General features: G+C 41.5%; 3 protein-coding genes and 1 pseudogene across 7 annotated transcripts; 2 read left to right on the top strand and 2 right to left on the bottom strand.

Annotated features, from left to right (window-relative positions):
- Nucleotides 1-101,017: 101,017 nt before the first annotated feature.
- On the top strand, nt 101,018-604,677 carry PDE1C (phosphodiesterase 1C; the record flags this gene model as incomplete). 3 transcript variants are annotated; one of them, XM_080701934.1, is made up of 19 exons in its annotated part: nt 101,018-101,102; nt 182,567-182,617; nt 215,193-215,364; nt 491,039-491,152; nt 493,447-493,629; nt 494,835-494,901; nt 500,319-500,435; nt 502,525-502,665; nt 516,620-516,720; nt 519,117-519,245; nt 523,856-523,957; nt 524,468-524,588; nt 537,105-537,186; nt 540,258-540,378; nt 542,282-542,454; nt 551,552-551,779; nt 556,673-556,750; nt 587,725-587,793; nt 604,508-604,677. In XM_080701934.1, the coding sequence occupies 19 exons, from the start codon at nt 101,018-101,020 to the stop codon at nt 604,675-604,677; spliced, it is 2,304 nt and encodes a 767-aa protein (XP_080558060.1). The 3 variants fall into 3 exon arrangements, with proteins under 3 accessions (XP_080558060.1, XP_080558061.1, XP_080558062.1); XM_080701935.1 differs by having other exon boundaries at nt 502,525-502,659; XM_080701936.1 differs by lacking the exons at nt 101,018-101,102; nt 182,567-182,617; nt 215,193-215,364 and adding exons at nt 300,877-300,977; nt 319,868-319,894.
- Nucleotides 604,678-645,663: 40,986 nt separating this feature from the next.
- Nucleotides 645,664-658,215, bottom strand: PPP1R17 (protein phosphatase 1 regulatory subunit 17; the record flags this gene model as incomplete). 2 transcript variants are annotated; one of them, XM_080701757.1, is made up of 4 exons in its annotated part: nt 645,664-645,743; nt 652,114-652,266; nt 653,131-653,283; nt 658,134-658,215. In XM_080701757.1, 4 exons carry the CDS (start codon nt 658,213-658,215, stop codon nt 645,664-645,666), a joined length of 468 nt encoding a protein of 155 aa, XP_080557883.1. The 2 variants fall into 2 exon arrangements, with proteins under 2 accessions (XP_080557883.1, XP_080557884.1); XM_080701758.1 differs by lacking the exon at nt 653,131-653,283.
- Nucleotides 658,216-695,174: 36,959 nt separating this feature from the next.
- Nucleotides 695,175-785,201, bottom strand: ITPRID1 (ITPR interacting domain containing 1; the record flags this gene model as incomplete). Its single annotated transcript, XM_080701828.1, has 13 exons — nt 695,175-695,483; nt 695,921-696,032; nt 697,419-697,546; nt 706,033-707,244; nt 707,731-707,813; nt 754,334-754,385; nt 758,594-759,174; nt 763,517-763,719; nt 765,786-765,872; nt 768,440-768,491; nt 783,022-783,065; nt 783,744-783,792; nt 785,039-785,201. 13 exons carry the CDS (start codon nt 785,199-785,201, stop codon nt 695,175-695,177), a joined length of 3,075 nt encoding a protein of 1,024 aa, XP_080557954.1.
- Nucleotides 785,202-901,566: 116,365 nt separating this feature from the next.
- Nucleotides 901,567-914,106, top strand: LOC308267255 (large ribosomal subunit protein uL22-like; annotated as a pseudogene). The gene is made up of 4 exons: nt 901,567-901,833; nt 903,085-903,362; nt 908,702-908,920; nt 913,921-914,106. The product of its transcript is annotated as a large ribosomal subunit protein uL22-like (transcript).
- Nucleotides 914,107-957,500: the final 43,394 nt, after the last annotated feature.

The raw sequence follows: 957,500 nt of genomic DNA on the forward strand, positions 1-957,500 counted from the left end.
GGTTCTCGAAAGCTTAGAATGTAGAGGGGTTAGATTTTATAGTGCCTGAAGTTTTTGAAGCTGAAACAGAATGAGTTGGAGATGGGTGGTTTGAGACAAACATGTTGGGTCACAAGTGGTTGAGATGAAAAGAACAGCTACTGGGCCATTTCCAGAGCCCAGGTAGGAGAAGGGGAGAGATGGACGTGGCCCAACACGAGGCTTAGCACGCGGAGCGATGCCTGCTGCCTCACAGGCACGGACTGACGGAGCAAGGCAACGATGTGCTAGGTACCAGTGCTAGGAGAGAGGGATTACAGAAGCATTTCTGTTTTTTTTTTTTCTTTTTCTTTTTTTGATACTGAGGATTGAATACAGGGACATTTTACTTCTCAGATGCACCCTCTGCCCTTTTTAATTTTTATATTGAAATGGGGTCTCACTAAACTGCAGAGGCTGGTCTCCAACCTGCAGCCTTCCTGCCTCAGCCTCGCCACCACACCTGGCTGCAGAGAAGCACCCCTAAAGGAGAAAGTTTCAATTTGGCATACTTGCTCTCTCTCAAACCCTATCACTTAAATGTTTCTGATTATTTTTTGTGTATATTTTCACTGACTTACTAATACCTTTATTTTTTGGTAACACCAAATGACAAATATGTTCAATGTATAGTCTTTTTTTTTGTGGTACTGGGGTTCCTGGAAACCTGTCTACCTCTGGGCTACACTCCCAGACCTATTTTTATACTTTTTTATTTGGAAACAGGGTCTCTTAAGCCAGCGTGGCTGGCTCCGAACCAGCACGATCCTCCTGTCTCCGCCTCCCAAGCGCGGGGATTACAAGCGTGCACCACCATGCCCGGCCTCAATGTATATTCTATAATTATCCCTTTTTAAAAATTTTGCTGGTATTGGGGATTAAACCCAGGGACACTGCTACTGAACCAAGTCTTCAGCCTTATCTGTATTTTTTAAAATTTTGGATCAGGGTCTCATTAAGTTGTCCAGGCTGGCCCTGACCTTGTGATCCTTCTGCCTCTGCCTTCTGAGTAGCTGGGAATACAATTCTCTTTAATTCTCTACTCAACTTTGTTATAGGCTGTTTCTGTTGACTCGAGAGTCTTTTTTGTGTGTGTGGCACTGGGGTTCCTGGAAGCCCTTCTAACTCCGAGCTACACTCCCAGACCTATTTTGTATTTTTTTTTATTTGGAAACAGGGTCTCTTAAGCCAGCGAGGCTGGCTCCGAACCAGCACGATCCTCCTGTCTCCGCCTCCCAAGCGCGGGGATTATAAGCGTGCGCCACCACGCCCGGCAACTCCGAGTCTTTAGACCACAGGGTCTCACAATTGTTCTCCTTGTAAAGTATCATGTTCGTCAGAGAAGTAGGTCAAGTTGCTGCTTTTTGGCAGTTACAGTAGGGCTCCTAATGAACCACTGGCTCATCTCCCACTTGAACTCGGTGACCTTTGTGGCTAACAGGACATTAACAGGCACGAGATGAGCAGAGGCTGGGCGCACAGTGGCGCAGTGGGGCTGGCCTTCTGAACACACCTTCTTGGGGTTCATGCTGTGATGAAGTCTAGGGTCTCCTGTTGGAGAGAGACCACATGGAAGAGAACTTGGATTTGGACACACCATGGGGAAAAAAAGAGCATGAAGATGAGAACAGGAATCCTGAAAGCTGCACAGGAGTCCATGCATGGGAGCCCCTCATGGGACACAGAACATTTTGGTCAACCTGCAGACTTAGGAGAAGTGATAAATTATTATTATTATTATTATTATTATTTTTGGGTGGTACTTGGGGTGGAACCCAGAGGCTTTCTACCTCGGGGCTATGCTCCCAGACCTTTTTTTTTTAATATTTTATTTGGAAACAGGGTCTCACTAAGTTGCTGAGAGCCTCACTAAGTAGCTGAGGCTGGCTTCGAACCTGTGAGATCCTCCTGTCTCAGCCTCCCAAGCGTGAGGATTACAAGCGTGCGCCACCACACCCAGCAATCATTGTGGTTTTAAGCCACAAAGGTGTGTGTGTGTGTGTGTGTGTGTGTGTGTGTGTGTGTGTGTGTGTTATGGTAATAGAAATCTGAAACACAGGGTGAAAAGAGTTTGCCTAGAGGCTAACCAGAAAGGGTACATCTGAGCCAAGTTCACTTGCAAATATTCTCAGTCAATGGCCCCAGTGATTCTGTTCAGCACACTTCTTATCTCCATGAGGTGGCAGGTACCCCTTTATTTTGAGCTGTCTCTGCCTCAGCTCTCAGCTGACTAAGGTTAATGAATCTTCTGAGTGATTCCTTTATCTTATCTTCTGCCCGTGCTGTCTGGATCTCCCCAGAGGGACACAAAGCCTGGCAAGCCCTCAGATATAATAGATTTTAGAGGGACCCCAGTACTTGTCCACATCAGACGAAAGCCTGTAAAATTGGTTTTACCATGGCACTATCTCAAGAAGTATTGGTCCATTTGGCTAGTTAATCTTTACATTTAATATATGCATACATATACCATATAAAATTTTAAAAATACTTTTATTGGTGCACTGTAATTTCACATCCTTACGTAGCTCAGATTGATAGGGGCACACTTGCACATAGTACTTGGTGGGTTTCTCTCAGCTCCCCCCCTGCTTCCTCCCTTTGCCCATGCATGATTTTGAGATTAGCATTAGTAATTTCATATATGTACATAACTTCATATATGTACATAACTTCAGTACATATATGTACATAAATAACTTTCATATATGTACATAACTTCAGTGGTAGTGTTTCCCTTTTGATTCTCCCTATCCCTCCCCAAGACTTTGTGTTAGATACTCCTCTTTCTTCCTCTCCTCCCTCCTCCTCTTCTTCCTCCTCCTTCTTCTCCTTTTTGTACTTGGGATTGAATCCAGCAGCATTCTTTTTCTGAGCTACATTCCCAGTCCATTTTATTTATTACTTATTATTTATTTATTTATTTATTTAATTTTTTTTTTGCAGGTCTGGGGATAGAACCCAACGGCATTTGACCTCTGAGCTACAACCTCCTGACATCTTTTTATTCTTATTTTGAAACCGGGTCTCACTGAGTTGCAGAGGGCCTCACTAAGTAGCTGAGGCTGTCTGCGAACCACGATCCTCTGGTCTTCCAAATGCTGGGATTACAAGCGTGCGCCACCACACCCGACCCATTTTATTTATTTTGGAAGAGCCTCTTGTCAAGTTGCTTAGGATATTGCTTAAATTGACCCAAACCTGTGATACTACTCTCTCAGCCTCCCAAGTACTGAGATTTTGGGTATGCATACTGCATCAGGCTAGCTACTCTTGGTTGACCTAAAAAATGGATATTGGCCCAAAGGTATATAGCAATCGACACTCCCTGTCCCTTGTTTCCTATCAGAAGTCATCACTTTCATCTCCACCTCCCATCTTTTCTCTCTTATTCAGCCCACTGATCAATCTCTATGCTATTGGATAATAATTTTTGTTGCTTTGCTTGATAAATATTTGGTTGCAAATGATAGTATGCCTTTGCTCAGCTGGGTGGGTAAAGAGAGCCAAAGGACAATTTTTGTTGAGGTTGTATAAGGGAATGAAGGGAAGTGCTGAGCTACCAAAGAGGAAGACAGGAAATGTTGTTAGGTGGACTCACTGTGATGAGGGAGTATGTGTTGAGACTTTCCACTTCTATAAAATCTCTAGTGAAACATCCATAACTAATGAAACTGATGTGGAATTGATCTGCATTGAGACACGTTCATATGCCAAGTTCTTAGTTTCTTGGTTGTGGGACGATAGCAGAGACACCCCATGGAGATCCATACCAACTGGGTTTCTTAGGTAATGTTTGTGGTAAGAGCTTTAGTGGTATAATTAGTGGAAACTGGGAGTCACATAAAGTTCCTGCCATCTGATTAAGAAGAGATCTACTCTCCTCTGTGAACAGGCCGATTGGATTTGGTTGATCAAGGACTAAATTCATGGGGAGAAAGGGTAGGGGTGAGAGAAGAAACCATTGTTGTCTCCTAACTTTATTAAAAGAAGCCCAAATTTGTTTGGAAGGCAACACCCAGCCCCAAGAGAAATTGTGGATTGGCTTAAACTAATCACAGGCTCCCGCTCCCCTTTGCAGTGACTGCTTTAGTGAACTGGGCATACAGCTTGGTCTGGCCAGTGAGACGTGAGGAGGGATGCTTACTGGATGAGGTCCAGATGACAGTTTTACTTATCCCTGATATACGAGACATCTGTACTAAGAGAAAGCCCTTCTCCACCAGTCCTCTACCTCCCCGCTTGGATCGCTGTTTTGTGAGGATGCAATGCTCAGGGCTTTCACAACCATCCTGTAACCCTGAGAAAAAGGCAACACAATCTCGAAGAGGCTGAACAACCTAGAAACTATCTACTCCAGATATTTTATTAGGTGAAATGAATGCATACACTTAGTCACCGCAAGTCAGACTTTCTGCTCTGTGCTGCTGGTATAGAACCCACATATTTTTCTCTTGTTCGGTCACAGGCCGAACATGAAATTGGATGCTTTGGTGTCCTCACCTTGAATGAGGAGCTAGAGTTTCCAAGTTGTAGCCTGAGGCAGCTGGAAAATTGATGCAGCCCTCTGCATTGGTGAAGGGTTTGCTTTGGTTGCTAGGCAGCATAATGGGATCTGGTCTCCACAGAGCTTGTGCTCTCTTTTCTACTTTCATCCTTACTCACTCTCTCGGACTTGGATGTGTCCCACTCTGGCTGGGATCGTTTCAACCTGGACATGACTCCAAGGGCCCCTACAGTTCTTGGGCTTCGATGTAGGGCACCCCCTTCAGCCACCTCAGATCTCCTCTGATGGATGCTCTGCTGGCCCCTTCCTTCCCACCAATGCCACCTTCTTCTACATTATGCCCCACATGTTAAGCTCGGCACAAATCCTGGCTACAGCATTTAATTAAAGGGTATACCATTCAGTCCTTATATCTTCCAGTTTTCACAAAGATAGATAATTAATTGTTATTCTGGAGAGCAGCCTAGGTGAAAAGGCCCAGGCCTCCTGCTCCTGGACGACTGCCTTTACCTCCTGCTCAGGTCAACTTGCTACTGCCCTGTGATGGGTTAGATTTAGAGCATCCCCTAGTCCTCATGGAAACCAGGCATCCATGCTGGAGGCGGAGCCTGGTTTCCAAGGAGGGGGTCCGTGGTGTGTGGCTTTGGGGGTTATATATGGTTCCTTCTCTCTTTCTCTCTCTCTTGTTTCTGGCCTTCATGATGTGAGAGTCAAGCTCTTGTCCTCTTCCTCTCTCTGCTCTCCATTGCTGTGCTCTGAGCACCACAGACCCAGCACTTTATACAGAGAAACGACACTTTATATAGAGAGTTTGATGGCAAGCCTTTTTGTATCTTCACATGGAACCTCTGACGTCTCCACAAGTATAGGCATATGAATCATCCTTCCTCTAAGTTTTGTGTGGTCTAGCTTATTAGGTCACAGCAGTGAGAATGTTGACCAGGACCTACCCCTTGCCTGTTGCTGGCCCCCAACCCCTCCTTATAGCACCGGAATTGGTGACTCTACTCATTTTCAGGCTATGGCTTGATAGTCTCTTATGACCCCAGTTCCATTTTTGTTTAGTGGCATTGTAGCCAAATGGGTGAAAAAGTTCTTTAAAAGTTAAGAAATAGGCAAAATGGAAGAATAAATTATTTGGATCTAAAATAATTCTGACATTTTCAAAATTCTGCAAACTTGATAAATGGTGGGAGGGGAGTATAGCACCGTGGGTGAGAACATGAGTCAGAAAGACCTGGGATTAAACCTGTGACAGGTGGCAGAACCTCCTTCAATCAGTTTTCTTTTCTGTTAAGTAGGGCTAAATGCCATACTGGCCCTACTGTGCTATGCTCATGATGTGTTCTGTTTGGCCAGTTCCATAGCTGGAGTCACCCCAAAAATGGTGGCAAAGGAGCTTCTTCAAGGCACCACTCTAAACCACCCTGAGATGGGCCTGTTTGGTTTCCAACAAAGAAGCACTGAACAGTAGAATTATGAGCCCCAAACATTTATTATGGAAACTCACACCCAAGGTGCAGCTTTCCCCAATGGGCGGGGAGACGAGAGATGTTCCAGGAGGGTAGATGTTCTGCCCTCACCGTCTACAACCAGGGGGTCTAGTTATGGAGTTTAAGTAAGAGTTTAAGGGATTTGCTCCAGGCTGGGTCTAATTTCTTCCTTCAGTGTCTTAGGCAACAACCTAAACACTTTAATTAGTTACTGGGGGAATGTTTAAGACTATGACTTCAGTTCAGGGTTACAGAGGAAAATCTGCAATCGGTTGGTTCATGGCGGGGGGAGTTATAACATGAGAGGATATGCATATTAACCTTTGTTAATATTTACTGTGAAACGACACTTTATATAGAGAGTTTGATGGCAAGCCTTTTTGTACCTTCACCCATTTTACACGGAAACAGCCTAAGAATAGAAAGGTGGGATATTCTCCCAGCGTCATTCAGATAGTAAATTGTGGATCTGAGATTTGAATCCAGGGTATTTGTTATCCTGATAGAAAAATAATCTCAGTGCTGCACCAAACATTCTTCTAGGCACTTTGGAAGTGCTCAGGAGACTACCTACGATTGTTTTTGTTTATAAATGCACACTAAATAGAAGGTACCATTAGGTGAACTTGCTTAAAATTTCTTGAAATGTTTCAAAGATGGCAAGCCAAGAGTTATCTCAGTAGCAGATACTTAGATGCTTTAAAATATCAAAAGTTACCAAAAGCTTTAAAGTATCAAAAGTGTTAGTTCATAATAAAAATTGTTTTGGGCACAATGAGAAGAACCCCTACTTCTTGTGGTCAGATGTGGTCAGTCTGCCTGGATGTCCTTGAGTATATGACCTTCCCAGAGCCTCCTGGTCACCAATTTTGCTTTTTTTTTTTTTTTTTTTTTTTTTTAAGTTGGTGCATTAGCCAGGCGTGGTGGTGCACGCTTGTAATCCCCGTGCTTGGGAGGTGGAGACAGGAGAATCGCGCTGGTTCGAAGCCAGCCACGCTGGTTTAAGAGACCCTGTTTCAAAATTAAAAAAAATATAAAAATAGGTCTGGGAGTGTAACCCAGAGGTAGAAGGATTTCCAGGAACACCAGTACCACAAAAATAAATAAATAAATAAATAAATTGGTGCATTGTTGTTTTACATCTTAATGGGGTCCAAGATGGTAGAGACATACATACACACAACACTCATTTAGCCCTTCCCCAATTCCCACCCCATTCCCTCTCCCTTCCCTCCTGCTCATGTTTGGCTTAGTGATTGACTTTGATATGTTTATGAATGTATAGCATACACATTATGGAATTTCCCTCTCCTCCCTCCCAGCACCCTTAGTTGGGTCACCTTATTTGCTCACCTATGATTTCTTCTACCTTGTCTAGAGTTCCTTCTATGACCCCCTTTACCCCCCTAGCTTCTGCATATTAGGGAAAGCATCTGATTTTTTACTTTCTGCAACTAACTAATCTAATTTAGCATAATGTTCTCCAGTTCCATCCTTTTCTCCACAAATGACATCATTTTGTTCTTCTTTATGGCCGAGTAAAATTCCATTGTGTACATATCTCATAGTTTTGTAATTCATTCGTCTGTTGATCGACATCTTGGCTGGTTCCATAGTTTGACAATTGTGAATTGTGTGGCTATGAACATGGATGCACATGCACTAGTTTAACTTTTTGAGTGTATAGGAGTCTATTTTTTTCAGCCAGATGTGGTGATGCATGCCATTTAAGATTCACTTTCTATAGTTGCATCTTGAGCATGTTCCAAGCACTCTCATTTGCTCTGAAACCTATAGTAATGTCGTCAGTTTGTAGACCAACTTTTTGCTCTCCTTCAAAGATTGGGACCCTGACCTGGTGTCTCTGTGCGGGCGCCAAATACCACTGGTGCCTCTCCCCCTGCAAGCCTGGGTCTCGGAGCTCTCAAAAAGGGTCCCTCTCAGTCTACGCAGGCAGCTGGTATCACTGGAGCTGGATCTGGTGTAAGCGTGGGTCTTCACGCTTTCCACAGACCCTGAGCTTGTGTCTCTCCCTGCCTATGTAGGCAGTGACCCCACTGGGAACAGACCCAGTGTATATGTAGGAGTCTGAGTTTTCTACAGCTGGAACACAGCTAGGGCTGGGTTGGTCTGACTTCTCTTCTGACGCCACAATTGGGCAGCCTGTGGCGATCTCCAGAGGCCCTGCTAGGGCTCTGTACTCTGAGGACTGTAGGCCTCTTAGCCCATTGGCCCTGAGGGCTGTCTGCTAATCTGAGCCTCTGCCATGTCGATAGCAGCCTTCACTCCCACCTTCACCAGGGTGAACTGAAAGTCTCAGACCCTGCGATGGGGACAGCGAGTTCACTTATGGTGTTGTTTAACGGTGCTCTAGGACTCCAGAAGACGCACTGAGCTAAGTCCCCACTGCCTCAGGTCTAGCTTAAGTCCAGGCAGTAGTGTCTCTGTAGAGAGTGGGACAAGGAGCCTATCGCTTACAATTCTGCTGAACTGCAGCCACTTACTTTGCTTCAAGGCACTGGCTTTTTTGCTGGGGCTCTCTGAAAGCTTGCAATGCCAGCAGTCTTAAGTGTGATGAGGAAAGATGGTGCCACCACAGCTCCTGAGGCCACAGCCATTGGAAACAGGTGGGGTATTTTTCTGCCCTCTGTTCTGTCTTCTAGCTTTCTTTCTGCTGCCTTTCAATTCTCGATGCTTTGTTCAGTTTTATGCTTTTTCTTTCTTTCTTTCTTTTCTTTTATTTTATTGGCGGTACTGGGGATGTCACCCAGGGGCATTTTACCTCTTAGCTACATCCCCAGCCCTATTTTTTCATCCTTTTAAATTTTTTTTTTTGTGTGTGTGTGGTACTGGAGGTGGAACCCAAGGGCTTGTCTACTTCCAGACTATACTCCCAGACCTATTTTATACTTTATTTGGAAACAGGGTCTCACTAAGTTACTGAGAGCCTCACTAAGTAGCTGAGGCTGGATTTACCCTGTGCGATCCTCCTGTCTCAGCCTCCCAAGCGCGGGGATTACAAGGGTGCGTCACCACACCTGGCTTAGTCCTTTTAATTTTGAAACAGGGTCTCACTGATTGTGAAGGGCCTAAGTAGCTGAGGGTGTCTAAGAACCATAATCCTTCGGTCTCAGCCTCCTGAATGCTGGGGTTACACGTGTGTGCCACTACACCTGGCTATGCTGTTTACTATCTCTTGAAAAGACACTGTTTTTATGGCAATTGAGATTGAGTGTCAGCAGGACTGAGAGGTGCTGCTTCCTTGGGTCGTCACCTTCCTGGAAGTCCCACCAGTTTTGCTTTCTTACTGGGCCCCCCTTATACTTTTGACTGAACCTCCCAGGAGGTCCTGGGTAATAGGCCTGCCTCTACCTTGATAAACTCTCTCCACAGCTGGTGCCTGCACCTGCCCTCCACTTCCATGAGTAACAGCCCTGCACGTTTTGTTTGTTCCTCTCTCTGAATTTCTGTTCTAATGCACCCATCTTAGTTTTAGATTTTGATATCCAGCTCTGAATAAGTGAGTTGGCTAGGTGTAATTGCTAGCTACTTCCCAAGAGCCAACCCATTTTGGTCTTACAATTATAGATAGTATTGTTAATTCTAATCTTTAAGTTCTAGCATCTGATGAAGTTCCTGACATGTATAAATGTTTATGGAATTGAAGGGAATTTTAGTCTCTTCCATTTGGAAACTAATAAGATAGATAATGGTCAATCTAAAAATATAACTCTGACCTAATGTCTACAAACCAATTCAGGAAGATAAATAAAAGAATCACCGTAGAAACTGGCCTCAATGCTGGGCGTGGTGGCGCACGCTTGTAATCCCTGTGCTTGGGAGGCGGAGACCGGAGGATCGTGCAGGTTCGAAGCCAGCCGCGCTGGCTTAAGAGAGCATGTTTCCAAAAAAATAAAAATAAAATAAAAATAAAATCAAAGCACACCTAACGCCTTCCCTTTTCCAATTCTATATCCTTCCTGCTCATCTGCCCACTGGTGAGTCCCTGTGATGGGACTCCTTTGCTTCAGTGATCTCTGAATAAATAGTCACTGCTTGTCCTTGTTGGGGTGGTCTTCACTTATCTTCACACATTTGGAGAAGCTGCTTCATTTAATAAATTGAAGTAGGGGATTTAAACTATTTTAATTGACAAAGAGATAGAGATCGGCACATACTTGTATATATGAAACATCGCTCTACACCCCATAAACATGGACAATCATTACATGTTAATAAAATCTATTTTAATTATATGCAACAAACTTCTGTGCATATGCAGTGTAAACCAGGTACTAGGCTATTTCCTTTGAATTTCTGCTATGATTTTATCTGTCTTTATTTATAGTATAAGGTATATGGTATAAGGTATATGTCTATCTTAGTGCTGGAAAATTCACAAACAGACTTCATATAATATTATATAGAGTTAAAGTAATATTTCACACATATATGTTTTATACATTGATATAACTAAAAATAACATCATTAATATTTTTTGCTATCGATTTATTTCCTTTAGGATTATGTTTTCTGTTTCTGGTTTGGACTCTAGCTCAAAATCGGGTGGGTGAAGACAAAGTAGGATGATGAGTCTTGCACAGTGGATGGCTCTTTGAAGTCTGAGGGAATTATAGACATTAGGTTTCCTTTTGTAGCTTTATTTCCTACTACAAGCTAGTGACAATTAAGGGCAATTGAAACACTCCTACTAATGGCCTTTCTATTCCAATCACAAGTCTTTGGCAGAAATCCAGCCACAGTATAAACCAGGAGATCTTGCTGGCAAACTGGTGGCACGCTTGCCTCTCTCTATAAACTGCTGTCTTTGGTGCACATCTTAATCCATTGCCGCACTCTTTCATGCTCTGCCCAGAGGCGGTTCCAGAAACCTGTCAAAAATAGTGCTGTAAGCAGGTGTAGTGGCGCACGCTTGTAATCCCGGCATTTGGGAGGCTGAGACAGGATGGCTACAGTTTGTGCTCAGCCTCAGCTACTTAGTGAGGTCTTCGGCAACTCGGCGAGACCCTGTTTCCAAATAAAGAAAAAAAACAGGGCTAGGGTGTAGCTTGGAGGTAGAATGCCCCTGGGTTCTATCCTCAGTAACACACCACACCACACACACACACACACACACACACACACACACACACACACACACACACAGTGCTGCAGGCAGCCACTATCAATTTAATGTAGAGACATGCTGAATGAAATGAATTTGCAGTGCTCTTTCCCTTCCCTTCCCCTCCTCTCTTCTCTTCTCTTTTTTCCTCTTCTCTTCTCTTTTCTCTTTTCTTTTCTTCAACAAAGCCTCCTGGCATTTTTCTAAATTCATATCATATCCTAGTTTCAACACCAAAACCACAGCCAGAACAATACTAACTCAGAGACCAGAATTAACTACAAATTGAGGATAAATTTTATCACAATATCAAGAATAGCTTTAAAAATGGTATGGAAAATTGAAAACACATGAAAGCAGAGACAAAGGAATAACTGACCTCCATGGACCCATTGCTATGCTTCAATACTTATCAGCTCATGGCCCATACATTTTCTTTCTATTTCTTCCCTCTCTTCCTCTCTTGTGTTATTTGGAAGCAAATCCCAGTTACATTATATTGTCTGTGAATCCTTGAAAGATAGTATATATATATATATATATATATATATATATTTTTTTTTTTTTTTTGGTGGTACTGGGGGTGGAACCCAGAGGCTTTCTACCTCCGGGCTATACTCCCAGACCTATTTTTATATCTTATTTGGAAACAGGGTCTCACTAAGTTGCTGAGAGCCTCACTAAGTAGCTGAGGCTGGCTTCAAAACTGTGCGATCCTCCTGTCTCAGCCTCCCAAGTGCGGGGATTACAAGCGTGCGCCACCATGCCCGGCTAAGATAAGTATATTTTTAAAAAATCTAACCTGAAGCCGGGCGTGGTGGCCCTAAGTATCTGAGGCTATCCTTGAACCGCAATCCTCCTGTCTCAGCCTCCCAAATGCTGGGATCACACTAAATGCAAAAGGCCTCAATTCCCCAATAGGAAGACATAAAGTGGCAAAATGGATTAAAAACCAGAATCCATCCATCTGCTGCTTACAAGAAACACACTTTACAAGTAAAGACAGTAACAAACTCAAGGTAAAGGGCTGGAGCAAGGTAATCCATGTTAAGTAGCCATCCTAACAAATGTGAAGTAGTATTTCACTAGAGTTTTTATTTGTATTTCCTTAATGACTAGTTATATTATGATAATGATGAGTGATACTCATGTGTTTATTGGGCATATAAAAATCTTTGGAGATTAATTTTCTATTTTAGTCTTTTAACTATTTCTAAATGGTATTGTTTGCTTTTATTGTTGCTAATTTTTAGGATTTCTATTTGGAATATTAATATACCTTCAGATATAGCATTTGGAAATATTTTAACCCATTCTATCAGTAACTTTTAAGTCTGCTTACATTGTCTTTGGATGTACAATATTTTTCTATTTTTATGAAGTTTGTTTATTCTCTTGTTGCCTGTGCCTTTGGAATCATATCCAAGAAATCACTGCCAATTTCAGTGTTGTGAAGTTTTATGACCCTGGTTTTCTTCTAAAAGTTTATAGTCTTAAGATTTACATTTAGATCTTTTATCTATTTTAAGTTAATATTTGTATATGGTGTTAGATAAGGGCCCAATTTTATTCTTTTTCATGTAGTTATTATTTTTCAACAATATTTAGTGAAAAGAAAGAAACAACAACAACAAACATATCAAAGTTAATCAGGAAACCAGGCATGGGAAGAAGGGAGGGGGAGGGAAGGGGTTAGGGAATGGGTAAGGGTTGGTTGGGTGATGTATGCATGTGTACCTCCGCAAGTTTTTTTTTATCCCATTAAGATGTATGACTACAATGTACCAATAAAAATTTATTTAAAAAACAGTTGTTTTAGAGTAGTCAGAAGACCTGTGAATTAGACCTGCATTATCCCTACCTAACACTTAGGTTTAGGCAGTCAATTTTAGCTTACAAGTCTTTTCTTTGTTTGGACATAGAAAGAGAATAAAACATTTAATCTTTCTAAGTTACAAGGATAGTGCAAAGACAAATAAAACAGTGGGCATCTAGTGGAAAAACCTGCTGTGTGTCATTTTTTAAAGAGAATCACTTGTGTTCATTTTTGTATACACTCAGAGGAAATACCAGAGTTCTGCCACCTGACCTTTCTCCAGCTCTCAGATTTCCCTGGGGCAGGCCCCACTCTGATCTTTTGGGGTTCTATTACATACACTTTCTCTTTTATTTGTTAATGCCTATGGTACATCTCAGGCTCCCAGCATTATCTTTATTTCCATAGTCCCCACAGGTCAGGAGCCAAGTCTGGTTCTGCACTGAGTTGAGCATGAGAATCTGTTGGTGTCAACCGTGGAAAGGCACCAATGTGTTAGGTCCATGCCGATGGCATTGCTCGCTCATGACCACAGGCTCAGGAAAAAGTCAGCATGGTCATTTATTCGAGCTTCAGGATCTAAAAGAATGACTCCCAGCTGATGACTTTCTGTTTCTGGTGGTGGATGGCAGATTATTCAGAAAGTCTTTTCAGTGCTCCTTGGTGCAGATTCACTGGGCACTTGTGAAAATTGGTGGGCCTCTTTTGCCCTGGTGGACAAGGTTATAGACCTGGGAGAAGAGAGGAGAAAGAGATTACCCAACAGCTTTTCTCCTTGAGCTCCAGCTGAGCATGTGTCACCTTGTTTTTTTTAAAAAATATATATATTTTTAAAAAATATTTTTGGCTAGCCGGGTGTGGTGGCGCATGCTTGTAATCCCCGTGCTTGGGGGGCAGAAACAGGAGGATCGCACAGGTTCGAAGCCAGTCACACTGGTTTAAGAGACCCTGTTTGCAAATAAAAATATAAAAATAGGTCTGGGAGTGTAGCCCGGAGGTAGAAGGGCTTCCAGGAACCCCAGTACCACTAAAAAATAAATATTTTTAGTGATATTATGGATTAAACCCACGAGTACTCTACCACTGAATTTTGAGACAGTCTCACTAAGATGCCAGGTTGGCCTTGAACTTGCGATCCTCCTGCCTCAGCTTTCCAAGTAGCTGGGGTTGCATGTGTTATTCCACTGTGCCTGGCTATAGCCCTGTGTTTAAAATAGAACTGAAAAAAGATAGGGAGGATTTTTCAGGTTTTTCTCATCCCACAGGCAGAGAACTGGAAGAATCTGATGACCAGCCATAGTATCCACAGCCAAGCTCAGAGTTGAGCTAAACCTCTGTCCCTGAGAAGGTGTGTGTGTGTGTGTGTGTGTGTGTGTGTGTGTGTGTGTGTGTACACATGTATAAACACAAGTCGCCGGGAGTGCAGGCTTTTTACCACACACAGCTATAGGATTTGAGAGACACTCTCCCCAGCGTGATAAAGTCTTTCCAGAGCATCCTTCCTCATGGAAGAACTGGGTTCTGGGGTGCACTTGCTCAGGCAGGGAGAGAAAGGGAAACAGAGATAGCACTTTGGAGCCAAGGGGAGCTCAGTTTGAATCCTAACCCTGCAACTTATTATCAGAGTGACTTTGGGCAGGTGTTTAACTTTTATTTTTGTACTAAAGTTTGAACCCAGCAGCATTCTACCTCTGAGCTACACTCCCAGCCCTACTTTATTTTTTACTTTGAAATAGGGTCTTGCTGAATTGCTGAGAGTCCCTGCTAAGTTGCTGAGGCTAGCCTCAAACCTGTGAAGCTCCTGTCTCAGCTTCTCAAGTACTAGAATTTATGGTAATAAATTCTATGGTAATAAATTTATGATAATAAATTTACTTCCCCATCTGGAAAAGTGGGAAAAATATACTGACATGTCTTTAGGAAGAGTAAATGTAATACATTTTGTACTTTGCAAAGTACAAGGCACATAGTAGATGCTTAATAGACATAAGAAGTCTGGGCACTTTATACAGAAAAGAGGTTTAATTAGGTCACAGCTTTGGAGAACCCAGAACACATGCGTAGGTGGACCCTGTGGCAGTCTTTCTGTCCTGAGAAGGTGGGTTTCCAGAAGTGAGAAGACATTGCCTGAGCCCTTTCTGAGTGTAGGGGATCATGGTGTGTGTGCCCCTAAATAACAGAAGGGCCTTTGCATAATATTGTCTCAGAGCCTAGGATTTCAGCTTCTACTCTATCACAGAAATTAAGGCCAAAGAAGTAAGGGCTGTGTTCTCTTATAGCTGTCCCACCCTGGCTAATTCCCTGACTTGTCTTTTCTCTAAATACCAGCTGAGGACTATAAAACCCTTTCTTCTTTCCTCCCCCATTTTTGGGTTTGTTAATCTGATTGATTCTGGAAGTCATGTCTGTGATAACTACTTTATACTTACTTGTGTGTATGCCATTTTTCAGATGACAGTATCAGGAGTTATATCATGCTGCCTTTAACAGAGTTCGGACTCTGGGTGGAGAGGCAGGGAAGCTCCCAGGACAGCTGAGGGATTCTCTGCGAAGTCACCCTCCCCTCACACAGTCCTGCTCAGACAGGCTGAGGGCGGCACAACTGTCTCCCTTCGAAGACCTTTGGAAGGGGAGCAGTGTGAATAGGAGACCCGACGGACGCAGAAAGAAGAATCCTGTGCACAAGACCCAGCTCCATTTCTAATTGGCTGTGTGACCTTGGGCAAGACCTAAACCCTCTCTGGGCTACAACTTTTAGGTAAAACACAATCCCTGGATTTCTTCCCCCACATTAGGCACCACCACCTTCTCATTGCAGGCAGAGAACAGATGGGGCCAATAGCGTCCCCAGGCAGCAAAGCAGGCCTATTAATAGGGCCCCAGACGGCTCTAGCTTCCGTACTGGAAGCCCCGAGGGCAACGTGGCGCCTCTCTGCTGGCCAGAGGGACTCCTCCTGCACTCCCCCTCCCTCTCAGGCCTCTAGCCCCAGCTAGAAGGGTGGGCAGTCTTGGTTGCCATAAAGGGGAGACGCAGGCTTGGGGAGCTGGAAAAGACATGCTGGAGAGGGGGATTGTCAAGCCAGTCTGGGGGGCAGCCGTGAGTGAGGGTCCCTCGGGAAAGCCCAGCTTAGAAGAGCAGCGGCAGTAGCTTTAAGAAGAATGACAGAGAAGAAAACAATCTTGGCTTCTCTTCCCTTCTCGCCAAACCTACCATCCATCCTCAGGGACCTGGGCCCAGAAGGGCCAGGAAGAGAGGAACCACCGCGCCCGGCCTTGGGTCCCAGGTGTTCCAAGTGCAGAAAGTAGAGGAAAAAAGTAGACCCATGCTTAAAGCCACGTCCCCCTCCCAGCCCCCGGGAGCCGCGGGCGCCGCAGTACATCCTCGCCAACCCCTCCCGCGTTCCCACCCACTCTGGGCTGTCAGGCGAGGTCGGTGGCCAGCGGGACCGCTCCCAGTCCTCCGGGGTGGGCGCGCAGACCGACCCGCAGCATTCTCGTCGGGGGAGGGCTGCTGCTGCGGAGTCTGAGCACGAGCACCGGGCTGGGGGCGCCCGGGATCCGGGAGGGAGCCAGTCTCCCTGGGGCGAGGGCTGCGGACCCCGCGGGAGCCGCGCTCACCTGGGCCAGCCCGCGGGATGGGCTCGGTGTCCTCGGCGCTGGCGCGGTCCCGCAGCGCCCCGGTGCAGTTGGGCTCGCCGGCGCCGCAGCCAGAGGCTCCGGGGGCTCGCAGACACGCCCGGGGGCTCCGGGAAGCCCGCAGGCCGGGGCTCGGGCGCCCAGAGACGCCCAGGACCCCCGCAGCCCCCGCGCGAGCCCCGCTGGGGAGCCCGGAGCTGTCCGCGGTGCTGAAGCCGAAGCGCGCAGAGACCATGTCCCAGCCCCACTCGCCCGGAGGCGGCCACCCTGCCGGTGAGTTTTCTTATCTTCCTTAAAGATAGCGGGGAGCTCCTACCTGGGGACCTCAGGGATGGGCAGCTCCTCACCTTCAGTGGGAGAAGACAGAGTTCTATCCTCCAGCAGAATTTCACTTTTCTGGTCAAGTCGCTCATAACTTCTTCTACAAGTGGAGACTAATTTCTGGTTCAGTAGGGGTTATTTCAGGACAATATTTCATAGGGTTTTAAAAATGGCCTACAAGACAGCTTACACCCTAAGGTTCCCTTAGCCTCAGTTTGTATCAGGGACAACACCCCGGGGAGAAGTCTTTTTTTTTTTTTTTTTTTTTTTGTAGTATCAGAAGGATAAAAGCTGAAGAAAGATTCCTGCCTGTCTCCTCCTGGGGGGTGGGGGTGGGGGGGTTGAAAAAAGGACAGGAAATTCCTGCTGGTCCCAGACTTAGTTCCCTCTGCGAATAAGGAAACCGGAGTTTGAATAAGTCTCTTGGGAAAGGACTCCCAAGTCCTGGATGTGATGGTAAAAGCCTGCAATCCCAATATTTGGGAAGCTGAGACAGAAGGATAGCAAATTTGAGGCCAACACCAAGAACTTTAGCGAGGCCCTATTTAAAAGAACATATAAAAAGGGCTGGGGTGTAGCTCAGTGCTCGAGCCTGTTTGGGTTCAATCTCCAGTACCAATAACAGAAACAAGCAAAAAAAAACCAAAGTCCTGCTGAAGGGACTTGGGGTGTGAGGTTGGGGAAGCCCTGTTGCGGGTAGGGTAGCCAACATGGGAGAAGTGAAAAGCAGACCCAAGATTTGGGTCGGGGTGAATCAGAGGCTTCTCCAGTCACTTTCATTGTTACCTAGGGCCAGAGAATCACCCTGTGCTTCAATTTTTTCATCTGTGACACAGGGATGATCATAATTTTTCTGTTTTCTCACTGGAAAACGTGGCTAGACACAATGCATGTAGAAATACTCTATACACTATAAAATTCTATGCAAATATCCAGTATTATGTCTAAGTCAGATCCTTTCACCTCACTGGCTAAGGGAATCTTGAAATTTGACTTAAATTTTTTGTTTGATATATTCAAAATTTCCATTACTTCAGGGCAAGTGAGAAAGTTCTTAGTTGGTAGTAATTTTTTTAAAATCATGCACACTGAGAATACATCTGCTGGCCTTTGGGCTTTATGGGTGGACCTCTACTTTATCCTGAGCAAGGCTGAAGGGCTCATTGGGGTTGTCTGCTGTTTTTAGGAGGGACTCAGTAGATTAATTGGGCAGTGTTGCTTCCCTTAAGAACAGAAAGATGAGGTTAGTAGGGTCTGCTTATGCTTTGACTCACTGAGAGGTAAGGGTACATGTGTGCTTATTCCCTTGAGAATTTTCTTTTAAAAATATTGTCAGTTTCTTCATTAGCTTTTATTTGCTCAAGTTTCATTCAAATAGTCTTTATTTTTCAATTAAAAGAAGACACATATGCACAGTCCTAAGAGGGAAAGTTTATCATTGTAAAAGAAAATTACGGGTTTTCCCATTCAGATGACACAGTTTGTAGTACACAGAGCCAGGACACCTGGGCTCTGCCGAGCTCAGTATCCTTGGACAGGACACTTATATTTTCTAAGGTTGTACAGGCTTCTCTTTCAAAATGAGCACAGCCGGGTGTGGTGGCACACGCTTGTAATCCCCGCATTAGGGAGGCTGAGACAGGAGGATCGCACAGGTTCAAGCCAGCCTCAGCTACTTAGTGAGGCTCTCAGCTACTTAGTGAGACCCTGTTTCCAAATATAAAATAGGTCTGGGAGTATAGCCTAGAGGTAGAAAGCCCTTGGGTTCCACCCCCAGTACCACACACAAAAAAAATAGTACAAATACAGTTGACTATCTCCTATCCTATGAAGCTGAAAGGAAATTATAAATGTAACTGTGGTTGAAGGATTATAAATATTATAGGAGTCAGGCATTTTTAAAGTGTATAAAGGCTTAATATCTTCCTTCCTTCCTTCTTTCCTTCCTTCCTTCCTTTCTTTCCTTCCTTGTACTGGGGACTGAACCCAGGGGCACTCTACCACTGGACTACATGGTATACCATAGTTATATAAGATGAAAATTGGGCTTTCTTTAGGGAACTCTTCAATATTAATTTTGTTGGTGTGTTATATCAGTGAAATTAAAAACATATAAATCCATAAATAGATATTACCATTTTTATGCTTTTGCTGGTATGGTCAGAAGATTTGATATTGCCATTAATTCACACATCTATAATGTCCAAAACAATTTTCTAAGAATTTGCATTGAATTAAAGTTTTCCCAATTCAATGAATACACCTTAAAATTTTAACTTTTTATTTATTTATTCTTATTGGTGCACTGTAGTCATACATCTTAGTGGAGTACAAGATGGTAGAGGTATACATGTGCACGTCACTAATTTAGCTCTGCCCAGTTCCCACCCCCTTCCCTCACCCCTCCCTCCTTCTCCTGTTTGGCGTAGTGATTTACTTTGATATGTTTGTGAATATCACCATATACATCAGGAATTTCCCTCCTCCCATCACCCTCAGTTAGGTCTCCTTATTTGCTCACCTATGTTTTTTCCTTCTTCATCTAGACTTCCTCCTATGACACTTTTTTTCTCCCTAGCTTCCACATATTAGGGAGAGCATCTGATTTTTACTTTCTGTGCCTGACTAATCTCAGTTATCATAATGTTCTCCATTTACCTGCAATGAGGTCAGTTTGTTCTTCTTTACGGCTGAGTAAAATTTCATATGTTCATGTCCCATAGTTTTGTAATCCATTCATCTGTTGATGGACATCTTAGCTGGTGCCATAGTTTGGCAATTGTGAATTGTGTGTCTGTGAACATAGATACACATGCATTAGTTTTTGTTTCTGAAATTCAACATTTCAAATGTTAACTTTTTGACTGTATAGGAATATATTTTCAGCCAGGTATGGTGGTACATGCCTGTAATCTCAGTACTTGGGGGGCTGAGACTGGAAAATCATAGGCCAAAGGCCAGCCTCAGCAATTTAGCAAGGATATAAACAACTTAATGAAACCCTGTTTTAAAATAAAAAATCAAAAGGGCTGGGGTGCAGCTCAGAGGGAGAATGTCTTTGGGTTCAATCTCCAATCCACAAAAAGTTTTTTTATGTTCATTCTATTTTTATTTCTTAGGAATATTTTTAATTAAAATTATATTCTGAGTTTTTTTATCACCTAGGATACTCATGCAAAGTTATTAGATTTCTTATTTTGCCCTTTATAAAAAGCAATGCTTGAGCTTTCGTCTTTGAAGTGTGGTGGGCTTAGGTAGCTGGAATTGCAGATGAGGTTTATTTTTATCATCTGTCAAAATGAGGTGAGTTATCTCTAACTGAAAAAGTAGGTGGCCTTTTACTGGACTAGATTAAATTTCTCTAGAAATTCATGATATTGTATAAACTAACATAAAACTAGCAAACCCTGGGAGCAAATTAGCTAGGTTTATTCAAACTTGATTTTTATAAACCTAACTGAATACACAAATGCGTGCAAACAACACACATACACTATTAAGTACCTGATGCTATTTTATGAGATTGTGGGGTTGATAGTCTTATTACCATTTCACATATGAAGACATTAGGCCACAGAGAGGTTAATTATCCACACAACTAGCAAATCATAGGACAAGAAATTAAACCCAAGCAATCTGGCTCGAGAAATGTATGTTCTTACTCATTTCTCTAAGCTGCTTGCCTTAGATTTTGTGTTTTTATTTTCCTCTCATTACCCCTTTAGTTTACTATTTGTAGTACTATCCTTGGAAAGGCTTATATTCTCTCAGCTATGGTGAAGGGAACCATTGAAAAGTGCTTAAGAATGGATGGAAAGTTGGGAGGAAGATGTCAAAGAGGTATGGGAAAAAGTCACCTTGGGGATGAGTGCCATGGTAATCAAAGCTGGGAGCTAAGGGGAAGTCAGACTCAGGGTCCAGAGTCAGCTGTCTCTCCTCAAGGAAATTTATGCGCTTGGAGTCTCTGAGACTTGTCTTGTTAGGGATGGTGATAGCATCCCACTCCTTTCATCTCCGTGTGAAGATTCAATGAGGTAAAATGTCAAAATCTAAGTGGAGATCTGGTATATACATATATATGTACACCTTAATTTTGATTAATACACAATGAAGCCTCCTAGAAGCGGGCTGAAACACACAATCCTGGGCCCCCCGAGGTTCTGATCATAAAGTCAGACATGTGACCTAAGAATCGGTGTTTCCTAGATGCTGCTAAAGCTGCTCGTCAAATGGTCACATTTTGAAAGCTAGTGGTCTGTAATAGAAATCAGCCGGGAGGGCAGCTAGTCGTCAGGTCTGACGTCAAGCATGCTGAGGTCTTGTTATGGGATCTGGGCAGATGCTGGGGAGGAGAAACACTTTGCATCCACACAGGTTTCATCTACCCAGCCTTTCTTTTTCACCTCCCTAGCCCTTAGCAACCATTTTTTTCTTGCCAATTTCTAAAATGTCACGATAATTATGATCTTTTACCAGTGAAGCTTTTGACTTGGGATTAACTTTTAGCTGAATTAAAAGGACTGACTAATGTGAAAATAAAACAAAATTCTCATCATTTTAAAGGTCGGTGGGTGGGTGGGTGAGGTGGCAACATCACTAGTTTAGTGTTAGGCATGCAGAGCCCTCCTGACCTGTGTCCCTGTTCTGAGTTAAACAGACGTGATCAACCTTCTACAGCTGGGCAGTTCTGATAAGAACAGACTCGTGTCTGCCACGTGCTGGGCCCCTGGGTGTGGAATTACCTCCTGATGTACTTCCTTCCCCCCAGGCACTCAAGTAGGGCCCCAGAGTCCTGTCAAGCCTGAGAAGCCTTTAAATCTACAGTGCAGTTACTGGAGTCATTGCTTTCAAAATAAGTTTCAACTTAGGGTGGAGGGGAGGGACCTCCTTGGCCCTGAGCCACTGTGGTGTGTGCACCGCTGCTGGCTGGAGGACTTCGGAAAGGAGTGTTTCTGGTCTGTACAGCTCTTTACAGCTTCAAAATCCCCGGTGCAGCTTCTGTCATCTGATCTTTCGAACAGTTTTCTGAGGATCAGACAGATGGCCTTATTGTTCTCCATGATTAAAGAAAAGAGATTTAATCAACCTTTTTTAATTACCGATGACATGTTTTATCCCAGATCACTGGCAGCTAGCTAGATTTTAGGTGTCCCATTGTTGATTCTTTCAGGCAGTGTGGTGCCAGGGGAGGAGGCTCCAGACTCACGATCTGGAATCTTGGAGGCTCTGATGTTTCATGGCTCCATAAACTGACTGCACGGTGCCCACTTTATTATCTGGAAAATGGAAATGATACTGACCTCATCTAAATAAGGTAGCCTATCTAGATTCTGAGCACATGACTTAGACATAGTAGGCACTTAGTAAATATTGGTGACCTGTACAGATAAGTAAAGAGGACAGCTGTATAGGCAAGCACAACCTGGAGCTGGTGTTTCACAGCCAATAGTCTGGCTGAACTGGGAACAGATCTGTTTTTCTTGCCCTCTTCTCTTTCCACAATGCCATGATGATTCTTCAGTGGAAGTTAAACAAGCAAAGCTAGGAAGGTAGGAAAAGAAGGTAAGTGGGGCTAGAGGGTGAGACTGAAGTTAGGGGGGAAAGAAAGAAAAAGCCACTGTCTACATGGTATTAGAGGATCCCAGGCTTCTGCTTCTGAGGTGAGGGCTCAGTTCCCACATGCATGTCCTTGATGTTATATTTTCTGTGATTTACTCAGACTGTTCAGCCTATATGGTGATATGTGTGGTGCTAATTTCAGCCTGTCTTCTAGGGGATGAGTAGTTAACACCCCACTCAGACATACTCAATAAGAAATGTATTTCTATACTCTCCAACTATTTTTTTTCCCAACTATGCTATATTTAATTGTATTAGCAGGCTTTAAAATCAAGCATAAGGGAAATCAGACACAGTTTCTCATTCTTTACAATGAGTGGTGTTTAAGATATGTTAGTTGGTTAGGAATCTTGTCGGGCCCTTCTGCCTATGGTGTGAGCAGGGTACACAAGTCTGACAGATGCAGCGTCCTGTGCTTGCCCAGTGACACCCTACTCCTAGGCCTCTGATTTGGTCCTGTTAGCACATGATCTGGAGGCTTGATCCTGCTTACACTGCTGACTGGTTCTCTTGCTCTATGCCCCCCCACCCCCAGGTGCAAGGGGCTGGAAATGTAGTCTTCAGTGAGACCAGAAACAAAAACGGAACATTAATATTGTGAGAATTAGTGACATTAGTACATTTTAGAGTTGATTTTCCTCAGCGTATAGCCAAGAAAAGAGGCTCACAAAGGTGAAGTGATTTTGCCCAAGATCACAGAGCTAGTACATAGAAAAACTGGAATTCAGACTTGAAAATGAAGTAGAGAAATGTAAGTCAAAGTTAAATGAAGGTGAATGGTGCAAAGCAGACTCTAGTTCATTGAACTGCGTGGTTTGCACTGTTGTGGCGTTTCTTATAGTCCGCTCAGAAACCCCCTGCCTCAGAATCACTTGGGGTTATTGTTAAATCCATTCTCTGGGGCCTTCTCTAGACCTAATGAATCAGAATCTCTCATAGTGAGGCCTAGAAACATGCGATTTTATGCCCTCAAGTGAGTCTTAGTCACCCTGACTTTGAAAACTGCCCCTCTGTGGTGTTTGAGCATCTTTCTGAGACTAAATGACTTGCTCATGAATAGAATGAATCAGAACTGGGGCCAAGTGAGCTCATGGGTGTTCAAGGGCTTTGAAACAGTGCGCACACAGAGACATCAATTTCATTTTCATGGAACGGCTGAGGTCAGGAAAACAGACCTGCATATCGGGCCCCAGCTGGCAGCAACTGGAATCAATGAGCAAATATTCCAGGAAACTGGTGTGAGCTCATTTAAACTGGCCCTTCTCTGATGTCACCTCCACTTTGAACTCCCTGTGCCTACGCTTGTCATCCCAGCATTCAGGAGGCCGAGACAGGAGGATTGCGGTTTGTGGACAGCCTCAGATACTTAGTGAGGCCCTTTGCAACTCAGTGAGATTCTGTTTCAAAATAAAGAATAAAAAATAGGGCTGAGGGTGTAGCTCAGAGGTAGAATGCCCCTGGGTTCCATCTCCAGTACTGTAAAATAATGATGATGATGATGATGATAATAATAATAATAATTTAGTTTTCACATTATTTGAGGAATCACAGTCTCACTTGAATATCACCACAAACCTCTGAGATGGCACTCTTATGATCCCATTCTACAAATGAGTCTGAGATTCAGAGTAGTGACTGAACTTGCTAAGGTCACACAGCTGATAAGCACGAGTCAGAATTAGAATTTGGACCTCTGATCTCTAAGTGCCATTTACATTTCTACACTGGGCCATGTTTAAACTGTCTCAGTAGAACACAAGCTGCCAGAAGGCAAGAAGCATGCTTGTTGGCATCTGTGAAAGCTGCAAAGGTGTGGACTTTTCCTTCTCAGCAAAGGAAAAATGTGGCTAAGTTACTGGGTGTTGCCATTTCCTGGAAGGAAGGGGCTGAAGCCCAGAGCTGTGCAGCCACTGCCAGGAGGGTTGGGAACATTCTTTGGGTTCAGCTGCACTGGCGAGGGTCTAGAAGAGGTTGGTGCCTTCCATGCCCTTCACACCACTGGAGGGTACAGACTTGTAGGTTTCTACTTAGATGCTGGGATCTGTATGGAGCTTCTAATGGGCTGCCCTGACATGTTCCAAGATCTCATTGTCCTGAGGGAGCTGAAATCAATCTCCCCAAAAAACCTTCTTGCATCTGGAGGGGCTACTCCTTTTGCTCTCTCTAATGCTTTCCCTCTCTCTGTATATTCTCTCTCTCTCTCTCTCTTCTTTCTCTCTGTATGTATGTATGCATATACACAATATATATATATTTATATATGCAAATATCTATACATTTTGGGGTGTTTTCCTTAGTATATCTTATATCTTATTAAATATTTTGGAAAAGACTATTCTCCTTAGCAAGGTATATCTTATATCTTATTAAATATTTTGGAAAAAACTAGAAAATGTTAATTCAAACAATGGATGAATTTGTAGGGGTGAAGGAAAACCCCGCCACCCTCTGAAGGCCTGCTGGAATGAACTGACAACCAACAGATTAACAAGAGGAAAAAACTGTACAAATTTGGTTAACACAAAGAGGGGGCTTCTATACACTCTTTACAGGAAATGAAAATGGGGGTTGTGATGATTTTGAGGGGAGAGTAAAGGATTTTAAATCAGTGAATAATGGGCTGAATGCTCAGACAGTAGTCAATGATTCTTTGAGAACTGAATGGACAACTTAGGAGACAGACTATAGCTTGTGTCTGGATCTATTTCTATGTGGTGATCTTTAGTTTATAAAATCTTAGGGAAGGAATCAAAATTAATTGTTTTTTTCTTGGGTGTGTTCGACTTGTAGGCAGATAAGGGGAAATCAAATGACTTTTTCTACCATCTGCTGCCCTTCAAGGGCCTTTAATTTTAAATACTCAGCAAACCAAGGGTGCATACTTTGGGAGTGCTGTTTTATGATCCCCAACAAGTTGATTTGAAGTAAAACTTCAGTAGTAGTCTCTTCCCTCCAAGTTATTCTCTCCAACACTTTCTTCTCTTAGCTTACAGATTTCAGAACCATTCCATCATGTTGCCACTTTTTCCAGCCCGTCAAGGGGCTGGACCACTTTCCTGATGTCAGATCTTCCTAACAGACCTCCATAAGACCGAAGACCCAGTGGTACCCAGAGCCACTGAAACAGCCCATGTACTGTCTATTGTGTATCCTTCTTGGTATTACAGTGGTTTGGCTTGGAGCCCAAATTCTCCGAGTGTTGGGTGGCCCTCATTTCCATATTGTGAAGATTACATGGCAGGGATTTTTGAAAAATAATAATAAAAAAAACTTTCTGAAGCCTTGTCTGGCTATTTTTTGTGACTTTATTATTGTTCCCTAGATGTTGACACCTTCATAACTCAGCATCATTTTTCAGTCCAGAAGAAAAAAAAATTTACTAGTACAAGGGCTTCCCCACCAAAATAAAGCCTCTGTTCTGATGATCTTAGTCTTAAAATGTACGTACTACAGTCAGGTGTGATGGCATATGCCTCTAATCCCAGTACTTGGCAGGCCGATACAGGAGAATTGCAGGTTCAAGGCCAGCCTCAACAATGTAGCTAGACTCTCAGAAACCTAGTGAGACCTTTTTTCGATATAAAAATTAAAAAGGGCAGGGCTTAGTTCGTATGTAGAATGCCCCCGGATTCAATCTCCAGTCAAAAAGAAAAAAAGTGCCGTCCTATTTCACACATCTAAATATTGTTACATGATGATGTTATTTGGAAAGCTATCACTGATTTTTAAAAAATAATAAGAAATATTCAGGAAAAAATCAAATCATTCCATTGCATAGGAACCACAGATGTTAGTGAACATTTCCTGAGCCCTTGCCCCGTGCCCGGCCCTGTTCTAGCCTTCTTCCTGGTCTCTATGTACTGGACGGACACGCCCAGGAAGCACCAGAGCTGTCTCCTTTCTGCAGAGGAGGATGCTGAGGTTTGGGGAACTGGGTGAGGTTACGCAGTGACTGAGGTCCAGTGTGAGATCTGAACCCAGAAATACTGCGTGGAGCTATCAGAGACATCAGAGCTTGAGGCAGATGAAAACATGTGGCTAATTTAGATTCTGCCATGGAAAAAATAGTATCTGAGGCAGACTACAGTGCTATTGAAGTTTCCAGAAGTACATTTTATAATTATCTTTCATTATTTTAACATATAAATAAATGGAGACATTGACAACAGATAGTATTCAAATTACTGTGCTGAGGCAGATTATTTCTGTTTGATTTAGGTTGGAGTAGGAGTAAAATAATATAATCATAATCATAATATCAAGAAAAACATTTGAAGCTCATTAGAGGTCAAGCTTTGGTCCTTGGGAGCCTGCACTCAGGGAAGCAGAAGCGTGTGTGTGCGTGTGTGTGTGTGTGTGTGTGTGTGTGTGTGTGTGTGTTACTAGGGATTGAACTCAGGGACATTCTACACTCCCAGCCCTTTTTACATTTTTTACTTTGAAATAGGGTCTCACTAGTTTGCGAGTGTCTCTTTACATTTCGAAGGCTGGCCTTGAATTTTTGATCCTCCAGTTTCAGCCTCTTGAGTAATGGGATTACAGGTGTGAACCACCACACCTGGCTTGCAGAAGGGTTTTAAAACATTCTCATCCTGAGCCTGGGCAGCCTGTTGTGTTGGAGGACTAGGCACGGGGTAGGTGTTTGAGGCCACCCATATGCTGCAGCTGTTTTCTGGCTCTCTGAAGACTCACACTGGCCGAGAACTTCCCCTGAAATTTCCCCAGGGTTACCCCTCCACAGCTCTTCCTTGAAGGCTCTTTCTCCCTCTTCCTTAATTCCCCCACCAGGTCTGTTCTTATTTAAAAAGGTGTGTTCTGAGTATATAATATTGTAACATCACTCCTTCAAGTCCTTCACTTCTCGAAGATTTTATGCAAACTCGCACCCCAAGCCTGAGCTCCCCCTCTCTCCCCTGTTGGCAGCACAGAACTTCAGTATACCTTTCACACCCATGGCCACCCCTACCCCCCAGAACTCTGAAGAGTTGACAGAGAAGGCTGGCAGATTAAATTGGATGTATTAATTTAATAACAAGTTAAGAATGATAAAACAGTTGGCCACACACATCAAACTACCATGTCAGAACAGCTATCACGTGTCCCACGGTTTTTAATGCAGAGTGTGGTGTGGTCTTTTCCTCAGTGGGAAATAACCTAGGTGGGATGACTCCAAAGTGACATTTTGAGTTTCCTGGAGGAAGAGGGGACATCTCTCTCCCATCCAGATCACACACCCAGGGCAGTGTCCCTAGGCCCTACCCCTACTTCTGAATATAAGTGTCCAGGTCGTCTTTCTAAGGACTTTGTGGCCTCTGATCCCAGAGGGAATCAGAAGGAAGGGGGGATCTGGAAGAACCTTTATCTTTTAAACAGATGCTATGTGTCCCCCCTGTGAGGACCAGGCCCCGGTTTACATGTCAGTGCTCCTGACCAACTCCCAGGCTTTGATGAAGGCTGTGTCTCATGACATAGGAAGGCTGCCTGGGGAGGCAGGCACCGCTCCCTCCCTGAACACCAGCACCAGACCTGCTGGGGCAGAGCGCTGCTATTGCTGGGATTTCCACCACCTTGGCCCTGGAGACCTCAAGGACTTGTCAGCCAGCAGGGCGCTTTCTTTTTCCATCCTGTCAATTTTTCCACAGCCATGCTGTCTTCAGGGGGAAGGAAAGAAGCGGTGCTCTGCTCCCCAGACCGCTCCTGTGCCAGCTCTGCACTGTACCATCTGTGCTAGGTCTGGAAAGGGCGGGTGGTGGCGTGTGGGTGGGGGTATCGGGTAATTGGGGGCCAGGGCCCTACCTGCACTCCATGGGCCCCTAACATCCGGCCTCAGGGGGAATGGCCCAACATAAAACGAGGCTCCTGTTGAGAAGATTCCTAAAAAATGTGTATTAAAATGGCCCACTTGAAAATACAAACTTTGAAGGAAGTAGAAAGGATGCAGTTGTTCTTAATACTAACTTGATGGCTTTGGTGACACCTTTTTGAAGATCTCCTGCTGTTTGGATTTGTATCTGCTGTTTAATTCAGTTTTAGTTCTCTTTTACTTAGTTACTCTTCTAATGGGACTCAGCCCTTCTCTAGCCCTAAAGTTTATCTTTAGTTTCCTCTGTGTTCCCTCCCTCCCTCCCTCCCTCCTTTTTCTCCTTGGATCAATAAGTATGAATAATCAATAGATTTCCTAACACTGAGCGTCTCTGCCTTCCTAGAATGAACTTTACTTGCATATGACATGGTATTGTTTTAATGTGTTGTTGCATTCGTTTGGTTAATATATATATTTTTTGTGGTACTAGGGTTCCTGGAAGCCCTTCTACCTTCGGGCTACACTCCCAGACCTATTTTGTATTTTTATTTGGAAACAGGGTCTCCTAAGCCAGCGCGCGCGGCTGGCTTCGAACCTGCGCGATCCTCCTGTCTCCGCCTCCCGAGCGCGGGGATGACAAGCGTGCGCCACCACACCTGGCTCGTTTGGTTAATATTTTATGTAGGATTTTTATGTGAAATATTAAGTTTTGTTATCAATGCAATACTCCTCTAATAAGAACAACTTAGAAGTCTTCCTTTGTTTCATACTCTAGAAAAGTATAAATGCCATTGAAATGACCTTCCCTTTGGAAGTTTGTGCAATTCTGCTGTCAAAGCTTGGGGCTTGGTGCTTTTGGGGAGGCAGTGTTTTGATGGTTTCCTCTTTAGAAAGTAAACCACTTGAATTTTTTGGTTTCTTGTAAGGAATCTTTTTCTTTTATTTATTTATTTTTTTTTGGTGTCACTGGCCTGGAAATCCTTCTACCTCTGGGCTACACTCCCAGACCTATTTTTATATATTTTTAAAATTTGGAAACAGGGTCTCCTAAGCCAGCGAGGTTGGCTTTGAACCAGCGCGATCCTCCTGTCTCTACCTCCCCAAGCGCGGGTATTACAAGCGTGTGCCACCATGCCCGGCTCTTGTAAGGAATCTTTAGGCACATTTTCTTTCCCTAGAAAAGTATCCATTTCATTCAGATTTTAAAATTTATTAATGTAGAGTTGAGTAGTCTTTTATGCCTAGTTGTATGTATGTATGTATGTATGTATGTATGTCTATATGTATGTATGTAGAATGTATGTAGTATGATAACTAGGAGTGGAACCCAGGGACATTGTACATGCAAGCTATCCCCTCAGCCCTATTTTATTTTTTAAATTTTATTTATTTTTTATTTTTTTTTGGTGGCACTGGGGTTCCTGGAAGCCCTTCTACCTCCGGACTACACTCCAAGACCTATTTTTATATTTTTATTTGGAAACAGGGTCTATTAAACCAGAGCAAGCGGCTGGCTTTGAACCTGCACGGTCCTCCTGTCTCCGCCTCCCAAGTGCGGGGATTGCAAGTGTGTGCCACCACTCCCGGCTATTTTTAAAATTTTGAAACAGGGTCCCCCTAAGTTTCAGAAGTCCTCACTAAGTTGCCGAGGCTGGCCATTAACCTGTGGTTCTTCTGTCTCAGCCTTCCAAGTACTGAGATTACAAGGGGCACCACTACGCCTGGCTTCTTTTGATTTTATTTAATGTTCCAGCAGGACAGTTCGAGCTTGCTGACGGTTTTCTAGTTTTCCTAGTCTTTCTAGTTGATATTTCAGAACTTATCTTGTCACAACTAAATACAGTAAAACCCAGCAATCAGGGTGTCCTATGATGGAAAACTCAGATTTAACTTAATTGCCTTTTTCTGCCTAGGATGGGTGGGGACAGAGGTGAGATAGGGGGCTTTTTACCATCATCTGGAGCTTTCCTAGTTCAACATAAAACATTCCTGACTTTTATTAGGACACTGTTTTCTGCGGGGAGGAGGTAGGGCGCACAGGCCTTTCTACCAGCCGGCCAGGCACAGAGTTGAGCCTTGTTCATTCCTGGTCCTTTTCTTCCTCTTCCTTCCCAGGGTCTACCCATCCCATGCAGGGTTTTGACCAGAGAGTGTATCTTTCTGCTCCTCTGTCTCGGCTAAAGTGTGTGCGTGGGGGGTGGGGGGGGAGAGATAAAAAACATCTCCAAGGAGCACCTCCACAGTTTCATATGTGTACACATTATACAGTAACTGGAAACCTTCCTGAAAAATTCACAATACTGCAACTTCAGCATTTTATGCCATTGGATTTTCCGGACTCCATTCTGTGCATTACGGAAGGGTTCTATCGTAAGCATCAATACGTTTTGCTGAGCAAGACGTCTGAAGCCAGCTTTGAATAGCACATTCCCCCTTCCCTCATATACTAGACACAGAGGTCGCCGGTGGCATCTGGGGAAAAAAAATCACATCTTCCTCCTCTTATCCCTCTGAGGTGTGTTACCAGGGTGTACTGCATTGCAAGATTTTACTTAATCTCTCCACCAATGTAGAGCCCCCAGGAGGAATTTTATTGTCTTACTTTTTAGATCCCAGTATCTGAATCTGAGTCTGGCTCATTGTCGAAGCTCAAGAAATGTGGCGGAGGAACTGATGGAAGGAGCCTGATGGTGCAGGGAAACAATAGAGGAAACCCAAATGTGAGTTTGGGTTTGCTTTTGGTTGCCTCCAGTTTGCGTTTTGGCCTCTGTGGAGGGAGGTACTTAGCTTGTCCGGAAATCCGGTCCTTTCTATAAACTGAAGATAATAATACCCAGTGTGTCTACTCTGTGGGGTTATTGAGTTCACCAAAGACTATAATGGACCTGAAAGGCACTTTGGAAAGTACTCTGAGCTCCACAGCGTGATGACTTACTGACCTAATGCACAAGAGCTGGGTGCACATCTAATGGATACACAGCTATACTCATAACTTCTGACTTCCCTCAGGTCTTTATGGTGGAGTAAAAAAAATGTCTTCTTATAAATTTCTAAAACAATTGTTAAAGCATAGCCAGTATGTTTCTAAATGGAGGGCCGAGAAGGCAGGAAATTAAGGGGACCTCTTGGGGACCAAGGAAGCGAGAGAGGGCTGCTGATCTCAGTCACCAGGTTTTTACTGCCTTGGAGGACAAGAGACAAAGGTTCAGCCCTGAATTAATTGGAGAGTCAGAACTGAAATCCCCTGTGTGGTGCTAACTAAGACTCTAAAGAAGGAACATACTAAAAGAAATTTTGGTTACCAGCTATAGGGAAAAAAATAACAGTAAGTTAACTCTCCGTGTAGCCTGGTGTTAGGTGGAGGAAATATAAGTCTCTTTTAAGATTTCCTCTCTGCAGATGTGCTGTGCTTGGGTTTTAGGTTCCGGTGCACACTGCCTGAGTGGTCTGAGGCCCGTATAATATAAAGGGGACTTGGCTTGGTTGTCTATGGTCTCCGGGCAAAGAAAACAGAACACTTGGAGAGATGGATCCTGAACCCAGGCCCACAGCATCGTACAGTGAGAGGATTCATGAAACAATGCTCTATCTACCGTGGCAAACCTCTAAGGAAATAAGCCGCCCCTAGCTGAGGTATTTTAAGTGAAAAATATAGAAATGTATAAAGTATGATCTCATTCGAAAGAAAACACTCTCAGACTCTCACACATACCTGAGTTGTCCCTTAGTATCCATGAGGCTTGGATCCAGGACCCCCACTCAGACACAAAAATCTGTGGAGGCTCATGTCCCTTATATAAAAAGCCAGAGTATACGCATATAACCTATACGCATCCCTTTGCACATTTCAAATCATCTCTAGATTACTTATAATACTGAATGTAATGCAAACGCCATGCAAATACCTGCTATATTGTATTGTTTCAGGAATAATAACAAAATGTTTGTGTATGTTCAGTACAGATCCATTTTTCCCTCTCCAGGATTCTCTACTGGTTGACTTTACTGACGTAGAACCCATGGCTGTGGAGGGTTGGCTGTACTCACATGACCTCTCGCTGCTGAATAAGTTTGCAGGTGATGAGATGACCGTAAACAAAGTACCTATGCGACTCATCTGAAGGGGGTGTTTCAAAAAGAAAAGAGCAAGCAAGAATGGAAAGGAAGGCTTTGCAATGCTGGTGCTTCCTGTTTCCTTCCCACCTAAGTTATACCTCCTGCACTGTGTGTTAACAGAAGGGCGCTTCTCTCTATTTCCCTTCCTTAGTCTAGGAGAATGAATCGGCTCCAAGGAGAACCAGCACACCCCAATTGCATATGGGGTACAAAGGCCCAAAGAATATGAAGGGCGATCAGTGTCACTGAACAGTTAAATGACAGCTGTTGAAAAATTAATTAAACACTAGTGTGCATGCCACAATTAACAGCTTCTGCTTACTTATCGCTTGCTGCGTGGCAGACACTTTATAAATGCTCACAAGTCCTTTAGACCTCACTTCAAGGGCGGGGGCTACCAGTGGAACCCCAATTTTATCCTCGAAGGAGGCACTTAAGCTTAGAGAACTTGAACAAGGTCTAAGGTTCACCTCTGTGACTGGAGGAGCCAGGGCTCACACCCAGAAGTCCACTTCTCAGCCGGGATGCTTAGTCACTGGGCCACTATGTAGGCACGGGGACGATTTGACACAATCGTGAAGATTCTTTCTGGGCAACTTTTGAATTATTATTATTATTATCAGATTTCATGCTGCCTTAACTTTGCTACCCTTGAAATAGAATAGAAGAAGGGCATTCTCCATCTGTTGTCACTCCTTGCTCACAACCTCCACCCCTCTGTACTTAACACTGTGACTGGCACTAAATAAGAGCAGTTACTGTTTGCATTGTTGACAACATAAAAATAAAGCCAAGGTGATTTAGGAAGACTTAGGAAGCCTCTTGCTCAAGTGTAGAGGTAGAAGAAGTGCTTATTGAATGGAATCACAATGAATCACGGCCTAGTTTCAGGGTGATGGAAGAAGGGCAAACTGAGCCAATATTCTACAAAGTATTGTAGTGAAGAAGAGTGTCATTGCCACACCCTTTTATTTCTGCATTTCAGGTCACCTTAAATGGTTAAAGTGATGAGTGATTTTGGTGCTAGTTTACATTTATGACCTGGCTTCTTCCATATATGTGTCTTTAACATCTACTTTTTTGTGTGTGGCACTGGGGATAGAACCCAGGGGCATTCTACCTCCGATCTACACCCCCAGCCCTATTTTTTACTCTTTATTTATTTATTTATTTATTTGGTGGTACTGGGGTTCCTGGAAGCCCTTCTTCCTCCGGGATACACTCCCAGACCTATTTTATATTTGGAAACAGGGTCTCTTACGCCAGCGCGGCTGGCTTCGAACCTGCGCGATCCTCCTGTCTCCGCCTCCCAAGCGCGGGGATTACAAGCGTGCGCCACCACGCCCGGCTTTTACTCTTTATTTTTGAAACAGGGTTTCACTGAGTTGCATAGGGCCTCACTAAGTAGCTGAGGCTGTCCGCGAACCACGATCCTCCTGTCTCAGCCTCCCGAATGCTGGTATTACAAGCGTGCACCACCATGCTCGGCTATTTAAGATTTAAAGTGCACCTCAACCTGCTCTCACTGCCCAGTAGCCAGTGCCAAGCATTTCATCAGAGAGAAAGGGGGTAGGACAGGGGCTCAAGTGCTGGAGTCTTAGAACACAGTAAGGAGCAAAGGGATATTGGAAATCTGTAGAAGTGAAAGTCAGTGGTGGAGAGAGGTGAGACTAAATAATGCCTTGGCATTGCATAGCTGGTCAGGAAGAATGGGATATATATCTCTTGGCTTGTGATATTTATCCTACACCTTGAATATTTTTGTTATGGTTGGTGTTGCTGGGGATTGAACCAAAGCCTTATGCATGCTAGGGAAGTACTCTACCTCTTTAGCCGGGCGAGGTGACGCACTCTTGTAATCCCAGCATTCGGGAGGCTGAGACAGGAGGGTCGCGGTTCGCGGACAGCCTCAGCTACTTAGTGAGGCCCTATGCAACTCAGTGAGACCCGGTTTCAAAATAAAGAATAAAAAAAATTAGGGCAGGGGGTGTAGCTCGGAGGTCAAATGCCCCTGGTTTCCATCCCCAGACCCGCAAAAAAAAAAAAAAAAAAAAAAAAAAAGTACTTTACCTCTGAGCTATACTCCCCACATATACCTAAAATGTATATAAATTTAGTTGCCAGGTTAAAGGGCACTAAAGGTCAGTGAATTCTGTTCTCCATGGAGAATTGCAAAGGTTTTAGAAATCTGAGTTATGATCATGGAGTTAGAGTGTAAGTAGCTGATGATTTTAAAACCAGGAGTCATCATGTTGGAATGGTATGGTCCCTGGCTCCTGCCTTTTTCTTTTCTTTTCTTTTTTTGCAAGCTTTAGCAATTTTATTATTACAAAGGTAGAAAGAAGGGACAGAATGATAAAGCACTGCATTAGAAAGATAAACGCATTGGAGTGCCTTGAAGGTAAGACACCAAAGTTTTTGAACATAGAACAGTTTTTACAAGGATTCACCATCTTTCATCCTGCTTAACCAGTAGCCTTTTTACCTCCCTCTGACCTAATGCAGGTGTAGGCCCACCCATCATCTCTGGTGCAAGCCTTTGTTATGATTCTAAGGATTCACTATCTCCCATCCTGCTTGACCAAATCTTTTTATCTGCTCCCGATGTAGGTGTGGGCCCAGTTATTTCTGGTACAAGCAAGGCCTGTACCATATTCCCACATCCTTGGGGAGTTTTAACCTTTTAAAAAATCTCTCTCTGCTAGAAGTTGTTTACTATGTAAACCTGTCTTTAAATATGAAGGCCCTGGGTTACATCCCTTTTGTGTGCTTGGTAATCACTTTTGGTGAGGGGACTCTGCATGGTAACAGCTGCCTTCCATCCCTGCCTGAGTGCCTGTGCAGCACCCAGGCCTGGACTACTTTTTACATTTTGAAATCAATACCAAAGCAATTTTCCAATACCGGCACATTCCCCATTAACCCCCACCCCCTTTCTTTTAATTTCCTGACACCCGTCAGGCCAAAGGGAATGGGGATGAAGAAAGTCAATCGAGCTATTCCCATGCTGGGAGGGGTCGAAATAGGGCCCTGGCCTTGAGGGTTCGAGGAAGTTAGTTGGGAGGGTTAGATCAGCCAATGTTTGAGGTGTCCATGGCTGTCCAAAGGGCATTGGCAGATGTTTACCTGGGATATTATCTGGAGTATCATCTGGAGCTTGATGGCATTAACTCTGTTAAAGACAAACTTAACCGTGCAGTTTAGTAGCCATGGGCCAAATATAAGTATGAATAGAATGGCTTCCTGAGGGCTCAAAAGAGGTAGATTTAATAGAAACTTACTGTAAGTCTTTTAACTAAGCTTTACATAAAGCCATCTTTAAACTTTATTCCTTTACAAACAGACCCCAGACTCAATACCTCAGTGATAGAATAGGGCCTAGGAACACATTCTTGCCCTTGTCAGGGATCCTTGGGACTGCCTTATCTTAGCATCTTCTTTTATCAGGTAGGGACCAGCATGATTGGCTTTCTTTATGCTCTTTTCTGATGACTCATTTGTAATATCTTTTGGGTAAGTTTAATAATAACGGTTATTATTTATTAAACCCAGGTGTGGGCTAACATTATATATGTACTGTTTCTATCTATTGAAGAACTAAAACAGCAGAGGCTCACAGAGGCTAAGTGTGGTGATTTATTTTATGTCCAACTTGACTAGGTTAAGGGATGCCCAGATAGCTGACAAAATATTATTGCTGGGTGTGATTGTGAGGGTATTTCTGGAAGAGATTAGCCTTTGAGTTGGTAGACTGAGTAAAGAAAATGGCCCTGGCAACGTGAGTGGGTATTATCTACTCCATCAAGAAATACATAGAACAGAAGGGTGGAAGAAGAGTGAATCTGCTCTTCTGCTTGAGTCGGGACGTCCGTCTACTCTTGTCCTTAGGCACTGGAGCTCTTGGTTCTCAGGCCTTCAGATCAGACTGGGACTTGCACCATTGGCTCTCCTCATTCTTAGCTCTTTGGATGCAGACTGGAGCGCTACTGCTGGCTTTTCTAGCCCTCCAGCTTGCAGACAGCAGACTGTGGGGCTTCTTAAAATCCTGTTGGCCTATTCCTCATAATGAGCCCCTTTGTACGTATCTGGATATATCCTCTGACTCAGTTTCTTTGGAGAACCCTGACTAGTACAGGGAGGCTGTAGAATGTTGTGGTTAGGAGTCAGGAATTTAAAGATAACAGACATGAGCATCCTTTTAGTTTAACAAAGTTTAATTTTAGTGCCTTGGTTTCTTTATTTATTAAATGGAGATAATTATATATATGTGTTTCAATGGTAGACATAAGGATAAATAGCTAATAAGCATAAAACTATTTAGCAAGATTTCTGTTACTTAGTACGTCACTGATAAATAAGAGATATATTCACACTGCAGATTCCCAGACAAAAGCTCCCTTTCAAGTGGACAGGGAGCTTTTCTGTTCAGCTTGGGAACTTGCCATTTTATGTGAGAGTTAGCTAATGTAAGGAGCACAGAAGTCCCTAAAGGGAGAGGCAGGTACCCCAGGGGGACACAAGGCAACCCACTGCGGGGCCATAAGAAAACATTAGAACTTTATTTGTTCTGACTTCCTATTCTGGTTTACATATCTATTTTCATAAGCTCTCTAAAGGTCATAGTATATTAGGATAGTAAAACATGTCTATCATTTATAAACAAGCAAATAAGTGAGTGTTTTAGAAGCATATATCAAAACATTTGTACTAGTTCAGTTGTACAATCAAAATACATTGGCTATCATTGGTTTAGGAACTTGGGAGGCTGAGACAGGAGGATGACAGGCTCTGGGACAGCCTCAGCACACAGTGAGACTCATCACCCTAGTGAGACCCTGTGGAACACACCTGGGAAAAATGGATGGAGAAGTGGGAAGCATGTGTAGGAGACGGGAGCACGGAAGGGGAGTGACGTCGGTCACTGTTCCTCCAGCTCACTCTCTGCAGGGTCACCAGTGGCTGGCTGCCTCTCAGCCTAAGTCACAGCTCCTATCAAGTGAGCCTGGGAGTCTATTCCGTATCAGTTACTCAAGTTTTTCTTCATTTAAAAATATTAGCCTGGTGTAGTGGTGCATGTCTGTACTCTCAGTACTTGGAAGGAAGCTGAGACAGGAGGATTGCAGATTTGAGGCCAGTCTCAGAAACTTAGTGAGACCCTCAACAACTTAGTGAGACCCTATTTCAAAATAAAGAGTAAGCCGGGCGTGGTGGCTCACGCTTGTAATCCCCGTGCTTGGGAGGCGGAGACAGGAGGATTGTGCAGGTTCGAAGCCAGCCGCGCTGGCTTAAGAGACCCTGTTTCCAAAAATTAAAAAAAAAAAAAAGTATAAAATAGGTCTGGGAGTGTAGCCCGGAAGTAGAAGGGCTTCCAGGAACCCCAGTACCACCAAAAATAAAGTAAAATAGGACTGTATGTCTAGCTTGGAGGTAGGACAAGCCTGGGTTTAATCCCCAGTACCTAACTAACTAACTGACAACTAACTAACCAACTAACTAACAAACAGCCTTAAAGGTTCTAAGGTAGTTTATTCAACCACTCTCTCACCTGTGGGCATTTAGATAGTTTCTAATATATTGCAATTACAAACAGAGCTGCAACAAATAGCCTTGTGTCTATATATTGTCAAGGTGTGTCTTTAGGACAAATAGCCTTGTGTCTATGTATTGTCACAGTGTTTGGACAAAGGTGTGTCTTTAGGACACACGCCTAGAAATGTGATCGCTAGGCCCAAATGGCAAGTGCGCATGGAACTTTGTTAAATATTGTCAAATTTTTCTTTATAAAGCTTGTACCAGTTTGCATTCCCATCAGCAATGAATAAAAAGACCTGTTTGAGGTTGGGGATGTAGCTCAGTGGTAGAGCACATTCCTAGCAGGTGTGAGGCCCCGGGTCCAATTCCCGGCAACAAAAAAGTATATATATCATGTTATTACCTATGTGTAATTTTATCATTTGTATAATATACTGCAAAATATTGGGGGGGCATTGTTTATGGTACTTTTTGTCATGCAAAGGTATGTTTCTATATGGTCAAATTGATCTATGCTGCCGGGCGTGGTGGTGCAAGCTTGTAATCCCCGCGCTTGGGGCTTGGGAGGCGGAGACAGGAGGATCGCACAGGTTCAAAGCTAGCCTCGCTGGCCTAAGAGACCCTGTTTCCAAAAATAAAAAAGTATAAAATAGGTGTGGGAGTGTAGCCCAGAGGTAGAAGTGTTTTCAGGAACCCCAGTACCACCCCCCCCAAAAAAAATAAAAAAAATTGATCTATGCTTTCCTTTGCTGTTCTGGGTTTTGAGTCCTCGTTAGGAAGCTTTCCCGAGTGGAAACACTAACGTTTTCATCGAACACTGGTTTGTTTACCTTTTATTTATTATTTTTTTTAGTTCTTCCTTATTTATGGCAAGAGGTATAGATTTTTAGTCTTTTCCCAGAGGGTTGTAAGGTTGTTGCTAAACCATTATTTAAAATCTTCATCTCTGTTCTGAGTGATTTGAGATACCGTCTATATCAAATATTAAATTTCCATATTGACTTTGGACTATTTGCTTGTATTTTATGACACTTTTCTGTGGCTTATTTATATGTTGTTATCATTTTTTTTTCCAGTATCAGGGATGGAACACAGGGGCATTCTACCTCCAAGCTACACCCCCAGCCCTATTTTTTATTCTTTATTTTGAAACAGGGTCTCACTGAGTTGCAAAGGACCTCACCAAGTAGCTGAGGCTGCCCGTGAACTGTGAGCCTCCTGTCAGCCTCCCGAATGCTGGGATGACAAGTGTGCGCCGCCACGCCTGGCTATCTTATTGGTTTTAATCAGATTTTTTCACTATTGCACTATAACAAATGTATAGAAAAATTGTAAGATTTTAAAGGAAATATCCACATGTCCATGTAGATTCTAACGCACATTTCACTACATTTGTTTTATCACACATCTGGCCATCAGTCTCTCTTGTTTTAACTGCATTTTAAGTGAGTTGCAGACACTGCAGCGCCTCCCTGGGGACTTCTGTCTGAGCTCTTCAGTTTTAGTTTTAGAGGCTTGGTGGTATGTTTTCTTATCTGGTAAGGCTAGGCGTCCTCACAACTATTTTTCCTGGGTTTTCATAGCTATTGTAGGCCTCTTTCCCCTTACAAAGTATAATTTCAACTTATCTGGCTATATTAGTTTTAAAAATCTTTTCCATGTTTTTGTTGTGATTTCATGAGCTTTTTAAATTGGGGAGAATTAAAAATGATTTTATGTTATTCTTCCCAAAGAAAAGCTGTTTTTCTTTTAAATTAAGTTTGAAAGAAAAAGAAAGAATAAGATTTTTTTTTAATCCAGTTGTTCAACTCAGGATTACTTTAAAATTTTTCTCCTCAAGATTTTTCTGGAAATTCTTTTATTATATCTCTACTGGATTTTGATATATCTCTGACAAATATTTCTGCCTGCTACTTACTGGTGATGGTCGATATTCTGCAAAACAACATCCTGGCTTTTTGCTGACTCAGTATCTTTTTCTCTGTGATATATAACTTTGGTCCAGGTTTACCTTAGCTCGGTGCAGTAGCCTTAAGAACTATAGCTTTCCCTTCCCAGCTTGCCAAGAGGATGTAACTCGGGAGTGCCCCTCCCCCACTTCTCTGTACCTGTCCACCTCCTCTCCCACTACTTCCCACCCACACCACACACTCTAGCAATATGGAGCCACACGCCCCCCTCCCATTAATTTTTCCCCACACCGTTGTGTCCTGGCTTATGACTCTGGCCTTGCCCTTTCTTGTAAAGTTGTCTCTGTAAATTCAGCTGAAGAGTCGCCTCTTACAGGAAGCCTTCCCTGAACTTCCAAAGCACATTCCTCCCTGCCCTGTTTTGAATGGTGTGCTGATGATTGCATCGTCCTGTATCCTACACCATCTCTCCCCCTAAATGCCTGTGTCCCTCATCTTCGATTGCCAGCGCTTAGTTGAGTTCCCGGCACACAGTCTATACTTATATATTTATTGAATAAATGAATGGCCACAGCCCAGATCTATTACCTTTTCTTATACATTTCTTTGGCTAGTCGAAGATGCCTGTCAAGCCTTTCCTATGACTTTCTTGTTAAACTCTCTAACGTGTCCCTCATAATGTAATTTCCAGATTCCCTGTCATCTGAAGAAGAATTTAACCAGACATTTCCTGGTTTCCCATGATCGGTGCTTCACTAGCACACCAGCACCTTAGTTACCAAGCCCCAGGGAACCCCCATGGAGGACCAGGTAGCACTTAAGCCTTACGGGTACTTATTTCTCAACAATGATTTTCCCCCCACAAACAGCCTTGTACAACGTCAGCTCTATGTGACATCATTTCTCAGTCACTAGTAACCCATATATTCTTTTATCCTTCTTAAGCACAGCATAAAAGGTATATATTTCCCATAAGTGCTGATCTGTTTGTGGCATTGGGGAAATATCTCCTAGAATGTGGTTAAGAGAAGACATGAAGTGGGGTGAGTGTTAATAATCTCTTTCCTGGCACTAGAACAAAATATGATTTGAGTGTTGGAACACATTCGAGTGGAAGATTTGGCAGGAAATTCGTAGAAGTTTCCAAATTTTTGTGGCACAGGTTGTATTTTTAAATTACATATAAAAGCCAGGTCTATGCTCTCTGAAAATGCTGGATATTCTGGCTCCTAGATTCTGAAGGAACAATTCAGGAAATAATTCTTGCATACGATGCCTGATCAATCCTGAGAAAATAACAATAATTGACAATTGAATTAAGGGCCAATATTATTTGTTTAAGTCATAGCCTTCTAGATTAAATTTAAAAAAGAAAATAATTAAATAATAGAGCACAATTTCCTTAGGTCTTTGGAGGCTTAAACATACAGACAGCCAGGTTAGAAGAAATCTGCAAACCAGTAGATTTGTTTATCAGTTCCAGTAGTTTCTGGGTGGATTCCTGAGGAATTTTTACAGGCAGGATTTTGCTGTCTGTGAACAAAGGGAGTTTTAATTTTTCATTTCTGATCTGGGAGTCTTTTATTTTTGTGGCCTAATTGCATGGTCCAGAATCTCCCGGACAATGATGAATGGGAGTTGTGCGCATGGGCATCCTTGCCTCCTTCCTGATGCCGGGGGCAAAACATTCTATTTTTCACCATTAAGAATGAATTTAGAGCCGGGTGTGGTGGTGCACGCTTGTAATCCCCACACTTGGGAGGCTGAGACAGGAGGATCGCACGGGTTCAAAGCCAGCCTCAGCTACTTAGTGAGGCCCTGTTTCCAAATAAAATATACAAAATATACAAAGTATAGCCCGGAGATAGAAAGCCTCTGGTTCCACCCCCAGAACTACACACACACACACACACACACACACACACACACACACACACACACACACAAAAGAATGAATTTAGGAGCTGGGCATGGTGATGCCTGCCTGTAATCCCAGCAACTTGGGAGGCTAAGGCAGGTGGATCACAAGTTCAAGGTCAGCCTGGGAAAGTTAGTGGAACTCTGTCAAAAGAAGGAAAGAAGGAAGGAAGGGAGAGAGGGAAGGAAGGAAATAAAGGAAACAACAATCCAGGAAAAAGGACTGGGTATGTAGCTCAGTGGTAGAGGAATGCTTGCTCAGCATTCCCATGGCTCTGGATTCCAGCTTTTTAGCCAGTAGAGGGAAATTTTTTCTGTTCCTAGTTTGAGTGTTGATTCCATCAGAATAGATGTTATATTTGGCCAAATGCCTTTTCTGCACCTATTAAAATTATTGTGTTGTTTTTACCCTTTGTTCTACTAATATAGTATATTATATTAATTGGCTTTCAGGTGTCAAACTAATCTTGCATTCTGAGTTGATGATGGTGTATAATTTTTCTGCACATCATTAGATTCAGGATTTTTTGTGTCTACCTTCAGGTGAGATACTAGTATACATATATGCACACACACACACACACACACACACACACACACACACACACACACTCGATGGCTTTGGCTTTGGCGCTTTGGCGTCAGGATATTACTGACCTCATAAAATGTGTTGGAAATTCCCTCCTTTTCTTTTCTATTTTAATATCTCCATGGTGAGGGTTGGAGGTGAAGGGAGAGAAAAAAGGAGCAAAGGTGGGCTTCTAGGGAGGGCTTTTACTTCCTGTATTAACTTAGCCTTTCTGGACTCCCCTGTGCTTAACTTACATTTGACAGGTTTGTCCTGTTTATCCACCTACTTGCTTCCCCCTGGGGGAAAAAGAACACAGAGTGGTGGGAAGGAGTACTATTTGTTTACTGCCTGCTAACTATCAGGCACTGTGCCAGTGTTTTACACATTTCTAATTTAATCCGTACAGAGCTCTGTGAAGAAAGCGTGATTATCTTCATTTTACGTGTTAGGAAATTGATGTTCCGGTAGAAGTGACTCACGGAAGGTTTCGTGGCCTGGTCCAGGGATGGAAAATGCATGGTTGAGCCAGGACACAAATGAGGGCTGTGGGACTTAGCAGCTCGTGTGCTCCTCTCATTTCTGGTCCCTGCCTTCCTTTCTATATCCGACATTCTAACCTCATCTCTTCTTTTCCGCTGTCCTTTAGGCATCATAACTTTACTCATACTCGTTATCTGCACATGCTCTGATTTTTAAAAAGAGAATTGCTTGATGCATCTTCTCATCTTCTCCTTGATCCAGCATAAGGCTGGAGGATCATAATCTGATCTGCCAGTGATTGACCTTTCCTTGAGATGATACACACAGTTACCACTGTCTTTTATTCTCTCTCTTAAGAAAACACGTGCCTTTTTTGTATCATTGCACAAAAAACTGAACTTTGATGTGTTTTATAATTTGCATAGCTGATTTCATGTTACTATGATGTTTTCAGTTCTGTCCACTTTTTCTCTGAGGACGCTGAGTTTAACGTTGTGTGATTTACAGGTAGCTTTAGAGGGAGACATGATGCTGTTATTATTCTTCTAAGAGAATGCATCTGGTAAGAGCCAAATACAACCTAAAAGGATATATGGACATTTAAGTGGAATCTTTCAGATGTGGAAAGGATTCCAGAACTCATTCCATTCAACTACATTTTTTAATGTAAAAAATAAAAAAATAAAAAAAAGCATGTGTGGAGGCGTATGCTCGTAATCCTAGTACCTGGGATGCCGAGGGAGGAAGAGCACAGGTTCAAGGCCAACTTTAGCAATTTAGTGAGACTCAGAAATGTAGCAAGACCCTGCTTCAAAATGAAAAATAAGTTGTACCTGGTGGCACATTCCTGTAATCCGGGTACTTGGGAGGCTGAGACAGGAGGAGCATAGGTCTGAGGACAGCCTCAGCAAGTAGTGAGACTTTCATCAACCTAGCGAGACCCTGTTTCAAAATACAATTAAAATAAGGCTGGCGGAACAGATTAGAAATAGACTGCCTCTGGGTCTAATCTTCAGTAACAAAACAGCAACGATGACAATGAAACATAAACAAAAAACAAAATAAAATAGGGCTGGGGTGTAGGTCAGAGGTAGAATGTACCTGGGTTCAATCATCAGTGCCCTTCCCCTAAAAAAAAAATTAAAGTAGAAAATACCTACCTACCTGATATTTCGCTGGAAAGAGAAATAAAAGACCTTAGCAATCATTTCTCTCTCTCTCTCTCTCTCTCTCTCTCTCTCTCTCTCTCTCTCTCTCTCCCCCCCCTCCCTCTCCCCTCCCCCCCACTCTGTTATTAGGGATTGAACCCAGGGGAATTCTATCTTCAAGTTACACTCTTAGCCCTATTTTATTTTTCATTTGGAAACAGGGTATTTCTGAGGCTAGTCTCAAATCTGCAATCTTTCTCAGCCTTCCAAGTACTAGGATTACAGGTGTACACCACCATGCCTGGCTTTCACAACTATTTGTTTTTTTAATGAGGGTCTGGGGAAAAGACATGATTTATACAAAGTACTAAAAGACAGTGGTGCCAGGACAGTGCATCTTTATTTTCAATAGAATGCAACTCCACTGTGATCTGCAGTAAAGTGTGGAGGGATTAACCTGAAATTGCCATGCAATTCTGTAATTTTCAACTTTCACCACTGCATGAGAAATAAGCTATCAGTCTAATAGTTGTTTCACAGAGCTGGGTGCAGTGGTACATGCCTGTAATCCGAGTATTTGGGAGGCCAAGATAAGATAATAGAAGGTTTGAGGACAGCCTCAGCAAGTAGTGAGACTCTCATAACCTAGTGAGACCCTGTTTCCAAATAAGAAATAAAATCAGGCTGAGGGTTTAGGTCAAAGGTAGAATACCTTTGGGTTAAATTCCCAGTAACACACACACACACACACACACACACACACACACACACACACACAGGGGTTGTTTTACTATAGAACGTGTCTTTTCATTCTAGCTGTTTTTTTTTTTTTGGTGGTACTGGGGTTCCTGGAAACCCTTCTACCTCCAGGCTACATTCCAGACCTATTATATATATAATTTATATATATGTAATTTATATATACATACATAATTTATATATATATTAATTTTTATTTGGAAACAGGGTCTCTTAAGCCAGTGACGCTGGCTTCGAATCAGTGCGATCCTCCTGTCTCCGCCTCCCAAGCGTGGGGATTACAAGTGTGCACCACCATGCCCGGCTCTAGCTTTTTTTTAACAATTTTCTCTTCATATTTGTTTTTTAGTTTGAACACAACATATTTTGATATGATTTTACCTTGTTTTTTTTCTGTTTGGGATTTATTGGCCAGACCACTTTAAACCAAATTTTTAGGTTTTTTTTTTTTTCCTCTATGGCTAGTATAAATCCTGGCTCCAAATCTATGTGACCTTAGGCTTTACTTGTTTTTTGTTCTGGTCCCTCCAGGGTAAAAGCTAAAACACTCAAGTTCCCGGCCATTTGCCTTTACTGTAGGAGTTCCTCCCCTCCCCTCCCCTCCAATCCACTGTTGCTGTTGTGTTTTTGGAGGTCATGGTTTTAGTGAGCTCTCTAATCCAGCCTCCCACTCTATTCTGGTTCCAGGCTTTATTTCCTGTTCTTTCTTGCTCATGTGGCTCATTAAAACCAGTCCCCAAGTCACCAGGGACAGACAGATGGCTCCAGGGAGAGTACCAGTTTCAGCACTTGCTTGTCTCTCTGTCCTCCTGACCTTGGAGCATTTCTTTACTCATCAGCTCAGCCATGTCAATGAAAAGAGATTCATAAAATGTCTTACTAGCTCTCGTAGGTGTTCTGTACCGGGGGTCTTGCTCGGACAACCAAGTCTGTCATACTGCTGACAGTAAGAGTCTGCCTGTTTAATCAGCAGCATGGTCTGGCTATTATACTTGGGTGTTATCTGATACTGTTCCAGGGAGCTGGCCAGGGGGAACTCGCAGCCTGTGGAAGGAGACAGATGCTATACACAATCATCTACATGGGGGATAGGATGGTCTTCTTATAGGGTAGAAAGAGAGAAGTGCAGGGGCCAGGAAGTCTTTGGAAGAGCTGACTTAACCTGGGTTTGAAAGGAAAGAGTGGAGGGAGCTGAGCCAGTAAAGGCACGAGGTGTGGAGCAGTGCCCTTCCAGTCCCACCGCCAGAGCCACTGGGCCACCTCAGTCTCCAGCACAGGTCTGGTCTTGGTTCTGAGGAGTCCCAGGCAATGGCGTGGTGTATCAGCAGGCAGCACATCTGCTAACCTTGTGCCCCTGTTTTCATTAGTCTGATACACAGGGCCAATTCCCATCTGCATTTCTTGTTTCCTGTATCTGTTTCTGCCTGGGGTTTATCTGACTTTCTGAGGTTCAACCCTTTATTCACCCTCTCATCTTGATAATTATTTTTTAGTATATCAGGCATTTTCCATTCAAAAGGTGACAGAACAGTCCTTCCTGGTCTTCCCATTACCAGCAAGCTCTCAAAAGAGACTTTCCTTTGGTCCTGCTGTTTGGTATCAGAAGCTTCTTTGCTTCTTTACAGAATGACAAATGTAGAAGGGATCTCATCAGCGGATAATTAGTACCTTTGTCTCTTTTTATCAAGGCTTGGAGAAACAAAGTGACTTGCCCAAGAAACTACAGAAAATTTATGGCTCCAATCACAGCCTTAGAGAAGTCAGTTCAGTTCAGTTAACCCTGGGCTTTGTGACCTAGTATGCAGTAGATGTTCTGTTAATGCCGTTGGTGGTCTTGTGACCCTGCTCGCTGCTGGGGGCTCTTGGAGTCTATGTAATGACTCATGTCTCAGTCACAGGCAAGTTCCTTGTGATTTTTAGTAAGCAGAGAGAAGTTCATGTCTTGAACTGTGATTATCTGTTCAAATTCCCACAATTAGTGTCAAAGATAATAACTTGATTGTTATTATTAAAATGTAAATGTGAATAGTCCTGAAATGCCCCATTATAGCTGTCTTTTAATTTTGAATAGAGATATCCACTGACAGAGGCCTTGCCTGATGATTGTGGTGTGTGTGTGTGTGTGTGTGTGTGTGTGTGTGTGTGTGTGTGAGTGTAACACTCTGGGTAATGCATTTAAGAATTTTCTGTCTCTTGTTGACTTTAAGATGCATGAGGAGGTGGCCAGCCTCAGAACCTTAGTGAGGCCTTCCACAACCCAGTGACACCCTGCTTCAAAATAAAAACTAAAATAGGGCTGGAGTGATCCAGGTATGCTGGCCCACGCTTGCAACACCAGTACTTGGGAGGCTGGGACAGGTTCTTGGCCAGCCTCAGCTACTTTTTTTTTTTTTTTTTTTTTTTTTTTAGATGCCATAAGCCTTTATTCGTCCACAAGGTCAGCCGTTTGCTATCTCAGGCAGCTCCTTCACCCCGCCCCGCGTCTGTCTCTCTGTGTGTCTCTCTCGGGCTGCTTCTCGGGACAGGGAGGAGCCTTCCTTTTAGGAGGAGTTGGTCACCCCACCCGTGGGAAACACAGAATTCTTTTTTTTTTTTTTTTGTTTTTTTTGTTTTTTTTGTTTTCCCTATATCTTTTTTTTTTGTTTTTTTTGTTTTTTTTGTTTTTTTTAATTTTATTTTATTGGTGCACTGTATTCATACATCATAGTGGGATACAAACTTTTGTAGACATACATGCACACATCGCCCAGTCAGCCCCCACCCAATCCCCACCCCATTCTCTCCCCATCCCTCCCTCCCATGCTTGGCTTAGTGGTTGACATCTAGTATTATAGAAATTTATCCAAAATTAAAAATGATAATCTCACATAACAGTTTCATTTGTCTGATACCAAGCTTTTGATGACTTAAAGATAACATTTCAATATTTCTTTTTGCTTTCTTTCTTACCACAGAATATTTTTTTCTTTTTTTTAGGTGAAACTATCATATATTTATTTTTCAGAAAAAAATCTATCCTGATATGGAATATGGACTCTAGATACCCAAAACAATCTCGAAGCAAAAACAAAGCTAGAAGATGTATATTTTCTGATTTCAAACCATATAAAGCTACAATAATTGAAACAGTGTAGTACTGTTCTAAAGGCAGATATATAGACCATTGGAGTTAAATACAAGCCTAGAGCTAACTTCTTCCCTATATTGTCAAGAAATTTTTGACAAGGTTTCCACGAAGATTTGGTGGTGGAAATAATAATCTTTTAACTAAATATTGTTGAAAAATAATAATTACATGGAAAAGAATAAAATTGGACCCTTACCTAATCCCACATACAAGTATTAACTCAAACTAGATAAAAGACCTAAATATAAATCTTAAGACTATAAACTTTTAGGAGAAAATCTGGGTCATAAAACCTCACAACATTGAAATTGGCAGTGATTTCTTGGATATGATTTCAATGGCACAGGCAACAGAAGAATATACAAACTCCCTAAAAAATAAAAGAAAATATTGTATATCCAAAGACAATGTAAACAGAGTTAAAAGTTACTAATAGAATTGGATAAAATATTTCCAAATGCTATATCTGAAGGTATATTAATATTCCAACTAGAAATCCTAAAAATTAACAACAATAAAGGCAAACAATACAATTTAGAGATAGGTAAAAGACTAACATAAATAATGAATCTCCACAGATAACCAATCTTAGTTGTCTGTTGGATGGAAACTCTTGTTTCTCTGGTTCTGGTGAGTGTTACCTATTTCTTCTTTGTAGTTAATCTCTTTGAGTATTTTCTCTAGCGCTGGTTTTGAAGACATAAATTCCTTCAGTTTCTGTTTGTCATGGAAGCTTCTTATTTCTCCATCTAATTTGATAGAAAGTTTTGCTGGATAGGAAATTTTTGGCTGGAAGTTGTTTTCTTTCAGAGTTTGGAATATGTTACTCCAAGCCCTTCTGGCTCTCATGACTTGGTTTGGGAAGTCTGGAGTGATTCTAATTGGTTTGCCTCTGAATGTCACTTGGCCCTTTGTTTTTGTTGCCTTTAAGATTCTCTGCTTGGCTTCCACATTGGTCATTTTGACAATTATATGGCGTGGGGATCCTCTTCTCGGATCCTGTCTAAAGGGAGTTCTATAAGTTTCCTGGATCTGTGTATCAACCTCTTGCTCTATATTTGGAAAATTTTCTGCTATTACTTCCTTGAAGAGATTGTTGATCCCTTTGGTATCACTTTCTTTTCCCTCCTCTATTCCAATTATTCTTAGGTTAGCTCTCTTAAGATGGGCCCATATTTCTTCAATGTCAGATTCCTGCTGTTGGATATCTTTTTCTAGATTAGAAACTATGCATTCATTTTTGGATTGCTCATCTTCTAAGAGCGAGATTCTGTTCTCCATGTGGTCTAATCGGTTGTTTGTGCTTTGAATTGAGGCCTTTACTTCATTAATTGCATCCTTTATCTCTTTTTGGCTCTCTCTGAGTTCTTTTCGAAGCACCTCTATTATTTCTACAGTTATTTTCCTGATTTGATCTTCTAGAAATCTCTGATTTTCTGTTTTATCAGGTTCTGATGTTGTGGGGTTGTGCACATTCATTACTTCAGTGTTATTCCTCTTTCCCATGATTTCGGAGGTTTGTGCCTTCTCTGGGTTCTTCCCTTGGGTCACTATGGCTTCACTTAATGTGCTCTGGATCTCGAGTCTGTATTATCTCAGACCCTACTACTCCTTTACTGGGTTGTATCACAGAGTCTCCGACCCAGAGAGTCGATAGAGGCTGCTTTAAACTATGGGGGGTGCCAGGTTGCACGCTCTCCTATGGTGTGATATCTCTGCCACCACCACTCCCTCACTGGGTCAAGTCCCAGGAGGCACAATACTGGGATTTCTCCTCTGTGGCCCGCAATTTGACTCACTGTTCTTGAGTACGTAGATGTAGCTGTACTGGACTCGGTGAATTCACTGCTGCTGCCGCCGCCGGTGGCAATATGGCGCCTCTGCCACGCCCTCGGCCATGAGGCTGGCGTATTTTTTCTTCTCTGGTTTTGATTTCCACTCTGAATCCCTGCAGCGTGTGCTGAGCTCAGCCACTGGGAGCTTTAAATGCTGTCTGCGCCGAAAGATCCCGCCTGGCTGTTCCGCATCGGCTCACCTCGGCTTGCTGTAGCCGGCCGCTGAGTTCGCCGCTGCCGCCGGCAGTATGGCGCTGCTGCCGCGTCCTCGGGCGCGTGTGTCTCCTCTGTGGCCCTGAGCTCTGTTCTCAGTCCGCTTTCTCTCTGGAGCCTGGTGGTTTTTTTGTTTTTCTGGTGATGGTGTTTTCTGGCTATGAAAGGCGCTCTTTTTGTGGTAATGGAGATTGGTTGTTAGCGAGACTCTTAAGCCCCGCTCTTCTCGGTCGCCATCTTCCCGGAAGTCCCAGCCTCAGCTACTTAGTGAGGCCCTCTTCAACTTAGTGAGATCTTGTTTTAAAATAAAGAATAAAAAATAGGACTGGGGTGTGTATCTTGGAGGCAGAATGCTCTTGGGTTCAATCCTCACTACTGCAAAAGAAAAAAAGAATAGGGCTGGGATTGTAGCTCAGAGGTGGAAAGCCCCTGGGCTCCATCCTTGGTATCCACACTTTCCCATACAGGAGGAGGAAGCAGACATGGCCACGGGAAGACGGAGGCAGCCTGGAACAGGGAGAGCACACAGGGGCTGGAGTCGGACAGCTCACTTTGCCATTATGACCTTGGACAAGTTTCTAAGTGTGACTTTATGAAGTGGGTTTGATAATACCTATCTCCCAGTTCCATAAGCGAAGGCGTGAAAGTGCTGCACACGATGTCGGCACAGGAGTGAGAATTGAACTGTAGACCATATAGGGCGAGGATAGCGCAGCCTCTCTCCATGGGCTAGTTGTGCAGGTAGCCCTAGGGCCACCAGCTGTGTTCCAAAGGGTGAGCAGATGAAGCGTGGCAGGGCCCTCCAGACATCCAGTGGCCAGATTCCAAAGTCTCTCAGCTGGTGGCAGAACCAGGAGCCTCTTGTCTCTGGAGAGGGCTCTGGATGGACCTGGTTCTGTGCACCAGGGTATAGGCAGGTAGGCTCAGAGAGACTTAGGACTCTTCTTGCCAAAGAGTAAAACATGAAGGAAGCTCCCAGAACTGGGGTCCAGGTAGCGATTCTCTCTTAGGGCAGCACAGAAACCCCGGAACCAGAGCTGGGTCAAGGGCCTGGGTGCTGAAGTCCAGAAAGCCAGGCAGAATGGTGTCTCCTGCACTCCTCCAGACTAGAAGGACTCCTAAGGAAGGCACCCTGCAGTGGTTAAAAGAGGAGTGCTGGGACCACCCAGCCTGGGTTTGAACTTGGTTCCATTGCTTATGTGAGCTTGGGCAAAATACGAAACCTCTCTGCTTCAGTGTCTCTGAAATGGGCCTGAAAATCACATCACTTGCCTCATGGTCTCTCTGATGACTGCAGGATTCGTTTATAGGAGGCATTCACAGCAGTACTTGGCATATGGCAGTGCTCATTAACTATGTGGAGGTTTCTACGTCCCAGGCGCTCGTCTGGGCTCTGGGAATGTAGCAAGACACTAAGTGTATGGCTCCTTTTCTCCCATATCTGGCTAAGTTGCTGAAGGCTTCCCCAAATTGCAGAGAGCCGTGCTAAGTTGCTGAGGCTGGCCTCAAAGCTGTGATCCTTCTCTCTCAGCCTCTGGAGTACTCAGACTACAGGCCTGCATCCCCCGCCTCCAGCCAGCTGCCAGTTTTGCTGTGAAGATGGTTGGGGCAGGGGAGATGAAGACGGCTGGGGCAAGAGAAGATACTGAGGCGTCATGTCAGCCTTCTGTTGTGGACACGTCACCCTTCAGATGCCTGTGAGACTTCCGATTGCCAGGAAGCTGTTCCAGGGAGACTGGACGTGGAGGTGTAACTCCGGGTACCACTAGTGTGGACATGGTGTGTAGTCAGGCTGCACATGGGCAGGGTCACCTGGAGGACAGCCCTGGAGCACTCTAATGTTAGAAGTCAGGGAGAGGAGGACAGGACTCAGGGGAGCCTGGGAGAAAAAGCTGTGGTCATGGAGATGGGAGGAAAACCAGGAGCACAACGTCCAGACTGTGGGAAAGAGGGGCTGGGTGAGATATGACCTTTGGCTTGGGGCACAGGGCCACTGACCTTGATAAAGGTGGTGGCAGAGGAGCAAGGGGTGAAAGTGGGGATGGTTCAAGAGAGGGTGGGAGGAAGGGAGGGGAGAGGGTAATGCTGCATGCGTATCTTGAGTTTTTCCTTTTATTTATTTTTTATTGGTGCACTGTAATCATATATCGTGATACAGTTCTGGGTGACGGAGGCATACATGCACACAGAACTCGCTGAGCCTCCCCCACTTCCCACCCCACTCCCACTCCCTTCCCACCTTCCCGTGCTCAGCACGGTCATTGGTCATGTCCACTGAGGTGTCTCCCTCTTCATCTTCCTCCCCCATCCTGTCCCCTCAGTTGGGGCGCCTTCTTCAGTCCACTAAGATTTCTTCTTTGTCTAGAGTCTCTTCTGTGCCCCAATTTCTCCCTAGCTTCTGCATATAAGTGAGAACATCTGTCCTTTCACTTTTTGTGATCTCACTTAGAATAATGTTCTCCACTTCCATCCATTTCCCTGCAAATGATATGATTTTGTTCTTCTTTATGGCTGAATAGAATTTCCTTGTGAACGTATCCCATAGTTTTGTAATCCATTCATCTGTTGATGGACATCTTGGTGGATCCTATACTGTGGCAATTGAAAATTATGAGTTTTACTTTGGAGGGGAGCAGAGAGACGGAGCAGTATCTAGGAGGGAAAGGGGGATCAAGTGAGGGCGGGTTTTCCTTTTGACGGAATGGATGAATTTGTGTGCTGTTGGGAATGGTCCAACAGAGAGGGTGGAACTCAGCTGCAGAGGGGTCATGGCAGGGGCTGAGCATGGGCAGCAGGGGATGGCGCTGCGGGCCTGGGGACGGGGCAGCCTTGGGCAGCAGCTCACACCCTGCACAAGGGCCCTGGGTGCTCACCAGGTATTTCCTGGGGACTGGGGGCAGCCCTGGCAGGGTGAGTCCTGCAGAGAATTTTGAAAGACTCACTATAGGAATGAAAGCTAAGTACTTTTGATAGCTTCAGATTTCTGGGCTTAGCATTAAAGCAAATTTGATGAACTGATGATCAGAATCCAGACAGGGCAGTCACTAATAGCAGCTGGAGGAAATTCTTGGCTCCCAAATTATGCAGTTGTCCATCAACTGCTCAATTAAAGCATGTAGGCTGCAGCAGTCTGTCAGCTGTGTTTACATTGAAACGACTCAGAGAAACCCTCAGGAAAATCAAAGAAACGCGTGTTTTCCAGTGGACTTTAAAAAAATGTCCTCCTCAGCAACTCTGTGAGGGTGGAGTCCTGGGCTGCATTTATCCTGTGTTGCTGGGAACTGACATTCTAAGAATATGGTCCTTCAAATAGTAGGCAACTTCCTGCAGGTGCTAGGTGAGGGTCTTCCCCCCCCCCCAAGGCACCATTTCTCTTATAAGGAATCTCCTGTGGTGGGAAGGAGGTCTTTGTTTTCCAGCCCTAACTGTAGATATAACCTGGCTGAGAGAGCTTGTTGCCCTCACACAGGAGCTTTGGGGATGTTGCTGTTGCCAGAGCATTTCTTTCTCTGCTTCTGGCACTCTTTTTATTTTAATCTTTTTAGTTTTATTTATTTATTTATTTATTTATTTATTTATTTATTTATTTATTTATTTATTTTGTGAGTCTGGGGATGGAACTCAGGGGCATCCAGCCTCTGAGCTACACTCCCTGCTCTATTTTTTATTCTTTAATTTGAAACAGGGTCTCACTAAGTTGTAGAGGGCCTCACTAAGTAGCTGAGGCTGGCCGTGAACCCCAATCCTCTGGTTTCAACCTCCTGAATGCTGGGATTACAAGCGTGCACCACCATGCCCAGCATGGTTTATTTTATTTTATTTTTTTGCTCATGCCTGACATTTCCTTTTGTACCCCCACCCCTTTAGTGGCACTAAGAATTAAATCCAGGGGCATTCTACTTCTGAACTACACCCTTCAGCCTTATTTTATTTGTATTTTGATAGGTCTCACTAGGTTGATGAGAGTCTCATTACTTGCTGGGACTGTCCTCAAACCTTTCATCCTCCTATCCCAGTCTCCCAAGTACTGGGATTATAGGCATGCACCACCATGCCTGGCTCTTTTTGCCCCTTTGGCGTGCAGTCCCAGTGCTTGCCTGGGTTGGTATCTCTGTCCTGACCCTTGGTCTTTGGCTTAAGGAGTCTCCTCCCCTGTCTCAAGTTTCATCCTGTTGTCTGGCTCTGCCCTCCCTGCACACTTTGTCTGGCATGGCTGTTGAGTTCCTGGCTGCCAACCCTATGCTCGGGTTGGCAGATTGGCACAGGGTTGGTACCTCTGAGGAACTCCTCCTCACTGTCTGGATCAGCCTCAGGTCTGTACAGAGACCCTTTCCTGGGTCTTGGAGATTAATTTACAAGCCCTCAAGGATATCATAGAACAGTGAATGGGGAGATGAGGAGTCAGAAAGCACCTTCTTGGGGAACTGCGAGTCCGTCAGTGGGGCTGGCACTGAAGAGGGCTGGAGCCAGGGCTGGAAAGGCGGGCAGGCCAGAGGGCATGTGCTAAGTCACAGTAAGGAGTGTGGACTTCATATTAAGGATAATGGGGAGCCACTGAAGACTTATGAAGGTGAGTGACAAGGTCAGATGAGCATCTGAGAGCCCCTTCTGGCTGCTGTTGTGGGGAGTGTGAGTTGGAGGGAATAGGACAACTGGCTTTGTTTATATCTGCACCTGCCTGAGTGGATGGGAAGCAGATATCAGACAGAGTAAGAGCGCTCATGTACAGATGGGCAGCAGGGCCAATTTTATTGCTATTCCCACACCCCCATTTCAGTCAACATTCACAATGCTGCGACCCCAAATCCTTGATGATCACAACTTAGAGGAAGATTTATTTGCTTATGGGATTGGGGATTTCAGTCTCTCTATATGTGTGTCTATATCTATATGTTCCATTTTATACTGGCTGCCAAGCAGGATCTGGGGCTACAGGTCCTTAGGGCATGTTGAGAGAGAGAGAGAGAGAGAGAGAGAGAGAGAGAGAGAGAGAGAGAGAGAGAGAGAGAAGGCCTAGTTGTCTGCTGGATGGAAAATCTTGCTTCTCTGGTTCTGGTGTGTGTTACCTATTTCTTCTTTGTAGTTAATCTCTTTGAGTATTTTCTCTAGCACTGGTTTTTGAAGACATAAATTTCTTCAGTTTCTGTTTATCATGGAAGCTTCTTATTTCCCCATCTAATTTGATGGATAGTTTTGCTGGGTAGGAAATTTTTGGCTGGAAGTTGTTTTCTTTCAGAGTTTGGAATATGTTACTCCAAGCCTTTCTGGCTTTCATGACTTGGTTTGGGAAGTCTGGAGTGATTCTAATTCATTTGCCTCTGAATGTCACTTGGCCTTTTGTTTTTGTTGCCTTTAAGATTCTCTGCTTGGCTTCTACATTGGTCATTTTGACAATTATGTGGTGTGGGGAACCTTTTCTCTGATCCTGTCTAAAGGGAGTTCTATAAGTTTCCTGGACCCATGTATCGACCTCTTGCTCTATCTTTGGAAAATTCTCTGCCACTATTTCTTTGAAGAGATTATTGATCCCTTTGATTTCACCTTCTTTTCCCTCCTCTATTCCAATTATTCTTAGGTTAGCTCTCTTAAAATTGGCCCATATTTCTTCAATTTCAGATTCCTGCTGTCTGATTTTTTTTCTAACTTATAAATTATGCTTTAGTTTTTAGAGTGATTATCTTCTAGGAGCAATATTTTATTCTCCATGTGATCTAATTGATTGTTTATAGTTTGAATTGATGCCTTTACTTCAATGATTGCATCCTTTATTTCTTTTAGAGTCTCTCCAAATTTTTTTTGAAAGTCCTCTATTATTTCTACAGTTATATTCCTGATTTGATCTTCTGGAGATCTCTAAATTTCTGTGTTATCAGGTTCTGATATTATGGGGTTGTGGGTGTTCATTGCTCCATTGTTGTTCCTCTTTTCCATGATTTCAGAAGTTTGTGCCTTCTCTGGGATCTTTTCCAGGTCACCACAACTTCACTTAGGGTGCTCTGGATCTTGAGTTTGTGGTAATCTCAGCTGCCACTACTCCTTTCTGGGTTATATCATAAAGACTCAGACCCAGGGATTTAATCGAGGCTGCACGAGACCGTGGGGGTGCCAAGCTGGGCATTTTCCCATGGGCAGCTGCAACTAGGGTGTGGTATATTTGCCACCAGTACTCCTTTACTGGGTTGGAATGCAAAATCTCATACCCAGGGAGATTATCAAAGCTGCACAAGTCCCTGGGGATGCAGTGCTGGGATTTCTCCTGTAGGGGCCACAATTTCACTCACAGTTATTGTGTGTGCTAATCTGGAGCTGTCATGGTCGTGGTGAACTCACCGCAGCTGCTGGCAATATGGTGCCGCTGCCACGCCCTCGGCTGTGAGGTTGGTGTATTTCTTTTCTGGTTTTGATGTCCTTTCTGAGTCCCTGGAAGACGTGATAAGCTTGGCCCCTGGGAGTTTTAGACTTCTTTGTGCTGAAAGAACTGCTGAATTACACCCGAATGACCTGCAGCTGCTTACTTTAGCTCCTTGTTTACCTTTCCTCTCTGGAGCCAGGTGCTGTGAGGCATGATGGCACCCGTGTGGCTCTGCAATGTGGGCTGGTTTCTTTTCTGGTCTCTGTTCTTTTAGTCTTCTTTTTCTCTGTCCCTTGTGTTTACATTTTTTATTTTTCTGCTGATAGTGTTTTCTGGCTATGAAAAGTGCTGATTTTGTGGCAATAGAGATCGAGTGTTAGAAGGACTTGTAAACACTGCTTTTCTCAGTCGCCATATTTCCGGAAGCCTGTATTCTTAATTTTGAAACAGGGTCTCATTAAGTTGCAGAGGACCTCACTAAATAGCTGAGGTGTCCACTAACAATGACCCTCCTGTCTCAACATCCCAAATGCTTCGATTACAAGTGTGCACCACCACACCCGGCTTAGCACAGCATTTTAACTAGGATTTTTCACAAAGTGGCATGTATTGGAGGACAATCAGAAAGGTGACAGGTTCCTTTAATATCTGCTAGGGACATCAAGAATCACTTGTTGGCTTTGAGTCGACATCACTACAAAACACCACCCACCACTGAATAGGGCTTGGGGTGAGGCTCTATGGTAGAATAACTCTGGGTTCAATACCTAGTAACACACACTATGATACTATGTATCAGTAGTTTCTAGCATATTCAAAAGTTGTTTGACCATCACCACCACAATAATTTAAGAACATTTTATTACCTTAGAAGGAAATCCCATATCTATTAGCAATAATTCCCATTTCTTCCCAATCTTCTCCCTGCCCATGCCCTGGGCAACCACTAAGCTACTTTCTGTCTTTTTAGATTTGCCTGTTGGGATATTTTTTTTGTCAGTGGAATTATACAATATGTGGTCCTATGACTTCTTTCTCACTGTAGTGATTTTAAGATTTGTCCATGCTATAGGTTGTATCAATGCTCCATTTTCTTTTGCAGAATGGTGGATTGAACCCAGGGGCATTCTACCTCCAAACTACACCCCACAGCCCTATTTTCTTCATTTTTTTATTTTGAAATAGGGTCTTACTAAGTAGTTGAGGCTGGCTGAGAACCTGTGATCCTTCTGTCTCAGCCTCCCAAGTACTGGGGTTGCAGGCATGTGCCACTATCACCATGCTTGGCTATCAATATTTGATTATTTTATGGCTAAATAAGATTTTAGAATATACCATATTTTTAATCCATTCATCAATTTACAGATGTTTGGGTTTGGGATGTTTTTACTTTGGGATCTTATGAACAATGCTTCTGAAAACATGTGTGTGTACAAGAATGATTTAATTTGTCTTGGGTATATATCTAGAAGTAGAATTACTGGATTATATTGTAAAACTATGTTTAATTTTTGAGGAACTACCAGAGTGTTTTCCAAAATGGTTGTACCATTTTGTATTAGGTCAACAATCTTCCGTTACAGTTCCTTTCCTTAAACACATTTTGAGATTCAGCCCGACTTCCTCAGTTCAGATTAATATAGGTTCCTTTCACAGTCTTGGATCTTTCATATTGTAGGACACGTTCTGAGTTTTGCTATAAGGCAGGATCTGTAGAAGGCCACAGAGGGTCAGGGTAGAGATGTACTGGATTGGAACCCCAGCTCTGCCAGTTACTTGCTCTGTGACCTTGGGCAAGTTATTTTAGCTTCCTTCAGATTGCTTCTTTATCTGGAAAGTGGGATTAATGACTTAGCTTCTGTGGCTAAATGACTCACCTTTAGCTTAAATACAGTGGTATGAGCGTACGCTTTTATGTAGTGGGATGATCTTAGGTTTTGTTTGTTTTCAGGAGTTCCTGATTGTGCCTGTGATCAGTGTTGTGAGTACTGATGTCCCTTTCACTTTCAAAGGTGTTTCTGGCTTACTTACAATAATTTACAATAAATTACCGTCTGGACACCAAACTCACAGGAACATGGAGGGTGGTAAGCATACAGCAAGCGCTGTATACACATGAGCTGTGGTGATTATGACTTTGTCCATGGGTGCGTTTGTTTTAAGATTGGCTTCCTCCTTTCCCCATCCGTAAGAACCTTCTCTTCCCTAAATGGATGGAACAATCCAGCATAAAGGCCACGCACACTTGCCTTGCCCTGCCGGCCAGGTACCACCGGCCTCACCTCAAGTTCCTTTGCATGGAGCTCATCTTCCACCTTCGAGCCTTTGCACATTTGCACAGAGGGGTTCTGAGGATGCTACATCACCAGATCAGGAGGTACCAGGGATTATTCTAGCTTAGGATGGCTGCTTGCCTTAACATCCTCTCCTTGTCTGCTTTGGGAAGGGCTGGAGAGGAGGTGCGAGATGGCTGCCTCGCCTTTAGGACTGGGATTCTTCTCATTACATCACCTGTGCATACTTGTGTGGCTTTGGCTCCTCTTTCAGGCTGAACTAAGCCTATTACTAACAGTGTGGACTATAATATCCAGCGGAATGGGATGTGGAGAGACCAAACTAAGAAAGAAAATAGTGGGGATATTTTCCTTTTCAAGACTGAAGTTCTGAGTTAAGTGACCAAAACTCCTGAGAGAGACAGGTTGAGATATGACTCCCAACCCCAGAAGGTGCCTAAGGCATCCAGACTGACATTTCTCACAGGGTGGGAGGCAGAATACTATCCCTTAGAACACCCTGCCCCAACAGCCTGGCCTCTTTCTAGAGCTCAGCATTTCCTGCCCTGATCCTTACCACAGACCTGTGGAGGAGTGTTCTGTATCTCAGCTCCTCTTGCTAATAAAGACCCTGAAACTTGATAGGCCTGTGAGCCCTCCAATTATACTGTGCACCTCCCCGGCATACTTAGAATTGTCCTTTCCAAGCCAGCCTGTTGGGATTGCAGGAGAGATGCTGCTATGTTTGGCAAGTTTGCTCTGGAGGCCAGAGAAGACCCTAGATCTGATTTGGAGATGTTTGCTAGACTTTGTATGGACCTGTAATGGATGAACTTTGACAATAGACCAACTGCATGGAAGAGGAAGGGAGAAAGAAAACAAGCATAATCCAAGATAACAAGATAAAACGGGAGCTGTGCCGTGTGGTTCTCCTAGGGCGACAGTACTATTCTCGGGTCAAAAGCACAGTCAGGGACTTCTGCTAGGAAGTAAACATACAGAAACTTTGTGCAAACTGAAAAATTTCAGAATTTATGTAAACACGACATACAGTACAAACTCATCAGTATTGAGCCCCAGGCGGAACTGAACACTTTCCACATCTTAGGCCTAACCATGCATGTATTAGTCTATTTTTTATTACTATAACAAAATACCTGTGGCAGGCTAATTTTGGTTTATTTTGGAGCATGGTTCTGATGTGCAAGGTTGAGGGGCCACATCTTACTGATAGAGTCCCAAAGTGCTGCAGGGCGTCACAGGGCAAGAGACAAGGAGCATGTGTGCCCCTCTGGTCTCCCTCTTTCTACTTCTGAAGCCACTAGGATTTAATCATGGTAGCTCCACCCTAATGACCTGATGGAATTCTCATCCCTTCCCAAAGGCCCCACCTCTGAACACCATACTCAGATTCAGTCTCCCTTCCCAATGCCTTGCAACGGGGATTAAGTTTCAACACACTAGTTCTTGAGGGGCACTCAGCCGAATCCATACCGTTACAATGCACATCCTCAGTGCTGGGCAGGATCAAAAGCCCAGGAAAAAGCTGACCTCACGACAATCCTCCATGGCATGGAGAGGCCCCACGAAACACGCAGGCTCCAGTGATCTACATTTTATGCCAGTGCAGGCATACAATCGCCAGATGGCACTAGAGATCAAGAAATGGTGGAGTCAGACACAGAGTGCCATCCAGGGAGGCAGAGACAGCAGGCTGCCTAAAGGGAGTTTCGTGATTTGTTGATGTCAGTGCTTCCCCTAAGCTGGGACCCAGCAGAGCCCACCTGATTCTATAGGAATGCCCCTTGCTAAGCCTTTCCCCCAAATCTACTAGGTTGAGTTTCCTCTTAAAATGTTTCTATTCTGGAGCCAGATCCCGGACCAAACAACTGAAAGAAGATAAAGCATATTTTAAGAAGCTGGGTCAAAAACAATAGCAGTAGCAATAACAAAACAAAGAAGCTGGGTCACATTTAAATTTCTCTGAATTATACACTGTTGAGACATAGCAAGTTACCTAGTTTTTAATACACAAAAGATATGCCCTGACGTGAAGACAAGCATTTTCCAGATTGGGAAAGTTGTGGTTTATATAGATCTTGGCAAAAGATCTTGAGTGAGTGGTTTCCCTCAAGCGCACCCCTCCTCAAACTCTACATCCCAGGAGCATCTGCTGAATTCTCCTTCTAAGCCAGAGATGAACTGTGCCCTCTCCTGGGCATGGAAATGAGCCTGGCATACATTTAACCATAGTTTAGTTGTAAATTAAATAAGCTGTATATTTGAAAAGTAGATGCGATTGATTTAATGTAAATCTGAAAAGTCAAGGGTAGAGAGTATTAGGAAACCATAGCACATTAAATAAACCATGAAACTACCAGTTAAAATGGTAAGGTGAGGAGAAGCTTGTTTTCTTTCAAAGGGATTGTCTATAAACTGCACATGGCAGTTCTGTTGTGGCAAAAGGAGGTGGGAGATGTTTTTAGCATTTTTATGATGATCTGTGAATTTAATCTTAGAATATGCCCATCTGAATGAGATTCTAGATCATTTTAAACAGTTGGGTTAAGCAAATGTCTTCAGGTCACTCAGGGCCAATGTCTCGAGCTTTGTGTCTACTTTTAACAGCTCCTTACTCAGCAAGAGTTGATTTGGCCCAGCAGGCATGTCTCTCTTGATGTCATAAAGACAAGGCCAAGTAGTTAACAAGGGAAGGACATCCTTTTTCTTTGCTCTCCAAGTGCATGGGAAACACTATTTTCCAAGAAGACATCATGGTATGCTTGGTAGTTTACTAACGTCTTGGATAAAACACTTGTGGTTTCCTGAAGTTCCAAAGGGGGAGGTGGCGGGGGCTTGGGCCATCACCTGGGCCAACATTCTACCCCTGCCCCCTACAGTGTCCCTGGCAGACCATCCATCCACTCTCCAACTGAACAGAGCATTATTCTTCATCCCAAAGTGCTTCTGGATTTCCCATTACCCACTCTGTACAAATGATTAGGCTTCCCCAATCATTTTTAAAGATTATTAGGATTTCCTCTCAGTGAGGAACATGTCCCAATGAAATTAAAAATGGTGGCTAAGTGGATTTTCCTTTAACCTTCCAGAGTGTCATGGGGGAACTTTGGAAATAAATGGCCTCTTTGCCTAGATGGGAGCTTTAAAAACATTCATTACTAGTGTGCATCAAAACTGCAGCTCTCTCAGGGAGTCTACTATTTCATAAACGTAGTGTTAAGAATGGATGTAATTAAATTTCAATTTTAGTCACATGTTACTTGTTGGATATCTTATTTTTGCAGACCCTGGGGGCTGCAAAGATAAAAAAGAAGCCATGGTCCCTGCCCCTGGGAAGCTCCTGGTCTACCTGAAAGGCAGATGAACAAACAAACAAGTAAACTTTAGCAAATTGAAAGCTATCTTAGAAATAGAAACAAACTGCTGAGGAAACTCAGATGCAGGGAAGCTGACAGGGTAGGGATAGCTTATGTTAGGATACATGGGGACTGGATGACTGGATTTGAGGGAGAAGCAGGAATGGGGGAATTTCGGGGTGTTGGAGGAAATGTGTCCTAGAAAGGAAGACCAAGCCAGGCATGGTGGTATAATCCCAGTACTTGAGAGGCTGAGACAGGAGGATTGCAGTTTTTAGCTCAGCCTCAGGAACTTAGATCCTCAGCAACTTAGTGAGACCCTATTTCAGATTAATAAAATAAAATAAAATAGGGCTGGGGGAGTAGCTTGGAGGCAAATGCCCCTGGGTTCAATCCCTAGTGTTACCCCGCCCCACACAAACATACAAAGGAGGAAGAAGAGGAGGAAGAGAAGGTAGAGAAGGAGGAGGAGGAGGAGGAGGAGGAGGAGGAGGAGGAGGAGGAGGTGGAAGAGGAAGAGGAGGAGGAGGAAGACAAAGGAGATTATGTGACATTGGAGGAGTGAGTGCTGGGGTACTCTTTCTTTCTCTCTTTCTTTCTCTCCCCTTCCTTCCTTCCTTCCTTCCTTCCTTCCTTCCTTCCTTCCTTCCTTCCTTCCTTCCTTTCTTTTGTCAAAATTTTCTCGGCTTGGGAGTGCTGCTTGGAGCATGAACTGCCCTTCCTGAGCAGGTCTTGTTTTTCGTTTACTTTATTTCTGTGGCTAGTGCAAAGAGATACTCAGCTGGGTTTAGGACCCAGATGATCCCTGTAGTCTTTAGACTTGGTATTATCAAGCAAGGCTCAGAAGTTTCCTTACCAACTGCAAATGCACTTTCCAGGTTCTTGGGAGCCTGACTTTCACACTTGGGGCTCTCTTTGCTTGACAACACCACCTCTGGCTTTCTGAGTTGCTTTGTGGGTGAAGGAGCTGCGGTGAGTTACATGGGACCCTCCTAGGGCTGTAAGAGCCTCAGGGTATTGGGAGGAGCCCAAAAGTCAGGAGCCGGAGCCCACCAGGATAAGAGCTTCTGCTTCTTTGGTAAGTAATCAGGTTCCAAAGCTTTGAAACTAGAGGAAGACCTTGTACGAGGGAAACTCCAATGGCCACTGAAATCAGAGTCAACTTTGCAAAGAAGGTGTAGAGTTAAAAAACGGGCATGGTGGTGCACATTTGTAATCCCAGCATTTGGGAGTCTGAGACAGGAGGATTGAGCAGATTCAAAGACAGCCTTAGCTACCTAGTAAGGCTTTCAGCAACTTAGTGAGATGCTGTTTCCAAATAAAATATAAAATAGGTCGGGGGTGTATCCCAGAGAAAGAAGTTCCCTGGGTTTCATCCCCAGTACTGCAAAACAAACAAACAAACAAACAAACAAAACATTGGAAAGAGTTGTAAGGACCATTATCTCTTATAGAGATCTTATATACTAGCAAATTTACCACCTGTAGTGTACAGTTCAATGAGTGTGTGTGTGTGTGTGTGTGTGTGTGTGTGTGTGTGTTTATTGTAGTGGAGATTGAACCCAGGAGCAGTCTACCTCTGAGTACATTCCCAACACTTTTTATTTTTAATTTTTATTTATTTATTTATTTATTTTTTTGGTGGTACTGGGGTTCCTGGAAGCCCTTCTATCTCCGGGCTACACTCCCAGACCTATTTTTACATTTTTATTTGGAAACAGGGTCTCCTAAGCCAGCGCGCGCGGCTAGCTTCGAACCTGCGCGATCCTCCTGTCTCTGCCTCCCAAGCGCGGGGATTACAAGCTTGCGCCACCACGCCCGGCTATTTTTAATTTTTGAAACAGGGACTCACTAAGTAGTTGAGACTGTTCTTGAACAGGCAATACTCCTGTCTCAGCCTTCCAAGTACTAGGATTATAGACATGTACCATCATTCCAGGCTGAGTATATTTACCTCTGAGCTATATCTCTAGCCGTGTTTTCTTTTCTTTTCTTTTCTTTTCTTTTCTTTTCTTTTCTTTTCTTTTCTTTCTTTTTGAAACACATTCTACATAAGTTGCTGAGGCTTTTCCTAAATTGCCAAGGCTAACCTCGAACCTGCAATCCTCCCATCTCAGCCTCCCAAGTACTGGGATTACAGGTATATGGCACCATGTATAGCAGAGTTTAGTATATGTAGATCGTAAACCACCACCATAATCTAGTTTTAGAATACTTCCACTATCCTAAGAGTTCCCTTGGGCTTGTTTGCATCCAATCCTTGTTCCCACCTCTAGCCCCAAGTAACCGCTGAGCTGCTTTCTGACTCTTATAGTTTTGCCTTTCCTAGATATTTTATATAAGTAGAATCATGCTGCACATAGTCCTTAATATCTAGTTTCTTTTCCCTAGTATAATCTTCGTGAGGTTCATCTATGTTGTCACATGTTTCACTAATTTTTCTTTATTATTGCCTATTGTTCTGTTCAGGACTAGCTACATAATTTGCAGGCCTAATGAAGGATGAAAAGGCCAAACCTTGTTCAAACATCAGGAAAAAAATATCATTCCAAGTCCTCCAGTGTAATAATGCCTTTTCCTTTCTTCTGCAGTCTCTTTCTCAGCCTGTCATGGCGGTTTATTTACTTTTTTTTGTGGTATCAGGGATTGAACCCAGGGTCATTCTACCTCTGAGCTATAACGCAGATCTTTTTATCTTTTATTTTGAAACAGGGTCTTTCTAAGTTACAACTTGCTGGCCTTGAACCTGTGATCATCCTGTTTCAGCTTCCCAAGTACTGGGATGACAGCGTGAGCCACCATGCCTGGCTTTATGGTGTTTATATTTCCTATTTAAGTGTCTTTCATGGGGATATGTAAAGGCAAATATACACCTCTCATCCAGCTGGGGTCCCGTGACTCCCCATACTTTCATGGCCCACTGCTGAGTCACCTTTCCACCTTTCGGCCACAGACCAATGAGCTTGGCTTGGCTAGGGCTAGGGAGGTTGATGTCTCCCTTTTGTGTGGGCCTACTGCCTTAACCCATGGAGAATGTGAGACCCCCCCCCCCCACCAAGACTAACACACCCTCCATGCTGGGGAGAGCTAAGGACCTAGACCTCGTGTATGCTCCACTAAATTTATGAAACACAAATTCAAAGATAAATTAAGAGTTTTGAGATGATGGCCATAGGGCATGATGCCCTCAGTGTGGGACTCTGAGTGTGGGCTGTGTGCAGTTGTGCTGGCACAAGCTTGTGACCAGGCTGGCCCTGGTTCTATGGATTTGCCATTTTGTTTATCTTTTTTATTGGATGATGGGCAATTACTTTTGGTTTGGGCCATTATAAACATTTATTTATAAGAATCTTTATGTCGACATAAGTTTTTATTCTTTCTTGGGATACTTAGGAATGAAATTGCTCCATGGTAATATATATGTAACTTGTTAAGAACATGCCAGACTGTTTTCAAAGTGGGTTTACCATTTTATATTTTCCCTAGAAATTTATGAGGGTTTCTTTACATCCTTACTAACACTTGTTATTATCTGTCTTTTTGGTTATACCCATTCTGTTGGAGGTGCGGTGGTATCTTCTTGTGGGTTTGACTTGCATTTTCTTAATGATAATATTGAATATCTATTCATGTGTTTATTTGTCATCTATATATTTTCTTTGGCAAAGTGTTCATTTAAATCTTTTGCCTGTTGTTTTGAAAGTGGGTTGTTGTTTTATCTCTGTGTTGTAAGGCTCCCCTCTTCCCATGTCCTGGAAGCAAGGTATTTCAGTTATATGATTTGCAAATATTTTATTCTTGAATGTGACTTGACTTTTCATTTTCATCATGATGTTTTTGAAGAGCAAATGCTTTTAGTTTTAATAAAGACTTATTTGTCCATTTTTCTTGTATGGTTCATACATTGGTGTCATTGGATTCTTTTTATTACTCTACTCAGGAAAGATATTTGGGAACATGGTTACAGACAGTCCACCATACCCTTGCTGTGGGACACTGGAGGTCAGGTTTTATTTTTTTTTATTTTTTATTTTTTTTTAATTAATTTATTTTTTGAATTGGTGCATTGTAGTCATATATCAATCACATTGGACTACAAGACTTGAGAGGATATACAAGCACACATCATCCAATTAGCCCTCCTCCAGCCCCCATCCCATTCCCTCCCCCTCCCTCCATCCCACACTTCTTTGGTGATTTACTTTGATACATTTGTTTATGTACCTCCTGCGTTTTAAAGAGGCTCCGTCCTCCAGTAATACATACCCTCTGATTGGTCACATTAGTTGCTTCACTATAGGGCCCTTTCTATAGCTCAACCTCTTCCTGTTGCCCTTTTCCTCCTAGTTATTGCTGATTAAGAGAAGCGTCTGATTTATATTTTCTGCGATATTTCTCTGTGCATGCTGCGTTGCAAGTACCAATCCCACTCTTGATGGTCCCAGTAGTGGTCTGGCTACTCAGTGGACTGATCCAGACCTCGCTGGCTCAAGCAGCGGCCTTGCCTCATGGGAGGCCCCAGTTCTGGTCTCGCTGGCCCCTGAACCGGTCTAACCCCTAAGCTGGCTTTGGTCCCGGCCTTGGAGGCCGCAGGAGTGAACTTGCCTCACGCCAGGCTCCGATGCTGGCCATTGGCCCCTGCACCGGTCTAACCCCTTGGCAGGATTCCAGTCCCGGCCTTGGAGGCCCCAGCACCGGCCTAGCCTCATGGCAGGCTCCAATGCCGGCCTCGTTGGCCCCAGCACCAGCCTAACCCCTCGGCAGGCTCCGATCCCGGCCTCGGAGGCCCCAGTACCGGCCTTGCCTCACGGCAGGCTCCTATGCTGGCCTCACTGGCCCCAGCAGCGGCCTAACCCCTCGGCAGGCTCCGATCCCGGCCTCGGAGGCCCAGGCACTGGTCATGCCTCACGGCAGGCTCCGATGCCGTCCTCGCTGGCCCCAGCACCGGCCTAACCCCTCGGCAGGCTCTTATCCTGGCCTCAGAGGCCCCAGTACCGGCCTTGCCTCAAGGCAGGTTCCGATGCCGGCCTCACTGGCCCCAGCACCGGCCTAACCCCTTGGCAGGCTCTGATCCCGGATTTGGAGGCCCCAGCACTGGTCATGTATCAAGGCAGGCTCCGATGCCGGCCTTGCTGGCCCCAGCACCGGCCTAACCCCTCGGCAGGCTCTTATCTTGGCCTCAGAGGCCCCAGTACCGGCCTTGCCTCACGGCAGGCTCCGATGCCAGCCTCGCTGGCCCCAGCACCGGCCTAACCCCTCGGCAGGCTCTTATCCTGGCCTCGGAGGCCCCAGTACCGGCCTTGCCTCAAGGCAGGCTCCGATGCCAGCCTCGCTGGCCCCAGCACCGGCCTAACCCCTCGGCAGGCTCTTATCCTGGCCTCGAGGCCCCAGTACCGGCCTTGCCTCAAGGCAGGCTCCGATGCCAGCCTCACTGGCCCCAGCACCGGCCTAACCCCTCGGCAGGCTCCGATCCCGGCCTCAGAGGCCCCAGCACCGGCCTAACCCCTCGGCAGGCTCTTATCCTGGCCTCGGAGGCCCCAGTACCAGCCTAGCCTCACGGCAGGCTCCGATGCCGGCCTCGCTGGCTCCAGCACCGGCCTAGCCCCTCGGCAGGCTCTTATCCTGGCCTCGAGGCCCCAGTACCGGCTTTGCCTCTCGGCAGGCTCCTATGCCGGCCTCACTGGCCCCAGCAGCGGCCTAACCCCTCGGCAGGCTCCGATCCCGGCCTCGGAGGCCCCAGCACTGGTCATGCCTCACAGCAGGCTCCGATGCCATCCTCGCTGGCCCCAGCACCGGCCTAACCCCTCGGTAGGCTCTTATCCTGGCCTCAGAGGCCCCAGTACCAGCCTTGCCTCAAGGCAGGCTCCGATGCCGGCCTCACTGGCCCCAGCACCGGACTAACCCCTTGGCAGGCTCCGATCCCAGATTTGGAGGCCCCAGCACTGGTCATGCATCAAGGCAGGCTCCGATGCCGGCCTCGCTGGCCCCAGCACTGGCCTAACCCCTCGGCAGGCTCTTATCCTGGCCTCGGAGGCCCCAGTACCGGCCTTGCCTCACGGCAGGCTCTGATGCCAGCCTCGCTGGCCCCAGCACCGGCCTAACCCCTCGGCAGGCTCTTATCCTGGCCTCGGAGGCCCCAGTACCGGCCTTGCCTCAAGGCAGGCTCCGATGCCAGCCTCGCTGGCCCCAGCACCGGCCTAACCCCTCGGCAGGCTCTTATCCTGGCCTCGAGGCCCCAGTACCGGCCTTGCCTCAAGGCAGGCTCCGATGCCAGCCTCACTGGCCCCAGCACCGGCCTAACCCCTCGGCAGGCTCCGATCCCGGCCTCAGAGGCCCCAGCACCGGCCTAACCCCTCGGCAGGCTCTTATCCTGGCCTCGGAGGCCCCAGTACCAGCCTAGCCTCACGGCAGGCTCCGATGCCGGCCTCGCTGGCTCCAGCACCGGCCTAGCCCCTCGGCAGGCTCTTATCCTGGCCTCGAGGCCCCAGTACCGGCTTTGCCTCTCGGCAGGCTCCTATGCCGGCCTCACTGGCCCCAGCAGCGGCCTAACCCCTCGGCAGGCTCCGATCCCGGCCTCGGAGGCCCCAGCACTGGTCATGCCTCACAGCAGGCTCCGATGCCATCCTCGCTGGCCCCAGCACCGGCCTAACCCCTCGGTAGGCTCTTATCCTGGCCTCAGAGGCCCCAGTACCAGCCTTGCCTCAAGGCAGGCTCCGATGCCGGCCTCACTGGCCCCAGCACCGGACTAACCCCTTGGCAGGCTCCGATCCCAGATTTGGAGGCCCCAGCACTGGTCATGCATCAAGGCAGGCTCCGATGCCGGCCTCGCTGGCCCCAGCACTGGCCTAACCCCTCGGCAGGCTCTTATCCTGGCCTCGGAGGCCCCAGTACCGGCCTTGCCTCACGGCAGGCTCTGATGCCAGCCTCGCTGGCCCCAGCACCGGCCTAACCCCTCGGCAGGCTCTTATCCTGGCCTCGGAGGCCCCAGTACCGGCCTTGCCTCACGGCAGGCTCCGATGCCAGCCTCGCTGGCCCCAGCACCGGCCTAACCCCTCGGCAGGCTCTTATCCTGGCCTCGGAGGCCCCAGTACCGGCCTTGCCTCATGGCAGGCTCCGATGCCGGCCTCACTGGCCCCAGCACCAGCCTAACCACTCTGCAGGCTCCGATCCCGGCCTCGGAGACCCCAGCACCGGTCATGCCTCACGGCACGCTCCGATGCCGGCCTTGCTGGCCCCAGCACCGGCCTAACCCCTCGGCAGGCTCTTATCCTGGCCTCGGAGGCCCCAGTACCGGCCTTGCCTCAAGGCAGGCTCCGATGCCGGCCTCGCTGGCCCCAGCACCGGCCTAACCCCTCGGCAGGCTCTTATCCTGGCCTCGAGGCCCCAGTACCGGCCTTGCCTCATGGCAGGCTCCGATGCCGGCCTCACTGGCCCCAGCACCGGCCTAACCACTCTGCAGGCTCCGATCCCGGCCTCGGAGACCCCAGCACCGGTCATGCCTCACGGCAGGCTCCGATGCCGGCCTTGCTGGCTCCAGCACTGGCCTAACCCCTCGGCAGGCTCTTATCCTGGCCTCGGAGGCCCCAGTACCGGCCTTGCCTCAAGGCAGGCTCTGATGCCGGCCTCGCTGGCCCTGGAGGTCAGGTTTTAAGTAATTTAGTGAGGCCCTCCACAACTTAGTGAGACTCTGTTTCAAAAATAAAAATAAAATGGCACTGGGGATGTAGAAAAAAAGTAGAATACCTCTGGGTTCAATTCCCACTCCCACAAAAGAAAAAAAGAAAGAAAGGAAAGAGAGAAAGAAAGAAAGGAGGGAAGGAAGAACCCTTCAGTGATATGGCTAGGGACTTTTTTTGTTACTTGTTTAATATTATCTATTGAAATGTTGTAAATGCACAAGCCTGTGTTAGGCAGTTCTGAAGATTCTATACTTTTTCTTGTGGGAAGTTCTTGAAGTCAAGGGCCCAAATGTCAAAGGTATGGAGATTGTATGAGATATTTGGAAGTGGCATGGGAAACTCATTTCTCTGAGAGCCCAAACATGTTTTAAGCCCTAAACAAAATCTCTTTAGGGCTGAATCTTTGATTATCTAGTTTTGGATCTTGGTCTATGTTGTTTTGCTGCCTCCTTCCACAAATATATGCATATCAGCTTAAGTTCAGTGCACTCTCTGTTGATAGAATCCCTGATATGAGCCCACATCATAATTCCCATTTTCTTGTCAATTGTAGTAAGGTTATGAGACGTACTGTCTCTAATAACTAATTCCAGCCTGTCACTTACCCATTTTCTACATATTTGTTTGACATAATAAGGGCAAAATTCAGTAAAATATTCAAATAAGTGCATAAACAATCTCTAATGAGTATAAAAGGGGATGGTGCTAGAGTTGAACTTTGAGCTGGCAGCTGGCACGGTAGCTTGTTGGATAATATACAGAAGATCCCCCATCTGAGGAAAAATTTATGAGGCAGTGTCCTGCTGTGAAGGGGTTTGAAGGAAATGGGCTGCTACCTATCTTGTGAAGTGCTCAGGTAATCATGTACGATATCACTTAGAATGTAACATTAGACTCTTGTTTTTATCTTATCTATTTCTTCTACTCATTTTTTGGACACATATGTTCAAGTCCTAACCTCAGGTTCCTCTAGATGTGACTGTATTTGGAATTGGGCCTTTACAGAGGCAATTGGGGTAAACTGAGATCATGTAGGTTGGGCTCTAATCCAATAGGGCTGGTGTTCTTAGAAGAAAGAGGTTAGCACACAGAGGGAGAACCTTGGAAAGACACAGGCAGAAGATGACCATCTCCAAGCCCAGGAGAGAGGCCTCAGAAGAAACCAAGCTTATTGACACTGTGGTTTCTAGAACTATGAGAAAATAAATTATGTCATTAAAGTCTCCAAGATTGTTGGGACTTTGCTACTGCAACCCTAGCAGACCAACACAGAGCTCTTGGCTGATGCTACCAGCCTTGCTGGGACCTTTAGCAAGCTCCGAAGCCCCTCTTGGACCTTGCTGATAGGAGAGCCAGCCCCTGCAGGGCCCAGGAGACCAGCAGGAGGACTGGTTCCAGATCACATGTTCAGGGAGAGGCCAGGATGTAGGCTCCAGTTCACTGCTTAGGGCATAGTTCCCTTGAGAGAGCTGGACATGATGACAACCTTTTAGTCTGTTTGAGAAAGTGTTTAGGACCTAAAATCTGGTATGTGTTCATGCAATTAATTGCAAGAAGATGCTAATTATTTCTTGGGTTACATGATACTCATTAATGTTTCACGCTAACAGAATGGAGGAAGTTATGAAGGAGAATTCAGTGATAGGGGAGGAAAGATTCTACAAATCTACATTTAGATTTCCATGAAGACATAGAGAACATAGAAAAGTTAAACAATTACAAATCATTAAAATTTTTCTTATCTCATTATAAGAGCAATAGATGCTCATGGTATAAGTTTTGAAAGATAAAAGTTTAAAGAAAGAAACATATTATCTCCCCCAATCCTACCAGTCAATATAACTATTAAGATTATTTTAAATGGTTATCCTTCCAAGATTTTATTTTACAAAGAGGTAACTATACATATATATTATAAAATTAAAATTGCACTGTATCTGTGATATTTCATAGACTGTGTGCTATTTAAAAATATTTCATGGAGAAGGCAGTTGTGTGGTGTGTACCTATAATCCTAGTACTTGGGAGGCTGAGATAGGAGGATCACAGGTTTGAGATTAACTCCAGTAGTTTAGTGAGATATTCAGCAACTTACCAAGACACCGTTTCAAAGGTTTGCGTTAGAGATTGGAACTAGAATGCCCCTGGGCTCAATATCTAGTACCAAGAAAAATTACAGACATTTTTTCAAATCATCAAATATTCTTTGAAAATACTAATGTTACGGTTATATTCTAAAGTCACTTATATAGACACGCCATACTTTATTCATTTAATATCCTGATAACTTGGGCAAAATAAGTACTTTTACTAATAAAAATGTGGACAAAATGTATTATTAGTAATTATAATTATACATAATTATTAGTAATTATATATTCTCACAGGAGCTAGTTTAGTTTAATTGAAAGAAATTGATTAAAATGTAAAATTTGATAAAATGAATTCTTATTACTTGTTTGTGAAGGGTCCTTTTCATTCAATCATTAACTAGTGGTTAATTATGCATCCAAAATATGAGGTTACTATACCCTTCCCATTTATATTTACTTGTCTTTCTGAAATGACAGGATCTGGGCTATTTTTCAACATTTTTGAAAAATTCTTAGTCTGTGAAACAAGTTCAAAAGGCCTGACCTTTTGTCCTTGTTTAAGTAAGTATAGAGGAAACAGAAAATGTTAATATGATTAGTTTAAGATGGTAAAACTACACAGCCCAAAGTATAGTGCATGACTATCACTAACTAGCATTTGTTAAGGGCTTGGGACATGTCAGACACTTTCTCATAAACCATTTTTCTTCATTCTCACTCCATCCCACATTTTGATAGTATTTTTTCATGTCACATGGGCAGAAGCTGAGCTGAAGCTGTGGAATCAATTTCAGGAGCACACAGGCAATAAGAGGCAGCCTCCAGACCATGTAGCCTTTCCATTACACACTCACAGTCTTCTGATGTCCAGGCCAGCTACTGAAATTGTTTTGAAGCTCCTTTAATGGGCACTCAGGGGCAGAGCACATGCACAGGGGCCCCGGGTGTGATGATAAAGGAGTAGAGACATTTTGTGGGTGGCATGGGAATTATTCTTATTGTCTTGTAGTCACACACTTAGGTCAGGGACAGTAGCCATCCTTGGGTACATGGGTGAGTACATATACTCATGTAAAAAAGATTTCCCTGAAAGTGTTAAGACAGTGTCTCTGCAAAAACCCTCCCAATGTAGCCACAGCCTACAGCCAAAGCAAAAGATGGGAGCCCAAAGCTGTGAAAACAATTTATTCATGCAGAGAACTTGAGAGATACTCAGAAGATTAATGTTTGAAAATGCAAAGCTTTGGCTTCTATTCTGTTCTCATTCTTACTCTTCACTTGATTCTTGGTACTGATTCTCTGGCTATGACCTTTGACTATTATACGTCTATATGTATGTATCTTTCAGATGGTTGCTGGGGGCAGTGTGATAGTCCGGGGTCCTGAAAGATGTGGTACAGATGGGGAAACAATAGACAGGGAGCTGGAGAGCCAGAGTCAAGCCTCATTTCTTTCTCCTTTTAGTTTCAAAGTGGGAAAGACAGTTTAGGTGGCAGTGCCTTGAGTTCGTCTTGTGGCCCTATGCAACACCAAGGGGTAGGACCGGCCCCATCTCCTGGCCTGCTAATCTGGGTTCTGAAGCCCCATAATCTTGCAATATATGTGATGCTATGAGCCTAAAATTTCAAATGAACATGTCCAATCCCAGATTTGAAAGGTATCTTCCTTTCCTTGCCTCCCCGGCCTTCATGTCTCCATGACCACAGAATTCTGTTGACTCTGTGTCCAAAATAAGCAACCGATGAAATCACATCGCCCCACGTCCACCACCTGTGCTGCAGATCAGGCCTCATCTTCTCCCCCAGGCCAGTGAGGTGGCTCCTAACTGGCCTCATGTCTCACATCTCAGCCCTCACTGAAGCCCCAGAGAACTGATTAGAACATAGATGCAGCCGGGCGTGGTGGCGCACGCTTGTAATCCCCGTGCTTGGGAGGCGGAGACAGGAGGATTGCGCTGGTTCGAAGCCAGCCTTGCTGGCTTAAGAGACCCTGTTTCCAAATAAAAATGTAAAATAGGTCTGGGAGTGTAGCCCGGAGGTAGAAGTGTTTCCAGGAATCCCAGTACCACCAAAACAAAACAAAACAAACAAACAAAAAAACCCCAAAACGTAAATGGAAACCCTACTCCCAGTCCTCTGTTCTCCCTGTTACAACTCCTAGCACCTGTAATCTTTCTTTCATAGCACCTATCACAATGTTTGCTTCTGCCTGGGCTTCATGTTTGTCTTCTTCAAGGGCCTGTAAGCTTCAGGAAGGCAGGGCTGGGTCTTGCTCAGGCAGTGCTGCTCAGCACGTAGCTGTTGGGATGGAGCACCAGTGATTCTCAGTGCCTTGTCAGTTCTGAATCTCTCTCCAGTGAACCTTCAAATACCATCCAGCCTCTTCTGGATACTTTGAGGGATGGAGCCCTCAGACCTCTGAGTCCATCCTTCCTGCATGCTTGACAGGGAAGCTGCTCAGTGAACTTCAGTGTTAGAAGAGAGGTTGTTACTTGTCTTTCAAATGCGGGATATGGCTGCAGGTGAGAGAGTTCAGGGTCCCTTTGGACTCTGAGGGGCAGTTGGCTCTGAGCAGATGGCGATGATCCCACCTCTCTTTCAGGGTATGCAGGCCACTGTGGATGGAGTGTGTTCCAGCTGCTGGGTTTACTGAAGGGGGTAGAGCAGAAGGGAGGAGGCCAATGTGGCTGAAGGAAGGCTGGGGTCTGGTCTTGGCAAGTCTAAAAACAGGAAAATATTCCCAGGGCACCAAAGTCCTTGCTTGTTTTAGTTGGAAAACTCCCCTCATTAGCACATGCAATTCCAAGCTCTTTGGCCGTAACTTCCCTCCTTTCCCTCATGTTTCTAGGGAACCAGGCGCACTTCTGTTCTAGGACAAAACAAGCATGGGGGTTGATTCCGTTCCCAGGGCCTCTCTGACCTCGGTCCTGGAACTGGAGTTCAGAGTGGCGCAGAGCATTGGGCTGGGGCTGCAGAACCGCCCTGCCCATCTCCCAGTGTTCCAGCTCCTCACCCAAGCATGGACCATGTAATGCGAACTCATCAAACGTGGTGCTTGTGAGTTAGGTATCAACTATATCCAGGAAAGAAACAAGACTGGGGCTTAAAATTCTGGCTGAATCGAGGCCATGTCTCCAGGGTTTAGCTCATCTATTAAGAAGTAATCTAACTTGGTGATGATGTCAATTAATTGAATGTTTTCCCCAGTCCCTTTTACATAGACTGTATTCAGCCCTGTGGGTTCACAAGCAATTTTAAATCCAGGGCAGGAAAGGTCCTCCTCTCTCCTTCCTTTGTTCTAGCAGTTAGAGTCAAGGCAAAAACCTATGGGTGTAGTTGAGCAGGGTCTTGGAGCCCAAGAGACTCGGGTACAAGCTTAAACCAGCCACTCACCTGTGAGACCTTGGGCAGTTCACTCATCTTAGAGGCTCAGCATCCCCGCTGCAAACTGGAGACATACCTACCTCGAGGGTCATTGGGAGAGCTAGGAAATTTATGACCGGTGCTCAGCACTGTGCCTAGCTCAGAGTAGTGGCCCCGGTTGCGATTGTTTTGCTTTTCCAAACAGAATCTCCCATCTTCAGGGAAGGGTAGGCACACACCACTTCTGAATCTGGTTGTTTTGGAAGGCACGATGTTCATTCCTGATTTCAGGGCAGTGTGTGCTAAATTGCTGTGTTACTGCAGGTACCTTGGAATCCCCGATTGGGGGACAAAAGCAAGGTGCAAAGAGTAATCCAGCAAATAACCTGGGAACAGGCTTTTAATAATCTATCCCAAATCTATACGCCAAAAAGGACAAGGTGAGAGCGGATGCTTCAAAGCCTCCAAATGCCCGACTTTATCCAGTCGCTTCATTCAAGCATTCCACTGAGCCTTTAACCATCACTGATAGTAAAGAGAAAAAAAAAAAAAAAGAACAAAGACTTGAGATAAGCTTATTTTTCCTGCATAGTGAAAGTATGGATAATTATTATCTTTCTGTCACTAATTTTCCAATTTTTCTAAGCGATAATTTGTTGGCATTATTGTTGGGAAAGAAAAGTCTCCCAAACATCCTGAAATAATAAACAGAACAACTAATCTCAATGCTGCTGTATCCCCGAAGGAAGGGTGAATTGACATAGAGTGGTCCAGAGAAGGAAGGAGGAATTTCAAGGTGCCCAGAGCCGACCCTCCTGCACAGAAAGCTCCTGGCAACCGAGAGGGAGCATGAAGTGGTCTCTGTTATAGCCCACAGGGCTCACCCCATCCAGCAGGTGCTTATTAAATGAGGGCTATGTTGTGTGTAAATGATGCTTCTCCTCTGAGCAGCTCACAGCATTTCACTTTGCTGACTTTGCTTCTTGTGAAAAGGCTGCTTAGCTTTAATAACGAGTACCCAGCAGGAGGTACTGGTTTAAATCACTCAGCTGATAAAGATATCTTGTGCTTGTATCATGTCCCAGCTTTTAGGCATATGGTAGTGATGAAGAGGATCAGTCCTTCTCCTCATGGATCTCATGATCTAGTGGCAAAGATGGGTTGTGAACAGCTAAATAGAGAAAAACGGTAAATGCTGATTGTGTAGATGCTACAGAGGAAACAGACTCTTGCTAGGGAGGCCAGGTAAGGGTTCTCCCCTGAGGAGGTGATCTGTAAGTTGAGACCTGAAGGAGTAATAGCAGTTGGGTAGGCAGGGGGCGAGGTTGGAAGGGCTTGGGGGGATGGGCTGTGTTTCCACAGAGTCCACAACATCTGGAAGCTTGCCTTGTTCAGGGCAGAGAGGAGGCTGGTGTGGCTGCAGAACTTCAGGTGAAGGAAGGGGGCGAGGATTGTAAGACAAGGGTGCACAGAGAGGGAGGAGAGGCAAGAGCTGGCTGATTTGGGTTTATTCTGAGTGCAGCTGGGAGCCACCAGGATATTGTAAGGAAGTGAATGGTGTGCTCAGATTTGTGTTTTAAGAAGTTTCTCTGGTTTTCATTTGGTGAGTGGGCTGGAGGGAAGCAAACGAGGAAGCAGGAGACTGAAAGGCTGCGGACCACCTCAGTGACGTTAGCAGGATGAGCCGCCAGAGCAGTGAGCACCAGCGGAGCGCGTCACTGGAGGGCAAGGATGGTGTGACAGAACCCTTCTCGGCTGCCACAAGAGCAGAAAGTGGTATGATCACCTTGGAAAGCTGGCAGTATTTACTAAACTAAATGTTCACATCACCTGTGCACCAGCAGTTCCCCTCCTGAGTGCGTGCCTAAGAGAAGAGTCTACACACACGCTTTAATAGACGCAAAAGAAAATGCTCCTAGTAACCTATCCATAACATTTCCAACCTGGAAACAATATAAATATTAACAGTACAGCAGATTAATAAATTAGGTATATTGAGCTAAGCGCGGCAAAGAAAACGAACTATTTCAACTGTTTCAACACGCATATGTCTCACAAGCACAATTTTGAGTAACAGCCAGATACAAAATAAACCTAGCTAGCCAGGCCTGATGGCACACCCTTATAATCCCAGCGTTTGGGAGGCTGAGACTGGAGGATCACAGTTTGCAGACAGCCTCAGCTACTTAGTGAGGCCCTCTGCAACTGAGTGAGACCCTGTTTCAAAATAAAGAATAATATAGTAGAGCAGGAAGTATAGCTCAGAGGTCTAATGCTCCTGGGTTCCATCCCTAGATCCACAAAAACAAAACCAAACCAAAACAAACAAACAAACAAAAAACCTTAGCTGCATGATTCCATTTATATAGTTTCAAAACAGAAAAAAGTAATTGCACAGTGATGGAAATGCAGTCATTGTTACCTTTTGGGGTGATGGTGACTGGCTGAGGGAGTGGAGAGATTATGGGATGCCAGTGACATCCCCTTTCTTGATCTAGATAGTGGGCATACTTGATGTGAGTGTGTTTAGTCTATGATGAAGCTAGATCAAGCTATATAGTTATGATTTGAGGACTTTTCTGTTTATATATTATACTTCAATAAAAAGTTTCCTTAAAAAAGAGTGAGAGACTACTGCAGTGGTTCATAGACAAATAAATTTATTTTGGGCAAAGATAATAGTAGTAAAGGTGGTCAGAAGTTGTCATCTTTGGGCAGGGTAGCTGGCTGTTTGTATCCATGGGTTCTGCATCCACTAATTCAAACCACTGTGGATGGAGACTATTTGAAAACAGTTGCGTCTGTACTGAACATGTCAAGGCATTGCATTTTGTCATTATTCTCTGAACAACACAGTATAACAACGATTTACGTAACATTTACACTACATTATGTATTATGAGTAACCTATAGATGATTGAAAGCATATGAGCAGATGTGTGTAGGCTATATGCAAATACTAGAGCATTTTATTTAATGGGCTTGAGCATCTGTGGATTTTGGCGTGCTTGTGGTGTCCTGTAAGCAGTCTCCTGCACATAAGGATGGCTGTACAGCCGGCGGAGATTGCTGAGACGTTAGGTTGCATGTGTGCATATGTGTCTTGAGAGACAGAGGCTAGGTAAGGAGGAATGAGGATGACTTTCACGTATTTTGCCCAAGTGATTATGTTGCCGTTTTTGGGTCATCTATTTTTGTACTAGGTCTCATCCTTGTTGTTTAATTGAGAACATCACTCCACTAATTGTCCCTTTCCCTTTTCTGAACCATTTATCCCCTCTTAACCCTGATTGTATGATTCACATCAGCATGAAACTCAGTGTTACTGCTGCCATTGTAGCAAATGTTCTCCCGGTGCTTTCTGTCCATAGCTACTATCCCGTTGTACTGAACCGCACGCATATGCAATAAAGTACCTCCAAATACTTCTCTATTCTCCGTCTCCAACCCTCCTGTCTTCTCTTAAACCCACTCTAAACTAAGCATGTTTTGCCTTTTATCTTCCACTGAAACTACACTTGCTAAAGTAACTAATGACCGGAACATTGCTAAATTCAATAGGCACTCGTCAGTCCTCCCCCACCTGACCTGTGGTGGCCATTTGTCTGAGCGGAGCGCTCCTTCCTGAGTGGCGCTCCTGAGTGGCGCTCTCCTGGGTTCCACGATGTCTTGGGCTCAGGGTTCCTCGCTGCTCCCTACAGTCTTCTGAGGTTGTTCCTCTTCTCCGAATCTCTCAGTGTTGATGTGCCCTAGACCTTCGTTCTTGGTCTGTGATTCTCTCCCGCATGGTTACCTTGGTTTTCTCATTTAGTACCACAGCTTTAAGAGCCACTTATATCTATGCACTAATGACTCTCATATTTATACCTCAGCCCAGACCTCTCTGCTGAACCGCAGACTTGCATCTCCAATGGGCTCTGGAACATTCGGTGATATCTATGTGTAGATGTCTAAATGACAGCTTGCACTCACATGCACTGAGCAGAACTTTGGCTCTTCCTCCCCCAAGTTTCTTTATTTTGCTTTCTGGCCATTCCATCCTTCTACTTTCTCAGAGTCATCCTGGGTCTCTCTCTCTTCCTCAGAATCATACCCAACTCATCAGCACGTCCTGCCACCTCTCTCTTTAAATCGTAACTAGAACTTCTGTTAAACGAGGAGAGACCAGTGAAATAGTGGAAGGGAGACTGGAAGGGGACAAAGAGGCTTGAAGACGTGTACAGGTCAAATAATGTTATGTCCATATGTGAAGACACCATTACCAATCTCACAGACACTGGAAGGGAGGACAGGCTGGGAGGATGGGGAAGGACGTGCACCAAGCGACGTGTGCATGTGTGAATGTGTCTCTCTGAATCTCGCTCTGTTGTATAATTATAAGGCACCAATAAGAGGCATGAAAACATTGTCATTAGAATCTTACTGCTTCCCACCACCTCCACTCCTCCATCCTGATCATTTCTTGTCTTGAATTAGTACAATCGCTTCCTGAACTGTCTACGCGGCAGCTTGCTCAGTCACATTTTCTTTCTCTTGGACTCCAAACCCTCCGGTGTTTCCCCATTTCACTCAGAGTAAAAGCACAAGTCCTCGTAATTGTATCACCTGGCCCCTCCTTTATGACCTCTTAGACCTTGACTTAAGGCTAGTGGGTGAACACTGGGGTGGTAGGCAGCGGCCACTGTCATATATTCATTCAGCTGTTTCTTCAATACATACTTACTAAGAGCCGACTGTGAGTCTTCTAGGTGCTTAGGGGTACATCACTGACAAATTAGACCCAGAGACCTTGCCTCATGGATCTTACCTAACAAATATGTAAATTATACAATTTGTTAGATGGAAATAAATGTTGGGGAGAAAGTAGAACAGAGCAATTTGGAGTTCCAGGGAGGTCTAGTGGGGTTTTAAATAGGGTGGCCTCACCGAGAAGGTGACCTCTGAGCGCAGACTTGGAGGAGGGAGGAAGCTGGCACTCTAGGAAGTAATGGAAGCGGGTCATGCCCTGGCCATGCTAGGAGTCAAGAGTGCTGCTCCATATAGGGCCAAGGGGCTGCAGCTGCCATGTGGCCCTGGTGAATTCAGACAGCGTAGACCACAGCAACACACTGCCAGGAGCCTTGATGAGCACATGTCTGTTAGAGCTTTACTCTACTTAGGCTCAGACTCCCACAGTGCATTCTGAGGGGCAGGTCTCAAAAAGAAAGGCCAAGGTGAGGCCGGGTATGGTGGCGTGGTGGCACACGCTTGTAATCCCTGCGCTTGGGAGGCTGAGACAGGAGGATAGCGCTGGTTCGAAGCCAGCCGTGCTGGCTTAAGAGACCCTGTTTCCAAATAAAAATATAAAATAGGTCTGGGAGTGTAGCCTGGAGTTAGAAGGGCTTCCAGGAACCCCAGTACCACACACACACACACACACACACACACACACACACACACACAAAGAAAGACCAAGGTCAAATGAGTTTGGGAAATGTTCTTCATCTTAGGGTTTTACAGCAAACATTCCCATCTTAAAGGCTCTGAGGAGTTCTGTGGAAAGAAGTTCAACATTTATTAAGCTATTTTTAGTTGTGTAATCCTTTTTTGTTGTTCTTCGTTTTTAGAATGTCTAGTCAAATCCATAGAAGTACAACCCATAAATGCTTATGTAGACAGAAAGCAGGTGGCAGGGCGGGTTTGGTCCACAGCCTGATGGTTGCTGGCTACGGCCCTGTGCTCCATGCCTGAAGGAGCACGTGGCCCAGTAGGAGACACGTGGCTGGGTAACTGTGATGTTGGATGATGTCCCAGGATGCTTCAGGAGTCCAGAGGAGGAGCTCCCAGTCATGCTGGGGATGGGATTTGGCTGTGTGGGGAGGGAGAGCAAACATGAAGGCTCTTGGGCCTGACTTTCTGCTTCATCCTTAGGTCTTGTGCCTGATTGGATGCAGGCATTTCCTCTTCTGACCAGTGTCCCTGTCCCTTAGGTCTTTGTAATGACCTTACTGTTTATGTTGATTTCTTTCCTGGCTCTGTTTTCTTTCCGACTCCTGGACTTGGTTCTGTGCTTTATGTTCTTATTTGCCCAGTGTTTGACTTGGGGGTTTTATCTTTGGGGTGCCATCCTGGCTGTTGCAGCCTTCCGGGGTTTGAGCGAACATCCCCTGCCTCCTGAGTGCTCCCTGCCTCTCTACCTCAAGGCTGGGCATTTGCCTGCCCACTTGCTTCTGTTGAGGTGATGGTGTGAGTCCTCAGCTCAGGAACTCAGGATCAGCACCCTTGACTAATGTGACAGAAAAGAATGTCCACATGCGCTAGTCAGAGACATGGACTGAGGTTTATTTGAGGAAAGGGAAGAAATACATGTTCAGGAGAGAATGAGGGCCAACTCAAGATAAGGAAGGCATTTTGGCGAGTGCAGGGTTCTTTTCTTATAGAGAACTTTCATGAGGGCTGGGCTAGAGGAGGTATGTGAGGATGACCTCAATCCAGTAGTCCCTGAGGAAGTTTATGATCATCTAGGAGTCTGGTCAGCTTTAGGGAGGATGATCTCAGTCCGGTAGTCCCAAGGTGCTGCCTAGTGGTCTGGTTTTCTAGTCAACCATAGGGTCCTCAGGCTGATTGGGGTCTTCATTATTTGATTGACAGATAAGCTGGAGAGTGTCCTAAATTATAAGTTTCTCAAAATACCACATCTGTCTTGTTCACAATGCACAGGGCAATTATAATTTCTTTCAATTAACTCTAGGATGTACAGATTCCCCAGAAATTTGGGAGAGACAGGCCTGGGAAAGAGAACGGATTTGGAGAGTCAAGGCTGAAACACTTTAGCTCTAGGTTTTTATATTAAAGTTATATTTTACTTTCCCCTTCTGTCTCCTTTTTACCTACTTATTTATTCTACCCTGCATCAGTTATTGATTCCCTCAGCTTCTAACACTGGCTGCAGGCACTTTGTGCAGAGGTGTGTGGGAGCCAGCTCATAATAGTTTGTGTGGCCCAAATGTGTACATCTCTTCTAAGCTCTGAGTTCAGTGATATATTGGCTGGTGGCTCGAAATCTGCCATGGTGAGAATGTTTACTCAATGAAAAGGGACAGAGTAAATCTGCAGACACAATTGTTTGCTTGTTTGCTTATTTGTTTGTTTTTTCCTGTCTTAGATTTCTGGTTTACCAGTGCAGTTATCTTTGCCAACCCAGGTAAAGTCATCTTTTAGGTTGTGACTCAGCTCTACAAGCTGATCTATAGACGGGAAGAGCTAGGAAGAGTCGGGTATATATGGAACTCCAGTTTGCTAAACTGCAAAACAAAAAACAGAAACAAAAGTAAAACAAAACAACAAAATACAGGACTATTTCCCCACCTCTGTACTATCCTGACAAATTCCATGCTGGCCCTCCTCCTTGCCTCAAGACTAGCACTCATGACACCATTACATTTTTCTCTGACTAATGTCTACCTTTATTCAGCTATGAGCTCTCTGAAGTTGGGCTAGGAAAGGCAGCTATAGAATTTGAAGTGGTGAATTTCCAGGACTCCGGAGCCAGGCTCTTTGGTTCAAATTCTGGTTTTATCACTTAGTATCTTACTAACCCTGAGCAATGTGACTCTGTCTACATAGGTAAAGCTAATATGCATACATTCCTCATAAAGGGCAAGGACTAAATATGTCAACACAGTAAGGCCAACACCTGCCCTTAGCAGGCATTCAGCTAGTATGACTAATCATTCTATCTTTATTTCCCATCATATTTTCTGGGGGCATGTAGCATAGTACACATTCAATATGAATAAGATACTATGAATAGTGTAAGAAGAGTGTAAGTGGAGGTAGGGAGGAGCAATCCTTGTGGATTGGAGAAAAGGGATTTGAACAGTTCACAGTTTCAAGAGGGCCTCTCAGGGCTGGCAGAAAGTGGAGAGATTGGGAGGTTAACTCAACAGGCATTCATAGAAAGAACCTTGCTCTCCAAACATTAGGCTATCTGGTAAATTTAGAAACTGGATTGAAAAATAATTACCATTAAGCTGATTTCACCTCAAGTTAGTAGCAGGTCTGCTCTCAGATGTTTATTTCTCTTCTTCCCGGTAGCTGCTGAAGTGTTACTAAGTGTTTGGCTTTAGGAACAGAATAGATTTTAATTATTGAACGATGCACTTGAAGAGAAAGCAGGAAGTCAAGAATGTTCTCTAACTCTGGGGCATCTATTTTATGCTTGCTGAAGAAATTAACATAATGCAGGTAATATTTCCACAGCCACGAAAAGTAATTGTCTGATGTCTTAGAGACTGTGACCCTTGGCCCTGCTCTTCCCCCACCCATTGTCACTTTGCCTTTAAAGCGAGTCATTCTTTTAGCCGGGCGTGGTGGCACATGCTTGTAATCCCCGCTTGGGAGGCTGAGACAGGTGGATCGTATGGGTTCAAAGCCAGCCTCAGCTACTTAGTGAGGCTCTCAGCAACTTAGTGAGACCCTGTTTCCAAATAAAATATAAAAAATGTCTGGGAGTATAGCCCGGAGGTAGAAAGCCTCTGGGTTCCACCCCTAGTACCACCAAATAAATAAAGTGAGTCATTCTTCCTCTTGGAACTCACCTGAGCTGTATTTTGGCAAATCAAAGCCAGGCTAAAAATACTAAAAATGCGGAACTCTGCCCTGTGATTGTGTTGGAAGTGAGGCTGCTTTGAAAGGAAGGGAGGGGTATTCATTTGTCTTATTTTAGGATCTGCTTGGTGATTGAAGTTGACATAACTCTCTTTGAGATTTTATTATTTTGTCATTGAGCAATTGTTCTTTGTTTGATAAGAACAGATGAGAGCAGGAGATGGGAGGTTGCTGTGTAAGAAAAATCAGGAATGGATTGTCAAATTTATTATTAGTCTTTAGCTCGCATCCAAATCTGTGTGGCCTCTGGTGTGTGTGTGTGTGTGTGTGTGTGTGTGTGTGTGTGTGTGTGTGTGTGTGTTATTGGGAATTGAAACCAGGGAGCTATACCCACAGCCTGATTTTATTTTGAAACAGGCAGAGAGGCCCTGAATTTGGTCCTAAGCACCATACACACAAAGAAAGAAAGGAAGAAAGAAAGAAGAAAAAGTGAGTGGAAAAGAGGGGGGGAGGGAGTGAGAGAGGGAAAGAAAGAAAAGAAAGGAAGAAAGGAAGATAGAAAGAAAGAAAAGAGGCTTCTTCCTGCAGAAGAAGCTCACTGTATGGCTGAGCCCCAGAGGCCTAGGAAGTGCTTGTTCTTCCTATTTAGAGAGGCCATTCCTTGGCTTTAAATCAGAACCCCCCAACCCTGACCCTTCCCAATTTGACCTGGTAGTGAGAAGAGAAGCTTTGCTCTGCACCTAAGGCTGTGACATTTTGAGAGGTCATTTCTTTGTACTGCTCAATTTTGGACTTGAGGATAATATAATGTATAACTGTTTTCTAATTGCCTTTAGGTGGTATAAAACTATACGAAGCTGAGAGAAAATACTTTTAGTCAACATGAAATAGGTGTAATACAGCTATTTTAGATCCAATCTAAAGAAAAAAGCATCTTAAAACAACCATGTGTTGGAGTGTTTTTGCTTTAGGATCCATTTCTTAACATACCAGCCTTCATACCAAGAGGGCCTTGCGGGGGAGGAAGAGTGTCTGGGCCTGTTGAGGACCATGTTCCATCCCTGCTGAACATGAGCTGCATGACCAGGGGCTTGTTACTTATCCTCTCCAAGTTTGAAACACAGAGTCATGTGCTCATAGAGTTGTACCAGGTGACATTTTAGAGCAGAGTTTGGCCTCCCCTGAACCAGTGCCCCAGGGTGTCGAGACCTGTGTCACGTGGAGATCATTCCAGGGGTCCACAGAAGGCTCCTTTGACTTTCCCCGCTGGTCTCTCTTCCCAGGATGGTTTTCCCCTTGCCCAGGTGTCTCCAGACCTTACCTGTGTTGGCTGGAGGAGTAGGAGTCAACAGTACCCAAGGGGACAGATGCTGGCTTTGGGAACCCTGGGCATAAGGGGCAGGAGGAAGGTGGAGGCCAGCAGGGGGTACAGGGAGCAGAGGCAGAGGAACTCCAGGCAGAGCGACTAGCCAACAGAATTGGACTCTGGAGAAAGGTCACCAAGATGGGCACTTTGGCCACCTTCCTCGCTCATGGGCTGTGTCTCTTCTTTGCCTATAGAGGCAGGTGCCAGGAAGACAGTGGCTGTGGAGGAGTGGGGCGCCCCCAGGGAACCTGCAGAGGAAGCCGAAGGTGCAGGAGAGCAAGGTAAGCCATGAGACTCCCGCCAGCCAGGACTCTGAGCCACCCAAGGCTCTTCCCAACTGCGCTCTGGCTGAAGGGAGCCGGGAGCTGACAGGCATGCTCAGTCCTAAGGAAATGGTGGGATTCAGCGTTCTGATGCTCCCAGGCCGCACGGAGCCAGGGTTTGGGCCTGGTGCTCCCGAGCCTGTCCCAGCCCTCGGTGCTGGACGAGCAGTGTCTTAGGCATTTCCAGTTTCCAAGCACCAGTCAAGAGTGTGCAGTGTCTCCTCCCTGCAGGAACCTGGGCCACTCGGAGGCCTTGCCTAAGGGGTCTGTGGTGTCTCTTTTTGGGGGAAGCAGGCACAGTGGTCCATCTCAAAGCCCTCAAGGCCCTGTCAATCCCTATTCCTTGTCTGCATGCTGGCTCATGGCCGACTCTCTTTTAACTGATCCTCCTGCAGATAAGGGGTCCTCTTGCCCACCACCTTTCACTTGTTCTCAGTTCCTGGCATCCCCTCCCTTCGTGTTCCTGCCGCCTTTCTTTCTGTGAAGTGACAGTGCTGAGTTGTGTCTTGCCCCACCCTGGTGCTAGCTGTAAGCACAGCTGTGTGCACGGCCCCATGAGCTCCCCAGTAGGTGCTGTTGGGGCAGGAAGACTTGTGTTTCCAGAATGAACTTCCTGGTGCTGTGGGCTGTGGTGCTTAGGGGATGTTTGGAGGGAGGGACCTGGTGAGACCATTTGGAGAGGTTTTATTGTGCTCAGAAGCAGATTCCATCTGGATGCTAAGTACAGCAGCCGCACGTTAACCCTGGGTGTGGGGCTCTGGGATCTGCTTAGTGTTGCTAGGAACAAGTCTCCCAGCTCCATCTTTCTCCTTGTTTAGTCTTAAGGAGCATGAAGCCATTAAGCCCCACCCCTTGCTCTTTTAAGTTTTTTTTTTTTTTTTTTTTTGTGGTACTAGGGTTCCTGGAAACCCTTCTACCTCCAGGCTACACTCCCAGACCTATTTTATATTTTTATTTTTATTTGGAAACAGGGTCTCGAGTCAGCGAGGCTGGCTTCGAACTTGCGCGATCCTCCTGTCTCTGCCTCCCAAGTGTGGGGATTACAAGCGTGCGCCACCATGTCCACTTGCTCTTTTAAAGTTTTCTTTCTTCTTTCTTTCTTTTTTTTTTCCCCGAGTATGGGGTTGGAACCCAGGGGCATTTGACCTTTGAGCTACAACCCCTTATCTATTTTTTTTTTTTTTGGTGGTACTGGGGTTCCTGGAAGCCCTTCTACCTCTGAGCTACACTCCCAGACCTATTTTTTTTTATATTTTTATTTGGAAACAGGGTCTCTTAAGCCAGCACAGCTGGCTTCGAACCTGCGCGATCCTCCTGTCTCTGCTTCCCAAGCGTGGGGATTACAAGTGTGCGCCACCACGCCCGGCTTCCTTCTCTATTTTTTATTCTTTATTTTGAAACAGGGTCTCACTGAGTTGCAGAGGGCCTCACTAAGTAGCAAAGGCTGTCCACGAACCGCGATTCTCTGGTCTCAGCCTCCCAAATGCTGGGATTAAAGTTTTCAATGGGTTTTCTTCCCTAGAAACAAAAGTAGTATGCTCTTTTAGATTTAACCTTTCAAAGCTATGGAAAATGTTTCCTCAGAGCCCAAGGGAGAGGGGCAGGGATGAAGAAAGGCTTGGAGAGGCCGCTACGGGAGGTTGGGAAGGGACATTCCTGTCTTTTCAGTAGATTACATATTTGATCTGGTGATGTGGTGGGGGGACCTGTTATGGAGATGGAAAATAGCCGGTGAGAAGCACCAAAGCACTAACTCAGAAAGAAAGCCACCCATCCATCCAGTTCATCAAGAAAGCCCCACCCATCCAGTTCATCGCAGAAATGAGGGCTGAAGCCGGAGAGCCCGGCATAAAACAGGGGCATGTCACGAGGGTGGGGTAGCTGTTAACATTTTAAAATTTATTTATTTTTGTTAAAGGAATGGTCTTCTGAGACTTTAGGACAACTTCATAAAGTGTGACACACTGGAAATTATGTAGGCAGGCAGCAGGTCTCTGCCAGACCACACTAACGAGCTGTGTTCCTTACAGTTATCTGTTCCCCTCTCTGACCGTGTCCCTTTACAGTAAGACTTCTCACTCCCCTGTCCAATTTGACAATGCATCGATGCGAAAAGGTGGTAGCAATGACAACAGCAGCCACTGGTTTGTACCGACACTGCCCCAGGCACCATCCGTGTTTTATGCTGTTCAGTTCTCACAGGTAGATGGGATAAGGTCGCGATCTGTAAGGAAACCGAGACGGAGCCAGAGGCCATGCAGAGGACCATGGCTGCAGAGCTCCTGATGTTCCTCAAATGAATTTTGTGTCTGTGCACTGTAACTATAGATCATAGCGAGGTTCATCGTGACACATTCATAGGCATGCATAATAGTGTTTGATCATCTGTTTCCTTCCTATACTTTCTCTTTCCCTCCTTCCTGTAGGTTAACAGAAGCAGGGATAAGATGAAGAAGGACATGAAGTGGTTGAGGGGGAAATGACACTGACCAAGCCAGAAAGAGAGGGGGGGGGAGGGTAGGGTAGGGTAGAGGAGAGAGAGAGAGAGAGAGAGAGAGAGAGAGAGAGAGAGAGAGAGAGAGAGAGAAGGAAGAAGAAGAAGAAGAAGAAGAAGAAGAAGAAGAAGAAGAAGAAGAAGAAGAAGAAGAAGAAGGAAGAGAGGAGAGAGAGAAGCTATCGTATTATCTCTCATGCCCTTGATCCCTCTTATCTCAAAAGCAGGCCAGTGTAAATGTTATTTGGTTCAGGAAATTGTGGGCTGGACTAACAGCCTCCACGCTGGACTCATGACCCCCACGCTGGACTCCCCATACCCTGTATTTAGCAGCACATTAGATTAATGTCTGTCCACTTGTGGGGCTGCCCATCTGGACTTGCAGCTACCTGAAGGCAGGGACACAGTGTCCCCTTTGGCTTTGACTCTGTCTGGCCCCAGCACGTTTACTTCAGAACTGTGATTCTGAGCCTCTGGATACCTTTGGCAATTTTTTCCTTCCTTAAATCCTTTCAGTTTTTCCATTCAGCTGGAGCCCCTCCCATCTGTCCAGGAGTGTCTCTGTTGAGAGGCCGCAGGGGTCTGTCTACCTGGGTACCACACAGCAGGCCTTGGTCCTCTGAGGGGCTGGCCCCAGGATGGGGCATCACCAAGGTGGTTGGGGTTTTCTCAGTTCCATCTGTGCAGCAGGAAGCTGATAGTGATTAGTGCTAGGGCCTGTGCAGTGCTGAGGATGGGGATACCCAGGTGCCTGGGAGAGTGTGGGGCAGAGGGTATGAGGTGGCTTGGGACTCCCTCCCCCAGGGACAGAAACTGCAAGGGCAGCAGACCTCGGGGGCACTGTTCCATCTCCCAGATGGAAGAAATAGGAAAGGAAGGGGGCTACCCTGTCTCAAGCCAGGATCTGTCTCTTCTCTGCTTATTTATCTTTTGGATTTTGTTTGAAAAGAAGATGGTTGAAAAAAGTAAGAGGGGGCAGAAGAACTATCAGATGAAGGTGTCTGCAACTTTGTACCCTTTCAAAAGAGAGAGAGCTGGGCATGGTGATTTGCACTTGTAATCCCAGTACTTGGGTTGCAGGTTGGAAGCCAGTCTCAAATTTAGTGACACTCCCAGGAACTTAGTGAGACCCTGTTTCAAAGTAAAAAAAAAAAAGATGAAATAGGGCTGGGGGTGTGACTTGGAGATAAAATGTCCCTGGGTTCAATCTCCAGATCCATAAACAAAACAAAAACAAAAAAGAAAAGAAGAAGACAGAGGAGGAGGAGGAGGAGGAAGAGGAGGAAGGGGAAGAAGAAGGAGAAGGAGGAGGAAGAGGAGAAGAAGGCAATGACAGGGAGAGGTAACCATGCATAGGTGGAGCTCAGGGGAGGATCAAACTGGTCTTTATTTAGAAGTCACACCTACCTTACTGGAGTTGGGCCTCAGATTCTTTTTTTTTTTTTTTTTTTTTTTGGTCTAGAGATGGAACCCAGAGGCATTTGACCTCTGAGCTATACCCCCTACCCTATTTTTTATTCTTTAATTTGAAACAGGGTCTCACTAATTTGTGGAGGGCCTCACTAAGTAGCTGAGGCTGTCCGCGAACCATGATCCTCTGGTCTTAGCCTCCCGAATGCTCGGATTATAAGCGTGTGCCACCATGCCCGGCTCCTCAGATTCTTTATATGTGAAATGGGAGTAAGGGTCAAGTGTGATACAGGCCCAGTGGCTGATGTATGGAATTTCAAACTTTCCCCCTGAAGGTTCAATATTTCAGTCTGCTAGAATAAAATGACATCAGACAGCAACAGCAGAAAACCATAATGAATGTATTTGATCTTAGTTTTACATGACACAGGAGCCTTCAGGGAGAGCTGCCCATTTTGTACACATACATTGGATGAAGCATGAATGAAACATGTAGAAATATGTTTGGACCCCAAAGTATGATCTAACACTATTAGGTGGAGAGAGAAAACCCAGTAAGTTCTGTCTATTCAGATCCTTCTTGGTCTTTCTGTACAGAATTTCTTTATTTCCTTCTAAAGTGAGGGTCTTATGACCTATTATCAAACAAATTGGGTCAGAGGATTTCTCTATGGCCAACTCTTATGCAGAAAGGCCAGGGAAGGGTAAATTTATATCTCCAGGTTTTATGGTTGGTTTGGGGACAAAGTAACTCTGGGTTTTATGACCCATTTTTGAGAAGAAGATTTCTAGGTTCTATAACTTGTCTCGGGGATAGATGAGGAGTTAGAGATAGGAAGGCAGGAGACGGTGAGAGAGAAAGTTGGCTTCTCATGTCTTCACATGGGAACACTGCTTTCTGCGCCTCGCTATCAGACCATGCTGTGAACCTACACTACACCAAGTTGGCAATGAAGACAACCGAGAAAGGGGCCACTGCCTCTTCTGTTACTTCTTTCAACCGAATTGCTGAATACCGCACTTTTACTCTCTTCCACTCCTCAGTCTTTCCAGCGTGTGGCCTTGCATTTCTAGCGCTCTGCAAAGCTGTTTCCTTGTGGCCTGCTTCAGCTGTCACACCGTGGGGTCACTTCCACCTCATGCTCAGTGCTGACTACATGTAAGTGATGGTGCCTTGTGCTTGGAAGGATGACTTCAAGATCAGAGACAGCACCAGGGACTCCCAGAGGCAACTCACTTCCCCTTCTCGCGTATGCATATGCTCCTTGCTGGCTCCACAGGCACTGTGCTGAAATTTGGTTTCCAGATGTATGCTTAAGAATCTATCATAATGAAAACAGTACATTTTGGTAACTTAACTACCTGACAGAGTATCTCAGCATCACATCATGAACACTCCCACCTGCTCCGACTGCTTCCCTTTGTCATGATGATATTTACTGTCTTTTCTCCAGGAACATTTTTTGGGGGCAGTAATGTAATCAACATCTGGGAACATTTGCTTTGACTCTGAGGCTTCAGTCGTTTTGTCATGCAGGGACTTTGTAATTCACGATCACAACTTAGAACTCCAACCACACATGTCTGCAGTCTGTTGCTTTTGGCATCAGCTTGCCTGTGTGGTGAAGATTCCTCATATTTCACAAAGTACCAGAGGAGCAAGTTCCTCCCGAAAGGAGGAGCCAGAAGTCTTTGACAACAGATGAGAATTATTCATTATTCAACCAATGACAACCACAGACCACGTTTTCCTGATGCACAGAGGAGGGTTAGAGCACAGCCCCGGTCTAGCAAGTTGCCAAGTTAATTTCTATGTCTTTTCAGAATACTTTTGCAGTGCTGAGGATTGAGCCCAGGGCTTTGCCTATGGCAGGACAGTGTACTACCACTCAGCTAGATCTCTAACCCTTATGTGTCTAGGAGCGATTGCCAGAAACAGCAGAATGTTGATTTTCATCTAACAAGTATGTATTAACCGCCCCGTCGGGCATTGTCCTAGGTACCTGGAGTACCTCAGGGAACGAAGCAGACGTCCTCAGGAAATCTGGAGTCTAGTGAGAAAATGAGATTGAAGGGGTTGTTGGTGTCGCTTAGATAATTTTAAGATATTTATTTTAAAATATAAAATAGCTTAAGGAAAAAACACTATAAATATATGTCCAGGTTTGTATTTATAATCAACTTTCAAAATGTTTCTTTTTTGTCTAATTATGGGTGTGATAGGAAATCCGGAGGACATATAAAAGAAGAAATCAAATTATAGCAAATATCCTGGTTGGGGAGCCGCCAGGGCATGGTCAGTCTATGCTCATAGGACAAGCTCAGACTTGCTAGCTCTGGGAAATCAAAGTATAATCCCAACATTGGAATATAGTCACTAATACCATTTGATTTCCCTTTGTCTTTCCTGCTCTCCTTATCTCCCTCTTTCATTTCTCTCTCTCTCTCTTTTATTATTAATTTGTAATCACTCACAGGGAGGCTTGCTCACTCACAGGGAGGCTTGCTCACTCACAGGGACGCTTGCTCACTCACAGGGAGGCTTTCTCACTTACCTTTCTTAAACGCGTTTTTAAAAAACACAGTTGAGACTATTGTATCCTACGCCATAGTTTGTTCTTTTTTCTTAACATTTTGTTCTGTGGCATTTTCTCCAAAATACCAGCGTTCTTATCATCGTCAGAAGCCAAATCCAGGATAGAAAGGTGGGATGTGCGTGTGTGTGTGGGGGGTACTTGTTTGCTGGTAATAAGGAACATGTTTGTTATCCTATTTGAGGTGAATCACTGAGCAGGAAGAAAGTTCTAAGTGAGCTAACCTATCAGTGAACACCCGATGGAGGAGAACCTCCCTGTCATAAGTCACCGGGGCAAATAGCAGAATCTACTGTGTCTGTCAGAAGCCCCCTCTGGACCACCCATTTATTCTCTTTAGGGGAAGCATCCTTGGTGCTCTTGATGATTCTGTTGCCAAGGTTGCCACGGAGCAGAGTTACCTCTCCAGGGAGTTCAGCGCTGCAATAATAAAACCTAACTCCGTAATTACCTTCTTTGTTACTGGGGGCTTGAAATGAGACGCACATGTCTCTAACACAGCATCTGGCACATGGCGGTCTGATCAAGGCTAAATCAAGTCCCCTTCACCCAGGACAGAGAGCAAGTGTGTGCTGCCTCTGCGGCTGCCCGTGATCCACCTGGGACCTAGCGCTGTGCGAGCTGTAACCTTGGATGCCCGGTGTTTATTTGAGTCCCCTGTTCTCCAGGTTCTCATCTTTGATGTGGCAAATTTTGTTATCCTACTAAAGATTATTTACTGTTTTTTCCCTGCTATTCTTTTTGCTCCTTGACATACTGACATTTTTATATTTCTATATATTTATTTTTTCTAGCTGTAGAAAGAAAAATTTTACATCACAAAGTGACACAATGCTTACAAGATGAATTATATTTTTGGCTTTCTTTGTTGGGAGTTCTACCTCTGAGTCACACCCCTACTTCTATTTATTTATTTTTTAAATTTAAATTTAAATTTTAATTAATTTATTTTTGGTGGTCCCTGGGGTGGAACCCAGGGGCTTTCTACCTCCGGGCTATACTCCCAGACCCATTTTATATTTTATTTGGAAACAGGGTCTCACTAAGTTGCTGAGAGCCTCACTAAGTAGCTGAGGCTGGCTTTGAACCTGTGCGATCGTCCCGTCTCAGACTCCCAAGCGCGGGGATTACAAGTGTGCGCTTTTTAATTTTTAAACAGGGCCTCACTAAGTTGCTGAGGTTGGCTGTGAACCTGTGATCCTCCTGTCTCAGCCTCCCAAGTACTGGGATTACAGGCGTGTGCCACCACGCCCAGCTTTTGTTGGGGGGGGGCATGTTCTCTAAAAGCAAGAGCTAGAACATAGTATTGAAATTGTCTATGTTCTTAACAACAATAGGCTATAAGAAAAAGAGGTGCTCTTTTCAGGGAATAATGGCCTTAATTTCTGCAATGGTGGTGGGATCAAGTGCTGTGGTTCTGTGAACTTAGACTTGAGATCGGAAGAGTAGACTCTGGTTTGAGGGCAGAATATTATCTCAGCCCTTTGGTTAAAATCAAAACCAGCATCTCCACTTGGCACCTGCAGGTCAAAATGAACCATCACAATGGAGGATATAGGACTTCAAAGGATCAGTGTTTACCAAACCTACCTTTCTTTCCCTAACTTCATTTCCCAGGCTCCTTTTGCAGTCTCCTGGGCCCACATGACTGATCTCTGGCTCAGGGGTGTAAGGAGATGGCTGTATATTTCTTCTAGCCCTAGTCCCTAAAATCCCTCTTCATGGTCCTCTACCTTTTTTTTTCTTCCTTCATCTGCCAGCGAGCTGTGGAGGATCTGAGGAGGAGTCCAAGGTCCTCGGGGCTGGTGGACCTCCTATGTGGAAGGGGCTGCAGTTTCTGAAAGAACTACACAGGACAAAGCCCAGCACCCCTTTCCTCCCTTCAACCTTTTGGGTTTTGTAATGAGTAGGAAAGAAACCTTTACCATGGTGCTAGGCACTGAGACTTTGGGTGTCTGTCACAGTGGTTAGCCACGAAAAGGAACACGGCGTTTGCAGGGTATGTGTTAAGTAAATATCGGCACCTCTTCTCTCGGTCCTAGGCAGCCTAGAACATCTGGATCCTCCTCAGAACGTTCATGAGAAGAGCTGGTGGGGATTGTTTAAGTGAAGCCAGTGAGTCGGGAATCAAGCTAGGAACCCAATGCCTTACCCTGCTCCTCCTGAGGAGAAGGCCGGCGCCCACGGTGCTGCCTTTGCCCTTAGTGGCCGCTCCCGCTTCTTTAACTTCCTAACTTACTTCCTGATACTTCCCATCTCCTGCTTCTAAGCACTTTAAGCCTCCTTACCCCTCCCCCACCACCTGGGAGAAAGTCCAGACTTGTTCGTCTGTGTCCCCAGTTCCCTCCAAGGTTCTGCAGGGCCTTATGAGTCAATGGAAGGCACTTTTACTTTATTCTGGAAGTTTTGCAGGAGTGATGAGGAGTCACAGAAGGGTTTTAGACAGAGGAAAGACATGACTAAATTTTTATTTTCAAAGGTCCCTTTGACTATGGGGCAGGCGATGGGTTGAAATAGGAAAGCAAGCTTACTGAGGATACAGGAGCTGCTGAGGTATTCACGCGAGACAGGGGTGGCCTGAACCGAGGGGAGGGGTGCGTGAGAGGCATGGACAGTGCCAGGCACACTGAGGCAGCGGTTCTGCCAGGACTTAGCGGCCCGTCGGATGAGAAAGACAGAGGGAAGAGTAATGACTTGCAGGCTCTGACTGACAGTGGAGCACCTTGGGACCCCTGACAGGCACGGTGGTGCTGAGCAGAGCGTGGCTTTGACCTTGCCCAGCAGTGTTATGGCAGGAGCCCAGACACACCTGACCAGGGAAGCCAGAGGGAGCAAGCTGCCATGCCCCCTGAGCTCCACGTCACACTCTCACAGGCCTGCCTCCTGGGGAGAAGGGCCCTTTTTCTAATTTTTAGAAAGGCACCATAAAGGCCCAGAAGAGACTCTTACCTGGTGAATTTGGCCCATGAATGCCTTAGAACTTTAACTGGTAAGATGAGAATTTCTCCTATGGGACAGCTGGGAAGAGGGTGGTAAGGGAGGGGCTGGCAGGAAAGAGGGTGTCGAGGCCTTATCTGCTCCCCACAACACCCCAAGGAACCCTGGAGGTGGAGTGGGAAGACGAAAAGATCTGACTTGGGTGAGCAGAGGTCCAGGTGCTTGTAAGGCCTTCTGAGGAGAAAGGAGATGCCTGGTTGCTCAGGGATGTGAGTTGAGCTGGACATGGATGTGTTAGACTCACCAAAGGAGCCATCAAGAGGGAAGAGCATTGCTCAGAGGGAGGAGGATGGAGGGATGCACACAAAAAAGGAATTGGATGGAGAGCTAGAAGGAGAGCCAGGAGCAAGCTGTGCTCTGAATGCCCAGGGGACCAAGACATCCTACTGCTGCAGCTGTGGTCCATGAGTCAGCTGCTGCCAAGAGGCTTGGAGGATGAGGACCGCAGCATCCATGGGCTGAAGCCAAGCACGGGTGACGGAAGTGACAGGGAATGGGGTGGGGGACGGAGGCTGGGTTGCCGGTGGAGGAGCATTTCCTGAGTGAGTTATTAGAACAGGCCCCGTCTAACTCTAGACTCGAATTCTCAGAAATCCCATGAGTTTCTCCAGCTCAGATGAGTGACAGGAACTTAGAACCCTTGGCTCTATCATGGGGTGATACTCTGGAGCCTTTATCCCAGATGTGAGTCAGCTTTGGGTCTGTTCTTTTTTTGGTGGTACTGGGGTTCTTGGAAACCCTTCTACCTCTGGGCTGTGTTCCCAGACCTATTTTTTATACTTTTTTTTTTTTTTTTAATTTGGAAACAGGGTTTCTTAAGGCAGAAAGGCTGGCTTTGAACCTGCACGATCTGCCTGTCTCCTCCTCCCAAGCGCGGGGATTACAAGCATGTGCCACCATGCCCAGATGGGTCTGTTCTTTTTGCTTCTCATTATTGGATTGTATTAGAAAATAGAAGCACCAGCGAGGCATGGTCTCTCCTGAAATCCCAGTACATGGGAGGCTGAGGTAGAAGAATCACAGGTTCGAGGCCAGCACGTGGTAACTTAGTAAGACCCAGCTTCAAAATAAAAGATAAAATAGAGCTGAGGATGAAGTCTAGAAGTAGAACATCCCTGGGTTCAATCTCCAGTTACAAAAAAAGAAAACAAGGGAAAAAAAAAAAAGGGAAAGAAAGTTAAAGCACGAAAGGGACCTCATGTACTGGTGACTATGGAATAAAAATTAATATTTATTGAGAGTTTACTTTGGTATACCCCTGGAGAAAGTCTTAAACGTATTTCATTAAAACATATATATTTCCTATGAGATAGGTATTATATCTCCATTTTTCAGAAGAACAAACCAAGGCTCTGCTTTTTGAGTCCAAGCCACCTGCCCTAGGTCACACAGCCAGCAAGTTGGGTAGCTTCCTGTCATATGTTGTTAGCTTTATATTTGATTCCCCTCTTCATCACTGAGCTGCGTTTAGAGCTGCCTCGGAAGCTCCTCACAGGGGAGGACGGAGGAGGGTGAGGAGAGAGGATGACTGGCAGGGCTGACTCCTGCCCGGCCCCATCGCCCCCTGCTGGGCAGTACTGCTTGGTACCTTTGTTCACTTTTGACTCTGGGCTGGGCTCTGTGCCGGGCCAGCCTGGGTTGGCAATCTTGGACCAGTGGCTTCTGGGAGAATCCCAGCTAGTCGGCAGCTTCCTCCCTGAGAATGGCTGGAAGGCATTGATGAGGAGCGGAGGCACTGCTTTCTCTCTGGCAAGAAAAATAGATAGCTGTTTTCTTAGCTTACATTTTGATATCATGAATACCATGTAATGTCACACTTCTCCCTAGAATTTTGAAAAAACGAGTGACAAGCACTCGCAGGTAATACCTGTTCCCCTATATAGATACAGTTAGCGGAATCCACCATCAGACCCGCATGAGAAATTCAAAGACATGTTATTAGCATCTGAGTTAGAGTTCCAAAATCTTAATTTTATTTTTGTGTATCCTCCCAGATTTTTACCTCTTATATTTTGTCATGTGTAGTTGTTATATTTTGAAGGGTGTCATTTGATTCATGAATCTCAGAATCTACTCTACTTTCTCATCGCTCGGTGTAATTTTTGTATATTAAGCCACAGTCACATTGTTTCTTGGGAGGAGTTAATCTTAACATAGTTTATCTGGGTGAATGATGGATCCAACGGTTAATATGTAGCTAGGTGCAGCGGCCCATGTCTGTAATCCCAGTACATGGGAGGCTGAGACAGATGATCACAGGTTGGAGGCCAGCCTCAGCAATTTAGTTTGACTCACAGAAAGTCAGAAAGATGCTATTTCAAGCCGGGAGTGGTGGCGCACGCTTGTAATCCCAGCATTCGGGAGGCTGAGCCCAGAGGATCGCGGTTCGCGGACAGCCTCAGCTTCTTAGTGAGGCCCTCCGCAACTTAGTGAGATTCTGTTTCAAAATAAAGAATAAAAAATAGGGCAGGGGGTGTAGCTCGGAGGTCAAATGCCCCTGGGTTCCATCCCCAGACCTGCAAAAAAAAAAAAAAAAAAAAAGGTCCTATTCAAAATAAAAAATAAATTTGGGCTTTAGGTTTAGCTCACTGGTTGAATGTTCCTGGGTTCAATTCCCAGTACCATTACCCAAATTAATATCTTCCTTCCTTCCTTCCTTCCTTCCTTCCTTCCTTCCTTCCTTCCTTCCTTCATCAAACATATGTTGCTTGTGCCTTCTTGTTAGAATCCAATCCAGTAGTTAAGACCCATGCCTTTACAGACTTACATTTTAAAGTAAGTATAGAGCTGGGCGTGGTGGTGCACGCTTGTAATCCCCGCGCTTGGGAGGCTGAGACAGGAGAATTGTACAGGTTCGAAGCCAACCTCAGCTACTTAGTGAGGCTCTCAGCAACTTAGTGAGACCCTGTTTCCAAATAAAAAGATAAAATAAGTCTGGGAGTATAGCCCGGAGGTAGAAAGCCCCTGGGTTCCACCCCCAGTACCACCAAAAAAAAAAATTAAAATAAATAAATAAATTAAAGTAATTATAATAAAACCAAAGTTTCCCAAATCCCTGGCAGGTAGAGTCAGTAAGTGTTTTATGTGAGAGTCAGGTAGCAGATATTCCTGGCTTTTAGGCCACCTGACTTCAGGTCCAACTACTCACTCTGTCTTTGTAGTGTGAGGGCAGCTAGAGATAAGTGTGAACACGCGAGTGTGCCTGTATTCCAATAAGACTGTTTTCAGATGCCAACATTTGAGTTCCATATAGTTTTCACGTGCCACGTTAATCTTCTTGTGATTTTTTTCAGCACTTAAAATGCAACAGCCATTCTTAGCCTGCAGACCCTACGAATGGTCTGGTGCTGGGCTGGATTCAGCCTGCGGTGTTAATTTGGAGACATCGTTGGAGACATCGGCTCCAGCTATAAGGACAGGTGACTGACACAACTGTGCGGATTTCCCGGCTCAGTTTTCTGGGTTCGCAGGCTCTCTTAAGGGAGCATTTCTGGAAGAGCACGCACGAGCCAGGCTTCTTTTGATCTCAGTCCCAAACCCATTTCTCCTTGGCTTATATAACGTCGGCACTGCGCTTCCTTGGTTGGTGTAAGAGCCCTGCTCTGGGAAGGCTGTTTTACGACTTGAAGCAGTGCATTTAGTGGTTCTGTAGGTGTGCAATCTCTAAAACCAGGGAAAGAGATAATGGTTCTGGGGAGAAGCAGTTTAAAAACAGTTCTAATTGTTCAGGCAAGTTATTTTTACCAGACGTAGGGGACAGATAAATGATCACACTATTATTATTTTACGGATTATATTTCAAGCAGCCTTTCTGGTAAGAGTCATTACATTCCAAGTTTTAATTTCACTCACTCAAAGTAAAAAATGCCATCACGTTGGGTTCTTTCTTCTTGACGATTTACTATAAGAGACTGTAACTCAGGCTCTTTCCTCCAGGGCTTTGGTTGGTACAAAAGAAACCATGTGCTTCTGTTAAAAGCTTTGTATTGTAGGAGAAATACAAGGAAAGGGGAACTTCAGGAACTTCAAAGAAATTTTGGTGGTGTCTTATATTAAAAATACGCAATATTATATGATATATATATATATCCTATAAAGTTTCTCTTTACCTATAAAACCAAGTCGAGTGTATTATCATGGGGAATTTTCCACAATGTGTCTGTGAGATGAAACTTGAGAATCAGCTGGTGAGTGCAGGAAGTAGATGCCCACCGTATGCCTAGATTTGACACATGTCGTCTCCCTTCATCCTCAAGATAAGATGAGGACGGCGGGACTTGAGAGGATAAGCACCTTGCTCAAGGTTCTATAGCTGGGAAATGGTGGGGCCAGATCCCAGACCTGGGTCTGTCTCTGTAGTGACCTTTCACAGCTCTGCTCTATGACCAGTTCCAGACCCGAGTGTCACCATCCATGGACTACATCAAGGTTTGGAAGCATCCTTAAATCCCCTGTCAATGGGCCATTCTGTGTGACAGGAGGTCTGTGGCATCCACTACCTGCATGAGTAAGTAATCTTACTACCAGCTTAGTTGAACTATCAATGTGTGGTTCTAGGTCTTCCTTGAGTGAGTTTGAAACTGAAATTCCAACTCCTCTCTGATGTAAATCCAGACCTTTAGATCATATATATATATTGAGGAAGATAAGATTACTGATACGTGCATTAGCCTGGGTTCTAGTGGGCTTGAAAATTTTATAGATCTCCTGAAACTGCATTAGAACACTGCACTTGTGGGTTTCTGTGCCTTTTTTGTTTGCTTGCTTAATTTTTTTATTTTTAGAGAGGCTTTCTAATTTTTATTAGGTTCTGAAGACCCCTGGATCCATGGCCCTCTTAAACTCAACCAGAACTGACGAGGGGTATATACCTCTTACACTCTTATGGTTGGCAGGTGTTTCTTAATTGTGCCAAATTCCATCAGATGAGGTCACATTGACTGCATTTCCATTGACGTCTGGGCGTCACTCTGTCATTCACATGTTACACCGAGTAGACGCCTCCCTGGGGCTCAGCTCTGGTCTTTTTTTTTTTTTTTTTTTTTTTTTTACACAGGAATCCCAGTCCCTGATAGAGCTATAGCAGTGAACCCTCAGTAACTGCTTGCTGGTCCCAGAACAAGCATTGCCTAATTCAGTCATTTCAGGCACTTGGAAAGACCAAGGATAAAATTGGGGTTAAAGTGTGAAACTTCTAGCCGGGCGTGGTGGCGCACGCTTGTAATCCTCGCGCTTGGGAGACGGAGTCAGAAGGATCACCCAGGTTCGAAGCCAGCCTCTCTGGCTTAAGAGACCCTGTTTCCAAATAAAAATATAAAATATAGGTCTGGGAGTGTAGCCCGGAGGTAGAAGGGCTTCCAGGAACCCCCGTACCACCACCACCACCAAAAAAAAAAAAAAAAAAAAGTGAAACTTCTGCATCCAATGATGCACTTCCTAGCTGAAGCATCTCTCAGACTCAGTTTCCTCTCTCTTCTGCCACAAAAGCGTCAGCCACGGGATTGGTTAAGGTCTCTCCCACAATAGCAAAATCCAGAAATTTGAAAGAATCGGGGCAAACAACTGGAAACCGATTGTTGGAACTCGGTTGCAAATCGCACCTCTTGGAGTGAGAGCGCAGGTCCACAAACGCGGCTTCTTTGGTAACTCTCGGCGGGGACCGCTGAGCACTGCTCTGGGCCGGGGACTGGTCCTGGTCCTGGTCCAGGTCCTGGGGACCGCGCTGGAGGAAGTGGGCGTGGCCAGCCTCCACTTCCTTGTTGGGAGTAAACTTCGGCAGCATCCCAGGGCTAAGGTGTTTGCCTTTCCCATCTGTTGATGCGCTTGGGGCGCTCTCCGGTCCGCCTGAGAAAACACATTTGAAGCGCGACGCCAAATCGCCGCCGTTCCCTGGGGTCGGCCACCCCACCGGCCCCCAGAGATGCGAAGGCGAGGCTGAGACGGCAATCAGCCGCTGCTGCAGCGCTGGCTCCGGGGAGCGGGGGGAGCGGCGGGACCGCGCCCGCCCCCAGCCTCGCGGGGAGCTCCCCCGGGCCGCCCCGGGAACCTGCCGGGAGATGGGGCAGCCGCGATGGCTGGCTGACGGCGCCGGGCTGCAGTAGCTGACCGGTCCCGACCGCAGCCGGCTCGGCGGTGACAGCGCCGGGAGGCGGCGGCAGAGCCATGACCGACGCCAGCAACAGGAAGGAGGGCTTCAAAAAATGCCGGAGCGCCACTTTCAGCATCGATGGCTACAGCTTCACCATCGGTGAGAACTTTCCGCCCCTGTCCGACTGCTGGTCCAGGCGAACACCCCTTCCCGGGGAGGGAGCGCAGGGGCCGCCTGGGCCAGGTGTTCGCCCGATGGGGTTCGGGGTTCGGGGCTGTCCGCCAGGCACCCCCAGCTGGCTCTAGCCTGCTCTAACCTGCACCCCCCTAGAGCCCGTGTTCAGGATCACACTTTTCTGAACTGTTGGATTTTAGTAACAAAATCCAGCCGAGGAGGGATGGGCAAGGACGATGACAGAGGGATGGAGCGATGGAGATAGAAATTGGGGGGGGGGGGTCAGCGCCAGAAAGACCTGGACATGACAGACACCCAGAGACACACAGAGAGACAGACAGAGTGACCCTAATAGATACACCCAGACACCAGACACCCAGGTCAGAAATAGAGACAGAGGCTGCAAGGCAGACAGCAGGGAGACAGAATGGCAGAGACAGAGCAGAGATAAAAGGAAAGGAAGGTTAGCGAAAGGAGACCATTTAGAGGGTCTCACAGAGAGGCAGGACGCAGGCAGGCAGGCAGGCAGGGAGGGATGATATACATGTTCCTGAAATAGCTGAAATAAAGCCAGGTGCCCCCGAACTGTGTGTTGGGGCTTCCCTCAGCTGCCCACTGGACTCCCAGTGGGTCCCGCTTTCTTTCTGCTCCAACCCGTTCATATCCTCAGAAGCTGTACTCCAAGGGTCCCTTTGGAGGCCGAGCCTCTGAAGAGAGCTGTTTTTGATGCCCTTTCTGTTGGCCGCAGGCCTCTACTGTTCTGAGCCAACTTGCCGGGGGCCTTGCCTCTTCGTAGTCCTGGGAGGTGGGCAGTCCAGGGAGGCCCAGGTAGCGCCAGCCGGCTTCCTCACTGGAGTGTGGGCACTGGAGAACTGCAGGGCAGAGGCAGGCGCCTGGGAGCCGCCCTTGTGTTTCTGTTTCCCGGAGCACCCAGCTTACTGTGGCCTCAAATCTGGCCTGTACCCCAAAGCCTTTGAAAATGAGGGAGTATATCTGCGTGTTCCGGCTGTACTGCACCTGCTTGGAGGTGTGGCAGGAAAGTGCTAGGGGCAAGAAGAGACAGAGGATGAGGAGCCTGACCACTTCCACTCCTGGGGGAGTGGCCCAAGGTTTCTGGAGCATCAGCTGCACAGGTGCCTCCCCAAACACACCATATCTCATCCCTCACAGGCCTTGCCTGAGGTGTTCCTGCAGCCAAGGTGCCATGTCCCCCAACTCGGCATTGAGAAATATTGGCTGTCCTTTAGGTGCCTCTCCCTTGCTGCTCCCCCATTGCCTAAAATCCTGGGGAGTCCTCCATTAGAGCGCACACCCTTCCTGGAGTCAGTTCTGCAGGCACTAGTTGGTCGGTGGTCTTCCTGGCACTACAGCTTCCTTCAGGCTGACCCTGTGCTATCTGTCTTTCAGCCTTCAACAGTGAAAGGGTGGGGGGTGCTCCTGGAGTGTTTGCAGAAATGTATTACAAGTTGCCAAGGTCAAGAGCATTTCATTAAAAGGTCATTGTCATGTTAATATTGGTTTCCTTGACTCTGATGGGAAAACTCTCAAAAGTGATTTTTAAGTTTTATGTGGTAGCTCCTGCCAGATTTTGTCCTGCAAAAAAAATGTGGCTTCCTGCAGTCTGAGATCACTTTTCCTAATCCCTTCCCTCCACATTAGAAGTGACGCTCTAGCAGATTGGTGTGGTCTGGTACTCAGAAGGGATCCCACAGCGAGCTGGCTCCTTCAGGTGAGGTAGCTGCCACCTACCTGCCACGTTCAGACTGCTGGGCATTTGTTCATTCTCTTGTTTTCATCTATCCCCCTCTTTCTCTTCAACAAATGCTTACTGAATTTTTGATGTACATTCACAAACATATCAAAGTCAATCACTAAGCCAAACATGAGAAGCAGGGAGGGGGGAGGGAATGGGGCGGGAACTGGGGAAGGGCTAAATGAGGGATGTGTGCGTGTGTGCCTCTACCACCTCGTGCCCCATTAAGATGTAGGACTACAGTGCACCAATAATAAAAAAAAGATACAACTTAGCTAAATGTGTGCAAACATTCAATAAATGATAGCTGTGATTATTCCGGGCACTAAAGTAACATAATGGGGAGTTCATGGAGATGGACCAGACCTAAGATCTGTATTCAGGGAAGTTGTACTCTTGATTGACGTGATATATTCATATACAACCATTTTATAAAATAGAAAGTATTGAATGCATTAAGAGACATTTTAGGCCATTATAGACATTCTAGAAAATACAGGTAAAATAAAACACCCGTAATTTTACTACCCAAATGTTAAGATTTCTTATATTTACCTTCTCGTACTTTTTTGCATAGACAATTTTTTAAACAAAATGTAATTATAATATTTGGAAATTTAACAATATCTTCTTAGTTTTGTTTCCTGGTATATGTAAAGTAGTTATTTAATTAATCTCCTATTGTTGGCTAATATTTAGGCTTTTAATTATTTTTTTGGTACTGGAGATTGAACCCAGGGACATTCAACCTCTCAGCTATATCACTTGCCCTATTATATATTTTATTTTGAAACAAGGTCTTACTAAGTTGCTGAGACTGGCCATGAAGCTGCAATCTTCCTGTGTCAACCTTCCAAGTACTTGGAGTACAGGTGTGTACTACCATCCCCACCCATCCACGAGTATTTTTCAAGGATAAACTTGAAAAAGTAGAATTGTTTGGTTTAAGAGTACATATCTTAAGCCGAGCGTGGTGGGCACGCTTGCAATTCCAGCATTCGGGAGGCTGAGACAGGAGGATCGCGGTTCGCAGACAGCCTCAGCTACTTAGCGAGGCCCTCTGCAACTCAGTGAGACCCGGTTTCAAAATAAAGAATAAAAAATAGGGCAGGGGGTGTAGCTCGGAGGTAGAATGCCCCTGGGTTCCATCCCCAGACCCGCAAAAAAAAAAAAAAAAAAAAAGAGTACATATCTTTAGGAACTTTAAAACATAATGTTTAGCCACCCTCTGGAAATATTTACCAGTTTACACTCCCATCAGCAGTGTATCGTGCTCTCATGAAGCCTAGACATTATAACTATAAAAACGTTCCTAGTTTGAGAGGTGGCAGCTTATCCATAAGTTATTTACTTCTTTTGCAGAATTGCCTTTTTATTTCCTTTGACTATGATTTTCCTACAGGGAATTTTCATCATGAATTAATTTTCAAGTATATAATATACTTTTAAAGTACATATAAGTATTCTTACATATTTAAATATATAAAATATATAACATTTAAATGTAAAACCATATAAATATTTTTCAAGTATATTAAATACTTTTTTTGTGGTACTGGGGATGGAACCCAGGGGCATTTTACCTTCAAGTGACACTCCCAGCCCTATTTTTTATTCTTTATTTTGGAACAAGGCCTCACTAAGTAGCTGAGGCTGGCTGCGATCCACAATCCTCCTGTCTCAGCCTCCCAAATGCTGGGATTATAAGCGTGCACCACCATGCCCGATTTAAATATAATTTTGATGTATATAACATAAATTATGTATATAATCAATTATAAATTATATGTATCATTTAATTATGATGACTATATGTTAATTATTTTAATATGTTAATCATATAATAGTTTTACAATTGATATAGACCAATATGCATCATATATACATCATATGTATGTAATATATACATGCATACATGTGCATGCCTGTATGTTTGTATATACACATGTGTGTACATGTTGTATACATATAAAATACTTGCAAGTGCTGTGGATATTACACTTATTTCCTCCAAGCAGAGCACTAGTATCCTTGCAACATCTCTGAGTTCTCACTTTGAAAATGGACAGACTCTTTGTGACCCATACCCATGCTTGCAGGTAGTCTCCCTTCTGCCACTTGACAGAATACCCGAATGGTTCCTGGTGGCCCCCAGAACTCTCCTTTCTTCAGATGTCTGATCTTCTATAATTAGGAATCAACTCCTCTTCTAGTCTGTTAGTTTGCAAAACTTGTGGGGCAGAGGACTTTTCTAAAGGAGTCCACATGCTACTGGAGACTCGGGAAATTCTCACAGGGAAGGCCTCTGAGGACCACAGTGTAGAGAGAGGCTGGGCTCTGAGGGTGGGAGGTGTGAGCATCCCTCTGCCAAATCCCTGTTTTTGGGGTGCTCCTGGCTGGCTTTCTCTGCCTGAAAGCCCTTTTCTGGGATGACAGAAGATTCCCTTTGGGTCCTTTTTTTGTGGTACTGGGGTTCCTGGAAACCCTTCTACCTCCGGGCTACACTCCCAGACCTATTTTATATTTTTATTTGGAAACAGGGTCTCTTAAGCCAGAGAGGCTGGCTTCGAACCTGCACAATCCTCCTGTCTCTGCCTCTCAAGCGCGGGGATTACAAGTGTGCGCCACCACGCCCGGCCATGAGGATGCTTTTTGTAGTAGTCATGTTGGAGGATCTAGGGACAGACTCCACAGAATTTTGAGAGCAGGGCTGCAGCGGGGGCAGCCCAGCACAGCAAGGGATGGCCTCAGACACCATCTACGTCGTCCTCAGGGAGCAATCTTGCGAGGGTCCCTCTGAGAAAGGAAGCCTGCAGCCCCTGCAGCCCTTTATACCCCAGCTGCAGGAGATCTGGGGAACTGATGCCAAGGCTTCCTGAGAACAGGTGCCTCTCGTGGAGAGCATAGCTGTGGGGCGGGGTCCAGATCTCGCAGGTGATTTAGCCAGTTTACCCACTGCCTTTCACAGCAGCCCTGAAGGGTGGCTGCCGTTGACCCTCATTTGGGGAGAAGAAACTCCTAAGACTCTGAGGGGAAATAATTTGCCAGAAGTCGCGTAGGAAGTGGACAGCTGGGGCCAGTCCACCTCTCCCTGACCCCCCACTCAGCCGCTGCCTCCCTCCCACGCTGCCTCTCACTTAAGTTTTCTGCATGAGCCTTGGGACCAACCTGTCATTCTATGAAGAGAGACCAGGAAGTTTCTCGGGGCTGCTGAACCAGCCCAGACTGGAGCGAACCCAGAAGGAGACTGGAGCTGTGCCTGAGGTGGGCAGGTCCCTGTTCCCTGGAGGAAGCAGGTAAAAGGAAGGGGCTGTTACTCAGCCTCTTGCAGGGCTCCGGGGCCAGCACTCCCATGGTCCCAGGGCAGGTGGCTTTGTGTTCTCTTTAAGTGGCAGTCTCAGGTCATGAAGTGGGTTTGTGGTCCAGGGGTCTTGGAGACAAATGGTGTTCTGTGTGCGGGAGCACCATTAAGAGAGTCTTCCGCGCACCGGGAAGTTGAGGTTGTCACTGCTGCACCTGCACAGGATCAACACCAGCCGAGTCCGTGGTGTAAAAGTTATGTGTGGTTTGTGCAGTAGGGATGTGTGAATGAACATCTGAATGGCGAGAAGCGGGAGTCGGTGGGGCACTATCTTGTTTTTCTCACAATCTTTCCTTGTCTCTTGGTTTGGATATTTGGGATTGTTTTTTCTTTCTTTCTTTCTTTCTTTCTTTCTTTCTTTCTTTCTTTCTTTCTTTCGTGGTACTGGGGTTCCTGGAAGCCCTTCTACCTCCAGGCTACACTCCCAGACCTATTTTATACTTTTTTATTTTTATTTTTTGTTTTTGTTTTTTGTTGTTGTTGTTTTGTTTTTGTTTTTTTGGTGGTACTGGGGTTCTTGGAAGCCCTTCTACCTCCGGGCTATACTCCCAGACCTATTTTATACTTTTTTTTATTTTTGGAAACAGGGTCTCTTAAGCCAGCGGGGCTGACTTCCAACCTGCGTGATCCTCCTGTTTCTGCCTCCCAAGCGCGGGGATTACAAGCGTGTGCTACCACGCCCGGCTTATTCTTTATTTTAAAACAGGGTCTCACTGAGTTGCAGAGGGTCTCACTAAGTAGCTGAGGCTGTCTGCGAACTGCGATCTTCCGGTCTCAGCCTCCCAAATGCTGGGACTATAAGTGTACGCCACCATGCTTGGCTCTGGGATTGGTATTAAGTGGATTTACAGGTTCTCATTTTCTCCCCAAGGCTGCCTGAGGTATAATAAACAGAAAAGAAAAGAAAAGAAAGCTCCCCTCCCCTTGCAAAGGAAGTTTTGTCTGTAACAAAACAAAAGCACCTTTTTTTCTTGTCAAACCTCCTAGGTGGGTCTCATTCCCTCTCCTTTTCTTTCTTTCCATACTCCTCATTTTATACAGGAGAAAATGGGGCCCAGGAAGGGCTTTTTTCTTTCTTCCCGATAGTGGTGCCAAGCCTGACTACAGGCTGAGGGACGTGAAGGTGGTGGGTGTGTGGCAGAGAGGCTGCTTTCTTCAAAGATGGTGGTGGAGCCAGGCCTGCTGGTGCACACCTATAATCCCTGTACTTGGAAGGCTGAGACAGGAGGATAGCAGATTTGAGGCCAGCCTTAGTAATATAGCGAGACTCAGCAATATAGCACGACTCAGGAATTCAGCGAGACCTTGTTTTAAAATTAGAAAATAAATAAAATAAAATAGGGCTGGGTATAGCTCAGAGGTGGAATGCCCCTGGGTTCAATCCTAGTAACACACACACACACACACACACACACGGAGGGGGGAGAGAGAGAGTGAGTGAGTGTAGTGTTGTGGAAAATCCTGTTTTGAAGAGGTGTTGTTAACAGAGGGATGTGTTTCCTATGGCAACCTCCACTGGCTCTCTTGCCCTGGGTTCTCCTTGGCTTGTCTCAGAGGAGGAAAAACAAGGGCCCCTAGACAGCAATCGGAGGCCCGAAGGGCTGGGAGGGAGGGTTTCTTGACCCGCCTTGGGCTGCCGGGAAGGGGACCTTAGCCAAGGAGGAGGCCTGGGTGCAGAGAGGTGGCTTGGTGGCCCTCACTGGCGGTGTGTCCCATGCTGTCGCCCAGGAGAAGTGGCTTCCTGTGGTGCCTATGGCTGGGGACTTCTCGGCCCTCGCTGACCTCTGCCCCCTTGGATAAGTGTCTTATCCGTCTTCTCTCTGCCTGCTTCTCTGGCCAAGTGGGGGAAAGACATTTGGGCCTTGTGTGCTTGGATGGGGTGATGATGAGGGTGGAGGGGAGAACCTACTAATAAAGACCCAAAGTAAAATATAGCAATTCCCCTTGTCCACAGGGGCTCCACTCCAAAGCCCCAGTGGATGCCTGAAACTGTGGAAAGTAATGGACCCAGATATACCTAGATACCCAAGCTGGTTTTTCCTATACGTACATACATACCTATAATAAAGTTTATATTATAAATTAGGCACAGTAAGAGATCAACTATAACTACTAATAAAATATAACAATTATGACAGTATACCACAGTAAAGCTATATAAAGGTGGTCTCTCTCCTGCAAAATATCTTCCTACACCGTGTATACTAAGGAATAGGTAGTATAGACAAAGGAGAGACGGACATCCGGGCTGGATGGCAAGATTTTTATCATGCTACTCAGAGCAGAGCAAGTTAAAACTTACGCCTTGTTCCTGAAAATTTCCACTGGATATTTTTGGGCCGTGGTTGGCTGTGGGCAGCTGAAGCCTTCAGAGTGGGAAGCTGCAGATGAGCTTCTGCGCTGTAAGGCTACCGCCCCGTCCTCATTGGCCTATTTCCCTCCCCTCGCTCACGCTCCGGGCAGACTGGAGCCAGAGTCAGGCGGGCGGCGTTGGGTCTAGGGAGGAGCCACGCAACCTGGGGCTTGCTCTCCGTTCTGCCTGTCTTCCCCCATGCTGCACCCTGGTCAAGGCCCTCTGCCCCTTGGCCTGAGTCTCCTCATATGTTGAGTGGGGAGCGGGACCCTTAGCTTCGGAGCCGTGGTGAGGATCATGGAAACAAAATTGCTCTGTTGACCTGGAGATGCCCTTCACATTCTTCTTGTTGGTAGAGAAAAGTTAGTACTGGTGACCGTGTCCCTCTCTTTATGGCTTTGCACTGCAGCCAAGAGAAACCACGTCTGGAGGAAGCAGGCTCCGACCACGGGACAGTAATTGCCAACAGCAGTCGGAGTGTGTGGCTTTGGGGTGTGTTATCTGAAGTGTCACATTTGTCAAGAGAAACCCTGGGCTCTGGAGTCATGTGAAGAGTTATCATGCCAGCCACGCAAGTTCTCAGGCCAGCCCGAGCCTTGTTTTACCTCTAGGAATAAACGGGACCAGAAACCCTGTGTCTGTGCCGTGTCTCTTCCCTTCACTTGGAATCTGGGTGCTAGCAGGGCTGGAGCTGGCTGCAGGGGTGGAGGGTCACTGTGTGAGCCTGACAGGCTGTGGTGCTGTCTCTGGGGCAGGGGACCAGGTGCTGGCCCATGACACTAGATTGGAGAAAGGGCAGAGTGTGCACTGGGCACGCTCCTGTCCTCCACAGGCCGATGGGCTTCCTGAGGCCACACACCATGCTGACAAGCCTAGGCGGGCTCAAAGGACCTGGGCAGAGTCCACCTGGCGCCGCGAGGAGGATGGGCATGGTAAGGAGGGCAGCACTGCAGGATTGACAGTCCTGAGGCTGGCTTGGGGATCTGGCTGGGGCACAGCAGGAAAAGGGGCCAGTGTGTTAAATGGGAATTTGTAGAGTTGGGAATGTAATGACCTGTGGAGTTAGGGACTTGGGGTTCGAGTCCTGAGCACCCTCTTCCTTTTCTTATGATTTTAGAGAGACGGCCAACCTGTTTCCTAAGCTATAGAATGGACATAGTAAGCAGTATCTCCCTTGCTGGGCTGGGGACTCAAGTGAGATGCTTCGGGTGAAGCTCCTGGCAAGGTCGGGACATTCACTGGGCCCAGTAGGCACAATGCTCAGGACACAGTATTTTTAGAAGCCTGCGAAAATACTTTAGTTTCTTTTAAAATCAGAAAAATAGACCTATAAGTTAAATAAAATCGGTACTGGGGATTGAAGTGAGGGACATTCTACCTCTGAGCTACACCCCCAGCTCTATTTTTTTTTTTTTTTTTTTGGTGGTACTGGGGGTGGAAGCCAGAGGCTTTCTATCTCCAGGCTATATTCCCAGACCTATTTTATATTTTACTTGGAAACAGGGTCTCACTAAGTTGCTGAGAGCCTCACTAAGTAGCTGAGGCTGGCTTTGAACCTGTGAGATCCTCCTGTCTCAGCCTCCCAAGCGCGGGGATTACAAGTATATGCTACCATACCTGGCTACTCCTAGTCCTTTTTAAAAGCTTTTGTTTTGAAACAGGCTCTCACTAGGTTGCTGAAGCTGTCCTTGAACCTGTGATCCTCCTGTACTCAGCTTCCCAAGTACTGGGATTACAGACGTGTGTAAAATAAATAAGCGATTGCTAGAGATCTGCTGTGCAACATCACACCTATAGTGCAGGTAAAGTTTTTTTTTTTTTTAAGAAGGGAGATCTACTGTTAAGTGTTTTTTTTAATACCAGAAATAATAAAAAGGCAAGCCATTTATAATATTAATATATTTTTCTTCATATAGATGCAATCCTAAGAAACACTTAAAATATTTAGACATTATTTTTATGGAAGAAGGAACCCATAAAGGCAAACATGCCTAGGGCTCATGAAAATCATAATGTGGCCTTGGCCTCTATAACTCTATAGCACATTCTAGACAATTGCTGGCTAGTATCATTGGTACATTAATAAACTTTCGCTGCATATAGCACTGAACTAGGTACTGAGGAAGGACATGGGAATCGTAAGGGGAAAACATAGCTTAGCTGTGTGTGGGAGACTCACGCTGGGCTCAGAACCCAAAGAGGGAGTCGCTCCTTGCCGACTTGCCCTTCAGTCCTGAGCAAGTCAGTTAACATGGGCCTCAGTTTCTCTGTCTGTAAATAAATTGGTTCAGTAAGGATATCTCTGTGGTTGTTGACACTCCCCAAAGCAGAGAGATTTTGATTTGAGTGCCAACTGCCACCCCTAGACCTGGGAGCCAATGAAAAGTCTTTGCAGAGTTTGCAGCAAAGGGGAAGCAGATTGCTAGTAGGACTCATGAAGAGCTCAGAGTCAGAATTATGCTTGAGGTAGGTATCCTAGGCTCTGTCTGTACAGCCTTGTGCAGCTTTTATACTCACAGTTTCATTTGGTCTTCACTGAGCTAGACCTAAGCAGACCAAGGGCAAGTCACAGTGTAGCTGAATGGCCTTCCAGCTATATCCAATCCCAGAGGGAAATGAGGGGGCCAGGGGGAGATTTTTCAAGGGTTCTTGCTTGGGTGCAGGCTTAGCTTCATTCTGTGTGATGTGCAATTTTTGTGACTTCAATTCATGTTAGTAGATTTGGTTATTAGGAATAACCATGATAATGGATAAGAGATATGGCAGTACTGTGCTTGGGTTTTGCTCAATGAATTTGTACTGGGTTTGAGAGGCGGTATGTGTAGAAGTTGGAAGCATCGAATCTGGAGCTTGACCACCTTGCTTTGAATGTTGGCTTCACAGTGTATTCTCAGCTTGTGATCTTGAACGAGTTACTCAGCCTCTCCATATTTTAATGTGTTCCTCTGTTAATGGAGATAATTATATTATCTACCTCCTAGGGTATTGGAGGAGTAAATGAGGTGATATAGCCAAGCACTCAAGACTGCACCTGGGATACAATAAGCTCTATATTGCTTGTAACAATATTTTTATTATCACTTATTTGTGATTATTTCCTCAATGTCATTAACATCAAAATAATAGCCAGCTCTGAGTCCTCCTCCGAATGTGCTTGAACCTGCTTTGAACCTGCTTGATCAGATACCCATCTGTACTGTTCTTTGAAAAGTTGTAAGGATGACTTTGGTCTTCTGCTCTTTGTTGCTCAGTATTGACATTTTCTACCCAAAGAAATTAATTTTTGTGTCCTTGGTGTTGACCTCCTGACCTTGTATGTGCTAGATTTTTGGTGGGCCTCCAAGTACCTATATCTCCTCATCCAGTTAATCATCTTTCAGGAGGTGTCAAATGTGAGGGTTTGGCGAGGCGGGCCCCTTGCCACCAGGCTCTTGTGGGATGGTGAGCTCTCCCAGGCTGGATGCCAGGCAGGGAGGAAAGTGAGACAGGAAACCCGGGCTCTAGACCTCGCTCTGGCGCTTCCTGTTCATGGCCATGTCGAAAGGTGATCCACCTCTTTGAGCCCAGGCCCTCATTAGTAATGGTGATAGCAACTTCTTCTTTTTTGTTGTTGGGAGGATTTAATAGGGCCAGGAACATGGGAGCCCAGCACGCTGTAGGCATCTGATAATTGGTAGCTGCTGGCTGTGAAGATGGAGAGATTCTGAAGTCCGAGAGCAGGCAACACTCCAAGAGCCACAGCTGCTTCCCTGGATGATGCTCACCAGCCTGCCCCCACTGCCCTGGACGGTCACTTATGTCAAGCGGGTGTGGCTGCAAGGCACTCTTTATTTCAGGGTAGAATTTCCAACCAGTCCAGAGACCTGGAGTGCCTGTCACCCTGCAGCCAAGTGCTCCCAGCTGGGGCTGGGTAATTGGTGCCAGCTGCCTTGGGCAGAGCCAGTTATCACTTCCTGTGCTGCTGGCGGGGGGTTCTGGAGTGTGCTGGGAGCTTGGCCTGAGGACCAGGTCTTCCCTGAGGAGCCCAGGGTGGGCTTGGCGACAGAGCTGTTGGGAGTTAGTTGGTTTGCACTTAGTAGAGGGAAATAGCTGCTGGTTGGAGGTTCAAACCCCTCACGGTTCTGTCTGTGAGCTCAGGCCATGTGTGCTGCTGCTGAGGTTGTTTTCTTTTGAGAGAAAATCATGTTCATTGATTTGCCGACTTCTGCCCTTTCTCTCTCCTCCAAATGGCTGTGCTTCCTCTTTTGATAACTTAGGTTGGAGTCCGTGGACTTGGAGGAGGAAATAGGAGAAAGACTTGGACTTGCATATCACCAGAGACTACCAGCGAGCAGAAGAGGGCTTTTTAGAGACAGTATAATTCAGCTTTTACAAGTTGAAGTTAGACAGATGCAGAAATGACTTGCCCAAAGTCAAGCTAACGAGGGAGGTTTCAGTGCAGTTCAGCTCCGAAGTTCTCTCTAGTTTTTTTATTTTGAATGCTATGTTAGACCTGTTGAATTATATATATACGTATTTCTCCCCAGCTGCCTTGGTTCTTGAAGACCATTTAAATCAATTATTGTGGTATAAATGGTGGAAAAATATTCCTTCCTTATTTTTGGACAAGCCAGAAGTTGAATTGCTAAGCTCTGATGTTTACCATTGATAAGATCCTTGACCACTATTTTTTTTATACCTTTCAGAATCTCATTTCCTCATTCTTGTAAAGTAGGAATAGTCATGACTACACATGAGTGACAGATGTCTCAGGAAGGAGACCACTGAAGGTGCTGTGCAGAGTTGAGTGTTCCCCTTCCTTTCCTTACTCCCTGGTTCATGCCAAATGTGAAGGTATTTCAGCGGGCTTAGTCGTTTATCCTATCATCTCCAGCCCTTCAGAACTTTCTGCTCTCTGAGAGGCCCCAGGTAAAAGCCAGTGTTGTTCCCTTTGAACCCAGGGAGCCACATTAACACAGTAAGACTTAAGCAATGAGTGGCAAAGTGGACGGCTTTCTATTTTAAAGTCATTAGTTTACAGTTTCCCAGAGAGGCCCACTGTGTCTAATGACTCATTTTTCTTTGCAAGTTATTTAGATTTTCAAATTTTGTCAAGTCAGTAAATATCCAAGGGGATTCCAGCATCTGAGAGAGGGAACCAGCTGGATTCTTCACTGAACTCGATCCTACCCATCTGCCGGGCCCCCGGGAAACCCAATTTTCCAACAAGGTGCACTTTCTTCCTTTCTTATCTGGGTCGTTCATGAGGCCAACTGTGAGACAGTGAGTAAAGTTCAAAGATGCAGAATTCAGTCCAGCTGTGTTAGACTTGGTGGCTGTTCCAAAGGTGGGGGTTTATGCAGTCATTAGGTAAGGGCTTTCCCCCACGTTGATGCCAATGATCACAACTGGGACCCGCTTTCCCAATCATCATCTCAGCTGCTTCTACCAAACACCCTGTCGGATCTCTCTGATTAGCTCTATTTTACTGCTGTAAAGGAACTGGTTGGATAAGGAAATCTCAGTAGTTGCTACCACTTCCTGAAGGAGGTGAGCTGTGTGCCTGGAAGGTCTTTCTGGCCTTCTCAGATCGGGGAGGGTTCAGGGAATGGCTAAGTGGAACTGAGGTTCCAAGAAGTCAAAGTGACTTGTTTCAGAACAATGACTCGAATGTAGTTCCTACAGTTCAGGCATCTGAACTAGAAATCTGGGAACCATGTTCGCCTCCTTTCCCTGAGGCCCCTCCTCCACTTCATTTCACTGCTATTCACGTTGTATAGATTTTCCGATCCCGTTACCCTCTAAAACCCTCTAGTTTGTAGGATCAGGCCCATGCTCCCAGTAGGGTGCACAGATTTCTCCTGACCTGGTCTTTGCTTTGGTCTGGGCTCCCGCCCTGCCTGCCCAGGGGCTTGGGTCACTCATTTGGCATCTCTGTGGATGTGTCACCATGTGGCAGCTCAGTGTTAGGCACCAGGGATGCCATGCAGACAAGTACAGAGCAGCCGTGATCTCAGGGTATCCACAGCTCAGCACAGTCTGTGACCATTAGTGGGCTAGTCTCTGAGGGCAAGCTTGGTGCTGGGGGTATCCGGCACTGTGATGGAGCCTGTCTGGGTTTGCGGTGGGCTCCCTTGATGAAGGGCATGGGAAGAGGAGTGGAGAGTGTCCAGGTGGGGCAGATGGACTATGCAGTGGACCTGTGGCTGGAAGGTGGTTTGCGGAAGTGTGGATGAGGCGGAGGCTTGAGGGGTGAACAGAAGTCTGACTATGTGAAGGTCTGTGAGGCCAAGGTTTTGGTCTTCGAGGAGAGTGGAAGACAAGGAACCACTTCAAGCAGAGGAGACATGATGTGCTTTGTGTTTGTAAAATACTCTGTTCTGTGGCGAACCAGTAGATATTTGTTGAATGTTCTTGATGTCATGTAATAAGTAGCTAATACTTTGTGTTTGATATTCCTGCTCTGTATCTGGGTCTCCCTGCATCCTTCCGAGCAATCATTTTCTCTTTGGAAGAAACCAGACATATTACAGGCCGCCAGAGCGGTCGGTGGTCCTTGGGGGATGGAAGCCTTCTTCCTTTTTCTAATAGCTTAATTGATTTTTTAAAATGAAAATGAAGATAGCATTAGTCATTTTATTTGCCTGTAAAAGTGATCCATATTCATTTAAGAAACTTACAAAAGAAAACCTCATTACCCAGAAAAGCTGCTGTTAGCATTCCTATCCCCGTTTAAATGAGAATCTATAGTATTGCTATTTAAATGGGCTCATACGCGTTGCTCTGTGATCTGGTTTTTAAGATTTCATCATCCGTGTGCATTTGACGTTACGTAGCTACTTTCTAACTCAATGCTGAGGCCCTCTCTTATGCTCTGATCAGCTTCTCTGATCCTGAGTGCCCACAAGCCAGGTGAAATTTTTCTGAGTGTTTTATAGTATGTTTGGAGCAATGGTGTCTTGCCAATGAAACACTCACACTCATTTTACACACACACACACACACACACACACACACATTGCATATACTTATTCTCTCTCTGGCATTGAACCTAAGTAGCTCATTTAATTCCCATTTTTCTGATTAGGAAATGAAGGGGTTTCCAGGGAAGTAGAGGTATATATGAGACGGGGCAGGAAGCTCTAGCTGTCTTAGAGGAGTTAGGAAAAGCTTGGACTCAGTTTTTCCACTGTTGTTTCCCCTCCGTTCCCCTTCCTCCTCTTCCCCTCCTCCTCATCTTCTTTCCCATTTCTCTTCTCTTTCAAATTTATTGAGATAGGATTTACATATAAAATTCCCCCATTTTAAGGGTTGCGATCAACAATTTTGAGTAACTTTTCAGAGTTGTGTAATTATCACCTTGTATATGCACTTCATTCAGTTTTATTTTGAATAGTATCCCAATATATAAATATATACATTTATTTATCCATTCACCAACTGATGGATACAAATTGTTTACGGTTTGGGACTATTATGAATAATGTTGGTATAAACATTTATGTACAAGACTTTATGTAGACATATGTGTTTGACCTTTTGGGTAGATTCTTAGGAGTGAAATTGGGGGATCATATGGTCAATGAATGTAACTTTTATGGAACCACCAAATTTTATTTAAAGTGGCAGCACAATTTTACAATCCTACCAGCCATGTAAGAGAGTTCTGACTTGAGTTTTAATGAAGTAGGAACCAGCTAGATCTCAGATACTGCCAGGGCAGGGCTGGCTGTGTAGGAACCTAACGGGATCTTGTGAAGGGTTTCTGGGCCCCGTGGGAGAGTCTGATTCTACATCTGTGGGATAGGGCCCAGGTGTGCGCATTTTGAGAAAGTTCTCTGAGCTACTTATGCAGACTTGTGTAGAAATTGCTGAGCTAGAAAGGTTGGGGATGGGATGGATGGGGAAAGAATGGGAAACAGGAGGAGACATACTATGTGTAAGAACAGCATATGTTCACATGATAGAGATCAGTGAGGAGACCACTTAGTTCACTAACCTATCGAGTTTTCCATGATTTTTTTTTTCTGTACTGGGGATGGAACCCAGGGGTATTCTACCTCTGAGCTACACTCCCAGCCCCATTTTTATTCTTTATTCTTTTTTATTTTTTGTGGGTCTGGGGATGGAACCCAGGGGCTTTTGACCTCTGAGCTACACCCCCTGCCATATTTTGTATTCTTTATTTTGAAACAGGGTCTCATTAATTTGCAGAGGGCCTCACTAAGTAGCTGAGGCTTGGCCGTGAACTGCGATCCTCCGGTCTCAGCCTCTCAAATTTTGGGATTAAAAGTGTGTGCCACGATGCCTGGATCTATTCTTTATTTTGAAACAGGGTCTCGCTGAGTTATAAAGGGCCGCACTAAGTAGCTGAAGCTGTCCACGAACCACAATCCTCCTGTCTCAACCTCCCTGATGCTGGGATTACAAGTGTGTGTCACCATACCTGGATTCTATGAATTTTTTTTAGGGGAACTTTTTTGAGTACAAGGCACTATGCTAAGAGCTTCGTGTTTAATTTTCAACAAGACTTTTGCCTCGTTATTATGCATAGTTTACAGGCAAAGACATAGACTTAGGAGATTAGATTGTGGGGTTGGAACTTAAAACCAGTCCTGTCTGGCTCCTTCCAGGATGACATCTGCCCCTGCTCTATGCAGAGCCCTGTGTTCAAGTGGCACTACCTGAAGAGGGTCTTGGGATTTCATATTCATTGAAGGAGAATTCATTATGCATTCTATTACTGCAGTGGATTCTCTGCCTGGCTCTGCAATCACTGCTATTTGCCCTTTCCTCTGGTAGGTTAGAGGCATATAACATTTTCTCTAATCGAAATGAAAATATCTAAAGGTACTAAGGAGATGCAGAATAAGATGCCTGAAACACCTTGAGGCTTTAGTTTACTTGGGCTTCAAAAAGTCCTCTGCTTCTCCCCCCTCACTCCCATCCCCGTCGATCGGGCTGTTGCTTCTACTGACTGTGTGGAAACTTTGACCCTGCATGCCTGGGGCCTGTCAGTCTGAGCTCTACAGAAATGGAAGATTAAGGGCTCTCTGTGAATCAGACGTTGGAGTTTGGTGGTAGGCTGTTTTCAGAGTCGGGCGCGTGATGAAGGAAAACTTATAGTAATTACTGAGCAGATGCCCTTAATGAGCTCTCTGCTGGATTCCCAGCTGGCACCAAGAGCTCTACATTGGGACAGGAGTGTCAAAGTCACTGGATCATTATGTGACATCACATCCTCTCCTTGTTGTCATAGCAGCTGCAATCATCCCCAAGAAAGCGTCCCTCAGGGTGATGGCAAGCCACGTCTTTTTCCATTAATGAGAACCACAGTGCTTCCATCCATGCCAAGGAGAAAAAGAAACAGCATGCCAATGCTCTTTGAAAGAAGAAAACGCTTGATAATGTCAGCACCACTACTACTATTGTTATTATTTTGACAATTATTATGCTAGTTGTATATATTGAGTGTGGAAAATTTTATAAAATAAAGATGGGCATTCTCCTCACACAAAATCCTACCTGTAATATCAACATGTAGAGAGAACCACTGTTTGTGTGTGTGTGTGTGTGTGTGTGTGTGTGTGTGTGTGTGTGTGGTGCCGATTGAACCCAGGGGTATTCTATCTCTGAGCTACACTCCAGTCCTTTTTAAATTTTTTTAAATTTTTATTTATTTATTTATTTATTTATTTATTTATTTATTTATTTTTGGTGTGTGTGATCCTGGGGGTGGAAGCCAGGGGCTTTCTACCTCCGGGCTATACTCCCAGACCTATTTTATATTTTATTTGGAAACAAGGTCTCACTAAGTTGCTGAGAGCCTCACTAAGTAGCTGAGGCTGGCTTTGAACCTCTACAAACCGCAATCCTCTGATCTCAGCTTCCCAAATGCTGGGATTACAAGTGTGCACCACCATGCCAAGCTATGTTTTCTTAACTATCCGTAAAGTTGAAAGCTTTCCCCCCATGTGTTAACTGATCATCTATATTCCTTTTTTAAAACAACACATTCCTGCCTTTCCTTATTTTTTCTATTGTGTTTTTTTTCTAATTTACACAAAGTTTTTATATATTACACTTTTAAATCTTCTTGACATTTGCTGCAAATAACTTTCACAGTTTGTAAGTATGTCTTTTAACCTTATTTGGGTTCAAATATTCAATTTTTAAATAAAAAGATCCACTTTCTGATCACTTATGGCTCATGTTTAAAAAAATCTTCATTGGAGAGATTATATAATTATGCATCAATATTTTCTTATAGTACTTTATTTTTATTTTTATATTTATGTCTTTAATTTGACAAAATGTATCTTGTGATGAGGTAAAGATTTAGTCTTGTCTCCTCCCTAAATGTATGCATTTATTCTTCACTGATTTAAATATTAATTTAATAATAATATTATTATTAATATTCTATTCTTTCAGTCTTTTCCTTCTGTGGTGCTATTTAGTTATTGAAACTTTCTGATATATTTTAACAATCAATATGACAAGACTGACTATACTCATTCATTTTTCAGTGGTTTATTTTTTAAAACTACTTTTATATCTCACTGCCAGTCACTGTCGTGACTTTTGTGGAATGCTTATTTTGTTTTAATCTTTGGGTTGTTGGGTGACAAATTCAAGAAATGTCTGAAATTGACTCTGTATCTTAAGAACTCATGGGTCTGAAAACCCTTTTCTAACGTGGCAGATAAGCTGATGACATAAAGTTGCTGTAACATAACTTCTTTTTCATCAAAATGACATAGGCATTGAATCAGTATCATGTTGGATTTAGTCTGTTATTAGATAAACTTGAATATTGTTTTTTTTTAGTTTTTTAAGGCAACCTGACTGGGTGTTTATAGGTTTTAAAAATTAATTTTATTTAAAATGCACCCTGTGGTGAAATAGTTTTGCAAGCCTGTAAGTAGACTTGAGTCTCTTTTAATGGACATTTATAGAAAAAAATCAAAGACCCAATAAATTTGCTTATGCAGTTCAAGTGAGAGACAATTTCTTCCATTATATCTTTGATTATTCTCTTTTATTTTCTCTGAGTTCTCTTTTGATAATATCAGTTATCCTCAGGTTGACACTTCATTCTCTTTCTTTTATAACTAGTCATTTTAATTTCCATATTTATTCCTGCTGCAGTCTAGCAGAGCTTAGGAAATCTGTTTTCCATACCACTAAATGAATTTTCTTTAGCATCAATTCAGCTTTAAAACTATTTCTAATGTGTAAAATTCTTTCTTTCTTTCTTTTTTAATTTTTACTTTTTATAAGTGGAAGATATTGCGAGTGGTGTACTTTACATTGTGCTTCATGCCCTCCCCCCTCCCTTTCCCTACCCCCCAATAGAGAGTGTCCAGGTTAGTCATGTTGTATTTATGCTATGACCCATATTCATATGTAGCTCTTCCATTGAACAATCTCAGCTTTCTTCCTCTCCTATCCTTTCGTTCAAGCTTTGCTGAGATTTCCCCTCCATCATCTGGAGTCCCTCTGGTATTACCAATACTCCCTAGCTTGGACATATTAGAGAAAACTTATGTCCCTTCTCTTTCTGTGTTTGACTGATCTCACTTAACATAATGTTCTCTAGTTCCTTCCATCTTCTTTCAAATGCTATTATTTTATTCTTTATAGCTGAATAGAATTCCATTGTGTGTATTTCCCATAATTTTGCAATCCATTCATCTGTTGATGGAGATCTAGGTTGGTTCCGTATTTTGGCTATTACAAACTGTGCTGCTATGAACATGGGTATGCATATGTTAACGTAGTTCTCTGATTTCAACCCCTTTGGAAAGATACCCAGGAGTGGTATAGCTGGATCATATGGTGTGAATCTCTTCTCAAATTTCTAAGGAATCTCCATACTGATCTCCATAGTGGCTGAACTACTTTGCACTCCCACCAACAGTGTAAAAGAATTCCTCTTTCCCCACATCCTCACCAGCATTTGTTGTTGTTTGATTTCTTTGTTTGCCACGCTGATTGGGGTTAGATGGAATCTCAGCGTAGTTTTGATTTGCATCTCCCTGATGGCCAGTGATGTTGGACATCTTTTCATGCATCTATTGGCCAATTGTATCTCTTCTTTTGTGAAGTGTCTAATGTGTAAAATTCTTCTGTAATTGCACTTTTAGTTTTTTGGATTCCTTCCTCTTCTCCTCTGTTTTTTTTTTATGCAACTTCTTGTCATTTAACTTCCATTTTGTGTGTTTCTACGTTTTTATAGTCATATAGTCTGATGCGGTTTTTACACTGGGGACCGTTGGTGGGCAGTGCTTCTTGTGTGGCTTCCCACTGTCATCAGGCATCACCTGGGCCTCATGTCCCACCACAGCAGCCCCTTCTGCCTCTTCCCAGTGCCTGCGTCTCTGGCACTCTCAACATGGAGCCATGATTCCCAGTAATGTTGCTGTTAGGGTTCATCTGAGACAAATGTACTGTGTGGCCGTAAAGTCTCTGCTCACCCATGTTAGTATTGTATTTTCTAGAATTTGTGGGTTTTGTTTAGATTTGGAAGAGACATGGTGAAGGGGGTAGAGGATTAATCTAGGGGAACAGACCTGAGGCTGAGTGATGAAAGGAGAGGTTTAATCTGAATATCTCTCCCTTTCTCTCTCTCCCTCCCTCCCTCCCTCCCTTTTTCTCTCTCTCCCTCCCCTTCTCTCTCTCCCCCTCTCTCCTCCTCTCTTTCTCTCTCCCTCTCTTTCTCTCCCTTTCTCTCCCCCTCTCTCCTCCTCTTTCTCTCTCCCTCTCTCTCCCTTTCTCTTCCCTCTTTCCCCTCTCTTTCTCTCCCCTTCTCTCTCCCTCCCTCCCCTTCTCTCTTTCCCCTCCCTCTCCCCCTCTCTCTCCCTTTGTCTCTCTCTCCCTCCCTCCTTTTCTCTCTCTCTCCCCCTACCTTCTCCCCCCCCACCTTGCTCTCTCTCTCTCCTTTAGCCTGTGGTCTGTTTTACTCAGCAAAGCCAGACTGTGTCAAGAGCAGACGCCTCAGCTATTGTTTTAATCCAGTGCTGTCAGTTGCTCCCAGGTTCTAGTATTAGTCTATGGTCAGCTTTAACTTTTTTACCACCTGTTTTCATTTTCTGTGTCTGCATTGCCATTTATGGGACGTTATAAGACGTTAGGGATATGTGGCTTTATACCATTTTGGGCCAGAGGCATCGTATTTGATTTTATAAGATCTATATAAAACTTTTTAAATGCCCATTGGCAATCTGTGAAGGCTGTACAACCGAGGTTTACAGAGGATTAAAATAGCTAGTCATATTTGAGGAATGTCGTGTTTGGCTTTTTGTGGGAAGACTTGGCAAGCATGCGGTTGTTTGATGCCGTGGGACGAAGGGATTCTTTTCCTCTGTGAATGAGTCCAGGAGCAGAATAGTGAGCAACTGGCTTATAAACGCCAGGATGCTGCTCCTTCCGTTCCAGCCAAAGCCTCAGCCCCAGCTCCTTCTTTCCCCAGATGATGGTGGTGGCATACGAGTACCTGATGCTTACTGAGTGGTTCTTATGGACAGGCACTGAGTCAAACTTTCACGAAGCTCATTTAATCCTCACAGCAGCCCTGTACGATACTTCTTATCAGTATTATTTTTTTTCCCTATGGAAAACATTAAGCCACTCTGTAAGATCACAGATCTTGCTTCCCAGTGGCAGAGTGGAAATCTAAGCTCTCTGGTTCCAGAGCCCTAACTCCTAACCACCGGACAGGATAGTTTCTCAAAGCAGCTGCCTTTCTTGGAACTACCAACCCTCTTCCTAGATGCCAAGACTCCTTTCAATCCCTGAACTATAGGATTTAGTGTCTGTTTGCTTTTGGGTCAAAATGGCTGCTATCTGTGTTAGTTCAGTAACTGAAGACGATACGACATTTGGGTGATACAGTATGGCTTTTTCTCATTTTGAGTCATGATTAGCTACCAATTAATATCTAGGTAGAAAAAAGCCCTATAGTCATTTGTATTAATCAGATCTTCATCACTAGAACAAATACCTGAGATAATCGTCCTATAAAGATAAAAGTTCTGGTGTGGCATGGAGGTGCATGCCTGTAATTCCAGTTCTTGGGAGGCTTAGATGAGAGGATCACGGGTTTGAGGCCAGTGTTTGGTAATTTAGTGAAACCCTATTTCAAAAAAAAAAAAAAAAAGAGGATAAAAAAAAAAGGGCTGAAGGTATAGCTCAGAGGCCAAATCCCCCTGGGTTTTGGCCAATCTCTCTCTCTCTCTCTCTCTCTCTCTCTCTCTCTCTCTCACACACACACACACACACACACACACACACGCACGAGTAAAACTAATACTAATAAGATAATGATACACTAATAAGAAGTCTTTTACTCTGGCTCCCTGTTTAGAAGCTGCTGTTGCACCAGAGCTGTGACAAGGTGACAGTCATTAGTGGAGGTATATGGATGGTGGAAAGAAACTGCTTCCCTCATGGCTGGGAGCAACGAGGAAGAGGAAGGGTCTGGGGGCTCGCTGTCCCCTCAAGGCTCCTCAGTGGCCTAAAGGCCCCATTGGGCCCTCCCTCCCACCTCTCACTAGCACCACTTTGGGGAGCTCCCCTCTGTCACATGGGCCTTTGGGGACACTTAGATCAAGTTATATCATCTCTCAAGTCTTGTTTATTCTTAGTTTTGTCAGTCATAACCTTGTCTTTGTCTTAGTTTACTTTGCTATAAAAGGGTCTGACAAACTTATTTTGTACATTTATAGCAAAAGTTAGAGCACCAATATATAATATTTATAACGTGCTTGGTATAAAGTAAATGATCCATTAATCTAGTGATTTTGATTTTACTAGTGTTAGTCATAATTCCATTTTCTACTTTGATTATGGCCATTTATACCACAAGTAAATGAAAATATGTTTTCATTTTCACAAATTAGATATTAAGTTTCAGTTGTCACAAAGTTCAAAAGTTTGTCAATTTGATGAACTAGTATTATCTACAGTTTCAGGGTCCTACTGAATGAGCATGGCTATGCACCACATCATAATGTTGATGAATTTCCCGGATGTTTTTACCTGTTGCTAATGATATCTTGTCTTAGACATTCAGTTAGACACACGAACAGGTGATTTATCCAGTCTCCCTGGTCATAGCATTGGGAGTGTACATACAATGAACCACAAGAGAAACCACACATCTACTTCACCTCAGTGTCTTGCCACCACAACCTGCGTACAGGGGGCAACCACAAAGACTTAGGGCTTTGTCTTTTCTTTATTTCTTTGTTTGATGCTAAACTCTTCCCTAAAACATATTTTTGATTTCACTGGTGTGATGTTATGATATATATATGTGTGTGTGTGTGTGTGTGTGTGTGTGTGTGTGTGTGTGTGTGTGTTCTGTTCTTTGTGCATGGTTTCTGGGTTCTAACTCCCTTCCCAAGGCAGGCCATAGACACTAGGATTTCTCTTCCCCAAGGTGAGTCATAGAAACTCCAACTTCCTCAGCCTTTCTGTCTTGGAGCTGGCCATAAGAAATTCTCTAAACCACTTTTTCTGGTAGCAGGTTGTAATGCTCTCATTTGAGAAGAGAGGGAGGCCCAGAAGAATATGAACAGAAAGCCTTGCTAGGTTTCTCCACGCAGCCTCCTAGCATTAGATATCAATTAAATCTCCAGGATCTGAAAGGACAAGGGTCACAGAGCTTCCAGACAGCCAGGCATGATGGATGCCCATGATGCCCAGAGAGGGTGCTGAGCTCCAGGCCCTTCCCCCAGGCAGTATCCATCATTCCTCCTTTGTAATACCCACCACAATAAACTCACAAGGTAAGTAAGTGTTTCCCTGAGCCCTGTGAGCTGCTTGAGCAAGGTGATTGAACTCGAGGAGGGGTTGTGGACACCCTGACTTATAGCCAGTTGGTCGGAAGTGCAGTAAAACTACCCCAGGTTTGCAATTGCCACAGGAAGTTGGCAGAGGATGGCATGGTCCTGGGTACTGAGCCCTCAACCTGGGCACTGAGCCCCCAACCTGTGGGACCTGACTTCATCTCCAGGTAGACAGTGTCAGAACAGCATTGGATTAGAGGACACCAGCTGGTGTCTGCTGCTGCAGAGTTACTTGCTTGCAGGTAAGGAGAACTCCCTGTATCTCTTGAGGTCACCAAAAGCATCCATTTTCATCCGCAGAGGAAAATGGAGTTTTCCCAACACAAGTGGCTCCTCACTTGTTCTGTGAGGTTTACTGAGGCAGTCCAAGCTGTGGGCTGTGGAGAGAGAGGCCACTAGCACGAGTGACTGGGCAGCCGACGAGCCTGCAGGAACTCGCACTTGCTTGTTCACAAGGCCCGTGGATGTCAAGGGGTGGCAGCGCTGGGCACATGCATACTGTGAGGAGTATTTTTTCTTTTTTATGTACCTTTATTGGTGCATTAGAGTTTCACATCATAAGTCACAGCGATAGTGACATAAATGCATACAGCGCTTGGTGGGCTTTCCCAACTACCAACTGGTTATAAATCGGGGTGTCCACAACCCCTTCTCAGGTTCAATTACCTTGCTTGTGCAGCTCCCAGGACTCAGGGAAATACTTACCTTGGTGGGTTTGTTGTAGAAGGTTTTACAAAGGAGGAATGCTGGATACTGCCTGGAGGAAGGCCTGGAGCTCGGCGCCCTCCCTGGGCTGTTCTACGCCATTGTCCCCTCCCCCACACAGGGTACTGAGACTGACATTGATATTCTCACATATAACGTAATGTCGATGGAAGTGATCCCTCATTGATTCTTTCTCCATCTCCCCTGTCCTAGACCACCTCCTGGGCTCCACTGAAGTTCATCTAATTATCTAAGGCCCCTTTGTATCCTGATTACTCCCCGGCTTCTGGCATATGAGAGAAAGCACACAACCCTTCACTCTCTGTGACTGGCTAATCTCACTTTTTTGGCAAATTTAAAAAAATGCATCGGTGCACTGTAACCATACATCTTCATGAGCTACAGAATGGTGGAGGCACACATGCACCCATCACTCACTCAGCCCTTCCCCAGTTCCCACCCCGTTCCCTCCCCCTCCCTCCTTGTCATGTTTGGCTCAGTGACTGACTTTGATATGTTTGTGAATGTACATCATGCACATTAGGGAATTGTCCTCTTCCCCCGCCCATCTCCCCAAGGCCACCTTATTTACTCATCTAAGTTTTCTCCTTCTTTGTCTATATGACCCATTTTCTCCCTTCGCATATTGGGGAGGACATTGACTTTTCATTTTTTGTGACTGGCTAATATCACTTAGCATAATGTTCTCCAGTTCCATCAATTTCCCTGAAAATGACATAAGTTTGTTCTTCTTTATGGCCGAGTAAAATTCTGTTGTGTACATATCCCATAGTTTTGTAATCCATTCGTCTGTAGATGGACATTTTGACTGGTTCTATAATTTGGCAATGGTGAATTGTACAGCTATAAACGTAGATACGCATGCATTAGTTCGGTAGTTTGGTTTTATTCTTGTGGGTAGATACCCAGAAGTGGTATTGCTGGTTCATCCTCCATACAGTTTTTCTAAGTGGTTACACTAATTTGCAATCCCATCAACAATGTACTAGAGTTCACACTTCTTCATACCTTCCCCGGCATTTATTGCTGTTTGGATTTTGAATGATTGCCATTCTCATTGGGGTTAGGTGAACTCTCAGGGTAGTTTTGATTTGTATCTCTCTGATTTCTAATGATACTGAACATTTTTTCATATATCTATTGGCCATTTGAATTTCTTCTTTCTGTGAGCTTTATTCAAAATTATTTTTTTCTTTTCTTCATTTTAAACTAAAAAATACAAGGTGTTCAGGTCTCATCTGATAAAATGTGTGAACTTATACTCACTGCTAGCATAAGAAAGGGTTCCCATATGGAGGGAACTATTGGCTTTTAGCACTGCAGAAGGATTAGTGGGAGCCCATCTGACTTCAGGTCATAAGTTCTGGATTCTAGTCCTAAATATGTTTCTCTAACTATGCGACTTTGAGCAATAATCTCCTCAATATGGACCTAAATTTTTTTTTTTTGTGGGTCTGGGGATGGAAACCCAGTGGCATTCGACCTTTGAGCTACCCCCTACCCAATTTTGTATTCTTTATTTTGAAACAGGGTCTCACTAAGTTGCAGAGGGCTTTACTAAGTAGCTGAGGCTGTCCATGAACCGTGACAGGTCTCAGCCTCCCGAATGCTGGGATTACAAGCTTGAGCCATCATGCTCGGCTTGGACCTACATTTTTCATCTATAAAAGGAAGGAATTTAATTCTGTGAGTCGTTTTTAAAGGGTTCTGCAGAATTCAAGGGCCTTGTAGAGGCACTTGAGGAATTGGGTAAACAATACACTTTTAACTTTTAAACACTATTATATGTGTACACTTGTTTTATGGAACATACGGGTTTTCTTTTACATACTGACAATTGTACAAACATACTGATTTATGTTGCAAAATGGGTCATTTTTCTAGTAATTATTGGAATGAAGCTTTCAGTTTACTTGAAGAGTATACTGAGATTGCAGGGTGAATAGCACAGCTCATCCCTACTTACAACTTCCTCCCTGCTTGGAAGTAGCCATCAGGATTTTTTCAATCCTATTAACCAATGCATGACAGAGAAATACAGTGACTGCTGAAGTGGGCCTAGTACACAGCCATCATCTTTCCCTCTGACTTGAAATTTTCTATGTTCAGCAAAAGAGCACCAAATTGATCTCCCTTTATAATAAATATAAAAGGGTTCTGTGTACTATTTCATTTGAGTAAAACATTCTGCTAAAAATGTTTGAAACATGGTACTAGATGTTTTGAAAACGCCTTCTAGCTCTAGAAGTCTGCTGAGATTTAACTGGCCTTCCTGGTGTGCGTTGGTGGACATTCTTTGGCACACATTCCTCCATCTCTTTTGCAATGAAAATGGTGCTCACATCCTGCTCTGAAAGCACTGGAAATGAGACAGCAGCTGGAGTTCTGTGGGAACCAGTGTTTTTAGAATTGAGACACTTTTACATTTGATTTCTCTGAACTAGGCTGGCACCAGAATTCTGGTGTTGACACAGCTGGTTTCATTGGTGAATTAACTGTCTTCATGCTGACCACAGACCAAGTGACAGTAGCCTCCCCTTTCCATGGGGCTTCATTCTAAAGTGTCCAGTGGATGCCTGAAACTTTGGACATACTCTCTTTTTTCTGTACATACATACCTATGATAAAGTTTAATTTATAAGTTAGGTACAGTTAAGAGATTAATAATACAATAGAACAGTCATAATAGTATACTGTAGTAAAATTGCCAGCATCACTACTCTTGCCCTTTGGAATCATTAAAAGTAAAATAAGGGGTGTACTCATTCGAGTCCCCCCCTCCATGCCAGTCTAGTATAGAGCTGTACCTATCCTCTGTATTTCTATCTTTTAATAAACTTCTTTAAATCTTCAAAAAAAAATAAGTAAAATAAGGGCGTCATGAACCCAAGCACTGCAGTCCCACAGTGGATCTGATAACTGAGATGGCTGCTGAGTTCTGATCAGTAGCAATGCAGGTAGTGTGGCTATTCTGGACAAAGGGGTGACTCACAGCCTGGGCAGGTGAGGAGGGACAGTGAGACATTTCATCACGCTATTCAGAATGGCATGCAGCTTAAACCTACTAATTGTTTAGTTCTGGAATTCCCCGTTTAGGATTTTCTGCCCATGGTTGACGATGGTAACTAAAACTGCACAGGTACAATTGCAAAGAAGGGAGGAATTAATGCATGACTGCAGTCTCCCCACAAATTGGCGTACAATTCAGAATTCATGCTCTGCTTCTCCTGAGTCTCCTTCTCTGGCAATCCCGTGCTCTGCTGCCCTGCCAGCTGAGCCCTCAGGTGACTACTGACTTACTGATAAACAAATGCAAGGAGCCAGTGCAAAGGAAGTCCAGGAGGTTCTGCAGCCTGGTTCCAGTCCTTCTCACTGCTAACCTGGGTCCACTGGGGCTAAGAAAACAGCTGTGGGATGAACTTTGGTGTAGCCCTGCCATACTTGTTTTTCAGAGGCACTGCAATGACAGGAAGTTCTTGGTTTATGTTTATACATTTGCTCAAAGCCCAGGACCAAGAGTTTATCAATTAATTTTTATAAACAGTTTTGCTTTACTCTGATATGCTTTGCAAAACTCTGGCTGCTCTTCCTGGGTTCATGGAACTGATTATGAGAGGCTGCACGCTATCTGCTCCTGACTGCGGCACCCTTTGGCCTGTGCCTGACATTGCTGTCACTGCAACTACTGTTCTTTTCTGCAGCTAATATGACTTGAGATCTGTGCTGGAAGAGTCACTTCCTGGGCCTGGGTCAGGCCAAGCAGAAATAGATTTTTCTGTTGCCCTGTGCTAAAGCAGTTCTTTAGTGACTTGGAACATCTCCACCTCCATTTCTATCTCAAAGTCAGTTAGTGACTGCTGCAGAGGTTACTGATGAGTTATTCCATACCCATTGTCACAGGGGTAAGAAAGCATGCCGTGAATGCTTAATAAACATTTGTTAAGCGATTCTGTTTTCTTTTACCTAATGTATTCTTTTTTTCAAAAGGGGGAGAGCTACTGGGAATTGAATGCAGGGGCATTCTACTTCTAAGCTATACCTACATCCCTATCTTATTTTTTTATTTAGAAATAGAGTCTCAGCAAGTTGCCGAGGGTCTCACTAAGTCATTGAGGTTGGCCTTAAACCTGCAATCCTCCTCTCTCAGCCCCCCAAGTACTAGAATTACAGGTGTGTGCCACCAAGCCTGGCCCAATGTATTCTTTTGCACTGCCACATTTAACAAGTATTCCCAAGTCAGCCTCTCATAAAAGTAGCGCTGGAATCCTCACATTTTGTTCTCAGCTTATCACTTAGTGTTGGTAAAATGGCTGACTCAGTAGTCATTCCCTTCAATCTCATTGGCTAGGACAGGTCACATGCACACTCCTAGACCAGTTACTGGCTTTGTAGAAAGGGATTGTCATTGTTGACTTAGAAGAACCTTAAATCGTTCCACTGGGATGGCTCCATTGCACCTAGACATAATCAAATTTGCTTGCTAGTCTTTGAAGAGATAATGGCTGTTGGTTAGACAACCAAGAGTGATGTACACACTAATTGGATGTTTTGCTGGTTGGGAATCAAAGTCTTATTTATTGGCCTTTTGTATCTGTTCATTTGTGAAGTGTCTATTCAATTCAGTTGCCTTTTTCTTGATTAGGTTATCAATCTCACTGGGGAATGAACTATGGTTTTGATAATCTACTAGCTGGTGCAATAGTGTTCAGAGTTTTTAGAATTTACTTACATGGAAGAATTACATCTATATTGTGCCAATGTGGAGTGACTAGTGAAATTCCCTTATAGAACAGGTGTCTGTGTGTGTGCATGTTCTGGTGGGATGGTTGGCACGTTTGCCTTGGATGTGTGAGGACTTAGTACTATTTTTTAGTCTCCCACATCTCCCAACACAGGTTGGTCAAACAGGGTTATCAGGGCACCCACCAATTCTGGGCCCCGGCCTGGGGCTGTGTCCATCATTGTCCACTGCTGGCCCCATGGCTGCTTCCCCTTGCTCCGGTCCATTGATTGATCATAAAGGAAAGTGAGGGCTGTCTTAAGTTTCAGTGTACTACGACAGCTGTACTTTCCAATCTGCTTTCCCGTGTTAGTGACTTCTTTACTTCTCAGACAAGGTCCCTCCTAGGCTGAGATGTTGCAGGTATGCACAGGTGAGACACAGTGGAGAAGGTTTATTGGCACTTGTTGGAACTAGTCCATTGGAAGAAACAATGGATTGTAGCCCGCTTAAAGTTCTCCAGCAAAAACGCCTATTTATCCCCCTTCCCCCTGTTCTGGGTCATCCTGTGTTTGCAGCAGAGCCCTGCCAGCTGTCTCCATGGAGGTCCTCCAAGGTGGAGTTCGAGGTCCCACCAGAGGCTGCACCTCTGCCTGCTGTGCCGTTGTTTTGCAAGCATTTTCTTCACACACCACCATCCCAAAGTGGAGGCCCTGCTTGCAGGGTCGGGAGGAACAGTGCAAAACCTGTAAGAGGTATGCTGGCTTCTTCCCGTTTTGTGTATTTGGCAAGAAGTTTTTGTGTGACAAAAATACAGTTTCCTGTATTTTCACAACTACTTCATTTAATTTCAGCTAAGGAATCTGGTCCTGTATCTCCTTCCCAGCCAATAGGTTTCCTTCTGATGAAAACGACCCACTTCACTCATCAGTAACACATCATTTCCTATCTCAGAAATGATTGTTTTCTGGAAAAGAAAAATATTCTTTTCTTTCTGGTGCTGGGGTTTAATTCAGCAGCTTTCTATCATGGAAATATATCTCCAGTCCTTTTAAAATTTTATCTTGAAACAGGTTCTAACTAAATTACCGCATGCTGGCCTTGAACCTGAGATCCTTCTCCCGGTGTCCCTCAAGTATTAGGATTACAGATGTGTACCACTACACCCAGCAAATAATTCTTATTTTTAGACTTTTCCTCTCATGTATTTTCCTTTAAATTGGTACCTCTTATTTTTTATCAGTTCTAGAATAGCATAGCATTATATTCCCACACAAATGAATTCAAGCCAAACATATGTGGATCCAGTTTAGCACAGAATATGTACTGAGTATCTCAGGTCTCCTGGCCAGACGGGTGTTCATCGTTGCAACTAACCCTTACCCTATGGACTTCCCACTGGTCACGCATAAAGGTACATCGCACAGCAAGCAACTGGAAACCAGTGTTCTCCTTTAATGCCCTGTGGGTACCTCGATGGATGGAGTAGCCACATATGAAATGAACTTGACTTCCTGTGTAATCTTTTATCTATATCCTTTCTTGACTGTATAATCCAGAGAAAAATGTTTTTCTTGGTTTCATAATTTTTTTGCAGGGTTTTCATTTTATATCAAACAAATGCTACTTGTTTATTATAAAAATAAATTAGAAAATACAGTTGGACTGAAAAGAACAATATTAAAATCACTCTAAATAGCACGACCTACAGATGAATACTATCAGATTTTGGAGTTTTTTTTTTCAAGTGCAAACTATTTGCATATAAAAAAGAATGATAACATACACATTATTTTGGACTCTGCCTTTTAATCTCTTTTAAATTGGATTATGTAAACCTGAAAGGTCCAGTTCTGCTGGTGATGGATGTAACTCAAGAGAATAAAAGGAGAAAAATCGTTTTTTTTTTTTTTTTGTTTGTTTGTTTGTTTTTTTTTTTTTTGGTACTCGGAATTGAACCTAAGGGCATCCTACCTCCGAGCTACACCCAGCCTTTTAAATTTTTATTTAGAAACAGGGTCTCCTTACATTGCTGAGGGTCTGGCTAAGTTGCTAATGCTAGCCTCCAACCTGTGTTCCTCCTGTATTAGTCTCCCAGGTACTGGGATTACAGGTTTGCACCTCACACCTGGCTGGGAAGAAACACTTTTATTGGCATCAAGCTGGTAAGGTGGAAGATGGGTACTCTTCTCCCCCCTCAAAAAAAAAAAAAAAGCCATGTTGATCGTGATCCCAAGTACATAGGGCCTTGGGGGAAGCATCATTTTTGTGTCAGACTGGGGTTAGAGGGGCAAAGGTTGGTTGCAAATTCTGAGTGTTCTGCTTTTCTGAGGCATATGCTACTGTTATCTGGAGATCACTCTCTTCCAGCTTCTGTAACTATAAGGAAAAGTTATTGATTGATTCCCTTTCCCCAGTACTTGGCAGGCTGAGACAGAAGGATCGCAGGTTTGCGGGCAAACTCAGCTACATAGTGAGGCTCTCCATTTAGTGAGACCCTGTTTGAAAATAAAGAATAAAAAATAGGACTGACGGTGTAGCTCAAAGGTAGAATGCCCCTGAGTTCAATCCCCAGTAGAGGAAAAAAAAAGTCCCCCCCTCCCCAGGTATATCTAAAGAAAGTTCTTTTCCAGTATATCTAACCTTGCACTTTTAGCTACATAACAGGGAAAAAGCAACTTTTGCTAGGGTAAACTTTTAACCGGGTAGATAGCTTCACTCAGGGGTGTCACCTACAGCAAAGGTAAGGGGCAACTAATAACCTATTGTTCAGCTGTTTGACCTCCAAAATTAGAGATTTTTAAAATGAACCCAAAGCAAGAAGAGCCAGAGGATTTATTTAGGTTTTCCCTTGTTAATACCACGTTTACCACTTATTCTAAGTTCTTTTCCATAGAAGTAGATCCACACTGTCATTTTGAAGAGGTGTGAATTATTCTCGGATCCAATTATTGCAGCTTCTAATGAAGGTTTTGCTATTCACAGGATATTTTGTGGGTGCTGTCCTCACCTAGAAGCACACACCAGCAACCCTGGTACCTGAGAGGCTGAGACAGGAAGATCACAGGTTCTAGGTCAGCTTTGGCATCTTAGCAAGACCTTGTTTCAAAAAATGAAAATAATAAAAAGGGCTTGGGGTTGCAGCTCAGTAGCAGAGCACCCCTAGGTTCAGTCCTCAAGAGTGCACACATAAAAAAGAAAGGAAAGAAAAGAAAGAAAAAAAAGTGGAGACTCTGGCCCCTGGCTGGAGCTCCATGCTCAGGTGGTCCAGCCACACGGACGTGTGAGACGCTTTGCTTTAAGCAGTCTGCATTGCTGAACATGTACATGGCTGCTAGTGCTCTAACCATCAACAATGCTGACTGCAGTGAGCATATCACAGACATAGACATCCCTAAGGAGGTCGCTGTGCACCGCCGCCCGCTGGTGCGGCTGTTGTGTGAACAGGAACTCAGCAAGCTCCAGTGTCTCCCAACCCCTTTCAGGTCTCATGGGAAAGAACTCAGGAGAGTTTCTCTGCAAGTCACAGCAATGAAGACGTTGTCACTGGGTATGCCAGCTTAGTCTCTCTTGCCTCCTCTCCAGCCAGCACTTAGGAATCCTTTACAGTCGCACATTGGAGGAGGGAGGAAAGAGAAGGAATATAGGAACGACCCCGACGTTGTGAGTGAGTTACGGAAAAGCTGTGTGTTTTTTGGAACGCCATTCATTTTTCCAACTGCGTTTACAAACTAAGCTCATCTTCCTCCTCCCAGGAAAAGCTCGAACTCAAATTATTGATTTCTTTTTGTACTGGGGATTGAACCCAGAGGCATTTTACCTCTCAGCTATGCCCCTCCTCCCCTTTTAAAATTTTTTGTTGTGATGCAGGGTCTTGCTGTGTTGCCAAGGCTGTCCCCCTACCTGCAGTCCTTGTATCTCAGCCTCCCAAGTACTGGGATTAAAGGCATGTGCCACCAATCATGCCAGTTTCAAATCCCTGATTTTAAAAACAACCTGATGAATCTTTCTGTAGGTAATTTTTTTTTCATTTTCTCTTTGAGACTCTCAGCACAATGTGATCAAACTCATTCTCTGTTTTATAGTGTCTAGTCAACAAGTATTTATGTGCACAGTTACTTTGAGTTTCTTTTGGAACAAAACAAGGCAGAAATAAGTAAGTACAGAGCTCCAACTTTCCTTATAGTCAAACTTCTTGTGTCCTCTATGGGCTGTGTTTTATATGTAGTCTTAAATTCTCCCATCATTCTACAAAGAGGTCTCATAAGTGTCAATTTCTAATAGAGGAACGAAGGCTAGAAAGGTGGGTGATTGTCCATGGCAAAGGGTTTGGTAAGTTCATGTATGGCCAGTGTTTAAAGCCATCTGCCTCCAAACCTCCCCCCAAGTTCTCACCCTGCAGACGCCAGACCCAGGTTGTCAAGGCACCGTCCGAAACCTGTTGGAAAATGGGTGATGGATTACTCAAAAACTCAGAAACTTCAAGATTGAACTGAACTTAAATTCTTGACATCAGGATTTACACTGTGTACCTCGGGGCTGATTCTTGGAATGGATATGGGCTGCTGTGACCCTTGAGGCTGAGTAGAAAGCCCCCAACACACACACACACACACACACACACACACACACACACACACACACACACACTAGCTTCCTTCAAACCTCATCAACTAGAAAAGACTGGGTGTGTACTGCTCAGAGTTGCTCATTAAATGCTAGTGTAACTGAACACAAAGCGTTCACATCTTGGTGAGTGCAAAGCCAATGAACATCAGAAGATAAGAGATAAGGCTTAAGAGCCGGGCTTGGTGGCGCATGCTTGTGATCCCCGCAGTTGGGAGGCTGAGGCAGGAGGATCGTGGTTCACGGACAGCCTTAGCTTAGGGAGGCCCTTTACACCTCAGTGAGACCCTGTTTCAAAATAAAGAACAAAAAAATAGGGCTGGGGGTGCAGCTCAGAGGTAGAATGTCCCTGGATTCCATCCCCAGTACTGAAAAAAAAAAAAGAAAGAAAGAAAAAGATAAGGCTTATTACCTGTAGTGAGTAAGAAGAGCACGGGATTTATCTGCAAAACTACAAAGAAAGCACTGAGGTTTTATTCTGGGAGCCTATACTATACTATTTGGGGGGGCAGGGAGTGATTCCTGAGTATATTCAGTTGTACATTTCTGAGCACGTTTAGTTCAGGGTCGCAGTTCAAGAAGAAAAGATGGTAGATAAATTCCTGGGCTTGCTCAGTTCAGGTTCTAGAGCAATAGTAGAGAGTTAAAATGACAGGCACAGATGCTTAAAGGTCAGACAAGAACGCTTCTGGGCATGCTCAGTTCAATATTATAAGGAGCCAAGTTTTCTCTAGGAATTAAAGACAAAACGAGAAACTTAAGAGGTGCTTGACCTTGGACATCATGGCCGATTCTTTGTGTCTTCAAAAGCTTTTCATTGAAACAAAAGAAAGGTGCCTGGATGTTTCAAGATGCCTGGGTGTAGGAATTTGCGCCTAAAGATGTCTGTCTCACCTAGCAGTTAACAGTGGCATTGAAGTTAACTGGGCTAAGGGGTGGTGAGCCGGCACGAGGTGTCGGCGAAGCGAATTCCCTTCTCATGTACTTCTTTCCTGCCAGTCTTGCCCTTCCTGGAATGGCCCACCCTTTGTGTTTTGTTAACGGCTTAAACTCCTCACTCTGATGTTGTATATCTGAGTGAGTTCTATCATGAACTGGACTGTTGCCCTTGCTTCTTGGCAGAGCCAACCCAGATTCCAAAGAGAAATGTAATTTAGTTTAAAGAACAATAGGGGACATTGTGGTGTGAAACTGGGGGAACAAAAAAACATCTGTTGAGCATTTTGGAAGGGGAAAGAGACTTGCAAAAGGCTTCTCAACAGAACCTTTGCTAGTGCCATATGCTTGGCTTTCTCTGGCTCCAAGATAGGCTGAGGAAATGTGGGGGCAGGGAAAAGGGCCCACTGGTCAATTGTCCAGTGGATCCCTTTGGACAATTGCTGGGGACCGTCTTCAGCCAGTCCTTGAGTGTTGCTGATGATGTGCTCAACCCAAGCTCTGGGGTGTTCTGCATGCCGTCTCCCCTCCTACTGGACACTCAGTACATCCAGCAACTTGGATCCATCTTGGAGGGAGCCAGAAGATGGGCATGCAAGTAGAGTGTAAAAAGACACGGGGCGAGGAGTCGGGTGGAACTCGGGTCAAATCTCAGTATAGTTCCTTAGTCACTGTGTGATCTGAGATACGTTAATGAGTCCCTCTGAGCCTCAGTGCATGAATCTGTAAAGGGCGATAAAAATACCCACTGCGTAAGTGGTCATGAAAGGTCATTGGGTAATGTATGAAGTAGGTGCTTGATAAGTGCTGAGTTTTCCTTTTTTTTGATGAGCACTAATAACTTTACCTTGTATAATACCTATCACATCACATTCCTCCACACCTGTCAGTGTTCTAGGGGTTCTCTAAGTAGAGGTTCTTAATTTCTTTTGGATTGTAGAGGTGTCCTAGTGATCTGTAAAGTTTTATAATCATTTTGCAACCATCATGGTAAACATTGGATCAAACAATTACCATCAGTGGATACTAAATCTAGGGGATGGGTGGGATTATGATGAAGAACAGGATATTTGCAGGACCCCAAAGTGTCTTGCAAGTGAGAAAATAAAACAATGTGAATATGGTAGATTAGATTAGATAAAAGTACTGTATCAGTGTAAATTATATGAAATTAATAGCTTTACTATGGTTATCTCTTAGGAAACACACTCTTAAGAATTTATGCTCAAGTGTGTGTGTGTGTGTGTGTGTGTGTGTGTGTGTGTGTGTGTATAAAATACCCCATATATATGTGGGTGTGTGTATATATATATAAATATAATATAAATGCTTGTATGCATATGCAGGTGGGGAAGAAAGAAGGGGAGGGAGGAGAGTAGATTAAACAAAAAAGAAAAAGAGAAGCAAATTGGGTAAAATGTTAGGTAAATTTGGGTAAAGTATATATGAATTTTTATACTATTTTTATTTTTTGCAACTTTTTGTAAGTTTAATTTTCTCCTTAAAGTTAAGACAAAACATCATGCTTCTAGAGTCCTGGGTTTCAAGAGGTGTTGGGATAGTGGTGATGAGCAAGTGTGTGTTGAGGACTGTTCAGGGGATTCTGCTGTCTCCAACCGTGCCTCATTGAAAGGAGGACACTGGGCTCTGGCAGGCAACCGAATTTGACAGCTAAATAATAATAATAATAATAATAATAATAATAATAATAATAATAATTATTATTATTATTATTATAACTGGGGATTGAGCCCAGAGATGTTCTACTTCTGACATACACCTCAGCCCTCTTATTTTTTTTTTTCAAAACTGGGGGTTGAACCCTGGGGCATTCTACCTCTGAGCTACACTCCAACCCTATTTTTTATTCTCATTTTTTTTTGTTTGTTTTTGGTGGTACTTGGGGTGGAACCCAGAGGCTTTCTACCTCCGGGCTATACTCCCAGACCTATTTTTTATATTTTAGTTGGAAACAGGGTCTCACTAAGTTGCTGAGATCCTCACTAAGTAGCTGAGGCTGGCTTCAAACCTCTGTGATCTTCGTGTCTCTGCCTCCCAAGCACAGGGATTACAAGCATGCGCCACCATGCCTGGCAATTTATTCTTAATTTTGAAACAGGGTCTCACTAAGTTGCGGAGGGCCTCACTAAGTAGCTGAGGATGGCCACAAACCTGTGATCCTCCTGTCTCAGCCTCCCAAATGCTGGGATTACAAGCGTGCGCCACCACACCCATCTCTGAATCTTAAATTAGGATTTAGTGGTGCTCAAGCCAAGAATAAGAATTCTATAGAGTCTTGAAAGACTCTTTATGAGTTTGTTTTATTCAGAAAGAAATGAGGACATATTATGCCACACATATAGTTGTGTAAGAAATACCATTTTTTTTTAGTTTTCTAAAAATTAACTTAAACTTTATTTCTAGGTTCATTTTTATTTATTTATTTTTTGTGCTACTGGGATTCCTGGAAGCCCTTCTACCTCTGGGCTACACTCCCAGACCTCTTTTTATATTTTTATTTGGAAACAGGGACTCTTAAGCCAGCACTGCTGGCTTCGAACCTGCGAGATCCACCTGTCTGCCTCCCAAGCGCGGGGATTACGAGTGTGCGCCACCACGCCCGGCTTCCAGGTTCATTTTGATGTATTGGCAGGAAGGTCAAAGGATCATTGCCAGAGGTCAGTCCTCGTCTCCAGCTCCCAGAGAAGCCCAGTGTATGGAGAGAGGCAAGACCACAGTCGCTACTCACTGTGTGTCCATATTAGGCACCACCAACTTGCCTGGTCCCAACCTATTCTCTGCAGGTCTGGTTGATAGTTTGTTACCCTTTTCCAATATTTGAGTATACAAGAAGTTTTGGGCCAGCTGGGACCCTGTGGGTCAGGGGTACTCTCATGATGGGGCCTCTTATAGCTGCCCCTGTGAGCTAAGGCTATCACTCTGGTGCACAGAGGGGATTGGGCCATTACTGTTCAAGGGATCCCAGACCCAGTTTGGAACCCTTACTCTTTGGGATTGTATCTCTCTTTTCTCCTTCAGAACCTTTAAGGGCACCGGGCACCCTCTGAGCCAACCTCCAGGATCCTCTGTTTACTCAGCAGCATAACTTTTCAGTTTGGGATTGAAGAGGAGTAGGGACAAAGATTTATTAAATTGGATACTTGCTTGGAATTGGGGTGGGGTGAGGTACAGATGGGAATCAAAGAGAACAAAATACAAATTATGTCAAAAACTATCCCCCAAAACTATACCGACACATAGCTCATCACCTCCTGTGAATAATTCAAATTAGAATTTGAAAAGGAAATAAAAAATATTTCCATCCAGCGTGGGAGAATTAGGTAACATTCTGTCTCCTTACCTGGACCTTGCAGATGTTTTCTTGATAGCCAGTGGTTGTCATATCTCAGAACAGACACAGGTTTTCATCTTTTATCTTGAGGTCGGTACAAAATGTTTGCAAACATCTTGGTTTCTAGAATGAAGGACTCCGGATAATTCCAGTCTAAAGGTGTTATTATTATTATTATTATTATTATTATTATTATTATTTCTGCTTAAAGACAATACTTTAAAATTGGTGTTATGGTTACAGAAAAATCTATAAAGTCATGATATTGAACAGATGTTGAAGGGATAAATCATCTCAAAATGACTCAAACCCATCAAAATGTCCAGATTTTTGTTTTGATTTCCATTGTTCTATCTTAAACATTTATAGATACCTAAGGGAAGGACCAATTTAAAAATCAAAGTTGTTTTAATCTTTGGCCTCTGATCTAAGAGGCCAAAGGTGAATTTGTAAATCTGTGATGGGGGCTTTTTGGCTTCTCTCCACCCCTGAGGGGTGGGACAACTGGAATCTCTCCACACAGAAGACCCCTGGAAGGCTGCTATCCATGGACCGACCACTGTGCTCACAAAACAAGGAATTAGGTTTAATCTTAGTGTAGGAAGAGAAAAGCAACTTGGATTTTTTTGGGGGGGGGTCTTCTCTGTGTCATCCATACGTGCTATTCCGTGATGTTCATAGTGGTCCTGGAAAAGTACTCATAATTACACATAGTTGTTTTGCAGATGGGGAACAGTTCTACAAAGGCTAACCCACCTTCCCAAGGTCACAGAGCTAGGTGTGGTGAAGCGGAGCTCCAGATCCCTTCCCTGGTGACTAATGTCATCCTTTGCCGCTGGACTGTGCTCAGCTGCTCTTCCTTTCAGGGCCTCCCTCCACAAGTTGGACACTTGTCTTTCAGGAACTTCCTGCTTTGGGTCAGGACTTGACACCCTGTCCTAAACACTGAAGTCTCCTCTGGGGAGATGACCCTTGCCTGTGAGCATGGGAACAGGAAAAGCCGCCTAGAAGCTCTCTGGAGACTGGTTTGGCCCAGTCCTGAGTCTGACAACACCTGTCGGGAGTGGCCCAGTGTTTAGAAAGGACAGTGAATTCTTGGGCGCCATCCACAGTGGGGTGAAAGAGAGGGTGCTTCTTGGGTTTGGTTGTGTGTTGGTCTAGCGACACCGACCAATTCGTGTCACTGGAGTTGTTGAGAAGTGAGTGTGCAGGACCAATGACCCGTGATTGAATGGAGGCAGAGGAGCTGGGGTGGTGACAGGTGGGCTCTGTGGACAGTGTCATTTCTCTGGATTAACTGGGCCCACCTTGGCTGCTGTGTTGACATCACAGGGTACAGATGTGGTGATGTTTGCCCAAGGGATTTCCCTGGGGGTGGATGAGGAGAAGAAGTAAAACCCATCCTTAAAGAAGCGATTTTTTATTTTGTTTTGTTTAGCTCTTTAAAGTTTCAGGCCAGCGTAATGAGAAAACAGTGAGATCTCAAGTCATATCTGGATCTGAGTCTGGAAGAGGCCTCAAGGTCCCAGAGGCACCACAGAATACCTAAGAGGTTTGGGAACTTGCCCAGGGCCCCCAGCTGGGAGGGAGCAGGGCCCAAGTTTGAGGCCGTTGCTCTGACTCCAAGTCAGTGTCCATCTTTCCTATAGCAGACTGTCATCTGGGCCCTGAGCACAGACGGCCGTGTGTCCTGGGTTTCTAGCACATAGGGGAAATTTAATGACATGCTGAAGAAATAGAGAAGAAGGAAGAAGAAGAAGGCTCATATCTCATAGGTCTGAGGAGTTGAGAAACACACCCCTGTGAAAGGCTTAAAAATCAGGACAGCAAGATTGCCTCTTCCCATTTGATTCATCTTTACTAACTTTCCATAATGCACAGTGACCCACTGATGTCTAAGCCCTCAAGTGAGGTGGGGGTACTAAAGACCCCTCCCTGGCCTCAGTCCTCTTGGCTCCTCCCAGAGGCGGGTACGGTTGTTTCCACTTCAGAGAGGAGAAGACTAAATCTTGAGCAGGTGAGTGACGTGGGTCCAGCAGGCCTGGAAGGAGCTGAGGCTTTTTAAGGATTCCTTGATGGTATGATACTTTAAAATAATCATAGAAGGCTGCAAGTTTGTCCAAAACAAAGTTTCAGGATGTTGGCTGCTCTTGCATGCTGGGTTTCCTGGAGTGTCCATATGTGTGCCAGTCCCTCAACTGAGACGCTTTCATTGCTCTGGCTATTTTTTTTTTTTAACATGATGATTCCTTAGGGCCTCCCAGGTCTTGAATTCCCTGGGCCAGCACAGACTTTGCTGGGCACGCATACAGCTTGTTAATTGAGAATTCGCTGGGGCCATGCCCTTTCCCTTGTCCCTCCGCACACCAGCCTCCCAGGCTATGCCATGGGCTAGGGCCCAGCTCTCTGGGGAAGTGTGTTTGTGACTGAGTCATTCCCAGGCTTTCCTGATTTGAAGATGCAGGTTAATAGTCAAGGCCAATATTGTTATCAGACCCAATCCAGACTCAGTTCTATCTCAGAGCTTGGATGCCTACAATGTGACTACCTTGTGCTAGGATATGACTTAATTAATGAGAAATAGATCTTATCAGTTCCATTATATATGAGAGGACACATAGACTAAGAGGTAGGGAACTCCCGCAGCTGGGGGGAGGCAGAGCTCTAATTCAAATCCAGTTGCCCCAAGTCTAAGCAGTGACCTCCCTAGAGCAGAGACTTGCTTGGGCCCTAAGCCTTTGGGGCCCTGCTTCCTCTATCTGCTGCCCCTGGGGACTCCACAGAGGGGCCTGGCATTTCTGAATGTGTGTCTCTGGCTGGTTGGATACTGTCCAGCTTGCCTGAGCAGGTAGAGGGACAGATGGTGGGTGGCCTGCTGTATCCATGTCCTTTGCTGCAGGGCAGGCCTCTCGAGGACTGGTCTCTGCCTCTCTCTTTTGGGTGTTGTCGGGTTGTAATGAGGGTATTTGGTTCTGCTCCTGAGATATAATGTGGCCATGCAAAGTCAAAGAGAACCAGGCAGAGCCCTTGCTGGGGTCTGGTGGGCTGGCAGCAGCATCTTCTGCCAAGTCTCTGGCCTTACTGGGAGCTAAGCTAGGTCGGAGCAACTGAGGTGAAGGTGAACTTGAGTGGCGTTGCTTTTTTGCTGCCTAAGAGATGGCCACTGCTTCTTCCAGTTCAGGATTGCTTAATATTAATAAACCCAGTAGAATATTAATAAATCCAGTAGTAAAAATCATCATCATCATAAAAATAATGACAGTAAATGTTCACGGAACGATTATGAGATGCTAGGTACATACTTTGCCATGGTCACACAGTAAGTGAGGGGGCTGGTATTTGAATATATGGAGCCTGTTTCTGGAACAACATTACAACGTAAGGCAGTCTCACTGAGCCCTCATTCTCTTCCCTACCTCTCCCAGGGTTCAGCCTTGAAATAGAGGGGGTCAGACGTAGGCAGCCAAGGTGGTTTTGAAGCAGCACCCCCAAAATTGCTGTTCCTCTATCTCATTTTTCCTCACTCGTTTTCTGTCTTCTCTAACTTGTGTGGAATCTCATATTTACTTTTCCATCCTCAGTCTGCTCACTCCTTACATGGGTGTAGAGTAGCCAATCACCAACCTTGGGTTGGGAGCTGTATCTATGTTTCATCACTAAATGATAGTCAGGTCAGAGGCTGGCACGGCAGCCCCCTGTAGCTACAATCTTTTTTATTTTTTATTTGTTGCAGTACTGGGGATGGAACCCAGGGGCATTCTACCTCTGATCTACACCCTAATACCTATTATTAATTTTTTTTATTTTGAAACGAGGTCTCACTGAGTTGCAAAGGGCCTAATTAAGTAGCCGAGGTGGGCCATGAACTCCGATCCTCATGTCTCAGTCTCCCAAATGTTGGAATTACAAGCGTGTGCCATCATGCCGGGCTTAGTTATAGTCTTATTAGGGAACTCAGAGGTCTGATAATATTTTAATAAATGAAGGTGTGTGTGTGTCTCTTTATTTCTGATAGTTGAGCTTCTGGTTTCTATCTGTATCACTCCTGAGAACTCCTGGCTGTCTTAATACTTTTTTTTTTCCAGTAAAAAGTACTGATTCCATTGATCAAATGTCTTTTTGGTGTCAGTTTCTGAATAACAGGTCCTCTCATGCAGTACCCAGAAGGCTCTAGGTGACAGGCACATTATGATATTATTATAGGAGGCAGAGGCCCACGGAGGTTAAGTACGTTGGCAGAGGTCACAGGGTAGTGTGTGGTATAACCCAGGGTTGCTCATAAAGTGGTCTGTGGCTGGCTGCCTCAACCTCACCTGGAAGTCTGGGCAAAATGCAAAGTCTTGGGCTCACAGCAGTCTTAAAGAATCAGACACTCTGGGTATGAGACCCAGGAGTCTGCACTGTAACAAGCTCTCCAGACGAGTCTGCTGCATGCTCAAATTGAAGTTCGAATGTGGTCTAGCCGTATTCAGAAGGCTACACAAACACTGAGCCCACGCAGAGACCCCTTCCCTGCATCTGCTGCTCTCTGGTGTGGACAGGGAAGGAGATGGGGCAGGACGCCTCTGGCTTAGAAATACATGTAGGGGTTTATCTTGGTGTCTCCCATCCAAGTGGCTTGGACTCCTGTGAACTCATTAATGCTCTTAACAGCTTTGCACAGTGACGCCAGCCATCCTACTCATGCCTTGGGCTTGTGCCAACCTCTGGGACCTCTTGTTATCAATGTGAGTGATTTTCAAAACAGGGACTTGAGTGTCAGAGGTCTTTGGGGAGCACCTGGCAACGGGAAAATTTTCCATGTTTCAGCTACTTTAGACTGGGTGCCTTCAGGAGAGTTCTAAGAAGAAAGAAAAGATGTTTTTCTGATTTTTTTTGCCCAAGTCAGACTTAAGGGTGTGTGGTTGACTTTCTGGGACAGCCATTTCCTGCCAAGAGATGGCCAAGCGCCTTGCTGGAAACCTGCAGCTGTCCACAGGGTCCCAAATCCCCGTCCAGAGCAGCTCCTCTTGGAAGGGTCTCTGAGATCTCTTCCACCTTTTTATCTATCATCTGTACATATGTGTACACACACACACACACACACACACACACACACACACACACACACACTTGCTGTAGATAAATCTCCCTAAGTTGAACCTGTCTTTAATACATGGTCAAGAAAGCACCAGGTGTAATCCCAGTATTCAAGAGGCTGAGACTGGAGGATCTGTTTGTGGACAGCCTTAGCTACTTAGCGAGGCTCTTTGCCACTCAGTGAGACCCTGTTTCAAAAAGTAAAGAATAAAAGATAGGGCAGGGGATGTATAACTCAGAGGTAGAATGCCCCTGGTTCCATCCCCAGTACTGCAAAAAAAAAAAAAAAAAAAAAAAAAAAAAGAAAGAAAAAGAAAGAAAAAGAAAGAAAAAGAAAGCACCAGGATCTCCCTTTCTTCATCATCTTCCTAGAAAATATCACTTAATTCTTTCTTGAGACACCAGTGAGGAAAGAAACTGGGCTTTCTGGCTACATTTTAGAGTTTGGGTAAGAACAGTTGTGCTTTCTTCCCGAGCACCCAAAGTTTTGTTCCTTTTCATGAATGTACAGGGGTCCTGAGTTTCCTGGACCTGTCAGCCTAAATGAGTTCACAGAGTCAAGTCAAATGTCATTGGATTTTGTCCCTGTGTGTATAACTTAAGGTTACAGGAGGAGGTTTCCCAGTAAGGGAGGGAGCACAACTCCCGAACTGTGGGGTCCTTGGCTTACACGGTAGAAAAGAATTTCAGCCTGAGCCAGCCAAAGGCACAGAGACTTAATTAGAAAGTAAGAAATTCACATTAGAGGGAGAATGTGGGTTACCTCCAGAGAGAGACACATTTGGGGGTTCACAGCTTTTCTCTTAGGAAACTTTTGTGAGGAGCGAGTAGGAGGAGGCAGGTGAAGATGGCACCCATCATGTAGCTACAAGATGAGTTGGGGTGTTGGGTCATCTTGGTCATGGTCTTGTAGGTAGCCCTTTTGTTTAGACCAGTCAGGGACAGTAAGAGTGCCCACGAAGGTTACTCTTTTGTGTGACCTCTGCCTCTGACCAACAGATCTTTCTTCTGCTTAACTATTCTGAGGTTAGATAATTAACAGCTTAAGGTATTCTGTAAGCAAGTGAGTTTTCAGTATGATATCCTGGAAGCCACTTTTCTGGATCTTTTGTGTGATCAAAAGATACTTCTTCTCAGACATGTAGGGCTAGCAGGCCTGACTGGCATGGTGGCAGTGGTGGGCCTGGCTTGAGCAGTCAGGGGATTGGGGAATATTGCCACAGGCTTCCATATTAAATTTACATTTTTCCTTGTTCTTCCCTTATGGCTCCTTTCTCCGCCTTTCTCGCCTTGATTCTCTCCTATATCAGTAGGACTTTCAGCTTTCCCCGAGTCTCATCCTACTGTTTCTGGAGGTTATCTGTGAAAGTGTGTCACATGGACAAGACCACTTTTTTCTTCTTTTTCAACTACAACAGTAACACCAACAGCCCACACTCGTGTGGCCTTGGAGTCTAGTCCAGCCCACACCCTCAGGCATGCGTTTCATTCTTTCCCTGGGGCGCAGGCCCTTTGGGTCTCCCCGTCCCTAATCCCTATCCTGCTTTGCTCCTTTCCCCTCACTCCATGCATTTTCCTGGCCATGTGACTCCTGTTGAATCCGATGCACTACACTACTCCCTCTCCCTAAAGTACGGTTCTTAGGTTGGTCTGCTTAGAACATTGTTTTCCGTGTTTTAAGAATGGATCAGCGGCCACCTGGTCCAGGAGACTTTCTCTGATCTGTGTCCTCCATCCTCAGCGTGGACACTCCCCTCTGGGCTCTCCAAGTGTGCATCCGTGTGTTGTATGCAGCATGGCTCTTTACTCATGGTCTCCCCTCACCTGTGACCTCAGCTTCCAGCTCAATATCTGGGACTTCATTGGTGCCACAGGAATTTTGCTGGCATTAAGTTGAAGCTATCTTTCCATCAGCGGCAGGAGCGAGTCAGAGCAGAAATGACTGGCTCCACCTTGTCCATGAGGAGACTGGGGTCAGCGAGGCCGCGTGGGAGGCACGGGGTCTGAGGCAGGCCACAGGCTCTCACCTCTAACGGCGAAGGCCTCTGCTCTGGCTCCTGAGCCGAGCTGCCCCTCGGCCTTCCCTCATCCCTTCTTTTGCCCCAATGGATAAACTCAATTGTCGCTTCAAAGTCATCAGGACATCTTTGAAATCCATCGGTTTAAGAGAGATTAGGAAGTAGTGAAAAGACCTGCCCATGATAAGCAGACTCTCTTTCCTCTGGGGTTTCATTCTCTGTGAGGCATGTGCATGAGGAATGGCTGCTGTGTTCTCTGGAAGGCCTGCAAGGCTGACGGGTCATCATGGGGTTTCAGTAAAGGCCGGTTCTGCTATGGATGACATTCGGAAGCTATTTACAGAAGCAGCAGAAAGGATCTTGTTATAAGGTCGTCAGTAAGGTGGCCCCGAGGACTGTGTTTCCATCATGCTTCTGAGAGTCTGGGCTGACTAGGGTTTTAGCCATGTGAATTCTACTCCTGGAGGTGACCTTAACTTATCACTTAATAGTGGATACCGATGCCTACTTCCCAGGCTGTTGTGAGTATTAACACATCCTTTTTGCTGTGTATAGCGTCTCAGCCCCAGCTGCACCTCCCTCCCCAAGCCCATTTGCATATGGTAGCCAGAATGAACTTTAAAACACACAACCCGGAATTTGCCACGTGCCTGCTGAAAGCCCTTTAATAGCTTCGAGTCCACTGTGCTACTTAGAGTGCGTCCCCGGCGCGGAAGGGACACAAATGGAGGTCCCGCGCTCAGAATCTAATAGCCACCATCAGAATAACTGTAGCTCGTGTAATTGTATATCATCATAATTGTATGTCTGTTAAAATTTATGATCAACAAATTGGGACTTGTACTTTGTCTTTTAATTTCAGTGTTCTAGTAATTAATTTGTATTGCATTTAATAAAAACACGCACCACGAACCATTGGACATCAAGAGTCAGAATGGCGCGGAGCTGTAAGGCCTGGCGCTCTGGCCCTGCCTGCCTCCCTGAATTTACTTTTGGGTCTTCCTCTATCCTCACCTGTGCCGCAACCACACTGGCCTCAAACATCTGTCCTCCTTCCACGTGGAGCCGTGCACGTGCAGGTCCTCTGCCTGGGTGCAAGAGACACACCGGATGATGTGATGAACAACCTGTCAGGCAGTCATAGGCTGTTTGAACTTTTTTCTTAACCAGTCAGAGGCAGCCACAAGAGCTTAAGGGTGAACAGAGAACAGAGAATAGAGAAAGGGCCAGGGGTTATGCACATATAAGTTCCAGCTTTATTATCCGTGGGCCAGTGCTCAGCGTGTTTGTTACTCTCTGAGTCAGGCACTGTGCAGGTGGCAGCTGACCAGAATGGAAGACTCCTGAGGCAGGGCAAGAGTTAGGAGACTCCTGCAGCATCCAGACAGGAGGTGTGTGGCTGGGATATGAGCTAAGATTGACCTGGCAGGCATGGCTGGAAAGACAGACAGGCTAGACACAGAACGGACAGGATTTGGCCGTAGATTAGATGCGAAAGGAAAGAGAAACGGGTGAGGGGGAGGGATGCCCAGGTGCCTGGTAGGGGTGGAAGTCTCAGTAGATGATGGCTCCCCTCCCACTGCTGAAGCTTCCGGCTGCTCGTGCTCTGTTCAGAGTGGGCCAACCGAGCTGTGTTAGTCAGCTTTCCGTTACTGTAACAAACACTCAAGGCAATCGCCTTATAAAGAAACAAGTTTTATTTTGGCTCACAATCCTAGAGGTTTGGGTCCGTACTTGGTTGGCCATTGACTTGGACACGTGGCGGTGCATCATGGTGGCAAGCATGGTGGAGCAAATGGCTCATCTCAGTGTCTGGGAAGCAGAAAGAGAGAAAAAGGAAGAGGTTAGAGTCTCACCACCCACTTCAAGGCCTTGTCTTCAGAGACCCAGAGATACCCCTGCCCCCTAGTGACCCCACTAGGTCTCACCTCTCAAAGGTTCTGCCACCTCTTTCTATGTCCCAGAAGACCCGCCCTTTACTATTCAGACCTTCAGAGGGCACATAAGATCCACACTATAGCACCAGTGTCAGTGGGAAGACAGAAGTTCACTAGAAAAGGCATGAAGGGCTTGATCCTGGGCTGCCTGATTTAGGCCTAGGTCTAGCTGGACTGTAGGCAGCCAGCTGCAGGTGATCAAATCCAAGAGGAGAGGCCAAGAAGAGGCACAGGCTAATGGGAAGTCCACTGGCACAGTTTAAAGAGTTTCGTATTAGAGGACTGTGTGTGTGTGTGTGTGTGTGTGTGTGTGTGTGTGTGTGTTGATAATCCGTCATCGTCTTTATCTGCATCATGCTTCACTAAAGCTCTTGACTTAATCCAGCTTGACTCGTACAAATGTCGCCATCTGGCACTAGATCATGTGCCTTTTCAATCAAAGGAAGGAGAATGATTCTATTCAGAAATGCAAGCCTACGGCTGGATGCCTTAGTGGCGTGTTGCAGCCAAATCCGAGCTTGTAATCAGCCGTTGAGGTATTTTTTAAGTAAAAAGCTTATTTGGATTAACTATGAAAAGGAATTCCTGCAAGAAAAAAAGCCTCGCAGTTTCAAGGGCTTTACTCTCTCCCAAATCGTGAAAACAAGCCCAGGCTGCGGGGCGTGCTCCCGGAGGGTCCTGGGCGTCTGCTTCTGAGATGAGTGCTAAGAGGATGTGGCCGAGGCATTATCAGTGATCGCCATCGACGTTTTATTTATAGCCCCTGTGGCACCGGGCAGACGGCACTGGCATGTGGTTTGGTAGAGAGTGTATTAGTCAGGGACTTAGAGCCAGCAGCAGGGTTTCTCAGAGTGTGATCTGTGTACCACCGGCAACCAAATCCACCGGGAAGGGAGTCAGGATTCTGATCCACTTGGTCTGAGATGGACCCAGAAAAGCCTGTTTTTAACAGGCTCCCCACAGAGTGAATCTGATACATACTCAACTGAAGAATTGTTCCTCAAAGGCCACGATTCAGAGACAGACAGGTGTCTGGCTCTGACTCTGCACTCAATGGCCCCGTGTGTGACTTACGGTCTGTCTCCGACGTGTCATCTTTGAAACGGGGAGAGTAGCAGTGTGTACCTCATAGTCAGGTAGGTATAACATATGAAGTGCTGAGTGCAGTGCTCGGGCAGGAGTCAGTGCCTGTCAAATGAGAGCTACTGTGTGGCCATTCAGCTTCTGTATTAGGAGAAGGGCAACTCCCTTCTCCTAATAAAGAGCTACGGAGCTTATCACGCTGTGCCCAGACTGGAGCAATAGCATATGTACATTTGATTTATAAAAACTTAACAGTATGCTCATCTTCTCTTGTACATAATTTAAAATCCCACAGGTTTATATTTTGCATTTACTTATTGAATACTCGACTGAGTGCATTCATCTGGCATACTGTTTAGGATTGTATACATAAACCCCAAAGACTACACATTACACTTGAATTGAAGGATTTTTCAAAGGCAACTCTGGAGCACATGTGATGTTTGCCTTTACAGCTAGCTTCAGAACCTCACCCTCAGAGAAGGTGTGACTCCAATACACTTAAGACATGATGAGTGACTTAGTTTTGTGCTTTGATATTTTTTATCTAAAAAATTAAAATAATGACATCTCTTGGGCTGTTGGGTGGATACGTGAGATTGCAGTTGTGAAAGGCACTTAGTTCTTAAAAAGACAAAATTGTTCTATTAATCTGAACTGGAATGGCAAAAATAGTCCTCTGCATGGTAGGACGGCCCTTCAAGATCAACTCCCAGAAAGTGGCCTGGGCTGTCTTTTGTCCTCTTGCTACAGGAACAACATTCTAACTGAGCGTCCTTTCTGCCACGTTTGGGTGGTGTTTGAGGAGGCTTCTCCCTTTTCCCTCAGCGTTGCCTGTAGCTGTGATCTGTGTACTACTGGTATTTGGTTGCCTGTAGCTGTTGAGGCAACGATGCCATTTCCCCCGATTTGAGGAAGGCATGGACTTCACTGTTGAGCTTGACTAAGGTGCAGTTAAATGCCTGTTTCTGTGGGCTTGCATTTATCAAGGGAAGGAGGACCACAAGGAAAAGGAACATGCCAGCGAGTTCACTCAGCCATACTTCTGTAGCATTTAGAAGCAGCACTGGGAGTGACCTAGATTGATTGGCTAAGAATTTCAGAACCTTAGAATCTTAGTACAGACTCTTTGCATCTGTTCCATAGCGTCCCAGATACAAGGTTGTCTAGGCCCTGCTTGAACACTGACAGCCTTGAAGGGAGTCTTCATCTCCCAAGACAGTCCATTTTCTTCTGGACATCTTGGTTCTTGGGGATCTTTACAATATTCTGGATTCTGATTCCCAAGAGTATCCCATCACAGGCACTTTAGAGAATGTGTCAGACCCCTTCTGTAGACTACGGTCACTTCTCTTCTTACTGTTGACTACTCCGCAGAGACTCCTAGCCATCATGGCTCATGTCTGCTCTTCATGGGTGCAGCAGCACTGTGTGAAAAGCACAAAAATAAAAGGAGCTTTCCACAAATTCTTTTCCCTGCAAATGTTTTGTCTTTTAAGAGTTGGTGATACTTCTGCCCATCGGTGTGATTAGGAGTCATTTATGATGTGACAACTGGTCAGAGAGTATTTCTAGCGGGTCCTGGTGTGAACGTTTGATGATATGTAGTGACAGTTATTTGTAGGGATTGTGTTTTCCATCTTGCAAATCACACCTGTCCTTCTCATTCTCTGCAGCGCCGCCTCGTCTACTGTGCGCTGTGACTCCTCCCCACTCCCAGCTTTGCTTCTAGGCAGTTCATTCATAGTCTTTCTGTGTAATTCACTGGGCCATCTTTCTTCCAGGTTCTGGGGAATCTCTTCTGGGGCTGATTCGAGCTGTTGTTTCAGTTTACATGCAGCTCTCCTTCTCCATTTCAAGTGTGTCTTGACCCCCTGCCCACACCCCACAGTAGGTTATAAACCCATTTAAGGCCAGCACTCTGGCTTGAATATCTAAATATTTTCAATCGAGTGATTTCTCATATTCCTGGTGCTCAGTGATCATGATCATGACTTGAGGAGGGGGACATGGTCTTCTCTTCCATTCTCTTCCATTCTAAATCCGTTCCCTTGATGACTTCAATTGTTGCAATGATTTCTGTGTGGGATTCTCTATTGTTGTGATCAAACCCTAGACCTGTGTATGTCATGGCTGGATGGATTTCCCTACTTAGGTCCCCATGGAGATTTCACACTCAACATGGATGGTATTAACCAATTATCATTTGAATCCTTACCTAGGTACCCAAGCCTTTTCTAAATGGCAGCATGTCTTACCTGCACTAATAACTGGCACTTGCCTCTGATCACAGCATATATCATACTTACTGAGTTGAGTCAACTTTGGAAATGTCTAAGATACTGATACATTTGGAAGAGAAAACAGTGGCATATGTTGCTCAGCAAGTTCCCATTGGTTGGGTATTAGGTCACACCCAAAGAGCAGATGACAGGACAGTGAGGCAGAGGAAGGTTGGAACAAGGGGAAGTGGACCGAGGGCTGGGTTAGAGGAGTGGCTTTAAAAAGTAAAACTTATGGAGGTCAGTTCTTCTTGGTGACTTGTCTTAGAACTAGGTTTGGAAATCAAGGAGATCACTGCTTTGTGCCATTGTTTTATAAAAGTAAGATATTGCAGAATTAGAAGGACTCGTAGGGGCTTTGCTGTTTCAGCTAAACTAAAATGCTGAGATTTGAAAGGATGGCAGTACCCAGGTGAGGTTACCATGGCTACTACCAGTTTATTTATTGACAATGAAATATTTCACTTCCAAGGAACTAGAAGACTCATGTTGCAGTGGGTACATTTTCTCCTGGGGAGCATCTTTGGCACCAGAGAGAGCACGACCTTGGTCTCTATCAGATATTTTAGGTTTGGCGAGCTTGCCAACCTTGCCCTATTCTGAAGTCTACAGAATTTAGCCTGTCACTCTTGGATTACAAATGCCGTTAATTGTTTTGTATTTATTTGTTTACCTGTGGAATGCCAGAATGCAGAGCCCCTCATTGTTTAGGAACCACTGCTTTTCTTAAGTGTAGGGTCTGCTTAGTGGTGACTGGCCACGCTCTGCTGGCCGATGAATCTCTCCAAGCCCCATCTTTGAGGATGAGTCCTGGGCAGAGATTGCCAGAACACTCCTTCCAGCACGTCTTTTCATGCTTAGATGAGAAAAGGGAATTTCCTAGTCACATATGTTTAAAGACACGGTGCCCATCAGGTTTCTGTGTGGTAAAGCAGCACACATTTTTTGTTATGCCCTTGCATGCTGAGAATCTGGTGGGAGAGTGTTGGGAGGGGTTTTCAACAGTATCTGTCAAGGCTTTCAGAGTGGATGCCATGATGCTGGTGCCCCACAAAGTGCTCAGTGGGAAACAGTGCTCCAGCTTCAGGGGGCCACTGCCTGGGGGAGGGAAATAAATACCCACCAAGGAAAAAGAAACCAAGCGAATTCTGCTTTCCACATTAAATATCAGGGCTCACCCTGTTTCAGTGCAGGGCCAGCCAGATCAGAGCAACTGGTTCTGCCCTACTGAGTTTGTGTGGGAGGCCAGTCTCATTCGTGTGTGATGCTGTTGCGTGGTCTTGGGGTATGTTGAAAGTTTTAAGTTTTATGACCCAGAATTGGCTTCTGCCTGCCTGCCTTCTTTCCTTCCTTCTTTCCTTTCCTTTTCCTTCCTTCCTTCCTTCCTTCCTTCCTTCCTTCCTTCCTTCCTCTTTCTCTTTCTTCTTTCTTTCTTTCTTTCTTTCTCTTTCTTTTCCTTCCTTCCATTCCTTCCCTTTCTTCTCTCTCTTTCTCTCTCTCTCTATTTTCTATTTTCTTTTTCTTTTCTTTTTTTCTTTCTTTTTTTTTTTTGCAGTACTGGGGATGTAACCCAGAGGCATTCTACCTCTGAGCTACACCCCCAGCCACATTTTTTATTCTTTATTTTGAAACAGGGTCTCACTGAGTTGCAAAGGGCCTCACTAGGTAGTAGCCGAGGCTGTCCTTGAACCGAGATCCTCCTGTCTCAGCCTCCCGAATGCTGGGATTACAAGTGTGCGCCACCACGCCGGGCTGCCTTTTTTCTTGTTATCTACCATCTGCTACTTGTCACAGGCACATGTCTCCCAGTGCCTCTCTGCTCCGTCCTTGGGCCCCAGGAGGCTGCTATTATGTCCTCCCATCTCTGCATGAGGGAGAAGCATTTGCTCATTGGCATTCATTCATTCATTTATTCATTCATTCGTTTGTTCATTCCACAAATGGAGTGTGGGGTGCTGCCCTCGTATCCGGCTTTTAGGCCCTTTCCTCCTACATTTCTACCATCTGTCAGAATGTAGAGGGGGCTTGCTGAGAGCGGGAGCATGATGTCTCTTTTTGTGGGGGGAGTATGCTTCATAGTGGCTTTTGTAAAACCTGTCTCCTTGGAAACCCACTGACACATGAGTCATCATCTGGAAATGCTCTCGAGATGTGCTTTATTCTTCCTTCAGCCAGTTGGGAAACCCTTGTGTCTAAGTGCCCTTCCTGACTAGGAATACTAATATGCTCTGGTCTCTTACTCAGGTCTGTATGATCCAGATTCCAGTTTTTCTCTGCAGGAAAGAAAATGTGTTAGTCACTTTTCCATTACTATAATAAATGCCCGAGGTAGTCAAGTTAAAAAGAGGAAAGGTTAAGGCTCACAGTTTTGAAGTTTCCTGTCCATAGTCAGGCAGACGCATTGCTTTCAGCCTTGCATTTGTTGTGGTGCTGGATGGCAATGGTGGGGACTCTGTGGTGGGAAAAAACATTCACCTCATTCCAGGAAGTGAAAGGGAGGAAGAGGAAGGGACCTTGGTCCCACCGTCCCTTTCAAAGGCATGCCTCCAGTGACCCGAGGACCTTCCACTAGGCCTCACCATGTCCTAACAGCACCACCCTGGGAACCAAACCTTTACCACGTGGCTCTTTGGGGAATATTCTAGATCCAAACTATAGCAGAAAGTGATGAAGAAAGGAACTCAGCGGACTTGGCTCTTCATATAACACTACCAAATGCAAATATTAGCTGGTCCTGGTGGCTTATACCTATAATTCCAGTGTCTGGGAGGCTGAGGCAGGAGGCTTGTAGGTTTGAGGACAGCCTCAGCAACTTAGTGAGACTTTCAGAAATAAAAACTGAAAATGGCTGAGGGGTGTAGCTCAAAGGTAGAAGGGCTCTGGGTCTATTCCTCAGTTAAAAAAAAAAAAAGAAACAGCAAAGCAATAACAACAACAAAAAAGAAGAGTCTTACCATGATGTATAATTACAATGGGCTGATAAGAGTACAAAAATATAGATGTTATCAGACCTCCTGTTTACATGCAGAGAAGCCAAGCTGGGAGAAATGGCTTCTCCTGGAAAGAGGTAGAATTTAAACCTTGGAGCCTGACTTAGCTCCAGCTGTTCATTAGACTCTTCCCGGCCCCATGGTCACCACCTCTTGCCCCAACCATCAGGTGTGTGGAAACCTGACTTTCCTTTGCAGCTGTGTGATAGATGTGATAGAGAGGGAACTTGACTGTGTCATTTCTGGTGTGTAGTCCACCCAGAACCAGTCCCCATGGGAGGTAGGATGAGGAGAGCATAGATTGTTGAAAACCACAGAGAATTTCCTCATTTCATTTTTTAACCAGTGTCAGCAGCTCCCCCCTGGTCAAAGACATCACCCCAAACTTCTGGACTCAGAGAGCTCACAGGACCAAATCTGTCTCCTTCCTTGCCAGCAGTATGTGTGGGCCATCCCAGGAGAACAGGGGCTCCCTGTGTGTGCAGCCATGTCTTAGATGCTCATCTGTAGAAAGCTCTTTATCTCAAAATAGCGTGTGCGTGTGTGTGCGTGTGTGTGTGTGTGTGTGTGTGTGTGTGTGTGTGTGTGTGGTATGTGGTACTGGGGACTGAACCCAGGGCCATTCTGCCTTCAAGCTACAGCCCCAGTCCTGTTTTATTCTAATTTTGAAACAGGGTTTTGCTAGGCTGATGAGAGCCTCACTGCTTGCAGAGGCTGTCCTTGAACCTGCAATCCTCCTGTCTCAGGCTCCCAAAAACTGATATTACAGGAATGTGTCACCACACTCCACTCAAAATTTTTTTTTTCTAAAAAACAAACCATGCATGCCTTCATTGTGCAAGGCTGTAGTGCCTGGAAGATCCAGGCAAGCCCCACTCTCCTGCCTCCTGTCTCCCTTCCTGCCCAAATCTGCCCATGAGAACATCCCTCCCTGGGAGTGTCCCAGGCAGAGTTCCTCTGTGTTGGGCACCCCAGCCCATGCAAGGGCATCAATCGCCCTCGTCTGGATGCTCAGCCTGCATGGCTCCTGTATCCTTACATCTGCCACAATCTCTCTTCTCCCGACTCCCCTAAACCTTCCTATGGAGTTCCCACTGTCTTAAAAGCCAAGTACCTGGCATTCTCAACCTCTTTTCTGAATGGTGCTTTACCTTCTTGCTCCAGCAATTGCTGGGCTATTTCCTTGCTTCTACAGCAATTCCTAAGGATTCTTCTCATGGCGCCAGATCTCTGGCCCATGTCCTCTGCTGGCTCTGTGTGGTCTAGAGGGCCCACATGGTCTTGTTCCCAGCTCTCTTCTTGAGCTCTAGATACCAGGGTTTCTTTGAAAAGTTTTGTAAGGTTTTGACCCTCTCCGTCTCTTCTTCTGCCAAATTCTTGTATCGTCATCCCTTTGTGTCTGTGGGGGGAATTAGTTCCAGGATCTCCTAGAGAAACCAAAATCCAGGGATGCTTCAAGTCCCTTGTATAAAACGGTGCAGTATTAGAAATATCCTATCCGTATCTTTCTGTATACTTTAAAACATCTTTAGTTTTCTTATGATACCTAATACAATTTTAATAATATATAAATAGTCATTGTACATTGTTTAGGGAATAATGTTGAGGAAAATGTTTGTAGACATTTAGTACAAACATGATTTTTTCCCTAATATTTTTAATCTGTGGTTGGTTGGATCTGAGGATATGAAAGCCATGGTCTTGGAAGGCAGAGTGTATTCGGTTCTCTGTTCAGGTATTTCCCTATCAGAAACTTTTCTAATCACACTATTTAAAACGATGCTCTCTCTCTTACTGTTAGGTAGTTGTAGGCAGGGTGGATTAAGAAATGGCATAGGGAGGAGCCCTCTCGAGAAGAGAGAAGAGATTGCATTGCCCACCGAGTTGTGATCAGAGACTCGGAGTCATTACATTGTAGCTTTAGATACCAGCTGAAAATCCAGCATGGCGGGTTTAGCACAGTTGCACTAAGTAGTGACTGCCCTAAATTACTATGCGTGAGGAGGAGAGCGATTTCTACACACTACAAGAATTTCACAGCACAGCAGAGTTGGCCCCTTTCCTCCTTCCGTCTTCTCTCTGGACCAGCCAGCTCCATGACTCTCCTGGTGAACCCACCCAATAACACCCAATAAGCTCACCCTATCTGTGCTCTCAAAATGAAACATTTCTTCCAGGGAGACAAGAACCGAGGGAAACTCATGGCTCTGTGACAGTCTGACTATTAAACATGCGTTTGTTTTCTGTCTTCCTTCTCATGAGCCCCACAAAAGCTGGAACTTGTCTTTTGTTTATTGTTGAATCCTTAGTACTCAGAACAGTGCCTGGCACATGCTAGGCCCTCCATTAATATCTTTAGGATGAAAGTATATATATCCTATACTTAACCAGATAACAATTCATTACCCTAAGCCAGTCTTTTACAATTATGAAATAAGTCGGGCGTGGTGGTGGCTCATGCTTGTAATTCCAGCATTCAGGAGGCTGAGACAGGAGCAATCACAGTTTGAGGACAGCCTTAGCTAATTAGTGAGATCCTCCGCAACTTAGTGAGACCCTGTTTCAAAATAAAGAATAAAAAAAAAAGGGCTGGAGGTATAGCTCGGAGGTTGAATGCCCCTGGATTCCATCCCCAGACCCACGAAAAAAAAGTAAAATTATGAAATATTTTAGGCCCGTAAGCCACAGTGAATAATAAATGAATATCCACGTGCTCACCAGCCAGTAAAAGGAATAAGACGCAGCTCTGTCCATAGGGGCCGTGGATGCCGCCATAACAAGAGTTCTCAAATTCAAGTGGCTTCAAATAACAAACAAATAAACAAATTGACAGATTGGATCCCTACCCACAGGGGCGGGACCTTAGAAAAGGAGGAGCTTGGAGGTCTCCGGGAGCGGTCCAGCTCCTATCCCTGAGAGAAGACCACATTAAAATTCTTTTCGGTGTACCAGTCTCTCTGGCCTTTTTATTGCACCTAAAAACCTAACACCAATGTCTTACTCTCCCTGGTACTACATGCCCATGCCTGGGGCAGCAGTGTCCTGATTCAGGATCCAGGCTGAGGACAGAGTGACAGGGAAGGGAGATGACGAATTGCATACTGGACTTTAAAGTGTCCACCTACAAATAACGCCGGTACTGCTTTCTATGACATGAGCAAATCACACTTGCTTAGCTTAAAGAAGTGGAAGAGCACAATCCTATAATGCACATGGAAAGAGGAGAATAAAAATATCTGTGCATGGTCTAATGACTGTCACAGTTATAAATACAGCTAAAGCTCTCGGTGGCCCCCTTCCTGGTCCCATTTCTTTCCCTGTCTTCCAGAGGACATTTTAATATTTAATTTGTTGTTATTTCATTATGGTTTTCATTTTTCTGCTTATTAATAAATCTGAGCAGCCTTTATGCTTATTAAGCACTTTATTTTTCTCCTTTGTGAGAAAAGTTGCCAGTTTACCAAATTTTTTGAATTTTTTGAATTTTTTGAATTATTACTTTATCTGTTTCTTTGTATTGATTTAAAAGAGTTCTTTTAAATGTATTTTGGATACTGGTATTATGTTGCTTATAGGAGTTTATAAAGATATTTTTCTGCTCTCTGGTTCACATTAAATTTTTGAAACAGAAGTTTTAAAATATTTTGTTGTTTAGTTGTTAATTTTTTGTTTATGGTCTGCGGTTTTTGCATCTCACTTAAGAAATTTCGTCTGCTGGCGGGGCACATATATATATATATATATATATATATATATATATATATATATATATATATATATATATATGTCTAGGAGTGTATCCCGGAGGTAGAAGGGCTTCCAGGAACCCCAGTACCACCAAAAAAAAAAAAAAAAAAATTTTTTTTTTTTCGTCTGCTGTGACGTGTGCTTTCCTCTCTAGTCCACAAAAGGTTTATTCTTATTCTTTGGCAAGCTAGAACTAGAAGGTTCTTTGATTTTCCACATAGATACATATTTTTGGTGGTTGGTGTTTTGTTTTCTTTAATGAAGTCTCAACTACTTGAAATGCAAACACTTTCACAGAAAACACATGAGAAAAGTGACATATATTTTGTTGATTTACGTTCATCTTTGTGGTTTATTAGCTTATTTACTCACCTATTAAATTAGCAGGTTAACAAAACCATACTTATTTTTTTAATTGTGAGATAAAACTCTGCCAAATTCTCAAAACTCTTCATGTGTTAAAAGACTTTCTTCTAGCCGGGCATGGTGGCGCACGCTTGTAATCCCAGCATCCGGGAGGCTGAGACCAGGAGAGGGCGGTTCGCGGACAGCCTCAGCTACTTAGTGAGGCCCTCGGCAACTCAGTGAGACCCTGTTTCAAAATAAAGAATAAAAAATTTGGAAGGGGGTGTAGCTCGGAGGTCAAATGCCCCTGGGTTCCATCCCCAGACCCGCAAAAAAAAAAAAAAAAAAAAAAAAAAGACTTTCATTTGCAAAACTGACCTAGTAGACAAGCTGAATTTGAAATAGAGTGTGAAGTAGGCTGTAAATGCAAATTTTAAAAAATATTTTAGCATGAGTTACTGACTTAGAAAATATATTGAATACCACAATACAGAAAAACGCACCTAAAACCTGATTACATTTGTCCAGGGTCAGCAAGTTGTGGTGGTGTTGATCTGTGGTAATCAGAGGAACTTATCTGCTTAGACTATAAACAAATTCCAAAGTATTTAATTCAAAGAAAGGAAGGAATGAAGGGAAAAGTCTTCTCCTACTCTGAGGAAATCATGCTTTCTTTTCAAAGTTTTGCTTTCTCTGGTTAGGCCTTTATTCCACCTAGAATTGAAAATAATGAAGTGGGACTTATTTTTTTCAAGTGGGAATGATGAATGGTTCCAGCATCCTCTGGCTTCTAATAACATGTTTTTTTTTTTTGTTATATATCACATTTCAATAGAGCAAACATTTCAGGACTCTTTTATTTTATTTTTTTTTGTTACTGGGAATTGAGCTCAGTAATGCCAGGATCATTCTACCTCTGAGCTGGACACCCAGCCCTTTTTATTTTTTTTTGAAACAACTTTTGCTAAATTGATAAGGCTGGCCTCTAGCCTATAATCCTCCTGTCTGAGCCTCCCAAGTACTGGGATTATAAGTGTGTACCATCATGCCAGGCAGGGCTGTTTATTCTGTTCCATTAGTCTGTGTGTATATTTCTGGGCTGACAAGCGCATTGTCTTAATGGTTTCACAATTAAGCCCTAGTATCAGATAGATGAAGCATTGTCTTTCCTCCCACCTCTGTTCTTCAAGATTGCTTTGGCTATTTTTGGACCATTGTTCTGCCTTACAAATTTTAGAACATGCTTGTCAAGTTCTATGAAAAACCTTGTTGGAATTTTGATTTATTTATTCAACAACAGCTATATATCACCTGTTTTATGTCAGATACTGTTCTTAATGCTTTACACATCCTTTTTCAGTTAAAAATAATACACTTTTATTTGGAAGGCATTGACATTTTTTTGCTGTTATCTTCCCGGTCACAAACATGGTAAAAATCTGGCTTTCTTTAAAGTATTTTAAATGTAATTCTATAATTCCTCCATAATGGTCTTGATATTATAATGAGGTGGATTCCTTGGCACCTTGTATATTTTTTTTTAGTCACTGTAGAAGATATCATTTGAGATGTTACACTTTCTAATTGTGCCTTGCTAATAAGGTAAAGGAATGAATGCCATGCGGACCTGTGTTGTTAACCTTAGATCCAGCAACGCTGCTTACCTCTCTTAACCTCTCTTACTAATGCAAAGGATTTGTCTGCGGAGCCTCTTGATTCCCTAGGTGAGAAAGAATCCCTGTCCTGGTCAGGACTCCTGGCGTAGTGGCAGAGGGGATGATGACTATCCTTATTTCACTCCTGACTTTAAAGGGACTCCTCCTCCCCTTTTACCAGTAAGAGAAAAGCTTGCTCTAGGTGTCAGGCACATTTTCTTTTCAGATTAAGGAGGTTTTTTTCTTCTATGTTTAGTTTGCCATTTCTTTTTTTTTTTGCTCATTTTGAATGATAGTGACTTCTAAATTATGATCAAAATGTTGTATATCCATCTTATTTGCTTGAAAAATGGGGCTAAAATCTGTTAATAAACCACGAAAAGACTTCCACTGGAAAAAAAAAATCACATCATGAAAAGGCCCTTTCTCGGTGTTTACCCCTACATATTGGCTTTAAGACTCCTTAGCTCCTACGAAGTTTTTAGCTGGTCTTCCTACTTTATAAGAACTGGACTCCAAATGCAATAGAGGAGCGCTAGACTAGAAGACAGTGCACAGGGACATGTTAGTAATGAACTAGACCTTCCTTCCAGGGCTTGCGTGGAAGCTTCTCCCAGCCTCAGTTTGCAGGGAACTAACTCAGTAGCAACTGCTCCTGTCTGTGTGGGTGGAGTCATGGGAGTCTGGCAGCCTGGGTTTCCTCCCCAGCTAATTTAGGTTCCTAACTAGCTTTGTGCAGGGTCCTTGTCAGTGACTCAGGTAGGAAAATATTGGGACTGCAGCCATGCAAGGCTGGAGTGACCATTTTCCGTGAGGGCTACAGTGTCATCTCATGAATGCAGTTGAGATGGGAAGGACCAGCTGAGTCATCTGGGGCAGTCAGTCTGCGACCCTGAGGGTTTCTGTGGTTCTAGAGGGTCTGAAGGGCTCTGACTTGGTCATGCTTGGGTGCCAGCATGCAGAGTGGAGCTGGGCCGCTGGGGGCTGCGGGGCTGCGGACAAGGCCGCACTGCAGACGTTGAAGCATTCTAATTGGCATCTTGCGTGGAACAGCACATTAAGCGCTCGGATTTCCTCCCTGCGTTCTTTCTCCCTTGGCTCCTGTCACCCCAGCTGGAGCCCAGACAGAACCGAGTTGTCACTTGGGGGCTGTCACCATGGTTTCCGGGGCTCCCAGGGAGGCCCGTGCAGAGTCTGAGTCCTCCCTTCAAGGTGGACATGGATTGCTTGAGCGCCACCTGGGAGGGCGAGAAGCTTCCACTTAGCAACGAGTTCCCTCCCAGGACCCCGCGGGCCTTTGGAGGAATGCTCTGCTCTCCTCTTCTGCAGAAGCTTCTCAGCCCTGGCACCTTTGGCTTCCCCCTTCCTTTCAACTCCCTATGAGTTGAAAGCCCTACTACACCCAGGTTTACCAGGAGATTTGGATGGGAATGGGGCTGACGAGCGCCATCATTTATAAAATCAGAAGTGCTGGTAAAAGAATTAAAGTATCGAAAGGTCCCGCGCCTGCTCATGGTCATCATTAGCCAGCTGACTTGAGTACACACTGGAGGAAACTTCAGTCTGCCAGTACATTGAAAGACGCTGTGTTTGATGGGAGCACCGAGCATCGCTATGCCTTCGTATAAGTACCATTTACTGTGTGGCACAAATAAATGTTTCTGTGAGAAGCACCACTAAAAAGAAAAAAAGAAAATGTGAAGGCTGTGGGGTCAGAAAGACACAGGGTCAAGTCACCACTGGTCAGCAGGGGACTCGTGGGTAGTCACTGCTTACTGGTGAGACCCGTGGGGAGTCATTGGTTACCGGTGAGACCCGTGGGGAGTCATTGGTTATTGGTGAGACTCATGGGGAGTCATTGGTTACTGGTGAGACTCATAGGGAGTCGTTGGTTATTGGTGAGACTCATGGGGAATCATTGGTTACTGGTGAGACTCGTGGGGAGCCATTGGTTACTGGTGAGACTCGTGGGGAGTCATTGGTTATTGGTGAGACTCATGGGGAGTTATTGGTTACTGGTGGGACCTGTGGGGAGTCATTGGTTACTGGTGAGACTCGTGGGGAGTCTTTGGTTACTGGTGAGACTCGTGGGGAGTCATTGGTTACTGGTGGGACTCGTGGGGAGTCATTGGTTACTGGTGGGACTCGTGGGGAATCATTGGTTATTGGTGAGACTCGTCGGGAGTCATTGGTTATTGGTGGGACTCGTGGGGAGTCATTGGTTACTGGTGAGACTCGTGGGGAGTCGTTGGTTATTGGTGAGACTCGTGGGGAGTCATTGGTTACTGGTGGGACTCGTGGGGAGTCTTGGTTATTGGTGAGACTCGTGGGGAGTCATTGGTTACTGGTGGGACTTGTGGGGAGTCATTGGTTACTGGTGAGACTCGTGGGGAGCCATTGGTTACTAGTGGCACTCGTGGGGAGTCATTGGATATTGGTGAGACTCGTGGGGAGTCATTGGTTACTGGTGGGACCTGTGGGGAGTCATTGGTTACTGGTGAGACTCGTGGGGAGTCTTTGGTTACTGGTGAGACTCGTGGGGAGTCATTGGTTACTGGTGGGACTCGTGGGGAGTCATTGGTTACTGGTGGGACTCGTGGGGAATCATTGGTTATTGGTGAGACTCGTCGGGAGTCATTGGTTATTGGTGGGACTCGTGGGGAGTCATTGGTTACTGGTGAGACTCGTGGGGAGTCGTTGGTTATTGGTGAGACTCGTGGGGAGTCATTGGTTACTGGTGGGACTCGTGGGGAGTCTTGGTTATTGGTGAGACTTGTGGGGAGTCATTGGTTACTGGTGGGACTTGTGGGGAGTCATTGGTTACTGGTGAGACTCGTGGGGAGCCATTGGTTACTAGTGGGACTCGTGGGGAGTCATTGGATATTGGTGAGACTCATGGGGAGTCATTGGTTACTGGTGGGACCTGTGGGGAGTCATTGGTTACTGGTGAGACTTGTGGGGAGTCTTTGGTTACTGGTGAGACTCGTGGGGAGTCATTGGTTACTGGTGGGACTCGTGGGGAGCCATTGGTTATTGGTGGGACTCGTGGGGAGTCATTGGTTACTGGTGAGACTCGTGGGGAGTCATTGGTTATTGGTGAGACCCGTGGGGAGTCATTGGTTACTGGTGAGACTCGTGGGGAGTCATTGGTTATTGGTGAGACCCGTGGGGAGTCATTGGTTACTGGTGAGACTCGTGGGGAGTCATTGGTTATTGGTGAGACCCGTGGGGAGTCATTGGTTACTGGTGAGACTCGTGGGGAGTCATTGGTTACCGGTGGGACCCGTGGGGAGTCACTATTTGCTGGTGGGACTCGTGGGGACTGAGTCACTGCTTACTGGTGTCTTTGTGCAAATCAGAAAGCAGTGCCCTTCTGCAGTCTCTTCCTCCTAGAAGATTGTCATGCCAGCTCTATAACCTGGTGGTGAGCGTGTGTGACTTCCGCTGCATACAGTTGTGCAATGCACAACTCTCGGTGGTCCCCCCTGACAAGTTGCTTCACCTCTTTAGACTCTGAAAATAGAAGCTAGAGATGTGTGGGGAAAGCCCAGGTCATACAGTAGTTGCTCTGCAAATGTGAACCCCCACTCCCAGACTTTAGTGAGGTGGTCTTCAGGGGCCGAAGTACCGCCCCCTTCCTAGAGAGCAGCAAGTGTTTGCCTGATGTTTCTGTGAGGGCTTGGGGTGTGGACACAGGTCCTGCAGCCTGCACTGGCTCTGGGGCTGTCTCAGGAGCTGCCCCAGGCTGCCTTGGAGTGCAGCCTCTGCTTGCCCTGCAGGACGGTAGGCAGAGCACTGGGACAGCGCCGGTCACCTGGGGCATAGTGCAGCATCCCGGTTGTGAGGCAGTGGGGTGCCTCCAGAGATCTGAGACCAGAGAAGAAGAGCAGCTCAGGCTGGGGGAGGTCTTGCCTGGCAAAGAGGTGACCCTGGAGAGCCCTGGGTAGGGGGTTCCTGCCTAACCCTGTTGTACTCAGAGGCAGGACAAATACTGGGTCACCTCCTAGGGCTGGCTGTGAGGAGCCCAGGGGAGGTCTTTGTGGCCCCATGAATCTCTCCTGACACGTGGCTCTGGTGCCACTTCATTGGTGGTACTGGGGATGGAACCCTTCTGCCTCCAGGTTACACTCCCAGACCTACTTTTTAAATATAGTTTTTATTTGGAAACAGGGTCTCTTAAGCCAGTGAGGCTGGCTTTGAACCTGCGCGATCCTCCTGTCTCCGCCTCCCAAGCGCCACCACACATGGCTCATCCTGCTTTTGAAACCCTTCTACCTCTGGGTTACACTCCCAGACCTATTTTTTATATTTTTTATTTGGAAACAGGGTCTCTTAAGCCAGGGAGGCTGGCTTCAAACCAGCGCGCTCCTCCTGTCTCCGCCTCCCAAGCGCGGGGATTACAAGCGTGCACCACCACACCCGGCTTCTCACCCTGCATTTTTAAAGTATGTTTTTGAGGTGCTAGGGATTGGACCCAGAGGCATTCTACCTCTGAGTTACACTCCAACACCCCAGCCCTTTTAATTTTTAATTTTATTTTTTTAATCTTTTTTGATACTGGGGATTGATTGAACCCAGGGGCATTCTACCCCTGAGTTATACTCCCAGTCCTATTTTTTATTCTTAATTTTGATACATGGTCTCACTAAGTTGCGGAGGGCCTCACTAAGCAGCTGAGGTTGGCTGTGAACCTGTGATCCTCCTGTCTCAACCTCCCAAGCGCTGAGATTACAAGCTTACACCACTACGCCTGGCTTTAATTTTTCATTTTGAGACAGGGCCTTGCTCAATTGTTGAGCTGGCCTCAAACCTGTGGTCAGCCTCCTGTCTCAGGCTCCCAAGTCCTGGGATTAAAGACATAGGCCACCACACCCAGCTTTGTTCTGCATTTGAATTTCAGGACTGCCCTTTACTAGCTGGGGATTGGACAAATTCCTTAATATTTCTAAGTCTTGGTGGCCTCATTATGAAGTAGAAATTATTATTTTTTAATTTCTAAATGTCCAGACCTTTTAGAATATTAAAAGGTTAGGCTCTCTCTCCAACACTACTCACAATACCCTGCAGTTGGGCCAGAAGCGATGCTGTGGGCCCACTGGAGCCCTCTTTCTTCACAGCCCCGCTCTGTGCAGAGTTCTGCCTTTTCCTAAAGCCTAGAGGTAAAGATTTACTGTGTCCCACAGTCCCTCGTGTGTGTGGGGGGGGGGCAGGAACTTTCGTGAAAGCAGCTTAGCAGGTGGTTTTTCCCTCAGGTCTCTCTGAGATCCTCGAAGGTGCCCCATGGTCTGCAGTCACCCGGAGGCTGGGTGAGGGCTGGCAGGCCTGCTTCGCAGCCTGCTCCTCCCATGACTGGCTCGTTGGTGCTGGCATAGGCAGGAGGACTCCGCTCTGCCTGGTGTGTGCCTTTCCATGGGGAAACTGGCATCCTCGCAACAAGCTGCCTGGTGCTGGGAGAGCCAGGTGGGAGTGGCAAAGCTCTTGGACGAGCCTTGGGCTTTTTCAAGCCTTGGAAGTCATTCACCAGCCATCATCTGGTGTCTCACTGGTCACAGGGGTCCCTCTGATCCTGTGGGGAGCCAGCAGGCAGGGTGAGTACTCGGAGGGGCCATCTTGGAGGCTGGTGCCACATTCCCTGCTAGCAGGAAGCATCTGGCGTCAGCCATTCATATTTTGATGGCGTCTCACTGGGACCCTGCCAGCAGCGATGTGGCAGGTGCTGTGAATACAGAACAGGAAGGTCAGGGCCTCAGGAGCCCAGCACCCACCAGAGCTGCTCACAGCAAGCTGCTCACAGCTCACCATCCAGCCAGTTTGCTGAGTGCTTGAGGGAGGGAGAGGAGAGAGAGGCAAGGCAGCGGCCATGAGGACACAGGCTGGACCTCGTGAGGTCTGGCTGGGCAGGGAGGACCCCAGGATCTGCTCCTCCATGCTCCCAGAGCACTCTCCACTGACGACCACCCTGGGATGTCTCCACTGGGCTAGCTCACTTTTACCCCCCCATTTCGTACCCATATCCCCTCCCTAAATAGGGAGCCCCTCTGCAGCGGAGAGAAGACAGTTGACCCTTGGCTTTCTGAGACTGGCTGATCTCGTTATAGCTCCATTCATTTTCCTGCAAAGGACATAATTTCGTTCTTCTTTGTGGTTGAGTAAAGCCCCATTGTGTGTCTCTACCACGTTTCCATTATCTATCTGTTGAGGACACCTGGATCAGTTCCATGGTTTGGCGATTGCACATTGTGCTGTTATAAGCCTAACAGCTGTGTGATGTGGGAGGGGCGGGTTTCTGTTAAAGGACATTTTATAGGTGAAGCAAGCAGCTCAGGCCCAAAGGGGCTGAGTGAAGGAACCGGAGCCAGACATGGGAGGCCGGGACTCGAAGCCAGGCCCCGGGAGTCTATCGAGAGCTTCTTGCTATAAGTGGTGAGCAAGATGGTCATCAGAGGCTGCAACCACACAGCTCAAAGCCACTCTCAAAACACAGCGCAGTCAACCCCCAGTTGCCCAAAGCGAGTAGAAAAGTCCATTTCCGTGGGCTGCACATCGTTGGCTTGCTGACCTGCCTGCCTTTGGTGGGGCTCTGTGCGCAGGCGAGCTGAGGGGACGTAGCCCCAGGAGACTCTGCGCTTCATTGCCACCTTTAGTTCACTTTCCCCAGAGCCCTATCCCTAGCTGTCTAACGTAGGCACCCCTTCATCCTCACTTTCTGAGGGTGCCCTGCCTCCGCCATCGTAGCACTTGTTAGAAGAATCCACCATCAGACTCTAAGCTCATCAGCAGAAGAGCCTTGTGGGAAAGAAAAGGAAACTGCTGCAGTCCTCTGGGTAGATGGTGTGTGTGTGTGTGTGTGTGTGTGTGTGTGTGTGTGTGCTGACTGCTGCTTGGAAGAAAAAGCCTGTACAGAAATGTTTACCAAAGGAGAGTTAAAGAGAAGCCAGCAGCACGTCCCAGGAAGTGTGGCCTGCAGGGCAGAAGCCGGAGCCCGCTTCCCCCAACATGGTTCTCATGGCATCTGTCCTCTCGCTTGGACACCGTGCGCACTCTTAACCAATCCAGCCAGGCGGCCAATGTGCGATGAGGCACGTTTGAAAATGGGTGCCATTCAGTTTCCCTTTAAAACCCCATTTCTTTCAAAATGCATGATAAAGCCGGGCGTGGTGGCGCACGCTTATAGTTCCCGCGCTTGGGAGGCGAGACAGGGGGATCGCCCAGGTTCGATGCCAGCCTCTCTGGCTTTAAGAGACCCTGTTTCCAAATAAAAATATAAAATAGGTCTGGGAGTGCAGCCTGGAGAAGGGTTTCCAGGAACCTCAGTACCACCAAAACACACACACACACACACACACACACACACACACAACCCCCCAAAACCCCAAAAAAACAAAATGCATGATAAATACATGGACATATATTTTGATAGTTTTTTTAAAATAATGAAGATGATGCCCGCAAATTCAGTTCGAGGCCCGGGATCCTGGGAGGCTCCGAAGGTCCCGCCTGTCCTCACTGCTGGTCCCAGAGGTCTCAGATCCTCCTGCACCTTGTTTATTCCAAGGTAATTTTTCTAACATAAAGTCAAAGGTGCTCACCATGCACCTTTTCCCCCCATTTCCCAGTTTTCTTCCTTTTTACTAGTAAAATAAAAGGACATGAGCAGGGTTTGCACCTCCTGGGGTTCTGGGGCCAGAATCTAAGGATGTATTTTATCCATTTCTATAGTAGAAATGGATTTTTCTGCTTTTTCTGTTTGCTTCCCCCCTCTCTCTTCCTCCTCCTCCTCCTCCCCTCCTCCTCCTCCTCCTCCTCCTCCTCCTCCTCTCCTCCTCCTCCTCTTTCTCCTTTTCCTTCCTTTTTTCCCCTCCTCCTCCTCCATCTCCTCCTCCTCCTCCTTCTCTTTCTCCTTTTCCTTCCTTTTTTCCCCTCCTTCTCCTCCATCTCCTCCTCCTCCTTCTCCTTCCCCTTCTTCTTTTCCTTTTTGGCCTGAGACTGAATTGGGACATTCTACCTCTGGTCAACACCCTCAGTCCTTTTAATTTGGAAACAGGGTCTTTAGAGGTTGCTGCCAGCCTCATTATGTTGATGGGGCTGTCCTCGAGCCTGTCTCGGCCTCCGGAGTCCTGGCTTTACAAGTGTGCGTCGCTGCACCTCGCTGTGTAGAAGTTTCTTGAGATTTATGTGTCAAGTCTGTGCTTGGTGCTGAAGATACAAAGGATGTTGAGAAAGTGTCCCTACTGTCATAAAGCATATGTATCGTTGAAAGAAAACAGATGTTAAACAATCCCACCACTGCCAGCACCTCCCTCTTGTGGGAGAAAGCCCTGCTGAGATGTGCTTGGGCTTTCACATGTTTTATGTTTCCCCCTGACCACCCTGAGAGGTGAGTTATTATGACCTAATTTTATAAAAGAGTCAGAGACTGCGAGAGGGTTGTTACTAGAGCAGAGGAGCCAGGATTCTAAGTCAGGGCTGTCTGAGCCTGAAGCCCGCAGACTGTTCGCCCAGTGGACAGATGATAGAACAGCGGTGCCCAGGGGCAGGAGCGACATCGCAGAGGGTCTCTTTCTTCCTGGGCAGTTGCCTCTGGCCCCTGCTGCAGGAGCGGGCATGTGCTGGTTGGAAAAGTAGAGGGGGCACGATGGTCAAAGAGGGGCATGAACCAAGGCGCGGGCTGGGCATGCAAGTGACCGGCGTGGGGTGTGCAGGAAGGATAGCTCAGGGTGGCTCTGCACATGTGTGTCCAGAGGGGACAGGGCAGGAGTCAAGGCTGGCGGGCCATGTTTTGCAGGGAGTTGGGATCTAGGCACAGACTCTCTCTTGTAAAACAGGCTATGGGAGCCTGCATATATTACAGGACCAGAGAGAGAACTGAGGAATCTAATGCCTTCAGGGGCCAGGCAGCCACATATGCCAGACAATCAACAGGGTGATGTCTGTCAAGAGGGGTTTAGAGGAAGACACCAGTCTGAATGCTGGAGACACTGTGAATGGGGGCAGCCTTTGGGGAGCTCCCACCCTCTGGGCCAGGTGTTTGCAGTGGGGGACTGTGTGAGCAGGTAAGTTAGCGTTTCTGACAGAGGGGGATCAGAGATGTCATTTGTGTTTAGTGGAGTCCTAAAAGGTGAGAAGGAGGGCAAACTGTAGGAGCAGCAGGACTGTGATACCAAACAAGGTCCTGGGATCAAACTGCCCAGAATGAGTCTGACTCTGCCATTTACCAGATGTGTGGCTTTGGGCATCAGCAAACTGGGGATAGCAGCAGCCCTGCCTGGGTGGGCCGCGGGGAAGACTGCCGGAGAGGGCACTTGTGAAGAGCTTAGACCGTACCTCGGGACAGGCTGGGAAGGGAGAAGCGTCAAAGTAGAGTAGCATTTGTCTACAGGGGAGACAGGGAGGTGGCGAGTGCAGCTGGAGCGCAGGAGAAGAGGCGAGTTGTGGCCAGGAAGGGGTTTGGAGGCCATGGCTGCAGTCTGGAGATGGGGACGCCAGGAGGTCACACTATATGAACCTCGGGGGCCCCCAGCAACCACAGGCTTGGTCCAAAGTTTCAGGAGAGGAGTTGGAAGGTGTGGGAGGAGCAAGGGCCTGTTTTAGAGGTGGAGCCTCCAGTATTGACCAAGGAGAGGGCTATGGGGCATGAAAGCATGGAAGCCAGGGCTGCTCACAGTTCTGTGTGAGGGACTTTGGTGGGGAGGGCGAAGAGGAGGACCCAGGCAGAGAGGCCTTCTGCGGTGGCAGGTCCAAGCCACCCTGGGGAACAGTTCCCACGAGAATTCAGGCCATTTATTGCTTGCCAAGCTGACCTCCAGATGACCCCCAAAGCTCCATCTGGGCTTGAAGATAAAATGCCAAGCCGAGAGCCCATCTTTATCCCTTAGTAAGGCTCTTTGGCTTGTGGACCGAGAAGGAAAGCCCTGGCAGCAATGGCCTCTGAGACATGAGGACCGGGCCCAGCTTCCAGCTTCCCTCTGTGGATTTTTAATTTAGCAGCTCATGTGCATTAGGCCCTGCTAGTCTGGAGGGAAGGAGAGTAAAAAGTCGAGGCTCTGCCGAGGGGAGCTGGGTTGCATGGGTGCTGAGTCCTCCAGGGGCATGATGATCTGTGCAAGTTTTATTTATGTGATGCAGTTTGATCTGTTCAGCTTGCAGGCAGTTGGTAATGATGCGCTGATTTATGCTTCTGGACGCACCAGTGCTGGCGGCGCCTGCCTGGGTCACTGTTCTGGAGGAGCACGCGCATGCGTGGTAGTGCTCCTGGGTGCCGGGTACCGCAAGGGGCCAAGATCTCCGTGCAGCAGCTCAAGGTGGGTCCTGGCGGTGAGGCCAGGTCTGGCTGATGGATCTGAGGGTCTCCTGGTGCGCTTGCAGCTGTGTGTCCCGCCGGCAGCTGCCCCATCTGGTTCTGGAGCTCAGTTCTGTTCTACCTAATGGTTGGAGGCGGTAAATTTCTCTCTTTGCTTCTCTTCCTTTGCCCTGGATAACCCTGCCTGTCCAAACACACCATGGATGTATATCCTTTGGTAGCTTTCCAAGTTGTGCCGGTAACAGTGCTTTCACTCATGCAATTGATGAAATAAACGAAGGGGATTGTGTGCTGAAGTCCACAAGCATGCACTTCCGAAACCACCCAGGGGCTGATGTTTGGCGCACACTTGTAATCCCAGTACTTGGGAGGCCCTCCGCAATTTAGTGAGACCTTGTTTCAAAAGAATAAAAAATAGAGCTAAGGATGGAGCTCGAAGTAGAAGGGCCCTGGGTTCAGTCCCCAGTAACCCCCTCCCCCAACGCACGCACACACACACACACACACACACACACACACACACACACCACACCCCAGAGATTTCCAGTGAGCTCTTAGAAGGAACTCAGCTTTTCCTTTTCAAAGTGGGCATATGAACTTTGTGACTTTGTGACTCCAAGCATGGGTCCAGAGCCAGAACCAAGACCGTCACCTGGGTCCTGGTTAGAAATGCTGACTCTCAGGCCCAGCCCCAGCCTGACTGTAGAAGAATCCCACTTTCACAGCTGGCAGGTGGCCCCTGGGTCCCCATCAAGTCTGAAATACTGATTGAGATGGCAGCCGACTGGAAGATGTATGGTCTCTTTGGAGGATACCTGTGTGTTCAGTGCAGAAGATGGTTCCCAAGTGCCCTCCACTTCTGAGGCCTACAGATCACAGTGGGAATGAGCAGTGTTCAGCAGTCGAAAAGAGGCTTATTTAAAATAAAACAGCTGGGCATGATAGTGCACACCTGTGATCTCAATATTTAGGAGGCTGAGAAAGGAGGATTGCAGGTTTGAGGTTAGCCTCAGCAACTTAGTGAGATCCTATTTCAACACAAAAAATAAAAATAGGGCTGAGGTATAACCTAGATGTAGACCATCCCTGGGTTCAATCTCTAGTAACACACACACACACACATACACACACACGCACACACAGACTATATTCTCTTCTCCTGTCAATGACTTAGGTGACTTTACTTTTATGGACAAAAGAGTGAGATATTTTTGTCATAGGAGGAGGGAACTGGGCTTGTCACTTGTCAGTTGGGAGAAGTCTCCAGGGTCTGAGTTCACGATGATTGTCATCAAGTATTAGAAGGACCCTCAAGAAGAAGGGGAGTCAATCAGACCTTTTCTGTGAAGGGCAGAATGAAACCCTCTGTTTTTTTTTTAATGTTTTATTGGTGCATTATATTGAGGTAAAAAAAACTTGTGTGTACAAACATGTACACATCGCTGATTTAACCCCTACCCAATTCCCACCCCATTCCCTCCCCCTCCCTCCTTCCCCTGCTTGGCCTAGTGATTGACTTTGATATGTTTAAGTACATTGTGTGTTTTAGATATTTTCCTCTTCCCCCCTCCTTTCTCCTCCTTTAGGTTGTCTTGTTTGCTCCTCTATAGGATTTCCTTTTTCATCTAGAGTTCCTCCTATGACCCATTTTTCCCTAGCTCTCACATATTAGGGAAAGCATCTGATTTCTTATTTTTTGTGACTGACTAATCTCACTTAGCATAATGTCCTCCAGTTCCATCCATTTCCCTGAAAATGATGTAATTGAGTTTTTTTTGATGGCTGAGTAAAATTCCATTGTGTACATATCCCACAGTTTTGTAATCCATTCATCTGTTGATGGACATCTTGGCTGGTTCCATAGTTTGACTATGGTGAATTTTGCAGCTATGAACATAGATACACAAGCATTAGTTTGGTAGTTTGGTTTTCTTTCTTTAGGGTAGATACCCAGAAGTGGTATTGCTGGATCAAATGGTAGATTTGTTCCCATTCTTCTGAGGATTCTCCATACTGTTTTCCAAAGTGGTTGCACTAATTTGCAATCCCACCAACAATGTCTTAGAGTTCCCACTTCTCCACATCCTCGCCAGCATCTGTTGTTCTTTGTGTTTTGAATGATGGCCATTCTAGTTGGAGTCAGGTGAAATCTCAGGGTTGTTTTGATTTGCATCTCTCTGATTGCCAGTGATGTTGAGCATTTTTTCATGCATTTATTGGCCATTTGAATTTCTTCTTTTGTGAAGTGTCTGTTTAGTTCACTTGCCCATTTTGTTATTGGATGCTTTGTTTTTTTAGTGTCAAGTTTCTTGAGTTCTCTGTATATTCTAGATATTAGTCCTCTATTGGAGGGGGTGGCAAAAATCTTCTCCCATTTTGATGTTGAATTAACTTTTTTCGTTCTATTGGCTAGGCTTTTTAAATATATACTACAAATTATACAAAGACGATGAGGCCACTCCATAACAAAGGAAGGAAAGGTATATGGAGATTATTTTTTATTCATGTTCATTCAAGTATATTTTTCTCAGAAATATGGGTTTACTTAGTATGAACCTAGTGTAAAGGTAAAAAAAATTAATCAGGTAAATTTAATGTTTAAGTAGCTTAATATTCAACCAGATTTACTTGAAATTGTATTGTTAATTATTTTTAAGATACTATAGTTTTACTTTCTAAATTTTTAAAGAAAACTTTATTTAGAACAATTTTAGAGTTAGGTTACTACATTTCTTTTAATTAGGAATCTTCATATAGTGTGACTAATTTTGGAAACCAATTATTTGATTCATAGAGTTACCATATCTTTTAAAAATTTGGGAGCAAATGTACATTTTGTATTTATTAAGAAACACACTTGTAAAATATATTTTCACGGATTTTTTTCTTTTTTTGAAAAAAAATTTTTTGGTGCATTGTAGTCAATAGATGGACACATCACCCAATTAGCCCTTACCCAATTCCTGCCCCGTTCCTCCCTCTCCCTCCTTCTCATGCTTGGCTTAGTGATTGACTTTGATATGTTTGTTAAAGTACATCATGTGCATTAGAGAATTCTTTAATCTGATTACAATACCTGTTCCATTTTCACACATGATATCTTGAAAATAATTGCACTTAAAACACTCATACACTATCCTGTTAATAATCCTGAGAAGTCTTATAAAATAAATTTTTGAATAAAATTAATTCCTGGAGATATAAAGCAAACTCTTGGGATTCAGTCAACTGAAAAAAAAAAGGAAGCCAACTACTTGGGATTATAAATAATACTTCATCTTCTCTTCACTTCGTATTTTTATGTTTGTCTGGTTAAAGCTTTACATAACTAACCAACCACACAGATTAGCAAAATGTGCATGACTGGCCCCAGTATGGCAGTCATGAATAAAGCAAAGTATCGGTGAATGAATTTCCTGAGATATTGTGAGGTTTAGATCAAATAATGAATGTGGAAGCGCTTAGAAACTAAAGCAGTCCATAAATGTAAGGTGTTATCATCATTATATTCTTCTAACTGCGTACCAGAAAAACAGCAAAAAAATCTATCGTAAGTCAACATTCATAGAAGACAATGAGCATAAAACCCTAAAGCTGATTCACAGGTGGCTTTTGTAATTGAAACACTGCAAAATAAGCAACCCAGAAAAAAATTTAAAAAGGTAATTCTGATAAAACTCATTGTAAAAGAATATGTGTCTTTATTTTATCTCAATATAATGGAAAATCTTTTTGTTAGTCAAAATTAAAAAAATTAAATGTCTTTTTTTTAAATGTTTTTATAAAGTTTAAAAATAATCCAAGGAATTAGAAATCTAGACTTTGGTCCCAGCTTTACTTCTTGTTTACTGTGTGACTGTGAGGACACTTCACCTCCCCAACCTCTGTTTTGCATTATAAATGTGTGTAAAGTGTCCACAAGGTTTGACAAAATAAAACATTTGAGTGTAAAAAAAAAAAAAAAAAGGAATGAAACCCTCTGGAAAGTTTTCATCCTTGGGAGGAAGAGGTTGCTGAGGTTCGGAGATCTGCTTAAGGGGAGGGAGCTACCTCCAGAGAGCAGGGCCCAATCCCCAGGGGCAGGGCAGGCTCCAGCTGGTCACCTGCTCCTTGAGGGATCCAAGCTTGAGACATGCGGTCAAAGCAGACAAGTATTGATGTGTTTTTCAGCGGGGTCAACTAGAGGGAAAAAGAGTAGGACTCACAGAATTGGGTTTCAACGCCAGATTTTCCATTTACTGGTCTCTATTTGGACAAATTATTTAACTTTTCTTAGCCTCAGTTTCCTCATTTGAAAATAGGAATGGGAATTATTGGTGTAAAGTTGCAGCCAGTGCCTGGCATGCAGGAGGGCCTTAGCGAATTCCAGTGTCCCTCCTCCTGTGATCAGGGACCCTTCGTGTAGCATTCAGCTGAGTCTGATCATCTCATGGATTAGTATTATATTTCCCCAGTGAGGCCTCAGGATCCCTGAGGTCAGGGTCTGGAAGCTGTGGTTCCTACAGAAATACCAAATACCTTAATAAATCCGTATGGCAATGTGGATAATACCCATGAGGAAGTCCAGTGCCAGGTCTCCAGGTCTGAGCTGGATTTGAAGCTACGTCCACCCTTGCATTCAGCATTATTACGGGCCAGAGGGGCTCACGGGGACTCAGCGGAGGGTAACTGATTGTTGGGCCTGCGTAGCAGAACCATGACAGCCAACAGGAAGCCTAGCCACTTGGAAAGAGGGACCAGGGAAGGGAGCAAAAAAATTGATGAAAATAGGCAAATTTCCCTGGTTAATATCTCACTTTGTTCCACAGAGTGCATAGAGCAGAATGTAGATAAAATATAATTTGCGGGGTAAGATGGAGTATAAGTAAACAAAGATATAAAATTGGGACAAGGAGAAAAGAAATAGATTGCATGAGCCTTTCCATATGACCCCGATCCCCCCAAATAAGAAAAACAAAAAAACAAAACAAAACAGGAAAGGAAACGTGTTTTTCAATAGTGTGTACTGAGGTTGGCAAAGGCTTCTTTAACTTTCCCTCTGTTCATGCTTCACAGCCCCCTGGGCTGAGCCTCCTGGGAGCCTCGCTGCCCTCTGATGGGTGAGACTTGCCCTCCCTAAGGATTGGTCCAGTGCTCCAGGAGAGAAGGGCCTGCAAAGTGCACCATCCCGGCCTCTCTCAAATTATCAGCCCCAATGACTCATCACTACAAACTGGTTTATTTTCTTATACAAGAGCCTGATTCAGAGTTGGTTTGACAGCCAAATTGTGCCAGAAGGTTTAGCGAGGCAACGTGAGCTTTTCTGAATAAAGAAGGGGGAGAGGATCAGGAGGCGATGCTATCTAGGACTCTGGGCACAAACTTCAGCCGGATTTCTGAGCTCTGCTCCTGTAAGGGGCAGGGGAACACTGTGGCCCTCTGTCATTCCACCAACTTGGGACTAAGGGGAGAGGACATGGGGGCTCTCCTGCTAGGCATGATTGCATAGCCCTCAAATAGCAGTATTTCCTCGGTGTTAAATATAGGGTGCACATAAGGAATTTATCTTTATGGATGTGGAAGAGGTGATATTGGGTCCAGTTTCCAGACCTGTCAATACTAGATGTTCCCTCTTATGCAATTAAGTTCTCCAAGACTCACTTTCCACATCTGGGAAATGAGGAAATATTAGCAGTAACCTCGGTGTCTTTGTGAAGATAAATTAAATAACAAATGAATAGTGCTTAGCCCGGTCCCTGGTTATTGTAATATATAGTACCTCTCATTTTAAGAAACATTGATAATATGTTTTTATGTTAGTATTTAATTAACTCAGTTATCTTGGAGCATTGTCCATTTTATGGCCACTTTTCTTCTTCTTAATGTTCCGTCTGACCTGGCAGGGATTTTCCTGTGCACCCGTCTTTGTCCCTCCCACCCCAACCATGGCAGGCCCTGGCCGTGTGTCACAGCTCAGTCTCAGCATCCCAAGCCTTCTGAGCACACCACTTGACTTAGCCACCATGGACCACAGTTAGACATTTTTACGCTTAAGACAGATGCCAGGCTTGACAAGCATCAATAGTTATCAACCCACATGGAGCCAAACCTTTCACTTTAACCTGGACAGATAGCGACATTGGAGTTAAGGAGGTGGGGTGCTTCTCCTTCTTTGAGAACATGAGGCTTGTTGCTGGAAGAAAGGGGTGTCATTTGTGACTCTACAGCTTTGCCTTGCTCTGACCTCAGACCAGCCACTTAATCTCATGAGATGTTGCTTTTGTCATCTGTTAAGAGGCTAGGACTTGCCCCAGGGCTCTTCATGCTAAGATGGGGTTCTCTCGATTCTGTCCTCTTGTGGCTTTTCTCTCACTGTGGGAGCCTTGCTAGGGCCAGGCAGATGCTTGCCAGTGGGAGCTCGCTCATGAACACAGCCACAAGTCTCTCTCTCTTTGGGATTCTATTGCTGTCTCCTTTCCCAATCCTGACAGTCTGCCAGGCACATGCCGGGTGCCAGGCCAGGCAGGTGGCCCCGTTCTCTGTGGTCTGGCGCTGCCTCTCACTGGGGAGAGGGCAAGGCTGCTGTCTGGGTCTTTCCCAGGTGAAGGCTTCTCAGGAGCACAGTTCCTACCTGTCTTTCTTTCTTTAAGGCAGAGGCTAAGAGGCTAGACACATATTTGGGTCTGCCACACAACTGTGTGGTCTTGGAGGAATTACCCAACCTTTCTTAATTCCTATATGTTAAATGAGAACAACCGACCTGTTTAACATGAAGGCAGGGAACAGGACCAGGGCTTTACACATTTATCTGGTGTTTTCAATGTATTCAGTGTCTAATATTGTTAAAGAGATGAATGGATCCTCAGAGCACACAGGTGCTCAAGGAATGTCTTTGCACTTTCCTGAAACTTCCTGTTCTTTGACCTGAATTTATGCCACTACAAAGATACCTGCCTACCCATATTTATAGCAGTGCAGTTCACCAGAGTCAAATCCAGATGAATGATTAATGAGACCGTGGTATATACACACAACGAGGTTCTACTCAGCCTCAAAGAACAAAATAATGACATTTGCAGGACAGAGGACGGAATTAGAGAATATTGTGCTAAGTGGGATCAGCCAGTCTCGGGAAGTCAAAGGTCGCATGTTTCCTGTTCTTTCTCCAACGTACTTGACTGCAGTCACAATCGGCATGGTGTTTTGCTGGAAGGCGGTGACTGGTTCATTCAGTAAATATTATGAAATATTATGAAACAGGCATTTTGGTCCTGGGGATAAAGCCTAGTTTTCACTGGTAGAAAATCTGTGCTTATGTGGGGGCTTACACTGAAAAGAAAGGAGAAAGACAATAAACCCCACACGAAATATAAGTAATGAGTTCTATAAGGAGGAGTCAAGCCAGGAAGGGGGCTTGGGAGCAGAGGAAGGGGGCGTTGGGAGCTCGGAGCTTAATAGGTGGTGGGGGAAGGCAAGATGAACTCTAAGCAAAGCCAGCTAGTGGTGATTTTGAGCCGAGTCTTTGCCCCCAGCCTTTCACTCTTGCTGTTGCTCAAGTCTTTGCAAGTTGATGGCAAGATGAGGTGGGGTCCAACATCTGTGAGCTTTGCCTTCTGCAGCAACTCAGGAAGATGCCTGAACCTCATCCAAGTTTCTCTTTTTCTGGGAACTCACTGGGACCTACATTCAAGCGCCAGGCTCCCAAAGGAGCTCATCTGGAGAGGGTCCCTGGGCTAGACCACAGCTTATGGAAAATCTGGGCAGATTTCACCCTGGGAAGCCCGGCTTCATGCTGGGCTGCCGCTCACTGAGCTGGCCCTGGTGCCCAGAATCCCAGCTGCGTTTGTGCTCACCCAGGTGCCACGGCTTTCAAAACAAGGTGGCGATGTTTTTGGTGCTAGTTTTGGTTACAAAGCAGTGTGCACCTGCCCAGGCCACCGCCCAGCCTTTCCCGACACTCCCCACGTTCTGATAGTCTGGGCTGTTTGTGGCTTAACTGGGCCACGAGACGCCCCTTCATTGTTGTCTGGTGTTGGGAAGCTCAGTGCTCCCAGCTGACGTGCTGGATTACCCCCTTCCCTCCCACTGGGCTCCACGTCAAGTTCTTTCTTTGAGATTTGTGTCAGGGCAGTTTGGAGGAGGAAAACCACACAGCAAACACAAGAGGGAAGGTGCCATTTAGAATATTGCTGCTTAGACACTGGCTGCTTCTTACCTAGCTGGCTGCTGAGGCACTGGCTGAAAGCCGGGAGCCCTATCCCTACTTGCAGGGATTCTGCCTCCCTGCATCTGGGATAGGACCAAGGAATCTGCATCGCTGTGGTTGCCATCAGCTTCCTAGGTGATCACGTTGGCATAACAGATGGAGAGGCAGCGGCTTCCCTCGCTCGCCTGTGTGTTGAGACTGGGTGAAGCCCATGATCACACTCCTACCAGAGTGCAGTTCAGTCCCAAATGGTGCTCAGTACACATGCGCTGTGGCGAGCCGCCATTAGAAGATGGCGCCGGCTTCCTGCCTCTGAACTAGAAGATGGCGCCGGCTTCCTGCCTCTGAGCTTGATTGACACATGGCTGTGCAGGAAGCAACTCCATATTTGGAGGCTAAAGTTATGTAATGCATTACGTGGTGGTGGCCTGACGAGCATGAGCCAATGAGTGAGTGAGACGTGGCAGGAAGTGATTGGGAGAGTTAATGTTTATAATGCCCTGCGCAAGGCAGATTTCCGCTATTCCGCCATTCCGCCATTTTCTTTGACTTGTATCCTGAATAAACGGCTTGCAAGAAGAGCTTCGTGTTGCGTCTTAATCGCTGGTCGAGGGACGCGACAATGCGCAAAAGATTGGAAGCAAGATGAGACAGTCCATTATAAGGAAGTCTTCAGAATGTGAAGAGTTACCTACTAATCCATCTCCATCATTCGTCTGCCATCTCAGAAGTTTAGTTTTTCTGAAAGCAGAGGCATGCCTTGGCTCAGGATATTAATGACCAAACCATTGCATCCTGAAGGGAACTGAATAGGGGTAATTGTTGCTGAAATAACTTGAGCTATGCCTCCCTCCTCGAATGTTGCTTTAATAAAGACGTATGATGTTACACCATTTATTGCTGCTTTTGAACCTTGGCTGAATGGTACAATCACTGGGGAACTTGGGCTACACTGGTGAGGGAGTGCCCTTCCAAACGCCCTGTTTGGTTGGTCTCGGATGTGGTGTGCGCATCGAGTTTTCCTGAAGCTCCCTAGGTGATTCTAATGTGCTGCCCGTGTACAAATCACTGGCCTAGTTGTGTGCAGCCCCCTGGAGGGCGGAGGGAGACACGCCTTTCTTCAGGCATACAGGGAGCCTTCTTTGACTAGAGGTAGCAGGTGCTGGGACATCACAGGAGACCTTCGAGCAGGGGGTGTGACATTGGAGTCACAAGGAGGAAAATGACTCTGATAGAGGGGTTCAAATTCCTTCTGCACCGAGGCAACCCTCCTGGAACCTCCCTGGCCCAGATTGTGATTTCCACTTCTCCTGGCATGACTTGGATCTGGGTCAGCAATTCCCATCTTTGGATAGGGTGCTGGGTAGGGAGGTCCCAGGCTGAGTGTGAAGAGCGATGCTGGGAGGTTGTGCACGATAAACAGCGAAGAATTCAGTGCTGGCTCCAGTTTCCAGCCATTGCAGTGGTCTTACTTCTGCTTTACAAGCAGTCCATCAGAGCCAGGTGGTGCAGCCCTGTAATCCAGTACTTGGGAGGTGGGTTACAGACTGAAGGCCAATTTGCAGCTACTTAATGAGACCATGTTTCAAAATAAAAAAGAATTTTGGAAGTGGGCTGAGGGTATAACTCAGTGGTAGAACACCCTTGGGTTTAAGCCCAGTCTGCCTGTCACACACGCACGCATACACACACACACACACACACACACACACACACACACACACCACTCTATCAGTTTCTACAGCAAATGTTTTGGGAATAAAACAAAACCCTCTTCTTTCTTCAGAAATCCAGAAACCTACGGTGTCTAAAAAGGACGCAGTTAAACTTAAGGGCCAGGGAAACTCACATGTATAACTAAGCAGGACTTGTTCTGACTCCCTTCTCTCTCCCCTACCCTTTTCTTCTTTTTATTTTGTTTTATTTAATTTTTTGTTATAGCTTTGGCTCTAAAAACCTCTCGTTACCCAAGTTTTCCAAGTGCTCAGAAAAGCTAATGTCTCTCAGACCCATGTATGATAATATCCACAAGAGTATATTATCTAATATCTATTATTATAGATTATTATGGAAATAGTTCACCGTTGTTCTCAAGTTGCTTTAGAAGTAGCTCTGTGTGGAGGCAGAAATACAAATGCAGATCATTTGTGACCAGCTGGTGGTTCTACAAAAGGTTTTAGAAGACGACTAGAAAATGCCCCTGGGCGTGGTGGCACACACTTGTAATCCCAATATTTGGGAGGCTGAGACAGGAAAGTCACAGGTTTGAGACCAGCCTCAACAACTCGTGAGGCCCTCGGCAACTTAGTGAGACCCTGTTTCAAAATAAATAATAAAAAAAATTGGGCTGTTGGGGGTGGAGCTCACAGGTAGAATGCTCCAGGGTTCAATCCCCACTGTAAAAAACAAACAAACAAACAAACAAACAAACAAACAAACACCTCTTGCTCATGGAACTCCTGGACTCTTGTGAGTTGAGAATTCTTTCTTTTTAAAACATATTGGGGCCGGCCGTGGTGGTGCACACTTGTAATCCCCGCGCTTGGGAGGCGGAGACAGGAGGATCGCGCAGGTTCGAAGCCAGCCGCGCGCGCTGGCTTAGGAGACCCTGTTTCCAAATAAAAATGTAAAAATAGGTCTGGGAGTGTAGCCCGGAGGTAGAAGGGCTTCCAGGAACCCCAGTACCACCAAAAACAAAAACAAAAACAAAAACAAAAAAACCCACCAACAACAAAAAACAAACCATATTGGGGGCAGAGACTAGTAACTAAATCTCATTCCTTTTCTGTTTTGAAATGCTGTGATGCGGGAGACCTTGAGCCGGGTGCGGCCTCACCTCCCCCTGCTGGCTGGTCTGTCTCATGTCTTGTCTGTAATATACAGAGAAAGCAGACGCGCTGAAACCAGCAAAAGCACAATGAGCCTGGGGTTAAATTCATGGATTAAAAACAAATCGCCCAAGTGTAGTGAATTTTAAAATGCTTGCTTTGTGAGAGCAGCAGAGGAAGTTTTGGGCTCCTTTTGTTGTTTGTAAAGGGATAAGCTGGGCGGTTGGTTTTGTCTTACTACCGCAACCTTTTTGACGGTAACGATGACACTAGCAATGTCCTTTCTCCTGTCTTTGCGCTGAGTTTTTTTTCTTTTTTTCTGAACTAAAATGAACAGGTTTTTCCTGTTTTTTGTTTTGGGTGTTCATTTGAGTAGATCACAAATATTTATGTCTGCCTTCTCTGTGTACACAATGAAACCAAAGTATCATCTTTATAGGAATGGAAAGTGACATTTAAAGCGAGCGAAACTTGTGTTGCCGCTTAATAACTGATTTCTTTTTTACTCACGAAGATGGCCTCGTAGATTATAGGGGCTTTTAATTGTGACTCCATATGCAGGGTGACACATCGTGGAAAGAATTATCTGAGGTGGCAAACTGCCCTTCAGAGAAGCTTTATGCCTAAAGTTTACAGGCCAGTTCTCTGAACAGCTTTGTGGCCCCCCCTTTATGAACTCTTTTGCTTGTTAACATCTAAATTTCATCTTTCTAATCAAACACAACTTTGCCCCCATGGGGCTGAGAGCACTGGACTCATTTCGGGACCTCAGTTGGCATTTGTGGCACGGGGCAGAGGCCGGCTGTGAAATCTGGTGATTTGGCCTCTTATGAAACAGATACAAGCCACAGCCTCTCTAGGTATGCTAAACTATATGTTATTTAGGACCTCTCCAGCTTTATTCAATTGTCTTAATCAAAATGACGGAGGCATTGATCTCATTTAGGTATTGTTAGCAGCACTGAAAACTTTAAAAGGGCAAAATTCCTGTCTCCAGTTTTTAAAAATCTGGTACAGGGACTGAACCCAGAGGCTTTCTACCTCTGAACTACATCATCAGTTCTATTTTATTTAATATTTTGAAATGGGGTCTTCCTAAGTTGCCGAGGGTCTTGCTAAGTTGCTGAGGGTGGCCTTGAAGCCGTGATCCTCCTGTCTCAGTCTCCCAAGTACTGGAATGACAGGCGTGTGCCACCACACCCGACTTACTCAGTACTCTCTCCACGTTAATGCTCAAATGCATCTCAGTGTTGGAGAATCCAGAGGACTAGCGGTGGCTTGGAGACGTTCTACGGACACATTTGCCTTGTTCTTAATTGCATCCTATTTTTTTTTTCCAGTTGCAAATGAAACTGGAGACAAGAATGCTAGACCACTCGCCCGCTTCTCCCGTGAGTAAATCTTGTTTCATTCTTTCCTGGGCTCCTTCAGGGACTTTTCTCCGCAGTCTTCTCCTCCTGTGCTTCACCCCTATGGCCTTGTTAGGTGTGAGGAAAGCAGTAATGCAGCAAACGTCTTCAGCTTCCATTTGAGATTATCATGGTGAGCTACTCTGAGCTATGGGCTCTCAGTCCTCAGGACTCTGGTTTCCAAGCTATGTTCTAGAACTTTGCTATTCAAAGAATGTTTCTCAGAGCAGCAGACTCAACCTCACCTCTGCTTTTGAGAAATACAACCTTAGTCCTCCCAACCTCAGACCTGCTGACCCAGATGCTGCACTTTAACCAACCTCTAGGTGGCTCCTACTCGCATTAGAGTTTGGGAGGTACAGTACCAGGAATACCCTAGGGGCACACTGCAGCCAAGCCAAGCGGGTTTAATGCAGATCTAGTGAGGAAGGCTCTGTGACAAGCATGTATCTCTCCAGGTTTAGGTACATCTAAAAGTGTCACCAACCAGCGTAGACTTAATGGACCTGCGCCACCAGCTTTGGTGACATCTTGCAGCTCTAGCCGATCAAGTGGGTTTCCTGAGGCACGGGGATACTCCTAAGGCTGCCATCAGACTGTGGAGTTCTCCTCAACTCCTTTCTCCAGGTTTTAATCACAGTGAGAGAGCAGGTGTCGAGAGCCTCCCCAAGGCTTCAGTGCCAGTGTGACGAGAAATACCACAGCAAGTTGACATATTAAGTAGAACAAGAACTTGGATTCCAGGAAAGGTGGTGGGAGAATTAGAGATGGAGCAGGGATGGGTGTGGGTGTCCCGCAACTCTGCTGTGCCTCAAGAAGAAGGTTGAGTTGTAAACCAAAATAGGTGGGATCCCCCCAGCCTGGCACTTGTTACCTTGCTTGGTTTTACTAAAAGTAGTTTTACTTACACTTTCTGGGCCTCAGTTTTCCCATCTGCAGTAGGAAAGTCATGACTTGTATAAAAGTGTTACCATTTTTTGAAGTCATGGCTGAAGGAGAATGCCACCATTTCCCAGTCACTGTGCTGTCATGTGGGGTTGATGGGGTCTCAGTGTGGCATCGCCAAGGCCGATCTTCACACAGAGTAGAAAGTAGAATTTCACTATGGATAGGGCGTCTTTGTGGAGAGCTTCAAACTTTGGGGTTGATTTTCTGAAAATTATTTTTATAGAACTGTGCTAATGTGTGATAATGAGAGAGTGCTAAGTGCTCACATTTTAGAAATGAGATAAAACCCTCACTTCTCATGGGTCCTATTTTCCCTGCCCTCCTACCTGCAATCATTATTTCCAAAATAAGTAGTTCATCCCACAGCTCAATGAAGATGATGAATATGCTTTTATTCTCTTTATATTTTTTTAATCTCTGGAGCAAAAATTTGGTAAATTAACAAGCAGGAATCATCCTGGCCATGCCATGTGCACTGTGCTGGACGTACCCTATGGGACTCCTGACACTGTCACAGGCTGTGGGAAGGGGTTGGAGTTCTTGACTGTGAAGCCAGACTGGGTCCCTTCCCAGAGAGGTGAAGGTGATTTCTCTTGCAAATGGCTTCTAAGCAGAGTGACTGAGATGGGAGGACGACGCATCTCTCGAAAGCTTATTAGCTGAGATAAGCGAGGATACAAGGAAAAAGTAGGTGATTAGCCAGTACACCAATCAAGTTGGGCTGCTTCTGAAAGAAAAAAAAGGAAAAAGGTCTCCCAACTTAGTGCAATGTCTTCGAAAAACGTCAGAGGGCCCATTAGCTACTACACCCTTCTGTAGCAAATACGAGGAAGGAAAAAATCAGTTGGTTTTAATGATGAAAACCAATTTCTCAGTGTAGCACTACCCATCCGATTGGCCTTCACTCTCTCACAGAGAGTGTGGTGTGGATAGAGCACTGGGTCTGGGAAGACGGGAGCATCTGGATAACAGTCTTCTTTATAAGATGGGTGATGAAATACTACAGCATTCTCTAACTTTTTCATCCTCCAAGACAGATGCACAGCCCAGCAGAGACAGGATGGGAGCACTGAGCAAGAGGACCTGCTGGGCCACTGGGCCTCTGGGGAGTCAAAGCAGCACTGGGGTGGGCAGGGCATGCTGGCTGTGCTGATGAGCACTGTGGAGGGAGTCCTGCGAGACCCTGCATTCTACCTGAGGTTCCTTCACCAACTTTGTCCATCATTTCTGGCTCTGACTCCATCTCTTGATCAACTTGACCTCAACTGGAGCATCTATCTTGTAACCATGGCACCCAGAGTCAGGCTGAAGTCATTCTCCTAGGGGTAGGAAGATGAGGGGGAGAAGAGGGGCTAAGAGGAAAAGGAAGTGGAAAATTTCTCTGCCCTGAAAAGCTGCAGGAGAACGGCAGTCTAGGAGACAGGACTCAAGAGTCACTTTGACTCTAAGGTGCGCGTGAGTGCCAGGTACCTTGGCTTTGACTCAAAAGTGGTTCAAGGATGGGACCTGTCGTAAGGCTATCTGTCCTGAGGCTGCAGGCCCTGTGTAGAGGGACTTTCCATCTTGGCAGTGGGTGGTGAGCAGCTTTCCTGGTCTAAGGAGCTTGGTTTTGCCTTTGCTATATCTCAGGGACTTGAGAGTCTACCAGACTGACAGCAGAGGTGCTCAGGTCTTAGCAGTAATAGGCTTTATGAATTTGCAGGGTAGTGACATCCATCGCAATAGAGTCCATGTGGGATAGAAAGACCTCCCTCAGGATCACGCAGGTTCGAAGTCAGCCTCAGCTACTTAGTGAGGCTCTCAACAACTTAGTGAGACCCTGTTTCCAATTAAAATATAAAATAGGTCTGGGAGTATAGCCTGGAGGTAGAGGGCCCCTGGGTTTTGCCCCTAGTACCATAAAAAAAAAGAAAGACCTCCCTCAAATACCATCTTCCCCAAGCTCACTGAATTCCTTATAATAAGGGGAAAATCTGAAGACTTAAAATGCAAATTCCATTGGGAGAGGGCACATCATTTTTATTATAGCAAAAATGATTGATAGCAGACCTTTTAATGTTTTTGTTCCCTAGACCCCTGTGCTATCAGAGTGGTTGCTGCCCTCCCCAGTCCAGTTCTGGGTCCTAGTGAGGAGCTCCTGCAGCCCTTGAGGCTGGGCTGCTGCCACTGGAGACTTTTAGGATAGAGTCAGCTGGCTGTGAGGCTGTGGGTCTCTTGCTGTGGGTCTCTGGATGTCTGGAATGCTGGCAAGGATCCCCTCCAGGGCCAAGTGGAGGAGCCCTCCTATCTGGAGACTTCTGCCTGTCAGTCTCTCCCTTTGACACCCAACTCCTGGACCAGGGCCCTGTGTGCTGGCTGTGTCTGGTTCAGGGACAGATGCTGCTGAATGATGGCTGTCAGCTGCACCTGCCTCAGCCGTCCCTCTGCTCCTCCTCACCCAGGATCACACTCAGCTGTGAGCTGTCCCACCACCAAGTCCTCTGAGCAGCTTCCACACGCTAGTGTGCGAGCCCTCAGGAGCCATTAGTGGCAGAGCCTGGCTGGATCAGGCCTGGGTTTGGGTTCTACAGGCAAGAATTTGGAGTTTTTTGTGACCTTGGGCATGTAACTTAACCTCTTGAAGCCTTACTTTCCTTACCTGGATTCTAAGATAATATTAGGACTCACTTTCAGAGTTGTGAATCATTACATGCAGGGATGGGTGTGGGAACACATAAAAACACTTGACACAGCCATAGACCATGCAGAGCAGCTGCGAGTTGTGGATGGCTCAGGCCCAGGAAGCCTTGATGGGGCAGGCTGCACTGACCCTCCAGTTGTGCGGTGGTGCTGGGGCAGCTGGGGGTTATTGGCCCTTATAACCTGGGAAGCCCAGGGCCTGTACACCATGAGTGCTCAGTAAGTGTGTGTGGTTGTTATTGTATATATTATTACCCTCAGTCATCATCAGTCCTTCCTTCCTTCCTTTCTTCCTCCCTTCTTTCCTTCCTTCCTTCTTCTTTCCTTCTCTAATGTTAAAATTGAGTTGGGGGTCACAACGGAGGCAAAAGCCAGCCAAGTTATTGCGTGATTCCAAGCCTCTTTAATCACCCAGCATCTTTGGGCAGGATGTGCCAAGTGTGGGGGAAGGGACCAGTGACTGGTCAGCAGAGTCACGGTCGGCAGAGTCACACTTCAGAGAGGAAGTGAGGGTGTTTATGTAGCTGGAGTCTTGGGGTGGGACTAGCAGCATGGGGATGCTGGTCCTCCTGCAATATCTGGAGTCTCATGGTATCTGGAGTCTTGTGACTGCTGGAGTCTGCCCCGTGACTTCTGGAGTCTTGGAGTATCTGGAGTCTGCCCCACCTCTGCTCTGGCTTCTGGGGTTTTACCTCCTGTCCCCACTGCAGAGTCCTGTGATGGGAGGGGGAAGTGACCCAACCTTTTATCCCGGCCTTTTGGTGATATTGGGCGATGACTGAGTCAATAAGTACTTCCTGCTGTCGGGAAGAGGTTAGGCCATGGAAGTGGGCAGATGGGAGTGTGGCTGCAGCAGGAGTTAATTGGAGGTTACCCTGGACGGCTCAGTAATGCACATTTGAATGAACTTTAGCAGATAAGGGGCTATTGAAAAGAAAAGGCAAATTGTGAGAATGGGTCCCAGGAAAGGAAGGAGCCCAGCAGATACTGGCCCTGGGAACCCTTCCAGATATGAGGTAGATTGTTGATATTGTGTGTTTTGATTCTTGCCTAAACTGGTCAGATTTTAGACATTTTCCTTTATTAGACCATATTCATTAATGTAATAACAGCATTTTTCTTTGAGAAAGAGACACATACTACCCTTTTCAGCAGATAGTAAATATGGGTCAGTCTGGTCAAATGGAAAACATGCTATTGGGTCAGAAGCATCAGTAACAGATTTAGAGTTTAATACTTATGGCTGTCTGGCATCCGGAGAGGGAGAGCACTTTGCTGATCCCACCTTGTGGTCAGTCCAGCGTTTTGTGGAAGGGGGCAAATAGGTCTCCTGCATGGTGAATTTCCAGACATAAACAGGTGGGCCTTTCCTGAGGACTGCAGTCAATATGGGATGTGGAACTCACAAGAAATGCCAAGGACCTGTGACACCTGTTGAGTAACCTTAGAAATAAAAGCTGGTACATTATCAGACTGTAAGGAATTGGGGAGTCCAAACCAAGGGGATGATGTCCGAGCATAGAGCATTGACCACCGTGCTGGCCATCTTGTCCTTTGAGGGGAAAGCCTCTACCCAACCTGTTAGGGTATTGACCATGGTCAAAAAATATTTTAGTTTCTTGTGAGAGGGCATATGGGTGAAATCAATTTGCCAGTCCTGTCCTGGCAAATGTCCTCTCATTTGATGGGTAGAAAAAGGGGTGTAGGCTTCTTTGGGGAGAAACAGTGGCACAAGTAGAACAGGAGGCACTGACTTTACTAATCAGCTGTTGCAGGAAGGGACAATAAAGGGGTTTAGGAAATGTTTAAGTGTCATAGACCCAACGTTTTGGGAATTATGTATTAGGTTAATGACCACTTTGGCCTGAGCCTTGGGCAAGGCAATTTTGTCCTGTAAAAGTGAGCCTGTAATGTGTAGTCAGGAGGGCTTACTGTCAATCCCTCGTACCGAGATTGAAGAAGGAAAACTGGAACCCGAAAAGGATGGAAGGACTGAAGGGTAACCAAAAAGGAGATTGGCTTTCCTGCTACCTTGAGAGTTAACCTGGGCTTGGCAAGGGTTATCAAAGTCTTTGGCCAGGAGTAGTGGGGCCAGCAGTGGGACCTGGTCTGGAAGGGTGGTCCCTCTGTGTTGAGGCACCTGGGGCTCACTGCTTTTCCAAGGGTACTGTTCCAGTGGCCCTCCTGGCCACACGCCGGGCATGGTCTGGTTGGTGGGCATGGCCTTGCCACACTTGGAGCAGGCTCCTGGAGTTAGTTGTTGTTGCTATCTTCCACCCCTAGGTGGCGTTTGTTGTCCAGAAGGCTGAGCCGCCACCACCAGCCACAGGTGTGAACTTGCGATTCTGCCTTATGGCGAAGTCAGATTATATGTGCCATTTCAGCCTGTTCCTCTCGGGAATTAAAAACTTTAACAGCCTTAAGGGAGGACAGCAGGGGGGCGTGAAGGAGCTGGTTAGGGTGAGAAGCCATTGGAGGGGGCTCTGATGGTGGATTGAGATCAGAGAGAAGAGTAGATATAGGGAACCAGGGTGAAATCAGAAAACGGCTCCTGTAACCCAGCAAGGTCACAAGATGGTGACTGTGTACCATCACAAGGTCGCGGCTGTGTAACGTCACAAGATGGCGACTGACCTAGCAGAGCTAGAAAATGGCGGCTGATGGGGGAGAGGGGTCAGAGGTATGGGAGTACAGGAAAAAGAAAGCCTGGACATAAAGGACTTTTGACCATTTACCAGACCACTTACAAAAGTTGCTGAGATCGGTCAAAATATTAAAATCCAAAGTTCCATTTTCAGGCCACTGTGACCCATTATTTTGAGATTTTGACTTCCCATTGTCTGGTCTGTGGGCGAGAACAAAGAGCAGGATACAGGCATCCCTATTGTCCTGGTCAATGTCTGGGAACAGAGGCCAAGAGTGCCAGAGGGATGTCTCAACGCCCTTCTCAGAGCTGGAGGAACCAAGAGGGCGGGAGGGATTTCTCGCTCCCTTCTCAAGGCGGGATGACGACTAGCTCTTCCCCTAGGCAACTCTGATGTGGTTGCACATTTGGATACACAGAGAAGCCGAGGCAAGTTGGTGGACCCGCTGATAGGGGAAGGAAAGGGAACTTACCCTGTCCAAAAGCGGAACTGGTCAGTTAATTAAGAGTCGGAGAGTCCAGGTTCCTGGGAGTAAAGAGGAGGGCTCCCAAGGGGAATCACAGGGGCTCAGGGAGGGGTTGAAAAAAAGAAAGAAAAGTAATCCTCTCAGGTTCGGTGGGTTTCGGCACCAGATGTAACATTGAAATTGAGTCGGGGGATGTGAATGGGGCAAAAACCAGCCAAGTTATCGTGTAAGACCAAGTGTCTTTAATTGGCACCTTTGGGAGAAGTCTACTGACTGTGAGGGAAGGGACCGATGAACATTAGCAGAGTCATGGTCAGCAGAGTCACGCTGCGGAGAGGAAGTGGGAGTATATATGTAGCCGGGGTGTTGGGCGGGGCTAGTGGTTTGGGAGTGCCAGTCCTCTTGTGACATCTGGAGTCTCACAATATCTGGAGTCCTGTGACCTCTGGAGTCTGCCCCGCGACTTCTGGAGTCTCATGGTATCTGGAATCTGACCCATCTCTGCTCTGCCTTCCGAGATTCTGCCTCCTGCTCCCACTGCAGTCTCGTAATGGGAGGGGGAAGGGACCTGACCTTTGACCTCCCTCCCTTCCTTCCTCCCTTTCTCTTTTCCTCCTCTCCTTCTCTCTTTCCTTCTTCCCTCCCTTCACATATATTTACTGAAAACTTTTCTGTACTAGGCCCTGGAGATACACAGATGCGTGAGTGTGTCCACAGAGCTCACAGTCTGCGGAGGGAGGCAGCGGTGAAAGGGCCAGCCCAGAGTGTGGAGGGATGCTGGAGCTGGGTAGGTGTAGGCTGCAGAGAGGGGCCTCCCCTAATCTGGCCTGCTGGCTTCCAGAGCCCTGCTGGAGAAGACAAGCCATAGCGGAAGGATGAGTAGGTTTGACAGGTAGAGAAGGTAGCTTCTAATTAGAAAAGAAAAACCGTGCATAAGGGAACAAAAACGGCCCTGTGTAGTGCTCAGACAGGCCACAGTGGGGCAGGACGAGCTCAGACTGCTGTGCATCTCTACTACAGGAAACAGAAGACAGCCACATTCAATAAGAAACCAGCTCTAGTTCAGGGGTCCAGGGTCCTGGGACTGGCTGTGCAGAGGGAGCCAGCGACCCCAAAGCTTGTGCTCCAGGCACCTCCATCCTGGAGTTCTGACTGCTTTCCCTAATAATGGAGGAAAATATCTCTCCAAAGATAAAAAGCAAACAGTGGCCCCCAAAGAGTAGGACAAATGGAGCCTTCAAACGTGGCATCTCATGCTGTGGGAGGTAAACATCTGGGTATTGGTGGAGAGAGCTGGAGTCATTGGGGTGATGAGTGTCCTGGGGAGGGTGCTTAGTGTTTTGGGGTTAGGTGAAAGGTCCCCACCCCTGGCAGAGGTGGGCAGGTGAGCACTGGGCCTGGGAGAGAGTCAGCACCAATTACCTGGTGATGCCCATGTGTGGAGCATCAAAACTCAAAATTTATATCACAGAGAAAACTCAAAGAATCAAAATCCATGTCCTGGAGAGTGCTAGGTTCTGGAGCTTTCAAACTAGGTCGACTGTCACAGCAGGGAGGGTCTGAGGCAAACACTAGGCACTTGAGTTGAGGGTGGAAAGACTATAGAACAGGGTATAGTGGGAAAAAGAAGAAGAGGATCAGGAGAAAGGAGAGAGAAGTACAGGAGTGGGCTGTGGCTGGTGAGCAGCCTCGAGGCACAGAGCCACGTGAAGGCCCAGACAGACAGACAGGACCTGGTGTATTCAGGCTGCTATGGTGAGCCAAGACCGATGAGCGCAGGGCAACAGAGAGAGGATGGTGATTATTAGGCACAGGGGAAGAAAGTGGGGGAGCGCTGTTCAGGGGGTATAGAGCTTCACTTAGGCCGGAGGAATAAGTTTTAGACATCTGCTGTACAATCTTATACCTAGAATTAACAATGTGATATTTTGCATTTTAAAATATGTTAAGAGGATAGAGAGGATAGCTGGTGTGTGTGTGTGTGTGTGTGTGTGTGTGTGTGTGTGTGTGTGTGTGTTTACCACAAAACCATACCAACCAAATAAACAGAAAACAGAAGAACACCAGGATAGTTTTTGGAGGTGATGGCTATGCCAAGTACTTCAGTTGCAGTTGATAATCATCAAAATGTACTTGAAATATGTGAACATTTTCATATATTCATTGTACCTCAATAAACCTTAAAAGAGGAAAGATAGGATAGAACAGGAGCTACAGTTAGATACTTCTTGATTTCTCTTCAACTACTTTTAAGTTTTCTAAGAACTTTAGCTCCTGCATAGGGCTCTAGGCCCCATCTCAACAATATTCAGAAACTAAATGACTCTGTTTCCCACTTAATACAGAAAAAAGTTACCTTGCCAGTGGCAGCTCTAAAATTTCTCTATTGGAGGGGCTTAGAGGCAGCACACTAGCTCAGTGGTTCTCAAAGTGTAGCCTCCCAGTAACTTGATAGGAATGCAAGTTCTCAGGCCCCGTCCTGGATCTGCTGGGACACTCTTGGAGCTGGTCCTCGCCTCCTGTGTTTGAGCACTTTTTATCAGTGGTTCTGATTCTGAGGTTCGCTGTGGCTGGAGGGCTGCTGCTCTCGCCGAAGGGACTTTGTGGTGGTGGAGCTAGAGGTAGAGGCTGGGTGCAGAGCAGTATGATGTTTTCATGCTAGAGAATAATACAATTAGCAGTTTCTATAGCACGTGCAAAATCACCCATGTGTAAGATGGAGCAAATGCCAATTGTCCTTATCAAAGAAGAGTATGTTATTATTGTAGGGTTTTTTGAGGGTTTTAGGGATTGATGGGTTGCGGGGGAATGGTGTAAAGGTCTCCACATGCCACCTCTTAGAGCTGGCAGTGCTCTGTATCATCTCTTGAACCAAATGTTTTTTATCTTTATGAGGTCACCTTCCATTTAGCCCTGGCCCTTTCCTTCACAAGATTATTATAAGAGCTGCTTAGCTGGCCCATTAGCAGTTCCTACTCCTCTTTCTTTTCCTCCTTCTCCCAGGAGCATTCTATCTCTAAGCTACATCCACAGCCCTTTTTATTTGTTTTAAACTTTGAAACAGGGTCTTCATAAGTTTCCAAGGGTCTCACTAATTTGCTGAGGCTGGCCTTCAACCTCCTATACCTGTGGTCATCCTTCTTCAGTGCTGGTTTTCATCTTGACATGTTTGTGTTTCAGAAGCACAGTTACTTCCAACTTGTGTTCACTTTTCAAGATTTATGTGTCAGCCCACAGAGGTAACACATAAACATCTTACCTCCTTCCTCTACTTATTTATCATACCTTCCTCCCTACTTGTTTCACCAAACACAGTCATGATCAGTCACGACAACCATCTTGGCTAAGTCAACAGATACAGCAACCCCCTTACCTTAGATTTCAATGATTTCAAGTTAGAGTAATGCTTAAAAATGACCCAGTCCAATGCTAAGCACCCATCTAAAGTGCAAGTCCCCTCGTTGGCCTGTGAGGAGGGCCATGACCACTGGAGGTGGAGGTCTCTCTTTGTCTTGGCAAGAGGTGAGGGTCCTGTTTAGAGTGAGGGACTGAAGTGTGTATGAGTGTGTTGGGTGGGAGGACCAAGACTCCTCAGTGTTTCTCTCCCTGAATGTGTTTGGTTGAGTCTTTGAGAGGTATCACCAGGAAACTGGTTCAAGGACCTTCTGTGGGTACTAAAATTTGAGGATGCTCGAGCCTTTTATATAAAATGGCATAGCATTTCCATGACATATATACATACTCTATACTTTAAATAATCTCTAGATCATTTTTAATACACAATACGATAGAAATGCTATATAAATAGTTGTATGTTGTTTAAGGAATAATGACAAGAAAACATAGTTTGTAAAGACACTTTTTGCTTTTGAATATTTTTGATCCATGGTTGGTTGAATCCATGGAAACAGAATCCAGGGATCTGGAGAGCCTACTATATGTCCCTTGGTCCCAAAAATGTTAGACCTTACCCCACCAGAGGATTGGCTGATGATACAGTAAGTAGCTTCAAGGATCTGGTGGAGGATATGAAGCCCAATGGCTTCTAGTCCACTGAGTTATAGGTAAATAATATGTTCAAATCACTATCATGTTCTCAGATATTCTGTGAATCTGACGCTCTCTGGCCCTGGTTTCTTACTTCTTTTGATTGTTTTTATCTGTATGCTCCTGACTCTCTTTGTATCTGCTCTGACATAGACTCAGATGTGGGACAGACTCCCTTCTTCTCTTCCTGCAGAGTAACCAAAGGCTGCTGGTCAAAGCAGAGCTTCACTGAAGATTTGAGGATCAACAAGAGATGAGCAGGGTGATTGCACGCAGATGGCTTATGTTCACGATCATGTTTTCAGCAGTCCTTCCAGCCATCCCACCACAAGTAGCTGACTTCAAGGCCCACTTTGCCGGTTCACCTCCTGGCCTACTGCCTCTTCATTCTTCCCTCCCCTCATTTTTTTCCACCTCCCTTTAGGAACTCCTCCTGGAGTTTTCTCATGCAGAGAAGCCGTTGACTCTCCCTTTCTGGCTTGGTGTCTGATTGCCTCCTTACCCTTAGTGTATCATATTCTGCTCCTTCTACTTTTTCTTTGGTCTCAATGCAGACCAGTTTCTTCCCTCTCTGGGGATTGTGGTGCAGCCTGTGGAGATCACTGCAAATATTTTCTCCTTGCTACATCATGTGTATCATCTTATGTCATTTAAAAATCCAGTTGGAGTGGGGTGTGTGTGTGTGTGTGTGACTTCAGGAAGGGCAGAGACATAGGTTAGCTGTTGTGTCCCAAGTACCTTCTCTCTTCTCTACCCTTTCAGTGTGTACTCTTGGAATAAGATAAGCATAAAATTTTGGGTCCCAGCAAGAGCCTGACTAGGATAACCTGGAAACTCTTTCTTTAATAAAAACCATATAGAGATCCTGAGTAAAATATTTAAAATTATTTTCAGATGCACAGTTCATATTGTAGTATGCAAAGAGAACTGCAGAGACGCAGGAAGAACTTAACACCAGGGCAGTGACCTAGAAACACACCCACTGGTTCTGCATCCACACACCGTGGGGCTGTGGTTCTGTGAAGTTCACGGCCTCTAGTCTCTGTGGAGAAAAGATAAGACATTGGGCTGTGCAAGATTAAGATTGGATCTGAGACTTTTGCCTAAACTTGGACGCTTAAAACATAGGGCACACTTTGTTTTCCGACAATATTTGTATCTGTAGTTTTCATCCCACATGTTCTTCTTGCAGTGGGATGCCGACAAGTGTCCCACTGAAATCTGCGGTCTGTATCCTCTCCCTGTGTATCTGGTGGCCAGTAAATGTAGCAGAAATTATGTGGCGTGACTTGGCAAGTCAGATTCTGAAAGGTGGCACCGCTTCTCCCCGCTGCCTGTTGGGATGCTTGTTCTGAGAGCACTGTGGGAGGAGTCGGGGGACCGTAGGGGGAGCCCGTCTCTGAGCCCTTCCCACGGTGCAGTTTGATGAATAAACTAAATAGCTATTGTTTGAAACCACTGAGTTTGGCATGGTTTGTTCTGTAGTGGTGGATGTCTAGAACACAGGGCGACATCTTCAATGAAAGAGGGGCCAGGAAAACAAAATATACTCATTAGGATAGAGAGGTAATAAGGGAACTTGTTTTTCGTTTCTGGCTTTTGAGGAAAAGATTCTCTGAGCAGTTGAAACGACTTGCCTTGTCTTAAAACCCTTTCAGACTAAGAAATTATTTAACGTTGGGTCTGAACTAGTAATAAGAGATTCAAATGCAAGTATCTTTTGAAGTGCAACCGAAGTCATAAAATAGTCACACAGAGTAAACAAGACTAACTTAAAATGAGCTCACAATAAAATTAAAAACCTATAGGGGGCAGTGATCCACCATGATGAAGAAGAGTATGTGGGAGCCCTAAGGACTTGAGATGGTGACAAACCGAAAGAAAAGGTAACTTAGGTACGAGACTGAAACCAAGAAGGAGACACGATATTTTGAGAAAAAAAAGGGGGGGAGAGAATTCTGGAAAAACCTATAGAACTTCCAGGAAAGTAAAAAGTTGCATTAAAAAGGCCAATAAAACAAAACCCTCAATACAGTTTATCCAACTGTGTTGGGTAGGACTAACAAGAGAATTAAAGAACCAGAAGAAAGATATGTCGGAGAAGGTTTTCCAGAACGTGGCACTGAGAGAGGGTGAACTAACAAAGGTGAAGGGTAGAGTGGCCACGCCGTGCAGAGCACAGGTTGGGAAGGCCCAGCATGCACGTCGAAGCCAACACACGATCTTGCGAGCGCACAGGAAAACCAGCTACTGAAGACGGAGGGGCGGAGACGTCCCAGAGGCGATTGCTGACCTACGAATCTTCAGATTAAAGAATCACACTTAGTTTCAAGCAGGAGAATAAAAATTACCCTCTTGCTAGACAGATAATGCAACTGTTGAACATCAGAGATAATGAAAATATCCTGAAGACAGTTGAGAAGAACAAAACAAAGCAGGTCACCCAGCATGTTTAGGACTACAGATTAACTCTTCCATATTGGAGAAACGTCAAGCTTTATGTGAGCCTATGTCCCACACCCCCAAATGGAATGCATTTCCCAGGTTTTCCTGCAGGGCCGTGTAACGGAGTTCTTCTCCACAGAATGTAAAAAGAGCTACCAGGAGAGGGTTTCTGAAACTTTCTCGAGGTTTTTGCACCTTTATCTTTTTTCCTTTTCCCTCTTGTTGCCTGGAACACAAGGCACAAGGATAATGCCCACTCCCCAGGGTCGGCAGAGCGGGCATCTGAAGATTTTGTGGAGCAGAGCTGCTGCATCTGTTTGCATTTGGACATAATGGAGAGGCAGATGAAAACATCTGTCTTGTTTAATATGCTGCAGTTTTGAATCTCTATTCTTCAGGCATATCTAGTCCCAACTGATACATCTACTAAGGATTAATTGTTAGACTGACTACAGACTTCCAACAATGTATTTGGAACCCGGGAGAAAAACCAAGTATTTCTTTATTGATGAAGAAGTGGTACTATCAACCTGAAATTCTATGTTGAGAAAAATATTATTGAAGAGTGAGAGAAAAGCTGGGCATGGTAGCAGGTGCCTGTGATCCCAGTACTCGGAAGTCTGAGACAGGAGGATTGCAGGCTTAAGGCAAGCCTCAGCAACATAGGGAGACCCTCTACAACTTAGTGATATTCTGTTTCAAAATAAAAATAATAAAAGGGGCAAGGATATGGTTTGGTGGCAGAATGCTCCCGGGTTCTATCCCCAGTACCCCCTCCACCCAAAAAAATGTGAGAGAAAAGTCAAGATAGTTTTCAGGGAAACTCAGTCCGAGATAATTTTCCATATACGTATCCTTCCTGAAAGAACTACTAAATCTTATATTCAGAAAGAAGACAGTTGAACCCAGAAAGAAGAATGAAAGCAGGAAAAAAATGATCACTCCCTATTTAAGTGGTTCACAATAGACAGCTAAATAAAATATAGTATGATTGCTGCTATCTAGTTTTTTTCTTAAAAAAACAACTTTATTGAGATATAATTCACATTCCATGAAGTTTACCTATTTATTTATTTATTTATTTATTTATTTATTTATTTATTTATTTGTGGTACTGGGGGTGGAACCCAGAGGCTTTCTACCTCCGGGATATACTCCCAGACCCATTTTTTATATTTTATTTGGAAACAGGGTCTCACTAAGTTGCTGAGAGCCTCACTAAGTAGCTGAGGCTGGCTTCGAACCTGTGCGATCCTCCTGTCTCAGTCTCCCAAGTGCGAGGATTACAAGTGTGCGCCACTTACCTATTTAAAGTGTACAACTCAATATTTTTACTATATTCATGGAGTTATACAATCATCACCATAATCTAATACTAGAAATTTTTTTCATTCCAAAAAGAAATATGTGCCCGATAGTAGTCACTCTCAGTTCTGAGACCTGCACTCCTTGCCCTCAGTAAACATTCATCTACTTTCTGTCTTTATAGAGTTGTTTATTCTGGAAAATTTTATACAAATGAACTTATATAATATGTGATCTATGAGGACTGGATTTTTTTTTTACTTAGCATAGTAGTGCTTTTCAGACTCAGCCATGTTATTATATGTTTAAGAATATCTTTTCTTTCATTGCAGAATAATGTTCCATAGTATGCTTATAACACATTTTATTTTTTTCTTCAATTCATGTGGCTTGTTTCCACTTCTTGCCTATTGTGAATAATGTGACCTAAGCATTTTTTGTACAAGTGTTTTGGGGGATATGTGCTTTTTATTTTTGATATATATACCTTGGAGTAAAATTGCCAGACCATGTCCACTTCTATAACAGGTTCCACTGAGATTTTTGCTTCCTCTGTCAAATCTATTCTCCTCCCTGCCAAATAATCTTTCAGAAGATAAATCTGAGCATGTCATCCCCCTTCTTAAAAGCCTTTAGAATCTGCTTCTAGGAAGATGGAAGGGAAACACTTTTCCCTCTCCCTCCCATGAAGTACAACTGAAAACCTTAGACATTGTATATAAAACAAACCTATGAAGACTCTCGAAAGTGGGGACAGAAAGCACACTGTAGAGGCTTTGGATTACCCCAAGGGGCAACATGGCTTTGAGTTCTCTGGGTTTATTTGTGCTGCATATATCCAAGATTTGGAGTTGAAAAAGCCAGAAACCCAGAAATGCCAACAAGATCCCTCCCCAAATGCTGCTCTCTCTACCCGAGGTCCAGGAGAGGGACAGTTTATCAAGATAAAAAAAATTTAAGACAGTAATCACTCTACTGTTGCCAAGTACCACAGAATAAACTGTGGTCTCATCCTCACCCTATCAAACAGGGCTGAACAAAAACTCATATCTACCCTTGCAAGACTGCAGCAAAGTACCGTGATCCCCTTGCAGGGTGGTCTCAGAAATGGTCAAGTAGGATGCTGGGATTTTTTGGCTCACACCAGCCTCCTCTCGATCATGGAGTTTGTAGTGAGCCTAGATATCGACTTCCAAAGGATGGGAGCAAAGAATCCCTCTTCCTTCCTGCTGGGCTGTGTCAAAGGAGACCTAGCGAAGATAGTGGCTACATCACTGCCCAGTGGTAATGAGGTCATCCCTGCCACAGAGTTCATAGAGTCTGTGCAGAGAGCCAGAACTCTCACCCATTATCTGTGGTGACCAAGTCACTTCCTTCTTTGGATATCAGTGACTTGGAGGCACAGCAGCTGTTTTGGACTTGACTGCCTCCACCTGGCAGTAATGAGGCAGCTCCCTCTTCTGTGCCAGGGGAAGTCAGTTAAGATAGGATGAGGTTCTATGCCAAGGTACATCAGAGTTCTAACCCCCAGCCCCACCAAATCTTGAAAGCAGCCACACAAGAGACTTATAGGGGTGAAACAATTTGAATTATGGCAAATTCATCAAAGGAAGCCATGGAAGCACAATATTTTTAAAGTTCTAAAAGGAAAAAATTATCAACCCAGAAATCCTATAGCCAGAAAAACTGTTGAAAATAGAATGATGAAAAAAGATAGTCCATAAAAATATTTATCAAGGAAAACCTGTACTGGAGTCAGATAAAGTAGACTTTAGAGAAGAGAAAACTCAAAGAGGCAATATACCACAGAATGTTTAACCCATAAGAAGACATCGCAATCCAGTATATTGATCCTCCACGACAAAGATGCAAAATATGTGAAATAGAATAAGAAAGACAACTCCACAGTTGTGCATTTCTGCCCAAAGTATTCAAAGAGTACTTACCAAAATAGGCCACATCCTGGGTCACAAAATGACCTCAAGAAATTGAAGACTTGAAATTATTAATAAGGTGGTCTCCAACTACAGTGAAGTTAAAATGGAAGTTAATAAGGGAAATATAAGAGGAAACCCTCAAAATACTTAAATTAAACAACCACTGCTAAATAACCCATGGATCAAAGAGAAAGACTTAAGGGAGATAAAAATTATGTTACTTGAGTGAATGCAGGAATGCAATATATCAAAATTATGATACTTAGCTCTCACAGATTTGAGAGAGAAATGTATAGCACTGAATGTATACATTAGAAAAAGCCAATAATCTAAGTTCTCAGTTCAAGAATCTAGAAAAAGAGAAAAAACAAACTCAAATCAAGCAGCAAGAAAAGGAATAAAAAAAATAAGAGCAGTAATTAGTGAAAATAAAAACATTTCTAAGCCGGGCATGGTGGCTCATGCTTGTAATCCTAGCATTTGGGAGGCAGAGACGGGAGGATCCGGGTTCACCAGCCTCAGCTTCTTAATGAGACCCTTTGAAACTCAGTGAGAACCTGTTTCAAAATAAAGAATTAAAAAATAGGGCTGGGGGTGTATCTTGGAGGTCGAATGTCCCTGCGTTCCATCCCCACTACCAAAAAAAAATTGTGCTTGACAATGTTTTAGTCAACGGTGAACCATATATAAAATGATGGTCTCATAGGGTTCTATTACTTAGTTGCATTGTGGCCATTTTAGTTTTGTAAGGGCACTGGCATGAGACAATTTAGGTTAACTATGCATTTTACTGGCAAACCATAGTTGAATGTAATAAAAAAAATCAAGAAAAGAACCATCTGGTTCTTTGAAAGATCAGTAAGATTGACAAAATTCTAGCAAGGTTGACAGAGGAAAAAAGAGAGAACAAATTGTACATACTCAGGAATAAAACTGGGGCTATCACTATGAACCACGCAGATATCAAAAAGGATAATAAGAGAAACTGTGAACAGATCTACACAGATAAATTTGATAGCCTGGATGAAAATGACTTTCCTTTTGAAAGGAAGAAATGATCACAACATATCCAAACATGAAGTATATAATTTTAATAGCCCTATGACTATTAAGGAAATTGAATACATAGCTAGGAAATTCCTAGATATCAAGCCTAGATAATCTGCCTGGAAATTTCTACCAGTTTTTAAAAGAAAAATGAAAACCAATTCTATACAGTCTCTTTGAGAAAATAGAAGAAGGACTGCTTCCCAGTTTATGAAGCAAGCATTGTCTAGATACCCAAGCCAGACAAAAGCAGAACCAAAAGAGGTTATAAATCAACAGTTCTTATGAATATAGATGCAAAAATCCTTAACAGAGTATCAGTAGATAGACTTCAATTATATATGTAATAATTGATACGTAACATCACGGCCAAGTGAGATTAATTCCAGGGCTATGAGGGCCATTTAGTATTCTAAAAATCAATCAATGCAATTGGGCATAATTGACAGGCTTAAAAAGAAAAATCACACGACTATATCAACCGATGAAGTAAAAGCAGTGGACAGCTCTCAACATTTGTTCATGATATCTCTAAACGATGTAAGAATTTAGAGGACTTTTCTCATCTTGATCATTTACAAAAACTTAAGCTAACATTTTACATAAAGTCAAAAGGATGGATGTTTTTCTCCTAAAATTGGGACCAAGGCAAGAATGTTCACTTATGCCACTCTTACTCAACAATAGTGTTGGAAGTTCAGCTGATGTAAGGCATTAATCAGAAGTTATAAAGCTATGGATGGCAGAAAGAAAAAGATAAAATAGTTCTGTTTGCAAATGACATGATTATCTGTGTAGAAAACCCTAAGGAATCTATTAATAAAATTCCTAGAACTGATAAGTGAGTTCAGCAAGGTCCAAGGATACAAGATAAACGTACAAAAGAAGTTGTGTTCTCAAATTCTGGGCACTAAAATAAAAAAAACATGATAATACGTTCAATTGCTCCAAACAAAATGAAATATAAAGATGTAGATTTAACAAAACCTGTACAAGCCTTGTGTGCCGAAGACCAGGCAGCGCTCAGGAAGGCGTCAAAGTGCATGTACATATGTAGAGAGGTAGACAGTAATGTGTCATTTATGGAGATTATCTTGCTCTAATAATGCTCTCTTGAGTGATTTTGGCATTGTGTGAACATACACATAAATATATGTGCATGGGCCAAGACAGTGATGATGTCATATGATATAGGATCACTGCCGTCTATGTGGGTTTGTTATTGACCAAAATGTCATGTGGCGCATGATGTCAGTTCTCCATCTATTGAGATACAGATTGAACACCATTTCTATCAAGATGCCTGAACTATTTTTATATATACAGTATTTTTTGGGGGTACTGAGGATTGAGCCCAGAGGCATCATGTCTGTGCTCACCCCATCTTCCCTTTCTAGTTTTTATTTTGAAATGGGCTCTTACTAAGTTACTGAGGGTCTCACTGCTGACTTCCTGAAACTGGCATAGATCACCAAATCTTCAAGTAATTACTTTCAAATATTTTTATTTTTTTTATCACAGTACACATCTCATTTGAACATATCTAGGATTAACATGGCACATTTTCCCAAGCGCTCAGAACATTTTCATAGGTACTTTATCACTGAATTCATTCCCACCAAATTTTTATAAAAATCATCCCTGGAAATTCCTGAAGGAATACTGGGCAGATTTACAAATGAATCATCCGGCAGATGGTAAGAGGTAGATATTTTCATGCTTTGCAGACATTAGCAAACTTTAAGTAGTTATGCATTGAAAGAATTTTCTCTTAATTATGGGGGAAACAGTATCTGAATTAGTAAAAAGTATAAATTGTAGGAAGCTTTTAAAAAATCCTATCTCTTAGCTATCAAGTGTGCAACTTATGCTGACCATCAAAAAAGTGTCAGGTAGATTTTACTCTCAATAGATAAGCTTCTGTTTTAATTAGTATACTAAATGAATGCTGGTAAAGTTCTTTTGAAACACTCTCCCTTTAATCCTGTCTACATCATTACTCCACTGAACAGGCTCATTCTTTTTATTGTATGACAAAGAATAATTGATACCTTTTCTGTTGAAATCGATGGTCTTACTATATAGGGATCTACAGCACTAAATGAATTTCTAAATAGACTTTGAAAATTATGCAGGAGCTGTACACATCAGTCAGGCAAGGACTGCTGGAAGGCTTCGCTTTGAAGCGTTTTGGCCATCATAGCTTCTGCTCACTCTTTAGGGTTGGGTTATGCACTACTTATTGTGATACGGTTTAAATGCCAGCATCGTTTCTTTTTTCTGATTTCTTTTTTAAATATACTTTTATTGGTGCATTGTAATCATGCATCTCAATGAAGTTCAGGGTGATAGGAAATGTGAGTCTTATTATTGGTTCTTCCACAGATTTTATCTGACAGCCCACGTAGACGGTGAGTGAAACCTAGAGTAATCTACCTACCTTGCCTTAGAGAAAACATCCATCCCTGGAGGAATGCTTTTGGATTCCATAGTGATTAAATAAGGGATAAATCCAACATGAGACTCTAAACAAAATATGAAGAGGTGGGAAAATGAAATGCCATCTTAAAGACTTAGGGATAGGTAGACTTCTGAATATTAATTTAGTAGAGAAACCCAAAGGAAAAAAATGTAAATACTACTTTGCATTTTCATGAGAAGCAATAAAGATATATACCCAATGATACAGGAGCAGAAGTATAGAAGAGACGCAGGTAAACTTGAGTTAGAGGTGCGAAGAAAGCACCTATGCAGCGTAGGAGTGAAAATCTACACTGAAACAAAGAAATGACACTGGAAAAAGTTGGTCAAAGATCGGATGACAACCTTCAGGACACCGTCTTCAGGACACTGTACCAAATGCAAATGACCAAGACTTTAAAATGATGGGAAAAGATAATAGGAGGTCAGAGAAGAAAGAACTAATTCAAATAAATGAATCAATGACATTCTGGGACTAAAGGCAAACAACTGGAACAGAAGCAACAGTAGAAGATGAAGTTGAGCGCAGCTTGCCTGAATAGAAAAAATAAGGCCTGGGTCTGTAGACTTCAAAGGATCATTGTGCTAAGAAAAGATAATTTTAAAAATGACTTACGATTGCCTGCATATTAGTGAAATATTTGAAATACAAAGAAAATGGTTTGCTTATGAAAGAAAAACCATCAGACTGAGTTCCTGATTGTTTTCTATAGTATAGAAATAGCATACAACATGGGAGAAATATGTTCAGAGTTTAATGATAAATCTATACTTAAATAGTTGTTTATGTGTATCTCATCAACCAACATGTCATTCTTGGAATTATTCAAGGATGCACTTCAGTGAATTAAAACATGAATCAAAATAAATTCTGGAGGCTGTGGTATTCTGTATAATGTGGCTATATCAAGTATTTGGAATGTAGCTAATCCTAATTGAGATGTGCAAAACATCTCAATGTTTAAAAATGTAAAACATTAATATTTTATATTGATTACATACTAGTACGACATTATTTTGGATTTATTGAGTTAAAGAAATTGTATTATAAAATTAATTTCATTTGTTTTTACTTTAATAAGTGTAACTGTTAAAATGTGAAACTATATATATATAGCTTGTTGTATTGGACAGTGGTGCTCTGTAGTATAAATTATTGTTAAACCACTGTTGAACACCAAAACCATGTAAAGTGAGCCTTAAGTTTAAATATTTATTGGACATAAAATTAGGAGAAACAAGTGTAATGTGAAGCAAAATTCTTAACAGTGAGCCATCTTAATATTAAAATAACAAGTTATCAATAAAATATAAAATTCACATAATTTTAATGAAAGTGGATAGAGAGAAAAAGAGATGAGAAAAATAATTTCATTTTGTCATATAGGTAGGAAGGAGCTAGTGGGTACTATTAAGTTATTAGTCTGATGAAAAGATAAGAGAAACAATATATAAATTATAACTTAAAATTTAAAGATAACTATTATAACTTCCAAATTTGAATAAAAATACATCATAGCTGTATATTGTTTCAAAAACAGAAAATTATAAGCAAATATGTTTTAGTCAGTTATACAAAAGAAAAGAGATAACTCTGGCAGTATTAACTTCATGAAAAACAAAATTCAAGAAATCATTTTATATCCTCCCTCCCTTTCTCTTTTCCTCCTTTTCTCCTCTCCTCTCCTCTCCTCTCCTCTCCTCTGCTCTCCTCTCCTCTCCTCTCCTCTCCTCTCCTATTCTCCTCCTCCTCCTCCTCCTCCTCCTCCTCCTCCTCCTCCTCCTCCTCCTCCTCCTCCTCCTCCTCTTCTTCTTCTTCTTCTTCTTCTTCTTCTTCTTCTCTCTCTCTCTCTCTCTCTCTCTCTCTCTCTCTCTTTCTCTCTCTCTCTCTCTCTTCCATGTGTGGTGCTGGGAATTGAACTCAGGGACACTCTGTTTCCAAGTTATTTCTAAGTTGCTGAGGCTGACTTCCAACCTATAATCCTCCTGTTTTAGTCTTCCAAGTATGGAATTACAAGAATTCATCACCATGCCTGGCAAAGTAATTTTCTATTAATAACACAATGAAGAAGCAAACTTCTGCATCTTGTATCTATACATAAAGATGGTATTTTTCTTTAAATCAAGTCTCCATGAAGTAGTTTAAAAAAATACCAGGATTTGGATGACAGAAAACTAGATTAGATTAGATTAAAGTTGTATTAAATATTATGGTTTCATAAGTTGCATATTATGTGACTATTCATATAAAGACCACATTGTTATTTAAAATGAAAAGAAAGAAAGGCAGGAAAAGAGAAAAGAAAGAAAGGAAGAAAGGAAGAAAGAAAGAAAGAAGAAAAGTTTAAGTGACATCAACCAAAAATAGCCTCTTGAAGCTGGATATGGTGGTGCATGCCTATAACCCTCATGCTTGGGATGCTGAGACAGGAGGATGGAAGGTTTAAAAATTAAAAAATTATATAGGACTGGGAGTGTAGCTTAGATGTAGAGCAATTCTGGGTTTATGCCCCTGCGCCACACAAAATAAATAAATTAAATAACTGCTTCAAATCAAAAAAGGGAATTATTTGACTTCAAGTCTGAGTCAAAAAAGGGAATTAAAATTGCCATTATAGTCTTTTTATATAGTAGATTCAGTTTAAAATTGACATGTTAAAATTGGTGGCAGGAAGCCAAACCATTAACCCGTTACCTGATGAAAAAAACAAACAAAAACAAATCAAGGGAAAAAGAGAAATATCTAGTCTATTGAAAGTAGAAGAGTGAAAAGAATAAATCTAAAAGCAAAAACAAATTAGAGATGAGAAAAACACTGGAGTTTATAAATTCAAGTGCTGTCTCCATAAAAGGACAAAGAAACCCACGGATTTCTAGAACAGCACCTGTCCATTAAAACTTGCTGTGACGATAGACTGTTGTATATTGACGCTTTCCAATTCAGGTGCTATAGTCTTGTGAGTCTATTGAGCACTGAATCACGAATGTGATGAAGGTGGTAAAATTTTAATTTTATTCAGTTTTAATTGATATAAAATTAAAAGTCATATATGACTAGATTACCATATTGAACAGAAAAGTTTTGGAAAGTAGCCAAAGAAGAAAATAAAGAAGTAAATAAATCCTCGAAACTATTAATACAGAGAGGAGAATTAAAAAAGATAATGTATAGAATAGAAACTTATGCTAACAAATTTGAATGTCTACAAAATGTCAATTTCTGAAGGAAAACACTGACTCCAAAAGAAACAAACGAATGCAGCAATGAGAAAAGAATTTGAAAAATTCGTAAAATAATTACTTTGCTAAAACGATTTTGTGTCTCAGAAACTTTATAGGTAATTTTATTCAAATATCAGGAAAGCAATTATTCCCATAATAAGGACCACATAAAATAAGAAACTGAAGGCTAATCTCTTTTATGATTATAATTACAAAACTCTAAAATGTAATTCTAGCAATGCAAATCTATAAGCATATTGTAATAACAGTGTGACATGACCAAAGAAACCTTATTTGAGTGACTTTGTTATTAAGATTTTTTTAAGTATATCATCCACGTGTCATATTGACTTTCACTTTTGATCCACATGAGATTATCTTAAACCATACCTGTGGTTTCAAATCTATGGCTTCTGTGAATGTTTCAGAGGTTTCTTCTTATTTATGACTACCACTTTCTGAATCTGTTGAGACTTTTTCGTGTCTTACATGTGTTGCTTTACTTTTTTCCAGACAATACATAAAAGATTATAATACTGGACAGCTGGTAATATTCTGATTTCTTACAACCTTTAACTTAAACTTAAATACTGTGCTTGAATGGCTTTTGAAAATTTTTCATGTATTTCTGTAGTGTCTTAGTCTATTTGTGTAGCTGCAACAAAATAGCCAAGACTTGGTAATTTATAAAAACCAGAGGTTTATTCTAATAGTTCTAGAGGCTACAAATCTGAGATCCAGATACTTGGTGAAAGTTCTGTCTCCTCTTGTAAGATAGTCTTCTTAGTGCCTCCTCTGGAGAGGAAGAGCATCGTGCCTTTACGTGGTGGATTGAAGGGGTGGAAGTGGGTTGATATCCTTCAGTCATGTCCTTTTACAGGGCACTTAATGAATCAGTCGCCTCCTAAGGACTACGCCTCTTCATACTGTTGCACTGGGGATTAAGTTTCAGTGTGAATTTTTGGAGGGATCAAACCATCCTCACCGTAGCACAAAGTGTAACTCCAGTTTTCATCTGATTTTTCTCTTTTCCTGCTTTCCCCTTCTCCTTTTCTGTTGCCTACTTCTAAACTTTTTTCACTTCTTATGCAGAGAAGATTCTGACACATTCTGTGTTGCCTCTATGCCGCCTATGCTATCAAGGTTCTTCCTACCTCAAGCCATTCCATATTTAATCAAATCATTTTCATAACAAAGTTCCTTATTTAAAGTTTCTTTATTGGGAAAAAGTTTTTTTCATATTTGCTAACAAAACAACATGATAGAAGGGAGAGAAAGACAGACAGAGAGATAGAGAGAGAGAGAGAGACAGACAGACAGACAGAGGGTAAAACTGTATGCTACTCTCCATGGATGCTAATACCATTATCTTGAGGTTTTAAAATTTCTTAGAACAGAAAATCATGCAGATTAGATTATAATTGGGGAATTTATAATGATGCTGCAACAGAAAATTTTATAGATATTTTATAAATAGAAAATAAATGAAGGCAGCAAATGATAAAGCTGCTTGCTATTGGCAATACAGTAATCCCAGTGTTTTGGAGGCTGAGACAGGAGGATCGAAATTCACAGACAGCCTCAGCTACTTAGTGAGGCCCTCTGCAACTTAGTGAGACCTTATTTCAAAATAAAGATTAAAAAATAGGGCTGGAGGTATAGCTCAGCGGTAGAATGCCCCTGTGTTCCATCACTAGTACTGTAGGGGTGGGGAAAGAAGAGTCAAAATGAAAATGGAAGGCCAGGCATGGTGGTGCACACTTGTAATCCCCACACTTGGGAGGCGGAGACAGAAGGATCGTGCAGGTTCGAAGCCAGTCTCACTGGTTTAAGAGACCCTGTTTCCAAATAAAAATAAAATAGGTCTGGGAGTGTAGCTCAGAGGTAGAAGGGTTTCCAGGAACCCCAGTACCACCAAAAACAAAACAAAAGAAAAAAGAAAAGAAAATGGATTGGGTCTTGAACTATTAGATATTAATATATATTAAAAAGATATAATAAGTATAATAATGTGCTTCAGTCACTAAAAAAAAGAGATAGGTTAAGTAGGATAACTCAGAAAAAAACTCCAATGTACTTGGGAATTTAGAATGTCATCCAATCACAAATCAAGTTGGATTCCTCCATTTTGATGAGCGAGCTCTTCTTCCCACCCCCAGTCTGTATAGTATGAAGCTTAATTTTCAAATCACTTTGAAATTACTGAAGACAGAATTCCCAAAGGTTTTTAAAACCAAGAATTTGCATATTGAAAATAATAAAATGCTATTTGATTTAAGAAGTTTAAAATATTACTGATATTTCCTTTTTGTACTATCATTGCTGTTTTGTTTTTGAGAGACCAAGGTCTTCTTCTGGGCTTTATTATGTCGATTCTGATGGGTATGTACTCCAGTCGCATGGAGAGTTTTAAACTCCTTATCATCTTAGATGGGCTACAAATTCATGCCACAGATATTGTGGGGACCACTGAGGGTTTCTAGGAATGTTGTTGCTTCTTTCTGGAAGATGAAGTCCCTGTGATTTACAGGACTCTAAATTCTCAGCTCTCTGCCAGCATAATCGTCCTGCGTTTTTAAGAGGTGATAAGTCACTTGTCAGGTTTAAATGGAATCACCCACTACCTCGGGGTCCCACCAGCAGTTCATTAGCTGTCTCCATCAGCCACACTACAGAATGAATCTGTGGTGAGATCTGATTTAGATTCTTTTCATCTCAGTTTCTTGCCTTCTTGTCTTTTCTCAACCCATCAAACCTCCCTTGCGTAATTCACCCCTCCCCTGCAAGCCCAGCTTTCTTCTTTAAAGCTGAAAACTGCTTCATACGAGAGACTTAGAAAAGTTAAGAATCCTTAGTTGCAGAGAAGGTGAATCTCATTTCTTATGGAAAAAGTTGCATGTTTTGTATTCAGAAACGTGGAACGTTCTTCTTGTGTTTATTTAATCAGACATAATGTACAAACCATGTGATGTATCACACTGAGCCCTGAGAATTTTGGGTCAGAGCATTCTGTTGTTTTCTAACTGTCATCTAGATGATTTGGTCTCTGGGAGCCTTAATGTCCTCATGCCTAAAATGTTTCAGGATACCTACACTGAAAGCTTGATTCGATGGTTAAATAAGCTAACCCGGGTCCTGGCATCGTGAGGATGCCCAGTACATAGCAAATACTCAACAATGCTTGTTACTTCCAAATCCCAGCATTTGTTTTCTCGCTGAGCTCTGTTGTACAGTCTATGAGTTTAGAGGATTTATAATAAGTCCAGAGGGTTATGGAGTGCATGAAAAATTGTCTTTGTGAAGGTAAAAGAGAGTATTTATGGCGGAGATAGAGGGGAGAGAAGAGGAGAATGTCATAGGCACTGAATTAGGAAGGAGGCAGAGGGGAACGGGGTGGAAGGGAGAGAGGGAGAAGCAGATGAGGTGGAGTGGGCAGAATGAAGATGCTCCTCTCCTGCACCTGAGCCACATTATTTTTGGTACCCGGAAGGCTTAGTTTACCTATGATTTCCCTCCTGGGGTTTTTGGTATCATTGAAAAAGACCCGTGTGACTCGTTCTGTTTCCGTATTTTCGCCTCTATTTAGTCAGAAACAGTTCCTGCTTTGGAAATCAGCTTAAAATAAATCATAGCAGGGGAGTTTTTATTTTTTATTTTGTCAGAGTAGACCTTTCCTGTACCCCTGGAGCGTATCCTGCCCACGTGTGTGGAGGATCCGAGGAGAAGTTCTTTTCCACTCTCCCAGAGCTGGGCAAAATATTCCCAGATAATGAAAAGTGGAGATAACCTGGACGGGTGAGCTTGATGGGATATGCATGAAGCGGTGTTGTCTATTTCAAAGTCTTTGACCTTTTTTCTTAATGTTTGCAGAGGGGATGGGGATGGGCCCTAGGGAAAAACCAGTTTGCTTTTTCCAAAGACTGGCTGTAGTCTGAACCAGTCAGTAACTGCCTTGTATTTTTTGCTTCTCCAAAGCTTCTGGAGTGTGGGGACCGTGCGGTAAAGGCTCCGGTGTATACAGAAGTGGCGGCTCAGAGCTCTGACATGCGCAGAGCTTACCGTGCCGACCATTGGGGAAACACCCAAGTCTCCTCGTCTGCTCGTGGCTGGCAGGAATCAATGCAGTCATCCTCCAGGAATAGCAGCATTTTTAGGCCTTCCCATTTTGCGTCATGTTATTTACCTGAAACAGGCAGTTGCCAATCATTTCCTTGCTTTAAAAGATGAGAACAAAGAACATTTTTCTTAATGATGCCCATATCTGGACAGCGTCTCGGGTCTCACTAGGGTCTGTGCCTTAGGCCAGGTTACAGGTGAGGCTGCATTAACGAGCTCTCTAATGAAAGCCTTATGTATGTTCCACTTACCGCTTGTATCAAGTGAGATCGTGACCAGAGCACTCCAGGACAGGGATGGGGTGTTGCTACTTCTCGTCTTCACAGTTATGTTAGCTTTCTAATTTTTGTTTGAGTTCAATAAGAAAGGTGAGCCGGGCGTGGTGGCGCACGCTTGTAATCCCCGCGCTTGGGAGGCTGAGACAGGAGGATCGCGCAGGTTCGAAGCCAGCCTCAGCTACTTAGTGAGGCTCTCAGCAACTTAGTGAGACCCTGTTTCTAAATAAAAATATAAAAATGGGTCTGGGAGTATAGCCCAGAAGTAGAAAGCCTTTGGGTTCCACCCCCGGTACCACCAAAATAAATAAATAAATAAATAAATAAATAAAAAGAAAGGTGATATTTAACTTAATCATGCTGTGAAAATTCTTATCTCAGCCATGATCAAAATGTTTACTGAAATACAGCATTCTCATTTTTCTCGTGTCCTAATCCCTGCATGTTTTCTGTCCACACACATGGAGAGGATCTTTGCTGTGCCTTCTATCTTGAAATACAAGTTTCTTGAACACAGTTCACCTTTGGTCCACACTCTTCTGGCCCCATCATTTTTTGATGATGTCACAGTCTATCTGGCTGTCCAAACAGAAGCCTCAATCTCTCTTGCCATTTCTCTCTTTTTTATTTTATTCACTCAGTCACCCAAGTCCTATTGATTTTACCTATTTTCCCCTCAAAACCACCTTTTCCTATCTGTTTTCAAGGTCCCCGGCTTTTTCTAGACCTCACAGCTCAGTTTCCTTCTTGATAATCACCCGAGTTCTAGGCCCATGATGTGGGATATTCGAGCATTTTCTTGAAAGAGGACACTCCTTAAAAACAAAACAAAGCACTAGGCCATTTTCATTTTTCAGATTTCCCATAAGATTAAAAAAACAAAGACATGTCAAAGTAGGTTATAAAAATTGTGGTGTGGCCAGGCATGGCGGTACACACTTGTGATCCCCGTACTTGGGAGGCGGAGACAGGAGGATCACTGCCTCAGAAAGTAGTACGTCTCTCATCAATCTAATGAGAACCTGTTTCAAAAGAAAAAATAAAATAGGGCTGGGGGTGTGGGTAAGAGGTAGAGTGCCTCTGATTTCAGTTCCAGTACCAAAAAAAGTGGTGTGTGTTTCCGCTGTTCACATTTGGAGAATTATTAATATCTACAAGAGAAAAGTATGTAAAATAAATATACCCTTCATAAGTGAAGGATTTATTCATATATAAATTTCTAGTGCCTCAGGTGGAGAGATGGCACAATTTAGACAGAGGGGGATTTTTATGTTCTGTGATGAGTATATGTATATACTCGTGTGTGTGTGTGTCTGTGTGTGTAGTAATGCAGTTGGCTGCAAACAACCATAGACCTCAGATTATAATAAGTAGGTATTTTTCTTGCATCAAGAAGTCTTGATGTGGGAAAGACCAAGGCATCTGTTCAACTGTGATGTCAAGAGCAGAGCTTCTTCCCACCTCTCCACTCAGACAACTGCAGGATGTAGGCTTTTGCTATGATGTTAGCACCTCCTGGTCCCAAGATGGTTGCTGCAGCTCCAGCACCATGTCACTTTTCAGCAGGAAGAAGAAAGAAGGAAAAAATGGGGAATGACGAGGCTAGAAGGGACAAAAATGTTAAACACCCAACTGGGTATTTTTACTTCTCTAATTTGGAAGAGCCTCTGCACATGTTCTTTGCTGCTCTTCCTTACCTACTGAAGAGCTGCTCCTGCTCTCAGGCTACCACATGTGTCCTGCCCTCAGTGCTCTGAGGCTGGGCAGGTGAGCCCTGCTCTGGCTTCTGAAGCACCTTGTTTACCCCTTACTTGCGGCGTTTTGCCTACTTACTATGATTGCTTGTGGGTCCAAGCTACAAAGAAACACCAATGAGTTGGAAAGAAGACCGTGAGCGAAGTTATAAATAGGTTTCGCTCAACATTTACTACCAGTTCTTCCTTTCACATTCTCAACTTCTCATTCATCTAATTTAGGGCATAGAATGGAACCTGGCACGCTGTGAGAATTCAATATGTGTTTTTAGAACTAAAAAAAAAAAAGCAATAAAAGCAATGTGCAGGAAGCATATTGTAAGGCCTTCACTTATATCAACTTTAAGAAAATCAGCTGCTTCCCTCTTTTCTGGAATAAGACCTTCGTTAACTTATAAGAGATCCTCATTAACACAGAACCAGGCCTTCCTTAATGAGACCAGATCACATTGCGATCTATATGTCTAAAGCTTTTAAAGAAGCTGTTTTGCATCTTAGGACTTTGAGGGGGTCTGCTTCCCCCACTAATGTGCTCTTGACTGACACAAAAACAGTATGGGTGGACAATCCCAAAGTCAGCCAGTGATGGCCACGGTTAATTAGAGTCGTTTATTGATCCTGGGTGTCTTTGTTGAAGGCTCGGGGAACCCTGTGAGGTGCTTCACTTTGTGAGTGAAGCCCTTGATCCCAGTGGTAGAGCCATCCTTCTGGCACAGCACGCCAGGGTGTTATCTTCTGCAGTGGGTCACAGTGGCTAGCGAGGGTCTGGGGAAGGTTGCCCATGTGCACCGTATCTGTTTTCTCCACACCACTCCCATTAGCTGACACTGCTTCAAATTCTCTTCTATGTGTCACTCATGCCCCACAAAGAACCTTTGCGTGAATTAGAAAGAGATACCGTTTTTGCATAGGTGGGGTAGAGAAGGCCAGTCCCCTGCAGATGCACACAGATCTATGGTGCAGGGTTCACCAAATGACAATGTCTTTGTGCAGAGGTAAAAGCTTTCTTTCCTCTGGCTCGTGCATAACTAGCACGAGCCAGTGGTAACTACGTAATGGTCATGCTCTGACTCTACTTGAAAATCAAAGACAAAAATAAAACCTTTAGAACTTAAAAGTATTTAAAATATAGAATTTACAAAAAAGGTTATTAATTAGATTTTTATAACTTTTAAAAATAGTTTTATATTTATAGAAAAACTATAAAAGTATAAAATAATACAGAGATCTGGTATACTCTATACCCAGTTTTCTCTGTTACTAACCTCTTACATTAGTACAAATAAATTCTTATCATTAATAAACCAATATTGATACATTACTAGTAGCTGAATTCCATATATTATTCATCATCTAACACCCTTTTTAAGTTCCTGAACCTCATTCAGGATAGCAAAGTACATTTGGACATCATTACTTCTCTTCCTCCTCCTCCTCCTCTTCCTCCTCCTTCTCTTCCTCTTCCTTCTTGAAATAAACCCAGGAGCATTCTACCCCTAAGCTGTGCCTCCAGCCCTATTTTATTTTGAAACAGGGTCTCTCTAAGTTGTTGCATGTGGGTCTTGATCCTGTAATCCTCCTGTCTCAGCTCCCCAGTTTGGGGATTATAGGTGTGTACCGCAGTGCCTGGTTATGGCACATCATCTTGGTTCTTCTTGGCTATGCCAGTTTCTCAGACTTGCTTTGTATTTGATAACTTTGACAGTTTTGGAGAGTCTTGGTCAGGTATTTTGTAGAATATTCCCCAAATGGGATTTGTTGATGCTTTCCCTATAATTAGACTGGGTACTTAGTAGGCTTTATTATTATTTAGGTATGCTAAGGGCAATAGATCAGGAGACTACTTTAATTATTAAGATAGTTGAATGCTCACTGATCCCATTAAAGAAGTTTCACATCCTGTTGCATGAAGGCATCGAGGGAAGCACCAGGGTCAGTTAAGAGGCAGAAGGAGAGGAGATACTGTGGGCAAAAGCCTCTATTTTTTTTTGTTGATTTTGCTTGTAGGAAGGAATGGGCATGGATGGGGAGCAGGTGAGGGTTGGCTAGTTTGAGTGAGCTCTGGAGCGTAGGGACTATCTAGTATGTAGTTATCTGTAACTTGGGCTCGTGATGATGGGAACCTTGGGTTATTAGGGCAGGTGGATAGGGGTCAGGAGCATGAAAACCCTGTACGGGAGGAGGTTGAAGTGGACTCTGTGTTGGTCTGTATTTGAAAAGTGAGCCAATGGGAGAGGAATCCTCCTGAGGAGCTCGGGGTGGGTGGCGAGGGAGGCAGGAGACCAAAGCGCAGTGGTGGAGGGAGCCGGGCCTGGCATGTACGTGTAGAACAGGTGCAGATGCTAAAGCATGAAGCAGAGCTGGGAACATGTTTAACACACAGGGATGTTTGGATGGGTGATCACAGGAGCAAACATATGTGATAGGATGCCCTCATATCACAGCAAGGTTTACGTTGTCAACGGGTCTGGACGCCGGATGTCTGGGATGTTGACCTCCATCTCTGGTGGCCAGGATTTACCTTTGTGATACCATTTCTCTTTGATGTTGGACTCTCAAGTTTATCTTGTGTGTTTGAAGTGTTGGTAGAACAGGATATCAATAAGCATGCAGTGTAATTTTGTGTGTGTCTTGATATTAGAGAAAAATCAACCTGTGGATAATGAGTTCTAGTCCTTTGGGGTGTGGCCCTCTTTGCAGTGGGCAGTTCCATAGAAGAGAGTCTTGGAATTTGGGCCCCAGGCCAGCTGAGATCATGAGGGAGGCTTGTGTCTAAATATCCCCATTGCTCTTAAAAGTGGTTGTGCTTTACGTACTTACAGTTTTAGAATGAACTTACACAACTGTAGATACCTATAGATACAGCCATATTTGAACTGCTGTATCATTTTGACTATACCTATGGCCCTATCAGCACTTGGGGCTGATCAACTCTCCATTGAGACAGGAGGTATTCATAATGTGCAGGTATAAGTGAAGACATTTGGCGCCGACCTATTTTCTGCATGTAAATGTGATCATTTATAGTTACTTCATAAGTTGTTTAACGGTATCTTCTGGAGTCCTGTGATGTTGGTGGAGACCATGAAAAGGTGTAACCCTCCCTGCTGTGCTCAGAACATCCCACATGGGAAGGCAGGACGCAGAGGAGGTTGGTGATTCACCTGTGCATTTCCCCCCTTATCTTTAGGGTCTAAATCCCAGAACTGTCTGTGGAACTCCCTCATCGATGGGCTTACAGGGAATGTCAAGGAGAAGCCACGGCCAACGATTGTCCATGATCCCCGGCCCCCGGAGGAAATCCTAGCAGATGAATTGCCACAGCTGGATAGCCCCGAAGCCTTGGTGAAGACATCCTTCAGGTTTGCTGGATGAAAATTCAGTTTGCTCATTTTTATCTGCGTGGGAAGTTGTTTCAGTACAGTTGGAGGCAGAGTCAGCAGGGCCAGGAAGTGACGTCATTTCTTTGCTCTGAGTAAACTGGAATTGATGAAGGGGTGTTGGAATCAATGCTAGTTGGACTTCTGGCTGCACTTCCTAATGAAGTGATGATCCTAGCAGTAGTCAAGTTGCTGTTGGTATTTAATTGATATTGGCATTTAAATGCAGAGGCAAAGGACTTACCGATGTTGGCAATTTGAATTGGATTAATGAGTCTTTGGCTTCAAAAGATGATGACACATTCATAGAAATGTATAGAGAGAAAGTGCCTGGTGGAACTCATTCAACCCTGTGCTTTGGAGTCAGACGCTGGGGAAGGTTTCTGGCTGTGAGAGAGATAAGAGCTGCTGCAAAATTCTCATGGTGCAAGTGAGAATCTTCTTGCGTTGGTTCCCAGGTGGCTGGCTGTTCACTCTATTTTGGTTCAGCCTGCAAAGGTCTCTTTTATTTTCTTTTGATATTGTACTCTATTTCCATTATAACTCGATCCCATGCTTTTTTAACCCACATTAAACACAACTCTGGGCATAATGTACTATAAAAAAATGGGATTTTTTTTTCTTCTTTATTTCTGAATGGGTCTTGAAACATACAGTATACTGGTATCAGAATGATGATCTAATAAAATTTTTTAGCTTACCTTTCTCCCCTTTTTTCTTCTGTCACCTCATTTTTCCTTTCTCTCGCTTTTCTTGCTAATATAGACTTCATACTCTCCAACTGGCTGGAAGGTAATACAAACCTCACTTCAGACAACTTTTGGAGTCTGTGAAATATATTTAAAAATGTACTTTCTCTTATATCCAGGTGATGTGTATAATTGCCCAGTAAAAATTCATCTCATTGCATGAAAGTTTTTAGTGAAGACTGAATTACAGATTATCCTTAAAAGCATTGATGAATAGGGGCTTGAATTGCTTTATAAAACAAAGTAGTGGTGATTACTTTGGTGAGACGAGAATTGCAAGAAAATACTTTTATTCCTGGAAAAGGTTTGGTTATCACATCATGAGGTTTTAAATACAATAAATCCCACTCACTGTCATATCCCATGAACCCTCAATTCTTTGCAAGTAACTGGAGAAAGAAAAGATATTGGATGGCCCACTTGGTATCTGTGTTCTCAACGTGAAGGCAATCTCTTTAAATGCAGTGTTCTCATAGCTATTCCCAACTCAAATCAGGTCAATTGTCTTCTAAGAACAGCTAACCAGTCATTTTCTGACAAAGGGCGTCTTATTTATGTGCCCGTCTCCATTACCATCAGCTGTTTTTTTTGCATTTCCTTCCTGCTTTTTTTTTTATTGGTGCATTGTAATGGTACATGATAGATTCATGGTATACATTCATATATGCACAGAACATTATTTGGCCTGTTTTCCCTTTGTGCTTTTTAATAGAGATTGATTGGCCCTCTATTTGGTCTGCTGTTTGTACAGTGTGTCAATGTCTTGGTTCCTGGAAGAGATTCAATTATAAATTTTTAAAAATGTCAGTGCTTATTTCACTTGGCATAGTTGGAAAACACAACAGTCACAATTATGCCAGTGCTTTAGCAATTGAGGCTAGAAATCCATTAGAATTGGCTGTACATTTATTTGTGTCCATAAAACAACCGTGTGCTAGTCTGGCATCATCCTTCCTGTCAAATACTTAAATGGAAATATGAAATGGTAAATATTCTCTCATGCAGTTGTCCTTAACTGTGGTAGTCATGATCAGTTATGAGATCTGTTGCACATAAATTATTATAAGGAAACTTCTCAAGTATGGGAACAGTTTACTTACTAATCAATAAATTAGAACAGTGTCAAAGTTACCTTTGCAATAATGCCCCTGTTTTATATATGTGTTTAGAATGTCAAAGAAAGGAATAAACTCATGTTAGTTGTAATTGCATTTCTGTGACAAAAATACCTGGCATGAGAAACTTAGAAGAGGTAAAATTTATTTGGCTGGTGCTTGCTGAGCCCCAGTCCATGGTCAGCTGGTTCCAAGGGAGAAATATCATGGCGGTAGGGTGTTGTAGAAAATAGCTGCTCAGCTCATGGCAGCCAGGATACGGGGCAGGGGAGTCCAGGACAGACATAGCCTTGAGGCCGTGCATCCAGTGGCCTGCTTTCTCTAGCTGTGTCCCACCTCTGAACCTTTCTGCATTGGGGACTTGCTTTCATAACAGAACTATAGCTGGATTTCAAATAATGGGAGTATACCACTTATACATTCTTCTGCCCTCTTCTATCTGCCTCCAGGAGAAAAGAAAAACCTGAGAATTGCTGACTTCTAATGCTAGTGACCTAGGAGAAAAGATCCATTATGTCTCTATATTTTTTTAGTGATCAGTGCTCTCTGTCTCCGGTCTCCGTAACTAAGACATCTTCTTACCACCAAGGGACAAACTTCCTTCTGCTGAGATTGAAGGGTTGGATTCTTCTCTTTGACTCTGAAATCCAGAACTTTTCAGCCACTCAGCTCTATGTGTGCCTGCATATGTGTGCGCGCGCGCGCACACACACACACACACACACACACACACAGAGCTGGGAGATCTGCACAAGTGATTGTTAATGTCCTGCCCCTCTCAGTCCTAAAGAGGAGCACATGGCTCCCGTGTATTGGCACCGTCGGCTACCAGTGTAGGGCCGTTACCATCGAGTGATGCAGGGTGAGTGGTGTTTTGATGACTCCCTGCTCTTTCTCCACATTCACGTTTGGGTGGCATTTAGATTCTGGGGCCATAAAATGTCATCAGCCTGCATTCTGAACAAGATCCAAATTGCAACAGTAATAAGTGTAGTGTGCCAGGTTATTAGGAAGTCCAGTCTTTTCTTGGTGTCTTCTCCCTAACTATTCCCAGGGACTCTCAAGACTGACAATGGTTTAGGTTTTAGCCCCTATCCTGCTTTGGCTTTCACCAGGGAAAAGGAGGTTTCTGTTGAAGCTGGACTTTTGACCTCTGTCGGTTATGAGTCCACAACACCAACTCAGACTGTCTCTTTCCCTGAATGTCTCCTCTCAGTGGCTTTTACTGTTCTTTCCTGGCACCTATCTCACATGGTTATACCACAGTTTTTCTCAGAAATGTTCTAATAATATGGATTCTCAGAAGGAAAGGGCTACAAGCTTAACTCCAATTTTCCCACAAGTATTTTCTATCAGCAAGTAGATGAAGACAAATATATACAAGCCACTCCAAGAACAAAGAGAGTTCCCTTGTTAAATATTTGTGTAATATTCTCATTTAAGTAGCTCTTTCTAGATCAAATGGATGGCCTTCTCTAATGTTGAATTCTACTTTCCATTCCCAAAGATAGGAAGGGTTTATAAATTCTTAACTAGTAGGTATAAGGATGCTGTTTACTGTAGAGATGAAAAGGCCAGTCTAGAAAGGCAGAGCCTATGGTTCTGACTGAATGTGAACCCACACCAGTCTGCCAGTTGCTTAGAAATTGGGGGTCACCAATTGTAGCAGCAAAGGACAGCTTGGATAGGCTTTAGGAATTCCTCTCCAAATAAACAGATCATCTATAGACACTCATAAAAAAGTATGCTTATGATTCAAATGCTGCTTCAAGACAAGTCCCCGGGCCTCCTCTTCCAACCAGGCTGCCGTCCCATACCTGTCCTGTGAACACTCTGGGACTACCTTTAGTAGCCAACACTACTTTATGTCAGTTATCAATGGGGCCAGAAGTGTTGCTGGAAGTGAGAATCCAACACACAGAATTAGAGACCAAGATTTGGGAAAACTAGAAACCCTTCTTTTCCCAGGGCTGTATGTTGATATTTGCTGTGGGTGCAAATGCCATCTTAGCTCTGAACAGCTTCCCGACACTGTCCTGTCTCCGCCCTCTGCTGGGCAGTGGTGATGGGGCAGGGGCTCTGGCCTAGGGTGACAGTTGGGCAGAGTCTTGGGAGGGAGGTCCTGGGGCTTGTCTGGAAGTTCTCATTTCTGTCCAAGTTCAGGTTCTAGCTGATGTCTCTGAAGAGGAACACAGTTTAGTGCTGAGCTGTGTGAAGGACTTGAGCTTTCACTTTCCCTGAAAGGGACGTTCTACACTACTCAGGATAATTCAACTGATTATAGTTGGCTATATTGTGTTTTAGTTCTGATTCTGTTACCATAGGGACATTTCTTCATCTTCCAGACCTGTTTTTCTTTTCTTTTCCTTGTTTTCTCCTACTTTATGAAGATATAACTGAAAAATAAAAATTGTGTATATATATATATATGATGTATAATGTAATATGTTATGTTACATTAAAATGATTAAATAAAGCTAATTAGCATACCCTAGCTTTACATACGTGTGTGTGTGTGTGTGTGTGTGTGTGTGTGTGTGTGTGTGTGTGTTTGAATCTATTTTCTTAACTGTCACAAATAAGGTTGGGTCAGAATGTTGGCTCAGACAGTTTGAACTCAATTTGACATTGTAATCAAACTGGGGGTCCTATAAAAGGGATTGTGGACTCACTCCAGGTCTGGGTATGGTTTAAGAATATGTTTTTCTAACAAGAATTAGGTGCTGCTGGTGCCACTGGTGGAATGGTCATTCTTGGAGAACTATTGGATTAGATGATATTTAATATCCCTTTGAACTTGAAAATATTTTGCTATGTTAATTTGAGCAGAACACTTACCTATTTTGGCATAATTTGAAATCTTTGAAATGGTAATTAAAAGAGCCCTTCTCAGGGTTGCTAGGAGGACGTAACAGAGATATACATGAAAGAGACTAGTAGTATGCAGCATCTAGACTGTGCTCAGGAAGTATTAGTTTTGTACTCTGCTCAGCACTCTCTGGAATCTTTGCCTGCCCTTGAGACTACCCTTCTAGGACAGTGGATCAAGGTTGGGTTTTGTGGCTCCAGGGGCAGATACTGTGGGGCCTGGAAGCGGACTAAGCCATTAGCAGGAAATGTCTGCTTTCCAAACCTAGACTCTTGCAGGGAAGAAAGCGGAATTGAAATTAAACAAAGTGAGTTCAGGGTCAGGAAATGTGGCCCTTGAGAACTTGCCTCTTTGCCTTGTTCCTCATGTGCTGTCTTTGAACCTGTTGCTCTGCTCAGGTTGTTATTAAAGGTGATTTAGAAACTAAATTGCACCCGGGACTAAGGAAGACAGGCAAGTCAAGTCAGACCAACTAGTGCCAGGAATCAGATCCTGCCACTAGAGGATCCAGAACAGGAAAGACCTGTCAGCCTTTGCTCCCCTCCCCACCTCTTCCCTGGGGTGCACACCTACAGAGGTGAAACCTGGCCCAGATCATATTGAAAGTCGAGGAAAATAATGTCCATTGGGCATCTGCAGTGTGCCATGAATTTGGCAGTCACTTGCTCACTTAATCTTTCCAGACCCTAGCAAGGTGTGGATTGCCATCCCAGTTGTACATGTTAAGAAATTGAGACTCAGAGAGACCAACAAGTTTTCCTGAAGTTACCTGGAAGGTGGCAAAGCTAGAGAATTAAACTCAATGGCCCTGGTTCTAAGTCATGAGCTCTCTAACCGTGTTCTACTATCACCGTCTTACCTTGGCTTTCAAGTTTCTGGAACTTTTGGTGAAATAAGACAGTTCGATTGGTTGCACTTGTTTGGGAGCACACTTTGAATGCATAATTTTGATATATATCCTGTATTTCTACAAGACTAACCCTGCTTTGTTCCACAAAATCTTGTGCTAGTCCACATTGATATTTTAAAACCATCCCCTAAGCCCATTAAGGTAGTGCTTCTCAGATTTTATATCTAGATAACTTCCTTGGGAAATCCTGTTAAACACAGGTTCTGGTTCAGTGGGTCTGGGGCACAGCCTATGAACCTGCATTTTCTAACAAGCTCAGGCGATACGATGGTCTGAGTGGCAAGGCATGGGCTTAGGAATTCCTCACGTGTGAATGTGCAAACTCTTGTCTAAACTATATGGCTGAAGTCATGGTTTTGAGTCTCAGTTTCCTCATTTTTCAAAAGGAAACAAGAAAACAATAACAGGTGTTGGGGCTTTTATTGCAAACAAAGGTGACAACATCCTAATTCCTTCTTCCTCCCTCCCTCCCTCCCTTCTTTCCTGGGACTGGAGATTGAACCCAGGGGCATTCTACCTCTGAGCTATACTCTCAGCTCTATTTTATTTTTTATTTGGAAAGAGGCTCTTACTAAGTTTCAGAGGCTGGCCGTGAACCTATGATCTTTCTGTCTCAGCTTCTTAAGTCCTGGGTCTATAAGCGTGTGCCACCACCCCCAGCAATTTATTCTCTCTTGGTTTTTAAACACTGCTTAGGAGTGGATTGCTCCTTTATACCCCAACCCTTTCTTTTGAGATTGAGTCATGCAATGCCAAGCCTGGGGATAGGAGCCCTGTGAATGCTACGTGAGTGAAGTTGGCCATGGGCCTGAGCTCTGTGGGCAGTAACAGGAACACTGGAGCCACCCAGTGCTCCAGCAGTCTCAGTTATTGACCTTGAATTGCGTGACTCCTGTGTGGGTTGAGTTGCCGGGATTTGATAACTTTGCCTCTGGAAGAATAGCATGTTACCTCCTAGGGAGTCACTGGGGACTTACTGAGCTCTTCCCACTTAGAACAGACTTATTTGGGCTTTGGCAAAGGCTGGGAGATTCTATACATGTCTTACTAAGACTTTTGTTCCCAGGAGCAGAACTGCATTGAGCTAACACCTCCGCCACGGATGAGATGAAGGTTGTGTCAGATCCCATTTAATGGATTGTGTTTTCCACGCAGAATTAAATTGTTGAACTCATTCTCGTTGGGCTTTTGGCAGTCATTTTCCCACCAGGGGTTGCTGCCAAGAAGTCATATTCTGACTTGATTGCTCTCAGGAAATGTGCAGTCTGGCTGATGACATGGCGTGGCGTGCGGTGGAGTCCCCTGTGGCTTCAGACCCCACCCCGGGATGAGTCATGGGTTAAAATTCCCAATTAGCTCATGGGAAGTCTGTTCACAAGGATTTCTCTGTTACCATGTGTTAGTGACCCACTGGGAGCTCCTGGGGAGCCGTGACCCTAGTTGTTGTGAAGGAAAAATTGTGTCCATGGTAGACAAAAGCCGTGCATCCCAGGTGTACTAGCTTGGTGAGGATCCTCAGGCTGCCTGTTCCTGAAAGACCCTGGCCTCCTCTGATGGCGACTTTGGATCAATGGTGGCATTGCTGAGCTTTCTCTAGAGCTGCACTGCAATTTGAGATGCATCTACCCAACACTTTTCTCTCTTTCTCCTTCACTGGGAGCCACAATGCCTCCTGGTCTTTCTCAGTCTCTCCTAGCTCCTGACTTGGAGATTTTCCCCTTGCTAAATTTCTTGTACGTCTAATCCTGTATGGCATCTGACATCTACTTTTCAAAGGTCCAAGGATCATACAGTGATCTGTCTGTCACTCTGTGGCTTTCTGCTGGGCCATACTTGCAGCTTGGTTCTGTGGGCACAGTCTAGAAATCCGGGACCAGTATCTCAATATTAATTGTATATTTTATATCTGATACTGTGTTTTCTCCATGGGCTGTAGTGTTAGTGCGAGCATCAGGCTACAGCTTTTTTTTTTTAGTATCTTGTTCTTAAATTGCCTACAGGAAATTTTGCTGAAGCATTGAATTAAGAAACTACAAAAGGTGATAACTTTAAATTATACTAAAAATATGGTGTTTTAATTGTTCAAGAGAAATGCTGGAAAATATTGAACTCTACACAGAAGGTTGGATTATGGACACAATCTGGTTCTCAGACTTTGGACCTATCCCCAAGGCTCATTTCCCCACAAGAGTGTGCCTTTCTTCAAACCAGAACACTTTCTCACTGGCTTGTGGGGAAATCCAGGCTTCTAGTTCCAGGGATGGAGCTTATCCAAGTGTACTCAACTCCTCAGTATAAGTCTAAATCATAACAACTCTTAACAGCACATTCTGCAAAGTATAAACTATTCACTCTAGAACAGCCCCCCATGAAGGGGTCAAGAGCTTCAGTATTGTCAGGTGGGGAGGAGGGCTGGGACATTTCTTCTATGGCCTGCCTCTCCATGACCCCATCAGTGACAAGTGTCAGTCAACTTACCCATGTTTTCTAATAAGTAACGGGAGCTTCTGCCCAAGGCCACAGAGAGGTCTGAAGTATGCAGGGAGTTACTGACGTTCTCTCTAAATAAAGGAAGAAGTCATGAAGGCTTGGAATCACCTTGGACCAAACAACACCCAGGGTTCAGTGTGGGAGCTTGGTGCACGTGTTTCTCCTCTCCAGGTGTATAAGCAATAACTTTACTGTATATAATCTGGAGTCTCACAAGGGTGAGATTTTCAGGAGATTGTCACATGTGTGTGAAGGCAGGACTTTAGAAGCTTTGGAGTGGGAGCAGCAGGGTGTAAAGGTTTGTGGGGAAACCAGGGGCAGAGCCCAAGACCAAAGGCACCGTGTGCTCTTGCTTGGTTTCTTACACAGGTGGGCTGTTGGACCTCCTACCCACATGCTCACTGGACCTTCCAATTCCCCTACGATGGCATGCATCACATTACTCTTATTTATATTTCACATTAGATACTCATTTTTCTGCGGGAACAGAGACCCACTTCCTGGTTTCGCTGGTATGAGATGCTGATGGTGCATTTGTTGATTGAATGAAGAGACTTCCCATTCTACTGCAAGAAAGGTAGTGTAAATCTAGGACCTGGAAGGGTACATTCAACACGTCCCAGGCATTAGAGAAATTCCTAGTGAGGGGAGAGGACAACAGAAATGCTGTGGGAAATGTCCCAAAGACTTCAGAAGCTTACAATACAGGTAGCATTCTGTGAAAGTCTGATTCCTTTCTTTGCTAAAAATTTTTGCTAAAAATTTTTGTAGTAGGATTTATTATTGGCACTCAGTAGACACTGAAGAGTTACCTGGAGAAATTGACATCGCAATGCAAGAAACACCTGTGTGGCAGGGTCACAACTTTGTCGGTATCCCCAGATGTGCAAGAAAATGTAGTTTCAATTGAGCTAATCTTTCTCTAGAGCCCCTGCTTTACTGGGTAACAGAGGGAGAAACACCACATTTCAAGTCTGTAAGGAACTTTGTTTGGGTAGTGCTTTTTTTAATTTTTTTTTTAGTTTTTAGTTTTTTAAAGTAAATGTTCCCTTTTCCAGAAATGTTCCCCCCCCCCCGCGCACCTCACCAAGTGGTGTCTCAGTGGCAGCCGAGGAAATGTGTGTCCTCCAACTCTTCTGGTGGTGGGTGGGATGTGGACTCCCTTGCTTTACCCTCCCCATGGCACCACAGCAGTGCTTTGGGTCCCCTGAAGGTCTGATTGTGATGCAGGGTAGATGGTGCAGCCTTCTACCTGGACTATGTTGTCCCAATGTCAACCTCACCGGCTGACTCTCCAGGTAAAGTCTAGCGTTTGGCATAGGTCTGTGGAAACCTTTGAGGACCAAGGGGCAATCTGGGGAAGCTGCCCCCGCTCTCCTTTACCCAGTGACCGGCCACTGCATTGCCTCTGACGGGAAACCTCTGTGGGTGGGTGTCCCACTAGAGGGGAGGAGGAGAGCGCACAGAGCTCAGCTCATCTCTTGTGCCTCTTTCCTTTCTTTTCATGATCCCTCCCAGCCAGACAAACTGGATCCCTGGATTTGCACTTGGCCCACATCATCTTCTATTCATTTCTAGTACCAGGCCTGGAACTAAGTGGATAAGTTAGAGAGACAGACTGACATGGGACCCTGCACTGGGAAACATCTCAAAAACACTGTGTGTCAGCCCTTACATACCTACAGTGATGAACAATTTTGCCGCATTTGTTTTTGCAGCAAAATAAAGGTACCTTATATAAAAATAAAGTTAACCCCTTAAAATCTGTGTCCTGCACTAATGTAAATCTGAGTCTCGCTGATTGGTGGTTGATCTCTGTTCTCTGAAGCAGAGGCTCCACTGCTTCAGGTTATTAACCTTACAGTAACAGGTAGGGTCACGTTGTTAACCTCACAATAACATGTCCCCACGTTTTACCCTAGAACTATTTGTTCATTTTTACAGCACTAGGGCAGAGTTGTTGACCTTGTTAATGGAGAAGGAGCAGTTTCTTTCTTAGAATCTTTCTGGTAGCAAATGTTCTCTTCCCATTCAAGTGTTCGGAGCCTCCTCTGCAGCGGTACCCTGTGTGGGGTCAGTGCCACACACAGTGAATTGGACCAACATGTGCCTTGACCATCAGCCCCACAGAGATCAATCAGTGTGCTGAATGGCTCTTGATAGATTGGACCAACACATGCCTTGACCATCAGCCCCGCAGAGATCAATCAGTGTGCTGAATGGCTCTTGATAGATTGGACCAACACATGCCTTGACCATCAGCCCCGCAGAGATCAATCAGCGTGTTGAATGGCTCTTGATAGAACCATGAAACAGGCCACTCCGTTGACATGAAAGAGAACATGTGAATGAGGATGAAGGCAAGAAAACATGGCGAAGGTTGAGGAAACTGATTTGCATCTAAGGCATGGAAAGGGGAGACACATAGAATTTGGAACTGGGTAAAAAAAAACTGAACTGGGATTATATATGTTGGGACCTTGCATGCCACAGAGTTTCAGTTTTATTCCATACATAGAAATATCTGAACCTCTTGTTAATCATTAGGGAAGCAGAAAGGAGACTATATTTTTTCATAAAGTTACAGAATTAGAAATATTATTTCTCCTATAATGTAGCATCAAAACAAAGATTTCTTGTGGGACAGAGGACTGAGGATTCTGTAGTGTCTGAAGGAGGTCGCTTGTGAAAACATCTTTTCCCGCATGGATTGGAAAGGAGTCCATTTTGTAAAGTATTTCCGAATGTAGTACTAGCTAATGGCCACTGACTATACAGTTCACAGCTGTAGCCCGCTGAAGCTCCCCATTTATTGATTACTGCTAAGTACAGCTAGTAGTGAGTTTGCTAGGATAGATTACTTCTAGACCCTGGGAGCCAGCTCTGTTGGGGCAGCATTGCTATTTACACAGAAACGCTGCAGACACACTTGTCCTCATTTAGAAGAGGTGATAACTGGCTCAGGAGATGAGGCACAAGCATTTACAGGCAAACATATTGCAGACTTCCCCAGAGAGTGACTCATGCGTGCTGCAGTCACAAACAGGAAGGTGTGACTCAAAAAGTTGGTCCAAGATCCAAAATTAAAACCTTGATCTGTTCATCATTCTCATTCTTTAAAAATGGCCTAGAGATTGGATAAGAAAGGTGTGTGTGTGTGTGTGTGTGTGTGTGTGTGTGTGTGTGTGTGTATTTTGTGGGAATGGGTGTGGGGCTGAATTATAGTTGTTTATGTGTTTATGCAATGTTTTGCAAATTAATTTACTTGTGAACAGATCTTCCCCAAATCAGGGTTGAGTTTCCTCAGCTGTTCAGTTGTTAAATTGCTAAGGGTAGCACTCAATCTGGCTATCATGTGTAACCATAAATCAATATATATGTTCCTATATTTAAGAAATACTTTGTATTTTTATCATATGAATTATCTTATCTTCCCACATTTATATATTATTTCATTTTAGTAGACTTTTATTGGTGTATTTAGTCTCACATCATAATGTGTTCAGAGTGATAGGGACACACGTGGCCACGGCTCTTGGCGAGTTTCCCCCAGCTCTCCACTCTCTTTTATTCTCTTCCCTTCCCCATACATGATATTGAGATGGGAGTTGATAATTTCATCTGTGTTCATAACTTCAGTAAAAGTGTCTCTTTCATTAATTTTCCTCCACTTCTCCCCACCCCCGAGACCCTCTCCATCACCCCCACTGGCGTTTCTCTTCCATTTTTAAAGTCTTATATGTATCTAAGTTCCTCCCAGGCTTCTACATGTGAGAGAAAACACATGAACCTTCACCTTATATGACTGACTAATCTGCTTCTGCTTCACATAATGCTCTCCAGATCTGTCCATTTTCCTGAATATGCCATAATTTTGTTTTTCTTTTATTGCTGGGTAGAATTTTGTGTGTATATTCTATAATTTTGAAATCCATTCATCTGTTGACGGACACTAGGTTGGTTCCACAATTTGGCTATTGTGAACTGTGTGCTACAAACATGGATATGCATGTATCATTATAATTTTCTGATTTCAATCCCCTTGGAAAGATACCAAGAGCGGTATAGCTAGATTGTATACTGGATCCATTCCCAGTTTTCTGAGTAATTTCCACAGTAGCTTCACTAATTTGCAATCTCACAACAGTGTATAAAAGTTCCCATTTTCCCACATACTTGTTACGATTTACTGTTGTTTGATTTCTTGATGATTGGCATTCTGATTAGAGTTAGATGGAATCTCAGTGCAGTTTTGATTTGCATCTCCCTGATGGCTAATGATGTTCAATATTTCTGCATAATTTAATTGTCCATTTGTATCTTTTTTGTGACGTGTCTATGTAGTTCAGTTGCCCATTTCACGATTCTTTTAAGTTCTTTGTATATTCTTGATATTAGTCCTCTATCAGAGGAGTATCTGGCAAAAAAACTTCTCCCATTTTGTAGGCTTTCTCTTTAGATGCTTTTTTAAAAAGTACTTTTATTGGTGCATTATAATCTCACCTCATAATGTAATTCATGGTGATGGTGACATACATGTACACAACACTTTTAGTTGATATTTTTTGGGGGGTCTTCTAAGTATAAGATCATACCATCTGCAAACAGAGATCATTTCAATTCTTCTTTTCCTATTTGTGGTTATTTACTTCTCATGCCTTATCATGCTGGCTAGAGTTTCTAGTACAATAATGAAAAGGAATGAGAATCGTGGGCATCTTTGTCCTGTTTCTGATTTTAAAGGGAATTCTTGCAGTGTGTACCCATTCAACTTGATGAGGCCTATGGATTTAATGTATCTTGCCTCTATGATGTTGAGGTAAGTTCCTTCTATTTTGACTTTATGCAGTGTGTATTTGTCAAATGCTTTTTCAGCATGTATCAAGATGATCACATAATTTTCGTACCTAGTTCTACTTAACTGGTATTTACACATGACTTGTGTATGTTGAATCAACCTTGCATTCCTGGAATAAAACCAACTTGGTCATGGTATAGAATTTTCTTGAAATGGGTTTGAATGTATCTTTGTTCATCAGAGATATTGGTCTATAATTTTTTTTGTTCGGATTATCTTTATTCAGTTTTATGTATTAAGATGATATTGGCTTCATAGAAGATGTTTGGAAGGAACCCATCTCTTTCTATCTCACATAGTAAATTGTAAAAATTGGTGTTAGTTCTATAAAGGATTTATAGAAATCAGCTGGGAATCCATCTGGATCTGGGAATTTGTTTATTTATTTTGCAGAACTGGGGGTTGAACCCAGGGGCATTCTACCTCCAAGCTAGAACTCCAGTCCTATTATTTATTTATTTATTGCAGTACTGCAGATTGAACTCAGGGGCATTCTACCTCTGAGCCCTATTTTTATTCTTAATTTTGAAACAGGGTCTCACTAAGTAGCTAAGGCTAGCCATGAACCTGTAATCCTCCTGTCTCAGCCTCTCAAGTACTGAGGTTACAAGTGTCTGCCACCATGCCCAGCTCCCATTTTTTATTCTTAATTTTGAAACAGGGCCTCAGTAAGTAGCTAAGGCTGGCCTCGAACCTGAGATCCTTATGTCTCAGCCTCCCAAGTATTGGGATTTTAAGTGTGCACCACTACACCTAGATCAGTTTGGGTTTTCTGTATCCTCTTCATTCAGATCACTTAAGTTTTAAGTGTCTAGAAATCTGTTGATTTCTTCTATGACTTCCAGTTTATTGGAGTATAAATTTTCAAAATAGTTTCTGATGATCCTCTGCATTTTCCCACTGTTTCCCTTTTCAATTATCATTTTAGTCATTTGAGTCAATTCTCTTTCTTTTGGTTAGGTTGGCTAAAGGTTTATCAATCTTGATTACCTTTTTTTAATCCTTTTGGTTTTTTGATGGTTTGTATTTTTTTGTTGTTCCCTATTGTATTTATTTCTGCTCTGATTTCAATTATATTTTGCCTTCCACAAGCTTTGGAATTATCCTGTTTCAGTTTTTAAAGTGCCTTGAAGTATATCATTAGGTGTTCACTTAATGACGGTTTTTCTCAATGGTATGAATTTTCCTCCTAAAACCACCTTCAAAGTGACCCATAGATTTTGTTATGTTGTGTTTCTAATTTTGTTTAATTCTGGGATTTTTAAATTTCTACCCTTATTATTTCTATGATTCAATCATTATTCAAAAGTGTATTATTCAATCTGTATGTATTTATGTAATTCCTTTGGGTTTTTCTGTTGTTGATTTCTCCTTTCATTCTATTATGGTTTGAAAGGATGCAAAGAATTATATTACATTTAAAAAAATTTGCTGGCACTTGCTCTGTGGCCAAGAATATGGTCTATTTTAGAAAATATTCCATGAAAAACTGAGAAGAACGTATTTTGTTGTTGTTGAATGCTTTTATTTTCTTTTTTTGCTGCTGGAAATTGAATTCAGGGTCATTATATCTGTGGGTCACACCCTTTTTTATTTTTTATTTTTGAAACAGGCTCTCCCTAAGTTGCTGAGACTGATCAAATGTGCTATCTTCACATGTGACACCATGCCTAATTGGAATATTTTGTATATATATATATATATATATATATATATATATATATATATATATATTAGGTCCACTTGGTTTATAGCATTCTTTAGGTACACTCACATTAAGATATAAATGTTTACTATTGTTATATCTTATTGATTTTTTTCATTTATCAGTAAGAAATAATCTGCTGTGGCTCTTCTGATAAGTTTTGCCTTGAAGTATGCACAGTCAGATATGAGAGTTGCTATCCCTACTTATTTTCATTCTTTTGCATGGAATATATTTCTCCATCCTTTTACCTTTGCCTATGAATATTTTTTGCCTGTAAGGGGTGTTTCATGCAAGCAACGTACAGTTATATTATGATCTTTAGTACAGCACGTATTATGCCAGTCCATGTTTTTTAAGTGAAAGTATAGATTGCTAACATTCAATATTATGATTAAGAAATAATTTATATTTCCTGTTATATTGATCATATTTTCTGATTGTTCTCTTTTTCTTGGTTGCTCATTTGATGTACTTTGTCCCTACTCTAGCTCTGGTGTTTATTTTCTTTGTATGTGTGTGTTTTAAGTATTTTTTGTAATGCAGACTTAGTAGTTATAAATTCTTTTAGTTTCAGCTTGTCTTGAAATGTTTTTCTTTCTCCATCAAATTTCATAGATATCTTTGCTGGATATGGTAATCTTAGTTGGAAATTGTTTTTTTCCAGGGTTTACAGTATATCATACCTGGCCCTCCTGGCATTAATGAGTTAGGTTGAGAAGTGTTTTGTGACTCTTTTTGTTTAACCCTAAGTTTCACCTGTTCTTTTGCTCTCAATGCATTTAAGATTCTCTCCTTGGCTTCTATGTTAGCCATTTGATTATTATGTGGAGTGAAGATGTTCGTTGATTTTTGTCTGTTTGAGATTCTGAATGTCTCTTGTGTCCCAGTATTGGGAAAGGGCTTCAAATGTATTAATGTGCCAGTATTGGAAAAGGGCTTCAAAATGTATTGATGTGCCGATATTGGGAAAGGGCTGCAGAGTTCCAGGCACCACGGGTGATGAGCGAGAAAATAGAGGAAGCCTATGGTCTTTTTGATAAACAAACTTCCTCAAGGATGTGGGGGGATGCCATAAGCCTTCAAGAGATCTCAGACTCTGATAATCAATTAACACATTTTGAAGTGAAACAAAAGGCTTTGGGGTCTTTAGACAGGGCATGTCTACAGGAAGAAATCCCCACATCAGAAGACCTGCCCTGGAGAAGGGACAGATCTAGTCAGGTCAGAAGACTTGCTATAAAAGGTTCTGTATCCAGAAGACTTTAGTCACTTATTTCCAAGTCACTCTACTGAATTTATTCCTTTAATGCAGTGCAGTATTTAATCTGCTTCTATCTTTCCATCTTTGTAATAATAAAAAATTGCTTAAGCGTATGGGAGTTTGGTCTATTGTTTCCTACACATAGCTTGGAAGAAGAACTTGCGGCTGCCTCTCACTGTTACAGTTTCGGAGCCCAACAGGGCCCCATAACAGTTCCTCACTGTATCATCCTATATATGGATGTTTATTTCATTTTCCATATTTGGGTAATTTTCTGATATTTCTATGAAATGTTCATGTTTGGGAAATTCTCTGATATTATTTCTCTGAAAAAGTTTTTAATGTCCTTGATTTGTGCTCCTAGACCTTCTGAAATGTGTATTATCTGCAAGAAATACAGATTTCTTGAATATTTTGTTTGTGTTGTTATTTTTTTTCTATATTTTGTGACTCAGATTAGTTTTGGATTAAGATGTCTTCTAACAGATTCTATTTTTAGTGTCTCTAGTTTATGAGTGATGGTTGCTAGTGAGGACTGTATTTCATTTATTTTCTCCTTCATTTTGCTCAAGGCCTCTTTTTGATTCTTACTTACAGCTTCAATTTTATTATTGATATGCTCATGCATACTCTATAAACATTCTCTTATTTCATTTCTAGTGTATTTGATCATTCTGAAAATCAAATTTCTGAATTATCCTTGTGACATTTTCTGCAACCGTGTATTGATGATATGATTGTTGTGAGGTAGTGGGAGTTTATTGTTTCCTTGTTATTCTTCATTCTAATATTTTCAGGATTCTTAGGTTTTTATCTCTGTTATGTTTGCATTCTCTTTCTCTTTCTGTAGGAGTCCAATGTCAGTTCATTGTCTTTTTAAAATAGGTCCTGTGCTGGGGAATATAGGTATATATTTGCCTCAACAAGTCTGTCTCCTATGATAAGAATTTTGAGTTAATTTCCCAAACCACTTTAATTAGATATAGCACTAATGCAGACAGTCAGCCATCTGGCTGTAGGCCTTCGTGCTCTTCGGGACCAAATGCAGCAGGGCCAGAGACTAGTGTTTTGAACCTGAAGTCTGGCTGGTTGAGCTTTAATGCCCCAGAGCCACCACCACTGCTCTGCTTGTTGTGATCTCATGAAACACTGTCAACTACTGGGTTTTGTGATCACCAGGCACAGACTTCACTGGGCAAGAAGTTGTAGCATTACCAGCTGATGGCGTGGCTTTCTGAATTTAATTACTACAGGGATACTGCCACTACTCTGTCAGTCTCAATCACATGAAACCCTGCCAGCTCCTGGCCTCCCTGCTCTTGGGGCCAAAACTCTGCCTGAGGATATATTGTACCATTCTGAGCCTGAGGCATGGGTGGCAAAGTTATTTAGCTCCAGGGACACTACTGCTGCACTGGTGTCTGCAATCACTTGAGACCTTGCCAGGCTCAGGCCTCGGTGCTTGTGGTGCATATGTTCCATCAGGTAAGAAATTGCGCCTGCAATAAAATTGGCTGAGTTATTTGGCCCCAAAGACACCACCACTAACGATCTGGTTGTGACTGTTGGTGACCCCGCAGGAGTGGGACGGACTATTCTCTCTATATCTTGCCTGAGTATCACTAGGGACTGTCTTTTAATTCATATTTTTCTGAGTCTGACTGTAGCTCTGCACCCACGTCTTCAGGGATGGTTTGCAAACTCACAGACCCCACAAGTTTTCTTGTTGCCATGTGAGTCACTTCATCTGTGAAGGCGCCCACTGTGGTGTTTAGTAAACTAATGGTCTTGGTAAGGCTGGTTGTAGGCACACAGATCCCTGCAGGGATTTGCTGGGCAGCTTGGCTGGGCAGTCTTGGAATTTGCAGTCTTGAGGTAAGAGGGGAGAGAGGGATATGAGTGCTTCTTTGTGTTCATTGTCAGCAATCACTGGCTTGACAGGATTTAGCTTCTTTACTGGAGTTCATCTCCTTACATTTGATTTTTTTAAACAATTTTGAGATGATTTAAACCTCTAGAAGTACTATAAGGATAATAAAATACAGAAATGTCAAATGTCTTTCACTTAGAATGAAATCTTTGAGGAAGCATCTTTTATCATTTTCTACATTCGCTTTAGAAATACCACCTATAACCAGAGATTTTTATTTTAATCTGAATCTTTGAGCCTAATTTGTAGAAATCATGACATTTCAGCTTTAGCCATTTTCTTACAGTAAAATACTATAACCAGAAAACTCAATATTGATGTAATATTTTTATATAGAATACAATCCATATTCAGATTTCACCAAATGTCCCAGCAATATCTTATCTATAGTAATCTTTTTTTCTGACCCAGGCCTTACTCCAGAAGTACCCATTACCTTTAGTTTTCATGTCTCTTTAGGCTTCTTTAATTTGAAACACTATTTCAGCTTTTCTTGGTCTTCTGTGACATTGACATTTTGTAGCGACAGGCCATGTGCTTTATTGTGTGGAGTTTTCCTTTGCTTGGGTTTGTCTGATAATTGCCTTAGGAATTTCAGGGTATCCATTTTCACAGGATTTCTACATAAGTGATACTGTGTCTTTAGTGCACGAACGAGGAAGAAGATGTTGGTTTGTCCTGTTACTACTGATGTTGATTTTGATAACTTGCTTGAAATTGTTTCTCTCAATTTGTTCACTGTAAAGGTCCCTTTCACATTTTGAGAGTTAAGTTACCTTTACCTTTGGGGAGGTGCTGTGGGACTCTATAAATCAATAACTTCTTTTCTCAATAAACTTACACAATGGTTCCAGCATCTCTTGAAGATTCTTGTCTGAATTGATGGCAATTCCTAACACTATCATTCCTTCTCTATTCACTACATGATATCTGAATAAATAAGAGATTTCTTGCTCCCTCCCTCCTTTTCTACATTTCCGTTTCAGTATGGACTCTGGATTCTTCTTTCATCCATATCATATTTTGTAAGCTCTTACCTGTAGTACAGACAGTTGTTAATGAAAGAAAGTCCATAAAGATCCGGCAGGGGGAGAAAAGGATGCTCTGTCAGTTGCAATGCACCAACCCTCAGGAGTTGCCTCAGAATACATTATTAGCAGATCCAAGGGCTAATTCCCTGCCCTTCTGTTGATGTTAGTGGCCATCAGGGCCTCTTTCGTGTCCTTTAATCTGTTTTGAAATCTTCTTTACCTGTATATACTGGCACCACTGCCTCTTTATGCTCATTTTGTGTTCCTCCCTGCTTCTTCTGACTAGTTAGTATCTACCTGCATCTTACTAGCAGGGTTCTAAGTGGGAGCACCTGAGCTCTGGTTGCAACCCCAGCTCCACACCTTGCCTCCTGTGTGACAAGCGTGCATTTGAAACTAAGCCGCAGTTTATTCTTCTGTTCTGTGGAACTAGGCATTCTTTTTCTCATGGAATGCCTGCTAGGAGTCAGGGAGGTCATCCTACTGTGCGATCAGCATGATATTTGGCATTGGCGGGTGCTTTAGAACGAGTGAGTGATTAAACTCAGCCTCAGCATCCTTCTTGATGCTCTTGGAAGGTATTCAGGGAGATCTAGGTTCTGTGTTACATGAAGGAATGAATCTAATCACCGTTTGGAAAGCTGTGTTCACATGTTCCTCAGCACCTAGTAGCTGCTGTATCCCTACAACCTGTAAGGTGTGTTCCTTTTCTCTTTCCATTCTAGCATTCCCGTCCCAGCTCTTATCCATTCACATTGCATAGAACGGTAGTAACAGCTAGGATGACTGAAGGTCACGTGTCAGGCATTTTTGTATTTGCTTTATATGTTAATCTATGTATCCCTCAAATCAACCATCTGAGATGCAATTTATTTCTTTAATTTTATAAATGAAGAAACGGAGGCATGGAGACATTTATTTGTCCGAAGTCATGCTACCAATCAGTAGGCTTGCCCTAGAACCCACATTTAACCTCTAGGTCATTGAGGCAACTGTCTCTGGTTCTGTGGCTAGCATGGGCCAACTCTTCAGTTATGGCGCCTACTTCCTGCCTGCCTCCCCATCGCCACAGCCAATGCTCTTCTAGCTCTGAACCTGTGTGTACCACTCGCAGGTGGTACACATGCAGGCCAGTTATCAGCATCACCCTGAAGATTCTCTAGGGCTCTAACAATGCTAGTGACGGTGCTGGTGGCCATAGTGTGGGGTCTGTAGAGGAAGGTGATTTAGCATCAGTGCTTAGAATCAGACAAAGCCGAGTCTCTATTCCAACACCTCGGAGCAGTTACTCAGCTGCTCTTAGTTTCCGTTTTCTACAAAACAGAAATAATAACGATAGGCGGATGGAATGAGAAATGATATGTAAAAACTTACCATTAAAACTCCATGCCGGGCGTGGTGGCGCACGCTTGTAATCCCCGCGCTTGGGAGGCAGAGACAGGAGGATCGCGCAGGTTGGAAGCCAGCCGTGCTGGCTTAGGAGACCCTGTTTCCAAAAATAAAATAGGTCTGGGAGTGTAGTCCGGAGATAGACGGGCTTCCAGGAACCCCAGTACCACCAAAAAAAAAAAAAAAAAAAAAAAAAAAAAAAAAAAAAAAACTCCTGCAACCAGCCGGGCGTGGCGGCACACACTTGTAATCCCCATGCTTGGGAGGCGGAGACAGGAGGATCGCACAGGTTCTAAGCCAGCCGTGCTGAATTAAGAGACCCTGTTTCCAAATAAAAATATAAAAATAGGTCTGAGAGTGTAACCCGGAGATAGGTTTCCGGGAACGCCAGTAACACCAAAAACAAAACAAAACAAAACAAAAACATAAACAAAAACTCCTGCAACATGATTAAAGTTGTGATTTAGCTGACTGTATTATGTCCATGCCAGTATTCTTGTTTTAATTAAGTACTACAGTTGTGGAAGAATTATCATTGTGGGAGTGTTGGTGGGTACGTGAGGCCTTTTTATTTTTATAACTCGTGTTGTTTTAACAAAAGGTTTAAAAACAACATTTTTCATACTGCCTAGTCTCCATTAATTGTAGTTTTTTTTTTAAATTATAAAGTATCACCAGGAATCCTGTTCTTTCTTAAACTCAGTGTTTTGAGGTGTGTGTATGTGTGTGCATGCGTGTGTGTGTGTGTATGAGAGAAAGTGAGAGAAAGAGAAAAAGAGAGAGATCCAATCTAAGAGAAAGTAGATCAAACATATTCTAAAACTTCTTTTCTTTCCTAATACACTGAGCCACATTAATAGCACCACCAGTGAAGCATCTTCTTGCTGTATTTTTCTCTTCTCCCAGTTGAAAATCATGCCTTTTACTATCATTTGTGGTCTCTTTCCACTTTATTTAAATTTATTATCTACCTTCTATTTCGGTGATTACAAACCCAGACTACACAATATACTCATGAATAAATGAGCCAGCATCCCTGGGTGCTGTGTTGCATGGTGTGATGTCCAGGCTTTGCTCAAGCTGTCGTGCAGTGGGGTGAGGACCTCTGCTCAGCCTGCATCCCTCTCGCCCTTAGCCATCTCTCCTTTCCTCCATCTTCCTGCATTTGCATCACCCTGGTGCCTGCTGCGGTTATTGGGCGCCATTTCTCTAATGACCATGGTAGCCTTTCTTGACCATACGCCCTAGATACAGACTTTCTCCTCCCAGGGCACAGAATTTATCTGGGGTTGTGTCTGAAGTTTTGGAATGACCACAGAATGAGCCCTCCCACCTCTTGAGATGCCATATGTCCATGCCATTTTAGAAAACTGGAGCGTCACCAAATGTCCCTTATGTTGTCTTTCTCCAATAGCCAATGCAACAGAACGCAGGCAGATCACATATTTTCTTTTGGGAATGCACTGCATGGAAGCGTTCAAAAGCCCTCTAGGCACTGGCAGTTTTTATTTGCCATTTCATGGCTGCTGTGTCTCATCATGCCCTGAATAGGTTGACTTTGGGACATTGCCTAAGCTTGGCTACCATTTCTCTTTTTGTTTTTTCCAAAATGATGCTTTGTTATAAAAAATAATATACCTGCCTTATAGAACATTTGGTAAATAGTAAGAGAAAAAAATTCTTGGATAGGATTCCTGCTATCCTCTTGGCGTCCTTCCTGAAGTCCTAATGTTGACGCCTCATTCATTTAGTTGTAATTGTAGCGCGGATACTATTTTATATCCTAATTTTTTTTATCTAAGGTTTTAGGTTAAGCATTTTCTATGTTGTCACATGATGTATATGTGTGTGTCAATATATGAGAGTTTATTTACCCACATTACACTTGTTGACTATTTACCTTGTTTCCAGTTTTTTCTTTTATATAGAATGCCCTGATCATAATGCTCATGAATGTAATATTAAATCACATCCCAAGAGTAGAACACTAGAAGTGGAATAATTGAGTTAAAGGGCATCTTGACTCTTAATAAACCAGGTTACTTTCAGTGGGACCTCAAAAAATTCCCAACCACTTTTAGTTTTTGTTTTGAAACAGAATCTCACTCAGTTACTGATCCTGGCCTCGAACCTATGATCTTCTTGTCTTAGCCTCCCAAGTACTGGTATTGTAGCATTCAGCACCCTGCCTTGCTGGCTATTATTATACTTTCAAGGTGGCTTGCCCCTTCTGTAAAGTCAGATAGTGCCTGTGTGTGTGTGTGTGTGTGTGTGTGTGTGTGTGTGTGTGTGTTTAGCTTAGGTACTGCTTGGGGGTAGGGGGCAATATGGTTACTTTTTGTTCTACTCCAGGTGAAAATCAATATCATCCCTCTTACATTCTAGCAAAGTAAGGTTCAGAAAAGTTAAGCAACTTCAGTAAGGACACTTAGAGACAGGGAGCTAGGGCAAAACCTGAATCATTTCGTGCCCAAAGCCTTTGATCTTTTTCCTTTGCTCCTCTCCATTTCCTGTTTGGAAACAGAGACAAGGGGAATACAGGAATGGTGACTTGGGGAGAGAAGTAAACATTTGTCCAGCAAGGACTTCATGGAGATTCTTGCCCTCAAAGAATTTAGAGTTAGTGAACAAAACAGAGAGCGAAACCAATGATAACTGTATGTTGAAGTGTCAGTTGTTTATATATGTTAAATACTAATTATTTTATATAGTTAAATAAATAAACGTTATAGGAATGAAGAGAATAAAATTTTATAATTGACATTATAAAGATATAATTAAGTGAGATTAGTCAGTCACAAAAAATAAAAAATCGGATGCTTTCCCTAATATGTGAGAGCTAGGGAGAAATGGGTAACAGGAGGAACTCTAGATGAAGAGAAGATCCTATAGAGGAGCAAATAAGGCATCTAACTGAGGGTATGGGAGGGGGGCAGAGGGAAACTCTCTAAAGCACATGACGTACTTAAACAAACGTATCAAAAGTCAGTCACTAAGCCAAGCATGGGTAGGAGGGAGGGGGAGGGAATGGGGTGGGGATCGGGTAAGGGCTAATTGGGTGATGCGTTCATGTGTGTCTCCACAAGTCTTTTATCCCATTGAGATGTATGGCTACAATGCACCAATAAAAAATTAAATTAAAGTTAAAAAGATGTAATTAATAATGAGAAAATTCTACGTGTACAAATATTCAGATCGGTTAACATTTGCACACACTTGTGAACTCATCATTGCAAGATAATAAAGCATCAACCTCAAAAGTTTCCTGCGCTCTCTGCTCACTCTTCCTCCTGCCCCTCCATGCTATCCACGGCCCATTCCAGGCAGCCGCTGTTACAAATTATATTGATTAGTTCACATGCTTTATATTTGTATGCAAGTTAAATTAAATGGCATACATTTGTCTAGTCTGGTATCTTTTGCTTAGTATCATTTTTAATGTCATTCTTGCTGTTGCAGGCCTTAATATATTATTTCTTTTTATTGTTGAGTAATATTCTATTATTTGAATAAAAACTGATTTGTTTATCCAGTCCAGCTGTTGCTGGACATCAACCTCTGCCTGTTTCTGTAGTGTAAATGTTCCCACTGTGGCCAATTTCAAGTCAACAAGATTGAGTCACAGAATACAGTTCAGAAAAGATGCATACAAATAGCTCCTATAAACTCACTCTTTTTTTTTTTTTTTTTTTTGGTGGTACTGGGGGTGGAACCCAGAGGCTTTCTACCTCCGGGCTATACTCCCAGATCCATTTTATATTTTATTTGGAAACAGGGTCTCATTAAGTAGCTGAAAACCTCACTAGGTAGCTGAGGCTGGTTTCGAACCTGCATGATCCTCCTGTCTCAGCCTCCCAAGTGCAGGGATTACAAGCGTGCGCCACCACGCCCTATAAGAGAGAATTTATTTTTAAAAATGCTAGGAAATTGGTCCAGGGCAGTAAATAGCTAGGGACAGGAAGGAAGTGGAGTGTCTCAGGGGAATAATCAGTAAGTGGAATGCTGTTGCTCTCATTATCTATTTGTGGGGATGGGCCTGGTCTCCACTAAACATTAGTTGGTTTGGAGACTTAGGCCCACATGATGGCCAAGAAATGATACTGCGTTTATAAAAACTAATTTTAAAAAAGATTTACTGCTTAGGAAATAAATCATGATTATAGGCAGAGATAAATACTGCTTTTAGGGTTTCATACTTTCATGATTATTTTAAAGAACCAAAGTAAACACATGAATTTTTTTTGATGGAGAGGTTACTTTAAAACTATATTCTCTAGACATTGTTGAAATTGCTTCCTTTTAGATATTGTGTGGAATGGAAAAGAGCTAATTTTCAAAGTTAATAGAAAAAGATGTAGAAAGGAAAAACGTGATGCTTTGCTTTAGCCTTCAATATTTTGTACATCCTCCTCTCTGTGAATTTATTGTGTTTATAGGAAACAATTTACATTTAGAGTAGTGCTTTTCATTCCACACGATCCCAAAATGTTCCTGTCTGATCTCTCTATTCATCACTAAATAGCAGCTATCATTTGTCAGAAACACCACCGAATCACGGCTGTGACACAAAAGAAGCCTGAACAGGGAATATGGTTGACAGGAATTTGGCCAGGCATAGATCTGGGGACTCTTTAGGATCCCTTCATTTATAAGAACCATTTGTTGAACTCCTATTTGTAACATCACTGTAGTAAGTACCAGGCGTACCATGGAAACAAAATCAACATGGTCCCTGTCCGTGTAGGACTTGTAGCTCCAGTAGATAGCAAGGAGCTAAGGACTTTCCCACACCTGGTCTCAAAGCAACCCATCAGAGTGACCACATTATTTTAATCAAACATAGAAGTCACTGGATCGAATTCCATCTTTGTCCTGGAAAATTTAGGGCCTGTGCTCATTGGTGTTTGTGCCATTGGATATTTCTGAGCATTTCAGTTACCAGTCCATCCTTTGAAGGCTCAGTTGAATCCCCACTGCCCTGTCCTACATCAGCTAAAGCACAACATTGTGGCAAGTGAAACAGTTATAGTAGGAAGATGGAGTGACAATGGATGACTTGGAATCCACTGGATAAACCTGAAACATTGCTCTGTTGTTTTGATTCAGTAAGTACTTGGATCCAGTGCAATGCCTCTGCAATTCATTTCTCTATTTCTCTTCCCTCTAGCTATCTCTCCGCCTTCTCACCTGTCTAGCGTCTCAACTGACCTCTCTGCCTTGCTGTCCTCTTCCAATCCATCCTATATTTTACAATCACAGATATATTTTTAAAACAGACTCAACCATTTAAAAACCCCTCAGTGACTCCCCATTGCCTCCAACATCTGTGCTCAACAGAGGCACTGGAGACAGTGTTGAATCAGGGTAATTTGTTACTACTAATAATTAGAGAGCAGAAGTCTGTGAATAATTTATTCTCTTTGTTTTACTCTTTAAAAACCAATTAGGGTAAGGTTCACTGCATCATTGCTGTCTAGCGTGGGAGGGTAAGGGGAGGATTTGAGCTTATGCATGGAAAAATGGAAAATAACCCTGGACTTGCCCATAGATAGTGTCATCATTTACTTTGTGGTGAAAGTAGTTGGGAACCAGTAGCCAGAAGAATAAAATCCACACTTCTTTTGTCCTGAAAGGGATTCAGTTGAAAGAACATTTATTTCCTACCTAGAATATGTCCTTCCTTCATTGATAACAGCAGCTTGGCTTTCCTTGAGGAAAGCTCTGTTTCCCTGCTTTCAGCCCAGAGGGTTTGGGTGAGATTGACATCACCTCTACCTGTCCAAACGGGCTCTGTATTACATGATTGGCCGGCAGAGATATAGAATTTCTCTAGCCACCATGATTGGCTGGAAATAGGCAGGGGCTTTTAGTTGGGCCAATCAGAATAAACCTGTGGTTTTGCTGGAATTGTTGGGAAACAAGTATTGTCTTTTCATTAAGACTACCTAGAAGGTAGGGTGCGAATGTGGTGAAGTCAGGGGTCCTCTGACAGGCTGGGGAAGAGCCTTTCCGAGGGGGGAGCTGACACAGAAGAAGATTGATGAGAGATAGACCCACACGGTCTCATTATTTGAATTCTTGGATTCACTTAAAACTAGGTACGGCTTGGTTTTAAGAGCCAATATAGTATCTCCTCTCTCTCTCACCCCCTCTCTCTTCTTAAGTCAGTGCGAGTTTCTTTTCTGTCACTTTCAATCAAGAGCTCTAACTATTATATTGGGCTCCTCACTGTCCCATAATCATGGCACATCCTTTATACTTGTGTGTTTTTGCTTATGGCTTGTAATGTCCATCTCCACCTCTCAACCCAGAAGTGTTATATTCACCTGCATAGGTGCAGGTCATATAGCCTGCATCTTCTCTGGATAACACGTATTAATTGTACTTTGTCTCCCAGTTAGCAACATGAAAAATTAAAAAATTTCCAACTCATCATGGAATACCTAATTTCAGAAACTTTCGGATTTAGGTGTATATCTCTAACACTTCTTTTTAAGATCACATATAGTAACTTCTGTGATAGCCAATAAATATTTGTTAAGCCAAATTTAGCAGAAAAAAAGAATTAATAAAGAAAAACAAGCAAAAAGGAAAAGAAACAAAGAAAAAAGTGTATTTGCTCTTTCAAATGTAAGTCTTAGGTTTGGGCTTGGGTGAAGGAAGATGGGAATAACTTGTTGAATAACAAATTAAACCTATTTAATCTCTTTTTCTGGGAACTGTTAGTACTGGACAGCTGCAAAATCTACGGTAGTCTCTAGATGGGAGGAATTTAGCCCATTACATGGGAATGGCAAAAAGATAGCCTTAAACCAGGATTCTTCTGAGATACATGAAGTCAGGGTTAGGGGCACTGTATCCTGCAGAGCAGATGGGGTGTCAATCCCAGAACATCACTCAGGACTCTACCGGTCTCACCATTTCCTCTGCCAGGCTGTCCTTGCTGCAGTGATTACCCCACAGGACTCCCTTCTGGGTCCTGAATGTTGGTTAGAATGATCCTATAGTCAGCCAGGTGTGATGGCACACACTTGTAATTCTAATACTTGGGAGGCTGAGGCAGGAGGATTACAGGTTTGTAGCCAGGTCAGGATTTAGCGAAATTATGTTTTAAAATGTCAAAAAATAGGTGTAGCTCAGAGATATAATTTTCCTGGTTTCAATCCTCAGTACCACATAGACATAAAAAAGAATGATTCTGTAGCCAGCTCTGATTGCTCACCCCCTCTGATTGCTTACAAACCTTAAGAACGTAAGGTGTCATTTTGGACTCTCACTTAAGATTCACTGTGGTATGGCTGGGATTGCTTTCCCAGACTCATTTTCAGTACTCCCATTCATTCTTCTTTGGCATGTTTCAAGTGCCTATCCTTATTGCTGATCATTTTCTGCCATTGACTATCTGCTTTCTGGATTGTTCTCCTAGGAAATCTTTCCACTAGAAAATTCAGTTTCTAACTTTGCAATCCCATAAGCTGTCATCTGTAAGGCCAAAGACCAACGCTACTTCTTTCCTGAATCTGTCAGTTGAACTAACTTCTTCATTCCCTGAACTGTTCCAGAATGGATCATAAAGGTGTGTGTGTGTGTGTGTGTGTGTGTGTGTGTGTGTGTGTTATAAATGTATGCATGCATTTATTGTCTATCATCTATCATCATGATACCTAAAAACCTACCTACCAAACTACCTACCTACCTACCTACCTAACCTACCTACCTGGGTTCTGCATTAGGTTAGGTTAGCTGTTATAACAAATAGCTCTCAAATTTCATTGACTTAACACAATAAACTTTCATTTTTCACTTGCCTACCATCATATGCAGCTTGAGCATTTTTCTCTGTTGCCATCTTTAAGAAGAGACTCAGGAATCTGAACCTCATTTTCAAAGTGGCTTTGCCATCTCAGAAGCCTGCGCATATTGCAAGCAGGAGAAAAAGAGAGGGTGATGGATGGTGTGGGATGTCTTAGAGACTAGACCGGAAAGTGGCACAGGTTTTATCTCTCTACAGGCCACTGGCAGGAATTGAGTCATATGATGGCAGTCAAGGAGCAAGGATGGGTGGGAAATGCAGTTTTCTGGTGGGTCCTGGACAAGGAAATGGGATGGTGGATATCTGCACAGTCATCTGTACTACCTACTGGAGAAGTTTGTCCCATTATTTCTGTATCCTCCAGTTTTGAGCAAATTACCCTAAACTCATCAGGCAGACATAAAATTAGAACCCTTGAGTGTTGGGGAGGGAAGCACTGCACTGGCCATCTTTTGCTACATTAATATTGCTCCTTGCTTAAGGGCAGGAACAAAACCTCTTGCTCTGTACCTTCCTCTGTTCTCTTCTTACTTTTCTTCTCCTTCTCCACTCTTATTCCCCCTCATCTTGCTCCTATTGTTTTTCCTTTTTACTTTCATTCTCTACCTCCTCCTCCTTCTCTCCAAATGTTTCATCTAAAGATTTTCTATTCCTTTTGTCTTATCTTGACCTACTCTTTGTTTTTACTCAGAAACCAACTGAAGAAGTCCTAAGTGCACACACAGGCAGAAATGGACCTGTGTGTGCTCTTGAATAGGAGGGAAAGAGGGCATCATTTTTACTCTTTCCTCTTCTTTTGTGTGTGCATAGGGATGGAGTGTTAACAAAACTTTTAATTTGGGAATGATTTCATATTTATAGAAAAGTTGCAAAGACAGTATAAGACGTGTCCATATACTCCTTGCCCAGTTTCTACTAATGTTAATATCTTACATTTCTATAGTATCATTGTCTAAACTAAGAAATCAACTCATCACAACAGCAGTTCCATGACCCACATGACATCACTACTGATGTTAGACTGGACGTAAGGTATGATTTGCCAACTTTCTCCACCGTAAAGTTATTATTTTGTTCATTGGCAAATATCACTACAGCACCCACGTGGATGAAAGTTAGCTCCACCTCCTGGAAGGGGGAATATTTACCTAACATTATTTAGAGAGTCTTATTCTTTTTAACTTCTCCACTTAAATACTTTTAGAGTTCTTAAATAGTCTGAAGCCTTAAAGTTGGCCATAAATTTGGCCTCCAAAATATCTTCATGACAACCAATTGAAGAACTTTGCAAATTTCCACTGCCCAGATGAGCGAGTTCATCCTAAGAATAAGAACAAAGCAAGAAAATAAGAAAATTAACCTACTGGCATATAATCATTCCTTTTTTTTTTTTTTTTTTGGTGTACAACCACTCTATGAGGTAGCATACCTTCAAAACAGTGCTGGATTCGATTCACTCCTGCGCCCACGATTCATGAGCGCACATCTTCATGCTGGGTTGGAAGTGCCTCAGATTTGCAGACTTCCTCCCAGCGTTTGTGGCAGGCTAAGCTGCTGTGGTGATCTGTTGGCTGGGCAGGGAGCAGGAGGGTCTATTTTGCATGTAAGGGTCCAAATCATCTCCTACTTAGCCAGGTTGGGGTACCAGGCAAGTCAGACGAACCCGCAGTGTCTGATGGGAGGCAGAGTTTCTGGCTTCCAAACCTGCTTTCTCAGCTGTTGGAAGTGTGAAGGAAATGCTTTTGAAATAAGAACCGATATGACTCAGTTTTAATTGTCTTCCATTTATAATCTTCCTTGAGTGAGATCATCTAGGCAGATCACTTTATTCCACAGATGATGGGAGGCATGGTGCAGATGACTGAGAGTAACAGACTGCTTTAAGCCTTGCCTGCCAGCCCACGTGCCCTCTGGGATGTGCAGAAGCAGGTGCTAGAGGACAGGTATCTGGGTTCTAGCATCAGGCACAACGGGGTTTCAGTACTGACCCTGTTGTTTATTAGTCAATTGACCTTTTTAATTTTTAAATGGGAATTATTTCTTCATCGACTTACAAATATTTACCACATATCATTTTTTAATCATTGTTATTTTTTGTGGAACTAGAGATTGAACCCAGGGGCACTCTACCTCTGAGATACTCACCCAACCCTTTTTTAAGTTTTTAATTTTTTTGTGGTATTGGGGATAGAATCCAGGGGCATTCTACCTAGCTACACTCCCAGTTATTTTTTTATTCTTAATTTTGAAACAGGATCTCACTATGTTGCAGAGGGCTTAAGTAGCGGAGGATGGCCACAAACCTGCTATCCTCCTGTCTGAGTCTCCCAAGTACTAGGATTACAAGAGTGTGCCACCATGCCTGGCTTACATACTATTTTAAAGATAGTATTTTTATGATATTCCTCCACCTCTCATGATGATTACTTTTTCTTCCTGATAATACCTTCACTTTCTGTACATTAAGCAAGGTTTTTTTTCTTTCTTACTAAGTCAAAAGAAAACATTACAGCAACCTTTTAAATTTTTTTCATTCATGTATTCAACAGATATTTGGTAAGCACACATTATGTGCTGGGTGCAGTGCTAGGCATTGGGTAGGGTCTTATTTCAGCACTCCACCTGCCCCTGCCTGCCATGCAGAGGTGGACAGATGTGGCTGTGCCCTGCCAAGGGACTTTGTCAACTTTATCTCTCTTAAGCCTCAGATTTCTCAGCTGTAAGTGGAGTTGATGAAAGTGGCTTCGGATGGCTGCTGCCAGGACTAAACGGTTTCATGCCTGTGAAGTGTCTGCCTATCACTTAGTTGGTAGCAGCCACATCAGAATGCTTTTGGCACAAAAGAAAAAATCCAACCCAAAGTGGTCAAAGGAATGAAGAGTATTTGTGTTATTTCATTTAAGTAGAATGAGTAGGGTAATTCCAGGGTCCAGGGTTCCCAAGGCTCAGCCTTGTTATCAAAAGCCCAGGTTCTTTTCACCCCTTTTCTCTGTCACTTCCAACAGGATGGGTGGGCATTCAGACAACTCCACTCAGTCACAGCAGAGCTGCTGGAGTTCTGAGCATCACAGACACAGGCAGCAAGCTCCAGAGGAAGACAGCATCTCTCTTGGTGGTTTTCTTAAGAGTGAGAAAATAATTTTCTTTTCTAATACACTTTTATTGGTGCGCTGTGATCATACATTGTAGAAAGATTCGAAGTGATTCAAACACACGTGCACACATCCCACCTGCTTCCTCTTCCTCCCACTGTTTGTGAGGTTGGTGCTGATACCTTCACATATGGACGGAGCATCATGGGAATTATTTCCTTCCTCAATCCTCCAGTTTGAGAAAACAGTGTTCAAAGGCAACACCGACCCCGTTTTCCCCTCACTCCAGCTGACTAGTCTCTATGTTTCAATATAACATTATATATTATATCACATGTTGGTGTCTTAATCATTGGCCAGTCACCGTTGGTGTAGGCCAATCAGGATCTACTTTCGAGGCACAGGTTGGTCCAGCCTACTTTGATGGAATAGCCATCTATGCTCTTGATTAAAAAATAATCTGACTTCCACTAAGAAGGAGGGGCATCTTACACATGTCAAAACTTGTACAGGTTCAGCCAGGCGTGGTGGCACACGCTTGTAATTTCCGCGCTTGGGAGGCTGAGACAGGAGGATCACACGGGTTCGAAGTCAGCCTCAGCTACTTAGTGAGGCTTTCAGCAACCTAGTGAGACCCTGTTTCCAAATAAAATATAAAAAAAGGTCTGGGAGTATAGCCTGGAGGTAGAAAGCCTCTGGGTTCCACCCCCAGTACCACCAAAACAAACAAACAAACAAACAAACAAAAACAAACAAACAAACAAAAAAAAACTTGTACAGGTCCAAGGGACTTGTTACTGAGGTCAGTCATGAGGCTGGCCATTGGCCTGATTGATCACCTCAATTGTATATATTTCATTTTTCCCTTTAAGTTAGTTGTCCTGTTAACTCTTTAACATTGTAGACCCTCAGAGTTTGAAGGAGTCTTTCTAAATTGTGGCGCACGCTTGTAATCCCCGCGCTTGGGAGGTGGAGACAGGAGGATCACACTGCTTCAAAGCCAGCCGCGCTGGTTTAAGAGACCCTGTTTCCAAATAAAATATAAACTAGGTCTCGGAGTATAGCCTGGAGGTAGAAGGGTTTCCAGGAACCCCAGTACCACCAAAAAAAAAAAGAGAAAAGACTGCTCCTTATTGTTGAATTCCCACCAGGATACATAGGTTTCTCCCTGATGCATGGCTGCATGGCTCCTGCTGAAACAATCCTGGCTGGTTATTTACACTAAAAATAACTCAAATGATATAAAATTATAATTCAGTTCAGTGAGCTAGCTCTCCTGTGCTGTGCTGCACACACACGGCTCTTCTAAACACTCTAAGTTCTACTGCATGGCACTACCTTGATCATCCTTCAGACCGTAACAGCTTTACAACTCCTGCGGAAGTGAGAGCTTCAGGACCACTGTCTACGTGTAGATTTAATTATTTTTATGGTGAATTGATTGAAACAAATAAGACAAGAGGATTACAGGTTGGAGGCCAGTCTTAAAAACTTAGCAAACCTGTTTCAAAATTAAAAAATAAAATAGGGCTCAGGCGTAGCTCAGAGACAGAATGCCTCTGGGTTCAGTCTTCAGTATTACAAACAAAGAAACAAACAAAACAAATAAAATGATTTCTGAATGGAGTATGGTGATGCATGCCTACAATCCCAGTACTTGGGGAATTTAGACAAGAAGGTTGCAGGTTCAAGGTCAGGCTCGTCAACTTAGCAAGACCTGTTTCAAAAAAAAAAAAAAATAGGACTGAGCTTTAGCTTAGAGGTAAAATGCCCCAGTCCTATACTATATATATGTATATATGTATATGTATACGTTTATTTATATGTATATGTACATATATTTCTTTGTCAGCATTTAGAAATTCTTACCATAAGTTACTTGTCAGTTGATGTACATAAACTGGAAATAATGAATTGCAGTGTGCTTACATTTGCAATCTGAGTTTTAATTAGTTCATTAATTTTGTACCTGCTTATTTATGTCCTAAATCCTCCGATGTTAGGTATTCAGGGAATAACAGTTTCTGGCCCTTCTGTTTTCTGTCTTGGGCTGGCCAATACTCTCTGTCTTATAGCCATTACCTTCAGCAGAAAGAAGATGGGGAAAGAAGAATGTACTAAACTCAAAGGGTGAAAAACTACAGCTTATAAGTGTCCTGGGTAAAGACTGGGTAAATGAATATGGGTTCAAATGGGTTTGGATGATCTTTGGACTTAATTATCTACTGGTATTATTAATAATAGTACAGTAAATTGGAATATTCCTTTTATATTTGTGAATCCTTTTAGTCTTCCCAACAAATACCTAAATTATTTGAATTATCCCCATTTTTCAAATAAGAGATTAAATTATCACTATGTGATACATTAATTTGAGGTACAATTTTTTAATAAAATAAGAATTCAGAGGCTTCCGGGAAGATGGCGACGGAGGAAAGCGGCACTTACAAGTCCCGCTAACAATTCAACTCTACTACCTCAAAACCAGCGCCTTTCAGAGCCAGAAAACACCACAGCAAAGAAATAAAAACGGTAAATACAAGGGACAGAGAAAAAGGGCTGGAAAAACAAGACACCGGAAAAAAACCAGCCCGAAGTGCCGCGCCCGCGCGGCTTGGAGCGGCCGGAGCAGCCGGAGCGGCCAGAGCCGCAGCGTGGATTGGGGGGAGCCGCGGAGCGGAGCGGCCGGAGCAGCCGGAGCAGCCAGAGCTGTGGCGCGGAACGGCCCGAGCGGCCAGAGTGGCCAGACCCGCGGTACAGAGCAGCTGGAGTCGCGGTTCCGAGCAGCTGAGCAGAGCGGCCAGAGCAGCCGGAGCAGTCAGAGCTGCAGCGCGGATTGGCTGGAGCGGCGGCGCGGAGTGGCCGGAGCCGCGGCGTGGAGCGGCCGGAGCAGCCGGAGCAGAGTGGCCAGAACAGCTGAGCGGAGCGGCCAGAGCAGCCGGAGCGGAGCGGCCAGAACAGCTGGAGCAGCCAGAGCCGCGTCGCGGAACGGCCGGAGCGGCCGGAGCGGCCAGAGCAGCCAGAGCGGAGCGGCCAGAACAGCCGGAGCAGCCAGAGCCACGTCGCGGAACGGCCGGAGCGGTCGGAGTGGCCAGACCCACGGTGCAGAGCAGCCAGAGCCGCGGTGCAGAGCGGCTGGAGCAGCCGGAGCGGCCAGAACCGTGGTGCGGAGCAGCCAGAGCCGCGGCGCAGAGCGGCCGGAGCAGCACGGCCTACATCTCCCCTAGCAACACCAGGCTCCAGAGAGGAGGGAGACTCAAAACAGAGCTCAAATCCAGAGAGGAGGTACTCTGGCCTCGCGGCCTAGGATGCAGAAGCAGCGTCTTACTGCTGGCGGCAGCGGCGAGTTCACCAGACGGCCCTAGACCAACTCACTCAACCAGCCACCAGGCGCCTGAGAGGAGGGGTGGACAGCGAGCCGAGGTGAGCAGGTGCTGAACAGCCGGGCGGCAGTCAGCAGTTTTGTTGGTGCAGGGAACATCTAAAGCTCCCAAGGGCTGGGCGCAGCACAACTGGCAAGGACTCAGAGCAGAGTTCAAAACCAGAGAAGAAATACGCCGCATCACGGCCGAGGGCGTGGCAGTGGTGCCATATTGCCAGTGGCGGCAGCAGCGAATCCACCGAGTTCACTACAGCTCCATCAGCGCACTCAACAACCGTGAGTCAAATTGCGGCCCCTAGGGGAGAAATCCCAGTACTGCACTCCCAGGGACTTGCGCAGATAGTCTCCCTGGGTCAGAGATTTTAGCAGTGCAGCCCAGTGGGGGAGTGGCAGTGGCAGAGATATCATACCATAGTCACAACTACCCACTGGAGAACGCCCAACTTGGCACCCCCCACGGTCTAAGCAGCCTTGATTGACTCCCTGGGTCTGAGACTTTGTGATACAACACAGTAAAGGAGTAGTGGTGACTGAGATACCATAGACTAGAGATCCAGAGCATCTTAAGTGAACTCGTAGTGACTCAAGGAAGAACCCAGAGAAGGCACAAACTTCCAAAATCATGGGAAAGAGAAATAACAATGGAGCAGTGAATGCCAACAACACCACAACATCAGAATCTGATAACACAGAAACCCAAAGATCTCTAGAAGATCAAATTAGGAAAATAACTTTAGAAATAATAGAGGACTTTCGAAAAGAATTTAGAGAGAGTCAAAAAGAGATAAAGGATGCAATTAATGAAGTAAAGGCCTCAATTCAAAGTATAAACAACAGATTAGACCACATGGAGAATAGAATCTCGCTTCTTGAAGATGATCATTCTAAAAATGAACGCATAGTTTCTAATTTAGAAAAAAAAACCCGACAGCAGGAATCTGACATTGAAGAAATATGGGCCCATTTCAAGAGAGCTAACCTAAGAATAATTGGAATAGAGGAGGGAAAAGAAGGTGAAACCAAAGGGATCAACAATCTCTTCAAGGAAGTAATAGCAGAAAATTTTCCAAACATAGAGCAAGAGGTCGATACACAGGTCCAGGAAACTTATAGAACTCCCTTTAGACAGGATCAGAGAAGAGGATCCCCACGCCACATAATTGTCAAAATGACCAATCTGGAAGCCAAGCAGAGAATCTTAAAGGCAACAAAAACAAAAGGCCATGTGACATACAGAGGCAAACCAATTAGAATCACTCCAGACTTCCCAAACCAAGTTATGAGAGCCAGAAGGGCTTGGAGTAACATATTCCAAACTCTGAAAGAAAACAACTTCCAGCCAAAAATCTCCTACCCAGCAAAACTATCCATCAAATTAGATGGGGAAATAAGAAGCTTCCATGACAAACAGCAACTAAAGGAATTTATGTCTTCAAAACCAGCGCTAGAGAAAATACTCAAGGAGATTAACTGCAAAGAGGAAATGGGTAATTCACGCCAGAACCAAAGAAACAAGAATTCCCATCCAGCAGACAACTAAGCAAAGAAGAATAAACAGTATCTCAAACAGAAATAAGATCTTAACATGTTGGGAATTAAAAATTATCTCTCTATAATCACACTGAATGTAAATGGCCTCAACTCCCCAATAAAAAGACATAAAGTGGCAAAATGGATTAAAAGCCAGAATCCATCCATCTGCTGCTTACAAGAAACACACCTCACAAGTAAAGATAGGAACAAACTCAAGGTAAAGGGCTGGAGCAAGGTAATCCATGCTAATGGTACTCGAAGACAAGCAGGAGTAGCAACTATGATATCAGACAAGTTAGACTTCAAACCCAAACTTATTAGAAGAGACAAAGAAGGTCACATTTTACTGGTAAAAGGAATAGTCCAGAAAGAGGAAATAACAATAATCAACATCTATGCCCCAAACATAGGGGCAGCTACTTTCATAAATCAAACTCTTTGTGACATGAAGCCACACATAAATCCCAACACAATAATACTGGGAGACTTCAACACACCTCTCACAATACTAGACCGATCTTCCAGACAAAGGGTCAGTAAAGATGTCTCAGAACTAAAGAACACCATTAACCAAATGGACCTTTTGGACACGTATAGAATATTTCACCCAACTACAGCAGAGTTTACATTTTTCTCAGCTGCTCATGGAACCTTCTCCAAAATAGATCATATCCTGGGACACAAAATGAGCACTAGCAAATTTAAAAAATGTTACATACTTCCCTGTGTCATTTCAGACCATAATGGAATGAAACTAGAAATCAACTATAAGAAGACCCAGAGAAACAACATAAACATGTGGAGACTGAACACCACACTTCTGAATGAAGAATGGGTCATAGAAGATGTAAGAGGTGAAATCAAGAAATTTCTAGAAACAAATGAAAATAAAGAAACAACATATCAAAACCTCTGGGACACTTTGAAGGCAGTATTAAGAGGAAAATTTATAGCACTGAGTGCTCACATAAGAAAAACAGAAAATCTTCAAATAAATAGCCTTATGACACACCTCAAAGCCCTTGAAAAGCAGGAACAATTGAACCCCAAAGCCAGCAGAAGACGGGAAATTATTAAAATTAGAGCAGAAATTAACGAAATAGAGAATAAAAAAACAATACAGAAAATCAACAAAACCAAAAGCTGGTTTCTTGAAAAAATTAACAAGATTGATAAACCACTAGCCAACCTAACTAAAAAAAAGAGAGAATCAACCCAAATTATGAAGATAAGGGATGAAAAAGGAGACATTACTACTGACAGCGTAGAAATCCAGAGGATTATCAGAAACTACTTTGAAAAACTATACTCCAACAAAATGGAAAATCTGGAGGAAATCGACAACTTCCTAGATAAATACAACCTTCCTAAACTGAGTCAAGAAGATATAGAACACTTAAACCAACCAATAACAATCAAAGAGATTGAAATAGCAATAAAGAGCTTACCATCAAAGAAAAGCCCAGGACCAGATGGTTTCCCAAGTGAATTCTATAAAACCTTTATAGGAGAACTAATCCCAATACTACTCAAACTATTTCGGGAAATAGAAAAAACCGGGACTCTCCCAAATACATTCTATGAAGCCAACATCACACTAATACCCAAACCGAATAAAGACAGTTCAAGGAAGGAAAACTACAGGCCTATATCTCTGATGAACTTGGATGCAAAACTATTAAACAAAATACTAGCAACACGCATTCAAAACCACATCAAGAAAATCATTCACCATGACCAGGTAGGGTTTATCCCAGGGATGCAAGGCTGGTTCAATATACGAAAAACAATCCATGTAATTCATCATATAAACAGAATCAAAGACAAAAACCACATGATCATCTCAATAGATGCTGAAAAAGCATTTGATAAAATTCAACATCCATTTATGATAAAAACACTGCAGAGAATTGGAATAGAAGGAACATATCTCAACATTATTAAGGCAATCTACAATAAGCCCACTGCCAACATCATATTAAATGGGGAAAAACTTCAAGAATTTCCCCTAAAAACTGGAACGAGACAAGGATGTCCACTATCACCACTTCTCTTCAATATAGTACTAGAGACTCTAGCCAGAGCAATAAGGCAAGAAAAGGAAATCAAAGGAGTACAAATAGGAAAAGAAGAACTTAAGCTTTCACTATTTGCAGATGACATGATACTATATTTAGAAAACCCAACAAACTCAACCAAAAGGCTTATAGAACTGATCAACAAATTCAGCAAGGTATCTGGATACAAAATCAATCTTAAAAAATCAGAAGCTTTCCTGTACACCAACCATAAATCCACTGAAAAAGAAATTCAGAAAACACTTCCACTCAGGATCTCCCACAAAAAAATAAAATACCTAGGAATAAACTTGACCAAGGAAGTAAAAGATCTCTACAAAGAAAATTATAAAACACTGAAAAAAGAAATCGAAGAAGATCTTAGAAGATGGAAAGACCTTCCATGTTCATGGATTGGCAGAATTAATATCATTAAAATGGCCATCCTCCCAAAAGTGATCTACAGATTTAATGCAATGCCCATTAAACTACCAAGATCATTCCTCACAGACATAGAAAAATCAGTCCTTAAATTTATCTGGAATAACAAAAAGCCCAGAATAGCCAAGGTAGTTCTCAGCAACAAAAACCACGCAGGAGGAATCACAATACCTGACTTTAAACTATACTACAAAGCCATTGTAATAAAAACAGCATGGTACTGGCAAAAGAACAGATATATAGACCAATGGAGCAGAATAGAAGACCCAGAAACAAGTCCACACACTTTCAGCCAATTGATTTTTGACAAAGGGGCCAAAAACATACACTGGAAAAAAGATAGCCTCTTCAACAAATGGTGTTGGCAAAACTGGTTAACCATATGCAGAAAATTGGATGTTAATCCCACTTTTTCACCCTGTACAAAAGTCAACTCACGATGGATCAAAGACTTGGGAATTAAACCAGAGACCTTGAAGCTCCTTGAAGAGGGCATAGGTCCAACACTACAACACATAGGCACAGACAAACATTTCCTCAACAAGACCCCAAAGGCACAACAAATTAAAAGGAGAATCAATACATGGGATTGCATGAAACTGAAGAGCTTCTGTTCAGCAAAGGAAACTATCAAGAACCTCAATCGAGAGCCAACAGAATGGGAGAAGATTTTTGCCACCTACACCACTGATAGAGGACTAATATCTAGAATATACAGAGAACTCAAGAAACTCAACACTAAGAAAACAAAGCATCCAATAACAAAATGGGCAAATGAACTAAATAGACACTTCACAAAAGAAGAAATTCAAATGGCCAATAAATGCATGAAAAAATGCTCAACATCACTGGCAATCAGAGAGATGCAAATCAAAACTACCCTGAGATTTCACCTAACTCCAACTAGAATGGCCATCATTCAAAATACAAACAACAGATGCTGGCGAGGATGTGGAGAAGTGGGAACTCTAAGACATTGTTGGTGGGATTGCAAATTAGTGCAACCACTTTGGAAAACAGTATGGAGAATCCTCAGAAGAATGGGAACAAATCTTCCATTTGATCCAGCAATACCACTGTTGGGTATCTACCCAAAAGAAAAGAAACCAAACTACCAAACTAATGCATGTGTATCTATGTTCATAGCTGCACAATTCACCATAGCCAAACTATGGAATCAGCCAAGATGTCCATCAACAGATGAATGGATTACAAAACTGTGGGATATGTACACAATGGAATTTTACTCAGCCATCAAAAAAAACTCAATTACATCATTTTCAGGGAAATGGATGGAACTGGAGGACATTATGCTAAGTGAGATTAGTCAGGCACAAAAAATAAGAAATCAGATGCTTTCCCTAATATGTGAGAGTTAGGGAGAAATGGGTCATAGGAGGAACTCTTGGAAGAGGATCAGTAACTTTTAACTCTGTTTACATTGTCTTTGGATATACAATATTTTTTTTTATTTTTTAGGGAGTTTATTTACTCTTTTGTTGCCTGTGCCATTGAAATCATATCCAAGAAATCACTTCCAATTTCAATGTTGTGAGGTTTTATGACCCAGATTTTCTTCTAAAAGCTTATAGTATTAAGATTTATATTTAGGTCTTTTATCTATTTTGAGTTAATATTTGTATATGTGTTAGGTAAGGGTCCAATTTTATTCTTTTTCATTTATTATTATTTTTCAACAATATTTAGTTAAAAGACTAGTATTTCCTCCACCAAAAGTTCATGGAAACCTTGTCAAAAATAACTTGACAATGTATGGAAGAATTTATCTCTAGGCTTTTATTTAGCTTCAGTGGTTTATATATCTGCCTTTAGAACAGTACTACACTGTTTCAATTATTGTAGCTTTATATGGTTTGAAATCAGAAAATATACATCTTCTAGCTTTGTTCTTCTTTGAGACTGTTTTGGGTATCTAGAGTCCTTATTCCATATCAGGATAGATTTTTTCTGAAAAATAAATAAATAAATGTATGATAGTTTCACCTAAAAAAAAAAAAAGAAAAAAATATTCTCTGGTAAGAAAGAAAGCAAAAAGAAATATTGAAATGTTATCTTTAAGTCATCAAAAGTTTGGTACCAGACAAATGAAACTGTTATGTGAGATTATCAATGTTAATATTGTATAAATTGCTATAATACTAGATGTCAACCAGTAAGCCAAGCGTGGGAAGGAGGGATGGGTAGGGAATGGGGTGGGGATCGTGGTAGGGGCTAACTGGGCGAGATGTGCATGTATGTCTACAAAAGTATTTTCTTTATACCACTATGATGTATGAATACATTGCACCAATAAAAAATAAATTAAAAAAAAAAAAGAAAAAAAAAGAATTCAGCTCAATATAATTCTCACTGAACATATGCAGCATATGCCTCCAAAGGTTACATAACTATCATTTGCACCTAAAACTCCTGATTTGAAATCCAGTCCTATCCTATTATTCCTGGATGCCTTTGTTTTCTGTGATAATTTTGCTCTCTTTCTCTTTGCTAGAGATAACTGAAAATGGCAATGCTAAGCTCTCGTAGGAAATTTAAAATGTCAAAAAAATGGGCTCTATTTCTAAGTAATCACGGAAGACCTTGGGGATCTTGACATAAAAGATACGCTAAATTATGTCACAGTTCCCTCAGTCAATCAGAGACGTAAACACTTAAGGACAGCTGAAGAGGTCCCGTGTACTATAAGTATTCATTTTCTTGTCAAAGAAAGCTGGAGGGTGGGAGGAGGGCTGGTGAATGGAATGGGCAGAGCCCTCTCTTTTGTTCCCCTTATAATCCAGACAGGAAACATTCTGTCAGCTGATGTAGACAAAACTTGCGTAAGAGGTCAAGGGAATTAGATAACAAATATGGAACTGGACAGTGGTGATTGGCTCTTTTATTATTTCATCTGATGGCGAGCAGCCTTGCTCAACTTCCCTTCTGCTGCTTCTCCAGGGGATGAAGGCGATACACCCAGTGGCAACCAGGCCGTCTCTCACTGAGCTGATGATTCCTTTAGAGCCCTCAGTTAACTGTGGCTGCTAGTCAGTGTTGTTGTTCTTGGAGGCGGTCACTGTGACACCTAAGCTCAGCATGTGACAGAGATTAATGTTGTTACGTTGCCCAGAACATGAAGCATGGGCTCAGAGGGTGCTGCAGTTCAGCCCCCGGAATCCAGAGACCCTGGCGCTGCTCCCAAGGAAGAGTCAAGGAGGAAAGTGCCAGGGTTGGGGGCGTGGCGTGGTCTATTTTTAGATCGCTGGAATTGCTGGCTATGCATCTTTCCTTGAAGCATGAAAACTGGTTTCAGAAATTCTCTTCCCAATACACATTGTGTTTAGTATTTTGTAGGATCTTGAGTGTACCTGACCCTTCACTTTCTAAAAACACTATATGATTTTCTCATATCCCATCTTGGATTATTACACACAAAAGAATAAAATAAATGATGAATACATGTGAGAGTAAGTGGCGAATATATAAAGAAGATAGAGTGCTGTTTTAGATGCTGGTTCAAAAAGAAATGCTCCTGGGTATAACTGCTTTCTTCTTTTTTTACTGAGCACTGTTTTAACAGTGCACCAAAGGACTTCTAATTAATCAAATGAACTCTGTCTTTTCACATGAAAGCAACCTTTTGGAAAGGAGGATGCGCTGAATGTTCTTTTAGGCCTGGACACTTCCTCTGTTTAATTTCAACACAGTGGAGATATATCTTGGAAGTAAAGAATGTAACAGAATTTACCTCCGCATAGATCGCCATTTTAGCATCTCTGGCCTTGTTGATATTGGTACACACTTGTTTTGACCCCTTCTTTCTTTACAACTAAATATGTCCTTCAATAAAGCAAAAAATCTGAGAAAGAAATAAATATTAAGCCATTTTGCACCAATTTCTTCTTTCAGAAAGTACTTACTTCAGCCGGACGTGGTAGCGTAGGCTTTTAATTTCAGCATCTGGGAGGCTGAGACAGGAGGATTACTATTCGCAGACAGACTCCAGCTACTTAATGAGGCCTTTTGCAACTCAGTGAGACCCTGTTTCAAAATAAAGAATGAAAAATAGGATTGGGGGTATAGTTCGGAGGTAGAAAGCCCCTGAGTTCCATCTCCAATACTGTAAAAAAAGGAAGAAAGTATTTATTTGGCCTTTTGCTATGTACCAGATGCCTTTGGGCACAGGAAAGAAAGAGCAAATGAATGAATTAGGTTGTGGGGTATATTGTAGAGGTCAATTTGCGCCTCCTTCAGCATGTCCTCCTTTTGTTTTTAATGCAATTTTTTGTTTTAAAATACCTTATTGACAAATGTTGTCTATCTCCAAAGTATACACATGATGGTTTGATATATGTATACACTGTATAATGATTGCCACAATAGAATTGATTTACACAGTTATGCCCGCCCATGCTGTACATTAGATCCCCCAAATGTTTTCATCTTATAATGAAGATTTTGTCTTTTGAGCAACATCTCTCCATTTTACCCCCACACTAATTCCTGGTAACCATTGTTCTACTCTGCTTCCGTGAATTTGTCTTTTTTCAATTTCTCATACAGGTGGGAGCCTCCAGTATTTGTCTTTCTGTGTCTGGTTGATTTTACTTAGCATAATGTCCTCCAGGTTCATCCATATTTTGTGGCAAATGATAGTATTTTGTTCTTTTCTATAGCTGAATAATATTCTATTCTCTATGTGTATATTTGTTACTTTTTCTTTATCCATTGCTGTTGCTGAGTGAATAAAGCAATGAATGTGAAGCCATTTGGCAGGCAGTGTCTGTGGTCTAGAGATGAGGAGAAGAGAACATGAACCAGGACAGGAGGTATCAGGTGAGAAGGTAGACCCAGTGGGATCATCATGAGTCAAGTTATTAATCCGGTATAAATGAATTATCCTAAGGCAGAGAGTGAACGAGCGACCTCAGCAGCCCTCACTGGGTCTCAGAAGGTGGCTTCATCAGGGTTGATATGAGTCTGATATTTCCATTCCAGTAGAGGCAGACATTCAAAAATATCTACCTACTTCAACTAGAATGGCAATCATTAAAAACACAAACAACAACAAATGCTGGCAGGGATGTGGACAAGTGGGAACTCTAAGACATTGTTGGTGGGATTGCAAATTAGTGCAACCACTCTGGAAAACAATATGGGAGACCCTCAGAAGAATGGGAACGAACTTACCATATGATCCAGCGATACCACTTCTGGGTATCTGCCAAAAATAATGGAAACTAAACTACAAAACTAATGCATGCATATCTATGTTCATAGCCTCACAATTCACCATTGGCATACTGTGGAACCAGCCAAGATGTCCATCAACAGATCACTGGATTACAAAACTATGGGGTAGGCACACAGAGGAATTTTACTCAGCCATAAAGAAGAACAAAATTACCTCATTTGCAGGGAAATGGATGGAATGGGAGAAAATGATGCTTAGTGAGATTAGCCAGTCACAAAAAATAAGAAATTGGATGCTCTCTCTAATATGTGGAAGTTAGGTAGTAAAAGGGTCATAGGAGGAAATCAAAGAAGGGAAAACCATAGATGAGCAAATGAGGTGACCTAACCTAACTTAGGGTATTGGGAGGGGGAAGAGGGAAATTTCCTAATGTACATGATGTACATTCACAAACATATCAAAGTCAATCACTAAGCCAAACATGAGGAGGAGGGAGGGGAGAGGGAATGGGGTAAGAATTGGGGAAGGGCTAAATGAGTGATGTGTGCATGTATGTTTTTACCATCTTGTAATCCATGGAGATATATGACTACAATGTACCAATAAAAAATTTTAATTAATGCCTTCTAGAGATCTAGATAACAAAAATGTTTATCTCACAAAAATGTCTAGCTAGCCTTCAGTGCCATCTAGCATAATAAATGTTGTCTTGGTGGGATATGCTAGGGGCTCTCACCTTGGGAGTAAGTATAAAAGTTTCAGGGAGATTTTGAAAGGAGATTCTTGAGCTGTGCCATTTGAAGGACAAGTACATCTCCACAGATACTAAGGAAAAGGGTGGTATACAGAACCAGTAGAGAAACCATAAGAAGTTCATAACCTGTGGGAAAATCCCAACACTCCCAGGGAAAATGTGGCCATCTCGATTTGCATATATTTATTCTGACCTTCTCAAACTGAAGAAAATAAGAAACAAGGCTTAAAACACAAAATGCCCAACACAGTGAACAGTGCACAGCTACTGTCATTATCATTATAATGAGACCAGGAAGAGGAGCTCAGAGGTGACCTTTGTGCTTATTGTCTGCACCTGCCCTGTGGGGAGGGATTAGGGGCAGAGAAGCCAGCACTTTTCAGGGTCGTTGCTTTTCTCCTTCTCCTCCAGATAATGGGCCTGGGTTGATGCTACTTAAGTACTTCATTATCTCCAGCCCCAAAGATAGTTAGAGAAAGAAGAGCTGTTCAAGGCAGTCGGTTTTCCTGCTGGCTAGATTGTTGGGGAGTACTGAGGGACAGGAAGAGTGTGTAATGGGGGCCCTGGGAAGTTACGGAACTAAAGGACTGGGGGGATTGTTTTGAAGTTGAGGAACAAGAGGTCTAAAGATAGAATTTTATTATGCTGAAATGTCACTTAAAAATAATGGCTGCATTAGGCACCTGAGCCTCTCTTAGCCAGGTACCACCGGAAAGAGAGGTAGTAAGGAAGAAAAGAAGGCAGAAGAGGAGAAAAAGGAAGGAGAGGATGAGATTAACAGCCACGTCTTGACCTAAGTTGTAATATATTTTCCTGGCCTTAATTACCCCCCCAATATTTTGTAATGGAGAAATGTTAGTTTTCCTTTTTTCAAGCAAAATGTCTATGGTATTTTTAACTCTAAGAGAAAGTGATTCCAAATGTCAAAGATGCCCTCTCGTTGCTTGTGCCATTCCGGGCTGCTCACTTAGGCATTATTCTTTGAAAACAATAATTAGTAGCAATAAAAAAGAGATCTATATTATAAAAATTTGAAGAATACAGTGAGCTTGGCGTGTCTCTCATTATTAGTTCAGGTACGTTGTTTCCAGTTAACAGTGAAGAAAAAGTTTGGAAGCCCAGATTCACAATTTTCTAATTCCCTAACTTTATAAAGTACAAAATCAAAAAAATTCATGCCTCTTTACATTATAACAGTGGATGCTCTATTTTAATACTAAACTGAGATAACAGAGTAATTGGAAAGATTATTTCTATCTTAAGAGAAGAAAAATACATAAACCAGTTAAAGCAATCTAGAGTCTTTGGATAAAAGAAATAAAACGTTACACTATTACAAGACTATTTTCTGTTTTTTCAACGTAATATAGAATGACTTGAAGATAGCAAATACAAAAAAAATCGAAACTGAGAACTAGTGTTAACTGCAAGGCAATTGAAAGAGTTAAGAGTGAGTTTATTACCATGAACTTTTGATAAACCAATATTCTTTTAATAAACCAATACTAATGTCAACTTTGTGATGAGACACTTGAGAGCTGTTATCTATTATAGCATAACAAACTAAACGTAAAATTTTAACTCTAAAGATACTGTTAGCTGCCATTAGTATACTGAATTTGATAAGCAAATGAGCACATGTTAATGTATGAAATTACTATAAATAAGCAAAAAATAGAAAAATTAAAAGTGTAATTTTAATAACCAGAGCTACCATTGCAGTATCTTTTTACTGTTTACACATGTACTTCATTACAGCAAAACAAAAATGGGATCGGTGCATCATGGGAAAACTTGACAGTTCTGTAGAGTTCTTGGCTTGGCAGAGAAGAATTTCAGCACCCTTCTGTCCGAGAAAAGACAGAGGTTTTATCTGGGAAATTGATGGGCTCGAGGGGGAAGTAAGGCCATCTTAAGAGGTGGAGAGCCTCTGAGAAGTGTGGGGAGTCTTTGTGGCTTTTTCAGTTCCTTTATAGAACCCTTCTGGAGGGATCCCGCAGTGGAGGTCTGGACTTACCCTTAATCTTCAGGTTGGGCCATGAGGAGAGGTGATGGGTGGCCTGTGTCTGACCTTTGTCCTCCTCAGGGACCCTTTGTTTACCAATTATCTCAGGAATTTCAGTTGGGGAAGGGGGCCTTTATGATTAAGGGTGTGGATTTTTTGAGCCTTTTTCCTAAGACAGAACATATCCTATAGGATGGAGTTAGAGATTATAAACTTTCCAAATTTTTAAAAACTTTTTATTGGTGCAGTGTAGTCATTCATACATCTTAACAGAGTACAAGATGATGGAGGCATACGTGCACAGATCACCCAGTTAGCCCTTAAAGACAATATTTTTCTTTCCTTCCCAATTCATCTCCTTTCTACCTAATATTTTATTTCTTCTACCCTACCTCAATTGTGCATTATAATTTGCTCTTGGCATGAATGCATTACCAGGAATGTCTTTTCATGTTGCTAAATGCACATCTTCAACGAAGTCTTTGTTTTTTTAATGCCAGTACAAGTGAGGATTTATACATGGTCTGTGTTACGGTTTGTCCCCAGGGATCTTTGTTAGACCCCTGGGAATAATTTCCCGAAAACTCCCCAAAGAAACAAAAAAACAGAAAAACAGAAAAACCGCAGGTTCTTGTCCTGAGCTAAGGGTAAATACACATTAGCCCGGACTCTTGCTGAAGATTTAAAGAAGTTTATTAAAAAGATAGAAATACAGAAGACAGTTACAGCCCCATGCTATTCAGAAATGGCACGGAGGCGGCGAGAGCGAATTCACCAAAGATACAACACGTGGACCAGACTTTTTTATACACGACACCCTCCATCTTGTGTAATTCTGACGTAGTAAAAACCCTGTAAGGTTCCTCCCCCACCAAGGTGTCTCCTTTCATGAATGTTGAACCTCTCCTCCCATCCTAGCTAGATTATCCAATTATCATGTAAACCTGTCTTTAGAATGAGGCTGGGGAAGTCCTAGTTCCCCTCTCCTATAGACTTGCTAATTACCTTTAGCTAGGTTAATTTACATTGGAATAATTGCCTACTTCTAGGCAGAAACCAAGTCCTTTCACTGATTTGCCCTTCACCCAATTTTTTATATTATGATTATTAATATATTAATAATCATAGCTTTCTCAAATCTTCCTAGGCCATTCCCAATACTGGTACAGTCTGGATAATGATATTCTTTGTTGATTTCTTAAATAAAGGGTAAGGGAATTGGGTAAAGGAGAGAGGGGTAGTCCTTTCATATAAATAAAAGGAGAGAGGGGTAGCCCTTTCATATAAATAAAAAAAAAATTCATGGGACAAACACTAATCTTTAATATACTGTATAAATGATGCTGTTTTTGAAACAAAGCAGCAATTATTGGCCATTAGATTGTATTACTCTTAACCACAAAGCTTTTCCTTCACTTGTATAGATTTTAGCCTCTGCTAAACTGTCTCCCAGAGCTGTCACACCTGTCCACACTGTTGTAATTTATGACATTGTCCATGCTTCACCATTTAGGCAGAGACCATTAAAAAGAAAATAACAATGCTAATTTGATGTAAGAGAAATGCTATCATTTTAATTTACATTTTAAATTTGAATAATGAAATTTAAAAGTTTATAGTTTTTTTTTTTGGTACTTGGGATGGAACTCTTCTTATACCTCTGGGCTACATCCCAGACCTATTTTATATTTTCATTTGGAAACAAGGTCTCTTAAGCCAGCAAAGGTGGCTTCAAACCTGCACGATCCTCCTGTCTCTGTCTCCCAAATGTGGGGATTACAAGCGTGTGCCACCATGCCTGGCAACTGTTTATAGTTTTATAAACCATTTGCATTTCTTTTTTATGTGTGTGTGTCTTTTTTTTTTTTTTTTTTCCGGGGCTGGGGATGGAACCCAGAGGCATTCTACTTGCGAGTTACACTCCCAGCCCTAGTTTTTAGTCTTTTTTAAATTTTTGAAACAGGGTCTCACTGAGTTGCTAAGTATCTGAGGCTGTCTGCAAACTGTGATCCTCTGATCTCGCAGCCTCCTGAATGCTGGGATTACAAGCAGTAGCCACCACACCGGCTTTGTATCTCCTCCTGAGTTATAAGAACGATGATAGCGTCTGTTGCATGCTGCACACGTTACAGTTTCCCTCACACAGTATTTACTCTGGATTTTATGTTGTGTGTTGACATAGATTCTTACAAAGTCAAATTTCTTAATCATTTTCTTTATGTTTTATCCATGCTTAGAAAGTATTATCTTGATGGGTGTGGTGGCACACACTTGTAATTCCAGTATTGGTGAGGCTGAGACAGGAGGATCACAGGTTCACAGTCAGCTTGAGCAATATAGTGGCCCTCCACCACGTAGTGAGACCCTGTTTCAAAATAAAGAATAAAATTGGGTTGAAGGTATAGCTTAGAGGTAGATGCCCCTGGGTTCTATCCCCAGTTCTACCAAATAAAAAGAGAGAGAGAGAGGGAGAGAGAGAATTTTCTACCACCATATAATAAGTTTCTTAAGCTACCTTCATGTGGCTCCAGTTTTTCATTTCCTTCTTTAGTGTATTTGTTTATTTTGATGTTTTGCATAAGACATTTTTTTACTGAATTACTCTTTACCTAATGTAATACCAACTCTTAAAATTCTGCCTCTCCTAATGTTAAATGTAGCCTTTCTATACACATTCTATACATTCTGAATTTTTCTTCCGTTCTTTCTTTATTTGCAGTTTTCATTCATTAATCACAAGTTTCCTACATTAGTATTACTTCCTAGTGATACTAGGAAGTTTTACTCAGTATAATAATAGTATTTATTTGCTCTAGAGTTATAATATACATAATAAACTTGGTTAATAAGTTTCCTTTCATTACTATTCTTTCCTTTTTCTCAGAAACATCTTGATCAATGTATACATTTATCTTCTGGGTAAAATTAGAGTATCTTTGACACACTTCCAAAAACTCCCATTGAAATCATATTAACCTTGTAGATTATTTTGAGAATAATTTATATATTTATGATATTGGGCATTACTTTCCAGGAATTGTTATGCACTGCTTATTCTAGTTTTTCTCAGTTTTTAATACGGCTTTTTAAGTCTCAGATATTTTATATCTATTGTTGCTATTGAAAGACTCCGCTTCCATCCTATTATCTTGACTACTGTTGGTATATGGAAAAGTTTTTATTTATTTTGCAGTACTGGGGATGGAACTCAGGGGCATTATACCTTCAAGCTACACCCCAAGCCCTATTTTTTATTCTTTATTTAGAAACAGGGTCTCATTAAGTTGCAGAGGGTATCACTCAGTATCTGAGGCTGGCCGCGAACCCGGATCCTCCTGTCTCAGCCTCCCAAATGCTGGGATTATAAGCATGCACCACCATGCCTGGCTGAATTTATTTTTTAAAAATATATCTTTCTACTTTTTGCTATCATCTAGATTTTTACTATCCCTCAACAACCCGTGTTTTAAAGACTTTGTCCCCAAGGTGGCACTGTTGGGAGGTGTGGAATCTTTAAGAAGTAGGGCCTGGTGGGAAGCTTTTAGTCTTTGAGAATGTGTCCTTGAAGAGTGCTGTGGGATCCTGGGTCCTTACTGTTTTTCTCCTTTAACTTCCTGGCTCATAATGTAGTTGTGTTTGCTCCACCACAGAGTCTCTACCATTGCCATCTGCTACTCCCATCAGAAGCTTAAAATTAATCATTCAGTCATGAACTGGAACCTTTAAAACTATGACTTAAACCTTTTCTCTTAATGAGCTGACTATCTCAGGTATTTTGTTATAGAGACAGAAAATGAACACACTTTCCTTTCTGAGTTCTTATCGATTCTTTTGTGTAACATTTTCCTGGTAGAAAACTACGGCGTTTACAGATTAATTTAGAAAAGTTTTCTTTCATTAGTTTTTTGCGTATTCCTCTAGTTTCATTATTTTTTTTGCGTATAGGATCTACTTCTTCTGCATCGGGAGCTCCTATTATATTAAACTACGTGTATTAAACTATATTAATTACTTCTTGCTCAGTGTCTTTCTCTGTATTCTGAAAGGTTCTTAGTCTTCTACATTACTGCAAGTATTATTCAGGGTTTTTAAGAAATATATGTATGTGTGTGTGTGTCTGTGTGTGTACATATCCATACATATACATATATTATTGCAAGGGACTGGCCCATGTAATTGTGGAAGCTGATGAAATCCGAATTCCAAGATCTGTCTTTGGCAAGCTGACAGCCCTAGAGAGCCAATGCTGTACTTCCAGTCTGAATGCTGGAAGGCTCATGACCCAGAGGAAGTTGATGTGTCATTTTAAATCCAAAGGTCTGAAAGAACCAATGTCCCAGCTCAAGACAAGCAGGTAGGAGGACCAGCCCTCTGGTTCTGCTCAGGCCTTCAACAGATCGGATGAGGCCTTCTTTATTTGAAAAGAGCCAACCCACATCACTGAATCTGCCAATTCAAATGTTGATCTTGACCAGAAACACTCTCACAGACAAACCAGAATAGGGCTTGGCCAAATACCTGGGCAACCCACCTGAAATAAGTGCTATGATTGCCATTTTATAGGTGAAAAAACAATATATATTCTTACCCTAGAAAGAGTGGCAGAGCCAGAATTTCAACCCAGGGAGTCTGGCTCCAGATTCCAGGCTTTTAACCACTATATGACACTATGGCTATCCCTTGTAAAAAAGAGAGACAGTAGGAAGAAAGGTGACCAAGGAGTTCTGGCTGCTGACGAACAGGTGTCTGCATAAGGCTAACGAGGATACGAACAACACAGGATATCTGTAAAACTCATGCATTACGGGGGTTGGTAAGCTAAATTTGGATAATACTGAGGTGAAATATATTTATGAAAATAATCTAATGCAAGCAGAACACAATTTTAGATAATTATTTGTCATTCCCAGTATAGTTTAAAAAGGTGGAGTCTCTCTGTAAAGAGAGAATGAATAGGGCTAAACTAAGACACAGTTTTTAAATTGTTCTTAAAAAAAGAGGTGTCAGATGAAATAAAGGAGACCTGGAACAAAATAAAAAGTATAATGACTAAATTAAATTCACACTAGAAGCAGTAAAGGACCTATGTAAACTTGCAGAAAACAAGGGAGCCATTTTGGTTCATTTTGTGTCAGCTCGACCACCTGCAGCTTTCAGTGTTGGGGGGTACCAGCCTCCTTGTTTCCTTTCAGATTTAGTCTGTTGTGGAAGTTGGGGCATTTCCACTTAACCTGTAGTTTTTCTGAGAGCTCTCTGGCTGCTACCAGCAGAAGCCTGAAGCACAGGAAGCCTGGACTTGTACTGGGACCTTGATTAACCTGGGGCTTTTCAGTGTCATTCTGGTGTCTCCAGCTGGCAGTTTGGCTCAGGAGTTAGAGTGTTTGCAGACTCCCTTCCTTGCTTCCAATCTTCTGAGAATCCCCTTGTGTTTTTTGTAGACTTGGAATTTATATAAACAGAGGCTGTCCAAGGATATCTGTGATCAGTGTGAAAAGCAGGACTTCAGTGGAAAAAGGAGAGAGGAGAAAATAAAACTCACTTCCAGATGGCCGCTGAGTTGGGTACTTTTAACTCCCAGTCCCCGTGGCCTGGATTCCTTCTCACACATTATTTGGTTTGACATTTAGCATCATCCATCTTGAAGAAGTCCTTCTGAAAGGAGCACCGGGTAGAAGCACAAGTTGCCCATACTAGGACAGTATTAAAAGGCATAGACTACTGAAAAATGAGAGGTGCAAGTAATGTTAATTTTATTTACTTTTTAAAATGAAATCTGGATCTAAGCCTACTAAGATTGAAAAGAGGTATAAGACTCATTTTTTATTGGGACTTTCTCTCTTCTCTACTGAGTTAACTGAGACCTCAGCACTCCCGTGTCTCTTGGGTGGTGGGGGAAGAACCTGGCTTCACGCTCATGGTGGCGCTGTCACCAGTCTCCTTTCATCCTCTCACAGATGTTCTGCTTGAGACCTGGTCCTCTGTGTCTGCCGGGCTTTGCTTCTACATTTGCCAGTGGTGATGCTCACAGGATCCCTCGCCACCGACTGCAGGCTCGACCATGGTGAATCCATGAAACCCCCACTTTCTCCTCTTTCCGTCTTTTTCCTAAACACTCGCATGAGTTCCCAGACTCTGGGATCCAGCTGGTGTGGAACAGTCTTATTGCATCTGTGCACATTCTTTACTCTTCTTGCAGTTTCTCCTAAGACATAGTCCTGCTAATTCTTCTCAGAAACTGGACCTCAAGGATAAAGAGCCAAGCTCTCCACTTCTTGAGAGGGGAAGTGAAGAATAGCCTGAATGATTTGGGTTGATGACTTGACAGTATCCCTTTTCTCAACTCCGAGGCTAAAATCAGTCACTTAGTCACACCAAAGATTCAGTGTCTTTAGTCATACAGTAAGACAGAGGTGAGCAGTGTGTGTGTGTGTGTGTGTGTGTGTGTGTGTGTGTGTGTGTGTTTTACTAGGGATTGAACCTAGATTGAACCCTAGCCTCAACAACTTTGTGAGGCCCTTGACAACTTAATGAGACCCCATTTCAAAATAAAAAAAAAAATAAAAAGGGCCTGGGGTGTAGCTTAGAGGTAGAATGCCCCTGGGCTCAACCCCTAGTACCATATGTATATGTACATATACATTATTAGTATATATATATAAATATATATATATATATAGTTTATTATTATGTGTATACCAACATATTATATATATAAATCCAATGAGTTGGATGGAAAGATAATTAGCTATATCCAGATGGCATAAATGTTAAGGATGTTTTAAAACCCAAAGGGTTTCTAGATACATACCAAGCAAAGGCTTTGATTTCTGCCTCTTATATCTCCTTTCAGGAGCCAAGAAACTGAGGGTTTTTTTTTTTCATTTGCATAGTTGAACAATAACTTGCAAATAAATGTGTTTTTCCCCATACGGTCCAGGAAGTCACAATGAGATGAGGAAGGTTTAACACTCTGTTTGGATGCTTAGTTTATTGCCAGAAAATGTTCTATTGGGTGCTGTTGATGAACTTGTCCAGAAGTGTGACGGATGCTCTGGGAGGAGATGATTAAGTGGTTGAAAGGGACACACACTTTATAATTTTACCAACTTTGTGGTTTTAAGTGGTAGCTAAAGAGGACAAAAATCTCCTCAAAGGGAACACGGACTTAAAGGCTTTCAGACCCACCTCCCTTGGACAGCCTGTCGCCCAGGCTCCCTGTCCCTAGCTTCCAGCTTCCAAGGTTAGTGCACCTTCCAGCAGCTCCTCTTCTCTCTCGCCCCAGGTGGGAAAGTCAGCAGAGGGAAGCACAGGTGGCAGGAAAATCCGAGTACCTTCTCCTTTGCTGTTTTGCATATGTATGTGTCTATAGAGTAGCCCCCTGCCAGCAGGGAAGGTCATTAAGGTGTTTATGGGGAATACATCTGACAACCCCCTGCCTGCTTCTTGGTTATTATGATGCGTCAGCTGTAACAGGAGGCAGCAAGGACATGCTCCTCCTAATCTCCTGAGAATAGCAGCAGAATTGTCTTATGGGGTTTTCTGAGCACATTTAGGAACATCCTTTAGCAATGAGACAAATACAGCTCTTCCCTAGGAGGAAGAAAAATACAGCAAATCTTTACCAGTTGAATAGTGTATCAGCACCCTGTAGAAAGTGTACATTCGCTGACAGAGATGATACTGCTCGAAACATCAACAGGTGTTTCAACGCACTCAGTGGTTCCATCCCAGGTGAAGGTCATATTCAAGGACAAAATTTCTAATCTTGACTCAAGCTTCTCTGATGCTTCAGGGCTCATAGGAGCTTGGTATAAGGAAAATCTTTAAAACTCCCCATTTTCTCTCTTCTCAGAACTCTGATCTGCAGACCTGTCTCATCCACATGGGGTTGTCCTCACCATCTTTATACCTTGGTCACATGCAGCTTTGCAGGGTGGGCTTCTGACAGGTAGCATCTTTCCACCTGGCCAAGTTCTCTGAGTGGTCTGGATTTTGCCTCTGATTTTTGTTCTTTTCAGGATCTGCACTTACTCTCTCAAAAATCAAAACTGAGGACAAAAATACGTCACTTTGTATCAGGTTCAAGTTTGGGAAATGAAGAAACAATAAACAAAAGCTCACACTCAGAACTGTCCAGTCGAGGAATGACGGGGTCATGTTGTCCAGGACCAGCCATGGCTCCTCTTCCTGTAGGAGACGCCATGCAGGAGGAGGGACTGGTACATGCTCTTTGTGTAGGGCCAGCGGGTGGATATTTTAGGCTTTCTGGGCTCTACTGCCTTGCTGGTAACCAGTCAATTCTGCCCATGGAGTGTGAGAGCCGCCATAGACTATACCTGTGGATGAATTCCAAACAATGTTATTTACAAAAATAGGAAGCAGATTGCCTTCGACTCACAGCCTAGCTTGCCCAGCCCTGGGCTAAAGGCTCGTTAGAGGTCCTTTCCACCTCTAATGCCTATTCCCTGAATTAAAAAAAAATCATCTGTATTTCTAATATATCTAAGCGTGGACATTCAAGTACAAGTGTGGCAACCATGCATTTCATTTGGGGTTTGTTACCAAAATCTCTGGCCAAGGTGAGTTGTTTATTTAGACTCGACTATACGGTATTTTGAAAATAGTAACTCTGCAAGAAATATTTGTTTCTGCCTTGAAAATCTGAAGAGACATCTCAGAGGCCCTCCTTCCTACAAAGAGAACAACATGAATCACGGTTATCCTACCAGGTAAAGACAGCTGTGGCTACGACATTGCTGAAGAGACATGAGCAGACTGTACTGCATGCCCTTCCAGACTTCTCTTCGATCAGTGCTTCTCAGCTGGAACAATGTTGCCTCCCAGGGATTTCTGACTACATCCAGAGACATCTGGGGATGTCACAACCATGGGGTTGCTCCTGGCACCTAGGAGGCAGAGGACACACAGGGCATCTCCCATAACTCAGAATTACCCAGTCCAGCATGCTGATAGTGCTGAGGTTCTAAACCCTGATTTAAAACCGTTACCTAGGTCATTCGTGCTACTGCAAACATAAAAAAATGAAATCACAAGTAGGTGCTATTTTGCAATCTTCCTCCTGCTCATCTGTCCATGCGTACAAATCTGTCTCTCTGATACTGTTAGAGCCTGGGTATCACCCTTCCTGCATGTGGATATGCCAACATTTATATAATTAGTTTATTTTCAGATATTTAGAGTTTTCCCCGGCTTCCATAAACAATACTGTAAGGAGATGTCTTCGACATGAATGCATTTTGGTGATTTTGTACCCCAGGCAACTCACAGTATTCTGAGTAAGGTCAGCCCTGGGTAAATGTACCTCAAGGTTGCGCTTCTTTTTTTCCTATTCCTCTGCTCTGACAGATTTTGTGGCCAGTTCCCTGCATAATCGTTTGGCTTTGAGGCCTTGAGTCCTTACCCTGAGTCCCAGAGCGAAGGCCGGATGAATCAGAACACGTGTGCCAGGTGTAAGGCTGAGCTGAAGGGGAGGCACAGAACACTGGCATAGAAGTCTGTTGCAGCGCAGTGCACAGAGCGACTCAGACGTCATTTAAAGTCCTCTCGCCCTGGCACCATTTTTAGGCTTGGTCTGCAGCATACACCAGGCCAGAGGGGACTTGTGTGGATACCTGACATGTAGGACACAGGAGGAAACCATGACCAGCTTTTCCAAATCATGCACATTTGTGCTCTGCATCTTGAATGCTTGTTAGTAGGAGGAGGAAGCAACTTTTTATAGGTTTCAGCCACGTGCTGGTCTTAATCATGTAACTTGGTACATAATAAGTGCCCAATACGTGCTCAGGGAAGGGCTGAGGTTCCGTATCTTGTTTCTCTAGAATTTTCTCCTGGAATTATAAGCTGGGAAACCCCTTTGAATTTTCACTTTTTCCTGGACTGATCCTCTTAATTTTCTAAAGGTTTTCTATTTTTTTTGTGTATGTTTTGATTTTTGCTTTGTGCTAGTAAATATTTCTATGACCCATAAGAGAAGCTTTGATTGAAGTTTTAATTGCTTTGATCATATCCTCAAATTTTTGTTTACTTTTATAATTTTATTGGTACATTGTAATTATACATCATCCTGAGTTACAGACTGACAGGAATGAATATACATGCACATAACGCCAGGTGTGTTACCCTCCAGGCTCCATCCCACCCTCTCCCTTCCCATCACTGAGATGCGTATTGACAAACTGTGTATGTACATAGCATTATTAAACTGTTACCTTCATTATGTCCGTATTCCTTCTCTTCCCCACATCCCTGCAGCTGCCAGCTATACCGTTCCTCGGCCTTTTGCAAAAAGAATTGAAGTCAGAATAATATAGCACTACCTGCATATCTATGTTTATAGTAGCATAACTTACTATCGTCAAATTATGGAACCAGGCTAGGTGTTCATCCAAAACGTGAATAGGTTACAAAACTGTATATATGCACAATGGGATTTTACCCAGCTCTAAAGAAAGAAAAAAAATTATGTCATTTGCAGGAGAAAAAAATGGAACTAGAGAATATCATGTTAAGTGAGATTAGCCGTTCTCAGAAAGCGAATAGTTATGTTTTCTCTTATACGTGGAAGCTAGAGAGAAATTTTGTAACAAACAAAACCTTATAAGCATCAATCTTAAGACTTCTTTTTTATTCCCTTATTTCAGTGAAGGTGAATATAATAGTTTTTTTTCCTGTATGCACATGTAGTTGGGTCTTACTATTTTATTCTCTGACCATTTTAATTGGCATATTTAAACCGCTGACATTTAAAGTGATTTCCCGGGGCTGGTGATGTAGCTCAGTGGGAGAGTGCTTGCCTAGCATGTGCAAGGGCCCTGGGTTCAGTCCCCAGCGCTGAAAGCCAAACACAGAAACAAAACTGAAATGATTTACTGACAGAGTTGAATTAGTGTTTTTCTTTGTATTTCTGTTTTCTATTCACTGTCTTTATTCTTTGTTTCCTGTATTTCTCTATCATTTGTTTTGTCTCCTCTAGATAGATAGATTTATTTATTTATTTATTTATTTATTTAATTTTTGCAGTACTCGGATGGAACCCAGGGGCATTCTACCTCCGAGCTACACCCCCAGCCCTATTTTTTATTCTTGGTTTTGAAACAGGGTCTCACTAAGTTGCAGGGGGCCGCACTAAGTAGCTGAGGCTGGCTGCAAACCTGCAATACTCCTGTCTCAGCCTCCCAAGTACTGGGATTACAACCATGCTCCATCTCTCCTGGCTTGTCTCCTCTGGATTTAATTGAACATTTTATATTGAACATTTAATTGAACATTTAATGTTCAATTTATATTTAATTGAACATTTTTCTTCTCCTGTCTTAAAATATTAATTATACATATTTAATCTTTTCCTCTCTCAAATGACACTACTGTTTCATGTGTAGCACTGGTACCTTGTCATACTTCTATCCTTCCATCCCTCAAAATATTTCCATCATTAATTTCACTTATCCATCATCTGTAATTACTAAATCCATGATCACTATTATTATTTTGAATAAACCATTAAATCAGATCAGTTATTAATAAGAAAAATATTCTATTTGACCTTTATTTAATTAGATCTAAGTTTCTAAGTTGATCTGAATTTCTGACCTATGTCATTTTCGGTCCTGAAGAACTTCTTCTAACATTTTTTGGAAGGCAATTCTATGGTAATGTTCGATTTCTGTTTAGGTCTATTTCTCCTTCATTTTTTTTTTTTGGAGAATAATTTTCCTGGCTATATAAATATTTTAATCTTCTTTTTCTTGCATGGTTTGTGTAGACAAAGAAATCTAATCTAATTCTTATCCTTGTTCTTATGTAAGTACCAGGCTTATCATCCTGTTTTTATTCCTTTCAATATTTTCTCATCATAGATTCCTGCAATTGACTATGTTATGCTTAGGTGTAGATTTTTGCTATGATTCTTCTTGATGTTCTCTGAGTTTCCCAGTAATTTTTTTCTGCCTATCACTAACTTTGGAACATTCTCAGCCCATTATTACTTCAAATATTTCCTTTCTTTTTTTCCTTCCTTCCTTCCTTTCTTTCTAATTTCTATTATAGAATTTTGCATTTGTCCTACAGTTCTTGGAATTCTATCCCATCTTTTAAATCATTTTTTTCTCTTTGCACTTCAGTTTTGGAATATTGACAGACATGTATTCAATTCCCTGATTTTTTTTTTTTTGTTGTTTGTTTTTTTTGCGAGCCTTGGTCTCACAAAGTGGTCTATTAATGAGTCCATCAGAGGCTTTTTTCATTTTGGTTAGTGTTTTTGATTTTTAGCATTTCCTTTTGGTTCTTAGATTTTTCCATCTGTCTGCTTACATTATATATTTCTTCTTGTGTATAGCACAATTTTTCTGTTGGAGCCCTTGGTATATTAGTTATAGTTATTTTTAACCCCTTGAGTGATATTTAAAAAAAACCCGCAGCCATATCTGAGTCCAGTTCAAAGTATATATTGTCACTTCACACTATACTTTTTTGCCTTTCAGTATGGTTGTATTTTACTTTTTATTTGAGCACAACATATGATGTATCAGGTAAAAGGAACTGGGGTAGATTCTAATTCTAAGACAAATTCTTTAGGAGTTAGATGTGTTTACTGTAGCTGTGGTGTCAAAGGCTAAAACATCCTCTGATATTTCTCTCTCCTATTACCTTTGGGATTCCTTGGGCACTCCTTAAGTGGGTCTGAGCCCTACACTTCTTTTATCCATAATCCCCTGCTATTATAGAGAAGAGAAATTAATGTGTGAGTAATTTGTGGGGATAATAGTTATTTTTAAGTTTCCATCTCCTTGTAAACCTCTCTTTCCTATCAGCCTTCTTTCCCTCATCTTCCTTCTCTCCCATCTGGTATACCTGGACTGGCTACTTAAATTTAAAAGAAGAGTGCTAAAATGCCAGTTGTAAGCTCTGCACATTGAGAGAAGGGAGAAGAGGGGATGGTATTTGTTGATGTGGGTTTCAACATCAACTGTAGGTTGAGTGAGCATCTCTAATCTGAAAAATCTGAAATCTGAAATGCTACAAAATTTAAAACATTTGAGTACCCACATGATGTCAGAGTGGGAAATTCCACATCTGACCTCACCTGATAGGTCATAGTCAAAATCTAGTTGCACTAAAATATTGTATGAAATTGCCTTCAGTATATGTATATAAGGTGTACATGAAACATAAATAAATTTTGTATTGAGACTTATGTATCTGCAAATATTCCAAAATCTGAAAACAAATTCCAATCCCAAACAAATCTGTTCCCAAACATTCAGAATAAGCAATACAAGATATGTAGTTCATTTATTTAGGGACATAATCTCTAATATCAGTATATTTGAGGTTTCCTCTTAGACTTGTCTAGATTGATCAGAGAAGAATCTTTCAATTTCTTGACTAAATGCTAAAAGCTCATCTATCAACACTGGGAGCTAAAAGGGAAGAGATGGTTGTCTTTTCTTTCTCCAGAGAAGTTTGGTTTTACCCTCCTCAAAGACTAAATTTTACATTTTGTTGGGATTAGGGTCTGTTGATATAAAGCAGGGAAGGAAATATTGAGTTACAATTCTTAATCAGATTTTCAGCCAATCCTCATTTTCAACCTTTCCTCTTTCAGAGGAACATCCTGCTACCCACTGTGCCATTCGGGGATTCTTTCACAGGCCTCCTGAGTCCGTTACTGCTTATCTCCTTTCTCTCTAGGTTCCAAAGTAGTGTTACTATTGCTTCTATCCTCATTTTCTTTGTCTTTGTAGGCTTATGTTCTTAAAAAGGAAAATCTCATTATGTTCCTTTTGGTAGGAATTTGGAAGAAAGAGGTTGTGTGGGTTTAGATAAAAATTTCTTTCTTTATTTCCTATCATCGTGCTGGTTAAAGCAACAATGGGAACTTTCAATCAGTGTCTAGATCTTATTTTATATGAGTTGTGGTTATATGAGTTGTGGTTAAGGCCCTTTTATTTTAACTTAATATTTTTAATAAAAATATACATGGATACAGAATTAGTCTTGCTTTTCCTAAGGCTAGGTATATCAACTTCGTCTTCTGACAAAGATTTAAGTTTATTAGACCGTATTACATATATTTGTTATTATCTCATTGCAAGTTAATGTTTATATTAACTCAACATAAGATCCAAGAAACAGGAAGTTCAGCTGAGAAGAGAAGTCAAGTTGAACGCCAGGGGTCAGCATATTCTTTATAGCTAACGGAGATAGAAAGTACATTTGTTTGGAGGTCTTCATGTCTAAATATGTCTTTATTTACCATAATATTTCTTTAAAATTTTACCTAGGCATAGATATTTGGGTTAAAGATTTTTTTTCTCATAAAATTAAAGCATTGCTGTATTATCTTTAAGTTTTCTGTATGCTTAGAGAGGATCCTCCAATCTCTTTCTTTAAAGATAATTTTAAGTACTGGGGATAGAACCTCAGGTGCCTTTTTATTTTGAGATAAGATCTTATTTAGTTGCCCAAGCTGGCCTCAAACTTATAATCTTCCTGTCTTACCCTCCAGAGTAGCTGGGATTACAGGAATGTGTCATTGTGACCAGTTCTAGTTAATTTTTATGTGAATTGTGAACTACCTTCTCTCCTTTCTGGAAACTTTTTAGTATATTCTCTTCTGCACTGGCATTCTGAAAATTTATGATGATCAACTTTGATATGTGTCCTTTCTTGCTCTCTGGATATGTTTTTTCCCCCTTATTTCTTTTAAAAACATTCTTGGCAAAATTATTAACAAAAGGAGGTCAACTTGCTTTTCAAACATGGATGTGATATCAACCAGCAAAACTGTTCTTACAATTGATTCCCCACACACGTGATAAAAATTTGATTTGGGTATCATTAGATACTCAAGATACATTTATTGACCAAGAACCCATTTATGCTGGGTATGATGAGGACCCTTTCATCTGGAAACTCATAGCAAGTTCTGAGAAAGGTTATTGGACTATTTCTCTGATAATTTCTTTCTTTCAGTATTCTCTTTTCTCTGTTTGGGACAATTCTCAGTTAGATATTGACTATTCTGGACTGTTTTCTCATATTTAAAGATCCTTTGCACTATTTTCCATGTCTTTATTCTTTTATTTTAGTTTATGTTAGATTTGTAAAAACTTTATATTACTCTTGTATTGATTCTTCTCATTTTGTCTAATATATATTTAATTTGAATATTTCTTTTCCTTTTCCTTAACGGCATTTTATTCTTATTTCTTATCCATAATATTTCTCTTATCTCCAGAAATTAGTTATTGCATGTCTCTAAAAGTTTCTTTTCTCTTCCCTGCATTGTATTAATTATTTTCTTCCTAGGTTCCTTTTTATCTTCTGCTTTTGACTTTGATCAGGTTGATTTTTTTTAAAATCCATGACGATCATTGTCTGCTCATGTGTGAGGGTGCTAAGTCTAACAGCCAGCCCTCTCTCTGTGGTGGGTGTAGAAAAGTCGGAAGCACCTTAGCCGGCCTCTTTTTGGAGAGTCACATGCTAGTATCTAGTGGTATTTTCTCTGAAGCACTTCAGTTTCTCAGGAGAGAAGTCATTTCATCTCCTGTCTGCTGTGGGTGGGTGGGAAGCGCACCTTCCTGGGCATCAGTATCGTGAAAGAGGGAAGCAGTCTAAGACCTCTACCCTCACCCCCCTTCCCCTGAACTCACGTCCTCCAATCTGGGGTCTTTGGGGGTCTGCAGGATGAATTATCTCAGTCTTAGTGGAGAATAGCATTCTCTTCTTTGGTGGGATAGCCAATATTTACTTTCTCTTCTTCTGTTTATTTTCTTCTAAAAATCTATTGGAATTTCTCACCCTCTGGTGGCTCCTCTGCGTTCTTTTTTTACTTTTATATTTTGGTAGGGTACTGGGTGAGAGAGATGAGGTGATAAAGTATTGAACTTACTGGGTTATGTTTAACCAGCTTCCCTGGGACCTGGCTCTTAGCCACCTTGCTTGTAAATGGCATCTAGGTTTCACTTGGCCAAGGCAGGACCCGCTCTTCTTATTGAATGGTTTCACGTGGTTTGTCGTGTGCTCCCCAGCTGTGTGGGGAAAGCCCTGGATCTTGGCCTCTCTGCCTACATGAAGTAGCCCTGCTAAGGTCAAGAGGGGGTGCTCAGGGGACTTTGCATGTTCATGCCCAGACTGCAACCTGGCCATTGCCGACCAGCTCCACCATGACCCACCCTTGGCAGCATCTAAGTGGCCAGGGCCTCTGCCAGCCGTCTCCAGAGACAGCAGCAGAAACACAAAGTCTAAATGGCAGTCTCCTCACAAGCTGCCCCTGGCCCTCCTGTCTCCATTTGGCAGCATGCCTTGCTATGGAAGCAGCTGTGACTCAAGACCTCCAGGAATGAACCTTCTCTTTCTTGAACAGTTCCTTCCCCCTAGGTCATAACATAAGCAGGCAAGGGAATTCACATTCGCCAGCGCTGTCTGTAGGGTTTCTACCTTCATTCTTGTAAGAGCACTTTGAGGTATAGATGAGGAAGCTGTTTCAGGGAAGTCCACTACCTTGCCTATGGCAAGACTCCTCAGTGGCAGAATGGGGATTTGAACCTGATCATGCCGAGCTTAAACCTAGCAGATCTTCCATCAACCACTCTGAATAATGAGGAAGATGGGGCCTCTGTTCTCAGGAACCCCTCAGGAGCCATGCTCTGTGTCAAGTACGTCCCCAGGCAGTGCTCGTGAAGCGTGCTCTGAGTAAACAAATGGGATGGAAGGATTCTCTTTCCAAACTACTGTGTGTGTGTGTATGTATGTGTATGTGTGTGTGTGTGTGTGCGCACGTGCACGTGTGTGTGCATGTGTGTATATGTGCGTGTGCGCATGTGTGTAGGTGTGTGTGCGTGTGTGTATGTGTGTGCGTGTGTGTGCACATTCACAAGCGCTCATCTCATACATTGCTTCAGATACTGTTTGGTGTTTGGGATCACCTTTCTTATTTTGGCAAGTAGGTGAGTTAGAGACAAGTCAGTCTACACAAAGAGGGAAAAGGTCAGTATCTGACTACAAGACATTAGACACTGCCTTAGCCAGGCCTGGAGTAGTCACATGACCTTAGCCAGGCCTGGAGTAGTCACATGGCTTTCTAAGAAGTTCCAGCAAAACATCATCTTCTTTTTTTCTTAATTTAGCAGGGATTGGCAGTTCAAAGCCCAAACATGAATTATGCCACCAGGCAGCATTTTAATTTATACTACTGGGTGACTAATGAAAAGAACCAGAACTATGGGTTTATTTTCCTATCAAACATAACAGAATTTGTACCACTTATTTCTTCAAATGAGGAATCCTTTAGACACAGTAAAACAGAATGAGATTTGATGGGAGAGAAGGAAATGCTACCCTTCCTTCCTTTCCTTTTTTCCTCCCCGCATCCTCTCTTCTTTCTGTCTTCCCTCTTTCCTCTCTCCTATAAACAGAGATCACTGTGCACCGGCTGCATGCAAGGTACCTGGGATGGAATGGACTTTCAGGGGCTGCTTCCTGCCAGAGTCACTTGCTGGTGAGATAGCATATTACAAGATATGATTGCATAGTGACAGTATAACTGATACTGACATGTAGAAATGAGGATATAGAAGGCAGAGCCGTTGCCTCTGTGCTGAGGGTGATGATGGTGAAAGGCATGGGAAGGTGAAGTCAGAGGAGACCTCCCTGCGGAGGTGGTAGTAGTTGAGCTGGGTTCCAGACAGAGTCAGAGTAAAGCGTGGGATGTGCAACCACATCAGAAGGGCCAGGAGGGGAGGGGAGGCCGGTAGGGCCCACTAGCCAGCTAAAGAGCACATGCAAAGGCCCTATAGCTGGAGCACCTGAAAAAAGGAGGATGACTGCAGCTCAAATCAGCAAGAGTAACAGCAGGCACGGAAGCTGCAGTGGTAGGCTTATGGGGCCTTCTTTGCCAGGAACAAGGGAAAGACACAGGGCATCCAGTGGAAGTTGGTTTTTGTAATCAATCAACTTTGTATTTATTTAGTCATAATGTAAAAGGACTTATGCTAAACACACAGAAGATTCCAAAACAAAATAAAATGTAAGAGTTGAAAAGGATCTAAAGCATCACTTAATCCAACATTTTTATTCCTTTGTGACATTTAAGAGCTGAATAAATCACACACACAGACACACAAACACACACACACACATGCACACACACACAGATGAACTGCATTGCAGAATAGCACATAGTTATGTGGAATAAAATTTTAGAATCAACATCATATTTCTTGATTCAGTTCATGCCTTTTTATAATGTAACAGATAATATTTCTTCCCTTAGGTACTTTCTTCAATTGAAACCAAATAATCGTGGCTAATTTTCTTTTATAGAAACACAAACTTTTTATTTTTTGGTTTGTTTATTAAGCCTATTTTAGTTCATTTTTCATGGTTTTGTTATAATATTTGTAAGTCTTGTCTTGTTTTGCCCTATCTGTCTGTTATCAAGAATAATTGTTTTTGCTATTGCAATATTGCTGCTTTTCTTCCCCAACATTTAAATTTTATTTTATTTTTATCATGTTATTGATATAAAACCTACCATTTTAATCTTTGATGAGTGTGAAACTCAGGGGCTTTAGGTACATTCACATTGTTGTGAAACCATCATGGCCATCCATCTTTGAAATTTGCTTTATTTTATTTTATTTATTTTATTTTTGTGTGTATGTGTGTGCGTGCTGAGGATTGAACTTAGGAACGTTCTACTTCCAAATTACATCCTTCACTCATTTTATTTCTTATTTTGAAACAAGGATCTTGCTAACTTGCTGAGAAATTTAAGTTGCTGAGGCTGGCCTTAAACCTGAGAACCTCCTGGCTCAGACTCTTAAGCACTGGAATTAGAGGCATAAGCACCATGTGTGGCTTTGGAACTTTCTATCATCCAAATCGAAACTCTTTTTCTCTCCCTGGCTTCTGGCAGCCACCACGTTCCCTCCCCCCATGAACGTCCAAAATTATAAATGAAAAAATGTCAAATGCATGGTTAAGGGATAGAATTGTACAGAGATCATCACGTATCCACCACCTTCACTCTGCAACTAGCAGTTTGCCCTCCTTGGTTTTCTACACACTTGTTCATTTATCTAACCCTCTGTTATTCATCCCTCTGGGTTATTCCCCCATCTTATTTTTTGGTGCATTTCAGTGTAAGTTGCAGACCTCAGCATCTTTCTCCTTAAATGCTCCAGTGTGCGTATCTTATCTAGAATTTAACATCTATTTATTCCATAACTGACTCGATCACATAATTTAGTGTTAAGAAAAAGATCTCTGGTTCCTATCACTAGGAGAGATAGGATGGAAGTGATCCTGGAGGGAATTCCTCAGAGGTCTTTCGTGGGCCTGAGATATATAGATCTAGACTCACCTAAGAAGTCCTCAAGGATTCAGAAACACACACACAACAACAACAACAACAACAACAAACAAACAAAAAAGCCAGCAGAGAAAAAATCCTAGTTCAACTAAATCTTTCCCGTTTAATAAAGTAAGAAGAGTAAGAGCTTTAGAATCAGGTAAGTCGGTGTTCTCATCCCACAGTTCAATGAATCTATCTTTCTATTCATCCTTCTTTATTTTGATTCGTAAATTACCTGATGTTGCTTACAAGAACACACACAAAAAATTAAATAAAATGTCTGAGCATGGATTGTGTTCTAACATTTGAGTTTCTGACATTTTTAATTAGAAGGCAAATAAAATCTTGTATATGATTTTCTGTCCATGAGGAGAAAGGCCCACCAAGGGCAAATTACTTTGGGAAAATCGCTTAACCTCTGTGAGCTTCAGTGCTCCTGTCTGTAGAATGGGGAAAAGAACTCCTGTCCCCTGGGTCTTGGTGAGCGGTACAAGGATCCTATCTTTGAAGGACTTGGTGCATTGCCTGGCACACAGTGTTCAGCGATTTCTCCTTCTCTCTCCTTTAATGTTACATTGCCTTTGTGACTTGTGTTCTTGCTGAAAGTGAAGAGTGCAGAGTCCTCCCGGAATGAAGGTCTTAGCAAGTCGGAGTCTCATTAACTGATGCACTGGTGCTGTGGCAACTGTGATTCCTGCTTATCCTGTTTCCCAGTGGGGCTCTCAGTGGTGTAATTAATTGTTCATTTTGATTGGTGCTGGGAAGGGTTTGAAGGGTTTTCTGGGTGCTTCATTATTTTTTCTTTTAAAATGTACCCACTGAGTAGTCTATATGATTAAAAACGAGCAAAATAAAACAGCATTCTTCTCATTTCATTTGATGGATCAGAACATTCTCCTTTCCTTTATAGTTCTTCAATGTTGCCAATGAGGTTGGAGCCATGGTCTGCTAATCTTTGGGGGTCGTTCTAGTGGACAGCAGATAAGATTGTTGAATATTCTTTCTAGCTAGATCATCAATGGTTCCTCCGGGATCTCAGCACTGATTAGGTGGTCATCTGGTATTCCAACTTGTTTCTTGGTACTTCAGTTTCTGACAGCCCCAAGTCCAGTGGATGCTCCAAACCTCTTTTCCTGTATGATCCTATGATGAAGTTTAACTTAGAAATTAGGCAATAAAGAGAATGATAACAATATTTTAGCATTAACAATATTAATAACAATATTTTATTATTAACAATCAATAATACAATAGAACAATTATAACAGTATATATAAGTTGTATGAATGTCATGCCTCTCAAGCTCTCTTGTACTGTATATGCTAACAGGTGGGCAGCATGTACAGCATAGATATCTGGACAAAGGGTTGACGCACATCTGGGGAGGGATGGAATGTGATGGCAAATGATTTCATATTCAAAATGGCGTGCATTTCAAAACTTAGGAATCATTTGCTTCTGGAATTTCCATTTAATATTTTCAGACCACGGTTGACCACAGGTAACCATGTGGAAAGTGAAACCACAGATAAGGAAAACTACTGTAAGGCCAATAAATTAGTAGAAAGATAAGTGGATCTTAGCTGGGGCTAGCGACTGGACACAAAGGGTGAGTGTCTCAAATAGTGGTGACCAGAGGCCAGAGCGGTGACAATTCAAGGAAACAAAACTCCACCCTGGGTACAGGAGGAAGGCACCGAGGGACGTAAATCCCCAGGCTTGCTCTGCAAGGGAACCCTTGTGACCCTTCTATGGGAGAGGTGCGGGAGAGACACGTAAATGAGTGAATAAATAACCAACAGGGCTTGAGACTCTGGTCAGTTCACTTGGCAGTGAGTGAGTCTTTAACCGCCTGAGGCTGTTTTCTTATCTAGTCAATAATAAAGGTTTATCCTCTTTCACAGAAGTGGTTTTTATTTTTTAAAGTTGCTTTAATATACGGCATATGAACTTGTTTAGTAATAGAAGAAAAAATTGACTCTTGTAGAAAAAAAAGTTTACACATCCTCCACCTCAGTCAAACAAAATATTGTGTTTTCTTCCAGTTCTTACAGCAAACTTACCCTCCTTTCTCATCCAGGGATTCCAGGAGTGTGACTTAAAGCCATAACGGGTGATGTAGAACTCTGCATAGTGGTGTTAGGTGTACAGGAGGACGGCAGCACCTCCATCTCTCAGCTCAGGGATGTCAAGTCAGCGTCTGGGCCTGCCTGTTGGGGTAGTGTCTACACCACTGGATTCAGCAAATGCCACAAATCAGGGATTCTCTCCATCCCCAAACCCAGAGCTTTCCCACGTGCCCAGCTTGTAGAGACCTGTACTGAGGTGCCACCCTGCTCCGGCACAGCAGGGCTGGATGCTTAGAGCCCACACACCTGGTACAACACTATAGTTGTTCTGGTTCATTTTCGCTTCCAATTTCTTCTATCAAATAACTGGATGTGGAGGAGGATGCATCCTATATCTGTCATAGTCTCAGTCACCAGGACACCACGCCAGTGAGAATCCTTGAAGACAGGGAGCACTCTCAGTTGACCCGAGGTATGTGAACACAAAGGCCGGGCACAAGCTGACATAAATGTTTGTGCAATGAATGAGTGAAGAATCCTAGCAAATGGCGCGATTAACGTTGTCCGTCTGAGCAGCTTAATCCTGTCCCAAGCCGCTGAATTCACTGCCGTCCCCTCTGCAAGATGCTGGGCCGGACTCCTGGGGTCAATTAGTCAGGGTCATAAATTATAATGGCCAGAGCAAGAGATGCCATTAACACTTCGTCGCACCCAGATGCGAAAGGGAGCTGGCGTTTGGGAACACCCACAACGGGAGAGCTTGGTAGACAGCATCAGCTGGAGGAAGAGACTCTGATGGGGGATGTAGGATGTAGGCGGTTAATGCTGTGCAGCAATTTTTGGTCAAATATTCCATTCTTGGGATGGCAGAAGACTGGCTGTTAAATGTGTGGGAAAGGAACCTACACTTTTGGAAGGTGAACCCTCTGGGTAATTATTTTACACAGTCTCCTAGATAGTCTTAAAGTGACTTCATTTTCTATATGCATTCCTCAGTTTAAAGAGACAGTAATACAAGTAACTATCCTGTCTCTGTTTGACTAAGACTTTCCTGTATTAAAACTGAAAAATCCCAGGAACTGTCTCAGACTCTGGCAGATCTGATCTTCTGAGAGGCAGCTGAGACGAAGGCTGTACTTGGAAGTCAGACATCTGCACGGAGTACTGGATCATGTTGGGCAAATTGCATTGGCTCTCTAAACTTTCCTTCTTGGAAAGATGGAGAAAATAATTCTGATTTCCCAGAATACTATATAGATTCAGCAACGTGATGTTTTACAGACACTCAACACAGTGGCTTGCACACAGTAGGTGTGCATTGCAATTTATTTTTATTTGTTGCAGTACTGGGAATGGAACCCAGGGGCATTCTACTTGTGTGCAACATCCCCAGCCCTATTTTTTATTCATTATTTTGGAACAGGGTCTCACTGAGTTGCAAAGGGCCTCACTAAGTAGTAGCTGAGGCTGTCTGCAAAATGCCATCCTCCTGTCTCAGCCTCCCAAATGCTGGGATTACAAGCGTGCGCCACCACGCCCGGCACAATTTTCTTTATAAGACTATAGCTTGTCTATCATCTTGACTTTTGTTGTTTTTGTTTGTTTTAAAATTTTTAAAGGAAGTAAGTGGGAGACTACCATCTGCAAAAAGCATCAGCACTCTCTGCTTTTACCCCCACACACTGCCTTCCTGGAAGGCCGGGCAGTGGGATGTGCACGGCAGCTCCAGATTCACACTTGACTGTGTCTAGAGCCCCTGGCTGGACATGTGCCTGCAGGCTGGGCTAGCCAGAAATGCCTGTTGTCCATAGTGGGATTAGCCTCACTCGAGGAGTCAGTTTCAGGTCACTTGGAAGTCAGCATCTGGCCAGAGCCCAGCTGTGGAGGCTGGTTGAAAGCCTCCATGTTTACTGGCCGGGAAGGTGCGTCCAGGTGACCTAGCACCCAGGGGAGAAGGGGAGAAGATCCTGAAGTCTTAGGCATTACAGTCGGGGGCCTGATAAAGGAGTTACTTTCCAAAACTGAAATCCAGCTAAACCCCCCTCCAAAAGAAAGAAAAACGTGCTCCTTAAGGACCTCCTTGCTTCTTTTCTCACCCGTGCATGGAGTAAGAGCCAAGCAGAACCTCTCATGAGAACAGGAAGACATCTTTGGAGACTGTGGCCTATTACATTACTGATCTCCAGTTGGATTTGAGGCCTTGTGAATCAGCCAACAGAATTCAAGTCTTGCCTCCTTAGAGTGTGGGGATGACCCTAAACAGATGTTGGTTTTGTTCCTGGGGTCAAAAGCATTGGTGTCTTTTCTTCTTTCTTTTTTCACTTGTCACTCCATGTCCACAGCTGCCCTCTGGTCCTGCCCCTCTCCCCTGCCCCTCTCCCTCCTCCCCAGCCCCTTTCCCTCCTTCCCTGCCCCTCTCCCTCCTCCCCTGCCCCTCTCCCTCCTCCCCAGCTCCTTGCCCTCCTCCCCTGCCCCTCTCCTTCCCCCCAGCTCCTCTCCCTTCTCCCCAATCCCTCTCCTTCCTCCCCAGCTCCTCTTTCTCCTCCCCAGCCCCTTTCCCTCCTCACCAGCCCCTCTTTCTCCTCACCAGCTCCTCTCCCTCCTCCCCAGCTCCTTGCCCTCCTCCCCTGCCCCTCTCCCTCCCCCCAGCTCCTCTCCCTTCTCCCCAGTCCCTCTTCTTCCTCCCCAGCTCCTCTTTCTCCTCCCCAGCCCCTTTCCCTCCTCACCAGCCCCTCTTTCTCCTCACCAGCTCCTCTCCCTCCTCCCCTGCCCCTCTCCTTCCTCCCCAGCTCCTCTCCCTCCTCCCCAGCTCCTCTCCTTCCTCCCCTGCCCCGCTCAATCCTCCCTTGCCCCTCTGTGCTGTATTCTCAGTGCAGCAGCGTGTTCTCTGTCAAACACAAGTCAGGTGGCATCCCTGCTCACCTCCAGATCTTGCCTGCATCCCTGTTTTCCTCCGAGTAAAAGTCAAAGCCTTCACAGGCTGACGGGGGATCCCCCCACCCTGCCTCCCCTGCACCCAACCTGGTTCTCCAGTCTCACTTCCTGTGCCCACACCCTGGCCCTCCCAACTCCAACCACAAAAGCCACCTGGACCCCAGCGCCAGGAGGCATGCTCAGCTCTCCCTGCAGCAGCAAACTCTCCTCTCACTCCATTGCTTCTTAATGTGCTGCATGCCAGCTTCACAGTGAGGTGGGCTCTGACCACGCCAGTAGACTGTAAAGACTCTTCTCTCCCTTCATGTGCTCCTAGGCCCCTACTCTCCCCACCCCACAGCTCGGCTGCCAACATAGCATACTTTTAGTTATTTATCACGCTCATGTCTTTAATTTTGTCTCAGAGAAGACCTGACTGTGTATAGAGGTGCAGGGGGACAGATCAGGAAGACGCTAGTTCAGATCCCACCTCTGCCATTTACGCCCTGTCTGATCCATGTAACTTACAAAGTCTCCCAAAGTCTTGGTTTCTGCACCTGGAAAGTAGATACAGTTAATTTGCTCAGCAAATATTCGGGAAGCACCAATGCCGTGGGGGTCGTGGGGACGGGGCAAGCATAGAGGGACAGTCCTTATTAATATAATAGTGAAGGGGGTTAAATGCCAGAATGTCTATCATATGCCTGGTGGAGAGCTTGGCTTGTACTTGGCGCTCACTAGATGCCATTCCCTTTTTGAAGAATTGTGAAGAACTGAGTATGCCAGCTATAAGTTGTCTTACCCTTTTAGTTCATGCTATTTTCTTTTAGTGCAAGAACAACAAACTAGATGTGCATGCACACACGCATGTGCGCACACAACACACTGAGAGATCCCACAGGTATGCACTTTGAGTCATGCATGATTGAATGAACTCCAGGAGGGCTCAAGAGACCTCCTAAAAACATATGCAAGTCATAGTAGACACACTTATAACTTTTATCAGATTGCAAAGGGTGTCATTGATCTGATCTATAAATGTTTAAAAACCTTTCCAGAGCCCTGTGATTGGTGTGCTATTCTGGGCTTTTCCAACACAAAGATTTGAAATGGAAACTCTGAAGACAATTAATTCCAGGATGGAAGATGGCTTTTGTGTGCTATCTGTGCAGAGCCCCTCGGCCACCTGGGTGGTGAGAGGAAGGCCTGTGCAGGTCAAAGTCACTGCCATCTGAGTCCCAGGAATCTAGAGGTTGGCTCCCACGCAAGTGAAACCACCGAAGATGGCTGGGGCTGGGGAGACAGCGGGAGAATTACAAGCACAGGTGTCTGGAATGATTCTTTAATCTAGGGTAAGCCCAGACCCCAGTGGGCAGAGCCCTCAGCGCTTGCGCGTCTGTGCTCTGACTTGAGAAGCCCGTGGAAAGGGCATCCCCAGAGGGGATGAATGCAGGAGTGCTGTTATTTTGCCAGCATTATTATTATTTACATAACCAACAATTAGGCTGCAGGCTCGCTTAGCTCCAAGCTTTATTTTTAGCTCTGTAGCATTAATCCAGCCCTCTCCCATTCTGTCTTCATATTCATGTATCATTCCAGGAGAACACTTTCTTTTGATTTCTTGCAAGAGGTTAAAACTAGATGAAGCAATGGGAGGAGTTTAAGAGGAAAGAAAATGGTACCAGGAAACTATTGTTCCCTGTCTTAATGGAGCAAGCGAGGAAAATTTTTACCATGGTCTCGCCTCTCTTTTTGGAGAGAACGAAAAATGCTCTTAAGGCGAAAGTAGGGACCTGGACTGAGGCCAAAGAGGTGTTCCCTGGGTGTGATACCAGGGCTTTTCCCTCTGGGCCTTTTAACTCTTCTTCCAAGGTTTCCGGCATTGCCGGCATACTTGAGTATTCTCTTTTTGCCGTTGGAAACCCCCTGGCAGAGAGTGGCATCTCCCTGTGAAAGCTGTGCAGGGCACCAGCCCCCAGGTCTTTTGCAGCACACTGGCCAAGCCATGGCATTCTGACCCAAGAGTCTGTTTTTGCCACCCTCCAATGAGTGTGAAAGATGGTTACCATAACAAGAACCACAGGCTCTTTGTTACTTCAGCATTATGTAGGTCTGCAATGGTAGCCTGGGGCTATGTTTTCCTCTATTCTTGTTTGTAAAACTGCTAAAAAATAGTGTGAAGTGGTTGGTAATTGCAAAGTGGCAGTGCCAAGGTCAGAGGGCTTGGCTTATCAGGCACACAGACTTAAGTCTCTCAACTTACACCAAAATACCTGCTTCTGAGAGGCATCAGCTGTGTGTCTGTGACTGGCATCAGTTCAAATCCAGTTCTGCCACTTACTGGAGGACCCCAAAGGGTAAAGTTTCATTGTGAGGTTTCCATGGGCTAGCCATGCTTGCAAATGGGTAGTATGTAAAGCATAATGCAACAATATCATTAGTATATATTTGGTAATTAGTAGCTATTGTGTCATGACTATACTACTCTACTATCAGTACCACTCCTTGGCAGCCGTGTTCATGCAGGAGGACAGGACAGATCCTAGGATGTGCCTTCTAGATACCATCCGGGGTTAAACCTGTCCTTTCGGCTCTGTCCACACATGGCTTTCAGAGCTGTCTTTTGACAACTGCTCAATTACCGGATAGCCGAAAAATATGTCGGCCCTGGGTTCCCTTGCATTATTGATGTTGGCGTTTTCTTCCACCTGCATTGTGTGGTCTTTGTCTCCTGGGAACAGAAAAGGTATTTTCTCCCTTTTGTGTCCCTTGGAGGCAAGCCAGCCTGCAGTCCCTCCAGGTTCAAAATGGTGCGTCTCTCCAACGGCGAAAAGCATTAGTCACAGCTGGTCTTTCCCCAGATTCCTTCTTCACAGCCTCTGCTCCACGCCGCTTTGCCCTGCACCATTTCACGGGTGATTAAAGATAGGCAAGCATGCTGTGCGGAGCCAGAGCGAGGTCAGAGTCGGTGATAGAGGGATTTTCCTCCGCTGCGCAAACACTGTGCTACGTCACAGAGCCTGGGAGCGGAGCGCTATCAATCGCGATTGCTGCCAGGAAAGCACCATCTGATGGGATATTGATTTAGTGCCACGGTTGGTAGCAGTTGGGACACATGGAGCCTCCTCGATGCAGTGGCTGGCTCTGAATGTTTGCAAAAAATGCCAGGCAAGGACTCAGCTAGCAGATCTGTGATTCAGGCAGCACGAAGTGACGCGGCCCGAGGCTGCTGCCAGGATGCCCAGAATTAGGCATTCATATGTACTTGAAGAGCAAACTCAGATAAGCTCTCACGTGTAAGCACCTGCTTAATTGGTGGGGGAGGAAGTCAAAGTCCAATTGCTATATTTTCTCAAAAGTCTTTATGCCTTGAAATACGCTGCAGCTCTTTTTTATTTTTTTTTAGTAATGGTTTTACGATCCTGCTTTTTTTCCTTTATGTTTTAAATGGTTTATGATGATATATTTACTAGTAGTAGTTTCCAGGGCTGGGCAGTAACGGTGGGGGATAGGCTAACATTAAAATGCTAATCAAATTTATAAATAAATTAAACCATCTAAGTCTCCCTGCCAATATTTTGACATAAACACATTTTCAGTTTGATGGGAGTGTTGTTTCTAAAAAGCCACAGCTATCAAATAAAGCTCTCTAGGTCACCAGTAGCAAATGAGCAGTGTTTGTCAACAAATCCTTAACCAAGTTTGATTTTGCTATGTAAGATGCCAGGATTGGGAAAATACCTAAAATTTCCTCTCTGACCAGCTAGTTCCCACACATTGACTGAGACAAATGAATCCTGAAGTGAATAAATAAGAAAAGTGGCCAGAAGTCTCAGGTAATAGCATCAGCCTTAGAAATTTCTTAGAATTGATCTGGCAGAATGGCCTCTCTTTCCCTCCAGGTCTTCCTCCTTCCTTTCCTTTCTCTTTTTGGTATTGGGGATGGAACCCAGGAACATTATTCTACCTCTGAGCTACACCCCAATTTTTAATTTTTTTTGTGGTATGGGTAATTGAACCCGGGGAGGGGGGGATTCTACCTCCGAGCTATACCCCCAAGCCCAATTTTTTTCTCATAAAACAGGATCTCCTAAGTTTTGGAGGGCCTAACAAAGTAGCTGAGGCTGGCTATGAATCTGCAATCCTCCTGTCTCAGCCTTCCAAGTGTGCGCCACTATGCCCGACTCAACTTTCAAATTTTGAAACAAGGTCTAAGTTGCTGGGGCTGGCCTCAAACCTGCTCTCAACCCGATTCTCCTGTCTCAGCAATACTGGGATTACAGGTGTGCACCTCCGAGCCCAGCTAGAGTGGCTGGTTTCTGATGAAGTGAATCAGATGATGACTAGGAATGAGTACATGGGAATACCTCATTGCGGGTACCATCTCGAGTTCTGCGGATGATCCCCCAGGGGCGCAGGGTCCCTTGGGCTGGTATTTGAATGGGAAGGACAGAAATGCTTTTGGAGGGAGAGTAGTACATGGGATCTTTTTGATTCTGCAGACTCTGCTCGCTTTGCCCAGAATGAGAGCACAGTGGTTCCTGGCAGGATTTTAGTTGAAGGGGGCTTGGGCCATTTTCAGGGCTCAGCACTCCTTCCCTTCCATGCTGTGGTTAAAATTCTCAAGTGCTTCCTAACTCATGGAGAATGCTCTTCCTTTCTCCTAGCCAAGGCAGTGGGAAAGCCACAAGGCTCTAGATTCAAGAGGCCGCCGGGTCCCATGGTGGTACTTAACACAATAGTAGTTTGAGAATCTTTTGCCAAGATTTGCTGTGCATGCTAATTGCTTTTCAATTGTGTCCATAAGTTTTCATTCCTCTCCATAAATCTCATCCCAGCCAGGCACGGTGGCACATGTCTGTAATCCCCGTTCTTGGAAGGCTAAGATGGGAGGATCATAGGTTCAAGGCCAGCCTCAGAAACTTAGTGAGACTCTGAGCAACTTAGTGAGACTCTGTTTCAAAGTAAAAAATAAAATAAAGGGCTGACGTGGGGTGTAGCTTGGAGGTAAAACACCTCTAGGTTCAATCCCCAGCACTGCAGGCATGCATAAACACACACACACACACACACACACACACACACACACACACACACCCTACTCCATACTTAAGAGTAGGCTGTTCATGTCTCAGTTGTAGAAATACACACACACACACATGTATTTGTTCTGATACATCTGTTAGCCTGGATGTGTGAGGGGTTATGGATTGACTTAAGATGCCTTTGGGCCTTTTGTATTAGCGTGATTCTGTAAAAGCGTGTGTATGAAAGGGGTTCATAGAGTCATTTTACTTTTATTCTCCTGGGTTTTAAAATCCCTTTTGCTTCCGAGGGTCATGGGGACCATTTAGATGCCCCCAGGGACAACTTTGAAAATATTCTCAGGAGCAGGTAATGTCCTTCATGCCTCTTGTGTGCTGAGTCACACAAAAACTAACATTCCATTTATCTGGAGGGTGAGGGGAACCTTTCTCTGCCAGATCACTGGTAGCTCTGGCAGTGCCTATTTCCTTTCCCCAGAGAGCCCCACCTTAGCCTCGAGTCTAATGGAAGATTAATTTGTTTTCACCCTCTCTCATGTGCCAAGAATCACTAACTTTGACAATGTACAGTGGCACATGCCTGTAATCCCAGGACTTGGGTGTTGGGAGGCTGAGACAGGAGGACTACAGATTTGTGGCCAGCCTCAGGTACTAGTGAGATCCTGTTTCAAAAAAAAAAAAGAAAAAGAAAAAGAAAAGAAAAGAACTGAAGGGGTAGTTCTGAGTTAGAATGCCCCTGTACCAATCCCCAGTACCATAAAAAATAAGAATCACTAGCCTTGAACCTCACATATAATAAATTTCACAGTCCTTCTCTGAGAGGCCTCATGGGCATTGGTCAGTTGTGCTGTTCTGCTGGGGAAGCAGTGGCGGTCAGGGCATCCCTGAGAACCATGAAGTCATCAAGCTCCTTCTTGCCTGAAGGTCTTGGTAACTGTTGTTCCAATGGGGAACATTTTTTGTGGGGAATATTTTCTTCCTACTTGTTACGTCGTCAGCTCCTCTTCAAAGTCTTGGTTCAGATGTCACCTGCCCCTGGAAGCCGTCTTTGACCACCAGGATAGAAGACTGTAAAATCCATGGCTCTCCTCTCCTCTGCTTCCTCCATGGAGAGGTGGGGTGTGTTTCTCCTCCCATTGAATCAGAGTGAGCCCTGTGATTGCAGCAGAAGGAATGCCCAGCCTGCCCCCAGCCTGGACCTAGAGAGCACTGGCAGCCCGTCTCCTCCCCTTGGAACACCAACTCTTGCAGTTGAGCTGCCATGCGAAGAGGACCAAGCTTGCTGCGGGATGAGACCATGTGGAGAAGGCTATGGAGGGAGGCCCGCCTTGAGCTGTCCCAGCCAGGGCACCAGGCATGGGAGTGAAACTACGGGGCATGAGAAGTCCAGTGGCTGGCTGACCATAGCTGCCTGTGAGATCCCGAAGATCAGCAGGAACTCCTTGGCCAACTCACAGGAGAGAGGGAGAGAGAGAGAGAGAGAGGGAGAGAGAGAGAGAGAGAGAGAGAGAGAGAGAGAGAGGGAGAGGGAGAGGGAGAGGGAGAGGGAGAGGGAGAGGGAGAGGGAGAGGGAGAGGGAGAGGGAGGAGAGAGATATAGAAAGAGAGGTGGGAGAGAGGAGGGAGAAAGAAGGAGGGAGAGAAAGGGAGAGATTGAGAGAAGAGGGAGAGAGGGAAGAGGAAGAGAAGGAGAGAGAGATAGGGAGGGAGAGATGGAGAGAAGAAAGAGAGAAGAGGGAGAGAGAGGGAGGGGAGAGAGAGTGTGTGTGTGTGTGTGTGTGTGTGAGAGAGAGAGAGAGAGAGAGAGAGAGAGAGAGAGAGAGAGAGAGAGAGAGAGAGAGAGAGAGTGTTAGAGTTGTTTAAGTCACTAATTTTGGGAGCAGTTTGTTACACACCCGTAGCTGAATTGCCACCCTATTTATATATAGGTCTCATTCCCATCATTCTTCATACTTATTCTATTTATTTTCTTCTCAGCACTTTCTACCTTTATGATGATGTGTTTGTTGATCTATCATCTGTATACTATTAGTTCTCCACTGCGATGGAAGCTGCGTGGCAGAGACTGCCGCATTTTTACTGGCTAATGCAAACCTAATAACACAGAATAGATGGCACGGGGAGGCTCCTGGCAAATGTTTGTTGAATAAGTGAATGAATTTAAGCCTTTCCAGCACCTATGTGTGGACTCCTTTCCCCTCAGATAAAGGACCTACAAATCTTCACCTCTAGTAGACTTTTGAAAACAATGTTTGAAACCCCTTTCTATCCTTCTTTGCAAACCCAAATCCCAGTTAACATGTTCTGTGCAGCTTCTCAGGAAACTAATTCTTCTTTGGCAAGAACATGAAATGTCCTAAGCTTTAATATGGCAGCCCTGGCCTCCCTCCTCTGTCTGCTGGTACAGCCTCTGCCCATTGTCCCTTGAACTCCTGTGCCCATCGCAGTGGGTTCTTACTTGTCACCTGGAAGATGCCCAGGAACCACTTCTATTCTCAAGAGCTTCTGCTCTGCCCACTCTTTGTCCAAGAGACCCCTTCCTGTAGGAAGCCATTGCCAATGGCCCATGCTTTCTGTGGACTTTCCTTCTTAACTGTGAGCCAGCTGTTGAGTCCAAATCTTAGGTGGAGGCAGAGCCTTCCTTGACACTGGAGCACTGGGCTGGGAGTCTGGCCTCAGCTTGGCCACTCGCCACGCAGTTACCAACCCTGCTTGGGCTGGTCATTCCTTATCGGGAGCACTAGGAGCTGAGGTCTAAGGATGGCTCAGATCCTTTCCAGCTATGAGTTTTTCCATATTCAGATTTTCCTTATAGCAATAGGAAGACTGACTCACTCATTTCTGTACATTTGGGTCAGAATTCGGCTGACTGTAGCATCAGCGGTTTTACATGAATAGAAATTTCAGTTTCATTAGTATAGGCAAGTTCATTCTGCTGGGTTGGCAGTGTGTTCCTAGAGGCAGCATGGCCACGGGGGCCAGGAGTCAGGGCTCCTGTGCGGTCACGCTGCCTTGCTACAAGCTGGAGGATCGCAGTAGCACAGGGAAAATGGGCGGGGGAGGGACCTCTGAGACGTCAGGCACTTCATTTCTAAACTGCTGCTAATGAAAATAATAACAGTGATAGTAATAAATGTTTAATTCACTTCAGTTTTTTTTTGAGGGGCTTATGTATATAATATGGCAATTTTTTGATATGTCTTATCAAGAAACAAAATCATTATCTATTAATCAAAATAATACAGTTTCCTCTGATTTATCCTGGGGTACTCTGCCCGCCAAGGCTCTTGTCTCTTTCTCCGGTATTCCTGTTGGAAAGATGGGATGGGGAGGACTTTTTTTTTTTTTTTTTGTCTCCAGTAGGTATTGGTCACACATTATTTTCACTCCTTACCACCATCCTTTATAGGATGATTGTATGAGACAGGATCCTTTACTTGACCAGTGACAAAAATAAAACTCAAACCAGCTTAATTGTAAGAAAAAAACGGGGAGGTAGCATTTATTTGTTTCATGCAACTTCAAAGTCTATGGATAGCTCTGACTCCAGCATCAAGTTCATCTTTTCTCATTCTATTTTTTGTCTTTCTAGTGAATTTCTATGTGTTGATGTCATCATTTTGGTATATTGTCTTCCCATGGTGGAAAAGATAATGCCAAAACCAAGATAACCTCAAGCCTATGGTTTATTTCAAAGAAAGAAGAAGGGAATCCTTTTTTTTTTTTCTTGAAATGATCATATCACAACCTCCCATGAAAAGTAGCGCTGGGTCTCTTGTAGTCATATGTTTTCCTGGACTGATCACTGTTTAGAGGTGTGGGGAACATGACTCTGATGAGCTCACTTAGGTTACGTGTCCTCTCATCTTACCTGGTCTGGGGGGATAGGACCCAGGTTTGCCTATGGCTCATGAAAAGTTCAGCTAGCCCGTCAGGCTGTTCACATCAGGGCAGACGAGGGTTAGAAAGGGATCTGGAGTTGACCAGGATCAACCCAGGCAGGGCCAGGGAAGAGAAGGCTCTTGTCGTAGGTGACAGGGCGAGTTGGTGGCCCTCCAAGTCCCCTGCTTTGCCTGTGGCACCTCATGGGAAGGAAGGAGCACCTGAGCTGCTGTCTGAGTAACTGGAGGATCTTACCAGAGAGCAGAAACACGTGGGCTACCCCCTGGTTCTCTCAGGCTGCCCCTGAGTTGGGGCACCACCCATCTCTTCTCCCACGTCCTTTTCCCAAATTCTCTGGGCCATGACCTGGGCATGTGTGTGTGATGCTCTTCACTCAGAGTTCCATTTCAGTTGGGGTTAGAATTGGGGGACCTCTAGTTTTAGCCAGTCCACTGTCTGTTCACCTCTTTTTATTAACAAAGGTGGTTCTTGGGATAGGCTCTCCCTAAATCATAACATCAAGTAGAGAAGACTCCAGAGGGAGAAGCTGTGTGGCAGGGTCACTGTAGAGGTCTCCTGCGTGAAGGGGAAGCCTCTGCAGACAGGCAGCACATTACGGGTGGCTCACATCTGGTGCGGGTGCAGAGGAGGGCTGCTGTGCCTGGTGCTGCTTCCAATGCCCTAAATGTATCTCCAGAATTCTCCCCTCAAAAGACTCTTGCTGATGTCACTGCCAAGTTGTGAAAAATGGATCAAGGGCATAGGCTGGCTTCTGGAGGTCAAAGCCAGCAGCCAGAATCACGGAGCGGGGGAGGCCTGCCGTGGGAGACTACTTTGCTTTTTCTGTTTTTTTCCTCTGACTTTTCCCCCTTCCTTAGTTCAGGAGCCAGTTTGCATTTGGTAGCCGGAGTCCTTCTTGGGGAGCCCATTATCACTTGCTGTCCTGCGTCTTGTAGAAAGTTCTGGAGCGCAGGGATCTCACACGTGAGACATGAAGCATGTTCAGATACGGGTTCCCTGCAAGGTGACCATGCCGCCTCATGCTCACAACCACTCCTGGCTTCCCAACACCCGCAGGGGAGAAGCCAGACTTCTTCCTGACCACAGGGGCTGTCTCACCCATCCAACACACGTTCGCAGTCAGGCCACACACGTTTCTGTGGCCCTGCTCATGTCCCTACGCCTCTCTTCATGCCGCGTGCTCTTTCTGGAGTTACCTGGCTCTACCCACTCTCCATAAAAGCACTTTTTACTCATTCACCTTCCAGATCCAGTGTCCACTGTGCAGCCAGTGGTTTCCCCACGGTGACAGCAGCCCTCCCTACTCTAGTATGTACCTTCCTTCTAGTCTCTTTATACGCGTGGTGGAGGGAGGTGGTAGAGAGGGCGAAAGGAACGTGACCTTTGCCTTCTGGCCTGGGCTTGAAACCTGCTCTGCCACGCATGACCTGTATGTCTTTGCAGAAGTTGTCCTGCCTTTGACAGTCTCTGCACAAATGGGTATAATGAAGCTCCCTGCTTACTTTCCATGCACGTGGGCGTAATGGAGCTATACTGAAGTATGTTGTTGAGAGTTCTGGAGATTCTTCTCCGGGACTTGGGAGGGAGAGACCTGAAAATGAAGGCACGCGAACAACTGCCTGATGAGCAGCTGCCCTGAAATGAAAACACGGACAATTGCCTGATGGGCAACTGACAACTTTAGAACTAAGTTTTTATATCTTTTTTCTCCTATACCAAAACCACAACTTTAAAAGAAAGAAAACCATCAAAGTACAATCTTAAACACCATACAGAATGATTGCTATAGAACATACGTCATATGCTAGCAGAATACAATCATGGAGGGAAAATTAAAAAAACAAGAAGAAACAAAGAGGCCTGGTTAAAGATTATTAAGAACACGATTGCAGCCAGTTCCCGCTCTCACCGGTGGGTTGGGGGTGAGAAATTCCGGAAAGACCAGAGAACCGGACTGTGACGGGCTCAGTGCGGGTCAGGGGCATGGTAGCTCTCAGTAGCCAGTAGGAGTGGCGGTTGTGGATATGGGGATTATGAAGTCTTGGAGATGAAAAGATGTCATTCTCTTGCCTACAAAGCCCTATTCCTTCCTCCTCAGATGGTGATCCAACTTCTTGAATTTTGTTTGGGCGGGGAGCTCACTTTCTTGTCTTTGATGATACTAAATACTGATAGGACAAAAGTTACTCGTACTTAGTCTAAGTTACGATTTGTACATTGGGGATGCGTTTAAATGGTTGGTCATATGCGTGTTTAAATCGTTGGCAATACGCATGTGTGTGTTCTTGTGTATATGTATTTGTGTATGTACACATGTCTGGATATATTCAGTGATGTTTGACCGTGTGAGATTTTCAAGAGTCTCACTTACAAAGCTGAGTGAGACGGTCACAGTGGAGGTTAATCTCCAGCGCCAAGTTGTGAGCGACTCTGTACTTCCCTAGACTCTTTGTTTCTGGATCCGCCCAGTTTTTGCTTCCTTCTGAGGACACCAGCAGGACTGTGGCTTGTCTTGCTGCAGTGAGTAGGCCCATTCTGTCTGTGATGGATAAAGAGAGACTAAAACCTGAGTGACATAAAAACATGCAACACCCGAAAGGAGTACTACTTTAGCCCGTAATTCTAGTCCCTGGGAGGCTGAGACAGAAGGATCATATTTTTTTTTTTTTTTTTTTTTTTGTGGTACTGGGGGTGGAACCCAGGGGCTTTCTACCTCTGGGCTATACTCCCAGCCCTATTTTATATTTTATTTTGAAACAGGGTCTCACTAAGTTGCTGAGAGCCTCACTAAGTAGCTGAGGCTGGCTTCGAACCTGCGCCATCCTCCTGTCTCAGCCTCCCAAGTGTGGGGATTACAAGCGTGCGCCACTGCGCCCGGCTTAGGATCATGGTTTTGAGACCAGCATTTCTACTAGTTTTAAAAATATTTTTCTAATATGCCCAAACTAGGGAATGTAGAGGATACCAGTGGGACTCCAGATAGTGGAGGGGAAATACCAGCAAAGCTTGAATGGAAAGATAGGGGAGGAGGAAGACTGAACTTGATTAATGAGGGTCTACATCTGAATATGTGTAAAATTATGAATATGGCATGGTTACTCTGGACAATCATTGGTGGGAGGGGAGGAAGGGAAAACAGGGGCGGGGGGGGAGAGGGCACCAAGTATAATTTAAATGTATACCACTTATGTTTAATAAAGAAAAAAATTAAATATAAAAAATATTTTTCTTAAAACAGTATCTTGTTTTAGAAACTTTAAGGATTTTATCTTTTCTCTCATATTTTCTTATTTGCAGTAAAAAGCTATTCCTTTTCCTTCCAAAATTAGCCTTTCTCTGATTTAACCCAAATCCTGCTGTCGGTAGTGACAAGTCAGAGGAACTGTGGGGACAGGAAGGCCCAGGAAACCCTTTGTCGTTCCTTCCTTTCCCGCAGCCCAGCACGGTCCTTGGAGAAGCCTTGACATAGAGAAAGAATACGTTCAATGATGGTCTTATATCTTCTCACCCGGTTCCTTTTCCCAAGCCCTCTCTGTGACCTCAAAGAATCACAAAGGTAGAATGGCCAGAAGAAATCATTTTGTCTAAGTTCCTCCCTTGCAGATGTGGAACATCTGTATGGCTTGAGATAACGAGCCACGATTCCCGCTCACTTCCTTTTCTATGAGGTAGCCTGGGGCTGCTTTAGGATTTCTGTTGTAAAATGGGGATGGTAGCATCTGCCCATGGTCCTGTATTACGTGAGGGTAGACCCTTAGAGCACAGCTTGGCCCAGGTATTTTCCTGTTCTTGTCACTACTGTACGCCGTGTTCTGACAGCAGGCGCACACACTGCCCACGTGGGGCCACGCTTCCACAAAACAAACGCGTCCCGTTTCCCCAGGTCACTGTTCCCAGGCTGGGTGACTTTAACTGGAGAACTGGTTTTATTTTTTATTTTATTTTATTATTATTTTATTAGTGCACTGCAACTCCACGTCATCGTGAGACTGTCACTCAACGTGATAAAAACACACATAGCACATAGCTCTTGGTGTATTCCCCTCCATGTCCCGCCCTGGCCCCTCCTTCTTCCCCCGTGTGTTAGTGAATTGGTGGCAACACCTTCACGTATTGCCATGGTATTATTTGGGTATTTGGTTTTATTCAGAGGCACGGACTCCACACAAGTACATTGGCGGTGTGGTGTTTTCCTTGTCTGGTAACAATGCATTAATTCAGTGAAGATCCTGTGCTTCCAGACTGACTTCAGTGGAGTGACTGGGGTCTGCGGGGAGGGCGGCAGGGCCTCTGGTTACACAGCGTGTCCTGAAGCGCTGGTGCCTTCTCTTTAGGGAGCACAGCTAGGCCGCTGGCACTCTGGCTTCCTGCGCCTGGAGAGTGAACTGCCAGAGGGTGAGCTGGTAGGACTCGGCCAGGGTCGCTATTCCTCTGTCAGAATCACAGGAACTTTAACTCGACCAGTGAAAGAAGGCTAGTCCTTCAGTTTGTCACACTTCTGAGAAGTAAGTAATTATCTGGCGGATAGAGACAGAATGCCGGGAGTGTGGCTGTAGGGAACATTACCTGCCAAGCGGTGGGGAGAATCCCTCATGCGCAGCACCCTGAATCTCAGGACGCCGGTGGTGGGTTTGAGGTGATGGCTTCACCTCACAGGTCGAGCAGGGCCTTAACCTTTCCTTGCTTTCAATCTGTCTACCCTCCCTGGCCCCAGCTCCATATCTGGCCCCGTTCTTCCAGAGTTACTTTATTGACATTGTGAATGACCTAGCAGACAATTTGCCAAACTGCCAACATCAACAAGGGCCCTGGCAGCCCCCAGGAGGGCAGCAGGGACTGCCTGGGGCGAGTGGCAGTCATTGAAGAAATCTCTCTCTCTCTCTCTCTCTCTCTCTCTCTCTCTCTCTCTCTCTCTCTCTCTCTCTCTCTCTCTCGATATTGACTGATTGATTTTCCCATTTGCACTAAGACATCAGGACTTTGTGAAGCGACCTCCAGGCAGAGCCCGGGCCCTGGGGAGCGCAGGCGGCCTCCCTCCCGAGCGGGTCCTGGGGCCAGCGGTCCAGCGGTGGGGGATCCCGCGGACCCCGGCCGCGCCCCTCCCTCCCTCCAGCCCGTCCAGCCCCGCGGGCGGAGGACCACTTTCCCCACTTGCCAGTCTGCAGAGCGGCTGGTAAGTGAGAGGGGGCCAGGGGCGCGGGTGCGGGCGGGGGCTGACCACCCGGCCCCCCACGGGGCCGCTCCTCGCTCTCCCTCCTCCCGCCCAGCTCTCCCTCCTCCTCCAAACCCTTCTGCCGTCATGCCGATCGCTTTGTGTGGGGGGCAGAGCGGATCCGAATAGACCCGAGGTGCCGGGCGCGACTCCCGACCTGTTTCTGGGCGCGGGTCGGGCCATGGCGGGTTTCCGCAGCCGCCCCCCGGGCGCACCTGGGGCCCGAGGAGCCCCCGGCGGTCCCAGGCGGCTCTGAGCCCGGCCCGGGGCGCACAGGGGGGGGGTGCACCCCGAGAGGGACAGGCTCCGCCGGGACGCAGGTGGACCCCGAGCAGGCTGGGAGGGGGCAGCGCGAACCCTCTCCGCTCACCCCCAGTGAGAACCTGCAGTTATGGAGTCCCCAACCAAGGAGATTGAAGAATTCGAAAGCAACTCCCTGAAATACCTGCAGCCCGAGCAGATTGAGAAAATCTGGCTTCGCCTCCGAGGGCTGTAAGTACACCTGATCGCCTTCCTCCCCCATGGCCCCTCTCCCACCCGTTGTACTACTGCGGTGCACCCCGCCCCGCGGGGCCCTTTAGTCCAGCCCTAGAAGTTCTCAGCTGTTTCTCCTTAGTTACAGTCGCTGCTGCCTCGCTCCGGCCCAGGGAAGGCTGCCTTTCTTAGGACGCCTTGGTATTTCCAAGTCTCACCTTCTTTGGGGGAAGGAGAGATGTCCTTAGATTCATCATAGAAGACCATAATATCCCAGGAGGCGTTTCTGGCTTTTTGGGCCCAAGTAGAAAAGTTTTGGGACCTTGGTCAGGGACTTTTATTCAAGTAAAGAGTTTTTGTCTGCAAACTGCTTGCAAGCACTTTGGCGGGTGGGGGGAGAGCTCACCAGCCATTCAAGTTCAACATGCAGTCTGACTGCTGGGTCCTTTTCTCCCTCTTCCTAGTTCAATTCAACTTCTGGTATTCTTGTAGGCATCTTTCTAGCAGAAAGATACTTACGAGAAGGGAGGGCTGTTTTGGAGAAAGTGGTTGTCAGAAGCAGTGTTGGAGTTTCCTAGTGACCTTTGAAGAGCAAAAAGGAACATTTGTCTTTAATATATTGACACAATTCTAATTGGCCTGATGGAAAAGAGATCTCTGGATTTCAATCATTTATTGGTTTTGGAGACAGAGGAGAGGTGGCCTCCATGGGAGTGTGTGTGTGTGTGTGTGTGTGTGTGTGTGTGTGTGTGTGTACCTAGTCATAAACGATGAACTGCTGGTCATCTCAGTCCAAGAGCTGTTAGTGATAGTTGTACAGTCACAACTTGCTCTCAGTTGACCAAGCAGCTCCCAAAGATACCTTCTGAGGTTACTAGATACTCATTTTTATCAGCTATTTGGCATCAGAGATCGAGAGTGGTTAAAAAAATATAGTTTTCCTCCAAACACAGACACTGTGTTCCTGCCAAGGGCAGCGATGGGAAGACCAGCTCCTTGCCAGTTGTTGTTTGCCTGTTTGGCATTCATTGCTTTTAAAAGCATACACATGCACACAAAAAGCAAGACAGAACAAATCAAATAGGTACTGATCTACCTAGCTTCACCATAGGGGAGACCGCATCTGATAGCATGGTCAAAGTTTCTCCCGGGAAGGAGTGAAGAAGTGTGTTTCTTCACGGCATCTTCTTGTGAGGGGCAGTTTGTAAAAAGCATTTCACTAGTGAATCAAGTATGCTTCATGCCACTGTCTCATGGGAAACCATGCCAAATATTTGATTTTTTACTATCTAGCTGGCACAAATAGAGGCTGTGCACCTATTTGGAAGTCTCATCTCTCTGGCTGACAAACTGTGCTGACAGTTTAGGGGCCTGACATGCAGCGCCTTTTCCCAAGTGGTGACCGGGTTTTACTGTGCCGCACACAGAACGTTTGTCATGTTTACAAAGTCGGTGACAGCGTGACAGACAGCTTGCCTTCCTGACTTAGAGGGACTTAGCACTGGTGTCACTTCTCCTAGGCTGCATAATGATTCAAACCCATTCCACGAAGCTGCTCAGGCAAGAGAAAGTGCTCAGCCGGATCAGCAGAGCTGAGATGGGAACTTGTGGGGAAAAGCGTTTAGCACTTGCACACGCTGTCTTCGGGCTTTCTCAGCTTCCTGCCAGGCTTCCCTCTCCAAGGTGTTGCAGTGCAGTAGACACGCATTTACATTTGCTTGTCTCTCCCACCCACCCAGAGCCTGGCGCCTTTGAGCATGCAAGGTGCAGGTTGATTCTTCCCGGATGTGTTTTTGAATCCCTCTTCCTGCCCTTCCTACTGACACATCACTGCTCAGCATCAGTCCTTTGAGATCTTTCCTTCTCACTCCAATTTCGAAAGGACATGTCAGCTGTTAGAATACATCCTTACCACCCTGATGACTCTACTATCATTTGTACTACAACTTCTTTTTTTCTTTTTTCTCTTTTTAACAAAGCAGCAGTGCTAGAATAAGCTGCTAAGAACTCTGGAGCCAAAGCCCAGACTCATTTATACAACTTGGGGATGGTACTTTAGCATGCGGAAATGGAAGGGTGCGTGTCTATCTGTCCACACACAGATTGTCAGCAAGAGAAAGGAAGTTGCTCTTTCAGTATTTTCGAAAGAGCCAGTAGCTACAATTGGATTTTCATATCAATTTATTACCATGACACTCCTGTAGGAAGGACTTTGTAAGTGAGCGCAGATGGCGAGGAATTCAGCTCATCTGGTCCAAGAGCACGTGAGTTCGGGATCTGGTCAGCTCGTGCCCAGACTACTCAGTGGTATCACTTCTTGTCACTGTCTCCTCTATTTTTAACTTTTTGGTACTAGGGATTGAACCCAGGGACATTCTGCCTTTGAGTTAAACCCACCCAATTCTTCTGTAATTTTTATATATTTTTTTGAGTTGAGGCTGGACTCAAACCTGTGATTCTCTTACCTCAGTCTCTCAAGTACCGGGACTAGAGGTGTATAGCGTCACGCCCAGCTTTTGCTATTTAATCTGATGAAGTTTTTACATCCTCCATTAGGATGTAAGTTGGGCGAGGAGATATGCTTCATGTGGCTTGCCCTCACTGTGCCTCCAGTGCCCGTTAACAGCTTCAGCACAGGAGCTTAATCAATAGATGATGAAGAAAGTACATATTTGCAAAGCAAAGATAAATACATATTTGAATCAGCATATGGGCCGTGAGCCCGACCAACCTAATGTGCCCTGAGCAGGTTTTAGTAGCATTATCTAAACTGGATTGGGAGCGAGCGAGATGTGGAAAAGCGTGACGCAGGCTGAGTCCCCTTCTAGAGTTCACTGAGATTCCCTCTGTCTTCCCTCCCCTTGTCTCTATCTTTTCTGCACTGGGCAGGAGTGGTCTTGACCAGCGAGAGGGCTTCTGTGGTTATCATCTGAAAAAGTCTACGCTAAAGGGATTACAGTGGACAGTACCCTGTCATTCCAATCCCACCAATCCCTGCTATACCCTTCTAGTACTTCTCCTCCTCTGAATACTGTGGCGTTTATACATTGTTATTATCTGCCTCCCTCAACTCCAACTTGCGCTCCTTGAGGGAGATTTCTTTTGTCTCCTTGGCTCACTGGTTTATCCCTGGTGCCTATAACACTTCTTGGTATATGATAAATTACCAATGCTTATATTTTTATGTTTCTTAAGGAAAGAAGTAAAACTCTTAACCTGGCATTGTAGCATTACCAACACACGAATAGTTAATGAGCCTTAAACACTGTCTGCCCCAGCTGAGACTATAACAACCTACAAGCAAGGGTAGGTGTTACTGCTGATGTTTCCTCCCTGTCCCTTGAAGGAAATGCTCACTAATGCAGAAAGGCCAACTGTGACTCAAGTTCCTCAGCCTCCCTCTGCAGCCCTGCCCCCTCTAAAACACATGTTCACATTTCTCTGAGCCAGAAGAAAACAAATATAGCACACCAAAACTTTGAGGGGTCCATCTGTCAGGGGTTGCTGGCCTCTTACTCTTCTGAGGAGCCTCACTTTTGCTTTTTGATAAACTTTGTGCCCATGATTTATTCTCACATTTCTTTCCCCCATAGGAGTGGACAAGAATGTTTCAGAGCTTCTCCTAGTCTCCTAGTTGACAACAGGCATTCTCTGCCCTGATGAGGTGGGGTGGGGAAGCTCATGGCTGCTTGGCTTTGAGCAAGTGGGTCCTGACTTGGGTCTTAGGTCCTGATGCAATGACAAAAAGGCATCCCTGTGCTGTATTCTTTATAATTGGGAGCAAGAGGACAGGTTTCACTTATGCCTTGGCATTTGCTGGCATAAGTGTAATTATCTAAGGTTTTATGTATTCATTTTGCCCAACTATGAGGTAGTCCGTGTAATATATTTTATCCTTATCAAGTGCTTTTGGAAGGGGATGAGTTTTTGCATTGTCTAAAGTAATAGTATGAGTACAAAGGCAGGTTTATAACTATTAGGTTAGTAAACTGGAACAATTATTGATTTTGTCTATCTAGCAAGCCCTCTCCCTTATTATGGTAATAAACCCTGCTTTGCACTCTATCCCAAGCCCTGGCATAGGACTGGGTCATGGGCCAGGAATGGGCAATCCCAGAATTTTGCCTTCCTGGCAATAGTGGTGGGTGTCAGGTAGGACCCCAGTCCCCCAGAGGAGCAGGAGTCCTTCACTGACAGTTCTGTATTGGCCTTGGGAGACGCTTCCCCCTTCATCTGGGCTTTCACAGTGATTACCATCTGGTCCATGTCCCTTGGTGATCCATCCCTCAGAGTGAAGCAGAGGTGAGAAGATGGAGTGGAAGCCTTCTGGGTCAGCTCTCAGGGGCCCAGCTTTTGCAGATGTTGCTCGGATTCTGCTGGCAGAACCAGATGCACGAGCCTTTCAGGGTCTGTTTTAGCTTAGGCAGTTTCAAGTTTGGTTTCTCTGAAAGAGTGTTAACTAATAACATCCTATTGTGCAGAGAATTTAAGTGGCTCTTGCAAACTATATAGCAACGAGACAGGGTGGAGGGATAGGCAGAGATGTCTGTATTTTGGGGTCTGTAATTTTTTTCTTTTTCTTTTTTTCTGGTACATCTGGGCTACACTCCCAGACCCATTTTATACTTTATTTGGAAACAGGCTTCACTAAGTTGCTGAGAGCCTCACTAATTAGCTGAGGCTGGCTTTGAACCTGTGCGATCCTCCTGTCTCGGCCTCCCAAGTGCGGGAATTACAAGCGTGCGCCACCACGCCCGGCTTGTATTTTTTATTTGAGTCAATTTATTTTGTATCCTTTTTCTTTTTGTCTGATTTTTGAAATAATTAATGTTCATTTAACATGACGTTTCCTATCTCTGCCTGGAAGGCCAGAGACATAAAAAAAAATTACTTTCAGTGATGTCATCCTGTTTACAAAGATGCAAAGAAGCCTTTTGCAAAGATGTGGAGGAAATCCATCCATTCAACCCAGAATACACTAGCTCGCAATTCTGAGCTGTTTCTCTGGGCTACTCGAAAATCATGGCTGGGGTCCTTGGGAGCCTCTGTTTGCTCATATCTCATTGGTGATTCCCAAAGGACAGGATGTGGTTGGGTCTCTTTATTGTCATTCAACGTGGAGCTACTAGACAGAAGTCATCCACATCACCATAGCAATAGTTGGTCCCCAAACTGGCCAAGGTATAGAGTTACCTTGTACAAATCATTCCTCAAAAAGCCCTGTTATTTGACCTAAAAGGTTCTGTGTGGCATCCTGTCCTGTTCATGCAATAGTGAGGGGTAGCTACAAGTTCACGAATGGAGAGAGCAGTATGTGAAAAGACGTAAAATCAGGAGACATGTCGAGGGAGAGAGGTGAAGCTGAAAAGGAAGGTGTGAGCCAGGGACTGACGCGTGGGATTTTTACAATTTACCTCATGTTTTACTCAAATTAAACATGCTCATAGTTTAAGGAGGTGGTTATCTGAGTATATTTTACTACACAATAAAAAAGAGTTATAGTTTAGACATTTTCCTTGAATATCTTTTGCAAAAATATTTTATTTTTTAAGAAAGTTTCCATTTTGTCCTCTCAGTTATAAAGAACTTTTTGAAAGATTTTTATGCTGAAGAATAAGAAGAAGAGATTTGAAATTTAGGATCATAATTCTGCATGAAGCATAGGAGACAGATTAGACATGAGAGGAGGCTTAGCGACCAGTTGGAAAGGATGATGCCTGAATCAAGGAACTGAACTTAGATCTGGGCAGAGAAAGAGAAGGATGTCTTCCAGTTTGTTTTGGCCTGAGCATGGTAGAGAATCTCATGTAATTTGCCTTGCTAGAGACCTGGGAGAGAAGGGCAGGTGTCAATACAGCAGAATCATAATCTTGGGTGTAGACAAGTTGACTTGGTGACCTCGGGGGTGTCCCATTACCTGTGAGTGACAGCAGTCTTGAACTGTGGGGACACTTGTCTTGGAGCTGTGGCACTGAGAGTCTCGGTTCTGAGGTAAAGCCTTGCAAGGAGGTGACAGAGCAAAGAAGACACTGACCTGAAGCTCGGCCAAGTGCCCATTCTAGAAGAACAGTTTTAATAATTGTTGTTTATTTTCCCCGGATCACATCATTAGCACATTAGTAAGTCCTCTTACCTTCTCATTTAATTAGAAATGTCAGATGGCTCGACACATTTTCTTTGCAGTATTGGAGATGGAACCAAGGGGCATTTTACCTCTGAGTTACACCCCATCCCTATTTTTTAATTCTTTATTTTTATTTTTTGTGGTACTGGGGATGGAACCCAGGGTCATTCTACCTCCAAGCTACACCCCCAGCCATATTTTTATTTTTTATATTGAAACAGTGTCTCACTAAGTTGCAGATGGCTTCACTAAGTAGCTGAGGCTGGCTGCGAACCTGGATCCTCCTGTCTCAGCCTCCCAAGTACTGGGATTACAAGCATGTGCCACCACGCTTGGCTTGGCGCAATACATTTTTTGGGGGGCTTCTCTCATGTACTAGCTATTAGGAGCTTCAGAAAGGACATGAAAATGTCAAGAGAAAAGTGTTGTCCTTAGGAATCATAAAGGCTAGTTAAGGAGGCAAGATCATACACATGTGAAAAGTTTAAAAAAGAAAACAATAAAAAAGGGCAATAACTAACTGTTAAGTGACCGAGATTGATAGCTCCTGCAGCTGGACATGGTAGCACACCTGTAATCCCAGTACTTGGGAGGCTGAAACAGGAGGATCACAGGTTTTTGGCTATCCTCAGCAACTTAGTGAGGCCCTCCACAACTTAGTGAGATGCTGTTTCAAAAATAAAAGATAAAAAGCCAGGCATGGTGGAAAATCCCAGCCTTTGGGAGGCTGAGACAGGAGGATCACTGGTTCGCGGACAGCCTTAGCTACCTAGTGAGGCCCTTTGCAACTCTGTGAGACCCTGTTTCAAAATAACGAATAAAAAATAGGGCTGGGCATGCAGCTCAGAGGAATAATGCCCCTGGGTTCCATCCCCAGTACCACACACACACACACACACACAAAAGATAAAATTAGGCTGGGGGGTGTAACTCAGAGGTAGAATGCCCCTCAGTTCAATCTCTAGAACCCCAGAAAATAAAATAGCACCTGCTAGGTTCAGAGATGGAAGATATCACTTCCTAATAACATCAAGTTAAATCACTCTGAGATGCATTTTTAGTGTACATTATAAAATAGAAAGTGGTGAATATATGAATGACTTCTAGATGGTCCCATTTAAAGATAAATGTTCTTTACTTAAATACAAATGCAGCTGAATGGTGCATCATCACTTCTTATCATAATTGGGTTGTGTTAACTTATTAGCTAATTATAACTCAGTATTTGGCAGCTCCATGCTTATTATTTTGGCCAATCTTTACACGTGACTATTAGTCTGGAAGTAGCCCAAAGCAGAGAGGTCTCTGCATTTCCATTTTCAGTTTTCTCTGTATTTAATCTTCTTTGGCTCATAGAAAACTATTTTCTCTCTTTTTTTGTGTGTGTGATACTGGGCATTCTACCACTGAGCTCCACCCCAGCCCTATTTTTTTAATTTATTTTGAAACAGGGTCTCACTGAGTTTAAAAGGGGCTCAGTAAGTAGCTGAGGCTGTCCTTGAACCATGATCCTCCTATCTCAGTCTCCCAAATGCTGGGATTACAAGCTGCGTCACCATGCCCGGCTTGAAAACTCTTTTCAGTTCCAGTTTCTCAATATGGAGGGAAAATGCATCTATGACCTACCTCATTGCTTTTTGAGAAATGACTAAGGAAGATAATTGTTAGCTATGAGGCACATGAAATAGTTTGGTGGCAGCTTTCCGAATGACCATCACAACTTCCCATCAGTAAGAAACACTGAATTCTGCAACACGTGGAGCACTCAAAGTTTGGAGAGAGTGTGCTGAATCTACGTAAGGAGCTGGTGTCATTCAGGGTTTATTGGAGTGTACTCAGTATTTTAAGTCCTCTTGAGAGCTGTTATCAAAGAAATTTAAATTTTATGAGTGCAATGTGGAATGATACAATGGTGTGAAATTAGAAAAGGGCTTAGGAGAATAATTTGAGAAGACATAAAATGATATGGATAATGACTATTATTTGTATATTTGCATGAATAGGCACACATCCATATACAAGCAACCGGTCATCATTTGTCCACTTAACCCTTTATCTAGCATTCATCAAGTCCCTAACACTGTGCAAGGCACCGGGGGTATATTGAGAAATTTGGCCAAGACTTCCTCCCTCGGGAAGGGTTCAGTCTACAGGTAGAGGCAAATATTAAAAAGTATTTCCGCAAATAACTAATGTGATGAGTGTCGCAAAGATGTACAGGATTCTGTCAATACTTTTGATAGAGTGTCCAATCCTGGTCCTAGATTTAGAGAAGACTTCTCTGAAGAAGTGACATTTTAGCTGAGATATGAAGAATGAATAAATATTAGTTAAGTGCTGAGTCAGGGGACAGTGTTCTAGGGTATTCAAGGCCCAGATCTTTGTTTGTGCAACAGAGACAGCAAGGAACATGGCACCTCAAGGAAAAGAAATGAGGCAAGTGGTAGAGAGTGTGAGAAGGCTGCAGTCTGGGGACACCGCTGGAGGAAGGCCGGTGCTGCCTCATCCACCAGGAACCTGAGCACAGGAAGCCGTTGTTTGCAAGGATGAATTTGAGAATCTTCGAGGAGGTAGACCCCATAGGACTTGAATGTGAGAATGAGGAGGAAAGCAGAATCTAGGATAAGGCCCAGGATTTTAGCTTGAATTACTTAGGTCTGATCACTGAACAAGGCACAGGTTTGCAGGTTTGGCTTTGGGTGAGAGCAGACTAAATGGGGAATAGGGAAGATGACTTTATGGAGATATAATGTACAACCTGACAAAGTAAGATGTGTGTATGAATGATGCTAAATTAATAATCACGACTTGTCTTACAAGTTGGAAGGATACAGTGTAGTGTGACAGGCTAAACAGTCAGACGGTGTCAAGAGATCAGAAGTTTATATGTTTTCTCCTGGGCTTTTCCTTCTTCAAAATAACGGGAAAGCCAGCCCAGATATTAATCTCTGTACATAGCTTTGCTTGAGACTCTTAGATTGTGGAATCGGTGTAATGCCCCCAACAGAACAGGTTTGGCAGAGATGGAAGCCTGGGGTCCGGAGGCCCGTCTCAGAATTCCAAGGGCATAAAGAGGCCATGGACCAGGAGGGCAAATAGTATGGGATGCTCAGCAGGGAGCTGCAGGAGGAGTCAGGCAGTGAGAGCAAGGCCCAGAGTCCAGCACACCACAGAGGGGCCCGGTGAAGCTTGCTTCACTGATTGGAAGCCCTCTGAATAGTCTGGTTGATGCAGATTCCAAACACCTAAATCCTTAAATTATCAGAATATTTCCCACATTCTGGAGACACACCTAGAAAACAGTAGTAAAAAATTAATATTTGAAAGCTACAAGTGTGTTTTAGAAGTGGTTTAAATTCAGACTGCAATTCCATCACACTTTCTTGACCTCTCTGACTCTTTTTTTTTTTTTTTTTTTTTGGTGTTACTGGGGTTCCTGGAAACTCTTCTACCTCCGGAATACACTCCCAGACCTATTTTTATATTTTTATTTGGAAACAGGGTCTCTTAAGCCAGCGAGGCTGGCTTCGAACCAGCGCGATCTTCCTGTTTCCGCCTTCCAAGCACAGGGATTACAAGCGCGCACCACCACGCCCGGCTCACTTCTCTGACTCTTGCCTAAGATGACTCTGAGGTGATTTTACAATACCATCAAATTAAGATCTATTTCCTTTCGTGTGTGTGTGTGTGTGTGTGTGTGTGTGTGTGTGTGTGTGTGGTACTGGGAATTGAACCAAAGGGCATTCTAACTCTGAGCTACATCCTCAGCCCTATTTGTGTGTGTGTGTGTGTGGGGGGGGGTGTCTGGGGATGGAACCCAGGGGCATTCTACCTCCAAGCTACACCCCCTGCCATATTTTTTTTTATTATTCTTTATTTTGAAACCAGGTTTCACTGAGTTGCAGAGGGCCTCACTAAGTAGCTGAGGCTGTCCGTGAACCGCGATCCTACGGTCTCAGCCTCCCAAATGCTGGGACTACAAGCATGCGCCACCACGCCTGGCTCCTCAGCCCTATTTTTGAAACAGGGTCTCACAAGGTTATGAGTCTCACTACTTGCTGAGACTGTCCGCGAATCTGTGATCCTCATCTTCCCATGTACTGGGATTATAAATTAATATTTATGATATTTAATTTTTAAATTTTATATTTTTGTACTGGGGGTAGAACCCAGGGGCTTTTCTACCTCCGGGCTATACTCCCAGATCTATTTTATACTTTATTTGGAAACAGGGTCTCACTAAGTTGCTGAGAGCCTCACTAAGTAGCTGATGCTGGCTTTGAACCTGTGTGATCCTCCTATCTCAGCCTCCCAAGTGCTGGGAATACAAGCGTGCACCACCAAGCTTGGAAAATTTTTATAATTTTTTAAATTTAATACTGTTACTCTTCCTAATAGTCATCTATCAGAAATACGACTAGTAGAATACATGTCTACTAACCATGAGGAACTATACATACTTTCATAAGTAGGGTCCTCTGTACATTCATTGTTAGATATCAGGATTAGTGATCAAAAATTGAGTACTGGAAATGTTTAGATGTTTAAATTGAGCATCATAAACATTTAGAACAGCCATTCTATCTATAAAACCACTTACTGAAATTAGCCACTGTTAGAGAAAAACTAACAAGAATTGTTCAAAGCAGCCATTTCTGGAAGCTTTGGCATAGTTTTAGTGAAAGTAGCTATTGTAGCGCAGGAGAAATTTAGTCCCCGTGTTCAGCTGATTTGTTGGCAGAAGAGCTCAAAACGAGCCTGAGGGATACACCTGCTAGTTGTTGTTTGCTTTTCCTCTGTATTTTGGACATTGACATCATCTTGTCCTTTTAAAATTGCTGAATTTTACAGTCTGTGTCCAGTGAGGCTCCTGCAGATAATTCTACTATGAGATAGAGAGGGAATAGTAAGGTTCTCCATTCCCAAGGAGCTGTGAAATTGACTGGAATTCACCTGGAAGCGTAAATGCCCAACAGCTGCTTCCTTCCAAGCCAGACTTTGATGTGTGGGAGGGAGAGCCCACGAGTGGAGAGAGGGAAGGGACTTGCTGGAGGGGACCAGGAAGGCTTAGAAAAATTAGACTGTCATTGAAGGGAAACTTGTCAGAACATACAGTTTTTGTTCTGGCTAAGTCTACATTAAAAAAAAAAAAAAAGTAGAGAATTTAAACAACTCTCTGAATAACTCAAAACAAAGAAGCAAGCAAAACCGACTTCTCCTCTAATTACAAGGAGAGGAGGGAAGGGTGAGGTTTCTGTCTTAATCCTCTGGATTTATCCCCACTTTGGCAGTACTGTCGCAGATATTAAGAGAGATTTTTGTTTTCAGCCTTTCTCATTGATGTTTATTTAAATAAGAGCCGGGCACCCAGGAAGGAGCTCACCAGAATCTTTTCCATTCCCACCCACACAGACTTGCTGCACTCATTATGCAGCAAGTAGTTGTAAATACGTGAATAGAGGAATAACTCATTTATGCAGAAAGCATACTACTTGGACTTCTACACGTGTGACATTTATTTTCTATTTTCTTTCTCTAAAAACCTTTCCATTCCCCCACCCCCTTTATTCCCACTGATTAGTTCATGGCCCAGATTTAAGCAGTGGATTTTTTTAGCCGGAGGGAAAGGAAACAGAGTTTGAGCTGCTCAAAAAACCTTGCTTTCCAAAGGAAGATTTCAGCTTTCTATGGGGGACGGATCCTATTTGGGGGCCTCTTCGACAGTAACCCAAGTGCTGGAATTTTTAACCCAGGATCACAAGAGAAACAGGCATGAACAAGAGGCTTGGGTTTCTGTGTCTGGCCAGCTGTCTGCAGGCCGGTGAGGGGCTGGGGAGAACAAGGGAGAGGGTTTGCAGGAGTATGGGAGCCCAGACATAGCGTAGATTTGCTGAATCCACTGGTGTTGGTGGGTCCCAGGAGGAATCTCCTGCAGGATTGTTTAGTTTGGATTAGGTTACCTTCTCCCCAGAACTTCTCCCCTTGCTGCTGCCCAGCCAGTAGTAGATAGAAAGACACCCTTTGCCAGGACTGAGCAGAAAATAATTACAGAAAATGATTGTCTTATTTACAGTTCTGTTTCAGATGCACATTCTCCTACCCTCCCTAGCCACTGTCCCCAGCCTCCAGCCATGCTAACGAAGGCTTCCTTCACCTGGGTTTCACCTCATCACTTCTGGCTAAACCTGCTGGAGCACTGGGTCTTTGGGAGATGTCTGTCCCAGAACAAGAGCATCCTTTTCTAAGAAGACCTGTAGGGCAGGAGTCCATAGAAAAGTTTTTTCCCAATGTAGAAGTACTAGCAGAAAAAATCTTGTAGAAAATTTAAACAAAAACCAACCCTGTACGAATGGTTGGGCTGTTCTAGGTCAAGTTAATGTCATTTTATTATTTGTTGTGTCTTGCCTTGAATCTTGGGTTGAATAGGAACACACAATCATTGTGCATGATCTTTGTAGAGCATCAGTTAAGAAATACTAGTAGGAAACGAGGTTCTCTTTTTTTTTATTACCTTCCTCCCTATGCGTACATACGCTGGTGGAAGGTGTCAAGAAATCAAAAGCTTATGCATATTTTTTTTCATTGCCATTTACTTGTTTAAAATATGGAAAAGGCCAACAAACAATTGATACATATAGCTGTGCACATCTAGGGTTTAGCATACCTATCACAGAACTAAAATCATTGTGTGTGGCGGGGAGGAGTGAACAAATGTACAAAGACCTTCCACCCCCAGCAATCTGCAGTTTAGTTCATACAAATGCTGGAGAACAGACTCAGTAGAAGTTTTTTAGACATATCCAATTTGGTTTGGTCTGTACTGCACATGCCAATGAAAACCAAAACCAGAGGGTCAGACGAACATTCCGATCTTGGCTCATTTCATGGTTATTAGGGGGCATTTTATATCAGTCTATTTTCCCATAAATGAGAAAGAATGGGACTTGCCTCATGAAAACACAGAACATGTTGCTGTGTTCTTAGATGTTCTCTGAGTCTGTCCTTCAATATCTTCTTTCTTGAGAGGGCTGAGTGCTGAGAACTAAGCTCTCCTTGGCTGTCTGACTGTGTGTCAATGGCCGTGGTCCCTGTGGGCAAGGATGGGGCTGGGATCATCTCCAGTGTGAATCACTGTTACCAGAAAGCCTGGGCTCTGCACAAGGCAGAGCTGGAAATGTCATTGTGTGTGAGTGGCCGATCCAGATCCATTTCCCAAACCCCAGATTCTTCTGGTGCCCAACTGGGAGGTGCCTTGCCGGCCACCCGAAACAGAGCAGGAGTTTTGGCTTTTCAAATCCAGCTTGTTAGAATATTAGGCCTATTTATAAACCTCATGATCGCAGCACCCATATGGCTCCTGCTCAGAGATACTCACTTAAAAAATAGTGAAAGACTGCCAGTCGTGTCATAATTTAGCATCAGTGTTTAATTGACTCTCACTTACTCGGGCTATTAGAAACATTTCCCAAATCATCTGTTTGACTTTGGAGCACTTGGTACTTACATCTGACTGCAGGTGCACCCAGTGCCGTGGGAACTCTAACTATCAGAAAGCAAAGGAAGCCCCTTAAAAGCATCCTGGTCCTCAAACACCGCGTTCTTGTTTCTTGCTCTCTCTTTTTTTGTCTTCTTTTTGCTCCCAGGCAGGTCACTCCTTGGGCTTTCAGTGTTTCATCCGTTCTCTGCTGGACGGGGGACAGGAGAAGTGAAATGAAGTTCTAGATCCTCTGCTAGATGCTACTTCTAGATTCTAGACCCATGAAGAGCTCTGGGGATCTTTCAGAATATTAGGGGTCAGTTTTCCTTGCTCTTTGATGATGCTCCTAACTCAGGACCTGTTTGTCAGAAGGTGACTAGCAGGATGTAAATAGACTGAAGCCTTCCTTTATAGGGAGGTTTTTGAGCTCATCTCCCTTTTTTTAAAACACAGTCGAACGCACACACACATACACACACACACACACACACACACACACACACACACCATTTAATACTGCTTGGGCAAGCCATAGTTCTATCGAAACATTCTGGCCTAAAGCGGACATTGATTTTTTAGTGAAGACGAGCAGTCTTTTAATTTGCGTAAGAGGTAAATGAGTGGATCAATCAGTAATTCTCGTGGTAGCACATGAGGTCAGCTCATTGAGTTTCAGCTTCCTTAGACTGCTCAGGGATGCTGTGTAAGCAAGATGCAGGGCTCGGTGCTTAGGGAGCTACTGATACAAAGAATTTTTGTTAAAAGTAATTTTAGATGTTTCCAAAGATTGTTATGATATCCACATCATAATTGTCGACTTTTGTTTTCTTATTTTCTGCCTTCTGAGCAGTGGCCCACCCTTGACATTAGAGGGGAGTGTGTGGCTCTGCTAGGTTAGCTGAGACTTTTTCCAGAAAGGGGACCAGGTGTGCAGGCTACAGGGTCCCTTGGTAAGGGGGGAAAGCTGGGCAGGGTTTTATCTCATCAACTTCTTACTGGGATGGAGATTAGCACCTGCTTTCTTTATGGTTCAAGTGTTCCAAGATGAGCATTGGGAATATTCATATTTTCCATGCTCGAAAAGCATTCTTCAACTTTTAATTCACTTTTAAAATCACCGAGAGGCAGGTTTTCCTAAACAGAATTTATAAACCCAGTGAGCTATATGCTGTTACTGTTTATGCTGCACCATTGTCATTAACACACAAGTGGGCGGACCCTTTCTTTTACACTTATTGGGTACTCAGCTCCATGCTAAATGTTTTATGAACACCATCATACTGAATGTTCACATTACCCTGTGAAGTGGGTATTGTTGTTATTCAAATTTTATAGAGGAGGAAACTGGTGATCAGAGAGGTGATGTAGGTTGCTAAAGGTTCTCACAGCTTATTGGGCACATTAAGTTGGAGAAGGGATTTGAGCTCAGGCAAATACTCTTAAGCATTATGTTCTAGTGCTTCTCCTTAGAACACAAAATCAGTGAACAAATGAAACCCCACGTGTGTGTGTGTGTGTGTGTGTGTGCGCGCAGGCAGCTGTGTGTGCATGAGAGAGAGAGGCAGACAGACCGACTGACTGACTGACTGACTGACAGAAACTACCTTATCTGGTGGGCACTTTCCAGTTTGCAGAGCGCTGCCCAGCCTGGCCTCGTGGGGATGGGCCGCCTCCTGCCCGCACAGCGCTGGGCTTTCTGCAGCTGCCCAGGTGAGCACAGCAGTTCCTGCTCATTCTCTGCTTTCCACACTAGCTCAGTGTAGCTACACAGATGTCCAGGTTAATGCTACCCTGATTCAAGTTCCAGAAAACTGTCGATTTAAAGCAAGTTGAAAACCCAAACAGAAGCATTCCCTTTAAGTCTCTCAGGCAGCAAGTCAGAGATACAATCTGTTGAGGTTCTTAAAACACAAAAGGCCAAGAATAAACAGGGTTTCTTTAATGGCTCATTTCCTGTCTTTGGTTGGGAAGAACCCAGGTGTTGTATTGTTGCTTTTATTTTTTCGGTCTAAGTATCTAAGTTTCCTCCTGGAATCTTTTGTTCTCTTTGCATCATTTCCTCAGCTTTCTTTGAGGGATTCAGAATTTGTTCTCTGTCTCAGACACTTTCGGGTGCTGTATGCTTTGACAAGTTACCTAATCTCTCTGAGCCTCACTCCCATCAGGTCTAAAGAGGGTTAAGCCCAGGGGTGCAGGCAGTAAAAGATCAAAGTGAGTAAAGGTCTGTACGAGGAATGGAGCAGAAAAGGCTCAGCAAAGCCGAGCTCCAGGACTCTGGGCGCTTTTCTCCTGTGAGTAGGAAGCCACCACTGTAGTAGAAGTCCTCTTTTCTCTTAGTCACAGAAGGAAAATGGGTAGAATTAAATTCTACAGAGCTATGAGTATTAACGATGTACAAGTGCTTATTGTTGGTAGGTGCAGAAAATAAAGCACCGATCAACAAAATTCTTATTTTTATTCTTACTTTTATTCCTCTTCGGTCCTCAGCACTCCCAGTGCGGCCTTTGTATGGTTCTTGGAAAATGCTGGGAAAAGTCCTGTAGCCAGGGCTGTTCTCACCGGATCTCTGAAGACACTGTCTGCTGAGGGAGGTAGCTGGAGTTCCAAGTAGAAGCCAAGGACTCCACCTGGCCCCACAGTCCTGTTGCCTTTGGTCCTCGAACACTCCCGGTGGCTTATTTCTCAGCCTCGCCAGAGGCTCCTTAGATGAGTTGATGAGCCCGCAGTGCTGATGAGGTGCGGGTTGATGTCATGGAGGCAGGGTGCAGGCGAGAGCGTGTGCGTAATCCGCATCCACCCAGCTTCTGGAGGGAGGACAGGCACTGTTCGAGGAACCGGATGTGGTGGGGAACTACACAAAGCGCCTGCCCCTGGGGAGCAGACCTCCGGGGAATTACCTCACTCATTTCTTATGACCAGATATCAAGAGAGTGCCATGGTTTTTCCCACTTTACAGATGAAGAAACTGAGGCTTAGAGGGGTTCCATAACTGGTCCAGCATTATAGCTTTAGGTGTCAAAGACAAGAATGGAACACGGGTAGTTTGCTTTATGGCCCCAATCCCTAAGCACGGTATAATGGGCCTTCCTTCCTATCTTGGTGACACAATTCAAACATATAAACATCTATAACTATCCCTACATATGTACATATCTATCTATGTGGTAATGTATATGTACACATAGATTTACTTATTTATTTATTTATTGCAGTATTGGGTATGTGGGTGTGGAACCCAGGGGCATTCTACCTCCAAGCTTCACCCCAGCCCTATTACTTTTTATTCTTTATTTTGAAACAGGGTCTCACTAAGTTGCAGAGGTTCTCACTAAGTGGCTGAGGCCGTCCGTGAACCCGCAATCCTCCCGTCTCAGCCTCCCGGATGCTGGGATTACAAACATGTGCTACCACACTCAGCTCTGTGTACACACAGTTATAGAAATTTCTAAAATTATAATCATAACACTCATTCTTTAAAGAAACTTTAGAAGATGCTTAAAAGTAAAAAATAAAAGGAGAGAGCCCCTCAGCCATTATCCTGGGGCCATGGTTATCATCCTGGTGTGATTCCTCTGGGATGAAAAGGTATCGGCACATACCTGGTGAAGGGCCACTCTGGGGTCTGTGCTGCCTTCTGCTTTCTTCACCTGATACTAACCTAAAGCCTGTTGTGTTTTCATCTTAACAGAGGTGTGACAGGTCATGGTGACTTGGGACCTGAACCCCTTGTGCTCCTTTTTGTTTCTGTTTTAGCCATGTGGCATGTAACTCTAATTAGAAAATCAGAGCTGGGGCTCGCTGGGAGCAGTGACTGTACTGGGAAAGCAGGTGTGGAACTAAAAACTGGGAAGCATTATACTTCCCAGGGGAGATATGTCTTCTCCCAGCTTTTCCTCTCCCCTAATCCTCTCCACCGAAGAGCCTCTGAAACTCTTTTGAGGGTCTTCTGAGTTAACAAAAATAAATGTAAGCATGAAGAAAATTGGGATATTGGGTCAATGTGCTTTGGTAACCACTTCGTCTTGAATGCCACAATGACCTAGGTAAAGATAGCCAGGGCAGATGTTACTGTCTCCCCCTTTTATTTTGTACTAGGGATTGAACCTAGAGGTCTTCTACCTTTGAGCTAGACCCCTAAGTAGTGTGTAGCTGCTATTATTATTATTAATTATTATTATTATTATTATTATTTTATTTTGACAGAGTCTTACTAAGTTGCTAAGGACCTCACCAAATTGCTGCAATCCTCTTGTCTTAGCCTCCTAAGTACTGGGATTACAGGTGTGCACCATTATACCTGGCTGTTATCTCCACTTGATGGATCAGAAAGCCCAGTGCACAAGAAATCTGCTCAAGACTAATTGATGGCTATAAACAGCAGTGTTGTGCTACGCCTGGGCCTCTTTTCTTCCAGGGAAGTCCTTAGCTGAGCTTTTAGCAACTTCCTAATGCTGTTCCCATCATTTGTTTCTAGAATTTCCCATTATCCTCTTCTCCAGATTTTTTTTTAGAATTTTATTGGTGCAATTTAATTACATTTTGTAGGGAGATTTAAAGCTATATGTTCATATATGTGCACAACATCTCTTGGAGTGGTTCCCTCCTAACCCCGTTACCTTCCCAGTCCCCTATATATTTCCAAAAGAATTAAAGTTAGAAGACTACAGTGATACATGCACACTCCTAACCCACTTTTTCAAAGAGCTTATGTCTGATCTCATGGTTTACCTGCATGATTATACATTTATACTTAAAGAGGAGCATCTCAGATGTTGCCCAGTGGGAAGGTGTATGGGTAGCATGCTCAAGTCCCTGGATTCCATACCCAGAATTCCTCCTCCCTCTCAAAAAAAGTATATCTTTAAATGGAGCTCAGTGCTAGATGATGTGGGTAATAGCAACAGTAGTGACAACACAAATAACTAATAATTATTGATGATTTAATAGGAGCCAGACAAAGGAAATATTTTACAAGTCTCTGCTTATTTACACCCATAAGTCTTATAGATGGAAGGGCTGAGACAACAACTTGCCATCATCCTCAAAAGGGGAGGGAAGAGTATCGGAGCAGAGCCATGGAGCTCTTGAGATGCTATTTTTCACTGTGAAGGCTAAAGTTTTGTACATCAAACCACAAGAGAACACAACAATCCCCAACTTTTCACTGGGCTTCAAGACCCATAGGTTTCACAGAGGCAACCCCTAGAAGTGTTGTGCTCCGTGCCCACCCCCCACTAACGCCATCCCTGTCTCCCACCGCTTGACACAGCTCTTTTCTGATATGTGTTTATGCTTCTTTTTCTACAGGAGAAAATACAAGAAAACATCCCAGAGGTAAGAATTTGTCTTTCTGAAAAAGGGGCCCTTTTGGGGCCATGGTGAGCCAAGTCCTTGGCAGCACAAGTCTCGGCAAGTTTGGCTCGTGGTCGATGGGGATTGTAATGAACAGTCTCTTGGTTCCTTCTCAGCGAGTGGCCTGCTTTTTCTCTGAATCGCTATTGCTGCTGTAATTAAAAATTGATTGTTGGCATCTAGTGGAGCCCAGTGGGGTGGACACCTTCACACCAGAGTGGATCCCGTGGATTCAGGAGCTTGTTACTGCTGTGTTCTTTACTAAAACTTCCACCAGAGAGGGACTGGGCTGGCAGGGGTTGATGGGTTATGGGTGGAAAATATAAAGAGGTCTTTAAATATAGTTTTATGTCTGAATTACTCATTTCAAATTCTTCTTCACTGACAAGATGCTGTTGGGTTCAAAGCAAAGGTACAAAATTTTTCAAGGATCATGACAGTCTTTGATTTGACTATGGAGACAATAACTTGTAATAATAGAATACCTGTCATCCCTGCCACGTACCCGCTTGTGTGGAGAGGTGCAAGTGTGAAGACGAGGCCCTGGGCTCTGCTGTGTGGGCCCTTTGGTGGGAGAAGCCTTAAAGGGATCAGTGGACACAGGCCTGCATAGCTCTTATACTTGAGACTTGCGTTCTTTGTATGTATAGTTCTAAAATGACTTTCCAGGTCTTTGAGGACGTGAAGTCTAAACAATGAGGAGCCTGTTTTCAGTGTGCATGTAATTTCAGTTACCAATTAAAGTGCCCTTCAGCAGACGTTGATTGGTGCTCTGAAGGAGCAGCATGTGTGTGCACGTGCACCAGTAATAAACCTGGGAAGGGTGGGTGGAGTTGCTTTATATTAGAATAATGAAATGAGCTTAGGAAACGTCCTGTGCGCCATGGTGGAAATTTTCCTTCCTCCCTTCCTTTCCTTTCCTTTATAAAGCTGCACCTCTGGCCCTGTTTTTATTTTATTTTATTTTGATATGAGGCCTCACTACATTCTTACACACCGGCCTTGAACCTGCGTTCCTTTCATCTCTGCATCCTAAGTACTGGAATTACAGGCCAGCGCCACGGTGCCTGGCTCGGTTGTCTTTCTCAAGTAAGTGTATTTAAGTGTATAGCATGGCGTTTTGATATGCATAGTAAAATTATCTTTACACCCAAACAGTTAGTATTCCTCTCCTTACATGTTTTAATCTTTGTTTCATCTTGTTTATTTTTCTTAATTATAGTGATTTGTTTCCAAAAATTTAACTGGACAAAATAGCACACAAGTCCTCCCATTTTAGTCCACCTGCTATTTCTCTAGTATCATCTCCTGCCCCTTCCAACATCGCTCTGTGTTCTCTAAGCTTGAGCTGTGGCTTTCCAGCAAAGCTCTGATTCCAAAGGTCCAGATGGTCACAAATACTCTCTTAGGAGGAGCTTTGGTAAACTCTTAGCTAATATATTAATCTGAGGTTTAGCCAACGTTGTAGAACTTGTGTGTGCCGGGGAGGGGGTTTCTGAGTGAGGTGGAACACAGTGTATTAATTTCAACATTCCTCAGGATACCAGTCATACCAGGATGGTTAAGTTTTGCCTGTCAATAATGCATTGGGTTTTCTCGACATACTGAGCTGGCCCTTTCCTCTGTGATTTTGCATCTACGGGTCCTTCTTCTGCACGTGAACCCTGACCTGTCTTATACTTGATTTCTGATATCTGTCTTTTATTTTCCCTCATCTTCTGCTTTCTCCTTGCCTAATGGTGGGCATCTTGTGGTGAGCACTTCCTCTGCTCCAGTGCCTGGAATAAAATAGCCCATCAGTAAATGTTGAGTGAATGACTTCAATCTCCTCCTTTTAGTGACTGAACTTTTAAATCGATTGTTTTTAAGACTATTGGTGACAGCTGTAGCAAGAAATGCCATCACATACAACTTAGTACTGAGTTGACTCAGGTATAAACTGAAGTTGTTTTTTCGTAATTTACAGGCTACCTACTTAGCATACCAGATAATATCTTGTGAATCTTCCCAGGGCATTTTCAGGAAGTCTGAATGAATTCTGAAAGGCTCAGGATTGGAATGGCATGATTCAATGAAAATCTGTACAAAAGTACTATTTTTATGATTAATATGCTTAATAAAAATAACACCAACCACTCTAATTTTAGTGGTCTTTCATTAAGAATAAACTTTGGGAATATGACTAATGCAAGAGCCAAAATATTTATTTTATGTTTATTGAAAAGACTTTGGAAAGAAACAGGATTGCTAAAGTTTTTTGTTCACCAAGGATTTTTAAGCCCCCATTTCACATTTAAAAAAATAATAATGCAATTAAAATTTGTCAGTAGGTTTCACTTTTTCTGCTGAACCTCACTGCCTGGTAAAGATTCTTATGTCCTATGGTTTCCAAATGAAGTCAGTAGTTCTAAGAAGTTACATGTATTATAATAGCATATGTAAAGTAATGTGCATGAGTCATTTTGAGGAAAACAAGCTAACGCTTTAAGGCTTTCTGGAGGTTGCTATATTCTTCTAACTCTACTTGACTCATACAGGCCACTAAGTGCTTCTGTCGTGTTCAGCTTCCTTGGACTCATGGTAGTAATTGCATGTAAACCACTGAGCAGGATGTAAAATTAGAAGTAGTTTATCATTTTTACATGTCGTTAACTTGGAGTATGAGACTCTTTAGAGTTGCCTCAAGTTTCTTTTAAGGAGAGATAGACAGGTGAGAAAGTTTTACAAGAGAGCTGCTCAAACTTGTCAAGGTTCAAATTTCTCTATTGGTGTTTTCTGAAAGCATAGTTTTGCATATCTGGCATAAATGCTATTGCAATTTTTATTAGATCATAAAATGAAAAACAGCACCTTGTAGCAGGTTCATTGAAGCCATTTCAAGTGCAAATTAGTAGGGGATCAGTTTGAGCTTTTCTATTTTTAATATTCTTTCATATGAAATGGATCCATGTCCTACTAATGTATCATTGAACAACAGGCCCTTCACAACTTAGTGGCTTAAAACGACCATTTTATTTCGCTTACGATTTTATGGGTCAGGAATTCAGGAAGAACTTGGCTGGGTGGTTTGAATATGGCAGAACTGGTGTCAGGTGGGGCTGCTGGGGATGGAGAGTCCTCTTCAAAGATAGCATCTTCATTCACGGGTTAGGCCCCTCCATGCTACTTGTCTCTCTCCACACCTTTCTTCTCCCTCTCCCTTTCTCTCTTTTTATGTCTCCCCACATACAGTTTATCTTCCAGGATGTCTCCTTGCAGCTTGGCGTGACAGTTTCAGTGTAGGTGCACTTGTCTGGCCTTGTAGGCCAGCTGTCCTAAGAGACAGGACGGGGAAGCTGCTAGTCTCTTAATTGTGACCTGGGCCCAGACATGCAGCGCCACTTATGCTGAACCTTAACATTCAAGCCATCGCCAGATGCACCCAGATTCAAGATGAGGGGACACAGATTGTGTCCCTTGATGGGAAACATGTTTTACCTTTGTGGACTTTGCGAACCCGTCCTGCAAACCGTCAGCCTTTTTCCGAATGATCTTGTTTGAGATCTTTCTTAAAGGTCTGATGAATGGTAGGCAATTTTAAGTGTATTTTGACACCCCCAGTTAGGTGCTGGTCTGTTTGGATATGAGTTTTCCTCTTTGAGGATTCCTTTGGAGTGGGGGGAGTGGTGGTTCCTTTTTCATGTGAGCTACAAGAATATCAATATGGTTTCAGCTGCTTAGCAGAAATGTAAAAGCACTTGTTTGGCGTTACTTACTCATTAGCCAAATAAAGCTGGTGGCTTCTTGCAGGAAAACTAAATGACATTAATGTTATATTTAAAAAAGCTTCAGATCACATAGTTTGATAAGAAGGGGAAGATAGCCCAGTACCCATAAATAATCTACCTTTGTTTACAGTTTCCTTTATGTTTCACTTCATTTCGCTTATGTATTTTTACCTTTTAAATCTATGTTACCGAGCGTGTGTGCATGTGTGTCATTCAAGAGTGTGTGCATGTCATCGTCAACATGATTTGCATTGTGAGGTGAGACTATAATGTACAAATAAAAGCAGAAAAATTAAAAACAAATAAAATGTAAAAATTAAATCTATGTTAAAGAAAAAGATCCACCTGCTTTCAAAATAATTATATAACTCAACAGAGGTCATTATCTTTCCTTAATTCATAAAGCACAAGACAGATCTTAGCTCAAAGGAATGCTTTCATGATTTTGATGCTTCTGTCTCACCTTTAGCATAAATAAAATGTACCCATCTTTCCAAGACCAGAATCTCAGTGGAAGGAGAGGTGTTAGGAGTGCTCCTTCCCGTATTAGAAAGGGCACCAGTAAGGAGGAGGTCTCTCCTTGCGTTGAAAGCCTTATGGAATTGGACTTTAAGTCGATATGATTAAGCAGAACCAGGCTTTTGCCTCGTGAGTGAGTCTTGTCTATGAGGGCCAGTTGTTCCAAGAGACTTGCTGGAGTGATAAAATGGTAATGTGTCAGTTGCTCAGTAAACCTGAAAAGTTTGTATCAGCTCTTTAAATACAACTTCAGCTTCAAGTTATCAGGTCCGGCTCAGAGAAGTTTGTATCTTTGAGAAAGCATGCCAGGCCATGTACGTAATACTCACAAAAACGTAGAAGTAAGCAATGACATCTGGGCTGCTCTTGAAGAAAGGAGAGATGATGTGAGCTGAATCTAGGTTTTCAGCACATACACATGCATGCGCGCGCGCACACACACACACACACACACACACACACACACCTATGCCAGTATGTCAGGGGATGCTGTGATTGGTCAACATAGCACAAATAAGATAAATCCACAAACTTGGTTTGTATCTTATTGCCACAACATGGAGACACATGTCCCATCTCTGTGTGTCTGCACTGCAGCAATTCGGTAGATTGGTCTGGAAGATTGAGAGTTGGAGAGTTAGCAAAACATGGTGGAACATGCCTGTAATCCCAGTATTTGGGAGGCTGAGACAGGAGGTTTGCAGGCTTGTGTCCAGCCTCAGCAATTTAGTGAGGTCCTCCTTAACTTAGTAAGACCATAATTCAAAAATAAACAATAAAATATAAAATAGGACTGGTGGTGTAGCTCAGAGGTAGAATGCCTCTGGGTTCAATCCTCAGTAACACACACACACACACACACACACACACACACACACACACACACACACACAGAGTTGGGTTTTTTAGCCACACCAGATAATGGAACTCTCATTAGAATATGTTTTTTTGTTTGTTTGTTTGTTATTACTTGTAGCTCTATTTAGATGGTTTAGGCAGAAGCTCTGATTCTGATTATATCTGACTTACTCATGTTATGAATCTAGACATTATCATGAACATTAACTTATTACTGGAGACTCAACCCAAGGATATTATACCTCTAAACTATATCCCCACCCCCTTTTTAAATTTTGAAATAGGGTCTCACTAGGTTGCTGAGGACTGTCTTGAATCTGCGACCCTCCTTTTTTAGCCTCCCTAGTACTGGGATTACAGGCATGGGACAACATGCCTAACATCTTTCATCTCTTTGCTAATAATATTACATTGATAATCATATGAATAGTACTTTTCAAAAATCTTTGTTATTTTACTTGTTCCAAAAATTTTATTTATTAATATCTCCATACAGTTTAGTAAATACTGGAAACAAAAAGACCAGTAAAAGTGCCTCTGTGACTAGGTACACAGCCTTGAGGTAAGACACAGATGGACAGCATGACTGTGATACAGCATGGTGAGTTCTCTAAGAATACGCGTGCTGATGGTCATTGGGAGCCATGCAGTCTTTAGGGGAGATGCTTGAGTTACATACTCATCTCGAGATCACCAACACAGCCTAAGTATCAATTACTATTTGTTCATGGGGCCTGAAAGTCTGAGTATATTAAAGCCCAAGAGAATCTTTATTTTCTTTCTGTTTTCAGTTAGTTTTAAAATGCATGTTTTTCTGATTATTTGGTCCTTTTCTCAAAGAGACACATGGTTCAAAATATTTTGGATACATATCCCACACTTTTGTAATCCATTCATCTGTTGATGAACATCTTGGCTGTTTCCGCAGTTTGGCTATGATGAATTGTGCAGCTATGAACATGGATACACATGCATTAGTTGTACACAATGGAATTTTACTCAGCCATTTAAAAAAAAATCTCAATTATGCCGGGTGTGGTGGTGCAGGCTTGTAATCCCCGTGCTTGGGAGGCAGAGACAGGAGGATCCTGCAGGTTTGAAGCCAGCCGCGCTGGCTTAAGAGACCCTGTTTCCAAACAAAAATATAAAAAATAGGTCTGGGAGTGTAGCCTGGAGGTAGAAGGGTTTCCAGGAACCCCAGTAACACACACACACACACAAAAAAACTCACAAAAAAACTCAGTTACATCATTTTCAGGGAAATGGATGGAACTGGAGGACATTATGCTAAGTGAGATTAGTCAGTCACAAAAAATAAGAAATCAGATGCTTTCCCTAATATGTGAGAGCTAGGGAGAAATGGGTCATAGGAGGAACTCTAGATGAAAAAAGGAAATCCTATAGAGGAGCAAACAAGACAACCTAAATGAGGAGATGGGAGGGGGAAGAAGGAAATTCTCTAAAACACATAAGGTACTTAAACATATCAAAGTCAACCACTAAGCCAAGCAAGGGAAGGAGGGACGGGGAGGAAATGGGGTGGGAATTGGGTAGGGGTTAAATTGGTGATGTGTACATGTATATACACACAAGTTTTTTACCCCAATATGATGTATGAATATAATGCACCAATAAAAAATTAAAAGAAATATTTTGGATATTAAAAGGAAGACCACCCAGTATGCAAATATATGTGTAGCTGTTGGTAAGGTAGATATCATGCTGTAGTGAGTAGAGTGACTTCTAACTGTTGCAAGACAATGGAAGAAGTTATTTCTCCCTGATATGTCTAATGCCTTCTTTCACTTGGTTCTTGATGTGACCCAGTAATGACATTTGATGAGCCCAGTAATTGATTAAATATAGAAAATGATTTCCTTAGTGAGGTCTGCTGATGTTCAGCCTTCATGAATCAGCTTACTTAATGAGTCACCATCAGGACAGACATCTTTGCTGTTAATAATAGATTGTCAAGTGCTCGGGGTGGGAAGGTGAGTACCTATCACCCTTTGGGAAGACTACCTGCTAAGCAGTTGTATCCTGGTGTTAGCAGGTGCATCCTCTAACTGAATTCCATGTCCTTCCCAGGAGGCATTAACCCATTAGGTCCTGAGTTTTCAATCCTACGAATATTTCAACAAAATTGACAAATGTGTATTAAAATAAATTGGAAATCACAAGCTAGAGCTTATATATTATGTTAATACCAATTATATTAATGATTGCATATTTAAAATATTTGGTTTTTCCACATCTCGGATGATGGTATAAAATGGATTAGGCCCATAAGTAGATTCTGAAGCTTTTTCCAGATCTTTGAAATAGCATTGATGGGTGGTTGTTTACTGCCTTTGCAATAAAAATTGGAAGCCAAATACTTGCTGGGAAAGTTAACAGAGGTGACATAAAATCAGTCCAAATATGTGTCCGTTCACATTTTTACATAACCAATCTTGCATCACATTACTTAGTAGCACTGATATTTAGAGAGAGAAAATTAGTCTTCTAGTCTTCATCTTCTAGGAGATGAAGCCTGTAGCATATTTTCCTATATTTGTAATGAACAAGTGCCTCAGTCGTGGGAATATGTCCAGTTGGAATTCCAAGCTTGCCATCTGAATCAGGGTGATTCATAGTAAGTGGTGTTGGGTCATGAATCCCAGTGGCGACGTGTGGGGAAGGGGAGGGAGTATAGTCAGATGTGGAGGGAAACACACCAGATGTCATACCCATGAATATTCCTATCACACGACACCTCGTTGTGATGTATAATTACAGTGCACCAATGAAAGCATAGTAAAAACATTTTCCTGAGTGGAGCATGGTGGTGCATACCTGTAATCCCACAACTTGGGAGACTGAGACAGGAAGATCGCAAGTTTGAGGATAACCTCAACAGCTTACTAAGACCCTAAGGTTGAGAGTGTAGTTCAGAGGAAGGCCCTGGGGTTCAATCTCCAGTACCAAAAATGTTTTTCCCATATTTGTGATGACTAATAAATTCTAAAAGTATTAATAACAAGTGCCTCAGCCCTGAGAATTTGTCTAGTCTGTATTCCCAGTTTGCCAGTTGAATCAGGGTGACGTCAGAGTAAGTAGGGTCAGGTCAGCATAGACCAGAGGGGGCAGCAGTGGCAGTCTGGTTGCAGCTTCCATGCAGATGGACACTGATATCTCCCCCACAAAAGAGAATGCACAAGGCAGTTAACAGAGTAATGGCCTATAAGTACTGAAATTTCACGTAATACATAGCCAAGAGGTAAGGAAAGTGATTCATGGCCCCTCTAGACAGTTTTGGTTGGAGTTCAGAGTGTCAGGCAGCTGTCACTCACTTGTCCCTCAACCAGGCATCCTCCTACACGTCAGCAGGAGTCTAGGGCATGCAGGTGTAGGGATCGGGACTCAGAAGGGCTGGTGAGTATGGGAGGTCCTGTGCTATGGTGAATGGGTCAGACATGGAGCCTGGATGATACACTCAGGTACTTGTGGCAGGACTGACCTTGGCGTCCAGCTACCATTTTCTGAGTCAGTCTTCTTTCCTCTTTCATCTTCCCTGTCTGATAATTATTGTGGTTCTTTGTCTCACCCAGGATCAGAACTTCTGAATCACTTTGTGTTAGTCACCTTTTCATCTCTGTGACCAAATACCTGAGGAAAACAACTTAGAGGAGAAAGAATTTACTTTGGCTTATGGTTTTGGAGGTTTCAGTCCAAGGTCAGGTGGCTCTGTTGATTTGGGCCTCAGGTCAGAAGGGTGTGGCTAAGGAATCTGCTTTCCTTCAGGCCGCTGGGAAGCAGAGACAGGGAGGAGGTGGTCAGGGACAAGATAAACCCTTCCAGGCCATCCTCCCAGGGACCTACTTCCTCCCCCTAGCCCACCTCCAACGGTTCCTTGCACCTTCACATAATCCATTGGGTCATGATGGATGAAACTTTGATAAGGTCAAAGTCCTCTCCAGCCAGTTGTTTCCTAAAATCCCACCTTTGTACGTCACAGCCCTGGGTGTCAAGCCTTCAGGTACATGAGCTTTTTGAAATCAGATCCACAGTACAGCACATTTTATATGCTCCTTTGTTGTATGTTTCTTCCACTTTAACTTTTGTTCTTCTTCTTCACCCATGACAGCCTCATAGATGGTGGGTGTTACCCGTCTATTATTTTTATTCCCGTGATCTTGTTCCAGTCTCGTTATCCAGTATGTAGTACTACATGAAGTAACCTTTTAATTTCTCTCTTGACTCTAGTTTCTTCTTTTTCTCCATCCTGCTGGACCCATGTCTGAGGACTTTCCCTCTGGCTCCATTGACTGTGTTCTGTATGTTTAAAAACAACAATAATAAACCTCCTTTGGTTCCCTGTTGGATAGCAACTGTTTTAAGTCTCTTAGCTATTTTAAGTCTCTCTCCATCTGCCTCTATCTCAACTTTCCTCATTTTTCTGTTACTCCCTTCCGTTCACCCTAAATTCCAGTTAAACCATACACTTCACTATCTGTCTTATGTTTTCCTTTTGTACTGGGGGTTCTGTTGTACTTAGGAACATTCTACCTTCACCCGTAGCCCTTTTGAAAAAAATTTAATTTTGAAATAGGGCCTCAGGAAGTTTCTAAGGCTGGCCTGGAACCTTCAATTCTCATGACTCAGCGTCTCAAGTGCTGGGATTACAAGTATGTGCCACCATACCCAGCTTGCCTTATGTTTTCTATGATCCATTTATTTATTTATTTATTTATTTATTTATTTATTTATTTATTACAGTCCTGGGGATGGAACCCAGGGGCATTTTACCTCTGAGATACACCTCCAGCCCTATTTTTTTTTTAATTTTTTTGGTGGTACTGGGGTTCCTGGAAACCCTTCTACCTCCGGGCTATACTACCAGACCCATTTTTATATTTTTATTTGGAAACAGGGTCTCTTAAGCCAGTGAGGCTGGCTTCGAACCAGCACAATCCTCCTGTCTCTGCCTCCCAAGCGTGGGATTACAAACGTACGGCACCACGCCCGGCTTCCAGCCCTAGTTTTTAGTCTTTATTTTGAAGCAGGGTCTCACTGAGTTGCAAAAGGCCTCACTAAGTAGCTGAGCTTCTCTGTGAACTGTGGTCCTCCTGTCTCAGCCTCCCAAATGCTGGGATTACAAGCATGAGCCGCCACGCCAGCTCTATGATCCTTCCTTTACTCATACTCTTTCTATACCTTGAATGTTCTTATCTGTTGAAATCACAGATTTTCTTCAAGACCTAATTCAAATGTCATCTCCTCCCATGGAGTCTTCTTAGAGCAAACCACCTAAAGGAGACATTGCTTGCCCAGTTCTTGAAGTTGTAAATCTATGAACAGTTTAGTTTGGTTCATGTTATTCTTCTTGGAACCACTGTGATTCTGTTTTTCTTTGTTTTGTTTTATTTTACTTATTTATTTTTTTGAGTAGGAGTATGCTCTTCTAAGCACGGTGCCTTGGGCGTTGCAGGTATTTGGTAAATGTGGATTCATGAATGAATGAGATTGAGCTGCAACATATATTCCTACCACGGGTCAGAACTAAAGTCAGAGTTCCCAAGTGGCGCTTTGGCTGAATGAGCTCAGGTTGATAAATGACTCATGCTTGCAAATGGTTTGCAGTTTGCCACGCTCTCCCTCATCCAGACTCCCATTTGGCGTCATGCCATCCAGTGTGAAGGCCTGTGAGGTCAGCGGGACAGATGGCACGCATGGCAAGAACCAGAAAGGGCGCGCTAGGACGTGATTGCTTGGATCATCGACTCTGCTTTTCTATTTCAGTTCCTCCAACACAGAACCGTCAGTTTGGGTGGAAGCTCTGAGGATACCTTTGCTCAGCCTCTGCACTTCAATCTCTTTTCCCTCCTTTGGCCCATCAGGGCTGGAGATGTTCAGGGCAGTGCCAAATGTGTTTGTTTGAAGTGATCATTCTGAATATTGATAACTGAGTGGCTATTTATCATTAAGCTGTTCTGTGGTGTTTTTCCTAAATGATTTTGAGAATCATCTTTTAGATTGCTTAATAAGATTTTAGATTGCTTAATAAGTGTGTCTTTAATAAGTGTGTCTTTAAGACTATCAATAGCATGAACACAAGGCCCAAGTCTCTAGATCCCCCCTGATCCTGGTGGTCCTCAATACTCAAGAGGCAGAACTGACTGGGCTGATCCAGTAATTATTGAGGTTCTCCAGCTTGGGGCCAAATCCAGCTCCCACCAGCAGCAGCTTAAGAAGCATCTTCTAGAATCCCTAGAGACACTGGGCCTGTCAGTGGAGAGCAGTCGTGTTCTACCCTTGATGCCGTTGACATTGTTACTGAGGGGCCATCTTTGTGGCTGAGGGTGTTTGGCAACATCTCTAGCCCTTATCCACTAGATGGCAGTTGTTATCCCCACAGTCTGTAGTTTTGACGACCAAACATGTGCCCCCGGGGGTCAAATTCACCTCTCGCTGGGAACTACTGGTATTGATGAAAAACTGATAAATAGCTTTGGGTTCTGTCACTAAGTCAGCTGCGCCAAATCGCTCCTCTTCTGTCTCATTGTCCTCACTTGTAAAGAGGTAAGGTTGAACAGGAGGATGTACTTGGTTCCTTTTGACTCAGAAACAATCCTCTGCTTCTAATTACTTGGGTCTTTCCATGAGGAAGCCCCAGGCCTCTGAGCAACATTTGCAGGGATGGCAGGCACTCCCTGCCCTGCAGTGAGTCACCAAGAGGAAATTACCAGCCGCACAGAGGTCACAGGGCAGGCAGCATCCTTTGAGCCCCATGGTGATGGCCCTTTGACCACTAGCCAGATGCTACTGGATTAGAATGCTTATAATTTCACCTAATTAATGAGAACTAATGAGGAGAAGGACCTTAAAAAGATGATTTGCCAAACCTTGGCAGAAGTGTATTGTATCTGTTGAATTTATTGTGTGTCTACTGTATGCCAGGTGCCTCCCATATTTCATATTATCTCATCTTCGCTGTGGTCCTGTTCTGCAGGCGAGGAGCTCAGGGGAAAGAAGAAACTTGACTGAGGTCTGAGCAGAGCAGTGCCATTGTCAAGGTTTAAAGGCACATCTTTCAGATGTTGAACATGTCTTGAGTTCTTTCCATCCTGGTGGTTTTAAACTTAAAAAAATATATAGCTACAAGGACTCTCTAATTTATTTCTTCCTCAAAATAAGTAGCTTAAAAGTCAAAAGGTCAGAAAGTCAAAAGGTCAGAAAGATGTACCTTTGGTAGTTCATTACCCATTGCTGCCGATTGTTCTTTTCTTGTAAGGACATTTTATGTTTGAAAGTTTTTATATTTGGCCTTAACCTAAAAATTGAAGCTTTCAGAAAAGTTTAATGAAGATTTTTTAAAAAGCTATATTTGAGAAATGTGATTGAAGGAGGAAAAAATCCTCACCTCTACCACCAGGTTCTTTGTTTTCAACGTCATCTATTTTCGTACTTAACAGCTTAACGTGCTTTGAAGCAGTGCGATCAGTCATACATGAATACATAACTATGCATAAAAAGTAAATAGCAAAAATAGAATCGAAGAGAAGAAAACCTGTTCTGGTGTGTGTGTGTGTGTGTGTGTGTGTGTGTGTGTCTGATTTAATGTGATACTGTTTTTCCACAGTTCATAAAATCACTGCTTGACCTTTTTGTTTTGCCTCAAGTGGAATGTGGATTTGTTTATTCCTATAACTTTGGGCTGTCAGGGAGAGGGGGCCAAGAAAGAAGAATTTCTAAGTAAATCGGAGGGAGCAGAGGAAGTAGAAAACATACTTTGGTAGAAACATGTGTTCGACCATAAAATTATGAAAGTTTGGGGCAAAGAGCCGGGGTCTACTGGGCATGGTGGTGCACACCTGCAACCCCAGTACTTGGGAGGCTGAGACAGAAAGATTGAAGGTTGGAGGCCAGCCTCAGCAACATAGTGAGGTCCTTGGCGACTTAATAAGGCCCTATTTAAAATAAAAATAATAAAAGGCCTGGGAGTGTAGCTCAGTGGTAAAATTCTCCTGAGTTCAATCCCTAGTACTCCTCCACACATACATGAAAGGGAATGATGGCTTTGGCAATACCTATAAGTACTGATTTGACGGGCAAACAGAAGGCTCATTCCTTCTGAATATATGGCTCCTGTTTGGGAATAAAGGTATTCAGCAATGGCAATGCAATGAGTCACCCTGATAGTGCTGATGGTGGCCAGTGAGCACAGCTAGCCAGTAAGTCTGCAGCTCATGTTCATTCGAGCATGCTAACTTCATACTTTCACCTGTTTGCTTTACATCTGCTTTCCCCCTGCTAATTTCACTGTACGGAGAAGTGTTCCAGGAGTCTGATTCTGGGATTTGACAGATGAGGTCCTGATGAAGCCATTGTAAGGCTCTAATTGCTTTCCCATTTAGCATCATTATTGTGAATAGAAAGAAATTTTCCTTAAATTAGTCTTTTGTGCATAAAATGAATCATGTTTAAAGGACACGTTTGGACTGTCGATTGAGGGGCAAGTAATCTCCCTTCCTTGCTATCAGTGACTTTATTTTGCCATTGGTTTGTGTGGGACAGGGTAGCAGCATAATTATAGCAGACGTCTGTCAACAAAGCAATTCAGAGCATGGATTTTTGGGGTCTGAAAGACCTAAGCTTAAAACCAATTTTCTCTCTTCTTTAAATTTGTGATTTTTCAGTCAGTTAAGGACACAGTATTCTTAGGGCGGTGGGCTAGTAATAGTATACAATTCATAGGGTTATCATAAGGATTAAACGAGGTAATGTGTGCATAGAATGTGGCCTAGTTATAGGTATATAGTAAGTGTTAAATAAATATTAGCTGTTAATATAATGTTCTCCCTCCCAATAAATTTAATGGTCATAGATGTCATCCTTCATTATAACTTAGAGTGAGGGCAGGGGGTGTATCTTGGAGGCTGAATGTCCCTGGGTTCTACCCTCAGACCCACAAAAATAAAAAAGCGTGCGACCTTGCAAATTCTCTGCAAAACTTGGTTTTCCTCGGGGACTTAATCACTTGTCCAGGAGATTAATCCTCAGTATCTCATTTATCAGGGGATTAGTTAGAATGGTGCCACCAAATTATGGGTGGGGTGGAAGAAGCTGCCCCTAGGCCTCTATGAAAGGCTGTGAACACCAAATACAAGTTTCCTGAAATATTCTAAACATAAGGATTTAACTCTTTTAGCCAAAAATTCTTTTTTTTTTTTTTTTGGTGGTACTGGGGTTCCTGGAAGCCCTTCTACCTCCGGGCTACACTCCCAGACCTCTTTTTACATTTTATATTTGGAAACAGGGTCTCCTAAGCCAGCGCGCGCGGCTGGCCTCGAACCTGCGCGATCCTCCTGTCTCTGCCTCCCAAGCGCGGGGATTACAAGCGTGCGCCACCACGCCCGGCTAGCCAAAAATTCTTGATGAATCTCTTCATGCAACTCTCTTGGTCCTGGTTTTCATCCTCTAATAGGGTCTGGGATGTGTTGGTCTCTAGATGAGGGATCTACCACGTCCAGCCTAGATTTAAAAGGGTAAGTCAGATTTGCAAAATGAAAGTCGTTCAGCATGATTTGCACTAACAGTACTGCTGAGAGCCTAGACAAAGAGCGAACTGAAAGTGCAAAATGAGTTGTACTAACAGTATTGAGTTGAGTGTATTTTATTTGTGAATGTAAATTTTAACTTGCCTGACTCCACTTCCACACTGTAATTTTGCTACCTACAATAACACAAGTACAACCATGGAATGGCCTAGCACTATGAAACATGAAAGAAAGAAGCAACCCAAAGAACAAGACACGGCCGGGTGGCGGCGCATGTAGTCCCAGCATTCCAGAGGCAGATACTGGAGGATCGCGGTTCGCGGACAGCCTCAGCTACTTAGCGAAGCCCTTTGCAACTCAGTGAGACCCTGTTTCAAAAAATAAAAAGACTAAGAAAATAGGACCTGGGGTGTAGCTTGAAGGTAGATTGCCCCTGGGTTTCATCCCCAGTACCGCAAAATAAAAAAAAGAAAGAAAAGAAAGAAAGAAAGAAAGAAAGAAAGAAAGAAAGAAAGAAAGAAAGAAAGAGACGTAGTCTGTACCCTCAAGGAGCAAATAGCACAATAGTAGAGCTACAGGGACCCAGGCAAGTAATTTCAATGAGTTTTTGACAGAGGTGCTAAGGCATACCTCTGCTTAGTGTGGGAGTTCAGAAAAGGCTTTCTGGAAATGTTACTTAAGGCTTAAGGATAAATAAGCAAAAGCAGCTAGATGTGAAAAGGCATTTGAACATGTTATTTAAAATGAATAACACAAGTAGTTGATGTTTTGTAGGCTCACTCTTTTTATATAGTTTTGTTGGTGCATAATAATGATATATAATAGATTCAAAGTAATGCAGCCACACATGCATACATCACTTGGTTTATCTCCCTCCACATCCTACCTCACTGTCGTTAGTTTCTAAAAGCCCTCTTGTTATCTGCTCTGGATCGAGAGAGGTTTGCTCTGCAAGTGCACGGAAGGATTGCTTTCTATGGGGTATCTTGTGGGTGATCTGTGAGCTCACTGCCTCGGTTACCTTACTGAGGAGTAGATTATTGCTTCCTTAAGGGCTGCAAGCAAAGGATAGTTCACAACTGATGGAGCCCTTTCTCTACCTGAGGGCATGCAGTGTGGCCTCCTGGGCTGTCTGGACTACTTGTATGTCAGAATGGCCCATCTGAAAGAAACCAGGAATCTCTTAATGGTTATGGGGTAGTTTGGAATTTCTACTTCTTCTTGAGTTCATTCTTCATAAGTTGTGTTTTTCAAGGAATTTGTTCTTTGTTCACTTCATCTAAGTTGTGAAACTCATTGCTATAATGTTACTTACTATAATTAATTAATTTATTGGTGTGTTATAGTCTCACATCATGATGTAGAGCATGTTTAATGGCATACATTCACATAGTACTTGGTGCCCCCCATCCTCTCCATTTCTCCCCCTCCCAATACCAACTGTTCAGGTTAACAATGTTATATTCACGTGTATACACATAGTCGAAGGCAGCATTTCCTTTAATGATCCTCAGCCTTTTTCCTCTCCTACCCTTCCTCCTGGCTCCACTGACGATCTCCTCCATTATCTGGTATCCCTAAGGTATCCTCAATACTCCCTAGCTCAAGAATATTAGAGAAAACACATGTCCCTTCTCTTTCTTTACTTGGCTAATCTCACTTAACATAATGTTCTCCAGAACTTTTTCATCTTCTTATAAAAGACATAATTTTGTTCTTCTTTGTTGCTGAGAAGAATTCCACTGTGTGTATTTCTCATAATTTTGTAATCTGTTCATCTGTTTACGGGGACCTAGGTTGGTTCCATAGTTTGGCTATTGTGAATTGTGCTGCTTTGAACATAGGCATGCATATCTTACTGTAGTTGTCTGGCTTCAACCCCTGTGAAGTAGTAGATTAGCTGGATCATATGGTGGATCCATGTCCAATCTTCTAAGCAATCTCTACACTGATTTCCATCATGGCTGAAGTAGTTTGTGCTCCCACCAACAGTGTAGAAGAGTTCCTGGTTCCCCTCATCTTTGCCAACATTTATTGTTATTTGAGTTCTTACTTAATATCCTTTTAATGTTTGTAAGACCTTTGGTTGTCTCTCTTCTTTCATTCCAGAGAGTGCATGTCCTAAGCCTTTTATCCTTTCTCATATAAGCATCTAAGTTGTGTGATTTCCTCTGTCCTTCCCTGGTGCTTCATCCCTTCTTACACTGGACTCTCTTGTTTGCTTGTCCCTCTGACCATCTCAATAAGCTCTGTCATATAAGAGAGTGGAAGAATTCCCACAGAAGAGAATGATAGAGTTTGGTTCAACTGAGGCCAATCTGACTCCTTATTTTCTTCTCCAATCTTATAGTCCTAGTACACCATGAAATGTGTATGCTGGGTCAGATGCATGAGTGAATGCGGCTCACCTGGTGACTTAGATGGCTCTTAGATGGCCTTTGTTTCTTGCATATGTAGCTCTCAGCATAAGGGTTTTTTTTTTTTTTAATTGTGGTAGTGGTAACTGAACCCAGGGTCTACCTCTCAGAATACTCTCACCTATTTTATTTTATTTTATTTTTATTTCAAAACAGGGTTTCACTAAGTTGCTAAAGGTCTCAATATTGCCTAGGCTGGCCTCAAACCTGTGATCGTCCTGTCTCCACCTCTCAAGTACTGGGATTACAGACGTATGCCACCATGCCCCTAACATCGTTTATAGGTGGAAGAATCAGTTCTGAAGGAAACGCTTTGGGAATAGAGGAATATTTTTTGGAAGGAGATTGTAGTGGGGAGCTGTGAGGCTGGCTTAGTACTGCAGGACCATTGTCCCACTCCTGAGTGGTTGGGTTTCCTCTGAGCTGGCCCCTCTCTGGGTTTCCTTTGGAGGCTAGGCTGCCCTCATGCTTATTTTACCATGGGTCTAAGATGAAATGTCTCCCCCTTCCAGCTGGATTTCACAACTGACCAGGTGCTTTATGGCTGAATGTGAGATAGCTTTTCCCGTGGCCTCAGCAGCAGCTGGTATCCATTGCTGTCAGAGGCAAGAGCTTCTCTCTGCAAATGTACTCCACATGCTGGGACAGACACAGGATTCTTATTGTTAGAATTTGAGTTTTTGCACCTTCTGAGACAAAAACTCTCAAATGCACAAATTATGATACTTGTTCCCTCATCGGAAAAGGGAGACTCTGGGAAATTTAGTTTCGAGGCCCCTCGTTATCATCAGGAATCTCTTAATAGTTATAGGGCTATTTGGATAGTATAATAATTTGCATAATTTCTTTCTTATCCTCTTTTTAAATCTATACCAGTGACAGAGTCTACAAAGCAAATAAGTAAACAAATGATCATAATGACTATGACGATCCTACTAATTGTAGCCATAGCAATACTAGATGTGTGCTCATCAGTATAATCCTGCTGCTGGGATCAATGCTTTATATACTTTTCTCATTTAATTTTTACAACCACCATTGAGTTAGGTGTAAGTGTTTCCTACCCCATTTTATGGGTAGGAAAACTGAGTGTTAGAAAACTTTGAGTAATTTTCCCAGGTCAGAAAATGGTGCTCTTTGAATCGGTTGAGTCCAGTTTGACTTTTGACTCCAGTCTTTTAATCTCTGTGCTATCTTTCTAACATTAGAGATAATAAGAGATGGTGACAAAAATAGAGTTATGATTTGGTGTTTGCACTAAAATTCACTCCCAGTGCTGATCACCCATTTTGATGTGAGTGATTTGAACATCTCCCTAAATCCTATTCCTTGTCCATTTGAAGCTGAGAATAACTGGGGATTGCCAATGTACATACCTGGGGGAGATAAGGGAAATGATTTTTTTGTGTGGTATTGGGGATTGACACCTGGAGCTCTCTACCACCTATCATAGAGCTACATTCCCAATTCTTTTTATTTCTTTTATTTTGAGACAAGATCTTACAATGTTGCACTGGCCGGTCTTGAACTTGTGGTCCTCCTGTCTCGGCCTCTTGAGTAGCTGTGATTATGGGTGTATGCCTCTGTGCTGGCAGAAAAAGGACCTTTGTAGAAAGTGGGAACCTTAGTGAAATGGTTCCAAATAAAGGATCTCAGAATTGTTCAGTCTCTGTGTACAGTGCTAAAGGGAGTGCACCTGCTAGTGTGTCACTTCCACCAGAGGCAAAAATTTCTGCTGGCGCAGATCAGCACTTCATCCTTTATGTGAAGTTTAGGAAGAGCTGTGTCTTCTGCTTGAGCCATAAGTGGGGGTTGTGAGTAGGAGAGGGGAGTCTTCAGAAACTCCAGTCCTCATGTTGGGCCACAAAAGAACTTGATTTCTTCTCCTGCTTTGAGAAGCTCATGGAGAAAACTGATTTTTCAGCTCTTTCCCAAGATGCCTCCCCTCTCTTTTTAGGGAGGGTTTGACTTCCAGGTATTATAAGGCTGCAAGTGGCTTTCATGCCTTACTGTGACTCATAGTAAGAAATCCATTTTATACTGTGTGTGTACTTATGTGTGTGTGTGGTTGGCCCAGAAATAAAGTTTGTGAAGCAGTGCTTATCTTACTACCAGTGAGCAAATCAAATAACTTTTATTATATTAATATAAAATATGTTGGCTATAAACTAGTAAGCTAATTTTATTATCCGTCTATGGCAGGCAACCAATGATTTACAAATTACTAATAATGATGTATAGGAACTAAGCATAAGCTATGTCCTTTTGTGGATGAATGTAACTGTCCACCTCCAGCCTGGACATATATTGATGCACATAAATGCATTAATGAAGCCAGGTTAATAGTTTTTTCTAGGGCTAAGTCAATACCTTTCCAGAAGTCTTTGTGATTTCCTTTAACCTGAGTTAGAAGCATATGGCCTCTCTCGAATCCATGGGTCAAGTCAGAAGAAGTAGCCTAAAGAGGAGAGAAGCTGTCGGGGTTTCCAGGTGCGGGCCCGGGGCCCTCTCTGCCTCTGCCTGCTTCAGTGGTACAGACTGAAAGCACAGAGACAGAAAGCTGACCGTTCTTGGGTTCAGACCACTTCTTGCTCTATTAAGTTCCTAAGAACCTGCATTCTCTGGAGCATCATAGTGGATAACAGAATAACAAAAAAATAGGTTTTCTGTGTTTTCTTTCACGAAAGTACTGGAGAGAGGAAAGACATTTATCTTTTTAATAACAAAGGGAATTGGACCTCTTTGATGCACAGAGTGGCATGCATTGTATTTCATATGAGTTCTTTACCCTGCCTTCCAGACTGTGAGTTCATTAAAACTATTGAATGAATTCCAGGGCGAGGAAGATGAACTGTAATTTACTATATTTCATGGCTCACTTCTCCCTTTTCTGTAAGCCCATTCATCTGTGGGTGAGTCACAAAGAGACAACAAATTCACTGCAGAGCATCACGCCTCCCAGAGCATCACTGTGTTGGGAGTTGACATTTAATTCTGCTAGGATGCCATCAAGAGAGCCTGGCCTCTCTCCTTATTTCTCCCCGCCTGTGGACTCGGTACACTGCTCATCCCGGGGAGGTCTTAGCACTGTCAGCAATCTCAGTTGAAGATGAGTTTTAAGTCACCTTTTAAATGACTGTATCGGTAATAGAGCTCATGTTTTCCACTTCATGAACTGTTTTTTCTCTTGTCTCCTGCTCTTTGCTTGCTCTGGAGGTCCTTTTTGTGCTTTTCTGCCATGTTACTCCTGGAAACTGCAAGCAGCTCTTTCCAAATGTGAATGTGACACTTGAGGATGGAGTTAAGATCTGGATTCTGAACCCTGGCTCTGGGGTGGGGTTTGAAACTTTGTATTCTACTGGGTGATGCTGATGCCTTTGGTCTCAGGCCATGGTTTGAGTAGGAAGGCTCTTAAGTTGGTGTGTCGGAGTCGAGCGTGCTATGGCATAATACTCAATATGCCACCATGGATAGTAGAGTTGATCTATAATAAGAAATTGGGAACCCTGGTTTCTTCTAGGGAGAATTGATTTTTTTCTCTAGGATGATCGCTTTTCTTTATGCATTCATCTTGTATTTGTATGTCCTTTTTGGGAATAAATGTTCCTGTTTCCTTGAGTGGCTTTCTCATACCCTCAGCAATAAACAGATTTATCGTGAATTTGATACTTGCCTGGGAGTTGCGAGGAGCAGGGTATGCCCAGGTGGCAGAGAGGTGGGAAAGCTCTGAGGGCTGGAGGAATTCGTGATAGTGACACATCCTCTAACCGGAAATAAGAGCCTGTGCTTGCTGTGAAGTCCCTGCTGATCTGGAACACAGCTGAGAGTCTATCAGGTGACATTGAATGGCTTTGTTTTCCTTTCAGGTTGTGAGGTCTCTATGTACTCCAAAACAAACAAAAAAGAAAGCAAACAAACAAAAAAAACAAAACCAAAATTACACAGATAGCCTTTCATGATGGTCCATCGGGACCACATGTAGGATTTTGTAACTTAGAGCAGCATCTTGGTGTCTGTAGTACACACAGTTAGAACACACCACACCACCATAAACGACTTGCGGGGAAGTAGGCATACTCTTGTGAATTTGCTGTAGCTTTTGATCTTAGAAAGAAACTCAGATATCATTTTGTTGGTGAAGCAATGGGATCAAATGATACAGGTTTTTTTTTTTTTTTTTTTTTTGTCCAGGTCAGAATGCCTACCAGCTAGTCTCCTGATGTCCAGGGAAGTAAAGGTCTTATTTCAAAACCTCCTGATCATCCTTTGCTGAGCAGTACCTCCCCTGTGGCCTTGTCCCTCCAGTGTCTCTGACAGCACTGGACCTGGGGCACAAGTTCTCTGTCTCCTCCCACTCACAAGTCCTTTTTGTCTACATGCCTTTGAACCCTTGTGAGAGAGGGACTGCCTTCTGTTTCAGACTTCAAGTTCAAGTGTGCCTGATTACCACCCTGCCACTATGTTGATTCTAGTTTTCCATCAAGGCTCTAGTTCAATTCAGTTTTCTCCGTGAACCCAGAACCACATGGCCAGGTACAGAGTCCCGGGTTTTCAGCTTCACCCATATAAAATTTTTTAGCATGGGCAAGAGCTAAATAGCTTTCTGTCTACATTTCTTCATATGACAAAAAAGAAACTGACCCTTGACACACCTGTGATTTCTCAACACCCTACTTCCACATGCACCTCTTCTTTCTCAGAATAGTTGCCCTTGAGCAGTGTGGAGAAGGTGCAGCTGGACCCGAATTTAGATTCCATCTCTGCTATTACTCAGCAGTGTGTGCCTCCATTTTCTCTTTAGCAAAAGGTGAGGTTGTTAGAGGAATTAAATGCATAGTAAAACTAACGTGTATCAAACACTATTGGGGTAATTTTTAGAAGAATTTGAAATATCGCTCTCATTCACATATACTATAAACATATGTTAAAGGTTTTATTTAGCTCCGGTAATACGTTATGCCTAGTCGAAGCAATCCAAAGAATAGCCGAATTTATAGATTGAGAATTGTGCAAATGGAGAACATTTCCACAATAGCGGAACGAAGTCGATTGAGTCTTCACCAGACAGAATTTAGTTGCATGTCTACAGACAAGAATTATTTTGCCATTTTTTAAAAAATTAGTATCTCCAACTTAGAATTGTAAAATACTTCACAAGCTAGATGGGATGTGCTTCTTATGGCAGAAGACCCAGACAAGAGAAAGTCTTGGTTTCACTTGGTCATCTTAAAGATTTTTCTTGGTTGTTGTCTACATCACAATTCATATTCCTTTTGTCAAAGCAGATCTCATGTCCAAATCCAACATCAGTTGGTTGGAAGAGCGTAGTCCTCCCATGGAGGGAGAGGGATTAGGGCATGGAAACATCACCCACCATAGTTTACATTTGCTTTATGTATGTATTTTAAATCAGAATTATTGTAAGTTCCTAATTAGCTTTATTATGAAGTTGGCCAAAGGATGATGAGGAGCTGCTATGAATCACAGTTACAGCCTTGCATCAAATTTAGCATTCAGTTTAATTTTACATCATAGTATTATCAAAATCCTGGTCCATACATAGTATAGGGGAAGAAAAATCTGTCTTCACTTCTACTCTTATAAGGTATTGGTTGGAGATCCTGTATGGAGACAGATTAACAAGAGAAAATCATGTAGATTTTTTTAGTCTAATTTTCTGTGACACATGTGCCTTCATGAGAAAGTAAAGACCCAAAGAAGTGGTTAAGTTAAAGTGTTTTTATGCTACATTTGATAAAGCCTGAAGAGTCATGGAGAATGTGACAGGACAACAGAGGTGTGAGATAAACGTAATGAACTGGGGGAGATTTAGCCACGCCTGAGTTTTCAGATTCCTTTCTCTGTTCCTACACCCTCTGAGAGAAGAATGCTCCATTTTTCCAGCTGTAGAGAGGACAGTTCTCACATAAGGGTCTGTAGGGCCTCCCTTAGGTTTTATGACTTGTTTCTTGCCTTAGAGAAAGGTCAGAAGGTCCTATTTGTATACGTTCTTTCTCAAATTGCTTCCATTTAAAATATTTATTATGCACAGGTAACCATCTTTCAAGGCATCGTGTCCTGCATCCCATCAATAGATAAATAGAAGCATACTGATGCTTCCAGTTTTGTCTGAGAAGATTTGCCGAGATCTGAATTTTCAAAAACGTGCAATTCAAAGGAATGCCTTCTTTGTATTCAGGGATTCATCTGCAGATTCAAATACAGATGGTCCTTGACTTAGGATAGTTTAACTGCAAGATGGTGCAAAAGAAATATGCATTCGGTAGAAACTCTGCCTTGCATTTTGAATTTTGCTCTTTTCCCAGGCTCACAATATGTGGTACACAGCTCTCAGAACGCTGGGCAGGAGCGGTGAGCCAGAGCTTTTGGGCAGCCGTGCAGTTACAGTGGGAGACAACTGATACTCCACAGTGTATTATCTGGCTAAGCTAGAATTGTCTGTGGGTTAGGTGTATTAAATGCATTTTTGACGTATATTTTCAAGTTAACAATGGTTTATGGTAATGTTACTCTTTCCTGAGTCCAGGAGCATCTGTGTATCCATGGACATGTGGAAGGAGCTTCATCCTTAGGTGAGCCTAAAGATGAGTGTGGTAGCGCTGGGCGTGGTGGCGCACGCTTGTAATCCCAGAGCTTGGGAGGTGGAGATCACCTCCCAAGTATCGCACAGGTTTGTAGCCAGATGTGCTGGCTTAGGAGACCCTGTTTCCAAATAAAAATATAAAAAAATAGGTCTGAGAGTGTAGCCCGGAGGTAGAAGGGTTTCCAGGAACCCCAGTACCACCAACAAAACAAAACAAAACAAAACACACAAAAACAACAACAACAACAACAAAAAAGATGAGTGTGGTGAATACATTTGATTTCGAGTCAATACACTTTAGAGTGTGAATTATTGTTTTAGAATCATTTTTCTACATAAGTAAGATGTGAATATACTTTCTCAATAAAATAATGAAATATTATTGAGAAGGCTAAAGTGTCCAGTGTCCTTTGACTCCCTGTCAATATCCTTAACCATCTTCATCTCATGTTCTTTCTGTGAGATTAACAACTATCTTCAATTTGGTGTGTGTGTGTGTGTGTGTGTGTGTGTGTGTGTGTGTGTGTTATTTTACATAGTACATATTGGACAGCAACTTGAGTTCTCACTCAGCCATATCGTGGAGATTATTCTGTTAGCTCATAAAATCTTACTTTTTCTTAAGGTTTATAGGATGACTAAATTATTAGTTAGGCTGTTTTCCTAGTGCTAGGGATCAGGTTGCTTCCACTTATTTGCTGTGGCAAGTAATGATACCATGAAATAAGAAAGCTCACTGTGATGTTTACTAAGGGATAGTCGTTAAGTACACAAACAAATTGGCTAAACTCTTTTGTTTTTATCTCTTTTAGATGTATTGGTGGATGTAATCAATGTTCATTTCTCTGAAAATCTCTTCTATGATATTTACACGGTTTTTACACCCAGGTTGCATTTACCTATTTGGGTAAAAGTCACTAAATGTAAGAGTCCTCCGGGCATGGTGGCATATACCTATAATCCTAGAGACAGGAGGATTGCAGGTTTGAGACCAGCCTCAGTAACTTAGTAAGACTCACAGCACCGCAGTGAGGCCTTGTTTCAAAACAAAAAAATAAAAAGGGCCTGGGGTGTACCATGTAGCTCAGAGTTAGAATGTCCCTGGGATTCAACCCCCCAGTACCCTCCCCCCCAAAAAAGCAATAATCCTCCTCTTAAACTTCTGGTTCTTTGGATTTATTTTCATCAAATGCTGTGGTACCTTCTTCCCCATGGCCCTCTATCCTCCATCCCAGCTGGTCTCCCTTCCCCCTCTTCTATACTCACCTCTATTTGTGTTGCAGTTCCCAGAAAGATTTGTGTATATCATTTTTAAATATACCTACTTGTTTAGAATCTGTAAATTGTTGAAAGAAAAGCATGGAGGACATCACTTTGAAATACAGAGATAAAGTTCAGATGAAGAATTTGTTGCTTTTTTTAAAACACTATGGGGAGTTCAGTTCCACACTCCAGCTCTTGGGAACGGTGCTGCAGTGCACCTGGGCATGCACACATCTCTTCAATAAACTGATTTCAGATCTTTAGTAGAAACAGTCAGAAATGGGATTTCTGGATCATATGGAAACACTATTTTTATTTTTCTGAAAAACCTCCATGCAAGCTTTCATAATGGCCGTACTAATTTACATTTCCGCCAACATTGCACAAGTGTTCCCGTTTCTCTATATTCTCACTAATACTAGTTATATTTTGTATTTTTGATGTTTATTCTGATAGATGGGAAGTGATCTGTCACTGTGGTTTTAATTTGCAATTTCCTAATGATTAGCGATGATTAACATGCCATCTGTATGTCTTCTTTTGATATAGGTGTATGCAGGTTTCTTGCCCATTTTTTTTTAGCTGAGTTTTTGGCTTTTGTCTTTGAGTTATTTGGTTTCTGTATATATTTTGCATATTATCTTCTTATTGGATGTTTCTTGCAAATATCTTCTTCCATCTGATAGGTCCTCTACACTTGTTGGATTATTTCATGTTGTCTCCCCATGTTGATTATGTTGAATCTAAAACAATGAAACTACTAGAAGTGGACTGGAAGAGTGGTTACAGAGGTGGCTAAGGGTACAAACACCTTAGTAAGAAAGAAGAAATATATATAAGAGATGTGTTTATATATTTTTGAATTCTATACCTTTATATATTTTTGTTTTCATATTTTTGAATTCATAGTGAATATAGTAAATGATAGATGATTCAAATTTTTATTGCAAATTACATTAAAAATCACTGAAAATGCATTTCAGATGTTCTCACCTCAAAAATTCATTATCTGAGGTGATGAATATAACAAGCTTGATTTAATTATTCTCCAGTTTATTAAACATTATAATATATCTTATACCACATACATAGATAAAATTACAAATTGTCAATATAGACTCAGAAATACAAATTAAAAAGTAATGTGGGAATGAAACACTAGAAGCAAAATAGTAATAGCAATCATAAGTGGAGTCGAGCTGTTTCCTGCATCGACATAGATCTTAGTTCTATTTTCATGGTGTGTATGTGTTTAAGGAGTGACCCAGGTTCTGGTGTTGCCGACCCTGGTCCACATCTATTGCTAAGAACAGTGAAGTGTAGAAAGAGGTTTGGTACGTGTGTTTGGATGAATAAGTAAATATTTGAGAGGGAAAAGCTTGGGAACTTTTAGATTTACACTGCTTGTCTTTTTTTAAAAATATAGGTTTATTGGTACATCATAGTCTCACACTGTAATACAGTTCAGAGTTAAAGGCGCATGCGTACACACGGCACTTGGCGAGCTTTCCCCTAGCCCCCTCCCGCTCCCGCTCCCCACAGGTGATACTGAGATTGGCACTGCTAAATTCACACATGTACATAACATCAGTGGAAGTGTTTCCTTCCTTGACTCTCCCTGCCCCATCCCCTAGACCTCCTCTACCACTCCACTGGGTCTCTCCTCCTTTATCTCAAGTCTCTCTTGTATCCTGATTACTCCCTAGCTTCTGCAATGAGAGGAAACATTTCACTTTTTGTGACTGGCTAATCTCACTTAACATACTGTTCCAGGTCCATTCATTGTTCTGAAAATATATTTTTTCTTCTTTATTGCTGAGTAGAAATCTATTTTATGTATATCTCATAATTTTCAATCCATTCTTCTGTTGATGGGCACCTAGGCTGGTTCCATGATGTGGCTATTATAAATTGTGCTGCTATAGACACGGATGTTCATTATTACTATAATTTGTGATTTCAATCCCTTGAGAAAGATACTCAGGAATGGTATAACTAGATCATATGGTGGATCCATTCCTAGTTTTCTGAGGAATCCCCACCCTATTCTCTATAGTGATTACACAGAATTAGACCCCCCCAATGTATAAGAGTTCCTTTTAACCCACATTTTCACCAGCATCTATTGTTTTGACTTCTTACTGCTTGCAATGCTAATTGGGATTAGATGGAATCTCACTGTAGTTTTGATTTGCACCACTTTGACTGCTAATGATGTTGTACACTTTTTATATATTAATACCACTTATCTTGACCTCTTTTCCAATATGGCAACCACTGGCAATATGTGGTTATTGAGACCTTGCCATGTGGCTATTACTGCCACAAAAACCTTTAGATATAGTATGTTAAGAAAAATATACTATGAGTCTTAATTTTGCCTATTCTTTAAAATGTGGCTACTAAAATATTTAAAGTTATGGCTGTGAATCAGCACATCTATTAGCACCGCTTGAGCAGTTAATGAGGAGGCTGGCTCTGAGCCAGGATTGCCTTTGCATTATGCTCTTTGTTAAGGATATACTTAAGTTCTGAGCCTACCTTTAGTACCTAAAGGTGATTAAGTCTCAATCCTAAGAAGATGTGCTTATGCTTTTTTGCTGATTGGTTTTTGAAGATTTAATGTGGTTTCAGTGTAAGACATTACATCAGATTGTATTGCTGCTCTGAAAACATTAAATAGAGAATTTGAGGCAATGGTAATCATCATTAACCTAATACAGAGAAAAATTTTTTAGAGTTTTTCTGCAGTAGTTTATAATGTAGCTCATAATAGTAAGGCTTATTTTGAGAAAGGACCAGAGTGGTGATTGTATTGATAAAAATTATTTTCTTTAGCTTTTTTACCCTTTTTATGTTTCTTTGGCTTTGCAAAGAAACTGAAGCCCTTATATATTATGTATGGCCTAATTTTATCTGATGTTGTCCTATGTTGATGAATTTAGCATTTCTTTTATTCTTTTTTTTTTCAGTACTGGGGATGGAACCCAGGGGCATTCTACCTCCAAGCTACACTCCCAGCCCTATTGTTTATTCTTTATTTTGAAACAGGGTCTGAGTTGCAAAACCCATACTAAGTAGCTGAGGCTGTCCTTGACCCATCATCATCCTGTCTGCCTCCCAAAGGCTGGGATTATAAGGGTGCACCACTACGCCTGGCTCTGGCATTTCTTTAGAATACTATAAGTTGATATCTATTTAAGCATAATTTAAACTCACACAATGCACAATTGTTTTTGTGTGTCAAGATATTTTGTTTTGGCTTTTGTCAGCCTCTGGAGATTTTTTTTTAAATCAATATGATTTATTTTTTGGAACAGTTTTAGGTTCACAGAAAATGTGTACAGAGGTTTTTCATATATTTCCTGCCTCAAATATGCAGGGCCTCCCTTACCATTCCCAGCCTACACTGGAATAGGACATTAGTCACAGTTGACAAACCAAAACTGACAAATAATTACCTAAAGTCTATCATTTATGTTAGGCTTTATTCTTTGTCTTGTACATTCTCTGGTTCTACACAAATTTAAAATGACATGTACCCGTTTATTCTGTGCATTAGCATACCAGAGCAGCTTTGTCACCACCCAGGAGCCCAAGGAGACCTCCAGCAGAGGAGACCTCTACCAGGACTTGCCAGGTTTTGACCATGTCACAGAAAAGAACTCAAGGACATGTCAGGGATAAGTAACAGAGCAAGGGACTTATTATAAAGGAGAAAATACACTCTCAACTCTGGCAGTGTGGGCCGTCTCAGAGAAAGGGAGTGAATATCCTCATCTTGGTCTGGGATTTGAATGCTTATAGAGGGGCAGTGGCTAGGAAGCTAAACTACAGGTGGAATCAGGGCAGGCTTGCACAGTCTAATTCTGTGCCAGTTTTCCTTGCGTGTGTGGATGTTTTTTTCTTTCTTTCTTTCTTTCTTTCTTTCTTTCTTTCTTTCTTTCTTTCTTTCTTTCTTTCTTTTTTTTTTGCAGTACTGGAGATAGAACCCAGGGGCATTTGACTTCCAAGCTACACCCCCAGCCCTATTTTTTTTAATTTTTTTATTTTGAAACAGGGTCTCACTGAGTTGCAGAGGGCCTCCCTAAGTAGCTGAGGCTGACTGCGAATCCAGATCCTCCCATCTCAGCCTCCCAGGTGCTGGGATTACGAGCGTGTGCCACCATGCCCAGTTCCCTTGCGTATTCTAATCATGCTGTTTTCTACATTATGTGTCTCCTTAGCATTTTAAGCACTATGCTTAAATATAAGCACTATGGTTTGGATCTGGACTGTCCCCCAGAAGAGCTCCTGTGCTGGCAGTGCAGCAGTTTCAGAGGTAGGGCCTGGCTAGAGGACACGGGTCACAGGGGCCGTGGGGTTCAGGTCTATTTTTGCCCCTGGCTGCTTCCTGTCTGGCTCTGCTTCTGGCCGCCTTGAGTTGAGGAGCTTGTCTCCACCACACAGCTGCCGCTGTGACGTCTCTTCTTAGAGCCTATTGGCGATGGCCTGGATCTCTGAAACCATGGTCCCCAATAAGCCTCTCCTCCTCTAAGTTGCTCTTGTCAGGTGTTTTGGTCACAGTCACACAAAAGCTGGTGAAAGCATAAGGCTAGGGTTATTTCTGGCTCAAAGTATTTCACGCACAAACTCCCTAAAGGAGTGATTTCTCCACGCATCTTGAGGGTATCTTGCTGTTTTCTTCTTTCCGTCACCATCCCAGGCCCAGCTGTGGCGAGGCCCGGAGCACAAGGACACCCGCTGGGCTGCTCATGAGCTGCTTTGCATCCTGGTAGTTTTCAGATGTTTTTCTTCTGAGGCTTTGTGTTCTCTCCATATTCTTAAATTCCTATTTTATTTACACTGATTTAAAAATCTGTCTTCTATGTCTGCATTCTTCCCTTCCCAGTCCCTGTATCCACTGAGCTTCCTACAGGGCCCATAGTTTTAGGTTTTTCCGGAATGTGATGCTGTTGGAATCTTAAAGTCCATCGCCTTTTCATGTTGGCTTCTTTAACTCAGTAATATGTAGTTGCTTTTCCTCTGTGTATTTGCGTGGCTTGATAGGATAGCTCATTTCTTTTTAATGCCAAATAATATCCCATTTTCTGGACATGCCACCATTTATTTAACCATTCACCTACTGAATGACATCTTGGTGGCTCCCGTGTAATGGAAATTATGAATTAAACAGCTATAAACATCTGTGTTCAGGTTTTTACGTGGACATGTGTTTTCAATTTATGCAGGTAAATACAATTGAGTGTAATTGCTGTATCTTATGGTCAGAGTGTATTTAGTTTAAAACCTGCCAAAGTGTCTTCCACAGCGGCTATTGCATTGCACATCCCCATCAGCAGTGAGCTAGCACTCCTGTTGTTGCACGCCCTCAGCAGCCTTGGACATTGTCTGTGTTTTGGATTCGAATGTTCAAAGAGATGTGCAGTGGTGACAATTGTTTTAATAGAACCAGATCAGTGCTTAGCTGGAATTCTCTTATACCACCACAGTGCTGCTCTTAGAGGACTAGGGCATGTTCTTGATGTTCTGAGATGGACCAGAGTACTTTTTGTGGCCACAATTGAGAAACCAGAGAAAAGAGCAGACCAGAGGTTGAGATGCCAGCATTTCATTAAAACTGCAAGCTCTGGTCAGCTCTGCCCTATGTAAGAACACGGCACGTGCCGTGGGTCTGGCGAAGAAGAAAGTGGCAATGCAGAGATTAAGCTGGAAAATGTTCAGTCTGGGGAGAGGGCCTTTGTTTCATTTGGGGCTTGGTTCATTGAGACTACGGCTTCTGAATTTTATTGAGTTTGTGCATGTGTGGGGGGAGAAGGGTGCATATTGGTTACATCAACACACAGCATTTGTTTTCTGATAGCAGCTTGTGTAACCAGCTGTCAGATGAAGGGGTCTCATTAGCAGAGCAGATTTCTGGGAAGGTATTACAAGGAAACAGAAGCTGCCAGAACTTGGTTGGCTAGAAGAGGCACAGTAGGTAGGTGTCCTCATCCTTTCCTTATGATCAAAAACCGAATGTGGAAGAACAGGGAGATGGAGCGGACACCAGCATTATGACAGCATGGCCTTTGCCTATAAATGTGAGTTGGGAACGCCATTAATAACAAGGACACTGTAATTAGGAGCAAGCCAATTTGAATCCAATACGTGACCATATGTTCCCCAGCAGTAGCCTGAGGCTGCTTTAGTAAGGTCTTTGAGTTCTTAATTAGGGTCTTCTTGCCCCTTGTCTTCTGATAACTCCACCCATCTCTTATTCCCACCCTCTCCCCAGGGCCATAGTGATAGACCCTGGCTTTGGTTTCGAACTGTTTTTAAGTCTGACTTCTCTCTCGTGCTTTATGCTGTTTGACATACAGCTTAGTGTAAACACGTAGGCACATTTAGAGATGGGAAAGTGTTTTCTGAAAAGAGAGTGACCATACACGTGGATGACTGAGTTTGCTGCTCAGATTCTGCTCCGTCTGCCTTGACCCTAGGGCCCCATGGACTGATTGCATTCTGGGATATTTGTGTCTTCTGTTAGCTAGTTCTGGGACTTTTGCCTGCTTTGCTGGTCTTTGGCCTGCTTGATTGTTCCATTTTAAGCCTCTGGATGGATTCCCTCATTGGGCTAATACCTGAAGAAATTGCTTTTCCAGTGTCCTGCTTGTCATCCGTCCAGGTCATTATAACTTACTAAAAGGGGGAGGATTTGGGGGATTGTGTTCACTGAGGGAAGCAGAACTGAAATTTCATTGGAAAGGAGAAAGAGAGTTTGGATGGCATATGTTCAAAGCATAGTCACTGCTAGCATACCACACATTGATTGCAGCCTTGCGTCTCTGAACTAGGTGTGCAGTTCCATGCTTCTGAAAGCTCACAGCTGAGCCCCCACCGTTCAGTGAATGAGGTTAGGTCCACCTGGAGAGGCATCTATATGAGGAAACCTCTGACTTCATGTTTAGTTTTTACTATCTCAGATGGTTGTTGAAGACAGGAAATAATTCCATGAAAAAGTAAGGCTGTACAGTAAGAGAGGAAGGAAGGAAGGAAGGAAGGATGAAATAATAAGTGATGGGGATTTTTCTTGTCTTTTTATTTTCTTTTTTGCTTATTGAAAAAGAATATTTCTTGAATTTCAGGCTTATAACACACATACATGTATGTGTATAAAATATGAGTATGTATATATACATTTGTTTAATTTTCCCAAAGTTGGTTTTAGTGTCTCGATAATATAAAAGCATCTTAAATTTAAAGCTTAGAACAACTTTAATATGTTCCTCAAATCAGACTTTTATCAATTTTACATTTACTAGGATGGCTACACATCCTTGTTCATTTTCTCTTTTTCACTTCTTTCCTTTGGGGAGTGTTTATTTTGGTCCTGATTCTGCCCTCAGTTCTAGACTGGGTAGTCTTGAACTCAGCAGAGATAGAGCTCATGACAGTTTCTGTCTGAATTGCCTATATTTTAAACCTTTTACTTTTAACTAGATAGAGTCATAGAGGCCTGCAAAGGTTATGCCAAGGTGTAGGGAAGGGTGTGCATCTGTCCTCCAGTTTTTCAGAGCTATCCTCTTACGTGGCTGTAGTACAATTTCAAACATTCGACTCTGTCACATGTCTTATATGACCACTCCGCAATTAAGTGACTATACTATACCATCGCCATAAGATTTTCTAATGTTATTCCTTTATAGCTAAACCTGTCTCCCGTACTCCATCCTTAACCCATGGGACTACTAATCTACTATTTATCTCTATCATTTTATCTCATGAATGTTACATACATGGAATCATATTGTTAAAGTATTTTTTCTCACAGCTTGCCCAGTTGTCCTGCATAGTAATATTTTGTTACTTTTTATTGTTGAGTAGTAGTCTGTGACATGGATATACCACAGTTTGCTTAACCATTTATTCATTGAACGTCATGTGAGTTGTTTCTAATTTTGGACTGTTACATATAAAACTGCTGTGAATATCTGTGTACAAATTCTTGTCTAAGAAAGATATTAGGCTCTTCTAAAATATGTCTTGAAATTAACTTATGTTTATGTATGAAAAAATCATACCATAGAGGAAGTTTGAAAGATATAAAGAGAATATGCAGTTAGAACTTAATGTCAGTGGCTGAAGTTGTTTTCTAGCAAATATAATCTTTAACAAACATCATGTGTCACAAGAGATTTTAACCAGCCCACAAGCTGTATGTTAACGCTTTCACTAATCCCACTGGCTTTTATACCAATTTCTTTTATCCATCTTCTTCTAGAGTTAATATTTCTGCCAGTACCAGTTGTATGGTAATATGTCCTATTTCTTAGTCCTTTAACAGAATTTTCCTAGCTATAAATGCCAGCAGAAGGGACTCAGCAAATGGGTTGACCGGTCTTTGATGTATATGTTATGTTGATAATAGGAAAAAAAAACAAACTATTTGGTATTGATTTCTCATATTCTTGGGATTAAAATAAAGTGATATGCAAATTTTGATATTGATCTTTTGTATTCAAGCGGATCTAAGTTGATGGATGATGGCTTTTCTACAGGGTTCTTTACAAAGAAGAATATTTTGCAATAGACATTAATGGATGGATTATAGAAACCACATTCATATCCTTCCTTTATCTTTAAAGAACCAGGCCTATCATAACTCATTTTATATTCATTCATTCATTTACTCATTCAAATGATCTCCTAAATAATTACTGTTAGATCTACTTATAAACCTGGACACTAATGAAACCGCATCCCATATTCTATTCTTCTCTTAAACTGCATTATTCTCCATCACCCTGTGACTTTCTCCATTCTCCTTACAATTACACTTATTCATTATGATCACATGTCTAAAATCTACCTGTTACTCAAAGCCCACCTCAGGTATTTGCCTCCACTATTGACTTGCTCCTGATGTCTTCCATCTGGGAATTAAATAACTTGCTTTTGAAAACACTGAGGGTGCACTGAGGAACTCTTTCTGAAATTCATGTACATGGCCTCCTCAGGTGCTAGTTTGTGCAGCTTCTCTCCTGGGTATCTTCATTTCTATTGCAAATCTTTGGTTAAAAGAGAAACATGGCTTTCTGCTTGTGTTACAGGTTTGCAAGAGTTTTGCCAAGCCAAAGATCTAGAAGTTATGTCTATAAGCTAAACATAATTTGGAATTTTATGTTCCTAGAAATCACGATGAAAACAAGTACTATGTGATCTGTATGTTGTCAGGAAGATTTTGTTTTGCTCCCCAGAGTAAAATATAGATTTGTGTGAATTTATCTGACATAGACTGAACCCTGGGGCCTTCTTTCAATAGTTTATTCTTGTACAAACTATTGGGATTTGAGACTGTGGTGTGATTTTCAGAAAACTATAATTGCCATTTTTATTCCATAAAACAAGTATTGATAGTTTTTCCTGTCTTTATTTTAAAGTATATCCAAGTTTATATGCTTCAGGTCTAAGGAATTTTGTTTAAGTACCCATTTTGAGCAAAGGACCTATTAAAGCTTTGGTATTTTGAAAATATTTATATGACCTTATGTGTTTACCACTTCAGAAGAATAAATTCAGAATTTATAAATTTATATCATCTACCTTTATTTATTGTCCTAAAATTAAATATTGGTAGCAAAAAGTATGGAGAATTTCTCTATGTCTGTTTTTTATTATTTTTCATGTATAAATAAGAAACTCAGAAATTGTAATGGATGGATATGCTTCCTGAAAGCCACTGGTCACCCACTGGCAGGGACAACGGCTCCTGTCATCAGTATTTGCTTCTAGCACACTAGCACATTACAAAATGATTATAAAACATGCTTACTGTACTTCTTAGAGGCACTATGGTGAGTGGGACCTTGGATCTGGTTCATAGATTAGAATCTTTTCCGCTTGTTTTCTCTAAATGCAAATCTTATCAAAGCACCAACTCCACATTCTTCAGTGACAACCAGCTCTTCTGAGATGAAAAAAAAATTGTTCATTTGTATTCTGAGCTAGAGCCATTTTTGAAACACAGTCTCTAAACATTTCAAGCCATTTTTCTCATTTTGTGCTTTTGATTTTTCCTCATCCCCTAATGCTTTGCTGCCAGAGGAGCTCTCTACAGAGCCTGCCCATGCCTCCCGCGTGGACACCTGCTCTCTCCTCTCGGGCCCAGTGTCCAGAGGGGACCTCGCTTCAGCCACCTGCTGCACGCTCCTGATGTCACCCACATTCTTTTTGTCCCTCTTCCCAGTCCTTGTTGAGGGCAGGGGGTGGTTGACTTCTTTTTAGCCCATTGCCCAGGATGGCTCTTGGCATACAGCCTTTCCTAAGTATTCTTGGGAAGTTAATTGGGGGTGCACAAACGGGCCAGGATGTCTGGAGCCTAAGGAGGAAGATGAGCTTCTTTAGTGCTGACACTCGCCCAGCCCCACTGACCTCTGAGGACAGAGGGGAGCTCACGAGAAGCCCGAGGTTGTGACATTCATAGCCAAAGGTTCTAGTGTCTCCGGGACTTTTCCATTTCTCCTGCGGCTACTCTTAGGGCTTCATCTGGTCCTTCCAGCTCTTGGTTCTTATACCTCTATCTGTTGGCCAGCTCTCTTTTCTCACCTTCAGTCTATGTATCCAACCCTATGTCTTCACTTATAAGTCTCAGTGTAATCAGTCCAAATGCAGACTGGGTAAAATCTTTCCTCCAAGCTCGCTGCTTTCTCACAGTTCCTGTTTTTAGTGAAGGACACCATCATCCATCTATTCACCAAAGCCTCAGGTCTGGGGTCATCTGCCTCCCTCAGGCACGATTACAATTTTGCATCTATTCTTTTGGCAAGCTATTCCCTGAAAATAGCTGCCTTTCTTCAACCATACCATCAGTGGCACAGCTCAGGCTATCGTTTCTTACGGTCTCCAAATTTATTTATTTATTTATTTTTCCCTTTGGTGGTAATGGGGGTGGAACCAAGAGGCTTTCTACCTCTGGGATATACTCCCAGACCTATATTTATATCTTATTTGGAAACAGGGTCTCACTAAGTTGCTGAGAGCCTCACTAAGTAGCTAAGTCTGGCTTCGAACCTGTGTGATCCTCCTGTCTCAGCCTCCCAAGCGCGGGGATTACAAGCGTGCGCCACCACGCCCGGCTTGTGGTCTCCAAATTTAGATATGTGTGTTTCTTCCTATTCTTTTCAGGCCATGTGTAGGTATACTACAGACAGAATAATCTTATAAGCACCAGTGTAATATTTCTTTTTAACACAGTAATGTCCAAACTCTAATCAGCCATCCCTGACCTCTTCTGAGCAACCCCTCTTGCCTCTCCCCACAGCGCACACTGCACACACCTTTCAGGGATATCAGTTCTTCAAACAACATGCCTGTCTCCAGTCTCTTGCACGTGCTCTTTCTGCCCACAAGCATCGATTTCTTCCCTCTCCAGCATGTCATCTTGCTCACTCTAATTCCTCCCAACTTCTCAACTTACACGCCCACCGCTTCCACCACCGGTCCTTGTGCCATCCTTCCGCACGCGCCAAGTGCATACCTTGCCCATCTTGCCTCCCTTCCTCTTATTTACAGTGTGGTGTGGCTCATGGTGTCCCTCTACTTGTTTATAAACTCGATTAGGTCTTGCTCACCTTTTCTGTCCCATTATCACAGGCACTGCATAAGGAATTAGTTATTAGGTTATGGGGGAAGGGACATAAATAGGAGAGCAGTGTCTGAGTCTCACGGTACAGTAGGAGATCTTTTTAAGCTATGTTCTTTTGCTTTCACTATGAGCTACTGGCTCTTCAAAAGGTGTTCCTAAAAAGTTGCACTCAGAGTTGCCAGGGCAATAGAAAAAAAGTCAAAGATGTCTTTATGGAGATATAATTAAATCCCATACAATCCACCCACTCAATGTGTACAATTCAATGACTTCATATATTCAGAATTGTACAACTGCTACTAAAATGTAAATTTAGAACATTTTAACCACCCAGAAGGGAAACCTCAGGCCCATTTTTACTCATTCTGGTCTTCCTTTTTACCCAGCCCCACCTCCAGCTCTAGATGGCAGCTACTGTCTCACTATAAATTTGCCTACTCTGAAAATTCTACATAAAGGGAACCCTCCATTTGAGACTGTTTGTATTTGGCTTCTTTCAATTAGCAGGATCCATCCATGTTGTAGCGTGGATAAGAAATTTGTTCCTTTTTATTGTCAAATAAGATTATATTCTATGGCTATACCAGACTTTGTCAGTTTATAGGGATTTTGTTTTTTTTTTTACTTTTTAGCTATAATGCTGATATAAAAATTCTTATCTAAATTTTTGTGTGGACATATATTTCATGTTTTCTTTCTCTCAAATATATCCCTAGAGGTGGAGGTACTGGGCCACATGGTGACTCATATATATATATGCGTTTATACACACACATATACATATACAGAGAGATAGTATATATGTATATACTTGTGGTACTAGGTATTGAGCCCTAGTTTCCAGCCCTAGTCTTTACTTTTTATTTTGAAGCACAGTCTTAATAAGTTGCAGAGGGCCTCGCTAATTTGCTAAGGCTAATGGCAAACCTTCAATACTCCTGTCTCTCAAGTACTAGGATTACAGTGACATTGTTATGGGAAAATAGCACAATTTTGTTCTTTATTGCTGAGTAGAATTCCATTGTGTATGTATATCCCATAATTTTGTAATTCCCTCATCTGTTAATGGAGTCCTAGACTGGTTTCATAGTTTGGTAATTATGAATTGTGCTATAATAAACAGGTATGCATGCATTACTGTGGTAGCCTGTTCTTTTGGGTAGATGCCCAGGAGTGGTATAGCTGGACCATATGGTAGGTTCATTCCTATTCTCCTGAGGACCCTCCACACTGATTTCCAAAGTGATTGCACTGATTTGCAATCCCGCCAACAATATATCAGAGTTTCTACTTCTCAGTATCCTCGCCAGCATTTACTGTTTGATTTTATTGATTGCCATTCTAACTGGGTTAGGGTTAAATCTCAGTGAGCCAGGTGTGGTGGTGCACACTTATAATCTTGATACTTGGGAGGCTGAGACAGGAGGATGGCAGTTTTATAGCCAGCCTCAGCAACTTGGGCTTTTGGTAACTTATTGAGACCTTGTTTCAAAATTAAACAGAATAACATAGGGTTGAGGGTGTAGCTTGAAGATAGAATGCCCCTTGGTTCTATTCCCAGTATCTCTCCCCCACCCTCTCTGAGTAGTTTTGATTTGCATCTCTCTGCTAATAATGTTGAACATTTTTTTCAGGTATTTCTTGGCCATTTGTATTTCTTTTGTGAAGTGTCTATTGAGTTCTCTTGCCCATTTTTTTGTGTTGGGTTATTTATTTTTATTTTAATTTTTTTGGCAGTGAGTTTCTTGAGTTCTTTGTATATTCTAGATATCAGCCGTCTATTGGAAGAATAACTGAATATCCCATTCTGTCTGCTCTTTCTTAAGGCTCTTGAAAGTTTTCTTTGCTGCACAGAAGCTCTTCATTTTAAAGCAATCCCATGTGTTAATTCTTGTTTTAGTTTCTTTTGTCTTTAGGTCTTTATTGAGAAAGTTTTTAACTTGTACCTACATGTTGGAGAATTGGTCCTATGCCCTCTTTATGTAACTGCAAAGTCTCTGGTCTAATTTCCAGGTCTCTATTACTTTTAAGTTAACTCTTATGCAAGATGAGAATGTAGAATTTATTTCCATTTTCTACATATGGATAATCAGTCTTGCCAGCATCATTTGTCAAAAAGGCCCTTTTTTCCAGGATAATGCTTTTGGCCCCTTTGTCAAAAATCAATTGGTTGTAAGTGTGCAGACTTGTTTTTGAATCTTCTATTCTGCTTCATTGGTCTATGTGTCTATTTTTTGTGCCAATACTATGCTATTTTTATTACTATGGCTCTGGAGTACAGTTTGCAGTAAGGTATTGTGATGCCTCCTGCATATTTCTTATTGCTGAAAACTATTTTGGATATTCTGGGTTTATTATTGTTCCAAATGAATTTAAAGACTGACTTTTTAAGAATGACCATGATAATTTAATATAGATTCCATTGAATCCTTGGATCTCTTTTGGTAAGATGGCCATCTTATGAAATTTTTTCTGCCTATCATTTCAATAGATGCTAAAAAAGCATTTGACAAATCCCAACAATCATTTTTGTCAAAAGCACTGTAGAAAATCAGAATATAAGTGGCTCATCTCAATATGATAAATATAATATATAATAAGCCCACAGCCAATAGCATATTGATGGGGGAAAAACTGTGAGAAATCCCTTTAAAATCAGGACCAAGAATGCCCATGATCACCACTCCTTTTCAATATAGTATTTGAGACTCTAGCCAGAACAATTAGGTGATAGAAGGAAATAAAAAAATAAGAATTAGGAAAATAAGAATTGAAATTAACTTTATTTGCAGATGAGATGACCCTATACTTAGAAGACACAAAAACAACACTAAAAACTTCTAGAACTGATTAACAAATTTAGCAAAGTGTCTGGAAACAAAATCAATATAAAATTAGAAACTTTTCTATATGCCACCTATAAATCCACTACAAAAAAAAGCAGAAAGCAATTTCATTCATAATAATCTCAAAAATAATAAAATACCTAGAACTAAATCTAACTGAGGAGGTAAAAAAAAACCTCTACAGTGAAAACCATAAAACATTAAAAAAATAAAAAAGATCTTAGCAGACACAAAGATCTGTTACATTTTGAAGAAACGCCAGTCCCTTTTCCAAAGCAGATGCACCCTATTGCATTCCCATCGCAATGTTTGAGGGTCCCAATTCCTCTGCGTTGTCGCTCTCACTTGTACTGCCTGTTATATTAATAGGAGTTCTCAGGACACACGTATAATAAGAGAGTGCGCATTCTAGTCTGAGGCTGATGGCCTGGCTGGAGGGTCACTGGTGCACGTCCTTAAAGGCTGAAGAATAAGGAGTGTGAATCCTTAGGATACAGCAGCAGCAAACAACACACCCTACCTCAAGCAGAATATAGTGCGCACACCCTTCCTTCTGTTCCACCGAGGCCCACAACCTATTTGAATGGCACCAAGCACTTTCCAGGCAGGTCTCTTCCCCACTGGGTTCATTGACCCACACACCAGTTGTCTGTGGAAACACCCTCACAGACCCCCATAGAAGTGTCTTTACCAATGACTAGATGCCTGTCAGTCCAGTCAAGTGAACAGCCAAGGCTAATGATCATATCTGGCTAGTAAATTATTGCCATTCTAGTGCTTATGAAGAGGTATCTCATTGTGAATTACGTTTGCCTTTCCTGAATCAGTAATGATGTCACACATCTTTTCATCTGCTTATTGACTGTCACTGCTATATTTTCTTTGCAGAAATGTCTATTCAGATTCTTTTTCCATTTTTTAAAGATTGAGTTGTCTTTTAAATATTAAGTTTTAAGGGTTTTTATATATTCTAGATACTAGTCCTTATCAAAGATGTGATTTGCAAATATTTTATCTTATTCTGTATATTTTCATTTCCTCGATGGTATCTTTTTATGCACAAGGCTTTTAAAGTTTGCTGTAGATCTATTTATCAAAGTTTCGTTTTGTCACTTACGGTTCTAATGTCATTCCTAAGAAACTGTTGCCTAACCCAGATCACAGATATTTAGTCCTGTTTTCTCCAATGTTTTATGGTTTTAACTCTCAACAATTAAGTTTTAAGTTAAGTTTTGTGTAAAAAAATAGGCTAGCTTTATTATTTTATTTATAGATATCCAGTTGTCTCAGCACTTCTTATTAAAAAGGCTATTATAATTTTCTCTCTGTATCTAAGAGGAATTGTTTCCAGGCTCCCCCACAGATCCCAAAGTCACTGGATACTCATGTGTCTTATATAAAATGGGTGGTGACTCAGGCAGGAGGGTGTGCTGGAGGAGTTGAGTGCTTAGGGATGTGGTCTTGGGGACTCTTTTTATGTCCTTGAGCCTCCCTGCCTGCTCTCTTGCTCTGGACTTGCTGCCCCCAAACCCCTCTGGTTGCCTTCATACCCTAAGCTTCACAGACCCTGCCAGACATAGACTAAACATATAAAATCCCCAAAAACTGTGAGCAAAGAAATGTTCCTTTATGTGGTCAGTTGTTTTGGGTTATATTACTAAGAATTCTGTCTGAAACAGGGTCACACAACTGGTAAGTGTTGGGGAACAGGCTGGAACTTCAGCAAACTGACCTTAGATCCTGATTCTTCACCATCATACTATCATGCTATGCCTATGTCTTGTTTATAGAAGATATAATCATTTAAAAGTCAAAATTTTGTTATCCAGAGAACTACTATTAACATTTTCATGTATTGCCTTTCAAATTGTTCTATGCAAGCAATTCATTTGTTGGTCTTAACAATGGGATTAGATTAAATATACATTCCTGCAATGGTTTTATTTGCTTTATTGACAATTATTAACTTTTCTTGCTCATAAGTCTACATTTAATACATTATCCCAACTGGTTACATAATATCTACCTGTTGCCTGTGCCATCACTGATTTAACCAGTCCCCTATTTTTGGACATTTAGATTGTTTTCAATTTATAAGCAATGATATATGTATCAATGAACACATTTTCTTTTCTTTATACTTTTCCTTTAGGATAAGAAAAATTTCCTTTAGTATGAGTGTAAAGAGTATGGAAAAATTTTATCACTCTTCATAAATATTAAAAAATTGTTTTCCAGGAAGTTTCTCCCTGCTTACTATTAATGTTTTATATCTAATAGGAAACTCATATTGTTTTAGTGTATATCTCTGATTAGCAAGATTACCACTGAGAATGAACATGTATCAGTGATGATTATACTATTTATTTTATAAATTAGATATTTATCTAGGAGTTCCTTATATACTAAATATCCCTTATTACTTTTCATTATTTGTTCCTCTTTTTATGATGTATAGAAGATTTAAATTTCTAAGTAGCAAAATTGACCAGCAAAATGTGTCAGTCTTTTTCTTTATGGGATCTTTTGCTTAAAAAAGAAAAAATTGAAATAGTGTTTCTAGCCCTTGACTCCCATGAACTGTGGGCAGGGAAGATGAAAAGAAATGTGAGAAATACAGTATTTTTTCAAGCTCCCCTGCCTGATTTATTTTAAATATTATTTATCTGCAGTCCCTCAACTTGCAAAGAAATAAAGGATCAGGTTAATCATTTGTCATTAAAAGAACTGCTGGGAGGTGGCCTGGATAGACAACAAGCATGTCCTCTAAGATATATGGTTTCCAGCGGTATTTTCTTCCCCATGGTTTTTATTCAATGAAGTTTTCTCCTACCATTTAGACATGGTGTCTTAAAACCCAAGACACTTAATGTGTATAAGATTATATAGTTGTTTATGGAAACATTGGTTAAAAAAATTGCACACTAGCCAATTATGAGCTTTATTCAAGGGTCATCTCAGTTAGCCTACCATGGGATTTTGTGTTTTCTGTGTTAGTAACTGGATGTTACTTAAAAATCAGAACCATTTTCTGGCTTCCTAATTGCATTTGTGGTTAAGATGATGATGGCCACGGATAGACATATAAATTGATTTAGAAAATGAATTTTCCCCGTTTCAATCTGGGTTTCCCATATGTATAAATGTATTTTCAGTTTGAACTCGGGCTCCTTTTCAGATTTGTCCTCTTTCAAAGTGTTTAGACAGAAGACTAGAAACCGGTTTTACCTTAGTTAAAAACAAATACTCGAGCCGGGCGTGGTGGCACACACTTGTAATCCCAGCATTTGGGAGGCTGAGACAAGAGGATCCAGGTTCACAGACGGCCTCAGCTACTTAGTGAGGCCCTTTGCAACTCAATGAGACCCTGTTTCAAAAGAAAGAATAAAACATAGGACTGGGGGTGTAGCTTGGAGGTAGAATGTCCCTGGGTTCCATCCCCAGTATGAGAAAACAACAACAACAACAAATACTAAGTACTTTCTTTTGCAAAACGATTACACGTCTATTTTGCACAAAAGAAAAATGAAGCTTATTGATGTTAAATTGACCAAGGTGAAAAAACCAGTAAATATTTTTGTAATTACATTTACAGATTCAAACCCAAATGTGGCTGTAAAGTTGCACTATAATACCACATTTCTCAGGAAGGAAAAGGAGTTATATAACTTTGCTGAACTTTAGTATAGTGAAACCTTTTACTTACAGAGATAAACTTTACAGCCTTTACATACGGAGAGACCCATTATTATTATTATAAATATTATCACATTTGTAATTCCTACATACCAGAGGGCCATAATTAATATGACACACTAAGAATTTGTGTTTTTTTGTCAATTGTCTAGTGATGCCTGTTTTACTTCTTAAAGTTTTAAATGTGCACACCCAGAAAAATAGGGTTTAAAATGACATATCTACACTATAAATGGGATTCCTGGGCAGAACTGTAGGGCTTGTCTCTTTCAGTAAGCTTGGAAAATATGTGATAGAAATAAATGCATACTTTATAATCTCAGAATGAAAAAGAACTTTAATATACCTTTTGAAGACACAGAACAATAAATGAAAATTCTTGAAGGTATTTGTTCTTAAACAAACCAAATTTGTGGGCATTAAAACGGTACCACTTTTTCAGAAACCACTACTGTGATGAGTGACATTCTGATGCAAATTATACCAGAAGTATTTTGTTTGGTTAACTGTATGCCTTTTAAATGTTTTCAAACTCTCTTCCTTACTGACTTGACATTTAATGCTTTTGCGTGTGAATTTATCTTGTTTCACTTTCCAAAATTTTAGCAAAAATAGAGTCTGTCTTTTTCCCTTTTGCTCAATACTGCAGTGCTTTGGGGGTTTCCCAGGGTTGGTTTTCCCCACACAGTTTGAGGGTGCCTGCAGGCCAGTCTCTATGCAAGCCCACAGGTCCCCACACGGCTGAAGGGAGGAGGATTCCTGAATGCTTCCTTTGTTTTCTTACTTGGAAGTCTAAACTAAGCCTCACATAAGAACAATGGCCATCAAGCTGAAGATGTGCAGGTGTCTGAGCATACTTCTTAAAACTGGAAGTGTGGTTTGTGTCAGCTACAGATGAGGAAGGCTCAGACAAGTGTGCAAGAAGGGCCCTTTTGCTTAGGCTGTGTAAACATGTGTGTCATTTGGGTTTGTAGCAGGAGAGGCCACTAACTTTCATTTGAAATGTTTTATACTATAGATTAACAGTAAAACTTGGTTTTGACTTTCTGTTAATGAATTTTTTTTTTTTTTTTTTTTTTTTTTGCTGGAGATTGAACTCAGGGACATTCTATCTCTGAGCTACACCACCAGCCCCATTTTTTATTCTCTTACGTGAAACAGGGTCTCACTAAGTTGCAGATGGCCTCGCTAAGTAGCTGAGGCTGGCCATGAACTTGTGATCCTCCTGTCTCAGCCTTCCAAGTACTGGGATTACAAGTGTGTGCCACTATGCCAGGCTTGCTAATGCATGTTTTTTTTGGGGGGGAGGGGAGGGAATGGTCCTGGGGGTTCCTGGAAACCCTTCTACCTCCGGACTACACTCCCAGACCTATTTTATATCTTTTATTTGGAAAAAGGGTCTCTCTTAAAGCTAGCACAGCTGACTTTGAACCTGCGTGATCCTCCTTTCTCTGCCTCCCAAGCGCGGGGATTACAGGCATGCGCCACCATGCCCAGCCTTTTTATTTTGGAAACAGGGTCTCTTAAGCTAGCGCGGATGGTTTCGAACTTGCGCGATCCTCCTGACTCCACCTCCCAAGCATGCACCACTACGCCTGGCTGCTAATGCATTTTTGATATAGCAAAACTCATTTACATTAGCACCATTTGAAACTCTGAATGAGAAAGTGGAGGAGAGTCAGCTTTCTAGATTTGAAAAGTATGTTTTTTACATTTTATATTTTAAATTTAATAATTAGAAAGTAAGTACGAGTAGCTTTATTGTTCTTTTTATTAATAATAACTACAATTTACTGACTACGTCTCTGTTCCAGGTGCTAAATTAGTTATCATTTGAAATTTACAATAGCCCTATGAAGTAAATGTTATGAATTTCCATTTTACAGCTTTCCTAAAATAATAAAGCTAGAAAGAGTTGAGGCCCAGACTTGAAACTGTAGGCCATCTGAATACAAAGTGCATATTTCAAAATCAGTTTTACTAAGCTTATGTAAATATATTACACATAAAGTTTGCAATATAAGTTTTAACATACACATACACAAAAATCATTGCTGCATTCAAGATAAAAAATCGGTGTTGGTCATCTCTTTGTTACTAACAATATACCTGAGATTTAAAAGAGAGATTTATTTTAACCCATGGTGGTAGAGGTTTCAGCCCAGCGTCGCTTGGCCCTGTGGTTCTGAGCATGTGGTGTAGTAGAACATCATGGCAGGAGTGTGCTGTAGAGCAGGGCTGCACCTTTCAGAGGCCAGGAAGGAGAGACAGAGGGAAGAAGGCTGGGGGAAGGATATGCCCTTGAAAGACCCAGCTCCAGTGACCCCCTTCCTCCTAAGTTTGTGCCTCCTCCCAGTAGCGCCACCAGCGGGAGCCAGACCTTCAGCCTGTGAGCTTTGGGGGATGCTCTAAATCCAAACGATAACACCATCACCTCCCAAAGCTTTCCACGTGACCTATTTTAACGCGCCCCTTTCCTCACATGCCCATCCAGGCAACCAATGATCTGCTCTCTAGTGCTATATATTATTTTACATTTTCTAGAGTTTTATATATCTGGATTTATGTGGTATGGACTCCCATTTAGCTGGCTTTTTTCAGCTAGTACAACTGTTTCAAGAGTCATCCATGTTGCGGCATGTATCCGTTGTTCACGCCTTGTTCTGTAGAATATTATTCCATTACATGGGCTATATACTGTGGTATTTAAATTCATTCACTATTGGTGGGCATTTGGGTTGTTTTCAGTTTGGTGCTATCATAAATAAAGTAGCTGAGAAAATTCATACGCAAGTCTTCATATGGACACAGGCTCCCAGTTCTCTAAAGACCTGAAAGTGGAAATGCTAGCTTATATAGACGCTTCATGTTTACTGTTTTAAGAAACTGCTAAACTTTTCCTCCAACTTGTGCCATTTTGAATTTTTGCAAGCAAGATATGAAAGTTCTGGTTGCTCCATAACCTTATCAGTATTTGGCATGGTCTTTTAGCCATTCTACTAGGTGAGCAGCAGTATCTCATTGTGACTTTAATTATATTTTTATAACATCTAATGATGCTCAGGATTTTTTATGTATTTGTCACCTGTATATCTTCTTTGTGTGTGTGTGTGTGTGTGTGTGTGTGTGTGTGTGTGTGATACTGGAATTGAACCCTAGGGCAGTTTACCTCTGAGATAGACCCTAGTCTTATTTTTTATTTTTATTTTGAAAACAGAGAGTCTTAGTAGGTTGATGAGAGTCACGCTACTTGTTGAGGTTGTACTCAAACCTGCAATCCTGTATATCTTCTTTGGTAAAAAGATCTGTTCAATTCTCTTACTCATTTAAAATATTAATTTGTTATTGAATTTGAGTCTTTGTATATTTGAAATACAAGTCCTATATGATTTTAAATTATTTTCTTACAGATGTTGGGTCCTACTCCTTATGTTTTAGAAAGTAACTATTTGGAGATAGGATCTTTATAGAAGTCATGAAATTAAAATGCGGTTACTAGGTTGGGCCCTAATCCAATATGACTGGTATCTTTATAAAGAGAAGAAACGTGGATATAGACACTCACACAGGCTGATGCATACACTAGGAGAAAACATCTATCTGCAAGCCAAGGTGAGGGCCTGGAGTAAATTCTTTCTTTACAGTCTTACGAGGGAACCAACCCTGCCAACATCTAGATTTTTCAACTTTCTCTATCCAGAATGGAGAGACAGTAAATTTTTGCTGTTTAAGTCAGTAGGATTTTGATGCTTGCTATGGTAGACATAGCAAACTAAAACAGTTTCACAAAAGTTTTCTCCTATATATTTTTTTGGAAGCTCTATAGTTTTAGGATTTATGCTTAGGTTGATGATCCGTTTTGAGTTTATTTTTGTACGTGGTAGGAGGTATGAGTAGAAGCTCAGCTTTTGCATTTGAATATCCAGTAGCCCCCAACCCGTTTGTAGAAAAGGCTATCATTTCTATACTGCCTTGATATTTCACTTTTGTTAAAGATCAATTTTCTATATGTGTTGATATGTTTTAAGACTCTATTCTGTTCCATGTATTTATTTATCTATCTCGATGGTGATATCAAATTGTTTTCACTACTGTAGCTTTATAGTAAGACTTGAAATCAGGTCGTATTAGTCTCCCATCTTTGTCCTTTTTCAAGATTGCCTTGGGTATTTCAGTCCCTTTGCATTTCCATAGGGACTTCAGACTCAGCTGGTCAGTTCTACAATTGTATTGTCTTGAACCTATCATTAAGCCATAGGAAGCATCATTATAACAATACCATGGATTTGGGTCCAGGGATACCATTATTTTAACTTTTCTTATTTCTCTCAGCAACATTTTGTAGTTCTCAGTATACAAATCTTGATAATTTCTTGCCAAATTTATTGCTCAGTGTTATGGTTTGGATTTAAAAATGTTCTCCTAAATCTCACGTGTTGGCAGTTCAGCTGGGTTGAGTGGCGGGGCTTTTCCAGAGGGGATGGATTCCTCGGGAAATGGCTGGGGACTGTACCTGGTCACTTCCTCTCTTTTTGCTTCCTGCTATCATGAGTTTATCATGGCTTTTCCCCTAAGTGCCATGTAGAGTCTTGCTGCTGCAAGCTGGTTGATCATGGACTGACCTCTGAAACCTCCAAAACCTCCAAAACTGTGACCCAAATAAACCTTTCTTTCTCTAAGTTGTACTTAGATATTTTGGTCACACTGGTGAAAAAGCCAACTAGAAAACTAAGTATTTGCCAGGCATGGTGGCGCACGCTTGTAATCCCTGCGCTTGGGAGGCAGAGACAGGAGGATCACGCAGGTTCAAAGCTAGCCGCGCGCGCTGGCTTAGGAGACCCTGTTTCCAAATAAAAATGTAAAAATAGGTCTGGGAGTGTAGCCCAGAGGTAGAAGGGCTTCCAGGAACCCCAGTACCACCAAAAAAAAAAAAAAAAACGAAGTATTTTATATGTTTTATATTAATGAACAGTATTTTTAAATGTCAACTTTAATTGTTCAATTATAGCGTAAAGAAATAAATTGATTTTTGTATAATAACCCCATATACTGAAAGCTTTCTAAATTAATTGATTAGTTCTAGCAGCTTTCTGATAGATTCTATCAGGGTTTCTATATAAAAAATCAGGTTGCCTGTAAATAAAGACATGCTACTTCTTTCTCTTCCTATCTGTATGCATTATATTTCTTTTTATTACCTTGGTGTATTGGATGTAACTTTCAGAACATTAGGTAGAAGGAATAAGAGTGAACATCCTTGTCTTGTTCCTGATCTTGTGAGGAAAGCATTAGTATATTGGTGATAAGTTTTATGTTAGGAATTTATACTTTTTTCTGTTGAGAGAAAAGTAATCAGCTTTTGCCTTGAGGACCACGTAGTCTACTGTAACAACCCAGTTAAGCTTCTGTGGCCTGTAAGCAGCCATGATCCTGCTCACTCATGCACCTGCAGCAATCACTACTGAACTGTCTGCTCGCCTAGGGTTCTTTGTGTATTGCTGGTGGGGTTTTTTCTGTGTAGTTTTCTTTTCACAAGCATTCTGTTCTGCAAATTCTGGCTGCCCTAGTCTCCCTGAAATTGCCATTCCATTTCTTGATGCAGCAGTGCATTGGGCTACTTGGGAAACTTGGCAGTCACAGGGCTGTTTGATAACACTCTTTATGTCTGTTTTTTGTGGCCTGATATCCAGTGTCACGAATGCCATTGTTTTATTTATTTGGAATGTTTTATTTTACTTTATTTGTGGTGTGTGTGTGTGTGTCTGTGTGTGTCTATCTTACTGGGAATTGAACCCAGGGGGCATTCTACCTCTGAGCTACTCCCACTGCCCTATTTTTTATTTTGAAACAGGGTCTCCCTAAGTTGCAGAGGACCTCCCTAGATTGCTGAGGCTGGCTTCGAACCTATAATCCTCCTGTTTCAGCCTCCCAAGTACTAGTGTTGCAAGTGTGCGCCACCACGCCCAGCATTTAGAACGTTTCCTATGGTTCCCTATAGGAGTGTGTACCTATCCATTGATAAACTACTAGTCTCTGATCTTAGTCCAAAGTGAGATCTACCATACTTTTTCCCATAACTTCATACTGAACAGCATCTTGGCTAAGAGTCTGTTCACCATCACCTAACTTGGAGAAATCTATAGCCATGACTCTTAATTTTCTTTTTTTAAAAAAATATTACAGATTAAACTTTTTTTGGACCTTCTCATTTGGGCCTTTAATATCTATTGATTTATACATAATGTAAAAAGCTTTATCTTCATTAATATTTTTCAATAAGCTTGTATTTGATATAACATGGCAGTGTCTGTATGACACTATTAAATAGTCATGTAATTTAAGTTCATATTCGTGGTGGACGTATAAAATCATGAGTCCCGTCATGGAGATAGCTCAGCTAGCCAAGATGTCCTTGGAACCCAGGCTGGGAGTCAGTGGTCTGTACTGTTAATGGATGATGCATTGATTTGAGGTATTCTTCAGTTCGTGAACCCATATTTTGTGTCTTTTAAATTTAGCAACCCAGCTAAATAGTTTTGGTAGGGACCAAGGAGGACCTTGCAGGGGCACTTTTTCCCAAGTATAGTTCCTTAGAGACAGGACTTTGAATTGCATTGTCCATCCAAGGGAGACACATGCAAAAATGATCCTTAATGGGATATATCAGACCTAGAAACCTTGATGAACAGTGAAGGCCCAGCCCAGAGGAGGAGGCACGTCAACCACTTCAGAGGGTCCAAGCTCTGGTGAAAACTGGAGACAGTCAAAAGGTGGAAGTTAGGGGGACCTAGAATAAAATGGCAGTGGGCCAGGAGCTCAACTAGTCAAGCAGAGGCATGGGCCATGACTCAAAGTGCACTGACATAGCTGCAACTTTTGTGTCTGACATGTGGGAACGTGGGTAGATCTGGCCTGAGTAGCCACAACACGACTTTGGCAGACAGCTAGAAAGCAAGTACTTCTTGGAGTAGTAGTGGAAAATAAGACCCCAAACCATGCTTGAATTGATATGCAAATATTGTAAATGATACATTTCTACCATATATTGTGGAAGTTACTCTGTAAAACCTTTTGTTTTATAGCTCCAGATTTTACTGGCTTTTACTTTTTGTGACATTCTCTTGAGAGGAAATCTCAGAAATATAACCTACCATTCAGTCCAGAAATATTTTAAGTGCACTTCTTTTCCTTTTATTTATTTCACCCCCTGAATATTATAGAGTGTGTGAGGTTTTTGTGTTTTAGAATGAATAGGATCATTTTTTCAAGTTGGTCAGCCAATGTAGAGAATATTAATTCTGAAGAACATTATTGCTATAAAGTAAAACTGCTCCAATAAATTAACATGCCAGGAAAACAGGAGAGGAATTAAGTGCCTGAAAGAAAGTAGAAGTAAAAAATCAAGTACCTGAAAAAATGTAAAAATCAATTTTTAGGTGGTTTTATTTTTATTTTAAACAGATGAAACTCCTTTGCTTTTCCTTACCTGACTGGTTTCAGTCAGAACCATTGAAACCAAGAAAAACATAACAAACCTATTATTAATCTGCAAAGATAAAATGCCACCTTGTGCGTCAATTTTCTAAGAAAGTAAATGCCACCAAGGAAAGGCAGTAATAATATTGAAGAAATGACTTTTGAAAAATATTTTTATGGATAATTTAAGCTGCCTCCTATTGAACTAAAAAAAATAACTTAAGTCTGGATTTAGTATTTCAGTGTCTATAGGTATATATTTATAGGTAGGGGAAAGGCACCGAATACAGGTACTGAATTTGTGCAGTCTTTTTTTAAGAATGACCACATTTTAAAAATGCTAAATCAGCAATTGCCTGGACTCTGGTTTTATGCTTAATAGTAAAATGTCTGTTCTGACTTATACTTTTTAAATATAACAACCACCACATAGGCTTCTTCTAATATGATTGGAGAAACTCTGTCTTTTATTCTTACATGAAGAAATAGATAGCGGTGGAGTGGGAAGAACATGGTTCTGGATCTGACGCTCCCTAATTGTGGGATTGGCTTGGTTTCTCAGAATAGCACCTCTATTCGGTTGTGAAGATGAACGATGACAATGGGAGGAGGAGCTTGTGGCCATCCTATAAAAGTGGGCCAGCACGGAGCAATGGCGGCAGTTCACGAATGAAGGATTTTGATGAATCTGGTTTAGTTTTATGGGCCTAAAGCTTAATGTTTTAAAAGTGCTGTATAACCCGTAAAACAGCATGGATCAGTAAAACATCTGTAATAGTGATAAATTCTAGGGCATATACTTTAAGGCCGAGAAGAAATCCTTTACACATTTTTATCCTCCAGTAGAGTTGGCACCAATATGAAAACAAGACATATGTCAAATAAATGTTGACTAATGGAAACCAGAGAGATCTCGTTTTTCTCTCACCAACAGTCTAGAATTCTCTATATATTTCTCTTTGCATTTATTGAGGAATATGTTCTGCTCTCAATAATTTAGTATTAAGGAGAACTCACCTGTTATGTATATTTAGACTCTTTCTGTGGCATGTGGTAGAGTACCTGTCTTAAATTGGTATAAGAAATGAAAAGATAATTTTTAAATCAGTAAATGTGGGAATCAGAAAGTCTGTTAGATTTAGACATGGCTTGTGCTCAGACAAGGACATCTAGACCGAGTGTCTTACTCCATTTTCCCACAGTCCCGCTCTGCATAAAATATGTTCTCTGCTTTCCCATTGCAGCTCGGTCTCATGTGATCCCAGGTTCTTGTTCAGCGGGGAGGGAAGGGTTTTCTCTAGAAATTCTTGCACAAATCATAGCCCCAGGACGATGCCTTGCCAGCATGTGTGGAAGGGGATGATATTTAAAGGGCACACTGACCAGGTCTGGGTAGAGTTTTGGGGCTGGGAGTAAGGTTCTCTCAAAGCAGATAATCTGAGAATGACAAAAGAAATAATTGTCCTAAAGACAAAAAAAAAAAAAAAAAAAGGAAATTTCCAATTCCACTCCATCTACAGACCATTTAGCTGTTTCCTCAAGGCCTTTGGAGTTCTTTTTCTCAGATAAGGCATTGATAAGGGTTATTACCTTTACAATGACAATTTGAAATAGCCTATTTTGTTATGCCATTCCTGTTTGTTTGCAGGTTTCTTGAGGGTCATTTTGTGTTCACAGGCAGTAGAACAAGGGAGGTTTACCCCAAATATATAAACTCTACTCAAGAGTTTGGCCTGATCTTTCTAAGGATCTTGAGATCTGTGATTTTGAGTGCATAGAGTTGAGTTTAAGTGCTCTTGGTCTGCCCTAGCTGTGACTTTTTGGCATACCAATCAGTAGAATTCATCCACAAAGCTCCTTGTACATAGGAACAAAGGATCCATATTGAACCCTAGGCAAAGGGCCTTGCATGGATGCCTTTTTCTCACTATCCATGTTATGCTTTATCAGAAAGGTCATTCAGATTCCTCTCAATAGCATATCACAATCTGAAATGAGATTGTATTTGCTTTCATTAACCTCTTAGGAATACTAAACCCCATAACGGCATTTTTTTCTGTTTTGTTTTCTTTGGTAGCCACATAGTAGGAAGTCAATAAACAGTTACCAGACATGAATGCGTGGCTTGTAGAACTGCTCTCCTCCTGCCACCAGAGGTGCAGTCTGTGCTCTGTAAATGAGGTCGGACTCAGTAACTGCGGTAGCTGAATGTGGCCAGAGCTGTGTTATAATGGATGGGCCATGCAATGTAATGGAGTTATTAACTCTCAGAGTTGGTGCTTAATCCAAAAGACATATTACTGGCTTTAGGCAAGGACCAGACCTGGCCTCCATGATGAATGGGACTTACATTTAAAGACAATAAGCATTGTACTCCAGAGCGTTTTATCGCAAACCATAGAGTTGCATCTGAGGACAAATGTGATTGCACTATATAGAAGTGGAATAAGATTTGTTATTAATGCACTCTTGGAACTCACGGTCTACTTGGTAGGGATATCAAAGTAGCTCTTTTTTTCATAGAATTTTACCACGGTGCCTGGGTGTGGGTCCGAGTTTCCGCTGTAGGCTCCTCCATGCATGCCTGCCTCCCCCACCAATCTTTGAGAAAGAGAACTGAGTCCAGTGACTTCACTTGTTAAAGGGGGTTTGTATTTGCATCTCCCGGTTACAAGGAGAACCTGCTGCTCTGATATAAGTACGTCTGTGGGAGGCTGGACATCTTGATGAATTGAACTCATGTGGTGAAATGTGCAGGCTTAACACTGCAGAAATGAAGTTGAATGAACTTCAAGAGAAGCTACAGGGCTGATGGGTTAGCACATTAGTGGACCTCCAAGCACAGCTAGCTTTATTTATAGATACTGCTTTTATGGTGAGCTATCTAAAAAGACATACACAAAATGAAAAGAAACTGAATTTCAATTTTTAGAATATTGCTTGCAGTTATTATCCTGTGACTCTAAATGGGTTAAGATTTTTCATTCCAGTTTGACATTTTTAACACACATGTATGAGCATTTTCTAAGTACGAAGCATTCAGGATATAAAATTGGATAAGACAACCCCTGTTTTGATTTTGGGAAGTACTTAGTTAGAAGAATTATTTGTGTGTATGTCTACACACAAATAATTTTAGTATCTACACATGTAGTATTCCAGGGGTCTATGCTATTATTAAGAAGTACCAAATAATTCTTCTTAGGACGGGTGTGTGTGTGTGTGTGTGTGTGTGTGTGTGTGTGTGTGTAATAATAATGGAAATGACAAACACAACTGATATTATTACGGTGTTTTTTATGTTTCTCTCTCTTCTATTATTTTACAACTCTAATCTCATTTAATCCTTGAAGTAGACCCTGTGGGGTATGTAGCAGGATCATTCCACTTTTACAAATAAGGAAACCAAGGCCACAGGGATACATAACTTGGCCAAGGCCACATGGCAGAACCTGTATCCAACCTGTTGAGTGTCAACTGCTTCCTGTGGTAGCTGGATAGCAGGACTTTCCTGGACAAGCCACCTATGGACCTGAAGGAGTTTTTCTTTCCCTACGAGTTACTCTTTTCCTGTTTAGACCCATGCACACATATGTGTGCCTCCAGGATGACTTCATTAGTATCAGAGGAGAAACTTCTATTTGTGTACAATGAAACGGTATTCACCAGCCTGTTATAGAAGGCTCGCTCCTTAGCCGTCCCCACTACAGTCCTCATAGAATTCTCAGCTTAGACTCTGGCATTGGGTTGAATCAGTTTCACTTTAATGTGGTTGCTGCTTTAGATGGAAAGTTCAGGCTGGGATTATTAGGAAATTGGATTTTGTTTAAAATCTTCTTACAATTTTTTGATATTTAGCCACTTGTATGACTGTACTGGCCCCTAGTTTTCTTATCTGCAAAACAGAGGTAAGGATCATTTGCTTGCTCACTGAAGGAGGCATTGTGCAGGGTATTTATTCCTGAGGATGTTGTTTTGGTCAGTCAGCTATGATGATGTCTCTGTGGGAAGTACTGTGTATGCTCAGTATGCAAAAGGCAGCCCAGACAGAAGCCGTGCTCATGGACCTCACCGGGAACACTGGATGCCCAGAAACACCCTTGCAGTACAGTAATAATACAAATTATAATAGTGACAATAAGCAGCTTCCATTTACAAACAATTTGCTATGTACCTAGAATCTATACTTCTGTTTAGGCATTAGAATCACTATCTGATAGCCGGGTGTGGTGGCGCACGCTTGTAATCCCAGCATTCGGGAGGCTGAGACAGGAGGATCGCAGTTCGCGGACAGCCTCATATACTTAGTGAGGCCCTCCACAACTTAATGAGACCCTGTTTCAAAATACAAGAATAAAAAATTGGGCAGAGGGTTTAGGTCGGAGGTCAAATGCCTCTGGGTTCCATCCCCAGACCCGCAAAAAAAAAAAAAAAAATCACCATCTAACATGAGCTTTCTTGTTATTTTTTTCAACTCACTTTAAAAAAAAGTAATACACATTCATGGCATGAAAATAAGAAATGCAAAAGTTTATTAAATGATAATTTAGTCTCTTTTCACTGTAGATTTATGAGTCCTGATATCTGGGGGAAAAAGGAACCTTTTTTGTTATCCTTCAAGAATTATTATTTACAAAATGGCAATATATCCATATACATTCCTTTATGTACACATGTGTAATCATATTATGTACAGTTTTATGTTTCTTTTTCACTGAGTGAGCTTTCTCTCTCTTTTTCTCTCTCTCTTTCTCTATACATGTATGTACACAGAAGTATCAATGTTTACATCATTAGTTGTCATAGCAGTATGCTTTCTTTGGGAATCAGCTAAGTAAAAAATCCATGTCATGTTAAAGTGTCATGTTAAAGCCAGGCAGGGTGGTACATACCTGTAATCCCTGTACTTGGGAGGCCAAGACAGAAGGATCATAAGTTTGAGGCCAGCCTCAGCAATTTAGCAAGGCCCTCAGCAACTTAGTGATACCCTGTTTCAAAACAAAAAAAATAAAATAGGGCTGGGAGTGTAGCTAATAAGTAGAATGGCCCTGTAATACACAGAAAAATAATTAAGTAAACATAATACATCAGCTGGGTGGGTGCAGTCTTGTACACCTGTAATCCCCATATTTGGGATACTGAGACAGGAGAATCACAGGTTTGAGGCCAGCCTCAGCAAAGTAGTGAGACCTTGTTTCAAAATTTAAAAAAAGAAGCTGGGTGTGGTGGCACATGCTTGTAATCCCAGCATTTGGGAGGCTGAGACAGGAGGATCGTGCTTCAAGGACAGCCTCAGCTACTTAGTGAGGCCCTTCGCAGCTTAGTGAGACCCTGTTTCAAAATGAAGAATTAGAGGTTCCGGGAAGATGGCGACGGAGGAAAGCGGCACTTACAAGTCCCGCTAACAATCCAACTCTACTACCACAAAACCAGCGCCTTTCAGAGCCAGAAAACACCACCAGCAAAGAAATAAAAACGGTAACTACAAGGGACAGAGAAAAAGGGCTGGAAAAACAAGACACCAGAAAAAAACCAGCCCGAAGTGCCGCGCCCGCGCGGCGCTGAGCGGCCAGAGCCGCAGCGCGGATTGGGGGGAGCCGCAGAGTGGAGCGGCCTGCCGCGTCGCGGAACCGCCAGAGCGGCCGGAGTGGCCAGACCCGCGGTGCAGAGCAGCCGAAGCCGCGGTTCAGAGCAGCCGAGTAGAGCGGCCAGAACAGCCAAGCGGAGCGGCCAGAACAGCCGGAGCAGCCAGAGCCGCAGCGCGGATTGCCTGGAGCGGCCGTGCGGAGTGGCCAGAGCCGCGGAGTGGAGCGGCTGGAGCAGCCGGAGCGGAGCGGCCAGAACAGCTGAGCGGAGCGGCCAGAGCAGCCGAGCAGAGCGGCCAGAACAGCCGGAGCGGAGCGGCCAGAACAGCCGGAGCAGCCAGATCCGCGTTGCGGAACGGCCGGAGCGGCCGGAGTGGCCAGACCCGCGGTGCAGAGCAGCCAGAGCCGGGCGCAGAGCGGCCGGAGCGGAGCGGCCTACATCTCCCCTAGCAGCACCAGGCTCCAGAGAGGAGGGAGACTCAAAACAGAGCTCAAATCCAGCGAGGAGGTACTTTGGCCTCGCGGCCTAGGACGCAGAAGCAGCGTCTTACTGCTGGCGGCAGTGGTGAGTTCACCGGACGGCCCTAGACCAATCCATTCAACCAGCCACCAGGAGCCTGAGAGGAGCGGTGGACAGCGAGCTGAGGTGAGCAGGTGCTGAACAGCCGGGCGGCAGTCAGCAGTTTTGTTGGTGCAGGGAACATCTAAAGCTCCCAAGGGCCGAGCACAGCACAACTGGCAGGGACTCAGAGCGGAGTTCAAAACCAGAGAAGAAATACGCCGCATCACGGCCAAGGGCGTGGCAGTGGTGCCATATTGCCAGTGGCGGCAGCAGCGAATCCACCAAGTTCACTACAGCTCCATCAGCGCACTCAATAACCGTGAGTCAAATTGTGACCCCTAGGGAAGAAATCCCAGTACTGCGCTCCCAGGGACTTGCGCAGATAGTCTCCCTGGGTCGGAGATTTTAGCAGTGCAGCCCAGGGGGGGAGTGGCAGTGGCAGAGATATCATACCATAGTCACAACTCCCCACTGGAGAACGCCCAACTTGGCACTCCCCACGGTCTAAGCAGCCTTGATTGACTCCCTGGGTCTGAGACTTTGTGATACAAACCAGTTAAGGAGTAGTGGTGACTGAGATACCACAGACACGAGATCCAGAGCATCTTAAGTGAACTTGTAGTGACTCAGGGAAGAACCCAGAGAAGGCACAAACTTCCAAAATCATGGGAAAGAGAAATAACAATGGAGCAGTGAATGCCAACAACCCCACAACATCAGAATCTGATAACACAGAAATCCAAAGATCTCTAGAAGATCAAATTAGGAAAATAACTTTAGAAATAATAGAGGACTTTCGAAAAGAATTTAGAGAGAGTCAAAAAGAGATAAAGGATGCAATTAATGAAGTAAAGGCCTCAATCCAAAGTATAAACAACAGATTAGACCACATGGAGAATAGAATCTCGCTCCTTGAAGATGATCATTCTAAAAATGAACGCATAGTTTCTAATTTAGAAAAAAAAACCCGACAGCAGGAATCTGACATTGAAGAAATATGGGCCCATTTCAAGAGAGCTAACCTAAGAATAATTGGAATAGAGGAGGGAAAAGAAGGTGAAACCAAAGGGATCAACAATCTCTTCAAGGAAGTAATAGCAGAAAATTTTCCAAACATAGAGCAAGAGGTCGATACACAGATCCAGGAAACTTATAGAACTCCCTTTAGACAGGATCAGAGAAGAGGATCCCCACGCCACATAATTGTCAAAATGACTAATGTGGAAGCCAAGGAGAGAATCTTAAAGGCAACAAAAACAAAAGGCCACGTGACATACAGAGGCAAACCAATTAGAATCACTCCAGACTTCCCAAACCAAGTTATGAAAGCCAGAAGGGCTTGGAGTAACATATTCCAAACTCTGAAAGAAAACAACTTCCAGCCAAAAATTTCCTACCCAGCAAAACTATCCATCAAATTGGATGGGGAAATAAGAAGCTTCCATGACAAACAGCAACTGAAGGAATTTATGTCTTCAAAACCAGCGCTAGAGAAAATACTCAAGGAGATTAACTGCAAAGAGGAAATGGGTAATACACGCCAGAACCAAAGAAACAAGAATTCCCATCCAGCAGACAACTAAGCAAAGAAGAATAAACAGTATCTTAAACAGAAATAAGATCTTAACATGTTGGGAATTAAAAATTATCTCTCTATAATCACACTTAATGTAAACGGCCTCAACTCCCCAATAAAAAGACATAAAGTGGCAAAATGGATTAAAAGCCAGAATCCATCCATCTGCTGCTTACAAGAAACACACCTTACAAGTAAAGATAGGAACAAACTCAAGGTAAAGGGCTGGAGCAAGGTAATCCATGCTAATGGTACTCGAAGACAAGCAGGAGTAGCAACTATGATATCAGACAAGTTAGACTTCAAACCCAAACTTATTAGAAGAGACAAAGAAGGTCACATCTTACTGGTAAAAGGAATAGTCCAGCAAGAGGAAATAACAATAATCAACATCTATGCCCCAAACATAGGGGCAGCTACTTTCATAAATCAAACTCTTTGTGATATGAAGTCACACATAAATCCCAACACAATAATACTGGGAGACTTCAACACACCTCTCACAATACTAGACCGATCTTCCAGACAAAGGGTCAGTAAAGATGTCTCAGAACTAAAGAACACCATTAACCAAATGGACCTGTTGGACTCATATAGAATATTTCACCCAACTACAGCAGAGTTTACATTTTTCTCAGCTGCTCATGGAACCTTCTCCAAAATAGATCACATCCTGGGACACAAAATGAGCACTAGCAAATTTAAAAAATGTTACATACTTCCCTGTGTCATTTCAGACCATAATGGAATGAAACTAGAAATCAACTATAAGAAGACTCAGAGAAACAACATAAACATGTGGAGACTGAACACCACACTTCTGAATGAAGAATGGGTCATAGAAGATGTAAGAGGTGAAATCAAGAAATTTCTAGAAACAAATGAAAATAAAGAAACAACATATCAAAACCTCTGGGACACTTTGAAGGCAGTATTAAGAGGAAAATTTATAGCACTGAGTGCTCACATAAGAAAAACAGAAAATCTTCAAATAAATAGCCTTATGACACACCTCAAAGCCCTTGAAAAGCAGGAACAATTGAACCCCAAAGCCAGCAGAAGACGGGAAATTATTAAAATTAGAGCAGAAATTAACGAAATAGAGAATAAAAAAACAATACAGAAAATCAACAAAACTAAAAGCTGGTTTCTTGAAAAAATTAACAAGATTGATAAACCATTAGCCAACCTAACTAAAAAAAAGAGAGAATCAACCCAAATTATGAAGATAAGGGATGAAAAAGGAGACATTACTACTGACAGCATAGAAATCCAGAGGATTATCAGAAACTACTTTGAAAAACTATACTCCAACAAAATGGAAAACCTGGAGGAAATCGACAACTTCCTAGATAAATACAACCTTCCTAAACTGAGTCAAGAAGATATAGAACACTTAAACCAACCAATAACAATCAAAGAGATTGAAACAGCAATAAAGAGCTTACCATCAAAGAAAAGCCCAGGACCAGATGGTTTCCCAAGTGAATTCTATAAAACCTTTATAGGAGAACTAATCCCAATACTACTCAAACTATTTCGGGAAATAGAAAAAACCGGGACTCTCCCAAATACATTCTATGAAGCCAACATCACACTAATACCCAAACCGAATAAAGACAGTTCAAGGAAGGAAAACTACAGGCCTATATCTCTGATGAACTTGGATGCAAAACTATTAAACAAAATACTAGCAACACGCATTCAAAACCACATCAAGAAAATCATTCACCATGACCAGGTAGGGTTCATCCCAGGGATGCAAGGCTGGTTCAATATACGAAAATCAATCCATGTAATTCATCATATAAACAGAATCAAAGACAAAAACCACATGATCATCTCAATAGATGCTGAAAAAGCATTTGATAAAATTCAACATCCATTTATGATAAAAACACTGCAGAGAATTGGAATAGAAGGAACATATCTCAACATTATTAAGGCAATCTACAATAAGCCCACTGCCAACATCATATTAAATGGGGAAAAACTTCAAGAATTCCCCCTAAAAACTGGAACGAGACAAGGATGTCCACTATCACCACTTCTCTTCAATATAGTACTAGAGACTCTAGCCAGAGCAATAAGGCAAGAAAAGGAAATCAAAGGAGTACAAATAGGAAAAGAAGAACTTAAGCTTTCACTATTTGCTGATGACATGATACTATATTTAGAAAACCCAACAAACTCAACCAAAACGCTTATAGAACTGATCAACAAATTTAGCAAAGTATCTGGATACAAAATCAATCTTAAAAAATCAGAAGCTTTCCTGTACACCAACCATCAATCCACTGAAAAAGAAATTCAGAAAACACTTCCACTCAGGATCTCCCACAAAAAAATAAAATACCTAGGAATAAACTTGACCAAGGAGGTAAAAGATCTCTACAAAGAAAATTATAAAACACTGAAAAAAGAAATCGAAGAAGATCTTAGAAGATGGAAAGACCTTCCATGTTCATGGATTGGCAGAATAAATATTATTAAAATGGCCATACTCCCAAAACTGATCTACAGATTTAATGCAATGCCCATTAAACTACCAAGATCATTCCTCACAGACATAGAAAAATCAGTCCTTAAATTTATCTGGAATAACAAAAAGCCCAGAATAGCCAAGGTAGTTCTCAGCAACAAAAACCACGCAGGAGGAATCACAATACCTGACTTTAAACTATACTACAAAGCCATTGTAATAAAAACAGCATGGTACTGGCAAAAGAACAGATATATAGACCAATGGAGCAGAATAGAAGACCCAGAAACAAGTCCACACACTTTCAGCCAATTGATTTTTGACAAAGGGGCCAAAAACATACACTGGAAAAAAGATAGCCTCTTTAACAAATGGTGTTGGCAAAACTGGTTAACCATATGCAGAAAATTGGATGTTAATCCCACTTTTTCACCCTGTACAAAAGTCAACTCACGATGGATCAAAGACTTGGAAATTAAACCAGAGACTTTGAAGCTCCTTGAAGAGGGCATAGGTCCAACACTACAACACATAGGCACAGACAAACATTTCCTCAACAAGACCCCAAAAGCACAACAAATTAAAAGGAGAATCAATACATGGGATTGCATGAAACTGAAGAGCTTCTGTTCAGCAAAGGAAACTATCAAGAATCTCAATCGAGAGCCAACAGAATGGGAGAAGATTTTTGCCACCTACACCACTGATAGAGGACTAATATCTAGAATATACAGAGAACTCAAGAAACTCAACACTAAGAAAACAAAACATCCAATAACAAAATGGGCAAATGAACTAAATAGACACTTCACAAAAGAAGAAATTCAAATGGCCAATAAATGCATGAAAAAATGCTCAACATCACTGGCAATCAGAGAGATGCAAATCAAAACTACCCTGAGATTTCACCTAACTCCAACTAGAATGGCCATCATTCAAAACACAAACAACAACAGATGCTGGCGAGGATGTGGAGAAGTGGGAACTCTAAGACATTGTTGGTGGGATTGCAAATTAGTGCAACCACTTTGGAAAACAGTATGGAGAATCCTCAGAAGAATGGGAACAAATCTACCATTTGATCCAGCAATACCACTGTTGGGTATCTACCCAAAAGAAAAGAAACCAAACTATCAAACTAATGCATGTGTATCTATGTTCATAGCTGCACAATTCACCATAGCCAAACTATGGAACCAGCCAAGATGTCCATCAACAGATGAATGGATTACAAAACTGTGGGATATGTACACAATGGAATTTTACTCAGCCATCAAAAAAAACTCAATTACATCATTTTCAGGGAAATGGATGGAGCTGGAGGACATTATGCTAAGTGAGATTAGTCAGGCACAAAAAATAAGAAATCAGATGCTTTCCCTAATATGTGAGAGTTAGGGAGAAATGGGTCATAGGAGGAACTCTTGGAAGAGCATCAGTAACTTTTAACCCTGTTTACATTGTCTTTGGATATACAATATTTTTTTATTTTTAAGGGAGTTTATTTACCCTTTTGTTGCCTGTGCCATTGAAATCATATCCAAGAAATCACTTCCAATTTCAATGTTGTGAGGTTTTATGACCCAGATTTTCTTCTAAAAGCTGATAGTATTAAGATTTATATTTAGGTCCTTTATCTATTTTGAGTTAATATTTGTATATGTGTTAGGTAAGGGTCCAATTTTATTATTTTTCATTTATTATTATTTTTCAACAATATTTAGTTAAAAGACTAGTATTTCCTCCACCAAAAGTTCATGGAAACCTTGTCAAAAATAACTTGACAATGTATGGAAGAATTTATCTCTAGGCTTTTATTTAGCTCCAATGGTTTATATATCTGCCTTTAGAACAGTACTACACTGTTTCAATTATTGTAGCTTTATATGGTTTGAAATCAGAAAATATACATCTTCTAGCTTTGTTCTTCTTTGAGACTGTTTTGGGTATATAGAGCCCATATTCCATATCAGGATAGATTTTTTTTCTGAAAAATAAATAAATAAATGTATGATAGTTTCACCTAAAAAAAAAAAAGAAAAAAAATATTCTCTGGTAAGAAAGAAAGCAAAAAGAAATATTGAAATGTTATCTTTAAGTCATCAAAAGTTTGGTACCAGACAAATGAAACTGTTATGTGAGATTATCAATGTTAATATTGTATAAATTGCTATAATACTAGATGTCAACCACTAAGCCAAGCGTGGGAAGGAGGGATGGGGAGGGAATGGGGTGGGGATCGGGTAGGGGCTAACTGGGCGATGTGTGCATGTATGTCTACAAAAGTATCTTATTTATACCACTATGATGTATGAATACATTGCACCAATAAAAAATAAATTAAAAAAAAAAAACAAAAACAAAAAAAAAACAAAATGAAGAATTAAAAAAAATAGGGCTGGGGGTGTAGCTCAGAGGCAGAATGCCCCTGGGTTCCATCCCCAGTACCAATAAATAAATAAATAAAAATTAATAAAATAAAAAATGATGGAAAAAAAAGAAAAAAGAAAAGAAAAAGAAGTAGGGGTATACTCAGAGGTAGAGTACCCCTGGCTTTAGTCCCTAAATACCTTGTATCAAAAAAGAAAGAAAAAACAAATAAACGAACTGGGTGGGTGAAGGTATGGAGCTTCAGCTAAGTGGCTGCAGGAATGGGCTCTAGTTCCAGGGCACCACATATCCTAGTCATGAATGTAGGCCCTGCACGTCTCTAAGCAAGCCGCCGGGAGCTGAGGGGCTCACGGGCATGCGCAGACTGATGGCCCCTCTGGGGCACCTGCTCTATGGTGAAAGCATTGGTACCCTGGCCTTTGGCTGTGTGTGAGGCTGGTGAGAGTTTACTATCTTGGTGGAGATCATGTGGGGCACCAAGTGGGGCAGAAGCAGCCTGTGACAGGGGCTTCAGGAGAAAAGGGTGTCATCTGGGGCTCACCAGATGGCAGCCTACTCTCTTGCCTCTTGTAAGCTTTTATTTTTCTCCATTTCTGCTCCTCCATCCATCGCAGTCCAACCAACCATTCCTGGTAAAATCCTGCTATTCAAAACCTTCCCAGATCCCTCACTGGCCCTTCTTTTAGGCCCAGGATTATAGTGGTAAAAGCTCACTTATTTTGAGTTCTCACTGCACTCCAGAAACTATTCTAAGGTCTGTAGAATGTGTGTGTGTGTGTGTGTGTGTGTGTGTGTGTGTGTGTGTGTGTGTGTATGTGTGTGGTACTGGGGATTGAACGCAGGAGCATTATACCTCCAAGCTATACCCCTAACCCTATTTTATTCTTTATTTTGAAGCAGGATTTTATAAAGTCGCAGAGGGCCTCATTAAATTGCTGAGGCTGGCTGCAAACCTGTGATCCTCCTGTCTCAGCCTCCCAAGTACTGGATTAGAAGCAAGAGCCACCATGCCTGACTTTATTGAATTCTTATAAGAGACTGTTGTCTCCATTTGACAGCTGAGAAAGCCCAAGAAACAGGTTAAGTCCCTCCTTTGCTGAGTGGTCAAGCTCAGTTGAAAATTCTTGCAGTCTGATTTGACTGTCTAACATCATGACCACAACTTCTATCCTTTAATACTCACCAGGAGCATGAGGGGAGTGGCTATCTCTGTTGGACAGACAAAGAATTGGCAGGCCAGAGGGCACAGCAGCTTGCCCACCTCATGCCATGGTAGGTAGGTGGCGGACGTGGCTTTTTGACTCCCAGTAGCCTCTGCGTCTGCACACATACCTCTTGTGTTAGAGGCACCTGTGCTTGCTCTCCCCACTATACTTGGAGTCTCCTTTGTTCCCCTAGCATTGCTCCTGGCCTCCCAGAAACCTCAGTAAATAATGTCTGAGTGATTTATATATCACAGCTTTCCTCTCTGTGAGAATTTCTCACCCTCTCAAAGCTGGAGTCATTCCTCATTGCAATTGATTTGATTTGGAATTGCATATGGAAAAGTATAAAAACCTGTGGCATCTTCAAGGTTATGTCTTAACCCAAGTTCATCCAGACTCTTCCCTGAAGGTGTTCTTTCCTTGCTCTGATGCTCTCGTCAGGGTGACTTTCACTAAGCCAAATGAGTGTGAGGGAGGGGGAGGGGATGGGGCGGGAACTGGGGAGGGGCTAATGAGTGATATGTGCATGTGTGCCTCTACCATCTTGTACCCCATAGAGATGTATGACTACAATGCACCAAAAATTAAAAACAGTAAAATGGGTGACTTTCATTTCTGGTCTGTCATATGATCAACAGATTTAATAATTTATCCGTGTCCTGAAGTTGAGTGTGAAGTAACTTTAGAGTCAGAGACCTGGGGCTCAAGGCTGTTGTCGGTGTTCCTTCGAGACTGTTGGGCGGTGCCGAGCGTGGTTTACACAAGTCTCTCATGCCCATCCTGGCTACTGGGCCCTGAGATGGGCATTTGTGTCAAGTTATGGTAGAATGTGTCAGTCGTGTTGGTTCATTTTCACAAGTATAACTCGAACATGTTATATCCGTAATATATTCTATAAAGAGAATATCTCCTTATTAATGCACCTTCACTTTTTTTCTGAGCCCTTTACCCCATAGGATTGTGCCGAGACATTTGTGATTAGGTCAAAGAATATAAATACTAAAAAGGTTGAGGTGGCGTCTGATGCACCTCTTTCCCTTCTCTTCTCCAGTGTAGCACAGTCCTGCCCGACAGTGAGCGAGACAGAAACGCTGATCAAATGAATGGTTGTTTTAGGGAAGTGAATTTTGGAAAATGCTCTAAATATATTGGTTCTTTTGTGACTAGATCCCAACATTCTCTTTGCGATTTAGCACCTGGGCATGATTTGCGGTGTTTCTGACGGACAGCACAATGACCTTGGCTGTGACCTCCCTCGTTGCAATAGCCGTTGCACAGAGTTGCTAAGATTAAACTGTTGGTTTGGCTTACTGCTATTTCGTCATTTGAGAATACGAGGAGATAGTACACAATTTGACAGGGGCTAGAAGTTGACCATAGAAATGAATTTCTGTTAATCTTTCCTTTAGCTAAAAACTTTAATTCTAGAATGTTCATGTGTTACTCAAATTATTATGCTTAAAGCAACGCATATGACAAAATTGCCATGATTTTTCTATTAATGGTATTCTCTGCTTCAGTCCCTTATGCTGTATTATACACGACCATGTAGATAATTTAATTTAGTTTAACAGTCCTTTTATGGATCACTAATATAGAGTTGTACCTAGATGTGTATAATTGTATTGGGGATGATAATTCATTGCCCTACATTTGTTTTCCTGTTACTGTGATGAACTGAAATAATGTATGTGTAAAGGCTTGACACAAAGTCAGACATATGGTAAAAGACTGTTGAGTATTTAGTCACTCATCAAATAATGCATACATTCATTTCTCCATCTGGTGGTAGTGCTATTAAAATATTTTCTAGCAGTTACATAGCAGCATTTTATATTTTGGTGGTTTTAAAAGTACATGACATTTATTCTGAAATTTTCCAGGTTAAAATTATTATCTATTTTTCTTGATAGAGAGGCCTAAAATCTCTATTTATTCCTTTTGAAGCAGGTGAGAGATATATTTCTTTTGAGACAAAAATTGCCTTTGTCTACAGTGATGCTTTCCGCCAGCCCACTATGTGGAGGTGCATGATCTGCTCTCTGGGTGAGCCAGTCAGAAAGCCATCAGTCTTACCACTTAACAATGGATGTCTTGAATATCAGGCTCTCTTTGCTCGGCAGCAAAGAACACCTGCATTTTAGGTGCTAACCCAGAAACTGAGTTATTGCACCTCTACATCAAGGCCCTGATTGGGTGAGATTGCTGTCAGTGTAGGAGAAGGACAGCCACCATCTCTCAGAGTTCCCAAGCTCTGTTGTATCTGACTAGGAGTTTATTTAGATTATTGTAGTATCCACACTCTCCAGAGAAATATCTTCAAGGGCATGAATCTTGTTGCATCATCATGGAGGCCTGAATTCAACCGTGGTGAGCAAGATGACACACGGGAGACAAACCAACTTGGTTTTGTACCTACTGGCCAGGCATGTGCAGGTCCTTTCCCTGTGTGACCTTGCTTAGCATTCATGATGACCTTAAGAGGTAGGTTCCACCATACCCATTTTGGAGATCAAAAATCAGGAGTTTGGTGTGCTTGGGTAACTGTCCGAAAATCATAGTTACTAACATAAATCCAGGTCTGTCAACCGTAAAGCACATGCAGACTCAAAACTTCTATGCTAACTTGCTTCATGGGGCACCATTTTTTGGTATTTAATGTTTTGTCAATATCGATCTGTTTATCACTCCATATCTCTATATCCCTACGCAATGAATTTGTCCTAGAATCCAGTGTCACAATGGACTTTCAGTAAGTCAGAATGTGTCATTGTTTTATTATGAAGAGAGCGTCACTTGGGATTGTTTTTTTGCATTGGCTGGAGAGCCAAATTGAGCGCTCAGCCACATTCTTTCTCATGCCTGATGTATTGTACTATTATATCCCCCTTTCTTTCTAGAATTTTCTACCTCACTCATACCTTTTTAAAACTGTCTGCTTTGCCCCCAAGTTGTTTTTTAAAGAAAGGTAAAAATTATAAAATCATAATATTGTTTTTGCATGTCAACTCAGAACAGCTATGACACACCCTGTGTCTCTCGGCCTGTGGCTTGTATGTTGTATCTATTGGCCACGTGACCACGTCCTCACTGGACTAAACTTGAAGCACCTGGTCTGTCCAACCACACATTGTAATTAAAAAGTCACCCGCCGCCGGGCGTGGTGGCGCACGCTTGTAATCCCCGCGCTTGGGAGGCAGAGACAGGAGGATCGCGCAGGTTCGAAGCCAGCCGCGCGCGCTGGTTTAGGAGACCCTGTTTCCAAAATAAAAATGTAAAAAATAGGTCTGGGAGTGTAGCCCGGAGGTAGAAGGGCTTCCAGGAACCCCAGTACCACCAAAAAAAATTAAAAAATAAATAAATAAAATAAAAAGTCACCCGCCCAGAAGACACTCCTGCTCTCTGACTTCCCCTCAGGGAATCTTCACAAGCACCATTATCTGAATGTTTTAAGAGTTTACAGCAGATTTGTAGCTTTGAAATTTACTTTTGGATATCATCTTGGATGACCTTTATTAGATCTTTCAGGCTTTTAAGTTTCTGTCCCAGCTTGGGGCTGGTGCTGGGGTAGGATGTGAGCAGAATAGGGAAACAGCTCCCCTTTGGGTATTACGGATTGAACCCAAGGGCATTCTACCACGAGATGTACTCCTGCCTTTTTTATTTTATTTATTTTGAAATGGGATTTTGCTAAGTTGCTGAGGCTGGCCTTGAACATATGATCCTCGCACATTAACTTCCTAAGTACTGGGATTACAGATGTGCTGTGCCTGGCAGGAATTGCAGTGATTTTTTATTGTGTGTTCTTCCTGCCTCTGGGAAGGAGATGTTTTATGTTGTTGGCTTTTCTCTCTCAGCTTTGATTTTACACCCAGTAAATGCACAAATGAGAGATAGAGATAGAGAGATAGAGAAAGAGAGAGAGAGAGAGAGAGAGAGAGAGAGAGAGAAAGAGAGAGAGAGAGAGAAAGAGCGCAAGAGAGAGAGCGAGCACTAAAGCATAGAGAGGCAGATGGCTGTGAAGGCTGGCACAGAGAGGGAACTTGCTGCTGAACAGATGTCCTTCACGGGGTAATGAAGGCTGCCCAAGAAACCTATGTTTTTCTGGCACTTGAGCCTATTTCCAAGGGTCTTTCTACCCTCCAAATAGGCTGCCTACACCATAAATAGAGGGATCACCAGCCTGCCAGGAACTCTTAGCTAATGTAAGGGCATTTGTACAGTCTAGATGGTGGTGAAATTTCAGAATTGATGTTTGTTTGGTCTTAAGATGTGTTACTTTCTATTCAGAAAGGCTTTAGTTTTGACTACTTAAAATTTTTGTGTTACCTTTTTAAGACAAAGGTACTTTACTTCAGTAACACATAGAGATCAAAGAACTGAAATATCAGTAAATTTGGGGGCTTACTCAAGAGCACAAAATAAGAGGGAGAGCATCAAGGGGCAGTGACCCTTCTGCCACACTTCCTGGCTGCCGTCTGACATTGTGTGTGCCTGTCTGTCGCCTTGGGCACTGGCTACTGCTTCTGGTGATGCTGAAGAAATGTAGGAAAATGGGACTTGGTAACAGACCCCAGCATTGACTTAGCATGAAATTTCCTAGTTTCTTTTCCTTGGATGTTAGTAAATTATAGTTTTCTATGCAGGGAAATGTGGAAGACATATTGCTAAGTGGGTTGTGTACTCCATGAAGTACATTCTATACCCGAAGAGAAAACCCAGACCTATTGCACATAGCTAGCTGTTACATCTTTTCTCATCTGTTTGTTTTTATTTTTATTTATTTATTTATTTATTTATTTATTTATTTTTAATTTATTTTTGCGAATCTGGGGATGGAATCCAGGGGCATTCGACCTCCGAGCTACACCCCCTGCCCTATTCTTTATTCTTTATTTTGAAACAGGGTCTCACTAAGTTGCAGAGGGCCTCACTAAGTAGCCGCGGCTGGCTTTGAACCTGTGGGATTCTCCTGTCTCAGCCTCCCAAGTACTGGGATTACAAGCATTCGCCACCACGCCCGGCTATCATCTGTTTGTTTTTAAGAGATGATTTGAGACTATTTTCTTTTTACTTATTAAGAAACATATGTAGAGAGATTAAAAGCTTTGATAAGATCATAAAGTAATTGAGGATAAACTCTAGAAACAGAACCTGGCTATCGAATTTTCTGCCCTCTTCACTTTTTATTCCATTTCATCTTTTGAACATAATGTTTAAAAATTTTTTATTTAGTAATGTTTCTTACATTTTACAAGATTTTATGAGACTCTCTCTATGGCAGAATTTCTTTATCTAAGACTTTTATATCTATAATCATTATATTGCACAATATAAAAAAAATAATCCTAAACTGATTTCTAGTTGGTCACTAAGGAGATGTGAGACAGCCAGCCTAGCTCTCAGCATTTCCTTTCTTGTTTCTCTACAATTACAATTCCAGGTACCTTCCAGTCAGGCCCTTGGCGTACCTGTTGCTCTCCTCACTCCAGTCTAGCAGGGGACTTTGACCCCTTGCATTTCCCAGCATGCTTCACTTCAAATACCCTTGCATCAGCACACTCGAATGTTAGCCTAGAAAATAGCAATTATTTCTTGTGTTAACCATTCATATGGAACAAGCAGGAATGACTGTTTCTGTGGTTTGAATGTGACCCCTGCAAAAGCGTGCATACATTCGTGCCAGTTACAGAAGGGCTTGAGGCCCTGAGTTCAGTGTCTTGCTCTCACACACACTCTCTTGTCCATCCTCCTTCTACCATGGATGACGCAGCCAAAGAGCCCTAGCACATCTGTATCCATCAGTGTTCTTGCAGCTATAATCTAAAAACTGACCAAGTAACTTAGAGGAAGGGAGATTTGTTTTCTTATGGTTGTGGTGTCAGTCCATGTGAGGCTGGGGACTGTGGGTCTCAGGGCATGGCAGTGGGAATGGAGGGAGACCATACAGCCTGTGCTTCTCACATCGTGGAGGAAAGCAGAAGCAAGAGAGTGGGCTGGGGGAGGAGGCGCCATTTGTATAATCCCCAAGGTGACATGCCCAGGGTCCACCTCCAGCCACATCCTAACAGCCTACCAGCTACCACCCAGGTGAACCCATTGTAATGGATTACAAACCTCCTGACTCAATTACCTCCACTCCAAACATTAATAGATGATCTCTTTTTTTTAAATTTTTTTATTTTTGGTGGTACTGGGGTTCCTGGAAGCCCTTCTATCTCCGGGCTACACTCCCAGACCTATTTTTACATTTTTATTTGGAAACAGGGTATCCTAAGCCAGCGCGCACGGCTGGCTTCGAACCTGCGCAATCCTCCTGTCTCTGCCTCCCAAGTGTGGGGATTACAAGCGTGCGCCACCACGCCCGGCTAGATGATCTCTTTAGGGAACTTGCTATTATATGTTATGATATGGTATCTAACTATAGCAGGACCCTTAATCTTGATCTTCCCAATCTTCATAACTGTAAGAAATCTCTGATTTTTACAAATTACCTAGTCTCAGCTATTATGTTATGGCTACACAAAATGGGCTGAAACAATGTTATAGTTGTATTAAAAGAAGCAAAGCCCCAGCTATTATCTCTTTAGGACATTTTCATGATATTGTTTTATGTGATCTTAGTATAAAAGCACTTAAATACTAACTAGCCCATGTTGGCATGTGCTGGACCCATCAAAAGCATAATTATTAGACAAGAGAAACCCCTAAAAAAGTGTTCTCAGAGCAAATGGCATAAACTAATCAGAGTAGCATTATTATTAAAGACAGTGAAGTAATTAGGTGCTGATTTTATGCTGCGAGGATTAGAAATAAAAATTTCATTGTATTTCATTTAAAAGGCCAGGCGGAATGAAAAATACTAAAACTTCAGCTGACTATAATTGATACTTAAACAGTGTCTTCCACCTAAGATCCTGACAAGTGGTAGCAAGCCATCATTATTTGTCATCTCTGTGAGCAGTAAACAGCAAGGGTTTGGCATGTTTGTTTAAAAAAAGAGTGACTTAATAATATTGGTGTCACAATATTTAGAGACTCTGTTAGTTGCACAGCTATGACTGTAGTCATTTGTCCTGTTCTGCCGTCAAGCTATTGAGACATAGCTGTGCCGGGTGCCGTGAGCATTGCTGCCTTCATGCCTGGCTCTGGGGCCAAGCCTTTCCCTCGGATATACCCTTCTATCTGCACCCCTCCTCAGACGCCACCAAACTATGAACGCAAAATGACCACATGGAGGGAATTCAGCTTTTCCTGGGTCACATCCCTGGGACCTCCACCCTACCTCCTCCGCAAGTCTTTCCCAGTGGTTTGGGAGTTCTCAGGAGTGTCTTATATGTGGGTCTCATGTGCGACCCAATTCTCTCCTGGTTTTTCTCTCTGAACTCTTCCTTCTCTGATGTTCAAATCTCTTAGAAACACCTTGCCTCTATGACCGGTATTCTCTTTGGGAACACCACTTCTCTGGCCTGGTGTGGCCTCTAGTGTGGTGCCTTGAGCATCACTGAGGTGGGGCCATGTGTGTTCTGTGCATACGCCAGAGATGTTCCTGTCCTTCACTTGCTCACACCCAGGATATCCTAGTGAAATACTCCTACAGCCTCTGCCTACTGCTCCTCTCACCCTGGGCCCAGGCCTGGTGTGGGACCCCACTGGAGAGCAGGCCTTTCTTTCTATGCTCATCGCTGACCCCAGAGCTTTTGTCCCGGTCATGTGATCAGCTCAAGGAAACAGATGTCTGAAGTGCCTTCGGACACTTCTCCAGGGCGCCCTAGATAGGTCTGGAATCACCAGTGAGGGGAAAAACACACAGTAGTGTTTTGCTTATTAGGAAAAACACAATGACTTACAGTGTAATGGACGAAGGCAGCATTATAAACTGGGATTTACAGGCTGTGTCAATGGAAAGGGAAGCAGGCTGGTCAATGTAGTCCTTGGAGGTGGTAGAAAAATAAAGCAAAGCAATGTGTATTGAGTCCTTCCTGTGCACTAGGCATACACTTACTATTTATGGATTTTATACATACATACACTCACAAGTACAAAAATACATGCATACAGGTGTGTGCACATGCACAGACAGACACTTCATTCTGTTTTCAACCCTACAACAGAGATCTTTTTTTTTCCCCAGAAGCCAAGACAGATGAGAGATACAGAAAGCAAAGGGACGGAGAAAAGGGAGCGGTGGTCTCCCAAGTGAGGCAACCGGGCAGGCGATCCGCCTCCACCTTCGCCATGCTCCTATGCCATTCCATTCTGTAGGTGAAGACGGGATGACTGCAGAGCCCATCCATAATGATGGGGATGTTTGATATGGTGGCCAGATTCTATGATGCGATTGGCTTTTGAAGATTAGTTTGAGAATTTAAGCACTATTAGATATCACCTCTGTAAGTGATCCAGTGGCTTACAAATAAACTTTAAGTCTGTAGTAATCTTCAAATACATATAACATATATGTAATGATATACTTAAAAATTGCAAGTTGGATATTCATATACTTAACTAAATTTATTGAAAATGTTTCCATCAGTGTCCACAGTCATCCTTCTTGGCCAAATGAGAAGTGAGGAGCTGGAGTCTCCTTTGCTACCGGGAGGCAGCTCAGAGTCTCTGGTAAAAGATGTGCAAGAGGCTCCTTTCTGTGAGAGGGATACCATAGTGCTCGACACTTTAAATACTTGCCATAGTAAGATCATGATGATGTATTGAATTTTTAAGTACAATTTTAATTTAAATTCATTTTCCCCTACATCTTACTGCTCAGCGTGAACCTCTAGCAGAAGATAATTAAATTTTGAGGCTGAATTAAATTCCACTGTCACACTCACCAAAGCAGATAATTTCTCTTTACACATAGTAAAATTCAAGTACATTTGGATTAATTTCAGTTGGGAAAAGCACCTCTCTGCTGTTGCAAATGTGATATTATTCCCACAATTCTCAAAATCTGTTAGACATCAAGAGGGTTTTTCTATCTAACTGCAACCTAGAATTGGGGGCTTGGTTTAGCCATCCTGGTCCTGTCCTCCTGTCTTCCTCCCCTCTTCCCATCAACCAACCTGATTAGGATTAGGCTCCCTCCTCTGGTGCTCCCAGGCCCTGCACTAACACCCACCATCATCTCCCATATCACACATGACCATAATAGCCTTTTTATATTAATCTACCCCCCCTACCAGACTTCAAGCTCCTTTTGGGAAGAGGGACTTCTTCAGAGTCACCCCTTTGCTGTGCCTAGATCAGTGCCAAGTCCTCAAGAAGTAGTCATTAAATACAAGTAAATCATCCCCATGTTATTCTAGTTGAGAAAAGAAATGTTAGGCTCAGACAGGTAGGCAACTATGATTGTGTGAGTAACCAGTGCTGGAGCCAGCAGCTCACAGGGCCTGCCCGGAAGGCAGCAGACACAGACAGACACAGCCCATCTCTGAGGCTATCACCACCAGAGAGAGCAAGCCAGGGGCTGCCAGGGCCCACTGTGGTGCTCTTTTTTTAATTTTTTATTTTTTTTGGTGGTACTGGGGTGGAACCCAGGGGCCTTCTACCTCTGGGCTACACTCCCAGACCTATTTTATATATTTTTTTATTTGGAAACAGGGCCTCTTAAACCAGCTGAGGCTGGCTTCGAACCTGCGCGATCCTCCTGTCTCAGCCTCCCAAGCGCGGGGATTACAAGCGTGCGCCACCACGCCCAGCTGTGGCGCTCTTAAGTGATATCCTGGGGTCGCATTAGAGGGGAAAGGGAACAAGAAAGAAAGCTAATTCTTCTTGAGAGAGCAGAGACTCCAATGTAAAGAATGGATACAAAGGAGAAAGCTCATTGTATTTATACACACACACACACACCACACACATACACGTATGTATGTATGTATGGAAGGGCCAGATGACAGAAAAAAATGCAGATAAAAAATTCAAGTTAAGGGACATGAGTGTATATATAATATATAGAAATATTTGTATCAGCCGGGCGTGGTGGCGCACGCTTGTCATCCCCGCGCTTGGGAGGCGGAGACAGGAGGATCGCGCAGGTTCGAAGCCAGCCGCGCTGGCTTAAAAGACCCTGTTTCCAAATAAAAAAATATATAAAATAGGTCTGGGAGTGTAGCCCGGAGGTAGAAGGGTTCCATCCCCAGTACCACCAAAAATAAAAAATTTGTATATATGATATATAAAACCTGATGTTTGTTTCTGAAATGTTCGTGGTTTGATGAAAGAAAGATAATAAAATATGTTAATTGCCAGGTGTGGTGGTACATGCCTACACTTGAGGAGCTAAGAGAACAGAACTTAGTGAGACTCTCATAACCTAGAGAGACTCTGCTTCAAAATAAAAGAATGAAATAGTGCTGAGGATATAGCTTGGAGGTAGAACGCCCCTGGTTTCAATTCTCAGTACGAAAAATAATATAAATTGACTAGAGCTTACAGCAGCACACATTTGTTGAGTCTGTGCACTTACACTGGATTGGTTATGGGTTGGGGGAAGGTACAGAAATGAGTACCATCTCCCATTGACCTTAAGAATATTTAGTCAAAGAAGGAGGTTATAACCTGAACATAAGTGAAAATAAAGCAGAGTGATAGGCGCCTCATAAGTAATGCCCAAATAACCAAATTGAAAAAAATTCATTGATCCCCAAGAGTGGGAGAATTGGTATGCAGTTAGACAGTGTGTCAAAGGTGATCCTTAAGGGATGGGCAGAATCTCAGCAGATAAGGGAGGAATGCAGAGAAGGAGGAAGAGGCACGGTCACCCTATGCAGGGGTATGGGCACATTTAAGGATGACTTACAGATATCGGCATGGTCACTTTGTCAGTTGGTTGTGGTCCTGGGTGGAACTAATGGTGGGACCAGGGGCTTCACTCAGGGATGATGGTGAAGGTGCTTTTTACTACCAGTGTTTGGGCAGAGTGAACAGAATAAAAAGTGAGGATCCGTGGTATGGAAATAGTAGGGATCTGTTATACAATGTGACAGGGCGGGGAGGAGTCATAATCTCAGAGAGAACGCATTCCACCCCTCACTGCCAAACAACAGTGAGCTGAGGATGGGCCATAAGTGCCCCACCCTCCCTAACTTCCTTGTTTTTCCATTTGCTGACCTTCTCCTACCACCGTCACTACAAACTCAACAGGAAAAGAGAGGACTGGGGTGCAGTACAAGCTAGAGTCATCCCTGGGCCCAGAGAAGGGTAGAGAATGGATTTGAGTTGCTAGAAAATAACTATCACAGATACATAGCATTTTCTACCGAGTCTGGCCTTATACTGAAAGTTCATTACAAACTGTTTGCATCAGAAGAATTCATCAAAAGATAGATTCATATCTGATATCATTCCAAGAGTGTTTTCACTGACGATTCCAGAATAACCTCTTCTAAGTCTACTTTGTGTACACCCGAGGTTATAACATTGTTTTTTATGAACAAAGAAGAATGTGTTGATGCTATATTAAGTTGGTTTTAGTAGTGAAGGGATTATTTGATTACTCAGGACCTGCCCTTTTATTTCATCTGGGTGCTTTGCAGAGATAGAACTGAGAGAACCAAGTTCTGTGAGGAAATTATAGCCGGAGACATTTGCTTCATTTCCAAGTTAAGTCTTTTCCCTGTAGGCCTGGGCGTGGTTTTCTTCTCGGGCCATCTTAGAGGTTCAGGTCTCTGTAAAGTCATGTCTCCCACTGCCCCTGTGGAGATGACCCTGGAGACTTGACCCAGAGATTTTCTGAGGCAAGATGAGCTCGGTCGGGTGGGCCTGCATCTTGTCCTGATCCCCAGCTCCACTGGGAATAGATGCTTGGAATTGTCATTGCAACTGTGTCTCTGTTTACTTTTCCTCCTTTTCTCCGGGATCTCTGGTTTATTAAGAGCTGGTTGTTTCTTTAGCAGGGATTTCCTGATAAACAACTTGAAGGTCTTCTTTGAAAACAACGTGACTCTGCTATATAAATAAATACATGGAATGAATGATAAATAAGGGAAACAGCCAGTGGCTGAGTCCTAGTTCATACCAGCGTGGTTCCTTCACACAACTGTCTCGGGGCACAGACTCCACAGAATCCAAATAGTTCCGACTCATATTCTTTTGAGTTAATCGGTGCTGACATTCAATGATATAGGCTTGGAGTCTGTCTTGAGACAGAAACAACAGCTTCAACAACAATGGCTCTTTTTTCTTCCTCCTCCTCCTCCTCCTCCTCCTCCTCCTCCTCCTCCTCCTCCTCCTCCTCCTCTTCTTTCTCTTTTTTGAAAATGAAAGCTCATATAAATGTCGCAGTCAGTTTTTACCTCACGATCTCTGTACTCCAGCCCCTAATTTGTATTGGTTTCCCAGTGTTGTAGTAAATTGCTACAAAACGAGTGGCTTAAGACAAGAGAAATTCATTCCCTCACAGGATCGGGTGCTGTTGATTCCCCCCGATGGCTCTAGGGGAGAATCCTTCCTTGCTGAATTCTTGTCCTCCTGAGAATTCTTGTCCTCCTGGGTTCTGGCGGCTCCTGAGGACCCTTTGTGTTTCCTGCCTGGTAACTGCAATCTTACAGTTTTTTCTTTCTGTGTTGCATGGCTTTCTCTTTGTGTCTTCTCCACTTCTTTTAAGAAAAACAGTCAGTTGAGTGTGGTGGCACATGCCTGTAATCCTGGTACTTGAGAGGCTGAGGCAGGAAGATTGCGGGTTCAAGGCTAGAGTCAGCAACTTAGTAAGATCCTCACCAACTTAGTGAGTACCCTGTTTCAAAGTAAGAAACAAAAAAGATCTGGAGGTTTATCTTGGAGGTAAAATGCTTCTGTGTTCAGTCTACCAGTACCAGGGCAGGAGAGAGGGAAGGAAGGAAGGAAGGAAGGGAAGGAGGAAAGAAAGAAGGAGAAAAAAGCTATTGGGTTTAGGGTATACCCTGACCCAATATGATTTCATCATGATACTTAACTATACATTATATCTACAAAGATATTTCCAAATGATATCATGACAGTGAGTAAAGAATGCCCCTCCCTATTCATGGCTGCCTAGAACTTTGGAATTCAACTTTTTTTGGGAATAGAAACTTTGCCACTTTGCCAATATAATTAGTCACCATGAGATCATACTGGATTAAGCTAGGCCCCAAATACAACTATTGGGGTTTTATGAAAGGTAAAAGGATATAGATATGAGAATAACACATAGGAAGTAGGAGGTTGAAGTTAACAGAGTTCCAGGTCAGGGCATTGCTAGGAGCCCCCAGAATCTAGGGAAAGGCAAGGAAAAATTCTTGTCAACAGCTCTCAGGGAGGGTATGTCCCCACCAACATCAGGCTTTTGGGTTTACAGTCTCTAGAAATGTACAAGAATAAATTTATTTTATCTATAGTTTAACCCAGGGACATTCTACCTCTGAGCTATACCTCCAGTCCTTTTTATTTTTTATTTTGAAACAGTTTTGCTAAGTCTGAGTGCTGGCCTCAAAACCGAGATCCTTTTGGTTCAGCCTCCCACAGGGATTATAGGTATGTGCCACTGTGCCTGGCTAATTTCTGTTATTTTAAACCACCAAGTTGGTGGTAATCTGTTGTGGAAGCCCTAAAAAAAATTCACTCACACTCTGGGTTCCAGCTAGGCAGGAGTTTTAAGGGGACACTGTTCAATCTGTTGCGCTCTCCGTGTGAGGGGATTTGGCCAGTGTTCTTTTACCTGTCTTACAAATGAAGAGCAAGGGAGGGAGCAGCCCAGAGGCTTGAGTTCACATTGTTTTAAAGTTGAAGTTCAAAGCTTTTTTTTTTTTTTCCTGCAAAATAAAAGAACTTCAAAGCTCATGGACAACCACTCTTTGGGCTCAATCATAAATTTATTAGATTATACAGTCTTGCTATTTTATAGGAAGAGTCCTTGGGCCATTTTATGTTTTTATACAGCCCTAAATGAACCATAAGAAAACTCATTACTCCCCGGTGAGGCTTTGGGGGAGGATCTTATTTCATGAGTGTGTAGTAGTCCATTTCAGCTCTTGTTCTTAGGCTAATTCATCTTCAGAAATTTCCCCAGTATTTGAGAGGCTGAGACAAGAGAACTGCAGGTTTGAAACTATCCTCAGCCACTTAGCAAGGTCCTTAGAAATTTAGTGAGACCCTCTTTCTAAATAAAAACTAAAATAGATCTGAAGGTATAGCTCAGATGTAGAACACCCCTGAGTGCAATCTTCAGTATTCCTCCCAACACAAACACGCATATATACACATGAGACATTTCATATTCTCATGTCTTGATAATGTATGGACAGCAGTTTCCCATTTTTTAAACATTATTTTTTGATGATTGTTTCCCTATAGTTCCCACTTTAGGTTTTTTGAAATAAAAAAATGTCTTTTTTTTCTGAGGTGCTAAGAAATGGACATGGGGTAGAATTTAAGGACTGCTGCCCTGAAAGGTGTTATTTTTGTCTACCTCTCAGTTTCTTGATCCAGGGATTTCATGCTGAATTTTTTTGGTTTACTGGAATTTCTCAGAGAGGAAAAGTAGGTTATGTTCCCATAATTTGTGACATTTAATTTAGCAGTTGATGTTTTTATAAAAAAGAGGTAACAAAGAATCTGCACACAAACAATTTTTAAGAGACTATTTACTGTCTCAATGATGGCCTGAATAATTACTTTCTAGAATTCTCATCTAGACTAGTGAAACTCTAAATCTTCTAGGAAGAACTACCTATATAGTTTGCGGGCTCCAAAGACAAATGAAAATTTGAGGCCTCTTGTTCAATTATTAAGAATTTCAAAATGTTAACATCAGGGGATTAGAATCAAGGGCAGAGGCTGCTGGGTACAGGCCTTGAATCTGGCCCTGATTCCAAAGTAATGACCCAAGATCATTATTCCAAGATAATGCTCTATGATAATGATCCAAGATGAAAGTGGAGGTGAGATGGGAGAAGGCTTGCCCAAGATGCTGAAGGCTGCTTAAAAGGAGGGACAAAGGTGGAGCAACAGAGAAAAGAGGCCAGGAAATTAAGGGCCTGGAGAAGACATCAGAAGGGAGGAGGAAGAACTGAAGGACAGTGTGGGAGGAGGGGAGAGAGAGAGAGGGCTTTATCATCTGCTTGCAGTTCACTGTCCACCTTGGCTCTCAGGGGATGCCCTGTTTTTTTTTCCCTGTCCCTAGGATTCTCTCACCACACGCCAGCCTCCTGCTTGAAGACTCAGAGCAGTGGCCCCCTCCTCATAGGGACCTTCCCTGAATTCTCAGGCTGAGTGCGGGGTAGCAAGGTGTTTCCAAGACCTTGTAGATAACTTGGTATTTGCATCTGGGTTCTTTCAGTTATGCCCCCTCTTAGCCAGACCTCTCCTCGCTCACACCATGTTTGGCCCTGTGAGTTGTCTCCTAGAAGGCTGAGTATAGGCTACACATCCCTAATCTGAAGATTTGATAGCTGGTGTGCTCCAACATCTGAAACATTTTCAGGGTTGACTTGATGCCACAAGTGAAAACAAAACAAAACAAAACCCTGAAGACCTGACCTGTGGCAAGGCGAAGTCAAAATGCAAGCACATAAAAATAGCGTATAAAACCACCTTCGGGCTCTGTGTGTAAGATATTTACAAAACAGAAATGGATTTTGTGTTAAGGATATTTTATTACGTATATGCAAATATTCTAAAATTTGAAAGACTCTGACATTGGAAACACTTCTGGTCCAAAGCATTTCGCATAAACAATATACAACCTGTTTTCTGGCCTGGAAGGATGATCCTAGTAAACAGACTCTTGAGGAAGGTCATATGTTTTCTTCCTGAGCAACTGGAGCTTACCTCTGTTACAGTGTGTATGTGGTGGCTAGAGGCTCCTTCGGGTCAGACTTTGTGTCCCTGTTCTTTCATTGCTCAGCCTTCAGTGCCAGTCCTTGTGCTGGGTGCACAGTAGAGATTTGATTAAGGTGCTGTTCAGTGCATGATCAGGCACTCTGAGTTATTATTTTTGGCTTCCTCACTTATTCACATTCTGGCCTTTCAGTTTGTTCCTGTTGCCAATACAATATCTTATTCCTTTCCAAATTCCCAATGAGTGGGTGAAATATTGATTGGCTAGTGGATTGGTAAGGACTGCTAGGATGTGGGGGGAACAGTCCCTCTCACTGTGTGGAAGAAGTCCACTGCCTTTGACAAGAGATGCCACAAGGGGGCTGTTTGGAGGGGAAGGTGCTTTGTGCTGAGATCACCCAGGGATCTTTAAGAATCTCACCAGCCAGGTGTGGTGGCGTACACTTGTAATCAATCCCCACGCTTGGGAGGCGGAGACAGGAGGATCACACAGGTTTGAAGCCAGCCTTGCTGGCTTAAGAGACCCTGTTTCCAAATAAAAATATAAAACATAGGTGTCTGGGAGTGTAGCCCGGAGGTAGAAGGGTTTCCAGGAACCCCAGTACCACACACACAAAAAATCTCACCATCCACGCAGCACCCACAACATTTTCATAATAATCACTGACTTAGGCATCCCAGGTGACTGAAACAGGTAGCCAAATTTGGGAACCTATGATGTTGACAAAGGTGCTGATTACTCCACAGAATAAGGCACTGGAACTTTATGTGTAGACCACTCTTCACAGGGACCAGGACTCAATAACTCACCTGCATGTTATTTTTCCCTCAGTATATACTCTGAGTATTTATTTCCCTTTAATCTGAGTATATACTCCACATCCTGCTCTATTAGATTGGAGTTACATATCCTTGCTACAGATTAAAAAATAGAGCTCAGAAAGGTTAACTTGTCCAAGGCCTTCCCACTGGCTGCTGGCTGAGAATTGTATATTCCTGAAGTGTCTCATTTTTCCATGGCCAATATTGTCATTCAGAGGTGTGGCGGTGCAGGCCTATAATCCATTGGCAACTTGATGAGACCCCTCAGCAACATAGTGAGACCCTGTTTCAAAATAAAAAATAAAAAGTGCTGGGAGTGTAGCTCCATGGTAGAATGCCCCTGGGTTCAATCTCCACTTCCCTTCCCCCCACCCACACACAAAGTTGATAATTCTTAATTAATGCTTTCAGATAGTGTTTTGCGTAACTAGGGTTTTAAAGTATTTTGTCTGCATCTTCTTCAACTGAACTTGGTTGGATTAGTCACTGATTGGATATTCAGCTGCTTGTTGAAGAATTACAAAAGATAAGCAGATCTGTTCACCTTTCCCTGTTTTCCAACTTTCTGTATAACCTGGTCTCTATTTCTATTAATTTGGTCACTGGCTCCTAAACACCCTTCTGGGCATCTGGGTCACTCATTCCTGCCAACTTATTCATGCTTTTGTCTTCAGAACTGACTCTGGCAGCTGGGATGACATGTGCTGGGCACCGCAGTTACCTTCAAGAAACAAGCAAAGTAGACAGATATGGGAAAGACGTGCTGGGATGGTTGTGGAGGCAGCCAGAGAAAAGGTAGTTAGTCTGAGGCTGGGGCAGGAAAAAAGGAAGAAGTTGGAGGTATGGAGAAAAGAGGTTTTCCACCAATGTTTACTCAGATAAGTTCCTGGCCCCTCTGCTGAGAGTGGCTCATTTTCAGTTTAGGGGATGAGGAGCATTGGAATAATAATGCAGAGGGTTCTCTAACTTTTAAGTTAGCTCCCATGTTCAGGGCATGGAGTACAAGTGCATTCCCATGCAGCACTAAAGGTCCATGCAACAGTGGCCATGTCTTCTCCCATGCACCATGTTGCTTTTTGATTCTCATTTTGCTTTTTTGGGGAGCACTTGCTTTGCTTTCTAAAAATGGTCACATTTTGGGTTATTAGCCATGGTAGTCAACGGTGTTTATGTTTCAGTGCATTTGATTTTGCAGATTTTCAGTAGTGTGTTTGGGGGTCATCAATAAATGGGTCTCAAGTGCAAGCTATGTCTATTTTCCTTCCTGGGCTCCAGCAGTTCCTCCAGCCCCGCCTCTCCTTCTATCTTGGTAGATGCTGTCTTAAGAATTTTTGATGCTTCGTTGTCTTGGGAAATTCATATTTTATGAGAAGTATGTAGGCATTAGAACATCCATTGTGCCTTCTTGAGTCTGTGTGACCAGGGGAGATTAGGAGATGTTTCTGTCATCGCTTAGCCCGGGAGCAATTTGTACTCTGACTTAAAGACAGCGAGACAAGGGGAGTTACACAGAGAGGAGGATGGTTTGGAATTTTTTAATTGCTATTCGAGTGCATGTCAGTATGACATGATCTGCAAAAGGAAATTTCCCTGAAGACGTTAACTTTACGCTAGTCACATTTTATTCATTCAGAAGGTACGAAGCAGAGTAAATTTCCATTTTCTCAGGAGTTAGATTTTATACAATGTTTTGGGCAGTGGGGCTGAATATGGAGGGATGAACTAACTGGAATGCCTCAAATTTATGTAAACTTCTTAACTTCAAACTTTTCAAAATATCTTATGAATTATTTTTTTATTATTTTACTTTCAACTTTTGATATTGAATTTTCTTCAGCCATATAGGCAAATTAAAAGATTAGAATCATTAAACACCCTTGCAGCTGCCATCTAGAGTTTCCAGTTGTTACGGTGGTAGAGTGGCTTTATTTTGGGTTCCATTGAGGCAAATTTCTTTTGTATTATTCGCAGGTTCTTTTCAAACTCTGTTGGTTTTAGCTTGTCGATCAGAAATTTTCAAGATAAAGACCAATTAACTTCTGCCTAGGTGGAAAAAAAAAGCAAGAGAAAAAGCAACCTGGAGCTTTCAATATCAGTATCACTTGTGACAGTTGTTATGCTCTCAAGTTCTTGTGAAGTAGCTTATTTTTACAGAATTCTATTTTGGAGCCTTGCATCATTTTATTATTGACCACAGAGAGTTGATCGTCATAACCAGCTGAACAAAAAAGGCTTTAACATTAAATTCCTGGCTTGTCCCTGCCAGAACAGAACAATGAGATCAGTATCACGGTAGGCCGCTTTTCACTGCGTTTAATTCACAAAGATGTGCTCATTGAGAGAGCCATATGAAAGCAGCCCCTCCCCCACACCACGTAGCCCCCCGCGGCAGTGCCACCTGTCCAGCCGCCAGGACTCTGCGCTTCCACGCACACCTCAGGCCTGGTCGAGCATCATTTGCAAGGTGCCTCTGGCTCCCGGAGGGTACTTAGTTTCCACGTACCCTGTGTGGAGATTCTCCAATGATAAGCGCCCCGATCCCTCTGTTCTTTAGGCAAGCCCGTGAGTAAAGGGCACCGTGCATCTGGGAAGGGGGACCTTGGGTTACATAATAAGCTATTTTTAAAACACTGACAAATATGACTTGAGAGCTGTCGTTTAAGGAGAGCACTAGAACAAAGCCTCATTCAAACAGTCTAGTCAATATCATCTGTAAGATGGGAACCCTCTTTTCTGTCTCATATTTAACTTTCAGATAGAACACTTGAAATGGCTTTTGATATCATCAGAAGACATAGCATAGGCAGATTAGCACTTTCTCTGTTATCTCCCTTTTGCTTTTATGCCTGTTGACACATACAGCTATATATAGTCTACCGTAGATGTGTGCCATCCATTTAAGCTAAGAAAGTAGGCAGGGCTGTCTAGAAAAACTGCTTTTAAAAAGACACTCTTAAAGTTGTGTCATTTGAGGTAGTGAGGCATAAACTAGATCATAGTTTATAAGCTCTGTGTGTGTGTGTGTGTGTGTGTGTGCGCGCGCGCTTACTGGACATTGAACTCAGGACATGTTAGGTAAATGCTCTACAGCTGAGCCACACTTTCAGCCTCATTTTAAGATCATATTTTAAGACAAGATTTCACTAAGTTGCACAGGCTGGCCTACAGTTAGCGATTCCCCAACTTCAGTCTCCTGAGTAGCTGGGGTTACAAGTATGTGTCACCCTGCTCTGCTTAAATTCACTCTTTTGAATGAAAAAATTTATGATAAAAACTCAAGGAGATTTGTTTCACATTTATAGATATATTGAAACTTTTCAAAAGAGAACAGATTAATTTTATTATAACTTTTCTTAATTTTTATAATAAGTAAAATATATGAAGCAAACCAATTAAGTGATATATGATGCCAAAATTTACTTAAAGCCTTATCTACTAAGTTTGAAAGTCTTTCAAATTCCCAAACATATAATTTCATAAGTACATAAACACCCCAAAATGCAATGTGAGACTTTTAAAATTTACGATCCTTACTGTTTCCAGTTTTATATAGCCAAAATTATATTGTTAGCATTCTTGATTATAGTTGGACACCACCTGTGATTATAAGGTTGCATAACTAGATGTGAATAAAGTTGTATGTAGTTACAAAAATAATTTAAAATTCAGGACTTTTGACATTTAGTGACTTTATTAAATGTCAAAGGAGGAAAAAAACTTTTAAGAATTAAAGCCTTTGGCTGGGGTGTGGCAAAGTAGTAGAGCATATTTTTAGCATGCACAAGGCACCGGGTTTGATCCCCAGCTCTACAGAAAAAAGAAAAAAAAAACACATTAAAGCCCAAGGATAAATATTCTAGGTGGAATAAGGGCTCTCCAGTGTTCTCTATGTTTTAAACCTTTGAATGCTTTCTAATGTGGCCAACAGTACTTTGCCTGGATAATTAAATTAAGGATCACGAGATGGGGGCTATCCTGGATTTTCCAAATGTGACCAGTGTAATCTCAAGGTTTATTTTAAGAGGACACAGGAGTGTCAGAGACCCAGAGCGATCTGAGGATACTATTCTAGCTGGTTGTAAAATGGAGAAAGAAGCTATAAACCAACTCATGTAGGCGACCTCTAGAAGCTGGAAAAGCAAGGGACGTGGTTCCTTCCTTGGGCCACAGAAGGAACCCGGCCCTGCTGACACCCGGGGTCAGCACTGAAAGACCCATTGCAGACTTCTGATTGCCAGAGCTGTAAGAGAAGGATTTTGGTGTTATATTAATCCACTAATCTGTGTAGTTTGTTACAGCAGCAACAAGCAACTAACAAAATGGGGAAATGCGCAGATCTCAAGCCTAAACATGTTTTTAATCAGGAGAGCGAAAATCGGTGTGTGGATCATTTCCTAGAGTGTTAAAGGTCTCATGAAATATAGAGAAAAAGGTAAGATCCTGCTACTTAGATTTATTGAAACCCTTGAAATTCATTCACCTAGGAAGTGTTAGGCAAATTCAAAGTACTTGTATCCAGATGAACCGTCATAATTATATTAATAGGTGGAAATTGAGTCAAAATGTAAGTCGTCTGTCCAGGATAAAGCTTGAAGGTTCATGTTTCTTCAAATTAAATGTCTTCTAGCACATAAGTACTTCCTAAGTTATAAATCCTTGATACCTACGGATTCACTTTTTTTTCTGTGACTTAACTGAAACCTGGTAGTGAACTGGGCCTGCCAAGCCTTGAGGAACTAGCAGGCCCCTAGATGGAATTGCAAAAAGCAGCTGCTAGAAGGCTATTCTCAGCCGAGGAGAGGGCGGCGGAAAGACAAGGGTGCTCCAGTCTGAAGTCTGAACAAGGGTAAAGAGGCTACCTTTTAGGAAAGGCGCTCTATCCCAGAACACTTAGGTTTCCATCCTCCTGGTGATTTATGTGTTACCCCTTTTCTCTGTCAGATAAAGTATTTTGAAGTCTTAGGGTTTTAAGAGGTGGTTACTACCCCATCACGTGTGAGGAAGATGGAGACCAGCCTCTACTATCATTTCTGGCCTGTATAAAATTAACCAGAAAACACTTGAGTGCAGCAATCCTGTTTCTTCTATTGATACTTGGCTGATGCTTAGAATAACAAGGTATTCCTCTTTTTTTTTTCTAGTACCTTCCACCCGGACCTCTCAATGAAGCAAGAAGCTAGTATACACAGGATGTGTGTGTGTGTGTGTGTGTGTGTGTGTGTGTGTGTGTATGGTACTGGGGATGGAACCCAGGGACATTCTACCTCCAAGCTACGTCCCCAGCCCTATTTTTTTTTAATTCTTTATTTTGAAACAGGATCTCATTGAGTTTCAAAAAGCCTCACTAAGTATTAGCTGAGGCTGTCCATGAACCATTATCCTCTTGTCTCAGCCTCTCAAATGCTGGGATTACAAGCGTGTGCCACCATGTGCAACAGGAATCGTCTTCTTAATAATGTAGAGCTTGCACATCTGGACTCAGAAGTCAGACTATGCGGGTTTGGACCACCGCTCCGCCGCTTACTGTCTGTGTGACCTTTTCCTCTCTGTGTGCCTGTTGCCTCGTGATGGGTATAACATAGTTTCTATTTCATAAGGTTGAGGATTAGATGAGTTATTATGGAAAAGTCACTTAGAACAGTGCTCAGCACATTTTTATAAAATATCAATTATATATTTACTTGAATTGCTTATTTCTTATAATCTCCATATGATGAGTTAGGGGCTATTTAAATTGCATTTTAGAGATGCAAACTATAGAATGAGTAACTGGTTCAATGTCATGCAGTTGCTAAGAAACTGCTATGTTGCATTTTATGTCTCCTCAAAACATATGTTGGAACAATCCCCAGTGCACCGTGTTGGGAAGCAGGCCTAATGAAAGCTGTCCAGGTCATTAGGCTCCACCTTCAGAGACAGACTAATGCTGATTATAAAGGGGCTTAAGGCGGTGGTTTTGATTCCTCTTGCCTGCTCTATCTCTTCTGTCTCTCTGTCTCTCCTCTCCCTCTGCCTTCCACCATGGGAAGAGGCAGCAAGAAGGCCCTTTCCTGATCCTGTTGCCCTTGTGCTTCCCAGACTTCAGAAGCGGGAAAAGTTCTTTCCAAGAGCCACAGAAGGAATGCAGCCCGGCTGATACTTTGGTGTAGCTCTGAAAGACCCAGTCTCAGGCATTCTGTTGTAACTAAACAAAACGGACTGACACAAGTAACAAAACCAGGATAGGAACATGGGTCCATTGACTGGAGAGTGGAGCTCTTAGCTGCATGTCTGTGCTGCCTCTTGTACCTCTTTATTTCCACGCAATTACTCACGATGGGAGAGGCACATAGTTTTCACATGCTAAATCTAGTAGATGAATTAAGAAGGGCTGGAAGGCTGTGGCTCATCAATGACGATGATGTCCGCCATGAGTGCTGGTGCCAGGGAGGGGAATGCTCAGCATCTTCTGCTGCACAAGATAAAATGCCTTTACCTAGGGCTCAGGATGTGGCATCACTGGAGACCAACACATATATTGGGAGAGGAATTTTAAGACTGAGATTTCATGATGAGGAAATATACCCAGGCTTTCTGATCATGATGAAACGACTGAATGAAAATAAAAGCAGTTTGGTTCAAAAAGCCTCACAGGCTACTGACTGCCCTGGAAGCCTGTACATGTAGAGACGGAGGAGCATGCCTTTTTAGAAGCAAGATATCGTTCATTTCTTCCATGATTTCTGTTGAAAAAGTAGATTTCCAAGGCGATCTTAACATCTCCATTATCAGGTTAAAGGTTAATAGTCTGGGTTTCTGGGATCCAGTGTTGCACCCATGGACTGCTATAAGAATCTTAGCAGGAGAATCCACCTCCTCCCACCCCATCTGAAACCTGCTAACTTAGCACTTCATCCTGAGGGTTCAGGCCTCTTACTCTGTCTCATCCTTTGTCAAAGTGGGGCTTCCCCTCCACATGAGAGGACCCACCTCTGTGTAACCTGGCCTACTTAGCAAGCACAAGCTTCTCCTATTTTGACCCAGCTTCCTGAAAAGACCATTTTGGTCCGCCTTAATGTCTGCCTAATGCTTCCTAATTTGACACTAATCTTCTCAACATCTGCACTCAATTTAAGAGGCTTCCGAACTGTGCATTATCTAAGTACCCATCAGTTAACATGATAATTTTGTGAGGCTTGGATGGCGGACAGACTTGCCCTGTTTCTGTCTGTTGGAGATCTGACTCGGGAGGAGACTTCCCCACTGGGGCACCCTCCAGTCTGCTGAAGCCATGCAGATTATATCTAGGCAGACCCCTTTCCAAAGCAGAGCAATGTAGGTGGTAAAGAGTACAAACTCAAGTTGGACAGCCTGGCTTTGCCCCACCCTGGCTCTACCGGTCACCTGCTAATTCAGTGTCTTTTTATCTCACTGCCTTCACCTCTAAAGAGAGTGATGATCATCCGTGTCATTGAGCACTGGGGAGAATTAAAGGAGGAATTGGAGGAAAAGTCTTAATCCAGGCCCACAGTAAGCATGACGTTGATATTTTTGTGATTATAAACTCATGTTAGATTTTTATCACTGTTGTAACTTTGTTATTCTAATTTTATGTGAAATGGACTTATACTAGGCTTATTCACTAATTTCTTTAATAGTTGTTGGGCAGTGGTTATATGCAACCCACTAGGCTCTGTGGTTGATGAGACCCTGGGTCCTGCATTAACTTTTCTGCAGTTAGGGGCCCCATAGCATTCCTTTTGTGTTGCTCTGTAGTGAACCCCACCTGCACATCAAGGTTCCCTCTTTTAGACCGGCTCTTTCATCCTGCCGTTCATCATTTGTTCAATAAGCATTCCAGCGGTTACAGATGAATAAATTTCTCTTACCCACGCTGAATTTCAAACAAAGCTATTCTTTATCTGTTGTGAAGGTATGCAATTACATATTATTTAATTTTCCAGATTTTATGTTGTCTTCTTTGGCACTAGAGACTGAATCAGAGGCATCCTTCCACTGAGCTATACCCCCATCCCTAAGTATTTATTTATTTTTAAATTAGAAACAGGGTTTCACTAAGTCTCTGAGGTTGGTCTCAAACCTATTATCCTCCTGTTTCAGCCTTCCAGGTACTGAGATTACAGGCTTGTACCACTGCACCCAGCTGTGTTGTCTTTACGGGCTGCAATGTTACTTTTACTTTGAAGGAAACCTGCTGATGAATTTTACATTTCTCTACTTTCTTAAGCAATATTTTCTTCAGGGCTTAAGGCCTGATAATGAAAATCATTTGTTGGAATAAGCTCCACAGACACCATTTGAAAAGAGACGGAGCTGCCGCGGAATGGTTTCTGAGAGCGCACATCTGTCTCAGTTTTGACGCTTTATGGTTGATTGCCTCTGGCTTAAATGAGGCTCTTAAAACATCTGATTTTTAATATAACATCAATTATTGAAATGATGGTCTAAATAAAGAAGGAAGTGAGATTCAGGTAACAGCTAAGTAATGCAACTTTACATGGCAAATCTCAACTATTTTTTTAAGACTATGCAAGATTCAGGTGGTGGTGCAGTTGTTGTTGGTGCACACCTCAAATTCCGATACTTGGGGGGCTAAGGCAGGGGGATCCCAGGTTCAAAGCCAGCCTTGGCAACTTGATGAGACTCTCTTTAAGGGTAAAAATAAAATAGAGCTGAAGGTGTAGCTCAGAGGTAGAATGCCCCTGGGTTCCATCCCTAGTCCTCACCTTTCAACACACACATGCTGAATGTTTCCACTGGGGAGACTGACTAGCTGATGTAGTCAAATAACTAGTCAATGGTGGATCAGTGTTTGAACTCAGGTCTCTCTGACTCCAAAGCTTAGATGTAATTTCATAAGCACATCGAAGTCAATCACTAAGCCAAACATGAGGAGGGAGGGGAGGGAATGGGGTGGGAAGTGGGGAAGGGGCTAAAATCATGATGTGTGCATGTACGCGTCTACCATCTTGTACCCCATTAAGATGTATGCCAACAATGCACCAATAAAAAAAGAAAAAAGAATCTTTGGTTTTATACAAAAGCAGAAAACAAAACCCATTATTTTTTATTGCTACCAACAAGATTTTTTGACTGTGTTCAACAACCAGAATATAAGTTCTGGCTCCCTTCCTCAGTGGAGCACCTTCTTGTTGGCCTCAATACATTCTTGCTCATTATATTTGTAGGTCTGGGGCAGGAAGGTCTCCTGCTGCGTGGGAACTTGGATAGAATTGCAGCTGTTCCTGTCATCTTTAAGGAACAAGTATTTGTAGGCATCGGATGGCCATTTGTTTTGGGGGCACACGGAAAGAAATAAGCGGTTCTATTCAGGTCAAAAGGCCTCCAAAAATGTAGGGGTCAGGTTGAACTCTATCTTGAACCCATCAGGCAGCTGTAAGGAGAAAGACTCCAAGACAGGACGTAAAGAGAGCGGGATGAGCACATGGACCAGGGTGTAGCGTAAAACCACCCTGAAGTTTTCTGGAAATGCAGGTTGTTCAGTAGAGCATAAGAGAAACCTGGCTCAGAGAGTGGGGGGAACATGGGTGGCAAAAATAGAAAAAAGAATGTGAGATAAACAGAGGCCTTATCCTAAAGGATATATTATGCTTTCATGAACTTGAGACTTACTCAGAAGAGAATAGGGAGACCTGCAGGTTTGCTTTCTTTCTCTTTTCTTACTTAAAAACAACTTTATTGAGGTATAATTTATGTATCTTCAAATACATAATACATGTATCTACAAATACAAATACATGTATCTGCTTGTCATAAGTGTAGAATTCAATGTATTTAGTAAATTTACATAGCAGTACCATCATCACTGTGATGTTTTTAGGAAATTTCCACTATCCCCCCAAAGATCTTCCAAGTTCCGTTTGCAGGTTTGTTATGGTATTCATTTTTATATTTCATTTAACAATGCTAGGACTGAGATAGGGAAGAGATTCAAGTGAGATATTTCTAGAGACTAGGGTATCTTTCTTTCCTCCTTACTTTTTATTTACCAAGGTTACGTTTATTGAACACTAAGCGTGCACCACTATGTCCACGTAGTCTCCACGGATCAAGAGCAAATACTATTCCCAAACAGGGCTGTCATCTATATTGTCTTAAGGTAGCCTAGTGTGCCCAAACAACTTTGTTTTATTTTAATCTACAGGAAATACACTTCCAGAAATGGTTCCATGTCAGAACAAAAAGATAATATTGACCTACATCTTAAACAGAACAATTTTATCTTGAGACTTGTGCTGATTTCAGATTTATCAAGAGATTTTCATTGTTAAACGCGCCTGTGCTGTTTAGCTTCATTTCTTCCTCCCTTCTTTCTTTCTCTCTCTTTCCTTTTAATTAATAGAATGCTGAAGAAAATCATTTTTTTTGTATTTGAGAGTTTTTCTGTCTTGATAAAAATGATGTAGGTCAGTAGTCTTTGGAAAAATAAGATTGAAATTTATGTTTAATAAAATCAGTAATCCAGAGTAATTAAGTGCTTAATTGTAACTTTATTTATTTTAATTTAATTATGCATTGTGATTATACATCATAGTGAGATTCTAAGCGTTACGTTCGTGTATGTGCACAACATCTCTTGGTGCGTTTCCTTCCGCACTCCACCCTGCTATTTCCCTCCCCGTTATGCTGGTGATATTGGTAGTGATACCTTCACGTATGAACGTACAGTCTTTGGTCTGTTTCCTTCTCCAAGCCTCCTTTTACCCCTCCCATTCTTCTTTCCCCATTCCCATTCTACTACTCTCCTGGTCTCTCTCCTCATCATTATGAGGTCTCTGTTTCACCTAGAAGAGAAAACATGTGGCCGTTGACTTTCTGAGCCTGGCTAATCTCAGTTGGCATAATATTCTCTAGTTCTATCCATTTTTATACAAATCACATAATTTTGTTCTTTCTGGCTGAGTAAAACTCCATTGTGTATATACAACACGTTTTCTTTGTCTGTCCATCTGTTGATGGACACCTAGGCTGGTTCCATAACTTGGCTGTTGTGAGCCGTGCTTCTGTAAACATGGATATGCATCTGTCACTATAGCAACTTTAAACATTAATCACAGATGACTTTTACCATCTGATTCTGGTGTGGGAGTGCATTATAGTCACTGAATACCACTTTGACATAGCTCAGTTCCGAGCAGGGATTGATGCTGATGGTAAGGGGGTTCTGATGGATGCAGGATACCCACAGCATTTGATATGGTGCAGTGAGGAAAGGCTGTCCATCAGAAATTAAGCTGTGTTTTGAAACATCCAGGGCACTCATTCATTTATCCAATCATTTATCCACTTATTTGTTCATTTGTTTCATCCTTTACCAAATACTTATTTTGTGCCTACTAGGTGCTAGAAAAGAAGTAGAGATCTGGGTAGGGATTGGCAACTGGAAAGACGAAGGAGTGTACAGAGATGTCCTGACACGAAGGATGTGCATGTCTGGATGACTAGAACGAGCCTCCTAGGAGGCTCAGGTGACGGGGACCGTGCAGTGGAGAGGCTGCCTTTTTCTTCATGGGCCTATGCGACTCCAGTGACACCTTATCTGTGACAGGAGAAGATTTTCTAGGCCATTGCTTACTTCATGGTGGAATGGGGCAGAGCTCTGCAGCTGTGTGGGTTTCTTCCCAGTGGAGCAGGGTTCAAGGCAGGAAGTAGGCAAAAGCTGTGTATCCAGCTGATGTTGCAACGGAGAAGGAAGATGGGCAGGATATAATTATTAAAAGTGGCAAGCTGCCAGGTCCTCAGAGCTCCTCCTCTGCACCTTCGTGGCAGCTAGAAGTTTCTTGATGACCAGAAATGGTCAAGACCACTGTTTTCTTGCTCTGTTCCAAACTAGGGAATTTGTAATGATTCACTAGTAATGTGGGGTCACTTATAAAATTGCTTCAAATCGTCAAAGCTGATTACAGAGTCATGTGGAAACACTCCTGTGCATTACTCTGAACGTTTCGTCTTATGTGCCTAAGCTTCACACAGAAAATTGTGCACCAAAATAAAAGCTACAAAAACTTCACAGAGACAGGAAAAGGGTAATACTGAGAAATACACAAATTTGAGTCTTTGAAAACATACACTATGCCCTCTTGGATAATGCATCCAATATCCCTTGAGCTTTTAAGGTACAAATAAATGACCATGTAATTACTCTTTAACTGAGTAATTACATGCTTATTCATGCCCTGTGGATTGACTAGCAATTATACTTGGAGTTGCTAGGGAAAAAATGAGACCTGCTAAAGTGGCTTCTATCAAATTCTAACTGAACATTGTTGAAAATAACAATGTGTCAAATGGTTCTGGTGGTACTTTGATAATGGTTATTTATTTCCATTGTCCTTTCCAAATCATAATTGAAGTTTATGATCAGCAGTTGCAGAAGGACCAAGAAAACTACACTTTGGGTGATGTGTTTGTCCAAGAGTTCTGTGAAGAATCTTAGTCTTCTTCTTTTTTTTTTCAGAATGAAGTCAGACTGAAAAATTTCAGAAAGATTGAATTATATTTGCACTACATGCAAGATTGGGTTTGGTCCAACCTAAGTAATTAGGAATGGGGCTCTTGGACTAAAGACCAGCACATTTTAAATATTACCAAAAATAAGTTATCTAATGCATTTTGTCATTTTCCAGCTATAGCTTAACAATGTTCTTCTACCTCACTAGAATGGTGTTTCAGTAATACTTTATCATAAACTATCTTTATTCTTTAGATTACCATTGGCAAGTGAATACTTGTGATGCATTGTCAAAGGATCATAGTATTTATTGGGCCCTTCTCTAACTGGCACATGACTTTTTTTTGGTACTGGGGAATGAATGCAGGGACTAAGGGAATTCTACTTCAGAACATCTTATAAAAATTTAAATTTTTGTAACAGGATTTTGCTGAATTGCTGAGATCCTCCTGTCTCAGCCTCTTAAGTACTGGGATCCACGATATGATTTTTGAGTTTGGATACCCATTAAGATTGAGCATGAAGTAGACTCCAACTCGGATTATTCTAGAGATCCTAAAGAAAGGATTGCTCACAAACATGGGGATGAGGTAAAACTATCACCAAAGAGTATTAGGCACCAGACACTTGTTGTTAGTACCTTGTCTCACAGATATCTGCCTCGAGAGAGCTCTGGCAATACTTCTTTAGGAGGAAGCCTCATCAACATCTGTGCACACAAGACACCAGGAGAATCCAAAGTGGGGTGAGGGCAGACAGAAGAAACAGAGAGCTCACGATGACAGCATCAGCCAGCTGCTGTCTGCTGAGTACTGAATTCATACCCATAATCCTCAGAGTGACATGCAAAGGTTCTTTCCCCATTTTGTTAATGAGGAAACTGAACTGTTGGGTGATGAACTAACTCGGTTAGTTAGAAAGCAACATGCTGGCATTGGTATCGTAGTGTTTTGCTCCTTAGCTTGTGTGTCTGTGCCTCAGTATATAGCTACTACAAGCCTCAGTTTCCCTGTTGTAAAATAGGGGTGGTAGACCCACCTCTGAGGATTGTTGTAAGGACAATTTGCATAGTGTTGAGTGGAGCCCAAGGACCATGCGGTGCACTAATTAATTCCCTGAGATTTCCCATTGCATTGTCCTTTCCAAATCAAAATGGAAGTAAAAAATCGTAGCATGCAGCCCCTTGTGGTTAGTATGCTTTCTTCCTGAGTACAGGTAGGATGCTTTAGCAGCCTTTCCCTTTGGCACTGTCGGGATTATACCCAAGACGTCAGTTCAGATCTGGTGACGCATTCTGAGAAGTGACTAAATGGAAATTCAATGCAGCGAGCAAAGGTACTTAATAAGTGTCAGCGAAAATAGATAGCTTTACAAGCTGTTTACTCAACAATTGTAATTTTCATTTCTTAGCAAAGGGGAAACTGCAATAAATTCTTAAACGAATAAAAGAGATCTGTATCCAGAACAATTGAATAAATTAATCTTCAGGGAAGAAGGCTGCCCACGCTTTGGGGGCTTCCCTATGTCTCAGAAACACACATTAAAACTTTGAGAAGTGGCAGCATAGATGTATCATCTTATTTTTTTCTCTCCTCAAGACTTTTCAATAGAGTATGTTGCTGACTCTTTTCACTGAGGAGTTACTGTGTTAGTGTCTACTGGGGTTCAACATACTAGCTTCATATTAAAAAATCTGTGTTTATATTGGCTTCTTACCTATTAACTGTCCACTGACCCAATGAAATGTAGGTTTATATATTGTGGTGGGATATTTCTCCACTAGTTTGTCTCTCTACAGACTTTTTTTCTTAATGCCGAGTATTATGTTTGGGGTTTGGAATGTCTTCAACAACTCCTGTGTTGAAAACATGTCCCAAATACAGGAAGGTTCTCATGTGGGTCCTGGCTGGACGAGGTCAGTTACTGGTGTCACAGTCTTGGGGACTATATCTGTCTCTGGTTTCCTCTTCAACTCTCTCTGAATCTGGAGTACCCTGCCAGGAGTAGGGCAGGGTACTCCACCATACCCTGCTGCCATATTTCTGCCTTTTGTCAGCCGACTATGGCCCGACACTCTGAACCTGTGAGCCAAAATGAACTTTTCCTCTTCTTCTACATTGTGCTTGTCAGGTATTTGGGTCACAGGGATGAAAAAGCTAATGCCCCTATTGTGTGTATATATATATATATATATATATATATATATATATATATATATATATATATAATATATGCTATTATAGTCATAGTGCACAATTTAGTACTTGCTGTTTCTCTAGTTGCTAACAGATTTTTGTACATTTAACTTCTGACTTCCCACCCATTTTGCAAGCTCCCTTAGGTCAAGATCAGAGGTTATAAAAATCTTTTATAACCCTCTGAGACCTAATTCAATGTCAGACTGAGTCAATAAGTAGGTGCTAGTTAAGTTTTACTGCATTCTGCAGTCATTTCTTTTTCTTCCAAGGATATGAATTCAAATTAAATACTAGATACCTCTCTGAGCTATGCCCTAGCCTTTGTTATTTTGTGTTTAGACAGGGTCTTGCTAAGTTTCCAAGGCTGCCCTTAGATTTGTCATCCTCCGGCCTCAGTCCTCTGAGCAGCTGGGATTACAGGTATGTGCCGCCATTCCTTCTCCTGAGCTTTTAATTTATTTGAGAAAATATCTTTTGGTGTTCTTCTCAAATATAACAGATTATGATCAAAATTACAAGAATCTCAGAAAAAAATATTCAAGCAATGAGTATTGCTTGGAAGAAAAAAGATATTAGCCATAACTGCATTGAAATATAGTTCTAAGAATAAACCCAACAAGATATGGTGAGAATTTATATGAAGAACATTGTAGTTCTTAATTAAAAGACATAAGGAAGGTCTGAAAAAACTGGGAAGTATTCCATGTTTCTAAATGGGAAGGCTTCAAATTTTAAGATATAAGGCATTTTATCACTAAATAGAAACATAAGAATATAAACAAAATAGCAAATATTTGCTGAGCAATATAGCCTAGTGAGTCCATATGACAGTTGGTGTCAAACTTTTATAAAATGGATTTTATACTTTAAAAATATTTTATTATGAGGATCGAGTAAGATAACTGCAAATGTTTCCTAGAATGCTAGGCATGTATTAATTGATCAAGAGATATAGGCAGTTATTTTTTCACTATTACCCTAGTTAAATACCTAGAGGTTAAGAATGTTTATGGTAAGCACCTGATTTTTTTATTTCTTACCTGTATTTTCTATAGCATTGCTTTTGTAGTAAGAAATTAATAGACGTTGTTTTTAATTGGAAGGTCAAAGAGAGAACCCAAAGAACCATCTGCAAGCTATTTTTAAGGGGTTGAACTTAATAAAAGAGTTGACTGGGCCCCAACCTTGGTCCGTGGCCATGTAGACCTGCGTGTTCAAAGCCTCTCTCTAGACCTGGTCATGTTCTTAACTGTGGTAAACGTGGAGAGACGTAGAAGTGGAAGTCAGATGTGTGGGGGTTAGATGATGTACTCAAGACTAGCCCTGGGGGAACGCATTGGCCATCCAGACCATGATGGTGTCATAACCTCCATGTATTTTTCGTTTCTGCCACTCATCTTTCCTTTTAGGGCTCTCTGGAAATAACTGTGCCTTCTTCATTCTCCTGCTGAAACCTTCTCTAGCTTTCCTGACCAGAGAATCTTCAGGTCATTCTGTTTTAGATGCAGTTCTAGGCCTTGTCTCCCTTTCCTCTCTCCCCATCCTCCTCTCTATCCTCCTTCCTCTCCTTAGGGACTGCAGTTGAAGCAGAAGCAAGGCACTTCTCTGTGACAGCAAACTGGTCTACATGCCTGTCTATCCACCACAGACTTATTGTCTGTCTCCATAGCCTGACGTATGTGGAAATGGAATTCAATTGTGCCAAACAGTATACAATCCATCCGTATTATCTGGGTTTGGCATTTACCAGACAAAGTTCTTTGAAGCACTTAGTTGCTGCTGAGGTAGAGATTTTAGGAGTAGCAACACTTAAAAGATGCCATCTAGGATCTTCCAGACAAAACTGGGTTGCTTTCAGTAAGATCCCAGAGAGATTGGTGGAAACAAAGGGCTTCTTTGTTTTGTGTTGTTTTTAAAGAAAAGATGCTAGAAGATTTCTTGAACATTTGAAAGTCATAGTTTGATTTCCAATTATGATACTTTGGGCATTTTAGACAGTGTGCCATTAATTTTCTTTTGATATTTACTCTAGATTTTACAGAGATAACTAGCTATAAGTGTTATCATCTTTGAGGTTTAAAATTTGAAATCTTTAAAATTTTTTATTGTTGTATTGTAGTTATACGTCTTAATGTAGTACAAGGTGGTGGAAACATACACACACACACACATCGCCCAATCAGCCCTTACCAATCCCACCCCATTCCCTCCCCCTCCCTCATTCTCATGTTTGGCTTAGTGATTGACTTTTATATGCTTGGGAATGTACATCATATACATTAGAGAATTTCCCTCTCCCCCCACCCATCCCCATCAGTTAGGTCTCCTTATTTGCTTATCTATGATTTGTTCTTCTCCATCTAGAGTTCCTCTTATGGCCCCTTTTTTCCCCTCTAGCTTCTGCATATTAAGCAGGTGGCAGCCAGTGTCAGTCTGTTAGGCCCATTGAGGGAGGAGGTGATGGAACTGAAGCATGCAGATCCCTTGATGGGAAAATCGTGGATGGGGGGTACTTGGGGAACAGCAACTGAAAATACTGGAGAGAAAAAGATACACACAACGCAGGACTGTAAGCATTTTGCACTGTTTTGACTGATAGACTAGTTAGATTTTGGAAAATGAAGTAGTCCTAACAATATTTTAATTTGATACGAAGATTTTATTTTATTTTAAATTTAATTTTAAAATAACTTCAGACACATGGAGAATTTTAAGAGCAGTGCAAATAACTACCCTATATACTTTACCCAGATTTATTGGTAATATTTTCTAGTTTTGCTTCTTCATTATATCTATTTTTTTTCTCCTGAACCATTTGAAATAAGAGGTAAATTTCCTCTTAATTTTAAATATTTCAGGGTGCATTTCCTAAGATCGATGATATTTTCTAATACAATCACAGCACAGCTATTAAAATCAGGAAGTGTAACACTGACATAATACTACTGTCTACTTTGCAGTTTGAATTAAAATTGCGGGCTTGACCTTGTCCACAGAGTGTCTTCCCCTAGTCCAGAATGCCCTGTTGTTTTGGAGAAACCCAAAACAGTTCCTTGTCTTTCTTGCTTGTATGACCTTGATATTTTAAAGCATCAAGACTAGCTATTTCCTAGAATATCCCTCAGCTTGGATTGGTCGGAAGTATCTTCCTGATTAGTTCAGGCTGAGCATCTTTGGCAGGAGCACTGGGGGAGCAAGGTAGCGTCCTTCCCAGTATGGCTCATCAGGAGCTCAGGCTGTCAGTTGTCTCCGTGCTGGTCTTTTGGCCTCCGTCACTGGGTTAAGATACTGTGCTCAAATGACTCCACTGTAAAGTCAGTGTATTTCTATTTTAAACTGTTGAAAATTATGTTGTTTCTGGTCTATTGCAAATATTGCTAATTTAAAGTGAAGCTCTTACTCCATCTTTTATATATCACAGAACATTTGATATGAGCTGATAACTAATATAATTCTTGAAAAACTAATAGGAGCAAGGTCTTCTTTAAGTTAGAACTTTTATTTGACTTCATTATAAAATAATAAATTATTAACCTATATTTGAAAATATCTTATTAATCCCCCTATCATGTTGCCCTGAAACAATGTGACTGTTATTGGGCCTATATTTAAAACAATGTATTAATTTTTCCTCTGAATTGGCTTATCTTTATTTTGAAGTATAAAATTGGTAAAATAGCACTAATTGATTATAGATTTTTATTAATTGTTACCTATAAGTCATGAAAATAGCAACCCATCTCTCTCTATCTCTTTGTTTTATGGTACTGGGGATGGAACCCAGGGTCATTTTACCTCTGAGCTATACCCCAAGCCCTATTTTTTGTTCTTTATTTTGAAACAGGGTCTCACTAAATTGCACAGGGCCTCACCCAGTATCTGAGGCTGTCTGCAAACTGCAATCTTCCTGTCTCAGCCTCCCAAATGCTGGGATTACAAGTGTGCATCACCACACCCAGCTGGAACTCATCTCTTAATGGAGATGGGGATTATGATACCTTGATTAAACTAGGCCTTGAAGGCTCCTATTCTCATCCTTCTTCTCTTTCTTCAGATTTAACCCAGGAGATTTCCACTTCTGAGCTACCCCTCCAGCCTCCTTTTATTATTTATTTATTTATTTATTTATTTATTTATTTATTTTAAAACAGGATCTCACTAAGTTGCTAAGGGTCTCACTATGTTTCTGAAACTAATATCAAACCTAAGACCCTCCTGTGTTAGTCTGCCAAGTTCTGGGATTACAGATATGTGCCACTGCACTGGCTTTCATTTCATCTTCTTGTCTGTGGTCCTGAGTTTTTGCAACAGGGCACAGGGTGGTGGGAGGGAGAAGGGGCAGGAGCCTCAGCTGCCGGAAGTCGAAGATCTGGAAATTGATCAACAGTCTGTGCTGTACACACTTAAAAATATCCATAATGGAGCACCCTGGCATGAAGAGGCCCAGGTGAACACTTTTATGCTGGCTAACTCAACCCAGAGACTTCTCTGGAATTTCAAAATTCCACAGGAAGTCATCTAACTTGCCCAAATCACCCAGGGTCATAAGCATGGACATAGTATAGTTTTACAAACTGTGTCTAGGTGCTTTTTGATATATAGGAAATTATTTTTCAGATTCCCTGAAACTGCAGTGAAATCATTAAACCAGAACCTTTATTGATGGCTGGGGTTTGCTAGGCACAGTGGTGGGCAGTTTCTGGACATCCCTGAAGAAGATAGGAAATTACAAGGTTGATAAATCAAGGCTGGATGTTCAGATTCCAAAAAGACAACTCTGCACAAGAATTAATCATAGCATTTCTGTAAATAATGAGTATTCTGAGTTGCTCAAGTAGAAAATCAGTTTACAGACTTTTCCTTAGGAATGTTTGGATTAAATAATAGCAGATGCAAGTGTTTCCAAAAGCTAAGACACGTCTAAATATGATTGCAGTTTTTAAAGGAGGTGATTATGTGTGTTGGTTTGAGACTTATTCAGGTAAAGTGAGGGGACCTGAATGAGGAAACTGAGATCGAGCCTATCCTGTCTGTGTTTCTTGGCTTGCCTCTCCCTGGAATTGAAGACAAAGTAATTTGCTTTGCAGATGTTTGGATAAAAAACTTTTTTGCACAACTTAACTTTAGAGCAATTTTTAACCAGAAAAGACATTTCTCTTAATCACTGCAGATATTCAAGGTTTAGATCTCTTCAGTGAATGGAAAGTCAGCCGCTCACCGGCATATCCAGCCTCCCATCTGTTTCCAGCTGGAGATCTGGGGATGGAAACAGCGCTTTTAATAAATCCCAATTCATTTTCAGAATCATTGAGTCTTTGGATGGCAACTTGGTAAACAAAACAAACAAACAAACAATATATATATATATATATATATTGCTTTAGATCCTGGTCTTTGCCCAGTGGCTTGACACAGATGATATTTTCTCCCTGTCCTTTCCCTCAAATCTCCCCTCCCAGCAATCATAAAACCTACATCGAGAAAATAAATTGCTGAGGAAAAGTATTTTTGCTGAGGTACTCAGCTACATGAAAACGGTGCTAAACGTGGCCAGTGCTGCCTACTTATACAAAATGGCAGTGATAATAAGAAAAGAAAGACGTTTTTGGTAATACCTTACAGAAAAGCAGTCTAACTTTGCCAGTGATGATACAATTCCCAAATGCTGAGTCACTTCCTATTGTCTCTTGCTTTGCTCAGTATGAGTCAGCTTTCTGTTGCTATGACAAAATACCTGAAGTAATGGGCTTAAAAGGAAAAAGGTTTATCTTTGTTCACAGTTTCAGAGGATCCAGCCCAGGGTCACTTGGCCCTGTTGCTTTGGACCTGTGGAACACAGTGCATCATGGCGAGAGAGTATGATAGAGGAGGCCTGTTCATATCTTGGCAGCCAATAAGCAAAGAGAGCAAGCAGATGGAGCCAGAATCCCAATATCCCTTCATGGACCTGTTCTTGATGACCTAACTCACCTCCACTAGGCTCTACGTCCTTAAGGTTTCAGTATCTCCCAGTGGTGCCATAGATTGATTGAGTAAGCTTTTAACACCTGGGTCTTTGGGAACACTTCTAAACCATAGGTGCAGGTTAGGTGGCTTCTTCTGTCCCTTCAAATGGATGGATTCCTCAGATTCTATTGAGGTCTCATGTGCACCTATCTTCAAGGGCCATATAGAAAGAAATTGTCTAATTACAGAATCTAATAATACCAGGATTACAGCAAGAAGGTTTATAATTTTGCTTGATAGCACAGCCTGGCTGATGCCAACAGTAGAAAGAACCAGTGAAAAATGACACATTATCCTGCGCTTGCAGTGTCAAACATTGGGCTACATAAGCCTTCTTTACACCTGTCTCAGGGGAGCTGGCTGAGTCGCGTATCTAGTATGCATTGTATGACCGTGGAGAATCACATGTGTTTTAAAATGATCGCACTGTGCTTTTAGTACTGAGCAATTTTTTGCTTTGTAAAAATAATCAGTTTCCAATTTGTATGAATCAATTTGACATATGCCACTTGCATGTTTAGTTTCTAATATCTTTGTAGATAAACTAGGTAGGCATATTAAGAAGGATATTGTACCAAAGGAGGAAACTGTATAGTTGGTCATGGTCATGTAAATTTACCATAAAAATAACTGAAACCTGCATAAAATATAAACTGATCCTGAATAAAATATAAACCGATCCTACTGGTTGGTGTTCAGTGTTCTGTTTATAAATGTTTTGAAGGACTCCTAGAGTTGTGATAAAGGTTGAGGATTTTGATTTGGTTGTTGAGTACTTAGTATATTATTTATAACAACTGAGTTAGATTTTAGCTTGAGTTTTTGCTTTGCTAGTTCAATTTCAATCATTTTTTCTTTTGTAGCTACAGGAGACACAAATAGGCAAGTTAAACACAAACAAATTTCAGGACAGTATTCCTGAAAGGCAAATCAAGATGATTCCTAAGTTAATATTGTGGCAAGAGAACAAAACTGATTAATTACAAATGGCTTCAATTAATACTCCAGTTAAAAATCTTTCACTTCTCATAAGTTGCCTCTGCCCATTGAGAGCTTCATGTAGCACATTTTTCTTACAAGAGAGTTTCTACATACATGTGGAAGCTTATTTCATTAGTAACTCGGCTATCCATGCTATTGAGCTTATTCTGAGCATATATTAAACTCCATATTTGAGTATTTTAAAATTAAAAGTATAAATATTCAAACTTTAAAAATCTTTTATCTTTTCTACCTTATCGTCAAAATAAAGTTCATCACCTTCACCTCTCAGCTGGCCAAGTAGAGGCATAGACATGGGTTGTCTGAATCTAGTTAGAGGGTTCAGTTTCTCCAGCTCTCAAATTTAAATTCCTAAAGTGATGACAAGGGATTCCTTCTTTCAGTGCCTGTTTCCATGTTTATCAAAGTTGCAGTGCTTTTTTTAAAGACCAGAATCATCTTAAAAGTGGTGAGAGAAATAAGGCAGGATAGGGTTGCTCCACCGTTACAGAAACCGTGGGTATTTGCTAAGGCAGTATGAAGTGCCAGGAGACAGGATCAGTGGGTCCCTGACACAGCCCTTCAACCTGGATGATGTCTTTAACCCGTCAGGCAGGGTCAGCGACTGGCTCCAGCTTACTGGGATGAAGTCAGGGCTACACGCCTCCAGTAATGTTAGGTATCATCTGTACTGCCTCCAAAAGAAGGCAATGCAGGTTTAGAAGGTGAAGACCTCACGGAACTCGTGATGCCACAGGCCCGTTAAACCAGAAAGGTGGGACTCCCTAGGCCACCACGTGGTACATCTGGACCTGGTAATGATGTTCAGGTGCCAAATACAGACTTTCAGAAGTTAAATGTCCATGATGTTTATGATGGAGTACTGTGGTGACTTCAGAGAAGTGGGGGAGTTTTTTAATTTTAAGATTGCTCATCAGTATGCTGCAGACTGTCCCACTTTATTTGGGGCAGGTGGAAATTTGTGTCCTTGAACCTATTTCCTGGGAATTGCTTTTGAAGACCAGACTGTTTCACTTCCTTATTATATTAGCTCATATTTAACTACTGGCTTCAGCATTTTTTTTTTAAATTTCAGAGTAAGTAGTTTTGCCTTTGAAGGTAAACCATTAGCAGCCTTATTTATTTGTCTGCCAGAATAAAGAGGAAAATGCTGGTACTTTGGGTATACATGGATATTCTGTTTTAGGGAGAAAGATCTAACAAAATGGACGTAGGAGATGCCATCAAGCTGTACACTACAAAATCCCGATGAGTACAGGGAGGATTCTTCAGACAAATCGCACTATATCAGATCACACCGAGGCTGCTTCCAGAGACACTTTTACCTGTTGTGCGAAACAAGATTCCTGAGTGAGTTCCTTGGGTCTGCTGGGTCAGTGATTAAAACTGTGAATAGGGATATGTATGAAACTGTTTGAATTACATTCTGAGATTAGATGCGAAATGTCAAAGCAGAGGTAAATTGTGTTGTTCTTTTACAAATGAGGAATCAGAGGTTCAGTGACAGTGAGTTACTTGCCCAGGATTACTCAGAACCAGCATTCGAACTACGTTTTTACACTATTGTCCAACTCTGTTCTAATCACTTCCATCAAAGAGTTTTGGTTTGGTACCCTAGGCCAAGCTGTTAAAAATTAATGGAGAAAAAATGGGTAGATAGTAATTTCAGTTAGCCAGAGTCTAAGCACATGACAATCTTCACAGCACATAAAATCCAGGAATGGATCAGAGAATCAAATTGTTAGTTTGAGAGGAATGGACAGACCCACTAAGAGACACATAAAAATCAAAAGCTGTATAAAAGAAAAAAGAATCTCTGATACTGAGTTAGTTAGGGTGATGCTAGCCACTGTGGCAGAAACTAGACTCTTAGTGAGTTGGCATTATTGAGATCTTCTTCTTGCTCTCATGACCCTGGTCATGGGGTGCCCTCCAACTGGTGACTTGGGGATCCAGGTTCTTTCTGCTTTGTGGCTCTACCTCCTGACGCAGGCTCTGAGATCTCCGCCTTCAGCTAGAAGAGAATGGGGAGCTAGCTGCTGGTTGCTCCATGAGGTACTGAGCTCTGAAGTGGCACACATCGCTTCTACTCCCTAACTCATCCTGTGGCTTCTCCTGGGTTCCTTCACGTTGCAGAAGTAAGGCTTGCACCTTTGGTAGATAGTCAGTACCTTGGCTACATACATTGGACCACCTTTAGCCGTATTTCTGAATTTGAACTGTATTGGAGGAGATACTTGGTAAAAGAAGCAGGATGGTAACTACTTTCGAATAACAAAGTTTCCTATCATCAGTGTAAGATAGTCCAATCAAAACATTGTGTACCACTATACCCTCTCTAGCTCTATTCTGTTTTGTTGTTTTTAAAAAATAGTCAGATGTACAAGACTTGGTGGCTCAATTCTTTTATGTGTGTATTTCATGCCAGGGGCCATCCAGCAGCCTCTGACTCAGTGTAGGCCTCAGCACATAGAGGCCCTCTTGCCAGCAAGAGCCCTTGGACAGCATCACCCCAGAGCTCCTGCTGCTTTCCCAGTGAGTCCCTGTGGGCCCCCGAGCCCCCAAGTCCCCGTGCACTTCCCTTAGCATGGAGATCCTGTGCCAAAATATCCTGAGGGTTGAATAGGCATCTTCTCTGGGGAGTATGATTTGAAATGAAAACAAAATTCAAGTTTATAGAGGAAGCCCAAGCAGCCCTCCTGGGTAAGATGTTCATGTACAGAGCTGTCTAGATTCTGAGCAGTTATCAGTCTCTAATTTGGACTCCTTCCTTGTAATTTCAGTAATTTTGCTGACTATCTTTTCATTTCAAAATGTATAGTGAGGCAAATTGTTTTGCTTTTGCTTTGAGAATAGCGAGTCACAAGCCTCCTTCTCTCTCTCCTTGGGTTCCCTCTCTGCCTTGAGAATGGAATATGGTTTCTCTTAGCTATGAAAATAGGAAGTAAATTATGGAATCCATTAAAGAGAGTTATGGGTAGAACCTGCCCTGGGGTTACTAATAGAATCAGTATAGATATAAACCTGTTTTCTCATAGGCCTGAACAGACTTAGGCAAACTGGTCAAAGATATAATTAGCAAACATTCAGGGAATTATGAAATAACTTTAATCTCTTATTTAAAATGACTGTGAGTTAACTCCAGCTTTCTGACTATGGCAGCGTGTTTTAAAAATTCTTAATATATAGAAAAGCATGCAGGGTACTGGAAAAATAGTAGAAGTTACAAAATCAAGGCACTTACAGGCTCATCCATTTTTGTATATAATACAAGTAAAAAACGAAAGAATACTATGTGTAGTATATTTAAGGGTCAAGAGCATAAAATGAATTGTGGATTTTCAGAGGAGGTAGAGGAGGGAGGGATCTTGGATGGTTGGGGTTGTCCTGTCCAGGGACATAGCAGGAAGAATAGTATGGTAGTAGGTAGTATTCTTTCTTGATGTTTGACTAATATAGAGAAGGTTACTTTAATTTTATAATTAGTTCTCCTCAAAAATTATTAATTACTCATGCACAACATCTCGTTCTGCAGCACTGTGCAGTGTGAAGAGCAGGTGTTATATTAGCCCACTCTCTAGATGTTGAAGCATCGTGAGGCTGGCAATAGTTCACTAGAGCTACACAGTGTACGAAATCCAAGACTAATGCAGGATCTAAAACTTGTCTACTTCATGACACAGTGACCTTTCTCTAAAAATAGATAGTTCTCCAATGCAGGCACATTCTTCTAAGTTGGTAGGACGTGTATACTCAGGGAAAATAAAATGCAGATGATTAGTAGATAAAACCTGAGTGCTGAAAATAGAGATTCGCATATTAACCGACATTTACTAGTTGCAGTCTCCTGGGAGAGCTACTTAATCTCACCGAGTCTCAGTCCTTCCTTGTGAATGGACTGAGTTGTTGAAAGGATTGTTGCAATAATGGAAAGAAAACACTTAGCGCCCCATCGGGACGCAGTCGGTCCCTGTCAACTAGTGGCAGTCATTTTAATGTTCTAAATTGTTTATGGGTCTCATCGCAGACTGGGATGAGCAAATCTATAAGCTGGTTTCTTTTTGTGGAAGACTGAAGGATGAGAGTTGAACCTGAACTGGCCTTCCATGGCAGCAGGGGGACAGAGGCCAAGGTTCTGTGTCCAGCAAAGCTTGGGATGAGGTGGCCTGGGGTCAGTGCTCAGTCGGGTAATCAAAACCCTTCACCCCAGAGAAGACCCCCCCCCCCAAGGGACTGCAGGATAAAGGGAGACCCTGAGGACCGATGGCTAGCAGCAGGGGCAACAAGTTATTAGTTCTGTTCTGTTGTGCACACTCTGGAGGGGGTTGTGAAAATTGGGGTTTGCTCTGACAGTGTGCTTCGTTATTATTGAAACTGGCATGGGCTATGGAGGTGTGTTTCAGTTTATTGATATTGGGGTGGTCTGTAAAGGTGGTTTATATTGGTTAAGGGGGAGACCTTACTGAGCCCTCTACTGTCCATGTCAACACTCCCCAGCCCCTTAGGAGCATCCTTTCCTCTTCTTTATCTTTCCACACAGGGCCGTTTTACATGGCACTAGTCCCATAGAAAGACTTCCATCTTTAAGTGGGTATTGCAGTTTTATAGCTAGGGGAGGGATGGCTTGAGGACCAGCTTAATTAACTATTAGCAAAAGAAAGCAAGAAACATGGCCAACAAATGCTGTCTGCTCAAGCATATGCTTTTATTGAGAATGGGAAAAAAAGTGCATCGTTTTAATGTGGAAGCTGAACAGCTGTATTTTCAAGCATAGGAAATTTCCACACTTCACTGGCATGGGTCTTTGAAAAAATAAAAAAGCCAAGCATTAGTTAATCAGGAAAAACAAAACAAAACAAAACAAAACAAAAAGCCTACTTAAAAAAAAATCTCGCAACCGTGGTTAACAGTTGGCTTCATTCTTGGAAGCTCACTATGCCTCAGTGTATGTAGTTGATTTATCAGGTGTCATTGGGAAATAGATTACTCCATAGAACTTAACTCTCCAGATTATTAAGTCAAACTCAGAGATTAAAAATGCATTATTGTGGGTGATTTTTTAAGTATACTTTTATTGGTCCACTGTAGTCTCACATCATAATCTGGTCAAGAGTAATAGGGACATACATGCCCACAGCACTTGGTGAGATTGACATCTACAATTTCACACATCCACATGATTTCAACGGAGGTGTTTCCTACATTAGTTCTCCCTCCCCCCACCCCCAGATCCCCTCCATTGCTCCACTGGCGTTTCTCTTCCATTATCAAAAGTCCCTTTTGTGTCCTGATGACTCCCTAGCTTCCAAGTATAAAAAAAACCATATGTTTTTTCACTTTCTGTGACTGGCTAATCTCACTTAGCATAATGTTCTCCAGGTCTATTTTCTTGCAAATGACACAATTTTGTTCTTCTTTTATTGCCGAGTAGAATTCCATTGTGTGATTGTAAAACACTTGGAAGTTCTTAAATCTAGAGGAGAGTGAACCCAAGTCACCCCTCTTATGCACCATCCCGACTTCACTTGTTCTACTCTTGATTGTAATATAAACGGATACTGAATTTCATTAAAGAAAACAAATGTGACTACACGAAATGAATTCATGATTTTAGGATTGATTTCAACTTGAGAAGCATTAAAAGGAGAAACATACATCTTAGAACAGAGAAAAAAAATAATAGTATTTTCTAACCCAAACCAGATAAACTGTTGAGTAGTGGTTTATTTTAAAAGACTCCAGGCTTCACTGTTTGTGGAGGCATTTTGCTCAATACAGGTTTTTTCCAGTGCAATATAATGTTCCACTGGAGACAGCACGATGAGTCAATCTTGCTCACCTCCTAAAGTTTACAATTTTAATACACTTGAGAGTGGCTGTCTAGTTTGTTACACAAAGTTAGGACTGTCTATAAAACCAAGAGATTTCCAGCAGACTGCACAAATCTAGTGAATTGCTTCCTTCTTTCTTTCTTTCTTTCTTTCTTTCTTTCTTTCTTTCTTTCTTTCTTTCCTTCCTTCCTTCCTTCCTTCCTTCCTTCCTTCCTTCCTTCCTTCCTTCCTTTTTTCATTTTTGGTGGTACTGGGGTTCCTGGAATCCCTTCTACCTCCTGGCTACACTCCCAGATCTATTTTATATTTTTATATGGAAACAGGGTCTCTTATCCCAGCGCGGCTGGCTTCGAACCTGCGCCATCCTCCTGTCTCCGCCTCCCAAGCGTGGGGATTACAAGCGTGCGCCATCACGCCCGGCTTACAATTTCTAATACACTTGAGAGTGGCTGTCTAGTTTGTTACACAAAGTTAGGACACTATAAAACCAAGAGATTTCCAGCAGACTACACAAATCTAGTGAATTGTTTTTGGTCCTATTTTTTTTTTTTTGGTGGCACTGGGGTTACTGGAAACCCTTCTACCTCCAGGCTACACTCCCAGACACCTATTTTTTATATTTTTATTTGGAAACAGAGTCTCTTAAGCCAGCGAGGCTAGCTTTGAACCTGCACAATCCTCCTGTCTCCGCCTCCCAAGCACGGGGTTTACAAGGGTGCGCCACCACACCCGGTGCAAGTGAATTGCTTTTGGAAGGTTTTTTTTCAGCTGTTTCTCAGTTTGGATTCTGCCATGCATCTTGGATGCCATGTTTGTGATTACTATTAAACTGTGATTTATAGCTTTAGCTTTAACAAAATATTTGGTATCTAGATGATCAAGAAAGAATACTAGGTGTGAAGATGTTGAAACACACACACACACACACACACACACACACACACACACACACAGATCCAAAATACCTCTCCCAAATAACTATCCCCAACTTAAGAGGATCCAGTAAATACGATGGAAATATCAAGAACAGGGACAAGTAAGGATAGAAATTTGACAGGAAGAAAAAAATTCTGCTGAAAAAATTATATCCAATAAATAAATGGTCCTTTAAAGTAACTTCTCTTAGTTTGTGCCTGGAATCAGAAGTATGCTAATATATTCACAGCCTTCATGGAACTAGGCAAATGTAGAGGGGTGGATCATTTCCAAATACATTAATAAATAAGTTCAACTGCAACTTAAAATAATTAATTGGCCTGGTATGTAGCTCAGGTATGTGCTCTCCTAGCATGCTGAAGACCCAGGGTTCCATCCCTAGTACTAAAAAAAAAAAAAGAAAATAATTTTTTTTTAAACTTCCAATACTTTCTTTCATCAGTAGCTGAACTGTGGTGTTAACGAGAGGTGAAACTATGCCTGTGAAGTTTCTCACTTACAGCTCCTTTTCCTCCTTGCCAGTCAGCAAAGATATCTGTGTTTACTGAACAAGAGTGTTTCTCTTAATCATGTCTGAATGCAAAGCACGCATAACTACACTGATAAGGAAGGGACTCTCTCATGAGTCACCAAACTTGCCATCTCTAGAGATGGAGAAATGCATTTTTATAATGTGAGTATTTGAAAAGATGCCAGCTTGCTGCCTGGACACCCAGGTTGATAAGTGCCAGAGAGAGATGTGGTTGAGCATTCTCAGGTGCTGCACAAAGGAACGGATAGCGCCACCTCCCCCGGCCTCCTGGCGGAATGGCTAGTGTTTGCTCTTTCACACTTTGACGTAAATCTGAAAATAGAGACACATTTTTGTCATTATCCCTCTTATTTTACCACTATAATTTCTGTGTGTATCTTTATTTTTATTTAAAAAATAATTTTGTTGGTACGTTGTAATTATACAACATAGTGATCCCAAAGCAATACTTGTAAATCTGCACACATAACTTGGTGTATTTTTCTCCATATCACATCCTACTCCTTTCCCCCTTCCCCCATCCCTATACATGTAAGTGAGATTAAAAGTTTGTTTTTTAAAAATACTTGTATTGGAGCATTGTAATTATACATCATAATCAAGTTCAAAGTGGTCCAAATATACATGTACGCAGCACGTGGTGTATTTTCTTCACACGCCCCTTTCCCTGTACATGGTGGTGACATTGGTAGTGACACCTTCATATTTGAATATATGTACATAACATTATTTGAACTGATTCCTTCCTCAGCCCTTCTTTTTTTTCTCCCTCCTTCCACCCCAAGCCCCTTCCGCTATTCTACTGGTCTCTCTTCTTGTTTATCCAAAGTCCCCTCTTGGGTTAGGCCGATGCCGGGGCCAGCGGTCAGCATCGGAGGCTGCCATGAGGCAAGGCCAGTGCTGGGGCCACCGAGGCCGGGATTGGAGCCTGCTGAGGGGTTAGGTCAGTGCCGAGGCCAGGGAGGCCTGGATCGGAGCCTGCTGTGAGGCAAAGCTGGTGCTGGGGCCTCCGAGGCCGGGATTGGGGCCTGCCGAGGGGTTAGGCCGGTGCCGGGGTCAGGAGGCCGGGATCGGAGCCTGCTGTGAGGCAAGGCCAGTGCTGGGGCCTCCAAAGCCGTGATCGGAGCCTGCCGAGGGGTAAGGCCGGTGCCAGGGCCAGCGGCCAACATCAAAGCCTGCCGTGAGGCAAAGCTACTACTGAGGCCTCTGAGGCCGGGATTGGAGCCTGCCTTGAGGCTAGGCCATTGCTGGGGCCACCGTGACCGGGATCAGAGCCAGCCAAGGGGTTAGGCCGGTGTCGGGGCCTGTGAGACCAGAATCAGGGCCTCCCATGAGGCAAGGCCGCTGCTTGAGCCAGCGAGGTCTGGATCAGTCCACTGGGTAGCCAGGCCACTACTGGGGCCATCAAGAGTGGGATCAGTGCTTGCAACGCGGCATGCACAGAGAAATATCACAGAAAATAAAAACCGGATGCTTCCCCTAATCAGCAATAACTGGGAGGAAAGGGGCAACAGGAAGAGGTCGAGCTATAGAAAGGGCCCTATTGTGAAGCAACTAAGGTGACCAATCAGAGGGTATGGAATAGGGGAGGATGGAGCCTCTTTAAAATGCAGGAGGTACATAAACAAATGTATCAAAGTTAATCACCAAATAAGCATGGGATTGAGGGAGGGGGAGGGAATGGGATGGGGGCTGGATGAGGGCTAATTGGATGATGTGTGCTTGTATATCCTCTCAAGTCTTGTATTCCAAGGTGATATATGATTACAATGCACCGATAAAAATAAATTTTAAAGAGTCCCCTCGTGTTTCCAATTTTACTCTAGCTTCCACATATAAAACACATAGCCTTTGGCCCATGAATTTTTTTTTGTTATTAATGAGGATTAAATTCAGGAGCATTCCACCTCTGAACTATACCCCAGCTCTTTAAAAAAAATTTTTTTTTGGAAACAGGGTCTAACTAGGTTGCCGTTAGTCTCACTACTTGCTAGGTTGCTACCTTGCTGAGGCTACCTTCAAATCTGTCATCTTCCCGTCTTAGTTTTCCAAGAATTGGGATTACAGGTATGTAATCCACAGCTATGACCCTTGACCTTCTGAGACTGCCTGATCGCAGTCAGCATAATGTTCTCTGGTTTCATCCATTTTCCTACAAGTGACATAATTTTATTCTTAATTATGGCTAAATAAAACTCCGTTGTACATATGTACCACATTTCATTTATCTCTTCTTCTGTTGACAGATACCTAGGTTGGCTCCATAATTGCATTATTGTGAATTGAGCTACTATAAACAAGGGCAAGTGTGTACCACTACACTATTCTGATGTTAATTATTTGGAAGGGCACCTTCTATAATTTTATTGCATTTAAAAAATATAGAGATAGAGTGGCCTTTCCAAGATGGATTTACCTAGTATCTGGGCTTGAGCCTTTCCTTAAAAACATATTTTGAATGGATGTACTCTATCTTGTTTCTGCATCTTCTCCAATGACTTGATTTCAATAGAAATCGTCTCTAGGATACGTTTTCACAAAAAGGAAACATCTTTGAATAGCTGGAACAAATATAGGCTGTCAACTCTTAAATTGTAACTGAAATGATTTCTCGAGATACTGAATAGTAAAGCTTTCGTGTGAATTCTTTTCAATTTAGTGTGTTTTATTCATCAAAACAATTAAATCTATTTTATCAAATATTAACAGGAATTATCCCAACAAATAGTAGTCAGGCCTCATATTTTATCATATAAAATTCTAAAGCTTTTCTGCCTTTTTAAAACAACAAAAATATACTAGCTTTCAGTATAGTTTTTAGTTGTATATTCCTTTCACTTTCATTAAATATATTAGAAAAGTGATTATAATTCAGTTTACCAAGAACTGAATATTGACTTCCATGTTTAATGACTATATATATATATATATATATATATATATATATATATCCTTAATGACTTTAATCATAATTCAACCCAGAGTTTTATTTTTAAATCATTTATGGATTTAGGTATTGTGGTATAATCAGTTGTTAAATTTTAATTGATTTATGTTTTGTAGTAGTTTTTCTCCATCTACAAAATGTACTTTTACTACAAAAAGCCTTTAAAGGCTTTTAGGTATAAAACTATTTTAAGAGAAAAAATTTGCTATGAAACTGAAAGGGAAATGAAAGTTTAAGGAGAGAAGGGATGATATGAAAGCTTCAGAGAGGGACTACTGGTTTTAGCTCCAACACTTAAGAGCTTGGAAATCGGGACGTAGGTGAGATCTGCTTACCTGGAGCAGAAGCCATTGGGCCCATGAGCTGGTAAGTTTGACGTGTTGCTGACTGCTAAATGTGGACCAGAGTGAGAGAAGAAAGTCTTAGGACTGCAGTTTTAGGTTCCACTCTTTCCTGGCTTTACTTCCAGAATTCTTACCAGGTTCTCCTGGTAAAAGAGTTGAGCAAAATACCTTAGAGACTCTGGTAGAGGGAGCAGCCTAGTCACTATGAAATCCACATAGCCACCTCCAAACTAAGGCCACTCTCCAGGGAGAAGACTGCCAGAAAATTATCCCATTGGGGAGGTGTCACTCTCTCTAGCCTTCCTATCTCACCCCAGGGTGTGGGGTGGGTGTGGGTGTTTCATGGGAATAAATTGATAGCTTTGCAGGCAGGGAAGGAAGAAATCAAGACGAAAAAGAGCTACACTTCTGTCTAAGCTTGTAAAAGCCACAGCTCTGGAACACAGGCCCATTAAAGGTTGGGAATGGATTGAAAAATCTAGAATGGTTCATCTCCCGCACACTCTGTCACACCAATAGGGCTTCTGTATGGAAACAGTGGATTATAGCAAAGACTTTTTCTGGGGAGTGCTTCATGAAGCCAATCTCAAGAGGTGGGACAAAAGCAAGGACACAAGAGGAATTTGAAACCTCTGAGACCCAGAGCTACACTAATGCACAGCTGAATGCAGCTCAACTGCCTGCCAGATTGTTATGGCTTGTATGTGAAGTGTCCCCCAAAGGCTCAGGTGTTGAGAGCTTGGTCCCCACTCCCCTGAAGCAGTGTTCACTGGTCGGGATTGGAGGAGGGACTGGATCATGATTGGATCATGAGGACTGTGACCTCATCAGTGGGTTAATACCTTGATTGCATGATTGGGAGATGATGAAAGCTGTAGGAGGTGCGACCTAGCTGGAAGAGTGGGTCCTTGGGGACATCTCCTTGGGGACTATATTCTCTCTCCCTCTCTTCTTCCTGGTTACAATAAGTTGAGCAACAGCTGTGCTTCAACACACCCTCGCCCTCTGCCATCATGCTGTGCCTCACTACAGCCCCATCACAATGGAGCCAGCCCATGATGGATGGATCCAGGGGCCAAAGTAAATCTTTTCTCCTCTGGTTGATTTTTTGAGTATTTTTTACAGTGACAGAAAGCTAACATACAGATTAATAAAAAAAAAATCCTCACACTAAAGGCCTGTTTACTACAGCTTCTACTACACCATAACAACACGCTTTGCTTTTGGTAAAAATTGACAAAGTATGCCAAGTGGCAAGAATAAGACACAATCTCAAGAGACACAAAGCACTCAACAGGAGACTCAGATCTGACGCAGATATTGGAATCTTCAGACAGGGAATTTATGTGTTAGGAATTGAAAAACTGTCTAGACAAAATGCAAGAACAGATGGAAAATATAAGTAGAAAGATGAAAGCAGAGGGATTGCAGGAAATAATAGAAATAAAAAACACAGCGACAAAAATGAAGAGTTGCTTTGAAGCCGAGAGCAGAGTCAACACAGCCAAGGAAAGAAACAGTGAGCATGAAGATATGTCAATAGAAACCTCAGAAACTAAAATACAAAGAAAAAAAAGAGAAATAACAGAATAGTCTAAAACTATGAGGAATTATAAGATGTAATATAAACATATTGGAATGATGGAAGGAGAGGAAAGAGAGCAGTGGTAGAGAAAATATTTGAATTAAGAATGGCTTAGAACTTTTCAAAACTAATGATAAATATGAAATTATAGGTCCACAAAGCTCAGAGAACACACAGCACTATAAATTTAAAAAAATTCCAGATACATATAGGCATATTATATTTAAACTGCAGAAAATCATGACACAGAAAATCTTCAAAGAAGTTAAGCAACAGGGAACAGGAAAATACATTATGTAGAAATAAGGATAAGAATTAAATCAAGACTTCTCAATAGAAGTCACACAAGTGAGAACAGAATGTAATGAAATACTGTAAAGTGTTTAAGGAAGGGGACTATCTGCCATGAATTTTTTATTTAGTGAAATTAGAAAGTGAGAAAATTTAACTTCAACATCTCTTCCTTTCAAAAATGTTAAAAAAGTTCTTCAGGCTAAAGAAAAATGATATATAGTTTGAAAACTCAGATCTACATGAGAGAGGAAAAAGATCAGAGGAAGAATAAATGAGCATAAGATAAAATAATTTTTCTTATTTTTAACTTATTGAAATATAACTGCTTAAAGTGATAATAGTATCAATGCATTGAATAATTATAACATATATTTGTGCATATATATACATATATATGTATATAAGTGTAAGATGAATGATAGTAATGTCAGAAGGGATGGGAAGAAGTTATTGGAAATAATATCATCTATTATACAGTACCATAGCACATGGAAAGTGGTATAATGTTATTTGAAAGTTGATTTCAATTTGGATGGACTAAATTCTAGGGAAACTATTGAAACTTTTAAAAAGAAGTATAACTGATATAAGAGAGAAAATGAAATGGAATTTCATAAAGTTCTTACAAAAAACAAAGTAGGAAAAGAGGGAATAAGTATTTTTTAAATATTTTATAAATCTGCGGGGTGTGGTGGCGCACGCTTGTAATCCCCGCACTTGGGAGGCGGAGACAGGAGGATCGCGCAGGTTCGAAGCCAGCCACGCTGGCTTAAGAGACCCTGTTTCCAAATAAAAATATAAAATAGGTCTGGGAGCCCAGAGGTAGAAGGGCTTCCAGGAACCCCAGAACCACCAAATTATACACACACACACACACACACACACACACACACACACACATAAAATAAATCTAAAACTTCTAAAATAACAAACATAGTTGAAAATGTGATAGGTCTTGTTCCTGTGTTTTAAGTGGATTAGGGTGATTATCAAATCATACCAGAATGGTTATCTAGCTTTGATACTTTAAATACATTGGGCTATTTAGATTTCATTGGATATACTAAAAAACATGCATTTTATTGTCAGTATTTATAACATATTGGAAATTTGTATCTTTAAAACTATTTTAACTCATGTAGAATAGAAGTATAGAGATCAAATTTGTAAACTAAGGAATTCACGTTTTTTTTTCAATTTTTTTTTAAGATTACTTAAGAGAAAACGAAGGCCATAGGCCTGTGTTTAACCCATACTGAGCACTGAGCACAGAATACCCATTAGGCTCATGTTGAGTTACATTTGTGTCAGAAAAGAGGAGGGAGAATGGAAGGTGCTGGTCAGGTGCAGGATCCAGGTGTGGACATTTTACTATCATCCCTCCTACCTACCATCCTCTGCAAGTGCCTTACTTGGCAGTGGTTGACTGCAGCTGGGGTGGAGGCAAGGCTTTGAGACTCCACTGAAGCTCTTTAAGGAAGAAACCAGTGTTCATGGTGATATATGCCTTGTGCCCAGGAGTGCGGTTATAGAATCATGGATCATGCATTTGTTAACCTGGGACAAGGTAGGTGCTCCTGCATGACAGTGATGGGGGGTGGCTAAGAAGAGAGGAGTTCAGTGAGAAAGGTCCCAAAAGAGCTGGAAAGTGGACTAGTAATGTAAAAAGTGGCTTTGGCCTAAGTGCAGTTTTAGTGACAAGGTGAGAAGGAGTTTATTTAAGCCGGGGAGGCAGCTGGTCTGGAGCCAGGTGAGAGGAAACTGTGCGGAGAACAATGTGGGCAGCCTCTGATGAAGAGGTGCGTTTGACTCAGCACGATCGGGGAACTTGTGATGGTCAGAGGATACTTGAAAAATGGAATCTTATCCACCTTGCTGTTTGCCTGAGGAGATTATTTGTTTTTATCTCATTAGCCACATTTTTAAGAAATTGTAACTGAGATATTCCACTATAATTTTTCTGAACTTACTCTTCTTCTTGCTGTTGTGGGGGGAGTGATTCAGCAAAGTCTTTAATTGCTACTGACCCCAGTCTCTGAACATATCTAGTGGAATGTATAGTCTCCTGTTCCTTGAGATGAAGTACTTACTCATAGGCTTCTAGGAGGTCGATCTCTGAATATACGTGAATTCTGGGCCTTGGGGGATTAGTCATTGCTTAAGGGTTTCTTCTCCTGTTTGCTGATGTTTATGGGACTACCATAGGTGGACTTGCTTCTGCCTTAAGATTTGAGTGGCAGTGTAAGGTTGGTAGAAAGTGAAGACTGTGATTCTCTATGGGTATATTACTGTGTGTAATACAAAATCAGTTTGCTTATCTGTTGTGAAAAAAATAAAAGTGAGTGAACAATCCATACAGCTTTTTGTTGGACAAGGTTTTCTGTGGAGCCAATATCCTGAGTGGCTACCTCCAGCTCTGATGACTGGATGTAGTGAGGGGTGAGTGCAGGATGGGGTCAGATCTCATGTATTCTGCACCTTGCTGGGCCTGCCCTCATGTATCGTTTTGAGATTGGGAGGCATGTCACAAGCATATGGCTCTTAATTTTATCTAACGTGGAGCTAGTCTGGCAGTGTTTGTTCTGCGTTTACAGTTCTTACACATGTGTTCTGTACCAAAAGGCTCAGAGGTTTCCAAACTTACAAAGGCCAGGGACTTTGGGGGGGGGTGTGTCCTAACCAGGGAGACCCATAGCATAGGGGATTCCCAGGGGCTTTCATGTTGGGAGCCTTGTCTCAGATTGGCTTATCAGCTATAGCATTCACTATCTGCCTATCTTAGCCATTGTATCTTCAAGCGTTATTGACATCTTATTTTTTTCTAATAGCCTACAGAGTACTATTTTAAATAGCATCTTAGCAGTGGGAATAAGATTATTGGACTTATCAAACGAAAAAAAAAGTCTTCTTTCAGTGAATGGAGAACCTTATTATCACATGTGGAGATTGGGGATGCCATTTTTTTTTTTTTTTTTTTTTTTTTGCGGGTCTGGGGATGGAACCCAGGGGCATTTGACCTCCGGGCTACACCCCCTACCCTATTTTTTATTCTTTATTTTGAAACCGGGTCTCACTGAGTTGCAGAGGGCCTCACTAAGTAGCTGAGGCTGTCCGCGAACCGCCATCCTTCAGGTCTCAGCCTCCCGAATGCTGGGATTACAAGCGTGCGCCACCACGCCCGGCTGGGGGATGCCATTTAAATGAGGATTCTGTAGGTTCTGTTCGCTATCCCAAGGACAGCAATCATCAACCAAGATAGACTTAACCCAGACGGGATCGTTGCTTTCTTATTACTGCTCCTGGAAAGGAACTATCCCTTGCCTCACAAAATGAATCGCTTCCAAAAGAGCCACCTCGAGTCTCTTTCTCAGATTCTTTTGTTATTCTGCATTGCCAACCGTGTGTACAGCATTATTCATTACCTTCTATTTATTACCTACAATCATTATTACGAGACAAAGGGACACATTTCCATTTTTAATATACCTAGGGTCCATTTCAATTCATGACATTTCCGGTTTTTATTTCTTCTGGGAATTCAAATGGGCTTTGACAACATTTTGCCAAGTTCATAAATTATTGAGAGTCATAACTTGAAATGTACCCCTTGAAGAAGCTAAGGGACACGCGAGGGAATTGGCTGTGATAAAAGGCTAGTTTTAGTAATTTGGAAGCTAGCAACTCTGACATGGATATCTTTGTTGACTTCGGAGGGTTCACGATTCAGGTGGTCACATGCACAGTACCTGATAAAAGTCTCCAGAGACTCTGGAGTCTGTAGAGAGCACTTGGCTCTCCATGTCATTTCCTCAGGCTTCTCTTGAAGTGAAAAACGGGGCAGTTTGCTCCGTTCTCAGGAATATGTTTAAATTGGTAAGGAAAACTCAGAAAGGTTTTCTACTTCCTCTCTCTACACCCCTATGAATAGATCTCTGATTAATAGTGTTGCTTTGAAGTATTTATTCTTTCCTGTTTTTAAAAAAATGATAAATACTATTGTATGACTGAGTCAAATAAAAATCATTGAAAATACCGCTTTATTATGATTAGCAGTTCTTAAAACATTTCCAAACATCACCTTATTTGACCAATGTAGGAAATTTGAGAGACAAACATTCTCGTCAGGAGAAAACCAGTCATAAATTTCTACCAGCAATATCATTTCTGGGTGTCTACCTAAAAAAGTGAAAACCAAACTACCAAACTAATGCATACGTATTTATATTCATAGCTGCACAATTCACAATTGCCAAACTATGGAACCAGCCAAGATGTCCATCAACAGATGAATGGATTACAAAACTGTGGGATATGTACACAATGGAATTTTACTCAGCCATAAATAAGAACAAAATCATGTCATTTACAGGAAAATGGATGGAACTGGAGAACATTATGCTAAGTGAGATTAGTCAGTCACAAAAAGTAAAATACCAGATGCTCTCTCTAATATGCAGAATCTAGGGAGAAAAAAAGGTCATAGGAGGAGTAACTTAACTGAGGGGGAAGAGAGAAATTCCCCAATGTACATCATGTACATTCACAAAGCCTATCAAAGTCAATCAGTAAGCCAAATATGAGAAGGAGGGAGGGAGAGGGAATGGGTAGGAATTGGGGAAGGGCTAAATGAGGCATACATAAATCATGTATGCCTTTACCATTTTGTACTTCATCAAGATGTCCCAATAAAAAAAAAAAAACCACTAAAGAAGATTGCGGATGTGCCCAGGCCATTGTTAAAGAGCAATAGAGATAAAATTAGAAACCAAATCTCTCACTCCTTTAACCCAGTGCTCTTTCCCAAAAATTTCTGAAAGGCCTCAATTAGGAACAGCTCCCTAGAGGAGGTGTTGTGGGGAGAGGGAAGTATTTGTTATTTCTATTAATTTAGAGCACTGATATTATTCTATACCTCTTCCCAAAGCCTGCCAATGATCATAGGAGCAGGCATACTTTTTAACTGGGTTCTGAGAGTGATGACAGTAGACAGGGGTGATGAAGTGAGCACTGGACAGACACTTTTTCTTTGGCTGCAACAAAGAAACCTTTGCTTCCCTCTAGCATAACTTCTGTGGGTTTGGGTGCTACTGGGATTGGTATTTATTGTCTCCTAGAGGAAGGGTCCTGGTTCTAGGGGTGATGGACTTTGCTCTGGAGTTTAGACTGCTGGTGAACAGGCCCTTGGTCCTAGCATAACTTCTGTGGTTTTGGGTGCTACTGGGATTGGTATTTATTGTCTCCTAGAGGAAGGGTCCTGGTTCTAGGGTGATGGACTTGGCTTTGGAGTTTAGACAGTGCTGGTGAACAGGCCCTTGGTAGTAGCATAACTTCTGTGGGTTTGGGTGCTACTGGGATTGGTATTTATTGTCTCCTAGAGGAAGGGTCCTGGTTCTAGGGTGATGGACTTGACTCTGGAGTTTAGATAGTGCTGGTGAACAGGCCCTTGGTCCTAGCATAACTTCTGTGGGTTTGGGTGCTACTGGGATTGGTATTTATTGTCTTCTAGAGGAAGGGTCCTGGTTCTAGGGTGATGGACTTGGCTCTGGAGTTTAGACTGCTGGTGAACAGGCCCTTGGTCCTTACCTTGTTAGGATCAGCAGCATTTACCTTGGCTGCCGTCTCCCCCTGACTACACATTGTTCTGTGTGTTCATTTATTTTTGTTTTTTGGTTGGGTTCTTTGGGTACTAGAGGTTGAACCCAGAGTCGTTCTACCTTGAATCTATACTACCAGCCCTATTTGAATTTTTAATTTTGAAACAGGGATTTGTTAAGTTCCTGAGGGACTTCACTAAATTGCTCAGGGAATCTCCTGTCTCAGCCTCCCAGGTACTGAAATTACAGCCTGTGCCACCATGCCCCTGACTTCTGTGTTTCGAGTGCCTTCTTAGGATCTTAGTTCCACAGCTGCATGTTGCCTTTGCTTTCCCGTAGGAGATCCACCTCCTGCTATGGTGGCTGCTTCGTTTTAAAATCTCTGTTTCTACAAAGACTGATGTGTTGTTTTTCGTCTGTCATATGGAGAAATGGGGTTTTGACTGGAGTTAATATTTTACCTGAAATTACCCCTGAGTTTGTGTGTGGCTGTGTGAGTCAGAAGGGGCATGGCCTGGTCTGTTCTTAAGAATGGAACAAGCTCTTTATTCCTACAGCTTTTAGTATGTGTATCCTAAATTTAATTCACTCTATTCACCCCAAAGATTTCAAACATTCTGGAAACAAAGAGATGGAGCTTGTTTAGCATTGTCTGTCTGCAGGGCCTAGTGCAGGGGTTATCATCGGGCAGGTGCTGGTGAGAAGAGGCTGGCTGGATGTGCTTTGGATCCTTGGACGCTCTCTCTGCCCTCTGCCGTGCTAAACTCCATTGGCTGTGAGAGCTGAGTTATAGATGTTCCTTTCAGGGAAAGATGCTTCAGTGTGAAAAGCAAGGGCCGAAGAAGAAAGAACCGGGCAGAGAGGGAAGTCTGCAATGGAGTGGACTGCAGTGAGGAGCAGAGTTGAACTGACTTGGTTCATGAAGGGACTGGAGGATTCCCTGGGCCCACGACTGTCAGCCGAGCAGGTTTTTAAAAGGTTTTAACTGGTTTCAGTTAAAAGCAATTTTGATCAATATGTGAAACTTTTTGGTGACTTCCATCTACCCAAGATGACCTCTCTTTGCACTTTTGGTATCTTGACATTTTAGAAGGTATGAACCCAGGGATGGAGTGTAGCGTCATCCACTGCCTCCCGTCAAAGGGAGGTCTGAGTTTGAGGGTTTTGTTGCTTTTGTCCTAAAAAAGATTATCTGATGAGAAAAACCTGTTAGTCTGGCATTTTTATCCTTACAGATATGTTTCATAAATAAGATTTAAGTTTAAAATATATGCTTTTATCATTGCATTTAAAAATGAAATTAGAATATAATCACTCATTTTGTTTCATTTATTTTTCTCAGAAATGAAGTGTTTGTATTATTGGAAAGGAAATTCAGTACTTGAGTACTATCGTTTGTAGAACCAGGCCTTCATGGCTTTTCTGGCCCACAGAAATTCTGCAAGAGGACGGAGGGCAAGCTTGGCTGTCAACCACAGAAAGAACATATGGAACTGTGTAAAATTCTGTCACAAACAGGCTCTTAGTAGAATGGTGGTGTAAGAAGAGGTTGCTGCTCCTGTGTGTACCATGAATCAGAAAACTTCAGAATATTCTTATCATGAACTCTCAGATGACGAGGCAGGAATCAGACTATATTACCATGTAAATCAGACTGACACCAGCTTATAAGCCAATGTAATTCTTTTATTAGTGGTGCTAATTGAATTTGCTGGAGACTTTTATACCGTAAGTTTTCTACTTTAAATAAATTGTGCCAAACCAGGTGTGATGGTACATGCCTATAATCCCAGTACTTGGGAGGCTAAGACAGGAGGATTGTAGATTTGTGACCAACCTCAGCAATTTTGTGAGATACTTAGCAAGACCCTATATAAAATAAAATAAGTAAAATAAAATAAAATAGGGCCAAGGGTATAGTTTAGATGTAGAAAGCCTTTTTGTGAAAATAATCTTTCTATTCTATTAAGTGGTGCTTATGATTTAATGTTTGTTTCAAATTTAAATAACAGAGATATGCATGGCAAAAATGTACAAAGAGTGTGATGGGATTTGAGTTTCCCTCTTATCCACTCTTCAGAGCTTATTAGAGGTTTTTTGTGTGTTCTGCCAAATGCTTTTCAGGTAATTATGTGCACATAAAATAGAGATGGAAATAATTTTTAAAAACACAAGTGAAAGATATTCATATACCTAGGCAGTCCTTCCTTCCCTCCCTCCTTCCTTTTTGAATTTCCCCCTCAACATTCTGTACAGAATTCTTTTGTTCTCTTTAATGATTGAATGGAATTTTATTATAAGAGTGAACCTATATCTTAACTAGTATCATACACATGACAAAATATACACAAAAACGTTGTTGACTTAATAAGTTAAACATTTAACAATTCTTTCCACTGATTGACAGAGACATCTACCTAAAAAGACCTGTTTGAGGGGTAAAAACTAATAATGAGTAAAACTAAAAATGAGGTTTGAGCAGTCATTAGAAACCTTTTTAATTTGGAGTTTACCTGGTGGGGCTGTTTGAAGACATTCTTCAGCTCTGGTTGCGGAAGAAATGAAACACACACACACACACACACACACACACACACACACACACACGGAATAACTGTTCTTGGCTGCTTCAAGGATATGGAATAAGGCCAGGTGTGGTGGTGCACAGGTGTAATCTCAGTATTTGGGAAGCCAAGATAGGATGGCAGGTTTGGGGCCAGTCTTAGAAACTTAACAAGACTCTCAGCAACTTAGTGAGACCCTTTATAAAATAAAATAAAATAAAATAAAATAAGCCCAGGGTCCTGGCTCAAAGGTAGAATGCCCTTAGGTTCAATTTCAACATCCCTACAAAAAAAGAATATAGGTTAAATTTTCTACCAATTCTTTCCTATAAATCTGTCAGATTGAGGCATATATTTGGAAATTTTACATTCATATCTGAATTAAGGGCTGCTTTTATGCTCTGTTAGCTCCAATTTTGTGTGAATAAAGAAGCGTCAGCAAAAGCTCATTGATTACTGTTGGTTGCTTGGCGTTGATGGAATACTGAATTTCCTTCTTTTTGCATCTCACACAGGTTGCTTATGCTATGGTATATAGCCCTTTCACTCATTAAATCTCTCCTGTCTTAAATATATATGAGCATTAAGGGGGGTTGTACATCAGCCAAATTGAAAAATGTAATTTGAATAAATTATACTTCATGAAATGTACTGCTGTTGTATGAAATAGCCAAGAAACTTAAGGCTCTTCTCTGCGGATGGTCCTATGCTTGATCTTCACTCTCTGAAGTCCTAAAACTTATTTTAATAACAACATAAGGCAGCTATCCCCCCCCCCAGGGACAAAAAAAATGCAATGCTTTGGACTCTCCAGTTGGTTTGAGTGGCAGATCAGAACATGGTTCTGTCTGTTCCCCAGAATTGAGAAGACACCAGAGTAAAATCATTGGCTTCCTTCTGAGTCTAGTTGCATATAAATGATAATTACAGAAAAAGCCCTTTCCAGTTAACTAGGTCCTTGTGGCTCTCATTCACATGTGGGCCAAAATGCTACAAGTGGGCTTACTCCGTCCAGTTCTGATGCTCTAGGCAATGGCAAGGGCTTGTGATGCTTAAGTTGGAATCTAAAGTGGACTGCATGGGGGAGTGGGGAATATTTCTCAGCTAGGTGGAATCTTCTAGTCAACTTTGCTGCAAATTAGGACAGACCCTTTTACTGTTTTGTTTTTGAAGATTCTGCTAAGATCCTCACATCTGGATTTGAAAACTCAGGTGTGTATAGTCTCCATACTCCAGTAGCACAGTAGTAGGAAAAAGTTCACCTTTACCAGGGAAGACTAATTCACCTATATACAATGCTACTCTAGAATGCTACTCTAGAATGCTACTCTAGAATGCTACTCTAGAATGCCTTAGTATAAATGCTGGACTTGGCTATACCTTGCCTTGGCGTTGTTGAGCCAAATCCCACTTCTGATCTCCTGTGAGTTTCTAACATTTTAGTGACCAAACTTCTTGCAAGTATATTGTGGGACACAGACATACACAGTTGACATAAAATATTTTCAACTAATCGTAAGCAAAGTGCCATGTTAATGCCCTGTAATACCAGCTGGCCTGTTGAATGTTGTCCAGAGTGAGAAGTATTGACTATGCTTAAATTAATCCTGGTATTTACTCACCCTGAACCAATTCTCCTCAACCCTAGCTACAACTTAAATTCACTTGGGGAGCTTTTAAAAGCACAGGGGCCTTGGGGGCCACTCATCCTCTACCTTCCAGCCCCACTGTGCTTAGATTCCAATTTATCTAGTCTTAGTTGGGACATTGATGAAATACATTCAAGCTGTCATGGGGATCTTTATATAGAAATGAAGGAGGGAAGGAAGGAAGGAAGGAAGGAAGGAAGGAAGGAAGGAAGGAAGGGAGGGAGGGAGGGAGGGAGGGAGGGGAATGGCAGGCTTCCAGTTCTGGGAGTGGATCCTTCTTCCTAAATCATTATAAATTGTACTTTTTTTTTTTTTACAGTCCTTCAAAGACTTTTGTAATTTGGATTGTTTTCTTATAAAACTCATTCTTGACTCTACACTTTTATTTTGAAAATTAACATCCCCTTCTTCTTCCTTTTTTCTTGTAACACTGAGTGATTTTATTTGCTTCTTCAATGGTTCCTAAGCGCAGCTCTCAGACTATACAATAGTAAAAGTGTTCCGTAAATAGGATACAGCCCACACATTTTGTCCACCCAAATCACTTTGTTATATCCTCATTTGTTTCAAATGCCCAAATGTAATTTGGTTAACTGTAAGAGAAAGCTATGCTAGGGAAATTTGATGATGGCCTATACACAGATGAAAGTCTTTGGAATACATTTTACGTCTGAAATGTGCTGCTTAAGGAAAATAAACATTTATATGTATTCAGAATTATAGGCTTGCAGAAAAGTTAGTAGGATTGCAGCCTCCAGATTGGCATTTCTGGAATATAAATTCAGAATTAAACTCTATAAAAGCTGTATCACTATGCAAATGATGGGGAAAGACTATTAAATTATAAACAAAATCTGGCTCTAATTTTAGAGGATCATCTTGCTTGGGGCAATGAGATTTTATATTTTAACAGTTCAATTCCACTGGTGTTTTGAGAGTTTTCCTTAGGATTGTTAAATAGAGTCTACCCAGAATAATCTGAATTATTTGTAAGAGGGACCAAGGGTGTCATATAAAAAAGCATTTAAAGATAAGTTAAACATAATCAATGCAGACTCCCTTTGCACTCTTCAGGCTGTGGAATTTCATGAGCATAAAGAAGTAGGTAATTAAGAACTTAAGAGGTGATCTTAGTGGACCTACAGGATTCAGATTGTAGCTATACCACCCATTAGCTTTTTGACCTTGGAAAATTACTTATTAATCTTTTTTAGCTCCAATTTTCTCACCTATAGAGTGGGTATGAATATAAGCTAAGTAAATAAAATACTTGATACAGTGCTTGCTACTAATAAATGTTGCATAATTAATTATAAATAGTATTATAATTTTTTGTGTGTGATGCTGGAGATTGAACCCAGAGGCATTCTTCCTCTGAGTTACAACCCCAGTTCTATTTTTTATTCCGTATTTTGAAACAGGGTTTCGATAAGTTGCGGAGGGCCTCACTAAGTAGCTGAGGCTGGCTGCAAACCTGCGATCCTCCTGTCTCAGTCTCCCAAGTACTGGGATTACAAGCATGTGCCACCACACTGACTGGTACTATAATTACTCATAATAGAATCAGTCTGGTTTGATCATGCTCAATAAATGTTGTTATTAATAAGTAACATTAATATCACACAAAATTTAAGTAATTAGTTTATTTAAAAACAAATATGCAATTCTGCCCCAGTATTTTAAAATAAGAGCTTTGTTATCAGCAGGGAATGATGGTACATGTCTGTAATCCCAATGCTTGGGAGGCCGAGACAGGAAGATTACAGGTTTGAGATGAACCCTAGCAATTTTAGTAATTTAGTGAGACTCGACAATCTAGTAAGACCTTGTTTCAAAAAATGAATAAAGGTCGCCGGGCGTGGTGGCGCACGCTTGTAATCCCCGCGCTTGGGAGGCTGAGACAGGAGGATCGCGCAGGTTCGAAGCCAGCCGCGCTGGCGTAAGAGACCCTGTTTCAAAAATATAAAATAGGTCTGGGAGCGTAGCCCAGAGGTAGAAGGGCTTCCAGGAACCCCAGTACCACCAAAAAAAAAAAAAATGAATAAAGGTCTGGGGAGGTAGCCTGGAGGTATGATGCCCCTGGGTTCAATCCCCCCCCTCATTATATATATATCTCACACACACACTTTATTATCACATAAGTTTACTCTATTACCTTCCCTTTTTCCCCTCTACATATCAGCTAGAGTCAAGTTGGAGCAAGTAGAAAACCTTGTAGTTATTTTAAGCAGAAGAGCATTAATGTGAGGAGTTAATTTTTCCCAAATTTGTTGCAAGGACGAGCGAAGCAGGGTCTCGTCATGGCTTCCAGAAATGACTTCTGAGATGACATCACACTAGGGACCATGAAAGGGATATCTCCCTCTGCCATGTTCAAGGTGAAAAATCAGGAAGCCAACGCACCAACTTCTAACCTTAGGATCATTATCACGTGAACTACTATTCTCTAGACACCAGACACTGCTGTCAGAACATGAACTCCAGGGACTCCCCATGCCTGCCTTGTGCCTGCCACCAGTGGGTGTGATGTGCACGATCACTTCTTATTTCAGTTTTAAATTCAAGTGACATGCAAGAATGTCTGCTTGGAAGAAACAAATTATATTTAGGACTGTCATTTTATGAAGGTATAGAAGATGTACTGTATGTACTAGCCTTGACCATTCCAAAGATTACCCTGGGTGAGGGATGAAGTAGATGCCAGGTGAGGGTCTTCCTTACCTGCAACAGGAGGATGCTGGGTTTTCAATTGTTGGAGTTTGTTTTGGGCATTGAGTGATTTTGTCTGTGTGTGTTTGTGTGTGTTTGGGGATAGACCCCAAGTGCATTCAACCTCCGAGCTACACCCCCTGCCCTATTTTTTGTTCTTTATTTGGAAACAGGGTCTCAGTAAGTTGCGGAGTCTCACTAAATAGCTGAGGTTGTCTGCAAACCGTCTCAGCTTCCCAAATGCTGGGATTACAAGCGTGCACTACCAAGCCCCACTGAATGATTGTTTCTCTGTGTGTGTGTGTGTGTGTGTGTGTGTGTGTGTGTGTGTGTGTGTGGCACTGGGGTTCCTGGAAGCCCTTCTACCTCGGGGCTACACTCCCACACCTATTTTGTATTTTTTTTATTTGGAAACAGGGTCTCTTAAACCAGCGAGGCTGGCTTCGAACTGAATGATTGTTTCTGAATGGCTTTGATTCCTTGAGTGATTTCCACTTCTAATGAAAATTCAATCAAGGATGTATAAAATATAAAAATTTTAATGCATAAAATAGTTGTTAATAAGAATGATGGATAAAAAAGAAAAAAAAGTAACAAGATGGTTCTACCCCAAGCTTAATCTCTTTTTGCTTTATGCTTCTACTTCTAGCAGATCAGGAGGCTGCATCCAGCCTCCTACCCCTGAAGAGGAGGTGAGGCTGCAGGTTCTGAGGCATCTACTTTTCTGCCCAGAAGAATGGGTGTCCAGCATAGACTTAGGAGGAGGGAAAGAAAAAGTAAGATATTAGGGCAATTTGGGAAGCGTTCTGGAGATAAATATGTGTCTCGAGGATTAGGACATGGTTCATACCTTGTAGCAAAGAGAAGAAAGTCTGTGTCCAAGTGGTTATTTTTTATTATTTTATTTTATTATTTTTATGTGGGTCATATTGAAAATGGCATACATTCAGACAGTGCTTGGTGACTTCTCCCTCCAACTTTCTCTTTTCCCCCCCTCCCAAAAATTTGTGTCCAGATTGACAATGCTACATTCATACTTTTACACATATTCGGATATAGCTCTTCCATTAATCAACCTCAGCCTTCTTCCTCTCTTACCCTTCCATTCTAGCTTTGCTGAAGTTTCCCGTCCATTATCTGGAGTCCCTCTGGTACATATTAGAAAAAAACATTTGTCCCTTTCTTTCAGTGCTTGGCTGATCTCAACATAATGTCCTCAAGGTCTTTCCATCTTCTTGCGAATGACATGATTTTGTTCTTCTTTATTGTTGAGTAAAATTTCTTGGTGTGTATGTCCCATAATTTTGCAATCCATTCATCTGTTGATGGAGACCTAGGTTTGTTCCATATTTTGGCTATTAGAAATTATGCTTCTATGACCAAGGGTATGCATATGTTATTGTAGTTCTCTGATTTTAACCCCTTTGGGAAGATATCCAGGAGTGGTATACCCGGATCATATGGTGGATCCATTCCCAGTTTTCTAAGGAATCTCCACACTGATCTCCATAGTGGCTGAACTAGTTTGCACTCCCACCAACAGTGTAAAAGAGTTTCTCTTTCCCCACATTCTCACCAGCATTTGTTGTTTTTGAACTTCTTTATGCTTGCCACTCTGATTGGGGTTAGAAGGAATCTCAGTGTTGTTTTTATTTGCATCTCCCTGATGGCTAATGATACTGAACATCTTTTCATGTATCTATTGGCCATTTTTGTCTCTTCTTTTGTGAAGTGTCTATTCAGTTCAGTTGCCCATTTACTTTTTTTATTTAAAAAATAAAAAAAGTATTTATTTTTATTTTATAAAAATTTTTTATTGGTGCACTGTATTCATACATCATAATGGGGTAAAAAATCTTGTGTAGACATATGTGCACACATCACCCAGTTAGCCCCTACCCCACACCATTCCCTTCCCCTCCCTCCTTCCCATGCTTGGCTTAGTGGTTGACATCTAATATTATAGCAATTTATCCAAAATTAACAATGATAATCTCACATAACAGATTCATTTGTCTGATATCAAACTTTTGATCACTTAGAGATAACATTTCAATATTTCTTTTTGCTTTCTTTCTTACCATAGGATATTTTTTTCTTTTGTTTTTTAAGGTGAAACTATCATACATTTTTTTCCAGAAAACAATCTATCCTAACATGAAATATGAACCCTAAATACCCAAAACAATCTCGAAAAAGAACAAAGCTAGAAGATGTACATTTTCTGATTTCAAACCTTATAAAGCTACATTAATTGAAACAGTGTAGTACTGCTATAAAGGCAGATATATAAACCAGTGGAGTAAAATAAAAAGCCTAGAAATAAATTCTTCCATATATGGTCAAGTTATTTTTCACAAGGTTTCCAAGAACATTTGGTGAAGGAAATAATGATCCTTTCACTAAATATTGTTGAAAAATAATAATTACATGAAAAAGATTAAAGTTGGACCCTTACCTAACACCACATACAAATATTAACTCAAAATAGATAAAAGACCTAAATGTAAATCTTAAGACTATAAACTTTTAGAAGAAAACCTGGGTCATAACACTTCACAACATTGAATTGGCAGTGATTTCTTGGATATGATTTCAAAGGCATGGCAACAACAGAATAAACAAACAAACTTCATAAAAAAAATTGTACATCCAAAGACAATGTAAACAGAGTTAAAAGTTACTGAGAGAATGGGGTAAAATATTCCCAAATGCTATATCTGAAGGTATATTAATATTCCAAATAGAAATCCTAAAAATTAGCAACAATAAAAGCAAACAATACCATTTAGAAATAGATACAAGACTAAAATAAATAATGAATCTACAAAGATTTTAACCAATAAACACATGAATATATTCTTCTTTGCTTAGTTGTCTGCTGGATGGAAAATCTTGTTTCTCTGGTTCTGGTGTGTATTACCTATTTCTTCTTTGTAGTTAATCTTTTTGAGTATTTTCTCTAGTGCTGGTTTTGAAGACATAAATTCCTTCAGTTTCTGTTTGTCATGGAAGCTTCTTATTTCCCCATCTAATTTGATAGATAGTTGTGCTGGGTAGGAAATTTTTGGCTAGAAGTTGTTTTCTTTCAGAGTTTGGAATATGTTATTCCACACCCTTCTGGCTTTCATGACTTGGTTTGGGAAGTCTGGAGTGATTCTAATTGGTTTGCCTCTAAATGTCACTTGGCCTTTTGTTTTTGTTGCCTTTAAGATTCTCTGCTTGGCTTCCACATTGGTCATTTTGACAATTATGTGGCGTGGAGATCCTCTTCTCTGATCCTGTCTAAAGGAGTTCTGGAAGTTTCCTGGACCTGTGTATCAATTTCTTGCTCTATGTTTGGAAAATTTTCTGCTATTATTTCTTTGAAGATATTATTGATCCCTTTGGTTTCACCTTCTTTTCCCTCCTCTATTCCGATTATTCTTAGGTTAGCTCTCTTAAAATGGGCCCATATTTCTTCAATGTCAGATTCCTGCTGTCTGATTTTTTTTCTAAGTTAGAAATTATGCATTCGTTTTTGGAGTGATCCTCTTCTAGGAGTGAGATTCTATTCTCCATGTGGTCTAATTGATTTTTTTTTTTTTTTTTTTGGTGGTACTGGGGTTCCTGGAAGCCCTTCTACCTCCGGGCTATACTCCCAGACCTATTTTTATATTTTTGAAACAGGGTCTCTTAAACCAGCGTGGCTGGCTTCAAACTTGCATGATCCTCCTGTCTCCACCTCCCAAGCAAGGGATTACAAGCATACACCACCACGCCTGGCTAATCGATTGTTTATACTTTGAATTAATGGCTTTACCTCAATGATTGCATCCTTTATGTCTTTTAGACTCTCTAAATTATTTTCGAAGGTCCTGTATTATTTCTACAGTTATATTCCTGATTTGATCTTCTGGAGATCTCTGAATTTCTGTGTTATCAGGTTCTGATAATATGGGGTTGTGGGCATTCATTGCTCTATTGTTGTTCCTCTTTCCCATGATTTCAGCAGTTTGTGCCTTCCCTGGATCACTATGACTTCACTTAGGGTGCTCTGTATCTCAAGTCTGTGGTACTCTCAGCTGCCACTACTCCTTTACTGAGTTGTATCGCAAAGTCTCAGACCCAGGGAGTTAATCGAGGCTCCACGAGACTGTGGGGGTGCTGGGTTGGGCGTTTACCCATGGGGAGCTGCGACTAAGGTGTGGTATCTCTGCCACCACTACTCCTTCACTGGGTTGGACTGCAAAATCTCAGACCCAGAGATTATCAAAGTCCCTGGGCATGCAGTACAGGGATTTCTTCTTTAGGGGCCACAATTTCACTCACGGTTATTGTGCATGTTGATCAGGAGCTGTCGAGGGTGCAGTGAACTTGCTGTTGCTGCTGGCAATATGGCGCCACTGCCACGCTCATCTGTGAGGCTGGAGCTGCTAGCAATATGGTGTTGCTGTCACACCCTCGGCCGTGAGGCTGACATATTTCTTTTCTGGTTTTGAGCTCTGTTCTGAGTCCCTGGAAGGCGTGATGAGCTTGACCACTGGGAGTTTTAAATGTTCTTTGTGCTGAAAGAACTGTTGAATTGCACCTGAATGATCCGCAGCTGCTCACTTCAGCTCCTTGTTTACCTTTCCTCTCTGGATTCTGGTGCTGTGAGGGAAGATGGTGCCGGCATGGCCCCGCTGCTGCATTGCGGGCTTGATTTCTGGTCTCTGGTTGTTCTTCTAGTCTTCTTTTTCTCTGTCCCTTGTGTTTACATTTTTTGTTTCTCTGCTGATGGCATTTTCTGGCTATGAAAAGCAGTGATTTTGTGGCAATAGAGATCGAATTTTAGCAGGGCTCGTAAACGTTGCTTTTCTTGGTCACCAATTTCCCGGAAATCTTTTTTTTTTTTTTTTTGGTGGTACTGGGGTTCCTGGAAACCTTTCTACTTCCAGGCTATACTCCCAGACATATTTTTTTTTATTTGGAAACAGGGTCTCTTAAGCCAGCATGGCTGGCTTCGAAACTGTGCAATCCTCCTGTCTCCACCTCCCAAGCACAGGGATTACAAGCGTGTGCCACCACACCTGACTTCAGTTGCTCATTTCTTGATTGGGTTATTTGTTTTGCTAGTGTAGTCTTTTGAACTCTTTGTATATTCTGGATATCTGCCCTCTATCAGAGTGGTGACTGGTAAAGATCTCTCATTCTGTAGGCTTTCTCTTTAGGTTCTTGATGGTTTTCTTTGATGAGCAGAAACTTTTTAGTTTGATGCCATCCCACTTGTTAATTCTTGTTCTAATTTCCTGTGCTTTGGAGGTCTTATTGAAAAAGTTACTGCCTGTGCCTATATGTTGTAGTGTTGAGTCTATGCCTTCCTCTAATAGCTCCACAGTTTCTGGTCTAATTTCCAAGTCTTTGACCAATCTCGAGTTGATTACTGTGCATGGTGAGAGGTAAGGATTTAGTTCCATCTTTGTACAAATGGATAGCCAGTTTCCCAGCACCATTTGTTTAAAAGGCTGTCTTTTCTCCAGCATATGAGATTGGAACCTTTGATCAATTGATTATAGGTGTGTGGGTTTGTTTCTGTATTTTCTATTCTGTTCCACTGTTCTTTATGCCTGTTGTTGTGCCAATATTATGCTGTTTTTTTCTACTAATGCTCTGAATTGTAATTTGAAGTCAGGGATTGTGATGCCTTCTGCATGATTCTTATTGTTGAGGATTGCTTTGGCTAGTCTGAGTCTTTACTTTCTCCATATAAAATTCATGACTGAATTTTCTAGGCTATGAAGAATGTCATTGGTATTTTGGTAAGAATTGTATTGAATCTGTAGATCAGTTTTGGCAGAATGGCCATTTCCATGTTATTTATTCTGCTTAACCATGAGCAAAGGAGATCTTTCCATCTTCCAAGGTCTTCTTTAATTTCTTTCTTTAATGTTTTATAGTTTTCATTCTAGAGGTCTTTTACATCTTTGGGGAGGTTTATTCCTAGGTATTTTATATGTTTGGAGGTTATAGTGAATGGAATTGTTTTCTTTATTTCTTTGATTGTGGATTCATTGTTGGGATGTAGAATAGCAACTGATTTCTTTAGATTGATTTTGTATGTATCCTGGAAGTTTGCTGAATTGGTTAATCAGCTCCAGAAGTTTTTTGGATGAGTTCTTTGGGTCTTTCAAATAAAGGATCATGTCATCTGCAAACAGGATAATTTTAATTCCTCTCTTCCTGTTCGAATTCCTTTGATATCCTTCTTTTGTCTAATTGCTATGGCTAGAGTCTCGAGGACTATATTGTAAAGGAGTGGTGATAGTGGGCATCCTTGTCCTGTTCCTGATTTTAAAGAGAATTCTTGCAGTTTTCCCCCATGATGTTGGCTTTGGGTTTATTGTATATTGCCTTAATAATGTTAAAATACCTTCTTTCTATTCCAATTTTCTGCAGTGTTTTTAATATGAATGGGTATTGGATTTTGTCGGAAGATTTTTCAGCATCTATTGATATGATCATGTAATTTTTGTTCTCAGTTCTACTTATGTGGTGAATAATATGTATTGATTTCCATATTTTGAAGCTGCCTTCCTTTTCTGGGATGAAACTAACTTTTTTGTGGTGTACAATTCTCTTGATATGGTTTTGAATGAGTATAGCTAGCATTTTGTTTAGAATTTTTGCATCTATGTAATTTTTTTCTTGAGGTATCTTTATTTGGTTTTGGTATTAATGTGATACTGGCTTTGTGGAAGGAATTTGGGAGGATTCCATTGCTTTCAATTTCTAGAACATGTTGTGAAGTATTGGGATTAGTTCTGCACTGAAGGTTTTGTAGAATTCAGTTGGAAACACATCAGGGACTGGGCTTTTCTTTAATGGCAGAATTTTTATTGCTGTTTCTATTTATTTGCTTGCTTTTGGTTGGTTTAGGCTTGCTATGTCCTCTTGGTTAAATTTAGGTAGGTTATATGTGCTTAGAAATCTATTGATTTTTTCCAGTCTATTGGAGCATTAATTTACAAAATAGTTTCTCTGAAATTATTTCTCTGAAGAGATTATGAATGCCCTTGTTCTGTAATTCTGTCCCTTCTTCAATGCCTTTTATCTATAAGTTAAGATGTTTCATGTTGTCCCATAGTTGTTGGTTGTTTAGGTTTTGTTGCTGAAATGCCTTCTGTATGCTGTTGATTGTGCTTCTGGTTTTGAGTGAACTGTCTTCTAAGAGTGATATTCTATTTTCCATTTTATCTAATCTTCCAGAACTTCTCTCTATTGCTGTCTTCATTTCATTTATTGACTCTTTCATTTCATTTCATTCCAGATCTCTTTTTGATTCTTTCTTAATGGCTCCATTTCTTCTTTCATTTTCTGTACACTTGCTGTGAGGCCTTTCATCATATTGAAGATCAGGATTTAGAATTCTCCTTCTGGCACTTCCTATAGGTCATTGTTCTTGATTTCTCTTATTTTCTTACTGTTCCTAGTTCTCATATTTTCAGGCTTCTCTGGCTTGCTTTTCTGTTGTCTTGGCATCTCCTCTTTTGTGTGTTATTCTGTGGGTGTTCTATATGATCCAATCTTAGTTGTAGGAATTTAGAGGTGTCAGCAGGTAAGCAGTGCTTTTTTCAATGGTGAGGGTTAAGTAAAGGGGGAGGAGCTGGGGTGATGGATACAGAAGTTGGGTATAGTATAAGATATGATTAGGTTGAATAAGAATTTAAGTATAATAAGGTAATATCTGGTTGAAAATGAGAGAAGGTTAGAAAGTAGGGCTCTTGTAGTTAGTAGAGTATTTAAGGTGGAGTTATGAAATAGCTTGAATATACAACAAGAAGATACAGTAAGGGAAAAAAGATTTGGGAGAAGATAGGATAGATTGAGGAAGTTTGTAAAAGGAATGGGGGAAGGAGCAAATAAACATGAATAAAGTAACAAATTACAAAAACCAACACTCATAAATCAAAGACAAAGTAAAAAGGAATAAGACAGAGAATAACAAAAAGAAAGGACAAAAATAAAATCAAAATAATCTAGGGACAGTGTGGGAAACACACAAAACAAAACAAACAAACAAAACAAAAAACCAGTAGTCCTGCTAATTTACGTATATAGGGCTGGGGCCCGTAAAATAGCTGTATGTCTGTTCACTGTGGTAGATTCTGGAGTATATTCCAATGTCTCTCATTTGTTCCATAACGTATTGCCAGCTTTTGAACCCATTCTACGAGTGTTTGAAACCCTCTCTCACTTCTGACAGCTTTGTGTTTAGGTATCAGGGTGTTGTACCAGCAGAAGGTGTCCAGTGTATTCTTGGAGTGACCCTCTTTGACTTTGTGCAGTACCGTGCCTTGAGCACCTTTCCTGTGACTCTCAATGTTCGAACTGGAATATCACCAGGATGGGCTGCCTAGTCTTAGTCTGCCAGGGTCCCGTGGTTGCTTTGGGTGGTCTTCCACCTCTGCTGAGTACCTAGTAATGCAAGCGGTTATGTGGATGTCCTGATGCTGGGTCTCTGGAGGGCATGGTGCGCCGCTGTGAGTGCCAACTCTGGTGAGCTCATGGGGTTTTGGATCTTTGATCTGTGTCCCTGTAGTATGGTGGTGGTCACTTAAAATGTTAGAGCTCTTTTGTTGCTTTCTGCATTTCAAGTTCTTCGATTATTTGGGGGGGGGGGGTTCTTGTGGCTGCAGTACCAAAGTCAGCAGCACCAGAGCTGGCACTTGCAGTTTAGGTCAATGGCTCCAAATGGTGCCAGGGCCGGCCCGTGCCTATACCAGGTCAGTCGTACGCTTGGGATTTTTGCAGTGGATCTCACATTTCAGATTACTGGATTCCTTCCGCCATGGTTCCTGTTTCTATTTTGGTTTGTGAACTTTATTTATTTTGTTTGTCAAGACATTTCCTGCTCGGTAATTTGTTCCAGCTACTGAGATGTGCTGTATCCCGCAGTTGCCATTTTGAAACTCTCTCTCCAGCGGGTAAAGGGAAGCAGGACTCAGTATTTTTACATCTTGGGGCCTGATATTTTTGAAACTCAAAAGTGAAGATCTACGCCGTGCGTGGTGGCGGACGCTTATAATCCCTGCGCTTGGGAGGCGGAGACAGGAGGATAGCGCTGATTCGGAGCCAGCCTCACTGGTTTAAGAGACCCTGTTTCCACATAAAAAAGTAAAAAAAAAAAAAATAGGTCTGGGAGTGTAGCCCGTGGGAGTGTATCCTGGAGGTAGAAGGGCTTCCAGGAACCCCAGTACCCCCCAAAAAATAAATAAATTAAAAAGTGAAGATCTCTTATCTTCTGGTTTTTTTCTCCACATTCTGGTATGGCTTTATTTTCTTAGGGCAATGAAGCTGGAGTGTTAAAAGTTGGAATGGGAATAGGATCTCTTTTTTCCTTGAGCAGGAGAGCATTTCTTATTTTTATTTATTCACATTTTAACTATCTTACCAAATACTTCTAGGTAGTAGTCTAAGTAATTAACAAATATTTTATTCACATCTCATAACACTAGAACTAGACACTACTATTTATTGATTTATTGATTTATTTGTGGTACTGGGTACTGACACCAAGGACATTCTACCTCTGAGTTACACCTCAACCCCTCTTTATTTACTTTTTTATTTTGAAACAGGGTCTCACTAAGTTAATGAGGGCCTTGCCAAATTGCTGAGGCTGGCCTCAAACCTGCAACTCTCCTGTCTCAACCTCCCAAATACTGGGATTACAGGTGTGTGCCACCACGTCGGGCAAGAAGGACTATTATTTTGATTCATCATTTTAGATGTGATATAGGAGGCACACAGAGGATAACTTGTCCAAATTTAGGCAATGAGTAAGTAGCAGAGGCATAGCCTGAACTTAAGTTGCATGGTGTTTGGCTCTGTGCTCAGTGCCAGTGCTCTGCTACATAAGCTAAATATCCATTCGATATAACTATACTGTCTGTTCAAGGTTATATGATCATGCCATTCATCATGACTCAGCTATTTCTATTGTCTGGAGTGTGAGTTTTCTATTTTTACTGTCTTAATAAGGTAGTAAGTAATTGGCCAGATTTCAGATTTGAACTTTGGGATTCATCTGTAGACCCCATCCTAATATGATTTACTTATAGCTGTGCATTTCATCATCATCGTCATCATTTTTCATATATAACCTGATCTATAGAAAGAGGAACAGGAAAGGAGAAAAAAAGCAATACGTTCACTTTGTTTTATACTAGTCTGTCCTATTTTGGATATTAGCCATCTTGGCTCAAATAGATTTAGTTTGGAGTGGTACAGCATGAAACGGTAGAGACTTCTGGAAAATGGCAGATCAGCCCATGTATTGCCTCTTCTATATGACAATAAAGCAGTGTTGAAGGCATAAATGTACAAGAGCAGAAGGGTAGAGGCAGTGGCATAAGGAGAGTTACGTCAACAAAAATTTGAAAGCTGGTAATGATGACCTGGGATGGTACTGACTAACTTCCTGAATTGGACCAAACAGTAAAACCTTCATCTCAAGAAAGGAGGTAAGAAGAACCCGAGTGGATGGCTCACAGTGTATAAAGGAGGACTTAGGTTTCCAGATACTCTCCTGAATGTACACAGCCAAGCAACTCTGTCTGTCTATCTAAGCTGTCATCTCTCTATTATCTATCTATCTTTACTCTGGGATGCAGGAGAAATTCCTTAGGTATTCTTGTAGCTACAGAGCTGGCTGGGTATATATGCAATATATAACGTATGTATATGTATAAATATATGTGTGTATGTACGAATATATATTATTCATTTTTGTGTATAAACACACACACACAAAAATGGATAATTTTTTCCTTCAGTTGGCAGTTTGTTGCAAACTTTGTTTGGCGTGAGTTACTCTGTTTACAAAACTCAAAAGCCAAGTTGCAGTAAAATTGTGACATAGGATGTCCCTGTCATCCTGTCCTAGAGCTCAAACCACTGAAACTACAGAATGAAGTAAGGGATTCTATTTAATATTAAATTGATATTTGTCACAGCATGTTAAAGATTAGTTTCTACTCATGGATTTGTTTGATACAACAAGTCAGTAACTGAATTTACATTCTAATTAAGGAGGTCTAATCACCTTGGTTTCTTATGACTCTCTTGTGACTTAGTGTTGGGAATGCCTTTGATACTGAATATCTTTGACAGTCCTTGATATATGAGGTTGTGGGCAGCATTCAATACTACTCGTTACAATATTGTTATTTCCATAGGTTTTTAATTAGAGCAGTGATTTGAGTCTGAACTATTCAGTGTTTCATTTCTCACAGGGTTTTTCTTGGAGCTGAGGTATAGATATTTTAATGGGTCATTTGGCAAGGCAAGTTGATTATCAAACATCATGACTGAAGAAGAATATCTTCTTTAAAAGGGGGTTATTTGGAAGGAACATGGAGAATTGTGAAGTGTGGATCAATAGCTGGCCAGGTTTTTAATGCAGGTTTAATATACTAGTCTAGGAGAAAAAAATATTATTGATTGATTTCTACAGTTCTTCAGTGTCTCTTGTTAATTCTTTTCATTCACTCCTTATATCTAAAAGGAACTTATTCACACCCAGTCACAAGACAATTAATGTCATTAAATGAACTATTTCCCAGCAGGCTTATTCACAGTGTATTCACAGAGCATTAAGTCTACAAAGGCTTGATTTTGGCAGCATAATGAGACATAATGCTCAGAGACTCACAGGTCTGACTCATTTATACTTAGGTTGACATTAATTTGCTTTAAAGAGCAGTACCCATCTGTGATTATTGCTTTGGTGAAAGGACATAAAATCTCAAAGGCACCTCAAAAACCTTAAAAGGCAATTGGTGGTTATAAAATCTTCTTCTTTTTTTTTTCCTAAAGTAATCTTTGGAACTGGGCATGGTGGCAGATGCTTGTAATCTCAATACTTGGGAGGCTGAAACAAGAGGATTTCAGGTTCAAGGACAGCCTTAGCACGTAGTGAGACTCTCATCAACCTAGAGAGACCCTGTTTCAAAATAAAAATTAAAAAGCCTGTGGATGTAGCGTGGAGGTAGAATGCCTCTGGGTTTGACCCCCAGTACCACCTACAAAAATAAATAAGTAAATATATAAATAATCTCTGGGAATTTATTTTTTTATTTTTTATTTTTATTTTTTTTAATCTCTGGGAATTTAGAACATATAACCTAACATTTTTCCCATCTGAAAATGAGAATAATGGATGTTTATCGCATGACTACATCTGAAATGGAACCTGTGTCAAGGCTGAGTCCACTTTTCTGAAGACAGGTACCATTCTACCTGTAGCTGGACAAAAGCGACACTCTCCCCGTCTAGGTCTGCTACCTCCTTTTGAGCCGCCAGACCTTCCTAGAGCTACTTAATCTTCTGTCCGTACTTGGCAGTGGAACCCTTCCTCATAGCCGCTGTGGAGTCTACGGTTTTGGCAGAGATTGACAACAAAATAGCTATGTCATACCCATTTCAGCATCAAATCCATACATTTCCCTTCATCTATGAAATCTTGGAGAAAGCTGGCCCAATGCCCGCAGCAAGGGACATGAATAAATGGGGTGGTGGCTGAAATTGTCCTGTATAGGTGATTGGATGGAGTGGCCCCTCAATACTATGCTTCACAATCCTCACAGTTTAATATAAAGCAACTATTTTATTATTATCTAGATGTCCTAGATATAAGTTCCATATGTTCTATTTGATTTTCTGTAGTTTCCTTTCATGTAGAACAGAGTCTGGGCTGTGTATGGTGGTGCACACTTGTCATCCCATTATTTAGGAGGCTGAGACAGAAGGATCGTGGTTCATGAACAACCTCAGCTACTTAGTGAGGTCCTTTGCAACTCAATGAGACCCTATTTCAAAATAGAGACTAAAAAATAGGGCTGAGGATGTAGCTTGGAGGCAAAATACCCCTGGCTTCCATCCCCAGTAGCATTAAAAAAAAAAGAGTCTGGGATAGGGCTATCAATAAATAAGACATGAGTAAACAATTTCAAAGCTGTCACCCCACATCCTACCTTTGCCCACAGAGAAGTTAATATATGTAATAGAAAATCAGAGTAAATACATTGGTTCTCATCTCAGGAAAGCCTATGATCTGAACGTAGTCCATACAACCAGCAGTACTCACTAATTTAACTTCATTAGATAATCCTGCTATGAGACAGTTTCTGTGCTCAGGATCATATAGCTTACTTTCTAGCATAAAAACAATATTATGGGGCTAGGTCATATCACCCCAAAATAATGGCACTTTGGCGTCTGAAGAAACAGCAGACTTCGGCAGGTTGCTCTTCGGCTTTCTCCCTCTCTTCTTCCCTGAGTAGATGTAAGACCCTCATTCTAGAGGTTGCCTCCCATTTTCTAAAGGAGAGGAGCGTCTTATCTCTGAAGATGCAGAGGCAGAGAGAAGAACCTGCACAAATTGGCATTGCTATATATACAATTTTTCCCTCAGAATTTGTCCATTGGATTATAGCTTTCAACCTCCAATCAGGTCCCTACATCACTGTCCACTCTTCAGAATATCCAAGCCAAAAAAAAATTACACATGTTTCTGTGTATTATCATTTACAAAGCCTTCCATATCCCATAAAACTTAAATAAATCAGTCTGCTTCTCACTTGTTAATCTGTTTTTTGTTACATGGGCTTCAGCCATGAATCTAAAATGGTAAATATTTTTTGTCTCTACGTATTTATACTTTTATTTGTGCATTGTGATTCGTTTTTGTACAAATACTAACAATACTTACATAGCATGTATTTTCTATTAGGTAGTATTGTAAGTTTGATAGGTAGGTAGGTAGGTAGGTAGGTAGACAGACAGATAAGAGTAGGATCAGAGTCTCTACTGCAGCAAGACTGACTTTTGATTAGATACCGGAACACCTTATATCCCATGCTGAATAGAAAATGGATTGGTTCTAGAGCAATAATGAGGTGAGAGAAAACTAGAAATGAATGGATGGAGGTCGTGGTGTGCCTGCTCCATACTGGGCAGCATCCAGCTCCTAGAGATACCTTTGTGAGGCTGACGGTCCAGGGGCAAGTGAACAGGAGATATTTGGGTGCGGACAAACAGACACCGTCATCACACAAGTGGTTCTTCAGTAATAATAGATTTATTATTGACTGAGCCACCCTTCCTCCCTTTCTTTTGTTCTTTCTTTCCTTTTTTTTCTTTCATACTTGCGATTGAACCCAGGGGCATTCTACCTCTGAGATATACCACCTTAACTCTTTTATACCTTAACTCTTTTATACCTTCAAGCAGATAGTGATGTCTTCCATAATTCATTGGGGGTTTTCTTTTCTGCCTCAACTAGATAGCATTTTTGCTGCTGTAAATGCTAAAAGGCAGCATTTCATAAAACTCAAGATAACCATAAGCTATTTTTTTATGTGGCACAAGTCTCTTTTACTAATATTGTCCTTGAAGAAATGTCCTATTTATGTATTTTGTAGTTTAATATTCAACCTTTGGAGTGATTGAAAAGGATGTTGATAATAGGCGAAGAAGAATCAATTTGCCTAATCCATTCAGCCTTGCTTTAAATTATGTACCGTAAGTTGACCACAGTTAAGATGAGAGATATTATCTTAATGCTCATTTTTGCTTTTAATAGACTGACATTTCAGTGTGGATAAGTAGAGTCAGATATAGGATTGCTAAATTCTTTTCTAAACTTGTTGGCATAAAATTCCCCTTCTAGTTGGTGTTTGTTTTTACACAAGTAATCTGCGCAATTATATTTGTCCTATTGTAATAGGGGTTTTAAATGATAATAACTACCTCTCTAAAAATAAACTGTATTTTTTATTTCTGGCACTGAGGATTGAACTGAGAAGCATTCTAGTTTTCTGAGCTCTAACCACAGCCCTAAGTTGCTGAAGGGTTTTCGAAATTCAAGGCTGGCCTTGAACCTGCAAACCTGTCTTAGCTTCCCAAATCCTGAGACCTGCTTCACCACCTGCTTGACTTAAAGCAAACTGTATTTTAATTAATACCCTGGCCTTTACTACGTTAGTTGCTTTCAAAATATATGTATAATTCATTAATATTTACTAAAGAGCTAATGTTGAATCTGACCTGTACATTAGATTTGAGCTTCTTCACAATCTTTTGAGTGAATTCTGAGCCAGTCTGAATTATGTTTATGTGACTTTATTTTAGCTAGTATTTTTCTTTATTTCTAACTTGGACCTAAATCAGACTAACTGTATGGAATGTCACTGAGCAGGAGTGAGGATAATTGCTGGTTTAAAATTTTAACTCTGGTGGATTTAACTGGCACCTAGCCCTGAATGTGGGTGGAAGGTAGCAAGCTGAGGAGAGGTAGATGAGGTGGACCCTGTGCCTTCTGTCTGAATAACTCTGTCCTTTGTGCTCAAGAGCAGGGATGGCAGTCCAACACAGGGTTGCTGCACCACAGCCACAGCTGAGCCAGTTATGTGAGGTGGGGGTTGGAGAACTCTGGGAAGGATGGATGCCAATTTACACTTGGGCTTCAGAGCATGCCTTCACGACCCTTCAGTTAGGCTACACTGCTCTTGTCCTCAACCCAGTCCACAGATGTCACTACTGGTCCCTTGACTTGCCTTTTAAACCCAAAATTATACTACCACTTACTCTTTGGGTATTGGTATTGGTTGTTCCCATATTCGTACATTTTTTTTTTTTTGGTACTGGGGATTGAACTCAAGAGCATTCCACCTTTGAACTATACATCCCAGATCTTTTTATTTTGAAATGAGGTCTTACTAAGCTGATGTGGGTGGTCTTGAACCTGAGACGTTCCTGTCTCAGCCTCTCAAGTATTGGAATTGCAGGCACATGACACTCTATTCCCCACGCACATCATCCACTTTTATTGCTTCTGTCACCCCTGCTGCATGAGTCCTGGCCTCTGTCTCCAAGTTTCTTTTTGTCTTTCTGGAAAAATGTTTCCATTAACCTACCTGTTACCTGTTATTGGCTGTAATTGATTAATAATGGCTTTTTAAAATTAGTTCACTTCCTAATAAAAAAGAGCTGGGACCAACTATATCAAACACTGCCTAGTACCCTGGGGATTGCTTTCCTTTGGATCAGTGTTGAAATTTCATTGAATGTCTTTCACCAAAAAATTGTATATGGATGTCTGTGTGCCACACAGTGAAGTGAAATTATAAAAAATATTTTTTAGTGCATTGTAGTATACGGCACATCAGGATTCAAAGTGATAGCTTTATATATACACACATCACTTGTATATTTCTTCCCTCCCCTCTCTGCTGCCCCATACGTGTTAATGAGATTGGTAGTGGCACCTTCATAAATGAACATACCGTTATTCAAACTATTTCCTTCCTCAATCCTCCTTTCCTTCTCTCTGCCTCCCTCCTCCAGTTCCCTTCCTGTTCTTTACTGATCTCTCTCGAGTGGCCAATACATATATAAAAGAATGCTCAGCATCATTAGCAATCAAGTAAATTCAAATCAAACCACACTGAAATTCCACCTAACTGCAGCTAGAATGGAATAACCAAGAACATAAAAATTAAATGCTGTCAAGAACGTGGGGAAATAGCAACTCATATACTGTTGGCGGGAGTATAAATTAGTATAACCACAGTAGAGATCAGTATAGAGGGTCCTCAGAAGACTAGGAATGGTATCACCATATTACCTAGCTCTACCACTTCATGGTATCTTTTCAAAAGAATTAAAGTCAGAATACCATAATGACGCATGCACATCCTTGTAATAGCACAATTCACAATAGTCAAGTTATAAAGCCAGCCTAAGTGTCTGTCAAGAGATGAATGGATAAAGACAACGTAGTGCACACATACACACAAAGAAATTTTACTCAGTTATAAAGAAGAGCAAACTTATGTCATTTGTAAGAAATTGAAAAGAGCAGAGAGTATTATGCTGAGAACAGCTGGTTTCAGAAAGTCAAGGATCGTATGTTTTTTCCCGTATTTCTATCTCCATATCCCCCTTTTCCAATATGCTCGACTCTTTATCTAGGAAGGTTTTACTTTGCTTCAGTTATTTGGGAACATATAAATATTTCTTGATTTGTACCTGTATTTTCACCTGTTCCCAGGTGACTTCTGACATTGAAAAGAAATGGTTCTGCACAAGTATGTTTCCAAAGAATGTCTGCACAGTGAAGTTAGCTCATTTTATGAATGCTTTAACATAAGAGATATATTTTCCAGCAATGCGTAATAAATCTGCCTGTGTCTTTAGGATATTGTTTCACACTCACAGGTTTTTATTATTTTTATTAGATCACATTCCACACTAAAATACATTACCTGCAAATGAGTTACAATACATTAACTTTTAACAAAGAATGAAATGAAAGGGAGGAATAAAAATACGAATAAGTGTATAAGTGGCATTATTCTAAGAACAGGACACCCATCATAGTCCAGTAGGTGGGGCATGTGATTATGTCTCCTCGTTGTCCAGAGCAGGATAACCTCACAGCCGTTCATAGAGTCCTTTTCATCAGGCTCACATTCCCTAAAATGGGACTCAAACACCTGCTTCACATAAAGTTTTACAGGTTCTAATTTATGAAAACCCTTTTTATACTTGCTGAGTTTTCTCAGGGATTGTATCTATATAGAATGAGTTGTGAGTTGTAGTCAAACCTATCCCTGGTGGCCTGTGTGGTTTGGGAAAGAAAGAATTATGCACAGAATTGCAGATTATTAGGCTGCGTTTCCAAGAACTGTGTCTCAGATACTAATTTCCTTACTCTTTTTTTTTGAGGGGGGGGGTTAGAAAATTGATATTACTTCTCATTTTATGAAATTAGTTTTGAGTGGGGTAAAATACACACACACTCCACATATCAGAAAGGGGGGTGCTCATTCTTAAAGTATATTCTTGCTCTTCCTTTAACCTCCTTTTTCTTCTACCCTGCCCATAGTTATTTTGTAGCTATCACACCATCTGGCACAAAGTATGGTGTTTGTACACCTAGCTACTGAGGGCTTAAAACACTCTGAAACCTCTCTGCCCACGCTGTTTAATCATTTCTAGCTCTGTGAGGTAGATAATCCTATCCCTGTTTTATCAAAGAAAGAATAAAACTATTGGGGATTTAAAAACCTGTCCAATACCATATAACTAAGAGAGATAGCCAGGCTTTGCAAAGGAAAGATTAACTCTAAAGGTCCCATGTGGGACGTTGGGCCATCCCTTTTATTAGTCACTCACAGTTTTTTATATTGATACCTATCCCCCCAACAAAACTTGGAAATTTTGTTTTTAAGATTTGTTTAATTTTAAAAACAAACAGAGCTGGGCGTGGTGGCGCACGCGTGTAATCCCAGCATTCGGGAGGCTGAGACCTGAGGATCGCGGTTCACAGACAGCCTCAGCTACTTAGTGAGGCCCTCCGCAACTTAGTGAGACCCTGTTTCAAAATAAAGAATAAAAAATAGGGCAGGGGGTGTAGCTCGGAGGTCGAATGCCCCTGGGTTCCATCCCCAGACCTGTAAAAAATAATAATAAAAGGCCAGGCGTGGTGGCGCATGCTTGTAATTGCGCTTGGGAGGCGGAGACAGGAGGATCGCGCTGGTTCGGAGCCAGCCATGCTGGCTTAAGAGACCCTGTTTCCAAACTAATATATATAAATAATAAATTTATATATATAAATAATAAATATATATATTAATAATAAATTCATATATATTAATAATAAATTTATATATATTAGGTCTGGGAGTGTAGCCCGGAGATAGAAGGGCTTCCAGGAACCCCAGTACCGTAATAATAATAATAATAATAATAATAATAATAAAAAAATAAAAGAGCCTTCCTTCCTCTGTCTGATGGGGTTGACAGCAACAAATGCTGTTAGAGTCAACACATACTTCCAATGACATGGAGATTTCTGATATACACATCTTGCTGTATTAAGACTAATCCTAAGAAAATGTATTTCACCGTATAGCTAATTTATTTATATTGAAGGAAAAACAGAATCAGAGACTGAGATTTAAGCTTCTACTGTAATATAAAATGTCAACATTCTTTTGTAAATTATTAAGAGAAGTTGACACTTGAGAGATGATAACTACGTAGAATCTTATGTTACTAGCACTTGCAAAGGAGCCTGCAGAAGCTGGAAGAGCTGTAAGAATAATCAAAGTGATTAAAAGTGTTAAACATGGGTGTTTGTGAGGAAGCGACTTTGGAATATTTAACATAAAGAGAAGACAGTTATAGCTAGAAAATGGCTTCAAACATATGAAGACTTGAGGAGAGAGAGACTTAAAGTGACCAATTTTGTGTTCAATTTGGGCACAAAAGAACATCTACTTAAAATGTTTGCTGTGGCATTCACTATTCATCCAATGTATTGAATTAATATTGATAATAATCATAAAAATATAAATAATAAAAATGTAAAAGAAATTTCAACTTCAAATGCTTTAAAGGAAGACAGATTAGGAAATTTCAACTATAAGGGCTTTAAAAGAAGACAGAATTTGTACACAGTAAGTTATCTAGTTCCAAATTGTGTATTGGCTCTAGAGTGTAGAAATAATTTATTTTTACCAGTCCTTATATAGGATTTTGCAAGAAAAGACGTTAGCTTTACAAATAGAAATTTTCATCTCTAAACATTTCTAAAAGTAGGTATCACTATATTTTAGTGTTTAGTATTTCCAGGAAGTCAAGACAGCAATGTCCAGATATAGTAATATCTTATTGTGTAAGTCTTATACTGATAATACTCAGCTAGCCTAGAGGACTAAAGACATTCTGTGAGACTCTAAGAATAGATATGTTCTCCTTCATATCTGAAACCACATAGAGTATTGTCAATTTGGAACCTATTTGCTTTTGTTTTTTGGTCTAGAATAAGGTATAGCACTTTGGCAGTCTTCAAACATTTACCATATTAAATAGGATAAGTCGTTTGATAACGTGCAGAGAATTAGTATTATTAGGCTGTATGAGGCCGAGGTCCACGTCAGAGTCCTTTATTATTCTCCAAAACTGCCTAACATAATATCTAGGCTAGAGTAAGTTATTCAGTATATAAAAGGATGAAATTTAAAAAATCTGAGCATATCATGTTGTTTTCAAAGTTTTTCAAACGAATAACAATTAGGTAATACATTGAATGACTAGTGAAGATATACCTAATTTCTGACGATAAAATCATCTTATCCACATGTGTGATCACTTGACAGCACACCCGAACCTTTCTCATAAGCCATTTAATCTTTTAGAGGCATGAAGCAGGAGATAGGATGCATAATTTACTGTTAAAATACTCATTTTACTCACTGTGATTAAGATCAAAATCTTAATGAGATTTTAATCAAATGGTTCTTTCTCATAGAAATAATGGAGAGTGGCCGGGTGTGACTGAGACAGGAAGATAACAGGTTCAAGGATTGCCTCAGCAATGGGCAAGATCTCAGCAACTTAGTGAGACCCTATTTCAAAACAAAAAATAAAACAGGGCTGGAGGTGTAGCTCAGAGGTAAAATGTTCCCCTAAATGAAAGAATGTAGTTCAGAGGTAAAATGTACCACTAAATAAATGAATAAAAGAATAAATGAATAAATAAATAAATAGAAAAATATTGGAAAATAGTCTTAGTCATTCTTAGCTGTTTCTACAGTGAGGTAAAATACCTAACAGTGGTCAGTAGAACATTAATTACACATGAAACCTACTTGCTTCATATTTAAGTGTCTAGACACATTGGATTTAAGTTTGTCTGTTTGTTTTTTTGTTAATGTTAACAGAGATACACTATTTCAATTCAGGAGAATCTACAAAATGAACAATTATCATAGGATCCAATAAGCTTAAATGAAATTTCTAGTTATTTGCAGATTTTCTGCCTTCAGAGATCTGTTTGCAGAAGTTATGTTGTAAGAGATGCCACCCAATCCACATTCACCATTGTCCTTAATGAGAAGTGGTCAAGTCTCCCATTGCTATCTGTCTAAATAATCCACGTCGCATCTAAATGTCCTCCAAGTCACTTGAAATTTTAAGCATATTTATGTATATTATTTGATCATGAATTTTTATTTCACTTAAATTGTTTCATTTTGCATTTTCCTTTTGTTTTGAGTTTCTCTCTACTACCTGTCAAACCAAGAGTTAAAGTGGTCTGTCTTCCCATTGCCCAGCCCTGCATCCAACCAGGCTGGACTCAGCTTCTGCCACAGTCGATGTGGAGCTAGAATGACAAGCATTTCCCAAAAGAGACCTCTAGCTCTTGTGCTCTCAGAAGGTTCCTCTTGAAACTAGGAAGATCTTCCTTCACTCATCTACATTTTCTAATGAGCCCAAGGTTACTTCTTTACCTATGTACGTGGAGTTATAAGTAGAAAACCCAAGACTGAAGGTCAGAATAAGTATAAGAGGGAATGATCACTGCTATCTTGTTTAAACTATACTTATCTCCATGACAGAGAAAACCAAAAAAAACTACCAAGTAAGCATTAATGCTGGCCTTTTGACTAAAAATGTAAATGTAATTTTCTAGTGATCCCACAGGTAGCTGTAAAATGATTCGATTGTAATAATAAGTGAATTTGACCTGTTTTCAAGAAGATGTGACTGTAAGAACGGTATATTTTAGGTGAGGAAGAATAATCATTTGATAAGAGAATTTACTGTGTGTGATTAACCTGTCTGATATTTAATACAAATAGGCAGATAAATAAACACAATACAATTAAACAGTCATATATACTTTTATTAGATACAATACAATAAAACAATCATGTGAGTAGAGTATCTGTGATTTGCTAGAGATTGTTTTTTCATTTTTAAATTTATTTCTTATGGTATTTTTTTTTTAAAAAAATAATGAATCAGCCAAAAGAAATGACAGCTTGTCTCCCATGAGAACTGAGAATTAAACTTTTGTTTCCCTGGGAGTAAGGTTTCTTGGCATAATTGAAACTCTGAGCCATATGCAGCGCTCTGCTGTGTGTGGGGAGGACTGTCGGGTGTGCGTTAAGATGGTAAGCAGCACCCCCGTCTACCTGCTTGGGTCCAGACAGTGCCAGCATCCTGCGGGAGACAACATTGCTCGTACTTGAGCGCCACTGCCTTGGCAAGAGACAGTAACACTGGACACATTCGAGAGTCGGTTTAATCCAGGGGATTAGAGGTAAAAATCTACTTCCTTGAATTTAACAATCTACTTCCTTGAACACATGCATGCTACTCTAAGCATTTACATTTTTTTCTCCACTTCCTCTCTCTCCCTGCCTCCATCCTTCCCTGCTTCCACTTCCCTTTCTTTTCACCTTGTCTTTTTCTTCCCTTGATTTCAACACGTGTATTACACATGACATAAAATCTGTATATTATTTTTCCCACGTTTTAACACTCTGCTAATAATTGGGCGTTTGGGAATCTCCTAGGGCTTACACTATCAATTAATATTTATTGTGCTTTGTATTATCTACTGTGCAGACTGAGAGGGATAAGTGGAAATATCTGTGTACTTGGTCAGGACTAAAACTCAAAGCAATGCTTTGCTAAGGGCGCGGTGACAGGAGCTAGACTTGGGGAGGGATGGGAGTTTAAGGTTGCCAGATGGAGAGGTGGGAGGTAGGAAGTCACTTCCTTGTGCTTCACATTTAGGAAGGCAGATACTTTCCTCCAGTTAAAATCTGCTTGGGATGGAGGCAGCCGTTGTAGTCAAGGATGCTCATCTTGTTTCCAGGCCTTTATCCCTGTGTCCCCCTTACCCAAACTTCCCCTTGAAAATTTAAGGAAAAAGAAAAAGAAAAAACATGTATCTATGAAAAAAGAAAAACATGTATCTATGAAAAACATGTATCTATGAAACACATGTATCTATATTTCCCTTACCTTCAAAATTCTCATCAGTTGTTTTTAAATAATCGGAAAGGTAGACATGTTCATTTTCTGCTGGTTATCAAAAGAGGAAATAGCTATATATTTTTAGATGCTTACCAACAGGCATCAAGAAGTTTAGAAATATTTCTTTCCTTGAATATGATACTGGATTTCTAAATATTATCCTCATCCTCCCACACACAAGAAAAGAAGAAAAGGTAAAGAGCAATTCATAGAAATGTCAGCAGCTAAGGATGTAGCTGGGGGGTAGAGTTTATGCTTAACATTTGCAAAGCCCTGGCTTCAATCCTGAGCACCACACACACAAAATAATTATTTAATATGGGTTAGAATAGCTAAAATTAGAAACAACCCAAATGTTCTATATTAGCAGATTTGTTGTGTAAATTTTGGTATGGGTTTTATATATATATGTGTGTGTGTGTGTGTGTGTGTGTGTGTGTGTGTGTGTGTAGGCAAATGATATTGCTATTAAAATTATATTGGAGAAACATATTTAATAACATGGAAAGAGATTCATAATATATTAAGTTATGATATAAAATATAAGGAAGATTAGAAATTAGCATATAAAAACTATTGATATGACACAATCTCATAATTATAAATTATTCCATTTACTGTATATTACATCATCTTATATCTATGCATGAGTTGTTATTATCTCTGGCTGATCTAATTTGATGTAAGTTTATTTTCTTTCGTCTTATAATAATTATTTTATAAATTTCCCAGAATAACCATAGACTTTTTAAATACAGATAAACCAAAGAAAATCTACTGGAGGACTATGAAAAGAAATGCCAATGACAAGTATTTTTACTATTTGTGAAATACTTAATTCATTTAGAATCTTCCCTGATAACTTTAGAAGAATAGAACTTAAAAAAAACTCTATTTTCATCTCTCATTTTTCATGTTTTTTAATTTAAAAAACCCATACACTAAACAAACCCTCAATTAACTTAGTCAAATGTTAAGAAAAGTGGTAAGTAAAACCTGAAAACAAATCAGTATTGTAGTTGAGAATGTTCTAATGCGGATTAACAAAACTTACTTTTGGTTTCTGACTATTGGAAAGGAAACAAGTGAAAAATTAATGCCTATCAGGTTATGTATAGTCTTATAGTTAAAAATTGTACTGAAGCCACGTGAAAGTAGAAGAATTAATAACTTATGGGTTTATGCTTAATTCAGGAATAATATCTCAAATGTGTAATAATGCACAAGATTTGCCAGTCATAACGATGTGCCCATTGGTCCTTGTAGATTAGGCTAATTGGTCATCAGAAAGAGAAAGAGGAACTACTAGGGAGATGTAATACTTAAAGACAAAAGGAAAACAGTTGAAAATATTAAACTATAATTGCAGAAGTAAAAGTGAAATGCATCCAAGTATTTGAAACTATTTCTCTCATTTGACTATGAAATCTTATGTTAATAATGAAATAATACCACAGCATTGGAAAAGAGAGGAAACAGTGAATGTTTGTGAAATTAAAAAAAAAAAAAACGGTTTTGGGGATGGTTGCATGTCTTGGGTTACTCTTGCCTTCTTGAATGTATAACTTTACAGGTTTCCTTCCCTTTGTCTTTGACCATAATTTATATTAGAATACTTTTCATACATGAAAATGAGAGAACTTGTGTTTATAAATTTACAATCTTCAGGTCATCCCAAGTTTGCCCTAATCCTTGACTTTAATGAATGCACCTGCATAAGAGGGGAAAGTTGAGCCCTGTGGCCATGCTTGGGGGAGCACCTCTCAAACCTCATGTATCCTGTGGGCTTTAGGAAGAAAACACAAGGCTTTGTCTACTCTAGGAGGGAGATGCTGCACATGACTGCCTCAGCTCCAAGGGTCTGAGTGTGCATCCATGTTAAAAGCTCTGGGAAGGCAAAGACTAAACACAGATATGAACTTTGTTTGACCTGGATTTCCAAAATATTTGCACACAGAAGACTTTTCTTTACCTGTGCTTGTTACCATCCCACCGGTCAAATGTTCTGCCAAATACAGTTTAAAAAGCACTGACCAAAGGAATCCAAACTCTCACGAGGTAGTTTAATTATTCTGGTTATTTAGCTGAAGGTGTTGTTTCTCACCCTACGAGGTCAGAATCATCAGTATTATTATGTCATGTCACACTAGTCTACAGTCAGGTCTGAGTTTCTATAGTTTAAGATAGAATGTGATGTTAGAATCATTGCAGTCAAGTTGGAACAATGTTGATATTATTGCCAACAACATACTTCTTCAAACACCCTTTTTCTTTTTTCCGTTAGTTCTTTCTCATTGCCTGTTGACTAGCTGCCAGAGAATCAAGTAAAAATGCCAAGAAGAGCATTCTGAAGAGTGGATTTAACTAGGTCCAGTTAGTGGTTCTTGTTCTCAAATAACAGTGGTAAAAAATTCTTAGCAAGTGGATCAAAATAACAAAATTCTACAGAAACAGAGAAACTCCTCTTTTCCATGCCTGGCTTAGTGGTTGACTTCGGTATGTTTAAGTGCATTGTGTGCTTTAGAGAATTTACTTCTTCCCCCCTCCCATCCCCTCATTTAGGGCGAGTTGATTGTTTTAAATCTTACTCACTTTTTTCTTTTCTCCTGAAGCCCTCTGTGTGTGGGACAGTGAGTGACCACGGCTCCCCACAGGAAGCATCTCATGGGCTCAGTGCTCTCCTGGCCCTGTAGGCTCTGAAGGGTGCTCAGCCTCTCATCCTGGAGTGCAGCGGAACTCTCCTTTTAGCAGCGGCACAGCCTCCTCCATCTCTTACTTTCAGTTTTTTCTTGTTCTGTTACACTCTGAGGCCAGGTAAGCAGGGCTGCCAGCTAGGGATGCACTGTTTATGCTGTTTTGAGATATAAAGAGCATACTGGACTCAAATTTGCCTTTATCTTAAGGATGGCCAAGGCATAATATTCCCAAATCTGAAAGGGGACGTTAAAGACATCACTTGGAAATAATCTCATATATTTTATCCTTCCTTTCTTGTACTAGCTCTTTTAAAGTGCTGTTTCATCTCAAGAGGTACGTGAAAGGGTCTAATAAAGTTCAATGCTGATTGCTTTCAACTTTGGGTTTCTTGCTGTTCTTTAAAAACATAGATGGACAAGCCCAAACTTGGTCAATTCTTCCAGTATATTTAAAGATTTAATGTGCTGTAAGGAATTTATTTCTTTATGTCTGCCCTACCTGCCAGACTGGATCTTCCATGCATGAACCCAGCACACAGACAAATATATTATGGACACCCGTGAACTATTAGTTCATTGGAACAATTAAATCCCACCCATATGCCAGCCCCGTGGGACCTGTCCTGCCACAACCTACAATAATTTCCCTCTTCCCTGTGCTTATATAATATTATTGCTCGGTCACGGGATCTGCTGTGGAAGATAAGAGATGGTTTTGGGAGTGCTTTACATACCAGGTATGAGCTGTACACATGCCAGGGCCAGCCAGGTATTCACCGCACTTACAGAGGTGGGAAGGAACTGAATTTCTGTATTTGCCATGTGGGATTTGATCTAGAGCCCCACTCTGTGTCTGTAATGGGGTGGTGGTGGTGGTGGTGGTGGTGGTGGTGGTGGTGGTGGTGTGTGTGTGTGTGTGTGTGTGTGTGTGTGTGTGTAAGAGAGAAAGAGAAAAAACTAAATATATTTTAGTTCTAAAACCTCATCCAGTCTCTGTAGGTTGCTCTCTTAACAAAATGAAATGCTCAGACTGAGATTTCCTTATCCCTCTCCCTGATCCTCTTCAGGCACCGTGGGTCCTTGGTTGTCCCTGGTACTCCTTGTCTCCATGGTGACGTCTCTTGTCCACTTACTCACTGGAAGTCTTAGTGTCATCTCTAGCCAAGGTCTGTAGCTGTTTGTCCCCACCAGCTTGGCCTGCTCAGCACTCCTGGCCCCGCGGGTCCTGCTGTGGGCTGGCACTGACTCCTGTTTGGTCCCTGGCTTGGAAAGATGTCCTACTGGCTTTGAGCCATGGCAGCACCTCTCACAGTCCTGCCAGACAGCAGTATCAGCTGCTTCCCACGTGCCTCTGCAGGGCACAGGGCACCTCTGCCTCCTGTAGGCCCCTGCCTGGCAGGCAGGGAGATGTGAGGGATCTACACAGTGGTCGCCTTCTGTCCAACACACAGCTGCTTTTGTCTGAGTGACCTTCCTGGTTCGGTGTGAGGGTGTGCTAGGACTCACCTTGGAGGCCATCTTCTTGGACAGTTAAAAAAGGAGGTGAGGGGCCGGGCGTGGTGGCGCACACTTGTAATCCCAGCATTTGGGAGGCTGAGACAGGAGGATCACAGTTTAGGGACCGCCTCAGCTACTTAGTGAGGCTCTTTGCAACATAGTGAGACCCTGTTTCAAAATAAAGAATAAAACATAGGGCTGGGGTCCCTAGCTCTCTGCTCTTTCTTTGGCCCACCTGATGGATTCTTACCTCAGCACTCTAACCTGGGACCAACTCACTTCTCAGACACCTTTGCCAAGATTCCTCTGTCCGCTGCTTCCTGAGGGCTTGCCAAGTGAGGAAGCTGTAGCAGTGGAGGAGGGGAGTGAACCTCTCCATCGCACTTCAGAGCATTCGAGGGGTGCGGACCTGCGCCTGGCAGAAGAGGGCTGTAGGTGCAGGAAATCTAAGGGCTAGATCACTCAGGCTCTCGCTTCCAACACCAGCAGCATCTCTTTTTCTGGAGATGTTTGCATGTTGGGACAGAGGAAAGGAAGAGAGGGAGGTTGGTAAAGAAAGAGGTTGAAAGAGGAAGGAATCCACACCTAGTTCACAGCCTGTAGTTGTAAACAGCCCGGAGCACACAACAAAGTAGCTGGGGCTATTCATCAAGCTGTGTGTGTGTGTGTGTGTGTGTGTGTGTGTGTGTGTGTGTGTGTGTGTTTGTGTGTTAGACCAGCTCCAACTCCAGAGAAGTTGTGCATTTCGCACCATGGCTGGACCAAGTTCAGCCATTTCTCTTGCTCTGGGGGAGACTGGTATTCAGGTGTCACAGGGCTGGCTTTTGGCCCTGCCAGGCTGAGGACAGGGCAGGTATCTCTCTGCTGAGACCCCAGGCTGGGGAGTATTGCTCAGACTCTGCTGCTTATGGTCGCAGCCTGGAGGGGATAGGAAAACTCTAGAAAAGCATGGGAGATGGGTGTGAACCCCTCATCATTCTCCTCGAGATTTTACAAACCTGGTGACTCTTCCAGTAGCAAAGTGCTGAATTTTTTGTGGACCCCTCGCTGTCTCTCTTTCCTCTCATGGAGAATAGTTTCATGGAATTATTCCTTCTTATTTCCAGTCCCCAAGCCAGAATCTAAAACTTAACAAAACTCTTCTAGAGAGAATTCTTTTTATACACCATAATGGATACAACTCCACATAGGTTCAAATGTCATTAAGAAAAAAAAATCTTGCAGAGTATGTGCCCAGATTTAGGAGGTTTTAAAAATGCTAATTGAGGAAGTCCTGGTCCAGAGAAGGCTCGTGGTGCTCATGAGGGACAGACTCCAGTGCACTAGATAATACTTCTAAACCATGGCAAGTACCACCGTGTGTAACGAGGAATACTTTTTTGAGCACATGGAGTCTTTATCCTTATAATTTCACCAGGACTTGCTACTGCTGCTGCTAATTCCTTTGTAAATCAACTCTACATGAAAATTCTGACAAGAAATAGCTAACAGGGGATGAATTTTGTTCCTAAATAGTTATAGGAGTTGGGTCCTATGTAGCAGTTACCTTGTTCAGCTATCTGGGCAATATTGAGCTTGTTTCTCTCACCACAGAGAGAGTGAGCTATTTTACTGGAATGGAAAGTGAAGAGTCACATCCCTCTTCCCCAGAGACAGGGGGCCCTGCTGGCGAGTAAGACAGTAGTGCTTGAATAGAAAACTCCAGACTCTCTTCTTTTTCTGTCAATACATAGCAAAAAATGGGACTGCTGTAGGCTTTTCACACAGATGGTTATTAGAATACTAGAGAAAACTCCAAGAATGATAAAGCAGAGTATATTACCACACTCCAAAGCTGTTAAAAATGGTTTAAGGTTTGGAGGAAAGTAAACAGTTTTTTTTTAAATCTTGAAATATTAATAATGTGCCGGGCATGGTGGTGCACGCTTGTAATCCCCGCGCTTGGGAGGCTGAGACAGGAGGATCACACAGGTTCAAAGCCAGCCTCAGCTACTTAGTGAGGCTCTCAGCAACTTAGTGAGACCCTGTTTCCAAATAAAATATAAAAAAGGTCTGGGAGTATAGCCCGGAGGTAGAAAGCCTCTGGGTTCCACCCCCAGTACCACCAAAAAAAAAAAAAAAGAAATATTAATAATATGCAAAATGCCTTCCTATCGATTGGAAATCACTATTCAACACAACGTATTCACCTGATAGGGTCTTTCAATACCACTTCTTACCTTTACCCCAGAAGCCTCATATACAGATTTGAATTTCCTTCTTTTCTTCTCTAAAATCAACTCTTTATTTTAAATTTTCTCTAAAATCATCTCTTTATTTTAAATTTAATTTATTCTTCATTGACAAAGATAATTGCATGTATTTTTAAGATACAAGGTGATATTTCAGTATATGTACACACTGTGGAATGATCAAATCAGGCTAATTACTATTCCAAACCTCTCATATACCTAACGTTTCTTTGTAGTGGGTACATTTAAAATGCACTCTTAGCAAATTGAAATATGTAAACCATTATTATTAACTATAATCACCATGCTGTGTGATAGTTCACAAAAACTAATTGTAACTTTGTATCCTTTGAGTACCTTTTCCCATCTCTCCTCTCAGAGGACATATATCACATGAAATAAGCTAGGCAAAGAGAGACATATATTATAATCTTACTTATAAGTGGAATCTAAAACAGTAGAACCATAGCATGAATTTTTCTTTCCAAAATCCTTTGTGACCAGCCTGCCGTAGTGAAATCCAGCTCAAAAAGAAGCTGAAGAGGAAGAAAGAAAATGCAAATTGTGCCTCCTACCTCTGCGTTTCCAAGGGTTTGCCATCTTTGTGGTGAACTAATGCTCTGTTGTGAAGTTACTGGGGTCTGCTTCTCATCTCCATAGTGAAAAATCTGTTTGCTGGCAACTCAGTTTCATGAGCTGAGCCTGAGAATTTCCACCACTCTTTTTTAAGCTTTCTCAGAGCTGGAGTCTAGTTTCCTCCAAGCTTCCCTGGATATGACCCTTCTTGATTCCAAAGTCATGAGAGGTGGTTAAAAGCACAAATGAGCATTTATTCCACTGTTGCTAAAGCCCAGCAGAAGGTCCAGGAGACACCGAGTCTAGGCCACATGAACAGAGGGCTGGGGGAAGGACGTCAGTCTGTTATGAATATTCCATTGATCTGGATGACTACATCCCGATTTTTTAAATGAAGCTTTTAATTCTGAGACAATTGTAGGTTCACAGTATTGTAACCTATACTATAGAAAAATTGTCATGCACCTCCAACTCCATTTCCTCCAAAAGAAGCATCTTGCAAAACCCTACCATGGTCTCACAACAAAGCTATGGACATTGGTGCAATCTATCAATCATAGTCAGATGGTTCCCTTTCCCTTTTATTGTATGTATTTGTGTGTGTGCATGTGCATGTGCATGCATGTGTATGTGCATGTGTATGCATGTGCATGTGCATGTGCATGTGTGTGAGAGAGACGGAGAGAGAGAGAGGGAGGGAGGGAGGGAGGGAGGGAGAGAGAGAGAGAGAGAGAGAGAGAGAGAGAGAGAGAGAGAGAGGGAGAGAGATGTGGTGTGTATTCAGCTCTGTGCACTCTTCTGACATGTGTAGGTATGTGCATCTACTACCGTAGTGAAGGTACACTACCAGGCCCTCTGTGCTCCCTTTTATGTACACATAGTATATAACCTTTTGAGATTGGTTTGCTTTACTCAACATCATTCCTTTTAGAACTATCTTGTTTTTGTTAGATTGAGAGGTTATCTTATAATTGGGAAGATTAACCTCTTATTATCAAATAAATAATCAAATATGACTATGATTGATAGACGGCACTAACATCCATACCTTTGTTGTGAGACTGGGGTAGGATTTTGCAAGATGTTTATTTGGGAGGGAACTGAGTTAGAGGTGCATGACAATTTTCTATAGTATAGGCTACAATACTGTGAACCTATAATTACCTCAGAATTAAAAGCTTCATTTAATAGCTTCATTAATAGCTTCAGTCAAATAGATTGAGAGCTTATCTTATAATTAGGAAGGTTAATTAATAAGATATTATAATAAAATAAGAGATTAACAAAGGATTATCAGATTAGAATGACCCTTTTAATAGATAATATTATATTTGGTCTTCTGAACACAAACTAAAGGTTTTCAAGGGAAAACTAAGTTTTGATGACAGGATTCCATTTTCTAGGTATGGCAGCAGTTGTCTGACTCCCTCCTAAACCCACTTCCCCTTCCTCTAGATCTACCACTAGAACACATTGTCCAGCTTTTGTCTTGGAAGGGAATGGCCGTGTGATGATCATGGGCAATTAACTGTAACCAGTGAGTTCCAGTCCCTGCCTGGCCCTTGCAAAGCTTCTCATACCCCTTTTTCCTTCTGTGACAATCCTAGAATTCATGGCAAATTTATCAAGACAAACAACCCTAGTGTAGCTCCCATCTCTTGAACTGTAGAGTTTTGTGTCACCACAGGTGTGAGACAGCCAATGTGCGTGTGAAGTCGTGAAGTGGGAGAAACCATGGCGGGCAGGAACAGTTCCTCTCCCGTCACCGCCTGGCCTGGCGGGGCTGCCTGGCTGTCAGGGCCTCTTGTCCCAGTGCAAGGACACACCCATTGCTCTGCAAGCACCCATCCGAAGCAAGACCCTCAAGTTATCCTAGTGGTTCCTCAGTGTTGTTTTGTTTTTTGAGCTTTTATCTATGAATTAGTTCTACTTAATTGTTTTTCAAATAAAAACTTACAAGTTGAAGTAGAAAAAAGTAAGAGTTTATCTTACTAAGACATATTTCAATGGTTTCATAATTTATTTAAATTGTGCTCCTTTTTTAATCAATGCTGACAAATGGATTTATTCATTCTTTAGATTCTTGGATTTTTTTTTTTTTTGTACTAGAAATAGGACACAGAGGTCTCTGACCTCTTATGTACACCACCAGCCCTTCTTTTAATTTCTTTTAAATCTTGAAACAGGGTCTTGCTAAGGTGCTGAAGCTGGCCTTGGACCTTGATCCTCTTGCCTTAGTCTCCCAAGTATTGGGATTACACTCATGAAATGCCTGGTAAACTGATGATTATTGGGGCACCAGTTCCAGTTGGTTTCATGAAAACTTTCTGCACACAAACTTTTCTAGGTTCATTGTGAGTTCTGTTTGACAACTGAAAAACAACTGCTAATGCTGGAAAAATTTGCTATTGCCAACTGTTTCTTTACAATGACTTTAGTTCTTCTTGGGTTTTGGCTTAGTATGTGAGTTCATGGTCCTCTTATTCTTCAAGAGAAATTTGAACTGCTGCCAAGTGGACATATATGCTTCTGCATCCACAGCCAATATAACCACCACCATATATTTCTAGTATGATGGAATTCCTGTAATTTTGCTGGGTGAGAGAGCTTTAGTTTATCTGTATAATAATACCAATGTGATATAATTCAGGTTGAATAGTAAACAGAGATCAGAGAAAGGAAGGAAGAAGCCACAGGATTGGGATAATTAGTATGACAGAAAGTCATCTCTATGCCTGGGTTATGACCTTCCCGAGTCTTCTTGCAAATTTTTCTTGTCACTTCTGCTCATCTTCCTTTTCTCATTATCACCATTCAAAGATGTTTTTAGTTCTTTGTGTTTATTTGGTCTATGGAGACAGATGCTGTTGAAGTGGTGTGTTTGCCAGCTGAGAAAAGTGATGGTGATTCTACATGAATAACTGCAAATGAAAAATGGCTTCTCAGACTTACCTCTTAGCAGCCTGGCAAGATTTTACCTCTTTCTACTTTTCCATTTCCTGCATGGTCTCTGGTGCATTCTGAGCCATGCTTTGGGTTTTCTTTTTATTCTTTTTCTTTCTTTCTCTTGAAGAACAATGGTCAATAAAGTGGGTTTTTATATGAATATCATTTTCGAATAAACTATACCTGCCTATATTAAGACTTTAGAGAAATATTTTCCTTCAAACAAGAGTTTTCAAACAGTACTGTGTACCTTAAACACATACATAAGCACACAAAATGTGTGGACTGAGTGGCAATACAAATATTCAAGGATGATTGTTAAGAAACAGTCCTTTATAAGGCCAAGAATGACTTTGAGGTATTCCTTTTTATATCTCTGAATTGTTTTTTTCTACAAGAACTCCAAAGGCATGAGATCAGTTTGAAAAAATTCAAAATGGATTCATATTTTAATGCTGAATCATAAGACTCCTACAGTACTATAAAAAATGTGAGACTTGTCATATTTTTCAAACAGTGCCTTCTGCCCAGTATTAACATTCACAGAGCTGGCATGTGTGTGCACACACAATGCTCACTCTTTCCTCCCCCTTCCCAAACATGCATCCTCAAAGTTATCCTGTGGAGCAGAAGCCAGGATACTGAGTAGCAGAGCTTTTTTGTGGCCTAGGTTCATAAAACAAAAGAACACAAAGAATCTGAAACTCTGAAATGTTATAGGAACCCAGAGAGCATATAGTGATGCCCTTGGTTGGACAACTTAAGAATGAGTGCATGCTAAAGGAAAGGAACAGTCACTCTGGAGGAGGATAACTCAAAAAACTGTGTGCAGATATCCTTGTCTATTTATGATGTGCTTAATCATTATAAAAATACATGTGCATGTTCTCTTACTTACAAGCAAAATATTGAAAGAAACAAAGCTGGAATAGCAAGGTGGTAGAGGGATGTAGGTCCAGAATTAAAGGTTTTATGATGTCTTAATATTTTGGAATGTAAATTCTCCAGCTTTGTTCTTTTTTAATCATTAAGCTCATCTTCTTTACATTTCAAAAAAATTTTAGAATTAGTCAACCAGATGATCTGTGAGAAATTTATTTGGGCTTATAATGAGTCTATAGGCAAATTTAAGTAGCATTCCCATTTCTAAAATGTAGACTTTTATTAACAGGGGTTATCCTCCCATTTATTTAGCATATTTAAAGTTTTTTTTCTATAGTATCTATTTTCTACATACAAGCTTCTAAAGTCTTTTTGTTAGATTTATTTCTCGATATTTTTTACTTTGATGCCTTTATACACAGTAGGATTTTCTAGTTGTGTGTTACTTTTTGCTAATGCAATAGCCTTGCTAAGTTCATCTCTTAATTATAATAACTTGCTTGCAATTTCTTTAAGATACCCTATCTAGGTATAATTTCATTTATAGTGGCAGTTTCCAATCCTTATGTTTTCTATTTCCTTTTGTTTCATTTTTGATCTGGTAAAGACTTCCCAAACAATCTTGAAGTAGTGATAGCAGCCATCATCATATTATCTGCTAGCTCAACAAAAAACTTACCATATTTTAGTATTATATATGATATTTGCTGTAGTTTTTGGTTAAAGACTCGGTATCAAATTTGGAAAGTTCACTTTTATTCCTTCATTGCTATAATACTTCTCATGGATAGTTTTTTCAAATGCCTTTTCTCATTATGTATTACAGTAATCATGATTTTTCTCTTTTATTTCTATTAAAGTAATGCATTAGAATTATTCACTGAACATAAATTTTAAACCAACCTCACATTTCTCTAAGTTTGCCCAGTGTTTGTTAATGATGTACTTATCATTGGCTTTAATTTGTTAAAAATTTGTTTAGAATTTTTGTATCTATACTTTTGAGAGAGATTTATCTATTAATTCTTTAAAAATAATGTGCTTGTTTTATTTGAGATAAAAATATGGCGGCCTTTTAAAATGAGTTAGAAAGTGTTTCCTCTTTTACTAGTCTCTGGAAGATTTTGTCTGATTTCTTCTCTCAATGTTTATATGTATTCATTGTTGAAGTGATATATGTATAGTTTTTTTGATAGTAAAAATTAAATTATGGGATCAAATTCTTTCATAAATATAGAACTAACCATATGCTACCTTTTTTTGTGGTACTGGGGGTGGAACCCAGAGGCTTTTCTACCTCCGGGCTATACTCCCAGACCTATTTTATACTTTATTTGGAAACAGGGTCTCACTAAGTTGCCGAGAGCCTCACTAAGTAGCTGAGGCTGGCTTCAAACCTGTACGATCCTCCTGTCTCAGCCTCCCAAGCACGGGGATTACAAGCATGCGCCACCACGCCCGGTTATTTTACCTTATTACTATGTTGGTTTTGATAAATTGTTTTTAGTAAACTTTTCAACTTTCTCTGAAGTTTTAAGTGTATTTGCCAACATTTTAATGTCTGAATGACCTAGGTTATATTATCTTTTATTAAATTCTGCATTGGTTGTTGGTGCCTTTCTTGCTATTTTTTTCCCCTCTAACCAGTTTTGCTTGAGCAATCATTTTTATTAAGCTTTGCGAGGGCCTGTTGGCTTTGTCGATTGTTTCTGCTGTTGGCCTTATTTTCCATTTATTTTGTTCTTATGTTTATCTTTTTGCTTTTTGTGTTAATTTACTCTTTTTTATTCTTCAGGTGGGTAATGAGATCACTTGAGACTTTCTCCTTTTCTAACATATTAATTTAAGATTATGCATAGCCAGGCGTGGTGGCGCACGCTTGTAATCCCAGCATTCAGGAGGCTGAGACCAGAGGATCGCGGTTCGCGGACAGCCTCAGCTCCTTATTGAGGCCCTCTGCGACTTAGTGAGACCCTGTTTCAAAATAAAGAATAAAAATAGGGCTGGGGGTATAGTTCGAAGGTAGAATGCCTCTGGGTTCCACCCCCAGACCTGCAATAAATAAATAAATAAATAAATAAATAAATAAATAAATAAAATTTTGCGTTTCCCTCATGGCACTGCTTTACCTGCATGCTACAAATCTCAATGTATCATGTCTTTATTTTCAGCCAGTTAAAATTATTTTCTGACTTAATATTTGACCTATGGCTCATTTAGAAATATATCTTTAAATTTTCAAGCATTTAAAATATTACTAGTCATTTTATTTTGTTGTCGTTAGTTCCACTGTTCTATGAATTAATCAAAATTTATTGAGATTTTCTCTGTGACCCAGAACATGGCTGATTTTCATGGCCAGTACATGTGCTCTTGAAAAGAACCATGTGTTCTGTAGCCATTGATTGAAGTTTTCATGACACGTGCCTTAGGTCAGTCTGGTTAATCACATTATTCAAAATCTTTTATAACTTTACTATTTTTTATTAGTTAGTAAATTATATAGAAAGGTCTGTAAAATGTACATATGAACCTAGGCACCAAAATTTTTAAGCGAAAAAGTAATTGGAGCCTAGCAATTTATTTAAACTTCTTCATACATCTCCATTAAGCAGGTGTAAATCGGAGCAGTAGGAGCAAACTTCTTTGTTTATGGCATTAAAAAGGGGAAGAGGTGCATAACTAGGCTATTCTTGCCAGTCATTATTTTTGTTGGTACTATTTTAGGTTTAGGGCTTACTTAATGAGAAAAAATACATACACCCAAAGAAGTTCCTTCCTAGAAATTTTTAAGAGCAATTTGTACTACCACAAAATTCTTGCAACACTATCAAAATGTTGTTCTGTGAAGGAGAATATTCCTACCACATTGTTCAGGTAGCCAACAAGTCTAATTATAAAGCAAGCGTGTACAGGCACCCCTTGATATCTGTGTGAATTGGTTCCAGGATACCCATGGACACAAAAATCTGCAGAAGTCCAAGCCCCTATATAAAGTGATGTAGAGATTGCACATAAACTCTGAAATTCCCTCACGTATCTTAAATCATCTCTAAATACTTGTAAATGCTATTATAATATAAATGCTATGTAATTAGTGTTTATACTATATTGTTTAGAAGGTAATGATAAGAAAAATATCTGCACCTGTACAGATGCAGCTGTTTTTTTCAGTATACTTGCTATCTGGAGTTGGTTGAATGCACAGATAACAACTTGCAGACAAACAAGGCCAACGGTACAGTTTTTCAAGCTTTACCTACTGTGCTCCTCTATTGTACTGTTATATTGACCTTTCTAAAATGCAAGTCTTATGCTACTCCCCCTTCCTATTTTAAAATACTCGGTGGGCCTTCTATTATCTCTAGGATAAAATTAAATTTCTGCAGTTTGGCTCACCAAGCCCAATATATTTTGACTGCCGACTTCTGAAATTTTGTATATTGATGTGCCCTTGAGTTCCAAACACCTGTGGAATTACCTCAAACAGATCATGGTCTTCAGGCTGCTCTCTCAGTCCTGAGTTCACCATCTCTTCATCCCATGTTATGTGCCTGGCTGGCCCCTATTTGGCCTTTAGGACAGACCTGATATCTTTTTTGGGGGGGAAAGGGGGTAAGGTGGGAATCTTGGGAATTGGAGATTGCTCTTCTTTTTGCATTCTCCCCCCTGCACACCTCTGCCATCTCACCTGTAGGACTCCGTGGTGGGTGCCCATGAGCTACCTGTCTTTCTTTATGGAGGGCAGGAACTGCACTTCCCTCTGTATTACCGGAGTCTATCACAGTGCCATCATACAGAAAGCGCTCCATAAATGTTGACTGAGTATTTCAAGTAGTACCATCTTATGGTGTTGTCATTAATTATAGAACCAACAAGCCACCAGAAGAATGTCTAGATCTTATCATCGGATGGCTCTCAGGCATATGCTCGCAAGTCACTGTGGGGCTTCCCATTTGGAGGAATTGTTTTATTTTCTCTGGCATTTAGGTAAGTGGCAGGAGACGCAAGTGGGGAGGAGGAGGAGTGTGAAAAGCTCAGAGACACCTGGGCCTTACAAACACAGAGATGGAAAGAACTGAAGTTTTATTTTTTTATTCAAATGAGCTTTGGGGCTCATGATTCATCTGGCCGTGTAAGGGGAGTGCTGTAAAGGGTCCAGTTCCCGCTTACATTCTTTCAAACTAAACAAAGCCTGTCTGAGACAACAGCAATTGTGGGCCATGTATTTTAGGAGCTGCTTAACTGTCCTCAGAAAGAATAACCTTGGGCAGAATGAATAGATGTAAGAAAGCACATTTATGTGGCTTTTTTATTTGCATTTATTTTTGTTTCTGCTTTTCTGATGAGTTCATCCTAGCCGTGGCTCAAGCTCAACTAATGTGCCCGCTCTTGATCTGTAGTTTTGTAAGGTTTTCTTTCCTCCCCCTCTTTGCCTGGAGAAGAAAGAAAGCCTACCCCATATAGGGCAGTTTTCTGAGTCATAAAGTTTAGCCAATAAGTTGCTTCTTGAAGAAGTCCACCCTGTGGGTCCTAGGAATTTTCTTTATAGAAGAAGGAGACTTTTCCTCTTCCACTCCAGCTGCCTTTTAATGCCAAGGCCAACACTGTAGCCTTTCCTTACTCAGTTTACCTCTTCTGGCACCTTTCTGCATTATTGTACTGGCAAGGGGTTCAGGGAGGCCTGCATCCAGGACTTGCTCTGGATTTGAAGGCACAAGAGAACTGAAGTGCGATGCAGCTGCTCATCCATGCCCAGCACAAAGAAAGCCAAGGGTTTATGAGAAGAAATGGTAAGCTCTGGCAGAGATTAGTGGCCCCTCCAGAAGCACATCCTGCACTGTCCAACACAGGCACCTTTCCAAGGCTGGAATGCATGAGCACTTCCTAAAATGGAGTTGTAATTTTATAGTGGAGCTGTCAACTGGCCGTCAGTGGCAGAAATGGATAGAGTGCTAGAAACCAGTAACATTCACTCAGAAGAGAAACATCATTTTTATTTCTTTTATTCTTGTATATTTCCCTTCTTTCCTTTTTCTCTTCCTTCTTTTCTTTCTTTCTGCCTGCCTACCTGCCTACCCACATTTATTTTGACTCTTATAAAATGAATCTCCATCAGATACCTTGACCAAAACCCTTTTGAGTAATATTAACAAGCTAGATAGCCACCTTCCTTGGAATTCAGACCACTACTTACAATGAGACCTGGCCCTGCCCTTTTAGGGGGGATGAACTCATATGGAGAAGCATTGGGCCATGGCATGCTTTACTAGAACGAAGGAAGACACCCGAGTCTTCTTGGCCCAGCTAGTCTTTGAATTTAACAAAAATGCTTCATAATGTGGGTAAGAAAGATCCTGGGTACTTTTTAGATAACTCTTTTTAAGATTTGAGATAAGAGAGAGTTTAGATAATAGGGAAAACCCCTAGTGGAGTGAGGGAGTTGTCTAGAGAAGAAGAGGGGGAGGAGGAGTAAAGTAACGAAGGAAACAGTTCCATTGACATTATCCACATATGTGAGAATGCCGATACCAATCTCAGTATTCTGGATGGGAAGGGGAGGTAGTGGGGAGGTAGCGGGGAAGCCCACTAAGTCCTGTGTACGTGTGTGTGTTTTCTCTTATCACTCTGAACTGCATTATAATGTGGGGCTACAGTGCACCAATGAAAGTATATATATATATATATATTTTTTTTTTTTTAAAAAGATGGATTTCGATCAAGTGAAAACCTCCACTATGGTGGGAAAGAGGAAAGGGTCTTTGTTCCCAGGAATTTTTGAGACTAGTGACTACCAACTGTTTAGTAGAAAACAATAAGAAAAATAAAAAACTCAACTTGAAATTTTCCCCAGGAAAGGCAGTGATGGGGGAGGGCAGGGCTGGGCAGGGTGTTCTTAATGGGAAAAATAACAAGCTAGAGGAGAGGGTGGGCCGAGGGGCAATGGGCAGCGCCACCTGGTCACTGTGCTAGAGCCCAGCAGTAGTGGAGAGGGGCCATCTGGAGCTCCTAGCGCAGGAGTGGCAGCTACCGAGAGCAGACAGTGGACAGCTGCAGGCTGCATCTGACATGTGAATCTCGTGTGGGTTTTGGGTGACAGGGAGCTAGGTATTTAGAAAGTTGCTTCTGTTTACTTCTTTTTGGAAATTTTTACTGTTTTGCTAACATGATATTTTGTTTCTTTTTCATTTCCTCTTCTCTCAGGGCATGAACTTTTCATTTCATCCTTTTCATTTCTTGGACTGTGGGCTCCACAGATCTATGCTTTCTTGAATTTTGTTCAACTCACAGCAGATGCTCCCTAAAATGTACTTCTTTTCCTTTTGTGAATTCCCCTCCTCCTCCTCCTCCTCCTCCTCCTCCACCTCCTCCTCCTCCACCTCCTCCTCCTCCTCCTCCTCCTCCTCCTCCTCCTCCTCCTCCACCTCCTCCTCCTCCTCCACCTCCTCCTCCTCCTCCTCCTCCTCCTCCTCCTCCTCCTCCTCCTCCTCCTCCTCCCCCTTCCCCTTCCCCTCCTTCTCCTTCTCCTTCTTCTTCAAAAACAGAGTCCTTTCTCTGCATTTGGAGTGCTGTGCTCTCCTCTGTCTCTATCGTTGAATCTTCTTTTAGATACTTTTTCCTGTTTTGTCACCCTGCATCAAGAGAGGTGGATGTCAGCTGGGTTATTTTTCCACAAGTAGGGGGTAGGTTGTGCCAGGTTCCCTCTGTTTTCTGCTGGAATATGGCAGTGTCTTGTGCTCATTCAGAAGTTAGGAAGATGGGGGCAAAAGTAATTTGTTGGCATATTTTAGGTCTGCTGAAGATGCTATATTTCTGTGTCCTTCCTTTTTAAAGTTTGCTAAAGCCAGTGGGTGAGGACTTTTGTTTCATTTATAGCTTTCCACTGAGTCAGGGCTTCACATTGAGACCATAGTGTGACTGACCAGTGTCTGCCTGGTACTGCTGTTGACCATGTCAGGGAGAAGCCCTTGAGCTGAAGATTTCCTGCTAATGGTGGCAGAGCCCAGGCTTTTGGGCTGGGCTGATTTCCAGCACTGCACATCTGAATTGCAGGGTGGGATTCTCAGTGACACTTTTTATGGGAACACCATTTGGTCTCTGACCTGGGGGTCTGGATCTCTAATAGCAAGATAGCACCACTTGATTCCTTTGATACTGTTTTTTTTTCCCCCCTGAGGAGTGGGAACTATTAAAAAGCAATGTATATAAACCCATGGTTTGTATAGTGTTCTCAATAATTCCAGTTGCTCTTTGGCTATTAGCTTTTAGTTCATGAAAGTAGAATGGGGCCTTAGACAGTGTCAGTTCTTTTTCTCATTTTGTTATTCTTGTTTCTTTAGCATATTGTATTGCTCACTTCATTTAGGAGTCTTTTGAAACTACTAGTGTATTTTGTAAAGGTACATTAGGTAAATCAAGGCCATGGATTCCCAATAAGTTTAACCTAAGACTCACAAGTGTCCCTCCTTGGAAAACTACTATTCTAGAATGTGCTTTAAAGTTTGTTTTGTCTTTGTTTTCTGGAAATTATATGAATGATAATAGTTTGGATTTGTCGAAACCTGAGAGTATCTTTGTTGGCTTCACATATCCATGGCAACTCGACTATGTATAAATATAAATATCTACATAATTCTCAAAACTGGTACTGTTAAATTGCTTTCTGGTTTCCAACATGTTAGAAGTCTATGACAAGCTTGAATTGTTGCTACTTTACAAACAATATTTTTTTTTATTTTCTCAAGGCTTTTCTAGTTCTTTAATTTTGGGAATGAAAAATTACAACAGCATATGTCGGATGATTTCATTGATGCTCTTCTGATTATATCGGATGCCTGTTCACCTGCTTATCGAGGTTTTACTTTAGCATAGGAAAACTTACTCTGTCTTCTGTTACTCTGTCTCTGTTAGTCGTATTTTCCCTCATTATTTCATTCTTTCCTCTTAGGTTTTGGGAATGGAGATGGGTCCTATCAGAGATCCCTGGTAGAATCTTTAAGCTCCATTGAAAAAAAGAAATGTTTAATGCATTTAAACTTATTTTTATTTTATCCGTTGAGAGTCCAAATCGACTAGGGGTAGCTTGGCCCCTCGAGGTGAGAACCAGAGTTGGAGGCCCACTTAGCCAGGAATGTGTTTTGCTAAAGAGCTTCCAGGCCTTATTTGGAGATGCAGTCAGGGCTTGCTGCTGCAATCTCCCCATTTTCTGGCAGAATGGCCGTCCACTGTGTGAGTGACTGGCAGGGTCATCCATGCCAACTCTTTGTCCCGCGCTGCCTCTAAAATCCAGAACGTCTCAGTCCTGCTAACGGGATCCATAGACTGACCCTCACTGCCAAACCTGTGGACCCACTGCTAATTTTCTTTGCATACTTCTCCTTTGCATGTTAGAGACTGACAGTCAGTGAGGAGACTACCTTCCATCTGATCTGTATTTTATATCATTGAAATTTCTGGAAATTTCCTTTGTGTAGTCATTTTGTCTTTTTTGTGTAAGTTGATCCAGGATTTTTCTCATTCTTATTTTTGGTCCCTTTTCTGAAAATCAAGAGGTAAATAATTTATGCCTTTCTAAGAGTCAACCTATGTTCTCCTATGAATGAAAGTCTGAGGATATTTTAAAATCAGGGAAGTGAGGACAGATCCCATGAGGTGAACGGCTAATGGAGACTTGCAGTGATCTTAAGTATCTGCTCCAATTTTTTTTTTTTAATATGGGGCTATGGTGATCAAGGTCACTGAATAACAATGACTACAATGATACCAACTGACTGTAAGAAAACATGAGTTACATATTCTGTATGAATTTCATTTAATCTTTATATCAACCTGAGAAACTGGTAGCTGGTTCTCAGTAGTATGGATACCAGTCAGACATTGAAGGGCGGACATAGTATTGTCTAACTAATGTGTTGTAAGGTAGGATTCAAACCCAATTTTGTCTTCAGAGTCTGTACTCTTTTCTTGGCTGGCTGTCAAACTGCTGGAAGAGCTGTCCCATCTCCAGATCTCTGTGCACGTAGAGCACTCCTAGTTACTGCCCTATGATCACCTGCAGGCATTTCTCTGCTCTCGTGTATACTAGCCCTTCCCTGTGCAGTGTAATGTTTATATGAGTAAGAGAAGAACACGCTTTGTTACTTTTCTTGCACTCTCTGGAACTCCTTGTTTATCATATATCCTAAATTTTAAAAAATGCATTTTTCTTCTCTTAAGAACTCTTCCTATTCACTAAAAATAGTTTGCCTTCAGCTATTTCTTCTGTAGCCTTCTCTGGCTACAGTGGTGTCTGTATCTTCTTACATATCTTGAAACATGCACTTGTCATGGGTCTGCTGTTTTTTTTATGCCAGTGCTGAATAAAGTACCTCCCATAAAGTAGAATCTCATGGGGTGTTTGGTGATGTTGCTTCTGGTCATACTTTACTATATCCGGTTAGAACAAGAAGAGAAAAATGTGAACAAAAGCGAATTTGTTGATAATTTAAGAACTCAGAAAGATAAAAGTGGCTAGAAAGTGTTAGGGTTGATCAGGGTTCATTTGGTGAGAAAATATTTTGTTTTTGTTTAATAATGGCAAAAATACACGCATTTATTTTGCTATTTTGGTCCCAGAATTACTCTTACTTCAGATAGACTGGAATAAATAAGACATGCCTTGACTACAAAATTGTGTTGTCACAATTGCAGAATTATTCTTTGTTTCCTCTTATTCTGATGAAATCATATCTTTTCTTCCCTAGGTTACGGTCCTTGGTCAAACAGCTAGAGAGAGGAGAGGCCTCAGTGGTCGATCTTAAGAAGAATTTAGAATATGCAGCTACAGTGCTCGAATCCGTATACATTGATGAAACCAGGTAAGCTGAAAATGACCAGGGAAATTAGTAAAGCGATGCTCAAGTTTTTGTTAAATTAACTCTTTTTATTTCTTTGAAATTGTCCCTCATGGCAAGTAAAGGGGGTATAGTTCAAATTTCTGGCCTTGGAACCTTAGTTTCTATGAATAAGTGAAATAGGTTTGGATTAATTACTTTTCATCCGTACCTCTTCATTTGTGAAAGGAGCTAATAAAACATCTCATTAAGTGAGACCATGTGAGAGGAGAAAAATCAGCTTTAACAATGCTGAGCTGGGTGTTATGGCGCACGCTTGTAGTCCCAGCATTCGGAAGGCTGAGACCGGAGGATCGCGTTTCGCGGTTCGCGGACAGCCTCAGCTACTTAGTGAGGCCCTCCGCAACTCAGTGAGACTCGGTTTCAAAATAAAAGAATGAAAAATAGGGCAGAGGGTGTATCTTGGAGGTCGAATGCCCCTGGGTTCCATCCCCAGACCCGCACAGTGGCTGAGATCATTGTGCTCAAATAAAGAACTGCCTTATTTTGGAAACTTGGCTTGAATTTAGACATTTTCTACTTTCAAATGCATTTTTAGTACCTGGCACTGTAAGGTTTTTGATCAAATGTAGTGTTCCACTATAACTATAGCATATTGTTAAAAGCCATCTAAAAATTGTGTTTGTCTTAATTCACAATATCCATCAGTAAATGGAGGCTCCTGACGTGTTGGAGAAACATCCGCTTCTTTCAGCCCCCTGCATTCATTCCTTAGTCTTATATATGGTATTGATTTTCACAGCACACTTTTGCACCTGCCTTATCCAAAAGTATTAAAACAGTGCCAGGTACTAAAAATGCATTTGAAAGTAGAAAAGTTGCATTCCTTTTGAAAAACATTACAATGTTAAACATGAAAGGCTTTTTTTCCCCTAATTCAGACAGGTTTCTCTGTCGGCATTTGTGATATCTTAGTTTCCTTTGCCAAATTTCACTCTGAAAATATTTCACTGTAATCTAAGGATTGCATGGTTTATTTTTGGAGACACGCTTTGCTCCTAATTTAAGAACATTTGATATCACAGTTTTAGCCAAATGCTATGTTTTCTCTTCTTTCTTCCAACTTACATTTCAAATGGGAAAAAGTTCTTTTGCATTGATACCTTCTTTTACTGTTCATTTTTAGTAGGGATTAATATGGTATAGAATATAATTTTAGATGTTATTATAACATGGCTATGTATGTTCCTTTCTAGTGGTCTAGAATAAGTTTGACAAATCAGCAAAGCACAACTGTCAGGTGGCTGAGATCATTGTGCTCAAATAAAGAACTGCCTTATTTTGGAAACTTGGCTTGAATTTAGACATTTAAGTTCCTGTTATATCCTACCAATTTAAAAAGAATGTCAGTTAATATCATTTAAGATTATTACTTCAGAGGACTGGGTTGTCGTAATTCGGGTAATACTTTGCAAAGTCGTTTAGTTTTCATTAGTTTTGAACAAAATAATGACACATGGTCCAGCTATTAAATTATTTAAACCTTCCTACGAATGATTTTTAAAAGGAAGTTTGAAATTTTACTTAAATCCCTTAAGTCTTCAAGGATCAAGGACACTACATGTTCCTGAGAATGGATCTGCTACCCATGGAGCCTGTGCTAGAGTGTGTTGACACCTCTTCTCCCCTTTTGTCTTTCTTCAGTGTGTTAGCCAGCTTTCTGTCACTAGAACAAATGCCTAAGATAACTTGTAAAGAGGAAAGGTTAATTTTGGTTTCCAGTTTTGCAGATTCCAGCCCATGATCAATCCTATTCCCCTGAGACCTGTGGCAGGAGTACTTCGCAGTGGGGGCGCTTGGTGGAGCACAGCTACTCCCCTCACGGCCAGGGAGTGAACAGGAAGAGGGGCTGGGACTTACAGACTCCTGCAGTGTCCTGCTCCTAATGGCAGGAAGGCCTTTCACTAGGCTCCACCTCTTAAAGGTTCCCCCAGCTCCCAAATCACTGAGGGCTGAGGAATCAAGCCTTTATCATTTGGACCTTTAGGGAACATCCCAGATCCAAACTAGAGCATTAAATCTAGTCAAGGGAGCCATCCTACATTCTGAAGCATTAATTGTGAGCTTTTGCTAGTCTTCCCAGAATAGTGCTGTTTTGTTTTTTTTTTTGTATGTGTGTGTCTGTGGCAGTGTCCAGTTTAATTTTATTCCTTTGCACCTGTGTATGGTGTATGCAGGTGGGTAGAGGGGAGCAGCTGTTTGAACAGAGTTCTAACTTCAGATTTAGTCTCAGCGTCTTGGTTGTTTTTCACACTCAGGCGACTCCTGGACACGGAAGATGAGCTCAGTGACATTCAGTCAGATGCCGTGCCTTCTGAGGTCCGAGACTGGCTGGCCTCCACCTTCACCCGGCAGATGGGGATGATGCTCAGAAGGAGCGAGGAGAAGCCCAGATTCAAGAGCATCGTGCACGCAGTACAGGCTGGGATATTTGTGGAGAGGTAAAGACATCATTTATTGTCATTCAAAGACAAAAGCAGCAAAAGACACACTTGCTTCCAGTAACTGAAAGCTTCTCTTCAATGTAGTTTCTATAACTATATAAATACTAAAGATTCTGGATATTAACAGTCTTCACTGAGAAATGGCAGATGTAATCTCTGTAGCATCATTAGGATGAGCTTTTTCTTTTGCTCAAAATTCTCTTTTGTTGACCAGAGAAAATTTAGTTTGCTTTCAGTCTAATGTTTAAAGAAGGAAATAATCTAATCCATCATCCTTTGGAATACGTGGATGGTGCCTACCTTTGTACAGGTAAGGGGTGCTATTTCAGTAAGCATTTTGTACACTATGACCCAAACACCTGACATACAAAACTTAGAAGAAGAAACTGTGTTTACTCACAGCTCTGGAGATTTTAGTCTATATGCATAGTCCATATTATACTGGCTGCCATACAGGGCTTCATGTCTGGGAGCAGAAAGGACAAAGGGTCAGAGAGACATTCTGTACCTGGCCACACGCACAGGGACCCACCCCCAGTTGTACCCTGTCTCTGAAAATGTCTGTCTTCAGCACATGAGGTCCAGGGTGCGTTGAGGTTTCAGACTCAGAACCCAGGGAAAACAATTCTTTGAAAGGTTGAGTTGGTCATGATATTTCAGTTTTGGTAACCCTTGGAAATCAACGTGTTCCCTTAATTCAGTTTATTCCTGCAATCTCTATTATACAGTTACACATTTTAGAGATGCTGTGGTGAGTTCAGAGCTCATCTGGGGCAATTCTGGTGCTTGTTTTTCATAACTCTGAAGAACAAGCTCTTCTAAATAGGTTGCCTATGGGAGTTCTTCATTCAGGTTCAACTATGGCACTGCATACCACCTCTGTTGTGCTATAATGCTTTCTGGAGACACAGGTGATTCATTTTAATACTCTTATTTACAAAACAGGCACATACATTTTATTTTTGTTTGTTTGTTTCCAGTGGCTCACACATTTGGAGTTGCTTTCATTTTTTAAAATTTATCATTAGGCCACTTTAAAAACTGTAAAAGTAAGTAAATAGTAAATGAATAAATTTTGTATTCTTTGAATTACCAGTCACCCAGCCTTCTTGGTATTTATCAATATTTTGTATGCGTCTATGAACTGTTAATCATTTTTGCAAGGTATCACATTACATTTTTTTCCTCTCTGACATTTTCAGAATGTATAGACGGACATCAAACATGGTTGGACTGAGCTACCCAGCAGCTGTTATTGAAGCACTAAAGGTAATACCACTGGAAAGGCTTTATAATGTGCATGGAACTCACTAAAAATATAGTTAAACTGTTAAAGAATAAGAGGCTTTCTCTCATGTATTTTCTCCCCTGGTTGTTTCTTTTATTAGCTTTTATGTTGCTCTAACCAAAATACCCAACACAAACAACTTAGAGGAGGAAAAGTTTATTTTAGCTCACAATTTCAGAAGTTCAGCCCACGGTTGGCTGCTCCAGGGCAGAAACATGATGGTGGTAGGGGATAGCAAAGAAAAGCTGCTCAGCAAGTCAGGAAGGGGCGAGGGGATCAGACAGATGGACACAGGAAGCATCCACGGACAGAGAGAGTCCTCTAGACCACTCCCTAGAGACTATCCCTTCCAGCCATGGCCCAAGTGTTGTCACATAGCCAACACATAAGATTTTCTGGGGGGCATTTCATAGTCAACTCATAACATTCCTGACTTTAATCTGACATTATTATATTTATCTGTTCTGACAGTACCACTCTATTTTCAGCCTTCATCTTCCTTTTGGCTTTAAAATATGAAACTCTTTGCGGATTTTTATCTCATTGTATTCCCCATGTGGTCGCTTAGGTCGTATACAGCCATTTGACAGTATAGAACTCACCTAGCTTTGGTCATAGGAGACCAAATATTTATGGCAAAAGTCTGTAATATTAGGAGAATCACTGATGATTATACTTTCACCATTATATGATCACTTACTCCAAGTCCATTTTATAGATAAAGAAACCCAGGTTACTCAAGATTTTTCGTTCAAACAGATTTAATTAAAGACAGAGCTAAGGTTTCATAGTAGAGCTCCCAGCACATGGTAAGCTCTTGGTAACATTTGGCTGCTAAATATATGCCCTATGATACCCTTCATACATCCTACTGTTTTCCCAAGACTCACACTCAGCCGAGTGCTCCATGAGAAGTCATATAAATATCTGAGCTGGGATAAATTCTGCAGAATTATTCCCAGGCAGGCAAGCTTTTAAAATTATATAGAATACCTCTAAGAGCCCCAAAGCAGATGTGCTCCTCTGGGCCCATGTAGATTCACATCCACTGGTCTCAGCATGTTCTAGATGTGCTAAACCAGATTTTGTTTTGAATTCCAGGGTACGTTTGTACTAGGGCCCAAGTTCACTAGGCTAGTTGACATCACTTGGTGTCTTCACATAGAACAGGTCCATTTAATCAGAGACATTGCAGAATTTTGACTTCTGCTGAAGCTTTTACTATCTTTCTTTCAAACATGAAAAAAGTATGACTTGCCTGATAATGTTTTCAGAAGACAGCTTAAATAATCCATTCGTGGAATTCAGGGTGGGAGTGCTTCTTAATTAATTTAATGTTAGAAAAGAGTTCTATAGGGCCATACTAATTACATATTCATAGTTACTTTTCTTGTTTCAGAGACATTCACTGGCTAAACTTGTGAGACCATGTATAGATAGATTCTCACTTCTCTTTTTAATGTCTCTACATTTTTGTGTGTCTTCTTAACTCATTTTAAGAGTAGGAAGGATACAGCAAGGAGTCATGTGTTTTCTTACCCCTCCCTAAGCCTCGCTCTCATGCCTAACACATCAGCACAATGTACAGTGATATTTCCCTTTTCATCAGTGGAATCACTTCACGAGCTCCGATGTTTCATAACACCCACTATGAAATTGCACTAATTTTCGTAATTGAACTTGAAATGTTCGCTGCAAGTCTTAGGAACATTAAAAGCATATTTTAATCTTTATTTCTTTATCATGAACACAAACACAGGTGGGTATACCACTACTGAGTCATTTATGAGAATGTTTCTTCTAAATTTCTTTTCTATGCAGAATGCAGAATAACTGAAAAAAAGAACACCTGTGACGTGCACAGATTGTTGTTTTATACTTAGGGAAAAGAAATCTTCAGGTGCTCACATGTTGTCTTTCTGAGGGGAAAGGTATTTAGATTATTCAGAGTAGAAATTCTAAATTTCTAACCTTCTCCACTCTTTCAATTTTTATTTTTACTGCCGAGACCCAAAATACCTGTCAACCACAGCTTAGAGGAAGAAGGATTTATCTGCTCACAGATATGGTGGTTTCAGAAGTTTCAGTCTGTGTTATGCTGGGTCACACAGGTGGAACTCAGGGCATGGTAGAGGAAACATAGGATGTCAGGAGAAAGGGAGATATATAAAGGGAACATATATTTATATATTTCCCAAGACCACATTCCCAGTGACCTCTCTCCTCCACCCAGATGCTACCTGTCTATACTACCGCTTAATAAGCCCATTATTCCATCAATGGATGTATCCACTGATGAGATTGGTGCTCGTGATTCAGTTATATCACCTCTATATCAAAGCGTAGCATCCCCATTGCTGACATGTGCATTAAGGCTAACACTGCTGTTATGCGTTGCCTAGTCCCTGTCGACTGGGGAATTTCAGAGCCATTTCATAATGTAACATTTTCCTAGTTCCCTGGACTTCTGTTTTATTTCCCGTGGGTTGGAGGTGAGTTAGAGTGACCACAGAGACAGTCTCTTTTCCTTTATATGTAGTGCCTATAGGAAGAAGGTTATTTCCACCTCCCTGCCAGGGGTTTATATAGGATCACAACAGTTTTTCTTCTATTACAGAAAATCTCCCCAAAGACTGAGAGAATACATTTCACTAAAATAATCATTATGCTGCTGCGTGTTAACTTTAGCCGTTAATGCAAGAACATGGCAGAGAGTGACATTGAAGTAAGAGCATAATTAGCCACAACCCAGCTCTAAATCTGAAATAGTTTGCATTGGGTTCTTTTTATTTTTTCCACTCAATGCCTATTAACTTCTAATTTGGGGCATTTTGTCTCACATCATTTGGGCAGGGTTACTGGAAACGCAGAACTGTGTTCTTCTTTAGATAGGCATCTGATGTGGGGCTCGGGAAGAGATTTTGGATAAACTCCAGGTTTATTTATTTAATTTATTTATTTACTTATTTTGGTAGTACTGGGGTTCCTGGAAGCCCTTCTACCTCCGGGCTACACTCCCAGGCCTATTTTTATATCTTTTATTTGGCAACAGGGTCTCTTAAGCCAGCGCGGCTGGCTTCGCGCGATCCTCCTGTCTCCGCCTCCCAAGCGTGGGGAATTACAAGCGTGCGCCACCACGCCCGGCTTAAACTCCAGGTTTAAAGTAAGAGGAAACGAGGAGTCTGAGGCTTCCTTTAGGCTGTATTAACAAAAAAATTATACACTTTCTCTGTGAGAATTATCCTGAGGCAAAATTGATAAGAGGGGAAGGATGGTTAAAGGCAGTTAAACTGGATGATTGTTAAGAAGCATATTCTAGGTCTAGGATTCTTCAGTCTCGCCTTCCTCTACCCTGAATCAGTGTTTTTAGTGAGCCCTCTACGTGGTTAGAAAGAATATTAAAATTTGATAATTACAGCTAAGACTCCTTCCAAAACGAGGGGCCAAACACAATGTCCACCTCACATATAGAAAATACCTTAATCATCTTCTCATTTCTCACTACTAGTATCTGGATTAAATCTTGACTTTTTACTATGAGAATCTCTTTTTTTCAGTATTAGAGAGCTTTTTTGTTTTTAATTTATCCTGAAGACTGGGATTAAAAATTGCCAGGTGTGACAAAGCTTTCTTCAATAAGTGGTCAGTGTTTTTTTTTTCCCTTGTGACTAAGGATCAAACAATGGCTGTGACTCATGAGAGTGTTAGAGTAACCAAGGTAAAGCTGTAGGTCTTGGGTAAATCTTAAATGGTCTTTCTGTGTCTGGCCTGGGCCTTCACTGGGTATTTAGGGGATGAGGCCCAGATCACAGCACAGACTCCTTGAGTTTACAGTGTCTTCTGTGAGCAATGAGATCGCTAGGGGGTTGACATTGGCCTTATTAACTGGTTCTGCTACTAGACATCCATGCAGTCTCGCTGTGGCTGCCATCTGTAAATCCGGAGAAAACAATACTTTTTTATCTAAAGTTGTGAGTTTTTCAGAATGTGCATAAATACTTTGCATAATGTCCAGCCCAGAAAATGTGTTCAGTGCTGATAGATGTTTCTTTAGTTATTTTAGTGGAGTGGAGGGGTAATTATTAAAGATCAAAGTGAGGTTACCACTAAATGTGAATTGAAACAATTCAACTGAAACCTTTTTGGAAAACATGTTTTCCTATGGACAAGTATTTTCTTATGCCTTGGCTTCCATGAGAGAGATACTTGACAGTTTGGGGATGGCTCTGATAGGGAGGGGCTCCAGGAGGACTGATGAACAGTGCTGGGATGAGTGAAGGCTGGGTGAGAGTCACTCACATCAGCAGGTCCTGATTGCCAAGGTCTCTGCCAAGGTGCTATCTGACCCGGTGCTGTACTCACGGTGGTCTCACCTGGTCTTTGACAACATGCATCAATGAGCAAGTAGGTCACAGAAGTGAGACTCTCAATTCTGGGCCTTTAGAGGATGAGACCCAAATGACTGTTGCTTCAGCTCTTGCTTACACTCAATTTTTCTTAATGTATTCACAGGTATCTGGTAACCATACCAGATACTTGTGTCAAAGGCACATCTGATAGTGTTTACATGTATTTTGGGGTAGTTATTTATGGACAAATAAGAACTTTGCGGATGGTGTATGAGGTGTATTCAGTTTAGCTCTCACTGTACTTTTTACACGAAAGTGATATACAGATTTGAGAACTAGCTTCCCAGATTAGTGACTCCAGAGATGGTAATATTATTTGGTTCTGAAAAATGAGTGCTTCCCTCATTGATTTTAGTTCAGCATTTTATATTGAAGTGACTTTATTTTGGATTCTATATCATGCATGTTTCTCAACACTTTGAAATGAGATAAAAGTCTTCCTTGTCGACCAAGAGGAAGTCACTAGATGCTGTCCAGGGTTGGAGAGGAGTTTAAGGATGGGTACACCTCAGGTGGTCATGAGTTCAGCAGCAGTAGCTGGAGGGCTGGATGGAAAGTCTAGGTATTGGTGAAACGTGTTTGAGTCCTCGCTCCACTTGAGTCCTGAGTACTTATTTTCGATGGGTCTAAGGCAAATTAGGTAACTCAGTTTTCTCATCATTAAGATGTGACTAATGATACCTACTTCTCTGAGATATTTTCAGCATAAATTACAAATATTTATCAATGATAATAATGTCATCCATGCAGTATGTATTCAATAAATTATTGGTATAGTTGCTAAGTAATAAGATGATTTAAAATTTTTAACAGTAGAGGCTATGTAGATCTACAAGATTGAAAAGGTAACTGAAGGTGGAAAGTGTGTTAGAGTCTTGGGCTGTGAAGTCCTCCACAGGTGAGAGAGGTAGACAGACTAAAATAATGAGATTTCTAGCTGCATAAATGACTGAAAACTAATGCATTTTTTTCTCCACCTGGTCCTGTAGGATGTGGACAAGTGGTCATTTGATGTCTTTTCCCTCAATGAGGCCAGTGGAGATCATGCACTGAAATTCATTTTCTATGAATTACTTACACGCTATGATCTGATCAGCCGTTTTAAGGTCAGTACTTCATTAAAAAGAGAAATAAATAAATCGTATACATGTGTTCATTCTTAAATGACTCTTGGGCTAAGACCCAGAGAATCATTTTAAGTAGAACTGAAACCATTCCGGGTGACTTGGGAAGCGTGGTTTGGACAGCAGCTGCTTCCGTACACTCCTGGGAAACACTTTTCAGTACACTTTTGCTGGTGGGTCTCATTGTCTGAGAGGGGCTAGAGAAGCCCTGCAGATCTCTGTCTTCTTGGAAGAACAACCCTAAGCTGGCAGTATCCTAGATCCCCTGTGGGACTGCCCAGGGATCTCATTTCAACATGACTTGGGAATTCTTGGCCACTGGTGTCAAAGAAGCAGTAATGGAGACAGGGAGATTTTCTGTCTCCATAAACGTTTTTCCCACAGCTGGACTCATTCAGACAAATGCCCTTGCGCAGCATCAGTGATGGACCATTGGTGTTTTCCAACCACTCTGGCTTCAAATTAATTCTTCACTTTAGATCAAGAGCTTGTCTTGTCTCCAGGGTTCTGCTACACGAGCGCCTCACACTTCAGGCTCTGCAGGGAAGAACAGTCCACACGGGGCCCGTGTATTCATCCGCAAACCTCTGTCCAATTGAGCTCCTTCACAAGGTGAATGAGTTTCTGGAGAACACACAACACTTTGATTTCTCTGGACAGACTGTGTCTCTATTGCTTAGGACTGCATATTACAACAGCTGCCCTTATTGGTGCATTAGACCCCGTTCGAAGGTCTGGTGGATTCTGGAAACACTTTCTCCTGGGCATAAATGTAACACCTTTGCTTAGCATTTCACTGGCTCACAGCTCTCCAAAGAATAACCCAACAACTCCCTTTTTTAAAGTGATAGTTAATTTATCGCTGACCTCTCGTAGGCCATATTTAAAATTTTTAAAGTTCACACATGGAAAGTATGAAAGAATGTGCCAAGAAAGGAAAGGTTATGGAATCTCAGATGCAATACAGGAACATTTTTCTTAGTGTGTGTGTGTTCATTTGTGTATGTGTGTGTGCACGCATGTGTGTGCACTTTCATTGTGATTGTTAGTCTCCAGGACTGCACACTTTCTCTTTTCTACTCAACTTTTATTGCATAATGTAAAACATGGAATTCAGCAAAAAAGCTAACACAATAGATGTTCCCAGCATCCTCCTGTTTTGTATACACACTTTACAATTGTTCTTCTCTTTGCCACATAGAAAAGGGAGCAATGTACATCATACATACATTTTGAGACTGAAAATAGTTAAGCCAGTTGGAAATATTATCCTGAGTTATTAATAGTTCCAACCAAAGGTACAAGTCTTTTATATCCTGAGAAATAAAGGAATGTATACATGCAACACATCCCAATTATCTGTGGGAAAACATAAGTACACAGCAATCTTAAGTTATAAAATTATTGCAAAACAGATAGAGGCTGCCACCAGTATCAGATATAACACCGGCTTCTTGAAAAACAGGACTTTATAAAAGAGTTCTTATGTGCATTGGACACATGGGAAAAACAAAAATCCAAAACCTAAACCAGAAAGCAAATGTTTGGTATATACAGCAACAAGAGCCCTGGTTCTTGTGTTTATTATTTGGCAATTTATTTTTGGTGACTGGCAATTTGGAAAGTCTCATTCCACTGATAGTATGTTACAAAAATGGAATGATTGCACAGACTGGTAATAATTGTTAGCATTATTTCTAAATATTCATTGCTTATTGGTGCTAAATAATTATTAATATTATTTTTGACCCTGAATATAGTTCACAACACTGTTTGGTGTCCTGTAGAACATCTCTTCTCCCTTTAAATATTGGGAAGAAAGGTATTTAGAGATAGATGAGGACAAGGACAATTTGGAAGGCTATTTTTCTACCAGGGACTACATGTTAATGTTAGATTTTCAAATCATCTGATAATTTCTCCAGTGATTTTTATTAACTATAAAAAGCTGCATTTTTCTCATATGATATATTACGCCTGCAGGAAGAAGCCACCAGGGTAACATGGACATTTGCCTCTTCCCATCAGGCAGCTCAGTCTCTGGCTGATTACGCTTGCCATTCTCTTTCAGATCCCCATTTCTGCTCTGGTCTCATTTGTGGAGGCACTGGAAGTGGGATACAGCAAGCATAAAAATCCTTACCATAATCTAATGCATGCCGCCGATGTCACGCAGACGGTGCACTACCTCCTCTACAAGACAGGAGTGGCGGTAAGTAGACAGGAGGTATCAGATGACACAAAGATGTGATGACGGTTTTTATATAGGAAGATTTTCCCATTTGGATGAGGCTGAGTCTGCAAGGAGTACATTGTTTTGTGGGATCACAATTTCCCAAGATACCTAAACACCATAGAAAGTCCTGGGGTGCCTTATTGCCTCTGACATTTTCTCCATTCTGGGCTCGATAAAAATAGATGCTGACTGTGACTGGCATCTTCCTGGGTTATGACCACTTAAAATGTAACATCTGGAACTAAATACACGTCCCCAGATTTGGAGAGTGGTTCTGTGGACTTCCTGCTGTTGTCAATAACAATGATACTCACACAGCGAAACCATACTGCATAGACTTGGCAACCATGTTGTACCACGTTAGCATTTTTCATAAACCCATGAAGTATTTTCACAGGAACTATGGTTATCTGTGGTTAGTCCCATCTTATTTGTGCACATTTTATTTTTTTGAACCTTAAAGACATTTTTTATGGTACTGATAATTGAAATCAGGGCATTCTACCTCTAAGCCATACACTTCAGCCTTTTTATTTATTTTAATTAAATAACTTATTTATTTATTATTTTGGGTACTGGAGATTAAACATGGGGACATTCTACTTTTGAGCTACACTTTAGCCCCTTTTTTAAAAATATTTTGAAACAGGGTCTTGCTAAGTTGTGGAGGGTCTCACTAAAAGTACTAAGGTTTGTCTTGAACCTTCTATCTCAGCCTCCCAAGTACTGGAATTGGAGGTGTGTGTCACCACTGTACTCAGCCTAAGGATCAGTCTGTACTTTTATTTTTTTCAGTGCTGGGGATGGAGTCCACGGACATTCTAACTCTGAGCTACACCCCCAGCCCTGTTTTTTATTCTTTATTTTTAAACAGTCTCACTGAGTTGTAAAGGACCCACTAAGTTGCTGAGGCTGGCTGGGAACCACGATCCTCCTGTCTTAGCCTCCCAAATGCTGGGATCACAAGTGTGCACCACCACACCTGGCTTGTATTTCTAAGGATTTGAAATTCTTCTTCCTTGTTCCTAGTCTTTTAGTTCTGTAGATTTTTTTCAGATTGATTTTCAGTTATCTGTAGTATTAACTGACCTGCTCAACTTGGTTATCTGTGCCTTTGCTGCTTGTACTTAGATATGAGCCATCAATTTAAAAAGGCATAGCTGCTAATGACAAAGAGATCTCCAGGACTTTCTACTTTGAAACTGACATCAAGACAGACGTTTGTTGGGTATGGTTATCAATCACCCATAAACCCAGTACACATTTGTTATCTTTTCTAGTAGGGCATGTTGAAAGGCTTGACTTAGTCTCTCAGTGAATTAAAAGTGAAATACAGTGGGAGGACTGTGGGTTTTGGAGCTAGAAATAATAGATAGAAATCCCTGCTTAATTGCTTATTAGATTTTTTTAACTTATGATAAATTTCTTGAATTTCGAAGACAAGATTTTTGCATTGATAAATGGTGTAAAATATTCTAAGTGCTTTGATAAAAAATATTAAGCATGCTTGTAAAGAAAGCTCAATCATAAGAAATTGTTTTCACTTAAACATTACAGGATTTCCCAAAAATAGTATCATTTTTTAGTTTTTATTGTAAAGCTAGTTTCTTAAAAAATGTTATTTATAAAGATATTCTTTTAAGTTGCAGAAACACTTCAGAGACCTTATTTAGCTGAAACAGGATTTTTGCTAGAAACTTAGACCACATGTCATACTTAACAATAGTTCCACGAAAGTATGACATAGAATAGAGCTGCTTATGTAAGTGTTGCTGTTGTGCATTTTTGTGAATGTCTGAACTAATTCAATATGATATTTTAAAAAGTTGGGAAACTAGAGCCAGGCATGGTGGTGCACACTTGTAATCCCAGTGCTTGAGAGGCTGAGACAGGAGGGTCACAGGTTTGTATCCAGCCTCAGCTACTTAGTGAGGCCCTGTGCAAATTAGTGAGACCTTGTTTCAAAATAAATAATAAAAATTAGAACTGGGGATGCAGCTTTGAGGTAGAATGCCCCTGGGTTCTATCCTCAGTACTGGGGGAAAAAAGTTGAAAATATTGAGATGATATCCTTTAGAAAATAAGCTACAAATTATCAGATAAAGTAAAAGAATCCCTCTGCCCTCGCAGGGTCTGAGCTATCCTGTAAACTGGATATTAATAAGCATCACAAAAAATTTACATTCTTGACAATTTAAAAAATGTGTAATTACCTGTACACAATCTTAAAACTAATAATGAAACTATAAAAATAAGACAAAGGTCACAAAATACTGGTTAAATAAATGGAGAAATACACAGTGTCTTAAATATAAAACCTTGGTATTATATAGATGTAATTCCTCCTCAAACTAACTTAGAAATTCAGAGATATACCAATAAAAATTCCATTAGAATTGAACATGAAACACAATAATCTGATTTGGAAATTTATGTAAAATAGATATTATACAACTTAAAAAGGACAATTTTGAAAATAATAGGGAGGATATTTTTGCTCTACTAATACTTCAATATCTACAAAGTTAAAGTAGTAAGATATATAGCATTTATGAAAAATATACAAATGGATCTTTTCAGTTTAAGAAAATGCATCCGAATATTTATTGAACACTTACTTAGTATGTGCTAGGTGTTTTTTAATAGGATACTACAGATATTTGTGGGTATTTATGTCACCTCAAAATTTATATGTTGTTTCCTAACACCAAGATGATGGTGTCAGAAGTGGGATTATTAATAGGTGATTAGGTCATAAGGGTGGAGCTCACATGAATGGGATTAATGTCCTTAAGAGACACCATGGTGTGCCCTTTTTTCTGCCATGTGAAGATTCAAGTGAGAAGATGCTTTTTATGAATCAGAAAATGGGCTTTTCACAAGACATCAGATCATATGGCTGCTGATCTTGGGCTTTCCCGCCTCCATAGCTGGGAGGAAAACGTCTCTGTTATTTACAGGTCACCCCATCTATGACATTCAGTTATACAGACTGAATAAATAAGGCATAGGATGAGGTTACATCCATGCTCTTATAGAATATACATTTCAGTAGGAGGTCACAGATAGGAGGGTCCAATAAAATAAACAAGAAAATGCCACTGATACTCTACAGAGAATTAAAATATGGACCACACAGGGAAAGCTGGGCACTGGATTAGCTAGTCAAGAAAGACCTCTCTCCAGAGGTAAGAGTTAAGCTGAGATAGTCGTGATTTTCAGCTATAGCCATGCTGAGAGCTAAAGAAGAATGTGCCAGCACAGTGAGTTCATGGCTTGGCACAGAAGCCCTACTAAAAGGATAACTTGGCTGCATCCACAGAGCAGATATAAGCAAGCATGGAGGGCACTGTATGGAAGGGGAAGAGAGGGCAAGATGAGGTGGGAGAAGGCAAAAGCCTGACATGTCTGGGCCTGTGGTCCTGGGTAACATGCTCCAATTTTATTCTTTTTGTTGTTGTTTTGTCTTGTTTCATACTGGGATTGAACCCAGAGGTATTATACCTCTGGGCTATGTTCCCATACCTATTTTATTTTTATTTTGAAAGAGGGTCTTGCTCAGCTGCTGAGATTAGCCTCCAACTTTTGATCCTCCTATCTCAGCCTCCCAAGTAGTGGGATTACACGCATGATCCACCATGCCCAACAAGTTCCCAGTTTATTCTAAGTGCAGTGGGAAGCCACCAACTACTGTCAGACAGGGGAGCGATGTGAACTGATACAAACTAGGGAAGGATTACTGTGGAGGACAGATTCTGAGGCAGCCTGCTAGAAGAATATGGCAGCAGAAGAGTGACGGGAGGCGGTAGTTTAGACTAAGAAATGCCGGAATGGAGAGAGAAAAATTCTGACTTCGGTATAGACTTAAAGGGACCAGATGGCAGCTGGAAATGAGAACTTAAAGGGAGAAATTGATAGTTCAGCTTATATTTTTGATTAAGGTCGAAAAGGGAACCTGGTGGTAAAGTAAGATTGGGGGGAAATAATCAAGATTTCTCGTTTAAACAATGAGGAGTTTAAGATCTCTAGTAGACATCTGTGTGGAGATTTCAAGTAGGAAAAAGACTAACGGGCTCTAGAGTTCTGCGAGAGGTCAGGGACTGATAGGTACCAGGTAGTCATGGGCATACTGATAGCATATGGAGGAATGGAACCAGACAAGGTTATGTGAAGAGAGACTGTGAAGAAACTGAAGTAGATCTGGAGCACCCCAGAGTTTAAGGTAAAGACAAATACTTGGAACCATCAGTAATAACTAAAGATGAATGACCAATGACCTTGCTATAAAAACCAAGAGAGCTTGGGGTCCTGGAAGCCAAGGAAAGAGAGTGGAGGACCCTGCGGGACAGCCACGCATCCGAAAGAGGATAGAGAAATTACCACTGGCCTTGGAAACATGGAACCCATTGTTGACCTTCACAAGGGCATTCCCAGTGGTTTAACGACAGTGGACCATTCCCGACAGTGTAATTAAGAAAGAATTACAGATGACATTATAGAGATATTAGTTCAAAAATTATTTGGAAAAAAATTTGGAAAAGTTGTTTATTTGGAAAACATATAATACTTTTGTTCTTTAAAAGTTGCCAAAAATCTGACAAATGATTCAAATATATTACTATAAAAATTTGATCATAGTAGGAGAAAAAAAATGAAAATGTTTATAGTCTTAGGAAAGGAAATTCTTTCTGAAGTAAACTTAAAATCACAAGTGTTACAACAAAATGCTGATTATATAAGTGAATTGAAATTTATTTATTTATTTATTTATTTTTATTTTATTTTTTTATTTTTATTTTTTTATTGGTGCATTATATTCATACAACTTATTGGGGTAAAAAAAAATTTAAAGCTTCTGTAGGACAAAAAACATCTTAAACTAATAAACTAAGCACCTGGGAAAAGTTTATCAAGAGCAAAGATTATGATCAAGATTATATGAATAAATCAATGAAATAACTCAATTTCAGTAGAAAAATGACAAAGGTTATGAACAGGAATTAACACAGATGTAATATGATTAATCAATATATGAAAAGATTCACAACTTGCCAATATCCAAGAATATGTGGACTTAATCATGATACCAGTTTTTTGTTGGTGGTGTTATCCTCTTGTCTCAGCTCTCGAATATTGTGATTACAGGCATGGGCTACTGTGCTTGGCTGTGATACCAGTTTTATTCATTGTATATGGACATGTTTGATAGTATTAACTGTTGGTAGAGATTTAGATCAGGGTTTCTCAACCTCAGCACTGTTGACATTTTGGTCAGATAATGGTTCTGTTGTGGAGATGTTACATTCGTTGCAGGATAGTTATCCCTATTCCTTACCTTTACCTACTTGATGCCAGTAGCACACTACCCTTCTCTCTAATGGAGATAACCAAAATGTTTCCAGACCTTGCCAAATAAACCTGGGGCAGAGATGGGAGAAATTGTCCAAGCTCAGAGCCACCAACTTAGAGGAAATTATATTTTGTTGTATTTCTCGTGCTGGTTACTTTTGTGTAGATATTTAAGAAAATTTTCTTTCAGCTGGCATAGTGTCCCTTACCTGTAATCCTAGCTCTTGAGAGGCTGAAATAGGAGGATAGAAGGTTGGAAGCCAGCCTGACCAACTTAGTGAGACCCTCAGTGACTTAGTGAGGACCTGTTTCAAAATTAAAATATAAAAATAAGAATGGCTTGGGATGTAGCCCAGAGGTAGAATGCCCTTGGTTCAATTCCCAATACCAAAAGAAAATGCTCATTGATTCCATTCAGAACTCATTGGCCAAGACAGATCACAGAATCCCTCTAACCCACAAAGGGTCCAGAAAGTCAAAACCTACCATGTGCTTAAAAAGAAACAAGCCAAAATTTTTATTGTATTATTTCCTTGAATATTTCTTCCTTTTTCTCTTTTGCCGGCTTCTAAGATGTTCGATGGACTTGCTTCCATCTTCATATTCCTTAGCCTCTCAGTTTTTCATCTTTCCGACTTTTAATTTTGCCTTCTGAGAGATGTCCTCTGTTTTGCAGGTCACCAACTTGTTTTTTGGCTTTGTTCTTTAGCCATTCGATCTGTTCTTAAAAATATTTTTGCTTAGCATCTTTCTCTTAAATTTCAAGAACTCTTTTTTGTTGTTGTTCTTAAATTGCTCTGTTCTCTTAGTAGCCTTAGATCTTTATGAATATACTGATATATCTTAAAAATTTTCTTAAAAATAGAATAATCCCAGCCTGGCGTGGTGGCACACGCTTGTAATCCCAGCATTGGGGAGGCTGAGACCAGAGGATTGCGGTTCACGGACAGCCTCAGCTACTTAGTGAGGCCCTCGGCAACTCAGTGAGACCCGGTTTCAAAATAAAGAATAAAAAATAGGGCAAGGGCTGTAGCTCGAAGGTTGAATGCCAGTGGGTTTCATCCTCAGACCCCCCCCCAAAAAAAAACCCATAGAATAATCCCTATTAGCTCGTAGGAAAGATGCTCATTTGTTTAAATGAATCTTCCTCTTATATTATTAGTTTTTCTTGAGATGTCTATTATCTTTGATTGTTGGAGAATGTTGAACTAAAGCGCCCTCTGCATTTGTTTGCTCTGTGCAAAGACACCTCCTCCAGGGCTGTGTGGGAGTCCTCACCATTATGTGACTTCTTCTCAGCCACCTTCCCACTTCTTTCAGCATGGGACTTTGACCTTTTGCTTCTATCGCTGTACATCCGGGTAGGAAGATAAAGGAGAAGACAAAGCACAAGAAGTAAAGATCACATAAATCTACCCATATCTAAAGAGCTGACCTTAAATCCAATCCAGCAACTTTTATTTACATTTAATTGTTCGGCATCGAGTCACATGACCACTGCAACTAAGAGAAGCTGGGCACGTTGCTATCTCAAGCAAAATAAAAGATAGAGTTAGGCAAAGAGAAAACTGGAACAGCCAGTAGTGGTTGCCTCTGCAGGAAAAGATACCCATATTTAAAGAGGCAATTGTCTTTCACAGACATTTCCAATTGTCCTGCTGTAAAGTAGCTCTTCTGGGCTGGGTTCTGCCTCCCCTAAAACCATACATTAAATCTGAATCCCTAGTACATCAGCATGGAGTGTATTTAAGAGATGGCCTTTAAAAAGACATCCCCAAAACAAGGTCAGGCAGTGGGCCTAATCCAGTATTGCTGGGGTCCTTCTAAGAGGAGACGAGGATGCAGACAACTGAATGCAGAGGATAGACCCTGTGAGGACACAGCCGTTCGAAGGCAAAGAGAGAGGCGTCAGGAGAAACCAACCCTGCTGCCATCTTTTATTTGTACTTCCTATAGCAAAAGTGTGAGAAAATAAATTTTCTGCTGATTAATCTGTGATATTTTGTTTTAGCAGCCCCAGCAATTAATACCAGTAGCAGAGCCAGGATTTAGCACCAGATCTAACTTCTAAGGCCATGCGTTTAAATATTTGGCCATGATTTGTATGTCATGGCAAAAATAAATAAATTAATTAATTAATAGATAAATAAATAAATACATGAATAAATAAATAAGAGCTCCTTATGCCTCAGAATCCTCATGTGTACTTACTTGAAGGTATTTGTGGTACAGATCAAAATGGGGGAAAAATACACTTCTGAGATAATTTGTTCAACATTTATTTAGTCCCTATTACGCACTACATAATACAATGGGAATAAGAAGGTGAATCATACACAGCTTCTTCAGCTCTCAAAAAAAAATTATGCTAACGCAAGTTATCATTAGCATAAATGCTGTATCATAGCAGCCAGTGATCGTGATGTTCTACGTACTGTTCTTAAATGAGCTCATTTGCCATTTGCCACTGAATTTTCATTATCCATCCGGGCCATATTCAGAATAATTCTTAAATATAGAAACTACTTCCCACACACTCTCTCTTGGAAACGCAGCCCAAAACAAACTTCTTTCATGGTAAGCTTGCAGAAACAGTGGGGGGCATTCTGATGAATGGAGAACATACTGTGACTGTAACCTTCCATTACTCACTGAAAAAGAAATAACTCTTTAAGTCATTTCAGTTTTGTAAATTATGAGACACACAGAAAATCAAACATCCCATTGATAAAGTGATGGATGCCCAAGCTTCAAGACAACAGTATTATGCATTCTATTTTTTTCCTAATTGAACCCAAGGGCATTTATCCTCTGAGTTACACCCCCAGCCCTTTTTTGTGTGAAACAGAGTCCTATTAGGTGGCTGAAATCTTACTAAATTGCTAAGCCTGTTCTTGAATTCACAATCTCCTGCCTCAGCCCCCCTAGCACTAGGATTACAGGTGTGGGCCATCAAGTATTACACATTTGAATCTGTTTGTTATTTATTATTAACATAAGTGTCTAGAAGATGCTTGAATCCTTTTCAGAATTATTTTGCTCATTTTTAAGAGAAAAGCCTTGTACACAATCAGATTGAATAGTTGTTATTGACTGAATAGATAGTAACCAGACTCTAAGCTGAGTCTGCTTTCCATTTAGGTCAAAAGACTTCACACTCTAGACCTGTCCATTGGCCATGACGTTGCTTCAGTCAAGCAAAGTGTCATGAATATTCTCTTTGCTTACATTTTCTTTCAGAAGAGAGAAGTTGTATATCTTGTTTTGATCACACATGGCGTTTATAAGGGGATCACTAAAGGTATTAAAATGAAAACCTCATTGAATAGTGCTAAAAAATTTTATAGGCAGAAATTTGCCCCAAATGTCTTCTGTCCTTTGGTATCACATTTGCTAATGTGTTGCATTCAGTGGTAGAAGAGAATTCAGAAGGACTTTACAACTTAAGCTTACCAATCGGCCTTCAGTGGGGAGATTGTCCTGGGCCTTCTAGGTGGGCCCCAAGGCATCACACAAATTGCCAACGTCAAAGAGGTAGGACAGAAGTCAGAGAGATTCCAAGTGTGATCAGACATCAGCCAACCATTTTTAGCTCGGAGATGGGAGGAGGGGACACTTGGAAAACATGAAAAGAAAATGAAGTCTTCCCATGCCCTCAAACTCCTGGAAACATAATTTCCCCCCAGATCTTCCCCAAAGAAATGCAGTGCTGCCTATACCTTGATTTTAGCCTCCCAGGATCCTGTCCAGAAAACCCAGACATGCTGTGTGGTATTTGTGACCTATGTAGAGCTGTGAGCCAACAAGTGAGAAGTATTCTTTGAACTTCTAAATTTATAGTGATTTTTAATGTAGCAATAGAAAACTAATATAGGAGTAAAAACATTACTTAAAAAAACCTCCATCTTTCACATTTCAAAGTCACCGCTTACTGATAATGTCTACTCAACAGTGGGACATTACCCATATCTTCTTCCTTCAGGTTTCCTCTGGCCTGTTACCTCCATCTTTCCACATCTTCCCTCATGTTCTATACACGCACACATAGCTTGCCTTTCTGAGCCACACACATGGCAGAATTCAGAGCCCATCATTGCTAGTTATCAACACATGCCTGTCAATGACTCAGCTGTGACACTCATATTTTATAGGTAAGACAACACTGTTAGGATCTATGACTTGTTTCTTGTCACAGTTTGATAATTCTGGAATACACCACCATTGGGACTTAAATTTCTGGCTTCTTAAAGGATGTCATAAAACCTACTGCATTCACAGCAATTATTTGGAAAAGGCAAAGAAATCTGGACCATCCTCAACTCTAAAGTTTTATTTCCATAAAAATAGCTTCTCCCACCTTTTCTGTTCCTGTTAATGATGCCAGCTAATACCACCCAAGCTGCTTTGAGCAACTCTGGCCAAGAGTGCTGAGGTCATACTCAATTCATTGTGTTCTCCATAACCACTAATTCTGTCTGTCCCCCATTACACTACAAATTCATTTAATCAGTACGTTCTATGGATTCTAGCCATGCTTTTATACATTGTACAGGAACTTTCCGATCCCCCAGTACTGGTGCTTCTGCGTTTTTCTCTGCTCTTGAAGTGGTATGCTGCTGCATGTGAACTTTATTGCCTGTCTAAGCTAGTTTGTAGTTCTCACTCACTCTAGCTTCTCACCCCTGACACCATCAGGCCCTGATCACCCCCGGCCCCCACTCTGATCAGAGTCATTTCTTATTCAAAGTGAAGAAGCTTCTCTGCAAATGTCCACCTCCATTTCTTGCTCTCTCCAGGCTTAATGTCCATCTTAAGTGTGTCTACTCTGTGAAACTCTTTTCCTCCGACTCCTTCCTTCCTCCCTAGACTTCTTTTCTTATTCTCCAAACCAGCATAACTGATTCTAAGCACACACACGCTGATTATCTTAAAGCTTGATGGTAAATGAGCTTTAAAGGGTGTGGATTTGTTTCTTGTTGTATGCTGGCCCAAAAATGTGTTGGTTGGGGTTTGTTAAAAGTAATCTACACCTAAGACAGGGTTGCTTAGTGTGATTTGGTAAGGATGAAGTGTCACTGATACTTATAATGTGGGCAGTATAATTATATAGTTAATGTAGAGGCTTTCTGCTGGCTGGCTAATGTTCTGTGACTCAGATTTGCTTGATGTTACACTGCCTCCCATTCATAATCTTGTTTTAAAGAATGAAATTAACTTTGCATGAGCTTAGAATAAGAGACAGATGTGAGGGAGTAGGTAGAAGGGTCCAGGGAAAGATGGGTGGAGACAGAATCCTGGGGAAGGAAACAGAGACAGTACAGGAGAATAGTGAAAGGGAATGGGGGGTTGGAAAAGGAAAAGAAGGGAAGTTATTACTGAGTTTAAATAATACTACGCCAGCGTATGAAGGTATTATTGCCAATTTCACTAACATGTAGAGAGGAAGGACACGGGATGGGATGCGTAATTAATGCACCATGAGCTGCGCGTATGTGTTTTTATAACTCAGTGAACCTCATTAGAATGTGTAATTGCAACGCACCAATAAAAAAATATATGAAAAAAAGACATTGCTAAAATGGAAAATATATCTGTGATAAGTATGAACAATATAGAGAAAAATGTGCAAGGTAAAATTACACTTATGTAACTTTCTGCAAATTGAATGGATGAATACATGAACAATGACCCAAAGTGAATATGACTAGATTATAACTGAGAATTCTGAAGTCGCACGCTAAGCTTCTCGCATGGCCGGCCGTGGGGCTTTGGGTGAGTCCTGAGCACCCCTGTCTCCAGTGTTTTCCTTTGTTAAGTAGGGGTAACAGCAGCATGGCAGCTCCTTTTCTGATGTTGTGAGACTTGTATGAGTTTCTACATTAAAACACCCTTGGGCCTGTCACACGGGACCCCCTGGGGAGGAGGCACTTTCTGCCTACTCAGTGGGTTTTGCAGATTCTATTTTCTTGCAGTGTTTCCTCGTCTCTTTCCCACCTCACTTCGTTGACGTCCATCACAGCCTGTTTCTTCTGTACACCTTCCTCTTTCTTGTGCCTCCGTGTGTATTTTCGAGATGTACTACTGAGCACGCCAAAAAGTTTCCTGACATTTATGCTGAATTTTGTCAGAAACAATTTTAATAGTAATTTCCTTTACCTTGAAATATCTTACATTTATTCTTTTCCTTATTATGAAGTGTCTCTTTATAGGTTTATGTGGTTGTTTATTTATTTTTACCTTACCCATCTTCAAAAAAGACAGTGATTTTCCAGGAGGCTTTTCTTAGATAAGGCCCACAATTAATAGCTGTTTCATAGGAAGGGTGAAAGAGGGGAATCATAAAAAACACGCACAACCATTTTTAAGTCATTTTGCGTTAAATTTTAACATTAGCATATATTTTATACATTTATTTTTAGTTCAGACCTTGGGCTGTTTCCTGGGTTCTGCTGATTTCAGCATTCATTTTTCTCTTCAGGCAGCCTTCTCAGATCTCAGGTCCCTGCCTTCACTTGTGAAATGGAAACTTAAAGATGCTCACGAAGAAAACCGAAGGCAGAATATCTCTACATCTTTGTACTTGTTTCCTCTGGTTTCACGGTTGTCACATGCATTTTGAAAGCCGTTCTTTTAAGAACTGTCTAAAGCATTGAATTTGGAGTCTGGAGAAATAACTCCATTTTTGTGTTCATATTCTATTGGTTCATGTCACATTTAATTATATATTATAATAACAAGTACTACTTGTCAAAACAGGGCTTGGGATAACCATACTGAATCTCGTGAGCATCAGTTCAGCTGGTAATGAAAGTGAGCAGAGGGACCCAGGGTGGGCGGCCTGGGCATCATGAGTGTTCTGTTGTATGGGCCTTGGGAAGTGAGGTTACAGAGAGGATGGGAAGCATCACTGAACACAAAGAGTCCATTAAAAAGGAAAACAGTTAATGGAATTTTCAACATGGCAGTGGTTTGCAAACTCCAGGGTATGTCAGAATTATATGGATAGCTTTGGTAAACACAGATTACTGGGCCACAATTTAGAGTTTCTGACCCAGTGGGATTGGATGAAGCCAAAGTATTTGCTTACATTTCTGGTAAGCTCTCATGTGATGCTAACACTGCTGGTCTATAGAATATGCTTGGCAAACCCTGAACCACAGCCAACATTAATGATATGGATGGGGACAGGTCCCTTTGAACATCAGGGTGTACAGGGCAGAAGGCCATGCGTCTCTATGCACCTCATGGTACATATGCCTCCCATAATCAGATGTTAGGTTTTCCAGTGCTATTGTGCTGAAATTTTAAATCTTTTTTTCAGTGTATATGTGTATGTGTGTACTCAGGATCGAGCCCAGAGTCTTTCTACCTCTGAACTATACTCCTGGTCCTTTTTCTTTTTCTTTCTTTTTTTTTGTTTTTAGTTTTTTGTTTTTGAAAGTTTTTCTAGGTTACTGGGAGTCTCAACAAGTTGCTGAAACTGGTCTTGAATCTGCAATTCTACTGTCTCAGCCTCCCAAGTACTAGGATTACGGGTATAATCTTAATCTTGCGTGTGTGTGTGTGTGTGTGTGTGTGTGTGTGTGTGTTTCAAAATGATATAACCTCTGTGCGTGTGTCACTTGGTGTGTTCCCTTCTGCCTCTTGCTCAGTCCCCATTCCTCCCTCCCTGTACATGCTAGTGAAATTGGTAGTGATATCTTGATCTGTGAACATTGTATTATTTGAACTCTTTTCTTTATCAGATCTTCTTTTCGCCTCCCACACTTGTCTCCCCCAAACCCTTACCACTTCTCTACTGTTTATCTAAAGTACCCTATGTTCCCTATTTTCTCTCTAGCTTTTATATATGAGCGAAAACACACGGCCCTTGACTTCCCAAGTCTCGCTGGTCTCACTGAACGTACTATTCTTTAGTTCATTCATTTTCCTGAAAATGGCATACTTTAGTTCTTCTTTATGGCTGAATAAAGCTCCATTGTGTGTATATGCCACATTTTCTTAACCTTTTCATCTGTTGATGGACACCTAGTGTGGTTCCTAGGTTGGCTACTGTGAGTCATGCTGCTAAAATGTATACACGTATCACTACAGTATTCTGACTTTAATTCTTTTGGAAAAGTGCAGAGGAGTGGTCTAGCTAGATGATATGGTGGTTCCATTCTCGGTCTTTGGGGAACCCCTACATTGATCTCCATAGTGGTTGTACTAATTTATAATTCTACCAACAGTGTATGAGTTTCTTTTCCCCACACTCTTGCCAGCACTTATATTGTTTGTATTTTTTTATAATTGCCATTCCTTTAAAGTTCTTCATTGTCATGGTCTTTTAGTTTTCTTGAAAAAGATAAAAGTCCTAGTTGGTGCGTTCAACCTTATCTGCTGTTTTCAAATCACAAGTCCTGAGAAATTTCTTCACGGGGGAGAAAAACCCTACTTCTGTGTATCAGAAACCTTGCATTGAGTGAAAGCTTACAGCTGTAGGGTGGAGAGGGAGCAGTGTGAGTGTGCTGTTAGCGCACTGAAGACTTAGTCTGAGAAAAAGATAGATGATCTGATTGCTCTGTAATCTCCCTTTCAGAACTGGCTGACGGAGCTGGAGATCTTCGCTATAATCTTCTCAGCTGCCATCCATGACTACGAACACACCGGAACCACCAACAATTTCCACATTCAGACTCGGTGAGGGCTTTTGAATGCTTGCAGGAAACAGCAGGAGGGGCAGGGGCAGAGCTCTAGAAGTCCGAGAGGTGTTTGCCACATTTCCTTGGCATGGTTGCTCTATTTTGGATTTCTAAAAGACAAGCTTATAAACCAAAAGTCATTCTGGTCCGCTTCCATCAAGACTCGGGGTTTAAGAAGCCATCTGCTCTTAATACTCATACTTTATTCAGATCTAACATGGAAACTCTTTTTTCCCTATTGTAATACCTGCTCTTTGTTTATTCATGAATGTTCTATACATACTCTGCCTGTTTCTAATAGGTGGTGGGACAGATTGCACAGAGGCCCAGAGCCATGCAAACTAAATCAGTATGAATAGATGATGATTGGAAGGTTTCTGTTGACACCTACAGCAATGTGGCCTTCTACCCTGAATCTCAGGGTTCTCTGAGATGTAAACCTCACTCTGTCTGATTGCATCTCTGTGTCAGTCAGTGCCTGCCCTGCTCCTGGCACAGGGACGGGGACCTGGGTGGTCTCCTGTAGGTTCCCTTCACCAAGGCAGCCTGTGCATCCTTCCCTATGAGGCACAGGTAAACATAAGCCTGTGCCAGGGATAATAAATATGGGTCAACTTGGCCTACTCTGAACCGACAAATCTGCAACAGACATCCTTAATTGGTTTTGGTGTATTTCTTTTCCAAGCTGTAGATTGAGCCTTAGTATTTCTCTTCGCACAGGATTCCAGGCAAATAGTACCATCAGTTATCATTTCCACTTAGAGTGAAATCCTGTTCCTTTATCCATCCTCGCCCAGTCTTTAAACTTGCTTTCTCTTAAGCAAATTATATGGAACTGGACAGATTTGCAGCTTTTTTTTATGAGAACCAAAAAGAAGGTCAGATTTTGGTAAGGCAATGAGAAAGGATATAATGGGGTTGAGGAGAGGAGACAGTTGACTACCAAATAGTACTTGATGATTTTCACTTGAGAAAGCAGGTGTCTATTCCAGATAGGTTTGTTCATTAAATCAGGCTACACGTATTTAATGAATTGAGCACTTGATTATGAGATATACACAAAGAAGACAATATTGTCTGAACTCTGTTCAGCAGGGGAAGGCCAACACAATGGGAGCAGATAAGGGACTAAAAAGCTGTTGCCTGAGTTCTTACCTCCTGTCTCCTCAAACAGAGTGATCTCAGCTGCTGGGAAGCGGCCTTTTGTGGTTCTCTGCCAAGATATTTAAATACAGAGAACTTCACAGAATAGCGCTAGTCAATGTGCTTCTGTGGACAGAGACCACGGTGAACAGCACCTGCTCAGGGAAGGGCATCCAAGTCCATGTGATCCTTGTTCAACAAATCAGTAACCAGAAACTCTATCCTTTTGATGTAGAACATGATGTTAATACTAGCACTTTTCTTTCTTTTTTTTTTCTTTTTTTTGTGGTAGTAGGGATTGAACCCAGGGCCATTCTATCTATGAGCTGTACTACAGCCCATTTTTATTTTTCATGTGACAGGGTTTCACCAAGTCGCTGAGAATCTCGCTTTTATGCTGAGGCTGGCTTCTAACCTGTGTTCTTCCTGTATCGGCCTCCCAAGTACTAGGATTTGGGGCATGTGCCACTACTCCCTGCTATGCTTTTAAGATGCTTTGGGCCAAAGGCAGGTGGAAGTTATCTCAGAGGCACCAATCCTCCTTGCTATCAGATGATCTCATCTCCATCCCAGCCCTGCCTCTCGGCCAATGAGAGACTAAGAAGCCACTTAGCACCTTTAGACTCAGCTGCCTTGATAATTATGAACACTAGCTCCAGTAATCTAAGTTTTCATTGACGATACTAAAATAATATGCATCTCTGTGTCTGGTGAGAGTTATAAAATGGTCCTTGACAAATTGACACTGTCATAGAATCTTTTTATTACTTATTCTCAATTATCCATGTGTGGTTTTTGCATGCAAACCTTTTAAGCTCAAGCCAGTACCAGAGGAAGTTTGCAGACGGCACCCAACTGCTGGTGTGTGTTCAGAGAATTGTAACTGAAATAAATAAGTGCATTCACAGAATTAAATATAAATAAAAAATTAAAGTGGACTTGACATTGCCCACATATTTAGAAACCACTGCTGTCACTAGTACAGTTAATTGATATCTGGATATAAAACAGTTTTCAGAGAGTTTTTAGGCTGGATATATACTTCACATGTCTATATTGATAGTATAGTCATCTACCTGCATTTATTTATAATTTGTAGTTTTGGTTTGAGTTTTCGGTTCATAGAAAGGGCATGAGGCAAAGATCATTTCTAAACATTGGGAAGATTACCAGTACATTCTAGGCTGTGAGTTCCCTGAAGAAATCTCAACTTTTGATGTTGTAAATAATTTTGTGCATCTGTTTGTTCAGGTCTGACCCCGCAATTCTGTACAACGATAGATCCGTGCTGGAGAATCACCATTTGAGTGCAGCCTATCGCCTCCTGCAGGAGGATGAGGAGATGAACATTTTGATCAACCTCTCAAAAGATGACTGGAGGTAGGGATGAGATAAGAGGGTCGGGGAAGCCAGGGAAGGAAATGTGAAGATAGATGAATGATGTGCTTTTGAAGAAATAATACCCTAGTTAGATCTTTTGTTCTTTTTTTCCTCTCCTCTCTCTTTGTGTATGTGTTTCTCATTTTTTTCTATCTTTTTTTGGTCAGAAATAGAATATTCAAATGTTCATAAATAAGCCAGGTATGGTGGCACAAGCCTGTAATCCTAGTACTTGGGAGGCTAAGGCAGGAGGATTTTAGGTTTGAGGACAGCCTCAGAAAATAGTGAGAGTCTCATCAACCCAGTGAGACCCTGTTTCAAAATAAAAATTAAAAAAAAAATTGAGCTGGGGATGTAGCTCAGAGGTAGAATGGTACTGGGGAGAATGTTCATAAATAAAGACTATAAAATGTTATTCTTCAGCCCCAACTATTTTGCATTGCCATCTTGACATTGCTTTTCTGCTAATGAACTGGGAAATCTAACCAGTTTATGTCAAATATTTCATTATCCTAACAATTCTTGAGAAAGAAAAATTGGAAATCCTCTTCCCACAGTGTTCAGTTGAGGGTATATTGGAAACATGTGTTGATACCTTAAAAAGCCTGTGCTGCTTATAGTTGGTCTTCTTCAATCTGAACTGCATTATTTAACATTTGTGAAAAATACTTTATATTTAATTAGGACTTATTAAAATATTTTGAAATTTTCTAAGAAAATTATTTTTTACTCATAAAAATCCCATATACTTAATTCTACTTCCTAAACGACTCTGTGTGACTTTGGATCTAGGCACGTCTGGGCTAAAATATAAGTTGGATTGCTTACTAGCTGTATGACATTGGGGAAGTGACTCAGATAGTATTTATATTTTAATTAAAGGACCAACTGCTTATGCAATTTGTACGCTTGTAATCGCCATTTTGTAAGGATTCAGAGAGAGAAGCCATTCAGTAAACATGGACAGTAAATCTGAGAAATTGATGTTTCAGTAAAAGTTGCTAAGAGTTTTCATGTAGCATTAGGATGGTAAATTACAGGGGATTGTTTGGCTGATACTGTATTGGGATAAGCTCACCTCACCCATCACCTGAAAAGCGCAGAACACTATAGTTAGTAAATATGCATTGTCAGGGGAAAAGGAACGCTTTACTCAGTTTAAATGTAAACGTATAACAAAAGGTTTGAATATGGCAGAGAATGGCTTCACACACATATTCGGATACATCATAGTCTTAAAGGATTTATTTGCACAAAGTCCCCCTTATGTAGCAGCGATTCCCGGCCTAATGACTATCTAATAAATTTCTCCAAAGCTTGCACAGTTTTCTCTTAACCAATCTTTGAAGCACAGATATGAAACTTCCCTCATCCTTATTTTATTAGCATTTCTATCTCTATCATTTTGTCACAATTTGAACTATATTACTTGTGTTTACTCTCTTTAATCATAACGTTCATTCACGTTTTTAGCGAGGCTTGTTTAGGCAGTGTCTAAACCCACAGTCCCCTGGCATAACACAGAACATGCCGGTTCACACGAGCACACACCAACACACGCATCCCGCTCATCTTACTAGTGGGTATTTCTGAAGTATCAGTTGGGAATAATTTGGATACTAACTCACCTACTCAGGTTTTACAATTGAGTGATTCCGCAAATGATAGGTGAATTTAGTGTTAAAAATAGTCAAACTAATCCCATGAAAATAGAGTTTAGTAAAATCTAGGTGCTAACCTTGTATGTGTTTCTTACTCAACATGATGCTATTTCAAAGAAAGAGTGAAATAGAAGTGTTATCTCAAAAAAGAGACTGAAAATCATAGAGAATCTCGGGTATTGGAACATCTTGACTTGGTGGAAATGTCTTTATAATTAGACTATAGTACCAAGTTTTGTTTCTACTATCTGTTTGGGGGATCTTATAGACTAAAGATTAGAATTAAAGACTAAATTATCTAGATACAGAGTTTGGCTATATTTTCACTTTATGGGAGTTGTTTCGCTCTTTTATCATACTTAATTAGTTTTTAGATATAGTGTCACAAACATTGGTATTGTGTCATAAATAAAATACTAACTTAATATTTAGAGCTCTCAGTTAATCCCATTAACTCAAAGATAATATATGTTGAGTATCCTATATCTTTATAAAAAAGCAATTTATAAATGGTAAGTTCTATTTTGATACATAAATATTACATTAAGCTTTTTAGGAACTCTGTAAATGAGTATATTACCAGATACCAGTGCACCCATGGCTCTCCTGAATCCCCAGCTTGCCGACTCCCTCTGTGCACCTTAGACTTGCCTGCTTCCATAATTATGTGACCTACCTCTTTATAATAAACCTCTTTATATATCTCATTGGTTTCGCTGGAGAACACTGGGAAATATATAGTTTATCCCAATATGACTAACTCTGCATTAGCTGAGTTCAAAATAAAATTACTCAAAAATAAAATTATTTAAAAATAAAATTTTTTACCACATTGAAAATAAAAGCCAGAAAAACACATGGTCATGTTAATAGATATCCAAAGCATTTGACTAATTACAATAAGCATTCATGATAAATACTCTCAGCAAACTAGAAAGGGAAGAGAATTTCTTTAATTAGACAAAGGGCACCTGGTGAGAATATTTATCATCACCCTTTACCTAATTGAAGAAATTCTCTTCCATATATATATATATATATATCGGGGATTACAAGCATGTGCCACCACGCCTGGCATAAGTTGATTTTTGACCAATGTGCCAAGACAAATCAATGGGGAAATAAAAATATTTCCAAATGTTGAAACAAATAGGTATCCATATGGAAGAAGTAACTTTGGCCATTATATCATACCATACTAAAAATTAACTCAAAACTGACCGTAAACCAAAATGCAAAATCTAAAATGGCAATATTTCCAGAGAAAAACATCTTAAAGTGTTTAGATTCTCATTCCTAAGTTCTAAGAATAAAAAAGTGTGAAAAACTTTAAAAATATTAAGTGTAACTTTATTAAAATTAAGTCTTTCGCTCTTTAGAAGTCACAAAAAAAACAACCAAGAAAATGAAAAAATCTGGTGAGATACATGTATAGGCTCTGTATCCAGAATACATAGTGCACTTTTACAACTCAGTAGTAAGAAAAGCAAACCACCCAGTTTTAGAAAGGAAATGATTTGAGACAGACATTTCTCTAATTAAAAAAAAAGACAAGTAAATGCTGTAAGTACAAGAAAAGGTACCTGACATTACTTGTCATCAAAAAAATGAAAATTAAAACAACAGTGAAACTTTACTATACATCCATTAGAATGGCAGAAATTATAGACTTCCAGGAATAGGCAAAGAAAAACTACAACTATTATCCACTGGTACTCAACAGGTAAAGTTCTATAACCATTTTGAAAAACATTTAAAAATTTCTTAATAAGTTAAAAATTTGGTTGTATAATTGACAAGCCATTTTATTTTAGGTATTTGCCCTGGAAAAATAAAAAAAAGTCCATGCATAGACTTGTACATAAATACATATAGCAGCTTTATTTATAATTGCCCCAAATTAGAATCTAATAATTCAAAGCAGATCAAAGTTTGAGGTCTGGTCTGAAGAGGATGGAAATATTTGGTACCATAATTACAGTGGCATTTTCTTTTTTTAAAATTTTTTATTCGTGCATTATATTCATATGTCATATTGGGGTAAAAACTTGTGTGTACATACGTGTACACATCAATGAAGAAAGGAAACCAAACTACCAAACTGATGCATGTGTGTCTATGTTCATAGCTGTTCAGTGGTATTTTCAAAAGCTTATTCAACTTTGTTAAAACTCATTGAATCGTACCACTTATACAGGAAGCAGTTTATGCAGTATAAATTATACCTTCGTAAAATTTTTAGAGAAAGTTGAAAAGATGGGTAGTTTCCAGGGGTTTAGAAGAAGGAGTGAGACCCAGGGTATTTTAGGGTGCTGAAATAGTTCTGAATAATTGTAGTGATGGACACATGATAGTATGCATTTGTCAAAACCTGTTGACCTATGAAATATGATGAGTGAGCCTTAACACACTACAGACTTTAGTTGAACTAGTTCATCAGGTGTCATAAATGCAACGTTTGTGCAAAATGTGGTAATTAGGGAAATTTTACAGGGTAGAGGGATATGTGGAAACTCACTCTGTTCAATTTATCTGTAAACCTGAAACTACAAACTAAAAACTGTGTTAAAGAGTGTAATGCCTATACCCTAAATATAAAATAGATTATCAGTTCAGCTCCTATGACCATTTTCAGGTTAATTCTTTCTCAAAATTTCTAATTAAGTTGAGAAGGGAACACTTTCATACAATGTTCAGTTTCATTGGTACTTTTTCTCTAAGTTAATTTTCCAAATGATGCATGAAGAAGCCCATGTTTTATAGTCCTAGTAAATGATATCCTTCATCTTTAAACTTTATTCATTACACCTAAAAAGCCCCCTGAAAAGACTCAGATTACAGATGTCAGAAATAATTAACTGATTTTGATTATGAGTGGCAAAAGATAAACTAATTTTTACTTTCCGATTTTTCGCTTCCCTCCTTTCTCTCTATGGGTGTCCTTGAAAGGGAGTTCCGCACATTGGTGATTGAGATGGTGATGGCCACGGACATGTCGTGTCATTTCCAACAGATAAAAGCGATGAAGACTGCCCTGCAGCAGCCAGAAGCGTGAGTGGGCTTGCACCATCACGTGCGCTTATAGGTGTTTGACCTGGTGCTTACATGTCCACATCATACCTTTAAAGCTTATCTTCTCTGACATAACTCTCCAGTGGTCTCCTAAAATAGCCAATTGCACACACCTCACAATTAGGTACGTTCTTACCAGGCTTGAGATAAGCAATAGGGCCAGTGACCAGCTACCTCATAGAATTTAAAATATTTCCCAGTGGGAAGAAAAAATGACCGAAGATCCACCTAGTGCAGCAGCAGCAGGTGGGGGTGGCGGCCCATGTTCTTCCTTTTCTTCCTGGCTTGAGTCAGAAGTGCCCCATTCCATAAACATGGAGGCCAAGGGGATGGCTGTCCTTGCCACAGGATGAAAAAATTGCCCTTTCCTCCATTTAGCTGAGGTTGGATTTGAGATGGAAGAATGGAAGAGATTAAACAGATTAGAGACATTTTCAAGACTCTTTTGAGATTCCGAGGAGTGTCGTCATCCTATACTTTGATTTACAGAATTGAAAAGCCCAAAGCCTTATCCCTGATGCTGCACACTGCAGACATTAGCCATCCTGCGAAAGCGTGGGACCTGCATCATCGCTGGACCATGTCACTCCTGGAGGAATTCTTCAGACAGGTACCTTGCCGCTGCTCTGTCCATCAGGGCATCATTGGACATCTTAGGAATTTCACCTTTCAGCACTGCTGAGATATGACTGTTGAGATTATAGTAATTTTCTTCATGGAGGGAGCATTTCACAGTTTTTTTCTTTTTCTTTTTTTGTTTTGGGTTAAATAATGGTAAAATCTTACCTTACCAAAATTCTGATTCTCAGGACATTAGGATTTATATTTCTATGCTGTGCATTTTTGTTCAGAACAAAGCAGTTTCCCCGTCAATCATTTTATCAGAGTAATTTGAAAAGCCCTTTCCTTTTTATTAAAAATTTCCTTAGGCCAGGCATGGTAGCGCACCCCTGTAATCCCAGCACTTGGGAGTGGAGACAGGGATCGCGCAGGTTCAAAGCCAGCTGCGCTGGCTTAAGAGACCCTGTTTAAAAAAGAAAAAAGTATAAAATAGGTCTGCGAGTATAGCCTGGAGGTAGAAGGGCTTCCAGGAACCCCAATACCACCAAAAATTAAAAATTAAAAATTAAAAAATTCTTAATGTGTTGTAGCTTTATATGGTTTGAAATCAGAAAATATACATCTTCTAGCTTTGTTCGTTTTCGAGATCGTTTTGGGTATCTAGAGTCCATATTCCATATTAGGATAGATTTTTTTTCTGAAAAATAAATAAATGTATGATAGTTTCACCTAAAAAAAAAGAAAAGAAAAAAATATTCTCTGGTAAGAAAGAAAGCAAAAAGAAATATTAAAATGTTATCTTTAAGTCATCAAAAGCTTGGTATCAGACAAATGAAACTGTTATGTGAGATTATCATAGTTAAATTTGGATAAATTGCTATAATACTATAATAATATAATAAGCATGGGAAGGAGGGATGGGGAGGGAACGGGGTGGGGATCAGGTAGGGGCTGACTGGGCGATGTGTGCATGTATGTCCACAAAAGTTTTTTTTTTTTATCCCATCATTATGATGTATGAATACAGTGCACCAATAAAAATTTTTTTTTAAAAATTAAAAAAAAAATTTTAAAAAGATATACATACACACATCACTTGGTGTGTTTCCTTCTGTACCCACCCCACAACCCCTTCCTCCCTCCTGTGTGTGTTGGTCAGATTGGCAGTGATATCTTCATATATGAACAAAGTGTTGTTGGAACTGATTCTTTTCTCAATCCTCCTTTTTCCCTCCCCAACTATATTCCCCATCCCCTTTCATGATTCTACTGGTGTTTCTCCTTATTTTTCTAGAGTCTTTTTTGTTTCTTATTTTCTCTCTGGCCTTCACATATGAGAGAAAATATATGACCCTTGGCTTTCTGAGACTGGCCGCTCTCACTTAGCATAATAATCTCTAGTTTCACACATTTTCCTGCAAATGACATAAATGTTTTCTTCTTTAAAGCTAAGTAAAATTTCATTGTGTGTGTGTATATATATATAATGTATATATCACATTTTCTATATACAGTTGATCTACTGATAGACACCTACACTGGTGCCATAGCTTGGCTACTATAAATTGTACCGCTATAAACATGGATATGGATGTATCCCTAGAGTATTATGACTTAAATTATTTTGGAAAGATACCAAGGAGTATATTGTTTCTTTCAAGTGAACAGGTCCATGATATAAAGTTCTAAAACTTAATATGGGTCAAGAAATCACTGCACACTATTTTTCCATTTAGATTTAAACTTTACTATATCCTAAGGTCCAGGGTTGTGTTGTCTACAAGAATAGTTTTTAATGAGTATATGTTGCTTTTGAACCAAAAGGAGAAAGGCTTTAGAACTGAGAAATGGGAATGGTGATGAGTGTGTACCAGCAAGACGCTGTCTCCCAGGTTCAGGCGTGTGCAGCAGCCTCATCTACAGAATGCAATCAAACACCTGCTCCAGATGTGAAGGCTGAGGTTGACAGTATGAGACTCCACTGTAGGGCCTAAATTACAGTTCATTCAATTTGATGGAGTTAATTTCATCAATTCTTGCCGATAGAAGAAGGCAGGCATAGACTGTGGATACAAAGATCTGTACACTTCTACAAAACACTACTTATATAAGCACTTGTCTCATTTTTGTCCCCTAAACTGACAACAGAAAGGATCTTTTGCCATGTTATAGTCCATGTTCTGTTGCTATAACAAAATACTTGAGATTTGTGGTTTATAAATAATCGAGATTTACGTAGATCATGGTTCCAGGAGATGGAAGTCCAAGAGCGTGATGCTGGAATCTTGTAAGAGCTCCTTGGCCGCCTGAGAATGCGGTGAAGTGCGTCTCAGAACAAGCATGTTAGCTCAGGTCTCTTGCTGTGTTTTGGTTGTGTTTGGGCACTAGTAATTGAACCCAGGGGCATTCTACCTCCAAAATAAACTCCCAGGCCTTTTTGTTTTAAAACAGGGTCTGAGTTTCTGAGAGTCTGTCTTAGTTGCTGAAGTTGGCCTTGAAACCCGTGATCCTCCTGTCTCCTCCTGAGTATTAGGATGGGCTCTCTTCCTCATTTTACAAAGCTACTAATACTAAAAGGGCCCTCATTCTGCTGACTTTACCCAATATTAATTACACCCCAAAGGCTTCACCTCCACATACTACTGACCTATGCCTTTGGGGATTAAGGTTTCAACATATGAAAATTTGGGGGGGGCATGTTGAAGTCATCGCACACTTATTACTGTCATTGGCAGGCACCGACAGGTTGAAAGAGAATTTCCAAGACAGAGTAGATCTCAGACAGGTTCCTTTAGGAAAGCAAGAAATGCATCTTCAAGGGAGAATGGACGTGTGTTACTTCCAGGGTGAGAGACACCCAAAGCAAGACATAGGCATTACGGGGAAGGTGTGGGTCATCTCCACAGTGAGGGACGCAGAGCCAGACACACATTCACGACGGCTGTGGCCACTCCAGACATAGACATGATTAGGGGCTCGTGGCCGCTCTTTCATAGGAGACCTTTCCATGAGGGGCAGCTAAGAGAACATATGTGAGGATGGCTCATTCTGATAGTTATAAGATGATTTAGAGTGTTTTGGTTATTTCCCGGGTCCTGATGGGATCTTTAAGGATAAGTCGGACTCTTCGTTTGACTGTAACACAGCTGGACTTGAGACCAGGACATATCCTCGGGATCGCAACGTGGCAGGTGGGCCTCCTTGAGGTCTGCTGGCAGAACACTCATTCCTGAGGCTCCCTGAAGCCTCTCTTGGCCGCCTCCTGAGGTTAAGCAAAGCCCCACAATTACTTGGATTTTTAGAAGCAAATTACTATTGTGATTATTCTTAACACGAGGATTCTCATTTGAGTGGAGAGATGATAGCATCTCTGTGAGTTTTGTTCCTTCTGAGGCTGTACACATTATCTGATGATGAAATGGGGCCAGAATTAATAGCATGTAAAAGTCATGAAGTCTGTTATTGGAATTATCCCAACTAATTCTTGGCCTGGGCTAATCAAGCCGTCCCTGTGCTTCCCTCTAGTCTTCTCTGTGGTTCAGTTTTGTTTGTTTGGGGGGGGGGTGTTGAGAAGGAACTTGGGGTTATAGATAGGGCAGATTGTTTAAGACCCTTCCAGCATTAACTGCCTGCTTTTCCTTCCCTCTGCCCATGGGTGCTCTCCAATACATACACACTCCACGCACCCCAAGCGGTTCCATGTATACACAGCAAGTACCCTGTTCTGAATATGATTATTTCCCTTGCAAAGACTCCCAGAGCAGTTTCCAAAGATAATCCAAGAGTGTGTGAGGGCGGAGAGAGCTAGAGTGATGGTGTGCGGCCTCATTGAATGTACCTTTAAGTTCATCTTTATCGCGAACCATTTTTTCCAAAGGCCGTTTTTTCCAGTGGCAAGAGGATTTACTCCCAAAGATTCAGTCTTCTTGCCCTAAGCTTTCTTTGATATTAATTTTGTTGTAATACCCTTATACGACTAGAAATATTCAGTCTATGGCCAAAGGATAGATCATGGCTGACACACATTTGACAGGTGGAAGTGAGTCCTTATTTTAAATATGGGAGAGTGAATATGGATTACTTCAATATGTGAATATTTTATACCCATGAAGGAAATCTGATTTGCATATCCATACTTGCACTAAAAAATGAATGAAAATGGACTACAGTCAATGTGAAAAGAACAATATTAAAAAAAATTTTTTTTGGCCTGTTGGGAATGGAATGTTAGTTCACTGGGCTGCAACTATTTTTTTAGTAATTATGATTCAGTAAATTATTTTTATTGGCAATATTTCAACCTAGATGCCATAAGACATATTAAGTAGGTCATACAAGAGAAATGTTGCTTAAGCTTTTAACAATAGATTTTAAATTGGACAGTTCAAGTGGGAAATCTCAATGGGATTGTAAAGTCTTTTTAAAAATTACATTTGGAAAGTAGAATTATACTTCAAAATAAGGGCATAGCTTCAGTGCACATGAAGCAGATCTTTGATTCTTTGCTTAAAAGAAAGTTGCATCTTCAGTTTTATAACTGTAATTTATGAAATCGAAGCCACTGCTTCAGGGTGCTTTACAATGAAATACTGACTTTTTTTAAAGTGTAAAATTTTCTTCCTGGTAAATATATCTTGTAAAAGCCTTGAGGTTCATTTCTTATGTTTTTCTGTATATTTTTTTTAATTTGAAAACACCTCCTTCATTTCTTTTACTCCCCTCTGTATCTAGTTATTTCCCCACTTTTATTTACTTTCTGTATTAGTGGGTTTTATTTTATTCTTTTCACTATTTCCATTTTTATTCATTCATTTCTTCTTTTTGAGTTTATTTTTTCTAATTTTTTGAGTAGAGGCTCAATTCATTTATTTTATTCTTCTTTGTTTATAAAATGTAAAGGTAGGTGTTTATCTTTTTGTTATTAGGGATCTCACAGGTTCTGATACGTAGTCTCTTCACAATACTTTTTTGCTAAGTATTATGTCATTTTGCTTTTGGTTTCTCTTTTATCTAAGAGTTGTTTCATTTAGGTGTTCTATATATCATTTTTAAACTTTTGAGTTATCATGGGCTTAAAGGTATTGTATTGCTTCATCAGTGCTGATTCTGTTATTTGATTCTCAGATATTTATAGCTGTTAAACCCTTTTAGTGTATTGTGTTCTGTATCAGTATAAAGCCACCTTTTTGTTTTATCTAGTGCTTTTCCTAAAATTCAATTTTGATTCACATTAAGAATTTAACCTTATCTTTGCACACCGTTTTAATTTTAACTTTTCAGAGATACTTTGAGTGTGAGTGAAACACTATGTAATTGTTTTTTTTTTTTACATATGTCAATCTAAGGTTCTTTTCTTTCATTATTTGAAATGAGGCATATTAACAATCTATTTAAATGATAGTAATGTTAGATATTGGTGCTATCGTATTTTGTATGATATTTGATATATTTTAGCAGGTCACTCTATTGTCTCTGCCATCTACTTTGCTATGTATTTGTTTTTTTCTAGTGATCTAGAATATTATGCTATGCTTTTAGTTCTTGTAGTGGTTAACTGGTTAATGAAAACCAAATCTTTTATCTATTTAGTGAGCAGCATTTCCCCCCCATTATAAAAATTAATAAATGTTTATTTCTCCCACCCTCCAACACTTATTTTTTATGATTTTAATACCTTGCTTAGTTTTTCTACTTTGTGACTTGATTATTTAAATATTGTCATATCACTTTATAAATCAGTTTTAAATGATATGTTTTATACTTTATATATATGAGATTTAAATGACAGATATAAATCCATAAAAGATAAGAAAGTCAGTGTTTATTCATTGCCTCCTAATGCCCGTCTCCCTCCTCTTTCATAATATAATTAACTTCTTGTTACTATTCATTGGTTATATTATTTCCAAATTGTCCTGACATTTTAATTTTTTTAGTTATCTGATTATAAAATTGAAATTATACTTCATAGTGAAGTTTAATGTGATTAAAAACATATATGTACACAGCTCTTGGTGTATTTCCCTTCACACCCTATCCTGAAGCCCCTTTTGTCGCCCTGCACATATTAGTGAAACAGGTAGTGATACCTACATGTATTGCCCTTGTATTATTTGAACTGTTTCCCCATCTTCCCTCTTCCCCTCTATCATTTGCTCCTCCAGTCGCCTTCCACTCTTCTATGGGTCTCTCTCCACATTATTTTAAGTCCCTTCTGTTTCCTATTTTATGTCTGGATTCCACAAAGAGAAAAAGCATACAAACCTTGGCCTTCCTCAGCTGGCTGACCTCACATAGCATTATGTTCTCCAGCTCCATCCATTTTCCTGCAGATGACACAGTTTTGTTCTTCTCTATGGATGAGTAGAATTCTATCGTGTGTACCACATTTTCTTCATATGTTGATGGGCATTTATGTTGTTTGCACAATTGACTACTGTGAATAAACATAGTATCACTATGGTGTTCTGACCTTAATTTATTTGGAAAAGTACTAAGGAGCAGTATGGCTTATGGAAACAGTTCCATTCCTAGTTTTTTTGAGAACTTCCAAACCGATCTTCACAGTGGTTGTACTAATTTATAATTCTACCGACAGTGTTTAAGAGTTTCTATTTCTCCACATCCTTACCAATATTAGTTGTTATTTGTATTCTTGATGATTTCTTGGAAGTTAGAATGTTAGTGTAGTTTTGATTTGTATTTTCCTAAATGCTAGTGGTACTGAACTTTTTTTGTATATTTATTGGCCAATTATAGTTCCTCTTCTTAAATAAGCATTCTGTTTAATGGACTCTATGCTTCTTAATTCAAAAAATGTAGCTGAGAATGGCGGAAAAGAAACAAATTTGAAAAAGACCTAATTCTCTAGTAGTTCTTATTATGGCCTTACTCAGTGTTGATGCTTTGGCCAAAGTTGCTCCTTAGGTGGTTTCTTTTAGAAGCACCGATGGAAACCACATTATACTATAATTGCGGATTTCCATACTGGTGATACATTTGGTCAAATTTACTTGAGCCTGGCATTTTTATCAAACATTCTTCCCTCAAGGTCTTTTTCACTATCCCTTAAATACCTTTCACTCTTGAATGTGCCTATAAAGAGGGTGAAGCCATGCTGTTCTTATTTTCACTTATAAGTGATTTATCTTTTTGATTATATGCCTTAATGAGTATTTCTTTTTTAAAAAGAGTTTTTATTACAGAAAATTTTAAATGTGTACAAGCTAAGGATTAATTCTGTGCCTCAGAAGCCCAATGGCATTACTAGAACATGTATCAGTAGTGAGTGGTCCCTAAGCTTTCCTTGGGACATGGTAGGTTCTTTTCCTCCACTGATTCAAGTTACATTGATTATGTCTTTAATGTCTTTCTTTCCCATTTGTTTGATTCTCTAACATCGGTGAACCAGATATTCATATATTACCTTTCACCTGTTTCTCTTCTAGGTCTGTTGTTTTGTCTTTAAATATTTTTTAACATTGTGGCCTGTGTTGTTTTCACTCCTGACCTCCATGTCCCTTGATGAAGTTTCATCAAGACCATTCTCATTTGTGTGGTTTCCAGTGTAACCTTCTGGAATGTTATTACTCTATTTTATCAAGAACATCCTCATTTGTGCTGTTTCCGGTGTAACCTTCTGGAATGTTATTACTCTATGTTTTTGCTGTGTGCTTCTTTCCTATGTTATATTTGTTCTTGCTCTCCTGAGATCTTGTTTCAATTTCAGAAATTTATTTATGGTCATAATATATATTTTATCATTAATTGTTGTTATTATTTTATAATATGCCTGCCATTTTAATTTTATTTCCTGCTAGGGATTGCACTCAGGGCCATGTACATGCTAAGCATGTGCTCTTCTAAGGAACTATACCCTGAACCTTTTTCCCCTTGAGATCATTTTAATTTTCTCCTCCTCTTTTCTTCCTCTTCTCTCTTCTCCTTCTCTTGGTCTTCAGATTCATCTTTCTCCGCCCTTCCTCTCTTTTATTCTTTCTCCCACTTCTTCTCCCCCATCCTTCTTCATTTCATTATTATTTACCATCTGTGCTGATATGTATTCTTTTTGGACCAAGTATTTTCAGGAGATTTGTATCAGAGAGAAACCAGAGCAGTAGTATTCTAAACTATCTGGGAATGTTCTTGACTTATTTCAAGCAGTGTGTGTGTGTGTGTGTGTGTGTGTGTGTGTATCTTAACTTTTTTCAGGAAGAGAGTGGGAAGCTATTGTAGAGCTGCACGCTCCTCCGTTCCTTTCTTCCATTCAGGTTCTTAATTCCAGGCCTTGTCCTTCTTTGATATTCATAGCATTTGTCAGTCCTTCCACATATGGTTTTGATTCAGATTACAGGTTTTATTAGTATTTGTGTTTGCATTTCTTTTTCTCACTGTTCTTATTTTGAGTTAATAACTCCTGAGAGGAAAAGGCTAAAATTTTACTATCTTAAACGCCAAATCACAGCACACTTTTTACATCATGTCTTTGTTTCTTCTTCTCCTGGGATAAGAAGAGTATGCATTGCAGCACTTTGTTTAGTTTGATGCTTTTGTTCATTTCCCCGGTACCTACTTTTCCTCAATTCCACCTGCATAGACTAACTTGTGAATTTACTCATGTCTTTTGAAGCTCTCACATTGATAGATGTCAACTTCCCCTTGAATTTCCAAATCACAAAGGACTTCTTTTGACCAGTTTGCTGCTTATGTAATAGCTGAAGGAACAAACACCAAAATGTATGGCACCACATAATGGAAGTTTATTGCCCACTTATATCAGTTACAGAACAATGTCTCTTGATTGGCAGGTGGCTCTGTGGTTAGCAGAGTTTACCATCTACCTGGCCTGTAAGGTACATGTCTACATCAGGTCAGCACAAAGGGGAATAATATGGATAAGTAGGTTCAAGAGCTGCTATAGGACTGAACTGTGCAGGAAATATTTCTCTGGCTGTATTATCTATCTCTAATTAAAAGAGACCCTAGTATGTGGCCTAGCTGCATGAACAGAAGGTAAAGGAGGAGAAAGATGAGTATTCAGTGAATAGATATCTGCGTATTGCTCTCCAGCTTGCCATCTATAAATGTCTGAGTGACTAAAGGAATTTGAATGTTTCTAACCAAATTCATCATTCCATTAACTCAACAAATATTCCGTATTTTTCTTCTCAATACAACTATATAACTTAATTAGTTGAAATAATCATAACTACTGCCACAAAAATGCTATTTATTTCCCTAAGTTGTCCTAGAAGGAAGAAAAAAAAATCCTATGACTTCTTTTTTTTTTTTTTTTTGCAGGTCTGGGGATGGAACTCAGGGGCATTTGACCTCCGAGCTATACCCCCTGCCCTATTTTTTATTCTTTAGTTTGAAACCGGGTCTCACTGAGTTGCAGAGGCCTCACTAAGTAGCTGAGGCTGTCCGCGAACCGCGATCCTCCGGTGTCAGCTTCCCGAATGCTGGGATTACAAGCATGCACCACCTCGCCCGGCTTATCCTATGACTTCTGACAATGATAATTTTTGAATCTATTGACCAGTTCAGTAAAATGGAAAACATATGGATAATTTCATAAAGACCAATACCCAAGAGTCCTAGAAAATTCTGCTGTCAGTCAAGTTGGACTCACCTGTAGATGCCCATTCCTCCAACATAACTTTAAGCATTTTATTTATTTATTTATTTAATTTATTTATTTATTTTGCAGTATGGTACTGGGGATGAAACCCAGGGGCATTCTCTGGGTTATACCCCAGCCCTATTTTATATTGTTTATTTTGCAATAGGGTCTAACTGAGTTGCAAAGGGCCTCACTAAGTAGTATCTCAGGCTGTCCTCAAACCATGATCCTCTCGTCTCATCCTCTCAAATGCTGGGGTTACAAGTGTGTACCACCATGCCCAGCTAGCACATTTTTTAAAATTCAAAATTTTAAATTTTAAAATATCTCATCTCAAAAGGAATTCAGTGGCTACTATCTTAAAATAGACATTTACCTCTAAGCTATACCCCCAGTCATGTTTTATATCTTATGGGCCACAAAAAAATAGTAAAATAGGCCTTTCATATTTGAGTCTACTCAGCTAAGTTATATGCAAAAGATATAAATTATACATAGATTTAGGTATGGACAAATCTGCATAATTAGAAGTTGTTTAATATCATATAGTTTCTCTGTAATAAAATCAAATTAATGCTTACATGTTAATAGTTCATAATTTTATCTTCCTCCTCTGCCTCATTAAAATACATCAATAAATCAATTTGTTGATTGATAGGAGATAAGAAAAAGTTTGTTTTAGCCAAGCTATTTCACTAAGCTATTTATTTATATTATTATTATTGTTATTATTATTATTATTATTACTTATTTTTTTGGTGGTACTGGGTTTCCTGGAAGCCCTTCTACCTCCGGGCTACACTCCCAGACCTATTTTATATTTTTTATTTGGAAACAGGGTCTCTTAAGCCAGCACAGCTGGCTCCGAACCAGCGTGATCCTCCTGTCTCCGCCTCCCAAGCGCAGGGATTACAAGCGTGCCCACCATGCCCGGCTAAGCTATTTATAATCACTAGAATTTACATCATAAATATTGTTCCTTCTCTTTATATTGCCCAGATGGAAATGGCTCAGAAGGAAATCAGTTTTACCATGCCTCATGAGCTACAGAGCAGCTCTTGACAGTACATTTTTAGGAACTGGGATGTCATTGTGTCCAGTGGAGCATGGAAAAGGGTGCAGAAGGAACCGAGACACTCCAGGACCTTTTTGCAACAGGGTCTAGTGCCTGAGACCTTTGGGTGTTCCCTGTTCCCAGTACGCTTCACTAAGCTTCCCCAGACACCCATTCCTATTTTGTCCTTTCTGTCCCCTGTGGGGTGTGTGTGTGTGTGTGTGTGTGTGTGTGTGTGTGTGTGTGTTCGCACGCATGCGTGTGCTAGTATCCTTCCTCTTTGGTAACATGCCTTAGAAAGAAGTACCCAGTCCTTTAACTAGGGCTGGTTTGGGGTTGTTATTACTTTTTGTGTGTGTGTATGGTACTGGAGATTGAACCCAGAGGCATTCTACCTCTGAGCTACACTCCCAGCTCTTTTTTCTATTTTCTTTTTCATTTTGAAACAGAATCTCACTAAGTTGCTGGGGCTGTCTCAAACCTGTAATTCTCCTGTCTCGGTCTCCCAAGTATTAGGATTATAGGTGTATAACACCTTATCCGGCTTGGTATTACCTTTTATATGCTACAAATTTATTGATAATATTAATTATAATCCAAGTATATTGGATAAAACAAACTTACAAAATGTTTCTCAAATCTTCACCTTAAATATCATAGGTACCTATTGAGAAACAATAGTTCTTTTTATTTATTTACATACATTTTTTTCTCATTCCATCCTCCCTATTAATGTATAACAGAGATTACTATCCCACATTTAACAGATGATTAAATTGAAATGCAAGAAGGAACCATAAGTGTGCTCACATCACATGTCTTGCAGGAGAGAGGAAAGAAAGATTCAAGCACAAGTCAATAATGAATACCCTGATCAGATTCTTTTCTAGTGAAATAAAAAAGCAACTTCACTCTAGAAGAAGGCTAACATATTTTTTCCTTTCCTCTGACTCTGACTGAAGTAGTGACCTTCTAGTTCATTGTGGTTTGGTTTTTTGTTTGTTTTTGCTTTTGTGGTACTGGGGATTGGACTTGGGGCATTCTACCTCTGAACTATACCACCATCTATTATTTTCTTTTGTATTTTGAAACATGGTCTCTCTAGGGGGTTGAGAGTCTCACCTAGTTGCTAAGGCTAGTTTTGAGCCTCTGATCCTCCTATTTCAGCCTCCAAATACTGGGATTACAGATGTCTACACCATGCCTGGCTCTGGTTCATGTTTTTAAAACGTATTTTCATCATCAGACTTTCCACAGCACTTGTTTATTACAGTGATGCTTTTTGGTGAGAATCTCTTGGCCGGACAACTATGCTTCACCACGGTCTAACTGGGCAGTTATTTTCTCTGGTTCCCGTTAGTCCACTTTTCACTGTAAACTGAGCACGGGCTGAGACTCAGAAACATTTACTCCAGTTGTCCATGGCTTGGGGTAGCTTCAGGACAAGGAGCTGAGTCATTTCCATTTGAATTTTAATTTTGGACACTGCACACAGCTGGGAGGGGTTCAGTGGCCAGAAAAAGGCCACAGATAGACACAGGGAAGCTTGGGGAACCACAGACATTCTGACTGCAGTGTTGGCTCTCAGCCACACACACGTGGCCTGTCGCCTCATTTTCCACGGAGAGGCCATTGCTGCCCAGTTGAGACTTTCTTTGCAACAGCATGTGCCCTGCAGTTGCATGTGATGACTGGACCTCAGAGGGCGTCGGTCACCCCCTTGAAGTCTTTTATGCAAAGGAGCTGGCCCCATATGGACTTATTACATAATATAATTATAATAATTAACATAAAGAACAGTGGCCTAAGAGGCAGCTGAAGTTGCTAAATAAAATCTGGGTGGCTCAGCCCACTGTTTCTTCACTTACTGTGACCTCCCGTTCATTCAGGGTGACAGAGAAGCCGAGCTGGGGCTGCCTTTTTCTCCGCTGTGTGACAGGAAGTCGACCATGGTTGCCCAGTCACAAGTAGGTATGTGTTTGCCAGCCCTTGGCCAAAGAGGACGCAGTGGAGGGAAGCCTGTGGAAGCGGGCTCAGCTCGGCGGCGTGTGGTCCTGTGGCCGGGAGGCCGTGTGCGTTCTGCAGCGCCTCGCTCCTGGCTTCGGCTGTTTCGGTTGGTGGAGACGCTTCATTCTTCTCCTTAAATGCACCTGCTTCCTGGGGCGATTAGGCAGCGATACTCTGGTGTCTTCATTGTTTTCTGCCAAGGGAAAAGGGTCTTCAGCTTTCTAAGGCAGTGAGGGCGTCACCATCAGGAAGCCAGTTCGGCCTCAGCATCCCCATCCGGCACCTGCACCATGCCATTGGCATTGCTGTTCACTGATACTTCTAGCGCAGTGTTCAGGACGGCTCCATGTTCCTACTTCCAAGAATGGCTCTTTTACTTACATACTTTTTAATCTTTTACTTTTTGGTACTGGAATTGAGCTCAGTGACATTGTACCTCTGATTTATACCCCCAACACTTTTTCTTGTTCACTGATTTGTTTCTAAGTTGCTGAGGCTGGCCTTAAATCTGAGATCCTCCTGCCTCACCCTTCCAAGTACAAGGATTCTAAGCATATACCACCCTGCCTAGCAAGGAATGGTTCTTTTTAAATGTTTCTTTTCTTCCTTCTTCTGGTTATCTCTTCCTATTTTGTCTTTAAAAATTTTTTTTTTCATTGGTAAGGATAACTTTTGCACTGCTAATCACCACATTAGAAAAACCCTCAGCTGAAGGAACAGGTACTGGTATCATAGATAAATTAGATGTCATCAGCAATCTTCACTTCAAAAAGTCTGAAAATTTAAAAATATTTTTTGTGGGTGGTACTGGGGTTCCTGGAAGCCCTTCTACCTCCGGGCTACACTCCCAGACCTATTTTTACATTTTTATTTGGGAACAGGGTCTCCTAAGCCAGCGCGCGTGGCTGGCTTCGAACCTGCGCGATCCTCCTGTCTCTGCCTCCCGAGCGCGGGGTTGACAAGCGTGCGCCACCACGCCTGGCTAAAAATAATTTGAATAAGGATTTATTTTCTCCTTGCATTTTTGAGTTCTTATTCATTTTTTTCATAGTTTGGTTTGAATCCTGTTAGGTCTTGGCCACTGCTGACCATTTTCATAGACGTAATAAAGGCAGAGACAAATTCTACGTATAAAACCAGTATTGGGTAGTGGGAAAAAGGTTATGAAAACAAAAATCTATTAGAACATTAACATATTCAGGTAGAATTCTAAACATAGTGCAGTGGGATATTAAACACAGCGTGTGAGCCATTAGACCCAGCTGGTCCATAAAGACCTACTGAGGCATAATATTTGAGTTGCATCCTAGGAAGTAAGCAGACAGTGTCTAAGCAAATAGTGGCACATATTAGAGATGAGTTTGGGGTTGGAGGTAGGCCATTCCAGGAAGGAGATTAAGCATATACAAAGCAGACAAGTTGAAAACGGCCCGGTGTGGTCAGAGAATTCCAAACGGCTCCACGTGGCAGGGGCAGGGGTAAGGAGTAAGGTGCACATGAGACAAGTCTGGAGAGAAAAGGAGCCCTAGATTTTATATTCTGCTAAGAAGAGCACATGCTTGTACTTGTAGGCAATGAGGACGTATCTAATGAATTTTCATGTGTGGCTAAAACATATACAAATTCATGTTTTAGCCTTTGAGCTAAATCAGACCCACCACCTGTGCTTGTAAATAAAGTTTTATTATAACACAATTCAGCCGCTCATTTACATATGAGACCCAGCTGCCTTTGCTCTACAGGTGGCAGAATCGCACAGTTAGGATAGAGGCCAGCCGGCCCTATGGCCCACAAAGCAGAAAAGCGCCATCTGGTCTTTTGGAGGAAAAAGTTAGCCAACCCCTGGTTTAGAAACGTTTCCCTGCCAGTAGCCTGGAGGGCTAATTGGAGGGTTTTGAGTAAGAATATTGGTGAGGCGCCATTCCAGTTATGGCGCCCCTCTCAGTGACAGGCCCTTTCCCTCTCACTGACAGCTCTTCCCATCCTGTGTGGTAGAGTCAGGTCACAGATGTCCTCCATCCTCCTCCTGTCTCTCCCCTTGTCCCTGTTTTGTTGCTGGAGCCCCAGGTCCCCACAAAGGCAACAACCCCTCCTGCGATCCAAGAGCTGCCCCTCCTTTGGTCCCTGCCTTACAGTGGCACTGGCTCCACTGTTTTACCTTTTCTTTGAGCAGGCGCAGTAGCTTCTAACAGGATTTCCTCATCCTTGGCCTCTTCTGTTCACTCCTCTCCCATCCATCATGCCACATTAACTTTCCACAACAGTTAAGAAATTTTGTTAAAATGTTACCCAGACATCTCCAGGGGCTTCTAGTGCACCTTTAAGTCCTAAGTCTAGGGGCCCTAGGAGCCTCCCTCCCTGAGCTATCAACGACCACCCTTCCCAACCTTTCTTTCCTCGAGTTAAAAAAAAATCCCCGAGCCCCAGCCATTGCTCACCTGCTTCCTGTAGCCTTTCCCATCTCTTGCCCCTTTTTTTTTTTCCCCTTGCCCAGAATGAATAGCCGCATGGCTGGGTCTTCCTCTCCACCCATTCTTAAGGGGCTGAGTTCAAACATCACAACTTCACAAAGCTGTTCACTGGCTTCTCGGTGGAAGAGAAATGTCTCCCTTCCCTTAGCTCTGGGTGACCCTTCGTCTGGGCTTCTCTTCTGTCCCTTCCAATACTCTAGGTCTCAGTGCTGTGCTCAGGATCTGTCCTGTAAACTCCTTTAGGGAAGGCAGGTTAAGCTGTGTTACTCAGCTTAGTCTTTGGTGAAATCCCTATCACAGTGCTTCTTACATAGCAGGTGTTCAATATGTATTCTTAAGTACTTAATTGAATTACTAAAGTTACATAGTGAGAAACGAAACCGACTCATGGCATTCAAATCAAGACATATATTAAGTGAATGAGACTCATCAACTCTTACTGTGATCTGGACCGCCTGTGTAGATGGATTTTAAGAGAAAGAAAGATTCATCAGCTTCCACGGGGAAGTGTGGGGCCGTCCAGTGGCGCCGCCTCCCCTCTCAAGCATTGCTGCCTCTCTGCAGGTTTTATTGATTTCATCGTGGAACCCACCTTCACTGTGCTCACGGACATGACGGAGAAGATTGTGAGTCCGTTAATTGATGAAACCTCCCAAACTGGCGGGACAGGACAGAGGCGCTCCAGGTCGGTGAAGTTTGGGGTCTGGGGTCGCTTGTTCACAGGGCGAGGATTCTCTGTTGGTGGGTTTGGCAGTGGGATTTCATAATGATCTTGCTTTACTTTTTATGAGAGATCTATCTGCCTCCTTCCTTTTCTCAGGGACATTGAAACCGGCCTATCTGTATTCTCCAGCTGGCCTGTAAGGGGTGACCGAGGTCCATGTTATGACTGGCAGGTGCCCTCTCCCTCTCCCACTCTCTCCTGGCCTTTGTTGATGGCACCACCAACTGCCACAGTTTTACCTGCTGCTCCCGGCAGTATTGCTCTAGATTTTGTAAAATGACAGACAGATTACATTTCTTACAAGACATGGAACTGATTTACATGTTTAGGTTGAGGAATAGAATGAAGTAGAAGAAAAAACATATAAATATATATGTATATATATATATATATATATATATATATATATATATATCTCCTTGACATTTTTTATCACCTTCCGCTATAGCACCACTGTTTTTAAGTATAGGAGAGTGTAGAAGGGAAGAGAATTCAGGCTCTAGAGTCAGAATGCTGTGGTTATAAGCCTGACTCTGTCACCTGTTACCTGTGTCATCTCAGGCAGTCACCTCACTTTCCTTACCTAAGAAAATTTAGATTACCATCAGTATTTAGGTTGCTGGGAAGACTAAATGAGCTTTTCGATATATATAACTGCTTAGAACAGGGTCTAGCCCAGAGGATATGGGACTACGTTAAAGCTGGCACTCAGTCACCACTGGCAGTGCTGCTGTTGCTGCTGTTACTGCTAGTATTACTACTACTGCTACTACTATTACTGTTACTGTCATGATTACTATGATGAAGATTATTACTACCACTGCTACCATCACCACCACTGTAATTGCTATGACTTCTCTGGCTATTATTTCTACTATTGCAACTAATAATCCTATTATTACTATTTCTACTGTTACCAGTACAACTAAGATGACAACTCTCTTCCTTATCCATGCAAAATTTTAGGCTTCATCATAAAGATGAAAGAACATAGAATTAATGAGAAAAGGAGAAGAAAAAGAAGAGAGATAAGAGAAGGCAAAGTAATAAATATTAGGATAGTGAGACCCCAGATGTGCTTAAGATGAGTGAAACCTCATGCCCTGCCAAGATCCCACAGTCTCTGAGCTCTTTAAGCACCAGCTGAAGCACATTATCCTTATTTAGTTAGCCTTTGTTGTCATTTAGCATATTCACATCCATGTCAGTTACTACTTTAGTCTATGAGAGATATGAGATACTGGGTTAGAATGGTACTGATATTTGCTAAGTTGCCCATGTTTAAGTGGTAAAGTAATATTCATTTAAAGCAAGATCTCTTGCATGACCGTGTCTCCCACAATCTCCAAGCTGCCTGTACCTCTCTACTTCACTAAACCATGCAAGAAAATCATCACTACTTTTGAACTTAGGGAAACAAAATAAGAGGGACCCCGATTACAGAAGGAAGAAGAAGCTGGAGAGAGAGAAGATCCAATTTATGGGCAGCTTGAAAAAGCGGTCGGTATAGAAGCAAGTGGGTTAGTTGTGAAGTAAGTCCAAATCCAAGCTCAAATTCATTCACGTCAGAGAACAGAAAATTCATGTCGGCGGAGTGTAGCTATTGGAAGAGAGAAGAGCCCAATCAGTCGAGAAAAAATGAGAAATATTGAGACTCATGAGGGTGCAGTGTTGATATTTTCCTGCTGAAAATTTAGAATTTTCCCACTTGTCATATGTGGAAAAGAGGATAATTACAAACCTCAAGATTCAGGAATTTTGCAACAAGTATTTGATGAGTGCTAATCACTCTTCTCTTGAGCTTCCTCGCTGCATACATTTTTCAAATGCTAACACTCCTCTTTGGCGTGATTTTTTTCTCCAGTTTGAACATCAGTTCATCAGATGCTAAGCGGTCAGGTGTCAAGAGCTCTGGGTCCGAAGGTAGTGCCCCCATCAACAGTTCCGTCATCCCTGTTGACTATAAGAGCTTTAAGGCCACGTGGACTGAGGTGGTGCACATCAACCGAGAGAGATGGAGGGCCAAGGTGCCCAAAGGTAAGGTACTATTGGGGAAGAACCTTCCAGAACACTTGTTTAAACCAACTCAGCGCCTGCTCATAAAGCAACCCCTGATTTATATGTATTGCAAATTAAAAAAAAATTGTTCAGGATGCTGAAATCCCCAAATATCAGCATTGTTTGATCTTCATTGTGCCAGATACTCAAAGCATGATAAAATATGACAATCCTCCAGGCATCATGCCCTTTGTATGGTATGACTAATCTCCTTCTCCTGATATGAAGATTCTGCAGGGAGTAGGTGTCATTACTTCTTGGTTTCTACTAGACTATCTTCTCTTTGTCACATCGTGGCATGTGGCACCACTATGAGACCTTTATTTCTTCTTCTACCTAGGTAGTCGGCCAGTAGGCACCTTGGCCATAACGTTGGGATGTGAGGAGCTTTGCTGTCATTCTATGCATTTTAACTTTCATAATTACAATTTTTCTTTGCTCATTTCTCTGACTATAAAACTGCTTTTCTGAGATGAAGTGACTAATATGCAAACAGAAATTCAACGGGGGTTGTAGTTGGTACAAAGGAAGCGAGAAGGACAGAGATGGGCTTTCCAACCCCGTTGACTGCACTCTTTCCTAAGGAGAGCGCAGCAAGGCCAGTCAAAATATGTTTGCTGCGCACCTGTAATCCCAGTACTTGGGAGGCTAACACAGGGGGATTGAAGGCTAGTCTCTGCAATTTAGTGAGGCCCTCAGCAACTTAATGAGACCCTGTTTCAAAATAAAAAATCAAATAGGGCTGGGGGTGGAACTCAGAGGTAGAATGCTCCTGGGTTCAATCCCCAGTACTGCTAAATAAATAAATAAATAAATAAATAAATAAATAAATAAATAAACAAATAAATAAATAAATAAATAAATAAGAGGAGGAGGAGGAGGAGGAAGTTCCACATCTTCCAGAAGAGGCTGCTAAAAATGAAGCAAATTGGACTGAGTCGACTTCTGAAGAAGAGAAAGCTTGAAGCTGTTGGGAGCTGCTGTTTCATAGTACGACTGCTTTAGAAACAATTATTTTTTTGTTCATGGCTCTGATAAAACTACATCTCACTATTTCTAAGCCCACGCTCCTTGGACACTACTGAAAGATCAGTTTTTGCTTATATACATTTTATTCTCTGCAGCTAATTAAGTTGAAGAAGACTGGGAATAAAGTGAAACAGAGGTTAAGGTTCTTGGCCTAGTTAAAAAAAAAAAAAAAGAAATTCAACGGAACTAATATCATCAATGTTTAGACAGAAAAGCTGTGGCTTGTGGCACTATACACAGAAAAGATGGAATCCTGGTGTTTATTGGAAGCTTCATGCGTTCAGCATGCCTTTACAAGTGTACACCTTACATGACCGTGCAGTATTGGGGTCGAGAGATACGATATGCACAGGCAGCACCAACCTGAGGCAGCTGTAAGGTTGTGAGGCCTGATTCCAGCACGGTGGTTCTTAGAGATCAGTGAAGGACTGACCCCAGTGGGGTTGGTAGCAGCAAGCCTTCAACAACAGTCAAGTTTTGCTAATGACTGTTGTGCTTCTACTGTGTTCCAGGCTCCATGCCCAGGACCAAGGGCAACAGACATCTTCACCCCAAGAGTTCATAGGGCCACTGCAGGGGAGGGGAGGAGATAGTCCCATGGAGGAAGCAGAGGAGTTCAAGCAGGGCTTTCCACTGGTCCCCAGCACCCACCAGCCTAGAGCCCAGATCCTCACAGCTGTCAGGAAGGGCTTTATCCCCAAACACAGCACTTGTGTTTTTTTTTTCCAGTATCAGAACAATATATGAAAAGAAGGCTGGGAGGGTGGATGTTTTATCCCCCTTTTCATTGTTGTAACAAAATACCTAAGCCTGAATAGTCTGTTAAAAACAGAAGGTGGTTTGGCCCACAGTTCTGGAGTCTGAAAAGGGCATGAACATAGTCTTGTCATCTGTGTTGGAGGGCCTCACGTGGTGAGACAGAGCAAGTGTGCTAGTGTGGCAGGCCTGTCTTCCTCTTCCTACAAAGCCACTAATCCCATTGTAGAAACCCCTACCCTCGTGATCTTCTGCAACGCTAATCACCTCCCACATCTCCACCTCCAATCTACACATGAAATTGGGTGACACAGTCCAACCAAGTAGTGGTAGAGTGTGCTCCAGCAATATTGACCTTGTACATGATGGGGAGGTTCTGATTCTTGTGTAAGAGATACAGCCTCCCTGTTGGAGTTATTCAACAACCAAGCATGGTGATTTGTCCACAAATTCCTGTTCAAGTGGCTGCTCATTTCAAATGAGGCTCAGGGTTCATAATTAGGGTGCTATTAGGAAATAATTGGACCCTTATTTCAGGACAGATGCTGTACCCAGAGCTCTGGAGGGAGCCAATGCCTCTTCCATATTTTAAGCATACCCTCTCACAGTCCATTCAGATGCTCTAAACATTTAAATCCTCCCAGTTGGCAGGTGTGACAAGCAGCCATGGCAGCTACTGTGTCATCTCAAAAGAAGCACTCTCTCCTAATCAATTACACTCATTACGCTTGAGAATCCAAGTCCCAGCAACACACAATTTAAAGAGGTGCTTTAAAATAACTCATATGCAATTATCTGTCTTACTGAAATTACCTTTGGAAACGAATCACCTGGAGAAGCACGAGATGGCTTATTTTCTAAGGGAAAACTAGCCCTTTAAAAAGAACAGATAAACAGCTCATGATTTTGGATTGTATTAGGTACCCAGGTAGAGATATGCTTAAGCTCTTTTAGCAGCATGAAAGGACTTGATCCTAACCCTGCTCAGAGTAGCCATGACTTGAAGGATGCCTGAGGTTGATCTGAAGAATATATTAGAAATTGGAACAAGGAATACCGAAATGGACCAAAGGACAGAGCTTGGGTTATGGCTATTTTGTGAGACACATTGGTTGTCAAGGCAAATTTCGGTTAGTGAGCAAAGGGATAATTAAATCTTAATTTGCGAGATGTTCTTTTGCAGATTCTGGTAGGGTTTTCAACTCCATTTTGGAGGTGGTAATGCACATTACAGAAATGATGCAAATAGAAATAATAAATGCAATGCCCTAAGAACAGACTTGCACATGGTTAGCAGCTAACAAATGGTAGCAACTATTTAAATACACTAGAAAAGAAGGCTGGCAGTTGTAAAGCCAAGTTAAGTCAGTGATGAAAATACCAACATACTAACCCCAAACTGACATTTTATAAAAAGTTCAGCCTCCTAGTCATGTTGTAGACCGGTTCAATGCTGTTCATTAAAAAAATCTAGTTTGCATTTGTTTTTCTGTTGGTGGTCAGTTTGATTAGATGATTCCAAGCTCTTTTTCTTACGGCACCTTCACTTAGACAGAAGACCTGATTTAAGAACACCTGCTGGGTCTAAAGTCTTGGCTTTATATTAACCAAGCTTTAATGGCTTTATTAACCACTCTGATTTACAAAGCTACCTCTGCCAGAAACCCATAGTTATTAGGAAAGGTTTGATAAATATTTTTATAGTTTTTATGCCTAGTTTATATTATTTCCAACAAAGAGTGTGTGGGTATAAGAATTTCTAAGTTTAATATGTATTAGTCCATTGCTCTTCAGCATTTAATACTTTTTTATCATTCATTTTCTGTTGTAAGAATAACATGTATTTAGGTTTCAAATGCTTAAATATAAACATTACATATATAAAAAAAATAAAAATCACCCATGGCCTATCTAGCTGTAAAGAACTATTGTTAAAATCTTGAAGTAATTCATTTTATTGTATTAGTTTATTTTTGTACTGGAGATTGAGCTTAGAGGCATTCTACCTCCCCTAGCCCTATTTTATTTTTATTTTGAAACCGATTCTTCCAGGGTTGATCTTATCCTGATATTAAATATTCTGATTTATATGGCTAGCTCATTTAAGATACCCTAGTCCAACCATTCTTCTGTTTCTGATCACCTTGGTTTTCAGTTCATTATTGTATACAATATTGCTATAAACATACAAATCCAAAAACATTCGAGCATTCTTTATTTATCTGAGATAAATTTCTAGATGTAGAATTTCTCTTTCAAGGTAGACAAAACCTTTGTGTGTGTGTGTAAGACACTGAGGATTGAATCCAGAAGCATTCTAACTCCAAGATACACCTCTAGCCCTATTTTATTTTGAAACAGGGCCTTGCTGAATCCCTTAAGTTTAGCCTCAAACCTATAATCCTCCTGTCTTCGCTTCCCAAGGATTATAAGTATGTGCCACCATGATTGACCAAAATTTTAAAGTTTTTCATACAGGTTATCAATTTCTCTTTGGACATTTTAAAAACTAATTTTCTCTTGCATCTGAGAGTATAGTGAGAGTGCCTATTGATCTTTACCACTTTCTCCTTAATTTTCATTAGAATATTTACATTCTTAATGATTTGTAATTTTTATATATTAACCATGATAATCCTTCAGTTATCAAACTATCTTGCAATTTCTACCTCACCTATTTGTCATATGCCTTTAACTTTCCTTATGGTTTATTTTATATTTCTCATTTTTATTTTACTAGAAATTACCCTTAAGGATTTTTATTGAATTATAAATCTCTGTGGATGTATACATGGAATAGTATATGGTGATATTCCCTCAAAATGTTGAGAAATTCAATTATTTTTATTCATTTTGTCTACCAGCACTCAGCTTTTATTGAATAAGTGAGTTTTACTCTAGGTAGCTGTAGGTAAAAATTATTTTATTGTCAACTTACTCTTAAATATTATTTTAATATTTATATTGAGTCATCTCTAGTTTATAAACATTTATTTTTACATAATAATAACCTTTCCATTTTCACTGCATTTGGTTAACACATATTTTTCACTTTTGAGTTTTTAATATTAATTGATATTTTCTGTCACCTAGAATACTTTGACTAAAAGTCTCAGGAAGTTGCTATGGGAACACTTTCTGAGTTCTTAGATGTACCTACAAGTGCCTTTCTGTTATTCTGGTACTGAATATAATTGAGAGATTATACAGTAATTTTTGTCAACTCTGTAGTTTAAATAAGCAATTCAGAAAATTTTATCAAGGGATAATTAGTCCAATAGTATTTTTAACTCAAGAGTCTATGCATCATTACTCAAGAAGGCAAATTAAATAAAGAAATGAAGTGTGTACTTTTGAGCCTGCACAGACACTCCGTTTGGCGTGGGACTGCTCACCATTGGGAAGAATGCCACTTATGGATCCTGAGACCTCTAATTCATTTTTCATACTTTTATTGGTGCACAGAAATTATGCATCATGGCAAGATTCAAAGGGATAGCACACGTCATGTGTAGCTAATTCTTTAGTAGCTCACTATTGGCCGTTTTCTAATGAGTTGAATCACCACAGCTAGTGAGAAATGGAAGCAAGAGGAAACACTGCACCATGACATTTGCATCCCCTCGTCTAGAAGTGTAGGAGTGCCAAAGGTGTGCATCTAAGAGCTGAGAAGTCAGCTATCTGGATATGTGATAGCACTGGAATCTATTAGTATGTACGAATTAACAGTATTTCCACCTATTTTTCTCAAAACGGACAGTTTATCTATGCTAATAATTTCACCTTCAAAATATAAGAGAATCCAATTGTATGGAAGAAATCTACCTCCTGTCAATGTACTTTAATTTCTGTTGACTTGTTTCTGTCTACTCGATTTGAATAGTATCTCTTTGGGTACTCTGTGGTCAATTACACTCATCTCAGCTATTCCTGACATGAACTAGAAATAGAAATCAAGTAGAAACATTGGAGCTCATAACGGAGTCATCCGCTGGAAAATGACTGCTGCAGAGAAAGAACTCCTGCAGAGGAGCAGGCTCATATCTAACTTGATCATGATATCATAGACCTGCTATTCAGTCATTTAAATGTTAATTGCCTGATGTCAGCAGCACTTAAGCAAAACCATATTTATTTCTGAAATGCATCCCCTCCCGGTTTTTTTTTTTTCTTCTTTTGGCTAGATTTCCTATGGAAAATTGCTCTGACTCAGTTGTCAAATACATTTTTCTTGCTCAGATAATATTTTATGGTTTTGTTAGTGAACTAGAATTTAACAGCTTCAGATTTCATCAAAATCATGTTCAATTTGGGGATATTTTATAAGCTAAAAGTTTTCTGTGGCTTCAGTAGAGGTTCGATGAGGTAAATAAAATAAAATAAATTATTTCCCCTGATATTGAATTATGAGTATGAATGAATTCTCTTCCCCTTTACCTCAGTTTCTTTCCCTGTGTAGTAAAAATATTCATCATTTATTCATCTGTGTTAGCAATTGAGGAAGCTAACATTTGTCAGCTGTTTCCAAATAAGGTCTGAGAGTTTGCATATTTTCTGTATCATACGCAGTCTAGATTGCCCAAGAGGTAACATGTACAAATAAAGTTAGATCGGCAATAGTGTCGATCACTCCCATGGAGCGCTGTGTATGACGTGTGCCAGTGCTGTGCCAAGCAGTGATGGAGATGACGTGTTTTATTAGTGCATTGTAATTATACATCATTAGTGCGGTTCAGAGTGACATACATACATGCACACAGCATTTCAGCAGTCCTTGTGTGTTTTTCTCCATGATCCTCCTCGCTCCTCCTTCCCTATAGATAATGATGTTTACATTGACACAAATAACTTAATGTATGGAGAAAGGGCTTTTTGAATAATTTTCATCATCAGATTTCCCCTTTCTCCTCCTGCTCCCTCCTTGACACTCCCTCCCTCATTCTATTAGTGTCTCCTCTCATTTTTTGTATATATATAGATATATCTATCTATATAATAAATATTATATTTATAACATATATAATATATAAATATATAATATATATAAATATATTATATACAATATATAAAAATATATACAATATATATAAATATATTATATACAATATATAAATATATTATATATAATATATATAAATATATAATATATATAAATATATTATAAATATATAAATATTATATAGGCACATAATTATGTTATTTATAAAAAACATTTCCTTACTCTTTTTATGCTGATTATGAATATATTTTATTGGAAAGTGGAATATCATGAAATATTAAGTGAGAAACATTTAAACTTGAAATCAGTCTTCCTCAACCCTTAGAATTACGTAGAAAACATTGAGAACATCTCATCCTTGCCCCTCTCTTTTCAGAATCTAATTAAATTAGCTTGGATGAGTCCAGTTCTTTGGTTCAGATGGATACATGGGTCAATGGTGGATGGATGTGTAGATGGATCAAAAGGATGAATTGAAATGCCTTCATTTATTAAGGAGAACCTTTGGGGTGAGCAAATATGAAGGTGGAAAAAGTGAAATAAAGCCAGACATTATGGAGAGACACAAATTACATGTCATAAAGCCTTATGAACCTGGGAATGTGGACTAAATTTGAACTTGGAAGATTTTAGCAGCTAAAAAAAAGGGCATCATGATTAGAAGCATAATCAGTGCTCATCAGATTAAACACAGACACACCATCCATGATGGCCAGCTTTTTCATGACTAAGACTAATACTAGGGAACTATAGGACCTCTGGAAATGAGGCATGGGGCACTTTTAACAAATCTAGAGAAAAATGTAGCCACACAGTGCAGGGGACAGCACAGCTGGGAAGGCCTTCTGAGTGAACCAAATGCCAGATGGGTGAGTGTCCAGACAGTGGGACTGGGCTGTGCAGGGGCCTTCATCCAAATTGTCCTCTCTACCACAGCTGCACTGGATTGGCCCCCAGCCCTGCATCACCTGAACCCTGCCTGCCCTTGGTCATTCACCCACATCACCTATTTCTAACTTCTTGCCAAATCTGCTGTAGCCACAGTGGCTGTCTCAGTGTTCTAGGAACACACCGAGGGCTTCCCTGCCTCGCAACCCTTGCATTTTCTAGTTCTTTTTCTTGAAATGCTTTTCCTCTAGATATCTGTGTGGTCAGCTCCTCATCACTCAGGACTTGGTCAGACGCCATCTTCTCAAGGAAGCCTTCTCTGCCATCCTATCTAATGCCACCTCCATCCCCTGTGCCATGCATGTTCCACAGGTCACTCTGGTTTGTTGCAAAGGGCTTTCCACCATTTGGAATGACCTTAGTCACTTGTTTACTTAATTGTGGTCTTCTCCCCAATTCTGTCTTGCTTGCTGATGTATTCCAAATATCTAAAACAGTGTTTGACACTGTAGCTGCTCAATACATATTACTGGTATGAATGACCCACCATTCTCTTACATATTTGGCCTTTGCACTCATGCTATGTTATAGCTTTAACACAGAGCCAAACCCTTTTAGAACCAGCTGAACTGGAACTAATGCTGACACAGGATCAATAAAGGTAAAGGTACAGATGAGGGACGTGGTCAAACTGAAGACCACCTCTCATCCTGAAGGCAGTTACGGACCATGTTTGCTTGTTTTCTTTCTGTAAGGCTTACCTATCTTTTCCTACTTAAAAATTCACAAACAGTAGCCTAACTAAGAACTGTTCTAGTGGTGGTTATTTTTCCTGGTCTTTGTTTTGTACTCAGTTATTTATGTTTAAACCTACATAAACATGCCAGTGACTTTTTACTGCGGATGAGTAAAGTTTTATCATGTATCCAAACCTCAGTTTTTACATCTTTAAATAGGATATCAATAATACATGGCAGTTCTGAGCATGAAAAGAAATACCCTTTAAAAAGCATTTAGCATAATACATGACATAGAGGGATAATCAGTAGAAGTTTTTGTTATTATTAATAATAATGCTTTTACTAAGCATTATTATGCAAATTTCTTAGAAGATGATATTAAATACTAGTTCATTAATATTATTTTCTTCCTGCCTCCCCCTCTGACTCATGATTTTTAGACAGGACATTATCATGAACCTATTTTATTGGTTTTCTAAATATACATGTCAATCCAACTCAGATTAACCCAAAATACACCGAAAACACTCAGTAGACACTTTGGGTCATTTTAGCGTATTAATTCCCAGGGCAAATCATTGTTGTGGTTGTTCTTTTTGAAAGAAGCAGTTCCCTGACAGCTTTTTCTCTTTGCTTCTCATTTCCTAACTTGCTGTGTTTGCAGAGGAGAAGGCCAAGAAGGAAGCGGAGGAAAAGGCTCGTCTGGCAGCAGAGGAGAAGCAGAAGGAAATGGAAGCCCAAAGCCAGGCTGAAGAGGGCGCACCCGGCAAGGCCGAGAAGAAGACGTCCGGAGAAACCAAAAGTCAGGCCAACGGGACACGTGTGAACAAGAGCGACAACCCCCGCGGGAAGAACCCCAAAGCAGAGAAGTCAGGAGAAAAGCTCCAGAACGGTGAGTGGAGCTGCCTGGCCAGAGAAGGGCTCTGCTCAGGGCGTTAACGATGTGGTGGATGAACAGGACAGCTTCCCTGTGCCGGGGCAGGGCTTCCCTGATCATTGGACAATCGGCATTCATTGAGTGCATACTAGATGTGGTTTTTACATCTGTTTTCACATGTGCCAGTGAAGAAGATCTCAGCTTCATCTGGAAATACAGACTTGCTCAGCTGAGCACAGGGGCTTCTTCACACATCCCACCTGAGATGCGCTTTCCAACTAGACCCTGGCAGAGCTGGGTATGTGAGGACTCACCTCCCTCCCCAGCAGAGCCAGAAGAGGTGTGTGTCTTGTGGAAAACACACCTCACAGGGGGATGGGAAATGAGCTGAGCTTGGCATGCTCAACTCCTCCTCCTAGAAAAATCACCCCTATCCCACAAGGGGTGCCTATGGGGTGGTGAGAGAGGCGAGATGTGTTTTCTCTCCTCTTTTCTTTTAGCAGAGTGAGATAAAAATATCTTTACCTTTATGCAAACAGTAATTATAATAGCATCCCATTCATGTAATGCTTAACGTATCATAAATTTTGCCTAGCATTAAATCATTTAAAAATCCCAACAACTCTGTTAGGGAGGGACACTTCTTCCTACCTTGCAGATAGGAAAATTAAGAGTCAGTGACATCAAATCACTTGCTTATGTTCAAGCAACCATTAAGTGGAGATTCCAGGTTAAACGCAGTTGCATGTGAGCCTCCATTCTCTATTTCATTACCAGCACATCTGTACTATTTGCAAGATTTTGTGTCATCAGGAGAAGGAGAAATAGGAGAAACAAGAGAATTAACTGCGGTCCATGTGAAGTTCATAATCTATTTACTCCAGGGCTTTATTATTTTTATTATTTTATTATTTTATTTTCTTTTTTACTAAAATATTTATTTATTAAAACAGCATTAATAAATTAGTACCTTAATGACAAAAGGAAAGTTGTGCTTTATTTCTGCTAATTATATTCAGACAAGATTTCTCAAAGGCTTATAGAAAAAATATAAGCTGGATGTTGTGGCACACTCCTGTACTTCTAGCATTTGGGAGGCTAAAATAGGAGGATCTTGGTTCACGGGCAGCCTCAGCTACTTAGTGAGGTTCTTTGAAATTCAATGAGACTTTGTTTCAAAATAAATAATAAAAAAATAGGGTGAGGGGTGTAGCTCTGAGGTAGAATGCCCCTAGGTTCTATCCCCAGTACTGCAAAAAAGATGAGAGATAGAGAGATAGATAGAAGATAGATGATAAATTGATGTGGCAAATAGATGTTTGTCTGAAAAGATGTTATTGTTTGTTACAGAATACTGTAACAGTCAAGCAGGTATACTGTAAACCCTAAAACAAATGCTAAAATAACAAAAAGATAAATGTCATGAACTATCAAAAGAGAGAATAAAATCACTTAAATATTAAATTACAAAATAAAATAGAAACAAAGAAAAGTGAATCAAGAACAGAGCGAATGCATAGAAAACCAGGAGCTAGGTGGAGGATGTAGTTCTCCCCGTATCACTGATATACCCTTTTTTTGTAATGGGGCAGATAGTATCTTTAGCATTATGGGCCACATAGTTTGTGTTTGCAATTACACAACATTACATGTATCATGAAAGTGGTTAAAGAGGACATGTAAATAAATGAGGCTGGATTCCAATAAAACTTTATTTATAGAAATTATATTTGAATTATATCTGATATTCACATCACAATATAGTCATCTTCCCCTGCCTTCAACTTTTTCAAAGTGTAAAAGCCCTTAGTACAGGAACATATAAAGCCAGGCACTGAGGAAGGTCTGGTTCTTGGGACCTCCTTTTCCAACCCTTGGTTTAGTTGATGAGAAAGACCAAAGAATCAACAGACCAGCCACAAAGATTCAGAAAGGGCAAAGGGGCAGGAATGGATTTGAAGACAACTGGAAGAGAGCTTGAAAGACACAGAACAGAAGTCCAGCTCTTCAATTAGGCTGGTTTGATTTCACAATTGTGTTTCTTTCCCAGAGTAAGCAGTACTCTACCATTTCCCTTAAAAATTAAGTATGAAATGAGAGGTGGGGAAAGAAATCAATTCAGAGCAATAATAAAGAAAGGCTAATGGTAGTTGGGGACTTCATTACAGCAGCCTAATTAAAATGATTTATAACTGCCCAGAAAGGCTCTTTTGTTTCTCCCTGTTTATTGAACATCAGCTCACATCAGCCATTACTCCATGTACAACCCATGGGAAATTACTTAATGTGTTCTGTTCAGGGAACATCAGCAAATAAGCACCTCTCACTGCCAGGCACCCTTCTTCATGGGCTGCCCAGTGTTTTCCAGGCTGGGGCTGAAGGACACTGGTGAGAGTGGCTCTGGAGATTTGGCCCGTTGTTGGCAAAAATAGCATCCTCTAAGCATTGGTCTTCTTCCCTGAGCCTCCCAGCCCTGGCTAAGAAGACAGGTGGTGCCGGCTGCTGGCCAAAATCCAGAAAACACAGACTCTGGAAGATACTGTGGTCTTGCTGCAGCTGTGGGTAATACTCTAGCTTAGAGAAACCTGGTAGGCCAAAAGTTGAGTGTATCAGACTCAATTTAGGGAGATATAAAAACTCATGTAGTGAAGAAGGAGCGTATTTCTTCAGGAAACTAATTTAGCTACCGCTTTTTGAGAACTTGAGTCCATCTCTGGCGACCTTGAGTAGTGAAAACCAGCATGTGGACTGTTTGTGGGGCTTCTCAAGGAACCTTCTCTTTTGCCCACTGTGGTGGTTGAGGACAAGGATCATGGTTTCTACTTAAACTCCTGTTTGGACCCTGGCCAGGGTACATCCCTCCCCCCCAACACACACCCCTTCTCCTCCTGGGAAAAGCCAGCTTATCCCATTTTAGAATCGAGGATGAGAGGAAGCTACCCCAGATGTGGTGATGCATGCCTATAACCTCAGAATTTGGGAGGCTGAGACAGGAGGACAGCAGTTTAGCGACCAAGCCTCATAAGTTTTGGAGGTTTGGCTCAGCAAGTTTAGTTAGGCTCTCCAAAACTTGGTGAGACCCTATTTCAAAATAAAAAAAAATAAAAAGGAATGAAAGTATAATTTGGAGGTAGAATGACCCTGGGTTCAATGCTCATTACAAACAAATAAACAAACAATTAATGAGAGGAAACCTGGGAAATTAACTGGCTTCTGATTAGCGTAGGCTTGTTAAATTAAAAGAATATACTTTGTATACAATATCACAACCAAAGATGGCTTTGAATATCCTTAGAAAACTAACTTTCATGAGGTTGTTTTAAGAATTAAATGAAATGGTACACACAAAGCATTCAGCACACTTCCTGACACAAAGTAAAAAAGAAAAAGATAAATTTCTCATACCCACATCTGGCAGGCTGTGCTCACTTCTGTTATTATTAGGGTTTTTTTCTGCTTCAGTAGGTACACAGTATTTTAATAGTAATGTATTCTTGGATTTATGTAGGCTAAGAAAAGAGCTTCCATCAGTAAGACTAGTAAGAAAAACAGCTAAAAACTCTCTTAAGCACATGATGTACTTAAACATATCAAACTCAATCACTAAGACAAGCATGGGGAGGAGGGATGGGGAGTGAATGGGGTGGGGATCGGGTAAGGACTAATTGGGTGATGTGTGCATGTGTGTCCCATTATGAGGTATGAATACATCTTATGCAATAAGATGCACCAATAAAAAATTAAAAAAAGAAAAAACAGCCAAAACTTAAATATAAGTTTGGGGGAAGATGTTCATGGCTGTTCAGTGTTACACTGCTATATTATTGAATAAACCTGGCAAAGGATTCTTAAATTATCTTACACAGGGAACAGCACACTTTTTCTGTACAGGGCCAGATAGAAATTATTTCTGTCTGTGCATGTATGTTGCAGCTTTTTTACTTCGCTGTCTCCAGACAGGTAAGGAGATTCGCATAGTTTTATGCAAATAAAACTTTATTGGCCCTAACAAGTGGCGGGCCAGATTGGCCCATGGGCCATCATATGCTGACCCTTGCTCTTGGAGAATGTAGCTGTGTCTGATTTTTTCTGTTTACTACTTGGTTCATTTTGTGGTGAAGTTACAGACTTAGAGATTTTTGACTAGTAGAGAAGATAGCCCCCAAAGCTACAGTTCCCCCCCCCCGTATGGCATAAACAGCTTTGTCTATAACTTAACAGTCTTATTTTAAGACATTTCTAAAATTTGCATAAATACCTACTTCCTTAAATGTTCTTGGAGCTATCTTTACAGTTTTACTGGTTCCCTCATAAGTAAGTTAAATATACTTTTGTCATGTGTTCATTCTACTTTTGTGAGAACTGTGTTTTTTTTTAACTTTTACAAAATACACTTTGACAAGACATTTAGAATCCCATTTATAGCTCCGTTTTAGAATAATAAAAGCTGTCATTGAGTGATATACCAGATTTTGCATCAGCACTTATATGCTTTAAATGAGTTTATCCTCATACCTATAAAGTAGGTATTATTGTCCCCATTTTTCAGAGAAGAGAAAGGAAGTATAGAGATGTTACATAGCTATTAATTGGGAGAACTTACATCTAACCAGGATTTTTTTTCACCCCACATCCTAACAGTAAAACTTAACTACCTTTTGTGCAAGATAAACACTATCAACTGAAGTGCGACCCTTTTTGACAAGGACTTTCAGTCTTGATTTTCTATTATTATCCAATTTCCAGAACCTAGCACGTGGTTACAAAAGATATTTACACTCAGACATGTACTCTCTCTCATGACTATAAAATTATGCTGTACAGTTTTTACTTTTATGGGTTTAAAGATATCTATAACTTTCCCCTCGGCTGTATAGATATATTGTTTGTCATGTTTATTACTTTCAGGTGACTTGAAAGATGGTAAAAATAAGACAGACAAGAAGGATCACTCTGGTGTCAGAAATGATTCAAAGAAAACAGATGGTAAGTGTATCAATCCCATTACATTTTTCCATAAAATGTGCAATTCCCAAAAGCTTGTTAGAATTATATCTAAAACTGAAATAGTGGTTGTTAACAGAGTCTTGCACCCTGAAAAACATTTCACTATGTTTACGGAATAATGTTATCTCTTTTCCAATAACTTACAAATTATTGGCATATCTTTTCCTCTCTACCATACTTCTTCCATCACAACTGCTTTCTGCACTCTTCTTTCCCCACTTGTCATTTGTTTTCTCCCAAAATTCAGAAGAGGCTGATTCTGGATTAGCTGATTGTAACACAACAGAATAATATACACTGCTGATGTATTATGAGTTGGGGGGCATGAACTATGCAGCATGAATAGGAAATATTCCATGTTTTCAGTTTTTATATTCTATTCCCTTGAGTGAGTTATTACTTTGGGTTAAAAAAAAGAATCTAGTCAGTGTTATTTTGCAAAGCAACACACACACACACACACACACACACACACACACACACAGAGAGTTATAGTTACAGTTTGGTCAGTAAGAACAAGTCCAAAGACAATGACAATTCTAAACCCAAGCCACAGCACATCTACAATGTTACATCCTTCATGGGCATTTTTACCTTTTTTTATCCATGTATTGGTGCATTATAGCCTCACATCATAATGTAGTTTACAGTTATAGTGACATCCATGCACAAAGAACTTGGCTTTTATAAACAATAATTCACTCTTCCTAAAACCCTAGAGTTCAAATAATTTTACACTCTATATTTCAAACCATCAGACTGAGAAACCTACCATCACCTTTTATATAAGCTTTATAGATTTGGTTTTAACATGGGCCCATTCCTAATTATTTCTTCATGCATGGATATGATATTAAGCTAAAAATGAAAGCTGTCAGGGAGTGCTTTTGGTTGAGTTCCAGACTCTTTTTGAAACCTCTCAGGATATATTGTGTTCAGTGCTAAACTATTCATTGACTAGTTTGGGTAAAATACCTTTGGAGAGCAAACACTGGATAATTGGGTTGAGTAGTGTGTACAGTTTGAACACGACTACTTATATATCTATTAAAAAGGAAGTAGTCACTTTAGCTTTCAGCCCTAAGCCATAAAGACAGCCTTCTTCCACTTGCATGCATGAAATCAGTTTTCCTTTCAAGATAATTCAAAGAATTCACTCCAGGTGTTTAATCACACAGTATCTGGGGACCTCACACCTGTAATTTTTCTCCAACTTGCTTATACAAACAGAAACCACTTACCTAATGAGTATACTCTCCTTGAATAGTTGTGACTAACAGGTGAATTAAACAGATACAAAATAGAATTTTAAATGACAATTTCTCAGCCAGACTCTCTTATGGGAAATACTATGCAAATACCAGAGGTTCTTACCAGTCATCATTTGACCCAAGTCAAGTCAGCCCAAGACAAAATGGTGCAGCAGAACAGTGAGCTCAGCTCCAAATCCAGCACCTAAGTACTAGCCCCATCCTGCAGTTAGCAACTGACCTATTTCTTCTGGATCTGAATTCCTATAGCATAAAAGCCCAGAAATATTCAAGGCCCCAATTTTAATACAAAATCTTCAGCTTAGTGAATTTTTAAATTGTGCTACAAATAGCTATGATGATGTCATCATGTGGACGTTGTGGCTTAAATTTAATCTTCTCCATAAAGCCCTTTTATCTATGCCCCTCTTAACAGAATTATTCTCAAATATTTAGAGGAATAAAATGCTTTTGTAGGGGAAGGTGATAAAATACATTTTATGTTTTATTGCAGAAATAAACAGTTTGATTGTTTAGTGGTCAGGTTCTTGATCTCACTGGACAGTGAACAGGCTTCAGTAAATAGAAGTTTTGACATCTATCCTCTGATCTTTCACAATCTCAACCTTTCACTGCCTCAAGAGGGACCTGGTATGTCCTATATGCTTGCAAATTTGTTTGTAAACATGGACATGGACAACTTTGTATTTTAATTTCTGTAGTAAACCAACACAACATCAGTCGGTCATCATCAATACTTGGTATAGACAAGAATTAAATCATCAAGTTTCAGTGGCTTATATTATTTTAGTTCAAACCCTAAAACTAAAGCTAATCCTTGGTGATATAACTGGAAAAAAATCTTGACAAGTCCTATCTACCCTTTTCTTTTTGTTCATTATAGCCTTCTGCTTTAGGAAATTAAAAAAGGGAATATGTAAATCAACAGATATATTGCTTTTGAAAAAATACTATATAAAAACAACATTTTGAACATTTCTTTTTAGTCAATTTTATGCTTGATGATCACAGGGAGTTAATTAACTTTTCAATGACCCTACTTCCTTTCTAATTCCTGAGAATCATTGGTGACTCTCGCTATATAATTTTTTAGAGGGAGTGTCCAGTTTCAGGTCAAGCCTACTGTGATGTAACCCACTAGGATTTATAGTTGTAGCATTTTAAACATTGAGAGAGAAACAGTTGGTAATTCCCAAACTCTCATGACCCTGGGCATGCACAGAGGGAAGTAGTGTGTGCTGAAATGGTAAATTATATCCTGGCATAATGAACACACTGCCGTTGTACATTATCTCTGTCAGGCTACTGAGGTACTCTTTAGTGCCCTGCAGCAACAATTTTTCAACCCAATTCAAAGAATGGATGTCCTTTGAAAGTACCTTGTTTACCTCTAGGGAGAAATGTACTAACATAAAAGGTCTAAGTCCCTGAGCCAAGATTTCTCTTAGTGCCTAAAGTTTTCCACTGTCACTGGGAGACTTTCAGAGTACCACATAAATGAATTCTGTTCTGCGTGTTTCTAGCCATATTTGTAACAGCACTGCTTCTTCTTCTTCTTCTTCTTCTTCTTCTTCTTCTTCTTCTTCTTCTTGTTTTTTTTTTTTTTTTGCATTACTGGGGTTGGAACCCAGGGGCATTCTACCACAGAGCTATGCCCCAACCCTATATTTTATTCTTTATTTTGAAACAGGGTTTCACTGAGTTGCAAAGGGACTCACGAAATAGATGGCACTGTCCATGTACTCGGATCCTCCTGTCTCAGCCTCCCAAGTACTGGGATTACAACTGTGTGCCACCATGCCTGGCTATAGCATTTCTTCTTGAGTCTTCCATAATTTATTACAGTTGTTCAAAATACAGACTTGTCCTTAACTTCACTTGACCACATAAAGAGAGACAAAGGAGATAGCCACCTTTTGTGTCTCTCAAAAGGCTGACTATAATTAGACTTTTCATTGTTATTAGCCAAGTTCCAAGGAGCAAGTTCAGCTGTAGCAATTCCTTCTTTAAATATTTTACAAATTGGAATGCTTATAGACAAAGGATCAGGAAATACGAAAGTAAGCTGTAAATTTGAAATTTGAAAGTAAGCTGTAAATACTGACAAGGGTAGACAAAAGACAACTGTGAATGTTAGCCTCTGCTAAAGAGAAAACCAAGAGCTGGATTGACTCTTTCACCTGGATTAACCAGAGAGAGAGAGAGAGAGAGAGAGAGAGAGAGAGAGAGAGAGAGAGAGAGAGAGAGAGAGAGAGAGAGAGAGAGAAAGAACACACAAAGGGCACACACTGGGCAACAGAAGTAAAAGAATGGTTTTCAAGACACTAGACATCAGAGAACAAAAGAGAGTGATTTAGGAAAGACATTAAATAAAGGAGGTGGTGAGCCCAGTGATTGCCCTAGCTCACTGCCATGAGAAAATTTCCAGAAAACAAAGAGAAAGGAAGTAGGCAGACCTGGTTGTCTTTTTGAGTCAAGAAGAATCTCAGTCAACATTCTCATTTCTATAATCCAAAGTTACTGACTATATACCTTAGAGAAAGGAAGATTTATTTGCTTATAATTTTTGGAGATTTTTTGGTTCATGTAAAACCAGCATCTGCAGAGCTCAGGGAGTTGTAGCAGGAAACAGAGAAAAATCTCAAAACTCTGCTCTCACAGTGTGGAGGCCAGAAGCAGAGGGACCAGCAAGAGTAGGAAAGAATCATGTATAATCAATCCCCAAGGCAACAACCCCAGGGAACAATCTTTAGTAACCAAACCCCACAGAACAGAGCTGCAGAAAGAAAAAACTCCAGATATATGAAAAGTATTAGAGGACTGACCAACCTATTTAATGAGAAAACAACTACCTGAGACCAGGAAAGAAACATCCAAGAGGTTCTGTAAAGACAAAGTTCTGATCTTCTAATGGGGCAGGGAAAAGTGCCTGTTCCCACTAACTAGAATTATTTAGAGAAAATTAGGTAGAATAGTCATAATGGTCTTGAATTTGTAAAAGAGAATAATTAGTTGTAGGCTTAATGCTGCTCTGGTCCTATGTAACAATTTTTAAAGCAAGATATAAAATGATACAAGTATTTCCAGATAACTACATTCTAGAATAAAGTTCGACTGTGTGTGTGTGTGTGTGTGTGTGTGTGTGTGCGCGTGCATGCACATGTTATACACGTGTGTTTATGAATACAAAAATATCCAGAACCCAACAAATCAAAATTTCCAATATCTGGCATTCAAATAATCAGACATTGAATACAAGAAACACAACACATAATGGAAAAAACAAACAAACAAACAAACAAACAACAAAAGGCAATTATAACCAACTCAGAATTGAAACAAGCATTACAATTAGCAGAAAAAGAAATTAAACTAGCTCTTACAACTATATCTCCTATGTTCAGAAGTTAAATAGAGGCATGGGATATTTTTAAAAGACTAAAATTAAACTTCTAGATATGAATAGTACACATCTATGAAAAATACACTGGATGGTGTTAACAGAATAATCTTGGGTGAGATTAATAGTAAATGCACTGGATGGGAGTAGACATCACAGAAGAAAAGAGAGGTCAAAGGTTAACGAGAGTAACTATCCAGCCAGGCGTGGTGGCTCAGGCTTCTAATCCTATTCGGGAGGCTGAGACAGGAGGATCACGGTTTGCAGACAGCCTCATCTACTTAGTGAGGCCCTTTGCAACTCAGTGAGACCCAGTTTCAAAATAAAGAATAAACAATAGGGCAGGGGGTGTGGCTCAGAGGTCAAATGCTCTTGGGTTCCATCCCAAGACATGCAAAAAAAAAAAAAAAGATTAACTGTCCAAAATGAAAGAGATAAAAATAAAAAAAATAAAATAAAAACAGAATAAAGAATACCACAAAAGTTAATATAAAGAGCACTAGTGAGTTGTAACAACATAATATATGTATACTTGGAACTCCCAAAATAGAGGAAAGAGTGGGGAAAGAAAACTATAAATATTCAATGGTTAAAATTTTGTCACATGATGAAAACTATAAATCTATAGATCCAAGATCAGTAAATCCCAAGCACAAAAAATACAAAGAAAATTACACAAAGCCTGTCATAATCAAATTGTTTATAATCAGCAATGAAGAGAAACGTTTAAAAACAGCCAAAGTAAAAATACACAAACATATGTAAATATGAAAAAGATAAGGATGAAAATAGATTTTTTTGTTAGAAAAAGTAAGAAGACAGTAGGTCAACACTTTAAAGTATTTAACAAAAGAAAAATCAGCTAAGAATTCTGTACCCATAAAAATATCTTTTAGAAACAAAGATAAAATATGGTTTCACCTGACATACAAAAGCTTTCTTGTCATTATTCCCTGAACAATTATGTATAACAACTATTTATATATCATTTATATTGCATTAGGTATTTTAGTAATCTAGAGAGTATTTAAAGTATATGAGAGGATGTTTATATTATATGCAAATACTATGCTATTTTATATAAGGAACTTTTGAGCATCCACAGATTTGGGGGTTCATGATGGGCCCTGGAAATATTCCCCCACAGATTCTAAAAAACAAATTTATATACAATATTTTTTCTTCACTTAACTTTTATAAAAATAAATGAATAGTTGAAACAAAATAATTTAATATATTGTTGTCTATAACATGAAAAAATAAAATACATGACAGAATAGCACAAAATACAGAGGTAAAGAAATTGAATTATACTACTATAATGTTCTAATATTATACATAAAGTAGTATAATATCATGTGAAGGCAGATTGCAAAAATTAAGAGTACATGTTATGAGATCTAAAGCAATCATTAAGATGACAAAATAAAGATACATACTTAATCAGTTAATATAGAGATAAAATGGGGCCATAGAAATAATCCAAAAGAAGGTAGAAAAAATAAGAAGAGAATAAATAGCAAATAAAGAGCAAATAGGAACAACATTGACTGAAAACATTACATTAAATATAAAAGGCATAAACATCCCAATTAAGAGGCAGAGATTATCAGATGATAAAACCAAAGTCTGTTCTGCCTTTATATTAAAAGATACGATTCACCCAGAGGTAAAAGGATAGAAATTAATACACCATTCTGACACTAATCAAAACAAAGTTTGTATGATTGTACTGATATCAAATAAAATATATTTTAAAGCAAAGAACTGGAGTAAGAAAATGTCAGGATTAGAGAAATTCATTTTATAATGATAAATTTGTCCATTTATAAAGAATATATAATATTTTATATTTTTGCACCAAATTACATATATTAAACTTCAGAAAATATTTAATCCATAATTGATATTAATATCTCTCAATAATTGATAGGATAATATATATATAAAATCAGCAAGGTAAAGAAGACTTGAACACTATGAAACAATTTGACCTAATTGGAATTTCTATAATTATCAAAAATAGAATACACATTATTTTCAAGTGAAAATTTGTGTTTTCTTAATTTTTTTCTCACTAGTCTAGATAGAGGTTAATTCATTTTATTATCAATCATTGACATTTTTATTGTTTTTGTTTTCTATTTCATTGCTATCCAATTTGATTTTTATTATTTTCTTTTTCTTCTTGGTATTGAATTTAGTTTATCTTATTTTTAGTTTTCTAAAGGCAGAAGTTAAAGTTATTAACTTGAGTTTCTTTTTCTTTTTCGTCACAGGCATTTAGTGCAGTAAATTTTCCTCTAAGTACTGCTTTAGCAGCATGCCAAATTTTTAATGTGTAGACTTTTTTATTCACGTTCAGCTAAAAATATTTTTTAATTTTCACTTTGATTTCCATATCAATCTAATATTTACTTATAAGTATAACGTTTTATGTTCAAACATTTGGGGATGTTCTAAAGACATTTGAAATGTCAGTTCTTCTTAGATTTATCTATAGGTTCAACATAGTCCCAATTAAAATTCTAGCATATTTTTGGGATAGAAACTGGAATGTTGATTTAAAATATATATGGAAATACAAAACATCCAAAATAGATAAAGCAGATTTGGAAAAGAAGCTGGAAAAGTACGTAATTTGCCTGATTTTAAGACTTATAAAGCCACCGTAAGCAAAGCAGCATACTCTTGGTATCAATGTAGACAGGTCATGGGAATCGAGTCCAGACAGAGGTCTGCATGTGTATGACAGCTTATTTTGACACAGGGCTAAGAAATACCATGGTGAAAGAATAGTCATCAACAAATGGCGAGGAAGTTATTGGCTATCTGTATGCCAAAGTAACAAACTTCTCTCTATGCTTCGCAGCATATATAAACATTATCTCAAAATAGATCATAAAGCCTAAGTGTAAAATATAAAAGTATAGGTCTCTAGTTAAAAAAAAAGAGAAAAAATCATTTTTATTTTGGATTAGGCAAAGATTTCCTAGATATGACATCAAGAGTATATGGTGAAAGAATAAATTGTAAATTATACTTTATCAAGATAAAAAAGTATGTTCTTCAAAAACTTCTATTGGGAGAATAAAAAGACATCCATAGACTGGGAGAATGCAAACCATATATATGTTAAATGAATTTTATCCAGAAAATAGAAAGAATTCTCAATATTCAATATTAAGAAAACAACAACTCAATTAAAACCATAAACATTTAACAACTGTGTCACTAAAGAAACATAAATAGATGTAAATTAAAAACAAAAAAAATAAACTTATTGAGGGAGAACAAAATAAAGCAAAGCTTTTACAATAAAAGATACTTTTACACTTTATATCCTATCACGTAATGTCTTAGCTCTGCACTGTGGCTGTCAGAAGACTTTTCTAGATTATCTCCTCAATGAGGAAATGGTATTTCTTACAGCTGTACCTCTAAAGTATTTCTTTAGATGCTCAGGTTCTACTTACTATGCAGAATCTCAGTACAGGAAAATCAGAGAAGGAAGTAGCGCCAATATTCTTGTTAGGTATCTTGGGACAACTAGTTGTTATCACAAGGGTTGCTCTGTACACTGGAGGAACTTACCTATGATTTGAACCTTCACCACCTGATGTCTCATGACCTTGACTTATTATAGGGCTCACAAGCGCCACCTGAAGAGATGAATATGTTTTCCTATTTTCTTGGGTTTTTTAAATAGATGATTCCTAAAAAGTTAATTTGGAATAGAGTACATAAAGAAATTTAAAATAGATGACTAAGTTTGTTAGAAATTTTTGTTCTACTATATTTGCCAATTTATTGGTGAAAACAGTAGAAGGATATAAGTTGGAACTTTTACACTTGAGTCAAACTTAACTTTTTTACTTTTATCTATTTTTTTATTTTCTTTGAAAAATATTTTTGAGTTGCCTAAAGGATACTGTGACCTGCTCTGCAGGGCCTTGGAAGAAAAAGAGAGGTGGTGCCCCACTGCTCTGCTTTGTAGACACCGGGAGGAAAGTCAAACATCAGGGTACAAGCAAAACTGAGGCCGTCGTCAATTTTTACGTCCACATGAACACCTGTCCCAGTATTCTATCTCAGGGAACCATACTCACTTCACTCTTTTTATCCAAATAATTTCCCTTCATATTGCTTAAGATAATGCCCCTTTGCTATCTTAATACACTAAATTTAAAAACTGCCCTATTTCAGACCCCCAAAAATCTTTCTTGTAGATGACACCTCATTATTAGCCCCTTGCCTCAATCTCTGCTATCTCTTCCCAAGTGGTTACTTGTTATCATCTGTAGTTGACGTTGTCTGTGCATTGGTCAGTTGGGAGCCATAGCAACACTTAAACACATGGCTCATTTTCAGCCCACTCATTTTTAATTAATCCTGTACACCCTAGATGTGGGGACAAGGAGTTTTGTATCCATTTAAAATTTTTCTCGCCGGGCATGGTGGCGCACGCTTGTAATCCCTGCACTTGGGAGGCTGAGACAGGAGGATCGCGCAGGTTCGAAGCCAGTCTCAGCTGGTTTAAGAGACCCTATTTCCAAATAAAATATAAAATAGGTCTGGGAGTGTAGCCTGGAGGCAGAAGTCCCCTGGGTTCCATCCCCGGTACCACCACCAAAAAATAAAAAAGTAAAAAACAAAATAAAATAAAAAATAAATAAAATTTTTCTCAAATTCTAAAAGATTGATGTGTTTCTAAGGAATTGTCAATATGGTTTTCATCATAATTCTAATCCATTCACAATTCTTAGAATGTGTTGGTCTTCACGGTCATTTTAGTTCAAATTTCTACCCCAATTTTTGCTACATAAATTCCATTTAAGGTGGCTTTCGTAATTGAGAGAGGATAGCACCCTGAGTTAGGAGCTTTGAACTCCACTGTATGATTCATCATTTTGGTCTGTACCTAAGCACTGTCTTGTGGGAAGCAAATCCTTCACCTGGGAGCTCTGGGTGTGCGTGGAGACTAGAAAAGACAGCTGGCTAATGAGGAGGAAGGGCACTGACAGTCGACGGGGAGCTGGCTGTGCTGCAGAGGATCTGATGACCCTGAAGCAGCTTTAACTGGCTGTTTACTGTGGCGCCATTTGGTACTCCCAAGTACACTGGCATGCTTTGGTCACCCAGCCAGTCAGTGGTTTCTTCTTCCTAAAGTAAAAACCTACTTGGGAGATCAAATCATATGAGAAAGTTAGTTGATTGGCGAACAGAGGTCTTAAGGGGAGTTAGTTGTTGAATTGCAACCTGAAAACGGAGTATCCCGATATCTCTTTGTTGGGATGCATCTGCTGAGGAAGTGGCTCTAGGTAGTCTGTATGCCCTGTGTCCTGGCAGAGCAGGACCTGCTCCTCTGTCACACCCTTTCTAAATCCAGTCTTTTTTGGCCACATATTATTAGTCATCGGATTGTTGATGTCTTGGAGTAGATCATTATTCTTGTTTGATTTTAGTTATCCTTGTTTTTTGTCCCTTAATCGTGGTAAAATTTTGTTGTCTTGAAGACACATGTTCTCAGATTTTTCATTCTCAGTATGTTTTGTCCACCTTAACCTACCAGATTCTCACAAGCTCTATACACACCCAGAACAATGTGTCCAGATCATGTGGTGTGTAAAACAGGCCAAGGATGATGCCAAGTTCTGAAAACACTAGTTGTTACCCCATCCTTCTCTCTCACACCCAAGACAGTGCTGCCATAGCAGTAACCTTGAATCGCTTCTAATTACATTAAAAAGTAAGCCTTTATAACTTCAGTGCTTCACCACTTCTACTCAGGAGTGATTTTCAGTATACCTTGTCATTAGCCACGCCACTGAAGTGAACATCTGACTTCAGGCAGTTTCTGTAAATAGTTAATCCCATCCTTTGAGTTTTGAGCTAGTTTCCATATTAGAGGATAACATTATTTCTTAGTTCTGGAAAAGTATCTCACTGTGGCCTTCTGTGTATTGACAGAAAGTAAGCTTATTTTTTTTTAATGAGGGAATTACCCTTGAGATGAGAACCCAGTATCATCATAAGTTATATTACAGAAGCAGAGAGGGAACCAAACATCTGGAGTGCCCTGAATCCCAGTTAACAGCATATGTTCTGATTAGTATCCCATTTATCATATCCATTTGTCCATGAAAACTTTTGTGACCTGTTTTTTTTTTAAACATAACAACAGTAAGTGGAAGCTATAGAGGCATGAAATACTTGCTTTGTAAAAGCATTTAAAATTTTATTTTCAAAGTGGTTTGACAAGTATCTAAGCCTCCACTTCAAAGTCCCTGTTAAAAAGACATGACAAAGAGTCAAGAAATGGAGGGGAGAATTGCAATATTATTTTTAGGCTCCTGTTGCAAATTTTCATAAGGCCTCACTAATGATACTCTGAAAGGTTTCATTGGATAAACATTCTTGTTCATATATATGGCGTTTTCTGATTAGTTTTGAAATCTGTGCTGTAAGTTGAGTTAACAATAAGAATTGTGTTGAGTTCAATGATTCTGAGAACCAATATAATTGGATAGACTTGGGGTAATTATATGCAGATGAGACATGGTCAGGTGGAGTGAAGCTAATGACCTCCTTGTTCCTTTCTGCTATAGGCCAGTGCTCTTGGGAACATGGTAATGCAAAGCCTGCCCTCACTTACTCCTGCCATCACTAGCACTGATGAGTCATGGTGAATCAGAACACCGAGCCCATTTGGTTATAAGCATCCATCTCCAAACAATGCATTTTTAATACAATTTGGGGTTCAGTGAATGTCCTTGTGCTTTTCGAGGAGGGCATATAATGGATATCCTCATGTGGACTGTGAAGGAGAAGGTGGGCTGTTAGCCTCTGGTAGATTTTATATTCTTGAAATTCATATTTGTAGACTCAAAATAGCAACTGAAATCACATACCCATGCATATATGTACATAAAAAATGATGTAAGGTCAGTGGGTTTAAGAAAAATTAAATTGTCTCATAGTAAGGAAAACTTCTAGTGTCAGTTCATGCTTTACACGTCGAGTTTTACATCCCAGGATCTTATCAAATAACAACATAGTTGGAATATCAAGTAAAAGTATATTTCACATTCTTTATGGCAATCTTTAAAAATCTTTTCTTTACAATTATTGGTATGTAAACTTGCGTCATTTCACTCTATCTTCTAGACATTTTCTTACATTCGTAATGTCCCATTGTACTTTTAAAGGAATCTGGTTTGACAGAGGATTGACATTTTGGAAACCCTAGAGGAAAAGCAGTATTTCTTTTTGCCTTAATACTAATGTTCAGGACTTTTTTCTTTTTGCGTGTGTGCGGTGCTGGGGATGGAACCCAGGGGCATTCTACCCCGAGCTATACTCCCAGCCCTATTTTTTTATTCTTTATTTTAAAACAGGTTCTCACTGAGTTGCAATTGCCTTCGCCAAGTAGCTGAGGCTGTCCATGAACTGTGAACCTCCTGTCTCAGCCTCCCAAATACTGGGATTACAAGTGTGAACCACCACGCCCAGGAGAATTTTTTCTTAAAAAAATTAAAACTTCTTAGGAATAATGAAATAAATATTAGCCTGTTTTTCCCTGGAAAGAATATATTTTTTTCAGATTCTATGCAAATGATTAGAGAAATAAAAGTAGCAATCCTTTTGCCAAAAGTAGGTCATATTGACTTTATAAAAATTCTTTAAAATAGTGTCTGCCTTTGAAATAAAGATATGCCAAAACCAGGTCCTGGGACTGTCTACCTTGTTAATGCCATTTCCTGCCCAGCCACCCATGTGTTCAGAGTTGTCAAATGAGATATCAAGCCAGTATTCCAGCTTCCCTCTCAGAATTTATTCTTAGACGAGATCAGGCGCGTTCAGGGTGGTACATGCACCAATAAAAAATTTAAAAAAAATTTAAAAAGAATTTATTCTTAGCATTCTCTGCTAAAAGGAACCCTGATCTCCAAATGACGACATCTGGTTTTCTAAGTATTAGCCTGCTACAGTATATGCAAATTTTATTATGTATCCTGGAGCCACAATAAAAATATGAGTAGATGTTTAGGTTCGCCTTTTTAATTTTCTTTTTGATTCTTTCATTCTTTCTGAAGCATTTGGTGTTTTTCCTGAACAAGATTGGAGAAAACATAAAGAGCATTCAAACTTCTTCAGGTCTAAGCTAGGAGTAGTGGTGGGAGGTTGGGACAGGAGGATCGCAGTTCGCGGACAGCCTCAGCTACTTAGTGAGGCCCTTTGCAACTCAGTGAGACCCTGTTTCAAAATAAAGAATGAAAGAAGAGGGCTTCGGGTGTATCTCGGAGGTAGATTATCCCTGGGTTTCATCCCTAGTACCACACACACAAAAAAAATGCTTCAGGTCTAAAATTTCTCTTCCTGGTTCTGAAAGACATGATTAGTCTTTATGGTCCTTGTTGTTTCTTGGCTTCACAGCCTCAAAGATGAAACAGACACAGAGCTCTCTTTCCTGTACTGACTAGATGCTTAGCCACCACACCTCTGTGACTGACGGTCACTGCTTCCCACCGACCCCAGACCTGGCCTTTACTTACCTGTCAAGAGTGGCAGCCCAGAAGTGCTTGAAGAGTTCTGCTTAATCATCTCCATAAGTGTTGATGTACTTGGTATTTCTTTATTTCTTTATTTGTTTATTTATTTATTAGCAGTACTGGAGATTGAACCCAGAGGCATTCTACCTCTGAGCTACACCCCCAACCCTATTTTATTTTTATTTTGAAACAGGGTTTCGCTAAGTTGGTAAGAGTCTTACTACTTACTGAACCTGTGATCCTCCTGTTTCAGCCTCCCAAGTACTGGAATTACAGGCTGCGCCACCACACCTGGTTTGTTTGTTTGTTTGTTTGTTTATTTAGTACTGGGGATTAAACACAGGGACATTCTACCTCCGAGCTACACCCTCAGCCCTATTTTTTGCTCTTTATTTTGAAACAGGGTATCACTAAATTGCAGGGGGCCTAAGAAGCTGAGGCTGTTAAAAAAAAAAAAAAAAAAAAAACCTGCAAATCTCTTGTCTCTGCCTCCCAAGTACTAGGGTTACAAACATGCACCATCACACCTGGCTATACTTGGTTCTCAAAAAGAGTAATAGCAGAGGAATGCTGGGGGGAGTACAGAACAGAGACAGCTACTCAGTTATTTTAAATGTGTAAAGAAAGAACAACTAAATGAAGGAAGAGAGAAAGAAGTAATGTAGAGAAGAAAAATTTTACACCATCCTTATTCTCAGTGGTAGTCCAGATGCTTTGGACCAAAAAGAATAACAAAGGGAGAAACCATAGGACCTGAGGACTACCTTTTTGTACTGTTCTTAATCTGTGTCTTTGTATTAAATAGTACACGTTAGGAGATGATGGCCTATTGTTTAGGAAGTTATATTCCCACAAATTGTATCTATGTATTATATATCTAGCCACCTGCCTACCTATCTATCCATCTATCCAGTTCTATGCCGAAATGGTAAGATATCAGTGTTTTAACAACGCTGTATCATTGGTACCATGTGAAGTGAAATTAACTTCAAATAATTCAACTATAATTGTACCATCTATTGTTAGGGCAAGAAGAAAGCATATACACACTGAAAATAGTCACTCATGACTTAGAACAGTGACATGTACGCCTGGAAAAAACCCTAACAGCTGTCTCCAAATTAATGTTTCTCTTAGTATTTTCTCATCATTAAAAACATAAAACCAAGAGCTGGGCGTGGTGGTGCACACTTGTAATCTTAGCATTTGGGAGGCTGCCGGAGGATCACGGTTCACAGACAGCCTCAGCTACTTAGTGAGGCCCTCTGCAACTTAGTGAGATCCTGTTTCAAAATAAAGATTAAAAAATAGGACAGAGGGAGTGACTCAGAGGTCGAATGCCCCTGGGTTCCATCCCCATACCTGCAAAAAAAATAATAATAATAATATATAAGTATATATATACAAAAAACAAGACCCTCTCATATGCTCCATAAAATCCTATTTGACATTTAAATGGGTTTTGGTGTCACTATATTCATTATTAGATTCTTTATTATTTTTTATTATTATTTTTCTATTTAGCCTTATACGACTCCATTGCTTACTGTGTGACTTTGTCATTTTTGTAGAAAACAGATTCCATAAGGTGGCAGTTATAATGTTTTTTCTGGGATTTTGAAAATCTGGATTTGAACCCCTTCTTTATCCTCAGCCAAGTCAGCTCACTTCTTTGTGGCTGGATAACAGTTAAATCGGCTGTAAAATCAGAACAAAACAAAAAATTGAGATAAAGAAAAAAGAAACATGCTTATACTTTTTTACTTCTAGTGCAGAATTCTCAGGAAGTCGGCCTCGTTGACACTCCTAGTGTGATCCAGGAATAAACATTAAGACCAGTAAGCATGTTTTTAGGGTTCAGTCATTTAGGCTTAAAATTTAGCCACTTATTAACCAAATAGTTATATGATCCATACAGAGCATATCTACCTGGTGTAGAACTAGTATAAAGAGGGTGGAATGAACAAGGACACATCGTTTTAATTTCAGCTTCTCTTTCTGTAAATGAAATTGCTAAAGGTTTGTTATTCATTCTTGTAGAGTAAGAGAAGGGATTTCTCTATATTCCCACACCACATATTTGTGCTTCAGGGTGCAAGACCACCACGGCTGCCCCTTGTGAGATAAAAAATTTCATTGCTTAAGGGGGAGGTGAGAAATGACACTTCCTTCAATATTTTCTGCATTATCCCCAAAGGTGACTAGTTTCCATTTCAGTTTTGCCACTCGCTCTTCAAAAAAGTGAGTGAATTTAAGTAATTTTCATGGGCTCCCAGAAGCCAATGTATATATAGAGTCAATGGAATTTAAAAGAGCTCTTGCAAAAATAGTCATGCGTCTAAGTGCAGTCCAGAGTGGCTTCGTCCTCTCTGTCTTGAGGATCTTCATTTTCATACACTTTTGGGTCTTGCTGATTCTTACTCAGTTTCTGTTTAAACTGAAAACAAATATACAAACTCAAAACACAACAAAGCAAGTAGAGGACATAGGATGAGGAAAGGATCCGGCCTGATTCATAGACCATGGTGAAGCTGTCCAGATAGCAAATGTTCCCTGTCTGGGAGGTTAGTCCTATAGAAAGGCAGCCATATTGGGACTTCTTTATTTGGCATATAGTTTTTAACATATCATACTTTGCTATTAGATAAAATACAAATTCAATGCATTTATGATTTTTATTTTATGCTGTAAGAGTCAAAATTAGAAAAAGGGTGAAGGGAAACTTCTTTTTCATCATTATATCTTTCTCTCATCCACCCCATGCTCATTCAATTCACCTTCAATTAAAAATGATTGTTTATTGAGTATATACTGTGTATTTTGCACTGCACTACATGCAAGAAGTTAAAAAGGTCAATAAAACTTTTACCGTGCTCTCAAGGAGTCTTCTGGCTGGGGTCCCACAGATACCTATGAAATGAGGCACCAGGCAGGACCTGAAGAGATTCAGAAGCAGAAGTTAATTTAAGAGAACACACGTTTGGAAAGGCTGAAATGACAACGAGGGTCACAGCCCCAGCTTCAGAACATATGCCTCTTGTTCCTTTTTGTTGTATTTAATATTTAATGCACAGCTGAAACCCAGTCTTCCTTTATTTGCCCTTGCCAACTCCTTCCCTCTCCTGCTTGATCCAAAGGAGGATGGAGATCCAGAATCAGTGGGTCCTCTCTACTGTCTTACCCATAACAACGACTAGAAAGGGAGGAAGGTCTCCTCTCAGTGCCCTTTGGATTTCACTAAGACCCCACATGGACCTCTTGCCCTGTTGGGGGCTCCCCAGCCTCAGCTGCCTGCGATAGCAGGTGAACCACTGTTCTTGTTGGCTGATTGAGACTCACTGGGTCTAACTGTGGTCATCCCCAGTTATCTGTCCTTAGCATCCTTCTAACCAGTGAGTTCATTATTAAAAACATCAAACCGAGCTTTAGATTATCAGAATAAAATTGGGTTTGACACTTGAGGGCCTAGTGATTCATACTACTGATTAGTACTATGATGCCCATATAAAAGGGGTCTCAGATATGACCGTAAGTCAGTAATGACTGGGAGAGTGCCCTGAAAAAGGAGACCAGACGTGCAGTTCTCCTGTGGATTCTCCAAACTGCATAGACTACCAAAATCAATTGGACATTTCTAATTCTTAATTTTGGTTATTGTTTCATCTCCTTCCCTCACTGACAAGTGCACGGTGCTAGGCTCAGAGTAGAGAAATTGGTCAGCAACTCTTCTTTTTTCTTATTACTTTTCCCAAGTTGGTGAAGGTGCTAATGGAGGGTAAACATAACAAAACACCAAGAGCAGATAAAGAAAGAGGAACAGCAGGAGGTCTGGGTCAATGGCCCCTGGGAAACAAAATTGACTGTAATTCCAATAGATCAGAAGGGGCTCTCCTATCTCCTAACTTGTTTTCTGCCTAATTTCAGTTGAATGGCAAACTTGCCTTGTCCTGAAATGACTTTTAACATCTCTAGAGCTCTGTGATGATGTTACTCTTCTTAAATTCGAAACCATTGAGCTGCTATCCCTCCAGATCCCTGGCAGGAGGAAGCTTTTAACTAAGCACACAATAACGTACATGACATGGAACCCCAGTGGTAGTCAACAATACCATGGTTTTGTTGTTGTTTTAAATTCTGTCCAAGACCATTAAGGTTACATGTGGTAGTGTGTTCCAAGTGAAAATAAAACACAAAACGTCATTTATGTCCATTAACTTAGTCCTGTGTCCATTTTTGTCTTCTTCCTCTACCCCCTCACTCTGGGCCCAGTGTAGAATTAAGGTCATTTATCCATGTGCATAATGACTTTAACTGGGACATGTCTTATTTTAAATGTCCTTTGGAAGTTTCAGAGGGGCAGGGATTTTGAGAGAGGAACACTACTCTTTATATGGAAATAATTGGGATTAGATAAGTGTAATTTCTTCTTGAAGAAATCTGACCATTGAGATAAGTTGATCAGACTAGAGGTCACTGTCATCTATATTGCCAAGTAAAATGATTTAATATCCATATTGTGTGAAGCAAATGTTTGATAATCTAGTTTAAAGTATGAACTTTTTCAGTGTACCAGTGTTTAAAGTTGTCCACTGAGGTAATTTTTTCTCTTATGGATAGAATGAATCATGTTACAAGAGAGACAGCCATGGCCAGTCTTGAAATGTTTAATCAATCTTGATTTGTTTTGCTTTTATTTTTGTCCCCAGCTTTTCTACTCCTAAGACCTGGAGGGTGGAGAGGGGGGCAAGGCAGCATTGACACTTTTCTTTTTCTTTTTCTTTTTTTCAGATTCAGAAGAGTAGAAAAGACCTCATATACACTAAAAGAGGCTGCCAATATCTTGCGTCATTTTAGCTGAGCTTCTTCATTCTCCTTCTTCTCCTTCTTCCACAAAGACCTGAATCTGGGGAAGGCATACAACTTTCAGAACCAAGTCCCCACACTTGACCTTCTCTCATGCCATCTCTTCCCAAGGGATGACACTTTGGGGGTTGGTCTGAGGTCTTAGAACATTAGGGGAATTTTCCCCTGAGCAAGCAAAACCAATTGAGACTTTTGCATAAACAGAACAACAACAACAACAACAAAAATCATGAAGGGACTTCCTCAAAATCCTTTGCTAATGCTCTGACTTTCATGGCACCTGTCTGGCCTGATGAGAAGGGACATCCTGGACATGCTGGGAGCGGCCTGAAAAAGCCACACCCTCAGTAATCACCATGTTATTACTGTTGATGCCATTACTTTAAGTGTTGTTATTTTTGCTCATGGTGCAAACAGCCATGCTGGGCTTCATCACAGCTAAAATGATAATTTCCGTCTCTAGTTCTTTCCTGAGCTGGGAACATTCATTTCTCCACTTTCCTTTCAAACTTAAAAATTGTTCTTGAGCTCCCCCCTCCATTTGTATAATATGAAGTTCTGATTTTTTAAAGAGGAGATTATTCTATGGTAATCTGTATTTGATGCTTAATTTATTTTATCTGTGCATTCATTAATATAAACCTCAATGTGTCAGCTGGTGACCATAATGTCAGGTGGAAATTTTATTGTTTTCATTGGGTAGCATCCATACTTTAGGGGTTACTGAAATTTTGACCACGGGCTGGTCACCTTCTTTTGGGTATGTGTAGTTTGACTTCTTCACTCTTTTATATTTTAATTCAGGGAGGTAATAAGGGAACTAGTATCTGGGAGATAAGTCAGATAATTCTCATTTTAATGAGTCTTTTAAAATACTCCATAGGAGTTGACAAATAGCACAAATAGAATATAAGAGTAACAGATGTTGCAGGGAAAAATACGTTGACACAGCTCCCTCAAAACAAATTAAAGTGGAATCTGATGGAGTGCAAGAAAAGTGTGATTTTATTGGCCCAATTGGCATGATTTAGGTAAAAGTGATTCTTACAGTGTGGCTTTAGGTCACAAAGGAATCTTGGGTCCCACAAGTAACATTTTTATTTTCATTTAATTTTCACATTAGTGATAGGAAGAAAGTGAGCTAGATGATGAGTTAAAGTGCGTCTACCATTGAATATTTAATTTCTACATTAAGAGTACAAGAACAAATGTTTAAAAAACAAAAACACTCTGCATTACTGAGACCAAATAGTGGTTTCTTCAGACATAAAGGAGCCCACATGTGGTCTACAAGCCCGTTAATCTCACGGAGATTAATCTACAACAGATATGTTTGAATAACTTTCTTGTATATAATGCACAATAGCGTACTGGCATTTGGTAGGTTTCTTCTGTCTCATTTACGTTAGAGTCAGACACTTAGGGGTTTTTTGGTTTTTGTTTGTTTGTTTGTTTGTTTGTTTGTTTGTTTCTCTCTTTGTTTTCCCAACCACAGTAAAGAATGTGATCACAATTCAAATTACTTCAAGGTGCCTAGCAGGTCAAGTCCATGAGAAAAGCAAGTCATGTGATACATGGTAATTCATAATGAGGCTTAGAATCAGGAAGACAGTAAGGAACACTGGGGTCTGTGAGGAACTGGAGAGGGTGGGTGCTGTCAAAAGGGGGCAGTCTGTAGTCAATCACTGAATTTGTGGTCTATAAGAATGGAGGTCCTAGATAGCTAGGGTTTTATGTGAATCATCTCCAAAGTTTTACATATTGGCAACTAACTCAGAAACTTGGGCTCTGCTGGCCAAACAAAAACATGTCTATGAGCCACTTGCAATTCATGTGATATCATGTTGCAAGCTATGTTCTTAAAGATGGTATGATTTTGTGTAGGAATTAAATACACTCAAGTACATGCCAGTGCTTGATCTTGGAACCTGGACTTGTTACCTCATTTCTATTCTGTATTTTTATAAATGGAGCTTTCTGACCAGTTAAAGTAGAATGTCTACCACTTATATTTTATAATCTAGCAAGCAAAACTGAATAATATTTGAAAATAAATAGGAATATAGCCATTTTTCTAGCAAAAATAAAGATGGAGATGTTTTTTTTTTCATTTGGTTTAAGTCATTAATCAGCTGGAAATGAATGGAAGGAGAATTTCATATAATATAGAACTTTACCTAGAATGGTTAGTGAGGAAAAACAAACACTTTGTGTAACTCATTCTTGAGTTTAAGTCTCTTAAAAGTGTTTTGAAGATATCTTGATTAGTGCAAAATGATTTATTAAAGATGCAACACAACAGGTTATTATGCTATGAATTGGTAGTAAAGCTGGCAAACATTAAATAATTATATCAAGTCAGTATTGGCTAGAAGAACAATATTTCCAAAGTTCTAGCTTATTTTCTATGGTCCTTTAATTCTCTTAAAATAGATGTTGCCAAGGTGAGCGGCAATAGGGGACAGACCTTATTTCATTGTACCTACGGTGGCATCTTTCTCTGGTTTACACAGAGCAAGGGCTCACACACCTGAATTGAGAATCGATCAGCATGTGGAAATGTCCTCACGACAAATATACTGCAGGTTCTTCTCATTCCTCAGTACATCACAAATGGAGCCGGCCAGTTTGGGTTCCCAAAATTCTCTTCATCCAAGTTGTGTTGATGTGATGTGATTCGATGGCATAATGACTCCTCCTCATGGAGGTCTACATTCCATTTCTTTTTTATTCATTCCTCCCTTTCCTAGTTTATAAGCCCTAATAGCTATGGCAGCAAGAAAAAGACTCACTTCTAAGCCATCAATTCAAACGGGCCTTCCTCCACTGTCCATTTTATTCTTGGAGTTTTTAAGAATGGTTGAAAATATCTGCCAGGGTCCATTTGTGCAGCTGTACATAAACAATAAGCTGATACTAAAAATCTGAAAACCAAAGAATAATCCAGTGCACATATCCTATACATAGCCATTTCACTTGTAGAATTTAAGACATTATATCATGTTTTATTCACCTGGAATCATGCCATTAGTAAGTCTGTAAGTGAAAAGAAAAAAGCAACTTTATCAAGGGTTATGAGAGGTTGGGAGTGAAGACAAAAAGATGAAGGCCAACTTTGTAATCCATATTTCAGAGTAAGAATACTGGCCTTTTACTATACTGCTTTCACGGGTCACTCTTCTTAGATAGATAATTGGATGGGTAGATAGAATATGTATTATCTTCTAGTCTTTCTTAACACCTGAGCAGAGGACTTAGATAATAGAAATTACTTTGTAATCGTCCCCATTGTTTGGTGTAATTAAGAGAAAATATTAATCATAAAATCTTTTCTTCATAATGAGATTCTGAGATTGGAACCCTAGATATATCAACTTATGTCTCAAATAAAGGGGGCTTGGGGAACTCAGGTAGCATTTTTTTCTAGTTGGAAGTTTTGTTCTCCTCATGCTGAGATGCCCACATGCATCAGAGGGTCTGCAGTATGGCTCCCTTACAGTGCCTGGCACTCAGTCAGTATCAGGCAACACAGGCAGAATTGTCAAACAGAACTTCACTGTTCACCTGTGAAGGCAAACAGGATTCAAATATACCTGGAAATGTGCTGAACATCTGTATGCCACGCACATCACTTTCCTGAGACTTTCCTTCTAAGTATATGCAGACAAACCCTGGCCACACAGATAGCTTAATATAAGAAATAGGAAATGGCAGATGATTTGGGGGAAATTGCCAGTGCCATATTTATAAAAAATAAAATTTGCTCTGTGGCCTTTTGAGAGGAAACAAGAAAGTCATAGCCACAAAACGATTTATCTGAACGTGCTCTATCAAAAGAGGTGATGACGATCTATGTGAAACACCGGTGGACTTATTTAGAATCCAGGATGAAACTTTGACATTCAAAGTGCACTCTTTTGGAGCAAATAGGAAAATCTATTTTTGCAACAGAAGAAACCATTGCGCAGTTCTGTCCCACCAGTGGTATGGCGGGTGTAGCACAGATCCACAGCAAAACAGATTGCGAAAGAGCGTGATGTCGCAGTAATGATGTCACACGGGATCTTATTCATGAATAAAGGGGAAGTAATGCTTGCAATTCATCAACAGTGATCAGTGACTAGAGGAGTCATCACTGAGGAAATGAGTTTAGGGAAAACATGGAAATGAGAAGCAACGGTATTTCTATGCATTATCTGTCTTAGAACCAAGAGGCGCAGTACCTGAAGGCCAGATTCCAAGTTTTAAGGGTTCCTGTCATCAAAGACACGGATGGGCACAGAGCTGACACTAGACCTGAGATGGAGAAGCACTATCGACATTAGACAGCACTTATCTAAGCAGTGGATGTGGGAAGTTGGCCTCTGGAAATCCTCACTGAGCATTTGTAAAAGACAGATGCTCCTCTCTAAGAAAGCCTGGGAAAAGGGAAAGGTGCTTCATTAAAGGAAATGTCTGTTTTTACATTAAAGAGGTAGGGTGCAGTAGGGGGACCTGGACTGAAAGGTTCATGAAGGACAAATTTAAACATTGTTGATTCTTGATTACTTTTGGAAATAATTCCTCCTCTTGCCAATTTTTCTTTAGCATGTTGGCAAACATATTGAGGGGGGATTCACATTTATCCTGGCTTCTTCTCCTCAGCAAAAGTGGATGAACACTGGCAACAGCAGGCTTCACTAGATGAACTTGGGCTCAGCCTGAGTTACTACTGTAGATGGGAGTGACTGACAGGTGGGCTACAGAAGATGGGAGTGACTGACAGGTGGGCTACAGAAGATGGGAGTGACTGACAGGTGGGCTACAGAAGATGGGAGTGACTGACAGGTGGGCTACAGAAGATGGGAGTGACTGACAGGTGGGCTACAGAAGATGGGAGTGACTGACAGGTGGGCTACAGAAGATGGGAGTGACTGACAGGTGAGCTACAGAAGATTGGAGTCACTGACAGGTGGGCCTGTCCAACTCCCTGAAGGTATACTCATTTAGTTAGCCCTAGGCAGACTGTCACCACCTCTCAGGGTAGGTGCTGGCTGTAGCAGGCCATGGTCCCTGCCATCCTATCTGCTTTGATAGCTTCAGTCACGGCACTGACCCTCAGCCAAATATTCTTTATGAAAATCAACTTCAGCACCTGCAGAAGCGTTTCTCAGTTTATGGAGCAGGGTAACACATTTAAAACAAATCCTGCTAATACTCAGTGGCATCGAGTAGTTTTCAATAGACTGCTCTGGAGGCACGACAGTAAGTAGTCTTGGCTCCTATGTTGTGATCTGTCTTGGGGTAGGGTTCGTGTACTACTGTCCTTATCTTAGAACAGGTGTATGTGCAATGGTACCAAAATATAGTCACATACCACTATCTACAGCCAGTAGATATTTTACTGATTCCAGTGACTGATTCCAGAAATAGAGCGGTAGCATAAACCTTTCTTTTTCTTGCTTTGATGATATTTTTATACCATTTTATATGCTGTAAAGTTTTTGAAAATATACTTGCTATTTGCATTTGTAGAGCTTAGTTAGGTTCTATCAGCCCTGGTGCCTACTGTACCACTACACTAGTTCACCCTCTAATTTAACTATCCTCACCCTCTTCCGCACTCTTTCTTTGCCCTTTACTTTTTGACTCCTCCCATTTTGCTACTTTTCTCATATTTATTTCATTTGCCTGTGTCTAGATGAGCCATTCTGCTGGCAGTATCATTTCAGCCCACAAAACACAGAGTAATCGCAGCAAAAGGCAAGGCGCCATGTTCCAGCGTGATCCACATATGGAAATGTTGGGTGTGAAAGGCAGAGTGGGACAGGTAGGGAGGAAGGGGTAGCTTGGTAAAAGGAAGCAAGGAAAAGGAAATCTTTACTGGAGATCAAGGACTCAAAACAAGGCAAGTCACTTCAAGGCCAACTTAGTATTGTTACTCTCTTCCTTGGTGTAGAGCACCACGGTTTCTTCCCCAGGATGCTCCGGTCTCACTTGGGGCTGTAGTTTGCCTCCTAGTAAAGGAGCTGACCATATACAAATGGAGAAGTCAGCTCATCTCCTCAAACTGATTTTTCTGCTTTGCAAATACATACAGCTGGATTTTTTGGAAAATGTCTGAATTAAAATCAAGGACACTTAGCAAGACTCATAAGAGGGAGATAAAAATTCTTAACTTCCACCCAGATCATGTTGAGTAAATATATTTTGGAGGACTAAGGAAGGGGATTTTTTTATATGTCCTACAAATGGTCTTATAAAACAAAGGATGGAAATGGACTTGTCTTTACTTTGCTGCAGTGATATTCTAACTTCCATGATGTGAAATATGCTTCTGGCAGACGAAATACAGGTTTCAGTTTGTGTTCATACATCAAAGAGCAAGAGAATGACCATCCGTTCTCATGAAGAGTGTTCTGTTCCCTGTGACACAGATTTGTACAAAAACAATGTGCTCAAATGCCTAGCATCTTGTCTCCAAATGCAAAACTGAATCATAGGGAATTCGTGTAAAACAGAATGCCAAACTGCTCTCAAGAGATAAAGATGTGTTCATTGTAAATGTTTATTGCACAAATGAGCCTGATAGTCCTTCAATGTGTAATTTCCCCTCAGCATCTAGTAATGAATAAATACCTGTATGTTCTTCTGGTTACCAAATAAAAACAATGAGTTAACCTCTTAATTGGAATTCAAAGAATAAAAAGGTTGGTTTTTTCCTTTCTTTCAATATTTTTTTTTATTGGTGTCCATGTTCTGTCCCCAGATATTGGCAGGCCAAACTCATCCCACCTTTTCTTTTATATCCCCCATCACATACCACATAAAACCCAGGGACCACATATCTTCGCTTACATTTCCGTAGATGTTCACAGAATATGACTGTATCATATTTTGATTAATCTTTGTTGACCAAGGGGTGTAATTGATGCCTTAGCGGAAGCTTCAAGGCATAGGAAACCTTAGCGTTCAAAGGCTTAGACTGGCACCCACGTGTTATTGTTCGTCAGGGTACAATGATGTTATGATTTTGTAGCCCTGTGAGGTAACTTTCAAATTTTTTTCTTTCCTCCCTTTTAAGGCCTTTATTTGGAAATATTTTCCTGTTCTCGAGGAATCTGAATAGTCTTTACCTTGGTTGGGGTGTAAGTGGTTTACATTCTCTAACACACCCAGCCTGCTTCCCTCGAAGGGTCACCAGAAGGGAACCCCTTGTGGTGATGAGGTGCATTACACAAATACCCCTCCCGGCCTGCCTCCTTGTGTTTACTGTTCTTGTGCAGTGACTACAATAGATTATTACTTATATTTTAAAATATAATCTTTCAGAATCCACCTCTGCCCTCAGGGGTTTAGTTGTATTATAATGACACTGCTGTTACCAGACTGTTGAGAAGAACTTAAAATTACTTCTAAAATACCGTAGAATAATTAACCACTGTTAATACATTACTGTGTTTCCATATGGTGTTTACTACATGTTTTATGCAGCTAAATCCATACAGTATATTTAATTTTACATTACAGTTCATTGACAATGGATTGTAAATATTATTAAAAACTCCTCAATATAATTTCAGTGGCAGCTTAGTTTACTTAACTACCTCTTAATTTGGATAATTAAGGTATGTGTTTTTATTTTAGTTTTTGCACTTCAAATAACATAAAAATAAAATAAAAAACATAAAAAATAAAAACCATAAAATAAAATTAAAAAATAGGGCTTTGTCACTTTTCACAATATCTCCACTGGACAGACTTCTAGATGTACAATCACTGGGTCAAATATTAAAACAGCCATACTCAAATATTAAAACAGCTTCATTTAAATCATGTATATTTTTGCATGTCTGAGTAGCTCTTGTATTTTTGATCATTGTTTTTTGTGATTAACATACATAATCAAGTCACACCGAAGCAAGAATAATGTTAATAGTATTGTATTGTGGTAGAAAAATATCATTTAGCACCGTGAATATATACCATTGGAAGATCACTCTTAGAGAGATGCAGGTTGCTTGAAGCCCTCCAAACTCTCAGTGATTCACCAGCCCCAAGCAATCTGGACTTCTCTTGGCGCTCTTTCAACTTAAAGGGATAGAAATTAAGGTGTGTTCTGAGACATTGGCTCATTGACCTTTGCTATGACCCCAATGGAACACAAAGATGTTGGAAGATATACTTAGCAATAATGACCAGAGGTGCGTGGGTATCATAGAGACAGAAATTTCTAATATGCTAAAAAAAAAATGGTGATTAAAAGTGTTCAGTACGTTAACAGACACTCACAACTCCAATCTTTCAGCACCCATCTCTGCCCTGTGGGTGTGGGTTGTATTATAACAACATTAAGGTTATCAGACTATGTGTAATATTGGTGTTTGTTCTCAAAGGGCTCTTAAATCACCCTTTTCCCACCAGGCTTGCTTTGGCTTTGCTAGTTCCATTTTGCAGAGGGGAAATGATTTGTTAGAGGTTAAGCTGCAAATCTCTGGGATTTAGCACACCCCACAAGATGTCCTGAATCTCAGGTATGCGTGCTCGCCCCCGGCGGGCAGCCTCGGTTGTCGATTCCATCACTGTCCTCTTCCGGCCTCCTGATGAATTGGATTTATTGCCTTTTAGCTGAACCAACCAGGGACATTAACTTGAAATATCTGAAAGCTATTCATTTGTCAAAAGATACCTCAAGTCATAAGCAATAGTGATGACATTTCTGCCCTGAGCTGACTGATTGGGTTGTTTACTCTTTAAACATTCACTGTGGGTCAAGGGCGATGTAATTCTCGACCTTGAAGTGTTTACTTCCCAAAGTTGACAAATGAGAGCGATTTACACACACACAGGCACACTCACACACACTTCCTTTTGAATATAAGCAAAAATGGACACTGTTGTACTTCACATATTGCTAAGCACTTTCATATGTGAACTTTTACTTGATCCTCACAATTTTTTGAAATTGATGTTTTTAAAATTTAATAGATGAGAAAAATGAAACTTCCTGTCGCACCAATCGAGTTGTTCATTTATTTGCCTTTAACTACCTCATTTACAAAATATTTGAGAATTCTGACATCATATATATTGAATACAAAATTGTTTTTTAGTTAAGAAAGAAGAATAAAACCAGAGGTACAGCCAGTAAACTAAGACAAATCTTTATATGTTGTCATACAGACTAAATAAGAGGCTCCCCCAGTTTCCCGATTAAATCTTAAACTGGATCTAAGCTTCCTGGAAACCTAACAACAACAACAAAGTGAATGAAAGCAGCAGCAACAACAAAACAGAACAAAAAACAAGAAAGAAATTACTTACCAAATTCACATCGTCCATGAGAATAAAGTAACTGGTTGTTCGGAAGAAAGAAGGATAATCTCCTGAGAGCTGAAAGAAATATGTCTGGAAACTCCCTTTAAAAAGTACTCAGGCCTACGCCCTACTGCTGACCAAACAAATAAAAACAAAACAAAATTTAAAAACAGCATCCCTGGGTGAGGGGCTCAGCTGTCATCATATGACAGAGGGTCCTAATATGTAACCAGGACTAAAAACCATGGACAGAGTGAATACTGAGTCATTATTATTGTACAGCATCCCTGTGTAGACTTCTACTGTTAAACCTAGAGCCAGTGGCATGCAATGGCTTATCCAGATGTCTGCTTGCATGGTACTGTAGAGACAGTGTGGGAGTTCCTATGTATCTGCATCTTCTGACATAGTTCCTCATGTTTTCCCTTGGATAGGAGTAAGAGAGAGGTAAAAGGTCTTAGGAATCAAATCTTAGATCAATTGGTTATTATTCCCATGAGTGGAACTTTGAGCAGAATGATAGACAACTTGTTGACTGTAGATAAAAACTGATTTCAGGAATACAAGCTCAGTGAACTGGGAGCCAGTGGAAAGCTGACTCAGAGCCACCCCAGTGGTCTATGGTGCTGTCTGAAGGTCTGCAGACATCACAGACAGGTCGGGTTTATGTGTATGACTCATGATAAGGAGAGTCTGAGTGGGATACTTTCCACCTCTCTTGATAGATCAAATGTTTCACAGTATACAGAGAAAATAATAGCGTTTACAGAAAGTTTTCAATATCTGCATTTTCCTTGACACATGGTCTGGAGAGCTGCCTGTCTCACTCAGGATCTGTAAAGGAGTTACCAAGATATGAGAAAATTTCCCCAAGGAAAAGCCATCAAGATACAGGGTGTTGGAAGATCACATGATGTTATTATTATTGTTTTCAACTACACCAAGAAATCCTATGAAAAAACCTGGCAATGGAGGGTATTTCCACATTGAAAGCTTATAGTCGCTGAAGGCTCTGTGACATTTCATTTACCTGAGTAGGCAGGATTAAATTGGATCACTCAACAAGAGGATCCCTGGTGACAAGGAAAAGAAAGTTAATATATTTTCCACTAGTTAGATAAGAAGAAGGACATTTCTATCACACAAGGTTTGCCACACCTCCCTGAATATCTTACCACCATATATTTATTATCCTTAGACCAAATTGGGAGACTAATGAAGAAAGCCTAGATAATGGGTTGGGAGGACCACGTTTCTATAGGTATGAACTTTGAGGGTCTTGGTTTAAATTTAACCCCCAATACCCATTATCTTTATACAAATTACTTATTTTTTGTCTTTAAATACCATAAAATGAGAATTTTTCATTAGATGTTGGTATAAAAAATTAATGCACATTTCCTTGTGCCTAATTAATAGAGTGCCAGCAACTACTTGGTGTGTGGTAATCACTATTATTAATGACCAAGTAGCTACACTGGAGCCAGGGCTCTGAATGAAAAGCCTAACTCCTATGTTCATCCTGGAACAGTGGTTCTCAGAGAATATTTTTCACTGTTTGGAGGAAGTTTTTGATTGTCATGGCTAGAGAGGGGTACTGACATCTAGTGGAGGTAGGCCAGAAATGCTGCTTACTTCCCCACCACAAAGAATTACGCAGCTCAAATTTCATAGTATTGTGTTGAGAAATTTTGTCCCAAATACACTGTGATACAAGTAAAAAGTCTCGTATTTGGAAGGATAAACACTGAGTCATTGGTGTCCCCACGGGGGGTGGGGTTGGATCCAGTGGAACACAGAGGAATTTTGGGTGCAGCAGGGGGCCAGTGGCATGAGTTTGAATCCTGGTAGTCCTCACTCAGGACCCTCTTCTGGCCCACTGTGCTTTGTGCAGGACACAGAATAGCACCACCTGGGCTTGTGAATGAGGTGGCCCTGGTTCTGGCCAGAGAATCACCCTGGGCAAATCATCTCCTAGCAGCAATAGCACAGTGCTGGGGTTGCTACCATGCTCTTTAAACCAAAACAGTGCCATGCATCATCCACAGTGCTCTTCTTCACTTCTCACCAGGAATCCTGTGCACAGAGAGCTCGCTCCTCCCCCTCACCTCCAGCCCCAGATTCCTGCTTCCTCTGATGCAGATCATCCTGGGGTTCATCTCGTCACCTTTACCACTGATGCAGTTGACAGGCAGGGGGTTTCCCATCAGCACAACCTCTACTAGCACCGGACCTCTGCATATGTAGGAGTTTTCACTAAAAGTTTGAGAAGCTTGAAGGACATCTGACAGGAATAACATTGCCTCATTTACATCCTCTGCTTAAGAACCCTCTTTCTGGGTGTGGAATTCTAGAACTCGGGTGGTTGAGACAGGAGGAGCACAGGTTAAGGCCAGCCTCAGCAACTTAGCTAGACCCTCAATAACTTAGTGAGACCCTGTTTCAAAACAAAAAGGGCTGGTTTGTAGCTCCGAGGTAGAATGCCTCTGGGTTCAATCCTCAGAAAAAAAATTCTTCCTTTCTATCAACTCAAACTGCAGAAATCTGTCAATTGTTGGATTATGGCTTTCAGGCCTCTTTTTCCTCATTATTTTGGAAAAACAAATGAATAAATAATAATTATAAATGTATAGAAAGCACATGTGCAGAGATATGTCTGTGTGCCTATATACACATATATGTATGTATGTGTATAGACATAACACATACACATATACACTACTCGAGATTTCATTGTTGTTTTGCAGAACAACTCAGCCCTTTCGATGTCCCTCTGCTCTGCTCTCTTCCCACTGATTCTGCCTTGGAGGCTGCCTTTTCAGTTCCTCATAACCCATTAAGCTGAACAAAGACCACCCAGTTCCAAATAAGCATTCATCTCCAGATGCTGGGGAACCCAGAGAGCCCACCCACCCAGTGTTTGTGTCCCCCATGGTCCATAAGCTCTCGCACACACTGGGTCCCTGGGTCTTCACCAGAACACTTTGATGCCAGTGCTGCTATTTCCCTCAGTTTTCAGATGAAGACCTGAGCCCCAAAGAGTTCTAGTTAATGGCTTGAGGTCCAGTAGGAAAGGATACAGGGACAAAGCAGGAACCAGACCCCTGATTTCTTAAACCTAAATCCAGAACTTTCCCTTTCCCAGCAAGTAGTTCTCCACCACGGATGGGCATTAGAATCATTTGGGTTGGGATTTTTAAAAATAATGCTGGGGGGCACCCTTGTGCACGGCAAATGGAGTGTCTGGGGGCAATGCCCAGGGAACTGCATATCTAGGAAGATTTCCCGGTGGTGATGAGGTGCAGCCCCTTCCAGTGCATTGGTCCCCAGGATGCCAACCTGCCAACTGGGGAGATGAGCACAGTCACTCATCAAGGTCAAAGCTGGACTCCTGGCTCTTCTGGGTCTTAGAATGGGCACCACTCCCATCACTTCACTCAGTCTTCTTGTAAATGTTATTTTCAGACCCTGCATTGTGGATAATTTGGTAAAGTTTCAGATGAGCATCTACCCGTCCAAGAAGTTTATCCATGATCCTGATTTTCCTTATCCTCCTTTTTTTCCTCACAGGCACAAAGAGGCGTTCTCATGGCTCTCCAGCCCCCAGCACGAGCTCCACAAGCCGCCTTACCTTGCCAGGTGGGTAAACGACATTGCACCTTTATCTTGGTGACTACAGACAACTGAAAAGGGTAGCAATTGATGGGCTGAGAGTCCCCCCTTTATTTATCTTGTCGCCTTCATCTTATCAGAGAGCTTATTTGTTGTCTTGCCCATTTGTGAGGTTTGTCCAGCAGTGGTCATATGTCTACAATTGGGTCACAATCTCTTCCACCCACCAAGGGGAATAATACAATCTTGTACTTTCTTGATATCCACCTGGACAGGCTATGAAGCTCTGCCTCTGGCAGGAGATGATGAAGGGGAAGGAGTATGAGAGAAAGATTTGAGTTCAGATTCCAGCTTTGCCACATTAAAATGTTGTGACCTCATCTACACTTCAGATCTTCTCAGAGCTTTAATTTATTCATCTGTCTCCTGTGTCTGATAAGGATTAGAAATGATGCTTATAAATTTAGCATACTACTGAGACAGTGCCATAACTAATAACATAACTAATGTCTACTCTTGAAGAATATATTATATATGACCTACGTCCCATCTAGCACTTACTAGAGAATTATTAAGCATTCATAACAATCATTTGTAGTTAGTAGTTAATATAAGAAATGCTTATTAGTCATTTTTTTTTTTTTGGTGGTACTGGGGGTGGAACCCAGGGAATTTTTACCTCTGGGCTATACTCCCAGACCTATTTTATATTTTATTTGGAAACAGGGTCTCACTAAGTTGCTGAGAGCCTCACTAAGTAGCTGAGGCTGGCTTCGAACCCGTGCGATCCTCCTGCCTCAGCCTCCCAAGCGTGGGGATCACAAGTGTGTGCCACCATGCCCGGCTATTGGTCATTCTATATCCATGTACACATTCTATGTCCAGGCTTACTTTTTTAATTGTAGTGGAACTTGGAAAAACACATCATTTGAGGAGAAGTAGAGGTAATAAAAGATAAACATAGTCATTGCGAAACTGTTTTAAGTAATAAAGTAAATATGTTGCCTATAATGCTACCCTTCAGTTAACCAGGATCACCTTTTCTTTTGGTATTTATTAAATGTTTTTATTCTTAGATGCAAATTATATTTTATGTGGAATTTTGTTTTCTCTCTTTTGAAATTTACCCTTACATTATAAGAATTGTTCTATATGGTTGTTAATGAACAAATATTTCAGTGATGGACTGATATTGTATGATTATGCCATGGTGTATTTATGTGTTTATTGATAATTTAGTATTTATATAGCTTGCATTTTATCACCATGTCTAATGTCACATTCCTGTACATGACTCCTATTCTGATTCCATAAGTATAGGTAAAGACAGATTCTTGTAGGTAGGACTACTAGCTCAAGAATGTAGACATATTTAAGTTCTTGACATATTATGATCAAAATTATTTGTATGAGATAAACTGAGTTACTAATATAATTTCTTATTTTACTATCCCCTTGGTAATGCTGAACATTATTTTTAATACTTTACCAATTTGATAAGAAAAATGACGTCCTTTTTGGTTTGCCTTTATTTTATTACTTTAAAAACTGTCTTTTAATGTTAATGTTTTAAATTTCTTCCTTTGGGAATTAACATATTTCATCCATTCTGAGAGGCACATGGCCTTGCATATTAAACCTTCTGGAATTAGGGCGTCTTGTAATCCATGGAGTGTGATAATTTAATTAAGAGCACATTTTTCTTAATTGTACATGAAGTAATAGTTCACTTTACAATCAGTAGAGTGGGGATATCAGGAGGAGCAGGAGGGCCAGTGAGCTCTGGGTCACAGTCTGATCTGGGGGTGGAGTGGGAGGCTAAAACACTGCTGCTGCCTCAATGCCTGGGGCCGTAGCCTGATGATATCAACATTAAGTTGCTGGTCCTGAGAAACAGACATTGATCCAGCTTTTCTACCAGACCAAGCTAGCTGTGGAGTTGGGTCTACACTATCCCCAGTATGATTGGGGGGCATTAGACACACGTGTCATTTTAAGTCCTGGCACTGATGTGGAAGTTTAAGAGACCAGGTAGAAATAACTACAAAGCTCTAGTCAGGTCAAGAAACTATTGAGAAGGGGAGGAGATGGGGGAATGCACACAATGCTAAAATCCCAAAGGCAGCAAAAGAAATAGATACATTGGACTTCACTGAAATTAAAAACTTGTGAATCAAAGGACACTACCAACAGAATGTAAAGGCAACCAAAAGCAGCAGAAAATAAACAACTCAAAAAATAGGTGAAAGACTAGAATCGGCAGTTCTCCAAAGATCTACAAATGGCTAATAAGTATATAACAGGATTCTCATCATTGTAAGTCAGGGGAATGCAAATCTACTACAATGAGATTCTGCTTCAAATGCACAAGGAAGACTAGAATTAAATAAAGATATACTATAACAAGTGTTAAAAGAATGTGGAGAAATTAGAACCCTCACACATTGCTGGTAGGAATATAAACTGGTATAACCACTCCAGAAATGTTCCTTAGTTCCTTAAAATGTTAAAAAGTATAAGATCGATCACATGACCTCACAGTTCCATTCCCAGGTATATACCCAAGGGAACTGAAAACATACATTCACATAAAATCTTGTTCACAAGTAACCATAGCAGCAGTATTCACAGTAGTCCAATTATGTAAATAACCTAAACATTCATCAACTGATGACCATATAAACAAAAGGTCATATTCTTTTTTTTAAATTTTTTTATTGGTGCACTGTATTCATACATCATAATGGGATAAAAACTTGTGTAGACATACATGGGCACATCGCCCAGTTAGCCCCTACCCAACCCCCACCCCGTTCCCTCCCCATCCCTCCTTCCCATGCTTGACTTAGTGGTTGACATCTAATATTATAGCAAAAGGTCATATTCTAAATGAATGAAGATGTATTGGTATATTCTACAACATCAGTGAGGCTTGCAAATGTTTTCTCAGCAAAGGAAAACCATGTGTCAAATGACCCCATTTATATAAAATCTGCAGAACAGGCTAATTCATAGAGACAGAATAAATTTATGTTTGTCAGAGGCTGGAGAAGAAGAGAATTGGGTGTGTCTTCTTAAAAGAATGAGGTTTCCTTTAGAGGAGATTAAAGTGCTCTGGAATTAGTCGGTGGTGATGGTTGCTCAGCTTTATGAATGTACTAAAAACCACTGAATGGTAGACCTTCAAAGAGTGAATTTTGTAGCACAAAAAAGGAAAAAGCACGGGAGATAAATAAACTATATGACTTAGGAATTCTACTAGAATATGGGGAGAGTGCTAGAGAAGCAATATTTCAACAAATAGAAGACAGTTTCCCAGAAATGAAGAAAGATTAAAATTCTTAGGTAAAAAATCCACACCAATTGCCATTCCTATTTAAAAAAAAAAAACAAAAACAAATGCATACCTAAAGACTTTGAAGAGGGCTTCCCAAAACTACATTGAGGGCAAGCAAATCTTAAACGCAGTGAGAAGCTGGGTACATTCAGGGAAGCTGAGTGTAATGAACAGGCAATCAACAAATAGCAAAATTTGCATCAGCATCAAGAGATACCAGAAGGTGATGAAAATGTATCTTCCATGTGTGAAGGGAAAACATCCAACTTGTTAGTTATGAGTGAAGACCAAGTAAAAATATTTTTAGGTATACAGAAAAGTCTTAAGAGATATATACTTCAAGAAGAAAGCGACCCAAAACAGAGATGTGAGATACACGAATTAATGGCAAGCAAACAAGTAAATAAAACACATTGATAAATTTGAGTAACTAGTGACCAAAAAATAATGTCCAGTTTTTATATTAAAATAAGAAAGAGAAGGTGGGGATATTTTAATATAGAGTTAAGGAGTGCTAATACTTATTTTGTCCTTGGACAGAACATTGTAATTTTGTAGCTTTTTAACAACTAAGTGTCATCAGTAAAATAATTAAAATATAACCTACATCATGGTTATGAACTGAATACTTGTGCCCTTCCCAACTGATATGTGGGACTCTAATCCCAGTATTATCAAAGTTAGAGGTTAGTAGGTCATTAGCGGGGAGTTCTCATGGACATCTCAGAGAGCTAGCTGGCTCTCTGTCCACATATGAGGGTGCCACAAAAAGCTGACATCCTATAAACCTAAATACCTTACCAAAACCTGACCATGTTGCCATTCTAGTCTTAGACTTCCAGCCTCAGAACTGTAAGAAATTTCTGTTGTTTATAAGCCACCCAGTCATGATATGGTACTTTGTTATAGTAGCCAGAGATGTCTAAGACAAGCATCTAAATCAACAGATGGACAACAAGGAAACCATAGATGATATGACAACTTAATAAAGAGAAGAAAAAAAACAGCAAAGAATAAAGAATGCTAAATACAAAACACAATTAGATGATAGGAATAAATCCCCAGAGTCTCTAAATAACAAAAATTGTAAGTGGTTTAAGTTTGCTTTTAAAATATAAAGATTATCTAATTAAATAAGAAAAGCAAAATGCAGCTCCATTTTTCTGAGACACACCTATTTTAAAAACTCATAATGGATTTGCTAATATATTGCAAAACAATTCCCATGCAAACTATAAGGCTGGCTCTCTGGAAAACATCTGTATTGCATCTATCATAGAAATGGGCTACATAATATTCAGTGACTCCCTTACATATAATTGCTTTTCATTTTTTCTGTTAAGAGTGCTTAACAATATTGAGCAAGTAAAGCAAGTTACAACAAGATATATAGCATCCAACACAATCTATATTATTTTAAAACATTCAGAAATATTAGATATTTAACGGGTGCAAATGTAATAGTCTTGTGAATGTATATGCACAGAAATGATAAATACCAAATTCTGGATGACAGCTTTTTGGGGAGAGAAAGATAAATAAGACAAAGAAAAATTATTAGGTAATTGAATTCCACCTATGTTATCTAAATGCTTATTAAATGTTTTGGGGAAAATATAGACAACATCAGTATTTGATTAAACTCTATTGAGAGTATAAATATTTGTTATGTTAGCATTTCTGCATTCTGTTTGCTTAAAATATTTTTATTAAATAAGCAAGTGAAAAAATTTGTAGCTGTTTTGCAAAACAATTTTTTAATTTAACATATAGTTCCAAGGAGTATAATGTTTTCCCTTTCAAACCTACTGGGCATGACAGGTGTTAGGATGAGGAATTGAGTAGGAAGGACGTTCTACAAGTAGTGTGTATCAAGCCAGGAGCCACTGGTATTACTTCATTAAAGATCTGCTTATGTGGTTTCTGAAGTTACCTAAGGGGATCACCCTGAAGATCCAGCACCAGAAAACTGCCCTGTGGATGTCACCTTGATTCCTTGCACATCTATAGCAAAGCAACTCATAGAGAAAAGTAATAGCACCTGTAGCCAACTTTTCTTCTAGCACTGACTTCATCTATTTCCCCATGGAACTTGTGAATCCTGTCAAGCTCCGTGGGTGGGCTGTCAATGATGGAGAGCCAGGGAAATGTTGGTTCTTGCTGGAGGAAGGCGCAGAGCTTTGCCGCCTCTAACAGTTATGACTACTAATGATCCAGACTAGCCCATTACTCACCTCTGAGCAGATCCCGGGGCACCTCACTTCCCTGCAGTGCTCTTAGATGAAAAGGTACAGTACCACAGTGCCTTGCTGATGCAGAGACAGCTGCTTGCTGCTCCTGTGTGCAGCTGCTGGAGTGCATGGTAGTTCTGGCATAGATGAGGCTCTGCTTCTAAGCTCTACTGCCTGCTCTAGAAAAGGTTTGTGTTAGATACCAGCTGGCTTCCAATGACAGTGTTGTGTGTCCTCTTTTAGGGGACTACGGATAAAACATCTACCTGGAAGCTTCCTTGGAAGAGACCTGGCCACCTCTGAGGTCTGAAGACATTTTAGAAGGCCTGTGTTTCTTTTGCCAAAACCAAATTACATGTATTGTAAGTTACTGGGTTCTTAACTTCAGAAGTGGTGGCTTCTCATCTCCCAAAACAGGTTTTTAACAAATACTTTTACATGTATCGCATACCTACAAACATCAAAGGAATGCTAGGTTCTTAACACATACTAATTCCTCCTAACTCTCTCAGGAAGGTACTATTATCTCCACTTCCCAGATTAGAAAACTGAGTTACAAACAGATAAATAGCTTGCCCAAAGTAGCAAAGCCTGAGCTCTTTTCTGTGAGATTCACAACCAGTAAGTAAAGACTGATGCTAAACTGTCTGCATTTGTTACTACCTTTTTAATTTTTCATGTTTGCATTCTGCCTGGGGAGTAGATCAATTCCCCATCTACTGATGTCAAGGACCTAGTTGGAGTGTGGAAACATCCTGTGCCCTTGTGGAGACTTGAACGACTGTTTTCTCTGTGACTGTCTTTCACCTTGAGATCGGTTTTAGGGATGACAGTTGCTACTTACTCTGAATCTAATAAAAATGTAGTTGTTATGCCTTGATTTAGCACTTCAGAGCTCTGTGACCCTAAAGAAAGGTACCTTTACAAGACTCTTCTGAAACTGGTCACGTGTTAGTATAGACCAAGGACATAGAACTATATGGAAAAAAAAAACGTACACGCTGATGAAAAACAGGTGCATGAAAGACAGCTTTCATGATGTCCAAAATGTTTTTCTCCATTGACGTAGCATACACCATGCCCTTTGTGTGTGCCAGGGGAGAAACAAAATGAAAGCAGACTGCAACTTAAAATGATCAACTCCTTAAAGGAGATTTCTTTCATTATTTTTATTTTTAATATCACAGGATGTTTGATAGGTAACCACTCTGTGGATAGAAGGCTTGATTTTCTGGCCTTATTTAATTGTTACTCTCCTTTCTCATGTTTGTCAGGGGCAGAGAGCTTGAGCACTATGCCTCGGTGCCTCTCTTATAATGAGACCTGCAGATGGGAGTTGAGGCTATAGCAGGTGTGTAAAGCAAAGACTTTCTCAAGTCTCCGACCTGCAACTTGAGTGCATAGGAACTAGCTGGCATTTTTTGTAAGCAAACCCAGGTGTCAAGACATTGCAGAAGTAAGGTAGATATATTAGTTCTTGTAGACTCTGACAACTTTGCCAGCTGGTGTATATTTTAAGTGAGTCATTTATCCTTTAAGTGGGAGATTTATGCAGGTCACTGAGTGTGAGGTGGAGTAGTTTATTCTCAGCACCAACTGTTATCAGTACTATGATTAAGTTCTGGGAATGCAAGTGAGCCTCCATTCTGTCCCTGTCCTCAAGAAGCTGATGTACAGGACTGAACTGTTGGTGGAATGAAGCCCAGGGATAGAGCATCTCAAAGAGCAGGGGGGTCTGCTCAGGGATGGCTCCTAGTGGAAACGACTCTGCGTGATGAACACAGAGTCTTGACAATCAGAAGCGCCCTTGTCATTTTCCTAACTTCCCTACATTTTCTGAATTACATTAAGATTAGAATCCAAGGACTAGAACTCATGCCGTTGGTTGTCTAAGCCACACTTCCTGTTGGCACTCTTTTATACTTGGGGTTAGGACTTACTTAAAGTCACTGAGTAGACCCCTATATTTTTACATTTTCTAAATGATTCAAAATGTGGGCTAAATAGTTTTGCTTTGTTTGATTTGTTTGGTTTTCTTTGTTTGTTTGGTTTCAGCAAGTGGTTCCCTTGGGTAGTTGAATGAAAATCATATATATGATTTTACCATATATATATATATATAAATATATCATATATAACATACACACACACACACACACACACATATATATATATATATATATATATATATATATATGTGTGTGTTTTTTTTTTTGGTCTGGAGATGGAATCCAGGGGCATTAGACCTCCTAGCTACACCCCCTGCCCTATTTTTATTCTTTATTTTGAGACAGGGTCTCACTAAGTTGCAGAGGGCCTCACTAAGTAGCTGAGGCTGTCCGCAAACCACGATCCTCCAGTCTCAGCCTCCCAAATGCTGGGATTACAAGTGTGCGCCACCACGCCCGGCTGTATGTATGTATTTTTATGAATGTAAATTTTGGATAATTTGTCTTTTATGAGCCAAAATGTGTGTTCTCTGCCAAATATTCACAAATAAATTTATTAAGGTAAAATCTTCATTGTGTGGTGAGATCTTTCATGTAGTAAAGTCTAGTCATGTGAGGAATGAAGTAACTTTTCTAATATTTTCATATGAAACCCCATCAGAGAGGGCGTCACTGCAAGGGACCCGAGATGCCCTCTTATGTGGGCACAGTTCTCTTCTAATAATACCCCCCACTTCTCCCAGAAGGAGATTTTACATGAGTTTGTTTTTATGTCACAGATCTTAGCACAGGGCCAAGAGTTGGTAAGGTGGGCCTAAAGGGCTAGGAGCAGGTCTGTTGTCAGTCAACTCAATCATCCCTCTATTCTGAAATAGCCTAAGTCACTTCACAGGGGGTTGTATCATTGGGTGATTTTACTGTTGTACAGATATCATAGAGCGGACACCCACAAACCTCAGTGCTGTGGCCTAACTGTGCACCTGGGCTTATGTGCCGTGCTCCATTCTATATATCACTGATCAAACATCGTGGCTGAAATATAGTTGCCTTTTCACAAAACAATCTCAGCTTATTCAGTAGTCCTTAATCCTGGTTACACATCAGAGTTGCTGGGCACTGTAAACATACTGATGCTTGGGGGCCAACCTAAAATACGGGTCATCACTGTGGACACTACAGCATTTGGTAGAATTGAGAGTAACTTTCTGGTTGGGTTAATGCTGCTAAGTTGTATTTCTACGGTAAGAAAGCACTGGTTCCAGTGTGGCTTCACTGCCAATGCTTTTGTGTTTTAAAGAGGCAAAAAGATTCCCAAGTTGGGAAAGATGCTGCTGCTGAATTTTCCTGGCAATTGCAAGTTTTCCAGATAATACCAAATATTGGGTCTTTGCCTCAGGAAAGGGGTAGAACCTGAGAGCAAGTAAGCACCAGCGGTGTCTGCACTGTACCGTCTGCTTCCATGGGCATCATTTCTTTTCATTCTTACCACAGCCTCCTTAAGGGAGTGTTGCTATCTCTATTTAAAAAAAATAGAAATTGAAATCAAGTGCCCCAGTGGATGGAGAAAAGACTGCAGCTGAACCTGGGTACCTTCCAAGGACAGTGAGGAGGGTACACATGAGATAATGGACATGAAGATGGGGAAGGAGAGGAGGATGGAGGTGATGACAGCTGCTGTCAAGCTGCAGCGCCATGGAGTCATAAATGTTCATGAGGCTCAGCACCAGCCCAGTAAACTCTTCTCCAAGTGTCTGAACTACCTGAGCAGCAGGAGGTTTAAGCCTCTCTATGAGGCTCTTGCCTGAAGCCAGGGTTAAGAACCACTAAGTAACATTCCTCCCACAGTCCTAGAACTTTCCTGGCTTGATGCTTTCCCTCTGGCCTAGACTTCTGGAATACCTGCCAACAGTCCATCCTGCATAAGTGAGGGGCGAGATGAAAGCTGTCATTTAAGAGACTTTTCAGCCAGGAACATTTATGCAGTTCCTTCTTGACCCATTACCATGGACTGTACTAATAGAAAATACAACTTGAATAATTTAAGAACAGGTCACCACTGCAGACAGCACTACATGCTGTTTGTGATAGAAAATAGATCTTGTGTGATCTACTTGTCTTTCAAGAGAGGCATGATTATAGCTACTAACAAGGGAATTAAAAAATCCAGCATATGACACAAGTATCCACAGAAATGTTGATAGCATAAATGAGGTACAGTTTTAACTGGACTCTTTTAACCTTTTATAGTAGTTATTAAAACTGAATTTGGGGCCAAGATAATTTTAAATATGAGTAGAAGGTCTGAAGTCCAACTGGTTGGATGTGAATCCAGACTCCTGATTTCCTTTACCTTAACTTTGGGGAGTAATATAAGCTCCATAAATCTCAGTTTCTTTACTCAGGAAGGGCGAGATAACAGTGTTTTCCTTGAAGCAGTGCAGTGAAGATTAAAGTCTAACTCCTGTTAAATTCTTAGCATTGTGCCTAGTATACTACGTGCCCAATATGTCAGCTATCATCATTATTTTATCAGAGTAGTTCCTGAAATGAAAATCACAGGCTCAGTTCCTATATTGTTCCTTCCTCAATGAAGCTGATGTTAACCTTGCAATCCCATGCATCAGAAATTCCTCCAAGGTTTCTGACATTTCTATTAGGGCTTTCCATGATATTTCATGCAGATATCACAGTCAGATATTCTCTGATTTTATAAATGGCAATAGAATCTTTTTCTTCACATAAATCAATATGTGAGCAGGAATATATGATTACTTTTTTATATATATATATGTATATGTATATGTATATAGGTATATGTATATGTATATTATATAAATGAAGATTGAAAATGTTTATAGATGGAAATATTTTTTCCAAAGGCCTTATCAGTTATTTTTTAAAAAGATAAAAACAGATGTTCAACACTTCTGGCTATTTCTAAAGGTAAAATCATTAGAATTTATTCATATTCTAAGAGTAGAGCAAACTGCTACCATTGGAGGCAGTTCACTATGACAGCGATTCAGAATTCTCTACGGGAAGATCCTTTTTGTGCTACATTGAGTTCTTCAAGCTCACAATGAAGTCACAGCGGACTTTATTGTAAACCAAGTCTATTTCTAATGGAAATCAAATTTAACTCAAGTTAATTAGCCAGACCCAAATTTAGATAAATACTAGTGACTCTTCTCCATGGATCACACTCAGTGCATTGCAACAAAAGGATGGATTGAATAAATAACTTATGATATATGACACAATATCGATAATGATTAATCCTGTGTTCTGGCAGCGTTTTCTGCTGAACACTCTATCAGATACTCCTGGTTTAAAACAAAAAAGCAAGAAAGAGCTCCTTTGGCCAAACAAAATTGAGAAAGACTACATGCTATTGGCTATCCTCAGGGATTCATGCATGTCTCCATCATGTAAGACGCCGATAGGTCCTGGGGTAAAGATCCTAGTTAACTCTTACTCAGTTGACTGAGGAAACCCCAAACACACCCATTACACCCATAACTTTATTGAAGGGTACTTTAGGAAATATTAGTCTAGTATAAATAATCCTAAAAAAGAAGCTTTCAAAGTTATGTCATTTGCAAGAAAATGGATGGCCCTAGAGAAGATTAGGTTGAGATTAGCCAGTACAGAGGCCTCAGGGAACTGGTTCAGGGGAAGAGATGTGAAGAGGGAGAATCATGAAGGCATCGCTTCCATCGACAGTACATGCATATGTGAGAACAGCAGTGTCGATCTCAATATCCTGTATGGAGAAGTGAGGAAATGGGGAGGGGGCCGGAGAGAGCCAGCCAAGCGCCGTGTGCATGCATGTCACTGTCACTACTCCTGTGAACTACATTAGGACGGGAGACGGTAACGCACCAATAAACATAGAAAAAAGAGAACTAAAACTTCTGAAAGAGCCTCACTGTTATGGAAGGTAAACACTGGGTAATTCTAAAATAAAGTATGGTGACATATCCGTTTTCATCTTGAACTTTTATTTTCCTAAGTATGTCCGAAAGTAATATATATGATGACTTTCCCAAGTTCAGGCTCTTTGCTGAGATAGGTATCTTTGTCAAAATCGTCATTAGCTAATTAGATTGTTTTCTCCAGTAAATTGCTCTAAGAGAGGAGAGCAGACTGTTTGAATGTGTCCCCAGGGGGAAGAGGCGTCCAACTTGCTGATGATGAGGCATATGAGGTGAGTGATGTTGGCTTGGCTCTCTCCCCGTCTGGCTCTTCTCCACGAGGAAAGAAGGTTGTACTATGGGTTGTACTAATAGCCGGACTACTGGATTCAGCAGTGAAAAGTTTTGTAGTTTTGAAAAGGGGAGTGTCAGACCTCTTCTAATAGTCTACTATCTCAGGAATAGCCAAAAGGCCAATGAAATGACTTTCAGGAGGCCACCCACACTCTCCAGAAGAAAAGTCCACATTAAATCAAGATGGTGCCCTCATACCTGGCTGTGCACTTATGCTCTGTCATCAAATCTCAATTCCTCACAGAGAGGAAAGGCAACCTGTGCATACCAAACAGCACTGTCTGGAATTCCCCCTTTCCCCACACTTTGAGTGAGGGTGACAGCAGGCATACGAGTACTTCCACAGTCTCGGTGGAGTTATCTCTATCAGCAGGTTCAACTCTATCTGCAGAGATTCCAGTGGCAAGGAGAGTTTTTGTTCTGACAATCAGAATTTCAGCAAATGGTAAATGTCTCTTCATGCTGAGAAGTGGGAAAGTCAATAACACTTTGGCAGAGTTCATGCTGAGTCGTGAAAATAGAACAACTATGGAGAGGGCCTGTGACTGGATGGCCCTCAGTCAGCTAGCCCAGACATTTCCAACCAAGGGCTTTTTGATCCAAAGCCCTCTCTAGTCTCTGCTGCAATCTCCAGGGTAGCAGGACTGTTTTTATATTTGTTCTTAGGGTGCATGGTGCCACAATCCCTCGTTTACTTCAAAAAGGAAAATCATGTATTCGGAGATCTTAAAAATAACTCTGTGCTATATTATTAGAGAAGAAAATATATTATTATGTCACAACAGGGCGACCATTTGCTTACAGTCTTTACTATGTTAAGATAACTCAAGAGGCAAAGTTGCCCTGGGCATTAATGGTTTTGCAGTAACAGCATCATACCTGGATACTTATCTTCCATAAGTGAGTTCCAGGTTTCAGGGACGTTACCAGAATGGAAGCCCCATAAGAGCAGGGATTTCTGTCTCTTTTGTTCACTGTCACATCAGCAACATATTAATCTGTAGGCTGCAAAAAGTGTACTCAGCTAGGGACTTTCTGAGACTCTCTAGCCCAAAAGCCCACAGTGAGCTCAGTTTTACTTAGTTCCTATTAGGTATGATTATATAGAATAGTTAGCAAACGTGATTCTATAGAAAAAAGTCTTTTTTTATAAAGATAAATCATGCAGGGCATGGTGGTGCATGCTTGTAATCCCTGTGCTTGGGAGGCTGAGACAGGAAGATCACACAGGTTCGAAGACAGCCTCAGCTACTTAGTGAGGCTCTCAAATAAAATGCAAAATAGGTCTGGGAGTATAGCCCAGAGGTTAAAAAGCCCCTGGGTTCCACCCCCAATACCACAAAAAAAAGATAAATCATCAAAATCTGGTCATCATAGAAAAATTAGAAGGTATACATAACCACAAATAAAATAACACAGCTATGTTAATGCTTCTCAGAAATAACCACTGCTATGATTTAAATGTTCTTCCAGATTTTTCTAGGCACATATTTCTACATTTTGTAGTGGAGTGATTAGATTATGAATTTTTTTCATTACATTATTACACTGTTTCTGTTAATAGACTTCTACATCGTGTTTCCATGGTGTCACAGTAGTATGTGTTAAGAATGTAACAGAATTTAATCAATTCCTTATGGCATCTAAGTCACATGTAATTTTCTGCTTTATCACAAATGCCAAGTATTTTTCTATTATTGGGAGATATTTGCAGAGCTGATTTTTCACCAGGATAGCTTCAGTGACTTCACAGATGTGCCCCCCCAGCCTCGAGCTTTTTGAGGTAAACAACCTGTGTCTCATTCTGCTTACTATTGATTTTGTTGATAATTTAACACTTTCTTACCATTATTCACCGACCAAACTCTTTCCAGCAGAACCAAGAAGGGGTGATGTGAGACTAAACACAGAAAGGGGAGGGGAGAAGAATCAGTCAGTACTGTATCTTTTCTGCTTACAGAAATGTAGGTTAGATGATGGACATTGTTACTGTTGTTGTTGCTGCTGTTGTTGTTGTTGTTGTTGTTGTTGTTGTTATCATTTTTTGATCTTCATACTTAGCTCACACTCCCCTCGCTGTTACCTCATATCTTTTTTCTGTCCTAGAAATCCTATCCGGGATATAAATGAATTCCAAGTTTCAGGGGATTTACCAGAATGGAAGTCCTACCAGGGCAGGGATTTCTGTCTGTTTTGTTCAGTGTGATTGGACGATGAATACTGATATATGAGCAACATATGGCATTGCACTCAGTTTTTGTTTCCCTAGACTTCTCTTAGTTATGAGAATTTCTCAGACTTCTCTATTTCTGATGACTCTTTTGAGAAATACCAGTCAGCTATTTTATAGAATGTCCCTCAACTGGAATTTATCTGATGTTTCTTCATTGTTAGAATTGCTTATGTATCTGATGTTTTCTCATTGTTTATGTATTGTGGGGAGAGGACCACTGGGTTAAAGCTCTAGTTACATCACAAAATATTAATATTTGCCACATAATACCAAGAATGCATACGACCAGTTGTATGTCTGTTGATGTTATCTTGATCTTCTGGATGAAGCTGTGTTTATTAAATATCTTTCCAGTATCTTGTCCTCTTTCTAGATTATAGTATTTAGAAAGATGTAACTGTATTCATTCCACATTTGAGGTTTCTCCTTCATGAGCAGAGCATATGTACATAAATTATTTGGAACTCTGTGTACAAGATTTGTCTATTTCCTCACAATTCTTTTCTTATTAAATCATTTATGTTAGTGTATTTTGTATTTTGGGTCATCATCTGATACTGCCTTGCTTATTTTGTTGCTCATAATGTCCCAAATTTGTCAATTTGGTGGAAATTTTATTTTGAACTCTTTTGCCTACCATCATTTGTTTTTGAGCACTTTTTAATTTTATGGGCTTTATAACATTTTCCAACTGCATTATCTGTATTTTTTTTGCCCCAGTCCTAGAATTGGTCATTTCTACAAGGAGTCCCTGTTACCTTTATTGGAGAATGGAATCAGAAATAGATTGACATACTAGGTGTGTTCATGGTTTTGAAGCTTCTACGTCTATAGACGCATCATTGCTTCTAGGTTTTTTCAGTGGATATAGAAAGGAAACCTTTGCTAACTCATGTATATACAAATGACTATAAATATTCTATACATAACTGTAAATCTCTACTAAGCAAAATATGAATTCATATTGATGTCTCCAAGTCTAACCCATTACCAAATGGAACATGCTAGCCTTCTCATTTTGCTTATCTGTTCATTTTCATACCAACAGTTCTATCTGCTCACCATTTACATATTTGTTCAATTATGCATGCATGTAGAGTGGTGTTACAGTTGTTAACCTGTAGCTGTGGGAAGCAACTTTATCAACCAGTGAAGACAGTAAGGATATAGCCTTTTGTTTTAGAGATTCTGCTCATATCCAAAGTTATTTAGGTAAGCATCTTGCTGTCCATCTTCTTCAGTGAGGTTGTTTCTTATGTTTGCAATGCAGTCAGATTCTTTTGCTATATTTTATATTCTATTTTAGGATTTTCATGAGTTATTAAGTATTTTTTAATTTTCATGCATTAATGATCACTCCTTTCGTTACAAAGTTCTTAGGAGTTTTGACAAATGCATAGTGTTCTGTACCTACCACTATAACACCATATTCAAGTTTTAATGCGCTGGAAATCCTCTGTGCTTTACCTGTTCAATCTTCTCTTCAATCCCCCGATAATCACTGATTTTTTTTTATCATATTTACAGTTTTTTTCCTTTCAAGAGTATCTTATAAATGGAATCATATATTATGGTGCCTTTTCAGCCGACTTCATCTAACAATATGCATTTAAGATTCATCCATATCTTTGTATGGCTTAATAAATCATTTATTTTTTTATCACTGAATGGGATTCTATTGTATAGATGTATTAAAATTTATACATTGAAGGAAATCTTGGTTGTTTCCAGGTTGGGGTTTCTTTTTTTTTTTTAGACAAAAATTTATATGCAGGTCTTTGTGTGTGGATATAGATTTATCAATCATTTGGGCAAACTCGGGGCATAAGTTGTTGCATCATATTATAAGACTATGATTAGCTTCATAAAAAACTGTCAAACTATCTTCAAAAGTGGCTGCACAATTTTACACTTCTATCAGCAAGAATGAGAGCTCTAGTTTCTCTTGAACTTTGCCAACAGTTGCAATTGTTAACGATTTTGGATTTCAGCTTTATAAAGGCATATAGTAGAAAATCATTGTTTTGATTTATAATTTGTTAATGAAAAATATTGAAAATATTTTCCTTTGCTTATTTGATAACAGTCCCTTTGGAGAGGATTCTATTTAGATATTTGCCCATTTTTAAATTGAGTTTGTATCCTTAAAACTTTGGAGGTTTTGACATCTTTTTTATATTTTAGACATAAGACCTTTATATGTATTTTGCAAATATTTTCTCAGAGATGTGATTTTACTTAGCACGTCAGGATTGCATGCCTCTCAGACCCTCAGAGACAGGTGGGGCTGGTGTTACCATGGTTGACTCCATCAAGTTAAAATGAAGGTGGTATGTGCTTTTCCCCGATGCCATTCTCCTAAAAGCTTACATACAATACAGGGTGTTGACAATGACACAATTCAACTCACTGCATTTGTTTTGCTATTCCCAAAAGTAATCCCAGTGCATTCTCTGACTTCCTTAACATCATCCATTCATTGTCAAGAACCTTTGTGGATTGGAATCATCACTGTCTTTTTCCAGGAATTACTTATTTTTATTTAGTCAATGATCACGATAATAATGTGCTTATTCACCTAGAAGTAATATGGTTCCCAGTAAGAATCCAGATCTGTTTTCCCTTTTGACTTAGAGTTGAGATTAAGTTGGCCACAATATTTAGTCTGTGCCATGTCGTTGTTGAGGCTAACGGTTGTCTGTCTTCCTTCCCATGGCCTGCAGTCATCAAGCCTCCATTGCGTCATTTTAAACGCCCTGCTTACGCATCTAGCTCCTATGCACCTTCAGTTCCAAAGAAAACTGATGAACATCCTGCAAGATACAAGATGCTGGATCAGAGAATCAAGATGAAAAAGATTCAGAACATCTCACATAACTGGAACAGAAAATAGATCAAGGGGAAGGAGAGAGTGAGCAAAGGGCCCACAGGTCTGTTTCTCAGCACTCATTGGCCACAGCAAGACACGCCTCCCAGGCCCTTGGAGTGGAGTGGGGCAGGTACCCTCATGGTTGATCCCATCAAGGTAAAATGAAGGTGGTATGTGTTTTTCCCCTTTGTCACTCTTCTACAGATGACTCATCAGTCATTAGTTTTGGGGTCAACCCAGATTCCAGCCAACACCTAGTAAACGGGTTGTATTATGTGGCTTTTATTGTTTAGGTCTTTCAAAGTCCAACTTGGACCACTAAAATGACACATCCTATTTAGCTTTATATTTATCATCATATTTAAGAAACGTAATTCTAAGCTGAACAGAGTGGTCCACTAATCCCAGTACTTGGGAGGCTGAGACAGGAGGATTCAAGTTTCAAAGCTAACCTGAACAACTTATCAAGCTCCTGCCGCAAAATAAAAAATAAAATAGGACTGGGTGTCTAGCTCAGAGGTAGAATGCCCCTGAGTTCAGTACCAGGTATCCCCCAGAAGTGCACTTCTAAAAACATCATCTTTTCTGATTTTAAATACACTTATTTAAAATTCAAATACATGTGTTTAAAATTCAAGTAAATATGTAACTCTAAAAGTAAAATGCATTCAAGATGAAAGCCATGCTTCAGAACATAACACTCTTAGAGGAACCTTTTTAAACTTCTGTTCATGCCTCTCATGCCCAGTAGCCTCAGTGCACTTTTAAAGATTTGGTTCCCAGTGGATGCGTTTGGCTCAGTTTTCCCCAATTATTTTATTTGTGCCACAGTAGAAGATACCAGAAATCAACGGGAAACTTGTGCTTTATGGAATCTAGGATTGAGATTCACCTTAGAGGCTTTTGGTTTTGTTTGGTGGTACTGAGACAGGAGAGTATAAAATGGTGAATCTAGTTTTAATTTCTTATATTCACATTTTTCTGCGTAAGCCTAAAGATCCCTTAAGTTAAATTTTAGATAGTATTCCCAATAAACCACACATCTGAAGCCCTTTGAAATCCTGATTTCTCTCAGAGTATTGGTGGAGTAGGAGGCTTCATAACTAACCCTTCTTCATGGTAGCAATTTCAGACTTGCAGTTTCTTTCCCTAAAATTTTGGACTAAAATAGCAATAATGGCAAGGAAAAGCTTAAGACCAGAGATAACTTCCGTTCCCTCAGAAACAGTGGAAAAATCTAGTTTTGCTATCATGCTGGTTGGCTGTCCATCCTTTTCTGTTGATGACTAATTTCAGGTCTTTAGTTGGATGGTGTATTTCTAAAAAGTCTCATCTTGCTTAACCAGAAAGTGAGATGCATACCCACTCTGCATTTTGTGATGGAGATTAATGGCATTGTAGGTTTTGATTGCTATGGCTGACTCTGGCAAGTTATAGGTGCACAAGAGAAGTAGCTAAGAGTATACCCTACTAAAGACACACTTTCCAGGACAATCCCACAGAGGAGTTGTCCTTGATGGAGGCCATCTCCTTTGGGACTTGATTGTAAAGGATTAGTGTCCTCTTCTCTCATTCCTCACAATTTATTTCCAATAGACTCTCCTATCCACGTTGAGGAAGCTTCAAAGTTTAGTGATGACTGTGCTACTGAGAAATTTATTTATAATGAGTTCTGTCATGGTATTTCAGGGAAATTTGATTGCTCTACAAACAGAAAAATCACTGTGACTTTCTGTTAAGGGAGGCACTTGTAATTCTTAGCTACTCGCCTGGTGTCTTGGTGAGAACACCCTTCTGCAGGCTGATGGCATCTATTTGACAAGCGTTAACTTAAGTGGACAGGTGATTCTTACCTGTTTGTCTACAGATGCTTTAGTGATGGCTACACAGAGCCCTTTGGCTACACAATAGGGAAGCTTCCTCAGATGTTCCTTATCTATTTCTCAATACCTTCAACCTTAGTTTGCTGGCTTCAGTTTAGCTATTTTTTCTTGCCTATTCTTCTTTGCTGGAAGCCATGATACTGAGCAAGAAAGTTGATTCCTTCTGTATTCCTTTCTTCTAAGATGTTGTTTCAACCTTTGCTAATATTTCAGTCAAGCAAATGTACAGATGTTGAGATTCTGCACCGCCTGTAAAATTCCTTCTGTGGTTCTTTGCATAATGGATTGTATAGAAATGCAGATTATATTCTTACAGCAAATAAAAATATGCTTTTAAAGGACTTTCTTGTTTATGAGTCATCTTTTCCTTCTCACTGGAAATCATTTGAAAAAAGTTAAAGGCCCCTAAGTTTGACACTGCTCAACCCTAAATAGCTTCTCAAGGTTAATAATATAATTTACCCTTTACAAGTTGCTTCTTAATTGTGTAGATAATAGCCTTTTAAAAAATACATCTTCCTTTCTATGAAATTAATTTGTTAATTAATTTGTCCCAGATATTGGGACTAGTCAGTAGATGAACACTAGTATTATTGACCTAGTTTCTATCCTCTTTGGATAAGCTATGTTGCTAGTGGTTAAGAACTGGTAATTTGGAGTTAGAGAGCTCTCTAACTCAGAAGCCTAATTTCTTTTTACCACACTCTACCCTCTTGCCAAGAAATAACAACAGATATTTATTGGGTCCTCACTATATGACCGGCCCTGTTCAATGCTGAGTTAGGTGTTATTATTATCCTTGTTTTATAGCTGAGGAAAATGAAGTTGAGAGAGACAATGTAACTCAATTAAACTCCCAGAATAACAATGATCAGGGTTCTTGGATGTTAATAACCTGGCTTCCTTGTTTATTATTGGATGTTAAAACCTGGCTTCCATGCATGTTCTTGGACGTTTTCCCCAATGACCACAGCGAGGTTTGTGAGGCAAACACAAACCCTGCGGTATCATACGTAGAGAGAGTGGGATTGCTGGTAATAAGTGTTGTTTTTAAGAGTGATCTAGGAGATTTATGAGCAGTTGTTATACTCTTGTTACACTCAAAAGATATGTAAAACTACTCCTGGAGAATAATGAGTGACAATAGCTGGAGAATGCTCTCCTCACTTGTATGCACACACTCATGTTCAACTAGGATTCTTTGGATTTTCCATGGCATGCTTTGTTTTGTACATCTGAATAAGACTTTGAGCTGATCTGAGCCTTTAGAAATATGTCATCTGGAAATCAGACACTCCGGAAGCTCCTCATGGGCCATGGTTTACTGAGTGCGCTCTCCTGATCAGACACTCCGGAAGCTCCTCATGGGCCGTGGCTTACTGAGTGCGCTCTCCTGATCAGACACTCCGGAAGCTCCTCATGGGCCATGGTTTACTGAGTGCGCTCTCCTGGGCTTTCATCAGCTAACCTAATGGATGACTTGTTCCTCAGCTTCTTGATTCTTTCCCCCTATCCTTTCAACCCAGACACTGAAAAACAAACAAACAAAAATATGGGATATATTGGGGATAAAATATGGGATATGAGATAACAATATAAGATATATTTGGGATAACAATTTTTCCAAATATGATATGGAAAAAATGTTCATTCCCTACTTATTCTGCTGTTTCATGCTGTAGCTAGCTAACTCCATACCATGCCGGGACTTCCCAGTCTTGAAGAAAGCCATATTTGTTTCTTTCCTTAAAGCCATTTTTTCCTACAGATAAATTTTTCTTTTCTACTGAAAAATATGCTTACGTTTGATTTTCATAGAAAATCAGCAATGGAAATATACAACCATTAGCTGGATTCATATGCAAGCTGCCACAACATCACATTTCCATGGGCCCATTTCCTTTGGACTTTCTGAAGTGTTTTAGAAGGCTGATCACATTATTTCACCCTGAAACTCCCCACTGTTTTCATGTGAGCACCGATTGCTCCTGATTTGCCCTTTACCTTTTTCCGTCTCTGCTTTAATGGTGTGTACCACTTCTGCTAATAGGACTTTCCCCAAGATTATGCCGCTAACTTCCCTCTCTTTGTCAAATTTCTCCTCAAAATGGTATCTTTTCAGCCGGGCGTGGTGGCGCACGCTTGTAATCCCCACGCTTGGGAAGCAGAGACAGGAGGGTCGGGCAGGTTTGAAGCCAGTTTCATTTCCTGTTCCAAATTTTAAAAAATATATTAAAATAGGTCTGGGAGTGTACCCCGGAGGTAGAAGGGTTTCCAGGAACCCCAGTACCACCAAAAACAATATGTATCTTTTCTCAGAATGTTAATCACCAGCTCTATCAGCTTGACTTCTAAATGTCCCCATCGTTCTCTCAATCCTGTATCTCCATTCCTACCTACTGGCTGAACTTCTTCCCCAAATGCCTTAGGAGCACCGTGAGCCTCATTCTCAGATTCTTCTGCAATTCCCATCCAGCCCTCTTCCTGCTGTCTACAAGTCTGCTTTTGCTATGACCACTAGTTATCCATTCTCAAAGTCTTTTATATTTCTCCAGTCTGACTTTACATCCATCATTTGCCACGATTCTTCTCTGGGATTTGGCTATTAGCTTGAGGTTCCTTCCTTAAGAATTATGGCTTTCCGTTGCAAGACATGATGTTCCCTCCAATGTCAGGCTCCTAGAAGAAGAAATCCCACTTCCAGTGATCAGTGGTAGATACTTTATCAAGAAAAAAACAAAAAGAACAAGTCTGCTGACCTGGGCATTCTTTCTGATGGAGGCATTTGCCACAAGAAGCTCACCTAGTGGGCTTATCCCAGATTGAGACTCAGCAGCTGCCCACAAGCACTGAAGAGTTTGCAGGAGAACTGAGTACTTCTAATGCCTTGCAGAATATCTCATTTACCTCTGCTCCCCCATTACTCTCAGCATAAACAGATCAAATGAATACCCAAACATTGTACTCAAGCACATTATAAAGGGAGGTTTTGTCTATGGAAAAAATATGTGAATATTATGTTAATCATGCTTTCTGGAGAAAAGAAGTTTCTCATGAAGTGGCATCTGCTACCCTCAGCACCATTTTCCACTACCCACAATCACATCCAGAGGTCTCTGCCCTGAGCCAAGGCTCTCCTTTCTGTTTACATGACTCCGTTTCTCTAAAATTCCTTCTACATGTTTTCTGCCTGTAGATATCTTAGTTATTCTTTAGGCCCCAGCAAAACATTTCACCTTTTCTGGGCCATGATTCCGATCTCACCAAGTAAAGATGTTATTTCTTCTTTCTTTTTCTTTGATTAATCCTCATCATGCTATATTGTTGCTTCTTAATGACACTTATGTCATTCTACCACCAACTACTTAGATCTAAATTCTTCCATACTGCAATATCATTTTCTTAGAGACCATCCCATTACTTTTTCAAATTTATATCCTCTATAATGTCCAACATAGTATTGTTTGTTTGTGGTTTTAGGTATTGAACCCAGGCACCAATCTACCTCCAAGCCTCACCCCCAGTCCTATATTTTATTTTGAACCAGGATCTCACTAAGTTGCTGACGGTCTTATTAAGTTGCTGAGACTGGCCTCAAATCTTCAATATTACTGTCCTAGCCTCCCAAATACTGGCATTAAGGGCATGTGCCACCATCCTAGGCTATCATAATGTAATACAAATCCTCAAAATGTAAAGGGTGGAGATGGTACCAATTGGAATTGAGAGAAAAAAATGAGTAAATGTGTATTTCCACATTTTCCATCACTATTCCTCATCATTCTCTTTGGGTTGGCCATCACTAGTTTTTCTCGTCAAGTCCAGAAGACTTTCCATCATAGACCGCCAAGACATTGCTTCCAATTCACTGAATTTTTCTCTCTGTTAAAACCAATTATGAAGAGATCAAATTTTACCTCTCTTCTAATTCTCTGTTGGCTGGTTAAACATCTTTTCTTATATATTTTTGGTGTTTTTCATTTTATTGGTGCATTATAATCACACATCGAGATGAACTTCAGGGTGATAAAGCCATATGTGCACACGGCACTTGTTGAACTCCCTCAGTTCCCACTCTACTTCCTTTCTCTCCCCACCTTCCTGTGCATAACACCGTGATTGGCACGATAGATCTGTGCATATCCCTCACCATGTCCACTGAAGTGCTTCCCTCTGCAATCCTCCTCGCCCTCTCCCGTCCCCCGCAGTTAGGTCCCCTCCACTAAGCTTTCTCCTTTGTCTGGAGTCCATCCTGTGTCCCAGCTTCTCCCTAGCTTCCCCATATGAGGGAGAATATCTGACCTTTCATGTTTTTTGGCTGACTAATCTCACTTAGCATAATGTTCTCCAGTTCCATCCATTTCCCTGCACATTACATAATTTTGTTCTTTATGGCTGAGTAGAATTCCATTATGTTTATATCCCAAAATTTTATAATCCATTCATCTGTTGATGAACATCTTGGGTGGTTCCATAGTTCGGTAATTATGAATTGTGCAGCTATAAACATAGATAGGCATGCATTACTACGGTAGTCTGGTTTCAGTTCTTTTGGGTAGACAACCAGGTACAATTGGGTCTGTGGTAGGTTCATCCCCATTCAAAGTGGTTGTGCTAATTTACAATCCCAACAGTGTGTCAACGTTCCTACTTCCTCACATCTTTGCCAACATTTATTGTTGTTTCTTTAGAGTTTATTTAGAAAAATAAGTGTATGTTGAAGATTGACATGTTATATTTTTCCAAAATCAATGCTATTTTGCTACTGATATATCGCTGCTTTTCTGGGGGAGAGCTGAGAATTGAATCTACAGGCATTCTACCTCCAAGCTACACCTCCATCCCCTTTTTAAATTGTTTTTGTTTGTTTTTTGAAACAGAGTTTTGCTAAGTTCCCAAGGGCTTAAGTTGCTGAACCTGACCTTAAACTTGTAATTCTCCTGTCTCAGCCTCCCAAATACTGAGATTACAGGCATGTGCTACAATGCCTGTCTTTTTTTTTTTTTTTTCAAAATTGCTAGAGAAAAAGGAGTATAGCTCCTCCACTCAGTCTCATTCTTAAAAGTCCATAGTTTGTCTGGACCATTTTGCCCTGTGAACACCTTCCCCATGAAGGGCTCTTAAGCAATCCAGAGTTTTGAAAACAAGACAGTGTCAGAGTGTGATATCATTATTGTCTAAAATAGGCTGCAATGCCTTGGGTGATATTGTTAGACAACACAGTTTATTTGTCAACAGCCTCCCATCTGAAAAGAACTGGAATGTTAGTAAACCAAAAACAGTGGGTGCCACTGAAGGCGTCACACCTTCCTCGTTTCTGAGACGAAAGTTAAACCATGAGGATTTGGTGGCTCAAGGACTTGGGTTGGGTACACTTTCCATCTAACTCCAGTTAAAATGTCAAACATCAAGAATGCAAACAATAATAAATGCTGTTGAGGATGTGGGGAAATAGAAACTCTTATGCACTGTGGGTGGAGTTGTAAATTAGTACGACCACCATGGAGAGCGGTATGGAGGTTCCTCTGAACACTAGGGATGGAAGCAACATATGATCCTGCTTACTCTTTACTATCTTTCCAAGAGAATTAAAGTCGGAATACGATGTGATACATAGACGTTCACGTTTAGAGCAGCATAATTCACAGTAGCCAATTATAGAACCCATCAATGTGTCCATCGGCAGGTGAGTGGATAACAACTGTGATGTACAGACAATGACATTATATTCAGCCATAAAGAAGAGCAGAACCCTGGCCTTTTTAGAAAATGGATGGAACTAGAGAGTCTGATGCTGAGTGGGATCAGACAGTCACAGAAAGTCAAGTCATATGTTTTCTCTAATATGTGGAAACTAGAGAGAAAATAGGAAACAGAAGGGGCTTTAGATAAAAGAGGAGAGAGACCAGTAGAATAGCAGAAGGGGCCTGGGAGCAAGAGGTGGAGAGGGGAAGAGGAAGTCTGAGGAAAGGAACCATTCAGAGTGTTATGTCCATATATGAAGGCATCACCAACGATCTCAATGTCATGTTTGGGGAGGAAGAAGGTGGGAGGGGGAGGGGGTGTGCACAGGTAATCACGTCACTTTTATTTCACTATGATGTCTAATTATAATGCGCCAATCAAAGATGCTTTAAAAGTTCCACTGGATCATTTAATCTGGTGGACTACAGTTACAGCTCCGACCTGACCAGGTCCATCACTCCTTAGCCTGCACTGCCACCCAGTGTCCCTCAGCTGTGGAGTTCCAGCGCATCTAACTGTTTGGAGTGCATCTAACCAATGCATCTAACCCCAACTGGGGTTTTAGCTGAGTTAAAGTCCAGGCTTAGGTTTCAAAAGGGCAGGCAGGGGGTGGAGAAGCCACCCTCACTCCATGCTAAAGTGACCTTAGGACTTCAGCCGCTGTCACATGCTTCTCCTGTCATGAAACCCCGAGCTGTTGATTCATCCTAATACTCCTCCTCATTTTAACCGCTGCAGGACAGCAGCCTCAAACATCTGAAGGTGAGGGCATTAGAAAGGAGGGCGGAGCCTGAGCACTTGCTCGGTGAACTGGGAAGAGCCCATCCTGGGGGAGGCGAGGGAGAAGCAGGAGGCTGGCAAGAGATGAGCCCCTCATGACAGGGAAATTCTAAATTGTGTGGTGAATTACAGAGAAAGGCACATTAGGGATTATGAACTTGATATTAAGTGTAATGGAAAGGTTTTATTTTACAAAAAATTAGCAGGGTTCCAGAAAGATAAAAAAATCATATTTTCCAAGATCACCATGGCTGCCTGATATAGACTGACTTAGAAGGGGTAGAGAGAGAACTAAGAAGCCTGCAAGAAGACCAGAGCATTAGGAAGAAATTAAGCAAGATAAAAAAGGCTAGGATTGGAAATAGAGAGATAGGCAGATTCGGTTCATGTCCACACCTGGTTGTGCCAGGGCCATGGGGTAGGTTGCTGAGAGGGCAAAGAAAATTCCCAGAGCCTGAAAAGTGATTTACTGGGGAAAGTGTAGAAGAAACCAGCGGCTGGTCCAAGAAGACTTCAGTGGTGACGGGCTTCAGGATGCCTTACCAGCAGGGTCACCTCTCTCCCAGTGTTCTGTGCAGTGCCAGCTGGCTAAACAAGCGGCTCATACTCTCTCCAGAGCACCCTCAGTCCCACACCTGTTCCCACTCAGAGAGGGATTTTATTTATGCATGAGGCTGCAGAAGCAGCGACAGTATCAGCCTCGGTGGCTTGGTTTGCTTGTATAACCAGCACCCCAAGGAACGACTGTCGTGGCCTGCATGCAAGTAAGTACCTTTCTACAGATAAGGAAAGAAGTAACTAACCTGCTCCCGCTCCCTGTGCACATAAGAGGAAGCCGGTGGCCTTCATGACAAGATGCATCTGGGTTTTCTGGCCGAGGCTTGCTCTCATTGTTTGCTTACTTGGCTAGGTTTTAGGAAACAGAAAAGGGGCATTTATGAACATGGTGTTTATCTGTCCCCTTATTTATTTATTTATTTATTTATTTATTTATTTAGTGGTACTGTGGGTGGAACCCAGAGGCTTTTCTACCTCCGGGCTACACTCCCAGATCTATTTTTATACTTTATTTGGAAACAGGGTCTCACTAAGTTGCTGAGAGCTTCACTAAGTAGCTGAGGCTGGCTTAGAAACTGTGCGATCCTCCTGTCTCAGCCTCCCAGGTGCTGGGATTACAAGCGTACGCCACCACGCCTGGTTGTCCCCTTTTTTAAAGAATGACACACTTGGAAGTAGAATCAACAGAACGTGGATAGGGGTTGAAGGAGGAGGGCCAGTGATGGGTCACCAGTGAGCCTGGGTAAAGGAAGGCACTGGCTCCTGGGGCAGGAACAAGGAGGCCAGAGAAGAGGGTGAAGGGAAGCGGGTCAGGAGGGCGCTCAGTGCGCGGTGCCTTTCACTCTAGTCACTCTGAAGTTCTTGTCATCTGTAGCTAAGCTCCCTTCCCCCAGCCCTGTGATGAGCCCTGTACCAGGAGAACACAGGTGACTGCCAGGAAGGGAGGCAGGCCAAACCGGCCTACAGACCCTGCTCAGAGGATTCCCAACGAAGATGAAAATGGGTAAGAATAGTTGAAAAGATCCGAGAAACTAAAAACTGAAATTAAGATATGACAGAGCCAAGCCAGGCATGGTGGTGCATACCTGCAATCTCAGTACTTGCAAGGCTGAGGCAGGAGGATGGCGGGTTAGAGGACAGTTTCGGACTCTCAGAAATTTAGGAATACCCTGTTTCAAAAAAAAAAATTAAAAAGGGCTAGAGATGTAGCTCAGAGGTAGAATGTTCCCGGCCACATTCAATCCCCAGTACCCCTCAATAATATAGGACACAGTTAAAATATACTATAATTGAATTTAGAGAAAGAAAACTAATAGCAGAACTTGAGAGATTTTTAATAAGTGAAATAAATGAGAAAACTAATTGAAAATGATTAAATGGATGAGTGCAATTTTAGAACAGAAAAATGAAAATATAAAGATTAAAATATATAAAGTTGAAATATGAAAAAGGACCGAAAAAGTATTATTTAAGATGCATAGAGCCAGGCATGGTGGCGTACACTTGTAATCCTAGTACTTGGGAGGCTAAGACAGGAGGATCACAGGTTCGAGGACTGTCTCAGCAAGTAGTGGGACTCTCATCAGTCTAGTGAGACCCTGTTTCAAAATAAAAATAAAATAGGGCTGGAGGTGTAGCTTGTAGGTAGAATGCCCCTGGATTCAATCCCCGGTGCCATATGAATATATGAATGTACATGTGTATATATAAAAATATATGAATATACATGTGTATATATGAATGTACATGTGTATATATAAAGTATGAAACTTAAAAGGATGGATGTAACTTTAAGAAAACACCAATTAACATAGTTATCAACACTTCATGTAAACTCTCCAAATTTCTCAGAAATAACACCAAGAATGATATTAAAAAACAACAAAAATCATAGCACTACAGAATCTGAGACTAAAATATATTGACAAAATTTAATAAATTTTATATTTAAATTTTGAGATTGAAGGGAATTATGAATGAACAAAATATATCAAAAAATAAAGTATATGATAAAATTTTATAAGCAAATTATTAGACACAAAATGTATAGTTTTGTGTGAATTCGTTAGAACCACCTCCCCGTGCCATGGGGCTGTGACTGTCTATCTTTTTAACAAACTCCTTTAAATCTTCAAAGAATGTATAGTTTTGATAGAAATGCTTTTCTTAACTAGAGAGTGAGGCTGTCTCCTTGGTTTAGTTTCATGGGTCTATTGTCTATTATTATTTATTGCTAGAATGATATGGTGTTTCATTTTTAGCAGTGAGAAAACTGCCTTACATAAATAAAGATAGGTAAGTAAATAGAGTTTCATTATAGTAATGTTCCTTAAGTCTTTGAACCCTTTGGGTAATGTGTGAAAATTAAGCACATGATAATAGCATCTGATACTTTAAAGAGATCTTGTTGCAATTCAATTCAATTGAATTCAGTTTTGTTGTAAGTAAAGAATTGGAATTGAAAACTATTTAAATTGGAGAAGAATTTATAACCCAGGCTTTTGAATCACTCAATGAAAAAAAGTGTACTAAAAATACACACATATACATACATATACAAACTTTTCAGCATACTTTTTAAATATAAACACACATATAAGTATCTGTATCTATCTATCTAAAAGGCATGCACACATGTGTGTGTGTGTGTGTGTGTGTGTGTGTGTGTGTGTGTGTGTGATTCAGCACTTGGGAAAAAGAAACATTTATTTTAGTGTACTTTGCCAATATTATTATTTTTCTTTTCCCATATTACAGTGGGTTAGAGGATGACTTTGTTGATTGCATCTCCAATACCAGCAAAAGACTCCTTGCCATCCTGGGGTGTTTCAGGAGAGCAGTGTAAAGGGGACCCCAGTGGCATCTTCTAACACTTCATAGCAGAAAGTGCCCAGAGAGGATAGGTTCTTAGAATAGTCATCACATGGGGCTTGTATAGCTGCTATTTTGTGACAGGCTTTCCTTTTGTAGACTGGAAGAAAGGGAAATGGGTAACAACTTTCACGAACATGTAGTCCAGTTCTCAGGAGATTAGTCTTAAGAAAGAGAGAGTAAGTTCAGATCGAGGAAACTTGATTGTTCAAATGTTCCTATATCCCTGTGCCCCTAAGAAAGCTAATGACAGACTTAGATACATCTCATTTGAACACTGCTGTCTCCCATTTCAGGTACCTCTTTTGTCCTTCTTGGATGAGTATTTTAGGATTTTACTTTTTTTTTTTTAACTTTATGAGTGCATCGCCAGACTAGTTCCCTTTCTCGCTGGCTGCACACTTAAATGTCTTTTCTCAGGATGACTTACAACCAGGCTGGCCACATAATGTGCCCTTTAGCTCTGGACCAAAATCTCCTACACAACTCTCAACGATTTCTTGGCCTCAGCAGTCACGGAATGCAGTGGTCCAGAGGGTGTACGAGCCCTGCATGAGTGAGTTCAGGCAAACATGTCCTCCCCTTCAACATTCCTCCAATCCCCTCCAATCATGCTGTGGCATGATGCCAAGTAATCTTTTCATATGATAATCCACTGAGGTTAGAGTTGTTAGCTTCAGAAGTTAGTCTACCCTGTTAAGCATCTTTATTTTAAATATCTTCAAACTGTGTAAATCAAACCTATACAAAGAACACAAATTTGTCTTGACTTCATAGCTCATGGGCCCAGTTGTTGCTAAATTGACCTACATACAGCATCACTGTCTTTGTGTCTTAGAGTTTGTATTTTGAGATGGAGAAGAGGGACAGATTTCTCATATTCATTTGCTAAATATGCTTATTTCTAAAATACCTAGACTTATTTTTATAATTTTAAAATATTTTATTCCCATTATTAAATAAAATGTGCTGTTTATACACAATGACTACAAAAGGAAGACATTGCACATTGCTCAAATAGGGACATAAATACATTTTTCCAAATCTTTGTAATAAAATATACCTCTAATATAATTGAATTCATAGTGGCTTTTTCTTGTTTTTTTCAAACTATATTTTCCATAAGTCTAATTATTTTCACATGGAGTGGGACGTTTTTAATACTAATACAGAGAATTAGTGATGTGATCATTTCTAATTTTTTTCATTTATAAAATTTCGTGCTTCTAAATAACTGTTCTGCTTGTTGGTAAACTTAGTCCTGTCAATTCTATGACAACTCTACAATATTTCTTTTAAAAAATAGGTGCAGTGTAACATACATCTTGAAGTTCAGGGTACTAGAGGCATACATGCACACAGTAGTCACTGAGCCTTCCCCAGTTCCCACCCCGCTCCTGGTCCCTCCCCATCTTCCCATGCTCACCACATTGCTTGTCTTTGATAAGTCTGTGTGTGTACATCATGTCCATTGAGGTGTTCCCATCTCCAAGTCTCCTCCTCTTCTCCTGTCCCTCTCAGTTAGGTCCTCTCCTTCACGCCTTTGTCTGGATTCCCCCAGTCCCAATTTCTCCCTAGCTTCCCAATATGAAGTAGAACATCAGACCTTTCACTGTGACTGAGCATAATATTCTCTGGTTTCATCCATTTCCCTGAAAATGACATGATTTTGTCCTTCATGGTGCAGTAGAATTGCATTGTGTATATATCCCATAATTTTGTAATCCATTCATCTGTTCATGGACATTTCTTTTGGTTTTATAGTTTAAGAATTCCCATGCCGGGCGTGGTGGCGCACACTTGTAATCCCAGTTCTTGGGAGGCTGAGACAGGAGGATCACACAGGTTCAAAGCCAGCCTCAGCTACTTAGTGAGGCTCTCAGCAACTTAGTGAGATCCTGTTTCCAAATAAAGTATAAAAAAAAATAGGTCTGGGAGCGTAGCCTGGAGGTAGAAAAGCTCCTGGGTTCCACACCCAGTACCACCAAAAAAAAAAAAAAAAAAAAAAAAAAGAAGAATTCTCACAACACTTATCGACTGAGAAATGCAAAGTCATAGCTACTAAAATGACCGGTGTGATAATTCCAAATTTGGTGGTGTCATGTCCCACTGCTTTGAGCACTGTCTGGGAGCCTGAGGGCAGCTCTGATGCCCGGGGCCATCTGTCCCTGCCTTCCCCTGCCCTTCATTCCTTGACCCTCCTGCCCATGCTCCATGAACCCCAGTTGTCCGGCACCAGCTGTGCTGGGTTCTTTCCCTTTGTGCGCCTTGTTTCCTCTGCTCGGCCTGGGCCAGCCAGGGCCAGGCTGGGCTAGAAACCCAGAAGGTAAGGGCAGCTCTGGGCTCCTCCTAGGGGGACTGAGCTCATTAGAATCTCAGTCTGAGCAGAGAATTACAGTCACTGTGGGTCAAGGTTACAATCCAAAAGGACCAGCAACCAACGGTGCTTGGTGGCAGGAGGCAGATGGGACAGAGGGGTCACAGAGCCTGGAGCCGCTCACACTGTGAGCATGCTCTTAGCTGCCACTCGGGGGACTGGGGCGCGAGCCCCGGGCTCTCAAGCACACCACCGTGAGTGGACTTGCTGCGCGGCTCTGTGACTTGTGAGCTGTCCCAGCTCTTATGATATTGGACAAAAGATTAAACCCTTCAAGCAACTACGTTTTTATGAATTAAGTGCACATAACAGTATAGGAATGATGACATGAAATTCAGCAGCTTCCAGCAGCCTTCTTCAAATAAGGGCTGCCTTCTCACCTATGGCGTTGACAGCTAGGAGTCGTGGGAAGGCTCTCTGGCCTCCTACCTTCTCCATAACTTTCTTCTGGACTGGCCGATACCAGAGTGAGAGTTCATCCCACTCGCTCAAGGATGATCAAAATTACCGCAGAAAGGGATCTTTCTGTTCCTGTGTTTAAAAGTTACCCCCGACATCAGCCTTGGAGGATTCTCTGTGATGGGGAGATGTCAAAGGATCCCGAAAGAAGATCTCAAAAGATTATAGCACAGAGCATGCGGAAAGCTGCTACTGGGTTTGGAGGCCAAGGATTTGAGGATGGAGACAGGCAGGGGAGGGCTTTGGAGGAGAGCCAGACCAGGTGTGTATGTATGGTCTATATGTAAGTGGCAGGGGGTGAGGGAGGGCGGAGGCCAGGAGGGGATCCTGGTGTTCTCGTGTTTCCTGTGAGAAGGTCTCTGTGGAACCGGTCAGTCCTATGTATCCTCACCACGTCTTGAATTAAGAACTATGGCCTCTGGTTTACACAAAATCAAAACAGAGGCCGGGGAGCTCTGTGCCCTGTGTGTGGCTACTGCAGTGGTGTTCAGAGAACCCTCTGTTTGAACCCAAGTGTGCTAGAGCCCAGGCCCTTGAGTCTTCTTGACAGCTCATCACCTCCCAAGGAGAGACCAGTGGGGTTGCTGCCCCTCTGGCCTGCTGGGGACTCTTTTTATTTATTTTTTTGGTACTGAGGATAGACCCCAGCCCTATCTTTTATTCTTTATTTTGAAACAGGGTCTCACTAAGTTGTGGAGGGCCTCACTAAGGAGCTGAGGCTGGCCACGAACCTGGATCCTCCTGTCTCAGCCTCCCAAGTACTGGTATCACAAGTGTGCACCACCATGCCTGGCTTGGGAACCCTTTTTAAGGAACTTGGTGCTGTGGGAATCATTCCCCTAGATAGACTCTCAGAAACACTTCTCCTGGTGGGGCATGGTGGTGCATATCTGTGATCCCAGTACTTGAGAGGCTGATACAGGAGGATAGCAGACTGGAGACCAGAATCAGCAACTGAGCGGACTTTCAGCAACCTAGTGAGACCCTGTTTTAACACAAAAAGTAAAAGGGGCTGAGGTTGGACTCAGAGGTAGACCACCTCTGGGTTCAATCACCAGTACCAAAACAACAACAATAACAACTGGTACAAAAACTACATCAAAACAAAACAAGGAAAGCACCTCTTTAGGCTGTTTCTTTCCAGGCAGTAGCTGCATCGGTGTGACTGTGGCTGCCCTTCCCCTCCTTCTCTCACCTAACCCCTCTTCATAGGTCCCCACCCACCCGGCCTGCTGAGCTGCGTGGCTGGATGAGGCAGAACTGGGGGCCCCCACTACTGTGGATGCCCTGGGAGGAGGAGAGTAGAAGGGGGCCCCCAGCTACAGAGGAAGGAAACAGCTTCCACTGCCCATCTTCTGTGTTACCCACAGAAGAGTCCTGGAGATAAGCAAGGCTTAGCGCTCCTGCTCACTGTGCCCTTACTAAGGCTGGTCCAGACCGGAGTGAGAATGGTTGTTGCAGAAGAAATAGGTACTCACTAGGGTTTCAGATTTATTTCTTTGCCCTGGCTCCGGTGTGGAGCTGGCTTTCTTGGCGTGAGGGTGAATCCAGATGGCTACTTTGGGAGGTCAGCTTCAACTCCTGAGAAACGAATTCTTGATTCTAGGTTCCAGGGGAAACAGTTTTGTTGAATATGAAGACAAGAAGACAAAACTAGGTTAATGATGGTGGTAGCCACTGTTTATTTGCCCTGCAGCGATGGTTAGAATGAGAAGAGTTGTTATACGGGACAAGTACTTTGTAATCAGAATAGCAGTGTCACTGAGTGACCATTTTTAAACTGCCTAGAGCCCAGCTTGGTTGGACTTTGACCTGCGAGTCATACTGCTGTCACACTTTTTTGTGTTTCATCTCTTTACAGAGCCTCCTCCCCACGAGCAATGTCGTCCTAGATCTCTCTCCTACACACACACACACACACACACACACACACACACACACACACACTACCACCACCACCACCACCACCACCAGCGTATTTATAAATGTAACTTTGTTAATTATTACCTGTGATAAAAACTTTAAAAACAAAATAAACCCCAGCATCTTCTACAAAACAGTAGTAGTCTGAATGTTCAGGTTCCAAATCAGTGTCTGTCAAATAGCAATAAAAAAGCACCAGCCACTGTGGGCAACTGCAATGTGGTAATTTTGCCAGCAGGTGGCAGTGGCGTGTAGGAAGAAAAATGGCAGTCCGGGAAGAAGGTCCCCAGGACAGAGCGGAGAGGAGGCTGGTTTTGCAGCATTCCATGGAGGCCAGCAAACAGTGGCCCTGCCAGTCTCCAGACGAGGCCTTAGCAGTGTGATGGGTCCAATAGGTGTGCAACAGGGTCTTGCAGCTTGGGCAGCTCTGGTTCAAGAGCTGGAAAAAAAGTCAGTATTTGGCCGGGCGTGGTAGTGCAGGCCTGTAACCCCAGTGCGCAGGACGCTGAGACAGGAAGATTACAGGTTTGAGGCCAGCCTCAGTAACTTAACGAGACCTCAGCAACCTAGGGAGACCCTGTTTCAAAACAAATAAAATAGGACTGGAGTGTAACTCTGAGGTAGAATGCCCCTGAGTTCAGTCCCCATAAAGAAAAAAAAGTGAATATTTACATTTGGTTGGCTACTGTAGCAGGTGTCCATCTTGCCAATGAATGTATAAAAAAATCTATTTCTTCTGCAGTTGTGATCTATCCAATGTATAGAAAAAGAAGACCAGGCCGGGCCTGGTGGTGCACACTTGTAATCCCAGCATTTGGGAGATGGAAACTGGAGGATCATGTTTTGCTGACAGCCTCAGCTACTTAGAAAGGCCCTTCACAACTCAGTAAGACATAATAAAGAATAAAGAATAAAATAAAGAATAAAAGATAGCAAAGCTTCAAAATAAAGAATAAAAAATTCAGAGGTTGAATGCCCCTAGGTTCCCTCCCCAGTACTACAAAAAAAGAAAGAAAGAAAGAAAGAAAGAAAGAAAGAAAGAAAGAAAGAGAAAAATAAGACAACCTTCTCTAGGCAGGAAAAAGAAATTAGTAGTTATTGACCACCTAGTCTAGGGCAGGCATTTTACTTTATATGAATTATCTTGCTTAACTTTCATTACTACCCTAAAAAGAAAAGAAGGACCATGAATCTCACTTGACAGGTAAAGAAACTGAAGTTTAGAGTTCACAAATTATTCATAATCCATATCTGGTAAATATTAAGCTCAGGATCTGAAATCTAACTGCAGCATCAACTACACAGTGTGAACAAGTCTGAGACATTTGTCCTTTTGATACTTTAGCTTGGCGTGTTTCAAACATTAATCGAGTATATGAGTTAGATCTCCTGGGAGTAGAGATTAGTAAAGTAGATGGTGGGGTGGGGAGGTACTGGGGAAGGAAAGTGATCGAATTATGTCATGTACAAATGTACATGTCATGTATATATACAAATATGTAACAACAAATCCCACTATTATGCATAATTGTAATGCATCAATAAAAAAGACTTGTAAATAAAAACTAAAAATTAAAACCAAAAATCTGATTTGGATAGGGAGGAGATTTTGCACTGTTGAGGTCCTGGGTGGTATCAGTGGTGCTGTTTGGGGGACCACACTTTAAGTTGTAGGGTGTCAATTTACAGATATTCCTAAACGTTTTCATGGGTTAGAACATTAGGCGAAAAGAAAATTTCTGATCTATTTTTTGAGTTGTTAGGTCCTGAATTGTACCCCCAGCTTAGCTATTTGAAAAAAGTACATATGTGTTCATAAACATGGAAATAAAACAAATTTTCTATTACCCTTGAATTTCTACAATTTCATTCTAATGGGGTATAGGCACCCAGCATAACCCCTTAAACACTGGGGTCAGATTGGATACCACCACCTCATTCCCCGTTCCCTGTAGATGCCTGATATTTAGCAAAGCAACAGCTGAAAACCCAGCTAAAAATGATATATTGTCTGAAGGAAATTTGTGATGTTGAAATGGGGAACTATTTGAATATAGATTCTGATAGATATCCTTCAGAAATCCCGGCTGCATTTTTCTTAGAAATGTAAAATATGCCAAGTGTGTGGCCCACACTTACAATCCTAATACTTAGAAGTCTGAAACAGAAAGAGGACAGCCTCAGCAACTTAGCAAGGCTGTCACCAACTTAAAGCCTATTTTAAAACTTAAAAAAATATATAGGGTTTGGGGTGTAGCTCAGAGATAGAATGCCCCTGGGTTCAATAACCAGTACCATAAAAAAAAAAGTGAAAAAGAAAGAAAAACAAGAAAATAAATATAAAATATCCTATGGCACCCTAGGCTCCTTGGCACACAGTTTTGGGCACAGGGTCCTTAATGAACTCTAACTTGTTTTGAAACGCAGCAATGAGAAGTAGAGAGAGCTTGGACCAGGAACTAAGATATTCACACTAAACTACTGGCTACCCCGCAGGTGGCCCACAGCTTGGGTCCTTTTCTGACCCCAGAAGGCCCTTCGTCTTAACTAGCCTTTAAGATCATCCTGGTATCATTTCTGTAATCCCTCACAACACGAGCTTCCCATGAGATGCAGGGCCGTGTCTTACTCAGCACTGCATTCACCATGACTTCCTCCTCCTCCTAGTCGTAGCCTTTAGAAATCATCTTAAATTCTGTGTGGGAAGGGTTGTTTTTTTTAATACTACTTTAATCCCCCAAACACTTTTATGCACAAAAGATGCATTGGAATGGCTGAGTTTTAGTAGAAGTATCAAAAAGAAGTAGAGGCACTTGTATCAAAGAATTCTAGAAAGTCAGGAACATACATAGCAGTGGGCAGGAATTTAGAGGCCAGAGCTGAGATTATAAATATGGGATAACTGCTTCCTACCTCAGAGGGTGTGGGTGCATCGCTTCATTCCACCTCAGTCTCCATCTGTCTAATGGGGCCATGACGCTGTTCTTTGACTATGGGATAATTAGAGCATCCACAAATGCAGGGAAGTAACAGTGCTTGGTGAGTTCAGAATCCCCGCCACCTCCATGGTTCTCTCAACATATCCTGCACAGAGTTGACTGCGTACATTATGTTTAACAAATGACGTTAGACTCCCCAAAATCATGACCAGTGGGTGGAGATTCTCTCCCAGTGCTGCGCTTTACTTATGTGGTACAGGTTATTGGAAAGGAGCCATTAGTGGAGAAGGAAGCAGTCTCCATCCACTTGAGAGGGAACAGACTAGGCATCCGAGTCAATTCATCTCGTAAATATTTATGCCCTTCGGGACAACACCTTTCACCCTGACCCAGAGAACAAAAGAAAATGGACATTGGCAGAATGCCTGCCTTCTCTGTGAGATAACCCTTTGGAATGGCTTTTCCTTAGGAATGAATGAAAATTCTAACCTCACCATCTTAGATTTCTTCCTTTAAATGGCAGAACCACCTTCCAAGTCCATCTTAATATAAGATTGAATTCCTTTTTGCATTTCCCTAACTCAGAAGCCCTCCCTTCCCCCCGAGCTGACCAGCCTCGGGGCTCTATCAGCCCTCTCTGTTGAGAATCAGACCCAACAACATCTGTCAGTTAATCCCCAAGATCTCCCTTGGGTCACAGTTGACCATTATTGATTTTTGCCATGTTAACTGTTCAACATAAAACAGACCGAATACAAACTGTGGGAAAATTGTGGGAATGAAGAATTGTGGGAATAAAGTGTGTCAATATTTTAGAGCTCTTCAGGAAACTTGCTTTTAAAGCCTTTGACCCATTGGACAAGGCCCACCCATTTTATGCTTAACTCAAATTCTATTGATTTAAGTGGCAAGAGATCTAAATAAACACCCTCACGGTGACACCTAGACCTGACCGAACTAATGGTGTGCCATAACCTAGCCAAGTGGGTCCCTAAAAGAACCATCACACTTGTTATTCAAAAATAATGGCAGCCACCCCCAAAACAGGCTAAAATAAGATCTCTATTGTGATTCAAGTGAGGTCACCCTAAGATGAGTAAAACTGAGTGGCAGGAGAGAGTTCTATAAAACGTCCCAAAATAGGGCTAGTTTTTTGCACCCATGAAATAAATCAAGTTACCAATACCAAAATATGTTAAAATGAGCATGCAGCTTAGAAGCTATTCCAAAGAGAATTAGTCTTAGGCTCTTGAATATTGCAAAGTGTCTACACAAAAATTCTTAGATTGTGTTCCTGAATAAGGAAATTTCTTTCCAAAGAGCCATTATCACGGAAATGTCAGCAGAAAATGTAACTACTTAAAACTTCATTCTAGGACTCTGGGCCCCAGGCCGAACTGCGAGTAGCACGCCAGACCCCTGGAGAAACCAGGCCCAGTAAGACGCTGGGTTCTGGGCGGGGGTCGCGGGCTGGGCACGCCAGATGGGGCCCGGGTCGCGGGACTCTGGGCCCCTGGCCGAACTGCGAGTAGCACGCCAGACCCCTGGAGAAACCAGGCCCTGTAAGACGCTGGGTTCTGGGCGGGGGTCGAGCACAGGGCACGCCAGATGGGGCCCGGGTCGCGGGACTCTGGGCCCCAGGCAGAACTGCGAGTAGCACGCCAGACCCCTGGAGAAACCAGGCCCAGTAAGACGCTGGGTTCTGGGCGGGGGTCGAGCACAGGGCACGCCAGCTGGGGCCCGGGTCGCGGGACTCTGGGTCCAGGCCGAACTGCGCATAGCACGCCAGACCCCTGGAGAAACCAGGCCCAGTAAGACGCTGGGTTCTGGGCGGGGGTCGCGGGCGGGGCACACCAGATGGGGCCCGGGTTGCGGGACTCTGGGCCCCGGCTGAACTGCGCGTAGCACGCCAGACCCCTGGAGAAACCAGACCCATTAAGATGCTGGGTTCTGGGCGGGGGTCGCGGGCGGGGCATGCCAGCTGGGGCCCGGGTCGCGGGACTCTGGGTCCCGGCCGAACTGCGCATAGCACGCCAGACCCCTGGAGAAACCAGGCCCAGTAAGACGCTGGGTTCTGGGTCGGGGTCGCGGGCTTGGCACGCCAGATGGGGCCCGGGTTGCGGGGCTCTGGGCCCCAGGCCGAACTGCGAGTAGCATGCCAGACCCCTGGAGAAACCAGGCCCAGTAAGATGCTGGGTTCTGGGCAGGGGTCGCGCGCGGGGCACGCCAGTTGGGGCCCAGGTCGCGGGACTCTGGGCCCCGGGCCGAACTGCGAGTAGCACGCCAGACCCCTGGAGAAACCGGGCCCAGAACAGAAAAAGATAAAGAAAAATATCGGAGAGGTGGTAAGAAAGCCGTTATGGATGCCAGGACACTGGAGATGCAGACAAAACTTATCTAAATGCATTGGAACTTATGGAAAAATTCGCTGTGAAAGAGGACTGTTATTTCTCTATATTGTTAAGAATCTCAGACATCACATATAAGGAGAGAGTTTAGCGGAGACCAAGGAGAAATGCGGTGTTGAAAGAGTTCTCCGCGATGGTGGTGGAGACTTGTATTCAGGAGAAGCAGAAACCGGATCTTACCAACTTTATTTTTTTGGAGAAATTACACCAAATGTCGAATGCTACCATCACGCATGCTTAGGAACACTGGACAATATTCAGAGTGGAAAAAGAGCCTGGGAAGGATTTGAAACGGTGGAGGCAGTGGCAATGCCAGTGGACAATATTCGGGGGAGGCAGAGATCTGATACATTACAACTGGAACCTTTGTAATAATAACCACAGAGACAGTGATCGGAACCTGCTGAAGGGTTAGGCGGGCGCCGGGGCCAGTGGCCGACATCGGAGCTTGATGTGAGGCAAGGCCACTACTGAGGCCTTCGTGGCCGGGATTGGAACCTGCAGAGGGGTTAGACCGATGCTGGGGCCAGCGAGGCCGGCATTGGAGCCTGCCATGATGCAAGGCTTGTTCTAGGGCCTCCGAGGTCGGGTCCGGAACTTGCTGAGGGGTTAGGCCGGTGCTGGGGTCAGCGAGGCTGGCATCGGAGCCTGCCGTGAGGCAAGGCCGGTACTTGGGCCTCCGAGGCCAGGATAAGAGCCTGCCGAGGGGTTAGGCCGGTGCTGGGGCTGGTGAGGCCGGCATCGGAGCCTGCCTTGAGTCATGACCAGTGCTGGGGCCTCCGAGGCCGGGATCGGAGCCTGCAGAGGGGTTAGGCCGGTGCTGGGGCCAGTGAGGCCGGCATCGGAGCCTGCCTTGAGGCAAGGCCGGTACTGGGGCCTCCGAGGCCAGGATAAGAGCCTGCCGAGGGGTTAGGCCGGTGCTGGGGCCAGCGAGGCCGGCATCGGAGCCTGCCTTGAGGCAAGGCCGGTACTGGGGCCTCCGAGGCCAGGATAAGAGCCTGCCGAGGGGTTAGGACAGTGCTGGGGCCAGTAAGGCCGGCATCGGAGCCTGCCGTGAGGCAAGGCCGGTACTGGGGCCTCGAGGCCAGGATAAGAGCCTGCCGAGGGGTTAGGCCGGTGCTGGGGCCAGCGAGGCCGGCATCGGAGCCTGCCTTCAGGCATGACCAGTGCTGGGGCCTCCGAGGCCGGGATCGGAGCCTGCCGAGGGGTTAGGCCGGTGCTGGGGCCAGCGAGGCCGGCATCGGAGCCTGCTGTGAGGCAAGGCCGGTACTGGGGCCTCCGAGGCCAGGACAAGAGCCTGCCGAGGGGTTAGGCCGGTGCTGGGGCCAGCGAGGCCGGCATCGGAGCCTGCCGTGAGGCAAGGCCGGTACTGGGGCCTCTGAGGCCAGGATAAGAGCCTGCTGAGGGGTTAGGCCAGTGCTGGGACCAGCGAGGCTGGCATCGGAGCCTGCCTTGATGCATGACCAGTGCTGGGGCCTCCAAATCCGGGATCGGAGCCTGCCAAGGGGTTAGGCCGGTGCTGGGGCCAGCGAGGCCGGCATCGGAGCCTGCCTTGAGGCAAGGCCGGTACTGGGGCCTCTGAGGCTAAGATCGGAGCCTGCCGAGGGGTTAGGCCGCTGCTGGGGCCAGCGAGGCCGGCATCGGAGCCTGCCTTGAGGCAAGGCTGGTACTGGGGCCTTGAGGCCAGGATAAGAGCCTGCCTTGAGGCATGACCAGTGCTGGGGCCTCCGAGGCCGGGATCGGAGCCTGCCGAGGGGTTAGGCCGGTGCTGGGGCCAGTGTGGCCAGCATCGGAGCCTGCCTTGAGGCAAGGCCGGTACTGGGGCTTCTGAGGCCAGGATAAGAGCCTGTCGAGGGGTTAGGCCGGTGCTGGGGCCAGTGAGGCCGGCATCGGAGCCTGCCGTGAGGCATTACCAGTGTTGGGGCCTCCGAGGCTGGGATCGGAGCCTGCCGAGGGGTTAGGCTGGTGCTGGGGCCAGAGAGGCCGGCATCGGAGCCTGCCTTGAGGCAAGGCCGGTACTGGGGCCTCCAAATCCGTGATTGGAGCCTGCCGAGGGGTTAGGCCGGTGCTGGGGCCAGCGAGGCCGGCATCGGAGCCTGCCTTGAGGCATGACCAGTGCTGGGGCCTCCGAGGCCGGGATCGGAGCCTGCCGAGGGGTTAGGCTGGTGCTGGTGCCAACGAGGCCGGCATTGGAGCCTGCCATGAGGCTAGGCTGGTGCTGGGGCCTCCGAGGCCGGGATTGGAATCCTGCCAAGGGGTTAGACCGGTGCAGGGGCCAATGGCCAGCATCGGAGCCTGGCGTGAGGCAAGTTCACTCCTGCGGCCTCCAAGGTCGGGACCAAAGCCAGCTTAGGAGTTAGACCAGTTCAGGGGCCAGCGAGACCAGAACTGGGGCCTCCCATGAGGCAAGGCCGCTGCTTGAGCCAGCGAGGTCTGGATCAGTCCACTGAGTAGCCAGGCCACTACTGGGACCATCAAGAGTGGGATCAGCACTTGCAACGCAGCATGCACAGAGAAATATCGCAGAAAATATAAATCAGATGCTTCTCTTAATCAGCAATAACTAGGATGAAAAGGGCAACAGGAAGAGGTTGAGCTATAGAAAGGGCCCTATAGTGAAGCAACTAATGTGACCAATCAGAGGGTATGTAATGCTGGAGGACGGAGCCTCTTTAAAACGCAGGAGGTACATAAACAAATGTATCAAAGTAAATCACCAAAGAAGTGTGGGATGGAGGGAGGGGGAGGGAATGGGATGGGGGCTGGAGGAGGGCTAATTGGATGATGTGTGCTTGTATATCCTCTCAAGTCTTGTACTCCAATGTGATTGATATATGACTACAATGCACCAATTTAAAAAATAAATTAATTAAAAAAAACTTCATTCTATCATTGTCAAATGTAGGTTCAAAGAGAAAAATCTAAATATAATTTAAAAAGATTAGCTTATGAATAAAAAGGTTGAATGGCACAATGATACTGTGTAATTTTGGTACAATATATCTTAGTCTCTGGACGCTGCCATTCTAGTAGAAAAATTCTGTGTTTGTCTCTTACAAGAAGTTATCTTAGAAATTGAAAAGGAGAAACAGTGATATGTATAAATTCAAAGCAAATTAGTACTGTAAAATGGTAAAACTGCTATTTTTCATATTAAAAGTCTAATGCAGCTGGGCATGGTGGCACATGCTTGTAATTCCAGTACTTGGGAGTCTGAGACAGGAGGTTCGCAGCCAGCCTCAGCTACGTAGTAAGGCCCTGTTTCAAACTAAAGAATAAAAAATAAGGAATTTCTTTCTTCCTCCCTTCTATCGCCCTCAATTAGGTCACCTTATTTGCTGACCTGTAGTTTCTTCTTCCTCATCTGGACTTCCTCCTATGATTGGCTGGTCAGGTTGGAATTCTGCCTGACCTTGGGCACACATTTTAATGCCCGAACATTTCTTTATTGCCACACAGAGGCTCTTCTTGAAAGTAGAAGTGCGTGGAGAGCTACAGCGTCTTTCTAAGTTGTCTTATGCTCAGTGAGATCAGCCAGTCACAGAAAGGCAGGAAGTCAAGGGCTCAATGCTTTCTCTCATATATGGAAGGTAGAGAGAAAATAAGAAGCAGAAGGGAATTTGGATATGTGAGGAGATGAACCAATAAGATAGTGGAAGGGGTTGGAGAGGGAGGTGGGGAGAAAGAAAGGAGAAATGATGAAAAAGCAGTTCAAACAATGCTGTGTCTGTTTGTGAAGGTGCCACTACCAACCTCACTGATATGTATGGGGAGAGGAGAGCAGGTGGGGGGCAGAGGGAGGGAAACACGTCACGTCCTGTATATGCATGCATATTTAAGTCATTTTGAGCATCATTGTGATGTATAATTACAATGCACCAATAAAAGTATATTTTAAAAAGATGCAGGAACGCAGATGAGACAGCCTATTTGAAAGCACCGATGAGGCAAATATAAAGTTGGCTCTGTCTGTACACACTGGATTCAGACTGTTTGTGAAGATGTCACTTCTAAAACATGGCCATCCACCATGGGGTTAGGGCTCCTTCTGAGTCTGATACAGATGATGTCCTAGAAGAAAGAAGGAGCGAAAAGAATCTGAGAAGATAATGCAGACTCAGTGCAAGACTTGGCTTGACTGAGGCAGATAGGAGTCTGCTTCCTGTACGGATTGTGATTCTGTGCTTGGGGGATTGAGCGAGAAGAAGCTATGGTTCTCTCGATGAGAATAAACTCAAGAGACATTTCTTAATTATTCCTGTCCTCATTACACTATGCAAACATATTGGATAATTGCTTACTACATGACCATTTTATGCCAGATCAACAGCAGCGTGGGCCAACATAGTGGGGACAGGAAGGTCCTACTCAAGTCTGGCCAGAGTAGGGTACAGATGGCAACAGGTACGGTCTAGAAAGCTTACCCATCAGTATTTCTCCCTCTCTGATGTCACTAATGATCCTAAGAGTGGATCATTTCAAATGGGGCAGGATATGTAGCTGCTGGAGATAAAGGGCCAGAGTGATTAGGGAGGGCCAGCACACAGAACTCGACATGTCCATATTTGAGCCCAGAGGATGGGGTGGGCCCTTCTCCCTTCAACATCATCAAGAGGGGGCCAAACACGGCTTGGGTTTTAGCTGCTCCCTAGCGACTGACTCTCAGCTAAGGCAGTTATCATACCCCAGGGGATGTGAGCTCATCTATAGAAAAAGAGGACGGTGCCACAGCAGGACCAAGGAACCCAGAGCCAGCAGGATGGCATAGGCTGGAGCACTTACACACCGACTGTGTACACAGATGAGGCACATCTAATGGACAGGGCAGAACATGATTTTACAATAAGCATCATAGATGTCCTCAAAAAAGAAGGCAAAGGTAATCAATAGCACAAAGCTAGAGCAAGCATTATAACGATAAGGGTGAGAAAAATAGAATCGTTGACATCAAGAACTCAGTGGGTGAGTGGAGGTGGAGGCAAAGAGTGAAGGCGTGAACTGAAGATTAAAGTTCAATCTGGGACGTTCTCCTGGAAGCCACAAGAAAGGGTGATGATAGGAGAACACGTATTACACATCAACAGATGCGAGGAGAAAAAAAGAACTAAGAACAACCCCAAAATAGAGATCTGGAAGGAGGAAAGATGAAATGGAGGGGAAAGAGCTTGAAACTAGTGAAGACTGAGAATGTTCTTTCTTTATTTGTTTTTGGCACTAGGGATTGATCTCAGGGGCATCTTACCACTGAGCTGTACCCTCAGCCCTATTTTCTTTTGAGACAGGATCTCTCTTAGTTATTGAAGGTCCCATAAAGTTGTTGAGGCTAGCCTCAAAACTGCAATCCTCTGTCTCAGCCTCCCAAATACTGGGATTACAGAGGTGCACCACCACATCTGGCTCGAGAATGTCCCTGATTTAAAGTGCCTCCCTTTCCCCATTCTCTGTACTTCAGTCATCCTGACTTCTTTAGAAGCTTTAATTCCTCCTAGGGCTTAACACCTGTTCTTCCTGACACTTGGAACTCTTCTTCCCTCACACTCCTCCTCCTTCTTCACTTGGATAACTCTACAGTATTTTCAAGATCTCAGGTGGAGATTTGAGGCAGATTTTCCTGACTACCTCTCACCCTCTAGTTAGATCAGGCTTTCTCGTCATAAGTTTCCATACCTGCAGAAGTGTAGCCAGCATCCTCACATGCTTGAGTTATTTTGTGTTTGACATTTGTCCAACTGGTGGAGAAGAAACTTTTTACTCCTTGTGTGCATGTATCTACTGGAGTGTTCAATCAGAATTTGCCCTGCGAATATGACTAGTGAATCTGATAGCAGTAGAAGAATATAGAATTTTGAGTGAAAGTAAAAAAAAAAAAAATCAGATTGATGAGACTTTAGTTTTGGAACAAACGTGTTGCCTGTGAAGTGTAAATAAGACGGCCAAAGTAACAGTGGAGGGTGTGAGGACTAGAGCTTGCGGGAGGGTGGCAGAGGAAGAGAGGGTAGCTATGCTGCGGGATGGAAGCTGAAGCATCGTGGGACGGGATGAGAAGCTGAAGAAGGAGAGTCAAAGGGAGAAGAGAACCCAGTGCACACGTGGCCCACTAGAGAAAGCCGTTTTAGCAGAAACACCATATAAATATGCCTGGAATTTGAACCCCATCTGAATCCCAAGCTTCGTCCTTGCTGTTGGTACGAGCCTGGGCACTCTCTTCTCTGAGACTGTTTCTCCTGCCTCCTCTCTGGGCCTGGGATTGCGGTGGTCTTGAGTCTACCACTGAATGCGCTCGCCACACGCAGGGAGTATGGTTCCCTTATGACTCCTTTCAGTTTCTCTTTCTTTATGCAGCAGAGAAGTGGCTGGGCATCCAGCCCAGCTTCTCAAGAACAAGGGCATCACAACATGTGTCTGTACATGAGGAGGAGCTTCTTGACCAGCTTTCCAGGAGTTGCCATCACTTCCATCCCATCCACCAGTAGTTAACATCTAGCATATAGCATGAAGTTCCTGAACCCTACTGTCTGCTGCATGAGGGTGCGAAGATATCTTCCAAATTAAAACCTGGTATAAAATAGGATGGACTATTCTGTCTTCAGCCACAGACTACCAAATTAAGTATCCTTATATTCCACATCTGCACCATGCAATATATTATACAGGACCTGTATGTGGCTATTTAAATAAAAATTAATTATAATTAAATAAAACTAAATTTTAACTTCCTCAGGTCCACGAGTCACATTTCAAGTGCTCAAGCAGCCACACGTGGCTCGTGTCTACCATATTAGATAGGCTGATCTAGAACATTTCTGTCATCTCAGTGGCTTCGATTGGTCAGAGCCATTTCAAAATGTTGGACGCCCTTTGTTAACTGACGCACTGACGCCAGACAACCTGCTGTTGAGAACCAGGCAGCTCTAAAAAGGTGAACCCCATCTCTACTCTAAAATTGTCTTCCTGTTGGCCTCTTCCTTTACTTCTCTTGATCTGAGTTGACATGACATGAGATGCCCCCAGGATGCCAAGCACTTCATGCTCAATGTTGATTAGAAAGAGTTTTGGGGTGAGGTTTCTATGCATTCACACATACACACACTCATGTAGCTGAGTATTTCATGATAGTCTCTATGTCCTAAAACCTTTGGGGACAATCAAATACACTTTTTTTCTCCTTCAGAATTATCTTTATGGCTGATCAAAATTTCATTTCAGAGACAGGGTTTGAGAACATCAGGCACTGATTCTTGGTAACTCCACTACACACGCGCTAACTCTTCTTAAGGTAAAAAGGTATCAATATTTGTACTGTTGGCAAATGTACATTGCTCCACCAAATATCCAAATGGAGGAAAGAAAAAAATTAAAGCGCGCTCTCTGTTTTGGGTCGTTAGAGCAGAGCTCTAGGAGGGGATTTATAACTGCACAGTTACAAATTATGAATGTGCATTTGTTAAGAACTACACCCTGTTGATTTGCTATTTAGTTTTTTTATTGCTGGCTTTTTGCATTGCTCTGTAGGAGACAGGCTGCAGAGTTGGCTGTTGCTCAGAGTGAGGAGTCGCCAGGGATGTTGTTCCTATTCAGAAACGCACAGGGTATATCGAAGACAGAGATGGCAAACTTGTATATTAAAACCCATCCATTACCCATGCAATGAAAGCCCTCGTCCCACTCGACACAGGAGGTTGGGGGCTGGGGGCTGAGTGAACAGAGGACGCTCATATTCTCACATTGGTTGGAAGGGGCTGAGGGAAAGCTTGGAGCTGACTAATCACCCACTGTGGCACTTTCTGACCAGCTCTGCAGAGCTGAGGGGTTTCTTGAAGTGGGGAAGTAGAGTGGGGCCAGCTAGAGACTGCCCCTCGTTCTGCCAACTCAGCCCCTTGGCTCTCACGTATCAATATATTCAATTGCTAATCATGACATCCTTTGAACAAAAGGGTCCCCCAAAATTTGACAATGGAAGGAGCCTTCCTGTGGGATAGAGGCCTGGGGCAGATCAGGATTGGCTATGTTGCTGGTTTTCTTTCTGAGTAGGAGCTTTAGAGCTACGGGTATTCACTGGTGCGTCCCAAACCCTCAGATGACTGACTTCTCATGTCAGTTAATGTGAAACATAGATTTGTTCCAACTACTGCCTGTCAGATGGAACAGAACCCCAGGGTCACATGGTGGTGGGGACGGGTCAGAAACACGTGGCTTGGGGGAGCAGGGAGGGGTCTGGGTTCCCAGAACCTGTGAGAACGTTGCACTCAAGTGTGATAGCTTTGTCCAGGCAGTGAAGCTCTGCCCTCAGTCACTTAGCATCGAAGGTAAACCTGGTCATCACTGTAAGATCAGATACTCTTGATCTTAATGCTCACCTGTAGACTCATCAGTCAAACTCCTTAAAAAGAAAATCAGCCAGGGACAGTGTGTGTAGAACATATGATATTTGAGAATTACTGTAATCAAAGGTGAAAGAATGTGCGCAGGCTCATTGAAGCTCCCTTCCCCTCACATAACAGGCAACGTTCTGTCTCTTAGGCCCTGCCAGGGTGAGATTAACCTGAAAGCTGGTGAAGTTCAGGCCTCGGGGCCCCTCCCTGGCACAGGCCCTCTTGAGTGTTAGGCTAACTAGGAGCTACAGAGTTTTGGGGGAAGGAGGAAATCCAGGCTTCCTACAGGAAACATCATTATCTAAGCATTTCTGTTAAGTTGATAAAGAAATCTCAAAAGAAAACTACCCAGATATTCAAGATTCCAGAACCTGGACCTGCCACTGGACCCACTCTCTTTCCCAACCCACACTCTCCCCGTCTCCATCTCACCACTTTGTTCCGACTCCCTGTCCATCCTCATCCCGCCTCTGCCGGCAGTATGGCAGCTGTTTCAGTTAAGATGCTGAGTTCAGAACCTCAGGAGGGGTCAGAGCCTTGACTCTGCTCAGCTGGTGAGTGTTTCAGGTGTACCGCCCTAAGGTGAACTCAAGACTCACAGTAGGCCCATAGAAGCCACCCTGGATGCCCAGCAGCGGCTAGTATCTGCAGAGCACAGCACAGAGACAACTCCTCCATATCCAACTTCAGGTCTTTGTGTTGGATGCCCATCCTCTAACTCCTACTTTACACTAAAGGCAGCTGGTTCAAGAGACAGGGACTCCTTGTCATTCCACAAAACCTGTGCGCAACAAGGAAACATGGCTTTGGCCCCCATGTGCCCTCCTCCCTGAATGTTGGTGCTCATGGTTCCAGAAACAAGCCACCAGGAGCTTAAATGAATGATTACCTTCCACCCCCAAATCCAGGAAGAAAGTGATGAGGCCCTTCCTGGTTGTTCACTCAGCTGGAAGGCACAAGATAAAGTTCCTGTGTCCCAGGAGAGCCAGTGTTTCCTGTGTCTCAGCTGCTGTCCCTGTCTGTGGACCTGTGTGTAGGAGAGGAGGGCTGGGTGTTCACTATCCCCTCTCCATGGTTGTCATGGTCCTCAGTTTTCCCCTGGAGCTCCTGGTGGGCCTGTCTTCCCATCCCTGTTGACCATGTCTTCCTTCCAGTCTCAGTCCTGTGTGGTCCCTCTGCCCATTGCTGGAGGTTCTGGGATGAAGATGCAGGCTGTGGAATCGTATTCTAAGATGTCACTCCTTTGTCTCCACCCCATCCACAACACTGCAGTCCAAGGAATGTTCTGGAAGCTTGCTCCCACCAAATGGGCACACTGAGTCCAAAGCTGGTATTCTGCACCTTATGCATTGAGTTCTGCAACCTATGGGCAGGGGCTGCACAGGCAAGAAAGCCTTGCTTCCTACTGTCTTACCTTCCTTTACTTCCATACATTAAACTGTCATTTTTGAAAGTTATTTAATTGTGAGTTTTCCCTTCTTTGTTTCTTTATTTGCTCCTTGTGCTAGAGACAAAGGCCAGTTTCAAAGATTCTGGCATCCTTTCCTAGTCTGGATTTCTGGCCCAGGGAGGAGGCTACCTTCTCTCCTTCTGTCTGAAGAGGGTTTATTATTTTTTTTTAAGTGGGTAGAGACCCCCAAAAGTTCTGGGTCCTCTGTGGTCCTGTCTTCACACCAGCAATCTTCGCTTTGCATGGTTATTTAGAACCATAAATATTCTGTACAAACTGAAACTGTGCACAATAAGCTTAATGATAAATGGAAAACTTTTTATTATTCTGTGGTCTTTAAATATTCACTTATGGCTCATTATGAATGCATAGAAAAATAAACAATGATAAATCTAATATTTAGTACTTTGTAATGTGAAACATTAGGGATATTGAGAGATTGTTCTGTTTCTTTGCAAAAAGAAATGTCAAGAGTTATTTGGGCATTTTTGTTTTTATTTTTATTAACATTTTTGACTTAAAATTTTCAATTTTATATCAATTTTAGCATTTGCCTTATTCCTCCTTTTTTTAGTGCGGAGGATTGAACCCGGGGCCTCATGCCTGCCAGGCACATGATATTCTGTGCTCTATTCTCTGTACAGAATAAGCATCTTTCCTATGCTTTTATGCATTTTCAGGATTCTAACTTTGAATAGCTTTTGACGTTTTATCCTTTGTACTTTCAGTGTCATGAGATATATATCTGGGAGTCATTTCAATGTGAAATCTCTGTTGGCATCACTTCCCCCAGGAGAGCATCCTTTTAATCACAACTGCCTCCTTCATATATATTGATAAGTTGGTCTTCCCCAACTTCCTCTGGCTGCACGCCACAGTCTCTCTGTTGGTGGCAGTGTCAACAGGCCCATTTTGGCTGTGTCTCCTCTAATCTACTTGCCTTCAAATTCAGTTTTACTTTCAGCAATATCACTTTTTGTTTTTTCCCATCTTTGAGGCTAGTCCCCTCTTTCAGTTATTGATGTTTACAAAATTCCATGCTGGTGTATTACTGGCGGGCAAGAAGGCAACACAGCTGCATGCTTTGCTGTCTGTTCAGAAACTGAGTGGCCCATCTGTAGTGGCCATTCCTACTCACACTTTGAAAGAAGCCATGAGACTGGCACCTGATCATGGAGGACATCTGATATTTATGCAATTATTTATGCACTGAAGAACTATCAATGAAACATTACTTTATGCAGTTACATTTAGTATATTATTAATGTTAGTTTCTGGAGTTTGAAGCTGTTAATGGAAGGACTGGTAGTATTTAACTAACCTGGGGTAAATCAGATTTGTGCATATTGGACCTATGCAATATAACAACTGCCTGTATTATCTTCTCATGATAGTGGTTCTGTAGAAAATAGGTTGGACAACTTGAGTGAAAAGAAAACAGGGGAAGGTGATGAATAGTAAGATACTGAAAATTTAGGATAGAGAAAGTGAGCCAGATAGAGATGGCACTAGCATGCCCCTGAAAGGGAGCATCTCCTTCTACTTTGTACCATAGACACCTCGCTGATCTCACCTTAGTCGGCCCTGGATTCAGACCTAAAGTCTCCTAGGGACAAAGGACAGTCACCAGAATCACAGCACCAAGGAGGGCAGCTATTCCTTAGCTACATAGCAAAGCTATCAGAGGATCCGGAATTATTGTAATGGAAGTCCTGCCAAAATTAACACAGGTGAATTCTTTTTAAGACCCAAGCACAAATGGGATCTTTGGTATCACATTATAAACTAGCTCACTTAGAAGTCACTTAGAAAAGGAGGAATTATTTGGAAATATTTGGGCCCTGATGGGTCTCAATCAAAATAGTTTCTGCCCATTTCAGCTTTTTAAGATATTTAATACACAGGAGGTTCCTATTCTCAGAATTTTATAACACATAGAGCTTTGGGGACATAGACAATATAAAAAACTGAAATTTCACAGGCTCAGGGTCAAAGTGATTCAAAGGCATTTTGACCAAACAAAGGCTTTCCATCCCAAGCCACGGACATGTGTTATTTAATGTCAACAGACTGAGAAGATGAAGTCACACCATAGAGCAGGTATTCCTCTGATTGTAAAAGAGATTGAACAAAGATGCCTTCAGGCATAATTAATGAGAAACCTAATTGCTATTTCTTTATGAAGATTGACAGTACATTGGATGATAAACAGTCCCCACCATCGATGAAATTGTGATATTTTTAAATGGTTAAACCAACACCCTAGGTTTTCTCCTGTCATTGTGCTGGTTCTTAAGTGTCAATTATTGGCATTTTCTCCTCCTGTTATGTAACCAGTAGAGCATGGCCACAGGGTGATGGTCCAGCACTTTATAATGCAAAAGACTTAGATGCTAGAGCACAGAAGCTGTTCTTCAGCAGCCCATGTTGAATCTGTTCCAGCTGTGAGATCCTCATCTGGGCTGGTCATGACTTTCTTCAGTCTGGACACTAAAGCCGTCAGCTGAGTGGACAGTCATTCACCCTCTGTCTGACTTACCATTGATTCCTGAGAGCAGGTGGATTTCATTGACAGGAAACCATTCTTGGTGAGGTGGGCTGTGCATCGAGAGGACTCCCTGGTCCTCTAGAGAAGATATAGGGTTCAGGAACAGACCCGCTTGCTATGGCTGATGCTTACTTTTGGCTCTTCTGATTATCTAGTGTTTTGCAGAAGTTAATTAGTAACCTTGTGTTTCTGTGATTAAGGGGTTGGCAGAGCAACTTGGAGGTGATCAGGCTTGGTGTCTTCCAATGTTCATTCATTCATTCACCCACTCAGTCACTGACCTCATCCTAAACCCTACTCCAGGTATAGGAGGCAAGTGATGTGAAACCAGACACAATCCCTGAGCCCAGGGCCCTTCTACAGCCGTGAGGAGATAGATGTTAACCAGCTATGCAAATGAACAATCACAAAGAGGTCAGAGTTGGAGAGGGAAAGAATATGATTAGTTCATGAACACGCAAATAATAGGGAACTCTGGCCTGATCTAAAAGAGAGGAGGTGACAATTTGCTGAGCTATCGAATGATCGGGACTTCACTGGGTGGTGAGGGATGGGGTGTAGGAGTCAGGAGAAGGGAAGGGAAAGGAAGGTCCCATAGGCAGTGTCACTGGAGTCAAAGTAAGAGTGGGAGGGAGCAGAGTGCAGGCTTGAGCTCTCTGCCCTTATTCTAAGAGAGGGAAAATCTTAAGGAGGGTCCAACATAGATTTGTGTTTGGAAAAGGTCCTTCTGGCTGCAAAGGAGAGAATGAATGATACAGAGACTGGGTGGCGTGAGGAGAGCAAACCTCTTTGCTTCCCTAAAACATTGGTTTGTCAGCAATGATTCAGTTTTGGGAGTTAGAAAGTTGAGTAATTTTATTTATATACCTACTCACTCAAAAGCTGAGACAGAGAGTAAGTGTCAGAAAAAACTTCTTTTCTGAATCTCTGAAAGGTCTCTCTATTTAACCTGTACTATACTGTGGACTCTGCTTTCAAAGATGATTTTCTGAAGAGTCCCATAGCATCTACACAGCATTGGACCATAAGCTCAGAGACCTGCATATCTTTATTATCTTTCTCTCCAACTCTCTGACTTCTTAGCTTTTTTATAAATTGCTTTTGAGGAACAAATGAGGCGAGGGAAGAGACAAAGCAAACGTGAAGGCTCGTTACTTAAGCAGTGAGTAATAAATTTGAAGTAAAACTTATAAACTTGATTGACAAGCATCAGAGTACATATTGTTTTCCTGTAGCTTTAACACATTGTTTTAAGGATAGGCAGGTCTATAATTTAGTGTTTTACTCAATATCCAGGGTACATACATGGAATGGCCATATTGGTTTCGAGTAAAAATCTGTCTCTCATTTTCTGTTGTTCTCAGAATGTCTCCTGCAATTTCCTTTGAAAAAAATATCTTTCTGAAAGGTCTCGCTACTATAAGTTAATGTCAAATCTAATGTCTTGAAAATAAATGGATTTCTTGGGCTATTACAGATATTAATCAGAAAAAGGACCTGATCCTGCGACCCAGAACACATTCAAGAAAGTTGTGAAACGGGGGTTTCTTCTGAGCCCCCCAAGATGAAATGGGGGGGGGGGATTCCTGAGCAGAAACCCGGTGTCTCATCATAGATGAAGTGGAGTTTCTTGAGAAGAAACTCGGCATTTCCTTACAGGGTTCTTGTCTGCGGTGAGCGAAGAATGACACCTGCAGACCTCAGGAAGGGGAATAAAAGGTTTATTGGAAGCAGCAGGGAATGGGTGGGGGGAGAGTGGCTGAACACCCCAAAGGGGCTGGAACTCTGGGTCCAGCAGCTGCCTTCAGGACAATACTTGAGAGTAGCCCAAGCCGAATTGCCTTCAGGTGCAGGCTGCTTTCTTCCAGAGTCCACACGATCTGCCAGAAGGGAATAGAGAAAAGTGGCTGAACATCTCTTGGGCTGTCGGGGCTCTGGTGTCCAGTAGCTGCCTTTTGGTCACTACCCGAGTGTTGCCCGAGCCAAGTGCCGTCAGTTGCAAACTACTTTCTCCCAGGATCCACACGATCTGCCAGAAAAGAGGTGCAGGTCACCCCTAGGAGTCCTGGTGAGCCTTGATATCCAGCAGAGGCCTTCAGGTCTCTACCTGAGAGCAGCCGGAACCACGTGCCCTCAGTTGCACTCTGCATTCTCTCAGGGCTAACATGACCCTGAGAGAGAGAGAACAGCTCCCCAAAGGGGAGGGGGTCACCGAGAGGGAAAAATCCCCATTTGGTGGCCAGCCAGGGCCTTTGCCAGATGTCTGTGAGTCCTCTTTTGGATTAGGGTGAGTTTGGGATCCTGGGAATTCTGGGAAGCAGCTCTCAGAATTTGCATAGGCTATTTGCAAGTCCTTTGAAGAGTCTCCTTTCAGGAGTGCCAGACTTGCTCTGGTGGTGGCTCCTGGGTTTGTTGATTAGTAAACTGATGGCTTTGTGAAGCTTTGGTCCTTCTTATCTCTGAACCTTGAAATAGCTGATCTCAAAAGCCTTGGAAGTTAGTATTCCTCGCCCCTTAGGAAATTGACTCTTTTCTATCAAGGCCTCTTCCCTATCTGCCTATTTCCTTTCTATCTCCTCAGTTGGAAAGCTGTACACTGGACCTAGATCTAAGAATAATTTTTTTAGGAGGGTAAGCAGGATTGAATTTAGGAACATTCTATCTCTAGACTGTATTTCCAGCACTTTTTGTTTGTTTGTTTTGAAACAGGGTCTTATTAAGTTGCTGAGAACCTCACTGAATTTCTGAGGCTGGTCTAGAACCTATGATATTCCTGTCTCGACCTCTCAATTATTAGGATTCTAAACCCTGTTTTAAGAGTAGTTTTGTAATCAAAAGCTTGGAGGAAGGAAAGCTTTTGAATATCTACATTGAACCTACATTAGTTATAGGTGAGAGGGTAGGATACCATATAGTGGTGAGCGTCTTGGGATAGGAGACTTCATAAGGTAACATAATTATTGTTTCTGAATGGATTGGGGTTATAAACAGAACATCATTTCTGGTGATAGGCTGCCGAGTCAGCATTTTGACATATATTCAGAAGTGTGGAATAGTCCTTTTTTTAGTTTGCTATGTGTTTTTTAACCAATTGCTATGTGTTTAAAAACATTTAAACAATTGCTATGTGTTTTTAACCAATTTAACCTTTATCTTTCTCCTCATCCACCCACTGGACCTTTTAATTAAATTTAAGACATCTCAGAATTTTTCTCTTCTCTTAGGAGGTTCCCAGCCTTTTCTTCCTGAGAGAGGTAAGCTGATTATCTTAGACCATCTAGGATGATCATCAAGAAGTGTGTGGTTTTAAGTATATTTGCCTGTGGAGAGTGGTCTGGCCTGGTTTGGGGTTAAGGACCGTGGCCATTATCGTATTCTGAACCTCTGCAGAGATCACATATGGAAAGCGGTCCAGTATCCGGTGTCCGGGGGACTGGGGGTGGACATTCTCAGTTCACCCAGCTCCGGTGCATTAAATCACTGCCTTGGGGAGTTTTCTGAGTAACATTTTCACACTCACAAATGGCAAGTAGCAAGGGACCCTCATTTACACAGGATGGCAGACTGTGATTCTACAAAATTCACCCAGCAACTAGCCTCTTTTGCTCAGCTGGCAAAAATAATTGCTTTACTAACATTTTGACGCGCAATCTCAGATTATCTTTAAAGAAGGCCACCTGGACAACACAGGCTGGGGAGGGACAACCCACTTAATTGCATTGAAAAGAAAACACTGCTTGAGTCCTTTACAGTCCTATCCCCATCATTCAGCACCAGTTTCTGCCTCTCCAAGTGATAATTAGGCATGAGAAGCTGGCTGTGTGATCTCAGCCAACAGCTTTGAAAGGCTTTCTGCATTAAAGAAAGGCCTTGTGTGGGGCTTTTGAAAGAGAGCTCGCCTCTCACATCTAGTGGCCCCTCATCCCACCTAGCCTGGGATCCCTATAGATAGATGCCATCAGCATGAACAAGTATTCTTTCTGAAGGAGTACCATGAAACGCTTTTAATTTCTTTTTAAGAACTATCACGTGGTTAGATGGAAGTTGTTCACAACATGCTGAGAACTATTCTGATGGTCATTTTAACCGTTTAAAACCTCTACATACCCCCTACACATAGGGCAAAGGACACAAGGGAGGTTGAGCTTTAGCCCAGTCACTCCACTGATGTCCGAGTTTGGCTGTTTCGACTGGTTTTGCCCTTCACCATTCTGGGTGTGGTCCTCTGAAGTGGGGACTGTCGCCAAGGCCATCTTCCCAAGAGGAGAGAGCTGGCATTTCAGGAAAGGCTGTATGACTGATGGGTCTCCCTATTTCAAATTCTTCTTTAGGTGCTGGCAGTCAATTTCACATAAGTGGTAGTTGTTCAACACCTAGACATGGGCAATTTGTTTTTGTTTTGGTAGGTAGTGAGGGTCGGACCTACGAACATTTTACCTCATTTCTATTTTGATTTTTTTATTGAAACTAAGTTGCTGTGGGTCTAAGTTGTTGAGGCTGGCCTCAAACCTGCCTGCCTCTTGTCTCAGGCTCTCAAGTACTGGAATTACAGGTATGCACCACCAGGTCCAGTGGCAATGGGAATTTAGTTATATAAAAGACATAGTTCGTGCTTTAAAGATTTTTCAAATTATCCTATGTTAGAGTTGGATGGGACATTTGAGTTTACAAAGTCCTTGCTCACACATAATTTTATTCAGTTCTTAAATGGTGACGAAGGAAAAGTAAGAGTTTATGTCCTTATTTTCAAGGTAAAAGCTCCAGGGACTTGCCTGGTGTCACAAGGTTGGGGCTAGAACCCAAGGTTTTTCTACAGCAGCCTGTTTCCAGGAAATTGGGAATGATGGAGCTTCTTTTTTCTGAGCAGCCTGGGGCATGCCTAAAGGTGTACCCCTATTTTTAAAGCAACTATGATAGGGTAAAAGTATACTTGTGTTTTCTCTGAGTGACAGTCCTTTGATAAAAATTGCTGTTGGTTGTGATATGATCTTATTATCCATATACCTGTAAGTGCTTTGGGGTTCTTAAAGACATGACGGTGGTCCATTTCACTACTTATTCCTCAGCTAGCAACCTGGCCACAATCTTATTCCCTTCTCCCAGAGTTTTGATCAAGGCCATCAGAGTGGGAGCAGATGGCTGGAATCCAAAATGGGGGAGATCACTGGGTTTTACTATGGGGCTCTGCACTCAAATGGTGATGTCAGTGGGTGAACTTTCAGGATGGAGAGTATGGCAAACTGGGGAATGCCAATTCTTTCTAAAAGGGTATCAAGGGCTCAGCTCCAGCAGGGTCACCATGCTTCTCTTGATACCCAAGGTGACCAGCTCTTGAGCTGTTTTTCCAGAAGAATTTGGAAATATAAAATCTTATATAAGCTCTACTGGACGAATTGTTAAATATGAAAAGCTAATTCAAACGCTTTAAAAGCTGTGTAAGCCAAACAAAAACAAAACAAAAGAACCCTCCCCAGTCTCTTTTACCACCCCTGTTCATCATGATTAGGAGTAAGTAGTGTTTTAGGAAAAACGCATAAAGGTATAGAGATGTGGATAGAAACATCTTTATTTCCAGCTGGGTCCTGCATCTCTTCCATCTTCGTGAGAACAGAAAGACAGGAGGAATTAATAAACTGTTGGAACCAGAGTATTACAGAACTTCCATTTTGTCACTTTTAGGGATGATTTAAAATTTACCTTCTTTTCATTAGTAGTTCTCACCTTTCTTCCTGTCTATTACCTGATGGATGAGGTCCATGTGCAAAGTCCCCTCCATAGGCACCCACAGATCGCAGGCTGCCACAGAGGCTAAATACAAACCCTGCTCCCTGGCTAACAGCACCCTCTCCCTCCTACCCAAGAGACCGCATTGGACTCTAAATGAGTGGGATGTCAAAAATACTAGAATGGAGCTCAGTTGGCCTTAATTTTTAAAAAAGTAAATCCATCACAAACATTAGTATTTACCCATTATTAGTAATAGCTCACTCGTGATACAATTCACACCTGTCAGGAAAATGTGGTTTAAACTGTTGTTTCTAGAAACAAACCAACGCTGAAGATAAGCTAAGCATCCCAGACACCCCAGTTATACTGTTTCTGTTATTTTCATCTGGGGCGCAGTGGACTGGGCTAATTCTCCCGTCTCATAAGCTCACCTTTAGAGCATCAGTTAAAAGGATCTTAGGTATGTCACCAGAGATAAAATGGGAAAAAGAAAGGGCCACGTTCTCCAAAGCAACCAGAAAGCTAAAATCCAAACACTCTCACCTCTCTAACTAGTGAAAGGCTCTACTCGGACTGGTGTTTGGATGAAAAGTCGAGTTCTACCCTGCAGGTAAACCAGCAATAAAGGATTCCCCACTCCATGCATGTCATTTGCTCCATAATCCATCCTGAAGATGAAGAGGTTGAACAGCAGAGCTCTACCTGCCCCCTCCTAATTTGGAACAATTGCTTTCCCTCCACTGCATTGGAAAATAAAAATTTAAAAAGTGGGGTTAGAAGGCAGACTCAAGGAAGAGGAGACAAAAGAGGCAACTGGCAACCTGATGTAGCATATCTCTTGGGGAGAGGGTGTCTGGATATTAAAGTCAGACTAGGACAAAATGAGAGCAGGGACAAGACTATTTTTTCCCCTACGTCACCGCAGGGAACTGATCTAACCTATTTACAAGGGGTCTCAGGGGAAGTATCTTTAAATAGCTATCTTGTCACCATCCTTTTCGTCGTCTTCCATGATCACTATGGGTTTTTCATCCCTGAGCAGTGTCACACCTGCAAAACAAAGCACAGATCTTCAATTAAGAGCACCCAATTAAAATGGTAGACAGCCTCACAGCATAGAAACAGCGGGCAGGGGCACGGCAACCTAGAAGTGGTTCAGTGTCTGTGTGGTGGCCTTATTCAGCCTTCCCACAGGTGCTCACCGCGGGCACCACTCTGGGTGCAAGGGGATGACGCACCTGGGAGGCAGAGGAAGCCTCCACCTTCTTTCTCTGAGTTTGTTCCTAGTTTTACAGAGCAGTAGAATGAGAAGCATAAGAATTTTGGAGTTCAGTTGCACTGAGCTCACAGTCCAGCCACTCTCTTAGTCCATATTTGGGCCAGTTAACACCTTCTCACTGAATTTTCTCATATGTAAAGTAGGGCCACTAATTTTTATTATAAAGATTCATTGTGTCAATTAAATAAGAGGTGCATAACATGCTTAACAAAGAGTCACACCTATGAGCAACTAAATGCCAGTTGTTTTGTTTGTTGTTTTTTTCCATTACTGGGGATGGAACCCAGGGGCATTCTACCTCCAAGCTACACCCCCAGCCCTACTTTTTATTCTTTATTTTGAAACAGGTCCTCACTGAATTGTGAAGGGCCTCACTAAGTAGCCGAGGCTGTTTGCGAACCATGATCCTTCAGTCTCAGTCTCCCTAGTGCTGGGAATACAAGCAGGCACCACCACGCCCAGCTAAATGCCAATTTCTCCTGCTTTTTTTTTTTTTTTAATTTTCTGACTTCTTTTTCTTTCAAAAGGAACTAGTGGTAGCCCTCATAAAATCACACTTAAAAGCATTTTGTCAACATTTGGGGTAAATATTGAATTTAGGTTCTGGATAGACATGCCATTTCTAAATGTCAGTCAGATGATAACGTTTGCACAGTTTAAACTAGAACACAATGAGAAAACAAGAAAAGCGAGTCTTTCAAACACCTGGATGGCTACAATTTAATTGCCATTCATTTTAAGACAATTTTTTTCTTCTATTAGGATAAAACTTTTATTTACAAAGTTTTAGAGTTGTCAAATGGTTGTTATTTTACATCCTTATGAGAGAAAATAAAAGGTTGCATCCTGTGTTGGGCCCCAGCCCACTCTGTTTTGTTTTAAGTGTGCTGGTCTGTGAAACTCAGAAGTCTGAATTTATCTTTTGAAGCATAATTTTCTGGACTGATTAGCTCAGAAAAAGAAAGCAGGGTATTTCTGCTCATCCGGAGAAGTACAAAGGATGGTTATATTAATAAAAGGGCAAAAGAAGCAGTGATCAAGGCCAGTCCTCCATGATGCCTGTCATTGTACTTCAGGTCCCTAGTTTTGTCTCCCCACCCCTACCTTGTGCACCCCCACCTCATAATTAGAGACTTTCTATGAATCATTTCATAAAAGAACTAAACTTAAGGGAGGGAAGGTCCTCACTGAATGGTATTCAACATCAGCACATTAATGAAAACTATGTGTTGACCTCCATGACTATTCACTGGAGTCGGTTCGTGGTTTATTCAGATGAGTTCTTTACCCATTAGCTAATATTTATTGGAGAAGTAAAACGATTTCAGAAGTCTGTCTGCAACTCGGGCTTCTGCACAAATCACTTATGAAACACAGTTGGAGATGTTTTCTCTCCTACCAGATACTTGGAGGCTTGGGTTTTCATTTGGAATTAAAGCTAGCATGGTCGGAGAACAAAGATTTAGCTATGCGGAACTCCCAAATTTTCCACCCTTCCTTCTCAATATGTCTTGAAATGGGTTGATTCGAAACAGGTAACAGACTTTAAGTTCCCATGTCCTGATTAACTTTGAGGTTGCTTTGGGTATCCTTGAAACCTAATCATATGAGTATCTAGGCCAAATGCAGGGAGGGGGAAGGGGTCCTGGGATTTGGAGGATAGGAGGCACCTGTTAATTGACCAAGGTTCTCCTTTCCCGAAGTGGAACATTCTATCCACAGGGGCACATGGGATAATTTTAAGTTGATAATAAACTATATTTTGTATTAATAGTCTGAAGTATTAATTTTAATGTTATAAAACAAAAAATAAATGGAAGCGCTTATGGTTTGGGTCTCAAACGTCCCCCAAAGGTTGAATGAAGGCTTAGTCACCAGCTGATGGTGCTATTGAGAGGTGGAGAAAACTTTGGGAGGCAGGCCTCGTGGAAGGAAGTTAGGTCACGGGGCGGGGGGTCCAAAGGCTTCATTGGAACCCTTCTGCTCACTTTCTTGGTTGCCATTAGCTTTGGTTCACCATGTGTCCCCGGTCACAATGCTCTGCCTAACACAAGAGTTCTTCAAAGTTCTGTCTTCCTTGCTTAGGATGAGCCTTACATCAGAATGTATGTTTATATCACTGCATTCTTCCTCTTGATGCAACAGCCTGAGTTTACTTCCCCCTCTTAGGGGAAGCAGAGCTGTGTCACTGAAGGGAGATGGACTCTAGAGTCAGAAAGCTTTGAATTTGATCATTATTCAACAAGAACAGCTCTACTAGCCTACTGAGTCTCAGTTTATTCACATATAAAATTGAAGAAAAAATATGTTGTATCTCTCAAAAGCTGTGATGCCAAAAGCTAGAGTTGGGCATACATTTGTTCATGCCCTAGTAATACCTCGCAGGAATCTTTGCTAATGCATTTTTCCCACTGTAGGAACTATTGGGCAATATACCATCTTCCCCTGTGGTTCTTGGAGGACAGTCTACCATCTAGCACAAGACGTGGGATGCAGTGGTCTAGCAAATGTCCATTCCTTTTTCGTTAGAGAAGAGTTTAGGGGTCTTGGCTGTTTATAAAATATTGGTGTGTTTTTAAGGCCAAGCCTGCCAGCTTTGAGTCTTTAAGGGGCAATCATCTTTGTAGCAAGCTTTTTTTAGGCAAGATTCCTCCTAGAGAAACATCTAAGCCTGGTCATCTCCATTATAGATATGTGCCTTTGACCTGAGGGAGCCAGGGTGAAGGCACCACCTGTCCTAATAAGCTACACCAAGAGCATGCTCTATTCCCAGCAGGACAGAAGAGGTGTCACATTCAAAGGTACACCAGTCCCTTTCCTAGTGCAGTATTTTGATCTCTGATTTACCCCCAAACTGCTCATGGACCAGTTTCCCAGCAGGCTCCTCTTCAAATGCTTCCGGCCATGTTGTGCTTAGCTGCTTTTGCTACAGACCTCAGCTAAAGACTTCTTCCTCTCTTAAGCAGGCCTGGTTACCTGGATCTGACCAATCGTAGCCAGTGCTCTGCAACACCATGCAATCGTCAAGATGGGGGTCCTGGCAACTCTGGGCCAAGTTGGGAGCAAGCCTGGGGCTGGCAAGAAAGCCTGGGATGACTCCCCATCCAGGGGCTATTTTGGCAGCTGGAACCTGTCAAATGAGCTCATTAACCTCAGGGAACGATGGTAGTTAACAAGAGACTTAGAGGAGAGAGCGAAGCCTTGTCCAGTTTTCCCTTGCCAAGGGCTAATGAGAGGAGATGTCTCCAGAGTACATTTGTGTGAGAGTTCCTCTCGACACCCTTATTAGAACCAGTATGAGTCTCTCTGAACATCTGCCAAGGCTCTCTCCTGATTAGCTTAACTAGCACTTCCATTACTGCCAAGTCTTGAAATACTAAAAGGCTCTTCAAAAATAAAGTACTTCAGCTAATATGCTAATAAAAGCTGGAATCATATAACAATATCCATAATTGCACATACTTACAGATCTGCTGACTCAAAAATTTCATAATATGGATAGAGTCCATGGATACAGACACTTGTATATACTTTGATAAAATATTTTGATTCAACAGGGAAGTTGCTCCTTTAGGAGGTAGTGAGCCGCAGGTAGTACTTAATGTCAAACTATCAGAGCTCAGTACTTTAGGGAGTTCCTTGATTCGGTGGGTTTTTATAAGTCTAGGAGATTCTCGTCTTCAGAAATCATTTGGCGGGGCGTGGTGGCGCACACTTGTAATCCCAGAATTTGGGAGGCTGAGACCGGAGGATCGTGGTTCATAGACAGCCTCAGCTACTTAATGAGGCCCTCCGCAATGCAGTGAGACCCTGTTTCAAAATAAAAAAAATAAAAATAGGGCTGGGGGTGTAGCTCAGAGGTTGAATGCCCCTGGGTTCCAGCCCCAGACCCGCAAAAAAAAAAAAAAAGAGTCATGGATGAGGAGGTTTTTATAGTTACGCTATTTCTTCTGGGCAATAAGCATAGTAGAGGGTAGAAAGAGATTAAATCTACAGCTTTCTGACTTCAAAGCCTATATTCAATTTTGTATACTTAGTTTTGTGTACAAATATTTTCATCCCTCTACTACATTTGTCGTATACAAATAAATACAAGAATGGGTGGAAAATTATCAGTTCCCATCAGATATTACAGAATTGGTATTGCCAAGTAGAGGCCACCTTCAGCAATATGGCAAGACTCTTCACAACTAAATAGTAAAACTAACAAATAAGAAGGGCTGGGGGCATATCTCAGAGGTATAATGCCCTTAAGTTCAATCCCATTACCAAAATAAATAAGTAAATAAATGAATAAATAAAAATAGTAAGAAAAAGAAAAAGAAGACAGTTTGAGGATTGGATTTCTGCATGTTTTAAACTCTTTGTATTATCAGCATACATTTTGTGGTGTGTGTGTGTGTGTGTGTGTGTGTGTATGTGTGTGTGGTACTGGGGGTGGAACCCAGGAGCTTTTCTACCTCCAGGCTATACTCCCAGATTTATTTTATATCTTATTTGTAAACAGGGTCTCACCAAGTTTCTGAGAATCTCACTAAGTGGCTGAGGCTGGTTTTGAACCTACGCGATCCTCCTGTCTCAGCCTCCCAAGCGCTGAGATCACAAGCGTGTGCCATCATGCCTGGCTTATCAGCACACTGTTTTGTGTATTATTTCAAAAGGTTACATGTAGTCAGAACTCAGGCTAGTCTCTAGAAGTGTGTGTGTGTGTGTGTGTGTGTGTGTGTGTGTGTGTGTGAGAGAGAGAGAGAGAGAGAGAGAGAGAGAGAAAATGAGAGTATCATTAAACATGACCAAAGTAGGTTACTTACGTACCCTCCTTTCATCTGAGTGTGCAGGTAAGTAGGTAAGTAGTGAAAACAGGAATGGATGGAAGTGAAAGGAGATAGGAGACTGATAGTGAGAAAGAGGGAGGTGAAAGGAAGGAAGGGTAGAGAACACAAACCCCATGGACCTTGGGACCAGGCCCTCTTGCATGGCTGGGGATCTCAAGCCCCTAATTGCTTTTGCCATGATATTTTCTTCTAAACTGTCTTTGATTATTTTCTTTATTAAATGAATTAGTAGAAACAATATCTTATAATAACAATAAAACTTTATCTTCTTCCCAGAAAGTAACTTCTGTTTTTCTATGATGCTAAAATCCAAACCCTAGCCCAGTACGGTGGACACATGGCCACAGGGATGCAGGCTTGGGTTAGGGCTTCAGCTCTGCCACGTAATAGTATTTGATCTGGATTCACTCCCTCATTCACCTGGTCACGATGTTATTGATTCAATCAATAGGCCATCTATCTATCAGTCTCATCTACATAAAACTTTAAAGTGTCTGAGACAGTGAATGAAATTCTAAGCTTCTTTATAATACTATTCTATTGTGTTACTCAGATGATTTTTAAAAATCTGATACATGTCACATCTGCATTAGCAGGGTTGCAATAAGGATTAGTGCCTTTCCCTTACTACTTTTTACACAATCTCTCTCTCTCTCTCTCTCTCTCTCTCTCTCTCTCTCTCTCTCCACACACACACACACACACACACACACACACATGGTCTCGTATTCTAATCATTAATCTACATGTCTTATTTCCCAACATGCACGTAAATTTTTCAGGGGCAAGGTAACCTGGGGTTGTGAACATAGCTTAGTAAGATTATTTTTGTTTTATCTGATACACATTAAGATAGATATCAACACATCTGCATCTCTCTCTCTCTCTCTCTCTCCCTCCCTCCCTCTCTTCCTCTCTCCTATATTTTGAGAATTGAATCCATTTGTCCATACAGCTTGGGGGAATCCCCTGTTGGTCACAGAATGTATGATCGATCCATGTAAGACAAGGGAGGGGCGTTTCACCTCTTCTCAAGGACCCTCTGACATTTGTTTCACTGGCTCAGTGAATCTGGCCAGCTCTGCTGAAGCATGAGCACTCCCACCCCTTTCTCCAGGTCAGCCCCTGGGGAGCTGCCAATGAAGATAAGCCTGAAAGGCAGCAGTCAATGTGCTCCCTCCCAGAGTGCCTGGGTGAGACACAGCTTGCTGGGCCAGGACAGGAGCCATGCCCTGGCCCTTCCAGGTGGTGAGGCTCAGACCTCCTCCCACCACCTCCTGCAGATGCCCTGGGCCAGCTCTTTTACCTGCTGCAAATGGGGACACGTGCAGGGCAGGTGTGTCTTTTCTCCTTGGCTTTTTCTGTTCCAAGTCAGTATTATGAAGAGCTGGGCTCATTTTGCCTTTCGGATGTCTCTCTTGAACATCGTACCTTTTAATTATTTGTTCTGAAATCACACCTGCATGGTTAAGGGAACACAGGGAGAAAACGAGTGAAACGCATATATCATAATATAGGTGCACTGTGCATATCAGATTTAATAAATTTTTTTTTCTTTTAGTATGAATCGTATTTATGCAGTCTACACTAGGAACATCCTCTATACATAGGGGTTTTCATTCCTGGTTTTGTTGTTGTCTCATAGATCCCTGAAGATTTTAGTATTATTAACACAGTCACCTACCTGAGGAAAGGGAGGATAAGAAATGTGGCTAATTTATTATAGGTGTGGGAGACAAGAATTGGGTCTGGACATCAGTGTCTTCAAAGCCCATCCAGGGGAATCATAGTTCTGCAGGTTCCAAGCTACACACTCTCACCCCAATACCTTCCTCATTGCCGTCCTCCACTCACCTCGCCTACCTGCCGTCTCACTTCTATTCACAGGTGAAATGTTCTCCATCATTTAAAAGCTGTCTCAAAATCTCTACTATGAAATCTCCCACAATTCATTACCCAGACTCAGTTTCTACGGTCCATATCTCAGAACTGCCATTATGATACTATTTGTTAGTTCATAGTACGATGTATTGAACTCAAGAACATTCTAACTCTGAGCTATACCCTGGCCCTATTTTATTTTATTTTATTTTATTTTATTTTATTTTATTTTATTTGTTGAATCAGGGTCTCACTAAGTTGCTGAGGCTGGCCTTGACTCGACGATCTTTCTGTCTCAGCCTCCCAAGTACTGGGGTTATAGGCATGTCCCACCACACCCAGCAATACCCAGATATTTAAGGAGAAATTTGTTAAGAGCAGTATGGTCCAGTGGTGAGCGATTTCCTTTTACAGTTGTGCAAGCTGACCTGGTTGTCATTACCTGGTATGAAAGGCGGGATGTGCAAGGCAGGTGTATCTTTCCTCCTTGGCTTCTTTTGGTCTGACTCAACATTCAGCGTGGCCTGTGTATTTTTCCCCTTTCTTGGCTTCTTTTTGAGATCACAATCTTTAATGAATTGGTCTGATAGATCATCTGATTTTGACAGGAGATGAAGGAAAAAGATTATAACATGAATAAAGGAATAGTCGCAAGCTGGTTGGTTTCTATTTACACCTCCTGATAGGTACAGAGGTCATTTGGTCTGAGAAAGAAACGGTATTTGTTGTGGACTCTTTAACAGAGAATTTGAGTAGCCTTGTGTGAATACATATAATAGAATATATTATGGTTAATATAGAATGACCCCTTAAAGAACTTATAATTGGCGTTTGCAGTTGATATAATTGAGTTTTGAGCCAGGCATGGTGGCACATGTTTGTAATTGCGGTACTTGAGAGGTTGAGACAAGAGGACCTCAGATTCAAGGCCAGTTTCAGCAACTTAGTGAGGCTCTTTACAGCTTAGTGAGATCCTGTTTCAAAATAAAGAATAAAATACAGTTAGGGGTATAACATGGAGGTTGAATGCTGCTGGGTTCAATCCCTTGTACCATAAAGAAAAATTGAGTTTTGAGAGTTGTAATGCCAGCAGTGAATAAATCATCATAATGAATTTATCTGGATTTATCCGGGTAGTGGCCAGAGTGAGTGTGTCCACGGGGGTATGGTCTTGGGGGTTATCCATGGTTCCTCCTCCCCCTGTTCTTTCTTTGTTGCTTCCAGCCTCCATGATGTGAGCACAGTCCTCCGCCTTCCTCTGCCTCTGCTGTCATGCCCTGAGACCCAGGGTCCCCGGCCTCACACAGACTGAACCCAAAGCCATAAGAAAATAAATCTTCTTTCCTCTAAGTTATGTGGCCAATTTTTTAGGTTACTGCTGCAAGAATGCTGACCAGAATCTCATAAAATTCCACATTAAGAGAATGTTAATAGAACATCAAATTTCTTCATGTTGGCAAAGCATATGCCATGGTGCATGCCTGTAATTGCAGTACCTGGGAGTCTAAGACAGGAGGATCGCAAATCGCAGCCAGCCTCACCAACTTAGCGAGGTCCTCTGCAACTTAGTGAGACCCTGTTTAAGACCTTATGGTAAGTGAGATTAGTCAATCACAAAAAATAAGAAAGCGTATGTTTTCCCTAAGACGTGAAAGCTAAGGAGTAATGGGTCATAGGAGGAACTCTAGATGAAAAAGGAAATCCTATAGAGGAGCAAATAAGACAACCTAACTGTGGTGATGGGACGGGGGAAGAAGGAATCTCTCAAAAGCACATGCTGTACTTATTCATATCATAGTCAACCACTAAGCCAAGCACAGGAAGGAGGGATGGGGAAGGAATGGTGTTGGGGTTGGATAGGGGCTACTTGGGTGATGTGTGCATGTATGTCTACACAAGTTTTTTACCCCATTATGATGTATGGCTACAATGCACCAATAAAAAATTAAAAATAAATAAAAAATAAAATAGAGCAGAGGATATAGCTCAGAAGTAAAATGCTCTTGAGTTCAATCCCCACCACACACAGAAAAGTGTTCAGTCTGCCATTGTTAATCCCCTAACCTTCCACTGGACCCAAAAGAAAGCCCCATTTTCATCAATCTTAAAAATATGACAAGTCACAAAGTGGGGTGGAGTTAAATTTTTCATGGTTACTGGTGCCAATATTCCATTCCCTTGCTCTCTTTAGAGATCGTAGGGGCCAGTGTGAATCTTGAAGCTCCTTGGTCTTGCAAAGTATCCCTAGGGTTCTCAGTGAACTCCTCACCTGCCTTCATTCTAAGGCCAGCCCAGTTCTCCTGACGACTCACAGGTGGACCTCTGGCTTTCTACTGACCCCTGGCTTTGCAACTCTCCTGCCTGCCCACCTAACTCTGGTCCCTTTGTCTTCTTGGTACAATTGTTTACTGCTTTTGCACCCTGCATGAGCTCACCAGAGCCTCTGAAGGCCAGCTTCGATTTTACTTCCATCAGAAATTGTTACAGCCAACGAATCCATTCTGATTGCTCCCTGCCCTGAAAGTCTTTCTTTCTTTGCCTTCCACCTGAATGCTTTTGTTCACGTTCCCTTCTTTGCACTTCTCTGCCACGGTTCCAACCCTCATTCATTGTTCTGCAATGGTTTATTTCCTGCCCTAGACAGTCTTACTGCACAGTAAGGCTTACACTCTCTTGCTCAATTGTATGCTTGTCTCTCCCGCCAAGAAGTGCGTGCCGAATGAGAATCAGAGACACGCTGGGTTCCAATCCCGACTCTCTCATTTTCTGATTCTGAGAACCTGGTCCTTCATTTCTAGGAACTTTAAATATTCTCTCCATCTTTAAAATGGGGATAATATTAAATTAGTATGTGCATGTGCATATGTGTGTGTACACAAGAGAGAACTATGTTTTTCATGTTTGTAAAGCACTCAATACCTTTAGTATATTTCACCCATTCAAAACATGAAATGTTCACTGCCATTGCTCAGCCCTTACCCTTCCTACGACCCCAGAGGAAGGCCCCATCTTCATTAGTCTTTCCACACTTCAGTCCTCGCTGTCTTTTCTTGTTTTCTGGATATTCACGGCTTTTGTTCTCAGGTAACAGGTTTAGAGGACGATGTATTTCTCGTTTCTGTGTATGTCTTCCCCGCTCTCTTTAATGATGACATTTTGCCTTTCATCTTAGCATCAGTGAATAAACATTTGTTGAATGTATGTTTAAGTGAATGGATTCAAATAAACTTAGCACAGGGAGATCTTCTGTTAGGATTCAAAGAAGCCACAAAACAAGGAAGCTACGTTTCTTCTCTGGAAACTTCTATGTATTGCCTGGATACCATCTGGCTAGCTCTACAAATATGAATGAGTATGCGGGCATTCAGAGGTGCCTTGGCTGTTTCAATCCCCTTTCTTCCTTCCTTTCTTTTTAAATTCCTTCCTTCCTTCCTCCCTCCCTCCCTCCCACTTTCCTTCCCTTTATTCCTTTGTGGAAAAATATTCAGGCAAAATTCTTTAAATCTCTGAAGATCGTATGTGTCAAATCTTTTTATTTCAGTTGTATGAGTCTAGATATAACCTGAGTCATTTATTCATTCAACCAATTTTTTTTTAAGATTCTAGCTTTTAAGCCCTGTGCCAGATCTTAGGAATAAAAAGACAAAAAATTGTTTTTGCTTTCATATTACTTAGGGCCTATTTGTCTTTATGGGCCTGGTAGCGCCTTTAGACAATACAATGCATATAAGGGAACTACCAGAAGAAATATTTAGTAACTACACATTGTGATGCCTATATCATCAAAAGATGGCTGTCTGTAGCTCATCAAAATCAAATAGCATTATCTATTTAGTCACATCTTATAGTAATATGCATTTTCTTTATCTAAAAGATATTTTTTGTGGTACTGAGCGTGGAACCCAGAGGCATTCTACCTCTGAGCTACACCCCCAGCCCTATTTTTTATTCTTTATTTTGAAATAAATAAGGGCCTTACTAAGTAGTAGCCGAGGCTGTTCTTGAACCATGATCATCCTGTCTCAGCCTCCCAAATGCTTGGATTACAGGTGTGAGCTACCACACACGGCTTTGTCTAAAAGATTTTGATAATTTCACCCAATATCTCAACTTAAATATTTATTGACACTGTATTGTGTATAGGGCACTGTTACACTATTATATAAGTTTGCATATACATAAAAAGAAGGTGAGGGTCTTTATTGAGCACCACCTGTGTACTAGCTGATTCCAACTTGCTCCAGCACCTGGGATGGACCATCACCTCTATGGTTTCATTCATGCCTTTTGATGGATGGGCCTTTTGCGTATCACAGCCTTTATTAACTCTGTATTACCAATTGTTAAATACTAATATCGTTCCTGAACACATTATCTCATTTATTTTCCACACTAAACCTACAAAAGCAGTACACTACGACCTCCACTTTAAGGACCAAAGGCCAAGTAGAATGCTGAAGGGCGATACACTGCTGGCAGGTTATGGGACTTTGAAATGTCTAGGCTCTTAGTACTGTGTCTCTTAATGCCTGGATGAAAACATAATTCTTAAAACCTGTTACCCCAGAGCACAGTTATTTTTCCCCACAGCATACACACTACAGGCATCTGCTGAATGAATGTTGCTTCGAATGGGTGCTGCCCATCTGTGGGGCCCCTCAAGGCACAGCCCTGATAGGCACCTGGCAGGGTCTGGCCGCCATTGGACGCTCCTTAGAGTCCACGCACAGCACATAGAACAGGACAGTTGCTTCCGTTTTTACTCTTGAGTTGCGCTTTTCCTCACTTTTGGAGAAATCCTGAACATAAAATATCTTGATGGCAAATGGGGAGGGGAGAGGAGGGGGAAAGTCATAACAGGGCTACGCATAAACAAAGGCTATGAATATGCAAAAGGCCCATCCATCAAAAGTCTGAGTGTCTCATTTTTAGAAATGGGTAGAGGCAGAAATGTTTCTGGTATTTTCATTACAAAGGTTATGCAAAAAGTCAGTTCTGGAAAGGAAACAGATTGACAATAAAGCAGAAAAAGGCTATTTAAAATTCTGTCTCGATAGGCAAAGAGAGATATTTGAAATATTTTATTGGCACTGCACATGGGGTGTAAGTGTGCTGAGAAATAGCGGGAATGGGCTACTCAGCTGCATCTCATTTATTGCCTCAAAAATGCTCTGCCTGGGACTCTATCGGACCCCCCAAAAGAAGACAATGGCGTCTCTGTCTCTCTCTAACTCTAATGAACTTCTCTCCCGTGCTCTGGCTAATATTTACACTGCAGACCCCACAGACCCGTGGCTATTTGCCCATCCATCTGGTGTTGGCTGTCACCAGAAGGCCTGGGCTATCAGGTTTCAGGGGGGGCCTCTTTCTGACTTCCCTGCAGACCGCATGGCAGACACCCCCTTTCTGACCTCCATGACTGGCGTCTGTGAGCGTTTACCTTACCTACGCGGCTGCAGCGAGGGTCGAGCTTGTCCAGTCTGTCTTCTGAAAGCTCCAGAGGCTGCATTTGCTCAGTGGACATCATCAAAAGAGAGAGGGGTGGGTATTTCTTCCCCAGGACTGCAGATGTGTAAGAAACCATGTGTAAGCATGCCATCAGATTAGCCACCCATTCATTTATTAAATAAACATATTTAGCGAGCACTTCTTATTATGTTCCCAACTTAGTCTTATTTTTCAACTCTGCTTCTTAGATATGAAACTATTAAGTTAAGCCAAATTAAAATAAATCACACAGATGTACATACCATACACACACAAAGATGTATTGGTAATTACTATTTATTAAATGTTCAAAATTTATCCTCTCTCGGAGGCAGATTTTGTTTGTTTGTTTGTTTGATTTTGTAGTGGGGAGCATTTTATCTCTGAGATATACCACCGGCCCCATTTATTATTTTATTTTGCTGAGGTTGGCCTTGAACTTATAATCTGCCTGTCTCAGCCTCCCAAGTACTGGAATTATTGGTGTGTATAACTGTGCCTGATTTATTTTAAGAACTTCAGGATGACTATTTATCAAGTCTGAGTTAGAAATGAGTTAGCTGAGAATTAAAGAAAATTCTGATCAAACCGTACCCATATCTTCTCTGCTGAGTTCTTCAGACTAGGATTGCCTACTTCACTGATAAAGAAGTGAGCCTCACATAGTTACCTGACTTATTTAGTTACACATCTACTGAATAGCCAAACCTAGATCCAAATTTGGCTCTATAGACTTTACTAAACACCCAGTTTCTTAAAAACAAAGGGAATTCTTTGAATTCAAATTTAACCAGGCTTGTAGTTCTAGTTCTCCACAATTATATCTTATAATTGCAAGGTAACATGATCACTTCCCCATTCATATTATGGGGAATGGTGATGTAGTTGGAGAAACTATAGGTCTCAAATGAATCTTTATGATTTTTTCCTTAGGGATTTTTGACACGAGAGCCAGTCTGTTCCCCCTCCCCTTATCTCCCATCTCCCTGGACCACAAATCCATTTGAACTTTCCAGAGCTATTAGATGTAGCCATTGACCAGGAGCAGTGGAAATCCAGAAAGGACACATGGCAAGTCTCAATGAAAAATGCATTAGCTGAGATTTATAGAAAAAGAAGTGCCTCCTCAGATTCTGTTTTCTCCTCTCTCTCTCTCTCTCTCTCTCTCTCTCTCTCTCTCTCTCTCTCTCTCTCTCTCCCCCTCTCTCTCTCTCTCTTTCTCTTGCTTTCTCTTTCTCCCTTTTTAAAAATAATTTTATCAGTATATTATAATTTTATGACACAGTGAGATTGATATGTTTGTGTATGCACACAGTACTTGGTGTGGCCTTCTGCATCTCACCCTGTCCCTGCCTCCCCATACCATCTAGTGAGATTAATAGTGGTACCTTCATATATGGACACAGTTTGCTGTGGTCTGTTTCCTTCCTCAAGCCTTTTTTCTTCCCCCCTCCCTGCCTTTATCCTCTTTTGCTATTCTACTGGTCTCTCTCCTCATTTATATGAAGTCCTCTTTCTTTCTTTCTTTCTTTCTTTCTTTCTTTCTTTCTTTCTGTACTGGAGATGGAGCCCAGGGGTATTCTACCTCCGAGCTATACCTTCAGCTCTATTTTTTATCCTTTATTTTTTAAAACAGGGTCTCACTGAGTTGCAGAGGGCCTTAGCCTCACTAAGTAGATGAGGCTGTCTGTGACCCTTGATTTTCCTGTCTCAGCTCCCAAATGCTGGGATTACAAGCGTGAGCTACCATGCTCAGCTTCCTATTTTCTTTTCCTCTTCTCCTCCTCCTTCTCCTCCTCCTTCTCCTCCTTCTCCTCCTCCTTCTCCTCCTCCTCCTTCTCCTCCTTCTCCTCCTTCTCCTCCTTCTCCTCCTCCTTCTCCTTCTTCTCTTCCTCCTCCTCATTCTCCTCCCCCTCCTCCTCCTTCCTTCCTCCTCCCCTCCTCCTCCTCCTCCTCCTCCTCCTCTTCTTCTCCTCCTCCTCCTCCTCCTCCCCCTCCTCCTCCTCCTCCTCCTTCTCCTTTTCTTCTTTTATTTTGACACTGGGAATTGAACCCAGAGACATTCTGCCTCCAAGTTATACCATCAGCCCTATTTTATTTTTTTATTTTGAAAGTCTCACTAAGTTTCTGAGGCTAGCCTTGAATATGAGATCCTTCTGTCCCAGCCCCCCAAATACTGAGATTACTGGCATGTACTTCCACATCTGGCCTTTTCCATTTTCTCTCCAGTTTCTACATATGACAGAAAACAGACAGCCCTTGACTTGCTGAAACTCAGCATAACGTTCTAAAGTTCCAGATTCAGTTTCTTGAGGTCTTTTTGATAATTGATTACTTACTCATGTCCTACAGTAGCAAGAAGAGTGGGGAGGAATAACCAGGGCTAAGCTGGCCCAGCTGACCCGCTTCTCTTGGACTCCCCGACCTGCAGGATGCTGAAACACTTGCAGTTGGGGGTGCCAACATTTCAAGCTCAGAGAATAAGCTCCATTCTGTTGTCTTCTGAGGAATAAGCCAGTGTTCTCGGGAAAGGCTGGAGGGCCTTTCTCCCGATGAGCTGAGATCACCGGGCAGCAGATGGAGCTATTAACTGATCACTTGAGCTGGCTTTTAGTGTCACTCTGAGCAGACCAAGTATACGTGTGACTTCAGCAGAAATCAATTCAGACCATTGTTCTCAGTGTATTACAGAGATCACCACCTCCCTGGGACCATAAGAGAGTGTGCTGTTACCTTGAGTGCGCCCCGCCCCTGAGCTGTTGAAGAGAGGAGAGTTATGGGAAATCACTCAGGAGGAGTGGGCTGAGGCCTAGACAAAGGTGCATCCTCAGACGTACATCCTCTGAGCCTGTTTTACCAGTATTCTTCCTCTCTGGAATATCATGTGTCCAGTCATAGACATTGTGCCAGAATTCACCTCGTGGAGGGTCTGCCACCAACAGTCATTCTCCAGAAGAGGAAACTGAGGCTCAGAGAGGATGAACTGACCTACCACTACCTCTGCATTCACGGTCAGAGTCACGATTTGGACTCGGGTTTCTGCTGCTGCTCTCAGTCCTATGTGGCATTGCCCATCTGCTTCCCAGCTCAAGGTGAGCTGTTCTTCATGTTTGGATCATGCAGCTGTTCCCACGTGTGTTCATTACCTGTTATTTATTTTTATTTTATTTTTATAGTTAGAATGCTTTATTTATTGGAAGCCCCCAAATTCATGTTATTTTATGGAAATATGAAATTCTTTTACTGTCAACAGATTTTTTTTTTCTGTTGCGAGAGTGATTATTTTTAACGTTTTAGATAACTTGATATTTCTTTCCTTTTCCAAATTTCTTACTGGTGCACTGTAGTCATACACCTTAATGGAGTACAAAATGGTGAAGGCATCCATGCAAAACTGAACCTAGATATCTGAGTCAAATAGACTCAGGGTACGTCTCAGCTCTTTTTTAGTGCATGGTAATCACACATCATAATGAAGTTCAGAGTGATAAGGACAGACATGCACATAGCACTTGGTGAGCTCTTTAAAGAGTCACCTGACTCTGATAAGGTTGCTGAATCCTAATGGTACAGTAAAGGTAAGTGAAGCCCAAGCCCAATATATATTTGTATACTCTCTCCCTAGAAGTCAAAGTTTGTAAAGGCCAGCATCTTTGTGGTGCCCTCGTAGATTGGCGCCTGGGGATGTACATATGGCCCTTTTTCCTATCATGCTTAATCTAAGTTTTCTTATCTGTAAAACAGAATTAATAAAAAAATAATAATGCCTGCCTCAGAGTTCATATGGAGCTGTGGAAGGAGGGCTCCATGCCTAGCACAGTTTAATAAGCAATCAAGCCTTTTGTTTTCATTCAGATGCAGGGCCCAAGACAACCAGTGACAGATGAACTGTGCACAGATCAGTTCAGTAGTGTATCAGAGGCTCCTGAATAGGCTAGGAATTCCTCATAAGACTGGCACATGCTTCTTCCAGGAGGCAGCTCATATCATCCATTTCAAGTCACCATGATGGAAAGAATGGTGGAGGTGAACCACCAAGATTCTGCTAGGTGGCTGAGAGGAGAGGTGGTTTCCAGATTTGGCCTTTTCCATCACAAAACATTTGGAGGTTACAAGTTTTGCACATGAGATTTCAAGATACTCAGATGAAGTCCTTGGGACCTTTCTGCTGGGAAATCTTCAAACAAAGGAAAGAACAAGTATGTAGAGAAAGACCAGTTGGTATGTGGTATGGTCTTATTGGTCACCATCACTGTACCTGTCTGTTGAGTGTCTAAATAAGACCCATCTCCTTCTCCACTCCCCACTTCAGTCCTCAGAGAGAAGGGTGCTCTTTATGAGTAAACCACTGGAATACATGAGCCCATCTAATTTTTAACTATAGGAGATATCTTCCCTTCCTATTCCTGACTCTGCCAGTGCATGCCTCTATAAGCCAGTCTCCACTCCAGGCAGGTGTTATAAAGGAGCACTGTCCTCTCATGCTGCTCAGGGATGGTTCCATCATCCCCCCTCATCAGCAGCCTGTAAACTGGGGACTTTCTGATGCACCACCTGTTCCCTTAATAAATATATAGTTAGTCCTTTCTGTCTCCAGTCTCTTGCCACTTACTGGTTCAGCATGATGTGTGATTTTTGAGACTTCCACACTGATGAGTTGATCTGCTCTGGAAAGGTCAGCATTGGCCGTCCACCCTCCCCTGACCAGCAAGGAGCCAAATGTGTGATGGAAAAGAGGACATTTTTATTATATCACAAAACCAGAGAGGCCTCACAGAGTGCCGGCGACCACATGCCTTGTTTCTGCAGTCAACCTACGAAAACTCACACTGAACAACACAACGGCATGGAAGCTCGGATCCTCCCAGGGCAGGTTCTGCTACTAAATGAGTTTCTCTGAAACTTCACAGCAAAAACAGCAGCAAACTTTGGGTTATCGGAATTTTTCCGATTTCTCAACTAGAAAGTTAAGGATTGTGAATCTGAGTGGATTTTGTGGTGGCAGTTGTTAGAGTAAATGAGGGTGGACAATGTATCATGCACGAGACACCAAGAGATGAAATCGCAGGGTCTGAGGAGGATTTCAGGTGCTAACCTCTTGCAGCTTCCTTACTAATTCTTGCTGCAAGGGACAAAGCCTTTCTTTTTACAGAGTCACTTGCAAATGCAAATACCACTGAAAGAGGAGATCTATACACTGATGTTACAACACCCCCAAAAGGAAACGTCACAGATCACCTAATGCTTTGATATCAAGAGCCAAAAGGGCCAACGTACTGGGTTCTTGGGAAGAAACCCCACTAAGCCGCAGAAGGGCAGCTGGCTTGGTGGTACACCCTTATAATCCTAGTACTTGGGAGGCCGAGACAGAAGAATCACAGGTTCAAGACCAGCCTCAACAATCTGCAGAAACTCTCAGCAACTTAGTGAAACCTTGTTTTAAAACAAAACAAAAATGGCTGGAGATGCAGCTTGGAAGTAAAATGCCCTGAGTTCATTTCCCATCACCAAGATAGATAAAAATAAATAAATAAATAAATAAATAAATAAATAAATAATATAGATGTAGAACTGTGTGTTCAAGTATTAGTTTCTTTCTGCTACTCGATACCCAGCCACGAGGCAACATTTTCTGGAGAGCCCATTCTTTGATCAATTAAAGGATTCTTTCTTTCTAATTGAAAGAGCCATTAAGTATGAATTGTAGCTTGATTCATTCATTTATGTGATCATGCACTCAATCCCCAGTAAAAGACACACACACACACACACACACACACACACACACACACACAGAATGACACAGCCTGGGAAACTTGAGGACACAGATTGCTGAGACCAGTCTCCAATATCTCAGCCTTGTTCCTATTTCAGGGGAATCATAGCGCTCTCTCTGCAGTTGTAAACAATTAATTCAGTTTGAGGACAAGAGCTGGTCTGAACACTCTCTCTGTCCTCTGAACACTGTGTAGTTTTCTCAGTTGGATGTAAGGATATGTAGTTAAGCTTGTGGGCAGAAAATTCCTCTCCGACTATAAGCCTTTGATCCTGAGGGGCAGCCTGAGATAGAAGCAAAGACTGTGTACATGGCCCACTCTCTAGCATGGTGAACTTGGGGAAACTACGTGTTCTTTGGGAAACTGAGTTTTCACATCTGTAAAGCAGGGATGCTAGTGGCTGTTCTGCAGGGTTTCTGAGAGTATTAACAATACATTGTGTATTCAGCACCTGGCCCAGAACCCCGCACATGCTAACAGTGCTACTAGTGCAAGTCATCTTCTTTGTACTGTTAGTCCTGCCCTCTGTGAATATAATACTTATATCTGCAACGATTAAATTCATTATCAGAATCATCTCCTCATCCACCACTGGCCTTCTCTGAAGCCCATAATACGGTTAGAATATTCCAAGGCACAAACCAACCACAGACCATCCATCTCCAGATCTTGGAAACAGGAATACTGATTCGAAAGAGCAAGTGGACAGTGGGCATAGCTGCATGGTGTTTTAAAGAATACCTCAAAGTAACCAGATCTACACTTACTCAGGGCAACAGAAAGTTAAAAATAAATTACATCCACAGCCCAGTTCAGTGTCTGGTTAGTGTACCTCTGCCTTTGAACAATTCAGGTCCTTTGCTAAACCTCTTTTTAACCTAGGAATTGAATTCGGGTCAAACAGCACCACATTTGAAAATTAAATCTGTCCATTTAGAAGACCCAGATTTGCAGTATTCCTCAAGGATTTCCTGGAAGTAGGACACAGCGGTAGGCTTTGATCAGTTTACTTTCCCAGCCTTGGGAGGTAAGGTCTGCCAGCCCGTGTGCTTACACAAACATGCCAGGGTTCATCTTGAAACTTTACATGCTAGTTTGCGAGGACACAGGCTCTCGCAGAGCTCAGCACCCACCTCCCTTGGAAAAAGTACCAGAAAGCGGTGATTTTTTTCTACTCCCTACTTTCCCGACTTCGCCTTGCTCCAAAAAGCCCAACCCCAGTGCCACCAGCTATGGCCTTCTTGTCCCAGCAACTATAAAGAAGGTATAACTTACTAGAAACTTGCTTTTCTCACCACAAAAGTCTGTGAATAAAAAAATTCAAAGCACTTACCAACCAGTGCAGGCGCTGGGATGAGAAGGCCAGAGGCAGGGAGAGGCCTGGCTCACCCAGGCTGGCTCCTCTGCAGCTCTAAGTGCGGCTGCCTGCCCCAGCTCCTCTTATCTAGGGACCAGCAGCTGTTGCCATGGGGACGCTCTGCTTCTCAGGCACCAGGGCAAGGGGGATGGAGAGAGAAAGAGGACTAACCTGGCCCTCACCGTCACTGCTCTCCACAGCAGTGACTACACATTACAGAGGCATAACACAGAACCCTGCTTTGCGTTCCTAGTCTGCAAACCAGGGAAGTCCAGACAAAGGAGGTACAGCCTTGAATATTCTTAATCCAGCAATAGTTTCTTAGTTTCTTTCTTTCTCTCCTCTTTCTCTTTCTTTCTTTCTTTCTTTCTTTCTTTCTTTCTTTCTTTCTTTCTTTTTTTCTTTCTTTCTTCCTTCCTTCCTTCCTTCCTTTCTTTCTTTTTTTTTCTTTCTTTCTTCTTTCTTTTTTTTTAGCTGACATTGCAAATATGGAAACTGAAGAACACGGAGTTTAAGTGACTTTTTCCCCAGAGGTGCTACAGCCACTTCTGACCCTCAAATCAATTTGAATTTAAATTCAGAACACTTTTATCACCCCCCACACTGTCTCTTAGAGCAATATCATGCGGAGTACAGAAATAATAATACTAGTAATTGCTAAAATTGACATAATGTTAATATTCCCACATGCTAGACATTTTCCCAAACACTCCAAGCATATTTAATCCTCGTAATAACAACTCGTGAGATGAGCGACCGTCGCCATCTCCCCTGGAGCAATGAGGACCCCGGAGCTCAGAGACCTCCGTCTGAGGTCTCACTACTACTGAATGGCAAAGCTAGGCTTTGAGCTGGCAATCATGCTCTTAGTCATTTTACACCATAGAGAGCACCCCAAATAGCACAATAGCAAAGAACAGGCCCCGGCTGTGCAGGCTGGGATGGGAGGCCAGAAAAGAACGTGCTCCTTCAAAGGAGCAAATGTTCTAGTCTTGGGAATATGCACGCACTCTTGGGAGGTGTGGGGGGCAAGAGGTGTTTATTTTATTTTATTTTATTTTATTTTATTTTATTTTATTTTATTTTATTTTATGGTACTGGAGATGGGACCTAGAGGCATTCTACCCTCGAGCTCCACCCCTAGCCCTATTTTTTATTCTTTATTTTGAAACAGGTCTCACTGGGTTGCAGAGGGCCTCACTAAGTAGCTAAGGATGGCCTTGAATCCTGATCCTCCTGACTTGGCCTCCCAAATGCTGGGATTACAAGCATATGCCAACATGCCCATCTTCAAGAGGTGTTTAAACAGGGTGGGGGCATGGCCTGCTGTGACCTGGACAGGGCGGCTCCTCTAGGGAAAGTCTCTCTGTTCAGTGTCACTGTGCTGTGAGCACCCCATGCTCAGTGGAGAAGGGTGGCTGGTAGTCCCCAACCTGGCATAAAAAGCAGTGCGCTCAGCCTGGGGATGAGGCTCTGCACAGGCTGGAGGGCTCAGGCCCTGCAGGGGGGCTCAGGGCCACCCAGTGACATGCTGTATGTCAGGCCACCTGCCACAGTCTGGACCTGGAGAATAGAGTGGCTTCCAAGTGTTATGCTCTCACAGAGATGTCTGACCACTGTCATATGCTTGTTTCCTATCCTCCTGGAGGTCCGAGTGCAGGTCCCTGGAAGCACTGCCTAGAAGTACAATTTCTGGCAATTGCATGTTTAATTTTATGATACCACCCAAGTGGGTGTACCATTTCCCATTCCTACCCTCCATGTGTGGATGCTCTAGTTTACCCACCCTTGTCTTCACTAGAATTTCATGCCGTCACTATTTTTTAAAGTCTAGCTCATAGATATACGACAATATCTCATTGTAGCTTTTATTTTCAGTCCCTGGATTGATAACACTGTTAAACATCTTTTCATGGACTTGTCATCTGTATATTATTTTTGTGAAATGTCTCTTCATGATTTTTAATTTCTTTCTAATTAGATTGTAATTTTTATTGTTGAATTTTTTGTTCTTTATATATTCTAGATATTAGTCTTTTATCAAAAATATGGCTTGTAAATATTTACTCTTAATTTACAGCTTACCTTTTCAACTTAGTAACAGAATCTTTGATAAGGCAAATTTTTTAAAATTTTTATGAAGTTCAATTTACCAATAAATTAATTTCAGATCATATATAGTTGAGATATTTCTAATGCTTTTCAGAGGAGGTGAGTTGTTTTAATGTTTCAGCCTGTGAATTTTAAGAAACCCTTTGTCATGTAGTCTTCTGCAGTTGAAAGGGAATATTTTCCAAAAGAGATGAGTAGGAATTCCTTATTTCCCCTCTGGGTAGATGTGTACCTCCCTCAAGTTCAGGATGATTTTTTTTCCCAGGGATTTCTACACACACATTAATTGATTATGCCCCTCCTCCCTTTAAGGCAAAAGCAAACAGCCACTGAGGTGGCAGATGGTCATGTAAATCTATACCTCCGAGAGTTCTAAATAACATCTGCATATGTGCAGCTCTGAAGTCATGGACCCTTGGCCTGTGCAAGGAGCCATCGTGTCTATGACATGATTTGTAGGTCCAAAGGCCCTCTGCTCTGTGGTTGAATTGGCCTCTGGCTTCATTCCTGATGGATGCCTAATGGTAACTAGCTTTAAATGAATATATTTTCATTTTAATCACAAAATATCCCATCCTTATCAAAAACACGGATCACAGTGATGAACATTTCCAGATGATTTATTTCAGTCTGTAATTTATAAAATGTCCATTTGAGAGATTTGCCTTTCAGAGTTAATCTAGGGAAGTTTCTATGTGGATGGGCGATGGGGCTCTAAGAAGAGAGGGAGGGAGGGAAAGAGAGAGGGAGAGAGAGGGAGAGAGAGAGAGAGAGAGAGAGAGAGAGAGAGAGAGAGAGAGAGAGAGAGAGAGAGGGAGAGAGAGAGAGAGAGAGAACTGAGTTACAGCCTGGATTTATCTCAGAAATCTCATTGGTCTCTTTGATTATCTCCATTAGCTGTCTCAGATCAATATCTTCTGGTAAGGAAGTGTTGACATCTTTGCTTTGGGCAGCTTTGAGCACATTTTAGCTCTTGACAATGGGAGGCTATTTGAATTAATCTTTAAGAAAATCTAATGTCATCTATTGTCATTTTGTTGAAATAAAAACAAAACATTTACTCTTTCAGATATCAATTGTTAAATACTTAATAAGTACCTATTAAAAATTGGAGGCAAAGTGAATAATCATCTTATTCTCTTTTATTGCAGCTGAAATTTTTAGTGTGATTTGAACTCAATTCTCTATGACTTCAAGGAAGTAGTTTAGGAAGTGTTGGCTAAGATGGCCCCCAATCAGCCGAGCCCTGGTTCTTGTTGTAGATGTTCAAACTTGACATCTAAAGCAATTGATACCATTTTATTTTCCCAGATGGTGGTGAGAATGTAAGAAACGTCCCTCTGGAGGCACTGGCCGAGCTAAGGTATGATTGACTTAGTCTGTATCACTAATTCAAACCCAAATGAACATACACTCTCATAAAAACCATGTGTTTGCTTACAGCCAGGAGGCAGATTTCCCATCTCCCCTGCAAACCACAGCACACCTCTGGACTTTCTCTGCCCCTCCAGGGGGTACAGGACAGATGGGAGGAGAAGGGGAAAGCTCCACATAGAGACCCTTGCCAGGAACTGGGTGGCTGACCTTCTCCCTGGCAAAAGGCGAGAGAGCTTCTCACTGGGCTTTATGACTCTAGTAATACGAGGCATGTAATTTTCTTGAAATCAAATGCAGAAGTTATAGCTGCTATTTTAAATACCTGCTGGGTCTCAAATTTGCTTTTCCATATTCCTAAATTGGGTGTCATTTTTCATACGGTCGAAACCAAAGAGGCAAAATCCTAAAAGTTCAAAAAGATTTCCCCCCACATTATAAAAGCCTTAGTCAACACTTTTACTTGTGTTCACAGAGAGCTAATGAACTTACTTATTAATATTTTGTAGCACACTTCAAGCACAATCACCCTGCATATATAAACACTTCTCTCTGAGCAGCAGAAGCTTTAAACTACACATTGCACATACCTTAAATTTCTACGTGCCCTTTGGGAGAATATATGTACTTGCTCCCTCTGTGTTGAGGGGCCCCCACAAACAGTGTGTTGTGTCTGTTGCTATTACCATCTGGTAGCTGACATCAATTCCCTTGCTAGTTTTCCCAAACAATGCAGCCTTATATGAATGCTCACGGAAACATTTGACAAGCTTTGGCGACACAGTGGGGAATAGTTTCGGATCCTTTATTATGCTGCCTCTCTAGCGAAGTTTTCTCCGAATCCAGGCAAGTCTCGGGTCTGGAAAACTCTAATAGTTTATCTAGAAAGAAGCAAGCAAGGGAAGAGGGCAACAAGTCCATCCTCTGCAGAATGAACTCATCCCCATGGAAGCGGTAGCCAAAGAGTGTCCCCCTGCTCCTTAATGATTTTGAGCTGGGCTAGTCAGCACATCTTCAGGACATGTCTCTTCTGTAGTACACTTACTTAATTGAGCATCAGAGAAGCTGGAAGAGAATTAATATTCAAGCACAGCTTTGGATTAGTAACCGAATCAAAGCCACATGGCTCCCTCGCTGTTCTACCGAGTAGTGATCACCATTTTATCCAGAAGCCAGATGTCCAGCTTTGAGAGCATGTTACTAAAAAGAATCAGCTTGGTTTCCATGAGTGAGCAAATGATGGGTCAGATTCATTTCATGAATGCAAGAGAATGGAGGAGCATGAAATATGAGGGGGCCACCAGCCCAGTGACAGCTGAGAAAGGGTCACACTCTTTTTATTTTTTATTTGTTGGTGGTACTGGGGTTCCTGAGAACCCTTCTGCCTCCGGGCTACACTCACAGACCTATTTTATACTTTTTTATTTGGAAACAGGGTCTCTGAAGCCAACGCGGCTGGCTTCGAACCTGCGCGATCCTCCTGTCTCCGCCTCCCAAGCACGGGGATTACTAAGTGTGCGCTATCACGCCCGGCTAGGGTCACACTCTTTATTGAGCAAGATAAAGGAGAAACTCCCGCTCTGGAGAAGAGAGGCTTGGGTTCAAATCACACCCTGGATCTTAGGAGCTGAACATCTTTGGCCAGTGACCTTGTCTCTGAAAACCAGGTTTTTCACTTATAACATGGAAGCATAAGCCTTGCTGTGTGTATGTAAGGGGATCAACAAGATTGTAAATAGGAGATTGGAGTGATAACTACATTTTAAAGGTAGTTAGGTCAGAGTGTCTGTCAATCCTTGAATCAGAATGGTGCTCAAGGTCAGTGTGACTATGGCCCCTGTGGTCAGCAAGATGCTTAAGGATCTTCTGGCTCTGAATGTCCACTGAGTACAACAAACCAGTGTAGACCAGGATCCGGAGATGAGATAGAAAGGCCCCTAGGTGGAGCAAAATGTGGAACTGAATCAGTTGTAGAAAATGAAGGAAAAATCATGGCAGAGACTTGAGACAAAGAATGGAGGGTGGTGGTAGAAAATGGACACATACTGCAGATACAATACCCAATCAGTCATTGCAAAGCTCTAGCGTTGGCTGGGTGCTGTGGTACATGCCTGTAATACCAGTACTTGGGAGGCCGAAGCAGGAGAGAGACGGGTTTAAAGACAGCCTCAGCAAATAGTGAGACTCTTACCAACCTGGCAAAACCCTGTTTCAAAATAAAATAAAATGGGGCTGGTAGTATAGCTCAAAGGCAGAATTCAATCCCCAGTACTATAAAAAAGAAAAAGAAAAAAAGAAAGCCCCAATGTCAGATGCTGACAGGTGAGCAGAGCCTTCTTAGAGCTATCAGGCCCACCACTGAGATCAAGAAATAGGGATTTGCCCACACTTTTTAAAGAAAATTCTTCTACATTCTCGGGGAGATACAGTTGTTGAAGTCATACTATCAGAAACAATTAGAAAGTGTATTTATAATCGGTGGTTCTTGAAACATAGGGCATTGCCTTTGCTAAAGAACTGGAGTTTTTTATTTTTCTGAAAAGTGGATAAATAGCTGCTGTAATTAATCCGACTTTCAGAAGTGGGCTGACCTTGGCCATCTTTCCCTGCCAGCTCCCATGCAAAGGACTGTGGGATTGTGGTGGCACTGTATTGTATGTACCACTAAATTTGCAGTGCCTAATACTGCCTGTACACAAATCAGCTGGATCGAAGGGAGGACATGCTCTTATATCTCAGACTAGATTACTTTTTTTTCTTTTCCTTCACAGAGAACTGTCCCTCCAATGTATTTCCCCAGGATCACAGATTTGAGGCCAGCTTCAACAATTTAGTGAGACCCTGTTTCAAAATTAAAAAGGCCAGGGATGTAGCTTACAGGTAGAACGCCCCTAGGTTCAATTTAAGGACCCCCAAATACTTGGTTATTCTGCTATAGTACTGGAAGCAAGTGTATGACAGAAAATGAATGTGCCTATTTCTGGGGGCAGAACAAGCTTAAATATCATTCCTTGTGTTTATAAGATGTCTGTACCTCCTCTTGCCCATTTTTATATTTCTCTTCATTTTTATTGATTAATATCAGGTTTCTTTTCATACTGGGGTTTTAGCCCACAGACATTCTCAACTACATCCCTACCCATTCTTCTCCTCTTCATTCTTCTCCTCCTCTTCCTCCTCTTCTTCCCCCTCCTTCTTCTTATTAATGTTATTACTTATTTTTGTAACAAGATCTTGCCACATTGCTGAGAATTTTGCTAAGTTGCCGAGTCTGGTCTTAAACCCGTGATTATCCTTCTTCAGCCTCCCAAATACTGGGATTACAGGCATTCTTTGTATTAATTTTTATTATTTATTTATTTATTTATTTATTTATTTATTTCAGCACTTGGAATTAAATCCAAGGGTATTATACTTTCAAGATACACCCAAGCCCTATTTTTTATTCTTTATTTTGAAAAGGGTCTCACTAAGTTGTGGAGGGCCTCACTAAGTAGCTAATCAGCCTCCCAAAGTACTGAGATTACAAGCTTGTGCCACCACATACAGTTCATTTTGGATTTTTTTTTTTTTTTTTTGGTGGTACTGGGGTTCCTGGAAGCCCTTCTAACTCCGGACTACACTCCCAGACCTATTTTTACATTTTTTTTATATTTGGAAACAGGGTCTCCTAAGCCAGGGCGCGCGGCTGGCTTCGAACCTGCGCGATCCTCCTGTCTCTGCCTCCCAAGCGCGGGGATTACAAGCGTGCGCCACCACGCCCGGCATCATTTTGGATCTTAAAGGGATCTACTTAGACTTAAATCTGTGCCAAATACACATTTAGCAAATATCACCTACTGTTTTATGAGGTTTTTCTCTATTTATGGTGTCTTTTGTTGAATAGGAGTCAAATGTGAATTCTTTTGACTTAAGACTTGTTCAATATATGTTCTGTTTAAGATATGCTTTCATATCAAAATTAAAAGGATATTTCTATTTTATTTGCATTATCAGAATTAAATGCAGTAAACATGGCCTAGGCGCTTTAACCAGAAATTTGTTTGAAAGAAGGCAATATTCTGATGAAGTCTACATCTGGACTCAAAGAGCAGGATCTATCTTGGACCAGCAGCAATGATACCTAGAAATCATAGAACTGATTCTTGATCTTTCTCTATATATTGGTGCATTTTAGTCTCACATAATGTTATCCAAGGTGATAGGGATATACATGAATGCAGTGTCTGGTGAGCTTCCCCCAACTGACTCATGATGAGAATTTATTCTTTTTATCATTTTTAAAATTATTTTATTGGTGCATTGTACTCATACATCTTAATGGGATACAAGATGGTGGAGGCATACATGCACACATCACCCAGTAAGCCCTTCCCCAATTCCTACCCCATTCCTTCTCCCCTCCTTTTTCGTGTTTGGCTTAGTAATTGACTTTGATATGTTTGTAAATGTACATCATGTGCATTAGAAAATTTTCCTCTTTCCTTATCCCATCACCTCCAGGTAGGCCTCCTTATTTGCTCATCTCTGGTTTCTCCTCCTCTGTCTAGAATTCCTCCTATGATCCTTTTTCTCCTTAGCTTCCACATATTAGGGAGAACATCTGATTTCTTACTTTTTGTGATTAACTAATTTCATTTAGCATAATATTTGCCAGTTCCATCCATTTCCCTGTAAATCACTTAATTTTGTTCTTCTTTACGGCTGAGTAAAATTCCATTGTGTATATATACCATAGTTTTGTAATCTCTTCATCGGTTGATGGACATCTTGGCTGGTTCCATAGCTTGGCAACTGTGAATTGTTTGACCATAAACACATGCATTCGTTTGGTCATTTGGTTTCCACTATTTTGGGAAGATACCCAAAAGTGGTATTGCTGGATCATATTGTAGTACAAATAAGAAAATAAACAAAATTATAACTATTTGCAAATGGCATTATACTCTACTTAGAAGACCCAAAAAACTCAACCAAAAGTTTATAGAACTAATCAACAAGTTCAGCAAAGTGTCTGGATACAAAATCAATCTTAAAAAATAAGAGGCTTTCCTCTATGCCAATCATAAATCCATTAAAAAAGAAATCCAGAAGACACTTCCACTCAGAATATACTGCAAAAAAGTGGAATACTTAGGAATAAACCTAACCAAAGTAGTAAAAGGCCTCTACAAAGAAAATTATAAAACATTGAAAAAGAAATTGAAGGAGACCTTAGAAGATGGAAAGATCTTCCATGTTCATGGACAGGCAGAATAAAGCCATCAAATAGCCATTCAAAAGTTATCTACAGATTCAGTGCAGCACCCATTAAATTATCGAGGCCATTCCTCACAGACATAGAAAAATCAGTTTTTAAATTCAGTTAGAACAACAAAAGACCCAGAATAGCCAAAGTAGTTTTCCGCAACATAAACCATGCAGGAGGCATCACAATATCTGACTTCAAACTATACTACAAAGCTATAGTAATAAAAATAGCATGGTATTGGCACAAAAACAGACATATAGATGGATGGAGCAGAAAAGAAGACTCAGAAACAAATCCACACACTTATAGCCAATCTATTTTTTATTTTTATTTTTATGTGGATCATATTGAAAATGGCATACATTCAGACTGTGCTTGGTGCTTGGTGCCCTCCCTTCTGCTGTCCCTTTCTCCCTCCCAGCAATGAGTGTCCAAGTTGACCATGCTACATTCATACTTTTACACATATTCTAATGTAGCTCCTCCATCACTCAACCTCAGCCTTTTTCCTCTCCAACCCTTCCATTCTAGCTTTGCTGGAGTTTCCCCTCCATTATCTGGAGTCCCTCTGGTATCCCCAATATTCCCTAGTTTGGGTATATTAGAGAGAATATATGTCCCTTTTCTTTCTGTGCTTGCCTGGAATCTCTTTACATAATGCTCTCCAGGTCTTTCTTAACAAGTGGGATAGAATCAACTAAAAAGTTTCTGCTCATGGAAGGAAACCATCAAGAACCTAAAGAGAAAGTCTACAGAATGGGAGAAAATCTTTACCAGTCACCACTCTGATAGAGGGCTAATATCCAGAATATACAAAGAGCTCAAAAGGCTCTACACTAACAAAACAAATGACCCAATCAATAAATGGGCAAATGACTTGAACTTCACAAAAGAAGAGATGCAAATGGCCAAACAATACATGAAAAGATGTTCAACATCATTAGCCATCAGGGAGATGCAATCAAAACTACGCTGAGATTCCATCTAACCCCAATCGGAGTGGCAAACATCAAGAAGTCAAATAACAACAAATGCTGGTGAGGATGTGGGGAAAGAGGAACTCTTTTACACTGTTGGTGGGAGTGCAAACTAGTTGAGCCGCTATGGAGATCAGTGTGCAGATTTCTTAAAAAACTGGGAATGGATCCACCATATAATTCGGCTATACCACTCCTGGGTATCTTCCCAAAGGGGTTGAAATTAGAGAACTACAGTAACATACGCATACTCAGGTTCATAGCCAATTTATTTTTGACAAACGGAATTTATTCTTGAGCACAAAATCTGAAAGAGGAAAATCAAAAGGTCACCAATAAAGCTATTGCATTTAAGGAACTATTGCTGCAGCCATCTAGGATCAGGAAGGTATAACTGCAAAACTGCCATTGGAGAGCATTAACTCCATACTGATAAATTGTGTCAGCCCTTGGAGACAGAGGCTTGATAAAACTTATCACCTTACTGGTGATGCCATAAAACACAAAGTGGTCACAAATATAGCCTTTAAGCAACCTGCATTCTTGCATGTAGGCAACGGGAAGCCTATGGTCTGTTAATTATGTTTAAATTGGTCCTCTATACTCATGAGAAACTGATTTACAGAAGCCTTGGGAGGACCATAGAGTGTCAAGTGGAGGTAGAAAGCCCTCATGACGCCAGGACCCTGCAACTCAAAACCATTTCTTGATTCTATTTGCACCCCTTTGTTCCCTCTTCCTTGAATCTTCCCTTAAAGAGCCCCTCACTGGTCCCAAAAAGTAGGATGGTCTTTGCACAACTATCTTCCACCTTTTTAGCCAGGTGGATTTTTAAATAAAATCACCGTCCTTGCCTCAACACCTTGTCTCTGGACTTACTCAGACAGTTGTGCAGTGAGCATATGGACTTGGGCCCAAGTAACTCCAAATCACCAAATCAACTGCATCTTTACAGCTCTGAAGCTGCTGCTGCTGCTGCTCCTTCCCAGTGGCCAGGCTTCCCGCTGGGCTCTTCAAAAATCAACTGGCTATAAGTGTGTAGATTTGTTTCCGAGTCTTCTATTCTGCTCCATTCATCTATATGTCTGGTTTTGTGCCAATACCATGCTATTTTTATTACTATAGTTTGAAGTCAGGTATTGTGATGCTTCCTGCATGGTTTTTTCCTGGAAGCAGAAACACTTTGCACCAGTAGGCTTGAGCCTCATCACCACCATTTAAATTTCATATATGTATGCCTAGTAGATAAGACTTAATTTATATCCATATCATCAGCTACTGGGAGATTGACTTTTTTTTGACATTTTTAACCTGCAGGGATATATCAGAAAAAAACAGAAATGGATTCTGAGCACCACTCAGTGACATTCAACACATCTTTTAGAACTTTTGTAGTTTTGCCTTCCCATTTAAGTTCTTAATTCACCTGGCATGGTACTTTTTCTGCAGAGATAACTGATTGTACAAGTACTTTTCTTGAAAAATATGCTCTTCTCCCACTGATCTGCAATGTTACTTTGGCCATAAAGTTTCTGCATATGCGCGGGCCTGTTTCTTGGTTCTCTATTCTATGATATTAGCCATTATTTTGTATCTTGTGGACCATCACCACACTATGAATTAATCTATCTTTGTTTTTTTTTTGTACCTAGCAAAATATATTCCCCTGATCATGGTCTTGACAAGTGTTTTAGTTCTTCATTGGGCCTTTGCTTTTCTTCTTTTTATCTTTAGAAAAAGTGAGATCTCCGAACATCTAGAAAAGTTGAAAACAATTTTACAGGGAATTGTCATATCCCTACCGCCCAAATTTTACCATTAACATTTTACTGCATTTGATTTATTGTATAACTATCTGCACATTCGTTCTTTTGTTCTTCATTAATGTATGTTATTTTACATGTATGTCAAAGTAAATTGTAGACAATAGACAAAACTAATATATAATATTATATATATGTACCCACTTATATGTATAATATCATATGTACCCAATATATATATCATATTATATTATCTATATATTATATCATATTACATATGATATCATATATGCATGTATGTGTATATATATATATATATATATATATATATATTCCCAGTACTGCAATATATTAGGTAATATATGATGGAAAACATCAGAACAATGATTGCTCTGTAGGGCAGAAAGGACTGACCAGGAAAAGACATGAGCTCCTCCAATGTGATTGTGGCATCTCTTATCTTGATATAGTTTAAATTGCACAGGTAAATGCATTTTCCAAAAGTAATTGAATGGTGCATCTAAGATTTATACATTTCATTAAGTTTAAAGAAAATAAAAATGTGAAGACATAACAGACCCTTGTGAGTGAAATGCAAGTTCTTACCCCAACAAGCTCTCTGAGTTTTCTTTTAACTGTGCTGATCTTTTCTCTTACTTTTCCTACACTTGGACTCTGACCATTTAAAGCTTTAGAAAGTACTTCATCAACTTAGAAGTTAACTGAAAAGTCTGATATTATAAGCTCAACAAAACCATTGATGGGAAACCAGCTACTACAACTTACCCTTTACCAAGATAAATTCCATATAGATTAAAATATTAAATGTAAAAAGAAAAACTGGGCTGGTGGTGCACGCTTGTCATCCCAGCATTTGGGAGGCTGAGACAGGAGGATCACAGTTCATGGACAGCCTCAGCTACTTAGTGAGGCCCTCTGCAGCTCAGTGAGACCTTGTTTCAAAATAAAGAATAAAAAATAGGGCTGGGATGTAGCTTGAAGTTGGAGTGCCCCTGGGTTCCATCCCTAATACTGCAAAAAAAAAAAAAATGTAAAAAAGAAAGTCACCAATTAAAATACTAGAAGAAAGCTGGGCATGATGGTGAATGCTTGTAATCCCAGAATTTGGGAGGCTGAGACCCAAGGATCGCGGTTTACGGACAGCTTCAGCTACTTAGTGAGGCCCTCTGCAACTTAGTGAGACCCTGTTTCAAAATAAAGAGCAAAAAATAGGGTAGGGGATGTATCTTGGAGGTCGAATGCCCCTGGGTTCCATCCCCAGACTAGAAGAAAATATCAGTGAATATTTTATATTCTTTGAATATGAAAAACTTAAAGTAGAGGATATGAAATTGATAATATAGCAGGGTGTGGTGGTGCACACTTGTAATCCCAGCCTCCCCAGGGAGGTTCAGACAGGAGTATTGCAGGTCCATGGCCAGTCTCAGCTACTTAGTGAAGCCCTTTGCAACTCAATGAGACCCTGTTTCAAAATAAAAAAATAAAAAGTACAGCTGGGGTTGTAGCTTGGAGGTAGAATGCCGCTGGGTTTCATCTCTAGACCTCAAAAAAAGGTAACTCATATAAAATTTAAAAACTGATATATACACCTTGAACAAATTCAAGAGTCAGGATCAACCTGTGACCTACATAAGAAAGACAGAAACTCTTTAATCTATAAAAAGTTCCAAGGCCATTCTTCACAGATATAGAAAAATCTGTAAATTCATTTGGAACAACAACAAACACAGAGTAGCCAAAATAGTTCTCGGCAATAAGAACCATGCAGGATGCACCACAGTACCTGACTTCAAACTATAGTACAGAGCCATAATAGTAAAAACAGCATGGTATTGGGACAAAAACACATAGACTAATGGGGCAAAATAGAAGACTCAGAAATGAATACATACATTTATAGCCAATTGATATTTTTTTTACAAATGGGCCAACAACATACACTTGAAAAAAGATTACCTCGTCAACAAATGTTGGCAAAACTGGTTATCCATACGCAGAAATATGGGAATAAACCCAACTTTCTTACCCTGCACGAGAGTTAATTCAAGATGAAACAAAGACCTGGAAATTAGACCAGAGTCCTTGCAGTTACTATCTAATAGAATCAACATTCCAACATATAGGTACAGGTAAAAACTTTCTCAGCAAGACCTTAAAGGCACAAGAAATTCAAATCAGGATTGATACGTGGTATTGCACTAAATGAACGAGCTTCTGTGCAGCAAAGAAAACTATCAAGAACTTCAAGAGAGAGCTGACAAAAGGAGAGATCTTTGCTAGCTACTCTTCTGAAAGAGTACTAATATCTAGAATATACAGAAAACCCTGCTGTCTATCCTCCACCCTTCCAGATGGGGAGCTGACATTTGAGAGCCAGTTGGCCTGGAAAGATCAGAGTAAGGGGCAAGAGGACTTGGAAACAGGGGTGGCAAGATTCACTATGTCATTCCAGCTAATGGTTAGTAATTGGACTTCTAAATCAACATGAAAATCTACATGAAGAACATACTTGGACCTCTCTGGAATCCAAGCTATAATGAGACAAGCGTTATCAGAAGGATTAGAGGCACAGAAAAGTTCACAGGGCAGTGTTTAATATTATATGGAACAGAACCTGAAGGAAACTGCCACGTGCAGGAACAGACTTAGAACTGGAGAGCAGAACCTGTCACCAGTAGGTGGGTGGAACTCAGTTTTATGGAGAAATGGATATGTGGTAGATGAAGGATGAGGCTGGCTGGATGATAGGGTGTCAAATGACTCTGAGTCATCTGGAGAGCTACCTTGTGACCTGCTGCAGGGTCGGGAGGAGTTCCAGATGAGTGGAATTATTAAGGTTGAGCAGAGTGTCCTTTGTGCCGACCTCCTCCATCAGATAAACTGACAAACTCTAAAGACCGAGGGCCAGAAAAAATAATGGGTGTTTTGTCTTCTTTTATTTTTAGATTATATTTGATAATCAACATGTCCGTAGGCAGCAATTCAGCCCTGGGGAAAGTGCCCACTGAAAATTGTGTTGAATAGCAGAGCTCGAACCTCATTACATGAGTAATGGTCTAACAAAGCCTGCCTGTGCTCTGCCACCCACTTTAGCTGGCACAAGAAGAATCACCCCTTAGGCAAGAAGAGGAGTCTGATGCAAATTGTGTTTTTCTGTGGATGCCTATTGTTCTTTTTTTCTTCTTTTCCAAATACAGTCATAGTTCATGATGTTAGGAAAGTCCTTTGGTGCAGTAAACTAGGGAATTAACGTGGAAAGGGTTGTTAAAGACATGGAAAGTGGCCTGTGTTTTACCTTGACAGAGCTTTTTAGAGTGTAAAGTGGCTTTAGATACTAAATTGGGATAATACTCCCTTTTCAAGTACTAATTTCATAAGAGTAGCTTAAGCTTTTTATTATTAATAAATGGAATATTCTTTTGTGACTAGTGAACATTAACAATGGATCAAATAGCATCTTTTTCTTTTTTTGGAACAACTCCTGAGAACCATTTTGCTAAATATAAATTGATCTTATCTTTTGTTTATGAACAAAAGCAAAGCAGAATAAAGGAAAAAAATAAAGGAAAAGGAAATTAAATAAAAAAGAACTATACATTTCTGAGTATTGACTGAACTACTACAATACCTCCTGGTTGGTTTTCTATTTCTTTTCAAACCTCTGTGTAAATTACCCACAAAGTAGCCAGAGTAATCTTCTTAAGATGCATTCCATCTTATCAGTGTCCTACTTCAAACCCTCAGATGGTGTCACATTGCATTCCAAACTCCCTACCCATATCTTAATAGCCTGCTATCATTGGATCCTGACTGTCTTCCAAAGGCTGTGTGTTAAAGGCTTGGTCACCAGCCTTTGGCAATGTAAGGAGGTGGGGAGATGGTGGAACCTTTAATGGTAGGACCTAGTGGGAGAGAGTTAGGTTGCTGGGAGTGTGTCCTTGAAGGGGACACTGGGATGGGGGGTTTCTGGCTCCTCCATCTCTCTTATTGCTTCCTGGTCACCATGAAGTCCCCCTCTGCCATGAACTTTAGCGATGATGTTCTGCCTCACCACAGATCCCAAAGCCACGGAGCCAAGCAACCATGGGCCGAAACCTCTGACACCATGAAGCAAATGACTTGCCTTCCTTTTAAGTTGTTTGACTCATATACTTGTCACAGTGACAGAAAGCTGTCTAACACATAGGTCCTACACACACTTCTCCTTCCTCCACTGGCTCCCGCATTACTGACTTTCTCTCTTTTCTAAAACAGGGCAAATTCCCTCCCAGCTCAGGGGCTTAGATTTTTCTCTTCTTTGCTGGATAAAATCTTGCCTTCAGATGTTGGCATGACTGCCTTATCATTTTTTCAACTCTTCATTAAAATAAAATTTACAAATCATCTAATACAAGTAAGCAACCTAAAATTTACAGAATTATGCAACCATCTTCATGGACTAATTTCATGATTAAAACAAACCTTGTATCTATAGCACTCATTCCCATGTGCTCACCCTATACTCCAGCCCTGTACAACTGATAATGTTCTTTGTGTATCTACAGATTTGACTATCCTGAGCATTTTATATGAATGAGATCATAAAATGTATGCTTTTCTTTGGTTTGGGGTGTGTGTGTGTGTGTGTGTGTGTGTGTGTGTGTGTGTGTGTGTCTAGCTTCTTTCACTCAATATGATGGGTTTTGTTTGTTTGTTTTGGTTGGGTTTTTGTACTGAGGATTGAACCCAGGGGTGTTCTACCACTGCCTATGCCCTCAAATCTTTTTATGTGTTTAATTTTGAATTAGAGTCTTGCTAAGTTGATGACAGTCTTGCTAGACTCAGCAGGCTAGCCTCACAACTCCAAGGCTTCTATCTCAGCCTCCCAAGTACTGGGATTACAGGTGTGGGCCACCATGCCCTGCTATATGTTTTTGAAGTTTATGTAATTGTGTCAGCAAGCAATTTGTTTAAATTGCTCATGAATACTCCTTTGTTTAGACATTCATTGGTAGGTGGGGATTTGCATCGTTTCTATTTTGTGGATACCATGAGCGTCCAGATCTTGAGAGACGTGACTGACAAGGCTGTTGCTTGGTTTGCACTCATTCGCCAGGCCAAGACCTTGCCATGCCGTCCTCCATTATTTTTTCTCAACTTTTCCACTGACTTGTTAAAAATCGTGATCTTGTGTTAAAAACAGTGACCTTGTTATTGACAGGGAGCTTGGGTAAAAATATAAACAAAGAAATAACATAAACTGATTATTAGCTCTATGTGTTTTTCTGCCCAAACTAAAAACTCCTCAGTGGATTAGACTATGCCATGTTTACATGCATTTGGTGGTGATTAGTATTCAAATATTGATTTATTATGGAGCCTACTAAGTCTCCTGTCCATTTACTCATGATATCATTTTCTAAACCTACTATGTGCCACGTAGTATTTTAGGCCTGGGGATAATATGTGGAAAGAAGTCAAATAATTTCTTCTTTTGGAAAGCTTACATTCTGGTAGGCAAGAAGCTCACCAAACAAGTAAACACACAAACAAAAACAAAATAAAAATCTAGATAATACAAGGTTTAGAGAAATCAAAAATCCAGGTGTGGTGGTGTGTGCCTATAATCCCAGTACATGGGCGGCTGAGACAGGAGGAGCTCAGGTTCATGGTCAGCCTCAGCAATTTAGCAAGAGCCTCCACAACTTAGGGAGACCCTGTTTCAAAATAAAAGAATAAAAATTAGGGCTGGGATAGCTTAGAGGTAGAATGGCCCTGGGTTCAATCTCCAGTACCACAAAAAGAAAAGGAAGGAAGTGCCGGAGCCTGCCGGCAAGAGTACAGGTTCTGAAGTGAGGCATGAGGATGAAGAGTTTTTAACCCTAACGTGGGGGAGCCGCCAGCCTACTATCTCCACTGGTCGACCCCTGTTCATGGGTCAATATTTCCTACGGCTCGATGACTATGCGTAGGTCAGTATTCTCTATTGTGCGGACACTCCTGGCCAACGCAACTTCTGGGTCAATCTCATCTTTATTGCGCCGACGCCGACTTGTTTTTCCAGAGGTATTTATACACAGCTACAGGTCAATCAACATTCCCGTGCTACCACCACCAGAATACAATAAAGACCAATACAAAACACATCATTATAGATAGGCCTATCAGTACCCTCGTGTCATCACCACCTGATCCTCTCTCAGACCTCTTTCAACTTTCCATAACCCCAAACCTTGTTGACTCTGGGCGAAGGACAGTCAGCTGAGTCAGAGACACCAATCTAGGGGAAGGCCTTAATGGCTCCCAACAAGGAAGGAAGGAAGGAAGGAAGGGAGGAAGGAAGGAAGGAAGGAAGGAAGGAGAAAAATGAGCAAATAGAGAATATGTAGCTCTGCAGAGCTGCACATAGAAAAAAGTCCTATTCTGGGTAGGATTATTACTAATTATTGCTATGGTCCAGAATGTCCATACTGGCTCATGTGTTCAAAACTTGGTGCCAGCTTGGTGCTGTTGAGTGGTGGGAGCACCTTGAGGAGGTGGGGCCCAAGTGAGAGGTCTTCTGTTCATTGAGGCATGTCTTTGAAGGGTATTATGGGATGCCAGCCCCTCCCTCTTTCTCTTGCTTGCCAAACAGGAGGTGAGAGGTTGTACTCCACCAACATGGGCTTCCACAGACCTACCAGCCACAAGGTCAACCATTCAGGGACTGAAACTTTTAAAACTCCAAGCAAAAAGGGACATGGTGGTGCACACCTGTAGTCCCAGTACTTGGGAGGCTGAAATAAGATCTCAGGTTGGAGGACAGCCTCGGCTACTTAGGGAGACCCTGAGTAATTTAACTGAGCAAGATTCTTTCAAAATAAAGAAATAAAAAGTAAAAAAGGGTGAGAGGTATACCTAGATTCAATCCTCAGTATCAAAAGTTAAAAAATAAAACTGTAAGTTAAAATAAACTTTTCCTCCTTAAATATTGATTATCTCAGATATGTGTTTCGGTGATGGAAAACTAGCACGGCTGCCAAGGAACCCTTCCTGAAGTGACATTTAGAGACAGGTCTGAGCCTGATGTGGCAGAACACACTTGTCATTCTAGCACTTGGGAGGCTGAGACGGGGATCTCAGATTCAAGGCCAGTTTCAACAATTTAGTGAGGCCCTCGGCAACTTAACAGGACTCTGTTTCCAAATAAAATGAGGCCAGGGTTGTACCTGAGAGGTCTAAGGCCTCTAGGTTCAATACTCAGTTCTGCAACATAATGAATGGATGAGTGAATGAGAGGCCTTCATGAGAAGGTACCAGACACAAGGATACCTGGGGGAAGCAGAAAGAAAATACAAAGGTTAGTGAGGGAACAGAGAGGGAAAGCCCTTGAGAAAGAACTTCTCTGTGTTCAGAAGATAGCAAGAAGATCCATGAAGCCAGATCACAGCCAGTGTGTGTGTGTGTGTGTGTGTGTGTGTGTGTGTGTGTGTGTGTGTGTGTGGGAGAGGAGAGAGAGAGGAGAGAGAGAAGAGAGAGGAGAGAGAGAGAGAAGGGAGAGAGAAAAAGAGAGAGAGAAGAGAGAGAGAAGAGGGAGAGAGAGGGAGAGAAGAGAGAGGGAGAGAGAGAGAAGAGAGAGAGAAAAAGAGAGAGAGAAGAGACAGAGAAGAGAGAGAGGGAGAGAGAGGGAGAGATAGAGAGAAGAGAGAGAAAAAGAGAGAGAGAAGAGAGAGAGAAGAGAGAGAGGAGGGAGAGGAGAGAGAGAGGAGGGAGAGAGAGAGAGAAGAGAGAGAGAAGAGAGAGAGGGAGAGAGAGAAGAGAGAGAGAGAAGAGAGAGAGGGAGAGAGAGAAGAGAGAGAGAAAAGAGAGAGAGAAGAGAGAGAGAAGAGAGAGAGGGAGAGGAGAGAAAAAGAGAGAGGAGAGAGAGAGAAGAGAGAGGGAGAGAGAGAGAGAGAGAGAGAGAGAGAGAGAGAGAGAGAGAGATGGGAGATATAAAATGAGATCAGAAACATAGGCAGGGTTGGCTTATAGAGACACATACAGCCTTGTCAATCTTAGTCAGGGGTTGGGAATGAATAATAAATGTTCTAAAAAGTCATTGGCGATTCCTAAACAAGAGGCCAATGTACCTGATTAATGTCTCCCCAAGGCCAATATGGCTCTTGAGTGGCAAGAGCATAAATGAAAGAATGAATCGACTATTATTCTGAAAGCCCATTGTGAGCATAAACATCTGGTCAGGTGAAGCAGATGGAGTGTTCCAAGGCACAGAATAGAAAGTGTCCCTTCCAATCCATATCTTGGGGACACCCTCGTGATCTAAAAAGACTCCATTAATCTCTTTGAAGGGACAGGCTCCTCTGAGAGGCACTTCCTGTTGGATGAGGTCCGGTGCTGCTGGCGGGGGTTTGAAACACCCCTTTCCTTCACGCCATCTCAGACTCTGTGGTGTGGGAGGAGTCGGGCACTGTCTCTTACCTGCTCTCATCAGGTAAGCGATGCTTGCTGGAGTGCCAGGCGCACAAGTCTGTGTTCCACACCTATGGCACTGGAACATCATTTCCCATTATGTTCTGTTTTGTTCTGACACACAAATGATTAATTAGCACAATCAGCATCTCTCCTTGAAAATGGCCATGGATCAGTGTGTCTCCCTCCATCATGTAATTGAATCAAGGCCCACACACCTGTTTCCACTTCCTTTAAACAAACACCTGCCCAATAACCAACACAAAGCGATATTAAATCTCAACCTGCCCTGTGCATAAGTACATCTTGCAGCCTGACCTAATCAAAGCTGAAAGCTAGAAAAACATGGGTTTCTAAGATGATTACTTACTGCCTCATTCTTGCCTACAATTAGGATGTCTGCAGCCCTGGCCCAACTCAGACTGCTTGACCCAGCTGTCCATGGCTGCAGGTAGAGTGTGGCTCTGGGCCAACGTGGGATTGTACCTGGTTTTCCAGTTGTGTGGCATTGGTCAATGCATTTAACACCCATAAGTCTCTGTTACCCCATCTTTAAAATTAGGATAATGACAGTTATTTCAAATGTTTGTTTTGTATATATTAGTAACATGTCTAAAAGGGTCAGCATAGTATTTAGCACATGATGAACAAGTAGTAATATTTTTATGTACGATAATAAGAGTATTAAGAACAATTATGTTGAAGTCAGATACAATGACACAGGCCTATAATCCTACTACCTGGGAGGCTGAGACAGGATGATCACAGATTTGAGGCTAACCTCAGCAACTTAGCAAGAGGTCCTATCTTAAAATAAAATAAAAAAGTATGTAGTTCAGATGTAGAATGCCCTGGGTTTAATCCCCAATACACGAACAACAACAACAAAAAAAAATTATGTAGGTAGATTTTAGTTCTGATGAGGAAAAATTTTATACTGCCCAATCTTTTACACTGATTACAGCTAGAAGTCCTTAATGAAATACAAGCAACTCAGCACTCTAAAAGTAATTAATAACTTTAATTACTGGGGAGTACAAGAGAAAAAAACCTCAAAAAAAAAAACACCTGTGAACTTAAGTGCTGCTTTTCCCTCCCCTGTTTCCAGGGTAGCTTGAGGTTTGCAAGCATGCAACAGGCGCAAACCCTGTCTTGGGCCAAAAGACTGGGAAAGGAGCTCCTGAGAAACAAAGCCCTTTTATTCCTTCCAGCCCTCCTCAGGCATGTCCCAGATGAAGTGCCTCCCCGTGCAGATGAGGCAGGGTAACAGCGACAGCAACAAAAGCTCCTCGAGCTCTTTACTCTTGTTACTTTGACGTGAAGTGGATCCAGTCACAGGAGGTTCATGACAGGCAAGGATGCTAAGACCATCCTTTGCTAGAAAGAACCAGGTAAAGAAACCCATAGGAGTTAGATTGTCAACAGAGAGTGTTTGCGGGTTGGAGGTAGCAAGAGAAAGGAATTCTCTAAATCCATGTATAAATGCATGGGCTCTTTTCTGAGCTGTGCACACAAAGCATTGATCGACACAGTGGATGCTTTGAAAGTTGAACTGCAGTGTGGACCACCACCCAGGTCCCAGACTGACCTGAGGATGGCAGGGGCCTAGGGGAGGAGAGATGGTGGACAAAAACTGAGAAAACTAAGTTGACTCTGGAGTCACAATAGACGATGGGTAGAGACTAAAGTCTGAAGCTAACTGGGTTGGTTCCCTACTAAAACAAGCAAGTGAACACATAACAGGTACCCTGACCTACGCCTTGTCCCGTCTAGCTCTGGATCCCCCACTGGGCCAGAAGCAGAGAGGTAGTTGGAGCTTGAGGCTCTGTGGAACAGATGAATCAAGAAAGAATATGAAATACGAACAGGTGATATTTCTGACCAGGGCAGGGAATCCCCCTCTCTAATCCATTGTTGTTAATGTAATAATTAATGTAATGTGACTTTCACAAAAATCAACATCTTTCAATAGACGAAGGAAACATAAGTAGGCACCATGGCAATTAAACTTAAAAATAAATTCAAAATGTAGACTAGAATTAATCACATGAGAAATCTTGAATTTAATGTATTTTGAGTCATAGTTTTTATTTGTAAGAAACTTGGAATATTCTAATATTCTAAAAAAAATTAGGGATTAAAGAACAACAAATGTGTGACCATTATTCAACACTTAAGCCCCCTACAATACTTTTAACAATTACGTTACACGGTTATGTTTAAGCAATTTAAAATCAAGCAACAGGCTATCCTATACAAAATAAGCCTCCTGTAACTTATGTCTGTTCTAATAACTCTGCCTAATCCAAATAAATGTATACTTTCTATTATTTGGTTGAGAGTGACTATGTTTTCATTTCAAGTATTCACACTTACATATTGGATCATCCTTATAAAATGTGCTTTAAAGTATTTCTGATAATTTCTGCTTCCAGGTCATTTGGGGTTTGTACCTGTTGATTCTATTTTCCCTTGAAAGGTGTTAATATTTTCCTGGTTCTTCATTGTCAAATAATTTTGGGTTATATTCTGGACACTGTGGCATTATATTGTAAGATTCTGAGGTATTTCAAAATATTTGAAGATAGGGAATTATCTTCCAAAATAAAATTCAAAAGTATGCACAGATATATAGATAGATAATAGATAGATGATAGATGGATGGATGGATGGGTGGATGTTCCTTGACTCTGGTACATTGTCATTAGCAACTAAATTATTTGATATAATGTGGGTGGAGAAAGTGGTGGTGCATCTAAAGCTAGTGGTGGTATTTTCTTTCAGTTCTATTCTTCTGGTGAATGAGTGAGACAAAGATTGACTCAGTATCTGGGAGCATGACTAGCATTGGATGGCACTGAGTTCTCAAAACACCCAGAAAGGAAAACTCTTCAATTTGAGTCATGATTTTAAATCATTCTTTATGTAGAAATTTCTGTCTTTACTTAACTGGGAATGAATAAAGAGAGGGAACATCTCATACTAAACCTTCTGGTTGTCAGTACTTTAAAATTAGGCTACGAGAGAGGCCGAATTGGGTTTAGAAAAAGGTGCCATCCATGTTTTAGCTTCTGTTCACATTCTCCAAGTTCCCAAAAAGGCATTTTTACATTATTTTTAATAATCTATGATTCCTAAAATTGTGGCTGTTATTTATTGTTCTAATTACAATTAAAATTAAACATGAAACCTATCATCCCACATAAAAACACTCCAAAACTTTTTTCTCAAAGAGAAATTACTTTATCCTTAACTTCTTCACAAATGTCTTATTTGATTTGACTTGTATTACACCATAGAAACTGATTACTTTCTCAACAGAAAACACAAAGATTAAAGCAGATAAGGTTCTCTTGTCATTAGAAAGTCTTTTGATTTTATTTTTTCCTCTTTAGCAAAATTATTTCCTTTTTAAGAAACAAAAAAGGCCCTGCTCTGTGCATAAAAAATTATAAGGGGATATCTGTTAAATAAACTAAATCTAAAGGGACACTTTTCTGGGGAATATTTTTTTTGTGGGATAAAACACTGGATGTTTTTAAACAAATCTGCATGGTGTACACACATGCTGCAGTTCAAAGCAACCTTCAAGGTTTCATCTTTTTGTTTCCATCAAGCAACTTGGTTCTTCATGCATAACAAAACCAAGGAAAATATGTGATTTGCATTCCAAATAGAGGTCCTCAAATCAGTCCTCCACTCAAAGCTTTTGGATTTAAATACTGATATAGAACCTAGATGTAATAAAATTAATACAGAGAAAGACCCTGATAGTTTGAAATAGAAGAAGCCAAATTGTTCCCCGGCTAATTTCTAAACTGAAAATGATCAAAGTGTCATTTTACCTTTTGCTTCTTTTTCACTTAAATAAAATGATGCTGGCCGGGAGTGGTGGTGCACGCTTGTAATCCCAGCATTCGGGAGTCAGAGACCAGGAGGATCGCGGTTTGTGGCCAGCCTCAGCTACTTAGTGAGGCCCTGTTTCAAAATAAAGAATAAAAAATTAGGGCTGAGGGTGTCACTTAGAGGTAGAATGCCCCTGGGTTAGGGACACACACACACACACACACACACACACACACACACACACACACGGCTTTCTATGCTACTCCCTCTCTGCAAGTACATATTTGCCATTACCTTTTGAATTTTCATATAGATTGTCTTGATTTTTCTGAGGAATCAAACCTAACATGGTCAGCATATAAGAGTTTTAAAAAAGATAATACAAAAAGGTGGGACTTAATGATAGCATATTTAAGATCCCTAGATATAATCATTCAGGGACTGGAAGCCTCTCTTGTCTTTTTCTTGGCAGTAGGGTAGGTAGCAGCAAGCTAAGACCTGCCAAGATGGTATGTCCAAGAGGGTTTCTGTGTCAGGATTCATCTCCTGGTATAAAAGTAACTCAGAACCTACCTCACTATGAGAGTTAGATGTAATCAGAGCATGCACACTTTTTCATGCTTTCCTAAGCAATAAGTTGTTTTCTAAGGGAAAATTCCTTCTAAAGCACAGTGTAGAATACAGAGACAAGCAGAGCTATGTTGACTGAGCTGGGCCCATCAGTGATCTGCATGTGTGTAATTAAGGCTTGGCAGTGTAAAGTGTTGAGTTAGCAAAGCAGGGTGGTAAACCCTTACTAGTGCTGGCCTTAGAAAATTGTGTGTGTGTGTGTGTGTGTGTGTGTGTGTGTGTGTGTGCGCGCGTGTGTTCACATGAGTTCCTCCTACTTCTCAGGATTTTTGTGAAGAGAAGTGATAAGACAGAGTGCTTATCCCAGGACCTTTCCTGTGGTTAAAATCAACGAGTCGCTTTTCTTCTTACTATTACCATCTTCCCCATCATTAACACTGACCCTAACTGTCTTCCAGGCTTTGTCTAAAGGACTACATATGCATCTGTCCATGTACAGATAATGATCATGAGAATTAGGGAGGTCGAATATTGTAGCCAATAAAGAAAATAAGGAGCCGGGCGTGATGGCACATGCTTGTAATCCCAGCATTTGGGAGGCTGAGACAGGAGGATCGCAGTTTGAAGACAGCCTCAGCTCCTACTTAGTGAGGCCCTCTGCAACTCAGTGAGAGCATGTTTCAAGATAAAGGGTAAAAAAAAAAAATAGGGCTGGGAGTGTAGCTCAGAGGTAGAAATGTCCCTGGGTTCCATTCCCAGTACCACAAAAAAAGAGGGAGGGAGAGAGGGGGGTAATAAGTAGTGGAGCAATTTAACTCATTATTCCCTGGAATTCCACAAATGGGACACATATAAAAACTTACAAAATATACCGCTTATGGTATCTTTATTTGATTTAAGTTTTTATAGGTGCCCTATACATAAGTTGCGAGGACATAATAAATTGAAGCTCATGACCTGAATTTAACACCAAAGCTTATTTGATTTTTATTAATAAACCGTAGGACTCTGTATATACCTTTGTAGGTCAGTCTTCTTAGGATTTTCTAATGAGACTGAGCCAAATGGAAGAAGAGGAGATTTATTTTATGAACCAAGAAAGCCGCGGTGTACTTTGGTCTCCGTCCAAAGGCCTGAGAACCTGGAAGGGCATTTGGAAGTAGTACTGGTACGTAGTAATCAGTTCATCATGCTAGAAGACAGCAAGGGTACTGGGTGAGGTGGGGCAGCATTTGACATCTTGGCTTTTTCTTGTGCTATTTGTTGGAGAGTTAGAAGAATAAACCAAGTGAGATTAGCCATTCAAAAAAGTAAGAAATTGGATGTTCTCCCTAATATGTGGACGCTAGAAAGGAAAAGGGTCATAGAAGGAACTCTAGATGAAGAAAGAGACACTATAGCTGAGCAAATAAGGTGACCTAACTGGGGATGGGAGGGGCAAGAGGGAGACGCCCTACTGTACATGACGTACATTCACAGTCATATCAGTCACCAGGCCAAACATGAGAAGGAGGGAGGGGAGGGGATGGGTGGGAACTGGGAAAGGGCTAAATGAGGGATGTGTGCACGTAGACCTCTACCATCTTGTACCCCAGTAAGATACAGGACTACAAGGCACCAATAAAAAAGAACAGAAGAATAAACCAGAGAATACCACCAAATATTTAAAGATCTTTGGGGACTCCATATGCTATCCTTTATTTGAAAGCAATGGGTCTCCTTTTCCTCATCCGTCACATCTGAAGTCATCTGCCAGACTGTCAAAACTACCTATTAACAAATCCCCTTAAAACCCAACTTCACTCCCACTATAATGCTTTTCCTGTTATCATTCTCTTCCTAGCTCACTCTTTGCTCAGGTATTTGTTAATATTCTGCTCACAGAGGACTTTCTAGAGAAGGAAGAGGATAGTGACAGCTGGCACTTGTTCAGCTCTTGGTCTGTGTGTGCTAATGACTGTCACACACTGAGCACTTCCTATGTGATGGCTGATGATTAACACTACACCTGACTTACTTCACTTATTCCTTCCAACAACCCTATCTGTATTTTTTCTTATTTTTATTTTAGGAAGGAGCCAGGTTATAGGGAGCAGTGAAATACCATGTCCATGTATAGAGGTATCACTACCAACTCACCATCATGTGCAAGAAAGGGAGAGTGGTGTGGAATGTGGAGGAAATACGCCAAGTGATGTGTGCGTGCATGTTTGTATCACTTTGAATTATGCTATGATGTAAAATGACAATGCACAGACAAAAGTATAAAAAGCCCAGAAAGAAGAAGAGAAAAAGAGAGAGAGAAAGAGAGAGAAATGGCTAGACAAAGAGAGAAAAAAATAAGTGCCTAAGTCACGTATGGTAAGGGTGGCCTGTATTTAAACACAAGGGTAGAAGTGACTACACAGCTTTGAAGTAGCTTTCAGTAAAGTGGAGAAGATACAGCCTACATAGATAATGGTAACACAAGACAGTATGTCAGAGTTGCCCTAATAGAGGTGCAGAGTGACAAAGAAGTTCCAACAAAGAGGATCCTTTGGGCAGAGATCATCAAAGAAGGCTGCGAAGGGGACAGGGTCTGGCCCAGGACTCAGCAGAGACGTACAGTCATCCCTCTGTTTTCAGTAGACTGATCTATACACCAAAATCCATCAAAGTTCAAGTCTTTTATATAAAATGGTAGAGTATTTTCATGAAACCTACACATCCTCTTATATACTTTAGGTCATCTATAAATTACTTGCAGTACCTTGCATAATGTAAATGCCATGTAACTAGCTATTATGTTGTTTAGGGAATGGTGATGAGGAAAAGCCTGTATGTGTTCATCATAGATGCCTTTTTTCTAAATATTTCTGACCGATGCTTGACTGGATCCATGCCTGCAGATCCTGTGGGTCTGGAGGTCCAACTATACCTCACACGGATTAGTGAAGAAAGGGAGCAGATGTGAGTGAGGTGTGGAGGCTGGAATTTAAGCTTTATCGGAGGGCAGAGTAAGACACAAGACTAGAGCAGATAGCTGGCAAGTTTGGGAGGACCCAGAGCCAGGTCTTCTTCATTCCATAGGTGTTCGGGGGAAGAAGCCACAGGCAAGATCAAAGTCTCCTGGGAAATGAAAGTCAAAAGGCTGGTTCACTTTTAGAAAAGTTGAGAAAGGGAAGCAGTTTGGTGGGTACCAATGCCAGTTTGGGGCTGGACATTGAGCAATAATGTAGGAGCCAAAGGAGGGATGTGGCAGAGGAAAACGCCATACTGGGAGATAGGAGGCGTGCAATAGTTCCAGGGCACAGGGGCGTTTTGGTGGAAGACTGCCTGGAGGTATGATCCTGTGACTTCTCTCTAGTACTCCTAGGCATACGTCCTGGCACTCACCTTAGGTTGGGGAAATATGGCCCGAGCATTGCCTGAGAGAGACCAGTCTGGCAGAAGCCAACTGTAATTCTGGGGCAAGGAAGCTAGGAGCATGTAGGAGGCCCCTGTGTTGCACTGTCACCAGGTGAGTGGTTCTGAAGGGACTTCTGGAAGCCACATTGCATCAGTCAACTCAGCAACGATACACTGACATATTCCAAGGTGACAGGGTGAAAGGGAAGAGATGAGGCAAAATGGCAGCTCTGAGTCTGTGTGTCAAGGAAGTAGAAGATGTTGGCCTGGAGAGAGCTGGGAATCGGGGGCAGAGATGCCTGTAGAGGGAATGTATATATTAAGAAAGGAGGTATGGAAAGAAAAAGAAGAGAACTGAGGATAGAGCGGGAGACTCCTGAGGAAGGACAGTCAGTGGAGGAAGCAGGGGGATGGTCTCGAGGGCCGTGGAACCCCATGAGGCCAAAGGGTTTCTAACAAGCAGGAAGGCTGAAGGACAGTAACCGGATGCACTCCTGGTTCCAAAGCAGGTAGTGTCAGAAGGAAGTGTCTTAGTTTCTTGTTGCGGGTGACCTCTGCAGGTGCCCTCGCTTTTCCATGACACTTTTTCTGATTTATTCTGTAGAGACTTCGTGTCTTTGGAGTTAGGGTGCCCCTCTCTTCAGTTTCCCTGGGCTGGAAGTCTCAGCCTGCAGCAGGATGGAAACAACTTGACAGCTTCCACTTCTCACTAGAGGGACTGTCCCGTTGACCTCCTCCTGCCTCATCCTAGGCCTGGGGCTGCCTTCTCCTAAGACAGCCAGTGTGATTTTAAAAAGAAAGAGAGCCAGGCATGGGGGTGTATGCCTAGAATCCCGGTACTTGGGAGGCTGAGACAGGAGGAACATGGGTTTGAGGCCACCCTCAGCAACTTAGTAAGGACTCTATTTCAAAATAAAATAGAGCTGGGATGTAGCTCAGAGGTAAATAGGATCATTTGACAAGCTCAGATAAAAAATTATAATACTTTTCATCACATTAGGAGAAAGAATCCAGACTCCTGGCCTCCTGGCCATGGTCTAGAGGAAGCAGACTCACTTTCTGACTCCCATTTAATGTGCCCCTGACCCATCGCATTCAGAAAGCTCTCCTTCTACGTCTCAAGGCCTGTAGGCCGTCCTTCCTTCTGGTTTAGAATTCCATGTGGCTTCCTCTTTCTAGCCAATCATGTTTCACCTAAGGAGCTTCCTGCTACCCAGGCCTTCCCCAAGCACCCTGATTAATGTAGTAGTCTCTCTCTCTCTCTCTCTCTCTCTCTCTCTCTCTCTCTCTCCCCTTCCCTCATTTCTTTCTTTCTTCCTTTCTTCTTCCTTCCATTTTTTGGATTGAACCCAGGAGCTTTCTACCTCTGAGCGCTTTACCAGCTCTATTTTATTTTTTATCTTAAACTAAGGTCCCACTAACCTCGCTATGTTGCTGAGGCTAGCCTCAAACCTGCAACCCTCCTGTCTTAGCCTCCCAAACACTGAGACTCTAGGTGCATGCCACCACTCCTGGTTTGGTGTGCATTTTTACTCCATGCCGCTCTCTGCAGTATTATACACTGGCTTCTCCGTTACCCTTTCAGGACAGAGATTCGCTCATTTTTGTTTATTTTTTGTTTTCTCTCACTCTTCATTTCTCTCTCAGTGAGTAGACATTTTGGCTCCCTTGCTCACAGCTGCCCCGACACACAGTAGGAGCTTCATGAGCACCGTGCTGGCCAGCTGACAGGCCCTTTGGGCAGCCTGAGCCCTGGATCCCTTTCCTGCATGCTCGCCAGTCACTTCCCCTGCAGGCCCTCCTGACACCTGATCTGAATCAGTCTCTCCTCTGCGTTCTCTTTCATAAAGTCTGGCTATCGACTTACAGTGCTTTCCCCGTGTTGAATGATAAAACACGCTTGTGTTTACAGTCGATCTCCCCCACTAGGCTGCAAGCTCTGTTAGCACTGTACATCCTGTGTCGAGTCTATAGTAGGTGATGAGTTATTCGATAGACAATGAGTATTAAGATATTCTGAGTTCCTCTGTGTTTAATCATAAAGCATATTATGAAAAAAAGTAGCTGAGGGGAAAATTTAGATTTCTGTGGTTTAGCTGTTCTTGGTTCTTACATTTTGCACCAAACCCACTCTGAACTAGAGGAGGACATTTGTATTCTTTTCTCCAGCAGAACAACTTGATGAAGGGGCTGGTTCTGACTCCGCCCAAACTAATACTGGAGGAGCCATCCTGGGGCTGGTCTCCGAGGCAGGTAGAGCCGGGGCAGCCAGCGGGGTCACCCCCGCACAGGAGGCCTGCTGGCCGTGGGCAGGTGGGAGGGCCGGCGCAGGGAACACGGCTGGATGGGTGTGAGCACCGGGAGTGTGCCCGTTGTCTTCTTCCGTCCAGTATTGTTGATGGCATGTATGGTTTTCAGGTGGCTCCCCGGTGAGAAGCTCCAGCCGCTGAAAGAAAAAGAAGGACGACAGAGAGTGGATAACATATCATGTCTGTGCCCAACAGCTAACTCAGACTTGGGAGAGAGGCTTTTATGAGATGTAAATCTATGGGATGGACGGTTGGAGCCAGCTGAGTGTTATGGCAGTGACTTAGCATATATCATGCCTTTGATTTTTGTTCCCATTTGGAAAATGAGTAACAGAACTTCTGCCTTTCTTATGGAGCCGGGGAGAGCTTAGCTCAACAGGAGAACTAAGTTCCAGTCCCGATTCACCATCAGCTGGCTGTGTGGGCTTGAGCAGACCAAGGTACTTCTCTATAGTTGAAATGAAGATGGGTGAATCAGTCCTAGAATCTGAACGAATGCACAATCAGGGTTCTCAGTGAATGTCCCCTCCTTTGGCAGGCTGGAGCCTTCACACTCCCCACCATCGCCCCATACCAGCAGAATTCCTTCTCGTATTTGCCGGGCCCGGTCTCCTAACTGGAACTCCAGCTCTGCCACCTGCAGCCGCAGGGCCTCCCGTAAGGTTTGCAGCTGCTCCGCCTCCTCCCTGCAAGTAAATGACAGAAAAACCACTAAGGCTGACAATCACTCCAGGCATGGTCCTCACTGTTCCTCTGCTAATGTAGGTCTGCCTTGGACATTTCTATTTATTTATTTATCTATTTTTTATTTTTTGGTGGTACCGGGGTTCCTGGAAAACCCTTCTACCTCCAAGCTACACTCCCAGACACCTATTTTTTAATATTTTTATTCGGAAACAGGGTCTCTTAAGCCAGCTTCAAACCTGTGCAATCCTTATGTCTCCTCCTCCCAAGTGTGAGGATTACAAGCGTGCGCCATCACACCCGGCTGGAAATTTCTTTTCTTTCTTTCTTTCTTTCTTTCTTTCTTTCTTTCTTTCTTTCTTTCTTTCTTTCTTTCTTTCTTTCTTTCTTTCTTTCTTTCTGTGGTACTGGGGATTGAATCCAGGGGCATTCTAGTTATGAGCTACACCTCTAGCCCTATTTTTTATTCTTTATTTTTGAAACAGGATCTCACTAAGTTGCAGGGGGTGGGGGGTCGTCACTAAGTATCTGAGGCTGGCAGCAGATATGTGATCCTCCTGTCTTAGCCTCCCAAGTACTGGGATTACAAGCATGTGCCACCATTCAGGGCTTGAATTCTTAAAAGAGAATGTAGCTTTCTTTATTTGATTCAGTTGCAGACATGGATATAATAGTAGAGGATGTTGCTATTTATTTATTTACTTATTTGGCAAGTACTCTATTAGTAGACAAGTGCTCTGCCTCTAGGTCACACCCCAACCTGCCTCTTCCTCCTCCTCCCCCTTTGCCTCCTTTTCTTTTTTAAAACAACTCTAGTGTGATATAATTTACCCACAGTGAGTTTGCCTGTTTTAAGATACAATTCCATGATTTGTATTAAATTTAACAGGTTGTATGACTATCACCATCATCCACTCGTAGAACATATCTGTGTCCCCAATAAGAACCCCCCTGCCCCTTCACAGTTAAACCCTATTCCCCTCCCATTTTTCAGCAATGGACAATGCCTCCACTTTCGGGATGTGCTTTTAATCCTTGTGAAAATCATGAGGTTTTCAAAGTGCTGACACCCCCATTTGCATTTGCCTGAACCCCATCCACACTGATTAGACACCTGCTGGCAACCCACTCTTTCCCAGCTCACTGCCTTTCTTCTGACCTTCTTGTGTAGCCCTGGCCTTAAAGAATATGTGTTTCCATCTAGCAAATGGCTCTCATAAGCTCCCACTGAGACAGCAAAAATAAGACCAAGAAACCAGAGGAAAACTTGGCCGCTTTCTCATTAGCCCTGCTCCAGGGTGCTCATCGGCCTGTCCTGCCCTGATTACCTTCCCTTGCTCTAGGTGTGTGGGCTGGTACTTACTTTGATGGCTCCCTTAGATAATTACCTTTCCTCCTCTGACATGTCCCTGGAAAAGAGTGCCTGCTGCCCCAGAAGCTGCTGTTCAATTTCCTGTAAGTGCTCCCGGAAGCTCCGGCAGACTGTCTTCATGGCCTCCATCTCATGGACTGTGCACTGAGTATAAGAGAAAGAACTGAGAAGGGAAGGCTTTAGGATTCAGGAGAAGAGCTCACTGGGGAGGGGGCCTGCCTTCCTCTTTGGGGTTACCTGTTTGCAAATCTCTATTATCAACATATGAGGCAGAGAATAGGGGGTCCCCAGTCTTTGGCTTCTGGAAGCAACTAGAGGTAGATTTGGGCTGATTCGGAAGGGCCAAGACGATGGGGTGGTGCTTAGATGTCGATCAGTCTGTCCTGGAGAGTGCAAGGCAGAATGATGGACGGGACGAGGTGAAGTAGGGATGCGAGGGTGTGGGCAGAAGAGAGGAGGGGCAAGGGCCAGCGAGAGGGCTTGTGCTTACCAAAGTCGAGTCTCCTTTAATCTTATTTAACTTTGCTGCGGAGTATCCAGAACACTGAACACATCTGCTCAGATGGTTTGTGTTTGATTAAAGAAAATCTGCTTCGGATATTTTCTGTTAGTCTTAGCCCTGCTTAGCCACAGTCCCGGGGGGGGGGGGGGGTTGAAGTCTGCAGGATCAGCTGCACCCAGCTAACATGCCCACCCAGAATAAGACAGGCCAAAGTGAGGCGTCCCTTGCTCTGCAGGTGCTTGGGGTCTAGAATTGAGCTCTGTCTACCCTCTCCATCCTACTTCCTCTTGTTCTTATGGAGAACATAAATCTTATGTTCTCCATATGACTGTGCTTTTGCCGTGGTTTCCCATTTCAAACATATCCCTGCAGCTTCTGAGAGCTGCAGGATTCTCTGCACATACCAACTCTGACCTGCATTAAGACACCTGATCAAAGTCTGGCTGGGCTGCTAGTAGAACAAGGCTGCACCCTTGTTCTACTTGAACGCCCCACCCAACCCCGAATAAGATGTGTAAAGTAAATGCAAGTCCACATACAATGTAAAACACGACAGAAGTCCAGTACGCGTGGTATCAGCTTTAATGGTACGGTTCTCCCGGGGATGGAGCTGGGCAGTTCCAAGGACCCACGAGCCCCTCCAAGATTAGAAGGGCAGGGCCCTTCTTTTAAGGTATGCATCTCGGGGGGTTGGGGTTTACTCATGGGGACACATGATTCTCTGGAGATACTTCTTGGGAGGCAGACTCTGCCTCCGGGGTTCCGCCGCCCCTGCCCACGCAGAAGGGACCTCGACTTATCAAGATGCCTGCCCCAAACGCGGCTTCCAGGAAAATGTACTGTGTGCTCTAGCCCCCACCAGACACAGACCTCCAGTTCTCACAGCATTTACTAAAAGGGGCGGACAGTTGCGAACAGCTCAGCAGTGTCCGAAGGAGCTGGAAGCCATTCCTCTGAAATGTTCTCATTGACCAGCCTCTTGTCAACTCCGCGTCTCTGACTCTGCCGAGCTCCTGCTCTTCCCCGTCCCTCATTCTTTCTCTAAAATGCTCGACTCCCTTTACACAAACCTTCTCAGCAGTGACTGAACAAAAGTCTGTCTTCAACGCTTCGCTAATGCCTGTGTTCACCTTTTTTTTTTTGGTGGTACTGGGGTTCCTGGAAGCCCTTCTACCTCCGGGCTACACTCCCAGACCTATTTTTTACATTTTCATTTTGGAAACAGGGTCTCTTAAGCCAGCGCGCGCGCGGCTGGCTTCGAACCTGCGCGATCCTCCTGTCTCTGCCTCCCAAGCGCGGGGATGACAAGCGTGCGCCACCACGCCCGGCCGTGTGTTCACCTTTGACACACAGTCCCGGTCCTCTCGCAGGACACTGATGATTATCTGAGTTCTTACCAGTGGCCCCTTCCCTGCTCATTTTGTGGCCTAGATGATGCTTGAAAAAGCCATGGCGCAGGGCCCAGTGGACCTTACAGCGATCTCTACCTGCCCCTCCTAGGTCAGGGCGGCACAGCTCCTAGCTGCCGGCTCACTCGCTAGCTCCCTTTCCTCTTATCGTCACAATCTTCCTTGGGGGTGGCAATGTGTGTAGCTAAAAAAGTGCATTCTTTACTTCTCTTGCAGATAGTACAGCTGAAGGGATGGAAGCAGGGATCATGGCGTGAGGCTTTTGAGGAGCTTGGTAAAGGAATCTGATTTGACTGGCAGCCTGCATAACCTTTTTATCTCCTCCCTTCCATGGAGACTAACGTTACACCTAGGTCATCCTCTGGTCCTGTTTTTTACAGAATCCCAGATTTCTTATTCTTCTCCCCAAACCACATGGTTAAGATCTCGGCAGCCTGATAAGTGTTTTTACTTTTTAAATCCAAATTGTCATACTAGGAATACTTTCCTGAGAGTGTCACTTTAATGTTGAAAACTTTCCATCATTTTGCTTTGAGAGTTAAGTTTTGATTTTCTCCTCCAAGTCTCATAATGAATAATGGGTTTTACACTGTAGAACTCTCTGATTACTTTGGGCATCAGCGTGAGTGATTTTGAATCAGTTAGAAGAGTCTTTTAAGCATTATTGATATTGATAGGAATGCTTAAAAGATAACTGTATTATGACTTTTAAAGCCAGAAAAGAAGTGGAGCCATGTGTGGTAGTACCCATCTTTAATCCTTCACTTGGGAAGCTGAGACAGGAGGATCACATGTTTGAGGCCAGCCTCAGCAACTTAGACCCTCAGCAACATGGCAAGAACCTATTTCAAAATAAAAAATAAAATAGGGCTGCTGGTGTAGCTCAGAGGTAAATGTCACCGGGTTCAATTCCCATTACCCGCCCCCCAAAAGATTTTGGAGTCCTTGAGGCCTTCTTTTACAGATAAGTGTTCTGATACACAATGGTCAATTACTTTGCCTGTGGTCATAAAAGGGCAGTCAGATTTCAAATCCAAGTGCCCTGGTTCATCTTTTGTCTTCTCAGGATCTAACTGGGTCATAACAGATGCTTCAGGGTAGCTGATTACAAGAGTCAAGTCTATTACTATAAGGTAACCAAGACTGGCCACCTGGTTCAAATTCACCTCAAAGTTCCAGAGCACTGGGGCCAGGCCCGTGGACATGTGGTGCTCGAGAAGGCTGGACATCACCAACACTGGGTTTAATGCTTCGTCTAAACCTTTCTGGGTCACCTTTGGCGATCGATGGGAAGGTATGGGGTGGGGGAGTTTGATTTGGGAATAACCGAGGGAGTGTTCATACTCTCGGGTGGGATGGAAGATTCTGAGATGCTGCCATCTTCTGGTTATTTGGAAACACTAAAACATACGTTTTAGCCTTAGAACAGGTAAAGAAATGACTTGAGAATAAAGAAAACCTTATGCAAGGAAACACGAAAATGAAGAAGAATGCTTTTGATCTCTTTGCAGTGTAAGGGCTGGGTTAAACGCTAATATAATCCAAGTTCTGCTTCACTGACCCCAGCCCATTAAAACACACGCCAACAGTAACAGCAAGAGTATCCCAAAACCTTGAATTTTCCCTTTGGAACTGGCTCATATAACTTTTTAAAATGTATATACTTTCCTTTTTCTTTAAAACTAAATCATAAACATTACAGAAGAACTTTTAAAATATCCAACAACCGTATGTATGTTAAAGTGCATTTTTTTCTAGAAGGGCTTTCGATTTTGAATTTATAATTCTTAAGGATCCACATATATGTGTAAATCAAATTAGATCCACAAATATTTTAGTTAAATTATTGTGAAGAATTCACTCGTAAGAATTAATTTAAATCAACAAACCATTATCTTTGAGATGTCAGAATAGCACAAAATTAGCCATGCGTTTCTCTGCAGTGCTGCACACAGCCGGGTAAGGGGTGAGCTGGGGTGTTTTACTGCACCGAGTCATTTTCCTAAAATCGATTTTAGTTTCAACATCTGTTTGAAATTCCTGCTCTCATGCAAAAGGTGAAATCAATCCACGTCTACCTAGAATCTTCATTTGGTAAAGGACTTATTGCCTAGTTATTTAAAAAAATTTTTTTAGCCCTAGGTAGCATAGAATATTTCACTTAAAGCCAGTCTTCTCAGGAATATTTTTCAGGCCTTACAAGCCCAGGCTCCACAGAAGATGCGTGTATCACCCTTTCTTCTTGTTAAGTTCTGTTAAAGCAGCTTCTGCTCACAGAGGAATGAGACTGCTTATTTTCACTTCTTTTACTGTATGTGTGTCACCTGCATACAATACAACAGGCATGTGTAGAGGTGTGTAAGGTGTGTGTGTGTGTGTGTGTGTGTGTGTGTGTGTGTGTATGCATGCGCATGGGTGCACGTGTGTGTCTCTTCTTTGGTTCTAGATATTGAACGTAGGGTCATTCTGCATCTGAGCTACACCCCCAGACCTCCCTTACATTTTGTATTTTGAAACAAGGTTATCATTAAATTGCTGAAAGCTGTCCTCAAACTTGCAATCCTCCTGTTTCAGTCTCCCAAGTGCTGGGATTATAGGCCGGCACCACTGCACCTGGCTGTGTCTATGTTTTGATTTTTTTAAATATATATTTCTAGGTCCTTTGATCTAAATAAATAGAAAGAACTTATCTTCTAGTAATGCCCTGTACGGTGTTCCTTTTAGTAGGGTGTGTATTGGTAAATCAAGTTGATGTAAAAGTTATTCTGGGTTTTTATTTTTGTATAATTATAAAATCTAGGAAGAAAAAAACGCTGAGACAAGGTATCACAAGCCACCGATAGTAGCATTCACACTCATTCTAATACCAACTTTTTAAAAGCCCACGCACATCTGAGGGTGGCCACCATGCACGGGCCGCAGGACCTCTCTTCTGAAGCAGTGCTGCCATAGTAGCAAATCAGGAGGATCATCTATTTCCAGACACCAAATTGTTCCACACCACTGGAACCACCCAGGCTCTTGACCTGCTCTTGACACAAAGCAGGAGAAGCAGGAGAACCTCTGGTCTGCTCAGGGTCATCCTGGAGCGGGCCCAGACTTGGTTTCTGTCTAAACGACATCTGTGTCTTATAGCTGGCTCTGCGCTCCTGAGCCTGGGTTTCCCAGGGCTGTCCCTCCCTATTTTCAGGTGTCCACTTTCTCCTTTGGTTTTCGGAATCATGCTTTAGAAAATTTCTAAGGATGTCCCCAATACCTCTGAGGCCCACAACCCTTGCGAGGCAGTGGTCCGACGAGGCTGTGCTGGTGGTCAGCTGTGCTCAGCCTGCCTGGTGGAGGTATGCTCTCCTGGCTGGTAGTCAGGTCCCCACCATCTGATCCTGGTGCCCTTCGTCTTTGTTGACTTGTCACAGGCAACCCAGCCGTGTCAGGTAAGTGCCCGAAGCAGGGCATGTTATCTTTGTATGCGTGCGAGGCTTTGCCACCCTTTCTGTTTGTCACTCGTGATCCCATCACTAAGGGATGACAAGTCTGAGTATCAATATTCAGCTACTGTCAGAGATACCTGACCATGCTAAGTGACAAGTAACAGCACTTCCCAAAGGTGCAGAAGACTCTAGCTTCTCAGCCTCTTGATACACATTTTCTATTTCTTTTCTTAACACAATCAATAAATGATATGTAGTATATTAAGGGTTATAATATGAACAGAAACTAAAAAATATCTTCTTATGAAATAAATATCTGCAGCACTAGTACTAAAAGAATGGCATTGCATATGTCTGGAAGGACCACTCCTGGAGATTTTAGCACAATTTTTTTTTTTTTTTTGTGGTACTGGGGTTCCTGGAAGCCCTTCTATCTCCGGGCTACACTCCCAGACCTATTTTGTATTTTTATTTGGAAACAGGGTCTCCTAAGCCAGCGCGCGCGGCTGGCTTTGAACCTGCGCGATCCTCCTGTCTCTGCCTCCCAAGCGTGGGGATTACAAGCGTGCGCCACCACGCCCGGCTTTTAGCACAATTTTGACTTTGTACTTTTATTATTTGTAATAAAATAAAAACCTCAATATAATTCATCTATTTTTGTAAAGCTTATACTAAAATGTAAACTAGAAAAACAATATTCCTTTAGGTATGTATTCAAATGTGAAGCCAACATCCTGGTTTTCATCATGGAAACAGAAGTATTTACTTCCAGGATTGATTGATTGATTTTTTTCCTGCATAGGCTCTCAAAATGTCTCCATTTCTATCTATCTTTCATTTCTAATATTTTCCTCTACAGAGTAAATGGCCAAGTAAATGCTTAGTCCCTTAAATCTGAGTTTTTCAACCATGACACAATTGACATTTTGGACCAAAGGATTTTTTTTGTTGTGGGAGAGTGTCCTGTGCATTACAGGACATTTATGAGCATCCCTCACCTCTACTCACTTGTTGCCTGTAGCGCTCACACCAACCTTTCAATTGTGACAACCAAAAATGTCTCCATACATTGCAAAATGTCACCTGAGGAGTTAGGGTGGGAAATATCCCCAGTCAAAAACCACTCCATTAGAGCATTAAAAGTCTCTCAATAAATGATAATGATGATAATGATGATGATGATGATAAATCTTTTATTTTCTGGGTATCTGAGTATCTTTTGATACTCAAAAAGGACCCCCATTACACATTAGCCTCTGTTGTTTTCTTCTACTGAAACTTTGAATAATACAACTAGAATTGGTCTCGATGCCTAAAGAAATTTCTCTCTTACTATGGCAGTGTATATTCATGAATAATGTAATATTCCAAATGGTCAGCATAGTGGCACACACTTGTAATTCCAGTATTTGGGAGGCTGAGACAGGAAGATTGCAAGTTCAAAACCACCTCAGCAACTGAGCAAGGCTCTCAGCAACCTACTGAGACTAAGTTTCCAAATAAAAAAATAAAATAGGGCTGAGAGTATAACTTGAAGGTAGAATGCCTCTGAGTTCAATCCTTAGTACCACAAAAAAGCAGTAGGCTAGAATTTTGAGAAAAACGATGCAGTAAATTATTTCATCTTTCAAATAATCACTTTTTTGTTTATATTGTACTTATGTAGGCTTCTATATGTTGAAGGGCCATATACATTCTTTGTCTTTCAAATCATGATTTTCTAATGTTAGCAGCAGTAATAATAGATTCAGATATTTTATTTTATTTTACTTTACAGGTCTGGGGATGGAACCTAGAGGCATTTGAACTCCGAGCTTTACCTCCTGCCCTATTTTTTAAAATCTTTTTATTTTGAAACTGGTTCTCACTAAGTTGCGGAGGGCCTCACTAAGTAGCTGAGGCTGTCCGTGAACCGCGATCCTCTGGTCTCAGCCTCCCGAATGCTGGGATTACAAGCGTGCGCCACCACGCCCGGCTAGATTTAGATATTTTAAAGTTGGAAACATTTTAGCCTGGAGTGGAGTGTTGGAGAATTTGATATCTCCCAAGTTTGAATTAGAATCTGGACTTAACCACCAATTAGGAGTGATGGCGACGGTGATGGCGGTGCTAGACCAACTCGTACAGCCTAAACTCCCTGAGGTCTAGTTTCTTTACCTACAAAAGAGGGAGGTCTTGGCACATGTTAGACATCAATAATTACATATAGCATGCATAAAAACTACAGCTTAAATGGCATAATGTAAATGCAATGGTTAACACAAGTATTTGAGAGTTTAAAAAATTTGGAGGTAACCCAGCAGATAATGAACCGCAGGCATTCAGTAAACCATAGTTTCTCTTCACCTCTTTGAATGGCTGCAATCCGACATTATCTGTGCTCTCCTTTAACTCTCCGCACATGGAGTTTCATGGATAATAGTCTTAGTTTTGAAATCAGTGCTCAGCTTTAAAGGCCAAGATAATCTCTCACCTTCAGAACTGCTAAGGAGAGGGCACCGGTAGGACTTATTAAATACTTGTTGATTAATCAAGGGCTAAAAAGAGATCACTTGGTTCTCAATAATCCCAAAGTCTGCTTTTAAACAAGCTTATCTTGTTTAAATGAAGATGCTGGATGTTTTATACTTTCAAATAGAAGGACTTTGGTCTACCAAAAGTCCTTTTATTTGACACGAGAAGCTCTAAATTTGAGACCTGAGCAAAAATAAAATAGTAATAAAAGGAATGATAAGAGTAACCCCCAGTCAGTTCATATTATCTAGAGCATTCCTTGTGCCAGACACGGTGCTGAGCGTCTGAGTACATTAGATGTTTTCCAGTCTTACGGTATTTAATCCTAAAACTCCCTGGTACATAGCGTGAATCCTTTCCCTATTTTATAGGACGACCTCAGAGAAATTAAATGGCCCAGGCAAGATTACGCAGTGACGTGAATTGAAGGCCCAGAACTTCTCAGCTAGACTGAACTGGAGCTGAGACAAATGTGTGCTTGCGTCTACTTTCAAACGAGGAAACTGGCTGTTTTATACTTTACTTTTCCCTTCCATAAAATAAAGACTGATAGTAAAATTTGCCTTTCTTACTTCAAATGGTGATCAATAAGAAGCGTCAATCAAGAGGAGATGTGGGACACTGTCCCATAAAGAGTGAAGGACTCTAACAAGGTTTCTCATGATTTAACCAGCAGGGTGTCCCGGAGCTCTCAGGCTAGAGCGGAAGGCCGGACCCTGCCGTGAGGATGGGTGTGGCCTGGGCACTGGCTCCCATCTCTGCGGAGGGAGCACTTACTGAGCACAGCTCCCTCGCGGTGGCATCCTGCAGGACTTCCAGCGTCTTCATGAACTGGGCTTCTGGGTGTTCTGTACGTGAACATAGATGGTGCCCGCAGACTGAGGCTGCGGGGCTGGGACTTTGCCTCTCCACGTGGCAGTGGACGTGGTGATCACAGCAGACGCAGCAGTGGGCAGGTGTGGGGTGGCAGGGGCCCGTTGGATAGACACCGGGGACACCTGTGTCCAGAGAGGTGGATTTGGTGAGGGGCTGGGCCCTGTGAACGAAGGCTTTGCTACTTGGGGCCGAACAACAGTGCCAGGGCTTGGAATCCCAGTGATAAACCTGAACAGAGGCGCCGTGGGCCTCTCCCATGTCTGTCCCCAGTGGCGGTCTTGTTGCCGTCATAGGGTCACACAGAGTACATTCTCGATCAGTCCCAGAGGCCTCAGCACTCTGCAGAGCTGACACCAGCCTGGAGGACATCTGCGTCGTCACAGACCTAGAGTGCCGGGCCTTCCCATCAGCGACCTCACCGGGCCACCTGCCAACGTGCGGGATGGGCTGGCCAGGTGTCTGGATGAGGTCACCTGTGTGGAGTGTGACTCCTCCGTGCTTGGAGACATGGTGTGGTGGTCTCTCTCGCGCCTGTAAGCTGTCGCTGGTTTTAGGACAGAGAGCGCTGCTCTTCTCTGACTGTGGGGCCTCAGAGTCACCATGAGGGCGCTTGCTCGGAGCCTGATCAACCCTGGGCGGCCTCTGAGACTCACAGAGGAGCCTTGGCACAAGTACTTGCCCTGCTCCCTCAGGCCTCAGGGGCCTGTCCTCTTCTGTGACGTGGGTCACCATGAACTCCAGGGAGCTGCCAGATGTCAAAGCGACCGTGGCTCCATCATTCTCTTGTTGAGCAAGGGTTGCCGGCAGGGGCTGCCACACATGGCCATCATCCCTTGGAGTTCTTTCTCCAGCGCTGGGTTCAGCCAGGGCCATACCTGGGGTCAGCAGCGCTGGCCCCTCTGTGGCCTCAAGCTGAGGCCCTCCCTGGGCCACCAAGGCTGAAGCGCCTCCTTCCAGGACACTGCAGTCTTGGCTTGAAAAAGACGAGCTGGATGCGCTCTTGGGGTCAGACCTCTCCACCTCTTGCGGACAGTCCTGGGCTGATGCTGAGCTGTGGCTCTGATCCGTCGGCTTCCCACCTCCATCCTCACCGGGACTCTGGATGCTCAGCGTCTGTGGGAGAAACCCCGGGGCCCGGGGCAATGAGTCAGGAAGCAGGGAAGTGACAGTGGTCCAGTCTCATCACTGCGGGCTAGGAGGTAAGGCTATGAGCGCCATGTCTACACCAGGGACATTCTCTATGAGGCACAGCTTTCTTGTTCAGAAAAGTGAAAAGAAAATGAAAAAGAGCCCTGTGTGGCGGTGCACACCTGAAATCCCAGTACTTGGGAGGCTGAGACCGGAGGGTTTCAGGCTGGAAGCCCATCTCAGCCATTTAGTGAAAACCTGTTTAAACTAAACAAGATAAAAGGCTGTGGTGTAGCTCGAAGGCAGGACGCCCTTGGCTACTGAGACTCCGTTGCCCCTCTTTGCCCCTAGGCTGCACGTGGCTCCTGCCTTCAAACCTTGCTGAATGTGGCAGGCACTTGAGGCTTAGCCTTCCTTCTGTTGCCCTGGTCAGGATAGGCCGGGTGGCGCTGCTGATCCAGCCTGTCCTACCTGGAGGGCCAGGGGTTCCGGTGGCTCCTCCAGAAACCCGCTGCTGTCAGACTGACAGCTGTTTGTTCTGTCCACCCTGGTGCCTGTGGAAAGAAAGAGGCCTTGAGGTTAGTGAATCACAACCCGCTGCCAACAGGAACTGGGGCCAAGCCTCAGTGCGCCTCCTGGCAGGGCTCCTTGCGAAGTGCCACGTGGGGAGGACACAGGAGTCACAAGGACTTTTTTTCTGTTTCTTGGTTGCCGGCAATTGTGCGAGAGGTCGTGCAACACTACGTCTCTGGTTTCCTGATACATGGGGTAAAAAGCTACAAGGAGAGGATCTGCGTTTCCTTAAAACACTAAACAGTGTGGTTGGGAGACGAGGGGAAAAGCATAAGCCTGAAATGCCACACGAACAAAACAATGAAAGACCAGAGCTGATGCGCATGGACACGTGTATATCCTTCCCCTCTCACTAAAGTTTAATAAGAATCGGGTCCTAATTTTAGCTGGACTCTAGTTAGGTGACGAGTCCATGCTCATGTTGAGACTATGGCTTTTGTCACCACAGGTGGCAGGAACGGCAAAGACAGCACCGCCGAGTCTGTGCACACAATGAGGGGTAGCACAAGTGCTTGAAATTCTAAATCCACCTGGAGCTTTATTTCCTAAATACTGTGTTATATTATTGCAGGGCAGGGGAAATAGGTGGCTACTAGACGGTCACTCTGCTAAAGATTAAATTATGGGATATTTTCCTCTCTTCTCTAATGAGGAATACTTCTAGTGATACCACACTATCAGCTAAAATAAGAAATCGTTTGGTGGGAAAAAGTTGGAGAGGCTACTTCATAAGGAGCCGCCTGAGAAAATTCAGAAGCAAAGAGAGGATTTCTGTTTGACCTGGGAGGAAAGACTGGGCATGGGTCTGGGAAATGAGTTAAAAGGAAAAGGATGGTTTAGGGTGGATGTAATGATTGGGTATCTGGTATCTAAGTGAGAAATAGGGGCTTTGGTTTTATTCAGAAATTAACTGCTAGAGAAAAGTTAAAGGGGAGGGGGTGTTCAGCCACTGCTTAGGTGTTCTAAATCCAGGTTGACAGATGGCTCCATCATCAGTAGCTCCAAATTTTCTACCAGTACGGGCCAGTGGACACAGTCCCCAACATGGCCCACTCAGCCTGAATTACAGCTGAATCACCTCAAGACCAAAGTGGAGAAAAACAGGCTTACCTTTCTAGAACTAGGAAATATAAACCTTGTAGTATTTAATTAAGCCTCAAAACAAAACAAAACAAACAAAAAAACTAACCAGGCATGTTAGTGCATGCCGGTAGTCCCAGTACTTGGGAGACGGACACAGGAGGATTACAGGTTTAAGACCAACCTCAGCATCTTAGGAGACACTCAACAACCTAGCACGACCTTGTTTCAAAACAACAAATTTTTTTTAAAAAGGGCTGAGGGTATATAGCTCAGAGGTAGAATGCCTCTGGGTTCAATCTCCAGTGCCATAACAATAAATAAATATAAGCAAAAAATCAGGGGACCTCAGTTCTTAGTAGGTAAATCCAGGAGAGACTGAGGAAATTTTAGCAAAGTTTTGAAATAATAAATGCCTTTGATCTAGCCATTACTTCTTTTTGCATAGGTCAGGATAAAATATGGAAACTATTTACCAACAATAGACCTAATGTGCTTATAGCCTGCTGGAGTAACAGGGTCTAAATTACTCCTCCCACCTGAAACAACCGATTTAAAAAAAAAAGTTTCCAAGACATTGAGCAATAGGCAACTCCTCAAAATAGCAAGCTCTGAGGCGGATATGACTCCTGAGCTTACAGATCAGGTAGGGGAAGAGGGAGCCCAGGCAGAGCCTGACTGCTTTTATATATTTATCCATTTATTTAATTTTGGTGGTGATGCTTGAATCCAGGGGCATTCTACCTCTGAGCTATAATCCCCAAACCTTTTTTATTATTTAAAAAAAATTTTTAAATGGGCCGGGTGTGGTGGCGCACGCGTGTATTCCCAGCATTTCAGAAGCTGAAAACAGGAATATCACAGTTTGTGGCCAGCCTCGGCTACTTAGGCCCTTTGCAACTCAGTGAGACCCCGTTTAAAAATAAAGAGTAAAAAATAGGGCTGGGGGAGTCACTCGGAGGTAGAATGCCCCTGGGTTTCATTAAAACAGGATCTTACTAAGTTCTGAGGCTGGTCTCAAACCTGTTACCTCTCTGTCTCAGCCTCCCAAATACTGAGAGTATAGAGAGGTACCACTATGTTGGGCATACTTTTAAAATTAAAGTAAAAGGGACAAGAATCTGGCAAGATTGAGGCAGGTAGAGTTCTCAGGGCAGAAAGGAGGGAGGGCAGGGCCACTTGGAAAGAGTTCTCAGGTCTCTCTTCAGTCGCCAGCTGAGTACTGATGTGTTCCCACACTGGGAACACACTCAAGCCTGGGAAAGAGCCACCTTGCTCAGCACCCACACAGAGCCAGGACCAGGACGTGCTCCCGCCCCACTGACAGCCCTCAGAGTCCATGAGGCGTGGGGTGGGGGCAGAGTACTCGGAGGATCTTGACTCAGAGGTAAGGAACAACAAACCTTAGAATGAACGCTGTTCTGGGCACTCCTAACCTGCCTTAAAGCAACCAGCACAATTCACAAGAGCCAAATTATGAAAGCAATGTAGGTATCCATCGATCGACGAATGGATTACAAAAGTATGGGATATCCACACAGTGGAATTCTACTCAACGACCAAGAAGAACAAAATTACATCATTTGCAGGAAAACAGAGGGACCTGAGAACATTATGCTAAATAAGATTAGCCAGTCACAGAACGTGAAGGGGCATGTGGTGCTTTGTCCCTCATATGCAGAAGCTAGGGAGTAATTGGGATACCAGAGAGACTTTAGATCATGAGGGAGAAAGCCCAGTAGAAAGAGGGAGGCATTCTAGGGGAAGGAATAGGGGGAGAGAGAATTAATGAACACCTCCCCTGACATTGTGAACCTATGTGAGGCCATCAGGGCAATCTCAATATCCTGTATGGGGAAGTGGGGGCGTGAGGAGGGAGCCGGGGGAGAGCCACCAAGTGCCGTGGGCGGGTAAGTCACTCCCACTGCGAACTGCATTATGGTGTGAGATCAGAGTGCACCAGTAAAAGTATATACAATAAATCAAGACCTGAAAGGATCAAACTGTCCAAATAGCTCAATCGTGTCCCATACCTATATTCAATAACATTTATAGGAATATTTAGCATCAATGAGTTAAGATCTTCACTGTCACCTAATAAAAGATACCAGACATGTAAAGAGGTGGGAACATGTGACTCATACTAGGGAGAAAAATCAATCAATGGAAAGTAGTCTGGAAGTGACACAGATGTCAGAATATGAGACAAGGACCTTAACACACTTACGATGACTATATTCCATATGTTCAGGAAGCTAGAGGAAAGATGAAATATGTTGACTGGAGATTTTTCAGGATATGACTTTAAAAAAGACTCAAACTGAACTTCTATAAAGGAGAACTACAGTGTCTCTGGTAAAATTTATACCAGAGAAGATTCACGGAAAATTAAAAATCTACACAAGAAAAAGATCGATACAATAAAGACATGCCTATAGAAAAAATTCTAGATAGAGATGAAGAAAAAAAGAATTTAAAAGCCTTTCAGGGAGCTGTGCAAAAACTCCAAAAAGTTTGATACATAGACTCTATGAAAGGAATGGCATTTGAAAGATGTTTCAGGAGAAAAACAGAAAAAAAAAATTGGTTTCAAGAAGTCCAACAAACCCCAAGCCTGAGAATCACGAAGAAAACTGTACCAGGGTACATCAAAATCAAATCAGCCCACAGAATCATAAAGAGAAAAACCTTGAAATTGGGCACATTCCATACAAACTTAACAAGGATAAAGATGGCAACAAAGTTTTCATATGAATAACCCAAGAGAGAAAATAGTTGAGTACCACCATCTTTTGAGGACTAGAAGAAGACATGTGCGCAAGCATCTTCTTATTATCTGGCAACCTTTTAAAATACAATTGATTATTCAAACAAAATTATAGCAATGTACTATGCGATTTATAACAAAGATGTAAAGGGGACTACAAAAACAAACTTTTGTTATAAAATTGATCTCTTTGTATGAACAGAGCTACCTAAGAAATATTCCTTTAAGGAGGATACATAATTTGCATAGAACCTTGAAGCTGTGTAATAGTATATGTATCGTCAGAGGAAAGAGTGAATATTGGTTGTATGTTTATTGCAGGAAATTTAATGTGTAATATTTAATTTATGTAATGTTTCAGATTTTACTGCTTTCTTTAAAATTAACTCAACCAGTATCAGAATGCTTCAAACCCTTTCAGAGTAGCAAGTAAAAAAAAAAAAAGGGAATGATAATTAGTTACTTTTCAAAAGCTCAATGCAGATTTTCAAATACACTTTTCCGCATTAGGCAAAGGCCCTGGCCACTATGGTTGGAGCTGTTCCGTAGATCGAGTATGGAGGGGCACCTTATCTTAAATGTTTTCTACACAATCCTCCTGTTGCAAGCTTCCCCTCTAAGTGGCATGGCAGCCTGTTTCTACTCAGCTCCTCTGAGTAGACAGAGAATTCAGGCAGGAGAGAATAAGACAGGACTAATTTCGACTTCCCATCCCCGTACGACAGCATCAGAGGACCCAAAGATGCTAAGTGGGATGGCTAGAGTCTTGGTGGAGGATGGGCCTGACCTACTTTGTATTTTTGTTATGTATGTATGTATGTATGTATGTATGTATGTATGTATGTATTTATTTGCAGTACTGGGGATGGAACCCAGGGACATTCTACCTTCGAGCTACACCCCCATCCTTATTTTTTATTCTTAATTTGAAGCAGGGTCTCACTGAGTTGCAAAGGGCCTCACTAAGTAGCTGAGGCTGGCTGCAAGCTGCAATCCTCCTGTCTCAGCCTCCCGAATGCTGGGATTACAGATGTGTGCCACCACGCCCAGCTGCCTAACCTACTTTGGAACCTTTTGCTTTTTCTATATGTTTTTGTGCATGACTTTCACAACAGACTGTGAGAAACACCTAGCCCATCATTATTATTTCAATTTTCTGAATAATTATTATTCTAGAATACAAACTTCAGATATGATAGCTGCTATTTCCCTTTTTACAATGCTTGGGTGACACGACATATTAGAACAAAATGGCATTTTAGAGCCTGTTTGTCCATGTTCCATTTGGTCCACAAAAGTCAGAGACAAATGAAAATATACTTGTACTTGGTATCAGTAGGTGATTGGTCCCAGGATACCCCGCCCTCCCCCCAAGATACCCAAACCCTCAATTACTCAAGTCCCTTATATAAAATGGCATAGCATTTTAAATCGTCCTAGATGTAAATTCTGTGCAAATACTTTTTATATTGTATTGTTTAGGGAATCGAGACAAGAAAAAGGTCTGCGCATGGTCAGTACAGAAGGAACATCTTTTGAACTACTTTCTATCTGTGATTGAGAAGCTGTTATGGTTATATACACGATGTTCCCTGAAGTGCTCGTGCACAAAGCTTCAGGGTTGATGTCATGCCAGAGGGTGTAATCTTGTCAGTGTGTAAACCCAATGTGCTGGGTTTGCTGGCTGTAACCAGGGAGCTGGGGTGTGCCAGAAGAAGGTGTGGCCCTGGGGTGTGGTTTAAGGACTGCTCCTTCTTCTTGAATCCCCTTGCTGTTTCACTGTCTTGCTCCCAGCCTCCAAGATGTGAGAGCAAAGCCCTTACTTTCTGGTCTCTCTACTCCCCACTGCCACTCTCTGAGCTCTGCAGACCCGGCCGCACAAGGACTGAGCCCAGAATCTCCATAAAGCTGTGCCCAATCAATCTCCCTTCCTCGAAGTTGTGTGGTCATCGTTAACTTGTTAAATATTATAATTCAGTCACCATTAATATATTAATATATATATGTATATATATTTATATATATATATTATATAGAAGTCGTGTGGTCATCGTTAACTTGTTAACTATTATAATTCAGTCACCATTAATATAATTATTAAATGTTTTTGATCACCATAAGCAATATTAATATTCAGAGCTCAGCATGGTGGCACACACCTGTAATCTCAGTACTTAGGAGGCTAAGACAGAGGATCATAGATTTGAGGTCAGCCTCAGAAACTTAGCAAGGCTCTCTGCAGAAACTTAGCAAGGCTCTCTGTTTCAAAATAAAAAAACAAAATAGAGTTAGGGATAGGTAGAATGCCCTTGAGTTCTATCCCAGTACCACACACACACACAAAAAAAACATTAATATTCATTAGAAGTTAACTTTTCAGTATACAACTGTCTTCAGGCTTTAGATTTTACCCTCCTTTGTAGAAGGACCCTGCCTGGAAGGCGGCCAGCCCTTCGGGCACTTTGTGTGAACAGTCACTAGATGGCAGCATTACACCAACCAAGAACTGCAGAGACACGATGACCTCGTAATGGCTGGAGTTGAGAAAAATCAACCAGAAGGGCCACTTTCCTGGACGGCATTGATAACAGAAGCTTCTGAATCCTAAGTGGCAAGTTTAACATTTAAAATAGTCTGAGTTCATAGAGGCTCAGGGTGGAGCAAGGGAGTCGACCTATGGAATTGAAATATAAGTGTTAGGAGAAAGAAACAGAAAAAATGCTGGTGGGTATGTGAAGTCATTAGGTTCAAAGTGGTAAAAAGAGAAAGAAAAGTTCCAACCTCACGCTGCTCACTTAACTGTCTTCATCAGGCAGTTTTATTTTTTACCCAGTTCATTGCCAAATTCCTATCCCTTCCTTCCTCCCATGACAGAAAATTGTGGGATGGCCCAGTGGTGAGGCCGAGTCACAGAGCAGCTTTACCTCAGAACTGGAGAGGACACTGCATCCTGGACACATGGAGACGCCCTTCGGAGCCGGGCAGGTGGCCCAGTTCTGTGGAGCAGCGAGATGAGGATAACGAGGAGCAGTGTGGGTCCTTTGGGCTACAGGACTTGTCCCCTAAAGGCATTTCTAAGAATAATTTTAAATGTTTTGTAGAACAACAAAACCTATGGGCCACAGCCTGCAGGTACCCAGGTAAAAAGTCAAAATGATGTCACCTGCCATGCAATGCAGGAATCCCTTCTAGAATATTCATTAGAGATGTCATCTAACCAGTGTTTACAGATTCTGGTGATAGGGGATGACTCCACGTGCTCAGAGCACAGGCACGCTTTTAGAGAGTACATATTTAGAGTAAGCCACATCTACAGCGTTTTTCATTTCTTGGTGATAGTCCTGTTCCTTGGGAACATGCCTTGCCCCTTTTCTGAAAACAGTCCTCTTAGGATCTTCAGAGAGAGAGAGAAAGCTTTCTCCTCAACTTCAACCTCCCCAGATCCTTTAATGCAGTCCACACAGGGCAGGCTTCCAGGCCGTCTTCCCCCTTGTACCTTGGAATAGCGCTTTTACTTAATAACGTTGGCTGTAAACCCTGGCACCAGCATCTCATTTTAGGAGCTGCGGTACAGCCTGGCCAGGATAGAAGACGGGGGCCTCGTTCCCGATCCACATCCGAGTATTTCAGCTCTTCCATGGCCTGTGTTAATTTCCCAGCCGTGGGTCACACAAAATCAGTCTCCGTCTTGAAATTGAGGAAACCTAAATGTATCTTTGTAGAACTGGTCTAGTTCATGTGTCAAGGATAATTTTGATCTTCATTCTGATGTCTACTGGTCTCACTTATGCCTTTGCAAAACGTTCTTGCTGCAGGCCCAGGCACTGTTCACACACACTGGGGGAGCCTTTGTGCAAATGTATATCAGTCCCCAGGGGTCCTGTGCCATCCTAAGCTGCTCCACAGACAGCAAAGACACAGATCTCTGGACCCTTTGTTGGTCTTGACTGATCCTGGAACTGAAGAAAGCTGGAAGTGTTAGTAGTTATGGAAAATATTCCTGGGACAACTTAATGCATCTGTGCCAGAAGTCTTGGGCACAGGAGTTTCTTCCCTACAAAAACTTCTAGATAGCATGTTGATAACTTCCATTTCGCACCTGCTGATGTTTTTATTCCAAACTCTTCAGCCTGGGGATTCTTCCCTTCTTTTCTTTTCTTTTTTCTTTTACTTATTGCTTCAGGTTTAGTTGCTTCTTCTTTGTTTTTTGGTTAGGATAATCTTCCTTCAACATTTAAAAAAAATCTCTCTCTAGAATTAATTTCTCTTTGGCACAATACCATTCATTGTTGTACTATATGACAGAAGTAATACAGTGGTGAAGAATCTCTGGGAAATGAAAAATAATTGAACCATGCAGAAAAACAATTAAAATGCTTCTATATATCAAAATATAGTTGTGCCGGGCGTGGTGGCGCACGCTTGTAATCCCCGCGCTTGGGAGGCGGAGACAGGAGGATCACGCAGGTTCGAAGCCAGCCTTGCTGGCTTAAGAGACCCTGTTTCCAAATAAAAATATAAAATAGGTCTGGGAGTGTATCTTGGAGGTAGAAGGGCTTCCAGGAACCCCAGTACCACCAAAAAAAAAAAAATAGTGAGTTTTCTTTAAGCGTATGTATATGTGTTTTAAAAATAGTAATCATAACACACACACTTTATATCCTCCTTTCACATTACATATTGTGAATTTTTCTTACCAAAATGCTTATTTCGTAATCTACGTGTACATTTGCATGTGTGTGATTGTGAACACAGGCATTTTCTTTTACAAATGATTGTGTTACTTTTGTAAAAATTATCTGAATAGGTTTTTAAAATAAGTTATCCAGAAATCCTGACAAAGATGTAACCCTAAAAGATAACATTATTTGGCAATTTTCAATTTATTCATTATTTACCAACAGTAGCTGGGACCATAGGGAGACATCAGCTCTTAATTTCTTCAACAGTTATTGAAATTTCAGGATATTTTCTTCTTGAGTTAGTGGTATTTTCTTTACTTGTTTTTTTAAAATTTATTTTTATTTGTGCATTGTAATCATATATCACATTGGAATACAAGACTTGAGAGGATATACAAGCACACATCATCCAATTAGCCCTCATCCAGCCCCCATCCCATTTCCTCCCCCTCCCTCAATCCCATGCTTGTTTGGTGATTAACTTTGATACATTTGTTTATGTACCTCCTGCATTTAAAAAAGGGTCCATCCTCCCCTATTCCATACCCTCTGATTGGTCACCTTAATTGCTTCACTATAGGGCCCTTTCTATAGCTCGACCACTTCCTGTTGCCCATTTCTAGTTATTGCTGATTAGGGGAAGCATCTGGTTTTTATATTCTGCGATATTTCTCTGTGCATGCCACGTTGCAAGTACCGATCCCACTCTTGACGGCCCCAGTAGTGGCCTGGCTACCTGGTGGACTGATCCAGACCTCACTGGCTCAAGCAGCGGCCTTGCCTCATGGGAGGCCCCGATTCTGGCCTCGCTGGCCCCCACACCGGCCTAAACCCTCAGCTGGCTCCAATCTTGGCCTTGGCGGCCCCAGCACCAGCCTAGCCTCAAGGCAGGTTCCATCCCAGCTTCGCTGACCCTGGCACCGGCCTAACCCCTCAACAGACTCCTCTCCTGGCCTCGGAGGCCCCAGCACGGGCCTTGCCTCATGGCAGGCTTCAATCCAGGCCTCGCCGGCCCCAGCACTGACCTAACCCCTCGGCAGGCTCCAATCCCGGCCTCAGAGGCTCCAGGACTGGCCTTGCCTCACGGCAGGCTCTGATCCTGGCCTCGCTAGCCCCAGCACTGGCCTAACCCCTCAGCAGGCTCCAAACCTGGCCTCGGAGGCCTCAGTAGCGGCCTTGCCTCACTCTTTACTTTTTTAAAAACTTATTTTCTAATGTTATCAATAAAGTAATCAGCATATATTTTACAAAAATAGAGAAGACTACATCAGCTTCTCATCTTGGTTTTGGCCTTATTTTTATAAATTTTTATATGTACTTTAAAAATTCTACACTCTAATGTAGTAATGCTATAATTTTTTTCATTGGTATTCTTTTTGATATTTTTTCCATTCATTTTGATATTTATCTTTATTTTAAATATGAAAGACTTCTCCTTTACTTCTTCCTCCTTCTTCTTTTTCATACTGGGGACTGACCCAGGGTTGGCATTCTACCTATGAGTTACACCCCAGTTTTGTTTTTTAAACAAAGTTTTGTTAAGTCACTGAGGGTCTTTATTAAGTTGTCGAGGCTGGCCTCCAACCAGTGAATTTCCTGTCTCCGCCTCCCAAAGTCTCGGGCATGCACTACCATGTTTGGTGTGAATAGAATTTCTAAATGGCTTTAGAGTGTTTTTCTTTGGTAGGTGCATTTATTCCATCTATAACAGTTTTCGTAAGATACGCGTTTGGTCTTATTATTTTATGTAATGTTATATTAATTAGTTCTATAACTGGGATTGATGTAGTAAAATGTGTGCGCGGAGGGCACGTTGTCTTTTTATTCTGAAAATGGGCATCGCTCAAAGTTCATGATCTTTCCTGCTGTGCTGGAATTTAGCCTCAAAATATTTATTCATACAAAATTACTAGTGACTAATATTAATCAGTGAGAACTCAGACACAAGTTCTAGTCTATTTGTTATTCTACTTGTGTATTAATAAAGACTCACCATTGTGGATCTTTAAGCAGACCTGATTTTACACTGCATCAAAAATAGCTATCTCAGAGACTTAAAAGAGGATTAAAGGAGATAATATAAAACACTTAGCTTACTGCCTGATGCTCAATATTGGGTAGTATTATTAATATAATTAGTTTTGTGTTTATTCTTTTGCCAAGTGAGCTATAATTTTTTAATTTTTTCCTTCTGGTGATTCAGAAGGCACATAGAATTTCTAAAAATTTAAGTAGTGGTAACATGAAAAATTAGAACATATTTCCAATTATAATTGTCATTTTCAAGAATTAAATAGTCTCTATTGACTCCCCAATAAGTATTTGTTGAGAGTTTTTTTCTTCTGTTGTAAGTGCCTATAATATGATCTGGAGTTTTGGATGCAGCAATCGTTATTTTTAAAAACTTTCTCCTCCTTAAGGAGTGCTCATGATAATTCACATTATTTACCTTGCCTGTCCTATTAAAAAGGATTTTCCTCGTTTGGTAGGATGCTGCGAATCTTGGATGCTTTTTTACAAACAAGAAGAATCCATGAATGTTCTATTTCCTTAGCCTTTGCTTATCTGAAGTGTTATTCCATATGACAGCTTGAGGGCAATGAACTCTCGAGTTGTAATATTTCCACTTTAGAATGGAACTGATGCACTTCTACTGTCTCCTGACAATGAACATGAGGATATTTGTTGAGGGATAAGTAGGCCGCCAAAAAAAAAAAAAAAAAAAAGCCTCCTTTGGTCTCTGAACTGATTGTATGTATGTATGTATGTATGTATGTATGTATTTATTTATTTTTGTGTGTGGTAGTGGCAATTGAACCCAGAAACATCTTCCTCCAAGCTACACCTCCGGTCTTTTTTATTTTTATTTTTTTGTTCTGAAACAAAGTCTCACTAGGTTGTTGAGAGTCTGACTACGTTGCTGAGGCTGTTCTTGAACCTGAGATCCTCCTGTCTCGACTGACTTCTTTGTACTGACATTACAAGCATGCTCCACCACATCCTGCTAATTTTTTCTTCCTTCCTTCCTTCCTTCCTTCCTTCCTTCCTTCCTTCCTTCCTTCCTAGCTCTCTCTCTCTCTCTCTCTCTCTCTCTCTCTCTCTCTCTCTTTCTCTTTTTGCAATACTAGGGATAGAACCCAGAAGCATTCTACCTCTGAGCTATAGCCCCAACCCTATTTTTTATTATTTATTTTGAAACAGCGTCTCACTGAGTTCAAAGGGCTTCAGTCACCACGCTCAGCTTTTATTTTATTTTTTTAACTTGGAAACGGGGTCTCAGTAAGTTGCTGAGGCTAGCCTCAAACTTGTGATCCTCCTGTCTCAGCCTCTCAAGTACTGGGAGTACAGGCCTATACCATCATGCCCGGCATGACCATTGTATTTTTAAATACATGATTCACACTGCTTCTTCTGGCATTGTTTTCAGACTTCTTAAAAAAAAAAAAAAAACAACTTTCATATCAACTCACTACTACAAAAATGTTGAACAGGACACGTTAGAAATATCTATTCAGGGACAGAGTGACCCGAGGGTATCTGACTCCCCTCTCTCTTCCACCGCAAGCTCTGCTGCTGCCCAGAGGGAGGAAAAGAGGCCAGGTTGCCTGAGCTTCCTGGCAGGGAATGAGAAGGGAATTATTGAAACGAGCCAGAATTTAACATAATTACATATTTCTAAACCAGGGCATTTCTATGAATCTATAAAGACTGTATTACTTAAACACACATATCTTCTTTGTCTACATGAATAATTATTTATTTGATAATCCTGAGAGAAAAATAAAGAGACAGATCCAAATCTGCACTCATTATCCTGGAAGAATGATTTAAACCTTTGAAAAGAGAGAAATAGAACCAGCTATGGTGGCACATACCTATAAACCCAGTACTTAGGAGGCTGAGACAGACCACAGAGTGGAGGCCAGCCTTCACAATTCAGCAGGACTTAGGCCCTGTTTCCAAAAGAAAAATAAATTAAAAAGGTCTGGAGGTGCAATTGAGAGGTAGGATGCCCCGGGTTCAATCCTCAGTACTAAAAAGAAATAAAATAAAATAAAATAAAGCAAATGGAGGACTAGAAATTTCCGGGGCTAAATGATGACCACCTGAGCCTGTAGGTAGATTTCATATTTTGTAATATTAATTTCTTTTGAGCTTTTCATTTCTATCCTGATGCAACTACCACAGCTTCAGTGATAATCACTCCAAGTGTTTGTTTCTCTTGTGAAACTGACTTTAGTGCTTGGGAGGTATATATTAATCTCTGCTGGAATTAACCAGTTGATTGGCAGGTGGTTTCATCAAGCGCTCTGACAGCAAGAGGAAGTGGTCCCTTTACATCGCAGACCAGTGCATCAAAATGATGATCCAAGAGGGAAAAGGACAAAGTAGCTACCGAGTTATCTCAGTGATGTTTTCATCCAAACTCGAGCTAAAGATTGGGCCTTGAAGGGCTCCTGGAGGACAGGTGGCTCAGGGGTTTGTGAGCAACAGAAGCTCCCCAGCAAGGCCGGCTCCGTGCCGGCTCTTCTGCATCACCCTCCCCGTCTCCGTCACCTTCCATTCCAGCCATGTTCAGCTCTGCCCCGCTCCATGCCTTCACTCCTGTCCAGTCAGTGGTAGGTGCCAGGAGGAGCAGCAGATTGCAAGGCAGAAAAGAGAGGATATTCAGGATACTTTTTGAAAATGGCTGCACCTTTATGCTAAGAGCTCCCAGTGAGTCTTTCTTATAAAACTCTAACTTTTACAGACTATAGTGACAGACTACTTCTGTTTTTGTTTTTTTTTCAGGATGAAGGGGATAATGACTGGCTTTCTCCTCTTGCTAGGCTTGGGGTGCTTCCCCATCTCGTATTGCTTCCATGGATCCCACCCACTTCAGTAAACAGTCTCTTCAAAACTCTCTTTAATGAAACCATTTTGAATATGATTTTCCCTGCCTGAAAGGTAGCTCTAGTACAATTAGCTGGAAAACTTACCCCGGAATTCACATCATGTTTTATCTTTCCCTTTTAATTCTTACTCATCTCCTTATTGATAAAAAGGAAGTTCAAGTTTTTAGGGACTTCAACTCACCCAAGTTTGGAAGAAAGATGGACAGAAGATTGGGACACCACTACCCATATCCTATCTGTCAAATTTAATCTTTTCACCTCTGTCTGGCTCACTTGCATTTTGATGATCCTCTAAAGAGTGTCTTCCACTTTACTTTTCCATTTTTTTGGCACCAACAACGTTAATTTTACTCTTCCAAGACATTTTACTCTGATAGGACACTGTTTTCCAGACACTGACTGAAGGACGAGGAGAGTTGGAGGATGCAGCCCAGTCTTCAAAGGGCTTGTCTAGTGGGCAAGCTACACATTAAGGATAAAGTTGATGGCAAAGAAAATTGCTAAGAACACCTCTTATTTTGATTTCATAGCAATGAAAAATATCACAGAACATCACACCAAACATATATCTTAAGAGACATATAATCCACAGGAACACCTCCTAAGCATTGAAATAAAATAAATTAATCATAAAGCTGGATGACAAGCTTTCTAGAGGAAAGACTGCTCTATTTTTCCATGCCGTGGACGTGTGTCTGTTGAGTGTCTGCTGTGTGTTGGGCAATGTGCTACATTAGGAAACGCAATGGAGTGTAAGACTTGGCTTCTCTGGAAGTTTATAGTCTGACATTCCAAATATAAGCTCTTAGGATGTTCAGTAGCCCTTACAAAGAGTAACGCTGCTTCATAATAATCTGTGGGCACATTTACAATTAAGTTCCTTCAACTGGGGCCCCCATAGCACTGACTCCTACTTTAGAGCACTATTTTACTAACATGTGGAAAATTGTTTGAATTTAAAACTGTTCAGAAAGGATATCCTGAATAGCTGCTAGAGAAAAATCTAATTAAATGGTTGTATTCCTTTTTTGTGATTTTCATGATAACAAAGGGAGCATAATATAGAAAAGAATATCATATACCTAAAAACAGTATAGTGCAAAGAGAAATACATTAGAGAAAGCTACTTCTATTTAGTGGTTCCAAATTAGTGAGGTCGGTGTAAAATGATTCAATGTCAGTGCTCAGAACACGAGGTTAAATGCTTGAATTTGAATTGTCTTACTCCCAATTGATTTTTCAAAGGGAGTTACCTCTTTTGCCTAATTTTAGATCAATAATTTTAATATCTTTAGTTGCAGAAAGTATATTTCACTTTGTCAGATGATATTATAATTCTTTCTTTTCTGGGACTTTGCTCTTACAAAAGGAAAACCAGAAGATGCCTGCACTGTAACAGATTTTGAAACCAAATCCTTTTTTATTTCTTGGTAAGAACATGTTTTTGCCAAGTTTACAACCCACTTGAACTTCTGTCTCTTCTTTGATTTTAGAATAAACTTGGGTTCCTTTTTAACATTGAAAAAAATCATAGATTTAACCAGAAGACTTTTTAAAGTCTTTCTGAAGTTTAATGAAGGGGTGTGTGTGTGTGTGTGTGTGTGTGTGTGTGTGTACACGCGCACGAACGTGCACACATAGGGGATTGAGTATAGGAACATTCTACCTCTGATCTATATGCCAGCTCTTTTTTTTCTTTTATTAGTGGTACTGGGAGTGTAACCCAGGGGCTTTCTACCTCCGGGCTATACTCTAAGACCTATTTTATATTTTATTTTATTTTATATTTTATTTATTTAAGCTATACTGTCAGACCTACTTTTATTTTATTAAATAAAAAATATTTTATTTTTGCATTTTATTTACTGAAGGTCTCAGTAAGTTGCTGAGAGCCTCACTAAGTAGCTGAGGCTGGCTTTGAACCTGTGCGATCCTCCTGTCCCAGCCTCCCAAGCTCGGAGATTACAAGCGTGAACCACCACGCCCAGCTTATACCCCAGCTCTTTTTAATTTTGTTTGAAACAGCAACCTAGCAAGTCTTGAACTGAGGCTGGTGTTGAATTGAAGCTGGTCTTTAACTTGATATTTTCCTGTCTCAGCCCCCCTTCCCCAAGTGCTGGAATTATCGGCATGCACTACCACATCCAGTTTACTGAAGATTTTTGTCATCACCAAATATTTACAAATAAAGACCCTGTCTATTAACATTCAGTGTATTTGAATCTATTGCTTTAATTTTAGGTGAGAGCACTTTCTTTTGACGAGGCACTTATAAATAACTTTATAAAGACAAAAGTTTTAAAGACATTGTAAGAAAAGCTTACCCAAATTAATAAAAGAATACACTTTACCCAAATTAATAAAAGAATACACTTTATTTACCAGCATATTTGATTGTTTCATCTGTATACAGATTTTTGAGTGTTTGTCATATGCCCTGGCACTAAGGTAAATTCTGTGTGGATTGAACAAAAATCAGATATTATTTCTGCCTTCAAAATGCTATGGTATATGGTATATATTGGTGCATTGTAATGCACCAAAAATTTATTTTAAAAAGCCAGGAAATTTTAAAAAAATGCTGTGGTATAAACTGGCTGTGGTGGTACATGCTAGTAATCCCAGTTCTTGGAAAGCCTGAGACAGGAGAATTGCAGGTTCGAGGCCAGCCTCAGCAACTTTTGTGACCCTCCACAACTTAGTAAAACCCTGTTTGAAACTAGAAGAATAAATAAAGCTGGGGGGTATAGCTCAGAGATAGAATGTCCATAGGTTCTATTCCAGTACCACTACCAAAAAAAAAAAAAATGCTATTGTATAGTTCAAACTTAGCTTTACAAATTTGGTTTAAACAAAGAATAAGTTAGGGACATGTTAAACATAAAGATCTATGTATAGCCCATTTAGGAAAGGGAGTTTTAAAAATCTGCTTTTGACCTTTCTTGCTTTCTTGGCTCAAAACCTTTGTGAACATCAACTCTACTCTACGAAGGAGGGACCCCTGAAAGTATTTTGTCTTGGGATAAGGCAATGGATCAGCAAAGAAACATTCTCAACAAAAGATTTATGGAAAGTGAATATAAAGAGTTGGCAACATTCAGATGCCTTTTCTTTAATAGATTAATAGTTCTGTGTGTCAGAAGAACAGGACATGGGAAAGGTCCCCCAAAGAATACTGCAAATGTGCTCACTTTGGACTCTCCCACAGACATCCCTACCTATTTACAAAAGGGAATTGTTTGTTTCTATTTTGGAAGAAGAGGATCAAATTGGGTAGAGTCTGGAGAATATATAAGTAGAAAAAAGTGATCTTAGGTTTGGTGAAATGTCACTCCTTTGATCTTTGTGGCTGATGTCGCAATGGAAGGCCCCCAGGAGGTGTGAGGTTGTCTAAAGGTTTTTCTGGGGGGGGGGACGACTTCTGTCTTCACTCATTTCCTTAGGGCCCCAGAGAGGCCATGGCAGACTAAAATGTCCTGAAAGCATCAGCAATTTCTCTAATGACAATAAATATTTTACTTCTGAAATTCTTTTCCCACCATTTCCCTTGCTACAGACAGAGACTTTAGTGTTTTTTTCTCTGCTGTGATTTTGTGATTTTTGTGTGTGTTAGGAATATATCAAAATGGGCTTTGTTTAAGAAGTCGAATATTTTCTTTTGAAATTAAATATTCTATCTTTATTCTCTCAACCAAATTTACTGAACTTCTGTACGTAGGTAGCATACATAGGTACTTAGGTACAGAAGGGAGTATGAATCTAGGCCAGAAAATGATGACACAGAAGTATGGTGATATTTTTCTTTAAAGGATGGGGAAGTGAATCATTTAAGTGATTAAGAACCTGTCCAAAGTGTCTCTGTTAATGGACCAATGAGAATGTGTCCCCTTGGGAACAATTTTCCCTAAACTCTTTTGTCTACACTCACATTTCTTTCATGAAGGCAAAATGATTTTAATTTTATACTGATGCACACTTTGTTTTAATTAAACTACTGGGGAGATTTGGTCACTATTTCCTTCTTTCTTTATTTTTTTGGTGGTACTATGGTTCCTGGAAACCCTTCTATCTCCGGGATATACTCTAAGACCTATTTTATATTTTTATTTGGAAACAGGGTCTCTTAAGCCAGCGAGGCTGGCTTCGAACCTGCACAATCATCCTGTCTCCACCTCCCAAGCACAGGGATTACAAGCGTGCGCCACCACGCCAGGCTTTGGTCACTATTTCAACGTCCCACTTGCTTCTCTTAGGAATGCTTACTACTGGAGGTATGGTATCTTTGGTAACCTCAAATTTAAGTCTAAATTTTGAGATAGATTATCTATGAAACACTTGTTATTGAGAAACTTATACTAATCACCCTCTCTACAAATGCCTATCACTTTTTAATTATTGATGTTATCTCCATCTTAATTAGAGTGGTGCTTCAAATCTACTGTTACAGGAGTAATCATAGGATCTTCCCTTCTCTAGCTGTTTCTTCCTGAAAGATGCCAAATGCGTTAAAATTGAACACATTGATAGACAAATCCCACTGGGAGGAGTTCACCCACCACTGATGTGACCACCTCTGGGGCAGCCTCTCCAGCTGTTTATCACCTCACAGTGGTACCCAGGAGCGATTTGTAAAAAGGAAAGCAGCAGTCACTTGGAATGGAAGCAACAGAGGATTTGGGGGAAGAGACTATGTAATTATCTCAATTGGAACATGACCAGAACATCCACACTATACTCACAGACCACCAAGATTAGATTCATTCCTTTTCTAAATAGAATACTTGGTCATAAAGGCAAAAAGCAGGAGGAGAGGGTTGGGGGTTCTGATAAATGTTTGAAAGACAATTTGAGTCTTTAGATTATACAGAGAAAATCCTGACTCTACACTAGTTTCTATAAAATGCTAATCAAAGACTCCATGGTAACTGGGGTAAAGACATCGGATAGTATAGTGAAGAGGCCCCTAAACTTCAATATAGATAACCTTATTTGACTCCCAAAGCTGGCAGATACTAACTGTTGTTCTGTGGCAGATCACTTGACTCCTCTGAGCCAAAGTTCAACATCTGAAAACTACAGATAACTCTGAGAAAACACTGAGAATCTTGTTTGAGGCTAGAGGAGTGACATGAATGCACTTTAGTGTTGTTATAATGTAGAAAGGGCAGAGAGTGCAACGTGAGGGCTGCATTGCTGAGACATCACGTTTCAAATTAAGAAAAGCCCAGAGTGCTGCTGGTCATACACATAAATATAAACATCACCGCTGGATCTGGCCTTAGACTAAAGCAAAACAGAATTGCTGGTCATACACAGATTTAAGGAAAGAATGGCCTTAAACAAGATCATCCTTTCTTCTGGGGTATATTACAACCAGATGTTGTACTTGTAGAACATTTTATGTCACTTATTTAATAATAATTAGGTAGACTATCAGGTAGTCATAATAAACAAAGATTGAGTTAAATAAAGTAAATTATTTCATAATAAAATAAACATAGACTCTGACCCAAAGGGTAGAATGAACACACATAGTCCCCCACCCCTTTTTTTTTCAGGGCTCTTTGCATGCCCAGGAAAGATGCAAGAAAACTAATCATTCCCATCTGTGTGACTGTGAGGCCCTTCACAAATAGCTAGTGAAGACGAAACTGAGTTGTAAATGGCTGGCGTTCTGAAGGCTTGCCCCAATAAATACACAGAACCATTCATCAAATGATGGCAAACTTGTTGGTTCAAGATCTCTGTCCAATCAGTAACTGAATGCTCAGAAATCTGAGTGAAGACTTCAACGGGTGCACATAACAAAGAGTACAGACTTCACAGGACTATTCCAGGAGAATTTCTTAAAAACAAAGAAACCATGGCCGGGCGTGGTGGTGCAAGCTTGTAATCCCCACCCTTGGGAGGTGGAGACAGGAGGATCGTGCAGGTTTCCAAATGAAAAACATAAAATGGGTCTGGCAGTGTAGCCCAGAGGTAGAAGGGTTTCATCCCCGGTACCACCAAAAACAAACAAACAAACAAACAACCCCACAAAAAACAACAACAACAACGACAAACATTAAAACAAGCTGTAGGGTAATATCTGAGTTAAAAAATTTATATTAGTTAAATGCCCAGTGTATAATAAAATACCACAAAACATGCAAAGAAAAAGTAATGTCAACACACATCTTAATAAAACAAAAAGTAGCCAATAAAAATAAATACTCTTCTTAGGAAAGCACAAATGTATTCATTTTACAGAAACAATAAATCAGTGGCTATTTACATACACACATACACACTGTATATTTAGACATACATACATACATACATACATACATACATACATATATATTTCTTTGGAGTATATATTTTCTCTAGAAAGCTATTTCTAAAGTATTAGAAACTGTTCTGAAGACTTAAAGAAGTATATGAGAACATTGTCTCATCAAGTACAGAACATTACTAAATGAACAAAATTATAAAAAAAACTAAAATTTTGTTGTTGCAAAATGTGATAAATGAAATAATGAAGTCAGTGTAGGGATATAACATTAGATGTGATCTGGTAGGAAAAAGAATCTGAAACCTCAAAAATAAGTCAATTATAATTATCCAGCTGTAAAAATAAGTAGAAAAATGAAGAAAAATGAACAGAGCCTTAGAGACTGGTGAGTACTGTCAAATGTGTCCATATGCATAGTGGAGGTCTAAGAAAACAAAAAAAAAATGGGGAGGAGGCATATAAAGGACCTCAATAAATAGATGCAAATTCCCAAATAGCCACAAATTTCCCAAGTATGAAAAATTATTGTACATAACAAAAAATCAGTAAACTCAAACTAGAATAAACTCAGAAAGAGGGACATTTGGATATATGATAGTATAACTCTCAAAAGACAAAAAAAATCTTGAAAGTAGCAAAAGAAAAATAATTAATCACATACATATAATTCACTATATATGGACATATATTTCAATGAGATAACACTGAGAAAGCTGATTAGAAATAAATTTATACACTTATAGTCAGTTCGTTTTCAACAAAAGTACTGAGGCAATTCAAAGGGGACAAATTGTTAGCACCATTTGTTAGTACACTTATGGTGAAAACCAAATATCCATATGTAAAAGAATAAAACTGAACCTCCTCACAGCATGTACAAAAATCAACATGGATAATATTTTGCTAGATACAAATATAAAACTCTTACAGGGAAATAGCAGTAAATTGTGGCAATCTTGTACTAGGCAATGGATTCTTAGATATGAAACTAAGAGTACAATCAGAAGGAGAAAAATACATTGAACGTCATCAAAATTTAAAACTGAGCTTCAAGCTGGCTTTAGTGCCTCAGGCTTGCAATCCCAGAACTTGGGAGACTGAGAAGGGAGGATCTCAGGTTTGCAGTCATCCTCGGCAAGTTAATGAGGCCCTCCAAAAGTTGGCGAGACGCCGTTCCAAAAAATCAAAATAAAATAGGGCTGGGGAGTAACTCTGAGGTAGAATGCTCCTGAGTTCAATGCCTAGTAATAATAATAATAATAATAATAATAATAATAATAATAATAATACATAATCAAGCTTCCAATGATAGTAACAAGAAAATAAAAAGATCATCTATAGAATGAGAGAAAATATTTTTAAATAATATACACAAAGACATATCTAGAATATTTGTAAGGAACTCTGAGAATGCAGAAACAAAAAGAACTCAAATAAAAATGGGCAGAAATTTTAAATTATTTCTTCACACAAGTTATGCATATGTTTGATAAATGGCTGAACAGTGGCTCAACATCATTTACTATTATCCAAATCAAAGCCACAATAAGGTATCACTAGCATGGCTAAAATAACAAATGATAATAACAAATATAGCCAATGAAAGGAGAATGTTCATTCATTGCTGAGGAGTTGTAATATGGTTTATCTGCTGAATAAAATAAGGCCTAAAAAATACCACATAACTTATCAATTCCATCAAAAAGTAAGTCTGCACAAAAAGTTAAATGTGAATGTTCACAGTAACATAATTCATAATAGCCAAGATGCAGAATTGAAAGAAATAATTCACAAAGACCACATCTTAAATAATTCCATTTATGTGAAATTTCCAAAATAGACACCAAGGTAAAACATCAATTAATGATTGCCATAGATTTGGGTGGGGGAGTAAGCATCAGAAATTTTTATTTATTTATTTATTTATTTTATTTATTTATTTATTTATTTTTGGTGGTACTGGGGTTCCTGGAAACCCTTCTACCTCTGGGCTACACTCCCAGACCTATTTTATAATTTTATTTGGAAACAGGGTCTCTTAAGCCAGCGCGGCTGGCTTCGAACCTGCACGATCCTCCTGTTGCCGCCTCCCAAGCGCGGGGATTACAAGCGTGCGCCACCATGCCCGGCAGCATCAGAAATTTAATAAATGAAGCCGGGAGTAGTAAAGAATGATGGTAATACCAGTACTTGGCTGGCGGAGATAGGGGGACTGCAGATTTGAGGCCAGCACACAGTACCATAGCAAGATCCTGTTTAAAAATTAAAACAAAAAGAAAGCCGGGCATGGTGGCTCATGCTTGTAATCCCCCTGCTTGGGAGGCGGAGACAGGAGGATCACGCAGGTGTGAATCCAGCCTCAGCTCCTTAGTGAGGCTCTCAGCAACTTAGTGAGACCCTGTTTCCAAATAAAATATAAAATAGGTCTGGGAGTATAGCCTGGAGGTAGAAAGCCTCTGGGTTCCAACCCCAGTACCACCAAAAAAATTTAAAAATAAATAAATAAATAAAATATAGAGCTAGGAGTATTACACAGTGGTAGAACGTCCCTGAGTTCAGTCCCTAGTACCACATACATAATAAAAGAGAAGAAAAGAAAAAAAGGAAGGAAAGAAGGAAAAGTATAAAATTCATTATTTTGCAGTTATGAAAAGCCTCTAAAATTAGTGGTGATAGTTATAAACTGTGAATATCCTATAAAAATCTCCAAGTTATATGTATACATATCTATATCAAAAGGGTGAATATTGTAGCACATAAAGTTGTTATAAAATAAATGACTTAATGAAAGAATAAACAAAAATACATAAGGGAAGGAGATAACACCTTCTTTTAAGAGCTAGAAAACAGATGGAAGTGGGTGACTTCCTAAAAGAAGCTCAATCATGAATCAAAAAAAAAAAAAAACAACCAAGAACCAGCTTTAAGTACAACTCAGAATCATAAAAAAATCTAAGAACCTCAAGAGTAATAACTTCCATAACTTGAGGTACAAGGGGGTGTGAAGACAACAGAATTCCATGAGTTATTTGGGAAGTTATACCCAGATTCCCCTCCTCTCAAGCTCATCCTATTGAGAGGTTCCCCACCTTCAACCTAGAAAACTAACGAAAATTGATTCACTGAATCTGAGAAAACAGACGCTCCAATGGTGTTCTGTTAATGTCTACCATAGATACACATACGTGGATTGCTGAAAGCCCAAACCTCTAAGTTTTCATTAGCTGGGTTCTCAGATCACAAGTTCACTGTTACTCTATCCAGGAGATTAGAAGAATATGCTCTGAGGACTTTGAGCAGTCCAAGAAAATTGGTCTATATGTATTAATACAGAGTTTCCTCTTAAAATTATCTATTCTAGGCCAGCCTGCAGTGAAGCTCAAATTCAATAAACCTTCCTATATGTTTAGAACTTGTAATGAGATTTTTTTAGTCTTTAATTTTTCTTTCTTTTTGGTGGTACTGGGGCTACACTCCCAGACCTATTTTATATTTTATTTGGAAACAGGGTCTCTTAAGCCAGCTAAGGCTGGTTTCGGACCTGCGTGATCCTCCTGTCTCCACCTCCCAAATGCGGTGATTACAAGTGTGTGCCACCACGTCCAGCTAGTCATTAATTTTTTTTTTTTTGGTGGTAATGGGGGGTGGAACCCAGAGGCTTTCTACCTCCGGGCTATACTCCCAGACCCTTTTATATTTTATTTGGAAACAGGGTCTTATTAGGTTGCTGAGAGCTTCACTAAGTAGCTGAGGCTGACTTCAAACCTGTGCGACCCTCCTGTCTCAGCCTCCCAAGCGCGGGGATTACAAGTGTGTGCCACCACGCCCGGCTCAGCTAGTCATTAATTCTTAATCTTGAGTATGCAGCAGATGATTGCTGGGTACCTATGATACTCCCAACAGGAAGATGAAGACTGCAATAATTACACAATAAGAAAATAGGTAGAGAGAAGAAAACTTTACAGACAAATATATAAACATGGGCATGCATACACATAAATTATCACTGATATCTTCAAAAAGGAAACACATAATTGCAGTTGTAATACAAGAATAAGATGCTACTGGGAAACAAATATTATAAAGAGTATGACTCATATACATTAAATATATGAAGACAGAAATAAATCTGTGTGTTCTGTCACCGTGAAAACATACCTGAGATGATCAAGTTAAAAGGAGGAAAGGTTTATTTTGGCTCATAGTCTCAAAGGTTTTAGTGTTCGGTTGCTTGTTGCTGGTGCTTTGGGCCTGTGGCATTGCAGTTCATTATCGTGGAAGCCTGTAGAAAAGGTTGCTTATTCATGTTGTGGCAACAGTGTGGGATGGGATGAGACCAGCATCCTCATATGCCTTCCTAGGTCATACCCCTGATGACCCGGCTTCCTTCCATGAGGCCCTACCTCCTAGAAGTCCCACCAACTCCCAGTAGCTTGCTGGCAAGCATACCTTCAACACACAAGCCTTGGTAGAATCTAATAAAAGTGTCAGATGATAAACTGAAAAATCTTCCAGAAATTGGAATTAAACAATACATTTAAAAACACATCAAAGTCAATCACTAAGCTGAACATGAGGAGGAGGGAGGGGGAGGGAATGGGGTGGGAACTGCGTAAGGCCTAATTGGGTAATGTGTACATGGACGCCTTCACCATCTTGTCTCCATTAAGATGTACAACTACAATGCACCAATAAAAAATTTAAAAAACCAATAAAGTAGAAAATTAGAGGACCAGTTCATAAGTGCTAATATTTAAGTTATGTAATTTTCAGAAGAAAAAGAGGGACTGCCAGTGTTAGAAAATTACAAATAGTATAAAACTAAAAAATTGAAGGGTAGGAATTTGTGATTGAAGTGGACCCTATCCAGTGGATGGAAATAGGCCCGTATTAGTTTGAAATTTTGAACAAGTGCAACAAGAAAATGTTTAAGCTTCTAAAAGAGGAAAACCAGGGCTCCCCTAACTTAACAGTTTTCAACAGCATAACATTGAAAGAATAAGCCAATGGAACAAGGCCTTCAAGATTCTGAAGGATATAGATTTGAACTGTGAACTTGAAGCTGAGCCAACAGAATTAAGTGTGAAGGCAGGATGAGAGCATTTTCACATACCCAAGGTTTCCCCAAATTGACCTCTTTTGCACATTTGTTTGGAAACTAACGGAGATGTCTCTTTATCAAAGTGAAGCCATCAATCAAAATAAAGAAGTTCCAAGAAACAGAAGATGCAATAGGAATCCAATCCAAGGAAATCTCTAAGCTGGTGATGCTAAGATCCTAGAGGGCCAGCTGTGCATCGGCAGGAAGAGCAACATCTGGTTAGTCAGAAAAGCACACAGAAGACAGAGTGTGCTTTCTAATCGTTCTCTTTAAGTCTAGTAAAAATGCTAGAAATTTTTTTTTAAAAAAGATGAGGGTAGCACTGGGCATGGTGGTATACGCTTGTAATACCATTATTCAGGATGCTGAGACCGGAGGATCGCAGTTCACAGACAGCTTCAGTTTCTTAGCAAGGCCATTTTCAACTCAGTGAAACCCTGTTTCAGAAAATAAAAAGACTGAAAAATAGGACTGGGGGTGTGTCTCAAAGGTACAATGTCCCTGGGTTCCATCCCTATAGCTACAAAAACATTTTTAAAAAATGAGGGTGGAAGCCAGGCGTGGTGGCGCAGGCTTGTAATCCCCGTGCTTGGGAGGCGGTGACAGGTGGATTGTGCAGGTTCGAAGCCAGCCGCGCTGGCTTAAGAGACCCTGTTTCCAAATAAAAAAGTATAAAATGTGTCTGGGAGCATAGCCCGGAGGTAGAAGGGCTTCCAGGGACCCCAGTATCTCCAAAAACAACAACAATGACAAAAATGAGGGTGGAAATAGGAATAAATTTATCATATGACCCACTATTACTACTTCTTGGTATCTTTCTCAAAATATTAAAGTCAGAATACTAGAGCCAGACCTGTGTATCCATGTTTATAACAGCACAATTCACAATAGCCAAACAAAGAAACCAAGCCAGGTGTCCATTCAACAGATGAATGGATATAGGAAATGTGGTGTATACACAGTGGATTTCTTCTTAGCCATAAGGAAGAACAGAAGTATGTCATTTGCAGAAAAATGGAACGGAATGGGAGAGTATTATGCTAAATGAGATTAGCTAGTCTGAGAAAGACAAGGCTTATATGTTTTCTCCCACATGTTAAAGCTAGAGAGTAAAATGGAAACCTAAGGAACTTTTAATAATTTGGAGAGAGACCTGTAGAATAGTAGATGGAAACTAGGGAGGGAGTTAAGGAGGGGATATGGAAGGATCGAGGAATAAAACAGTTAAATAACACTATGGCAATATATAAAGGTATTACTACAAATTTCACTAATATGTATGGGGGTGGGATGTGGAAGGAGCTGTGAGCATATATGTTTGTGCGACATTGAACCTTAATATCATGTATAATTGCATTGCACTAATAAAATTATTTTGGTTAAAAAAAAAAACATGAAGGAAATTTCTAAAGAAAGATGCCTGGCGTGGTGGCGCACGCTTGTAATCCCCGTGCTTGGGAGGCTGAGACAGGAGGATCGCGCAGGTTCGAAGCCAGCCTCAGCTACTTAGTGAGGCTCTCAGCAACTTAGTGAGTACCTGTTTCCAAATAAAGTATAAAATAGGTCTGAAAGTATAGCTCAAAGGTAGAAAAGCCCCTGGGTTCCACCCCAGTTCCATAAGAAAAAAAAAATCCTAAAGAAAGAGAAATCATGAGCTGTAGGTGATAGAGGCTTTAACCCAAGAAAAAGCCAAAGGGAAACCAATGCATAACAGCCTCACAAAAGGCTGAGAAATCATCCCATCCAGAAAGAAAAAGAATAGAAATTACCAGAGAGAAAGAAGAGCAGAGTAAATTGAAATCACTAGATTTTCTAGCTTAACTGATGTAAAAATTTACCTTGTGAAAAATATATTGATACGATAGTGGAGAAGATATAGAAAGAGTTGCCAATACGCACAAAGGGAAATGATCACCAACAAAATAATCAGCACATCAGTGACGGATAAGAACATCTTCACAATCAACCAATCAGTGACCTGGAAACCCAGTTAAAATACTTAGCTGAAAATATCTTGTTTTATATCTTTATCCTCAAAACCTTCTTGTAAACTTTCAGTTTCCTCTTTAATTACCTTGAAGAAAACTCTGATGCAGTATTTGATATTCATATTTGAAAGTAATAGCCTATGTAATTTTTACCTCTTATATTGAAGATTCTGTAAGCCTGTCTCTTAATGTGAGCCTCTGTATGCAGACTGTGTATGGATGCAAATCTGTTTGACACTGCAATCAACTGACCGGAACTGAAAAAAATGATAATCTGATGGACATGGGTTTTGATTCCTCTAAACTTAATGCTCTTTTCTCCAATATAAGGTCAGAGTAACAGAAATTTATAGTACTGGACTAGATTATATTTGTAGGGTTTTAGCTACATGGCTTTGCTTTTATTTAAGCCTGAGGCTTGAGCATCCTGATTTGTCTGTCTGTCTGTCTGTCTGTCTGTCTGTCTGTCTTTCCCTCTCTCATCTTGTCTATATCACTGCACTGTAAACACATTTAGTGAAAAATCTGGCTTTTATGGCTTCTTTTCACAGGCAGAGAAAGAGCCCCTGAACAATCTTTGTGGATCCTCTTCTCCACTGAACAATCAGTGAGTTTCTCATAGATACTAGATCTCACAATCAGGGCAAGTCTATGAATGCCAGGATCTTTGGATTCCTGCAAAATCATCATTTGTTTTCTTGTGGTTAATAATTTAAAATAATCACGTTCCTTGGGAGCAAGAATTATTAATTTGTCTATCAACATAATAGGAATAATAGTAGCAATAATAATAAAAATTTTGAAATTCCCTGTAGACCAACTCTACACATTGTTAAAAAGAAAGTCATTTAATGAAAATAGAGTAGGTACAGGTCCCTATCATATTATGTTATATAAAATCAATTTTCAATCCTATTAGTTAGTTCATCTGTCCATGACCAAGGTTAAGGCCGTGAGAATGCAGAGCAGGTGGGCCCATTGCACATGCTGAAGGAAATAGACCATATCAGATATCATCACGGAGGTCTGTGTGGCACCAGGAGCTGACTGCAGTTGGCAATTGAAGACACCAATCAAAATCTCAGCTGCTCTGGCGCAGAGTCCCTCTCCATCCTCTGTTCCCAGAAAGGCGCCTAAGCCTCACCTCTGGCTTCAGCTTTCCCAGAAAAGGCTTCGAGGGGAGATGCCAACTCTGTTTCCAAGAAACAAGAGCCAGATAAGATCAGTTGTGGAAGAGAGAACACTAATACCAAAAGCCTTGCCTGTCCCTGGTCCCTCCTCACTGGGATGCCTTATTTGCTTAACCCCTTACAAAGCTTCGTGCTCTGAGGATGTTGTTCTCTGCACCGGACAAGACCTGGCATCCTCCTTCCAACAGACCCCTGAACAGGATGTGGGAAGCTATGAGTTTTCCATACTCCCTCCCAAGCCATTGATTTTTACATTAATTTCATACTGCTTGGAACTTTTGGCAAAATACAAACTCAATTGATAGCTATGTTTCTTGATTCACTTTTCACCTTGAACTGTTTTCTACTAGCATTTAGCTAGTGAAACAAACAAACAAACACCTGAATCTCATTAACTTCACCTCCTTCTTCTTCTACTCTGGCCATGTCCTCTTTGTTTTCCCGAAGGGAGCCCTCCAGGCTCCAGATGAAATAAGACTTTCTTGGTTTCGTATGTCACATACACTATTTTCTGGAAAAATCTCAGAAAGATATTTCCGGTTAAATTTATAAGTTTAATTTTTATAATTCTAGCATAGTCCAGGGGGTGATGATGATAATAATAATAAAAATAATAATATCTAGGGTGATACTGGTTTAGAATGATGATGATTATGATGTGATGATAGTAGTAACTACATCTCAATGACAGTAAACTAAACCCCTGGTTAAATCATAAACTTTTATTTTGTGTTCTTCTTTTGGTGTGGATCATTTCAACCATATTAGTGCTATTTGATTTCTTGGACCATAAATGTAACTCCACATACATTTTATATTAGGGTGATATTCTACTTATTCTGACACAGCCTTAATTATTTTATTTATTTATTTATTATTTGATTATGGAAAAAGAGGGATATTCTTACAAGAATTAAGTTTTAGAATTGGATGGAGTTGTGAATCCTATCTAGTTACTCACTAGCTGAGTGACCTTGATTCAATTCTTTACCCCATCTGAGCCTCAGTTCATTCATCTACAAAATGAGAATAAACTCCACTTATTCCCACACGAGTAAGAGGATGAATTGAGAATGTAAAGTGCTTTTGTATTAGTGGTACACAGAATGCTCAGTAAAGGTTTACTGTCGTTCCTTAAAACCCCCATGCAAATCACTCTGTAGATGGAACACAAACTCCTAGCCGAGAGAGAGCGCAAAAGCGGCATGCCAAGTGTTCTTAAAGAAGGTAATGGTTTTAGTTAGAAACATATGTTTTGTACATAGCTAATTTTAACGCAAGGCAACATGAGTTAAGATCCATGGTAGAGGAATGTGCACATTTGGGGGAGCATTGACGGAGTATCCCTAGGGAGTAGAGTTCTTGAAGAAAATGACAGAAGAGGTGTTAACTGGACGGAAACCTTGGAAACTAGATGACTTTTGATATGTGGCAAATACCAGCAGCAAATTCTATGAAAGAGGTGGAACACAGCCTCAGAAATGGATGAGTACGGAATTGGGGGTGTTGAAGAACCCAATACACAGAGTCTAGGCTGTGAAGAGGAAGTGGGGCTGTTGGGGTAGGCTGAGGTCAGAAGGGGAAAGACAATAAATCAAACCTAAGGAGATTCCTGTTCATCATATGGACAATAGCAATAAATTAAAAAGTATGAATGAACACTGCCGGATATGTATGGAAGTTATCCCCCCAACATATGTAGGGCTTTATGTCTACAGAACTCAGCATCAAACAACTTCTCTGTTCATTTGATAGTGGATAACACCAGGTTTCGTGCTATTGGAACGTACTCAATCAATTAAGAAAAGTACTGATTGCCGGCTGCAAAATATCCCCATGGTGCCAAAATGTCTGTGGAGTGGGTGGGGAGGGGGAGGGAAGGTGTGATAATTAAAAGAATTGTTACTTGTGATGACACAGGAGCCAATGTGTTAACTCTGCATGCTGGTAAGCTAGAAAGCGCCCAGCTGCCATGGGAGGGAGGATGAGGTGGACCCCTGGCACCACTCTCTGGGACAAGATGAATCACAAATGTGTTAATAGTGAGGTTCCATGTCATAATGTGCCAGATGGAGGTGGTTACATCTCTGATTGATTGCCTCCTGGCCAAGATCGGGGTTTTCCAGAAGGCGAATGTCTCCAAATTGGCATCTGAGCTCTAGGGATCAGCGGGTCTTTATTGTGGTCAACATGGACCTGACATTCTCAACTTTATCAAGTGTGGCTATCCCCAAGACACAGGCAGCCAAAACCAGTGTCTGAACGAGGAAAGATGTGAAGAAGGTGTGAAATAGGGAAGAAACAGGTTTGTGCTGGACAGAGCTACACACGGTTGTTAACAAATCCATGGATGTACTGGAAACGAGAGGGTGGGGTGGGGGTGGGGGCGGAAAGAAGCAATAGGTGCCCTTCTCCTGAATAAAGTAAGTAACTAGAGAGAGGGAAATAGAGAGAAAGCAAAAAGAGAGCAGAAAGAAACTGCATCCAAAGCTCAGACACCAAATCCCCACTGCAGCTGAGCCTAGATCCCAGGCTGAGACCACTGGGCAGAAGTGCCAGGTAGAGGACGGCTAGAGGACCTTCTTGTCCGTCCCCCTGCACTTCCCCTGACCATGACCACCCAGGCCTTTGTTGCTGCCGCGCCCCCCACCCCGTGCAAGCTTCCAACGTCAACAGCCAACTCCGAGGACAATCACTGTGGCGTCCTACTGGGAACTAAGGCAGCCTCTCATGCAGGCGCTGGGTCCTTATACAGGACAGTGAATAAAGCTTCATTACAGCACAATGGAGTTAGCTGCCAGAGCCTACAGATTTGAATAAACAACAAATAAGCAACATCTGCTCCAGCATATGTGTATGGGAAAAAAAAAAGTCACAAAATAAAAGAATTTGTAAATGCCAAAAGCAACACTAAACTGCCAGTGCTACTGTAGAGAGAATTTTTAATTGCACATGCAAACAGGCAGGCTGTGGGTATTAGTCTCACATATGTCTTGTGGCTGCCAACCTGGGAGTATAGATGAATTTAATTAAATAAGGATTATCCCTTCTCCCCAGTACAATTACTTATTTATAACAATGATAAAATTGCCTAATAAAAAAATTGTAATATTTTAAAAACAAGGCTAGAAAACACCCTGCCTTCCGTGTGAGTCATTCAGGGCTGTTTGAGTGTGTCTTTTAAAATGAAGGCTATGCCTACTGCCAAGGAAGGAAAAAAAAAAGCAGCAAACAACAACCCTTATCATAAAGCCTGCTGCAATTAAACAGCCAGAGACTACATTATGGAGAAATATAAAGAAGACACAGAGCGGCATGGGAATTGGCGTTCACGGGGTGTGCAGAAAATTAAGCAATTGGACTCAAATTGAGGCCAGGTGACTTTGCCAAGGGACAGGGCCACTGAGGTTTGCTCCCCGCCAGTGTCCTGGTCCTAATCTGTCTTGTGAGGAGGCAGTTGCTGGTGATGAGTTCACTTCATTTTGGCTAACCCTCTTCCATAATAGCGCCGATTCCTCAAAAACAAATAGCATCACTCAAACCAAACAAACCAGGAGGAGACTAGCACCCCGGTCCCTCTTCTCAGCAACAAGAGTTCATTTTTACCTCCATGTTAGAAACCCGCATCATCAGGTATGCCAGTGGTAAGAATACAGGTATGAAGTGACAGACAGCAAGATAGTTCTGTGTGTCGATTACTGAAGAAATCAGTATCTTCCGAGACTCTTGTCTCCGTTTCTTTTGTCTTTGGACTCCTGTGTCGTTTAATAGCTTTTCTGCACCAGGATTTAAGACGAGCGCTTGAGTGTCTGACAGGGAGCATTCTTTCAAGGTCAATTCAGAAAACAACCAGAATTAGAAATAACAAGGGCTCTAGAAGGAATGGCCGTGGCCAGATACAACGTCTCTCTAACTCAGTTTCTCCTTCTTTGCAACAGGAACAGTAATAATACACTCACTGAATGAGTGCACGCAAAATGCCCAGGCGCTCAGCTGGCAGAGGAAGCACGCCGTCGATGCTGTCAACATTTAAAGGATGCCTTAGGAAGGGTCTCATATTTGTGTCTGGCACTTTCCGCAATGTAGGATCTTCCTGATCAGCTATTGCTTTTTCTTGTAATTCAAAAAGTACTTCATTTCTCTTGACACAAGTCTCGGGAGATTCGATTTTCTTTTTCTCCCTTCAGCATCCCCAACACCCAGGGCAGGTTCCTCTACCTGGAAACGCTCGTTCGGTATTTGTTGAATGCATGCATTCATGATGAGAAGAGGACTAGATTTGAGTTTAAAAGATCCTGGCTTGAACTTTGCCAGCGATGTAAATTTAGGCAAGTTACTTAATCTGTGATGTCTGATCTCTACAAGGGAAACAGTGGTGTTATGGTCTCATTAAGCAATGCAATAAAAACTGCTGAGGGAACTGCGATTCTATACAGCAACATAAATTAGTAATATATTAACAATGAACTGCTGCTCCCAAAAAATAGTTGTAATTGATCTGGAATATAAAGCTAAGCTACACAGTCCATGCGTATTCAAATCAACTTTCTGAGAGAGGTATTGCTGGAATAACTGTGAAACAGAAAAAAAAAAAAAAATATATATATATATATATATATATGCACACACATATACACACACATATATGTTATATATACATATGTATACACACACTATATATATATATATATATTGTGTGTGTGTGTGTGTGTGTGTGTGTGTGTGTCTATGTCTTAAGACTAAATATAGCATGCAAAATCCAAAGCACCAATTCATAGATTTGGAGGAAATTACAACTAGATGCATTTCTAACATGCAAATACAGTCATAATCCCTCTGCATTTTAGGTTTCTACATCTGAAAATTCAACTAACTGTGTATGAAAAAATATATGAAAAATAATAACAATAAAATAATATAAACAAAAACAATATAGGATAACAACAATTTGTGCAGCATCTACATACACTGTATTAGCCATTATAAGTAGTGTGGAAATATCTTAAAGTATATGAGAGGATGTATATATGTTCATACTATATCATTTTCTATAAGAAATTTGAACTTTCATGGGTTCTAATATGTGTCAGGGAGTCTTGGAACCAATTGTCCCGGGACACTGAGAAATGACTGCATTAAAATCCATGCCAGTAAGATAACTAAAATAGTCATGTCATATATTCTATCCAGAGTCATTAGTACTCTGCATATAATGCACTGCTGAGAGTCACCGCTGGTTAATTAGAATAGGGACTCTTCTGGCAAAGACAGGGGAAGCCCAGATGTGACAGAACAGTGTGGGAGTCAGCCTGAATGTGAGGGATTATTATGAGTCTGGTACCTTGTCAGGTCTGGAGATGCAGGGTCAAGAAGGCAAGGATCCTACTTTCAAGCAGAGAGGCACAATTTAGTATAGAAGAACAAAATCTTAGCAAATGGTTACAGTTTTCTCAGGAGACCAGCATGAGTATCATATCATTTACCAAGGGTAGAGACGGCAAAAGGGAAGAAGAGAGGCAGGGCCTGAGCAATTTGTCTGTTTAATAAAGTAGGATGTTCTTATTAGTACTGTGGCCCCTCCAAATTAACATCAAAGGATGAGAGACAGAGACATAAACAGAAGACTGAGAGAATGAACAGAATCTACTGTTCAGTGGTGACTGATGGAGAGGATCAGCCAGGAGACAGGAGATGAAGTATAGCATTCAAAGTTACCTTCATTTGTTTTTGTTTTTGTGGTACTGGGGATTGAACCCAGGGGCATTCTATCTCCGAGCTCACCCTCAGATTCTCACGGGGTTGGAGACAGTCTCATTACATTGCTGAGGTATTCTTGAACTCGTGATCCTCCCGTCTCAGCCTCTCAAGTACTGGGACTGCAAGTGTGCACCACCATACCAGGCTAAAGTGACCTTTTCTAAATCTGCTGTGGAGCCCAAATGCTATAAGCAAAACAATAATTTATTCATACTAAATCCTCAGATATATTCAGTCTATAAACACCAACATTTAGGGTTATCTTCATTGAATAATTATTTTGTTTTGGATAAATTAGAAGATAGAAATAAAAAGAAGGAAAAAATGTGGTGTAATTTCATCAAAGATTGGCACTGTTAATACTATTATCTATCTATCCATCTAGCTATCATCTGTCTGCCTACTAATCTATATTTTCTTTAATTCTGTGGAAGTGGCGAGAGTCAGAAACTTCCTATGAATCATATCTATACCCAAAAACATAACATAAAAGGAAGAAAAATATATTACTGAAACTCATCACCATCAGATGGTCACCAAGCTATTAACTGTACTTTATTTCATATATAAATTTTGAGTATGGTAATGATGTAATTTTATGTAAGAGAATTGAGATTACATGTAATTTTATGTAAAAGAATTGAGATATTTTTCTCTAAGAACATGTTATGGTTAGATATAGAATGTCCTCTGAAGAGCTCATGTATTAATGTTCGGAGCTGATGTAATTAACTTTTCAGGGCTGTAATCTCATCAGCGTGCGAGTCCACTGTAATGGACTTACTGGGTGGTAACCTAGGTTGCAGGTGGTGTGAGGCTGGAGAAGGCGGTCCCTGGGGGTGTGGTCTTAGGGACTGTGCTTTGGTCTTTGAATCTCCTTGTTTGCTTGCTGTCTTGCTTCTGGCCTCCATAAGTGAAAGCAGAATCTTGCTCTCTCCTTCCCTCTGCTTCCCCTCATCACACTCTGAGCTCTGCATACCAAACTGACTCTCAGACTGAACTTTAGAATCTCAAAAAAAAAAAAAAAAGAAAACACTGAGCAAATAAATCTTTATTCTTCTAAGTTGTATAGTCAGGTCTTTTGAATTATAGCACTGAGAATGATTGCTGAGGCAGAAGATACATTTTAATGGCTTTGTTTTTTTCTTTTTCTTTATGTATTTAGCTACTGTATCATGAAAGCACAGTTATGTTCTAGTTTTTAATGATATTCAACTATTTAACTCCAATGGTTTATATATCTGCCTTTAGAACAGTACTACACTGTTTCAATTATTGTAGCTTTATATGGTTTGAAATCAGAAAATATATATCTTCTAGCTTTGTTCTTTTTCCAGATCGTTTTGGGTATCTAGAGTCCATATTCCATATTAGGATAGATTTTTTTCTGAAAAATAAATAAATATATATATGATAGTTTCACCTCAAAAAAAAAGAAAAAGAAAAAAAATATTCTCTGGTAAGAAAGAAAGCAAAAAGAAATATTGAAATGTTATCTTTAAGTTATCAAAAGCTTGGTATCAGACAAATGAAACTGTTATGTGAGATTATCATTTTTAATTTTGGATAAATTGCTATAATACTAGATGTCAACCACTAAGCCGAGCATGGGAAGGAGGGATGGGGAGGGAAAGGGGTGGGGATCAGGTGGGGGCTGACTGGACGATGTGTGCATGTATGTCTACAAAAGTTTTTTTGTATCCCACTATGATATCCCACTATGAATACAGTGCACCAATAAAAATTTTTTAAAAAAGATCCTTTTATTGGATACATAAGCTAACTACATTTTCAAACCTCTTTTTTTTTCAGGTCTAGGATGGAACCCAGGGGCATTTGACCTCCAAGCTACACCCCCTGCCCTGTTTTTATTCTTTATTTTGAAGCCGGGTCTCACTGAGTTGCAGAGGGCCTCACTAAGTAGCTGAGGCTGGCTGAGAATCACGATCCACCAGTCTCATCCTCCTAAATGCTGGGATTACAAGCATGTGCCACCACGCCTGGCTTTTCAAACCTCTTTAATTCTTGCTTAAGATAACTTTCTGAAAGTCACACACAGGTCAAGAGGTAAATACGCAGATTTCTGACATCTACTATTTTACGTTTTTCTCTGCTGACATCAGATTATATGGATTTTTATGATTATTTGATATACTTGGGGTTCAAACCCATGAGTTTTCTACCTCTGAACTACATGCCATCCCTATCCTATTTTGAAACACAATCTCACTAAGTTGCTAAGGGTCTCTTGAAGTTGCTGAGTTGTGCCTGTGGTCCTGGGATTACAGGTGTGTGCCACCACACCAAGCTTAGAGTACATGAAATGTTAAATTACCATCAGCTTAATCATTTCTATGTCTGAGTATAATTTTAATTTGTATTTCTTATATTACAAATGGGTTTGAAGTTTTCTTATTGACACATACCTTATTTAATAAAATTCCTTCTGACCTGGTTTTTGTCAATCTTTTATTATTAAAAAATTTTCAAACAGATGGAAAGTATAAAAAATACCACAATGAATATTAACTCTTTGTTTTCACTTAACAAAAGTAGGTTGCATATAAACAACATTTTATCATAGACACTTCATAAATTTTTAAAAAAGAAAACCTTACAGACACCATAGAGATCTTGGGTTAATTTCTTTCTAATGTAATTTTCTCCCTCCTTCCTCTCCTCCAGAGTTAACCAGGGACCTGAATTAATTTGATGTTTATATTTTTCCTTGAATATTTTTGTGATTTCACTTCATGTGTGCATTATTAGTACAGAATGAATGTTGCTAAAGTTTATTTATATTTTTATATTTATGTATCAAATTTCAACTTATTTATCCCCACTTTATACTATTATTATTTATTATTTATCCATGTGAATAAATTGTTTATTTTGATTTCTGTGTTATTCTATTACATGAACATTCTCTATAATGCTGATTTTTAAAATTTAGCCTATTATGTTATTTTGTTAATTTTATTTATATATGTTTTATAATATAAATACCATCAATATATTAATATAATATTCATAATACATATTATAAAAAGAGATATAATTTTATATATAACAGATTTTAAATATATAAATGATTTAAGATGCAATATATAAATATAATAAAATTCATAATAATTATATCTGATCATAATGTTTATAAATGTATTAGTATAATTTTATAATTTAAAATTATTTTTGCATATTATACCATTTTCTATATTAGTGTTTATGTGTCATTTCCATAATTTTATTTTTTAATTTTGTTTTTCATTTACTTTTTGTTTTATTTAGGATTTTAAAGCTTTGTCTTAACCTCCTGTAAAAATTTGGTACTCAAATTTTACTCATCAAGTCATGTGTTTCTCATTTTCATGTTATTTATCTGCACTTATCATTATTAATCTCTAAATTCTATTTTATTGTTTTCATGATGAGGCAGATAGTTTATTTTAATCTTTCTTTTCATATTAATGAAAGCCACTAATGCTATGAATTTGCCTCAGATCACTGATTTTGGTACAACTCTTTTTTATATGCAATAAATTCACCATTATAATTTATATGATTTTATAAATTATTTTTTGCAGTAGCAGAAATGGAACCCAGGGGCATTGTACCTCCCAGCTACAGCCCAAGCCCTAATTTTTTAGTCTTTTTAATTTTGAAACAGGGACTCATTTAGTTGGGAAGGGCCTCACTAAGTATTTGAGGCTGTCCTCAAACTGTGATCTTCCTGTCTTTGCCTCCCGAATGCTGGGATTACAAGCATGTGCCACTATGCCCGGCATGATTTCATAATTTTAAATTATGCTTTATTGAACTTTTATTTAGGATAAAGGGTCCAGTTACCCCAGAAGTACTGAGTTTACTCTGTTTTGTTTATTTGGGGTTAGAAAATATTGCTTCTATTTATATTATTGAATTTAAATGCTATTGTACCGCAATTATGTCTGTGGAAAAGTGGCCTATATTTTGCATGTGTGTGTGTGTGTGTGTGTGTGTGTGTGTGTGTGTGTGTGTGTGAGAAATCAATAAAATGATCTAATCTTTTCACTTACAGGTTGTTAGACTTTTTTTTTTTTTTTTTTGCAGTACTGGAATGGAACCCAGGGCATTCAACCTCCAAGCTACAGCCCCAGCACTACTTTTTATTCTTTATTTTGAAACAGGGTCTCACTGAGTTGCAAAGGGCTTCACTACGTAGCTGAGGCTGTCCTCAAACCATGATCCTTTTGTCTCAACCTCCCCAATGCTGAGATTACAAGCGTGTGCCACCACACCCGGCTACATAATTTTTAATTTTTCTGACATAAAGTATATACTATTAACTTTTAATATTATAGCTCCTGATTAAAATTTATCTTTAGTTTTCTTCTTTTTTTGGCTAAAAAAAAAGTTGGATATGTCCAACTTTTTTCAATTAACCTTCCTTGGTAAAGTTCTTGTAATAAAATAGAATGTATTATAATATTTTATTTGTTTTATATATTTTAACAAAAATTGAATGCTATTATATGCAAATCAAAACTACTCTGAGATTTCACCTAACTCCAACTAGAATGGCAATCATTCAAAACACAAACAACAACAGATGCTGGCGAGGATGTGGAGAAGTGGGGACTCTAAAACATTGTTGATGGGACTGCAAATTAGTGCAACCACTTTGAAAAATAGTATGGAGGATCCTCAGAAGAATGGGAACAAATCTACCATTCAATCCAGCAATACCACTTCTGGGTATCTACCCAAAAGAAAGTAAACCAAACTACCAAACTAATGCATGTGTATCTATGTTCATAGCTGCACAATTCACCATAGCCAAACTATGGAACTAGCCAAGATGTCCATCAACAGATGAATGGATTACAAAACTGTGGGATATGTACACAATGGGATTTTATTCAGCCATTAAAAAAACACAATTACATCATTTTCAGGGAAATGGATGGGACTGGAGGACATTATGCTAAGTGAGATTAGTCAGCCACAAAAAATAAGAAATCAGATGCTTTCCCTAATATGTGAAAGCTAAGGAGAAATGGGTCATAGGAGGAACTTCTAGATGAAAAAGGAAATCCTATAGAGGAGCAAACAAGACAACCTAAAGGAGGAGAAAGGAGGGGGGAAGAAGGAAATTCTCTAAAACACACAATGTACTTAAACATATCGAAGTCAACCACTAAACCAAGCAAGGGAAGGAGGGATGGGGAGGGAATGGGGTGGGAACTGGGTAGGGGTTAAATCAGTGATGTGTACAGGTATGTACACACAAGTTTTTACCCCAATATAATGTATGAATATAATGCACCAATAAAAAAACAATAAAGAATGAAAAATAGGGCTGGTAGTGTAACTCAAAGGTAGAATGCCCATAAAAAATTAAAAAAATAATTCAATGCTAAGTTTTGCTTGTCTAATTACTTTAATTCGCTTTTTGTATGCCTTATTTTTATTAGCCTAGGGTACTTTATTTATTATTATTATTATTATTATTATTATTATTATTATTATTATTATTGGTGGTGGTACTGGGGTTCCTGGAAGCCCTTCTACCTCCAGGCTACATTCCCAGACCTATTTTTATATTTTTATTTGGAAACAGGGTCTCTTAAGCCAGGGCGGCTGGCTTCAAACCTGTGCGATCCTCCTGTCTCTGCCTCCCAAGTGCAGGGATTCCAAGCGTGCGCCACCACGCCCGGCAGGGGTACTTTATTTTAAATAACATTTAATTAGAGGAGCAAGGAGCAGTTAAAAGAACTAAAAGCCAAGAGTTTTACATGTATTAACTTATTTCATCTTTTAATAATGTCATGAAGTTGATGTTTTTAAATCTATTTTCAGTTTCTTTAGGTGAAGAAACAGGAACATAGATATTCAGTAATTCGTCTAAAGTAACTCAGCTGGCACTGCTAACTGGAGCATAGGACTGTAATTTGAGTAAGCTGGAATGTGCTTCCTGGGTTCCTTCTCCAACCAGGACCTCCCTTCTTTTAAAACATCTTCCTGAAGGGGTGGTAGTGGATGCACATGTTGAGTGCATCCACTCTTATTTTGAAAATGACTTTAGGCTGCACTTGCATATTGAGAAGAATGTGGCTAGGTAGACAATTATTGGTCCACATCTCTTCATTTAGAACTTATGATATATAAGTTTGTTCTTCTCTGCCATTTAGCATTGCTAAAGACATATTTGAAGTTTTTTCTTTGTAATTTGTATTTTTCTGTCTCTAAATTTGTGAATTTCCCTATGCCGTGCAGTAATCTTATTTCTCACATGTTTACTGTGCTATTTAGGTTTTTTCATTTCATCCGTGTGCCTGGAGTTATTAAAAACATTTTTGCCGCAATATTTATCTATTTTATCAAATCATAACATACACATAGAAACCAATATTAACATAAAATAAAAAGAGAGTCCCCAAAGGCAGTCACCGTTAATCCTTTCGATTTAGAATTCTTCTAGTGTCTTTCATGGAATTTAATTTATTATTGGAATAAAATACACGGAATTCATGTAGTTTATTTCTAAATAATGTGCTGTTGTAGATATTTCTTAATTTATTAACAACACATATTATTGAGTGCTTATATTATTGCAGACATTCTTCTAATACCCTTGCATGTATTAAATTATTTGATAATTACAACTTTGTAAATTAGATTGCTATTATTTTATGAGACATAAAAAAGTGAGTAAAATTGATTCATTCTAGGTCCTGTGGAAGTAAGCAAAACTAGTCAGAATTTTGGTCCAGGTCCACTTACTACTATTACCACCCTGCTGTTAAGCCTATCCAATGAATTTTGATTTACAAAAATGTAGTTTTCACTTATAAAATTTTCATTTTATCCATAACTGTAAACTTTCTGTTTTTATTTTGAGATTTGCTTTTTATTTATTGTGAATATCTTTTCCTTTACTTCTTACAGTGTGACTATAATAATCTCTCTGAAACACTTATCTGCAGATTGGAACATTAGGGTTTTCTCATAGTTTGTCTTTATTAAATGTCTTTCTCTTCTGACTGTGGATTATATTCCCTTATTTTTTTATATGCCCAGAAAATCGTTTACTATGTGTAGACCTTGTAAATTGTATATTGTTTTAGGAGGCAGGGAATCCAGCTGAAATCAATTTCTAATTAAAAGTCTCTGTTCACTTCTTTTAGCTTTAGTTGAAATTCTTGAAGTCTTTTCCATAAATGCATAGGTCAAGTACTGGCCAGAAGTGTGGGTAGAATTCATGCCTAGAATTTGAGGATTTTCCACTTTGGCTCTCACCTTTATGGGATTCTTATCACCTTACTTTCTAGCTGTTGTCATTGCCCCACATTCTGTCTTCTCATTTTTCTGGCAAAACTGTTACTTTCTATTGGAGTCTTAGAATGGTTCCTGCCTTCAGGCTAAAAGTCTTAAGAAAGAAAAACAATGACCTAGTACTATGCTTCCAAATGTGGAACCCACCCCCAGTACCTGCCTCCTCTTGTTCACTCTTTATTGTATTTAGGTAGGAGTTTTAAAAATATTATGTCCAGCTTTTGTAGTTACCTGTGGGAGTATCTGCCCATTGGGAATTACTTAACTGGTTAAGAAAGAACATATCAATAAGAAATTGAGGCCCTAAATAAGAGGCCCTGGCTGAAATGAAAGAGAAAACAAATGAAATAACATCCTCAAGAGAAGAACAAGACTACATGAAACTTGTGGTAGACAAGACCACATGCAACTAGAATTTCACTCTTAGAAGATAGCTTATTCAAAAGTGAACAGACAGTTAACCATAGGTAATATGACATTATAATCAGAATATTCAAGAAATTTAGTATAATATGAAATGACCAAACTTATAAATAATACACATTGAAGAAGATGCAGAAGCATAAATCAAGGTAATTAGAAACCTCTTCAAAGAGATAATATTCAAGGATTTCCCAAACATAGAATATGAGATGGACACCTATGTACAGGAGAAATTCAGATTCCCATTAAGACAAGATCAAAAAGGAACTTCTCATGTCACATAATAATCAAAATGATTAACACAGGTCAAAGAGAAAATCTTAAATTTTTGAGAGCAAAAGGACAGGTGACATCAGGGCCAAAACAATAAGAATCATTCTAGGCTTCTTATACCAAATCTTCAAAACCAGGAGGGACTGGTATGATGTACTTCAAACCCTGAAAGAAAACAATTTCTAACCAAGACTGTTATATCAAATAAGGATATCATTCAAAACTCTTTTGAGAAATTAAATCATCCAAGACAAACAGAAACTAAAAGAACTCTACCAAACCAGTCTAGAAAAATACTAAAATATAAAAAGATGAAATAAATATCAGAAACACAGAGACAAATTCCACAAGATGACCAGCTAATAAAAGGAAAAAAATAACACTTTATCAAGCAGAAAATATACCTCAAAAAGACAGAAAATAAAAATCATACCTCTATAACACTGCATGTCAGCAATCTAAACTTCCCAATTAAAAGGCATAGACTGGCAACATGGATTAAACACTATAATCCAAATCTATACTGTTTGCATGTAACTTACTTTACAAAGAAATTCATAGGCCAAAGGTGAAAGGATAAAAAAAATTTCATTAACACAGAGACCTGAAAACAAGGAGAAATATCAACTCTCATGTTCTCATGTGCAACAAAGCTGACTTTAAGGCTAAAATTATCAAAAGAGACAAAATAATTCATTTCTTACTGATAAAAGAAGCAAATTCAACTAAGATGAAACTATAGGAAACCAATGTGGGTACATCTCTGTATGTGTGTGCGTGTGTGTGTGCGTGTGCGTGTGCGTGTGTGTGTGTGTGTGTGTGTTTGTTACTGTGGTATACCACTGAGCTATACCTCCAACCCTATCCTATCCTTTAATTTTGAAACAGAGTCTCAGTACGTTGCAGAGGGCCTCACTAAATTGCTAAAGCTGGCCTCAAACCTGCAATCCTCCTATCTCAGCCTTCCAAGTATTGGGGTTACACAATGCCAAGAGGTACAGTCATTTTTATAAAACAAACTCTTTACAATGTTAAGACTCAAATTCCAGGACAATACTGGGAGACCTCAACATATCTTGCACACCACTAGACTGATCTTGCAGCAAAGATTAGCAAAGAATCTACAGACCTAAAGAACACTATAAAACAACTAATAACCATATACACAATATTCCATCCATTGATAGCTGAACCAACCACGCTTCAGGCTGAGAAAATTACAATTTCTCACGTGGTAGAGTTTGGGTGCCATGGGCACCAAGGTTACTGGTCAGCAAACTCTCATGTGGTTTTAGCTGCCAGAGGAGCAGTAGTGTCTCTGGGGCTAAAAACATTCAACCGCCCATGCCCCAGGCTTGGAACAGGATAATTCTTCTCAGCTACTCATGGAAGTTTTTCCAAAATAGAGTATATTCTTGACCAGAAAAAATTAACAACAAATTAAAAAACTGTAATATAATCCTTTGCATCTTAACATAAGGAAATGAAAGTGGAAATCAACAGAAGGAAGACTCAAAGAAATTAAATAAGTACAGGAAAATTGAATGATATACTTCTGAATGAGGGCTGTATTATAAAAGAAATTATAAGAGATAAAAAATTAAAAGTAAATAAAAATAGAGACACAACATATGAAAATGTATGGACTACATTGAAGGCAGTTTTAGGAGAAAAACGTGTGCCCACATAAGAAAAATGTAGTCACCAAACAACCTAATGATATACTTTAATGCCCTCAAAAATAAGAAACAGACTAACCCCCAAACCATTAGAGGCATAAAATGATTAAAATCAGAGCATAAATCAATGAAATAGAAAAACATCATCAACAAAAACAATACAAAATATCAATAAAATAAAATGCTGGGGTTTTTTTTTTTTTATGTGTGGTGCTGGGGATTTTAAACCCAGGGGTATTTACCTCTAAGCTACACCTCCAGCCTGATTTTTTTTTAAACAAGGTCTCACTGAGTTGCAGAGGGCCTCACTAAATAGCTAAGGCTGCCTGTGAACTGCAATCCCCTGTCTTAGCCTCCCAAATGCTAGGATTACAAACATGCACCACCACGCCCGACTTAAATGCTATTTTTTTTTTTTTTTTTGGTGGTACTGGGGTTCCTGGAAGCCCTTCTACCTCCGGGCTACACTCCCAGACCTATTTTATTTTTGGAAACAGGGTCTCTTAAGCCAGCGCGGCTGGCTTCGAACCTGCACGATCCTCCTGTCTCCGCCTCCCAAGCGCGGGGATTACAAGCGTGCGCCACCACACCCGGCTTAAATGCTATTTTTTAAACCAGATTAATAGGCCCTTAACCACCTAACCTAAAGAAAGGACAGACTCAAATGACTAAAAAAAATGAAATGAAATGAGAGACATCACCACAAACAGTGGGGTAATCCAGAGGACCATCAGGAACTATTTTGAATATTTATATTGTAATAAACTGGAAAACACAGAATAAATTGACAAAATTCTAGATGCACAGAGACTACTTATGTTAAACCAAGAAGATATAGAAAATCTAAACATAGAAATAGCAAGCAAAGAGTTAGAAACAGAAATAAAAAGCTGAACTTCAAAGAGAAGTCCAGGTTCAGATTCCCAGCTAAATTCTACAAAACCTTTATAGAAAAGCTAAACTCAGTCCCTCAAACATTATTTTATTAAATAGAAAGATATTAAATTCTTAAAAACTCCTTCTGTGAATCCAATACTACTTTAATAGCAAAGTAATAAAAATACCCCAAGAAAAGAAAATTATAGACCAACAGCCTTGATTAACTTAGATGCAATAATTATAAAATACTAGTGATATGCATTCAAAATCATATAGAAAATGAGTTTCAAGTTTGCTGCTTTCCAGGGATGTGAGGCTGGTTCAACATACACAAAACAATACATGCAATTCACCACATAAATAGAAGTAAGGACGGACATCACACAATCATCTTAATGGATGCTGATGAAGCACTGCAGAAAATAAGAAGACATTTATCTCAACATTATAAACGCAATATACAATAAACTCAAAGACAACACAGTGTTAAATGGGAAAAACTGCAAGAATTTCCTTTAAAATAAGGACCAAGAATGCCCACTACTGCCACTCCTTTTCAATACAGTCCTTGAAACTCTGGTTAGAGCAATAAAGCAAGAGAAGAAAATAAAAGAAATGTAAATAGAAAAAGAGGCACTGAGATAATCTCTGTTTGCAAATGATGTGATCCTATACTTAGAAGACTGTAAAAAGTCAAGCAGAAGATTTCTAGAGCCGATAACAAATTGAACAAAGTACTGAGATAAAAATTATTCTAAAAATAATTAGTAGTTTTTCTATATGCCAAACATGAATCCACTGGAAAAGAAACCCAGAAAATAACCCCGTTCATCACAACCTCAAAAACAATAAAATACCTTGGAATATACCTAACCGAGGAGGCAAAAGACCTCTATAATGAAAATTATAAAACACTAAAGAAAGAAATTGAAGATCTTAGAAAACAGAAAGATCTCCTATGCTCTTGGATAGGCAGAATAAATATTATCAAAATAGCCATTCTACCCAAAGTCATCTGTAGATAGAATGATATTTATAGTAAAATACTACTGTTATTCTTAACAAGTCTAGAAAAAGCAGTCCTAAAATTTCTATGAAAAACAAAAGATTTTCTCTATCAACTAATTATCATTTTATTTCACTTTGCTCCCTCTTAGTATGAGATTAAATATAGATTAGTAGATTTTGCCTGACTTCCCAAATAACTTTTTGGAATAGTTGGGATGACTTACATAATAACTGTAGACCTCTTAATTGAATGTCAAGGAAGGCAGTTCCTATTGGCAAGGGGACCTCCAGCTTCATTGAGAAGCATTCAATTAGATGGAAAACAGATGCTTATTTTTGTCTTTTAAACCTCAATACAGGTTACGTGGTAATTACTTCAAAGAGCAGGATAACAATTTATGTAATCAGCAGGACCCTATAATTACTAATGCATAATTTCTAAACAGCATTTAGCAAAATGAGGCCCATACATACACTTCATAATGAAAAAGATGTGTTTGACACCACACTAAATTAAATTTAAAATTTGCATATTTTCTTCCAGGAAATGCACTAGCTTCATCTGCTCTACTTTGCTTGACTAATCTCTGCCTACTTTAACTCTCTTATAGGATCATGGAAATGCTGAATCACTTTGATAATTGCACAGGGGAATAAGAACCAGGACTGAAGAAAGGGTTCCTTCTCTGTTGTCCAGGACGATGTGCATCATTTTAAGTGGTTATTTGGAAAGTTATATCTAGGTAACTTGTTTACACTGAAAGTTTAACATCAAGGTCATACAAAGTCAGGCATGCAAGAGGTGGTCCAGAACTTAAAACATATCTGCACTTATCTCTTTATTATGGGCGAAAAAATTTGATGTCCATTAGAATAATATGACTTCAGTTGGTAGTAGGAAAGTTTTCACCTAGTTAGTCTCAGTCATTCTCATGTGAAATACATTTGATTATGGTAGTCAGATCATACAGAGTAGTGTCAGACATGCCGCAGACTACATTAGTTTCAGAGACACAAACGTTTTCTTGGCATGTATATTTGCACTGCTACCAAAGTTGGTAACATCTCGGATGATGGCGTCTCCTGGAGATAATTTAAGCTCTGTGTATATTAAGAAGGTTAAGTGCAAATAATTTAGATTCTCTTTTTGAAATTTCATTGATAAAGTCATACATGTTGACCAATTCTTACCTATAGTTTCCGAAGTCACGTCAAGAGGGTAACCAATCTCTTCTTCAAAGCTCTGGACCTAAAACATCAAAATACATTGATCTTATTAGAAATTTTTATAGTAAATTCACTTCATTTAGTCAATATATAATGAGTGTCTACTGGCAACCTGTAAGTGGGATAAGAATAACTTTCTAAACTCAAATGGTGTATGGCCTGCTGGTAAGAGGTGGGAGGACAGGGCAGCCCTGTCAACAACTGAAAGAATTACAGGAATTCAGGAGAGAGGAAGGATGGGAGAATTAAGAATTCTTCCTGGGAGATTTACATTTGAATTAAATTTAAATAATACTGTTATACCAAACATTTGGGGGTTTTTTGCTACCAAAGAACATTAAATATATTTAAAGTAAGTTAATTATGGCTTGATATGCTTATGAAGAATAATTCAGAAAATGCAATTATATAGTGCTAAGACAAATCAAAGAAATTTTCATTTCCAAATTGATAAAATGGAACATATTTTAATTTTTAAAGTTTAATAAATAATATTCTATTAAGATAGTTATTGTTAAAATAATAAATATTACTTTAAAATAGTATAATTTACTATAGAAATATGTCACACAGAAAAAAGTTTAAAAAGGTAAGATAAACAGTTGCTGTTAACATTTGGTAGTGTTTCTTTGCAGGATTTTTTCATATATTTATTCTGGATATAGTAATGTAGTCAAATTTTTTCACTCAAAAATTTGGAAGGGAAACTTTTCTCCCACATCATACAATTTTTTTTTTAAAGTGCCATCTTTAATGAGTGCGTCGTGGGCCCTACTGTGATTGCACATTAGTTGACTTCTCCCACTGTTGAAATATTTTTAAAGTTTTGCAATTAGAAATGATGCTGAGATTAGTAGCACTGTACATACATCTATTTCTGCATATCATATTATCTGTTTGAGATTGATGTCTGAATACTGAAAACTGAATCAAAAGACAGAACTAAGCATTGTGTTACATATGGCCCCAAATGACCTTTAATACAGAATTAAACTAAAAACATGGAGGATATACTTCAACAGTGTAAGAAGAGGAAATATTTATTCTTTTTTTTTTTTTTTTTTTTTGCAGGTCTGGGGATGAAACCCAGGTCATTCAACCTCCAAGCTAAACCTCCTGCCCTATTTTATTTTATTTTTTATTTTGAAACTGGGTCTCACTAAGTAGCTGAGGCTGTCCTCTAGTCTCAACCTCCCAAATGCTGGGATTACAAGCATGCACCACCACACCTGGCTTATTTATTCTTTTTAATCCTTCATTTTCCCCCAAGGATAGTACTTTGCTCTTGTAACTAACTAGACATACTTATTAGCACTCATTTTATTGGTTTCTTAGCTCAAAATAGTGGATATCACACAAATTTTCAAGTATAACAAGAAAGCTATTTTTCTGTGCCAATAATCAAAGTGGAAAAAAAAAGCCATTTAGTTTCCATGTGAATTACATATTTGTCCACTGAAGAAAATAATAAAAAAGTCCAAAAACTAAAATGAGTATCTGGTGAATTCCTAGTTTTCCCACTTGACCCAAACTTAGAAATTAATAAAAATTAAATAAAGAATTAGTCATAACTTTTGAAATATTCTACAACTAATCAAGGCATCAACCGGGATTATTTAATAATATGGTTACTATTCGTACATGTGTTTTCTACAGAGCAGGATCCTTTTATATAAGTAGAATGGGAAAGATAAAGATTATCTTGGATGTGAATGGCATCTCCCTTAAATTTATGATTACACAAAGTTCATAAGTTAAACTCATTTGATATGTTTTTGAATATAAAATTTAAAAAGCTGACTCAAGTTTTCCAAGTAATATTAAACAAATATATGTTGATGTTTACTTTAGAATTCTGTGGACAGTTTTGTTGAAATCATAGAATTGAGAAGTGAGCCAAATATTGCTAAGTGAAGTCTTCAGTAGGATTTTAGGGAAAGTATCATAGATTGATTTGGAGGTAAAACTTAGCCAATCATAGTTGAAATTTTGATAGCTAGATATTTATGTGCCTTGGCTCATAATTGCAATGCCATAAAATCTGTCATTTTTACACATATTTTTAATTTCTTATCACTGGATTTTTAGATTTGCCACTGAAAAATAAATATTGAATCTGGCTTTGGCACCTGTTTAAGATGCAGCCTATTCAAACGTCATTTTCTCACTCATGTATTGAGTGAAACAAATCTTTTTTTCTCAAATAAAAATATAACATTTCATATATCCTTTTTGTAAGAGTCAAAAATCTAAATAGTGAGTTTCTTTTATACAATTTTAAGGCTCTCTCTGCTTTACCTACACTAGCCTTTCACACATGCAAATCTAAGAAAATATTAAAGAAACACCAAAAAGAAAATTGGCTGTAAAATTCAATAAAATATTCTGTTTTCATATGAAAGCCACCCTTAGCCTAAATTAATATTATCAAATACTTTTAATGTTTCTTTACTCATTCAACAAATATTTGCTGAATACCAACTATATGCTAAAAAAATATATGAGTTTGGGTTTTATTTTATTTTTTTAAGTTTTGGTGTCGTGTGTTCCTTATCCCCCCTCACACATATACTAATAAATAGTTTATCCTTGAATAGTTGTCATTTTAAAATATTTAAAGGTATCTTGGGCTAGAACTGGCATTCTTTTCTTATTTCTTTAGGTGGATTTTGCTGTGTCAATCTTTATGCTTTTATACGTGCTGGCACACAGTGAACATTATTTTTCTCCATGCCAGCCCCGTGTAAAGCAAAATAAACTTAAGGGACAATAGAGTCTAATGAGGTTCGATGGCAGGCTGGAGTTTGATGAAATATCTCCTTTGAATCCTAGCTAAGGTTGCCGACTGACTAATGAACTGCAGATTGACTTGACATTCTTAGAATAAACTATTCATTTCATGACTAAATTATTTTCAGGATTGAGGCAAGAGAACATACTCTTTGTACTACCGTTGTTTATCCTCAAATTGTGGCATTTAATCGAAGATCTGTTCTTTTATTCCTTTTATGATTTTTCTGCTATTATTTTAAGTTCAATTTAATATTATAAGGTTCTTCAATTTTTATGTAAAGCATACAATTACATGTATATGTATAAATATTAGAATTATTAACAACTATATATTTTGAGAATTTTTTTTATCTTTGTGGGCAAAGTGGGCTAGGGATAGAAATATTTACCTGACTCACTCTTCTTTTCCTCTAAGGTTATGGTTAAGCCTTATTTCTCCTAAGTTACCTGATCCTCTCAGTTCTTCTGATTGGTTAAAAATCTCACTTTAATTATTGCCCAGATACTCCAAAATAAGTCTGTGGAGTGATTAAAATGCTCATCTCTAGACTCCCCACTGTCCCTACCGTGTTAATGTTTGCTTTCTGTGACCATCCGTGCTCCTTCTCTATAGCTCCAAGGTAGGTTCTGTTACCAGCTCTGTTCTGGTCACTTGCTTGGGACATACCTGTCTTGATGGAGAGGTGACCCTACCTTGGGATTATGTGACTAAAGAAATGAGACTGAGAAATATGTGTGGCAATGTCGTCTCATTGAGAGTGCAACTCGATATAAGTGAAAATAAGGATGAGAAAGAGGAGAATGTGTGCGAATGTTAAGTTACCTGAATATGAGTAAGCTCAAAGCAAGCAAACAATGTACTGATTCCCAGAGATTAAGACCCTTTGTCCAAGGCACTGCGTTTCACATTGTGGGGAAAACATTTCCAAGACACAGTCCCAGGTCTTCAAGCTTGGAGAGTTCACTGGGGGAGATGTTCCTGACACATACACTGGTGTGCGTGACACGCCCTCCTACCAAAGCTATGATAGCCCAGGGATGGAAATGCGGGGCACATGTCATTGAGGGGGAGTAACTGAACTGACCCTCAAAGTAGGAGGAACAAGTAAAGCTAGAGAGTAAGTTTTATTTAAAAAAATCAAAAAAGCATACTGGGATACATCCTAAAGCATGCAGCCAGAGCAAAGTCAGAAACAACTGATGGATTCAACTTTGAGCAAGAAAAAGAAAAGAAATAGAAGAAAGTTGATTTCACACTAGCTTATTTTTCACTGAAGCAACTAGAGTGACTCAAAATTATTGACACTAAAGTGAATTTGGAGCCGTAGGGTCTACTGCTGGGGGTTGAAAGACAGGGGTTGAGTGGGAAGGAAGGCAAGCACAGCATGCTGTGGACTAGCTCTCCGAGCATGCTGAACAGGTAGGTGCCACACTGACCTCCTCCATCTCAAAAGAGTCTGGTCCTTTGCCCGCAGGTCGAGGCCCATTCCTGAGCTTGTTAGTGTAAAGAAAGTTCTCCTCCCGGGTTCTCTCTGTGACTGGCTCCTCAGACACCTGGGAAGGGAGAGGCTGTTTGGCCAGCATGGGCGAGCAAGGCCACTGCTTGCCCGGAAGAACTTGGGAAGGGTGACATGGTGGCAAGCCATTACAGGCTGGGACAGATGGATGCTCTGCCGAAGGAGACAAATGGCTATACTTATGGCTGATGGAACCCACTGGGAACTCTGCACCACACTCCTGTGGTTTCGCAGAAGGATCGAAAAGCCCATCTTTCATCTTTGATGATTCGGATGCTTCTGAATCGCACTTTCTCTGGATGTTCCATCTCGAAGCTCTCCTTAGAAATTGACTCATTCTTCCTTGATGCTCTTCTGCTCCACTCACTCCGGCTCTCTCCACCCTCTCTCCCCCAGCTGTCCCTTCAGCTTGGCTCTGTAGGATGTTCACATCATTCAGCAGAGACGAGAAGGCACTGGTTACATGGTCCAGGATTTCCAGCTGCCGGAAACGACCTGAAGAGCACAAGAAAAGCAAAAGTTTTAGGTTGGTTCCTTTTAACAAAACCACACTAATGCAGTAGATAATGCGGTGAAAACTGAAGGCTTGATTTTCATGTGATTTCAAAATGGGAAGGACTTTAAGCTCCTGATCTCAAGTTGCTTTTAGTCCCTGCTTCTGCATTATGGAGATAATTCCCTTGTAAAACAAGAAATCCTGGTATTATGGAGAATGAGCTCCTCTTAAATTTAGCGATTGTGCAAAACTATCTCAATTCATACACGCCAATAGTTTTAATGTATTGCTCTATTAGAAAGTACGGAAATCCCCTCATTAGCTTGTCTTATGAGCTCATCTCTGGTTCCTCCTTCATTGTCTAGAGTTCCTCCTAACTGAGCGGGATGGGAGGGGAGAAGAGAGAAATTCCCTAATGTGCATGGTGTATATTTACAAACATCAATCACACTAAGCCAACCATGAGAAGGAGGGGGAGGTGGGGATTGAGGAAGGGCTAAATTAATGATGTGTGCACGTGTGCCTCTACCATCTTGTACTCCATTAAGATGTATGACTACAGTGCATCAATACAAAAAAAAAATCTATGGACATATGTGAACCCATATACATACACATATCAAGTTAAATGTAAAAGAATGAAACTGAGTCTTATTCCCACAGCTTCATATGGTAGATACCATCACCTCCAACATCGCCAGTTGCCTGTGAGTACACTATGATCATGGCCTGTGGAGTCAAGAGGCCTGGACCCCAATCTCAGGTCAACTATTCCTGGAAGTCTGACCTCAGAGCACTTGAATTAATAGATATATAATGCTAAGCTCCATTGTATGCTTAATGCCAAGTATAGCAAATGATCAGTTTTATTATTTTTTATTTTTTATTTATTTATTTTTTTGCGGGTCTGGGGATGGAACCCAGGGGCATTCAACCTCCGAGCTACACCCCCTGCCCAATTTTTTTATTCTTTATTTTGAAAGAGGGTCTCACTGAGTTGCAGAGGGCCTCACTAAGTAGCTGAGGCTGTCTGCGGACCGCGATCCTCCGGGTCTCAGCCTCCCGAATGCTGGGATTACAAGCGTTCGCCACCACGCCCGACACGATCAGTTTTATTTAAAGTCTGGGAACTCATAACTGTCATGAGTTATACTCATGTATGTTTTACATCTGCTACAAGCAGCACAACAAAGTTGTAAACGTTTACTGCTATATGAATATTTCCTGTTAAATGATTATAATGGTAAAAGACTCAGAAAGGGAATTTATTCCCCTTGGCCTTTCAAGAGAAAATGTTCATTAATGTGAAAACGCACTTGTCCTTCAACACAAACCAGGTCAACTTGTAAGCCTTTCTGAACAATCTGGCCTCAACATTGAAGCCACAGTTATTGATATAAGGAAAGTTATTGATATAAGGTTATTGATATAAGGAAAGACCTAATCTGGTCAGAGTTAATCTAGGGACATCTTGCCAGTTTGAAATAAAAGGTGAAAAATATCTCGGTATCTCAAGATAATTAAGCCACAGTAATGAAATGAAAGCAGAGCACTTCGATTTAATTGCCCACCCTCCTTCTATGCCGAAATCAGCATGCAGGTTGCACAGCTCAGCAATGAATGAAGATCACATAGGTGAACAAGGATGCTGTCCTCTAAGCTGTTGTTTACACCAGCACACGATGATGCTATCAACTCTTCCCTGAGCACATCCTTGTGCCTTTTGTGTCTTTTACCTTAAAGGAGAAGATACCAACTTCTTACCTTAAAGGAGAAGATACCAACCCTTCTACTTAAAATAATATGAGGGATTTCTCATAGAGGGCTATGCTATTTTTTCAAGAACTATAGGAACTCTTGGGTTTGGGATGTTTCAGAATAATTTTTTTTTTTTTTTTGCAGTACTGGGCATAGAACCCAGGAACATTCTACCTCAGAGCTACACCCCACCATCCTTATTTTTTTATTCTTTATTTTTAAATAGGCCTGGCTGCGAACCACAATTCTCTTGTCACAGCCTCCCAAATGCTGGGATTACAAGCATGTGCCACCATGCCAGACATCAGAATAATTCTTTTAACCTCCAAGCTACACCCCTGCCCAATTTTTTTTTTAATATTCTTTATTTTGAAACAGGTTCTCACTGACTTGCGGAGGGCCTCACTAAGAAGCTGAGGCTGTCCACGAACTGTGATCCTCCCGTCTCAGCCTCCCAAATGCTGGGATCACAAGCGTGCGCCACCATGGTCGGCAGAAAAATTCGTATTAAACTCCTCCCACCAAGTTAGCTGTTAGTTGAAACTAAATCTCTTTTGTGAGCTGGGGGGTATGACTGAGTCATAATTCAGCTCTTATGATTGTCTTTCACCCATACCATAGCAGGTATTTATACTTAGACTGCGACAAAAACCTATCAGTTCAATTGGTTTAAAGTGGTAGATGTGTGTTTCCTTTTCCTTTTGTCTTTGGGTAGATTGATCAATGGACAAATTGGTTCAGCCGGGCGTGGTGGTGCACGCTTGTAATCCCCGCGCTTGGGAGGCAGAGACAGGAGGATCGCGCAGGTTCGAAGCCAGCCGCGCTGGCTTAGGAGACCCTGTTTCCAAATAAAAAAAATATAAAAAATAGTTCTGGGAGTGTAGCCCGGAGGTAGAAGTGTTTCCAGGGCTTCCAGGAACCCCAATACCACACACACACACACACACACACACACACACACACACACACACACAAAATGGTTTCTCATCCTCAAGTATAACCTTTTTCTGTATTGACTTAAAATGAGACATACTTTTTCAATCTATCTTTTGAACAGTCAACTAATTTTGTCATTGCTAGTTTTACATTTGAAATCTTCAGCTTTCATGAATCAAAAGTGAATCCCTTAAGTGCTACATCACGGAAATTAGAGTAGGCCAAGCGTTATGGGATCAGGCACCGATTCCTAGTTTCTCCATAATCCATGTGTCCATCTCATTTGTAAAATATTTACTTCACAGATGGGCTCATATGCTACTCAGATATTGGTAAGTGTTATTATTCTCCATAAATAAAGAATTAATCAAAGCACTTGTATTTCTGTGCTGTTTGGAAGAGGAGATAATGAAGAACAAGATAAAAGGTAAAGAAAATTTATATCACAACATGGTCATGTAGACATAACCTTTTTGCAAAAACTCATTGCTGAAATTTTGAGAACCATTTTATCCATATAAAAATGGAGAAACGGAGACTGGAATAAGAAGTCCAAGCAAAGTCTTTGTTCCAGGAAATTATTTGAAAAAAATACTTTATCTCCCTTGACTTTTCTTTCAATTAATTTATTAATTTAAAATAATTTATTTCAGAAACAACCTTGCCATTTTTCTCATCCCAGAATTACTCAGACTTCATTCCTTAGAGATGATCTTTGGTGCTACAAGAGGGGTCCTGCATTTAAATGATTTTTAAAATACCACACTTCATTCGTTCCATGAGACTGAAAATGCGCCTTTGTATATTAACTGAATTCTGTAGCAAATGAACCCGTTTTACTGCAAGGTATCTTTTTCTCAAATCATTCAACAACAGTACCAGTAATCCAAGAACATCCTTAATAATGTCCTAGAGAAAAGTACTCCATTAACACCCCAGTTGGGGAAACATAACAGTATGCACACTCCCTCTATGGGTTTGACATAGTTGATCCACAAATCAGCAGGCAGGACAGATCAATAACTACCACTTGAAGCTCAAGGAATAATCTTGTGGTGCTCCCAGCTTCATGGATGACACATTTAAGGTTTCACTTAACGACTCATGATGAGTTTGTCAGATTTTGATTCCTCTGTCTCCTGGCTAGGTGGCTATGGTATATATTAATGTTCTCACCAGTATTACTATTCCCTCCTTCTGGGCATAAGGCAGGATTGTACACCCCCTTGGAGTTTTGTTGACATGTGACTTAGTTTGGCCGATGTAATTTGAGTAGACCTGAAACACACACACACACACACACACACACACACACACACACACACAGTATGTTACGGACAGAAGGATTTTAGAGCTTTGTATGGTTCTCCATTTCCACTCTTTGTCATTGTCACTAGGATATTCCAGATATGCAGTAGGGGGCAAAGGCCTTGAGTGAGGGCAATGGGGAGCAGATCGAGTCTTCTTCTAAATATACAAAGCAATCCGTAGTGGACTTGCAGATGATCAAGAAATAGGCCTTCCTGTTTTAAGCCACTGCAGGAGAGGATTAAATGGCACTGTCACCATCTACTAGCCCACCTCATCTAATGCTGTGGTCCACCTGACCACCCTGTGCCACTGCTGAGACGCAAACGTTACACTCACCATACAAATTAGGGTTCTCAACGGCCATTCGCTGTTTTTGGGCTTCAAGAAACACACGGATGTTGATTCCTCTGGCTGCTGAGCCACAGCCAAGGAATCTGGCTGGGATTTGCGTGCAGATGTCTGGCTCATCAGCACCGAATCCCAGATCTAAGAGAATCTCCACTGGATCTTTCTCCCAGAATTCTAGCCATTCAGGAATGCTGTGAGAAAAATATGAATACCATTACTCAATAACACCTCAGCTAATGATAACTCATTTTTTTCTAGTCATCCAGTCTTCCAGAAATTAAATGTAAAAGGAAGCTGAACAGAAAAACAGATGGTACTTTTGCTAGCTCTCATATATAGTTACTTAAAGGACAGTTGGTCACAGTACCCGGGGACTGCTTGTCTGTACTTTACATACAATACCATGAGTTGATCCATCTGGCTTTTCATTTCCCAATGGACAGATGTTAAATTAGGTAGGGTAGGAAGATTGTGGAATGAAAGCCAGAGATAGTATACTGTCAACCACAAAGAAGTGGTAACTGATAGCAAAAGAAGAAACAGGGAAAGACTGTGAACAGTAGACTCTGAGAAGAATATTTTTAAAAGTACCAGTCTGTGGCATGCTCAGGTCTATCAATCTGTTGAGGATATTACTAAATACAAACTATGAGGACTAATGTTATAAATAATGACTTTAGCTTCCTAAATAGAATTAAAATATATTGTTTTTTATTTTTTTTATTTTGGACTTGGATGAGAAATAAGAAATGCTTTTGTTTGTCAAATTGTTCTAGTCTTCTTTGGTACTAGAAATTATAAAATACTATTATATGGAATTTGTATCTATGTATATCAACCCACTCCTCTACTCGTGAGGTACCCTTGGGTTGGAATTTTTAAAACTCATAGGCTCTATGGGAATCAGAATTGTGCTGAGGTTGTATCAGATCTGCTTTGCTTTTTTTCATGAAGTTTCTGTTTGCCTTTACATGAAACACTAATGAGATTGTTTGAGAGAGTTTAGATGCCTGGGCTGCAGGTGACCTGTGTTCTCATAGGCTGGCCCACTCACTGTTACCATCAGCCTCAGAGCCACACTTTCTGATGTTACATGGAGATCTGGTGCTTTGCCCCCTGATTCAATCAAGTCAGAAAACAGAGTCCAAGAACCCTTCCTGAAGGGCTTAACTAGCCTGGCTTGATATTTAAATCATCAAAATTAACTGAAGAAGGGAGAATGCCAAGCTCCCAATTACAGGCACACAGGCACTGCAACATAAAAGAAAAAAATTTAAATTGTGCAGGGAAGATTTAATAATCTATGATCCTATCAACTTCATTATATAAAATTTTATTTGACCCATTTATACAAATATTTATTGGACATCTGTCATGCTCTAGGCTCTAGGCTGCGTAACAGTGGTACAAAAATGAACAGAGAGAGCCCCTGCCTTCCAAAAGGTACAATTTCACGGTAAGTAGCATAACCATTGATTAATTTGTCTTTACAAATGTTTTCATATCATTATAATATATTATTAACTTTTAATTTTATATTTTCTTTTATTGATATACCCAGTAATAGTTTATTTATTTCCAGATGCCCAGGGGCGCCAGGTCCAAACATCCTAAGATAGAAGTAACTCTCTCTTACAAAATAATTTACAGTGTGAAAATGATATACTGAAACATTAACTTGAGTGTGTAATTCCCTTGAAAGATTTAGCGTTCCCTTGTTTAGTGTAATGGGTGGAAGGGGAAGACTCTGGCAAAAATACTAAAAAATACACTTGTTAAAAAATTATAATTCAGGCAAATCTCTCTCCTTCCATACCAGTCCTGACCCCTTTTCTACTAAATCTATGCACATCCTTCAGGATATTTTCTATGTAGTTACATACATGCTTTATAGATTTAACTTGTTTGCTTTTAAATAGTAATATGCCCTTTCTATCTTTCTGCATCTTGTGTTTTTCCCTTAAAAGATACAGTTTGTATATCTCTACTTATTATTTTTTTATCATTGTATGTAACCCCATAAAACAAATGGGTCGAGAGTTTATTAAGCCATTTCCCCATTAGCCAATATTAGGCCTGTTTCCAATTTCACTGACTCTTTTGTATTCTTCTTGCAAATCGGAGTTTGCAAATCCTTTATTAAGTCTCCCATCCATTCATTCAGCCAGTATTTCTCAAGTGTTTATTTACAACTTCATGAAGTCCATTGTTGCTCAGAACAATTTCTCTGGAAGAAAAGTGCCTGCACATCACATACCTTTGTGGCACGCTGGCAGTAGAATGGCAAGAACTGAAACTGGTCCCTCTGGACAGGGTGGGGGGTTCTGAAAGGTGATGCAGAGATCTGTGGTGGGAGGGGGAAAAGCAACAAGGGGATGTGTTGATTTTGATGGTTCCCAGGAGGTCACTGTCAATGACCTTCCAGAGCAAACACTGCATTTCTTCTTAGTCTAATAAACCCACAGTGACCACGCCTTTGGAGAAGACTGAGCCTGCTGCTGAGGGGCTGCTCCTTTTTTCAGAGTGTTGTGTTAAAGAAGGTGTGAGAATTTAAGTGTTAGGTGCCCGCTAGTGCTCATTATAAAGGTGACAGAATGTCTTACTGTTGACAGATGGCAAATCATGGGGGAACCTTTCAGGAACACGGCTTTGCTAGGCTCCAACTTAAGGGAAGAAGCTAAAATTACACGTTGAAATAGGTACAGTGAACAGCCACTGAAGCGACGCCACGTTAATTCTTGTAATAGAGAAGGATTTCATATCGCATAGCTAACAATCTCTAAGTGCTGTCCCCAGGGTTCCTGGGACTCTCCGTATGCAACAGGAACAAAGTCCTTTATAACTGAAAAAAATGAGCATCACTCTATCCAATAATGCATTGCAGATCATCTGAAGGCGCTTCCAAAGAGAATGCGACTTTATTATAATAAAGTTCAACTTTATAGAGCTCAGGCAAACCATGCACCACATCTACTATCATCAAATATAATAGACAGTTGGCATAAAATTAGAATTTACCAAGGAATACAATACAGACAGCAATGTTCCTGAGGACGTCAAGTTATCTTACTTAGGCTGCTGAATTTTCTTAATCATGTCTAAATTAGTAAGAAAGCTGAGCCGAGTGTAGTGATGCATGCCTGTACTCCCAATCTGAGGAAGTCTGTGAAAGGAGGATTGCAAATTTGAGGACAGCCTCAGCAACTTAGCAAGGCCCTTAGTAACTTAGTGAGACTCTTTTTCAAAAATAAAAAATAAAATAGGGACGTAGAATTGAAGATAGAATGATCTTGGGTTCAATCCCCAGTACGACCAAAATTAAAAAAAAAATGAAAAAGAAAAGCTGGGCTTGCTTTTTCTTTGTTTCTTTTCATTAAGGCTGAGAAATAGCATGTTTCTTGATAGAAATTCTCTAGATTTAAAAGACTCTTGAGCTTGTTGGGAGGCAGAAAATATATTTTCATTTTTCCTCATCTCAGTTTGTATTAGCCGATCATAATTTTGCCTGCATTTTGGATTTGAGGGTCATACCTTATTTTGTGGTGCACAGTATAGCCACCCAAAGGCAGTCCTGGACATGAATCCTGAAGTAGTTCCTGTTCTAAAAAAGCCAGGGGAGCTAGAGCTGGTCACTGCATCCAGCCCTTATTTTCCTTCTGAGAAAAGAAGAGGGTTGCAGGAAATTTCCTGTGGGCTCCTGCAGTACTATGCTTTCATGAGTAGCAAAACAACTAACTCTTTCAGGGGAGGTACTATGGAAAACAGAATTTCAGGTATGAACCACAGGATTGAAGCAGTATAGTAATGTATATTTGGTTTTTAGTTCGTTGGAATTATACTGGAAATAAAATAGTTCCTAAGTTGAAAGGAATTCATAGTTTATCCCAGCATTTCTTAAACTAAAATAAGCTTCGGAATCATCTGAAGGATATGATTTGCAAAAATATAAATTTCTTAGCCTTACTTCGAGATTTTCTGATTTGGAACATCTTGGGTGAGAACAGGGCTCAGTTATTTGCTTTTCTATTAATTTCTAAGGTGATGCTGAATCTACGGGTTTAAGAATGTTACTTGGAGACCCAGACTTTCCTCAACTTAAGAGATTCTCACTGTTTTCCATTTAACTTTGGAAACTGTGTTTCATCATTCTATTCATAGCATGATGATTAATATTGGCAAAATAAAATATGAATTTTCTTCTTTTATAAACAGGTTCTAATAAACAGTTGGATTATAGTACAATGTCATTTATACATGGGTTCTAAGTAAATTTCCTTCCCAAGCCAGCACTTGATTTGATTTGCTTTTCCTTATCATATCTAAGGCAAACTTATATCTCTTAAGCTTAGTGAAAATGTTCTAGACACTAAACCAGTCACCTTTCATGAGATCCTAAATTCATGGCATTATTAAGAAACTTTCACACTTCTGTTTTTTGATCAAAGATGTGGCTGTAGCTGGGAGCAGTGAGGCAGGAGGATGGCAAATTTGAAGCCAACCTGGGCAACTTAGCAAGGCCTTGTCTCAAAATTTTTAAAAAAGAACTTGGAATATAGCTTATGGGTAGAGCACCCCATGGGTTCAATTTCTACTACACCGATGATGATAGTGATGGGGATGGTGATGATGATGATGGTGGTGGTGATGATGATGGTGATGATGATGATAGTGATGGGGATGGTGATGATGATGATGCTGGTGGTGATGATGATGACAGTGATGGGGATGGTGATGATGATGGTGATGATGATGATAGTGATGGGGATGGTGATGATGATGATGGTGATGATGATGATGATGGTGGTGATGATGATGATGGTGGTGATGATGGTAATAATGATGGTGATGATGGTGGTGATGATGATGATGATGTGGCTGTAAGGTAGTAAAGTAACTGATCCTGCTACCTACCTCATGTATTCTTTTACAGTCATTTGAACCATCCCTTGTTCATGCACAGAACCTGCAACAACAACAACAAAAAAAAATGTAGAGGTGAACTAATTTCCTCGTATCTCATGGAATATTTTCTCACATCCACACGAGTCAATGTGGGATTGGATTCCATATTCAGGGTTGAATAGGCAAAAAAAGCAAGCCATGTCTGTAGTGAACAAGACAGTATAATTAATGGATAGATGGTGTGACAAGCACTTGAAATAGAGCTGCCCAATGAAGAGGAAAGTCAGCAGCGAAAGATTCAAGGAGGAAATGGAATTCGCCTTAGATGTTTAAGAATGGAAAGAATTTGATGGATGAAAAAAGAGATACTGTCATTACAGGAGAGAGAGAGAGAGAGAGAGAGAGAGAGAGAGAGAGAGAGAGAGAGAAGAAGAAGAAGAAGAAGAAGAAGAAGAAGAAGAAGAAGAAGAAGAAGAAGAAGAAGAAGAAGGGAGAGGAGAGGAGAGGAGAGGAGAGGAGAGGAGAGGAGAGGAGAGGAGAGGAGAGGAGAGAGGAGAGAGAAGAGAGAGGTGGAAAGCATGAGGTGCCGTGCTTCAGTTAGTGTGATTAGATCACAGGGAACTGGGGAGGCTTCTCATAGTGCACGAGGCCCTCTGAGGAGCAAGGGTGGCGGGAGAAGAACACAGGAAAGGAAGCAGCATTCAGTGAGCATCTTCCATTTTTTAAAATTTAGCATCTAGCCTCATCTTTGAGAAAAGGGAACTGGGCTTCACTAAGGTTTAGTAAAGAGCCTGTGATCATATGGTCAAAAGCAGCGTATCTAGGGAGTTCTCACTAACCTTAATATTGATTAGAGTGGTAACTGTTCACTGTTATTTAGCGCGAACTTTGTGCAAGGCACTGTACTAAGCACGTCACATGGACAACCTCTTTCCACTTTCACAGCAAATCTACAAAATTAACATTGCGATTTGCCACTTAATGGAAAACTAAGTCTGAGGAAGATTATATTTCTTCTGATCAGTCAGATAGCACTTCTTTAGCTTGTTGTCATTTTACTTCTTTCAAATCGCCACACTGCCAACAGAATGTCTTGTAGTTGATTTGAAAGCCAGAATGAGAAGTTTATTTGTGTGTGTGTCAAGACATGAAAAACTATGGCTAGGTTTTGAGCAAACGAGTAAGTGTGATAAATATGATTCTAAAAAATCGATTTGCCTGGTTGTAGTGCTGAGGACAGAATTTTTTGAGAATGTGCATGTATCGGATGCCAGAGAATCCCACTAAAAAGTCATTGCAGGACTCAGACCCTGCGTCGTGGCATAAGAGGAGGCTGACATCTGCAAAAGGTAATATTCAGTTTTCTTAGAAGGTTTATCAGTCTCCTAATTTCCTTTCACGTGTGGCTTCCCTGGGTACAAACGTGTGACATATAGAAAACTGGGAAGTGTTACCACCCTGTACTTTTATAGAACATGAGGTTTTCCACCATAAGAAAGATAATATAGGTTGAGAGAAATTTTGAATGAACAAAACTGAGTGACTGAAACATAGGAAGGAACATGGAAAAAAATAAAAGGGCTCTAGTTTGAGGCCAGGATTCTTGTTTGGTAAGGAATCTACAAACAGACTTTAAGTTGTCCGTAAATGTATTTGTGAATTTTTAATTTGGGGTTGGGGGTTATAAAACCCTTAATTTTAAACATATTTTTTAAAAGGCTCTACTACCCTGCTAAGTAAAGGGAATAACTGGTATAGGAAGATAAAGACTGGAGACACAATATTAAGATGTGAATTAATACAGAATTTTTAACTAAGCCCAAAATGTAACTATAATTTAGTGAATTAGAAAACAGAGAATAGATACAGTACATATCCACCCTATGAACAAACGGAACTCTGTCACCACAAGATAAGGCTGAGAAGCATATATCTATTTTGAAGGTTGAAATATAGAGTGAGACTGTACCACACTACACTCCAAGACTACTACCACAGCAGACATTATTAATCGATTGCGGTTTCTCACTGAGCCTAGATAGGCTCTTAAAATCTTCAGAAAAGCCACTTTGTACACCTTATTTAAATTATCTTGTAAAATGAAGTGCATTTGCCATCCTTTGTGTAAATTAATCTTCCTGAGTGGATAGTTGGGACAAAAAAAAAAAAAAAAGAATGTTGGAGCATGCACCTAAATATCAGGTGTCAATAATTTGAAGAAAATATATAATTATTTTATAAAACATTTTTGAGGATGCGTTCTTTTATTTTGCTCTTTCTTTACCCTTGAAGAATCTCCAGGAGCCAGAGTTTGAAAGTTACCATTTATTCAAGACATAAATATCTCATCTAGAAAGGCATTATTAATCCAATGTAGCACACTTGCTTACTGATCTCAACTTAGGCTGAAGACCTGCAAAGCTATAATAAGTTGATTGAAATTGTCACAGTAAAGAAAGCCTACATACCACCTTATTAATATCATAAGTGCAAGGACAGCATACTTTTTAGGCAATCATTTTTATAATGACTTGGTGCCATGATGAATTAAATAATAGTTGCCCAAATGGAAGTTACAATAAATATTTTATCATTTCAAGTATTTTTTCCCATTTTTTCTCCCACCTTCCCATCTTCTCATCAGCACTACCTCTATCTACTACTTCGCATGTATCTCACAAAGTAAGCCTCCGTGCATGCCTGGGGAGAGTGCATCCGGATACTTCTAGAGCTTCTGAGTACTTCTCCTTGACTAAAACTTTCCACAGTTCAGGGACATGTGGCCATATAACCTGCCCGTGCCGCTGTGCTCACCATGGCCTCCATCTTTTTGGTTGTCTACTATTGCTCTGGGTTTCCTAGAAAGAGTGAGTGAACAGGCCTGCCAGGTCAGAGAGCTTGCACTGTGCCCACCCTGAATTGCTCAAACTGACAGAAAGGTAATGGTCCATTTTCAAATATTGATGGGAGTCAGGTTAGCCTTGCTGAACTAACCCTGCAGAAAAACTAGTTGCCCCCAAGGATCTAGTTACATAGAATCTGGAGCCTTTCCCTGGGGGCTTCCCCAAGAATCCCAGAGTCCACACAGATCTGCTAGCCACACTCCGGTGGACCACACCCCTCTGGCCTGTCCCTGTTATTAGAGGCATTTGGTTGCCAGGAAACCAAGGTCAGCCTCCAGCAGGAAGAGAAGGTACTAGACATAAGATATTTTCTAGGGCATATGCAAAGTAGACCTGGCTCAGCCACAGTGTGGGTTTCGCTGGTTGGTCTGATGGCACTTAGGCAAGCTTTGCAGTTTCAGCGCCAGCCTTCCTGCCTTTCACAACACACTCGGACTCCTGTGAGTTCCAGCTACCTCCAACAATTAGGGGATACTTGGCCCCCTCACTGGAGCCCCATCCTTACTAACCTACAAACACAGCTTTTACATTCTTTCCCAGACGCTTTATCCTTTCTTTTTGATCTTGTTAAAAATGACACAAATGTCGTTTTACAGCCAATGCATTCAGACAGTAGCCTTCTCTGCTGCCAAGCTTAGATATTGGAGAAAACCAAGCCAAGGAAAACTGGTATATATGTATTTTTTAAAAACTCACAAGATAAGCCTGATTTTTAAAACTGGGATGAAGTCATTAAAGTTTAATTTGGTTCCTCGTTTGATTGCCATTTTATATCCCCGAGCTCCCTAGGCCCTGAGAGACCAAGTGCTATTTTCACAGTGTTTCTGTAGCTAACTTCCTCTTGGTTACCGGGGAAGCAGCAATTGGCCTGCCCAGTGCCCAGATGCAGGAACTGTAGAGTCTCGTACAGGCCACCGTGAAACTATTATTCCTTGCCTATTGGATGTTTCTTTTCCCCCGCCCCATTTTGCTAGTTTGTAAGATAAACTTCTTGGAGCCGAGAATGGGCCTGCCAGGGTCAGGCCCTGTTTCCGCTGGCCTGTTTTCAAGCATGAGCCTGAGCAGAGAAGCACAAGCTGGTGTCCCGTGATTTGCCGGTTCTCACTGGGATTGGGATTCTTGGACCTTCCATAAGACTTGGAACAGCCAGCAGCCCTGGCCCAAGTGTCTTCAGGGCAGCAATCTGTTGAAGACAACAGGCTCTCCAGTTTTCTACAGTCTCTCTGCTACCTGCTTCGTTCACTAGTGATCACCTGCCTGGCTCCTAGAAGGATTTGTATCCGCCACTGCTGATCAGAGTGAGCGTCTGGTGTTCAGGGAGTGTCACTGGGGGACTGACAAACAGCTCCTGTTACTCTAGCATTCCTTAAGCTTCTGCAAGCATCAGGCTTGGGCCACACCAGGCAGAAGATAGAGCCCTTGTAGCTAACAGTAAAGCTCCACTAGCAAGGCCCTCCTCAATTCCTCCCTTGCTTCTCTGACTGTTTGGGTTTAAATATTGTCACCTGCCCCCCACCCGAGGATATCTTTGTTAATTTTTTTTTGTACTGAGGATTGAACTCAGAGGCATTCTAACTTTTTATTTATCTTTTATTTTATTTTTTCTGAAGCAAGGTCTAAGTTGCTGCAAGTCTCACTAAGTTTCTGAGACTAACCTTCAACTTGCAATCTTTCTATCTCATCCTCCCAAACACTGAGATTACAGGCATGCATCATCATGCCAGGCACCTTTGTTCAATTTTTAAAACCAGATTTTACTCCCTAAAAGCACTAAGGGAGGGAGAAAGCAAAAGCAAATTAAGTCCTGTTACCTCCAAGTTTCCTAAGGATTGGTTTGAGGAAAAATGAAAGCAAGAAAAATGTCCCTGCTCTATTCAGTATATTCCATTCCATGGGTTACAATTCCAGTTCTGATTCCCTTCTAGATACTTGCGTCTCCAGCCACCCTCCCTACTGTTAGGTGGACTTCTGCCATCTGAAGCAGCAGATACCGCACTTAACCCTGCAAAATGTATTACTGGGGAAGATGTGGTTAGATACGCAGAAGGCACTAATTAGCACCTTTATTGGCTTAGAAAGCATTTTTTATTTTGGTTTTCCTAAGCATTTCTGACTGATTCATGGAAGACATTTGGTTCTTTGGAATATCGTCCAATAGACTAATCAAATTACATTTCACAGGGCTCTAAAATAATAGCATCCTGCAGCTTTCTGCATATTTAACTCCTGCATGACCAGGACACTTAGGGGTAGCAGTCAGCAGTGTGTGTGTGTCTCAGAAGGCCAATTATTAACTCCTATTCTACACACAAAAGAAGAGATTCTTACATTCTGCCCCATTCTCAAAGCCTTAAAGTTAACCGGAATGCTTTGTCCTTCTTTCCCCCCACATCTATTTATTTTCAAGATGGCATGACTCTTCTCCCAAACTCACTGCTGACTCCAGTGTAGGCCCTTGTCCTTTCATGCCTGAGGGATGACAGCTTCTCCCCTTATTTGAGCCCTTGTCCTACTGCCAGGGCAAACACGGGGATCTGCAATTTCTTATGGTAGTGAGTTCAGAACTCACCACAATAGAGATGGCCAGTGTGCAGCGCCCATGTGTCTGCTCCCCAACACTCCACCTACTGCAGCTACCTATAATTATTATCATAATCATTCACAGCTCCTTTTCCAGGTAAACAGAGAAATTACACAAAAATCCTAGTTATACTAGATCCCAGTTACAACTACCTATCCACATGAACCACTTCTGTGCCATCACCATCCTCTGACACCAACAATGATTTCTTTTCTAGATTTTTAGGCTTTTGTAATCTTCCCACTCCCTATTCAACAGAAAAAATTCCACCCTTGCTGTCTGGCGTGAAACCATCTCTCCAGTCTGATTGCTTTCTCTATGCTTTCCTGCATACATTTAGTTTGCTTTACATTTCTGAGCCTTTGTTCACACTTCTAGCGCTTCCACCACATTAATTTTCTTTTTGCTTTGCCTATTTGTTTCTGGAGACCCTATCTTCCTTTATAGACTGGCTCTAGTCTCAACTTTTTTGTAAACAATCCCCAGTCTGAGAACATCGTCTTCATTATGTTTTACTAAAATCCTTTTGTTAATTAGCTTTGGGGCTATCAAATGATTTAGAGATGATTTCTGCTCTAGCAGGGATTATAGTTTTTCTTTAGGGGGACAGGGTTGGAGAAAGCTTATTTCTCTAATAATTTGAGGCCGCTCAGGCCAAGTGACACATATGAGGAACCCAACGTGGGTATCATTGGTGCTCCAAAGAGAAATAGTGTCTCGGCGCAGACGTCAGGAACAGCCTTAGCGAGAACATGGGACTTGGCTTAGGCTTCAAAAGAATTCTTCAAGAGGTTATCAGAACAGGAAAGACTAAGACAAGAGAAATTGAACGAAGGAAGCTAATGAACCAGGAATGTAATGTGGGGAGATAAGGCTAGAGAGTGTCGTAGAAAAGTTGATAGGATATATTCTAATTGTAGTGATCTTGAAAAGCAAAAATGACATTCCTAAGAGCAGGGTCTTTTTTCTCCTTCCTTATGTTTCACATTTTTGTACCCTTCAATTAAAAAGTTCTTAAAATCTTTGCAAAATTTTTTTTTGTGGTACTGAGATTCCTGGAAACACTTCTACCTATGGGCTATACTCCCAGACCTATTTTATACTTTTTTAAAAATTTGGAAACAGGGTCTCTTAAGCCAGCGTGGCTGGCTTCGAACCTGTGCTCCCTGGTTATACCCTCTTCAGTATCTCCAACTTATATTCTATAGCAGCCAGCTACATGCTAATTGTGTGTGTGTGTGTGTGTGTGTGTATGTGTGTGTGTGTGTGTGTGTGTGTGTGTGTATGTGTGTGTGTGTTTTACTAGGAATGGAACCCAAGGGCATTCTACCTTCAAGCTACACACCCAGCCTAATTTTATTTTTTTATTTTGAAATAGGATCTCACTAAGTTGCAGAGGACTTCAGTAAGTTGCTGAGGCTGGCTGCAAATCTATGATCCTCCTGTCTCAGCCTCCCAAGTACTGGGATTACATGTGTGCGCCAAGATACCCGGCTTCTAGATGCTAAAATTTTTCTTAAAGTAAGATTCAGGGAGCTGGGCGTGGTGGCGCAAGCTTGTACCCGCTCTTGGGAGGCAGAGACAGGAGGATTGTGCTGGTTCGAAGCCAGCCTTGCTGGCTTAAGAGATCCTGTTTCCAAATAAAAAAATAAAATAGGTCTGGGAGTGTAGCCCAGAGGTAGAAGGGTTTCCAAGAACCCCAGTACCACCAAAAAAAAAAAAAAAAAAAGATTCAGGGGCCCAGTGAGGCAGCACACATTTGCAATCTCAGTACTTAGGAGCCTCAGAAATGAAGATTACAGGTTTGAAACATCAACTTAGTAAGACCCTGTTTCACAGGTAGAATGCCCTGGGTTCAATTCCCAGTACCACAATGTGTTAGGTGTGATGGTGCGTTCCTGTAATCTCAGAATTTGGGGGACTGAGACAGAGGGATCATAGGTTCAAGGCCAGCCTCAGTGAATCAAGCAAGACTCTATTTCAAAACAAAAAATAAATGGGTCAGGGTGGCACATACGTGTAATCTCAGTATTTGGGAGGCTGATACAGGAGGATCACAGGTTTAAAGCAGCCTCAGCTACTTAGTAAGGCTCTCTGCAATTTAGTGAGACCCAGTATAGCACGGAAGTAAAATGATCCCAGTACTGAAAAAAAAAAGGATGGGGTATATCTTGGAGTTCTTAAAGAAACACACACACACACACACACACACACACACACACACACACACACATATCCCTAAATTATTTGCCTTTTACCTAACTTATTTTTTGGTGGTGGTTGGTACTAGGGTTGGAACCCAGGGGCTTTTCTATCTCCAGGCTATACTCCCAGACCTATTTTATACTTTATTTGGAAACAGGGTCTAACTTAGGTCTAAACTAAGTTGCTGAGAGCCTCACTTAATAGTTGAGGCTGGCTTCAAACCTGTGCAATCCTCCTGTCTCGGCCTCCCAAGTGCTGGGATTACAAGCGTGCGGCACAAAGCCCGGTTTATCTAACATTTTAACCTGGTGTCTGCTACTCTCTCTCTTGATCACTTAGCTACCACCATTCAGGTCTATTTGCTTTTTCTGGAATACAGAGGGATGTTGCAGTCCCACGATCTTTGTAATGTCCCCTGTTCCTGGAGCGGTTTAGCCCCAGATAAGCCAATAAGAGGCAAGGTCCTGCCCTTCACTTCTTATAGGTTGCTGAAAGGTCACTTCATCTGAGATGCCCTTCCTGGCACATTACATACTTTTGTATTTGTTTATTGTCTCTCTTATAGCACATATTTTTTTCATTATCCCCAGTCTTAAAGGAGTGCCTACTGTGTAGGGAGCACTTAATACATATTTGCTAAACATCGAAGAATATAATAAAAGGGGGCCTGTCCAAAGTGGCGTGCTAGTCGGGCGTCGTTGCGCACGCTTGTAATCCCAGCATTCATGAGGCTGAGACCTGGAGGACTGCGGTTCGCGGACAGCCTCAGCTACTTAGTGAGGCCCTCTGCAACTCAGTGAGATCCGGTTTCAAAATAAAGAATAAAAAATAGGGCAGGAGGTGTAGCTCAGAGGTCGAATGCCCCTGGGTTCCAGCCCCAGACCCACAAAAAAAAAAAAAAAAAAAAAGTGTGTGCCAACAGCAGGGAAATGGAGTTGATAGCATAGTTATTCTTCAATCTTTAGCAAATGTCTAAGGCTTAAAGAGAAATAAGTACTGCAGAAAGAAGTTGAAAGATTATTTGATTCATGCATTTTTGTAACACAGATCACTAGTAATGCTGCCTTAATTTCCAGGTGGTAGAGTCATGCAGTATAAAAGAAATGAGTATTTCTATAAGTTCTGCAAGAAAGAGAACACTATAAAAGCTCAAAGATAATAATGGTGATGCTCAGAGGAGCAGAAAAATGCTCAGGAAGTGTTGAAACAACTTTTCTGCTTGGTGATACCAAGAGAAGAGTTAGAGAGACTCATTCTTGAAATACCTGCAATGGTGGCACACGCTTGTAATCCCAGTACTTGGGAGGCTGAGACCAAAGGGCCACAGGTTCTCAGCCAGCCTTAGCAACTTAGTGAGACCCAGTTTCAAAATAAAGAATAAAAATAGGGCTGGGGTTGTAGCTCAGAGGTAGAATGCTTTTGGGTTCAATCCCCAGTAACAGAAAAAAAATATCTGCAACATTTAATGGCTCCCCAAAATACTATGGGAGACATTTTGTAGAAAGACCCTGTGTACCAAGATGGTCGAAATAATCCATCAAAACTGGAGTACTGATTCTCTTGTAACCTAAATGATATGTAGATAAATATAGAATAAGCAGTTGATAAATGATAATAATTATGAATTATAGTACTTATCATTACTTTTATTTTTTGGTGGTACTGGGGTTCTTGGAAGCCCTTCTACCTCCAGGCTACACTCCCAGACCTGTTTTATATTTTTATTTGGAAACAGGGTCTCTTAAGCCAGCAAGGCTAGCTTTGAACCTGCGCGATCCTCCTGTCTCTGCCTCCCAAACTCAGGGATTACATACGCCCGACTTATCATTACTTTTTAGTCCAAAATGTATAGATATCAGAAACCTAGTGAGCCTCAGAAAAAAATCACAATAACCAGAGAACTTTTCAGTTATTACGCTTTATATTCTCAGTATCATCAATTTTCCTAAGAATTTGGATTCTTGTAATTTGAATTTTCTGAAATTGAAGTATAAAAAGTACTTATAACTTCATTTAAGGGTGAATTATTTGACGATTCTTTTCAGCTTTACTGAAACATAATTGACAAAAATTATCTGTTCAAGGTGGGCATGGTCGGACACACTTTTAATCACAGCATTTGGGAGGCTGAGACCAGAGGATTGTGGTTCACAGACAGCCTCAGCTACTAAGTGAGGCACTCTGCAACTTAGTGAGACCTTGTTTCAAAATAAAGAATAAAAAAATAGGGTAAGGGGTGCAGCTTGGAGGTCGAATGCCCCTGGGTTCCATCCCCAGACCCGCAAAAAAAAAAAAAACAACAAAAAAAAAACTTGTCTGTTCAAGACATACCATGTGTTTTGACATACACAGTTTTTATTTTCAAGGTAAGAATATTTAAGATCTCTTCTCTCAAACACACAGACAGCGCTGTTAGCTACAATCACCATGGTCCACATTAGAACTCAGGAGCTTCTTCAGGTCTGTACTTGTTGGCCAACTTGATATATCTTTGTGATTTTAAATTCCAGATATAACCATTTTACATTTCCTTTGACACTTGATTGATATAAAAAATAGTGTTTTCCCACACCCAAATTTTGAGCTCAGGAGAACTGTGCTGTGGTCCCACTGAGCTGGAGGGAGATGCCGGAGGCTCGTCCAAATTGTACATGCTCTGGCTTTCCATGCAGCACATGCATCATTAATTACACCAGTTTTCTAGAGAAGTATGGTGCTTGTACTGCCAGACAGGTCTAAATTCAAAGCTCAACTCTCTTACCTAGTAACCGGGATACTTTGGGCAAGAAGTTACTTAACCTTTCTGAGCCCCGCTTTTCTCCTTGTAAAATTTTATCACAGCTGTATTCATCTCAGAAGATGGTTCTGGTAAGTGGGTTAATCCATAAAGTACCTACCATGTACATTTTCCATACATATGAATCCTCCCTGCAAGTCCTACTGATAAAGAGGCTGAAGGGCCAAGGGCTAGTGGCTTCACCTAGCACAAGGATGGTGAACAGGTCTACAATGGGTCAATGAGCAGACAGCTTAATAAAAATGAACCCTTAGGTACCCATGGAAGAGCACAAAATCCAAAGATTCGCCATAAATCATCTCAGCCTTCAGGACTCAGGAGAGACCTAGGGACAAAATCTCAGAGCCATTTTATTTGTCTTAGTCCAGGTTCTGGAGGTCCACAGGAATGCTTTCAATGGGAGACACTGGTCCACCTGTGAGGTGAGCGGACACTGAGATCTTATTGTTACTCCAGGGTGCCACACTTAGAGGAAACCAGGCTTGGTTTCACTTGGAGTAAATGTTGAGCACCATTCTCCCAAACTGTATTTCTAGTCAGAATCTCAGAATATGGCTTTATTTAGAAATAGGGATTTTGTTCCTTAGAAAACTGGGAATAGATCCACCATATGATCCATCTCTACCGTTCCTGGTTATTTTTCCAAAGGGATTTAAATCAGAGAACTACAGCAACATATGCATACCTATGTTCATAGCAGCACAATTTGTAATAGCCAAAATATGGAACCAACCCAGGTCCCCATCAACAGATGAATGGATTGCAAAATTATGGGAAATACACACAATGGAATTCTATTCAGCTATAGAGAACAAAATCATGTCATTTGCAAGAAGATGGAACGTCCTGGAGAGCATTATGTTAAGTGAGATCAGCCAAGCACAGAAAGACAAGAGTCATATCTTTCCTCTAATATGCCCAAACTAGGGAGCATAGGGGATACCAGAGGGACTGCAGATAACGGAAGGGAAATCTCAGCAAGGTTTGAATGGAAAGATAGGAGAGGAGGAAGGCTGAACTTGATTAATGAGGGTCTACATCCGAATAGGTGTAAAAGTATGAATATAGCATGTTTACCCTGGACAATCATTGGTGGACGGGGAACAGGGGTTGGGAGAAGAGGACACCAAGTACAGTTTAAATGTATACCACTTATTTTCAATAAAAATGTATAAAAAATAAAATAAAATTCAAAAAAAGAAATAGGGGTTTTACAGATATAAGTAGTTGAGATGAGGTCATATTGGATTAGCACAAGTACTAAATCCAATGGCCAGGGTCTTTATAAGGAGAGAAGACAGTTACCAGGCATAGTGGCACACACTTGTAATCTCAGTACTTGGGATGCTAAGATAGGAAGATTGCAGGTCCAAAGCCAGCTTCAGCAACTTAGTGAGGCCCTGAGCATTTAGAGAGAATCTATTTCCAAATAAAAAGTAAAACAGGTTGAGGGTATAGCTCAGAGACAGAATGCCCCTGGGTTCAATCCCCAATACCACCTCAAAAAAATAAAATAAAAAAGAAGAGAAGTGGCCATACAAAGCTAGACTCAAAATGGAATGATTATGGCTACAAGTCAAGAAATACCAAGGATTTCCAGGAGTCCCCAGAAGCTAGGAAGAGGCAGAGGATGACTCTCCAGAGGAAGAAAGATTAACTGGCACCGTGATTTTAGACTGACAGCTTTCATAAGTTATGAGAAAATAGATTTCTTGTTTTAAGCCACAACTTTTCAGTGAACTGTTATGGCAGCCCTAGAGAATTTACTCTACATCCTAACCAGAGTTTCATGAGTGTGTCAGGATGCTATCTTTCTTCCTTTGTCCTCTGAAATTTCTTTCATTTTTTTCCACACAGAATTTCTCCCTGGTACCCTGGCCACAATCTTCAGGTCATCAGTTGCCCAAGTGGTTCTCACACCCATGCTTCCCAGAGTGGCCCTGGCCTTCACATCATAGCTGAAGCCAGCGTACCAGGGGCCCGTGGACAGCAGGACCTCCAGCTCCTCTTTCTGCCTCTAACCAGCTGTGACCAAAAGTCACTGGTTCATCTGTGCTCTGGATTCTTCACCTGTAACACAGAAACAAGAACCAACCATGCTCTCGCACAGGCTACTGAGTTTCAAATATGATAGATGAGGAAGGGCCTTGTAAAAGGGAAGGCTCAATTAAACTTGTAAGAAGTCGTTTCGTTATTATTAAAAGCCCTGCTGAAGATGAAGGAGCCGCCAAATGGAAGCCATGACTCTCTGAGCTCAGAGCCCTGCTGACAGCCTGTCTCCTTCAGGTCTCCCCCTCCTGTCTGTGCCTTCCCAGTTCACTGGCCTGATTCTAAGGAAGCCAGGCCACGGTTCTCTTGAATTTCTGGAATATCCTTTCTACATTTCAAACACAACTAGAATCCAACACCTCTCTCTCTGTTAACTGCTACAACCCTGGTCTAAAGCCCCATTCTCTCTACTCTGAATTACTTTAGTAGCTTTCTAATTGGGCTCTCTGATTCTACCTTCTACAGCTCCCTCCCTACAGTTAATAGTCACTGATGGAGCTGGGCATGGTGGTACATGCCTGTAATCCAAGTAACTGGAAGGTTGAAACAGAAGGACTGCAGGTTCAAGGTCAGCCTAGAGAATTTAACAAGATTCTCAGCAACCTACAAAGATCCTGATTTAAAACAAAATATAAAGATCTGTGGGTATAGCTGGGAGGTAGAATGCTTCTGGGTTCAATTTTCAGTAACACACACGTAAGCGTGCGCGCGCGCACACACACACACACACACACGCACACACACACACACACACGCACACAGTTACTTATGGTTCCACAATCACTGTCAGAACAATGACCCAGGCCAGGTCAGGCTAGGTCTGGCTCTGGGATACTGAACTATCATGAACAGAAAGGTACTTAAATTCAACTTATTGGAAAGAAATCTTAAAAAATTTAGGCACCATAAAACTTTTATATTAATAAAAAGCAGCTTGTGAAGAAGAACATTTTAATGATACACTTAGTTTTGTTTGTTTTTATAAGTAAAAAAAGATCTCCAATTTAAACTCTTTCATAGATAATGGTTAATTTTTATTTAAGTCAGCAGTGGGAGAAGTCAGATAACTGAAGCCAGTGAAGTAAGTTACTATTAGACTAATAATTTCTCCCTTTAGTCCTTCAACTTCTAATTTATATCATTTTTGTCGCACATTCTTTATGATATTCAATCGATTTTTTAAAAATACTTTCTTCAGTATTTTAACACCTAGGAAATCTGGATGTGTCTTGTAGTCCATGCTGCCTTTTATGTATAGCCACCAGGTTTTATTTTATCTATCTATGTGCTACTTATAAAATAAGTACATTTTATAATTGAGGGATCTCAGATTCTATGAAATATGGAATTTCATTTACTGAAGTTGGAATCCGTGAGACCTGTAATTAAAATTTTCTTTTTATAATGTCCTTATCAAATCCCAGTGAAGCAAATGGTGTGCATTTTCTGCCTCAGAAATACTTGTATGGCTCTGGGATTTAGTCATTTGTTCTCTAGAACAAATTCATGATTAGAGAGAGAAGATAGAAATAATTTTGAAATCAGGAGATAGATAGAGAGATAGAGATAGAAGAGGAGAGGAGAGGAGAGAGAGAGAGAGAGGGAGAGGAGAGGAGAGGAGAGGAGAGGAGAGGAGAGGAGAGGAGAGGAGAGGAGAGGAGAGGAGAGAGAGAGAGAGAGAGAGAGAGAGAGAGAGAGAGAGAGAGAGAGAGAGACTAGATTTAGAAAGAGAAGTACAATACAACATGAGGGAAATTAAACAATTTAATCTCCATAATTACATCCTTGTACATGTCTTCCTAGAACCCAGAAAGTTTCCTGCTACCAAGTGCTTGATGATGTGGCCAGAGCCCTGATTTTAGCCCTTAAGCTGCTGCTGGAGAAATACCTACCCTTTCTGAGTCTTATCAACCAAATGAAAGGATTGAGGTTTGATCTATTTCTAGGAGTCTCAGATAATTCTCATTTTAGGAAGATTTATTCAGAGACACTTTTCACACATCCATCTCATACTCAGCTCCATAAAAGATAACTGCTCTGGGTTCTCTTGCCTTACCAGTGTGATCGATGACTGGCTGAACGCTTTCATTTACAGGGACACTGTAAAAGAAACAAAAGTATTGTGAACAAACGATATATGTAAATAAATTACATTAATTTCTTAAAATTAAATGGATGTGTGTAAATGCAGACTTAGATTTTATTAAGAGAGGACTTTTAGAGTCAGGCATAGTGATGCAATCCCAGTATTTGGAGGCTGACGACAGAAAGATCATTGGTTTGAGGGCAACTTCAGCAACTTGATGAGATTCTAAGCAACTTATTGAGCTCTTATTCCAAAATAAAAATAAATAAATAAATAAATAAATAAATAAATAAATAAATAATAGGGCTTAGGCTGTGGCTTAGAGGTAGAATGGCCCTGGTTCAATTCTCAGTAACGCACACACACACACACACACACACACACACACACACACACACACACTCATGAGCCAGAGAAGGAGACTTTTGGATACCAATGATCAGAGTTTCAAATTGCATTGTTCTGGTCTTTGCTATACAGCATTTTTAATAATAGAGTAATTCTTCCAGTACTCAATTAATATGGAAATCTCTACACACCCCACCTTGCTTAGAAAGGGTCACCCACACTGCCTTCTTGAGCAAACACACTTGCAAGATACATATATAAGGCACACACACACACACACACACACATACACACACACACACACACACACACACACACACACACACACACACACAAACACTTACAAGAATCCAGAGTCCAGCCACTGCTGGATACTTTCCTTTTTAGAATCTTCTGTAAATGAGAAAGAAACAGACTAGTTAGTCAAAGCACAACCAGCTTAAATGACTCCACTGTCCCATTCAGCCACCACTCAATAGTTCTGTTTCCTACAGAGTCGCATGTTTCTAGAAGCATAATCATTTTCCCCCTGAAGGCATGACCTCCTGTTTTCCATAATCAGCTTTTCCTGAGAATGGAGTCTAAGCTTGCCAAAGAATTACAACTTGAAAATAAAGAAAGAAAATGTTTTAAAAAAGGAGAAAACCCAATCGTCTAAAGAGCAAGAGATGTTAGAATAATTTTGAAATTACCTGGTGTGAATACCAAGGACGCAAAAGCATATGAGACTTTTGTCTTTCTCTTTTGGGTACAAATCGCCATGGAGCCTCTACTGATTGAATCACGACATTTACCTAAGGCAGCCAGCCAGTGATGTTTATTTGCAAGGAGTTCTCTGCCAGGTTAGAAACCAAATTTGCATTCATTCCAGGGACAAATTGCACTAGAGTCCCCAGATTGCCAAAGGCGCCCTGTGTTAAAAAGGCATCCGTCTCTTAAGGTGGATCTTAGCACTGGCTCATCAAATAGTCAACAGGCAAAAAGGGAAGCTAGAGAGGCACCATTTCCTACTAAAAATGTTGTTTTTCATACCAGTTGGCTTCATCTACCTGGGCTAATATTCTTGACTTCATCCTACCAAATAGTGATGTATCTAAATTATCCCCATCACAAGTGTCAGGTGAACCCAAAAAGCCAGTGGGCCCAGGAGGTACGAACTGTGCTGCAGTCAAGGTACTGTGAAGGGCGATGAAAGAAAAACTACTAGTTAACATCTTGGAGTGGAAGCATTTTTTAAACTTTTTACCTTCAAATTATTAAAATTATTATCAATATCTCATGTAAGACTCCAAAAGCCTTTCAATAAAATGATTTCCTGAAAGAAGTCCTTTACCCCTGGCATGGCACCCATGCAGCTTCAAAGTCCTGAGGACTCTGAGAGATTGAGACGTTGGACCGCAAGGGAGGCAGAGGTCCTCCCTTGCTCTCTTTCTGTTGAGGAGATCTGTGTTCTGAGTCCGTGTGGGGATCCGAAGTATCCATCTCATTGGACTACCTGCCATCATTTCAGGACCACTGGTTTCTCCAAAGCCGAGTCCTTGTTCCAAAATCACCTGTCAACCAAAAGCCCCACACCCCTCATCACCCAGAATAAGACATTTTTCAAATCGCCCCGAGTGAGTGTGAGGCCAATTCTTACCCAGTGTGTGGATGGTGGCAGTCTGGTCTTCCTCCTCAGAGCCAGGAGATGGCTGCTCGTCCAGAGGGGGCCAGGCTTTCTTGGTGTGTCTCAGGATCTGTCTCTTGCTCTTCTCTTGGCCTTTTCGAGGGTTGTCAGATGCTCGCAACTTCTCAGTCATCATAAGGGAGTAATTCTGCAAACTAACCGATCACATGCACAAGCTAAGCAGACACAGTAGACTTGGTTTTCAGGTGTAGCTCACCAAGAAGAAGGCCAGGATGCTTCTAGTCAAAGGAGTGATCCAGCTCACAGCCACAGGAGAGCCCGGCTCATCCTCCTGAGCTCCTGGTCTCAATTTGGTGGAATGATTTCCTCTCCATGGAAAAGCAGCTGGAGAACAGGGATTGGTTATCTTGGCCTTATTAGTCCCCAGGCTGCATCCAAGTCTGAAAGACTAGCCCTGGTGGTCTGGGGTATAGATAGAGAGCAAAGAAATCGAGCTTCAGGATACCCCCAATAAATATCCTTCAATTTATTTAATAGTTATATGTAAGAATATTTTTAGATACCCCCCAAAATGAGGAGAAATTAAAGCTTTGGAAGCAGATTGTCTTGGCTGAATCTCATTTCTTAATTCTATACATCTATTACAGATTTTACTTTTCAGTGAAAGTAGTAATATAATTGTGACAATATATAGTAAATGGAAGAGGAGAGGTTGAGCTGCCAGCTTAGAAAGCAGCACTGGACTCAAGCATATTCCCATGACTCTACCGTCAGGATTTGGATCTGGAGTACCCCACCCGCAACCCACAGCTGATGGGATGAAAGACAATGTACAAAGCAGGGTTCAGAGGTGGGGCGTGGTCTGGAGGAGGAAGGTCATGGGGGGCGTGGTCCAGAGGAGGTGGTCACAGGGGCGTGGCCTGGAGGAGGTGGGTTTCAGGGGCGTGGCCTGGAGGAGGAAGGTCATGGACACGTGGTCCAGAGGAAGTGGTCACAGGGGTGTGGCCTGGAGGAGGTGGGTCGCAGGGGCCGCGGCCTGGAGGAGGAAGGTCATGGGGGGCGTGGTCCAGAGGAGGTGGTGACAGGGGCGTGGCCTGGAGGAGATGGGTCTCAGGGGCGTGGCCTGGAGTAGGTGTTCTGGGGGCTTAGCCTGGAGGAGGAAGGTCATGGGGGCGTGGTCCAGAGGAGGTGGTCACGGGGGCATGGCCTGGAGGAGATGGGTCTCAGGGGCGTGGCCTGGAGTAGGTGGTCTGGGGGCTTAGCCTGGAGAGCTATATTTGTGTCTATGGTTCATTCTCTCTTCTCCCTTCTTCCTGTCCCTTCTCCCCTTTCCCCTCCCTTCTCCCCCCCTCCTCTTTTCTCTCTCTCCCCACCCCCTCTGCTTCTGGTTGCCCTAAGTGGCTTTCCTCCTCTGCCTTGGAGTCAGCTGACTATGGACTGAACCTCTGAATCCATGAGCCACAAATCTTTTCTACTATAAGTTGCTCTTGTTAGATATTTTGGTCATAGCGGCAAAAAATTGCCTTATTGAGACCAAATATTAATGAACATATTATGCACCTGGCACAAAAAAATCGGCTATCCCTGTTATCTCATTTGACCTTTATTCGCCCCCTACCAATGGCTAAGAGCAGGAGACAGGAGTTGAGAGCAGCTGTGTAAGATGTTCAGTCTCCCTGAACTCTGAGAACCTTGAGAACAAGGGCATCCTCATACTCCTTTATGTGACTTTAACATTTTACTGATTTTTTGGCACATGGTGTTAAATCAACATATAAAAAAACTAAAATAGCAAAGCTTGGGCTCAGACTTATACTTTCTGACTAAATTCCTTCTGTGGTGTATATTTGAATTAGCATTAGTTTATTCTTCAACTGTAGAAAAATAGCCAAAGAGCCAATTATCTATTTTAGCAGCATTTCTAGCTTGCCTGTAATAGTGCATAATCACTGGTCATACAACATGTAAACCATCATCCTTCCCTCCCTCCCTCCTTCTCTCTCTCTTTCTCTCTCTCTTTCTTTCTTTCCTTCTTTCTTTCTTTCTTTCTTTCTTTCTTTCTTTCTTTCTTTCTTTCTTTCTTTCTTTCTTTCTTTCTTTCGTGCATACTAGGGATTGAACCCCAGGGCTGTTCTTCCTCTGATCTACACCCCAACATTATTTTTTAAATTTTTGAAACAAGTTCTCTCTAAATACCTGAGGGCCTTACTAAGTTGCTGAGGATGGCTTCAAACCTGCAATTCTCCTGTCTCAGCCTCCAAGTACTGAAATTACTGGCATATACCAACAGGCTTGACTGTACCATCATTTCTAATCAGTGTTCGAAAAAGACAAGCTGTTCAGCCTTATTGTAAACATCAGATATTCTTTCCCAAGTATCGGTGAGCGTTCTATATGTGATCGGCAGTAAGAGTTTCTTCATATGTTTTATATGCTCAAATTCTATCATTCAGTTGAAATATACATGCAGTTATTGCATTTGTAAATTGCTGCAATAATTAATGATAACTGTAATTATTGTTAATTTTATCTTAAAAAAGCAAAACTAACATTTCAGTTAGCTAAAAATTGGGGCAAATGGTGCACAGTTGGTGTCTACGACAGTAAACAAATTAGCCAGTTAATTTTATGAAGTTAACTTTAAAAATATCCTCTGAAGCCAGGCGTGGTGGTGCGTGCCTGTAATGCCAGTACTTGGGAAGCTGAGACAGGAAGATTACAAATTCAAGGACAGCCTTAGCAATTTAGCAAGATACTCAGCAATCTAGTGATACCCTCTTTAAAAATAAAGCATAAAAAAGGGCTGAGAGTATGACTCAGAGGTAGAATCCCACATGGTTCAATCTCCAGTACAAAAAAAAAAAAAAAAATCCCATGGCAGCAAATCACAGAAAAATTCTGATGATAACATAAGACAAAAATAATACAGATGAGAGAAGAGGTTATATTTCTGACCTTTATAGAGTTGTTTGGTATGCTAGATCCCATAACACTAGACCAAGTAATTAAGCATTGCACTGAGATTTTAGGTATTTAAATTGCATAGGTTTGGGGTTTTTCCTTGGGGGGGGGATGGAATCTCTTTGGAAGTGCCTTCCATCTGGTAAGTATGAATAAAAATCAGAGGATCAACTTTGGCAGGGAAAAAATTCACAAGGAGGAGAATTTTAAACTATACTCATGGACACCCATGAAATATCAAATTTACTGAAGAATCAGAACGATCCTTTAGTAAAAAAGAATAATACATTATAAAAAATAAAGACCCCAAATAATCTTACTACTTCACCTAACTTCTGCTGAAAGCGAGTTTCTATTTAATATGGGAGATTACTTCATTGACAATCCCAAGAACTACTTTGGGGCCATGATGTCAAATTTTAATCTGGCAACTGCTCTGAGTGTGTGTGTGTGTGTGTGTGTGTGTGTGTGTGTGTGTGACTCTAAAAACTGTTAAATTTTTGGAGAACGTACTACTATGTTCCCAAACATCTGTTCTATAATGGCAGGGTTGACCTTAGCCACCAGCCTTACATAACCAGCGAGGGTCTGTTTTGGCCAGTTTGGTTGTATTTGGCTATCAAGCAGGAAAAAGCCTGCCAAAGTCAGCAGGAACCCTTGCTAAAGGCAAGGGTCAGGGAATGGTTTGTAAAGAAAAACTCCTTTGTTCCCTCTGTTTCTGCGAATGCCTTCCCAGTTAGTAAATGAATTTGCTTCTGTAAACAGGTTTTCTGATGCTTAAATGACCTTCCTTTGGTATTCACTCATGTGACCCCCCTACACAAGAAACCCTTAGGAAAGGGACACAGATCAGATGGCGGCCCTGAGTTGCTCAGAGGGTAGACAGGGCAACAATGATTGCATGTGACCTCTGCTGATTCTCCTGCTAACCCCTCTATCTCCAGGACCATTTGAAACCCAATTCTTGCCAGCTTTGACTTGGCTCAAATGTGATCCTCATCCTGGATCATGCTGTCTCCTGTACCTGGGGAACTCAGAACTTTCTTCAGATTCCTTCTATTCTTATTACTATGCTGTCATTAAACCTCACATGTATAAAAAAAACCCACTAATGTGGGAAATTGCTTATATTATTTATTTTTTTGTAAAAAAAATGCAAAACTATATATACACCGAGAATTCCATCTTGTAGAAACAAAACAAAAAACTAATAATAAAAAAGAATAACAAGAAAAATTTATTAAAAATTTATCAAGCCATACCACTACTTGATATCTTTCTAAAAGAATTGAAATTAGAATATTATAGTGATACATGCATACCCATGTTCATAATAACCAAATTATGGAAACAGTATAGATGTTTGTCAACAGATGAATAGATAAAAAGGTCGTATATACATAGAGTGAAATTTTTCCTCAGCCATAAAGAAGAAAATTATGTCATTTGCAGAAAAATGGATGGAGCTCAAGAATTTTATGCTAAGTGAGATCAGCAGTCTCAGAAAATCAAGCCTCACATGTTTTCTGTCCTATGTGGAAGCTAGAACAAAAATAGGAAGATAAAGGGTTAGGGTTAGGGTTAGGGTTAGGTTAGTCAAATGAGGAGAGAGACCAATAGACTAGTGGGAGGGGATTTAGGGAGGGAGTTAATGAGGGGAAAGATGAGGACTAAGGATGAGAACAATTTACATAAGGTTATATTCATACAAGGAAGTTTCACCACCAACCTTACTAACATTGTATGGGGTGGTATTCAGAGGGAAACACACACACCAGTGATTCATGCATGTATGTTTGTATTATTTGAATTTCACTATGATGTATAATTACATTGCACCAATAAAAGAATAAAAATAGTGTAAAGTTTTCAAAAATTTACATGAGAAGACAAGAGGCTTTGTTTTCATCAGCTTGAACAAAATCAACCATACCTGCTCCTTTACACTGTGAAGGCTTCAGCCCATAGTCAAATTACAGAACTTGATTCTTTGGAATTTACAACAGTGACAATCATTACATTCTTGTCTTCTGGGATTACTTAATTCCTTGTACCACAATGCAAACATGTTGTCTTGCCAAACAAATTGTTCATACTGGGAGAATAGGGACTGTGTTCTATCAGTGTTTTTCCCATAGATTCTGGTGCAACACTGGCCAAGGGAAAATAATCCATAATTATTAGTTGATTACTTGGTTTCTTGGGAAAGGAACTCCAGGTAGCTTAGCTAGCATTCTTGGTTCTTAAGTGGTTAAAGGATTAAGTGCTTTCAAGTCAGATAACTCTGGATTTTCACATCAAGTCTGCTGCTTTCTGACATCTTGGGGGACTTTTCAAAGAAAGATCTCTGATAATATATTCCCTCATTTCTGCAGTAACTATAAAATAACCACTTCAAAGGGTTATCAGGAAAAATTAATGGGAAATTTGCACCAAACAATCAACATTAATATTTGTCAGTTTTCTTTCTTCTTGTCATTATCCTGTCAAGAAACGCGAAGGAAACAAGAATCACTAATCAATGCAAGAGTTTTTCTCATAGAAGGTAGATTTGACAGTCTTGGTTTGTGGATAACCTGTCCTGTCATTCTTGATTGAAAGATATTTGTGGAGCATGAGAATGGAGTATTTCTGTGACCCTGAGAGGGCAGATTTCCCGGAGGGCAGAGTTGGAGATTCTTATCAGGATCTTAAAATTCCTTCAACTATGTAATTAATTTCAAGGTTATAATTACAGGTTGCAAAGCTATTTTTGTCCATCACTTCTAATTGAACCTTGTGGTCAAGAAAAAAAATATCATAAATTGGGTACAATGGCACAGACCTGTACTCCCAGTCCTTGGGAGGCTGAGATAGAAGAATTACACACAGGTTTACGGCCAGCTTCAACAATACAGAAGACCCTCAGTAACTTTGTGAAAATATTAAAAATAAAAAATAAATAAAATAGAGATAAGTGTATAGCTTGGAGGTAGAATTCCCATAGGTTTAATCCCCACTACCTCCCACCACACACACATAGCAGGTCATAATGGGACATAGAACATCATTGTGGAAGAGCACCAAGACACTCTGAGTCCCCAAAGGTTCTCTAACATCATCTTCAAGTATCCTATATGGATTTTCATTATCACAGCCTCTCTTAAGTCCTTCATAAAACCTCAGAGTGTGTCCAGGCCTATCTTGTCCCCTCATCCTCTATACACAGCGACGTCCTCAATACCAGTATTTACAAAGAGCCCACATGCTCCCTTAAGAGCTGCTCCTTTGCCAGCTGTCATGCCACTCACAGTTTACAAGAAGACCTCAGAGCTCATGCTTCAAAAAGATTATCATTATTATCAACAACACTACTCACCTCACCTGCACAAAGTAGAGATTGATCCTGAGAGGCTAACATTCTAAGACACCTAGAAACCATAGGAGTAATCCCATCGTGCCCTTGAGTCACACTTATATGACAGTGACAGCACCTCATCTGGCCCAATCTCCACCTCTCCCAAACTCTTCCAGGGCCTGTGTCCACCAGTTCTCTGCATCCTTTGCTGCTCTCATATGGTGTAATATTTTTTCCTTATGATCTGGACCATGTCTTGGAGATGGTATGAATTTCCTTCATGTCCCTCCTTGCCGCTTTCGTACCTTGTTTTCTCTGCCTTTTGATGCATATCCCATCAGACCCTGGAGTCTTCACCATACAGGACATTCACCCTCATTTATTGAAAAACTTAGACTGGTATTCCTGTCATCTTTCTGGAAGATTTCATTGCTTACATCAGTGACTCACCAACACTAGACCTTCTCAATTTAATTCTCATACTTGTAAATCAGAACCATAAGAGAGGCCAGGTCTGGTGACACAGGCTAGTAGTTGGAAGGCTTTGACAGGAGGATCACAGGTGTGAAGCCACCCTCAGCAATTTTTCAAGGTCTTCAACAACTGAGATCCTGTTCAATATAAAAAATAAAATAGAGCTGAGGATGTGGTTCAGAGATATAATGCCCCTGGGTTTGATCTCCTGGACTACAAGAAAAAGAACTTTAAGAAAATACCTTCCTCCCAAATCCCAATTTCGAATATTTGCTGTCAGCTCTCTTCCATAGACACACTTTACTTGGGCAATATCATTACCCTCCTTATTGGCTCATCCCATCAGCTTTCAGCATGCTATAAATCTTAAAAGAATTACAGCCCATTTTAGAAGAATCCTCCATCTCTCTCAAATACCTCTCCAACTTCACCTTAGATTTCTGTTTAACTGATGATGATTCCAAAGTCATGCTTCCAAATCTGGTTCAGACTCTGAACTTCACACTAGGATCGTCCCACTGACTTGACATTTCCACTTGGATATTTATAGGCAAACTTAATATAGGCCACACTGAACTCTTCCTTGTTTCTTTGAATTCTACTTGTCCTTCCAGCATTTCTTCACCTATTTTCAGCACTCCTTATCTCAATAAATGACATTGCGATTAAGGCATTCACTCAGGCTGAAAACTTGTAAGTCTTCCTTAATTCCCTCATTCCTTTCATGTCTCCATTAAGCCATTTTTTAAAAGGAGGAGTACCCTTACACTGTCTCACACCAACCAGCTCCGTTGCTGTAAGCCTGATATATGGGATCATAGTAAGAGGCTCCCATCCACAGCACCATCCATCTCTTACTATAGAACTCATGTGAATCAGTATACCAGTGGTCAGCTCTCAGTCCTTACCATGTTAGAAATGTTGGCTGAATTTGATGTAGTAGATCACATTCTCTTAATGGAAGTAGTCTTTCAACTTGGATTTTAGTATCACACCCTCCAAGATTTTCTCATTACTCATTTAAGATTTTTTTTTAAATTTTGTCATTTTCCCTCTCCTTTCCCTCTCTGGCCTCTAAATTCTGTTTGTCCCATACCTCAAACTTTAAAGACCTCTTTTCCCTTTTATCTATATGTTTTTCTTATGCAAGTGTGGCTTTAATTTTTCTTCTGTAATCCCACAGTTCAGTGTTAATCACTATTAGTGTGTTTTTATTTTGTTTTATAAGTCTGTTTATGCTTCAATTTAACTACTCTGAGACATTCCTAAAGACAAAGTGAATAGTTAATATAATGTAATTGCTCAAGAAAGGTGCTCACTGAGTGCTCATTAAGCATGTGGCTGTGTAGATGAATTCCAGAAGAAGTGAGGGATATCAAAGCAAATCTGGTTATGACATTAATTAGGGATGGTTTGGTATTTAGCAGTTAAACAACTTAACAGAAAGTGCAGCAACTCACACTTGCCAGGTTTTGTTCACAGCATTAAGGAGTAATGAACTGAAGATGTGAATTAGAAAAACGAGGAGACTGTACACATACAGATACATGTGTGTACACATACAGACACATGTACGCGCGCACACACACACACACACACACACACACACACTATTCCATTTTGAAGCAAAACTTTTAGAATAATCACTTGATATTTACGTCTTCAGCCTTTTCAAAAAAAACCATTAAATGCCTTCTTTCTTCCTTCTCCTATGTGCCTCCCAACAGCTAACAGATAAACGATCTTAATCCATCACCAAGGAAACAAGAAAGTCATTTGTTTTTAATTAATCAAAGAATAGCTATCGATTGGCTGTATGACATTGGGCATGTAGTTTCAAGTTCTCTTGAAATACAGTTTCCTTTTGCATAATAAGAGGGTTGGATGAGATGAGATAACTCCATAGATCCATTATTCTGTTTCCAGCTTCCACATGGATTGTTTAATATTTGGCCAGTGGAGCTCACATTTAATGCTAAACAGCATTACATTCATCAAAATTATACAAAAATGAGTAGAATAAGCCATTGTCATTATTGCTCATAAGCTTGAGCGTCTCAAAAACTCAAGCAACAGAGTCAAGCCAGGAATGCCCTTCTGCTCTCCCTCCTCTCCAAGTACCAAAGCCCCCCAAACACCCGTGAAGGCATCCATATGAGTCAGTGAAGGAGAGCAGATCTGAGGAAGAGAGTGTTCCGTCAACACTCTGCTGGGAGGAACTTGCAGTCTGTGATGACTTACTCTGTGGGTGGCTTCCTCCCACCACAAAATATGTGAAGGGGACTCAATCCTGCCATTCAGGAGCAAGCTGGGTTTAAAGACGAGGCAGTTGTGCACAAACTGGAACCCAAAGTCAGACTGCCCAAACATGGAGTTTCCTTCTTTCCTTCCTTCTTTCCTCTCTCCCTTCCTTCCTTCCTCTTAGAGTTGATTGAAAAAAAAAGTGATACTTTTAAACTACATTGTGAGATGAAATACAATGTGCATTTTAACAAAAAAGCAAAACAACTATTCTCAATTATTAAAGGAGAAAATCATTCATTTGTTAGTACTTTCAAAAAGCTTCTAGGTGTGGTGATACAGGCCTGTAATTCCAGTATTTAACAGGAGGATCATAGGTTCTAGATCAGCCTTGCCAATTTAGTGACACCTTATTTCAAAAGAATCAAAATATGATTTAGAGTGTAGCTCAGAAGTAGAACATCCCTGGGTTCAATCCCCAGTTCCCCCACCCCCAAAGATATATTAAAAAAAAATGAAAGTCTTGTTGGAAGGGGAAATCTTTGTTTTGACTCTTGAATAGGCAAATTTTCTAGACAAAGGGACCAAAATATATGTGAATAAATATGGCATACATCTCACCCAAAGGCTATACAGGAGCAACTTTGTGACAAACATGTGTTCTTAAATATTAGTTTAATGAAATCCCAAGCTAGGTGTCTGGTGGATATTTCTCTTAAGAAATCTTTTAGTTGGACTCTGGCACACATTTTTTTTCCATAGACATTTCTATTATCTTTCAGAAGTAACTGGTCAATTAGGACTTCTCAATTTGATAAAAAATATTTATAAAAATTCTACAAGCTGTCTCACTATGATCAGAACAAGGCATGGATATTTTCCTTTAATGCATATCTTCAACACTGTGCTGGGAATGAAACAAATCAATAGGACAGAATAGACATACTAGAATACATATATTCAGAAATAAATACAAATAAAAGAAAAATGCAAAAAGCAAAACTTCTAGAAAATAATATAGAACAAAACCAACATGATCTAGATTTGAAGATTTTACTTAGGTATGATACCAAAGGCACAATAGAGAGAAGAAAGAAGTGATAAGCTGGTCTTGATTAAAATAGAAAACAAATTTGTTCTGTGAAAGATATTGTCAAGAAAAAGAAAAGGCAAGCCACAGAGTGGGAGGAAATATTTGCAAAAGATACAGGAGCTAAATGATCGCTACCCAAAATATCTATAAAGCTCTGAAAACTTAACAAGAAGTCTAAAAATTGGGCCAAAGACCATCAGTGATACCTCACCAGAGAAGAGATGCAGATGTAAAATAAACATTCGGAAAGATGCTCCACTTCATATGTCAACAGGAAATGCAAACAATGAAAAACGAACTGCAGACCTATTAGAATCCTGGCCAAGTTGTGGAGCAACAGACACTTTCTATCACTGCTGGTAGAAATGCAAGAATAGCATAGCTACTTCAGAAGACAGTTTGGAGGTTTCTTTCAAAACTAAACATAATCTCGCTACATGATTCGGCAGTTGTGCTTCTCACTCTATCCAGAGGAGCTGAAAACTTATGTCCACACGAGAGCTTGCGAATGGATCTTTTCAGCAGCTTTACTCATCCTTGCCAAAATTCGGAAGCCACCAAGGTGTAGGTGAATGCATAACTAAACCATGGTACATCCAGAAAATAGAGTACTGTTCAGTGCTAAATGAGATGAACTATCCCATCATGAAAAGGTATGGAGAAGCTCTGAAAATTCTGCATACTGTATGACTACAATTGCATGACGTTCTGGAGAAGGCTAAGCTACAGAGACAACAGAGATATCAACAGTGGGTTTTAGGGGAGTTAGAGGTGAGTGGTGGAGGCACAAAGGATTTTTAGGGCAGTGAAATCACTCTGTATGACACTCTCTGATTAATACATAACATTACGCAGTTGTTAAAACCCCACAGGATGGGCCGGGTGTGGCGTGGATGCTTGTCATCCCAGTACTTGGGAGGCTGAGACAGGAGGGCCACCTTAGTAATTTAGTGAGACTCTCAGCAACCAAAATAAAATAAGATAGGGCTGAGAATGCAACTCAAAAGTAGAATACCCCTGGGGTTCGATCCCCAGTGCCACCGAAGAAAAAAATAAAAATAATAAAATACCATAGAATGTACAGAAGAGTGAATCCTCATGTGAGGGATGGGCTTTGGGCAATGATGATGTGTCAGCATAGGTTTGCTAATTGTTACAAATGTGGTACATATAGGCAATTAACTAAGAGCTTGGTGGATATTTCAGAAATATAAACAACAATATATCCCCCACTCTGCTGGGGGGATATTGATAAAAGGGGAGATTTCACATGTGTAGGGATACATTCTACCAGGTTTTATTGAGAACCTAAAACTTCTCTAAAATTACATATATAATTATTATATATTATATGGTAATATATAATATTATTACTATCATATAATACCATTAATTATATATTAGTATATTAGTATTATATATAATATAATACACATTATATATAATGTATAATACTAATATTATATTTTGGAAGATAATAATATCTATACTATGAATATATATTAATATTAAATAATATACAATACTATTAATTATATACTATGTTATAATAGCATAATTTAATATAATTAATAGAATTTTATTTTAATAATACTTAATTTAATAATTTAAATTAATAATTATTAATATTACATTCTACATTTCACCTAATATTAATTATATAACAGATAATAAGCTGCATATTGACTTGTCGGGCAATTCATTTTAGATCATTAAGTGAATATATTTCAAGCTAAAATATATACTTTTCACAATAAAAGTGGCATTTCAGTCCCATAGGAAACATTATGATGGAAAAGCTTTAACTACATAAATGAGAAAGTTTTCTTTCCTTGAAAACAAAGAAAGAGCTGGCAGTGAGAAGATGTTAAGATTCAAGGCAGCTCCTGTGTGTGAATCTGGTTTACTTCTTGTATTATTAACATAGGCAAGTTCTAGCAGTGTTCTTTTCTCCTCTGTCATCAGAGATGTTACCGTCTTTTCTCACACCCCAGTCATAGCCACAAAATCTCAGGGAATAAAGGAAAGGTAAGAGATTTTAATACTGATAAATAAGTAACTGATAGTACAACTTTTTACCTTATTAACTGTATTGAGAAGACAAAGCTTGTCCTAGAAAAAAAATCTCTGCATTGCAGAAAAAGGTCACTGATATACATCATTGAAGAGATTTTTGAATTAAGGCAGGTAAACTTGGATTACCTTAATGTGCTTTTCTACCTTGAGATTCTATCCTAAAAATCTCCACCATTTATTTCATGAAGAAAATCTTAAATGAAGACAATCTTATTATACAAAATTTATGACTTCAAATCTCAGCTATAGGATCTACTTAAGAGCAAAGGAAAGGGCACCAAGTAATGTTTGCTAGCTACCATTGTTTCCTTGTTTGAACTACCTTTGTATAACCAATCCTTTTAATAGGTGGCCACGAAAAGAGAAAGTAGGTTTCAAGATAAAGACTATTAGAAGAGTGAAAAGGTAAACTTTATCATAATTAAATCACCAAATCAACAAAAAGACTTAATCTTAACTGAATATACAACTAATAAAACAGGTCCTAATGACCCAAAACAAACATTGGCAGAAAAAAAAACAGATAAGAGTTTAATTTGCAGCTGGAAATTAATATTCCTCTTGAAAACTAATAGAACAAGTTGGCAGAAGTTCAGAAAGAATATAAGACTTGAGGAGCCCTATAAACCAATTTTAAAATAAAATATAAATATATTTTATCCAGCCATCATCTTGAACTAATTATAGTTCAGAGGTAGAATGCACCTAGGTTCAATACCCAGTACTGCAAAGAAAAGAAGGGAAGAGAAGAAAAGAAGAGAAGAGAAGAGGAGAAAGAAAGAAAGAAAGAAAGAAAGAGAAGAAAGAAAGGAAAAAGAAAGAAGAGAGAGGTTGAAAGAAAGAAAGAAGGAAGGAAAGAAAAGAGAAAGAAAAGATGAAGGAAGGGAGGAAGGGAGGGAGGTTGAAAGAAATAAAAATCTTTAATAGTTCTATATCCAGTAGAGAAATTGAACTTGTAATTACAATCCTGCTCAGAAGATAAGTCTTGAGCCAGATTCTTTATTAGTAAATTATACCAAATGTTTAAGGAAGAAATTTTACCAGTATTACACAAAGTCCATCTGAACATGATAAAAATACTTCAAGAGAACAGAACTATTAAAATTTTTATTTATTTCACCCTCCCTTTCTCCCTCTTTCTTTCTTTCTTTCTTTCTTTCTTTCTTTCTTTCTTTCTTTCTTTCTTTCTTTCTTCCTCTCTTTTCTTTCCTCTTCTCTTCTTTTTTCTTCTTTCCTTTTTACAGTACTGGGTATTGAACCCAGGTGCATTCTACCTCTGAACTACAATCTAGTTCAAGATGGTGGCTGGATAAAATTCTTACATAATAATCTCCCCATAGACACCCTGAATTGAATAACTATTCACATGTGACACTAACGCCACGGAGCTCAGAAAATCAGATGAAGCCGTAGTGCCTGTGCTAGTGTAACAAAAGGAAAAGTCATTGAAGAAGGCAGGAAGGAAGGAGTTCCCCACATCATCCCTCCTCCAGCTCTGAGCAGCTCAACATGGAGTGAGAAACAAGTAAAGGCCTTAAACAGACCAATAACCTTAATAAACATAAATTCAAAAATATGTAACAAAACAATAGCAATTAAATCTAAGAGTACATACAATGTATAATACATCAGAACCAAGTGGTGTTTATCCCAGGAATGTGGAATTGGTTTGTTACTAGAATATTAACAAAGGGGATGTTCTGAGTGACTGAACAACCAGCACACGCCTGGGTAGCAGCCAGCTCGCTTGGCTGCATGGCCACAGCATCACCTTGCATTTGCTCTGCATCCTTTTCTGCCTTATTCTTCTTTATCTTCCAATAAAAGATGAAATACTTAAAACAAAAATGAACATAATGTGCCATATAAACAGAATGAAAGAGAAAAACCACATGATCATTTACCCAGTGCAGAAAAGGACTTTGATAAAATTCATATCCATTCATGACAAGTGTGAGTGCATGTATGTCACCATCACCAGGAACTATATTTTGATGTGAGAATATAATAAAAGTACTAATAAAAGTACAAAAAAGCTCTTAAACTAGAAATAGAATTGAACTTCCACAAACTAAAAGGTCATTGATGAGAAAAAGCTAAGATCATAAGATCATAAAATTACAGCTAATAGTGCAAGACCAAGCCTTTCCTCCTCAAAGTACAGATAAAGCAACAATGTCCACTCGCACGACTCTGTTCAAACTTCTTCTGGACGACTCAGCCAGTTCAGTAAAACAAGTCAGTAAATAGAAAAGAAGCAAAGAAATAAAACTTTCCTTTTTCAGAAACATGACAAACTGAAAACTTCCTAAATAAGGTATGCAAAAGTATTCTACTCTGAACATTCAGATATTAAAATTAAACTTCTATAATCATAAACTTTAATGTCATCAGAAAATGTTTATAATGCGTAAGCATATGCATAACAAAATAAAGGTCTTATAAAATGACTTAATGACATTAAGTTATAAAGTATAACTTTTATAAAATTATGTATTACATATTAATCAGCATATAAATTATTCCTGCATAATATATTAATAATGATATTCTCTTAAAATGAAAAAGAATTGTTTCAAAATGTCAATAGGGAGTCTCTCTTGAAAGATTGGGATGATTTTATTTTTTCTTGCCATAACTTTATTAATGTTGCTGTACTGTCATCCATTTATAGTCCTGACTTAAAATGCAATCATACCCCTTTTGAGTTTCAGGCTTTGAAAAACCACAATTTTTAGCATAAGCAGGCCCATACATTATTTGGGAAATACTTATACCAAAAATAAATTTTCTAAAATTCAAAGTTGATTATGAATGCCCTGTATTTGATCTAGCAACTCCATTCCTGAATCAGCTTTCTGTACTCTGTCAAAAGGAAACATTTTCACTTCAAATAGCAGTTTCCACCTGTACCAAAAAATCCTCCAGGGTTTCAGCACATTAAGCTCAGTCTTCGTCTTTAGTGAATTCACTGATTAGTTAAAAAACGAAAGAGTCCAACTTCTTAGCATTATCTTAATGAATTAGACCTCCCTCCAGATGTAAAGAAAAAAAGAATCAATGAAAAAGACATAAAAGTCCCAAGACACAAAAACGTAGCTACCAACAGATGCCAAAATACAGTTTTGACATGGCCCCTCAGATACAGTGCTAGAAATAGTATCCAGTTCCTCAGGGGCATGACCTGAGCCTGGAGCATCCTATTCCCTGTGTTGTAGACCTTTCCATGTTAACAGCAGCTGCCCAGGCAGTCATGGGGGCACTGAAGTCGCCCAGGCCTGAATCCATGGCAGTCAGATCATTACACCTTAAAGCTAATAGCTTTTCTTCCTGGGAGTCACCCAGTCACACAGCTGGAGATACGCAAGTTTTACAATAAGCCCTAGCTGCCCTTTCATTCCAACAGAGAGAAAATGAGAATTCAGAGCTAATACTCCCTCCCCCATAGGCTGGGGAAACAAATGATAAGAGTTACTACACCAGAATAAAGGAGTGTCAGGAAAGAACCGGCCCTTGGAACCTGTTCCCCGAGGCAGATGTCCATGGAGGTCTTGGTACCGCCTGTCTTGACTGTGCCCAGAGAATGGTCCCTGAGGCAGATGTCCGTGGAGGTCTTGGTACCTCCTGTCTTGACTGTGCCCACAGAACGATGACCCAGCTTTCTATGCGCTTCATTTAAAGGTTAATTCTTGAAAGCCAGGTTAATCTGATTGCCAAAAGCCACGGTGAAGTTGAAGGTAAAGATAGATGGTGATTCTCTCTACTTTGCCCTCCATACGAAAAGCATATTTTAAAAAGCAATGAAAAAGTTATTAGGAATAAAAGGAGTTATTAATAACAAATCCTGGACTCAGAAAAAGAGCATGGGGGGAATGGGTAGGATGGTTCCAGTGGTGTTTTGATTTCTATGGAACGTCTTGCTGTTCCTTTAATGACCTTTGACCCTTTGGCAGTGGCATCAAGTCTGAAATATAGGACTGAAATGTGCTTCATGGAGGAAGAAAAGCAAACCTGTCTTTGTTTGGTTGCCATGGTTATGGTACAGCATGTTACCAATCCAGTGATTTGCATTGCAAACCATCACTGAATATAAGGACAGTGGAACTTGATATTCAGGGTAGAGACATTGAGTTCACAGGAACTTCAATTAAAAAGTTCAGAGCAAACAAAACATAAACATCCACACAAACCCAGAAAGGCGTCCAAGCCTTAGGGGCCATCTGAGTCAACACGATCCTTCATAAAAATTTAGTATCTTAGTTTAAAGATGAGATAATGTCACACGCATGATACTGTAAATAAACACATTACCAACGTCATTGTTTGGAATTAAATTTCAGAGTCACATTCAAGCGTACATTCTTAAAGATGACATGATGCCAAAGTACAACCTAAAAATATTTCTAATCCTGAGTCATGCTTTCTTAACAATACTCGTCATTTTGATGAGCTGCCTTAACAGAATTTGAAATGACGGAAAAGTCTGTGTGCAATTTGATTTCCACTTAACTTCAAATAAAGAGGAACCTCAGTGCTGCCAGAGGATAAGCTCTGATGGCAGTCCGAAAGCAGAGGGAGAGCAGGGAGGAGGCCTCTGCATGGCTTCCCTCTTCCTCAGCACACAACAGAGGGCTCCTTGTAGGGCTGCCAGCATGAGTAAGCAGAATTTGCATCCCTTCCTGTCATCCCTGGCCCAAAGCCTATGGGAGATCTTTCTTGACTCCCTCCCTTTCTTTGTGTGTGTGTGTGTGTGTGTGTGTGTGTGTGTGTGTGTGTGTGTGTGTTGCTGAGGATGGAACTAAGGCCTTGCAATCACCAGGGCAGCATTCTCCCATTGAACCACACCCCAGACCTACCTTGTTTTCACGCTTTTAAAATGGAATCCCTATTCTAACAGTTTTCATCCCTAAAGACTTAAATATATATATATATATATTTTTTAAATAAAAATGTAGGCTGGGTGTGGTGGCGCACGCTTGTAATCCCAGCATTTGAGATACTGAGACCAGAGGATCACGGTTAGTGGACAGCTTCAGCTACTTAGTGAGACTTCCGCAACTTAGTGAGACTCTGTTTCAAAATAAAGAATAAAAAATAGGGCAAGGGGTCTAGCTCAGAGGTCAAATGCCCCTGGGTTCCATCCCTACACCCACACATAAAAAAAAACGTAGGTGCCAGGCATGGTGATGCACGCTTGTAATCCCAGTACTTGGGAGGCTGAGATAGGAGGATCAACAGGTTTGAAGCCAGCCTCAGCTACTTAGTGAGACCCTGTTTCCAAATAAAGTATAATAAAAATAGGTCTGGGAGTATAGCCCGGAGATAAAAAGCCCCTGGGTTTCACTGGTTTTAAATAAATAAATAAATAAATAAATAAATAAATAAATAAATAACTGTACATTCAAATGGAACCACACAAAAGCAACTTCAATTACCCATATTTTGTTTAATTGATTGAATGGTCATTTAATTTTTGATACCGGGGATTAAATCCAGGGTCATTCCACCTCTGAGCTATACCTTCAGCCCTATTTTACCTTTTGTTTTTCAATAAGGTCTCTCTAGATTGGTTGCTGAGAGCCTTGTTATTTTGCTGAGGCTGGCTTTGAACCTGCAATTCTCCTGTCTCAGGCTCCCAAAAGCTGGGATTACAAGCATGTGCCACTTTGCTTGGCTCCAATTACTTGCATTTTGACTATACATTATTATACTATATTTTGACTATACATTATTATACTATATTTTGACTATACATTATTATACTTGTATTTGTGTAGCTTGATTTTAGAGAGGGTGCAGTACACTAAGCATTGAAATTTGTATAGAAAATGGGATATATAACAGGATTCTATTTAAACCCACCTTCTAATGTCTGTCTTCCAGCATATAGGAGAATATTGTTCTTAGTGATAAAGAGATACTTAAGTAAGTTGAAGTAGCTCGTTACCCATGGGAGGAATCCAAGCATGATTCCAAAATGACAACAATATTATTGCTAGGTGTTTGTTTGTTTTTTTTTTCTTTGTAAAAAGGAAAGAGTTTTATGGTATCTCAAAGGGGAGACACTGAGCCTACCTTTGAGGTTTTAGAAAAAACATTCTGAAAATTAAGGATTCTAAACTTGTTCCTAAATAGTAAGAGTCAACCACAGAAGTTGGGAAAAGAGAAATAAACTAAAATGGAGAGGTGATTCAGCTCTTAGGGGGCTAAGAGAAGTGATACCATACATTTTCCATATTTTCACTGAGTAAATCATTCTCATCACCTGAATTCCTTCATATCTGCACAATAATTCTGTACTAGAATGGAAAGGTTAGAGAAAGACTCTCAAAATCTAAGCAATCTGAAGGTGTCACAAAACTAATTGTCATACTAAACACTAAGGCTAAAATCTCTGGTATCCCTGACATAATGCTTCTATCACTGATAGATTATCTGGGAACACCTGAATAAGGAAGAGGCAGTTTTAATGTCTTCCTGTTAACTGAAATCACTCACCTGTAATTATCTTTGTCTGGGGTAGCCTTCATATGGTTATGAATAAATAGATGTAAGCCCCTATCCTCTGTGTTGAGTGGACAGGAGGGTGGTCTAGAGAGAGGAAACTGCATCTGTAAAGATGGGAGATATGGTTAGATATAGAATGTCCTCTGAGAGGTTATGTATTAATGACCAGAGTTGATGCTATTAAGACATGAAAGTTACAGTCTCATCAGTGATAAATTGATTGTAATGGATTTACTGGGTAATAACCTAGGAAGGTGAGGTGAGGCTTGAGAAGATGGTTCCCTGGGGGTGTGGCCTTAGGTACTGTGTTTTTTTCTTTGAGTCTCCTTGCTTGTTCACTCTTTCTGCTTCTGATTTCCATGATGTGAGAGCATCTCTCTCTCTCTCTCTCTCTCTCTCTCCTCTTCTGGCCTCCATGATGTGAGAAGCAGAGACCCTGTGTGCTCTTCCTCTCTATGCTCCCTGCTACCATGCTTAAACTCCATAGACCTGGCCTCACTCACATGAACTTAACCCAGAAATCTCCAAAAAGTGTGAGCAAATAAATCTTCTTTTAAGTTGTGTGGTTAGTTGTTTTGCATTATAGTAATGAAAATGTTGACTGAGACAGGAGATAGTAGATTGAATGGTGCACTTAAAAAACTGCAAGAATAGCAGCCTGGCCACTGCATAGAATATGGAAAGTTGATGCCGAATACTATAACTGGACAGGGAAGAAGTAACCACAACATATTTCTCATACCAGAAAGGGTTTGAACATTGTTCTGAGGGCTGTTGGAAGTGAGATCATCAGATTTTTATTCTGAAAGGGTCTTGAAGAATGAAATGAGTGGGAGCAACAATACCTTGGAAAGGAAGCTGGGGAAGATGGTGACTGCAACTATGTGATGGAGAGGAGCTACTTTAGAGCTATGTGGGAGGGATGATGGGCAGTTTTCTAATAATTCTAAATTGGAGGAAAGTAGATGATTTGACCCAGCTGTTCTGTGTTTGCAGAACTAAGATAGAGAATTGGTCAATTCAACCTTTTTACAGTAAAGGTCCAAATCAAATGCTGCTGCTTCCACCAGCAGAGTTCCCATCACTCCCCTTACTATTCTTCTTCTCCTTCTCCTCCTTCTCCTTCTCCTTCTCCTTCTCCTTCTCCTTCTCCTTCTCCTTCTCCTTCTCCTTCTCCTCCTTCTCCTTCTCCCTCTCCCTCTCTTCTTCTTCTTCTTCTTCTTCTTCTTCTTCTTCTTCTTCTTCTTCTTCTTCTTCTTCTTCTTCTTCTTCTTCTTCTTCTCCTCCTCCTCCTCCTCCTCCTCCTCCTCCTCCTCCTCCTCCTCCACCTTCTTTCTTCTTCTTCTTCTTCTTCTTCTTCTTCTTCTTCTTCTTCTTCTTTCTTCTCTTTCTTCTCCTCCTCCTTCTCTTTCTTCTCCTCCTCCTCCTCCTCCTCCTCCTCCTCCTCCTCCTCCTCCTCCCCTTCCACCTTCTTTCTTCTTCTTCTTCTTCTTCTTCTTCTTCTTCTTCTTCTTCTTCTTCTTCTTTCTTCTCTTTCTTCTCTTTCTTCTCCTCCTCCTTCTCTTTCTTCTTCTTCTCCTCCTCCTCCTCTATCTTCTTCTTCTTCTTCTTCTTCTTCTTCTTCTTCTTCTTCTTCTTCTTCTTCTTCCTCCTTCTCCTCCTTCTTCTTCTTCTTCTTCTTCTTCTTCTTCTTCTTCTTCTTCTTCTTCTTCTTCTCCTTCTTCTTCTCCTCCTCCTCTGTCTTCTTCTTCTTCTTCTTCTTCTTCTTCTTCTTCTTCTTCTTCTTCTTCCTTCTCTTTCTTCTCCTCCTCCTCCTCCTCCTCTGCCTTCTTCTTCCTCCTCCTCTTCTTCTACTTCTTCTTCTTCTTCTTCTTCTTCTTCTTCTTCTTCTTCTTCTTCTTCTTCTTCTTGTTCTGTACTAGGAATGGATCTCAGGGTCATTCAACCTCTGAGATACACCCCCAGACCTATTTTTTTATTCTTTATTTTGAAACAGGGTCTCATTGAGTTGCAGAGAGACTCACTAAGTAGCTGGGGCTGTCTGTGAACCATGATCCTCTTGTCTCAACATCCCAAATGCTGGGATTACAAGCATGCACCACCATGCCCAGATCCCCTTACTCTTCTTATCCCTGACACAGAGCACTTACCAAGTTGTGCCTGCTTGTGGACCACTGAGTCTCAACTGGAATGGATTTTACCCGCAAGGGTACCTTTGGCAGTGTTTAGAGACAGTTGTGATATCTTTTGTAGGATGGAAGATACCACTAGTATCCAGTGAATAGAGGTCAAGTATGCACCTAAATATGTTTTAATGCTCAGAATAGCCTTCCTCAAAAATTTTCAGCACTAAATATCAAGAGTGCTGAGGTTGATAAATACTATATTAGACAAAAGGAAAACATAAAGAATTTAGGAATTAGAGTCAAAAAGATTTAGTTTTGGCTCTAACTCCAACAGGTATTAACCATAAGATATTGGGCAGGTCTCAGTTTGAGTCTAAATGTCCTTGTCAGTATGATAGGGTAAATGCAATAATTCATGATAAATTACCTTTAAAATTCAATACTGAACAAGAAACTGCCTGTGCAATTGATATAAAAATCATTCTAATAATAAAAATTATACTAGTAATTTGGACACATTTTCTTAGACCTTAGTGATAAAATCTGAATTGGACTTCAAATCTGAGCCTAAAATCTGAGTCTTCTTTACTGTATCTGAGTATTAATTGAACAGTACCCTAGCTAGCACTCCTCTATATTCTTCTAGGTACTATAGTTATAAAAAATATGGTATTCTTCTTATACTAAGGCATTCTTTGTAGGATGGAGATAAAGCCATAAACAAATAGTTACAATAGAATATAAAATAAACTATGATAACAGGGAATAGGTGAATAAAGCTTTTTAGAAGCAAGTCAATCCAAGGCATATAAAAAAAGTTTATGGTCTGCATTATAACTGGCAACAAAAAATATTTTCTTTACTACCTTACTTAACTGATTCCCAAGGGGGAAAATGTACATTCTTATGACTTTGATTACCCAGTCTACAAAATATATGAAAGTCAATACGAAAACTAAAATTGCTTTTTAACAACGAATATGTTAAATCTGGCCATATAGGAATATAACAGAAAAATGGCACTCTAGTCTTTAATCCCGAAATGGAGTCACTAGCCATGACTCAAAATAGCTGCATGTGTGTGAATTGCTTGTCACTATAACTGAGGAGTAAAATGCTTTCTGAATGCAAATGAATGTCTTAAAGAAAGTTTTCTAGGACAATCCAGGCAGCCGGACAGTCCTCTTACTCATTTTGCTCATAGGATATATCTGCTTTGCTCAGAGAAAATAAATGATAGCTCAATAAATGTCTGATAAATAGGACTTAATTGACTCAACACACTAATATATGAAGTAGATACTGAGATTTTTTTTTATTTTCCTACCAAGCCAGCACATGTTTGGTTGAAAGGGACAGCACCAAATGTCTAGGGACATTTTATAGAAAACAGTGAGTGCACTCATGTTGCCTACACATTGTCTTGGGCACTCATTATCATCAGGATTATTGAATAGTTGTTTCATTGTTGACCCACTTCCTGAATTGCCTCCTGTCATATTTCCTTCCGTGGAAGCCCTGACACAGAAGGTACTCAGTATTGCCTAAGCTAATGGTTCTCAACCACTGGAGTCCAAAGGGCCCTTCATTGATTCCAGAAAAAAACATTACAATTAATATTTATTAACATTATTTTATCACATGATAAATACAATAAAACCCCAATGGGTAATAGTTTATGTGTTTTATTCCAAACAATAATCACTAAGTAAGAAACTTAAAGCACCTGAGATTCCTCAGAATTTACAACTGGATGTCTTTCTGTACCCAACTACTCTAAGTTGGGTTAATATTTCAGAGCTGTCATCAAGACAGCCTTTCATATTTCATCTTTCTTTTAGAAGCTAAAAAAATTAACTGGGTTCACCTGAACTATCAATTTTAAAGGATCCTTGTACCTATTTTTCCTACTATCAATCAATTCCATACATCTCAACTCTGTGTACAAGAACCAAAACAGCTGAATTGTCTCTTGATTAATAAGACTGGCCTGCTTCCCTCTGCAGACGATTAAACATACCCCACCACCATCACCCTTCTTGTTGTCTTTAGGAAGGAACTTGTATCAAAGAAAACTTATAAAAGAACTAAGTATGGGCATGGACAAAGTTCAAAACACTGTGCTTTATAGACATTACGTCATTTCAAATTTAAATTAGTCCTCCTAAGTAAGAAATCTCTATCCACATTGCACAGATTAAAAAAAAAAACACTAAAAATCTAAGTTTCCTTGTATCGTATAGGCAGCATGATTTGAATCCATATTTTTAGTAGCTACAAAATCCTTATTTTTTTACTATGCCATATTCTTGGGGGAAAAGTAATATGTGGTTTATATAGAGTTAAGTTAACTGTGTATAACTTGTTCAGAAATTGAGGTTGTGTTTTACATGGCTTGCTCTCCCTGGAATTACTGCTTTATAGCCTTTATAGGCAGATATAAGCTAAACTCCACTGAAACCAAAGTGTGCTTTATTTCTTCCTATCTTCCATAAAGTTATTTGACCATTACAAGTGACATTTTCTCTCCAGGTATGCCACAAGCTCTGGGAAACCAGTAATTATGCATGTATTTATTCACTGGACTCTCCCCAGAAGGACCCTAGAATAGCACCTGGCGTACAGTCAGCAAGTGCTCAATTGTAGTGAAGGCAGACTGTCACTCCGCAGTGCCAATGTGCAAGATGGCGAAGAATTTAAAATGGGGAGCAGTTAAAGGCACTCAAGGTTGGTCCAAGGGGCACTCAGAGGCAACATTTTCACTGGGTTCACATTCTCTGAAAAAAGAGTTAAACCCAACTGAAAGGAACGTCAGAGGGAGAGGATATTGGAACAATGCAAAAAACAACTAATACCCAAGAATGGGGTGGATGACCTACACTACCGGTTCTTGGAACTTTTTAGAAAGATTTGCTCATTTGCACTGTGAAGAAAAACATGATGGATTTGAAGGGACGTCACTAGAAATTTCCCAAAGTGAAAGTCAAAGAAGAAAAGAAAATGTGAAATAGAATGTCCAAGAGTGGTAGGACTTGTATTTCACTTGGATATCAGAAGGGAAAAAAAGAGACACCAGAGCAGAAGAAATATCTGGGCAATAACAGCTAAGAACATTCTAAACCACATATTTAAGAAGTTCAGAAAGTACAAAGAAAAATAAATACCAGAAAACAATACCTAGGCATATTATATTCAAACTGTAGAAAACCAAAGCAGAAATGTTGAAAGAAGCCAGGAGGAGAGGAATTTACCTTAAAGGAACAAAGATTAAGAATTACAGAAGACCTCTTGCCTACCTTCTCTCTCTCTCTCTCTCTCTCTCTCTCTCTCTCTCTCTCTCTCTCTCTCCATATATATATATATATATATATATATATATATATATATATATATAATTTCTTTTTTTAAACAGGGCCTAGTACAGTGCGGCTGGCTTCGAACCTACACAGTCCTTCTGTCTCCGCCTCCCAAGCGTGGGGATTACAAGCGTGCTCCACCACGCCCAGCGTTAAAGTGAAATATTTTAAGTATTGAATGGGAAAAAAAAAAAACTACATCAAATTAGAATTCTACACCCAGTGAAATTATCCTTCAAAAATAAGAAAGAAGACTGTCCCAGAAAATCAAAAGCTGAGAGAATGTATCGCCAGGAAAACTGTTCTGTAAGGCATGTAAAAATAATTATTTTAGGTAGAAGTAAAAATCATATAGGTCAGAAATTGGGACCTAAAAAGGATAAAAACTTAGAGAAGAAATAAGTAGAGGTAAAAAACATATTTGACATTTCTTATTTTTAATTGGCTTAAAAGGTAACTTTAAATGAATTATAACAATGTATTCAGTGATTACAATATATTGATAAGCAAAATGAATGACAGTAGTATAAGAAAAAATAGGAGGGAAATATTAACAATATCCCATTACAAGTTACTTTATAACATGTAAAATGGTGCTATTTAATGGTAGATTTATGTTAGTTAAAATGAGTATTAAATTTTTAGGGCCACCACTGAAAATTTAATTTTTAATTTTATATTTAATTTTAAAATTGAGGAGAGAAAAAATAAGATGATATAACATGTCCAATATATGCAGAGAAAGGAAAAAGAGAGGAGAAAAAGAAACAAAGAACAATTGGAAAAATAGGAGACAGTTGCAAACCTAAGTGATAACAATCTAATTATATCACTAATCATTTTAAATGTAAATAGCCTAAATATATTAATTAAAAGGCAGAGATTGCCAGAGTAAGTTAAAAATATGCCTCAACAATGTGTTTTCTATAAAATATATACCTTAAATATAAAGACTCAGATAAGTTAAAAGCAAAGTTATGAGGAAAGATTAACCATACTATAACTAATAAAATAAAATCCATTTGTTATATTAATTTCCTTCAACATGACTTTATAACAAGGAAGTTAATCAGGGACAAAAACGGGCATTACATAATTATAAATGTCTCAATTCTTCAAGAAGACAGAATAATCCTAAATGTGTATGCACCTAACAGCAGAACAGTAAATATATGAGATAAAAACCAATAAAACCCAAAGTAGAAATACTCAATTATAGTAGGAGACTTTGACATCCCCTCTTAAATCATAAGAAAATAGGCAGAAATCAGAATATTGATGATCAAAAAAGGCCATTAATAAATGATCTAACTGATATTTATGAAAAATTTTATCCAACTATAGAACACATTCACAAACTCACATGAATCATTCAAGAAAATCTTGGGCCATAAAATACATAATCCATGAACAATAATAAGAAAATTACACAGTGTATTCTCATGCCACAGTAGGATCAAACTAGCAATCAATAATAGAAAAAGAGATGAAAATATCTCAAAATATTTAGAGACTCAATAATACACTTCCAGGGCTAGGGGTGAGGCTCAGTGATAGAGCCCTTGCTTAACATGCACAAAGGCCCTGGGTTTGATTCCCAGCACCACCAAAAAATAAAAAATAAAAATAAAGAAGCAAAAATTTCTTTATTTTTCTAGATTACAGCATCAATTAGGCTATAATTTAATTTTTTAGAAAAACAGAGAAATAAGACTAACACAAACCTAAAGCAAGCTGAAAAGATGAGAAGAAAAAATATAAATGAAAGCAGAAATTAATAAAATTGAAAAACAACAGAAAAGATAATGAAACCTAAGGTCAATCATTTGAAAAGAATAATGAAATGGATAAATTTCTAGCCAAACTAACTGAAAACAAAAGAGAAAATACCTTTTATTAAAGTAAATCTCAGTTTCCTACAATTGGAGTACAAACTAGAGAGCAGAAAAGTCTAGAATGACCTGTGTAGTAATAGATTATAACTGGAAACGTCAGCATTGACTTCCATTTAGCTTAATAGAGGCATAGTGATGGTTAAATATAGAAGTATTTATAGATTTGTTTATATGCATGTTTGTACACAGTTATATTTCCCCTCTGTGTACTGAGAAGGCCTAGTAGCAGCACCCCTACAGTAATGAGCCCTCTTAGAATCCAGATCATGGTTTCTAATACTATTCTGACTCTAGGTCTAAGGCAGGAAATACAAAAGGCTTGCTTACTGTAACCCCAGATACTCAGGAGGATGAGGAAAGATAACAAGTTTAACAAGACCCTGTCTCAAAATAAAAAATGAAAAGGGGTCCGGATGTGACTCAGTAGTAGAGTCTCCCTGGATTCAATTCCAAGTACCATAAACAAACAACAAAAGACTGAACTTGTTACATCTTAGCACCTTGCAGTGCCATAAAGTAAGAATTACCAGTTCTAATCTTTGGGGTGCTGTCTCTCTGGAGTGTGCACCCATACCTACACACATACAGTCATGGAGTATGTCAAAGAGACACAGACGCCAACTGAAATAGCTCTTAATGACTAATACTGGTACAATTTGAGCAATATAAGCCAGTATTAGATTATAACCTGAAGTCTATGGTTGTTTATGTATCACTATTATATAATGCTAAGAGTGGTATGAATTAGTGTTATGATTTGACTATGGATGTCCTCCAGAAAAGCTCGTGTGTTGGGAATGCAGCAAGGTTTAGGCGTGGGGCTCAGCTAGAGGAGGTGAGTCCCTGAGAGCACGGCCTGCTGGACTACATCTGTCTCTGCCTCCTGCTTCGCTTCTCTGCTTTATAAGTTGAGCGGCTTTTCCTTTGCTGCTGTCTGCTGCGATGATGTTTCTATCTTGGTGCCAGCCAACCATGGACTGAATGCCTAAAATTGTGAGCACAAGTAAACATTATTTTCTCTAAGTCGTTTGTGTTAGATATTTGGTCACCCCTCCCCCAAGTTAATTAGAACAGACAACTTCTAATTTATTCATGTTATTTACTATATTTTCAAAAGAATGACCCAGGGACATGATTAATTTGTTAAAATAAAAAAAATTTATAACTATTTATCTCTACCATTGTACTTTTAAAACAGTTATATATTTTTTTATTTTTTTCTTTCTAGATTAAAATCTTCAGGGTGAAAAATTTTGCCTGTTATTTCTGCATCTCTTCTATTATGTACAGAACCTGGAATATTGTATATTTGGGCAGAGTACAATGAAAAGAAAAACTCTTGACAAGTAACTACTTCAGTTTTCTCTTTGTAAAATGGAAACTTGAGGCTACCATCGTCTCTGGGTTTCCCTTCAGATCTAAGATTCAAGACTGTATGCTTGTCTCCATGAATTAGGCAAAATTTCACAAAATTGGAACCTCAGGGATATTATGTGCCTTGTCCAACTTTTGCATCTTCTGGATGGTGATGGAAGATTGAGATTCAGAAAATGTCTGCTGTGTGGGAATTGGTTCAGAAACCCTGTTCTGCAGGTTCTAAATAATTTATTATTTGCAGTTAAATTTGTCCTTGCAAATTTACCGAGGCCAGAGAAATGAGAATGGATGCAATATGGAAGGATTAAACATGAAGATAATTATTTCATATAACCTTGGTGGAATTATTTTTGTAGTTTTTCTACAATGTGAACAAAATACCCTGTGTGACACAGTGAACATATTGCTTTATGCATGCCATTCTAATTATGTGGCTTTTCTTGTAGACCTAAAATTAAGAAAAAATGACGGAAAACAACAAATTATGCCTTACTCATCTCTAAGCCCAGCTTGAAGTGTTTTCCATCATTACTGACTGCCATATCTCACTCAGGTACTTCTCCAGCAAGTCTAGTCTATCAACCCTAGACACTGTCTGAAACGTCGAGTTCACATGGAAGGAAGAGCCTTTTGTAGTTTGCATTAATTTCCTGTTGCTGCTTTGACAAATTAGCACAAATTCTATAGCTCAAGACAACCCAAAACAATTATCTCATACTTCTGGAGGTCAGAAGAATAGATTGGTCTCACTAGGTGAGAACCGAACGGTCGGCAACAGCCAGGTTAATGCTAGTACTGGGGAGGTAGAGACAGAAAGGTCTCAGTTTTGAGGCCAGTCTCAGCAGTTTAGACCCTGTTTCAAAACAAAAATTAAAAAGGGTGAGGCATGTAACTTGGAGATAGAATACCCCTGGGTTCAATCCTCAGCACCAAAATTATAAAATGTGCTGGCAGGGCTGCATTCCTTTCTGAAGACTCTAGGGAGGAATCCATATTCTTGCCTTTTTCAGCTGAGCCTATCCACAGTCCTTGGTTCACAGCCTCTTCATCTTCAATTCCCTGGCTCTGGAGGAGGAGAAAATGGCAACTAGGGGATGCAGCACATCTCAATAGCTGTGAAAAATGAAAATCAACTAGCGAGAAGGCAGCTCCTTGACAAGAAAAACAAAGTAGCAAAGATACATACAAAAAAAAAAAAAAATAACAACAGCGGAATAAAATCCAATAGTCAGAACACGAGATCAATAGCAAAGAGCCTGAGCATTCACCTGACCTGGGCTGGAGGCCCATGTCCATGGCCCAAGCCATGTTCGCTCGCTCTGCAGCACCAAGAAATCCTGGCAGGAAAAACTGTGCCCTCCAGAGACCAGGGCCCTCAGGGCAGTAAGGTAACTGCATTCCTCAGTGGGTGACTGCCAAGAGCAGCTGCAGGGACCCTAGTGGGCCAAGATCTGGCAGTCCACCCCTGACGTGGTCAAGTTATAACCTACAGAGACACAGGAAAGGCCCATAGCGCCCAGGGCACAGTACCCGTACATGATCACAGTGGGGTTCAATATGAGATTACACTGGACACCCTCTGCCAGTGTGGGTAGGAAGGTGCAGGCCCAGGGCTGGAAAGCTCAGAGCCCTGTCCTCACACAAAACCTATTTACAGTGACACCTGCCATGCTGAGACCTTGGTAGAAAGTGGTAAATGGCAAGAGAGGGGTGCAGACACTCAAAATGTGGGTCCAAAAGTTGATAATAGGTTACTGAGTAAATGAGAAATACTGGAACATACTCCAGAACCTACTACAGTGAACAGATATCATGTAACTTTATGTGTAAATTTGCAGTATTGTTTTTTCTCACTGTCATTAGTTTTTTTTTTTTTTTGGTTGGTTTTGTCTTTGATTAATTCTTGTTATTAGTGTTAGTTTTTGTTGCTTGTTTTGTTGTTTTATACATGTTTGTTTGCTCCCTCCCCCATTTCTTTTACAAGCTTCCTCCCTCTAACCTATCTATTCTCTTCTCTCAATAATTTTTTTCTCTTTCTGTATCTTCTTGTTTTATATTCAAGATATTTCATATCTCTATACCTAAATACTCTACACTAACTACAAAAATCCTTCTGTATATTCACTGTCTCTTTTCTCAACCAGACACTACCTTATTATACTTAAACTCTTACTCAACTTGATCATATCCTCTACTTTACACTATTCCTGTACCCATCACCCCAGCTCTTTCCCCCTCACCTAACCCTCACCACTGAAAACAACACTATTTACCTGTGCATGAACCTGCTATCACCTCTAAATCCCTATGGCTAAGTTGGATCAGAGAGGTGATCCACAGGAAAGGACAACCAAGACAATAAAGATAAATTAACCACAGCCGATAAAAAGAAACACTCAACAGACTGCGTGCCAAGGTTTTAAAAAACACATAGATCACAAACTATTCACCCCACGCTGCTGAGCTGACTCTTTATAAAGGTAGTGGTAGACAGAATACCTGACCTTAACACCTAAAACCCATCAATGCCACCACAGCAGAAAGCCCAAGGCACCCCAGAACAACTCATTAGTGATAATCTACATGTAGAACAACAGTGGGTGATGGTAGACACAGTCTTCAGTGTAAATATTAAAGTGTGAGTGGCAGCTGGAAACATCTCTCTCAACAGTGATGTGGAACAGCACCTATCAACAATGACTCACAAACAAAGAGAAAGAAGATGCCAAGACAACAGAAAAACAAACTTGAGAATTGTGAAAATATGAGAACGAGGAAGAGTGAGAAAACAAGGGAAATAATGAATACTGACCTACAAGAAATACAAGAAGGAGAATTCTGAATCCTGATCTTCAATTTGATGAAAGGCTTCACAGTAAGTATACAGTAAATGAAAGAGGAAATTGAGGATATGTGTCTATGTTATCAAATTTTTTTCTACTGCACTGGGGATGAAACCTAGAAGCACTAAACCTCCAAGTTACAACCCCAGCCCTATTTTTATTCTTCATTTTGAAATAGAGTCTCACTGAGTTTCAAAGGGCCTCACTAATTAGCTGAGGCTGTCCTCAAACGGCAATCCTCTCATCTCAGCCTCCCAAATGCTGGGATTACAAGTGTGCACCACCATGCCCAGCTTATAAAGGCTTTTTAGGTTAATACTTCAGATTCTTCTTCTTCTCGTCAAATCCTATGTTTTTCTGGGATTCTCTAAAATTTGTCCACATTATTGAGTGCTGCTCACAGTTTCCAAATGTATTCTTCTTCTATTCTTTTAATACCATAAATACCATATTTATTTAATTTGTAAAAGGTCAATGTTTAAGAACTTAGTAGATTAATGGCAAAAATCTATTAAAATGATTCAAAATATATAAACTACTTTTCTTAATGCAATACCTTTATCAACTCTTAACATGAAATGGAGACTGATCAGCCCCCCAAAAGCTCTGGCTGTGTCTAGATCACAATGAGGGGAACTCTTCTCTAGTCCTTTGTTCTCAACTCTCATTCCATTCCCTTCTCCTGTCATTCCTTTTCTACGTAAGAAATACATAAGGGTGGTTCACTGCATACATTTGAAACAAGAGAATATGTATAAAACTGAGTGGGAAAGTTCCCTCCCCTTCTTCTTGTAAAGTAATCAGCACAAGACTTTGTCCAAGCACAGATACTTCACTTATGTATTTGTGGCCATGTCTATTGCACGAACATACCACAACTTGTTCCCCTCTGGTTTTTATTTGATTGTTGTTGCAGAGGGTAGGGAGTTTTCTACACTGCATTTATGACTTTATGTATTGTTTCAGTGAAAAGTAATGAAAGCAGCCCTTACAGCAATTAAACTCAAAACACAAACAAAAACACCTCCTTTGATCTGAATTCCCTCCATTATTGCTTTCTTGGGTTAGAAGAGTTAAGGGAATGGTCCCATAAAGTTATTTAGTTGCATATCATCAAACAAGAATAGATTACCAAATTGTCACTTGCTTTCTCTTGACAATTTCTTTGCAATTGTGATTAAAATAGTCCAGGTTCTCTTGTCCAGTCCAGAAGTGACAGAGCTGTGACTGCTAAAAATGCAACTGTTTTTTATTACATAGGGACACACAAACATACACACACAGGTATGTCTATATAGAAATATGTATACAAATGGGTTCTATTGTTGGGTTTGAGGATTCAGTTTCATTAGCATTTAGCATGTTTCATTAATTAGTCATTTATATCTGTTAAAGATGAGGTATTAAAATACCATCCTGACTTGTGGCATTCTGAAAATTGTTCCAGAATGACACCCTCACACAAAAATATCACCAGCTGGGAACTAGAAATGGAGCAGCGCCGCGCTTATAAGTAGCTCTTGCCTCCTAGACATGCTCTCTTCCTGTCTTTGCCATCCTCCTCGGCAGACCTCTTCCCCTGGGATCAGCTAATGCTCAAGGTCACAGCCCTGAGTTAACAATTCTGAATCCTCACTACTCTAGATTAACTTTCCCCCTCTGTACCTGTCTAGGAAGTGGCCAAGACATGGCTTACCTTATTATGTCTCCTTGCCAGTGAACCCCTTCAACCCCTTCTTAGCCCACATCATTTGACATCATTCTGTTTTTTTTTTTTTTTCCCTAGCAACTTCAGTCTGATCGATTTCACCAGCACTTAGTGTTAGATTAAATCCAGTTATTCTTACCAGTAGGAAGAGGGAGAAAGGAAGGCAGGGATTCTGTGCTTCTCTTTCAGTGACCAGGGAGAATATTTAGGTTTCTATGGCACGGGAAAAAGGTTCTTGGCAAGCAGCCATGCCTTTCCTGTTGGAGTAGAATTCTGGGGGAAGCAATGGTCACCCTCTGAAACAGCCGGTCACCAGAGCTTTCTCCATGGCCCAGTTCACCTGTCACAGAAGCGCCGCTCCTGAGCTGTCTGAAAGTCGTGTGTCTGGACAGTCCCTGAAGGAGACAGCATAGCATTTGACTAATCTTGCATAATATTTTCATAATCCACGCCCATTTGTCCCAAGGAAAAACCTGTTTTCCTAATGCAAAGGATCAGAAAACACTCAAATCAGGGGACTGGGACAGCACAGCCCCTGCAAGCAATTGAATCCGGCCAGAGGAGCTTCCTGCATTCTTGCGCCCTGAAGATCTGTTGAGGTCTACTTTATGCCACAACTTGCAGCTGAACAACTGGATGTGAAGGTGAACAGATCACTCCCCTGGCCCCAAGGAGCTGCTCACAGCCTTTGGAGATCACAAATGTAAAAGCAACTGGAAGCTCCCATTAGGAGATGCTGGAGGCCCAGAGGGAGAGACGATGAATTATCCACAGGGAATTTGGAAAGGCCTGCAGTGACTTTTTGAAGCATGAGTAGGAGCTTTCCTGAGGTCCTCCTCAGGGTTGAACTAGGGTTGGGGCTGCAAGAAGGATGTTGGAAGCAGAGAAGACACCATACACAAAGGCCCAAAGTTGTTGAGCAAGATATTGCATGTGAGGAACTTCAAAGTCCATATGGTTGAAACTTAAGAGTCTCTGGAATCCAATCAGAGAGGCAATGCTAAAGAAGTAGAAAGTTTTGCCTGATGGACTGAATTATGACTCAGAAAACAATAACTTCAGACCTTAGTGTCTGAACTTAACATATTACTTAGAACTGTGAAAGACAAGCATTTAAAGAAACTGCTTAATGCGTGTTTAGTTGTTCTGGGTGCTCAGAAAATGGGTGGTCTAGTTGGTTAAAATGACCTAGTTTGGGTGAGAGTGCTGATTAGCAATTTTCAACTAATCAAAGTACATTAAATATTTAAACTGTCATTAATAGGCGTGACTATCTCTTCAATTCAGAAAAGTCTTCAAGACTTCAGAATGGCTCAGGCCTGTCATCTGCATAGATATCCTCCCGTGTAAGGACCGACATGATTGCCAACGAGGTCAGCAAAGGGAGGGTGAGATTAGGGTTCTCCTACTTTAAAATTTCATGCAAGTTGGTTGGGAGGCTAAGACAAGAGGATCATAGATTCAAATCCAGCCTCAGAAACTGAATGAGGCTCTAGGCAACCTAGTGAGACCCTGTTTCCAAATACGAAATATAAAGAGCTAGGGGTATAGCTCAGAGGTAGTATGCCCCTGAGCCTCATCTCTAGCACCACCAAAAATTGCATTCATTTTAAGAGTATGTTTACACCTTTGCGTTGTGGGAAGCCTCCTGACAGAATGAACTGGGGCCAGGTTAATAAATGAAGCACTGCTCTGGTAATGTTAATACAAATAAAATAATCAGAATAAACCACATTTCCCCACACAACCTAGCAAACATATGGTCTTGTGGTTGAAACTTGGCAAGTTAATTGTCATAAGAACCCTGAAAGAAAGGTGGAATGAATTGGTAATTTTATACCTAGGTAAGACCTCGGTCCTTGATATTTCCGTGTTCCCACAGATGGGCAAGCCCTTGAAGGAGCAAGTACATACCATTCTTCCCTTTTCTTCCCCCAGTGAAATTGCATTAACGATTATAATTTGTTCCGTTAGTCTTGGATTTATAAATGCATTCACAGCTCTCATTTCATTTTGTTTTCAAATTTCTGTTGGGTACTAGGAAAGATATTTTGTTAGGTTTTCTCCCAAGTATTTGCCAAGTGAGAACCAAGGGATGAGAAAGGTGACTTGATTTGCCCAAGATCACATGATCCCCACTACAACTCATGCTTCTCTCTCTCAGTCTGAACGCCTTTTGATAAGATTATAGTGCCTCAAGCACAGTTCCTTACAGGAGTTCTTTCTGCGGTCAGTATGTTGTACTGCAGGGAGGGTTTCCATGAACTTCTGAATGGTGATGTTTACATGGGGTGGTGTCCATTTTTACAGCTAGTGCCTAGGTCCCAGCGAGGTCATTGTCTTTTAAACTGGCTTGTTTCCTTCAACCTTGACTCTGACCACTCTTGCTCTCACCTAAAGTTGCATGTCACTTTTGAATGGCCTTCTGTCCCCAGTTTGATTTTCCCAACAATACTTCTTCCTTCATTGTTTCTATGAAGGCTATGGACTATAGAACATGAAAAAAGTTATATCTTAATCTTATACTTATACTTAGCCTAGAACTAGTCTCAGCATCCCATCCTTCCAGTTACCTGTCAGTGAGGTTCAGTCACTGGGAGATGCAGGCATAAAGCTAAGAATATGGACAGGGTACATAGATGTTTCACTTCATTCCAGTCAAGGGTACCATTGGACTCTGAGTACAAGGAGTTTCTTCTTGCTGAAGCAGGGCCAAACAGGAGGGCACTCAGGTCCAAGATGGCCATCTCGAGACAGATAAGTCCAAATGAGGCACTTATACACAGTGTAGACTGGGTGAATCTAAATCTTGATAAGAAGAAACCAAGGTCACACTCAGGAATACAATGCAAAATGTCACGGTTAAGAATCAAGATGAGTTTTCATAATGGAAGTCCTAAGCAATGTGGGTCCAGCATTGTGGGATAGGTGATGGCTGTTGCTACAGAACCCAGGTCAGGTCAGAAGACACTAAAACAATAAGAAACAGCTTGCTTTGAGCTTTAGAAGTAATTATAGGATGTATGTATGACTATAGAGGGCAAAGTTTTAACCAAATACATAGATGCATGAATATCCACCTGCAAGACCAAGACAGAAAGTAAAAAAAAAAAAAAAAAGAAGAGGAAATATAAATGAGGGAGGCAGTGGAAAGGAGACTGACAAAGAGCAGCAGAGGAACGGTCTGCTACTTAGTAGCCTGGTGACACGGCCAGCTACCTAGCTTTTAATTTTTATTCTTACTTCCCTTATCTACCAATTGAAGACAATAGCATACTACCTGACTCAGAGGGTGTTCATGAGATGCAAAAGAATGAATAGTCATTTGCTTTGTAAATAAGTAAAAATGAATTGTATTGATAGCTCAGCACTTGCTTGAGAAGTATTTCTTTGTGGAAAAGACACCCAGGGCATGCTGCAGCCCAGGACATCTTTACATCATGATTTTGGTCGAACAGCCTAATTTGAGTTGACCTTTTATTTTTCAATTACTGATGAATTTCTGATCAGTGGACCTTGAGTTCATTTGTTGATTTCTTTCTCCAGGCTGAAAAAAAAAAATTATAATGTCCTCTAAATATTTTCCCCAATCCCACCAAAGGTAGTTTTATTTGACCTGAGTTTAGAGGTGGGTTAATCACAGGAGTTGCAATCTGATTTCCCTCTTCTTCAACCAAGTATTTTAGGCCACTGGCCGAGGCACTGTGGTTCAAAAATGGCACAGGTATAATTTAGCTATAATGCTTTTAGTCCATTGTAGTGAAGTAGGTAACAACCTTATCCCAGTGACAAAATGCATTATATTTCCACCAGAGAAAGAAAAAAATATTATCCCAATTCAATACAGAGGCAACCCAAGGGATTTTGTTCGCAAAGAATTTTATTTGTGAAAGATTTTTCCATATGTATTTTCCTGCTCCCACCAAACTGGCATGAATTTACAACCTTTGCTGCAGATTAGTGAATGATATTGCATAAACTATGTGTTTACAAAAAATCATGCACTATGTCTTTACTTAAAAATCATACACTGCCGGGCATGGTGGTGCACACTTGCAATCCTAACTTTTGGGAGGCTGAGACAGGAGGATCACAGTTGCTGACAGCCTCAGCTACTTAGTGAGGCCCTTTGCAACTCAGTGAGAACCTGTTTCAAAATAAAGAATAAAAAAAAGGGCTGAGGGTGTAGCTCAGAGGTAGAATGCTCTTGGGTTCCATCCCCAGTACTGAAAAATAAAAATCATACACCACTCTGCAAAACACTCTCTGGGGTTATCGAAAGAACAGGACCAGCAGTAAACATTTTCTTTCCCAAGGAAAGGGTATTGAGGCATAACTGAATTTCTTTCTCCAGGTTATTTTAGGAAGACAGATGTTGGCAGCCGTGGCAGTTGCATGAAAGTAGAGCTGAAGGCAGGGTTGAGTACAAAGATGGATAGTATGTGTGATATCAGGAGAACAGAGACTTTCTGAATTTCAGTTCTAGGAAATGTGACCCAATAATATATTTCCCTCCCTGCTCCTCAAATTTCTTCCAGAATGAAAGCCATGAAAACATTAGTCCTCCCAACCACACTACCTGACCTTGGTAACAATCATTTTCAGGGCCTACAAGTGACACACAGGGAAGCTGGTGCAAGCCCAGGTCTCTCACATACCAAAGCTTATAGACTTCTTATAATGTCCCTCTGTCTGTCTTACAGGTGTCTGTACCATGTCCAGAGTGCCCCTTCCTTTAACTATCTGAAGCCCAGTCGAAAGTGTTATGTTAAGAAACTGTTATGGTGGTGGAACTGCTCTGGGGACCCTGTTGGGCTCCTAGAACTGTAACAGTGAGAGATATAGCCACTGGTTCTTGTTCTAAGCTAGGTATAGAAAACACTAGCCTGAACTCTTTTGCTACAAGCTTAAGCAATTTTTATTATTACAAAGGAAGATAGTATAGGGGGGTGATTTGAAAAGAAGGTTTCTGGATAGAGTGTATCTTTATAACCAGTCTTCTGACCCAACTAGATCTGCCTTTTCTCCCCTTCCAGGGCATGTCTTTTGATGAGGGGATTCCTTCCTGTAGACCTGCCCTGTCTCCAGCACAGACCCCACACCTTTTCTTACACTCCAAAATGTGTTAGCTGATTATCAAAGGGTGAGATCTCTGAGAGGCACATGGCGTCCCCTCACATCCTTGAGGAAGTTCCCTTCTCCTAGAAATGTAAAAAAAGCTAGGCCTCTGGGGGTCCTCTATTCTCTTGCTAATCACCCTGGGTGACTGGGTCCTCTGTAGCCTTTTCCCTGAAGCTCCTGGCTTCTTAATACTGATCCTATGTTCACATTTTGAAAACATTTCTCAATACTGGTCTATTCGTACATTTTAAAGCCATTTCCCAATACTGGTACAAAAAGGGCTCTAAGTCTTCAATCAAAAATAAACACAAAGCTGGGCATGGTGATTCCCAGTACTTGGGAGGCTGACATAGAAGGATCACTGGTTTGAGGCTAGCCTCAGCAACTTAACAAAACCCTGTTTCAAAATTTAAAAAATAGTGGGGGCCTGGGGATATACCTTGGAGGTATAAGGCTCCTGGATTCAACCTCTAGTACAATAAATAAATAAATAAATAAATAAATAAATAAATAAATAAATAAGACAAAATAATATTTCTATGAGTAATGAGGCAGGATAAGATAAATAAGGCTCTAGAAAAATATAGCATGTGTGGTTATCATATATCTTCCTCTAGAGCTCCAATTTTTTCAATAAATATTTACTAAATGTCTATTATCTCCTCAGCCTCTGCTAAGACATAAGTAAGTTAGAGCCAATTCTAACGTTTCTGCACTCTCTGCTTTAGGAGTCCCAGTGTTAGGGTCTGAGATGCGCCCCCTCTTGCCCAAATAACGAAGAACACACCAAGGATGTAATACACAGGCAGGTTTTATTGTGCTGCAGCTCTTTACTGGCTAGCCAGTGGTCCAAATTCCTCCACTAGCTTGACTGTCAATTGAGGAATTGCCCAGCGGCTACCAGAGCAAGACGGCTCTGGCCGAGCTAGCGTTAACCTCAGTAGACAGCAAGGAAAGCGGGTCGGAATTCGACCCAGGGCTCACTTCGGGGTCTGGCTTTATAGCCCCAGGAGGGAGTGGATACACCCACCAGAGCCCGCCAAACTTAGAATACAACCAATCAGGTACAAGGACAAACAAGTACAACCAATAATTTTGAAACATGCATCCACCCCCCCTCCCCCCGTCAGAGCCCGCCAGCCTTGGAGTACAACCAATCAGATACAAGGACAGACAAGTACAACCAATAATGTTGAGCCCGCCAGAAGTTGGAGCCCGCCCAGAGTCCGAGCCTGCCAGAGACTGCTTATCTCCCTTATGGTATGTGCTCCTTTGCTAGGAGCGCCTCTGGCCAATTGTGTGGAATGCAGATGTTTCCAGGCAGGTATAGGTTTATAATTTAGGAAGAACTACTTTTCCTAAAAAGCAAGTTCTAATATTCTTTAAACACCAAGCCAGTTTGAAACGAGAAAGACTACTGCCTAACAAATGTTGAACATACACATAAGCAGTTGTACAGAAGTCAGAACTTGAGCGGGCAGTTATTAAAGAAAGACTGGGACTTACAAGTTACAATGAGAGTGGGCGAGGAAGGCCCACATGTGGCCTCCTGTGTATTCCCAGCATACTGCCATGCGGCCACCCTGGGCCCGGTCGGGAGCCGCTCTGTCCCCGCACAGCGCCATGCACGCTGGGGCCTTCCCGCGGGGACCTGTGGGGGACCTGCTGAACATTCCTAAATCCCAATGTCTTAATTCTCTAAAGCCATTCTTAACAGTACCAGGGAAGCCTGGCCAGAAATCAGGGGTCAGGTCCGAGGCAGTGGCCCATGGTGGACCATAGGGGTCCCTGCCTTGTACCATCAGAGGAGTAGTGGAAGGGCGAGGCCAGGCTGTCCTGACCCGCAGCCTGCTCCACTCCCTGGGCTAGGCCTGCTGTCCTAGACCCATCTGGCCCTTTCCTTCTGCCCTTCTCTTCCTGACCCCTCAGACTTGCCCTTTAGCCAGGGTCTGGACTCTGTTCCTGTGAGCCAGGAATACTCGGTATCCCTGCCCTTGCCCACACAGGCCTTGGCACCCAGATCCCTCCAGAGGGTCTGGGCTCGGGTCCTGGCCCCGGCCCTGGCACCCCAGGGTTGGGAGGATGGAGGAGGACCTCTCCAAACCTGGACTGGAAAATCCCAGTCCGAGGGGGGGCTGCCTTTTCCCCCTCACCTCGGCTAGGCCAGGCTGACCTCTGTGCTGAGGAATCTGCCTGCAGGGTAAGTTAGTATTATCTTGTTCGGGAGGCTGGGAGGGAGAGGGTTGATCTAGCTCAGAGATATTGGGCGTGGAGGGGACAGGCCTTCGGGCATCTGGGCTCACAGATCTTAATTCTGTTTCCAATCTTACCTTACTTCTATATTTCAGTTCTATATTTTACTCTCTTACTTCTACAAGGGTCCTACTTTAATTCTAATATCCTACTTTCTTATTTCTAATAGGTTCCATACACTAATATTGTCAATATCTTATTTCACACCTCATCCTCATTAGGAGAGAAATTCTTCCCAACTAAACTCTCATGCTGGGGAAGACTCCTCTTCCTGCATCCCTCACCGGCAACCGTCTTACCAAGACCTGGAAAAAGGGCCCAAAAACAAGACCTGTGCTGTAATTCAAGACTAACAGTATTTAAGCCATGCAAATCACTAAATGTTGTGGCTAAACAAAGTAATAATTCCAGAACTTTTGGTGCTAGTAGTGTACTAACATTATCCTCAAGAGCAGTTTAAGAATCAAATACATCTGGCTGTTTTGAAAGACCCTGAGGAACTACTCCATGTAGGTTACCAAAGTCACTGAGCAATACAGTAAGACTATGACATGGAGTTGATGGGCACCGGGACCATGGAGGAGCAGAGCCAGGGCTTCCTCAGCGGTCCTTCTGGGCCACAGAAGCCTGTGAGTCACAGTGAGGAGATAGAAAGGAAATAGGCAGATTGGGAAAAGGCCTTGGTAGAAAAAAGCTAATTTCCTGAGTTTCCCGAGGGGTGACAAATGCCTGAAACTCCAAAGGCTCAGAGATAAGAAGGCCAGAGCTTCACAAAGCCATCCTGAGTTTCCTAATCAACAAACCCACCGAGCAAGTCTGGCATTCCTGAAAGGAGACCCTTCAAAGAACTTGCAAATGTCCTATGCAAATTCTCCTTGAAATCTCAAAGTCGCCCTAACCACAAACGGACTTGCAAGTGGTCAGGCATCGGCCAGTCAGATGGAAAAAGCGGGGACTTCCCGCTCGGGACCCCCTCCCCTTTTGGGGGGCTGTTCTCTCTCTCACAGGTTGTGTTGGCCCTGAGAGAAGGCAGAGTGCATCTGAGGGCGCGTTCCCACCGCCCCTATGGGGTGTTCGGCCACTTTTCTCTATTCCCTTCTGGCAGAAGGCACCTGAAGGCAATTCGGCTTGGGCTACTCTCAAGTATTGTCCTGAAGGCAGCTGCTGGACCCAGAGTTCCAGCCCCTTTGGGGGTGTTCAGCCACCCTTACCCCATTCCCTGCTGCTTCCAATAAACCTTTTACTCCCCTTCCTGAGGTCTGCGGGTGTCATTCTTCGCTCTCCGTAGACAACAGCACAGGCAGCTCTGCCGTGCAGGACTTGGAAAAGGGCCAGAAGTCAGCGCCAGAACTTTTGGGGCAATTCCACAGTTGTGGAGACACTGGTTTTTCAACTTAAGCAAAGAACAATCAAAAGCTCAGATAACTTTGTTAAAAACAGACCTAGCCAGGGGCATGAAAGGGCCTCATGTCCCCACTTCCTTATTAACAAAGGCTTGTCCTTTAGGGGGAAGAAAAGAAATGTTTATGGAACAGGTGGCTCATAGGTGAGCAAGTACTCAATTTGGCAAATATGTCCTGTTTCTCTCATCTCTGCATAAAAAAAACTTTGGAATTCTTTGGAGTCAACTTTGTCTCAGGTTTGTAAAATATTTTACATTTCTTACAAAAGAAATTTGATCTGAAGGGCGAGGTACTACTTGGTATTGAGGGCTGTTAAGAATAAAAATATAGCCTCTCAGTTTCACAACTGACTTCTCCTTCAACCAGCAAGGTGACATTATTTTCCACACCTACCCACCTCTTACATTAAAGCAAGCAAACAAACAAAGCTAGTCATCTTCGAAAGACTTCCAACACTGACTGTGTAAGCTGAAAAAAAAAATCCAAAAACTTTGCCTGGCCTATCTGGAAAAAATATTTTATCTACTGATACTTTGTAGATTAACCTTTTGTTATTAAATTCTAATATTAATACACTAAGCCAGAGACCAAGAAACTCAGGGTTACATCATCATCATCATCACCGCCTCTTTGGAATTTTGAGTACTGCTTACACATTCACATAGTGTTTATTTTTATGCATGTTTCATGGAAACTGAAATTTAAAATAGATTCTTAAGTTTTAAAAATGTAAATCTGACATCCATTTTAAACATCTGCTATATTGATTCTATTATTTACATTACCTGTAACCCTGCTTATAATTATATACAGCAGTCCCTCAGTATCCATAGGGGATCAATTACAAGATACCCCTCGCCATGAATACCAAAATCCACAGATACTTAAATCCTTTATAGAAATGTCATAGTATTTACATATAACCAATGCAAAGCCTCCTGTATATTTTAAATAATCTCTAAATTAATTATAATGTCTAAGTTACTGTCAATGCTGAAAGTTTTGAGCCGCTGCCCTGCAAGGGGCGGGTCTGGAAGCTAGGAGGCGGAGCCCTGTGATTCCCAGAGGGGACCATGCCTCTAGATCAGAGAGAAGCTGGAGCAGAGAGAAGCCGGAGAGAGACAGAGAGGCGTGCTCTCCCCCACTAGCCCCCGTGGGGATAGGGGGGGCTGACAGCCGACTCCCCACGGATAAAGGCATCCATATCACCTATAATGGATTTCTGCGTGTATCTGTGCGCCCATGGGACCCGCCGCATCTTTATTTATTAATCAAATGCTACATAAATAGTTCTCATACTCTATTGCTTAGGCAATAATGACAAAGAAAACAGCCTGCCTGTGTTCAGTGCAAATGTAATTTTTTTCAAACATTTCTCAGCTTTGGTTCATTGAATACAGGGCTGCAGAACCTACAGATATGGAAGGCCAGCTGTGCATACACACGCATAAGCACATTGAAAGGGTGAAAATCGAGTTAGGGAGTTTAGGAAGGAGGTAAAAACACCAACGGGGTTATCAGAGGCTGCTGCTTTATTTGGACCCGGCACCCTCCAGGGAGTCGGCAGCCATTAGGTAAGGGACCCACAAGCCACGCATCTAGAGAGTTGTGCATAGTCCTGATCGGCCGGCTGAGTCACGTGGTGGATCGGAGGCACCAGTGTTTTAGAGGTATGCGGATTCTCTTGCGACATCTATAGTCTCGCGATCTCAAGTATGTCTCACAGCACCTGAAGTCTCACGATATCTCCACTTCTGGATTTCGGGGTTCCATCTCCTGTTCTTGCTGCGAGATCACATGGGGGAGGGAGGGACCCAACTTTTCCCACATACCACTAAAATCTCTACTCTCAATACTTCTGACACCAAAGTGATGTTTCTTTCTTTTTAAAATTTGTATTGGTGCATTGTAGTCATGCATCTTAATGGGTACAAGGTGATGGAGGCATATATGCGCTTCTTACTCAATTAGCCCCTCCCTATTTCCCATCCCATTCCCCCTCTCTCCTTCTCATATTTGGCTTACTAATTGACTTTGATATGCTTATGAATTTGTACCATGTAATTAGGGAACTTCCTTTTCCCCCCCTCTAATCCCTCTCAGATTACCTTATTTGCTCATCTATGGTTTTTCCTTGCTTGTCTAGATTTCCTCCCATGACCCTTTTTCTCCCTAGATTCCACATATTAGGGCGACACTCCAATTTTTTACTTTTTGTGAATGACTAATCTCAGTTAGCATAATGTTCTGTAGATTCATTCATTTCTCCACAAATGTTGCAATTTTGTTCTTTATGGTTGAATAAAATTCCATTGTGTTCATATTCCATAGTTTTGATATTCATTTATCTATTAATGAACATTGTTACAGTTTTGGGGAAACTGTCCCCTGGGACTCCTATTAGGGTTCCAGACACAATTTCCCTCAAACCACAAGAAGATAAAAAAAAAAAAAAAAAAAAAAAAAAAAAAGCGCAGGTTCTGAGCTAAGGACAACATTAGCCCGGACTCTTGAGAAAGATTTAAAGAAGTTTATTAAAAACATCGAAATACAGAAGACAGTTATAGCCCCATGCCATTCAGAAATGGCATGGGGGCGGGGGGGGGGTTACGAGGAAATCACCGATGTACAAAACAGTGGACCATTCTTATAGCCAGCCCAGCCAGATCTGGGCAGGTCCTTTGATATGTAGATGTGCTGCCCTACCTCTAGCCCAGGTATCTATCTCCAACCCAGCCAGCTCCACCCCCTCTGGGACAAGGGGGGCAGCTCTGTCTCAGGCACAGACCTTTTGTTACACTCCCAAAATGTGTTAAGTTGCTTATCCAGAATCTGGGGTTTCCACACATCCTTAGGGAACTTTACCTCTCTCTAGAAATGTAAAAAGGCCCTAGGCTCCTTCTATTCTTTTGCTAATTGTCCATGGAGAAATCTGCAGGCCCTCTCCCCACAGCTCTTGGCTTTCATCAGTACCAAAGATATATTTTTAAAATTGGAAATTTTTCCCAATACTGGTACATTATTACATTTTGAAACCTCTTCCCAATACTGGGACAGACATCTTGGCTGGATCCACAGTTTGGCAATTGTGAATTGTGCAGCTATGAACATAGATATGCATGTGTTAGTTTGGTAGTTTGGTTTCCATTTTTTTGATCCAGCAATACCACTTGTGGGTATCTACCCAAAAGAATGTTTCTTTTTTGATAACAGCCAAATCTCATTAGTTCCATGTCCTTCAGTTCAATTCTGACACTAAATTCAAGGTCAAACTCAGATCCCACATGTTTTTTTCTGTGTGTGTGTGTGTGTGTGTGTGTGTGTGTGCGCGCGCGCGTGCATGAGTGTGTGTGTGTAGTATTTATTGATTGATTGATTGGTTGATTTTGCAGTGCTTGGGATTGAATCCAATGTCCAGTGCCTGCTAAGCAAGTATTCTACCACTGAGCTACACCCCCAGTGCTTTTTTAAATTATTATTATTTTTTAATTTTAAGAAGAGTCTTGCTAAATTTTCCAAGCAGGCCTCAAACTTGCAATCCTCCTGCCTCAGCTGAAATTATAGGTATGAACACCATACCCAGCTGACCTCACAAGTTAAAGGACTCAGTGTCCCACTACTGCCCCCACTTTCGAAGCCACTCATAAGCCCAGGCCTCCCATACTTTTGAGAAAGTGGTTATAAACTAGAGGGCCCTGTGGCCTTCTCTTAGGCTTGATAATTTGCTTTGACAGTTCTCAGCACTGAGAAGAAACTTATTTACTGTAACTGGTTCATTATAAAGGCCATAGCTCAGGAACATCTACATGAAGAAGGTGCATGGGTGAGGTACAGGGAAAGGCGAGGAAGATCCATGTCTTATTCAGCGTGCTACCTGGGTGTGTTCACGGACCCAGAAGCTCTCTAAACCCTAATGTTCAAGGGTTTCATAGAGATTCCATTAAATAGGCATAATTAATTAAATCACTGGCCATTGGTTCATGGAATTAACACTGGATTAATTCAATCCCAGTCCCAGCCCATCTCTCCTCTGCAAAGATGGGGAATGCTGAACGTTTCAACACTCTAATCACATAGTTGGTTCCTCTGGCAGCCAGCCCCATCTTCTAAGACTTAACCTCAGCATAAAATCAGGTATGGTTGAAAGGGGCTAATATTTGAATACCAAAGAGATGTCTCTCATTTTTATAACTTAAGAAACTTCTAAAGTTTTAGAAACTATGCTAGGAATTGGAGAACAAGATAAAATATGTTTTTCTGTGTGTGTGTGTGTGTGTGTGTGTGTGTGTGTGTGTGTGTGTTACTGGGAATTAAAACCAGGGCCTTGGGCATGTTAATCAAGCTCTCTACTACTGAGCTGCACCCCTAGCCATCAAAGATATACTTCTTATGACATCACAATATCATGTGTCTGTGCATATGTGTATTATGGTCCAACTGCTCACAATCCAATATTCAGAAAAGGAACACAATTGTATTTAAGGATTAACACCTACAGGGGCAGAGATTTTGGAGTAATCATTCTCATAGTTTCATATTAGAGACCTCAGAGATGCAAAGGGATTTTATAGAGAGAGAAAGAAAGAACCGGGATGCAATGGGGAGCAAACTACGGGCCGCACAGAGTCGTCACTAACCAGGATGTGTGCCTTTTGTTTTTCTTCACTGGAAGAATCATTCAATGGCCCTTGGCCTCTTGGGGCTAGTTTCTGTCCTTCCTCAGACAGATAGATTACTTTTCTGCAAGTTAAACCTCACAGCAATTTACACACTTTGTGTTAGTCCATGCAAAAATAAAAAAATACCGAAGGAATAAGGAAAGGTGTTACATTATTGGGATGTTACATGAAGGTCATCAGAAGTTCTAGGTTCTATAAAGCTAAAGATTATTTAGTAGTTAACATCTTAATCACTTAGGGGTGGCTTCTCTTTAGAGTGTTGGGCAAAGGGAGAGAAAGTAATCTTGAAAAGGACAACTTGCAAAGGCATGACCTCTGTTATATACACATCATCATTACACATTTGTTCTGATAAACAATTCTTGAGTTGGCCTATACTCAAAATCACTCCTTTTTATATTATGAACCCTTCATTCTTGAGCTCCAAACTTTGCTTTGTCTCTTGATCCATTGAAATAAGCATTAAGATAGTTTCTTCAGGAAGGGTAGGCATATTATTGGCATATGCTACAAGCTTCTGTTTATCAGAAAATGTATTCCTATTGCCTTCTCGCAATTGACTGAGCCTAAAATTCTTGGGTATGAAACTCCATGTTGAAGAAGAAAAACATTACTTTCTTGTCTGCTGGCATTTAGGGTTATAAATGAGAAAGTGTGCTAAATTGATGTTTGTTTCTTTGCAGAAAAACCTGTTTCTCTTATTTGGATCATAATTGATTTTTATCTTTATCCTACTTGTTTGTCTTAATCCAAATGTCTAGGTGTATGTCTCATTTCTTTGGTTTCCCATGGAATATGTAGAAAGTGTTCTTTTAGTATACTTTTTATTATAATGGCTTTTTCTGCTTTTCCCAGTGTCATAACTATACATAGAATGTCTCCTGAGAGCTCATATATGAATGTTCAGAGGTGACATGATTAAGTCACGAAGCTTATCTTATTCATGGATAAACTCATTATAATGGATTCACTGGGCGGTAACCTAGGCAGGTGGAGTGTGGCCTTAGCTTTTGTCTTTGAATTCCATTGCTTGCATGCTCTCTTAGCTTGCTTCCTGATGCCATGCCCTGACATCCAAAATCCCAAGCCGCACATGACCTGAACCTCCAATAAACTATGAGCAAATAAATCTTCTCCCTCTATGTTGTGTCATCAGGTATTTTAGGTTTTAGCAGTGAGAGAGTTGACCAAGACACTCAGAGCTTCATTTAGGAATAGGTATTGAAAAATAGGTCATTTGTGTTTGTCATCTTTTTCCTCATCATTGTCCTCTTTTTGTATATTTTCTCTGCATTCTGGAAAAATGTTAAATTTTTTTCATATCACTGATTAATTCTTATATCAGTTCTACTCTTCTTCAATATAAACGTTAATGCTGCAATTGTCTTTTAAGATTCCTTAGAATATTTTTTGGTACTGGAGATGGAACCCAGGGCATTCTACCCCCGAGCTATACCTCCAGTCCTATTTTTTTTTTATTCTTTATTTTGAAACAGGGTCTCAGTAAATTGCAAAGAACTTAGCCTCACTAAGTAGCTGAGGCTGGTCGTGAACCACAATCCTTCTGTCTCAGCTCCCGAATTGCTGGAATTACAAGCATGTGCCACGCTCGGATGGAATTCTATTTTGTTTCACCTAAATCTATCTTAATCCCACACTTTAACCTGTAAATCTCAATTTGTTACTTCTCTATGAGTGTCTTCTCATGTTTCATACGGATCATGTCTTTTTATTCTCTAGCAAATATGCCAAACAACTTTCTCAAATTTTCTTTGGGATCCTGAATAGAGATCCATAGAATTTCCATCCTTCTTTCACTTCCTTCCCAATAATATTCCACATGTCCTGTGTGAAGATATTTCCTCCCATAGTCACCATTCTGTTTTCTTCTACTTTTGATTCAAAACAAAATATGAAATTTAGTAATTTCCACATTTATCTTCAGATAGTGATAGGCAGCCCTTTTCTCCCTCTCTTTCTGCCTGTGTGAAGCAGGTAAACTGGCACATCTTCCAGACCCATGATTCATGCCCAGCCAATTATTAACTGGTGAGTAATCTTCTGTTTTCCAAGGTGACTGTGCTCTTATCTTTCTTTTTTACCTTAGCCTTAAGTTTTACTGATTTATTTCAGAGTGGAATTTTGCAGACTGTACTCTACCAGAGCATGCCCTCCACATGTTCTGATTGAGCTCTGACGTTTATAGTTGTTTCCCTGGAGTGAAAAAGTTGAAAGGGGAAGAACTGGTGGATTAATACATTGTTGGTTTCTGGACACAGGTTCTAGCATGCAGGAGGTGATAGGGAAGGGAGAAGACCTCAACTATTTTGTTAATGAGCTGTCTCGTGACATTGAACCAGGATACAACACAAACTCATACTTTTATTTATAAATTAACTTCTTCTGTTATAATTAGTGTCAAGGTCCTGAAAGTAAGTTGTTTACAAATCTCAGTTTCTAATGCTGTGAATTCTTCTTACTCTACTTCGCTCTGAGCTAATATTAATGAGACATTGGGAAAGCCTACACTGGATTACTTGCCAAGCAAAATTCTGGACAAAAATTCTATAATAATCCATTATGATTTCGGGTATCACCTATATGAGATAGGGAATGGGAGCCAGCTCCTGTAGTAAAGAAACATACACCCAGGCAAGGCTTCCCAAAATCTGAAATTCCATCAGAAGAGATCCTAAAATTTTTGTATCTAGCCCCTGTGTGGCCCTGTCTATAAGTCAGAGTCACATATACAATGGCTGAGAGCTGAGGGAAGCTTGGTCCTGACTACCGTCACAGCTTTCCTTGAAGACTAACATTTCCATTACATCCTAAATGCAATACCACCTGTCCTCACCAGGAAGAGGATCTACCATGCCTCTGTCTCCATTTTCCTCTTCCTCCTCCCTCCATCAGTAAAATATGCTGATTCCTAGATTTAGTGATTCCTATTTAGTAATTTCATATATAGTAATTTCTAAAAGTATTTACTCCTAGATTCCTGCTTGGAATATTCCTATGATAAAGGACAAGAAGAAAAGTTGATGCAGGTTCTTCAGCCCAGGTGGAGAGAAAGCAATGAGGTGTCTTGATTTGTTTATGTGCATTCACTTGTCCCTGTTCTCAATTAGAAATGGAAATGGTGCTCAGGTTTCAAGGGTCACACACATTGTCTCTGTCTGTCACAAACAGACATGCACATACCTGCACACACACATATATGTACATACGAAGGGAGTATTAGATGCCCCTCTCTATCATAACCTTGACTGCCTCATAAGAGAAGAATAAAGCAGAGATTCAAAAATTATAATTTAGGGTCCACAGAATGTTAATGTATATCACATGGACAAAAATAACAATCTCTCAAACAACAACAACAAATGTTAGTGGGGGGAGGTCAAATAAGGTGAGAAGATGCTGACCACACACAAATACCACATTAATGATAGGTTAGCAGGAATCTCAGGATCTTAACTATGCATTGAACATCTCCAAAACCAGAGTGGAGTAAGGGGTTCTTCCTAATTTATGGAACTTTGAATATCTGACAGGACTGATACTTTTACCTACAATAAATTCTCAATGCAGTAGACTAAATATTTTTTTTTCTATTTCCTCCCAGATCTCTAGATGTTTTAATTTGAGAATTATAGAGATCTGAATTGAAAATCAGATTCTGATACTTTCTGGTCACGTGGCCGCTGGTAAGTTCCTAAACTATGATAGGCTCTTCTTAGTTTTCTTTTCTAATAGAACATCAGTAATAATGCACATTTTGTTGGGTTAGTGTGAGGATTAAATGATAAAAATTTCACTACAGTGTCTATTGAAATGCCTTTCTCATTCTCCTGAAGCCTCATTTCTTTTTAAATGTGCTTTTAAATTTTAAATTGGTGTGTGGTAATTGCGCATACTACAGGGTATGGTGTAAAATTTTAATATGTGTTTAAAATGTGCAAAGATCACCCACAGGAATGTCAACAGGGATCTATAGGAAAGAGGATGAGGAAGGAGAAGATAAAGATGGGTAATGGGGTGAAAATGATCAAAGCGTGCATATATGAATACAATACAATGGAACCCACTATTCTATATGGTTAAATGCACTGATGGCAAATATATAATGATCACTTGGGAAGAACTGGCATCTCTTTTACTTCAGATCTTTACTGTTTCTTTGTATTGGGAATATCCAAAGTCCTCTTTACTAGCTTTGGAGATTTTCAATTAATTGTTGTCAATTGTTGTTTTCCCGCTGTGCTGTAGAACCCTAACCCTGTACCCATCAGTTATCCTCTTTCCATCCCTCTCAGGTAACCACTATTCCACTCTCTACTTCAATGAGATCACCTTTTCAAGTGGAGCGTCATTTCTGATCAAACATTTTCAAAAAAGATAGTAAGCTAGGTTGACCCAACCCAGTGGAGGAATATCCCACAATAACTAGCCTCTGAAGGAAACCTCAATGCTGCCTCAGACCTCTGTGTGCTTTCCCAGGTGCCTATACACTTTATGCTGAGCCCTTGTGTTAAAGCACCAAAGACATTGCTAAAGCACAGAGGCCCCAGCAAAGAGCCAGAACCCGTATATCACTGGATGTCTCCTCGGATTAACATCTACAGTCCAATGAAGCCTCTTGAGAGAGTAGTGGCTGAGAAATCTTATGGGAAGAAAACTGGGCATGGTGGCGCATGCTTGTAATCCCCATATTTGGGAAGCTGAGACAGGAGGATCTGGGTTCTCAGCCAGCCTCAGCTACTTAGGCCCTCTGCAACTTAATGAGACTCTGTTTCAAAATAAAGAATAAAAAATAGGGCTGGGGAGCCCGGCGTTGGTGGCTCACACTTGTAAACCCAGCGTTCAGGAGGCTGAGACAGGAGGATCACAGTTTGCAGTCAGCCTCAGCTACTTAGTGAAGCCCTCCACAACTTAGTGAGACCCTGTTTGAAAAATAAAGAATAAAAAATAGGGCAGGGAAGATGTCCATCAACAGATGAATGGATTACAAAACTGTGGGATATGTACACAATGGAATTTTACTCAGCCATTTAAAAAAACTCATTTACATCATTTTCAGGGAAATGGATGGAACTGGAGGAAATTATGCTAAGTGAGATTAGTCAGTCACAAAAAATAAGAAATCAGATGCTTTCCCTAATATGTAAGAGCTAGGGAGAAATGGGTCATAGGAGGAACTCTAGATGAGAAAGGAAATCCTATAGGGGAGCAAACAAGACAACCTAAAGGAGAAAGGAGGGGGGAAGAGGAAAATCTCTAAAACCCACAATGTACTTAAACATATCGAGGTCAACCACTAAGCCAAACAAGGGAAGGAGGGACGGGGAGGGAATGGGGTGGGAATTGGGTAGAGGTTAAATCAGTGATGTGTACATGTCTGTACACACAAGTTTTTTACCCCAAGAAGTAGGGACGGGGGGTGAGGCTTGGAGGTAAAATTCCCCTGGGTCCCATCCCCAGTACTACAAAAAAAAAAAAAATCTTATGGGAAGAGAGCAAAGTTAAGTGGATGGACTCAGATTCCTTCTCTACAATTCACTAGTTGAGAATAGGGTCACCCACTCACCCTAATATGCTCAAGCTATCCCTGGTTTTAGGCTTGGGAATTCTGCATTTTAGGACCTCCTTAGTCTAGGCAAAAGGGACTTTTCTTCAGGTCCATTATTTAACTCTTGAAATCTTGATTACTTCATGCAAAATAAATAAATAAATAAATTATTTATCACCCCCCATCCCTACTTCTTTTTTTTTTTTTTTTGTGGGTCTGGGGATGGAACCCAGGGCCATTCGACCTCTGAGCTACACCCCTGCCCTATTTTTTATTTTTTATTGGTGCAATATATTCATACATCATATTGGGGTAAAAAACTTGTGTGTACATACATGTACACATCACTGATTTAACCTCTACCCAATTCCCACCCCATTCCCTCCCCGTCCCTCCTTCCCTTGTTTGGCTTAGTGGTTGACTTCGATATGTTTAAGTACATTGTGTGTTTTAGAGATTTTCCTCTTCATTTAGTTGAAGTAAATGATCTTTTAAAACCATTCTGGCTTCACTCTGGTATTCTGGGACTTTCAGTCTGCAAAACACTTAGGAAAGAATTCCAGTTTGTCTGGTGTCAGAACACAATATTCCAATGTTCAATGGTGTCTTGATGTGCTGAGTGACTGCTGCAGGACACCTCAGAGAGCAAGAAAGGAGTTCTCTCTAACCTTCTTTACAAACTTCTCCCCTCCTACGTCGATCATCTCTCTCTCAGGGTTGGTCATAGAAAACATAACCTCCCTCTCTCTGAAGGCCAGCCACTCTCTGACTTCTCCCCCTGAAGGTCCTCAGGTAACAAGTGCCCTTCTGCATAGGCTTGGGGTGGGACGGGAATGTACAGAGGTGCAGAAAAGAACCTGAATGGACAGAATTCACAAATGTCCATTCAGCTGACCACAATTAGGGCATGTCTTTTGTGTCCAATCACATTTCTCCATAACCATCTATTTTTTTTCAGGATGAGAAGTCTTAACATATAAATAGTTATCTCTGGATCTCTGGGTCTTCATTTCTAAAGGCCCTGGTGTCTCATAAAACTTGAGTTAATTTGTTCTGCTTTTCGCTTGTTAATCTGTCTTTTGCTACTGAGGTATCAACCATGGAATTGGTGATAATTGAGGGAAAGATATTACCTTTCTCTCCTGTAAATGTTAGGAGAAATTATGAAATAGACAGAATATTTTAAAGTTACCTTTTAAAACAATCTCATCAGCTTGTGTTTATCACCATGATAATTCAGAATAAAACTTGCTCCTGCAATGAGTACTTCGTGGCACTGGGCAATTTATGTAGCCTTGCAAAGCCTCAATTTTCTCATCTATAAAATGAAATAATAACACTCCCTTCATATATTTCTTGTGAAGATTGAGTAATGTATACAATTCTTTAACTCAATACTGTGCTGGGCACTGGGGATACAATATTATATTGCTCTCATATGAATGTGTTCACTAAAAACTCAATCACAATTAAAATAATTTTAGAATATTTGAGCTTTCCAGGCCTTTTGAATCCACTCTACCATCCAGTGAATGACTGAGTTTACTCCCCATAACCCCAAGTGGTCACCTAGGATGTGCTGGGCCTGTGATTGGAAACAAGGTCTTCTCTATTCTCCAGAAGAGCAGATTACAATTTCCAAAGCTCCGATGGCAGTAGTGTCTCTTCCAGTGAATCTAGATCGCCAGCACTGCCAACTTTTCCTCCTAAGAATTACAACTATGTACCTTTCAAATAGCTTTGGATGGATTAAAGTCAAAATCGGCATAAAATAACAAGAAACCCTCCCTTCTATCTCAAACAGTAATTCGCAGCTAAGATATTCCTTTATACTCACCATTCCTTCTCCTGCATCGAAACGTTAGGGACCTCTGCCCTTCTTTTGTTTCAAATAGAGCTGATGCCACAATATCTGATTTGATTAACTACAGTGTCCACTCAGCTGCCTGATTAACTGCGAAGTCTACCTGCCTCCCGAGCAGCAGCAAGGACTTCCCGCTACCATCCAGGAGGCGGCCGGGCATTTGTGCTCACATCAGCGGCGCTGGCTGCTTCCCTGGGGGCCAGGTAGCTCTATGCTGCAGTGGAGCAAGAACTGCAAAAGGAGAGCCATCCATCCTTTGTTTCACCTGGGTCCCTGTGGCCCGCATCAAAAGGAGCCATGGATCTCTGATTCCGCCTTAAGAGAGAGCAGGTGTGGGATAGAATACATGTCTAAAGACCTTAGAATATTTATGTTTTTCTTTGTATTTGAAAGAGAATTATTGAATTCAGGATAGATTTTCCATGAGGACAAAAGTGAGTAGGGTGCTTCACTTCCTGTCCTCTTCTTTCTCTATATCCACACCCAATCCCACTGAGATTAAGAATTTTTTATGTATGTGTGATATTGGGGATTAACCCCAAGAATATTCTTCCTCTGAGCTACATCCCAGCCCTATTTTACTTTTTTTTTTTTTTTGGTGGTACTGGGGTCTCTGGAAGCCTTTCTACCTCCAGGCTACACTCCCAGACCTATTTTATACTTTTTATTATTTGGAAACAGACTCTCTTAAGCCAGCGCGGCTGGCCTAGAACTTGCGCGATCCTCCTGTCTCTGCCTCCCAAGCGCGGGGATTACAAGTGTACGCCACCACTCCCGGCTTCTATTTTACATTTTTAATTTTGAAATAGGTCTTGCTAAGTTTCCAAGGGGCTTGCTAAGTTGCTGAGGCTGAGCTTGAACCTATGATCCTCCTGTTTCAGCCTTCTAAGTACTAGGATTACAGGTGTGTGTCAGCACACCCTGTGAAGAACTCATTGTATCAAGCCTCATAGCTCTCTTTCATGCCTCCTTACTTTTCTAACAATGAGTGAACAAACTTATGAGTTTGGCCAAGTGGGCAAAAGAGATTTAGGAGGATTTGTGAATTTCAGTGTTAGTACTGTGTATAGCAAACTTAAGCATCGTGATTAGGCACAAACTCTGAGTTTGCCCTTTGCTAGTGATGGGACTTGGGGAAAAGCTAGCTACCCTCTGTGTCTCTGTTTCTTTATCTCTAAAGTTGGGGGTAATGCTAGCACCCCCTTCCCAGGACTGCAGTGAGTCTGAAACATGGCAATCCACGCAATGCACTTGTCACGGTGCCTGGAAAACAGTAGAAAGGTAGCAAAGGCTTCATCCTGAGTTCCTACAAGAAAATAAAGTTGAACTTGGAGTTTTTTTCTTTTACATAGAGGCACCAACTTTTTCCCTCAAGAGCCTTTATAATAGGCTGTAGGTATGATCAATGCTAAGCAAACAAGAGCAGATTCCAGATTGGTGGGCAGTACTGCCTTACTATTAGGGCCAAGGTACTAGACTACCTCCCATCCTGCTTGGTCTGAGCTCCTCAGGATCTTCACAGCTCAGAGAGGGCTATTATTTGAACACTGCCCTTGTTTTGGATTCATACTCTCCAATTTTATAAAGGATATATTAAGTGGCTTATAAAATGAAAGATTAGTTGGGTGGGTGGTGTAAACCTAGAATCCCAGTACTTGGGAGGCTTAACAGAAGGATCACAGGTTTGAGGTCAGCCTTAACAACTTAGTGAGACCCTATTTCAAAAAAAAAAAAAAAAAAAAACAGGACTGGAGGTATAGCTCAGTGGTAGAATGCCTCTGGGTTCAATCCCCAGTACCAATAAGTAAATAAATACAAACACATATAAAAAGGGCTGGAGGTATAGTACACAGAATGAGTACATGTGCCCCCCCCCACAGAAGTATACATGTGAGAAGAATTAGTATGTACTGAGCATCTACTATGTAAGCAGCTACTTTCAAAGACACTGCATTGTTAATTATCAAAATGACTCTGGAAACCGTTAATAGTTAAGAAAAGAGAAATGGTGACCAGAGAGAAGAGATTTGTCTGTCTAAAATCCAAAGCAACTATGACTTCCCTGTGAATCCAAAATGCAAGTCTTCGTTACTTGACAAGCTGCCTCATCAACTAACAGATGCTCCCTGAACCCCCGCCAATTGCCAGGCAAAGCTCTCCTGCCTTCCAAACATGCGTTTCTTTGTCAGTGTCAGTTTCGCAGCACTGTTCATTCCATGTTCGTTTCGGTGACACGGATGCAGGAATCAGCTTTTAGGGCACTGTTTGAGCGTCATCTCTGTTTTGCCTATAGAACAGCTCACTTACCTTCTCTAGGCCCCAGCTTCCTCATCTAAGAGGTTAGAAAGGAAGACTTCTTGTGGCATAGGGTCAGGATTAAATGACGACAACTGTGCAAATACTCTCAGTCCTGACAGCACTGTATCCAAGCGTTAGGCAGGACTAGCATCATTGCCAGTGCAGTGATCTCCCGGGAGGGTATGCATAGTAGCTTACACAGCAGTGAGAGCTCACCTTTGCTTAAAGGTTAGGAGTGTTAGGGGAAGTGCCAGAGTCCTGACTTCCAGAGGTAAACACTAAGCAAGTGGCCTTGTTCTTCCCCGGGCTTCATCGTGGAAGAGCTCTCCCAGCTACACTATGCAAAAATCAAGGAGGAACAAGAGTCCTTGAAGAGATGCCATCAAGAAACCCATTTCCCAGTCTCGGGCCCCCATAGTAGCTGGCAGCTGAGTACTTTGAAATGGGGGAAATCTGACTGAGGATTCAGCCAGGGCTCAGGAGAAAAGATTTTTCCTGCCAATATAGTTACAGTCAGATGTTGCTTTGATGGCCCCCTGGATCACCTTGTCTCTTCCTCAACTACTCTGCCATTTTCTACATTCAGCAAAACTTCACGAACATGGGTTAAGTTCCAGGCTTTAGAGTTAGAGGAGTGAAAACAACAACAACAACAACAACAACAACAGCAAGGACTCTGCCTCATGGAATGTAGCTTCTGGATGGGGAGACAAACAGCCGAGCAAATATTTTCAGGTGGCAGTAAGATTTAGGGGAAAAAGACAGGATGATGGTGTTGTACTCGACAAAGAATTAGTGACAGTTCTTTTAGCCTGGGTAGCCAGCAAAGACGTTCCAGGGACAGGAGACTTAAGCAATAAAAAGGAGCTAGTCAGGCAAGCTGGTCATTCCCTACCCGACCCCATGCATGCCAACACTTCTCTATCCTGATTCTGCAAATAGCATCCCAAGGCTTCCTTATCAGCTGGTTTCCATGAGATCTGACCTATGAGAGATACCAGTAGGAGGAGGGAGAGGCTGGGCATTGTTATTCCACTCTTCCCTTCCTTAGAGTTTGCAGACTATGGCCCTCTATAACTGCAGCTCCCATGAGCAGAGGGTCCTCCATGACTCCAGCTCTTCCTGGGCCAGGAACATAATGCTTCCCACTCTTTACCAGTCCCCACGGCCGCAAAGATAGTAATGGCTTCTTATCATCGCTCTTTTCTAGGTTTCTCCCTTTTCCTAGTTGTTCCCTTAACCATTCCTACACACCTATACTTTCATTAGAGTTTCTACATTAAAAAAAATATGGGATGAATTCTGTTTCTTGCTAAAAATCTCAATGTATACCTTCTGCAGATAGAGGATATTCTGGGCAGAGAAAACATCATTATTTTATGGGCCAAATAAAAAGAATAGTAATTAACCTTCGTGGCGCTGTTTTGTAAATAGGAAGCTTTTTTTTTTTTTTAACATAGATGATCACATTTAAATTCTGTGATGACAAAGTTTTGACAGGGATTATTCTCATTTTATAAAATAGGGCGTGTTTTAGATAGCTTTTCAATTCTGTGACCCAAATACCCCACAAGGACAACTTAAAGGAGGAAAGATTTATTTGTCTCATGGTTTTAGAGGTTCAGTCCATGGTTGTCTGGCTCCAAGACAGAAACAACACTGTGCCATAGCAAAGCTTATGTCAGCTAAGAATGAGAGAGAGAGAGAGAGAGAGAGAGAGAGAGAGAGAGAGAGAGAGAGAGAGAATGAACCAGACCTGGGACAAGTCTGTAGTTTCCAAGGTTCACATCCCCACTGAACTGCCTCTTCTAGTCACACTCTACCCACCCACAGTCATCGCGGGACAAGTCCATTCAAAATATCAACCCATCAATGGACTTATCCTCTGATGATGTTAGAGATAATTCAATGACTTCACCTCTGAACACTTCTGCACTGACAACACATGGGCTTTTCTGGGAGCCATCCCACATCCAAGTCTTAACAGGACCTAAGGCTCTGCGAGGGAGAATGTCTTGCCAAATAGTGATATGGGAGGCTGGCACCAGAGCCTGGTCTCCAACCTCAGGCTTCTTCCTGTCCAGGCTTCTTCCCCAACTACCACCTAGCCGGCAGGTGATAGAGAGAATCTAGGGACATTATTCAAAGACCAACTTAAAAGCTTTAGTAATATCTCACAGAGTCTGTCATAGCCAAGAAATCTCCAACTCGAAATTTAAGTTAAGTCCTAGAGTCATGTGGACCTTTGAGAACACAAAAACTCCTTTTCAGATCAAGACTGACCCAGCCAGGTGGGATGGTAGTGCACCCCTCCCAGTACTTGAGAGGCTGAGACAGGAGGATCACAGGTTTGAGGTTAGCAGTTTAACATGACCCTGTTTAAAATAAAATAAAATAAAATAAAAAGACTGGGTGTATGGCTAAGAGATAGAATGCCCCTAAATTCAATCTCCAGTACCAAAAACAAACACACAAACAAAATAAAAAGATAATATAGGTCTGGGAGTATAGTTTAGAAGTAGAATGTTTCAGGTTTCAATCCTCAATACCAAAAAAAAAGGACCATGACAATTGTCAAATTTTATAATGAGGATGTATGTCTTTGTTATCAACCAGACTATTTTAAAGAAACTGTATTTATAAAAGTGATTTGAGGCCGGGCGTGGTGGCACACGCTTGTAATCCCCGCGCTTGGGAGGCAGAGATAGGAGGATCGCGCAGGTTCGAAGCCAGCCGCGCTTCGGTAAGAGACCCTGTTTCAGATATATAAAATAGGTCTGGGAGTGTAGCCCGGAGGTAGAAAGGCTTCCATGAACCCCAGTACCACCAAAAAAAAAAGTTATTTGATGAAAAATAATAATAATTAATTTTGAAATTCAAATAACTCATGTATATTAAATGTATTTTGAAGTTGGGATTTTACTATAGTTTTCTTAAACGGAAACGGACCTTCATAGTTATAAGGCTGCCTTTATAAGTAATATAATGTGAATCTAAAATTAACAGTAATTTTTTTTTTCCTATAAGGTGGCATAAACCCCAGAAAGTACAATTTCTAGCAGTATCTCATTCCTTCCCAAACTTCCCCCACCCCCAGCCATTTTCCTCATTAACAGCATTTACAGTTTAAAATATCTACATGCACCTCTGCAATATTCCAATAGTTAGTCCTCCGGGGGCTTATAAGCCAGATTGAACATCTGGATTTTTCAGTGAATCCTAAAGGTCACCAGATTCAGAGTGGTACAAGTAGATGGATAGATGGGCACAAGATAACAGGCAGCCACTGAGACAAACTGCTCCTGCTGGCCAGGGCCAGGCTCGGGAAGCTCAGACGCATCAGACCACATGGGTATCTGCTGAAGGATGAGTTGCTATCTGGCTCTGGAAAAAGTCAGTGTTTCCATTTCTTTCACTCCCACTTGGCATTTTGGAGCCTGCTGTCAGGATTCACACCGATTTTTGGCTTGGTTTCTAGGGGATTTTTTTTTCCCTACTACAGTTGAGCTTAAAGAAAAATAGCACCAAGAAATTGTCAAGAAGAAAGGAAATTATGCTCCAGATGGTTTTTAAAAAACTCTAACCTGACCCAGAGATCAAGAAAAGGACTTTCATTTGTAAAACATTAAGGAAAATGGTATCTCTTTCATTTGATAATGAAAGCATCAACTGAAACATTGCCCTACACAGCCATAAGAACATAGTGTGTGTGTGTGTGTGTGTGTGTGTGTGTGTGTGTGTGTGTGTGTGTGTACTCGTGTATGTGCATTTGCATAACTATAAAAAATAATACATTTGTCTTATCTCAGAGACATCATAGAATCTGATTTATGATCTTCCATTTCTTTAACTGCTGCTCTGATAAAGGACATCTGATAAACCTGCTTTGGGAAAGATGGACTCTCCATCCCACTAACATACATCCTGTTAAGGGGGATGAAGCCCCAGGCAATGAGAGAATACGGAAAAAGTGAGGGGTGGTGAGGGGCCTGGGAAGCTGCATTTGTAATATGATTTAAATTACAGGTCCCCAAATCTAAACTCAGACAAATTCAAGCAAAAGAAGAAGTAATGTGTACTTGCATGCCGTGCTTCTGGGGCAATGCACGGAATGCACGAACTGGGCTGTGTGAAAGGCTCTGGGCCTGGGATCCCTGATTCTACATCACGGCAGCTCCTGTCCACCTCACCTCAAGACCAGCCCGCCTGTTCCTTCCTGGAGCTGACACATTTTCTCAACTGGTAGGGAATATGTCCACCAGCATTTTGAAGTCCAATCATACAAGGGATAGAACTTTTCTGTTGGTTCTGGTCAAAATAAACCTGAAGATTTTATTCCATCTTGGACTCCACCCGAGGAGTCCATCTTGGGTCTCGTGTTGTCCCCTGACCACTAAATCCAAGCTGACTGTGGCAGCCCAGCCTGGGTTCCCAGGGACAGGAGATCAGAGTGCACACACACAGAAAGAGACAGCACCGGGAGAAGCAGTCTTACAGGACAGTGGTTGGGAAGTGCACAGTAGAGGGAAAACAGAGTCTACCACGGCAGCTAGAGAAGGCTGACCTGGTTGGGTTGTCTTGTGCTAATCTCACTTGGTGTCCCAAGGGATATATTATTCAAGATGGGACATACGTTTTAAAGTTGGGGACAGGCTTCTCATTGTGCTTAAAGAGGGTGCAAGTGGCCTATAGCGTCACGTGACGTGGGAGCTATCCTGTCAACCTCATCCCCTCTGAGTAGGGCACTGCTCTCCTTCAGGTCTGGAACACCTTTCCCTATAATGCATTTCATTCTCTCTGCCCACCAGGCTTTCCCCTTGCTATGTGCACGGCTAAGATTTTGCCATCTCTCCAGCCTTGTGTCTTTAGATGGGCTTCACTGAACACTGTATTTAAGCTAGCCGCGTCCTCTTATTCTTTATCAGAGCACCTTGTTTAGTTTTGATGGTACCTTGCCAGTTTGCAATTCAATTATTTATCTGTTTGCTTAATTTCTCATTCTGGGCTTTATGATAGACAGGTAGCTTTTTAAAGGTATATACCATGTCAGATTCATTCATCACAACTCCTAGCTTTTATGAATGTACCCTGTCCACTGTAGGCGCTCAGTGAATATTCATTAAATGAATGGATACATTAAATAGATGGACATGTTTTTCATATGAAGTCAGTAGAAATGAAGAGCAAAAAGGAAAAATGAAAACCAACCTGAAAGGTAGAAAGGGAGTCAGAAAGAGTAGATGGGGTGGACCTGTGGCAGGACCCACACAGGACTGCTGAGCTTCACCACCAGGGGGCGCTGATTCCATAGACTACAGTGATCCTGGGCTCCAGCCCACGTCCTCCAAGTGTGGTACAAATGAATCAGTCCCAGAAAACCAGAGCACTGTTGGTATACCTCAAACTTCAGAGCGGTGATCCGTAAGCCATCTGTGAGGAAGGAACACTGCTGCAAAATTATACCCAATCCATTGCTCACGAAAACTTTCATAAACTGCGATACTCAAGAAAATGGTTTTTTTTTTTTTTTTTTGGTGGTACTGGGGTTCCTGGAAACCCTTCTACCTCCGGGTTACACTCCCAGACCTATTTTTATACTTTTTATTTGGAAACAGGGTCTCTCAAGCCAGCACGGCTGGCTTCGAACCTGTGCGATCCTCCTGTCTCCGCCTCCCAAGCGCGGGGATTACAAGTGTGAGCCACCACATCCGGCAACTCAAGAAAATTTTGTAACAAAGAGAGGAAGTAGCAGAAGACATACAAAATATAAGCTCATCTTTGTAAATAGGTGAACACAAAAAATAGCTTTGTCCTACTATTATGAAAATATGTAATTGCTTTTAACTTTTGTACATTGCAGACCAACCACGGTCTAGAAATCGACCCAGCCACACCCGGGTTGTCTCTCTGTAGGGAGAAGTGATGCTAAAGGGCCAAGCACTAGGCTGGGCTTTTTATACCCTTCTGTTTAGCCCCCCAACTCCTATGTGAAGGACAAGGTGAAGGAAGAAGCAGGTGAGTTGGTAACAGCGGGGTCAAATACTGTCTTTGCTTACAGTTTTGAAATTTCATTCACCATGGGATTTTTTGCCTTATTTTTTTTTTGTAAAACATTGTAATAAGATATTATTTGCTTAATTACCAAAGTTTTTGGTGTGTTCTCAACTTTCATATCCAAGGTAAATCCCCCATCCAGCTTCTCCTAGTCTCAGCTATGGGGAGGAATTTAAGATTTACCATTACATATAGGGAAAAGTAGGTTAAAAGAGGTTAATTGTTAGATACCAGTGAACAGGTGGTCGGGGCCTTAACACAGGCCTAACCCCAAATGTACATACTGTCTGTTGTACTGCACTATATCTCATGCTGAGCGGCCACCATTCATTCACTCATTCATTCATTCACCTATTCATTCATTTATCCCCGGCAATGACATCAAAGGTCAACATTAAGTGTGTGCCGCCGGTGCAGTGTGCAATGGAGTAAGTCTGGAACAGTAAGTAGGGGCCAGATAATGATGATGACGCTGAGAACCTGGATTCTGTTTGGAGTGCCTGGGGCAATCTAGACGTGACAGGGTCAGATTTGACATTTAGAAAGTTCACTCTGAGTGAGGTTGAGTGAGTGGGCAGAATGGGAGCGGGCGCCCAGGGAGTTGAAGTGACCCAGAGGAAAGATGCGAAGGACTGTAGAGCTGCTGGTCCTTCGGGAAGGATTCTTACCACTAGCATTAGGAGGGCTTAGAAATAAATGAACCCTGCTGCTCCCGAAAGGGGCCTGAACGTGTTCTCTGGGAGAAGGAAGGAAGACACAGCACAGGGACAGGGAGGAAAAACTCAGCAATGAGAATCTGGAGTGAGTAAAACGGTACAAGGAGACATGGAAATGCAAGAGGCGGGTAGAGGAGAGAGCAGAAGGCAGGGAGCAGCTGCGAGCTCAAGGACAGGAGGAAGGAGGAAGGCGGGAGTGGGCGGAAACAGCAGTCAGATTCTCAGCAGCACTAAAATTGTCCCTGCCACTTGGCAGGAGTCAGTTCAGACGCCACGGATCCAAGAGCCTTGTCCTCTCCCTCATTCATGTCACTGCACAGGAGCCAATTGGTGCGATCCGCGGACCAAAGGCTGCCTTGGCAAATATCCTTTCTGTCCTTGGTGATATGTTAAGCCCTCACAACGTTGCTTATCGAAGTAATAACAATGGCAAAATGAGTTATATCTGCCAGAGTGGACTAGAAGATGTTTAGTCTGGCTGATTAAAAAAGTGTATGAAGTGCAATTGAAACTTACACAATGCCTCTTAGGAAAAATTAATTTGGAATTTAAATGAATGTATCATGAATACCATGACTCAGTCCTTAAGGTCTCTGAATGGCACTCATTTTATTATTGACCACTTGTATAATGAAAAAGAGAGTTCTCTCATCTTATGAACACCTTTACAATTCTCTAAGCTTGTGCACCCACATCAGGTGTCTGATTCTTTGAACAATTCTGCAAAGTAGAAAAGGTAGGGATTATTGTTAGTTTGTAAAAGAGAAAACCAAGGCCCAGGAAGGTACAGAAATGTGTCCAAGGTCACATGTTTGCCACGTGGTGAAGCTGCCCCTGGGCCCACACTCTTGACCATTGAGTATTTTTTCTCCTGGTTTCCAGAATTCCACTCTAAGCAATCCATGTGCGTGCCTTTTCTGAAAACAGATCCTTTCTATGGGATGATGAACTTCAGAGGACCAGTCTTTTGCTTGTACTTTTATCCAATATACTCTAATTTTCATTTTTATCTCCTGATATGCATGACATGTATGTCTATGCCTCTGTCACAGAACCCATCAACCCTTCCCAGGGATCTGCTGCCGGTTGACTGTCCAAGGATCACACATTTCCCACAGGAGATAGCTTCAGTGCCATGGATTTGGGGTCTCACTGTGACTCATATGCCTATGGCTTTGAGCAGGACACTGCCTGACCTCTGGAGTCTGTTAGCTAAAGAAGAGTAGGGCAGGTCTTCCTATCTCAATAAGTTATGTTAACATGTTATTGTCAAGCAGAAAAGAGAAAGTGGACTCCTGATCCAGCAGGTGTGACTGCAAGGAGAAACAGAACTCAGGTGCTCAGGGCCAGGGAGGAGCAAGTCCCACCTCAGTGTCAGGCTGCAGAGTAGCGGAAGCAAAGGTATAGAGTATGAAGCATCTGGAAGGAGAAGGAGGGCTGGCTTGTGTGGCATTGGATTCCCCCCTGCTGTATGCCAGGGACTGTGCTGGAAGCTTTGGTTATATATTTCTTCGGCAACTACCTTTGAATGCCTCCCGTGAGGGCTGCTAGAGATGTGGGCAGTACCCAAGTGAGGGGCACATGTGAGATGGCCCTGGAGTTTCCCTCCTCCCTCCAGTGGCCTCGCAGGGAGAGTGAGCTCTTGGGATAGAGGCCAAAGCAACCAGCTTTCTAATGAGGCCCCTTCTCTATGCGGAAACATGTTTGCTCCCTCTCCTTATAAATATGCAGATTGTCCTGTGAAACCCCACCTGGGCACCTTTTCTAGGAGATAACAGACATGGAGGATCGGATCGTGAGCATGCAACTGCTTTCCTACTTGTATTTTTTTTCTCCAGCATACCCTCAATTATAAAGTAAAATATACTGTGCCATCACATCCCCCCAGTTTCATCCTAACTGTCCAGGTTTGAACCCCTGTAGGTGAGAGAGTTTTTATTCTTATCCAGTTACGTCTAACCCCAAACTAGGAGCCCCTTCCTATAGACGACAATGCCAAGGGGTAGAGTCTCGTCAAGGGCAGTTTGGCATCCTAGGGATGAGCTCCTCCAACTTATAATTTGGTGGCCGACTGACTCTGCAGAGTAGAGCTGGGCTTCCAGCAAGACCTCCAAGTGGGCAGCATCTCCATACACTCTCAGAGCTGAGATCTCAAGTCAACTCAGTGCTCAATGGTCTGTAAGGAGTAACATGGGAAAGACGTGATTCTAGAGCAGACAAAGCAATGAGGAGAAAGGAGTGTGTGTGATGTGACGCTCGGTCCTCCCATTTCTGCCTCAGGTCTCCTCACCTGGGTGCTCTCTGCTACTCCTGTGGCTTCTAGTGCCATCTGTAGGCGAGATGAATCCCCGGAGCCTTTGTCCCAGCCTGGGTGCCTCTCGGCAGCACCACACAGCACCATACTCTTCCATTTTGATGCCTTCCAGGTATCGTCACCTGTAGTCCAGAGACACTGAACATCCCTCCTCCCCTTTCATTCTTCATTTATATAACCATCAGCCCTACTGCTCAGGCTAACAACCAAGAATCAATCACCCTCCATCTTTCCCTCATCCTTTCTTCCTACGACCAATCTGTCACCAAGCCCTGCCAAGCCTTGTGTTTCTGGCCTGATAGTTTCCCTTCCTGCACTCCCTCTGCCTTAGATACATCCCTAACCCTCTCGGTTCAGGCTCTCAATAGTTTCCTGATTAGTGTTAAGGAGGGAAAAATATCCAGAATTCTTACTAAGGTAGGTAAGGAATACCTTATTTAAAGGGGACCTTTACATGGTAGGCATGAGCCTACAGCAATGAGGTCTTAAAGTAGAGGAGAGAGGCTGAACAAGGAGCGGGATGGGGGTCAGGGATGAAAAATGGCAAAGAAGAAACATCGGGGGTAACGGGAAGCCCAGTTAAAACAACGCGGCAGGATTGGTGAGTACAGAGGTTGAGCGCAGAGCATGGAGGGTAAGGATTTGATCAGGTAGCAGGCTGGTCAGAGGCCAAGGGCCAGAGTGCCCAGCAGGATGCTTGCTTCAGCTGAACTAAACGGACAGAGGTGTAGGGCTAAGGACAGTGTCCCCTACGATTAGCCCTCCCTGTCCTCCCTGCTGGGTGCCTTCATGATCTTCCGCAGTACACACTTAAGTGAGTGACTTTCCAGTTTCCACAGGCTTGAGGGAAGAGGACCAAACTCCAGAGCATGTCTCTGCTCTCCTCCACCCTGCCCTGTGCTTCTTCCTACGCCTGGGCCCTCTAACATCCTCACCTATTTCCAAACATACCTTGCCACTTGAGGGCTGAGTCCACAAACCCTCCCTGCAAGGCCACCCTCTCACTGACCCGATGTCACACTGCTGCCTCAAAACTGCATGTCCCAAGTCCCCTGCCAAGGGAAGTCTGCGTTCTGAAGATATACTTTTGTTTATCCTCTTTGCATGCTTATTTCCCATAATGCTGTAAGCTTCTTAAAGAACTCTCTGCACTGGGTGTGGTGGCCCACGTCTGTGAATCAAGTATGTGGTAAGCTGAGACAGGAGGACACAGGGTTGAAGCCAGCTTAAGCAACTTGGCAGCATCCTCAGCAGTCCAGGGAGACCCTTTTGAAATTAACAACAATAAGCCGGGTGGCGGCGCAAGCTTGTCATCCCAGCATCTGAGAGGCTGAGACAGGAGGACCGCAGTTCAAGGATACCCTCAGCTCCTTAGTGAGGCCCTCTGCAACTCAGTGAGACCCTGTTTCAAAATAAACAATAAAAAAAATAGGGCTGGAGGTATAGCTCGGAGGTAGAATGCCCCCGGGTTTCATCCCCAGCACCAAAAAATAAACAAATAAATAAAAATAGAACTGGGAGTATAGCTTGGGGGTAAAATGCCCCTGGGTTTAATCCCCAGTAACCCCCCCCCCCCACACACACACGGACACACACACACACACACACACACACACACACACACACACATGGACACACACACACACAGCTTTTTTGCATCTTTAGGGCCTAGAAGTTGATTCACAATAATAATGTTAATAAAAATAACAAGGACTCACCATAATAACTATCAATGTCATAGTTCCTACTTATTTTCTTTCTTCCTTCCTTTCTTTCCTTATTTATTTATTTATTTATTTATTTATTTATTTATTTATTTTTGTGGTACTGGGAATTGAACCCAGGGTGTTCCACCACTGAGTTACACCCCCATCCTTGTTTTACTTTTAGTTTTGAGACAGGGTCTCACTATGCTGCTGAGAGCCTTGCTAAGTTGCCAAGGCTGGCCTCAAGCCTATGACCCTCATGTCTCAGCCTCCCAAGCATTAGGGTCACAGATGTGCTCATTTACTGTTTTTTAAGTATCACGTTATGCAAGTGTGTATTAGCAAACAATCTCTATAAGAATCCTGTGAAGTAGGTACTTCATCATTTCCATTTTGCAGAAGAAGAAACCAAGGCAAAGATGTTAAGTGATTTAGAAGATATCGCACCACTAGTGTGTTGCAGGGCTGAGTCACAGGCTCAAGACCAGAATCCGTGTGCGTTGCCACCAAGCTCTGCTGCTCGAATGTGGCGTGTGCAAATTCTGGACGTGGTGGACCGAACGAGTGGCTCAGACACCAGGTAGAAGATGAGAGTGGCCAAGAGACCAAGAGCTTGATATAAAAGAACAAGGGCACCGAAGTAGGGGACCCCAGAGAGCTTGCTGAGTGGAGAAAATGGTGTCCACACCCGGGGTGAGCAAACACTTTGGAAAGAGTGCAAGACCTTTAGGGGACAACGTGGCAGCCGGCTATGGCTGCAGAGTGGCAGAGCAGTATTTAATCCATGTGAACATGTGTCCTCGGGAAGGTAAGTGTCTCCATTCCTGGGTGCTGCTCTCAGGACTGCCGTGTGACTTTCCTGAGTACTGGGCACTCCGATCTTTCCTTCCTTGAAAACAAACAGCATTCAAAGCTGGGCATGGTGGTGCACACTTGTGATCCCACCATTTGGGAGGCTGAGACAGAAGGATCATGGTTCGAGGACAGCCTCAGCTACTTAGTAAAGCCCTTTGCAACTCAGTGAGACCTGTTTCAAAATAAAGAATAAAAAATAGGGCTGGGGGTGTAGCTCAGAGGTAAAATGCGCTTAGGTTCCATCCCCAGTCGAGAGAGAGAGAGAGAAGGGGAGGGGAGGGGGGTGGGGAGGGGAGGGGAAGGAAGGGAAGGGAAGGGAAGGGAAGAGAAGAGAAGAGAAGAGAAGAGAAGAGAAGAGAAGAGAAGAGAAGAGAAGAGAACAGCATTAAAAGCTGGCATAGTGTGGCACGCTTGTAATCCCAGTACTTGGGAGGCTAAAACAGGAGGATTGTGAGTTTGAGGACAGTCTCAGCAAGTAGTGAAGTAGTGGGACTCATCAACCTAGTGAGATCCTGTTTCCAAATAAGAAATGAAAAATCAGGCTGTGGGTGCAGCTCAAAGGTAGAATGCTTTTGAGTTCAATCCCTCGTACTAAAAAATAATCATTAAAAATTACATTTTACTATTGCATTGGTATAAAAATGAGCATATTAATACTATATGCTAAAATATTTTAGTTCACCTAAAATTTAATGTTTTGCTTTCTGATGTTAAAAAATTAATGGTTCCTGAAAATATTATGAGTCATGAATATGGTCTCTTCTCTGCATAATGAGTAGACTGGCCCCAATTTCAATTTCTATCTTAACTGTACAAATAAGCACGGCCTTGGGAAGTTCTCTCTCAAGACTGAGCTAAAGGTAATGGCAGGATAGTCCTCAAAAGTCATTGTTTATTATCACTTTTCTTAATTACAAACTGAGCAAGCAGGCTATTTCACCTCTGGGATGCTCGCTAACTAAAACTTACCCTCTATTTGTGGGTTATAAAGTACCTAGCAACTCATAAGTCACTTTTAAAGTTATCAGCCCTTTTAATTCTCACAAATTCCCAGTATCCACATAGAGAAACTGAGACTGAGGGGGACCGACTGCCTGGATTCATGGCAAGTCCAAGCCCTGTAACTCTTGGCTTAGCTCTCAGCATCCCGGGCTGGGTCTTGGAAAGAGCCCCTGGGCCAAGTAGCTGCTTTCAGCCATGTCTGGTTTCACAGTCATGCATGACAAGCTTATCAACTTGGAGCTGAGCATATGGTGGGGTGGAAATTGACGAGGCCTGGAGTCAGAAAAGTGAGTTCTTTGATTTATTATTTATTTACTTATTTATTTGGGGGGCCGTGGATGGAACCCAGGGCCTTGAGCATAGAAGCACAGTGCTCTACCATTGAGCCATCCCCCATCCCCCAAAGCAGGTTTATTTCACTTTCTACCATTACCAGAGCCATGTGTTTTGGGGTCTATTGTTTATTCTGAGCGCCACGTCTTCTAGTAGTCAGCTCGTGCTGTTATAACAAAATACCAACTGTGTGGCTTAAACAACACAAACGCACTTCTCACAATGCTGGAGACTGCAAATCTGCGATGGAGGCGCTGACCTACTGGCCGACTGGTTTCTCCTTAGAGGCTTTATTCTTCCCCTACCCTGCCTTGCTCTCCCCAGCACATTGCTTAAGTTGCTACAAGGGTCGAGAAGAGGCGTGCCAGAGGGCAGGAACAGGCTGACCCTCACCCTGCCATTTGGTTTGGAAGATGCCTGAGTCCAGTTCACCACCTGTGGGTGGACACAAAGACGGGGGGGGGGGGGCAGAAATCGAACCTAACAGGCTGTACACAGTGATGCACACCTCTAACCCCAGTACTTTGGAGGCTGAGACAGAAGGATCCTCAAGTTGGAGGCCAGCCTCAGAAATTTTTCCAGGCCTTCAGCAACTTAGAGAGACCATGTTTCAAAATAAAAAATTAAATAGGGCTAGGGGTGTAGCCCAGCCTAGGAATGGCTTATGCAGCATGTGGAAGGCCTGGGTTCCATCTCCAGCACAAGAGAGAGAGGGGTGGGGGAGGGAGGGAGGGAGGAGGGAAGGGAAGGAGGGAGGGAGGGAGAGAGAGAGAGAGAGAGAGAGAGAGAATGAATTAGAAACAAAACCATCTAACAAAAAATCTCCTAATTAAACTGTGAGAGTCGCTGCTCAGCCCGCACTGTTGGCCAGGCTAATAAGAAAAGCAGTGTATTGAGAAAGTTCAGGCATGGATTTTTATCACTCCCTGGACAGTTCCAGGCAGCAGAGGGGGAGGCATTACTATGAAGTTTTAAAACTACACTACTTTGAAATGATCACGTAAGAACTGTCACAGGGGGACCCGGTAAGACTGCGATTTCTCCTTGTTTTACACCGCAGGACTGAAAAGGGAGTTGAAGGAGATTAATTACATTCCCTGCTAATCAATGCAAAGACATATTTTTCTGCTTCTCCATCTCATAATTTTTATTTCATCGAGTTTGGGCTTTTTTAGGGTTGCCAGATGTCCCAGTTTCAGTGGGACAATCCTTCGTTTTGAAGGTACGTCCCATCTGCTCTTGAAAATATTTCTGTTCACTGCTCTCTCGTCGACTGTAGGGTTTTTAGAGCTGCCAGCCAGAGTACGGCTGCTGCAGAGATGATAAATTATTGTAACACCATAAAAAAATCACTCACATCCACCCCTACCCACCTCAGCAATGCTGTGAATTAATTCTGCAAGACTATTGTCATGAAAGGTGAATCTCCACATCTCCATGTGGGAATTCGAAGCTCTTTCCACAATGACTTTAAGAAGATGCAGAGCAGGCAGGACATACCTGGAATGATCCCCAGACTGGCCATGAGGACCCCGGGCTCTGCTTCCTTCCTGAAAAGTAACTTTGAGCCAATAAGTGAAGACAGGCAACTGGGTTTTTTAATTTTTTAAATTTTTATTTATTTATTTTGAGCACCTGCCGTCTATCTGACTTAATGCTTGGTACTTACTTGGGATAAAATGTGTGGTTAATACCCCCAGTAACTGGGATAGCATAGGTTTTATACGTATTTTATAGACAAATGAAGGTGAGGCCCAGATCTACTGAATCCAGAAATCCTGATGTGAAACCCCAGGACAGATGTCTCGCTTTTTTTCATCTGTTAAGCAGAAATAATAATGATCTATGCCTTGTAAGATTTGAAACTAAATCTTATAGACAGATTCCATAAACGTTTCTCCCAGGACTCCTATGACACCGGAAGGGAAACTTGTCAGTTAAGGTCCCGTATATGAGTAGGCTTTAAACAGACAAGCAAAATGGCACAGTGACACATGTCTCTAAACCCAGCACTTGGGAGGCTGAGCCCGGAGGATCACAGGTTTAAGGCCATTCTCAGCAACTTAAAGAGACACTCACCAACTTAGCAAGGTTCTGTTTCAAAGTAAAAATCATTTTAAAAGGGGCTTGGGTATAGCTTAAAGGCAGAATGCCCCTGGGTTCAAAAAATAAGTAAATGGATAAGTTTCGCCGAGTGAACATTGCCCGTGCTGGTCTATGTACTTCGTAACTTGGCCTCACGTGAGATGTCAAAGTTGGCACTGTCAGAGATAAGCTACATGACTCCAGGGACATGGATCCGAAGTGTCTTCCTCCCCCATATGTTTACATTCCTCGTTTCTTGTAACTGAGGCATAGAAACTGCCGCTTGAGTCCAGCCGACACCTGAGCAGGGCCACTGCTTACACTCCTCACAGCCTCCGTGACTTACGACAGTGAGCTTGCCTTCATTGTCCAACAGCGTAAGGGCCTGACAGCAGGTACCAGGTAGGGCAGGTGCTGAAGGTGCTGCTGGCCGGGGCGATGGGGTCCAGTCCGAGAGAGAGAGTATGCAAGGGAAACTGCTACACCTCGAGACAACTGAGAATGTGCTGAAATACCTCAAAACAGGCACTGAAGGGTCTCTTTAGTGTGCCTTGACTGGTTTCCCTCACACAATAGCTTGGTGCTGTTTCCCAAAGCCTTGCCTTTTCTCTTTTACATGCCTTCATAGAGGGACCTCAGTGGAAAGGGAGTGGATAGCTCCATCGCCGACCTCTGTCAGTGCATCTAAGTAACCATGTGAAGTGCAGAAGCAATCCGAAAATACCACAGCGCGTCAGCCATCAGCCCTTTGGACGTAACTCCTGGCAGTGGCTCCACACGGCCCACACGAGTGGCTGTTTCCCTCCTGCTCTTCCTGAAGGTGTTTTCTCCCAGTAATGATGAAAGCCTCTTTCTTAGATTTCATCCCCCTGCATGTGTACCTTCCCAACCCCATTCTGCTTCTTACAGAACAAGACTTTTTATCTTATAAACTATGGGCACGCTCCAGTGGCTCAACAGACCCCATCACCATCTTTTCCAAAGTGTCGATACCTGTGCAAACATACTTTCCATCAGATTCTCAAAGGGACCCATGCCATCAGCACAGTTAAGACCTAAAGCAGTTAAGGTCCAGCTGGGCGGTAGGAACCCCAGCCAGTGTTCTGCTGGTGAAGAGACGAAGGGTCATCTCTTTTCCTAATTCTCGGTATTACCATGAACGAATCGCTCTAATTCCAAGTGCTTCTGCATTCTCAGCTACAAAACGGGCTCGGTCTGTTTCTTCCACTCACTCCAGGCCTCCTGAACCCGGTGCTCTGGGGACCCAGATTTTCTTCTCGGTTCTGAATACTCCACATACTGCTGGCGCAGGGGGTCACGCGGTAGTGACTCCGCGTCTTCTCCACCCTACTAGTTCTCTCACCACACTGAACAATCACTGTCCACACCCCTTCTGGTGCAAACTCCTGGAGAGTCGTGGTCCTGCCTTCTTCATTTATCAACAGTTCTGGGTGGTGGAAAAGAATGAAGTAAAGAATCCATAAAGCTGTCAATAGGATTTAGCTTGTCTTAATGCCCACCCACTCCACCACCTCCCCTGGAAAGAAGGGGGAAAAATGAGCCCATCAGTGGGAGACTGACAGGGACACAAAGAGGGCAGGTCGGCTTTCAGTGCGCAGAAGGCATTAGAGCGGTGTGTTAAAATGCAGATTCCTAGATACCCTCCTTAAGAGCTTCTGACTCCCTTAGGGAGCTTAGGGAACTCCCAGGGGGTTCTTCTTAGGGCATAGTTTGGCCAGGGTAGGCGAGGACCTGGGCACTAATAGATGGGAAGACACCTGCAGGCACATCCGCAGCAGAGAAGGGCCCAGGTGGCAGGGGAGAACCCTAAGAGCCGAAGGACCCAGTGGGCTTCTTGATTGTTCTGGGTGGTGCTGTGAAAACGCTTCAGCTAAACAGAAGGCGTTTCCACCCCACCCTACTCTGCTTTTGGGTGCTTCTAACTCATTTCTCAGGGTTGGCCCCAGGCGGGATTGGCAGTGGGCCCAGGATCACCAACACCAGGGGTTTAGATGAGGTGATGTCTAGCAAGTGTTGAGTTTCTCACCCCAATTTATCTGCTCATTGGGAAAAGAAATGTTTGAAAGACAGGGCGCTGTCTGGGTCCCCGCTGGCTCTCACTCCTCACACAAAGCAACAGAGTGGCAAGGGCGTTCAGTGGCTGCGCTCATTACTTTCCTCCTTGACTGGCGTTCGTAATTACAGAAGAAATCCATGTTTTTGTGGATAATTTCAAAAAAAGCATATAAACAAAAATAATTTTTAAAAGTCATCCGAAACCACACCGCCCACAGCGAACCACTGTTAACATTTAATGCACATCCTTAAAAGGATTCTGTTTGGTAACCTGCTTTTTCTAACTTAACAATATAGCAAGAACATTTTCCAGCGTAAGAACCACATTGAAATAATTTTTTAAAGTTGCATCATGTCATAGTATTTCATTTACAAATGGCCCATGGTTTATTTAACCAATTCCATATTGCAATACCTTAAATTTTTTCCTTTCTCTTGCTCTCTTTTTCTGTTTCTTCCCCTTTCTTCTTTAACCGTCTTTAGCTTTTATGGCCAACTCTGCCATCAACATTGTTATAATTACCCACTTGCTCCTTTGTATACTTGGTCAATACTTTAATACAAATCTCTAGAGAGAGAATATCTGGATCAACGATTATACTGAGTATTCCAGTTTTTGACTCTTACTATCTTCTAGAAAGGTTCCCATTTTCCAAATAGCACCAGTGAATGAGAGGAATCAGAGGGATCTCCCTGAAGGAACTCTTTGAAAATCCTCTGAGAATTTGTCTTCCAGCTAGTTGGGCAGAATTCTGTACTCAGTAAGCTCACCAGCCCTCTCCCCTAAAGCAAAGAGAGAATCACGTCTGTGGAACATTTCATGGTGTAGTCATCAAGTCTGCATTGTTCTGGTAGAACACACTGCGTGGCAAGCCTGTTTCTCCTCCCCAGTCCTATTTCTTGGTGTTAAAAGACTGGAAATGTCCTGAAATTACCCTAAATGACTCCAGGAGATGAGATATGGATGGGTGGTGGTGATGCTTGAAGCAGTCGCTAGGCAGACTCAGCATCAGCCACACCACTGCCTCGACTCTCTGGACAATGATGGTAACAACCTTTTTCACCATGGCACTGAGTTCTCCAGGTCCGGGGAGCAGGAGAACGGCTGGTGTTCATGCTCTGCTTCACTATAAGTGTGGACAACGTGTGAAGACAAAATGTTAGCTTCTGCAACAGGAGAACATGCAGAATTGGCTTACCTGGCCAGAGCTGAAATTCCATAAGGCCATGAGAGTATAATGGAAGAAAAACACAGTGACAGAAAACCACAGGAGTAAGCAGCCAAAGACCAAGAAATAAAACGAGTCATATTTTTGCTGCCAAAAGCTACCAGAAGCAGCAACCCAACTCAGTTACAATGTCTACAATGTGAAGCCAGTAGTTGAGGAGCAAGGGTAAGTGGCGGAAGACCTTGGAAAGGTCTAGGGTGGCTAGTAGCTGAGAGTCTGCTTCTATCAGGGACTTGATACTTGTATGAAACACACACAGCCCTCACACGCACAAACTCACAGGCCCTCCTGCCCAAAGGCCCAGGACAGATAGAGGCAGACCTCCCAAGTGTATGATATTTCCGTCACTATAAAATAGCAAAACAGAAAATCTGACCTGGGGTAGCCAGGATACCAGAGAAAAGATGGAGTGTTTTATATAACTAGGCAAACAAAACAAAACGACCAAAGAAAACATGTCTCTTGGCTATGGAGAGAACCCGTTTTTAGATCAAGGGAAGTCACACATCAAGAGAAGTCATGCGTACATTTATGCCACAGAGCTACAGTTCTATCACTGAGAAGACTCCAAGAAGCCAGAGATGTATCCTACTAGAAAAGAGGTGCTTTCAGTCCAGGCAGCATTTTAAAAGTGTTCCTGGAATGAGATCGGGCTGGCTATGAGGAGGGAGAGCCCAAACTCTTGTATATACCTGAGTTGTCCTCTGCATGAATACATTTGTTTCCCAATTTAAAATTGCCTTCCAATTTGCTCTAATAAAATTTTGCATGCTATAACCATACAAAGTGGAGTGAAACAAAGCAGAATATAAAAGATGTAGATGGTATAATATCAATTTTGCAAAACTAGATAGACATATGTATACAAAAGGTATTAGAAGGATATAAATTATTTTTTTCAAACTATTGGAGATATTTTGAACTTCAGTTCACTTTGTCAGGTGAGAGAAACCATGTTTTTTTTTTTTTATCACTACTGGTCAGTCTCCTGTTTGAGGAAGCAGAAGCAACGATTCCCCAACTGTGGGTCCACCTGTAGTAAAAACCAGGCAGAGCCCACGCAAGAGCATTAGGAGGACCCAAGAGTGAAGGGAGAGACACAGCCTTGAGCAGAACAAAGTTAAACCCCTCACCAAGTATTGCTCTGAACTGCCCTCCTTTCTCTAGCTTTTTTTCATGTCTTACCTTTTCTCTCCCTGATTTTCTTCACAAGCCGTTTAGCTCATTAAGCAGTTTGTGCCCTTTCACAGCCAAGCTAGATATCAATTAACTAATTGATTACAATGGGGCAGACACCGCAAATTATGTCAGCAGGAATCTGCCGAATACACGTAGGTTAATTGAAGAGCCAGCTGCCAATCACTTTTATCCCAGGATGGACAGAGATTCAGCCATCATCACGTACTCTGTTATTCTCTCGATATAAAACACCTTCAAGAATTGTTAGGAAAAGGAATCCAGACTGTGACGACTCAACTTCAAGATGAGAGGCTGCTGAGATAGAGCAGAAAGGATCTGGCATGATGAGGAAGGATTGGGGGTTTAGTCCCAGCCTCCGCTCGCACCTGCCAAACTAGCAGCCATGTGGTCTGGGACAAGTTTCCCTTGTATCGTTTTTTTAATTGGTAAATAATACATACTTTCCAGGTAAATAAAGTTTTTATAAAGTGGGAGCTAGAGGACCCAGCACCAAGATAGTTGCTACAATTCTCTCCTCTACATCCAGGCCCAGGTCATTGCAGATAGGGCGATGGCCAAGAAGAGGGCTCTCTGTCAATGGAGCTCGCCCTAGGCCAGAGGTGCGACGTGAGACTTTCTTGCCTTTCTTCTCTGCCCTAACCTGCACCTGAATTTCTCCCCTTGAAATTTGCTGTGAACTAGTTTCCCCCTCCTAGGCTGAAACATTAGCTTTGCTAAGTTCCCATGGTTGTTCCCATATTACCCCAAGGTGAGTGCTAAGAAGAAACTAATCGGTGTTCAGAAATGCCATCATTTCTGAATATTGTCTTTACTTGACAATATTAAAAAATAGCAAAATCGTCATTGCCCTTAAAATATATATTCTATCATCTCTTAATTTCCAAAGACCTTCAAACAGTGCTTTAGACAGATGGGAAATTATCAGTGTCAATGTGGAGGGAAGAGGAGGGAGTACGGTGAAACTTAGGGGAAACTCACCAAGTGTGGGGTGCATATGTATTCCTGTCACTCTGAGCCTTATTACGATAGGTAATTATAATGCACTGATAAAAATATCTTAGAAACTGGGTATGGTGGTGCATGCATTTAATCCCAGTACTTGAGAGGATAGGACAGGACAATAACAGGTTTGAGGATAGCCTCAGCAAATAGTGAGACTCTTATCAACCTAATTAGACCCTGTTTCAAAAAATAAAATAGGGCTGGGATGGTGTAGCTCAGAGGTAAAATGCCCCTGGATTCAATCCCCAGTACCATAAAACTAACTAAATAAAAATAAGTAAATAAAAACTATGGTCTTGATTTTACAAAAGGAACGAGAGAGGCTGAGTCTTCACATGATCTCTAGCATTTATGAGGATAGGGTGAGAGTTCTTCGTCACCAACTCTTCTGTTCAGTTTCTGCATACAGTTCCTCTTCGGTGGCCATGTCAGATGCCTTCAAACATGGAAAACCCCCTAAACCACTGAAATATTTTGAGATTCCCTACGCTTAAAAATAAAGAAATATCAAAATAGGGTCATAGAATAATGACTTAAAAACTACTTAAATTTACGAAACGCGAACTTATTAGCTATTAGTGTTTTATACCAAAAATGTAATGTAATACAATCATGGTGTTTATACGTGTCTGGTATTAATAACAATAACAGCATGCATTTATTTAGTGCTCACTATCTGCTAGGCAATCCTCAAAGCATATTTTATATATTAGATCATTTAAATGTTTTCCTCAACCTCAAGAGGTAGATTTGATTGCTGACTGATACTTCAAAGACAAAAGGAAATCGAGGCCAAGGTGTTGAGACAAAGGGATTGAGGCAAAGGGTGGTAGGTCATATAACAAATTTATACTTTGCAGAATCATTCTTTCCAATCCTGTTCATGTACTTCTGAAACTGTCTGCTGTCTCATTTGGAGCAAGGGATGCAAGTCTGGATTTGAGATCATTGAATCTTTGGTGAGATCCAGACTTCCACGGGCTCCGATCATTTGGAACAATCAGGGAGGCACGTAACTTTGCACTAGTGCCACCAGGCACATGGCTTCTAGGTTCTGAGTTTCCACAGAGACACATGGTGAAGGTCTTCCCCTTGTATCACAGTGAATACTGCTCCAACTCATTGCATTCTCCAATAAGAAATGATAGTCTACTTCCCTAGGGCTCCCCACTCCAAACATCATCCCAAGACTAAGCACCAGAATTCCAGGGAGGTCACATTTCCTAGTTTTCCTTTTTTGTCAACTTAGCAAGAAAATAGGCTCCTCCTGGACTCCTCACAATACATCTCAAGATTTCTTAACAAAAGGAGTGGGTAAAATGGGAGTTGTTTAGTTTTTTTTTAATCTTCAAACAAGGAAAAGATGAAGCGAATATGAGAAGGACCAGAATGAGCATGTGGGCTTTCACTGCCATTGTCTTCTCCACCCACCCTAATTTGGTTTCTGTCCCCAAACAACAACTCGTAATGATGCTGATGACTTTCAAGTCATTTAACCAAATGGAGATACTTCCCTTCTCATCTCATTGAGCCTGTTAGTATTTTTGGCAGTACTGACCACTTTCTCTTGACATGATCTCTTCCTTGGCGTCTGTTCCCAGCACTGCCAGGGAAGTTTCCTTCCACCTTCTGCCTTTCCCTCCTTCTCAGTCACACAAGCAGGTCTATCTACTCAACAAGGATTGCTTGCTGGCCTTTTTCTTCTCTCTTCTCTATTGTCTTTGCAAAGATGATCTCTTCCTTGGCCAATAATCTAAGTCAATAATATATATATATATATATATATATATATATATATATATATATATATATATATATATATAGGTGACTTTTGAATCTATATCTCTAGACCAGATTCCTTTGCTCTCCAAAGGCATGTATTCAAAAGATCACTTATTACATCTTCTGTCTGGTACTTCAGGATATTTTGAACTCAACTCTTCATGTGTTTCTGAAATCAAATCCGTATGCTTTGCACTAGGAACCAGGTTTTTCCCAAGATGTGTGGTACATGATGATCTCACTTCCATATTAATATGTTATTTAAATAAATGATTGTATCAATGTATATGTGACAATATGTGTACATACAAAATGGTGACTATGTAGAAATAAACCATGCATTTTATCACTTGATAAATTTCAGTCTTGACCGTTTTCGTTATGTATTTCATTCATTAAGATAGATAAAATTATTATCAAGAGATAAATATGAGCCGACCATGGTGTTTCATGTTTATAATCCCAGCATTCGGGAAGCTGAGATATGAGGATTGTGGTTTGCAGACAGCTTCAGCTACTACTTAGTGAGGCCCTTTGCAACTCCGTGAGACCCTGTTTCTAAATAAAGAATAAAAAATAGGGCTGGGGTTGTAGCTGAGAGGTAGAATGTCCCTGGGTTCCATCCCCAGTACTGCAAAAAAAAAAAGATAGATAAATATGGGCTTACTTTTATATTCCATGAGTAAAAGTTTAATCTCAGCACACACTGCAATTCTTTCCATCATAAAAATGGTAACAACATTCTGGATTCTAATCTGCCATTATAAACAACTGGTTGAATTTTCCTTTTCTATTTCTCATCTTCTCATTCAATGGACAGCTGCCTACCCTGGGCTTTTCTGATTGGATCATACAAATAATTTTATTACTGATGCAGGTCAGCTGTCAACCTGTTCTTGAATATAAAAACAAGAATTAGAAAAAAATGTTCATACTATTTTAGTTTAAGTAGAAGCTGGTCAATAAAATATCCCAAAGGCCCAATGTATCACTTTCATTCAGATGTAAACCTCAAATACAACTTTATCATTCCAAAACATTTTCTAAATATTTATTTTCCCATTAACTTTTACCATCGGTACTAGGGACTAGCTAAGTAATTTGCAGAGCCCAGCGCAAAATAAAACTGTGAGACCTTTGTTAAAAAATATTAAGGATTTCCAAACTGGCAATAGCCAAACATTAAACTGAGCATGGGACCTTTCCCAGGATAAGGCCCCATGTCATGAGAGAGGTTACTGCCCATCAAGCTGACCCTTCTTAACTTTCCCATTTTCTTTTAAAACCTTTTACAGTAACAACATATTTCCAGTTCCTATTCATACCTTCCTCAACTTATTCCTTATGGTACCTTATGGTACCAATATCTTATTCATCCACTCAATAACCACTGACGGAATGGTTCTCATGTGCTAGTACCAGAGCTAAGTGATGGAGATGCAGACATAAATAGATGGTGGACCTTAGCCTCAGGGATTTGGATATGACCAGAGAACCTCAGGTCGCAAGCTCTGAGTTGAAGTTCTCTCCAGAGATAACAGTAGTGCTGTCACTCTTTTGCTCTTTGATAATCAGTAAGTATGATATGAAGTCAAATGCATTTAAAATACAAAGCAAATGATATCAAATGAAATATTACTGATCACAAACCATACTAGCAATAATTAAAGAGAAATTGTAGTTCGAGATCTGGAATAAAGGACAGCAAAGAACATTCAGGACAGCAAAACACAGAGCCTAAACTGAACCCAGACGGGTAATTGTTTTAAACATTTTTATTATTACTTGTGATGAAATTCTATATATCATCCTTTGCCAAGATAATGGAGGGAATTTAAACATATTCTGGAAAAGCAGCACAGTTCAAACAAAAAAAATCAAGAGACTGAAACTCAAAATTCTGTTTGCAACTTTGTTTAACCCTAGAATAATACTACCCACTAAATATATAATTTGAGGTACATATGTAATTAAATTTTTAGTAGTCACAGTAAAACAAAATGAAAAGAAACAAGTAAAATTAATTTTAATTCACTAAATATAATCAAATATTATTTCAACAAGATATCAGCATAAAAACTATCAGTTGAATATTTGCACTACTTTTCATGCTAAATCTTTGAAATCTGATGTGTATTTTACACTTACCACACATCACAATTTAGATGCTAAATTTCTCCCAGAAATAATTGATCTGCATTTAGATTTACAGTCAAAAAAATAGATTAGCATAGCCAAATTGCACTAGATGTGCTTAAAATCTTCCAGCAACTGAATCAAATATCCATTTTTAAATTTAAATTAATTAAAATGAAATTAAATTTGAAATTCAATTTTTCAATTACTCTTGTCACATTTCAGGTTCTCAATAGCTGCTTGTGGCCAGTGTCTACCATATTGGTCTACCATATTGGACTGAGCAGACTTAGAATGTCACTTTGGAGACAATAGTTACCGTCTTGAAAGTCAGGTTTGCTCTGTTGATCATAAAATGATTGAAATAGTTCACCTTTTATGTCATTTGGAGTTCTGCCACTCAGCACTTCACAACGAGATACCCACAGAATAAGGAATTACCATCTTAAAATCTTCTCTTTACAGAGAATCTCAGAATCTTCACATTCTTGACAGATATCCAGGAGAGCTTATATATTAATGATTTTCAGAAATTTTTGAGTGTCTTTAACCTTTTTTTTTTGTTGCTGTACCAGAGATTGAGCCCAGAGTCTTTCTGCCTCTGACCTCTGACCATATCCCCAGACCTAATTTTATTTTGAAACACGGTCTCATTAAATTTCTGAGGTCCCCACTAAGTTGCTGAGGCTTCCTTTGAACCTGCAATCCTCTTGTCTTAGCCTCTCCATTACTGCTATTATAGGCCTACACCAGCATGCCTGGCTGTTTGAGTGTATTTCAAAACTGTAGAATGCTAACCATAATTGAATGACTCCATAAGATCTGGTTAAAATATTGCAAAACTAACCTTGAAGTGATCTTATTATGCTCCTCTTTTTGTTTTCTATACATTTAAATGGTTGCCTCTAAATTTTTGGAGATTTACAAGGTGGATGAACCAGGATCTGTCAAGTCCCAGAATGTAAAGGAACCCACACTAACTGGTTCTGTCGCTGTTCATCTGCTCAAGACGGGTCCCCCCTCTCCATATGAGCTTGTTTTCGACTTCATCTACCTGTCCAAATGAGTTAAATTTAACTTCTCATTTTCTATATTATTTAAGAAGCCAAGAAACAAGCTCAGAGTTGCTTGTGTACTGTCTTCGTTTTTAGATAACTATACACAATAGCGACCCATTGTGGGCTCCCACTCTACAAATTTCAAAGCTTCATATGTAAACTATCCATCTCACTTGAACATGCAACATTCACATCAATATGAATGAAATGAAGGGAGAAATTTCAAATCACATGGCCAATAGATATGAACATCCAGATTATAAAAAGTCTTCTACGTCTTTTCCAGTATTCTTCCTGATATTTCACTCTGGGTCTGCCATATCATGTTTCTGCTGGGGTAATATATGACACCAATTTCTTTTAGGACATAACCAACCCTCAATTTAGGTACTTTGCTGTGTGGCCAAGATATTCTGAGACTTAAAGAGTGGACTTATGGGACAAAAGGGGTATCATTTCACTATGTTAGAACTCAGACTTCTGGCAAGTTCTTTCAATTTTCCAGAATAAAGTTTCAACTAAAACTCAAGAACAAAATTAAAAGGCTCTATTTCTTGATTCTGAGCCATCAAGCAGCATTCCAGGCACACGGGTTTCCAAGGAGGTGTTATCACATTGCAAAACAATGGGGGATTGATCTCTAACTCATATTCCAAACTGGAAGTGCTCTTCCCTACCAATGAATCCTTTTCCCACAAGAAAAGAACGAGAGAGAGAACAGGTGCAGAGGTATAACCAGGAAGAACAAATGGCCCTTTATTCCTGTGAGCACAGGAGCAGGGTGGAATGAGGTGTACTGAAAGTCATGGGGTGACCCCAGGAGTGGAGACACTTTCAAGTGCCCTGCAAAGACAGGATATAATAAGTCAAAGGAAAAGCAAAACACAATGTCACCGCCTCACAACAGCCACTTCAGAGAACACAGACCCTGAAAATTCAGATTAGCAAAACAGAGAGGCAACTCCTCCCAGCCCTGGCGGTGTCATAGAACACACTTGAAACAAGAAAAGGATATTATAGAAAAACCGATAATTATAATAAATTGATAGTGTTAACTTTAATAACATTATTAATGATGAAATGATGATTCTAATGACCATAAATATTCACTTTTTTTCCTTATGTTTATTTGCAGTGAGTGAACCACAGCAGACTTGTGGAGAGTTCTGGGGAAGGTCATCATAATTAATCTGGACTGGGCAATGAGGTTGAGCCTTGCTCTTATTCCATGGATGCTGAGCTCATCTCCAAAGAGGCTTCAAGGAGAGAGAACAGAGAAGGCTTCTCAAGTTCTTTTATTCTAGGCCAGAGCCTTCAGCATGTTCAGTCTAACTCTCTAGAATAATATATGATTTGAGTCTCTAAGATGTCCGTATAGAATGCTTGTACTGAAGTGTCTCCTTTGCTGGCCATATCCTCAGCGCACACGGTATTCCCGGAGCAGCGTTCTGGCAAAAGTCTTAGATGATGAGTTTTTGGAGCCTTTGGGGAAACTCCAACAGACCAAGTGAGTGTGTACACAGAGGACCAGCATGCGGACATCAAAGTCCCATGTTGTAGAGGGATAACAGACATTAAAAATGGCCTCCAGCTTGTTCCTCGTAAGAAATCACCCACAGATTTCTAGGTTCCTCCTTCCTCCTCAAGAGGCACCCAGGGAAAGGGCTGGACTCTTGTGTGTTCAGAGCTCTGCAAATAATCCTTCTACCAAAGCAACTATCTGTAATATTTTATACATTGGCCATTCAAGTAAGGTTTTATTTGAGTAAAGTATTATGTAGATAAAGCAAATCAAAGGGGTCCAAGAACCACCCCTTTCATCCATGCAGCTTTGGTGGCAAAACTGTACTAACCTTGTCTTTTAGGTGACAATGGGGGCCTTGCTGACCCTGAGTGAACTGCCTAACCCAAGGCGTACAAATTTCTATAGATAGCAACAACACAGACTGCTCCCCAACTCTATGCAAAATACCCAAACTAAAACAACCAACGTCCAGATCCCCATCACTTAGATATTAGGTTTTCACATTCCAGGCTACCATTTCCCTGCCCTAATCACCCCAAGGTCAGGTATCAGAAAGCTAGGGTCAGCTGGGTATGGTAGTGCATGCCTGAGATCCCAGTATTTGGGAAGCTGAGACAATAGGGTCACAGGTTCAAGGCCAGCCTCACCTTCTTTATGAGGCCCTCAGCAACCTAATGAGAGACCCTCTTTTAAAATAAAAAATAAAACAGAGCTAGGGAATAGATGAGAGGTAGAACAGTCATAGATTTAATGTCCAGTATCACCAAAAAAGAAAACAACAACAAAAAATAAGCAAAAAAAAAAAAAAAGACCAGCCCTTACATCCGAGTGCCTCCCAAAGTTACTTTAACTAGCCAATCCTGAACTTGAATAACGTGCTTTGCCTCTTCCTTCCAATGAAATACGCAGTAGTCACTCTTCCCCAGCCTCCTGGCAGCTCCCTCTGCCTCTTCACTGACTCAGGTGCTTCTCCATGTGGCCTGTATTGCATGTCATGTGTCTCATTTTAAAGAACCTGTATCAGCTTCTGAGCACCGTGACAGTCATTTTATGTCTGTGCATCTACTATACCTGATTAAAATAAACCCCGAGTACCCTTCAAACACAAACACAGCCCTAGACCTGGCAAGCATTGTCTTCTGTATAGTAAACAGGATCTGGTATTAGCAGGAATAAAAATTTGCTTGGGGGATAACAGCTTGCTCAAGAACCTTGAACAGCCATGCAGCTGCGGTCTTAGTGGGTAAATTCCCACAGAAGGGAACGCAGCTCGTATGCGGGGCTGGTTGTGGAATTGGGGCAGGCTCCCCTCCCGACCAGCAGAGGCCCAGTGTGAAAGTGTGGGTGTTCTGAAGGGCTAGACAGAGGCGGGCAGCCTGGAACTAGCTAGTGTCAGCTAATTTCTTTCTCCTTTCAGTCATACTTGAGAGGTGATGTGTTGCTTTAGAGAATATAAAATCCAGTACCACGATGGCAGGGAAAAGGGGCTTAAAAAGGGACGGTGCCACTACAATTCGATGAATGAGGATTACTCCAGGCAAGGAAAGTGAAGCAGAGGAGGAGGTATTTGGGAACAGGTAAATGAGAAGGATCATGGCTTTGCACTATGCTCCCCTTCTGTGTTCTGATTTTTCATTAAATTTAGAGGCTGTCTAAATTATTGGGGCCATATTACTCTTTGATACATATATTTGTTGCACAATTCAGTTGAAGAGCATAACAGGATGTATTTGAAAAATTAGAAATGGAATGTGGTTATATCTCAGATCTGCTATATTTTAAACTCGTTGGTTTGGGGTAAATTTTACTAATATTGGATACAAGCCCATTTCAATGCTGGAAATGACAATTAAGAAGCATCAGTAGCGGGATACTGTGGCACACAACTATAATATAGTACATGGAAGGCTGGGACAGGAAAATCATAGGTTTGAGGCCAGTGTCAGCGACTCAGTGAGGCCCTGTTTCAAAATAAGATATAAAAAGGGTTGGAGTATATCTTAGAGATAAAAAAAAAGCCCCTGAGTTTCATCCCTAGTATACAAAATGAGGAAGAAAAAAATATTTTGATAAATGCTCTGAAAGTTGTACCATGTATCTTATAGGTTCTAAGTAATACAGAAAAATAATAGCAAGAATTGGGAAGCAGGTTTTCTAATGGATACTTGGTTGATTGCCTTTCCTCCAGAGAACAGCCACAGCTCTGCTTAGCCATAGACCTGATGATAATGGCATTAAAGGCCAGGGAAGAATAAAAAGTAGAGAAGTGCTGTCTTCCCTCAGGGCTTCAAGGCACCTCTTGGCTCTACTAAGGAAGGTTATGAGTAGCAGCTGTGTATTCTTTAGGTGAAAGTTCTGGGACTAGCAACTTTAACTGGGATAAGCAAAGTGAATGATGCTCTGAGCCCGCACATGAAATGACTCCTGGTCACTTGTCTTGCTGTTGTGTTTTTGCTCTTTTCTTCTCCAGGCAGGAAGATGGTCCCCAGCAGGTACCTCTGCCTATGCCAGCCCAGGGTGCTCTGGACTCCACAGAAACACTTGATTACATATCTGCCTCTCCTTGGACTGTACTTTCCTTGTGATGGGGCAGTGTATCCCTTACTTCTGTTTTAGCTGTCAGTGACCAAGGGCAAACCCTAGCAAAGGCACGGAAATGCAGGTGGGTCCCCAGGCAGCTATAACCAGATGCTTAAAGGACACCAGAATTTCACTCCACATCATCATGTCTGCCTCTTAACTTTATTCTCATAGAGAAGCAAAGCCCGTGGCCGGCAGCCTGGCTACCAGTAGTTTCCAGAATCTCTATGGGAAAAGAGTAAGAGCCTCCGTGGTCCAATGAGAGCACTTTGGAAGTACTCCGATTGCTGCTGCTCAACCAGGTGTCCAGCCTTGGACACATTTGGGACAGGAGGAGAGGTCACATGACCATCAGAGCCCTCATCAAGGTCATAGTTTGGAATAGAGAGACGAGAATTTACCTAAAGGGCATCTGTGTGGATGGGCCAGAGCAAGAGTCCCGAAAGGGAGTGATTTTGCCTGCAGGAGACAGCTGGCAATGTCTGGAGGCATTTTTGATTGTCACACTCAAATGGGATGGGAAGTGCTACTGGTATCTAGTGTGTCAAGGTCAAGAAGGCTGTTAACATCCAATGATAGAGAGAGTATCCCCAAAGCAAAGAGTGTCCAGCCAAAATGTCAATAGCAGCAGAAGGTTGCTAGAGGGTAAGAGACGGGCAGGGGAATTCTGAACTTACTAGAAGGGGCTAGAAGTATTGAGCTGCTTTGACAATGTAGCTCCTAGAAATGGTGAGATGTGGATGCTGGGGTTCAGGGATAGGAATGAAGAACAAGCAAGGCACAGCTCTGCTTCCCAAGTTCTACCTGCCTGAGCTTGGGCAGGAGCTTCTTTGGGGATTACTAAGATGGACAGCACTTCATTCTCTCAAGGAAGCAAAAGCCTCACATTATTCAAGGTTTTATTTTGTCTTTACACCTGTAGCTACAGCTTGGGAGCCATGTCAGATATCTCCCTGGATTTGCTGCTCTCAGGGCTACATTAGCTTATTAGCTACTGTAGTTCGATTCCCTCCTCCCTCTGCTTCACAGAGAGCCGCAGGGCAATCCTTCCTGCCTGAATCACCCTCTTACCCTCTGTGCCTCTCTGAAAACTAGATCCTTCTCCTCTGACTGGTTTGCTGCTTTTTGCCCTTTAAGACTTAGCTCAAGGGTCACCTCTGCAGGAAGCCTTCTCTGACCATCCGCTCATCCCCCCACACACACACCAAGGGAAGGTGACCCGCACCTGTGCCTCTGTGGCCTTCTAGGACTGCCCCCACCACAGTGTCTCAGGACACTGTGAGATTATGGATTTACGTCCCCAGTACTGATGAGCTCCTTGGGTCAGTGACCACTGAGGCTCCTCTGGGCCTTCGGAAGGCAGCACCTGCCGTGGCATATAAGACCTGACCTGCTTGAAGATAAAGCAGACCAGATAACATCACTTCTAATGTTTCCTGACCATCCCCCAATTTTTGGCAACCTATAACCAGGCAGAAAGGTTAAGGGTCAAAGTAGATCTTTAATCTATTTCTGTGCAACAAAAATGAAAGGCCAAGAAAACAAGAACCAGAATGGCAATAAAGGAAAGAAAACTCCCTACCTAGAAAGGCCTCAATCCAAAATACCAGGCTGAAAGCCTTTTCTTGCTTCCTGAGGATGTGTTAAGAGCTCTCGTCTCCAACCTGGCACCGACGTAGTTAAAGTTGCACCATTTGCTGTGTGAGGCTCTGATTCTGCTGACTTTATTTCAAGCAATCAGAAATATCTAATTTGCATTCTCATTCACATCAGTGGCCCATATGTTAGCCCTGTTTAAGAGCTATAGGCTTGCATTCATTATGAAAGACTTGGCTCCCCTTCCTTATCTCCTCACTTTAAAATTATTGAGATACTGTCGCTACAAAGGGTTATATTTAGCAAAGACACAGCATTTCCGAGTGCATATGTGTCTCTGCCCCATGTCTATGTGTCTGAGAGAGATCTGATATTTGCATCTTCCTCCAAAATATCAGAGAACTTTCACAACAGGGAGGGGGGAAGCTATCTCTTTCTGTGCTCCTTTTGCATGTGACAGGGCTGCCTCCCACCTAAGGCATCATGAAAATACTGCATGGCAATATGTCGGTGCACATGATTCTAGACCACACAGTGAGCCCTGATAAACAGGCCCCTCTGAGTGCTACACTGAGAAATCCACGGTTCCTTGCGAAGAGCCCAGCCAGGGCTGACTCCTGGGATTCAACCTCTTCTCAAGTCGATTCTCCTCACCAGTAGGAGTGGCTCACCTGTGTTCTCTACTTTTACTTACCAAAATTTATAGAGTTCCCACTCTGTTACAAACACTTGGGGAGTTTTGTAATGAAAGGTTTCTGCTGTCAAGGAACTTCAGGGAGCAAGGGCAGGAGGATGAGCTTTCCAACAGCGATGGCTGCCGAGATGATGCAGGACGCAGGCTGATACACACAGAGCCCTGGGGAGCACTCAAAGGGGAGGACTCACATTCGACCTGGACATTGAGGAAGGGGCTTATGGTGGTGGCAAAGTAGAGAAAGGAGGGAAGAGTGAGTGAGGGGCTGTGTGCTTTCTGAAGGCACACAGCAGACACTATTCTCAGGGCACACTTCTCCTTCATCCATCGTGGTTCAGCTAAAAGATGCAAATGGCTGGGCATGTACCATTTATTCTTAGAAAGAGGTACAGGAAACAGGAAAGTGTGATTTCCTAATGTGAAACCAGGAGCCAGAGGACAGAATTTAGAAATCTATGTCCTTTTATCTTGCTTGGACTTTTTTCTTTTCCTGTGCTGCAAAGGGATTGATATTTAAAGAAAAAATAGAAAGATATTTTGAACTTATGAATTCTAAATAACACCCCATTTAAAAGGATTTATCATTAGAGAAACTAATTAAAGGACCTGATTCATGGCATCAGGTTTAAAAGATCAGGTAGAATGAACAGAACCAATAGCACATATGCATATTTAATATCTTAATCATTAAGAACAAATGCCTTTGTTCACCTTTTGACTGATGGCGATACTCCAGGGAGTTGGGACAAGTGGCTGAGAAGCCCAGGGCTGGGAGATGTCTATCCCAAGAGGGGCAAGGCAGGAACACTGGAAGATGAGGCTGGAGAAAAAGCCAGAGGGGAGAGTGGCTTGTTCCCAGTGTGGGGATGAAAGGCATCCTTGCTCAAGCGTGGACCAGGAGAAACTCATCCTCCCAGGGATAGATCAGAAACACGCTGCAGGGCTGAAGTTGTAGCTTAGTGGTAGAGCACTTGTCCAGCACATGCAGGGCCCTGGGTTTGATTAGCAGCACCAGAGGAAGGAAGGAAGGAAGGAAGGAAGGAAGGAAGGAAGGAAGGAAGGAAGGAAATTAAAATTGCTCCAACAGGAAAGAACAGGTTGTAAGAGGTGGGCCATGCTAGGGCTGGTACAGGATGCCAGCACTGGTGAATGATGCCCTTGCTGGTTATTCAGGCAAACCTGTGCAATGGCTCCAAACAGGGTGTAGTGGAGGCAGGTTTCCAGCATCATTTGGAGGCCAGGGATAGAAAAGAATCTCTTGGAATTCCTCAAAGCTGTGTTTCCCAAATGTGCTTAATGCTCCTCAGGGCTCATTAGGCCTTTCTTCCCCTTAGCAATAGGAATGGTTTTACTAGAGATATGCCCATCCACCAGCCTTCCCTGCTTTTATTTATTATTTTATTCATACCAATGGGGTATGAATGCAACTGATGGTGTGACTCCTCGGTCATATTAAAGACAAAGCCACCTGTCCTGGGTCCCTTTTTGTTTTCTCCAGCTGTCTGAGAAAGAGTAATGCTTGAGGCATCTTAGAGGCTATGTGGAGAGGATGGAAATGTTCCAAGAGAAAGATACTGCAGTTTAGGTTCTCAGTTACAGCTGTTTTACATGCTCCCTGTCCAAATGGCTACTCTCTCTCTCTCTCTCTCTCTCTCTCTCTCTCTCTCTCTCTCTCTCTCTCTCTCTCTCTCTCTCTTTCTCTCCTGATATCTACATTTCTGATAATACTCACTGAAGTCTGCTCTGGCTGAAGTGAAGGACAAGACATGTCAGTCATTTTACCAGCTGTGCTCAGATTGCCTGGAAACCTTGTCATTGACCATGTGACCTTGAGTAAGTTACTTAGCTTCTCCCGGCCACATTTGTCTTATCTGTAAGACAGAGATTGCCTTGTAAGGTTGCTGAATAAAGTAAATGTATGATGAATATCAAGCTTTCAGTGTGATCTTTAAAATATGGTAAGCATTAACTAAGTACTAAGTACATTATTATTATTAGTAGTAGTATTAAAAAGTACACACTTTAAAAGTATTAACACTTTTAAAGTATTAAAAAGTATTAAAAAGTGGTGCACACTTGTAATCTTAACATTTGCGGGCTGAGAAAGGAGGAGCTTGCTCTTTGAACAGCCTCAGCTACTTAGTGAGGCCTTTTGCAACTCAGTGAGACCTTGTTTCAAAATTAAGAATAAAAATAGGGCTGGGGGTGTAGCTTGGAGGTAGAATGCCCCTGGGTTCCATCCCCAATACCGGAAAAGAAAAAGCACCTTCTATAGCCCTTGCTCAAAGAAACAGAGAAATAGTCCTGGACTTCCAATTGCATTGAAGGCCACCAAGACTGAATTCGAGATCAGGCACAGGAAGTGGCCTGCACACGGGATTAGCATAGAAATAAAACCTTTGTAGCTTAGTTCAAAATGATAGTTTATATGAATTATATACATGTGGCTTTCTGTGTTTATGGGTTCCACATCCATGGATTCAACCAAGCACAAATCAAAAATATTTGCAAGGAAGTTTTGTCTCTACTGAACACATACAGGCTTTTCTCTTTTTTTTTTTTTTTTTTTGTCATTTCTACCTGACCAGTACACTCTGCCTATCTACTTAGTATCTACCTTGTATTTGGTATTATAAGTAATCTCTGGGTGAGGTAAATGTATAGGAAACATGTACAGGACTACACTTCTTTATAGAAGTGACTTGAGCATTGGTGAACCTTGGTGTAGCACAATCCTTTTGGATTCCAAGGAGAGAGAATACTTCCTTCCTACATCCGAATAGACTCACAAAGGAAGTTGCTGGTCAGAAGGGCAACTCTGTGCATATCTTTTCGATGGATGAGAGGAGTTAAGAAGAAGTAGAGGGCAGAGATCGAAGCAGATGCCCAGGGAAAACCAGAGGGGGCGTGAGTCAGTGAGCAAGCACAACCTTGAGGCCTCTGTGGAGAGCAGACTAGGTTGCTGGCCACTTTCCAGTGCCCAGTGCCAGGCCCCAGGAGTCCTGGCTGTATTCTGGTTCCTGTCCTTTATTTTAGTAGATGTCCTTTGTGTGACTTTATAATAAATATCTCCATTTTGAAGCTGACTTAAGGGACTCTAGTCATAAAAAAAAAACTTCCATACCCAAATTAGTTGCAGGCATGTCTCTTTCTACCTCAAAATTATAAATTGCGAATATCTTTAAGAGTTAAGTCACTTTCTTTCCCTTATAGGCTATTTCAAACATACGGAAAAATAAAAAATAATTAGTGTGCATCTGTGAACCCTATACTTAGTCTTGGTGATTGTTAAACTAAATATTTTTGCCATATTTCCTTTACAATTTTTAAGGACATTATCAGTACAGATGAAGCCTCTCCTATAGTCCTCCTTAATCATATTCTCCACCTCAAAAGTAGCCACTATGTTGAATTTGGTATCATTTACATGTGGGTTCATTTTATTCGTATTAAAAAATTGTAGCACCTGAAACTTTTTGGTTTTGAGAAATATCTATGAATATACAGAAGACTGAATTACATTGTATGATAAAGTCACATTGGAAATTTAGGTTCCTTTTCGATTTTTTGCCATTATTATTATTATTATTATTATTATTATTATTATTATCACTATTATTTGGTATAGGGATGGAATCCATGGGGATTCTACCTCCAAAATACACTCCCAATCCTTTTTATTTTGAAATAGGTTCTCGCTAAGTTGTTAAGAATCTCACTAAGTTATTCAAACTGGCCTTGAACCTGCAATCCTCTTGTCTTGGTTTCCTAAGTATTGGGATTATTTATTGGCATGTGCTACCACACCCAAATGAATTTTACTACTATAATTAATGCTTAAATACATATTATTTTATCTTTATTATTATCATTTGATATTTTTATTAGTGCATTATAATATCATACCATTATGTAGTTCAGAGTGATACAGTTCTGGTCCTTGAGATTAAAATCCTTGAATGAAATGTTTGAAGACATGAGTGATGGCTCTGTCTCATATTCTCAAAGTATTACTCTGGGTGCTGTCTTGATGGTAAAGTTAATGTTAAAAGACAATTTTTAGGACATGGAGAATACTTCAGATAATTTATCAATATATCACTAGCAATAAATCAGTCCAGAGCAGAGTGATAGTAATACAATGGTAATAGGTAATCAGATACTAAATATGTTTTGAAGATAGACCTGATAGGATTGGTTTGTTTCTGGATGGATGAACAGTATAATTATATGAAAGAAATCAGACAGATGTCAAGGTTATGACCTAAGTGCAGAGTCACTTATTAGGATGGGGAAAACTATAAATATAATCAATGTTGGGATAAATTTATGAGTTCTGTTTTGTATATAATGTGTTTGAAATGTATCTGGGATATTTATGTGGATGGGTCAACTAAAAAATTTAGTTTATGCATCTAGAATGTTTAAGAAGAGATCCAGAATCAAGGTACAAATTTGAGATTCAAAAACATGATTAGTATTTAAAGCAACAATATCAGAATACATCAGCTGAGGTATGAGTGTAGACAAAGAAGAAAAGTTTCCAATACTGAGTGACTGAACACTCCCAACATTAAAAGTTGAAGAGGAAAATCTAGAAAAGACAGAAGAATCAGCCAGCAAGAAGATAGGAAAAAGCCAGGCATTGTGGTGCATGCTTGTAATCCCAGCATTGGGGAGGTTGAGATGGGAGGATCATGGTTCAAGGCCAGCCTCAGTTTAGTAAGGTTCTTTGCAACTCAGTGAAACCCTGTTTCAAAATAAAGAATAAAAAATAGGGCTGGGGTATAGCTCGAAGGTAGAATGTCCCTGGGTTCCAAGCCCAGTACTGCAAAGAAGAAGAAGAAGAAGAAGAAGAAGAAGAAGAAGAAGAAGAAGAAGAAGAAGAAGAAGAAGAAGAAGAAGAAGAAGAAGAAGGAGGAGGAGGAGGAGGAGGAGGAGGAGGAGGAGGAGGAGGAGGAGGAGGAGAGGAGGAGAAGGAGGAGGAGGAGGAGGAGGAGGAGGAGGAGGAGGAGGAGGAGAAGAAGAAGAAGAAGAAGAAGAAGAAGAAGAAGAAGAAGAAGAAGAAGAAGAAGAAGAAGAAGAAGAAGAAGAAGAGGAAGAGGAGGAGGAGGAGGAGGAGGAGGAGGAGGAGGAGGAGGAGGAGGAGGAGAAGGAGGAGAAGGAGGAGGAGGAGAACAGAGTGTGTGGTATGTCCCAAAGGTAAAATGATGACATCTTCTCAAGGAAGAGGGAGGGATTGGGTCAAAATCTATTGCCAGGACAAGTGTGATAGCAGTGAAATAGACCATTGCATTTAACAATGAGTAGACACTAGTAATGTCAACAATAAAAACAAAGACATTTGGTGGAATGGATTGGTAAGAATCTTCTTTAAGGAAATTAGAGGAAGAAATTAGAGATTTGGTTGGAAAAAGGAAGCAAAGGCACTTCTTGGTAGCTGAAAAGGGATGCAGGCTCAAGAGAGAATCCTTTTCATATGGTAGAAGTAGCAGTGCATTGATATGTTGATGGAGATGTTCCAGGACCCAGGGGAGAAGTGATGACAAAGTTCTTTGGGTGGAGATGGCTTCTGGAGCAGGGACTGAGGGGTAGAATCCAGGACACAGCAGAGGGATTGGCTCTCGCCAGAAGCATGAGCAGAAGAGATAGTGTGAGAGGCAGATAATATTAGACGCTGGTGGATATAGGAGAGCAGATGGAAACAGGGAGATTTGTATTTTGACAGCTTCTGTTTTCTATTTAGAACAGGAAGCAAGATCAGCCATCAAGAGACTGAGGGATGGAGTGTTAGAGTTTTAAGGTGTGAGCACTCCCGGTGACTTCAGTAACCTATGTGAACCAAATTGCCAACCCCTCTCTTGATCAGCGAAACCTTTGGAAGTGCAAGTCCAAAGTGAACCAAGAAGAATGTTCTCCCTGTTCTGTCATGACCTGTGTTTCTAGGACACTGGAAAAGCTACATCTATTTCAGAGTTAATGGAGAAGTGACACACTAATTTATAAATCAACTGTTCCCTTTAGATAATTCCTAATTTATCTTCTCTCCTCAGGCTCCTCTCCAATATCACTATAATCCACCTCTCACTCTGCAATCAAGAAAGGTTTTTGAAAAATGTGCAGTCATGCCAGGAGTTGTGGTGCATGCCTTAATCCCAGTACTAGGGAGGCTAAAACAAGAGGATTGCAGGTTTGAGGACAGCCTCAGTAACATAGTGAGACTGTCAGCAACCTAGTAAGACCCTGTTTCAGAAGAAAAAAGGAAAACTATAGCATGGAAGTAGAATGCCCCTGGTTTCAATCTCCAGTACTACAAAAAGGAAAAAAAGGAGAGAGAAAAAGAAAACACACACACACACACACACACACACACACACACACATATATGTGTATATATATATACACACACACATATATGTACACACATACATATATATGTATATATATACACACACAATCATTTTATTCCTCATATTTATTAAATGGATTAAATACCTCTCTCCTCAAGAAGCAAAACACCGTTAACTATGATCCCTGTTCATAGACTTAAGCTCATTCATAGAATAGACTCAAGTTCAAATACCACTCTGTCATCCACTGGCTGTGTGAATGAAGGGACTTAAGTTTAATGAGGACCAGTCTTCTCATCTGCAAGGTGGAGATGACACTTACCCCATGATGTATCCACTGAAACAAAGAATTATGCCTGGAAAGTTCTCAGCACAGCCTGCAATACAAAGCACTTGTCAGTAAATGTTCTGGTCTCACATCTTGCCTTTTAAGGTACACAGCCTCAAGTCACACAGAACGACTTGCCAGTTTTGAAATGTGATGTTTTCTGCCTTTGACTGTGCCTACCCCTGTACTTTAAGTAGCACACCCCCTTTAATAACAAACACTTTAAATAACAAACACTGGACAAGACAAGGCTTAAATGTCACCTCTGTGAAGTCCTCGCTAGCTCAACCCCATCTCTCTGAGCCAGAGATAGTTTCTTCTTCCTCAGCGCTCCCATGATACCTTGTGCGTACAGCCATATTGGAGCTTATCACATGGCATTTAAATGATCTGTTTGTATGTCTTTTTCACAAACTAGACCCTGAGCTCTTCAGGAGCAGCTGTTCGCAGTGTCTGGCACACAGTATATGTGAAATGAATATTTTTGAATGAATAGAGAATAGGGGACTGTGTTAAAACTCTCCACCAGCCACTTTGTAGGGGTCCTAGAGGACAATGCTAAGTCTAAGAGTCATTCTGTCTCCTGTCAGTCCTTCTATGTGGATTTAAGGTGGCCTCAGAATATGTCCATGTGGCATCAGTGAAGAGTTTTGGAGAGGTAGAGCTCCAGGGCATGCACAACACCCTCAATTTCCCCTCTTTTTCATGCTTTCAAGAAAAAGCCTGGGTTTTCTAAGACAGTTTGAAGGCAAAAGTTCTCTTTGGCTAATAATGTAACAATTTTGCATTTGGTTTCAGTCATAATATTCTCTCCAATGGTACACAAGAAAGAAAAAGACAGTTGCAGTTGAAGTTAGTACATGTTAGAAAGCAGTGATTTGAGCAATCAATATATAATGAGCCCCTATTTTGTGTCCCAAACTGTGACAGAAAAAGACAAGATCCTTGAGCCCTGGACATCCTGTAGGCGGACCTTGGTACGTGCAGGTATCAGAGTAGGACCGGTGGTTCAAAGGTTGTGTCTTGTTCTTCGGTAGCTGTGTGGATGTGGAGAAATGCCTTTAGTCCTCTAAAGATTAACGTTCTCATCTGTGTGAGAGAACATTGTGGATACTGATAATGGAACTCTTGTAAGGAATCTTGCACAATGAATGGCCCTAAACAGGTGGTTGGGAGTAAATTTTTTAAATAAAACAGAAAACATTTTTAATCCCTGTTGAAATTTAAAAGGAAAATGTGAACTCAAGGTACCATCACCAAAAGTCAACGGGGGTGTGGCACAGTGGCCTATGCCTGTGAAGCCAGTATTTTCAGAGAGAGACAGGAGAGCGCCGGGTTTGAGGCCAGCCTCAGCAACTTAGCAAGAATAGGACTGGGGCCGGGCGTGGTGGCGCACGCTTGTAATCCCCACGCTTGGGAGGCTGAGACAGGAGGATCGCGCAGGTTCAAAGCCAGCCTCAGCTACTTAGTGAGGCTCTCAGCAACTTAGTGAGACCCTGTTTCCAAATAAAATATAAAATAGGTCTGGGAGTATAGCCTGGAGGTAGTAAAGCCTCTGGGTTCCACCCCCAGTACCACCAAAAAAAAAAAAGAATAGGACTGGGGGTGTTGCTTAGAGGTAGAACGCCCCTGGGTCCAATCACCAGTACCACAAAAACAAATACAATAAATAAATAAACAAATAAATAAATGTAGAAAAATAGTACTTGGAACTTAAAAATGCTACCTCTAAGTTTCTTTCTTTCTTTCTTTCTTTCTTTCTTTCTTTCTCTCTCTCTTCCTTCCTTCCTTCCTTCCTTCCTTCCTTCTTTTCTCTCTTTCTTTCTTTCTTTCTTTCTTTCTTTCTTTCTTTCTTTCTTTCTTTCTTTCTTTCTTTCTTTCTTTCTTCAACTCTACATAGAAATGTTATTTCTTCCCCAAATCATGCCTCTCTCTTTCCTGTGCTTGTGCTTTTGAGAGTTTAGTGCCTTCCCCACCTGACCCAGTGCTAAGCATCTCTTTAACATACCAGAGCCAGAGCATTTTTTAAAAATTTGGTGTTCCTGGGAATTGAACCAGGACATTTAAACTCCAAACTATACCCACAGCCTTTTTATTCTTTTTTTTTTTTGAAACCACACCCAGTTTCCCATATTATTTTAAATGTTATCCCTCAGATGCATGTTCTAGAAAAAACTTTATCCTCTTCTACCACGTCTCTCTCTACTGCTATCTAATTAGTCATCTCAGCATATTGTAATTAAAAATTTGAGCCGGGCATGGTGGTGCACACTTGTAATCCCCGTGCTTGGGAGGCTGAGACAGGAGGATCGCACAGGTTCGAAGCCAGCCTCAGCTACTTAGTGAGGCTCTCAGCAACTTAGTGAGACTCTGTTTCCAAATAAAATATAAAATAGGTCTGGTAGTGTAGTCTGGAGGTAGAAGGTCCCTGGGTTTCACCCCCAGTACCACTAAATAAATAAATAAATAAATAAATAATGTGTATGTCTGTCTCATTCAGTAAATGATGAAATCTTAGAATAGGGATCAGTAAACATTTTCTGGGCCATAAAGTCTCTGTTACAACTACTCAACTCTGATATGTTATGCAGAAGCAGCTGTGGACAGTACCTTCACATACAGCATGGCTACGCTCCATGAAAATTCTATTTATCAGCACCAAAATTTGGTTTGCATATAATTTCTACATGTCAATATGCTATTCTCCTTTTAGCTCTTTCGAGTAGGCGACTATGTATAAACCTTAGCTCATGGGTTGCACAAAATGTCAGAGGGCTAAATCTGGCCCATGGGTTATAATTTGCCAGCCCTTGCCCCAGAAGGCTGAGAGCAAACCTTTTCAGCTGTTCACCCTTTCGCACATCCTGGTGCCTGACACGTGAATTAAGTTCATTAAGTTGTATTCTAATAGATTAATGAAGAGAGGGAGGAGAGAAGGCAGGGAAAGTAAAACAGCATATCTGTCCTCTCAGTGCCCATGGTGTAGGGTCCAGATCTTGCAGCCCATGGAAATATGAGCAGAGTCCACCTAAAGCTTAGAACCAGCATTCTCCAGGGTTGTCTTTTCAGCCTTGCAAGTGGTTCAGAATCAGGTTAGCATTCCCAATGGAAGGCAAAGCCAAGTATGGAGCTGAGCTGGATGGACAAAGAGGGGAGCCCAGGGGAGCCCGGAACAGCTCAGCCTGCACATTGTGAGGTTAATCCGGGAGGTTAATCTGATGCGCCAGCCTGTTCCTTCTTTCCTACAGCTGCAGGCAATGGGCTTCCTGAGTCCTTGAGAGAACAGCTTGGGAAAGGAGGCTCATATGAGGTGACAGGAAGAGTCTTTGTAGCAGAGGGATGGAACATGGCTAGAAAAAAACATGAGATGGCTGAGATGGCGCCAGGCTGAAGGGAGTTTTAGCAATGAGACATGAAATATGATCGGAGCATCACAGCCTTGAAAGTATCTCTATTGATATGAGGACAGGATTTGAGAAAGTTCTGCTGCCAGTTATAGGACTGGGAAACAAAAGAAAGAAAGAAAGGACGCAAGGAAAAAAGGAGAGAGAGAGGAAGGAAGAGAAAGTTGAGATTCTTAAGTAAATTTAGGTGTGGCACGATAAAGGTTAGCAAGGGTAATGAGGAGCACATATACCTTTAAGAGACACTTCATCCCAGGACTTGGGAGGCTGAGACAGTAGAATCACAGTCAGAAGCCAGCCCACTATAACTTAGCAGATATTAAATAAATTTTAAAAAGAAAAGAAGAGATAGAAGTTTCAAAGAATTATTAAAACAGTTAAAACAGCGCATTGTCTCAGTGGGTGGAGAGAGAAGAAACAAAGATGATACTAAGATTTTATGCATAGCTGATTGAAAAATGTGTAGCTTATTTCTCAAAAGAGACAGAGGGTAGAGAACAGGAAGGGAACAAATTCAAGACTCAAGTTTTATTAATTTGCCAAAAAAGTTAGAGAAGGCTGTGATAAATTCAAATAGTGATGTCTATCAGGCTGAAAGTTAGAACTTGAACTTAAGAGGCATAGTGGTGTACTGTTAAATGTTTAACAACTGGCTCCAGACAGTGGTAGAGTTGGAGATTTGGAAATCAAAGAAAAAATAAAGCTGAGTGGGACTTTAGAAATCTTGACCCAAAGTTTTCATTGTACAATGATGAAATTTGGAAGAGAAATATAACGAAGAGGAAAAGAACTCTGTAACAGGATGGCTTGGACTAGAGGAGCAAAGTATCAGAGGCTTAATCTTTTACTGTGTGGATGAAGCTTGGTGCTGCAGACACACTACTACTTTGAAGATGAAGATTATGGCATCTAGCCAGGTGCGGTGGCGCACGCTTGTAATTCCAGTACTTGGGAGACTGAGACAGGAGGATCGCAGGTTCACGGTCCACTTCAGTTGCTTAGTGAGACCCTCTGCAATTCAGTGAGACCCCGTTTCAATATGAAGAATAAAAAAAAAATAGGGCTGGGTTTTAGATCAGAAGTAGAATGCTCCTGGGGTCAATCCCCAGTACTGCCGAAAAAAAAAAAAAAGGATTATAGCATTTAAGGTAAACAAAATATACTTCCCACTAATGATCAATCGACAGAGAAACAGTGAAAGTTCATGAAGTTGCTTGCAGCTTTCTATTCTAATTCCTAATTTGCCTGCTGTCTCGTTTCCTTAACTGTCAGCACAAACTACTTCCTTACTAAGGCTCTGAGTTTGCATTTAGGGTCACTTTGACTTACTCTTACATGTCAAAAAAAGAAAATTATCTTTGTGGGCGTTTACTAGGGCAACCTAACAGAAGGCTGTAGACCCACATCTCAGGTCTACCCAGGACCATGATGAGAGCTCATGGGGCAGCAGTGGGTAGTGGGGAAGTCATTTCATTTAAAAAAAATACTTTCATTGCCACATTGTAATTATATATTATAGTGAGTGTTACAAACATACAGGTATTTGGCTTGTCTCTTTCTGCATCCCACCCCAATACCCACCACCCCTCCATATATATATTAGTGAGATTGGTAGTGATACACTCATATATTTGAACTGTTTTCTTTGCCAGTTCTCCTTCTCCCCTCCCCATCTTCATCCCTCTAGTCCCACCCACTATCCCTATGGCCTATCTTCTCATTCATTTTTCTTTTCTTTTTTTTTTTTATTGTACTGGGGATGGAACCCAGGGGCCTTCTGCCTCTGGGATACACTTTTTGACCTATTTTATATTTTATTTGGGAACAGGGTCTCACTAAGTCGCTGAGAGCTTCACTAAGTAGCTGAGGCTGGCTTCGAACCTGCGCGATCCTCCTGTCTCAGCCTCCCAAGCGCGGGGATTACAAGTAAGCATCACTATGCCCTGCTTTATTCTAAGTTTTCTAAAGACCCATTTTTTTTTCTATTTTTCTAGTTTCTACATATGAGAAAATATCCAACTCTTGACTAAGACTGACTGACCTCAGTGAGCATAATATTATCTAGTTTCACTCATTTTTCTACAAATGTCATAACTTCGCTCTTCTCTACGGCTGAATAAAATCCCATTATTTGTATAAGCCACATTTTCTCCATTCATTCTTCTACTGACAGACACCTAAGTTGGTCCCATAATTTGGCCATCGTGATTATATATGGACATGCTTGTATCACCGAAGTAGTCTGATTTAAATTCTTTAGAAAAGATACCAAAGAGTGGCAGAGCTGAGTCATGCGGTAGTTCTTTTGAGAAGCTTCCATGCTGATTTCCATACTAGCTGTACTACCTGGCAATCCCACCAATAGTTATCAACATTTTTATGTCCCCACATCCTCACCAGCATTTACTATTGTTCCTATTCTTGGTGATTTCCAGTCTAACTAGAGTTAAGCAGAATCTCAGTGTAGTTTTGATATGCGTTTTTCTAATTGCTAATGATGTTGGACATTTTTAATATGTATTGGCCATTTCTGGTTTTTTTTTTCTATTGAAAAGTGTCTAGTCCAATTACCTATTTTTATTGAGTTTTTGTGTTAAGGTTTTTAAGTTCTTTATAGGTTCCAGATACACATGTAAATATACCACACCTACAAAAGGCTTAAGGGTAATATGGTTCATTTCTGAAGGTTTGCTTCAAGGTGAATAGACTGTCAAGAAAACAATTACCTCACATTTAACACATCCAAATCTCTCTCTCTCTCTCTCTCTCTCTCTCTCTCTCTCTCTCACACACACACACACACACACACACACACACACTCACACACCTGCAGAGCAAGTTTCCCCATCTCCTTTCAATCTCAGATGTCCTCTACCCACTCTTTCTCCACCACCCCCCAGCACATGTTGGTCCTTCTGGCCCCTTTCTGTTGCTTTCTTTCTTTCCCCATATTTTGTGTTAAGGAAAGCAATCCAGTACATCCTATGATTTTCTCAAAGCCTTCTTCAGATAAAGCACATGTGAGAGAAAAATGTGGCAAATATTGTTAACTTTAATTTTTGACCTGTGATAAGAATACTTCTTTGTCATGATCATTTGCGAGCATCCTGGTTTGCCCACGTACCAAATCACCAACGAATCCATGTGGAAGCAAAAATGCCACTGCTCCTTCTTCCTTTGAACATGTCTCTGGCTGTGCCCTAAGGATGCCGGGAAGTAGAACCACCATATAATTTGTGAGCTCTGTCCACAAGCCAATCTGGTGTCCATACTGGAGCTAGTTATTTCTTATCTCATTGAAGGACAGCAAGAAGAAGAAAAAAACCCCTCTCTCAGCTTGTTCCTAATACTACCATTTCCTTTCCTTTAAGAAAGAATAGATTGTATTAGTGTTTTTCTAACTGCCAGTCATGACCCAATGCTATATCATGGAATCACGTAATTGAGTCACATTGAGATACTTTTACAAACTGAATATGATAGGATAGAATGTATCAGGGTGTATTCAATAGAAAGGGTTAGTATTATTTTATGCAATATTTCAATTATAACTAGTATATAATCTTTTTCTTACAGTGAATTACAAGTAAAAAATATCTGGATATCTGATAGCTGTGTTTTAGGTAAGGGTTCAAAGATGATTTTCACCTCTTCAGTGTAGTCTTGGGTGGAAAAACTAGGCAACATCTAGATTCTCTTGTGTGCCCTGCACCAAAGCGTCTCTCTGGATCTTTGAGAGTGGAGTGGAGGCTCTCAAATATACTCCTTCAGGCTTTCACAGGGTGCTGTACTTGGAGTTCTTCCATTGCCAGACTTTCTCTTCTGCACCCTGCCAGCCTCTCTCTTCAAATACTGCTCCATAAAGAGCCAAGTTCTGCCTCCAATTTTGTTAAACTAAGACTAACCACTCCTCCCTACAGAATCAATTAAAGTTAGTCCATCATTAAAACCTCCAAACACATTGCTTATGTAAGAGCCTCCAGTGTTGCATGCCTGCTTCTCAAGAGTTCTTGAGCTCTGGGGTCTCTCGTGGTGTCTGAACAGATGGTGACAGAGGAAAATGCTCCTGGACTTGGTGCCTCTCATGTTGAAACAGGGGTGCTGTTGTGATGCAGATTCTGACTATGTGGATCTAGGGCGGGACCTGAGAATCATCAGGTGATTCTAATGCTGCTGGTCCTTAGACTATTTTTTGAGCAGCAAGGCTTAAAGTTCCTAAAATCAAATACATTTGACCACCTCTGGGATTAAGTCATCACTAACACCCCCGATTCCCTAGTACACACGAGAGATCTGCATCCTTTATATTAACATGACTTGATTCCTTCTTATGAACCAATATCTTGCTATGCTGAGAAAGTATGCATATTCTCTGACTCCTGCGTTATCTCTCACTAGACCAGTATACCTCCTGTAATTTAATCACAAGAGCCTTGTGTCCAGTCCTCTTCTTTCTGCTCCCTAGGGATGGAGGCTGGGGAGAAGTCCAGGTTTTCCATGTCGCATCTAATAATTGCCTTTATGATTAGTTCTTCTAGGTTGCAGTGGCCTGTTAGGCTGTTATGTCACTGTTTACAGTGTAAACCCTCCTCTCCTTCCCACGTACCTACACATATTTTAACATCTTTGAAAACTGGGTGTATTTCAATTATTGTTGGCCAGGTGGCAGGCTTAAAATGACTGTGATTGCCTGTGTATGAGAAAGCATGTTTTTCTTGGTGGGATAATTAAACAACTTCAGTTTGGGGAACTTTTAGTCAACAAAGATCATTTGAGGCAGGAATATGAGTCCCAGTAGTTGCCTAAAAATATTCAGAAGATTCTAGTAAAACCAAAACTTCCTGAGTCAAAACTTACTGAATGAACTAGGATGGTGGTATATACCTGTAATCCCAGAATTCAGAGGCTGAGACAGGAGGATTGCAGTTTCAAGGTCAACCTCAGTAACCTAGCAATGCCCTGAGCAATTTAGTGAGTAACTTGTTTCAAAATAAATCCTAGGGCCAGGGGTGTAGCTCAGAAGTAGAATGCACACTGGGATCAATCCCCAGTAAGAAACATGCACACACACACACACACACACACACACACACACACACCCCATACAAAATGAATATTAGCATGGAAAGAAAATACTAGAATTATTATGGTTTGGACATAAAACATCCCCTGGAAAAGCAATAAAAATATTGGCAATACAAACATTTTCAGAGGTGAAATTAATGAATCACAAGGCATCTATCTCATCAGTGGATAAATCAATTGGTCGGTAAGGTAGGTAGATAGAATGTGGCTAGAAGAAGTCTTCCACTGGGAAATGACGCCGGTGACTGTAAATACGAGTATGTTCCTCGCCCCCCGCTCCTTGCTGTCTCTGCTTCCTACCACCATGCACTGAGCTTTGCAGATGTGGCCTCCAGGACTGTCTGCCAGTTTAAGTCTCCCCTCTACAGTGTGATCATCAGGTATTTTGGATCACAGCAGTGAGAATGTTGACTGAAACAAGAATGGACAGTGGAGGAGTCTTTCAAAGAAATGCAGATCGTTGGCATTATCGCTAATACAAGCAATGATATGGATGGAAATACATGGGCATTGAAAACACTGAGTCAAAGCTGATTCAGAAGCTAACTGGGGAGTTTATTTTATTTTGTTTTTATTTTCCCTCAATGTATACCAAGAAAGAATATATGACTAAAGAAAATCACTGTTTAGGTAAGATTAAAGTGCTCTTCTAATATACAGAAAATAAAAATCTTCACTGGATAAAAAATTTACCAATTGTTTAGTGAGGATATTTTGTTTTTCCTTAGTGGTACATGAAATAAGTTGTATCTTACACTCAATGACATCTTACATTGATAAAACATGGATTGACATTTTGAACTAAATTTCCTCACTTGTGACATATTCAGGTCACAAAATAGGTCAAACCCAGGACCATCATCCACAGTTCCTAATTCTTGGCTTATTCCACTCTGCCAGTATTTGTGTTAAAACATCAAGTTCTAGAGATAAGATACTCGATATTTTGTTAGAACCCACTACATTATCCTACATGTAATGTCATTCAACTACTAATTGTTTCTGAATAAAAGAATGAGTGAATAACACTATGGCATCTAAGTACTCAAAGGGACATGAGTTTTGCTTTATAAAAAGAAATTACCAGAAAGCATAAACTCAATTGCAAAATAAAAAAGAGAAGTATCTCCTTTCTTCCATAGCAAATGGAATGTGACCAAAATGTAAATCAAGAGACAGAGAACAGCTTATCTCTCACAAGGGCATCATTCTTTAATAGAGTTAATGTCATTTGGATAGCTTCCTCACTAGATCCATCTAAACTTGCACCACTTTCACTCTGAACCTACAATGTGCACTGTATAACTATAATGTACAAATAAGAATATATATTTAATAGAAAGGGACTCTACTTGTGAAGGAGTGCCTTTTTCCTTTAATTTGTGCATGGGACTACTAAAGACAACAGGATGTACAACCCCAGCTCTAGGTAAATTCAAACCAGTACCCAGGATACTCTCTGAGCCTTTCAGGAGACGCATAAGTGATGGAAATCTGTCACTTGTGCCCAAGGCAATGTTACCACTCAGGGGAAAGTAGAGCACAAGTGTTGGGTCAAGGGAGTTGTATGCCCAAAACACCCACGGGCATAAGAGGTTTCTTCAAACAGAAGCGTGAGGATAACTGTGAAAGAAAGTATGCAAATTGCCTAGAAGATAAGAAGAGAAAGTCTTTGAGAACTATGGGAAGCCCTTGATAGGCCTGTACTCCATGGCTCATTAGCATGCCAATTAACTAGAGAACTCTTCTCAGAAAGACAGAAACCTTGGATCAAAAACAAAAACTGTGGCAATACTTGAACCTTATGTGTATAAGATGTGTAACAGACCAACATTATGCAGAAGACATTTTTCACCCCAGATTTGGGGAAAATCCTTTTTATAGAAAAAGAGAAAACAGGTGAATTATCAGTTCAAATTTTAGGTCAGGGCCCAGCTGCCCATAGGTAGTAGCCAGCTTGCCGGTCACTTCATCAACTCTGAGAATTGTTTGACTGTCCAGTGCTGGAGGAGGGGTGGGTGTAGTTCTTGTCTTCCCATCTCTCCTTTTCAAATGGCTAAATCATCAATGAAGTGAGGGTAAGAAACTGATGAGGGAGGGGAGAGAGGGGAAGGAAAGAGATGAAGAGACGCTCACTGGTACACAATAATGATGGCTAGAGGGACTCCATAGCCGAACAGCTATAGGAGATCAACCCAAACTGCTTCTCCATTGGTTCCAATCAAGGAATCTCCCTACCCAGAGCACCAGGAGAGTCTGGTAGCAATTCAGCCATTTCCATTGGTGTGCAGCACTGGAAAAACAGTTGGAAAATTCACTCTCAGTCTTGTTCCTGTATCCAGCTAAACCCTGTTCATGTCTGTGAGTTCCAGTGTCTTTATATTTAAAATTAGTATGTCTGAGTAGATCACAAGATCTTACAGATTCATCTCACTTATAGGTTGCTCCTGCTCTTAATGAATTCAATTTTTTTTCAACAAAAATAAATTATCAAGGCTAGAGAGGTAGCTCAGGGGTTACTATCACCTGAGGGAGGAATGGGGGCCAGCAAGGCCCAGTGTGAAGTTGATATGTTTCTATACAAAGTTGCCTGCATTTTTTTTACTTTATTTCTACCCAGCTACACTAGGAGACAGAGCAAGTAGCTGTCATGATCTTATCACTGGAGGAAATTCTCTGTGACTGGCCAGGCCACTGTTGTATCTAGTAACAGCTGGGTACTCTCCAATTTCTTCTCTTCATTTCTTTCCACTCTACCCACCACCACACTGTTAGCATCCATTTCTTCTAATGTGTGTGGGGCTTAGATCACAAAAGTCATTTATATGCAGTTTCTGCTAAATGCTATCATTCCAACCATGTGCTTGCTGGGCAAGTGGAGAAATTGGAGACAGTGATAAATGGCATAGGAGAGGCTGTTGGGAGTGATGACGGGGGCACAGGTGTCTTCCTTCCTCTGAAGCTTGGAAGGCACAGGACCCGAGGTCACAGGCAGAGCCATAGGTCTTGACTGGAAGCTCTCCTCAAATTTCTGAGTATATAAGACAGAGAGATTTGCTTACTTTTCATTTCCATAAGAAGGCAATGAAAGCCACTGATTTATATGAAAGAAAAACAGATTTCAACTTCATATAAGAAATAATTTATTTTTATTTTTGCCTATAAAGAAAATACATGATGATTCTAGAAAAAAATGAAAAGCAAAGAAAAATAATTATTCATAATCCTAGAACCTAGAGGGAACTATGCTAAATATTTTAGCACTGCTTCTTTCTAGCATTTTTCATTGAGTATGTATAACTAAATAATTGAGATTGTACTGTATATAAAATTTGGTGTGTTATTTTTAACTCAACATTATATAATCTTAGAATCATTTTTCAGCTCATTAAAACATCTTCATAAACCTAATTTAATAGCTGCATAATATTCAATTGCATGGCTGCATCACAATTTATTTAAGTAATCCCCTCTTTTTGGACATTTATGTTATGTATACTCTTTGGCTATTATAAAATAATGCTTCAATAAAAATTTCTTGCACATAAATCTTGTTCCATCAGTTTTAGAATTTAATAGGCTAAATTTCTAGGTGTTGAATTACTTAATAAAACTGTGCAATCATCTTTAAGACATTGATATATAAAGCCATTTTCCTCCATAAAATACATAGCAATTAACCTCTGTAGCCTTGCTTTGTTTTATTTGGTACTCAAGACTCCACGTTTATGTTTTTTTTTAATTCTTCACTGACTTTTCCTTCTCAATCCACTCCAATCAATATTTTTCTTCTCACTGAATTGCAACACCTGCAAGGGGATATTAGGAGAGGGGTCATAGGACTGTCTCCTTGACCTGCCTTCCTCTTTACTATCAAGATATTTTCTCTACAGTACCTTTTTGTGTGTGTGTGTGTGGTAATGGGGGTAGAACCCAGGGGCTTTCTACCTCCGCGCTATATTCCCAGACCTATTTTATAGTTTATTTGGAAACAGGACCTCACTAAGTTGCTGAGAGCCTCACTAAGTAGCTGAGACTGGCTGTGTACCTATGCGATCCTCCTGTCTCAGCCTCCCAAGCACGGGGATTACAAGTGTGCGACACCACGCCTGGCAATAGTATCTTATTTTTAAAAATCATGAAGTTCCAGATTTGTATCCCCAACCATCATTTTTCTCTGCAGATGGGACCCAAAATACTTAATTGCTTATCTGACATCTGCAACTGTATGTCCAATAGAAATGGCAGGCATAACATGGCCAAACCAAGCCAGGCGTGGTGGCGCACGCTTGTAATCCCAGCATTGAGGAGGCTGACACTGGAGGATCGCGGTTCGCAGACAGCCTCAGCTACTTACTGAGGCCCTTTGCAACTCAGTGAGACCCTGTTTCAAAATAAAGGTAGCTTTATTTTGGGTGTAGCTTGGAGGTAAAATGCCCCTGGGTTCCATCCCCAGACCCGCAAAAAAAAAAAAAAAAAAAAAAGGCCAAACCATTGGTTTTCCTCCAAACTTAACATGATCTCAAGTCAAGTCTTTCCTGTTTCAGAAATAGAGATTCCACCTACTCAGCTATTCAAAATGAGTTAGCCTGGATTCTTGTTTCTTCTTCACTCACCAAAAATAATTTACTATCAAAGTAGCTTTTGGAATGAAGACCTGGTTTCCAATCAAGCTATACCTACAATTCATTGCATACTTAGTGGCTTTTTCCATTTATGTATTCTTTCAACAAATATATATATTTGGTGGTACTGGTATTTCTGGAAGCCCTTCTACCTCTGGGCTATACTCCCAGACCTATTTTATATTTTTATTTGGAAACAGGGTCTCTTAAGCCAGCGCGGCTGGCTTCAAACCTGCGTGATCCTCCTGTCTCTGCCTCCCAAGTGCGGGGATTACAAGCGTGCGCCACCATCCTGGCTCAACAAACATTTTTATCACTTGCTACATACTAGCATTTATCCTTTATGTATGTATATACTCTTCTATGCACTGGAGTTATGGAAACAAAATAAAATGCCTTGCCTTAAGTAATTTTCAATTAAACAAATAAAACTAAAAGAATAAATAAATTAAACAAATAAGACTATAAAAAGAAAGCTGAGGGCAGAACAAATTTCTATTCATTTGGCTCAGAGAAAGTCTTACTGATGAAGAAACATTTTACCAGAGACACAAGGGAAATGAGAGCTTTTACAATAAACAATCTTGGGAAAGGATTTCACTGATAGAATATACCCCAGTGGGTAACTATGCCAAGTTCAAAGGCAGAGCACACTGGAATGTTCAAGGGACCAAGCATGTTGTCTATCTTTGTGCTAGTGTGGGATTGATCCGAGGGTTTTAGATAAATTCCACAACATCCACAGGACGAGTAAGCAGCTGGATGTACTCAAACACCCTAGAGGTGAGAAGTCCACAGGGTTAGAAAATTCAGGCCACTCCATGAGCTCTCTTCTCCCATGGTGTGGTAGGCTAGAGTAGAAGCACAGTGGATCTGGGTTCCCGTGGAATGATCCAGTTCCCTGTGACAGTGACATCCAGGGGGAAAGAAGGAGTCAAGAAGACAGGGTTTGCTTTCTCTGGTCTTTATGCAAGTTATTTTGGTGGGTATTGGGATCCATGAGAGTTTGTGTTGCCTCCTGCCAGGGGAAGGAAGCCAACAGCTCCAGTGGAAGCTAAATGTAGGGAAACTTCTACAAAACCAATGTGGTCCCGATTTACTCACTGTGCAAGTATCCCTGAGTGAGATTCCAGGGCCATTTTGGAACATTACTGCTTGTCAAATCATAACAAAGAGCAAGAAGGAGGCCACTGTTTTGGGAGTAGGAAGAGTAAGGGCGACGGTGTTTAAATATGAGAGGAAAATGGCAATAGGAGGGCTGGGGAGAGCTGCATGGCTTGCAGATAATTTTGAAGACTCTGTGCCCGTATGTGACACATTTACTCTTTTTGTCAGTGTGGATAACAACTCCAAGAAGCCCCTCTCTAAGGCATGTCATCATTTTTTTTTAGTTATTTCTCCTCTCTCTCTCTCTCTCTCTCCCTCTCCCTCTCCCTCTCCCTCTCCCTCTCCCTCTCCCTCTCCCTCTCCCTCTCCTTCCTCTCTCTACCATATAGTATGCCATTATTTTTCAGTTTTAGAAATCCTTACTTCCAATCTCCTATCTCTAACCTGTTCCAAGCCCTGAGAACTTTTATAGACAGCAGCTCTCAGTATGTCCATTTTCTAGTTACATTTGCTATGGGAACAGGATTGACAGATTTAATAATAAAAATACAGGACATCAAGCTTGAAATTTCAGATAAACAAAAAAAATTTTAGTGTAAGAATGCCCAAATAACATATATACTAAAATATTACTTATTTTTCTGAAATTCAAATTTAATTGGGTGTCCTATATTCTATTTTGCAGTCCTAGATGGTAATCACTAAAGATATTGAAAAGTATGGTGCATTAAAGCTGAGAGTATCTATCTTCTACTACCCCATTTCTGCAGAATTATTGTGTAGCAGTTTGGGGGTCCTCTTCCCAGGGCCCAGCTCCTAGTAAGCAGCTCCTCTCCCAGGAACTCAGCTTTCTCTTTTTTATGGCCCTTAAGGCCTTGGGACTGGCAAAGGGTAGCTTTTCCAGTTTTTGTTAGTGCCTGGGTGTTTCACCATCCCCTTGGTTTCCTGAGCCCTTCCCGTACCACTGTAAATAGTCGTCCTTAATCTTTATTCCATTACTCATGTGCTGCATACCATTTCTGACCACAGATGAGAGTGATCCTGTGACATTGTATCACCTAGCAATATAGTAGCCATGTTCATTTCTGTAAGTACACTATGACGTTAGCAGCCACATCAGCTAACAATGCATCTTTCTTCTTATTTATTTATTTATTTAGTTAGTTAGTTAGTTAGTTAGTTAATGGTACTGTGGACTGAATGCAGGGGCATTCTACCTCTGGACTACACCCCAGCCCTTTTTTGTTGTTTTGAGACAGGGTTTCTCTAGTTGCAGACAGTCTCACTATGTTGCTGAGGTTGTTCTTGAACCTGTAATCCTTCTGTCTCAGCCTCCCAAATACTCTAACGATGTATTTCTTAAAAAACATCCCATTGACACACGACTGTGCTCCTTTTGAGTAAGTTAACCATTTTTTCCTGGGACACTTGAACACACTGGTACTTGTTTATTCTCCTCAACTTGCATGTTCTTTTTGATGACAGGGATGGTTTCTCATTTGTTCATAGTATTTGTTGACTGCATAGTTCAATTAGTATTTGTTGACTGCATAGTTGTTTGTGTACTATCCATTCAAAAATATATCTAGAAGGCCAGTGATTTTCAAAGTGTAACTGCACTTTAGATAATTCAAGAAACATAAATGATGAACTTACTATAGGTATTATTTCTCAGCCCCACAACGGTATCATTGAATCAGAGATTCTGGGGTTGGGCCTGCAATGTGGGGCTTGACAGGCCTTCCAGGTGGTTCTAACAGCTTCTACATTTGAGAACAGGTAGTAGGTTAGGGAATGGGAATCTAGTGATGTACAAAAACAACAACATCCTCATACTCGTGGTAATTATTGTCATAGCAGACACATCTGCACACATTCATCTTAACAAGTGACATGAACAACTTTACAAGATGACATCTGAATACATTGCACTCATTTATCTCTGTGAATGGATGGATGCTCTATGTAATTCATAGTCTGGGTCTGTCCTCTGTAGAAAGTCCCTGGGAACCTCCAGCAGGCCCTTCAGAACTTAAATACAGACTACCTGTATAACCCACCATCAAAATATGCTACCTGATACCTATAAATAAAAGAAAAAGAAAAAAATCAGGGGCATGCAATCCCATGCCAATACAGAGATACTCAGTGTTCATGGTCCCTTCACATTCCAAATGTGCTCCCCCCTTGAAATTGGCATATTCACACCTGAATGGGGGTAAGACCTACTTATACAAGCCTACAGACCTAACTCCATACCATAGGACATGTTTTGCGTCATTTATTATACTTTGTTACTTCTAGGAAGGCAACAATTGGAAGTCCATTGCACTGTATTCTGTTCTAATCTCAAGAGCTGTGTGTCCTTCTAAGTATCATAGCATGATGGGTGACTGAATCACTAACACATCTTATCAGTCCCATTTGTAGTTGTCATTTTTTCACCAGGATACTACGAGGAGGGAGAAACATCTGACTCCATGACATCATCTTGTGCAGAGTGTCTCAAAATTGCATCTTGAGGATGCTGTTAGAGGCAGATGCTCATTCAGTAAGTATGGGCTGGAGCCTGAAGTTATGCTTTTCTAACAAGCTCCCAGCTGCCCTTGATGCTGCTGGTCCATGGACCATGGTATCGCTGTACCCCATCAACGGCAGACTGAAAAATATGCTATTTTATTATAAATTCCTTTTATTTATCTTTTAGATTATACTTAAGATAATACATTAATTTTTATGTTAGTATTCACTAGATGCAAATGAACTCTGGAGACACCTGGTGTGGTGGTACAACACCGCTTAGTCCCAGTATTTGGGAGCTGAGACAAAGCGATTGTAAGTTCAAGGAAAGCCTCACACCGTAGCAAGATGCTGAAGGAAAGAAAAAACACTTTTAATTCTCTAGGGTAGGTATAAAGTAGTATAAAAGAAATAAAGAGAAATATGTAGAAAGGAGCCATAAAGGAAGAACAGGGAAATGTAATTTTAATATGGAAGCCTGTGGCAACATTACCCAGTAACTTTACTCCCAACCAGGCCTGTTGGTCTCAGCTTTCTGGGAAATTTACAAGCCTTTAATAATTACCCTGATCACTGTTTAGTATCCTCAGACAACAGAGACCTACACTATAGATCCTGAAAAGTGGCCAGAAATTTATTCACTCACAAAGACCTTAAATTGTTCATTAGTTAACCTAGGAAGAATTTAGCAGGAGAGATATCTATTGGTCCTAGGACAGAGGTCACACAGAAAGTGTTCTCTGTGGGCACTGTTAGCTGTCCTTGAATAGTTTAAACAGAAAGCTAACTATTTAGAAGATAATAAAGGACCCATCAGGACTTTGGAGACAGCCAAACACTACTGTGACTACTGGACTGATATCCTCACCTGCTTCCTCCTACCCACTCTTCACAAAAGTCTCCTGTAAAAGAAAAGGCATAAATCCCCAACATGTGTGTCTCTGTGGAGTCAGCCCGCATTGTCTCATGCATGTATATTTCTTGCCATCCCAAAAGAACCTCTTGTCTGTGTCTCTGGCTGACACTTGCTGACATTCTTTCCCATCATATAAGCCAAGGACCCCTTGGGTCCTAGGTTGCACTCCTCTCTCTTCTGTGGGGACTCCTCCAAACTCCTCATAGATTCCACTCTCTTCCTGTGACACATTGATCTCACCTAAGGAGAGATGACCACTAGAGAAAAGAAAAGGCTCAAATTCCAACCTGGGAACCACAAACCTGAGACTGGGTAAAGGGCAATAAGGAAATCATCACTGGGCCAGGGGACTGGTGGATTCTTGCCACTAATGGCAAGAAAAATGAGCCATGAGTATGCACTCGTCTTCCTGAACTCTTGCCAACATAGTGCAATGCTTGGTTTCATTTTTCCCCCTCTACTGTTTATAACATCTTCCCCAGACTCTCCACTTGCCAAAGCTCTCATGCAAATGGGAATTGTTTCCATGTAAAAATCAATTAATATGCATGAAATGGATTATTTTAGTGTTTGAATTGTATCCCCCTAAAACACATTTTAAAATTCCATAAAACATTGTGAATACAAATGCCTTTTTTTTCTCACGTGGGGAAACTCCCTGCTTTTAAGAAAAATGCATGTAGTACACATTCGGAATCCGCTAAGTATGTGTGTCCAATGTTACTATATTTTTTCTACAAGTATGAAAAAGCAGTGGGCCACAATGAGCTTGTCGGCCAGGACCTGGGACCGTGGGGTCAGGTGAGCTGGAGGGACTGTCTTCTCTACACGCCGACGGGAGCGTGAGAGAAGGGTGAAGGAGGTGAAATCAGCAATTGCTAGGGGAAGGGCACATGGCAAAGATCTGGCTATGCTGAGTAGATATGCCCTGTTTAACATTTGTTAATCTAAAAAAATGCCTCCACACAAGCAATTATCTTTGACACATACTATGGTTTGGATCAATGTTCCCCAAAGACCACATGTTCAAGTCCATAGTGCTATTGGGAGGTGGTGGAACATTTCAGAGGTGGGGCCAGTCATTGGAGGCGTGCCCCTGGAGGGAAGACCGGGATCCAGCCCCCTCTTCTTCCTTTCTGTTGCTTCCTGACAGCCATAGATGAATATCTTTTCTCAACCGCGTGTGTCCCACCACAACGAGCTGCCTCGACTCGGGCTTAATAGCAGTGGGCCCATTTATTATGGATGGCATTCTTCAAAAGAGTGAGCACAAAATGAGGCTCTCATTACAAACTTATTGTCTCATGTATTTTGTTACAGCTACAGTAAACTAAGACATCATAGTCTCAACCAGACTTGTTAACCCTTTATCATCCCTCTCCTGTCCTTTTCTCTGAGAGCCCTGTCTAGCCCTTAAGGGCCACACTGTGGAGCCCTCTGCTGTGAAGCGTGGTGGCTATTATGTTGCTTCCCTCCACACTTGCTTCAAACACACGCCATTATTTCTAAATACTCTATGACACAAATGATATTTACTTCTTAATACTGCTAAGTGGGTTTTCAACAGGCTTAACACACACACACACACACACACACACACACACACACACACACACACACGGTGTCTCATTTCCCTTGAAAGGTTACAATTCATTCTAGAAGGAATCTAGTCTTCTAACCAAGACACTGCGCTAAGCTTGCCTTCCGTGGCTTTCTCCATTTTCCTCCGACAGTCCTTGCAGAGGCCTCTTCGCTGAAATTGGCTAGCAGTCATGGGATCTTTTGGTGATTTTGTTTGTTTGTTTTTCTGGTGCTGGGGATTGAACCCAGGGACATTCTATTTCTGAGCTACACCCTCAGTCCTTTTTAATTTTTTTTTCTTTTGAAACAGGATCTCATTAGGTGACTAAGAGTCTGGCTAAGTTCCTAAAGCTGGCTTCGAACCTGTGATTCTCTTGTCTCAGCTTCTCAAACACTGGAACTACAGGTGTGTGCCGCCGTGCCCAACTGGTACTAAGGTTTTGTCCCATCAATAGATTTTTAAGATCTAATTTTAAAATTAGAATATTTCAACATAAAAATCTAGGCTGCTCATTTCTCATGAAAACTCAGAAGACCTGTTGACACCGGGCTTCATTCCCACAGGCCCATGATTGAACCAGTTCATGGTTCGCCACAATCTCACTATCCCCTACTGTATCCACAACCTAAAGATCACATGGCATAGGCCATGTATCAGTATATTTGTTTGTTTGTTTGTTTGTTTGTTTGTTTTGGTAGATAAACACTTTTCACTCCCATAGGGGAGAAAATGGGCCACATGTTTAAGGAAAAATGAGCTTGGGCCTCTTTCTTTGTGGAAGTACAAACTATTTCTATGTGTTTTAAAGCAAAAAACAATGTATGCCACTTTTTCTATTTTTTTCTTTCTTTTTTTTTTTCCTCGGGTTGGAACCCAGGGACATTCTACCTTTGAGCTACACCCAGACCTATTTTTTATTCTTTATTTTGAAACAGGGTCTCACTGAGTTACAAAGGGCCTCACTAAATAGCCGAGTCTGTCTATGAACTGCGATCCTCCTGTCTCATCCTCCCAAATGCTGGGATTACAAGGGTGTGCTACCATCCAGGCTTTCTTTCTTTTCTTTTTTCTTTTTTAATTACCCCAATGCCCACTGATTTTTGCAGCCCCTGTATATAAGACACTGACTTCAGTCTCATGTCTCTAATTATTACAAAGAAGACAGTCAAATCCTATAAAACAAAATATTATGTTAACTTAAATATTAAGTATATTGTTTAGAACATTTGCAAATAGTTGGTAGAAACAAGACTGGAGAATCATAAAATCAAGTAATAATCAAGATTATCTCTGCTACAGCTTAAAACCAAGGCTTTCTGAGAGAAGGTAATTTTTCTTATCATTTTCCAACTGCAATACAAATTTACTTGCAGTTCGAAGTTTGACGGTGTAAGAAAGGTGAATCTATACTTCTACGTAGAATAGAATCCTCCTGCTTAGAAATAATATAACCGAATGAGAATGGATTTCTCTTTAAAACAATAAAGCTAAAAGTTTGCCTGTACTTAAAGTGATAATTTCCAAATTTTAAAAATTCTTGAAATTGAAGAGAAGAAATGGTGGCAAATATATTGTCGGTAATTTTTTATGCTATTCACAGACTGCAATTTAAAAGAAAAGAGCTAAAAAGAGAAAAAAATAAGAAAGCCATTACTACATTTCATGAGGAATTTTAGTAGCAATTCTTCTGTTCAAACGTATTCATCTGAATGAAGATGATGGAGAACATATCACTTCTTAATGGTGGAATGTGACAGTTATCTCTAAAAGAATGATCTCATTCAGGCTCAGGCTTCCCATTAAATATTTGTTTGTATGTTGGCATAGTATTGTTCTCTCCGTCTCCTCCAATCTCTTTTAGGGGAAGAAGGGGTACCAATTATAAGAAAGTATATATTGCAATTTCTTTCTAAGTTGGGAAGGAAGAAAACTAAAAATTTGAGTCTCTATAAAATGAAAGAAATCTTGTTATATATTCTCAAGTAACTAAATTTCTTCAACTCGTTTAACTGCCATATGAAAACATATTATGTTGGTCTTTTTATATTAAAAAAAAACCCACAGTTAACACAGTTAGTAGTTAGAAAAGCTGCGATTCGATGCCAAGGTTACATAGATTTCCAACTTCTGACTTTCTTTTCATAAAAACATAACTGAAGCGCAAATTTAAAACTTGCCTTCCAGTACAATGAATTTGGACATGAGAATGGATTACAAAGAAATGGGGATGCAGATAAATATGCCCAGGGAAGAGGCAGCAATCGATTCAGTGCATAATTTATTAGTTTTTAAGTAAGTACAGAAAAAAAATCTGTGTGATTTAAAATATCTACCCCATAAACTGTATTTGTGTCTTAAAATAAAACATTTTCAAAGAACTAAGACTCATATAAGATTCCAAACAGAAGTTTCCAGTGGCCGGGGAGGAGAAAGGGTTCTGAGTACAGTGAGCTGTGTACCCTGCCTGGGAACTGCTCAGGCTGGAAGAGGTCCTGAGGCCCCACCAGGCAGCTTCCTGTCAGGACAGTTGTCTGGGAGGGCAGACTCTCCTAAAATTCTGCCAAAGAGACCCTCTAAAGCAGTGCTTCTTGGCCCTCCTGCAGTTTGGAACCACCTGGGACACTTTAAACACTTCTGAAGCCCCTGCCCCAGGACATCAGATTTAATTGGGTTGGAGTGTGTCTTGGGTACAGCAAGTTTTAAAAGCTTCCCAGAAATTTTTAATGTGCCACCCCAATTGAGACTGCTTTCAGGGAAGAAAAGACCTACTACCAATAAACTGGAAAAAAAAAAAGATTTAAAAAGTCCAATCCAAAAACTGCCTGGACAAAAGTAGTTTGTCTTTGATAAACTATAAGGTTCTCCTTGGCCAGAAAAGCCTTTGTCTTAACTGGGAAAGGTGGCTGAGGATAGATCACACAAAAGAAAAAAAAATTTTCTCCCCAGTTGTACTTCAAAGTAGATACAGAAAATCTATGAACCATCAACATCTCAGCCCACTAAGGCATATCTCTCTTTTCCGGGGAAGGCTGGAGATCGAGGGTGCCTCTGGTCTCACCCGGGGTACTGAGCCCTGCATCTCAAGGTGTGGCCCTGGATTAGCAGCACAGGCCTCGCCTGGGACTCTCGGAGCTGCAGTCTCAGGTTCCGTCCCGAACCTTATGCTTAAAAATCTGAATTTCAACAGGATCCTCGGTCATTTGAATGCACATTGAAGTCTGAAGAGCGCTGTGAAATAACATGTATTCCTGTATTTTTTATCTGTAAAATATTTAAGATGTGCAATAAAACCTACTATATTAATATACCAAGATATTTAAAGTTCAAGACAGGAAAAATGCATGTTAAAGTAGAGGATTCAGAAAAGGAGCAAAATAGAGTACATATCATTAAGTCAACTTCTGAGTTAAAGTGTCAAGCAAAATTTGAATCTTTTTCCAACACCCAGGGGGAGAAGTGTTTCTTCTCTCTTTCTGCAAACGGCTTGAGGTGACCTGTTGAAATGGTTCACTGCTCTCTTGACCCAGAAAAATCCCACAATATCATGCAAATCAAGAGATTCAAATCTTTGTGTTCATTTTATGAACACACGCAAAACCGTCCATCCCGTCAAAGTTATGCATGTCCAAAAAGCCACCAAGTATCTGAAAGGTGTCACTTTAAAAGAGGCAGTGTGTGCCATTTTGGCATTACAATGGTGAAGTTGGTTGGCTAGGTGCACTCAGGCCAAACAGTGGGGCTGGACACAGGGTCAGTGGCCCCAAAAGGAGTACTAAATTTTTGTTGCACATTTTTAAAAATTTATTTATTTATTTATTTATTTTAATTTTTATTTTTTATAAGCGGAACATATTGAAAGTGGTGTACATTTAGATTGTGCTTCATGCCCTTCCCCCTCCATATCTCTTCCCCCCTCCCAACAGAGTGTCCAGGTTAACCATGTCATATTTATACTATTACACATATTCGTATGTAGCTCCTCCACTGAACAACCTCAGCTTTCTTCCTCTCCTATCTTTCCATTCAAGCTTTGCTGAGATTTCCCCTCCATCATCTGGAGTCCCTCTGGTATTACCACTACTCCCTCGCTTGGGCATATTAGAGAAAACATACGTCCCTTCTCTTTCTAGGCTTGACTAATCTCACTTAACATAATGTTCTCCAGTTCCTTCCATCTTCTTGCAAATGCTATTATTTTACTCTTCCTTATAGCTGAATAGAATTCCATTGTGTGTATTTCCCATAATTTTGCAATCCATTCATCTCTTGATGGAGACCTAGGTTGGCTCCATGTTTTGGCTATTATATACTGTGCTGCTATGAACATGGGTATGCATATGTTAATGTAGTTCTCTGATTTCAACCCCTTTGGAAAGATACCTAGGAGTGGTATAGCCAGATCATAAGGTGGATCTATTCCCAGTTTTGGGTTTTTTTTTTTTTTGGCGGGTCTGGGGATGGAGCCCAGGGGCATTTGACCTCTGAGCTACACCCCCTCCCCTATTTTTTATTCTTTATTTTGAAACCGGGTCTCACCAAGTTGCAGAGAGCCTCACTAAGTAGCTGAGGCTGTACACGACCCGCAATCCTCCGGTCTCAGCCTCCCGAATGCTGGGATTACAAGCGTGCGCCACCACACCCAGCTATTCCCAGTTTTTAAAGGAATCTCCATACTGATCTCCATAGTGGCTGAACTACTCTGCACTCCCACCAACAGTGTAAAAGAGTTCCTCTTTCCCCACATCCTTGCCAGCAATTGCAAGGATGTGGGGAAAAAGGAACTCTTTTGCTGTACATTTTTATTTATTTTATTTTATTATTATTAATTTTATGGTACTGGGAGTGGAACCCAGAGGCTTTCTACCTCCGGGCTATACTCCCGGACCTTTTTTATATTTTATTTGGAAACAGGGTCTCACTAGGTTGCTAAAAGCCTCACTAAGTAGGTGAGGCTGGCTTCGAACCCGTGCGATCCTCCTGTCTCAGCTTCCCAAGCGCGGGGATTACAAGCGTGAGCCACCACGCCCGGCTTGCTGCACATTTTTAAAAATGCAAAAAGTATCGCTAAACTTAAGAGCTTAGATGTGGATTCTCTGGTCATTGAACATCTCCAGGGGAACAAAGCCCCCAAGATTCACTGCTGCACCTACAGAGCTCATGGAGATCACTCAGGATGGAGCTCCCTGCCACACTGAGGCGACCCTCACTGAGAAGGGCAGGTTGTTCCCAAACCAGAAGAGGAGATTGCACAGAAGAAAAAACATATCCCAGAAGAAACTAAAGAAACCACAACTTTGGGTAAGGGAATAAATTTAGCATAAAATAAATGCAAAGAAAAATAAAAAAATAAAAAATGAAATTAGTAATTGTTTCTCATGTGGCTTCATGAGAGACTGCGATCTGATAAACAATATCCTTTATTAACACCAAGCTTGAGGTCAAAAAGACTTCGCACATGCCGCTTTCTGAATGTCTTTTTTTTTTTTTCATTTTGGTACTAGGGATTAAACCTAAAGAATTTCTAACTCTGAGCTACACCCCCAGCCCTATTTTATTTTATGTTTTTATTTTGGAACAAAGTCTCCCTAAGTTGCTGAGGGTCACACTACGTTGCTGACCTTGAACCTGTGATCCTCTGTCTTGGCCTCCCAAGTACTGGGACTCCAGATGTGCACCACTGTTCCTGGCCCCACTTTCCGAATCTTCACATAGGCAAGTTGCCTGATATCACTGCTGCTTGTGTGTCATCTCTAAGATGGGAATAACACTTCCAATCCTAGAAGATTGCTTCAAGGATTAAATACAGACAATAGATGATGTTCCAATTTTTCAACCCGAGAAGAGAACAAATTTATACTTTGTTTCTGATTTAAACATAATGACCCAAGCTGGATATCCATATCCTAAACTACAGCTTTCTAATGTTGAAAATATAGCAGTGTGTCTTTTATCAGTCATCAAATCTTGCTGTAAATCTACTATAATTAAAATATTGTATTTGTTAAAAGATAGATACATAGGTTAATGGAATACTACAGTCACCAAATTTAGATCTATAGGCATATCAATACTTGGAATAAACCTCAGGGGTATTTCCTGTGTAAAAGTAATATAGGATAGTCCATAAAGTCACTGTGACATGTGGAAGTCCTACCTTACACATGATACAAAAATTAAACTCCAAGCCAGGAGGCTGAGACAGGAGGATTGAGGTTTGCAGACAGCCTCAACTACTTAGTGAGGCCCTTTGCAACTCAGTGAGACCCTGTTTAAAAATTAAAAATAAGAAAAAATAGTACTGGGGGTATAGCTCAGAGGTAGAATGTGCCTGGGTTCCATCCCCAGTACTGCAAAAACAAACAAACAAACAAACAAACAAACAAACAAACAACAAAAAAACCAGAACAACTCTAATTTAATTTTAAAACTAAATGTGACAATGGGAACAATTAGAAACGAATCAAAATACTACTAATAGAAAATGGATAATTTAAAATAAGCATCATATAAAATGTAGATGTACACATCATATATATATATACAATGAGCTAGGTCTGATTATACTGTATAAAATGGATAACCTTAAAAAGTTAATGTTGAGTGAAATTGAAGGGAAGCTACAGCCACTGCTGACACAAATCCCTTGCTCTGGACACAAAGAGGGAATGAACCCAAGCTGCAGAGGAAGAACAAGTACCAAGTCCCACAGCCAAAGATGCTCCTGGCTCTTGGGCTCTCCGGGATGGCAAGGGCAGTCTACACACATATACATAGCCTTTATCCCCAGCACAGGTCCCCAAGGCCCACATGTCCCAAAGTTTGAGCTGGGGCAGCATGCAGGAATCCTAGTTTCCCTGTCTACCCATTTTGTTAGTATAGGCCCTCTGTCTTTTCTTCTATTTTCCCTCCCTGCATAATCAGACACCTCACCACAATGGCAATCTCTGCTTTCCAGTGTCCCAAGCACTTTCTCAAGTTCTGCTCCCATTTATTGCTTTGCAAGGGTGACATCTCCTCCAGGAAAAAATCCTAGTCAGTTACATAATCAGTGAAGGACTGGACACACCTGGATATATATACCAAGTGTTCAACCCATGCAACGCTTGGCATTCCATGTTAACATCAGAACCATCAGTGTCAAAAACAAACACGTATAAGTGCCAATAATATGGTGGAAAGTTAATGAGTCTCAGGCAAACAAAGCCCCCAGTTATCCATCCACGTCCTTTATAACAAATCTAAATGGAAGTATCTCCTTGAGCTCTGTGAGATTCTCAAGCAAATTCACCAAGCCTGAGGAAGGAGTCGCGGGAGCTCTAATTTTCAGTGGGTCATGAGTAAATCACTTGTGGCTCTGTGACTGATACTGAGGGTAGGGAGCAGTCTTGGCGACTGAGACCTCAACCATTGGATCTGACTGTGTTTCCAATAAGATGATATCAAACTGAAGTGGGTTAGGGGACACCCAGCTGGTGTCTTCCACAGGACCCATGGCTTGACTCTGGTGGGGAGAGATCTTTACACTCTTTGAATCGCAGAAATTGCCCATGTTGATTGTTATGGCATAAAAACGAAGGGAATAAACAGGAATTGTTTTTTCTGATACAAATGTTGAAATAGTAACACGAGTGACAGCAAAACCCTTCTACTCCAAATGAATCATGTAACCTGGAAATGCGTGTAATCAGTGTAAAATTCAGTTCCAGCCTCCTGAAACCTAAGCACCATGGAAGCCAATAGCATTTTCTATACGACAATTACATTTCAGAATACACTTAAATTATTTGATGTTCAAATGTGTTTTTGTGACTGGATTGCGATTATGATCCTATGCCACACCCTTGTGCTCACTGATATTTTTCTTATCACCGTATAAATGATCACATTACTATCTATGTTTTGTCTGACACTCATTAGTACTTGTGACCCATTGCCTGTAAATTAGAGATACTGCAACACCCTCCTCAGGCTTGGCGAATTTTCTTGAGAAGCCCACAGAGCTCAGGGAACCGCTTCCATTGATATTCATTATAAAAGACATTACAAAGGAGATGGGTGGAGATGTGCATGGAACAAAGTGTAGGAGAAGGAGTACACAGATGCCATGCCCCTCCCTAAACCCTGTCCTCGTTCTTATGGAGACTTCATTATACATGCAGGACTGATTATGTCTTTGGCCATTTGTGGTCCACTCAACCTGGGGGACAGGCTGCCTGCTCCCCAGAGTTTGGAAGGTGGGACGGAAAGTCTCGACTCTGTAATCCTGCCTTGGTCTTCCTCATCCAGCCCTCATCCTGAAGCTACCTAGGAGCCACTAGCCATCAACCATTTTGTTAACATACGTAAAGATGCTTATCACATTGAAGATTCCAAAGATTTGGAAGTTGTCTACCAGGAAAAGGGAGGAAGAAGAAATGCATACTTCATAACATCATAACCCAGAGCATGACATTCAGATGAAGCCTGCCATTTTGGGGGGGTGTCTGGTTTTGCCACTGTCTGGGTGTATGACCTTTGGCAGTCACTTAACTTGTTTTGACTTCATTTCTGCATGGGGAAAATGAGGAAAGCAACAAACTTAGCTCCTAGAGTCATGTTGAGGGCAGTCAGTACCGAGAAAAGCACTTAGAATTCTCCTGGCAGAAAACACTCAAGAAATCACTATCATCACCATTACTGAAGTTCTCATTTAAAAGAAATTTACTCAAGCATCTCAATGTACCACTCAACATTGCTGCACACTCTTGGGTAGGAAGAGTAGGGATTTAAGCCCTGGGGAGAAGGAGCCAGTAGTAGGAATCTCTCTGATCCTGGACAGTGGGCTGGCATTCAGGGAAGGGCTTTGTTTCTATTTGGGACCTGGAAGGTTGGGCTGGAAGGAGGCCAGAGTTCCCATCCAGAGGAGGAGCATTGGCAAATGTTGTTTTACATGGAAGGATGCTTTCTGGAAGGGACACTGACCCCAAAAGTCTTCCTGACATACTACATATCAGCTTCACAGGTTGAAATACTAATTCTAAGCCTTGCTGAATAGAAACCTCACTGGATTTTGCTCTGTTTTTCTGCCTTGGCTATGAAATTAGGCTAGGCTAAGCTTTGACCTGGAGATGAAAGCACAGTTACAGAAAAAAACCTAAGAGCAATGGGAAATATTTTGTATAAAAGCACATGCCCTAGTGTCAGACAGGGGTTTAAATATAAGCTCCAGCCGGGCGTGGTAGTGCACACTTGGAATCACTGCGCTTGGGAGGAGGAGACAGGAGGATCACACAGGTTCGAAGCCAGCCACGCTGGCTTAAGAGACCCTGTTTCCAAAAATAAAAAAGTATAAAATAGGTCTGGGAGTGTAGCCCAGAGGTAGTAGGGCTTCCAGGAACCCCAATACCACCAAATAAAAATAAATAAATATAAGCTCTACCTCTTCTCTCTCTCCCTCTCTCTCTCTCTCTCTCTCTCTCTCTCTCTCTCTCTCTCTCTCTCTCTCTCTCTCTGCTTGGTTGAAACCCAGAAGGGCATTCTACCTCTGACCTCTGAGCTACAACCCCAGCCCTATTTTATTCCTTTATTTTGAAACAGGGTCTTACTACATTCCAGAGTACCTCACTAAATTGCTGAGACTGTCCACAAAGCTGTGTTCCTTCTGTCTCAACCTCCCAAGTACTGGAAGTCCAAGTATGCACCACCATGCCTGGCTAGCTCTGCCACTTTCTAATGGATGCCTTTTTGAATTGTGAAGGTTACTTGGGATAATCTACCTAGTGTCATTGCCTGATATTTGGCCTATGGAAGCAATCATAAATGCTAGTCATTATGACTATTATTACTAAGATGATGATGATGATGATGATAATGATGGTGATGATGATGGAGGAGATGAGGATGACAAGGAGAATAGATGAAGTGATAAACAAGTTGATGAACATGATGATGGGGGCTAGGGAGAAAAAACAAGGATGAAAGTGTCCCCAGTGATAGAGAGGTAAAGGTTTAATCAACTTTTTTTTAATCAAGTAAATTGAACCCTGAAAAGAGACGATTACATTTAACTTGTAATGGGACGCAGCTAGTTTGTTTTGCACAAGTCATCTCTCCCAGACACAGGAGTCCCATATGTCTAAATTGGTTTATGGGGCCCATTTCTTCTCATGACCATTTAAAATCATGCTTAGGAACAATGAGATAAAAGCCCACACCAGACCCTGTGCATTCAAGAAACCAAATTTAAAATACCAGGGAAAAAGTTTAAATAACAGGGCTGACAGCAGAGCCGTACAGTCCCACACCTTTGACAGTGCATGCAGATCTTTGACATTTCACCAAAGCTAAATGTTCCATCTCCAGAACCTAACTCTTTCTTTACTATTTTTATTGTGTTGCAGCTTAAAAAAATTGCCAATTAAGTTAAACTAAACTGTCGCACAATCAGCTTCTATAATTACCAGCAATGGTTTATGATAGGTTCGAGCAAACAGAGGGTTTTATTTTTTATTTTTTTGCCAGAGTTGTAGTTTCTTTTTGTAGAAACAATTATCATGGCTGTGCTTCCAAGCAAAGGGAAAACATAGCCTGAAGCCATTGCATATTTCATTTTCAGTCCAGCAGTTTTAGAGTTCTTGCCTTTCCCGGTGACTGTTCAGTGGGAGGGAAAGACAACCAACGATTCTGAGTCAAGCTCTCACAAAGCAGGCAGTGGGGCCACCAGGCCACCAGAGCTGGATAAAGAGAATGCTGCCCTGTTCTGGTGGCTCCTAGGTTCTGAAAAGGCACATTTGTCGACAGGATGGTATAAGGACAAGGCTGGGATCTCGTATCACAACCAAATTAATGTGACTTCTCCCCCAGTAACAGATGTCGGGGTGAAAATCTAACATTAGATCTCTTCATCTTGTCAATAAATAGCAGTATACATACAATTACTGGTTCATAGAGAGCACAGGAAGGTGTTTAGACCGATCCCTGTTTCATTATCTGCTGATGAGCAAGAAACTTAACTAAGTCTCAGCTCTCTCGTGTATCAAATAGATTTGCCAAAACATTTAGCTCAAAGAGTTGTTTTATAGATTAGATAAATTAATAATGGGTTCACTCATTTATTCAACAAATATTTATTGGACAGTTACTACGTGCCATGCATTGTCCTCAGGGCTGGAAAGATAACAATAAACAAAACAAATAGAACAGTCACTTAACTTTAGGTGCTTAGAAAGACATTGTCTAGCACAGTGCTCAGCCCAGGGTGAGCGCCTGATAAATACTGGCTGTGATCTGTATGCTTGTATTATTCTAATGTGGTTCTGGTTTTACTATTGTTAGCTATTGCATTTTATACTTACCATGCAATGCTATTTTATTATTTTCACTTAACAAATGGGAACACTGAAGTTTGGAAAGCCTAATTATTTTACATATAGTCATATCACTGGCATGCCATGAGTCAAGAGTCAAGTTTCAAACCTAATTTTAACAGACTTGCATCATCTATTACATGAACTTAGGGCATCGGGTTATTTCTAATCATGCCAGAGAATGGGAATCTCATTTGGGATCATCCCATGATTTCTCATTCTTCTTTCCTCAGGTATTATGACTGTCACCACCTTTATAGAGAGTCCACTCAAAGGTGTGAGCAGAATAGTTTGTGGCCTGTGCATTTTTAAGCCTCGATTTGCAGGCTGTTGAGCATTTCCTTCCACTAGCTGTGGTTATTTTATCTTAATGTCTGCAGTCCTTTCTTGTGGCTCACTTCTCTGCTCCATTCTTAGCCATAAGGATTTAGAGGTGTCCACAGGTTTATACAAGGGAAATTAGTGTTGTTTTCAGTGGTGACAATTGGGTGAAGAGGGAAGAGCTGGAGTGACAGGTACAGGAATAGGATAAAGTAGAAGATATGACTGAGTTGAATAAAAGTTTAAGTATAGGTAGTATCTGATAGAGATGAGAGATAGTGAATATATAGAGGGATTCTTGTAGCCAATGTAGAGTATTTAGGTATAGTGATATGAAATAGATTGAATATAAGACAAGGAAAAAGAAAAAAAGTTTAGAGAGAAGAGAGTAGATAGAAGAGAGGGAGGAAGCTTGTAAAAGGAATAGGAAAGGGAACAAGCAAACACACAGGAAATAACAAAAACCAACCAAATAAACAACAACACCAAATCAAAACTAAATTAAAACAAAAAACAACAAAAGAAAAAAAAAAAAACAATCCTTCAAATATACAAGTACAGAGCTGACCTGGCCTCTTCAGTTCTCCTGGTCAGCGTGGATACTTTCAGCCATTTAATGTCTGCTCACTATAGTAGGTGCTCGAGCACTTTCCAAGATCTCTCATTTGCTCAGTAACCTATAGTAGTGACTTACAGTCTCCATTTGCAGCCTCACTTTTGGGTCTTCTGTAATTTTTGGGACCCTGTGTTGGTGTCTCTCTGTCAGAGCTGGCAGAGAGGTGCCTGTTTTCTGCTAGTGCCTCTCATCAATTTGCGCTTGGGTCTCTGGGCAGCTGGTGTCACTGTAAATGGGTGGGAGGTATGCACTTTCTGGCCCTGGGCATGTGTCTCCCTACGCACACTGGTGGTGGGTGCCTGATGTAAGCTTGGAGCTACTCCCGGGGACCCTGTGTGTGCACGATGGACCTCTTCTTTGTCTCTGTAAGGCATAACCAATCTCCTCAGGGTTGGACTGTCAAATCTCAGACCACTGGGGTCTCTGTGACTGCTCTTGACTGTCTTCCACTGTAAAGTGCAGTTAACTTAGTGTCCTGGGGGCTCCAGGTCTCTAGAGGGCATGGGGTACAGCTGCAGGTGCACATTTCTGGCTAAGCATGCAGAATATTGGATCTTTTTTCATCCCTTAAGTGAGGTGCTGATGACTTAAAATGCTGGAGTTCTGCCACTGGGCAGGCCAAGATGGTGTGACCCTCTGTGGCTGTGGCTTTCACCAGATCAATCACACATGTGGGCTCTTTTCTATCTCCTGTCCTAACTACTGGGTTTTATTCAGCCAGGGTTCCCTTTTTGTGTTTTCATTCATATGTATATTTGCTGCTTTGTTTTGTTTTGTTTTGTTTTTGGTCAAGGAGATGCTTTCTTGGTAGTTGACTTTGTTTGTTACAGCAACTGATATGTGCCTTATCCCACAGTCACCATTTTTTAACCAATATACATAAAAATGTTTTAATAATAAATGTTATGTTATTGGTGTGGACTGCTTTTGATGTGGACTGCTGTTTTAATTTTTTTTTGTCTCTGTGACCAAGATACTAGACAAGAATAACTTGGAGGAAGCAAAGTTTATTGGCTCATGGTTTCCAAGGTTCAGACCATGGTTGGCTGCTCCAGGACAGAAACATCATGGCCATGGGGCATGGTAGTGGAAAGCTATTCAGTAGCCTGTAAGGACAGAGAAAGAGGAGAGAGAGCGAGAGAGAGAGAGAGAGCGAGAGAGAGAGAGAGAGAGAGAGAGAGAGAGAGAGAGAGAGAGAGGAAGAAGAAGAAGAAGAAGAAGAAGAAGAAGAAGAAGAAGAAGAGAAGAAGAAGAAGAGAAGAAGAAGAAGAGGAGAGGGGAGAGGGTAGAGAGAGGAGAGAGAGAGAGAGAGAGAGAGAGAGAGAGAGAGAGAGAGAGAAAAAAAAAAAAAAAAAAAAAAAACCAGGGATACATATAGTCCCCAATGTCCCCAGTGACCCACCTTCTCCATCTGTACCTTACCTGCCTATAGTACCACCCAATGAGTTTATTCAAATTATTAATCCTCCAGTTAGATTAAAACTCTTATGATTTAATTATTTCACCTCTAAGCATTTTATTAATTTCCAATATATGAGTTTTTCTGGGGAACAGTCTATCCAAACTATAACAACCACAGTATGAGCTACCCAAATAGATGGAAAGCTTCTTGACTTTGTAATATATGCATATAAACTGAAAATGGAATAAAATGTTGCCCAGAGGAAATAAATATCTATTAGAAAATTTGTTCCAGATTTTTTCCTTAAAAATCTGACAAATCTTAGAAATCTTGCAGACATCTTGATAGAGAGATTCCTTAGGCCCCCTTCCCAGAGTATGGGACTATCTGGAGGGTTTAATGTTTAGAGACTTGTCTTGAAGACTAGGTAAGCTAATAGTGCATTTCTTCTTCTTCTTCTTCTTCTTCTTATTATTATTATTATTATTATTAGTAGTAGTAGTAGTAGTAGTAGTAGTAGTAGTGGTAGTAGTAGTAGTAGTAGTAATGGTAGTAGTATCGAAGATTGAACTCAGAGGCGTTCTATCTCCAAGTTGCAACCTCAGTCCTATTTTTATTTTTATTACTTGTTTTGAAAGAATCTCACTAGGTTGCAGAGTCTCATTACTTTGCTGAGGCTGTCTTTGAACCTATGCTTCTTTTGTCTCAGCTTCCCAAGTACCGGGATTACAGGTGTGCACCACCACACTGAATACTTACTATGTATCAGACACTCTCCTAGAATCGGTACAATAACAATAAATAATACAAGCAAAGCAGTTTTCAACAAAACCACAGAAAGTAATAAACGTGATAAATGTTAGCTATGACTTTTGTAATCTTACTATTTTATTATACGAACTTAAGAAGGTGTTTTTTAAAGTTTTCTCCAGGTATACTACTATGGATCATCCCTGGCTAGGCTGAAGGATCAACTCTGAGATAATACCCATCTCAGATCTCAGTAATGGTATCTTGCACAAACACTCCACAGAATTTCTTGGCTGGCTGCTTTACTGAGTTCACCAATAGAATTTGTTCCTCTCAATCACTGAGCCGTAGAAAAACCAAAGACAAAACATTAAACTGGCAGCTTTCTGGAAGAATCACGAACCTTACATTGTGGATTCCTGGAAGGCAGGATCCACATCTACTTCTACTCTATTTGCATAGTCCCCAGGACACCATCTTAAACAAAACTGGTTATCAGCGATTCTCAAGGAAACAGATATGTAAATAATGGCAGTGTTTTCTAATTTGCCTGTCCATAGGCTTATTCAGAACCACTTCTTAGAACATATATTATCCTTCCTCCTTTCTTCCGCCCTAGATTGACTGGGTCAGAACTTCAGAGGTCTCTGGAAGTCAGTATTTTTAATACTCTATCTCCCCGAGGTGGCTGTGCTGCCAAGTGAGTTAGGGCATGCTGATGAGAGCCAACCTTTCCTGACGTGGCTAGACCTATGGTTTTCCTGGAATGTAGACTTAGGAGACTCTTCAGGAGGGAAGCTGGCCCTCACCTGGGGGGCCCGTCAGGGTCCCAGCCCTGGGCACCAATCCCTATGCTTGATGTTCAGTTTTATTCCTAAAACTGCCCCCACCTGGAGACCAGGGAGAGTGCGACAGTGACTACTCACACCAAACTAAGAACCTGCCTTGAATCACCTTGCCTAGCGTCTTCATCCCCCTTGTACCAGGTGCCTATTTCTGGAGAGTGCAAAAAAGGCCTCCTAAGTGTTCATTTGAAGGAGAGGAGAGAAGCTACGAGAAGTGCACCTTTTTATTTTTTTTCCTTTTGCTTGCTAAAATCAAAATCTGTATTTTCTCCTTCTCCCACTGATTAGAATCTCAGCATTCCACCAAGACAATCTCCAAAAAAGGAAAAGCTAATGAGCAGGGCTGTTCCTGAGGATATGAAATATTTTACAATTATATAAGGTACGGTCGGGCTCAGGGCTTATCACTGGTGATGGGTAGGTTTCTGCGAGGCTGCAAATGAATTCAGCATGGGACAGCGTTCCAAATGGCTCCTACAAGCTTTCCCTTTATTATTTTTATTTGGTTATGTGCTGACTCTCATCCAGAATTGCACTTAATGCCCTCGTCTGAAGTTGTTCAAACGGCCCCCCATAGCACAGTGTGACAGTGAACGAATATTGCCTTTGGAAGCTGCTAATGGTCCATGAAAAGGAAACAGCAGCAAACAGGAAAGCGATGCAAGTCACGTCAGATACAGACATTCGCCTCTTCACTCTCTTGCCCAGTTATTGGGAAAGAGGTGTGGTCCCAGGGGAGGGAAAAGTCTCCAAAACAGCCTAAAGTAGAAAGAATGCAGACCTCCACAGGTACTAATCTTCCCACGGTCACATATATACTTTTCCATAGTTCTTAATTAAAAGATAGAATTTATATTCAGAAACCTAATTGAGCCCCAGACTCCAGACACAGAAAGAGAAGAGCCATGAAGCTGTCATGTCAAGAATGGTGGTCAGGTGTAGGCAAGGTCTCTGTCACCTATCTGCCATTGTGCAGGGGCACGTAAGTGCCAGGCCGTGAGAGATGCAATGGGCTTATCAGGGTAGCACAACTCAATACAAGCTGCTGCAGGAGCCAGGAGTACGTGGGATTTAGGAGACCCTAATGCAAGAGTTTGTACGCTGCCAAGAAAAAACAAAGCGCCGGGTGTGGTGGCTCACACTTGTAATCTCTGCGCTTGGGAGGCAGAGACAGGAGGATTGTGCAGGTTTGAAGCCAGCCTCACTGGCTTAAGAGACCCTGTTTCCAAATTATATATATATATATATATATATATATATATATATATATATACACACACACATATATATACACACACATATATATATAATATATATATATATACACACACACATATAATATATATATATATATATATATATATATATATATATATATATGATGTCTGGGAGTGTAGCCTAGAGGTAGAAGGGCTTCCAGGAAGCCCAGTACCACTGAAATAAATACATAAATAAATAATAAAAAAAAATTGGGCAGGGGTTATAGCTTGGAGGTCAAATGTCTCTGGGTTCCATCCCCAGACCCGCAAAAAAAAAAAAAAAAAAAAAGAAAGAAAGAAAAAGCAAAGCAAGAGTGGGAGGGCAAAGGGGTGGCAAGAATGTTCCAAGCCTAGAGCAGTGGTGCACACCTGTAATCACAGTACTTGGAGGCTGAGACAGAAAGATGGCAGGTTCGAGGCCAGCCTCAGCTACTTAGTGAGACCCCATTTCAAAAATATAAAATAAAAAGAGCTGGAGCTATAGCTCAGAGGTAGAACACCCCTGGGTTCAATCCCTAGTACCAATAATTAAAAAGAATGTTCCAGGGAAAATTAGGCAAAAGATGCAGCATGAGTAAGAAATTGATGAAATGCAGGAGTTGGGAGCCTTGAAAAGTTGGGTATTAGGGAACTGATACTGAGGTGAGGTGACACTGCAGGTGTGAGCAGGGAGGTGGGCAGCAAGGGGATTCAGAGGCTTCGGCACTCTCCAGTGACCAACAGGCCCCTCGATGGAACAAGGATCCTAGCTCTAAAAATATATAGCAGCAAGCAGTGCCTCTGTTTACCTCCTTTCCTTTGTGACCTGGACTGAATACAGGATAGGTAAATTCTGTGGGCTGCTTCAAAGCACCCAGAGTTGATGAGCAACCGGTACTGCCCAATACGATAGAGGCAAAGGCCAGGTAGATTATTGACCCCCGCACTTAGTAAGTGCACGATTCAGAGGCAAAGAGGCACCACTTGCCTAAGAAATGAGTTACTGGCCCATTGCCTTGGCAATGCTGATAAGAAGATACCAATACCAAATTTATTTGAATGCTAGGAATGGAAAGGGAGTCAGAGTTCCATTTTCGGGCTCTCTAATGTTCCTGACAGCAGACTGCTTTTTCTTATATTCTCTTTCTATTTCCTACTGATTTTGTAATAAAGACTTGTTAAAGCTGCACCAAGCTATTAGTTTTAATTTTCCTGTTCAACAAACTTTAGTTGAATAAAGGCAAAGAGCCCACAACACCATTTACAATCATAGCATACATAATTACTTCTGTATCTTCAGAATCTTTATTCATTTTATTTTTATTCTTTTTTTTTTGTGGTACTGGGGATGAGACCCAGGGTCCTTCTACCTCAGAGCTACACCTCCAGACCTATTTTATTTTATTTGGAAACAGGGTCTCACTGAGTTGCCAACAGCCTTACTAAGCTGCTAAGGCTAGCTTCGAACCCAGATCCTCTTGTCTCAGCCTCCCAAGTCCTGGGATTACAAGTGTGCGCCACTATACCTGGATTATCTTTATTCTTTATTATAATTATTAGTGCATATTAATTGTTTTTGTGCAACATTTTTATGCATGCATATAAGGGACTTTTGTTTTATTTACCCTCTTTAATGTCCTTTCTTACTCCTTTCTTCTTAAAGAGGTTCAGGGAGACTAAGTCAAAAGTTTGATTATATGAGACTGATTTTTTTGAGGCAGATATATACCTCCCAGCATAGGCCTTAATATAATGAGATAACAGACATAGGAATTCCACTCAAAGGGGAAGGAGATTCCAAAGCAATAGAGTTACACACCTGAGAATTCTAAAAACATGAGAATGAAGATCAATGAGGAAACAATAAACAACCACAACTCAACAACAAGGGAGAATGTGGATAGTGAGCAGTAAAAATTTCAGAAGGAGAATTCAGCTATTTTATTTTCAATATGATTAAAATGGCCTTAGAAATAAAATCAGAGAAGTATATAGGAAAATAAATAACATGTCAATAGAGAAATTGAGGTCCTAAGTAAGAACCACAAGAGACTCTGAGCTAAATAGAGACAATAAATGATTTATTTATTTAAGTACCTCAGTAGAAAGTTCTTCTGGTAGACTAGACCACACGGAACTTTTGGAAGAAAACAACACAGTCAACAATAAAGAGAACACAATACAACAACATGACCAGACTATTCAAGAAATAATGGGATAATGTGAAATAATCTAACTTATAGGTAATTGGCATTAAAGAAGGTCTAGAAGCACAAACCAAGATCATTAGAAATCTCTTTAGAGAAATAATATGAGAAAATTTCCCAAACATAAAAAATGAGTTGGACATCTATGTACACAAAATATTCAGCACCCCAATAAAACAAACACAGAAAATGAGTTGGACATCAATGCACACAAAATATTTAGAAACCCAAAAAGCCAAGATCCAAGAAGAATGTATTCATGATATATAATAACCAAAATAACTAACATAGAGTTCAAGGAAATAATCTTAAATGCATCAAGAACAAAATAACAGCTGACATTCAGGGGAAAAAAACAGTAAGAATTATTCTGGGCTTCTCAACCCAAATTATGAAAGCCAGGAGTGACTGGTGTGATATACTCCAGACCCTGAAAGGAAACAACTTCTAACCAAGTAGTCATCTCTGATTAGCTGCAGGCCTCCATGCTTTCCAGGCCCAAATATAGCAGGACTGGAGACTATAATGTTATATTCAGAGCCTGTGGCCTGTTGGCTGAGATTTAATGCCCTGGGGGACACCACCACTGCTCTGCTATGTTGAGAACATGTGAAACCCTGTGGAGCACCGGCCCCCAGATTCTGTGCTCACTGGACCCATGCTCAGCAGGGTCAGAATTTACAATTATGATACTCTGACCTTGTGGCTCAGCTGACTGGACTTTAAGGGCTTAAGAACACAAAAGCTGATCTGCTGCTTGTGATCATATGGAGCACTGTGTGTGTACTCACCACACCCAAATTCTACTGAGGAGAGAGCTTTGTATTCCCAGCCTGCAGCATGGCTATCAAAGTCAAATTGCCCCAGAGACACTGTTGCTACTCTGCCAACTGTAATCATATGAAACCTGCTAGCCCTTGGTTTAACTCCAGTTTAACTCTGACATAACGAGATTGTACCATTCTGAGCCTGAGGCTTGGATGGCTGAGCTATTTAGCCCAAAACGCTGCTGCTGTTCTGTGCAGCTGTGATCACATGAGACCTCGTTGGCCACCAGACTTAATGCTTATGGCTATAAATACCATCAGTCTAGAGTTTATAGCCTTCTAAGCCCTCAACATGGTTTTTTGAATTATTTCACTCCACAGACAGCACTACTGGCAGTTTAGTGGTGATTGATGGAGACCTCACAGGGTTGGGGCAAATTCCTAACCATAGGTCCCACCCACCAGAGTATCCCAGGAATTGTTGGGTAATTCAAGATTCTGCTGTGTCTGGCTATAGCCTCTGCTCCTACCTTCACAGGGATGGATTACAAACTCACAGACTCCATAGGGTCTTTTGTTACCACAATGTTCCTGGAGTTGCACAGGCTCCCACTGGGTTGTTCATTAAACTCATCATCTTGATAAACACTCTGTTTCAGCTTCTTGGGTCTCTGTAGAAGGGGTCTGCAATTTCTGGGTATCAAAGAATTCGGCTGCAACCACACAAGTTAGCTGGGTGTTTTGTCTGGTTTGGCTGTAGATTCATAGTGGTCTTGACAAAACAGGTTGAAACCACTGGAGTCCCTGTAGAAAAGTCTTGTCATTTCTTGGTCTGAGATCAGCTGCAGCCATAAGAGTTTGCTGGGTGCTCTGAGTGGGCCATCTGGAAAATCTTGAGTTATATGAGTGTGGATAGAAGAACCAGGAGCATTCTACCCCTAAGCTTCATCCCCAGCCCTATTTTAGCTTTTACTTTGGAACAAGGTCTCGATAAGTTGCTGAGAATCTTGCTAAGTAAGACACTGAGGTTTATCTTACACCTACTTCTGTTTTTCTGTCTCAGCCTCCCAAATACTGCTAAAACAGACATATGCTGTGACACCCGGAAGTTAACAATTTATTAAAACTGTTCTGATGATACATTAGGACAGGGCTGAGAACACAGAAATTAGTAGAAGTATAAAATGTGGTACCTGACTTTCAGAAACTATTTACAATAAAAAGCAAATATTTATGGAATGTTTATAATGCATTCAGATTTATTAAAAATGATTCATATGCACTAATTTATTTAATACATGCAACAATTCTACGAGTGAGATATTATATTTTCCAACATTTTAAGATGAAAACACAAAGAGGCTAATAACTTCTCAAAGTCACAAAGCTCAAAGTAGTGAAGTTGGGAATCAAACTCAGGCCAGCTGGCTACAGAGTCTACTTTTAACCATCAAGCTGTGCTGCCTACACTTCCTCAACCTAATTCCATTATATTCTGAGCCGTGTGACAAGGGGCCTTTACTGACAATCTACAGACCATGCCTTGGGCGCTGTGTTGTGGAGAAGAGCCATGGAACATCTGAATGCTGCAGGGAAGAATAAAGTAGAGAGGGAAAGCATGAAATAAAAATGCATCTGGAGTAGGCAAGGCAGAGGGGAAAGATCAGGGGGTGTATGGAGGCTGGGGAATCCAGGAACGGAATTGCTAAGCAGGGAAGTCTCTTTCTTTCTAATATCCTAGCCTAGCCCCCATTCTACTCTCTACAACCCACTGTTCCCTGTACTAACCCTTGGCAGTGCCATCTCCCCCTCAGTTCTGTTCTGGTAAAGGAACACGGTCAGGAAATTAATGGCATGTTTTCATACCATACAGGTTCCTCCAGGAGAGTCTGCTCAAGTGGGTTAGGGTTAGGGCCTTTCCTGCAGGCCTGAGGCTCAGTCAGGGGAAGGTTCATTTGGCTACTATAGACAAAGGCAAACCCCAATGCTGTTGGGGGGTGGTCTCAAAGCTTAACCACATGAATTCAGGCTCTTACATCCATGTCCCTTGCTAAATATTGGGAATGAGCTGGGCGTGGTGGCCACGCTTGTAATCCCCACACTTGGGAGGTGGAGATAGGAGGATCGCGCAGGTTCAAACCCAGCCTCGCTGGCTTAAGAGACCTTGTTTTCAAATAAAAATATAAAATAGGTCTGGGAGTGTATCCCAGAGGAACCCCAGTACCACCAGTATATATATATATATATATATATATATATATATATATATATATATATATATATATATAAATTGGGAATGAGAACAGAAAACTGGTTTTTTTTAATAACCCAAATGAAACTTAATAACCCAAATCAAACTTAGGGAATAGAAAATACTTGTTCCAAGCCTTCCTTTAGGTATCTAAGGGCAATGGTAGATCTATGATGGTCTGAAAACAACAGCCGTACCTCACTCTAGAACATGCAAGTCCTTTCTTTATCATGAGTTTCCTTTGGAAGGCTAGGTTCCTGAAGCTTTCTCTTTTCTAGACACTAAGTAAAAATAAACAAGTAGGCTCAATTAACTTTTCCTAATGCTTAGTATATTTAAATGAAAAAAGCATCCAGATACACAAAAGGATGCAATAGTGAAGGACTGAGATTTCAATACCCAGGCTTTGCATGTTCTCCTGTAACGGAATGCAGTGGGTTGTCTTGGTAAGTATGAAGCCAATGAGCACAACTCGAAAAAGAAAAAAGGATGGAGAAAGCTCTGGTGCTTTCCTTACTCACTTCAAGTTATACATCTTTATCTATTCTTTTATGAATTGCAGTAAGGACAGCATTCAAGTCATCTGCAAAGCAATGCTCTTCTAGAAGCATGGACGAATGAGGATTTTATTCAAGGGGCCTACACATATTCATACAGGCAGGCATTTTAGGGGAAAGCACATTTCTTTTTTAAAAAAATAATATTGTTTACAGTACAGAGCAAGCCAAAAAAACAAAACCAGAACTCAATGTAAACAAAAGAATAGTTACTGCTAAATCAAAATAGTTACTGCATTTTCTTTCAATAATCTAAACAGGTGAGAACAATGCCTAAAAATGTTTCACAAGTTTCCTTTCAATCTATTTTTTTAATATTTCACTTATACTTAACACTTTCTGAGCATGCTCAATTCAGGGTCATTGTTCAAGAAAAGAAAGATCATAAACACATTTCTGAGCATGCTAGTTCAAGGTCAGAGACACATGGTAAGATGGCAGACAAGGATGCTTCTGGACATGCTCAATTCAGGGTCACCAAGGCTGTGAACATGAACGTTCTGTACAAGCTCAGTTTAATATTATAATGTGCCAAGTTTGGTCTAGGAGCCTAAAGAAAGAGCAACTTTGTGATCTTGGCTGGCTCTTGGAAATTTCTCCAAAAGTTTTAGCTGAAGCCAAAAGGAAATAACATGTAAAAGCTGTGTTACTGTACAAGTCTGCCCCTGATGGAGCCTGTTTTACCTAGCACTTAATGAATTCAGTCACAATAGGTCAAGTTTTCTTCTTTTGTTTTTTTATTGGTGCATTCTAGTCATACATCTCAATGGGGTACAAAATGGTAGAGGCATTCATGCACACATTGCTCATTTAGCCCTTTCTCACTTCCAAATTTTTTCTTATTCATTTATAAGGAAAACCAGCCTGGAGGGACCAGGAGATGTCTGATTGTAGCCCTTCCAACCTTCCTTTCTTCTCTAATTCACTGTTCCTCTGACTGTCCTTTCTTTTCTGTTCCTCTCTACTTCTCTGTTCTTGTCTCTCACATAAATATTTACGGCATGCCAATTATATGCAACAGTTTGCTATAATAACACAAAATTCTTCCTGTAAATACCCAGACAGTGCAAGCATTTTGTATGACAGACAAATTAAGTAAGAAAACTGTGAAACCCATTAGTAAAAACCATTTTTTAGCTTAAAAATATCACTGACTTCCCACAATGAATAATCAAAAATAGTGTAATTTTCTTTCTCACTTTAGCTGTAAACTAAAGTTGGCATGGCTCAAAAATATATATTTAAGAAGATCTATAAAGTTATTGGCTTATCGTTTGAACATGCTATTTTAGATAAGGTATCCTTGTTACTTTTCCATGAGGCTAAGTAACTTGAATCAGTCTCAATTAAAATATGTGGCTATTGCATTATTGAGGTATGGTCAATCTGAATTGAGATGTGTTTAATATGTAAAATACACAGCAGAGTCTGAAGATTTAGTATAAAAATATAAAATAACTAATTAAGAATTTTATATTAATTAAATATCGGGATTATATTTGGTACCGTATATTAAATAAAATATATCATCAAGTTAATTCTATTTCTTATTCTGTTTTTGATTCGGGTTATTTATTTATTTTCTAGTTAGTTGTGGGATTGAATCCAGGACATCTTGCATTTCTTTTACTTGTTAGTGTGGCTACCAGAAAAAAAAATCTAATGTATATATTTCTCTAGGCCATTGCAAGGCAGATCATGACCTTTCTCAAAACTTCAAGTCTCCAGTTTATTTTTCAACCTGAAAAGTTCACACTATTCATTCAGAAGGAATCACTAAACAAATCACAGGGGTCAGTGCATGGGTATTCATGAGCACAGCAAGATCAGAGTGTCATAGGTTTCTTGTTAGGCCTCCTCTCTTGGTTCATAGAAGACAGCTTTTTTCATGCACCTTCATGTGGTCTTTTCTCTGTGTTTATGAGAAGAGAGAGAGAGAGAAAAAGAAACTCTCTTATGAACTCACTCAATCTTATTTACTTTCTAAAAAACCCTACCTCCAAATACAATCACATTGGGGATTAAAATTCACATTTTGATTGCATAAAAAATATACTTGCTCCAACTCTAAAACTCCAAAAGTTGTAACTCATTCCAGCATGAACTTTAATATCTAAAGGCACACATCTCATCTAAATAGCAGGTAAATCATATATAGGTAAAACCTGAGGTATGATTCATACCAAAGAAAAATTCCTTCTAGCTTTGACCATATGAGACCAGAAAAGCTATGTTTGTGTAAAACACGGTAGTAGGACCGGGATAGGATAGACATTCCCATTCCAAAAGGAAGAAATTGGAGAAATAAAAGGGTGATATATCCTTGTCTTAAGTCATATATTTATTACTGTGAGCAAAATGCCTGACATGAACAACTTAAAGGAGCAAAGGTTTATTTTAACTCATAGTTATAGAGGTTTCAGCCCATGACCAGTCGGCCTCATTGCTAAGGGCCTGAGATGAGGCAGAATATCATGGCAGAAGGCAGTAGGGAGGTAAAGCTACTCATCTCATTACATCCAGCAAGCAGAATGAGAAGAACACACACACACACACACACACACACACACACACAGAGAGAGAGAGAGAGAGAGAGAGAGAGAGAGACCAGAGACAAGATACAGCCCCATACACCCTCAGTGATGCCCCTCCTCCTCTCCATCATTTGCAGTTTTCATCACCTCCCAATAGTTGATTCATATCATGAACTGTTCAATGGATGGAGACCCAATCACCTTCCAAAAGTCCTACCTCTGAATATTACCACAGTGGGAACCAAACCCTCAACATGTGACTCTTTGGATATCATTCAGTAGCCAAACCATCACAATCCCAAACCAATCCAAAGCCCTTACATTAAAGAAAATTCCAGGCATGAGGTCTTAAGGCTTAAAGATAACTCTCTTTATATTACATATCTATAATATTCATATTCTGATGCTATCTAGATGAGACTTTTGCCTTTAGGCTTTATATTTGGTGCTGAAATGGTTTGAGAGATAAAACAAGTATATCCTGCATACAACAAATGCCTGGATTTTGGGGCTCAGGAACATAATTCTATAAACTGAATTACACTCTTTTCAGAATCCTAGTTTTAAGTCCTAATCCCCATTGTAACTGTATTTGGAGATAAGATTTTAGGAGTTCAATAAGCTCTGCCCACAGGTCAGTGGGGTGGCCCTGCGCCTCCTGTGAAGCCCCTCCAATGCACCCTCTAGGCTCCAGGCTGTGCGTGTCTAACCTTCCTCCCTGGGTTAGCAGAAGTGGCAGCCCTGCCAGTTTTGGGGTCACTTTTGAGAAATTCTTTGCTATCCTTGAAAAATACCATAGATTCAAAGCAAAAGAGCTGTGTCATCTAGTTGTGTAGAATCCAAGAGGCCCGACAGCCTCTTTCATCCTGTCCCAATTTCTCTGTCCCCAGGAGTAGAAACTGGCAGTGCCTCTGCTAGTGTAATCCCATCTCTGTTCCTGCATTCTGCTGAGATGGCTGGGTAAGGCCAAATGGCACCGTCATGATCTCCTTATCAACGGTTGCTCAATGGTTGTTCAGTTAACCCTGCAGTGTTCTCTTTAGAACAAGCCTTTTCTCTTTTTATTTACTATTTTTGTCTGCAGTATGGTTAGGCTGTTTTTGAAAGATGCAAGTTTTGGTTCCTTTTGTTTAAAAATTCTTTAATTCATCTCTCTCCTCCTACATTTGGCCACACACAATAAGGTGTACTTAAGGCATATTCCTAGTACTCAGCTTAGAAATCTCCTCCATGGAGCATCTAAATACCCCTTACAAGTTCCACCCTTTAATAAGTACAAGAACCCTTATGACCTTCTCTGATGTTATCTGCCTCTTATGGACTCTATTTCCAAACAGTCATATTGGTAATTAGGGCTTCAACAGTGAATGGGGCTGGGCTGTTTGGTCGTCCTTTGGAAAGAGATGGAGAAATCACCTTACAGCTACCTACATTACATGTTGCTTGGAAATAAAGGCTTCATTTTCCAGCTTAACCCTAACTTGGCAGTTCTCAACCTCAAAACTTTTTTTTTTTACCTTTCTTCTTCCCCATACAGCAACAATAATAATAAAATAATAATAATAACATTTAGGAGAGAAAATATACCCTAAGAGATACCCATGTTTACTGTGCAATGATTTCCCAGCAGAAATTAATTCCAGGCAAATTTACATTCTACATTTAAAGAAGATATAAATAATTCATATATTTGTATCATCAGCACTGTGCATTTCTACACTAGGGTACCTGCAATTTTTTTCCAGTGTATCTGTTCTAAATTTTGGCTCCATAGCTCATTATCACATTGTTTGTGCTTCTGTTCCATGGTGGTAATTTAATAGTCTTCAATAGAATTATGCTCAATTAAAACATATTCAGTTTTGCCATGGAATTTTTTTCCAGTTTTTAATTTAATTCCTATAGGCATCCTCTTTATGAACCACTGACATGACTTGTTCACTGCACTCTCAGGAACCTGAGCCTTCTAAGTTCATGGAATACTTGACAGGTAGGAGTGTGCCTGAGCATTTTCTCTCTCCATGCAATGTGAATCATTCATGCCTCTCAGAAGGAACTGATTCAGCAAAATTTTCTTTCTAGCATCTTCAATATTTTGGTTTCGCAGTTTCTTTAATAGGCTAGACTGCGCTGCATAGAAAATTGAGTATTTTTTTTAACCACAAACTCCTGTTGCTTTTTTGAAAAACTCATATACGTAGCCTATTTATATTGTGGTGCTACATTTCACATCAGTGCATATTACATATTCATAACCTATATCTGGGTAGATTTATAAGCAAGAGCCTGGGAATCCCAAGCTGTAAACTGCAGAAAAGTCACTGGTTTCTTCACAAAACTTTGCAAACTGTAGGTTGTAGTTTCAGTCAGGGAAACCATCTAAAAGGAAAAAACACTGTGCCATTTCTCACTGCAAGAGAATATGACATGTTTAAAACAATAAAGTCCATCGGGGCACATGCATGTTAAAATGTAAAAAACGAAGTCAAGTCTCATCTCCTGCACCCAAGGACTGACGAAGAGTTTGATTCTATTCAGAGTTATCTACACTTCAGACAACTCTGGAACAAGGATGGGGGAGCAAATGGGTCACTGAAGTAGAGAAACCGAGGTAAAGAACACCAGAAACTACCTACGGGAGGAATGTGGCTCAGAGCCAGATGTGGTGGCCCATGCCTATAATTCCAGCACTTGGGAGGCTGAGACAGGAGGATTGCAGGCTTAAGGCCAGCAACAGCAATTTAACAAGACCATAACAATTGTAGTAAGACTCTGCTTCAAAATTATATGAATAAATAAGTATAAAAATTGCTGGGGCCGAAGCCTGAAGGTAGAATACCCATGGGTACAATCCCCACCACCAAAAGAAAGAAAAAAGAAAAAAGAAAAGAAATGAATACTGGCTCAGAGGATTTGGGCAGATACTCTCTTTCATCACCTCTAACTGCCTTAGATTTTTTTTTCGATCTCTGTTGATGGATAAAGATGAATGAGGGAAAGGGAGAATGGATATATGGGAAGACAATTTGATGGGATGGATGGCTGAAAATCTAGGGAGAAATGTGATAATGGCTGCGTTTCTGGGACTTGGGAAGAGGGGCCGTATCTCACCTATTCACTAAAGGCAGCAAACCTCCACAGCATTCCTCCTAGCACTCCACAAGCCTCACTTTCCACACAGTGATCTCCTGGGCTTCTGGCTAACAACTCTCAAGCAAGGATGGGTCTTTGTCCACAAAATCCCTGGGCCAAGGAGCTCACAGGTACTAAAGAAGGCCTTGGGTCCCACTAAGTCAAGAGCTCACAATTTATGTGAATATAAATGCAAACCTTTGGAAATATGGGGGATGGGCTTAAAGCACTGTAATAATTCCATTTTCTTAATCCAAAAAGGAAAATTACTGTAATTAGGCCGAGATGTCTGCCAAGACTCAGCCTGGAGGGACCATTTTGGCCAAGATATAAACCCCTGAGAATTGAGGCTTCTAATGGACGCATCAAATCACACTTAACTATGGCAGAGCAAGTAGCTATTGTGTATTGCAATCACTCAATGATTGTGCCTCATGTTAGCATTTTAATTAAAATAAAGAATACTTCCTTTTACTATCACTCTCTTCTCAGATACTAATATCAGATGAGACCATTAGATTAAAATTAAAATATGAATCTTATCATGCACCCACTCACAAAATACCTTCCCTTAAACCTGGCTGGAAGAAAAACTCGGAGGTACAATGAGCCTCAAGAAAGACCTTGTTTTGGGTGCATTCATTTCTGGGCCTATTCACTGTGTATTGCAAACCCCACCAGGACTCCAGGGAGTTTCATTTTTAAGGAACTTGAGTGGAGTTTAATTAATTATAGCTGCAGAGCACTAACTGGAACCTTAATGATTTGAGAGAGTGAGCTCACCTCCCAGTATGCCTACCTCCTCTCAGGGAAATTTACACACAGAGAATATCAGAATGATTATTAAATAAAGTTCCTCAATGTATTCAGACATGGCAGTCATGCCTTGGATTTTATGTTCTATTTAAGAAAGACTTTCAGTACAAACTGGCGCCTGGTTTGAGGCCTCAAGTCCAGCCTACACAAAATCTCTTAGGACAACGAAGCTTGGCTGAAGAAGTAGCCATGTCTTGGTGTCTAGGGGTAATTAACATGTGCTACAAGCAGGATTCTATTAAAAAATATTTACCATCGAAACACAGACACCGGCTGACTGAAACCAACAACGTCTATGAGCAACTCTACAGGTCAAAGTGGAGGATGCTGGCTGAGCCTCAGACTATTATGCAGAAGGTGGGTGTGGCTAAAGGCAATCGCCCAGGATTCAGGAAGTGGAACGTTGTGAAACAAAGTTCAAAAGCAAAGAAGAAAGAAAGGCATGCTTGTGCCTCTCCCCGGCAACTTGTCCCCGTCCCAGAGATGCGAAGCTTGCATCTGTAAAAGATGAAACGTTGGTCGTCTTCTGTATTGTTTGAAGTGTTCTCTGAGGGGGGTAGAGGATGATCTCCTGACTTCTTCCTCCTCCCAGTCGTCCCACATCTATGCAGGGACTGAAAATTCCAGGAGAAGCAACACAGAGAAAAAGAGCCAAAGGTCAGGCTGGTATGATATAATGCATTATGGTAAACGGCCCTCCAAACAAAGCATTTCGGTCGAAACACAAATAAGATCTTTTAAGATGTTGTAAGGAATAGCATGGGAGAGGAACTATCAAATAGAGTCACTTGGGGGCTCGAGTGTCAACATAGGAATGGGCTGGGGGACACAAATGTTCATTCTATAACAAGGAGTTGGTTTATACTTTTCCTCTATATCTGGAAACACGAGAAGAAACAAAGTAACTACAGCCACACATCATATTTAATGGAGAAAGACTGAATGGTTTTCCTTTAAAATTAAAAAAGGCTATTTCTATTTAACATTATACTAGAGGAACAAGCCAGCAAAGTTAAACAAGGAAAAGAAATAAATGGCACCCAGCCTGGAAAGGAATAAGCAAAACTATCTTAATTTATGTAACATGATTTTATATATGGAACATCTCTAAGGAAATAACTAAAACAATTAAAACTAATACACACGCCCAGCAATTAGGCAATATACAAGATTAATATGCAAAAATAGAATGAGCGATATGAAAATCAAATTAAAAATAACCCTTAGAAATAGTTCATAATAGCATTAAAAAGAATAAAATACCTCTGAATAAATTTAACAAAAAACAGTGCGAGAAAACCGAAATGATGAGACATTGGTGAAAATTAAAGTTCTAAATGAATAAATAGAAATCACACGTTCACAGCTCAGAAGACTTAGTTTTGCTCCATTGTTGGCTTTCCGGCTGCCACAGGCGAGCAGACCTTCCGTGCCCCGTGCTTCTGCCGCCATGGTCTGCCTCTCAACAGGCCCCAAAGCGATGGGCCAAGTGATCATAGACTGAAACTGGGATGCAAAATCTTTCTTGGGCATTTTGTTACAGTGACCGAAGCTGACTGACACACTGGGAAACCAACCCTACCAAGGTGCTAGAGCAAGGCTGGTGGCCACAGTTTTGAGTATCTTGTTACCTGAAAGAAAATCAATAGTAATCTTCTTTAAGCAACTTTTACTTGAGTTTTCTGTTATATAATGTTCAATTCAGTCTGTTACTAGCAAAGGTCAGGGAAGGTTAGGCTTGAATATTAGAATTAATTTCAACAAAAAAAGAATCTAAAAAATATTTTTTAAATTGGGCTGTAAAACAATAAAATTGTCAAATATATTGTCCTCTGGGAAAACATAAAGAGAAACTACTAACACAATATATTATGATGTGTTTCCTTTTAGGGTCACTGGTATGTTCTAAAATAAATCATGGTACTGGGTGTGCATTTCTGTAAATATACTGAGAAACACTAATTTCATAAAGCTGAATATTATATTTTGGATCTAAATCTCAAGTATTCATACAGATTCAGTAATAGAAGTACAAGTAAGTATAATAAATTAGAAATTAACTATTTCTCTTAATGGTGTATTAAAGACACCATTCCAATCTTGAATCTTAAGAAGAATCGGTTAAAACTTGTTAAGCCAACATTAAATTAATAAGTTGTAGAAATAAAGGAGAGAAGAGAAAAGAAAGAAAATTATTGTCCATGTAACACTAAAATATAAAAAGAAAGAAGCACAGGGGATTTGAAGCAAATGTATTTACTGTGATAACAAATTGAACAAAACGCATTTCAGACTGATTAAACAAATCACAATATGTCATTTTTAATAGACATAGTGCAGCAGATAAGAGTTGGTTAGCCAGCCGTGTATTTCCACTGCATGCCTCTTCTTCATTCTCTACTGTGGTGTCTAGAGCACAGAGCTCACTTACACCTTTCCTTGCAGCTAGGGGAAGTGACGTAATATACTCCTAGCCAATGAGATGGAAGCATGGGTCTCTGGGAGATTCCGTTCTTCAGATAAAAGGAACTGATATATCTTGTGCCTGCCCCTTGCTCTTTCTTAGGACTTAAAAATAATTGTGATGTCCAAAGTAGAGAGTCATTAGATGTACGTAAGTCTAGGAGGTATCATGCTAATGACGGCTGTGTAATGACAGAAGGAGCCTACGGCCTCTAGAAGTCTTACAACACAAAACACAGCTAAACAGAAAGGAAAAAGAACCTACTTCTTGGTTTGCCTGATGTCTGATGTATAGCTGAATGTTTTCTTAGCTGATAGATACACATAAAGTGACATGAAAAGTTTAAAAGTAAAAAAATTGTGTCAGGATAAGTAATCACATTAATACGAAAGCACAGATTCCTATATTCATATCAGACAAAATGGAATGAGCAGGAGCTTAAATAAAGATGGCCTGGTGCTGGGCGCGGTGGCGCACGCTTGTAATCCCAGCATTGGGGAGGCTGAGACCAGAGGATCGCGGTTCCAGGACAGCCTCGGCTACTTAGTGAGGCCCTCTGCAACTCAGCAAGACCTGGTTTCAAAATAAAGAATAAAAAAATAGGACAGGGGGTGTAGCTCAGAAGTCGAATGCCCCTGAGTTCCATCCCCAGACCTGCAAAAATAAATAAATAAATAAATAAATAAATGGCCTTGTAATACTGATAAAGACAAATCTTATGGTGATAATATGATGATAAGAACCTCAGTGGAATAAAAAAAAAACACTTATCGAAATACGGAAAGAAAAATTGAAACCAAAAGAAAAGATTTTCTAATATTGTTACAATTTTCAGTGGCAATTTCGAGAAAATCCTCTATCTGAATTAAATATAAAAATCATGTCTATTTTAAAAAAATCTATCTAGAGACTACTTGACAAGCTAGAGACAGAAAAGGCTTTCCTAAAATTATCCAGATGCTAAACATCTTGAGGTATAAGAAAACCTATTTGGCCACAAAAAAGGGAAACGTTTCCTCTAGCCGCGAGTATCAAAGATGAAGTCAAAATTGGGACAACTAGCGGGCCCCCTAGGAGTGGCAGTGCTGGGCGGTGCCTCCCTCCTCCTTGGTCCTGTGTGTTGGGTGTTGCAACAATAAAGGGTGGGTTTTCTGGTGCTCAGGACCCTTGGAGTGACTGCTTTTCTTCTTGCCTCTGAACCTCAAGTCCAGCTTGATCCCTGGCTGCTGTATTAAAAGTGGTGGTACAGCAAACTTGAGGAACAGATTTTGATAATATATTACAAGATTGCAAATGTGCTTTTTCTATGTCTGTGGTCTTAAATATTTTTTTTTAGGGAAGGTCTGAAGATTTTCTGAATCTAATAATTAGGGAACTTTCCTGAATCTAATAACTAGGCAAATGAGCAAAGATGTTCATAAAAGGACATTCGCGGCAGTGTTATATTTTGTAATGAAAAGTTTGTTTAACAAAAGGAGGCTAGGTATTTCTTTATTCTTCTATCATCAATACTTAGCACCAAGCCTGCTGCTGAAGAGCTTCTTAGTGTTGGTTAAATAAATGAGTGATTAAAAGATCACTTAATTAAACCATGACATATCCACATAAGAAAATGGTATGTAATGGCTACAGACTTTAAATACCAGAATTTAGAGATATCTACAATGTTTTATACTGGAGAAAAGATTGTAATTTTAAATGTCTTAATTTATTATTATTATTATATTATTATTATTATTATTATTATTATTAGTGGTGATACTGGGGTTCCTGGAAGTCCTTCTACCTCCGGGCTACACTCCCAGACCTATTTTTAAATATATGTTTATTTGGAAACAGGGTCTCTTAAGCCAGCACTGCTGGCTTCGAACCTATGCGATCCTCCTGTCTCCGCCTCCCAAGCGCGAGGATTACAAGCGTGCGCCACCACGCCCGGCTTAAAATGTATACATCTAGCCAGATGTGGTGGCGCACGCTTGTAATCCCAGCATTCAGGAGGCTGAGACTAGAGGATCGCAGTTCACAGACAGCCTCAGCTACTTAGTGAGGCCCTTTGCAACTCAGTGAGACCCTGTTTCAAAATAAAAATAAAAAATAAGGCAGGGGTGTAGCTCAGAGGTCGAATGCCCCTGGGTTCCATCCCCATACCCACAAAAAAGTAAAAAGTAAATAAATAAACAAGATGTCTACATCTTAGCCAGGTATGCTGATACACATATTAATCTTAGTGTTTGGGAGGCTGAGACCGCAGGATCATAAGTTTGAGGACAGCCTGGACAATGTAGTGAGACTCAGCAAACCAGTGAGACCCTATTTCAAAACAACAAAAGTAAGTAACTAAATGGCTGGGGGTGGTGCACACTTGTAATCCCAATACTTAGGAGGCGGAGACAGGAGATCTCAAGTCCGTAGCCAGTCTCAGCTACTTAGTGAGTTCCTCTGCAACTCAGTGAGAGCTTGTTTTAAAATAAAGAATAAAAGAAACAGCTGGGAATCTGGCTCAGAGGTAAAAAAGACATTGGGCCAGTTCAATTCCCAATATAAAAGAAAGAAGTTAAGAAGGAAGTTAGAAAGGAAGGAGAGAGTCTTTATATAGTTTGCCTTTATATAGTACGTGAATAGTATAATTCTAGTATCATCAGGAAGAAAGAAATTTTCATTTTCTAAAAAACTAGGCCGATGTCAAATTTTATGCCAGCAGCAAATTTATCTTTCTTTCCATTCCCCTCAAGTACCAAAAAATAGTCTACAAATGAAATATCTATAATAAAAAAATTATAAGACATTCATTTTGGTCACTATGCAAAAAATAATAAAGCCAAATAAATAATAATGCCGATCAAAGAGAAAATAAAATTAAAACAAGAGAGAGTTTAGAAAATGATGATAGTGGGATCAAGTCGGAGGAGAATTTAGAAGATACTATAGCCAGCCGGGCATGGTGGTGTGCACCTGTAATCCCAGTAGTTGGGAGGCTGAGATAGTTGGGAGGATCTCAAGTTCAAGGCCAGCCTCAGCAACTTAGGGAGACACTTGACAACCTAACAAACCCCTATTTCAACATAAAAATAAAAAGGGCTAAGGGTATAGCTTGGAGGTAGGATGGCCCTGGGCTCAATCCCCAGTAAATGAGGAGGAAGAGGAGAATGAGAAAGAGGAGGAGGAGGGAGAGGAGGAGGGAGAGGAAAAGTAGAGCCAGAGAACTATACAGAGAGTCCTAAATGTTTTCATTACACTATAAAATTGAAACCAAACAAGCTAAGTATTGAAAGTGGAAGGCTGAGGGATGTGAGGGTGATCTGGCTGCGACATCTGTCACCCACTGATCGCCAGGGTGGATTCGGCTGATCTGGGGGGCTAGACGGGGTCCCCGTCCTCCCTCACCGCTCCATGTGCCCCTCTCCAAGCTGCACGCTGGGTGGAAGAGGACCTTCCCAGAATGCAGGAGGACTGGCCAAGCGTGTACACGTAGCTGCGCTCTCCTGCTAGAACCCCCCAAACAAGGTCTCGAGGTTTATTTGTAGGGTAGGCAAGCCCCCAAGACTCCAGACACACCCAAATGAGGCGCTGCACGTGGCTGTCTGCGTTTCTTTAAAAAAGAAAAAAAGTAGAAGGCTGAGAATAGTAAAAAAAAAAAATAGATGTAGAAAGTTAAGCAAAGCAACAGTCAAATCTCCAAATCAATTTGCCAATTGTTTATTTGCAAAGACCAAAGAAATAGCAAGTCTAACATGGGTAAAAAACGAAGAAAAGACACGAACACCGTCGCGCAACACCTAAGAATTAAAATACGGTGTGCAGACAAGAGGATATAGAGCAATGGTTAGAGTAAACTGAGGCACGATGAAAACTGTAAACAAGTATTTGAGCAGACGAGTCGGGAGTCAGGCAGCTGCAGATGGGAAGCGGCTGGGCAGCTCCGACAGGGAGGTAAAGGCAGGGAAAAAACCCACTGGGCGGTGACAGGTGTGCGGCTGCCCCGTGTGCGGGACCCGGGATGGTGCGAGGCACAGGCAGCTGTAACTGTGTTGTGCTTCCAACTGGCCGAGCTTCAGCCCGGTCTCTATGAAAACAGGACACACGTGAGAACCAGCGCGGTCCACCTCCCAAGACCGAGGTCTCGGATGAGGCCCACTAGGCCCGTGGTTGACGCTTCGGGAATCGTTAGACCTGGCCCCATTTTAATCACAATTATACACGAGCACTGAAGATAACTTTGTAAAAATAAATTCGAAAATTTAGGTTAAAAATAAATAATTTTCTAGGAAAATGTAAATTGCCAAATCTAAGTGGATGAGAGGAAGAAAATCTGAATATATCAGTAGTCATGGACAAAAGTAAAAATGTATTGCGAGAATTCTTCCGCCCAGACAGTTTCATAGGAAATGCTATAGACTATCAGAAATAGATCCGTTTTCTTTTTTTGTACTAGGAGTTGAACTTGGGGACGTTCTGTCTTTGAGCCTCATCCCTATTTTATTTCTTATTTTGAAACAGGGTCTTGATCCTCCTTTCTCAGCCTCCCCAGAGCTGAGATTATAGGGGTGCATCACTGCATCAGGCTTAGATACATTTTATATAATATAAATTCTAGGATATAGTAAGAGATGGAAACTCCTTGAGGATGATAGAAAAATTAACAAAACTTTGATACTTGACTTCCATTGTACCAAAGGTAAATATCATTTGCCCATGTAGATCTGAAGGTGCCTAAATAACATGGTAACGAATACAAGAGTATATATTGTGCCAATAAATAATTAAGCCAGAAACCTGACAGTTACCTGATATTCTGAAATTAATATATTCAATGGTAAGTATGGCTGAATGAGGAAAAGAGCATATAAACCACTTGGGAGATGAAGACATGCATTCCTGGGGGGTTTTGGTGTTTTTGTTTTTTTTATATATGTGTGTTTGTTTGTTTTGTGGTACCAGGGATGGAACCCAGGGGCATTCTACATCCAAGCTACACCCCCGGCCCTATTTTTTATTCTTTATTTTGAAACACAGTCTCATTAAGTTGGGGAGGGCCTCACTAAGAGCTGAGGCTGGCCGAGAACCTGGAGCCTCCTGTCTCAGTCTTCCAAGTGCTGGGATCGCCAACCTGGACCACCACGCCTGGCTGTTCGTTTGTTTCTAGGGATTGAACTCAGGCATAGTCAACCTCCAAGCTACACATCCCCAACCTTTTTATTTTTTATTTTGAAACAGGGTCTCACTGAATTGCTGAGGGCCTCACTAAGTTGCTGAGGCTGGCCTCAGAGGGTTATTCTTATTTTTTGTGTGTGTGTGGTAATAATATGAGTTTTAAAAATTGATTGGTGCATTGTTATCACCCATCAATATGAGGTACGGGATGGTAGAGGCATTCATGAACACATCACATATTTAGCCCTCCCCAATTCTGACTCCATTCCATCCCCCTCCCTCCTTGTGTTCAGTTCAGTGACTGATCTGTTTGTGAATGCAGGTCATGTACACTGGGGGGTTCTCTCTCCCTCCCTCCCGTCCCCTCAGTTAAGACACCTTCTTCACTCTCCTTTGTCTAGAGTCCCTCCGATGTGCCATTTTCTCCCTAGCTTCTGCATATTAGGGATAACAGCCAACTTCTCCCTTTTTGTGACTGGCTAATAGTATTTGGCATAATGTTCTTCAGTTCCATCCATTTCCCTGCAAAACATGGCATAACTTGTTTTTTTATGCCTAAGTAAAATTCCATTGTGTGTGTGTGTGTATGTATATATGTGTACATTCATCTGTTGATAGACATCTTGATCGATTCCATAGTCTGACAATTGTGAATTGTGCAGCTCTAAACACACGCATTAGTTTGGTAGTTGGGTTTCCATTCTTTTGGGTAGATACCCAGAAGTGGTATTGCTGGGTCATATGGTAAGTTAATTCCCATTCTCCCGAGGATCCTCCATACTGTTTTCCAATGTGGTTGCGCTAATTTGCAATCCCACCAACAATGTATTAGAGTTATTCCTATTTTAACAAAAAAATTTAAAAATTTTTAAGTATAAATAGGTTTCAAAACCCCTTTTTCACACCAGGCAAAACGCTGGAGTACAAATGAGAAAGGGCCTCATGGTCTTCACTCTGGCTGGCGGTGGCCCGGAGATGGAGCTGGTTGGAGCCTGCTGCACCGCGGTCAGCAATCTGTGCAGAGGTCTGCGGTGGGCCATAGAGTGGACACTAGGAAGAGAATGTTCATTTCCCCCTCGTTGCTTCACATTTTCTGAAAGTTCTGGCAAATACAGTGAGGGCAGCACACATACCAGGAGACACGCGTGGCATGGCAGTGCGGGCCCAGGCCAGTGAGTCCACTACACAGCGGAGGGGCTGGAGGGCAGGTCCTCCTCCCCGCACCCCGCGAGCTCAGCTCTGCTCTTTAGAAATAAGTGCTGACCGACCGTGGGCGTGGTGGCACACGCTTGTAATCCCAGCAGTTGGGAGGCTGAGACAGGAGAATCTCTGGCCATGGTTCGCAGCCAGCCTCAGCAACTTAGTGAGGTTCTCTGCAACTCAGTGAGACCCTGTTTCAAAATACAGAATAAAAAGTAGGACTGGGGGTGTAGCTTGGAGGTAGAATGCCCCTGGGTTCCATACCCAGTACTGCAAAAAAGAAGAAAGAAGAAAGAAAGAAAGAAAGAAAGAAAGAAAGGAAGGAAGGAAGGAAGGAAGGAAGGAAGGAAGAGGGAGGGGAAGGAAGGAAGTTAGTTTGGAGCCAAAATTTTACTACTGGGGTGCGTGCCCAAGAAATTATGGGCTTAGGGGTCATATAGAATGTATCTCCATAGGAAGAACAAGAACCTGCAAATGAGAGCCCTGGAATCTACTTCTGCCTTCGGGGCAGAGACTTGCCAGCAGCTTTGTGCTAATCACCTGTGCCGGGGAGAAGAGGGGAGAAGACGCAGGGCGGGGTGGAGAGGGTGGCAGGGGAGGGAAGACCTGCAACCTTTCATCTTCTGCTACAACCTCATCACATTATTTACTGGTGAACGTGAATGCACTTCTTAGGAAAAGAGCCCAGCAATTGTTCACACCGGGAATCAAATTATAATTAATCTAATCACATTATCCTTGAGAAAATAAAAGTGGGATAACAATCTTCCTCTTGCTCTTTCTAAAATAAAGGCTTTTCATATACTCCGTGCTAAAATGTGTTGAGCACTGAGTTATTGTCTGAGCGCAGTTCTATTTGGCAACTGGCTTAATCAACTGCTATGCAATTTGTCATACATTTATGCCAGTTAATTTGGTTGTCTGACAATGGGAAATTTGCTTTAAAAGATTGTGACGATTATGTGGCATCACCCTTCCAACTTCTAAATTAAATACTACAGATTTGAGCAATGATGCCAATCTGCCTCTAAATGCACAAACAAGTAAATAGATAAATAAATATCCTTGGCTTTTAAGATAAAAGGAAAGAAAAATCAATGCTGTTTCCTCTTCATCAGCTCTTAATTACTACGTTGTACTTGTAAAGCCGCATTTTCACAATCAATTGTAGGGGCGTAGTTTTTATAATTATCCAAAGGGCCCATTTTGAAATATTTTTCTAAAAGCATGCACAGATCAATCCTTGACATTCACTAAAAAATTTTAAAATACATCCTCTTGAAAAGACAGAAAATGCTGGCATAAAGTAAAGCTGAATAACAATAATAATGATACTTTGATTTCACCTTAAGTGTTCAAGTTGATATTCTAACATGAAGAGTGTAGAAAGTACATTGTCAAAGGAAATAAAGTTGCAGTTAGGTAGGGTAAATTTCTGAGAACTATTGTATATTTTGTGGTTCTATTGCATTTAAAACTACTGTTAGTTATGATATATTTCATAGTTCACATTACATTGTTCCCCATAAACATATAATTATGCTTTGTCAGTTAAAAGTAATATTAACAAAAAAAAATAATAAATGTAAGGAGGGAATAAGGATGTAAACTTTGGGGCCAGGCATGGTGATGCCCATTTGCCATTCCAGTATGTGGGAGGCTGAGAAGAATCTCGGGTTCAAGGCCAGTCTCAGCAACTTAGTGAGGCTGTTTCAAAATAAAATAGGGTTGGTAGTGTGCTTCAGAGGTACGGTGTACCTGGGTTCACCCCAGCACCCCAGTACCAAAAAAAGGAAAGAAAAAGAAGGCAAACTAGGGAAGCAGAATTCAGCTCTGCCACTTGTAGGTGAGGCAACGCTGCCAAGTTACTTAGCCCTTTGTGCCTCAGTTTCTCCACGTGTCAAGTGACTGAAACAGTGTTGTGGTTGTTATTAATAAGGTAATATGTAAGGCACTTAAAGCAGCGCCTACCAGGCAGTAACTTTCTCAACAAGACCTCCAAAGTACAGGAAATCAAAGCGAGAATCAACAAGTGGGATGGCATCAAACTAAAAAATTTCTGCTCATCAAAGGAAACCATCAAGAACCTAAGGAGAAAGCCTACAGAATGGGAGATCTTTACCAGCCACCACTCTGATAGAGGGCTAATATCCAGAATATACAAAGAGCTCAAAAGACTCTTCACTAGCAAAACAAATAACCTAGTCAAGAAATGGGCAACTGAACTGAACAGACACTTCACAAAAGAAGAGATACAAATGGCCAATAGATACATGATAAGATGTTCTACATCACTGGCCATCAGGGAGATGCAAATAAAACCTATTCTGAAATTCCATCTAGACCCAATCAGAGTGGCAAACATAAAGAAATCAAATAACAACAAATGCTGGCGAGGATGTGGGAAAACAGGAACTCTTTTACACTGTTGGCGGGAGTGCAAACTAGTTGAGCTGCTATGGAGATCAGTGTAGAGATTCCCCAGAAAACTGGGAATGGATTCACATATGATCCAGCTCTAAACCACCCTGGGTATCTTTCCAAAGGGGTTGAAATCAGAGAACTACAGTAACATATGCATACCCATGTTCATAGCAGCACAATTTGCAATAGCCAAAATATGGAACCAACCTAGGTCTCCATCAACAGATGAATGGATTGCAAAATTATGGGCAATACACACAATACTCAACTATAAAGAAGAACAAAATCATGTCATTTGCAAGAAGATGGAAAGACCTGGAGAACGTTATGTTAAGTGAGATCAGCCAAGCACAGAAAGAAAGGGGACATATGTTTTCTCTAATATGCCCAAACTAGGGACCATTGGGGATACCAGAGGGACTCCAGATAACGGAGGGGAAACCTCAGCAAAGCTGAAATGGAAGGGTAGGAGAAGAAGAAGGCTGAGGTTGATTAATGGAGGAGCTACATTCGAATATGTGTAAAAGCATAAATATAACATAGTCAACCTGGACACTCATTGTTGAAAAGGGATGAGGGGGAAGCAGGGGGGATGGGGGAGAGGAGGCACCAAAGACAATCTGAATGTATGCCATTTTCAATATGATCCGCATACAAATAAAAAATAAATGAAACAGTGCCTAACCTGCAAATGTAGGGATGCTATTTTTAAGTGGATGATGACTGTCTTCATGTCATAGTTGAGAAAAGATTAAAGCCTAAATGATCACCAGAGGTCAGGCAGCCTGGGGGTGACCGAGGTTTGAACCTGGGTAGTTCTTTTCAGAGCCTGACTTGGGGGCACTGCAATTGGCTGTCTCCTGTGGAGTCATTCTGGGATTGTAAGCGGGTTAGGGGTTGCATCACAAACTCTAGAAAAGGATCTTTTCTGCTGAGACTTTGGAAGAGGAAGACATTTTCTAAACTCATCTGCCTAGGAATTTAAGTGATAAACGTATTCCCTTATTATTAACCAGAAAATTTTTCATGCATATGAATTTGAACCTGAACTTATTAATCAAATTCATGCCAAACCCTGAGCCGGATTTGTTGAGATAAATAAAAAGAGAGAAGCGATCCAGGCGTGGTGGCGCATGCTTGTAATCCCAGCATGCAGGAGGCTGAGACAAAAAATCGCGGTTCGCAGCCAGCCTCGGCTACTTAGTGAGGCCCTCTGCAATTCAGTGAAACCCTGTTTCAAAAGAAAGAATAAAATATAGGGCTGGAGCCGGACGTGGTGGCGCACGTTTGTAATCCCCGCGCTTGGGAGGAGATAGTAGGATCGCGCAGGTTCGAAGCTAGCCACGCTGGCTTAAGAGACCCTGTTTCAAAAAAAAAAAAAAAAAAAAAAAAAATATATATATATATATATATATATATATATATATATATATATATATATATAATAGGTCTGGGAGTGTAGCCCAGAGGTAGAAGGGCTTCCAGGAACCCCACTACGACCAAAAAGTGTAACTTGAGGGTAGAATGCCCCCAGGTTCCATCCCCAGTACAGAGAGAGAGAGAGAGAGAGAGAGAGAGAGAGAGAGAGAGAGGAGATAGAGAATGCACCCTGAGATTGCTCTGCAAAGGGGGGAAAAGATGATGAGTATAACACCATGCAATGATCTGTGTGGTAGAATTGTGTATGACGAGCCAGTGTTAGGAAAATGGAGAAGTCATAGAGGAGTCTATATAGGAAGTGCCATTCGCATGAGTTTTGTTTTGTTTTTCTTAGATTTTCTTCACTGGTGCATTATAGCCATACAACTCAGTGGAGTACAGTATGTTGGAGGCACACATGCACACATCATTCATTTAGCCCTTCCCCAATTTCCAGCCCATTTTCTCCCTCCTCCCTCCTTCTCCCGTTTGACTTAGTGGTTGACTTTGGTATGTTTGTAAATGAACATCCTGTACATTCGGAAATTTACCTCTTCTCCAACCCATGCCCTTGGTTAGGTCTCCTTATTTGCTCATCTATGGTTTCTCTATCTTTGTCTAGAGTTCCTCCTATGACCCATTTTCTCCCTATCTTCCACGTATTAGGGAGAGCATTTGATTTTTTACTTTTTGTGACTGACTAATCTCACTGGACTAATGTTCTCCAGCTCCATCCATTTCCCTGTAAATGACATAATTTGTTCTTCTTTATGGCTGAGCAAAATTTCATTGTGTACATATCTTATAGCTTTGTAATCCATTCATCTGTTGATGGACATCTTGGCTGATTACAGACTTTGGCGATTGTGAATTGTGCAGCTATGAACATAGATATGTATGCATTAGTTTGGTAGTTTGATTTTCTTTTTTTGGGGGTAAACACCCAGAAGTGGTATTGTTGGATCATACGGTAGGTTTATTTCCATTCTTCTTCCATACTGTTTTCCAAAGTGGTTGAGCTGATTTGCAATCCCACCAACAATGTATTAGAGTTCCTACTTCTCCACATCCTCACCAGCATTGTTGTTTGTGTTTTTAATAATGGCTTTTCTAGTTGAAGTTAGGTGAAATCTCAGGGTAGTTTTGATTTGGATCTCTCTGATTGCTAATGAGGTTGAGAATTTTTTCATACATTTATTGGCCATTTGAATGTCTTCTTTTGTGAAGTGTCTATTTAGTTCACTTGCCCATTTTTATTGGGTTATTTGTTTTGCTAGCTGTGAGTTTCTTGAGTTCTTTGTGTCTTCAAGATATTAGTTCACTATTGGAGGAATAGTTGGCAAAAACTTTCTCCCATTTAGTCAGCTCTCTGTTGAAGCTCTTGATGGTTCCTTTGCTGTACAGAAGCTCTTCCATTTAATGCCATCCCACATACGGGAAACTTCTCCTTCTCCCTCCTGGAGTCTTCCAGAGGACTCTGCTGGAGAGAAGAGCCACCAGTGACCAGGGGCTCCTGTGTGTCCAGAGGACATGACTGGCCTCCTGAGGGCTGGGGGTGCCATGGCAGGAGGTGAGCACATTCCAGGGATCATCCAAAGCATCACTGTAGTCATGGCCACCACATGGGGGAGGGGCTCAGAGCTTAAAGTAAGGACCGCATGCATCGGGCTGAGAAGCCCATCCATCTTCATCCCAACCCCAAACTCTTCAGGCAAAATCTCCGGATTTTATCTTGGCCCAGAATTCTTCTGAAGTTGCTAATTATACAATTCTTCCCTAAACTGATAAGTTTTCTAATTCTCTTATCTTTGGAAACTCTAAACAGAGAGAGTCCACCTAAGGTCAGATGATTAAGACAATCATTTGTACACAGCGTATGGGCAGCAACTAGCTTCTAGACAACAAAAGTGATGCTAGCAAGGTGCCTTGAAAGGCACACATTTTACTTCTGCGTGCCTTTACCTAAAATTGACAGGACAATGTAGCTTTGGGAATGGGAACGAGACGTTTAAATTTATAACAAAGCCTTTTAAAGTTTATTCGTAAATTATCCAAGCCACAGTCTCTAGTAAGCCTTTGTCTGAATCTTTCCACCAAGACAGGAAGTTAAATCGCCCTCCTCTTTGCAACCTAACACTCTGAGTTTCTCTACTTAGTGAATATTTTTTTTACCTGGAGTTATCTGTGTGCTCCTTCATTTCTCCTACTACCCCATGGCACCTTGAGGCTTGAGCCTCTGTCTTCTGATCTTTGCACTCCTGTTGCCTGACATATAATAGACACTAATTGTTTGGCAGATTAATTAATTAAGAAACCTATCTGGAGCACTCAAAGGAGCTTGTAAGAGCCTCACTCAGCCTGCTGGCTTGAGACTGGACGGACACATATCCACAGACTTTACTGTTTCCTAGGTCTGAAAGTCCAGGAAGAGAAAGAGATTCCGAACCGCGCAATGATGAGTGATATAATTGTCTTGTCCTGAGCTTTTGTGAATTAATTTGGGAAGCAACATAATGCCCTGTTTATTTTCATTTTTCTTTTAAGGAGAGACAGAGAAACATCACGCATACCGAAGGCCACATTAGGCTGAGCCCCGCTTTAAGTGGGTAAAGAGTTACAGTTCGATCCTATGCACATTATTTTCATGTTTTTCATTTGTCTTAGCCCAATGATTAGTTATTTCATACATCACCTTTTTTTAAACCTGCCTTAACACATTTGAACTCTGCAAAATTCTCCTCTGCACAGAAATTAGTGTGAAATTTATTACCATATTCTTTGCGTTTATTAAAAGGGATGTACTCTACAAATATGACGGCGATGCAAATGTATTATTTACATCCCGAGCCCGAGCCTTCCCGGCTACTTAATATGGATAAGGTGTTTAGTTTTCCGAAGGAGTCCAGCTGCATCACCGGAATCAAACTTATAATTGCCTCTTTGGGATTTAAAACCATTATAGTTGAGCTTTTATGTTCTCTTTTGTTTTGCTTGAATCACTCTTTCAGGTCTATGAAGTACAGCTGGCACAATAAAAGTTTGATCAATGCATAACCAATGCAGTGTATATTTCTTCCAGAAATATAAAACCCAGGTGAAAATGTTAATCTATGAAAATTATCTTTGTCAGCTACTTATTCTCAGAATTTCAATGGGTTTCCAGTCTTGAGGTAGGGGCTGAACTTGGATTTCTGTGTCAAACTTGTCTCTATTTGCTGACATCATACACTGAACTACTTCTTTGAGGCTGCAGGATAAAGAATTCCCCTTACAGAGAAGGCCATCGTATTATCCATAAAAAATACTGTGGATTTACCCCGGTGGAACAGTATGCGCCGGGGTTTTCTTAAGAGTCTTTTGATCACAAAACAAGTGTAAACTGAGAGTGGTGTGCACAGCTAAAATCCCAGTACTTGGGAGGCTGAGCCAGAAAGAACAAAGGCTTAAGGCCAGCCTCCGCAACTTAGAGACATCCTTGGCAACCTCGTGAGATCCTGTTCCAAAATAAAAAATATAAAGTGATAGAGGTATAGCTCAGAGGTAGAAGAATGCCCCTGGGTTTCAATCCCAGCCCCCCCCCCCACCAAAAAAGAGTGTGATGAGACTTTTTTTGTTGTTGTTTTTCAGGGGCCAAATATCACACTCAATTTTAAAATTAAGAATTATATTTATAAAGAAATATCTTTCTTGAGAATTTGAAGCTGAGTGCTAGCATTTCTTCTGAAGGAAATAAAAGCAAACTGAGGCTCACCAGTTTCACTTGAAGGTAATAGGGTGATTCCCAAATGGTAGAACGGCCGACGATTTCTAAGTGCAGCCGGGGTTAATTATGGACAGATGTTCACTGTCAGCTCTAGATTTCTTTGTTCTTGTCCATTAAAATTATCAGAGTTATGAAGTGAGCAGTAAGCGCTATCTATGGCTCTTTCCTCATGAAGAAACTCACATCCATCTTCACGAAGGATCATCCACTTAACAATGGTTCTTTTTTCTACCTCTGAGCTATACCTCCATCCCCCTTTATTTTGAATTTTAAAGAGATGTTGCTAAGTTGCTGAGACCTCACTAAGTCGTTGAGGCCGGCCCCCAACCTATGATGCTCCTGTCTCAGCCTCCCAAGTACTGGGATTACAGGCGTGCACCTGGAGACACCCAACTTCAACTTTTTTTTTTATTATAATAATTCCCCTTCAGCAGAAATCATACTTTGAATTTTGAACTTTGATCTTTCCTGTGCTAGTGACACATGATAGGGTCCTTCCTTGAGCTGGTGGGCAGCGGCAGGGAGGTGCAGCTCCCAGCTGGCTGCAGTATCGCAAATAACTGATGCGCTCCTTGTCGCTCGGCCACGATGCTAGGTAGGTCAGGAGTGCTTTCCACTCCCTCCCCTTCCCAGGATGTAACCCCATCACAAGCCTGGTGCTCCTGTACTCATGCAGGAAATATGGCAGAGATAATCACAGCTCGCTGAGCTCTGGGTCTCCCGCTTCCATGGTGTGGGCATCCTGGACTGCACAGAGGCACGACTGTCCTGTGTGTACCCAGCCTGTCCTTCATCTCCTTTTCAGCACGTGTGAGTTTACATTAATTCTTTGCTCATCTTCTTTATCCTAAATTGGATCCTTACAGCATTGGTATTACCTGGGCATGGTGGTGCACGCTTGTAATCCCAGCATTCGGGAGGCTGAAACAGGAGGATCGTGGTTCGCAGACAGCCTCAGCTACTTAGTGAGGCCCTTTGCAACTCAGTGAGACCCTATTTCAAAATAAAATAGAATAAAAAATAGGGCTGGGAGTGTAGCTCAGAGGTAGAATGACCCTGGGTTCCATCCCCAGTAGTACCGCAAAAAAAAAAAGAATAAAATAAAATAGAGTTTAAAAAACCATTGGTATTAGTCACTTACATACAAATATAATCACTCTTCTATATTTTCCCTGACACATTATGTCTAGAATCTATTTTTGTGGAAGGAGCTGTTTTATTTCTAGGTAAATAAATGTATTTAGACAGGAACCAAAAAGAACAGGGAGAGAGAAGTCATCCCAGAGTCTTTCCCGTTTAAACAGCCATAAAGTGCACCTGGTGGTAGAGTGAGGACTAGGGAAAGGAGAGAGGCATGTTCCCTGGGTTCACAATTTAAGGGGCATGTTTATCCAAGTTGCTGGCATATAAGTGTTCATGGTAGTTTCTTATGGTCCTTAGTATCAAAGGATCAGCCCTGAGAGTCCATTCGTTGATAAATGGATAAAAGAAAATGTGGTATACATGCACAATGGGATATTATTCAGCCTTAAGAAATGAAGAAAATTCTGCCATTTGTGACATTACAGATTAACCTGGAGAATGCTATGCTGATGCGAATAAGCCAGGCACAGGAAGATCACGGCTACATGGTCTCACTTATATGTGGAATGTAGAAAAATGATGTGTGCGTGTATGCCTCTGCCATCTTGTTCCCCAGGAAGACGCACCAATAAAAATTTAAAAAATTAAAAAGAAATAAGAAAAGTCAAACTCCAAGAAGTAGAGATTGATTGGTGGCTGCCAGAGGCTGTAGGAGGGAGGACATGTTGGTCAAAGGACGCATTTCAGTTAGACAAGAGTGAAGTTTTGAGAGATATATTACACAAATATAACGTATAATTCAAAACTGAGAGGAGAGGAGATTTTGAATATTCACACAGCAAAAAGAAATTTTGCCAAATATGTGAGGCGATAGGCTTATAGATAGTTCAAGTCTATATTTCACAATGTTTTATGTTATTATTAACAATTATTTCGTAATTATTTCCTATTTCATAGCTATCAAAATATCCCATTTTACTCCATAAATACATATAATTAGTACTTGTCAATTAAAATTAGAAAAATGAAGATAAAATAAAAATTTAAGAATGCATAAAGATTAAGTAATCAAGAGAAAGAGGATTTTAGTGCAATATTTCAAGCATAAATTTTGAGATTTTGTTCTTCAAAGCCCATAATACCCTCTTAAAACTGAATCTGAGCTGGGCATTGTGACATGTTGGTACACATTTATAATCCCAGTCCTTGGAAGTCTGAGCTAGAAGAATCGTAGGTTCAAGGCCAGCCTCAGCAGTGTAGTAAGTCCCTCTGCAACTTAGCGAGACCCTATTTCCAAATAAAATATAAAATCGGGCTGGAGGCGTGGCTGAGGGTAGCATGCCCCTGGGTTCAATCCCAGTGCTACCAGACAAACAACAAACAGAACGGAATCTGCCTTGAATGTCTCCTCTGCCTCCCTCTGGGCCTGGCCCTGCTGGGGGCTCCTACTGAAAACATTATTTATAGAAAGGACTGCTGCCTTGTATCTGCCTGGGACCTCTGGCACCAAGGACAATCTGAACTAGGCTGTTTCCCCCACGAAGGGTGCACAACAGCTTGTCTATGGCCTCTGAAAAGATTGTGCCTTCTCATAGCACGCCTAGCAAAAAGCAAATGCTCAGCCAATATTTTGAATAGGAATAAATTCATGAATCAGAATACATTTGGTATTATTAGTGTCCTGATGAAGAGGACACAGTTTGAATGAGTCCCTACATGAACATGGCTTCCAGGGGGCCTGCTGCACTGGAGAAAGTAACAATAATCCTTCATATAATGTCTTCTTCCTTTAACTGCTGTGATATAAATTAGAGTCATAGCTGGTAACAGAATACAGTAAAAAAAAAAATAGACCTCACTTCTGTATAGAAAGCAAATATAACTGAATGGAGTGGTGCAAGACACAGTTCCAGTACTTGGGAGGCTGAGACAGGAGGCTTGAAGATTCCAGGCCAGCCTCATCAAAGTCAGAGGTAGAATGCCCCGGGGATCAAACTCTAGTATCAAAAATAAAGAAATAAAATGTATTCAATAACCATATTAGTATTTAAACTTGGAACGATGTAGGATAATGTTAATGCTAGTCATTTGAAAAGAAGTTTTTGACAGAAAATTCATTTTAGACCTGTAGACTTGTCTATCCATGAAATTATATATAAGCTTAGCTTTAATTAATTAATTAATTAATTTAATTTAATTTTGGGGTGGTACTGGGGTTCCTGGAAGCCCTTCTACCTCCGGGCTATACTCCCACGGGCTAAACTCCCAGACCTATTTTTTAATACTTTTTTATGTGGAAACAGGGTCTCTTAAGCCAGCACGGCTGGCTTCGAACCTGCGTGATCCTCCTGTCTCCACCTCCCAAGCGTGGGGACTACAAGCGTGCGCCACCACGCCCGGCTAAGGTTAGCTTTAGAAACCATTATTTAACCAAAGTATGGTCTATTTTCTTCTGTCCCTTAAAAAATAAGTTAAATCTTATTGTATCGAATGTTAAGGAGGCAGTGTCTGTTTGTGTTTGTATTTCTGTCCTCTACCTACTTCCAATTAATTAGGTAGAGGACAGAAATATGCATGTTACACATCACCAGTCAAGTCTCTATCTCTGTAGTAAATAGCATCAGACAGTTTTTTAATTTTTTGTTTTTTTATGCAGATCATATTGAAATTTGCATACATCCATACTGTGCTCGGTGCCCCCCACCACTTCCCTTCCCCCTCCCAACAATGAGTGTCTGTGTTAACCATGCTACGTTCATGCTTTTGCACATATCAGAATGTAGCTCCTCCATTAATCAATCTTAGCCTTCTTCGTCTCCTACCCTTCAGCTTTGCTGAGGCTTCCCCTCCATTACCTGGAGTCCCTCTGGTATCCCCAGTGCTCCCTAGTTTGGGCATATTAGAGAAAACATATGTCCCTTCTCTTTCTGTGCTGGGCTGATATCACTTGTTACAGTTAAAGATGTTATAGTTTGGGCTGTTGTGGTTTGGGAAACTATCCTGGGGAACCTTTGTTAGACCCCTGAAAATGATTTCCATAAGCCGCGGGTTCTTGTCCTGAGTTAAGGATAAACATGCGGTAGCCCGGAGTCTTACTGAAGACTTAAAGGAGTTAATTAAAAAGATAGAAATACAGAAGACAGTCACAGCCCCATGCCACGGGGAGGGATGGTTTGAATTAATTCAAAACCCAGAACAACCTGTTTTTTTTTTTTTTTTTTTTTTTTTTGGTACTGGGGTTCCTGGAAACCCTTCTACCTCCAGGCTACACTCCCAGACCTACTTTTTTTTTATACTTTTTAAATTTGGAAACAGGGTCTCTTAAACCAGTGCATCTGGCTTCAAACCTGTGCGATCCTCCTGTCTCTGCCTCCCAAGCGCGGGGATGACAAGCGTGCGCCACCACGCCCGGCCCAGAACAACCTTTCTATAGACATGACATCCATCTTGCTTTTTCCTATGTGACTCTGACATAGGGAAAGCCCATCCCCTTAATTTTGCTGCAGAACTCTTAGTTTACACCCAGGTTTCTCCTTTCACAAAGGTCCCCTCCTCCCAACCTAACTAGATTATCACTTATTATGTAAACTTGTCTTTAGAATGAGGAAGGCCTAGCTCCCCTTCTATTTCCATTTGTTAATTACCTTTAGCTAGGTTAATTTAAGTTACAATAGCTGCCTGCTTCCTGGGCCAAACCAAGTCCTTCCACAGGTCTGTCCACAAAATGCTTTTTGAAATATATTTATTACTAATCAGAGGTTTCTCAAATCTTCCTAGACCATTCCCAATACTGGTACACACTTAATATTCTCCAGGTCTTTCCATATTCTTGTGAATGACATGATTTTATTCATCTTTATAGCTGAGTAGAATTCCATCGTGTGTATTTCCCATGATTTTGCAATCCATTCATCTGTTGATAGAAACCTAGGTTGGTTCCATATTTTGGCTATTACGAATTGTGCTGCTATGAACACGGGTATGCATATGTTACTGTAGTTCTCTGATTTCAAGCCCTTTGGAAAGATACCCAGGAGTGGAATAGCTGGATCATATGGTGGATCCATTCCGTGCTTTCTAAGGAATCTCCACAATGATCTCCATAACAGCTCAACTAGTTTGCACTCCCAACAACAGTGTAAAAGAGTTCCTGTTTCCCCACATCCTCACCAGCATTTGTTGTTATTTGACTTCTTCATGTTTGCCACTCTGATTGGGATTAGATGGAATCTCAGCGTAGTTTTTATTTGCGTCTCCCTGATGGCCAATGATGTTGAACATCTTTTCATGTATTGTTTGGCCATTTGTATCTCTTCTTTTGTGAAGTGTCTATTCAATTCAGTTGCCCAATTTCTTGATTGGGTTATTTGTTTTGCTAGTATAGAGTCTTTTGAGCTCTTTGTATATTCTGGATATTAGCCCTCTATCAGAGTAGTGGCTGGTAAAAATCCCCCATTCTTTAGGCTTTCTCTTTAGGTTCTTGATGGCTTCCTTTGATGAGAAGAAACGTTTTAGTTTGAGCATCAGACATTTTTTTTTTGGTGGTACTGGGGTTCCTGGAAACCCTTCTACCTCCGGGTTACACTCCCCGACCTATTTTATACTTTTTATTTGGAAACAGGGTCTCCTAAGCCATCACGCGCGGCTGGCTTCGAACCTGCGCGATCCTCCTGTCTCCACCTCCCAAGCACGGGAATTACAAGCGTGCGCCACCACGCCCGGCTTGAGCATCAGACAATTTTAAATGGTGGTATACTCAAGAATCATGTATGCAGCATTTGTTGAAGCATCTAAAGTTGATGTATTTAATTATTCATCAGTCTAGTAAGAAATTGAGTTTAAATAAAATAGCTAAAATAAATTCAGTTTAAAAAGATAGCTAACACCCATGACAAAGACCTAGTGTAGGAGAAGTTGAGAATTTTTATCACCAAGTTTTCTTACCAGTTACTGGAATATTAACTACCTCTCACCCCCCAGGCACTTCTTAGAAAGATGCAGAGTTCTTTTATTTCATTTATGGCTCAGTTGGGCACATCAGGTAGTTATTGATCAAAGAACTTGGTCCCAAGGGTCGGGGATGAATGAGGCAAGAGTTCTTCCCTCAGTGAGGGCAGAGCTGAGGCTCAGGACCATGGCAGCTGTGGAGCACACAGAGAGAGGAGACTGGGCATCTGCACGGAGTCACAGAAATGTGTGCACACAGGCCACAATCCTGTGAGGTTCCAAGTTTTAATTTTATTCTGTAAATTTTTTAAAAAATGGAAACACTGAAAGATGTTTAACTTAGAAAGGTCCCTTTCAGAGCAAGGATCGTCTAGACTGGGATCAGAGACAGAAACAACACAACAGAGAAGGTTACATAATTCAGAGGTAATTGAAAGTAAACCGGACTAAGAGAGGACCAGAGTAGACAGAGGAAGGGTGTGTTTCTGTGAAAAGTGTGTAACAATTTTTTACTAAAAAACCATTTTTGCTGGTTGCAAGCTCCAAAGGGTGCATTTTGTGTGTGTGTGTGTGTGTGTGTGTGTGTGTGTGTTTATGCGCACACGCACACGCAGGCACGAACGTACATGATTAAATCCAGTTCTTTTTATTTATTTTATTTTTTAAAAACAGAGTCTTCTATGTTGCTGAAGATCTCACTAAGTTGCTGAGGCTGGCCTTGAACCTGCGATCCTTCTGTCTCAACCTCCCAAGTACCAGGATTACAGTTGTGTGTCACCAATCTGACTGGTCTCAGAGAACCTGAGATATGATTAATCCTATGTGGAGCAGCTGGATACAGGGCCCAGCCTCCTGGACAGGCTCTGCACTTGCTCTGGAGGTCTCAGTGGGCTGGAGCCCTGCAGTCCTCAGCAACCTTTCCATCAAACACCCTTTTCTCTAGCTTTTCTCTTTCCACGCCGTCCCTGCCTGGGATTCACACTTCCCAAACTAACTTCCCTCTCCAAGTCCTGGTCTCTGGCTTAGTTTCTAGAGAAACCCCAACTAAAACATATGTTATCTCTGTCACATAGTAGGTCCTCAACAAGTGTAAAGCTCTCAGCCCCTTCTTCTTCGCACTATGAACATCAGGGTGCTGAATCCCAGGGCTTCTCGGTCACTTGCCCCAGACCACACAGCCAGAGACCCACAGAAGTCAATTGAAGCAATTTTTTCTGGCAGTTTTTAATCTCAAAAGCTGCCTTTTTGCTCTGTCCTGAGCAAACCAATGAGGACCCCTAGTGGCACAAAGAGAATGGACACACAGTACAGAAGGCAGGTCTTTTAAGTCTGACATGATTCTGCACAGAGGGGCCACACCAGAGCCCTGAGCCTGGCAGAAGCCGAGCCCAGCAAGGTGGCCACTGGCGCACGCAAGGCTCCACCGAGGGTGGTCCCCAAGCCAGGGGGCCCAAGGGACGCTATTCCTCTTTCTCGTAGGGGAAAGAGGACACCGAGTGTGTCTAGGTGTCCAGGGAGGTGTCGCCTGGCTCTCAAAGCTCCGTCGAGTGGTCTATATGATCTCTAACCTCTCCTGTATCAACCAATTGCTTTATGTGTCTATTTCTAAAGTGTGAGGGGCTTCTTTTCACCAGATGAGCGTCTGTGGGAGGGAGGGCGAGGAGTGGGAGCAGAGCTATATCAAAGCGAGCTTAGCTCATAGGACTCGAACTGAGGCCACCCTTCTGTGTGTGTGCATCCCCTCAGCGGAGCCGGCACAAGATCTCAGAGAACTTGAGAGCTGGGCAACTCATTTCTATTCCCTTCAGAAGCCCTTGTAGCCCACACACATTCATTCAAGAGCTGTTTGATAGTGTCTCTATCTGGGACACGTTCATACCCCACGATCCCCTTGTGATTGCCATGAAGACAATCACAGACTCTGAACGTGCTGCCCACGTCACCTCTGACAAAATCCCAAGTCAAGACATGCCCTGTGGCCACAGTCACGTGTCATGGTCTGCTTCAGAGGAACGTGGTCTATGGAGTTGTTGTTCAGGGAGGCTGGATCAAGAGCTACAGGAGCCCATGGTGTAGAGGAAGCAGACGGAGCAGATGGAGGCTCTGCAGCAAGCAGAGCACACACCCAAGAATGGAGCCAGGGCTGCGACCAGCCACACGGGGCGTGGGAGCGAGAGGGAGGCAGAACTTCACTGTATTAGCTTTCTTCCCAGCTGGCTAAGCCACCTCTTCTTCATTACTTTCTCCCTGTCTGGGATATGGCCCGGTGTTGGGAGCCCAGGATCCCCCAGATGCAGGGTGATCTCCCTAACTCCCCTTCCCTAGGACCGCCTGCTTAGAGCAAAACTGCTTACAGACACGTAGCTTGGGGGAAGCGTCAAGCAAAATAAGCTAAGTGCAAAGGGCAGATATGAAACAGATTTTTTTCAAGGCTCCAACTGTGGTAGATATTATAAGCAGAACAGATTTCATATGGAAGACATTGACGAGGAATAAACATAGCACCCAAAGCAAGCATCTCAAGGATTTGCTTCTTTGAACATAAGCATTATAAAAAAAAAAAAATCGCACTCTTATATCAAACAATGAGCAGCAAAATCTCTCCTCCAAAATGGCAAGGACAGATCAAACCTAGGTGTGGGTTACCTGTATTTGCAGGAACTGCTTCAAAAATCCCATTTCAATTTGCTATGAAAGCATGTGTTGCCCTCTCTTTCTAATCTATGTTGAAAGCTCAAAGGTTAAAGAGACTTGGCTGAATTTGTCTTAAGATATAGCCTTTGTTCTGATTCAATCATTTATTTGAATTTAATATTTTAAAGGACACTTCAAACAGACTCCACAAAGCACTGTTACCATCCGGGCCATATTTATTATTTAATATTTAACTGGGGAGATTTGTCAAAACCCTTAAGAATTAATGGTTGCAAACTTGTGGCGTTAAAAGGTTCGTGGAAGAAACCATTTGCTAGCAACAGGGAGACAATGTCCCTGTGGCTGGGCCACTTTAATGCAAAAACACATTGGGGGTCTGGTAACCTGGTGAGCCCAGCTACCCAGAAAGAGCAGGAAGTGCAATTGCCTTTAAATAAATATTCTAATGTGCTTAACTTCTGAACTGTAAAGCTCAGCTTGTGCCTGAGGAAGGGAGGAGAGAGAGAGAGAGAGAGAGAGAGAGAGAGAGAGAGAGAGAGAGAGAGAGAGAGAGGAGAGAGAGAGGGAGAGAGAGAGAGGATATAATAATAATAATAATAATAATAATAATAATAATAATATCCCTTTACTCCAGGGCTGCTATAAGCACACAGGAGGGGCCCAGAGGTCAGGATAATCCAGACACATTGAGAGGCACATCTGCCCCAAAGGCCTGAGGTCCTGGGAAAAATACTTTTCTAATCTTTGGGATCCACAGGTGTGGCTTCAATGTTATGATCATAATGCCAAGAAGCAAATGTATGTGTAGGGTTGGGTCACTTTCCACAGCTCACGCACCATGGTGATTTCCTCAATTGTTTATTCCAATATTTGTGTCCTGTAGACCAACAAAGCTCTTAGGTGGCAATTTTCATAGTTTGGGATGTCCTTTGTGGTGATTCAATAATTTTTTTAAGTGTTCCAAATATGCAAATTCTCATAAAAAATAGCAGTGGATGAAGCTTTGGCAGCTGCAGGCCAGGAATGTCATAGAACATAGGACGGATGTGGTGGAGACCTTTGAGCTGAGGAATGGAATGCTCAGACGGACATTTCCAGCAATAGAAGGATGTACTTTTGCACAGGGAAGACAAACTACTGGCAGAGCCCCAGAGACCCCCAGACTGGCAAGATGCTGGATTGTGGGGGGCAAATAAAAATAAGTCTCTGTTTTATGAAGGATAGTGTGAATGGCGTGGCTTGCAGGCTATGCTCCTCTCTGCTCCATCATTGGCCAGCACCAAGCCAAGCCGTGCAACTGAATGACACCCAAAGAGGCCACGGTGGCCCTGGGGCTGACGCAGTGACAGTGGGAAATTAAATCAAGCCCAGGAGCAGAAGAGGGGAGACAGCAGGGCTGGAGGGTTTTCAAGTATAAAGGTTCAGAGGAAGCAGGGAATAGCAGAATAGAGAGAGCAGAAAACAGAATGCACGAATCAGAAGACCAGCTTTAGAGCTTCCTGCAGAGCTCAGCCCAAGAGGACACATGTAGAGGAAAATGATGTGGACGACAGATCCACAAAACACAACCTAAGGATGAGGAGCAGACAGCCGGGAGATGGCAATGTGCAGGCAAAGGTCACAGATGGAGGGGTAGAGCCAGCAGAAAGATCCCTGTGATGGAGATAAATGCGGGGGAGGGGGAGGACCCGGTGGGGAGGGCAACAGAGTAGAGTGTGTGCATGTATTTGCTAACCCTGTGTACCCCAATATGATGTAAAGTCACAAGGCACCCAATTAAAAAAAAACGCAAGATGAATCTGTGTTTCATGGGTCCATTGCACAACGTAATGAAGAGGTTCACACACACATCCCAAGTTATAAAAGAGAAAGTGAAAGACTATACATATTCAGCCATGGATGATCTTTTTAAAAGATAATCTAGAAATGAAAGAACATGGATTAAAGTTCTAAAACAGAAACAAATTGGAGAGGTATGTAAAGGAATTTGTAGAATAAAATTAAAACGAAGTTGGTGTCATTGTATTTGAGGATGGGAGAAAAAAATTTTCTGACAGTTGAGACATTTGAGGGCTTAAAGATATGCATTACCCATACATTCTTTCTGGAAAAAAAAATTCCTCAAAATAGAGCATTCAGTTTATTGAGATAATAATAAAATTTTTAAATATCTGTATATACCTTAAATGTATAAATATATATTTATATATAATATATACTAATATACAACAATATAATAATATAAAACAACATAACTAATATGTAATAAAAATATATACAAATTGAAATATATATATATATATATATAGTGATGTTTAAAAGAATCTCTGTGGATAATGAGAGCAGTACAGTTCAGTAAATAAATGTAAACAATGCAAATGTCAAACATGATTATTAAAAACGGGATACAAACGGTATTTTTAAAAAAATGAATCCAAACCCCCCCCAATTTTTAGCCATTCCTGGCAGCTGGAGATGGAAGTAGAAACAGCTAGTCTCCCAGGAGAGTGAGGGCCAGGACGTGAGCAGAAGCTGATTCAGTCCTACTACTGCTAAGAAAATATCTTAGGCTAAATAACATTGACTTTTAGAGATGAGTAACTACAGAACTTATGGATGGCTAGTGAAAAGAAATGCAAGCAACAGAAAAAACAAAGGAAAAAAAGGTAAAAAACAGAAAGTAGTAGGATACACAAATGCAGTGAAAATCAAAGTGAACAATTCTAAACTCCCAATGACATGGGTGTAGCTAAATAAGTAACTGAATACAGCTCAACTGAATACTGTATCACCATAAAAGTGACATTCACTGAAAGAAGTAGCACTAGTCACACACACACACACACACACACACACACACACACACACACCAGTATGCAGAGCTGACTCCACTTCTCTTAAACCAATAAAATACCAGGTGATAGTCAAAGTAATATCAACCTGTATATCCGCAACTCTAACTAATCAAAAAGGGCAAATGTTTGATGAATTTGGAGATTTTTCTTTCTGCCAGCACATGAATATAAAATCAAATGTTTTATTTATTTATTTTTTTATTTTTATTTTTTTGGTGGTACCGGGGTTCCTGGAAGCCCTTCTTCCTCCGGGCTACACTCCCAGACCTATTTTATATTTTTGAAACAGGGTCTCTTACGCCAGCACGGCTGGCTTCGAACCTGCGCGATCCTCCTGTCTCCGCCTCCCAAGCGCGGGGATTACAAGCATGCGCCACCACGCCCGGCAAATCAAATGTTTTAAAAGGACGTCGCCTTAAGCAACAGTACAGCTGTGACATCAGCTCACTAACCCTAGGATGTCAGAGTGAATCTGTAAAGAAGTCTTTGTGCCTTAAGATTTGACTTTTAGATATGTACACGGTCGAAATGTCCGGAAGGGTACAACACAAATGTTTACAGTTGCCATGGTTTGGAAGCGTCACCCAAAGCCCCATGTGTTAGGGGCCCAGTCCCTACCTGGTGCTGCTATTGGGAGGAGGCAGGACCTTTTCCAGCCAACGTCTACTGTGAGTTCACTGGAGATGTGTCCACCAAGGGGATATTGAAATCTCTGCCACATCTTGACTCTTTGTCTGCCTCCTGCATGAGGGGTGAACAGGCTCCTCTGCCACGTGTCCCCCATGGTGTCCTGTGTCACCACAGGCCCAAAGTACTGGGCAAGCAATGGTGGGGTGAAACTTGAAAACAAAATAAAACCTTCCCTCTTTATAAACTGATTATCTCGGGTACATTCCCACGACGACAGAAAGCTGTCTGCACAGTAGTCATTGTTTCTGGTTTGAAAAATTAAGGATAATACAAAAAATATACACAAAACAGGGCAAATGTTTGATGAATTTGGAGATTTTTTCTTTCTGCCAGCACATGATTATAAAATCAAATGTTTTAAAAGGATGTGGATTTTAAGCCGCATTTTCTACAACCTCACTGCATTTCATTTATATCCAGAAGTGCATGTTTTCAGAAGAGGGGACCTCCATGTGGACTTTTAAGAAAAGGCATTTGGTTATTTTGGACATGACATATTCACTTTCATTAGTACCATCCTTTAACTATCATTAATCGTCAAGAAATGTAAGACCAGACACAAACACAAAACTCAACCATCTCCTATCTAACCCATGAGTGAGGGAAAATAACTTCATAAAAAATACCTTTTTCTAGCAAAACATGAAAACATGACTCAAATACAAATACAGTTAGGATATGGCACAGGTGTCTTAACTGACACATTTGTTTTGTCCACTTCACCTTCACAAAACAGATAATGACTACATGTATTCTTTGGTTTTCTAACGGAACCTGAAGGTTCAGTTCTCTGGGTTTCCAGCCAGTAGCTTTTGCATTCTTCAAGTCTGCATCACCGTCTGTTTCTCTGGCTACTTTTGACTTAAGAGAATCAACATGTGACATACTGGTCACAGTTCTTTCTTTGGGGGCTCTTAGAGAACAGCATATACATCACAGAGATGAAGGGGAGGAAATCCCCTGCCGAAGGTCTTCCCGGTCCTTCCTGGCTGGAGGGTTCTACTGGAGTATAATTGGTCACCAAGCACAAGCTCTAGAAGCTTCAAAAAAAAATTTTTTTTTTGGTGGTACTGGGGTTCCTGGAAGCCCTTCTACCTCCGGGCTACACTCCCAGACCTATTTTTATATTTTTTTAAATTTGGAAACAGGGTCTCCTAAGCCAGCGCGCGCGACTGGCTTCGAATCTGCGCGATCCTCCTGTCTCTGCCTCCCAAGCACGGGCATTACAAGCATGCGCCACCACGCCCGGCATCAAAAGATGTTTTTTGTTTGGGTTCATCTTTAACAATGCCATCTTCAATTGTTCATATCAAAAAAGAAATTAAGGGAAGTGTGTTGCCCTAGAAAGACGGTAGGGCGAGCATGGGAAATGCCCACTGATCCGCCCGCTGGTCAGCAAGCACTGGCATGCACATACCGCCAAGCAGCGCTGTCCTTGCAAGCAGAGTAATTACAAAGAAAGGAGCTGTCTCCAGCTCACGAGCACACGCCGCAGTATAATGAAAAGGAAGGTCATTTCAGAGGAGGCTGAGTCGGGTTTCAGGTAAGTTGTGCTGCAAATAAGCACAGGCCATTTAAGAATGGCACTTTGGGAGCTGAGACACCCAGGCATCAGTCACTTCCCAGTGGCCTGTGGCATCTAGAACTTTAGGGAACAGCCGGGCGTGGTGGCGCAGCTTGTAATCCCCGTGCTTGGGAGGCTGAGACAGGAGGATCGCACAGGTTCGAAGCCAGCCTCAGCTACTTAGTGAGGCTCTCAGCAACTTAGTGAGACCTTGTTTCCAAATAAAATATAAAAAAGTAGGTCTGGGGCCCGGGCGTGGTGGCACACGCTTGTAATCCCTGCGCTTGGGAGGCAGAGACAGGAGGATCGTGCAGGTTCGAAGCCAGCCACGCTGGCTTAAGAGACCCTGTTTCCAAAAATAAAACAATAGGTCTGGGAGTGTAGCCTGGATATAGAAGGGCTTCCAGGAACCCAGTACCACCAAAAAAAAAAAAAAAATA

This window comes from Muscardinus avellanarius, assembly GCF_963383645.1.
Source record: "Muscardinus avellanarius genome assembly, chromosome: 9".
NCBI classification, from domain to species: domain Eukaryota; kingdom Metazoa; phylum Chordata; class Mammalia; order Rodentia; family Gliridae; genus Muscardinus; species Muscardinus avellanarius.